The 1,153,433-nt window shown below is 40.2% G+C and overlaps 3 protein-coding genes and 3 non-coding genes across 6 annotated transcripts; 3 read left to right on the top strand and 3 right to left on the bottom strand.

Annotated features, from left to right (window-relative positions):
• The first annotated feature begins 71,360 nt into the window (after window positions 1–71,360).
• On the top strand, window positions 71,361–71,450 carry Trnay-gua. Its single transcript is given in 2 exon segments — window positions 71,361–71,397; window positions 71,415–71,450. It is a non-coding gene; the product is annotated as a tRNA-Tyr (tRNA).
• A 691-nt stretch (window positions 71,451–72,141) lies between these two features.
• Window positions 72,142–72,214, bottom strand: Trnar-acg. Its single transcript has one exon. It is a non-coding gene; the product is annotated as a tRNA-Arg (tRNA).
• A 10,730-nt stretch (window positions 72,215–82,944) lies between these two features.
• Trnap-agg lies at window positions 82,945–83,016 on the bottom strand. Its single transcript has one exon. It is a non-coding gene; the product is annotated as a tRNA-Pro (tRNA).
• A 98,872-nt stretch (window positions 83,017–181,888) lies between these two features.
• Window positions 181,889–352,918, top strand: LOC124776538 (MOXD1 homolog 1-like). The gene is made up of 11 exons (XM_047251566.1): window positions 181,889–182,176; window positions 305,580–305,729; window positions 307,456–307,632; window positions 307,876–307,962; window positions 312,382–312,571; window positions 315,810–315,902; window positions 323,131–323,294; window positions 330,478–330,720; window positions 334,560–334,750; window positions 344,582–344,945; window positions 352,029–352,918. The coding sequence occupies exons 1-11, from the start codon at window positions 182,117–182,119 to the stop codon at window positions 352,215–352,217; spliced, it is 1,908 nt and encodes a 635-aa protein (XP_047107522.1). The 5' UTR covers window positions 181,889–182,116; the 3' UTR covers window positions 352,218–352,918.
• Window positions 352,919–374,222: 21,304 nt separating this feature from the next.
• On the bottom strand, window positions 374,223–704,536 carry LOC124776891. Its single transcript, XM_047252077.1, has 9 exons — window positions 704,507–704,536; window positions 581,075–581,393; window positions 580,810–580,984; window positions 548,320–548,467; window positions 529,327–529,477; window positions 507,696–507,902; window positions 424,026–424,967; window positions 405,531–405,636; window positions 374,223–374,952 (listed from the first exon to the last, which is right to left on the bottom strand). The coding sequence occupies exons 1-9, from the start codon at window positions 704,520–704,522 to the stop codon at window positions 374,770–374,772; spliced, it is 2,247 nt and encodes a 748-aa protein (XP_047108033.1). The 5' UTR covers window positions 704,523–704,536; the 3' UTR covers window positions 374,223–374,769.
• Window positions 704,537–704,578: 42 nt separating this feature from the next.
• On the top strand, window positions 704,579–839,819 carry LOC124776892 (enoyl-CoA hydratase domain-containing protein 3, mitochondrial). The gene is made up of 7 exons (XM_047252078.1): window positions 704,579–704,758; window positions 769,376–769,509; window positions 769,585–769,720; window positions 769,797–769,987; window positions 771,524–771,684; window positions 820,280–820,394; window positions 837,065–839,819. The coding sequence occupies exons 1-7, from the start codon at window positions 704,717–704,719 to the stop codon at window positions 837,180–837,182; spliced, it is 897 nt and encodes a 298-aa protein (XP_047108034.1). The 5' UTR covers window positions 704,579–704,716; the 3' UTR covers window positions 837,183–839,819.
• Window positions 839,820–1,153,433: the final 313,614 nt, after the last annotated feature.

Consider the following 1,153,433-nt stretch of genomic DNA (forward strand, 5'->3'; position numbering starts at 1 on the left):
TTGTTAGTTGCACGATTACGTAACGACTATAAGGCTTACATACTTAGAACATATACTGCTAATGACATTTTAATGCAACATTTTGGTTTACTTGAAAAGACATTCCTTATTTGAAGTAGTTTGTGTGAGATTAAAGATGACTTAGTATTTGGTTTATGTGACAGCTACACGATTTTATCACGACGCTACTAATGAGTGACAATTTACAATGTTGCTTTTGCGGTGTTTCTGTTTTATATCTGCACAGTTTTTCTGAATTATTCTGGAAAGTAAAACATGTTTTAGTAGTAACTTTTGTGGTATAGCTACAATGAGACAGCCTTTTCTGTAGCACAACAATACGTTACATTATAGTACTTTCTTGATCACGGTAAGGTACGTAATAACTACGATATCTATACGCAAAGATTTTCACTTTCGTTTATGATGAGGTAAGTACATTGACTTCTGCAGAACTTAGCTTTTGGAGGACGATAACGACGACACTTCCACAGAGATTATCTTACAACAAGACACACAGTTTAGCGCTACAGTACACGTATTTGAGTGATTAATTTTGTATTTAGAAACATTTATTTTTAAAGATATTTGAAGTACAATGATACAAAGGTTTTCCGTGATACATTTCATTCCATTGCTGTAATCTGTAACACCTGACGGTATAATTACATTAATCCTCAGGGGGGTACACGCCTACTTTGTGTACCATGTGCTTGGCAAGCACAAGGAGCCCTAGCTAATATGGTATTTGCTTATACAACTTTACACATCGGTACCATATTTCTGTAACACACAAATTACACAGCTATCTGATTATTTGACAGAGAAACAAACATTCTTTTTACTACATCAGTGACACATGTTTACGCAATTTCACAGTTGGGTAACTTCACACTTATGAACTTGTATTTTGCTGTACTTTGTGAACTGTTCATATTTTTTCGGAACCTTTGTGATACTATGAGAGCTTTGAATGATATATTTGGTATGGGATCATGATTTTTAAAGTACGTTTGAGGTAGATGACATTATTGAAATATTTTTTAGGGTTTGAAACTATTGCAGAAAGCTACGACGTTTTTGAGATTTGGCTGAGGCTTTATGATGTTATTATTACGACGACGATGTGTATTATGCTTTTGAGGTATGTTTATGATAGATGATGCTATATGAGGAATCTGATTATGCTATGTATTTATTATGATGAAATATTGAAGACGTGTTGATGAATATGTATATGTGTAATAAGGTAAGGATTAAGGAGTAGTGGTTAGGGACTCTGACTTGTGAAAAAGGATGTTGGAAACCAAGAATCGTACTTTAAGAGTTATGAAATGTGTGTAAATGCGTGAATGTATCAGAATGCTGGCAAAAATTTTTTGGACACTGTTATATTTACAGGATTTTGTTTCTACATTTGTAACGCAAATTCTCGACCTATGAAATTTTTATATGAGACTGTCACTGTAGCGGAAACTGCTCTCGTAAATATTTCGTTAAGACAGGTAAGTGACCTTGACGTAATGCGTTTTTGGGCGCCCAGCTAAGAGGTAGTCGTCTGACAAAAGAATGCCATTAGGTGGAGAGAAAAAAAAAGGCCATTATCCTCGCTATTGACATTCCTTTAGAGAAAGCATCGCAAATACGACACGCGCATTACTTGGAAAGATACATCTGCACACCTGATTATGACAAGTATCTTTCTCAAGAATTGAGAGAATTTTTACTGCCTTATGAAATGCCATATGGCTAATGAATGATGTTTCATGCCGTCCTTTGTATATATTTGCTCATTTTGTTTAATATCTAGTTTCTAGCGGCACTGCAGCATTGGTTAAAATAAAATTTTATAGATGTACTAATATAAATATTTTCTATCTACAGATCGAGTAAATAATAATTTTTTCCAAAAAATGAGGGAGCACAAAAAGACATTTACCTTCACAGGAACTGCATTCATAATTTTCTTTTCAAGTACTTGGTAACTTTTTTGGTAGAATAACTTCTTGTGGTGCACCACTTTAATTACTTAGGCATTAAGATGTGATTATACATTTCCCTTATCTGCATTGTTGTCTTTACTGTAATATTTTTTCTGCTTGAGCTATGTCATGTTTAGGTATAAGTTATTTCATTTTCTGCTATTGTCTGCCAGGCATAGTGCTACTAAATTTCACTATACATTACTCTGTTAAGCCAGTTTTACTACTGATTTATTTTTCTTGTTTGCTGCTCATTGCCTTATATTAGTTGTAATATTGCTGCTTTGCTTCGACAATTTCCATTTTTTATCATTGCTGTTTGTGTTAATTGTTTTGTGCTGCTGCAGTGCCTCGTTCCTTAGTTTAGCATCTGAGCTCAGTAGATTTAAGTTGGCTTAAGATGGGGTAAGCTATATGAGAGAACGAGTTGTGATGAATTGTAAGAAATGCATTGAGAAGATATAAGAAAATGGTTTGGCCAAAAAAAAAAGTAGTGTACAGTGGAGAAAAACTATTTTGAAAGAGGATGTGAACAGAATACAGAGAGCAGGCTTAGATAGTGCTTTTGGGAATAATGATGAACAAAGGGAGATCTCCATGCAAAATACTGCAGTAAAACAAACCCTGTCCTTTCCTTTTGTGTCATCCCTCTATATGTTTGGGTACCCTTGTGTATTTGTGTTTTTCCTGTCTTTATGTGTTTAGCTGATGAGAGCTATGTTGTAGAATTTTTCTAATACTATGTTATTTACTTTGCAAAGATGTTTAGACATTATTTATTCTGTTTTGTTTTAATGCTCATGTGTAAAGTTGATGTTTCAATAATTATTCTGATCTTTTGTGTATGTACTTATGTCATAATTCCTGTAACACTGATGTATATGTTTATTTCTATTCTTTTGTAAAGCCCCTATTATCTACAAATGTTATCTGTATTATTATGTTCTTTAATGATGTATTTTGTACCTTTGTAACTGTATTCTCGTGTTATAAAATTGTAATTGACACCAGTTCATCAAATTAAGTAACTTGTAAGTTCCATTTCACTGCACACGTTTCTGTTGGTCATAGTATATGGACAATATGCGAGACGTAGGGACTGTTAGTGTTTGCACGTGTGTTAATAATTCAGCAAGGGACTGGATAACAGCATTGCTGGTTCTAAGGACAATTCCAAAAATTTTGTGAGTGCACAAGTGGTGGTTTATGGACTTGCTACATTCTCCGCAAGACTCTTCGATGGTGATTGTGCACCTGCACAGTCGCAACAGATGGCTGCTGGCCGTCTCTACAAGGACTACAGTGGGTCTGCATCTTTGATGGCCCACCAGTACCATTATATCTACAAGGACTACAGTGGGTCTACATCTTTGATGATCCATCAATACCATCACTTCTACAAGGACTGCAGTGGGTCTGCACCTCTGGTGGCCCACCAATACCATACTCTCTACCAAGACTATAGTGGGTCTGCTCTGTGATGACCTACCAATACTCTTCAAAATTTCGACTGACTCTGCTGTGAGTTTGCTCTGTTGTGGCCCATTGCCTGTCAGCATGTCAAGAGTCAGCACTGTCTTTCCGTTGGAAGGACACTACTTCTTCAAGACTGCATAGAAATCCACTACTTCTGTGTGCATTCTCTTTTACTGTTCAGACTTTGAAAAAAAAAAGAAAAACACTGTAATTTTACTGTGATGAATCAGGTCTTTATAGACTGTGAGAAAATTTTAGCTTTTGACCAACATTGTATCAATAAGTGTGTGCCTTTGATTTCTTTGTTATTGTAATTATGAAAAATTTTATCAAATCATTATTGGCCACTGCCCAAAACAATTTGTAAAATTTTTTGTGGGGAGCATGGGGGCTATGTAAGTAGGCTGTTTAGGTTTTTTTATTGGTAACTCCACCTCTGTATAAAAATCACTGGCTGTGCTGTGTGAAGTCGGTGTCTAGTTTGCATTGTTGTCTGCCATTGTAGTGTTGGGCAGCGGCAGCTGGATGTGAACAGCACGTAGCGTTGGGCAGATGGAGGTGAGCCGCCAGCAGTGGTGGATGTGGGGAGAGAGATGGCGGAGTTTTGTAATTTGTCATGAACTGCTATATATATTATGACTATTAAGGTAAATACATTGTTTGTTCTCTATTAATATCTTTCATTTGCTAACTATCCCTATCAGTAGTTAGTGCCTTCCGTAGTCTGAATCTTTTATTTAGCTGGCAGTAGTGGCGCTCGCTGTATTGCAGTAGTTCGAGTAATGAAGATTTTTGTGAGGTAAGTGATTTCTGAAAGGTATAGTTTAATGTTAGTCAGGGCCATTCTTTTGTAGGGATTTCTGAAAGTCAGATTGCGTTGGGCTAAAAATATTCTGTGTCAGGTTAAGCACAGTCCTGTGCAATTGTTTAAAGGGGATGTTTCACTACTATGTTTCCTTCTCTCCCTTTTCCTACACTCGAATTCCAGTCACCCATGACTATTAAATTTTCGTCTCCCTTCACAATCTGAATAATTTCTTTTATTTCATCATACATTTCTTCAATTTCTTCGTCATCTGCAGAGCCAGTTGGCATATAAACTTGTACTACTGTAGTAGGTGTGGGCTTCGCATCTATCTTGGCCACAATACTGCGTTCACTATGCTGTTTGTAGTAGCTTACCCGCATTCCTATTTTCCTATTCATTATTAAACCTGCTCCTGCATTACCCCTATTTGATTTTGTGTTTATAACCCTGTAGTCACCTGACCAGAAGTCTTGTTCCTCCTGCCACCGAACTTCACTAATTCCCACTATATCTAACTTCAACCTATCCATTTCCCTTTTTAAATTTTCTAACCTACCTGCCCGATTAAGGGATCTGACATTCCACGCTCCGATCCGTAGAACGCCAGTTTTCTTTCTCTTGATAACGACATCCTCTTGAGTAGTCCCCGCCCGGAGATCCGAATGGGGGACTATTTTACCTCCGGAATATTTTACCCAAGAGGACGCCATCATCATTTAACCATACAGTAAAGCTGCATGCCCTCGGGAAAAATTACGGCTGTAGTTTCCCCTTGCTTTCAGCCGTTCGCAGTACCAGCACAGCAAGGCCGTTTTGGTTATTGTTACAAGGCCAGATCAGTCAATCATCCAGACTGTTGCCCTTGCAACTACTGAAAAAGCTGCTGCCCCTCTTCAGGAACCACACGTTTGTCTGGCCTCTCAACAGATACCCCTCCGTTGTGGTTGCACCTACGGTACGGCTATCTGTATCGCTGAGGCACGCAAGCCTCCCCACCAACGGCAAGGTCCATGGTTCATGGGGGGGAGGAACTGGTATAGGTAAGCGTATTCAAATATAGAGGTATGTAACGAGGCAGAATATGGCGCTGCGGTCGGCACCGCCTATATAAGACATGTGCCTGGCGCAGTTGTTGGATCGGTTACTGCTGCTACAGGGGAAGATTATAAAGATTTAAGTGAGTTTGAACGTGGTTTTATAGTCGCCGCACGAACGATGGGACACAGCGTCTCCGAGGTAGCGATGAAGTGGTGATTTTCCCGTACGACCATTTCACAAATACTGTCAATATCAGGAGTCCGGTAAAACATCAAATCGCCGGATTGCTGCTGCTGGAAAAAAGATTCTGCAAGAACGGGACCATCGACCACTGAAGAGAATCGTTCAACGTGACAGAAGTACAACCCTTCCGCAAATTGTTGCAGATTTCAATGTTGAGCCATCAACAAGTGTCAGCATGCGAACCATTCATCGATATGGGCTTTCAGAGCCTAAGGCCCACTCATGTACCCTTGATGACTGCACGACACAAAGCTTTACGTCTCGCCTGGACCCTTCAGCATTGACGTTGTAGTGTTGATGAATGGAAACGTATTCCCTGGTCGGACGAGTCTCGTTTCAAATTACATTGAGCGGTTGGACGTGTACGGGTATGGAGACAACCTAATGAATCCATGGACCCTGCATGCTAGTAGGGGGCTGTTCAGGCTGTGGAGGCTCCGTAATGGTGTGGGGCGTGTGCAGTTGGAGTGACATGGGACCCCTGATAAGTCTAGCTACGACTCTGACAGGTGACATGTACGTAAGCATCCTCTGTGATCACTTGCATCCATTCATATCCATTGTGCATTCCGACGGACATGGGCAATTGCAACAGGACAATGCGACATCCCACACGTCCAGAATTGTTACAGAGAGGCTCCAGGAACACTCTTCTGAGTTTAAACACTTCCGTTAGCCACCAAACTCCCCAGACATGAATATTATTAAGCATGTCTGGGATGCCTTGCAACGTGCTGTTCAGAAGAGATCTGCACCCCCTCGTACTCTCACGGATTTATGGACAGCCTTGGTGGTTCATGGTGTCAATTCCCTTCAAATGGTTCAAATGGCTCTGAGCACTATGGGACTTAACTGCTGAGGTCATCAGTCCCCTAGAACTTAGAACTACTTAAACCTAACTAACCTAAGGACATCACACACATCCATGCCCGAGGCAGGATTCGAACCTGCGACCGCAGCGGTCGCGCGGTTCCAAACTGTAGCGCCTAGAACCGCTCGGGTCAATTCCCTCCAGCACTACTTCAGACATTAGTTGAGTTCATGCCACGTCGTGCTGCGGCGCTTCTGATTGCTTACGGGGGCCCTACACGATATTAGGCAGGTATACCAGTTTCTTTGGCTCTTCAGTGTATAACGTAAGGGGCGTTCGTTTCCTTCATTCGTGGCCCAAAGTTCGTTTTACCGTTTCCACGAAACGTGTAAATCTCTTATTGAGTACGATGGTAGTAGTTCGGTGTCTGCGTTCTGTGAGTCATAATAGTTTATGAGAAATTTCGAGTACAGAGTGATTACAATTATACTTTTGCTACTTGAGCCAATATAGATGAAAAACTTTTTACCGTGTGTGCACCCCACTTTGTATGTATGATGTTCAGACTGAGTGTGCGCTACAGGATCTGCGTCAATGTCATGACTTGCCATTAGGCGCTGGTGCTGGTACGGCGACGTGAAAAACATGCATCAATGTGCATTATAGTTGAAGACATTCAACATAATTCTGGACAAAGCGAGCAGGGCTTTACTCGTAAAGCTGTTTTATGAAAACAACGGCAATAGTGCTCTTCGCGAGTATCGACACTTTAAAGTGATACGGGAATGTCCTCTTTCGGCACTGTGACTGGACATGATTCGGAAGTTCGAATTAACTGCCGATATCGAAATTGCTCTATGGAGAGGCCGATGGCCAATTTCACCACAGATAGTTGAAGAAGTTACTGTTACCATGGCTGAGAATGCTGGACGCAATGTACAACCTTCAAACAGTACATGGGCTGTGTCACAACAGCTGAACACTCCATGGTCCACCGTTTGGGAAGTGCTGCGAAGAATTGTGAAATGGTATCTGTAACGTGGTTCCAGGCTGTCGTGGGTGCAGATAGTCTTCACATTGAACAATATTTGTTAGCTGGAACGTAAAAATGGTACGTAATTAACGACTATTACCCTCTCGGGTAGAAATTAAGATGTTTTTCTTTCAAAGGTTTATTCGTTAATTCTCTTCCGTATGTCCTTCCGGATGTTTCCACCAAGTTTCAGTGTCCTCTGATCACTCGTTCTTCGTGGGGGCCATTTCAAATAGCGAAAGGTTAGTTATAACCAATCTCCAACAGCTTTCTCTGTGATTTTTATTAATAATAATTTTTCCTCTGACTGGCTTTTCTCTGAAAATATTGTGATATACAACTGAATGTCGCACCCGGGAGCCCTGTCAACAACAAAGCAACACGAAGGGCGCTCCAGTAGTAGGGGATTGCAGAACGAGCTGGAATTCCAAAAGAACTTACAAGCTACGCAGATGCGAGCATCAGGGAAACGTGGGGTTGAAGCCATAAAACCTAGAATTTGGAGCAATGGAAGGAAATGATTTTGTCCGATTAATCTTGCTGCACACTACTTCCAACTTCTGGACGAATTTACGTCCCTAGAGTGAAGCATTACGCGCCTTCAGTGTTGATTTAGTCAGCCATAACGTGGTATTCCATAGACCCCACGGGTACTCTGCAAGGTCCTATTCCAGTCAAGGATTATGTGACAATTTCGGTTCATTAGGTCCGTCCTGTGGTACAATATTTGTTACCCAAAGATGAAGCTGTGTTCGAAGGCGAAAGGGCATCTATTCACACAGTTCGCAAAGTCGAGAACTGGCTTTGTGAGGACGAGGATGAGTTGTCGCACCTACCCTAGTCACCACAGTCTCAACATTATTGAGCCTTTGTGGTGTACTTTGGACCGAAGGTTGTGTGATAGCTATCCACTTCCATCATTGTTACTTGAACTTGCGCTGTTGTGCAGGAAGAATAGTACAAGAGTTCCTTGAAATCCGTAAAGGACCTGTATTTATTTATTCATTCAGAGAGGACTGGAATCTATTTCGAGCGACAACGGTTTTCCTACACCGCCTTACGCATGGTAATGTGTTATGTTTGTGGTGTTTCCATATTCTTGTCCACCTTCGGTAACATGCTGCACCCCGCTTCCCAAGAAATCCTTAATCCAGCCACAGGTTTTGTTTACCACCCCGTATCATCGTACTTTCATTAATAAACGTTGCTTTGCTATTGAGCTAAATACTTTGCGGAATCAATTAAAGTCGGTCGTGGTGGCTGAGCGGTTCTAGGCGCTTCAGTCTGGAACCGCGCGACTGTTACGGTCGCAGGTTCGAATCCTGCCTCACGCATGGATGCGTGTGATGTCCTTAGGTTTGTTGGGTTGAGGTAGTTCTAAGTTCTAGAGGACTGATGACCTGAGATGTTGAGTCCCATAGTGCTCAGATGCATTTGAACCATTTTTGAATCAATAAATACGTGACTGGCTCGTTTCATTGCTTTAAGGATGACATGTGGAAAAAGCGTGAGTTATGTTCCGAATGATCGATTGTTTCGGGACTCATGATGGACGTCACATAATTTTTGTTCGAGGGATCAGAGGTATCTGATGATTAAAAGAGAGCCGCAGATTATATAGTGGCTGCTTGTCTTGCTTTACCGTTCTGGAGATGAACTGATGTGTTTGCCGTGTCTCATTGACTCAGCTCCCAGTGCCCAGAAAAATAAAGTACACGAGATGGCTCGGCGTACCCGCAGCTCACACAAAGACGGAGTGACGCAGTGGGCAGCGCTGAAGGCCAGCCCCGGCTATAATGGGCGCGTGCGGCGGAATGCCCGCAGCTGGGGGAAACGTGGTCTGCAGCCGGCCAGGGGCCACGGCCAGGCCTTGACACGCAGGCCTCGGCCGCGCTGCCGCCGCCGCCGCCGCCCCCGCCGCTGCCCCGCCCTAGTGGTCCGCTGCGCCACAGCCGCAGGCGACGCTGGCGCCCAATCCGCTGTCAGACACAGCGGGACGGTCGGCATCAGCTTAAAACACTGTTTAATTAAGTGCTGACCTAATACCGTTATGTTACGCTGAATGACCTCAAAGTTTATTCGAGAGTGATGGGATTGTGACGTAAAAAAACTAAATTAAATATACACATAGAGTGCAGGCTGTCACAGTAGGTGTTTGCGATACAGCCGATATTTGCACCGGGTGACTGTAATTACAGTGCAGCTAATCACAGGGCTCAAAAAAAAAAAAATGGTTCTGAGCACTATGGGACTCAACTTCTGAGGTCATTAGTCCCCTAGAACTTAGAACTAGTTAAACCTAACTAACCTAAGGACATCACACACATCCATGCCCGAGGCAGGATTCGAACCTGCGACCGTAGCGGTCTCGCGGTTCAAGACTGCAGCGCCTAGAGCCACACGGCTACTGCGGCCGGCCACAGCGCTCCAGTGTGGGCTGTAATTATGGTTGTGCGGAACTAATTTTAATTTGGGGGTGACTAGACACTTCAAAAAGGTTCAAATAGCGCTGAGCACTATGGGACTTAACATCTGAGGTCATCAGTCCCCTAGAACTTAGAACTACTTAAACCTAACTAACCTAAGGACATCACATACATCCATGCCCAAGGCAGGATTCGAACCTGCGACCGTAGCAGTCACGCGGTTCCGGACTGAAGCGCCTAGACCCGTTTGCCCACCGCGACCGGCAGACACTTCAATAAGAACAACAAACAACAGTATTAGCGTTGCCACAACTAAACAAATAGCCTCTAGCCCCCTAATGTTACATCAATGCCCGTTCCCAACTGGCCATGGTCGATTGGCTAATGGATATGAGTGCCTTCAATAACTACTTACACAACATTACTGATTTACGTAATTTATTAATAATAGTTCACTAGTAAACAAGTCTTAAAACACATCATAGAAAGGCAAGTAAAATAACTGTTAATCACGTAATAAATTCTCAACCAATAACAGTAGCAAACAACATCACTTCCAAATAAAAACTTACAGACTCGTAGTGGTAGGAACGTACCTTACAAACTTCAAAATTTACTTTCATTTAACACACAGTTATAAAAACATATGCAAAACTCACAGTTAGCATATCTGTCAAATTCCATTCAAATCTGTGCAATGAGTAACAGAAAATTATGTTCACAAATAAGAAATATAATAACTTTATGACAACGCCCATCCGGCATTGGCCACACTTTTACACAATCGTAAATTTCGTTGAAAAGTGACAGTTACTGCTCAATCTCCACACAGTTAAGTTATCTAACATCGCAGAAGACACTGAAGGTTAATACACGTACCGTATTCAAATGGTTCTGAGCACTATGGGACTTAACAAAATGGTTCAAATGGCTCTGAGCACTATGGGACTCAACATCTATGGTCATAAGTCTCCTAGAACTTAGAACTACTTAAACCTAACTAACCTAAGGACGGCACACAACACCCAGTCATCACGAGGCAGAGAAAATGGGACTTAACATCTGAGGTCATCAGTCCCCTAGAACTTAGAACTACTTAAACCTAACCAACCTAAGGACATCACACACATCCATGCCCGAGGCAGGGTTCTAACCTGCGACCGTAGCAGTCGCGCGGTTCCACACCAAAGCACCTAGAACCGCTTGGCCACACCGGCCGGCACGTACCGTATTCCACTGCTTTCTTCTTCAATATCATGACATCCGTACTGTGGGCCAACATGCTACAGCACAGCGTGTTCAGGAGGGGTCCAAGCTGGCTTGTTTATCTGCCGTGGCAAAACACTCACAAACGACATCGGCCACAGCTCGCCGTAAATTCCGTCCATACAATTGCAGAGCTCACGGCTTATCGTTCCACAGCAGCGTTGAATTCCCAAGCGTCTCGGTTTCACCACCAGTTCATTTCGACAGAGTGCCAGAATTATTAATTCACACTTCGGACCATTCGGACCCCAACACTCTGCCGATCTATCCTTCTCGCTCGGTACGCTCCAACCCTACTCTCCTTGTCGCCAGAAGGGCACTCGGCGCCCACTCGGCGCCCCAGTTTCTCTGGGGAGGCCAATATCAACCATAACACTCGCAGCCGGAACACAATCGTGCCGAAAATCGGCAAACTTCATAGATATTCTAATGCATTAAAGCGAAAAAAAAATTAGTTCCAGTTTTTGCCGCGAGGTGCAAATCTGGCGCTGTGACTGCAAGAAATACGCACAGAAATGTTCCATATGCAATGGATGAGGAATGGTACATGGGCAGAATGGGTCAAACAAGTGAGAATGGCATAATGGTGATTTCATTATTAACTGCTGCTTAGACAATTTGTTCAAAATAAGCAGAGGATACATGGACAAGATGCTATACAGCTCCAGATTTATACCTGGAGACCACAATTGGACCTTTTCTTTCTTTTTTTTTTTTTGCAAGCTTAAATTGATTCGACATTAATGCATTAAAGTATTTACCAAGTTTCGCTGTCATACGATATTTATAGCCCACACTGGACCCCCGTGACTAGCTGCACTGTAGTTGTAACCATCCAGTGTTATACGCATTAGGCATAGTTCTCTGCCTAACGTTTCCTCTTCCAATGCTGCAGACATCATGAGAGGCTCTGACGACTCAGAAAGCTGTTAAAAATTCAGACGAGCTCAGCAAGCCGAACAGTTCACGTGTGTCCATGCAACAGGTTTCTGATGTCATCAGACTGAAAATCATAGAGACGTGCCAATGTACGCTATGGGGCTTGTTGTGGGAAAGACTTGGCACTGTTTGTTTTACTTGGCACTATGGCTCGCAACTTATATAATTTCAGTCCTCCTCCTTTCCTGTTGAAATTGTTTTGGCATAACGGATAAATTAGCTGTAGCTGATCATGCACTAGGACCGGGAAACCACCAAATTCGTTTCTCTGACACCGTGTCTTTAGACTTATCTAATAATTACTACGCTATAGTCTATAGAGAGGCCATAGAAATATAAGAGGCGAGAAAAAGTTTCTGTTTGATGACGTTGCTACAGTGTATACAGTGAAGTGACAAAAGTCATGGGATAGCGATATTCACGTATGCAGATGCCAGTAATATCGCTTACACAAGGTATAAGAGAGCGGTGCATTGAAGCAGCTATCATTTGTCCTCAGGTGATTCATGTGTAAAGTTTTCCAACGTGTTTATGTCCGCAAAACGAGAATTAACAGACTTTGAATGCGGAGTGGTAGTTGGAGCTAGACACATGGGACATTCGATCTCGGAAATAGTTAAACTAAAAAACTCCTCCCAAACAGGCCATAAAGGCCCAACGGTATCGACCGACCGCCGTGTCATCTTCAGCCCATAGGTGTCAATGGACACGGATGTGGAGGGGCATGCGGTCAGCGCACCGCTCTCCCGGCCGTATGTCAGTTTCCGAGACCGGAGCCGCTACTTCTCACTCAGGTAGCTCCTCAGTTTGCCTCACTAGGGCTGAGTGCACTATGCTTGCCAACAGCGCTCGGCAGACCAGATGATCACCCAGCCCGACAGCGCGTAAGTCCGGTGATCTCACGGGAACTGATGTTACCACTGCGGGAAGGCCGTTGGCTGAAAATAGTTAGGGAATTCAGTATTCCAAGATCCACATTGCCAAGAGTGTGCCGAGAATACCAAATTTCAAAAGTTACCTCTCACCATGGAGAACGCAGTGGCAGACGACCTTCACTTAACGACCAAGAGTAGCAGCATTTGCGCATAGTTGTCAGTGGTAACAGAAAAGCACAACTGCGTGGAATGGCTGCGCAATACAACGTGGGACATACGACGAACGTATGCGTTAGGACAGTGCGGAGAAATTTTGTGTTAATGAGATATGGCAGCAGACGACCGAAGCGAGGGCCTTGGCTAACACCATGACATCGCCTGCAACATGTCTCCGGGATCGTGAGCATATCAGTTAGACCGTAGACGACTGGAAAACCGCGGCCCGGTCAGATGAGCACCAATTTCAGTTGGTAGGAGCTGATAGTAAGGTTCGAGTGTGGCGCTGACCTAACGAGGCTATGGACCCAAGTTGTCAATAAGGTACTGTCCAAGCTGGTCCTGGCTCCATCATGGTGTGGGCTGTGTTTACATGGAAAGAACCGTTCATTAACTGTAAATGGTTATGTTTGGCTTCTTGGAGCCCATTTGCAATCATTCATGGACTTCATCTTGCCAAACAAAGTTGGAATTTTTATGGATGACAATGCGCCATGTCACCGGTCCACAAATGTTTCGTGATTGGTCTGAAGAACATTCTGCGCACTTCATAACAACGATTTGGCTACCTAGATCGCCCAACATCATGCCCATCGAACATCTGTGGGCCATAATCGTAACGTCAGTTCGTCCACAAAATCCTGCGCTGACAACACTTTCGCAATTATAGATGTCTATACAGGCAACATGGCTCAATATTTGTGCAGGGGACTTCCAACGATATGTTGATTCCATGCCACACTGAGACGCTGCACTCTGCTGTCAAATGGAGGTCCGATACGTTATCAGGAGGTGTCCTGTGAATTTTGTCACCTCAGTACACTTGACATGTAGGCAAAGGATTAGTGTGGCAATCGTGTGTTTCCGACGAGTGTCGGTAAATGCGGAAACGGGAACTATGGTGACATTGTTACCAAATGCGTCGAAACAGGACCAACGTGCTGTTATTCTCTCCTTGGCTGCCGAAGGACAGACACAGTTAGATATCCATTGGAGAATGAAGAATGTGTAGTGGCAGCATGACTGTCTAAAACGACCATTGAGTAATGGTGTACAAAGTTCCAATATGGTTGCAATTCTACACACGACATCCGTCAATCCGGGACGTAAAGCTGAAGTTACGCCATCTCAAGTGGGAGACACTTAAGCACCCGCCCTATAGTCTTGATCTCTCCCCATGAGATTATCACACCTTCAATCCCTTAAACACGGACTTTCAAGGGCGATGATTCCTGTCGGTCGAGGATGTGCAGCAGGAAGTTATGGACTTCTTCAAGCAGCAGCTGTTTTACAAAAACAGGTGTCCGCCCCGATAGCTGAGTGATCTGCGCGGCGGATTGCCGCCCTACGGGCCCGAGTTCGATTCCCGGCTGGGTCGGAGATTTTCTCCGCTCAGTGACTGAGTGTTATGTTGTCTTCATTATCATTTCATCCTCATCCGGCATGCAGGTCGCCCAATGTGGCATCGAATCTAATAAGACCTGCACCAAGGCGGCCGGACCTGCCCCGCAAGGGGCCTCCTGGCCAAACGCTCATTTCGTTTTACCAAACAGGTATCTTTAACCTGGTGCATCGGTGGTATGATTGACTCGTTGCTCTCAGCGATTTTCCCTGCTTGCGATGCCGATTCTGAGCTGTACACCCTTCGAATAGAAACTTTTTCATCGCACTTTATACAAAAGCACAAAAAGAATTTCAAAAGAAATGAGGGAGCACTGAAATTAGACAAGTTGTAGGCTTTAGTTCTAAATAAAACAGCGTTAACTCTTCCCCACAACAAGTTCTGTGGTCTTATACAGCAGTCTGCTGATGTTACAAACTGACCGTTGCGTGGATATATGTGAACAAATCGGCTTCCTGAGCCTGTTTGTGTGTGTGTGTGTGTGTGTGTGTGTGTGTGTGTGTGTGTGTGTAACAGCTTTCTAGTCGTTAAAGCCGATGATGATGTCTTCAGCGGTGGAAGACAAAGGTTAGGCAGCGAACTGTGCCTTGCACCATGGCCTTATGGCCATAATACAAATATCACCAACATGAAATTTACTGTCCAAATGGTTCAAATGGCTCTGAGCACTATGAAACCTAACTTCTGAAGTCATCAGTCCCCTAGAACTTAGAACTACTTAAACCTAACTAACCTAAGGACATCACACACACCCATGCCCGAGGCAGGTTTCGAACCTGCGACGGTAGCGGTCCCGTGGTTCCAGACTGTAGCGCCTAGAACCGCTCGGCCACCCCGGCCGGCATTTGCTGTCCAACCCAGAACCAATAAAGCTGTATTTATATACTAGCCCTGTAGCTTTACTCAAGTAATCTGATGAATTATAGACTCATATCGCTGACACTAATTTGCGGTTAGATTTTGGAACATGTGCTGTGTCCAAATAGTATGAAGTACATCGAAGAGAATGATATGTTGACACATAGTCAGCACAGATTCAGGAAATATCATTCTTGTGAAACACAACTGGCCCTTTATTCACACGAAACAACGAGTGCTATCGACAGAGGATCTGAAGTAGATTCCATATTTCTAGATTTCCAGAGGGCTTTTGGCTCCAGTTCTCACAAGCTGTCTTAGTTGTGAGATTGGATTCATGGTCTCTTGGCAAAAAGAGCCGTACCTAGAAATTACAGTTATGAACAAGCTAAATTGAAGAAACCATAAAGAAAATGTTTTGGTGAAGGCGGACCAAGACTGTGTTTTATTGGCAGAACATCGAAAAAGTTCAAAGAAGGTTATCTCCTTTCGTATTATGGCGAAACCGGGGAGAGGGTGTCACGGAGATACGTGAACCGGAATGCCGATCATTAAAACAAAGGCGTTTCTTGCCGCTACGAGAGCTTTTCACAAAATTTCAGTCACAAACGTTGCCCTCCAAACCGAAAATTTTTGTTCACTACCATCTATGTAGGGAGATTTGACCACTGTAACAAAAGAAAAGAAATGAGAGCTCGCACGGAAATATTTAGTTGTTCTTTTTTCCCCATTTACTATTCGAGAGTGGAAATGTAGAAAAGTAGCCTCTAAGCCCTCTGCAAACCACTAAAGTGTGGACTGCAGAGTAATGATGTAGATTTATATACACTCAAGCAAAAAGAAAAGCAGTGTCCAAGAATTAAATAAACATCATTCTCTGACATTAAATATAGTTACAACCAACACCTAGAAATGCACTGGCTCAGTCAGCCCATGCAACTCACACAATATTGTCTACAATGTAAACCAACCAACTCCAAACATGTGCACACCAGCTATCAGACGTGAATACAATGTCTGCTTGCTTTTGTACCAATCAGAACAAAGTAGTGACAGGTTCGTGCAAATTCCACATAATGGAGATTGCAAATCTGCCCATTTCAGAGTTTTATTTATCAGGTGAGAAATCAGAATCTGTGGAACATGATAAAGGTGTTGATTAAATGGAAGCATATGTGACTACTATTTTACATACCAACAGAAATATCGTTAGGAGGGATAAGGAGCAAGCCCTTCATTTATATCTCATTACCATGTGGCACTTCATGACCAAAATATCGATCTGAGACAATATTACAAGTTTCATATTTCATTTTAAAACATAAAAAATAAAGATCTTTTCAACTGAAACACCTGACTTTATTCAGCCATTTGTTCCAAATATTTCCACTGTGGTTGCATCTAATTTCATTGCAGGATTGCGAGACAGTGTGGCGATGATAATGCTCTGTTCTGGTATTTGACGATTTTGCAGTGCAAACAAAGACTCCAGATCTGTTATACATTTTCATGAATATCTGTTTCAGGTACTGATTCGGTTACCATATTGTTGCTACTATCATCAGCAGTAGAATTATACAGGGTTGCTAGACCACTTTGGCTGAAAATGCACAAGTAGCAAAAATAAGCAGAAATTTTCTCGAAAAAGGTCTAAAATTCATCAAAAGAATAAGAGAACATTACTTTTATTAAAAAGTCAAATTTTATAAGAAAACAAAGTGAAAGATACACACATGGAGGAATGGACGTTTTTCAAAATTTTCGACCATTTTCTCGGTTTTTAACCTTTTCATCACTTTTTCAATCAACCTTTACTATTTTTTGACATTTCTCTGTTAATTTCAAATCTTCACATTGTCATTTTCCTACAAGTGTATTTCATAGATTCCAAAATATGTCCCAAGATTTTCAAGATAAATCGTGAAAATTTAGATATAAAATCTACTTATAAAAGTTTTGAATCATCTCCTCATTTTCACCTCTTTTTTTCCTGAATATGTGGATAAGAAAATACAAAACTCAGTCAAATAAATAATGATTTTATCATTTCACTCACTCATTTGTTCCCTTAAAACTGTACCATTTAATAATCCAGGATAAAAATTAAAGAATATAAACAAAAACTTCAAAGTCTTAAACTTAAAATGGGATATGATGAAATTCATTTTGTTTATCCTGTTTCTTTATGCCTTTATAACTTAGTTGAATATTCCCATTTTCAAAATAATTACATTTTGAACCACTAATTAGTTTATAAATTTTGTTTGGCAACATAATTTTAAACTCATTATTGAGTTCCATATAATTTTTTTCTACATATTTAGTTTTCAAATAATCACATCCAGTAATATCATATAAAACATTTACTTCTAGTTCACTGAGTTTTTAAACAAATTAGAACTGGTTGCCATTTGAGCATCATGGGTAGGGACACCATTTATACAGAAAAAAGTTTTATCAGGGTGAAAAATCAATTTATTCATTATGGTACTGCAGTAGACCAGAACATATATGCTGAAAATATGTTTTGCAATTAAAATTTGTAATTATAAATGGAAAACTCAAAAATACAGCAACAAAAAAGTAGTAATGATTTATACTGTTCAGAGCTAGCAAGAACATATGTGATAATTAGAAATTATATTCTTTATTCTTTGAAGATGAAGAAGAAGAGATTCTAGAATATAGTGATTATGAAGAGGATGAAAAGTAATTGTTTAATTAGTGGTATCAGTAACAGATAATACTCCCATAGTAATATATCCATTTTGTTTCCCTAAACACATCTTTCATCTTCATGAGGACTCTATGCTTTCTTATCTACTTCAGCTGAATAAATTTTATCTTTATGGCACTGTATCAGAAATATAGTTCTGTATGATTCAATATTATTAAACGAGCAATATTTAGAATCTTGTAAACTTATCTAATTTTTTACAATATTTTTCTTAACTCTTGTAGATTTTTTTCTCTTCCTTGTTACCAAAAGTACAGGAATAGATTTTTGCTCTAATACAAAAACATCTTATTTTTTTACAATTCACTCATCTTCCACTTTAACTAATACTTTTTTATTCATTTGAGGCACATTGTAAATGGTGGATGTTGGATAATCATCATTATCAAACTTATCCAGAATGTCTTTTATATCTTCATAAAAATCTTCCATTTGTATATTCAAATGTAACTGCTGGTATCTAGATTACAAAGTTCAATTTTTCCTCCATATCTGGGTTTCATAACTCTGTAATGGAACTTATATATTAATTCCTTAGGTAAATCAAGTATATTCATTCAAATGTAAATTGGTTTATTAAGCATAATTTTTGTCTTATTCATATGAGAAGCAGCAAAATTTCCATTAAATATTGCCCACCCCTTGAAGTTTGGCTTTGCCAAAAGCATTTCACACTTTTCTTCATTTGAAACTAATTTTACAACCACTTTGTTTCTCAAGTTTTCCAAATACTGAATTATTCATCAATTTGTAGAAATGTTTTTCGAAACGAATATTTGTCTAGACATTTGTTTTTGTATTGAAATCTATATATTTTTCAACCAATCAGATTGATTAAATTCTAAAACTTGATATATTCATCTCATCGTCATTCCTAGAGCTAAATATTCTTTAAGATTTCTATAATGAAAAACCTTTTTTTCATCCAGTATAGTCAATATCTTGCTTTCTTTACTTCCTGGTACAATTTCATATTCAGAAGCAAATGGTTAATCTTTATACAAATCATGTAACTCCTCAGGATATTGTAGATCAACATCAAAGAGATATCCAACTTCAGAATTCTCTGATATCTCACTTTCTGTTAGAATCAGAACAATCTGGATCACACCATTAAAATGTTACATGTGGAAAACATTGATTCATAGTATGACAATATAAATTAATTTTACTAAGTATGCCAAATACTTCAATTAGCTTAGCTTTATCGAAATTTTTCATATATTTGTTATGTCCGTTTATATATCTTTTACAACATTGTGATATTCCTCCTCTTATTTCTTTTGCATTGTAAGAATCATATTGTAATCATGTAGTAATTCTAGTGTTTGTCCAGTTCTTTTAGCATTGCATTACAAGATAAACCATGTGCTGCAAAATAACAAGATGAATCTAAACTATAGGCTTTTATAGATGTTTCTCTAAAATTTTCAGAAATGTCAAACAACAAAAAAACATCAGTTTTAAGACATAAATCATAATACTCTCCATAGTTTTGTGTTACATTTTTTGTGTCCTATGTTTTCTAAACTAGTTTAGCATGTTTATAATCTTCATCACTTTCATTCAATGTATTATAAAACTCTTCCTATGGAGGAAGTTGCTCTTCTTAAAATTTATTCCAATTATCCATATAATCATAAGAACAAAATCTTTTTCTAATTACTAAATTTACTCAATCTACTGGAAAAATATTCTAATTTTTGTCATTTGATCCTTTCTTAAATTTGATGAAAGTTTGTCATGACTTAATACTATAAATTTCAATTTGTCAATAAATATCATTTTTAAGTTTTCTCTTTTTATACCAAGTTCATTGTTTGGTATTAAATCTATTTTTTTCATCATACTGAGTTCTTTTACAAACAAATGAGTAAAATATCCTGATAAATTATGTAAATACATTGGTACAAAATTTAGATGATTTAGTTGTAATTACCATTATTTCATGTTGGCTCTATATATATTCGAGTTAATGGATCATGACACTGTACTTTTTTGGTCATCTTTGAATAATGGCCTACAATTAAAAAACATATTTCAGAATTATTGCATCTAGACTGTTCTTCAGGTATTAGTGGCTTCATTTCTTCAATTGAATAATAAATTGTTACAATTTCTTCTACATTCTTTCCATACATTCGGTATATTTTATAGCAATTTGGTTGTCTATACAAGATCTTTATAATGTCAATTAATATATTTAACGTAATAATAAAAACCACTTAGTCCATTTTTTGATATTTCATGGTATAAAATACTTTATTCACATTTAATTCAATTACATATATCTATTCATCACTAAGTTTATATCTATCTTCTGACATTTTGTTTTCTAAATAACTGCTAATATTTTCATTTATTCATACTGGATATTTTTCAAATAATTTGAATATGTATATATATTATATATATATATATATATATATATATATATATATATATATATATATATACATATATATATAATTTATGTAGATTTAGAAAATTTGCTGTCCTCTAATGGAGTGGAGGCCAGACAAACATGTGGTTCCTAAAGAGGGGAAGCAGCCTTTTCAGTAATTGCAGGGGCAACAGTCTGGATGCTTGACTCATACGGCCTTCTAACATAAACCAAATCGGCCTTCTTGTGCTGGTACTGTGAACAGCTGAAAGCAAGGGGAATCTATGGAAATAATTTTTACCGAGGGCATGCAGCTTTACTGTATGGATAAATGATGATGGCGTCCTCTTGGGTAAAATATCCCAGAGGTAAAATAGTCCACCACTCGGATCTCCAGGTGTGGACTACTCAGGAGGACGTTGTTATCAGGAGAAAGAAAACTGGCGTTCTACAGATCGGAGCGTGGAATGTCAGATCCCTTAATCGGGCAGGTAGATTAGAAAATTTAAAAAGGGAAATGGATAGGTTGAAGTTTGATATAGTGGGAATTAGCGAAGTTCGGTGGCAGGAGGAACAACACTTTTGGCCAGGTGAATACAGGGTTATAACTACAAAATCAAATAGGGGTGAAGCAGGAATTGGTTTAATAATGAATAAAAAAATAGGAGTTCGGGTAAGCTACTACAAACAACATAGTGAATGCATTATTGTGGCCAAGATAGACATGAAGCCCATGCCTACTACAGTAGCACAAGTCTATATGCCAACTAGCTCTACAGATCACGAAGAAATTGGAGAAACGTGTGATGAGATAAAAGAAATTATTCAGATAGTGAAGGGAGACGAAAATTTGATAGTCGTGGGTAACTGGAATTCGATAGTAGGAAAGGAAGAGATGGAAACGTAATAGGTGAATATAGATTGGGGGTAAGAACTGAAAGAGGAAGCCGCCTGGTAGAATTTTGCACAAAGCACAACTTAATCATAGCTAAAACTTCGTTCAAGAATCATAAAAGAAGGTTGTATACATGAAAGAAGCCTGGAGATACTGACAGGTTTAGATTATATAATGGTAACACAGAGATTTGGGAACGAGGTTTTAAATTGTAAGACATTTCCAGGGGCAGATGTGGACTCTGACCACAATCTGTTGGTTATGAGCTGTAGATTAAAACTGAAGAAATTGCAAAAAGGTGCGAATTTAAGAAGATGGCACCTGGATAAACTGACTAAACCACATGTCGTACACAGTTTCAGGGAGTGCATAAGGGAACAATTGACAAGAATGGGAGAAATAAACACAGTAGAAGAAGAATGGGTAGCTTTGAGGGATGAAGTAGTGAAGGCAGCAGAGGATCAAGTAGGTAAAAAGACGAGGGCTAGTAGAAATCCTTGGGTGACAGAAGAAATATTGAATTTAATTGATGAAAGGAGAAAATATAAAAATGCAGTAAATGAAACTGGTAAAAAGGAATACAAACGTCGACAGGAAGTGCAAAATGGCTAAGCAGGCATGGCTAGAGGACTAATGTAAGGATGTAGAGGTTTATCTCACTAGGGGTAAGACAGATACTGCCTACAGGAAAATTAAAGGGACCTTTGGAGAAAAGAGAAACACTTGTATGAATATCAAAAGCTCAGATGGAAACCCAGTTCTAAGCAAAGAAGGGAAAGCAGAAAAGTGGAAGGAGTATATAGAGGGACTATACAAGGGCAATGTGCTTGAGAGCTATCTTATAGAAAGGGAAGAGGATATAGATGAAGATGAAATGGGAGATATGATACTGCGTGAAGAGTTTGATAGAGCACTGAAAGACCTAAGTCGAAACAAGGCTCTGGAAGTAGACAAAATTCCATTAGAACTACTGACAGCCTTGGGAGAGCCAGTCCTGACAAAACTCTACCATCTGGTGAGCAAAATGTATGAGACATACCCTCAGACTTCGAGAAGAATATAATAATTCCAATCCCAAAGACAGCAGGCGTTCACAGATGTGGTAATTACCAAACTTTCAATTTAATAAGTCATGGCTGCAAAAGGAAAGCGTTTCTGAAGAAGAGAAATTTGTTAACATCGAGTATAGATTTAAGTGTCAGGAAGTCGTATCTGAAAGTATTTGTATGGAGTGTAGCCATGTATGGAAGTGAAACATGGACGATAAATAGTTTGGACAAGAAGAGAATAGAAGCTTTTGAAATGTGGTGCTACAGAAGAATGCTGAAGATTAGATGGGTAGATCACATAACTAATGAGGAGGTATTGAATAGAATTGGGAAGAAGAGGAGTTTGTGGCACAACTTGACAGGAAGAAAGGATCGGTTGGTAGGACATGTTCTGAGGCATCAAGGGATCACGAATTTAGTATTGGAGGTCAGCGTGGAGAGTAAAAATCGTAGAGGGAGACCAAGAGATGTATACACTAAGCAGATTCGAAAGGGTGTAGGCTGCAGTACGTACTGGGAGATGAAGCAGCTTGCACAGGATAGAGTAGTGTGGAGACCTACATCAAACCAGTCTCAGGACTGAAGACCACAACAACAACAACATATAGATGACAGTTTAAAAATTTGAAAGCAAACTTTCTAAATCTGCATAAATAACAAATGGGGTTACCTAATTATGTAATCCCACTTTTAGTGATTTGTTAAATGAACAATTTGGCATGTGATTATTTAATTCTTCTTTATTATTAAAATGCAATACACACATATCACAAATAAATTTCGATTTCTTATGTTTTATTATTTGGGATCAAGCAAAGTCGAGATAAATCATTTATACAAGAGTACTGTGATTTTCTCCTTCTGTAAAATGTAATAATTTTTTTCATAATTTTTCCTTTTACATTTTGTAACTTTTAGTGGATGTACTTGACATTTCTCACTAAATGAATAACCAGTAATAAATATGCTAATTTTGGATCCAATTTTTGGAATATTACTAATCATTACAGGAAATTCAAAATTTCGTGTGTTTTCAATATGAAGACCAACATTTCTATATTTTGTAACCATAATCACATTATCATTTGTAGCATATAATGTTGGTTTTATGGCCCCCAAGAAAATTTTTTTATATTATTGTTCACATTAATACAAGTGTCCTCATTTTTTATATTTTCTGGCAATTTGGTAAAAGGTGAGCTTCTTGGAGCACAGCTACCAACTCCTAACTGCAAGCCAATAATTCCGCTTATTGTCCAGCAAGATCTAAAGACTTCAAATTCAGACATTTGTTATATGATTCCCCTTCCTTCTTTTAAATTTTTTAATCAAATCTCTTTCATTCACTGTTTTATAATTTTGTGTCTGAAACTCAAATGCCATAATTTTCTGATCTCTTTACCTCTGGTACTCACAAAGCAGCCGCAAAATTAAATTTAAATCGACAGCGACTTTTTAGATAATTTTTTACCATTTTCATAAAATTTAGCTTCAATTTAGCCAAGAAAAAAATTTGATTTATTGTCTTTAGTCCATCAACAAATGTTTTATTAACTAGATAATCTTTAACTGTATTTCTTTTTTCTTTCACAAATACATTAGGAGATAAAGGACATAATGCATTCAATTGTTTATTTTCAAGATATTGCTACATTTATCTTTGTTTACAATTTTAGACTAGGGTAATTGCTTCCAAATATTTGTCTTAATATTACAATGTTTTGTTAGGAAGCATATAAATCATCTTTTCTTGATTGATAATATCCCATTCAAGCCTTTCCTTAATAATAATAACGAAGTTGAGCGATTATTAACTGACTCCATTTTGTAGCCACTTATAAGAAAAAGGTTATTAACATAGAAACACATGAAATTAATTGCAATTAGCTTGCTATTTAACATTTTATCATGTATTTTTTATGCATTCTAGAATACATTTCTTACCTTAGTCACAATGTTGATAAGAATCCTTCGTTTTTAAAAAGAGATTAGAATTCAAAGACTGAAAAAATATTTTTTTTCTTCAAAAGAAGTCTCATCTTTAAAAGGTCTTCACTCCTAGGGCCGAGAAAATCTTTTGCAATGAAATTTATGACACTTGGATTGAAAAGCATATAAACATTAGAACACAAATACTAAATAAATTTTTTTTAACAAAAAAGACTATCGAATTTAGCCCAACAATTCAAAAATATTTGAATGAAAAAAGGCTTCATTATTTCTCATAGAAATTATTTTAATTAAATTATTTCTAGCAATATGAAATCATTTTCTTCTTTTAATTATTTAAAAAATTAATTTTCATATCTGCAAAAATCATGGACCAAAAATATCTAGTTAATCAAGACAGCATGTTTGGAAATTGTTGGAAAAGGAGAAAACAAAGTTAAATTATTGACTGAAGAAGAAATAAGTATTAAAAATATTTCTATACATGCAGAAAATACATTGGATATCATTGGCTTACTCAAAATAAAAGCTATTACATTCATTTCGGCTCTTCATTTAAGGGTATTTGGAGGCTGTTTTGTGAGGAGAAAACTAGGTTGACTAAGAATGATATTTTGTGTTTTATTAAATATGTTATTTCATAGGCCATGAAGCTTGACTTTGAAAACATTAAACAGAACAAGACAAATTAAAACACTTGTTCCTCATAATTCATTTATGAAAGTAAAGATTTATTGTCTGTTTGAAATTTCAAATAACTTGTAATGAGAAATACTGCAGAAATTAGAGCTTATTATCCTATTATTGAAGAATTTCACTTAGATTATCTTAAATACATAAAAGATTTAAAAATGGTGAAATACACGAATTAACAAACGACTTTCGAAATAAATAATACCTTCAAGAAGAACCAATAAATACAATTAACCATTAATAAACAACTAAACATTTATTCAAGCAATAAAATTAAAACAAGCTTATCAACTTTAGTACAATAGAATATAAAATAAAATTTATTAATAAACCATAAAATTAATTGCAGTCACCTAGATTTTTAACAAAAGATTTCTTGTTTTTCCATATATTCTAGAATACATACTTCACATTTATTCATAAATATGTATTTACAATATAGATCCTTAAAAACAATTTTTTGAAAATAAATATATTTTTTGTGGTGTTGTCACCCTCAGCTTGTTCTTCTTCAGTTTTCATCAATAATGAAACTTTAGCCTGTTTTTCATTTGGAATTCGTTTTAAGTGTCCTTTGTAATAATACTTAGAAACATGTATTCCACTTGCATACAAACTTCAATTACTATTTTCAGTTTTTCATGGTATTCATTTGAACATTGTTACAAATTTTCCTTTAACCATCTTGTATATATCTCTTTGACGCAAAATTATCAGTTCATTTATCGAGTTCATATGGTTTATTCCTTTTGAATTTAATGCAGTGTTAACACTGATCTAGCACTTATCTAATCACCTCAATTTATTTACAAAAAAATTAATAAAAAAATATTAATTGTTGCATTAAAAAATTCTCGGTTTCCAAGGGGCGAATATCCAAGATGCACTAAAATTCTCAACCTCATTCAATATTTATCAACAAATTAGACTTATCTAAAAAAAATTCGAATAAAGACTTTATTTTAAATGGAGTCATTCTTAGAGATCAACAACTACACTGACATGTGATGATAAAAAAGGGTTTCTGATTATTGATGAAAAAATACTCCTTGGTTTTAAGCAAGAGATGTTGAAAAAATTTTCTAATTTATAAGTACTACAACAACACCTTAGAGAAAAAGTTATAAGGAATTCAAAAGTCATGATTCATTACTCCTACATACTCAAACAAATTTTATGAATGAACCAGGCTTACATTCATAAAAAAAAGCAAACAGAAAAATTTCAGTATTGAATTTATTAGGAACATTTACCATCAGTTCATGATCATGGAGAAGATAAGTTCAGAAAAGATATAATACAATCCTATGAAGATCAAACAGAAGTTGTGAAAAATATAAATGAAATTCAAGTAAATCATTTAACTGTTGTGAATAAAACTAAGGATAAATATATATAAAAATCAGATGAATATTTTGAGAGAGCAATAGAAAGTTTAAGTCATAAAAATAATATAACAAATGTTGTAGATCAAAGAACTAAACAAAATTTAAGGTCAGCCTTTATTCTTCTATGCTTGTTGATGATAGATATGAATAAAATTATTACGTCATTAGAGCACAAGAAAAAAATTAACACACAACTGAAGGCAGCCACCCATGTTGTGAATAAATATAAAGTCTCAGCTGTAATTCCAACTCAATAAATTTATACAAAAGAATGGAAGATAATTTGAATATCGCTTCTTATCACAACTATTTCAGTAGTTTCGATAGTTAGACACAAGAACAATTATTAATGACATAGTAAATCCTCATCATATTGACTTTTTAAGAGGATGTAGTCTGAAGACTGCATCAGCTGTTGTAAATAACCTTACTTTATTTATTCAACTATAATGTGAATTACCAAATCTTAAACAATTAAAATAAACTTCATCACCTTTTTTTCTCACCAAAATATGTATCCAGATATTTTGTTTTTTGTAGTTGTTCGTCATAAAATTTCCTTTGATTTCTATCACTCTGTGTTTGGTTGGATCAGAAAAAATAATATCTTCAATTTCTAAATTACCTGTTAATCAGCTTCCAGTATATCCTTTTTACAAATTTCCTTTTAATTTTCTGAATCTGCTTTAACACCTAAGTTATATTTGGGCTTGGCATCATCAAAATTTGTTCCATATATACACTCCTGGGAATGGAAAAAAGAACACATTGACACCAGTGTGTCAGACCCACCATACTTGCTCCAGACACTGCGAGAGGGCTGTACAAGCAATGATCACACGCGCGGCACAGCGGACACACCAGGAACCGCGGTGTTGGCCGTCGAATGGCGCTAGCTGCGCAGCATTTGTGCACCGCCGCCGTCAGTGTCAGCCAGTTTGCCGTGGCATACGGAGCTCCATCGCAGTCTTTAACACTGGTAGCATGCCGCGACAGCGTGGACGTGAACCGTATGTGCAGTTGACGGACTTTGAGCGAGGGCGTATAGTGGGCATGCGGGAGGCCGGGTGGACGTACCGCCGAATTGTTCAACACGTGGGGCGTGAGGTCTCCACAGTACATCGATGTTGTCGCCAGTGGTCGGCGGAAGGTGCACGTGCCCGTCGACCTGGGACTGGACCGCAGCGACGCACGGATGCACGCCAAGACCGTACGATCCTACGCAGTGCCGTAGGGGACCGCACCGCCACTTCCCAGCAAATTAGGGACACTGTTGCTCCTGGGGTATCGGCGAGGACCATTCGCAACCGTCTCCATGAAGCTGGGCTACGGTCCCGCACACCGTTAGGCCGTCTTCCGCTCACGCCCCAACATCGTGCAGCCCGCCTCCAGTGGTGTCGCGACAGGCGTGAATGGAGGGACGAATGGAGACGTGTCGTCTTCAGCGATGAGAGTCGCTTCTGCCTTGGTGCCAATGATGGTCATATGCGTGTTTGGCGCCGTGCAGGTGAGCGCCACAATCAGGACTGCATACGACCGAGGCACACAGGGCCAACACCCGGCATCATGGTGTGGGGAGCAATCTCCTACACTGGCCGTACACCACTGGTGATTGTCGAGGGGACACTGAATAGTGCACGGTACATCCAAACCGTCATCGAACCCATCGTTCTACCATTCCTAGACCGGCAAGGGAACTTGCTGTTCCAACAGGACAATGCACGTCCGCATGTATCCCGTGCCACCCAATTTGCTCTAGAAGGTGTAAGTCAACTACCCTGGCCAGCAAGATCTCCGGATCTGTCCCCCATTGAGCATGTTTGGGACTGGATGAAGCGTCGTCTCACGCGGTCTGCACGTCCAGCACGAACGCTGGTCCAACTGAGGCGCCAGGTGGAAATGGCATGGCAAGCCGTTCCACAGGACTACATCCAGCATCTCTACGATCGTCTCCATGGGAGAATAGCAGCCTGCATTGCTGCGAAAGGTGGATATACACTGTACTTGTGCCGACATTGTGCATGCTCTGTTGCCTGTGTCTATGTGCCTGTGGTTCTGTCAGTGTGATCATGTGATGTATCTGACCCCAGGAATGTGTCAATAAAGTTTCCCCTTCCTGGGACAATGAATTCACGGTGTTCTTATTTCAATTTCCAGGAGTGTAGTTTGAACAGGTCCTCCACACTTTCTTTTGATATCACCTCTGCCTCCATTTTTACTGTCAAATTTTTGTTTTAGTACATTCAACAACCAACTTTTTAAAGTAGTTCAGCCCATTTGTAATTTCCTCGAAGAGCAAACCTCTTACACATTTTTTTTAATTTTTCTCTTACATCTTTCTACAACAGATGCCTTTAACTTTGTAAAAGTTTAGTAACGGTTAATATCATATTTTTTCATACCTTAATGAAAACCTTTGTTTTAAAAATCCCTTACCATTATCTGTTTCTACATTTCTTGGGGTTCTCATTTCAAAAATTTTTTTCAGAATCTTCTAAACTTCTACTGTCTCTTTTATTTTTGACTGAAATACCCCAAGAAAATATCTAAACATCGTTAATTACAATTAAAAATTTCCTTTAAAAATTTTCCTTCGTTTGGTTGTAACTTTGATGTTTCTAAAAAATGTGCAAACTTGTTAAATCCTTAACTTTACAATTAACTTCTATAACTAAACAAAGTGGTTCCTGTGTGTTAATCACACTCCTAATAATTCTGTTCATGAAATGGTCCTTGTGCATTCTTAGTTTTCGTAAGAAACTGATCCTGAAATGAAAATATCTACCTCAGAATGTAATTGCTGCTATCTGTGTATCAGTTGCAAATTTCTAACTACAGTTGCTGGGACCTTAGTGCAATGCTCCAGGCAACAAATAAATAACTTTTTAACCATCATTGAGTTAGACACACTTTAAATAAAACTGACTTGGATCCGTTATATGGACAATTCTCTTAGGTTAAATATTTCTTTAACAAACTGTATTTAAACTATCTTATATATTATTAATTGTATGAAATAGATGTTACACTGATAATTAATACTGACAAAAGGCAACATTGAGATCGAACCCTTACCCTCAAAAATGGAAGACAAATCATCAATAAACATGAAAAATACCTTACAGTGAATATTAATCAATTCTTTAATGAAAAAGCTAAAGTTCCCTGATAGGAATGGCTCATTCAACAATCAACTAGAAACTACACATGACCGCAGCTCCACTAAATAAAATAATTACATATATTCATCTTTATACCCTTTTTTAGTATCTATACATCTCATTTCATCCTAAGTCACTAATCAAATCTTTCAACTCTGTTTCACAAGATTCAGCCACAAATCATTTTACTACAGATACAACTTTATGTCTACGCTGTCACGAGTCCTCTGCGTGGTATCTTTTTTACTACAGCTCTAACTATAGAGCACCCACACCACTTAGCTGTCAAGCAGCGATGACAAAACAAATGCGTCTTCCAGCACTGCAACTACTTTGACCAAAGACTGTGCACTAACAATAATTAATTCAAAATTGTCGCCTATCGTTTGACAGCTGCATGTACACACAAATTCCAAAAATGCAAATAAATAATTCCCAATAGACCTTATCAGCTTCACAGTTGATAAGTATTTATGTCCTTTATTAATTTTTGAAATTCGTTTTAAGTTGGCAGAATCCATCTCTACTAAATCTGCTTGGCCAAAAACGTCTATATTAAGAGAAACAGCATATCTTCTTTTGAAAATTATTTGAATTATTACTTTATGTAATTCATTAATAATTTATTTACAAATACAATTTTTACAAATTTACTCTTTTTAGTTTCACTTACTGCTCTAAGTCCTTCAATCCTCTACCTTCCATTTTTTGTTATCGTACAAATTGATCTATTTTTGGTTCATGTCCGGTGTAAATGTAAATTCAAGTACTTGTTTATCACAAAACCTATCCATCTAATTTGTGAATCTGATTAATATATGGAGCTAAAGCTGCCTTTGTGTGATAATCCAAACATTTTCTCTATCTCCATAACCCTGCTTCTCCACTACTATATTGTATCTTTTTTCTTCTTCCAATTCTTTGTCACCTATTCTCTTGTTTATTACTGGATTAGCTACAGCTGCTGCTCTTCCAGCCATAGACCCTGCAGCAGCCATAAATGGTAATGCAGTAATTAATAATGGAAGAAACTCTCCTTCATATTTTGTTAGTCCATTACTTTCTTTTGTTTTCATGAGATATTCAGTAATTTTCTCACAACAGGTTTACTTAATGTTATGAGTCAGCTTCTGCCAGTTTTCTTGTCTGTCTTTCTTTCTTGAACATTAGTTGAAAAATTATCAATATTATTTAGTTGTTCATCAGTGAGCTTAATTTCAGTTGATTTAGTCTCAGTCTTGCCACTAGTTAGGAAACTGTAATCAATGCTGAAACTAAACATTTATACAGATGAAAATTTAATAAAGAATTATATAATCCCCAACCATTACCATCATGATGAGGAAGAAGCCTCCTTTTGCAAGTGCAAGTAATAATCTCATTATTAATTTGTAGTTGCAGCCCATTTGTCTCCCAATGAAGCATCAGAACTGTGCATTCTTTCCTTTGTTGCTAGATTAAGTTGTTTATCTACTTCTTGTTCTTTCTCTAAATATTTATGATCTCTATAGGCAATACCATGTTGTTTACATGCTTCATATAATGGCATTATTTCTTGATCTCCCCTAGCTGATCTTTCATCTAGTTTGGTTAACAGTTTACAAAATCTATAGACTGGTACATCCAGCTCTGCCATTAGTAAAATATTTAAGGTGCCATTTCCTAAGCCTTTACAATATTTTTTAAAATATTTTTCACTCATCCAAAATGTGTGAGGAAGAGTGTTGAGAAATCTAACCAAGTACGAAATTCCTTTACAATTGTTGATAATGAAATTACTAAATTTATTTGTTAACATTTGCGTTTTTCATACTTTTTATTACTTTTCATTTTCAGCCAATTATTCATTATGAGTGACTGCTGACCAGTGATTAAGGCTTAAACATCATTCATCCAAACATATTTAATGGGTTGTTCTGTACATTTTTTACTAATCCATCACCTATTTCCTCATTATTTGAAAAATCTGCTGATCTGCTGCTAATTTTGGAAAATAAACTTCAACAATGTCTTTTATCAAATTATAATATTTAATTCCTCTACTTGATTTTATTTTATTATATTATTTTCAATATATGATGCACCTGATTCAGTTGATATACTAACATAGTTTGATAAATCGATATAGTCATATTTTGAATTTATATTATCTATAATAACAATTTTTATTGTTAAAAGATTCATCAACTCATCTGTAGCTTTATGTTCTCTTATACCAATAATTAATTTATCTCCATTAAATTTTACTGTCAAATTATCAATATATTTAAACATACCAATAGGTATTAATCTAATAACTTAATAGTCACTATGTGTAATATATTTTGACAGTCTTTTGCCCATATTTATTTCTTAAATGTTTTTGTGTTTATCATTTAATTTTTGACGCTATCATTGGTATATCTCCAAATTAAGTATTACATTGAGATGAGATTTTTTGTACCTTTCTTTAAAGATTATGAAGAAGTGATGTTGGAAGGTGATACAACTGTAATTTTCACTTGAGGTTCAATAGTAAGTTTTTCTATATTTAGATGGGCTAATTATGTTGCTTTGGGGTCGAAATGAAACATAATTTACTAAAGAAAGGTGAAATTGTAGTTGAGAATATGGAAATCTGGATGTCATTTCTTAAATATAAGCCTGAATATGAACCTGTATTGGAGCAGGGTAAGACCTAAAAACCCTAAAATACCAATATCTTTCTGTGAATTGAAAACTATAGAAATAGCAGAGTTGTTTGGTAAAAAAATTGTGCTAGAGCAACAACTCAGTTGAATATTATATGCATTATTTATTTTTTTCCTTTTTACACTAATCAAGAAAATTGTCAGTTGATTGATTCTTCATTCTACGCCAACCACTGGCGACAACATCGATGTACTGTGGAGACCTCACGCCCCACGTGTTGAGCAATTCGGCGGTACGTCCACCCGGCCTCCCGCATGCCCACTATACGCCCTCGCTCAAAGTCCGTCAACTGCACATACGGTTCACGTCCACGCTGTCGCAGCATGCTACCAGTGTTAAAGACTGCGATGGAGATCTGTATGCCACGGAAAACTGGCTGACACTGACGGCGGCGGTGCACAAATGCTGCACAGCTAGCGCCATTCGATGGCCAACACCACGGTTCCTGGTGTGTCCGCTGTGCCGTGCGTGTGATCATTGCTTGTACAGCCCTCTCGCAGTGTCCGGAGCAAGTATGGTGGGTCTGACACACCGGTGTCAATGTGTTCTTTTTTCCATTTCCAGGAGTGTATCATACAACTAGTTGAACTTTAGAATATTTATTTTAAAAATGGAACAAACGAATTATTTCCATAAGAAATGGTAATTTATATCCACCAAGTAACCTTTTTAAAGCTGATGATACTTTTTGTGATTTTAAACAAGTTTCACAACTGAAAGGAGGTGTTCATGTTAATCCATATAATTTAATAACCAACTATCTTATATACATGATTTACATGACAAGCAGAAAAAATGTTATTGCCACTCAAGAAAAACGTTTGTTGCACAAAATTCCAGTTTACATACTTGCTTGCATAATTGTGAAAAACCTCATGTACCACTATCAGCGCAGATTATTAACTGAAACATTTTAGTATTAACTTCTGTATATACCTTTCCTTGTAGAATATGCTAGCTTTATGAATTTTTAAAATGTATCAATGTTTGTCTGAGCTACTTCAGTTATGAGCTGCAGAACACAGCACCTACATAACTCCTGCCTTGGTGAGCCTTGGCAGCAGACTGAGATAAACAGGAAAGACTGTCAAAATATATGTGGCTGCAGTGTGCTCTCTACATAACAAGCTACGAAATGTGGTTCACTTTGCTTCCTTATATCCATCACTTTTCTACAGTTGAACACAAGGAGGAAGTAGTTGAGCACTTCATTCACAGATGGCATTGTGGGAAGCTGCATTTGAATTAATGTAGGAATGTACTTCATTGTATATGCAAAATAATAGTTTAAATGTTATTTTGGCTGTTCACTTTCACATCTGCATGCTGTTTATGATCTGTATCTCTTAAAAAGAATGTAATAATGTGAAGAAAATTAAGTATTTACATCCAAGATAAACAGATGAAGATGCAGCAATTTTAATGAAGCATTTCTGGTTGTAATGTAGTATACATACAATAGTTGAGGCTGTTTTCTTCATCAGCCTTATACAAATATGCGGACTGAATGATTTTGGCCAATATCTCATGGATTCATATATTGCATCATAGGTGTGGGGAGAGTTAGTCATTTGGCAAAGTATTTTCTATTCTTGCTTCTACATGACTCACCACTGTTACCTGTGTGGGTCTGAAATCTGTCCTAAAGGGGGGGTAGTATGTTTCAGCTGGAATAAATGGAGCGCTTCTGTTAATTCAGAAGTTAGTCTCTGCGATGCATTGATGTGCAGAAGGTCAGAGGTTGGATGCTTGGTCTATAGGTGATCATTGAGTGGAAGGTATTCCATAGGAAACCTTTTACATTTTTGAATAATTTCTTTTGACCTTACTAAAATTTTTTTCAGTATAAATGGAAACTCTAGTTAAAAACATCAACAATTCTAATTCATTTAAAATCATTAGTGAACTAGAAATAAATGTTTTACACAAAATTAGTGGTTGTCAATATTTGAAAACATTTGTATGGGTCTTACTAACGATTTGAAAATTATTTGCCAGATAGATATTATAAATTAATTAGTGGTTACAATTTTAATTATTTTGAAAATCAGGGTATTAAACCATATTATAAAGGAATAAATAAATGGGATTAATATAATGAATTTCATGATATCGAGTTTTTAGCTTGAATTTTTTAACATTTTTTTCGTGCATTACTAAATGGTAAAACTTTTGAGGGGTGACTTGACTAGAGGTGGATTAAATTACTTGTTTCCATTATCTTATTCACACATATAGAAGAAAAAAGTGAAAATAAAGAGTTGAAACTTTTATAAGGAGACTTTAGGCTTGGAATGAGTGAAAGAAATGAATAAAATTACTTGTTTTACTGAGTTTTTCCATTTTGTTTTTCATATATATAGAAGGAAAAAGAATAATACAAATAGGTGATACTGGCAGTTCATGAAAACTAGACACCTTTGAAAGGTGAAGAGTTCTGGTGGACCTCATGTGTCTGATGCAAAATATCGAAATAGTCCACAAAGCCTTTCACCATGTCCTCACAAGACACTTAGTAAAATAAGCAGGGAATGCTTCATGCCAAAGATTATGATGTGGGAGATGTTGTATAAGTGACTATGTTTTAAATCATATAAACTGGTATTAGTACAGGCCCTCACATCAGCAGACAAAATGAAAAGTCGTCATTTTTCTGAAGAAGTGCACATAAAAATGGAGGACGCGGTTTTATACACTTTGGTTAAGCCACTTCCCATGTAACTAGCAAGTTGAACACACGCAGTGACCATATCTGGGGAAGCAAGAAACCAGATACACTGATCAAGCATCAGTGTGACTCTCCAAACATGAACGTTTTCTGTGTGTTGTCACATGAGAATGCGACAAAAAAAAACGTTCAAATGGCTCTGAGCTCTATGGGACTTAACATCTGAGGTCATCAGTCCCCCAGAACTTAGAACTACTTAAACCTAACTAATCTAAGGACATCGCACACATCCCTGCCTGAGGCAGGATTCGAACCTGCGACCATAGCGGTCGCGCAGTTCCAAACTGCAGCACCTAGAATGCGACAGCCTGTTTGTATTCAAATAACAAATGATGCTGGTAACTAATTTCAAGACATGTTGGAAACCTGATTGTTACCCCAGCTGAACACCACTTTTTCTAGTGGACAGTACTTTGTCTCATCTTCACAGGAATGTATGAGAGCTTTTAGGTTGTATTTTCACTAACACTGGATTGGATGTGCTGCAACAGCAGACAACAACCTTCTCCCTGAACAACTCGATTCACTAGATTTAACACCCTGAGACTTCTTTCTTTGCGATTTGTGGAAGACGGAGTTCATGTACTGCTATTGCCTGTGCCCCTTGAGGAAGTGTGTGTCCAGATGAAGCATGCACTACAGACCATCACAGAGGACATGTTACACCAAATATGGGAAGAATTTGATTACAGTGTAGATTATATCATGTGACCAAGGATGTACATGTTTAAGGATTGTGATTAACGCATCAAAGATTTTGACTGATGTCGCTGCTTAAACTGTAAGGTTGGCGCATATAAAGTAATAGATCGACTTTTTATAAATTTTTAAAGCTGTACCATTTATTTATGAACACAAAGTATATGTAAAAGGGCCCTAAATTTGCCATATGATAAATAAACAACCTCTAAAATAGTGAATTAGCAATCCAATGACTATTAAATGAAGAAACAATCACAATTACTTCAGTTTATTCCATCAAAGTTATTACTAAAACAATTAACAAACAATGGTAATGTCATTACAACAAAACCTTAGCACATTAGACAAAAAGGTCAGGGGAGAAGAGTCTATTAATCGTCAGAGTTGTAGACTGTTCACTGAATCAAAATGCTATTCTTCAAGGTGAAGCATGAAGTAAACAAAATACTATAAAATGACTTTAATATACTTACACACCGCCTCGCAGCTGCAGCTGAACCTCAGCATAGTAATTGTAAGTGGAGGTTGGAATGGCTGCAGAATTAGTCATCGAGGGCACCAGTGACCCTCTCCCACGGCAAGGTGCAAATCAGCCCGAAATTTCTCTGACTCTCTCGACACACCAGCTCTCATGGTGTAGCGTGCCAGTGGAGAGAATGTCTAGCCATGGAGGCCTCCGAAAGTCAAGTCTCTAGAAGAAGTGAAATAATTTCTGATTTCTGATCGAATGTGTACCAGAAGGAAACCTCACATTGCTACATTTTGCGTCTCTTATTCTATTCAGATTGTCTGGGCTACGGATTTTCTGAGCACTACCGGTAAAGCTGCTTCTTAGAGCACACTAGGTCCCTTCCTTGGGCTATTCTACCAGTTAACACACAAAAAAATTTATCTCTCTCTCTTTCCTTCTCTCTCTGTGATCAATAGGCGGGTTCTCATTGACACAGTTGAGCTTCTCTGTCTAACCTCTAGTTTATGTTAGCCAGTACCTGCGAGTCTTATTTGTGTAAACATTTGATTTTTGCAAATTCAAATGTCTCACGCTTTCAAAGGCCCAAAACTGTGGATTCCCTCGGATTTTCGAGATGTTTATATGCGGCATCTGATAGTTTTCAAAGAAAAATTCAGCTTTATACTTTTGTGTATAATGACTGTTCAGAGATGTTACTAAACCTGCCCAAAGATGTAAACAACCATGCATGAACAGCGCCTGTTAGACGGAGGGGGTCCCACAGCCGATCAGTTCCAGTCATTTCACCAGGAGGGAAGTACACGATCCATGTTGTCTGTAGTTCAACCATGCCTAGACGGTCAATACCGCGGTTCGATCGCGTCCGCATTGTTACTTTGTGACAGGAAGGACTCTCAACAAGGAAAGTGTCCAGGCATCTCGGAGTGAACCAAAGCGATGTTGTTCGGACAAGGAGGAGATACAGAGAGACAGGAACTGTCGATGACATGCCTCGCTCAGGCCGCCCAAGGGCTACTGCTGCAGTGGATGATCGCTTCCTACGGATTATGGCTCGGAGGAACCCTGACAGCAACGCCACCATGTTGAATAATGCTTTTCGTGCAGCCACAGGACGTCGTGTTACGACTCAAACTGTGAGCAATAGGCTGCATGATGCGTAACTTCAGTCCCGACGTCCATGGCGAGGTCCATCTTTGCAACCACGACACCATGCAGCGCGGTACTGATGGGCCCGACAACATGCCGAATGGACCGCTCATGATTGGCATCACGTTCTCTTCACCGATGAGTGTAGCATATGCCTTCAACCAGATAATGGTCGGAGACGTGTTTGGAGGCAATCCCGTCAGGCTGAACGTCTTAGACACATTGTCCAGCGAGTGTGGCAGGGTGGAGGTTCCCTGCTGTTCTGGGGTGGCATTATGTGGGGCCGACATACGCCGCTGGTGGTCATGGAAGGCGCCGTAAGGCTGTACAATACGTGAATGTCATCCTCCGACCGATAGTGCAATCATATCGGCAGCATATTGACGAGGCATTCGTTTTCATGGACGACAATTTTCATGAGTAATAAAAAGGGCGTAAATGATGTTTATGTTAAGGTCTATTCCAATTATCTGTACAGGTTCCAGAACTCTCGGAACCGAGGGGATCAAAACTTTTTTTGATGTGTGTATATCGTTATCTGCAGCGTTGATCAAATATTCCAATAAAATGGATCTTTGATTATGACTTTAAATATGTTATGTGACTGTTTAGAAAAAAAAAAGTCAATCAGGTAACACTTGTTGTACTGAAACTGCAGTTCTAAAGTGTGTACAGTTCGAACACACAGCACGGAGACATATACGACAGAGTATATTAGTATGTACTGTGTCTTTCTATGTGGCACTCGTGGAACAGTTTCATTTCAGTGATTGATACACACAGTTTAAGGCTTATTCACGTGAAATCACAGTCATTGTACCCCGTCAAATCTGACATCATGCACGTACCATGCTGCATCAGAGGCTCGCCCGTAATCTGTTGCGATATGGGACACAGCAAGGGATAGGATTCGACTGGTTAAAAGAATGGATATAAGCAATATATAGGTTTCTAATGCCTTGATAACTGAATGGGAACCATTTTCCAAAGCAAAATGACACTCAACAATGTGGTTCACGTTGCACACAACTCATGCAATTTTTGGACTTAAAATTAAAAGGCAACTTACAGTATGTGGCGTACTTAGGGATGAACACAAGAAAGTAACCTGTCATCCAAAATACAGGATTACATATGCGAATTTTTCAAGATTCCAATATATAAATCTTACGACAATATTTTGGTGTAAAAGATTATGTTAAACAAAAGGTGTACAATATGAATCCTACAAAAGTGTCACCTAAGACATAACTCAGTGTACAGCTTCTAACAGATTTTTATACCGAAGGCTAAAATATGAATATGTTGTAGAGTATAAAATTATTTTAAAATAAATTTGTTTCTTGTTATATTCTGTTATGTGACGTTATTATGTGAAAATGTTAATGATAAACATTTTGGAAAAAAATAAGTGTCCCTTGCACGTGCGAAAATTCTCTTACTTCATCAAGGAATATGAAATGAAATGTCGTGTGACGAGGGCCTCCCGTCGGGTAGACCGTTCGTCTTTCGATTTGACGCCACTTCGGCGACTTGCGCGTCGATGGGGATGAAATGATGATGAGTAGGACAACACAACACCCAGTCCCTGAGCGAAGAAAATCTCCGACCCAGCCAGGAATCGAACCAGGGCCCTTTGGATTGACAGTCTGTCGCGCTGACCACTCAGCTACCGGCGGCGGACATCAAGGAATGAAAGAACCGTTCACAGTTTACTCAACAGTACCACTGTCTCTGTGCAGTTCAGACTGATATGGGTGAGATACCAACTTAAGTGTTTGTTCCGTCTCCTCACACACAAAAGCCAATCCACCAGTAATGCTTTCATGTCAACAAGCATCTTCTCTTTCTTCACGGGTCCTACTTCTCGGTTATTCGCTTTAATAGTGGAAACAGGCTCTCTTGTAGTAAAGATATACAAAGATACATTGAAACATTTACGTCCAGGTTAACGTATTCTTAATATCTGAATGTGACGAGATTTATTACTAAATAAAATTAAGAAAACAAAATAACAAACAGAGAAAATATATTTACAGGATGGCAATTGAACTATATGAAAAAAAAACTTAAGTTAATTACAAGCAATGGCACGCACACGCTTTATTCAACATGTAAACGTCACTACAGAGATCCGGATTTAGGTTATAACATGTTAGATATGACTGCCATCACTGGCGATGATGCGGCGCAGACGAATAGCGAACTTCTGCGTGTCCCGCTTAAGTGTCGGAACATCGATGCTGTCTATGAACTCCTGCATGGCTGTTTTCAGCTCAGCAATGGTTTTGTGGTTACTGCTGTAAACCTTGTCTTTAATATAGCCCCGCAAAAAGGAGTCGCTTGTGTTCAGAGCAGGAGAACATTGCGGTCAATCGAGGCCCATCCCAGCGGTCTCTGGGTACCCCGAGCCAGAATGCGGTTCCAAAGTGCTCCTCCAGGACATCAAACACTCTCCTGCTTCGATGGGGTCGAGCTCCATCTTGCATGAACCACATCTTGTCGAAGTCAGGGTCACTTTGGATAACAGGGATGAAATCATCTTACAAAACTTTCACGTACCGTTCGGTAGTCACCGTGCCACCAAGAAATATCGCACCGATTATTCCGTGACTGGACATTGCCTACCACACAGTCACCCGTCGAGGGTGAAGGGACTTCTCGATCGCGAAATGCGGATTCAAGCACCCCCAAATGCACCACTTTTGATAATTGACGAACCCATCCAAATAAAACTGGGCTTCGTCGCTTAACCAAACTATATTCACATACTGAATACCATCGTTCCCCTCTACCAAATGTGCAGTTTGAACGTCCTAACGCAAACCGTTCAGAAGTTACCGATTTTATTTCATATAGTTTAACAGTTGTTACTTTGCATGCAGGTTCCTTCGAAAAATACGCTGCCTAGAGCTACACCCTGTATTATTGGTAGTAATCATAAAGTAGTATTTGTGAGTTAGCACGCAGCTGCATATACCGGAATTTTTGTCGGTAACATACTTACGTACATCAACTCCAAAGGCTGCGTGACTTTCGTGCGGCGTCAGGTGGATCCGTCAACGATATGCAAATTTTATATGTATTAACTTCGTTGGTTTAGACAGATCTCGTTCAAAATAACGTGTATTTTGTACATGTGTTTCATAGGCACCTTAATAAATAAGTAAATGTCGTGTGGCACACCGCACAACGGCCGGGTGCAAATCTTTCAATTAGTCGTCCCGTCGGCGACTTGCTTGTCCAGGACACCAGCGGCATCCTGATTTCACCCAACGGTCACCCATTCAAGTACTAGCAAGGCCCAATGCTGCTTAACTTGAATGATCGAGCTGAAACCGGTGTTATCAACATCGCAAGCCCATTAGCATCTTAATACCGTACATGCAACATCTGGAATAAGCTTGAATTACAGCTCTGAATAAGTGAATGCAACGGTATTTCGTTTATTTGCGACAAGTGTTATAGCCCATTTCGCGCGAATTGTTTTGTTGTAGAAAAAGAAGGAATAGTCAGGGTTATTTTTTAGCTTATGTTATGCCACTTGATAGTATTCCAGGGTCACTCTTTCGATAAATTTTGCTGCGGCGTTGCCAGATGCTTTCCTACTGCGCCAACGTAGAAGTGTGACAAAAAATCACCGAATTGTAAGCTATTAAACATAGCAAATAGTGATGTATCATACACTGAAATATTTTTACAGATGAAATTTGTGTTTTACTTTTTGAATGGGCATACACAGATGGCGGCAGCATCGCATACATAAGGTTTAAAAGGGGTGCATTGGCGGACTTGTCATTTTTACTCAGGTGATACACGTGGAAAGGTTGCGAGGTGCCGGGGCTAGCAGTGTATTTAACACTAAATTCTAGAATCTACATATGTAAATGATGCTTTAAACCCCCCCTTTTCTAACTCCGACTTTTGCTGTTGCACGAGGATTAAAAAATATACGCGAACTGACTGTAATCAACCCTGCAAGTGGAGTAGAAAAGAGTTTGGCACCTGCAATAATTTAATTTGATAAATAAGTTAAATAAACGAAGGTTTCATTAACATAGTGAGGAATGATAGGTTTGCTCTACCGATTAACAGAATGAAAGTTCTGTCCAAAATAACAATATGATTTATTAAGACTAAACACAAAATACTAAACCAAAACACATGAAACATTTACAATACATGAAATTGGCTCAAATTGGATACTCATACAAACACTGTAAAGGTGAAGTTGTCCCTAAACTAGATTGTGAGGTTTAAGACGAAGTGGTATGTGGAGCCAGTTCCTTGCTACTCAAATCATAAGAGAGACACACAACTAACCCAACATTAATTGCTGGTACTCAAGACAGAACAAAGTTAGAAAAAGACGAACAGGCACGCTCTGCTGAGCTCTGATTATCACCTAGGAAAATCCCTATCTGCCGGTGCTGCGGACATACATTACCAAACTGTCTTCTGAACTGCCAGAACACGATCTGGCGTACCGTAGGTGATGGCTGGTTGCTTCGACGTCCTCGACCGAAAGGCGAGAGCCGACTCCCTAGAGCACCCGTACAGGCCGAACACACAACATTCCCGCCCCCACGACAGTGACCGTGGTTAAACGTTCCAATCAGCAACTCGAAAACCGGCGGAAAATTCCACTCTATTGCCGGAGCACTACCATTCCACCAATGGAGATTCTTGGCGCCAATTTCTGCGCTGATTTTGCTACGTCACGGAGCTATGCCCAGAGCCAGCCAATCACAGTTACTATTTTGCAGAAAGCGCGGGAATTTTCCCGCCACAACTGCCTGGGTACATAAGTCATTCCCACGCCTCGCTGGTAGCCCGCCAGAAAGTGTTTTCGCTAATATTCTGCTAAGTAACGGAACCTCTAGCCCAGCCGCTACTTCAGGCCCCGGCGGGCGTGTCTCTTGACAATGTCGGCGTCTGGAAAGCACTCACTCGACTGCCTCACACACGTCGGCTTAACCCTCTCGAGATCAGTGGTGCCCGCCTGTCACCGGACCACCTGGGTGACGAGAGACGCTGCGTGGGAAGTCCGCGTGTGAAGGAATAGCAACTTTCCACCGCATGCAATTAGAGAGGAGAATCGTAAGATAGAAATATGAGAGAGGGCTCATGCCACCTCTCAAGGTTTCCAACGCGATTATGGCCGCACAACGGGAATGACGTAACAGACTTTTGCGGAGTGGTAGTTGGAGCTAGATGCATGGGATAATCCATTTCGGAAATCATTAGGAAATTCAACACTCCGAGAGCGACAGAGTCAAGACTGTACCGATAACAACAAGTTCCAAGCATTAACTCTCACTACGGACAACGCAGTGGCCGACGGCCTTCACTTAACGACCGAGAGCAACAGCATTTGCGTAGAGCCCACAGATAAGCAACACTGTGTGAAATAACGGCATAAATCAGCATTGAATATACGGTGAATGTATCCATGTAGGAAAGTGTGGCGAAATTTGGCGTTAATGAGCTATGGCAGCAGAAGATCGAAGTGAGTGTCTTTGCTAATTACACAACATCGCCTGCAGCGCTTCTCCTGGGTTCGTGACCTTGTCGATTGGATCCTAGAGGATTGATAAACCGTAGCCTGGTCAGATGAGTCCCGATTCCGGTTGGTAAGAGCTAATGGCAGGGTTCGAGTGTGGCGCAGACCCCACGAAGCATGGACCCAGGTTGTCAATAAGGCACTGTGCAAGCTGGTGGTGGCTCCACAATGGTGATGGTGTAGCCTGTGTGTACATGGAATGGACTGGGTCCCTTGCGCAAACTGAACCGATCATTGACTGAAAAATGGTTATGTTCGGCTACTTGGAGTCCATTTGCAAACATTCGTGGGCTTCATGTTCCCAAACAACGGAGGAATATTTATGGATCACAATGCGCCTTGCCAACGAGCCACAGTTGTTCGCGACTGGTTTGAAGAACCTTCTGGACACTCTGAGACAATGATTCGTCCACCCAGATAGCGGACATGAATCCCCTGGAACATTTATGGGCTGTAATTGCGGGGTCAGTTCGTGCACAAAATCGCAATCGCAATTTGCTTTAGAGGCATTGCGGCTCAGTATTTCTGAAGGGCACTTCCAACGACTTGTTGAGTCCATGCCACGTCGAGTTGCTACACTACGCTGGGCAAAAGGAGGTCCGACACGATACTAGGAGGTATTCCATGAGTAGTGTCACGACGGTGTAAGGAAAATTGTTTGAAGATCTATATGCTGCAGAAGTAATCACTCAGATTGTCGTACATTCCCACACTGACGAATGTATCTAGAATTTCTCTTATAAATATATGTCCATACTCTTACTTATCGTTACTATATTAACTCTTTATTATACGTAACTCAGTCTTAACAAACACATATAGCTCATCTTTCTAGTATAATAACTGGAATTAGACATTTTTAGTATTAAAATACGAAAAGCAACTTTTGTTTCTTTGACGGATTTCGATTTGTATCCCTACATTGCTGTTATGATAAATAAATTTATAAAAGCAGTGCAAGTATAATATTAGAGTTTCAGTCTTAACACGTAAACAAACAGTGGTACGTACATGTGATGTTTAAAGCTTTCCCGGCGTACTAATTGTTCCACAAAAACACGGGAGAACTGCCGGATATCAGTAACGTCCTGCCACGATATTTCGGTTCAAATGGTTGAAATGGCTCTGAGAACTATGGGACTTAACTTCTGAGGTCATAAGTCCACTAGAAATTAGATCTAAGTAAGTCTAACTACCTAAGGACATCACACACATCCATGCCCGAGGAAGGATTCTAACCTGCGACCGTAGCGATCGCGCGGTTCCACACTATGGCGCCTAGAACCGCTCGGCCACTCCGGCCGGCCGGTATTTCGGCGCAGAGTCTTCTGGCCATCTTCAGGTGAGTACCACTGTAGTAGTACTGTAGTAGTACTACTGCAGTGGTACTCACCTGAAGATAGCCAGAAGACTGTGCCGAAATAACGTGGCAGGACGTTACTGATATCCGGCAGTTCTCCCGTGTTTTTATGGAACAAGCAGTATATACACTTGTTAAATCCATGTGATTATTTCCCTTTGATGTTGGCCACGTGTGCAATGCACTAAGCTTACTACGTAGATATTCCGGCCCACGTAAATAATGACATTACCTATTAGTTGGTGTAGATGTGGATACCTGCACTAATACTGACTTTGCAGGTAGAGGCCTGAGTCACCGATCCATTTGCGGATCTACATCTACATCTACATTGATACTCCGCAAGCCACCCAACGGTGTGTGGCGGAGGGCACTTTACGTGCCACTGTCATTACCTCCCTTTCCTGTTCCAGTCGCGTATGGTTCGCGGGAAGAACGACTGTCTGAAAGCCTCCGTGCGCGCTCTAATCTCTCTAATTTTACATTCGTGATCTCCTCGGGAGGTATAAGTAGGAGGAAGCAATATATTCGATACCTCATCCAGAAACGCACCCTCTCGAAACCTGGCGAGCAAGCTACACCGCGATGCAGAGCGCCTCTCTTGCAGAGTCTGCCACTTGAGTTTATTAAACATCTCCGTAACGCTATCACGGTTACCAAATAACCCGTTGACGAAACGCGCCGCTCTTCTTTGGATCTTCTCTATCTCCTCCGTCAACCCGACCTGGTACGGATCCCACACTGATGAGCAATACTCAAGTATAGGTCGAACGAGTGTTTTGTAAGCCACCTCCTTTGTTGATGGACTACATTTTCTAAGCACTCTCCCAATGAATCTCAACCTGGTACCGCCTTACCAACAATTAATTTTATATGATCATTCCACTTCAAATCGTTCCGCACGCATACTCTCAGATATTTTACAGTCGTAACTGCTACCAGTGTTTGTTCCGCTATCATATAATCATACAATAAAGGATCCTTCTTTCTATGTATTCGCAATACATTACATTTGTCTATGTTAAGGGTCAGTTGCCACTCCCTGCACCAAGTGCCTATCCGCTGCAGATCTTCCTGCATTTCGCTACAATTTTCTAATGCTGCAACTTCTCTGTATACTACAGCATCATCCGCGAAAAGCCGCATGGAACTTCCGACACTATCTACTAAGTCATTTATATATATTTTGAAAAGCAATGGTCCCATAACACTCCCCTGTGGCACTCCAGAGGTTACTTTAACGTCTGTAGACGTCTCTCCATTGATAACAACATGCTGTGTTCTGTTTGCTAAAAACTCTTCAATCCAGCCACACAGCTGGTCTGATATTCCGTAGGCTCTTACTTTGTTTATCAGGCGACAATGCGGAACTGTATCGAACGCCTTCCGGAAGTCAAGAAAAATAGCATCTACCTGGGAGCCTGTATCTAATATTTTCTGGGTCTCATGAACAAATAAGGCGAGTTGGGTCTCACACGATCGCTGTTTCCGGAATCCATGTTGATTCCTACATTGTAGATTCTGGGTTTCCAGAAATGACATGATACGCGAGCAAAAAACATGTTCTAAAATTCTACAAGAGATCGACGTAAGAGATATAGGTCTATAGTTCTGCGCATCTGCTCGACGACCCTTCTTGAAGACTGGGACTATCTGTGCTCTTTTCCAATCATTTGGAACCCTCCGTTCCTCTAGAGACTTGCGGTACACGGCTGTTAGAAGGGGGGCAAGTTCTTTCGCGTACTCTGTGTAGAATCGAATTGGTATCCCGTCAGGTCCAGTGGACTTTCCTCTATTGAGTGATTCCAGTTGCTTTTCTATTCCTTGGACACTTATTTCGATGTCAGCCATTTTTTCGTTTGTGCGAGGATTTAGAGAAGGAACTGCAGTGCGGTCTTCCTCTGTGAAACAGCTTTGGAAAAAGGTGTTTAGCATTTCAGCTTTACGCGTGTCATCCTCTATTTCAATGCCATCATCATCCCGTAGTGTCTGGATATGCTGTTTCGAGCCACTTACTGATTCAACGTAAGACCAGAACTTCCTAGGATTTTCTGTCAAGTCGGTACATAGAATTTTACTTTCGAATTCAATGAACGCTTCACGCATAGCCCTCCTTAAGCTAACTTTGACATCGTTTAGCTTCTGTTTGTCTGAGAGGTTTTGGCTGCGTTTAAACTTGGAGTGGAGCTCTCTTTTCTTTCGCAGTAGTTTCCTAACTTTGTTGTTGTACCACGGTGGGTTTTTCCCGTCCATCACAGTTTTACTCGGCACGTACCTGTCTAAAACGCATATTTCCAGTAATAATTAGTCTGTGGTTAAATGTTGAAGTACAGAGTTACTATCAAGGTTTCAGTATAGCCATTGCATCACGAGCAATCGATAATAATGTTTATTATTTTATAAGTCATTGTTATTATTATCCGTTCGGGACGGAGTGTAGCTACACTGGCTTGAATGAAAAATTTCCTGGACACGCTACAAGGTGCGTCTGAGAAGTCTCGTAAATGGTCTCAGAAAATTAAGGGAAACAAGAGTTACAAACAAAATATCCTTACTGGCCTTCTGACTAATTGCCATTAGCTACAACACACTTGTTGCCGGCCGCGGTGGTCTCGCGGTTCTAGGCGCGCAGTCCGGAACCGCGCGACTGCTACGGTCGCAGGTTCGAATCCTGCCTCGGGCATGGATGTGTGTAATGTCCTTAGGTTTCGGTTTAAGTAGTTCTAAGTTCTAGGGGACTGATGACCACAGCTGTTAAGTCCCATAGTGTTCAGAGCCATACAGCACACTTGTGACATTGGTTGTGAAACTCTTAGGAACTGCAAGCAAACGTTTCCCCGTGGAGAATCGCTCGAAGCATGGTCGTCATGCGTTGTTTGATATCAGCGTCGTTACAGGACAGAAATTCATTACGGTTGAAGCTCTTCCTGTCGAAAAAGGCGACGAGCATCGTCTTACTCTTAGATTTTTCAGATGACTTTTTTTGCGAGGCAGGGAAGACGATGAACACCATGCCATAGACTGTCATTTTGTCTATGGATCGTTTCGGTAGCACCACATCTAGTCTCCTGTAATGATGCGCATATCCAACAAAACATGTTCACAGCGCTTCAAGCGATTCCACAAGAAGCGCTTGTTGACAATTACCAACCGCCTCACAACCGATATCAAAATCGTGTTGTAGCTAATGATGATCCCTTTCAAAGCCAGTAAAGGTGTTTTCTCAGTAACTCTGGCTTGTTTTATTTTCTCAGAACATTCACCGAACATTCAGACGTAACTTGTAGAAGCATTCGCAAGCTCTAAAGATGGCAGCAAAAAAGTTTTCCGATTTTTCTGTACAATTACACGCACGTAACGTATTCGCCGTATCAGTAACTGCCTCATGTCTCAGTCACTATCGTTTCCTTTACATGAACAGTGGTCACCTATGCAGTTACCGAAGGCTACCACAGACTTGAATACTCCCCTGGGGCAATCCACCTGATGGAATACTCGCTTCACGCTTGTGTTTCACAAATGACGTAAGTAATGTTTGGTACAGTTTCACTGGTGCTATCAATGTTCGCTTAAAAATATTTAAGGTACGCAATGCAATGCTTATTTCATTATAGAACGTTAACGCGATTAAATGTTGTGGTCAATTAACGTCCATTCGATAAACGAACTAAACACTTAAAACTACCCAAGATGTAACTATAACTTGTGACACAACTTCATTTGACTCCACAAAGTCCGATTCCAGCACGCTAAAATTCACATTTCTACAAATGGTCACTTTTACGACATATAGCGCATTCCAAGAACTGGCAAGCTTCAGTGGAGTGCTAAGTGTGTTGCTCGTTGTACAAGGTACTTTTTATCTAGATTTGGTTTTAGTTTTAACAAAGCTTATGTGTTCACCATAACGACGACATGGCATAACGGAACACGTCTTATAACTAACAAGTTTTTGAATATTGAAGACAACAGTTTCAACTGTTGAAACCGGTCGTCAGTAATAAATATTAATTAATGCGATCTTGGATATATATATATAAAGTTTTTCGAGTTAAATATACAAGGTTCCCAGTTTCAAACCGCTATAGGAAGAGAACCACTTCTCAGAATAAGAACAAATTTGATCAGCAAATTATTAATGCAGGGGGAATGGAACAAAAAAAGTTTAACGAAAATTTTACCAACAGATGGTGCTGTATGCGTCTTAACGCAAATGGGGTCTGTTACAAGTGATATATGAATCGCATTGCGACGGCTATGGTTTCAGTAACACATAATGTCATCGTGCTGCTCAGTGTGCATGACTGCACGAGTTCGGGTCAACAGCTGTGGCACTGTTAGCTATGTAATCCCATCCACCAAGACAAGGTCGTACCACATCGGATGGGAAAAATTGATCTTTTAATTGTCCTGAGACAAAAAAAAACGCAATACCTCCGCTCCTCCCCTTGTTCCTAGCTTCCAGTGCATGGGCCACACAGTGCTATCGGAACTTAACACTCCCATCACTACACAGGACATCATCCTCACACTCCGCACTAAACGCAACACTGCAACCTACTGCCACCTCAGACACTGTCCTCCCTCCTTCCTTGCAGTCCTTGCCGCCCTCTACAACGTAATCCTTGCCACCAGTTTCTACCCCGTCCTGTGGAAAACCTCCCGTATCCTGAAGTTCCAAATCTAACAAGCCCCCGACTGTTGCCTTTTCCTATCGCCCTATTATGTCTTACCTCGGTGAACCCATCCTTACCTGGCGCATCGATCACCTCCACCAACACCCAATGTGGCTTTCGACCTTCCTTCTCTGCCGATGACCAACTCCTACGCCTCACCTATCTCCTCTCCCTCCAGTTTAACTCCCGTCGCTCCGCCATTTTTGTATCCCTAGACCTCGAAAAGGCCTATGACTGCGTATGGCTTCCCCGTCTCCTGTTTAAACTCCTGTGCCTCGGGGCCACATTCGGAATGCACTGCGCAGCGTGTGTCTTCAATTCAGCTACGTTCGTAATTGGAGCACTGAACTCAATACTTTTGAGATAACACCACAGCCAGTCACACGGATTAAGATCAGGTGATATGGACGGCAAGGCTGTAGGGAAATGAGGGCTGGTAATTCGAGCATTTCCGAAATGCCTCTGCAGCAGTCACTTCATTAGCTGTGCAATCTGCAGAGGAGCGCCATCTCGCATAAAAATTAGGCTACTCACACATTCACGCTGTTGAAGGATTGGAATGACGTTGGTGCGCAAAATACTCTCGTAGCTTTTACCGTGGACGGCACAGGTAACAAGACCTCGAAAAAATATGGCTCTACATTAAACGATGCTGTCAAGTCACACCACATAGACATCTTTGCGGACTGAAGTGGTACCGGTTGTCATTCATGCAGATTTTCCGTTGCCCATATGCTGCAATTCTGGTTATTTACATGTCGCTGGAGAAGGGCAAGAAATTCCAGAGCGAACGTTAAACTCATTGGTAGGCTAGCAGGAAGCAAACTCCAGAACATGGGTGATTTTGTGTGGACAGAAATGCAGGATGCTTCGTAGGATTTTATAAATCGTGCTCGCAGGCATGTATAACTTTCGGGTAATTCCATGTGCACTACAAGTTTGGACACCACCGTTCGACCTCTCCTGCAGAGGTGTGGCCACGTCTTCGACACAACGCTGGATCAACTGCTTCCCCCCTCCCCTCCCCCCCTTTTCTACATCGTACTTCGAAAGGCCCTATCTTTTCCAATTTTGTAATCATTTTCTCCAGAGAGCAGAAGGGCACTATTTATACACAGTATTATAGTACTGTATACTTGTTGCATTAGGCAGTTTGGTGCCATTATGGTAACGTTTTTTATAGTCTGTACCGTCATTTTATTTTAAGACACAGAACTGAAACCAAAGCTTTCAGTAGGTCTTCCCCCTCATGCCTTTTCACACACACCTTTCGTTGTTCGGAACTTCCGCAGGGCTGCTGACGCTAGATTACCGTTCTTGTAAAATTGCTTTACTAGCAGCATGTGATCCCTCACTGGGGCAGTCGTGTTGGACGTCTTGGATACTAACTGAGAAATAGTCGTGTGCCGTGCGTCGTCTGTTGGTATGTGCATTCTGACGCTTACAACGCTATCTATCGGTCGAAGTTTATTTATGGACATCCTGTGGATCACTGCTCCCATAATGAGTGGGAACCGGTAGTCGAACGTAACAAAGAGAAACTCTTTCCATTAACTACTAACAATTTTAGCGACTACTCGTATGATGGGGTGATGGGGTGGCAGAGGGGGGGGGGGGGGGGCGACGACGACAGCTAAATAGCTAGACTGAAACTCTGTTAGTGTGTTCAGTCGTTACAGGTGCAACTCACGTTAAATCCCTCCGCAAGATCCCCAATAAATGCTATGAAGTGCAAATGCAGAATAAAGTTTTCTCTCGTGACTCGCTAAAACACTGAAGTTGTAAATTTGAAATTTTCACTTCCTCTTGGTCATTTCGGGACAGGGGTTGCCTGTTTCAAGCTAATGTATTTACACTTCTCCTCTGGAGCAAAATAAAATTACGTCTGAATAATTTCATCCTTCGCTTTCGTACTAATTATTTCACAAGCACATGATGCAAGAAAAGAGTGTCTAAATTTATGCAAAATTTACTTTTATTCTCTTTCTTGTTAGCTCCTAATACTTGCAATAATTATTATATTCATGGATAACGAACTCTGAAGGGTACTATTTACGCACAATAGTACTGTACACTTGCATTAGGCAGTTTACTACCATTCTCGTATAGTTTATATAGTCAGTATCGTCACTCTATTTTGCGCCATTTTATTTTAAGATATCGAATTAAAGATTTAGTAGATCTGGAATGCGCCGGCGTCTAGCAGTAACATTTTAACTCAGAAAGATATTACGCAGATTACCTGCGATACCACGTAGTCGATTATGGCGCCTGTTTGGTGTCAGTCAACTGCAAAACAGGTTTTTAAAAGCCGCCAAAAATTTATGTCGAAAAATGTATCAGTCAATCGCAAAGCACCTAACTGGCGAGTATTAAAAACCGCCAAAACTTTATATCGAAAAATAACTATAATTGCAATTGCTGATATCCCAAAACTAACGTTTAGCCACTTTCTACGTCTGCCAATTGCACGTTAAATAAACTGTTGGTCGCGATATATCGATACAGTTCTTACTCGCTGGTCGAAGCTCATGTGGATATACTTTCATTGTGTAGACGATTGCTTGTCGTGGATCTGAAATATCGACAGTGAATTACAAACACGCCGTCTGGTACTAGTTTGCTATGGAACTGTGGATTATTTTTCGGATTTTGTATTAGTTTCAGTACATTGTTACCTACAATGCGCGCAGTTTCAGCAATTATAAAACCTTGTGTTAAGTGTTCGTATGCGTTGCTGTCATACTTGTGTTGTATCCTCAGCGCAAATAGCAGGAAAGTACAGAGGCACCACAGAGCCACATTTCAATCTGAAACCGTAAGTGCTTTAGGCATGATAATGTAGTTTCGGAATTCAGCCTAGTCCTGAGGTACATGTGCTTAAGTTGCTTTATTTTGCAGTATTAACGATTCATTTACTCTTAACCCTCGTAGTACCAAGGGGAAAGGGGAGGGGGGATACTTTATGCTCAACTTTTGAAACTATTGTAATTAGTAAGTTTCCTCGTATTTCAAAATTTAGAGAAATGTTGTTTAATGAATTCTTCTACCTGATTCCATGTATGTTTTAAATTTTTCAGTGAAAAGTAACTCAAATTTAAGTCTCGCTAGTAGATGTAATTTTCCCAGATGTAGGATGGGGCCTTAGTTACAAATCAGTATCCCTAAAAAGTATGTTGAAAGTAAAAGTCAACAACACTGAATGAAATTTGTATTTTTTGGTGGCGGTCATAAAATCGATAGTGCACGTTATTGAAAGTGCGTGTTTATTGCTAAGAGTGTGCTAAACAGGTATCATCGGGTTCTGGACCCTGATTACTCATCATTGCCTCTTCAATAAGTTTGCTGTTAATATGTTTCAACAACGGTTAACTTTTCATATTTATTTAGTGTGGGCACAAAGCACCCCCCCCCCCCCCCAAAATTGGTAATGCGCGTTATGGAAAATGACTTTGTGATATTGCTAGGGTTAATATTTGCTGAGGCTGCATTGTTTGCAATTTAGTTTTGTGAACGACGAAGTATTTCATTGTTCAGTGGTGTGCACTAAAATAATTATTTAACAATATTCGTTTAACTTTTCCGTGCTTGCAGTGAAAGTTGAGTATTTACACGTATTAACGCAAAAGCAATGAGAATAGTGTTCAGCGGATCTTAAAACAACGAACAGTAAACGATCTTCGGAAAGGTGGCATGAGAGTAAAATGCACTGTAATTAAATAGAAACATAGTTATTTTAAATTTGAACACACAAAGAAAAAGGTTTCACAGAGTTTGAAAGAAACTGGTACAGATTGTGAAAATGATTTTCACCACGTGTCCGGTGTCGACCCAATGGTTGCTGCCAGTTTCCCCACAGATGTATTAGAAAAATGTGTGTAACAGTTTTCTAGCGAACTGCGTGAACAAAGAACGGTTCAACAAAATACATTTCTTCTTTTGGTGATTTGGAAATTTCTTGCGAGCAAGATCACTTAGTATTTTTTTTTTCACAAAGACATATTTCCACAGAATCTTGCTATGATTCTCTCTCTGACACACACACACACACACACCATATATAATAAAATATCCATTGTACGCACTGTCCCTGGCAGCGGACGTAAACAAATAAGAAGTGCAGTTGTAGCCCACATCACACGAAGACAGATCGCTCCCTGCAAACGTGTGCAACTTAATCCCCCATATAACTGTTTTGCTCATTACCGAAATATATTTTGTAGGCACGTCGCGATGTAATGAATTAGATCTTTATGGAAACTGCAATTTCGTACATAAAGGCATCAAAATACATATGCAAGAGCAGAGATATTGCTCGCCTCTGTGCTGCTATAATGTGGCGTCACCTAAAAAAATTATGCGCTACCGTATATTTTGTCTGGCCTTGTAGACGTCAATTGCCAGTAGTCAGCAGACTTCACGGCAGTCTGCTGGCTACGCGGAAGTTCATGACTGCCAACCGTTGCGATCAAACAACTGCCGTTGTCGAACGTCTACAGTTACATGTATTTTTCGTGAACCGAACTTAAACATTAATAATTACTATCACCTTATTGATCTCTCAATGTATAAAGAAATCCCAAGTTCAATTATATAGAACATTGAAGTGTTCTTCCGCCTCGTAAACTTGTGGCCGAGCGAGGTGGCGCAGTGGTTAGCACACTGGACTCTCATTCGGGAGGATGACGGTTCAAATCCGCGTCCGGCCATCTACATTTATGTTTTCCATGATTTCCCTAAATCGCATCAGGCAAATGCGGGGATGTTCCTTTGAAAGGTGGGTCCGATGACCTCGGTGTTTGGTTCATTACCGCAAATCAACCAACCAATGTCTGGTTGTTATAGCTGCAAGTGTGAGGAAGATTTTGAGCTGAAGCTTCTGTGCCATACACGTTGTGACGCAGGAAGACTGCACGACACAGTATTATGAGTGTACATTTCTTAGCCAGTGTCGCACAAAATATCGTTCTGCGTCTTAATTCAGAGTCGGGCGTTGATGATGCCGCACTTTTTATATGACAATACAAAACGGAAGAAATAAAAGCGGATGCGCGGCGAATTCGCTTCGACGTCTGAGTTTTATGATAAACGGTTCGCTCTTCTTAGAAATGTTCAATACTGCATGAGATCCATTTTAGAACCATAAAGTTCTGTTCTTGTTCAAGAATGTGGCTTACACACTAGAGAACTGTTCGTTCTCGGGTTTCGTGTCTACTTTCGTGGATACGTAAACGGAAATTTACCGTATTATCGTCCATTCTTATAAATATTCGCAGGCTGATTCTTGTTGGCGGATGTTCCATACAGGCGAAGGCAAGCTTAAACAGCTAGCTACAACGTGATATCGGTAATTTGTTAAATGTTTGTGATGCTGAAAGGTATTAGTACACTGTCAACGAACTATAGTGCTCTCTTTGCTTGTAGTTGTTTACGTTTACCACTGGTGCGATGTACATTCCTCGTTGCTCTGACTGTTACGAACAGGTCCACTGTATAGTCTGGATAGATGTGGAGAGTTTGTGAAAGAAAAATGCTTGCAGTTTTAACTTCATATCATCAAGGACGTTGTTACATGGAACGCTGTTGATGGAACTCTCCCGGTATTCGATTGAAATGAGTGAGGAAAATCATGGGAAATGTATGACAGGATTGCAAGGGGGGGGGGGGGGGGGGGGAAGAGAGAGAGAGAGAGAGAGAGAGAGAGAGAGAGAGAGAGAGAGAGAGAGAGTGTTTACGAATACTAATCCAGTTTCGCGGCCGAACGAACTCCATCACGAACGCTAAATAATGTAAAAGCACACTATACGTAGTCATCGTATACTGTTGAGGGTTATTATGGATTGTAAAGGTTGGAATTTGCAAATGACTATCAGTGAAGCGATATTACAATAAACGGTAGTGTTATATTAATATGGACCTTGTCAGAAGCATGTTGATAACAAAAAATGTAAACGTAGGTTATCAAAAACAGAAGTTTAGTGTTCTTTGCGAAGAGGCCGCACGTTTTCTAGAATGTAAAAAGATAAAAAATCTGAGGGACTATATTTTGTATACACTAACCAACGACAGTGGCACACGACCAAGAGGTAGCTTTTTCGAAACCTATTTGCAGGAACGTTTTTATCACCAACATTTATGTGTAAAGTGAAAGGTAACTGTGTATTAAAAGTTCATCCACATACTCAGCTACACTAAAGTACAGCGCGAGTTAAAAAGGACTTTACGAATTTGGAATGATGTAGAAACTTGTTAACATAACTCACAGAATCGGTAGATGTCATTTTGGTGCAAACAACTTCGAGTTTCACGTAATTGTCAAGTATCATTTTGGTTCGATGTGATTAATGTTTGAGATGCGAGAAACATCCCACCACTAATCAATGTTTGCGCTTACTCGTTGTAGCATATCGGTCGTAGGTTGTGCAACGGCAGCGTAGATTCGATTTTTCAGGTCGGCTAAATTGTTTGGTAGGCGAGGAACATACAAGCGGTATTCCGTGAAACTCCAGTAGTATCAAGTGGTGTCATCAGCTCGCGGACGACCTTGTCGCAGTGAACAGCCCGTCTTTAATAAAGTTCTTGTGCCAAGAGTGAATTGTAGGCCTGCTTGGAGGTTCTATAGAAACACACAGCGAGCTCGCTCAGCATCACTGAAAGCATAGAGGTAAAGAAAGAAGAGAGACTTTACCATGGAGGTAAGAAAATAAAGAAGTTGGCACTACAGACTTATGCTGTACGTTGTTTTGAAGCCAGAGTGGGAGGATCCTGGCGCCATTTTAAGGAGCCCAAAACATTAGCAGACTAGTGTTTAAGATTGCTTCTTGTTCATTATTTATGTCGTGTGCGCGCAACAACTGCTGTAAACACTAAAAGTTACAGTACGTACACGAATGACATAATGTGAGGAAGGCAATTTTGAACGTTTTTCTGTTCCTGAATGCGTATTTGCTCTAGTAATTCGACACATGTGATCCCGTTAATGTAACTTGTTTTTTGTTTGTATATTTCGAAAACCCAAGGAAAGAAGTAGGTGATGTGAAAACCATGCTTTCGGAATCCCATTGATTCCACCCTTGCTGTGTTTCCATCAATTTTTAATGTTTTTAATATTTTAATGTTTAATATTTTAATGTTCACATTTGCAAAAAAAAAAAAAAACCACACTTCCCGACTTGTTCTTTGCTAGTTCATAGACGTGTGCAATGGGAAAGGAAACAAGACATGCTATCGTATCTTGTATATGCCAACAAAGTGAACGATTATTGAAATGTCAAGGAAACAGAACTGCATAGAGGTGTAACTGCATGCCGAATAGAGTTGTTGTCTTATTAGATTGTCAGTGCATTAGTTGTAGTTTACACATCTCACTTTGCAATCTTACCTATGATGCCTCAGTCAGTGTGACCAGTAATAGCAATTTACAGGATTAGAAGACGATATAATTTTTAAACGTGTTCCAGCAACGAGCAGTACTACAAACATTAAGGGAATGGTCTCAAATTTTAGACCACATAAAATTGATATTTTGCTTTAACATGTTTGTAAGTCATTATTTTAGTAACGGGTGTAACATACAGGCCAACCTTTCCTACAGTAACCTATTTTCTCCCTGTTCCGGGATATTTCCCACCAGTAACTGTATTATCAGGAATAACCAGATTTATCACAATTGGAACATACGTCCACTTTGATCTGCTTCAGTTTACATTTGAATTTAACTTAGAAATTTTCAAAGTAAGCAAGACTAGACCATGCTTTGTCACATGCCTACAGTTATTTAGTTAGTTTCGTGCTCCATATATTATTTTCACGATAACTCGTAATGATGTGGAGCAAGACATTTTATATTATCTTTTTTTTAAATATGCCCCCAAGCTGATCATTTAATACCTCTTTGTTTTTTTTAATTAAAGGCAGACAGTTGTTAGTAATTCCTACCCATCTTCATTTACACATTAGAGCCGGCCGCTGTGACCGAGCGATTCTAGGCGCTTCAGTCTGGAACCACGCTGCTGCTACGGTCGCAGGTTCGACTCCTGCCTTGGGCTTGGATGTGTGTGATGTCCTTAGGTTAGTTAGGTTTAAGTAGTTCTAAGTGTAGGGGACTGATAACCTCAGATGTTAAGTCCCATAAGCTTAGAGCCATTTTTTTCACATTAGAATAAGTCTCCTTCGGAACAGGAGTAGTTGTCAAAGAGAAACGTTTTCAATTTAGCTTCAAATTTTACTTCGTTGTCTTTCAGACATTTTACATCAGTGGGTAAGTGACAAAACTTTTGGTTGCAGCATTGTGAACCTCTGTGCTTCTGACAGTCGTAATGTGGCGTAATGAATGTCTTTTTCTTCTGGTGTTGTAATTCTCGATGTTATTGTCCCTGGTGAAATGTAGTGGATTTACTACAAAATTCATGAGGGGAAAACTATACTGTGAAGCCGATAGATTGCTACTCTCACACCGAGCAGCAGGCTGGCACGATGAAAACAGCATTCCCATGTTTTCGGCCAGTCTCCTTCAGAAAGGAAGCAAAGTATACGCTCCCATTGATACCGTCATACTAAACTCACACATATGGCAGCTGTATCCAGCTGTTCTAGCCAGAATCATTTTTAAAGTGAGAGGAAATGTGAACAGTGAATAATTATCGACGGGAGGAATTCAAGGCATGACATGTGCACGAACAATTAGCGCGGTGCGATTACGTAGTCGTGTGTTGTGCGGCGGCGAGACCGTTGATACAGTGAGGCTCGGATGTCGGAGCGTTTGCGGTTTGGAAGGCGATGAAAAATACAGGAAAGAAGAAAAGTAAATTGCGCAACAATAATTCATGTATACAAAAGGAGACATAGCTTGAACCACTCCACTTATGAATGAAACGGGATTCTTTTAAACTTCAGATCACGATCGGATCGATTAGTACACCCCAACTAACCCAAGATGGAATTTTTGTTAAAACAACGACGTCTTCACACAATAAAAGCACCAGGTGCTATTTAGGATACGACCACAGAAGCCGCTACATATCCCCATCGGTCGAAACTGGGCACAGAGTGACGTCACAAGAAGTATCCTCGCTGTGAATCATGTGAGTGCAAGTGCGGTGAACATAATATTTTAGGCTACATAATATGGCGGATGTCGGCTTCAAGTTTGTGATGTAATGAAGAGTTCTTATTTTTTCACCTCCGTGATGGCGAAATGGGTATTGATGCACTACGTGAATCAAATTTGAAGTTGTTTTCCACAGAATGACACTTCGATTTGATAGGGTGATCCTAGTGTGCAGTTGCAGTATCTAATAAAAAGTTTAAGAAATAGAAAGTATCGTGTATTCTGCAGTACAATTATATATTCTGTGTAATGAGATACTAAAGCAACTACATTTGTCGAGGGAGTGGAACGATTAATAACCACACAGTGGGTCTTGGAAAGACGTCGTCACCGCTTGTTTTTGTTCAGCATGAAACTTTTCACAGAACTGTCGTAGAAATATCTAAATTTTAGAGCCAAAACGGTCTGCAAAGCGCATTTCCGCTTATTTTGCTTGGTGAACATTACGTATTGCGGAATGAAACTCCCCTTAGCATAACGATTTTGTTCTCCAAACATTAAGCTGCTAACTTTAACAGGTTTTATTTCCCTATACCCTTTTGGCCAACTCTCGAATACCGTTACTGAAGTTCATCGATCCATAGAAAAGGTACAAATTGTTGTTCCAGTAAAAAATTTGACAACCTTTACGTAGTATAGCAGCAAATCGAAAATTGTTTTAACGTCTTTAACCATTTATGAAATTATTACTGGTGTTGACGGTACATGAAACAACCAGTGCTGAGTTCCATTAATGATCTGTGCCAGCATTCGCAAGTACTTCAGATGTGGGTGGCCGGAGTTGAGTTTGAACGCCGCTGAACCCGAATCTCAGTTCGAACGATACTGGTGTCAGACATAAGAGCTTACCACCGACTAACCAGTACTGTGTGTTTAATTATTCACACACAATGCACTACTTCCTAGCACATAAATGACGCAGCCAGCGGTCTTGAGGTGTGCTGTTTCGCGACGCCACGTCTTGCGATCGTTGACCCAACTGCAGGTGGACATACTTCGCCACCTGCCTGTACGCACCACCTGCTGCTCTCAGTCCACGCAGCCTGTCTGGCAAGCAGAAGAGCATCGCCACCTGCTTCCTGCTGTTAAAAGGCGACTTTCCCACAGATGGACTGCTGATCCGAGTCATCTTTTGACAGTTATAGCTATAGATGGGGTCCCAAGTATCATGCGCTCTCTTTGTCCGTCTGAACACAAATCTCTAAAATCTGTTGACTGATTTACTTCAAATTTTTTACACGATACTCTACTGAGCCTGCGGGCGTATGTAGAACACATATTTTTGATATGGATTATGATTATCACCAAAATACACGTATCATATCTGCGGCGCTCTCTTCCCCGTTTCCCAACAGTACGAAACAAGCAGCCCTCCTCTGAATCGTTCCGATGTCTTCCTTCAGTCCGACCTGTTACGGATCCCAAACACTCAAGCAGTACTCAAGACCTTCAAAATAGCCATTGGATGTCACTTTAGTGCCAAATCCATCAGGGACGTTCAACCCTTGGAAAGCTGCCCAGGTCGACTGTTGGTGATATGTTTGTGACGTGGAAACGAGAAGGAAAAACCACTGCTAAACCAAGTCCAGGCAGATCTTATGTACTAATTGACAGGAACCGTCCGAGCATTGTGGAAGGTGATTGCATCGCATATCAACGGAAGGAATCACTCGTTATTTCCAAAGTACTACCACCAGTCCAGCTAGTACATTAGCTGTGCTTAGGGAGTTAAAAGTAATAGTATACAACGGTTGAGCAGCTCCTTGGAAGACACACACATATATGTAGCCAGTGCTAGTCGACGCTTGAAATGGTGTAAAGTGCGACGACTCTGCACAATGGATGGTTGGAAACGACTGATACGGAGTTAACAATCACGCTTTACCCTGTAGCAATTCGATGGAAGGATTTGGGTTTGATAGATGCCTGGGGATGGCATCTGCCAACAAAGGCGGAGGAGGTGATGTTTCGGCAATGGCATGTTTTTTTGTAGCTACTGTGTGATCCTCTTAGTGCGCTTAAGAAAACGCTAAATACGAAAGCGTATGAACACGGCCAGCATTGTGACTGCTTGCAGTCGTGGAACAGTTTGGAGACGATGATTGATTGTATCAGCATGACAGTGCACCCTGCCATAAAACAGCATCGGTGAGGCAATATTTCGTGGACGGTAACTTTCGTGAAACGGACTGGCCTGCCCATAGCCCCGACGAACCCCTTAGACACCTTTGGGATGAGTTAGAACAAAGACTTCGCTCCAGATTCCAGCGTCCATCATCACTAGCTTCTATGGTTACGGCTGTTGAGGAAGAATGGGCTGCCATTTCTCTAGAGGCATTCTGACATCTCATGAAAGTATCTCCAACAGAGTTCAAGCCGTCCTAAAGGCGAAAGGTGGGCAAACCCCGTATTAATGTTCACTAATAGGTGTCCGAATACTTGTGATCAGATAGTGTATATCAGCTGTAGTCTACATTTTGTACACACGAAAAAAATGTAATGACTGCATTGCGCTTATTAAGGGGCTGGCGGAACCTGTTAACAGTGGCTTTAAATCTGGCGACGTGTATTTTAATTTCTGAAGTTTTAATTCAAGACTCAGCGTTATATAAATAAAATCAGCAGTAGGTAGACACTTCACATGATGCTGAGCTCCATGTTGGTAGTACAAGAATTAGTAATTCTCGGACATTCTAGAAATCATACAGACCACAAAAAAAAAAAAAGAAAATTAGAGTTTAATGTCCCATCGACGACGAGATCATGAGGAAAGGACAGGATGGGGAGGTAAATCGGGCGTGCCCTTATCAAAGGAACCAACCCGGCATTTGCGTTAATCGATTTAAGGATATCAGGGAAAACCTCGATGTAGGCGGCCAGACGGGGATCTGGACTGTCGTTCTCCCGAATGCGGGTCGCAGTGTGCTAACTACTGCGCCACTTCGCTCGGTAAAACATCATCATCATCATCATCATCATCATCGTCAACAACAACAACATCGTCATTATCACCACCTTCAAGGGATTAGGTGTCACAGTCAAGTGTTCCAGTTACTGTCACCCATCCACCTCTTACGAGGTGTACCTAATTCTCTCTTTCCAGTCGGTCGATATTTATTTATTTGTGCAATCTGTTTTCTGTCATTCTATCTGCATGATCCCTTCATGTCATTCTGTTCTCTTCTATCCTGTCATTGACTGGAAAGATTTTTAAATCTGAAATTATTGTTTTATTCCTTATTTTAGCTACATTGTTACAGCCCCTTACATCCTCATCAAAGAAGACCAAGTAAATGTTGCAGAATTCGAACCAAGAACAGCTGCCAACATGAATAACTTAGTAGATATCCTCGGTGTAACAAAGGTGCTTAAATCGCTGAACAAAGACAAGGCCTCCAGTCTTGATTGTATACCGGTCAGCTTCCTCTCAGAGTATACTGGTACAGTAGCTTCATATTTAGCAAGAACGATATTTTCTGAATCCGTGTTAGCCGTTTGTCAATAAACCGTTTTCTTCTGGATAATTGATAATGTTCGAATACTGTATATGTTCGAGAATCGTACTGCAAATTGGCTTTTCGACAATTTAGCGGATTACTCCTATTTCCTTTCTTGGATATTGGTGTGACCTGTGTAACTTTCCAGTGTGCAGGCATGGAACTTTCAACGAGCGAACCAAGAAAGGAAATAAGAGTAATCCGCTGAATTGTCGCTAACGTCAATTTGCAGTAGGGTTCTGGAACATACAGTGTTCGAACATTACCAGTTATCCCAAATAAAAGGATTTATTGACAAACAGCACGGACCCAGAAAATAGCGTTCTTGTGAAACACAGCTAGCTCTTCATTCTCACGAAGTAGTGAGAACTATTGACAAGGGATGTCAAATTGATTCCATTTTTTTAGGTTCCCAGAAGGCTTTTGACACTCACTCACAAGCTAATTCTATTCAAATTCCGTTCCTATGGCCTATCATTTGAGTTGTGCAATTGGATTCGTGCATTCCTGTTAAAAACGTCGCAGTTCTTAGTAATTGACGGAACGTCATCGAGCAAAACATATGTACTATTTTGTGTTCCCCACGAGAGTGTTATAGGCCATCTCCTGTTTCTGATCTACATAAACGATTTAGGAAAGACAATCTGAGTAGCACTCGTAAATTGTTTGCAGATGGTGTAGTCATTTACAGTCTTATAAAGTCATCAGATGATCAAAACAAATTGCGAAACGATTTAGACAAGATATTGTATGTTGTGAAAAGTGGCAACTGACTTTACACAATGAAAAGTGTGAAGTCATTCATATGAGTACCAAAAGGAATCCGCTAAATTTCGGTTGCACGATAAATCGCCCAAATCTGAAGTATGTAAATTCAACTACCTACTTAGGGATCACAATTACGAATAACTTAAGTTGTAGCGATCACATAGATAACGTTGTCGGTAAAGCAAACCAAAGACTACGATTTATTGGCAGAACACTGAGAAAATGCAACATCTTTAGCAAAGAGACTGCCTACACTACGCTTGCACTTCGTTTTCTGGAATATTGCTGTGTGATGTAGGATGCGCATCAGATAGGATCAACGGATGACATCGAAAATGATCAAAGAAGGGCAGCTTGTTTTGTACTGTTGGGAAACGAGGAAGAGAGCGCCGCAAATATGATACGTGTATTTTGGTGATAATCATTAAAACAAAGGCGTTTGTCGTTGCGGCAGGATCTTCTCGTGCAGCTTGCCTTATTTGCAGAAATTGTTTTTGGTTCATCCATGTACTGCTCTTTGTAAATTATCTTCTGTTTCCTGTATAATTATCTGGTCATCAGCATGCGATATTACTCCATTTCATAACTAGGTCATCAATGTATAGATTAAATAAAATGGATGATAGACTACATCTTTGTCAAGCAACTTGGTTAATAAAAATTTTGTTTCACATTTTCTAACCTGAACTGATAATTATGTTCATGTTTACACATAAACTGTTTGTAGTATAACAAGTTTGGTCATGTGACCATAAGATATTTCAGAAAACTATTTATTTCTAGTAAAGTAAATATAATATGGCCGCCGAGTAAGTGACGCCAAAACTATTTCCAGAAAGTTAAGTGATTTGGACAGGAATATAATTTAGTTTAACACCGACAACAAATTAAATACATGCATTAGTGTATCGTTTAGTCTTGCCGTTAAAGGTTTCTCCTTTCTTTGCGTATTTTTTCAGAAAACATGAAAAGATAGTAACTTCGCGATGTCGCGTTTAGGCTTAAATTTTGTAAACTTGTTTGTTTCTTGTTTCACGGTAATTCGTCTAGTTTCTCGGTAACAAATAAGTAAACTACAGTAAATAGCGTATAACTAATTTGTTTTAATATAGATTTTAGAAAAACAGCCTAACTTTATATCAGAAACTTGCTTATATACATTTGTTTATAGGCCTAATTCACGTAACGTTTTTGGAGAATCAAATTTAAAGTACCTCGTTTAATTGTCCTTTTTTTCATTCCATCGAGTGAAATAGCAGATCTCAGAAAACCAGCGGAAATTTAAATCAGAAAGTTGCTTATATACATTTGTGAATAGGCTTAATTCCTGTAACGTCTTTTTTGATTTTCGGTAATTCAATTGATTTATTCTAGCTAAAGTATTATTTTTTTCCATGAGTGAGAAGTGCCTGACTTGCCGTAGAATTGTTAGTTCCGGGGTTTGGTGTGATGGATACAATAGGGCGGGACTGCAGTGGCGTGGGTGTCGGGAAAGTGGATCAGGCTCATCAGTGGTTATGTAGGATTTGCAGCAGAGATAGGAAGGTAGTGGGTCAGGAGGGGAAAATTGCTGCCCTTCAGGCTGAGCTAGATCAGGCTAGGGAAGATCTGGACAGGTTAAGGAAGGAGAAGGGCAAAGAGAGGTGGGAAGTGGCAACAGGTAACAGAAGGAACAGGCCTAGAACTAAGTCTGACAGTTTTGTGGTGAATGTCAAAAATACGTTTGACCTGTTGCTTCAGTTAGAAACTGATGAGCCTCAAGCAGAGGTAGGTGTAGACAGGACACAACAAACTTTCAATAGGAAATTGAAAAAGAATGTAGGAAAGTCATCGAAAAGGAAGAAAGTTTCGTTGTGTTAGGCAGTTCTCATGCCAGAGGTGTAGGCCAACTTCTGCAGGAGGAATTAGGACCAGAATACCAGGTCACAAATTTTTTCAAACCAAGTGCTAGTCTGGATCAGGTGACAGAGGATTTAAGTTCACTCTGTAAAGGATTTACCAGGGAAGGCACCATGGTTATTGTGGGAGGGCTAGGGAACAGTATTGACAGAGGTCGTGGGTACAGTATATAGTGTGACCTGGTAAAGATTGCGTCGGCATCGAGACACACCAATGTTGAATTTGTATCTGTCCTGAGACGCCATGACCGGCCTCATTTGAACTCTTCTGTTGGGAGAGTTAATTTGGAGTTGGAACGGCTGCTTGGGGCGGGTGCAGGGGCTCATATTGGTGTGGTTCCTGTTGATTCTCTCAGTAGGTGGGACTATACCAGGCACGGCCTACATCTCAACAGGAAAGGGAAGGATAAACTGGCTGGGGTAATAGCAGGAAATTTAAGGGGGGAGGCACTGCCATGAATGGTAAAATGCCAGTGGTTACAGGTGTTGGAGCAGCACCTTTTTTAGGATAGGTAAGACAGAAAGATGTGAAGTTCTACGAGAGGTCAGGATTGAAACAAATCTTCAGTTTAGGAAAGAAATTAAACAGCACAATTCTAGCACATTTTATCACCAATCACAGCTATCAATTATAAATTTTCACCAATCACCAGAAATTTTATCTCCACCAAGTTGTATCTCAGTCCTCGGTAATTGCATTGATGAATTAAAGTCACCCAACCCAGTTGACATAATCTGCCTCTCTGAACACCATGTGACCACTGGTATAGGAACTAGGCCTAAGCACAATGAGAAACTCAGGCAGGAGAGTACTGCAAATGTTAGAATAAGGAAAGGTTCTCATAAAAGTATAATTAAAAATAATGTAAGTATATTTCATCAAAATATTGGGAGTTTAAAGAATAAAATAGATGAGGTTCTGGTTTGTTTAGAAGATTTAGAAGCTGAGGATGAAACAGATATACTATGCCTATCTGAGCATCACATTGTTACTGATACGGATAAGGTAAATGTAAGTGGATATAAGCTCTCTGCACATGTAATTACAGAAAATATGGAGAAAGGAGTTGCCATATATGTCAAAAGTTATCATTGTGCAAAAAGTATAGAAACAAAAAAGTTTTGTGTAGAGGAACATATAGAAGCATGTGCCTGTGAGCTTAAATTAAATAAAGGCACATTTATAATTGTAACTGTTTATAGGTCCCCATCAGGAAATTTTCATCTATTTCTGAAAAATTTGGACTCCTTGTTGTGCTATCTGTCAGACAGGGGGAAGCAAATTATTATTTGTGGGGACTTCAATGTAGATTCTCTGAAAGAGGGTAATAGGAAAAATGACCTTGAAGTATTACTCGGTTCTTTCAATTTGACACCCGTTATTGATTTTCCTACTCGGGTGGTAAAGGATAGCAGCTCACTGATAGATAACTTCTTTATAGACAAAGTTAAGTTTAACCAGATAAATGCTCAGCCTGTTGAGAATGGTCTTTCTGATCATGGTGCACAGCTAGTTACAATATATGACATAGCTCCATTCAGCAGTACTAAACAGTCCTCCAAAGTAGTACATTCAGTCAACGATTTAACAATTGCAAATTTCAGGGAAAGCCTACAGCAGTTAAACTGGGAAGAGGTGTACCGTGAACCTGATGCCAATTTAAAATATAATTTATTTCAGGACACTTTTGTAAATGCATTTGAAAACTGCTTCCCCAAGAAAATAGTTAAATATACTCATAAGAACCCATGTAACAAACCATGGCTTACTAAGGGTAAAAAATATCTTTTAACCGGAAAAGGGAAATGTATCTGACAGCAAGAAAGAGTAGTGACCCAGAAACTATCAAACATTATAAAAACTACTGTGCTATATTAAGAAAAGTTATTAAAAAATCAAGAAGTATGTGTATCATGTCTGAAATCAGCAACTCTGATAATAAAATTAAAACAATTTGGAATATTATTAAAAGAGAAACACGTCAACCAAGAGCACAGGAAGACAGTATTACCATCAAATTGAATGAAAACTTTACAAACAAAAAGTCAGAAGTTGAAAATATTTTTAATAATCATTTTCTAAATGTTGTGGATATAGTAGGATCCAGGTGTTCATTAGAAGATGCTAGGCTGTTAATGGGAGAGGCCATATTTATGCAATTTGATACAATTGAAATCTCACCCACTTCTCCCTCTGAAATTAGAAAAATAATAAACTTGCTTAAAAGCAAAAACTCACATAGAATTGATGGCATTTCCAGCAAAATACTAAAAGCTTGTTCTCAACAGATAAGTAAGATTCTCGGCCACCTATGTAATAGCTCTCTGGAACAGGGCATTTTCCCTGATAGACTGAAATATGCTATTGTTATACCTTTGCATAAAAAAGGGAATGGATCTGATGTCAACAATTACCATCCAATCTCCCTTCTAACAGCTTTATCCAAAATTTTTGAGAAAGTAATGTATTCAAGAGTAGCTTCACATATCTGTAAAAATGAAGTACTAACAAAATATCAGTTTGGTTTCCAGAAAGGTTTCTCAACAGAAAATGCCATATATGCTTTCATCAATCAAATTTTGAATGATCTGAATAACCAAACACCACCCATTGGGATTTTTTGTGATCTCTCAAAGGCTTTTGATTGTGTAAATCATGAATTTCTGCTAGACAAGCTCAAGTATTGTGGCATGAGTGGGACAGTGCACAAATAGTTTAATTCGTACCTAACTGGAAGAGTGCAGAAAGTTGAAATAAGCAGTTCTCATAATATGCAAAGATCAGCACATTCCCCAAACTGGGAAACTATCAAGAATGGGGTTCCACAAGGGCGGTCTTGGGTCCTTTGTTGTTCTTAATATATATTAATGACTTGACATTCTATATTCATGAAGAGGCAAAGTTAGTTCTCTTTGCTGATGATAAAAGTATAGTAATAACACCTGACAAACAAGAATTAACTGATAAAATTGTCAATAATGTCTTTCAAAAAATTACTAAGTGGTTCCTTGTAAACGGACTCTCACTGAATTTTGATAAGACACAGTACATGCAGTTCCATACAGTAAATGGTATGACACCATTAATAACTATAGACCTTAATCAGAAGCATGTAGCTAAGGTAGAATATTCAAAATTTTTAGGTGTGTCCATTGATGAGAGATTAAATTGGAAGAAACACATTGATGATCTGCTGAAACGTTTGAGTTCAGCTACTTATGCAATAAGGGTCATTGCAAATTTTGGTGATAAACATCTTAGTAAATTAGCTTACTACGCCTATTTTCACTCATTGCTTGCATATGACATCATATTTTGGGGTAATCCATCACTGAGGAATAAAGTATTTATTGCACAAAAGTGTGTAATCAGAATAATAGCTGGAGTCCACCCAAGATCATCCTGCAGACATTAAGGATCTAGGGATATTCACAATAGCTTCTCAGTACATATACTCGCTTATGAAATTTGTTATTAACAACCAAACCCAATTCAAAAGTAATAGGAGTGTGCATAACTACAATACTAGGAGAAAGGATGATCTTCACTATTCAAGATTAAATCTAACTTTGTTACAGAGGGGCGAATTATACTGCCACTAAAGTCTTTGGTCACTTACCAAATAGTATCAAAAGTCTGACATAACAACAAGTATTTAAGAAGAAATTAAAAGAATTTCTGAATGACAGCTGCTTCTACCCCATAGAGGAATTTTTAGATATAAATTAAGAAAAAAGAAAAAACCAAACAAAAAAATTATAAAAAATAAATAAAAAATAAAAAAGTTGTTATATTAACTTAATTATGTTGTTAAATTAACTTAATTATGTCATGTATTGGAAAATTTGACTCGCTCCACATCATAACGAAATATCGTATTCATGATCCATGGAACTAGTGTTAATCAAATCTAATCTAATCTGTGGCTCTCAAGTATTTCTTAGCTCTGGCTTACTGCATTTAGTTGCTCATTGCCAATTGGCAGTAGTAATGTTTTCATTTTGTTTATCTTCGCGCTTCACGCTTCTTCAGAGGTTTTTAGTGTTTCTTCTAATGTTGTTATGTCTTCCTCTTGTTAGATGAAGATTCCTATGTCATCTGCGTAGGCTACACAGACCACTGTTTTATCTTCCACAGAGTAGCCTGCGATTCTATTGGCGATCTTCCTCGGCGGGTCTAGAGCTAAATGCGTCTTTGACAGGGAGCACCCTCGCCTCACTGATCCGTTTAATGCTGTAGAGAAAGGATACATTGAAAGTTTTGCAATACGAGGCAACAAAAAGTCTCGGTCGGCTGTTTGTTCTGTGTTCTGAGAATACTTCATACTTGAATTGTAATCCGCGCGTGGTTTAAACATAGACTAGTGCGTTGAAGAAATGACTCTTGCACTCCGTGATGTGTGTCCACATTGTACAACTATATTCAGGGGGTACAGAGATTTGCAAAGACGGAATTTCACTCTGAAGGACGCTAAGAGGACGGGAAGGACGCGATCATCAGTTCATTCGATTCTGCATGATCATTTGTAAGTAAAGAAACTTTGTTGTCTGTAGGTGCCGCATAGTTTTATAGAAGAGGACACAACATATGACTTGGTGCCGGAACATATTAATGAATTTTTCTAAGGGATAATGTCAATATGTTAATAACATCGTGACAGGTGACGAGACTTGGCTGTACTTTTCTGACGTGCCGACTAAGACTCCAAACAAAGTCTGGGTCTCTGAGCAGGACGACACGCCCATGGCTGTCAGAAAATCCCGATCAGTAAAGAAGAAAATGATAGCTGTTCTTTACAAATCGAGCGGAATTGTGGAGCATGTTGTTTTGGACACACACAAGACTTTCACAGCTAAGTGGTACACTGAGCAGTGCCTGCTCAAAGTCATTCAATCATTGAAGAACATGCGACCGAATTCAAGAATGGACGCTTGGCTCCTCCATCACGACAACTTTCCAGCTCTCCGCGCCAAAGCATGCACCGTATATTTGCGGCGAAAAGGACTGAAACTTCTTGCGCGCCGTTCTTAAGAGTCCAGATCTTGCTCCATGTGACTTTGCACTGTTCCCACATGTGAAAATACAGCTGAAAGGTGTGCAGTTTTCAAGTGATGGACCTCCTGAGGGCTAGGGACAACGAGTGTGCCTTACTCCCTAAAGAAACTTGGGAAAACTGGTTTAGGGATTGGTTTCGGAGGATGGACAGATGTATTCAATGTAGTGGAAATTATTTCGAAAAAATTAAATAAATAAATCTGTATTGCAAAATTTTCCTGTACCCTTTGTATTTGGATGTCCAGCCGTTTGTAGGTATTTAATTTTATCGTTTCGCAGCTTCAAACGTGAGTGTATTCAATACACTGGAGGTTGTTGTTGTTGTCTTCAGAGACTGGTTTGATGCAGCTCTCCATGCTACTCTATCCTGTGCAAGGGTGTTCATCTCCCAGTACCTACTGCAACCTACATCCTCCTGAATCTGCTTAGTGTATTCATCTCTTGGTCTCCCTCTACGATTTTTACCCTCCACGCTGCCCTCCAATGCTAAATTTGTGATCCCTTGATGCCTCAGAACATGTCCTACCACCTGGTCCCTTCTTTTTGTCAAGTTGTGCCACATACTCCTCTTCTCCCCAATTCTATTCAATACTTCATCATTCGTTATGTGATCTACCCATCTAATCTTCAGCATTCTTCTGTAGCACCACATTTCGAAAGCTTCTATTCTCTTCCTGTCCAAACTATTTATCGTCCATGTTTCACTTCCATACATGGCTACACTCCATGCAAATACTTTCAGAAACGACTTCCTGACACTTAAATCTATACTCGATGTTAACAAATTTCTCTTCTTCAGAAACGCTTTCCTTGCCATTGCTAGTCTACATTTTATATCTTCTCTACTTCGACCATCATCAGTTATTTTGCTCCCCAAATAGCAAAACGTCTTTACTACTTTAAGTGTCTCATTTCCTAATCTAATTCCCTCAGCATCACCTGACTTAATTCGACTACATTCCATTATCCTCGTTTTGCTTTTGTTGATGTTCATCTTATATCCTCCTCTCAAGACACTGTCCATTCCGTTCAACTGCTCTTCCAAGTCCTTTGCTGTCTCTGATAGTATTATAATGTCATCGGCGAACCTCAAAGTTTTTATTCCTTCTCCATGGATTTTAATACCTATCCCGAATTTTTCTTTTGTTTCCCTTACTGCTTGCTCAATATACAGATTGAATAACATCGGGGAGAGGCTACAACCCTGTCTCACTCCCTTCCCAACCACTGCTTCCCTTTCATGCCCCTCCAATCTTATAACTGCCATCTGGTTTCTGTACAAATTGTAAATAGCCCTTCGCTCCATGTATTTTACACCTGCCACCTTTAGAATTTGAATGAGAGTATTCCAGTCAACACTGTCAAAAGTTTTCTCTGAGTCTACAAATGTTATAAACGTAGGTTTGCCTTTCCTTAATCTTTCTTCTAAGATAACTCGTAAGGTCAGTATTGCCTCACGTGTTCCAATATTTCTACGGAATTCAAACTGATCTTCCCCGAGGTCGGCTTCTACCAGTTTTTCCATTCGTCTGTAAAGAATTCGCGTTAGTATTTTGCAGTGTGACTTATTAAACTGATAGTTCGGTAATTTTCACATCTGTCAACACCTGCTTTCTTTGGGATTGGAATTATTATATTCTTCTTGAAGTCTGAGGGTATTTCGCCTGTCTACACTGGAGGTATGAATTAAAAAACTCTTTCAGTCACAACTTTTCGTGTTTATTAAGTGTACGATGCATTTCGGCCCCTGTGGGTCCACCATCAGGTGTAATTTGCCTTAATACAAGCTTTATTTCTTCTCCTGAATGAGGTGAAATGCAAATTTCTGTCACGAAAAGGTGTGATATTAGATTATGAATTTCGTAAGCCAACGCGGAATATACGTGCGAAATAGTGGGAAAGATGAACAGTGTATACTTATGACATAATCCAAGAAAATCGTTTTTAACGTTTTAGCTCCAGCAAACATTCTTTTGTTCATCGTTTTCGTACATGTCACTTTGTTCAAGAGGCACCGATGCCGTCTACGCTTCTGTTTCAAGATGGCGGAAACCGATAACGGGTTCCTCTGGTAGCTCAGTTGGTAGAGCGGTGGACTGTAGAGGTTCTATAAGCAGAAATCCATAGGTCGCTGGTTCGAATCCGGCCCGGAGGAAATATTTTTATAGCCATAGGTCGGAAGGACTATTGACGCACAGTGAATAATTCAATGCAACTCAGTCACAAACCGACTCCTGATTCAAATTATTGCTATTAACAACCACTTCTCATGTTTAGTGTCTTATTCCTGAGTTATTAATTTGGCAAATTGTATATAGGACTCCATTTTCTACCTTAGTATGTCCTTAGTAGTTTCCCATAAATATTGTACTAAAATTCAGTAGCCCTAAAAGTAACTGAAAACAGATGTCACAGGTGATTTATAGTGGTAGTCTGACTTTCCTATTGTAGAAGCAAGTAAAAATATCGTTAAGTAGTACAGCGGGGTACTTGGCTTTGAGCAGTGTCAGGCTAGTCGCAATAAATTCGCATAGTCGCGTTTTTTTGGTGGGGGGCGGGGGCGGCGAAGGAATCGTAAGACTTTCTCATTTGAATACCTATCTTCTAAGTCATCGAGCTCAGCGAAATTACCTACACTTAACACTTGTGCAATTTACACGTTATCATCATGTCACCCTGTAAAGCAGTTTCTGTTTGAGGGGATCGGTAATGTGATTTCTTTTAGTATCAGGAAGAAATAAGGATAAAATCTCACATCACGCAAAAAAACGCTGCAAAAGAATGAAATACAAAAAATTTTTGTAAACATGTACATAAAATATTAGTTTTAGTTATGTAAAAATAAACGACCCTGCCAGGATTCGAACCTGGAATCTTCTGATCCGTAGTCAGACGCGTTATCCATTGCGCCACAGGGCCAGTTGCGTTAAGTCGGGAATCATGACAGCTATTATATCAACTGTAGTTTTCTTAATTTTACAAGTTCATAGTTATTTACCATGAAAGTCTCAATCATTAATATTCCTGTGTGGTTCTGCAGACTAAGACTAGGATTCTAAATAAGTCACAGAACGCATACCAGAAGACATTGTTATCTCATGATAACGTTACAACTACTTCTTTATTTATTTTTGGAGAGTGTCCGTCTTTAACAAAACACAATTTTTCTTCTGATTTCCGCGACATGTTTTGCTGAAGTTTCTGCATCATCAGTTGATTTTTTACTATCTTTCTATGAAACAAGGAAAATGCTCTTTACTAGTTGTACATATACAGATTTAAGTTTTTGAGACAGTATTTACATATTTGAAAAACAGATAATTTTGTATATATACATTGTTACCAAATGCTGTGGATTTCCTGGATTTTTATGTTGTTCAATGGAGTTGTTTTGTTTCACAGTTTGTCATTTGCTGTCATGTGGAACTTAATGTAGAAAAACCATTTACTTCGAAATTTTACGTCTGGGCATGTTATAATTGAGTCTACCATTAACTAATAGTATGTCTATGTGTAATAGTGTGTGTGTGTGTGTGTGTGTGTGTGTGTGTGTGTGTGTTTGTTAATAAAAAAACCACTTATGATGCTGAAACTTCAGCGAAAATTGTCTGGGAAATAAAAAGGAAAATTTTGTTTTGCTCAAGGTGGACCCTCTCCAGAGACAAATCTTTTTTGGAAGCAAACACGGACAAAAGAGCTTCAAACTCAAGATGAGTATTTCATTCTTCGTGTTTGTGCTAGTTGCGTAAGTTCTTTTTTTTCTACTTACGTTTAAATCGAACGCCTTCAAGAGAAAATTAATTTTGTTATGAGGGTGTTTCGTGTTACCCGATAACCATGAATCCTAAACGAATTTCTGTGTTCAACACTATAATACCGGTATTCGTTTGCAAACAAAACACCTTTTTCTTGCTATAATAGGGTACAACATTTCCAAACACAAACAAAACAACGGAAAATATTCCTCTGTAAACAAAACCCATTCTTTTTGCAGCAGATAGAAAGCGATTTATTTGAAAAGGTATTTTTAATAATTGTTAAGAATTAATTTTTATGTGGCAGCGTATGACTGCACCCTGTTACGTTATTACCGTTGACTAATGTCAGTTTTGAGCATATTATGTCTTGTGCTACCCTATAGCGAAAAGCTTTCGGAACGAACAGAAAAACTCTATTTACCATAGGCTGAATACAGAGACAGTTGCGAGCGATCAAGTAGAGCGGAATGTGTTTATATCCGGCACACTGCATCTGCTCGTGGAGTGAGTTATAGGGTTCCTTATTCATTATAGACTTAGTTTTGAAACATTAGGACTACTAAACTATTCAGTAATGTTCTTGGTTAGGCTGAGCAGATTTCAGAGAGAAAAAACTGGGACACTTGTGCTAATACTTAACTGAATTAGGCCTACTATAGTTACACTTACCTTTCTTGTCAGTAACTGTGATATTTTTGAAAGCGATCATAGGCTTATGATGATGAGGCAACACCTGAGAATCCCATAGCAAGAATGTGTTTGCATTTTGTTTATTGGAATAGGTTTAAGTGCAATACACACAAATGAAATTCTTTTCTTTGAAAATAAAAAAGTGATACATACTTTTTATTATAATAACCGGCATATATTTTCTGCAGCGTTCAGTCAGTTACTAATTTAAATAGGTAAAATTTGTTTATCATAAAAGCTATGCAATGTTACTACTCAGCAATCAGATATAGATTATAAATTTAATCCTAAGCTTTATCTTTGCTATATTTATCAGAAGAATGAATTGATTCTAGCTGTTCCCTGTTAGAAGTAAGATAACTATAGTTCTGTGCAAGATTTGAATTGAGTTTTCACAATTATAGCTGTCATTGCATCAAAACTAAGATTACATTTTTCATCATGCCAGTACATATCAATGAAACTGAGCACCCTTCCTACTGCAGGATGTGTGCCCGGCATACACAACACAAAACTAACAATTTTCGCTACATTTTCCACTGTAACATTTACAAAATTCACATTTTTTAAATATCGCAGTCCAGCTTTCGTCAAGAAGCACTTTCTTCATTACCCAGTCTTTGATATTCTGTTCATTATGTTCCAACTCCTCAAATAATGAATTCCCATGTAAAGCAGACAGAGGAATATCTCATTGAGACAAAAACCTAAGAGGAGTCCAGTGCAGTAGTCTGTCGCAACGGATCCAAGATAGATCCCGAATGTCTGAATAGTGACCTGAGGTCCATTTTTTATGTAATTCACACAGTCGTCAAAAAATGTATCGAATAATTTGAAGAACTCTTTTTCTGTAATAAATCCTTCTGTACTGCTGTTTTTATAAAACTCTTAAACTTTCTAAAAATGAACTTTTGTGTAAGATTGTCAGTCAGATTAAAAGTTTCAGTGAAGGAGATATTTTCACTCTCAATTTGTTTAATGGTGGCAACAAAAATTCTGATTTACTAAAAATCTTAATCAAATGGCGAAGGGCTGTTAGAGAAGAAATTAAGCTAAATTTTAGGATAGTTGTTAATGGACAAAAGGTATGACACAAGCCCTTCAAAAACATAACCAGAACCCTATTCTGCGCAGGAAGAAGAGACAGCTATGGTGTTTTGCTGTTGTTTAGCAAGGACTTGTATTCCACATCAGTAAACTTACAGAATTCTTTTAAACACGCTGTCTCTGACTGCATATGTTTCAAAATATTTGTAAATTTTGGACAAAATCACAATATTTGTACCTGCATTGTATACAAATCACTTTGTCCATTATACCATATTCTGCCCAAATTTTCCCAATAAATTTGTGTATCACCTGTTTCGTTTGGTACATCGCTAATATCCAGTATTTTGACTTTTACGCCGAAACCAGGGATGTTATGTCGAACCATTAATGGAATCATTTCCATTGCTTTGTGATTTGATGGGCTTTTTGCAATGCATTAACTATTACTGTAAAAGCATGGGTGGCAAACACATTAACAACAACTGCTTCACTTTTAGTTCTAACACAACAGTATTTAGGCCTGTCGAAAAGCTTATGGATCAAAGTAGTACTACAGACATTTGTTCGAAAGCTGTATGTGGTTGTGACAGACGGCATGATACGCAAACATAGCTTCTTTAGCAGCCAGTTTTAAATCCGGTATTCCTGGAGTGTTTCTGTTAAAAAAACGAATTCATCTTCTTGTTACTTGTAGACGCCAGTGACACTTTCTTGTGCTTTTTTTGAAGACGATCTTTGTCGCCTCTCCCGTTGTTACCTACTGATAAAAACCGATCTGCATACCGTACACTCGGTTCTATCATTTATGTAATTTTCTTTCTTTTTTCCTATCTATCTATCGCTTGTGCCTTTATCCCGCGGTTGCGCATGATCGACGTGGTTAGGTACGGAATTGGCAATGTTAAGGTATGGGCCGGATGGCCTTCGTGCCGCCACCCCATACGCCCCAGGACGAAATGAGTGTACCCCAGCTGTCTGCGTCTAGTGTAATCCATGGAATAGTGCGAACGTGTTCAGATGTCTACGAGTCGTGTAACTAAGGCGGGACGTGGGGACCAGCCCAGGATTCACCTAGGGGGATGTGGAAAACAGCCTAAAAACCACGTCCTGGCTGGCCGGCACATCGGCCCGCGTCGTTAATCCGCCGGGCGGATTCGATCCGAGGCCGGCGCGCCAATCAGAGTCCAGGAAGCAGCGCATTAGCGCTCTCGGCTAACCTGGCAGGTCATATGTATCATTTCCTTTAAGAAATGGAAATTTTTTCTGTAACGTTTCATTAAGTAAACACTTCCGCCTGGACATTTTTACCAGGTACCACACCCCGTGAGTCTAACATTATTTTTATCAGATTTTTTTTTAAGTCTAATATTCACACACATGCGCTGATTGGTAGCAATAGTAGGTAGTAACTTTGCCCGCACAGTTGATCATCCGCCGACTTTCTCTACAAGTCAGAACTGTAACCTGTTTCAATAACCAATAGATTTGAAACTTCGTCACAAAGTGAGTGAAATCTCTAACAAAGCGCCGCTCACTCATTTGTCAGCTGACTGTCAGAGCAAACGTGTGCATACCGCTAAACAAGATTCAATAAACACTGCTAACACACGCTACGTCGATCACATTCTTCACAAAATGAACTTCCATATGGCTGCAGTCCCATTAGGAGAATTGGTTTAAGTGATGCTCCTTTATATCTCATTTGGTTTTTGTTTTATTTATCTCAAGGTCCAAGTGGAATGTCGGCAAGCTAGAGGCAGAGGATGGTGCCTGGATTTTCTTTCAGCATAATGTATCTTATTCTTTCTTTAGGTATAAGACGAGTTAAACCAAATGCGATATATATTGTTGTGAAAACACATTTCTATAACGTCTTGCTTCTAGGAAATATGTTTTTCACAAATAATTATACGAGAACTATTATTGCAAGCATTTGGTTTCTCGATTGGGACTCATGCGTGCGGCCAAATTGATTGTCAAAACCGATCGACATGTAATATTGACGACGAGACAGTCTTTGAGCTTGTATTTTTAGAACAGGGTACAAAGAGTTTTAACCGCGAATGGGTTATTACGCTACATGTCTATTCGGTAATGCCACGCAAAGTGTAGTAATGAAACACTGACCAGCACTGTTGTTTCAGAGAACTCCTTGCACACTTTCGCAGCGTTTATTCATAGTGTAATGTGTGTCAAACCACGTTTCATGTGAATTAACCACCATCCACTTTGAATCTGATGCCAAATTTTTACGTAAAAAATTAATATAGTATGCCTCTTTTGAAACTGAACCGTCTCGTTTACACGAATAACTCGTTTGTTCTGGCATCGAATCCCATAGACAAAATAATTTTTCTCAGCGTTTCCTTACAAGTCCAGTTTAATGCAACAAAACTGTTAAGTTTCCGCAAAGCTTTTATTTATTTGCATGTTCCGCACCATTTGCGTCAGCACTGTCATTACTTTCTCTTCACCGTCGCCAGTAAATTTATTAACGTTAACAGCAGGTAACCACAAAAGGATTTTCCCCCACCACATTCCATACTTGCACTGCTATTTAACAAAGCGCGCCGCTTTGAACTGGAACGCGCAACTCCACCTAGACACGTGACCGAGTTTTTTTATTGGCTTTCGGGACGTGCCCATACATCCATCTCATGTGGAGAATGTCAATTATGACGACACGAACGGAAGGACAACACAACATTCAATCCCCGAGCGAAGAAAATCTCTGACCTGGCCGGGAATCGAACTGGGCACCTTTGGTTAGCAGTCCGCCGCGCTTCAAGCACAGCTACCGAAACACGTGACCAGTTTAGCTCCCGCTATCGCCTAGTTCAGGGTTCGCTTTGTCGAGTAAAAAGTGTTTCACGTAGACAGTAGTGAGAGAACCTGTGGTAGTGCTACACTATTTGACTGATCTGACGTACGGTGCAATTTCCAGGACAAAAAATGTGTGTAACACGGAATAATTCCCAGAATAAGAATGGAATTGTTTCCTTTCTAGGCGAGTGATTATGTCTGAACCAGTAAGGAAAATGTTTGCTTAAAGCAGTTTTGCCGTAAAATACGAATCAAAGCTTTTGTATCAGGAAAAAAATTAATTCGCAATTAACGGTGATGGGTGCAGATATTCACCGTTTTAAACTGTCACCGTCGTGATGGAGCAACAGTAGGCCAGCTGTGGAACACCGGCAGCAGGCTGCGCGGCGTTGTAACAAGTAGTTTCCCACACTCTGCCTCGCCACCTGCCACCCCTATGCAGTGACTTAACGGCCTGTGTTCGTTTTTGCTAAAGGAAGTGGTGACCGGTACTGGCGTTTCCCACGGTGTGGTGTTGAATAAAGGGTGGAAGTGCTGCACGAGAACTGCAAGTCACGAGTCTGAAGAGTCCTCCCCCCTCTGGTGTTTTTTCAAAGATGTTGGATTGAGTACGATTTAACATCGACCTTTTGCGCTTAGTTGCCGTCGTCGTCGATGTCGTCGTCGTTACTGTTGTGACTGTGCCAAGTGCATTCATAGCTGTAACGTACGCTTAATGTTGAATTTGCTGTAAGTTAACCAAGGGCCAGTCAAAATATCCAAACCTTTCATGAGTCATATAATAATATCTCCGTGTACTTCTTAAAATTCGTCTCTTGTGCGGATGCAAATACGTGATGGAAATGTACTTCATAAAAGAAATACATTGTGCAACAGCGAATTGAAATGTTGCTTATAACATACAAATATTTCTGTCACTATTCGTAAGTATTTCAGTTTCTTTGTGTGAGACTTCAAAATTTGTTCCCTACTGGTCCCTCAGTAACGACCTTGGATTCTTTGTTATTGTCACTACACGCTAACTGGCGACTAGTGTTTGATGCAACCGAGTACTTTACTGAAATGTACAAACCACAAGTTTTTTTTATGTTCTATGTATTGTTCTACACTGATGATGAGATACCTCAAAGAAGGGTTGTATTTACATTTGGCATATGACAATTGTTTGCTTTTCAACTTTTAGTTGTAGAGGACACAGAAGCCAGGCTGAAAACTCTAGTCATAAACTAAACGAGATTGGGAACGTACTATAGTCCACTTAAATTTAAAAAAAAAACCCTAGTTACATCATTAATAGGAAAATACCGACATGGATTAAAAATATGTATTTTTAATGAACTTGTCTAACAATTTTTTCAATGTAACTATTTAGTCTGCTGTATTAGTTAGAATTCTAAATGTTTCCAAGCTTCGTGTGGATCATTTAAACACAATCTGAAAGGGAAAAAGAACTACAGAAACTCCACTAAAAAGATACAAAGTTACAGCTACACCAGTACTTCTTTATAGATACGAAACAAGGGTAGTGACGAAAAAGGTTGAAAGCCATATAGAGGCGGCAGAGTTTAATTTACGATCAAAAGATATACTGTTACAAGATAGGTCAACAAGTAAGAGAAGAGTTCAGAATTTTTGACATTTTAGTTGACGCCATTTCCCGGTAAACAGTACTTTCGTTTTCATAATAATGGAAAACACCACATGGATCGCCCCATGTGATGGCACCCGATCCTCCCATTGGCGGGGTTGTGGCAGAAAGTTGGCGTCTCCCACCCAGCAATACTGTGGTTGCGTCCCTAGCTCAGCATAATAACGTGGGAGCTGACTACACATACTACAGAGTAGTTTACATAACTGCTCGTGCCACTGCCTGAGGCTAAGTTAAAATGATGGAAGCAGAACACAATAAAAAAATTTTACCCCTACCATGTACAGCATAAATGAAGAAGGAAAGAGATTGATGGATTTCTGCAAGAGAAATAGTTAAGTGATAGATCCATCATGGTTTCAGAAGAAGAGAGACAAAGTTACATGGTCAGCAGCAATCTGGCATAAAAATCTTTGGTGGACTATATGCTGTGTGATTGGTAAACGAATAGGAGTTTAATGGATATAAAATCACTACCATCTGAGACAGTGGATAGTGATCACTGGCTACTGGTGTTGAGCACGATAATAATGAAGGAATGGAAGACGACAGAGAACCACTAAAGGGGAATTAGAGTATGTTAGAGTGTGGAAACTGAAAGAAATGGAAGCCAAGGAAGAATACCAGGAGATGGCCTTTCTCAATATATAACAGAGAAGGGGAGATGTATGGTGGAAGTCTGAGTTGTGTGAAAGTGGGAAATGAAAGGACAGTTTGGTTCCAGCCAACAAGTGATGAGAAACAGGACAGTGCATTGTCACCTCTCCTCTTCATTGCAGTCTTGGGTGATATAACGACCAAGGTTGCAGAAAAAGAGGAGGAGGAGGATATTAGCGTTCAACGTCCCTTCGACAACGAGGTCATTAGAGACAACACAAGCTCGTACTAGGGAAGGATAGAGAAGGAAATGGCTGTGCTCTTTTGAAGGAACCATCCTGGCATTTGCCTTAAGCGATTTAGGGAAATCACAGGAACTAAAAAATGGTGGTTGGATGCGAGTTTGGACCATCGTCCTCCCAAATGCGAATCCAGTGAGCTAACCGCTATGCTACCCCCTCCCCCCCCCCCCCACCCTCGGTATGAATTGATGAGCTGCGAAAATAGGGAGGAGGAGATTCGAGAACAGCTGAATGCTTGGGAAGAAATTAAGAGACGGTATGGAATGAAATTTAATGTAAACAAATGTCAGATCGTGGTTATAATTAGAAAGAAACTGGGAAAAGTATTGGAGATGAACAACTGAAGGAGGTGGAAAGTATCAAAGTACTTGGGGAAAATTGAAGAAATGAGGAAGAGATCAGTGAACTTGGGAGACAAGCAGAATCATCCCTGCGAAGTGTTAGGGGCCTGTTTTGGAACGAAGACGTCCCACAGAAAAGCAAAGAAGTTATATATGGAAGTTACAACATCCCTGTTACTGACCTGTGCATCTGAAGCATGGATAATAAAGGCATTTGAAATGAATTTCTTCAGAGGTAGGACAGGAGTAACAAGGAGAGATAGTATGAGGAATGAAAGGGTAATGGAAATAGGAAAAGAGTTACCCTTGCAGAACTGGATATAAACATCAAGGATAACATGGTGTGGGCACTTACAAAAAGTCGAAAATAAGAGGATTCCCAAGAACGTAACATGAAATGGAGAAGCGAGGGAAACGACCATGAGGAAGACAAAGGGCTAGATGACTGTTGAAAAATGTGGCGAGGACTGGACCGATATGCCTGTTGCTGGAAACTCATGACGACGACGGCCGCTGTCGATCTGACTAGCAGACCACCATCAGATCTGCCGCTGCTAGTGGTAAACTAATGCAGCACTGTATCAGAAGACGATCAGGTAGTCAGAGTGAAACAGGTCATCATTAATTTAAAAAAAAAGGAATCCAGGCAGTATTTTTCATTCAGTTTTCACATCAGTATCAAAATAAAAGATGGTTAAAGGAAGTGGGAGAAACACGGAAATAAGGTGGGAACTAGCAGAATAATTAAATTAGTTCACAAGCCTGTGGGTCCAAGGAATACTGGAAGACCTAGAGAAATCTGGGACTGGTGTGAACCAGAATGCGTCATACCCCTAAATTTCTTTAAATAGAACAGGAAGAATGAGACTCACGGATATTTTTCTACCCAAATAAACAAAAATGATGTTACAGCCAACTTTTTGGCGTTTAATTTCGTCTTCGTCTCAACAGTAGGTAACGAAATTTTGCATCAAACAGACCATATTATCCGGTGTCAAGGATGCATATGTTGGCAGGTGCTGCGGAAGGATCAGTCGAGATGTAGATGATTTCTGGATAGCTGATATGTTGCACGCTGTGTGCTTAACTGCATAGTCATCAAAACTCATAAATAGTCTAGGGGCAGTATGTGCAGTTTTAAACTCGAACTTAGTAAAATACGCCATATATGTTGTGAAGACAAGTCAAAGAGCAAAGACAAGAATTTTGTGTAAAAAGTTCATCAAAGAAATGTGACTGGTTCACCCAACTAGAAATCTCCCGCTCCTTCTTCTTCTCTAAATTTTAAAATTTAGACTTTATCTCCTCACCTCTTAAGTTTAAAAATACAGCATGCAAAGACAAAACGAAAATAAGGTCATAAAACAATATGCAAACATTCGATCTCGTATGCTAATGATATGCAGTTGTCTTCAATAACTTCAATACCAAATATAATCGCCCGACCTGTCCCGAAATCTCAATAAATTTTGATAAGATATTAAGGCATGCAGAGGCACAGAAATTAGCGCCCAGACACAAGTTGATCAGCACTGTTAGTTACATATTATAGGGAAAACATAATACAGACTTGTTTTTGTACGGCTTTCTTTTCCAGAGTTCATTTGAAGCGGCCCTCTGGATTAGAGGAGCTTGTAGTAATCAGATATTTGGTGGTAAATTACATTTCATTGAAATTTTGTATGAGACAGTAGATATTTCAGACCATTAACGCCACGAAATTCGAAATCCTTCGCTTACCTAATTTGTGTGCGTGAGGAAAACTATAGTAATAGGAATCCTGGACGTGTTGTTATGTCACGCACATCATCTTCTGCTTCTGCGGCCAGCTTCACATATCGCAAGTCACTTTTCAACGTGTTGGGTTGCAGTTCGATTAATCAGCACTTTGTAGTCGAGTAGGTATGATGCAGCATAGGTATTTCATGTTCTCATGATCTCATGAGGAAGGGTGACTTGTTGAATTCCTAGTACATACATTCAGCGTCTTGGGAGTACATTATATGTATAAAATGCTCACTACCAATTTTTGGATTTAACGGTCTGCTGGAGCGCTCAGTATCATCGGTACATCTCAAAAGAAAGATACTCCTAAGCCACATCTATCATAGTCTGACTGCAACAGCAAACATTGATTAAGCTTATATGCACATATGGGAAGGAGGATTTCAAATCTCCCGATGGAGAATACAAGCAGAAATCGATCTACTTTCTGAGCAATTCTGTGACTGGTATTTAACTATAAAATACCTCGCTGGACGTTCGGAACACAAGTAATTTCCTTTATTGTCCACCATTTTAAATAGCTGTGCTGGACACACAGCTTAGCCTTTGATCGCTAGCAGTGATGTATCCAACCCATCAAGTAACATGATATTGAATATTTTGCGACAGTTGCAGGAGACAAATAACCAAAGCGAAATAGAGGGAAAAAAATGAAGGGCTCGTCCGGGATTTGAACCCGGGACCTCTCGCACCCTAAGCGAGAATCATACCCCTAGACCAACGAGCCAGTTGGTAAACATAATTTTGTATAGGTAGAAGAGGACGTGTCAGGCATAAAATGTACGTGTCAGGCATAAAATTAATGAATGCCTCAAATTGTAATATTAATATGTGACTTTGTGCTGTTAATGGGTTACTAATTCTACTGAACGATAGTGTTCACTGTGAATACGTTTTTTTCCAGTGTCCATCGACGAGGCTTTATCGAATTGCAGATATTGGTACATCCATCGGAAAGGTCTGTTAATCTTACAATCTTCTTTTGAGCGTTGCTTAAATTGCGAAAACTGAGCCTTTGTTTAAAACATATAGCACTGGCGCGACATAGCAGGCCCGTGATATGGCCTGCTGTTATGCGTTATTTGTTTCTGCAATCGCAGATACACGTCCCCGGCAGAAAACGCAGGAAATGATGTTCACACTGTTCTCTTCTTTGAAAGTCTGATGTTCTTCACGTAATACTTGTCTGTGTAGGTAAAGTATGTGTCAGTCGGACTACAACCAACGAATTACCACTCGTGGCGAAAAATACGGAAAAAACATTTACTGTACGATATAATTTATTAGGCGTAGTTTTTTTCTCCCATCTCTCATCAGACGACTTAAACAGCAGCAAGTTCTTACTGAAAGAAAGCTGGAACACGTACTCATTGAATTTCAGCTGATGAGTCTACCATCTTCGCAGAAAATTCACTTTATAAACACTGTTTATGTTTGTGAAACGGGTATTCTAAGCAATTGTTGGTTATAAAAATCGCCGCTTCTTTTTGTTGTTGCAGTTCTTGCTTAGGTTAGCAAAATAGAATGATTATGTTCAAGTAAATGTTAACATATTTTTACACTTTTGTGGTTTCCGTAATCTGTACAATCAGCCAGTTGCAGTGTGTACCAGAACGACCTGTAATTTATGAGCCTGATTTTACGGTAGTGTTAAAGACGCACATCCTTTTTAGAACAACTGATTCTTATTTCTGTTACCCAATGTGTAAATGTAATTTATTAAAAACATGTGCCCGTCGGTAGATGTTTCATAATAGTATGTTCTGTCGTAGTTGAGCTCTAAATGTCACGTTCGCTTCAACTAGAACATTGCAAGTTATCATCGTCATATAAACTGCAGCTAAAATTTAACTATTCATTTTAGTCTCCACTGAAAGATTTTAGTGCTAGTAGAGCAGTTATACGGTCACATATGTAATACAGGGGGCCGTGACAGGTGTTTAAAGTTGCAGAGAAATATTTTTCCGCTGCATTGCGTGTACCTCCCACAACCTTCTGTGCAAAGTAAGCAGTGATGCAGAAGTATTTTTTTCGTATTGCACTGAGTAGAGAGTGATCAGACCACAAGATATATTGCTGACACACCTGCACATCGTGACGTCACCACTCGTTACTCCCAGATGTTCAGGTAAGAGGAACTACAGTGATTCACTTCGTTGCATTCATTTAAAACATTCATTGAAGGGAGACTGCCTTTGAATATCGTGTCATTTAATTAATTTCTAATTTAATCTGTCTCTCTTCCATTGACGACGCCTTGACAAAGTGTACTAACGAGTTTCTTATACAGTGTTACCGACAAACAAAACAGATTTTATTATATAGTCGTTTCTTTGATTCCATCGCTCAGTATCACTTTTATGAAAAGCAAACTTGTATACTGTAAGCGTAAGCCTTCGATGAATGCGTCTCAATTTTTTTTCGTTGGTTCCTCCTTGAAACCTACATAAGTCATTGAAGAATGAAAGACGTTTTGTAATATTGAAAAAAGCTCGTATCATGCTTATATTTATAAAAGTAAAGTAATGTAGCACTGTCAGTCGTAACCTAAATATTAGTTTCATTTACACCATTTCTTTCCTCCGAAGACTATGCTACCCATTCCTTTTATGCAGATGCTCTGGCTATTGCTGCACAAGGAAAGTGTATTGAGTGGAAGAGAAACTGGAAAACAATGTCTGTATATTAACCAATAGAATTCCCTGAAACCAAACCTCTTGACAACACAAGTTACATCTGAAACCTTCGCGCAAATCAGGCGAACAGGCAACTGAACTTCACATGATACGGGACCAATATGGAACACACAGACAAAGGTATTCTGCTGGACAGATCACTGACATACAAATGTCACTGGGAGAAAACATGGTAAAAAGTTGCCGTTGTGAACATCATCTTGAGGAAACTAGCGAATATTAGTGGGGAGCCAGTCCACTTGTACAGGGTGAGTCAAAAAGGCCATATTAGCTTTGAAATGATATAGAAATTTATTAAGGTAACTTAAAGAATCGGTAGACGTGCCATTTTGTAGCAACCAACCTGAAGTTTCATTCAAATAGTGCATCAGTACCCCATTTCGCCATCAGGATCGCCAGTGTAGCACACATTTAAAATGGCTACTTTCAATAATAACTGGTGCTGAGTGGGCTCGCTGTGTGTTTCATGAAACGAACTCTCCAACAACTGCTGGCGTAAATTTCGCACTGAATACGCTTAAGAACCGTCAAGTAGGCCTGCAATTTATTCTTGGCACAAGGACTTTGTTGTGACGATATCTGTTGGTCCATTATGGCCAGGGGACAAGGGTTGGTTAAGTAATTGTCAGTATCAATAAAATTCACTAACAACCGTGTACTTTTTAAGATCACAAGAATACAATTACAATTGCTGTCACGATTTCGAATGAAGCAATTCTATAACGAGTGAATTCACGATATCCAATGATTTATGGCGCTATACAAGTTCGTTTATTTGTGTAGAAGCGTATGGTGCCTGAAGATATTATAAGAAATGCCGAAACCGGTAGCCTTGGGAATAAAATATCTTACAGTACATGGCTGTTGGTGAATTTTTTTGACATTGATAATTTGTTGAGATGGGTTGTCCACTGTGATATATCACCTATTCTTCTTCATGGAGAAAACTGTCACTGGTATTATGTGTCTGGATATGCTTGAAATTTTTTTAATTCCACAGATCGCTGAAGATAATTTAGATGGGATGGTTTACTGCCAGCAAGACGGTACACCACCTCATATCCTCAGAGAAGTTCGAGGTTTCGTCGATAATTGCTTCCCAGATCGGTAGATTGCCCCCGAAGGGCCAATTGTGTGGCCACCTCGCCTCCCAGACTTGACACCACTAGACTAATTTCTCCACGATTTCGTTAAGGGTCGTGTGTATGTTCCTACCCTACCAAACAGCTAAGCCGACGTGCAAAATGGAATCTACGCTGCCACTGCACAAGTTACATCCGATTGTTGCAATGAGTGTGGAGAGAAACTAGTTACGAGTGGGACGATTAGTGCATCACAAATTATGATCGACACATCAAACCAACATGACAGTTGACACTTTTACGTGAAACTTGAGGTGGTTTTTGCTTCAATATGACAAATCTACTGATTCTGTAAGTTATCTCAATAAATTTCTATATCATTTCAAAGTTGTGAAGTTCTTTCTGACTCACCCTGAATTAAAAACATGTGTCTAGATGCTTTTCACATCGGAATATGCATACCACATATGGTCCAGATTCGCACAACCCAAAAAAAGTCAATCCTAAATGATACATGCAAGCTAACATCAGGATGCATGAAACCCAGACCACTTGGGAAGCTATATAAAGCGGCTTTCAGACCCTGAACCCCAAAGAATTGCGCATGAACATGCAGAATAATTGAAATAAGCGCCTACACGGTGTTTCATGCTGACCTGGGAGACTTCAATCCCGTAAGAGATTCCTCAGTAGCGAGCTAAATGAGCCCCCTAAGTACATCACCTCACAAGAGATGCCCAGCGTTAATACATAAAACTGGAAGTTTTGGAGAACACTAAATCGCATCAGAACAGGTGTAGCGCCAGTAAAAACAAATATAATTAAATGGCACCCTAAAGAGGAAGCAGACAACAAATACGACTGTGGTGATGTCCAGCTGGACATGTACTAATTGTCACACGAGATGTACTCTTGACGACTCACGGCTTGAGAAGAAAAAAGCAGTGGATGTCCGATATTGGGCTGAAAAACTTTAAAATTAATTTGCGGGACGCGCAAAAGTAAAGTTTTCTTCAGAAAGTGTGAGTATTGTATTGAGCGCAAATATTTTCGGATAGATGGCCACTGGGAAGTAAAGATGTAAGGGTTGTTCGCTTTGTTGATGAGACTGTGAGAAAAAGTTACAGGACGCACATAATACTGCTTAGGAACTTACGGAATAACAGGTCAGGACAGTACAGTGCCTTCCTGAAGCCAGTAGCGGCGACTGTGCTGACATACACTGTAAGAAACTGTCTTCCATTCTCCAAACGTGTAATTTATCCTCTGGGTGTATCAGCCGACAGAGGAGTCCCCAAACGACCGCCGTCAAGAGGCACGACTCGTGCGATCATAATGAATCTCACTCAGCTGACGACGCACTGAGATACGACTGAATAGGCCCCTATGTACCAGCGCTCTGCCGTCAGGACCAGACACACAAGAGAATATGCGGTGGGTCTCGGAAGAATGGCGTAATATCCTGCTTACTGAGGAGTGCAGGGCTAATCTGGCACCTGACAGTCGTCGGAGGCGGCTTGTTACCAGTGCACGACTCCGGGGCCGCCATCCATCAGAACAAAGAGGCAGGTGAATTCGATATGGTTGAAAGCATGTCAGACGCCTATAATAGCAGTATATGAACCTTCAGTCGGTTATTTAGTAGTTTTTCTCGACTGTTAGGCAACAGGTTGATCATTAGATGTGTGAAATAGAGCATGCACTGCACTTAGCTAGTGATCGTCGTCGTACATAGCTGTCATCAAACTTCTCTGCTTAAGATCCAATATTGACATTGTAGGACGACACGTTGGGCCTCATCGGAAGGTGTGGGGGAGAGGAGGGGATGTAGTGACCACTCAAAGAGAAATTCAGGTTTCACCAAATCAATGTTATTGATAGAAGTTTACCATCAAAACATTGTGAATCTACATTTTATAATGTATCGTACCAAATATTTTAAGTGAAAAAGAATAGCAGCGGGTGCTGTTGACAGTACCGTTGCAACAGGGTACCCTATCTGTTATTCTCATTTCCGGGCAAATATTCTAGCCATCTTCACGCCCTTCTATCTGAAAGAATACCAAGCGGCTGCAGCATGCCGTTGTGAATCGGGGTGTTGTATTAGTCCAAACAACAGAACAATGACGGTTTTTCATAACATAACTTTATCAAACGATAATTGAGACCCTCGGCTGCCGACAGGTGTTGCTGGCATACCTCATGGGGACAGCTAAAAATGTGTGCCCCGACAGGGACTCGAACCTGGGATCTCCTGCTTACACGGAAGACGCTCTAGCCATTCGAGCAACCGAGGACACAGATGAATAGCGCGACTGCAGGGACTTATCCCTTGCAGGCCCTCTCGTAATACCCACATTCCCAACGGTCCACAACCTACATACGTAATGTTCCTAATAGATATTTGCCCATCAACACCTGTCGCCAGCTGAGGGTTCCAATTAATTGTCATTTGTTCTAGAGAAGCTGCACGATCATCAATGGTATCTGTTCTTTCGAGAAGAGTTACTATCTTCATATAAAACTTCATTCATTCAAAATTGTCACAAAAGGATAGAATGGTGGATGGTAGTTTGCATAAATAAAGGGATGTAAAAGTCACTCTGATCTGTAATATTTTGTGTGTTTTATGGAGCTGACTAACTCTTACTGGGATTAACACCTTTGCCACTTTTCCAATTAATAGTGTGGCCACTTTTCCAGATCGGACGCCATATCGGCAAAAGTGATGCACAGAAGAAACTGAAATAAATGACAATGACTTGCATATGCAGGCCAAAAGACGTTGTTTAAACTTTAATATTGTACAAATTATTGCTCTTCAGACAAGAGAGGTAACGAAAATAATATAAATGACTTCTCTTACGTCAGACGTCTCAAAACAAATAATTAATATTTAACAGTGAAATTCCCCAAACAGCCGTGCAGTTGAGATGTTATTTTATTTTCGCTGCTAGTATCGGCAATTCATTATGCCATCTTCAGGCCCCACATGCACCTCTCAAAAATAATCGCTGTTGGCATACTGGGCCACATGTTTCTGGATGTTGTGAACTCGTAGCTAAATTGCTTCCTTCTAAGATGGTTGGGTTGGGTTGTTTGGGGGAAGAGACCAAACAGCGAGGTCATCGGTCTCATCGGATTAGGGAAGGATGGGGAAGGAAGTCGGCCGTGCCCTTTCAAAGGAACCATCCCAGCATTTCCCTGGAGCGATTTAGGGAAATCACGGAAAACCTAAATCAGGATGGCCGGACGCGGGATTGAACCGTCGTCCTCCCGAATGCGAGTCAACTTCCTTCGAAGACTTGACTGCGACTGCCAGTATGCCAATATCGATTATTTTTGAGAAGTGGATATCGGGCGTGAAGATGACACAATGAATTGCCGAAACTGGTAGCGAAAATAAAATAACATCTCAATTGCACAGCTGTTTGAAGAATTTCATTGCTAAATATTTGACCAACCACTGTCCCATGTCCTCGATGGATCAACAGAAACAAAACAAACAACGGGACAAGCCTCCTCTGTCAGTCTCACCGGCATCAAAGGCGAAGTCTGTTGGAACTCGTCTAACCACGTCTTGGCAAGCAGCAGTGTAATTCAGATCAAAATGTATCGAATAGCCACTTTTCTCGTCCTGGCCACTCTACTACGCCTTCCCCTACAATCTTACTATTAATTGGCAATATACATGAATTAGTACATTATATTAATTATCAGCAGCAATTGCAATATGAGACACGATCACAAATTTTTACCAAATGCTTTGAATGTCATTCATCTTTTACTCATTGCATTGATTACAATAGCTTTGATTTGCTTTCACACTAATTGGTACAAACATTATTTTAAATACGACCGTCCGCATAACGCGCATTCACGAGTCCATGTTATTTCCAGTTTGACATGTTTACCACAGCAGCTGATCCGTGCTTGTTGCACACGCGCGTGAGTTGTCAGCATTGGAAGACAGACAACAAAATATTCCCCCTCTTACTTCTGTTAACCTTGCAGTGACCACGCAACGTACCACTCTGCCCCTGCTCGCGACAGAGTTCACCAACGTCGGTTAAAATTTAGCACATATTAAAAAATACCGGTTCTGTAACATTTTTTTTTGCTGAGCAAGAAAAATAAAAGTTTAAAAAGAAGCTGTAAACGTTAGCTGAAGTTTTATTTTTATTCTGCTGATAGTTGCTAGAAACATATTGTTATAAAATGCGGTTGAGAATCGTGGAGCACTCGATCATTTGATTCAGGCCGCAGTTTGACGACCGCTGTTTCATAGGGATAAAATTTACATAAGTGAATCGCCTGCTCCTTACACGAACCCATCTGATCGAACCTGGAATTTTTCGAAACGTAATGAGTAGCGACGCTGAATCCAACCTTTCATTTTCACCCTACCTCACAGGAGAGCTGAGCAGTCAAGGACGAGAAAACTTTTACCAACCTTGGACAGCATCCGAAGGAAAGCTTAAACATGACGCAATGCAAGGGGTGCAATAACACCCTCTAAGTGAATAACTTTTAGAGTGATGTATTCCTGCCCAATTACTTTCAGGTATATTGGTGTCGCATTTTATCATGGAGGGTTCACTGTACAACTTCCGAGAGCGTTCATTCCATGTTGAGACTGGTAAAATATTACTTTTTCCCACGAAATGATGTGGACGAGAAATTCAGAGAAACTGGAGCTCATGTGGATACGTAGGAAGTGGAGTTAGGGAGTATAGGTCGGTCTAAAACTTATTTGTTGATATATAGTGGTACTTCGAAATTAGGGCCTGACTGGGACTCGGAGCCAGATTTCCTTCTTATCTCGGGCAGACGCTGTAAGCATCACTCTCTCTGCCACATCCCCAGCCCTGACTCAAACTTTCATTGTCGTCGATGTCTTTCACTTGTGATTCATTCTTTCATTCATTTATTTATTAACAGTCCTTTAGTGTGTTGGACTAAAATGGTCTGTTACTGTTCACATTTACATTTTTCATCTCTATTACTCCATAACCACGACAAGTGACCAGATGCCTGTAAGACATTCTTCTACTTATACACACTCTGTAATCATCAGTACTTTCCGTGGCGGAGAGTTCTTCATACCAGTAGTAGCTAATTTCTTACTCCGCCTATTGAGCGAGAGAACAACGGCCGTATGAATGCTCTGCACGCGTTCCAATCTTCATTATCGTATTCTCGTGATCCGTGAGCGAGATACGTGATTGTGGCACAAGAAATGTCGCAGCATCTTTCTCTTAACACTAATTCCCCCAGGTCACCCAACAGTGCGATAACGACGTCGCCTTTCTTCCAGAGATACCCCTTTAACCCCCTTAGGCGTCTCTGTTACTGCTTCGGCTTAACCGATCTGTTGCGATCATAGCAGCGTATCTCTAGAGGCTTGTATGTGATTCTCTATAGAGATGCGTAGTACTTCCTCAAAACCCTTAAAAACGAGTGTGTCTGACATTCGACTTCCCTCCAACAGAGGAGTCTGTCCCATTTCATATCGCTGCTCAGCATTACAAGAAAACATTTAAACGATGTGATGTGTTCAGCACTGACAGCTATCTACTTTCTTCTCGTTATCATTGCTTTATATTTATCTATGTGTAGTGAGCAGTTGCTCATTATCAAGTGGAAAATTTGTGCTAGTGTTTCTGTGTTACCTTTCGATCTTCAAATGATTAGAACTTCCCTTCTAGTTCCCTGTCCACCATCTTGACGTGTTTCGAGTGTAGACTGAACATAGTCCTATTCCAGAAACCGCGTGAGGAGTCAATCTCAGTCCTTCCTAATTTTATGCCGCAGGTAGTCTTATCCCGTATATTCTTGCTATATCTTCAGTGAGAGATCGAGCTATGTGGCGCAGTGGTGAGACGCAGAGTCGCTGTGAGGACAACGGTTCAGATTCTCGCGTCCTCATCCACATTCAAGTTTTCATGATTTCCCCAAATCGCTTAAGCCAATACACTTCACTCAGGTCGTGTTTTTACCAGGGAAGTTGTGAGATAGTTCTAATTTCATCCATTCTATACTTTTTCTTAAAGGGTGCCGAGTCCGAATATGAAGTTTTCTAACAAAATTTCATGACGCGACGTTTACAAAAAGCTGGTAAAAAATCTCATTTTTGGTCTTTTTTTGCTCACGACTCTATAACCATCAACTTTTCTTAAATAACCTACCCATTCAAAATACATCAAATTTCCTACAAATTTTACTACTAGAGTTTTGGACTCTGGCGAACCGTTCAGGTTCAAGCGTTAGTTGAGAATGGCATATCTTGCCTGTCTGCACAAAAAACCATTTTCCACTCCAAAACGTTGATTTATTATTATAGGCTGTTAGTAAATTCCTCCCAGTTCTCCGTATTTCCCTCATTTTGATAGTATGTGTAAAGGTAAGGTCTTTTTTTTTTCAAAAATTACGTAATTATCAAATTATTTAATGAAGTCCAAAATCGTGCAGATTCATAAACAAAAAGTTGAAATTGCAACCAAAAATATTGAAAAATTGTTACATATTATTATTTTACATGTGAATATACGGTGTCTTTCGGGTATAAGTGCAGATATCTTATCGAAGACTGAGGACAGTGCACTGTCCGCTTCGTTTACAGACTATTAATTATAGCTATTAGGAGTGATATGTTTTTAGGTTGGTTAGAACCTCCAAGTATTTGTGGCAATAGCAAACCATTAACGCTTATTTTCCCCTGGGCAGCAGGTCAACGAAGTTTGGTCGCGAAACGATTAGCCTCTGCTGACAGGTTAGTCCACTTAGTGGTACAGTTACTACTGTGTGGAAAACATCAGGCAGTAAATTATGTGAAGTGTTTATGGGAAAACTGTTAGGTCCAAAGAAAAAAAAAACTAACGCACTGAAGTGGGTGGTCACTATCAGTGATCACAATATCTGCACTTATCCCCCTAACATGCCATATATAAAATCATTAAATGAGGAAAAAATCATATGAGCTGTTGTGACTTACAGGGTCCTGCCTGAAGTTCTTCAAGGCGGCTTGTCTTGGCACAGGTTTGGATTGTTCTTTCTATCAACAGCACGGGGCCTTTGAAAGCGAGAGCAGTGGTGATTAAGCAACAAGTTGTGTTCATATGTCAAGGAGAGATGAATGGTTGTGAAATAGATTGTGAAATTAGGCATACCTTCCGCTTCCTGTAAGCGTCCTTGTTCAATTTGTTCTGGGTCTCTTTCTTTGGTCTCTATTTCCTCTATGTGAATGATGTCCCCCGGGGCACGACGTTTGATGCAGCCCTTTGCATGTTGTGTAGATCAGGGAGCAATGGAGTCCACACTGCATTGGTAGCCTTTTTTTGCATTTACAAGAAATGGCTGGAGTATAGAACCTGGTGCAGCATTCAAAGTGATTGGCACTGGCACAATACCCCGCCTTGCTGTTTTCCACTGCTCTCGTTCAGGTCTCCTTGTTGCTTGTCGAATATGGTTTGACTGAATAACCACTGCTGCACCCAGCTTCAATGGGGCTTTGTGAAACAAAGTTGGTTTTACTTTCGTTCGATGAAGATACATTCTTCCTGTCTCTTAAATTGTTTACACTAGTCTCATGTCCTTTCCCATAGACAACCATGAGAAATATGCTCCCTTCTTCGGAAATCTCGTACTGGTGTGCGTGAGAGTCTTTGAAAGCATCATTGAGTGGTTGCAAGTCCGTGTTCTTCTGCAGGGCTTTCCAATGATTAAAGGAAGCGGAGTTGGTGTCACAACCAGTCATCACGTGCAAGAGACCTGCAGGGGGCTCGCCGCACTTTGGCGGGTTCGTGCTTGGCTACGATGGGGCCCCAGCCTTTGCATCATCTTCCCCCTTCCGTGCTGCATGTCTATCCCCTTGCTATTCTTCTTCCCTTCCCTTGGGGTGTTTTTGGGAATGTTCATCACTGCCTGTAGCTGACATAAGAACAGTCTTACCACTGTCTTTTGTTCCTTTTTCCTTTCTTCATTCACCTTCTCCTATCCTCACCTTCTCCTATCCTTTCTCTGCTTCGGCGTTTGAGGCTCCTCTTTTTTTTTTTTCTTCTTGTGCGCTCCTGTAGGCCCGCCAACGTGTCTGACACTAACAGATGAGTGGGTAACGCTTAATTCCCAGCACCAGGTCGACAGGTAGGGTTCACACGTACTCACTGGTACAGGCCAGGCCCAGGGAGCAGTGATTGCCTGAGCTGCTACTTTCCCAAATAGCCGATTAGTCCCTCTGTTATGTTCGAGAAGGGTGACCTGAGGTGTGAACAATCACCTAAGGTGGGTGCACCCCCTTGTGACGGAGGCCCCCCAGTTGGAAGAGATCGCCATCAGTGACTCTGGCAATCATAGGGGATTTCCTCGCAATGAGCCAATCATCACCTCTGCAGTCCACGTGTACCAAACGTAAGCGGATTGAAGCTTCCGATTCAAAGACCCTCCGACTGGCACGACAGTTCCTCGTGGTTGCACATACTGAAGACGGTCGGTCTTTCACAATGGTAAATCCGTTTATTATTCAGAAAGGTGCTGATGCACTTGCCAGCCCTGTGAAATCCTGCTCTCGTTTATGAAATGGGACTTCGAAATCTCAAGCACAACAACTGCTTGCCACTTCGCTTCTCATCGGCTATCCTGTTCACGTCGAGACGATCTGACCAAGGCCGAAATCCAAACATACCCCTCTGATAAGGATGCCATTGCCTTCCATTGGGTGATGAAAAAGATAGATTCCTCCTTAGTGCCCACACGCACTTTTTTTCTCAGCTTTGATAGAGTGGTGCTTCCGTCAAAGATCAAAGCAGGCTATGAAGTTATCACAGTCTGACCGTACATTCCGAACCCAATGCGCTGCTATCAGCGTCATCGTTTCAATCTTACTCGAATGTCTTGTTGACACCTGGCCAGATGTGTAAACTGTGGTAGGGATGCACATGAGGGCGACTGTCCACCTCCTCCTCCCCGCTGTATCAACTGCAATGGCGACCATGCCATCTCCTCTCGAGATTGTCCTGTGTATCTCGATGAGCGAGTTGTCCAGGAGACCTGGGTAAAGGAAAGAGTATCTTACCCTGTCGCTCACAAATTATTGGCTAGCCGCAAACCCTGTGTTCTACCATCTGGCACTTACAGTACTGTTCTTGACACATTTCGCTCCTTGAAGAACATGGCCACACAGACATGTGACCTCAAATTTAGCTCTGAGGTTATGAAATTGCCCAGTGTCATGGTAGCATCGAGGATCCAGCTATGCAACAAACTATCAAACTCTGGCCTCACGGGGCGAAGTCACCAGCTACACAACCGGCAGGCTGGAAAGGACAGAAGGAATACTCCCATGACCGAGCGAGGTGGCGCAGTGGTTAGACACTGGACTCGCATTCGGGAGGACGACGGTTCAATCCCGCGTCCGGCCATCCTGATTTAGGTTTTCCGTGATTTCCCTAAATCGCTCCAGGCAAATGCCGGGATGGTTCCTTTCAAAGGGCACGGCCGACTTCCTTCCCCGTCCTTCCCTAATCCGATGAGACCGATGACCTCGCTGTCTGGTCTCCTCCTCAAAAACCAACCAGTACTCCCGTGAAGACTTCTCACATCCTTCTAATGAATCAACATCTGAGGCTTCCTACATTATCCGGAAATGCAATAAAGAAGACCAACAAAGGCAAATGGTCTTCTCCTTCGGCAACTCAAAGATCCTCTTTGACAGTGTCGCCACATGATACCCTTGCCCGCCTGGCCTCCGTGTCGCCGGTGCACACTACCAACCGTTTTTCTGCATTCGACTCTGCAGGCTGACAGCACATTCCTTAATTTTTTCCTCATCATGACTGTTCTCCAATGGAACATTTGTGGCCTTCGAGCCAAAAAAGTGGATCTGCAGCTGCTTTTAGAATCGCAGCATCCACTTGTACTCTGCCTTCAGGAAACCAAATTGCATCCTGACAACTGCTTTGAGCTTTCACATTTCTTCCTGATCCGATTTGATCTTCCCCCTCCGAGGTCGGCGTTCCATCTCGTGGGGGAGTCATGCTGCTCATATTGGATGATGTTTCAACCCATCTCCCTGACTACTCGTCTTCAAGCTGTTGCAGTTTGCCTTTCCCTTCCTCACTTGAGCTTTTCCCTTTGTACAGTTTACAGCCCTCTGTCATTTGATGTCACCAGGGGAGACTTCCTCCAGCTATTTTGGCAGCGACCTCGTCCATTTCTGCTGTTCAGTGACTTTAAGGCACACCATCGCCTTTGGGGTTCTCCCAGAACCTGTCTGAGAGGCGCCCTCTTGGCTGACCTTCTTAATCAACTTATCCTCTTCTGCCTTAACACAGGAACACCCAAGTTCCTTTGACTCCTCGCACACCTATTCCCATTTGGACCTATCCTTCTGCACTGCCCAGTTTGCACATCATCTCGAGTGGTCTTTTCTTTCTGACACCTACTCAAGCGACCATTTCCTGTATGCTTTCCATTTGCTGATTCGTACCCCTCCTAGATCACACCCAAATGGCAGCTTATTAAGGCCGAATGGATTTCCCCGGTTGTGATGACCAGGAGGAATATTTTACAAACGTTATCCTTACCGCTGCAGAACGTTCCATTACTTACACTTCATCTTTACCTCATCGTGTCCCGGTCCCTTGGTGGACCGAGGCGTGCCGCAACATAGTCGCATGCAGAGACGCACTCTCCGCGTTTTTAATCATCATCCTACAATGGCAAACTGCATTCATTATAAACAGATGCGTGCACAGTCTTCAGACTAGCAACAAAGGTAGCTGGATTTAATTCACTAGTTCTTTTAACAGTTCCACTCCCTTTTCCATCGTGTGGGCTAATCTCCAATAGCTTTTTGGGACTAAGATCCATTCCTCAATTTCCAGCCTGACAGAAGCAGACGATGTCATCATGGACCCTATTGCTATCTCCAACACTTTGGACCGCCATTTTGCGGAAATTTCGAGCTCCTCACAATATCACCCTGCCTTACTCCATCAGAAACCAAGTGGAGGCGGCTCAGGCGATACCCTTCTCTTCTCAGAATCATGAGTGTTACAATGCTTTCTATACTATGAGGGAGCTAGATCATGCTCTCACTTCATCCCGATCCTCTGCCCCCGATCCAGACGATGTTAACATTCAGATGTTGCAGCACACTTCTCTTGGAGGGAAGTACGTTGTGCTTAATAAGTACAACCGCATCTGGGCGGAGGGTATGTTTCCCAGATGCTGTCATGGAGCTACTGTTATACCCATACCTAAGCCCGATAAGGACAAACGTCTGCCTTCTAGCTACCACCCCATCTCTCTCACCAGCTATGTTTGCAAGGTGATGGAACATATCTACATCTACATCCATACTCCGCAAACCTCCTGACGTTGTGTGGCGGAGGGTACCTTGAGAACCTCTATCGGTTCTCCCTTCTATGATTCATGCCCAGCTGGTATGGTGTCTCGAGTCTCGCAATTTACTAACCCCCTTCACAGTGCGGATTTCGAGTGCACCGTTCTGCAGTTGGCCAGCTCATCACTTTGTCTACCCATGTCATGAATGGTTTTCTGGGTAATCCCAAACTGTGGCAGTGTTTTTCGATTTAGAGAAAGCCTATGACATCTGCTGGAGGACTGGCATCCTCCGTACTCTCTACACATAGGGCTTCCTTGGCTGCCTGCCCAATTCCTTAAGGAATTTTTAGAAGACCGAGTTTTCGAGGTACATATGGGTTCTGCCTTGTCGGACACCTTTCTCCAGGAAAACGGTGTGTCTCAGGGTTCCGTCGTAAGCGCTGTCCTCTTTGCTATTGGCACTAACCCTATTAAATGCCTCACTCCCGCCGAGCATCTCTGGGTCACTTTTTGTTGACGATTTTGTCATCTACTGTAGTTCTCCAAGGACCTGTCTCATTGAGCAGCGTCTTCAGCGATGTCTCGGTCGTGTTTACTTATGGAGCATCTACAATGGCTTTCGTTTTTCCACTGACATAAACGTTTGTATGAATTTCTGGCGGCATCATTGGTTTCTTCCACCGTCTTTACATTTTGGACCTGTTGCTCTTCCGCTCGTTGGAACTATGAAATTCCTGTGGCTCATGTTTGATAGGAAACTTTCTTGGTCCTCCCACCTGTGTTACCTGGCAGCCCGCTGTACGCAGTCCCTCAATGTCCTACGTGTCGTCAGTGGCACTTTCTGGGGTGCAGATCGAACCACCCTCCTCCGTTTGTACTGGTCGCTTGTTCGTCTGAAACTAGACTATGGGTGCTTTGTTTTTTTTTTTTAAAATCTGCACGTCTGCCCATCTTACACCGTCTCAATACTATCCACCACCGTGGCATCCGTTTGGCCGCTGGTATCTTTTACGCTAGCCTGGTTGTACGCAGAAGCTGCCGAAATACCGCTGTATTACCGCCGTGACTTTCCCCTCAGCAGACATGCATGCCGTTTGTCTGCCACGCATGGCCATCCATCCTATGCTTCCTTCTTCGACGACGTCTTTGATCGCCAGTATGGGACGCTTTCCTGCTCATTGTTAGTTTGATTTCGGCTCTTGCTCCAGTAGATTAACTCCACGCTCCCTGCAACTTTCCCAGTGGGTGTGAACCCTTCACCACCTTGGCTTCGTGCAGCGGCCCGTGTTTACCGTGGCCTTCTTTTGCTTCCTAATGACACTACTCCAGACTCGCACCATCGCCTTCAATTTCACAACCTTCACACGGAAATTCGTGATAGTACGTTTTTGCACACGGATGGCTCTCGGACTGAGTGTGATGTCTGGTGTGCTTTCATGATTGACTCTGACGTTCTTCAGTATCAGCTTCCGGCACACTGCTCAGTATTTACCTCAGAGCTCTTCGCCCTGTATCAGGCGATGCAGTACATCCGACGTCACAGGCTTTTCAATTGCGTCATCTGCTCCGACTCTCTCAGCGCCCTTCAGAGCATCTGTGCGCTGTACACCGTCCATCCCTTAGCGTAACGGGTTCAAGGAAATTGTCACGTGCTCACTCTTGACGAAGCCACCGTCTTTTTTATGTGGGTCCCTGGTCATGTCAATCTGACAGGAAACGAGGCTGCTGACGCTGCTGCCAAGGCTGGAGTCCTCGTATCTCGGACCGCTATTTCTTACATTCCCTCCGATGACCTCTGTGTTGCCGTCTGTCAGGAGGTTGTGTCACTCCGGCTCCGGGCTATTAAGTCTCTCCCAGCGGTTTTGACGATTCCTCTCGGCCCTCCCGCCGCGAGGAGGTCATTTTAACCAGGTTGCGTATTGGGCACTACCTTTTTAGCCATCGCCATTTGTTAAGTGGTACTCCTCTACCACTTTGTGCCCATTGCGCCCAACTTTTAACTGTCCGCCATTTCCTGACTGAGTGCCCTTTTTTTAACAGTTTACGTTCCCGTTTGGGTTTGCCGTCTGAATTATCGGCCGTTTTAGCGAACGACGCGTGGGCTGTCGACCGCGTTTTACTTTTTAGCCGTCGTAGCAGTATGGCGACGACCATGTAATTTTTTAGCTCTGGGCCTTCGTTTCTCTATAGCGTATTTTATAGACGTTCTCCACGTGCCTGCTTTTTAGCTGTCTTATCTTCCGTCGATGGGGATTGACGTATAGTTCTTCTTAAGTCCTCTCTTTGTCTTCATGTTTCACAGATTTGAAGTGAGCATGTATGAACCTAATTCTTTTTGCGCCCTAAAACGAAACAAAAAATTACGTGCAAGAACAATATAATGATCTGATAGGGTTTTGTCAGCGGCAGGATGATGATTGTACAGAGTTTGACACTTTTCTTGGTTTCAAAAAGAAGACATTATTTATGCCAGGGCTACATAGGCAAGTCAAAATCACCGAAAGGTCGATGTCCCCCACTACTTACTATGATTCATTTGATGGGGTGAACATAAGAGCTGTTGTGATAATTAGGATATCTACGTCTTCTACAGCTTGCTGTGGGTCTTATTTTGTTTCATCAGATTTTTCCATCAGCATAGATATCAATCGGCTCTTGTTTTTGGAGCTTGCAGTGAAACTCTCCTGCGAGATAGTGGCCGCAGTCGATTCTGTAAATGATATTGCAGCAAGTTGTTTTCTTTGCGATCTACTCAATGGTTCTGTGCGCTTGGTGCAATCACAAGCTTCGTCAGGTTGCCGTAGAAAATGACAACGGTACTGGAGTAGGCATGACTGCACTTCGTTTGATAGGAGCATGACAGAGTGCACTTAATTTGGAAAAGATATCGTATACACGACGTAAGTACGATCTATGCAATGTTGCTCCATCGTATAAGGGCTTTATCAAGCAGCCATGACCTCAGACATCGGACCAATCCACAAACGCGTTCTTACGTTCACAGCCGATCAGTGTAGCCCAATGAAAATGGTAACGAGTCAGTGGCACAAAAGTGACGTTATTTCGGTGAGGAGGAAGGCATATTGTGGAGAACTGCTATACTTTTAAAGAACTGAGAAACTTGCTTAGAGTGACACAGTGTGTGCAATCTGGTTGTCAGATTTAAGCACCCGCACATTATGTTCGCATATGTGCGTTTTTTTGCAATGACTTTCCATAAGAATGCTAGCGATGGTACTGACCGTTACTATCTTCTATGCAGTTTTTCTGACTTGCTATTTACCCAGACGAGCTGAGTGCAGTAACGTCACAGCAGCGCCATGAGCTTAGGAGAGCCGCAGCGCGCATGCGTAATGCGGATTTAGAATGTCTCCGTGGGAAGAGGCGGCCGCTGGCACAGCGCCAGGGAGGTACGGGAGGACCTGCGCAGGCGCAGGCGTGTCCGTGGGAAAAATGACAGTCGCAGGCGGGCGAGACCGAGGCGCAGCGCTAACAGCCTGCACGGCACGAGCTTTGCTGCGTCCCGTTTAGCGGCAGCGCGTGGGAAGCAACACTTCCCTGCAGACCCCTCTTTCCTCAGTCACTGACCGACATGTTATCCAGACTGACATGACCAAGTGTAGGCCATGATTGAATTATGCTCTGTGCGAAATTCTACCAGTCGGCTGCTTGTTTCATGCATTTCCCTCCATTTCATTTGTATTTTTCCGTATCTCCCTTCTATCGAATTCCTGTCCACCATTATAATTGCACTTTCGGTTCCCGCAACAGCCTCAATAATTTCTTCTACCTCATCATACATTCTTTTAATCTCCCCCATCTTCTGCGGAGCTAGTTGGCATATAAACTTTAACTGCTATTATAGGTGTGGACTTCGTATCCACCTTGGCTACGAAACGCATTCACTAAAGTGTTCATGGTAGACAGAAATGGGTATTATCCGAATAAACTGGTCATTCGAAAAATTTTATTCGCAAAGAAATAATTCACGGACGAAAGAATTACTCCTCTCGCGAATACAATTAATTATTTTTCATTTTTTATGTGTACCTTAAATAAAGAATAACGTAAAATATCACCAGATTTTCTTTGCTTCTCGAGGATACTCACGCATGTGGTTGGGTATTTAGGATTTTTTGCCAGAATGTTAACTATTTCATTTTAGCCCCAAAATTTATCGGTATTAACCAAACAGTCAAACTCATAACAGCGGCTAGCACTTACCTTTAGCAAGTATTTATCGACCGTGGCAGATTGGAAAAACGATTCATTACTTTCTCTGAATCAACTGGAACCCTACGATGCACAGAGGCCAGTACAAGACCATTAAGTCTCTTTTCATTTGTACTATTCATTAGATACGTTTTTAACTTGGTGTTTGTGTGGCGTTGCTGTTGGAACTGGAAGAGTGTTTACCGCTTGGAACAGAGTTCTAACAGTGAGGAAAATTTTGAATTGCATGTCTCGAACAATGCCAAAGCGCTCTCTAATCTTGTACTTGGCTCTTCTAGAAGCATTTCTTGTGTCCAAACGGAAAATTCTCCAACTGAAGACCAAGTTTCTAGCGACATTGGTTGCTAAAAATTTGTCACTGCAGTTTACGTATCACCTCAAAATTCTGCTCTGAAGAGATTTAACTAAATTTTGACGACAGTAAAACCTGTCATGGAATTTCTTACGTAATTTCTTGCCTTAGTACTCCTCTGGGCTTCTACCAGGACTGCTGTCTCTGTATTGTTTATAGCACAGACGTCGGCACTGTGATTGTTAGTTCGTCTTCTTCTGCGAACTTGTGAGACCTCTTGAAAATTATTTTTGAATTCCTTATCATTATCCTGTACTATTTCTTCGAAGACATTGGACACACTAACGGATTCCAATGCTGCTACAAGAGAGCGACGGGACAACCTACCGGTTTTAACAACCACCTAGCCAGAAGGTTATAGTTTCGTTCAATCGCATGAAACACCCTAATTAAGCTAGTCTTTGCGGCCATGTCTGCTGTATGAATGTTTTCGGTCACTCTCCAACTTTGAATAGTTTCACTTCATGTGAAACATATGACTGACACAAGTCTCTAATGGTTACGTAATTTAAATGAAAGTTTTCACTTAGTATCCGCGTCTGATTGATTTCACTTACATGCTTTTCAGCCTTTTCCATTAACATGAGCCTTGACAAGAGCTGCCAACGTTTTTACAGACATATAAGTTGAATAAAAGGTATATTTCTGAAAATTAAGTATTTTCAAAACGTTTCTTTTTGTTTACTTAAATACGAATTTTTCGAAATTCTGGTATTAAATATGGGTTTTTGATTGTCTTTAAAAAGTTAATTGGTGGTACAATACAAAGTTATGTTTAAATGAACTTTTTCATCGAAATTTTTTTGGAGCTTACTCTCTCTCTCTCTCTCTCTCTCTCTCTCTCTCTCTCTCTCTCTCCCCACTGCTTTGCGAGGGTCATCCACTGTTCAGTTTCGGTATTTGCTAGGGTGACGCGAACAGTAAACATATAAAATACAATTTTTTTTACTGGCGGTATTTGTCACCAGTCGTTATTTTTTTAAATTTCTTTAGTTAATATAGATTTGTAACATAAACCACCCTTGCAGATACGTAATATCACATTTACGTTGGGGATTACTTTTTATCCATTAATTTGATTTGGCATGGCCAAGGCATGACTACAGCAGAGTGCGTCTGTAAAGTGGTCCCTGACAAATGTTCCGCTTGTGTTCTCTCTAGCTCTGCAAGCACACATACTTGTTATGGACACATCAGTTTGTCGTCAATGCTGTACCTGTCAACACTCCTCAAATAACTGTGAAGTACACAACCTGCTATAAGTATGATGTCAACAAGTTCCAACACTCGTATCTATCGGCCGGTGCAAATACCAGCATTAACTTGCTAAAATGCCAGATGTGCATTCAACGAAACGCCCGGCTCTTGATGTGGTTGAAAATTATTTTTCAGGCGCTGAATATTATTTTTCAGGCATCAAAACTTTTTCCGAAAAAATTTTAAATTTTTTGCATAGGGCAAATACCTTATCAACCTCAAATTAAAATTGTAGGACAGTTTGCAAGAGGTCTCGATTGAGACAGATCTAATGTCAATGCGTATTTTTTTCCGCTAGATCAGTTGCTTCGAACAAATTTGAATCTTGACAAATCCCCAAGCGAGGTGGCATAGTGGTTATCACACTTAAATCGCGTTCGGGACGACGACGGTTCAAATCCCCGGCCGGGCATCCAGATTTAGGTTTTCCATGATTTCCGAAAATCTCTCCAGGCAAATGTGGGATGGTTCCTTTGAAGAGGGGCCCAACCAATTTCCTTTCTCATCCATTTATGTGCTCCATTTCTGATGACAGCGCTGTCGGAAGGACACTAAACTAATCTCCATTCTCACTAAAGCAATCGATGGTGACCCTCATGAAAACAGGGGGTACTTCCGTCGAGCTGGCGCACGGAGTGATATTTCCATAGTTTCGTAGGTGCCAATCAACTGCCACAACAATATCAGTGAAGCTGCCGCCGTGAAACCACCTACACAGATTACACGGATACCAAAACTTCCTGATGAGATGTTCGCTGAAAAGAGTTGGTTTGAAAACTGATTTATAAGTTTATAAAACTAATTTATAAATGATAGTTAATTGGAGCAATCAGTGACTCCGGATTTTAGATGTATCATATTACGAATGGAGTTCATCACACACACAAGTAGGACAGCGCATTAATAGCGTACCAGTCCTCAAGAATTCCAGTTTGTAGTAGAGGAAGCAAACATTCATTGGCAGAAGAAACTTTTTAAAAATGTCTGAGTGGTTTCCCAGTTGGTCGATCGCCAAGGTGCGTGACTTCCGGTTGCGGTCCTCGTACGAGTCTGGCTGGTGTTCGCTTCGATGGGTGCCCCACCATGCGGGTGGCTGACACGTTTGTTTCATTCGCTACTTCTCGCGGATAGAGGCGGACGTAAAAGCGTTAGCTGTAGTATTTACATTTCAGGTGTTGAAAGGGGAAAGGACGTGTCTGAATTCGATCTTTATCACAAAGAAGACTTTCTTGTTGCTTTCGGCACTATCCGAGAACATACGAGGAAAACATTTGAAAATTATTTCCGGAACTCTGCTAATAAATTTGACAGACCTGAAGACCTATGAAACCAGTACCAAAAAGGGTCGAATATGGGATATAGTTCAAGTAGTTGTAAATTTTTGGACGGTAGTGGCACGGCGACATAATAGAAATCCTAACCGGTGGGAGGCGAACGTGGGAGGGGGATAGGGTGGAAAGCCAGTTAAAGATCACTTTATACGTTTTCCGGGAATAGTTCGAAAGCTGCGGACTCTAGCGAAACCATGCCGCAGTACAAAAATAAACTACGTTAAATTTCCTACAAAAATGGAACTGTTAGTGTATATTCTAGGATTAGTGGTTTATGTGATGTAGGATTAAAAATCGCAGATCACTAAAAAGTAACGTTTTAAGAATATAAAACTACGTCTGTTTTTAAATCAAGTTGGTTAGTGCCAAATAAAAATTTCTGTATCCCGTTTAACAAGCAAGTGCTGTAGAGCCGTATTAAGGAATAAATTGTGTTCTGAGATAGGCTTAGCGGTGGGGGAGGGGGGGGGGGGATTAGCGTAGAAACGTGAGGGTTGTCAAGTACTTCCTTCCTTTCTGCGTCTGCAAACTCAAGAGCAAGCAGGCGAGTCTCTCTCTCTCTCTCTCTCTCTCTCTCTCTCTCTCTCTTTCTCTCTCCCCCCTCCTCTCTGGGGGTAAGAATAGGCCACTGTGGAATATAATACCCTGGACCATATTTAAGCTCTTATGAGGCGTGATGGTAACAGAAACTATCCCCCAACTTGCCACAAGCGAGTAATTCCCATGACTGGGGCCGTGTCGTAAGAGGCGACTAAAATGAGTCACACACCTTTCGGCCTTTATGTGATGGTTCCCTGTAGGGATTGACCTCCATTTTTCAAAATTTTTCCGAAGAGTGAGACAATTGGGGAAGGGCGCCTTACAGTGTGCATCGTGTCCATAGTGGATTGAGATCTTTGGCCCACTTTTTCGTCGTCGCATTGCAGTCCCACCCATTCTCCATCTCTTGGGCGGGGACACCTTCCTGGGTGCGTTTCCCACCACCTAACATGCAGTGTCCTTTTCTGCGCCGACGATGACAATGGAATTCTTTGCGCCTCATATCCAGCACGGTACCCAGTCCATTGTGGTGGGGCCACCATGTACCATGTTGGTTGTAGCCCCCTGAAAACACAGGGATCGCTCTGCTGATGCCTGCGCCATCAACTCCACATGTATGCCAAGGAGTAGATGCCCATCACCCTGGGGCATCAGGCAATGGCCATCCTGCCAGGTGGCCTTTGTTGCGGCTGGGTGGCGCCTGTGGGAGGGCCCCTGGTCGGAGTGGGTGGCATCAGGGCGAATGACACGCCATGAAGCATACTACGTCATCTCTTGCTGGTGGTCCGCCGCCAGCAGTCTCTAAGTGGGCAGTCTAACTTTAATGCTAAGAAATATGAACCCAAGTCGTCCCCCTCCCTGGCCACTCCATGGGAGGAACGCCAGGCTAAGGATGGCAGTGAAGCTTATTCACCCTGGTACCTCATATGTACGAGATTTGATGGCGAATCTGTCATATCCATGAAGCCTCAGTTTTTTGTGGAGCATTTGAAGGACAAGTTTGGGGAGGTGGAGGGCTTGTCCAAAACGCCCTCTGGGTCAGTTTTGATAAAAACAGCATCCTCTGCCCATTCATGGACATTACTCGCTTGTGGCAAGTTGGGGGATGTTCCTGTTACCATCACACCTCATAGGAGCTTAAATATGGTCCAGGGCATTATATACCACAGGGACCTTCTTTTGCAGTCTGACGAGTTGCGCAGTGTTCATTTCATCGAACGCTTCCATTGGGGGGATAACCAGGTTTCCACCAGTGCCTTCACCTTGGCCTTTGAGGGTGACACATTGCCCAAGAAGGTCAAGGTGATGCTCTACTGCTGTGACATCAAGCATTATATCCCTCCCCCGATGCAGTGCTTTAAGTGCTGGAAGTTTGGCAATATGTCCATAGCATCCTATTAGTCAGTGTGCCCCACCTCCCATCTGTGTCAGCTGTGGAGAGCATCATTCACCTTGTTCACCAGACTGCAGTATTTTACAGAAAGAGAAGAAAATCATGGACTATAAGACCCTGCACTGACTGACCTACACTGAGGCTAAGAGGAAATTCGAGCCCTTAAATCATGTGGCTATGACCTCCTCATATGCCGTCACTATGAGAATAGTTGTAGCCCCATCAGCTTCACGAATTCCATTAGGCTCTCAACCAGATGGCTACACCTACCCCCTTGATGGTGGGTGGAGGGGGCATTTTCCCCCGTGTTGCTCCCACACCACCTACCTCGGGAGCACTGCCCCCTCACCAACCACTTGGGACGCCAGCCCCCACTTCCCAGCCGGAGAGGTGTAAGTCTTCTTCGGCTCCTCTCGCCAGGAAGGGGTCCCTTGGGTTACTCCTTTCCCAGGTTTCTGCTAGTGGTAAAGATGACATGCCAGTGGTTGAAGAGCCCAAAAGCGGTTGGTCATAGGACTTCACACTCATCCTCAGTCCTGGAGACTGATTCAGTAAAGTCCTCACAGCCAGGGAAACCCAAGGGTCAGCAAGAGAAATCCAGAAAGAAGACCTCCAAGACCAAGGAACTTGCAGTGGCCCCCATACCACCACTACCTACAAGCTTTGCGTCTGAGCATGGGGTGGAGATTCTGGCGTCCGCTGAGGCCCTGGATCTCGCCAGATCCTCAGACACAATGGATATAGACTGCTCAGGCAAAATGTCGGTGGCAGCAGGTGACCCTGAGGCATAAACTGCCTCATTGAATGTTCTATGCCTTCCCAGTCTCACGATGAAGTCATCCTCCAGAGGAATTGCAGCGGTTTTTTCCAACACCTTGCTGAGCTATGGCAACTAATAATCTTTACACCTGCTTTCTGCATTGTTCTCCAATAAACCTGGTTCTGGGCAATGCGGAGCCCTGCCCTCCACGGTTATAAGGGATATTACAGGAACTGTAGTGACTATAATCAAGCGTCATGTGGAGTTTGCGTTTATGTCCTAAACTCAGTCTGTAGTGAGCCTGTGCCCCTCTTGAAGCTGTGGCTGTCAGAATACACGACACAGGAAATAACTGTTCGCAGTGTATATCTTCCTCCAGATGGTGCAGTACCCCTGAAGATATTAGCTGCACTGGTTGATGATTAAACACCTCTCGTCTGACTACAAGCGCCATCTCCTCGTCATCTTCAGCTGGATCTGGTGCGATGGCGTCATGCCATCGCAATGGCGGGAGAGCACCATCGTCCTGGTGCTCAAACCCGGAAAAAACCCGCTTGATGTGAATAGCTATAGGCCTATCAGCCTCACCAACGTTGTTTGTAAACTGTTGGAACGTATGGTGTGCTGGGTCCTGGGGTCACATGGTCCACTGGCTCCATGTCAGGGTGGCTGGAAGGCAGGGTCGCTCTACCACTGATAATCTTGTGTCCCTCCAGTCTGCCTTCTGAACAGCCTTTGCCAGACGCCAGAACCTTCTTGCCATCTTTTTTGATTTACCCAAAGTCTATGACATCACCTGGCCACATCGTATCCTTGCCACATTATACGGGTGGGGTCTCCGAGGCCTGCTCCCGATTTTTAACCAGAATTTTCTGTCGCTCCGTACCCTTTTCGCGTTCAAGTTGGTGCCTCCCGTAGTTTCCCCCGTATCCAGGAGAATGGGGTCCCGCAGGGCTCTGTATTGAGTGTATCACTATTTTTAGTGGCCATTTAACAATCTAGCAGCAGCTGTAGGGCCATCTGTCTCACCCTGTCTGTATGCAGACGACTTCTGCATTTTGTACTGCTCCACCAGTACTGGTGTTGCTGAGCGGCGCCTACTGGGAGCAATTCACAAGGTCCATTCAAGGGCTTTCGCCCACGGCTTCCAGTTTTTGGCCGCTAAGTCGCGTGTCATGCACTTCTGTCGGCGTCGTACCATTCATCGGGAACCAGAACTTTACCTTCATCCTTCGTGACGATCCACTCACTGTAGTGGAGACATATCGATTTTTAGGACTGGTTTTCGACGTCTGATTCACTTGGCTTCCCCACCTATTTCAGCTTAAGCGGAAGTGCTGCAGCACCTCAATTCCCTCCGCTGCCTGAGCAACACCAACTGGGGTGCAGATAGCTCTACTCCGCTGCAGCTGTACAAAGCCCTTGTTCAATCCCTTCTTGTCTATGGGAGTCTGATTTATGGTTCGGCGGCGCCCTCAGCATTGCGTGTACTCGACCCAGTGCACCACTGTGGAGTTAGCCTAGTGACGGGAGCTTTTAGAACGAATACAGTGACCAGTGTCCTGGTGGAGGCCGGAGTCCCTCCATTGCATATCCAACGTGCACAACTGCTCACCAGTTACGTTGTACACATTTGTAGTTCTCCTGAGCATCCGAATTACCATCTCCTTTTCCCACCCGCAGCAGTTCATCTCCCGCATTGCTGGCCCAGGTCAGTGCTCATGATTGCAGTTCACATATGATCCCTTCAGTCTGAACTGGAGTCCTTCCCTTTACCACCTCCCATCCAGGTCTGTCCGCATACATCTCCATGGTGTACACTTAGCCTGCAGATTCGTCTGGAACTTTCGCATGACCGTAAGGACTCAGTTACTCCTGCCACTCTCCACTGTCACTTCCTCTCGATTCTTGACGTGTTCCGGGGCTCTGAAGTGGTTTAAACTGATGCCTCGACGACTGATGGTCATGCCATTTTGAACAGCATTCCTTGCCTGATGCCTGCAGTGTATTCACTGCAGAGCTGGTGGCACTCTCTCGTGCACTTCAGTATATCCGTTCATGCCCCAGGGTATCGTTTCTTCTGTGTACTGACTCCTTGAGCAGCCTAAAAGCTATCGACAAGTGCTACCTTCGCCATCCTTTGGTAGCGTCCATCTAGGAGTCCATCTATGCGCTGGACCGATCCTGTCGTTCAGTGGTGTTTGTGTGGACCCCCAGGACATGTCGGCATCCCAGGCAACGAACTTTCCGACAGGCTGGCCAAACATGCTATGCGGATACCGCTTCTGGAGATGTGCATCTCTGAACCTGACCTGCGATCTGACTTCGGCCGTAGGGTGTTTCGGCTGTGGGAGACATAATGGCATAACAGTACATACAGAAAGCTGCATGCCATTACAGAGACTACGAATGTGTGCAAGTCTTCCATGCGGGCCTCTCACAGGGAATCAGTTGTCCTCTGAAGGCTCCGCATTGCCCACGCATGGGCGACCCACTGTTACATCCTGCGCCGTGAAGACCCGCCTCAGTGTCGGTGCGGCGTCCAGTTGACAGGGGCCCATATTCTGGTGCACTGTCCCGCTTTGACTTTGACTGACTGACGAAATCTTGGGTTACCGGACTCGTTGCCGCCAATTTTATCTGACAATGCCTCATCGGCTGATATAGTTTTACGTTTTATTCGGGAGAGTGGGTTTTATCATTTGATCTAAGTTTTTGCGCATGTCCTTTGTCTCTCTGTGTCCTCCACCCCAGTGATTCTAGGGTGGAAGTTTCAATGTGTTGCAGAGTGGCTTCTCCGGCCGTGGTAATCTGCTTTGTTGTTTTAATCTCTTCATCCGTTTCCTTGCGTTTCTGTGGTTTTCTTGTCCCCTTTTGTCCATTTACATGTTTGTTGCCCTTCATCGTTCTTGTGATTTTTCCTTTCGTTCCGTTTTGAGTTGTCAGTCTCGTTTGTTTTACTCTCACACTTGTGACATTGTTTTATTCGGAACAAAGGACTGATGACCTCTTAGTTTGGCCCCTTTCCCACTCCTTTAATCCAACCAACTCTCTCTCTCTCTCTCTCTCTCTCTCTCTCTCTCTCTCTCTCTCTCTGTCTGCCTACTCTTAATACTACAGAAGACAGCTAGACAGATATTAGCTACCACTAAAACTAACGCAAGAAGCGCATACGGACAGAATCATAAAATAAATACTTGAACATCGAAAACTAAAGTACCGCTTTTAAAAAAAATTATCAAGGAGGCTACTGAAACATTATTTGGATGGTAGTTTCTCACAGTTGTGCAAAAAAAAAAGCATGTCTCTACGTAGCCATTAATATAGAGGTAAAAGGAAGTATATACACACACGGATGAGAAAAGTTTTCGTGTGTCTTTCACCCAGCTACCAACTTCTATCCTGCATATCGATCAGGTGGTGTGGTATATGACACACACAAAAACAACGACGTTTCGTACAATCGCATTCTAGGGAAGTTCATGTGTAAATGTTGCAGTAGATAGTTCATTTGCGCGTAACACGCGCATGCTGGGCAGCTACAACATCACGACTGCAAGGTCGCTGAGTTGTTAGCAGTGGAAAACAAAACACCGCCGTAACGAATCCTTTGGAGGAAACACAGACTACACAGAACGTTGTTTATTAGCGCAACATCCCCTAGATAGGTGATGTTGATTTGCGTAGATTTTTTCTTTTTTTCTTAGTTTTGACTTTTGTCTAAGAGAAAATGGAACTAATATTATGTTCATTTGCCGGCGTTACCACAAAAATTGGGGTGTAAAAGTAGACTGCCTCCAACTGGTACACCCCGGGCAATGCCGAAAGGTAGCTAAAAGTCTACTACTATCGTGGCGCTGCACTAAGAGTGTGAACTCCTCTCGCAGCTTAAAAGTTCAAATGGAAGCAAACAATAAAATGAATGGGTCTTCTCAAAACCCAATGACAAGAGACCTCTGCCCATCAGTCCGAGTACTGCAAATTAACATAGAAGGTATAAGTAAGACTAAATGTGATATCCTCTCAAGACTAGCAGGGGATAACAATATACATGTCATACTGGTCCAAGAAACACATGTAATCCACGAGGCAGATCTCATGAAAAGAGGTCTCATAAGTGGATACACCGTTGCTGGAGCTATTCACCATGAAAACTATGGATCTGCTACATACGTGCATAGTGACATTGATAACTGGGCTCCAATAAAAATAAGTTCTTCGGATAACATATTTTTGATAGAAACACTAGTAAGTAACCTCACAATAGTCAATGTATATAAGCCTCCTAACATCCAATGGCCAAAAAAAAGCACTCCCTGATACAAAATACCCTACCCTCTTAATGGGCGATTTCAATAGCCACCACAGTTTATGGGGCTATAGTGAAAACGATGACAATGGTCAAGCCCTGCTTGAGTGGGCAGATATTGAAGACCTGCAACTAATATATGATGCTAAAGAGAGAGACACCTTCTGGTCAGCTAGATGGCAACGCGGTTTCAACCCAGATCTGTGCTTTGTTAGTAGAGACCACAAGGGTAAAGGTTACCCATCAAGCAGGAAAGTATTAACTAACTTCCCACACATCCAGCATAGACCTGTCATTGTCCACATTGGAATACAAGTCCCTCTTATAAAATCAGCTCCAAAGCCAAGATGGAATTTTGAAAAGGCTGATTGGGAGTCATATGCAAAACGTGCCGATGCCACTGTACGGTGGATAAAGCCAATCATTAACAAATATGAAAGATTTAGTAAAGCTCTTATTGCATCAACCAAGAAAACTATACCACGCGGTTTCAGGAAAGAATATACACCTGCCTCGAATGAAACAACTGAACGCCTCTATAACAAGTTCAAAGAATCGGGAGACAGGGAAGTGGCAGAGGAACTTACCGAGTCACTTGACAGCGCCCGAAGAGAAAAGTGGAAAAAAACCGTGGAAGGTATAGACTTTAGTAAACCCAGTCGAAAAGCGTGGGCCCTACTCAGGAAACTAGGATCTGGTGCATACAATCCCTGTGGAAGAGCAAAAACCACTCCCAATGCAATTTCAGGCCGTATAGCCAATATGTCCAGGGCACCACTTGACAAAGACACCGCCAGTAACATTAAGAAACTAATTAAAACACGGTGGAGACAAGCTACTGAAAGATCACACCCTGCAGCACCTTTCACAGTGAAAGAACTGAAAACGGCTATCTCGATCATCAAAACTAGGAAGGCAGCTGGGCCAGATGAGTTATACCCAGAATTCATTTAGTGGGAAAAATGTTATCAACTGGCTCGTGAACTTCTAGAATAACGTCCTTGAAGAAGGCCGAGTGCCTAAGATATTCAAAAGATCTAAAGTATTGCTAATATTAAAACCTGGGAAAACACCAGACAAGCCTGAACATTTTAGACCAATCTCTCTCTCCTGAGCACCTGCTTCAAACTCTTGGAGAGACTCTTGTATAATCGTATTGGGACGACTTTGAATGATAGAATCCCCATCGAGCAGGCTGGTTTTCGACCACAACGTAACTGTTGCGACCAAGTACTGGCTTTAACAACACATATCGAGAACGGTTATGAACGGAAACTGAAACAGCTGTTGCATTTGTAGATTTAACCGCTGCATACGATACTGTGTGGAGGCATGGTCTTCTTAGCAAGATACTTGAGATTATCCCTTGCCAGACCTTGTACAAATTACTAAGTAATATGCTCAGCAATAGAACCCTTGAATTCATCTAGAAGGAAAGAAGAGTCGAACCATTGTTTCAAACAACGGCTTACCACAAGGTTCTGTATTGGCACCATTACTTTCCAATGTGTACATAAGCGACATACCAACAACAAATGCGCGGAAGTTCTGTTATGCAGATGACATGGCCCTGGCTGTGCAACATGAAAGTTTTGAACAGTGTGAAAACTCCCTTAACCAAGACCTCGGAGTAATGAGTAAATATTTCAGATCTTGGAGATTAACTCCTAACCCAATAAAGTTAGAAGTTACAGTGTTTCATTTAAACAACCAACAAGCAACCCGATCCCTTGACGTTACCTTTGCTGGTAGAATGTTAAAGCATAACCCAAACCCAAAATATCTTGGTATTAAATTGGATAGATCGCTTACATTCAAACCACACCTAATAGATACTGCTGCTAAGATGCGTACAAGAAATAATATTATTCAAAAGCTCGCCAATACTAGCTGGGGAGCTGATGTACATACTCTGAAGATTTCTTTTGTAGCGCTGGTATACTCTGTTGCCGAATATTGCAGCCCTGTTTGGCTTAACAGCAGCCACACGTCTAAAGTGGATACTCAACCAAACAATACCATGAGAACCATAACTGGGACCATTAAATCCACCCCACTACCTTGGCTTCGTGTTCTCTGCAGTATAGCTCCACCACATCTTAGGCGGCAAACCGCCTTAGTTAATGAACGGCGTAAAATCTCCTCCAATACCAACCTTCCAATCTTTCCCGACTAAGATCTAGAAGACCACCATGGAGAACAGCTCAAAACCTTATAGCTACGTCTTATGATGCTATGGATTCATGGAAAAATGGTCTCAGACAGGACTACCCAAGAACTGCAATGAAATACCACCTGGTGGAAATCTACCTGATACAGACCTGCCAAGAACAACTTGGGTTATACTCAATAGACTCAGAACTGGTCATGACAGAAGTGGCGAGATTCTCTTTAGATGGGGCATACGAGATTCACCACAGTGCGATTGTGGACATCCAGAGCAAACGATCCAGCACATCATTGAGGAATGCCGTAAACGTGCGTTTAAAGGATCCATTCGAGAACTTTATGCAGCCTCCCCTGCAGCCGTCGAGTGGATGGAAAACCTAGACATAGAACTTTAAAGAGACTCTATAGATTCCATATATGTGATTGCTGAATGACCTTATAGCAACAATTTCTATATGATAATTTTATCTTATCTATGACAAGATACCTTATTGTAACAACCTGTATATTCATACTTTATCCTTAATTGAATATCCATAAGACGAGATATTATTTATGTGTTATAATGTATGTTGATTTTATCTTTCTGTATGTATTTAAACATGAAACCATTTCTACTTGAAAACCACATACGCTAAATAATAACCACAAAAATTTGAAGTAAGTTCCTAATTTTCAGGTTCTTTGTCTTAAATAGCTATGACTTATTAATGGGTCGGACTGAAAGGCGCAGAGCTAGAGGGAAACAGTTTTTGTGAAGACAAAGTAACAGATATATTGTAGACATTCATAATGACAATTCTATGTTTTGAAAAATACATTTAGATGTGCACTGAACGTAATTCATAATAATCTCCAGAGCTGTAATTGCGGTTTGATGAAGTTTCAGAGCAGATTTTATAACTCAGAACGTTTCGCATCTGAGTTTTCTTCGTATTCAAATTTATCATAAGGGAAAACGTAATTTGCCGCCGTTAACACAAAATTTTATTTTCATTGCACTGTATCAAGGACCCACTTCGAACAGTCAAACAATTAAAGAGAAATCAATGAATCATTTCAATAATATTCGTAGCTATAGCGCAGTTATATGTTCAAGACGTCGACATGGGTATTCACTATAGATTGCATGAAAAATCAAATCATTTTTGGAATTATAAGAACAATGTAATGCATGAAGCTGCAACTGAATTAGACCGCGCCAATGGTTTCGTGTGTACTTCACAGCAATGAAAGAATATTGTGCAAGAGTCAAAAATTGAAATAGAAAAATTTGTATAATTGCCACAGTTAATAAAAATGGAGACCTCCGACGTAAAAATGATGCAGTTCAAACTGATATGGTCACTATTTTTACCATAATTGATAGTGAGCCACCATTAGAAAGAAATATGGTATCTTTTTTTACACAGATCAAAAAAAGTTTTGCATCACCTCCTTTCCGAGAGCTCCGGAACTTGTACAGGAAATTGGAATAGAGATCAACAGAAACATCATTTCCGCTCTATATGTTGTTCATGAAAACCACACATTGCTTGTTGTACCACCATACAACAAGACCTTCAGAGGTGGTGGCCCAGATTGCTGTACACACCGGTACCTCTAATACCCAGTAGCACGTCCTCTTGCATTGACGCATGCCTGTATTCGTCATGGCATACTATCCACAAGTTCATCAAGGCACTGTTGGTCCAGATTGTCCCACTCTTCAGCTGCGAATCGGCGTAGATCCCTCAGAGTGGTTGTGGGTCACGTAGTCCATAAACAGCCCTTTTCAATATATCCGAGGAGTGTTCGATAGGGTTCATGTCTGGAGAACATGGTGGCCACTCTAGTCGAGCGATATCGCTATCCTGAAGGAACTCATTAACAAGATGTGCACGATGGGGGCGCGAATTGTCGTCCATGAAGACGTATGCCTCGCTGCCGATATGGTTGCACTACCGGTCGGAGGATGGCATTCACGTATCGTACAGCCGTTACGACGCCTTCCATGGTCATCATTGGCGTACGTTGGCCCCACAAATTGCCACCCCCAAAACAGCAGGGAACCTCCACCTTGCTGCACTCGCTGGACAGTGTGTCTAAGGCGTTCAGCCTGACCTGGTTGCTTCCAAAGACGTCTCCGACAATTGTCAGGTTGAAGGCATATGCGACACTCATCAGTGAAGAGAACGTGATGCCAATCCTGAGCGGTCCATTCGGCATGTTGTTGGGCCCATCTGCACCGCGCTGCATGGTGTCTTGGCTGCAAAGATGATCTCGCCATGGACGTCGGGAGCGAAGTTGCGCATCATGCAACCTATTTCACACAGTTTGAGTCGTAACACGACGTCCTGTGGCTGCACGAAGAGCGTTTTCAACATGGCTGTCAGGGCTCCTCCAAGCCATAATCTGTAGGTAGCGGTCATCGACTGCAGTAGTAGCCCTTGGGCGGCCTGAGCGAGGTATCTCATCGACAGTTCCTGTCTCTCTGTTTCTCCTCCATGTCCAAACAACATCTCTTTGGTTCTCTCCGAGACGCCTGGACACTTCCCTTGTTGAGAGCCCTTCCTGGCACAAAGTAACAATGCGGCCGCGTTCGAACCGCGGTATTGACCGTCTAGTCATGGTTGTACTACACGCAACACGAGCCGTGTACCTCCTTCCTGGTGAAATGCCTGGAACTGATCGGCTGTCGGACCCCATCCGTCTAATAGGCGCTGTTCTTGCATGGTTGTTTACATCTTTGTACGGGTTTAGTGACATCTCTGAACAGTCAGAGGGACTGTGTCTGTGGTACAATATCCACAGTCAACATCTATCGTCTGGAGATCTGGGAACTGGGGTGATGCAAAACTTTTTTTGGTCTGTGTAAGAAACACTGGTACAGTCCAAAACATTCCGGTTTTAGATTCGGCACTGGACCCATTATTATTTCCAGGATACCGGGTAGCATGTAAATTTGTTCCATAATACACCAAATATGTTCACCGCAAAACGGAAATACAGTTACGGCGTTACAATAAGAATGGTATCTCCTTGAAATTAGAGATGATTGTAGTCTTTTACATCATTCACATCAATTATTTTTGCAATGGATTATTTATATCTATGTACATATTGCAGGTATAAGACAATGCCGCGTGGTCTAAGTCGCCTTGCCACGGATCGTGCGGTTCTCCCCGTCGGAGGTTCGAATTCTGCCTTGGGCATGGGTGAGTGTGTTGTTGTTAGCGTAAGTCAGTTTAAGTTAGACTAAGTAGTGTGTATGCTTAGGGACCGTCGGAAACAGTATCCCCAGTCGCATGTTTGGCCTCTGCGGATGACAGAGGAGTCCTCGCAGCTGACGAGGAAGACATTGATAAAACCGTACAGGTAATGATGTCGTTTGAAAAAGCGACAGGTGCGAAGCCAAACCAGAGAAAAACGTCGCTGGTCACCATGGGAAGCGGAGACGTAAGAGCTGCGAGGTCATGGTGCCAAGTTGCCGACCAACTCAAAGCACTTGGCGTAAATCTGCAGAAATGGCGGCAGACAACTGCCACAAGATTCTGCACACAATAAGATGGCTCTGCAGAATGCACGCCAACAGGAAGGCCGCAGCTCGTGGTCTCGCGGCCTCATTTTCGCTTCCTGAGTACGGGGTTCCGGGTTCGATTCCCGGCGGGGTGAGGGATTTTCACCTTTATCGAGATGACTGGGTGTTTGTGTTGTCCTCGTCATTATTCATGAAAGTGGCGAGATTGGACTGATAGGAGGTTGGGAATTTGTACGGGCGCTGATAACCGCGCAGTTGAGCGCCCCAAAAACCAAACATCATCAACGCCAACAGGAACCTGACGCTAACACAAAGAATAGAACAGATCAACGTGACGATCCTATGGAAAGCCTGGTACGTAGCGCAGATTATAAATGTACCAACGGACAGATTATAAATGTACCAACGGAGATAGCACGCGTCTGACAGGCGCCGTGTATTACCTAGTATAGAAAAGAGAAATAACGTGCTTCCTGACAAGGGAGAGAAACCTTGGCCTATTGGACATAAGAGCAAAATCCGCTGCTCTGTTACTCCACAGGACACTGAAAACTGAGCAGAGGAATGGGGACAGTGTAACAGTCACATTCCTCAGAAGTTACAGACCGCTGTCTGAAGACGTGCCAGTATACACCGGACCCATACCCCACAAGCCGCGTCATGAAAAACAGGTAACCACCGACAAAAGAAAGCTACGTGATCGCGACGGTACCGAACCCGAGCCACAGGACGACGCGGAAAATATGTGAAGTGCTGAGGGGGGCTACAGGAAAAACAAAAATCGAGAAAAAACAGTGGCCACAAGTCTGCAAGAATATCTCGGAGGACGCCATACCATCCTAAGCCAAAGACTCGTGGTACAAAGTTGTCCACAGAACTGTGCCCACAAACGAAAGACTTGCGCAGATCAACTTTCGCCCCTCGGATAAATGCGTAGCTTGTGCTAAAACTAACACGCTAGAATACCGATTTCTGCGCAGGCAGAGCACTGGAATCTGGGACACAAGTGGGAAGATGTTAGCACAAATAAACCGAACTGGCCACCGAGCCATTCCAATCGTGGCACTTACCGTCGCTGATGCTAACCCCTTTCCAAGGCGTAAACGGGTAGCCACAATGTAGCTAATGGCGATGACAGCACATTGGGTCATCATGAAGAAGGAGACGGACGCAATGAGCTTCCTAATTGACCTTAGGAGAAGAAAAAGAGCTCAAAGCAGCAAAACAACTACTGCAGCACCTTCCCGAGCTTCCTGGAGATACCGCTGAACGCAGCCTTCAGGGACACTACAACCCGTGATCGACCCAGGCGCCGCCCACGCAACACGAGACCCCCGGCGCCGCCCAACGTGCACCTGCCACCGCTGTCGACGCCTCCCCCCCCCCCTCCCCCACCGGACTCCAGGATGGCTCGCACCCACAAGGGTTCGGTAAGCAGTTTCCTTTGTAGAATGATTGTATTTTCCCAGTATCCTACCCATGAACCAAAGTCTGACACCTGCGTTATTTACGACTGAACAAATTCGTTTCCTCGCGTGAAAGTGAAGTGTTAAAGTTCTCCATAAGTGCACCCAGTGTGTTACTTAAAATAGTGCGCTCCTGCGTTTGACGAACGACGTTATATCCTAAGCTTTTTGTTTTTAATGTTCTTACTCTAAAAATGTTATTCATAAACAGTGTTCTCCAACAGATAAACAGATAAATGCTCATTCTCTCTCTCTCTCTCTCTCTCTCTCTCTCTCTCTCTCTCTCTCTCTCTCTCTCTCACACACACACACACACACACACACACACACACACCTTCCTCTCTGTATATACTCTGCTTTTTCTCTGTATTTTCAGTTAACGCTGTAATAAGTAATTTTTTTATGCCGTCACTATTTCCTCCGTTAATTTTATTTGTTAACATGATAAACTATGTGTCGTGTCGTCCTCTTCCGTATTACGAGTACTATGCAAGCATATTACTAGATATCATGCCCTTTGCTCCCTCATTTGCTTTATATCGTATAATTGGCTATCACCAATATGTTCTACATCTACGTTTATACTCCGCAAGTCACCCGACGGTGTGTGGCGGAGGGCACTTCATGTGCCACTGTCGTTACCTCCCTTTCCTGTTCCAGTCGCGTATGGTTCGCGGGAAGAACGACTGCCGGAAAGCCTCTGTGCGCGCTCGAAGCTCTCTAATTTTACATTCGTGATCTCCTCGGGAGGTGTAAGTAGGGGGAAGCAATGTATTAGATACCTCATCCAGAAACGCACCCCCTCGAAACCTGGACAGCAAGCTACACCGCGATGCAGAGCGCCTGTCTTGCAGAGCCTGCCACTTGAATTTGCTAAACATCTCCGTAACGCTATCACGCTTGCCAAATAACCCTGTGACGAAACGCGCCGCTCTTCTTTGGATCTTCTTCTATCTCCTCCGTCAGCCCGACCTGGTACGGATCCCACACTGATGAGCAATACTCAAGTATAGGTCGAACGAGTGTTTTGTAAGCCACCTCCTTTGTTGATGGACTACATTTTCTAAGGACTCTCCCGATGAATCTCAACCTGGTACCCGCCTTACCAACTATTCATTTTATATGATCATTCCACTTCAAATCGTTCAGCACGCATACTCCCAGATATTTTACAGAAGTAACTGCTACCAGTGTTTGTTCCGCTATCATACAGGGTGTCCCAGCTAACTTGTCCACCCAAAATATCTCTGGAACAATAACAGCTATTGGAAAACGACTTTGACCTGTATCAATGTAGGGCTGGGGCCCATGAATGTACATATTTGGACGCATTCTAAAACGAAAGCATATGTGTTTTTTAACACAAACTTATGTTTTTTTGAATGGACCGCCTATATTTTTTCTTCAGCAATCCATAGCATGACAAAGCACATACACAATGGCGTCGATTGCATCGCAATATTCCCATTACATCCCGAGATGTTGAGACGCGAAGCTGACGCTTGAAACACCCGACATGCGTTTTGAGGCTCATGCGTGAACCCCATGCTGCCCGTAATCGCGATGTGATTGACATGCGTAATCACACTTCCATACTTATCAAGAGGTCCGAAACGAATAATACGGTCTGCTGCCATCCTGCATTAACGTTGTACATTCCAGCAGGTATTTATCCCATAGGCTAGGGGTGATGCGGTTCTGTAACATATCTGTGTACCGCAACGTTAGTCACAAAGTTAACTTCGCTTATCGTTAATCCGTTACTAAAAAGGTAATGCCGTTCAACGTTAAAACTTTACTTTACTGTAGAGCTATCGCAAGTGACAGTTCATCATTCACTCGTAATAGTAAAATTCATGTTGATGGTTTTAGTGAAACGAGCAAGTGGACTGAAAGTTTTACCGTTGTTTAGGTAAAAATGTTTTGATTTGGGAAGTTCAGGTAGGACATAGAAGATGAATGTAAACATGTTTAACCAATTAGTTTTATTATCGCACAATTATCAATGTTATGTTTATCTAATGTGTTAAATGACAAATTGTTGCAAACAAATGTTTCTTAACATCACTGGGTAAAATGGCCCTTTGTAGAAACTTCCACTGTGATAACCAGCACTACATACTAAACATAGCGTTCACATCTCATGCTCAAAGTGATGCCCATTGGCTTGCATACATAGGGTCACTCTGCGGATGAAGGATGCCCTACTTCGTGCTACTGTTTCCTCTTTGATGGCTGTACAAGCATCAATAATGCGTTGCTTCATTCCTCTGGTGTTGTTGGTTCATGTTGATAAACAGCATCCTTCACTGCTCCCCAAAGAAAATAATCCAGCGGTGTCAGGTCCGGAGACCGGGCAGGCCACCTATCTGGGCCACCTCGTCCAATCCACCTACCAGGGAACTTACGGTTCAAAAGTCGTCGTGCTCGTAAGGCGTTATGTGCAGGGCATCCGTCATGCTGATACCACATGACCATTCTCCGGTTCAGAGGTACGGTGTCCAAAAGAACAGGAAGATTGTGTCGTATAAATCTGGAGTATTGTCTGCCATTTTGGATGCCATTTATAAAGAAAGATCCGATAATGGTATCTCCAATAATCCCACACCAAACATTAACTTTCCACGGACGTTGATGCTCTACCTGACGGAGCCATTTTGGATTGTCTGCTGACCAATAATGCATATTCCTCATATTGACAATTCCTTTGTTGGAGAGTGATGCCTCGTCGGTAAAGAGAACATCTGCAAAAAAAAAAAAAAAAAAAAATGGATTAGTCAGAAGTTTTTGCTGAGCCCACCGACAAAATGTTACCCTATTGCGGAAGTCATTTCCATGAAGATCCTGGTGTAAATGAACATAGTAAGGATGAAATTTATGACGTTTAAGAATATGCTGTGCACTTGATTTCGACACACCAACTTCACGTTCAATTTGACGTGTGCTGATTTGAGGATTCACAGCTATGGTAGCGAGCACAGCAACTTCAGCACGTTCATCTGTGCGTGTTCTAGGACGATGTCGAGGTCTTGGATTTAAGCTTCCCGTTTCACGTAGACGAGATGTGAGACGACCAAACATCCGGCGCGAAGGCGATGGCTTGTCAGGGAATCGTCTTCTGTTCAAATGGTTCAAATGGCTCTGAGCACTGTGGGACTCAACTGCTGTGGTCATCAGTCCCCTAGAACTTAGAACTAATTAAACCTAACTAAGGACATCACACACATCCATGCCCGAGGCAGGATTCCAACCTGCGACCGTAGCAGCAGCGCGGCTCCGGACTAGAGCGCCTAGAACCGCACGACCACCGCGGCCGGCCGTCTTCTGTGTAGGCGTTCTGCCTGAACAGCATTTCGTCCACCTACAACAGGGTACAGTACAGGTATGTAGAGTAGGGTAGAAAACAGACATATTAACTTAATAATCATAATGTTCGCTAACAGTACTATCAACAAACAAGCAATCTCATAACGTATTTCCCGTCAACGTACATTCTCCATAGATCAACAGCATTTCTACCATATCTTCATGTGTGTACATTATACTGTACAGTATAAGTTCCACAACACAACGTTTATTCACAATGTGTACTACCTCCGTGCCGTCACTAGATTACTCTGATGCACGACTACACTGGCAAGCGGTGTACTGCACGCCAAAGCAACAACAAATGGGACGCTCGGAGGGTGGTGGAGTACAGGAGTTTGCATGGGTCGCAAATCCTAAACAAGGCGAAGTGGTAACTGTGGCAGTAGTGGGAACTACGTTGGACACTTGACTAGGTAGAGCCAGGCCCTGCGAGACAGGCACAATGGATCATATAACGCATTAGATAAACCTTATTTTGGGTGTGCAGGATAAATAAGACAACCTGACGGGTGTACACCGATCGGTACTGGTTCATATTGTGTACGTAGATACGTAAAACGTGCAAGAGGGAAACCATTATGTGCTTATGAGAGTTGAGTGATTTCAGTTGCTTTTCTATTCCTTGGACACTTATTTCGATGTCCCCCATTTTTTTCGTTTGTGCGAGGATTTAGAGAAGGAACTGCATTGCGGTCTTCCTCTGTGAAACAGCTTTGGAAAAAGGTGTTTAGTATTTTAGCTTTACGCGTGTCATTCTCTGTTTCAATGCCATCATCATCCCGGAGTGTCTGGATATGCTGTTTCGATCCACTTACTGATTTAACGTTAAGACCAGAACTTCCTAGGATTTTCTGTCAAGTCGGTACATAGAATTTTACTTTCCAATTCACCGAACGCTTCACGCATTCTGGATAGAAGAATGTTTCTTCTCTCCATTCCCCTATAAAAAAGCCATCCAAATTTGGTTATGGCATATCCTGTTCTCCTTTGCTTTCGTTTAAATTAACATTTCCCAAATCGTTCTTTTTTATGCCATAACTATTTGTTCCACTAACTTTATATGCTAATATGATGAATTGTGTACCATGTTCTTCCTTATTATTATGCAGTTTACTCATCACGAGATAGTATGCCCCATTAATTCTTCTGCATATACTGCATAAACTTTTATCAGCAAGATGTTGTTTTCTCCACTTGTACACAAAAGACAGAAAACCAATACTCCGAAGACTCCCTTCATCAATATGTCCATTTTCAATGTAACTTTGTGAATGTTCTTCCGCAAGAAAGTTTCTTCTGAGATGACAACAAAAATGAACACCTGAAAAAAAATGAACTGCTAAAAGATAGAACAAGAATTAACAGCAAAAAACCATCTAATATCAAAAAAGCGGACAACCGGAAACACACATTGATTATCAATTGTAATCGATCAAACAAGAAACGAAAACAAAAATTTGAGCTGACCACTGTGCCAAAAATGAAACATCCGTAAATCAACGTACTGTTTATTTTCAAAATAAAAGTTTATGTACTATAAAGAGAAGAAGAGGAGGTCCCGTAGGAACTTACCACAACTTTCCAACTTTTACAAGACAACCTTTCATAAAACAAAATCAGTCTGTTATAACAAACTTCCTGTCAGATTAAAACTGTGTGCCGGATCGAGACTTAATTTCATCGAGGCAATCAGTTTTTATGCATGGTCAATTATATGTTGCATCACGTTGCGTTAATTCTTTCGATGGTTCGAAATTTTATATTTCTGAACATAGCGAGAAAGATCGGTTAGCAATTGATGAAAGAATATTTACGAAAAAAATTTTATACTGAAGTTTTGTATCGTTAAATTGTAAAATAATGTAGTTACTTTCCTAATTTGTGTCTTTAATTTATTAATTTTTTTAATATAGCCTGTTGTTTCAATTCAGATACTGAATGAATTCATCCTTACATCACCTCCTCCTTACCCTTACGCTTGGTGTGTAGCGTATACTCTAATTGAAATTTTCCCTAAGCTACTTGTTATATTTGTCAATACAGGCAGCGTCTGTAGATAGCTGAGACTTCTTTACTTTCCTCATTCTCGTATTCCCTCCACTTTCCCTTCTATTACAGCAACGTACAAGAACAAGTGAGGTAGTAAATACCCGATCCAGCTATTACCTTTATTTTCAATCATTCTCATTAAAGTAAGTACTTCTTCCTTCATTCCTACGTGCAGTTTTGGCTACCGGCATTGTATCTCAAACGCCTCTAGATGTTTATCATCCTCCTTCAGCCATGTCCATGTTTATGATCCCTATGTTGAAAAGTTCAAAACAAGCGATGCTAATGTGGGCGTGTCCTTTACATCTTCCTTCAGAAAAAATAGAACTTCCTAAGTATCTGAATTCGTTTACTTCTGTTATTCTTCCCTTGCAAACAGTTGTTAACACCCTGTTCCTTTTTATATACGTACATTTCATTATTTTTATCTTACTTTCATATAGAATTTACGGTCTGATAAGTCAATCACTTTCTGTAGTGAGGATTCCACATCTTTCTTAATTTCTACTGTTATCGCTGTGGCGTCTGTTAATCTGATAGTTCTGCAGAAGTTTGCGTTAATGTAAACACCATGGATACTTAGGGTCGAAATTCTTTAATCGATTATTCCCGTTACTAGTGATAAATTGTTCTTAATTCGGTTATTTGCACTATGTGATCAAAAGTACCCGGACATCTGGCTGAAAATGACAAAAGTTCGTGGCACCCTCCATCGGTATTGCTGGAATTCAATATGGTGTTGGCTCATCCTTAGCCTTGATGACAGCTTCCACTCTCGCAGGCATGCGTTCAATCAGGTGCTGGAAGATTTCTTGGGGAATGGCAGCCCATTATTCACGGCGTGCTGCACCAGAGGAGAGGTATCGATGTCGGTCGGTGAGGCCTGGCACGAAGTCGGCGTTCCAAAATATCCCAAAGGTGTTCTATAGGATTCATGTCAGGACCCTGTGCAGTGAGACCATTACAGGGATGTTATTGTCGTGTAACCACTCCGCCACACGGCGTGCATTATGAACAGGTGCTCGCTCGTATTGAAAGATGCAGTCGCCATCCCCGATTTTCTCTTGAACAGTGGGAAGCAAGGAGGTGCTTAAAACATCAATGTAGGTCTATGCTGTGATAGTGCCATGCAAAACAACAACGGGTGCAAGCCCCTCCATGAAACACACGACCACACCATAACACCACCGCCTCCGAATTTTACTGTTGGCACTGCACACGCTGGCAGATGACGTTCACCGGGTATTCGCCATACCGACACCCTGCCATCGGATGGCCACATTGTGTACCGTGATTCGTTACTCCACTCAACGTTTTTCCACTGTTCAATCGTGCAATGTTTACGCTCGTTACACCAAGCGAGGCTTCGTTTGGCGTTTAACGGCGTGATGTGTGGCTTATGAGCAGCCGCTCGACCATGAAATGTCATCTCCCGCCTAACTGTCATAGTACTTGCAGTGGATCCTGATGCAGTTTGGAATTCCTGTGTGATGCTCTTGATAGATGGCTGCCTATTAAACATTAAGACCTCCTTCAACTGTCTGCTGTCTCTGTCAGTCAACAAACGAGATCGGCTTGTACGCTTTTGTGCTGTACGTGTCCCTTAAGAGGACCACACCACAGAATCATTATTGAAAAACAATGATGATTCTCAGTCTTGGTGTGACACCTCACGTCTCTCTTTCCTTGTCAATCCGATTTAGTCCTCAGAGAAGCTTTTCTCAGCTTCTTTCTCCACATGGTGAAACACTGTCCTACGTACACTGCCAGAAAAAAAATTACTACACCCTTTTAGAGATTTCCAATTCACTCAAGGTTTATTGCTGCAACATTGCATTTGGAGTACATGAAATGTTCACATTTACAGCTCAATGGCACAGCAGTTGTGAGGTACCAGCTATCGACTCTTTCTGAAACATCCATATTAGCACATGGCATAGTCCCCATGGGTGACAATGCAAGCACTGACTATGGCATTCAGTTGATTATGCAGACGGCAAATATTGCCCTGGGATACGTTATTCCAGGCTTGCTCGACCTGTTCACGAAGTTCTGTAAGAATTGTTGGTTGCTCTGTCGTACGAGTCACTTCAGAGCCAATCATATCCCACACGTGCTCGACAGGAGACAAGTCTGGAGATTGTGCTGGTTATGGAAGCTGTTGCACGTATTGCAGAGCATGTTCAGTTTCACAGGCAGTGTGTGAGCGAACATTATCCTGAAACTTCCTGGCAGGTGAAAGCTGTGTGCCGGACCGAGACTCAAACTCGGGACTTCGAGACCTCTCCCGAGTTCGAGTCTCGGTCCGGCACACAGTTTTAATCTACCAGGAAGTTTGATATCAGCGCACACTCCGCTGCAGAGTGAAAATCTCCTTCTTTGAGCATTATCCTGTTGTAATATCACATCACCTTCCTATTGTATGAACGGCTCTGACAACATCCTGCATCTACTGAGCGCTGGTGGCGTCCTCCCCAGACACATCGAAGGTGAATGAGAGTTGTAGCTTATCATACGTTAGATCATAAGGCCAGGTGTGGGGCCAGCGTGTCTTGGATGAATGCACTCTACGAGACAGCGCTCACCGGGCCTGCGTGGTACTTGCAAACGAACATCACTTGTGTGGAGGCAGAATCTGCTTTCATCGCTAAAGACCAATGCACCATCCCACCGTCCAAGAGCCTCTGACCGCACCAGAGGAGTCTGCACATCGATGCTGTGGCGTGAGTGGGAGAAGGGCTAGAGGAGTGCATGCCTGTAATCCCTCTGCTAATAACCAGTTTGCAACTGTTAGTATTGGCACGTCTTATTTCACAAGCCCTTTTCTCTGTGCTGTGGTAGCTGCACTGTCTGCCACTGCTGGCCGTCCAGTGCGGTGACCCTGGCAGACGTCTGTGTTGCCTGGGCGTCCAGATCTCGGGTGTGAGAAGGTTCACTTGACCACTTATGTCAACATCATTGCACAACTGAAGCAGCACATCCAACCTAATGGCAATTCTCGAAAAAGGACCATCCTGCCACTGGGAAGGCCATAATTTGACTTCATTCAGACTCGCTCATTTGGTTGTAGGAAGTACGAGTGTGTCTCCATGGCATGGTTGCCTGCTTGCTTCACACCTTTGCTCCACACTGAGCCTTCTGGCTGTGAGCATTCCTGATTAAAGAGTAGACACAGATGACATTCTGTAGCTGGCACTATGTGAGCCGTGGCGGGGTCGCTGGCGTCGCCTTACGAATTCCTGGCGCCATTAGCTCGATCTGTTGTATGATGTCCCTTTGGTTTAGGCCACTAAGATCTTTGCTCAAAGTTGTCGATGGGGGACGGGGCGTGTTGTGACGTGTTGGGGAGTGGTAACGGAGCGAGGAGGGCGGTGTGAGATGTCCGCCCGGCAAGTGAGGCGAGCACTTGCGCAAGCGCCTTGGGTACGGAGTCCGGCGAGTGGTCTCTGGGCACATTTGTGGGCTGATTTGAATCCGTGGCTTCGAGTTGCCTGGCCAGTCAGCTCAGGGAAACACCGATGAGAGAGTTGAAAATAGTTTCGGTGGGCTGAATTCTGTGCCCCCTTTGGAAGTTCAGCTTCGATTCGTGAACTCCAGTTAAGTTTTGAAGTCGTTATTAAAGGCCTGCCTGTTTTGCATTTGGTAATTTTACTTAATAGAAGCTCTTGTTATTGAAGGCTGCCTTTTCCCTTTTAATTAAAAGTGAGAGGTTAGCTGAAACTCTTATTAATCAAGGCCTACCTCTTTTATTGCCCTATTATTGAGGCCTGATATCTTACTGAATCTGTGTTGTAATTAACTGAAATTAGTATTTCCAAAGGCCTACCTGTTTCAGAGGAATTTGTGTCAATAAGGTAGTAACAGGAAATGACACATGATGGTACATGGGCTCTCACCTTTCGCCTTACATCTCTTTATCCTTAATTGTAGGTTTCAACTGCTATCAGAACTGGTAGCAGAGCGTGGCTGCATTCTATTGAAAAGAGGGTTTTAGAATTGTCTATCTTCTCTCTCTTTCCTTTTTTACAATTCAACAAATTACAGTGCAAAAGCTGCAGAGCAAGGATATGGCCAAGGACACCACCCATTAACACCTAGCTGACCAGGCTACGCACGTAGACGGCACTCGAAGTCAGCCACGGATTAAAATCGGTCCACAAATATTCCTAGCCACCACCCACCAGACTCCGTGCCCAGGACGCTTGCACAAATGCTCCCCGGGCGAACCTCCCACATCATCCTCCTCCTCGCTCCTTTTCCACTCGCAACTCGCCACGACACCACACGCCCCCGTGCCCCATCAACAGCTTTGAGCAAAGATCCTAGTGGCCTCAAACCAGAGGGTCATCACACGACAAAGGGGCTAGTGGCGCCAGGAGTTCCGAAGGCGACGCCAGCAACCTCGCCACGGTTCACTACGGTATTGGTGGACGAAGCTGAAACCATTAGCAATACTTCTACTACTCCCCAGGTGGCATATGCCGTCCGTCATAAGATCAAAACCGACGTCATCTTTCCAGGTGTACTATTTTTTTTCTCTGCAGTGTATTTACTACTGCTAAAGGTTAATATTCTATTATCACAGTTAAGTGTATCCACTGCTACTGTTGCACGACAACCATTTTAATTGACTTTACTATTACCCACCACGTTACTGAAATCGGTATCAACACACAGATTTTTGCATGCCACATGTAACAAAGAATCCATGGCTACCGCTCCTTATATGCACCCTGTGTTCTCTTGGTATTACGGAGAGTGTTGTAGTGGAGTCTCCCCCTGCAGCTGTGTTCTGGCTCCCTGGTTGCAGGGGGAACTTCCCTTGCTCGAGAGAACATCGTTGCTGTCTGTGAGGAGTACCACCACATACCAGCTCACGTCTCCGCGGTCCTGGTTCGCGAGTGATAGCCCTACTGCTGCGCTTCTGCTGTAGTGTTGTTGGGTGGGACTATTCGTACGCTCAAGCTGCCGACTTTAGTCTTTGATGCGTTACGTCGTGGTCACTCGTCGGGAAATTGTGTCGGCTATATTATCCAGACCTGCCGTGTGCTCTCTTCTTCACATCAGATATCTTACGCCAAATCTGTTATCAGGCAATATAATCCAGATATAGATACAGAGGGCATCTTCGAACAGTATGTACAGGTGTAATTTTCTCTCGCAGGAGTGTTGCAAGGATTGTCTTCTCCAAATTTAATATCAGCAGTAACATAAAACATGGCCACCAAAAAGTGTGTCATTCCTCTTGCCGAATTCATGTGCCTCCATCCTTAGTTATATTTTTGTGTTGGCAAGCAATCTGCACGCCTGTTAGTTTGTAAGATCATCACCCTACCATTCCGGTCACAGGAGGAGTTTGTTTTTCGGCCAAAACATCGTCGACAGATGTATTGGATTCGAAAAACTTTTTAGATTTTCATTGATTCCATTAGGCGTTTAAAAACTTTTTTTTAAGTAGGTGTCTTCTTGATTTAGCAGATGCCACGGTTTTACTGGCAAAGGGTTCAATGCGTATCAAGAAAGCAGATCTGTCTTCAGTAATTGCTCGAATAAAAGTAAATTCAAATTACATAAACGTTGTACTTTATTTGCGCTTTTTGTCATGCTAAGACGCAGTGTCTGTAGTTACATCTATGTGCACGTATCTGTTATAGCTCCATTGCCCAGTGCTGCAAGATCTATATCTTCAGTAATTATCTGTTGTCTTGACCTTTCATAAATTTCAGCATGTTTGCATTGTTTGATAGTTTTTACCCCTTAAACAATGATGGCTCTTAGCTCGACGTTGTTTTTGCCATTGTACGATATGAACACGAGACTAGATTACATAGAATTGTATGTACCGTGCACTAATCTTCCAAATAGATGAGCACTGTGACTGAAACTAAGCAACTTACTGCATCACCAATCACAAGTCACAGACTGTTACAAACCGTACGGACGCAGACGCTGTAAATGTCATCAGAATTATGAGAAATGTATGGCATACCTAATTTCAGATTATTTGTATGAGATGCAGACTGTGAAGCGATTTTCTATCGCCGTGGAGCGCCGAGCACGTGGTGGCTACCTGCAAACAAAACTTTTCACGACAACGTCGCAGCTTCGAATCTTAAACGTCAAGTGGTAATTAATTTAAATCACTCCGTAACACGTGAGCACGATTGTTGGAGCGTGACGTGAGTTCCCCATACGCAAGTAGTTAAACGTTGGCCAAAGTAGAGATATCACAGTGGGCAAACGTCACAACAAACGAACTGGAACGTGTATTATAACTGATGACTGCGAATACAATAAAATATGGGGAAGTGAAACGATAGCTGTAAACTGCAGGTGTTTACTGCTGTTCGTGTTCTAATGCACAATTTTCGAAAGCGAAGGGTAAGATAAAAATTACGAAAAAAGTTTTCTGATCATTCTGTACAACCCCAGGTTATCGCTTTCCTCATTTTGAAAAGCGATGCTCTATATTGTAATGATTGCTGTGTACTTTGGTTGCTGCAGTTATCTATTCTTCATATTCGGCTGTAATATCTTACTACCGCGCAAACTCCACGAGACTGCCAAGTGAAGCATACCTGTATCGGATTCGCTCTGCCGACTAATGACGGTTGGTACAGTGAAATGCCATTTATATTCGGCAGTTTCCACGTCGCTTGAGGTAAATGCGGGAACAATACCTAAAAAACGAATACGCTATATACGTAAAGGTAAAGCTACCATCAAACCGAAGGTTTACTCAAATACAGTGGTGCTCTACTAGGTATTATCCTATTGGAGGTTGTGTGCCACTGCCTGCCTCCGACCTCTGAAGGGGCATACCCAGGCAGTTAAAAGAGGACGTACAATTTATCGTGGATTGCGAAACACTGCGCAACTCGATATTTTCACCATTAAGAAACGCGAACAAGATGGAAACTGATAAATTATTGTTTAAGTTTCCTTTAAAAGTTAACGCACACGTTTGCTTCGCTTGGAAGCAATTTTAAATTGGTAAACTGCCTTATTGGTACTGCTCCCGGGGAGTACAGAGAAACAAAGGACACAATCAAAACGAATCGCAAAAGTTACTTTCCAACAGTAACTGTCCTCCGAAGCTGACGAGTACAGATCTGTTGTAGCAGAGCGATATAACAACGGTGGGCAGAATAGTATGTGCCACCCACAACTTCCTCCGGTTGATGTTGTTATGGAGGATGGTAGCTTTCCTGTAAACAAAAAGCTATCAGTCACTACGTTATTCTGACTTGGCTATAAATTGAGTTGGAAGCCGTGGAATGAAGATCTTACGTTAATCGTTGACTAGCACATTATGTAATTCATTTCTATATGCTGTTGGATATCCGCAAGTTTTTTCCGAATTACGTAGGTTTGCGTTTAAGACTGCGCATAACGCCATCGTTCTCATAGTGAAGAGAGACACGGGCAAATGTTGCGCCAGACTACACGGGTCTAGATGGGTAGTGGGGATGACGGGTTTCTTTGAGTACGGCTGCTTGCTTCCTTTCCTGCCGTGGAGCCATTGTCTGTGTGCGTGACAGAGGGCCGCACTGAGTCAAAGGGGCGGGTATCTATTTGGAGCTTCGCGACGTTTCCACGAGGGGAGCCCAGCTGCCGCACGCGGCAGCAGATGGCTGCGGTGGGCACGCGCCAGCTGCGTTTCCGGCGAGAGAGCCCTCTTCCGGAACAGGTGAGGCCGCCATTACACTGCGATGTAGTTCCGGCCAGTGGCGGAAAAGGCCTGGCCGCTCATTACCCAGGCGGCTGGACCGTGTCTGCTGCCGACCCTCTGCTACCGCCTGTACGGCGGACGCTGCGTGTTGCAACTTGGATAAAGATAAATCAGATGTTCCTCTCGGATGTCTGTTGGGACAGTTCCTGTTAGTGTTGTATATTAATGATCTTGCAGAAAATATTAATAGTAACCTCAGACTTTTCGCAGATGATTAATAGAAACGCCAGATTTTTTGCAGATGATGGAGTTGTCTGTAATGAAGTTCTGATGAAAAAAAGCTGCACAGTGTCAGATTGAATTGGATCCTGATACAATTTGAGTCGTACAAAGACTGGCGTCTTGCTTTAATGGGGGGTAGGACGTCAAGCGGACCGACTTGGAGCAAGAGAGGTATCACAGGACATTTTAATTGCCAGTGTCTATAATTTTACAAATAAATTCAAAAAACTTTGTCATCAACACCAGGAAGGATTCAGGATTCACACTCATTGCAGTGGAAGTTCGAAAACATAACCAAATACATTTTTTTTACGTGCGAAATTTCATCATTTTTTCACTTACGAATGGCTGTATTTGTTGCTATAGGTACACTTTTCTTCATAAGTTAGATTCTTCGATGAATTTTGTACAGCATATATACCATACTCACAGGTGTATGAAACTAGAGAATTTATTTAATTTATGAAAAAACGAATGTACTGTTATATTTTAAACTTCATGTTTAGAAAAAAACACAAAATTCATCGAAGAATCTCTCTTACTTATGAAGGAAAGTGTACCTATAGCAACAAATACTGCCATTAGTAAGTGAAAAAAATGATGAAATTTCACATGTAAAAAAAAATCATTTCGTTATGATTTCGAACTTCCACTCCTATGAGTGTGAGTTCTGAATCCTTCCCGGTCAAGCTGACAAAGTTTTATGGATTTATTTGTAAAAGTATACACAGTGGGGAAAAAAAGTCCTGTGGTGCCTCTCCTGCTCCAAGTCGGTCCGTTTGACATCCTACCCCCCTTAAATGTTCGGAAGGGTAAAACTGTGCACTTCGCAAAACGAAAATGTGTTACCCCATGACTGCAGTGAATCACAGTAGTAAACGATACCGCGCTGCTGCTACGGTCGCAGGTTCGAATCCTGCCTCGGACATGGACGTGTGTGATGTCCTTAGGTTAGTTAGGTTTAAGTAGTTCTAAGTCTATGGGACTGAGGACCTCATGTTACGTCCCATAGTGCTTAGAGCCATTTGAGCCACCAATCAACACATACAGAGAATTATGCTAAAACCGTTAATATCTTCTATATACATAAATGATCTCGCGGGCAAGGTGGGCAGCAGTCTGTGTTTGTGTGCTGATGATGTGATGTACGAGAAGGTGTCGAAGATGAGCGACTGTACGACGTACAAGTTGAATGGCTCCGGCTCTAGATGTAGAACAATGTAAATTAATGCAGATGAGTAGGAAAAACAAACCCGTAATGTTCGTATACAGTATTAGTAGTGTGCTGCTACGTCACGTCGTTTAAATATACGGGAGTAACTTTGCAAAGCGAGGGTGTGAGAATAGTGGTGGGGAAGGCGAATGGTCGACTTCGGTTTATTGGGAGAATTTTAGAAAAGTGATGTTCATTTCTAAAAGGAGACGGCGTATAAGACACTAGTGCCACCTATTCTTGTGTACTGGTCGAATGGTTGGGGTCCGCACGTGGTCAAATTAATGGAAGATATCGAAGCAATCCAAAGGCAGGCTGCTAGATTTCCTACGCGTAGGTTCGTGAATCCAAAAGGGAATTCCTCTAGGAAAGGCGACGTTCTTTTCGAGGACCACTGTTGAGAAAATTTAGAGAACCGGCATTTGAAGCGGACTGCCAAACGATCCTACTGCCGCCAACATATTTCGCGTAGGGACCACGAAGATAAGATACGAGAAATTAGGGATCATACGGAGAGCCGCTTTTCCCCCCCTCCATTTGCGAGTGGAACATGAAAGAAAACAACTAGGAGTGGGACAGGGTACCCTCCGCCACGCACCGTACGGTGGCTTGCGGAGTGTGTATGTGGTTGTACTTGTAGAAATACCATAGTGTAATATGCTTGCGGGTATTCGGAATTAACAAACGAATTAGCTCAGTCGTAAATAAAGCAGGTGTCAGACTTTGGTTCAAAGGTAGGATACTGGGAAAATACAATCATTCTACAAAGGAAACTGCTTACTTGTGCGGGCCATCCTAGAATATTGTTAAAATGTGTCAGACACTCAACAAATGGGACTGTAATACTAGACCATATAGAATATACATAAACAACAACAGTACTAACGCTCAGAGGTTTGTTTGAACCACGGAAGAGCGTCATGGAGACACTGAAAAATTTGAACCGGTAAATGCTCGAAGATAGACCATTCCGTGACACCATAGTTAACGATTTTTCAAGAACAACCTTTATGTGGTGAATCTTGAAGTGTACTACAACACACTATCTATTAGTCGCGTAGGGATCGTGAAGACAAGGTTAGACTAACTACAGTGAGCACAGAGATGTTTAAGCAATCATTCTTCCCGTATTCCATCGTAGGTGGAAAGGGAAGACGTCTTAGTAACTGTTACAACGGGAAGTACTGTCTGCCAAGCACTTTCGGTGTTTTTTTGTTTTTCAAACAATAATATTGTCCCCTTCAAAACAGTTTCCTTCGGGGGCTGTACTTCGGCGGAGTTGCTCCCAGTCTTCGTGAAATGAAATGATCGTATGGCATTTATTGCACAGGATATCCCCTTTAGGGGTTCGGGGGTTAGGCCACCTAGTGCAAGTTTTTTTTAAGTTGACGACACTTTGGCGACTTGCCTGTCAATGATGGTGAAAGACAAACATCCAGTCCCCTGCTGGGAATCGAGCTCGGGCCCCCTTGCGAGGTAAGTGGTAATGCTACCTCTGCGCTATAGAGGCGGACCCATTCTTGGTAGTAGCGCTAAAAGGCTTTAGGTGGTAGGCCCTACAAAATTCGCTCACATTCTTTTGAATGTTCTCCACAGTCTCAGAATGGCGCCCTTTTAAGACAATTTTCAATTTTGGGAAAAGAAGAAAGTTGCAAGAACTCAGACCAGGTGAATAGTGGGGTTTCGATAGAGGAAATTCGTTTCAGAGTATCCACGTATCTGCAGTGTCCGATCTCACTCGAATCACCCTTTTCCTGAGCCTTTCAGGAGTATCTTTTTGAAATACGTGGTTGTTCATTGTTAAAAATAGTCTGATCTCTCAAACGCATGCACACGTTTTCGTCGGTTTTTGAAGCTGAAGGTCTCCCGTGATTCATCTTCAACGTGTTTTCGGTCTTCCAAATATGATATGTGCCAGCGAAAAAGTTGTGCTGTTGATAAGGAAAGTTCTCCATTGGCCTGTTTCAACTTTTCGAAGATCACACTCGTGGATTCCCAAAGTTTAACACGAAGCTTGATGGCATAACTTTGCTCTAAATTCCGCTGTTCCATTTTCGTAACACACTACAAAAACACAATTTCACTGTTGCCGCTCTCAAAAATCACTGATGTCTGTACGAAGTTAAAACTCGGATTGAGTATCTGGAAGGGATGATTACATCAGTCTCGTAAGTAGAACCACACAGCATGTGGCCGAGCGGTTCAAGGCGCTTCAGTCCCGAACGGCGCTGCTGCTACGGTCGCAGGTTCGAATCCTGCCTCGGGCAGGGATGTGTGTGATGTTCCTAGGATAGTTAGGTTTAAGTAGTTCTAAGTCTAGGGGACTGGTGACCTCAGGTGTTAAGTCCCATAGTGCTTAGAGCCATTTTGAACCAGAACCACACAGCGCTGTCAAATCGCTTGCAGTGTTGTTAGTATCTTTACTTTTCTCGCACCAGAACGAGGTGTGCATGTAAGTTACTGGCTACAAAACATAAAAACGTGGCAATATACACTGTAGCTTCCACACATGAGCATCACTATATGTCGAAATGTAAACTCAACATACAGTTATGTTCATGTGTGAACACATCGTTGTATATTGCCACGTTTTTATGTTTTGTGGTCAGTAACTTACATGTACATCTGGGTGTTATGCGATACCTATGTTCGGATAATGGACAAGCCGTCCGAAACAAGTCATTAATAAATAAGACTCTCTACGCAACTTAAGAGGATTCCTCTAGCAGTTATGGTAATCACTTGTAAGTTGCAGACTTGTTTCAACCCCAGCATACTGGAGACACAGGTATAGATGAAATCTCACCTGCTAATCATTTCAGGTAACAGTGATATCAACGAGAGTAATATCAGCAGAGTTTTTCCATTCTCACCATGAAAAGTTATACTTTCATAATTTTAACTATTATTAAGAAGTTTATTGTTCAAATGCGTGTGAAATCTTATGGGACTTAACTGCTACGGTCATCAGTCCCTAAGCTTACACACTACTTAACCGAAATATCCTAAGGACAAACACACACCCATGCCCGAGGGAGGACTCGAACCTCCGCCGGGACCAGTCCACAGTCCATGACTGCAGCGCCTAAGCGGCTAATCCCGCACGGCAAGAAGTTTATTAGCAACTGATTCGAATGAATTTCACCTCAGTCGTTCCCACAAAAAGAAATCTCTCCCGTTATGTATAACGTAACTGCTCAATATTGAACCTGTTTATGTTGTTTCGCTACTCATTTTCAGGCCTATAACATAATTTTCCAAACTTCGATTACACGTATAAATTTTATTATGCTAGAAATAAGAACCAACTATGATTAGAGAGTGTAATATTAATTATATCGGACAGTCGTATCAAAACGAGACAAACGGTAAAAAAACTAAGCCAACTGTTTATTATTTTAAAAGTAATCGCTATAACTATTAATATATTTAACTTATTGTGAGAGAAGACGGTCGTTTCCTTCACGAAAAAACGTTTGCGTTTGCCTGAGGGTCCACGATTGTACCTCTTCGTTCGAAGCAAATCGTCAGCCAGGAATGTCTGTCTTCAGGGTTCCAACAATACGGAAATCGCGTGGGGAGACAACTATAAGGAGAATGTGAAGGGCTTCACTTCGAAACTTCTGCAGCGTACTCGAAACAACCTTGGCGACATGATTGGACGCTTGGGTACAATTCTGGTTGTTGTTGTTGTTGTTGTTGTTGTTGTTGTTGTTGTGGTCTTCAGTCTTGAGACTGGTTTGATGCAGCTCTCCATGCTACTCTATCCTGTGCAAGCTTCTTCATCTCCCAGTATCTACTGCAACCTACATTCTTCTGAATCTGCTTAGTGTATTCATCTCTTGGTCTCCCTCTACGATTTTTACCCTCCATGCTGCCCTCCAATGCTAAATTTGTGATCCCTTTGTGCCTCAAAACATGTCCTACCAACCGATCCCTTCTTCTGGTCAAGTTGTGCCACAAACTTCTCTTCTCCCCAATCCTATTCAATACCTCCTCATTAGTTACGTGATCTACCCACCTTATCTTCAGCATTCTTCTGTAGCACCACATTTCGAAAGCTTCTATTCTCTTCTTGTCCAAACTAGTTATCGTCCATGTTTCACTTCCATACATGGCTACACTCCATACAAATACTTTCAGAAACGACTTCCTGACACTTAAATCTATACTCGATGTTAACAAATTTCTCTTCTTCAGAAACGATTTCCTTGCCATTGCCGGTCTACATTTTATATCCTCTCTACTTCGACCATCATCAGTTATTTTACTCCCTAAATAGCAAAACTCCCTTACTACTTTAAGTGTCTCATTTCCTAATCTAATTCCCTCAGCATCACCCGATTTAATTTGACTACATTCCATTATCCTCGTTTTGCTTTTGTTGATGTTCATCTTATATCCTCCTTTCAAGACACTGTCCATTCCGTTCAACTGCTCTTCCAAGTCCTTTGCTGTCTCCGACAGAATTACAATGTCATCAGCGAACCTTAAAGTTTTTACTTCTTCTCCATGAATTTTAATACCTACTCCGAATTTTTCTTTTGGTTCCTTTACTGCTTGCTCAATATACAGATTGAATAACATCGGGGAGAGGCTACAACCCTGTCTCACTCCTTTCCCAACCACTGCTTCCCTTTCATGCCCCTCGTCTCTTATAACTGCCATCTGGTTCCTGTACAAATTGTAAATAGCCTTTCGCTCCCTGTATTTTATACCTGTCACCTTCAGAATTTGAAAGAGAGTATTCCAGTTAACATTGTCAAAAGCTTTCTCTAAGTCTACAAATACTAGAAACGTAGGTTTGCCTTTTCTTAATCTTTCTTCTAAGATAAGTCGTAAGGTTAGTATTGCCTCCCATGTTCGAACATTTCTACGGAATCCAAACTGATCTTCCCCGAGGTCCGCTTCTACCAGTTTTTCCATTCGTCTGTAAAGAATTCGCGTTAGTATTTTGCAGCTATGACTTGTTAAACTGATAGTTCGGTAATTTTCACATCTGTCAACACCTGCTTTCTTTGGGATTGGAATTATTATATTCTTCTTGAAGTGTGAGGGTATTTCGCCTGTCTCATACATCTTGCTCACCAGATGGTGTAGTTTTGTCATGACTGCCTCTCCCAAGGCCATCAGTAGTTCTAATGGAATGTTGTCTACTCCCGGGGCCTTGTTTCGACTCAGGTCTTTCAGTGCTCTGTCAAACTCTTCACGCAGTATCATATCTCCCATTTCATCTTCATCTACATCCTCTTCCATTTCCATAATATTGTCCTCAAGTACATTGCCCTTGTATAAACCCTCTATATACTCCTTCCACCTTTCTGCCTTCCCTTCTTTGCTTAGAACTGGGTTGCCATCTGAGCTCTTGATATTCATACAAGTCGTTCTCTTCTCTCCAATGGTCTCTTTAATTTTCCTGTAGGCAGTATCTATCTTACCCCTAGTGAAATAAGCCTCTACATCCTTACATTTGTCCTCTAGCCATCCCTGCTTAGCCATTTTGCACTTCCTGTCGATCTCATGTTTGAGACGTTTGTATTCCTTTTTGCCTGCTTCATTTACTGCAATTTTATATTTTCTCCTTTCATCAATTAAATTCAATATTTCTTCTGTTACCCAAGGATTTCTATTAGCCCTCGCCTTTTTACCTACTTGATCGTCTTCTGCCTTCACTACTTCATCTCTCAGAGCTACCCATTCTTCTACTGTATTTCTTTCCCCCATTCCTGTCAATTGTTCCCTTATGCTCTCCCTGAATCTCTGTACAACCTCTGGTTCTTTCAGTTTATCCAGGTCCCATCTCCTTAAATTCCCACATTTTTGCAGTTTCTTCAGTTTTAATCTACAGGTCATAACCAATAGATTGTGGTCAGAGTCCACATCTGCCCCTGGAAATGTCTTACAATTTAAAACCTGGTTCCTAAATCTCTGTCTTACCATTATATAATCTATCTGATACCTTTTAGTATCTCCAGGATTCTTCCAGGTATACAACCTTCTTTTATGATTCTGGTTGTGTAGGCAACCGTAAACATTATCATGAAGGCTTTGACCATCTTGTCTCACAGTGGGATAAATGTATTGCCAGTTACAGCGATTACTTTTGAAGTAATAAACAGTTTACTTACTTTTTCCATCTGTCTCGTTTTCATTTGGCAGCTCCTTACATAAGCATAGCGGCCTGTCTGTAATACTGAAACCAAACGGGCAACCGCTTAGCTCTTGACGTGCGAACGGAGGAGCATTATGCGTCACGCTTATCGCATTATTTCGTTCTGGAGATCTCTGACTGTTCCATTATGAAGCCCATGAAAATATTATATCTTCAAAAGGTTTCGTGACCAAAATGTGTTCACATAAATTCAATAATAAAAAAGTTTCCCGAATTTCGAATCTTTGGCAGCATGATCAGGAAATACTCGTACTTCTCGTGAACTTCCAGTGTATTACGGTAAAATTTTGTTGCCTTAAATAAAACTTACATGAAAACATAGAGCAACTATTCCGCAAGGCACTGACGAAATTTTCATCGTTGTTCATTAAAGGGTTTGAGCAATCAAATGAAATACAGGATTACACGTGTTACGTCCAGGATGTGGTAACAATGCTTCGCGCCTCCGTGTGCTCCTACCGAAGAGTCCTTGCTGAAGTAATTTCGAATAGAGATTACTCTACATTACCCCCAGAGGGATAAAATAAAATTTTCTGAGGGGTAAAAACCAAACGATTCGAATCTGTTTTCACGAAACTAAATCATTTTCAAAAGATTATAACTATTATCACAATTTCGAAAGATTCTAATACTGATTATATAAGTTACCAGTAATTAATTTTTCCTAATTAGTAGCATTAATGTGACTGAGGTTACATGTTCCTCACATAGTTCACCCACTACACGCATACGTAACAAATGCTAAAAATCTCAAGAAAATATCTTCTCCAAGTTGTAGATAGTAATTGCAAGAGTCCAAAATTGCTTCATTACTCGCTTCGAGACAAATAAATGAATGAATTGACAGCGCAACACGGCAGTAACTACAATAGGGCTGCTATAGTGCTGTACACAGTGTTATTATTATTATTATTATTATTATTACAGTGGTTAGACACAAAGCATTAACAGCTTGAAGTCGTCCAGTTCCTGCCGATTCAGAAGTAAGGAGTGCAGCAGTCAAGTGATTTACAAGCAGTAAGTATAGTGCGCATATTATTTGATTTTAAGTGGGGTTGCAGTGTACAGGTAGAGCAAGTGTCGCAATGAGGAGTAGTAATTCAGAGGAAGAACGTTTTGTAACAAGTGTCTACTCTCACCGTGAACATTTAGCTCTCTTATCTGAGGAGGAGTTGTGGGTAGCACTTACGATGCACCACGAATTCCTTTCCGTCGTTCATTCTAACACCCACGTCCTGCGCGCGCGCGCGCACACACACACACACACACACACACACACACACACACACACACACAAACTAAATATGATTCATCTTTCATAATTTTAAAAATAAAAGTCTTTCATTTTACAGTTTAGTGAGGTGCTAAATTTACTGTTAATTTGGAGAAGGGAATGGAGCAACAGATGGCTCAGAGGGGAAGGGGGGCAGGAGTGCTATCTCATGTCTGATTGCACTCAATGGTAATGGTCTAAGAAAGGTTGGAAACCACTGCTCTACATAGAACGGTTGCATCACAAGTTTTTCCCTGTGAGAGAGACGATGCGTCGTGGGAAGAGGAGAGCACCATTGTAAGATGTCATGGTCTGCTGACCTTCATTGCTTACATATTCCGCCCTCACAGTCATATTCCGCACATCAAGACGCTTCATTCGAACCCAAACTCGATAAGATAAAGTCAGTGTTGTATGAATTCATGTAAACGATATGCAATTAACAAGTACGCGCACAGTGGTTGAAATACTTGAGGCTGGCGTACACACATACATTCCAGACACGACGGTCACAGAAGCTTTTAGTTCGGGAGAGAAACTGCACAACGGGTCGCCGGTCCCTTCAGAGGACGACCCAACCTATGTCGGCCGGTGACCGCCCGTGTAACTAACAGCTTGGCCCGACTGAAAGGGGGGAACAACCCATTGTTCGGCTTAAAAGCAAATTCCGCTACATTGTGTGGGAGCGGCCAGCCTACGCATTCTTTACACATAGCACGCAGTTTCAGAGATTTTCACAGGGAGACAGCAAACGCCAATGCTACATGCCTTGAGCTGAAGGAATAATGGAAGAGATCGAAAGATATACCCATTCACGTCTGGCGTGGAGAGGCGCCATTCCGTTGTCGCTCTTGGAGCGAGGAACAAGTCTCTCCTCAGTACTTCACTAGGAGAGCACCTCTGTTGAGAGCGAATCGAAGTGCTACTCTATATTGAGGCCTTGCGATTAAGCATGTTCACTGTGTTGGCCGACACACTTATTGTGCGGTGTGAATGGACAGAGTTATAGTTAAATGCCTGCGAGCGAATTTTGAGTGGCATCGCGGTGGACTGGTTATCTGACCAGTGTACCACGCCAATAGTTATACTAGGGGCGAATAGGAATCCTTGACTTCATCAAGGCATAGGGAGAGTTTGATTGGCGAAGGTCAATCCAGATAAAATGAGAGTTATCTTATTTGTCAGTAGCAAGCGGCGCAGACAGCAGTCATCGCAGCTTACAGTATAGTGCGCTACAGCTATTGCGAGTCCCATATTTCCTCCACAACAGTACACTTCACTGCATTTCACACGCGACAGCCTCGACCGTACTTAGCAACATTCTAAAGGATAATATTTCAAGTTGAGTAGGCGCACCTCTCAGCCATTCTGCCAAGTCTACACCATCTTAAACTTTGTATAGAAATTTCATTAGCGAATCCTATCTTTGAGAAGTAACTTCACATTCCGAAAAGAACCAGGATATAACTTGTTCAATTCATAACTAAAAGAGCCAGTGTGAGTTCTCAGAATTTTTACAAAATAAAATAATAACTTTCGTTAGTTTCATGTTTTTCTTACACTAACTAGCACTACTCCAGTACCCAAGTATCCCACTAGTTACGTAAGAAATTTTGTGAATTTTTGTGTCATTTCTTTACAGCGGACGACTCCAGAAGACATTTATTGCTGAAAGTTTTTCAGGCATTTCTCTTTAGAACGTTAGGAGCGTCTGTCTGACTTCTGTAGTGGTGTGGGAGTGGAAATTACATCTTGCAGGAGCCACAGGGTAAAGGGTACATCTCAGATTAATCCGTTGTGCAGAATAACAGATCAACTCCAGACCTCAGACCATGTGCAAATGCGTGATACGAGTGGCAAAATCCTGGCGGCAAACGCCAGCCATGTTGTTTTCAAGAAGTTCCCAAAACAGTTTTCGTAAACCGATTTCTCAATAACGCTTCCGATTCATCGTGTAAACATTCGAAAATGGACTGTGGAAATGCGGTTGCAGCAACCGTTCACTATCTGTTTGTGCTCCCATTTAAACGCTCGGCCATGTTTGGCGCTTAGGTTGTCGGTTTCTTACTTGTTTTAAAAATAACATCTACTCTGGACGGACTGAGTTTTTGTTCAGCTTAGAAATTGAACAAAATTGGACTGACCAGGAACTTGCTCACCTATATTCAACTGAAGAGAAATAGTCATCGTACTGACCAAATCGCAAACAATTACAGCGTATCTCTGTAGGCCATATGTATAAGACATTGAAAGATCGGAAAATCGATATTCGACTGGTCTACCAAAGTATATTCAGAGCTCATATGTAAACACAGCAGCCAAAAAACGGTTTCCAAAACTGAGTTTTCGTCTTCCAGGAATTGCCATGTGTAAACGTAACGATTTTTGCTGTGGGAAGTGGGGCTAATATTCGTACAGTATTTCAGGCTGCAACGCCGGCGGCAGCGACTTCTGGTGCACGTACAGTACATCGAAGCCACAACGTAGCTGTACAACTGCTAGTAATTCCCTTTTCTACACCGTTCGCAGACGTAACAGGAGAAAATGTATGCCTTAGACGAATAGTAAATGCTCTTATTTGCAATTTTTATGCGACATAAACGCTCGAGGAGCTTGAATCACTCTGCAGTCTGTCGAAAATGCTTGTTCTTTAAATGTCCTCAATAGCTTTTCCCTAAAAATCCGTGTCTTCCCTCCAAAGTCATAAGCTCAGGAAGTATTACCGCAACACTACACAGTTATGGTAATGAGGGAACAGCCACCTATATTTTTTTCAAAATATTTGGATAAATGTTTGTTTGCTATAGATCGTTCAAAGCAAAGAATTTCACGATGCTGCAGTTTACACAATTGAACGAAATACACACATCTGAACAAATAAAACTCTTCAGCAAATCAAGTTGACGTTTGACTTAAGTTATTGCATAAAACGTAGTAATATTATACAGTAAAAATTACATTTGTATCATTTCAGCTATACTTTTCGCTTTGCCATTGTATCTAAAAACTTTATTTTTTAAACACATCAAGGTCACATTTGACCGTAAACACTTTTAATTCATAAAATGCGCTGTTGGAATTCCGGCCGTTTGGCAGTTTTCAAGTGGGATACTGTGAAATGTTTTTGCTTCAATGTGCTTAAAAAATGACATGTATATATACAACTATGTACATATGAATTTTTAAAAAAATATTTTTTTTCTTGTACTGAAGCACAATGTTTCCTCGTTACTTCACTAGAAAATAGCCAAACTTCCGTAGGCGACCGTGACGTCCTTTAAAAAATTTTACATGACTGTGAACCCATACCACGAAAATTTATCAGTATGACTTTTTTTTTTAATTTCTACCTGTTTGGACAGTTACGTGCCACTGATTTACATTGTCCTTATTCCATCATACATCTGATGGGTGATGAAATTCGCAACTGCGAATACATTTCTTAACGGCTGTAGTCGCCGCAGTGCCTCTTCATGCATGCATGTCCGAAGGAACTTCGGAACACAATTCGGAATGCCACAGACACTGCAATATCGTACTTATCCGCCGACATCGGGCAAGCGAGTTTCACGTAAAGTGTTTCTCCTGCACGAGATTGTACATAATGGATGTATCAATACAAGTTACAGACACATGGTTGTCGACGTAGAGAAGTTTGGGTCTGACCGTGAGTCGTGCTCGGATAGGCAGGTGCTGAGGCGGCTGCTCGCGATAAGCGGGAAATCCGCGTTCGACTCCCTGTCTGGCGCATTCCCAACATTCCATTATAAAGCTGGTGATTGAACGTATTCTCAACTGCGAATATATTTGATGTAAGCAGACTAAATGCTGGTCATGTCTCAGCGGTATACCTTAGCTGTAGAGAGTAGAGTATCAGTACGAGAAAACCGATTAAATAAAATAACACGTACATACAGAGACAGAGACTGAATCCTTATATTATCCTGAAAATATTGCATAGCGTGTTACTGATCATATATAACGTGTATAGTGATTAAAGGTTTGAAAAAGCCTTGACCCATTCACAGGGTATAAGCAATATTCCTAAACCAAGCCCTGTTGCTAGACATGTGACGAAGCAAAGCGTAGAAAAAGCAGCTCATGTTAATCGAAACGCACTTCGCTACTAGAAGAACACGATCTTCTGGGACATTAAATAAAAATCATTTCCTTTCCCAAAACTACTTGGATACTAAGAAGCATTCTTGCAAGTTAACGACTTCAGAGTACAAAAATTAATGCCCCTCAATTGTTCACACCAGTATCGAGACAGGCAACTACGAAATGAAAGCCGAAATAAATTCCTCGTAGGAACGACAAGTAGTTGTGCCACAGAAGCATTTTGCGAAGTACACAAGAGGTGTTGATAAGAAGCTGAGATGGACGAAACCTATCAACATTTTGGTGCCCAAAGGAGTGATACGTTCTGTACCGGAGCTCCGACTGAATTGTATCGGCATTGTAATTACAATTCGCACCTAACTCCTTGCACAGAAAACTATTTCAGGGCTCGGAAGAGGTCTCAGGCCAGACCGTTTGCAGATAGATTGACAGAATTGAGCCACAGAGCTACCTTTCTCTACAACTCTCATTTATGTGTAGCGCAGTTTGAAAATATTGTTTTTAATTTAACCTAATGATTTGTTTGTAACGGAAATGGCTTCTTCGAACAAGCAGCACGGATTCTTAAAAGAAGTCAAGATCCGACTACAAAAATGCTGTAATATTTTAAGGAAGGTCATTAAAATGTTAAGATGAAAGAAATTAACAATGCAGGAAAGATAAAACTAAATGTGAAATTGTGAAATGAGAGACAGGATAGCCAGTCAGTGTATAAGATACGTACCATAACCATTAAACTAAATGACAATGTTGTGACACGATAACTCAAGACTTACGAGTCATCTAACGATCAATTTCTAAATGTAGCAGTAAAAATAAGGCTAAAAGATTCAGTTAACGACGCAAAAGTGTGTGTTACAAATGTCATGCCATTGAAATAAATATAACTACAAAAATTCTAAAAAAACAAAAGCTCATATGGCACTGATGGAATTTCAAACAGAATTCAGAAACATCGTTCTGACTTAATAAGTAATGTTCGTGTAATGCATCACTAGCACAGAGAATTTTTTCCAAACAGATTAAAATATGCTAGTGTTAAACCTATTTGTAAGAAAGGTCACAGAAAGACTTCAATAATTATCGTCCAATTTTCTTAGTGACATATTTTCCCAAAACATTAAAAAAAGTAATATACCCAAGAGTAACAAAGAGAATGCAAAAAATTGCGCTGAATAATTCAAACAATGTTGAAAGGGTGAAATGCATAGGAGAGAAATCACAAAGGGAGTCCCACAGGATTCCATTTTGGATCGACACCTGTTCCTTAAACAGGGTGAACATTAATAAAATTGGCAACTGCAGGGACGGATCCCTGATAGGAAATGGAGGACAAAACGTTCTATGAACGTGTGTCCTGAAAACCATCGATGCCACTGTGGATGGTGCTGACGAATGAAAGTTTCCTGACCACGTGCCCTGTGTTCCCTGTGTGATGCAGGCTGTGTGGTTGCGGCAGTGTACTGCAAGCAGCACAGTGGCCCGGTATTCACGTCGGGAACAAGCCGAGATGGTATATGCGATTGCAGTTTTTCTCGGCGTATTCCACTGATGAATTCTTCTCGGGTTATGAGCCGAGTGGTGGCGTCGTCTTGTCGCAACGTTTCAATGAGTCTCGTACCCATCATCTTCTGGCGAATATGATGGGTACGAAACTCATTGAAACGTTGCGACAAGACGACGCCACCACTCGGCTGATAACCCGAGAAGAATTCATCAAGCCGAGATGGTGTTTGTGTTCGGCCAAGCAGATGGAAACGGTCGAGAGGCAGCACGGCTGTAGCAAAACAAGTACCCTCACAGACACCAGCCTCATCTCACATCACGGTGTAAGCCAAAGTACGTTTATGTGTATATACATAATCGTACTTTAGCTTACATCATGTTGTTGGACCGTTTTCCTAGAGCTTGTACTAGGTGTCGTCTTAATGTCCTGTAGAACCCGGTCCCGCAGATCTGGTGTGTGCACAGTCCACCACCTCCCTGCACGTTCGTCTGTCTGAAAGGACACATAACGACAGAACGCCCAGAAAGGGATTGAAATTTGTGATGCGGTTGGTGTCTGTGAGGATATCTGTTTTGTTATAGCCGAGATGCCTCTCGACCGTTCCCATCAGCTTGGGCGAACACAAACATTATCTCGACTTGTACCCAACATGAATACCGGACCATTTTGCCGCTTACAGTACGCTGCGTCAATCACACTGCATATAACATGCAGGAAACACACGACACGTGGTCGGAGGGAGTATAAATCATCGACGCCATCTACCGTGGCAACGATGCATTTCCGGACACTTGTTGATAGTACTTTTTTTCCTCCATTTCCAGTCAGGAATCCGCCCCTGCAGTTTGTCGGTTTTATTAATGTTCACCCTTTATATGTGAATGGCCCTCCACTTAACATTCAGCTGGTACTTTTTGCAGACGATACTTAAGTTATAATGAACCCCATTTGAGAGAAAATCACGCAAGAGATTGTTAATGATGTTTTACACAGAATCATTACGTTGTTCCCTGAAAATGAACTGTCCCTAAATTTTGAGAAAACAAACTATATTCAGTAGTGTACAACAAATAGGCATACCAACAATTGATGTAGCACATGAACAGGACTCATTAAATAGGGAAGGACGCTCCAAATTTTTGGGTGTACGTGGTGATTAAAAGTTTTACCCGAAGAAAAATGTTACTGAGTGGAAATATACAAAATATGTTACGAGGTTTAGTCTTTTGTTTCCAAGATTAGCAATTATACTAAGAACAAAAGTAGCTGAACTTAATTTTTTGAGGCTCTCAGTGATACTGCAAAAAGAAAAAAAAAAGGATAATGCTGATACATGGTGAAACAACGCTCTGGTAGCCGGTATGCGGGTTTAAATCACCTCGGGGTATGACCATGCGGTGCATTTGACCCGCGGTCGTCGCACGGTGGCGCTGGCAACAGTCCACATACGCAGAGGTGTGTTGGTGCATGTCAGAGTACGGTGCAGCGAGTAAGTGTGCAGTCGTTTTAAGACTGGCTAATGGTGACACTGTGTTGAAAATGGCTGAGAGAACACATACTGATGACGTCATGAGAGGAAGAACACTAGGGCGACTGGAGGCTGGTCAAACACAGCAGATCGTAGCACGGGCCCTCCGTGTGCCACAAAGTGTGATCTCAAGATAATGGCAACGATTCCAACAGACAGGAAACGTGTCCAAGCGCAAAGTACGGGACGTCCACAGTGTACAACACCACAAGAAGACCAATATCTCAGCATCAGTGCCCGCATACGGCCACGGAGTACTGCAGGTCGCCTCGCTCGGGACCTTACCGCAGCCACTGGAACAGGTGTCTGCAGACACACAGTCTACAGACGACTGAACAGACATGGTTTATTCGCCCGGAGACCTGAAAGGTGCATTCCACTGATCCCTGCTCACATTAAAGCCCGTAAAGCCTGGTGTCAAGAACACTTACATGGTCACTGGAACAGTGGTCCCAGGTTATGTTCACAGACGAGTCCAGGTATAGTCTGAACAGTGATTCTCGCCGTTTTTTCGTGTGGCATGAACCAGGACCAGATATCAGGCCCTTAATGTCCTTTAAATGGACCTGTTACGGAGGTCGTGGTTGGTGGTGTGGGGTGGGATTATGATTGGTGCACGTACACCCCTGCATGTCTGTGACAGGGGAACCGTAACAGGTCAGGTGTATCGGGACGTCATTTTGCACCAGTATGTCCGCTTTTTCAAGGGTGCAGTGGGTCCCACTTTCCTCCTGATAGATGATAACGCTCGGCCACACCAAGCTGCCATCGCGGAGGAGTACCTTGAAACAGAAGATATCGGGCGAATGGAGTGGCCTGCCTGTTCTCCAGACCTAAACCCCATCGAGCACGTCTGGGATGCTCTCGGTCGACGTATCGCTGCACGTCTTCAAACCCCTACGATACTTCAGGAACTCCGACAGGCACTGGTGCAAGAATGGGAGGGCTATACCCCAGCAGCTGTTCGACCACTCATCCAGAGTATGGCAACCCGTTGTGCGGCCTGTGTACGTGTGCATGGTGATCATATCCCATATTGATGTCGGGGTACATGCGCAGGAAACAGTGTGCATTTGGTAGCACATGTGTTTCGGGACGGTTTCTCAACTTATCACCAATACCGTGGACTTACAGATCTGTGTCGTGTGTGTTCCCTATGTGCTTAAGCTATTAGCGCCAGTTTTGTGTAGTGCCACGATGTGAGGCACCACATTCTGCAGTTGTCCTTAATTTATGAGTGTATATTCTCTAAGGAGATTCATGACAAACAATCCATCATAACTTAAGAACAACAGTGATATCCATATCCACAACACTAGAAGAAAAATTACTTTTATTACCCATTACGAAAGCTGGCAATAGCTCAGAAACGAATTTAATATGCAGCAACAAATTTTTTATCATTTGCCAGTAACGTAAAATGCGTGACAAGTAGCGAAGCAGGTTTTAAATCTAACCTAAAACCATTTCTCCCGGAAAATTCATTCTATTCCGTGGACGAATTTCAATTTAAAAACTGGGACCATGAAAAAAAATCATGTTTTTAAATGTAGTTACATGAATAAGACTAAAAAGTAATGTGTTCATTAATGTTAGCACCAATAACGTATACGTGTTCTGTGAACTGACGCGTTCCACAGCATTTCGATAAGAGAATCATTGAAATGATCTATGAAACATGCAACTGACTAACGAACTAACTTACCAACTATTGATTACGGGAAACCCAACTTCTGCCCTTCGCGCACATGATATCTGGAGAGCCATGGATGCAGATAAGTGTGGGTTCACTGGTTCTTGACGTTCCAAAAGCTTTTCGTTCAATGCTGTACACGCTCGTCTCCAGGCAAGTCTTACTGAGAACTAAGAAAATAGGTAGAACACAGTATTTTATTGTTCATGGAGAATCATCTACAGCCGTGGAAGTGACATCGACATGTCCCGTGGAACGGTGCGGCAACGACCCATCGGAATGATTGTTGTCATTCCTTTTGTATCCATATTGAAAAAACTTATTGCTCCTGATTTTTACGTCTCTTCTTCTCTTTAGTGTTCAAACATGACGTTCGTTTGCAGCAGTACACCATTCCCCTCTTCTCTCTGCCTAAGTAGTACATCTCACATCATTTATGATCTGCTGCATGTTTGACATTCCTTCCTTCTGCTGTTGTTTCATTGATGTTGTCTTAAAATATGTCGTACGAGTTTGCCTCTTCATTTTTCGATATGCTTCCACGGAGATCTGGCTTCATGTACTCTTCTCAGCAGCTCTTCGTTAGTAACTGTGCCACTTCAGCTGGTCATTATCCTCCTGTAGCACCAAAGCTCAAGGGCCGCTAACTATCTTGTCTCTTGTTTTCCTATTGTCCAAGTTTCACGCCACTAAAGGGCTACGTTCCAAACAAATACTTTCATGGTCAGTTTCCTTCTTTTCAGACTGATATTCTTGATGCTGAGCAAGTTCTTATCAAATTAAATGCAGTTTTGGCCTGCTTGTGATGAAGTCTCTGTTGTCCTGGTGAGTACAGACCTATTTGAAATGTAAGCTTTTCTATCAAGTTCCCATCCAGCTGCGTTGAAATTTCGTTGCATGTTACTGTTTACTGTAGATTCACACCTGTTAAAGGAAGTGTTCACGTGTCATCGCATTTGTATGTAATACTGCATTTGTCTCTCAAGTAAGTAACGCATTCTTTCAAATAACCCCGTATCATCCCGTATTCGTGACACTGGGGTACAGCTCCTTGATCCAGATCTTGTGGTCTACTGAAATACCACGCAAAGAGAGTTTGTGACAGTTGGTACCAGAAGTACGGTGGACGTCCGGCTCCAGCTGCTCGCAAACCAATCACGCTTCCCGCGATAATTACGCCCCCTGTTGTGGCAGGAAGAGAGACGCGGGCTTAAGTAACTGTGCGTGAGCAGAAGTTATCATTTGCAAGTTGTCAGTCCACGTTTTGCTAAATCAGTCCAAGTTTCGCTAAGGAGTTAGTGCAGAACGTTGGTCGTGTCTTAAAGTCGTCGATTGAGATAGAAGCCGGCAGCGGTGGCCGAGCGGTTCTAGACACTTCATTCCGGAACCGCGCGACTGCTACGCTCGCAGGTTCGAATCCTGCCTCGGGCATGGTTGTGTGTGATGTCCTTAGGTTAGTTAGGTTTAAGTAGTTCTAAGTTCTAGGGGACTGATAACGTCCGATATTAAGTCCCATAGTGCTCAGAGCCATTTGAACCATTTTTGAGATAGAAACAGTGGCCGATAGAGGGACTGTGGTTAGTCTTCAGTAGAAGCAGAAAATTGAATAGAATTACCGTGTATGGCCGGACACCGCCTTCCTAGAGGTTTAACCGACTACTTGTAGTATGCAGTTGTTTGTCGCATAGTGCATCAGTGCAACAGATTAGTTTTCTTCCGACTTCAGTTCCGAGACCATTGTTTAGTTTGTGTTCTGGAACTGTAGTCAGCGTAAGACAGACAGGTTAAACCTGCATTCTACAACTGTTGTAAACAGCGTTACCAAAGTTGAGTAACATATTTTACTATTCCCTATTCTGTATTACTTTCATCGTGTGTGTGCTACCCTAGAACTCACGCATCAGTCCTTCCAGGACACCTATATTAGTGGTTTTCAACTGCAGAGAGATTTTGATCAAAGTGGTCGCCCCAGTCCACAACATATTTTCAACCGTATCAGCGGCAGCGCCAGAACGCCTCACTTTTGAGATGAACCCTGATGGAAAGATCCAGAGAACTCTGACGAAGTGGAAGCCAGAGTACAGGACCTGCTTCATCTCAGACCAAACTTATCTAATCCAACGCAAATAACGAAAAATTGTGAAAAAAAGAAATCCAGACAAAGAAGAAATTTTGGAAATTTGCGGTAAGGTCTTATGGGACCAAACTGCTGAGGTCATCGGTCCTTAAGCTTACAAACTACTTAATATAACTTAAACTAACTTACGCTAAGGACAACACACAGACTCATGCCCGAGGGAGGACTCGAACCTCCGACGGGTGGGAGCTGTGCGAAACGTAACAAGACCCCCTTAGACGATAGCCAATATCGTCTTACACCTGCACCAAAATGTGCTGGTGCCACATCATGCGTCTACCAGTCTCTAGTTCTGATACATTTGTCCTCACCAGAAAAATATTTCAAACTGGAATCTGTGGTGGTCTGTAACTACGCATTCAGAATTATCTCGCCGCGCGGGGTAGCCGTGCGGTCAAGGCGCCTTGCCACGGTTCGCGTGGCTTAAGGCGCATTGTCGCGGTTCGCGCGGCTCCCCCCACCCGCCCCCCCCCCGCCCCCCCCCCCCCCCCACGTCGGAGGTTCGAGTCCTCTTTGGGGCATGGGTGTGTGTGTTGTCGTTAATGTAGGTTAGTTTAAGTTAGATTAACTAGTGTGTGACCTTAGCAGTTTTAGTTTAAGTTAGATTAAGCAGTGTGTGAGCCTAGGGACCGATGACCTCAGCAGTTTGGTCCCATAAGGGTTCAAATGGCTCTGAGCACTATGGGACTTAACAACTGTGGTCATCAGTCCCCTAGAACTTAGAACTACTTAAACCTAACTAACCTAAGGACATCACAAACATCCATGCCCGAGGCTGGATTCGAATCTGCGACCGTAGCAGTCGCGCGGTTCCGGACTGAGCGCCTAGAACCGCTAGACCACCGCGGCCGGCGGTCCCATAAGGAAAAATAAGAATTATCTGGCAAACGACACTTTGCGGACCCATGTTTACTGGATTATTTTTGCTTCTATTAGCGCATACTTTCACCCCTGATAGTTTTCGCTATTAATTATGACCAAATTTTGTTTACACACAGAAATTCCTACGGATAAGTACCACAGTACGTCCCTAGGGGAGTGAAAACAAAATTACCCATCCAATTAATTAAATCGAGTGTCTTGCGGCAGTTTGTTTTCGGCAGCATGAGGATTGCCGCAGCTGTATTAGACCAATCCAGAACACTTCTTTATCTGTCTGGATTTTCCTGAGACAGCTGCAACATTCCCGCTGCTGCCGTGCCGAAGACGAATAACCGCCAATGCACCACTTTATCAGCGGCCTTGGCTTGGTTCTACAGCGGCGTGCTACCGTAGTGTGGTGCAGGGATTCCATTAAACAAATAAAACATTCATTACGTAACTTTATTTTTTCTAGGTGATCATCAAAACTTTATGACGACCTCTCGTACATCCCTTCCTGGGTTCCTCAGAAGCTTTACGTTGTGTAGATAGATGGAATCTTAAGCATTTACTGAACAAAAGATCAATAGGAGAATAGTTCATAACTTATCTAATACAACGCAAATAACGAAAAATTATGAATGATAACTTTACAAGCGCAGAAAAAAATAAATCCAGACAAAGAAGAAATTTTGGAAAATTGTGGTAGGGTCTTATGGGACAAACTGCTGAGGTCATCGGTCCCTAAGGTTACAAACTAGTTAATTTAACTTAAACTAACTTACGCTAAGGACAACACACACACACGCACACCCATGCCCGAGGGAGGTCTCAAACATCCGGCTACCCCACGCGGCAAAGAAGAAAGCCACATACATCGTTCACCCGAAAACCTTGCCTCTAGGACAGGAAGCTGTTCCGCCAGGAGAGAAGCGCCTCCGCTCTCAACGCCTGAGGGCATCCTTCCATCTCGGCACTGCTCGCCATTAGAGCGCCAACTAGAGCGCAGACCGTGAAGGCCCGCCGGTGTCAGTGGCTGGCCACAGCACGCGCCGCCGCGAGACCGTTCATTATGCCCCGGCTTGGTGGTGCCGGAAATACACACACCATTCATCGGCCAGCGGAAGCCGCTTGCGGCGCGCTGGGGAAGGCGCTCAGTTTATAGCTCACTCGTCCCTCCGCCCCAGAACGCGGGTAGCGGGGTGGCCTTGAGGCGATGCTGTTGAAGAAATCGTATGTCCGCTTCCTGGCGCTCGCTAGACATCAAAGAGCGAGACGGTCACGGGGCGTACGCGGCTTCCGGGGCACGCGTCCCCTGGCAGAAGCCAGGCCTCTGGAGGAAGCAAGCGTCTTGTCGCCACGTGGCCAGGCCGCCATCAGTTCTGCCAGCTTCACCTCCCTGCTCTACCTAACCACCTGTCCAGTGAAGATTTTCTGACCCTCCGACCATGGCGAAGTCTTCATTCAAACCGAACTTCAGTATTTAGATGACACAACTTGTTTATAGTCATTTAAATTAATTGGCACCTGATGTTAGCCTTAGAACATGGTCTCGTAAATGTAATAGTATGGGATTAGAAATAAGAGGTGGAGTTTACCTACATCATTTATTGTTTGCTGATGATCAAGTAGTCGTAGCACAAGATGGGGAGGATGCTAACTATATGTGCAATCAACTAGCAGTAGCATACAAAACTTGGGGTTTGGAGATTAATTACCAAAAAAACAGAATACTTGAGTAATGATTCAGATGAGCTATACATTGAAGGAAAGAAAATCAAAAAGATTAACACTTTCTGTTATTTGGGATCCATTTTAGAAATCGAGGGAAAATCAAAGTCAGAAATCAATAAAATAATTAGTAGCGGACGGAGGTTCATTGGGATGCTTAACTCAGTCTTATGGAGCAGTAATGTAATGAGCAGAACTAAAAAAATTAATATACAAATCCATATTAGAGAGTGTGGTTCTGTATGGAACGGAGACCTGGACAATTAGCATGAAGCACATTAAAATATTACAAGCTCTAGAGATGGACTTCTGGAGAAGTTCGGCAAGAATCTCCAGGAAAGAAAAGATAAGGAACACCGAAATAATAAGGAGAATGGAAATAAAAGAAAGAATATATGACGTAATGGATAGGAAGAAATTACAGTGGTATGGGCATGTGTACGACGAACGGAGAAAACCAGAATACCAAAATTGATACTGGAGTGGGAACCGGAGGGGAGAAGAAGAAGACGACCTATGACCACCTGGCTCCAAAATGTACAGCACACAATGAGGAGAATGGGCGCAAAGGAAGAGGACACACAAGATCGAAACACCTGGAGGAATATTTTGAAAATATAGTTTAAGAACGTTTATTGTTTGTATTGTAATTTCCAAGTAAATTATTATGTTGGAGATAAGCCTCTGTAATGAGGAAAAGCTCAAAATAATAATAATAATAATAATAATAATAATAATAATAATAATGTTTAAGGTCCAAAGCTTGTAACGCCGGAAATGCATATCCTCCTATTTCCATCTATTGTACTGTAAATTTTTTCCTTATTTTGTTACCTGAATATATGACATTTCTGTGCCTCTATATATTGTAATTGTTTTACTATTTGTATATATATATATTTATGCATTTATGTCGATGTATAATTGATTTGTTGTGTAAAGATTATTTGTATTTATACGCTGGGTCTGGCCTAGGGAAAACTATACTATCGAACGAATACATCGATAGGTCGTGTGGAGAACGAAAGTGTTTAGGATCTTGGGTAGTGTGAACTCTGTCGCGTGGAGCGCGGGCAGAGAGAGAGAGTCTGGCTGGGGTAGCGAGTGGAGCAGGTGTGTGGTGTGAAGCTCCCGCGAGTTGCCGCGCTTTCGGGGTTTGGCAGCATGTAATTGCGCTCGACTTGCGATGATAGTTTCTGACATGGTGTCGCGGACGGGAAGCATTAGCTGGCGCACATCAAGAGCCCGTTTCGTCTGGTGACCGTGTCGAGAAGAAGGCGCGCCAACATCCAGCTTCTGCAACAGCGACGGCCGACAATGAGTGACTGTCGCCACATCCTCGATCGACGGCTTCAAACCTTCAATCGGCCAACGAGGAAGACTGGAAGCACGTAAAGTTTTAGGACTGTATGGCAGACCTCAGCTTTTCAAACTTTTAAAATTGTTGCTTCACAAAATTACAGCAACTTAGCATGAACCCTTGTTGCTCATTGTCCCAATTGCATTGCCAGGCAGGGTCCCTTCCTTTTCCGAAATGAGCCCGAGGGTCGTTGAAATTCAAACGCCAGCATCATTCGATTTCACTGCTTTAATTTCAAAGTTCAGCTGGCTACAATATTTAGATTGCACAAGCACAAATTAAGAGTGCGAGTTTTGTTACCGTATTTTAGTTACCTGTGACTGCAGCTCAGCTTGGTACGTACTAAATTTTACTATTGTTAATTGTTCAGAATCATTTAATTCAAGTTCAAAGTTAAATCTCTTATTTCTAAATTGCGTAGATTCAAGTAGCTTTTGAAATGATTGTTGAGGTAGTCCAAGACTAACCTTATTTTACTGAATGTCGATGTGCTTCAGAGAGAAAGCTCACTATTAACTTCAGTCACTAAATTAACTTTCGATTTTCCAGTTTTATTAATTCTTTTGCTAAATTAAGTCAGAGTGTAGCGAAATTTATTACTTCTGACAAACTTTCAGTTTTCACACTACACGTGTCAACCTTCAGTTGCCACGCTTCTAGTGCTAATTATATGTGTAATTACCTTTCTTTTTCAGTTACTATAGTAATTGTCCTTAGGACTGGCGACCGTAATTTCCCCCAAATCTCAAATATCTAATTATCGCTAGTTAATTGTTAACGTAACGGCCGCACATTTACTTTCTTTATTAACTTTACCCCTTTTCAAAATTAATTTCCACCAGTTTCATTTGCATTTTTCCTTTCATTTAGATGTAACCCTTTCCTCCCTCTTTACCGACAGATTAACTTCGGTGACGATTGATTTTCCCAAATTTCCATTAGGTACACGCGGTTTAATTTTTCACTGTCATTAAGGTCGATAAGTGAGGGGGAGGTTACAAGCTGCGCCAGTGTCGCGACAAGTACTTCCTGCAGGCAACCGCAGTCCTCTTTCCGCATCGATAGAAAATCGCTCTAAAGGCAAAATCTTCTACAAAAATCACGTGAAAAGTCTGAAACCACATACCGTATAGGTATCCGTAATGCCTCTAAGCACGTAAAAGATCAGCTCTTAATTTTGTTCCTTTTTTATATATGTAGTATTAACAAATAGGAATCGAGATTAGCTTTTTGCCCGAGGTTACACACGCGTACGCCCATGTCACGTACGTCACGCACATAACGGATTTCCCATGGGGAATGGTCAGTGTTCTGGAACATGAACGAATGGTAAACGTGGGCTCTAAACGCATACCTTACGAGCTATGATCACTACTTCATTTTCGATACTGTGAAACAAATGCAGGGGGCGCTCAGTAAGTAGAGCAACACATTTTTTCTCGACCAGTGTCAGTTGAAAAAAAGCAGAATTTGTTGTGGGACATGCTGGAATATTCCCGCTTCAGCACCCCCCACCCCCCTAGTTTCTTGAAGTTCCTATAGATAGCGGAGCAATATGTAGCCTTCAAAATGCCATCTGGAACAAAGGTGCGTTACTAGGTGGGAGTTGTCTTTCAGTTTCTTTTGGCGGAAAACCAGAGCATCGCAGATATTCATAGGCGCATGCAGAACGTCTACACGGAGACCTGGCAGTGAACAAAAGCGCGGTGAGTCGTTGGGCGAGGCGTCTCTCATCATCGTAAGAAGGTCTCCCAAACCTGTTCGATCTGCGGCTACTGCAATGTTGCAACAAGCACACATTATCATTCGAGGTGACTGACAGATCACAAACACTTCACTGCACAACAGGACGTCTGTTGGTAGTGTTAACACACACTTCCACCAGTTGAGGTACTAAAAGGTGTGAGCCTGCTAGGATCCTCACCAGTAACATAGGACCATAAAGAGCAACGAAGCACCATCTGTGCGGAATTGTTTCCACTTTACGAGGCTGATCGTGACAATTTTTTGCCCAAGAACGTTACAGGAGATGAAGCATGGGTTCGTCATTTCGAACTGGAAAAAAAAAAAAAGGGAATCCATGGAGTGGCGCCACATCAGATCTCCTCCAAAGAAAAAGTTCAAAGCAGCACACTCAGCCGGTAAAGTCATGGCGACTTTCTTCTGGGACTCTAAATGGGGTTATTCTATTTGATATCCTCCCTCGTGGTGCAATAGTCGTCCCTGAAGTGTTGTGTGCTACCCTCAGGAAATTGAAGAAACGACTTCAGCGTGTTCGTCGCCGCAAAAACGCAAACTAACTTATCATCCTCAGTGACAACACAAGAATTCACTCAAGTCTGCACACCCAAGAGGAGCTCACAAAGCTTCATCGGACTGCTCTTCCTCATTCACCATAAGCTCGGATCTCGCACATTCTGACTTCCAGGTTATTGCTGCAGCAAGACTTTGGCTTCGACGTAGACCAGTAGAGTGGTACCATGTGTCTTCCACGGTATGTTCATTGGTATCCATATTCTGGGAGCTTATGGCCACTTGTTCACTACATGCGTTTTACATTTGCGAAGATGAAAAAGGGCTCAAAGCTCTTAAGATCCTATGTTTACTTTACATTTTTTCTAGTTTTGGACCATACTACCACCTCTCAAACTATTGAAAGCAAAGTGCCTCTTTCACAGCATGAGAGATTTAGTGCTCATAGCTCTTAAGGTGTGCAAACAAATAAGTCGGGCACACACAGCCAAAATAATTATAGATAAATAGATTAGCTCTTTTGCTGTCGCACAAGTCCGATACAACCAGTTTTGAACCATGCAGGTTGTAACGGAACATATGAAAGGCTTTACTTTACCGAAGTATGCGATACCCTCCAAATTCAACCAGTTTAACGAGTATTTATGATTATAGAAAAGTTGTGTATGTTAACAATGATTGCACAACATGTCTCCATAAACAGTCAACCCATTAAATTATACTGAATAACTGACCCACACAAAAGTTAATATCACTTGATCACTGATACAGCAAATGTCATCATGTAAAAACACTAAGTTTATCTTAAATAATTAATATGAAGTACGAAAAATAGTGGCCAACTTAGGTATTTTGGATCTCCTTAAATAAAAATCACCCAGTGAAACCTATTTGTTCACTAGGAGCGTTTTCACTCAGTATTCATGCAATCAATCCTATTTTAGACGAAAACCAATGTAATTCTTAATAATTCATGTTACTTACTTATTTATGCAAATTAGAGAAGTCAGGTGACAAACTTCTAAAAAACGGCCTTTTTGTAACAAAGAATTATTCTGTCAAGTCAACAAATCTGTCTGTCATTTTAATAACATATTAAATTATGTCACTCGATGCAAATTAATAACTTATCTGCACAAATTATGATAACAGATGTACATGTGACTTATAAACTATATCTCTTTTTAGTAGTTCTTTGACAATGTTATAAACACAAGCAGCAAGAAGGGTCGAAGAGGCAGTCGGAATGTCACTTTGGTAAAGTGTGTTTCTGTGTTATTGTTTGAGATGGATAAACAATGCAAAGAACATGTAAAGGAAGTACTACTTTGTGTTTGGTGGACAGTGGAATTAAGATGGCCACCAAAGTAATAAATATTTGATGTTTACGTATGTGTTGGTTTCGCTCGTTCTTTATCATGAAAAGCACATAAAAAACACGGGACCTCATGTTTTTAACCCTAGACAACCAGATTTAGAGCCAGCATCAGCATCGAGACACAGCAGCGATCCAGCAAGCAGCAGCGATTACTACAATGCATTTTAATGGCGCCAACCTAACATCAAGCGCTAACAAGCTCAGTAAATGGGAGTGAAATAGTGCGATTACAGCAATTAGCAATATCAACGACTAGGCGACCATTACAAGTTGCATACTCAGGTATATTTAAGGTCTTATGCCCCATGTTAAGTAAATGGTTTAATATGTGCTTCAAGGCGCAATGAGAAGCAGTACTGACGCAACCAAAAACGGAGGTCAAACTTAATAAAGCCAGTTGTCACAAATAATTTACGATCGGAGAACGCCAGTCATCCGTGTGGTAACGTGCAACAGTCTAGACTATTGAACCTCTGAATGTTGAGATGACAACGGAAAATACACCAGTGTCTGCCGCTCCCATTTGGACACCACCCATATGTCATCAGATGTGTTCCTAAAATGAAAGACAGTGATGCTGTTACCAGGACTACACAGGATGTTCGTCACGGAGGCTACCTAATCCTTTAACCCGGGAATCCAATTCTGACGCCCTTACTTCTACTATGCGGAATGAATGACCATTCGTCACACGAATGTATAGTATCGCTCTCTGACTTTCATTTTGGGAGCGCACCTAATAATACATAGACGGTAGACACGGATGTATTCTCTTCTGTCATATCACTATGGCTCCAATATGCCACTGTCTTTAGCACACCCTCCACCCTCCTCTCCCCCGCACCTAGAGATGAAAAGTCTTCATGACCAGTAAGTATAGTGACCGCTAAAACAATGGATTTGTTGCTAATATGACCGTTTTCGAATATTTTTATATTTCACGTCTTCTCACACCCACTCTTACCCTACGAGAGTTAGAATATTTTACCCTCACAATATTTTTATAGAAATAGTGAGTTGTGTATCTATTAACACAAAATTTGATTGAAATTGCTCCAGACCTTCGTGGGTAAAGCTTCCATGTGGCCCCCTTTTCACCCCCACCATTATAGGTGGTATGTGGTTCTTACCGCCATAGAAGCCTTCCCAGGCGTTAGCACAACAATTCTTCAAAGTTTATCGTAACTGGATAAATGGTACAGGAACGCATAGAAGACGAAGAAACAAATATTCGTTTTTATGTATTAGGTCTAATGTTAACCAGTTTGGGAACCACAATCGTCTTCCGATCATGGCTCGAAATGAGTTAAGATGAACTTTCTAATCACAGCAAATTCAATAATACTAGGAGTCCTGGAACCGACGTTCAACTTATTACTAGTGTACGCACTTGGCGTTGCTTCTGGCCTTACACATTACTGTACCGTCACTGCTCGAACATGATTATGTCAACATGGCCGCTTGGGGATGAATTTCGTCTAATAGTAATGTGTAAGAGAATGAGCGAAAAAATGGTTCAAATGGCTCTGTCCACTATGGGACTCAACATCTGAGGTCATCATTCCCCTAGAACTTAAACCTAACTAACCTAGGGAATCACACACACATCCAAGCCCGAGGCAGGATTCGAACCTGCGGTGGCCCCTCGGCCACACCGGCCGGCGAGAATGAGCGACACTGAGTCTGTGGACTAATATTGAAACACACGCCAGTGTCAGGCCTCTTAGCAGGTTTTAACTCGTTGTGATTAGTATGTTTTTGATTGCGGAATGTTCCTGCTTGTGTTCGAACTTTTCACGGGCACTCACACAGGAACGGTGCAGAATAAGTGCATCGTTTTAAAACAAGAATACGTCATTCGTACTAAAGTTTACACGCATTCCTAGTAAAAAGCAACTTTTTCAGTTGTTTTTATGTATGGCCTCCTGCACGTAGCGAGAAACTGTGGCAGCGAGTGAATTAACGACGCCCCGGACGGTTCCTTCTTAAACGCAACATTAATTATTACTGTGTAGTGAGTCCAGGAAAGCTGTTAAACTGGTAACTTTTTCCGGGCGGGAGCTTGCAAGTTGATGAGAATATTTGCTCTTATATGTTATCATGACGAGACCGATATACTAGGACTAAAGTACAGTCATCAGCGATCAGCAGGCAAGTCATGATCCAATCAAGAAGGCGAAAGACCGTGAATGTGACCAGGGTCCCAGACACCTGTTTCTGGTTGCTGAGCCTGAACGTAGCTGCTCGTGACGAGGAACAGACACTTCTTTTAATAGCAATGTGAAGTTGCTCCAGACGTTCGTGGGTAAAGCTTCCATGTGACCCCCTTTTCACCCCCAGCATTATAGGTGGTATGTGGCAAGATTTTTTTTTTTTTTGGGGGGGGGGGGGTGGTTGTTGGATGTTTAAGGGGGACTAAACAGCTGAGGTCATCAGTCCCCCATTGGGGGGGGGGGGGCGGCGGAGGTTATGTGGCAAGTAATGGATCCAGGTAGTAACCGCGAGAAACGAGCGCCAACATCACACATCAGCGAGAGGCTCATACTTCGATTATTCTGCAGGCTATAATACGAAAGCAGCACATAACAATAAACCGCCACTAATGCATGTAGACAAAAACTCTCCCCCCCCCCTCCTCCCCATGGTGGTTAGCACACAATGGGCTCACAGCCGGGAGGACAACAGTTCAATCCCACGTCTGGCCATCCTGATTTACGTTTTCCGTGGTTTCCCTACATCGCTTCAGGAAAATGCCGGGATGATTCCTTTGAAAGGGCACGGCCGACGTCCTTCCTCGCCCTTCTATAATCCAATGAGACCGATGACCTCACTATTTGGTCTCTTCCACCAAATCAACCCAACCCCCTCCCCCCATGGACACAGATCGATCTATTAATGTGCCCTCAACTGATGAACACGATTTCATTATTTTATCCAATATTCGGACACAACATTAAATGGCGATCTATTTAGGTCATTAAATCTCAGATTGACATTAACCAGCAACATTAACAGCAGCAGCATCAGTAGCACGAGACAGCACTAGAAATGCCCTAACAGGAGGCAATGCGGAAGGTTACTTGAACAGCAAGTCGTGTTCTGCAGGCTGAACTACGTCATCTGTAGGACTGATTGTGAAAATGAAGCTTATCACAGCTAACTATAACTAGGTAAACCGGAAACATCAAAAATGGACATCCAAGGCTTCGATCTAGGCGATGGCTTTCGATCCAGTTTCGTATACAGTTGTTATACCGGAGGCCAGACTTATAACATTACAATTCTATGGGATTTACAAAGTACCTCTTTGCAGACGCACAATATGTCGTCCTGCATCTTCCGTTGGTGCAAGATGCCATTGCACACTCTATGCACCGTGCGGAACCTGTTGAGCTGCGCACAGATGCTTGCTCAAGTTGAATCCTTCGTACAGGGATCTGTGTCATCTCTCTGTGTAGGGACTCCACTCCCCCCTCTTTTCCCGTTATGTTCCTGCCTTTATGTACAGGGGCAGGCTATAGTGCTAGAGGGACTTCTCGCACATTTCAGTCGGGTTTCCAACCGGTCATGCAGCCATTATCTGCTACATTCACATCCAGACTCTGCAAACCATTGTGGACTGTATGACAAAGGATACTTGCCGTTGTATCACATATTGAGGTCTCATTCCATTCGCCTATGATGAGCCGAAAGAATGACTACTTTGCTTTCTTTGGTGTGCAGTTAATCTCATCTCCGCCGTCCCTAAGGGAACAATAGTAGGTGGCTGTAAAATATTCCCAGATTCCTTAATACTGCTTGTTGAAACTTTGTAAGTAGGCTTTTGCGGCGTAGTTGGCGTCTGTCTTCAAGCGTCTGTTAGTTCACGTATTTAAGCACACCAGTGACTCTCTCCCGCGGGTCAGATAAGTTGACTGATTCCAGTTGCGATTCATGCCTATTATAGTCATAGGATACCACTTTTTTCAGAGGTGTACAATTTTTACATTTCTGAACACTTAAAGTAGTGTTGTCAGTCTTTGTACCACTTTGGAATGCAATGAAGATAAGACAACTCTTTTTGAGCTTCTGTCATACAGTATTTCGTTATTGATAACTGCATTATCCGAAATGTCGTATACAGACATTTTCGTTTGTTGTGTCCATCGTATTGTGAAGAGCTGATTAGAGTACGAGACTGTCGCAGAGCACTGGGAAATCAAAAAAGTTTTAATCATGTAGCGCCGCTTACAACTCCCATTGTGACGGTCATAAAGTTTATTGATACGGATGCTGTTGAGCAATACAGGTAATAGTACTCCGTGGTTCTGTACAGTAACCACAATGTGTAAGAGCTGTCCATCCGCTCCCCACGTCCTCGTGGCTGCGATTTTTTTGAACAAGGTCGTACTCTTGCAATGTTCGTGAGATTCAGCTGAAATGCGTATGCCTTTTTTAGGTCCAGTGTCGACTGTTCCCCACACAGAGGCTTGACAAGAGTGAAATAACAGTTCAGTATAGGCGTAAAAATTATCGTTATTAAAAAATATTAAAGCAAACACTAATACCTGCTGAAAGAATTTCCATTTTCTGTGAGGAAAGGTACATTTCGAAGTGTTAATTTGAATGCATAAAGTAGTTAGCATAATGCTGATTAATGAAATACAAGGTATAAGCTATAAGAGTCTGTAAAAGAAGTAACAAATCTACAAACCATGGAAACCGGAGACTATTTAAAACCGCCTACTTGTCGCTAGTGTCACGTAGCAGCTGTAGTCGCTGGCTGGCGCCGCGTAGGTACTGACTGCGGCAAAAAAGCGATATAATGCCAAAATAGTATACAATGTAGGGAACAAAATCAAAGCAACGTGTAATGCCATCAATCAGGAGGCAGCGAGAGAGAAACATAAGCGTAATAACATACTGATAAGGGAAGCGGTAAAGTAATAAATTACACAGACCAACGAATGCAAAAACTTATTTTTAAGTTTTTTAGGGTGGGAAATACAAATATAATACTTAAAAAACTTTATCATCCACCATTTCTTCACATTTTACAGTTAAATTTATTAAATTAAGCGATTTTTAAAGAATTTAACAGCTTTTATATAGTTCAAATAATTTAAAAAGGAGGTGTAATGAATATAGATGACGTTGGTAGCACTGCTGAAAAACATTTGCTGGCAAAAGAAGGTCGATTTTATTTTTGTGTTAACAGGTGGTGTTTTGTTTACTGTTAACATAACCTACTGTCCCGTTTCCTGTACATGTGCTCAGTACAATGTCTGATAGCTTCACATTTTACCGCTAAATTTATTAAACTAAGCGTTTTTACAAAGACTTTAATAGCTTTTATATAGTTAAAATAACTTAAAAAGGGAGTGTAATGAATATAGATGACGTTGGTAGCATTACTGACAAACATTTGCTGGCAAAAGAAGGTCGATTCTATTTTTGTGTTAATAGATGGTGTTTTGTTTACTGTCAACCTAGCCTCACTGTCCCATTTCCTGTACGTGTGCTCAGTACAATGCCTAATCGTGGTTGTAAACGCTCTGCTGACAGTTTTTGTTATATTTGTGGTGAGCTTGTGATTAAAAAACACCAAAGAAACATTACAGACTTCGTAAAAAAGGTTTCGCTATCATACTTTGGATCTAAACTTAGTGATTAAGATAAATCGTGGGCGCTGCAAAAGGTATGTTATGTGTGTGTTGAAGATCTGAGAAAATGGTCCAAAAAAGGAGAAAAAAAGCCTGTGTAGATTTGCTGTTCCTGTGATATGGAGGGAGCCAAGAAATCATTCCGATGTTTGCTACTTTTGCAGTGTTGATATTTCTGGTCATAATTCGAAAAACAAGAAGGTAATAAGCTACCTTAACCTTCCGTCCGCCATTCGACCAGTAGGACATGGCGCACATTTGCCGGTTCCTAAACCACCAGATGATTTAAATTATATTGCAACAGAAGTATTTTCTGATGTACAATCTGATTTACATGAATCACATGATGATGAATTCTACTGTAATAAAGTAAGTCGAGAGCCCAAATTGTTTACTCCGACCGAGTTAACGATTTGGTTGGGGATCTGGGCTTAACGAAAGAAAAAGCCGAATTGCTTGCCTCTAGATTAAAAGAAAAGAACTTATAGGCAGTTGGAACCAGCATATACTTGTATAGAAAGAGAGAGCAGCAATTTTTCAAGTTTTTTCGACAAGATGATGATTTAGTGTACTGCTCAGACATTCCCGGTCTGTTGAATGAGTTTGGTATTGAATACAAAAGGCAAGACCGGAGGCTGTTTATTGGTTCATCCAAAACGAGTTTAAAGGCTGTTTTATTACGCAATGGTAATCATGTATGCATCTATACGTGTTGGATATTCCGTACATATGAAAGAAACCTAAAAATAGTGCTAAATAAAATAGGCTATTCTGCTCAGGGTTGGATGATATGTGGCGATCTAAAAGTAACATGCATGCTCCTTAGTCAGCAAGCTGGCTATAACAAATTTCCATGTTTCTTGTGTGAATGGGAGAGTAGGGCTAGGGATCAGCACTGCTGCAGAAAGAACTGGCCTGTGAGGGAGTCTTTAAAACCTGGTGAGAAGAACATTCTACGCAGAAACCTTGTAGATCCAAAACACGTACTCCTACCACCTCTACATATAAAGTTAGGCCTAATGAAACAGTTTGTAAAGGCTCTGTTTAAAGATGGACCATGTTTTAAGCATCTCTGCCAAAAGTTTCCACACATTTCAGAAGCTAAACTAAAAGAAGGCTTCTTTGTCGGACCTGACATTAGGAAATTGATGTCAGCTTTGAATCCACAATGACTTTAAATGAGAAAGAAGCATGGGTATCATTCCAGCAAGTCGTTGCAAAGTTCTTAGGACATGAAAAAGACCCATAATATGTTTCTGCTATAGCTACGATGTTAAAGAAGTTTAAAACTTTAGGATGTTTCAAGAGCATGAAAGTTCACTTTTTGAACAGTTACTTTGATTACTTCCCGGACATTATGGGAGATGTTAGTGAGGAGCAAGGAGAGCGTGTTCACCAGCATATTAAAGTGATGGGAAAACGCTACCAAGGCCGCTGGGATACCATCATGATGGGGGACTACTGTTGGTCAGTTCACCGAGAAGTTCAGCAAGCGACTCATCGTAGAAAAAGCTACACAAGAAGCTTCAATGAAAAAAAGAGAAAGAAAATACAAACCAATTCCATCTGACAAGGGAAACCTTTATTAACACATATCACTGTTTTAAGTAGCTTACTGTATGTACAAACCATGTTTATGTTATAACAAAGCGTTTCATTAATTCCCAGTTTACCGTGTAGCATAGGATTTTTATACTATATAATAAAAAGCATATTGCTCATAAAGTATGGGTGATACAAAAAAACTAAGGCTAGATTTGGATTCAGCTCATAAAAATCTATAAAGATCAGTTTTTTAAAAAAAAAAATTCGTTGGTCTGTGCTATCCACGCCACCTAGTAAACGATGTAAATGGGAATTTTTTCATGTATTGCAGAGAAGTTAAAACAAAAACTCCCGTAAACAAATGTAACGCCTGAAAATAATTATGCACTAAATACAATGATATTATCAACCACAGAGCATGAACTCAGTGAAACCGTACAAAACCTAAAATATAAAGTCAGCAAGCTTTGATGGAGTTAAGTACCAATCCATGTGTTGAAACAATGCATACAAAACATACAAGTTCCCTTAACAATCATAATAAATGAGTCATTCGCATCAGAAAACTTTCCGGAGTATTTAGAGCAGGCAAGTGTTGTGCCACTGCTAAAGTAGGCAATGCAAAAGATAGAAAACTACTCGCCCGTTTTCCTGCTGTCATTATTCTCAAAAGTAATAGAATCAATTATGTAAGACGAAGTAATTAATTACTTGAATGAGTATAACATTCTAAGTGAATCACAAATGTGGTACTTCATGCTCTTCATAACGATACAAGCATATCCTTAAATATTTCCAAGGCTTTTGATATTTTTGGCTATAAGATTTTGCTAAATAAGCTGGAATCGTTAGGAGTAAGAGGCTTGGCCAGTGACTGATTCCGGTCATACCTAGCAGATGTGGTACAAAGATTAGAGATAACACAAACCTTACACGATACTGAACTTTCACTAAAACACTTACTAGAACCAAAATACATTAAAATAGTTCTTCGGGGAAGCATATTAAGACGAATATTGTTCCTGATATACGTCAACGACCTTCCCAGTAGCGCTAGTCGTGTAGGAAAATTTCTCTTAGCTGATGATAGCAGGGAAATCCTTTGCAGAGAAAGCAAATAAAACTCTGAAGGAAGTTTACAGTTGATTAATATGCAGTAAAGTACGAGCACATAAACGTTAAGAAAACAAAATCCACGACAGTTTGAAAAGGTGAAATGATACTCTAAATTAAATATGAGTGACACCTGTACAGACTGCGTAACAAACAGAATTTCTGATGATGGATGTTGATACACCGTCGAAGTGGTGTGAATACACAAAGATGCTTGCAAACAATATCATCAGCACGTTATGCTGTTAGACCTCTGTCATCAATAAATAACAGCCAGTGTCTTTGAGTTACCTACTATTCATACGTACACTCTGTTCTTAGCTATGGAATTCGTTTTTGGGCCACAGATACAAAAAATATGAAGTTTTCCAACTACAGAAGGTAGCTGAGACGTTGTACTTAGGGAAAGAAAGGATTGGGCGTGTACGGCGTCGTACTCAGTCACCGTTGATTGCTCATATTTTTTTAAAAAGATCACGTACACTTTATTTGAAAACAATCGCAATAAGGTTGACAATAAGCAACAATTATCAAATTTGACTTTCAAGACACAATGTCTATGTTGTTGTGGTCTTCAGTCCGGAGACTGGTTTGATGCAGCTCTCCATGCTACTCTATCCTGTGCAAGCTTCTTCATCTCCCAGTACCTACTGCAACCTACATCCTTCTGAATCTGTTTAGTGTATTCATCTCTTGGTCTCCCTCTACGATTTTTACCCTCCACGCTGCCCTCCAATGCTAAATTGGTGATCCCTTGATGCCTCAGAACAGGTCCTACCAACCGATCCCTTCTTCTAGTTAAGTTGTGCCACAAACTTCCTTTCTCCCCAATCCTACTCAATACCTCCTCATTAGTTATATGATCTACCTGTCTAATCTTCAGCATTCTTCTGGGGTACAAAGAAGGAGCCTCCTAGAAGATTGTGAGGCTAAAGACCGAAGACAGGCACAATCGGGCGTACCCTGGAAACGGTGAAAGATTTCACCGGCTAATCCTTCTAACACCAGATCAAGTTAAAGTTCAAAACCAAATTAACATCAAGATGCAACGGCCTTTATCACGACCACCCTTGTGACGATCTCGATAAATATTGAGGAATTCTCAAGTCATAAGAGTGTTTTATTAGCAGACATGTGCTATAAGCATAAATGCGATGTATTGTTGGTGCAGGAAACACACCGGGGAGCCACCAGCCACAGACCTAAAATAGCAGGAATGGATTTGGCCATTGAAAGACCTCACGACAAATATGGGAGTGCGATTTTCATCAGACCCGGGCTCAACGTAACATCAGCCGCAATGACAGAAATAAATAACATTGAAGTACTTACCATTCGCGCCCAGAAGTTCTCTGTGACGTCTGTTTACAAACCACCAGATGTGGACTTTGTTTTCCATAAACCAAACAATTTTACATATGACCATATTAACTTTGTCATAGGCGATTTCAACTGCCATGGTGAAGCATGGGGATATAATGAGACTGATGAGAATGGTGTATAGCTTGAATCTTGGGCTGACACTAATGACCTACAACTCATTCACGACCCAAAACAGCCAGCATCGTTCAACAGCAGAAGATGGAGAAGGGGATATAATCCTGACAACATCTTTGTGAGTAGGAAGTTGGCAGCACAGTGCATGAAGCTTGTTGAAGAACCTATCCCAAGTACACAACACAGACCCGTCATATGTGTTGTGAATGCCATGGTTAAACCAGAGGAGGTGCCTTTCCGAAGACGGTTTAATTCCAAAAAGGCAGACTGGCAGAAATTTAAAGAGCAATTGGACGAAGAGATTGAGAAAATCCCTCATCTACCAGATGAGTATGGTAGATTTATCGAGCTTGTGAAAGGGATCTCAAGGAAAAACATCCCAAAGGGTTGCCGTACCCAGTACATCCAGGGTCTGACCGGCAGCAGCAAGGTCTTATTTGACAGGTACCAAAAGCTGTTCACTCAGCACCCCTTCAGCGAAGATACGATGGAGGCTGGATAGGAACTAATGCAGGCTATTGTTGAGGATAAGAGATCACGGTGGTGCAAACTAGTCGAGAATCTTGACATGAAACAAAACAGCAGACGTGCATGGAAATTGCTGAAAAACTTAAGTGGGGACCCAGCTGACCACCAGCAGAAGAACAACGGGGTAACAGCAAATCAGATTGCTAGCCAACTTCTGAAGAATGGGAAAACCAAAGGGAAAAGGGAAAGGGAAAGAGTTATACCGCAAGAACAAAAAAGATTACGGACTCCTCAATGCTTCATTCACAGGAACCGAACTGGAAGACGCCATTCAGAGTATGAAACTGAATAAGGCCGCTGGAACTGATGACCTTAGAACAGAGCAGATAAAACAGTTTGAGCCCAAAGCTCGAAACTGGTTACTACAAATAATGAACTCCTGTATTAAAGAGCTGAATATTCCAAAACTATGGCGCCAGGCGAGAGTGGTGGCTTTACTAAAACCAGGCAGAGAGATAAAGGACCCCAAAAGTTACAGACCAGTGTCACTTCTATGCCATCTCTATAAGATACTGGAGCGGATGATTATCAACCGGGTGGCAGAAACTGTAGATGGAAAACTCATAAAGGAACAAGCCGGTTTCAGACCAGGAAGATCTTGTTGTGGGCAAATACTTAATATGACGCAACATATAGAAGATGGGTTTGAAAAAAAATTAATAACTGGAGCAGCTTTCATAGATCTTACTGCTGCATACGACACGGTAAACCACAGAAAGCTATTGCGCAAATTATATCACCTCACAGGGGACTGTAGGTTGACGATGGTTATTGGTAGTCTTCTGCAGAATCGAAGATTTTATGTCTCCCTAAATGGTAAGAACAGTAGATGGCGACTGCAGAAGAATGGCTTACCACAAGGAAGTGTACTTTCTCCCATCCTTTACAATGTGTACACTACTGACCAACCTATACCTCAAGATGCAAGACTGTTCGTATATGCTGATGACACAGCTGTGGTGGTCCAGGGGTCCAATTTTGATGCAACATCTGGAAATCTCTCTAGAGCGCTTGAAGAAATGGCTCAATACTACGACGCCAATCACCTCAAGCCAAACCGTGACAAAACCCAAGTATGTGCTTTCCATCTGCGCAATAGAGATGCTGGAGTTGAGCTCGACGTTACATGGCAAGGTAAGAAGCTAAAGCACTGCCCAACACCTAAATACCTTGGGGTTGTACTTGACAGAACGCTTTCCTTCAAGCAGCATTGCCAAAACACCAAGGCTAAAGTCTGCTCCAGGAATAACATCATCCGCAGGCTGACAAACTATGAGTGGGTAGCTCAACCATCAGTACTGAGAACATCAGCACTTGCTCTGTGTGTTTCTGCAGCAGACTATGCAGCGCCAGTATGGGAAGCATCTGCACATGCTCAACAGGTTGATGTAAGTGTAAATGAGACAATGCGAATTGTTACAGGCTGTCTCAGACCCTCACCAACGGGTAATTTGTACCTACTTGCTGGAATTGCCCCATCCAAGATCAGAAGGCAGGTGGCAGCAGACACTGAGAGAACAAAGAGAGAAACAGATTCTCGACACCCACTGAATGGGCACGTCACTCAGGCTCGGAGGCTTAAGTCTAGAAATAGCTTTATCGCAAGAACCAAGATCCTTGACAGTTCACAGGAAGATAATAGAGTCCGTAAATGGAAGAATGAATAAACCGCACTGCAGATAATACCAAAAGAGCAAATGGCACCTGGAAACAAACTTCCTTATACAGTGTGGAGAACACTAAATAGGCTGAGGGCTGGTGTATCCAGATGCAAAACTAATCTGTGCAAGTGGCGACTGCTGACTAACAATGACGACGTTCTTTGCGGATGCGGAGAGGTACAAGACGAGGCACATCTGCTCATGTGCCGACTACTGCCGGACCCCTGCAGTTTTAGTGACCTGCTACAAGCCAACGACAAAGCCGTAGCGGTGGTTAACTGTTGGAAAAATAAACTTTGATCTGGACACGGAAAAGTGAGATAAAGTAAAGCATTCTTCTGTAGCACCGCATTTCGAAAGCTTCTATTCTATTCTCTTCTTGTTCAAACTAGTTATCGTCCATGTTTCACTTCCATACATGGCTACGCTCCATACAAATACTTTCAGAAACGACTTCCTGACACTTAAATCAATACTCGATGTTAACAAATTTCCCTTCTTCAGAAACGCTTTCCTTGCCATTGCCAGTCTACATTTTATATCCTCTCTACTTCGACCATCATCAGTTATTTTACTCTCCAAATAGCAAAACTCCTTTACTACTTTGTGTCTCATTTCCTAATTTAATTCCCTCAGCATCACCCGACTTAATTTGACTACATTCCATTATCCTCGTTTTGCTTTTGTTGATGTTCATCTTATACCCTCCTTTCATGACACTGTCCATTCCGTTCAACTGCTCTTCCAAGTCCTTTGCTGTCTCCGACAGAATTACAATTTCATCAGCGATCCTTAAAGTTTTTATTTCTTCTCCATGGATTTTAATACCTGCTCCGAATTTTTCTTTTGTTTCCTTTACTGCTTGCTCAATATACAGATTGAATAACATCGGGGATAGGCTAAAACCCTGTCTCACTCCCTTCCCAACCACTGCTTCCCTTTCATGTCCCTCGACTCTTATAACTGCCATCTGGTTTCTGTACAAATTGTAAATAGCCTTTCGCTCCCTGTATTTTACCCCTGCCACCTGTAGAATTTGAAAAAGAGTGTTCCAGTGAACATTGTCAAAAGCTTTCTCTATGTCTATAAACGCTAGAAATGTAGGTTTGCCTTTCCTTAATCTAGCTTCTAAGATAAGCCGTAGGGTCAGTATTGCCTCACGTGTTCCAACATTTCTACGGAATCCAAACTGATCTTCCCCGAGTTCAGCTTCTACCAGTTTTTCCATTCGTCTGTAGAGAATATGCGTTAGTATTTTGCATCCGTGACTTATTAAAGTGATAGTTCGGTAATTTGACATCTGTCAGCACCAGCTTTCTTTGGGATCGGAATTATTATATTCTTCTTGAAGTCTGAGGGTATTTCGCCTGTCTCATACATCTTGCTCACCAGATGGTAGAGTTTTGTCATGACTGGCTCTCCCAAGGCCGTCAGTAGTTCTAATGGAATGTTGTCTACTCCCGGGGCCTTGTTTCGACTCAGGTCTTTCAGTGCTCTGTCAAACTCTTCACGCAGTATCGTATCTCCCATTTCATCTTCATCTACATCCTCTTCCATTTCCATAATATTGTCCTCAAGTACATTGCCCTTGTATAGGCCCTCTATGTACTCGCTCCACCTTTCTGCTTGATAAAAAAAATTCTTAATCAAGTTGCTTTCACGGCTGAAGGCCTTATTGACCAGAAATTCAACTTATTTGACGGCTGAAGGCCTGGTTAGCAAATTCTTAAGAACGAATTAAACTTCTCCAAGAGATACTAAAATATTATTAAAAAAGGACAATCATCAAATTTCACTATTAAGAGACAATATCTAATTAAAAATTCTTAAGACAAATTGCATTCACGCCTGAAGGCCTTATTGACTATCACAATCTGACCAAATCAAGAGAGGTGTGGGCCTCATACAGTGCTCCAAGGATCGACCTGGGAAAGTCGCTCAACTTCGTAAACGATGAGATAAGTAGCCAAAAGTTATATTCACTTAGTTGAATGGCAACTCAAGCTAGTGACAGTTTAAACGCAGGCCAACACTCTTGCAACATCTACCCAACGTCTGATAACCAACACAGCGATGGAATAACCCAGGCACGGTGCAACCGGCGAACATGACTGCGTCTTCAGCATCCGGTGTTTAGAACATCCTGAAGCAGAAGGACCCACTACGACCAAAGTAGTCCAAAAGAAACAAATATCCGAACCACAATCAAGGAGGCTGTCGAACTACACTCCTCACCGGACAGCAGCGGCAAGGCGAGGAAAGGTACACTGCCACGAAAATACGCTAATCTCCAGGGCAGGTAACTGGGGCGTTAGCGGCCACTTGACAGAGCGATACCCCTGGTTAAACTTCATCAATAACACAAGGAATTGAATGATTAATAATAAAAGGTGGACTACGGCTAATTAATTTCGCTAGCTCCGAACACTCCACTCGTTTCTCTTCTCAGCGACCCTGCGAGCAGTAACGCACGAACAAACTGCGTGATCTCAAAATAGTGGAGTTTTCACTACTGGGTTAATGTTCCCTCAACTCAAACGTCCTGGGTCCGATGGAAACCGAGGTTGTCGCCTCGCAACTACAGCCCCTCTATCCGACAGTGCCTCCATGCCGCCAGCGGTCCCGGCATGTCCTTGCACTGCTTGTCCGTCCCAACCGAACTGCCTAACACACTCCCATCTGGAAAACACTTGACGCCCTTCCAAAGATAGTACTAGGGTACTAGATATCGATAACCGCTGCGGCTGCCACTCTCGGACAGACAACGCTAGCAAACGTAGTGGCGCTAGTAAACACGAGAAGAAAACGAGACGCCACTATCCCTATTACACGATGCCAACCTACCAACACGAGCGGCAACGCGGCTCAGGAGCGGTAAGGATAATAAACAAGAATAGATATGTATCCCAGTGTAAAACTCTGTTTAAAACACTGATGACTTTACCTACACCATGTGAGTATATTTACTAGTGACTTACGCCTATTAAAATTAACATGGATAATTACTACAGAAACAGATTAATCCATGGCCATGCAACAACATCTAGAATGAACTTAATTTACGAAGATAAAATAAACGTACAGCTCGAAATGTCCTTTTTTACCAATTCATAAAATTGAACAGTAAACTGCCCATGAAAATTAGAGATATTACTAAAACGAACGTATTTTAAAAAACGCAGATTGAGTTTATGAAATTCTACCAAACTCACGGTTCCCAGACTAACCCCAAGTGTTTTACACTGTACCTATCATAGCATCAGTGGACCACCAACTTACTGTCATCGAACATTTGAATGAGATTTGTTCGTACTTAGTTTATGTAACAGGAACACACTTTTCACTATTTTGTTTAGCTCAACGGCGAAAAGATAGTGTGGGAAACAAATTGCACCTGATGGTGAATCCACAGGAACACAATAAAGCACGAATAGCTATGACTAAAAGCTTTGTTTGTTGTACGTCTCGTACGTTAAGTAGTCACGAATTGTAACATAAATTTAAAATATGGGAAGGAGAGCTCACCTGCAAAATCATCGTTCCACCGATGCTTGAGGTGTGCCGGCGAACTAAGAGTGAACAGCGTAAGGAGAGACGAAAAACTACCCTCTGTCATATTGCTGCCTTATTTTTATACCTTTGGGTCCTCAGTCGTCTTACTGGTTTGACGCGTCCCGCCATAAACTCCAGTCCTATGCCAACCTCTTCATCTCAAGAGTAACACTTCCACATAACGTCCTCATTTATTTATTGGATATATGCCTGTCGCTGGCTTCCCGTACAGGTTTCACCCTCTGTAACTCCCTCGAGCGACACGAATGTTATTCCCTGATATCTTAACAGACGTACAATCATCCTTTCCCTTCGCGTTTCCACATATTCCTCTCCTCGCCGATTTTGCGGGGAACCCCGTCAATTCCCATCAGTGCACATGATTTTCAACATCCTTCTAGAGCACCATATCTCAGAGTATCTTCTTTTCTAGTTTTCCCACAGGCCTTCATTCACTACCATACAGTGCTGTGCCCCAAGCGCACATTCTCAGAAATTTCTTTCTCAAGTGAAGGCTAGCAGACTGCTTTTACCAGGAATGCCCTCTTTGCATGTGCTAGTCTGCTTTTTATGTCCTCCTCACTTTGTCCGCCTTACGTTATTTTGCTTCGAAGATGACAAAATTCCGTCGCTTCGTCCGCTTCCTGGTTCTGAATTTCAATGTTAAGTTTATCGGAGTTGTCGTTTCTGCTACTTCTCATTAGTTTCGCCTTTCTTCGATTTGTTTTCATCCGCATTATTCTGTACCCATTTAGACCATTGCATTCAACGCATCCTGTAATAATTCTTCTTTTTTTACTGAGGATAATGTCAGCGGCGAATCTTATCATAGATGTCCTTTCACCCTGAATTTTAATCCCACTCGTCGACCTTTCTTTTATTTCATTGTTTCCTCGAGGCACGGAATGAGCAGTAGGGGTGAAAAACTTCTTCCTTGTCTTACATCATTTCTAATCGAAGCGCTTCGTTCTTGATCTTCCCTCCTTTATTCTCTCTTAGTTCCCGTACCTCTTGCATATTAACGGTTTGTCCCTCTAGATTACACCTATTTTTCTGAGAATTTAGAGCACCTTGCACCAATTTACGTTTTCGAACGCTTTTCGAGGCCGACGGTTCATACAAGCATGTCTTAATTTTTTCTTTCTTAACTGGCGCTTCTATTATCGAGCCCTACGTCAAAACCGTCTCTTTGGTGGCTTTATCTTTGCTAAACTGAAACTGATTCAACAGGTCCTCAATATTCTTACCGGATTACACTGGAGAAATGGCCAGCAAGTGGTGGACAATTTTTTTTATTTATTATTTATCATTAATTACTGAAATAAAAGTAATCTTTTAGAGCTGGCTGTATAGTTTTATTAACTGTGTCGATAAATACCTAAAATCATCCAGCACTGATTGGCCCATTTTGCAGCTGGACTCCGAAAGTCACCGTGTGGTGTGTGGTAGCCCCAGTATCGCTTTCCCCTGTCCTGTTCGCGATGAGGCGCAGGAGGAACGACCGGTGGTATGCCGCTGAGAAGTCATTAGTTAGGTTTGTGATTTCGTGGAGAGAACGGTAATAAATGTATACAGGATGGATGACATATGAAACATAATTTGTTGGTAGTGTCGAATGTATTTAGTTTAATGAACTGAAGCTACGGCGCAGAAAAGAGGACAGACAGCGTCACATTAGTCGAAAATCATCCTGGGTAAAGATACAGGAACAATGACCGTCCGCCTTTATCGACTCAGTTGCGAAGTAAGATAAAGTGTGGGATTTGGGGATCCGCCTTGATGGAGGACAGATGTAAAAAATTTATTTCCATCATTTTTTTATTATTTATTTTATGGCCTTCATTGGACCACTCTAGTCAAAAGTACAAAGTTTTAAATGAGTTGTTACACAGGGATACAATTTGGCTCAACAATAACTTAATATCATATTTAGGTATAATTATTAGAGTCTATTCTTATATGAAACGTGTTTTGCTCTTCTGTCTGCCCAATATTTCATCATTAATTACATTTAATTCCGGAAGTACGGCAAATTCAGAAGGTGCATAGCGAAAATAAATAGGTAATTTTTTTTTTGCTAATTATAAGCTCGTTTAATTCAGTACTGTGCCTTTCCTCAAATCCGAATCAACCTACATGAGTAATGCAACTTATTGAACAATAGTTTCGCCTGAATACTCCACTACCTTCGTAATGTTGATTAACGTCGATCAGCACAACAAACAGTCTTGTTACAGATGGCATCCTGTACCATAGAAGACCTTCTGGAACAGATCGGTGACGTATGAGAGAAGTTAGATATTGAACTCTTCTAGTATACGTGTAACTATCAACTACAATCATCGTAAATCGGTTTAATATAACTGTTCGCCCCCAAAATCTTTGTCAGTATTATGAACCCAATAATGTTGTTAAACCCATGCTCAACCTAGTATTTCACTTTAGTCCACATTCACAAATGCTACATTGTCTTTATGTATAGTAAGCAAGATAAGAACGGAAAGCCTGTTAGAAAGTGACAGAGTTCCACTTTAAAATGTGCGTTGTGGTGAGAATATGATCTGTAGCGCAGCACGAGGTCTGTGTTCGCCCCATATTTAATACACTTTTTCATGTAAATAATGTCTGAAAGTGCTAGGTAATTCAGAACAGCTGTGTTGTATAATCATTACACGAGTGAGATTGGTTTATTGCCTGCCACCAATGTTTATTCTTTGGGAATAGTAAAAGAAACCAAGTAGAAACCTGGAAAGGAAAGACAGTTAAAATTCGGGCAGAAAAAATAAAAACTTTGTATACCAGTGACGCTATTATGTCGCTGCAATTTTGTTGAAATAGCGGTTAAAGGGAATGGATACTGTCTTTAAAAGAGGTTATAAGATGGATATCAGCAAACGTAAAAGAAGGCTAATTTAGCATAATTGAATTAAATCAGGCTGTGCGGAGGGAATTAGATTAGGAAATCAGCTGTTAACCGTAGAAGATGAGTTGCAACAGAGAATACCAGAGATTAGATGGATAGATCGTATAATTTAGAAGGGATGCTGAATCAAATATAGAAGAAAAGAAATTTATCACACGATAATGGAGGGAAGTGTGGGGGATAAAAATTTTAGAGGGTGGTTACGTTTCCACTGTAGTAAACAGGTTAATATTGCGGTAGTTATGCAGAGATGATACTTTTGCATAGGACATACTAAGGTGGAGAGTTGCATCAACAATTCTTCGTACTGAAGAACAGGGCCGTTGCTAGGTGTTTTGCCGCCCTAGGCGAGAAATGAAAAATGAAGCTCCCTCTTTTTTTACTACCATCGCTCTCCCCGATGTACTCTCCTCCACCATCAACAACATCCAATGGCTCAAATGTGTAAATCTCCTGTTATACTTTTAAATCATTAAACTAGCGTGATCTGACGTCCTCATTTTCTGGGTACAATCCTGAGTTTAATACTTCTTTTTCATTTGCTTTAAAACTGGTTGAGGACAACAAATGTCCCCAGTTTCCTATTTTTTACCCTCAGTTTTTGATATTTCCCAAAATAACTGAAATAGGAGGATTTGTGCTGAACATTCTAGAACTCAAGTGAATATACCAGCGCAACCAAATTTGGCATCTACATCTACATGATTACTCTGCAATTCACATTTAAGTGCTTGGCAGAGGGTTCATCGAACTACAATCGTACTATCTCTCTACCATTCCACTCCCGAACAGCGCGCGGGAAAAGCGAACACCTAAACCTTTCTGTTCGAGCTCTGATTTCTCTTATTTTATTTTGATGATCATTCCTACCTATGTAGGTTGGGCTCAACAAAATATTTTCGCATTCGGAAGAGAAAGTTGGTGACTGAAATTTCGTAAATAGATCTCGCCGCGACGTAAAAAGTCTTTGCTTTAATGACTTCCATCCCAACTCGCGTATCATATCTGCCACACTCTCTCCACTATTACGTGATAATACAAAACGAGCTGCCCTTCTTTGCACCCTTTCGATGTCCTCCGTCAATCCCACCGGGTAAGGACGAACGAGTGTAGTGTGAGCTGTCTCTTTAGTGGACTTTTGCATCTTCTAAGTGTCCTGCCAATGAAACACAACCTTTGGCTCGCCTTCCCCACAATATTATCTATGTGGTCTTTCCAACTGAAGTTGTTCGTAATTTTTACACCCAGGTACTTAGTTGAATTGACAGCCTTGAGAATTGTACTATTTATCGAGTAATCGAATTCCAACGGATTTCTTTAGGAACTCATGTGGATCACCTCACACTTTTCGTTATTTAGCGTCAACTGCCACCTGCCACACCATACAGCAATCTTTTCTAAATCGCTTTGCAACTGATACTGGTCTTCGGATGACCTTACTAGACGGTAAATTACAGCATCATCTGCCAACAACCTAAGAGAACTGCTCAGATTGTCATCCAGGTCATTTATATAGATCAGGAACAGCAGAGGTCCCAGGACGCTTCCCTGGGGAACACCTGATATCACTTCAGTTTTACTCGATGATTTGCCGTCTGTTACTACAAACTGCGACCTTTCTGACAGGAAATCACGAATCTAGTCGCACAACTGAGACGATACCCCATAGGCCCGCAGCTTGATTAGAAGTCGCTTGTGAGGAACGGTGTCAATAGCTTTCCGGGTATCTAGAAATACGGAATCAACTTGAGATCCCCTGTCGATAGCGACCATTACTTCGTACGAATAAAGAGCTAGCTGCGTTGCACAAGAACGATGTTTTTTGAAACCATACTGATTACGTATCAATAGATCGTTCCCTTCGAGGCGATTCATAATGTTTGAATGCGATATATGCTCCAAAACCCCACTGCAAACCGACGTCAATGATGTAGGTCTGTAGTTCGAATGATTACTCCTACTGCTCTTCTTAAACACTGGTGCGACCTGCGCAATTTTCCAGTCTGTAGGTACAGATCTATCGATGAGCGAGCGGTTGTATATGATTGCTAAGTAGGGAGCTATTGTATCAGCGTAATCTGAAAGGAACCTAATCGGTATACAATCTGGACCTGAAGACTTGCCCGTATCAAGCGATTTGAGTTGCTTCGCAACCCCTAAGGTACATACTTCCAAGAAACTCATGCTAGCAGCTGTTCGTGTTTCAAATTCTGGGATATTCCATTCGTCTTCCCTGGTGAAGGAATTTCGGAAAACTGCGTTCAATAACTCCGCTTTAGCGGCACAGTCGTCGGTAACAGTACCATCGGCACTGCGCAGCGAAGGTATTGACTGTGTCTTGTCGCTTGTGTACTTTACATACGACCAGAATTTCTTCGGATTTTGTACCAAATTTCGAGACAATGTTTCGTTGTGGAACCTATTAAGGTTCAAAATGGTTGGAATGGCTCTGAGCACTATGGGACTTAACATCTATGGTCATCACTCCCCTAGAACTTAGAACTACTTAAACCTAACTAACCTAAGGACATCACACAACACCCAGCCATCACGAGGCAGAGAACCTATTAAGGCATCTCGCATTGAAGTCCGTGCCAAATTTCGCGCGTCTGTAAATTTTATCCAATCTTCGGGATTTCGCGTTCTTCTGAACTTTGCATGCTTTTTCCGTTGCCTCTGCAACAGCGTTCGGACCTGTTTTGTGTACCATGGGGGATCAGTTCCATCTCTTACCAGTTTATGAGGTATGAATCTCTCAATTTCTGTTGCTACTATATCTTTGAATTTGAGCCACATCTCGTCTACATTTGCATAGTCAGTTCGGAAGGAATGGAGATTGTCTCTTAGGAAGGCTTCTAGTGACACTTTATCCGCTTTTTTAAATAAAATTATTTTGCTTTTGTTTCTGGTGGATTTGGAAGAAACGGTATTGAGCCTGGCTACAACGACCTTGTGATCACTAATCCCTGTATCGGTCATGATGCTCTCTATTAGCACTGGATTGTTTGTGACTGAAAGGTCAAGTGTGTTTTCGCAACCATTTACAATTCGCGTGGGTTCGTGGACTAACTGTTCGAAATAATTTTCGGAGAAAGCATTTAGGACAATCTCGGAAGATGTTTTCTGCCTACCACCGGTTTTGAACAAGTATTTTTGCCAACATATCGAGGGAAGGTTGAAGTCCCCACCAACTATAACCATATGAGTGGGGTATTTATTTGTTACGAGGCTCAAATTTTCTGTGAACTATTAAGCAACTATATCATCGGAGTCTGGGGGTCGGTAGAAAGAGCCAATTATCAACTTAGTTCGGCTGTTAAGTATAACCTCCACCCATACCAATTCGCACGGAGTATCTACTTCGACTTCACTACAAGATAAACCACTACTGACAGACACAAACACTCCACCACCAATTCTGTTACTTATTTAATTGCAAGGAAGTAGACTAATAAAGATGTGGAATTATTTTTTGATGCGAATGGATTTTTCCTTGAATTTAGAAATTACGCAATACTGATCGGAGACATGCCGAAGCTTCAGACTAGGTCACCTGGGTAATAGTAGCGTTATTTAGTTTCTGTTTTAATTGAAATATTTTTAGAATGAGGAATAAATCTCATCTTTTTCAGCATCAACTTTCCTCAAAGTAACTAAATACTCATTAAGTAACTGTTCGGTATGCTTTTGAAAAAGATTCAGTGTTTTAATTTTTCCTGTATTTCATTTTGCTCATTATTTCGCTGTTTGATTTGAAATTAATTTTTTCCTCTGTTTGCCGCCCTAGGCGGCCGGCTACTCTTGCCTATTGGTAGAAAGCACTGCTGAAGAACGTAAACAACATCATAGCAATGCAAGGGACAAACTCTCGTTTGCAATCACGTCCTGTTGAAACTTTCATGGAACGCCCGCCGGGCTTCAAATCTTGCGCGGAGCAGGCGCAGGTGCGCGGTAGCTGGGTGTGCGCATGCGCGGAGTGGGGGTAGCAGCGGGCGGCCTGTTGCACCCGCCAGGTGGGACGCCAGAGACCGGCTCGGCAGCTGCCGCCGCCGACGCCGCCCTGGGGGCTCAGTTGGTGTGGAACATGTGCGCGCGACCGACGTCTCTGCCGCTGCTGCTGGCGTCCCTGGCGCTGCTCACCGGGCCGGCGGCGGGCGCGGCGCAGCACAGCGTCTGGCTGGCGGCCGGCCGCCTCTGGCTCAGCTGGGAGCTCCACCTGTCCGCGGACGCGCCAGCCTCCGCCGCCGTAGAGCTCGAAGTCACTTTCCCTGCGCACTTTCAGGCCGCCGGGGTGGGCTTCTCACCCAAGGGCGGCATGGCAGGAGCCGACATGGCCCTCGTCTGGTTCGACAGCCGCGGGATGCCCTACGTTGCGGTGAGTGGCTACTTACCGGTGCCTCGCCGCCTGTCGGCGATGACTCATAAATAACCATCATATGGTTATATTGGAAAAAGTGAAATAATAATTTTGGAGTGACAACGAAGTAAACCAAGAAACGGGCTTTGGAAGGCCCGGAGGCTTTGAAGTTTCGGGAAACAGACAGCTAGCCAAATTTTTATGGTAATCCTTTTAATATTAAAGCAACACGTAAGAAATAGATTTGTAGATAATATAAATGACAGGAACAGGAAGACGGCATCTTCAGGCGCTGGTTCGCAACATGTACATTTACATGGATACCCTGGAAAACGCTATGAAGTGCATGACAGAGAGTACGGTCTGTTGTACCAGCTATTAAGGTTTCTTCCCTTCCCATTCACGTATAAAGCGCAGGAGGAATGGTTGTTTAGATGCCTCTGTGTGAGCTGTAGTTAATCTAATCTTCTCACAATCCCAGTGTGATAGTCATAATTGAAAGCCGGTTCTTGAAACTTTGCAAGCAGACTTTGTCGGGATAGTCTGTCTGTCCTCAAGAGTTTGCCAGTTCAGTTTTTTCAGTGTCTCTCTGACATTCTCCCAAGGGTCAGACACACCTGTGACCATTCACGCTGCCCTTGTCCGTATACGTTCAATGTCTCCTGTTAGTCCAATTCGGTATAGGCCCCACTCACCTGAGCAGTATTCCCAAATGGATCGCACGAGTCATTTGTAAGCAATCTCCTTTGTAGACTGACTGCATTCTTCTAGTGTTCTACTCATATAACGTGGCATACCGCCTGCCTTACCAACAACTGAGCCCATGTGATCATTCGATTTTAAGTCCATACAAAATGTTTCACCCACGTATTTGTAAGATTTGGCCGATTCCAGCTGTCACTCAATGATATTATAGTCACAGGACACTACGATTTTTCGTTTTGCGAAGTGCACGGTTTTACATTTCTGAACATTTAAAGCAAATTTGTCAGTCTTTGCACCACTTAGAAACAGTGACTGATTATTTATGCAGCTTCTATTAGACAGCATTTCGCTATAGATAACTGCGTCTTCTACAAAAAGTCTGATGTTACTGTTAAGGTCATCAACATACAATAGCATGAACAGCAAAGGTCGCAACATCTCAGCTGGACTCTTTGGATATTGTAAACATACGGTTTTCTATTAAAATCGTGTTGCTGCTACAGTGTTTCATTGTGCAGTGTTTTACATAACATGTACTTGAATTCCTTCCAGAATGTTATACAAACGATTAAAGAAGAAAGAACATTGTAAAAATTCAATTCAGAACAGCCAGGACCTACTGATAAACAAACAATTTTAACTACCAGTTTCGAACAGCCGATATCTTCAGGTATCATAAAATTATTTATAACTGCCTGTATGGCAGTGGTCTCACTGTGGTGTCAAAATAAAAAATAAGAGCTGTCTTGTCTGAGTGCCATCAATAACAAATAATATTGTAAATAATTTTATAATACCTACATATGATCAGACAATGATGGCCTTACAGCCATTCCCATTGCGTCACCAAAGTGTTGTCAGGCTTGCCTAGCAGTTCGACGGGTGACCGTCCAGGTCTGCCGAGCGCTGTTGGCCAGTACGGTTGCTCTCAGCCATTGAGAACAGTTGAGGAGCAACTTGAGTGAAAAGTAGCGGCTCTGGTCGCGGAAACTGACAATGGCCGGGAGAGCAGTGTGCTGACCACATGCCCTCTCCATATCCGTTTCCAATTATACCCACCGTCTGAGGATGACACGGCAGTTGGTCGGTACCGTTGGGTCCTCTGAGGTATGTTCGAATGGAGTGAATATGTTGAGATGAACGAACCCGGTAATTAATAAGTACATATTTATTAACAGCTTCTGGGGCTCTGAATTCCGTTTTATGGCATCACCTGCACAAAGTATGTTGGATTGAACGTAACAGTAAACGTAAACAATAGTTGCGGCATCGCCATTCTGTCTCCCCTAATAGCCTGGATTTTTTTATGGAATTAAATTTGTACTGGCCCGTTTCCCAACTGTTAATTTTTGAGGAACAACATTTGATTATTTTGTATTAAAATGTTCTAAATGGCTATTGAAACATAAAACTGAGGAAATGGACTCCATGTAAGTTTTTGAGCGTCTTATTCAATAACATTTCTTGCTGCTACAAAGTATTTCATGGTCACTGAGTAACTTTCACGTATTGGTAAAGGACAAAGAGACATCGAAAATCATTTTCTGGATACCTTCCCGGAATTAGGCTCATAGTTAGATTTTGGATATTTCCATTTGTTATGGAACAAACGTGAAAAAGTCATTCATTGGTAAAAGGCATTGTGGGAGATGAAATATATCGGAAGCATAAATGAATTGTCTCGTTATTACATTCAGGGAGAAAACAGCGATGGAAGTGGGATATTTCGAAAGAGGTCTCCGTCGTACGGAGAGATTAGGGCAGATAAACAACCAGTTTTCAGCAAAGCTTCCAAATAACAATTCTCTCGAATATAGGTATACTTTTTGTGTACTTTAATGATCATAGCACGTCAGTGACAGAAACATGAAGACATTATTGTCTTTGAATATTTGCTGTTAATGACTCTCAACGTAATACTCACAAGGGAACCTCCCCATCGCACCCCTCTCAGATTTAGTTATAAGTTGGCACAGTGGATAGGCCTCGAAAAACCGAACACAGATAAATCGAGGAAACAGGAAGAAGTTGTGTGGAACTATAAAAAAAATAAGCAAAATATACAAACTGAGTAGTCCACGCGAAGATATGCAACATCATGGACATTCTGAGATAAGGAACCCCGTGGTCCCGTGGTTAGCGTGAGCAGCTGCGGAACGAGAGGTCCTTGGTTCAAGTCTCCCCTCAACCGAAAAATATTTCTTTATTTTAGCAAAGTTATAATCTATCCATTCGTTCATTGACGTCTCTGTTCACTGTAATAAGTTTAGTGTCTGTGTTTTGCGGCCGCACCGCAAAACCGTGCGATTAGTAGACGAAAGGACGTGCCTCTCCAACGGGAACGAAACCTTTTGGTCGCAAGGTCATAGGTCAACCGATTCCTCCACAGAAAACACGTCTGATATATTCTATACGACACTGGTGACGGCATGTGCGTCACATGACAGGAATATGTTGTCGACCCACCTAACTTGTACACTTGGCGAATGGGTAAAAAGATTCTTCTACGTTGCCCGATTTAGGTTTTCTTGTGCATGTGATAATTACTCCCAAAAAAGTGATGAAAACATAAGAGTTTGTCACATAAACTGCAACAAATGAATGCAACAGTTTCACAGTCGCACAGTTTTCCCTGTGCTCTGTCAAAACATATGTTTTTTACGTTTTCAAATCTTTCCGTGTGTAGACCGTCAAATCCTGCATATGTCCAAGCAAATCTGAACATGTCCTGGAATTTTGGAGAGCGAAGTTGATTATGTGTGAGTGCCAGAACTTTGATAATTGTCTGAAAATAAAAAATTAAACTTCTTGCTCGAAGGAAGACTTGAACCAAGGACCTCTAGTTCCGCAGCTGTTCCATGACGTTACATATCTTGCGCATGGACTACTCAGTTTGCATATTTTGCTTATTTTTTTATAGTTACACACAACTTCTTCCTGTTTTCTCGATTGATCTGTGTTCGGTTTTTCAAGGCATATCCACTGTGCCAATTTATAACTAAATCTGAGGGGGGTGCGATGGGGAGGTTCCCTTGTCAGATGTTATGTTGACTAAAGTGTTGGGTGATCTTCGTTATGAATAGTTTAACAAGACTGCTTTAACAATTCGAAACGAATTTTTTTATTGAAAAATAATTGTTCTTTACCTAAGCTTTTAACCCACAATGGCTTTTAATCCGCGTCTTCGCGTTAATATGTGTTTTAATGTAATAATTTAATATAATAATTAAAATTTTAATTATTAGATAATATAGCCTCATTTCAACTGAATTGCTGTTTCTGGGCAATTCAGTTATTGTGACGTTCAAAGTTCGTGAACAATTGAATAATTCGTAACAGATGCTTCCTGTAAGATACACCCCTGAACTAATGAATAGTGAAGTACGCCAACAGCAATGCAGCGAAGACTAAACTTACTTTTCATACAACTGTTTAACAAATAGTTGGCTTGTTAAAAAACTGTAAAAGTGTTCAACGCTTACGTTCGATTTTTATTTCTCCGTGATGCAGATATATTCTCCGAAAGAGGAACAATATCGATGCCTCTCACCTACGTAGTGCACATGCTGCGTAATTGTTAAAAAGAGTCAGCTGATGTTGGAATATCAGACTATACTTATTACGTGAAATGTTCGCTGGAGTAATGTACCGTAAATTTCAATGAAAAGATGAGAGAGACGGTGCTTGCAGATGAATCAGCGGAAAGGGTGGCCAAGTCACGGGAACGCTGACTAGCTGGCTACGCCGGTTGCCTCCTGCACTTGGTGTCCTGTTGCAGCTGTGAGTGTAGCAGCTAGACTGCACTTGCAGTGGCGCTGGCGGGAGAGTAGATTTTCATACATTTTTCTCGTGCGAACTGCTATTCTACACGAAAGAGGTGGTTAGAACTATGGTTGTTGTGATCTTCAGTCCACTTACAACCCCCCCCCCCCGCCCCCCCCTGCCCCCCATTCACAGACACATACACATCCCTGCCGTACAGAACTGACTGTTCCTTGATGTCTGAGTTCCATGTGATTCCGTTCAGTACTTGTTCATCAGTAGTCTGATCTATGAATTCACTGACTTTTTATGTATCGGTATAATTGTCATTTTGTTTTCATAACCTGATGTGCGAGTATAAGTAGCTTTCTCGATGTTTTACCATCTTACTACCGTAAATGTTTCGCAAAAGGCAAGGAAATTGTTGAGTGAATGTAAATAATAAAGTGTCTTGTTAACTTATTATTGTTTTTGTTGTGATATTCAGTCGGACGGCTGGTTTGATGCCACTCTTCACGCTAGTCTATCCTATCCAAGCCTCTCCTTCGAAAAACTGCTGCTACTTACATCCATCTGAACCTTTTTACTGTTTTCTACAATTTTTCACTGCAGCACTTCCATCCATCATCAAACTGGTGATCATTTGATGTCTCAGGATGTGTCTTGTCATCCAGTCCATTCTTATATTCAGGTTGTGCCACGGATGTATTTTTTTCCCCAGTTAGATTCAGTTCGTCCTCATTAGTTATTCCATGTATTCATTTAATCTTCAGCAGTTTTCCGTAGAATAGCACTTCAGAAACTTCTCGTTTTGTTTGGACTGTCTATCGTCGAAGTTCCACTTCCGTACAAGACTGCTACTTTCCTTCCGTTTTTTCGTACTCATGTGTGGTCCGATACATTCCTTCCCTTAGATTTATCCCTTAACTTCGCGTACACAGTCCATCCATTTTCCTCACGTCACCTTTCGCTATCATTTCTCCCATTCTCTTGTCAACATAGGAGTCATCCTTTCTCATGACGTGTCCAGACCACAGCACACTTCTCTCATTAACTCTACAGAGAACTATTTTCAGAAAATACTCCATAACATTTAAACTGACCTTGGATAATAAATTCATATTTTCCGAAATGCATTTATGATAGGTCATATTTACGACGAAGTACAACACCTTAAAGATGTGTACGGAAATATAAAGGAAAGAGGGACTTAACGTCCAGTCGGCGAACGTATCGTCCAGTCGACGACGAGATCGTTAAGGACGGAGTTCAAGCATTGGGGAAGGTTGGGGGAAGGAAATTGCCGTATCCTTGTCAAATCAGCCATTCCAGATTTGCCGGAGTGATTCAGGGTGGCCACAGAATCCTACAACTGTATGATGGGACGGAGAATTGAACTGGCGTCCTCCGGAATGTAAGTCCAAGTGCCTTACGACACGCAGGATCTAGGGAAAGTTCGCCTTATCCTCTGAAGCTGCCATCTGTGATCATACGCAGTCCCTTGCAGTTTGCAACGTCCTCCGAAATACTGATTATGCTCTCACTCGTTCTGATGACTACGGCGATATCTCTCGTCAAAGTTAATGCACAATCCGAACTCTGAGTCGAATAAAATACTCTTTCTACAATCTGACGTGTAAAAGATGCCTTGTGACCTAAATGTGACGAATAAATGCTTTCGTGTGTACTAAAGAACAGCAATCAACAGAAATCTGTTGTTAGGCGTGAACATATAGATTGTGTGATCAGTAGTTGCGCTAAACTTTAAGTGTAAACATACATACTTCCAGTTTGTTAAGGGATTGGATCAGGGCAAAGTCTGTCCCGAAGGTCAGTTCTCCCCACAACCCTTTTTGGATCATAAATCGTAGCAACTCGTAATCTACAGCTATGCGGCCTATTTTAAAATGTTCAAATTTTCAGCTGCTTCTTATTTTGGTAGGAAGTGACCATGTGTGTTAGAGCTCGTCATCAACCATTACTTTCCTGTGCAACAATGATTATCCAGAATTCTCTTTGCAAGTAGTGTTTCAGTCGATAGAATTGCCCTTTCCTCTCTTTTACTTGCATAACTAAAATCTGTGTCTTGAAAAACTGGGTTTTCTGAGTACTCTCACACTGACCTCAGTCATAAATACGTCTATACACTTTTCATATGAAATATTCCGTACGATCTCTTTACACGTTGCAGTAAAACTTTCACGAGTTTCTTGCGGCATAAGATTGCAGTATAGCGCCGCTACTCTATCTATCTCTCTCTATCTATTTTGAATGACATGCTGAGAAAGTACTGATAAGCACATTTAAACATTTTATCTTATTCCTCGTCCTTTTCCTCTGCTCTTCCTCCTCCTCCTCCTCCTCCTCCACTTCTTCTTCCTCTTCCTCTTTTCCACATGTCTTGTCTCGGTAGCTATTCTGTTTTCTTCTTCTTCTTCTTCTTCTCCTTCTCCTCCTCCTCCTCCTCCTCCTCGTCTTCTATAGTCAGTTTCTTATCTCCCTAACCACTCTACTCTGTTTTGTGCTGATTTCTTCAGTTAGCGATAAAGAAGTTTTGTTTCCACCGGCAGTCTTCTTTATATTTTACAGTTGCCTGTTTTAACTTTTATTATTATCAAAATTGTTCGTTAAAATATATTTAAGTTATCTCATACGGAAAAGGAAGAATTGGCCAGTTCTTTTGCGTGCACCGTCTGAAGATACGCTTGAAAAGGCTCGAAAACAGGTCTGTGAAAAAAAAAACACCTATTTTACAAGCGACGGCTAGCAGTTAGTTATAATAGTATTACATTAACGTACTGCGTTCTACAGTATCCATAATGGACAAGCTTAATGTTTTAGCAGCATGGCGTGCTCCGACCTGAGAGACGTGTAGTTCGATGCTCACTGGGGTCAATCGGCCGTAGGCTTCCCACGGTGTGCACAGCCTCAGGCGAGAGCAGCTCGAGATTCCTCAAGAAGTGTGGTTGCCAACTGCTTCGCGAGCCAGATTTGCAGTGGCAGAGGCACTGTGGTGGTGGTACGAACCACATCCATCGGCTGCACCCACACTTCTGTCGTGGTTGCACGTAGAGTGCGCGGTAAGTCCAGTCGCTCAGCCTCTCTTTGTCGTCAGTCGTTAAACGATTCGTCAGAACTTGCGAGGGACAGAACACTGTGTCGTTTAAATACCTGACACGCCACGAAACGAGTCGACACTGCCGTAAATCACCGTAAACTGGCGGATCAGCTAACTGGCTTCTCAGGCACCTGTCTTCCGTTTCGCTACGGATGTCGACTTTGTTTTGTGTCGCCGGGTACAGATGGCAGACCCATTCATCACTTACTTCTGACGTTAGACGGGCGGCTTCTCTGGACTCCATAGCTGGGCAATTCAAAGATCCAAAGCCCGCTTGACGTCGGCTTTACACACATCCATAAGCGATCTTCTTCTCAAAGAAAAAATTATGGAGCCACCACAAGACGCATACAATTTTGTTTTCTACATCTACATCTACATTTATACTCCGCAAGCCACCCAACGGTGTGTGGCGGAGGACACTTTACGTGCCACTGTCATTACCTCCCTTTCCTGTTCCAGTCGCGTATGGTTCGCGGGAAGAACGACTGTCTGAAAGCCTCCGTGCGCGCTCTAATCTCTTTAATTTTACATTCGTGATCTCCTCGGGAGGTATAAGTAGGGGGAAGCAATATATTCGATACCTCATCCAGAAACGCACCCTCTCGAAACCTGGCGAGCAAGCTACACCGCGATGCAGAGCGCCTCTCTTGCAGAGTCTGCCACTTGAGTTTATTAAACATCTCCGTAACGCTATCACGGTTACCAAATAACCCTGTGACGAAACGCGCCGCTCTCCTTTGGATCTTCTCTATCTCCTCCGTCAAACCGATCTGGTACGGATCCCACACTGATGAGCAATACTCAAGTATAGGTCGAACGAGTGTTTAGTAAGCCACCTCCTTTGTTGATGGACTACATTTTCTAAGCACTCACTCTCCCAATGAATCTCAACCTGGTACCCGCCTTACCAACAATTAATTTTATATGATCATTCAGCTTCAAATCGTTCCGCACGCATACTCCCAGATATTTTACAGAAGTAACTGCTACCAGTGTTTGTTCCGCTATCATATAATCATACAATAAAGGATCCTTCTTTCTATGTATTCGCAATACATTACATTTGTCTATGTTAAGGGTCAGTTGCCACTCCCTGCACCAAGTGCCTATCCGCTGCAGATCTTCCTGCATTTCGCTACAATTTTCTAATGCTGCAACTTCTCTGTATACTACAGCATCATCCACGAAAATCCGCATGGAACTTCCGACACTATCTACTAGGTCATTTATATATATTGTGAAAAGCAATGGTCCCATAACACTCCCCTGTGGCACGCCAGAGGTTACTTTAACGTCTGTAGACGTCTCTCCATTGATAACAACATGCTGTGTTCTGTTTGCTAAAAACTCTTCAATCCAGCCACACAGCTGGTCTGATATTCCGTAGGCTCTTACTTTGTTTATCAGGCGACAGTGCGGAACTGTATCGAACGCCGCGAACATAAATGTGTGGCTGCTTCACAGGTTTATTTCTTACAGTCGCTGTTCCCCCTGCAGGCGATGGCTACTCTCGCTACTCTGTGTAAATCCTAATAAGATTTGTTGTTGTGATTGAAATTTGCTGTTGTAGGAAGCTTGTTAGTGTTAGCTGATGATGCCCAGCTGAAAGCTCTCACGCGCTTAACTTTTAATGACTCGACGATTATTGGTGGAGAACGCAACCAGTTCCAAATACCGGGTGGTTGTAATTAAAGTGCAGATTCTTATGGAGGTCCAATGTGGACTGTAATTGTCGTATGGCAGGGAAACTATGTAGGTGCAAATCCGATACTGTGAATCCAAGAAAGACGAATAGAAATGTTACCATATGTGATGGATTGGGAACGGGACGTGTGCAGAAAAGGTCAAACAAGTGAGAAAGGCATCGCTTACACATTTGCTCAATATGAACACTGGAGACGTCGACGAGATGCTGTACTGTGGAAGATTTGCACCTGGTGGCTAGAATTGAATTTTTTTTTCCCTCAACGTAAACCGGTTCCGTATTAACGTTTAGCATATCTACCAAGTTTCACTGCCATAAGATAATTGCAGCCCATGTTGAATCTCCGTGGGTAGCTGCACTGTACTTGTAAGAAGTATGTCAACGCAGTCCTAGAATTGCACATACGAAATGTGGGAACTGCACTTACAAGAAACTTTACAGCTGTGCCCGGTGCTATTACGCCCATTTTCAGTTGGCTACACGTGTATTGTAGTTGTATCACAGTCGTAAATAGCACGACGTCTGCTCTTACAATTTATTCTACTGAACGGTGTTTTGTCTCTTTTCGATCCTACCGCATTAATGGAAATAGTACAAACAACGCGCATATATTTTACACAGTTAGCCGCGGCACTCAAATGCATCACAGAATTCTTTTTGACAGTTGCATCTTCGAACATGTATACACAAAAACATTATGTGAAAAAGCACGTGTGAAACACAAACATTACTTGTAAAGTACATGTCGGAAGCTGCAAGTGTCGTGTAGAATGGTGTGAAACGTTAATATGCCACTGTTGATTGTGTAGTATGTGTGTGCTATTTACCCTTACGTGCTCTTTTACGCTTCCTCCCAGAAATGCACGAGGACCGAAATGAGACAAAACTTCGTCCTCTATAACAAATGCAAGAGCGGAATACACTCTACTAACGATTCTGATACTGTGTCAAGTATAGCCATATGAGCATGTTGTTGTTGTTGTTGTTGTTGTCTTCAGTTCTAAGACTGGTTTGACGCAGCTCTCCATGCTACTCTATCCTGTGCAAGCTTCTTCATCTCCCAGTTCTTACTGCAACCTACATCCTTCTGAATCTGCTTAGTGTATTCATCTCTTGGTCTCCCTCTACGATTTTTACCCTCCACGCTGCCCTCCAATGCTAAATTTGTGATCCCTTGATGCCTCAGAACATGTCCTACCAACCGTTCCCTTCTTCTTGTCAAGTTGTGCCACAAACTCCTCTTGTCCCCAATTCTATTCAATACCTCCTCATTAGTTACGTTATCTACCCATCTAATCTTCAGCATTCTTCTGTAGCACCACATTTCAAAAGCCTCTATTCCATATGAGCATATGGCACTAAAATATTCTGTGCCAGTATTCGTGGCCGATTGTGTTCGCCAATCAATCCTCAACTGACTAACATGATTTTAAAACAATCGATAAAATCACTTTTGTACTTTGTATCCTTTTTTAACCAATATGTTGTACAGCTGGACCTTACACACCCGACTTTTTTTTTTTTTTTTTTTTTTTTGTAAACGTTTTTCTCTTTCACGCCCAGTAGGCACCTTTTCATTGTGAAGCGGTGTTTTGTTTTGTCTCACACGTAATTATTTGGCGTAGCTGATGTGATGACTGTCTTTAGAGTGCACCGTTGTGTGTGTTTGGGAGGCAAAGCAACTCAGTGTCAGCACCTAATCTATGACCTTCGTGTCACCGTCCGACGGACGGACAACCATCGATTGCCATCAACAGCGCCTTCTGCTTCAGCTGCACGAAACCTCCTTCCAACTCCAGTATTCCGAACATGCGACGGGTCGAGGGAAACGCACTGGCCACCTCGGCTACCCATGCAGATGTTCCTCTTCGGAATGAAAATGCCATGTGTTTTATTGTGACCTTAAACTTTTTGGACCAGCGGATAAATAAGGAACGCATTTGAACATGAAAGTACGCCACATTTTGAGGAAGCGCTTACTCATTTGTCATAAGTGGCTCCAAATTGTAAGTTAACTACTATTTTCTTCTTGCGGACCAACTATTCCCATTATTTTATAATTATGAAGACTATAAATTATTCTGTTTGTAATGATCATGGAAGAACATTCAACGGATAAAATTCAGACAATATGCGATGTAAAGTGTCGCATTAGTATTAAGCTACTTGTAAATGGGGATTGTTAATGGAGCAACGTATCACCTCATTGACATGAGATTCATTGTTAATTGAAGCGTAATGCTATTCATCTTACCTAGACACCTTGCCTTGCAATTCTGCAGAGGTCAGTATTTTACAGAGAATTTGCAAAAAATTTTCAGAATCGTTTTTGAGTCCATCACATGTTGAAGTTTTTTAGGGATAGGAAACTAATTTTGTAAGACAAATTTGACACTGTCTGAGCCCATCTTTATTCCAACAATCTTTGTTATCCATCAGGAAGACTCCAAGAACAGACTAATTTTAGGGTTTACCGATCGGCGTATTTAAAACTCATATTTAGATCTTCCACAAAAACTGTAGGCTTGGAAGATCTGATTTTTTAAATTGAAATTAGCAATCGCAGAAAAGCTCTTTATTTATCATCGTCCTGACAAATAATGAATACTTCGGATACTAAGATGATGATGTTGTTGTTTTTGTTGTTGTGCTATGAATAGACTAGCGTGGAGAGCTGCATCAAACCAGCCTTCAGACGGAATATTATATCTCCGCATAACTGTTGCAGCCTATATGCATTGCAGTGTGCGTAATGTATTCAAGCATTGGTCTCCCTTTACAATTTTTATCTCCCCCAGGCTGCCATCCATTATCAAACTCAGTACTTATCAATACATCCTATCAATCTGTCACTTCTATTAGTCAATATGCCGCATGGAGTTCTTTTCTCCCCTATTCTATTCACTACCTCGTCATTACTTATCCAATCTACCCTTCTCATCTCCGCCACTCTACTGTTACTCCACATTTCATAAGCTTCTATTCTTTTCTTGTCTTTCTCGTCCACATTTCAGAAAAGTCTTCGTATCATAAGTTCCTATTAGACATAAGCACATATTCCTTTATCAGAAAAGCTGCCCAAACAGCAAAACCGTTCTACTACGTTTAGTAACTCATTTCCTAATCTAATTTCATCATTACCACGGGACTTGATCGACTACACTCCATTGCCCTTGTTTTAAGATAATCGTAATAAATAGTGTTTTTGAATAAACGGAGATCGTGACATTCTTCTCCACTGATCATCCGGAACATTAGAATGCGAAGGCGCGATATCTGAGTTTTAACGTGGGCAGTCTGTGATGGCCCAGAGGCTCGGCACAAGCATTTCGGAAACTGCACGACTTTTCGGTGTTTGAAGAATGTTGTGACGAGTGTCTTCAACAAGGGACGAAACGAGGGTGAAGCGAAGTCCAGATGTCATGAGGTTGGCCCACCACCCCTCATTACAGATGTCAGACGGTAGGCTGGGCAGACTGGCAAAACGTGACACGAGGCGAACTGTGGCGAAATTAACATCAGACTTTAATTCTGGGCAAGAGTGCTTGTGGGTCTGAATACACAGTGTACCGAACACTCCTAACAACGGGCCTCCGCAGCCGACGACCCATGCATGTGCCATTGTTAACACTACGTCTGAAATGGGCACGTGACCATCGGCACTGGGCGTTGTCGCAGTGGCAGAGCGTTGCACGATCTGATGAATCCCGATACCTTCTTCATCATGCCAATTGGAGGGCGCGAATCTGTCGTCTTCCAGGGGAACAGCTCCTTTGACGCCTGTACTGCGGGACGAAGACAAGCTGGCGGCAGCTCTATTATGCTCTGGGGAACACTAATGTTGGCATCCATAGGTCAGGTGGAGTTGTGCAAGGCACCATGGCAGCCAAAGAGTAACGTACACTGGTTGCAGACCACGTACACCCCTTCATGACAATCGTTTTACCCGGCGGCAGTTGCAATTTTCAACAAGATAGAGCGCCAGAAGAAGGTTGTATACATGGAAGAATCCCGGAGATATTAAAAGGTATCAGATAGATTATATAATGGTAAGACAGAGATTTAGGAACCAGGTTTTAAATTGGAGGACATTTCCAGGGGCAGATGTGGACTCTGACCAAAATCTATTGGTTATGAACTGTAGATTAAAACTGAAGAAATTGCAAAAAGGTGGGAATTTAAGGAGATGGGACCTGGATAAACTGACTAAACCAGAGGTTGTACAGAGTTTCAGGGACAGCATAAAGGAACAATTGACAGGAATGGGGGAAAGAAATACAGTAGAAGACGAATGGGTAGCTCTGAGGGATGAAGTAGTGAAGGCAGCAGACGATCAAGTAGGTAAAAAGACGAGGGCTATTAGAAATCCTTGGGTAATAGAAGAAATATTGAATTTAATTGATGAACGGAGAAAATATAAAAACGCAGTAAATGAAGCAGGCAAAAAGGAATACAAACGTCTCAAAAATGAGATCGACAGGAAGTGCACAATGGCTAAGCAGGCATGGCTAGAGGACAAATGTAAGGATGTAGAGGCTTATCTCACTAGGGGTAAGATAGATACAGCCTACAGGAAAATTAAAGAGACCATTGGAGAAAAGAGAGCCACTTGTATGAATATCAAGAGCTCAGATGGAAACCCAGTTCTAAGCAAAGAGGGGAAAGCGGAAAGGTGGAAGGACTATATAGAGGGTCTATACAAGGGCAATGTACTTGAGGACAATATTATGGAAATGGAAGAGGATGTAGATGAACATGAAATGGGAGATACTATACTGCGTGAAGAGTTTGACAGAGCACTGAAAGACCTGAGTCGAAACAAGGCCCCGGGAGTAGACAACATTACATTCGAACTACTGACGGCCTTGGGAGAGACAGTCCTGACAAAACTCTACCATCTGGTGAGCAAGATGTACGAGACAGGCGAAATACCCTCAGACTTCAAGAAGAATATAATAATTCCAGTCCCAAAGAAAGCAGGAGTTGACTGGTGTGAAAATTACCGAACTATCAGTTTAATAAGTCACAGCTAAGAAATACTAACACGAATTATTTACAGACGAATGGAAAAACTGGTAGAAGACCGGGACGATCAGTTTGGATTCCGTAGAAATGTTGGAACACGTGAGGCAATACTGACCTTACGACTTATCTTAGAGGAAAGATTAAAGAAAGGCAAACCTACGTTTCTAGCATTTGTAGACTTAGAGAAATCTTTTGGCAATGTTGACTGGAATACTCGCTTTCAAATTCTAAAGGTGGCAGGGGTAAAATACATGGAGCGAAAGGCTATTTACAATTTGTACAGAAACCAGACGGCAGTTATAAGAGTCGAGGGACATGAAAGGGAAGCAGTGGTTGGGAAGGAGTGAGACAGGGTTGTAGCCTGTCCCCGATGTTATTCAATCTGTATATTGAGCAAGCTGTAAAGGAAACAAAAGAAAAATTCGGAGTAGGTATTAAAATACAGGGAGAAGAAATAAAAACTTTGAGGTTCGCCGATGACATTGTAATTCTGTCAGAGACAGCAAAGGACTTGGAAGAGCAGTTGAATGGAATGGACAGTGTCTTGAAAGGAGGATATAAGATAAACATCAACAAAAGCAAAACGAGGATAATGGAATGTAGTCAAATTAAATCGGGTGATGCTGCGGGAATTAGATTAGGAAATGAGACACTTAAAGTAGTAAAGGAGTTTTGCTATTTAGGGAGTAAAATAACTGATGATGGTCGAAGTAGAGAGGATATAAAATGTAGACTGGCAATGGCAAGGAAAGCGTTTCTGAAGAAGAGAAATTTGTTAACATCGAGTATAGTTTTAAGTGTCAGGAAGTCTTTTCTGAAAGTATTTGTATGGAGTGTAGCCATGTATGGAAGTGAAACATGGACAATAAATAGTTTGGACAAGAAGAGAATAGAAGCTTTCGAAATGGGGTGCTACAGAAGAATGTTGAAGATTAGGTGGGTAGATCACGTAACTAGTGAGGAGGTATTGAATAGGATTGGGGAGAAGAGGAGTTTGTGGCACAGCTTGACTAGAAGAAGGGATCGATTGGTAGGACATGTCCTGAGGCATCAAGGGATCACCAATTTAGTATTGGAGGGCAGCGTGGAGGGTAAAAATCGTAGAGGGAGACCAAGAGATGAATACACTAAGCAGATTCAGAAGGATGTAGGTTGCAGTAGGTACTGGGAGATGAAGAAGCTTGCACAGGATAGATTAGCATGGAGAGCTGCATCAAACCAGTCTCAGGACTGAAGACCACAACAGCAACAGAGCGCCATGTCACAAGGCCAGGCGGTGGATGGAGTGGCCCGAGGCGAGTGGCGAGTTCCAATTGATGTGCTGGCCCCGCATCTCGCCGGATCTGAACCCTATCGAACACATCTCAGATGTGATTGAAAGTGGCGTCAGAGCACATCGTTCCTGTCGCCGGAATTTACGGAAATTATGTTAATTGTGCATGCAGGCGTGGTGCTGCCCCAAAGGCACCTTGCTTCCATGCCACAACGCGTACCCGCTGTTATTCCTGCCAAATGTGGACATACCCGCAATTAGGTTGGTGGTCATAATATTCCGGCGGATCAGTTTAGGCACACTTGATTTTGGGTCGGAATATTAAATAGTATCCAGTGCATTTGCATATGGTCCGCAACTTGTCCGTTGGTAAGGATTCTTCAAAGTTTTTTTGTGTTTTTCAGTTCAGCTAAGGAATGATTAAGAATAGAAGCCAAAACATTGCATTGAAACAAGCGTTCAGTTCATAGTGCTGTGGAATGTGGGGAAAAAGCCGCAAATTGGCATTCATAAGAAGAAGAACAACACCAAAAATGCAAAAGGAGTGTAATATGTAAGAAATTGTCCAGGCAACCTGCCACTGATGATGCATTGCAGAAAATAAAGGCGAAATTCGTATGGCACTAAAACTGTGTTTTATTCAGTTGCTGTCAGACGCTCCATAAGTAAAAATTATCAGTATACCGTAATGATTAAGAAACCTATTTCGTTTCATGAACCGAACCAAAAATGGGATGTAGTGGACAATTTAACAAACTGATTAACAGAGCGATAATGTAAAATAGATATCAGTGGAAAGTTAATTTTAAGCTTTAAGACTGTGTTAGGGTCTCAGTTTTTTTAAGGATCTGGTAGTATTTTTATTAACGTTGGTCTTACTCCAACCTCTTAAAAAGGTTACCCAACTGGTCTTGTCGGAAATGAGGAAGCTGAAGGGACCTACTGCATCGTGGTGCATCCTGCACTACACAGACTTTAGCTAGACATGAAGTAGGCCTGTTACGTTAGGGATCAGCAAGTGTTTCAGCATCTGCGCTACTGCTCGAGTCTATCGGCTATTGAGCAATTTTTTCAGTCACATCCAAATTTTAAAGTACGTCTTGTTGTAACGACCGCTCTAAGTTATGAGTTAATCCTCTCCCGCGCTTTTGAGCTCCAACTTTCTGTGTTGTTTTATAGCACCGTCAGAGACGTTCGTCTTGCGCCAGTGCGTGTCAGTTGCATAGATTTTGAGTTTGTAATTTTTGTTTTCTTACCCTTCCCAAACGCTTATCACCACTACCGAGTTAGAGAGCGATGAACAGTCTGATCGTGAGGTTCATAAATTCTGTCGTGGAAGACGGTTTGCATAGATAATTACGACCGTTTCTTGCTTTACTACTTGAGTTCAACATCCTGCAGGACGGTTACCGGCTACCTGTTAATGGTCGGCGTCTGTCTGGTTTCTCCCAGGCTATGAATACGCGTCTTTGTTCGGCAGTCATTTGGTAGTCACGCATGGAAGCAAACTCTCTGAAGTGCCGCCGCGGATCTGTTGGGACCATGTGGCGACTTGCCGGCGTAAATGACGATTTCACATCATCTCAGTGATTTTTAATGTTCCGAAGTTCAGTGTGTGTCTTTAAACTACTCTAATGTTTGTTAACGATTTCGCCCACGATCAAGCAGGTGTAAGTTCATAATAATGAAAATGTCACTGAACGTTTCATAGTGTAGTAATGATGGCACTGTTTGGTGATTTTACAATATCAGCGGTTGGGATGTGAAAAGAGAGATTGTTAAACATACTGATATGTAAGATGTCCTGTTGAATGGCACTCAACAAACGAATTACCAACAGCATCGTAAACGGTAGGTTACCATTATCGTCTGATAGGCACTGAGAAGACTTTGATGGACACAGGGAGACGGCTTTTCTTTGCTGTCACATCAGATTAAGATCCTGTAAATGCATTGGACGAAATGGAATTCGAAAAAGGGTGATCAGTGTGTATCAGATTATCATTTGATCTACTGCCGAATGCGTTTTGTGGAAGTCTTAATGTGCTGAGAGACTGTTTACGGTACCTCAGCAGGCGACGTAAAAATTTCTTCATATGCATAATTTTGTCTACAGGGTGTTCAGAAATTCCCGTTGCAAACGCCGACGACTTGTAGAGGGGGGTAAGTACATAATATCGTGATTAACAACGATCCCTATGGTGATGTTACAAAACTGAATCGAAGGCGGAATGCACGTTGCACTTGTCCAATGCATTGACTTCGCGCGAGTACCAACACCCGTCATGATTTCTCTTTTGGTGTAGTCGCTATGTTGCTACAAACAAACAACAGTGCAGTGTTGTCAAAAAATTTGAACCTCCCTCTGTCCATTGGCATGCGCAACGTGTTTCTATCTTCCATAGTTTGCAGTAAACGACTGAAATTTACCCTTTCTTTTTAAATCATCCGGTATAAGACTTATATTGAAGTAGTATTAGCTTCCTTTAAATTTCAAGTAAGTGTTGTTAGCAATACATTCCATTATATTTTTCGTACACGTCGGGGCACTTCACACGTATTTTTCAGTGACATAAACTTAAAATGCCGTTTTTCGAATTGTGTCACTTTTCTTGGCGCAGTGCTGTCTTAACATACAACCATACGACGACTTTCGACATGAAGACAAGTATGGAGATTCTCTACAAAGAAAAATAGAGAAGATATATAGATGTACTGGAGCAGCTTGGAATATATTGTGCCGCGCGGGATTAGCCGAGCGGTCTCGGGCGCTGCAGTCATGGACTGTGCGGCTGGTCCAGGCGGAGGTTCGAGGCCTCCCCCGGGCATGGGTGTGTGTGTGTGTGCGCTTGTCCTTAGGATAATTTAGGTTAAGCAGTGTGTAAGCTTAGGGACTGATGACCTTAGCAGTTAAGTCCCATAAGATTTCACACTCATTTGAACATTTTTTGAATATATTGTGCGAATGGGAAAGAGTCAATCAAGATTTTGAATTTTCAGAACAGGACCGGAAAAAACTCGAGGCAGTACAGGTCTAAGAATAATTTGGGTATTACTGTTCTCAACAGCAAGTACTGCGAGTGAATGCTACCAGTTTTGTTTCCAAACAAGACAGACAACGCATACCGTCGAATTTGTAACGCTTTGTGGTTATTTTCAGTACAGTAAAGATACAAAGATAAACTGGGGTAAGAAATGAAACGAAAATGCTCATTAACGAGGCACCGGAGACCATGGGTCTCTTATACGGAAACACCATCTGCAATTTTGAAACATCCTGACAGATTAAAACTGTGTGCCGGACCGAGACTCGAACTCGGGACCTTTGCCTTTCGCGGGCAAGTGCTCTACCAGCTGAGCTACCAAAGCACGACCTACGCCCCGTCCTCACAGCTTTACTTCTTCCAGTACCTCGTCTCCTACCTTCCAAACTTTACAGAAGCTCTCCTGCGAAAATCTGAAATTTTGTCGGTGAGTTTTGGTTCACCCTGTATAGAACTGCAGTAAGATTACCTCGGACTATGTTGCACAGTCTGGTGAGCAGTAATAGCCTTTTCGTTATCAGTCAATTCAGATGGCGATTTTTATTTTAGATGTTTCGCTAGCTATGCGTATTGTACCAGTTACGTCCGGGCTGGGCGCCAGCATCGGTTGGTCACCTGGGTCGCGACGGAGGACCCTTTCGTTCGATAAGCAGTCACAACGTTAGTTTTTTGTGCGTGTGGCGTGCACCTCGGTTGACTGAGTTCCACCCTAATGAGACGCGCAGCGAGGTGAGGCGAGGCGACGTTCGTTATGGGATGCCTCGGCGGCGCTGCCGCCACACATCCATCTTGCAGGGCAACAAGTGGCGCTGACCGCCGCCTCCCTTCCACAAATAGCTTACAGCTTTTTGCCGCCTTCCCCGCGGCCTTCATCTCACGGGAAACAAATTTCATTCACTTCAGGCTTCCCTTTTTATAGTCCCACACAATGACTGATGCTTCCTTTACCGAATCGTTTATACGCTAGATGTTGGAAGATTTAACTGTAAGACAGTTGTATGCTTCGTTTAACTGGCCTTCAATAGAAAACTTCCTGCTTTGTCGTCCTGCAGTAGTTCATCCCCAGCCCTCATACTGATCACACAGTAGTCGCATAAACTATACCAGACGGTAATTAGTTAATAATCTGTGGTGCATTTAATGGACACCGACACTTTCAATAACAAATTTTCGTAAATTGTACGTTGCAGCATTGTTAAGTCTATGACCGTGACCGATGTTGATGCCTTTTTTCCGTATCCGATAACAACATTGTCGTCGGTGTGTTATAACCAATCTTCATTTCGTGATGTCTTCTTCTCATTGGAAAACTATTCCGGCCTTTAAACTCGTCTGTATCCGTATATTCATAGAGTTTTGTATTAAACTCTGCCTTCTCTTTCTCAACTGTCGTCATCTCCTTTATCTTTATGATCTCACTATCCCGTGGTATATCTTGAATATTACTACCACAAGTAAAATTATTATTGCTTCTGATTATTTTTATCGCCGTCGCTATTGCTATTATTATTATTATTATTATTATTATTATTAAAATTTTAATTCGGTTGTTGTCATACTGTCTTAAATTTTACGTAATCAGTACAGTTGATAGAAGCTTGAAAAACTTTATCTTGTAAATGTTTGACATGTATAGTTCGTTGCATGATGATGTAAAAGAATGAAAGTAATCTAGCTAAATAATCCAATAAGTAAACATATGCGTTATCTAGCTAGATATCTGCCCGCATAATTCTGGTGTTTCGCCGCCAATGCAGTTGCTAAATGGAAGACAAATTGCAGGGGTCTCTATCAGTAATCTCATACAGTCGTGAAGTAACGATCCAGGCAAGCCCGGCAATTAAAACCGACCTCCTTCGTCCGTTTGATGATAGGTAACATATTTTCATAGCTGATTTCTCCGAAAGCTCTTACGTTAAGAATGTATGCTCTTTAAACAGTAACTAAACAATTACGACACCTCTGAAATTCATTGCTATGGAGAGAGAGAGACTTTTTTTCTGGACAGTTGGCAATGTTATATTCCGCTTTCTTTAAAGAAAAGCAACATATATGAGTCGTAATTTAAAAAAAAGTTCATGACACATCTGACAGGAACAAAATAGAGGCAAGTGAGACTGAAATAGCTCAGCAATCGTTCCAGACTAATAATTTGAAGTCACTTCGCCATTAAATCGTGGTGATTTCAGTGCACGAGTAGAACATCAACTCATTCTAAAACAATATTGACTTCACAGTTTTCTCTTGTTAAAAGTATCCTTTACCCTGTCCAAGTTCAGCTTGATAGCCTCATGAACCCTGCAATTGAAATCATTTGTCTAAATGGTGAAATGTTTCACTGGAATTAAGTGCGCGAATAACGCAAAAAGTGCAGAGACCAAAGGTAATAAAGCAGCTGCTACCAATTTCGTTTTATTTCTTCATACTATGGCTGGTACTTGACATAATGCATCTCAGCCAGTCGCAATTCATAATACAATGATTTGAGGCAAATGCTAAAATAATTTTAAGGAATGAAAGATGAATTATACAATCGCACAGCTACAAATAAGAAACTGGGTGAATAGTTAGAAAACAAAAATCGTAATGGGCTCAAAAGAGTCAACGTGCACAATTTCAGTTCCGCTGATCAATAATTCCATAGTCGAATAGAGAGCATCGCGACAGCTATATACATTTAAATACGTACCTGTACTCTATAAGCCACTGTAGTGTGTACGACAGAGTACTTCGTGCCAACATTAGCGGTTGCCTGCTATATTCTATTCTCGTATCGAGCAAGGGAAGAATGACTGTATGGCTGTGTATCCCTCTAATCTGTCTTATCTGTTTTTTACAATGGTGGCAGCAGAATTATCTCACAGTCTTGCTCGAAAAAGAAAAATATTAGATTCTAGCGGAGCGAAATCATTAGAGCCGGAGCATGAGCTGGGATTGGGGACGAAGACGGCTGTGCTGTTGTTAAGTAACCATCCCAGCATTTGCTTTTACGGTTTTTCGGAAAGGCTTGATGCCTGTTGTCATGTATAATCGATGAGAACTCCAAAGAATGAAACAGTATCTCGGAAATGGTCGCACTAGAATCGTGTTCGCTATTTCCTTGGATACCCTACCAGCAAAGCTAAGTGTTCCGTGCGCCTTTCCCAGTACTGTTTTAGCACGATCTTCCAATTTCATACCGCAGCTTAGTAATACCACTAAATACTTTAACAATGTTACGTACTTAAGATTGGCACCATGGGGGAAACAAATATGGTATACTCACTCAGCCAAGATGAATGCAATTCGGAAAGGTATAAAACACCAGTACGGAACTCCAGTTAGGACATCAGACACTCTCCAGTTACTGGAACAACGGAGGCACTGGACCGTAAAGCATGAGTGAAATGGAAGGAATAAAATGGACGGTGTTTGTAGCAAGTCGAAAAGAATGTCATACATTGGAGGAAGAACCAGAGAGAGAGACAGAAAAAAAATGGCTGGATTTTAGCTTTGAAGACAAACCTGAACAGTTGTTTGTCATTCACTTTTATTTTCTTGCACGACGGGATTCGAGGGCTTTTATCTCATCTTCAGGTGGTCAGCGAAAGTTTCTTTCCCTATACGATACGATGCGGCAGTGCCCGTGTTGTTCATAAGTCGGTGCAGGGTTTCTTCGGACACGCATGCTTAAAATGTCTTCTCTGTGCAGGAATATACACAAGTTTGGGCTGGCCGTGCGGTGTGCTCGGATTGCCTAATGGTAAGCTGTCCTCATCAAGCGGGAAAACCGGGTTCGAGTCTAGGTCCGGCACAAATCTTCACTGTCGTCATTCCATTATAGAGCTCATGGTTGTTCACATTCGCAACTGCCAGTACATTCCATGTGTTTCTTTTCTTGGGTGTGATCAGTTGTGTGCGTTACACTTCATTTCGAACACGATTCTGCTAAAACGACACTGCAGAACGTTATGTATACACATCCGAATCACTGAATGTCACACATCAACACCTAATAGAAACAAAAGCAGCGTAGAGCTAGAAACATCCACTTGAAGATGAATGAGTAGGCCCTCGCAACTAGTCGTGGAAGAGAATTAAAGACACTAACACTGATAACTTAAACAGTTATCTTTACATCATAAACACTTCTTAACCAAAGCCCGTCATGGAAGCTGTCATACCTCTTCTTTCAGTGTCTCGTTTGTCAACGGGTTCTTCGCTCCAACGAAGCGGCGACAGAGAGGATATTTTACCTTCATACTCGACGTTGGTATCAGACGTTCGCTATCGCACGGCACGTAGTGATTCAGTGAGCGGTACAACAAATGACATTTCCGAGTGAATGGCTGGCTAGAAACAGACTAAAACACCGCTACATCGTCGTAAGCGTACAGAATCAGTGGTCAAATAGTTCAGATGGCTAGAACTTAGAACTACTTAAACCTAACTAACATAAGGACATCACACACATCCATGCCCGAGGCAGGATTCGAACCTGCGACCGTAGTGGTCGCGTGGTTCCAGTCTGTAGCGCCTAGAACCGCTCGGTCACACCGGCCGGCAATCAGCGGTCAGCGCGACAGAAAGTCAATCCTACGGGCCCGGGTTCGATTCCCGGCTGGGTCGGATATTTTCTCCGCTCAGGGACTGGGTGTTGTGTTGTCATCATCATCATTATCATTTCATCCCCATCGACGCGCAAGTCGCCGAAGTGGAGTCAAATCGAAAGACTTGCACCCGGCGAACGGTCTGCCCGACGGGAGGCCCTAGTCACACGACATTTACATTTTGGTGAAGCCGTGCAAAGAGCAGGAGGTAAACACTGTACCAAACGGCTCGGATCGACGGCTTCAAGAGACTTCAGACAAATGGCTGTACGTGATTGTGCCCACGTACTTAAGAGCAGAACTCCGCTGGAGAGTGCATCCATTGTATCTTCTGCTTGCGCCGTCCACAGATCAGCGAGGTACTACTATTACATGCTAACCGCAGTATTTCAGACTCTGGTATGGAGGGAAATCAGAATCACTGTCGGATACAAAAGACCCGTTCTTTCTCCTTTGTCCGTGTCCCCAAGGATATCTCCGCCTTGTAACAGCGCGCTTACGCCGGACGCCCATAGCGTGCCGAGGTGAGGAGATGCTGCGGGCCGGCCGGTACCTCGGCGCGCGCCCCCGCACGTGCCTGGACGCTCAAGCGGATGTGGATGGCTCGATGTGGATGTGGCGTGCCGTGTCGTGGGGCGACGACGCGCCGGCTGTGTGGCTCGCCCGCGCCTGCAGCCGATGGCCTTCGGATAGCGACGCACGGGGTACCTGATAAATTACTCCTACCTCCCGCTCTGCGGGACGCCCGCCGCTCTATTCACGAACCTGTTGGCTGTCGGCCATTAAGAGAAGAGAAGAGAACAGACTGCCCACTGGAGGCGGGGTCGTGCCCGCCCCAAAACAGAAGAACACGGCCGCGGAATCCTCCTACCGCTCTTGCCCCTTGTTCTTTCCAGCGAAAAGAAACGAGAAGCCAAATCAGCGTTTTTCTCCCTCCGCCTTTCTGCCCTTTCATTAGCCAACGGCCAGTGACGGAGGAGCCGAGGTAACCGTCGTTGCGAAATATACTGTGCCGAAGTAAATTCTTAGCGTGCTTGGTCAAGCTTGGATAGATACCAAATCAGGCCCACTGGACTTCAAAGAACGCTTCTTTACACCGGAAGACGAAGAGTCAGAATACCGCTTTGTTCAGCACGAACTTCTGGTCTCTCTCTTGCAAGCAGACAAACAAGCACGTACTAACAGCATCGTCTCCGGTGCTGTGAAAATAAGTGAGAATCCTGTTTAAAGTTTTATTTATTTATTTTTCAATCGCCGTTGTAGGAGAATTGCATTTTCAAACGACACAGACTTCTTCGCTTCACGTGGTCAAATGTGCACAAATCTGGGCCATTTCAAACTTTTAGAAATAGAAGTCAGTTTAGCTCACCGCGAAAACGTTCCAGAGAAACTTTTTTTCTACAATTTTCTATTCAGGCAAGTAGTTCTATAATGTGTGTGCGTGTATGGGGGGGGGGGGGGGCGGCGGCAGAGAGATGTGATAATACGAAATGGTTCAAATGGCTCTGAGCACTATGGGACCTAACATTTGAGGTCATCAGTCCCCTCGAACTTAGAACTACTTAAACCTAACTAACCTAAGGACATCACACACATCCATGCCCGAGGCAGAATTCCAACCCGCGACCGTAGTGGTCGCGCGGTTCCAGACTGAAGCGCCTAGAACCGCTCGGCTACACCTTTTGAAAGACTATTCCGTAAACAAGATTTTACTAGAAATAAACCAACTATGCACTGTGACAGCGGAAGTTAACCATTCATCCTCCCAGATTCTTAAAAACATGATTGAGACTCTCGATGATATACTAGATATCAAGAGAGGAAGTGACTGTAGAAATGTGCATTCGGATTCTGATGCTTGTACAAAACGAGCGACAATTGCACATGAAGACATCAGAGGTGACATTCTAGTGCAAGACCACTGCAAAATATAGTTGACCACAGCCGCGGGGATTTCACATCAGATATTTTGAATTCGAAATTGGATGATGCAGGAAAAAACGAAAAAAGGAAAGAAACAAAGAGAACGGAAGTAGAAGACGAGAAACGAGAGAAAATCCAAGTGTTTGTATCCACTTTCACAGAAGATCGGTCCCCAGATGTGAAATTTGCAGATGAGCTTTTCTAAAAGCGGATAACGACGGGGGATGTAGACATTTTCAAGATGTTCTGTCTCTCAGATTGTATCCATTGTCAGGTCAGGAATTACTGCTAGTTTTCGTCGATGTAATTCTGGACGAAGCTCTTACGCAATGGGTAAGGAGGGAGAAGCAGGGCTATTGCAGTCAAAACAACTGCGAGAAATCGTTAAACGACGGCGGCTGCTGATTGGGTGGTCCTCCTAGCAGCCGTGTTCGAAGTATTCGTAGTATTGCTGTATTTGTAAAGAAGTGGACTCTACTAAACTGAGAAAGACAGATGCCTTGTAGTCTGGAGATCAGACAAGTGTTTGGTTTTAAAAATAAGTTTGTTTCTAGGTGCTGACTTTATTTTTGTATCATTATTACTTACATATGAAGTAAGAATGAGACCGAGAAAAATGGAATGATGCACATGTATTGGAAGGAAAAACTATATTCTTTTACCACCCCAATATTTATTGGGTTCAGGTGCCAGCCCAATTGGCACCGTAGGAACGCTCCTCCCATAGGAACGACAGTGAATTTGTGTCTACAAAGTTTCGTGGGGAGGTCGATTTTTTGCGAGGTCTGAGGCGGACAGTATCTCTGCCGTCTACGCCGAGTCTGAAATTAGCTGCCTCGCTCTCACTTCCCGTCGCAAGAAGCGGCCATACCACATGATGATGATGATGATTGGTTTGTGGGGCGCTCAACTGCGCGGTCATCAGCTCCCGCACAGTGTCTCAGTTTTTACACAATCCAATCTAGCCACTGTTAGGAATGATGATGATGACACAAACACCGGTCCCAGGGTCCACAGCTCGTGGTCGTGCGGTAGCGTTCTCGCTTCCCGCGCCCGGGTTCGATTCCCGGCGGGGTCAGGGATTTTCTCTGCCTCGTGATGACTGGTTGCTGTGTGATGTCCTTAGGTTAGTTAGGTTTAAGTACTTCTAAGTTCTAGGGGACCATAGATGTTAAGACCCATATTGCTCAGAGCCAACCGGTCCCCGGGCAGACAAAATCCCCAACCCGGCCGGGAATCAAACCCGGGATCCCATGATCCAAAGGCAGCAACGCTAGCCACTAGACCAAGAGCAGCAGACGGCTGTTGCACAGATTTCCTCCGAATATCCTATCAAGAGCCATGTGTCGCCAGCGTTTGACATGTTTTTCGTGTGCCATTTCCTTCACCCACGCCATTAACAACATTGACTCACTGTCTCACGTACAACTTTGTGGCAACGAGTCAAAATAATCGCATCCCTACAATTTCTACAATGATACCCCAACATTTATTCACCGGTGATTGTCGTCAGGCACGCTGATGCCTGAAACCGAGTTTCGTTGTCGTCTTTACATGGTAGGCCTGAGTCGAGTTTTCTAGCCCTATCAAATCACGGTTTCCCAAGCCTCATTTGTTTACAGGAATCGCGTGTAAAACTATTATGATTCCGTCAGCACAGTGAATGCGGGTTATCAGTACCTTCGTAATTTTTTTAATAAGAAAAGTAAGATTTCATTATGGATATCAGTACGCGTAACGAGGAGGAAATTGTTCAAGAAGTTAAGTTTAAAGGTATTATCCTTGGCAAATAATGCATGCGAAAATGTTTTATTGCGCGCTCCTAAAGTACAGAATTAGCTAGTTGTGTACGAGAGCCTTTGCCACTAAAAGGAAGAGTGGTACATAATTTCTCATATTAGCCAGCCAAACAGGCAGTAGAGTTGTTACAAAACTACACAATTTTGCTAATTGAGTTGATTTATAAGCAGTTATATCTCTGCCTAATAAAGATAAGGTGTGCTTTTTTTCAGTTAAATAAAGGAAATGCATACCTACTTCGTCAGATCAGTGTGTTTCATTTTCTTTCAGTCTACCTTAATAGATTTCGTCTACTTTAAGTGGCAAGTCAGGCACTGTTACACGCAGCGAAAATCGATTTAGAAAGCGGAAATACCGCAGCCATACTCGCATTTTTCAGAATCGACATCGGGTTGTTCACATGACCAAGCAGAAGCGATACTGGGAAATCCCTTTAAGGATAATGGGATTCGGGAATCAGTGTAAAAGTAGTAATTAATTATCATAATGGAATTGTAAGCTCTTCTCCCGCACTTACAGAAAATAATAATGAATAATGAATCCGCCATCTTGCAAAAACTCAATTTTTGTTCAATCCCCAGATATGTTTCGCCACAGTTGTGGCATCTTCAGCGGACCTTCTCTTTCATTGTTTCTTTTCTACAGTAAGTGTGCCCTGTTGCTGCCAACGCAAAAATTGCAGTGAAAAGCTCGTATAAGCTGGTGCAACGTGATAACATCCAGAATTCGGCGATGTATTAATAGGGACTTATGGCTTACTTCTGTTGGTAACAACAGGGAACACCTAATGTAAAAAAAAGGAAACAACCAAAGAAAAAAACTACTGGAAATGCCAAAATTGTCGTGATTCAGGTTTAGGGATTAAACAAAACAAATTTGCTTTCTTACATTAAGGAGGACCCTCTTTAATTCATTATTACGAGTAGTAAATAATGATATTCGACAGAGTGTATGGAGACAACCATGAGCGGTGCGAAACAAGTATTCCGACACATTCCACTCGAATGTTGTGTGCATAACGAGAACCGATACCTGGGACTACGTTTGAGGGGAGACAGGCTGTGCGAGAGGAGGGTTTGGCGCGGCCGGGAAACGCTCCTGTGTCGGCCGCACGCAGGCGGGCGTCGCTGCCTGGTGGACCGGTTTGTGCCCCTGAGGCCGAGCTCCGGCCCGCTCCAGTAGCCGCCGGACTAGTTATTTCCTGCAATTCACGCTAACGGTCCCAAAACTCCTCCGCAGCTTCCGTCCGCCACAGCGGGGCTAGGCCACAGCTAAGAACAGCCAGTTACGCTTCGAAGATTTCTGCACATCGGAAAATTTCAGCCACCGTCTCATGAAGTAACCATGTAGTCATCACTTATGTAACCATAATTAAACATAATGCAGAAAGTTGTGACCAGGAATCCAATCTCAGAAGGAGATAAAATTTTAGTGACTACGGAGAAATCACGAGGGATATCCCACAGGGCTCAATATTGGGTCCGCTCCTACTCCATTCGTTATATATGTGAATGACCTTTCATCTAGCATCAATCAAGCATAATTAGTTCAAAAATGGTTCAAATGGCTCTGAGCACTATGGGACTTAACTTCTAAGATCATCAGTCCCCTAGAACCTAGAACTACTTAAACCTAACTAACCTAAGGACAGCACACACATCCATGCCCGAGGCAGGATTCGAAACTGCGACCGTAGCGATCGCGCGGTTCCAGACTGTAGCGCTTAGAACCGCTCGGCCACTCTGGCCGGCAAGCATAATTAGTGTTTTTGCGCGTGACACTAGTGTTACAACAAATCCCATAAGAGAGAAAGCAACTGAAAAAATTGTTGGTGCAATTTTTCAAACACTTATTGATTGTCTGAAAATTAACTACCCTTAATTTTGGGAAAACACACTATATTTAGTTCTGTACAACAAACTGTTCGTTCTTAGTAAACCTTCACCTCATTGAGAGGCGAAGGGTGGGTTTAAGACAGACTGAAAATCCCGTGCTCTGATCGACATTCGATCCCACGACCCCTTGGTTTCCACTCGTGCACTTTACCACACCATCAGCCCCAACACACATACAATTGATGTAGATCATGGAATCAGTAAACACGATAGAATGCTCCAAGTTTTGATAAAAGCTTGAGGAAACATTGTTACTAAGGTACTCAAACAGTTAAGTTCAACTACTTTTGCTGTGTGTGATTACTGGTCTTGAAAACAAACGAATCAACCTCATAACATTCTTTGCACTTGTCCACTCATTAATGTCGTATGGGATAACTTTGTGGGTAACTCATCACTCAGAAATGAAGTGATGATTACACAAAGGGTGCAGATATATTCGCTGATTAAATTCGTAATCAGCCGGCCGGTGTGGCCGTGCGGTTAAAGGCGCTTCAGTCTGGAACCGCGTGACCTCTACGGTCGCAGATTCGAATCCTGCCTCGGGCATGGATATGTGTGATGTCCTTAGGTTACTTAGGTTTAATTAGTTCTAAGTTCTAGGCGACTGATGACCTCAGATGTTGAGTCCCATAGTGCTCAGAGCCATTTGAACCATTTTTTTTAAATTCGTAATCAGAAATCCATTATAATTTGAGAAGAATAGTGATGTCCATAATTACAGCGCTCGAAGAAAAATGGCCTTTATTACTCGTTAGTGGTTCAGAAAGGAGTTCGGCGGGCATCAACAAAAGTTTTTGAGAATCTGGCGAATAACACAAAATATCTGATAGGTATTAAAGCAAGTTTTAAATCTAACCTAAAATCATTTTTCCGTACAACTCCTTCTATTGTGTAGATAGTATTTTTCATTAAAAAACTATTAGCCTGTAAAAAAAATAAATTTCCTCGAAATTTTCATCGCAGTAATGAACCCATTCTCTACCAGCAATACACTGAAACCATTTTATTGGTTGCCCTGATTTTGAATTGGGCTTAGCACATTCAAAACCAGTCATCTTCCTTGACGCATGACCTCACTCGTAGCATATTTTTCTTATACGTCTTTTGTTTCTACCCTTATTTTCTTCATTACTCTGAGAGCGAACTGCATTTTCAGTTACACTTTTTTCTGCATGAGCATGTAAATCACCCTGTACTGTTGTACCAGCACTCGTAATTTGCTTCCGCTTAAGGAAGCCATCTTTGGCAAAAGGTGGGATGTGTTGCGGGCTAATATGAAATTCTGGCTTCGATGTGGAAGGACCTGATTTTGCAGATGAAGCTGAAAAACAGTGCCACAAAGAGGCCTATCAATAACAGTGTTCTTCCTGTGAAGGACGTCATCTGCGCTTTCAGTCGGTTTTAGACGATTGGTCACGGCTGACGGCAAAAAGCCTATATTATCAACTATGTCTTCATTTAATGCCCAGATACCAGTTGCCATGAATCCATCCATGATGTTCTTTGACGTTACTGTATTCGGCAGTTTTACCACTGTATTTGGCAGTTTTGCGCACTATAGGAATGCCGTAAATAGTAACAGTTTTCTCAGGGCTTTCCTTCATCTATGCATTACATGCACTATTGATGAAGCTCTTTAAAGATCCAAACACAGTTCTGCCCAAAGGCTATTATTTATAGGTAGAAACATCAACATTTTTCTTGGCCATGTCAAGTGCTTCTACGTCCAGAAGAGACAGTTAATTGTTCAAAAGAAGCAAACCTGGTCCATGTTTGGTGTCCCTCATGTAGTTCATTTTATGTTTCATGAAACACTGAAAACCCCGTCCAGTCTTCTAATCAGATCTATTACTCCGCCCCCTAGCGATGCATTTGAAAGGAAGCGCTCTTTAATGTTCTTCTTGGGAAAAATTGGAAATTTTTGGTCAAATCTATGGGACCAAACTGCTGAGGTCATCGGTCCATAAGCTTACACACTACGTAATCTAACTTAAACTAACTTAGGCTAAGGACAACACACACTCGACCCATGCCTGAGGGAGGAGTCGAACCTCCAACGGCGGGAGCCGCGTGGACCGTGCAAGGCGCCTTAGACAGTGCAAGGCGCCCTAGACCCCGCGGTCTCTTCTTGGGAAAAACAAAAAAAGAATTTTAGCAGCGAATTAACTCTTGCCCAAAAAGAAAGAGCCGAAGTTACTAAGGTGCCTGTCTCAACACCTGATCAGTGTCTTTACTTGCAATAATCTTCGTCGGTTTTTGAAATGCTGTCACAGCAGTCTTACGAATATTGTAGACATCTTGACTTCGGAATTTGAATCGATCGTAAAAAAGATTATGTTGTATGTATGGACAGTGACTTACTATGCATTACGAATGCTAATAGCAAGTCACGTGATGCACTTTTTGTTGGGTTCCAACCACCTGCAATTTTTATTTGGTTTTTGATTACATAGTGATACGCCAATTTGCTTACATCTTTAGGGTTTGTACACTAATGGATATCATGTTGAAGCTGAGATAGGGCTTCATCTGACAACCTAACGACCATTTTATCCAATATGAGGCACAACTCGTTAAGGATTTGATATTGAGAATGACATGGTACCTCATAGCATCTCCATTGTGTGACATTATGAGACTCCATAAATATTGTATTTAACGTTCTTTTCGATGTTGATTATCCAATTAAACTGTAATATTATATATAACTATAAATATTATTCCAGAATGAGATTTTCACTCTGCAGCGGAGTGTGCGCTGATATGAAACTTCCTGGCAGATTAAAACTGTGTGCCCGACCGAGACTCGAACTCGGGACCTTTGCCTTTCGCGGGCAAGTGCTCTACCATCTGAGCTACCGAAGCACGACTCACACCCGGTCTCACAGCTTTACTTCTGCCAATATCTCGTCTCTTACCTTCCAAACTTTACAGAAGCTCTCCTGCGAACCTTGCAGAACTAGCACTCGTGAAAGAAAGGATGTTGCGGAGACATAGCTTAGCCACAGCCTAGGGGATGTTTCCAGAATGAGATTTTCACTCTGCAGCGGAGTGTGCGCTGATATGAAACTTCCTGGCAGATTAAAACTGTGTGCCCGACCGAGACTCGAACTCGGGACATTTGCCTTTCGCGGGCAAGTGCTCTACCATCTGGGCTACCGAAGCACGACTCACGCCCGGTCCCACAGCTTTACTTCTGCCAGCATCTCGTCTCCTACCTTCCAAACTTTACAGAAACTCTCCTGCGAACCTTTCTTTCAGGAGTGCTAGTTCTGCAAGGTTCGCAGGAGAGCTTCTGTAAAGTTTGGAAGGTAGGAGACGAGATGCTGGCAGAAGTAAAGCTGTGGGACCGGGCGTGAGTCGTGCTTCGGTAGCCCAGATGGTAGAGCACTTGCCCGCGAAAGGCAAATGTCCCGAGTTCGAGTCTCGGTCGGGGACACAGTTTTAATCTGCCAGGAAGTTTCATAAATATTATTGTCTACCACCGTAGTTGAGTGGTCATCGTAGATGGCTGCCATGCGGAGGACCCCTGCCAAGGATTCTTCCTTGACGGGAGGACTTCACATGGCCGAGCTGTAGCGGCTCCACGGTGTGGAAAGTCTGCAAAATGGCCGGGAGAGCTATGTGCTTACCTCATGCGTCCGTACGGTATCCGCATGACGCTGAAAGGCAGACGATTACACGGCGGCCGTTAGACAACCCTTGGGTCTTCATGGCGTGGAGAGGAATTCGTTTATGAATATTATTACCAGCCAACACAGTTTTCATTTTTCGGTAGAACTGCTGTGGCGTCACGACATTTATTCCATATTTATTAAAGGCCTTCCTCAGTCAATGACCTGCCATCACTTCATTTGCCCATTGTTATACTGCAACAACTATTCCCAACGAAACTGTAACAAATTGCTGCATAGGTCGCCCTTTTAGGCTGTATTCGGGAAGAGATACGCACACATTTTCGTTTGTAGAGAATTTTTAAACTTTTAATCACTCGCCTGAAGGTAAGACTTTCACATGATACGGGACTGACACTGATATAGAGAAATGCTGATGAGTTACCATGAAAACACACTCGCAGACTAAAAATGAACAAGCAGATGGAGAAACAACGTCTCCTCTCTTAATGCTGCCAGTACGCCCTCCAAAGATCTGCAGGAGAAATGTACTACCAGTTGCCACCATCCAATGGAAGGAATGTTCGTTATTACCAGCGGTTGAGTTCTCATGTAACAAGTTGCCCCATGTAAAACGTAGCCCCGATCTCCTCTACAGTGTAACAGTTAAAACAATTTTTTGTATAAAAACCTCCGCATAATAATAATAATAATAATAATAATAATTTAGATTTACGGGGTGACAAATTCCTGTACACAAACGTGACACTTGAGAGTTTTGGAAACCAGTGCGCACGTAACTTATGGTGCTGTAATAGTTTAGTCACGATCACATACAGAAAAACTACAAGGTGTGTGCAGAAAGTTGTCCAACACAGTTGAAACATCCCGAAACGGTGGTTTTTCACCTTTTTTTTTTTTACGTCAGTTTTGTGTACGCGTAAGTGCTGACTGCAGGCTGCGACCTCTTATCGTCATGAGCATCCGTCTTCCAGTCTCTCTCTCTCTCTCTCTTGTGGTCTAGTGGCTAGCGTTGCCGCCTGTAGATCACAGGGTCCCGGGTTCGATTCCCGGCCGGTCGGGGATTTTCTCCCCCGGGGGAATGTGTGTTTGTGTTGTCTTCATCATCTCATCATCATTCGGGTAGTAGCGAAACTGGAAATGGAAAGATTGGAAATTGTACGGGTGCTGATGACCACGATGTTGAGCGCCCCACACAGCAACATCCTTATCATCTCCTCTCTCTCTCTCTCTCTCTTTTCTTCACACACACACACACACACACACACACACAAACAAACAAACAAACACGATACACCTTCAGTTATGATGTCACATGAAGCACAAATTTCTGTACGAATGCAATTTTCATGTGCTTGTCTCTCGTATATGAAATGGCTGTCTTTGCTTCCTAAAATTCGCTAGCCGTATTTGGGATTGTTGCCGCGAATTAGGTACAAAAGGCTAACATATCAGGAGCTCGTCCATCGGCGACAAAAAAGGTTTCTTTGTTAAAACAATCGGTGCTACGTGTTGGCCGCTACTAGTGACGAAAACAACAGCGGTAATTTAAAAAAAGAAGTGCACAGACTGTAGCTAAACAGGATTTTCCACTCGGAGGGCCGTTTGTTTCAAATAAAGCGTTGAAAATATGTGTGTTTTTCTTCCGAGGGTTTAACGTCCTTTGAAAAGAGAAGTTTAACGTTGTCTATAGAAAAAAGAGATCGTTAGAGGCGGCGGGACTGCTTTTGTGTAAGCTCGGCGAACACATGGCCGTGACTGCAAAGGAGTGCTGGTGTCTCTATAGAGGTGTGCCGTACTCGCCCGCGCCAAGCCAGCCGTGTCCATCAGGTGAGGTGACACAGCATCTCCCGCTGCACAGCAGGGCTGGCCCGCTCTGGAAACGCTGATGACAGCTGGGCCGTTCTCTCGAGCGCACGAGCGGAAACCGACAGCTGGTCGGCCGAGCACGTTCCCGATTCGGCTGAGGCACGGCGCGTGGTTGGACATGGTTTGAGCAGTGCTCTTACTGACTAGACGTTCGCTTAAAATTGATGGATAGTTGACACTTCACACGTTGGAGCTGGCTCCCTCCAATCAGAGCGCTCAACGTCACGCCCGAACCGTTCGCCTTCGCCAAACTGCCGCAAGTGATCAGCTCACTTTCAATTCTTTGTCCGACTTTCTTTCTTAAAGTGTATGGATCCCGCATCATGGGTCTGGCTCTTTTATTTCACACGATACACACATACGTACACACAACAATGGTAATGGAATACACTCGTTTCATACACAGCACTATCCAAATACTACTGGATATTTCCGCACAAGACGCGACTCAGCGTCACATATACAGTTATCATAATCACAGAAATCGGCTTAGTTAGATAAGCTTCGCACGATATGCGTGAAGCCGACTGTCAGAAGGTTGCAATTCATCGTTGCGACTGGGTCACCACAATAAACCTGACGTGCAGAAGGTCGTGGGTTCGACGAATTATTTTTTATTTCTAAATCTAATCAAAGGACATTTTTTATTCAGTTAATTGGCTTAAATGTATTTTTTATTTCTACTACTCAATCGCGTCATTTTCATCATCGTATCAACTTTATTTGTTCTTATTTTTCTTCCTGCGATTCTTTTTTTGTTTGGAATCTGCCAGTGTCACATTTAATCAGCAACAATGTGCGAAGTAGGATTGCTCATCGATTGGTAACACGGAAGCAAGTGCAGCCAGTGTGATGATACTTTCAGGGAACCAGTGATACGAGAAATTGCAGTTTGCTGAAACTCAGTTTTGTCTCGAAATAGCTCGTAGAGGTTAACTTTAATCGCCGTGAACAAAGTGATCGTGATTTTAGTCCTGCCCCAGATTGTTGACCGCCGTTTTCTCGGATATATTGCACGCCAAGATGCTGGGGTTAGCTTAGGACGTGAGTTTAAGTGCAGGGCTACAAAACGCGTCGACAGTTTGGTGGCTGGTCACATAAAAGCAATTGTTGACAGAGCGTCTCGTATTTCTGACATACCTCGCGGCGGCCACTTCCACCATCGCTCCGCGCTACACATTAACAGCATTTGTGAAGCGAGCCGCCGTGTTTGTATGTTACCTATAACCGAGCGGTAGCCGGCAGCCGATGTGGCAGCACTGTAGCGGCAAGTGACAGACATAAGTATCAAGTAATTTTTTTAAATCAGACTACAATGGGGCATTAGCGAGGAACTCTGCATTTGCACTTCGTATAACCCACTTCAGTAAATCTTACCAAGCAAGCATGATTCTCTAGAAACGACCTCAGGCTACACCGCATATCAGTATTTAAAGAAAAATTTTCATATCAGCTTGTCTTCTGTCACTAACTAAATCAAATAAACTAGCTAAATCAAACATAGTAATACATTTGTGAAGAGCAATGCCGTCACCGTATATAGCCTGATCTTCCACCTTAAACTGGAACTATTCCTTAAGGTACTGATCTGTCTATAATGTGACACACTGTTTTGTTAGAGAATAACCTCTGAGCAGGGTGAATGGACAACTGATGATTGACGGAATGTTTCCCTAAGTCAGACAGCTTAGATTCTCTTGTAACACACTACACATATTACTTAGTTTGTTCTGGCGATGCAATCAGTTCGCTTTGTTTAGGTTTTCCGTGATTTCCCTGAATCGCTTACGGCGGGCGAGTGCTAGAATGGTTCCATTAAAAGGACGAGACGTATTTCCTTCTTCAGTCTCAAGCCTGTGCTTCTTCTCTGAAGGCTTCTAAAGTGCCCACACCTGGCGCCAACACTTAATCCGGGACACAAGACCAAGGCTTTCATCAGCGGAGCATTGTATAAACTCTAAGAACATAAGCCAGAAAATCAGTATCCAAATCAGGGTCGATATTCGAATAGCAGCGAGGCAAGATTTAGATTATATGATGCGGCATACCAAACAAGGCTGGCCTGTGGTCGTTCGCTTAGCCCCGTGCTGTTATTGGGTTGGCCCACGTGACACTATGGTCGGGCGCCGGACACTTGCCAAATATAGGGCCTCAAATCCATTGTCGATGTCCTCCACCGGCGGAAATGTTAAAACTTCGTCTACGTCTATAGCCTAATTTTTCTTCCATTTTAAAGGCTGACAGCATTATGAAACTATGCGGCACTATCGTTTTCTTGTGGTGAAATGTAAACTTTTGTTTGGTGCGGAACATCTTTCCTTGATCTTCAATAATGTTCATGTGTTGGAACTTAACAGAATGCGATTCACTGCAGTATTTGTCGACAGAACTGCAAAGAAATCAACGGTATCGTTGATTTTAAACACCGAATTTCTTCTGCAGGCTTTGTCGTATTGTAAGGTGTTTCTCTGACAGTTACGGTGAGATGTACATTTCAGAGTAAGATCGAAAGGCAATGAAGTTTTGTATTTATCACGTACACACACCGCCATCAGAAGTGAAATTCAAAAAATGGTTCAAATGGCTCAGAGCACTATGGGACTTAACATCTGAGGTCATCAGTCCCCTAGAACTTAGAACTACTTAAACCTAACCAACCTAAGGACATCACACACATCCATGCCCGAGGCAGGATTCGAACCTGCGACCTTAGTGGTCCCGCGGTTCCAGACTGAAGCGCCTAGAACCGCTCGGCCAAGTGAAATTCGCCAGAGAGAAATGATGTACCTGAGAAGAAACCACAAACCTTCATATTTCTAATATCTGACACTGTTAGAAAGGCATAGTTGTGAAAATAGGTGTGCTAACCAGTCTTCAAAGTGTCCTGTAGTCCTTATTACTGTCTTTATAAACAGAAAAATCTGCATCAATCATTGTACATGAACAACAAACGATTTCGTTTTTCGTGCATTCTGCAATGCCGGCCGGTGTGGCCAAGCGGTTAAAGGCGCTGCAGTCTGGAACCGCGTGACCGCTACGGTCGCAGGTTCGAATCCTGCCTCGGGCATGGATGTGTGTGATGTCCTTAGGTTAGTTCGGTTTAAGTAGTTCTAAGTTCTAGGGGACTGATGACCTTGGAAGTTAAGTCCCATAGTGCTCAGAGCCATTTGTACCATTTTGATCATTCTGCAATGTTCTGAGTTTCCTTTTGTTGTTTTATTAACTGTTACCCGAGGCTGCGTTCACATACCAGTAGTTTTGTTATGATGAATGATGATAAATAAAATGTTGTATTGCAACAATGTCGGCTATCTTAACGTATCTGCCCGTATAGATAAGCATAGCTAGTGATGTGCGCGCTCCCCTCCTCCCCCTCCCCCCTCCCCCCTCCCCTCCCCCTTCCATGCCACTGCCCGAATGCACGACGAGTGGCATGCCTCAGCGTTGCTGCCGAGCAGTGCCTGCGAAGGGACACGGGCAAGAGGGTGCATCCATGCATGGCGTTCCTGAAGTGACTGTACACAACACAACGTGGTCATTATGCAACAGATTTAATAATTTTTCAACATGTTCTCCCTTACAGTTCAAGCCATCTCCATACTAAATGTCACCACAGAAGGTTCAGCAGTTTAGCCGTACAAATGTAATACGCAGAGCTACTTTAGCATTTCATAATATCATTATGGGAATAGGCATTAAACATTTTGAGGATTGTATAAGCATTATATTCATTACATTGAATCACATTGCGTAGGACACATCAATAACAGTATGATACTGTTCACGTGTCAAGAACTGAAAACGACTTTTTCAAACAGTAAATATGTTTCCCATATGCTTCAAAGGAGATAAAACTTTAAATTACGATATCATATTTTCCGTGATTCGATCTTGATAAAATAAAGCCAGTATGTTGCCCCAAGGTATGCTGGAGTTACCTGTGAAAACTACATGAAAATTCGTCTAGTAATTTTGGAGATTAGCGTTTTGAAACAAACAGACAGGCAGACAGACACACACGACGGCGTTAGATACAACTTCGAATTTTTGTTGTTGTGGTGGTGGTCTTCAGTCCGAAAACTGGTTTGATGCAACTCTCCATGCTACTCTATCGTGTACAAGCCACCTCATCCCCGAATAACTACTGCAACCGACATCCTTCTGAATGTGCTTACTGTATTCATCTCTTGGTCTCCCTCTATGATTTTTACCCCCTAGACTTTCCTCCAATGCTAAATTGGTGTTATCGGTACCGCACCAGGACGCCCGCAACACGTACTGTCTAGTGACTATGTGGCACTCTTGTGGCTCAATGATCTTATTGTGGGACGAAGTCTCAGTGGACATTTTCAGTGTGAAATCTATACGGAAGCACTATATTTTACAGTTGTTGTAAGTAGCATCTGGTGCAAGAAGATATAGTGTGCAGCAGGAGTGGAAATGCCTACTTCTTCCATAAACTGCTCGTATTTTGACGCTCCGTCTACCGGTGCTCAACCTGGAAGAAACCGCGACGGAGGTCGAAGTATTAAATGCCGTCACGAAAGTATTGTCTTATGCTCTGCGGACGGCAGTCTCTCTTAAGTTTAGTGTCTTTCGTGATTTCTCGGTATTCAATATGGTCTGTCAGGTCGACCCTGCGCACAAGACTGGAAGACGTCATGGGTTTTCAGTATTTCTTCCGAGTGACGCGTTTTTATGTTGAAGCCTGATGAGGGGAAAACTGACCTAGAAGCAAAATACATGATTGAGGCAAACTATTATGTGGCATCATCACGGTCTGTGTTATGGCTCGACTGTGATTCACTGGCTTGTAACAGGAACAATAGATAACTGAAAGTACACCAATTTCGCTGTTTAAGAAAGGGACCACCGCCTCCTTTTTCTAGAGTTTATCCTGTTTAGCCTACTACAAGGTCCGCTTCCTCAGGATTTGACATATTTTATTGGCTTTCAGGACGTACTCATACAGCTGTTTGAACAGTAGAATGTCATGTCTGACGATACGAGCATAAGGACAACACAATACCGAGGCCGGCCCCGATCGGAGAAAAGCTCCGACACGACCGGGAATCAAACCCGGGTCCCTTTGGTTGGCAATTCGCCGCGTTGACTGCGCAGCTGCATCGTCCTGTGTATGATATTTCAGCTGTTTCCTTGTCGTATTCTCACAGGCTGAATATGTAACCAGCGCAGCATTTGCCTATACGACCGTGGGAAACCACTAAAAAGCACACTCAGGCAGTCCGATATACAAGCCCACAGTCGTTAATCCGCCACGAGGATTCGACCCGTCTTGGCGTATTTCCCCGACTCGCAAGCTAGCATGCCGTGGATTTCACCAAGCGAGTAAGACAAGAGTGATGTTACTCAGAGGTCACATTACCTTGTGCTCCTGGCCGGCCGGGTGGCCGAGCGGTTCTAGGCGCTACAGTCTGGAACCGCGCGACCGCTACGGTCGCAGAATCGAATCCTGCCTCGGGCGTGGATGTGTGTGATGTCCTTCGGTTAGTTAGGTTTAAGTAGTTCTAAGTTCTAGAGGACTGATGACCTCAGATGTTGAGTCCCATAGTGCTCAGAGCCATTTGAACCATTTTGAACCTTGTGCTCCTAGATACATAAGATGCTTTTAGTTATGTAATGTTTTTCCCAAGTTTGTCTATTTCACGCTGTGCTTTGCAGTCAGTGAATCGAGAGTGATTCATTAATGCTATTTTTATAGTCAGAACTCGCCATGTTCCAAAAGCAATCAGCCACATGATAACTTCAAACAAATTAAAATATTTTCGTTTGGGCACATTTTTAAATAAAAAACAACCAATAATTTGAACAGAAAAAAGACCAGAAAATCTGGAGAAATTTTCGGAAGCGAGAGGAGACTGGTGCTACGTCTCACGAAATGTGGTTCTCCCTAAATGGAATCCAAGAGAAACAACACTAATGTGGTTCTCCCTAAATGGAATTCTAAGAGAAACAACAGATATTGCAATTTTATTTGATTGTATTGCATTATCAGTTATCAGTATAATAGCACTGGCAACTCCCTAAGTGGAAGAAAAAAAACATACTCCTTTACAAGAGTCAAATGCAAAACATTAATGCCTCAGTTGTTCCTGTGAGAAGTGGTGAAAGAGTTTATGCATGAACACACCTATTGTTTTCGTAGCGTCAGTGGTGCAACTGGAAATGTTCAGGGAATTACAAAAACACCATCTCACGCCTCAGTTTCAATCTCAACTGTTTCTTAAAACATCTGCACCTCATGCATATTATATGATCTACGCCCTGTGCATGTGGTAAAAAGGACACTAGCCGTTGGTTTCTTCTTCAATGGTAATTCCACAAATGATCTATTTGAAGGTTGCTGAAACTGAGCTACCCGTTACCAACTTCAGTAACATTATTATTACCAGGGAATAACAAAAGGTAACAAAAGACTCCTGTACGTGATTTCAATCAAGGTGAAAATGGTAACAAATTGCAATTTTATTTGATTGTATTGCATTATTAGTTATCAGTATAATAGCTCTGGCTACTCCCTAAGAGAAAAACATGTTCTTTTACAAGAGTCAAATGTAAAACATTAAAATCTCAGTTGTTACTGTGATTGACCCATGCTGCTACTGTTGTGAATCACCATATGTCACATACGAACATGATCACTCCCCTCTTGGCCCATTCACAATTGAGGGTAAACTTCTTGTGAAAATAATAGCCGCACACCATAAGAGGACTTGGAGATACGAACACGTAGGTTTACTCCCTGCCATGAGTTCTGTTTTATCAATACCGACGAAACCAAAAATTGCGTCACGTTTCCTACCCTAACGTGGTAACCATAACATACCGTTTTTAGTCTAAAGTGCGCGTCATTTATGTTGGCGGCCGAGTTTAGGTTCGTTCTGCGCATCTGACGTCACAAAACACAGTCAGCCAATGAACAGAGAACGATGTTGCCACATCTCGACTGCAGTGCAGAGCATGGACGAGTGTCTTCAGTTTTAGAAACGTTCAGTCATAAATAAAGTAATAGAACAAAAGCAATGATAGCAGTTTGGAAAAAGCATTCTTTATACCAATTGCTTCATATTCTATTAATTAATTAAACCAAACAAGCAATAAGACTCCTAATTCAGGCGATAGCAAGGAAAGGTGTTTGTATCACTCTCACGAACCGCTTTCCTACGTGAGGATCTACGTTTGAACCCCCAGGACGTAATCGGCATACATTTTTCCATCACTGGAAGTGTTGTCTACATCAAGATGTCGGCGGAGGAAATTTGCAATGACATAATTCACCGTCATGCCACCGGACTGAAATTTGAACACTCTGATGGACATGTGGGAGCTGTGACGGTCGCCCATGCTGGATTCGGTCTCCGGACATTGCGGGTGTTTGAGCTCCCGTTTGAGGTGCCTCAGGATGTGGTCATTGCCGCTTTCCAACCATGTGGCACCGTCTTGGGTCACGTCGCGGAGAAGTGGCAAACATTTACGACCTACCCCTTATTAAATGGCGTCCGGCAAATAAAAATTGAGCTGACGAAACACGTCCCATCGTACCTGCTGATTGGCGGTGTGAGGGCCATCGTCATGTATGATGGACAGCCACGAACGTGCGCTGGATGTGGCCAGGAGGGACATGTACGTTCCGAATGCTTACACCGCCGTTTAATACAGACGCCGTTACGTGAAGAGACCCAGGCTTCGACGGTCACGTCCTTACCCATCACCTACACCTAGGTTGCACAGGACCCCGTCGTACCAATCTCGATTGCGCCAGCAGTATCGTCAACGCCACCCGCCGCAGCACAACGCGCCGAGGACACAAGCACGGCGTCGCCTCCAGTGCCCGCTTCAGGACCGTCCGGTTTGCAGACCGAAACCGATGTTCCTGTTGGAACCATGGACGTCGACCTCGGTGTCGTGCCGACGTCTGCCTTTGTCCAGACGGGTTCGGCGTCAGACGACGGGCGACCACATTCTGATTCAGAAGGCCACATCAGAAAACAGCGGTCGCCTCGCAAACACAGGAAACGACGACGAACGCCTTCCGATGACGCCCTTTCTCAGACGGCCCCACGAGATGTCGACCTGATGTCTGACGGTGATCTCCCACATTGCGTCCAGTCACGCGATGTGGCAGCAACAGGCGCCCCTCCTGTGACGCCTACTCTCCCAGCCAGGGACGTGTCCTCGCCGTTGTCAACGTATGACGATGGCGGTCCCCCTGCCACTCATGTTGCGGAATCCACGACACCCGTTCCGGAAGTACGTGACCGTCACATGTCCACGTCGTCAGCTTCCTGGGCCGATGACGTTGAAGAAGAAGTGGAACAGACTGCCAGCGTGTCTGCACAGGAGTCCACCTCGGCGACACTGGGGCTGGCGCCCCGCCAGTAATTATCACCACGGCGGGACCGCCGGCGGGTCTCCACTGCCGGCTACATCTACCGCACGTTCTGCAAATACTGAGGGTGGCCGTACACAGCAATATCGTATCGCCATGACGAATCTTGCCACCATTCGTGCCCCCCATAAACTGGCCATGTTCAGAGACACTATTTACTCTGCGGATGTGGATATAGCACTCTTACAAGAGGTGTTTGTGGCTGACTTCCTAGTTCCCACCGGATACAATGCCCATGTTTCCCCCGCATCCGATACCGGTAGCGGCGTCGCCATCCTGCTACGCGACGGACTCCCTGCAGAGGACGTCATCTACCTCCCCACTGCGCGAGGTATGGCCCTGACACTGTTCGGCGTGCGTATTATTAATATCTACGCTCCGTCCGGCACTGGCCGCCGTCATGACCGACAAACTTTTTTTGCCGAAAGCGTCACACCCATCTTCACCGGTCCGCAGGACGATTTGGTACTCGGTGGGGATTTTAACTCGACACAAGAGCCCGCGGACCAACTCCCGCGACATTCCCCCTGTGCATCTCTCTCAGTGGTCATCGACCGTCTCCGACTTGTTGACACATGGAAGAAGCTCCACGGAATTCAACCGGGCTATACATTCTACACCTCTCACTCGTCAAGCCGCATAGATCGCATCTACGTTACCCGCTCCCTTGCTGATGGCACACGTCATGCGAAAGTCTGGCCCTTGGCCTTATCAGACCATGATGCGTACCTCTGTGACGTCACTCTCGCCCGACAGCAAGTGTGGCATAGTCATGGTCTGTGGAAACTCAATGTCGCTCACCTGACCTCCTCAGACTGTCGCCGTATGGTCGAAGAAGCGTGGGCACGCTGCCACCATCGTCGAGAAGCCTATGACTCCACCTTATCATGGTGGCTCTCCTGTGCGCGATTTTGTCACTGCACTGCTCGCCTGTGCACACACGTCGTGTTCCGACTGCTTTGGCACTCTTATCAATCGATTCCACAAAAACTAATTGGCCCAAAAATTAGATTTTTACACATCTTCTTGACTGATACCTTCCCCCATAAATGACTTAATTTTGTTTCGATGTTCAACGCACTTATTATGCAGCATTAAATATAGTAAACCATTGCACGAAATTTTGAAGAGTTTGCAGAGGTAAAAGTCCATAGAGTATACTTTCCGTATGGTCGATTTGAATTGCCACAATGTTGAGAATGAAATGTGGACAAGATACCTAAATTTCATATAAAATTTACTGTATGGGAAGGAATTAAAGGCGTGGCAAACTAATACCCTGCACTTCTACTACACCATTCTACGTGACTGTACGACGATGCCTTTCTCGCCAGCCCGGCAGTCGATGGTCCATCGCACGAAGGCGCAGATCTCCTTGATCATGCGGCGTAACTTAGAAGGCACTGTAGTCCGTTCTCGAGCTTCTAATCGAATCCCTCAAGAACGTCCGTCGATGTACCACCTCCTTCAGGAAAGACAACGACGACGACGAGCTCTGATCCAAGTCCTCACTGATGTGGAAGGGCGCCGGCACGACACCCAACAAAGCATCGGTCGTGCTCTCCATGCTCATTTTGCCGGGCTATACGCAGCCGTACCGCATTCTGCAGCACTGGTCACAGAAGTCGCTCAGCTTACTACGAACACTCTTCCGGAGGATGCAGTGCATGACCTCCAAGACGACGTAACCACAGATGAAGTGGTAGACGCTATCAAGGCGGGTTCCGATAACAGATCTCCTGGACCTGACGGTATACCCATCGAATTTTATAAAAGTTTTCACTATTTGTTGGCTTCCACGTGGACGGCAATCGCACAAGAGCTGATGTCACCGATGACAGTGGTCCCGAGCGCCTTTCTAGAAGGAATTATTATCCCCGTACATAAACCACGCGGGTTATCGAGGGTCCAGGACTATCGACCAATTACTTTGCTAAACAGCGACATGAAAATATTCACACGGCAACTGGCATCGCGACTCAAGAAGGTCGCACGTTACGTCACATCCTGCGACCAGACTTCCCTAGGGGGCGACAACAACATCCGTACGGCCCTTTGCCGTTACAGAGACATGATAGCATTAGCGCATCATCAGCGTCTCCCTGGCGCCTTGGCTTCACTGGACTTTAGTCAGGCTTTCGACCGTGTTGACCACTTCTATTTACGGACAGTTCTTCAGCAAATGGGTTTTCCTGGCGGTATTGTCACAGTGGTTATGCGCCTGTTGAGTAGTGCAACCTCTAAAATCATGTACAATGGTCGCCTTACACCGTCCCTGGTCATCGTACGATCTGTACGACAAGGGTGCCCTCTTTCCTCAATTTTGTATGCTTTCGCCTAGGAACCCCTGCTCCAGGGCATGCGCCAACGTTTGGAAGGCATGGCTGTGCAAGGCCACCGTTTTTGTTGTACAGCCTACGCAGACGACATAGTACTATATCTGCGCAGTGAAGATGAAGTACGAGCAGCACTGACATGGGTGGCGACTTACGGAGAAGCGTCGGGGAGCTGCCTCAACGTGTCCAAATCCAAGGTCCTGCTCATTGGTGAGGGCTTGCCGGAGAGATGCGCTGCTCCCCTTAGTGTCGCCGCCACCATACGGTGTCTTGGACTTGATTTCACAGCAGACCTGCGCCGCTCAGCGGCTATCAATGGTAGACGCTTGCTACAGACAATCAGAGCAAATCTCGCAGATCACCGGCTACGAGCTCTCGACGTTATCCAACGCGCGCAATACGTGAACATGTATCATGCTTCCCGTATACCACACGTGGCTCAAGTACTACCAGTCCCAAATCTCCTGGCGCGACGACTGTTGATGGCTTTCGGCTCCTTCGTCAGCTCGGGGATGTTATTCAAGATGCAGTATGATTCCCTTGCACTGCCACAAGATCGTGGCGGGGTGGGACTCATCCACGTGCCGACTCGTGTCAAGACACTATACGTCAGCTCCCAACTAAAACTTTGGCATCGTTGCCCGCAGAGCCTTACTAGCCTCCTGCTTCACAACTTTGCACCGGCCTCCTTGTCCGCCCCAGTACTGGTATCGACCATTCCAACCCCCTTTTATTAGATCCAACGATTTTTCCTGGGGTTTAGTTATATCTACCGGTCCTTACCACTTACACGTTTGTACCTCACGAAAACAGTCTCCGAATTGTTACAACAGTGCCGCCCGTCCAACCCCATCGGACATAAGTATCCACAGTACGTGTGGCGACACTTATGGAAGGCGATCCATGCGCGTTTTCTCGAATCAGACGTTCAATCAGCATGGTACATCACCGTGAATGGCAAACAAGTTAACCGAGATCGTCTGCACCGCATCCATCCCGCCGATTCATCCCTCTGCACCCACTGTGGAGTGGATGACACGGATGTCCACCGGTTCCACTGTGGCACAGCGCTAGACGTCTGGACACCGGCGCGGCGAATTTTGGCGTTTCTTACTCGCCAGACACCGGCTCAGATCGACGTCCACATGCTTTTGTACCCCGATAAGACTTTCTACCCCTCCGCCAAAACTAACTCTGTGAATTGGATCTGTGGCCACACGATCCGCTATCTTTTTACTTCTGGCGACAAGTCTACGCTAGGATATTGGACTTATCTCAACGAACGACACTGCGTCCTGATACGCAACGCACGCTATAAACAATATTTTTCCAATTTCTTACGGAGCACTTTCGATGACCCACCTAGTAGCTGGAACGTCCAAGCCCTGAGAAGCTGAAAACTGTATATACCGAACCGAACTGAATAGATCTGCTACCCAGAACCCACGTCTACGCCATGAGAAGACACGTTTGGACGAGCTGGCATGCTGTAGGTGGATACACTTCAGGAGCTTCTGTAAGAACTGGACTTTAACTACAAGTCGCACGACGACTTAAAAAGCTTTCCCTTATTTATTCCTCATAATTTGTTCTTAAAGGAAAAAGAAATTTGGTTTTGGCTTTGAGAAACTTTTTTTTGTTCCAAAAGATTTCTTCTTCGCCAACAAGAAGGAGACTCATTTTTGTTTACGGGACGGAGAAACCAGTAGAATTGGAGTATTTGTTTTCTTTCGGAAAAAAAAACTTTTCCTTATTTATTCCTCACTATTTGTTCTTAAAGGAAAAAAATTAAAAAAAATAGTGTAGTGGGTATGCTACAAGACTGTAGCATGCAAGGTAGTGAGTTCAAAACTCACTAGAACTGGAAAATTTTAATGTCTCAAAAAAAAAAAAAAAAAAAAAAAGGTGTTGGGCTGCTATGCGAAAGGTTACGAGTTCAAACCCTGTGCGGTGCTTAACATTTTCATTACTTAAAAACAATACCGAAGTGCCTTACTTTACTAATTATATTCGTTTGAATGCAATTTTTTGAAATTTCTAGTGCTTTATCTCTTCATTAACCCATTCGCTGCTGCAGACACGTGCTCGCCGCATTCCGGAATGCAGGGAGCACGTCTTTGTAGCAGCGAAAGGGTTCATGCGGCCGTGGTGGCTCTACTTCATGAACTACGCGCTCCCCCCTAAACGTAAGCTTGCGAACTATGCTATACTATGACGCTGCTTCTATTGGCGCGTGCGTCGTGTGCAACTGGCAACGCAGCAATCTCCCGCGTCTGGGCGGGCATGCGCGAGCCGCCAAGATAAAAGAATTCAACTATAGTAACGGAATACGAAACAGTGGTACACAAATCACTAGACATGTAATGAAGAGCAAAGTCACGGAGTGTGTATTAGTCCTTAAGCGTTTCTGTATTAAATGTACCCATTTTTATGGTGGTAGACGAGTACTTCAAGAGTATCTATCACAGAAGATTCCCGTGGGAATGTTGACCATTCCACAAGAAAAGACTCCAAGACTGAATGACGAACAGAAATCCGTCTGAGCTGTGATGCGGTGACAGAAATATCCTCTCTTCAGCGCAGCCGTAGTGTCGCCAGTGAATAAGAAGAAAAAGGGTGTAGCGAAACTGGTTTGTCCACCGTGACAGGAAGGTATCAAAAATACGACGTGCTCTCAAGTCTCACGCCTGAATGGAAATATAAGCGGCAAAACTGGTCTCCGCCAGCGCCGAGAAGATTTCTGAGTAATAAGTTGCTGCTATAACCGGGGACCCCGCAGCGGGATAGGACGGAGGTCCAGCGTAAGGTCGTAATGAGAGAGCGACGCAGCGGCCGCGCGTTAGAGAGAATGACGCGCTCATTTATCACGGTGAAACCTGCTCCGCGACTAGTTAACAGTATTTCATTCAGGACGGCGGTCTGCGCGTTTATTTATCATTAGCGGAGGCGGTCGGCTGACGAGCCGCGGGGACACGTAATTAGAGAGCGCGTTAACCCGAACAGGTGCTCGGCGCTCCCGAAATAACACGGTGTGGCACGGCACGGCGTGCGGGCCTGCCCGTCTCCCCCACAGGGGCCATTCGCACGAGTCACGCCGCGCGCCCCTGTCTGCCTGCCGTTGCTTCCGCCCGGACTCGCGGCAGCTCTTCTTATCTACCTTCCGAAACGCTTGACAGCTGCATGTCTTATCAGGCGTCGGCGTTTACGTCGCGTAAGAGCACATCCCACATGTGCCAGGGATTAGACAAAAATACGGAAACACCGAAAGCGCGACAGAGGAGTATGCGTCATACCGTGGAGTAAACCCTTTAGCTTCCAGTCGACTCGGAATGGATAAATACAGGTTCTGTATTGTTTTCAGGGCAATCTTATACCATCCTCCTTGCAAAAAAATGTTCAAATATGTGTTAAATCTTATGGGACTTAACTGGCTCAAATGGTTCAAATGGCTCTGAGCACTATGGGACTTAACATCTGAGGTCATCAGTCCCCTAGAACTTAGAACTAGTTAAACCTAACTATCCTAAGGACATCACACACATCCATGCCCGAGGCAGGATTCGAACTTGCGACCGTAGCGGTCGCGCGTTTCCAGACTGAAGCGCCTAGAACCGCTCGGCCACACCGGCCGGCAAGGCAGAAGAGACAGATAACATTCCATCAGAATTTCTATCATCATTGACAAGAATAATATACAGAGAAATGGAAAAGAAAATTGAGGATGTGTTAGATGACGATCAGTTTGGCCTTAGGAGAGGTAAAGGCACCAGAGAGGCAGTTCTGACGTTGCGGTTGATAATGGAAGCAAGATTGAAGAAAAAACAAGACGTTCATAGGTTTTGTCGACTTGGAAATAGCGTTCGACAAGTGCAAGATGTTCGATATTCTGAGAAAAATAGGAGTCAGCTATAGGGAAAGGAGGTAATATATAGTATGTACAAGAACCAAGTGGGAAGAAAAAGAGTGGAATATGGAGAAGGAAGTACTCTAATTTAAAAGGCTGTATCACAAGGATGTTCCTACTACTCAGTCTATACATCGAAGAAGCATTGTCGGAAATAAAAGAAAGGTTCAAGTGTGGAATTAAAATTCAAGGTGAAAGGGTATCAATGATAGGATTCGCTGATGATGTTGCTATCCTCATTGGAAGTGAAGAAGAATAACATGTTATGTGAGTGGAATGAACAGTCAAACGAGTACAGAATGTGGATTGAGAATAAACCGAATAAAGACGAAAGTAACGAGAAGCGGCAGAAATGAGAAGTGTGAGAAACTAAGCTCCAGGCTTGGTGATCATGAAGTAGATAAAGTTAAGGAATTCTGCTACCTAGGCGGAGCAAAGAGGACATAAAAAGCAGACTAGCACTGGCAGAAGGGGCATTCCTGGACACGAAAAGTCTACTAGTTTCAAACATAGGCCTTAATTTGAGGAAAGAATTTGTGAAAACGTATGTCTGGTGCACAGTACTGTGTAGTAGTGAAACATGCTCTTTGGAAAAACCGGAACAGAAGAGAATCGAAGTATTTGAGATGTTGTGATGCAGCAGGATGTTGAAAATTAGGTGGACTGATAAAGTAAAGAATGAAAGGTTCTCTGCAGAATTGTCAAGGAAAGGAATACATGGAAAACACTGACAAGAAGAAGGGACATAAGGGAATAACTTGCGTGGTACCAGAGGGATCTGTAGAGAGTAAAATCTGTAGAGGAAGACAGATTGGAATACAGCCAGCTCATAACTGAGAACATAGATTGCAAGTGCTGCCCTGAGATGTAGTGAAGCTTGTGCAAGAGAGGAATTCGTGGGGGGCCTCATGAAACTAGTCAGCGACTCAAATATTTTTTTTTTTTTTTTTTTTTTCATGCAACTACGCGGGTCGACACGGTTACTGTTGGACCTGTTATGATACGCGATGGCTGAATTCCCTTGTCGCCACCCGTCTACAAGTCTGCGCCCCCCCCCCCCCCTCTCCCCCGAGAGGGTTTACATGTATCTCAAACTGTCTGCGTGTAGTGTTGTCCTTGTGAAATTGTGCGAACATTTTCAAAATGTTTGCAGATCGTGTAACTGAGATGAGACTTTTCACCTCGCCGCTTAAAAACAAAATACAGTCTTTCCGGCACGGCGGTTCTCGTATTCGATCCGGTTCCGGCCCATCTACCAGAATCCCGTAAGCGCCACGCTAACGCGCGCGGCTATCCAGGCCCGTACTTGTAATACCTAAGCTTCCTTTCGTGGCCTAATCCTGTAGTCTCCAGTTTAATGTGTCCTTGACGTTGACCTTCGTAGCCGACCGCTTGTACGGCTACCATGACTGTATGCCCTTACGCTTGTCTTCCAGCGTTACATGGCGTCCCACCGCGCTCCATTAAACTTTATTTTCCCCGAGAGTGTTCAGCTGGCGCCGCAAACTGTGGACCAGCGCTCCGCCGACGAGCCGAGGAGGACGGTCGGAACCTTTCATCCGACGAATTAGGCTGTTCACCCGACCTCGGATCCCATTACACGCGACCGCACAGCACCGCTTTTTATCCAATCCCGTGTTCTGCCCGCAAGGTGAGCGCTCATTATTTCCTTGCTCCATTCGTTGCAGCGCCGTTGCCGGTACCTTAAGCAGGTGGACCTACAAGTTCCCGTGCAGCTTCTGATAGTTGGTTGGGCATGACAAATTTTAGGCCGCTGGTGGCGTCTTTCGTTGCAGAGGGAGCGGCGATAACGCACACGAACTCTGGGTTCGTGTCTACCGGCTCTGATCACCCACATTAACCCATCAACTGCTTTTTGTTAATACTGAACGAACTCCACGGTCATTGTGTCTTAAGAGTCGAGTCCTTCTTTGGCTTCCTTCCTACCGGGTGTGCGGGAGCAGACGGATATACTACAGGATTACCAAAAGTAAGTTACACGTGTCGACCCACGCTAAGGGCATTGCTCAAAAAGAATGGAACATAGGGGCTCCTGCAAAGACAGTTTTGCTGCGGTAAGGATAAAAAGGCAATCACAGTGTGCGAGTGAAATAGTGCTCAGAGCCATTTGAACCATTTGAGCCAGTTAAGTCCCATAAGATTTCACTCATATTTGAACATTTTTTTGCAAGGAGGATGGTATAAGATTGCCCTGAAAACACGATACCGGAGTTATACGATACGAGTTGCAACTTGTTATATTTTCCGATAGTGACTATAATTTTCAGTCATATTTTAAGTATCAATGGGTGTTTCTGCATCAAAAAATGTATTTCTTAAAATAGTGCGGACATTGCTAATCTTCAGATCACCATTGAGGCCGTTAGAACATCGAGACTCTTTAGTTCAAGAATATAATGGAAGACTGAGCGATTTAGTTAAGGATGGAATGTAAAGTGTTGCATGTCGGTCATCAGCTGTACGAATTTATTGCTTAATTTCTAACGGTTCCGGTCCTAGCGACCATCTTCACATGAAGAAAAGAAAGCTGTCTACATTAGATGTATATACTACTTCTTCCTGTGAAGATAGTCGCTACGACCGAAACCGGTAGAAACTGAACAATAAATATGTGCAGCTGATGGAAGACATATAGTTCTCCGAATTCCTGACAGATGTATCGAGTCTTCTTATTAAACTGAAGATTGAATATTTCAAGATGTCACCCTTTACGTGTCCTCCATTGTCTCTCATGGCACAGGAACCTCCTGCCTGATCATTTGCATCCATTTCTTCACCAACAGCATCCCACATTGTACGTGTATTTCCAGGAAGATAGTACACCACCCTATCACCCCCGAATCGTGAGTTTGAAGAAGACTCCATAGAAATGAAAATTTTCCAGTGTTTGGGAGAGGCAGTTACATAGAATTCTCTGAATGATAAACAGTTTCGCCATTTGAATTGGTGTCCAAGAAAAAATAAAAGTTCAAGTTTTGTAGATGTTATAATTTAGAAATAAAGATGTATGTGCACCCAACTTCGTCGCCTGACAGTCCTAGTGAGAACACTTGGGACGCCATCGAGATAGTTTTGGGTGTCTTTTAGCCATCTGCGATCGATAACCGTGAGTCGTGGACGGCACTTGAATGGTCACGGGTCAGCGTGGCTCCCGAACTCTTTTGGAGTCTAATTTGTCAGTTACCTGGGTGCAAGTGTGGGCTCGATGTGTCTTCTAGGATTACTCATTGATGTATTTTAGGTAAAATCAATCCAAATTGGTGTACTGTGGTTTGGTAAGGATATAAGCACTCGAAAACCTGTTTTCTATTGTGCAGTGGTAAAAACAGCATGTTGATATCTCTCGATTAAGTAATAACTTTTCCAGCAGTATTTGAAGCTATGGCGGTGGGTGCTGAGGAGAGACGTTGAGTTTGCTAGGGGTGCCCGCAGCTGCTCGGCCCTCCCGCAGCGGCCGGCCACCTGGCCGTTTATCAGCATCTGAGGCGGCAGGCGTCCAGACAAGCGGAGTGCGCCCAAGGTCGTGTTGGCGGCGGCTCTGGCCACACTGGCAGTCAGCGCCCGCAACAGGTGCCTCAGCTCTTCTCATTGTGGTCGGCTCGCGCGTCGCTAACACTGTGCCCAGCCCACACGGACCGATTCCCTTGGCGTTAGAATTATTCAGATTCCGTACTATTGCTCCCAACAGGAAATGTTACAGACTATAGTACAATGGTCTGAAACACCAGGGCCGTAACGCATTGCTTAAGTTTATAAGCAGCTAAGAGTTTACGATTTATTAAGATATAACTAGTTAGAGATTACACCTCTGATTCTCAGTTGTCACAAAGATTCCTTGTTGTGGACACATTATATAGAACCATTGAAGCAGAGCGTATGAATATAAAGTGACTTGTGCGGGTGACTGATGACCATAGATGTTAAGTCCCATAGTGCTCAGAGCCATTTGAACCATTTGAACTTGTGCGGGTACATTAATAATGTGTCCGCACAACCCAGCAACATGATCGGATGACGTTGCAACTTCCTTCGTACATGTACACATCATCGGCGGGTACGTAAATAATTACGAGAAGACTCTGTGACGGGTAGAACGGCCAGTGGAAGGCAATAGTGTTGTACATGTTTAATGTTGTTACCCGGCATGGTAGGGTATATGAGGCGTGAACAGCGTCAGAGGTAGAGTGATGACTGTGAATGGCGCGGAGATGCTGCGTATTCGTGTGAGACAGCATTATCAGCACTGGCAGAATTTGAATGTGGCCGGACTAGGGAATTGCAGTCCCATACCTAGGCTGTCTTTAAAGCCACAACACGAACGGCGCCGTGGGCGGGAAGCATGGACTGCTGATGATTGGCGTCGCATCATGTTCAGAGATGGTTCAAAATGGTTCAAATGGCTCTGAGCACTATGGGACTTAACATCTATGGTTATCAGTCCCCTAGAACTTAGAACTACTTAAACCTAACTAACCTAAGGACATCACACAACACCCAGTCATCACGAGGCAGAGAAAATCCATGACCCCGCCGGGAATCGAACCCGGGAACCCGGGCGTCGGAAGCGAGAACGCTACCGCACGACCACGAGTTGTGGACTGTTCAGAGATGACTCGCAGTTCTGCACTACCGCGGATGAACATTGCCGGCGAGTATGGCAGCGACCTGGGCGGAGGTTACGTTCTAGGAATGTTCTGGATAGGCACAGCGACTTTGCTGCTGGCGTCATGGTGTGGGAAACAATCGGGTATTCCGTCGGGTTACTGCTGGTAGTGATTGAGGGAGCTGTGACGACACAGCGGTAGATCACTGACATTGTGAGTCCTCAAGTGTTACTTCCCATGCGACAGAATCGCGGTGCCAGTTTTCAACAGGACAGTGCTCGTCCACACAAGACACGTTAGTATCCATTGTCTGTGTAATGTTGAGGTACTGCCGTGGCCAGCAAGATCCACAGATTTGTCCCAGATAAAACGTGTGGAACCAGCTCTGTCGTCAACTCCGTCCCAGCGCCCGTATAAAGGATCGTTACAAAAGTTGTGGGCCAGCTTGCCTCAGGAGATGGCACAACGGCCATATGACACCCTTCTCAACTGAATCAGTGCAGGCAGTCGGTATGTCAATCGGGCAGAATCGCCGTGAGCATTGAGGCAATCATTCCACCGACGCATCAGGCTGAAGATACCCGTTTGCTAAAACACCGCGTGCTGCTGCGTGAATAAGCCTGTAACTGCATGCTGCGGATCCGCGTCGGATAAGAATCGTTGACTCTTCAAGACCTTTTTATTAAGGAAGGCGTGATAATCTCATGGGGAGGTGGGCGGGTGCTCGAGTGTCTCCCACATGCGTTGCCGTAACTTCTGCGTTACGAAATATGCGATATGGAGACGAGCGTTATCAAGAAGCAGCAGCACGGTTTGTCGCGCACCATACCACAACTGCGGTTTTCGGCAGACATGCTGCCCCGTACGCTTTGCTTATCGTCCGGTGGATGTCCACTGCTGTTTGCCTCTCGCCAGCCAAGAAAATAATAACAGTATGTTGTTCCTGTTTGGACGCGTTTGATGATAATGTCGCCGTAGTTCACGTTTCCGCATTTACCGCACGAACGTAGGAAAGGCACGAATACCACACTAATCCCTTGGCTATATGTCGGTGCTTATACAGGGTGGTCCATTGATAGTGACCGGGCCAAATATCTCACGAAATAAGCGTCAAACGAAAAAAAAACTACAAAGAACGAAACTCGTCTAGCTTGAAAGGGGAAACCAGATGGCGCTATGGTTGGCCCGCTAGATGGCGCTGCCATAGGTCAAACGGGTATCAACTGCGTTTTTTTAAAATAGGAACCCCCATTTTTATTACATATTCGTGTAGTACGTAAAGAAATATGAATGTTTTAGTTGGACCACTTTTTTTCGCTTTGTGATAGATGGCACTGTAATAGTCACAAACGTACAAGTACGTGGTATCACGTAACATTCCGCCAGTGCGGACGGTATTTGCTTCGAGATACTTTACCCGTGTTAAAATGGACCGTTTACCAATTGTGGAAAAGGTCGATACCGTGTTGATGTACGGCTATTGTGATCAAAATGCCCAACGGGCGTGCGCTATGTATGCTGCTCGGTATCCTGGACGACATCATCCAAGTGTCTGGACCGTTCGCCGGATAGTTATGTTATTTAAGGAAACAGGAAGTGTTCAGCTACATTTGAAACGTCAACCACGACCTACAACAAATGATGATGCCCAAATAGGTGTTTTAGCTGCTGTTGCGGCTAATCCGCACATCAGTAGCAGAAAAATTGCGCGAGAATCGGGAATCTCAAAAACGTCGGTGTTGAGAATGCTACATCAACATCGATTGCACCCGTACCATATTTCTATGCAACAGGAATTGCATGGCGACGACTTTGAACGTCGTGTACAGTTCTGCCACTGGGCACAAGAGAAATTACGGAACGATGACAGATTTTTTGCACGCGTTCTATTTAGCGACGAAGCGTCATTCACCAACAGCGGTAACGTAAACCGGCATAATATGCACTATTGGGCAACGGAAAATCCACAATGGCTGCGACAAGTGGAACATCAGCGACCTTGGCGGGTTAATGTATGGTGCGGCATTATGGGAGGAAGGGTAATTGGCCCCCATTTTATCGATGGCAATCTAAATGGTGCAATGTATGCTGATTTCCTACGTAATGTTCTACCGATGTTACTACAAGAGCCGGCCGCAGTGACAGAGCGGTTCTAGGCGCTACAATCTGGAACCGTGCGACCGCTGCGGTCGCAGGTTCGAATCCTGCCTCGGGCATGGATGTGTGTGATGTCTTTAGGTTAGTTAGGTTTAAGTAGTTCTAAGTTCTAGGGGACTGATGACCTCAGAAGTTGAGTCCGATAGTGCTCAGAGCCATTTGTGAACCATTTTTTGTTACTACAAGATGTTTCACTGCATGACAGAATGGCGATGTACTTCCACCATGATGGATGTCCAGCACACAGCTCGCGTGCGGTTGAAGCGGTATTGAATAGCATATTTCATGACAGGTAGATTGGTCGTCGAAGCACCATACCAGGGCCCGCACGTTGACCGGGTCTGACGTCCCCGGATTTCTTTCTGTGGGGAAAGTTGAAGGATATTTGCTTTCGTGATCCACCGACAACGTCTGACAACATGCGTCAGCGCGTTGTCAATGCATGTGCGAACATTACGGAAGGCGAAATACTCGCTGTTGAGGGGAATGTCGTTACACGTATTGCCAAATGCATTGAGGTTGACGGACATCAGTTTGAGCATTTCTTGCATTAATGTGGTATTTACAGGTAATCACGCTGTAACAGCATGTCTTCTCAGAAATGATAAGTTCACAAAAGTACATTTATTACATTGGAACAACCGAAATAAAATGTTCAAACGTACCTACGTTCTGTATTTTAATTTAAAAAACCTACCTGTTACCAACTGTTCGTCTAAAATTGTGAGCCATATGTTTGTGACTATTACAGCTCCATCTATCATAAAGCGAAAAAAGTGGTCCAACTAAAACATTCATATTTCTTTACGTACTACACGAATATGTTGCAAAAATGGGGGTTTGTATTTTTAAAAAACGCAGTTGATATCCGTTTTACCTATGGCAGCGTCATCTAGCGGACCAACCATAGCGCCATCTGGTTTCCCCCTAGACAAGTTTCGTTCTTTGTAGTTTTTTCGTTTGGCGCTTGTTTTGTGAGATATTTGGCCCGGTCACGATCAACGGACCACGCTGTATACACGCATCGTAGTCGTAAGCTCCATATACGCAGCAGCAACGCCCTCAAACGGAAACCTTTTTGATCGTCACTTACAGAAAGTAATTAAGCCAGAAAACAGCCGTCTTTTTACTCGCACGCCACACAGCAGACAGACAGCCTCCAGTGGAGATCGGGCCACGGGTGGCGCACAGCTGTGAGCATCACACGTGTTGCGGCAGAGGAGCGGTAGCAGTAGCTGTATCTGGCCCTGCGACTGGGCGGCGCCTGTGCTGTGGTGGCGCGTGCCGCGGCGCCTCCCGCATCGCTGCAGACGCACACGTGGCCGTTCCGGGCGCACGTGCGCCGAGCGTTCCTTCGCGTAGCCTCCCGTTTTTATGCGAAAGCGCCGGTTGGTTGCACTCGAAGCCTGGCTCTTCCAAATAAGTCGTGATGCGGCAGTTTACAAGCATCTCCGCACCAATATGTCGTCTGGTCGACGTGGTGCTTTGCGCAGCCCGGTCGTAGAGGCAGTCAGGTCAGTGACACGTGCCTTCCTGTCCTGCCCTCGTCTCTCTTTCGACTTTTTTTCTTTGCACCTGCCTCGTTCGAAGGAAGGTCTCGGTGTAGAAGGCGGTAGTATATTTGAAAAGCTGTTCACTTAATTGTTAAATGTAGACCTGGACTGCTTGTTCTACGCTGTCGAGTCACGTTATTGCGACTAGTGTACATATGGAGAGCAAACTCTATTTACAGCGCTCAGCAGTCAGAGGAACCAGCGATGATAATTGTGCTGTTAGCTCTCCATGCGTACCTGCAAATATGTTGCCGCTACAGTCGTCCTGTGGGGCACCTATGAGGATACATTTTGCGAACTCGACTACCATGATGGTAGCATAAATCTGTTGATTTAACATCATGGGGACTTGAACGTCGAAGGATTATTGTCATTCTAGATCTTCTCATTTCCCGTATAAAAGCAGTATCATCAACATTTGTAAGCTGGTATGATTCTAACCCGGGAACATTGTTGGTTTTGTGATAGGGTCTGAGGCTAATGGTGTTGAAGTTATCAGCATTTCTCTGAGCATTTCCAGTTGCTGATTGCTGGAGAGTCACCCTGCACTATAATCTGCACAAAGAAGGGCCGCCTCGTGACTTCCAAAGCGTGAGGAAAACCTTAGTTTGGTTCACTATGAAAAAAAGAATTGGCTGGGAGGAATCAGTTTTCATACATCAGAAGAGAATAAAATATGCAGTGGCGTTTTCCCTATCGTAACTGACGGACAGAAGTTATAAAGCGTTGGTAGCGCTCTTACAGAATGAGACAGAATATCATCATTGGACCGAGAAGAAGGGTTTCTCCAGCAAAGTTTTTTTACATTATGGCGCTGTACGATACTCAGAAAACTTTTATGTCAACTGGAGTCGGGTAGCTTTCGAGAAGGTAAACAATTTAGGTTTTGTATTCTCGTGAGCGGCGACAGAAATGTGCGGAGAACAGATTGCTGTATTGTCATTGCTGGCTGTGGGTTAGGTGACGTGAAGTTCTTGAACTCTGAACGAACTGTGTCATCCCATTTTTTCGTACCCTGCATAAACGTTCCACCAGATTTGGGTACGCGGTAATTCTTGTATGCGAATGACGCAGTCAGGCAACGATTTGTCAGCAGTTCTCCAGCAACACATTCCACTTGGTGGCGACCCTTTGATCAGCGCCAAAGCTAAACACTAATCAGATTAGGGGCTGCTGCGGCGGTCTCTGTCTTCCAAGACAGTTCTGTAGAGGAAGCAATGCCACTTATAAGCAACCGGGCAACCAGCAATAAGCTACCGTTGGCGCCTTGCAACATCAGCTGAAGACGGAGTGAAAAACAGCGAAAAGTGCCATCTCAGCGCTCGAAATTCATTAAGAATACAGTCACTTGGTTTGACGCCAAGAAGACAGGCTTTATAATACTAACCGCCACCTTATGCTCTACCAGCACTGCTTGAAGTGTGTTAGTCCTCTGATGTTCTTTAATCGGGAACGCTGCCGTTCATCCATACCCTGACAGAGAAAACGTGACTCGAAAGAGAATGCTATCTTATATTACGACGTGCGTGACCTTTCTGTCCCACAGACCTTCATTCCTCTGACAGAATGACATTTCTCGCAGCAAAAAAAAAAAAAAAAAAAAAAAAAAATTAGTCGCTAAGCTTGTCTTTGTATCTTCATGTGGACTGTTGCTTTGGGACATCGCCCCGACTGACACTTGTTTCGTCCCCAGCCATCACTCAGGCAGCACCTGTCCGCTTACCCGAGCCCTTTTGATAGAACAGACCGACTGGCGGTGCACAGCTGCAAAGTAAAGTGGAATTCCATGACTGCCGCATCATAGACACTTGTGTCGGCTGCGGTCATGATACTACATTCAGTTTCAGTTGAATATCCGAAAGCAGATTCATTCTACGGGTAAACGTTAGCCTTTTTTAAGTACTTTATCCCCTTATAAGATGTGTCGGCTGTGCGACCTGCTTTTGCTGTAGGCGCTACATATGGTTGCAGCGTAATGACTAAAAGCAAGTTACCGTACTGACGTGCCATACAATCAAGAATGGCACAGTTGCTACATGGACGTTCGCTTTATTGGAAGGGATGGATGTCGTCTACATCATGCTGAAATTTGTTTTCCGCTGGACTATTTGCTCAGAGAAACTAGCATGCGTAATTAGTAGTTACTGTTTTTTGTAGTAGTCAACAGGTTTCAGGAGACTGCTAAGAATCTTGTGCATGCATCGATGACTGACGTACATTTCACTTTTTGCAAACCTCAGAAACATTTTTGTGAACAATGTAATTCCCTTTGATCGCACACTAGCGTGTCTAGTAATTTTGTGTGCTATTCGCTTGTGCATCACACATGTCTCTTTGTAACCACCGAAAGGGAGAGCTACACAGAATTTATTGACATCATTCGAGAGAACAGGTTTAAACCAGGCTGTCAGTGACGGAGGTGTTCCCAGTTCGAATGCATTCTAACTAAACATTTTGTAAATAGAATCAGTCTTAATACTTCCCTGTAATTCGAACGGTCTCCAGAGCATATACGTTCTCAGACGAACGTGATCACCAGTCTTAAAATCCCCCACGGTAAAGTGACTGGTGGTAAAATTGTCCTCTAACGAGCTAGTCTAAACCGTCAGTACTACTGTGGGAAACGCAGCCCGTGCATACATTTACTGACAAGCTAACGGTCAGCCTGTGTGCTCATGTTTGTATGTACGGCACAGTTCACTGTGACAGCGGGGGCCCTGTATTGTATTCACATATCGGATCTCCCTTTCTGAATATATATGAGCTTTTAAAATACCGTTATCCTTATCCGCCCCCCTCTTTTAGAAGATGGTGAGCATTAAGGGATGGGAATTTTGTTTTCATTACCAATATTTAAATGTAATCACTTTGCGTTACATCGATGTCGCAGTTAGAACAATTGATTCTCACTCACTTTTACCGAATATACATATGCATCCTGATGTTGTTTGTTAACTCAATTTAAATTATCGCGCGATTTGCGCAAAGTAGGCCTATGAACTGATAAAAAATAATTTTTTCTCATATTATGTTTTGTGTCTGCAGTCGATTCCTCAGTCGTTAAAATCAGTTTCGAATTTTCTTTATGTATAATATCCGTCGTTACGAGTCAGAATAAAAAATAAGATGTTAATGAAAATACATGACTGGAGTTCATACGTATATATGAAGTGCAGTTTTTAGGCTGTTTATACATTGAGTTTTCGTTAACAGATTTTAGGATTTACTTGAATTTTAGCCAACAGATTTTTCTATTTTGGATGACGTACGATCTGTGTCCCGCCTCGATGTCTTCGACACGTCCCTCATTTGGTGACAACACTTTGCTGAGTTTGTGTAGAACATGCACGCGCATTGCCGGCTGAAGTGGCCGAGCGGTTCTAGGCGCTTCAGTCTGGAACCGCGCGACCGCTACGGTCGCAGGTTCGAATCCTGCCTCGGCCATGGATGTGTGTGATGTCCTTAGGTTAGTTAGGTTTAAGTAGTTCTAAGTTCTAGGGGACTGATGACCTCAGCTGTTAAGTCCCATAGTGCTCAGAGCCATTTGAACCATTTTGCACGCGCATTTCATTCATATGTAGATAGAGTATATCGCACCCCGGCAAGAACCTTGACACAATTAAAAAATGTAATACTTGAGAAAATTACTTTGGAATAGTATAAGTTTTCTTTAAATTACGAGTAAATATTGTTGACATCTGATCTGAAATTACGTGGTTACGAAACACTCTGCGTACTTCTGCCATTGAAATTTGAGCACAATAACATGTAGCACCATCTTTGCTGAAACGAATAGTCATTTGTAGGAAACTGTCCAAGTTCAGTTGCGAGGAATATTTCCATGATGACAGTATACCGCTAAATGTGACTGTGGTTGCTTATCCATGTTCATCCTCAAAAACGAAAGGACCGGTTATGCCCACTGACTTTCCGGGGGTGTAAGGGGCGTTGATTGAATTCGTGATCATTATTCTCGCAACAGTAACGGCAGATTTGTTTGTTGACACAACCACAGAGACGAAAAATTGCCTCGTCACTCATCCATAGCAATGCTAAGAAGCCTTCATTGTTCCTGATTTTACTCAACAGTTCAGCTGACAGTCATTCGCTTTTTGTGATCACTTTCATTTAACTATTGCACAATCTGTATTTTGTGCGGTTCAAAATCATTCCGTGAAATTCTTTGCATACTACGACTGGACATTCCCACTTCTTCCGTAATTTGCCTAACAGAATGCTTTGGGCTTCTTTTTGTTGTCTTTCGCGGGTGCTAAATTTTAGTTTGTTAAGTTGGCGGGTGACGATATCTTCGATCTCCAGGGTTGTGTTCAGTTTTCTTTTTATTTAAAGCTGGGGGGACGATTGACAAACTCCTTTAAAATCTCTCGAAACAGTAATAGCGGACGTAATGTAGCTTAACATCGTCGTAATTTTTCTTATTCACAAGCCTTGTTATTAAGGAAGCTCAGTCTAATTCGGTGAACAAACACTATTTGTTTTTAATTAGAATTAATTTCAATCACTCAGAATTGAAAATCAGTGCCTTGACACATTATATTCAGCGTAATTAAGTTTTCATGTCAGATTATACGCTGAAAGTCGGAGAGGTTGCTGCAATGTAGTCGGTGAAATTCTTCAAATAAATGACAGTCAGCCGATCGGTCTGTGCTGCAATTGTTTAACTGCTGTTGAATTGAGACTGACTTCAAAATTATAGTAGGTGCATCCAGTATTTTTAAACCAGTCAGCCTCATATTTAAATTCGTAACACTTCAATAACTGCACATTTTAAAATCTATAAATAACGGAGCTGAACCAGGGATTACCTTTGATTGGGTTTTATTCGTAGCTCTAACGAAACGAAACTTTCACAAATAACACTTTTCAACAACAAACATAAATGTAACCGAGATTCCAAAAGGAGAGAGATTTAACGGAAGATATCGCTACGGCCTAAAACATATACTACTAAAAACGCGAGACTGAACACTATAACACCTACTTGTTATTCTGAAGCCTTTAGCTTTCTTTTAAAAAAATCTAAATTAATGTATTATATTAATAAACGTATAAATTTCAAACAAAAATTGACATAACTCACCTAAATAATTCAAATTAAGTAAAAATAAATATTTCAATGACTATACTACGGAAGAGTGGCTCCAGGCTGTTGGTTACTTTTCGCACCACCTCAGTTCGTCCCTGCGAGCGACATCTTCTGGTCTTTCCTGACGATTTCAGCTTTAGTACACTTCCTATTTCTTCATAGCTTTCGACCCATAGCCTGAGTGCATGTGCCGATGGTACAGAATAATCCCATCAGATGACGGTATTCTCCCGTCTAGCAGCAGCAACAGTCACCGTTTTTGTAAAATGCTTTCGCAGCCACAGCACGTTCAGTCGGCTCCAGTGTTCCATTTCAGCAAATGGCGTATCTACGTGAAACATTATACAAACATTCGGTGTTGCCAATAATACCATTCCACTTTTAAAGACTAATTAAAAGACCCGGTTTTTCGGCCACACCCTGTACTTAGCGTTTCTGAAGTGCGATAGGGAATTGCCCCAGAATTCACCTAACAGGGTGCAGGAAATCATCTAAGAACTATGGCTTGTATTTCAAATTTTTTTTCAGTAGAAACGCGAGTATCTTTTACAGGTGGTCGGTTTCGACTGTCTCAGATGGCCATCATCAGGTCCAGTTGCTGCTAGGGAGGACCGGGCAGTGTGTGTGTGTGTGTGTGTGTGTGTGTGTGTGTGTGTGTGTGAGTGTCGGTCGAAAATGAACAACCATTTTAACTATTGTAGCAATTACCGTCGTATCCACACGATGTAAACATACTGTCGTGCTTTGTAAAATACGTCTTGTGTGGCCAGTGTAACGTGGATTTGATCCGGGTCTGTGTGGCCTGTATGTAACGTACACTAGCCCTTAACTTGTTACGCTATACGGGGAGGTCACGTTGCCGTCTACTGTGACATTATAGGGTGTTTGGAGCTTGGATCTATAGCAGGTACGCTGCCGGCGGTTTTTAGGCCAGCGCGCCAGAACGGGAGCAGCAGGTGTCGCGGGTCCAGAGCAGGTGCGCGGGCGGCGGGCGCAGCTTCCCGGAACGCCGGCGGCCACGGTCCTCTCCTGTTCTGTCCCAGTGGCTGGAGGCGACTCCCACGGCTGGCTGCGCACTCAGACAAAGACCACCACCTCAGAATGTCAACAGTGCGCGGCCAGGACCACAGAGCTAAAGGTGCAGCTCTCATCATCCCGAAGGTTGCTTTGAACAACACATCGCCTTAGCTGGTATGGTCCTATTTGAGGTGGTGTGCCGCTGCCTTTCTTCGACGCTTGGACAGCCATAGGGCACCGTACAGTTTAAAGTGAACTCCGAATCAAAGTGGCATTTTTTACTTGAAAAACTATTGCCAGACGTGAAAGTGACAGGTTACTGATCAAAATGGTACTAATGACCCGGTATCGAATCCTAGACTTACTGAAAAGTTCCTTCCTGTCTGTCGACTCGCAGCGTCTCTAGAGTCCAGCTAAAACCTCATTCGCAGCCGCGAGCCATTCTATCGCCGTATGGTACTCTAGACAAAGCAAATGACCGAATGCACCGCGAAGACTTCATCCGAAACTTTTTGCGAATTTGGATTAATTCTGTGCCTTGCTGCACATGAACCATCACTCTAAATTAGGGATACCAGCCTCGCTTTGACTTGCGACTCTGTACGGCTGATCAGCGTCCGGCAACAATCCAGCTACTTTCGAAATACTCCCAAGTCCGACCACTGGGTTGGACATGGCCTCGTCCAGCCAGCGGACGTCTCCACGCCCTGCAATACAGCGTCTTCTTGGGGGCGTCCATTTATGACGTCAGTGTTTTCTTTTAAAATTTTGACACCCCTCCGCCCTGGGTGAGATTTGGTGAAATACGACCTCCCCCTCAAGTGAGATTTACTTCGTAGTCTCGTAAAAATATATATAAACATGAGATTCTTAAAAAATTTGACAAACTCGCGTTTCATTTAGAAAGTGTATTAAACAGTGTTTCTAACATTTGATTAAAACACTGTTTGCCAGCCGCTGTGGCCGAGCGGTTCTAGGCGCTTCAGTCCGTAACCGCGCTGCTGCTGCGGTCGCAGGTTCGCATGCTGCTTCGGGTATGGATGTGTGTGATGTCCTTAGGTTAGTTAGGTTTAAGTAGTTCTATGTCTAGGGGACTGATGACTTCAGATGTTAAGTCCCGTAGTGCTTAGAGCCATTTTTAAAACACTATTTCAAACGTGCCAACGCTGAGTAGTATTCGGACGGACGGACAAACAGAGACAGACTCCACGAACATAGTGTGTTTCGACAGATCCCTAAAAAAACTGTCCTTTTATTGGAATATTATATACATTAAATGTCATCGAATCATTGCATAGTTTGTACCTTCCTTTGAACTGGATAATTTCGTAGTTTACAGTCTCTTGACTTTTATAATCACTAAGAGAATTCTTGTCGGTTAGCTTCAGCTTACTTTCCTTCCATAAACGATGAAGGTCTTGCTCGCACGCGTGTTTCGACTTGTCGGCATGCCGCTTTAGACACGCCTTGCAAAAGTTTTGATTCATGTTGAACACATTAACATCGGCTTTTTATGTGCTGCAGATTATCACGAGTGACTCTCGGATTGATACCCGGTGATTTCCACCGGCGCAGCAGAGAACTTCTCGAATGAAATCTGATGATTGTACGGTGCTTGTTTAAAATCGGGAAATCTCGGGCATGCACACGTTCGGAGAGGCTACAAGATTGATGGGCAGTTTAATACTGTCCGTTGTAACTGTGTATATCCTCCGACTTAAAAAGCTGACGCAAGATTTCCATTGTCCCTCCTTAAATGTGATTTGGCGATATTTCGCCGCAGCCCCCCGTATTGAGCTCACGTAATTAGTCCATATACGCCAACTAGACAGCAACATCCGCCTTGGAAACGGGCTAACGACTGGAGACATCATCTTACGAGGCGCGAAAACGTTCGTGGACGGGGAGATGGTAACGTCACAGCGTGGAATACCACGTTCCATTATTGTGCGAAGCGTGAAAGATAGACTGTACCAGTCACGGTTTTGCTTTGTGGAGAGGAACGTGGGAGATCAGATGCAGCATCGGTTTTACGTCACAAGCAGAAATTATGAGACGTCATCTTGTGTTAAGGCATACAGAAGTATCAGCGTCATTCTAGGTATGACTTGTTGTAATCAAACGAAAGCAAACTACATATCGGTAGTTAAAGGCTTCCGATATTGATGCTTTTATTGTTGTATTATCTATCGCATCTCTCCTGCCCACCATAGTCTCCACACCTCAATATTATTGAGCCATTGTGGTCTACAATGGAGAGAAGAATGCTTAATCGCTATCAACCTCTGTCATCGTTGCATGGACTTGCCACAGTTTTGTACAAAGAATAGTGTAAGATCCCTTTGAAAAACCATATAGGTTTTGTATTTATCCATTTCGAGGCGACTGGAAGCTGTTTTGAATACCAACGGGTTCAAATGGCTCTGAGCACTATGGGACTTAACTTCTAAGGTCATCAGTCCCCCAGAACTTAGAACTACTTAAATCTAACTAACCTAAGGACATCACACACATCCATGCCCGAGGCAGGATTCGAACCTGCGACCGTAGCGGTCACGCGGTTCCAGACTGTAGCGCCTAGAACCGCACGGCCACCCCGCCCGGCATACCAACGGGTTTTCTACACGGTATTGGTATGGTAGTAGTTGTGTTTTTGCTGTTTCCACGTCCTGTACATAGGAACTGGAATCATGAAATCCCGTTTTAGCGACAGGAGTTCATCAATATCCCCGATATGCGAAATGTATAACATTGCTGAGATGAAATGATCGTATGGCATTGTTGACCGGGATGTCCCATTCGGCGCCACATTGGGCGACTTGCGGCCGATGATGAGGATAAAAGGATGTTGAGGACAACACAGCATCCAGTCCAGGAGCGGAGATAATCTCCGACACGGCCGGGAATCGAACCCGGGCCTAGTGTATGAGAGGCAAGCACGTTATCACCCAATTAAGCAGGCGGACATAACATTACTGTATGAATGTCAGTATTATGTCTACAAGCTGTAAGTATTTCGTGTACGTCGATATACTATTGCCATGACTTAATTGTAATGGCAGCAGTTCCAGGAGCAGCGTCTCCTGCAACGCTGTAACCACGGAGTGACATCGGAGCAGGCCTGCGGTGTAACACGAGAAAGAAGGCAGGCGCGGCTGCACCAGTTCGACTCCCGGCAAGGTCACGGGTGCCAGCGCTGTGGGGCGCCCCGCCCTTCTGACGTCACAGCGTGACGCGCGTCCAGCCGAGCGGCGCGGCCTTTGTTTGCGGCGTGGGACCGCCGCAGGCGCGGGCGAGGGAATAGGCGGGCAGGCAGCTAGCTAGTGGCAGCTAGGCAGGCGCTCCCATCCGGACACGGCGGGGGCGGGGCACCGCTGCTGCCGCCGCCGCCTCCGCCACTGCCGCTCTCACGCCTCTTATACACCGACGAAAAAAAAATAGCAACACAAGAAGTAATTAACGTAGAGTAATGAAATTTCGGGAATACATTTGTCTTGGTAACATATTTAAGTGATTGATACTGCAAGATGAGCACGGGTTAATGTAAGCGCGAGATAAGACATTGCGAATGTGAAATGGTGGCACATTAACAACTGGTGTAACCGCGAGAATGTTGAATACAAGCATGCAAAGGTGCATGCATTGTGTTGTACAGGTACAGGAGTCAGTTTATGGGACAGAGATCCATGCCTGCTGCAAATGTTTCAAATGGCTCTGAGCGCTATGGGACTTAACATCTGAGGTCATCAGTCCCCTAGAACTTAGAACTACTTAAACCTAACTAACCTAAGGACATCACACACATCCATGCCCGAAGCAGGATTCGAACCTGTGACCGTAGCGGTCGCGCCTAGAACCGCTCGGCCACGCCGGCCGGCCGCCTGCTGCAGTTAGTACAGGAACGGTTAATTATGTTTGTGGATGACGCTGGGGTGCTTGTCCCATGATGTCTCATGTGTTCTTGATTTGAGACGGACTTGGTGATCGAGCTGGCCAAAGCAACAAGTCGACACTCTGTAGAGCATGTTGGGTTACAACATCGGTATGTGGGCGAGCGTTATCCGGTTGGAAAACACCCCATGGAATGCTGTTCGTGAATGACAGCACAACAAGCTGAATCACCAGATTTACAGTCAGTGTGCTTGGGACACCCACGAGAGTGCTCCTGCTGCCATACGAAATCGCAAATAGTACCGAGGCAGAAACACCTTTCATTAGAAAACACAACGGCCCTCCACTCATTACTCCATGAGTTATCGCTTGACATCACTGAAGTCGCAGATGACGGTGTTTTGGGGTCAGACGAATGCAAGGTACAGGGCGCCTGGCTCAGAGCTGTCCTGAAGTAACCGATCTGTAACAGTTCGTTGTGCCACTGCGGTGCCAAATGTAGCTCAAATTGCTGCTGCAGATGCAGTACGAAGCCCGGAGCCATATGCCGCACACGATGGTCGTTCTTCTCGGTAGTGCCACGAGGCCGTCCCGAGCCCGGTTTTCTTGCGATCGTACATTCTCGAGACTACCGCTGCCAGGAATCGTGTACAGCGCAACATTCCTTCTAAGACTTCCTGCAGTATCGCGGAAGTAACATCCAGCATCTCGTAGCCGTATTACACGACCTCGGCCAAACAGTGACCTGATGATAGTGCCGTCGTTGTCGCCTTAAAGACGTTCTGACTAACATCAACTCACCACGGCCAATCCGAAAGGTAACTAACGCTCACGATCTTTATAGCATGTATTTAAAGCACGCCCGATTTGCATTCTCATAGTAGCGCTACTCTTATGCGACTGGCGCGAAATTTGGGTAGAAATACGCCTACGAACTTTCGTGTATGTCGCATGATTCCTTCTTTTTTGTTCATCGATGTAGTTTCTGCGTCGTAGTCATAGTATTCCCTCCACACTGCACTCCGTGCGCAGCTGATAGACTGCGAGGTACAGTTTAGTTGCGACAATGAGTTCATTACAAACCGTCAGCTAGAAAGGAAAATTAAGACCAGTGGCGTACCAACTATTTCATTAGTGTGTGTCTAGGGTGGGGCAAGGGGCAAGCGGACCTGTTACTGATTTGTTTGGGAGGGGCGGGGGGACAAATGGACCTGAGTTTCAGATACGGGGTTGGAACCGGGTGACGTCGTCGACAACCGCCAGTATTTCGACAGCAGCACACCCAGACTCGATTTCGGGTCCTTTGCCTTTCGCGGGCAAGTGCTCTACCATCTGAGCTACCCAAGCACGACTCGCGACCCGTCCTCACAGCTTTACTTCCGCCAGTACCTTGTCTCCTACGTTCCAAACTTCACAGAAGCTCTCCTGCGAAAGTTACAGAACTAGCAGTATAGGACACTTAATCATCTGATTTCTGCCTTTTGACACATTATCTGACTACGATAGCTCCGAAACCATAGATGTTATACAAAACTTTTACAATCGTAATTTAAGAATGGCGTAATTATAGTCACTGGGGCTCTCAGCCTTAAGATAATTATGCTTCATCTCTTTGAGAGGATTTCATAGGTTTTTTTGTGCCAAAAATAGAATGTCGGGTGGAGTGTCGTGACTGTATCCACGCAGATACTATAACTGAAAAGTGTTGTGCTTTATTATCATGATTACAATAATAATAATAATAATAATAACTATTATTATTATTATTATTATTAGTAGTAGTAGTAGTAGTTGATGATGACGATGACGATGACGATGATGACGACGACGACGACGATGCAGTAACAGCAGTCGAAATTGGTACTAATAATAAAGGTTTTTATAGCAGCCTACAATGCTACATCATTCTCGATCAAGGTAGTCATAATTGGGCGTAATTACAAAATTAATATATCGTAATGCAAGTGAAAGCATTTTGAATGTTAGTCTCTCCTGGGTTGCAGAGAAAATACTTAATACTAACTGCTGTATTATATTTATATGTGATTCTTTTCAACTTGGAACTGCTGTAGTTTATCTTCAGTACCAACTCATTGTATGTACAAGTCGCTCGTGCAAAAGTTGATGGACGCAAAAACAGCAGAACATTTTTGTTTCGGTAACAGTTGATACGTTACAAATGGTAATAACGTATTTTGCCTGTGTTCAATAAAATACATAATAACTATGTAGCTAGGTAACGAGGTGTTTAACGCGTTTATAGTCGCGTGTGAGATGAGTACTCTCGTGGGCTACAGCCTTCCGCCCTAGCAGCTCTCCAGACGGAGTCGTGGTCGTGAGGTTGCCTGACCGAACCCACGGCCTGCAGCAGCCCGCGCCTCCGCGGGAGAGAAAGTTGCCCACTAGAGCAGAGCCGCCTAGCCGCGATGTCCGATAGAGCGACGCAGGCGTGGGACCCGGAGCAGAGGTTGCTCGCCGCGTGGCACGAGGGTGAGGCGCAGAGTGCTGCATAGGCCAGCGACACGACTCTCGGGATAAGCGCCGATGTCTTAAAACACTAAACACACAGTGTCGCATACGCGTTTCAACACACTCGAGTAATCACATTGATTTCCCTTAATCTCTGTAGAGGACGTCACTGCCAAAATGGTTGTTTTGAGCTCTCTCTCTAGATCGTACTGTGGGTGACATAGTATGTAAGAATAAAACTACAGAGGTCCGGGTTCGATCCTCGCCCTGTCTGAGAGATCTTTCTGTCCCTTATCGGTTCTTTCTCCTTCGACAATGATTTGCCAAATCACACTGTGTTTGAATCACCGATAAACTGTAACTCTCCATGTAACAGGCTGATTAGATCAGTTTTAAAGATCAGAACAAGACAGGAGCGTACCACGTCCAATATGGCTATAGCTATTAAAGCAGGGCGGTGTTCAACTTTTGGGGGTCGAGAACAGCTTTACTTATAGTAAACCTACCCCTCTCCCCCCTCAAAAAAGGATATCTTAGTTGTGTGGCTTTGTTTACCGAAAGCTGTTGGTTTTTCTAGCTCCCCAACCTGCCGTGAGTCGCGAATAATTCTAAGACGCGTGCTGCTTTTCCATGGTGATTGCCATCCTGCCTTGCGTTCAAATGTTCGATGTGTCAGATGTGAGACTGTATAACTCTGCTCGTGGCGATGATAAGTACGTATAATGTTGTGTTTGTGATCTTGATGATATCAGCTTTATATACCGGGTGTCCCTGCTAAGAGTCGTCAGGTGAATTTTCCTCCCATGTTTTCGGCATATATTTGTTATATTTGCCATTTCGTTTTTGCAGTGTTTAGTGGAGTCAGCCAAACAAATACTGCTCATGTTGCTCTGAAATTCATTTTGTTTCTTGGTAAAAACAAAATTATCTTTGAAGCGGGATTTCACGTGCTCGTTCGGCAGAGCGATCCCAATTTAATTAGTGCTATATTCGTTGTATCGGTATGTGTTAACAGCAACAGGAAGAGACGAAAAATAAGCAGTTCTACAGAAGCGACAGCAGCGCTTCTGAATCGTAGTAACAGAGAGCCGCCGGCCGTTGTGGCCGAGCGGTTCTAGCGCCAGTCCGGAACCGCGCTGCTGCTACGGTCGCAGGTTCGAATCCGGCCTCGGGCATGGATGTTTGTTATGTCCTTAGGTTAGTGAGGTTTAAGTAGTTCTAAGTCTAGGGGACTGATGACCTCAGATGTCAAGTCCCATAGTGCTCACAGCCATTTGAACCATTTTTTGAGCAGAGAGCCCTTGTCAAGGTGGAGCTGTGGCTGCTGGAGTACTGGTTGCTCTTCGCGTTTTACTGTCCTTGTTAATATTTAGATCGCACTAGAGTAATTTCGGAGCGCCCTATCGAATGGGCACGTAAAATTCTCCTTTAAAATTGATTTTGTTTGTGACAGGATGCATACTGAACTTTCCGTCTACGATTGACGTCGCATGAAGTATTTGTTTGGATTGATTCCAGCTACGCGTTGCAAAAACGAAATTGCACGTATCTCCTGAAACAACGGGAAATATGTGCCCAACTACTCTTAGGAGAGACATCCTGTATATGAGCATTTTAGACTTATTTCACTACGACAAAATCCGCTACGGTTGTAAAAATTATTTATTTCTGAAAAGTAAAGCACTACCCAGTTTCAGGACATGTTCCCATCTTCAGGTACATATTTTAATGTAAGTCCACAGGGATGCATAATTAAGATTAGAATAGGTTATTGTTAAAATAGTGCATCCCTTGTATGACATGCAATATTTTAACGTATTTTAACCTTAGTTATGCATCCCTGCGGACTCACATTTTAATAAGGATCTGAAGATGGGACATACGTCCTGAAACCGGGTAGTGCTTTCCTTTTTAGAAATAATTAATTTTTACAACTGTAGTGGATTTTATCATTCACAGTGAATAACAGTTGTTGATTTCTCGTGAAGAGAATCGTGTCGTTTTAATGTGTTTATCAGTGTTGGAACCGTTCTTATGCTGCTTTGTGTCTGTAGTTGATATTTACGGCAATCACTGCGTACAGATTCGTGTTTTTGCCACAAAGTCAGTGAACTCTAATGTCTAAACGGCGGAAGCAAATTTTTTTCGACCGGGATTGTTTTGTAGTATGAACAGGAGGGAATGTTAAAAATTATTCTTAAATCTTCATGCCCTCTACACTAGTTGGGAGGGATGACTATCAGATTAAATGCAGACAAGAGCAGTTTCCCACGGTTAACAACGTCCGTCTGCCACAATGTCTTTGTGAGATAATAATGAGCCCTCTCTGCTTCTTCTCCGTACTTTGGAGCACCAGCGTGAGACGACTTTTCTGTGTGCTCTATGAACTCTCAGGGGCGCGACACACGCTCGATTGACCGCCGACGTGTTATAAAATTTGGTGGAGCACAGCGTCGTGAACACAGGCGGCAGCTGCTTATCTGGGCCGGATGTCGTGGCCGTGCCTGCGGGTCCCTCCTGGTTCTGCCTCCGCCTCTGCCCCCGGCTTACCTGCGGACAATGGCGGCGCGCCGTTGCTTCCCGGATGCACCGCTCGCACAGCTGTTGTCGGCCGCGCGCTTCATGGGGACGGCCTTCCCTCCTTGCAGCTCCTCTCCCACACAGAAAAAGCAGCGTCAGAGGGCGCCGTGTCTTCGAATCGTCGACATATCTAGAGGCAGAACGCCAGCTCAGTGGTACGAGGAAGGGGGGGTCTTGTTGAAAGAAATGCCCAGGCATTCATCTGAAGTTATTTTGGGGGATGTGGCTGTAGCATTTCGTCATTCATAGATCGCAAATGCACGTAACGCTCCGATCATAGTGGCACCGACGATCTTTTCAAAGCAGTACGTCAGAATGTGCGAGGTCTCAGTGCAACCGATCTCTACGCCCGAATGCAAAAATTTCGGATGATGGTCCACAAAGGTCAAACAGTTTTTTTGCCGTGTCGGGCGACGATGGCTTTTATCGTTATGAGGTGACAAAAATCATGGGATACCTCGTAATATCGTGTCGGACCTCCTAGTGCAGCTACTCGTCGAGGCATGGATTCGAAAAGTCACTGGAAGTCCCCTGTAGGAATATTGAGCTATACTGCCTCTATCGCCGTCCATAATTGCCGGTGCAGGATTTTGTACACGAACTGACCTGTCGATTATGACCCTTAAATGTCCGATGGTATTCATGTCGGGCGATGTAGGTGGCCAGATCGTTCGCTCGAATTGTCCAAAGTGTTCTTCAAACCAGTCGCAAACAATTGTGGCCCGATGACATGGCGCATTGTCATCCATAAAAATTCCGACGTTTTGGAGGATGAAGTCCATGAACGGCTGCAAATGATTTCCGAGTAGCCGAACACAAACATTTTCAGTCATTCGTTAGGTTCGGTTGGACCAGAGGACCCAGTCCATTCTACGTAAACAGAGCCCACATCAGTAACAAAACCGCCACTTCACTCAACAGTCTTTTATTTGCTGGACGTAGTCCAATCTCTGTCTCAGTTTTTACCCTCTACAGCACCATGTAGAACGATGGAAGTTATACTTTGATGTCGTAAAGAATTTCGTACTATCCTGTCCCTTCTTCTTGTCAGCATTCGGGTTTCGAACTTGGGATCGAGGACTTTTTGACTACTAACCAAACCCCCTGAAATCGGAACTCATGTGACCATGCCACGCTTTTCCAATCGTCTAGGGTCCAACCGATACAGTCACGAGCCCAGAAGAGGCGTTGCAGACGATGTCGCCGGCTGCCTAGTCCGTTAAGGCCAAATTTCGCCGCAAAGTCGTAATTCGTCGTACGTTCCACATTGATTTCTGCAGCTATTTCACGCAGAGCTGTTTGTCGGTTAGCACTGAAGACTCTACGCAAACTGCGCTGCTCTCGGTCGTTAAGTGAAGGCCGTCGCCCTCTGCGTTGATAGCTATGAGAGGTAATGCCTGAAATTTGACGCTGTGGATCTCGAAATACTGAATTCCCTAACGATTTCCGCAATGGAATGTCCCATACGTCTAGCGTTCAAAGCCTGTTAATTCCCGTCATGCGGCCATAGTCACGTCGGAAACCTTTTCACGTGAACCACGTGAATACGAATGAGAGCTCCGCCAACGAACCGCCCTTTTATACAATACATATTATCCCGTGAGTTTTGTCACCTCATTGTGTAACACAGATATATCTCGGAATCTGTGGTCTGAAGGCATTGGAGGTCATTAATTTCGAACAACTTAAAAATTTAATAATAATTAATTGGACGTTGCCTTGTTATAACATACGCTCGTTCTGTTCCTGTGTAGCCATTTCGGCCCAATGCCTGTACTTAATGCAGCATGTCATCTGCAACATACGTAAAATCTGCATCGGAAGTTTTAGGCCTGGATTATAACATCAAAAAATTACATGTTCAAATGATAAACGTACCGCTTGTCAGTTTCGATGCTTAAAGTTATTGTAGTGGATCTTTTTTGGACAGTAGTAGGTGTTATTATTGCTTACTGGCGTTTCTATGCTAGTGGTGTGGTGAGTGTTATATGATGTGGCTTGCAAATCTGGTGGATGTATTTCCACTTTTCCACTGCTGTAAGTGTTCGGAGTAGAAAATTTATGTTCGTCTTTTACACTGCACAACATTGCAGGTTAATCGACATATACCTGTTTTACTGAATTTATTTGGCTCTCTGCAACGTGTTATAATCTTGCTTTAGAATGTGATCACGAATCATAGTAGTATGTTTCTCTCTTCATCTCAAATGGTTCAAATGGCTCTGAGCACTATGGGACTTAACATCTGAGGTCCTCAGTCCCCTAGAACATAGAACTACTTAAATGTGACTAACCTAAGGACATCACATACATTCATGCCCGAGGCAGGATTCGAGCCTGCGACCGTAGCGGTCGCGCGGTTCCAAACTGAAGCGCCTAGAACCGCTCGGCCACATCTGCCTGCTTCTTCATCTCATGCATTCGCAGAACTTGCCTTATTATTCCAGTAACTGAGGAAAGAATATATGATAGTTGTACAGTTCTTAACGAGACTGATAAAATCGTTCACACGCACTCGCCGTCGTTTTAGTACCACAATCCGTACCGTCGCGGCAGTTATCCCCCCAAAAACTGGCGAATGAAATCGGACGCACTGTGAACAAGCTGCAGGCCGATGTCATCGAGCGACCTATGGCAACGGCGTTTGGCGACAGTTATGCCGCTTTGAATGCAGTCAAATACAATCGAAGGAGCCGCCGAGGGACCTTAACTCTCACCGTGTGTGGAGGATGATGCCTGATAATGCAATAGTCTGGAAAAAAATTAGTTACTCAGAACACATCCACTGGCATTTGGTATTTTTGTGCGGTATCTTGAAAATTTTATCGTTCTTCTGAGTGAGATTAGGCGGTGGAAGGTTAACGCCTTAATCTTCTCTCTGAGATTCACACCGACGTAGGTTGTGCAATAGTTAAGGCGCTGGACGCATTCGGGGGGGAAAGCAGGATTCACATCACTGTCTTGGCCATCGAGAGCTATGTATTACGTGGTTTTCATACTAACCTAAGGCGACGCTTGGGTTCTTTCCTTCCAAACGTCCATGATAGCTTTTCTACACTCCTGGAAATGGAAAAAAGAACACATTGACACCGGTGTGTCAGACCCACCATACTTGCTCCGGACACTGCGAGAGGGCTGTACAAGCAATGGTCACACGCACGGCACAGCGGACACACCAGGAACCACGGTGTTGGCCGTCGAATGGTGCTAGCTACGCAGCATTTGTGCACCGCCGCCGTCAGTGTCAGCCAGTTTGCCGTAGCATACGGAGCTCCATCGCAGTCTTTAACACTGGTAGCATGCCGCGACAGCGTGGACGTGAACCGTATGTGCAGTTGACGGACTTTGAGCGAGGGCGTATAGTGGGCATGCGGGAGGCCGGGTGGACGTACCGCCGAATTGCTCAACACGTGGGGCGTGAGGTCTCCACAGTACATCGATGTTGTCGCCAGTGGTCGGCGGAAGGTGCACGTGCCCGTCGACCTGGGACCGGACCGCAGCGACGCACGGATGCACGCCAAGGCCGTAGGATCCTACGCAGTGCCTTTGGGGACCGCACCGCCACTTCCCAGCAAATTAGGGACACTGTTGCTCCTGGGGTATCGGCGAGGACCATTCGCAACCGTCTCCATGAAGCTGGGCTACGGTCCCGCACACCGTTAGGCCGTCTTCCGCTCACGCCCCAACATCGTGCAGCCCGCCTCCAGTGGTGTCGCGACAGGCGTGAATGGAGGGACGAATGGAGACGTGTCGTCTTCAGCGATGAGAGTCGCTTCTGCCTTGGTGCCAATGATGGTCGTATGCGTGTTTGGCGCCGTGCAGGTGAGCGCCACAATCAGGACTGCATACGACCGAGGCACACAGGGCCAACACCCGGCATCATGGTGTGGGGAGCGATCTCCTACATTGGCCGTACACCACTGGTGATCGTCGAGGGGACACTGAATAGTGCACGGTACACCCAAACCGTCATCGAACCCATCGTTCTACCATTCCTAGACCGGCAAGGGAACTTGCTGTTCCAACAGGACAATGCACGTCCGCATGTATCCCGTGCCACCCAACGTGCTCTAGAAGGTGTAAGTCAACTACCCTGGCCAGCAAGATCTCCGGATCTGTCCCCCATTGAGCATGTTTGGGACTGGATGAAGCGTCATCTCACGCGGTCTGCACGTCCAGCACGAACGCTGGTCCAACTGAGGCGCCAGGTGGAAATGGCATGGCAAGCCGTTCCACAGGACTACATCCAGCATCTCTACGATCGTCTCCATGGGAGAATAGCAGCCTGCATTGCTGCGAAAGGTGGATATACACTGTACTAGTGCCGACATTGTGCATGCTCTGTTGCCTGTGTCTATGTGCCTGTGGTTCTGTCAGTGTGATCATGTGATGTATCTGACCCCAGGAATGTGTCAATAAAGTTTCCCCTTCCTGGGACAATGAATTCACGGTGTTCTTATTTCAATTTCCAGGAGTGTGTATCTTACGTCTCCAATCTAATTTTCGAATTATGTTAGTCGACCTTTCTTCGATGAAAATACGAGAAGCTACAGAAAAAAGTTGTATTGTCTATCCCGATGCTCGAGTGGTATTTCAAGTATGCAGAAACAGGCCATTGGGTCAGGTGACATTCCATTTGAAATTTCAGGTATGTGGAAATGGAGCACTGGTTCAAGTGACACTCCATTTGAAATGTTAGGTATCCAGAAATGAAGCAATGGCCTCTTGGTGACACTCCATTTGACCTGGTACGCCAACATCGAGCTACTGAACGACCTCGACCGAAATTTACATTCCTTGTTCGCCTGAAAATTCCCAATGCAGCCCCGTAGACTGAGGATAACATTCATAGGACTGCAACTGTGCATGGTACGAGAAACAGTGTGGTTCAAAATGGCTCCGAGCACTATGCGACTTAACTTCTGAGGTCATCAGTCGCCTAGAACTTAGAACTAATTAAACCTAACCAACCTAAGGACATCACACACATCCATGCCCGAGGCAGGATTCGAACCTGCGACCGTAGCGATCGCTCGGCTCCAGACTGTAGCGCCTAGAACCGCACGGCCACTCCCGCCGGCAAACAGTGTGGTCCCTGCAAAAATGCACCAAATGTCAGACAAGACGTCCTCGCTATCTGATAGAATTGCGCAGGTTGTCGCAGGTGCTTTTCAAATTCTACACTTAAACGTCTACATAAGTTGCAGTTGGTATCCAGCCACCGGGACTGCTTTCTACAGGCCAACTTTTTCTTTGTAAGTGTATACCACACTTATGTGCTCAACGCGCAAACGATATGCAAACTGGTATAAACCTTATGTTGTCTTAACCCATCACATTGCTAATCACGCTGATTCCAGGACCGTTAAACATAAATGAGAGCAATTCTCATCAATTGTTATTACATCCATTTGTTTTGGCATGTACGTGTTACGAGCAGCACAGCCACACATAAGCCGTCACAGCGGTGATCTGCTTACAAATATCACAATGGAACGTTAATTCTTTCTTTTTATAAGGGGACAGGAACGTATGCCAGTTTTTCTCAAGGCGGACCGGACCGAAATTGATTGCTAGATAGAGATGTCCGGATAAAAGGATTAATGCGGGTTGGGCGGCGCTGTAATGGGCGGCGAGCGCCCAATTAAAACCAGCAGCGGGGGCAGGGGAGGGGCTGTCTGGCACGCGAGGCCCACGGGTAGTGGCCGCGGGCTGCGGCTCCAGGTCCAGCTCTCCAGCTCCAGGCCCAAGGACGACGGCTCCAGCAAAAAGGCGCCCGGCGAGCATCTCCCGCTGCAGGCTGCTCCTCGCATTCCTGTTGCACTCACCGCCACGGCTCTCCTTCACGGTAGCCCGAGTGGCCCATTGTGGGCGAGTATTGCTGTGCAATAGCTGGGTCCTCAGTTCGTTACGTACGAACAATAGTGGGCGAGGGTCTGTGGTCCAAACACTGCTTGGGCTGAATGAATTTCTACTGTCGCACAAGATGATTTCAAGTACCACGACTGCCCTGGCCTTTGTTCAGTGTCCACATGGTGTCCGCATGGTAACGTTCGGATTCGGAAATGTTAGTCGAAGTGAGTGGCCGTATGTCCTTCCTGTCGCCACCCATTTTCCCCCGCGTGACGCAAATTGTTGTATCCCAAATGTCTGTGTCTTTGGTTATCCCATGTGAAAGTAAGCGGACGTTTTCGAAATGTTTGCGAATCGTGTGTTGGGCGGGACGCGGTTACAACCCCAGTATTCATCTACCTCGATGTGAGACACCGCCTGAAATCCACACCACAGGGCGGGGTCGGTCGTGCGGCGGCACGCCTCCCCGAATCCCAGAAGCGACGTAATGACGCCTGCGGTCACCCGGGCGGGTCTACTGGATGTTTCGGAATGACAGTGAAAGACCGCCAGGTATTCTAGAGGGTGCTTGGAGACACTGAGAACAGGAATCAATGTCCAAAGGCACTGTGGATCGTTAATGAGTGTGGTGATGCAGTTCTAAAGACGCTTTACTCTTATTCGGTAGGTGCAAGAATCAGATCCTCTTCAGACATCCTGATTTGGATTTTACTTCGTTCCCTAAATCAGTTAAGGCGAATTCTGAAATGACTTCATGCAGAAAGATGGAGCCAATCGCTAACGGCCTCGTCGTCGATGCGACATTAAGTTCTGATATCCCTCCCTTCCTTTTTTTGCTAAAGATAGTTCAAAATGTGTAGATTAATCTCTATTGGCTCTTCCATTACTTCAACTCGTTTGCATTTGTGTGTGTGTGTAACGGGTGGTTTCAAAGGACATCGAAACGCCATCAGTCGAGAACGTAGTCGGCAGACTACTGAAATCTACAGCTCGTAAGATCATTGCTGTGAGGGTGATGTGCCGTGGTTCGGCAATGGAAAGTGATGTCTGTCTGCCACGCTTACGTGCTCAATGCACAAGCGATATGCAAACTGGTATAAACCTTATGCTGCTTTAACCCATCACATTGATAATCCCAGTAGTTGGAAACGCTCTGTGACTCCAGGACCGTTAAATATAAATGAGAGCAATTCTCATAAATCGTTTGTCATGTAACTTATTAGCTCTCCTACCCGTAGTATATTGTTCCGTCTACGGGCACCTGCTTGACAACAGAACCCGCCACAGTGAGTGCCCAGTGTAATTATACAGAAGAAATCGGTCATATTTATATTTAGGGGTCGCCTGACCTAATTTGTTGTAGGACTGAAGGATGATTTTTTGTTTGGCTTGTGGGGTGCTCAATTGCTCAATTCCGCAGTCATCAGCGCCCGTACAAAATCCCCTCCCTTTTTTTTTCACAGTCCAATTTTTTACTCAGCCCAATCTAGCCACTGTCACGAATGATGATAATGAAACGATAAGCACAACACAAACACCCAGTCCCCGGACAGAGAAAATCTCCAACCCGGCCGGGGATCGAACCCAGGACCCCGTGTTCCAGAGGCAGCAACGCTAGCCACTTGACCACGAGCTGCGGACGACTGCAAGAAAAAGGGAAAACAAGTCAGTTCTTTTAAAGACTCAATTTATGCTTTCTAAATTGCTGTAACAGTAGAATGGATATTCACTAAAACTGAATCTATGATCAAGTATTCATTTGATCTTAAAATGAAAAAAAAACTTTGCAGAAATCTAAAAAATCAATTTCCGCAATAGAATGCACGTCTTAAGTCCCCAAAAATGCAATAAATGATCGTTTGAGCGAATGTCACTTGGATTCAGATTATTCTGCTAACAAGCGGTGGATACCTCTAATTGAACAGAAGATTGCTTTGGAAGCGCAGCGCAGTTGGCTTTCCAACCGACCCCACAGTTGATTAACGTTTCTCTCTGCTCCCAGAAAACTCCTGCCTAGAGGTGAGGATTTAGTTTTCACCATAGTGACGACCAAGAATTCCTCTCAACACAATGAAACGCAGCGGAAGTCTGCTAAAATATCTCCACTGCCGCTTACAGTATGCCTATTAACTGCCCAGAGATTGGTACATTCTGTATTGATTCAGACATTTCCACTGCAGCGCCTATGCTGATGACGCTTCTGATCGGCTGACATCGTTCCGGAAATTTGTATTCTTGACTTTTCCCACACACGGACCACCGACACGAAATGGGAGATTCGTCACACCAGAAATGCACAGGGCACCTGTAGTGGCCCTGCTGTCTTCTAAGAACGTGCCACCCCGCGAGCGCCGGAAACCGGCCAGCGTGTGGCCACATCACTGCGAAACAGGTGCCCAGCAGGGGAGAGCTCGAGCCGTCCCCGTATTCATAGCGCTGGGACCACCCAAGTCCGTCACTGTACCCTCTCAGGCCTGCCTCAGCGAAAGGAAATTCACGAATCTTACATCAGAAGCCACTAATTATATAATTATTTCCCTCCCACGGAGTTAAAAAAACATTAAGCTGCCACTTATTATCGCATTATGAACGTGTGGTGGTACTCTCACATGAGTCATAAAAGCGTGTGAATGCTAGACATCCTCTGAGACATTTATTTTATTAGGAAATTAAAACAAAAAACAACTGCATCCCTGTTTTCTGCATGTCTTCGAGACGAGAGTGAGACGGAAATTACTGAACATCGTTCCTTCTGTACAGGGGTAATTTTGGTCCTGGTTAATTTTAAGATAACACCTTTCAAACTATTACTATGATGGAGACGGGTAGACGAGATCGTTGGCTTGAAGGGCGCTAGGAGCGCAGGGTTGCGTTCATATGGGGTAGCGATAGGAGTTAACTTGTCAGTTAGGACCAACCTAGTAATATGCGACCTAAAAGTTCTGGAGGGTTCCCTGCGAACTCGCTGTTAAGTCATAGCTTTTTGTAGGAATGGCCGTAGTAGAAAACAGTAGCTACCCTGACATCTGCTGTTTCGTTGCTGTGGCCAATTTTTTAAACAGGACCCAGCAGGATGAGTGATTTTCATGTTTGTTGGTGTCCTGCAGCAGTAAACACTTAGCGTTCCTGTCCATCACGGAGGGCCTGGTAGACAACACCGCCAGCCACCATCGGCACAATACAGCGAAATGCTACGGCCTAAAGGCCCGGCCCATCTTGCTCCACTGTTGCTCCTCATTACTAGTGTCTCTCTCTCTCTTTCTCTCTCTCTCTCGCTCGTGTCAGTTTTATAGGGTCTTCATTTGATCACATTTTTTTAATTTTAATTGATGCTTGATAACATGTGAACTTGATAATGAATACCAGTGCACTCTTCCCCTGCGCCCTCACTCCCTACCCCTGACTTCAGAGCTTAAAAATCGCTTTCTATTGCCCTGTAAATCGTGAATGCAGAATATATCGCTTAAAAAAACACACACATCAGTCTTTTGACTGATTTGGTGTGGCCCGCCACGAATTATTCTCTTACACTAACCTCTTAATCTGAGAGTAGCACTTGCAAAATGGTCCAAATGGCTCTGAGCACTATGGGACTTAACACCTGAGGGCACCAGTCCCCTAGAATTTAGAACTACTTAAACCTAACTAACTTAAAGACATCACACACATCCATGCCCGAGGCAGGAATCGAACCTGCGACTGTAGCGGTCGTGCGGTTCCAGACTGAAGCGCCTAGAACCGCTCGGCCACAACGGCCGGCGTAGCACTTGCACCCTGCCTCCTTAGTTATTCGTTGGATATTTTCCAGACTCTCTCTCATTCCAAGTAACTGACTCATACCTGAAAGTTGGATCGAATCACACGCTTCTAAGAGCACACGGTATTGCGTCACTTTCATTGGGTGCTATTTTGTTAGCTGGAGCGGTGGGCAGGTGAGGTATAACAACACAAGCCGATGCAAGGCGAATACTTCCTGTAATCTGGCTTCATTTCTTTTGTCTGGTACTCAGATAATAGTGTCATTTCTTATACCTTTCTTTACGTATTTAACAATCTGCATTAAGTAATTAGTGTTTTCTTTTATTGTATATGTAGTTACCTCTGCGTTGACAATAATGGTACGAAGAATTCAACAAATTTCTTAAGTTATGGCTTTCTGTCAGTTATCTCAGTGTCCAGTGACGGAAATGGCGAGGAGTGCTGTTCACCTGTAGTACAGGGTACTGAAAATACGGCCACCATCCGTTCACTTGCACGCTTAGGGCATGTCTCTCTCAGGTGACATTACAACTTAATCCCAAGAGGTGGCCTGGTACAGTTCTTGGAAACTCTGACTGCATTCGTTGTAGCTGTTAATCTATTTCATGTTTGAAATTGTAAGCTGGGGACCATATCTGAATATGAGAATAGTGCCCAAAAGGTCCAGTGAATGATGTCGACACTTGATCTGAACTTGCATGGACGGGAAGTCATCTGAAATTGAGGCACAGAACGTAAGTAAAATTTAAGATAATGCGTATGCCATTCAGTGATAAATTTGTGAACTGTAACGTTCTGCAGCTTATTATCGGAACTACACTCTCCTTATCGTACGTCACTAACGTACAACGTCACCAGTGTTCTCAGCAAAAGCCGAGAAGAAACAGGCATTGCTAAGTGCTTTTACTGTTCTTCGTACTTTACGACTTTTACTGGATTTCGTGAAGGGTAGCTTGATTCATTTCTAGTCCCCATCTGAGACAAGATGCGATAATGAGGTGTCACGGTGCTTGGGGGGAGAAGTTTGCAGTGAGTTGCCGCCTCCGTTCATAAACAAAGATAATGGTAGTCACATTTCGGAGAGCTTAAATGAGTCCCATAGAGGTAATGGCTGTTTCCGTTCCTTACAGTTGAGGAACGGGTGTTGCATCCTTCTCCCCCCACCCCTCGCCCCAACACCGACCTCTTAGATTTACAACAGCTGAACTGCTGTCGTTACGACCCAACCTGTTTCCTTCTCAGCTTCTCTAACCACATCTTTGTTGTCTTTATTGGGTTGTAACTGACTGTTTATTTAGTAGGAATTTAGAACTTTCTCATTTAAGATTTTGTTTAATCGACAGTTAACTAAGTTTGATGTTGCCAAGACTTGATGGTAACGGAGATGATTTTCACATAGCTTATTGTAGCAGTAAACTAATGTGAGCAAATTCTGCCGAGTCCGCTGAACACGCGGGAAACACTCGTATCAACGGGCGATGTCGGCTGCATCGTGCCTTCAGGCTGCTTTTGACTCTTGCCCCAAAGGCCGCCAATTAGTTTGGTGAGCATCTGGAGCGGAACTTGCTCTCACCTGGATGTAAACACTCCGTAGCCCGCTTCCTCGTGACTCACCTGTCCTCGGGCATTAGCTCTATTTCCTCCTGTGCAAAGTTGTTCAACCACGCTCCAGTCTCTTCAGAAATTAACCAAAAACAGAACTGTATCCGCACGTATTATAAAAGAGGATTTGTATAAGTATGTTCCACATCTCTTCCTAAACCACGCCATTGATATCAACCAAACTTCGTAAGCTTTCACCTACTACCTGGAAAGAACGACAGTGTGTGTAAGAACCACCTACCTCTCAAAGGGGTGGAAAGTGAAAAAGCAGCGTAACTCACGACGCGCAGATAGGTAGATTATACTTATCCAATATTTGAGAATGAATCCACTTCGTGATTTGCAACCAACTTTACACATAATTTGAAACTTTTACGAGACCTTTTCTCGATGACACTCCCCCCCCCCCCCCCCCCCCCCGTCCCTAAAACATGAAAGGAAAAAAAGTTTAACGCATAACTACATTTTCGCTGTTCGTACCATAAAACTACCGCATCAGTCATAATCTTGTAATTTATGACTTTTTTACTATGAACTCTATTTGCAACACATTTTGCGGACAGCATTCACATATACGACTAATTGTAATTGCAAAAATATGTTATTGTACAACACATATTTCAGAAGATATGACATCATAAACATTAAGCTGCGTTAAAACGAACTGCAGGGCGAAATTCGGTATGAGATACAGGTGAAATACGTTTACAAACATGTGTGAAATATGTTAAACATGTTGGTGTATCCACATGGACTGTCCAGCGTGTGGACAAGGAATGGTGTACTACTTGCTACCATCTCGCATGCACGAGACAGTGGTTGGAAAAAGATCCTGACCGACAGAAGAGTGTCACGCCATGTCAATGACAATAGGTTTGAAAACCGATGGGAATTACTGCTGTCAATGAAGGCAAGTTCATCGCAAACAGTTCGCATGCAATGGAAAGTTGGAGTCGGGGACCTAGCAAATGACCATTTGTCACAGCGACACGTAAAACTGCGTCTTCGTTAGGCCACAGAACTAAGAAATATTGCAGTAGCCGCTATAGGCGTGTGATGTCCGACGAGTCACTGTTTTGCCTCTCAAATGATGCGACGAGTCGATTGCACCAACGGTCCACTGAGGCGCTTAACCTGTAGTGCGTGGAGAATGTAGTTCAGCTAGAGATGATTTGGAGCTTTTTTGCGCCAAGACCTGACCTCACTTATTCATGTTATCGTCAACATGAACCGATGTTTCTTTCAACATTCATAACGATTTTTGCCCTTTCTTCTACATTTACATGACGAGTGTGATGGTGACTTGCCCATCTTCGAACATGAAAACATCCTTGTTCACAGGACTGCACACTTACATTCCTGGTTTGACCAGGAATGCACCACGACTTACCCACCAAATCATCCGACTCTAATCCCGCAGGAAATATTTGCTACCATTTGGAACAGCGGGTGAGACACAGCAATCAACAGCCCCACAATATGGTAACTCTGCAGGATCTAATCATCAATGAGTGGGCTACAGCTGGATATGGCTTACCCGCAGAAAGTTGTCGACTCTCTTCCTCGCCGAATGAAGGCCACTGTCAAGGTTAAAGGCAGTGTTACGCGGTATGTACGTGATACCATTAGGACTGACTATTTTATTGTTCGGTGTGCTCACCAGATCTGCATACATCTCCATCTACATACATACATCGCAAGCCACCATACGGTATGTGGCGGAGTTATTTTGTGTAACAATACCACTTTCCCCGTTTCGTGTTCCAGTCGCGTCTGGTTCACCGGAAGAACGGTTGCTCGCAAGCCTCCGTGTGGGCTCGAATCTCTCTAATTTTATCTTCACGGTCTTCTCACGAGGTATATGTAGGAGAAAGCAGTGTATTGGTCAACTCTTTTAGCAATGTACTCTTTTGGAACTTTAACAATAGACCGTAACGTGCTACGGAAGGTCTCACTTGCAGCGTTTGCCACTGGCGTTAGCTGAGTATCTCCGTGACGCTATCGCCTTACTAAATGAACCTGTCACGAGACGTGTTGCTCTTCTTTGTATCTCCTCTATTTCCTCTGGTACGGATCCCTTACTGACGAGCAGTATTAAAGTATTCGTTGAACCAGCGTTTTGTGAGTCACTTCCATTGTTGATGGAGTACATACCCTGAGGATTCTTCCATTGATGTGGTCGTTACAGTACAAATAGCTCCGTACGCATACTACTAGATATTTTGTGGAAGTAACTGCTTCCATTGAGTATTCTGCAATTATACAATCATACAGTAAAGGGTCTTTCTGTCCATGTATTCGCAATACGTTACATTTGTTTTGTGTTGCTTGTCAGTTGCCACTCCATGCCCAAAGCTTCGATCCACTGCAGCAGGTCTTCCTGCATTTCGCTACAATTTTCTAGCGTCGCGACTCATCTGTATACAACATCATAGGCGAAAAGCCTCATATACCTGTATATTGTCAAAATTAATGATCCTATAACACTCTCGTAGGGTACGCCTCAAGCTACTTTTACGTTGAAGACTTCTCTCCGTTCAGAACAAGATGCAGCGTTTGGTTTGCTAGAAACTCTTAAAGTCCAGTCACTTCGTTGATCTGGTATCCAAACGCGCGGATTTTGCTCGTTGGCCGGCAGTACGGAACTGTATCGAATGCCTTTCGAGGGGCAAGGAACGTGGTCCGAGGTGGGTTTCACAAGATCGTTGTTTTCGGGACCTATGATGGTTCCTACAGATGAGATGTTCCGTCTCCAGAATAGTCAAAAATGGCTCTGAGCACTATGGGACTCCACTTCTGAGGTCATAAGTCCCCTGGAACTTAGAACTACTTAAACCTAAGTAACCTAAGGACATCACACACATCCATGCCCGAGGCAGGATTCGAACCTGCGACCGTAGCGGTCGCACGGTTGCAGACTGTAGCGCTTAGAACCAGAATAGTCGAGCGTAAAACATGTTCCAGTATTCTACAACTGTCTGACGTTAGAGATGTAGGCCTATAGTTTTGTGCGTGTGTTCGACGGCCTTTCCTGAAAACAGGAACTAGCTGTGATGTTTTGCAATCATTAGGAGCTCTTCACTCCTCAAGAGAATTACGGCACCCTGCTGCTGGAAGAGGTGCAAGTTCCTTCGCACACTCTATGTAGAATCGATTTGGTACCTCGTTAGTTTCAGTGGCCGGCCTTTCCTCTTTTGAGCGATTTCAGTTGGTTTCCTATCTGTAGGCATTAGCACTGTTATTTCCGCTCCTGACTGTCGTTCTTGCCTGTTTATTCACTGTGTTTATCTTGTGTGTTGATGGCGAGCACTCTTAAGATCGTCGGCTAAAACGAGGGGTGGATATAAACGTTTAGTTGGTACATGGAAAAAATAGTTACGTAACTGATTTTTTGTTTGTTTGCAGGAGTGTTTTTGCGTTCTTGGTGCACGCCACAGTACCGGATGACGCGGTTAGAGGAGGGGAAAAAAAAGAAAGAGAGAAAGGACGCAGTCCATTGATCAAGTGGAGAATGGGTCCGCTTTTTTGTCTTGGCTCCTCTAGCGACGGGTTACGATACTGTTGTTGTTGTTGTTGTTGTGGTCTTCAGTCTTGAGACTGGTTTGATGCAGCTCTCCATGCTGCTCTATCCTCTGCAAGCTTCTTCATCTCCCAGTACCTACAGAAATCTACATCCTTCTGAATGTGCTTGGTGTATTCATCTCTTGGTCTCCCTCTACGATTTTTGCCCTCCACGCTGCCCTCCAATCCTAATTTGGCGATCCCTTGATGCCTCAGAACATGTCCTACCAACCGATCCCTTCCCCTAGTCAAGTTGTGCCACAAACTTCTCCCCAATCCTGTTCAACACCTCCTCATTAGTTATGTGATCAACCCATCTAATCTACAGCATTCTTCTGTAGCACCACATTTCGAAAGCTTCTATTCTCTTCTTGTCTAAACTATTTATCGTCCACGTTTCACTTCCATACATGGCTACACTCCATACAAATACTTTCAGAAACGACTTCCTGACACTTAAATCTATACTCGATGTTAACAAATTTCTCTTCTTCAGAAACGCTTTCCTTCCCATTGCCAGTCTACATTTTATATCCTCTCTACTTCGATCATCATCAGTTATTTTGCTCCCCAAATAGCAAAACTCATTTACTACATTAAGTGTCTCATTTCCTAATCTAATACCCTCAACATCACCCGACTTAATTCGACTACATTCCATTATCCTCGTTTTGCTTTTGTTGCTGTTCATCTTATATCCTCCCTTCAAGACACCATCCATTCCGTTCAACTGCTCTTCCAAGTCCTTTGCTGTCTCTGACAGAATTACAATGTCATCGGCGAACCTCAAAGTTTTTATTCCTTCTCCCTGGATTTTAATACCTACTCCGAATTTTTCTTTTGTTTCCTTCACTACCTGCTCAATATACAGGTTGAATAACATCGGGGAGAGGCTACAACCCTGTCTCACTCCCTTTCCAACCACTGCTTCCCTTTCATGCCCCTCAACTCTTATAACTGCCATTTGGTTTCTATAAAAATTGTAAATAGCCTTTCGCTCCCTCTATTTTACCCCTGCCACCTTCAGAATTTGAGAGAGAGTATTCCAGTCAACATTGTCAAAAGCTTTCTCTAAGTCTACAAATGCTACAAATGTAGGTTTGCCTTTCCTTAATCTAGCTTCTAAGATAAGTCGTAGGGTCAGTATTGCCTCACGTGTTCCAACATTTCTACGGAATCCAAACTGATCTTCCCCAAGGTCGGCTTCTACTAGTTTTTCCATTCGTCTGTAAAGAATTCGCGTTAGTATTTTGCAGCCGTGACTTTCTTTGGGATTGGGATTATTGGGATTATTATATTCTTCTTGAAGTCTAAGTGTATTTCGCCTGTCTCAGACATCTTGCTCACCAGATGGTAGAGTTTTGTCAGGACTGGCTCTCCCAAGGCCGTCAGTAGTTCGAATGGAATGTTGTCTACTCCCGGGGCCTTGTTTCGACTCAGGTCTTTCAGTGCTCTGTCGAACTCTTCACGCAGTATCATATCTCCCATTTCATCTTCATCTACATCCTCTTCCATTTCCATAATATTGTCCTCAAGTACATCGCCCTTGTATAGACCCTCTATATACTCCTTCCACCTTTCTGCTTTCCCTTCTTTGCTTGTGGCGTGTGAATATTAATATGCATTAGGACCGCAGACACGTACATGAAAACAAACAAAAAATCAGTTTTGTAATTTTTTTTAGGTAGGTGTCAAACCCTGCACCTACAGGGCTATTTGCCGCAGACTCGCTCCGCAGCTCATTAAGCTGATTACAGAGCGAAGTGTCGCCCGCCAAGGCTGCGGCCACGGTCGCGGCCACGGTCGCGGCCGCGGCGACGCCGCATTCCGCCACGCGGCGCCGCTTCTGGGAAGCGCCCCGCCGCTGCCAGGAGACTCGCCTCGCGCCGGACTGGCGCACGCACGCCCCCTCCTTCGTGGCCGGCCGCCAGCGCTGTCAGAATGCGCGCCTCGTTCTTCTGTTGGCCGAGGAAGTCCCACAGCCGCAGACACCCGCTTCTGTCATTTATTGCTCTTGACGTGGCTGGCAGGCGGCAGCGTTCGCGAGTGTTTAATTCATAGCCCGTTTTCACGATTCTATAAGAAAACGCCCGCAAACGCTACAAAATTCAAATGAAGAGCGAAGATTCCCCCCAGTGACATCGTAGAATAAGACGATCTTTACAACATTGATCACGTAAATTTCGAAAAGGGGGACAGGTAGAAAGGTGCGGTTTTCGGCATAATGTTCATCCGCCCCCCTCCCCACCCCTACTAGATGCCACAGTGTGTGGAATGAGTTATAAAGATCAAATCTGACACCCAGGTCCAGTGGAGCTTCTGCCCACGTTACGGAAGCACATCACATCAAGTCCAACCGCCAGACAGATGTAAAAGAGATTCGAGGAATCCGCAAGTGTCGTGAGTAGAACGAGTTCTGAGCGTCCGAGCACGGGTGATGCAGAGGTACAACAGGCATTTATTCGGAGCCTTACCAAATCAATCCATCAAGCGTCTCGACATTTGCAGCTACCACCAACAACAGTGCACAGGGTGCTTCACAAGAGACCGTGAACATTATACCACAAACGGCACTTCCCTACCTGTCCCCATTTCTCACATACACGTGACCAAAGTTGTAATAAGCAATTTGTAAACACCGTGTATGTCGCTGTCTTCTTCTCGCGTCTGTTGGAAGTAAAATTAAAATTGACGCCTGCCAATGTCAATACGCTCCACTGACGACCACTTTGTCTCTGTTATGAAATTATAATATCCCCTTCTCCCACCGATGTGGAAATAACATTTTCTACCGTCGTGGACATATAACTGGTGACGTGTGAGCACACAGTTTCGCTTCGTGACATAATGACACTCCACAGTTGCTAAAGAAAACATTTGAGTGCAAAATTTTGGAAATTTTTGGTAAGGTCTTACGGGACCAAACTGCTGAGGGCATCGGTCCCTAAGCCTACACATTATTTAATGTAACTAAAAACTAACTTAGGCTATAGGCAACACACACACACACCCATGCCCGAGGGAGGACTCGAACCTCCGCCGGGACCAGCCGCACAGTCCATGACTGCAGCGCCTGAGACCGCTCGGCTAATCCCTCGCGGCCCCATAGTGCTCAGAGCCTCACAAGCAGCTCATTTGCGGTGCTATATTTAACCATACGGTTTAGCTTCATATACTTTCACATCTGTCGGTGTGCGCTGTTAAATATGTTACACTCAAGCGCCAAAGAAACTATTATAGGCATGCATATTCAAATACAGAGATATGTAAACAGGCAGATTACAGCGCTGCGGTCGGCAACGTCTATATAAGACAACAAGTGTCCGGCGCAGTGGTTACATCGGGTACTGCTGCTACAATGGCAGCTTATCAAGATTTAAGTGAGTGTGAACGTGGTGTTATAGTCGGCGCACGAGCGATAGGACACAGCATCTCCGAGGTATCCATGAAGTGGGGCTTTCCCGTACGACCATTTCACTAGTGTACTGTGAATATCAGGAATCCCGTAAAACATCAAATCACCGACATCGCTGCGGCCGGAAAAAAATCCTGCAAGAACGGGACCAACGACGACTGACGAGAATCATTCAGCGTGACGGAAGTGCAATCCTTCCGTAAATTCCAGCAGATTTCAATGCTGGGCTTTCAACAAATGTCAGCGTGCGAACCATTCAACGGAACATAATAGATATGGACCTTCGGAGCCGAAGGCTCACACGTGTACCCTTGATGACTGCACGCCTCGCCTGGGCCCGTTAACACCGATATTGGACTACTGATGACTGGAAACATGTTGCCTGGTCGGACGAGTCTCGTTTCAAATTTTATCGAGCAGTTGGACTTGTACGGTTACGGAGACAACCTCATGAATCCATGGACCCTGCATGTCAGCAGGGAACTGTTCGTAAGCATCCGTCTGATCACCTGAATCCATTCATGTCCATTGTGCATTCAAACGGACTTGGGCAATTACAGCAGGACAGTGCGACACCCCACACGTGTAGAATTGCTACAGAGTGGCTCCAGGAACACACTTCTGAGTTTAAACACTTCCACTGGCCACCAAACTCCCCAGGCATCAACATTATTGAGCATATCTGGGATGCTTTGCAACGTGGCTTTCAGAAGAAATCTCCAGCCCCTCGTACTCTTATGGATTTATGAACAGCCCTGCAGCATTACTTCAGACGTGAGTCGACTCCATGCCACGTCGTATTGCGGCACTTCCGCGTGCTCGCGGAGGCCCCACACGATATTAGGCTGTGGTGTACCTGTTTCTTTGGCTATTCGGTGTATGTTCATATAGGAAAGGCGTTTATTTTAAACTGTTATCAAATAATAAATTTGACATGATGCTTTGGCGTAGTTTGTAAATTGCGTATTATTGACGGGATGTGACTTCCAAAATACGTAATTTAATAGATCCCTCTCACTGGGTGGCGAGAAACATAGCCGCCGGAATATTGGCTACTTCATACTACATAAGCTCTCCAGCTTCGAATGCTGCGGGGTGTATGCTGGCGAGTGGAATGGCGGAATGCAGCGAGTGAAGCGCGACCGCAGGCCGGGGAACCTGTGTGTCCAGGAAGGCAGCTGCCCGGCGTTTCCTGTGTAGCGAGGCCGCGCCAGGCCATCCGGCGCCAGCACTGCGAACCGGCCGCGGGCCTCAGCAGCGCAACAAGCACTCACTGCAGGTCTTTTCCGATGACAATTCTACAGCTATACGGACTACTAAATTATTCTTTGGCATTGTGAATGGGCAGGTGATATGCGATATCTCGATTTAAAACTTGTGGCTAAAAGTCCTACATCAAGAACTCAAATTTCCTTTACTGACTACTGGTTTCGGCTCATTTCCGAACCATTTTCAGATCGTTCTAAAATGTTGTTCAGTGTGTGACACTCATTACTCGTCGTTGTATTTTTAGAGCTAAGTCGCCCTATTTATATAAAGCATTCTAAAATCTTAGTTATGTAAACTGTCAACATTAATCACTGATGACTTTACGTAACCAACTAAGAGTTTCACTGTAGGATGTTTTATTGAAATAGGGCTACTTAGATCTAAAACGATGTGTAATGAGTGACACACTCTGAACAACAGTTTAGGTTGACCTGAAGATGGCTCGGTAATGAGCCGAAACTGGAAATGACTAAAGAAAATTTTCATTCTTGACATACAATTTTTATCTATTCTTGTTTTAAATTAAAGTCCTCTGCAGCTTTTTTCTGTGGAAGATAATCTCAGGAACTGCTCTAAGAGTTTTGATATGGTTTTCAGTAGGACTGACTTAGACGAGGAAGGCTTGGTATATAATTTTAATTGTAGTAATGAGTGTGTTATGTATGTATTGTTGCCTTTCCTTATTCGGAGTGAATCTTGTCGCAATCGTGGGCGCTACGTACTGATCAGTTAAGGAGCAGGCGGTATCTGGCAGTAAACAGCCGCTTTAACTGTAGAAAGCAGCGAAACCTGACAACACTGTTACCTACATTACTAAACGGTTATCCCGGTTCATGGGTAATGGTGCACTGTCCCATTTGTAGGTTGCCTATCTTGTTCCTGGAGCAACAGAAGTTTAATTTTTATTATTTCTCATAATTATTGACCGAATTTAAAAACTTAAAATTTTGTCATCTATTCACTATGAGGTATAATTTTATTTTAAAGACCAGTATTATAGGTAGAGATTATGTATACGTCTTGTGGCAGTGTAACTCACCACATGCAAAAACCCAGACTAAGTTCATACAATATTTGAGAATGAGAGTACTTAATGACTTGTAGCAAACTTTACACATAATTTCAAACTGTTACAAAAACTCTGTTAATTTATCTTCCCAATGGGACCTCAGTGTGAAACTGTCGTCTACATATCTCCAAAATACAACTGGTTCAAAATGGCTCTGAGCACTATGGGACTTAACATCTGTGGTCATCAGTCCCCTAGAACTTAGAACTACTTAAACCTAACTAACCTAAGGACATCACACACATCCATGCCCGAGGCAGGATTCGAACCTGCGACCGTAGCGGTCGCGCTGTTCCAGACCGAAGCGCCTACAACCGCTCGACCGCAACATCCGGCTTCACTTTGTTGAAACAATTTCTACAGGGCGTGGACCGCTACTCTAAAAGTTAACAAAACCACGCAATGAAAGCTGAAATTAATGTAGCGCGTTGTCGTACTGTAACAATTTGCCCATAAAAACACACACAAAGTATGCAACACAAAGTAGGCATCCTCTTACAAACTCCATATGTTTCTTTTAAGGAATTTGAAACATAGTCGTGTAGTTCCCAAACACAGTACCGATGGGAAAAAGTGGCTTTTGACGGTTTTCTTCACACTTTATAAAACTCTTGAGTGAAATATTACTATCTTTTCTCCCCTATTCGAGATTGTATGTTTCTGATACACAGACTTCGAAAATGAACAGCATTAAGCACGTTGTATAAACTCCGACCTTGGCTAACAATCGACATACGCACTCTCTGGACTGGCTAAGTATTCTGTCGCTGAATCACCGTGCCGGGACTGCATGAGTGTGATTAATGCCGAAAAAAAAGACCTTTTGTTCAGCGCGTTCCTCAGTGAGCAACGGGGTGCAATGTATAGATGTACCTCTGCTGCACATTGTCAACGTAATTAATATTTCTGAATAAGTTGCAGAGTAAACACTGCAACATTTTCAAGCAACATACGACCAACAAATTTAGTAACGACATGTTAATAAGCATCCATCTAATACAAGCACACAGACACACACACGGTGAACTCGAACCGCCGATAACATTTCTAAGGTCGTGTAGGTATTTTTCCAGAATTCTTTTTAGCAAGAGGACCCGCGGTCTCCAGTGGCTCGCCACAGAGTAATTGAATGTCGGTCGATTCCTTACACACCTCCCTCCCCCCCCCCCCCAATTCAGCGTTGTATCTGTATTGCACTGAAAATATCTACTCAAAAGTGTAAATGTCAACGGTATTCGCCATGTGTCTTGTTTGGGAATTCCATTCACTCACTGTACATGTTACTGACAACAGTAATGCCCACTTCATCTTCGCCATCAAATTTGTATTCACTACTGTTCGGTTCTGTTTTGGGTTTTTTTCGGTGGAAACGTTAGTTGTACGCTGGCAGTCACAGCAGTACTAGGCCAAGGTTTACTTATAAGGAAGCGGGCGGGATGCATCTCGTGTGTGGTTTCACCGAATCCAGTGGAAGAGCGGCACATCGAGGCCTTGCTGACAAGGAAATCTCCCTATCGCACCCCCCCCCCCCCACCCAGATTTAGTGGTAACATGGTCCAACGGATAGGCCATCAAAAACTGAACAATCAGCCGTGAAAACAGGAAGAAGATGTACTGAACCGTGAAAAAAGATGTAAAATCGGAATAGTGAATGGTCCAAGTTCAGTATGTGCAACTTCGAGCAACTCTGCGTAGCAACGGCTTCGTTGTTATGTGCTCACGGTTTTGGACTGCGACGCGGGAGATCCTGTTCAAATCTCCCACGAGTTCCCCCCTTTTTTCCACAATGTTATGAATTCGGTCATTGACGTGTCGTGGTGTAACGTCTGTTTGCAACAGCGAAGTGTAAGGAAGGGACTTCCAGAAGCACATACATCTTATTTGTTTCACACTAGTACCACATGTTATGACTCTTGCGTTCCGTTTAAGAACTTTTGATTCATGAATTCCTTTGTTGTAACGTATTTCACAGTCTATGCGGGATCTCGCTGTTCTCATTATTCCTCACATTTACTTCGACGGTAATATATTCTTACCAGATGACTCACATACTGCAACCAATGAATGGTATGATAATTGCCAAGATTACACAAGGAGAACAGACACGTCAATGGCCGGACGAGAAGTTCGTAATTATGTAAAAAAAAAGTAGAATGGGGCACATGGGAGATTTGAACAGGATCTCCCGCATCGCAGTCCAACATCAAGACCACTCAACCACGATGTCATAGTTCTGTTACTTTACTAGATGTTGCACATCTTGATCTTGGACCGTTCACTATTTCTATTTTGCTTTTTTTTCACAGCTCAGTACACCTTCTTGGTTTCATACTTGGCCTGTGTTCAGTTTTTGACGGGCTATCCAGTGGCCATTTTACCCCAATTTTTGAGACGGATGCGATGGAGAGTTTTCCTTGTGAGCTGATCTCGCAGCGACGTCAACTACACCACAGGACTTTAATGTCCCTCTGAGGGTTGTTGCATTTCGTATCGTACGTGTTTGGTGATTACAAATTACAGGCTTTTTCTCTGTTCTGATGTTATTTTCGCAGAAACAACGGTAGTGGAGGCAACACATCAAATACGTCGTAATCAAGTAATTACAGTTACTTTCTATACAAAAGAAATAGGGTATTGGAATGTAAGTGAGATGGTTAAGCAAATACAGAGCTTGGACAAAAATATAGAAACACCAGAAACACAAAACATTGCCATGGCTAATATGGTTCGGGGAAAATCGTTGGCATTTAAAACAAAATTGGTTCAAATGGCTCTGAGCACTATGGGACTTAACTTCTGAGGTCATCAGTCCCCTAGAACTTAGAACTACTTAAACCTAACTAACCTAAGGACATCACACACATCCATGCCCGAGGCAGGATTCGAATTTGCGACCGCAGCGTAGGCTAAATAATTTTGAGACCCGGTGACTCTGATGGCCATGGGAGATGTGACACTGCATCCTCGTGCCCACAAAACTGCTCCTGTACGAAGGGATCTATGTGAGCAGGGACGCTGTTGTTTCGGAGCACAGCATTACCACAGCGGAACAGACATTGTACCATGGGATGGCCTGGCCTGGTCAGCTAAAATTTCACTAAACGACGTTCCCTGTCTAAGTCAGCCGTGGACGATGATCTATAACCAAGAGGGCGAGAGCTGCTCTTCTCTCTTCTGAGTAGGGCTTCTGTCCGTTATGTTCAAAATGTTCAAATGTGTGTGAAATCTTATGGGACTTAACTGCTAAGGTCATTAGTCCCTATGCTGACGCATTACTTAACATAAATTATCCTAAGGACAAACACACACACCCATGCCCGAGGGAGGACTCGAACCTCCGCCGGGACCAGCCGCACAGTCCATGACTGCAGCGCCTTTAGACCGCTCGGCTAATCCCGCGTGGCAATCGCGAGAACACTCATGTGTAGTGAAAATACAACCTTATAAACAAAGTTCATGTTTCTGCAAATATTTTTTAAGTATTTTCATAAATATGTCCTGGTTCAAATGGTTCTGAGCAGTATGGGACTTAACAGCTGTGGTCATCAGTCCCCTAGACCTTAGAACTACTTAAACCGAACCAACCTAAGGACATCACACACATCCATGTCCGAGGCAGGATTGGAACATGCGAGCGTAGCAGTCGCGCGGCTCCGGACTGAGCGCCTAGAACCGCGAGACCACCGCGGCCGGCAATATGTCCTGGGTTGTACTCAAAGGAGTATGGTAATAAGACCTGTGTTGCATCCATATATTGTAAGACTGTAAAGTCTCAGTAGCTGTCTGACAAATTACAGGTGGTTTTACTCCTGAGAATGATTCTCGATGTACAAGGTCGTATTTTGGCTTTACTATGAAATCAAGCGAGAAGCAACTGCAGAACTACTTAATCCTTGAGGACGTAGCTGGCATAACACGTGTTAATGTTGTGTTGCGGAGGGGGGGGGGGGGGGGGGGAGGGGGGGGGGGGGGAATTGATTGTGATCAAATAAAATCGAATGCTAGACAGGGACTTCAGGGACTTGAACCCTGACACCTATCCCTATGTATTAAAATAAAGTAGACACTCTCACGATGTCGTACATAGAAACAAACATTCCCAACATCAAAGTAGACGACGTGATCCAGCCGAGCGCTCGTCAAGGAATGAGCGACAGCTAGACTACATGCGTTACCTCGGCGTGTCCCACATAATCGTTCGAGATATGGGTAAATAAAATTTGGGTATAACTCTAGAGCGGAGTGGCACCGTGATGTGGCTATCACGGGGGAGCGCGCCCGGGCCGCCGAATAATGCATGAGGGCGCGCGGGTACTGCCGCGGTGACGCGCCGCGGGAAGCTTGCCAGCGCCGTCACCACTCACCACTCACCACGGGCAAGCCTGGGAGGCGGCCTTGGCAGCGACGGAACAAAGCCCACCAACTGCTGCTTGGTTAGTCATTGCGCCGTTCACTTGGCGACCTGTCCGTCACAATTGTCTTTCTACGCCCTCATTACGAAGGGGTAGTCGTAAAGTTCTAATTCTTTTGCACGTACATGTCTGCAGTCTTCGTAGAGACCGAAATTCCAGCGCCACTGTACGGTAGCACGCCGTTTGAGGAGCCGTGGCGCAGTTCATTGCTGCTGTATCCATGGGGATTTTATTTCGGATTCTCTAGCGGCGTGATGATGATGTACAGTGATGCTGGAACTTCATTCTGTACAGGACTGCAGATATGTACCCACAAACAAACAAAAATTAATGGATAACTTTAGTTCTTTCGAAGTGAGAATTAAAAGTTTGTCAACGCCAGTGCCTCGGCGGATACACTGGTTCCCATCAGATCAGCGAAGTTAAGCACCGTCGGGCGTGATACGTACTTGGATGAGTGGCCATCTGGGTCTCCATGTGCTGTTCACCTACGTTGGTACAGCTTGCGTAGTGATGCCAATTGAGGAGCTACTTTACTGACAAGTAGCAGCTCTAGTTCACGAAAACTGACAACGGTCGGGAGAGCGGTTTGATGACCCCCCACCCCTCCGTATCCACATCCGATGAAGCCAGTAGGCTGAGGCTGACACGGCGGACGAATTGAAACTTTGGCTACCCTTCCAAACTTGGTATATAAGAATCTTGTTGTCCTAAATGCTTGTTCTTGCACTTAATTCTCCGAATAGAATTCTGTCTATCGAAGTCGCCACCAGAAAGCTACGAGTAAACAAGAAATGTTCCACATGTTTCTTCTGTTAAGTCAGCGAAAGGTACTGGTGTGAGTTCCATTACTGTTCAGAACCATGTCTGCACTTGTTGGGTAAGAAAATAATTATTACCATGCCAGTGTGTGGAAATCTTTAAATTTCGGGACTCTTATGCAGTTTCTTGCCCCATGAGTGACGTTCAATATTGGTCGCGATTGCTATTAATTATTATTATTATTATTTATATCACGGATTGAGAATCCTCGAAGTCGAGATCTCAAATAAATTTCTAGTTTGATTACTAGTTTCAGGTACGCACTAGCGACCTTCAGATCATAGTAACATTCTCGATTAGTGTAATTACCTTCAAGAATTTTTTATGGTCTAAAAATGGCTCGTGTGTGTCTGAAACTAGTAATCAAAATAAACATTTATTTGTAATCTTAACTTCGAGGATTTTCAATCCCTTCCCTCCAACAGTTAGTCCAGCTACGAATCGTACATTAGGTGAAAACCCGGTTCTTTAGCGAAATCGTGTGGCCACAGTTGTGCGACGGCGCTGTAGTCGGGACTATGCTGCGACTGTGATGACGGAACAAATTTTCGTCACCAACATTAGATTGAGAACGAGATGGCGAGAGGTTCAGTTCCTGGTCGCTGAACGGTGGACTATTGGCCAAAACTCTAGATAACTGAGCGTACTGACATTAAGATAATAGTCCATGCGTTGGATGGAAATGCTAGTACTATGGCAGAACGCTTTGTGTATATGTGATGTCTGTTTTTCGGACATGTCCAAAAGAACGGATACTATTTCCATTCTGCAGTCACTATGAAACAAGACACAAAGGAATTAATGCCAGTGGCATAATTTGTATCAATGAGGCAACTTGAAAACTTGTTCCAGACTGGGTTTCGAACCCAGTTCTCCTGCTTACTAATCAGATGCGCTGACCATTACGCCATCCGGACACAGTGGCCATCACAACTGCACGGACTACTCTAGTTAAACCCGAATTTTCGACTTACACCACGCTCTATTGATGTAATGTTCCCGCTCGTTAGCCTCGTTATTCGCGGCAACTCGCCTATTTCCGTAAGAGGGAATTAGGGCGTTGAAGACCAGTGATCTTCTCATTGCAGATGCACACTAAGCTCGAACTCTTACGGCAGTTGCTGAGATGTCGGGAGTAATGAGGCTAATGTTTAGGGGCACTACATCAGTAGTTTGTGGTATATGTTGAGAACTTGGTCTGACGGGAGGCGTGCTAGAGCAGTCCGTGCAGTTGTGGTGACCACTGTGTCCGGATGGCGTAATGGTCAGCGCATCTGATTAGTAAGCAGGAGACCCAGTAAAAATTTTCAGTTTCCCTAGTTCTTTAATTCTGTTGCGTCGGCGCGAGGTTTCAGTTTCTCCTTTCTCTCTCGTCAGTCGTCACTGTAATCAACAGAAGTAGCGGTTGCAGCCGCAGCAGTACCACCAACACCACCAACAACAATGAAACAACACATACCGGCACACTACATTATACTTTTTCACCACAGTTACCCACACTAAAACAGCTACGACATTTAAGCCGCTAAATGGTGTCACCTAGACAGTACTGTAACAAGACGAGGAACCAAAGTAATAGTTTACCAAGTACGCTCACGAAGATTTGATGTGTATGGTATCGCATCACGGGCCACCTCTGTCTGTTATTTCTAGGTCTCGAAAATTACACTTGTTGCCTGTTCCTATTTCTGAAGCCGGCGTGTCAGTCTACTTTCGGGGCGCCTTTGCCTGCAAATTTGCCTTTGTTCCCTCTGTGCGAGCGACTTTCACACTATTTAGATAACTTGCTTACGCGCGCGTTTATAGTGTCCATTATCTTCAAACCGGCATCACGCTCAGTTGGCTATTGCCGCCTTGCCGGGACGAGACTCCGGTCGTCGCGACCTCCGGTGAGAGGAGGCGGCGGGCATGGTCCAGCAGGCACAGGTCAGCGAGACGTGTTGCATTATGCGCTCTCGAACGGCTGCGCTCGCTGGCGCTTTTTTGTGTGCTTTCCGAATCGGGTGTGACGTCTGGCGGGCGGGCCCGCTGGAACTAGCCCGTGGCAGTCGTCATCTCAGGGCCACACGGGGCTGCCTGTCTGGAACAAAAAAATTGTCCAAATGGCTCTAAGCACTATGGGACTTAACATGTGAGGCCATCAGCTCCCAAGACTTAGAACTACATAAACCTAACTAACCTAGGGACATCACACTCATCCATGCCCGAGGCAGGATTCGAACCTGCGACCGTAGCAGCAGCGCGGTTCCTGACTGCAGCGCCTGCAACCGCTCGGCCACAACGGCCGGCTGTCTGGAACATCTGGAGCTGATGAGTGTTCTCAGTGTGCTGGAGATAGTGGGACTGATAGCGAGTTTCCGGGAAAGACGTGTCGACTCTGTCTCCAAATTTGTTACTACAGTGAATCCGTTTACTATTAAATATGCACATATATACTCTGCAAACAACCCGAACAAATTCTGTCACTTTTGAAAGTCGTTAAGTTCACTAACAAATACCAATCTGGGGTTGTAATAGCAACACTTTTACCTAAATTAACTCTGTCGAAAGTGTACTGTGTTTTATTTACAAAATGACGTTTGAAATAGCTGGCATGTGCTAGCTCCACTGTTAAAAACATCAGTATCCCAATAAACAGAATCAGTGAGAACACCCAAAAGAAAGCCGTCGACTTAGACCTCAGAAACCGATCTGCAACGCAGTTGGAGAACAACAGAAGTTTTATTGATTGGCGACTCCATGGAGTGTTCTGTGCGCCACGACCAGATAATGGATATAATTGGAAGGAGAAACAGCATTGGTCGTATTTTTTTGTTTTATTATCCGCAAAATCGATTTCGGTCACTTAGTGCTCATCCTCAGTGCTGTAATATACAATTAAAATTGGTAGGCACTGGTATCAACAAGCTTATGTGATCGCCCTAAGCTTGTTGACACCAGTGCCTACCAATTTTAATTGTATATTACAGCACTGAGGATGGTCACTAAGTGACCGAAAATCGATTTTTCGGATAATAAAACAAAAAAATACGACCAATGCTGTTTCTCCTTCCAATTATATACAACAGAAGTTGTTGCAGTGGCTGGGGCATTGTTCTCCTTGTTGCTTCCTGCCATTCAGTTCTAATTTTTTCCCCCGAGGCTTGGATAAATAAATGATCGTTTAAGGCGATTTTGTTTTCTTTCCTCTAGTGGCATGCAGCGGTATTATGAAGTCGGTGTTTCAATGAGTACCAGGACTGCAATCATCTACCAGCATACAAAAAAAAGTTACATAATTTTGTTTTTTCAAAGTCATAACTAAAACTTTGACTACCCCAAATAATACGAACTTGTTTTGCTTAATGTTCGACCCCACTTTATTTTGTAGATATTGTGAATTACTCACCTGGTGCTTTTTTTTTCTTCCCCGTTCTTTCCAGAATTTCGACTTTATAATCCACTTTACATTGCAATCTTTTTTCCCAGGCCGTTTACTTGAAAGGGCGTTAGACAGCAAGAAGGAAATCACGCGCTTTCGTGGCGAGAGTGAGACGATGCGCGGGGTCCCACTTCGCCACAAGAGAACACGGTTTAATGTGCGGCTGGGAGCTGAGACGGCAGGGCAGCCTGTGTTTGGGTGGTGAGAACGCACAGAGGCGGCAGACGTTGAACCCGAGTCGCACCGGAAACCGCGCGCGCCCCAGCCAGGCGGCCTGCTTCCGGCGCGTCTGCCCGCTTCGTTGTCCGGCTTCTGCTCTCGTTAGCGGCCCTGCGCTGTTACAGATACTCGCCGAGAGTGTCCCGCGCTCTTTGGCTTCGCTGGTGAAATGGATTTGTTGGAGTGATTGTTACTGGGGAGCACATTCTTCCTACTCTCTAAAAAAATGACACACCACGGACAATTTATCCGGATGGCGCGGAAATCGGTAGCTGGGATGTACATGAACAGACAAACAAACAAATGATTACAATTTCAGAAAAGTTGGATGATTTATTCACGAGAAGGAGCTTCACAAATTAAGCAAGTCAATAACACGTTCCTCCACATTTGGCCCTTAACGCAAGCAGCTATTCGGCTTCTTGTTGGTTTGATACGCCTTGCTGGGGGGTTCTGGAAAGCAAGGATCAAGAATAGCTGGATAAAGAACTGGGGGAATACCAAGGAGGCTTCAAACCTTCGAGAAGCTGAGCCGAACAAATAATTACTCTGAAATTAGTCGTAGCTTACTACCGCAAACGAAACAGGCTTCTCTCAACTTCATTCATGGATTTTAAGAGAGCATGTAATTCTGTCAATAGACCTTCCTGTTAACAGTTTTGAGACGTTTCGAACTACAACCAAAATTAATTAAACTGATGGAGATTATCTTAACAAATACAAATTCTAAAATTAAGTTCAGAGGGAAACTTTCTGAATCATTCCTGGTCAAAACTGGTTTAAGGCAGGGAGATGGCCTGTTACCACATCTTTTTAATTGCGCCCTTGATTACATAACGGGGGAAAGGTATAAGTACAATCCAAAGAACAATAAAATTGGAAAACAAAAAGATGATATAAAGTTGAACTGTTTAGGGTTTGCGGATGACCTCGCTCTTCTCCTCAACAACATTCAAAAAACCAAGCAACAATACGATCATTACAGGAAATTGGCCTTCAAATATCTTCTGAAAAAAAACAGAAATAATGCTAACAGAACAGCCACTGACAAACAAAATAAGAATTGGAGAACACGACATAAAAATTGTTGAAAAGTTTAAATACTTTGGAGAAGTAATAACACACAACCTGAATGAGAAACCATCACAGCAGAGTAGACTAAACAAATTGATTAAATTACATCATGTTACCAAGAACACATATAACAAAAAATGCCTCTCAATAGTCACAAGGCAGAAACACTACAAAATAGTCACACAGCCGCAAATAACGTATGCCAGCGAAACTATATTTGGAACAAGCAACACTGTAGCAATAGACAGATCATTCAAAATAGAAAGCAAGATAGTTAGAATATGTATAAATAAAAAATACAAAACGGATCTCTTTCCTAGGACATTTGATGAAGACAATAGAAAATAGAATTAGCAGGAGAATAATTGAAAAGTTATGGAATGGTAAGAGCGGCATTAGATGGAGCGTAGAGTTCATAATATTGACTAAAGCGGTCCAATATAGGCCATGAAATAAAAGAAAATAACATATCGTGTAAAGGTGTTGGGCAGGAATTACTTACATCTGTGTTAAAAGAAAAGAAAAAATACACTGCAGCATGTAACCATGTTTACAAATTAATTTGGGATGTGACTTTAAAATGAGTCGTTCCGAAACATTACGATTTATCGTGAAAAACGATCCATGGAACTTGCAACTAACTGATTAACTAACAAGCTGCTGCAGGCGATTATCAGAAGCAGAGCTCAAAGTCATGCGATTAATATAACCCTGTGTTTCTTTCATCTGTACTCTACCTAAAATCAGAATATGAAACGAAAGAAGTATAGCCAGTTTAAAGGCTATTGTAGCATCCTACAACTGTTCACAATTAAGGTATTGTACACTAGAATTTTTGGAAAGCACGAAGACAAGTAGTAGAAATTGTCGCCCTGTGCGGCCGGGTAATATCTTGCTGAAATATAAGCCCAAGATGGCTTGCCATGAAGGACAACAAAACGAGGCGTAGAACATCGACGACGTACCGCTGCGCTGTAAGGGTGCCCTGGATGACAACCAAAAGGATCATGCTGTGAAAAGAATTGGTACCCCAAACCATGACTCCTGGTTTTTGGGCCATATGGTGGGCGAAGGTCAGGTTATTATCCCACAACTGTTGTGTCGTCTCCAAGCAAGTCTTCCGCCTGGAGTAGAACTGCCTTCAGAGATGAGTCTCGCGAGTTCCGATGGCCAGCGAAGGCCCTACTGTGACCAGCAAGGTCCCCGGATCTATCCACAATTGAGAACGTTCGGAGTATTGTGGGCAGGGCCCTCGAAACAGCTAGAGGTTTTGGCAATCTAACCCGCCAATTGGACAGAATTTGGCACGACATCCCTCAGGAGGACATCCAACAAATCCTTCAATTTATGACAAGCTGAATAACTTCCTGCATAAGGGCCAGAGGTGGACCAACACGTTATTGACTTGCTTAGTTTTTTGGAACTCTTTCTCTTGGATAAATCGTTCAATTTTTCTGCGATTGTTGTCATTTGTTTGTCTGTACATGTAATTCACATCTTCCGATTTCGTCCCATTCGGATAATTGCTTCGTGGTGCGGCATTTTTTTGTGTGTGTATTACGATGACATGACTCCTTTAATATACAGGGTGATTACATGATGATATTAACAAACTTTCAAGCAAGACGGAGTACAGGAACGATCGAGTCCGAAGGTATAAGTGAAAATCTACTCGCACAGACTAAGGGCTCCAACTTGCGAACCTTAACGTACGTAATTTCCACTGAATTCTCCTCAGTGCCCTCAGATATTTTTCTCTGCTGATGGCCTGGTAACGGCGATGGTAAAGTGATCAGAGAGACCGAAAATCCTAAGTATACAATATAGTAATAATTAATTCCATTTACCTGCAGAAGTTTCAAAAACTGCTACCGGTACATTAGAATATGTGCTCAAAATGGCGCCGTCACCCAGCGTCATGCAGGCGTGGCATCGGCGCACAGAATTTTGTCGTGCCCGTTTAAGTCATGGAGACGGACAGGCCAGTCCATTCACAGAATATCCTCGTTGCATGAGCTCCTTCATCTGCACTATTCGGTGCGGCCGCGCGTTGTCATCCATAAAAATGAAATCAGGACCGAATGCACCCCTGAAAAGACGCCCATGGGGAAGGAGTACATCGTCACAATAACGGTGACCGGTGAGAGGTCAGTACGCCCATCTGACATTGATTTCTCACACCACAACAGCTGGAACAACCAAAACGATCATGTTCGAAGATGTTCCTGGGTGCATCATTTGATCCCACCTCTCGCCATATGAGGGTACGTCCAGCATTGAACTTTTCCACATTATGAATAAGCTGCTCTATATTGTTTTAGTCCTCTAGTGACGCGTTACGTTACTCTGGCATGGTGATTAATATATACCAGGAGACATACACCTGAAAATAACAAAAATTAATCATGTAACTAAAGTTTTCGAGATGACGATTAGAATTTTATCACCATCTCTTGCACAGTATCGTAACTAGCGCATAACGTTGGTGTATTATGCATAATTGCACAATGCAATACCGCCACTATTCTCGTAGGTGCAAGCCATACATCCCGCCACTATTCTCGTAGGAATATACACTACTGGCCATTAAAATTGCTACACCTCGAAGATGACGTGCTACAGACGCGAGATTTAACCGACAGGAAGAAGATGCTGTGATATGCAAATGATTAGCTTTTCAGAGCATTCACACAAGGTTGGCGCCGGTGGCGACACCTACAACGTGCTGACACGAGGAAAGTTTCCAACCGATTTCTCATACACAAACAGCAGTTGACCGGCGTTGCCTGGTGAAACGTTGTTGTGATGCCTCGTGTAAGGAGGAGAAATACGTACCATCACGTTTCCGACTTTGATAAAGGTCGGATTGTAGCCTATCCCGATTGCTGTTTATCGTATCGCGACATTGCTGCTCGCGTTGATCGTGATCCAATGACTGTTAGCAGAATCTGGAATCGGTGGGTGCAGGAGGGTAATACGGAACACCGTGCTGGATCCCAACGACCTCGTATCACTAGCAGTCGAGATGACAGGCATCTTATCCGCATGGCTGTAACGGATCGTGCAGCCACGTCTCGATCCCTGAGTTAACAGATGGGGACGTTTGCGAATCAACTACTGTCTGCACGAACAGTTAGACGACGTTTGCAGCAGCGTGGATTATCAGCTCGGAGACCATGGCTGCGTTTACCCTTGACACGGTATCACAGACAGGAGCGCCTGCGGTGATGTACTCAACGACGAACCTGGGTGCACGAATGGCGAAACGTCATTTTTTCGGATGAATCCAGGTTCTGTTTACAGCATCATGATGGTCGCATCCGTGTTTGGCGACATCGCGGTGAACGCACATTGGAAGGTGTATTCGTCATCGCCATACAGGCGTATCACCCGGCGTGATGGTATGGGGTGCCATTGGTTACACGTCTCAGTCACCTCTTGTTCGCATTGACGTCACTTTGAACAGTGGACGTTACATTTCAGATGTGTTACGACCCGTGGCTCTACGCTTCATTCGATCCCTGCGAAACCCTACATTTCAGCAGAATAATGCACGACCGCATGTGCCGGTCCTACACGGGCCTTTCTGGTTACAAAAAATGTTCGACTGCTGCCCTGGCCAGCACATTCTCCAGATCTCTCACCAACTGAAAACGTCTGGTCAATGGTGGCCGAGCAACTGGCTCGGCACAATACGCCAGTCACTACTCTTGATGAACTGTGGTATCGTGTTGAAGCTACATGGGCACCTGTACCTGTACACGCCATCCAAGCTCTGTTTGACTCAATGCCCGGGCATATCAAGGCCGTTATTGCGGCGAGAGGTGGTTGTTCTGGGTACTGTTTTCTCAGGATGTATGCACCCTAATTGCGTGAAACTGTAATCACATGTCAGTTCTAGTATAATATATTTGTTCAATGAATACCCGTTTATCATCTGCATTTCTTCTTGGTGTAGCAATTTTAATGGCCAGTAGTGTATCAGTGCACTCCCTGTTGAAACGCAGATACCCCGTGAAGATGTTCTGTCGGCTGCCCGTTCCTTTAACCTTCAAGAAACGCGCGAAGCGCGGGCGCACACCTGGCGCCAGAGGAACAAGGCAGCGGCGGGGAGGCGAGGGTCGCGTGCCGCGCAGCTGCTTGCCACGGCAGCTGCTGCTTTGTGCCGAAGATGCCGCGCGCATTGTCACCGGAACGCCTTGTAAGACGGAGCCAGTCTTAAAAGACGCTGCCAGGCCTCAAGGCACGCGCCTTGTACTCTCTGGGCCCGTACGGAAGAGGGACACAGCGTGCAAGCGTGTGTAGATCCTGCGTGGGCTACAAGTTCTCAGAAACATCGGCAGCCTCCAATGCATACTATAATGCAAAGAAAGATGTAGGTTTTTAATCAGCATCGGCTAATTTACTGCGTTAGAAAATGATATTAACACTAATAACACATTCTGAGACTTTCAGACATGAATGACACTGTGGGGTCGTTGATGGCTTGTATAAGGAAGTATTAAATTGTTTTTATTTTATTTTATTTTTATCTTCATTAATCTAGAGCGTCATATAAATACAATTTTATCAAAAAAATTTAAGCAATAGCATCCCACAATAGCAAAAAAGAAGTCTTTTGAGCTTGGTTTCGGCACTGCTATGAGTGCCTTCAAAAGAAGTACAACACTCAAACTGGCGTATAAGATAGTTAAGAAATTATAGGATTTTTTTGAAGTGTAAGTACTGACTAGGACTACAAAAAAGAAACAATACTTACACGTCACGTATAAAAATAAATATCAAGCCATAAAACTTTACTCACAAAATTTTTGAAATAGAATACATAGAAGGCAAGCCACTATGGGCTGCTCACACGTGTCGAGCTAATGTAGCATCAGACTGAGGCGGCCGCATAAGCAGTTGCGGGCAGGTGAACATTGAGTGCTATACTTCTGATCAAGGCACTCATAGCACTGCCGAAACCTAGGTCAAAAGACTACTTTTTTGTGACAGAGGGCTGCTATTGCTTTAATTCTACTTTGCAAACGGTCGCTGACCACGCAACCATGTTCAAAATTTTAACATTTTTATCATCTATGAGCTTATACACCTGTAATCAATTTAATATAGTACCTTTGCTAGAAATTACAATAAACTGAACCCATGCTTTTAAGCTTTCCTTCTCGTAAATCAGAACTATTTTCATGTATTTTGGTACATATTTTCAAATTTGGAAATGAACTGACGCAAACTAGTTACTTACATTCATGTAATCTTTTGTGGTAGACTAGGCTCCGTCAAAAATGGTTCAAATGGCTCTGAGCACTATGGGACTTAACAGCTGAGGTCATCAGTCCCCTAGAACGTAGAACTACTTAAAGCTAACTAACCTAAGGACATCACACATATCCATGCCCGAGGCAGGATTCGAACCTGCGACCGTAGCAGTCGCGCGGTTCCGGACTGCAGCGCCTAGAACCGTTCGGCCACCGCGGCCGGCTAGGCTCCGTCATCTTCACTTTTACCATCGGACTCTGCTTCAAACTTGTCCTCGACATCATCATCTTCAATTATGCTCTCATCTTCTTCAACGACATTAGTTTCTTCTAAATCATTGAACCCGCTGTAGTTTGTATTGTCAGTGTCTGCGTAATCGTCCAAAATTTTCCTAATTTGTTCTACGAAAATACTGCGGCGCCAGTACGCCATTTTGATTTCTAAAAATATTATAAAATTAGTAGTAAATGGTCTATAGAATATCAGTATTTTTAACAGCTATACGTGACATATATTTTAAAAGAAGGCAAGATACCTTGTATACGATACTGTTGCACGAACCACATTGCACGATCGCATGTACCCAAACACAAAAAAGGTACACAGAAAAATGTAGAATACGCTTGACAGATGCTGGCTCCGTTAGATACACAAACACTGATGGTAGACAGAAAAAAAACATGTAACAGCAAGTGGTGAAAGCGCAGTTAGAAAATAAAATGGCAGGGTCTCGGGCAATCTCACGTTGTGGTTCTAGTGTTAAGAAGACTATTCAGCCGCAAATTATCTGCTCTGTTGCTTAGTTTATGAAATTCGAAACAGTAAATAAGGCGATGCTGAGGAAATTGGTTTAGAAAATGAGACATTGTTGCCATTTGGCTAGCAAAACAATTGTCGATAACTGAAGTAGAGAGGATATAAAATCCAGCCTGACAAACAAAAAGAATCTTCTGGAAAAAATAAAGTTTTAACATCAAGTATATTCTTTTCTGAAGGTATCCTTGTGCGAAAGTGAAACGTGAAGCATAACAGTTCAGCCAAGAAAAGAACAGAAGATTTTGAAATTTAATGCTACACAATAACGTTGAAGAGTGGATGGCTAGATCTATTAACTAATGAGGGAGCATCAAGGCATATTGAGTTAGGTAATGGAAGGAAGTGTGAACTACAGTAAGCAGGTTCAAGTGTATGAAGGTAATGGTAGTTAGGCATATATGAAGAGACTCGCGCAAGATATGCTAGGGTGGAGAGCTGTATCAGACCGGCCTTCGAGCTGAAGACCACAACAACAAAATGACGACCTTGAAGATAGTTGCGGGTGCGATCTCATAGCTTTAGTGTTCGTAGGTATGTAATCGGGAGTCTGGGCCTTTTCCATTGTTCATAGAAATAGGAAAGGTAGTTTGTGTAGCTTATGAATCAGAAGAAAATAAAAAACTTCAAAAATTATAAATTGTTTCATGATATCCGATATTGTTATGTAACTGTAAAATTTACAACGGATGACGACAGAAACGGGTTTCACGATTGCACCTTATCGTAGGTTCGATTCTCGAGATGTGCTAATGCGCTGTGGACGGGACGTTGGCAAATCTATGATTAGTTTGAGATGGATACCTCAAATTACTCTGAAGTCGATAAAGCAATGTTACAAATGAGGTTGTAAACGTGAGGCAATATTCTTCGAGTATATCTTCTAAAATAACGGTACCCCATTCGGTTTATCTAACGATTAGGAACGATTTATACATATGATATTAGATCATTAACGAGAGTAATTCTTTTCAAAATATGACTTTCGCAAACATGTACTTCCTCAGCTCGTCAGCCCTTGCACAATGCCCAGGCCACGCACAACGTTACGACATATTACCTGTTGACAGAAGACTTCATTCTCCGAGAACTATTCGTATTCACTGCATTTTTGTTGTGTGACATGTTGTTGTCTTTAGTCTGAAGACTGGCTTGATGCAACTCTCCGCGCTAGTCTCTTTTGTGCAAGCTTCTTCATCTCTTCATAACTACTGCAACTTAACACAGATTTGATCTGCTTACTGTAACCAAACATTGGCCGCACGCTTGGGGATTGTATCCCCTCTCACCTCCTTCCATTGCCAAATAGACGCGCCATTGACGCTTCATGGTGTGTCCATGACAATGATCCCTTCTTTTAGCCAAGGCATGTCATAAAATTCTTTTTTCCTGAATTTGATTCAATATCTTTTTATTAGTTGTCTGATACGCTCATACGAGGGTTGGAACTTTAAGAATGGCAACTATTTACTTACAGCTCGTACAAAATAGATACGTGTTTCAAAGTTTTACTGACCTTCAAAGTAGTCACCAGCATTGCATATACCCCGTTGCCAGTGATGTGGAAGTCGTAGGATACTCTTAGCAGTGCCAGTTGTGTTTACAGTTCGAGCGGCACGGTCTATTGCCTGACGAATGTGTAGCAGTTCTGAAGCTAATGCCGTGAAGTGTTTCCTTCAGTTTAGAAATCGAGTTGAACTCATGAGGACTTACGTCAGGGAAGTGCGGCAGGTGGTATAGCACCTAGCAGCTCCTCAGGCAAACAAATCAGTAACAGCTTGCACTGTACGTGCTTGAGCATTGTCCTGCAAAATGATGGTCAGGTCCTGCAGGAAGTGTCATCACTTCTGTCTCTAAGCTGTCGTAGGTTGTGTGCCAAAAATGAACAGCGCTCCACACTAAGCATAATTTATTCGGTACCAGTCCGCTTCGTGAACCACGTGACGTCATCGCTGCTACGTTGTCTAGCACTTGTTAAAAGCATAGACGCTTCCATTGGTTTCAAGTGCCTCCAAAAGTCCACAGCGGTACTTACTCATGCTGTTTCAAAGTACATAAACTTTTTTTTTTTTTTTTACCTTCAAATCGTCTGTGATGCGCGAAGTACGCGATCGGCCACAGACTCTTGAAGAGATCTGGTTTAAGGTCACACCAGGATAATGATATCGTTCCTTATAAGGCGTGGTACATCACCTTTGCATCTGCTTGCTACATGAAACGATGTAGAAGATTGTGGCCCAGTCAGTGCTTTAATACTGCCGCATTACCAGATGAAGCCGATAGTAGTGTTTATGTCAGCAGCTTAGCTTGCTGTGGCCATCTGGGTAGCGACTCATTCAAAAAGATTACGCAAGAACCGTGCGCTAAGAACATCTGAAGACGTTAAATTTTCACGAACAGAGCTTGTCGTATTTTGGCAGCAATCGCTGCCGGAAACACAAATGCTGTGCAGCTTACAGACTGAAGACAAGTGAAATTCACGGCGTAGTGTATCATTGGCTGGTTGACGGGTCTCGGAAATTGTTATTACGTCCCGACACAAGTCCTTCGAATGTGGTGTCTAATCCAGCCCGCTTTCGATATTCAATAATACCTTTCCTCAAAAGCAACTTGAAGATCAAACTGCATTTTATGCGAACTCATAGTCATTGACACAACACAGCTACACGGCGGACACACAAACGGCCGGAAGACGCAGCAGCCAATGAACCGCTTGCAAACTAAAGTAAGCAATAGCGGTGCTTCAGCTGTTTCACAGTGTTGACTTCAGTAAAGAATATTTGTGGAGAGTTTTCACGTAAGAAAGCTCTTCTTTTTGTAGTGTTAATGATCAGCACCTTTTATCAGTTCAGGTTTTCTCCTCTCTCTCACATTCTTTGTTTCCGAAAGGCCGTTAGCTCCCTTTTGGTCGGAAGGCTTGCAAATTCCAGCATTGTCGAAGTCTCGTCCAGCTTGTTTCAGAGTAGGGTCTTTCAAGTAAAAACTTCGTTTTATGTACTGAAAACTCTCGCGGATCTGATTAATACGCCTGCAGGATACCTGCTCTTTTGTTTGGATGAGGCATGAACGTTACACTTTCCTCTTGGAGGTATGCTACCGTTTATTTTTGCAGGCGAATTGCCGAACAAATACTGTTGAGGAATTTACAGTATAGCGGGCTCTTTTTAATCGTTTCTCTTGGTTCCGCCATCTGCGTGAGGCAACTTCTTCATTGCACTCCTAAGCTGGACTGTAAATTCCCGACTCAAAAAGAGTTTTCATGCCACGGGTGCAGTTGCAGCGAGACAATTAACACTGGAGATTCGTTTTGTTGTAGTGACTGTTTCGGAAAACTAACTTCTTGTTGCATGTGTCGCTCTATAATACCATCGTTATACCATCTGGACACATCAGGAGGAGAATTCTGTGTGTGTGTGTGTGTGTTGTTATTAGCATAAGTTAGTTTAAGTAATGTGTAAGTCTAGGGACCGATGACATCAGCAGTTTGGTCCCTTAGGAATTCTCACATTTGAACAACCACATCAAACTCAGTGCTGTTGCATGCGGCGTTCTAGATATCATGGAAACGAATAGAGCGACCTGATTTTTACAAGACTTGTATGTGCAGAATCCGTATTGATTCCTGCACATGAGATTTCTACTAGCGAACGAATTCGTAATAAGTGAGCTTAAAACAAGTTCCGTAATTCTAAAGCGAATGGCTCAGTATTTTTCATTTTAATGTTCGTTTAGTGACCTGATAGAGAAACCGCATTACGAACTTTCATAGTGGAATAATTCCATAAGACTGTCTTCGCTGTTTAGGCTTTCTGTCATTTTCCGTTTCGGTGCCAATATGGTCACTGAGCGACTGAATAGATGATTTTGATGCGTTTACTGGTTTTACATAAAACCAAAACTTTTCAACAGTTCCGTTAGATCAGTAGACAAATATTTTCGAATTCGTTGAACGCTTCTCTCATTGCTTTCTGTAGGCATATTCTGGCGTCGTTCAGTATTTCTTTGTCAATAGCTCTTTGACTCTGCGTAAATGTGTGATGAATCTCTCGTTGTTTTCGTAACAATTTTTGTGCATTGTGAAGTAGTGGTCATGACGTTTCTCTCCGCAATTGCTTCAAATATGAAGATATCACCTTAGAATTAATATATATTCTTAAAGTTCTTATCTGCTTTATTGTTGTTCGTAAGATATGGCACTTTGGTTCCAGGATAGCCAGCTGTGGATATCAGTGCAATGAGTTTGTCATGCTTACTCGGTTGACATATCAGCGCCTCATAGTTTGGAGAAGCGTTAGCTGGCAGAACCAATCGGTCTCTATTTCGCGGAAGTTTTAATTCCGATGTACCTATACAGAACGGAGCCATTCCCACCGATGTAACGTAACAAGTAGTTTGCAAATGAGGAGGGGATAACGAAAATACCAGTGCCCAAGAGGATTTGTGACGTTCAGAATGCACACAGTTTTCAGAACATTTATTGCCGCCGCGTATTGAAAATGGTACACGAAAATAACAATACATTTTGGTGTCATCCTATCTTCCTATAGAATGCCAGACACTGTCGTTCTGGAAGCCTTCCACAGTAACAGATCACAGTATTAGAATTACAATGTGTTATATAACAGCAATATAAACTACGGAAATAGAAGCGCAACAAGACTAATTTTAACAGAACGTCGGATTTCCTTCTCCTTTTCCTCTTACTGTCGCTAGGCAATGAAAACCTCGTAACTCCATCTGACAATGAAATCCACGTAACTCCATTACCAAATGTAGACAATTATGCCACATAGCCTGTTGAAACCTTCCTTATCCAAGTTGTACGGTGTCGCCATCTAGGGGCAATAATGAAAAACTCACATCCCCAGCGATATGTAGTTTGTGCTGTAAACCTCGCATCTCCGGTAATCGCCATTGTTAGTGTGCAGGGCGAACGCATGCTGCGAGATTAAAACGATTTTTGATGTGATAGTAACCTTTTTGACTGACGGACCCGACGCTGCTTTATTGCTACAGGTGCGTGTTAGTATCTCTGGGTATTTATGTATTGTATTTTAATATACAGAATTAATAATGACCTTATTAAATACAATGTTGATTTAAGAGTTTTTCATCGTGCGTAAGGCAGACTGCACTCGGTACATATGAGGTTTTAATTTTAGAACTTAACAGAATCCTATACATTCTACAGTAACTACTTTGTTTTCAGCTATGGGTAAAAACAGTAAATTCACTCTTCACCTTGTGAAACAAGCCGACAACGGGTCATATCGTATAAAATCACCGGAAGAAGATTCTAGTTAGGTTCCTCCTTGTCCTGCACCAAAAGAAAGAGTAGGCCTACAAAATGCCACAAAATGTAGGTAAACTGTAGTTTATATTGTTGTAACTTTGAGTAGGATCCTTGTTTGAAAGTTGAGGTGATTAAATCATTTAAATATTATTGATTACATTATTGTTTACACTACAGATAATGTGGAAAAAGAAGCCAATACAGAGGCGAATTCTACTTCTGAGTGTGAAAGTCTTTTCGAACACAGCAGCGAGGATGATATCTCCAGTGGCAGTAGTGATGTGTATGATCTAGATAAAAACAAAAATGACCATAGCAGTAACAACAGCACGGAAGACGACGATGACGAAGTTGATGTGGGAGTAAAAAGTACTAAGCAGCGCCGTAAAAGGAAAAGCAATCAATCACTTCAAAGTTTGCAGAAAGAAAAACATATGAGGGGACAGGATTATTTAGGAATGCAAAAAGATGAGTTTGGCAAAAAGAGGCCAACAATGAGCAGAAGTAGGAGGGAAATAAAACCATGATGTACTTGTAAACATTCTTCCTTAAATCGGAACAAGAATTGCAAGGATATTACAGAAGAGCAGAGACAGCTAATATTTAATCATTTCTGGCAGGATATGTCTTGGGGCTGCACTCCAATAGCTTAGACAAGAAGAGAATAGAAGCTTTCGAAATGTGGTGCTACAGAAGAATGCTGAAGATTAGATGGGTTGATCACATAACTAATGAGGAGGTATTGAGTAGAATTGGGGAGAAGAGGAGCTTGTGGCAGAACTTGACTAGAAGAAGGGATCGGTTGATAGGAAATGTTCTTAGACATCGAGGGCTCACCGATTTAGTATTGGAGGGCAGCGTGGAGGGTAAAAATCGTAGAGGGAGACCAAGAGATGAATACACTAAACAGATTCAGAAGGATGTAGGTTGCAGTAGGTAATGGGAGATGAAGAAGCTTGCACAGGATAGAGTAGCATGGAGAGCTGTATCAAACCAGTCCAGGACTGAAGACCACAACAACAACAACATGTCTTGGGGTGAAAGAAAATTTTTTGTTAGAAGCCATGTCTACTACGTTCCAGTTAAAAGACGCAGAAATAATTCAGAATCTAATAAATCTCACCGTTCTAACACACTATATTACAATTTTGTAATAGAAGAACAGAGAAAAACTGTCTGCGGGACTATGTTTCTGAATACTTTGTGCTTAGGCGAATGGAGTGTCGGAACATGGGCATCTAGTGCATCAGGAAGAACGCTTGGAGAAGGGCCTCAAATGCAGGAGAGACCAATGAAAGTTTCAGGTGGACGACAATCAGCATCAGATTTTTTTGCAGAGTTGCCGAAACTGGAATCGCATTACTGCCGTCGTTCTTCCACAAAACTCTACTTGTAACCTAAGTGGCAGAGTAAATCAGAACTACATAGGAAATATATAGAATTTTGCAAGAAAAGAAGACAAATCCCATCTGCTTACAAACAGTTCTGCGAGGTATTCGATGAAAATAATCTTAACTTATTTTCGCCTAAAAAGGACCAGTGCGATCTTTGTTGTTCTCACCAGACAGGCAATGTCTCAGACAAAGAATACTCTTTGCATATGGCCCCGAAAAACTGAGGCAAAGGAAGCGAAAAATAGTGATAAATTAGGACCAGCTAGAGTGTTTACCATGGACCTTCAAGCACTTCTGCTTTCACCCAGACTAAAAGCATCTGCACTGTACTATAAAAGCAAACTAAAGGTCCACAACTTTACCATCTATGATTTAAAAAGTAACGATGGTTATTGTTGCCTTTGGCACGAGAGTGAAGGTGGACTAACAGCTTCGGAATTTTCCAGTATACTCGTGCATTTTATAGAAACGTACGTCCAAAATGATTCAGAAGCTATTTTCTATAGCGACGGATGCACGTACCAGAATCGAAACTCAGTCATGAGTAATGCACTGGTTCATCTCACCAATCAGAAAGGCGTTACAATAGTGCAAAAATTTCTGGAGAAAGGTCACACTCAAATGGAGTGTGATTCTATGCACTCCACCATAGAAAGGAAGTTAATAACAGACACATTTATACTCCTCTCTGGATATGTAGAAGTTTGCCCTACTGCAAGGCAAACTCCTAGACCTTATGTTGTCAATGCACACGTTTTTCAAGTTCTATGATAAAATGTCGTTGTATTCGTCTATTCGACCAGGATCCAAAATTGGGGATCCAACAGTGACTGATATCCGGTGTCTCTCAAGTATGATCCCTCCGGAAAAATGGAATATAAATTGAAATTCAGCGATACATAGGAACCACTTCCAAGAAGGATGTCAAACATACCCAGCTCATTTACAGTGCCCCCTCTCTACAGTTCACCACTAAAGATCAGTGCAGAAAAGTTTACGCATTTGCAAACAACTAAAGTTGGCCCTTCCTAAGGATGTGCATTCATTTTATGATACACTGCCTCACATTTGCAATGACAGAACATGTTCGTACCTAAAAAAATGCTGCCGAAAATAAACTTATTTACAGCCACCTATGACTGTGATTGTGATAGTAGCTGTAATAGTAACAATAATAAATGTTGATAAACTGCACAAACGTTTACAGTAATGCAGTAATGAAAGTTTAATTAAAGCTAACAACATTGTTTCCATGTTTTTTAAACAGTGTACTTTATTAACATCCAGATTCTAATATTTTGCTCAATGTGAAATTGTTCATTCCACTTTATATCTGTAACAATGTATCATTACAGATGTTTCATAATGCAAAAATAATGCAAAGTTTAAGTAATTATTTTTTAAAACAAATTAAACATTCATTCATTTTAATTCTTAACCGTACACTCGTTACATGCCTCTTATTTCCATCTCTACCAAAAGAATAACTGTGAAAACCTCGTAACTCCAAAAACCGGCAGACAATTTGAAGTGCATAATAAAGTCTTATGTACCAATGACCCGATCCATATCGTGTAGCAGAAACCAATAAATTTGGCTAATCAGGTTCCCATGTGATTTCTATAATTAGTTTTTTGTTTCTCCTGTCAAATCTGACCAATTTGAGTTACGAGGTTTTCGTTGCCTAGCGACGTTATTCGACTCCTTACACTCCCCCTCCCCCCTCAGACCTTCCCCACCCCCATACCCAGAAACGTTGCCTTTTGTGTTTATTCAGGCAGCCTTGTCCTCCGTTGTGCCGCGACATTCTACTTACAGCGGGCTGACCCTTTCTAGTCCCTTCCCAGTTGCCTGCTGCGTCCCCTGAAGCGCTGACAGAGGATGTGGTGCACCCCTCTGAGTAGTGTCCCTAGGGAACGAGGCATTCTGCGAATGGCTTCCTGCAGGAGCCGTTACCTGGTACACGACCTGCGCAGTAAAAGCTAGCCATGTGAACACGCCGAGCTGCTTCATATACTTGAAGTACAGAGTGACCCAAAAGTCCGCTAACATTTGAAAATGCACTAATTCGTGGAATAATATAGGTAGAGAGGTGAAAGAAAATTGACTCGTGCCTGAAACGACATGGGGTTACATTGAAACAAAAAACGAGTGCGTAAGCCGTCCAACAGATAGCGCTAGGATGGCCGAGCGGTTCTAGGCGCTACAGTCTGGAACCGCGCGACCGCTAGGTCGCAGGTTCGAATCCTGCCTCGGGCATGGATGTGTGTGATGTCCTTAGGTTAGTTGGGTTTAATTAGTTCTAAGTTCTAGGGGACTGATGACCTCAGCAGTTAAGTCCCATAGGGCTCAGAGCCATTTGCACTTTTTTCTTTCTCTTTCTCTCTCACTCTCTTTTTTGAAAATTCCAAACTAAAACACAGGGTAATTTTTCTGAGCGAGTTGTGTGTGATGCAAAACCATACTGCAGCGATTTCACCGTAGTGTGAAGCCACTGAGGGTAATCTCTTAGCTCCTTCCTTATCCAAATCCGAGAAATACGTTTCGGTTCTGGAACTATCATCTGCTGCGTTGATTTGGAGTCTTATCAACAACAGAATCTACAAAGCCACCAATGCGCCGCATTTTCTCCTCTTTTATGACGTGCCGTTCTATATACAGCCAGCAGTGACGTGTGAAAAACCAACGGACGTTAATTCCAGTACGTCTGGCAGCTTAACAGCCTTGTTTTTTCTCTCGCGACAAATCCCTTAACGTAGCCCCAGATAGTTCTGTTGAGTTCATGTTGTAATGGTACAGTGGCAACTGTAAAGATGCACCATTTATATGGTGTGCTCAATGCTGTAAAAAGCCGGCCGCTGGTGGCCGAGCGGTTCTGGCGCCACAGTCTGGAACCGCGTGACCGCTACGGTCGCAGGTTGGAATCCTGCTTCGGGCATGGATGTGTGTGATGTCCTTAGGTTAGTTAGGTTTAAGTAGTTCTAAGTTCTAGGGGACTAATGACCTCAGCAGTTGAGTCCCATAGTGCTCAGAGCCATTTGAACCATTTTTTGCTGTAAAAAGATTGTTTTTCATATTTCTACGACACTTATCTCTCTGGTTCGTGTGAGACTGCATCTGTGGTTTAACAATGGACGTAGTCCCAATAAAGATTATTTAGTTTTACATTTTTGCTCTGAAAATTAAATTGCTGTGTTTTTTTTTAAATTTAAGCACCCTTTGTTAACAATCTTTCATAAAATACCTATAATTAAGAATTTATATTTGAAATGAAAACAGGACTTCGCGTGAAGTCTGTAATTAAAAACAAGAAGACGTGCATTATTCATAAAAAAAATAATGATGAGTTTTAAAATTACGGGATCTGGATGTTTCAAATTGAACGAAAAACAAAGATTGGCCATGGAGAGACTTGGAACGAGTAATCCATGAACTGGACCAGAATATCAATCCACAACGCAACTGATTCCGCTATATATCGAGGGTGCATTTGTATGTCCGCTGTATTAAATAGAAGAGTACCTCGGAAAACTCCAAAGCCGATTCTTTCTTGTAAACTTATGAAAAACATTAAGATCAACCTATGTGTCGGCACTTTTTATCGGTGTTTCACCCACGTGTTGCACTACGTCGCACGAAGCATCCTCATCCGTTTTCATAGCGCGTAGTAACAGAACGACAATCAGAGCACTATAGTACAGAAATCTGACTATACACGATTTTAGAAATAAAAACTACGCAGCTAAAGTGTGATTAAGTAAAACGTTGACGGCTGTTAATATATTAGATTATCTTAAAGTTTCATTTATCTAGGACCTACTTCCAAGAGCGTAACAACACCATTGTATGCTTGTGGCCAATCATCCCGTTTGTGTTTGTTTACATTAAGTTCATTCTTATGAAGAGCACAGTAAATATAGACGTGCGTCGTGAAGTTGTGGAAGTTTACAGTGCCATGGTGAATAAAGTAAAATCAGAGAACTTCGCCCCGATTAAAAACGTTATGACAATGTCGTGTGCTAGTTTCGTACATCAGTTTCGTGTTTTACAGTCAAACATTCAAAAACATGTTGTAAAAGTGAGCCAAGCCAAATCACCGAGAGATGATATTTTGAGCTGGCCGCTGTGGCCGAGCGGTTCTAGGCGCTTCCGTCCGGAACCGCGCTACTACTACGGTCGCAGGTTCGAATCCTGCCTCGGGCATGGATGTGGGTGATGTCCGTAGGTTAGTTAGAACTAATTAAACCTAAGTCTAGGGGACTGATGACCTCAGATGTTAAGTCCCATAGTGCTTAGAGCCATTTTTTTTTTGTTACATTTTGATTACTCTTCAATTTTTGCAAACAGTAGGCCCATTTATTACTTTTACTATAAATGTAATGCATTTATATTTCTGCTTACAATAAAAAAAACTGGTGCAAAGTAATCGGTAAATTCATTTCGCACTTCCTTGGGTGCTGTGGCCGATTCCAACGGTACATTTGTTTCGTCCCGTCTGTCATGCGCCATTCTCCTTTATAGACACTTATATTCGTACCAATATTCAATACAAAAAACGTTCGCAAGTTTCAGAAAAACTTCCAGCAACTGGTAAGTTCAGCACGTACTAGCTACTGCAAGCGATTTGCAGAAGTTTACGTGCTAGGTGTAACACGCCTTTGCAGGACCAATGTTCAAACCGATTCCTTCGGGTCCAGTGCATCGCTTTGCTTTGGCGCAAGCTGTCTGAGTACTCTGCGGCAACCAGTACGGTAAGAGGCAAGTGGAGTTCATGAGTACGAGTCCAAAGACATTGCGGAGGCAGCAGCCACCTCGGGCGTGCAGATCGTCGCGGCTGTATTGGTAAGCAGGGTGCGGCGATCGTGAGAATGGCGCGGAGCCAAGTGGTCCTGCCGGACGGCGTCCATTGTCCCGCTGCTCACGCATGCTTCCCCGGAGAACACGGTCGTGGGACCCGAGCTGTTTGCACCCCGGCGCCCTTTTGTCAGTTACCTAGGGGTGGATGATAGCGACGATGCCTCCGCTGCCTGCAGGAAAGGCGAGCCCCAAACTATCCCGTCTATCGGTTCCCTTTCCTACCTTCTTTTCTTCGGTAATATCACTGAATGGACTGATGGGAACTTCTCTCTCTCTCTCTCTCTCTCTCTCTCTGTGTGTGTGTGTGTGTGTGTGTGTGTGTGTGTGTGTGTGTCGCCTCGCCGTGCATACTCCCACCAACAAGGAGGGAGCGATTTTAATGACGGATTCGCGTAAATAGATCCTTGCCAACAAGGATATCCATACGATAGTTTTGCACGGGGAGGGGGATTACCTGGGGGTATGGTGTATTTTTAATATTTTGGAAAACGAATGGCGATTCTCAAGTAGCCATAAGAAATTTTCAGATCCGACCACGTTAAGAACCTGACTTTTCAATCATTTCCTTGAAAGAACAACACCTGAATGCACTAATTTCTTTTTCTGAGGGGGGGGGGGGGGAGGGGGGGCGGGCTTTGCGGCACCCGTTGCTTTCTGAAGATAATACATAATGACGAAACAGGCACTTTACATTTACCAAAGCAGCAACAAAAACATGTTCATATGTTTGTTTACTTCTATAGCCCACAAGAATGTGTCCTGTCGACCAATTCCTTCTTTTAGTGAAGTTGTGCCACAAAATTTTCCCCACTTTTATTCAGTATCTCCTCATTAGTTACTCAAGCTTACCATTTAATCTTCAGCATTCTTCTATATCATTACATTTCAAAAGCTTCTATTCGTTTCTTGTATGAACTGTTTATTGTCCATGTTTCACTTCTGTACAAGGTTACACTTCAGGTAAATAACTTCAGAAAAGACTTCCTAACATTTAAACTTAGATGTTATCAGATTTTGTTTCTTTCAAAAAAGATTTTCCGGATATAATCAGTCTGCGTTTTATAACCTACTTCAGACATCATCAGTTTTGCTGCACAAATAATGCAACTAATCTACTGTTTTGGATGTCCCGTTTCCTGATATAATGCCTAGCTATGTTGACACAAATGGGTGATTCATATGTATTAAACTCCACCAAAATTTCTTTATGACACGCTTTTTGTTACATAGATATTTGACTACCTAATAAAAAAAACAGGGGTCAAATTATCCACTCTGAGCTCATTGCCTTTCTCTGCTGACACCTTAAGCTTTAGGCTGGACAGTTAACAAAATTTTAAATTCATGTTACATTGTTGCTGTTGTCAGCTAGGATGGTGGGAAGGTCTCAGCCAAGATGACAGTAGCTCTTGTGTCAGTATAAGAAACACATTTAGGTGTACTGAAAGTGTTATTCAACAAGTTACACACATTGGTGGATCATGCATCTCTAGTAGGAAACCACGTGTCAGCGCACAATGTCAATTACATAACCTAGTGAGTGTTACTTACTTCCATCAGTGTGGCTTACATGGTGTTCTCTCACTGACTGCAATTTATACTTCATACTCTCCTACCACTTGTCTTCGATAATGAGATGATAGTATACAGAGGGACTACACACAAAATCAGAATGTGTTATGTACACTCTTTGGCTGCCCTAACAGCTGCATCATTTCCCCATACACTAACATGTCCTGGTACAAAAGGTGAATTGGATCATGTTTCCCTTGAATGCAAATCCAGTAAGTCGCTTAGTGTTTAACTACAAGAAGAGAACTGCTGCATGTGACAGTGCTCTTAACACTTGTAAGAAAATATATTTGATGTTGGTGGCAAACAGATTGTGTGAAAACTTAAGTTTTACCTCTGGAGTCTTATGGCATTGTTGGCTGAGAGACCAAGAGAGATCGATTCTCTCACCAAATCGAAAAGGGGTTTCTCCCCCTATATAGAATGGCCCCTTTCCTTGCAGCGTGTCCGAGTTGTGTTCTAACTATAGGTACTGTGATGGATGTGTGTATCATGTGGTGTTGTCATGTTTGGATTTTATCATGATAATGATGATGACAGTGATGGACAAAGGGGTTTCTGCTGATCTTAACATCCTTATCCATCAGATGGACCCCTGTCAACAGTGTCACATGACTTTGCTTCATGACATGCTGTAAAGACGCCTGGAATTTAGTGCAGGATGTTGGCAAAAAATCTGGCTATCAGGAACTTTTGTCACCATCTCACCTTCCCCTTGCTGGACAACTAATGGTAGTGAAAATTTTCCACCCCTAGGATTTGAACCAGCTACCTCTTGAGTCAAGGACCTCTGTGCAGTGTGTGTTAAAAAACTCTTCTGCAGAGGTGGGTTTCTGTCTCTAGTAACAGAAGAAAGAACCATTATTCTCTATTCTCTTTGCTTTAGAGTGAAGTCAATCTAATTACATGATACTGCTCTGTGCTGATAGAGTATATCTTTATTCTTATTATAAATGTAGTCAAAAGGGGCATATTGTAACATGTATTTCTCTATATTTCTATGTGGAGACTTCAAAAAGTGTTTGGCCCAAATGCTGCCAAAATTTGTCTGTGAATCTTTGTGCAGTTTAATTTTGCCCCTAAGAATTATATTGTTCTGCTTACTTCAACTTTGGAGTATGTTTCCAGTTTTTGCACCATTTCACTCCCACACTGCAATGCACCTGCTATCCACACCACAGCAGAACAATGTCTATGGGAAAGCCAGTCCATGTAATCTCTTCATAAAATGTACCATTCTAGTTGCACAGTTATCTCATGGAGGGACAACTTGTATAACTTCACTAGAAGTCCCTTCAAAAGCCATATAACTCTAGATTAAGTGCTGTTATTTATTTGTGTACTTGTTTTCTCTTCTAGGATCTACATGGGACATCTCGTAACACTGCACCAGATCTGGACTCTTCACAGGACTACTATTTAGTGGGTGGCAGCAGAAATGACACACACTCCACAGTCCGCTATCGCCGCAGGCTTGACACTTGTGATAAGGATGATATGATCCTGGGGGTATGTATTTCTTCTTAATGGTTTTCATATGGCTTAGGCATTGGCTGTTAGGAATCTTCATACAAAGTGTTCAATACATTCTTAAGTATAATGTAGAAAATTAGATAATAGTGACAGTTTGCCTATATCAAATTATTGTACTTGTCTGGGGATAGGACTACTCATCACCTTCATATCTGAAGATATACAGGCTTGTTTTTAGATCCTCTACATTAGAGGAAACACCTAGATTCCACATTTAGCTTTAAATTATATTTGTATTTTATTTTAAATGAGCAGTTTATCTATGTGGTATTAGTATACATATTGCTGAGTGTAGTGAGGGACCCTTACTGTTTCACTGTAAATCCAGAATATGAGAATATGGATATGTGCTTGATAATGTAAAGTAGAAATGATTTCTGGTTGAACAAGAAACATTATAAAGTTACAGAGAGAGCCCAAAGATACTATGGGTTAAAAGCAAGACAACAATTTAACTGAGCTGGGAGGACTGTAGGGAAAGGGATTCAAATGCAAAATATATCCGGGAAAATCATTAAAAGCTAAAAATACTTAATTTCATATTTAAAATCTATTAAAGACTGAAGATGAACGTAGTTTTACTCCTTTACTTATTATTCTGCCAGAGAGAGGAAAAATAGATTCTGAATTTCATTTTGTAAATTTCTTGAGAGAGTGTTCTAAAGTTTATCACTTTGGATTTTATATGGATGTGAAGATGGGTAATTGTTTGCCCCTAATATAAGCTATGATCACTAGATAACAGAAACTTCCAGATTTTGACTTAGATGAGAGGAAACTGGAGATAACCTCAATTTTCCCGTATGTTCGTTAAACAGGAACTCAATGGAGAAGTCAGGTTGTACTATTTATTTACCATGCATCAGATTTTATTTTCTAATAAGAGAGGAGAGACAAGAAGTTAATTTACCACTATTTAAAAGACAGATTTATTAACTAGCTTTAAAGGCCTACAATTGGAGAGTACATGACTGTGATGTTTGAATATTGACAGTAGAGGACCTGTGTGATCCTCACAGTGTCAATATTAACTAGACTGGACACAACTAAGAGGACAGTTAAACATCTATTCACTCATTGTTCTGACAGTGTGGCTGTGTTGGCCTGAAAACTACTGTTTTTTTCCCCCATAGTCACAGACATCATGAAGCTTACGCTTCGCAAACGCAAAGGGTGTCATGGCGCAGCATTTTTTTCTTATATGTGAGCCAGTGTAAACAGAAAATTTTATTGTATTTTCATAATTTTACTGAGATTCTAGTGACATAAATTTCCAGCGTGATCTAGTTGAAATAAGTTATTTGTACAGTGTATGTGTGTTGTGAAGATGTTGTACAGGACTGATAAACAACATGCAGAGTATTAATCAGTGGCATTATTATTCGTAACCTTAAACATCAGGGTCAAAGAGGATTGCAATATACAATTTGTATTTTGTTATATTCGACAGATACTGGATATGACTGTCATGTCCTCTTTCATACAAATACTAATGCAAACTACACATCTTTACTGAGTCACAAGTTATTTTTGCTAGACAAACACTGAAGAGGCTATTTAAAGTTCTGTATGCTTTCTACAACATAACGTTGTTTGATTGATACTGCGAAGTTCCTTATATCCTTCTTACATTAAATTGTACTTACTATAATTACAGTATAAATTACTTTATTGATATTGACTAATGTATCTTTTATTGTAGAGTGACACAGTAAGAGTAATATGGTCACTGCATGAAGAGGCTCCCCAAATGGTGGAAGGAAAGTTAATCAGATTGCAGGGTCACAAAGCCAACAGAGGTACTCGTAGCTTGCATCTCATTGTACCACCAGAGCTGCCACGACCTAATGCACAACAGTGGGATGTCACTCTCAGAGATGTAAGAAATTTTTAGGGGCAACATTTTTCCATAATTTGAAGAAAATGTTTGTTGCTTTCCTTTCTGGTATTTAAATAATTTTGAAAGCATTTTTTCAATAATATTACAAAAAGTTGCATTTATTAACATAGAGTAAAAAATTAGTCTGCATGTCTTCATAATTATTTTTAAAACAGTATTGGCTCCATTAATATGTTTGTATTTAATGCCTAATGGTAGTGATAATATGAAATTGTTTTTCAGTTCATTATACCAGACAACATGGATACCATATACCAGTGCAAGATATTTAAAGCTCCACCAGTCAGAACTAAGCATCATATTATTGGAGTGAGTATGCAGCTGTTTTCAGTGTGTGTCTGCCTTTTTTTTCTTTCTCTCTCCATCGTACTAAGCAAATAACTGTCTATATTCTTCAGACCCTAGCTGCTGATTATGCCACAATATTTACAACTTTCTGGTGTATTTCTACCTACCTTCTGCCATCCATAGTTACAAGAATATTGTGAGATAATATGCGTTGTATAAGAGTTACATCTTTAAGTCAGAATAGATTAAATTCATTTACAGGGCTATATTATTAATTTTTTTTGCCATTGTCATGGACAGACCTTCACACAACAGATATTCTATGATCTTTTATGGTTATAAGTGGGAGGTATACATATGCTCCAATATTGTCAGATCAAAATACTTGTGGAGTTTTGACACATTGTAGTGGTAAAAATGTCATGAAATCGCTTTTTACCAATGGATTTCTTTCAGTTTGTAGCCAATAAGGCATAGCTAATTCCCACAGCTGGGTACTCTACTATCATTGTTTCATCTATGTGGGAAAACCAAAATCTGCAAATTATTGTTATAGGTAATGTTGATGAAAACATGTTTATGACACTACACAACATAATCACATTGATACCTCATGCAGACAATTTTTGCTTGGCCATCAGTTACATAAACCTCCAAAATAAGTTTTAATTCTTTTTTGAATGTCCATCCCAGTACTTCTGAATCTGACATTTCTTCCAAAATCATGGGGCTTCATATTCAACTTTAGTTTATTTATTAGGCAATAAAATTAATTTGCCCTATCTCAGATACTTGGATCCAGTGTAATACTGGTATGTAGAAAGACAAAATAAATGAAATGTAGTATAAGATTTGTTTCTACAACAGCCAGTCACTTACAAAGATATCTCCTTCATCTCCCAGTAACTTATTAAAAAAATGGTATATATGAAGAAAGCTGTGTATCACCACAGAAATGGACACTCCACTTTTTAGTGGAAATAGATATTTGGAATTTCAGTATCAAAAAACTTAGATATGCGTGTGTTTAAACGGCCAGAATAAACCGAGAAATATATGCAATAACCACACACAAATAAAACCATTAGTGTTAATGAGCAATAACACTTAAAACACTTAAAATTGAAAGCTGTGTTACACACGACTGAATTATTAGTAATAACGTAAATATTTCAGAATTAGCATTTTCAAAAGCCTTATTACCAGATCTCAAAAATTTTGATTTTACTGTTGTTGTTGCTGCTGCTACTGTTATCTTCAGTACAAGGACTAGTGACACTTGAACCTGCTTGCTGTAGTCAAGCCTTAGGCTACCTCTATTATTTTTACCCCCCAAAACAGACCTCCATTATCAGATCATCTGGTCTTGATACCTCAAAATGTGGCCTGTCAACCAGTCCTTTTTTTATTCAAATTGTGCAGTGAACTTCTTTTCTTACCAATCCAATTCATACTCTTTATTATGTGTGTTTCACTACCACATAACGCTATATTACAGACAAATGCGTTCCGAAAATATTTCTTAACACTTAAATTTAAATTAGGTGTTAAAATACTCTCTCTTTCAGCATTGCTTTTCTTTCTATTGCCAATCTCCCTCTGTACTTCAGCCAATGTTGGTTACACTGCCTGACAAAAAAGTTAAGCATGCAGAAGACATGGTCGGATGTCAATGTAACTTCATACACATACACCTCATTGACAGATATGTAAATGATTAGAGTTACAATTATCTGTGACAGATAGTGACCACCACAGAGCATTAGTGTTGTTCATTATTGGTGTAGTTACCAGGCATGTAAGGGTACATAAGTGGCATAAACAGCATCAGATGTTGAATGGCTACAGTAAAGGACATGAATATGCTGCATACTCATTTGAGACAGCATTATCATCAGTGGCAGAATTTGAAAGGAGTCTCCTTTTTGTGGCTTGTTGAATCATGCAATATCCAGATTTGTGGAGTATTCAGAGGTGAGAGTTGATCGATGTTAGACTGCATGGGAAAGTGATGGCAGGTGTACTCATAATCAAGGTTACGGTTGACGATATCTGACCACCACAAGGGAAGATCACCCATTATGCACCAAGTACATTGTATCCCCTTTGCTTATGAACCTGCCATCTAAGAACAGTGTTCCCTGCAGCATTCTGTGTCATCCCACCACACTGATCAGAAACTAAGAGCAGCCAGACTATATAATTACTGTTCTATGTGTAGGCTGTGTTAACACAGCAATACAAATATCTGGGTTTGGAGTGGTGCTATGACTGGGAAAATGGACTACTGATGATGTTACATTGTGTTCAACGACGAACTGCAGTTTGCACTACACCAGATGATCTTCGTCAGCGAGTATGGTGGTGATTTGATGAGGGAGCATATCCTTCCATTGTTTTAGAGATGCCCAGCAGTGTTATTCTTGGTTCCACGGTATGGGACCCATCGGCTACATGGCCCGTAGTGATTGAAGGAACTCCTGACAGTAAGTCAGGGACATGCTGCATCTTAATGTGTTACCACTTGTGCAACCATATTGTTGTGCCACTTTACGACAGTACAGTCCATGTCTGCTCATGGCACAAGCCTCTATGAACTACTTGCATGATGCTGAAGTAGTCTTGTGACCAGCAAATGCCCCACATCTGTCCTTGGTAGAACGTGTGGGGCCAGCTTGGACATGAACTCCATCTCAGTGCCAGTCTGTATTTTACAGACTATGATGCTACGGACTATAAGATTCACCTTAATTTCCAAACAGTTTTTTAATTAACATTTTTACCATTTTTATTATTCGATTACAAAGCCAGGCTAAAAAACTCTTAGTTTATAAAAGCAAAGTGACTCTTAAAATCCCTGAAAATCATCATCTAGTTTTGGCCACTTTGCCTTCAGTCCTCTATTTGTACATTTAGTCTTCATTTTTTTCAGTTCTTCTTTGCTGGCCCACCAATCACAAATGGTTTTTTCAGTTGCTGGAGGGCCAAAATGCCATTCATCTGCTCTGTTTCCATGTTCTGCTGCATATGCTGTTACGTTCAATTTACAGCTCACACCATATGAATACCTTTTATTTTTTCCTCTACGAAACTACCTGCTAACAGAAATATTGTAATGCTACCAATAACTCAAATCAGTTTCAGTTCAAGTTCACTGGTACCGTAGACTGCAGTGACACATGATAGGCTAGACAGTGGGGGATTTGTGATGACGGAGTGGGAGGCAGGCAGTGTTAGCAACTCATGTTCGTCACATCAGTGCACTGATGCTGCCAGTTGAATTCATTGTTGACAGATATGGATAGGTTTCACATGGCATTGAATATATAGCCATTTTTAACACTAGCAGGAATTTTAAATCAAGCACTGGACATTTTTATATCAGTTTTGACTACAAGACTCACCTGAATTTTGGATGCAATTTTTCGAAGAAAATAGTGTGTCTTATTGTGCATAAATTATGGTATCCACAATATCAATGGTTATGGACCAACTTGCCTCAGTAGAGGATACAATGGCGTTACGACACTGCGTTACTGTGTTACCAACCAAATCCGTGCATGCATCCAGACCAGAGGGTTTGTCACTTCATGCAGACAATGGGCTTATACTGCCAAGTTCTTTGTAAATTTCACTTAATTTTGCAATCACTGAAATAGCATCACCTAACCTCTCAACCCCTGAAATTTCATTTTGTTTCCTCTTCCCCTTCTGTGTGCTTAACTTGTTTTGTCATGCAGTTCATTTTTCTCCCCAAATAGGAAAGCTAATTTATTGTCTCATTTCTTAATCTAATTCTGTCAGAATCACCTGATTTAATCCAACTACACTCCATTAACATTGTTTTACTTTAGTTGCTATTTTTTATAACCTCTTTTTAAGACATTACCCATTTTCTTCAACTGATCTTCCTAGAAGCCTTTTGCTGTCTGATGTAACTTAACTGTTTTTGACAAACAATACATTTTTATTTCTTATTCTAGAGCTTTAATTCACTTCCCAAGTATCTTCTCGGTTTCCTTTACTGCTCACTTAATATACATATTGAATAATATGGGGGATAAAAACATTCTGCAGTACATTCATCTGTTTGAATGTGTCAGCTTTTTTTTGTATTTCTGTCCTTCAATGTCTCAAGATATCAAAGGGTATGCATAGTACGTACAGATATATATCCCTCTGATATGCTGTAGCACACAATAAGTGCTAGTATAGGAAACCAAATGCAGATGTAGTTCCCTGGTAAGTAGTTTGCAAGAAATATAAGTTATGGGAAAAGATGCGGGAGTTAATTAAGATTCAGACAGCATCTAAAGTGTGAACAAAAAACTTTAGTGTACTGACTGCATTAATATGTAAACACTTTGTTCTCAAGTAAGAAATATTGTGTACCTTGAGATTTTTCAAATGTGTCTAACTGATTTACAATTACTGTTTCAGTATGAACCTATTCTGACTCCTGGTACTGAGCATTTGGTGCATCATATGCTTTTATATGAGTGTGGAGTTAAGGCTGGAAATTTGGATGCATATGTCCACCAGAAGGGTGCTCCATGTTATGGACCTGAAATGCCTCGTCCGTGGGAACACTGCCTTACACCAATTGTAACATGGGCAATAGGATCAACAGGTACAGATGGTGTTGATTAAGCTGCAGAAAAACTGTTCATTTTTCTATATTTGTAATTATACTTAATCATGCTGAACCAACTACTACCGATTTGTAATTACATTCCACCAGTAGTAATAAAGCATATCACATTGGAATGTGGCCCGCTTTTAAACCATTCTGGAGATTCCCAACTATCAACACCTAGCAGAAAATAACATTCATTCTTCCTGGGCATGTGAAGCTGTGAACACCAATGGACAGTGATAAATGTTCTCTTCCAGATCTCGGTGGTCATACTTCAGTGCCAAAGCAGTTTCATTCAGTACTGTCTATACTTTGTATGGCTTGGCAGTGTAGAAAGTGTTTACCTCCTTAGTCCTGTTATGTGCAAGCCAACTGCATCCCCTCCACACTTCTCTGTCATCCTCTCTGTACGTGCAGAGGTGCCTTCTAACATAATGTGATTTGTGTATCATTGTGGTTTTGATAACAAATTATTGTGATGTCATCATGAGAAAGACATTACTACAAAGGATGTGACAACACTATGGAGACAGCGTTCCTTTGGGACTATCATTGTTGCATATAAATCAAATACCTTATCTACCCGATTATAAGACAAGGTTTTTTCCCAAATTCATCAACTGAAAAATACAGGGTCAATCTATATTCGCACATAAAACTGTTGTTGCTGGAGTAAACATTTTTACACTGTTTAATAGTTTAATATAGGGTCGTCTTACTTTGAAAGATGAAGCCTTGTCTATTGAGGTTTCATAAAAATTTATTTTGAAGATTTCTGAAGGGTAGAGCTTAGCAGACAATACTTCTGTTTGAATAGGCCTGAGTTTTCCTGATACGCAGAAGTGCTTGATATTGTGTCGATCTTGTTTGATCAATCATGTGACATTTGACTCACAGCACTAGTGCAGTGGATGGATATGTAAGAAACTGTGAACTAGGCATTACAACAATCTATTACTCTACTCAAAACATTGACAGTTTTGTGGAACACAGGAGGAAATACCATTAAATTCTATCAACTTACAGATTTTGTTGTGTTTGAATAGGTTTGTAGTAGAATTTCTCATATGTGTGTGGCTACTGTACATATACATTTATGCTGCTTTTTAAGTAAAGGTAACATTCAAAGGTGAAAATCTTGTTCTTCAAAAACTGTTACTCAATTCTTAACTCAAATCAGTGTTTTATTTGGTTACGAGAAACTAATGATTTAAGAAGTGTGTTGCGAATGAAAATTCAGTAGCTGTTCACGTATTAGAATAATGAAAGAAAGTGTTACCAGCTTTTAATCAGCTTTAGAACAAAAAGGTGACATTCAGTTGAAACGGAAAAGGCTATTAATCCAGAACTAAGTGTCTAAAAAATGAAACATATCACATTAAACTGACTGCAGTTAATATTGCAAGAATAGATTATACCAGAAAGACCCATTGTGGAGATAGTACTAACAGACGGCACTAGAGTGTGGGATGAGCAAAAGTTTGAAAATTGGACTGCATCATGATTGTGATCCTTTATTTACATATTAGCTGCTGCTGTTACGTATGACCTGCACCCAAGAAGATATTGCCATACATATTTCACTATTGCTCAAGCACAGCACCACGGAAAGTTGGTGGAGGAACAGTGACCTAGCTTGGCTGAGAACTGTGATGAGTGTGGGGAGGGGAGTGGTGAGTGGGCAGCAAATTTTGTCATGCAACCAACTGTGGATATGTATACTGTGTACTTTGGCTTTTTACAAACATGCACCAAGTTTAGACTGCAATCTGCCTGAACCCAAAAATGTATTCTGTGTACTAAGTTTAAACTGCAATTTGCCTGAATCCATTTGTACTTGGAATTGAAATGTCTTTAAAATAGGCCAAATATTCAACAATAGCATACATTCCTTCAGGAGATGCTAAAAGTCTAGACTGGGGACGGTGGCATACTTGTGTGTTTCATGAAGTAACGTTGTCGATGCCCACTGTAAGGGGTGACACAAATGATAGGGAGTGTGCCAGCTGCTGGCCCTACACCGCCGATGAGAGAGCAGTGGACAGTTGATATGTTTTGGTAGCAAAGGACATAACATTCTCACTTCAGAGTAGAAGCAAAATTCTCTATGTGGTAAAAAAACTAAATCATAATATTTTCAAAAGAAATAGCCAAATATTTATGACAATGAAGATATAAGTTTCACAGCTGCCCTGTTAGGATGATGACAATGATGATAGTTTAAAGTAATGGTGCCACAGAGGACAGGCTAAGCAAAAGAGGCAGTGAAGATAAAAATTAATGTAAACAATTTCTTTTTGTTTATATTATTTCTTCTTGTAGTTTCAGCCGTAGACATCAAATAAAAGAGATGAGTTTAGGATAGGTGTAATGGTAACTTCTTAGGTAGACAAGTTATTTCAATAAAAGTTTGTAATTTTAATTAGTTAGAATATATTAAAAAATACATTTTTCCCAAGGATATTATTTAAAAAAAAGTGTGTCATCTATATCCAGGATCATCATATACTCAGGTAAATATGGTACATTCATGCAATATTTTGTTGGAGAAGATACCCATTTGAAATGGTTTTCAGTTTAAAATAGTTGACTGGCACACATTTTGTACTTCGACTGATATTCAGCTTCAACCTCAAGCTATAGGCAAATTCAAGATGACAGAGCATTACACATGAAACAGACAGCAGAAAATAATAATTTTAAAAATGGCCTGCTTAAATTTGAGCCTCAAGTACTTCTAAAGAAAAATATAGCAGGGTTTATCTTTCGATGTATTTGAGTCTGTTAGTTTTATATGAGACTGTTAGTAATTACAAAATTAATTTATTTCTCCACTTATGACTTTTAGTATGAAACTGGACTGGTCAGTTTAATGTACGGAAGAGCTTAGTCATATTTAAAAAGATATAAATACTTAAATATGTGTTTAATGAGGATAGAACAGATGACCAGCTATGACATTGTTTGAGAATCTTTCTGGCATTTACCCTAAATGATGTGGGAAGAGGACATTCACAGTGTCCTGACACTTTTGTCAGAAGATGATGAGTGTGATATATGTTGAAACATCATGGTTTTTCAACGTTATCACTTGGTTGCTAACCTGAAAGCTTTTCATCAAGCATGAGGTATTTTCCAAAATCAGTGTTAGTGATGTTTCCTGATTACATGCCTTATTTTTCTGTCGTTACTTTGTTTCAAAATTACAATTAAACACCTTTATTTTTTTTAGGAGAGCTACTACCACAACATGTTGGTTTGCCACTTTCTGATTCTTCTTATTTTATGCTTGAGGTCCACTATGACAACCCGTCATTCCATACAGGTTAGTATATAAAACAAATAAAACTATAAATTTATCATTTGCTAGTGATGACTTTTACCATTTCAGTTTATTCAGTCACAAGAGTTTGGCTTAACATGTGTAGTGGATAAAATTAAATTTTATTCTTCATGGTTTAGATTATAATGAATAACAAATGATACCTAGAAAGGGTGTAACAAAAAGGTATGGCCATACTTTCGGGAAACATTCCTCACACGTAGAGGAATAAAATGTGTTATATGAACACAAGTCCAGAAATGCCTTATTTCCATGTTAGAGATGATTTTCAATTTTGCTTCGTAATCACATTAATCATGGGAAACACAGAGACAGAACGTACTAGCATTACATGAAAAAAGTTTCTTACATGTATTGTTCCAAATACTGTCTCGATTACATTATGTTAGTTTGTACATTAAGTTGTAATTCTTAGATGCACTACCAAGTTTATTGTTCCAATGGAACATGTGACTCCTTTCATTGCGTGAAGTGTAAACATGTGTTGTGGCATCAGAGTAAATTCCATTGTGGGCCTTACTTCATCCCAGGGGAATTAAATGGAAACCAATATGCACTTTCTTTTTAGCATTCCACCTCTTCTTCTAGAAGAAGTACCACTGGATAAGCTATGGTGTATGTAGTTCCTACATGATTGTTGCCCCCCTCACTCTTCCAGTGTTGTACCACAAATATCAGATGAAAAGTTTCCTGGCCATTGGATAGGAAGGACTGGTGCACTACAGTGGCTAACCATGTCCCCTAATTAGACTCCTCGTGATTTCCTTCTGTGGGGAGTACTGAAAGATGTAGTCTATCATGAAGCCCCCACTGTACCAGATGATATGTGCTGTTGTTTTGCTACAGCATGCAGTGGTATATCATCCAAAGTACTTTCATCTATCTCCTGAATGGCGATTGCTAATGTGCTTTACAGATAATGGTAAACAATTTGAGCAAATGCTTAAGTAAAGTGTGAAACTACAATTCATTAAAAAAAGTATATATTTTGTGGATGCCCTGTTGTCAGTCATTCTGTTTAAGATGTTTAGTTTATTTAAAGTGTATTCCATCTAATTACAATGTTGAGTTGTATCTATAGATGCATTTTTTCGACAGCAGGTGTTTTACCTGTAAGAAGCCTTCAGGCAAAGACACGTCAGGTATTATTATTATTATTGTTATTATTATTATTATTATTATTATTTTCAAATCTATGAAAGTGAATATTGTAGTTTCTATTTTTCTGTGAATAGGACTGTTTATCATTGTGCATGTTTCTGTTTGGGCTTTGACAAGTAAGTAGTGACGGGGAGGGTTAAATGGAAAACTGCCTGACAAAACTGTAGTTGTTTCCACAGAAACCTGGAAATGTACATACATTTGAAACAATTTTCAGAAGCCCCATCTGATATACAAGAAGCTAGCATATGTCATAGTTCCACATAAAAAAATTGTGGCTGACCCTGTCTCTGTGTCATAAAGGAGATGAGTTTTTATCTTAGTAGCAAAGTCATCTCTTGCTGCATATGATGGTGTGTTTCAGCATACTATCAATTGTGGAAGACCTCATTTCAGTGTTTGGAACCATTTAAGAAATAAAAGGGGTATCGTATCTTACATAACTCACCTTGTATATCTTAATATTTTGGTACAACAAAGAAAACAATCAATTATTGACAAAATTATTTAATTTGATGGATTAAAAAATCTACTTACCATGTGGTGGCAGAAGACGCACATAAAAGACTTTTGTAATGGGTAAGTTTTTGGAGCCAGTGGTTCCTTCTTCTGCCAGAAGGGTTGAAGGGGAAGGAAGAAGGGTGAAGGAAAAGAAAAGGTGAAGGGAGAAAAGTATTTTCGTAGAAATGCTGTTAGCCACGGATAGGAAAAGTAATAATACATTTTCATTCCTGAGTTACTTTAACGTAACCTTTGCAGCAATAACCTTTTTGGAACAGTACTCTCTTTAATCATTCAGCAGAATTTGTCTTATTGTGTCCTGCTGTTGGTATGAACTCGTTTATTCCCCTCTTCTATGTATCATTAATTGTACTTCTGCCAAACATTCTGACCATGGCAGCTCGTTAGTATACATTTTTGGTGTTCACAAATTTTTACATTAAAATTGGGATGGAAGTGTGAAATATCATATGCAGTATAACAGTTATGATTTGAACAATTTTATACAACTGCAGCTACTTAAAATAATAATAATAATAATACTAATAATAGTGTAACTTCTCTGACAAAAGAAAGAATTGGTTTTGTGGAGTTTTGTTGTTTTGTACACAGTAAAGTACAGTTTAGGGCAAAAATGACATAATGTGAAGCTTTTGCTACTCTGTCTCATCAGCCAAATATTAACATTGTATTGCTAAAGTATTATCTCTCACCAAGTCTCATTTTCTGAGGCAGGAAAATAACATAATTTCCCCTTATGAAATATTCTGTCCTTCCCTGTAGTCCACATAAAAGTTAACGTTAATACATGTTACACTGCACTGTAGGTACACCTTAAATAGAGGAAGCTATACTGCAGCATGATTAACACTTTATAAAGAAAAGCCATTCACCTATTTTTAAATTGTGCAAATGTTGCGATCATATTATGATTGAAGTATTTAGTATCATTCCAATCTCTCTCTCAACTGCAAGCATTGCCAGTGCCAAGAGCCTATTCTCCATAATTGTATTTCAAAGAAAGGTTTTTATCCTTTTCATTGTTGAGAAACAATATATAATAAAATCCACAAGTTAAATATACTATAACACATTCAGAAATCCACAAAATAGGTGTTGGTTTTTCCATCTATGATGTACACTGATGTCTGATCTAATTTTATGATATAATGAGTGAATTGGTGTACCTGAGGAATGTGCTATCATCTAGTGGCATTTATGCCAAGCAAACGGGGATATACGTCTTGCGAACTGCGCACATAGTTTATCAAATCCGTATATATTTGACCCATAAGGCAATTACATTATGCCAGTAGTGCATGCGCAAAAGTGCCTTAAAACATGCACAACTGAAGGTGTGCTTGCGGTCCTGATGCCAAGTTTCATGTAGTCTAGAGGAGTAACAGTACAGCAGAGCATGGTAGATTTAAGTGCCCTATATTTCAGATTACTGCATCTATGTTACATTTAACAACATTCAGAGAAAAATAATGAATAAATCTGCAAATGTCCGAAGTTAGGGTGTTCACATGCTCTTGTGCTCTTGCACAGCAGCTGCCACTGCATTTTAACAAGGGCACAGTGATTAGCTTCCTCCTGTGAGATGACCCGTACAGGTCATATAAAAGGTATGCGACATGATATGAAGCAAATACTAGTTGTTATGGATAGAACAGAATCATTTGCTTATTCAGTGTGCAAAGAGTGATGAAACCTTTTCTGATTTAAGTGACTTCGACAAAGAGGTATTGGTTTGGACCAGTAGATGTAAAAGAGTGCCCAGATAAAGTGCTATTTATTTAATACCAATGCTCAGAAATTCCTATTGATAGTGCGCAAATGATGGTGGGACCATTAAAGGACACACGCATCATCCAGGAATACACATGTTGGAGGCATGCCTGGTCTATAAGACTGAATAGATGGCAATGTATGGTGAGACTGACACTGGAGTACAGTTCTGTGAAAGCTCAAAGTATTTTAGAATGGGCAATTCATTGCATGTTATTGCAAAAGTAACAGTGCAACATAATGGCCTGTATATGTATTGTCACAGATTTAGACACATCATCAACTGTTGTTGTTGTTGTGGTCTTCAGTCCTGAGACTGGTTTGATGCAGCTCTCCATGCTACTCTATCCTGTGCAAGCTTCTTCATCTCCCAGTACCTACTGCAACCTACATCCTTCTGAATCTGCTTAGTGTATTGATCTCTTGGTCTCCCTCTACGATTTTTACCCTCCACGCTGCCCTCCAATGCTAAATTTGTGATCCCTTGATGCCTCAAAACATGTCCTACCAGCCGATCCCTTCTTCTAGTCAAGTTGTGCCACAAACTTCTCCTCTCCCCAATCCTATTCAATACTTCCTCATTAGTTACGTGATCTACCCATCTAATCTTCAGCATTCCTCTGAAGCACCACATTTCGAAAGCTTCTATTCTCTTCTTGTCTAAACTATTTATCGTCCATGTTTCACATCCATACATGGCTACACTCCATACAAATACTTTCAGAAACGACTTCTTGACACTTAAATCAATACTTGATGTTAACAAATTTCTCTTCTTCAGAAACACTTTCCTTGCCATTGCCAGTCTACATTTTATATCCTCTCTACTTCGACCATCATCAGTTATTTTACTCCCTAAATAGCAAAACTCCTTTACTACTTTAAGTGTCTCATTTCCTAATCTAATCCCCTCAGCATCACCCGATTTAATCTGACTACATTCCATTATCCTCGTTTTGCTTTTGTTGATGTTCATCTTATATCCTCCTTTCAAGACACTGTCCATTCCGTTCAACTGCTCTTCCAAGTCCTTTGCTGTCTCTGACAGAATTACAATGTCATCGGTGAACCTCAAAGTTTTTACTTCTTCTCCATGAATTTTAATACCTACTCCGAATTTTTCTTTTGTTTCCTTTACTGATTGCTCAATATAGAGATTGAATAACATCGGGGAGAGGCTACAACCCTGTCTCACTCCTTTCCCAACCACTGCTTCCCTTTCATGCCCCTCGACTCTTATAACTGCCATCTGGTTTCTGTACAAATTGTAAATAGCCTTTTGCCCCCTGTATTTCGCCCCTGCCACCTGCGATGCACTTGAGGACAATATTATGGAAGAGGATGTAGATGAAGATGAAATGGGAGATACGATACTGCGTGAAGAGTTTGACAGAGCACTGAAGGACCTGAGTCGAAACAAGGCCCCCGGAGTAGACAACATTCCATTGGAACTACTGACGGCCTTGGGAGAGCCAGTCATGACAAAACTATACCATCTGGTGAGCAAGATGTATGAAACAGGCGAAATACCCTCAGACTACAAGAAGAATATAATAATTCCAATCCCAAAGAAAGCAGGTGTTGACAGATGTGAAAATTACCGAACAATCAGTTTAATGAGCCACAGCTGCAAAGTACTAACACGAATTCTTTACAGACGAATGGAAAAACTAGTAGAAGCCGACCTCGGGGAAGATCAGTTTGGATTCCGTAGAAATACTGGAACACGTTAGGCAATACTGACCTTACGACTTATCTTAGAAGAAAGATTAAGGAAAGGCAAACCTATGTTTCTAGCATTTGTAGACTTAGAGAAAGCTTTTGACAATTTTGACTGGAATACTCTCTTTCAAATTCTAAAGGTGGCAGGGGTAAAATACAGGGAGCGAAAGGCTATTTACAACTTGTACAGAAACCAGATGGCAGTTATAAGAATTGAGGGACATGAAAGGGAAGCAGTGGTTGGGAAGGGAGTAAGACAGGGTTGTAGCCTCTCCCCAATGTTATTCAATCTCTATATTGAGCAAGCAGTAAAGGAAACAAAAGAAAAAATTGGAGTAGGTATTAAAATCCATAGAGAAGAAATAAAAACTTTGAGGTTTGCCGATGACATTGTAATTCTGTCAGAGACAGCAAAGGACTTGGAAGAGCAGTTGAACGGAATGGATGGTGTCTTGAAGGGAGGATATAAGATGAACAGCAACAAAAGCAAAACGAGGATAATGGAATGTAGTCGAATTAAGTCGGGTGATGCTGAGGGTATTAGATTAGGAAATGAGACACTTAAAGTACTAAAGGAGTTTTGCTATTTGGGGAGCAAAATAACTGATGATGGACGAAGTAGAGAGGATATAAAATGTAGACTGGCAATGGCAAGGAAATCGTTTCTGAAGAAGAGAAATTTGTTAACATCGAGTATAGATTTAAGTGTCAGGAAGTTATTTCTGAAAGTATTTGTATGGAGTGTAGCCATGTATGGAAGTGAAACATGGACGGTAAATAGTTTGGACAAGAAGAGAATAGAAGCTTTTGAAATGTGGTGCTACAGAAGAATGCTGAAGATTAGATGGGTAGATCACATAACTAATGAGGAAGTATTGAATAGGATTGGGGAGAAGAGAAGTTTGTGGCACAACTTGACCAGAAGAAGGGATCGGTTGGTAGGACATGTTCTGAGGCATCAAGGGATCACCAATTTAGTATTGGAGGGCAGCGTGGAGGGTAAAAATCATAGGGGGAGACCAAGAGATGAATACACTAAGCAGATTCAGAAGGATGTAGGTTGCAGTAGGTACTGGGAGAAGAAGAAGCTTGCACAGGATAGAGTAGCATGGAGAGCTGCATCAAACCAGTCTCAGGACTGAAGACCACAACAACAACAACACCTTCAGAATTTGAAAGAGAGTATTCCAGTTAACGTTGTCAAAAGCTTTCTTTAAGTCTACAAATGCTAGAAACGTAGGTTTGCCTTTTCTTAATCTTTCTTCTAAGATAAGTCGTAAGGTTAGTATTGCCTCACGTGTTCCAACATTTCTACGGAATCCAAACTGATCTTCCCAGAGGTCCGCTTCTACCAGTTTTTCCATTCGTCTGTAAAGATTTCGCATTAGTATTTTACAGCTGTGACTTATTAAACTGATAGTTTGGTAATTTTCACATCTGTCAACACCTGCTTTCATTGGGATTGGAATTATTATATTCTTCTTGAAGTCTGTGGGTATTTCGCCTGTCTCATACAGATTTAGACACATCATCAACTATATTCACAGAAACATTATGATTGAATCATGGGCAGTGGAAATGATTCACACTTTCTGTTCCCTCTTGCCATTAGTGGTCAAGCTACTCTACCTTACAAGGAGATGGTTGTTCAGTATCTTTACAGCCTAATGATCACAATATTTTTCCTAGAATGACCTGTTACTGTTACAAAAAACAGCATGAAAGTTGTGGCCTATGTTGGTATTATTACTGATTGCTTGCATTGATTATAGGCACTTCCCCATATACAAAGGGATTTGTAACTTGTGCTTAGCCATGGGCATTCATATAACATATACTTTTGGTCTCATATCAAAGATGTATCATAATTATAACTGTGCTGAAGGTGCATACATGCCATTAGGCTTGTAGTATTAATGTGGTGGTTGACCAGTGACTGAACATTTTTCTTATTTGTTTCTATGTGTAATTTGACATTTTGGAAAAAAAGAAATACACCACAAAGTTAATTGCAATCACTGGTTCTGAATTGCAGGTCGTGACAGTTCTGGAGTTCGTGTTTTCCACACTGACCAGTTACGCCATTATGATGGTGGAATTCTTGTAAGTGGTATTACAATAACACCACTTCATGTTATACCACCTGGACAGCCAGCTTATAGAACAGCTGGTTACTGCAGTGGAGCATGCACCAACAAGGTGAGTACACATGTGCACCTGTCTACATAATTTTCGTTTGAGAAGATGCTTCTTGTCTTACCGTTCACAATTTGAAAATATCATTGCACTGTTTCTGTTCATACCCATTCACAAGACATTTGATATTAAAAGAACAAATGACTTTCCTCAGTGAATAATTGTTTAAAATGTTGGTGCCACCGTAACTCATCTTTTTCAGCAGTGAACCTCCAGAAAGGTTTGAAGCATTTTGCATTGATGTTTGACATATGATATCTGGAGAATAAGATAATAACCAATGAGATTCCACAAAAAATAAATAATGAATAAACTGGTATTGCTCACCTAACTGGCGGCTCATCATTGTCATGCCTGATAATAAAGTTTAACCCTTAGCTTTTCATTTATGTCAGTTAATTATTCTCATTCAGAGCTCAGTAATAATCTTGTATAAACACAGTAAACATGATTTGGTTAACTTAACACTCATTTGTGCTGCTAAAAAACAGTAAAATTGTATGTATAGTATGAGAATGCAGTGGAACTTCGATTTTACGTTCTGCGATATTACGTTTTTCACGGTTCTACTCCATAAATTCATAGCCCCTGTGAAAGAGCCAAATAAGATCAATGCTAAAAATTCCAATTCCCTGATTTTACATTTCTTCCTAGTACGGTTTACCTCAATTCTAAGTTGTTACTCGATGTCTCGCTTGACTTTGTTGCATTTTCTTGCTATTGATATTTGATGTGACTGAACAAGTTATAAGTGGCACAAAAGACAGATGGTTCACACCACGGGTGGTGGCAGAGTTAAGGGAATATTTTAGGCCATTGTGAAGAGGGGATGTGTGAGAGAGGATCCATGACTGTTGTTGCCAACACAGCTTGCAACAATTAGCTTCACTGCGCAGTTGTGATAAAACTACTGCTAGGTTGCAGCGGTAATGGAAAAAACAAGACAGTCGACATGAAGTTTTCCAGACTGAGCCAATATGTGATGAAGGGGCCCAGCCACCACATTTTCTTGTGCCACTTGTCAGTCAGTCTCATCTTTTTGTATGTATTTCCGATGTACTATGTTCAGCAACAATATCAATTGTCAACCTTTTAAATTCAAACATCGAGCCTAAAAGATACTCGAGGAAACGTCACCTATTTCTGGCTAGTGAACTCTTATTGGCTGGCGACTTGTTAGCCAGCCAGCAAACCACTCTAACGCATGTAAAATGAGCTCGTCTACTGGGTGTGTGGAGAGGGAGAGAGGCTCTTCAGTGACGGGAGTGGAGGTAGAGGTGAAAGCATTTTGTGAAATGCTGGAAATGTACTTTTCATGCAGATGATGTGCTGTGACAGAGATGTCACACAAAAATAGAACTAGGGTTTTGCAGTAGCACATTTCAAATAAAGCCTTTCATTTTCAAATCTGACATGATATAGTTGCAACAACTACATACATTACTCTTGTATATACTTTGCACCGCACACACCATTCACTGTAAATCGTGAAGATTGGCAACATTGATAGAGGGCATGAAGCAGAACTGTAGTACCTGAGCTTTCTTTCATATTTATGTTTTACACAGTGTACAGAAATTCACTGAGCCAACTTCTAATAAGCTTGTAATGTCATCCGGGGAAGTAAACTCATTTTTTCACATCTCATTCTCTTATGAAGCCTAAAATAACACTTTAGCATTGGTGAGCATATTAAGTATGGCGTGTAAGGAATGCTTGAAACAAAAACAGCAATGTTGACAAAGTGTGTCATTAAGATGATGTCCGCAGTTGTGCTTATGGTTTAACCTGTTAGCTGCTGTGATGTTTTTGGTTTAATACAACATGTTCATCAATTTTTGCTTTTTCCTGGGTGAGCGCAAAGGATGATCTCTAAAAAATACTTGTTTTGAACATATAATTTGTGGTTGTGGCATATCGGAAAACAGCACTATTGCCTTGTACCCAGACATCAATTTGAATTTTTTGATCAGCTTTTGCTTGCTGTTACACATCTATGATTTTTTGAGACTGTTGAAGTCCATACCACAAATTATTCTATAAACATTGTATTGTACATTTAATTTCCTTCACTTAGACAAATCTTATACAAAGTATTGAAGGGTATTACGATTTTCATCATATATGCCAGTTACATGGATTTTTGCTAATATTTTGAGGGGTTTTAACTTTTCCCTCGATTCAGCATTTTCCTCAGTTTTGCATTTTTTAAGTCTGGACTGCACAAAAATGTAAAACAGGTGTTTTACTGTATTTCAGAAATTTTTTTAGAGAAATAAGTATGATCATAACTGAAATACAGCAAAGAAAAATGGACACTTTTGCATGTTGATGAAAACTTTCCCATCTGGTATAGAAATGTATAAATGCTCATTGTCAGTAAACCATGGTAGGATTATAATGCCATTACCTTTAAGAATGACTGACAAGTTTAGAAATTCCAGGTGGCTTTTCCTCTGAAACAGAGGTGAAATGTTATTTCCTCTAAGTTCCATTCATTGACCACTGAAAAGATTATACAGGAGGAGTTGAGCTTCAGAGGGCACATGTTGCCCTTATATTTTAAAAAAAGTAGAAAAGGCTTTCAGTTTTTAAACCTAACAATACCATACAATACATTTTAAAGAAAAAAATAACATCATTGCCTTTTTGTGTGAAGATTTTGTTAAATTAAATGCTGAAAATTGCAAATGTTACATAGAATGGGGGGGGAAAGACCATCTATTCTGAAATGACAGAACACACAAGCGGATGCTATGAAAACTTTGCTGCCAATTTTAGGCAATAAACTACAGCATATCAAGTTGGTGTGGATGTAAAGTATGTTCAGAGTGGGATTTCATCGTGAGCCTGTGGAATTGAAAGGCTCTGATACAAATTAGCCTTTCAACAAAGTTTGAAGGAAAGATTATGTTTGTATCTTTCACTGCTAAAACAATGCTAGAGAAACTATAAGTGCATCATTGTAAAGAAGTAGGAATCTAAATTTATAAAAGTAAAATGAAATAGACATATAGCTGAAAGTTACGACGAAAGCATAATTTAAGCATGCACCGTTATAGTGGTGTGTCAGTAAAATGGTGGATGCATATGTATTCTGTGCTGAGAGGAGCAGAGCATACTTTACAGCATCATCATTGTGCTCTCTGTGGCTGTCCCATGACACACTCTTCAGCTGTAGCCTACCCTGGTAACTGACAGCACTGTTGTAAGCACCACAATGGGCTACTGTATAACTTATGACTCTGCCTAGATACATTTGTGCTCTTAGAAAACTGTCACTGTCACTTCTAACATAATACTTCGTATGGTTGCATTATGCCAACCATAATGAACACCAAAGTGGTTAAGTATCTTCACCATACCTACTCTAAAATGAAAATCAATGATAAATGTTCAATCCTCACCCCAAAGTGTTTACTGCAGTCAGATGAGGAAGAATGCCAGTGCTGCCTGGAGTGTCATTTGGTACACTGTCCATTATCACTCCACATCATCCCACCAGCTGTTTGCTTATGTGCATACCCCTGTAATATCCTTCTCAGTGCTGATGTCTGGGTGGACTCAGTGCAATGTGAGAGGTACACATTTTGTTAGTGTGTGTGCTTGAATAAAAAATGTACTTACCTGAGAGAGAGGCCGAAAGGAAAGAAAGAAGGGTGAAAGAAAAGGACTGCCAACATTTAAGAAATGGGTAGAGTTATGGGAAAGTTGTCCAGAACCCTGATTGTAGGTGCTGCACTGGATGACATTTGAAAACTTGGGAACTTGAAGGTGGAAGATAGGGTATTATGCAAGATGAGCATTATGAAAAAAAAACATCACACACAAGTCAATAAGAGCAGAAAGATAAGTGCATTATTTATGACAGACAGGTGAGGGGGAGATGAGGAAAATTAGACATGTCAGAAAATAAAGAATCTAGAAGAATAAAAGGGAACAAAGAAAAGAAACTGTTACTAAAAAGAAATGCAGAGACCACAGAAGTTAATGTAAATTTGAGCCAGGTGGATGATGAAAACCAAGCAGTTCCACTCTGCAGAGTTCTGAAAAAGTGGTATCAGGACGGATAATGCAGGTGATATGTGGGATGGAACGGGCATTGAGGTCACAACTGTCTTGTTGTAGAACATGTTCTGCAACAGGATACTGTGTTACAAAGCATACATTCTCTGTGTATGTCCATTCATCCTAACTGATAACTTAGTGGTAATCATACCAATGAAAAGTACAAACGTATGTACAGAACAGCTGGTACACGGCATGCCATTTCACGAGTGACTCTCCTTTTGATATGTTTTGTCAGTTACAGGGCTGGTATAGGTAGTAGGAAGTTGTCACAGGCACATCTTAACAGTGGGAACGATCACAGGGGCATACAGGGGGAAGCCATAGGGTAGGAAAATAGGTGCAGAAAGACAGAAAGAGCCTAGGGTCTGACTAGTTATTAAAGAGTTTCTCTTTTTTGGATTTTGGGGGGCGGGGGGGGGGGGGGGGGCGATAAGCTATTCTAAACGTGGCGGGCAAAATGTCAGACAGAATGGACCTAATTTCAAAGCATGATTTTAGGAAGTCAAAGCCTTGTGGCAAGTAGCTAATTATTACATTAAAGACTAGGATTGTACTGAATAACAAGAGATGTAGTACTAAATTGTTTTTTAGAGGGATCATCATTGCCAGAATTGGATGTGATGGAGTGGAAAATATGCTTTTGAACTCGGCTGATGGGATATTTATGTGCAGGGAAGGTTGAGGTGAGAATGGTGGTGTATTGTTCTAAAGAGTCTGCCTTGAATGTCAAATCTGTACATGAGTGAATGTTTGATTTGAAAGAATGTCAACTGTCAAAATGTAATTTCTGTTGTTTGTGGGTTTAATGTGAACAGAAATGTTTAGCTGACATTCAGTGAGGATTAGGTCAACATCAAGGAAGGTGGCATGAGATCTGAAATAGAGCCAGGTGAAATTTAACTTGGGTAATGTATTTAGAGATTCCAAAAATTTCAAGAGGTCAACTTCACCATGGGTCTATATGGAAAAGGTGTCATTAATGCTTTCAAACCAAACCAGGGGCTGAAGGCACTTGCTAACTGGACCTCTGCCTTGATTGATCGACACCTGCTGCCTATAATTCAAAGACTCCCCTCCAATATTGAAGATACCAACCATTACCTAGATCATCTGAAATCTGCCCATCGCACTCCCACCATACATGTTTCTTGTCACCATTGATGCCAGCTCCCTGTGTACCACCATTCCACTCAGATGGTCCATCTGTTGCTGAGTATTGCCACAACCAGCACCCACTTGATCCCAAACCTGTGACATACTTCCTGCTCAACTTAATCAACTTCACTTATAAACAGCTACTCTACCTTTAAGGGGCAGACATACAAACAGATCAGGAGTAATCCCATGGGAACCTGGACGGCTCCTTCCTGTGCCATCCTTTCCATGGGCCACTAGGAGGGGTTTCCCCGGGATGCAACAGGCTTCAGCCCCTGGTTTGGTTTAGATACATTGATGACATCTTTGCCAAATGGACTGTTGGCGAGGCAGACTTGCTGAAATTTTTGGAATGTCTAAATACATTCTCCTGATTAAATTTCACATTGTACTGTTCCAAATCTTATGCCATTTTGCAAGATGTTACTTAAGCCTCACAAGGGCCAGCTACACACCCCTTTCACATTAAACCTAAAAACTGACTAAACAGATAGTATCAAAGGGAGAGCCACCAGTAAATTGGCACGTGTTGTGTACTGGCAGTTGTGTAAACACACAGTATCCTGTTACAGAGTATGCTCTACAGCATGACAATTGTACCTCAGTGCCTGTTTCATCCCACACGTCATCTGGATTCTCTGTCCTGATTACAGTTTCTCAGAACTCTGCAGGATGAAACTGGCATTTCAACATCTGCTTGGTTCTTGCCACCTACCTGTCCAAAATTTACATTAATTTCTGTGATCCCCACATTTGTTTTCAGTAACTGTTCTTTTCTTTGTTGACTTTAATTTTTCTATATATTTTTTTTATTTTCTAACCAGTCTATTTTTCTCCACTTCCCCCTCACATGTGTATCACATATAGTGCACTTAACTTTGTGTTCTTATTGACTGTTGCACTTGTTTTTCCAGTAAGCCTGTCTTGGTTATAACCCATCACCCACCTTTAAGTTCTAAGCTTTTCAAATCTCATCTGGTGCAGGGACCAACAATAAGATCTTCCTTCTTATTCCATCCAGTGCAGTCTTTTTCCTTCATCCCTCTTCCTTTCCCTTCATTTGTTCTGCCAAAAGAAGGAGCCAATAGCTCCAAAAGCTTGCACATTTCCATATCTTTTATATCTGTTTTCTCTTGCCACCAGTAGGTGAGAAGATTTTTTATCTGCCAAATTATATTTTCAAACATGGATTCTTTTTGTTTATATGGAAAGAAACTTGACAACAAGTATGCCTGCCATCGCTTTCCCATGCAGTCCAAAGTAGAGCCACTGTAAAATCCAAATGTCCCATAAATCATGGTATTGCATGATTTGACCAGCTGGTCAAGTGGAGACCCACAATGAGGCCCCTTTCAAACTCTGTCAGGTGCTGATAATCTTGTCTCACATGACAGTGCGGCATCTCTGTGTCCTTCATGGTGATCGCTCAACACCTTACACTGTTCACACCCCTCATATATTCTACCAGTGTATGCACCCTGCAGGCCATTCTACTTGTCAGAGGGCATAGCACTACTGATAATTATGATGAATGTTATATAAGGTCATATTTATGTTTGACTGCATCTTCTGGATGCGTCACTTGTTTTGTCATGCAATGTATAAAAAAATTTTTGCACCATAGATCCATGAACAGCCATAAGTGCCCTTACTTCATTCATGTCTGTTACTTTGCATCTGACAGATAGAAAAGGATTTTGAGAAGTGAAATGAAGTTTATTTAAAAGGTCACGTATCTGGAGTTCTTTCTGAAATATTTCATCACGTGGCTTTGTACATGTGATCTTACATGAACTTCAGTTTGATTGTTCTTAAAAAAGAAAAAAAAAAGACTGTTCTGTATAGCCTATAAGAATGCTTACTCTTTCCTTTTGTAGGTGAAAATAAATGAAAAAAAAACAATGTCTTCAATAGCAAAGGAGTATATAAAAGCAGCACTTTGCACTATTAAATGTTACAGCTGCTGCCGCAATCAGGTGTGAAACTAGTTTCGGTACTCCTGCACTCTCATTTGGCTGGGAAGGCCTTACGTCTCAGACATGTGCGTGACAAGAAGGAGCTAAAACCAATTGTTAGAGATGATAGTTATGACTTCAACTACCAGCAGGCTCGCAGACTTCAGGAGGAAGTTGAATTCCTTCCTGGAGATGAGCTTGTCACTGAATGTGTGTACCAGACGTCCAAAAGGAAGCAACCAACTTATGTGAGTACAGCTATAATGAAAATATCATTATCAACACAAAGTGTCATCTCATAAATACCATGTTCTACTTTTAGACACACAGGAAAGTAGTGACTGTATTGACATTATTGAATTCTGTTATGAAGTATAGTCATGTTAGATATCTACAAGAAATGAAATTATAAGCACAGTAGGAAAATCACACAACTATTACAGTTTTCATTCTATAGGCTTAACCACTTTCTGGGATCCTCAGTTCCTTTGATGTGTTATATATTACATTGTAAATATTAACAATATTATGAGGATAGACTCATCATAAAGATGACACATTGAGTTGCAGAGAGGTACACTGTAAGACTGTTGTTGCACATTGAGCTTTCAGCCAAAGCCTTCTTGAGAAAAAAAAAAGAGAATTCATCCAAGCAAGCATACCTCATGCGCACGTGACTGCTATCTCCAGCTGCTCCAGCCAGCATGTTTAGTAAATATTAGTGACACTGTAGTAAACGTTAGTGATTAGTACTCTGTATTATTTATTACTTGTGCAGTAATATATTGCCCATAGACAAGATGATGAATCTCATTGAAATTATTCACATCAATCTTCTTCTTCTTCTTCTTCTTCTTCTTTACCATATGTAGCCTTGATGTTATATCTGTTATAGTCCAGTGCTTCATAATTTCTGTCTCTTTCGACTAATATTTCTCATTACTTGTTGAGAAATTATTTATGTATGACTGGCTATCTTTGTTCTCTTAATTTTTGAGGCTTCTATTTTAGTTCTTCCCCCTTTTTTCTGGTAGTTTGATGATGGTTGCCATTGTTTTGACATGTTCTTCACTGATCACAGATAAACTTTTAATGGCATACACCCATATTAATATTTTTATATCAGTAACATGCAAATTCTTTTTTTGTACTGCATCTCCTCTTGTCTACATTATTGTAGACCAGGCACTGTTCATACAGATTATCATCTTCATCTTAACAGATATTCTTGTATCTCATAGAAATCTAGAATTTCTCATCTATGTTATCCCTTGTGTCACTACTCTGTTATAATCAGCTAAGGAGTTATTGTCTTACTGTTAAACTATTCTTCAAGTTTATATGTGTGCTGGTTTTGTCAAGGCAGTTCTGACCACACTGCTGTGGTGCATAAGGTAATGGGTTTTCTTTTCTCTCTCCGTCGGTTTATAGATAAACATTTCTTGCTTTAAAATAACTTCTGGTTTGTGATGCTGACAAAGTCATTTGTTTTGTGATTTTCAAAAGCTTAACATTACGTCAGCTTCTAGGTTTATTGGCTGGATAACTGAATCGTCTTGAAAAAATTCATAATCATCAGCAACCAAAGTGTAGTCTGTCAAAAAATTATGAGTAGGAAACTTCTAAAGAATATGACATAATTATTCATATGATAAGCAGTGACATTGACCAAGGAATTCTGCTTTCTCAGCAAGTGTGAAGCTTTATTCAGATTTGATGGGACAGTAAAATCATGAAGATTTCATAAGAGACTGCTGCGATACAGTGCTTTATAATAATGCAGACCAATGTTTTGAGTGATTCTTTAGATTATTCACTGCAGTATACATGTCATCAAGAGGTATTGAAGATTTGGCAGTCCATCACATCTTTGGTATATAATTTTTGTGAATTAAGGTCAGGTGGCTTAACATAAGAGGAGGAGGAGATTAGTGTTTTAATGACCCGTTGACAACGAGGTCATTAGAGATGGAGCACAAGCTCAGATAAGGGAAGGATTGGGAAGGAAATTGGCTGTACACATTCAAAGGAACCATCCTGGCAATTGCCTGAAATGATTTAGAAAAATCACAGAAAATCTATATCAGGATGGCTGGAGTTGGGTTTGAACTGTCATCCTGCCAAATGCAAGTCCAGTGTGCTAACCACTGTGCCACCCCACTCGGTGGCCTAGCATAAGACACCTGAGGAACTTAACATTTGGTGTTCCTCCAGTCTGAATGTATATATACTCCTATCTGTAAAAATAGCCTACTTTCTGTAGCTTGTATAAGATTTCAACCATGCAAATTGTGGTACTAACAGAAAATTTGAACAACTGATTTTGTTCCAAACATTAATTTTCATGTACTTGTGTATATGTGCTACAGTGTGTATTAATGAATGAGACCACAAATAGAATGATAACTGGAGCTGATTACATTTAGCAACATGGTTCTGGGAAGTTCTGAATAGAATATAGTTAATCAAAGAGTTGAGATGTAGCGCAGTCAACAGGTACATAAACAAGATTGAAATCACAGCTAGTGCTCAGATAATATTCTTCCTCAGAACAAACTATAGATGGAAAAAAGTATGGGTGGATTGTACTGGCTAGCTATATTGTCCTGCTGCTGCTGGCTTTGTTGGGCCGAGTGGATGAAAGAAATAAGTAGGTGGAAAAGAAGGCTGACAGCTGGGGGAGAGAGACACAGCAAGGGAATGAGACAGCAATGTGGCATTGGTGAGGCTGCCCTGTCTCAGACGGGGGAGTTGCATGTGGTACATGAGGAAGTGGTGAGGGGGGGGGAGAGAGAGAGAGAGAGAGAGAGAGAGAGAGAGAGAGAGAGAGAGAGAGAGAGAGAGAGAGAGATATGAAGTGGGGGGGGGGGGGGGGGGGAGGAGGAGGTTGACTGATGGAACAGTGTGTGAATGTAGATTGTGGAGTGGAGTGGAGTGTACACAGTATAGAGATGATTGTGGGACAGGGGTAGCAGAGATTAAGGCCAGGGGGATTGTGCTATCAAAGGATATGTTGGAAGGACAGTTCCCATCTACATAATTAAGATACGGTGGTATTGTGAGATAGGATATAGATGGCACGGGCTTTGAAAGAGCTATTGAAGTTGATCATGTTGTGCTCAGTGGCATGTTCTGCCATTAGTTAGTCACTTAATTTTGGGGAACTGTGGTGGTGGCCATTCATCAGGTGGACAGCAGGTTGATGGTATTTCCCATATAAAAGGCTGTGCAGAAATTAAAGCAGAGTTGAAATGTAACATACTCTTTCACAGGTTGCCTTGCCTCTGACATGGTAATGGAAATGGAAATGATCATATGGCATTGTTGGCCGGGAGGCCCCATGCGGGAGAGTTTGGTTGCCGTATTGCAAGTCCGTTTTAGTTGATGCCACTTTGGCGACTTGAGGGTCAACAATGATGAAGGACACAAAACACCCAGTCCCCTGCCGGAAATAGAATCCTAGCCCCTTGTGTGGTAGGTGGAAACGCTACCACTATGCAATGGTGGCAGACTGATAGGGTAATGCATCGCAGTAATGTGGCAGGAATAGTTGTGCTTATTGGGTCCGTAGGCTAGGTCTTGCTCTTTGGTCTTCACAGGTGACTAATGAAGTGAGGGGTGGAGCAGGTATGGCATCCAGATGGATCTCTCTCTCTCTCTCTCTCTCTCTCTCTCTCTCTCTCTCTCTTTCCCTGCTAGTTATCTCCAAGGAAGAACTATGCTCGCAAGACTAGCAATGAATAGAGTCTTAACTCAACTACACAATGGCTCAACTACATGGTCACTGGTTAATTTTACTCTGTATGTTGGAAGTATTTGTATTGTTGGGTTATTATGATATAAGTGATCAGTAAACAGCTGCAGTTAATTTTGAAACATGTACAGGTTGTATATGTAAAACTACAAGACTTGTAACATGTCTGGTAAAATGTTAATATATACAGGCAGTTTGTGTGTGTTTCTCACTGAATAGTGATACCTTTACTTTTCCACATTATCCACACAATAATGATTTTGTTCTAGAAATGCATTCTGCAGAATGTCAGTGCTTCAGTTTATAATGTGAATGTGATTTTCGTGATTGCAGGGTGGATTCTCAACAAAACAAGAAATGTGTCTAGCATTTGTTCTCTATTATCCAAAAACAAATTTGGCTGCCTGTTACAGTATGACACCAGTAAAATATTTTTTTGAGACCTTCAATGTGAAGGAATTCTATGATGTGGATATGGATACTGTGGAAAGGATGTTTCTTAAAATTGACCAACCTGAAAATAGGTGAGTAAAATTTTAGACAGTAGTATAATTCAGAATGATAAATATCATAGGAGAGAGACACCCTAAGAACTTAAATGATAAGTAGAAAGTGACAAATGGAGTATATAAGTGAAGTACATTAAAAACACATCATATTAGGAATTAAAGACTGTACAAACAATTTGGATGTTTCCAAAATAATATTAAACTAGTATAATCTAGTATAATCTCCTGACATGTTTGTGTAGTCTCCTTAAATAACTTTCAGAAACTGCCAGAATGGTTCTTTCAACAAATTCTATCAGAGTTCTTCCCTCACCCCTGACCATTAAGAGTTTATTCCATCTCAAATGAATGCAGGCACATGTCCATTCAAGAGAATTCTTGACAGTAGCTCTTAAGAGGGACTCTTAAGCACTTCTCCACAAGGTAGTCAATGACAGTGAGATTTACCACTGAGAGTGGCTTATGAGTTGCTCCTAAGAAGGGCAATGTGAGGGTTATTCACATATTGTCTGATAGGCAGTTTCCACAGTTGCCATTGGAAAATGCGTAGCATGACTGTGCAAGTGGAAATTTGTTGCTGCTGTAGAGATTGAAACTATTTGCAACAAAAGGAAATAGATTGATGAAAATGAATTCTGGGTTGAAGTGTGGACTGCTTAGAGAATTGAATTAGAGGATGCCCATAGATTAAATTGAGAACTGAAAAATTGAAAATGTGCAGCAATTTTCAATATGATTTGCAATTTGCTGTGAAATATGTTGCATGAGCAATCGTTGTAGAGAATACTGAAATGAGAAAATCAGAATCAGTGGATGAATGGGCCGATGTGGCTGAGCAGTTCTAGGCGCTTCAGTCTGGAACCATCCGACTGCTACGGTCGCAGGTTCGAATCCTGCCTCGGGCATGGTTGTGTGTGATGTCCTAGGTTAGTTAGGTTTAAGTAGTTCTACGTTCTAGGGGACTGATGACCTCAGATGTTAAGTTCCATAGTGCTCAGAGCCATTTGAACCATTTTTTTGATGAATGAGTGAAAGCAATGTCAAGATTCTTTGTAGTAGGTGATCCATTTTGGCATTCAAATGAATTATTTTTTCCACCTAACAGCAATTTATGCTTTATGTAAGCTACTTCTCACTTTTACTCAACTAACATATTTTCAAGTGATTCATACAGCCAACTTCAGTACCTCTTTCACCTCACTGTATGCACTGTTAGCAGGATAATGAAATAAGCAATGGACTTGAAGGAAGATACGGCAAAGGTATGAAGACAGAGCAAATGTGGCACTGACATTCTGTGACCTCAGCAAGGCATTTGACTGTGTCTCGCACAAAATATTGCATAGTAAATTAAAGTGTTATGGTACTGGAGGTGTTGTTCTGGCTACTCTTCAATCCTATCTTGAAAACTGAAAGCTAGTAGTATCAGTTCAGGGTGCAATCTCCCAAGAACAAAAACTGGAGCATGGCATACTGCAGGGGTCCATCATAGGACCTCTCGTGTTCCTTATTTACATCAACAATCTCAGTTGTAACAACCACAAATTACAATTTGCTGATGACATCACACTTTTCGTGAAAGGTAGAGTTGCTGCATAAGCTCTGCAAGCAACAAATGTGCTCTTTGAAAACATGAAAGAGTGTTTACCTTGACAATAAAATGGAAATTAATGAATAAAAAACACATCATCTGATATCCAGCCTTAACAGCATTGGATACCATGATAACATGGAGGCTGTCAAACTGCTGGGATCCATGAGTGACTGAAAACTGTTAATGAATGAGCACACAGAGAGTAGCCATGTAAATTATGGACTACTGTTATGGGGACACTTTGCAGATTGCAGTACCTATTAATGCTACAAAAGAAAGCAGTCTATACCATTGCATCAAGCAAAAGATAGGAGCACTGCAAGCTTATATTCACCCAGATAGAAATAATGACAGTATTCAGCCAGTACATGTTTTTGTGCCTCATCAGTGAAAATGAAAACCAACGGGTTTTCACCATGAGGCAAGACATACATAATCATGACACCAGCAACAAGAGGATCATTGATATACCAAACTGTCATCTGTGTGTAACACTAGATAGTTTTCCAATTGTTGCTTTAAAAATGTTGCCATGAATCACTGCCATCAGGACCATTCAAAAGGAAAACTGCACAGGACCTAAAAGAGTACTCATCATACTCGAATTCTTCAATAGTGACCAAAGTAAATGGCCAAAATAGTACTGTTTTGTCTTTTATGCACATATTGTGAATATTTCTCTTTATGTATATGAAAAATCGTAAACAATTCAAATGTATGTATCAAACTTTGGAAACTCCAGGTTAGATTATCAACAATGTAGGGAAAGATAGATTGCTACTTACCATAAATTAAGCAGCAGTCTATCTTTTCCTACATTGTTGATACGTATTTATCTTCCTGAGCTGCTGGAGTTGGCAGTCATGTTTGCGTGAGGTGTGCTTACTTGTGTGTGAATGGTATGGGTTTCTCTTTTGCTTATGAATGCTGTGGCTGAAAGCTCTGTGTAAGTATCTTCTAATTGTATTTGTCTGCAGCTTAATGTGTCTTCTTTACAGGAATTAGCAGTGTATCTTTTCCTACATTGTTGAGTGGTTCTGGGTGCTTTAGTCTGGAACCGCATGACCGCTACGGTCGCAGGTTCGAATCCTGCCTTGGGCATGGATGTGTGTGATGTCCTTAGGTTGGTTAGGTTTAAGTAGTTCTAAGGGACTGATGACCGCAGATGATGTTGTTAACCAAGCGACAATCCGTTGCATCGTGGAGTGCCATTAAATAGTCAGGCTTTGGAATTGCTACAGAGGACATGTGAGTTTTACGAGCAAGAAAAAGAATTTGTTTCTGTTGATGTGTATGCGTTGATTCCTGTCAGTAAAGTTTTAGAGCGTATCTCGAAAACTCTAGGACTCAGTGAAAGAACAATTACAAGGAAAGGGGTGCTACTTCAAGACTTACAAGACAGTGAAGTAAACAGTGTGGAAGAAAGCCCCTGTGGAAGAAACTGTGTTTTTAAGTACTCCGGGCAAGAAAAAAAAAGCAGCCTCGTCCTGTTACAGGTATTGATTCTTTCCAAACTGATGCAATTTGTCAGCACATATACGGATACTATATAAAGAAAGAATACCCCACAATAGTGAAGTTGCTAATTTCTTTAAAAGAAAGTGAACTTTTCTTAGGGGGGAAAAGTCACTTAAAATGATATTAAAAGATATGGGCTTCCTTTTTAAAAAGTTAGATGGACAGAAACTGTTCCTTGAAAAAGCTCATGTCATTGCAGCTCATACCATTTTCTTACACAAAATTGTAGGAAAGGACATACACTCAGTCATATGGTTAGACGAAACCTTGGTCAGCGCTGGAGAATCAGTCGAGAAATGCTGCACAGATGATACTGTGAAAAGCAGCGGTCATCAACCAACAGGAAGAGGATCCCGATTAATTGTAGCCCATGCGGGATCATCAAATGGCTTTGTGCCTGAAGGACTTCTAGTTTTTCGATCGAAAAAAAAAAAAACGGTGACTGTCATGAGGATATGGACCATTCATGGTTTCTACAGTGGTTTAAAAATTTGTTGCTCCAATTTAGTGTTCCGACAGGATGGACAATGCACCATACCATTCTGTGATTTTAGATAAAACTCCCACCACTAGTGACCATAAAGAAACTGTGGTGCAGTGGTAGCAGGTGAGACACATTGCTGCAGACATGAGCATGACAAAGTTGCTGTTATACTCGCTCATGAAACAAAATAAGCCTGTGATACCTAAATACATTTTAGATGAAATTGCAAGCGAAAAGGGTCACTCGGTAATTAGGCTAACACCTTATCACTGTCATTTTAATCCATTTGAATTGGTTTGGAGTGAAGTCAAGGCATACATTAGAAGTAACAACAAGTTAGTAAAATATAACAGAAGTGTAAAGACGGCTACGTGAAGGTCTTGCTACTGTAGACGTTGTGTCATGGAGGAAAACAGTAGACCATGTTGCTAAACTAATAAGAGAAGCACAGACTATAGATGTCATTATAAATGAAAATGAACAGTTAATGATTTCTTTTAATGATGATGATGATGATGATGATGATGATGACGACGACGAAGACAACAGTTTTGGCGCCGATTCCGATGACAATGAAGGAGAACTGGATGGAATTGTGCCATTGGCATCGTAAATTGCTGAGTGTAAGTGTATACAGAATTAATTCTTTTTCTCTCTGCAGTCAGGTAGGCTATGCATGTTTTGCTTTATTTCTTTCTGTGAGTGTGGATAGTGTGTTTTTGGTATGCTTAGATTGCATTATTATATGACATTTTACATGCAGATATTACTGTGATAATTTGGAACAACTTTTCATAGATATTGTCATTAACTTCGGGTGTTTTTATTGTCCTGTTTAATATAGTATCAAACGCTTAGTCTCCGTCGTCATTCGTACTTTGTTGCACTTACATATAAACATTGATTGTAGCTTACATTTGCAAAATGTACTTTGGAGTTGTGGGCATGTGTGGTGGCAGCTGTTGCAACCTCGCAATTGCTGTGTAGCCAACCACACGTGAGCTGCCAAGTGACATGTTTCACCGGCCCGGATATTGTTACAAAGGGATAGTAAGTAATATAGTTACCTAAGCAGTTTGTGCCATAAACCAATACCTGGACCCTGGTTTATGAAGTGAAGAAAAGAGCAAACTGAATTTATTATTTCCATCTGAATGAGGTGAAAAGAATAACACTGCAGTATCATACAAAGATGTGAGGTATGAGTATAAAGATTATTTAGTGACTACTGGAGGAGAAGGGACATGGGAAGATTAACATATCACAACCTGGCTGTCGAGATAACTTTACAAAATTATTTTATGTTGTACTTATATAGATAGTCCGGGAATTACAAATCATAAATGCACTAAAATATGAACAATTGGTATGGAAATTTGCAAATGCACTGCTTACACTTTTATGAATCAGTACAAAGAAGTAGAGTGTATATTACAAATTTTCAAATTAAGTCAGTTTAACACCTCAGAATGAAAGTGTAAAGGTTATTCTCCTTACTTTATTCTTACACTGTAAAATCATATTTGATTCTCCTCCTACACACACACACACACACACACACACACACACACACACACACACACACACACCAGTGCCTACTTTTTTCTTCTCCCGGTACCCCACAACATTTACCTTGCTTCGTACTGTGAACTGTGGGAAAGCACTGTGGTACGAACTGGTCATTGACTTTGAACCATATGCAGTGCATTTGTCTCTGTACTATAGTGGTAGTAATGGGTTTCTGACTTCCAACATACAAACTAGCAGCAATCTGACTCTCAGTAGACCATCATTAAATACTTGTGGTTGTCCTGTGTGGTGGTTTTGCATGTGGAAACATTGCCTCTGCAATTTAAAAGATTTACTCTTGGTCCTGTTGACCTTGCAGCATGATTTCTTGTATAATTTCCTATGTGCTATCTCACACGCTTTGCACCAAAGATGGTAACTCCTGACATATTTCTGTGTTCTTTAAATGCCTGTCTGTAGCAAACACTTCATGTACTATGACTACAAACTTGCACAATATGCAGTATATAGCCCCAACATTTAAACCTCTTGTTTAGTACATATACAAATGGGACAATCCTTTCCTTGACTTTTGCCCATTCTGATTAAAATTCAATCATTTATCATTTTAACTGAATCAACTGTGGGTTCTTGATGAAACATTGTAAATTAACTAAAAAAAACACTTTTTTGTCCTGAAACCTGTGCAGTAATAAAACTGTGGAAAAAAAACAGTGTTTGTTCAGTCAATCATTTATGTCATTTAATCTACAAACAAAATTATTGAAGGCATTGCTGTTAGAAATGAGGTACAAATCATGAGCATTGCTTTCGCAGTTTGAAACTGTGCTAGTTCTGTTGTGTGGCTGTGTTTGAGAGCTGCCATGTGTCCACTCTCTGATTTATCTCTCGGAGACTGGGTATAATCGTCACACATGTAACTGATAGGTTTGTGTACATGGGTGAGTTATGTGTTACAAGGCCTGTTGAGAGGTATTCAAGACATTTACCCTTGCATGGACACACACACACTGTCAGCAGAATATCGTAGTCCAACCTTCTTACCACGCAGCACTAGAACTTCAGATGTGACTTCAGCAGCTGAGTGACTGCAGTAGACATCAAAGACATTGAAGATTTTGAAACCTACAAGTGGTTTTACATAGAAAGGAATACTAGACAAGGGGGGCTGACTCGAATGATTTGTATGTGGTAAAAAAAAAAATAGAGAAACTGTGCCTGTTTTTGGCTTTCTCTTGCATTTCTCAAGCCATGAGAAAGAAAATCAACAGGTTGTATCATCTAATCTGTCAGTCAAACGCTATTGTCTGTCTGTGAACTGAAAGTGAGCAGGCAAATCCCCCCTCTCTCTACCCAACCATGTCACATGGAGCAAATACAGTCTGTTTTCCAGGGTTATAATGGTCCTTCCAAAGTGTGCCTTTCACATGAATAGCAACATGGAGCTCAAACACACCTGGGAGTGTTTATTTTACAATAAATCTGCTAACAGTATGCAAAACACAGAAATTAGTAACTAATACTGTTAATACAAGAAATGCACATCAGAGTCTCTGTAAATCACCACACACTGCACTGCACTGCTAGGTGGGAAACTGATTCTTAGTCATCTTGTATGGTAGGTGTGGTTTCCTTCCAGGAAAGACCACTTCCCCCACCAAAAATGCTGCTTACTCTTCAGTTTACAGACAGACTATACTTGTATGCTATCTTAATGATTATAAAGAATCTGCCTCAACTGCAAATAGAAACCAGATGTTGACCTAGAGTTCGGCCCGGATAACCACACCTTCTTCAGAACACACTAAACTACAAACTGCCTAAAGAGGCATGGTCCAACATTAATACAGAATGTCCAAAAGGGCAAAATACTTGCATAAAATGTAAAATAAACAGTATGTGAGTACCATGTCAATAGCTGTACTTAGCTCAATTATCAGATGTGTGCTTCCTCACCCCAGCCAATGTTCGGTGGGCCGCGGGCTCTCAGGTAAACTGAGGTGGCGCTGGCAGCTAGGCTGTGAGAATATCAGAAAGGGACATGCATGCGCAAATTGAGAAATCATCTTCTTCCATGTGACTGACATAAAATGTGTTATGAAAGTGATCCGATGACTGGGTCAAAGGCGCAGGAAGTTAGGCTAAAACTATATATGTGGGATAGCAAATTCCATGGATGGTCAAAATGCATGCACACAGGACAGACAAAATACCATCAGCTAGAAGCAGGCTAAAAATATGGGGGATGAATAACCCATTTTTCAATTACTTGGGGTCGGTGATAGTATTTGATGATGCTTGGAGAAGTGTGTAAAGTTACTTTATTAAATTCTAAGCACTATTGACCAGAAAAGGGTCAGATTAGTATGACAGGCTTAATGTAATTGCGTGAAAGGATGTACAATGTCGCCTTCATCGCCCTTAATATCTAATGACCGACAGAGGTCATTTTGAATAGTGCTATCAGATATGTACCAAAATAGTGTAAAAAGAACCTAAAGCTAAATTAGTTTCTTGAAATCAGGTACTTGAGGTACTGAACCATGAAGCTTAATCAGGTGAGGTATGTGAACGCATATAGCGTGGAACAGACAGACTACCTTTATGTTCTAATAGCTGTTGACGTGAAAGGTCAAATAATGTAACGGGCTTAATATACATGTGTGATAGGATGTACAACGTCACTTTCATCGCCCTTATTATCCATTGACTGACAGAGGTCAAAGTGATTAGTGCTATCAGGTGTTACCAAAATGGTATGCAAAGTTATGTGTATATGCGTGAAGAGACGCACAATGTCACTTCAACGTTTTTTAAAAAAGGTTATGGATTTATTTCCTAATTTTATGCCAGAGCTCGGACTTGGAATGAATATGACTAAAAACATCCTTGCAACACCATATTCAACTTGGATAATTATAACTAAATGGGAATGGCTATTTGGACCATATTAGCAATGTTGGAGCTTGTAAGAAGTGCGAATACTGTGAACATGTACAAGACTCATTCATTATAAGGCGTTCAATGAAAGAAAAAAGCATGTGTATTGTATTAGTGTGCCCACGTTTGTAAGGGCAGCTGTCATAACTAGAATTGAGGAAAGTAGAGCGTGACTGAACGAATTGACCATCCGTGACACCAAGCGACCGCATGAATGCATCGGCTATCTTCTATGTCGTATGGTAGAATGTGAAGCACTGAGCCAGGGGATAAAACCTTCAAATTTTTGTTTTTTGTTTTTTAACTGGACTTGGTTGTTGAGGATGCAGTCTTTATCATACCATAGATGTTTAAAAATCTCCATTTCTTCTAATGTGTACAATTACATACCCTTAACTTTAGAATGAAGCAGCTAGGTACTGACCGGGGGATTAGGCGCGTGAGCCATTTGTACAAGATGTTCAGCGAAGGTGGAACCTCGCATACTGTCACCACTTCTGGTGGGATTATGTTCCTTATATCTAATAGCTAGAGCTTGACCTGTTTGACCGATATAATATTTCGGACAGTCACTACAGGTAATTTTGTAAACCCCAGACTGAGGAAGTTTATCACCAGCGAATTGTAAAGAGTGGATTAGGTTCTTCTTCAAATTATTATTAGTGGAGAAGGCTACTCTAAATCCATATGGATTTAGAGTCCTTTAGGATTTTATGGATTTAGAGACCTTTGACCCGGTCATCGGATCACTTTCGTAACACATTTTATGCCAATCACATGGAAGAAGATGATTTCTCAATTTGTGCATGCGCGTTCCTTTCTGACATTCTCACAGCCTATCTGCTGGCGCCACCTCAGTTTACTTGAGAGCCCGCAGCCCACCAAACGTTGGCTGGGGTGAGGAAGCATGCTTCTGACGTTTGAGCTAAATACAGCTATTGACATGGTACTCACATACCGTTTATTTTACATTTTATGCAAGTCTTTTGCCCTTTTGGACGTTCTGTATTAATGTTTCCTCTTTAGACAGTTTGTAGTTTTAGTGTGTTCCGAAGAATGTGTGGTTATCTGCATCGAGACCTAGGTCAACATCCGGTTTCTATTTGCAGTCAAGGGGGATTCTTTATAATCATTAAATTATTCATGATTACTGAAGCACTGCAATGTTAAAAGTTCTCATGTATACTATCTGTCTAATCAACTACTGTATGGGTCAGATTGCTCTCCTTCACTGTTTTACTTCCACCACCATACTGAAAACAGCGGGAATTGGATAACAATTTTAAAGTTGCACTGACAGTTACAGCATACCGTAGTCCCTCTAATTTAGATGAAAGATTTTTAACTATGTTTAAAAATATGTCACTAGTTACCATAAAGACCGCCATTCAGTTGTAGATAGGCCCAATGAAAAGACTGTTACACACTGAGGTTTCAGCCAAAGACTTCTTCAGAAAAGAAAGGAAAACACACACAAATTGACTCAAACAGGCATGCCTCATGCACACATGACCACTGTCTTTGGCCACTCAGGCCAGTTTGGTCAGAGTGGCCAGAGATAGCTATCGTGTGTGTGAGGTGTGCCTGATTGAATGAGTGTGTGTTTTCCTTTCTTGTCTGAAGGAAACTTTGACTGAAAGCTCAGGGTATAATAGTTATTTTTATGCCTGTCTGCAACTCAATGTATCATCTTTATGGGGTGTAGCAGTCTATCCTTTTTGTAATTGTTGACATTCCAACCAGGACTTCACATTGTTTAAAAACATGTCTATTTTTACAGTGTGTCACAACTCCGAATGAGGGCTTCAACTACAACAACTACCACTACTACAGCACCAACATTCCCCATCTTGGAATCTGATGTTGAGCTGGATGATGAAGCTAATGCTCAAGCAATATCTGTACTGAAACGTATGCGTGGCTTTACAGAAGAAGGTGTTACAGAGGGTGCAGATGAAGGTACAGGTGGACTTTTTGGAGAGCTCGTTATCCGTGAACCTGAAGAGTTTCGCAATCGGTCACTTGTTGCACATCTTCAAGATTTGCCATGGTCTGATCCACTTTTAGCCAGTCCTGTTGAGCAGCGGCTGTATGCTGGTAAACACATGGTCTTTTGTCGCACCAGAGAAGATGATCTTGCTATTGTAAGTATTAATGAGATTATGTCCTATTTGAAGCAAATACCATACAAAAATATAGTACCAAAACTGACTGCTTGCATTAACTGTTTAGCCTTTAATTGTAATAACTAACCAAAAATTGGATAGATATGTACCCAGTGGAACCATTTTTGAGGGGAGGATCCTCCATGATGTATAGTCTTTCCAAACAGCAACTTTTACACAGTGTACAGAAAACAGCGTAGGAATATGGATAGAAAGATGATAAATAAAATGCATTTGTCTATCAAAAGAGCAAAGCACAGAGCCTTAAGCAGAGCAAAGCATAGAACCTTCAACAAGTACCATACCAGAATCTTATCAAAATACCTTTCATGAAAACCAAAACAATTATGTTCATATGTAAGGGCTGCTTTTGAAGCATTAAAAATAGTCTCATAAGTGATGGGAGCCACAGGAACCAGAATTCAGTATAGCAAAGCAGAAGCAGAAATCCCCAATTCTGCTTTCAGGTGTTCCATTACAAAGAGCCAGGAGTACTGTTCCTGTTTAATTCTCATGCCCCTGCAGAGATTAGTGCCACAGATTTTAAAGTCAGTGGCATTGAGAAAAAACTAAAATAGCTAATAATGAATTATGCATCAGGTCCTTATGGAATCCCTATCAGGTTGTATACACTATATTCGCCTTACTTAGCACCTCACCAAATCAATAATATACCATAGTTCCATCAGATAAAAAAATCTGGCCAGAGATTGAAAAAAGTACAGGTGTTAAGCATCTATAAGAAGGATATCAGAAGTGACCCCAATATCACTGACGCACATCTGTTGCAGAATCTCAGGACAAATTCTGAGTTCATATCGAATTAGTCTTGAACAAAATGACCTCTCCCATTCAAAAACATATCTTGTGAAACTCTATTCCTGCTCTTCTTGTGTGACATCCTGAAAGCCATGAGTCAAGCCAGTCAGGAAGATGTAGTATTTTTTGGCTTCCGTAAGGCATCTGACACAGCAGCACATATTAATTGACGTATGATGATGTGGGAGAATCAAAATAACTTGACTGGAGAGCACATTATCTTGAATGGAGAGTCATGAACAAAAGAGAGGCTTGAATGATCGCAGATTTCTTTGACCCATAGCAGAGAGTCGTGCTTCGGTAGCTCAGATGGTAGAGCACTTGCCAGCGAAAGGCAAAGGTCCCGAGTTCGAGTCTCGGTCGGGCACACAGTTTTAATCTGCCAGGAAGTTTCATATCAGCGCACACTCCGCTGCAGAGTGAAAATCTCATTCTGTATCACAGAGACGCTGGAAAACCTGAATGATCAGATGCTTAAGATTAGGTGTCAGCCATTCCACAAAAGCCTTGTTACAAAGTTTGAAGAGTCAGTATAATGTGAGGAATCTGGGAATAAACAACAGCCTCTTATTAAATGTCATGAAGGTAAGAATAGACTACAGACCAAATCCAATCTCTTAGGCTACCTGTCTCTCATAGCCATAACATGAAAGCAAATTACAGTAGACCTTTTCAAATATGAGAAATATTTCACAATAGATACAGAAGATGTGTAATAAATATGTAGTGTAAGAGAGGAGGAGCCTGCAAATTTTAATACTTATATATGTGTTTTCTCATGACACTGCTTGGTGAGTAGATTTTATATCTGTCCATCTACAAAATATAGAGAAAATATCAGAAGTAAAGGCAGAGCCAAGATTAAGATCAAATTCTGTAGACATCTCTACCAAATCAATGAGAACAGGCTAACAAACCAAATATTCTTGTATTTTTGGAAAAAGAAATCAATCGTAGCTTGGATAATAGAAATAAGGAAAGAAATAAATTATGTTTACAAACATTGTAACTTCTTCAAAACTGATAGTCAGTTCAAGTCTGATGATGGTGTAGGAGACAAAAGCCAGTTAACCTCATTTAATTAATCATGTAGAACATAGGCGATATAGTGCTTTTCATTTATTATTATGTTATTCTGCCAAGAAGTGAGAGAAGAATCAGTTAATATGAACTAAAAAGAAAGAACATATAAGAGCCAGAGAAAGCATAAAGATACCTTTTTTCAGCAAAAAATGCTCTATTCAGAAGGCTTTCAAGGCAGAAGAAATAATTATTAGAAACAATGTGGCAGAAGAAAAGAAACTGGGAGAAGGTGAAGGAGTAGTGGAAAAATAGCAAACAACAAATAAAGAAGTGAAATTGAAGTTGTTATGTGATCGTAGTTGATGAAAATATAAATAAGAATAAGAAAAATGTGGAGGTTGGGGGGGGGGGGGGGGGGGAGGGGAGGTCAGTTACAATCTTGGATCAGGAGAAAAAATGAAGCAAGTAAAGAGACCAAATGACTGTATGACGTCAGGATTAAATTTATCATGTACTATTAATAATCCACAGACAACAAGTAGGTCAAGGAGTAGAGCTAAAAACTGAAAGGAAGTAAAGAGGGAATTATTTTTAATTTAAAATGTTACATTTGCATCTGCTGTCGATGACTTCATTTTCATCTTTTATTTGCAATATTTATCTTTTGCTCCTATTTTCAATGTGTAATGTACTTCCAGTTTTAAAATTCTAATCATTCACCATTAAGTCGACTTATGACATGAAACTTCTTGTTGGTGCACTGGTATTTAAAGCAAAACTGTTATGGTCCACTACCATTTTCAAATTCTTTATCTGCAGTTGTGTGCCAATTGAGGGTGACAATTGGAGAGAATTTACCCGAGTATAAGACAGCCCTAAAATAAGGTGCCCCTCTCATCCACCCCCTTTTTTTAAGAGGCTCCATGAGAAAAATTTATTTTTAATGTATTATCACTAATCAGAATTACAAACTTTTATGGGTGTAAGGTGTCTGCCTAAAAAGTTAACCATGCATCTATTTTCAACTTACACCATTTATTAATTGGCTCCATTTTGATAATACAAGGAGAAATAAAATAAACAAAAAGAAATGGTTTACATTAATTTTTATTCTCACTGTCTTTATTATTCACTGTCCTCTGTACTGTCACTATATTCGTCGTCATCATCCTAATAGGACAGCTGTCTTCCAAATATATTGACATTTCTGAGGTTATGGTTATGGTGGAAGCAGAGAACATAGTTTTTTTTTCCCTGAACACATAAAACAGTTTTTTTTCTGTACTAATGTGAGAATGTTAAAATTTATTTTGCTTCCAAACATATCAGCTGCATAAAACCAGCAACCCCCACACCTCTTATCTGTCCCATCATATCTCACAATGAGTGCTGACAGTATTGCTGCGAAAATATGTAATTACAGCACTGGCCCCAATCTAGACTTTTAGTATCTCCTACAAAAATGTGTGGTATTATTGAATATTTGTCCAATTCCTATTACAAATGGATTCTTCACTGCACTCGTAGTTTCAGGCCAGATGGTGTCACTGTTACCACTCCAACTCTTCTGTACTGCTGTGCTTCAATGGTAGTGAAACATGGATGACAATATCTTCTAGGTGCTGGTCATATGTAACAATGGCAACTACCATAATACATAAATAAAATATCACAATCACAATTCAGTCCAATTCTTGAGCTTTTGCTCTTCTTTTAATGTAGTGATGTCTGTTGCTACTAACTCCACAATGGATCTTTCTGCTGTTCAAGTACAAGAAAAATTTGTAAGTTGGTGGAATTTAATGCTATTTCCTCCTTGATTTCACAGAATTGTCAATTTTTAAGCAGAGCATTAGATTGTTGTAGGGGCTAGTTCATTGCTTCTTGCGTATCCCTTGCACTAGTGCCATGAGTCAATTGTGTGATTGTTCGTGCAAGATCAGTACTGTATCAAGTGCTTCAGTGTATTGGGAAATCTATTCAAACGAAAGCATTGCTATGCCCTAATCTTTGAAATTCTTCAAAATAAATTTGTACAGAATCTCAATAACCAAAGTATCATTTGTAAATGTAAGGTAACCTCTAACAATATTAGAGAAGGGAAGTTGCTACTCACCTTATAGCGGAGACACTGAGTCACGATAGGCACAACAAAAAGATTCACACAATTATAGCTTTTGGCCATTAAAGCCTTTGTCAACAATAACCACACACACACACACACACACACACACACACACACACACACACACACACACACACACGCGCGCGCGCGCGCGCGCTAATGCAAACGCAACTTGCACACATGCCTGCAGTCAGAGGCACCTGAAACCACACTGCGAGCAGCAGCACCAGTGCATGATGGGACTGGCAACTGGATGGTGGTAAGGAGAAGGATGTGGTGGGGAGGGGGGGGGGGGATAGTATGGTGGAGGTGGCAGACACTGAAGTGTTGCATTTTAGATGGAGGGCAGGAGAGAAGGTGGCGGGGGGTAAGTAGTGGAAAGGAGAGAAATTAAAAGAGTGGGTGTGGCGGTGAAATGACGGCTGTGTAGTACTGGAATAGAAACAGGGAGGGGGCTGGATGGGTGAGGACAGTGACTAATGAAGATTGAGGCCAGGAGGGTTATGGGAACATAGGATGTATTACAGGGAAAGTTCCCGCCTGTGCAGTTCAGTAAAGCTGTTATTGGTGGGAAGGATCCATATGGCACAGGCTGTGAAGCAGTCATTGAAATGAGGGATATCATGTTTGGCAGCATGTTCAGCAACAGGGTGGTCCTCTTGTTTCTTGGACACAGTTTGTCGGTGGCCATTCGTACGGACAGACAGCTTGTTGGTTGTCATGTCTACATAGAATGCAGCACAGTGGTTGCAGCTTAGTTTGTAAATCACATGACTGGTTTCACAGATAGCCCTGCCTTTGAGGGGATAGGTGATGTTAGTGACTGGACTGGAGTAGGTGGTGGTAGGAGGATGTATGGGACAGGTCTAAGGGATTGGGAGCAGGGGTTCTGTAAGGATGGATGAGTATGTTGTGTAGGTTTGGTGGATGGTGGAATATCACTAAGAGGGGTGGGAAGAGTAGTGGGCAGGACATTTCTCATTTCAGGGCATGATGAGAGGTAATCAAAACCCTGGCAGTGAATGTAATTCAGTTGCTCCAGTCCTGGATGGTACTGAGTTATGAGGGGAATGCTCCTCTGTGGCTGGACTGTGGGCTTGGGAGGTGGTGGTAGGCTGGAAAGATAAGGCATGGCAGATTTGTTTTTGTACAATGTTGGGAGGATAATTACAGTCAGCGAAGGCTTGAGTGAGACCCTCGGTATATTCCGAGAGGGACTGCTCGTCACTGCAGCTGCGATGACCACGGGTGGCTAGGCTGTACGGAAGGGACTTCTTTGAATGGAAGGGGTGGCAGCTGTCGAAGTGGAGGTATGTCTTCAAAGGAGAATTAATTGCCATGACCAATTATATCCTCACCCAGAATTACTTCTCCTTTGAAGGCATTACCTACTAACAAATCCAGGGTACAGCTTCGAGCACCCGCATGGCACCATCCTATGCCAACCTATTCATGGGACATCTGGAGGAATCCAGGGTACAGCTTCGAGCACCCGCATGGCACCATCCTATGCCAGCCTATTCATGGGACATCTGGAGGAATCCAGCACTACACAGCCGTCATTTCACCACCACACCCAGTCTTCTAATTTCTTTTTATTTCTCTCCTTTCCCATAATTACCTCCCCTCCCTCTCCACCTTCTCTTCTGCCCTCCGTCTAAACTGCAGTACTTCACTGTCCACTAACCCCATCACACTATCCCCCCCCCCTCCTCCCCGCCCCAGCCTCCTCCTTACCCTCACCCAGTCGCCACTCCCATCATGCACTGGTGCTGCTTCTCGCAGTGTGGTTTCAGTTGCCTGAGACTGCAAACGGGTATGCAAGTTGCATTTGCGTGAGTGTTTGTGTGCATGTGCGTATGTGTGTCTATTGTTGACAAAGACCTCAATGGCCGAAAGCTATAATTGTGTGAATGTTTTTGTTGTGCCTATCGTGACTCAGCATCTCCGCTGTATGGTGAGTAGCAACTTTACTTCTCTAATAAGGTAACCTCTGTATTAATCTAATAAACAATGTAAAAAGATGATGTGACTTACCAAATGAAAGTGCTGGCAGGTCGACAGACACACAAAACACAAACATACACACAAAATTCAAGCTTTCGCAACAAACTGTTGCCTCATCAGGAAAGAGGGAAGGAGAGGGAAAGACGAAAGGATGTGGGTTTTAAGGGAGAGGGTAAGGAGTCATTCCAATCCCGGGAGTGGAAAGACTTACCTTAGGGGGAAAAAAGGACGGGTATACACTCGCGCGCGCGCGCGCGCGCACACACACACACACACACACACACACACATCCATCCACACATATACAGACACAAGCAGACATATTTAAAGACAAAGAGTCTCTTTGTCTTTAAATATGTCTGCTTGTGTCTGTATATGTGTGGATGGATATGTGTGTGTGTGCGAGTGTATACCCGTCCTTTTTTCCCCCTAAGGTAAGTCTTTCCGCTCCCGGGATTGGAATGACTCCTTACCCTCTCCCTTAAAACCCACATCCTTTCTTCTTTCCCTCTCCTTCCCTCTTTCCTGATGAGGCAACAGTTTGTTGCGAAAGCTTGAATTTTGTGTGTATGTTTGTGTTTGTTTGTGTGTCTGTCGACCTGCCAGCACTTTCATTTGGTAAGTCACATCATCTTTGTTTTTAGATATATTTTTCCTACGTGGAATGTTTCCCTCTATTATAAACAATGTAAAAACATTGACCTCACCAACAGTAGTATAAATCAGCCCGTATTTTTCAAATGGGAAAAAACCTCATCTTACAATCATTCATTACCTCATCACTTTTCTGTCTATTATTTCCTTCAACAAAAGAATTATGCTTAAAATTCCAAAATCCTGAAATGTATCATCTGTTTTTCCTCAGTTTTTGGATCTTTGCCTGCTTCTGACTGCTCGCCATCCAGCGATCAGTATACAGATCCTCCTCTCCTGTTCTTCTTGTTTTCTTAGAACATAGAAGATATTTGTTATTAAATAATAATAAATTAAAGTTTGTTTATTTTTTTATACTTAGTACCTTCATTTTGCAAGTATTGTTATGTATTAAATAACTGCTATCTGAATTATAACTTCAAATTTTTTGACAGCCAGCTGATGTGTTCTCGTTTCCTAACCTGACGGATCTTCCATCTGCATCTGCGAGGTCGCTAACACTATGTCATGGGAGTACCAGACATCCCTTGCAGTCAGAGCAACCTAGAGGAATTGCTGCACAACATATCCCATTGTCTATAATGATGCTGTTGCTTTTTATTTGTGCTCTACACACAACATGAGGTCGCCATTAAAAAAAAAATCTTAAAGCTATGCACCAAAGCTATTTGATGACAAATATTGTATAGTCACACTTTATTTCTCTTCATGCAAAATGTATTCCTATGGGATGCTGTGTTCCTGTGTTGTTTGATATGCAATTATTTGCAGAAACAGTTTTGTACTTTTGAGTTGTTTTTAAAGTGAAACATAAGTATGTTCCTTGATGTCTGTGGTTTCATGAAGAAGACTGGATGTAACCAAAAGTGAAGAACTCTGACCAAATTGCTGTTTGGGTACAGATCAAATAAAGACTCATGTAATTAAAATGGCAGTGTCACTACCACAAGCTTGGCATTCGAATTACTTTTTTACGTATTTTTACAAAATCAGTGGATTTATATATGTAAATTTGTTTGTGAAACACTGAAGACACTCAACATGCGATTATCTTTGTGTGATTCAGCATTGCTAGAGAGAAATAATCTCAGAAGAACCAGTTACACTAAAATAATGTTAAAGAATGTGATTGAGATGGAATGAAAAGCCGTCTGCCTTATGGGTGTGAAACATGAGTTCCTAAAAGTGCACCAAAGCTAAGTTGCATTAAAGGAATTAAAAAGTTGATTCTAAGCCCATGGAACATTAGCATTTGGTTGTCATTACATGTCACAGAAAGGAATCAGTCAAATTTAATTATGTTCTGAAAATATGAAAGTCAAGGGGGGGGGGGGGGGGGGGGGGAAATCTGTAAAACTGTATTATCAGTTGTTTCATAGCTTAGAATGTATAGCTTGTCTATTTTCAGTTGATTTCATTCTGATGCAAAATTGGAATATCATAGTCAGAAAGTAAGGTGAAGAGTACATATAGTTTAAATGTAGTAGACCACCAAAACCAAGGAAAAAAGTTTGAATTTCTTCTTAAGAATTTGAGGGTGAAGAGCTTCCATTTTTACTGAGGTGGGTGCAAATATTAGGATGGCTCCTTTGTAGAGGACACAGGTGATTTCATCTCCATCCTTGTTGAACATTGTGAAATCATCACTGGCAGGACACTGAACTTTCTGTCTTTTTAGAAAAGAGACTAAAAAAAAGAAAAAAACCAGGATGTGTAAAAAATTATAAATGGATTTAAAGCCATGAAGCTCCTCAAGTTTTTTGCTTGGGGTCTTGTGAAACTTATGGTTTCCTGTGTGCTTTTCTTTATCTTTTCCTCCCTTTTATGGGTCATGGTTATTTTGCATTCCTGTCGTGCAAGCCCCTACCATATAGCTCTTAGAAGTTAAGGGCAGTATTGACTTTTTTTTGATAATTTGTTATTTGTACCACCTTCTAAAGCTTTTTGTTTTATCCTTAGTTTATCTTTAACTCCTGAGAAATGAACTGTTGGTTCCCAAATTTTGAGATTCATTATACTGAGTTTTTATCTGTTACTGCAAAGAATTATGTTGGAGAGAATGTTAAGTTTGTACTGCCCTTGTCCTCATATATTTATATTATACTGACTTGGGTACATATAATCCATACCTCCTCTTTTTCTTCATAATTTAGAAAACATGAAGTTCTGTTGTCTGCATTACAACAAACAATTTCCGCCAGGACAACTGTTACAACTAGTTTGATGGATGGATGGATGGATGGATAGTTTGAAGCAATGTTAAAATGATTTTCCAGTTGGTGACAAAATCATGCCTTTCTTTTGTTCTTTTGGTTAACAGTTGCTTAGTTATATAAATATTGGATTTACCTAACACCACATTTTTTGAGGTGACAGAACTTTATGACCATCTCCTCTTACCATGCTAATTAAACCATTCTGCCAGTGCTGAGCTCATGTTTTATAATTACATTTTATTTTCAAAAAAGTTTTTATTGTAGAGTGATGTTCTTACTTTTCAGAATGTCCATATTTATTTTCTATCACACAAATGAAAATCATTTTTTCCCCGTACAATTTTGAAGTATGATTGTTTAAAATACTGCCAACTAATTATATACTACCAGAAAAATATAATTTTGTATTCATGAAATTCTTGTACTGTTATGCTAAGCAGTGTTAACTACAAAACATGTTCTCACCTGTGGTGATACTACAGAAGAAAAGAAAAGTAGTTTTCTGTTGTACAGAAGCAAAGTAGTACACTGTACTGTATATTATTAGGACTGTCTATTAATTTTTCAAATATGACTGTAATGGAACGTATTTTTGATTTCAATGCAAGGCTGTCCTCTAGCCAGTTTGTCATTGAGGAATAACTGTGATAAAACCTATTTGAAATGAATACCTCTGTAGTTATACTTTGTAAATAGCAAAAAAATATTTATATTATATACATTTCCACAGCTTTGAGAAAATAAACTTTTAAAAAAATTATTGTTTGTGTGTAAATGTTTTGTAATACTACTTTATATGTAATAAATATTTTTAACTAGTCGAGACTACTGTTTTTCAGTAACATTACAAGCATTCCAAACACGTACACGTTTTACACATTTCACTGGTGCAGGCTGCAATCCTCTCTGAGATGTAGTTGTGAAATAACGTCATTTTCAAACATAATGTGTTTTGATTACACTACTACAAGTTGTTAGGTGACACAAAATTTTTGTTTTTATATGTTGCATGCTTTCAGTTCTTAGCCAGTTTTGGAGGTAGTAATAAACTGGAATTAAGATCATAATATAATTTACACAACATACAGCCTAGGAAAAATATGTGCCTGTGTATCACAATCTTTCACTAAGTACCCAAAACTAAGCTATTAGAAACAACATTGATTCTTACTGTGCCTACATTCACTATTTTTTAGTAGCAAGAAGCACTACAGATATTTTCAGAGTTATCACTGTAAAAAGTAAATGTAGAAAACAGCAGCTTTGGAAACAATGTTCAGTATATGAAAGCTGATTCCACTGGAACTTTTAAGTACAATGCAAGATGGCATAAGAACACTTCTAAATGTGTATTCTGACATGAGTACATTGACAAGAAAATTTGTTGAATATTCATCAGGTAAACTGCATTTATTTTGCTTTGGTTGGTGTCCAGTATTCATGAAAGAATTCATGAATATATATCTTTATGTATGCTCACAATTGAATGAGTAAAGATAACCATTAATAAAGAGGTATAAATTAATAGAAAGGCAACCACTCATTCACAGTGGACTGTTTGTGTGATGCTTGGAAGCATGCAATAAAAAGCAGTATTCACACTAGCATTTGAGCTCTTTCTCTAACAGAAGTACAAACATTCACACACCCAAACACACATTTCCTTGGCTGCAGTGCATTTCACCATTGATGAACTGTAACAGTTGGTAATACCCGAGAAAGTTGGCACCAATTATAGGCTCCATGACATCGTCTACAGCAAAATTTCAGATGAACGCATGATGCAGCACCAAGCCCAGCTCAATACATTGTGTATCATAAGTAGCTATTGATGAGTTGTTAGTGGCAGAAAGGCAGAGCAAATTTGGTGGCTACCAATTATACAGGAAACTTGTTGGGAAAATGACAAATTTGAGCCTGTGTCCAAAAGGAATTTCTGTCTGGTCTTCCAGTCACTAATATAGAGATGCTATTAGAGATTGTTTGGCAGTCAGATGTGCCTATGTCCGATTGCTGCTTCTGATTGGGTAGTTGCAAGGTGAGCTGCACTTATGCATTTGATCACCAAACTTCCGGTGAAACCAGCACATTGTAGATGACTGCCCTGTGCCATTTAGAAGTGATGGAACCATTGTGGAATGGCTGCAGGATTTTCTGCAGCAATGACCTGTATCCTTGTCATAACTGCAATGAGTCAGCAATTCACAGGCTTGACTAACCAGAGGATCCACTTCGCCTGCGTCACTGCCGATGGCACACTGTTGGACGGCTCCACTACATTGGTCTCTTTGTCTTTAAATATGTCTGCTTGTGTCTGTATATGTGTGGATGGATATGTGTGTGTGTGCGAGTGTATACCCATCCTTTTTTCCCCCTAAGGTAAGTCTTTCCGCTCCCGGGATTGGAATGACTCCTTACCCTCTCCCTTAAAACCCACATCCTTTCGTCTTTCCCTCTCCTTCCCTCTTTCCTGATGAGGCAACAGTTTGTTGCGAAAGCTTGAATTTTGTGTGTATGTTTGTGTTTGTTTGTGTATCTGTCGACCTGCCAGCACTTTCATTTGGTAAGTCACATCATCTTTGTTTTTAGATATAGTCTATAAGGACATATTGATCTGTTGCACTGTCTAACACATACAGTCTACCACTATTGCTTATAGATGGGACAAACCTCATTTGGCCCATTTGCTTGAGCTGTAGGTGGCTTTTTTGTTGGTTGCTATCAGAACGGTTTTTGTGGATCATATCTTGCATTTGGGTGATTGCATAGCATGGAGTGGTTGCATGCTTGATTGCCAAAACATGAGTGAAACCAACACAGCTGCAGTCATGCACCTTCACTGCCGTGAGGTATGTTGTTGTTGGCTGTAGGTGAGTAAATTGTGGCTGGCTGAAGGTTACCACTCCCAGGGCACTCGCTCATGATGTCACTCTGGTAAATGTATGTAATCACTAAAGTCTCAATGTCTTGTTTTGGCTGCAGCTGGCATGTCACGTCACAAATTTACTGGTGGCATTCATTATTGTATAGTCATATCCAAGCATTGTCATTGCTGTGGGATTGTGGAAAGTCTGCTAGCCAGAAATAATTTGTTTTGTTTCTAATCATATGTGGGCAAAATTATCAATGACTTGTGTCTGAGGTGGTAATTTAATTAACCAGAGCACCCAGGGCATGCTATCTGGTGCGACAGTTGGGTTGACTGATTCACAGAGATGTCTCCACAGCTGAGATCTGTGTCCTGCTGCCAAATCTTTACTCATAAAATTACTTGTCACAGCTGTTACTCTAGTGTCTTGGCGAGTTGGTGGAGCAACGCTGCCTTTACAATACTGTGAGCATAGTTCCATATGTTGCTTAGTAGGCTCACAAATTTGGAAGTATTATTGATGATTCCATAACTGTATAGTATGAATTCAGTGATTAGGAATTGTGTTGCAATGCATTCTGCCTGGAAGTTCGGTAGTTTAGGTTGAGAACCCAATTGTATATGTGCTCCACATAGGTTCTGGTGTGTTGAAATGTTCAGTCCAAGGTCAACAGCTAATGAGATCCCGTGGACTGTGCAGAGTGTGGGAGGAAAACTGAAAGTCTTTTCATATGGTTCAGTTGTCCGGGACCCAGATTGAGTTATGAACGGGTTCATCTGGTTCATTCTCAGACTTGGATGGGCTGGTAAAATCACACAACATATTATTGTGCAGACTTAAATTAATTGCCTGAATACTGTCTTGTGGATGTGAGGCGAGATTTGCCTCTCATCATCAAAATCGCTGAGGAGGTCAAAATATGTTGAACCGTGTTCACGCACATGTTCACCATTGTTGTTGTTGACAACAGTAAGATGTGGTAGTATGCCACTTCCATGTTTCACACCAATCATAGTGTGATCAGGGTGGAAGAGAATATTATGCAGGTCACTCTCAAAGTCACCATTCTGTACAATTTGTTCAAAAAGATGGCAATCGTGGAATGATTCATTGTTAAAGCTACTATTATATCAAATAATACATGTCATGTTGAAATAGACGCTGCTGCTCATTGCAGGGTCACCACTGCAGAAATTCTGGTGTAGCAGTGTTGTGGAAAGAAGCTAGATGGTAGTGAGTGAGATTGACACAAAGATATTCCCCCTGTGGGAAGGCTGAACTAATATCACTGCCAAAGGGGTTTATTTATGCGATATTTTGCATCACCAATTGTGGGATCCCCACAGCCTCAATCTGTGGCTGTACAGTAATTTACTAATGCAAAATGTAGTTTACAGTATAGATGTTCTTGACACAAGTTTGATACTATAATGTGAAATCTGTATCTATAAAAGGCAACGCCCTGACTGACCGACTCATCATCGCCCAGCCCGTATCACTCAGGATAGAAACTTGAAATATGGAGAGCGTGTTGATCTTATACTGCAAGCATCATTAAGAAGGGATTTTTTGGCTCTGAGGGGTCAAACAGCGTGTGAAAGGATTTTTTGAAACTATATCGCTATTAAGGCAGTTTTGAAGCTAGACCGGTGAAAATAGATATTTTGTTTCTCGGTCAGAAAAAAGAAATCATGCGTCAGCATTTTTGGAAATTTACCCCCTAAGGGTGTGAAATAAGGGATGAAAATTTTTGAGAAAATTTATACAGTGAAAATTTAAAGCTAAAGCTATGAAAACTGGTATTACACTTTTCTGTTAGATACAAAGAAATGTGTGTCAGGGGAAGAAAGTTTATGTGGAAATATCACTACAAGAACACAAAAGGGATGATTAACAAAAACCTCCAGCTACCAGAATCGCTTATTGGTCAGAAGTACATTTGGAAAAGACCATGCTTCTATGGCCTTAATTGGTGTTAAAATTTTAGAAAGTGTTGCAATTTGTGAAGAATATAAAAATTCAATTAAAGAAAAAAGATCTGCAGATCATACAGTCTATGTGAGTGAATCATTGGACACTAAGCTAGTAATGAATAATTACAGTCAGAAACTTCTATTATTTATTTTCTCATTATTATATAACTACCTAGAATTTTATAATTTGAACTAAGAAAATAGCTCTGTTGTACAAGAAAGATCATGAATACTTGCTTATTTATGATTTGCTGCTGCCATTTGTGAGGACAGTGTAACTATAATTTGTGGCACAAGTTCCTGTTTAGAAGGCTAGTGAGGCACTCTTCACTCTTGTTCTAAATGTCAAGTTATAAAATCTGATAAAGTAGCCTAGTTTAAGAACTGTGAGCTGCAATTAAACTGGAAGTTAAATTAATTCTGGCATCACTCTATTTGTGAAAATATCAAGCCATTGTCAAAAATGAAACTTGGTTTAGGGTATGAAAAGTGATAAGTTCCAAAATCACTGTTAGGATGCCAATAATGTGAATATGAAACCTCATTGTTGTAAATCCTGTATGAAAGTGAACATATAAAATGTCAGGGGGCTTATTAGCTGTGGTAATAATTAATCTGAGTGATAACCATATAATCTTAAAGAGTTTACATTATTTCCAACCCAGTTTTCCTATCATGAAAGTATGTACATTTGACTATTTGCATTGTTTCTGCAGGGTGAGAAGGCTGAAACATGGAAGATATACGTAGAAAGGCTAAACAAGGGAACCAGAGTTGAAGAGAATATTATAGAAAGAGAAGAGGAAGTAGACAAAGATGTAAGTTGAAACAAGGCAACTGGAGGAGGCAACACTAGTGAGATCCTTCGAGAGCCAGCAGTGACAAAACTATTCCACCTGATATACAAGATGTACGAGGCATACAAAACCTCCTCAGACTTCAGGAAGAATCTAATAATCCAAATCCCAAAGAAGGCAGTAGCTGACAGGTGTGAATACTACTGAACCACCATTCTAGTAAGTCTCGCTGCAGTATACTGACATGAATTATTTACAGATGAATGGAAAAACTGTTAGAAGCCAACCTCAGAAAGATCAGTTTGGGTTCTGGGGAAACAAAGGAACACATGGGGCAATACTGAACCTATGACTTATCTTAGAAGACAGGCTGAATGATGACTGGAATACACTTCTGAAATCCTAATGGTATCAGGAATAAAATACAGGAAATGAGATCTTCAAACCTGACTGCAGTTCTAAGAATATAAGCATGTGAAAGGGAGGCAGTGACTGAGAAGGGAGTTATTCAATCTGCACAGTGAGCAAGTAGTAAAGGGAATTAAAGAGAAAAATAATAGGAATCAAACTTCTGGAAGAAGAAATAAAAGCTTTGAGGTTTGCCAGTGAGATTATAATCCTTTCAGAGATACTAAAGGACCTGGGATATTAGTTGACTGGAATGAATAGTGTCTTGAAGAGAGGTTGTAAGATGAATGTCAACAAAAGTTAAACAAAGATAATGGAATTCAATCTAATTAAATCAGGTGGTGCTGAGGGTGTAAAGTTAGGGCTTTTGGTTGTAATAGTAACTGATATGCTTAAGTAGCTTGCTTTTATTTCTAATCCAGGTTCTTTATGTTGAAATTATATACATTTGTCTGTGTTGCACTATAACCTAATGAAAGACTTTTTAGCAGGACTATGTTTATTTTTTAGAATATTTATGGTTTTGCAACCATAAATTTCTAGCCTGGAGAATATTCTGGGAAAGTTCCACGAGACAGTTTCGGCAACATAGTAATTCATTTTTTTCTGAACAAAAACTGAAACATTGTTTTTTAAGTAAGTTTGTACCATCATCCCTCTCTCTTTAGGTAAGCATTTAGTGGTACATCATCATAACAAGTTGTCATACTCATTTCTGAGTGTCATCACCCTCTGAACCAAGCATAGCTATCCTGGATGGTAACCAGTTTCTGTTAGCACCTGCTGAAGAGGTAGACTCCAGATCTTGTTGAGCTGATCTATCCAACTGCTCATTGCTCTAACCCTTGTTCTCATGCCCTTGATCTTTCCTTCCACGATTATTATTATTATTATTATTATTATTATTATGATTAAGTTTTCTCCATTTCTTCTCACAATGTGAAAAAACTGGAGAATTTTTTGGATAAAATGAGAAGAAAGACCCCTGGAGATATTAAGTTGCTTATTAATGGACTCATTAGTTCTTGTTTGGCTGTTTTACGCACAGTATCCTGCACCAGCACCAAAGCTAAGATATGCCGGTACACAGCTTGCCCTGGTCTTGAGTGTCCATGTTTCGCAACCCTAAAAGAAGATAGAAAACACAGGTGTTTCAATATGCTAGATTGTTGAATAGGTTGTTATCGCTCTGTTCTGCCAGGTCTGAGCCAGTTTCTTCCTAACCACTGGTCTGTCTCCTTATCTCAGCTTCACAACTTCCCATGCCGCATATGGTTAATCTATGGCAGATGAAATAATGTATGACTTCCAATTCCTTTACTCAGCCTATGAGTTGGGCCTGTGCTCCTCAATCAATTATTAAAGTATAAATCATAAGAGCCAGGTTCCAAAGGTAGGTGGCTTCTATTATGAGGTGTTTTGGAAATATAAATGATTTACACAACTACAATGAGAGCAGGAATTGCTTGGTGTTATGACTGTATCAATTGGATGGCTGATGACTGGAGAAAGCATTGGCATATTAATTTGCCCTTCATGATTTTTACTCCACAGAACACAGGTATGTGTGTGTGTATCATCAACCACATAAAGAGTACAGGTTCATAACCCATGACTGAAACAATACAGACTGATGGTATTTACTGTATTGTGTAGGACATGCTTTTGCCTGTATAAAAATAGATATCTTGTTTCATACATTTCAATCTTCTTGTAAAGAGGGTTTACCTGTCTATTACACATTTTCCCCAAGAAGCATATATCATAAACGATAAGGTGACATCTACAAATAGGTATTCATCTGTGTTAAAAGAAAATAGTGTAGAACAACTAGAACTGACAAGTAGAGTAAATGCACTGGATAATTCTGAAGTAGACTTATTAACAGCTTGCAATGAAAGAAGCCTAATGTTCCTTCACGTAAAAGTACAGTCCTTAAATAAACTTCTGGAACTCCAATACTGGCTGGAAAAGTTAAACTGTAGCATGCTCATGATAAATGAACACTGGTTATCATATAGAGAACAAGAGTTAAGTGTATCAAATGGCTATGAATTAGTTACAAGCTACAGTAGGACAAATATGAAATATGGTGGCACGTCTGTCTATATTAATAAAACTCTAAAACTAAGTTATGAAATTGTAGATGTAAGTGTACACTGTGTAGAATCTAACTTTGAAGTTGCAGCAGTACTGTTGTCAAAATTGGAAACTATAACAGTGTCTGTATATTGCCCTCTCAGTCACAGTGATGATTTGTTTATAAAAAGTCTTCAGAAATTTATAATCATGTTACGCCCTTAAGTATAAGAATTGCAGAGTTTAAATATTTAGTGAGATTAATATAGACATTAGTATTAGGAGTAGAATTGTAAGCAATTTACTCAATGCACTAAGGTCATTAAATTTTTACTGTATAAATGACAAGCCCACCAGACTGAATGCATGTTTGGATAACATTATCTTTAATTTTCACATGAGAGGATGTCAATTCAATGCAATCAAATTAGGTATTTCTGACCACGAAGGATTGTGGCTAAGAATTCCCCTAGATCATGAAAAAGATAGTTGCTAGGAAAGAATAACCAGACCTAATAATGAACAGAAGCTAAACAATCTAAAATCTAGATAAACATTAACAGACTGGAATGAAATACTTACTCATGATATGGATGTTAATGAGTCATCAGAAGATTTTTAGAAGTGGTAACTGAGATCTTTGAAGAAGTATGCCCTAAATATTAAAAGAAAGATTACAAGCATAACCCCCATTCTAAGCCAGGAAGTTTAAAACAGTGGTATACACCACAACTAAATAACTTAAGAATCTTGATGCCTCTGTATTATGATAGATCACAACACAATAAAGCAGATAGGGATTAAAAAAAGATCATAAAAAAGCACTGCAGAACTGCAGCCAAGACAGCACAATGCAAGGCCAATGATGGATACATAGTTAACTCTTCAAATAAATGTGAAGTGACATGGGAAGTTATCAAAACTTAAATAAATTGTCAAAAGAAAGATTGCAGCATTCCAGTTCCTCCTGATACACTAAATAAATACGTTGCCAATCCTATCAAAAGAAAGATTCCCTGCATTCCAGTTCCTCCTGATACACTAAATAAATACTTTGCCAATCCTATACCAGAAACTGACATCAAGGGAGATGTAAGCAAGGCCGAAGCACTGCTGCCACCATTACACAATAAACCAACTGAATGTTTTGAATGGAGTCATGTAACTTGCTGACATGTCATCAAAGTGATAGCTAAACTCAGTAATTCCCGAACAGACAATTACTATGGCTTTTATAATTTTATTATTAAACAAATAAGAAAAGAATAATAATACCCTTAACAAAATTAATAAACAATATTTTAACAGAAGGAGTGTACCCAGAATGTCTAAAAATATCCATAATCATGCCAGACCATAAGAAAGGTAGCACATCATCACCTGACAATTACTGACCCATTTCACTAGTCCCCAATTATTTCCAAAATAACAGAGCACTGTATGCACCAGCAGATGAACCAATATTTTGAACATAATAACCTAATCTGTCCTGCACAGTATGGCTTCAGATCTACCCTGTCTACTGTGAAAGCAGTTGACAGCATTATAACAAAAGTATATGACTGTTTCGAAAATAAGTTAGTAAGTTGTGCAACACTACTAGATGTAAAGAAAGCCTTTGATACATTGCCCCATGTTTTCCTAAAAAGAAAGCTACAGTACTATGGAATTGGGGAGAAGGCCCTCCTCCTACTGCAGTCATACCGAAGTAATAGAAAACAGTTAGCATGTGTGAATAATAAAAAATTAGATCATTTACCTGTTAAAAAAGGAGTGCTGCAGGGCTCCGTTCTTGGGCTCTTTCTGATCTGCCTTCCAATTGCCAGTAGATGTGCGTACCTCCTGGTTTCAGGCTAATACACTACACATAAATAATAGCAAAACAGAGAACATTGTATTTAATCTGAATGCCCCCAAGAAGAAAAATAAATCAGTGAAACTTCTCAGAATCCATATTGATCAAAGTTTAAGCTGGGATAAACATACAGATAAGTTATGTTCCAGACTCACACGTGTGATTTATCTGCTGTGTATGTTGAGAGGCCATTTAAGTGAAACTCTGCTGCTCTATGCATACTTTTCTTTCTTCAATTCCCTTCCGACATATGGAATTTTGCCATGGGGAAACTCATCTGGATATAGGACTGTATTTAAATGACAAAAAAAGGCCATCAGATGCATTGCGGGACTCACACTACGAGAATCATGTAGACACTACATCAAGGAAATGAATATTATGACAGTACCTAGTCTATACATTTATAGTTGCCAAGTATACACGAAAGAAAACCTGGATAATTTTGACCTTAGGATGTCAATACACCATCATACACTAGACAGAGATGTGCAATTGACAAGCCCCATGCCAGACTAGCAAAGATAGCTATAAATATCTCAGTGTCATATTTTAACAAACTACCTAAAAATGCCCACTCAGTGCCCCTGAATAAATGAAAATGTGTAAGAGCAAAGTGTGTAAATAGCAAAGCTTCCTATACAGTGAAAGAATTTGAAGAATGTGTAATAGATGATTTGGAGTTTTGAGATGAAACTATACTAAATTATAAATTGTAATATTTATTACGCTACCAGTGTGGTATGTTGATTCACTGTGCCATATTGTATAAGGCAAACAGAGAAAATATTTATGATTGTTATAATTGTATACAGATTACTTAGATACAAAGAGACTAACATGATATACTGATTCATTGCGGCATACTGTATTTGGTTTGCTAAAACCAATCAGTTTTTGTTTAAATGTACTTTTATGAAGTAGTTACTTATGTAAAAGCCTCCCTGCAACATAATTAGGCAAGGATAATTGTAAAATAACTGTAATGCTTTAACTATAAAACATATGATGACACTAATCACATGTAAACATGTTCAAAGGTGAATAAATATTCTAAATATTCTATTCTATTCATCCTTCAATTTGCACAGTTAAATGAGATTTTTTTTTTTTTTTTTTTTCATTGGGAAAGTGACATCAGCCACAAAGGTAGATTTCTACAATGCAAGAGCACTGACTAGTGGATTTTTCTGGCATACGCATATGTAAAAAATGTGCCTTGGAGAAATTAGTAAGAGTATGATACACAAATATTTGTACAGATTAATTCTTACAATAAAGTGCACATGGCCGTGGTCTCATCATGCCAATTTTCATCAAAACAAGATGAGTAATTACACTATTATGTAAAAGAGACAACAGAAAAAATGAATACAGCAGATATTTATCCTCAGTGTGCAGCCAAGGGAGACAATGATAGGAACACAATTACATTAAAGTAAACTGTTTATTCCATTAATATTTATTATTATGTTTTGTTTATATTAAGTAGAACAATCATCTATGTCCAAAGCAGTATTACAGAAAATATCCGTGTTTCATATATATCTTCATATATATATTTGAGTCTAAATGCAGTATACAGTCTTGAATAACCAGGAATGATCAATCATAAAGGTCCTTATGAGTAATAATACAGTAGAGGAATCATAAAACTTCTTTACAGTACATATAAAAAAGTAAAAATATTTTTTTCAGTGAAAATAGTGTAAGCATGCCTTTTTACATTGTCATAAATTGACATAACAAATACAAAGTAAACACCAACAATGTGCAGGGAAGAGTGGTGCAATTATTTCTCAAAACCATGAGAGCACAAAAACATTCCACCTTGAAATATGCATATTTGTAACAGAATACAGGCAAGAAACAGTTTAGAAATACTATCTTGTTAACTACTCAGACTTTAATTCCTTAAATTTAATGTCAATGTGTCTGTTTAAGACTTCATAGCAATCATCCTTTATTTTCTTATTCTGAGAAAGATAAAATTTTATCATTAAGGATTTTAATAATTTGCTGCAAACACTTTCATCAGAAAAAACAATTTTTTACAACTAACCAACACATGGTTCTTTCTTAAATTTATTTAAAGACATGGTGATGATCCTCACCTGACTGCTACCCTTAACAAAATTTTACATAGCAAATAAATAAGAAAATAATCTGCATTTTCAATTTATGAATGTTTCTTTACCTTTGCGAATTATTACGCATTTAAATGAAATATAAAACATTTTCCAGGTATGGCAACTTCTTAGTCATCTTTCTGGTATAATGCTTTTATATTAATGAACTATTTGATTTCATATGTACCAAAAAACTGAAGCAATATGATAGACAGACCCAAAATAAACAAGTATGGCCACACAAAAACTTTAATATCTTCATTACACTTAACCCTAGCATCTCTATTCTGGCTTCAAATCATTTCTGAGGAAAAGCTAGCTTTGTGCTGCAATAGAATTAAAATTAATAGCTGGTAATTCTACACAGACAATGAAACAAAATATCATTTTCTAACTCACTGCTCATAATGACCTTAAATGTGAAATATAATGTCACTTCAAGCATACAGAGGTATTTATCAAAGCATAATGTCATGACACTGGAAGGAAAAAAAAAAGTAAAATTCTCTCATGCCTAGAATCTGATTCTTCACAAGTATACAAAAATTAAGAAAAATAAAACACTAAACCATCAATGTCAAGGATTGTTGAGTATGACAGCTTGCTTTCCGAAGAAAGGGACAAAGAAGCATTACTGTATGGTGCAAGAAAATATTTACAAGAGAAACATAATTTATTGAGGAAGATATTAGAATGTACCAGATGGTAAAGACATATAACAAAGTTACTGAACTGAAAATGTAATTTGTTAGGTGTCATACAAAAACAAATATAAAAGTTAAAAAAATGATGTATTAGTAAAAGTTATTGTTTTTTGAAGAGAAAACTAAAAATTTCTGATGAATATTGAGAAAAGGAATTAAAGTCTGATATAAAACACTTCATTACACAACATATAGGAAAATGGCATAATTAAATATGAGGATGACCAGAAAAGCCATGAAAAACTAAAAATAATAATACTGACAGAAAGACTCCTCCCAGAAAGGATGGTCACAAACATCATAAACTGCCACTAGTCTATGTGTCCTGTGTTAGCTTGCTCTCTGTTCACATCCAATATTTATGATACTTCCACATTTACAAATAACTCTATTTGGGAATGGCCATTCATCATTTGCATACACAGGCCTCAATACATTCAAATGACTTGGTATTTTGGTTTCTGTCTGTGTTATATCAATCGATCCAGGTACACATACTAAAGATTTTATACTGACAGACAGGACTATATAAACCACAAAAGAGCATTACCACATTATCATTATTAGACATGCCAAAATCTCAAGAAGATATTATCATTAACCATTATAGTTATACCAAAATCTCTTCAATAAATATATCCATTTCACCTTATTATTGTACCTGTAATCGGATAGATAAAAAATTTACTCACCAAGCAATGCCAGGAGAAAACACACACATAAAAAAGGTTTTATGTATGCAAGCTTTCAGAGCCAGTGGCTTTTCCTCCTGGCAGAAGGGTTGAAAGGGAAGGAAGAGGGGTGAAGGAAAAGGGATAGAGTTCAGGAAAGTCACACAGAACTTCAGGTCAGGGGAGACTTACTGTCTAATAAGTCTAACTTTTCTGAACTCTACCCCTTTTCCCAAACCTCTACAGTCCGTTTCCTTCACCCTTTTTTCTTCCTCTTCAACCCTTCTGCCAGAAGAAAGAGCTGCTGCCTCATCCTTCCCTTTCAACCCTTCTGCCAGTAGAAAGAGCTGCTGGCTCTGAAACCTTGTGTACATAAAACCTTTTTTTATATGTGTGTTCTCCTGCTACCACTTAGTAAGTACATTTTTTATCAATCCAATTACATTAAATTGTCAAAAATTGATTATTTTCATTCATATAATCATTGTAACTGTCATTGTTAACTTGGCTACTATCTTCATATTTTTGTAAGTAATTTAAACAAAGGAAACTATGAATAAAACACAAAAGATTTGATCTGGCAGTTAGTTTTTCATACATTATAAATTAACTTAATACATGGGTGTGGGAAATATTTGTAGGAGAATTCAGAAGGAAGTAAGACAGAAAGGGGCAATGCAGAAAATGAAATAAAATCAATACACAGAGTACTAAAGACTTGTTCCCACATAAGTGCTGTTTCTCTGAAATATGTGATGCACCACTAAGAGCATTTTTACAGAGAGATTGAAATATGCAATTGTTAAAGGTAAGTAAGGTGAAAAGAAGGGGTATCAACTACCACCAACCTGTTTCACTACTTGTCATTATTTTTCAAAATTTTCAAGGAGATGATGTATTTTAGAACAGCAACAATAATATCCTCAGTAAATAACAGTTTCTATTTCAGAAGTGTTGCTCAGTTGAGAATGCCATTTGAATGTTCATTCATCAAATTTTACAAGCATTAAATAACAAGATAATACCTTTTGTCAATGTTATTCACACACACACTACTGCATAGACACCCAAACATACACTCCCATGGGCATGGCAAGACTGATTATTGATATTCGTTTATTGAAAGCAGTTGCCTGAGTTGGGAACAGGGTACAGAAGGATGCAAGGAGGGAGTAGCGAGAAACATGCAGATCTTTGGACAGATGACCCCGTGGCCACACTATGTGATGAGAAGCGCACAGAGGGTAGAGCAAAAAGAGATGTGGGAAAGAGACAGGGAAGGAAAGGGAGGGAAAAATATGGAGGTGGGAAAAAGAGAGAAAGGTGAAGATGAAGAGGGAGAAAGGAGAGGAGAGAGAAGTGAGAGGGGTTGTAAAGTGAGGGGGGAGAATGGGGGAGGGAGGGGGGGGGGGGAGAGAGAGAGAGAGAGAGAGAGAGAGAGAGAGAGAGAAAGAGAGAGGTGACAGAGTGTGTGTGTGTGTGTGTGTGTGTGAGAGAGAGAGAGAGAGAGAGAGAGAGAATATGAATATATGGAAGGGGGGAGAGAAGTGAGAGAAGGCAGTGCACAATCTGGATGGAGGAGTGGTGTGGACAGAAGAGACAAGGGAAAAGGTAAGGTGCATAGTTCACAGAAACTTGTGCTGGAAGGGAGTATCCAAATGGGCCATGTAATCAAGCAATGGTTGATGTCATTTGTGTTGTGCTGTGTAGCATGCTTGACAACTGGATAGTCAAGTTTGCAGTTTGCCACAGTCTGGTGACAGCCATTGATTAGAGTGTACAGTTGGTTACTTGTAATGCCCACATAGAATGCTGTGCAGTAATTGCAGCATAGTTGATTTATAACATGGCTGCTTTCACATGTGATGCTACCTTTAATTGGGTAGGAAATGTCTATGACTGGGCTGCGGCAGGAGGTAGTGGGGGTGGTTCTGTGGGACAAATCTTGCACATGGACCGACTACAAGGGTATGACGCATGGGGTGCAGGATTGGGAGTAGGATTGTAATAGGTCTGGAGAAGGATATTCTGTCCTTGTGTGTGAATGTGTGTACTTTTACTAGAAAAAGAGCTAGAGCTGGAAAGGCAGGTGTGAATGCTGTTTTCTGTTACGTGTTTCTGTGCTCCACACACTGATCCCCTAAAACTAACTAACTAACTAACTAACTACAGAGCACTGTATGAATTGAATTATTTTTTTCCTGCCTCTATGTTACACACCTGTCTAGTCATTCCACATTAAGTAAAAAGAAATATTGATGTAATGAGTGCACTGCTGACAAGAAGACTCGCCATTTATGAGAACATACCCTTTTCTTATGCAAGGGAAGTGAGGTAAAAATAAATGTAAGCCTAATCATTAAAAAGCCAAAGCCATCATCCATAATAAAGGTCAGAAAGTATCTTCCAGGAACAGAAACAGTTTCTTTTTTCCCTTTTTTCCCTAAAGCTGTCATCTTTATAGTATTAAATCTACAATTTTGTTTCCCCCATTTTGCAGCAGATGGCAATAGCAGCATGGTATGTCTTAAGCACCATGCAAGAAACTAAGACATTTATAAACATAACATCACCAAAATAGTGGTCAATTTGTGATTGCATCATAAAGTTATTCTCAACTGAATATGTCAACTTATGAGTACAATCCTTATCATTCATGAGAAGTTTTAATTTTCTGCTTTAACATGAAGAAATCTGTGGCTGAAGTTCATAAAATGCTGGGTAAGACCTATGGTCAAGCACCTATTAGTGAAAGAACATGCAGAGAATGCTTTCAACCCTTCAAGAATGGTGATTTTGGTGCCAAAGACCCACATGGCCATGGAAAAAGAGAATATTTTTGAAGCTACTGAAATGGACAGAAACAATCACAGGAGATCGTTATCAAAAGCAATTGATGTGTTTGAGCTGAGCACAGTAAGACAAATGGCCACAATACTGCAATAGACATGAAAAGGTGATTTTTCAACATGATACTGCTTGACCCTATGTCACAAAACCCGTCAGAACATACTTTGAAATGTTGAGATAGGAAGTCCTACTTCACCCACCACATTCTGCAGACACTGCTCCCTCTGAGTACCACCTTTTGCGATTAATGGCATACGGCCTGGCTGATGGCACTTCTAGTCGTATGAACAAGTGCAAAACTAAATCAAATCATGGATCTCCTCAAAAAATAAACACACTTCTTCTGTTGTGAGATTTGATGCTGACCAAAACATGGGGCACAGCAGTGGCCAGTGATGGCCAAAACTTTGGATCACAATTTTTTTTGTATGTTTTTAATAATGAATCCCTGAACTTTGAGAAAAAATGGTGGAAACAAAGTTGTAAATTCAATACTTAGAAAGTTATGAGAAAAATTTAAACAGAAAAATATCTGTAGTCATGAATATGAATTCATTTCCCTTATTAAGATATCAGCAGTGGCCTTTGCAATTTTTTTTAATAGTGATATGGACCTAATAAGATCAAGAGATTTATGAAATTGGAGCAACATGTATTATGTGCAAGGAGGAATATGACTTGACTCAGCAATTATTAAAACTTGACTCAGCAATTATTAAATGAAATTTCTCACATTGAAATGTAGTGCACACTGCAATGATTAAGTGCATGGGTTTTAAGTGCATCCAAAACCATTATTCTGCCTTGTTACTGTTACTCTTAAATTATTATGAATTTGACTGAAATATTTACCACAGATATGATAATATATACTGAGAGGATGTAAACATTTTGGGAGTATAGACCAATAAGCTTTAAATTCTGTTTCTAACTCTGTATATAATACTGGAATTCTTATCTACGTCCAGCTAATCTATTTTCACAAGTGCTCTTACAGTTTTGTCTGTTATGATTATTTCATTCTAGCAGTAATTTTTACAATGTTTTCAAATGAAAGTGTGGACAATTCTTGTGCATCCTTCTATGTTTGTGGACATGATGTTATAATTTCTAAGAAACAAAGCAGTTACAGTTCTGTTTTCCTTTTTCTAAGAGAAAAAAAGATGATAATGTTGATTTGAAAGTGAAAACTAGCAGTAAGACTGATGGTGAATACGAAACAGATGCTTTCACATGGCTATGACTGGCTTACACTTTTTCTTCTTGCAGTAATTATATTGAAAGCATAACATACTTGGTAACAAATTATATCAGCAGATATGAACAAGATTTTGTGTCATAAAAGTACTGTGAACTCAAGTAAATTATCTCAAATGAATTCTAACTTTGTCAAAAGAATTTGTTGACTTATTTGATAAAAGACAAGAAAGCAATGAAATTTAGTAACCAGTAACACATTCTGAGTATTACACAAAGAAGTACGGCTATTTGTCTTAGTTTTGTTGAATGGATCCTTGGTCAATGGCTATAACATAAACAAGTTAATGCTCTTCTACTGATTTAAAAATCGTTCTCCTCAACTGTTATTTGTGAGGTAGAAAGGCTACAGCATTGTTATTTTTAAGGACAGAATATTCATGCATTATTCCCAAACACTATCTACAGATTGGCTAAAGGAGATTTATTAAATATGAATTAACTAAATGCAGGAAGAAGTAATGAGCAGATAACAACAATCACCTGAAACAGAAATTACATAACAGTATCAGTATAAATTACTATACATTGTACACAAAAGGGACTGGCTGAAAATAATAACTCAATGTAAAGTACCTAGAGATGATACAGAACACAGGTTGAAGTGTTGAGGTGTAAATTCCAAGATGCAGTAATACACCTTATGTTTCCTAAAACAGTGGTATGGTGCTGCTCATCAAATGTATAAGAGTCATCCTGGAACTCTGAACAGCTCGAAAATTAATACCGATCATTGGGTTTGGAATTATGGGATTTATTCTCCAAGAGTGGATTTTCAGTGAATGTGTAAGAAGAACAGTTTTTCATTGCCATAGTAATAGGTAGAAAACTTAGACACTTTTTATTAACTAACTAAAAGAGATTCTCAAAGTGAATACTGCCATGCAGTGGACTCTATCAAGAAGCCCTTCCTGCAGCGCATTCAAAAAACACAAAAACAAGAACTGGGTGTTAGCAATATATCAGTGTGAGCAACATAAAATGTCTGTATACGACGGCTTCAAAATTATAAGCATACACTGCTGAAAACAAAAACAATCTTTGCCTTCTATGCAAACGGAAAGAAAAATGAAATATTGTACGGTGAGGGCCTCACGTCAGGCAGACTGGCCACCTGGTGCAAGGCTTTTTAGTTGACATCATTTTGGTGACTTGCATGTCAGTGAGGATGATATGATAATGAAGACAACACACCACCCAGCCCTGAGCAAACAAAATCTCCGACCCAGCTGGAAATCAAACCTAGGCCTCACACGGCATTCGGCCATTCTGACCTGCTCAACTATTGAGGTGGACAAATGGAAAAAAAGGCAGAGAGAAGGAGCTGTTTTATGCAGAGTTGGTCATATCATAGAAATTTTGTGCTGAGCATTATAAATTTTTTTCATAAGAACTTGATTTTTAAAAACTTACTGTTTCCATCTTCACAAACATGTTGCTTATAAAATATATAAATAAACATTTTCAGAAAACGATAAATGAAAGAAGGACATAGACCTCATTCAGATCTTTTACAAAAGCTTTAGAAGAGAAAAATGAGATTCAAAAACAACCAACATGACATTTTCACTTCAAACTCTCACATACCACAAAATTGGATTAAAATTACAATCTCTCTATGGTCAAATAATGAAACCTATATTCTTGAGATTTACTACGCCAGGCAATGTAATTACTTTTATAACAACAATAATGAATCACTAGAAATAGGCTACAAATCTGAAACTGCAGTAGTGTATACAGAAAAAAAAACAGCAGTGAAATGGTGAATGCATTATCATTACTGATACAGTGATGTAAAACACAAGTGTAATTTTTCACTATTTACATTTCACATCCAGAGGAGCAAAGTAAAAGACTTCATCATCATAGTAAGGAAACAGAGCTGAATGGAATGAACCTGTGATGGCAAAAAGAACTCTTAACACAAATTTTCCAGAACAAGGACCATAACAAATAAGAAATTATATAATCAATGGAACTTACTTTCTGTTTTGTTACAGTGTCATGAGAAAACTATGGTGACACTGTTATAACACTTTGTAACATACACTAGAGCAAAACACAAAATTTGCTTTTTGAGAAATGGCTGATGGATAGTCATAGTTAAATGAGATAAAATATTATTTCTGGTCAAATATATTGCAGAGGTAAAAAAGTTAAGCTAGCCCTATAAAATCAAATTTTATAAACAATTTGTCAAATTGTTTACAAAGAGACTACATTATCTTATAGTAGTCAGTTAGTTGCATTTCTACATCTGAAGGACTATAATAGTTTTAGGCAGTCAGTTACGTTGGCTCACTTTCTCTATCCATGAAGAGAGATACTGTAGTGGACTTAAGGAATATGACTTGTATTATGGAGAAGCAGGGATCCAATTCCTACACATCCAGCTTACTTTTCAATATTTTCCAAAAATCCAGTCATGAGTATGCTTGTACAGTTCCTTCCATAAGGGCACAATTACCCTTCTTTCATTCTCCAGTTGATTATACTATGAACTGACTGTCAATTAGATGTTCAGTTTGAATTTTCCTTGATTCTACTTGTTCAATGAAGAATTGATTTTCGCAAAAAAAAAAAATTCTGGCTGATAGTCTTGCCCTGTTGAAAGAACTTCAACTACAGCAACTTGAAATTATAGATACATTAATCTGGTTTATAGCATAAATCTGATGAAAACTGAAAGGGCCCACAAGACAAATTTAATACAAAACTAAAATAACAGCAAAATCTGTTTAAGCATTACATTTCACATAGAAATTATATGGACTGAATATCAAATACACTTCTAAAAATATGAGTATTATCAATACATATATACATGTATAAGTAACGGACACTAAAAGTATGTTAGCACCTTTCAAAACTCTGGTCCCTCAGTGTTCAACTGTCTTTTTATTCTGGAATGGTCCCTTGCGTATCTTCCTTTCTGTTATGCCCAATGATAACATAAATATTTCATTTGCTGGTGGATAGTAATTACTTTAATATGTAGCAAATCAATTAATGTTTCTCACATGCATATAGAAGAACTGATCAAATATATCATTTTCCATGGGACCACCTACTTAATTTCTTTTGAACTCAGAAAAAATCTATGCGTAACACCATATAAATAGACATTTTGAACAACAAAATTACAAAGGTCTCATACAACGGTTCACATCATTATTCTTACAAATAAGTAACTGCCACCATATTAGGGAGATTCTGCTATAAATATTAGAATTGTACATATTACATTCCAGTCATGTAAGTCAATTAGGACTAGCACACAATTTTGGTTAATTAGTGCTTTTTACAGCACAATCATCACAAAGGTTAAGGCACCTTACATAATACAATACTGAATGCATTGATTCATATTAAAAGTCTTCGAACACCACATTCACAGCAAAACTTTGCTACGCTCACAGGATACTGAGCTCCACACTCATGACAAAATTTGGGCAGGTGGGATATTACTGCTCCTTGTTGATGTTCTTTTTTGTGATCATGATTATGAGACAGAATAACTGTGTCTCCAGTACCTGGCCTGGGTACCTGAGAAGAAAAAAAAAGTATTAAAATAAAATGTATGAATAAGGGTTACTTCCAGTTTCAAGAAGTTTGTGATATTGATGCACATAGAATTACTGGATATGTTGTCTGCAAACTTCAGTATGTTCATTACACTACTATTTAAATGTGAACAATCAAACTTTATGGCTGAATTTATAATCTTAAAAGATTTACATATAACAGCTAATAAGTAAAATGAAATGCAAAAACTAAACAGTGGTGATATGAGAGGATTTATGCAGTTCACTATAAAACACCATTCATAATAACATGGTTGTCACTCACTACTTTTTTTCATTAACTCTGAAGATTTTTTGTTGTTGTTGTTGAAACTTGTCACTGGAAATCTAAAACTGATTTACCCAGGTCCATCAATATGTTTTCATAGTTGTCTGCTTAAATGTTGCATGTCTGCATGCTTTTATCTATGTTCAGCCTGTTCAGTTTCCTTTTACCTTCCTCACTTTATTTTTGGTTCCCTGCTTGACCATGTTTTTACAAGCAAAGCTGAACAAGGATGACAAAAGACGATAACAGAGGAATGGAATTGCAAGAAAGAAGACTATTAAGGAAATATAACAAAAGCACAACATAAGGTTGGATGATCAGCAATTTATACATGGAGAAAAATAGTAATTGATATTACAATGAACCATTTGTAACAATATAAATGAGAAAATAATTGGTGCCAGCAACACCTTATCTCCAACAATGACAACAACAACATTAATAGCCCTATTCCTCGAGAGAGAATAAATTAGTGATCATTAGGAAATATAACAAAAGCACAACATAAGGTTGGATGATCAGCAATTTATACATGGAGAAAAATAGTAATTGATATTACAATGAACCATTTGTAACAATATAAATGAGAAAATAATTGGTGCCAGCAACACCTTATCTCCAACAATGACAACAACAACATTAATAGCCCTATTCCTCGAGAGAGAATAAATTAGTGATCATTAGGAAATATAACAAAAGCACAACATAAGGTTGGATGATCAGCAATTTATACATGGAGAAAAATAGTAATTGATATTACAATGAACCATTTGTAACAATATAAATGAGAAAATAATTGGTGCCAGCAACACCTTATCTCCAACAATGACAACAACAACATTAATAGCCCTATTCCTCGAGAGAGAATAAATTAATGATCATTAGGACTTTGCCTTGTAGTTGTCCAGAGGCTGAATTTTTAATACTAGATACTCAGAATGTTACCTCCAGAACACAGTTCCAAATGAATGATTAGAGAAAATGTAAAAAGGAAGGCGCAAAATTCTGGAACTGCTAAATGCCACTGATAATTTGAAGAAAGTGATTTGTGTGTCATGGTTCCTCTTCATTCAAAACTGTTAACACTAAGAAATTCATTCAGAAAATTTATACTTTGCCAAGCATACTTTTAAGCTACTTAGTTATGTATGGGTTACAAAATACTATAGAAAACTCAAAATGAGAAATATTTCAAACAACTGGCATATATGGCTAGAAAGCGCTATTAAGAATTTTCTTCTCTATTAATGTGACCAAAATATGTTGTTAAATTTTGGTTTTCAGATGACATGACTATGAAACATTCCTGCCTTATCAACTGATAATATTCTTGCCAGAGCTGTGGCTAGATTAAGCTAAAAGGCCTTCTTTTAAAGTAGAAAACACACATAAATTCATGCAAGCACAACTCACATGCACACGCACACGACCACTGAGGCCAGACTCAGTCGGCGTGTGTGTGTGTGTGTGTGTGTGTGTGTGTGTGTTGTGAGTTATGCTTGCATGTGTTTCTACTTTACAAGAAGGCCATTAGTCTGAAAGATTGAATGGTATAGCAGTCTTTTGGTTGTGCCTGCCTGTGACTCAATATCTTCTCTATATTGTGAGTAGCAATCCATCCTTTTCATAATACTGTAGTTATTCCATCACACACACACACACACACACACACACACACACACACACACACACACAGAGAGGAGAGAGAGAGAGAGAGAGAGAGAGAGAGAGAGATAGAGAGAGAGACCACTTGAAATAAAAATTGGAGTAAACCCCTCAACCCCAGGTCACTAGCATCCAAAAAATATCCTTAAAAGCAAGACTGGAAATATCGTTCAAGAAAACTCTGATTAATGCACATGTAACACTTGTGTATATGTAAAATCTTCATAACTTTTTTAAAAAGGTTACCTAGTTCTACAGTTTAAATATCCCAGAGAACTCATCAAGCTTCCCTTGGTGAGAAAGAAACATGAATACATCAAATCAACAAAATGAAGAAAGCTTGATTTCTAACCTGGTAAACCTATAGTAAGAAACACTTGACAATAGATAGTAAGATCAACACTACAAAACTATAACTGTCCCAGAAGCCACTTACACTTACATGAAACCCAGTTCCAAATTAAAAAAAGAACTGATAGTCCATCTGCTTCAATTGTGTGATCTTATTGCAGATAAGACTGCTATCTGATGCTACACCATGTGACAAGACAAAACATTATTCAGTTTCATGTCTTCTGCAATCCATATTATTGTCTATGATAGTCATATATGCTTAAAGAATATTACAAATGCACTAGCCAGTTAATATTGTGGTAAATGAACAGTAACATATGTGGATTAGGTATCTTCCACTAGAAGTTAAATATAAGGGTGCTGACTGAAGTACTGTGGCACTATTTAAATGAGGAACTGTAATTCAGCCATGTAAGAGGTCCCTTCCCGAAACTCTTGTTTGGCCAATTCTTGAATATTGTTTGTGGATTTGAAACCAATTTGTATCAAGAGATGAAACAGACAAGATTCACAAAAGTTCTCCACACTTTATCATGGATTTGATGCATAGGTGTAAGGGTGTCTATAATTTTTCTTCCCACCGACTATCTGTTAACAGGGGTGTGAAAGGTAAAAAATGATTCCGATACACTACATACTGTTACCATGCAATTTATGAGCATACCCAGCACATGAAGTGAGGGGGGAGGGATCCTAGACTACGAAAAAAAAAAAAAAAAAAAAAAAAAAAAAAAAAAAAAAATTTTCAGCAAATTCAGCATCAGTTTGAAGAAAGGTGGATTATGTAATACGAACGCACTAGTAGCAAGTGTACACAGAACTTACTTTCATGAACTCTCAAAACTATTCCACCATTCACCACAAAACTAATATGAATTGTATCCCTCCTCTCCCTTTCATTAGATCACAAACATGACAGCATACATATATAAGACACACACAGGCCACCACAATTAAACAACAAGAATTTAAGACATCGGTAATAAAGAGTGCTGTCTTTGCAAAAACTGATGATTATAGGTCATCTCTATTGAAATTAAGAACAAAGTCAATAAGGAGACAATTAGCACTGAATTAAGTGATCGCACAATATGTCTGCACACAATACACATTTGGTCCCCATTACAAATGAATACTTCAAGTGAATGATGAGACACAAAAGACCTATGTTATTGATTATTTTAAGTCACATCAGTCTGTGGGCCCACTACTGGATGATGAAAATGGAGAAAAAATCATTTTCTATGTTGGTTCAAATAAAACAGTTATGATCCATAGCAAACAAGCCTGTACAATTGCATATCAGTGGTGGTGCTGAATACTGATGTGATCATCTTGAGTCATCATATATCTCAACAGTGCACCAAAGAAATACACACTCTTGTCCAATTATCATCACAGCTTTATGAGGCACAGCATCACATCAGCTGTTTAACTAATGACAGCTTTTTTCCAGTGACAGTAAATTTCAAAAAAGCTTATTATTAGAAAATTTGAAAAACTGTTACAGATGGCACTCACAAATCTTCCCAACTCACTCACCTGACATTTGTATCTGTGAAGTACAGAGCTGCTCCATCCTATTGATACCAATGCTGAGAACAACCAACTAAATTCAAAATCTAATTCCAGAAACTGGGGCACAAAGAGATGAAACAGTTAAAACCAGAAAACCATTGACAGCTTCAAAATCAGAAACCAAATGCCAAAGAGTGACTGATACCATGCAGGAACTTGAAATGAGCAGAAGCAAATTTAAAGCAGTTCTAAGGTACGTAAACAACAATTGTACAGGACCCAACTTGTGAAAAAATTGTAAGTCTGACTGGGAGATTAAATACAACATGGAAGATAAACAATTAATAATTTCCTATGCTTTTACATGAAATAGTTATCATTGTTGAGGTGACAAATCAGTTAAGATGTTTAACAAACTCAAAGCTCTGGCAATAGATGATATTGCAGCAGAACAAATCTAACACTTACATGAGAAAAATAGTTGTTGCTAAAATCATTCAACAACTGCATGGCAGCCTGTGATATCCCTAATGACTGGAAAAAAGTGAAAGTGGTCATTGCTATTTTAAAATGCGGACAGAACCTGAAGATCTTAAAAATTATTGCTCAGTCCTCTTGACTTTGGCACTTATGCAAAATTTTTGAGAGCCTGATATTAAACTGACTTACAAGAATGACTGAATCAATGGCATGAGAGCTAAGCATGTTGTGTGGAAGGACGGAAGGTATCCTCTTGGCCATGAATGTGATGCTGAGTTCAAATGTGACACAAGTTTGCCTGTATCGGTTCATGAACTGAACGAGACTTTTGACTGTTTGAAGTACCTGTTGTCAGACAACTAATAAACCATGCAATTCAGCAAATGAACTTGTATGCAACAAAAATGAGACCTGGCTATAGTTAACGCTTGGCTATCGAGGCACTGCAAGACAGGTTTGTCCACGCCATTAGTTAATTTCAAAACAGAAGTTGCCAGTGCCCTCTGAAAACTATACAAGCCTGTCAGATGCTATACAGGATGCTCCAGCACAATGAAGCTGAGCAGGAACTGAATGAGAAGAAATGAACTGGATCCTCTGCAGCTGTTCCTGATGCTAACTTTCAATTGGACAATGTTGGATATTTACCTATATGGGAAGATTGACAGTGATGCATATTTCCACAATGCAAGGGTAGATCCTTTGCCCAGTGCAAGAAGTGTGAAGTTCAACTGTGTGTGAATAAGGCCAGAAACTGCTTCAAAATTTCCACAGACATAGGTAAAGGAGTACTTTTTTCATTTTATTTGTGTATTCGTGCCATGGATCCAAAGTGCTAGAGAGTAGTTTGGACGTTGAATGAGTTGATACATTTTTGTACAGCTAATAATAATCTAAATACAGTATTTGAAAAAAAATCTAGATATTGCTGACATACAACTGTACCATATTTTCCACTTATAAGAATTAAAAATAATTATAATAAAAAATTTAATAATAAAAAAAATTACAAAATAATCTTGTTTATTACTACAATACACACATGACAAGATTATAACTTGTTCCTGTACAGAGCAGAGAGAAACATCAATCAGATACTTCCTTAAATTATGTTTTAAATAAAGATTTATTATGCTCATACATTTCACATTGTTTGTTTTGTTTGGCAGAGAACTGACTTTTTAAGTATTACTATACATCATCTCCCTCTGTGATAGAGATAGATGCTTTAGGTCATAATGGAAATAATTCTTTTGTCTAGTATTATGGCTATGGTATAAACTAATTCTTCGGTAGTGAAAGGAAAGGAATATATGTACTGTGATGTTGTGGTCATTATTTCAAGCTTTTGAAAGTGCTGTGGTATGACATATTTGGACAAGATATTACTCTTTTTTGTGCTATAAAGATATTCTTTGAAATTGGCATGTTGCTCCAGAAGATTACACTATGACACATGAAGAAGTGGAAATACCAAAGTATGCTATTTTCAGACAGTAATATCTACAAGACAGGATATATAATAAACAAAGGCAAATGTCTCTGATAATTTAGTGTCTGAAGAATTTGATGTTCCAAATTAAGCTTACTGTATATGTGAATGACTAAAAATTTGGAGGACTACATTTGCTTTATACATTGTTTGTTATGCACAGTCTGAACTTCCTCTGCATTCTCATGGTTTTTGAGGAACTTAATGAAACTAGTTTTACTTAAGTTTATCAAGAGTAAATAATGCACCACACCATAACTTCTTACAGCATGTTGTTGATGTCAGATTCAATGTCACTTGTAGAAACACTATGTATCACAATGCTTGTATCATCAGCAAATATTGTGGCATTGCATTTTTTTTTTCGTTTATAGATGAAGGCTGGTCATTAATATACAGATGTCTCTCCTAAGAGTTGTCAACCACATTTTTTCTGGTGTTTTGGCAGATATTTTCAATTTAGTTTTTCCAATGTATAGCTGTAGTCAGCCCAAACGAATACATCTTTCATAGGACACAAAGTGTTAATGGAAACTGCCAGTTTCTTTCCCATTACAAACAAAATGATTTTTAAAGTGGAATTTTACACACCTATTCCATACAGCGGTCCCACATTATTCCAGTGCAATATTCATTTTATCAATATGTATTATGGGAACAGTAAAGCATGAATAATAGCCTGTACTGGACTAAGACGCACTGCTGCATGCTGGTAACAGTCAGTGCAGGCCACGTTGGTGATGTTGCTGCTGAAGCACTGTTTATTCTTTATGTTTTACTTTCCTTGTTAATTCACATCAATAAAAAAATATCATGTTATACCTCTCTATTTAATGGGCACATAAAATTCCAATTTTAAAAAACATTTTGTTTATGATGGGAAACAAACCAATTCTTTCCATCAACAATGGGCGTAATTTAAAAGATGTGGTGAGCAGTATTTGTTTGGACTGACTCCATCTACACATTACAAAAATGGAACTACAAATATCTGAAGAAATATCAGAGGAAAAGATATCCCACAATTCTTAGGAGGAACACCCAGCATACAAGAAAAACCAAGAATAGATCCTTGATGAAAAATCTGTAACTCTGTGTGTGATGTAATACGAGGGGTAACACCCTCTCCCCCCCCCCCCCCCCCCCCCAAAAAAAAAAAAAAAAAAAAAAAAAAAACTGGAATTATTTTTTTAAAGCTATATATTTTCAAATTGTTTACAAAACAATGTTACCCCCTTCAAAATATTCTCCATTAAAATTAATACATTTGTAGTGTGGGTGTTTCCATTGTTTGAAACGTTTTTAGTAGTCATCTTTAGAAATTGCTGACAGCTTCTCTCTCTCTCTCTCTCTCTCTCTCTCTCTCTCTCTCTCTCTCTCTCTTTCCCCCTTGATTTCTTAAATGTTGTCAGGTCAGTGTCCTTTTATGCAATTTTCATGCATGGGAATAAGAAAATGTCACACGGGGCCAGGTCAGGTGAGTAAGGTGCGTGGGGCAGTGGAACCGTGCCATTTTCAACCAAAAGCTGTCTTAGCTGATGGCTGTGTGTGCAGGTTGGTTGTCACAGTGGAAGAACCAGTCTCCTCTCTGCCTCACATCAGATCTTTTTTGACTAACACTGTTGCACAATTTTCTTAAAACTTCCAAATATAAGGTCTGACTGATGGTCTGATCTGGGGGAACAAACTCAGAATGAACTACACTCTTGGCATCAAGAAAGCAAATGAGCATGGGTTTGAATTGATGATATTTTTTTGGATGGGGTGACAATGAAGTCTTCCATTGGTTTGACTGTTACTTGGTTTCTGGGTCAAAACCATAGCACCATGACTCATTGCTAGCAGTGACCTTTAACAAAAAATCTGGATCAGATTCAAGCTGTTGATTTAAAGCATGACATGTTTCAACTTGACATTCATTTTGATTGTCAGTCAGAACCTGAGGAATAAACTTGGCAGCAATCCATTTCATTCCCAAATCTTCCATCAAAATTTACTGAACCGAGCTCCAAGATAACCCACTAATCTCTGAAAGTTGATCAATTCCAACATTTTCATCAATTCAGGCAGTTGATGGATGTTCAGAATGAAGTTTGTCATCAATTGACATGTTGCCATTTTTAAATCCAGCAAACTACTTGTACACTTGAGTTTTTCCCACAGAGTCTTCTCGGTAAGCTGTTCTCAACATTAAAACAGTTTTGGCAGCATTTTTACTGAGTAGAAAACTAAATTTCACAGTTGTGCATTGGTCACTTAAAATTGACATTGTAAAAAAATGAAACACAAACAAAACAGTACTAGCAAAAATGATCACTGGAGACGAACAGAACAACCCAGGTCAACAACACAGGTGGCACTGAACTGGTAATGAGTTGCACTATACACACCTAGCGGCAGAAATGCATACTGCACAAGCTCAGCCCATAGCAATGTTATTCAAGTTCTTTTTTTAGGTTCCCCCTCATATGCTCCATTCAGAGTTTGCTAGATTTTGGTGAGTGCTGTCCCCACATTACCTATTGAGCCAAAGGTTACAAAATGGTGGGGCTTCTTTATGAGTATCTTGTGATCTACACAGCTGAATGCCTTGGACAGATCACAGAAGATGTCAGTCAGTAATTTATTGCTGCATAGAGACTCAAAAATATAATTTGTGAAGGAGCAAATGGTTTCCTGTACGTATAGATGACACTCTGTATAGAGACTATTTTCTTTAAATTAAACTGTCTTGTGTTAATAATGTTTAGATTCACAAGACGCTCTACAATTCTGTTGTACAATACTTTTTCCAGAACTTTTGAAAATGCAGTCTTGAGAGGGATAGAGCAATAGTTAATAATACTCATTTCATCTCCATAGCTGTAAAGTGGTCTGACCACAGGATACTTCATGCTCTCTGGAAACACTCCTTGGCAGTACCTTGTTTATTTCATTACAGCAGGTTTTTCAATTGATTACTAACAATATCAGCTACATGTGAAGAACTTTTACTCTGCAGAGAACCTACAGCTTTTTGATTTCTTTAATGGTGATAACAGTTGCACCTATCAGATTAAAGAGTATAGAGAAACATGTTTTAATATGCTTGTAGATGCAACTAAGGAACCATTGCAACCAATTTGGTTGTTAAAGATATCAGATTTTCTTGTTGTTGTTGTTGTTGTTGTTGTGGTCTTCAGTCCTGAGACTGATTTGATGCAGCTCTCCATGCTACTCTATCCTGTGCAAGCTTCTTCATCTCCAAATAACTACTGCACCCTGCATCCTTCTGAATTTTCTAAGTGTGTTCATCTCTTGCTCTCTCTCTACAATTTTTACCCTTCACGCTTCCCTCCAATACTAACTTGGTGATCCCTTGAAGCCTCAGAAAAGGTCCTACCAACCAGTCCTTTCTTTTAGTCAAGCTGTGCCACAAATTCCTCTTCTCCCCAATTCTATCCAGTACCTCCTCATTAGTTACGTGATCTACCCATCTAATCTTCAGCATTCCTCTGAAGCACCACATTTCGAAAGCTTCTATTCTCTTCTTGTCTAAACTATTTATCGTCCATGTTTCACATCCATACATGGCTACACTCCATACAAATACTTTCACAAAAGACTTCCTGACACTTAAATCTATACTCGATGTTAACAAATTTCTCTTCTTCAGGAACGCTTTTCTTGCCGTTGCCAGTCTATATTTTATATCCTCTCTATTTCGACCATCATCAGTTATTTTGCTCCCTAAATAGCAAAACTCATCTACTACTTTAAGTGTCTCATTTCCTAATCTAATTCCCTCAGCAGCACCTGATTTAATTCGACTACATTCCATTATCCTCGTTTTGCTTTTGTTGATGTTCATCTTATATCCTCCTTTTAAGACACTGTCCATTCCGTTCAACTGCTCTTCCAAGTCCTTTGCTTTCTCTGACAGAATTACAATGTCATCAGGCGAACCTTAAAGTTTTTATTTCTTCTCCATGGATTTTAATACCTACTCCGAATTTTTCTTTTGTTTCCTTAACTGCTTGCTCAGTATACAGATTGAACAACATCGGGGAGAGGCTACAACCCTGTCTCACTCCCTTCCCAACCACTGCTTCCCTCTCATGTCCCTCGACTCTTATAACTGCCATCTGGTTTCTGTACAGATTGTAAATAGCCTTTCGCTCCCTGTATTTTACTCCTGCCACCTTCAGAATTTGAAAGAGAATATTCCAGTCAACATTGTCAAAAGCTTTCTCCAAGTCTACAAATGCTAGAAACGTAGGTCTGCCTTTTCTTAATCTAGCTTCTACAATAAGACATAGGGTCAGTATTGCCTCAAGTGTTCCCATATTTCTACGGAATCCAATCTGATCTTCCCCAAGGTTGGATTCTACCAGTTTTTCCATTCGTCTGTAAAGAATTTGTGTTAGTATTTTTGCAGCCGTGACTTATTAAACTGATAGTTCAGTAATTTTCACATCTGTCAACCCTGCTTTCTTTGGGATTGGAACTATTATATTCTTCTTGAAGTCTGAGGGTATTTCACCTGTCTCATACATTTTTCTCACCAGATGGTAGAGTTTTGTCAGGACTGGCTCTCCCAAGACTGTCAGTAGTTCTAATGGAATGTTGTCTACTCCCGGGGCCTTGTTTTGACTCAGGTCTTTCAGTGCTCTGTCAAACTCTTCACGCAGTATCATATCTCCCATTTCCATAATATTGTCCTCAAGTACCTCGCCCTTGTATAGACCCTCTATATACTCCTTCCACCTTTCTGCTTTTCCTTCTTTGCTTAGAACTGGGTTTCCATCTGAGCTCTTGATATTCATACAAGTCGTTCTCTTTTCTCCCAAGGTCTCTTTAATTTTCCTGTAGGCAGTATCTATCTTACCTCTAGTGAGATAAGCCTCTACATCCTTACATTTGTCCTCTAGCCATGCCTGCTTAGCCATTTTGCACTTCCTGTCGATCTCATTTTTGAGACGTTTGTATTCCTTTTTGCCAGCTTCATTTACTGCATTTTTATATTTTCTCCTTTCGTCAATTAAATTCAATATTTCTTCTGTCACCCAAGGATTTCTATTAGCCCTCATCATTTTACCTACTTGATCCTCTGCTGGCTTCACTACTTCATCCCTCAAAGCTACCCATTCTTCTTCTACTGTATTTCTTTCCCCCATTCTAGTCAATTGTTCCCTTATGCTCTCCCTGAAACTCTGTACAACCTCAGGTTTAGTCAGTTTATCCAGGTCCCATCCCCTTAAATTTCCATCTTTTTGCAGTTTCTTCAGTTTTAATCTACAATTCATAACCAATAGATTGTGGTCAGAGTCCACATCTGCCCCTGGAAATGTCTTACAATTTCAAACCTGGTTCTTAAATCACTGTCTTACCATTATACAGGGTGATTCAAAAAGAATACCACAACTTTAAAAATGTGTATTTAATGAAAGAAACGTAATATAACCTTCTGTTATACATCATTACAAAGAGTATTTAAAAAGGTTTTTTTTCACTCAAAAACAAGTTGAGATATGTTCAATATGGCCCCCTCCAGACACTCGAGCAATATCAATCCGATACTCCAACTCGTTCCACACCCTCTGTAGCATATCAGGCGTAACAGTTTGGATAGCTGCTGTTATTTCTCATTTCAAATCATCAATGGTGGCTGGGAGAGGTGGCCGAAACACCATATCCTTAACATACCCCCATAAGAAAAAATCGCAGGGGGTAAGATCAGGGCTTCTTGGAGGCCAGTGATGAAGTGCTCTGTCACGGGCTGCCTGGCGGCCGATCCATCGCCTCAGGTAGTTGACGTTCAGGTAGTTATGGACAGATAAGTGCCAATGTGGTGGCGCTCCATCCTGCTGAAATATGAATTGTTGTGCTTCTTGTTCGAGTTGAGGGAACAGCCAATTCTCTAACATCTCCAGATACTGTAGTCCAGTTACAGTAGCACCTTCGAAGAAAAAGGGACCAAAAACTTTATTGGCTGAAATGGCACAGAAAACGTTCACCTTAAGCGAGTCACGTTCATACTGAGTTGTTTCCCGCGGATTCTCAGTGCCCCATATACAGACATTGTGACGGTTGACTTTCCCGTTAGTGTGGAAAGTTGCTTCATCACTAAACACTATCTTTGAAACGAAAGAGTCATCTGTTTCCATTTGAGCAAGGATAAAATCACAGAAATCGATTCTTTTAATCTTATCAGCTGCAGACAGTGCTTGAACCAATTTCAGATGATAAGGTTTCATAACTAACCTTTTTCATAGGACTCTCCATACAGTTGATTGTGGAATTTGCAGCTCTCTGCTAGCTCTGCAAGTCGATTTTCCTGGGCTGCGAACAAATGCTTGCTGGATGCGTGCTGCATTTTCATCACTCTTTCTTGGCCGTCCAGAACTTTTCCCTTTGCACAAACACCCATTCTCTGTAAACTGTTTATACCAACGTTTAATACACCACCTATCAGGAGGTTTAACACCATACTTCGTTCGAAATGCACACTGAACAACTGTCGTCGATTCACTTCTGCCGTACTCAATAACACAAAAAGCTTTCTGTTGAGCGGTCGCCATCTTAGCATCAACTGACGCTGACGCCTAGTCAACAGCACCTCAAGCGAACAAATGTACAACTAAATGAAATTTTATAGCTCCCTTAATTTGCCGACAGATAGTGCTTAGCTCTGCCTTTAGTCGTTGCAGAGTTTTAAATTCCTAAAGTTGTGGTATTCTTTTTGAATCACCCTGTATAATCTATCTGAAACCTGTCAGTATCTCCAGGCTTCTTCCATGTATACAACCTTCTTTTATGATTCTTGAACCAAGTGTTAGCTATGACTAAGTTGTGCTCTGTGCAAAATTCCACCAGGCAGCTTCCTCTTTCATTTCTTACCCCCAATCCATATTCACCTACTACGTTTCCTTCTCTCCCTTTTCCTACTACCAAATTCCAGTCACCCATGACTATTAAATTTTCATCTCCCTTCACTATCTGAATAATTTCTTTTATTTCATCATACATTTCTTCAATTTCTTCATCATCTGCAGAGCTAGTTGGCATATAGACTTGTACTACTGTCGTAGGCGTGGGCTTCGTGTCTATGTTGGCCACAACAATGCGTTCGCTGTGCTGTTTGTAGTAGCTTTCCTGCATTCCTATTGTTTTATTCATTATTAACCCTACTCCTGCATTACCCCTATTTGATTTTGTATTTATAACCCTGTATTCACCTGACCAAAAGTCTTGTTCCTCCTGCCACCGAACTTCACTAATTCCCACTATATCCAACTTTAACCTATCCATTTCCCTTTTTAAATTTTCTAACCTACCTGCCCGATTAAGGGATCTGACATTCCATACTCCGATCCGTAGAACGCCAGTTTTCTTTCTCCTGATAACGACGTCCTCTTGAGTAGTCCCCGCCCGGAGATCCGAATGGGGGACTATTTTACCTCCGGAATATTTTACCCAAGAGGACGCCATCATAATTTATCCATACAGTAAAGCTGCATGCCCTCGGGAAAAATTACAGCCATAGTTTCCCCTTGCTTTCAGCCGTTCACAGTACCAGCACAGCAAGGCCGTTTTGGTTAGTGTTACAAGGCCAGATCAGTCAATCATCCAGACTGTTGCCCCTGCAACTACTGAAAAGGCTGCTGCCCCTCTTCAGGAACCATACGTTTGTCTTGCCTCTCAACAGATACCCCTCCATTATGGTTGCACCTACAGTACGGCTATCTGTATCGCTGAGGCACGCAAGCCTCCCCACCAACGGCAATTATAAACATAATCCACGAAATACTGTAGCTAATAAGAAAATATATGCAGAGCTCACCATTTTGTGAGTAATATTGTAATTGGTCTGTCCACCAGCTTCACTGGTTTTCTGTGTACTTTTGTTGGTGTGTGGGGTAATGCTGTGGTGACACACTTTATTGAATATCTGTAGGCTTTTGGAGCTGTTTTGGTTCAAACTGAAATTCGTCAGTTCTCCTTCTGTTTATGTTAATACTTCTTCTAGTTGCTGATTGTGGTGTAAAAAGAAAAATGATATAATGGTGGGAGGAAGCATGCAAATTCTTCCCTTTTGGGAAGCATCAGGGAGCAAATATAGGGACCCTCCTGCATTTGCCTTGTGGCCATAGGAAAAAATTCTGGGGGAAACCTTGGCTAAGAGTGGTGTCACGCATATTCTACCAGACTAGCACGTCAACTAATGAGGTCTCTATCCTGGCTGGTTACTCACACAGTAGTTGAGCCTGCCTGTTCATATGAAGAATCTTCTTCCTCAGTCTTATCAAAACATTTCAATAAGGATAGTTTGATTTCTTGGACATTAGTTACTATGCAGTACTGGAAGATTGAAGATTAAAAGGTTCCAGATTTCTTTTTAGAACCTCACTAAGCCCACATGTTGTCCTACCACTAAGATTTTCAAAGGAAAGGAATCTTTCAACAGATTTCTTCTTCTTAATGCACTGCAGTATAATGACAAATTGACTTCTGCACATAATATCTGTTGTTTCATTTTCCTGCACAGACACAAAACTGGCAGCATTAATGTCTTTATTCAGTTCTTCAATGTAAACTGGGTACATACAGCCTAAAAGTTCATTTTGTATCGAGTGCGACATATAAACACATAAAAAAAAAGTTTTGCATCAGCCCGGTTCCAAGAACTCCTGAAGATAATTGTTGACTATGGATATTGTATCACAGACACAGTCCCTTTGACTGTTCAGAGATGTCACTAAACGCATCCAAAGATGTAAACAACCATGCATGAGCTGCGCCTATTAGACGGAGGGGGTCCGACAGCCGATCAGTTCCTCATTCCACCAGGAAGGAGGTACACAGCTCACGTTGTCTGTAGTTCAACCATGCCTAGACAGTCAATACCGCAGTTCAATCGCATCTGCATTGTTACTTTGTGCCAGGAAGGGCTCTCAAAAGGGAAGCGTCACAGGTGTCTCGGACTGAACCAAAGTGATGTTGTTCAGACGTGGAGAAGATACAGAGAGAGACAGGAACTGTCGATGATGTGCCTCGCTCAGGCCGCACAAGGGCTACTGCTGCAGTGGATGACTGCTACCTACAGATTATGGTTCAGAAGAAGCCTTACAGCAATGCCACCATGTTGAATAATGCTTTTTGTGCAGCCATAGGACGTGATGTGACTCACACTGTGCGCAATAGGCTGCATGATGTGCAACTACATTCCTGATGTCCGTGGCGAGGCCCTTCTTTGCAACCACAACACCATGCAGCATGGTACAGATGGGCCCAACAACATGGCGAATGGACTGCTCAGGATTGGTATCACGTTCTCTTCTCCGATGAGTGTCGTATATGCCTTCAACCAGACAATCGTCTGAGATGTGTTTGGAGGCAACCTGGTCAGGCTGAATGCCTTAGATACACTGTCCAATGATTGCAGCAAGATGGAGGTTCCCTGATGTTTTGGGGTGGCATTATGTGGGGCTGATGTACGCCGTATGATACATGAATGCCATCCTCAGACCGATAATGCAACCATATTGGCAGCATATTGGCGAGGCATTCGTCTTCATGGACAACAATTCGTGCACCCATTGTGCACATCTTGTGAATGACTTCCTTCAGGATAACGACATCACTTGATTAGAGTGGCCAGCATGTTCTCCAGATATGAACCCTATCAAACATGCCTGGGATAGATTGAAAAGGGCTGTTTATAGAAGACATGACCCACCTACCACTCTGAGGGATCTACGCACAATTGCTGTTGAGGAGTGGGACAATCTGGACCAACAGTGCCTTGATGAACTTGTGGATAGTATGCCATGATGAATAGAGGCATGCACCAATGCAGGAGGACGTGCCACTGGGTATTACAGGTACCGGTGTGTACAGCACTCTGGACCACCAACTCTGAAGGTCTCACTGTATCGTGGTACAACATGCTGTGTGTGGTTTTCATGAGCCATAAAAAGGGCGGAAATGATGTTTATGTTGATCTCTATTCTAATTTTCTGTACAGGTTCCGGAACTCTCATAACCAAGGTGATGCAAAACTTTTTTTGATGTGTGTATTTACATATGGAAGTACTAGAACTGCTTAAGTGCTAATCTAACATGCTTTCAAGATTTTCCATAAGAGATAACAAATCTAAGAAACTGCCATGGTTTGCTGAATCCTGTCTTTAATTGTGAGCCCTTACTGCTAATTCATGAGTTCCACAAAATATTAAGCGCTCTACTATTTTGTTTAATATGTGTCTATTCTTTATAAGTAATTCATTACGTTACTGAATTGTCATTGTATTCACCGAATCAGTCTGAGCAACAATGTTAATTGTGTCACATATTTTGTATTTACATACGTTTTCTAAATGTAGTCCACTTTTTTCATGTTTCTTAATTCATTCACTTAAATGCTTTAGATTCTTAGAGATGACTGTTATCCAGAATCCTTCTTCACCGAATAACACACAATACAAACAAAATAATTTTTGTTTCTCTTCATTCACTGTTAAGCAAGACTTTTTACAGAACACTGTGCTGCATAAAGTTCACTTCTTTCTTCTGTTAAGTTGAAACAACAAGATATCTTTTGGTTGCTGTGTGACCAGCCACTTGATATCTAGCTCCTTTTCAGTACTTAATAAATGAAAGGCTGTTTTAAGCAAACAGTCTACCCTATTTGTTTTAAAATCACTGTATGAACACTTGAGTTTCAATAACACAGCTCCAGAATATGGGACACTACTGAGAAGTGGCCTCATTCACTGTTTTCCACATTTTCTATTGATGAATGGCAGCAGGGGGGGGGGGGGGGGGAAGGACTGCAGTAAGACACATGACAGCAGCTACAGTTAGGTGCTGTGGGCCAAAGGTTTCTGGCCTCAAACATTGTGAGAACTTGTGGACGGGTGGGCAAGAGGAGGACAGTGGGAATGAAGCAAAGACAGTGGGGTTCACTGGGATGTGGGGAAAGAAGGGTATGGGTGAGATGGTCCACCTTATTTCTATGATATGCTTGTGTTCTTCTTCTCTCAAACTCTCTTCATTGATGTGCGTGTGTTGTTCTTCTCCCAAACTCTCTTCATTGATGTGCTTGTGTGCTTCTTCTCACAAACTCTCTTCAACTTCTCACTGTTGCCTCTCCATCATTCTGTCCATGTTCTCTTAGCGATAACACTTTGTTTCACTTTAAACTGATGCTAGTCAAATAGAGTTTTGAAAGCAGCTGTGTCCAGTAGAATTATGTGTAATATCTATTTCCTGAAGTTCTGTTAGTTTCAAGTATTCAATTGTTTTTAATTGTCATTTTGAATGCAAGGTAGAGAATCCTTTTGCTTGGCTTCTGAGAATGCAGCCATAAAATTTTAATCTTCTTTCCTTGAAAGTGCCTGAGATTCTCTCCAAATTTTCATATAACTCAACTGATTTCCATATCATCCAGATTCCCTCAGCACAAACCAGACCATGAATTTCCCTTAGTATTTTCCTTTCTTCTTTCTCTATGTTTTTAGTTAATGATCTGCCTCCAATGATTATCGTCTCTGATGCATATAATGCTTCAGGTTTGACTACTGTGATGGAATGTCTTAATTTTGCATAACACAATCTCAACTTTTTTATTGCATCTGTTCCATGTAGTTCAATAAGCTTTTTTGTACTTTAATGATTCTCTCTTGTTTGCTTCCTGAGTTAATCCAGAGGGTTGGATCATTTCTCCAAGGCATTTAAAATTGGATACCTGAGACATTTTGTCATACTGTGTAAGCAAAGGTTGTCCATATAGGTATTATAGAGGACCTTTCAAGTACAGTACTGGTTTTTTTTATAAGAATTTTTCAGCCCACTTTCAGTTGCTATTTCATGGAGTTTTTCAAGGGAATTAACTCCCTCTTTTCCTGTGTCTGAAAAGATCGCTAGATCATCTGCATACACCAAATATCGTAAATGAATTTTAGTTTCAAATAGTATGCCAATCATTATTCCTTTTACTTCTTTTTCTCATGTTCTAATTATTTTTTTTTTTTTTTTAGTACAACACTGAATGATAAGGGGGCAGTCCGCCTCTCTGACAGACCTGCTTTTATATTAAAAGCTACAGACATTTTACTATTGAATATAAACTTTGAGCTGCTATCAGTTAATGTTTGTTTACTCAAGAGCCTTGTATTTCTATCCACTTTAAATTCTTCTAGTATATTAAGAAGTGTACATCAAGCTACTGAATCATATGCTTTTTTGAAGTCTACAAAGGTGATCACCAGTCATTTGCCCTTGCTGACTTGTAAGACCACCTTAAGGTTGAGAATTTGTTCCACACAGGATCTATTTTTCCTAAAACCCGCTTGATATCTGCCAATCAAATGATCCATTTGTTCTTCAAACTTCTTAAGTATAATTTCTGACAGAATTTTGTAACTGGCAGCAATGAAATCCCTCTGTAGTTATTTACATCGGTTTTATCCCCTTTCCTGTGTAGGGGTTGATTATAGCACACTGCCATTCTTCAGGGATTTTCTGTTCAGCCAAATATCTGTAAGAACTTTATGATTTTTCTGTAAAGGCTTTTTACTACTTGTTTTCCACATTTCTATTATTATCCCATCTTCCACTGGAGCTTTATTATTTTTAAGTTCATGTATGGGTTTACCAATCTGTTCTATTGTTGTTGAGTTCTGATTCTGTGTTTGGCTCCAGTTTTTCAAACGTGAATTCAACTGTGGGAGATTCATGCTTTAAAAAAGGTTTAAAGTATTCTGCTAATATTTTACGCTTCTCCTACTATTTATTTCCAAAGTCACATCTGGTCATCCAAAACAGAGACTGATTTCCTGATATGTTAACATCTCCCATCTAAAAATTCGATAGAAATCTTGTGTGTTATTTTTCTTGAATTATTATTCTATTTCTGCTAAGTCTGGTTTTATCATAATGGCATTTTACAGATCAAATGATATCTGAACACTGTCTCTGAATTGCGGTAAATTTGCGCCACTTTCATGTGGTTTTACAGTAATTCCAATCTTTCCAGGATTTAATTTTTTGTTCTGCTATTATTGTCACTGCTATTATTCTACGACCTACATTTATGTTTCCTTGGGCATATAACAATACTCTGGGAACTTTGAAAGAGAATGCCTTTAAGTTTCGACCAGCTGGGAGATTCTGGGCTGAGGATGTGTGCACGGAAGACATTAAAATTTTGTTTAAGATATTCTGGATCAATTCTTGGATTTCTACTTATTCTCAGCTTGGTTCTATTGGCTTGAATTTAAATATAATTAACAACAGGCTGTGATGAGAATTTCCCTGTTTTCACTTAAACATTAAAAATTTCTATTCGATTTCTCTCCAAGCTAAGGATCTGGAGATCTCCAAGTTGTCTTCTTGTTAGGACATATTAAAAAATGACTGACACAAATTTCAGTTCAAAGACTTTGCAAAAGCTTATTAGTCCCTCTCAATTGTTATTAGTATTCTTGTGAGCAGGGTACTGTCCTACAGTTGGTCTGAATTTCTTTTTCTTGCCAATTTGTGTGTTAAAAGCTCCCATCAAAATTTTATGAGTAATATGGTGATAACGAACAGCACCCATAATTTCTTCCAGTAATTCCCAGAATTCCTCCACTTTTCGTAGCTCTTTTTGTCTACAGTTGTTTGTTGGTGCACGGGCATTGATTAATGAATAAGCTTAGTTCCCTGATTTAATTGATAGTAATAAAATCCTTCCAGAAAGTGAAGCAAAGTACAGTATTGAATTTATGATATTTCTATTGACTACAGACCCAGTTCCAGATTGCAGTGGTTTGTTAGGTCCCAAGACCCCTGATTCACCTTTGTAAATTCTGTAATTTCCTGAATGAAAGCAGCTTTAATTTTTATACCTCATTTCTTACAGTGCCAGAATTTGGATGTTGAGGTTGACAGGCATATCAGTCAGTTGCTTCAATTTTACAGCTTCTAGAAGTGTGCTGATGTTCACAGTACCAATAAAACGTTTTATTTATGTACGAAGAGATTGAGGAAACTCCAGTACTTTCTCACATGATGATTTTGGTTCTCCAGAATCTGATGACCGAGGAAAGCTAGTAAATTTAGTAGGGCTTAGGGTAGTTTCATTCATTCCATCATGCTAGTAAGTTAAAGTTAATGTGAAGATCAATATTTTGTTTTTAGAACTGTTAATTTCAGATTTTATGCACATATTTTTCAACATCCTGATTACCTTAGCTATAGTTTTAGAATAAGCCTTATAGTGCTCTAACAGGTCAGGCCTACTTGAATTTTTTTTAGTGCTATGTATGGGTCTCTCTTCCTGCATCCCATTTGTGAGCCATGGGTTTTTTAACTGATTGATTGGTCTGAACTCTGTATGACTTTTCGGGGAAAACGTTTTCCATAATATACGCCATTTTGTTGGAAAAGAAACTGTATTTTAAAATAACATCATCTGCATAGTAGTTTCCTGCAGGCATACTTTGAGAGCTTGCATATCTTCCTCCTCTATTATTTTAACTTTTCTCCACAGGGGGTTAGTTTTGTTCTGAGGAGTGCTAAAGTTGTTAAAAATTACACTTTGTCCTTCATGGTCAGAAAGACCATTTATAACAGATTAGCATTGATATATTTGGCTTTACTCTGTTCTACAAAAATATTATCAATTAGGGAGTTAAAGATGATAATAATTCTGGTAGGGAAATCAACAACAGAAACAAGATAATAAATATACATCATTTGTAATGAAATCTACATTAAAATCTACAATTACTACAAGATCCTTGTTTCTCCTAGGTTAGTGTGGTAGCACAGAATCCCACTGTTTTAAAAATAAATTAAACTGCCAGATGGTTTCCCATACCGAAGTGCAACTGACAGCTTAGAAAACCTTCTGGTTTGGTAGTAGGAATGAGAGAGGAAAAAGACTAATTGAGTTCTGCAATATATTACGCATAGTAATGGTGAATACACTGTTAAAAATCATAAGAGGAAGAGGTATACTTGGAAAAGATGTGGAGACACAGGAGGATTCCAGCTGGATTAATTCATGGTGGGAGAGGGATTCCAAAATCAGATATTGGATTATAACACATATCCAGAAGCAGATATGGACATAGATCATAATTTAGTAATGACAAAGAGGAAACAGAAGTTCAAGAATATCATCTGGAAGAATCATTGTGGATAGAAATATGATACTGCTGTGGACTGATGAGAGCTGTCTGAAGTTCTCTAAGACCATAGTTACTGAGATAATGAATACCAGAGTATGTAGGTTGATAGAAGAGGAATGGAGATCTCCAGAAAATAATAGTATCAGAGGTTGTGTAGACAAAGATAGATACATGGAAGATAACTGCAAAGAAACCTTCAGTAAGAAAAGAAATACTTTGATTGACTGACAAAATGAGCAAGTACATAAACAGTCAGCAAAAGACAGGAATACAACAATGTAGTCACAAGGTGAAATGGCTGCAAGTAAATGTGAAGAAACTGAAAAAGAAATGGTTGTTGGAAGATTAATTCAGCACTTTGAAAAGTCAAAACAGCCTTCAATGGAATGAAACACAAAAGCACCAACATTAAGAACACAAGAGGATTTCATGTTTATATGTAGAGGAGTGTGGATAAGTGGAAAGACTACCCTGAAGGCCTCAATGAGCATAAGGAACAGTCTGATGATGTAATAGAAGAAGAAATAGGAGTTGAACTAGAAGTCATAATCTATACTCTGGTTCTGGAAGCCCTGAGTTTAGTCTCAGATAGGGGTGTGCATTTTCCCTGTTTCCAGTCCCTCCAGATTGGCTCAGGTCCACTTGGCCTGCTACCAAGTGAGTAGTGGGGAACTTCCCCAGGGGTAAAAGGCCTGGGGCGATGGGCTTGCAATAGCATGGACAGATAAATGTGAGAACTATCACACAATCATTTTAACATATAATGTAGCCACATTGTTGTTGAGAATAATATACATAAAAATAAAAAAAATCAAGGCGTGCATCCCTGATCAAAAGAAGCATACTAGTAACAAACATCAGCCTTAATTTGAAAAAGAAATTTTTGAGAATTGATGTCTGGAGCACAGCATTATATGAAGTGAACCATGGACTGTGAGTTGGGTGTCACCTGCCACCAACCACAGTACTAGACACTGAGTCCAGCACCCTTCGCTACAATAGCCATTGTGCTGTCATTGCATAGCCGCTGCTCACACGCTGACCACAGCCTTGCTGGGTGCCACCTGCTTTACGTCCTCAACTTGCTCAGCTGTCACCAGGTGATGCCATTGCTCACCATGGGCCACTGTCTTGTGGGACTTGACAGTTACAAATGCTACGGGACAATCCAATTTAAGTAATTAAACAGGGACTCTGAACATTCCTACTGGTAGATATAGTGTAACCTTATTTCTTGTTGTCTAGTAGTGGCTATTTTGTTCTTGTCATCAAGTAGTAAATTTTTGTTTTCCTATTAATGATATTCCATGTTTATCGACTTAATAAACCATTGTTCATCATTACCAGTGGCACATCAGTAAGTTTTCTGCCCCTTTGGTCACAGATGTAAAATTGGTGATGAGGACAAAAGTTTTGTGATGTGCAACACTCATAGTCTGTGGGGCTCTTCTTCATGATTTCCAAGGCTTCAGATCCCCTGCAACACTGGAAACAACTATGGGTCTTGCAAAACGAGCTGCTGCAGACATTGAGCAGGATGACCACAGACTTACAAGACACTCTGGTATCGGGTCAAGTACCTGTGAAGACTCCTCTTGCTCCACTGCCCCTGCTGCCCGGACCTGGCTCTATTTCTCCTCCTATATCATCTGTGTCTTCACAACTGGCTGTCACTGCACCAAAACATCTATTGCCCAGAGCAGTGCCACCCCTTCCATGAACGGCCAGCCTGATGCTGGCCTGCACACTGCCAGTCTGTACATTGTCCACCTGCCCATTGCTGGCTGGCATGCCACCAGCCCACCTGCTCCCGGCCCCTGTGCCACTGGCCCACACATTGCCGGCCCGTTGGTGTTGTTACCTCCATGCACATAACTGCATCAATGCACACATCGACACACCATTGCATTCCTACATGGCCAAATTACCTGCACATAGACTCCTCTATTTTCTCCTCAACTATTCATGGGGTATCCTGCATCTCGGACCCAACATGTTCCTGTTTTTGCATCACCATCTCATCTGGAGCCACCTATTTCAGTGCAGCCAGCACTTCAGCTGTCTCCTACTCTCGCTGCTGAGACTCTTCAGCCTCGCTTCATCATACTATGGTCCTCTACCTGTTGATGTCGCTGTCCTGTTGGCTTCTCCCATGGCCTCCTTCATTCCTTTGCCATTTCTCATCTCTCAAGGCCCTTCTTGCTCTTTTTCTATGTCATGCTGCACCACTATTTTCCTTTTCCACATTCTCTTCCTGCATGCCAAACAGCACACCAATAATATTCTGTGCTCTCCACCATGCTGTCACCCTTCACACCCTCGCCTCCAAGCCTTGCTTCCTAGACATGGCTCTCTCTTGTCATCAAGCAGTAACTCTTCTTTTTTTTCTCTATTACTCATGTCCCCTGTTTATTGACTTAATAAAATGTTGTTCATCATTGTCAATGTCACTTCAACAAGTGTTCTCCCCTTGTGGTCTCAGATGTAAAAGCTCTCCCCCCCACCATCAAACTTACCCACTGCATCTAGCAACTGTACCCTGTCCCCACCATTACCTTGCATGCTCCCACATGTGACGCTACATTTTCCCCTACTTCTACCCTGCTCCTGCTATCCCTCCCCCTTTCCCAGGCCCCCAGCACCCACAGACTACTTCTCACATCAGGCGCAGCTGCTGTATACTGTCTAGCCTCCACAGCCAGAGACAGTGGTCATGTGTGTACAAACTGTGATTGTTCTTGTGTGAATATGTGTGTGTTTTCTACTTTAGGAGGAGACCTTTTAGCTGAAAGCTCAAATGTACAGCAGTCTTTTTGTTGTGCCTGTCTGCAACTCAGTATCTCCTCTATATGATGAGTAGTAATTTATCTTTTTCTTAATATTATCATTATCCATCCTGGATTTTTCATTGTTTGATTTTAATCTTGGCATTAGTCTATAAAAGTGAACTGTAACATTACAGAGAAAAGAAATAAAAAAACAGTGCATTTACAATTTATTGTCATTCATGGCTAACGATAAACTGTAATTTCAGATTATGATAAGCAATATTGAGGAAGTTTCCAAAAAGACCTGAAGATTAGTATTTAGGAAGAAACATTCATGCATAAAAACTGCCAGTAAGTCAATTTCTTGAGAATGGCTGTTATATTTAATTAATATTTCATGGTATTTAAATTCCTCTCCCTCTGCCCCCCTCCTCCCCACACTACTTGTTCAAATTTAAGTAATAATTGACTAATGACAAATACAAATATGCTATTCTATTCTTATTTTCTTCTAATAATAATGCTAAATATTATGAAAGGAAAAATTCATAAAAACAATAATTTAACAAATGATAACAAATGCAACTTCAAGAATTACACTGTAGAATAAAATTGATGAGTACTGGAAAGAAGAGGAGGGAGCATAAATGAGCATCATCAGAGGAGAATGCTGGAGTTATCCATTTTGGGCAAAGATGAGAATGATATGAAATAAATTGCTTCATTTTTTATGTTTATACTGCAAGAACGTATAAAGATAAAACAGATGCAAAAGTAAAAACAAAATATTTGGAAAACTGTGGTTACAATTAAACGACAAATATTATACGGGAAACATGTACTGAACACAGGCTTCATTTAGAAACATATGTATCAACACCATATGGAAAATTGCTGCTAATAAATTTAAATCAGTAGAGAACTGATTAAGTCAAATAGATCACATACCACTGGAGGCAAAACAGGAACTAAGAAATTGTATTTGATAAAAACTCATGACACACTGTTACAACAAGAAGCTCATATAATTTCAGGCAGAGTGAAACATGTAATGGTAACTGAAACAGAGGTGCTGCAAGAATCAGACAGTCATACATCAACAAATGCAGTGAATAGGAAGAACTGCAAACAAATTAAAAGAAAATGTACAGGGAATAGTTGAGACCACATAGGAATGAAGTTGATGAAGAACACAGGGAAATTAAGGCACAATAAACAATACAAAGAAATAAATTTTACAGTTGCTTGGAAGAACAATACAGTCCCTAAGTACATTCTTCGTTTAATCTTTTTTTTTTAAAAAAAAAAAAAAAAAAAAAAAAAGATTAGGCTCATTAGGAGAGACAAGTTAAAATGTGGCACAACTAGCAGTTACAGAATATTCAACAAATATTTGGAAGAATTCTAGCAACAAATCATTTCAGCATAATTTGTGGTCCAGTCACTAAAGCACCCTCCTAATTTTTAATGTCAGATAAGCAGAAGGCTGCCACCAACACCTAAAGCAGGAAGTTCATGGAAGAAAAGAAGAGAAAAACCATACTGTTGTCATAAACTTTACTATTTCTATAAATCACTACATTTATAACAAATGAAAAGAAAAGAGATTCTGGTGTACATAAATTTATTTTTTTAAATAACGTAAAATCTAGTATAGAATTCCGACAATATTATGAAAAGCTGATGACTCACCTAAAGGCAGAAGTGCTGCATAATCGACAATCTATGCACACAAAAGGCCAGAGCTTTACTTTGCTAGATTCTGGAATGGAATTCCTTTCACAAGCTGTAGGAGAAACATGCACACAAACAATCATGCACACACACATATTCACATGCACATGTCTGTCTCCCTACACTGTGCTCATTTGACTGCCAGCTCTTTCCTGGCCAACGGTGTGTGTACTGGGGTAAGGTGGGAGTACAGTGTGGGGTGGGATGAGTGATGGAGAGAGGTGGGAGGCAGGGAAGGGGTTGAGGGGAAGCATCTAGCAGCTTGTGAGAGAGTGGGGAGCCATATGTGGGTTAGCTGGGGGTGCAGGTATAGGAGGCATGTGACAAATGGATGAGCAATCGATTTCACAGATTGGGGCATGAGATGGCAGCACACAACTAGCTGACAAGTATTGTGTGAGGGGAATGGGAAAGGGGTGGCGGATGCGCACGCACACACATGCACACACGCGCGCGCACACACACATGCACACACACGCACGGATCCAGATGGCTCCCATAACCTCCCTGCATCCTTCGCTCTTGTAACCTTCCTGCACTTTTTGCTCTCATAACTTCCCTGCATCCTAAGCTCCTGTGACCTCCCTGCATCCTTTGCTTCAGTAACCTTTCTGCATCCTTCACTCCCATAGCCCCCACCACCCCACCAAATAGTGTGTGTGTGTGTGTGTGTGTGTGTTTACACCACCCCTTTCCCATTCCACCCACCAAATACGTGTCAGCTAGTTGTGTGCTGCCATCTCATGCCCCCGTCTGTGAAATCGAGTGCTCAGCCATCTGGCATGTGCCCCTAGCTAGCCCATGGACAGCTCCCCACTCTCCCATGAGCTGCTAGATGCTTTCCCCCAACACCCTTCCTGCTTCTCTCCATCCCTCACCCAAGCCCATACTGCACCCCCGCCTCATCCCAGTACACTCACCATGTGCCAGGAATGAGCTGGCAGTTGAATGAGCACAATGTATGGAGACACACACACACACACACACACACACACACACACACACACACACACACACACGTGTGTGTGTGTGTGTGTGTGTGTGTGTGTGTGTGTGTGTGTGTGTGTGTGTGTGTGGGCGCGCGCGTGCGTGCATGCTTGTATATGTTTCACCTACAGCTTGAGAAAGGAATTCCATTCTGAAAGGTAGCAAAGTGGAGCTCTGCACCTTTTACGTGTCTACCTGTCGACGACGCAGCGCTTCTGCCTAAAGGCGAGTCATTTCATTTATTCCTAAATAATTCATGTGTGGGCGCGCGCGTGCGTGCGTGCTTGTATATGTTTCACCTACAGCTTGAGAAAGGAATTCCATTCTGAAAGGTAGCAAAGTGGAGCTCTGCACCTTTTACGTGTCTACCTGTCGACGACGCAGCACTTCTGCCTAAAGGCGAGTCATTTCATTTATTCCTAAATAATTCATTATTTTCAACCAGAACCTTTTGTACATTAATATTATGAAAAGGATAGATTGCTATCACCACATAGTGGAGATGTTTGAGTTGCAGACAGGCACAAGAAAAAGACTGCCAAACAAGTAAGCTTTCAGCAAAAAGGCCTACTTCTGAATTAAACAACAAACTCACGCACACATTCACACAAATGCTACTCACACACATGACCACTGTCTCTGGCTGATGAGGTTAGACTGTGAGTAACAGCGCATGATGAGAGAAGCAATCTGGTTGGTGACATAAGAAGACTAGGGTGGGGAGGGGGCCAAAGACAGTGGTCGTGTGTGTGTGTGTGTGTGTGTGTGTGTGTGTGTGTGTGTGTTGCATTTGTACGAATGTGTATATGCGTATGTTGTCTAATTCAGAAGAAGGCCTTTTGGCTGAAAGCTTACTTGTTTAGCAGTCTTTTTGTTGTGCCTGTCTGAGATTCAACATCTCCACTATATGGTATCGATCTATCATTCTCATAATAATGTCTTTAATTTATTTTTTTAGATTTTCTTCTATAACTGAAAACTTACATGTACATAAATGAGCTACACTGTAAAAATGGCCAGCAAAATGGATAATGTAATTCAAAAAGAAGCACTTTCCCCCACAATTACAGGCATTTTTGCTTATAAAGTAAAGTATTCATTGTCATCTTATATATTTACCACTACTTAAATAATGGGATAAATGAAGATACAGTAACCACCCACCCAAAAGTGGGGGTGTTGAGCAGTAGAGAGGAACAAGTACACCTGAAATATTTGTGTGTTGTTACATGAATTCAGCTACAATGTAACTGATTGTACAAGCAACTCGTAGTTATCACTCTAATTAGATATTATTTTCTTCCTTTCATTCATGTGTGTGTGTGTGTGTGTGTGTGTGTGTGTGTGTGTGTGTGTGTGTGTGATTGGAATGACTCCTTACCCTCTCCCTTAAAAACCACATCCTTTCATCTTTCCCTCTCCTTCCCTCTTTCCTGATGAGGCAACAGTTTGTTGCGAAAGCTTGAATTTTGTGTATATGTTTGTATTTGCTTGTGTGTCTTTCGACCTGCCAGCGCTTTCGTTTGGTAAGTCACATCATCTTTGTTTTTTGATAAATTTTTCCCACGTGGAATGTTTCCCTCTATATATATATATATATATATATATATATATAATGGAAGGAAACATTCCACGTGGGAAAAATTATATATAAAAACAAAGACGAGGTGACTTACCGAACAAAAGCGCTGGCAGGTCGACCTGCTAGCGCTTTTGTTCGGTAAGTCACCTCGTCTTTGTTTTTTTATATATATATATATATATATATATATATATGTCTGGCCTTCAAAAGTGAAGAAGTTGTGGGTCAGGATGAAACTGGCTAAGGTAACGAGGAAAGAGGTTTTAGGTAGGAAGTTTGTATATATATATATATATATATATATATATATATATATATATATATATATATATATACAAACTTCCTACCTAAAACCTCTTTCCTCGTTACCTTAGCCAGTTTCATCCTGACCCACAACTTCTTCACTTTTGAAGGCCAGACATACCAACAATTAAAGGGAACAGCCATGGGTACCAGGATGGCCCCCTCGTACGCCAACCTATTCATGGGTCGCTTAGAGGAAGCCTTCTTGGTTACCCAGGCCTGCCAACCCAAAGTTTGGTACAGATCTTTTTCCATTGATTTTCCAAATCGTTGTTTACCTCTGTCGCTATCACAATGTCTCTGGCTAACTTCATACTAACTTCATACTTGATGACATCTTCATGATCTGGACTCACAGTGAAGAAGAACTCCAGAATTTCCTCTCCAACCTCAACTCCTTTGATTCCATCAGATTCACCTGGTCCTACTCCAAATCCCATGTCACTTTCCTTGACGTTGACCTCCATCTGTCCAAAGGCCAGCTTCACACGTCCGTCCACATCAAACCCACCAACAAGCAACAGTACCTCCATTATGACAGCTGCCACCCATTCCACATCAAGCGGTCCCTTCCCTACAGCCTAGGTCTTCGTGGCAAACGAATCTGCTCCAGTCCGGAATCCCTGAACCATTACACCAACAACCTGAAAACAGCTTTCACATCCCGTAACTACCCTCCCGACCTGGTACAGAAGCAAATAACCAGAGCCACTTCCTCATCCCCTCAAACCTAGAACCTCCCACAGACGAACCACAAAAGTGCCCCACTTGTGACAGGATACTTTCCGGGACTGGATCAGATTCTGAATGTGGCTCTCCAGCAGGGATACGACTTCCTCAAATCCTGCCCTGAAATGAGATCCATCCTTCATGAAATCCTCCCCAATCCACCAAGAGTGTCTTTCCGTCGTCCACCTAACCTTTGTAACCTCTTAGTTCATCCCTATGAAATCCCCAAACCACCTTCCTTACCCTCTGGCTCCTACCCTTGTAACCGCCCCCGGTGTAAAACCTGTCCAATGCACTCTCCCACCACCAGCTACTCCAGTCCTGTAACCCGAAAGGTGTACACGATCAAAGGCAGAGCCACGTGTGAAAGAACCCACGTGATTTACCAACTGACCTGCCTACACTGTGAAGCTTTCTATGTGGGAATGACCAGCAACAAACTGTCCATTCACATGAATGGACACAGGCAGACAGTGTTTGTTGGTAATGAGGATCACCCTGTGGCTAAACATGCCTTGGTCCACGGCCAGCACATCTTGGCACATTGTTACACCGTCTGGGTTATCTGGATACTTCCCACTAGCACCAACCTGTCAGAACTCCGGAGATGGGAACTTGGCCTTCAGTATATCCTCTCTTCTCATTATCTGCCAGGCCTCAACCTCCGCTAATTTCAAGTTGCCGCCGCTCATACCACACCTGTCTTTCAACAACATCTTTGCCTCTTTACTTCCGCCTCGACTGACATCTCTGCCCAAACTCTTTGCCTTTACAAATGTCTGCTTGTGTCTGTGTATGTGCGGATGGATATGTGTGTCTGTGCGAGTGTATACCTGTCCTTTTTTCCCCCTAAGGTAAGTCTTTCCGCTCCCAGGACTGGAATGATTCCTTACCCTCTCCCTTAAAACCCACATCCTTTCGTCTTTCCCTCTCCTTCCCTCTTTCCTGATGAAGCAACCGTTGGTTGCGAAAGCTTGAATTTTGTGTGTATGTTTGTGTTTGTTTGTGTGTCTATCGACCTGCCAGTGCTTTCGTTTGGTAAGTCACATCATCTTTGTTTTATGTGTGTGTGTGTGTGTGTGTGTGTGTGTGTGTGTGTGTGTGTGTGTGTGTGTGTGTGTGTGTGTGCCAAAGAACAAAGTAAGTTACCAGAAAAGAATCTCGAAAAAAAAAAAAAAAATATTACAAGATAGAAAGAATTATTCCAGATCTTTTAAGTTTCTGACATTAGTTTCAAGTTTCATTTATGATAATGGGCTCTATCCCTTAGCACGCAGAAGCAGGAATGAAGAACAGAAAATAATACTGAATTATAGCAAAAATTAAGCATTTATCACTTACTCCTTCATGCTTCATTAATAAATAAATTGGATTTTTACTTTTGGTGCCTTGGTTTTCTTCTGTAAATTTGGATTTATTAATTTTCAGACAGCTAAGTTTTCTTGGTGCTAACATTAATACCAAAATTTCAGAGGTTACTAAAATTGAAAACTAAAGCTCACCTCTTCCTTGCATAGTGTTGGTAAAGAAGATTCTGACCCACTGGAACTTATGGCATTGCAATGCTCTTGTTCTTGTGCATACTGCTTGGGTGACTGACGGTTAAGACTGAAACAATATTTTTTATAAGCTTACACCTAAATAAAGTGCATCAGTATATTAAGTCTTTACAATCAGAAGAAGAAAAGAAATTCTGTTTAAATGCTGCTCTTCACACAATTTCTGGAATGTACATATGTAAAAGAATCAGCAGCAGAATGTATGACAGATATTATAAAGTGATGAAATTCTTTTAAATAAGATATATTTGCATCATGTCATTCTAGGTGATTTCTGTATACAAATACCATAATTACATCGAAGTTCAGAATGAGAATGAGAATTTTATTGTCTCACTACATATAGACAGATTTGCATCAGAGACTTGTCAAAATTTATTACTGTTGTATTTGGTATTAAACATATTTGAAACATTTGTTACGGATGAATATGAAAAAATGATTCATAGAATACAATTTGTAGTTAACGTACCATATGCTACTACACTTGTTATATCACCATATAGAAATTTCTGCAATGCATAATAGCATTTTTCTGTTACTGAATTGTACAGTTCTTCTTCATTGTAAAATGTAAACTATCATGGTCAGAAAAGTTACAGTTAATAAAGTGTTCTGGGATATTATGCTGCGGTCAAATTGATTTTGCCTTAAAACCCAATGTTACATTCCCATCTGTGGAGGACATTTTTGAGGGGGCTGGTAGCTGCTTTAAATATCCGATTCACACTCTGGCTCCCTACAGACTATATTAAAAGTTTGCTTCCACATGATTTCTCACAGTGGTGTGATGTCACATATTTTGAACGCATGAGTACAATTGGCTGTTGTCGACTGCCATTGTCTGCGGTTGCTATCACCCCATTGTAGAAGACTGGTACACAACTTTTTTGTCACCGGAATCCAAATGTCATTCAATTTCATGCTCTCCTTCATCCATCTATGACTTATCTACAAAATTTCAATTCACTTTCAACACTTTTCATACATGATGCCACTGTGATGATCAAAACAGACAGCATGGAACAAATGTCATCAAATGTCATAGACTCTCTAAATCATTTTGATACCCGCATGGTTTCATTTAAATGGCATAAAATTAAACTTTGAAAATCCAATTATATAATTTAAAACTAATTAACCATGAACAAATAAATTGCCAAACTCTTCTTCAAGATAACAGCAAACTCCTTGGTATGCATCTGGATAAAAATCTTTTCTGGGTCGTAGATAAACTATTAGACATTACAGTAAGTATTTTAGTATTTGCAATGTCTGTATTGTCCTTTTCAATGAAGATGAGTATAATAAAGTTAGCGTACCATTCATATTTTGAATCAGTTGTAAGATATGTAATTATTTGTTAGGGAAATGCGTGTTAATTCCACAGGAAACATAACTATAAATATATATAATGCAAAACCTAGAGACTCATTTTACCCATTACTGATAAATCATAGCATATTAAGTATTCATTCTCCATTCATTTTTGAGCTAATTTGCTTCATGCACCAAAAACCAGCATCATTTGAAGAAATACATTTCTGCTATACATATAAGAGGAAGAATAACACAAATTCCATGCTCCTTCCTCTCAAGTTAAACCTGCATGCCCAAGACTGCACAATACATGTACATGAACACCTATAATAAATAAGAGGGCAGAAATATCCACAGTATGGAATTAGGAAGGCTGAAGAAGAACTCAATGAACATAATGTTCCAGGCTATTATGCCATAGCTGAATGGATTTCACCTTAAAATCCAATGTTTCGTCCCCTTCAGCAGAGAAAATTTTCAAGAGGGATCATAGCTGCTTTGAATGTCCATTTCACACCATGGCTCACTACTGACTACATCAAAATTCTGCTTCCATGCAGTGGCATGACGTCACATGCTTTGTATGCGTGAGCACAATTAGCCATTGCTGACTGCCATCGTCCGTTGTTGCTATCATCTCATGGTGGGAGACTGGCACACATCTTCTTCAGTACCGGAATCCAGATGTCATTCAGTTTCATGCTTTCCCCTTCCTACTGAAATTCCTGGGGTGTTTTACAATTTTCTATGGCCATTCTGTACAACCTTTCATGGTATCTACTTGTGGCTATCAGTACTTGAGTCCTTTCAAAATAAATGCCATGGTCTCCTGCTGCAAAGTATGTTGTGCAACAGCTGATGTGTCAGTTTCCCCTCCCCTGCAATTGCTCTTGTGTTCTTCAATTCATTTTTTATCCATTCTTTTTGTAGTACCCACATACACTTCCCCACAACTACACAGAATCCTATACATTCCTGCTTTTCCCAGTGGCCGGTGAGCATTTCTGACCGATTTTGGGTGATCTCATTATTTATGGGTGGGTTTGTAGAGTATCATGATGTTCCGCTTTTTCAAGATTTTTCCTGTGCGGTCAAGTGCCCATAATGAAAGGCGGGAAAACTTCCAGTTTCACTGACCCTTGAGCATAGCTATGATTTCTACATGGTGGTCTTAACACTCTTTCCACCTCAGCAGAAGAATAACCATTCCTGAGCAATGCATTGGTGGAATGTTTTAATTCTGTGTCAAGCAGCTCTGGTTCGCAGATTTTCCTTAGGCTATCTGCCAATGTTTTTATGATGCCTCATTTTGTTGTGGGTAGTGGTTCAAATCCTGGCATAGGTAACAGTCTGTGTGCAGGGTTTTTGGTAAACCTTGTGGTCCAAGTTGTGTTGTATTGTATTGTATTGTATGGAACTGGGGACCTAGAAATGACAGAGAGGCTTCATCCCTGCCGTAGCTCACAGTACTACAAAACCCCACAACAGGCTACAGCAGTCCACTCACCCTACTGCCACCCCACACCAAACCCAGGGTTATTGTATGGTTCGGCCCCCAGTGGAACCTGGAACTCCCCCCCCCCCCCCCCCCCATCCCCCACCCCAGGGATGTCTCGCACCAGACGAGTGTAACCCCATTGTTTGTGTGGTAGAGTAATTATGGTGTACGTGTACATGGAGAAAGTGTTTGTGCAGCAATCGCCGACATAGTGTAACTGAGGTGGAATAAGGGGAACAAGCCCACATTCGCCGAGGCAGATGGAAATCTGCATTAAAAACCATCCACAGACTGGCTGGCACACCGGACCTCCACACTAATCCATTGGGCAGATTCGTGCCGGGGACCGGCACACCTTCCCGGCTGGAAAACAGTGCGTTAGACTGCACAGCTAAGCGGGCAGGATGTGGCCCAAGTTACTATTTTCTTCCTTGAAAACTAGCACATCGAGAAAATTCAATCTTCCCCTGTCTCCTCCTCCATGGTAAACTGAGTCTTTGGATTGATTCCATTGAGATGTTTGTGAAATCCATTAAGTTCCTTCCAGACATGGTGCAATAAAACAAACATATCATCCACATACCATAACCAAGTATTTAGTTTCTTCTTTGTCATGTCCAGTGCCTGTTCCTTGAATTTTTCAATAAAGAAGTTCATTGTAACTGGGATTAAGTGGCCCTCCATAGTGACACCATCTGTTTGTTCATAGAACTTATAATTCCAAGAAATAGGTGGTCGTGAGGCAATATTTAAACAGTTTTGCAATATCAGGAGGGAAAAATCTTGGGTATGTATGTTTAACTTCAGAGGAGGGAGCATGGAATTTGTGTTATTCTTGTATTTATATGTAAGGTGGAAATGTATTTCTTCAAAAGTTGCTGGGTTTTGGTGCCTGAAGCAAATTAGCACAAAAATGAAGAGAGAAGGAATACTTAACATTCTATAATTATCAATAATGGACAATATGAGTCTCTAGGTTTTGCATTACATATATTTATAGTTATAGTATTAACATGCATTCCCTAAAAAATAATTACGTATCTTACAACTGATTCAAAATATGACTGGCATGCTAACTTTATTGAACTCATCTTCATTGAAAACGACAATACAGACATTGCAAATACTAAACTACTTACTTTAATGGCTAAAAAGTTTATCTATGAGCCAGAACAAAGTTTTATCCAGATGCATACCAAGGAGTTTGCTGTGATCTGCTTTCTGCAGCTCCTCTTTTATTATGAACAGTTTGGCAATTTATTTGCTCTTGATTGATTAGTTTTAAATTGTATATTTTTATTTTTCAAAGTTTAATTTTAAGCCATTTAGATGAAACCAGGCAAGTATCAAAATGATTTACAAGGTTTATGACATTTGATGAAATTTGTTCCATGCTGTCTGTTTTGATAATCACAGTGGCATCATCTGTGAATAGCACTGCATGAGAATTGAAATTTATAGATAAGTCATAGAAGAAGAAAAGAATTTAGCCCAAAACTGAACCTTATGGGACTACCTGGAAAACTGTTTTCCACTGTGAGAATTCCACATTAGAACAACACTGTTTTCTGTTTGAGACATATAGCCTGGTAACAACTGAAAGCATTTTCCCTAATGCCATGCCTTTCACGTTATAGAGCAGTAGTGCGTGTTTCACGCCACTGAATGTTCTATGCAGTCACTTATTGAGTGTATAGTCATGTTTGGTTTTGTGAATGATAAATTGTTTTTTTACAATGAATCTGAACTTTTGCATGAAATTTTGTGTTTGTTCAACAATAACTTTTTCGAAGAGACGGAAGAAAGTAAATTGGGTTGTAATTTCCCATGTGATCTTCTGAGTCTAGTATATAGAGGCATCACCTCTGCAGAATTTCTGAGGAGCAGCCTTTATCTAAAGATTGATTTGGAGTTACAGCTATTTTATTAGAAGCTCTTTTATTAATTTGTTATATGGCCCATCCTATCCTAAAGCATTGGTATTTGCTTATAACTAATTAAATGTTTGAACTCACAATATGATGAAATCTGCTACAATCGGAAGTGAGTGCTTGAGAACAGTAGTTTTTTGGGGCCAGTGACTTTTTTATTGATAGTTGTGATACATGCTCATAAATACCCCAGCACATAGATGAACTGCTTTTCAACACAACTAGTAGTGACTATTACATTAGTCATTTCTGTGAAAGCACAATTCAGTGCTGGCAATATTACTTGACTTCCCTTTGGGAATGATAATTTGAAGAAAGAATTCAGCATTACAATTTTTGTTCTGCTAGAAACTATTTTATTTCTTGGGCCAACAACAAGTATCTGGACACTGCGTTCTGGACAACTGGTAACCATTTCATATGCCCAAAATTTCTCTCTGCAATACAAATTTGCTGTCCTTTTGCTTTCTGGTAGGAAAATACATTTTGATTGATGTCTGCCTTCATATTGTTCTGTGCTTTACTTTCCATTTATTATGCAGCACATCCTGTTTCTTGACATAATTTTTGCCCAAACTGTTTCATACACAAACACAGTTCTTAGCTCAATTCATTAACATTTTATTTACTTCCACAACTGGATTATACTAGATGTGGTCCTCATCTTAACAGGAAAGGGAAGGGTAAACTGGCAACACTAACAGCAGGAAATATAATGGGGAGACATTGACATAAGTGGTACAATACTAGTGGTTTCAGGGGTCAGGGCAGCACCTATTTAGGCTAGAGAGGACAGAGAGTAAACAAGTTTTAAGAGACTGAAACAAATTTTCAGTTTTACAAAGAAACTGAAAAGTACATTCTAGCATACCACAACTATACAAAAGCTATTATCTGAAAATCTTTGGGGATCACCAAAGATTTTATTTCTACTTAACCCTTTAACTGCTCTGGAAATGTTAACACTCGCGCCTTTGTAATGTGTTTACGTGTGCCACCAGACGTTCTACCTCATACTCTGAACATGTCTATGCATAGACACATTCAGAGTACTAGGTAGAAGGACTGGTGATATGTGTAAACATGGTCAGAGCACACAGGGACAGGTACAAAGGCATGCGCGTTAACATGTCCAGAGCAGTTAAAGGGTTAATTGTATTTTTGTCAGTGTACAAAACTGGCTACCCTTATTGCTTCAGAATATTCAAGGACTGAACTACTGGTAGTTATCTGCATTGAGTGTTGGCCAAGTCAGTTGGCCCTTCTGTACATTGTGTGACCACTGAACAGGTGTGCAGTAGCACCTTTTTTCAACACAAATTTTCACAGTGTGTACACTATACACAGTTCCTGACATACTCATTAACCTCATTTTTCTGTCCTCTTCACTAGTATGTTTCTATCTGATAAGATGTTGTTATGCATTTCTCTCAGGGCTTCTTCCCTCAACTTTGTTGGCAAAACTATCTATGTCCCTAACTTTGACTCCCTACACAATAATCCATCATACATGTAAACTGTTGCGTCTTGCTGTACTGTTTACACACCACATTGGTTCTCTGTGCTGTTTGCCACTTAGCTAGGTCTTGACCTAGTGCTTTTATCACTGCTATTTTCCCACATTTCTGTGCTTCCTCCCTGTTTTGTGGATTACTTCACACTCAAATTCACTGAGTTTTAATGCCAATCTCGTCAGTCTACTTGATGGGTCCTTGAAACCTAACAACCACTTCAAAGCAGTATGGTCCATCACCACCTTAAAAGTCCTTCCTTACATGTGACACTGGAAGTATGTCACACCATACACTAGGCTAAGCATCTACCTTTCAATCACTGAATAGTTTTTCTCTGCTCCATTCAACTGTCATGGTAGGATGTTCTTGCCCGATGACCTCCTGACTCAAAATGCACCAAAGAGCATGGTTTGATGCATCACACAGCAATGTAAATTCGTTCTGAAAGTCTAGAAACACCAACATTGGCCTTGATGTTAACACCGCCTTCAGTCTGAAAATGCTCTTTGACACTCTTCAGACCAAAGAAACTTAATACCTTCCTGTAACAACTGTGTAAGTAGCCATGCTTGGCCCGTAAATGCTTTCGCGAATTTTCTATAACAGTTTGCAAGACATAGAAAAAAGTGTAAGTATTTCCTTGTTCCTGGAACCAGAAAATCTTGCAATGCCTGAAACAATCTAGGATCAGTCTTCACACCATCCTTACTAATTACATGGCATAAATAAGTGAGTCCTTCCCTTAGTCATTGACTATGATCCTGTAGAAATGCTGAAAACATATGATGTGACCAAAAGTATCTGGACATCCCCAAAAATATAGATTTTTCATATTAGGTGCATTGTGCTGCCACCTATTTCCAGGTACTCCATAACAGTGACCTCAGTAGTCATTAGACATTGTGAGAGAGCAGAATGCGGTGGACTTCGAATGTAGTCAGGTGATTGGGGTTCACTTGTGTCATACGTCTGTACAAGAGATTTCCACACTCCTAAACATACCTAGGTCCACTGTTTCCAATGTGATAGTCAATTGGAAACATGAAGGGACACGTAAAGCAATAAAAGCTTACACGCCAACCTTGTCTGTTGACTGACAGAGACCGCTGACAGTTGAAGAAGTACATAATGTGTAATAGACAGAACATCACACAGGAATTCCAAACTGCATCAGGATCCACTGCATGTACTATGACAGTTAGATGGGAGGTGAGAAAACTTGAATTTCATGGTCAAGTGGCTGCTCATAAGCCACACATCATGACAGTAAATGTCAAACGACATCTCGCTTGGTGTGAAGAGCATAAACATTGGACAACTGAACAGTGAAAAAAGATTTGTGGGGTGACGAATCACAGAGCACAATGTGGTGAGATGGAAGGGTGTGAGTATGACGAAAGCCCGGTGAACATCATCTACCAGGGTGTGTAATGCCACCAGTAAAATTTGGAGGTGGCAGTATATTACATCCGCTATGGCACATTCCACCTTGGCATTGATTTTCACTGCATTCACTTTTTCTGGGAATGCCTTTCAGTGTGTCTGGGGTTCCCTCTTGAGTTTAACAGTTACTTATTACCACCCATACCCTTGCAGCTGATCCATGCTACCTCTATTAATATTCTCATTACACCGCCAGTATTTCCTACCATCCCTATTACTCAGTGGCTGCTGGCTTTGCCCCTGCACATGTCTGTACGCCCACAATTAAAGCATATTACACTTGATGCAAACACATTTCTCTGACCCATACCCCTAATCAAACAATTTCCTCCTACTCCAATGCCAACCTAACTGCTGCATGAAGATCATTAGGCACACCAGTACGCACATTCCTAGACACCTCTGGTACTAAACCATTCAGGAAAGTATCAAGCACACACTGCTCATCTTCCTGTACAACATCTTGCTCACCTCCTCATTATACGCACATTAAGTTTCCTAACCCTACCTGCAAAATCCTCTATGGCTTCATTATGCCTTTTCAAAATTGTTCATGTAAAAACTGTGCACTTTTCTGCTTCCTATATTTCTATTCTAATCCTTGCCTGAATAGTTCAAGAGTCTTTGTCTTGCAAAGTGCCTCTGTGCCCCATACAAATGACTTTGTCTCTCATGTCAGATGCACTGCTATCTGTAACAGCTGATTATCTGACCACACCCTTATGTCAGCTGATGACAAGATATCCTCTACAAATTTCGACAGATCCTTAAGAAGCTACCAAAAATGGAGAACCCAGGTTCACAACCACTGGATCTATTCCTGGATTCTGTGAATTCGATAATTCTGTCTTCCTTTCCTTCTCTGCTAGATTATTACTTACAAACATATTCTCTGCCTTCAACTCCACCACCTGATTAACCAATTATTGCTTAGGTTCCTCCCCAGTGACTGCTTGTGCCTCTGATTATGTTATTGCATCACCTCTACTCATTTTTATGAACCTAGTACTAACAATTCAGCAATAACATAGATAGAAAACTCCAGAGCTATTTATGCTACCACACTCACTTCTTTTTCTTGATCATGAGCCATTTAGGCCTCTACACTGCTTTGCCATGTGGCCCAAATGATTACATGTAAAACAAACTGCCACAGAGTTGGTGCAAGGGGCAGAATGCTGAATTAAATTGGACTGTGTACTTTTCACAGGTATTAGTCATTCATCCCTATGATTACTGTTAAACTGAGAGATATCCACCAGCTCTTGTGATCTCACAAAAGTAACTCTGCAGTTGTGCTGCCATATAACTATAGCTCCCATGTTTGCCATGGAAAGAACAGAATAGTTTCATGAACGCCACAATGATGATATTGTCAGCTGCAGTTCAGACATCAAGCAGTAGGAGTTAGTACACCCTCTGCTGCCAACTGTGGTGAGTCAGCCGTCCTGACATCACTCTGTTGAAGTGTTTGCACTTGGTAGGTTGAGTGGTGGTGACAATGGGCTGGCCAAAAGAAATGCTTTTATTCAAGTTTAATTACACATTGCATCAACGGCTCAGTGAGACATCAAGTCCTGGAAGTAACTCAGGGGTCACGGTGACTGGCCCAACCTGGATTCAAACTCATAGTTGCTACTTGTGACGTCCGGTGATTTCCTGATCTGATGCAGTCCTAGCATTGTGGTGGTGCTGCTGAACTCCGACAAAGAATTACCCATGTCTCAAACTTTAGGCTTATTTATAAGGGTCTGGCATGCATTTGTTGCAGCAGAACCTGTCACCCAGTCATGTAGTCCATAAGAAGAGTCTTGCCATGGTGTGGTAACCACAATCCGCCCAATCTGACGAATACTGCTGCATGGTGCAGTTTTCCGCTGGCTGTGTCTAGCACATTTTGCAATCCTTCTGCATCTAAGTTTTTCTGACCCATAGGTAACTACACTGCAGCTTCTAGCCTTCAGATGCTATTGCAATACTCCATGGTGGCTTTCTTGTCACTTCTTATTAATTTCACTAAAACTGGGTGGCCACACTACAGTATATACACATACTTGTTTGTGGAAAGTGTGTTATTGCCTCTTAAATAAATACATGTTTCAGATGTTTTGACTTATTTATACTCATGGAGACCATTTTTGTTAAGGTCTGGGGAAGGAACATTAACTAACTGAATCAACAAGTATATCTCCACTCATTCCATGTATTCAGCCTTTTTGGTGAATGACTATGTTTTACATAAAATCTCTCAACTATCAATATTTGGTTTAAGCCAATCTTGCTACAAACTATAATGTGAATCATGCTGCATTCCAGGAGTGCTTCAGACTTGTACATTTAAGCAGTTGCAAAACAGCCAGTTGTTTCTCATAACTATGGAGAAGGGGAAAGTCAATTGTGACATCCTTACACTGCTGGTGTAAGCAAATACGAGGGTTGGAACTTAAATAGTGGCAACTATTTATTCACAACCGATACAAAAGAGTTACATGTTTGCACCTGTTACTGTCCTTCAAAGTAGTCACCAGCGTTGTGTAGAACCTGTTGCCAGCGATGTGGAAGGTGTAGTATACCGTTAGCAGAGCCTGTTCTGTTGATGGTTAAATGGAACTGTCTACTGCCTGTCGAATCTCTGGAACAGTTCTGAAGCGAATGCCACAGAGTGGTTCCTTCATCTTTGGAATCAAATCAAAGTCTCAAGGACTTAAGTCTGGGGAGTATGGTGGATGGTGCAGTACTTCCCAGGTCCACTGACCAAACAGAGCAGCCACAGCGTGTGCTGTATGCGTCCACACATTGTCTTCCAAATGATGGGTGGGTTAGGCAGAAAGTGTCGCCACTTCTTTCGCAAAGCTGGTCGCAGGTGATTCTCCAAAAACAAACAGTAATACTGTGCATTGACAGTCTGCCGTGGAGGAATGTAATTCGATAGGATAACAACATCACAGTCATATACGAGAATCGCCATAACTTTCACCAAACTGGGGCTCTGACGCACTTTTGACTTTCGTTGCAACCCATAATGATGCCATTCGTTGGATTGGCATTTCAGTTTTGGCTCATACGATATGGCCCAGTCTTATCCAGTGTTACGATACGGCATAAGAAAGCCTCTCCTTCATGCTCATAGCACTCCAAGTGCATCTGAGCAGTGTTGTAACGCGAGCATATTTGGATTCCCATCAATTCATGCAAAACTCATTGTGATGCAATTTTTAGCATGGCCAGGACGTGAAGCACAGTTGTATGTGGTAATCCAGTTTTGTGGATGAGCTCACGAATCGTATAATGTCGATCACTGTCCACTTATGCGGCAACAGCATGCACTTTTTCTTCAGAGATGCTAGGACGACCTGCCAGATGCATGTCTACCAAAGTCTGCTGACCTTTGTGGAAGGCTTTTACCCAATGTGCCACTGTTCTATATGGCAATGTTGATCCCCCGGACACCTCTTGAAGACCTCGATGACACTGTCATGCAGAACGACCTCTGGCACATTCAATCTTGATCCAACTTCATTGTTCCTGTTATTAAAACATAGTGACACCATTATGTTAGACCTCTTGCTCACAAGTGACTGTGTTTCCCTCGATTGTGCACATACTGGTGGTGTGGGACGGGCGAGTCCATTTGCTCGGAGGTAAGGTAGGTATGTCAACAATGTGTGCTATCAGCAACAATAATAGATTCCACTGCATAGTGCCTCCACAGCAGTGTTGCCACTATTTAAGTTCCGTCCTATGTACCTGGCATTTTTTGGCCAATGTACCATTGAAAGGGAAGAGGGATTTTATCTCCCTCCCATAAAAAATATTAAAAATGGTTTTACAAAGTCATTCTCTTTTCTCTCAAAACATTCAGTACATATAAATAAATGAAATACACAACATGACTTTACTGAGAAAAAAAGTAGTACATAAGATTTGGCCTACTGCTTCTGGGGGATGATCAGTCTGAGTGGTTTCATGCAACCTGCCACAACATTCCCTCTTGTGCCAACCTTTCAATCTCAGAGTAACAGTCACGTTCAATGTCCCAAAATAATTGTTGCATGCATTCCAGTCTGTCTTCCTCTACAGTTTTTGCCATCTACAGCTGTTTCTAGCACTATGAAAGCTATTTCCTGATGTTTTCGAACATTTTCTATCATCCAGCCCCTTCCTACAGTCACTGTTTGCCAAATATTCCTTTCCTCATCAATTCTGGGGAGAGCCTCCTCATTTCTTATCTTACCCATCCGTTTAATTTTCAACAGCCTTCTCTAACACTACATCTCAAATGCTTCGATTCTCGTCCGTTTTGGTTTTGTCACAGTCCAAGAATCACTTTCATACAATGCAGTACTGTAAATATATTGTTGATGAGTTTAGTCAAAAGACTGGGCCATCTCTCCATGTTATCAATCCTACACAAGCCTCTTCATCTCTGCATAACTACTATAACTAACATCCATTTGAACTTGCTTACTATAGTCAAGCCTCAGTCTCCATCCACAGTATTTACCTCCTTCACTTGCCTCCATGATCAAATTGACAATCTTTCAAGCCTCAGGACATTTCCAATCAACCAATCTCTTCTGTTACCACCTTATGTCATACACTCTTTTCTCTACAATTCAACTGAGTACCTTCTCATTAGTTAGTTGATCTACCCACCAATAGTCAGTACTCTTCTGTTGCAATACTTCTCTAAAGCCTCTATTCCCTTCTGTCTGAACTGTTTATTGCCCACATCTAATTTCCATATAAGGCTACAATCCAGACAAATACTTTCAGAAAACACTTTCTAACACTTTTAACTTGTATTCAGTGTTAATGTATTTCTCTTTTTCGAAAACATTTTTCTTCCTACTGCCAATCTGCATTTTACTCCTATTTACTTTGGCCATTGTCAGTTACACGGCCGGGTCACATTAATATTTTACTGCCTATGTTTGACGTCACTGTGCAATAATAACTCACAGGCAGTAGGTGGCAGCACTCGCAGTGGAGGATAAATAAACCATATCAGAGGACATGGAAAACAGTACAGTCATTGTTTTAATGTGGAAATCGAGTGATTTATCTGACATCTAACAGGGGATGATCATTGGCTTTCAGGCTAAGGATGGAAGTATTTTCAAAATGGCTAAGTTTGTGACCTGTTCACATGCTGCTTTGGTTAAAGTATACTGTGCATGGCAAAATGGCACTATCTAAAATCAGCCTCAAGGCAAATGTGGTGCACCACAGGCCATTGATCACAGGTCTAAATGATAGCTGCAGAGATGTAAATGGCTGAAAAGACCCCCAACTGGTGTGCAACTGACTGCCCAGATGAACCAAGGTGCCAGCAACAACGTGTCTCTTCAATGACTGTCCAGTGAACATTACTGCTAGGTTCATGCACCCATGCTGACTGCTGGTTACTGGCAATGAAGGATGGAATTTGTATGTCAGTACTGCAACCGGATGTCCACTGAGTGGTGTAATGTCGCCTTTTCAGAAGAATCAAGTTTTATGCTCTATCAGACAGATAGCTATTGGCATGTACAGCAAGAAATATTTGAAAGCAAACGTCCTGCATGCATTATTATCTGGGGAATGTTTTTGTGACATTTCGTGGATGATCTCATCATTCTGGAAGTCACAATGGATTAACACAAGTATCCGTCTATGCTTGGGGCCATGTCCACACTACATGCACTTTGCTTTTCCTCGGTAGGATGTCATCTGCCAGCAGGACAAAGCAAAGTGTCATACAGCTCACAGTGTGCATGCATGATGTGTAGACAACCAGGGTGAGTTTACTGTACTCCCTTGGCCACCAAACTATCCGATTTTAAATCCAATCAAGACTCTGCGGTGCCACATCAATCAAGCAGTTTGCACCATGGACCCTCAGCTGAGAAACCTAGTGCAGCTGGCCATAGCACTGGAATCAGCATGGTTTCAAATCCTTGTTGGTGCTTTCCAGACCCTCACTGACTCTCTTCCTGTATGACTTGCGCTGCTAAGAGTGGTTATTCAGATTTTTGACAGGTGGCCTCATTAATGTGACTGGTCAGTGTATTTTGTTCCTCAAATAGCAAATTTAATTTACTTCTTTTAGTGTGTTATTCCTAATCTAATTTCTTAAGCACTAACTGATATCATTCTGCTACAATCCATTAATTTGGTTTTGAAATTACTGTTTTTGATTCCCTCTGAAACTTTCTGTTGCCTCCATGTCTCTTCCATACATACAAGTGTTTTTCATTATTCTGAAATCAAGTGTTATCAATAGTTAAAATGTGTTCTGCACAAAATTCCATCAGGTTGCTTCTCCTTTCATTCCTTTCCTCTAGTTCTCATTCTCCTAAATTTTTCCTCCTCTTCCTTTTCCTATTATTGAATTTTAATCCCCTTCGCAGTTAAATTTTCATTTTTTAGGAATCCAAATATTTCTTTTATCTCATAAAACATTATTTCAATCTCATCATCATTTGTGAGGTTAGTAGGCACATATAATGGTACTAGTGTAGTATTTGGTGCTTAGCAAATTTACTCTCCACAGTAAGCCCTCTTTTTGACATCAGGAACCTTCTTTTGGTAAGAAATATTGTCTTTGTCTGTGCTAGTTTGCCTCTAATATTCTTCTTGTTTTCTCCATCAAATTATATTTTGCTTCCAAGGCAGGAGAATTCCTTGACTTCATCTACTATGTGTTCCCCAATTTTGATATTAAAATTTTCATTTATCTTGCTCGAACAGTCCATGGGTATACTGCCAGTTCATAGTGTCCAATGGGCATAATATTTCGGCGATCAGACATGTTGCCATCGTCAGGTGCACTGACGAACTGAGCTCCTGAGGGCAGGCAGCCGATTTAAATCCCCTCCCCCTTGGGCCGCTCTCTTCGCAGTCCGCGCCCCCGCGCCAGCAGTCACGAAGACGTGGGCGTCGGAATCTGTCGTAGCGTCGATGTACTTGCTACATCTGCCCTGGTTGCCAGTTCGTACTTCTTGCTGAGAGTCTTCTTAATTACATTCAATGCCAGATCCCAAGCCTTGCTGAGATTGTAGCCGCAATCTCGGTTGATAAGATCTTCCCTGGTGCGAATTTCGGTAGCCTCCCTTATAACGCTGTCCCAATATTTAGAGGTCTGAGACAGGATCTTGGTATGTTCATAATCCATCTCATGTTTCTCAGACAAATAGTGCTCTGCTACGACCGACTTATTTGGATATTTCAGTCGAGTGTGCCTTTGACGTTCTTGGCAACGATCTTCGATGGTCAGAAAGTGAGGTTTCAGCGAACAAGGCCTTTATCGGAAACACACACACACTCACTCTCTCTCTCTCTCTCTCTCTCTCTCTCTCTCTCTCTCTCTCTCTCTCTCTCTCTCTGCCAGAAGAGACTGTGGTCATGTACGTGTGAGTTGCATTTGCATAAGAGTGTGTGCATGTACGTTGTCTATTTCCAACCAAGTCCCTGTTTGCCGAAACCTCACTTTCTGACAGTCTTTTGTTGTGCCTATCTGTGACTCAGCATCTCTGCTATGTGGTGACTAGCAACTATCCTTTTCAAAATACTGTTACATTCTAGCCTGAATTTTCCATTGTTTGATATATATGTACCAGTATCATACATCAGTTGTTGTATTTGATTATTTATGGGAGCACAAGACAAAGGCAGCTGAATGATTAAAGGAAAAGGGTTCCAGAATATATGGTTGTCAATCTGAGAATAAAAAAAGAACAGGTGATTATTTTGAGAGGGTAGCATTTACTATACTTGAAATGGAGGGGAAAAAAGATATTGTGTAAGCTTTATAAGTAGACATGAAAAATTTATGGAAAAAGAAGTGCGCCTCCACGATTATACAGATTAAGGGAATTCTTTTGTGGCACAAAGTAACCAACGTAAAAAAATTGTTTCTTCACTATGTCTTGGACTGTTAAAGCTTTGTGACAGACTTTTGCTGAAAAGATACCACCTACTCAGAAAAAAAAAGAGCACTGTCCTATGCCTGCAAAGAGTGTGTTCGTATCAGTAAGAGCTAGAAGGAATAGTGTATTCAAAAGCAATGTCTTTGGGGTGTCTGAATTGTGATGCTGCCCTTTGTATCTGTGAGTTTCAAAAATATTACACTGAAGCAAACTATGTGAAAATAGTTTCTACAAGTTTTCTTTTAAAGACTATCCACCTTGAGAATGAGTGCTGTCTGGTTGCATTGCAGGCAAGTGGTGTGTTAAGAAAAGTATATAAGTGCAGCAGAGACAAAAGAGGCATCATTCTAGTGGTGATATCACCTGCAAATCACTCAAGTGATTGGTCTTGGAATATTGCTCAAGTGTGTGGGACCAGTGCCAAATAGGACTAACAGAGGATACTGAATGTACGCAGAGAAGGGCAGCATGAATGGTCTCAGGTTTGTCTGATCCATGGGACAGTGTCACAGAGATACTGAAGGAACTGAACTGGAAGACTCTTGAAGACAGATGTAAACAATCATGAGAAAGTCTGTTAACGAAGTTTCAAGAACCAGCTTTAAATGATGACTCTGGGAATATACTAAATCCCCTGACATACTGCTCACATAGGGATCATGAGGATAAGATCAGAATAATTTCTGCATGCATAGACAAATTCAAACTATCATTCTTCTTGTGCTCCACATATGAATGTAATGGAAAGAAACCCTAATAACTGATACAATGGGAGGTTCATTCTGCCATGCACTTCATAGTGGTTTGCAGAGTATAGATGTAGATGTACAAATTGGGAAATCCACTGAAATAAGTGAATTTGACAAATGGCAGATTATTATGGCTGTTGCCTAGAAACAAACACACAAGAAACAATGAAGCTGGTTGGCTTTTTGCATGCCACTGTTGTGAGCATCTAAGGAAAGTAGCTGAAGGACAGTGAAACCATGAGTAGATGACAATGTGTTGGCAGTCTCGACCTCGTCACTGAAAGTGGAGGTCGGAGACTTCCCCAACACGTAACACAATATACCTACCTGTGGTAGATCTGCGCTGGAGCAGATACAAGCATTTTGGAGCACACCATTCAGTGCACACTACTGAACATGGTGCTCTACAGCAGATGACCCCTAGGCGTTCACTTGTTAACCCAACAACAACATCCATTATTATTGCAGTGGGCACAGTATCATCAAGATGGGACCATGTATCAATGGAAAAATATTGCCAGGTTGGATAAATCACATTTCTTCTTTCACTAAGTTGGTGGTCATGTCCAGATACACGGTCGTCCAGATGAATGGCTACTCAAAACATGCACCATGCCACAAACACAGCCCACTGTATGCAGTTTTATACTGTGGGGACATTCACCTAAGCTTCCATGGGACCTGCATTATTAATCAAAGACACCATGACAGCGATGGACTGTGTGAACATTACTACAGATGATCTGAAACCTTTCATGCTTGATGTCTTCCCTAACGGCAATGGCATCTTCCAGTAAGTTAACTGTCTATGTCACAAGGCTAGAATCATGCTACAGTGGTTTGAGGAGCATGATAGAATGTGCAACTTAACATTTTTGAAGCTATCCTCTGCTAAATGTCTGTGTATATTATGAGTAAATATCTTGTTGATAACATGGTGGAGTTTAAGGCTGGATTATAACTTCAGTATAAAACTTTGTGATTGACAGACTGAACTGGAGGTGTGCAGACAGTTACACTTGGCAAGGCTCTGCATCTAATTACAAAATAGTAACACAGCAAGTGTGTCATACACTAGAAAGAACCATGATGTATTGTCCATCAAATTTGCATGATTTGAACCTGCTGGAACACTTCTAGGACACTATCAAGTGCCAGCTCCTGGCACACAAACTATCAAAGTGACATTTATGGGAACTGCATGATTTGTGCATAGACACCTAGTGTCACATACCTCTGAAAACCTACCAAACACCTGTCAAATCCATGCCATGCAGAATTGCTACTATATTGCATTTCATAGGTAGACCAACACCCTACTAAGCAGTTAGTCATAATGTTTTGTCTCATCAAAGTACTACAATATTCTCATGAATAAGTACACCAAATATGTCTATTCCACTTGGTACATTGTTCAAATGTATTGCATTCACTGGTAATAGTGCGCCTGTGTATATTATGAGTAAATATCTTGTTGACAACATGGTGGAGTTTAAGGCTGGATTATAACTTCAGTATGAAACTTTGTGATTAACAGACTGAACTGGAGGTGTGCAGACAGCTACACTTGGCAAGGCTCTGCATCTAATTACAAAATAGTAACACAGCAAGTGTGTCATACACTAGAAAGAACCATGATTAGCTGGTGACTGGTCCTTGCCACTCAACTCACTGAAAGGGCAGTCAAATAGTTATTTTGATTTAAACGTAAATAATTTTCTGTTGTGTGCTTCTCTTCTCACCTTAAGCATATCACATCAGAAATTCTTGATATTAATGTATTATCTTATAATAAGTATTAGCACTTTAACATTATAAAGAATTAAGTCAATTTGCTACACTGCAAGCAGATGCAAAGCACATTCTTTACTTCACTCCATATCCAAGGGCCCCATTTCCATGGGGTCCGTGGAAGATAATTCATACAAAATTATGCACTGAGAATAAACACAAACATGACTGTAAGTCTGAAAGCTCAGACAGAATGTGCAACTTAACATTTTTGAAGCTATCCTCTGCTAAATGTCTCTTTTGTATAGTGAGTAATAGAATGCTGTTCAGTAAATTACTTACCTACTGTATGCAGAGTCAACACTATGTTTTCCAGTAGCTGAATACTGCTTACTGGTTACATTCTCCTTGCAATATATATCATCTTCAAGATTCATTTTCATTATTTGCGAATTATGGTGAATAACTTCATCTGCTTTCTCCTTCTCACCAGATTCACTCTTGCAGTCTAGGTCACCATACAATTTCCTTGATACAAGGCCGTCTGAGCCAGACAATGGGACAGTGTCAGTGCTGATGTTGGGATCAGGTCTGGAAAGGAAGAAGGATGTTTGGGGAAAAGAACAAGGCAGGTTATCATTATCAGAAAATCCTTTAAATCTATCATTAGGTTCCTCTGTTAACTCTGTAGAGCTGTCATGTAATGCCACCGATTTCTGTAACTGCAAAGATGCTTCCTCCATCTTCGCACGTATTTTTGAAATTTTTCTTGTTGAACTGCTTTCCTGACTAGACATATGATCAAGGAATTGCAAACTACATAAACTAAGAGAGGACCCCCTTTCATCAGACCCAGCATATAAACTTTCAGCAATATCGTATGGAATAATACCATGGTTCAGCATGTCATCTAGTTCTTGAAGAGAACCTGACCAAACAGGTGGTGACTGTAATGTATCATATGTACAGTCAGTACCCATCGGTGGTGTCAATGAGGAATTAACATCTTCTGTACTCGAATTAAGGAGGGAACTTTCAGAAGGTCCAGAGGAGCTAGTAGGTGTAAAATTATTACTTTCCACTGTTTTATGAGCAACAGGTGCAGAATGCAGTCCTGCACGAGCATTATTTGTGGGCAAGGAAGTAGGATTTTGCTTAGGATAAGGTGGCGCTGAATGAACTTCTACTCGCGACGTTACTTTTGGAGTCACTGGTCCATCATCTGCTAGAAGTTCCATCATCTGGCGTTCAGCAGACACAAATGGATTGTAGACTTCTTCAGTGCTGCATCAAAACAAAGGAAAAAATGCAGTGTTAAACACAGAATTTCACACTTGGACACTCTTCATTCACCAAATTTTGAACATCAGTAAATAAGCTTACTGTGCTAATAAACACATTCATCTATAAATATGTGGTTGTGTACTATAGCTACTCAAAATTTTTTGTGGTATAATGGTAGTCAAACATTCTTAACTGCACATTTTATTCACATACAATACAAGGTAAAATATTAGTTTTAATGTAAATGAAATACAACTTAAATGAAGTTCAGATGAAAATTCCAACAAAACTGAAATGGAGCAAAATCTCAAATTATGTACTTATAATATTTTTGGAATTTTCTTACATACCAGTTTTATAAAATCTATGAAAATATATACCACTTGTAGTGCAGACTTCTATACAGGAAATCTATCATTAAGTTTCTCTGTTGGCTCTGCATTCATACCACTACCACTCATTCATTCACACACTGTGCTTTTGTAATTCATAGTCAAAATGTACTTTCAACAAAAGTGTATGAATCCTGCACAATGTCCTGTTACATAATACACTTTATATGACTGCTGCTTAATCAAAGAATCAGTTTATATGTGAATGTGGGGTAAGTAGAAAGTGCATCCTATATTTTAAGACTACTGTGTGCTATGAGCAAGAAAGACCTCAAATGGAGCGTTTAATATTATGGGTGGTTTGAAAGCATGGTCGGTGAAAAAGGGAATGATACTTTAACTGCCAAAAGTGCATGTAATGGCCTCGTGTGAATCACACATTCAAGTGGACTGGGAAGTGAATCTATACCACTTAATGGGTAGTGATGTGTGTCAACAGTTTCATTGGAAAATTCTTCATCATAATGCTTTAATCATTCACTTTGTCCACTGCACAAGATCTTTTCAGAGACAACAGCTTCTGCTTACAATAATATGGGACAAACTACTGTCAACATTCTAGGATGTACTTGGATGATAGTCTAACTGAAATACCTCGAACTTTACTATATGAGAGATAAAGCTTTTGCTACCTTCGGAATTTTGAAGGAAGCAATCAACTGGCAATGGAAATGACATTCCATTGATATTTTCTGCAGGTGGCCACCAGTGCGGGAGTGTCCAAGGTACTCACCAATAATATGGTGTTCCATCCAGCCTAGTGTAAAGGTTTAGTGAGTTCTGGGAACTGTCACAAGATGAAAGCCAGGAACTGTGAAATTTCCAACCACTGCAAAATTAACAAGGTCAAGAGAAATGAAACACAGGAATGACCAGGATATGGGCAAGAGATGGTGTTTTTAAAGTTTTGCAGAGAAGGAGAACTTCTACATCAATCCAAGAAGAGTGTTATAAACAATTCTGAGGCAGCTAAGTTAGTGGTTTTGTGGTAGGGAGTTAGAAAGAAGTTATTACACAAGGATGGGGAAAAACTATAGAGAGAATAAAGAGGTACTTGAACCACAGGCTGAAAGTGGCACTTTTCAAATGTGGACACAGGCAGCAAGAGAAATAGGATGGTGGAGGAATGGTGAAACAGAGCAGCTGTGGTAGCATGGAATTACTGCAACACTGTAGTGTAGGCAGGGATGTAGTAATAGAGAACTGAAAATCAAAATTTTCAGTCAAAAACTGGAGAGAGAAGTGCTACCATTTAAATAAATTTCTAGAGCTGGGGTGGCATTCACAAGTGCGCTACAAACTTGATACAGTTTAAAGTTGACTTAGAAGATAATACATGAAGTACCAATTGTGCCCGTAATGTGTATGGTAGGACATGAGAGTAGGGAGTATTGATTTATACAAGATATTCATATTTGTACTGTCATGATTGGGTTGCAAATAGCAACCATAGAAACTTGTACATTAAAGACATGGTAAAATGGCATCCATGAGATGTGACCTCCACCAGCAAAAGATTTCAAATTACAATATTGGAGTTTTGAGCTGATTTCCGTGCTTGCAGAAAAATAATAATGAATTAAGGATGGGTCCGTCTTTTTGCAAACACAAAAATTATTGTGTATCTTGAAGTTTTCCCGGCGTATTGATTGGTCCATCATATTTTGGGCTTGCAGCTGGATCACGTTGACATCTTGGCACGATATTTCGGCTAACAAACATGCAGCCATCTTCAGGTGAGTACGAGACTGAAGATTACTGGTGCGCGTCATTCTATATATACCGAAAATTGGCGCAGCGGTGCCTGCGCAGTGAAGAAGGCTAATACCGTGCCGCCTATCTAATTTGGCATGCTCTGCAGCAGAAGCTGGCCGCGCTATCTGTCGTAAAGCGCCTTCGCGCAGCTGAGGCGCGGTAGTCGAAAGTATAAAATCAATTTTCGTCAGCCGTCGCACTAGATGCAGACCCATGTCTCTGTGAAGCGATTAAAGAAATTACAGGATCCCATGCTTTATCCATCTGAAAGCCGCCGTCTCGATTAATAAGATCTTTTGCCAATCGTATCTCCACGGACTCCTTGATAATGGATTCCCAAAAAGATCTAGTTGTCGCTAAAATTTTTGTTCCACAATAATCCATGGAGTGTCCCGTCGAAATACGGTGCTCTGCTATGGCTGATTTGTTGGGCTGTAGTAGACGTGTGTGGCGCTCATGCTCCACGCATCTTTCCCGTACTGTGCGAGTAGTTTGGCCAATGTAGGATTTGCCACATTGACAAGGGATCTTATAAATACCCGCCTTCCTCAGACCCAGATTGTCCTTCACAGAGCCAAGCAAAACCGATATTTTCGTAGGTGGTCGGAAGATCACTTTAACACAATGCTTCTTTAAAATCCTTCCTATTTTAGAGGAGAGGTTACCCACGTACGGAAGAAATGCCCTGGACCTGACCACCTCTTTGTCTTCTTCTTCTTGTTTCTGTTTACATTTCTTCTTTGTTACAGCTGTGCAGATTTGGCGTGTAGAATATCCATTCTCCCTGAAGACGGATTGCAAATGTTCTAATTCTTTAGGAAGGCTGTCCTTATCAGATACCACATGTGCCCGGTGCACCAGAGTACGCAGCAAACCCATGGTTTGTGCAGGGTGGTGGCAGCTTGTCGCCTGCAAATACAGATCTGTGTGTGTGGGCTTCCGGTAGACGGAGTGCCCCAAAGATCCATCGGTTCTACGATTGACAAGGACATCCAGAAACGGCAGACATCTATCTTTTTCGACCTCCATGGTAAACTAAATATTCTTGTGAATGGAATTCAGATGTTTTAAGAATCCTGCCAGTTTTTCTTCTCCATGGGGCCAAACTACAAATGTGTCATCCACGTAACGCCAGAAGACTTTCGGTTTAAATTCAGCCGACTCGAGTGCCTTCTCCTCAAAGTCCTCCATAAAAAGGTTTGCTGCCAGAGGGGACAAAGGACTGCCCATGGCAACACCGTCAACTTGTTCAAAATATTCATTATTGAATAAGAAATAAGTTGAGGACGGGCAATGATGAAATAATGCTGTTATGTCGGCTTTGAACCTTCTGCTAATGAGTACCAGTGAATCCAATAGTGGAACCTTATTTAAGTAGTTCTAAGTTCTAGGGGACTGATGACCTCAGATGTTAAGTCCCATAGTGCTCAGAGCCATTTTTTGAACCTTAGTAAATAAAGAGACGACATCAAAACTCAGTAATAAGTCATAATTGTGCAGTTGGAGCGACTTCAGTCTACTAATAAAATCGGCGGAATTACGAATGTGATGTGGACACTTGCCCACATAAGGTCTCAGTAACAAAGACAGATGTTGTGCTAGGTCATAGGTTGGCGCACCGATATTATTAACAATAGGGCGTAATGGTAGTCCCTCTTTATGAATTTTCGGAAGACCATAAAGCCTCGGTGGAACAGAGCTATGCGGTTTCAGTCTTTTAATGACTTCAGGTGGAAGCGTAGAAGAGTTTAACAAAATTGTTGAGCGACCGCTACGGTCGCAGGTTCGAATCCTGCCTCGGGCATGGATGTGTGTGATGTCCTTAGGTTAGTTAGGTTTAATTAGTTCTAAGTTCTAGGCGACTGATGACCTCAGAAGTTAAGTCGCATAGTCCTCAGAGCCATTTGAACAAAACTGTTGATTTTATTTCTACTCTGCTCGTCGGATCCTTGGCGATCTTCTGGTATGTGGATTCACCAAGGAGGCTATAAATCTTCTCGTAGATGTTTCATGGCAAAAGTACCATCGCATTGCCCTTGTCCGCTCGGAGAACCACAGAGTGGGGATCTTCACGTAGTTTGCGAAGTGCAGCCCTTTCGCTAGAAGAAATGTTGTTCTTCAGAGGAGTCGCATTCTTAAGTGCACGGCATGTTTCACGTCTGATTTCTTCAGCTGCGTCGCTGGGAAGGGGTCTAACAGCTTCTTCAATAGCACTTATGAAATCCGTGAAAGGTGGAGTCTTAGGTGTAGGAGCGAAGTTAAGTCCTTTTCCGAGTACAGACAGCGTCGCATTGTCCAAAACTCTATCCGTGAAATTAACCACGGAGCGTCGAAAAGTGCCTTCTTGCGGCGATGCTGTCGATAGACGTGCAAACTTCGATGACTGCCTAGAAGATGACTTGTTGTGAGCCCAGTCCGCTTTGGCCCAAGTGACTCCGCCAACCCACTCCCAGGTGAAAGAAGGAAGACTGGATGCTATTTCCAAATGAAGGTGATACCGTTGTCTTGAAATCAGATCCAGTTCACGGCGAGTGAAGCAAATCCTCTCCTTTACTAGAGCCAGGCTAGCCTTCTGAATTATATTCCTGGTGGCGGCGGTCTTGATGAAATGTGTCACTTTGGCAAACTTAGGGATAAAGCCATTGTCCCGACACTTCAATAAAAAACACAGAGAGCTAAGTAATCTTGCTCATTTGTTGCGTAACTTATCCAAACTCTGGACGTGTGCTACCATCTCCTCCCCGTAAAGGTGTCTGATTGCGCAAATGTAAGTACACCACTACGCATGCGCGGCCCGCTTCTGCTGCAGAGTGCGCCAAATTAGATAGGGGGCGCGGTATTAGCCTTCTTCACTGCGCAGGCGCCGCCGCGCCAATTTTCGGTATATATAGAACGACACGCACCAGTAATCTTCAGTCTCGTACTCACCTGAAGATGGCTGCATGTTTGTTAGCCGAAATATCGTGCCAAGATGTCAACGTGATCCGGCTGCAAGCCCGAAATATGATGGACCACAGAAATTATTGTTCAGCTTCAGCATCGAAACATGTTTCACCACAGTTACAAATACTCAGTTTTTATTATTATTTTACTTTTATTTTACATTGTGCGTGTCCTGTGACTGCCAACCAAAGAGACATACATTTGTGCAGTGTAATGTATCTCCAAGGCAGAGCAACAGAGCAGGACACAGTGTTTACAAATGCGCAGGAGAAAACATTCAGTTCAACTACACAAAAACATGTTTGGTACATAAAAACAAATTTGTTACATCTAATGACCAGCAAAATACTACAATGATGACATGGTTTACTAATTTATACCTGTTCCTGATTTTGGTTGGCAGTCACAGGGCACACATAACATAAAATAAAAGGAAAACTATATAAAAAAAAAAGGCCACTGAGAATGCCATAACTGTGGTGAAACATGTTTGGGTTTTAAAAGAAAACAATAAATTGTGTACCTGCAAAAAGATGGACCCATCCTTAATTCATTATTATGACTTCAGATTAGTTTCGCATTCTGGTTTCTGGGAGGCAACTGCCAAGGGAGAGGTGATCTCAAAATTAACTGTGTAGTAATGACTGCAAACCATCTGCACTGTTTGAACATCCATGTGTCAGCTTAAACACAGTGCCATTCTGCCATAGCAGACACTACCACTTCTGCCCCCTCAGATTGCCAACCCATGCTGTGCAATTTCATCTTGCCCCATTTCCTCCACTTTCACCACTGAAAAACCACCTGTAATGGCAGGCACCAGACTGCAGTAACTACAGTCCTCCTTGGTTCAGTATTTGCTTGAGGTGTTGTGTACAAGTGATATGTGCAAACAGACATGCTCATATCATTATTTCCTCCAGTACCTTTTAAACTATTGTAACCAGAATGAGAAAATGAATAGTGCAGTGCCATATTTAAAATCTGTTAATTCTGAATATCTAACATCGCACAAAAATGTGAAATTAAGGCCTGCAAGGGATCATCACCAATACTAAACATTACACAGGATGCAAAGAGCTGACAGAACCAGTATAAAAGGGACTTCAAATAGGCATACTGTATGTTTAAAAAAAAGTGTGCATTTGTGAATGTGAATTAAGGAACTCACTTTTTCTGTTACTCACACATCCTATTTGGAATCTGAGATGATGCAACAATATTGCATGGGTTGAAGAGTGTGTGCCTGATTTACAGTGGCTTCATGAAAAGTGTCACAAGCATGTAAATAGCATGTTCAGTTGAGCCTCATTTGAAGCCATGAATTTAAAAATATCTTTAAGCCAAGCATATACAGATTCGATAGGGACTCACTTTCTAAGATCTTTAACAGCCTTAAATACTGTGATTTCCATTAACTGGCTTTAAGGAGGTATGCTGAAACTGATAGTTCAGATAAAACAGGTTTTCATAGGTCCAATAAAATACATCCCTGAAATGAAAACACTACTAAAATCTAAACCAGCTTCATTTCTTAAATGGACCTCCAAGACAACATAAAACTAATAACATCAATTTCTGATAGAAATTAGAAGATAGAGAATTTTACAGGAAATTAAAATCGGATTGTTTATACCAGTTATGCCTGATGGAACTACTGGCTAGGTAGATGAGTTAAACATGTAACAATACTGACATACTGCAACACAGAAAGCTGCCCTTTTGAAGGATTTTAGGGATTTCTTTTATCTAGTGGCCAAATGCCAATCTACTGTCACATGTATAATACATGAGCTTAATAAATTATTGAAAGACAAGAGTAAACTGATTGATTCCAGAACACAGTCGACAGTAACTATACCCAAGACAGCCTGCAATATATTTCTCACTCAAGTGAACCAACACTTTTACTTCACATAGTATGTCTCTTTACTGATGAGAGAATTCAATTTTAATAAATTTAATGCCATGTTTTAATGGGGACTTCTGCAGACAGAGGTTTCGGTAATGTATGTGAGGGAAGACTGCATAAAGCTTGGTGAAGCTGTAAATTGAATTCATTGTCTTCAAAAAAATAATCTTTCTTCCACTTTTTATGATGTACTAAAAGTTTGGAAAATATCTACAACGTTTCCTTTAACAATAAGTGGACCTAAACTCTGTGCCTCTGTTAGGTACAGTCGTAAGGTGTGGGTGGGGGGTGGGGGGAAGACAAAAGTAAAGGAGGGGAAACAGACTAAAAGACTAGCAGGAGCTTTCATGGAATAGAAGGCTGTGTAGTGCTTCAGTGGGAGCAGAGAAGGGGATAGGTAAGTGAGGGACAGGGATTAGTGATGGTTGAGGCCAGGGAGATTATAGGAAAGTGGGATATATGTATTGTAGGAAGAGTTCCCAACTTTGTGATTCAACCTTGCTACTCCTTGTTCTTCAGCTATCTATCCCCTTCCCTGCTTCCACTCCAGCACTACATAGTCTTATATTCCACCAATGCAACCACTAGTCTTTTTCTCCTCCTCTACTTCTCTCCTTTTCTATTCTCCCCCCCCCCCCCCCCCCCCAAACCTCATGATTGCACCCAGTAGCCATACTCTTTCCCCACCATGTCCTCCATGTCCCAAAAACAGAGTAAACCTTCCCCCACCCCTACACTGCTATCCCTCTTCTTCCCTGCACCAGCCCTTACCCCCACCACCCATAGATTGCTTCTCCCATCTGGCGAAGTTGCTGTACTCTGTATGGCTTTAGCAGCCCATGTCAGTTGTGCTTTTGTGACTGTGTGCATGTTTTTTACTTTAGAAGAAGGCAATTAGGCTGAAAACTGAAATGTGTAGCACTTTTTGTTGTGCCTGTCTGCAACTCTGTATCTCTTCTATATGGTGAGTAGTAATCTACTTTTTTCATAATATTGCCATTATTGTATCCTGGATTTTTACATTGTTCAACAATTGAGTGTGCTAATTATGGCAACAAAAGAAAAAAGCTAATTCCAGCATGTAACAAAACAGATGTTACCAAATATGCTGTGAGGAGGGATAACCATATGGAGTTCATCTACAAGCAGAAAATGTATATAAATATCTGTACAGCCTCCTCCCACCCTATGTACAAATTGCATGAGCTACCACTTATCTAATGAACCAGAAAATTGTTAAATGGTAATAGGAATCAATATGAACAGGAAGATAGTTACAGTTACATTTCAGCAACTTGATTATTCTTATCAGGACTTACACAAAGCCAACACCAACAGCTATATCTCAGGTTTACATGCCTCTGTCATAAACAGAGAGATAACTGAACAGGCAATTCAATATTTAAACAGAGAGGAAAACCCAATAATCATGAGGGATTGGAATGCTATACAAGGGGAAGGTTAAAAGGAAGGATTGTAAGAGAATATGGGCTCAGCAGCAAGAATAAGAGGTGAGAGACTCTTTGAATTTTGAAATTAAGTTCAGCTAGTTCACGGTTTGAACATTACAAGAGGAGGAGGTATACTCGGAAAACGCTGAGAGACACAGTTTCATTAATCCATTGTGAGACAGAGACTCCATATTATGATATTGGTTAGCAAAGATTACCCAGGAGTACACAGATTCAAATCATAATTTAGTAATGATGAAGAGAAGATTGAAGTTTGAAAATTTAGGTAGTTTAGTCAAAGAGGAGTGGATAGATCTAAGAAGGCATGTCACAAAAAAGTTTGAAAGATACCTGTAAGTACAAGAAAGGTAGCTACAAAGAAAATGTAGATAACAGAACAAATACTAAAATTGATCAAGGAAGTGTAAAAATTTTGAGGAAAAGACAGGTATATGGCAATATAAGTCACTTATAAATAAAATCAATATAAAATGTATGAAGGTAAAGTGATATGACTAAAGAACAAAGGTGAAGAAATTGGAAAAGAAAGGGTCATCAGGGCAGGTTCAGCATACAAAACAGTGCAAATAACTTTCAGAATATCTGAAAGAAGAAGCATCAACATTAAAAATGCAAAATAAATGTCACTGTTGAATGCAAAGGAGAGAGCTCTTAGTACAATGGAAACCTCTGTGAGGGCGAGGAACAATCTGCTAATCTAACGGAATAGAAAATTAGTTTCAATTTCAGAAGGCAGATGGGACAGATAACATTCAATGAGAATTTCTAAAATTATTATTCAAATTAATGTGCAGAATCTGTGGAATGGAGACATGCTATCAGATTTCGTCCACAACATCCCGAAGTGGAGAAATGAGAAAATTACTGTACAATCAGTTTGATAGCTCACACACCCAAATGGCTGACCAGAATAATACAAAATAGAATGAAAAAGAAAATCAGAAGATCTGTTACATGATGACCACTCTGGCTTTAGGAAAGGAAAGGGGATCAAAGAGGCAGTTCTAAGATCACACTTGATAATGGACAGCAGACTAAAAAAATAAAAACTTCCATGGGGCTTGATGACTGAGAGAAAGTGTTTGTCAATGTAAAGTGATGAAAGATGTTTGAGCTCCAGAGAAAAATAAGTACACACAATAGAGAAATACAGAAAATGTAGGAAATTTACAAGAACCAAGAGGGAATAATAAGAATGGAAGAAACTTGAATAAAAAATAAAATATAAAAAAAAGCTGTAAGGCAGAGATGTCATCATCTCCTCTACTTTTGCACTTGGATATCAAGGAAACAATGAAGAAAATAAAATAAAAGCTCATAAGTAGGATTAAAATATCAAATGAAAGATAGAAATGATTAGGTTCCCTGATGAAATTGCTCATAAAAGTCAAGAAAAATTGAAGGACCTATTGAATGAAATGAACAGTCTAAAGAGTGCAGAACATGGATTCTAAGTCAACCAAAGGCAGTCAAACATTTTGAGGAGTACCAGACATAAGACTACCAACATCTTTAGTAGCAAAATTGAAAGTCACTTAATAGATTAAATGAAGGAATTCTGCTGCTTTGGAAGAAAACTGTAGTATGATAAATACAATGAGAAGGTCATAAGATGTATACAAGAAAAAGCAAAGAAAAGAAGCATTCTTCACCAAAATAAGGCTACTGGTATCTTAGGCCTTAATGTGAAAAAGGAATTTACGAGAATTTACATAAGGAGCATAGCATTTATGAAACGGGTTGGTAATGCTTGCAAGCTAGGCTGCCGTGCATAACTGGCACGATGTGCAGGTAGTATCAGAATGTGTTCCAGGGGTTATATGTGTGGATGAGTAGGGCTGAGCAGAGAAAGAAGAAAAGAGGGATGGATAGTGAGAGGGAGGAGGATGAGATGGGCAGAGAAAGGGGGAAGAGGAAGACAGTGAGATGGGAAGGGTGAGATCATCTAAGAGAGGGGATAGGGAGATGGACAAAGGCAGGGGGAGGAGAAGATGGTCAGAGAGATGGGGGATGAGATGGCCTGAGGGGAGGAGTATATTGAAAGAGAGGGGAAAGAGCTGATGGACATAGAGTGGAGGAGGAGGAGGAGGAGGAGGAGGAGGAGGAGGAGGAGGAGATGGAAAGAGATATGGTGAGGAAGAGAGGGACAATGTGATGGGGAAGGAAGGAGGTGGGGAGAAGGGTGGGGAGGAAGAAGATGGACAGAGAGAGTGGGAAGGAGATGGACAAAGAGAGGGGGAAGGTGATGGACAGACAGAGGGGCATGGAGGAGATGGACAGAGGTAAGGTAAGCAGGAGATGGTCAGATGGAGTAGGGGAGGGGCATGGATAAAGAGAAGGGACGGAGGAGATGGTCAGAGGGGGAGGAGGGGATGGACATAGTGGGGGGCAGAATGGACAAGAAAGAGGGGGAGGAGAATATGGTCAGAAAGGGGATGGTGGGGAAGAGACAGATAGAAAGAGGGGCAGGATGAGACAGATAGGGAGAGGGCGAGGAGGGGATAGGCAATGGGGGAGAAGAAGATGGGCAAGAGAGGGGATGATGAGATGGACAGAAAGAGGGGGAGATAGATATGACAGAGAAACAGGGAAGAGGAGATGGTCACTGATAGGGGGAAGGAGAAGATTGTCAGAGATAGGTGGGTGGAGGGGATGGACAGAGAGAGGGGTGGAGGAGACGGACAGAGAGAGGGGAGCAGTGAAGGTTAGATGGACAGAGAGAGAGGCAAGAGGAGATGGACAGACTGATGGACAGGAGGACTTGGATAGATGCAGAGGGCTGGGGAGGAGGAGATGGACCTAGAGAGCGGGAGGTGATGGACAAAGAAAAGCACGAGGAGGAGAAGGACAGTGAGAGAGTGGAGGAAGTGATGGACAGAGGAGGGGGGGGGGGCAGAATGAGTTGTACAGATAGAGAGGGCAGGAGGAGATGGAAAGAGATAGGGGAAGGAGGAGATGGACACAGAGAGGAGGGGAAAATGTGCGTGTGTGTGTGTGTGTGTGTGTGTGTGTGTGTGTGTGTGTGTGTGTGAGATCCTAAACCACAGAATAAATTTCAACCAAATTTGGTATACATGCTATTTATTTTATGGAAATAAATACTATGGATGAAAGAACCACTTCCTATAAGGGTGGGGTGAAGGTGAAAATGAGGTGACTTAGGAGATGGACAGAAAGAAGTATGAGGAAGAGATGGACTGCCAGAGGGGGTAGGAGGAGATGGACAAAGGGAAGAGAGACAATGAGATGGACAGACAGAGGGAGGAGGGAGATACAGTCAGACTGGGAAGAGAAATGAGATGGATATAGATGGTGGGAGGAGGAGATGGATGGAGAGAAGGAAGAGGAGGAGAAGGGAAGTGAGAGGGGGAAGAGGAGATGGGTAGAGATAGGGGAAGAAAGCAGATAGACAGAGAGAGGAGGGGGGAGGAGATGGAGAGAGGGAATGGGGAGGAGGAAGATGTGTATGAGGCATGCTGAAGGTGGAGAGGATTTTGAGGGTAGGTGAAAAGAAAGAGGGTGTGAAAAGGCAGGTGGAAGAGAGACATTTTGAAAAGAAGCAGGTGGATGAGGGGATCAATAAGTCATGAGGAAACTCCAGGTATTCAGCTAGATACTTAATGAAGTGTAAGAATACTGCATTCAAGATCTCAAATTTGTTGACTTCAGGTAAACTGCTTTATGTCTGTTAGATCATAATAATTCTGAATCTTAAAGAGAAATGCAACAAACAGTGACTCAGTTAAAATAGCAGATTCAGGAAAGTTATAGTTGTTTTTAAGTATTACTAACCTGAACTTGTAAAGAAATTGTCTCATAGTTCAGTGAGGACAAGTAAAAGAATTTAAATAATATTAATTTAGCTTGGGATTTTCTCATTTTTAAATTCCATGCATTTTGATATTCCTGAAGCAATGTGATGTAAAAGTTTTCAGTTGGGTCAAATTAAGGGATAGTCTCCATATAAAGATAAAAGCTTTTTTCCCTTCACCAGGGACAAATATATCATAAAAACCAAAAGAAATACAACAGTCATATGCATTCAATCTTATTCAATACACATAGTTTTCTCATAAGTAATACTTTATAATACTTTCTAAGTACAATTAAATAATTAGTACTAGAACAAGCTGGCAGCAATTTACGTGTTATCAGTCATCACAACATTTCACAGTATAACACTAATTGATATTTTCAATACTACTTAAACAAAAATCCTGAAAATCATAATGGCAGAAAAGAACAGAATTATTTCTTATTTACTGAATAAGAAATATAATACTGGGACACATTTACCACAGACTGTGGCATAAATAACCAACATGCCTCGTCAGATCAAACACACTCTGCATAAAGGCAAGTCAGTAAGTAGTTTTCCGATCCACAGTTTGACTGCACTGACTGATCAATGACATGCCTTAACTTCACTGTTATCCTTGTGTATTGACTGTTGTGTTGATTCAGATAATAGTTCTATTCATGGCAATTTCAGAGTATTTTATGAGTAACCCATTGACCATACCAGGCACGATGGTGGTACAATGGTTAACACAATGGACTTAAATTCAGGAGAATGACAGCTCAAATCCCTATCCACCATCCAGATTTACATTTCCCATGATTTCCTTAAATCACCAGAGCTAAATGCCAGGATAGTTGCCTTGCAAAGGGCACACCTGATCTCCTTTCCCATCTTTTCAAAAACTAAGCTTGTGTTCTGTTTCTAATGGTTGTGCTGCTGAAGGGATGTTAAACTCTAATCTTCCTTCCTTCCTTCCCAATGGCCATATGCACCAAGGAAAAAATGAGAGGAGTACTCTGTACTCTAAACGGACTGTGGAGATTACTCACAGAATGCAGCTGTTTCAGTGAAGAAAAAGTTTGTGAGTCGATAAATCACTCAAAAAGTGGACATGTTTCTGTCTGCACCAAGGCCATCCACTTCAGAAACAGACAGTAACATCAAGATGCTGAGATAATGATTCAAAATGATCACTGTACTAAAATTGAGAAGAATATCAGACACAATTTAGTGTCTGTGTCCACCTGAGAATTTCTAAAATATCTAAAATATCACAAAGTTTGTACTTGCTGGATACCATAGCAACTAACAGACAAACAGAAACAGAAACTTTTTGAAATGTCAAATTACCCGTGAACAGTGTAGGAAAAAGACACATTGCTACTTACTGTAAAGAAGACACATCAAGTTGCAGACAGGCACAATTAAAAGACACTTACATAGCTTTTGGTCACAGCCTTCATCAGTAAAAGAGACACACACCATTCAAATACACAAGTAAGCACACCTCATGCATACACAACCGCCAACTGCAGCATCTCAGGCCGCAGTGTAACTATCACGTGGGATTTTTGAAAATTACATGTGAGGTATTTTGAAGAGGAAGGTGAAGACTAGACAGTTACAAAGTAATCACAGGTGACACATGGTTCCATCACTATGAATCACAGAGTAAATGGTAGAGCACAATGTTCAAACATCCATCTACACCTACAACAAAAAAGTTCAAAAGTTGCATGATTTTCTACAGGGTGCTGATGACAGTGTTTTGCGATATGTGAGCTATATCATGATTTGTTACACTTATAAATGTCAAACTATGAATAGTAATAGCTACTGTAACTTACTGTGAGATCTGAAACCAAAATCAAAACGAAGCAGGAAGGTAAGATTTCAAAACATGTGGTTTTGCTTGAGGATAGTGCTTGCACTAAAACATCTGTGAAAAACAATTCATTGCACTTAAAATATTGTTTTTGAGCAGTTAGAACACCCACTGTGCCATCCTAACCTAGTTCCACCTGATTTGTAGCTTTTAGGTGGAATGAAGGAGCATGTGATGTAATACGACTTTTCATCGGATGATGAGGTTTTGCAGGTGGCATAAAATGGGTATGCATGATGCCACAAAGGTTCTTGCAGAATTGAATTAAGAAGCTTGACAAGAGGTGGACCAAGTGCACAGTACTTGGGGGAAATTATGTATAAAATAATGTTACTTTCAATATTGTTCCCAATAAAAAGTTTCTGTTCAATTTTTTTTTCATTTTTTGACTTGCTCTCATATGAAAAGGCTAATAAAAAGCAAAGACATGGGATTGCTGTTAAAAGTTAATTCTAGGTAACTGTGATCTAACAGGCTGAACTTGTAAAAGATCATAAATGCTAATACCAAATTGTTCACTGAGCTGTTAGTGTAGTTGAAGAAAAATGCCCCACATAGGAAGAGGACAGTTAATGGACACAGAAGCTTCACCAAATGTGGCCATTGCAATCCCTTACTGTGTATCTCCACAACATTTATGCCAAATTGAACTTTATGCCCATGACACAAACTCAATGAAAGATGGAAAATATGTATACTCAAAACAAGTACCAACCAGTGTCAATGATTAACATTACCCCCCCCCCCCCCTTTCCACAAACACATACACACACACTAAAAAGCAAAGCACAGTGAGATACGACAGCCGGCTTTCTACAGAATGCAAGTGTTATGCTATTTCTGTGAGAACTCTAACAAGGAAAAAGAAATGCTGTGATGAAAGAATAATCTACACCAGTTAATCTGGAATGTGTTTAACTTTCATGCACATTCAATGAGAGTGACTATGCTCCATACAACAAAACTGTATATTTTATGAAACCATCTATTAAAAACTAAATACTAATAAAAACAAAACTGAAACAGTGCTACATTTTTAGTATGCAAATCTATCTAGATTGTTGCAGTATGGTTTAATAGTCTGGGGAAATGCAATATTTCATACCAATCATTTAAAATTAAAAAATAACAAAAAAATATCAAAGAGACACCAACAGAGAAACTACAGGAGCATTTCTTAACAAATTTAAAACATGACTCATCCAGTGTTTAGAATGCATGTGTTATCTGAAATCACATAGGATTGAATTCACAGATACTAGAAGTAAGAATAATTCTCATAGAAAATATAAAGAAATACATAGCAAGGCCCTATTCAGAAAGATAAGCTGTACAAACTCAAACTGATCTTCAACATGTTGCCTCTAGAAATGGAGAAATAAAAACATTTGGGTGATTTAATAAAATAATTGAAAAGTATTCTAATATCTTGGAGTTTATAAAGCATTTATAAATAGATAAATTATTCATTTTGGCACTGGTGTGTCACCTTGTTTAAGAATCTGTGTGGGTGGTTACTATGCCTTTCACATAAATAATATTCCTGCTTCTTCTCTGTTTTGAATTTTTCAGTTCAGCTGCATACACAAAAAGCTGTCAAAGAGAGCCTGGCATCGAGCAACAGTGGTTGTGTGAGTGATGTTAAATTGTTTAACACTCTTAATTTCACTTACACGATCATTATTTTCCTTTACAAAGCTCACTTTGAAAGCTTCTTGTGTACTGAACTGCAATGAAACAATCAAAACAGAGAAGTGGCAGCAGCATATGATTTACATGAAAAGCAACACACACACATCACACATATTCTTTAACAAAATGACAGACTCGTCAATGACAATAATTTATATACTGTATATTAGTTGTTCTTCATAGTTACTGGTTCTGAGGTCAAGCTGCACCAAAAGATACATTAAAATATACTTTTCAATAATTTATTAAAGAAGTTAAACTATCAGGAAGCATTTATAGTTTTCTCCAGACAAATTTAAACAATAAGAGTCAACATTTTTTAGAATTGTTCATAATGGATTTTCTTTGAAATGTTAGCTAGCTCCATGTACCAGAGGTTTTAAAGTGTGGTTTATATAGAGTACACTTCTTATGGGCTCTGGAAGACTCAGTTATCTGAGCCTAAGGGAATCATACCAACCTCCACATAATTTTCACAGTCCACTGCTTACAATGATGGGGAATCAACAAAGTGGCAGAACCTTCACTCCCAAATCCCCTTCTATGTATTGCTCTATCACACTTTGATCTGTCATTAATCATTGTTTACTAATAATGTTTTGATAGTGTTAAAGATATCTGTTTGTTTCTGGCATTGTCAATTCTTGCCACTGCAATAACAGCATATAAAATATGTCATTATTTCACAACAGTGCAGTAGAATAAAATAATAGAAGAGTCATAACCTCAAGCCTAGCAGATGGGCTCATTACTGTAAAGTGGGCCACTTACGGCCATATCCTGTCCCAGTGTTGCATAACGGTGCTCACCAGGCATCGCTGCCCACCTGCCAGTCAGCACCCAGATGGTTATTATAACCTGGGGCACTTTGTCACATGGCATATGTGACTTCTGCAGCAGCAGTATCACAACAAGCCCACTTTAGGGTGAATAAACACTGGCTGTCTAGGTTGGGCATGCATCCAAGTAGTCAGTCATTAAGTAGTCAACCATCATAGTGTCACCCTTGCCAGGATGTCACCACTGCTCTGCCATTATCCTGGCAGAACCACCTGCCAAGGGCTTACAGCCACCATTTGACAGGCCGAGGGTTGAACTGAGGCCAATGGGATGCTTGCCAGCCAGTCCTAGCCTGAGGTTTTGTTCCCTAGATATCTGCGCCAGTTGCATGTCACTACAGGGCAGAACTCAGTGTCGTGCAACTCAGCTGGTCATAACAGTCTGCCACATTGGCTCCGTTGATGCTCATGCCACATCCGATGCTGTCATCTGCCACAGCCATCAAATCCTCAGCAATGGCTCCACCATCTCCTCCAAAGGGAAAAGGAATGCTGTATCCTTGGCTGTCACCCATGTCATAGCCACAGACTGCATAGTGAGATTGCTTTGCCGTCTCCTCCTTAGGAAAGAGGAGTGAGGTATCCCTGGCTGGTACCTTACAATCCAGTCACCAACCACACAGCAGAGATGCAGGGATTGCCACCCCACTAAGGCACAACCAACTCAACTGCAGCTCATCATGCCTTCAGCAAACACTCCTGTATCTGGTGGTACAACATTTGCCAAATACAGCACTGCTGTTATTGACACCAGCTCAGCTCCATGATCCATGTGATATGAGCACAATTTCCCAGTATTCCTCCACTGGACAGCTTTATTAGATGCCACCCAACAGCTCACAAGTCAATCTGCAAGTTCCATTTCAGTTCACAAGTTTGACATCAACATTCTATGAATTCTATTCATCAAGGTGCAGCAAGTGCTAGTCAGAACCAAGACACTGATAGTGTAGCAGATACAGACTTTGCCTAAGGCATTGTTTCCTTACTGTGACAGGCTGTACTCAACCGTACCTTCAAGAATTGTTATCAAGTAGTCCAGTTTCTCACCAGAACAGATGATCTTTCAGTTGCATTCTTTCAGAAACTGTTCACTTGTTATTCAGAAGCTAACGTTACTGTATCTTCTCTGTGTCAGTAATAAAGTTCTATTATTCTCAGTTATATCCTAACACAACTCTCTTATTGTTACGTTCATTGCCTACAATGGGATACTAAAGCTTACCGTTGGCCAAGAATGTTAACTACCTGAGGCTGTGTCATGTTTTAACCATGCTAAGCATAGCAGCAACTGGAGTCCAATTACAGTACTTCACTTCCGAGGTCTGTGGGTCGATCCTGCCTTGCAGCACTACCTGATGTATGCCCGAGTTGTACTATGGACTTCTGGTTGTAATAAAGGGATTACACAGGTTCCAAGCAGCTTTTGACTCACCGCCACTCACCATACTCCACCATAGTATAAGCTTACCCTCTACAACTTCAATGGATAGTGCAATGGTGGTTCAACATTTGCAGTAGCAAGGGGCAATACCAGCAAATAGCAGCATGTGCATTCTTCAACCACTCATGGGGTCCTGTTGCCTGTGGATTTGTTCTCTTACACCTGTCCTATTTTTTTTATTATGGCAGGTGTAGATCCAGTTGTGGTACCTGGGAAGGGCCCAAGGGATGAACCAATGACATCAGTTGTGTGACACAGTACCTACCAGGCCACATAGCCCCACGCATGGAATTACATAATGAGGTATGTTGAGTATATTGGCAAAGAAGGCATTATGCATGGCAGTGCCATGAGAATGCTGGGTTGAGATGTGGAAGACTGTGAGTAGTAGGGAAGCTTAGGCCATTGTAGGCAGTGTGCAATCAAGGGAATACGTGTTGTAAATAGTTTTGATGTGTGAATTATGTATTTAATAGTTCTCTGAGGCTGTGTGGTTGTAGACATGTGGTTTGATGTCCACAGAATGCCTGAGTCATGTGAGGAGTTTTTCTCTTCCTTCTGTTTCTGTGCTGCACTCCTTCTCCTATTCTTTAATGAGCTCAAGAAGCACGCTATGTTGGATGGGTCTCTCAGGGATGAGAGATGATGTTCAAAGTTTAAGTATCTGTTATCCAGAAATTATGATCAGAAAAGTGACTTTGTCAGAAATTTCTTTTTGTCAATAGTTTGTGATAAGCACTTGTTTCTGAATTTGTGTGCTTATTTTTCACACCTTAGTGATAACATGTAACAGGCCATCAGGATAGTGGGTCACGTGAAAAACAGAAGGTGGTACATTATTATGGCTAAGTACAGAGCTGAGGAGAGTGATACTGGAAGAGGATTCATAATATTAGTGAGAGTACTGCAGTAAGATTATGTCCAGATTCTCACATGCCTATTCCTATGAGACACTTTGACACAGCCACTGCCATAGACTTAAAGAGAGTTATGGACTCTTTAGTGAGACAGTTTGGACAGTGTTGCAGAGAGCAATGACTGCATCATTAAGCGTAACATAAGCATGTGTAGTGTAAGAATGATAACACATCTCTGGTATTTGTTTCACGACTAGTGCTACTTTTCAGGGACAACCAGTGACTGAAACCATATGATTGGTGGAGAGATTTCAAATGTGTCTGGGTATCTGCCTAAGCCAAGTTTCACAGATGGACTCTTATAGATGATATGGGCTAAAGATTAACCCAATGTGTCTGCAAAGAACTGCATAGAATTAACAAGTTCCAGGTACAGCAACCGGGATAATTTGATGGGCCAATTTTTTCAAAAAGGGAAAAGGAGTGTAATGACATGAGCCTAAGTAGATGATATCAATACTGTAAAGTGAGCCACTTATGGTAATAAGCTGACCCACTGTTGCATCATGGTGCACATTATGTGTCACCGTCCACCTACTGTTCAGTGCCCACAATGTTACCATAACCAGGGGCTCTTGGGCATGCAGCTATTGGACTTCTGCAGCTGCAATTAACAACAAACTCATTCTGCCACAAAGAAATACTGGTTGTTCAGCCAGGTGGGGCATGCACTGAAACAGGCAGTCACTGACTGGTCAACTATTATAATGTCGGCTTCTGCCATGAGGTCACTGCCTCTTCGATGTCTTCCTTACAGGACTAACAGCCAGGGGAGTTGAAATGAGGCCCTACAGTCACAAAGTCACTGGGGTGGTTACCAGAACCAGTAGCCAGCTGCCAGTCTGGAGTTGTTCTCTGGAAGTCCGTGTGTGTTATAGCTTCTTGCACTCAGTGGGCCATGTCAGCCTGCTGCATCAGGCCTAACATCTCTCAGCCTGGGCCGGGAGCATTGACTATGCAAGGTCACACCAGCATGTCTCTGCCATCGTCAGTGGATTGAGGCTCATCTTCCAGCATCACCTGACGCTGTCTTGAGTTGCAAGGTTCTATGAGTAACAAAGGGATTATACAGCTTCCAATTGGTTCTTGACTCCCCCCCCCCCCCCCCACACCCACTAACCTCCACCAGCCATACCCTCACCCTCTGCAGAAGAAATAAATACACAATACATGTGACATCGCCTTCAGTTGCTAGGGAATTCCTTTGCTTGATCAAGTGATTTATTCACAAGTTCTTTCTTATTACTTCAGGTGCGTTCTGACAGTGTTAGTAATAAGTACATTAAATAGAAACATATTCTGAGTCAACTGAAAGGGACAATGAAATTGGTATGACTTCACAGCACTCAAAAATTTGACCAATTGGTAACAGATTTGAAGCTTTCCCTAGTGATGAAACCATAAGACGAACAACAATTCTTTTGTAGATATAACAAGAAATCACACAGTGAAAATGCATGTAATATAGGAATTTTTGTGCTGTTGTGGCAACCATTGAAAGGTCCACTCCTGGAAGTTTATGCTGCTCTCCAAGGAAACTCATGCTGCTGAGGCAATGTGTACATGATGCTTATACTACTCTCAATGGAAACATGTGTCATCAAGACAAGAGATACATCACCAGTTGTGTGTTGCCCTTTGGAGCAGTTATCCGCAGTGCTACCACTGCCTATGAAGGCAAGTTTTGTTATGAGGAATGCCACAGTTGATTTACAGTTTATTGCTTGCAAAACACGTACAGTCAAACTTTTAGTACTGTACAAACCATTTTCAACAGTACAATGCCATTTACTAATGAAGAGTGGTTGAAGTGCTCTTAATTTATGGTCAAAGTCATAAATATGCATAAAGAACAGCAAAATTGTATGCAGTCAGTCCCCAGGTGGAGGGTGTCCAACTTGTCGCACCTTCATTAAGACTTCACAAGGTTGGCATTATTCTTATATTTCTTGCTTCGCAAAAATATATATGAAGGAAGATTGCTACAAAGCAGTGGTTTTTGCTTCTGCAATGAATCAGCAGCCAATCCTCATCAAAAACAAAGAGACATTGGTATCATACAATGATGCATTCTGCATATCCTTTGTGGAAACCAACATCACTGTTCCTTATTACTCTACATCAAGAACTACATGGCAGTGATTTTATTATTTTTTTTGAAACAGCCATTGTGTTCTCCAGTACGTCAGTAATTTTGTGGAGAAAGTATTGTTTACAGGTAATGCCATGTTCCCAAGGTCAATCTGGGAAACATGCACAAGTCAATGGAAAACCCACACTGGCTACAACAGTTGTTCAGTCAATAAGAGTTGAGCTTGAACATCTGGTGTAGCGTAATCAGGTAGCACTTGGTCAGCCCTAATTTCATTGATCATATGTTGAATGAGGAAAAGTACACACATTTTTTTGACAAATAGTTCACCCTTGCTATTATAAATAAGCTCTTGATACCTTGTCAAATGATATAGTTCCAACATGATTGCTTTCCTGTCCATAATTCTGCAGTAGCAAGAAACACATTGAACAACATTGTTTCAAACCAGTGGTTGGGAAGAGGCAGTCCTATTCAGTGGCATACAGGAAGGTTCCAATGGCTGTGGAGGACATGTGAGAGCAAATTACTGCTGCATGTAAAGTGATTGCTCCAGATATGTTGACGGCAGGGAGTTCATCAGTGTTGCAGTATGTATAAAAATGTTGTGAGGCAAATGATTCTCACTTTGAACAAACTCTTTAAACAATTCACCAACAAAAATGTGATGGCACATAATAATGTCTTCATTGTTCTCTGTTCAGTCTATGGTTTCATTCACGTAATATATAATTACTCTTTTTTTTTTTTTTTTTTTTTTTTTTTTTTTTAAAAAAAAGCAAAGTGCAAATATTATCCAGACAATTCTAAGTTTTCATCGGGTTACCTTCCATTCAGGAGGCTGTTGCATGCAGTGACTGTTATATTAACTTGTAAATAAAAGATTTCAGTTATCCATCATCCTTTTTAAATTTTTTATTGGTAGATCTAGATTTCAGCTAGAAACTAGCCATTTTCAATGCACTATTATTTTTGATCTATGCATGTTATGCCTGTTAGTCGAGCTTCATCCACAGTTCATTGAATACTCAGTTTCTAGCTGAAATCTAGATCTGCCAATAAGAAATTTAATAAAAGGATGACTAATAGCTGAAATCTATTATTTACAAATTCTAAGTTTGTTACTCACAATCATACCTTTTCAATTACCAAATGTTCTTACATGTATATTATAATTTGTTGCACAATGTGGGGAATAAAAAAGTTAATTGTCTCTTCTTAATGCTGGCTAAATGACTTTCCAGTAATACAACATTTTCTTTGATATGAAACATATTTAAATCAAATCTAAAGTACAAGCACAATAATGCCTCTTAACCCACCAGTTCAAGCCACATTGGAGAGCAGCATATATTTATGGCAGCAACAAACGCACAAAAATCCCTATATTCATTGTATTTTTACTGCATAACATATTGTTACATCTACAAAAGAGTTATACTACTGCATTTGTCTCATTGCTACCTGTTGTTATGGTGGCAAAAAATAGCAAAGTTCCATTTAAAAATACTAGATTGATGTCTGTACCTCAGTTATTACTGAAGTTGTAAGAATGCATCATTGTTTGTTTCTTGAGCCCCCGATTACTGTTTGTCCAGGTCAATGGTAGTCAAACTCTTTTATTAAAGAGCCAACACTGACATTGTGGGGTGGCATCTGGGGCCGCATATGTACCAATCTAGTTATTGATTGGTAACCCTCATAAATTAGCATGGTATGAGCCCCTAATAGACTAGCTATAGTAAGGTCACAGTAAGTCGGCTGCCGGCCTCCAAGTACTGATCGTTAGAAGTTGACACCATTCAGAACATTTTGTGTCAACTATTTCCTGTTTCAGAATGCTGCCACCCTCAGAGACCCCAGAGCCATGACACTGCAATTGCCAGATGAAGTGTTGTTGTGTTGTATGAGCAATGATTAATCAATTAACAACACTAATTGTACTTATATTTAAATGCATTATGCAGTATGTGACACAATTATAAATATTTACTAAATGTTTCGAATGTCATTTTTCTTCTGTTCATTGCACTGGATTACAACAGCCTTAATTTAATTTCATATTCCATGCTACAAATATGTACCACATCTGCAGATGACCATCTCTATAAAGTGCATTCATGACTGCATGTTATTTACATCAGCAATTTACACTACAGCAGCAGACCAGTATGAGCCACAGAGTGCCATGAATTATCACTAATGAAAGATAAACAATAAAACATCCCCCCCTCTCACGTCCTCTAACCCCTTAGTGGTTATGCTACTTACCCACAGCACCTGTGGTAAGCGGCCAAATTTACTTAGCTCACAACCAAAGTCACCAACACCAGTTAAAACTAAGCACATCTTCAAATATTACTGTCTCTGTAAGTATTTTTATTTGTTACTGACTGTGAGCAGAAAACTACACTCTTAAGAAGCTCTTAACATTAGCTGACATTTTTGGATTTGGCTATTTGTTGCTAGATGCATAGTGTAATAAAATATGACCAAGAATTGGAGACCACATGAATACTTGATTTGGACTGCATGTGGGCTGTGGACTGCAGTTTGATGACTACTGGTCTAGATGAAAATAAATTATAAATGTCTCTAATGAGTCAAAAGTAATTTGAGGTGAAAAAGTTAGGTGACTCATCCTATGTGGGGCTAAGTACTTGTGGTAAATCTCATTTTATATTTTCATCATAGATCTGAAATACCCAATGAAACCTCTGGCAGAAAGCTATTGAGATGACATATCTGTTTACTACTTGTTTTGCATGTAAAATACATCACTGGGGATTGAGTCCTCAAAATGCATCTTGAAAAATAAAAATGTTCTGACACCTTACAGAGACCTTTTTTGCCATTTTCTGCAATTTTTATTTGGATTCCAATCTCTGTTGCTTTCAGGTATCTGCATTCCTTAAAATAATGTGGTGTGATTACAGTAAGCTAACAGCATGCTTTGACATCCATTTCAGTGTTCCCTTTAGTGCCAATTACAAAATTATTGCACCTGTCTCATACTTCGAATCTATAAGCGACGAAATCTTTTTGCTGACAATGCGGGGTGAAAAAAAAAAACATATACTTTGTTTCATGTCCCTGCCCTACAAACAATAAAATCAGATAAATTCTGGAATTTTTACAGCCTTAGGTTCTGCAAGTAAATGACCTCCTCTGATGCATGTTCACTCACTATTTATATTATACATGTTTTGAATGTATGTGCTTGTTAAAACTGGCCCTATGACTTAGTGCAAGCAAGTATCTTGGGTCATCTTTGTACATCGGAAGGCAAAATTAAAAAAAAGAAAAAGATTATTCGCTTTACTACATAATAGTAGGTTTCTCACAGTCTATCAAGAATTAACTTCACCAGAACATAATTACCCTTAAGACATGCTCAGTAGTGCTACTGAAACACATTAAAGTTCTTCATTGAAACTACCAATGTTCTCCATCACCTTTGCTGTTCACAGTAGTCACCATTCTGCCCACCCCTTTCTTTTCCTTTTTCTTTCTCTCCACACACACACACACACACACACACACACACACACACACACACACACATTCTGCTGCAATGTTTATCTTGATTTTCTGTCTGCTGCAATGTTTATCTTGATTGTCTACCTTTTCCACAGTTATTTATTTCCTGACCATTGTGACAGTTGTTTTCATGTTTTTCTTTTCCCAAGTGAGCCATATGGTTTTCACTGTGTACTGTGCCTAGAATATGCGTCGGACCATTTGGTACCAGTTGTTCATTTCTCACATTGAAAAGTCCTTAAAGTCACAATTGCTGCTCTGAAGGTGTCTCAGTTTTGCATGTCTTCTGGTTGTATATCCATTTCCTCTAAATCATTTTTGTTATTTATGAATCAGTGTGTTCTTATATATTGTTTTGATGTTTAAGATGTATTTCATCAATTTTGAATCAATTATTCTTCTTGTATTGCCACAAAACTTAATTCTATGTTTGCATATCGTATCCTTTTTTTCCTCTCGTACTGATTGACTAGGATGATGTAACAACTTCAGTTCAGATAAACACACTGCTTTAATGACTGTTTCCCTTGAACCCCTTTTTCATAAATAATCTGTGTTATTTAGAAAGCTGTGTCCATTTTTCTGGCTCTTGCTTTATGGGCTTCTTTATCTAGCCCATTGGCTGTAATCCATCTGCTCATACATTTTAAAGCTATTCACATGTTTCATTCTTCCATGTCTACTACTAAACTGGTTTGTAGTGTCTGTGATATTTGACATTACTTCTAGGTTTTTTTTTTTTTTTTTTTTTTTTTTTTTTTACAAAAAAACCTGCCAGCTTGTCTTGTTCATCTACTTCTTTCAGTACATTAATTTGTTGTTCTGTTGTTATTGTTGTACCATTGTCTATATTCACCCCATTCTTAATAGTGAATAGTTTCTGAAGTTTTGTTCTTTGCGCCATCCTTGTATTATTTTTTCCAATACACATCTGAACAAGAAACTGGTGTCCATCTCCATGTCAAATTCCTGCTATACTTCTAGAGGTCCTGTTCTTCCTTCCCACTACCTCTTTGACTCTTTCATTCCACAAAGGTCATCTCCTGCCATTTTCTGCCACTTGTCCTTCCACATACAGCTACTGCAACTTCTACTATAGCACTTTTCATTGTTCTCCTCTTCTCACGTTTTTTGTTCATCATTTGGTAATCTTTTCCTTATAACCTCCTCACCCATCTGGGACATCCATCCTCACTTCTAAGCTGGAGAAGTGTCCTCCTCTCACTTGTAAGGGGTCCCTTGGGTCCCTCCCTTCCCAGGTTTCCACCAGTGGCAAAGATTACCCCACGAGTGGCTGAAGTGCCCACCAACAGCTGGTTGTAGGGCTTCATGATCCTCCTCCATCCCAGAGACTGAATCAGTGAAGCCATCCTAGCCAGTGAAACCCAAGGAGCAGCGACAAAAGTCCGAGAAGAAGACCTCTAAGACCAAAGAACTTGTGGTGGCACCTACCCCACCGCTCCCTACAGGCTCTGCGTCTGAGGATGAGGTGGAGGTTCTGGCATCCGCTGAGGACCTAGATCTTGCCGGACCCTCAGACACAATGGATGTCGATCACACATGTCCTCAGTCTGTGGCAGCAAGTGACCCAGTGGCATAATCTGCCTCCTCGGTCCCTTCACACCTTTTTTGGCCATGGACAATGTCATTCTCCAGTGGAATTGCAGTGGTTTTTTCCACCACCTTGCTGAGATCCGACAACTTCTGAGCCTTCACCCTTTTTTCTGCATTGCTCTCCATGAAACTTGGTTTCCAGCGATGTGAACCACCGCCCTCTGTGACTATCGTGGTTATTATAAGAACTGGGCAGCTTATGAGAGGGTATCTGGTGGCGTCTGCATCTACATCCTTAACTCTCTTTACAGTGAGTGTATACCTCTTAAAACACCTTTTGGGGCTGTCACTATTTGAGTGTGGGCGCCTCAGGCTGTTACTGTCTGCAGTATCTGTCTTCCACTGGATGGTGATATCCCACAGCATGTGTTAGCTGTGCTGATAGACCAACTGCTGCCACCTTTTTTGTTATTGGGCGATTTTAACGCCCATAACCCTTTGTGGGGTGGCTTGGTGACAACAGACCGAGGCACTGTCGTTGAGCAAGTGTTGGCACAGCTTGACCTGGAACTCTTAAATAATGGTGCCTCCACACATTTCAGTGTGGCACATGGCACGTACTCAGCCATCGACCTTTCGGTCTGCAGCCCTAGCCTTCTACCATCTGTCCAATGGAGTGTACATGATGACTTGTGTGGTAGTGACCACTTTCCGATCTTTCTGTCATCCAGATTGGCTATGAATAAGGCTGACTGGGACTTGTTTACCTCCACTGCAGTATTGAGCCTCTTTCTAATGATGCCATTGATGTGGTGGTTCACACGATCACCACCGGCATCATTTCTGCTGCAAAATCTGCAATTCCCTGTGCTTCTGGGTCCCCTTGACAGAGGACTGTACCTTGGTGATCACCCGAGATCGCTGAGGTGATTAAAGATCGCAGGCAGGCCCTCCAACGTCATTAGTGGTACCTATCTTTGGAACACCTTATCACCTTTAAATGGCTCCGTGCCCAAGCCTGCCATCTTATTCGCCGACGCAGGCAGGAGTACTGGGAAAGGTATGTCTCCACCACTGGCCTCCGTACTTCTCCATCGCAGCTTTGGGCGAAGATTAGGTGCCTCTATGGCTATCAGCCTCCCCCCATGAACCATGGAGGCTTGCGTGCCTCAACGATACAGATGGCCATACCGTAGGTGCAACCACAACGGAGGGGTATCTGTTGAGAGGCCAGACAAACATGTGGTTCCTGAAGAGGGGCAGCAGCCTTTTCAGTAGTTGCAGGGGCAACAGTCTGGATGATTGACTGATCTGGCCTCGTAACATTAACCAAAACGGCCTTGCTGTGCTGGTACTGCGAACGGCTGAAAGCAAGGGGAAACTACAGCCGTAATTTTTCCCGAGGACATGCAGCTTTACTGTATGATTAAATGATGATGGCGTCCTCTTGGGTAAAATATTCCGGAGGTAAAATAGTCCCCCATTCGGATCTCCGGGCGGGGACTACTCAAGAGGACGTCGTTATCAGGAGAAAGAAAACTGGCGTTCTACGGATCGGAGCGTGGAATGTCAGATCCCCTAATCGGGCAGGTAGGTTAGAAAATTTAAAAAGGGAAATGGATAGGTTAAAGTTAGATATAGTGGGAATTAGTGAAGTTCGGTGGCAGGAGGAACAAGACTTTTGGTCAGGTGATTACAGGGTTATAAATACAAAATCAAATAGGGGTAATGCAGGAGTAGGTTTAATAATGAATAAAAAAATAGGAGTGCGGGTTAGCTACTACAAACAGCATAGTGAACGCATTATTGTGGCCAAGATAGACACAAAGCCCATGCCTACTACAGTAGTACAAGTTTATATGCCAACTAGCTCTGCAGATGATGAAGAAATAGATGAAATGTATGACGAGATAAAAGAAATTATTCAGGTAGTGAAGGGAGACGAAAATTTAATAGTCATGGGTGACTGGAATTCGTCAGTAGGAAAAGGGAGAGAAGGAAACATAGTAGGTGAATACGGATTGGGGGGAAGAAATGAAAGAGGAAGCCGCCTTGTAGAATTTTGCACAGAGCATAACTTAATCATAGCTAACACTTGGTGCAAGAATCATAAAAGAAGGTTGTATACCTGGAAGAATCCTGGAGATACTAGTAGGTATCAGATAGATTATATAATGGTAAGACAGAGATTTAGGAACCAGTTTCAAATTGTAAGACATTTCCAGGGGCAGATGTGGACTCTGACCACAATCTATTGGTTATGACCTGTAGATTAAAACCGAAGAAACTGGAAAAAGGTGGGAATTTAAGGAGATGGGACCTGAATAAACTGAAAGAACCAGAGATTGTACAGAGTTTCAGGGAGAGCATAAGGGAACAATTGACAGGAATGGGGGAAAGAAATACAGTTGAAGAAGAATGGGTAGCTTTAAGGGATGAAGTAGTGAAGGCAACAGAGGATCAAGTAGGTAAAAAGGCGAGGGCTAATAGAAATCCTTGGGTAACAGAAGAAATATTGAATTTCATTGATGAAAGGAGAAAATATAAAAATGCAGTAAATGAAGCAGGCAAAAAGGAATACAAACGTCTCAAAAATGAGATTGACAGGAAGTGCAAAATGGCTAAGCAGGGATGGCTAGAGGACAAATGTAAGGATGAAGAGGCTTGTCTCACTAGGGGTAAGATAGATACTGCCTACAGGAAAATTAAAGAGACCTTTGGAGAGAAGAGAACCACTTGTATGAATATCAAGAGCTCAGATGGCAACCCAGTTCTAAGCAAAGAAGGGAAGGCAGAAAGGTGGAAGGAGTATATAGAGGGTTTATACAAGGGCGATGTACTTGAGGACAATATTATGGAATGTAGATGAAGACGAAATGGGAGATAAGATACTGCGTGAAGAGTTTGACAGAGCACTGAAAGACCTGAGTCGAAACAAGGCCCCGGGTGTAGACAACATTCCATTAGAACTACTGACGGCCTTGGGAGAGCCAGTCATGACAAAACTCTACCATCTGGTGAGCAAGATGTATGAGACAGGTGAAATACCCTCAGACTTCAAGAAGAATATAATAGTTCCAATCCCAAAGAAAGCAGGTGTTGACAGATGTGAAAATTACCGAACTATCAGTTTAATAAGTCACAGCTGCAAAATACTAACGCGAATTCTTTACAGACGAGTGGAAAAACTGGTAGAAACGGACCTCGGGGAAGATCAGTTTGAATTCCGTGGAAATGTTGGAACACGTGAGGCAATACTAACCTTACGACTTATCTTAGAAGAAAGATTAAGAAAAGGCAAACCTACGTTTCTAGCATTTGTAGACTTAGAGAAAGCTTTTGACAATGTTAACTGGAATACTCTCTTTCAAATTCTGAATGTGGCAGGTATAAAATACAGGGAGCGAAAGGCTATTTACAATTTGTACAGAAATCAGATGGCAGTTATAAGAGTCGAGGGGCATGAAAGGGAAGCAGTGGTTGGGAAAGGAGTGAGACAGGGTTGTAGCCTCTCCCCGATGTTATTCAATCTGTATATTGAGCAAGCAGTAAAGGAAACAAAAGAAAAATTTGGAGTAGGTATTAAAATCCATGGAGAAGAAATAAAAACTTTGAGGTTCGCCGATGACATTGTAATTCTGTCAGAGACAGCAAAGGACTTGGAAGAGCAGTTGAACGGAATGGACAGTGTCTTGAAAGGAGGATATAAGATGAACATCAACAAAAGCAAAACGAGGATAATGAAATGTAGTCAAATTAAATCGGGTGATGCTGAGGGAATTAGATTAGGAAATGAGACACTTAAAGTAGTAAAGGAGTTTTGCTATTTGGGGAGTAAAATAACTGATGATGGTCGAAGTAGAGAGGATATAAAATGTAGACTGGCAATGGCAAGGAAATCGTTTCTGAAGAAGAGAAATTTGTTAACATCGAATATAGATTTAAGTGTCAGGAAGTCGTTTCTGAAAGTATTTGTATGGAGTGTAGCCATGTATGGAAGTGAAACATGGACGATAACTAGTTTGGACAAGAAGAGAATAGAAGCTTTCGAAATGTGGTGCTACAGAAGAATGCTGAAGATAAGGTCGGTAGATCACGTAACTAATGAGGAGGTATTGAATAGGATTGGGGAGAAGAGAAGTTTGTGGCACAGTTTGACTAGAAGAAGGGATCGGTTGGTAGGACATGTTTTGAGGCATCAAGGGCTCACAAATTTAGCATTGGAGGGCAGCATGGAGGGTAAAAATCGTAGAGGGAGACCAAGAGATGAATACACTAAGCAGATTCAGAAGGATGTAGGTTGCAGTAGGTACTGGGAGATGAAGAAGCTTGCACAGGATAGAGTAGCATGGAGAGCTGCATCAAACCAGTCTCAGGACTGAAGACCGCAACAACAACATGGCTATTAGACCCCCATCAGTGTACCTGGGCTCTCCCTGAATGGAGCAGTCTCTACTGACTCCGACGCAATTGAAAAACTCGTAGCGGAGCATTATGGTCAGAGTTCCACTTATACGAATTACCCTCTGGCCGTCCGCTCCCTGAAAGAGCGGTTGGGACGTCGGAGCCTTTCATTCCACACACACCACCCTGAATCGTACAATGCTCCATTCAGAGAGTGGGAATTCCAAAGCGCCCTAGCTGCTTGTCCTGGTATGGCTCCTGGGTCAGATTGCATCCACTATCAGATGCTCAAACACCTCTCGGTGAACAGCCAGCGATGCCTCCTAGACCTTTTCAACTATATCTGGGTTGCAGGTGAGTTCCTGTTTCAATGGCGGAAAAGCATTATCATACCAGTGCTGAAGCCTGGCAAGAACCCACTGGAGGTGGACAGCTACCACCCCATTAGCCTTACCAACGTTCTGTGCAAGTTGCTCGAACGCATGGTGAGCCGGAGGTTGAGTTGGCTACTTGAGTCTTAGGGCCTTCTGGCTCCGTCTTAGGGTGGATTCTGTAAGGGCCGCTCTGCCACTGATAATCTGGTCTGCCTAGAGTCTGCCATCCATACGGCATTTCCTGTTGTCAGTATCTGGTTGCTGTCTTTTTTGACATGCGGAAGGCATATGATACCACATGGTGATATCACATCCTCACCACACTTCATGGGTGGGGTCTTAGGAGCCCGCTCCTGATTTTTATTCAAAATTTTCTGTCGCTTTGTTCCTTCCGCATGCAGGTTGGTTCCTCCCATAGTTACTCCCGAGTCCAGGAGAATGGGGTCCCGCAAGGCTCTTTCGTGAGTGTCTGCCTCTTTTTAGTTGCTATCAATGGGCTAGCTGCAGCTGTGGGAATGTCTGTATTGGCTTCTTTGTATGCTGATGACTTTTGCTTGTACTATAGCTCCACTGGCATTGCGGTTTCTGAACGGCAGCTACAGGGCGCTATCCACAGGATGCAGTCTTGGGCCATCACGTACGCCTTCCAGTTCTCAGCTGCCAAGACCTGCATCATGCATTTTTGCCAGTGTCGCACTGTTCACTCTGAGCCACAACTTTAACTTGACAGTGAACCTCTTACTGTGGTGGAGTTGCACCATTTTTTGGGCTTGCTTTTTGATACCTGGTTGACTTGGCTCCCTCATATTCGGCAGCTTAAACAAACTTGCTGGCACCCTCTTAATGCTCTTTGTTGCTCGAGTCACATCAGCTGAGGTGCCGATTGGTCTGTCCTTCTACGACTGTATCAGGCATTGATTCAGTCCTGTCTCGATTATGGGAGCCTGGCTTATGGTTCGGCATCGCGGTTGCTTGACCCCATACTTCACTGCAAGATCCGACTCACAACTGGAGCTTTCCGCACAAGCCCTGTAAACAGCATACTTGTGGAGGCTGGTGTCCCTTCATTGCAGATCCAGTGCCTATGTTTACTGGCTGCTTATGCTGCACATGTTTGTAGCTTCCCCAGGCATCCAAATTACCGTCTCCTGTTCCCCAACTCAGTCGTCCATCTTCCAGAACAGCGGCACAGGTCAGGGTGTACAATCACACTTCGCGTCCGGGCTCTTCTCTCTGGGCTTGAGCTTTTCCCTCTCCTGTTCCCCAACTCAGTTGTCCATCTCCCAGAACAGCGGCCCAGGTCAGGGTGTACGATCACAGTTCGTGTCCGGGCTCTTCTCTCTCCACTTGAGCTTTTCCCTCTCCCACCTCTTTTCCGGGCCCATATATGTATACCCCCATGGTGTGTTCCCTGCTCATGCCTTCGGCTGGATTTGGCACAGGACTCTAAGGACTCAGTCCCTCCTGAGGCCCTCTGCCGCCACTTTCTTTCCATCCTTGCCTCATTTCACTGCTCTGATGTGGCCTATACTGATAGTTCACTGGTTGCTGGTCGAGTTGGTTCTGCTATTACTCTTGGGGACCATTTTGAACAGATGGTCCTCTTCTATTCCAAAAATTTGAATTTATAATCAGATATTCACAGATGTCTGAGCAGTTAACTACTTTTAGCTAACAATGTGCCACAACAATATTATGAAGTCTTCCTAGGGAAAAAAAATATTTTGCTACTATCTATTTTTATTTTTTTAATTTTATTTTTTGATAAAATTACATTTATAGGAAGTAATGTGCATCCATACATGCAATACTTGGCATAAACTAAATAAATCAAGTATCTTATTACAAGTGCATGCAATCTATAATTTTTAGAAAACAAACATTGGCAATTTCACAGAATTGCAAACACACACAAAAATTAAAGTTGTATATATTTGTACCAAGACTGAGCCATTTGTGTGCAGGGGAGTGAATAAGCTATGAGCAGTAGTAATTAATACATGCTGGTGACAGTGAAACAAAAGGGTAGTATTTTTATTGTACTCACAATGCACCATTTATAATCAACATGAAGTTAGGTGCTTTTTCCAGGAACTGTCCTTTTATAATAATTGGTGGACGTTTCCTTAAAAATCAGTACAGAAGAATGATAGACAAGATTCTGTCAATGTTTGATAGATAATGAATTAGTATGTACACCCACACACACACACACACACACACACACACACACACACACACACACACACAACCATATTTATCTGACTATAATATGACCCTAAATATAAGACATCCCCCTTTTTTGAAGAAAATCCATCAAAAAACTTTTTTAACATATTCTGACTAACTGAAGATTCTCTAAAGCAGAATATGAGACAGTTTTCTTAACAGAAGGAAAATGTTGGTGCTGTATTATTTCATAATACAGCACCAACATTTTCCATCTGTTAAGCAAAGTGTCTCATATTCTGCTTCAGAGAATCTTCAGCTAATCCAGCATCAGATCATTTGTCACCCATCTCTTTTCTTGGCATCTAAAGATAAGCCCTGCAGGCAGTTTTTCTTTCGATATCATTTTCCTGGAATCAATCACATAGGGCAGGGGAGTGGAGGGTAGCTTCCTCCCATCTGTTAGTGCACCCAGCTATACTACGATTCTGGCCTTTTCACTGTCAGAACTTCTTATAGGAACACTGTTAATGCCCTTCATGTCAACAGTAATGTTTGCCAGTATATAAAAATAAACAGGCATTGCCTAAATAACATAGAAAATAGTCCTATCATTTTCTTAGATTGATTACACTCTCATGTCTAAACCACAATCACGTCCAGATCAATGAAGTTCAATACTTAGTGCCTAAAGCACTTTTACTACTGACACCAATGCACAGCCAGAACAGAACTGACATCCTGGACAAAGTATGCAGCTATTTATACACACATGAAATATTTCAGAATGCTAGTATTTATAAAAATATTAAATATTCAAAACATACAAAAATTACAAACATAATATTTCAAGAACATTCCAGAAACAATAAATTTTAAATAACCAACAACTGCTCGTGATCAGGTTTGAACTGGAGACCAACAGCACGCCAGTGATGCTAACCACTGTGTTACACAGTATGCACCATAGCTCATGACATTGCTCCCTCTTCTGGAGAAAAAGTGATCTGCAGTTTCAGAAGTTCTCATCAGAGCGAACTACAACACTTTGGGTCTAGATCTTGTCAGTGGTTCTGTATATGGTGGCAATGGTGGATCTTCATTGTCTGGTGATGTTACATAACCTTCACTAAGATGAGCATTGAAGGTAGCCACTCATGTAGAAATTTTGCAATCGGTGAGTGGTCTTCAGCTTCCTTGAACCTCCCACTACCAATCTGCACCTCTGAACTGTAGTAGGGATCCATATGGGGGACATGAATGATGTATTTGCACTTCTGTCTTTTTGATTAAGAGCCACAGTCCTCAACTTTATATATGACATCTAATAATCAATTAAGGATACGATACAGCCTAAAGTAGCACTTTAATAACTTTTCCTGTAGTATTACTTTCCACATGGACCTAAAAATCCATACCAAGTCTCCTGGGCTGTACCTCTCAGGCTGGCACTTGAAATTATAGCACTCCTGGTCTTTCTCTTAGGTGTCCAAAGTCTGCATGTGAGTCAGCTGCCTTGCTTCTTTGGCTCTGATAATGAGATGTTTCACACAGTCATCCTGATTATTATCTGGTTCAAATGGGAATAGTGTATCCATTGTTGTTTTTGCTCTGTGACTGTGGAGCAGAAACAATGGTGTGATCCGAGTAGTGTCTTAGTTCACTGTGTTGTATGCAAATGTCATGACAGGCAGTATTGTATCCCAACCTCTCTGTTTGATATTAATGTACATCAAGAACATATCTGTTTGGTTTGGCTGGGTTGTTTGCGGGGAGGAGACCAAACAGCGAGGTCATCGGTCTCATCGGATTAGGGAAGGAAGTCGGCCGTGCCCTTTCAAAGGAACCATCCCGGCATTTGCCTGTAGCAATTTAGAGAAATCACAGAAAACCTAAATCAGGATGGCCGGACGTGGGATTGAACCGTCGTCCTCCCGAACGCGAGTCCAGTGTGCTAACCACTGCGCCACCTCGCTCGGCAGAACATATCTGTCAATATGTTATTAAAGAATTTTTTGAGGTCATTCGTCTGTATACGGTAGGCAGTTGTCATCCTGTGGGTGATGCCATGACATGGAATTACCTCTGACATTAGTCTCTTCTGGAAAATTTTTCCGTTATAAGATATCATCACATGGGCCTCTCCATGTTTCAAAATGATATCTTCTGCAAGCAACTTTGCAATTTCTGGAACTTCGGCTGTCATCACACCTTTGGTGACAACATAATGAGTGAAATAGTCAGTGTAGACTATTACTCATCAATTCTCCAGGAGATCAATTCCAGTTTGGTGGAATGGCGCTGCTGCATGTGGGATTGATACCAGATGCCCTAGAGGTAATTGTAACATGTGCTCCCATTGTTGGCATTTGTTACAGTAGCTCATATAAAATCTAATACATCAGTAGAGACCTTGTCAGTGATATGAGTCATCATGAACCCAGGTGACCAGATGCTGCAGCATTGTGGAAAAACTTCAGGACAGTTAGCCATAGATGAGCTGAATTGACACACAACCATTTCTGCCCCAGTGCATCACAATTCCTCTTACACCCTGCTTAATTAATTAATTGGAATTCATTAATTAATTGGAATTCTTTTTTAGTCAGTTCCTCATTCTTCAAGGCTTGTTTGGTATTCAGTGGTACTGGATCTTCCCTCTGTCCAACACCTCATGTCATTTAATGCAGCAATGACTGCAATTTCATCCATCCTTCCATATTTTGCCTTAAATGGCAATCAGTACACTTTTGTTTGCATCCACTGTGATATTGCATTCCTGAAACCTCAGTGTCCATCTCTCTAGTTGACCACAGATAAAGGTGATCCATTACAATGGTGAATGAATTGCCAAATGAAATATGGCTGGAACTCATTGATAGCCCAAATAACTATAAGGCACTCTTTCTTGGTTACAGAGTAGTTCATCTCAGACTTGGAGATTATTCAGGAAGCAAAATGTATGACCTTTTCGGCACCATCCTGAATTTACATATCAAAATAATCAGCAACCAGCTGCATAAAAGAAATTTAATTTCTTTATGGGTTTCGGGCACTTAGTGCAATTCTCCAGAAGATATGCCCATCGCATTACTTGCGAGTATCAATAATAAGATGCAAACAGCAAAATTCCATGGTCATGTGGTTCATAATGCCTATACAAAAATGGTATAAGGAAGCCAAATAACAAGTGCAGACAACATCCAGGTGTGGCATGATGTCTGCACTAGTTGTTTGGCTTCTTTATACCATTTTTGTACAGGTACAATGAACCACATGACCACATCATTTTGCTGTATGCATGTTACGGTTGACACTTGCTGGTGAAGTGATATGTATAGCCTTGTAAATAAGGACACTAAGTGCCCAAAACTGGTAAAGAAATTAAATTTCTTTTATACAACTGTTACTGATTATTTCCATATATACAACTACAGTTGGTGAGGATGGATAAAATACGAGGTGCATTCAAGTTCTAAGGCCTCCGATTTTTTTTCTAATTAACTACTCACCTGAAATCGATGAAACTGGCGTTACTTCTCGACGTAATCGCCCTGCAGACGTACACATTTTTCACAACGCTGATGCCATGATTCCATGGCACCGGCGAAGGCTTCTTTAGGAGTCTGTTTTGACCACTGGGAAATTGCTGATGCAATAGCAGCACGGCTGGTGAATGTGCGGCCACGGAGAGTGTCTTTCATTGTTGGAAAAAGCCAAAAGTCACTAGGAGCCAGGTCAGGTGAGTAGGGAGCATGAGGAATCACTTCAAAGTTGTTATCACGAAGAAACTGTTGCGTAACATTAGCTCGATGTGCGGGTCCGTTGTCTTGGTGAAACAGCACACGCGCAGCCCTTCCCGGACGTTTTTGTTGCAGTGCAGGAAGGAATTTGTTCTTCAAAACATTTTCGTAGGATGCACCTGTTACCGTAGTGCCCCTTGGAACACAATGGGTAAGGATTACACCCTCGCTGTCCCAGAACATGGACACCATCATTTTTTCAGCACTGGCAGTTACCAGAAATTTTTTTGGTGGCGGTGAATCTGTGTGCTTCCATTGAGCTGACTGGCGCTTTGTTTCTGGATTGAAAAATGGCATCCACGTCTCATCCATTGTCACAACTGACGAAAAGAAAGTCCCAATTCATGCTGTCATTGCGCGTCAACATTGCTTGGCAACATGCCACACAGGCAGCCATGTGGTCATCCGTCAGCATTCGTGGCACCCACCTGGATGACACTTTTCGCATTTTTAGGTCATCATGCAGGATTGTGTGCACAGAACCCACAGAAATGCCAACTCTGGAGGCGATCTGTTCAACAGTCATTCGGCGATCCCCCATAACAATTCTCTCCACTTTCTCGATCATGTTGTCAGACTGGCTTGTGCGAGCTCGAGGTTGTTTTGGTTTGTTGTCACACGATGTTCTGCCTTCATTAAACTGTTGCACCCACGAATGCACTTTCGACACATCCATAACTCCATCACCACACGTCTCCTTCAACTGTCGATGAATTTCAATTGGTTTCACACCACGCAAATTCAGAAAACAAATGATTGCATGCTATTCAAGTAAGGAAAACGTCGCCATTTTAAGTATTTAAAACAGTTCTCATTCTCGCCGCTGGTGGTAAAATTCCATCTGCCGTACGGTGCTGTCATCTCTGGGACATATTGACAATGAATGCGGCCTCATTTTAAAACAATGCGCATCTTTCTATCTCTTTCCAGTCCGGTGAAAAAAAAATCGGAGGCCTTAGAACTTGAATGCACCTCGTACTTCCGTAATTTGTATTATAACTGTCCCAATTCCAAAACAGAAACCATCAGTGTGAAGCCCTGCCTTTGCATTCTTTTCATATAATGCTAGGACTAGAGAAGATGTTAGTGCTTCCTTAAGGACAAGGAAAGACCTTTTTGCACCTACCAAGAAAATTTGGCATCTCCTTGCAGTATTTCTTGCAAGGGATGTGCCCCAGTACAGAAGCCCTTTATTGATTGTCAGTAGTAGAAGCACATTCTAAGAAAACTTCACACATCACAAATGTGTAGAGGAGTCATAAAATCTGTGACTGCTCTTATTTTTTTCTGGGTTGCAACAGACTCCATCACTATTCACTAGGTGCCCCAATAATTTTATTTCTTTGGCAATGAAGAGGCTCTTTTTTGGACTGAGGCAGAGACCTGCAGAGTGAACACATTTCAACATGATTGTCAGACAGCTTAGGTATTCATCAAATGCCTTAAAAAATTACATTATCATCCAGCCATCTTACGTTCAAAAGTGGATGAAGCATTACACAGTCCACATGGCATAACTTGAGGCCAACAGGAGTTATAAAGGTAATCTTTTCCCCAGTCAACCTTGTTGGCCTTAATTTGCCAGTATCCTCATTGCATGTCCATTGGTGAGAAACACTTATCTCCTTTCAAGTAATCTAGGGTGTTATCAACACACAGCAATGGAAAGACATCTTTCTTCATTATTTTGTTCAGTTGTCAGTAAACAATGCAGAAACACCTTATGCCATCCTTCTTCTTCACAAGGACAACAGGAGAGAACCAAGGGAACTCTGAAGGTTCAATGATGTCATCTTGCAGCATCTTCTCCACTTCCTCCCAAATTATCCACCATTCAGCCAGTGACACCCTATATGAGTGCTGGCTATCTGATGGATGATTCCCAGTGTTGATATGGTGTTTTACTATCAGTTGCTTGGTCTCCACTTCTGATTTGAAAGCATCAAAAAATTGACACAGAATGGCTATCGCTCACCGATGCTGTTCCTTGGTCAGGCCTGATCCTATTGTGACTTTCAGCTCAACTGCTTTTGTATCATGGAAGTGTAGTCTTCTTTAGGTGATGATGGCAAGCATGCACTATGCCAGAAAAGGAAGTCAGTTGACTTACATCTAGACAGGTTGGCCATTGATGATGACATCAGTAAGATTTCCAGATATCTTGGTGCCATGGAGGATTTGCATCTGTGGCAGCCTCACCTCCATCGATGGTCAGCTCACTTAGTTCTCCTGAAGTGCTGGTACCTCTGCATGGTGACAGGGAATGGCTACAGCTTGTTGAGGAGCAACCTAGTCCAGAGTATGATGATGGACTTCATCTCAAAGATTCACTATACTCCCCTGCAGCTGACAGGTATGAACAGAACTGCTATTATACACTATGTGATCAAAAATATCCGGAAACCTGGCTGAAAATGACTCACAAGTTCGTGGCGCCCTCCATTGGTAATGCTGGAATTCATTATTGTGTTGGCCCACCCTTAGCCTTGATAACAGCCTCCACTCTCACAGGTATATGTTCAATTAGGTGCTGGAAGGTTTGATGGGGAATGGCAACCTATTCTTCACAGAGTGCTGCACTGAGGAGAGATATCGATGTTGGTTGGTGAGGCCTGGCATGAAGTTGGCATTCCAAAACATCCCAAAGGTGTTCTAAAGGTTTCCAGTCATGACTCTGTGCAGGCCAGTCTGTTACATGGATGTTATTGTCATGTAACCACTCTGCCACACGCCATGCATTATGAACAGGTGCTTAATCATGTTGAAAGATGCAGTTGTCATTGCTCCTCAATAGTGGGAAGCTTAAAACATAAATGTAGGCCTGTGCTGTGATAGTGCCATGCAAAACATCAAGGGGTGCAAGCCCCCTCCATGAGAAACACGACCACACCATAACACGACACCTCTGAATTTTACTGTTGCCACTACACACGCTGGCAGATGACATTCACCGGGCATTCGCCATACTCACACCCTGCCATCTGATCACCACATCAGAGTGTACCATGATTTGTCACACCACACAACATTTTTCCACTGTTCAATCATCCAACATTTAGCTCCTTACACCAAGTGAGGCATCATTTGGCATTTACTGGCATGATGTGTAGCTTATAAGCAGCTGCTCGACCATGAAAACCAAGCTTTCTCACCTCCCACCTAGCTATCATAGTACTCGCAGTGGATCCTGATGCAGTATGGAATTCCTGTCTGATGGTCTGAATAGATGTCTGCCTATTACACATTACAGCCCTCTTCGACTGTCAGCGGTCTCTGTCAGTCAACAGACGAGGTCGGCCTGAATCGCTTTTTTGCTGCATGTGTCTCTTCATGTTTCCACTTCACTATCACATGGGGAACAGTGGACCTAGGTTCATTTAGGAGTGTGGAAATCTCATGTACAGACATATGACACAAGTGACGCCCAATCATCTGACCATGTTCAAAGTCCGTGAATTCTGTGGAGCACCCCATTCTGCTCTCTCACAATGTCTAATGACTACTGAGGTCACTGATATGGAGTACCTGTCAGTAGGTGGCAGTACAATGCACCTAACATGAAAAACGTATATTTTGGGGTGTCCAGATACTTTTGATCATATAGTGTAGCTGATGTCTGGTGGCATAGTAGTCGTCAATATCCTGCTTTCTTTCTCTACAGCAACATGCAATGTCTCCAGGGCATCCACAGAGGAAACACACTGGCATGGTGTTCTTTGTCCTCAAAATGTGTGTTGTTCTAGAGATCATTGTACTCGGTATAGCAGTTAAATATACTTGCACTGTCCTGGTGCCGAAGTGTCATTTCACAGCTGTTGTGTAAGTCCAAGTTGGGTGAGCCATTTCTTCTGGCCACATTTGCCTGGTGGTGGAGATTAATGCTAAACACGAATACATCTCTTCTTCAAACATTCTCTATTATCTCATTATGCATCGGGTCAACATTCAAGGCTGCTGTCTTTTGTGTACTCAGTCTGACATTTATGGTTGCCATACACTACTGTATCCCTTCTGCTACTACGTGGCGTAAGTGAGAGGCAAGCTCATGGTAATCTCCCACAACAGTCAAAGCGGCCACATTTGTCAGCCAATGATACATGATTGGTACGGCTCTTTTTGTGTTGCATTTTCTTGATTTGCTGGCACCACTTGAGGAAGTTCTCAGTCATTGTGACATCCTTCACTAGAAGAGCTTCATACATGTCTTCTGTGGCTCCTTTCATCAAATGTGACACTCTGTTGACTTCTGTCATGTTAGGATTAATTATGGGGCATAGGGCCGAAACATTCTGTGTGTATGACAGTCTTTTCCAGATCCTGTTCTTCAACTGTCCTTCCACTGAGTGGAACTGCTGCTGATTGCTGCCAAACATTTTCTTTAGCTCATGCTGGATTTTGTTGCAGCTACTGAGTTCCTCTTTGTTGCTTCACACACATCATCCCATCTGTAGTATTTGGTAACTCAGCTAAATCCTTTCAGGCATTGCAGTGGTTTAAGACCAGCATCTCTGAAAAACAATGATGGCTGCCAGATTTGCAGCTGCCTTACTGCTATTTTGCAATTTTTCTCTCATGAATATATGGATATTAGAAATTATGTGCTGTTTGTATTCTGGTTCCTGTCCATGCAGGTGACAGTTCTTACACCGTCTAATTGGACTGACAGTGATGCATATAGTTCAAAGTACCCTGTGTCTCCAACAAACAATGTCATGTCTAAATCACAATCAAGTTCAAATCCAAAGACAGGGTCATCAATGAAATTCAGCACTTAGTACAGAAAGCAAGTTTATTACTGAGCCAACATACAGCCAGAACACAACTTACTTCCTGGACTGAGAGTGCAGCTATTTACACAAACACTGAATGTTTCAAACTGCTAGTATTTATACAAACACCAAATATTCCAGAATATACAAACTTTAAAAGCATTAGATATTTCCAGACACTTACAGAAATGATAAATTCTAAATAACAGTAATTGTTGGTCATCAGGTTTGAACTGGTGACCCACAGCATTTCAGCCAGTGACGTTAAGCACTACATGGTACTGCATGCACCACAGTTTGCAGCAATATGATGCTGGTACACAAACAGTTTTTTATCAGATGTCATGGTGAGTTTCTGGGTTAGCATTTTTCTGTGCCATTCCATAAGCCTCATCCTCTTCATCATCCACAATCACCAGCCAGTACTTGCTTTAAATTCCACAACATTTGCAGTTGGAAAATTCCTGTTTACATCTAGCTCAGATAATTTCTGAAGTACAGTATAGCCCCAATAAATAGAGCTAATTGGGCTGAGGCTACCTCAAATTACAAAAAAAATTTGGGTAATATAGAAATATCACTAAATCAATGGGTAAATCATGAATAAATGTTTAATTAGCACAACAACGATTAAACAAATAAAAAGCAATATAGCACATACCTGTGTTATATGTACAGATATGGGCACACATTCCCAAATTGCAAAAATATAAGTTACATTTTAAAGAAATCATCCATAGTTCTTTGTTTTAAAATGGAACTTCATCTTTCAGTAGCAGTGTTAGTCATCTTCTAAGAAGCACGGTGTCAGTTGGGGTAGCTTCTGCTTGTTGCTCGATATAATGCAATGCCACATCTATCGCCACCAAACCCTAAGTGTGAGTGATCACTGGTACAACTTCTTTAGGCAATTCCTTGTCATCACTGTCTTCTGCCTTTATTTCAGACCATGAATCATCTGTCCTTAAACTACGTCTTTAATCGGAGGTTGTTTGTAGAAGCGTTTGAAGTGAACGACGACAATACCTACTAACCCCCCCTCCCCCGTCCCAAGCATTGTAAAATGCTTTTGTGGATAGACTGTAGTTAAACTCATCTTGTTAGGGGATAAGAACAATGTGCAAATACCATCACATTTTAATTCTTCCTCACAGGGTGTGAACCAGCATTGTCAGGTATTAAAATTGCTTTGGAGGGTGATCTCTTTTTCTTTAGGTATCTTTTGATCTCTGGAACAAAATTTTCAGAAAACCACTTCTTAAAAATATTTTTGTCCATCAAAGCAGATTTTTGGTGGACATATATAACAGGTGATGCAGAAACAATGACATTTTTTTAAACTTCTAGGATTAGCAGACTTCCCTATTATCGGCTGTTGCATTCAATGCAGCAAGAACTGTTAACCTCTCTTCATGTGTTTTGTAGCCTGGGGCAGCCTTTTTGAGGCTAGGGTTTTAGATGGAAGCAGTTTATAATTTAGCCTTGTTTCACAGCTTTACATGTGATCAAGTGTGAAATACAACACCTGCTTGATGAAACTTCTCAATTTTGTCTCTATTTCTACACCACTCTCTAGCTGTCACTTCACCGACTCCACTCTCACCAGCAAGTCTTTTTTAACATTTCTTTTTTGTCTAGTCTTTTCAAAGCCTCCAGTTTCACATTCAATGGCACAAATTTTCTCATACTCCTACCACTCATTGTAATGTATGAATTAAAACACCAAGAAACACTGTATATACATACAATAGTTTAAAATCAACATTACACAGGTGGGCTCACTTCAGTGCAGATGTTACTACTCAACCAACTACAGTACACAGAACAATGGTCAGCCAATGTTGTGCAGTGTGTACTGTATTGTTAGTTATGGGTACTGTATTTTAATGACTGCTGTTGCTAAGTGTGTGCAACAATAGGACTGACAGAAAGGGTGGTATGCACTGTACAATTGAGTGTCAGGCGGTTGCAATTAGTGAAGGGTTGGCAAAGAATGAGTAAGTGTACTCCTTGAAACCAGTCCATCTGCAATAGAAAAGCATTAGCAGTTTGGGGTCATGGTTATTCCTGTGCATTATGAACAAAGACCCAACGCGGTACAATTTTACCTGTGTTGTAGATGGAAAATTGAAAGAAAATTCAAAATGTAACACATTACAAAGTGCATAAAATGTACAAGTGGACAGTATATGGAATTGGGTTTTCACTCTAGTTTTATAAAAACTTTTAATTTTCTCAAGACCAGCTCGAGTGATATGGAACATCGACTCACCAGGGGGTGGGGATCTACTGTAATCTGTAAGTCTTCACCGCATTTCTCTCGCATGTACTGAGTAACTTCCTACTCCAATTCATGAAAACTTCCCTGCTTCAATCCCATGAAAGTCTGGCATGCAGAATTGGCATTCTTTAATATATTCTTCATCGAATTACTATTAACTTAGATTTAGCATCTTATCATCCGTCTGAGTCAACTGTAAACTGCAAACTCGTAGATCCGCATTTCTTGACAGTCACAGTTATGATCTGCACCCATTATCAAGTTCTATAACTTTTGTTTCCATAATGCTGACACTATAAATGGCCCTATATATGCACCAATTTATCAGCTGACCAACTGAACAACTTTGCTGCAGCCTCCACACAGCCTGTCCAGTGCCATGCAGCAATCACAGCACCACCCTGTTCTTATCCCTGGCTGCTTGTTGTTTATGTTGTGTTCATTCAGGTTATGTTGTGGAAATGTCACTTGGTATAACAAAGAAGCAAAAACATGGATTTGCCTTGACTGATTTACAACTGACAAGACCTGAAAAGATGAAAGTGGAGAGAAAAGAAATGGCTTTCTCAGATTAGTCACTCACACTGCATTACTAAACGAGCTGGGATCTGAAAATTTTTGAAATTATTTAAGAATGAATGAGATATGCTTTATAAGTTGCTAAAGCTCATCAAGCAGCATTTGATGAAAACAAATATTGTTACTGTGAAGAGAGTAGCTGTAAGCTGTCAGGAGACACTCTTAGCAATGTTAGGGCTTCTAGAGACAGACAGAATTTAACATGGCCTCTAATTCAGTGCAGCTCTACCTTCACAGTTATTGGATAAAATTAGTCCTGAAACTTTAATATTATTTAAAGGTACCTGAGTAAATACATCATAAATCAATAAAACAAATGATGTCCCTGTAAACTTTATGTATTTATTTATGTAAAAAGGTAATGATTGTGGCAAAAACCATGAATGGGCTACTGGTTGGACTGCAGGTAGAGTGCAGCCTTTCTTTGTCACTGTTTGAGGAGGATGAGCCTATTGCCCTCACATCTTTTTACCCCTGGAAAAGATCCCAGGTACTCATTTGATAGCAGGATGAGTGAATCTGGGATCACCCTTAAGAGACTGAAACTAGGGAAATTCTCTGCCCCCATCTGGGATTCAGCACAGGACCTCCAATGCTGGAATTTAGTCCTTTAACAGGTAGACCACCACAGCAACATTTATGTATGTAAGTAGCATGAAGGATGTCCTGCATAAGTTTAAGAAGCTCATTTCAAATTAGAAGTAGGTGGTGGTGTAGACGTAAGTAATAAATTCAGCAATAACAGAAATACAGCATTTAGTAACTGTTACAACAGTAAAAAGTCTACATTTTACTCTTCATAGCAGAAAGCATGGTGATTGGCTGGATTTTTTTTACCATTTATGAGAATGAAGTAAGTATATTTTATGAATAACAATCTGTTAATTGTCTGTATTTAGGTTTTTAGCTTTTACTTCCAATACATATTTGAAATGAAATTAAAAAAAAACTAATCTGTCTGTGTTTTGTTATTTAGATTTATTTTCCAAAAAGTACTGCAAATAAAATCTAAAACCTGAAATACAGACAGTCAACGGACTTTCAGTATCAAATATTAATCCTTTACTGCCTCTTTGTGCCACATTACACCATCATGGATTTGTCAAAAAATGAACAAGTGTTTCATTTCTTGCATCTCTATTGCTATACTCCCAGAATCATGAATCTTCTATAAATTCCTCCAGAAACTTTGTCATCAAAGTTTTGTCAGCCTCATACTCTGCCATGTTAACAAATATTTGAAGTGTTTATTCCCGTGTGCAGTGGCAGAAGACAAAATTCTGCTGGATGAATTACAGAGACATTGTAGGCTTTCTAGGGTGGCTGGCATGAGAGCACTCCACAGCACAATTTGTTGGGTGAAGTGGTGGGAGGGCTGACTAATGGGTGGTCATACCCAACCGACCATCCAACAAAGAAAATCAGTCTGTTGATCAGCAAACAAACCTACACATATATGATTTGTTGCATGGTCACCAATAAATTGGTGCATGTCTAGGGCCCTTAAGTAAACTGAATAACAGCATTATGTTGTCTTCTCTGGCTTCCTACAGCTGAATTGGCAGAAATTGTACCACACTGTGTTAGCTCTGTTGGCGACCTTGAAAATCACTAGGATTATAAAGCAGAATCAGCTTTAGCAGTGTTGTTCACACTCATGTCCCATTTGTTGTGCCACATTGCAAGTGGTCTATGCAAACATATTTTTGTTAGTATTCATTTATCTCCTCTAGAAATGTATACTATTGCTTAGTGTTAGTCCAATTTTAAAGGCAGTTCAATTCCTGCCAAAATTGGATTCTGGTGAACTGCAGTTTAAGCATGGTAGATGTTCATAAAAAGCCAAGATATGCAGTACACACAGTCCCATGGTTGGCAGCAGAAAGAAATTTGCTGCTCGCTCATTACTCCCTTTCTCACATTCATTGTAGTGCTTTGCCAAGCTGGTGCTGCTGTTTCCCCTCCCACCCTTCTGAATTGTTGAAATTTTGTCTGTGCATGACATTGATTGCCAAAAATTCATCTGTAAATGTAAGACATTATATTAAGCTATTACACAACATAAAAGCCTTTAATTCAGGAACAATAGTTTAATCTGTGAATTAAAATGATCTTGTACTTTTTGAATGATGAATCTGGAGGAAAAAACTCTTCTTATAGTCGGAGAAATATGTACAAATAATGGAAAAATCTGGTATGGAATAGCAACAACATGTCTAGGACAGATTGCTAGTCATCACCATGAAAAGGTATTGAGTAGCACAAGGGCACAATGAAAAAAGACTGCTAGATGTTATTAGCTACCAGACTAAGTCCTTCATCACATGCAGACAAAATAAAACACACATATTCACACATGCATAACTCACACACAAACATGGCCACCAATACCTCTGGGCCTTAGTGGCTCCTCTACATGGTGAATAGCAATTTATCCTTGTCCGTGAAAGGCAAAAGTTCAAATCTTGGTGCAACACATAGTTTTAATCTTTCAGGAAGTTTCATATGAATGCACACTCCACTGCAGAGTGAAAATTTCATTCTGGAAATATCCTTTTCATATTGTGTCTGTGTTTGTCTGTTTGTGTGTGTGTGTGTGTGTGTGTGTGTGTGTTTAGTTTCAAAAATCAACATGGTACAGACTTTGCAGAGGTTGCCCAAACTCTTTGCCTTTGAATATGTCTGCTTGTGTCTGTATATGTGTGGATGGATATGTGTGTGTGTGCGAGTGTATACCCGTCCTTTTTTCCCCCTAAGGTAAGTCTTTCCGTTCCCGGGATTGGAATGACTCCTTACCATCTCCCTTAAAACCCACATCCTTTCGTCTTTCCCTCTCCTTCCCTCTTTCCTGACGAAGCAACCGTTGGTTGCGAAAGCTAGAATTTTGTGTGTTTGTTTGTGTGTCTATCGACGTGCCAGCGCTTTCGTGTGGTAAGTCACATCATCTTTGTTTTTAGATATAAATTATTTACTTCCAACTTTTAAAGAATTTAAGAAAATCTAAAAGGCCTTGCAATCATTATTTTCTCTCAGGAAGCTTTAATATTCCTTGCAAATGACTTTATGAAAGTTTTATGTTACGACAGTAAAATTTCTCCAATGTATGTCTGGGATTTGAACAAATGTAACATATACAAAATGCTACATATTTTACTGAAACTATTCTCTGACCACCACCACACTGTATCCCACCTCACCTTCTCAGTCTCATAATAGTTATAAAAGTGAGTGTCATGCACACTCTTTGACATTATGTTTAACCTGCAACTATCTGGATTCATGGGAGACTGCAGAATATACATACACTTATTTTTACAGTTCCTCTGACTATTACTGATTTTGTGCAGTATTGAAGCTCCACCAATATCAGTTTCAAATCCAATTTCTTAGATTAGCTGCATTTTCCTCTTCCTCTTGCCTTCTCTTCTACTTCATTTCTATTTTTTCCTCTTGCCCATTTAATTTATGTGGCTCAATGGCTGGGTGCAGGTCCTTCACTGCATGCCACTTTAGCAACTTGTGTGTCCTTAATCTATCCCCACTATCCAACTGGGGAAAGGGGACTTACAGCTTAATGTGGAACCCAAAGAATGTGTTGTTCCTGATGATTCCTCACATCACTGAGAGGTGAAGGCTAGATTAAACAGATTAAAGGTAGAGTGAAAATTTATGTGGTTCAACTGGGATTCAATCCTTTGAGTTCTAGGCTTCCAGGCATGCACTTTACCACCAGAGCACCAGGCACAATTGATAAACATGGTAAACAGAGCTCTGTCTACCATGTTTATCAGTTGGGCCTGGTGTTCTGGAGGTAAAGTGCATGCAGATCTCTGTTCTACATTTCACTGGGCCCTCAGCATAGTACACATCACTGTAAGACTAGCTGCAATAAACTAATATATTTTACATGACAGGCCTGTTTCGGCTTATTTCCATTACAAGTGGTGTGTGAAAATAATGTTAGTAATGTTATCTATAAGTAATCCATGGTTGTTTTATGTTTACATTTGCGTTGGTACTTATATCTAGTTGGAAGTGATGACCATATTACATGTACAGTAGATCTTTTTTCTGTAATGGCTTGTTAAGTATAATACTTTTTTGTATTTACAAAACACAAAAATATGTTTATGTAAGATATTTTGATAGTTCAATTTTGACAGTTCCTTATTATGATGATATAAGTTTGCAAAGCATATGCAGCTTACCAGAGATGATGCTACTTTTTGTTGTTCTTATTTTCCTTTATATTTCGTCTACAGTTATCTGCATTAGCAGTATTACACAAAATACCGAAAGGACTTACCATGAATATTCTTGAAGAACTGGAAATTTATATTCATATGACAAAATATCCATGTGAAATTCTAAATTAACACACAGATTTTAAACATAAACACTACCTTGAAAACTTTATTGACATAACAAAATATAAAAAGAGATAATCATTTGGTACACAAAACTTACACAGGCCGTAGATAAAATTTAAAGGAAAAAAAGAACAATAAAATCTAATATCATCTCTGGTAAGCTGCATATACTTTGGAAACATATAGCATCATAGTAAAGAACTGTCAAAGTTGACCTGTCAAAAAGCATCTGAGAACAAAGTATTTTTGCATTTCATAACTACAAGAAGTATTGTACTTACCAAGACATGACAGAAAAAATTTACTATTGATGCAATGGGTCATCATTTCGAACATAAGTACCAATGCAAATGTAAACATAAAACAGTCATGAATTATGTACAGATAGTCTTACCAACATTATTTTCACAGGTCATTTGATAATGGCAATAAGTTAAAACAGGCCTGTTGCACAAAATATTTAAAATATATACATCATTTTAGCAGCTACTTTTAGAGCTTTCATTTTCATTTGGTAGGTGATTAAACTCTGATAATTATCAGAGCAACCAAGTGAATATTAAGAAAGCAGTAATAGATAAATAGTAATTACTTACTCTGAGATCAAAAAAGTCATGGGACACCTCCTAATATCATGTCTGACCCGCTTATGCAGAAATTCAGTATGACATGAATGCAAAAAGTTGTTGGAAGTCCCCTGCAGAAAAACTGAACCATGCTGCTTTTAGAGCCGTCCGTAATTGTGAAAGTGTTGCTTGTGCAGGATTTTATGCATGAACCGACCTCTCGATTTTGTCCCATTAATGTTCTATGGGAGTGGTTAAACCATTCACCTGAATTGTCCCAGAATGTTCTTCAAACGAATTGTGAACAATTGTAGCCTGGTGACATGGCGCATTGTCATCCATAAAAATTCCATTATTGATTGGGAACAAGATGTCCACGAATGTCTAGAAATGGTCTCCAAGTAGCTAAACATCTAGAGGACCCAGTCCATTCCATGTAAAAACACCCCACACCATTATGGAATCACCACCAGCTTGCACAGGGCCTTGTCAACATCTCGGGGCGATGGTTCAATGGGATCTGCACTACGCACGAACCCTACGGTCAGGTCTTACCAACTGAAATTGGGACTCATCTGACCAACCCATGGTTTTACAATTGTCCATAGTCCAATCAATACGGTCACGTGCCCAGGAGAGGCACTGTAGGCAATATCGTGCTGTTGGAAAAGGCACTCAGATTGGTTGTCTGCTGTCATAGCTCTTTAAACCCAAATTTTGCCACACTGTCCTAATTGATGCTGTTCATCATAAGCCCCACATTAATTTCTGCTCTTATTTCATACAGTATTGCTTGTCTGTTAGCACTGACAACTCTAGACAAATGGTGCTGTTCTTGGTCATTAAGGGCAGTCATTAGCCACTGCTTTATCTGTGGTGAGACACTATAGGTTGTGGAATATAAAATTCTCTCACAATTTCCAAAATGGAGTGTCCCATGCATTAGCTCCAACTACCATTCCACATTCAAAGTTTGTTAATTCCCATCATGTGGCCATAATCACATTAGAAACCTTTTCACATGAGTCACCTGATTACAAATACCAGCTCCACCAATGTATTGCCCTTTTATTCCTTGCGTATGCAATACCACCACCATTTGTACACATGCATATCACTAGCCCATGACTTATGTGGCACCTCAGTGTAGTATAAAAGACAAAGAAACTACTTTTTTCAAAGTCACAGTTCTGCTGCTAATTTTATCACATTAATTTTTGCCTGCGGTAGCACAGAGACTAGCAGTCAACTGATACTTGACTGTTAATATAGCATTAGTAGTGTGACTGAATTAATGGACTTCTGCTTGTTAATGTACACCTTGAGCCAATCCACATTCTTGTATACTCTTCTTAATGACTGATTCTATGCAAAAAAAAATGAATAAATAGATGAAAATGAATGAATAGATAAATAAAAATCAATATCAGGTTCAGTGTCTCCCCCTTTGCCTTTCACCTAATGTGGCACCATGTAACTGTGGGTACGGTGGTACCATGTATTGGTAGAGGGACTGATGTGTGTGCACAGTTTGATGTTGCATAGCGCCAGTGTGGTTTCACACCGAAGAGAAGGTGGTCACACAAGTTATCATCCACTACTGAACAAACAGGTGAGTAAGCAGGAACAATGAGGAGTGATTCGATTTTTGGCAGCAGAGGGAGTTGGGGGCCGTGAAATGTATCGAAGGATGAAGGCTGTGCATGGTGAGTATAGTCTGAGTCATTCAAGCATTGTTGAATGGCGGAAATGATTCCTTGAGGTGAGTGAGTCACTGGAAAACGATGCTTGTCCTGGACAGGCTCATCATGTCATCACACCAGAAATGGTTGCGGAAGTGAATGCTTTAGTCTTGGACAGTCGCAGAATCACTGTGGACGTGATCCATCAGTCACCGGGTATTAGCATGGGCACCACCTACACCATAATGCATCTACACTTCAACTTTTGAAAAATCTGTACACAGTGGGTTCTTCACCAACTACCCACTGAACAGTGCAATACTCGAATGGTGCTGTCTTTGAGTCATCTGCAATGTTATGATGAGGAGGAATACGGCTTTATGTCATGTATTGCCACAGGTGACGAAACGTGGTGTCACCATTTTGAACCAGAAAGCAAGCATCAGAGCAAGCAGTGGAAACATGTGACTTTACCACCTCCAAAGAATTCAAAGGCTGTGCACACCAGTTCTGGTACAGTCATGATGTCCTCCTTTTTTGATCACAAGCACGCATTGCTTGTCAAGTTCCTGGGACGGGGACCACCATCAACGCCCAGTGTTATCAAGCCACTTTACAGAACCTTAGATGAGCAATCAAGTCGAAACACCAAGGCATGTTGTCCAATGGCGTTATCCTCCTGCATGATAATGCCTGCCCACACATGGCCAATGCATTGAAGGTGACACTGCAGCAGTTTCGGTGGGAAACACTGGAACATCCACTGTACAGTCCCGACCTTTCACTGTGTGACTTTCATGTGTTTGGACCTCTAAAACAAGCTATTTGTGGAAATCGATTATCAACGGATGGTGAAGTGTGTGACTAGGTCCAGGCCTGTATCCAACAGCAGCATACTAGCTTCTTCAAGGATTGAATCAACCAGCTAGTGTCACAATGGGATAAATGTACCAACAGTTTTGGCAACTATTTTTGAATGTGTGTAATGTGTATAACTACAGTTTTGACTTAATAAAATCATTACTGTTACTTTACACTAGTGACCGGGTCTCATATGAATCTCCCATATAACATGCTGTGCATATGTTCCCATTGCTGAAACAGAATCAACCACAGTAAGCTGACAGAAAAAATGCAGCAATGAAGCACTGAAACTTTCACTTTTATTTCTTTTTTAATGACAGGAAAAGAAAGTTCATATAAATCCTGTAGCAGCAGAAGCACATAATGTTGGGGTAAACAGCATTTTTGCCCATTTGTCCATTTTCTCTTTACCCCAGCCATTCTTTCCTCACTTTAAGTATTTTTCATCCTTTGTTTCCATTTTCAGCCTGGTATCCAAAGTGCTCATAACCAGCATTGTGTCCACAGTCTAATGATTTCTTGGGTTTTTATAGGCTGGGAAGGTCTCAAACAAATTACACTCAGACTATTGATGTCAGATGAGAAGCCAATTTAGTGCCATGAAAATTGTCAGTGTGGTGTCATAAGAAAAGACTTTTAAATAGCAGTGAGCCACACAACATTTTCTGTGCTGTGGGTGTTCGATTTCACATGTTACAGCCAAGCCACTTCCTGCACCTTGTGTCATTCATGATTCTGGGATGGTGTGTTTTTCCTATTGCTAACATTTCTTCACAGAAAAAGAATGGAACTAGTAACTTTACTACAGAACTATTTGTTGTGACACAGAAATGAACTGTATGCTTATGCACCTATAAGTTGCACCAGTGCTGATCAATGTAGTGGAAGTGTGTGAGCTATTTCCTTCAGTCATGTTCTTGCGCTTTGCTGGAAGGTTAAAACAGCAAAGCTACTCCACGGCCTCAGAGAAAAAGATGCAAAAATGGTTTAAGCAACATGAGAAATGAATGAAGATAGCTGTGGACTCGCATGGTTTTTACTTTTATGGCAGCCATCACCAACTGAATATATTTCATAAGCACACGAATTTGCACAAGTCTCATTATTTTGTCGGATCTTATATGCAAGATTTTCCACTGGTGTTCAAGATAGATATGCAGTAAATTGCTTGTCTATAGTCACTGAATTGATCAACTTTTTTGAAGCTTATCATAGTGTAACAACACAACTGAATCCAGAAGATAATCTCATATTCCATGAGAAATATCTAGTTGCTTAGGAATGTAAGCACAATCACTTTTTTGATTGATCTCAAATTCTCTGTTTCACCCTTTAACATTTCCCATCAGATTGTAACTTCTGACAATGAAACTCTCTAAGACATTTCTCAAACTATTGAAGCAACATGGTTTTAATTAACAATACATTTCTTTGAGCAGTAGTTCTGTAATACCGTTAATATTTTATGACTCAACACTTTTCACTTGTTTAATTATAAAGTAGCATCAGTGATCTTGAACATAGAACAAGAAATAAACTTAGGAGACAACTTTCTAAGACCATTTTATTTAACTATCTGACATAACATTAGGCTATGAAATTTCTCTTATGTTTGAACTTTACATTTCTTAGTCTGAAATAACTGTCTCTGAAACACAAGACATCTCTGTAGCTACGCAGCACACAAATACATATAAGTCAAAATTCCAATTATATGGATTAATTTGGCTAGTTTGATTAGAAATAGTTGTGACATTGTTAATAATCTCTGTTTCCAAAATTGGTGACAATTTTAATCATGAAGTAATTATTTCATCTGTAGATTTGGAATTCCATCTGACAGAAATTCAGTCAGATGAAGGGGCCCTTTTCCCCTTCAGCAATTTTTACAGTTATTTGTTGCTAGATCTGCACACAAATGAATTCATGGAATGGAGTATATATATCAAAGTTTTCCTTTCAGAAGAAAAGTATCAATAAAAAAAAAACACAATCAATAAATGGCTGCCACCACTGAAACCATTTACACAAATATTTTCTAGTGAAGAAGACAAAATTATGAATCATTACTAATTTGCCATGTTGCGCAGACATTATTATTAATTAGAAACTTTATATATGTTAGACAAGTCGAGGCAAATATATATATAACTGCTAGTAAATAATGCTGTAAACTCACTCTGATTCTGGCTAAAAGAAAATTGTCAAGAACCAGACAGTAACATTAAGATCTTTATTTTCTACATTCCCTACAACAGACAATGTTCTACCATTATTCCCAATGCTGATTGTAAAAAACATGCATAAAGTTTTAAATTATGAAGGACTGGTGATACTGATCACATCTTTATTTAAGCCTTGGGCTTGGCTACTTGAACCCTGCGAGTGCTATACTCAGATGCTTGCTGTCCAGCTTCACCACATTCATTCAACGTATTATAGTTACTATCTATAATTCACTCCAGATAATATGCAGTTTATTTATATATGATGATATAAATATCTTGCACAGTTAAAAGATACATATCAAGAGGCTTAGGTGGTTTTGTGACTGTATAGACTGCATATTCCTTGACTTGTGCCACAGGATGGTGGGTTTCCACTTGCCGCTTAACAGGTCAGGGATCTACTACATATAGGAAGTGGCTACACAGGGAGCAGGGGCTGTGTGGAGGGGACTGTGCAGTTTTTTAGGTTAGAGGGTCTTGGGAAACTACAGAAAGGGTGTCACTTAAAAGGGTGCAGGACACAAACAGGAAGATAGACCTAGCAACAACCAGTATTGTAGTAGTAAACCGTTGTAGCTATGTTGGAAAAGAATCAGAGCTCCAAGTGCTAATAGAAAGCACTGAAGCTCAAATTGTTACAGGTATGGAAGGATGGCTAAAGCTGAAAATAAGTTCAGCACATTCAGAAAGGATGGATTAAGTACAGTTAGTGGTGGAATGTTTATTGCTCTCTGACATAGTTTGCCTTATAATGAAATTGAAATAGATAGTAACAGTGAGTTAGTGTGGGTAGAGGTTATACTTGACAACTGGAATAAATTGAATAAATTAATAACTGGTTTCTTTTACTGACACCCCTCACCCCCCCTCCAACTCATATAATTTGGTTGCTGAACAGTTCACAGGAAAATTGAGTCTCATTTCAAATAGGTACCCCACTCAAACAATTATAGTTGGTGGTACCTTCAATCTAACACTGATATGATGGTGAAAATACATGTTTAGAGTCAGTGGTAGGCATAAAAATTTTTCTGGAATCAATCTGAATAAATTCTCAAAATTATTTTGAAGAATTAGTTCATGAGCCCCTCGAAGTGTAAATGGTTGCAAAAATTTACTTGACTTCTTTGCAACAAATAATCCTGGACAAATAGGGAGTATCATGACAGATACAGGGACTGGAGACAACAAGGTTGTTTTAGCTTAACCAAGTACAGTAATATCAGAACCAACAAAAAATAAACACAAAATACATTCATTTAAAAAAGCAGATAAAAATTCATTTGACACCTTTTTAAAAGACAGTCTCAACTCATTCCAATCTATGTAAGTGAAAACCAGATTGAAAAGACATTGAAAAATCAGATGTGGTTTAAATTCAAAGAAACAGTATTGATGTAATCTGAGCTATATATACCAAATAAAATAATAAGAGATGGTAGTGTCCCCCATGGTACACAAAACAAGTCAGAACACTGTGGCAGAAACAACAAAAAAGTATGGCAAATTTCAAAGAATGCAAAACCCACATGATTGGCGAAGTCATACAGAGCTTGAAATTAAGCACGAACTTTAATGCAAGATGCTTTTAACAGTTTCCGCAGTGAAACTATCTCGAAACCTGGTACATAATCTGAAGAGATTCTTGTCATATGCAAAGTATACAAGCAGAAAGACACAATCAATACCTTCACTGTGTGATAACAGTGGTGATGTCATGTTTAACACTGCCACTAAAGCAGACTTACTAAATGCAATTTTCTGAAATTTCTTCACCAAAGAAGACAAAGCAAATATTACACAATTTGAATCTAGAAGAACAATAACTTAGAAGTAGATGTTCTTGATGTAGCAAAGCAGCTTAAATCACTTAATAAAGGTAAGGCCCCCTGTCCAGATTATATGCCAGTCAGGTTCCTTTCAGAGTATGCTGATACAATAACTCAATACTTATCAATCATAGACAACCAATTGCTCATCAAAATATCCATATCTAAAGACTGGGAAATTACACAAGTTACATCAATACCTAAAAAAGGAAATGGGAGTAATCAACTGAATTACAGACCTGTATTGCTAACATTTATTTGCAGTAGGATTTTGAACATACACTCTGTTCGAGCATATGGGTTACCTTGAAGAAAATGATTCATTGACAAACAGCCAAAATCAATTCAGAAAATATCATTCTTGTGAAACACAACTAGCTCTTTATTCTCACAAAGTAATGAGTACTATCAAGTTCTACATACACCATTTAGGAGACAGTCTCAGCAGCCCTCTTAGATTGTTTGCAGATGATGCTGTCATTTACCATCTTATAAATTCATCAGATGATCAAAACAAAACAAATATAAAACAATTTAGTCAAGATATCTGTACAGCTGAAAAGTATGAAGTCATTCACATGATCACTAAAAGGAATCCATTAAATTTTGGTTATAGGCTCTAAATTCAACTACATACTTAGGAATTACAATTACGAATAACTTAAATTAGAATGATCACATAAATAATATTGTGGGAAAAACAAACCAAAGAATGTGATATACTGGCAGAACACTTAGAAAATGCAACAGGTCTACTAAAGAGACTGATTACACTATGTTTGTTATGCGATGAGGGATCTGCACCAGATAGGATTGATGGAGGAATCAAAAAAGTTTGAAAAAGAGCAACTCATTTGTATTATAATGAAACAGGAGAGAGAGTGTCACAGTTATGATACACAAATTGGAAAGGCAATCATTAAAATAAAGGCCTTTCTCACTGCAGCACAGTCTCCTTGTGAAATTTCAATCACCTACTTTCTCTTCAGAGTGTGAAAATATTTTGCTGGTGGCCATCTACAAAGGGAGGAATGACAATCATAAGAAATTATAAGCAATCAGAACTTCCATAGAAAGATTTCAGTGTTCATTTTTCCTGTGCACTGTTTGAAAGTGGAATGATAGAGGTATAGCTTGAAGGTGGTTTAATGAACCCTCTGCCAGGCACTTAATTGTGAATTGCAGAGTAATCATGTTAATGTAGTTATAGAAGTCTTGATACACACAAGTACAGATATGCAAAGCAAATAAACACTGTATTGCAAGAAATGACTTATAAATAGTAAAATGAAACAAATAACAGAGGGCAATATTAGTAAGTGTAATGTAGATGTATTATTTCCTAGAACATAAATAGTGTTCTCTTTGAAGTGTTACTTGAAAATTATAATGTGATTAGAATTTATATTTACATCTATTGGGTCATATCTCTAGTCAACCTTATTATTATATGTCCAACAAATGATAAGGTCATTAGAGACAGAGAAGAAGTTTTAATTGCACATATATGGGAACCTGGACATCTGCACCTAAAGGAGTCTGAGAGTGTGAAAATATTTTGCTGGTGGCCATCTACAAGGGAAAGGCTATTACACACCTATAGTGGATTGATGTATGGAGCACTGTAACGCATAACAAAAAACAGCGTTCACACTAGCTTTCGAGCACTAGCTCTTTTTCCAGCAGTAGTACATATTCATACACAGAATCACACAGACACCCAAATGCACACTCCCATCTACATTATTGATACTTGATTATTGAAAGCAGTTACCTGAGCTTGTGGGGGTGGGGAGGGCATAGGGAAGGACACAAGGAAGGGGTAGGGTTTGTCTTTGGACAAATAACATCACAGCTGTACAGAGAGTACAACAAAAAGAAATGTAGAGATGGGACGGGGGGAACTGAGGGGGAAGAAGGTGAGAAATTTGAAGAGGAAAAGGGACAAAGGGAAGGGAGGGAGAAGAGAAAGGGATTGAAAAGGGAGAGGAGGACACAGAGAAAGAGGGGGGGGGGGGGAGGGAAAATGTGGAGGTGGGGAGAGAAAGAATAGTGGGAGAAGGCAGTGCATTGTCTGGATAGAGAAGAAGTGGCATGGTATGGACAGAAGAGAAAAGAGTAAAGGTAAGGTGAGGCAGTCGGAACAGGTTAGTGGAGGTTTAGGCCAGGGGGATTGCGAGAACACAGGATGACAACTACACAAATCAGAATTCTCTCTACAACACATCCCGCATTCTTGCAATCCCCCTGGCCTGAAGCTCTGTTAACTTGTTTCCATTGTCTCATATTGCTTCTTTTCTGTCCACACCACTCCTTCTACATCCAGATCATGCACTGACTTCTCTCACTACTCTTCCTCTCCCATTCCCCCCTGCAGGCTTTCTCCCTCTCCAATCTCCTTCTCCCATTTCAATCCCTGTCCCTGTGCCCTCCCTTCCCTTTCTCCCTCTTCATCTTCACCTATCTCACCTTTTTTCCCTCTCCAGCTTTTCAACTTTTCTCCCCACTTCCTCCCCTCTCCCTCTTCCTACATCTCTCTTCATAGTGCCCTCTGCACTTTTCTTGACTTGTTGTGCAGTCATGAAGTCATTTGTCCAAAGACCTGCCTCTTTCCTGCTACCCCTTCCTTGCATTCTTCCCTACCCCTTACTCACCACCATCAGCTCAGGCAACTGCTTTCAATAATCAAGTATCAATGCTCCATCTTGCTGTGGACACGGGAGTGTGTGTTTGGGTATCTCTGTGGTTATGTGTGCACTACTGGTGGAAAAACTAGTGTGAATAGTTTCCTGTTATGTGTCACTGTGCTCCATATGTTGATGCACTATAAGTGAGTGGTTGCCTTTACCTTATTTAAGTTATTACTCCATCCAGAAATTTTCGTTATTGTTTTAATGAGATTCTTTTTGCTAACCTTGATTTCTCCACAGAACATCTCTTCAAAGGAGGAAGTTTGCTTAGCTTCATGTTTCTATCTTGAGTGAAGCACTGCTGCATAACTGTAGTACTCGAACACTGAATGTTTGGCACATGACGAGGTATCTTTGAAGTAAATACATTTCTATGATACTTCAATTTGTTATGTTTTTTAGAAATTTCCATAATTGTCAGTTCTTTCACATTTTTGTTGCTGTTTGTCCTATATCCTGTTGTGATTATTTTTGGAAGCTGCAGTTCAGCAGGTTCAGATGTACTGTACAACACCTCATTTCCACAATGACTATCTATATCTGTGTTAGCTCTCACTTTAGGATCACTATGTTCATTGTTCTGAGTACTTTCATTGGGATGATCTTGATACACAGAGCCACTGTATTCTAAATCTTGATGTATACTGCTGTCAGCATGTTTCTGCTTGACTTTAGTTTTTTCACGATGAACACTCTGAGAATTTTTGCACTTCGTATGTTCCGTTTGTCTTGGATGAAGATGAGGCAATGAGGTAGGAAGATTTTTTGTATGTTTATTGCCATTGTTTTTGTCATCACGAAATACTGCTCCATCATCTACACTTTTCCAATCAGATATTTTCCCAGGACTTTCAAAATTATGTTGGCTTGCTTTAGAATTATTGTTAACATTCTTATTGGCCATTAGCTGATGCTTATCTGTTAAACAGTTTTCAATGGGGCCATTACACAATTGTTTTGAGATGGGTTCCTCTTGATTAACCCATTCTAGGCATATTCTATGCTCACTTTCTAGAGCATTTACATTGTGGGGTGGTGGGCTGAAAGATATTTTGCAATCACTCTCCTCAGCACATGGCTTTTCAGGGTAGTCTGTCACTACATTAGCATTTATAAAGTCAGTGACAAAAGATATACTCTGCATCTGAGGAGTGTTTGAATTGTTGGTAAAAACTTCACTGTTGTTTTTTGCACTATGTATATGTGCTTCATTGTGCTGTTCTGATGTCGAACATCTTTTAGCTGTTTCTAACAAGCCAGAATTTTCATGAAAACTACTGTCTTCTGCATGAAAATGTAGGTCAACATGAGACTGCACAGTGTACAATTGCTGTAATTCTGATTCCACATCATTACTTTTATGTATAACATTAGTAGTGCTATTATGTATATCATTCTCAATGGGAATTTTGTCATCTCTGGGACTCAGGACAAAATTTTTGTTTTGCTCAGCAACATCATATACTTTGCTTCTAACTATAGTATTATCACAAATTTTAGTTTGAGTTACATGAGCATTTTTCATGATTGATGAATACTTCAACTCCTGCTCAACATTGTCTCCCATGAACAAGTTAGACTGATTTTGGTTCATCAACATTTTGTTGCCAGGAGAGGTAACAATGGACAAGTTATCTTCATACACATCTCTGGATGCAGTATCTGCATAAAGTGTGTCATCATTCTGAGAAACAGACTGAAAACAAATTTCCTGATCATTACTTTCCATGTCATCATTGTTGTTATCATTTTGGTTTCTGTCATCTTGGTAAGTTGTGCCGATTTCTAACCTTTCCTCCCCTAATGGAATTAAGTTTTTATCATTCATTTTTTCACTATCTCTGTTGTTTTCTGATGTATAAAATACTTCAGAATACTTTCTGTTACTTACTGCTTCTTTTTCATCACTGAAGTGACTATTTTTAAGACAAGACAGAGACAAGCTGGCACTTGCTTCCTTAATAGTAAGCTTTCCTTTTCTTTGTTGTACTCTTAAAATCTGCTGTTTATCCATATCTACAGTAGTGTTATTTTCAGAATGTACATCACTGGACTTATACAGGTTTAGGGAACTTTCTTGATTGCAGTCTATGTCTTTGTCTTCCTTGGTACTAATTTTAAGTACAACATTCCAATCTGGAAACATTTTGTGCAAGTATTTAATGTTATTTACATTAAATAACTGAACGTTTCTTTCTTTACTAATAGTAATGTTCTGTTTCCCATGCATTACTTTGACAATTTTTTTCATGGTTTTTTTCACAGTATTAAGGGATGATGTTGGAAGTCCATACTTTTTCTTTAATAATCCTGTATTCTTTTTACCAGGTCTATTAAATATATGTTTGTTTTTTACATATATCAAACACTTTCTCATATTGGATGTGTTGCTCGTATTAAATCCACTATTATCAGCATGGATACAGTTAAATCGATTAATTTTAGAAATACCTGAAAATACATGGTCATCATTCTTCACACAGTGACTGTTGTATTTCAATTTATCTGGTGTACTGTCTATTAATTCTCTCAGAGACTTGAAATTTGAAAATGATTTACTTTTCTTGAAATGTGGTGTGGATAATTTTAATGATAAATCAGGTACAGATCTGTGTTTAATTAGTTGATACTTAGGAGATTTAATTTCATTTAGTTCGTCATAGGTTAAACTCTCATTACAGGCAGGTGCTTCTACATGACTGAAAGACAGAGAATCTGTGTAATGACAGAAAGGAATTTCTGCAATTGTGTTTACATTTTCCACTTCTTCCTTCTGCAGCACAGCAATTAATGGTGTATTCATGTCACATTCTATTACCTCACTGGATGGATTTTCGACAGATATTGTATTCAATATATCATGGTGTTGGTCATCAACAGAAACCCCACAAAGTACCTTTTTCTGAGAATTCTCATCTTCAGAAAAATCATCAGATAGAATGTCCTTATCTTTGTTTTCACATTTACTTTTATCAGCAATGGCGGACACAACAAAGCTTGTACTGTTAACTTCATGGTCAGCTGAATAAGTGTTTTGCTCCACATAATTTTCAATGTTAGTATTTAAATATTCTCCTATTTCATTACAAATGTTAAGCATCTCTTGTGAATCAAGTATGTCTGCTGATGTGACAGAAAAAGTACCCAACTCCAACTCTGTATCTGGCAGTTCTTCTGTTATAAACATTTTTTGACTTGGCTTAGCCATGCTTCCTTCATTAACTCTATGTGAGCCAATGGAACTTGCTGGGGCTGATGGTGGCGAAGAGAAATTTAAATGATTACTGCACTCATCATTTATCTGTACTTCCTTTTCATTTTCTGAAAAGAATGAATACGAATCCAAAGGCTGTGTTTCTGCTGCATTAGCTTTGGCCTGTATATGAGCCATGTCTAACAGCACAGAACTGTTTAATTTTTTCTCACAACAATCCAATGGGGTTTCATACACTAAATGCACATTGGTTTCATTGTTAAATGACTGGCATAATTCTATGGATGGGGGTGTTGAACGTAGCTCATGAATGTCAACATTTAAGCTGTCAGTGTTTACAATCCTCTGTGCTTTAGTATCACATTCAAATGAGCATGAATGTAAACCTGAACACTGTGCATCAGTTATATTAGCCTTATACCGCACATCAGTCATACATGACATAATAGAATCAGTTACCAGTACTTCACTCCTGTTACAATCAACTGGGATATCACATTTTATTTGCACATCAGACTCACAGTTGACAGAACAGAGTGATTGTAGTTTTTGATTCTTTGAAAATCGTTCATTAATGTCCAAATGTAAGTAAGCTACATTAGCCTTGGCCTCTACAGTAGTCATAGGTAATATTGCAGAATCATTTACCTTACTACCATCACCATCAACTGGAGTTCTGCATTTCATTTTTACATCGGATTTATTATTTACGGAACAGGGTGATAAATTTGGGTGCTCTGAAATGTTTTCATGAATGTCCAAATGTAAGTGATGTGTGTCCACATTAGCACTGGATTCTACAGAAGTCATGGGTAACACTGTGCAATCATTTACTTTATTCCCATTACAGTCAACTGGAGTGTCACACTGTATTTCTACAAGAGATTCACAGGTGACAGAACAAGGCAACTGTAGTTTTGGATGCTCTGAAAATTTTTCATGAATGCCAAAATATAAATTATCTGTGTCCACATTCCTTTCGACTTCAGTTGTGTTTTCTAAATATGACGAATTCAGATCACAGTGCTTCTTTTTAATTCCACCAGCCTTTGGCTGTATAGCAGTTTCATCTGATATTACATCTTCACTTAATTTTCTCTCATTATAGTCAACTACATTTACAGATTTTATATGAAAATGAGACTTACAGTTAACAGAATTGAACCTTTCTATATTTGGAGATTCTATATATTCTCCATGACTATCAAGAGCAAGGACTTGCATGGCTGATGTTATATCTCCTGTAGGTACAGAAGGTTCCTGGCATGGAATATTCCTAGGAAAGGAAATAGGTTTTTGATTTTAAAGGTTGAATGAAAAATTAAGAAAACTCAAAATAAATTTAAATATTTTTGATATTATAAATATATCAGGAAACAAGGTAAGATAAGAAAAAATCAAACAATGGAAACACCAGGTTGGAATATCAACTATGTATGGAAAAAATAAATTGCTACTTACCATAATGATGACATATTAATGTGCAGACAGGTATATTCACAACTTTTACAGAAACCAGACTGGAGTAATAAGAGTTGCAGGACATGAATGGGAAGCTGTAGATGTGGAGCAAGTGACAAAAGGTCGTAGCTCATTCCGAAAAGTAAAACAAAGGTAATGGAGTGTAATCAAATTAAAACAGGCAATGTTGAGGGCATTAGATTAGGAAATGAGACATTAGTAGACAATTTCTGCTATTGGATAGTAAAGTAACTGTAGATAGGACATAAAATACTTACTGGCAATAGCAAAAAAAGTAATACTGAAAAAGAGGAATTTATTGACAGCTAACATCAATATAACTGTCAGAAAGTCTTTTCTGGAGTGTTGCCTTGTACAGAAGTTAAGTGTGGACACTAAGCAGTTCAGACAAGAAGAGAGTACAAGCTTTTGTAATGTGGTGCTATAGAAGAATGTTGAAGATTAGGGAGATAGATGGAATAACAAATAATGAGATAGTGAACCTAACTACGGAAGAAAGAGATTTATGGCACAACTCGATTTAAAGGAAGGGTCAGCTGATAGAACACATCATGAAGCGTCAAGGAATAGTTAATTTTGTAATGGAGAAATATGTGGGGGTAAAAACTGTAGGAGATCAAGGCATGAATACAGTAAGCAGGTTCAAATGAATGTAGGTTGCAAAAGATACGAAGAGATGAAGAGGCCTGCACAGTACAGACTAGCACAACAGTTGCATCAAACCAGTCTTAGGATTAAAGACCACAACAGCAATATCTTAATTATATTTTGGTTGACTCATTACCTCCCATATCATGTGTAATTAGGTTTAATTGATATTCTAAACAACTTATGAGTGGCAGAGACCACTGATTGAATGGCAAAAGGAATTGAGTCATCAACATGTGCACACAAAAGGGAAAGAAAACTTGCTAGCATTTGGAATAAATCCTTTGATGAACTAGAGCACATACACACGCACAAAACACATGCACGTGTGCATGTGCATGCACGCACACGCGCACACACACACACACACACACACACACACACACACACACACACACACACCTACCTGTGCTCCTGTATTATGCCAGCTTGACACACAATACCAAGACTGCATTTTGGCATGTGGACTTGGCTGGAGCGGGCATCATGTTGGGTGGAACAGATAGAGAGAGACAGAGCCAGGAAGCAGGAAGAGGGGCTAGGAATGAGTAGTTAGTGGCTCAGAGGGAGACAGCAAGTTTGATGGCTAGGAAAGTGGGAGGGAGGGGTGGCATATGCAAGGGCTAGGCACATGATGCATGAGTACCGTAGCTGGTGAGGTGTGGTGCATGATGAAGGTGACTTGGAGGTGTGAATTTGAATGGGGCGGCAGGACAAAGGAAATGGGGGGGGGGGGGAGGAGGGTGGGGGGGGGGGGGGGAACTGTTGGATAGATAGCGTGGGGTGAGTGCATAAGTGGATATTGAGGAGAGGATGGTTATGGTTACAGGAATGAAGGATGTATTAAAGGATAACCTCCATCTGCCTAGTTCAGAAAAACTGGTGTTAGGGGAAGGATTCTGATGGCTTGGGTTCTGAAGTAACCTTTGAACTTGAGCATGTTGGTCTCAGGTGCATACTGTGCCACTGAGTAATCAACTTTATTCTTTGTCACAGTTTGGTGGTGTCCACTAATTCTGCTAGACAGCTGACTGGTTGTCATACTGACATAAAAAGCTGTCCAGTGATTTCAGCAGTGTTGGTATAAGATATGGCTGCTTTCAAAGGTGGCCCTGCCTTTGATATGATAGAATAAGCCTGTGACCGGAATAGAGTTATTCTTGCAACAATCCTTCGCTCCTGTAACCTTCCTGGCCTCCATCTCCATGAACCCACCGTCCCCAAAGACTCTACCAAAGAGTTTCCTCCTCCTCTACTCTGTCACCCCTGCTAATCCATATCATTTTCATCATGCACTGCAGTTTACCAGCTCCAGTACTGATGTATCATATGCCTAGCCTGTGCACCTGCTATCTTTCCCTACCGCATCCTAGCCAGCAAACTTGCTGCTTCTCTCTGAGCTGCTAACTACCCACTCCTAAACCCTCCTCCTGCCTCTGTTGCCCAATACCAACCCCATCTGACACAACCCCCATTCCAACCTAGTCCATCTGTTGAAATGCAGTCCCAGCATTGTGTGTCCAGCCAACACAATAACACAATGCATGGGCACGTTGGTTTTGTGTGTGTGTGTGTGTGTGTGTGTGTGTGTGTGTGTGTGTCAAAGTATTTATTCTGAAAACTAACATGTTTTCTTTCCTTTTCGTATGTGCCTGTCAACGATTCAATGCTTCTACTGTTTAGTGAGCGATCTCCTTTACTTCTAAATTAATTATATCATTTCCTTACTATATAAATTGGGATTTTAGTTTGTTCAGCTTCTGTTCGTTAATGGATTTGATTACCCTTCATGGTAGGTATCTGTTTTATTACATACAGCAATCCTGAGCTAGACCCCTTCATGGCCAGAAATACCTAGTTTAATTGTATTATATTGCTTTCTGCTTAACTGAAAATACAGATATTACCCTTTGTGGTAAAGCTAGAGGGCTTGTCATTTATAGAGTAAAAGTTTAGTGACCATTATATATTAAGTAAATAGCTTATACTTCTAGTTTTAAACCTAATTGAGCCTTGTCGGCTTGTACTGATTTCTCTTCTGTGTGACTTCCTCTGATTGGATCCTCCTTTGTTCACCTGGTGGCACTGCCACTATACTGTGGCTGGTAGGCCAAATTTTTGCAGTGCAGGAGTCTTGTCTGAAAAGCACTGGGAGGAAGTTGGGGATCCGAGCTGAAGTAGTTGGGATGATGGTTGGTTGATTGTGCGGGAAATGACCAAAGGCTCCATTCTGCGAGAGACTGATGGCTATTGGTTTTCCATCGAAACTGTGTTGCTGCCACCACCCATTGTGTTGCTGCCGTCAAAGTGACATCTTGGTAACAAGCATCAGTTGGCCATTCACTTGCAAAATTTTACCTTGCCTGTGATTTCATTGGGAATGACTGGTTGTCTTAGCAGATGTGTTTGAGCCTTTTGGCCATTTCTGGGTTCTATGTGCCCCTCATTACCTACAATTCATCCCCATAGCCACACTGTGAGCGGTTTCATTATTGTTTGAGTTGCTTGTGGTATTGTTGTATTGTTTTTTGGTGGATCTGTGAAGGGATCCAACTAACAGGCGTCCTGCTGGGATATACAGGGCAATTATTGCACCAAGTTGTTAAAAATATTTTAAAAATTGTGTTTTAGAATAACAGCGGCCAACCAATGGGGTGTCTGTTAGTCCTAGCTGCACAGGGAGGTGGCTGACATGTAGTGGACTCTATGGAATGTTGATGGATGCCCTATGTTGGTAAGGTGCAGTAATTTTATCTAGTGAAATGTTTTGAATGAGCGGTCAATTTTAAGGCTGTCCAAGTACTGGACATGTGGAGGCAACTTGTTACAATTAACTTGGATTAATCTTGTGTTTGAATATTACCCTCTTGTTTAAACATTTGTCAATGTGTATTCAGAGTTCTGGGAACAAATAATAGTTTTACTGTAGTTATTTTTGACTTTTTCTTGGGCTTAAGTTTTGTAATCTTATTTAAGTGTATTTAAAAAAAATTTAAGTGGAACAAATTTGCAGAAGGTTTCAGTGGTGAATTATTCTTGCATTTCACACAGTTACATCAAAGTTGATTCATCACTAATATCAGATTGTCAGTTTTGCAGGCTGGGAAAGTTAGGCATATTGTATGCTGACCTAGCTCCTGGCTCTCCGACCAGCCAACAAATTGTTCCAGTGTCCCTCACCAGCTGGCTAACTTGACGACAGTAGAGGGAGCGGGTGTGGTTCTGGGCAGAGAGTGGTACTAGGAGCTCACTGGGATTGCTATTCCATGCTAAGTTGCGGCTACGGATTGTCAGGTAGTTAAGTTCTTATGCTTACTGTGATGCTATGTCCTGGCCCGTTTAAGCCCCTAAAGGTCTGTTTTTACATTTGTTGTATTCCTGGTGGCCACCACCATGGCCTAGTCATTAGGAAGCAGGGCAAATACTCTCTTAAATTGTTCTGTAATAATTGTAAAATATATTTATCTATTTCACATTTTCTTAAATTTTTTTAAAAGGAAATATTTTTAAGCCTTCTGGGGCTCTGTATTGATCTTGACCTTGTGGTCTACTTAAAAATTTCAAGGCAATTTCAAAGCATCTGGCACATTGTGATTACTGAATTTGATCTTATTGTATACTTTTTTTAAGAGAGAATTTTTTTAAAAAAATCTGAGAGAACTAGCCATCTGTGGTTATTGATGTTGATCCTGTTTTCTATTTATTTATTTTTAAGGGGCTAGTTTAAAAGCTCTGTGATTATTGGTTGCAGTTAACTGGCTATTTGCTTCATTACATTGTGAAGGACAATTTTAAACATTTTCATGAAATGGATCTAGACATTGTCAACAACAAGTGATACTGAACCTGAGGCTTGGCCCCTCCACAAATTCCTGCGGTCACCAATCAAAAACACATTTCAATGGCAGAAGACCATGGATTTTCTATTGTATGAAAGGGGGGAAGGAGGAGACTGAATCGTATTACTGGTTAATACCTTTGTCTAATATTTGTCGAGGTTTTGTAGGGGGTGTAATATGAGAGACAGATCCCAGAAGCAGCATTGGCCTGGCCTATTTAAAAAGGGACCAGCTTGAATATGAGCTTAAGTTATGGCGGCAACTAACAACCTGATTCATATTTCTTCCAACCTGATTGGCAAGTAGGTGCAGTGCTCTATATTACTTCTAGTGCTCTCAGTGAGCTTAGTCATAAAATTAAACTTCTTAATGGGAATCAGCCGATTAGCAAGCAGGTAGCAAGAGTTCAGGTTAAACTTTGCCATTGGGGGAACCATATCTCTGATTTAACACTTCCCTCTTACTGAGGTGCAAGATGACATGGTTAGTCAATTGCTTACTCACATCAAGGATTTACAAGTAGCCACTAGTGCATTGACTTTAGAACAGTGATTGGAACCTTCCTTGGATCATTACCCCTCAACAGAATTAGACATTGGTTAGTAACAGCCCCCCCCCCCCCCCCCAATCTTCTCTTGCTCCCTCCCCCCCCATGACCCCCCCCCCCAACATTTTCGCCAATTTCAGCACCTAACTAAACTGTAGAATGAAAGACTTTTCCTGGAACATTTTATTTTTAAAATGATGAAAGATGAATGATATTCAGTTTGTGCATGTGTGTGTGTGTGTGTGTGTGTGTGTGTGTGTGTGTGCTGCAAGTGCTAGCCACAAATCCTCCTCAGATAAGAAAGCTAACTCTCCACAGTAAGGGTAGACTCTTGTTATGAAACAAACCCCATTTAAAATCAAAAGTTAAAATCTGCGCACTATACTTGCGCACTTGATTTATGCACTCCTTACTTCTGAACTGGCAAAACTGGAATACTTCAGACTGTTAATCCTTTGTGTCTGACCACAGCCACTAGTAGTAAAAGTAGTAGAAGTAGTAGTAGTAATAATAATAATAATAATAATAATAATAATAATAATGTGCACAGCACTATAATAGCCCGTATGTAGTTGTTGCTGTGTCATGCTGTCAATTAATTTATTTATCTGTGTTGAAGTGAGTATCTACAAACTTGGAGAGGACATTTTCTTGAGACATTTAGCATTTTTTATGTTTGTGTCTCACTTTTATCATCAGCAATGTACGGGACAAAGTAGAACATGTGTGTACTGGGTGGAATATGTGAAGAACCTGCAAAATCCACTGCATTAATGCTACTAACTGAGATCAAATAATTATTGTCAGCTCATATTCTCAATATCAGGGTATTACAAAATTGTCGTAACAGTAAAGATCTTCTGAAAATAATTTAGTGTTGTGACTGAAACCCCATCAGATTGTTTAGTTTTTACCCCCAAAAATTTTCATTTTATTCCTCAGGGGGAAATTACCCCCAGATTGGGAATCACTGACTTAGAAGGAGAGGCAAGTGGCACAGAGAGGGGTGCCGCCGCCAGGGACTTGTCAGGTAAGGCGGACCAGTATACTGATGCTTACCTTCGTGATAGATCAGCTGTAGAAACATTAGCTAACTTGCCTAACCCAATTATGTATTTATTTCGGGGAATTTCTGATCGACCAATGACCAACTGCTCCTGGTTGAAGAGCTACTATGCTAAGCACCCATTTTGAGATTCTTGCTGATGCCTTGCACATTCCCCACTCAGTTATATTGCATTTATTATATCTTTTGACCAGAGGTTCACTGAGCAGTGTACTTTCAGAAATACTTAAGGAATGGGGCACTCTAAGAGATCTGAGGCATCATGTGATACAATTACAGTTATCACCACCAATTCATAATAAATTACAGCATGACCATTGTTGGCAGGTATAAGGGTCTACTGAGAATTTACTCTAATACGTAGAGCGTGAGTGCATAGCAGTTGTTGCTTTGCAGATGACAGTCACAGAACATGACAATGTGTTCAACATTCCTAAGGCATGAGAGCGGAAGATCGATCATGATCTGCATTCACCCAGAAGCCCACTACATTTTCTGAACTAAACTAATTGTTGTCTTCCATTGAGTCTTTGTGGTTTGCAGATGAGCAATGCAACCAGCAAAATGGGCCAGAGTCGGAATTCCAAGTGCAAGGTAGCAAACCCCATTGGTTACCATTTAAACCTTCTGGTTGTAAAGCATGTTTCCAGTGTGGAAAATGGGATCATCTGGTGCATGACTGTTTGGTTGAGTGAGGCTCAAGACCTAACAGATGATGCCATATGCGCTGAACTGAGACCGGTCAGTGTAAACCTCCTAGCTGATGCGCTCATGTCTGCAGCATTCACGGTTGTACCTTGCCATATGTTTATGCTCAACTTAACCAAGAACCAGTTGGTTGGTTGGTTGGTTGGTTTGGTGTAGACCAGACAGCGTGGTCATCGGTCTCATCAGATTAGGGAAGGATGGGGAAGGAAGTCGGCCGTGCCCTTTCAGAGGAACCATCCCGGCATTTGCCTGGAGTGATTTAGGGAAATCACGGAAAACCTAAATCAGGATGGCCGGATGCGGGATTGAACCGTCGTCCTTCCGAATGCGAGTCCTGTGTCTAACTACTGCGCCACCTCGCTCGGTCCAGGAACCAGTCTGTGGCCTGTTAGACTCAAGCAGTTCAATTTCTTTGTTAGATTACCATTGGTATTTGGAATACAGTGGGTTATGTAGAATGCCCCCTTTGTGTACCACTCTTCAGAGATTTTGGGCACTTAATGCCCCCCCCCCATGAACCATGGACCTTGCCGTTGGTGGGGAGGCTTGCGTGCCTCAGCGATACAGATAGCCGTACCGTAGGTGCAACCACAACGGAGGGGTATCTGTTGAGAGGCCAGACAAACGTGTGGTTCCTGAAGAGGGGCAGCAGCCTTTTCAGTAGTTGCAAGGGCAACAGTCTGGATGATTGACTGATCTGGCCTTGTAACAATAACCAAAACGGCCTTGCTGTGCTGGTACTGCGAACGGCTGAAAGCAAGGGGAAACTACAGCCGTAATTTTTCCCGAGGGCATGCAGCTTTACTGTATGATTACATGATGATGGCGTCCTCTTGGGTAAAATATTCCGGAGGTAAAATAGTCCCCCATTCGGATCTCCGGGCGGGGACTACTCAAGAGGATGTCGTTATCAGGAGAAAGAAAACTGGCGTTCTACGGATTGGAGCGTGGAATGTCAGATCCCTTAATCGGGCAGGTAGGTTAGAAAATTTAAAAAGGGAAATGGATAGGTTGAAGTTAGACATAGTGGGAATTAGTGAAGTTCGGTGGCAGGAGGAACAAGACTTCTGGTCAGGTGACTACAGGGTTATAAACACAAAATCAAATAGGGGTAATGCAGGAGTAGGTTTAATAATGAATAGGAAAATAGGAATGCGGGTAAGCTACTACAAACAGCATAGTGAACGCATTATTGTGGCCAAGATAGATACGAAGCCCACGCCTACTACAGTAGTACAAGTTTATATGCCAACTAGCTCTGCAGATGACGAAGAAATTGAAGAAATGTATGATGAAATAAAAGAAATTATTCAGATTGTGAAGGGAGACGAAAATTTAATAGTCATGGGTGACTGGAATTCGAGTGTAGGAAAAGGGAGAGAAGGAAACATAGTAGGTGAATATGGATTGGGGGACAGAAATGAAAGAGGAAGCCGCCTGGTCGAATTTTGCACAGAGCACAACATAATCATAACTAACACTTGGTTTAAGAATCATGAAAGAAGGTTGTATACATGGAAGAACCCTGGCGATACTAAAAGGTATCAGATAGATTATATAATGGTAAGACAGAGATTTAGGAACCAGGTTTTAAATTGTAAGACATTTCCAGGGGCAGATGTGGACTCTGACCACAATCTATTGGTTATGACCTGTAGATTAAAACTGAAGAAACTGCAAAAAGGTGGGAATTTAAGGAGATGGGACCTGGATAAACTAAAAGAACCAGAGGTTGTACAGAGATTCAGGGAGAGCATAAGGGAGCAACTGACAGGAATGGGGGAAATAAATACAGTAGAAGAAGAATGGGTAGCTTTGAGGGATGAAGTAGTGAAGGCAGCAGAGGATCAAGTAGGTAAAAAGACGAGGGCTAGTAGAAATCCTTGGGTAACAGAAGAAATATTGAATTTAATTGATGAAAGGAGAAAATATAAAAATGCAGTAAGTGAAAAAGGCAAAAAGGAATACAAACGTCTCAAAAATGAGATCGACAGGAAGTGCAAAATGGCTAAGCAGGGATGGCTAGAGGACAAATGTAAGGATGTAGAGGCCTATCTCACTAGGGGTAAGATAGATACCGCCTACAGGAAAATTAAAGAGACCTTCGGAGATAAGAGAACGACTTGTATGAATATCAAGAGCTCAGATGGAAACCCAGTTCTAAGCAAAGAAGGGAAAGCAGAAAGGTGGAAGGAGTATATAGAGGGTCTATACAAGGGCGATGTACTTGAGGAAAATATTATGGAAATGGAAGAGGATGTAGATGAAGATGAAATGGGAGATATGATACTGCGTGAAGAGTTTGACAGAGCACTGAAAGACCTGAGTCGAAACAAGGCTCCCGGAGTAGACAATATTCCATTGGAACTACTGACGGCCGTGGGAGAGCCAGTCCTGACAAAACTCTACCATCTGGTGAGCAAGATGTATGAAACAGGCGAAATACCCTCCGACTTCAAGAAGAATATAATAATTCCAATCCCAAAGAAAGCAGGTGTTGACAGATGTGAAAATTACCGAACTATCAGCTTAATAAGTCACAGCTGCAAAATACTAACACGAATTCTTTACAGACGAATGGAAAAACTAGTAGAAGCCAACCTCGGGGAAGATCAGTTTGGATTCCGTAGAAACACTGGAACACGTGAGGCAATACTGACCTTACGACTTATCTTAGAAGAAAGATTAAGGAAAGGCAAACCTACGTTTCTAGCATTTGTAGACTTAGAGAAAGCTTTTGACAATGTTGACTGGAATACTCTCTTTCAAATTCTAAAGGTGGCAGGGGTAAAATACAGGGAGCGAAAGGCTATTTACAATTTGTACAGAAACCAGATGGCAGTTATAAGAGTCGAGGGACATGAAAGGGAAGCAGTGGTTGGGAAGGGAGTAAGACAGGGTTGTAGCCTCTCCCCGATGTTGTTCAATCTGTATATTGAGCAAGCAGTAAAGGAAACAAAAGAAAAATTCGGAGTAGGTATTAAAATTCATGGAGAAGAAATAAAAACTTTGAGGTTCGCCGATGACATTGTAATTCTGTCAGAGACAGCAAAGGACTTGGAAGAGCAGTTGAATGGAATGGACAGTGTCTTGAAAGGAGGATATAAGATGAACATCAACAAAAGCAAAACAAGGATAATGGAATGTAGTCTAATTAAGTCGGGTGATGCTGAGGGAATTAGATTAGGAAATGAGGCACTTAAAGTAGTAAAGGAGTTTTGCTATTTGGGGAGCAAAATAACTGATGATGGTCGAAGTAGAGAGGATATAAAATGTAGGCTGGCAATGGCAAGGAAAGCGTTTCTGAAGAAGAGAAATTTGTTAACATCCAGTATAGATTTAAGTGTCAGGAAGTCATTTCTGAAAGTATTCGTATGGAGTGTAGCCATGTATGGAAGTGAAACATGGACGATAAATAGTTTGGACAAGAAGAGAATAGAAGCTTTCGAAATGTGGTGCTACAGAAGAATGCTGAAGATTAGATGGGTAGATCACATAACTAATGAGGAAGTATTGAATAGGATTGGGGAGAAGAGAAGTTTGTGGCACAACTTGACCAGAAGAAGGGATCGGTTGGTAGGACATGTTCTGAGGCATCAAGGGATCACCAATTTAGTATTGGAGGGCAGCGTGGAGGGTAAAAATCGTAGGGGGAGACCAAGAGATGAATACACTAAGCAGATTCAGAAGGATGTAGGTTGCAGTAGGTACTGGGAGATGAAAAAGCTTGCACAGGATAGAGTAGCATGGAGAGCTGCATCAAACCAGTCTCAGAACTGAAGACCACAACAACAACAACAATGACCAAGTGTTATCTTTGATAGGTGAGGTGCACGGGAAACTATCCATTTGTGATTTTTCATGACCAATTAAATTGGTTGGTGCTTGATTTTACCAGTAAGACCTTTTCCTCTAAATATCGTCCTTTGTCATTGTCATAGCTGTGGCAAGGTCAAACTACTTCACTCATGCCACACTGAGTTTGTCGTTAACCATCATGAACAAGGTCAGGCCCACCAGCTGTTAAGATCTTGGGAGACTAACTGCAGTTGTCACCCACTATATATGGATAATGGACAAAATGCAGTATAAAATTCATTTATTGGATGATGTACTGAGTGGCAAGCTCCCTATCATTTGTCACCCAACAAAATGAGGATATTGCAGCAGAAGGTGAACCACATGTTGAAGGATGGGGTTATCAGGTCATCCACTTCACCTTAAGCACCACCCATTTTTCTTGTTCCTAAGGGACAAGGCAATGATTTTAGTCCGGTGGTCAATTACAGACCCGGTCATCCTTGAATCCATACCACTGCCTGACTTACACAATTATTTCATTTGGTTCTCTGGGTCCAGCTATTTTACTGTAATTGCTCTTACCCAAGCCTATTCTCAGATACCACTTACTGAGGATTCCAGGTAGGTGACAGCATTATGTACCAACTGGAACTTGTATGAGTTCAATTGGGCTTATCTACTGAAGCAGCGGTCTTGCCTCATCCATTGGACCATGTGTTTGGTGATCTCAAGTTTAGCTGTGTGTTTAACTTTCTAGATGATGTTTCCATCTATAGTTGTTCTTTTCACCAGCAAATATGTCACATTCAGGGGGTGTTACCACAGCTTCGGGCAGCTGGGTCAACAGTTACACCATCTGAAGTCACCCCAGCTAGACATCAGAGCTCCTTCCTGGTTTCAGAGGATGGGATCAGATTTGACTAAGACCGCACCTCTGCCTTGTGACAGGCAGGCAAAATACCCAATAGACTCACTGCTGCCATGCCAACAGTCATAATAGAGGGAGGCAGCCCACTCGTGTAATAGCTGGGGATCAAATTTTTGTCCACAAATTCATCTCTGGGGGTAGTAGCAATGCCAGTATTTCTAGGAAGCTTGCACCACATTTTCTAGGATCTTATCAGGTCCTCCAGGTGTAAAGGTTCTGTTAACCTTTTAGTCCATAATCCAGATAGCAGTAGGACCTCCCGAGTACACATCAGTCAAATTAAACAAGCCAAGTAGAGCCACTCCAGTCTCCCACTGCCTTGTCAGGAATAAACTGTGGGGGGTTATTGTTTCAGTGGGACAGCTTGAGCTGTGTTGGCTTGTATCAATTTCTCTTCTGGGCGACTTCCTCTGTTTGGTCTCTCCTCTGGTCGTCCAGTTGCACTGCTGCCATGCAATGGTCAGTGGGATGAATTTTTGCAGCATGTGAGTCCCTTTTGGACAGTGCTGGGAGGAAGTTGGGGCTCTGAGCTGACACAGTCAGGACAACGGTTGGGCAATTGTGCAGGGAGTGACCAAAGGCTCTGGTCCGCAAGAGGCTGAAGGCTATTGGTTTTCCATCGAAACTGTGTTTCTGCTGCTGCCTGTTGCATTGCCACTATTGTGTTCCCATTCATCAAAGTGACCTCTTGGTAGCAAGCTGGTGATTCACTTGCAACCTTTTCCCTTTCCTGTGATTTCATCGGGAACAGCCATTGGTTGGTTGTTCAGTCATCTTAGCAGACGTCATGTATTAGGTCTTTTGGCCACTTATAGGTTCTTCGTGCCCCTCATTACTTCCAATTCATCCCTGTTTCTGCACAGTGACTGGTTTTAGTTTTGTTTGAGTTGCTTGTGGTGTTGTTTTTTGGTGGATCTGTGAACAGGGGTCCTACTCATAGGAGTCTTAATAGGATAAACAGGACAATTATTGCACCAAGTTGTTAAACTTTTTTTTTTTTTTTAACTGTGTTTTAGAATTACATTGGCCATCAAATGGGGTGTCTGTTAGTTCTAGCTGCACAGGGAGATGGCTGTCATATAGTGGACACACTGGACTATTGATGAATGCCCTGTATTGGTAAGGTGCAGTATTTCTGTCTAGTGAATTTTTGAATGAGCAGTCAATCTTAATGCTGTAGGAGTACTGGATTTGAGAGGCAAGTTGTTGTAATTACTTTGGATTAATCTTGAGTTTAAATGTTACCCTCCTGTTTAAATGTTGGTCAGCTTGTATTCAGAGTTCTGGGGACAAATAATAGTTTTATAATTATTCCTTGGTCTTAAGTTTTATAAACATATTTAAGAGTGTGTTTCCGTCTTCTTCTTTTCTTTTTCTTTCTTTTTTTAAAAAAAAAAATGGAGAAAGGGGAACAAATTTTTAGAAGATTCATGTGGGGAATTATTCCTGTGTTTTATGTGATTACTGTCTAAGTTGACCTAACACTAATGGCAGATTGTCAGTTCTGTAGGCTGGGATAATTATCTGTATTGTATGTTGACCCAGCTCCTGTCTGACCAGTCAACAAACTGTTCTGGTTTGTTTCAACAACTGGACAACCTGACAACGGGAGAGGATGTGGACATGGATCTGGGTGGAAGTGAGTACTAGAAGCTCACTGGGATCACTATCCCGAGCGAAGTTGCAGTTGCAGGTTGTCAGTCACCTGAGTTCTTATGCTTACTGTGTCACTCTGTCCTGGCAATCTTCTTAATTTTCCATTCCTCATTAACTTTGCCCTTTCCTGCCTTCCCCTTCCAGAATCAAGCCTCAAAATTGTGCAAATAGGAAGGTTGGAAGCCATCAGACAGTTACTAAATTTCACCACGTTAAACTCTTTGCAAGTTTAATTTTCCACAGAGATATATTTGACCTTGTCGTGATACTTAAAATTTCAAGGCAATTTCTAAGCCTTCTGGCACCTGGTGGTTATTGATTTTGATATTCTTGAAAAAAATTTTTAAGAGACAATTTTAAAGTAAATTCTAAGCCTCTGGCACTCTGTGATTATTGATGTTGATCTTATTGGAATTTTTCTTTTAAAAAAATGGGATTAATTTCAAAACAAATTTTTAAGCCCTTCTGGTGCTCTGCGATTATTGGTTGTTGTTAACTGGCTTTTTGCTTAATTCCATTGTAAAGGAAAATTTTAAATGCTTTCATGAAATAAATGTAGACATTGACAACCACAAATGATGTTGAACCGGGTTCTAGGCCCTTCCATGATATCCTGCTGCCACCAATGCAGAACACATTTCACTAATATTGATGTCACCAGATACTACCTCTCTGCAATTTTTATTTTTGACCCACAATGCTGTCAGTTCCTCAAGTTCTCCTATGAACAAGTCTAATTTTGATTGGGATGATAATGGACAGATGCAGCTATAATTTTTACTTTTGAAAACACTGCACTGCAGCTAAAAAAAAAAAATTCTATACAAAGTTCACTTGTATATGTAAGTCCATTATTTAGAGTAAGTATTTTAGTGATATAGACAGTTATAAAGAGCAGTTTATTTCACCCAGTAAAGTTAATAGTTAGTGGAAGGATCAGTAAATATGCTGGATGAGTCCCCTTGGTATAAAGAATATTGCAGTCTTCCAAACCTTTTGTTGCCACTTTCTAATAAGCTATCATTGTTCACATATTCCAACTCTTGCTGATTAATGCACACAGGCATTTTGTAATTTTTGTCATCTGCCATGATGTGTAGACAGTTTTCCAGCAAGGAGAGCATATAACATTAGTTCAGAGGAATTGCAGCTAATCATAATTTCTTATCATTTTTGGGGTAAAGCAGTGCTTGCCAAAAACTACAGCACTTATATTAAAAGGTTCATAGCAAAAAGAATTATCTAAAGCACAAATAAAATTGAAAAAATGCTTTACAACAAAAATAAAGTAATACTTTTTTCTTCTTATTTAAACTAATCCGAAGACGAATAAAGCAAAAATTGTTGTCATCCCAACAATAACAACCAAAGTTAGATAAAAGAGAAAGAAAGAGAGAGAGAGAGAGAGAGAGAGAGAGAGAGAGAGAGAACAGATAGAGACAAAGAGAGAGAGAACAGATAGAGATGGAGAGAGTGAGAGAGAGAGAGAGAAAACAGATAGAGACAGGGAGAGAGAGAGAGAGAGAGAGAGAGAGAGAGAGAGAGAGAGAGAGAGAGAGAGAATAGACTACTTCTGTTTGTGTGGGACTTAATTCTTCATTTTCTCCAATAATTAATTTGCTTATAAACTTCATGAAAAACTGAATATAATAAAGAATTTGTTAGCTTTTCACTTCACATTATTTGATAAAACAGAGAGAAATAAAGATATGCATGCATATTTCTCTGTGAGCGCAGTGTGAATGAACTACTTTTCCTTTGCTTCTCTCAACATCCATAACACTGTGTTTTCTTGCAGTTAAGTGACAATTAGTTCTATGTAAGCTGAAAGTTGACGTTACCCACTTCTCTGTTTACTACATAAATCACATTACGCTGCATACCATTAGCAATGACACTTGTGATATCTGTAAAAAGAAAAATTCTGAATCATTTGTCCTACTTAGTAACAGATCATTGGGGTATATTATGAACAGCAATAGACACAGAATAGAAACTCGTGGCACACCAGTCTTGCAGCATTCTAGTGAGTTTCAAATCAGGTTGTATGTTTGGGCATTGAACACAACATTCTGATTCCTGTTTGGTAGATATGAAAGAAAGAATCAGTGAGCACGTCTCTAATCCAAATGCTCCAAACTAAATGAAATTATAGTTGATTCAACTGCTTTAACTGAATTAAGAAACTACCTACTACTCTCAAATTGTCATTTGGTGCTATGAGTACATTACACGCCAAACAATAAATTGTATATACTGTTGTCTCTGCCTTCCTGAATCCAAACAACAACCCTGACAATGAATTTTGTGTGTGGAGATTAGTTTCTATTCTCATACTACTATCCTCTCAAAAACCTTCAAAAACACAGTTTGTAAGATATGAAGCATATCCTCCTTCATATTAACATAGCACAGGAGAGCATACTTATTTCTACAAACAATGTAGAAAGTAACTGGCTGTGTCATGTCAACAATGCACTTATATAAGCTTGCCAACCAGCGCTGCGTGCTGGCAGCAGTTCTGTTCTGACTTTGGTCCTGCCTGCTGTTCAGGCTTTTTTTCCTGACCATTGTCTTAGCCTGACAAGTGCTTGGTTTAATCCTTGAATTTCTCTCTGTAGTGTACATTCATAAGAAAATTGCTTTGCTCTTAAATAGTTCTTTAGTCACACATGAACATGAAATTGTTGACAGAAACTCATAGTAAAAATCTGTGCTTCTGTTCTTAATCAACCAAGGAGTCCCAATATCCAAGTAATAAATACCACAAATCTTCTTGCTGTGGCAGCCTCTGAAAGTGGTCTACATATTCTGAAGCAAAAGGGAATGTTACAATGTCGCAATATGAGCTTTGACTCTGACACCAAGCAATCTTAGGAGATGGCCGACCCATAGAACCAATGAATGATAAGTGTGTCAGCATCTGCACAGCCGTGCTTCATACAGAAATTAGGACAAAGTTGATCAGGGAGGAACTAGGGAAAGTGATTAGGACACTGATTCTTTCCAATTGTCAATATGTCTGTGAATACAGTGATAGCCAGTGTAATGGTATGGTGGAGTTAAGAATCAGTGAAGATGGAATGGTTAACATGTCGCAAAAGAATTGGGAAGTACAAGCAACTGAAAACATCGTAATAAATTCTAATTTTTCTGGACAAGAGTGAGATTCTGGAATTGGAAGTGATAGTGTAATTAGTGAGTAACCAACGATGCAATCCTTGACTTCACTACTCATTGCAAACTAATAGTAGATAATGGTGGTAATGAATGCCTAATGAAAATTCTGCAGACTATTAAAGACAGGCATCACAAATTAAGAGATTTTTTTTCAGCAAGTGAAAAAAGTCAGGGGTTCACTAATGGAAGTTCTTAAGAATAATAATTAAGAACTTTGAGAAAAAATTAGTGGAAAACAAGGACAAGTTTCAAGGGCTAAAAAAGAAACTTGTAGAATACAATATCTGGTGCAAAGAAAGACCAACAAATTTGTACAAGCATAATACGAAACAAGACAGTAAAATTAGAGAAACAATAGGTGTCTGCCAGACAAATAAAGAATCATTAATTAAAATGATCAGCAGAGTTCAAAGTCACTGTTACACCAAAATCTATCATGTAAGACTTCAGTGAATGCAAATACACTGATCAGCCAAGACGTCTTGACCACCTACCTGACAGCCAGTATGTTCACCTTTGGAATGGATATCAATGGCATCATGGCAGGGAAGCAATGAGGCTTTGGGAGGTTTCTGGAGGGAATTAGCACCATACCTGCACTCACAAGTCACCTAATTCCCACAAATTCAACGAACGGGGGTGAACATCCCAGATGTTTTTGATCACGTTCAAATCTAGTGAGTTGGGGGCCAGCACATCACCTGGAAATGCAACTGTGTTCCTCAAAACACTCTATAACACTCCTGGCCTTGTGACATGGTGCATTATCTTGTTGAAAAATGTCACTGACGTCGGGAAACATAATTGTCATGAAGGGGTGTACAGAGTCTGAAACTAGTGTACAGTACTGCTTGGCCCCATAGATGCCCACGAGTGTTCTCGAGAGCATAATGGAACCACCACCAGCTTGTCTCTGACCCACAGTACAGAAGTCAAGGAGCTGTTCCCTTGGAAGACAACGAATTGTGCTCTCAAACCAGCACGATGAAAAAGGTATCGGCATTCACCAAACCATACAATGCCTTCCCACTGTACCAACATCCAGTGCCAGTGGTCACATGCCCATTTCAGTCATAGTTGCTGACACTGTGGTGATAACATTGGCACATGCATGAGTCGTTGGCTGCGGAGGTCCATCGTCAGGAGTGTTCGATGTAGTGCGTGTTCAGACAAACTTGTACTCTGCCCAGGATTAAAGTCTGATGTTAGTTCCACCACAGTTTTCTGCCTGCCCTGTTACACCTGTCTGCCCAGCCTATGACGTCTGACATCCGTAATGAGGGTGGCTTGCCCAACCTCACCATGTCTGGACATGGTTTCACCTTGATTTCACAATGTATTGAAGGCACTCACCACAGCACTCATCAAACACCTGACAAGTCGTGCAGCTTCAAAATACTCGTGCCAAGCCTCCAGGCCATCATGGTCTACCCTCAGTCAAACTCAGATTGTACACCGTGCATGCGTCTGCCTAGCAGTCATTCCTCACCAGGTGATGCTGCTATTGACTGGACAGGTTTATATTGATGTAGATTGGTGGTCATAACGTTCTGGAAGATAAGTGTATATGTACAGTTTCCAAAACTGGTAATAATTCATATGCCAGAGGTAGCCTAAATGGTTTTTCTAGGTTATATTTCCATCCAAGATCACAATTCTCTATCCTGTTCATTATTTTTTGTAAGTTCTCAGTAGTAACTGATGAAAATATAATTGCAACAGTGTTAAGAACTGCCACACTGAGTGATACCAGATGACAGTGAGTTCTCTCAAGGTTCAGGAGGTAAAAGTCTGTCAGTAGTAACTGATGATACTGATCATAAGTAGTATATGGCTGTCAACCTATCACAGCTATGCAGAAGGAAAGAACAATGAACATGACAGTCTAACACCTATATATCTCATTGGAAGTTCCAGGCCTTTTATAGGATGTTTCCTCTCACCATAAGCGGATTGCTAAGTTCTCTGAACAACTTACTAGAGCCTCAGTGGATGAATGTGTTTATTGATATCTGTTAAAGAGGTGATCAATGACACCAAAACGAGGGTGCTGTGAATCTTTGGAAGGCATAGTAATAAACAAGACTCACAGATATTAAAGATTCTATTCACCATCAATTATTTTTTGTAACAGTATAATACATTTCTCACTTCAAACTTTGAGTTTTTATCTTCTACCACACCAATATCTGTTCCATCAGTTAAGCTAGATCCAATTCCTTATACTACACATTCAGTCACCACCTCCTCTCAGCAAGCAAGAGAACTGAATCTGCACATTTCGATAAAGCTTGGACAGAAGTGTTTGTCAACAATGAGCCACTTTGGACATAGAGGCTCCGTACTTCTTTAGTAATGGTTGTAAACGATGAACCACCTATGACGGAAAGTTATAATTACTTTTCAGAACTTGTTTTCATCACTTCATAGCCCATGCCCAAATTAGGCTGCATGTGTCATAAATTACTCGCTGCTTTAAATAAATTCACATTTACAGGCAACTCATTCTTATCTCAAATGAGTTTATTTTTACACTGACTAGGAGATCAAAATTGGGAAGCATAATGACAATGGTATGCCCGTAGCTAATTTCACTTCTGGTACAGCCACAGGATCAAACGTAAGATAAAATTTGGTTTAAGAATATGCAAAAGTCTTCTGGAGATTATCCATGCACAAGATACTAGAAAGAAAAGTCTATTGGAGGAGAGAGTAAAATGAAAGTGAGTATCAAACTAACAAAAATAAAACAGAAAAGATTCAGATATACATCAATTTTTAAAAATAACAGGAGGAACAATCAGACTCTTACCTGTGGGAATGTGCATTATCATTTTCAGTCTTATTTGGCTGTGGAGCAGATTTTGAATTTTCTGCTGGCTTGTTATCTAATGTTGCTGGCCTTTTCCCTCTTGAAATTCCATGTTGGTTATTAATTATTGTTTTCTCCTCCTTCTTTGCTTTAGTTTTGTTTGTCTGTGATGAAATTTGTTTTCTTTCACTGATGGCACTTTTAACACTGTAAGGAAAGGGAAATGGATTAACATACATTTCAGTTTGTTATTTCTCTGACCTACAAAGACATAAATGTGTGTAATAGAGAAATTTTTGGAATCTATTACACTGATTGCTGCACCACATGTGCCGAAAAATCAGTTACATATTTAATGAGAAAAGCAAGAATAAATAAATGTAAATTATTTAAATAAGATGAAATCTTACTTAAAAAGTACATCTATGTAATTATTTAAAAAATCATTAGTTTACATATAATACATAATAACAATTGTATGTAATTGCCTACAAATGTATAAAATTCCAAAGACAGAATCATAAACAGTGGATGATATATTCAGTATGTCTTGTGCTTCATTAGTGAACATTCAGCGTTGGGTACACTATTACACATACTGTAAGAGGTAAAGTGGTATGTTTCAGTAAAAGCATTTTGTATTCAAGATGAAACATGCGTAAATTTTCAAGGCAACTTCTGAGCCAAAGCTACTGGGTTATGGATTGGGTCACTGCTTATTAAGTTCATACATTGCCAATTAAAATTATTTCAGAGATTTTCCATATTATTGAGGATGTATGGAATGGAATCTAATTGTTGACAAACTTCGTGTCCTCCATAGCCTGTGTAGTTCTGCGATGGAACTGCGAGAAGACAATTAAATTGATATTGATGTGGCAAGTTTGCACCATGGAGGGCTTGCGGTGCAGCAGAATTGAATGCGCTCCAGTAGTGCATGCGCAGCGCCAAGTCAATCCACCACACATGTGCCGGTGGGGCCTTAAATACCAGAGCTCAGGAAGCTTTCGCCAGTATCACTGAAGATGGCCAGAAGACTCTGTGCTGAAATATTGTGGCAGGAAGTTACGAACATCTGGCAGTTCTCCCGAAATTTTATGGAACTGTATTGAAAATACTTTTACAGACTTTGAGGGCATATTCCTCACACCAAAGTAAAGAAAAAAGGAAAAATATCTATATAAACATGTACACAAAATTTCTTTGTTAATGAAGAAATTTTTTTGTTAATAAGTGATAAATGAAAGGCCACAGAACTTACTTACCCTTCCTTATCTAACCATCATATTGGTAGTTGTCATTACATGCATCTCAAACAAGATGACAGAAATGTGCTGGAGCATCATCTATACGAGGTTTGGCTAAAAAATAACAGAATTCAGGATATAATGTTCTTTATTTTTACTTCATTGCAAGTTTTACATTATCTCCTTTAGAATACTCCCCTCCACAATGCTCTGCCTGCTTCATGCAAATTTTCCACTGTTCAAAGAAAAGTTTTTTTTTCTGTAAGCATGTTCATGATCTTCATCACTTTTTCTTTCACTGCTTCATCTGTCTCACATTTCTTCTGTCAGTGGAGATTTCACTTTAGGGAACAGGAAAAAGTCACACAGAGCAAGATCTGGTGAGTAGGGTGTACGTTCCAACACAGAAATCTTGTGCTTAGCCAAAAATGAGTTGGCAATCAATGCAGCATGGGACATGGCATTGTTCTGATACAGAATCCATGACTTGTTTTTCACAACTCTGGATACTTTCTTCTTATCCATTCACAGAACATAGATAGGACTTCAAGATAATATTCCTAATTCAATTCGACCTTCAGGCATCCACTTCAAATACACAGTCACCATGGATGTAATAGAAGACAATCATTGTTTGAATTTTGACTTTCATATTCAAACCTTCTTCAGTTTCAGTGAATTGGGGCTCTCCCAGTGCATTAATTGGTGCTTAGTGTCTGGATCATAACTGAGAAAACACATCATGCTATCACTTGTTTTCGGAGTGTCAACACAAATGTTCATTCTCTTTTTGTTCTTGAAAATGTTCATGTAAAATCTGCTGAACAGTTTCTTTGTTGTTTCTTACAATATCAGCAATGCACAAATACTAAACTCATGGTATTTTCAGATTAACTCTTCAATTTCTTTCAACATTTTCACCTGTAGTTACTGTTGAGGGTCAATCTGCATGTGGTTCATCTCCCATCTCTTATCATCACTCTTTGGACCACTTAAAACACTCAAAAACTGGAGTGTGTCAAAGACATTCGTCATTGTATACTTGTTTAAATGATTAATGGGCCTCTTTGGAGATTTCCCAAGTTCCACTAAAATTTTCACATTAATCTGTTACTCTTTCAAAACATTAAGCATTTTTTTGATGGGCTGTGGGTACATAATCTAACAAAAACAAAGGCCACAACCAGGCTGAGAGGTCATCAGGCGAAAAGGTTACAGGAATGGAGAGGTGAGATGTCATATGACTCGGCAATGTAGCATCTGACCTTGAGACCGACACTTTTTGTCTGTTAAATAACCTGTCACATTAATTTTTTAGCAAACCTCATATTAATAAACAGCTAACTTGGAACACATTCCCAGTTGCAGATTGACTATCCAACAGGGTCCAGGGAAACAAAAGTTGGCTTTTCAATATTACATATAGTTACTCACTGAATTTAAAATGCAGCCATAATCTACTCATCAAGTAAAGTATTACAGTTGGAAACAGTGTATACATCTTGAGGCAGCATAACACAAAGTGTGCAAGTTACATTGACTATTTTCATCCAATAGTTGAGAATAAGAGCACTTAGCAGCTTCCAGCAAACTTTACACATCATTCCAAACCCTTAGGCCACTTCTTCCCACTGAAACCCCCTCCCTCACCAATGATGAAAGGAGAAATGTTTATCATTTAATACATTTTTGCTGAATGAAATTTTCACTGGAGTATGCGTTCAAATGAAACTTCCAGGCAGACTAAAACTGTGGACTGGACTGAGACATGGTCTGGCACACAGTTTTAATCTGCCAGGAAGTTTTACTGTTTTGCTTTTAATGCAGTAAAACTGTAGCATCAGGCACAATGTTTGAACATATTACTTCTTTACTACTACCTCTACTCACAATACATTTTGCAGACATTATTTATGGAAACCAATGTCTATACCTGAAAAACTATATCATTTTATAACATATAGTTAGAAAGCTATTACATCTTTATTCATAGAAGTTCGATTCTTTCAAGAATCAGGGGTAGGAGTTTATTGGTCATGAATAAACCACAAGTTTCCATTTATTTGCAGCGACACAATCTGAAATGAATTTAAAGCAAAGTTTTGAATAAAGTCCTTGTTAACAGTACCTATAAGATGTACCAGAAGAACATATGGACCTAACAGAGAATCATAAAGAATTCCTAGTTATGTGTTAACCTTAAATGGCTGCTGACGTCTATCTTGAATTGTACACGGTGTGGTGTGGAAACTTTCTTATTTTTAAAAATCATAAAACACAATGAAACCAATTTAACTCTTTTTTCTTTATGTATAGTTACATGTAAAGTTTTATTTCATTAGATTTTGAAAATAAAGGGGGCCTCTTTCCGCTCAATGGATTCTGAGAGTCAAAATTGGAAGTTTCAGTCCACTTCATCCATCTTGTCTCTGTCTGTGTCTCTGTTAGCAATAGCAGCACAGATGTAGTTCTGCAGCTCACTCAGGGTCCATGGATGACTGATATACACCATGGATTTAAGAAAGCCCATGTGAAAAAGTCGCATAGGATTAAATCTGGCGAGCATGCTGGCCACTGAAGATCATCCCTCGAAGAAATGAGATTGTTGGGGAAGTGTTTGGGTATAAGAGTCATTAAAATTCATGAAGAGTGAGCTGTACTGCCATCTTGTTGGAACCACACATCCCCCATATACATTTCTTCAAATTTGGGAAGAAAAAATTCCTCAGTCTTTTAGACATAACACTCAGAAGTGATCATAACTGCCTACTCATTCTCTTTAAAAACCCACAGGCCAATAATGCCAGTTCTGGATAATGCACACCAAACTGTCACACATTCTGTATGCAGGGGTTGCTCATGAGGTTCTCAACAGTTCATACCACTCCAATACTGCATGTTTGGTTATTCACACACACAGATTAATGAAAATGTGCCTCATTGCTGGTGAACATAAGGGTGTAATAAAGCAGGTTTTCTATCAAGGCTTCATATGCATTGTTTTGTGAAACAAAATCATGTGGATTAATTGTGTGAACCACTGATAGTTTGTATGGATGAAATTTCAGGACTTCATGAAGAATTTGTCTCACTGTGTGATCAGAAATTGCAAGAGCAGATGCATGTTGTGGGCAGATCATTCAAGGAATTCGAAATTGCCAGCCTTACTTTCTTGACTTTTTCCAGTTTCATGGCTCCTGGTTTCTTTTTCTGCACTCTACCAGTATCCATAAATGTGTCTATCCACAAAACAATTAATTTTTGATCAGGTGTGATATTAAACTATTCCTTGAATGCACACTAGGTTGTGATGACCAAATTGGCCATTGGGAAAGTAACTCGTCATTGTGAACACACACTTATCTCTCATTTGCTGCATGATCGCTATTAAACTAACCTTAAAAATAGTTAGCTCCTGTCCTTTTAAATGTTCTCAACCCCACACAATGGTGGGTAATGGCCACTGTATGGTGCCTGTTTCAAGTAAGGAAGTTCCAGAGCCACATCCTGTATAATAATCATCTTAATCTGGTCACAAAAGCTGGTTGTGAAAATCTGATATGTTATCTCTTCCAAACAATGCCTCATCTCTAAGCAAGACTGAAGATTCCAAAAATAGACTGACATGCTATAACACAGCAAGCTGGTCCAAGTCCAGAAACACCCAAAATTACTATTGCCTTTTGTGTCATTATACCGGGTGATCAAAAAGTCAGCATAAATTTGAAAACTTAATAAAACACGGAATAATGTAGATAGAGAGGTAAAAATTGACACACATGCTTGGAATGACGTGGGGTTTTATTAGAACAAAAAAAAAAGTTCACAAAATGTCCAACAGATGGTGCTGGACAGGAAAACGTCAGTGACTGTGCATGACAATCGTGTATAAAAGGAGCTATAATGAGAGAGAGAATCAGATGTGCCAGCAGTCACAGCATGTTGATGTTACCTGAAAAGGTGCTTTTAGTGAAGCTGTAGTATCGGAATGGGGAATGTGCTAGTTCAGAGTTACGATCCTATTGTCACAGGAAGGGGATTTGAATGGGTAAAGATCGATTGACATATGCACCTGTGGCGAGAATGATTTCAAAGTTCAAAGCCACAGGTTGTTTAGACGATGGACCCCGTAGTGGCTGACCGAGAACAAGGCGTAATGCTGCTGAGACAGTTCAGGAAGAAATGGAGACCGTAGTGAGTGCACGGGGAAGTCAGCGCTCATGCAGTCGCAAATCGCACCGGCATTCCATACACTACTGTTTGGTTGGCACTTAGGCGTACCCTCCGATGCTATCCGTACAAAATCCATCGGCATCATGAACTGTTACCTGGAAATTTAGTGAAGCGGAGGGCATTTGCGGTATGTGCGTTTCAAAAGATGGCAGAAGATGATGATTGGTTGAGTAAAGTGTTGTGGACCGACGAAGCTCATTTCACGCTCCGAGGGTCTGTCAACGCCCACAACTGCAGAATTTGGGCTACCAAAAATCCTAGAACTGTTGTGGAAACTCCATTGCACGAGGAGAAAGTCATGGTATGGGTTGGATTTACCACTCTACCATTATTGGGCCTTTTTTCTTCGAGGAAATGCATGATTCTGGTTTTGTAACTGCTACCATGATGGGTGAGAGGTACGCCGATATGTTACAGAATTGCATCATCCCCAGCCTGGCTGATAAACACCTGCTGGAACGTATGATATTTATGCAGGATGGTGCTCCACCCCATATTGCTAGACGCGAGAAAGATCTCTTGCGCGCGTCGTTTGGTGATGATCATGTGCTCAGCTGCCACTTTCGTCATGCTTGGCCTCCAAGGTTCCCAGACCTCAGTCCGTGCGATTATTGGCTTTGAGGTTACCTGAAGTTGCAAGTGTATCGTGATCGACCGACATCTCTAGGGATGCTGAAAGACAACATCCGACGCCAATGCCTCACCATAACTCCGGACATGCTTTACAGTGCTGTTCACAACATTATTCCTCGACTACAGCTATTGTTGAGGAATGATGTTGGACATATTGAGCATTTCCTGTAAAGAACATCATCTTTGCTTTGTCTTACTTTGTTATGATAATTATTGCTATTCTGATCAGATGAAGCGCCGTCTGTCAGACGTTTTTTGAACTTTTGTATTTTTTTGGTTCTAATAAAACCTCATGTCATTCCAAACATCTGTGTCAATTTGTACCTCTCTATCTACATTATTCTGTGATTTACTCAGTTTTCAAATTTGTACTGACTTTTTGATCACCCGGTACCTGTTTAATTCCCAAGTTTAGCACTATACTTCTGTTGCCCTACATTTTATGGAGTGAATGACAGCCTTAATTAATTGATTAAGCCATTAATTAATAATTTGCAAAATTTATCATTTCAAATATGGCAACCATACTTGTAATTTACCACTGTACACACATTTGTTAACTAATGGCTTATTATATAAACCAAATTATTGTCTGAACACATAGCTCAACTAATCTAGTAAATTTTAACTAATCTAGTAAATTTCAAGCAAGCAGTTTTATAAGTAAATAAGTAGTTTCCAAAACCCCAATATATCTTTACACAATTTTATAAAAACCTCTTCCATCACATAAATCTACAATTCACCACTAGCATTAGTATGAGCAACATCTATGCATTACAAAGCCTTTCAGTAGCAGTTATATGAGCAATATCTTAGTAACATGTCTTGTGTTTTACTAAATTCTCCGAGTCAATCTGTGAGTAACTTATGTTCCAGGTTGTGTCTTTATATTTTTGTACTGACGACATGGACAGCTATTTATTTTTATAAGCGATGAGAAAGTTTCTTTGTTTAATGACAGTATAATCAAAAGCCAATTCTGATATTCAGCTATGAGACTTTATATGTGAAAGTATATTGTGAACATTCAGTCACTATGTTATTGGTTAGTAGGATACTGAAACAGTCTGTCTGTGAAAAATATTTTACATGAGAGCTGAAACTGGCCATCGTATTGCAAATGTTGACAGTAAATGTCAAACAAGCCAAATTATTACATTGGTGCATAAGTTCATAGCATTTTCATTTTGCATATTCATATTCCTATTGCTTTGCATTTATTTATCGACTGTCATTTTTTATTTGCAGTTCACTGCTGCTATTTGAGTTTACATATTGTCATTTGGCATTTGGAGTTAGTGAATGAAGCTGTGGACACTATAAAATTGAGTGCCAATTGGAGAAATCAGAACATTTCCAATATATTCTTCTGTTTGAGTTCAACAGAGGGGTGACAGCAGTGGAGGCAGCCAAAAACATATGCACCATGTATTGGGATAATGCCGTTGGACAGAGCACAGCAAGAAAATGGTTTTCTCATTTTAAGGGGGATCATTTTGACATTAGTGACTATCCACGTTCAGGATGAAATGAAATGAAATGATCGTATGGCATTGTTGACCGGGAGGCCCCTTGCGGGGAAGTTCGGCTGCCGTATTGCAAGTCCTTTTTAGTTGCCACTTCGGCGACTTGCGAGTCAATGATGATGAAATGATGATGAAAGACACACAGCACCCAGTCATCACGAGGCAGAGAAAATACCTGACCCCACCAGAAATTGAACCCGGGACCCCGTGCACGGGAAGCGAGAAGACTACTGCAAGACCACGAGCTGCGGACAACGTTCAGGATGATCTTTGGTGTTTGATTAAGATTGTTTAAACAAATTAAACCACAATGATTCATGTCAGTGTACTTGAGAGCTGGTAAATATAATGAAATCTGATAATTCCACCTTGCGTGATATTTGCAGGCAATGGGGAAGGTTAAAAAATTAAGTGTATGGGTACAGCATGTTCTAAACCAAAATCACGAAAATCAGTGGGTGGTCATATGTGCATGTCTGCCTGCTTGTCAACAACTGGCTTGTGAACTATACCAACCATTCTTATTCCATATCATTATTGGTGACGAGGAACGGTGTCTTTATGCTAACATAAGGAAAAAAAAGAGGACTGGTTGAGCCGAAACAAAGCAGCAACTCCTCATACAAAGACATGAGTGCATCCACAAAAGAGAATGTTATGTATCTGGCAGAACAGTGACAGTTTGGTGTACTACGAATTTCTTCAAATGGTTCAAATGGCTCTAAGCACTATGGGACTTAACATCTGAGGTCATCAGTCCCCTAGACTTATAACTACTTGAACCTAACTAACCTAAGGACAGCACACACATCCATGCCTGAGGCAGGATTCAAACCTGCGACCATAGCAGCCGCGCGGTTGTGGACTGAAGTGCCTACAACCACTCAGATACAGCGGCCGGTGAATTTCTTCCCTGAGGTGTAAACATCACTGCTGACATTTGTTGTTAACAACTGAGAGGTCTTGCAGATAAAATCCAAAAACAGTGACCAGGAGGACTGCATGAAATTATGCCCATGCTAATGCCTGCCCACATTTTGCTAGAATGACAAAAAACACTATACAGAGAGTGACTGGGAAGTCATTCCACATCCACCTTTTTCACCTGATTTTGCACCCTCAGATTTTCACCTTTTCTGCCCTCTATCAAACAACCTTTAAGGAACATTATTTCCAGATAAAAATGTGCTGCCAACATAGATCGACGAGTTCCTCGCCTCAAAATTACGTGATTTCTACAGTTGCTGAATCAAAAAGTTATCCCAGCATTGACTGACGGTTGTAAATAGTGAGGGAGAATAAATTATTGATGACTAAAGTCTATGTTATGTGTATCTGTTGCATTTACTAAACTTATGGAAAAATGCTATGAACTTGTGCATCAAGGTAATAATTAAAAGTTGTGTAGAGAAAATTATTGGACCATTTCCCATAAATCCAGTTTTACCATGTTTCAAAGAACTTTCTCCAGTGGGACACTGAGTGCTGACTACAAATCAGATGTAAGATAACCTACCAATGTGTTTCTTGAAGTCAAGTGGTTTTTAATCCTGTCATCAAGCCACCTCCAAAATGACTGTATGATTATGAGCTGCAATGCCAGAAGAAGAAAAATATTGTCCTGGATGTATGCCCAAGAGACACTGGAATAATAGACAGGCAGTTTGTGCAACTAACCACCAACAAATGTTACCTTGCGGTTGGTGACAGACAAACTAAAATCCTGCAAACACTGAAGACGATATGGATACATGAAATATCTTGTAAGGGTCAGAACTGGATCTTTTTTTTTTTTTTGGTTACTTACAAGTCGACATTCATCATCAAAAATATTAAAAATACTCCATACTCCCACGTCTTGCCTCCCCCCCCCCTCCCCTCTCCCCCAATGAAATATCGTATGGATTCTTTAGAATCCTGATCTACCTTGATTGATTATTTGTGGTGTTATCAATCCTGTCTCAGAAATACAACAACACAAAGCAAAGGTTGGATATTCAGGTCCTTTGATACACCTGTGCAGCTTTGCTTTCATTACCACTCACATCATCGTAGATAAAATTCGTATCTATGTGCTCGAAAAATGAAAATACCACCTAAAGTCAAAAAGAACATTTATTGGGTGATTCACTACTGTTGCATACATTGAAATATTGAAGGTAGACTGAACTCAAACATACATGAATGTGTCCACAGCGAAACATCCCATCAATAACGTAATGGGAGAAACAGCAAATACACTTGTGTGAATAATATCAGTCAATATTTAACAACACAAATTTTAATTGCTTATCATGAATTTGGAATTTATCTCAAAATGCAACTTCATTAACAGATCGAATTGAAGGATTTTCCAACATACATTTATTTGGATGATTTTTCTTGTTTTGGTGCGATGAACCCACCAGTAAAGATTTTAAAAGTACTTTTGATATGCCTTATAAACATATGAATACCACAACACAGTGAAAAGTTCTAAATTACCCTGAGGAAGCTCTTGAACAAAACAAAAAAAGTTATGGTGTGTGATAGGGAAGACTTTCAATACAGAGAAAACATCCTGAAATTTGCCATAAGCAATTTGGAGAAACTACAGAAAAATAAAATCTGGATGATGGATGACAATTATGACAATTTGAACACTGGTTTTCCCTAATGTAATTACAGTGTCATAACCAATGCACCACTGTGCCCAGTATGGGAGCTGAATACACAAGAGTCTTGACTTCCAACCAGGGACAACATTGCACAGACCATAAGTGGCCTAAAGAATATTATGGCTTTGAGAGAAGGTGGGGTTGCAGCCAAGGTGATAAAAGTGGTATGTGACAAGGTGGCAGACAATGTGACCAAGGTTATCTGCCAGATTTTGAGTACAAAAAGTCAGCACAACGGTGAAAGAATGTGTCCTCGTAGCCTTTCACAGTGGCAAGCTTCAATGAAGTCTTCTCAGCGATGGAAGAATGTGATCATAGTGCAGCATCTGGTAACCTTCCAGAGAGTGCCAGAGTGATGCATGCATGGAAGGCATATTGAGCAGCTACGTCCCACCATTCCGTCATCAAAGAAGTGGTCAAAATTAGAATAAATAGCAACAATTTTAACAGAGATCAGGTACACACATTTAGTAGGGCATGGGGTTGGGCTTGGGCTTTGGACATCGAGCGAAAGCAAAGACATGGGCTTATAGGGGCGCTGACTTATAGGAAATATTGGTGGGGACCATACTAGGGGTCTTGCCCTGGGTTATTTTCTAAATTTTAGATGAAAAATAGTGAGTTTTAAAGTTTTTTATGCATTTTAGAGTCATATGATCAACATTAGAATCCCAAAAACTGGACTCTTAATAACTCAACACTCTGGGAAACTCGACAAGCCTGACGCATTTTTTTGGCTTTGAAAAAAGAAGCAAAACATAAACATGCATGGTATTTTTGTAAAACGTTAATTTAATTTACAGTAATAATCATGTTTAGAGACTATTGAAGAGCAGTGAATATATAGCTCTGAAAAGCCTGAAATTGTGTTTAAATAAATCCTAAACTATCATTAAAAGAAGAAAACATAAAATATTGCTGTCGCACAGTAATAGCACTTCGATTAATAAGTGAAATAGTTAATTTAAGCTTACTCTGAATAAGGCTCAGGGTTCATTAAATAAAAATAATATCTCAAACTTAATGCTTTAATACAGTTAATAAAGTTAATACAGTGTGCCTAATACTTTCAGCCAAAAAGTACGTAAATTGCGGGTTTTAATTTGTTCTTACACCCTAAAAATATTTAAGTATTTAAAAATACTAATACAGTACTATAGTAATACAGCACTAAACTAGTAGTAATATTTTGAAATTGAAAATTTAACAATATGTATGTATTTAATCCTCTATTTCATAAAGATTTTTAATATTGCTCTAAATGCCAGTATTAGGGCTAGAGTGTCTTTAGAAAGGTGCAAATGTCAACCGTCTGACTGGATTACTGAATATGAAGTCGCTGATGACTGGTCAGATATCCAATTCATCCAAAACATCTCGGTGGGCATGAAGAATAGCCAAGTTGTCCCATTGTTGATTGGAGATATAACTTCAGATGTCTAAGGGCGCTAAATGACCGTTCTGCTGTTGCTGTTGTGATTGGAACAACTTGGAGAAGCTCAATGCACTTCATTACTTCACATAACATTTCTCCAACTGCAGGCTCTTGTGTAATGTACTTTCTTACATCATGCATGTTTTTTAAAACCAGTTGTTTTTCATTAGCAATATTGGCTAACATATTCAAGTATAAGCACAGTCTCTCAATGTCTAGGTCATTTTTGAAAAACTCAGTTGATTTTTCCAAATTTGTTTCACCTCTGTTTAGTAAAAGCAAGTATTCTTGTTCAACTTCAATGACCTGTGTGAGTCCAGTTGAAGCAAACCGCTAAGTAATGCATGATTACAACATTTCACAAACCTCAATGTATATAGCTTTGTAGTATTCCTTTGGGGTTTTGAAAATGTGCAGTCAGCTGGCTTCATTGTTTTCATACTTCTTTGGTACACTTCGATTCCAGGGAAAAGAAGGATCATCAACTTGTGGAGGTTTTCCTTCTAAACATAATTCCCAAAAGTGTTCAAAACTATCACACCTTCCATTCAATATACAAATCAAGCCCTCATATATTTTTTCTGGATCAGCAACACTTAGATGAGGGCATTGAAATTTTCATTGACATCCTCTACTGGGTTCATAGCATGGTAATGAAGACATAAAAAGAAATAAGTCTTGAACTGCAACATTCACTCATGGTAGTCTGCACGTTTGTAACCTGCCTCTGTTTTATCCTCTGCAGAAAATTTTTCAAAAAACTCGAGATTTTCTTCAAAGTTTTTCAATATTCTCAAGATACTAGAAGCTCACATAGTCCATCGAGTCGAGCAAAGAGGTCGTAGACCATCTTGGTCGTTGGTGCTCTCACAGCGCATGCTTCAGAAAAGCTCCATCCTTTTGTTGGGTTCCCATACGGTGTTTATTAAGACCTTGGCTAAAGCCATAATATCCATCATAGATGTAACATGATGGAGAGTGTCTACAACTGCCAAGTCTAAACTGTGAGCAGAGCAGTGCACATAACATGGTTTTGGTTGTATATCTAAAACTAACCTTTTTAGTCCTTTGAACTTATCTCTCATATTCGAGGCACCATCATAGCACTGTCCTCTTAAGTTATCCATTGACAAATCAAACGAGCAAAAACATCATTTAAAATACTAAACAGAGTTTGTGATTCAGTGTTGGGGGTCTCATATAAGCCAATAAAGTCTTTGTTGATGATTAAGGAATCATCGACAGTACGAATACAAAATGACACTTGTTCTTGAATCAAAGAATCACTTGTTTCATCAACCACAATAGAAAAATGTTCAGTCTTCTTGACTGAAGCTAATACCTTTCTCAACACAGACTTTCCTAGTAGATTAATGATATCATTTTGAATATCGTGGGACGTCCACTTATACTCCGAATGCCCTAAACAATCTTTAAACTCAGATATGCCATTCATTAGGAGTTCCAACAACTGAAAACAATTGAGTTTACATCTTTGTGCCTGCTAACTGTTAGTCCTTGTTGGCATAGAAATTGCTTGGTAGTAAAAACTGTGTCAAGAGCTAAACGGCGTTTCTTTATATCACTATCTAACTGTTCATTCAATTGGGACACTTCGGTTATAGGTAGAATTTAGTTTCAGAATATCTTCTTTATGGGTAAACGTATTTTCATGAAAACCAAATTTTTCCAAAGCCTTTTTCCAATTAGAAAACTCTATGGAAGTAAATGCATCTTCTTTTTTTGAAGAAAATTGTAATAGATTTTTAGCATCTGCCTCTTTGCAGGTTTTGCAAAAAACGTTTTCGGTAGATGCTTCATATTCTAGCCATGTATATTTGATCACCCAAGACTTCTGAAATGATCTTCCCTTACTGGATTGTCCAGGTTTTGGCTGTGAATGACTCTCGCCTGAAGACGATGAAGCAATTGAAGAAACAATAGTTGTTGGAGGTTGACTTGCAGTATCATCAACTTCCAAGCACGCCTCTTTGGTAACAAATTTATCCATTGCAAAATTAATTCACAATACACTAAGAGACTACAGTAAATGAATAAAATATAGTCATATAAAATAGTCCACAAGACACTAAAGTCGGGACTGCACTGCATGAAACTATCCATACTGAATGACTGCGACAGCAGGGTGGGCTTTATACAGCCACAGCGTTGTAATGTCTCGAAGTGTCAAGGCAACGCAAGGCGGAGGGTTCCAGGCGCTTCTGCTCTAGTCCTTTTGATGTCACCATGGCCGCAGCACTGGCCTGCTGGCACCAGACTTTACCCGAAGGTTCGCACACTGGGACAAATTCTAAGTGTGCCCGCAGCATCACTATCATGATTCACACTACTTGTTTTCAGTTACCCTGCTTACTACCATAATAATTATTTGTTTTAACTCATTACTGAATGTATTTTAAAAGGTAACTATTGACAAACAAGGAAAATAAAGAATTCCAACATAATTTTGTGATTTTACAAAGTATAATATAATTAATAATTTTCTTAAATTATTGGGGGGGCGGGCACCACCCCCTCAAACAAATTTTTGAGGGGGCTTGGGCCCCATCAGGTCCCATGGAGTCGGCGCCTGTGTGGGCTTGATGTTTGTGGGGAGGCAGGAGCAGCAGTTTTAAACATGATGCAGGTCCTACTGCAGGATGGAGCTGCTAGGCATTGTGCAACTTGTATTCCATGCATGCATCACTCTAGCCCTTTCTGGAAAGTTCCAGATACAACCATTACTTCTGTATAAGCAGGACACCATGCCAGACCCGGCAGTCAGTGAGTTTAACTCCTGATGACAACAGCAGAGACAGCTATTGAAAGCTCAAGTGTTTTATTTGAAGGGAAGAATGTGATCATAGTGCAAAAACATAAGAATAGGGATAAAAGGGATGAAAACAATCTTGAAGAGAGTATAAGAACAGACAGAATGCAACGTTGGAGACTATTAGATGAGCTCTGCAAAGGTAAAAGGCCTTGTAGAACAGACCTATACCCTAAAGAACCAATAGTAACAGGACATTAAAGAACAAAGAGATGATGTTAATCTTGGTGGACTTCACTAAGGCATATGACTCCATTGACAGGCAGCCTCTTGAAAAAATTCTGAAGAACTGAGGATTAGATGGCACTATATGGTAACTAATAACTGAAATTATGACAGACACAAAGGCAAGGGTAAGGTTCAGAGGAGCACTATCAGAAGAGTTTGAAACCAAGAGTGATGTCAAACAGGGAGACAGCATGTCACCGAAATTTTGTTCAACATAGCACTGGAACAAGTGATCACACAGTCGAGAGCATGAATACCAAAAATGTGCATGGAGACAAAAAGGATAACGGACCTAGCCACTGCAGACATAGTGACATTCAGTGAAGGAAATGCAAGGAAACAACTCAACAATTTATGAAGATAAGTAATTAATTCTGTAATAGCAGTCAATTAAGTTAATAAGAATGTTAATTAGCGCCTATTTCATATTATCTTTTGAAGGCTTCACTTGTTTCAATGTATTTCTCAAAAATAAATAAATAAATAAATAAATCTTACGGGCCAGTTTCCACGTGCTTTAGACATAATTTTCATACAAACTAAAGACATTTGCATAAGTATTAAGTGACGAACTTAAGTAATTTTCATTACACACACATTTAGTAATGCCATACCTACTAGGGGAATTAAAGGTTTTAAGTTGTATCTTTATTTTATTTTCAAAAATCCGTATTGTGCATATGCAGTTTTAAGCCTAATTTTTCAGGTACACAAGTTCTGAATTTTAACATTATTTCCAGTGCATTATGTTACTATATTAATAGTATAAAGATATATATATTAAGTGTCCCACACAATCTTAGTGACTCTTGTGATTTGTAGTTAATAGAATATTTCTGTTATTGTGTAAATAAATTTTGTAAAAAGATTGCAAACAAGCATGAGGGAGAAGTGTTTGAGCTGTTATAGGAAAATTAGTTCTGGGGTTCTATGCAGCTGTTGTGACAGATAGTTACATTGTGATGAATTTAGTGGTATGGGAATCTGGGAAGTAACTGGGTCTGTTGCATGGTGTTGCAAAGTATGTTCAAGGGATAGGAAAGTAGCTGAACAGGAAGGGAAGATTAGGGCCCTTAAGACTGAGCTTGATAGTGCTAGGAAGGAACTGATGAGGGTATGGAGGGAGAAGGGTGAAGACAGGAGCAACAGGAAGAGTATCTGAAATTTTCATCATTGGCACAAACAACAGATTTGCCTTGCTACCTCTGTTAACTATGGAACAGGCTCAGGTAGACGTAAGTGTAGTTAATACTCAGCAGACTTTCACCAGGAAACTGACTATTTCAAACCATTTAGGAAAGTTCTGTTGTTAGGAAGTGACCAGCGAAGAGGTGTGGGCCAGACCTTACAGGAAAAATTAGGTGACAGATACCAGGTCACAAGTTTTTTCAAGCACAGAGCATTTCTTAGTCAATTTATATAGGGTGTAGGATCATTGTGCAAGGGTTTTACAAAGCAGGATCATGTCATGGTTGGGGGTGGAGCAGGAAACAGTATGTACAGGGATCAGGGCTACAACACTGAGCATGACCTGGTAAAAACAGCATATGCAATGAACCATACAAATTTGGCTTGGTCACTGCTTACTTTCAGTACAATCAGCCACAAATAAACAACTCTGCTAGGAGGGTCAATATGGAATCAGATCAGCTGCTTTGGGCAGCTACTTTGTCAGGCATAGGTTTGGTTCCTGTTGATGCTATTGGTAAGTGGGACTCTACAAGGCATGGCCTGCATCTCAATAGGAAAGAGAAGGGTAAACTGGCTGAGGCGATAGCAAAATCTTTAATGGAAGGAGGGGGGGGGGGGAGGCACTGAAACTCATGAGAGTACCTCTTTTTTAGGCTAATGAAATTACACTTAATGAAAAGCTCAGACATCCATATACTAGAGATGTTAAAGTATCACAAGTTTCTCATAAAAGTACAGTTTTAACATAATGGTAGTCTATCACAAGATTCTCATAGAAGTACAGTGAAAAATAATGTCTGTATATAGCATCAGTATATCGGTGGATCAAAAAACAAATTAGCTGAGATTCTTGTTGGTTTAGAAAGTGACAGTGGAACAGATGTACTACACCTGTCTTAACATCATATAGCCACATACACAGAAAAGGTAAATGTAGGTCGTTGTAAGCTTTCAGTAAGTGTAAGTGAGACATTATGGAGAGAGGGTCGCCATATATGTTAAAACTTATCACAATGTGGAAAATTTAGAAACTAAAAAATTTTTATGTAGAGCCACCTATAGAAGTAAGTGTCTGTGAGCTTAAACCAAATAACTGTAGCTGTGCATATGTCTCTATTGGGAAATTTTCAATCATTTCTGAAAAACTTGGATTCTTTGTTGTGCTAAGTGTCAGACAGCGGGAAGCAGATTATTGTTTGTGGGGATTTCATTGTAGGTTTTGTGATAGAGTCTGATAGAAAGCATGATCTTGAAGTATCACTTTGTTCTTTCAATTTAACACAGTTCTTGATTTTCCTACTCGGGTAGTATAGGAAAGCAGCACACTGATAAATAATAGTTTTATGGACCAAGATAAACTTAATCAAATAAAAATTTTTCCTGTTAAGAATGATGCACAGCTAGTTACAGTATGTGACATAGCTCCATACAATAATGTGAAACAGTCCTTCAAAACAGTGTGTTCAATTAACTGCAAATTTTATGTAAATCTTGCAACAGTTAGACTGGGATGAGGTGTACAGGGAACCTGATCCTAATTTAAAGAAACCTTCTAACAAGCCATGGGTTACTAAAGGGTAAAAATATCTTATAAACAGAAAAAGGAAATGTATCTTATAGTTAGAAGGAGTAATAATCCAGAACCAGTCACAAATTATAAAAATTACTGCACTGTATTAAAAAAAAGTTATTAAAATCCAGATATATTTGCATTATGTCTAATATTAGTACCTCTGGTAACAAATTAAAGCATTTTGGAATATTGTTAAAAGGGAAACAGGGCAACTGAGAGCACAGAAAGACTGTACATCTATCAAACTCAATGAAAAATTTGTTAACAAAAAGTCAGAAGTAGAAAATATTTTTAATAATATTTTTTTAAGTGTTGTAGGGAAAATAGGATCCAGCTGTTCCTATATATGGAAGAGACAAACCTAAGCAATTTGATAAAATTGAAATTCAGTCCACCTCTCCTCTTGAAATTAGGAAAATAATAAGTCACTCAAAAGAAAAATCTCACATGAAATTTATGGCATTTCCAACAGAGCACTAAAAGCTTGTTCCCAACAGGTAAGTAGGATTCTCAGGCAGATATGTAGTAGCTCACACAAAGGGGCATTTTTCTGGAGAGACTGAGATATGCTATTGTTAAACCATTGCATAAAAAAGGGGATAGGTCTGATGCTAACAACTATCAACCAATCTCACTTCTGACAGCTTTATCAAAAATTCTTGAGAAGTAATGTATTCAAGAGTAGCTTCACATATTTGTAAAAATGAAGTTCTAACAAAATGTCAGTTTGGTTTTCAGAAATGCTTTTCAACAGAAAATGCTAAATATGCTTTACTGATCAAATATTAAATGCTCTGGATAAATGAAAATCACACATTGGGATTTTTGGTGTTTTCTCACTGGCCTTTGACAGTGTGAATCATGAAATTCCTCTAGATAAGTTAAGTATTGAGGTATGAGTGAGACAGTGCACAAATGGTTTAATTCATAATTAACTAGAAGAATGCAGAAGGTTGAAATTAACAGTACAAACAGTCTGTAAAAATCAGCAGAGTTCTCTAACTGGGAAGGTCACAAGAATGGTGTCACAGAGGGTTGAGTCTTAGGTCCCTATTGCTCTTAATATATATTAATGATTTGCCACTCCATATTCATGAAAATGCCAAGGTAGTTCTTTTTTATGATGATAAAAGTATAGTAATCATGCCCAACCAACAAGAATCAGTGAGGAAATTGTAAATAATATCTTTCAGAAAATTATTAAGGGCTTCTTTGCAAATGGACTCTCACTAAATTTTGATAAAACACAGTATATACATTAAATGGCATAACACCACTGATAAATATAGACTCTGAACAGAAGTCTGTTGCTAAGACAGAGCCGGTCGGTGTGGCCGTGTGGTTCTAAGCTTTTCAGTTTGGAACTGCGTGACCGCTACGGTCGCAGGTTCGAATCCTGCCTCGGGCATGGATGTGTGTGATGTCCTTAGGTTAGTTAGGTTTAAGTAGTTCTAAGTTCTAGGGGACTGATGACCTCAGAAGTTAAGTCCCATATTGCTCAGAGCCATTTGAAACATTTTGCTAAGACAGACTATTCAAAATTTCTGGGTGTTATGCATTAATGAGAAATTGAACTAGAAGAAACACATTGATGACTTGCTGAAATGTTTAGGTTCAGCTACTTATGTTGTTATGGTTATTGTAAATTTTGGTGATAAACATATCAGCAAATTAGTCTACTATGCCTATTTTCATATGGCATCATATTTTGGGTAATTTATCATTAAGAGAAACAGTAGTCATTGCACAAAAGCATGTAATCAGAATAATAGCTGGATCCCAACCAAGATCATCTTGCAGACATTTATTTAAGGAATTTGAGATATTCATAGTACCTTGGCAATACACATTGTCACTTAGGAAAACTTTTATTAATAACCCATCCAAATTCAAAAATAATAGCAAAGTGCATAGCTACAACACCACAAGAAAAGATGATCTTCACTATTCTGGGTTAAATCTGACTTTGGCACAGAAAGGGGTGAATTATACTGCCAAATGAATCTTTGGTCATCTACCAAATATCATTAAAAGAGATACAAACAATAAAATTAATATATCTACATATGCAAAGATTAGACACTACAAAGCAACAGTGAGAATTGTGGTACTATGCAGCTGAGACAAAAACACTAGGAAGACATGGTGCAAAACAACTACAGGAAAGACAGACAAAAATACTGAGACCATAAGAGAGATGGATGTGAAGACCTAGGGAAAAACTTAACGAGAGCCTGAGAATATTATCATGAGAAATTAGACTGAGAAAACCAAAATTTGTGGGACATGTGATCAAAATTAATATTGATACACTAGCCAAACGACAAGAAGAAATACAGGAAACAAGTGAGTTGTTGAACACAAGAAGGATTGGTCCAAATTGAGGATTAAAGTGGAATGTAAGGAAAACTGGAGAGTACACAGTGACCAGTACATCACAGATCAAGCAGTCAGAATAGAGAGTCACCAATGGAGCAGACAAGAGAGGAAGATATTACAGATCTGAGAAAATTGAGGATAAAGAAATTGTGGGAAAATAAGAAGAAAATGCAATCCTAAACAGAGCTACCCATATTCCTACACAGGCTACTACAAGAGAAGCAGGAAATCCCATCATTATTTTTAGAATAGAATATTATGCACTCAACTATCGATTCCATGGCTATCTATTGCTTTTAATCTAGCATAGAGAAAGGAGTCAGAGGGTAAATCGGGAGGGGGGAGGGGGAAGTGGTGGGCAGCAGAGGTGCAAGGAGGTGAAAGGTTTGGGTAATATGTGTACAAGTTTTGATTAAAGGAGGACTGTCAGGGAAAATAAATGATGGGACTAAGAGTAAGGGACAGATAATCAGATGGGGACTAACAGATTCTATGATAAAGGTGATTTTGCCACAGAATTTGCAAAAGAAATCTCTCAGAATAAATGCCATCAGTTGTTGCAAAACAAGTAACTATCAGTGTTATCTCAGCAAACAACTCTACTTTCCACTCTAATGTGAAAGGAGGCCTGTTAAAGCAAACCATTAAAAAATGTGGATGTCACTGATTCCATCCCTATGTCTACGGAACTATACACAAGAAACATCATAGTGTGCCTCCACACTTGTCTGTTCAAAACTATGTAGTCTATGTCACTCAAAGATCCATGCCACAGTGCGGTAATAAAGTAAATATGTTGAATGGTCAATGAACATCAAAGAGAGAAACTCTGTAAGACAAATAATATGTTACCTTCAGCCTCTGAGACTCCTGTGTATAAAAGTATACATCTAAGGCCCATTACTTTCTTTAACAGAGCTTAAGTTACTTTTATTTCTTGCCATGTGATGCTCAGTATGGAAAGAGAAGAGAAAGAAAAAAAAAATGCACAGGTATTATGACCAGAGCCTCACACAATTAAAAAGTTGTTGATGCAAATAAGAATAATGCCTTCAGCTACTTTCCATAGTAAAATTTGTCTGCATATTCTCCACAAAGCAACCTTACACTTTCATAAATCTCATCCAAAAACTGGAAAAACAGACATAAAATAATAATAGAGGAGCTATAGGATATTTATGATTTGAAACACCAAAATGGTACATTTCATATGTGTAAGGGTGGTTTATTTAAGTCACTTCAGACAATATCTGATATGGTTTCCTCAACAAGGACACCGCCAGCTATCTGGCTTCTTCTCATTAAACACATGTATATATAAACTTACAGGAACATGAAAACTATGCGCTATACTGAGACTCAAACTCTGACACTTTTCCCTTCATGGGTAATTTCTCAACTGACTGAACTATGCAGGCACAGCTCATGAGCTGACCTCACAGCTCTACTTTTGCCAGTACATCTCTACTACTTTAAAAACTTCACAGAAGTTCTCCTGCACACCTTGTGGGACTAGCACACCATGAAAAAATAACTTAGCCACAGCCTAGACGATTGGTTCCAGAATGAATTCATAGACACTCTTTTAGTCAGTCAAAATATAATATTCACCATTACTCTTCATAAACATTTTTTCAAATATTTAAGCATATAAATGTAAAAATATAATGGTATACATGAATATATTGATACATACCCAGTGTTGGGAGATTTCTTCACATCTGGCTCAGATCGCTGTGATATTTTCTTTGCACTTGATTTGCTTCTGGTACTGGTAATATTACTTCTATTGCACTGAGTGTTATTGGACGGTGATTTCTGTCTTGGAACTAATGTATCCTGCTGACCTTCAGAAAAGTTACAAAAAAATTATCTTAGATATGCTAAGAATTACTAAAACAGAAACCAATATCAATAAGCATGGTTGGAGCAAAGTGCATCGAAGCACATTAGGTATGGTGTGAACCCTGTGTGAACAGCTTAACATTTTGTATTACATCTGCTGATGGCCAAATTAATCTTGTACATTTGTCACAGCAATATCAGTGAAAGGAGGTATTTCTAAAATGAGTGGAGGGTACCAAAGAAAATTACTGTTTTAGCACATGCGTAAAAATGGATTAGTGTTCATCATAAATTTATTATATTTCATTAATAAAAGGTTAACACATTCTGCTAACTGATGAACACAAGTATTTGATGAGGCTATATTTCAATCAGTATTCAGAGTCAGTGTTCCAATCAGTGACAGAATGATCCTATGTGCACACACAATTTTTAGACTCCTTAGAGAATCTCTGGAAGGAAGTGAATGGCACCAATATTCTACAAGAATCTCCTCTCAACTGTAAGTAGGGAAATCAGTATCATCCATTACATAATGTAGCCCCAAGGGAGGTAGAGAGCAACAGCAATTCGACTGCTAAATGAAGAGGAGAGAGTGGTTTGGTGGAAAGAGTACAGTGAAGACCTCTGTGAAGGGGAGGACTTGTCTGATGATGTGATAGAAAAAGAAACTGGAGTCAGTTTGGAAGACGTTGAGGATATCGTATTAGACAGAATTTAAAATAGCTCCTGAAGACTTGGGATCAAATAAAGCAGAAGGGATATACAACATTCCATTGGTAGTCTTACAATCATTGGGGGAAGTGGCAATCAAACAACTACTCAAGTTGGTGTGTAGAATTTGTGGAGACTGATGGTATACCATTAGAGTATTGATGAAATATAATCCACACAATTCTGAGGATAGCAAAGGCTGATAAGTGTGAGAACTACTGCACAATCAGACTAACTGTTCACACATCTAAGATGCTGTCAAGAATAATATATAGAAGAATGGAAAATAAAACTGAGGATCTGTTTTATGATGATCAGTTTGACTTTGGCAGAGGTAAATGCACTAGTGAGGTTGTTCTGACTTTGCATTTGACAATGGAAGCATGACTGAAGAAAAATTAAGACACACTCATAGGATTTGTAACCTAGGAAAAGCACTTGACAATGTAACATGAGGCAAAATGTTAGAAATTCTGAAAAAAAATTTAAAAAATAGGAGTAAGTTATAGCCTACAAGAAAAGACAGGATATCTGTGTGTGTGTGTGTGTGTGTGTGTAGAAAGAACCAAGAAGGAACAATAAGATCAGATGACCAAAAGTGAAGTACTTAGATTAAAAAGGATGTAAGACAGGGATGCAGCCTTTCATTCCTCCTGTTCAATTTATACATCAAAGAAGCAATGACAGAAATAAAACACAGGTTCGAGGGTGGGATTAAAATTCAGTGTGAAATTATGTCAATGACAAGATTCACTGATGACATCGCTATCCTCAGTGAAACTGAGGAAGAATTACAGGATCTGTTGAATGGAATGAACTGTCTAATGAGTAAGGATTAAGAATAAACTGGAAACATATCAAAGTAATGAGAAGCAGCAGAAATGAGAGTACCAAGAAACTTAGCATCAAAACTGGTGATCATGAGGTAGATGAAGTTTAAAAATTCTGCTACCTTGGAAGCAAAATAACCCACAATGGGTCAAATAAGGAGGACTTAAAAAGCAGACTATCACAGGCAAAATGGGCATTCCTGGCCAAGAGAAGTCTACTGGTACCAAATATAGGCTTTAATCTGAGGAGGAAATTTCTGAGAACGTACATTTGGATCATAGCATTGTATAGTAGTGAATCGTGGACAGTGGGAAAACTGGAACAGAAGAGAATTGATGCATTTCAGATGTACTGCTACAGAAGAATGCTTGGAAACTAGTGGACTGATAAAATAAGGTATGAGGAGATTCTCCACAGAATTGGTGAAGAAAGGAACATAGGGAAAACACTGACAAGAACAAGAAATAGGATGTGATTTGAGACTTTCTCGGCGTATTCCATTCGTGAAATCTTCTCGGGTGATCAGCCGAGTAAAGGCGTCGTCTTCTCGCAACGTTTCGAAGGGTTTTGTACCCATCATCTTCAAGCGAAGTGTCGAGATGCTGTGTTGCGCGGTCCTATAAAGGCTCCTGGACCAGTGACTGATTCCAGGCGCCGACCAATCAGGTACCTGCGGAATCGGCCGCCGCGCCAGTGGTGGGGGGTTCGCGGCGCGGACCGGGCGTCGAGTCCCTGCCGGTTCCTAATACGTCTGTGGCCGCTACCGTCTTCGTGCCGGAGCGTTCTCTTCTAATTTTAGTTATTGCGGGATTCCAAGCTGTACTGAGTTGGAAACCAGTGTCTCGATTGATCAGGTTGCTGTTCAACCAAATTTCTACAGCCTCTTTGAAAACTGAATCCCAAAATCCTTTAGCGTCACACAGCCTCTTCGTACCCTCAAAGAGGAAGGTGTGTCCTCCGTTAAGGCTATGTTCCGCTACCGCCGATTTTTCTGTCTGACCAAGGCGTACATTTCTAATGTGTTCCGAGCGCCTCTGCGTGATGCAGCGCTGCGTTTGTCCGATGTATTTCGTACCACATTCACATTCAATACTGTATACGCCCGGAGTCTGCAGTCCTAGGTGGTCTTTGACTGAGCCAAGTATGTCCTTAATTTTACTTGGGGCATGAAAAATTGTCTTGATGTTGTGTTTCTCCAGAATGCGGGCAATCTTGGCTGTTGGCGGTCCCGCGTATGGTAGAAATGCCAGGCATCTGGCCTCATCTTCTTCTTCTGGTGTGTCTACCTTCCTGCTCTTGTGTAGGGCGCGCGAGATTTGCGTCTCATTATAACCATTGATGCGGAAGGTCTTCCTTAGGTGTTGTAACTCTGCAGGTAGGCTGTCATCATCACAGATAGACTTGGCCCTGTGCACAAGTGTGTTAAGCACTGAGTTGCGTTGTGCTGGGTGGTGGCAACTCTGTGCATGAAGGTATAAATCCGTATGTGTCTTCTTCCTATACACAGCGTGACCCAAGGTGCCATCAGGGTGCCTCTTGATTAGAATGTCAAGGAAGGGCAAGCTTCCGTTTTCTTCCACCTCCATGGTGAATTGTATGTTGCTGTGTATGCTGTTGAGATGTCGCAGGAAGTCTTGCAGGTTCTCTCTGCCATGTGGCCACACGATAAAAGTGTCATCCACATATCTGTAAAAGGCTTTCGGTTTCAATGGGGCGGTGTCCAGGGCTATGTCTTCAAAGTGCTCCATGTAAAGATTAGCGATGCCTGGAGCTAAGGGGGACCCCATGGCTACACCATCCACTTGTTCATAAAATTTGCCTCCACACTTGAAGTAGGTGTTTGTTAACACATGACGGAACAGCTTTATTGTGTCCTCACTAAAGCGTGTTTCGAGCAGCGCTAGGGAGTCTTCCAGCGGTACTCGTGTGAAGAGTGAGGTGACGTCAAAGCTGACAAGAAGATCTTCTTTATCCAGGCGAAAGCCTTGTAGTACCTTCACAAACTCCGCCGAGTTCTTGACATGGTGCTCACAGTGACCCACGATCGGTTTGAGCAGTTGTGCTAGGTGCTTGGCTAAACCATATGTCGGTGAGTTGATGGTGCTCACTATGGGTCGCAATGGAACTCCGTCTTTGTGGATCTTAGGGAGCCCATATAGCCGTGGTGGTGCCGGTGCTCTGGGGTACAGCTTCCTGATGACGTCCTTTTCCAGTCCAGAGTCATTGAGCAAGGCGATGGTCTTGCGAGTCACGGAAGCTGTCGTGTCCTTGTCCAGTTGCTTGTAGGCAGTATCTTGTAGCAGTGAGTTTATCTTCTGCCAATAATCTTCTTTCCTCAGTATCACCGTGGCATTGCCTTTGTCAGCAGCTAGAACGACAGTGTCCTCATCCTCACGTAGGGCCTTAAGAGCCTTCCATTCAGCAGAAGTTATGTTGTTCTTGGGCATTTTTGCCTTCACCAGGACCCTGCACGTCTCTCTCCTAACTTCCTCAGCTGCCTCCGTAGGGAGGCCGCGCACGGCTTGCTCGATGCTGCTGATAATGTCTCGCTTAGGTAGTGTCCTGGGTACTGGAGCAAAGTTAAGTCCTCTCGACAGCACTGATATTGTGGTTTCGTCCAGTTCTTTGCCTGCCAGATTGATGACAGTCTTGGCATTGGTTGTGTGATCGGCATGTTGCCGGGCTCCAGACAGTCTGGTGAACTTGTCACATTGTTTTTCCGTGGCTTTTCTCTTGTGGATCTCACTGCTTGCATATGTGTTTCCATCGATCCACTCCCATGTGTGTGGTGTGTCGAGATAAAGAAGTGTTGCCGAAATTTGCCAACTTGCGACACCCTGTTAGCACGACAAGATCCAGACGCATACTACAACGAGCCGGTGCGGCCCTGGTGCGCGAACACATACGGGTCACCAGGCAGGAGTTAGATAAGAACGCAAGGATGCTGCTTACGCAACACCTTCGATTGGCATCCTATCTCCCACCACACACATGGGAGTGGATCGATGGAAACACATATGCAAGCAGTGAGATCCACAAGAGAAAAGCCACGGAAAAACAATGTGGCAAGTTCACCAGACTGTCTGGAGCCCGGCAACATGCCGACCACACAACCAATGCCAAGACTGTCATCAATCTGGCAGGCAAAGAACTGGACGAGACCACAATATCAGTGCCTTCGAGAGGACTTAACTTTGCTCCAGTACCCAGGACACTACCTAAGCGAGACATTATCAGCAGCATCGAGCAAGCCGTGCGCGGCTTCCCTACGGAGGCAGCTGAGGAAGTTAGGAGAGAGACGTGCAGGGTCCTGGTGAAGGCAAAAATGCCCAAGAACAACATAACTTCTGCTGAATGGAAGGCTCTTAAGGCCCTACGTGAGGATGAGGACACTGTCGTTCTAGCTGCTGACAAAGGCAATGCCACGGTGATACTGAGGAAAGAAGATTATTGGCAGAAGATAAACTCACTGCTACAAGATACTGCCTATAAGCAACTGGACAAGGACACGACAGCTTCCGTGACTCGCAAGACCATCGCCTTGCTCAATGACTCTGGACTGGAAAAGGACGTCATCAGGAAGCTGTACCCCAGAGCACCGGCACCACCACGGCTATATGGGCTCCCTAAGATCCACAAAGACGGAGTTCCATTGCGACCCATAGTGAGCACCATCAACTCACCGACATATGGTTTAGCCAAGCACCTAGCACAACTGCTCAAACCGATCGTGGGTCACTGTGAGCACCATGTCAAGAACTCGGCGGAGTTTGTGAAGGTACTACAAGGCTTTCGCCTGGATAAAGAAGATCTTCTTGTCAGCTTTGACGTCACCTCACTCTTCACACGAGTACCGCTGGAAGACTCCCTAGCGCTGCTCGAAACACGCTTTAGTGAGGACACTTTGAAGACATAGCCCTGGACACCGCCCCATTGAAACCGAAAGCCTTTTACAGATATGTGGATGACACTTTTGTCGTGTGGCCACATGGCAGAGAGAACCTGCAAGACTTCCTGCGACATCTCAACAGCATACACAGCAACATACAATTCACCATGGAGGTGGAAGAAAACGGAAGCTTGCCCTTCCTTGACATTCTAATCAAGAGGCACCCTGATGGCACCTTGGGTCACGCTGTGTATAGGAAGAAGACACATACGGATTTATACCTTCATGCACAGAGTTGCCACCACTCAGCACAACGCAACTCAGTGCTTAACACACTTGTGCACAGGGCCAAGTCTATCTGTGATGATGACAGCCTACCTGCAGAGTTACAACACCTAAGGAAGACCTTCCGCAGCAACGGTTATAATGAGATGCAAATCTCGCGCGCCCTACTCAAGAGCAGGAAGGTAGACACACCAGAAGAAGAAGATGAGACCAGATGCCTGGCATTTCTACCATACGCGGGACCGCCAACAGCCAAGATTGCCCGCATTCTGGAGAAACACAACATCAAGACAATTTTTCATGCCCCAAGTAAAATTAAGGACATACTTGGCTCAGTCAAAGACCACCTAGGACTGCAGACTCCGGGCGTATACAGTATTGAATGTGAATGTGGTACGAAATACATCGGACAAACGCAGCGCTGCATCACGCAGAGGCGCTCGGAACACATTAGAAATGTACGCCTTGGTCAGACAGAAAAATCGGCGGTAGCGGAACATAGCCTTAACGAAGGACACACCTTCCTCTTCGAGGGTACGAAGAAGCTGTGTGACGCTAAAGGTTTTTGGGATTCAGTTTTCAAAGAGGCTGTAGAAATTTGGTTGAACAGCAACCTGATCAATCGAGACACTGGTTTCCAACTCAGTACAGCTTGGAATCCCGCAATAACTAAAATTAGAAGAGAACGCTCCGGCACGAAGACGGTAGCGGCCACAGACGTATTAGGAACCGGCAGGGACTCGACGCCCGGTCCGCGCCGCGAACCCCCCACCACTGGCGCGGCGGCCGATTCCGCAGGTACCTGATTGGTCGGCGCCTGGAATCAGTCACTGGTCCAGGAGCCTTTATAGGACCGCGCAACACAGCATCTCGACACTTCGTTTGAAGATGATGGGTACGAAACCCTTCAAAACGTTGCGAGAAGACGACGCCTTTACTCGGCTGATCACCCGAGAAGATTTAACGAAAGAAATAGGATAATAGTACATGTGTTAAGACATCAGGTAATAATCTCCATGGCACTAGAGGGAGCTACAGATGGCAAAAAGTGCAGGAGAAGACTGAGGCGGGAATACATCCAGTAAATAATTGGGGATGTAGGACTGAGATGAAGAAGCTGGTGCAGGTGATGTATTCAATCCAGTCAGAAGACTGATGACTCAAGAGAGAAAGTAGTCAGTGATATCTTCCATGGATTTTCTTCAGTTTGTGATAACATGCTGTAATACACCATATACAGCTTTTGGGTAGTTACCAACAAATTACCTGGCAATCAAAAACTGACCCCTCAACAAAACTAGAATATCTATATACACTGAAAATTGGAACGCACAAGACTGAAGCAGAGAACAACAGGCATAAGAGGTTGGGTAAAACATTGAGAGTTGTCAGACAATGCTACAGTTTTGTGGTATTCCTGGTATCACTGTGTGGTCTTTCTCATTTATTGGGGACATCAGAGCAAGTTTTTGGCATCCAGTGGAAGTGGGTTTTGTCCAGCCTGGAGATGATGAGTTGAGCTTTCTGTAATCCATCTAAGTGGTATGTGGCCAGAGTGTACAATGAATCAGTAAAACTTTGTGATCAATGTAGTTGCCTTTTCAATATGGAAAGTCTGAAAGGCTTTCAACATACTTGTACATTACTGTGTGTGGTGATGGAATTCTGATCAATTATTTTCTGGTTTTCCAGGAAAGCAATGCAGTTCACTAAGTATGCTCACACTCAGTAGGAAGAGGCTTCAAATTAGAGTATGAATAATGAGCCATCTGAAACTTGAGTTTCTCCCACATATAAAATTTTCAAATAACTTACAGGAATGCTGCCTGTTGACATCTTCAACAACCATGAAGATGAACACGCCATCCATTTCAAGGCACAAATGCAACAAGAAAGGACTGTCCAAGGAAATTTAAACTCATGGTAGATGGAGCTATGCCAACTGAGAACCATAACATGGCATATGCAGAATACACAACAGCAACCATAAACAACCAGTGCCACCACACAACCAAAGATGACTAACATTAGAAGTTATCAATAGTGAATGTTAATTACCAACGGGCATCCACAGCTCTCTGTCTATTCATTAGTGCCGCTGTCTCTCGATCATGGAGCCCCAGCTTTGATTGCTGGCTTGGTCGCAGAATTTCTTCACTTGAGACTTAGGGTTTGTACCAGTCAAATAATTTCATATCATTGTCACTGAAGCACAAGTCACCGAAGTAGTGTTACACGGAAAGAATTGCACAGGTGGCCCAACAACCCCAAACAGGATTGTCTGGCCCATAATACCATGCATTCATTTCATTTTAAGCAATGCATGAGCAATTATCATTAATTCGGTCCCTTTGCCGATTGAATGGTGAGAGAGCAGGATTCCAAGCTGAATTAAGCAAAAAGGTCACTTGCTGATTTAATCTCAATGGCTTCCTAAATAATTACTGGAAGGACATGCCAGAATCTCTGTGTTTGTATTTATAGCATATAAGAAGACTGCTTTGCATTCACACAGAGTGGTTCCTTATATTGTTATCTTACCATCCAACAAGAACAATGCTGTGGTTGTGTTGGATAAAGAGGATTATGTTCCCCAAGTTTTACCAGCTGTCAGTGGTGTTTTCATTCATCATGTGATGTTTATGTTCTGTACAGTGGTATCTGGTGAAGTCAGCCAGTCAACATGCTATGGAAAGATTTCAACTTTGCAACAGCAATTTGCTCACCTGCTGTAAGCATGTGTGATGCTTATCACAAACAATTTTTATGCAAGTCACTCATAGTTGCTAAAGTCATGATGGATGAGAACACTACCGACAACTGGTAAAACTTGATTTTAATTGACCATACTACTGGTTTCATAGTTTACAGCTGCATCTTCAGGTGCACCCTACATATTTGAGAATTGAGGTACAATTATAAACTATATTGGAAATCTGTGCTATTATATGAAGATTATTTGAAGACTTGTACTCACAGAAATTATTACATTAATCTACCATAGATGAACCCAACAGTCTTCATCAAAGTATTGCCATTCAGAGAATATTGTCAATATTTTTTTTAAAAACTAGACAAACAAAAGCTACTTGGAAAGCCGGTCCACGTAACAGCCTCTACTAATGCTGCCAGGTAGATCTTACCAATATACTGGCCATTCATTGCCTCTGTGAGAGAAAGAAACAATGGCGCTTTCTTATCATCTCAAACAACATCTGGAAGGCACAGCTTGTAAGAGTAGGTCCTGTCTTTACCAGCCACCAGGAAACACTGACTATGCACGTCAATAATATCTGTCACTTGGACACTGCAGCAATGTACATGTCACTAGGAGCACTGGTTCACTCCCTTGCAAAACAGTTAAATGTACACCAGTCAAAGTTTGCCAGAATATTATGATGCCTTAAATCCAACTGACTATTAAATGTGTTTTGTACACACTCTTTTTTTTTGTCTAAAATTTTTCACTTCCTCCAGTAGATTCAATTTCTGGCCTTTTTCTTTTCTATGGAGGATTACAAGATTTTCACCAAGACTTGTGTCCGCCCCCAGTAACTAAGTCATCAGCATGACAGAATGTCATTCCTAAGGGCCCGGGTTCGATTCCCGGCTGGGTCAGAGATTTTCTCCGCTCAGGGATTGGATGTTGTGTTGTCCTAATCATCTATTACTACCAACCTGTTTATGGAGGATTTTGAGGAAAATGCCCTGGAGTTGGTAGCACAGATATGAGTATGCTTTGTATACATGTAAATGATAATCTTGTTTGGCCGCATGTAAGTGAGAATGTAAACAGATTTTTAGACTATATGAAATCAATCTGTCCAAATAATCTCTCCACTATGGAGCAGGAAAAAGGCTGGCTGCCTTTCCTTTCTTGACTTGTTGGTCAGGAGGAAAGCTGGTGGATGTTGGCACATAACATTTATAGAAAGCCAAGTCAAACTCATTTGTTTCTTTAGGCAGAAAGTTGTCCTCATTCAGCACTGTGTGAAGGGGCACTTCCTACCTTGATTCAAAGGCCTACATCCCAGACCTTGACAGTTTGTTAGCTGAGTAAGCTCACGCTGTTACTTTTCACCAGAATGGTTACAGTGAATGATAGATCATACACTTGTTGTGCTACTGATCAACCATGAGTTGATTGAGTGGACCAAAGTCTACTGCCTTTTTTGTTTTATGCAGGCAGTATTTCCAACAGTATTGGTCATACAACGCAAAAACAGAGTGAAAAGTATGTTTCTCGAGTACCACCTAAGGTTAGGACCCTTTTAGAGTCTGTTTACCACATCCATTGAAGTTATGGCATGCTATAGATCAATTAGACCATCAGGACCATGGAGGACTGGTGTATAGAATATAAACGTCACACACACACACTTACAACAAGTGAGTAAATCTGGTGTTGTAGAACATTGCCTTGGCCATGGTCATTCTGGTGAATGTAACAATATTCCCACATGAATTTTCATCTATTGGGGTAGTATTATTAAGTAAGCAGTTGAGGTTAAATTAGAACTAACCTTCTAATTAGAGACAGAGGTTTTTCCTTAGATTATGCTTGGAATCTTGCTCCGTTCCTGGTCAAACAACAGAGAGATAGAGTTAATGCTGTTTATAGGAGGCCAAGTCACACTGTTCGTAATTAAAATTCACTATCGAAACTTCTGACATTGGTCATCTTTGGTTGTGTAGTGGCCCTAGTTGTTTACCTGTGTGTGTGTGTGTGTGTGTGTGTGTGTGTGTGTTGTCTTTTTGAATACGGAATAGCGCTCTCATGATTCATTTGTGACAAGCGATGTTCACCTGTCAAAATATTGGCAGTTATTGAAGATGTCCCCTCCACGTGAACCATGGACCTTGCCGCTGAGGGAGATTGTTGCACGCCTCAGCGATACAGATAGCTGTACTGCAGGTGCAACCACAATGGAGGGGTATGTGTTGAGAGGCCAGACAAACGGTCATTCCTGAAGAGGGACAGCAGCATTTCCAGCAGGGGCAACAGTCTGGATGATTGACTGATCTGGCCCTGTGAAATCAACCAAATAGCCTTGCTGTGCTGGTACTGCGAATGGCTGAAAGCACGGGAAAACCAGAGCCATAATTTTTCACGAGGGTGTGCAGCTCTACTGTATTGTTAAATGATGATGCCACCCTCTTGGGTAAAATATTCTCGAGGTAAAATAGTCCCCCTTTCGGATCTCTGGGCAGGGACTACTCAGGAGGATGTCGTTATCGGGAGAAACAAAACTGTGGAATGTCAATTCCCTTAATCAGGCCCCTAGTTTAGAAAATTTAAAAAGTGGAATGAATAGGTTAAAGTTAGATATAGTGGGAATTAGTGAAGTTCCATGGTAGGAGGAACAGGACTTCTGGTAAGGTGAATACAAGGTTGTAAATACAAAATCAAATACGAGTAATGCAGAAGTGGGTTTAATAATGAATAACAAAATAGGAACATGGGTAAGCTACTATGAAAAGCATAGTGAATGCATTCTTGTAGCCAAGGCAGACACAAAGCCCACACCCATCACAGTAGTACAAGCTTATATGCCAACTGACTCCGCAGATGAGGAGATTGAGGAAATGTATCATAAAAGAAATTTTTCAGTATTTCAGGGAGATGAAAATTTAATAGTCATGTGGACTCTGGACACAATTTATTGGCTTTTAACTGCAGATTAAAACTGAAGAAACCGCAAATAGGTGGGAATTTAAGGAGATGAGACCTGGATAAACTTAAAGAACCAGAGGTTGTAGAGTGTTTCAGGGGGAAGGGAATACAGTAGAAGAAGAATGCATAGCTTTGAGAGACAAAATAGTGAAGATAGCAGAGGGCCAAGTAGGTAAAAAGAAAAGGCCTAGTAGAAATTCTTGGGTAACACAAGGGATATTGCATTTAATTAAAGTAAGGAGAAAATATAAAAATTGAATAAATGAGGCAATCAAAAGGGAATACAAATGTCTAAAAAGTGAGATCGACAGGAAGTGCAAAATGGCTAAGCAGAAATGGCTAGAGGACAAATGTAAGGATGTAGACTCATATCAGCAGGCGTAAGATAGATACTGCCTACAGGAAAATTAAAGAGCCCTTTGGAGCAAAGAGAACCACCTGCATGAATATCAAGAGCTCAGATGGAAAACCAGTCCTAAGCAAAGAAGGGAAAACAGAAAGGTGGAAGGAGTATATAGGGGGTCTATACAAGGGAGATGTACTTGTGGGCAATGTTATGGAAATGGAAGAGAATGTAGATGAAGATGAGTTGGGATATATGACACTGCATGAAGCACTTGACAAAGCACTGAAAGACTTAGATCGAAACATGGCCCCAGGAATAGACAACATTCTGTTAGAGCTACTGATAGCCTTGAGACAGCCAGCCATGACAAAACACTTCCACCTGGGGAGCAAGATGTATGAGACAGGCAAAATACCTGCAGACTTCAAGAAGAATACAGTAATTCCAATTCCAAAGAAAGCAGGTGCTGCAGGTGTGAAAATTACCGAACTATCAGTTTAATAAATCATGGTTGCAAAATATTAACATGAATCCTTTACAGAAGAATGGAAAAACTGGTAGGAGCTGACCTCTGGGAAGATTGGCTTGGATTCCAGAGAACTGTAGAAACACTTAAGAAGAAGCTTTTGACAATGCTGACTGGAATACTCTCAAATTCTAAAGGTGGCAGCGGTAAAACACACGGAGCGAAAGGCTATTTACAATTTTTTCAGAAACCAGATGGCAGTTACAAGAGTCGAGGGGATGAAAGGGATGCAGTGGTTGAGAGGGGAGTGAGACAGGGTTGTAGCTCATCCCCGATGTTGTTCCATCTGTATACTGAGCAAGCAGTAAAGGAAACAAAAGAGAAATTTGGAGTAGAAATTAAAGTCCAGAGAGAAGAAATAAAAACTCTGAGTTTCACCGATGACATTGTCATTCTGTCAGAGACAGCAAAGGCTTGGAACAGCAGTTGAATGGAATGGACAGTGTCTTGAAAGGGCAATATAAGACAAAAATTAACAAAAGCAAAATGAAGATAATGGAATGTAGTCAAATTAAATCAGGTGATGCTGAGGGAATTAGATTAGGAAATGAGACACTTAAAGTAATAGATGAGTTTTGTACTGATGGTAGTCCAAGTAGAGAGGATCTAAAATATAGACTGGTAATGGCAAGAAAAGAGTTCCTGAAGAAGAGAAATTTGTTAACATTGAATACAGTACTTGTATGGAGTGTAGCCATGTACAGAAGTGAAACATGAACGATAAACAGTTTAGACAAGAAGAGAATAGAAGCTTTTGAGATGTGGTGCTACAGAGGAAATGAGAAATTTGTGGTACAACCTGACTAGAAGAAGGGATTGGTTGGTAGGACACATTCTGAGGCATAAAGGAATCACCAATTTAGTACTGGAGGGAAGTGTGGGGGGTCAAATTCATAGAGGGAGACCAAGAGAATACAGTAAGCAGTTTCAGGAGGTTATAGGCTGCAGTAGTTTTCCAGTAGCTACTCAGAGATGAAATGGCTTGCACAGGACAGAGTAACATTGAGTGCTGCATCAAACCAATATTTCACTGAAAACCACAAAAACAACATTGAAGGTGTCACTCAGTTGTATGCCTATAAGTTTTCTGAACAATCAAGTGGTTGGAGTTGTTACTTAATGAAAGTAATGGACTTGCTGAGGTGTAAATGAAATTGGTAAAGTACAATTTTTTTCTGTGTAAAATTGAAGTGTGATGTTTTCACTTGACTTTTTACCTACTGCTTTGAACTGTTATCATATTTTGTAGACATTACTTGCACAAATTGTTACAAGGTAGCTGGAGACAATGTAGTGGCTGATAGCAGTGTATGTACTGCAGAACAATGGTAGATCTAAGAATCTTTCTGAATGCAGTTTGGTTTATATTGAGCAATTACTTATTTTGGAGTAGTGACAAATTTAGCCCTCTCTTATGGGTCAACATTACCTGATGAGCCTTATTTACATGGTTTTTAATCATGAAGCAGTGCAAAAAAATTGGTTCGGATTTGCCAACAAATTTTTTATGTCTATATTTGATGACAAACTACTGTTTCAAATATTGAAATTTATTCTTGAAATTCAACTTAACTGTGATTTAATAATCTACGAGAGGTAATAGATAGGTGTGTGACACATGGAAGTTTGAGTCCATCCTGGGAGCATGCTCGGATAGCCTGAATGGTAACGAAACTGGTCGCAATAAGCAGGAAATCCAGATTTGAGTACCGGTCTCGCACAGATTTTCGTATGTTGCTCTAGGTAGTACATCTACACCTAATACAGTTGAATCACAAGAACAAACTTCAATAAATTTTTGGTAGTTAAATCTTGTAGCAATGTTGCATAATTGGGCTCACATCCTGCATGTTATTCAGGCTGTTGTCAAAAGTGAGAATTCTTGTGATGCCACAAATGGGACAAATGAATGTTTCAATATTTTTTTTAAGTGAACATTTTACAAAAGTTAAGTTATGTGGACCAAAAGGCAAAAACAGAAAAATGTGCAAAGGTATGAGTCACATACCTGCAATTTGTGTCAATAAAATGATACTGTATCTGCATGGATAAACAACTGCAAATGTTGTGACAACAGCTGTGTAAAACACAGTATGACGTGCAGAGTAGTAGGAAAGAGAATAATGGAAAATCCTGGATGGAGCAGTATGTAAAATTAAGGAAAGGCGACCACTCAACTATACTAGACTGATGTATGGAGCACAGAAAAACATGACAGAATGTAGCACTCACACTAGCTTTCGAGCACTAACTCTTTTTCCTACAAAAGTACACACATTCACACACACAACTGCACAGATACCCAAATGCACACTCCCTTGGCCATGGCAAGATGATTATATGATTACTGGTACTTGATTACTCAAAGCAGTTGCCTGAGCTGATGGATGTGTGGAGGAGGTAGGAAAGATCACTAGGATGAGGTACACGGAAAAAGGCAGGTCTTTGGACAAATGACCCCATGGCCACACAACAAGAGAAAGAGATTACAGAGGGTGTTGTGACTTGGCAAGACAGCCAAGCCACTATGAGAGGAAGCCGAAAGGCACGTGTTTAAGCTCACGCAGGCTGGCGTGAGGTCTGGAACAGTTAAAGGAATAGAGACTAGCAAAAAAGGTACGTAGCTTCTGGAATACTTAACTTTAATCCATAATTGGTGAACATCGGTCTGACGATACATGAATCACAAAAAGAGGAGGAGGAGATTAGTGTTTAACGTCCCGTCGACAACGAGGTCATTAGAGACGGAGCGCAAGCTCGGGTGAGGGAAGGATGGGGAAGGAAATCGGCCGTGCCCTTTCAAAGGAACCATCCTGGCATTTGCCTGAAGCGATTTAGGGAAATCATGGAAAACCTAAATCAGGATGGCCGGAGACGGGATTGAACCATCGTCCTCCCGAATGCGAGTCCAGTGTGCTAACCATTGCGCCACCTCGCTCGGTAATGAATCACAAGATAAATAGCACTTGATAATGGCGCCTTGCTAGGTCATAGCAAATGACGTAGCTGAAGGCTATGCTAACTATCGTCTCGGCAAATGAGAGTGTAATTTGTCAGTGAACCATCGCTAGCAAAGTCGGCTGTACAACTGGGGCGAGTGCTAGGAAGTCTCTCTAGACCTGCCGTGTGGCGGCGCTCGGTCTGCAATCACTGACAGTGGCGACACGCGGGTCCGACGTATACTAACGGACCGCGGCCGATTTAAAGGCTACCACCTAGCAAGTGTGGTGTCTGGCGGTGACACAACAGCGGGCAGAGCAAAAGAGATGTAGGAAGAGGAGGAGGGTGAAGGGATGGGGGAAGGAGAGAGGGAGAGAGAGAGGGAGAGAGAGAGAGAGAGAGAGAGAGAGAGAGAGAGAGAGAAGGGGGGGGGGGGGGGGTGGGGGGCTTTGATTATCTATCATCATGTCGAAAGTGAGGGATATCCTACCCATTATCCTTCCAGCCTCTTCTGAAATAATATTCTGTCACCCACTCAACCTACACGACATCCTGGTGCAAACCTATGCCACTCCCCCTCACAACCCCTTGCCACTTGTGTCCTATCCCTATGGAAGAAGCCATAGAACTCAAGCGAGTTTGACAGCTGTCACCCCTTCGACATCAAAAAATTGCTCCCACACAGTCCTGCCACCTGTGGATGGCATTATCTGCAGTGATGAGAATGCCTTTGCACACTGTGCTGAAGATCTCACTAACACCTTTGCAGACAAGCACTATCTCTGACTCAGCACCACTACTACAGGTGAGCTGTCTCACTTAGTCCTAAACTGCATTCTCCAATATGGAATTATTTCAAGATGATGATAATAAATGCTCTGAAATTCAGTGTCTATTGTTAATTTCATTAAAAAAATAAGCATTGTTATTTCTTATAGACAGTGTGGCTGGTTCCAGCGGAGGTTTGAGTCCTCCCTCGGGCATGGGTGTGTGTTTGTCCTTAGGATAACTTAGGTTAAGTAGTGTGAAAGTTTAGGGACTGATGACCTTAGCAGTTAAGTCCCGTAAGATTTCACACATTTTTGTTATTTCTTTATTTATCTGCTGGTGTAGATACCACATGAAAAATGTCACCATAAACCAACACATTATGCTCATGTTCACAGATGCACTTATGCAATATGTTTACATACTGTGCACCACATATACTAAGGGTTGGGATACACAAGAGTTTTTTGCTCTCAGACAGTTCGGCACTCTCAGACAGTGCTCACGGAATTGTTAATGCTAGGAGCAAAAGACTTTCTAACAACCATGCATCACAAGGCAACTCTAGATGAGAATTCTAGAAACTATTCCTCTTAAATCTAATCATTTACTATAATGATTGAGCAGCTGTTTTTTAATAGGCTAATAGGTTTTTACAGCCTAAATATTTTCAGATTCTATTATATACTGGTTTTACAGTGTACATAGATCACTTATGCCTTGTAGACAGAAGTTGGACAGTCTGAATAGGCTTAATCCACAAGTTGTGTTTACATTTTCCTTTATTTATTTGTTTTTATTAAAATTATGTGATGTGCTATTAAAGTCTGTTTTTCTGTTCTGGTTTGAAAAGTTCTCGGAATCACAACACGAGGTCAGTGCTAGTGCAACACGTTGTTCACGTGATATTCATTGGACTGTTGGCTGTAAACATGTGCCATGTCAGTGCTCTTGGAAGAGAGCTGTGGTGGTGATGTGGCTCTGTTGTTGTTCTTGCATAGTGATTTGCGAAGATGGAAAAAATCGAGTTTAGAGAAGTGATTAAGTACTTCGTAAAGAAAGGTATGAAAGCAAAGGACATTCATGTCAATTTCCAGAATATACTGAGGAACTCTGCTCCTTCATGTCATCTGAAAGGGTATATCAAATTTTAACTGAAAAATTAGAAATTAAAAAATTATCTGCAAGATTGGTGCCGCGACTATTGACGCTGGATCAAAAATGCATGCCATCGCCATGGCAATATTACACGAAATGAGGTATGAATTGCTGCCACACCTGCCTTGTTCACCTGATATGGCTCTGTCAGACTTCCATCTCTTCCCAGAACTGAAAATTTTTCTTGGTGAACAAAGATTCTCTTCAAACGAAGAACTGATAGCCAGAGTTGACAACTATTTTGCAGGCCTGGAGGAAACTCATTTTAGAGATGAGATCAAGGCACTGGAACATCATTGGACCAAGCGCATTAATCTAAAAGGAGACTACGTTGAAAAATAAAAAAAGTTTCAGTGATGTAAGCACTTTTTTCTATTCTGTTCCAAGAACTTTTCAAACCACTCTTGTATATTATACCTTAAAACTATGTGTAATATATAACAAAATAGATTGGTATTGAAATACAAACTTTACTGCTCCAGTCAGCTACATATTGGTCATTCAATATATCCTGTTTGGTGTACAAATAGATGAACTACTGAACTCCAGTTGTGCTTGGGGACCAAATGGTGTCCTGTCCTAACCTAGATAGTTTGTGACTGAATGTATAAAGTAACTTGTATTGATAAGTGGCACCATGATCTTGATGTGTATTATATTTGTGTTTATAGCTCCACTTACTTCCAAAGTGTTAATTATATGAGGGTTGGAACTTAAATAGTGGCAACTATTTATTCACAACTGATACAAAAGAGTTACATGTTTGCACTTGTTACTGTCCTTCAAAGTAGTCACCAGCATTGTGTAGAACGTGTTGCCAGCAATGTGGAAGGCATAGTATATCATTAGCATAGCCTGTTCTGTTGATGATGCGTATGGAGCAGTCTACTGCCTGTCGAATCTCTGGAACAGTTCTGATGTGAATGCCATGAAATGGTTCCTTCATCTTTCAGATCAAATCAAAGTCTTGAGGACTTAAGTCCAGGGAGTATTGTGGATGGTACAGTACTTCCCAGTCCCATCGACCGAACGGAGCAGCCACAGCTTGCGCTGTATGCACCTGTGCATTGTCGTACAAAATGATGGGTGGGTTGTGCAGAAAGTGTTGCTGCTTCCTTCGTAAAGCTGGTCGCAAGCTATGCTCCAAAAACAAACAGTAATACTGTGCACTGACAGTGGCATTCACTTCAGAATTGTTCCAGAGATTTGACAGGCAGTAGACCACTTAATTCACACCATCAACAGAACAGGCTCTGCTAACGGTATACTACGTCTTCCACATTGCTGGCAACAGGTTCTACACAATGCTGGTGACTACTTTGAGGGACAGTAACAGGTGCAAACATGTAACTCTTTTGTATCAGTTGTGAATAAATAGTTTCCACTATTTAAGTTCCAACCCTGGTATAATCAACGTATTTTGCAATAATGGGCATGTGGTGTATAAAATATTAAGCTTTAAAGTAAGCATGTAATGATGTAATAAAATTACAGTATTAAATGTGTCTTTTCCTTTACAAAGAAGTTGTATGCTTTTATTGTGTATTATGTTCAGATCCACCATATGATGACAAAACAGCTGAAGCTAGTTGGAGCACAACATAATTTTATAGTTGTTTGTTAAAGAAAGGCCTATATGTAAAACATCTTCTATGAAAGTTTTAGAGCAAACCCTACAGAAAATGTTTAATAAAGTTGGTATGTGTAACTCACCTGAATTTGATGGCATTGTGCTAGGAGCCTGACTCTTAGACTGTATTACATCTGTAGAGTTATGTACTGAAGTATCAGACACTTTACGTTGTGCCTGTGGAGAATATTTTTCTCGGATGGATATTCTGCGAATTACTGGTGCTCGGTACTGTAAAATGCCACATAATCATCACTACAATATTTCCAAGTTAACAAACCATTCCTGACTGAAACTTCCTAAGAGATTAAAACTATTTCCTGGACTGGAACTCAAAACACATAACCTCGCCATCTATGAGCAATTACCTTACTGACTGAGCTGCCAAGACACATTTTTGAATAGCAGAAATTAAAGTTCATCACATACTTTTTGCAAAGGGAAAAATAAATATGAATAAAATATTTTTTTACACAAAAACTACTGTCAAATGATTTGATTTGATTGACAGTTTGGGTGCAATCTTTCAAATGTCCAACACACAGCTTATGATTTAGAATGATGCTCTCTCTCTCACTTATATACCTTGTAAGCACAAATAAAATATATCAATTTCATCAGAGTTAATATATAATACAGCAAACGGAGTTAGTTTCTATATTATAAACTTTGACTTCTTTCAAAATCCTGAAGGTCCTTTACCAGAAAGAAAACCATGAAAAACAATGAATTAATAAATAAATGATCATATCAATATGCTTCCACAGATCATTATGTATAAACAACATGGGAGAAAGACTAAGGTGTGTAACTAGCCAATATTGGCATTTTTACAGAGAAGTAGCAAAAACAATTGTTCTTAATGACAGGGGTTTATGCTATGTATCTGTGGTACTAGTATACTCAATTTATTCTTATAGGGCTTACTCAATTGCTGATCAGGGTTTTCCATTATTTTCCCAACAAATTCTAGGTGAATGCTGGGATGGTTTCTAGGAGACCCTGACCACCACCTCCCCCATTTCCTGCACATTATAACTACTGTTATTATTATTATTATAATGTGATGATATGTTTCATAATAGTGAACAAGATTATGGTAGTCCTACAAAATAAAGTATGAAAAAGAAAATATTCGCACATTCTCTAGAAACTCAAACTGGCAGTTAGTTTATATTGCTTAAAGGTACTCGGCCATAAAAGGATGTGAGCAGTGTTGTTTGCTTCGTGGTAGTTGTTGTGCAGTTCCTATGAACTCTGTGTACTGTTGCACATAGGACTGACATTTCTGGACACTGTAGTGATGAAGAGGATTACAGCCACAAAGACAGTGGACTGTTATTGAGCACTACACAATAAAGCCTAAAATTCTCAGTTTAGGGCAACACAAACACTAACATCAAGCACATCAGGTTTCACTATACCAGAGGAAGTTCTATAGCAGGCTGTGCAAAATTCACCTTCATTACAGTGTCAGTTACACAAAGAGAATTGCAACATTTATCAATAATGCTTGCCCCTTCATTTTGGGGTATGTCCTGTCACTGATATTACAATGCAAAACTTCCAGCTCTTCTTAGAAAATTACTGTATCTGTCTGGTCCTGATATTCTTGATTTCACAAAGAAAAAAAATGTTGTATGTTGTCTTTCTACTAAAATCCACACTGTAGCAGATAGGCTTTAATTTGTCCAGTGTAAAAAGAAACCAATTTTGTCTTATGCTATTTGGGTAACATTTCATAAATGTAATTTCAAATGTGACTTAAGTCCTTGCAAACAATTTTAAGGTGAATTTTTCACACATGATGTTCTAATTAGATTTTTCTCCCAGTAAAGACTAATATATTTAGGTTTAGTAGAGTAAGTTCTACTGGTAGTGAAAGCATATGATGTACTGAAAGAAGCCTAATGGATCTTTGAGAATCGGAGCAGATCTTTAGTTAAGCTGAATTCTTGCACTAATGGGCTGGAGTTCCAGTAGTTTTTCACTCTATAATTCAAACTTCGAGCAAGCAACAAGTGTTATAGTACACAAGCACACAATGCAGTCTCACCAGTGGACACTTTTCTTTATCTATATATACTCTCTGTGAACCACTGTGAAATGTGTGGCAAATTGGACCTTTTATCATCTGCCTAATTTTTTCTGTGTTATTTCTATGGGATAGACACCTAAAGTGTTGAAGAATATTCATAATTTCTGTCCTGAGAGATGGTGCTTGATAATTTCTGTCCTGAGGGGTGGTGCTTAAAGTTCCCTAAACTGGTTCTCATGAGTAACAAGATTTTAATTACATCATATTGCCAGTTAAAGGCCTGCAGAAGTTCACATTGTCCTGCTTTGACTCTTCATTGTAACCTTCACAAAGTCTACCACTGGAAAGATCCTGTTCTCTGTTCTGGCTGGGTTGTTCAGGTTTTTTTCATCAGTATTCCTACAGTCAATGTCCTTATAAGTTGCTGGTTATCTTCACATCAAAGATGTAATAATGTTGTCAAATTTCCTTGTCTCATTAGTATGCCCTCATATTGCAAGCCCTTGCGCTGCGAAGTATGGGAGCAAAGATACGATTTTTAGTGAATGAGCTTGATTTCATTCCATTTGTGTCAGTTTTTGTTTTGAAATCTGGGTAAATACATTGATATTTGATTTTAAGGATTTGATTTCAGTACAGCTTCTCTATGGGAGCCTGGTGCAGTTTCAACTTTTCTACCCCTTTCTTCCAGTCCAAAAAACCAGTTTCCACAAAAGTTTCTTCCTTTTGTGAGAAACCTGAAAATAATTTTCTTCAAATATTGGTCCAAAAATTTTTCAAAAAATGATGTATTTTACCTCATTGTAATTGATTTGTGCATATTTTTGGTTCCAAGAGGGTTGATAACTGCAATCTTTTTCTGGAAAGATTTTTTACTAACACAGATTAGGCTCACCATCACTAACATCTGGTGCATTAACACTTTTCTTCTTAGTCACAAACCTATCCATTTTGAACTGGCCACTAAGGGCCAAAAGACTGATTAATAATTTGACTGATTCACAGTAAGACTAACAGACGACTGATGTTATCAACTTTGTGCCATATTAATCAAACTGCCATTATCCTGGTACCTAATGACACATACTCTTATGCAACAATGTACATGCAAGTTTAACAGATTCCCCATAAAAGGGGGGCAATGGAGAGGTGGGGGGAGGGGATGGTGAGGAATGCACATTTGAACAGTGGGTTGTGGGGGCACACAGTACCTTGCACCCTTAAGTTGGCATCTCTGTAGAACCACACCAACTAATACTATGTGCTGAATCCTACCATCATTCAGCTCAAAGGTGCTCTGTACACAAACACTGAATGTTCAAGCCCACCACATCAGTAACACAAGCAATATCAAATATGAAATGAAAGAGCTGAATAACATGTTCAGAATCAATTAATACAGCTGTAAAACCATAAGCAGAGCAACAAATTTCAACAGGAAGCTGGACATGGAAAATGAAATAAAAAGACAGCTCTTGGTTGTCCACTTATCTTACATCAAGTGCATCAGAGATCAATTGGGTAAGATGCTTTGCTGAGGAAGCAACAAATCAGTTTTCTGGAGTGGCACCAGGATCCAGAATTTGGTAGGTTCCACTAAGGATGTAGTAACACTCCTCGACACCACAGGTGTCTCCAAGATATGTTGAAAGCGCAGTGTGCTTTGCTGAGGAGGCATCAAATAAGTCTTCTGGAGTGACAGCAGGAGCCAGAATAGGTAGGTTCCACTAAGGATGTGCTAAAAGCCCTCAACCCCACAAGTGTCTACAAGATACACTGTCAGTGCAGTGCTGCCTACACTGTGGAAACATGAGCATTATGATTGACTGGGGCATGGGGCACCACAACAGACCAGCACTAGTGCAGCACCATCACGATAGTCGGCAGCCTATTAAGTCTCAGGAAGCATGTGTACTTGCAGTTCAGCCATGGATATACAAACACAAAATAAAAGAGGCAACTGAAATCCAGAAGCAGCCTCACAACAACAATAAGGAGAAGTGCTTATACGCTCTTGACATTCTGGCTGGTGATGATCCCAGTATGACATCAGTGTGCAGCAGCCCCAATATGCACTGCGACAACCAGCTAAACAAACACTGTGTGCAGAACTGGCATCATTTCTCTGCAACTAACAGCTCCCTACAAGCTTGTCACCAGTTACCAGCAAGAAGTAACCCTTAAACGGTCAGCTGTATAGCCTCTCCCTCTCTCCTAACACCCACCAATGATATTTTAGGGCCAACAAAACTTGATAAATTCATCAACAGTGGTCTTATGACATCATTATAAATGAAATACATTGAAGTGCACCCCCCCTCCCCCGCCCCCCCCCCCCAATAATTAGTTAATTACCAAAACATCAGTTATTTTAGGTATTTTATAGTATGAGATGTGTAGATAACTCACCAGTATATAGTTACATAATAGAAAACTCACCATGAAACTAGTTGAAAATAGATAAACATCATCAAACTTTTTATGCATGCTACTGAAAATCAAGATGGGAATTTTTGGGCAGTTTGAAAGAAAAACATCTCCTACCACAGCAGAGGCAGGGATGCCTGTAGAAACAGCAATGTGATCCACAAAGTTGCAACCACTGTGCCACTTTCTTCATGGGCATGACAGCTAACAAGCTGCCTGTCCACATGACAGACCACCGCCAAACTGTTGATAAGAAACAGCTGGACCACCCAGTTGCTGAAAATGCTGCCCAACACGACGTGCTTCACTTTAATGATTGATTCGAAGCCTGAACCATTTGGATCCTTCCTATGAGCAATAACTTTTCTGAACTGTGCAGGTCCGAAACCTGTCCTTCATTCCTGTAACATCCCCCATTCCCACCCCATTTCCCCATCCTGCATCCACCTATCCCCTTCCCTGCTCCCAGTCCAGCATTACGCACACCTTCTATCCCACCAAAACTCCTACTGGTGTTTTCCCCTTCTCGTATTCTCTCCTCCCCCTCTCTCTTTTCCCTCTTCTTTAACACCCTCCGCACAGCCTCATGACACTGAAACCAGCAGCTCTAGTCTGTTTCCACCATGCACCTGCATGCTACCACAGGAAGTAGCACAGCATCCTCCCCCAGACCTATCCTACCATCCTTCCTTCCTCTTCCTGCCCCATAATGCCTCCTTGCCTTCATCACCCACCCCAGTAGATTGCTGCTTAAGTCAGAGTAGTTGCAGTTAGGCTCCAGCACCCACAGACAATGTCCATGCGCATATAAACTGTGCTTCTATGACTGTGAGTGGGTGTGTGTGTGTTTTCTATTTTAGAAGAAGGGTTTTCTCCAGAAGTTTAATACTTTGCAGCCTTTTTTGCCATGCCTGTCTGCAATGTAAAGCCTTTTCTTTATGGTGAATTGTTGTTATTCCAACCAGGACTTTCCATTGACAGATTTTGCCTTATGTAGTTCCTTCCATCCCGCAACAAAGTGGTATTTTACTTTGTTACTATTCTCTAGGGCAGGGGCGGGCAGGAATCCTGCACGTGTGCGGTGCACTTGCACGCGTGCAGTTAACAGGTGTTCTGCACGCACACAGGGGCAAGCTAGCCACCCGCTTCTCTCCCCTCCCCACCATATCGTCTCTCCACTCCTTCCTCTGTAATGCGGTTTCTTTCCTAGCTTGCTTTACTGAATGAAGAAATAAGGTTAGTAGGAGTGCTTGAAAGAAATCATGGTTTGAAAGAGTGCCTTTTACCTATGATACATTTTATTTAATTATCACAGGTGGAGTTTACAATACGTTTAATGTCTGGAACAAAATTTCTACATACAGACAAACGCAAACAGTTACATAAATTTTCATCACTGATGTTTGCTCTTAACTGAGACTTATTAATTTTCATAACAGAAAAAAATCTCTCACAAACGTATGTTGAGCCAAACACTGAAATTGTCTTCGCGGCTTCACAATGGAGACGAGCAAACTCTTGCTGTGGAAAGTCGTGATAAAAGTCTATTACACATCTTGCCAAAAGGAACTTGTCTCTTAGACGTGAATTACACTGTAGATCTATTAATTCCATTTGCAAATTGGGATGAATATCATCTACAGAAACAGCAAATGGTCTTGAGAACCATTCAAATGCTTGGGATAAATATGATATATCCCCAAATCGCTTGAGAAATACCTCTTTTATTGCACTAAGTACGGAAACATATTCTTTGCAATTCTGTTCTTGCACAGTAGACAGAGTAGGGAAATGGACTGTGTTCCCTGACGAGAGCTGTCTTTCCCACAGATCAAGCTTGCTAGTTAAAGCTTGTACCTTTTCAGCCATTTCACAACTTAGCTGATTTTCTCCTTGTAAACTTGTGTTCAGTGCATTTATGTGTCTGGTAATGTCCACTAAAAATGCAAGGGCGGCAACCCACTCTGGATCCTCTAACTTGGGGTCGTATCTTCCTTTGTCCTTTAAGAACTGATTTATTGGTATTCTCAGCTCAAAAAATCTTTTGAGTACATTACCGCGGCTAAGCCAGCGGACTTCACTGTGGTAAGGTATGTCACCGTACTCTCCCTCAATTTCAGCTAAGTATGTATGAAACTGTCTATGTGTAAGCCCGTGGCATCTCAAATAATTAACTGCCCAAATAACCACTTGCATGACATCCCCCAGTTTTGCTGCTTTTGCATAGAGTACTTCTTGGTGCAAAATACAGTGGATGCTGTACAATGATTCTTCTGTACGCTGTAGCTTTTTTCTGAGTAATCCAACAAATCCCATTTGTTCCCCTTTCATTGCAGGTGCTCCGTCTGTTGTCACTGACACCAAACGTTTCCAGTTTAAGCCATCTGAATCAACAGCTTCTTCAATGGCTTTCAGGATGTCTGCGCCGGTGGTCGTGCTTTTTAAAGATATCATATCTAAAAAATCCTCTGTTATGTGCAGAGCAGTGTCCACGTCGCGGACGTAAATCACTAATTGCGCGGTGTCTGAAATATCTGTGGACTCATCAAGTGCGATAGAAAATGCAATAAACTCCTTCACTGCACTCCTTAATTGACGGTAAACGTCACCTGCCATGGCACTTATACGACGACTTACAGTCCGCCGAGAAAGAGTGATAGCTCGAAACTGATTTGCATTCAGCGGGCAGCATCATTGATGCACTCCTTTATAAACTCACCTTCAGCAAATGGTTTTCCAGCTCTTGCAATATTAAGTGCAATCTTATAACTTGCATGTACCGCTGGGCTATCATTGTTGTCATCCTGAAAAATTGAAAACAGTGCTCCATAAAATGTAAAATCAGTTAGATGAGAGACACAACGAAAGAAAGTTGTAGATCTCTCGTGACAACAGCAAGTTATGTCAGATTCATCTAGTATCGTCAGATCGCTCTTCTTAAGTTCAGTCAATTTCCCCATCTGCTCAGAATCCGACAATAAATTGTACTCGTCCTTGTGAAATTTATTATAATGGCGTTCAATACTAACCTTCCGCTGACCAGCAAGAATACTGCCACATATTAAACATTTCGAATTTTCACGTTTTTGTACAAAGAAAAATTGATTCTCCCATTCCTTTTTAAAAGATAGCAAATCTCCACTTCTCCGTTTCCTTGATTCACTCTGCATTTTCCGGTACTTCAGATACAACGTTCACTAAGTAGTGGTCGCTTTGAATCAACGTCCGCAGCTTAGCCTCGTACTACACTGCCGCAACCTGCCGGCTGTCGCCACTGCCCCATTGGACGACTGCACGCGAGCAGCACACGTGCAGCGCTGTGCACTCATGAGCCGCGTGCAACGTTTGCCCGCCCCTGCTCTAGGGCATTACTTTACTCAGTTTCTTCCTCTTTTTTCCAGTGTTTTATTGTCACCTTCCAAACTGCACATACTCTTATTTCCAAGCTACCCTGTATCAACAATCTCATCTGCACACAACACATGGTTATGTGACTGCAAGGACTGTAGGTGTAGCATCTCATGTCCCACATTTTTCCCACTGATGTAATTATTCCTGAACCTTGAAACTGATCCCTTTTCCTCCTTCATCCTGACATATTTTTGCATGTTTTTCTCTACCTTTCTTGTGTCACATGTACTTTGTTGGACCCCGTAATTAACAACCTCCACCCCCTTCTCTCTTCCCTTATTCCAGCATGTACATATTGACCTCACCTAATCCAGTTACACCTGCTGCCCTCTCTCTTCACAAATATCCACCCAGTTGCCTGCATCCCACTATTATCATCTTTTTACTTATTTTTCTCTTTGGCCCCATTATGTTTTCACATAGATTTTATTAGCCTATTTTTGTCTTTCGCTATACACCCCACTTTTCTCCTGTACTTCATCCACTTCATCAATTTTGTGATTTTTCCATCCATTTTAAAATTTCTTGTTCTTCCCTGTGGATCTTTGATCCTTCCATCTGTGCCAGTACACAGAAGTTTCCCAATCCCTAGCCAGAACCCAGTCTTGCATGCTGTTCCTGAACTGTTGCCTAGCTCATGGAATTCCTCCAAATGGCCTGACCAACAAATTACCTATCTCTGGCTACAATGCACCCTTTGACAATGACCTCATTCTGCTCAGGTTTCGTCAGTCCATAGCCCTCATCACCTTAGTCCCACAAAAACATATGAATCATGCCCAAACCTCCTTGCAATATCTCTTCTTCAACCATAAAATTCTCCTTCTCTTCAGTCCCAATTTCCTGTATCCCATGCCCCATTCTGAAACTCTTGTCTTCAAGGAACTAGAGCTGCATGCACATTGCCACTTCAAAAAACTCTCCAACCTGTTCACCTCCTACCCCCACTTTTGACTACCGCTATCCACGGCCTCTACAAGAGCCATCCCTAATGTCCCCTCACAGACTGAGGGGGGAGGACATCCTATCCACATTCTTCCAGTATCTGAACACCTTCTCTGCCATTCAGTTCACCTGGTCCCCTTCAACCCAAAAAACCACCTTCCTCAATTTTGATCTCCTCCTCAACGATGGCTACATCAGTACCTCTGTCCACATCAAACCTACCAACCACTGAGAATACCTCCATTCCAACAGTTGCCACCCATTCCATACTACATAGCCCTTTTTCTAGAGTCTAACTGCCTGTATCTGTTGCATCTGAAGTGATGAACAGTACCTCTCCAAATACGTCAAAGATCTCACTGAGGCCTTCGCAGATGAAAATTATCCATCCAGCCTTGTCCAGAAACAGCTCTCCTGTGCCTTGTCTCTCCAGTCACCTACCACCTCCCACATACCCACTGTCTGGCTACAAAGGAGTAATCCTCTTGTGACTCAGTACCAGCCAGAAGTGGAGCAACTGAATCACATTCTCCACCAGAGTTTCAATTACCTCTGTTCTGAAACAAGGAATATCCTCCACATCCCTCCCACAGTGATATTCCGCTGTCCACAAAACCTATGCAAATGTCCTTTTGTCCATCCTTACTCCTCTCCTGCTCCTAATCCCTTTCCTCATGACTCATATCCCTGCAACAGACCTAGATCCAAAACCTGTCTCACACATCCTCCCACTACCACCTACATGAGCCCTGTCACTGGCATCTCCTGCCCAATCAAAGACAGGGCTACCTGTAAAAGCAGTCATCTGATCCACAAACTAAGCTGCAAGAACTTTGCCACTTTCTATATGGGAATGACAAGCTGTCTGCCCGAAAGAATAGCCACTGCCAAACTGTAGTCAAGAAACAGCTGGACCACAAAGTTGCTAAACATGCTGCCCAATATAATGTGCTTCACTTTAATGACTGATTCACAGCCTGTACCATCTGTGTTCTTCCCACCAACAACAGCTTTTCTGAACCACAGCTCGGAATTCCATATCTCATTCCCATAACCCCACGGCCTCAACCTTTGCTAGTCCGTGTCCTCCACCCACATATCCCCAATATCCCCTTTCCTGCTCCCACTTCTACACTACACAATCCTTCTATCCCACCAATCCTCCTACTAGTATTTTCCCCTTCTCTACTGCTCATCTCTCCCCCTCCCTTTCCCCTCATCCTAACCACCCTCCCCCCCAGTACAGCCTCCTGACACTGCACCTAGCAGCCCTATTCTGTCCCCACCACATTTCTCCCACAGGCAGCACAGCATCTTCCCCCTCCCCACCCCATGACTCCTCCTTACATCCACCACCCACCCTGACAGATTGCTGCACACATTAGTCAGCCACCAGTGCCCAGAGACAGTGGCCACGTGTGTGTGAGTTGTGCTTGAGTGAATTCCTGTATGTTTTCTATTTCAGAAGGACTTTGTCCAAAAGCTTAATATTTTAGCCTGTCTGCAACACAATGCCTTCTGTTTGTGGAGACTGACAAGACATAAAAAACTATAAAACTATAGATCTAACAGTCTCCTCTTGACAATGAAAATGATGTTCACTAAAATTATCGTCAAATGCAGGGTAAAAATACTGAATTTTAATAAAGGAACAAGCTGGCTATAAACATGTACAAAGCATAACTGATCAATTACACAAAAAAAGAATGAACAACCACTTGTTTTGGATTCATGGATTTTGTGATAGTTTCTGACTTGCTTTCAGCTAATTTGTATTAACTGCCCTTGTATAAAATGGTATTAATTCAACTTAAATGTTGTATTGAAATTTTTTTTTCAGTGCAACATATTATTATATTACATTTCATAAGATAGTGGGAAATCTGATGTGAGAGAAGAGATTCCATATCACCATAAATACACTGAGCCAAAACATTATGACTACCTAATTAAAAGTGTGTTGGTCCCCCCCTCTGGAACACAATTCAGCAGTGATTCTGCTTGCAATAGATTTGACAAGTATTTCATAGGTTTCCAGAGGTTTGTGGCACCTATGCACAGGTCACACACTCCTAGAATTTATGGGCGGTTGATTTGTGGACGTGGAGCTGCTGCCCGACAGTGTCCCAGTCAGGTTTCATCGAAATCAAATAAGCCGAATTTGATGGTCAAGACATCAACATGAGTTCACTATCATGCTCCTCAAACCATTGCAGCATGATTGGGCCTTGTGACATGGACAGTTATCCTTCTGGAATATGCCATCACTGTTAGAAAATGCATCAAGCATGAGGAGTTACAGGTGGTCCCTAATAATGTTCGGGTAGTCCATAGCTGTCATGGTGCCTTTGATTACGACCACAGGTCCCAAGAAACCCCAAGTGAATGTCCCCTGTAACATAATACTGCTCCCACCGGCATGCACTTGTGGCACATTGCATGTTTTGAGTAGCCATTCACCTGGATGATGGCATATCTGGACAAGACCATCAACCTGGTTTAACAAAAAAGGGATTCATCCGACCAGGTGGCATGATTTCATTGATCTGCCATCCAATCTTGATGATCCCATGCCCACTACAATCATAATTGATGATGCTGTTAGGTCAACATGGAAACACATAGAGGTCCTCTGCTGTGGAACAACATGTTCAACACTTTGTGCTGAATGGTGTGCTCTAAAACACTTGTGCCCGCACACGCAGTGTACTCTGTCATCAGAGCTGCCACAGATCGCCACCTATCCTGCTTTAGAGAATGGGCAAGCCTCTACATTCGGGCAACCAAATTTAGGGAAACTGAGGACCAGCTCAACCATCCATGAATCTGCTAATGTCAAAGATAATGAATCTGGAAGACTATACTTAATATGAAGGGTCAAAAGAAGGGGACATTCCACCAATGTATGTGATACCAACAGTCTGGTTCAATAGCCACATTGTGGGGGTGGCTCATTACACAGGAGAAAACAATGGGTGAGATTGGTTTGACCAATGCGTAGATGACATAAGACAATGGACTCCTTCCGAGAGGAGCATTAGGAAGAGTGCCTTTGGGCAAAGAGAGATTTTATGTAGATCCACATATCTGCAGCTGGAACAATGAAACAGAATGGGGGGTAAGTATCTGCTTCTCTTGCCAAGTGGCCAGCCAGTTCATTCCCTGGAATGATCACATTACTTGGGACCCAGAGAAAGACAACTGAGTAGGTGTCATGGCCAAGGGCAAAGAGAAGGTCATGGATAGCAGAGACCAAAGGGTGATGAGAGTAGCACCAGTTTATAGCATGCAGACTGCTCACTGTGTCGGTACATATTAAAATATTGTAGAGGGAGGCCTGAGTGACAAAATGGAGGAACCTGTTAATGGTCAGCAGCTCTGCTGTGAACACACTACATGATCCTGGCAATAAATGGTGTTCTAAGCCAGTAGGAGATGTGAAAGCATATCCCGCCTTATCTAAGATCTTCTTAGAGCCATCAGTGCAGAAGTGATAGCCCCCTCGAACTCTGCAAGGATGGAATGTACATGACGCCGGAAGTCCATAGGGGCAACAGTGACCTTAGGACCCCGGAATAGCTCAATCCTAATCTGTGGTCTAGGCACCCTCCAAGGAAGGGAGGGGTGAGAGAAAACATACAGGACATATTTCAGTGAGTGGAGATGGAGATCTCAATAGAGGGAAGTAAGACGCATGACAACCGGCAATCCCATCTAGGAGCAGGTATCAGGATGGAGACGTCCCTCATTTGCAAAGACGACAGGGTGCACGGGATGGTTAGGGAATCGGTAAATGGTGATTGCGTAAGAAACCAGGAGTTGGCTTCATCACATTTGTAGAGGGGGAATCCCCACTTCTGCGAGGAGACTGTCACCAGGACTAGTGCGAAAGGTACCAATATCCATACATAGACGCATGACAACCGGCAATCCCATCTAGGGGCAGGTATCAGGATGGAGACGTCCCTCATTTGCAAAGACGACAGGGTGCACGGGATGGTTAGGGAATCGGTAAATGGTGATTGCGTAAGAAACCAGGAGTTGGCTTCATCACATTTGTAGAGGGGGAATCCCCACTTCTGCGAGGAGACTGTCACCAGGACTAGTGCGAAAGGTACCAATATCCATACATACCCCACACTGGTGAAAAGTGTCAAGTATTTTCAGAGTGGAAGGAGCCAATGAGCCAAAAGTCTGACTACCGTACGCTATTCTGGATGAAACCACAGCATGGTAAAGATGGAGAAAAGTAGCATGGTCTGCACCTCAAGGTGTGTGGGCCAGGACGTGGAGAGCATGCATGTAGTTTACAGGTGGTGAATATGGGCCACCCACTTCAGCTTATTATCAAAAATTGGGCCAAAGAAATGGGACTGTGCTACAACATATAGATGCTGGTCACCTAAAAAAAGTTCTTGATCAGGGTGTGCTGTGGGCCAATAGCAAAAATGCATAACCCGGGTTTTGGAGGGGAAAAACTGGAAAAGTTCTTGATTGGGGTGTACTGTGGGTCAACAGCAAAAATGCATAACCTGCATTTTGGAGGGAGATAACTGGAAGCCACGGGAGATGATCCTTGCAGAGGCCTGTCGGATGGCACTTTGGAGGTGGCACTCAGCAGATGCTCTCGAGTGACAGCTGCACCAGATGCAAAAATTGTCAACATACAACGCCGGGTTAATCAGAGGCTCAACAGAGGTTACAAGCCCACTGATAGCTATGAGGCAGAGGGTGACACTTAACACAGAATCCTGTGGGATAATGTTCTCATGAATCTGAAGGGTGCTGAATGAAGTGCCAACTCCAACCCAGAAGAGCCAGTGGGATAAAATCTCACAGATAAAAATCAGAAGGGGGCCGCAAAAGCCCCAGTCTTGGAGGGTAACTAAAATGCAATGGCACCAAACCATGCCGTATGCCTTATGTAGGTCAAAGAGGACCGTGACAAGGTGCCGGAGGTGAGTAAAAGCCTGTCAGATTGCTGTATTCTATCTGAGTAAACAGTCAATTGTAGATCATCCATACTGGAAGCCACACTAATATGAGGACAAAAGGCCCAGAGATTTGAGTACCCAACGTAATAGGAAGCTAACCATCCTCTCGAGCAGTTTATAAAATACGATGGTCAGGCTAATCAGGCGGTAGCTGTTGGGTTCTTCGCAGGCTTAACGATGAGATAACTATACTGTCTCGCCATTGTGAGGGGAAGGCACCTGTGAGCCAAATACAGTTGAAGACCCTGAGTAGATGTTGCCTCTGGGTAATGTCCAAGTGCTGAATCATCTGGATGTGAATGGAATCCATGCCTGGGGCCGTGTCATGTGAAGAGGTAAGAGCCCGCAAGAGTTCCCATTCAGTGAAGTGCCATTATTGGAGTCAGCTTGGTGGGGGTTGAAACAGAGGGGTGTCTGTTCAACTTGGCGTTTCTGCTGAAGAAAGGTAGCAGTATAGGAAGAGGATGCTGACGCTGTTGCAAAGTGCATTGCAAGGACCAATGGATCAGTACACAGAGCACCTTGGAGGATAAGACCTGGAAAGGTGATTGCCACTGGTGGCCCAGAAGGCTATGGAGCTTGGATCAAACCTGCGATGAAGAGGCTTATGCTCCAGGGATGAAACAGTGCTCCCAGAATACCTTTTTACTTTGACTAATAAGGTAGTAGCAAGCTTTAGTACGGAGGTGCTTAAAAGCAGCACCCATTGGCAGTCCTGGATAGCAAGTGCTATGTCGTTGGTCCATCACGGTACCAGGGGGACCTGTGGATAGGGGAATAGCAGTGCTAGCAGCATGAAGAATAGTGACAAAGATGCCCTCCATGACTGTATCAATGTAATATGAAAGAGAGGTATCGAAGTGCACCATACACATGTGTAAAGGCCAATTGGTCCTCTGGAATGCCCAATGTGAGTACCTGTCTGCCTGGTGGCAGCATGGGAGTGACAGAATCAGTGGAAAGTGGTCACTGTCACAAAGATCATCATGAGGTGACCAATACAGGGAAGTGGCAAGAGCAGGAGAGGAGATTGTGAGATCAATAGCAGTAAAGGTGCCATGAGCAGCACTGAAACTGGTAGGGGAACTGTCATTGAGGAGACACAAATCAAAGCCTGTAATAAGTTGGTAATTGGAAGACCCCTACCCATTGAAGTGGCACTCCCCCACAGGGGGTAGTAAGCACTGGAGTCCCCGATGAGGAGACATGGGGATGGGAGTTGCCGTATTAAGGTAGACAGCTGAACATATGGAAGTGGCCTACCTGGAGGGGATTCCAGTCCTGTCATCAGTGATAACAGCTAGTGTCTTTTGTTTATATACTATCCATACATACACTCAGTTCTTAACTATGGAATTCTTTTCTGGAAAACAAAGGCACTAAATAGGAATGCAGTTTTAAAATTACAGAAAAGGGGTATAAGAATAATAACCAAACAAAGCAACTGAGCTCATTTTCAAGATCTGTTCAAAACACTGGGTGTTTTAACTACACTGTGTGAGTACATTTACATAAAAAATAGTATTGATAATTACTGCGTGAACAACAGCGTCAGTGACCACAGAAAAAGGGCTAAATTGAACCTACATTTACCAAGAAAGAATAAGCACAAAACACACAACGGCATTTTCTACCACGGAATAAAACTGTACAATAAATTGCCCTAGGCAATTAAAAGTATTCTAAAGCAAACTTACTTTAAAAAGCAGTTAAGAAGTACTTGTTAAGCAAAATGTTCTACACATTAAAGGATTACTTAGATCATGCAGAGTACGAGTCTGGTAGAAAGTTAACACAAATAAATAATAACGGCAATAATAAAACATCTATCTTTTCACATTAACACTTTCATGCTATTTTATTTTCTAGAAAAATATATTCCCAAAGCTTTGCAATATATAATACTAACACCCTATTCTCTTTCCAAGTTCAACATAACACTCATTACAGAGGGATGTTGACTCAGTTTTTCAGGCTAGCAAAGAGGGAAACAGCAGTACATAGCATTAATATAGCACAAGCATGCGCGCCCGTGTGCGCACACACACACACACACACACACACACACACACACACACACACACATATGAAAAAAAAGCACAGCTCTCACACACATGACCACTGTCTCTGGCTGCCATGGCCAGACAGCACTTTACCTCAAAAAGCATGGACCATATTGTACTTCTAACAATGTCACTCACAAAAACAACAGCATCAATGTAGAAGTGTAGGTAAATGAAATCAGTGCTAGTGATAACCCTTGTGTGTTGTTCTACAAGCCACAAGATAAAAGCAGCCAACCTCAACCACTACTGGCAAGGGAAGACTTTGTCCTCATTATTATGAATAATGCACAGTCTGAAATTTTGAGGAGATGCAGCAGTGATTGTATTTACGTCAATTAAATTCATGGAACAAATGGTTATATTTTTGAGTTAATTACACTTCTTGTGCTTGACAACATGACACAAAGTTTTCCTTGTGCTTTTCCATTTTCAAAATGTTCAAATGTGTGTGAATTTCTAAGGGACCAAACTGCTGAGGTCATCGGCCCTAGACATACAAACTGCTTAAACTATCTTACACTAAGAACAACACACAAACCCATGCCCGAGGGAGGACTCGAACCTCAGGTAGAAAGGGCCGCGCAGTCAGTGACATGGTGACTCTAACCGCATGGCTCTTATTTCGGGCAGGTCTGATCAGGAGGTGCTATCATTATTTTTGAATGAAATAAGGATTGAAGTATGAAAAATATGCTATAATGCTTAGCTTTTGCAGGTGGAAGAACCTGTAAGAAGACTGTATTGTTTTTTCATGGCACAATGAAAAGACATGGTGAAAAAAATATAAGTATGCTACTAAAATCAATTTAAGGAATTAAACTGAAACTTATAAGCAAGCGAAGAGTTTGATGCAAGAAGCCCTTTTGAGCATATGTGTCATTTAACACTGAAGCAACTGATTTCAGATCTCATTATAGCTGTATCTTGGTTGTATCTCCAAGAACATTATTCTAAAAACACCAGGTTCTGGGTGTACTGTTACAGATACAGAACCAAGAGCAATATTAACCCTAACATGCATGGCAAAAATGAAATTCTGACATGAGCTGCTATTGGGTACTGAAATAAATCCAATGGCCACAGGCGAAAATTTGTACCGGATCCAGACTCGAATCCAGAGTTCTCACTTATTATGAGTGGACACCTTAACTTCTTCGGCTATCCAAGCATACTTCCCAGCCAACCCAAACTCCCATATGTAACACACTACATACATAGTATTCCTTGTACATTATCCTCACTGGTCCCGCCCTCACCTGATTCCTGCAATAGGCCAAACAAAGAGTGCAATCTGCAAGATTTGCCATCAAGACACATGTATTTATATTTTCATGTCTATTCTTTCAGACACACACTATGTAATCAAACGTATCTGAACACCCCCAGAAAAATACGTTTTTAATATTAGGTGCATTGTGCTGCCACCTACTTCCAGGTACTCCATATCAGTGACTTCAGTAGTCATTAGATATTGTGAGAGAGCAGAATGGGGCACTCTGCGGAACTCACAGACTTCAAACATAGTAAGGTAATTGAGTGTCTCTTGGGTTGTATGTCTGTACACAGGATTTCCACACTCCTAAACATCCCTAGGTCCACTGTTTCCAATGTGATAGTGAAGTGGAAACATGAAGGGACACATAAAGCGCAAAAGCTTACATGCCGATCTCTTCTGCTGACTGACAGAGACCACCAACAGTTGAAGAGGGTCATAATGTGCAATAGACAGACATCTATCCGGACCATCACACAGGAATTCCAAACTGCATCAGGATCTACTACAAGTACTATGACAGTTCGGAGGGAGGTGAGAAAATTTGGATTTCATGGTCGAGCAGCTGCTCATAAGCCACACATCGTGCCAATAAATGCCAATTGACACCTTGCTTGGTATAAGCAGCGTAAACATTGGATGATTGAACAGTGGAAAAATGTTGTGTGGTGTGATGAATCACGGTACACAGTGTGGCGATCCAATGGCAGGATGTGGGTATGGTGAATGCCCGGTGAATGTCATCTGCCAGCGTGGGTAGTGCCAACAGTAAAATTCGGAGGCGGTAGTGTTATGATGTGGTCATGCATTTCATGGAGGGGACTTGCACCCCTTGTTGTCTTGCATGGCACTATCACAGCACAGGCTTAAACTTGTTTTAAGCACCTTCTTGCTTCCCACTGTTGAAGAGCAATTCGGGGAGAGTGATTGCATCTATCAACATGATCAAGCACATGTTCATAATGCATATGCCTGTGGCAGAGTGGTTACATGACAATAACATCCCTGTAATGGACTGGCCTGCACAGAGTCCTGACCTGAAACCTATAAAACGCCTTTGGGATGTTTTGGGATGCCGACTTCGTGCCAGGCCTCACCGACCGACATCGATACCTCTCCTCAGTGCAGCACTCCATGAAGAATGTGCTGTCATTCCCCAAGAAACCTTCCAGCATCTGATTGAACGTATGCCTGTGACAGTGGAAGCTGGCATCAAGGCTAAGGGTGGGCCAACACCATATTGAATCCCAGCATTATCGATGGAGGGTGCCACAAACTTTTAAGTCATTTTCAGCCAGGTGTCTGGATACTTTTGATCACATAGTGTATCTAGTCTATGGCAAGACACAAGTCTGGTACAATGGAGTGTATGGTCTGTAATGTACTTCACAGTGATTTGCAGAATATAGATGTATGTAGAGAAAAAATCATTTGCAAATAATTTTGAAAGTTGTGATGTTCACTCTGTAGCTTACAAAGTAAATTAATATGTGCAAACTGCCTTTGGTTAAGGAGCTTCTGCCTTGAACCTTTAGATTTTTTCCTGTATCTGACACTTTGCCTTTTCCCCCCCTAGAGACGCTGAGAACACAAGAATTGCCTGCATGCAGCAGAGACAGAGCAGAGGCTTGGCAGAACAATAGAGCTTTTGCAGGTTAATGCATACTGCCCACAGCAGAGACATGGGAGGACCCAGTAGTGGCCCAGTGCTCGTGAAGCACATAGTGCCCTGCAATGTCCACAGTGAGTCTGTCTATGCAGTTAGACTCTGACTCTGATTGGGAACTCTGGAACACTTTGCATTTTCATAGGTTATGAGGCACATACATTGTTAAAAAAACTTAATGCAACTCTATCCTAAATACAGAATTACCGCAAATGACAAACATAAAGTTTTTAACTACAGACTTTCTTGTGCTTGTCAAAATGTAGTGTGCATTTGGTATATTGAGTTCCAGATTGTGTGTGTAAATGGTCTTTTGAGTGTAAAGTGGAGACTGTATATGTTAAGGCTATATGTGTACTGCATAATTCTTGAGGACAGAAACATTACATCAAGTGATCTCACCGAGGAGGAGGACATGGGACCACTGACTACTAACCAGCTTCTGTCACCGGCTTCAAGTAGCTGCTGAAACATGAGCAAAGCTTTTCTTTCTCATGTAAGATTTACCAATGTGGAGAACTTAATGCCACTAATATTAAATGTTTATTGTGAAAATGCATATAAAATAAATAACTGCAACCTTCTGTCATATTTCATCCTTCATTATTTCACTGAAAAAAATCTGTAGTTGCTTGAATGTCGCTGTAGATATTGAAGATTTGTATTTTAACCATATGGCAAAATACTCTCCTCTTTGTATGCTATCATTTGTCAAACTTTCGTTTCAATAACTCAAACCATTTATAGTATAGGAGGGAACATTTCATTTTGGCTTTTTTGTTGGCGCTTCTGCTCAGGATGGAGAGCTTTACATACAATCTAGTTTCTCAAAATTGGAGATAGATAGCGAGTTCCTTCCAAGTTTAAAGAATAATTCACTATGTTAGCTATATTTCATATCCAGCAACATATGAATTAACATACACCAAATACAAATTCATATCATCATGGAGTCAATCGAGCCTGCTAGCCACTGTACTGAATCAACAAGTATTGAGCAGGCTCTACAGATGGGTGCAGGCAGAGGAAAACTATGCAACTCAAGCAATGGGACAGGGGGCTGCCACAGCATATTTTTTTATTTATTTATTTTTCATTTTCTGATCTCTTCCCTGAAGGGGAAGGGCAGACTGGTTGAGGACCTGCTAAATATCCTTTTCAGCCATAGGGATTACATCATGGACCTGCTAAATATCCTTTTCAGCCATAGGGATTACATCATGGTTTAGTTTCTTTATTTGTCAGTATGTGCAAAGATGTTTTTTCGGGATCTAACTTCCTTTCACTGTCCATGTTGGGCCTTGGAATTATTATTTTTTTCCTCTTCGGGTCTGGAGGGATTTGAGCCAGCTATGGCAGTCACCTTATGGCCACAGAAAAACCTCCAAACACCCCAGCTGGAGTTGATGGTGATGTTCCCTATTTTGCCACACCTATTGTGGACACCACATTCTCAAGAATTCTGTATTCCAGCTGTTGGTATAGCCTCTCCACAGCTGTATTGATGAGCACTTTGACTTCATTATTCAGCAATATTCTTCTTGTCTTGTTGTCATGAATTGGTGCACCTTCTTCTGTCACAGCTATGATGATGCCTTCTCTGTGGTTCAGTGCTGACTGCTGCATCCCCACTTGGCTTTGCTGATTTCTCCCCATCATCTCTCACTAACAGAGGGGTGTCATGGGTGAGTTCCAAGTGTGCCACTTCCTTTTACAGTGGTGACTTGTACTGCTCTGTCTTCCAGCCTTGGCTGTATGCAGTGTGCGGTGCCTCACTCAAAAGTGTGCTTTACAAATGTCGCACCACCTCTGCTGCTAAGTGTTAGTGCACTGAAAGAAATATCCTTTGTGAGGTTGCATCTGCTTGGCACTGATATGTCTTTTCTTGGCGACAGGTGGCAGACCAGCTGTGGATTGAAACTGTGTCTTGTGGATGATTAAGTTTTGTGGTAACTTACAGCATGCAACAATGTGTATCCATTCACAAAGATATCTGCACAGACAGATTAAGACTCCTATTGTACAAGAGCTCTAAGGCAGATCATTACATATGGACTGGCCAATATATAATACACGTACCTCTATCACTAATTATAATTTTAACTTCTTGTATTACATGTTCCAAATTTGTAAGTATTTTGTTGCATATAATCTGTGAGTGCACTTGCTGAATCTGTGAGTTGAAAGTTCCCCAAATAAATCAAATTGCTGCTTTTCTCTTCCAACCATTAACTTTGGTATTCCGCATAGAGCAGAAATATCGCTGGTATGAGCATTCTGATGCACAGAACAGATTTTGTTTGTCAACATACACTGACAGTCTCGTCACATGATCTCGGAATGTTGTAGGTATGTTCGCCAAGTGCCCTGTACATTTAGAATTGCATTATGCCACTAATACAGAGAGATTCTCTTTGTAGGTGCTGTGGATTTGTCATAGACGTTTCATAAATATCATGACAATTTCTATTTGGTACCTGGAATAAACAGGTTTGAAGAAAAATGAAGAGAACCAAGAAGCTGAAACTTTCAAGAGCTTCTTTGCAAGAAATGTCACAGCTCAGATGCTCCCATTTTTTGGTATTACACGGCACTTTAACTGTATTACCATGTCTGATGTAGTAAATTTCTGCTGTTATAATATTGCATAACAACTTCATAGGAAGTAAGTGTCTTTGGAAGAATCCAAAAACCACCAAATTTGCTGCATTTTAGTGATTATATACCTGCTTCAATTTTTTGCAGTTTTTGTGGATATATTTCCCTCGTTCTTGTAGGCTAGCGAATAGTTTTGCTTACTGGTAACACTTTGATGTGTATATTTAGTGCATTTACCCCCATTACATTGCAGATTAAGCAGAATGTGAATGAGAAATCCTATCAGTGGTTAAATGCATTACGAAGCAATATGTACCCTTCATATTACAAACGTATAAGATAACCTGCTCTCTCCACTCACTGCCGCTAAACCCCTTCCCTTCTCATGAGTCACACAGTATACCCACATATTACAAATGTCTATAATACCTTGCCACTGCTATGCACCCCCTCCCCCCTCCCCGCCTAGTCAAACAGAAAGTTACATGAACCTGTACTACTGTTGCTCCCCGTAACATTTAATTTAGCTCTTCATTGTCAGACCACTGAACAGTATCAACTGAAGTGGGCAACACACATGGATGGCATCTTATGTAACAATGTTTTAGATTTGTTAATCAAATGGTAAAAACAATATAATTGAACAAAGCAGGTGGTTTTGTACTTTGGTTACAATGTTTGTTTTTTATGATATTTGTTCCCCATTATTATGATCCATATTCATTCTGTTGATTTCTTATTGACTTAATTCCACAACATAATATACAACCTAGGTGTGAGGATGCCAGTGTTGTGATAAAAATAAACAAATCAGTTATTCTGTACCAGACTTATGCAGAAAATGTATTTAAGGTAAATGCTGAAATTTCACTCCATATTTTCCAGCTTTCGTACTTCACACATCTTCATTTCACATTCCTATTAGCATATATGACACTTCCTGTGTACTTTGGCATTCAGTTTTTCTTCTGTATTTTCCAAAACATCCTATCTGACCAAGAGTGGAACATTTTGCTTCTGAATAAAATATGAAACATGTTCTCCATGTTACACAGTACTGCATGGAAAGTGTATTTCAGGTTTTGACAAACAAAGTGGCCACAAATTAGGCACCTGTAATCTATCACAAAAATAGAAAGAGGAAAGAAGCCTGACTTCTACATTTTTTCTGAGGTTCGCCATTGTCAAAAGAAATGGCCATATTTCGAGCTGTGGATTTAAACAGTCTGTTGTGGGTATTACTAATAAGAAAAAGACACATTTTGCACAGGCAATAATAGATTTAAAAATATTTCTTCAAAATGTAACCACAACAGAACAGAACATCAAAGTACTCATGTAACACACACTTTTTCTCCTTCTATGTATTTTTTCCAGGATGTGAATGTTATTAGGAAGCCTATTTCTTAGTTCCTTCTGGCTTTTATTGTGACATCTATGCGCCATTTATGAAGGATATTTTCAGTTTCATGACTGAGTTTAATTTCTGAAACCATTTTCTCAAATTCATATCCCATATATGGTTTAGGATCTACATAAGAATCAACATCACTTGTCAGGATATCTACTTTCACTGTGCGTTTTATAATTCTCCCACTCACTGATTGGGTGAGATTTGTCAAATACTGAAGTAATTTTGTAGGGTCAATGTTCTTGGTTGTCTTTTGCATTTCCTGTGCTATTGTTTTTAAATAACCCAAATATAACTTATTCACAAGATTGCAGTATTTCTGCTGTGTAGCAGTTTTCTTTGTTCAGAAAGCGAAATTTCATTTCTTCCCGCTGTGATAATATTCTTGTAACAACCAGCTCAACAGAAAGCCATACCATCTCACATGCAGCTCGAATTTCCGAAGGTTTCTCCCTTTCATTAAATGTGTTATTGTACCTGTACATTGGCTGGCAGTTAGAAGCATGCAAAAACCAGTTGTACATTTCTCAAACCAAAAATTTAATATTTGTCAGCAATGCCTTTTCTGTTGAATGAGAAATTGCTAACTGCAGTGAATGCATTATAATCATGTGTGGTAATTTTTAATCTTGTTTCAGGCTCCCATATACACAATTGCTTATTCTTGTCTTAAAAATTATTGATTGCAGCGATCAGTCGTCCTTTTTAAGTTTTATTGTGCAGATCTAGATTTCGGCTAGAAGCTAGACATTCTCAATGCACTATTATTTCTGCTCAATGCATGTAATGCCTGTTCGTCGGGGTTCATTCACAGTGAACTGTGGATCTAGATATGCACAATAAAATTTAAAAAGGACGACCGATCGGTGCAATCTATAATTTACAAGTCAATACAACAGCCACTGAGTGAGCTTTCTGAATGGAAGGTAACCTGATGCTTATTCGGCAGCATTGTCAATCGCGATCCCAAAAGTATAGTGCGTGAAAAATGCCAGCAGCCAGCAGGACACTGGATGCGCAGTCGCCTGGGGAAGCGTAGGGCGTAGGGATGGTGGGTGGGATGGGGGGGGGGGGGGGGGGGGTGGCACAGAGCGCTGTAGGGGAGCCGTTCGAAAATGAATCCCACACGCACCTTTAGTAAAATTAAGCGGGGCCCCTCCACGCCCAAACTTCCATTGTGACCATGGAAGAAGATCTGTCACCTCTTCTTTGGTTAGTTATCTAAAAAGAATTCCACTGAAAACGCAGGGATTTATTTTCGTCTGGTTTGTTAACCATTTGCAGCTTTCAGAGAAGTCACGAGCGGGGAATTTTGAGTAAAACCTACACATTTCTCTTGCTGCCATGTTAAAATTTGCTTCTTTTGCCAAAACTCAGCGGAGTTTACACAGTCGCATTTCACTAACATTCAGTGCAACTGCGAGAGAATTCTGAGGAACTGAAAAAAAGTAAGGTCCTCATCTTATGAAAAGGTACATCCTAGGTACAAATTAAACGTTTAATGATTTTACATATGTTGTTTCAAAACACATACCACTTCTCGTTTCACCAGCTATATCGATGGACCTTAAAAATTACATTCTTTCATCGAAAAAGTTTGTAGTTAGTGGAATGACACGGTAAGATAATGAAGTCTTGCATAATAACCATACGGCAAAATGCCCTCCTCTTCTCTTATGCTATCATCTGCGAAAATCTCATTTCGATATCTCAAACCGTTTATGAAATATGAGGTATGTTGTGGATATTTCACTCTGGCTTTACCACTAGCGTGGTGCAATCGCAAATGAGTGTGCTACGTCAGATCAATTTTCTCGAGATTGGTGACAGATAGAGACCTCCAACCAATCTGAAGAAAAACTCAATGTTAGTTACATTTCATGCACAGCAACATGTTATGTAATATGCACCAGATGCAAAATCATAGCGACAGATATTTTTCATTGCAAACGTTTTCGAATTTCGCGCATTATCTTATTTCCAAGTAAATATCACAATAGCTGCAACTATTAAGGAAATAATGGGCACATCATAATGAACCTGACAGATAAGGCTACACGTAAGGCAAAAATGATTTTTTTTTACCGAATAGCTTCTGTAAAATCGTTTGAGAAAGATTGCAGGGCATGCGCGTCGTTTCTGTCATCGTCGACCGGCCGGAAGCTGGCAAGGGCTTTCAGCCTCCCCTTCTGAACAAACGAAAGAAGTCGCCCAGCTCTTTGCATGAAAACTTGTCACTGCGCATGGGCCACCGTATCATACGTAACCTATATTTTCTGTGTTAATGACACTTCAACAAAGCTTTTATTGGATTTACAGTGGCTTCAGTTGTGTCTGATTCTAATTTCACCAAACCCAAGAACGTGCGTTCTATTTTTTGCATTGAGGCGCTGATATAGCATATACAAATGCCAAGTTATTTTGTAACGGATATATCTGTTAATTATCTAAAATTGAGCTGAATCGATTCTCAGCAAAATATTAAGGTAACATTTCCGAAAAGTGTGGAACTAACACGTTTATGACAATTTCTCTGCACTAGTTCTGTGTAACTGGAGTTTCTCTCGCCCATTTGCTATCAGAATTTTTTTAACATAATTCTGACAAATAACCACACGACAGAAGTGAACTGTGTTCAGCAATGAACATGTAGATTTCCGCTTCTGATAATTTATTTGTGTTTGTTTGCCGCGCAGAGCGGCCGAGCGGTTCGCCAGCACGCTAACTCAGCATGTTCGGTCAGAGGGTTAGCAACCCTCTGCAATAAAAAACTGAGTGAACAGATCAACGAAGAACCTAAACGGGTGTCATCGGACGTCCGCCCACAACAAATTCAACGAACAATACAGAACAAAATGAGATTAATAAAACGCGGTTTGAGGCGTCATGTCAGGGATTGCGCGGCCGCTCCCGCCGGAGATTCGAGTCCTCCCTCGGGCATGGGTGTGTGTGTTGCTCTTAGCATAAGTTAGTTTAAATAATGTGTAAGTCTAGCGACCGATAACCTCAGCAATTTGGACCCTTAGACATTCACACACATTTGGCCTTTGTTTTAGTCTCTCATTAAAACAGAACCCTCTGTTGTCGAGCACTTTCGAAAGGATCCGAAAATTTGCTGTTTTTCTGTGTTTTAATATGCTTTTTAACGTCTGTTAATTTTGCATTAATTTCGCACTTGCAGTAAGTAAAGTGGTAGGCTCTTGTAGTGTCATTTTGAAGAGAACGTAACCACCCTTTAAAGTAAGGGCAGGCCTCCCTAACTTGTCTATAATGTTGTCCGTATTTAGGATTAGGTCCCATAGCGAAACCCCAGCGAAATGCACAATTTTGCACACGACACACTTGGAATCAAACACTAATATGAACTTAACATTGCAAGCAAACTGTATAACAATACACTGCATTGTGCGAGACTCACTGTTGTAACTTATTTTGTTTTTTACATTAGAATGAGAGAGTTCACAGCGCAAGTTGCTCTTGCTTCACAGGTGGTGCAATACAGGAAGGAATCATGTTCATTTACTCAGCAAAGCTCTTACTAGTTATTGTTCGTATGTAAGATGAGTGCTGGCGTCAGGAATACGTTGAAATAAGATTTATTCACCTCCTACAATGGAAAACATGCTCTTGCTTTCCCATCACGCACTAACGAACCCACAATCGCAATTGAGATATTTGGTGTACAAACTTTCTCCATATGCCTGTCTACATAATTGCAAAAAGTATTACAGAAGTTCCGAACATAGAGTATAATTTGGAAGTTATGGTAGCGAAAAATCTTCAGATTTTCCATAATTCACCCAGATCACAAAAAAGACGCCAATCCAAAACACGAATTTTAGTGACTGTTGTGCTTGTCCACGCAATGCTCACATCAGAGATTTTTGAGCTGCATAGTATTCCGTAATCTTTGAATATTATGGCGGGTAGAAAATAGATGCAACAGTTCAAATAAATAATACGATTGTTTTGGACGACCTGTTCGTAGCAACTGAAATCGCCTATCACAGAAAATTGTAGTGAAGTCAGAGAACGACAGAAGATTCATACAGGCAGCGAAAAACAAAGTGCAATGCAAGCGTGAACAATAAACTGCAAAACACCAAAAGATTATAGTTGAAATTCACATTAGCCACTTATGCGTTAATAAATTACCACATGAAGGTTGTTACTATGTGTGCTAATATTCGTCTTCAACAGGCTAGATCTCCTGGCAACAGTTTTATGCGACGCAAAATTCCTGTTACGTTCAGGCATCAGGATTTTCGATTTTAAAACGAGGGTAGATACATCTGAAATATTGCTGGCAGAACCAATAGGACATCGCAAGGGTATGTGTTATATCTTTTCGTGTAGATTACGTGCTTGTTTCGTCAAATATGACGCAGTTATGTTACATTAAGTAGTTGGTTGGGAGGGCGAAGGATGTATTTCCTTGCGCTATTACTATCGTGGTAGTGACCATTATTTTCTGACACAAGTATAAATTCAGCTTTCAATGCCGATGCAGTCATTCCGCATCAATTGAACGATCATTATGGGAAATTCTAAAAAGTCAAAGCAAACTACATTTGGACAACCAAGTTCTTTGATACTGTGAAACAGCCCCCCCCCCCCCCCCCCTCCCGAGTGTTAAGAATATGTTGCCAAGAAGCCAATCTTTGCACCACAATTCCTGTTTTATATAGCAGTACTATGTTGAATAATTAGTGTTGTAGTAATTGTGCCATTACACACATGCATCGTTTTTCCTTCACTCTGTAGTTGTGGTGTCTTGTCTTTTCAGCGACTGTCTATCAAACTTCTGTCTTCAGCCTATAATATTAAAAATATGCACATGTTGCCCCAACTTGGAAGATGCTGGGAGTATTTCATGTTTAATTTTTTGTTATTACTGGTTCTACATTGACTTGAATGTAACTATTCAGTAAATGTATGACTGATCGTTACGTATCAGTAATAACATTGTATGAGAAGTAAGGTATTCCACTGGCAAAAAACCACTTAAAACACACAGTGTTATGTATTCTTACATTATACTCTGTATCTTATTTGTAATGTCTGAGCAAGAACATACAGACAACCTATTAGTTTTAGAGCTTCTTATTAAATAAGATACAGGAGCCATCCTCCATTTTTAATATAACTTGATTGTTAAGAATTATCGTTACAGTGTGTAACATTTTTATGTTATTGCCTTATTGGTACCATATGTTCTAATAGTCAAGAAACATGATACTTTGAAGCACATATTTATCACAATATGACCATGATGACAATGTGCGAGAAAGACAGCTTTATACAAAGAAGTACCAATAGTAGAGTCATTCTTGCTGTGTGCCATCCAGGAACAAAGTTGAAAGAAGCAAAATAATACCAGTTGGTAATTTCCAAGAAGCCTTGAGTATCAAAGTCACACCCTTACAGTGGGCAATATATATTGAGTGCCCAATTGTAGAGGCAGAGAGTCTGGATACTGTTTTATGCATTGACAAGGGAATGTGATATAAAAATATTAATAGTCAATTTTTTAATGAAATCATGGGAGAAGGTCAGTGGATCAATGTTATTTTATTAAATCATGGGAGAAAGTAGGTGGATCAATGTTTATTAATATATTGAACATGCGAATCTTCCACTTACCTTCTCCCATTATTTAATTACGAAACAATGATCCACTTACTCAGTGCACGTTGACAGTAAGGCATTTTACGAGGCTTCTTGGAAATTATCTACTGGTACACATGCAGTGTATGGATAATGTTTTTGTGTCTTATACAGAAATCGAGAAAATCAATGTAGCCTGCAGTTACCTTCAAATTTACTTATAAAACACAGTTTTAGCCTCTGAACTGAAACTACAGACATCCATTGCATTGTAAAGTATTTAAATATTTACCAACATCTTACACTCAGATGCAATGAAAGAACTGGAATTACAGAAGCGTCCGATCCCACCCGTCTGCTTTGACCCATGACGTCACAAATATGGCAGAAACAAAAACAAATACACACACTTTCCACAAGAAGCCTAATGACACTAACGGGACAAGCGCGGGAAATGGGGTGTTTTGGAAGGGGGGCAAACTAAATATAAACAAATTTAGACGCCTTGCGTAGCTACAACGTGTAAGTGAAGACAGCCATGCATGAATACCCACCCACCTCCCCAGGGGTCGTAACCCCTGCAACCCGTAGAAGATAAAGATGCTTCAGTAGCTGATTAGTGTTTTTTGTCTTTTTAAAAAAAAAAAAATCTCACAGGATAGAAAGAACAGATCAAAAATATAAATATAATAAACTAAAACAGAAATTCGAGGAAACAGATAATTAAAATAAGTAATAAGTGTTTTTAAATTAAAAAAAAAAAATCTCGAGATAGAACGAACAGATCAGAAAAGTAAATAAAATAAGATAAAACAGAACTGGAGACAGCCACACTCAAACCAAACTCCGCGTCGTCATGACGTCACACACGACAACACCCTTACGTCACGGGTCAAAGCCGACGCGTTGGATCGGACGCTTCTGTCGACCCAAAGAACTTGTCTGTCACCAAATTTATTACAGGAATGTAGACAACTTAAAATACTAGCTTTAGTACAAATTGCAGCTTCTTATTCAAGTGAATGTTGGAGACTGCTAAAATACAAATATTTAAGAACAATATTTCTGTCTCATGATAATGAAAATATAAATTTGTTTGTCGGGTATCTTAGCATATCCAAATTATTCTGGCCCTAATCTCTGTATCTGCACATATTTACATGCACAGTGAATGTTCTAATGGTAGACAAGTGATAGAAGGATGGAAAATTCATACCGATGTATAAGTTTCTTACAGAACTGAATAACGCAGCAATACCAAACAAGACTGGTGAAAAGGTAGACAGCTTAATGAAATATTAGCAGTACCCTTTCAGCTACACTGTGACTGGATTGCTTAGCATGTGTCACAACAAAACAAGTAGAAGGTAAAGGTCTTTTACGATACTAATATAACAGAAAAAAGAAAAAAAATTGTCCTGACAAATTACAACTACATATCTGAAAGTAGACCTAACCTAGAACCTTGTCTTTCAGAGGCACTGCTCTGCCAGTGAATAACACATCTTTAAATTTCGATCAGTGCAGAACAATGGCAGAATAAGCTATTGAGGAAAGGAATCACCAGAGCTGACCAAGGATGTCATAGATGCAATGGATTGTGAATCTTGTGGGATGGGCTACGTATGTGGATATGAAGAGGAAGGCAGGCAGAAGAGTGAACTCTGGCGTACTGCTGGAAGCGGAGGAAAGGGGGGGGGGGGGAGACAGCTGGTGTCAAGAGGTGAGAGAGGACAGTGCACACAGGAAACCCCATAGGGAAGTCCATAACAATGAATATCTCAGGTGATAGCACATACTGTATAGCATTGTTGAAGTGCAGCAAAAAAAGTCAGGATGTGTTTCACTACAGGAGAACATAGCAATGAGGCAATTAGGGTATGGGCTTTATTGCAAACGAGAACACAAAATTCCAGATACTGAAAGAATAAAGGCAAAATAACAGGACTCGTTGAAAAAAAAAGATACATATTTCATAAAAATCATTCAAGTCTTAGCACCAGCATTCTCATATTTTGATGGGAAGGTAGAAGACCTCTACAGAAACATAAATGACAATAGAAGTTTTTGCTTTTAAAAGTGGGACAAAAAGTAAAAGGTAAATGTAAAATGTTAAGCAAAGTTACTGTATATGGCTACTTGGCTGCAATTTATTAAATAAACAAAAAGTTTGGAATAAGTCTTTACTAGGAAACTAAAGATATGATGATGGAAATGCCAGATAGACATAGAATTTTCCACGAATAACAACAAATTTGTGCTCAACAGGAAACAAATGAAAACAAACAAAAAATGGATGCCACAAGGGCCATGTAGAACTAAAACTGAAACTGCAACATTTTATCAAACAAAAAATAAATTATACAGGATGTGATGATCGTTAACCACTTACAACTGCAAGTGATCTGTCTGGGAATATGTGCAGAGTACAAATAGCTCCAAAGCTAGAACAAGAGAAACTAATCAGAAATGTACATTACAGAAATTCATTTAAAAATTGGTATCTAGTTATAGTAGCTCAGCATAGTAGAAAATGAAGATATAGAGGCATAGATGAAAGGAGGAACTGCTTGACAAAAGAACTTATGTAAATTGAAAAACAGGGAGAGGAGTGGGTAAGTTGTTTTACGAGGAAACTGAAACGTCAAGAAAATTTCAGATGGAACTAGACAGTTATTAAAGAGAATGTTTGAGTTTCAAGCAAACAATAATAGAAACATGACAGCTGGACCATTTACAAGTCATGAACAAAACTGTAGTTCCGAACAATAAGTATAATGCTTTACCTTGGATTCACGGATTTTGAGAGAGTTTTTGACTTAGTTTCAACAAAATTTATGCTAAAAGTTTTTGAGGAACAAGGAATTTATTCAACCTACATTAATCTACAGAAGCATATAGACATCAATGTTACAATTTACATAAGAGTTCATCAAGTTAGAGGAAAATACAGAATTGAAATAGTAACCAGACAAGCATTCCATATCATTAAGACTAATCTCAGCAATCCTATAGGAAGTATTCAGATCCTTAAACAGAGAATATGAAGAAGGAATGCACATTAGCGGAACAGATCTAAACCATCTTTGCTGACCACATTGTTCTCTTTGCATTTAGCACAAATAAAATTTAAGAATGAATTGAAGAACATAATGCAGTAAGATTAAAAGTGGGACGGAAATCAATTATTACATGACTAAATTATGTGTAAATAATACAGTCACATGAAAATAGTGAAAATTTGCAATGAAGTCACAGAAGCAGATAACAAGTTTTTGAACTTAAGGTGGTTGAAGACAAGTGGATGAACAACAAAATAAATACACAGAAGAGTAGCACTTACCCTATGGTGCTTTTGGTAAATTAAATGGGTTTTCAAAATTAAGTTTCTGATGTGTTCATAGAATGGATGTATTAACAGACTAGACTTCTGGCACTCAGAAATAGTCTCTTAACAGGGGGGGGGATAAAATAAAATAAAAGAACTGACAGTCACTCAGTAAGTGCTGAGGCGCATGTTGGCATTTTGCTCTACCAATGAAACCATCTATGCATTCCTCACAGCCTGGCTAGCCGCTTCAGTGTGGCAGTACCTCTTTACAACTTTTCCAAGCTCTATGCACAGATTATTTTCTTGCTTGACAATAAGCATAATACTTGTCTCACGGCCATTTCACTGTATGAAGTTTGTAACCATGACTCCAAAATTTACAAGTACAGTTTGACAGATAGGAAAATGAAAACTAAATCTAATAAATGAGTTGCTCTCAGCAACAAAAGAGTTGCCATCCATGCTGAGAAGAATGCACAGTAACAAAGGCATAATTAGTTTTTGATATTGTATTTATATAATCTCATCCATACTTTTATTTTCTAGTAAACTGATTTTTTCCGTTTTTAATCTAGTGTTAGTTAATACCAAGTACCTACTGTACATGTTACTAAAACTTATTATTTATTTTCAACCAGAAATTAAACTAAAACTTCTTTACTGAAGATTTTACCGATGGAGTCAAAAGCAGACTGTATGCATGTTTTATTTAACGTGAATCTCAAAACATTTTTATAAATTATAGCAGACAATTGAAAATAGAAGAAAGCTTTTCCAGTTAGCCTTTTCTAAAAACTGTAATTCACCTTTAGCCTTGCTTCTAGTCTCTCCTTTGCCTTAATACTTGCTGGTGACTTTGGCACACGGGCCTTCTGCTCACGACACCACTCAATATGTCGATCGAAAGCTTTTGGACCAAATTGTCTGTCACAATGCGGACATCTTTCACTTTCAGGCGGCCTTGTAAGTACAGCACTGGCTCTACAAAAATGTATTTGTCGAAAGTCAGTACTGATCAACAGTACATGAATTTATTGTACTTTACAGTGGTGGATATTATAATATGCTTACCTTGGTGAAAGAGGTTTCTCAACTTGCCGCGCTGCGCGTATGGCACGCATAAATTCAAGATGCTTTTCCTTCCATTGTGACTTCTGCCGTGCTGCTGTTCTGCATTTTTCTATTTTTTTAGCTTGCTGCATGTGTAGTGCTGGCAAGAACTCTGCCAATTCAGTGCCCTGAATACGCTGCTTTGAAGAGTCAAAAATTTTTCGTTTCTTTGTGGCATTGCGTTCACAAACTTTTGAGTGTTTTTGTAGTGATTCTGGACGGAATGTTCGTCCACATACTGCACATGGCAACAAAAATACTTGTGCTGGGGGTTCTGCTTCTGTAACAGCAAACCACAGGTGACCATTCTTGAGTATACAGCTAACAATTAATAATTTCCTTTGTAAACATATCTGACAAAATTAAAACAGTCTCAACTAATGAATTTTGAGTTCAAGTACCTTTTACATACTTATTTTTTGTCTTAAATGGAAATTATGATCTAAACGTTTTGGTAAACACTGAAGTACAGTCAACATTTAGTATTTTTAGGAATATGGACTTTCAAATTTTGAAGTATAACTTATAATAACAAACTTATAGGTATCTTACTAGACTACATCATCATTTTATGACACTCAGTACTTCAATGGCTGCCTTAGTCATCTCCTCCGGATGACAACCATTGATGTCCTAATGATAAATCTTACATGGCACTCTTATCATATCAGTTTAGAGAGAGCTCAAGGAACACCAAATTGTTAAAGATGGTGGAATGTTGAAGTGCTGCAATAAGTATTTACAAAAGAATGGAAAAACTGGTAGAAGTTGACCTTGGGGAAGATCAATTTGGGTTCAGGAAAGTATAGGAACATGTATGGTATATAAAAAGATCTAAAGTGTTATACACTGTTTCTGGGACATGAGAATTGGTGATTTATAGAGACTTAGATGCTGGAGAATATAATAAAACCCATTTCCAAAGAATGCAGGTGCTGACATGTGTGAATACTACCAAATCATCAGTTTAATAAGTCATGGTCACATAATACTGCCATGAATTATTTACAGAAGAATGGAAAAACTGGTAGAAGTTGGCCTTGGGGAAGATCAACTTGGGTTCTAGAAAAATGCATGAACATGCGAGGCAATACTGACTGTATGTCTTGCATAAATAGATAGGCTGAAGAAAGGTAAGCCTATTTTTGTAGATTTAGAGAAAGATTTTGACAATGTTGACTGAACTACACTATTTGAAATTTTGAAGGCGGTAGGGATAAAATACAAAGAGCGAAAGGTTTTTTACAACTTGCACAGAAACCAGACTGCATTTGTAAGGGTCATAGGACATGAAACGAAAGTAGTAGTTAAGAAGTGAGTGTGACAGGGTTGTAGCCTAACCTCCATGTTATTCAACCTGTACATTGAGCAAATAGTGAAGAACCTGTAGGAGAAATTTGAAAAGGGAATTTAAGTTCAGGAAGAAGAAATAAAAACTATGTCATTTGCCAATGACAATGAAATTCAGTCAGAGAGAGCAAAGGACTTGGAAGAATAGCCGAATGGAATGATTAGTGTGTTAAAGAGATTATATGATGAGCACCAACAAAAGTAAAGTAAGAGTAATGGTATGTAGTCAAATGAAATCAGGTTATGCTGAGGGAATTTGATTAGGAAATGAGACATTAAAAGTAGTAGTTGGGTTTCATTCTTTGGGCAGCAAAGCACCTGATGATGCCAGAATTAGAGAGGATATAAAATGCAGACGGGCAAAAGCAAGATAGTATTTCTGGAAAAGAGGAAAATCTGATATAAATTTAACTGTTAGGAAGTCTTTTCTGAAAGTGTCTGGAGTGTAGCCTTACACAAAGTGAAATTTGGATGATAAGTATTTAGGCATAAGACAAAAATAGACCAGAAGCTTTTGAAACACGGTGCTGCATAAGAATAATGAAGATTAGATGGGTACACAGAATAACCAATGAGGTGATATTGAACTTAGTTGGGGGGAAAATGTTATAAACATTTTGACTAAAAGAAAGGACCATTTGATAGAACACACCCTGAAGCATCAAAAAATAGTCAGTTTCATAATGGAAGGAAGTGTGTGTGTGTGTTGGGGGGAGGGGGAGTAAAAATTGTAGATGTGGACCTGCAGGGAGTTGCATCATACCAACCTTCAGTCTGAAGACTACAACATCAACATACTAAGAGCTCACCTAGGAAGGAACACACCAATTTAATGTTACTGCTTCACCAAACATAAGAGATTTTTTCTTAAAGCCAAAGATGGGAATAACAGTGATCTGGAGTGTGCTGCTAAATAGGCTACATTTTATTACCACACTGCTAGACATAAACACCATTTCTGAAAAAAAAATCACGTCTAGTGAAAAATATAACTGTGTAAATAAAGTTTATGTTTCAGTAAAAAATGCCCTATGTCGGATCCAAAAATATGTGGTAAGCATAACTAAGCAGCACAAAGTTACAATACAAACACATTCATGTAGGGACATGGATTTCACCAGATGGAGAAGTAGTGAATCAGACTGAGCAAGTAGCTATGCAAAAACAATAGTCCAGAACTGCACTGAATATATTAGAACATTAGAGATGCAGATTATGACACATACCTTATGTTAATCACATCAAAAAATTAAAATAAAACTCAAAAGGAAACTAAATGGAAATAGAGAGGAAGTTACTAGTTAGAATGTAGGAAATTTGGTGGAAGAAAAGAAACTGAAAGTAACATAATGAAAACTAGACTGGCCCAAAGGGAAAAACAAGATGTGATAAGTAGATGGAAATGTCTGAAGAACAGTATTCATAGTTACAGGAAAAGGAATAACAAAATTTGCTTTAATGTAAACTGCCAAGAAAAATTGATAGAGTGAAGAAATGCAAAGAAATTTTGGATTCCAGAAAGCAACAACACTACCTGATGGAAAGACTGTTAAATCCACCAGGGAACACAATGAATCCCAGGATGAGAGAAAAGGGAATATCACAACAATATGATAAGAGAAGCAGAGGATATGGCAGATGTATCAAAACATAAAAAAATCTTTAGGTAATTCACAAAAAGGGAACAGTTTTTATGGGCTCAGCACGGGAAAATACTGACAAGAAGAGTAATCCTTTTTTGAGCTATAGTACAAATGCAAACAGAAAACACACATGCATGAATGTATGCCTACACATGCCTATGCTCCTACAGGGCGCAAGCTGGATGTATAATGCTAGTGCTACATTTCGGCAGGTACACTAGGTTGGGGTGGGGATTGTGTTGGGTGGAGTGGGTAGAAACAAAAAGAGGTGGGAAGATGGGAGAGGATTTGAGGGTGGGTGGCTAGCAGCTAAGAGCAAGGCAGCTGATAAATCTTACATGGCACTCTTATCATATCAGTTTAGAGAGAGCTCAAGGAACACCAAATTGTTAAAGATGGTGGAATGTTGAAGTGCTGCAATAAGTATTTATAAAAGAATGGAAAAACTGGTAGAAGTTGACCTTGGGGAAGATCAATTTGGGTTCAGGAAAGTATAGGAACATGTATGGTATATAAAAAGATCTAAAGTGTTATACACTGTTTCTGGGACATGAGAATTGGTGATTTATAGAGACTTAGATGCTGGAGAATATAATAAAACCCATTTCCAAAGAATGCAGGTGCTGACATGTGTGAATACTACCAAATCATCAGTTTAATAAGTCATGGTCACATAATACTGCCATGAATTATTTACAGAAGAATGGAAAAACTGGTAGAAGTTGGCCTTGGGGAAGATCAACTTGGGTTCTAGAAAAATGCATGAACATGCGAGGCAATACTGACTGTATGTCTTGCATAAATAGATAGGCTGAAGAAAGGTAAGCCTATTTTTGTAGATTTAGAGAAAGATTTTGACAATGTTGACTGAACTACACTATTTGAAATTTTGAAGGCGGTAGGGATAAAATACAAAGAGCGAAAGGTTTTTTACAACTTGCACAGAAACCAGACTGCATTTGTAAGGGTCATAGGACATGAAACGAAAGTAGTAGTTAAGAAGTGAGTGTGACAGGGTTGTAGCCTAACCTCCATGTTATTCAACCTGTACATTGAGCAAATAGTGAAGAACCTGTAGGAGAAATTTGAAAAGGGAATTTAAGTTCAGGAAGAAGAAATAAAAACTATGTCATTTGCCAATGACAATGAAATTCAGTCAGAGAGAGCAAAGGACTTGGAAGAATAGCCGAATGGAATGATTAGTGTGTTAAAGAGATTATATGATGAGCACCAACAAAAGTAAAGTAAGAGTAATGGTATGTAGTCAAATGAAATCAGGTTATGCTGAGGGAATTTGATTAGGAAATGAGACATTAAAAGTAGTAGTTGGGTTTCATTCTTTGGGCAGCAAAGCACCTGATGATGCCAGAATTAGAGAGGATATAAAATGCAGACGGGCAAAAGCAAGATAGTATTTCTGGAAAAGAGGAAAATCTGATATAAATTTAACTGTTAGGAAGTCTTTTCTGAAAGTGTCTGGAGTGTAGCTTTACACAAAGTGAAATTTGGATGATAAGTATTTAGGCATAAGACAAAAATAGACCAGAAGCTTTTGAAACACGGTGCTGCATAAGAATAATGAAGATTAGATGGGTACACAGAATAACCAATGAGGTGATATTGAACTTAGTTGGGGGGAAAATGTTATAAACATTTTGACTAAAAGAAAGGACCATTTGATAGAACACACCCTGAAGCATCAAAAAATAGTCAGTTTCATAATGGAAGGAAGTGTGTGTGTGTGTGTTGGGGGGAGGGGGGGGGGGAGTAAAAATTGTAGATGTGGACCTGCAGGGAGTTGCATCATATCACCCTTCAGTCTGAAGACTACAACATCAACATACTAAGAGCTCACCTAGGAAGGAACACACCAATTTAATGTTACTGCTTCACCAAACATAAGAGATTTTTTCTTAAAGCCAAAGATGGGAATAACAGTGATCTGGAGTGTGCTGCTAAATAGGCTACATTTTATTACCACACTGCTAGACATAAACACCATTTCTGAAAAAAAAAATCACGTCTAGTGAAAAATATAACTGTGTAAATAAAGTTTATGTTTCAGTAAAAAATGCCCTATGTCGGATCCAAAAATATGTGGTAAGCATAACTAAGCAGCACGAAGTTACAATACAAACACATTCATGTAGGGACATGGATTTCACCAGATGGAGAAGTAGTGAATCAGACTGAGCAAGTAGCTATGCAAAAACAATAGTCCAGAACTGCACTGAATATATTAGAACATTAGAGATGCAGATTATGACACATACCTTATGTTAATCACATCAAAAAATTAAAATAAAACTCAAAAGGAAACTAAATGGAAATAGAGAGGAAGTTACTAGTTAGAATGTAGGAAATTTGGTGGAAGAAAAGAAACTGAAAGTAACATAATGAAAACTAGACTGGCCCAAAGGGAAAAACAAGATGTGATAAGTAGATGGAAATGTCTGAAGAACAGTATTCATAGTTACAGGAAAAGGAATAACAAAATTTGCTTTAATGTAAACTGCCAAGAAAAATTGATAGAGTGAAGAAATGCAAAGAAATTTTGGATTCCAGAAAGCAACAACACTACCTGATGGAAAGACTGTTAAATCCACCAGGGAACACAATGAATCCCAGGATGAGAGAAAAGGGAATATCACAACAATATGATAAGAGAAGCAGAGGATATGGCAGATGTATCAAAACATAAAAAAATCTTTAGGTAATTCACAAAAAGGGAACAGTTTTTATGGGCTCAGCACGGGAAAATACTGACAAGAAGAGTAATCCTTTTTTGAGCTATAGTACAAATGCAAACAGAAAACACACATGCATGAATGTATGCCTACACATGCCTATGCTCCTACATGGCGCAAGCTGGATGTATAATGCTAGTGCTACATTTCGGCAGGTACACTAGGTTGGGGTGGGGATTGTGTTGGGTGGAGTGGGTAGAAACAAAAAGAGGTGGGAAGATGGGAGAGGATTTGAGGGTGGGTGGCTAGCAGCTAAGAGCAAGGCAGCTGGTTTGTCAGCTAGGAATGCAGGATGGAGGAGTGACAGGTGCATGGGCTCGACATTGATGTATGTGTGAGAAGGATGTGTTTGTTCCCGTGGTTGTCCTGGCCTCAATTTTGGGTAACCCACACGTCCTCACACTCTCCACCCAACAATTTCCTCTCCCTTTGTCCCATAATTCCCTCCCAGTTCACACCTTCAGTACATGCTGCTCCCCACTTGCATTTGACACCACTTCTGCCTGCATTACTAGCCAACAAACCAGCTGCCTCTCTCCAAGCCACTAGCCACCCACAGCCAACCACTCTCCCTCCCTCTTACATCTCTCTCACTACACTCACCCCACCCTACACAACCCCCACTCCAACCTAGTCAAGCTGCTGAAATGCAGCACAAGCATTATTCGTGCAGCTAGCGTGGCACCATGTAGAGGCTCAGATATGTGTGTGTGTGTGTGTGTGTGTGTGTGTGTGTGTGTGTGTGTGTGTGAGAGAGAGAGAGAGAGAGAGAAGGGGGGGGGGGGGTGGCTTTTTTGTGTGTGGTTGCTGATGATCCAATATTTCTGCTTCTTTGTGACTGGTCTCCCTTATTGCTGAAGACTTTACATTTTACCAAAACTTTCCTACAAAAATGATCTACAAGAGTGACAGAAAAATGGAAGGCATACTTTTCACAACTACTCAACTGCAATGATCCAATCTTTCTTTGAATTTGAAGAACCTGATACAGTTGATGTACACATCACCATCCCAAGGGAATGAGCTACAGCAAGCAATAAAGACACAAAGGAAGAACAAGGCTTGTGGTGAAGAGCAGATATATGCTGAGTTATTAAAATAGGAGGACTACAACTGGAATTAGAACTACAGTCTACAATCTTTAATACACTGAAGAGCCAAAGAAACTGGTACATCTACCTAATATCATGTAGGGCCCCTATGAGCAAACAGAAGTGCCACAACACGACGTGGCATGGGCTTGACCAATGTCTGAAGCAGTGCTGGAGAGAACTGACACCATGAATCCTGCAGGACTGTCCATAAATCTGTAAGAGTACGAGGGGGTGGAGATCTTTTCTGAACAGCACGTTGCAAGGAATCCAGAAATGCTCAATAATGTTCATATCTGGGGAGTTTGGTGGCCAGCAGAAGTGTTTAAACTCATAAGAATTTTCCTGGAGCCACTCTGTAGAAATTCTGGATGTGTGGGGTGTCACATTGTCCTGCTGGAATTGCCCAAGTCCGTTGGAATGCACAATGGACATGAAAGGATCCAGGTGATCAGACAGGATGCTTACGTACATGCCACATGTCAGGGTCATACCTAGATGTATAAGTGGTCCCATATCACTCCAACTGCACACGTCCCATACCATTACAGACCCTCCACCAGCTTTAAGAGTCCCCTGTCGACATGCACGGTCCATGGATTCATCAAGTTGTCTCAATACCGTACACGTCCATCCGCTCAGTGCGATTTGAAACGAGACTCATTTGACCTGACAACATATTTCCCTTCATCAACAATCCAATGTCAGTGTTGACAGGCCCAGCCGAGAAGCTTTGTGTTGTGCAGTCATCAAGGGTACACGAGTTGGCCTTTGGTTCTGAAAATCCATATCGATGTTGTTTCATTGAATGCTTCACATGATGACATTTGTTAATGGCCCAGCATTGAAATCTGCAGCAATTTCCAGAAGGGTTGCACTCCTGTCACACTGAACGATTCTCTTCAGTCATCATTGGTCCCTTTCTTGCAGGATCTTTTCCTGTCGGCAGCGATGTCGGAGATTTGATGTTTTACTGGATTCCTGATATTCACAGTACACTCATGTAATGGTTGTAAACGAAATCCCCACTTGATCGCTACCTCGGAGTGCTGTATCCCTTCGCTTGTGTGCCAACTACAACACCATGTTCAAACACACTTAAATCTTGATAACCTGCCCTTGTAGCAGCAGTAACCAATATAACAAATGCACCAGACACTTTTTGTCTTATAAAGACACTGCCGACCCAAGTGCCATATTCTGCCTGTTTACATATCTCTGTATTTGAATATGCATGCCTATACCAGTTTCTTCGGCGCTTCAGTGTAGAAACAATTTAGAAGATAGAAACCATACCTGCAGACTGGAAATCACATTTATATGTCCCATAATTAAGAAAAGTGTTCACAATGTGTATGATAGTTACAGATGAATTGCCTTACTGGATGACACTTACATTGATTGGCCTATTAAGCAGGCTGATCCTGATAACTAAGGAACTGATTGGGGACTACCAATGTGTTTCTGCAGAAATAGATGCACATTAAGTCAACATGCAGGAAAAGACAGTGTGTTACTTGCCTTAAAGATGACATGTTAAATTGCAGACAGGCACAACTAAATTGGTACTGGCACAATGATACATATGTCTTTTAATTGTGCCTGTCTGCAACATAACATGTCCTCTTTATGGTACATAGCAAATCTCTTTTCCTACATTGTTGAAATTCATACCTGGATTTTCCATTGTTCGCACATTAGATCACTCATTCACTCTAAGACAAATAACTGAGAAGGTTATGCTTATCCATTACAGATATTTTAGAACCGTGACTGTATATAGAATGTAAATAAGTTATACAAAACTGCAACCAGTCACTTTTTTGAATAATTATGTTTTATTCGATGAACTGGTTTTTGAATCTTTTCAGGTTCATCTTCAGATCGTTTCAGGAAGTTACATCATTATTGCTAGCATAATGCTGGGTGCTGGCTTGCGACAGTATAGGTGACTTTTTTTGGTTAGTGTTCATCTGTCTGCCTCCATTTTGATGTCCAGTTGTTGTATCACTACACACACTTCCACACAAACTATATTAATTACACTTTGACAGCAAGACTTTTCCAGCATCCATGAAGGAAAAGTCTCGCTGTCAGAGTGTAATTAATATAGTTTGTGTGGAAGTGTGTGTAGTGATACAACAACTGGACATCAAAATGGAGGCAGACAGATGGACACTAACTGAAAAAAGCCGCTTATACTGTTGCAAGCCAGAACACAGCATTATGCTATAAATATGTAACTTCCTGAAACCATCTGAAGATGAACCTGAAAAAGTACGAAAACTGGTTCATGGAATAAAACATAATTATTCAAAAAATGACTGGTTGCAGTTTTGTATAACTTATTTACATAACTGAGAAGGCATGAGCATTCAATTGTAAGTGTCAACATATTAATTCCAGGTTTCAAAAATGGCTATGACAGCATACACCAAAACACATTCCTTAATATAATGAGGAAATCTGACTATACTCTCAAAGATAATCAGATATATTAAAATATGTATGGAAGAAACTTTATGTCGTATAGACACTCCTGTAGGAGAAACTGAAAATTTTAACGTACACACAGGACTAAGGCAAGGGAATGCCATTCCACCTATTTTATTTAATCTCATCTTCAAGTAGATCAGTAGAGAATTTACTAAAACTAGTCCACAAGGAATCCAATTGCAGAAGGTGAACAGTAGTAGACTTACCTGTGCAAATTATATAGCATCAGTAAGTAGTTTCAAAACATAATTAATCAGAATGGCTAAAATTACTACATCACGGAGAAAACAGGATTATGTGTTAACGAACCAGCATCTCTGGTCATAAGTATGAAAATCCAAAGTGATACAACTTTTGCTGAAGATGGATTGACTTTCAAGACAGTACTTAGGAAACCATTTAATAACAACAATAAGACAGATGTAGAAATAAGTAGATATAGAAATAGATGCTCATCTAGCAATATCTTAAAGAAAAGATCACTTACTATTTACTTCAAAATTCTCTTGTATCAGGTGTGTATTATACTAATAAGACTATATGGACGTGAAGCCCTAAAATTTAGAAAGAAAGCTGAAGAGAAACTGAAAATATTTGAAAAAGAACTAGTAAAGAACATTTTTGGACCTTTATTGATGAAAATTACTTGGAGTGGAGGGGAAGGAAAAAATGAAGAATTGTGAGAGGTATACAAACAGTGTAAGAGTGTTGAAGTGCTAAAGAAGGCAAGAATGGCACAGAATTGTCTACCTAGAACAGCATTCTGTAACTTCTGGGAGCACACAGCTAGGATGAATATCAACAACAAATAGACAAACAATGCACACCACAGAAAGAAATGAAAGCAGCTCATACAGCATACATTCAGTGGATAACGTTCTCACCTTATAAAAAGAAAGAAAATAAATAGAATTGTTTCTAAATAAATAAGCTAGAATTTTGGAGGTATGAAATATATTATTTTAAAGCATCTTCAATGGTCACACAGCAATTGCGGTTTTTCTTACACATTTGGTGAAATAATAAGCAGTTCACATATATTAAATTACTATTATCACTCAAGTTTATTGTTCCTACTTAATTTCCTAATATTCTTCTACATACAAGTGTTCTATTTATATCATGCTGCATTTTACTGGCAAGGAATATATTATTGTTTTCAAGTTTTGAAAACCATGTTCACCAACAGATTTATCTAAAAAGATTTTATTACTGTCACAGAATCAGAATAAATCCCATATTACCTGAAAACTGTGACTGCAGAAGGGGGCCCAAAATATAACATATACATTTCCTTTTTTGTCAAAATAATTAGATATGTATTCTTCACATGTGTTACCTCAACCAACGTCTCAGTTGTGCTGTATATAATACATTCATTCTTAATAAGTTTGAGTCTTCTGCCAAAGTGAACTGTTCACTTTTTCCACTTCCACCCAACTTTTCTTTAGATAAATTCGTGCAGTGCACTCTTTTCCTTTAAAGAAAATGCAGTTACAGCTGTAAACAGATTTCAACTGTACGATATGATGTCTCGCTCTTTCCTGCGTACTGTTCACCTCTAAGTGATCACAGGATCAGAATTTGCATATGTGAACATCTACAGCTACATGATTACTCTTCACTTCATGATTCACAATTAAGTGCCTGGCACAGGTTTCATCGAATCACCTTCAAGATATTTCTCTACTATTCCATTCTTGAACAGCATGTGGGAAAATGAACACTTCTTATTTATCGTGTTTTATTATGATCATCATTCCTCCCTGTGTAGGTGGGTGCCAACGAAATATTTTCGCATTCAGGGGAGAAAATTGGTGACTGGATGTTCATGAGAAGATCTTGCCATAACAAAAAATGGATTTGTTTAATGATTGCCACCCATTCACTTAACATATCTTTGGCACCCTCTGCCCTGTTCCATGAAAATACATTGAACTTTTTCAATGTCCTCCATCAATACACCAGAAAAGGAAGAATAAGCATAGTGTAGGCAGTCTCTTTAGTGGGCCTGTTGCATTTTTTTAAGTGTTCTGTCAATAAATCAGTCTTTGTTTCACTTTCCCTACAACATTAACTATATGACTGTTTCGATTTGAATTATTCATAATTGTAATTGTAGACTTGAACACCCTCTTTGAAATTCTGAAGGTAGCAGGGGTAAAATACAAGGAGTAGAAGGCTCTATATAACTTGTGCAGAATCTAGATGGCAGTTATAATGGAATGTAGTGGAATTAAATCAGGTGATGCTGAGGGAATTGGATTACAAAATGAGACACTTAAAGTAGCTGATGAGTTTTAGTATTTGGGCAGCAAAATAACTAATGGTGGCCAAAGTAGAGAGGGTATAAAATGTAGACTGGCAATGGCGAGAAAAGCATTTCTAAAGAAGAGAATTTAGTTAACACTGAATATAGATTTAAGCGTCATGAAGTCTTTTCTGAAGATATTTGTATGGAGTGTGGCCATTTATGGAAGTGAAAGTCAGACAATAAACAGTGTAGACAAGAAGAGAACAGAAGCTTTTGAAATGTGGTGCTACAGAAGAATGCTGAAGGTAGGATGGGTAGACACATAACTAATGAGGTGGTACTTAATATAATTGAGGAGAAAAGAAATTTATGGCAAAAATTGACTGGGATTGTTTGATAGAACGTATTCTGAGACATCAAGGGATTGGTACTGGGTGGGGATGGGGGGGAGGCGGGGGGGGGGGGGGGGTTAAAAACATAGAGGGAGACAGGGAGACAAATACAGTACACAGATTCAGAAGATGTAGGTTGCAGTAGTTCTTCAGAGATGATGAGCCTTTCACAGGACAGAGTAACATGGAGAGCTGCATCAAACCAGACGTTAGACTAAAGGCCACAACAACAAAAACAAGTATTTAGTTGAATTCACACCCTTTACATCTAGCAGATTCCTTTTACTGCTCATGTGGATGATTTCACACCTTCCATTATTTAGAGTCAATAACCACCTTTTGCACTGTACAGATACCTTGTGTAAATCATTTTGCAATTGGTTTTGATTATCTTATGACTTTACAATATGCAAACAAACTTAGAGGGCTGCTCAGATTGTCTCAAAAATCTGTTGTGTAGATCAAGAACAACAGTGGGCATATAACATTTCCCTGGAGAACATCAGATATTTCTTCTGTTGTGCTTGATGACTTTTCATCAATTAATACAAACTGTGACCTTTCTGACAGGAGATCATGAATCGTGTCACACAACTGAGATGATACTCCGTAGGAAAGCAGTCTCTTATGAGCAATGGTGTCAAATGCCTTCTGGAAATCTAAAAATATGGAATCAATGGAAATCTAAGAACATGGAATCAATTTGACATCCCTTGTCACAGTACTCATTACTTCATGAGAATAATGAGTTAGTTGTCTTTCACAAGAACAATATTTTCTGAATCCATGTTGACCATTTCTAAGGAGTTTTGAGGACCATAATTATCTAAGGTCACCAGACAAATTATCCGTTTCTAATTTTTTGTGATATTCACACGATAAAATACCTTTGTGTTCTGTCTTTATTTGTACTGAGCATGGCTGCACAAATAATAATGTAAGTATTTCACAAGCAAACTCATGATAGGATACATTTTATCTTAATACATGAAGTTCTGCTGATTGAGGAAATAAACAAATAAGTATATTCACTTGCACTGTACCAGTTGGTCTAATTTTTGGGTATATGGCATAATGATCCTCATAAAATTTAGTCATGTGACTGAGGGTATTACAGGGAATTAAAGGGCGGATGTAGCAGTCAAGGAGACATGATGCAATCCTCAGATATTTCAGTGTGCCCTCGGCCTACGTGCTATTGCTTCACTGTTGAGGTAAAGAGTCATGTGTCGATGGGAAGAAGAGTGTCTGGAAGTGACAGATAATAAGCTGCTTCTAGTAAAGTCCACAAAACGGCCATGGTGTACCTCCTTCCAGCCATACAAATAGGATAAGGTCCTTCCCACTCGTCTTCACATTGGACATAGCCCTATGATGTATGGCTTCTTGCTCCAGTCAGAGGACCCTCCAGTGTGTGGTGCTTGTGGTGTATGGATCACTATTTTTGCTAGATTTTGTTTTACTTTCAGACCTAAGGGCAGTGACCCATTTGCCAACAGATTAGCTCTCTATTTTAATTGACAATCAAATGAATGTGATATGTGTTTTAAGATTTTGTGCATTGTCTGAATTCCCTAATATTTTAGGGAGAAGTTTTGTAATGTTATCAGAGTGGTTGGCTAACCTTTTTTTTTTTTTTTTTTTTTTAAAAAAAAAGTGATCACCCAGTCACATTTCTTTGTCTAGTTACCATTACACATTACAGCTTCAGCACATTTCACTACGTTATGTTAAAGGATGTGAGATAGTATGTTTGTTCTTGTTATACTGACTGTGAGTGAGGGCCAGGAGAGAGTGAATGTAGTTCTCTAAGTTTACTCCTCATGTATGATGAAATTTTTAGCCATTTCAACCACATTTGTTCCTACTAATTTTCATATAGGACTAATAACCTTGCTGTTCAATGCCCGCAAACTGCAAAACATGCACATGTTTCGGTTGGAGGAGCCAGTAGTAGCAGTCATATGTGCATGAGGTGTGCTTGCTTGTGTGAATATGTGTGTGCATTTTCTTTGCTGGAGAAGGCTTTGGCTGAGAGCTGTAACGTGTGCCTGTTTGCAACTCAATGTGTCATCTTTACACTGATTGTAATCTCTCCTTTTCCTAATATTGTTGTCTTTTTCTATACACTTTAAGTTTAAATTATTTGGCCAGTTAATCTTAATAGGATAAACAGTGATAATGCCAACTTCCGTAGGCCACTGTTATTAGATTATGTATTTTCATTCTGTGTCAAACACAGATAGATACGTCACTGACAATGCCAACTATGTTAGTAATGGTGATCAAAAGTATCTGACAAAATTTCCACTGAATGACAGCTTGATAGTTTTGTCACACATCAGAAGATCTGCCCCGAAGTTCCTTGCAGGAAAAAAAGAGAATCTGATTAAAACATTGATGAAATTATTTGTTTCTATAAAAATAAAAAAATATATAAATTAGAATTAATCCTTTAAGCTACTGGACATGAAGAGGGAGCACAGCTATCGTATAACTGTTTTGATCAATGTCTTTTAAGTGAAGTTAAGCTCTGTCTTTACCAATGTGGTAGCTGTTATAAATGTGCAAGACAATAGCAAATAACTAATAGTTTATTTTTGTGAGAAACATGTTTTTAAACATTCAGATGTTTGGTACTTAAAATCTCAATACTGATTTTTATTGTTATATTTCATTACAGGCCAACACTTCGCGTGGAAATAAAAATGGTAATGAATGAGATTTGGTGCAAAAGTATTGGTACCTTACTAAAGTTATTACTACAGTGTTGCTTTAATTAAATTACTTTTAGAGTCAGCTCCATGTGTCTGTCTTAACAACTCTGTTTTTAATGCTACGTCTGCATAATCAGTTGCACTCTAGTTACCACAGCTCCTTTTATCAGTATGTTCATGGAAACTATCCTTCCTCACATCTCTTTACTGGCAGTAGAAAGTGCCAGGGAAGAAGTCTTTAGTAATCATTTCTGTGTGACATAATTCAATAAAATGTTCTGTCATTTATTTTATAACAGGGTTTTAGTAGACTGGGGTGCAGGAAAACTAAGGTTAGAGATACTGTAAATGACCACCTCAATAGCCACTGGTCTAAAAGATGACTGACTAGTAGTGATAAGATTATCCCTCTCAGAACTGAAATGAAACCACAATTCGTGTGAGTAGTTGGGGTGGGATGGGGGGTGGGGGGTAGAGTAATGAAAAACTGCAGTTTCAGAGAAGTGTAAATAGGAGCAACAGTACTATAAGAACAGGTGGAAAAGCACTGTTAAGTATAGAGATGAACAGATAAATGAACAAAATACATCAAAATCCTGTATGAGGGAGAAGAACTGTTCAGCAGTGCAACCAAGAGCAGAAGAAACAGATCCAGTGCTGTGATTTTGAGCTTGCAGAAAATTCTAGTGCAAAAATGGCATTTGCTTTTATGAAGTAGCTACAATCTTACTGATAATTTGAAACAACAGTGTGACAGTAACAATAAATTGCTGAATTGGGAACAACTACAACTGGTTCACAAGATCTACACAAAGAAATTTGATGCAGTTTATAGCTTCCAGGATTTTAATAATAAGGAAGGGAGAGAGAAAAGAAAAAATAAAGGCAAAAAATATGAAAACTTGGGTGAGAAGTACTGGTTGTAGAGAGAAGGTGCCAATGAAACTAAAAAGAAACATTAGTCAATTACTATGATGTACAATACGACTTCCTAAATCATCCTCTGTCGTTAATAGTCACAACACATATATAATGTTAGGAATGAAAAGCTAGTTAAGGCCAGGTACAAGCAGCTGTGAAATCCTCATTTTGAAATAGATTACATCTTCGAAATATAAACTGGATACCATTAAACTTAGGGAAATGTTGGTGGGCTTGGTGCTGTTTGAGAGGCTCCAGGTTTCACCCTATCCAGACAACACACATCATTTTATTCCAATTCATGTCGCAATCTGGTTGCGTCCTGCTGTCCCTCTGTTGGTACATGACATGATAATGCAGCTGTACCTTTGAAAAATAATTGCAAAGAAACTGGTACATCTGCCTAATATAGTGTAGGCCTCCCACAAGCATGCAGATGTGCTGCAACACGATGTAGCATGGACTTGATCAATGTTCTGAAGAAGTCCTGAAGGGAACTGACACCATGAATCCTGCAGGGCTGTCTGTAAGAGTATGAGGGTGTGGAGATCTCTTCTGAACAATACGTTGCAAGGCATTCCAGAGATGTTTAATGATGTTCATGTCTGGGGAGTTTGGTAGCCAGCAGAAGTGTTTAAAATAAGAAGAGTGTTTCTGGAGCCACTCTGTAGCAATTTTGGATGTGTGGGGTGTCACGTTGTTCTGCTGGAATTTCCCAAGTCCGTCAGAATGCACAATGGACATGGATAGATGCAGGTGATCAGGCAGGATGCTTATGGACGTGCCACATGTCAGGGTCATATCTAGGTGTATCAGGGGTCCTATATCACTCCAACCGCACACGCCCCACACCACTGCAGAGCCTCCACCAGCTGAAGGGTCCTCTTTCAAAATGCAGGGTCCATGGATTCATGAAGTTGTCTCCATACCCGTACATGTCCATCTGCTTGATACAATTTGAAACGAGACTCATCTGACCAGGCAACATGTTGCCAGTCATCAACAGTCCAATGTTGGTGTTGACGGGCCCAGGCAAAGTGTCAAGAATGCTTCACATGCTGACATTTGTTGATGGCCCAGCATTGACATCTGCAGCAATTTCGAGAAGGGTTGCACTTCTGTCACTTTGGATGAGTTTCTTCAGTCGTCATTTGTCCAGTTCTTGCAGGATCTTTTTCTGGCCATAGCAATGTTGGAGATTTGGTGTTTTACCAGATTCCTGATATTCACGGTACACTCGTATGGTTGTTCGGGAAAATCCTCTCTTCATTGTTACTTCAGAGATGCTGTGTCACATCGCAAGTGTACCAACTTGAGCATGGTTTGGAAAGTTCTCGGAATGGAATAGAAAAAAATTACTTACATCACTAAAACTTTTTTTATTTTTGAATGTAGTTTCCTTGTAGATTAATGCACTTGGTCCAATGATGTTCCAGTGCCTTGATCTCATCTCAAAAATGAGTTTCCTCCAGGCCTGCAAAATTGCTATCAACTCCAGCTATCAATTCTTCGTCTGAAGTGAATCTTCGTCCACCGAGAAAACTTTTCAGATCCACATCAGGTCAATTAGGCAGGTGTGGCGATTATTCATAACTTAGTTCATGTAATTTTGCCATGGTGATGGCACATGTGTATGAGCACACATTGTCTTGATGGAAGATGACTTTCTTCCTTGCTAAATCTGGCCTTTTTTGGGAGATAATCATCAAGCAGAATCCCCTTTGCATCCCAGAACACTGATGCCATGACCTTTCCTGCTGAAGGAATTGTCTTTGCTTTCATTGGTGGTGGAGATTCAGCATGTTTCCACTGCTATGACTGTTGTTTTGTCTCTGGAGTGGAGTAGTGCACCCAAGGTTCATGTGTGGTCACAAACTGGTGCAAATATCTTGTTCGTGCCAAACATTGTTCCGATATGGCCATTCTCATGCATTTTTGATCCTGTGTCAAGAGTCGCGGCACCCATCTTGCAGATAATTTTTTAATTTCTAATTCTTCAGTTAAAATGTGATATACCCTTTCAGATGACATCTGGCAAGCGTGAGCAATTTCACGCACTTTCAATCGGCTATCCTCCATGACCATTTTGTGCACTTTTGCAATGATTTCTGTAGTAGTGACACATCTTCACCGCCCATTGCGTGGATCATCATCTAAGCTCTCCCGACCAAATTTAAATTCATTTGTCCACTTGGTAACAGTTGAATATGACGGAGCAGAGCCCTCTAGTGTATTCTTGAAATCAGCATGAATATCCTTTGCTTTCATATCTTTCTTTATGAAGTACTTAATCACAGCTCGAATCTGACATGGCATGTGTTTACAGCCAACAGTCCAATGAATATCATGTGAAAAGCTCGTGGTGATCCCAAACACTCCAGCAGTACTCAAGAATAGAATTCCAACGTGCACTCGGTTTGTCTGCCGGGGGGCCTCATCCAAGATGCGAAGGCGGCCTTGCCTGCGGCTATCGAGCATACGGGGTGCAGTCATCTTCAAGTAGTTGCTCACGTCGGCACCAATGATGCCTGTCGCTTGGGTTCTGAGGCGATCCTTAGTTCGTAAGGGTGGCTGGCGGATTTGGTGAAGAAAGCTGGCCTCGCACGCGGGGTGCAAGCAGAGCTCTCTATTTACAGCATCGTTCCCAGAGTGGATTGGGGTGCTTTGGTTTGGAGCCAAGTGGAGGGTCTCAACCAGAGGTTTCGTTGACTCTGTGACGGTCTTGGCTGCAGATTTCTAGACTTGCGCTACTGGGTGGGGAATTGTAGGATGCCCCTAGATAGGTCAGGGGTGCACTACACAAAGGAAGTGGCTACTCGGGTAGCAGAGTACTTATGGCGTGCACATGGGGTTTTTTTAGGCTAGGCAGTAGTGCGAGGTGTCCTGATGAACACTCACCAGTCGACGTGCAGGCAGGGAAATCAGGACACGCTCAGTGTACAGACTCTTCAGCTATCAAGATATTAGCAGTAAATTTTCAGAGTATTCAGAATAAAGTTCCTGAATTTACTGCCCTCCAGGACGCATGTGGCGCGCAAATTATTCTCGGGACTGAGACCTGGTTGGATCATGAGATAGGAAGTTCTGAAATATTTAGTGAGGGTTGGAACATGTATCGGAAAGACAGATTAGGCACCGTAGGAGGAGGTTTATACATTGCAGTTGACAAAAATATTGCGTCTACTGAGGTCGAAGTAGAGTGTGATTGTGAAGTTATCTGGACACGTTTAACAGGGCTAGGAGAAATAAAGTTAATTGTTGGGTGTTATTACCGGCCACCAGGTTCCACCATGACAGTTCTAGACTCATTCAAAGGGAGTCTACACTCTGTATCGCATAAGTACCCAGATCATGCTATATTAGTCGGAGGTGACTTCAACCTACCTAGTATAGACTGGGATGTCTACGGATTCATTACAGGTGGTACAGACAAGTGTGAATTACTTTTGAACACATTATCCAAAAACTGTCTTGAGCAGCTGAGCAGCTAAATTGACAGCCAATGCGTAATGGAAATATTTTAGATCTGGTAGCCACAAACAGACCAGACCTCATCAACGGTGTCAGTGTTGAGACAGGGATTAGTGATCATGATGTTGTCATTACAACTATGCTTACAAAAGTTAAAAAGTTGGTCAAGAAGGCTAGGAGAGTATTCTTACTAGAAAGAGCAGATAAGCAGTTGTTAGCATCCCACTTAGTAAATGAATCGACTTCATTTACTTCCGGTACAGTGGACATGAAAGAATTATGGGCAAATTTTAAACACATTGTAAATCACGCATTGGAGAAGTATGTGCGGAAAAAGTGGGTTACGGACGGAAAAGACACACCGTGGTTTAACAGCGCAATTCGGAGAATGCTCAGGAAGCAAAGACAGTCGCACTCGCGGTACAGGAAAGATCGGGAGAATGAGGACAGGCAAAAGTTAGTAGAGATTCATGCTGCTGTAAAAAGAGCAATGCGCGAAGCATACAACCACTACCACCGTCATACTTTAGCAAAAGATCTTGCTGAAAACCCAAGGAAATTCTGGTCTTACGTAAAATCGGTAAGCGGGTCGAAGGCTTCCATCCAGTCACTCACTGATCAGTCTGGCCTGGCAACTGATCAGTCTGGCCTGGCAACGGAAGACAGCAAAACGAAAGCTGAAATTTTAAATTTAGCATTGGAGAAATCTTACACGCAGGAGGATCGTACAAATATACTGCCGTTTGAGTCTCATACAGATTCCCGTATGGAGGACATAGTGATAGACATCCCTGGGGTTGTGAAGCAGCTGAACGGGTTGAAAATAAATAAATCGCCAGGTCCTGATGGGATTCCAATTCGGTTTTACAGAGTGTACTCTACTGCATTGGCTCCTTATTTAGCTTGCATTTATCGCGAATCTCTTGCCCAACATACTGGAAAAAAGCGCAGGTGACGCCTGTATATAAGAAGGGTAGAAGGACGGATCCTCAAAATTACAGACCAATATCCTTAACATCGGTTTGTTGCAGGATTCTCGAACATATTCTCAGTTCGAATATAATGAATTTTCTTGAGAAAGAGAAGTTGCTGTCCATGCATCAGCACAGCTTAAGAAAGCATCGCTCCTGTGAAATGCAACTCACCCTTTTTTCACATGATATTTTGCGAACCATGGGGGAAGGGTATCAGTCAGATGCCATATTCCTTGACTTCTGGAAAGCATTTGACTTGGTGCCCCACTGCAGACTCCTAACTAAGGTACGAGCATATGGGATTGGTTCCCAAATATGTGAGTGGCTCGAAGACTTCTTAAGTAATAGAACCCAGTACGTTGTCCTCGATGGTGAGTGTTCATCGGAGGTGAGGGTATCATCTGGAGTGCCACAGTAAAGTGTGGTAGGTCCGCTGTTGTTTTCTATCTATGTAAATGATCTTTTGGATAGGGTGGATAGCAATGTGCGGCTGTTTGCTGATGATGCTGTGGTGTACGAGAAGGTGTCGTCGTTGAGTGACTGTAGGAGGATACAAGATGACCTGGACAGGATTTGTGATTGGTGTAAAGAATGACAGCTAACTCTAAATGTAGATAAATGTAAATTAATGCAGATGAGTAGAAAAAAGAATCCCGTAATGTTTGAATACTCCATTAGTAGTGTAGTGCTTGACACAGTCACATCAATTAATATGTGGGCATAACATTGCAGTGCGATATGAAGTAGGACAAGCATGTAATGGCAGTTGTGGGGAAGGCGGATAGTCGTCTTCGGTTCATTGGTAGAATTTTAGGAATATGTGGTTCATCTGTAAAGGAGACCACTTATAAAACACTAATACGACTTACTCTTGAATACTGTTTGAGCGTTTGGGATCCCTATCAGGTTGGATTGAGGGAGGACATAGAAGCAATTCAGAGGCGGGCTGCTAGGTTTGTTACTGGTAGGTTTGATCATCATGCGAGTGTTACGGAAATACTTCAGGAACTCAGGTGGGAGTCTCTGGAGGAAAGGAGGCATTCTTTTCGTGAATCGCTACTGAGGAAATTTAGAGAATCAGCATTTGAGGCCAGTACAGTTTTACTGCCGCCAACTTACATTTCGCGGAAAGACCACAAAGATAAGATAAGAGAGATTAGGGCTCATTCAGAGGCATATAGACAGTCATTTTTCCCTCGTTCTGTTTGGGAATGGAACAGGGAGAGAAGATGCTAGTTGTGGTACAAGGTACCCTCCGCCATGCACCATATGGTGGATTGTGGAATATGTATGTAGATGTAGATGTAGAAGAATCCACTATGTGATCAAAAGTATCTGGACACCTGGCTGAAAATGACTTACAAGTTCATGGCACTCTCCATCGGTAATGCTGGAATTCAGTATGGTGTTGGCCCACCCTTAGCCTTGATGACAGCTTACACTCTTCAATCAGGTGCTGGAAGATTTCATGGGGGAATGGCAGCCAATTATTCATAGAGTGCTGCATTGAGGAGAGGTACTGACGTCAGTCGGTAAGGCCTGGCATGAAGTCAACGTTGGAAAACATCCCAAAGGTATTTTATAGGATTAGGTTAGGACTCTGTGCAGGCCAGTCCATTACAGGGGATTTTATTGTTGTGTAACCACTCCGCCACAGGCCATGCATTATGAACAGGTGCTCGATCATGTTGAAAGATGCAATCACCATCCCCGAATTGCTCTTCAACAGGGGAAGCAAGAAGGTGCTTAAAACATCAATTTAGGTTTGTGTTGTGATAGTGCCATGGGAAACAACAAGAGGTGCAAGCCCCCTCCATGAAAAACACAACCACACCATACCACCACCACCTCCGAATTTTACTGTTTGCACTGCACACGCCGGCAGATGACGTTCACCGGGCATTTGCCGTACCCTGCCATCGTATCGCCACATTGTGTACCATGATTTATGTCTCCACATTTTTTTCCTCCAATACTTATGCTCCTTACACCAAGCGAGGCGTTGTTTGGGTTAGGAGCAGCCGCTCGGCCGTGAAATCCAAGTTTTCTCACCTGCCGCCTAACTTGCAGTGGATCCTGATGCAGTTTGGAATTCCTCTGCCATGGTCTGGATAGATGTCTGCACATATTATACATTACACATTGCAACCCTCTTCAACTGTTGGCGGTCTCTGTCAGTCAACAGATGAGGTTGGCCTGTGCTGTACGTGTCCCTTCATGTTTCCACTTCACTACCACATCAGAAACAGTGGACCTAGGGATATTTTAAGAGCGTGGAAATCTCGCATACAGATGCATGACAGAAGTGACACCTGATCGCCTGACCAGGTTCGAAGACCGTGAGTTCCCCGGAGTGCCCAATTCTGTTCTCTCACGATGTCTACTGACGACTGAGGTCACTGATATGGAGTACCTGGCAGAAGGTGGCAGCACAATGCATCTAATATGAAAAACGTACGTTTTTGGGGGTTCTAGGTCACATTAGTGCCATGTATATCTCCTTTACAGATGAACCACATTACCATTTGGGATATTTAAACAATGTGGCTGCTAATGCTGTATCCAAACATTACGAGTTCGTTTTTCTTACTCATTCACATACACTTACATTTTTCTACATTTAGAGCTAGCTGCCATTCATCACTCCAACCAGAAATTTTGACCAAGTCAGCTTTTATCTTCCTACAGTCACTAAACTTCAACAACTTCCCATGAACTACAACATCGTCAGCAAACAACTGTAGGTTGCGGTCCACACTGCCCGCCAGATCATTTATGGATACAGAAAATAACAGCAGTTCTATCACACTTCCCTGGGACACTCCGGACTATACCCTTGTCTCTGATGAACACTCACCACTGACCACTACATACTGGGTTCGACCACTTAAGAAGTCTTTGAGGCAATCACATACAGGGTGTTACAAAAAGGTACAGCCAAACTTTCAGGAAACATTCCTCACACACAAAGAAAGAAAATATGTTATGTGGACATGTGTCCGGAAATGCTTACTTTCCATGTTAGAGCTCATTTTATTACTTCTCTTCAAATCACATTAATCATGGAATGGAAACACACAGCAACGGACTGTACCAGTGTGACTTCAAACACTTTGTTACAGGAAATGTTCAAAATGTCCTCCGTTAGCGAGGATATATGCATCCACCCTCCGTTGCATGGAATCCCTGATGCGCAGATGCAGCCCTGGAGAATGGCGTATTGTATCACAGCTGTCCACAATACAAGCACGAAGAGTCTCCACATTTGGTACCGGAGTTGCGTAGACAAGAACTTTCAAATTCCCCCATAAATGAAAGTCAAGAGGGTTGAGGTCAGGAGAGCGTGGAGGCCATGAAATTGGTCCGCCTCTACCAATCCATCGGTCACCGAATCTGTTGTTGAGAAGCGTACGAACACTTCGACTGAAATGTGCAGGAGCTTCATCGTGCATGAACCACATGTTGTGTCGTACTTGTAAAGGCACATGTTCTAGCAACACAGGTAGAGTATCCCGTATGAAATCATGATAATGTGCTCCGTTGAGTGTAGGTGGAAGAACATGGGGCCCCATCAAGACATCACCAACAATTCCTGCCCAAACATTCACAGAAATCTGTGTTGATGACGTGATTTCACAATTGCGTGCGGATTCTCATCAGCCCACACATGTTGATTGTGAAAATTTACAATTTGATCACGTTGGAATGAAGCCTCATCCGTAAAGAGAACATTTGCACTGAAATGAGGATTGACACATTGTTGGATGAACCATTCACAGAAGTGTGTCCGTGGAGGCCAATCAGCTGCTGATTGTGCCTGCACACACTGTACATGGTACGGAAACAAATGGTTCTCCCGTAGCACTCTCCATACAGTGACGTGGTCAACGTTACCTTGTACAGCAGCAACTTCTCTGACACTGACATTAGGGTTATTGTCAACTGCACGAAGTATTGCCTCGTCCATTGCAGGTGTCCTCGTCGTTCAAGGTCTTCCCCAGTCGCGAGTCATAGGCTGGAATGTTCCGTGCTTCCTAAGACGCCGATCAATTGCTTTGAATGTCTTCCTGTTGGGACGCCTTCGTTCTGGAAATCTGTCTCGATACAAACGTACCGCGCCACGGCTATTGCCTTGTGCTAATCCATACATCAAATGGGCATCTGCCAACTCCGCATTTGTAAACATTGCACTGACTGCAAAACCACGTACGTGATGAACACTAACCTGTTTATGCTACATACTGATGTGCTTGATGCTAGTACTGTAGAGCAATGAGTCGCATATCAACACAAGCACCGAAGTCAACATTACCTTCCTTCAATTGGGCCAACTGGCGGTGAATCGAGGAAGTACAGTACATACTGACGAAACTAAAATGAGCTCTAACATGGAAATTAAGCGTTTCCGGACACATGTCCACATAACATCTTTTCTTTATTTATGTGTGAGGAATGTTTCCTGAAAGTTTGGCCGTGCCTTTTTGTTACACCCTGTATATGGTTACCTATTCCATATGCTTGTACCTTTGTTAACAGTCTGCAATTGGGCACAGTGTCAAATGCTTTTCAGAAATCTAGAAATGCGGAATCTGCTTGTTGCCCTTTGCCCTTAGTTCAGAGTGTATCGTGAGAAAAGGTCAAACTGAGTTTAACACAAGCAATGTCTTCTAAAACCATGATGATTTGTGGACATAAGCTTCTCAGTCTCAAGAAAATTTATTACATTCGAACTCAGAATTTGTTCAAGAATTCTGCAGCAAACCAGTGTTAATTTTGCTGGTTTGTCCTTTTTCCCTTTTTATACACAGACATCATCTATGCTTTTTACTGGTCACACGGGACTTTGCACTGGGTGAGATATTTGTGATAAATACATAATGGACCACTGCCATGTACTCTTTGCAAAATTGAACAGGGATTCTATCTGGACCTGGTGGCTTATTTGTTTACAACTCTTTTGGTTGTTTCTCTTTGCCAGGGATATTTATTACTATGCTGTCCATACTGCAATCTATTCTATGGTCAAACGACAGCATATTGGTATGATTCTCCTGCATTCACAATTTTTTAAACACAAAATATAAAACTTCAGCTTTTGGTTTGCTATCTTTAACTGCCATGCCAGAATGGTCACTGAATGACTGGATGGAAACCACAGGCCCACTTAGCAATTTTACATAGGACCAGAATTTCCTCGGGTTCTCAGCTAGATCTCTTGTTAAGATATGATGGTAGTAGTGTTGTATGCCTTGTACATAGATCTTTTCACAGACACACAAATCTCTACTAACCTTTGCCTGTCATCATTTGCACATTCTCTTTTGAACTGAGAGGGCAATGGCCTTTGCTTCCTCAGCATTTTCCGAATTACATTGTTAAGCCATGGTGGGTCCTTAATCCATTTCCTAGCCACATATATGCCTAGATCATGATTTAACATCTGTTTAAACTTTGCTCATAATTGCTCTGTGTCCCTCATACTGGAACAAAGTGATGCTATTTCAGTGTCTAAGTGAGATGCTAATAACTGCTTATTTTTCTAGCAATAAAACTCTGCTAGCCTTCCTGACTGATTTATTAACTTTCATGCCAGTCACTCACTATGAAGACATCATGACCACTAATCCCCATCTCCATACTAACACCACCGATAAGATCCGGCCCGTTTGTAGCTACGAGGTCTAAGATATTTTCATTGCTTATGGGCTCCCAAACTAGCATCCAGGGCTAAGTGGATAAATGACAGACATCAAATACAAACACTGAGGGTTCAAATGTCTGTTTGATATCCTGTTGATCCCAAGACTTTTCCTGGAGCTTATTACTTCTTTCATCTCTGGTAATGATTTGTTAATGTGAAGACTGTCAGGTTACACTGTGGTTTTGGTTTCACAATGAACTGCAGAACACTCCATTTGCTGGGTAAGACAGTTCAGTGGTTAGAGGAAAGCAAGGGTATAAAATACTGAATAGAACCATGCCTAGCAAATGACTGGTGCTCAAACCAACCTTCAGGTTATGGCCAGATTTACTTTTTATCTTTTCTAAGTGTTATTTATTGCACTTTTTCTGTTATTAGTTATCGTCATCAACTGTAGACTATGATGAACATTTTAATTAAAACTAAATGAATTGTTTACTGTCATTCAGAACAACCTATTATGTCTTATAAGTACTTTACCAACCTGCCTTACAGTACTGAAAATTACATAGAGACCAATCAGCATCTGGATTTGATTTGTGATTTTACTTATGTCTGTATGTGATACACTTAACTGATTCATCTAATAAGGTAAGGTGGTTCACTGGTAAGACACTGGACTTGCATTCACAAGCATGACAGTTCAAATCCCTGAACAGCCAACCAGATCTACGTTCCAAATTATTTCCCTAATTGCTTTCCTTTGAAAAGTAGATAACCAGCATTCCTCTCTATCCATCCCTGATCTCGGGTTATGCTTTCCCTCTATGACCTTGCTGGAGTGGGACATGAAACTCTATTCTTCCTTCCTTCCTTGATTCCTTTTTACTGTCCATTCAGTTTTTTTCCATGGTTCTAAGTCAGTAATTTTGTTTTCAACACTTTACTCCCAGAGAGAAATTTCAATGTGATTGTAGAAACAGTGTTTGAGCACTTCTATGTTGGTACTACCACAAAATATGCAGCAGTTTGTGACTATTTAAATGCATAAGAGATTATTAATAACAAAGTCTGGAGTTTTTGCAGGATTTTAGCTTTTATTAAACGTACACTTTTGAAGCAAAATTTGGCTTCATTGTATATATTTTCTTGCGAATGAGCCCATTATGACTGCACAAAGTACTTATTGGTGTGCATTTGCCTTTTTTTGTGCTCATACTTCTTTCATACTTTTGCTGTGGACTCTTCTTTTATTTCTTGAGACCACGCTGTTCCAGTCTTCTTCTTTGGTTTCTCCTCTCGGTCAAGAATTTTGGATCTGAAGATATTCCTGTTTTGGATATCCTCTGGTGTAATTCCTGCTAGTTTCAGATCTGTTTTGATTTCACCAATCCATTTCACTGGGTCTGTTTTAGATTTACTCCTGTTTTCATAGAATTCAACTACTTGCTTTGTAAGTCTGTCTGGATTCATTCTTTTGATGTGTCCATAGAATCTTAATCTGTGTTTTCTAATGTCACTGTGAATATTAGAATATTGTTTGATTTCCTGTTTGCCTCTGAGCTGATACTGTTCATCTACAAGTTTTGGGCCTAAAATTTTTCTTATGATCTTCCGCTCCTTTTTCTGAATGTTTTCTATGTCTGTTTTCCTCTTTAAAATTAGTGTCTCTGATCCACACAGGTATTCTGGTTTTATGATGATATTGTAATGTTGTAGTTTTGTGTGCTTGGAGACACATTTTTAAAAAATTTGGCATTATTATTATTATTATTATTATCTAGGGATGCTACAAATTTACTTTGTTTTCACAGTGACAAATATGATATAAAAAGTGAAAAAACTTACACTCAATGTGGGATACAACATTTAGAAATAAGTGTAAGATAAATAATGGAAAACAGTAGTAGTTATAGTATAAAATAAATAATGAAAAACAGTAGTAGTTATAATAGAAGATGAGGGCAGTTTATGATAGTTAATACAAAGTAGACTAACAAAGACCTAATTAGTTAGGTAAATTTAAACTAAGGGCACTGGCAGTGATACATGTGAAAGAAATTGTGGGGGAAAACATGGTAGAACACAAGTAATGAAGAGCGGTGAAAAAAAGTAGCACGACTGATAAAAAACCAAAAGGGAAAGATAATTTTCTCTTTTTATTTTAAGATACTTCTTCAAAGTTGAACTAAAGCACTTCATCCAATTTGAGAAACAGTACAGACACTAATTGGCACAGTACTTAACAGATTTCTGTCTTTGGAGTCATAAATTTATCAGAAAGTATATTCTTGAAAAGTTTTAACTACTATGGAATTTTTGTTACATGTCTTCTCTTTAAAAAAATAATAATGTATTTTATATATTTTGAAATACCTCACTTGGAAGTTCCAAGTTTGATTTGTGTCATATTTTCTAATACTTTGACTTTCTATCCTCAGAGTTCGCCTTTTTGCTGGTACCACAGTACTGGTGCTGAAAGTATCTAGTCTCATTTTAGTTAAATCTGTCTGCTGGAAACCTTTTTCATTTGTGTTATTCTTTTACATGTGAGGAATTTATACTCTAATGTTCATTGTCTTTGTTCATACCAGTTTGTAAAATGGGTGATGAGTTTTCACTAGCTTTGTGCATCACAGATAAATTTCTCTGCACAGTGTGACTTTGCAAGCTTATTTTCTGTGAAAGTTGATGGAGTTTCCATGTCATAACAGTAGACTACATATTGATAATTAATCTAGAACATAAAATTATCATTTTAAAACTTCAAGAAAGTAATACAAATAATTGCTTTCCCAAAAGGTCGACAGATATTCTTGAGATACTCTTCTACAAGTTATGTATACTGATATGTCTCCAGTCACTTAGTGGAGGCTCCACAACACAATTCCTCGGAGACATTATTAAGAAATGATTCAAAGGATGTAACAGCCACACTGTCAACAAATGATGCCCATGCAAGTTTGTTTTCTGCTCCCTTATGACTGGTAAGATTCATGCAATATTGTCTGAATTTTAATCCTCAAGAAATGTTCTTGGGTGTCCTATTAACGGAAGATTTTATCATTATGCAAAAAGATTCTGCAAGGGTCCTCCTTTGATCACAATTGTCATTAGAAAGGCACAGTTTTACGTCCTAATGAAATGATTTTGTGGCATTTATTGGCCGGAATATCCCCTTCAGGATTCAGCTGCCATATTGCAAGTCTTTTTAGTTGACGCCACTTCGTTGAGCTGAGTGTCAATGATGATGAAAATGGTGATGAAGGACACCCAACACCCAGTTCCCTGCTGTGAACTGAACCTAGGCCCCCTTGCTTGGTAGGCAGTAATGCTACCGCTGTGCTACAGAGGCTGACAACATCCTAATATTTACTTATTATACTATTCTTCTCAGATGTGATTCTGGTAATGGGCCTGTTTGTAGGTTTGCAGCACTGCAGATTATTAGGTTTAAATCATAATATTATTTTATATTGTTCAGTTCTATACAGATTTGACTATGTGGCCATTCTCAAGTGTTTGGGTTAAAATCAACATACTTGTCTATGCCAAACAATTGTGGAATCAAAGTGTGGTTGGCCAGGCTTTACAGTTAGGCATGACACAAAGTGTTACAAAAACAGTGATTAGTCTGCACTGTCTCTTACAAGCATAAAGAACAACTGAAGTATGACAATAACACCTATTGTCGTGCTGAACACACACTGCTTCTACAACTGTGTGATGCAGACAAGTATGCTAAGTGTAACCCAAGAATATGTGTTTAATGATTTATATTTTACACTTGACAATGGCTACATAGCTGAAATTATGTAGTACTGAACAATATAAAATAAAAATATAGTTTAATCCTGACAAAAACAGCTAGTGTGGCAAATTGATAACATGCAAGAAAATTGTCATGGTTGTGGACCCCATTGCAATCATTCAAGAAATTTATCACGTCTGTGGACCCCATTGCAACTTATACACTGAAACAACTGGGGAACATTCTGATGAATGATGGCAGCTTTGTCTCTAGATATGGCTACATTTGTGATCAGGTAAAATGCTGGCATGCCACACTTATATCTACCAAGCATTTGTGGAGAGAACAGCAATCTATGAATTAATCTCTCCAATCCAACACAAGGAATGCTACTGACTGATATGGCATAATGATAAGACACTGAACTTGCACTTCAGAAGACTGGGGTTGAGTTCCCTGCCTGGTAATCCAGTTTTTAGTTTTCTATGGTTTTCCTACACATTTTAAGGAAAATGCTGGGATTAATTGTTTGAAAAGGGCAAGATTGATTTTTTCCCTATTCTTCTCCAATCTTGACTTGCATTCTGTCTCCAATGACTGTATCGTCAAGTAGATGATGAACCCAAACTTTCCAGAGTGTACTAGGAATCTGTTGGTAAGTTAGAAGATGACATGTTTAAATTATTATTACATGAGACACCAAAAGAAAGTGTCTGTTGTTTGGTCTATGGGACTGACTATTAAAAATGATACAAATTACTCCATTGCTTCTATGTGCTTGCACATTGTTGAAACATGAAAAAATCGATTACATTGGATAATGCTATCCTGAGGTGTCTTTGGAGTATGACAAGAAACAGAACATAATTATTTTAAAAAATGTTCAGATGCATGCTAATATGACCTACACTGCAATACAACTCAGATATCTGGGATACATATCTGACTGGATCAAAAAGAGATATACAAATATAAAGAAAGGGAGTCTGTGCAATTAGTAAAAGGCTGTTTGACTCCAAGAGGGAGAGTCATCTCATGAGAACTTGCATTGGAAATTCAAAGAGCAAATTTTCAGGGTCAAGTTTTTAGTATTCTTCAGACCCTTATGCTTTGCTCTTGCAAGATATGCAAAGATAAAATTCAAGACAGTTCACAGATAATTGTACCAGAATTTTGCCTTGTGCAGTGTGGTGGACCAGGGTCAGTTCAGAGAGTCTTCTGAAAGACATTGACTAAACTAGTGGACTATGCATAGATTATTACTGATATAATTACTACTACTACTACTACTAATAATAATAATAATAATAATAATAATAATAATATATCATTAAGGACCTAAGTAATAGTTCTCTTCGAGTTGAACAGAAATCTGCATTAAGTAATGATTATTAACCAAGTGTTGTTTATTTGATACTGTGTCCAAATATGACATATTGTGGACGTTATATGAAACTAGATGATAGGGTTATACAAATTACAGAAATAAAATATAAAATTCATTAAAAAAAGAGATGAAATGAGCTGGATCAAACTGGTCTTCAATTAGAATACCACGTCAACAACAATATTAAAAACACGCTTGAGAGGAAATTATTCTTGATACAGTGTACAAAATGAACATACTCTTACTCAATAAGGGCACTGTTAGCCGTGCTTTTGAGTTCTACCACCACCTACATTATCATCATGTGACTTCTCCGTGTATTAGTGGCTTCAGCTATATGTAGCCATGTCACCCCTTCACCTCCCTACCAACATTTAGTTTTTATCTCAATTTTTACATCTCTTGGCATCCAGTGAAGAACTTCCTTGGACCATCCCCCTTGTTACTTGCACCAACCATTTCCAATACATTTCAGTTACAATCACAACTATGCCTTCCACTGCAGTTTGTTCCATAACCATTTTTTTGTCATACAGTCTCTTCCAGCAATTCCAACATAAATCTCTCCATTGCTCACATCATGCTCAAGACTTTGGAATCACATTCAGGAGGATGGAGTTTGAAATCTTATGGCTGGCATCCAGATTTAGATTTTCTGTGGCAGACAACATCAACCCCATGTGCAGTTGTATCTCTCTTGCTTGAAACAATAGAGAAACTTTCTCTTCACATAGCTAAGAAATAAATATAGAGAAAGTAGAGCAGATAGCCTAGTTTAAAGTGCACCAGAAATTTCAGTTCATATAGATGACAATATTATCTTGTTACAGAAAATGCCACGAAAAATGCCAAAATCAAGAATCAAAGAAGATCTTATGACAGGCATAACTGCCTTTTTCAGCCAAGATGCAAGTGCTGGACTTAGTAAAACACATTATATGGAACTATACACTTGTATATACAATTTTTGTACTAATACTGCAGATAACCAAGATACTTTGGCAGCTGGATCAAGAGGCAGCATGGCCAGTGCTGCTTCTGAACTATATTTGTGTTTGCGTCATTTTCTAGAAAATCACATGGCTAATCTCCTATCTGGGATGAAAGATCTTTTAGCTGAAGATCTGTTGCTGCATTACACACAGTGTTGGGAAACATATCGTTTGAGGATACACGTATTAGATGGTATTTGTGGTTATCTAAACAGACACTGGATAAAACGTGAAGTTGAAGAAGGCCACAGGGATATCTTTGATATTTATCACACTGGCCTCTATGCATGGGTTTGTGGCATGTTCTGTCCACTAAGTGTTCAGGTAAGATTACGTGTAAAATATGATTTCTTCATAGTTAACTATTTCAGAATATTCTGATGGGAGACAAATTTCACCAAATGAAGCTAATGTTATGAAATAATAGAAACAGACGTTTTTCTGTTATCATCGTCATCAATCTAGCATGCAGTCCTGGATTCTCCTGCAAACTTCTCAATATATTACATTCTTTAGCTATATACATTCATGTTTCCAATATATATTCTTAAGTCATCTGCCCATCTTTCATTAGGTTATTACTTCAGTCTTTTCATATCCATTATCATCTGCTGAGCTATGTATCTTTCCCAGATACTACTTGTTTTAGTTGCAGGCATAATTATTTCTTTCATTCAAGTTTGTTGCACAATCTGTTTGTTTTCTAGCCTTCCATAGTAACTACCATCATGCATATCTCCACTGTTCACATCAAATGAGATGGTGCAATGGTTAAGATACATTCATTTGGGAGGACGGTTGTTCAAATCCCCATCCAACCATCCAGATTTAGGTTTTATGTGGTTTCCGTAAATTGCTTTCACCAGAGTTGGGATAATTTCTTTGAAAATGGCATGGCTGCTTTCCTTCCCCATCTTTTCTCAGTTTGAATAAGTGATCCATCTCCAAGTGCTCTTGTTATCAATGTGACACTAAACTACAATCTTACTTCTATTTTCTTTCCTTTCTCTCAGTTTTTGTTAATGTTTTTAATGTCGAAGTCCAAGTTTCACTACCGTAAGTCAAAACTGGTAATAAACAGTTATTGTAAACTTTCCTTTTCAGAAGCATTGGAAACTTAGCCTTAAAAAGTATTTAGTTTACCCAAAGCAGTCCACATTATTTTCACTCTCTTTCTGCTATCTGCTTAGTTGTTGTACATATTATAAGAATTGGTTTTCAGGCTTAATTTCAAACTTGTTCTACCCAGTTATTCTATTAGTTGGTGGTCTTTATTGGCACTAGAGATAAACAGCACAATTTGGAGGATTGTTCAAGTATATTCAAGTATATTTCTTCTTCTTTTTCAGACTTTAAGACTCTACAAACTTCTTGTAGATCTGCAGAAAGAATTTGGTTTGATATATCTCAATAAATTTTACATCTGTAAATAACTTGACAGGAAATATCAGGAATGCAGTTTGGCAGGTAGACTGGAGTGAGAGGTGTCAGATGGGGTGAGTAGAGGGAGAAAAGAAGTGTGAAATGGGTGGAGGAGTTGGGGATGGGTGGCTGATGATTTTGAGGGAGGCAGCAGGTGCATGGGATGGAAATGTGACACACTGCTAGTGCACCCATCCCCTGCACCTGCTGTGCCTCCCTCCCACATTCTATTCTGTACACCTGCTGTCTACCTCGAATGTACATGAAACATGTATCATCATCAGAACATGTAGTCATATTACATAAAGTGTCTGCACAGTTAAATTAAATGAGGCTAGTTTTTTGTCAACTTTATGTGCACTGGACATCCAGTTTCATGGAGTGGTTTTGCAACAGTTAATGATATAAATATGTGAACAAAAACATTGTACAGATGAAATAGTGGGAAGAGGAAATCTAGACAGTTATGAAACTTTACACATGTAAAGATGTTAAATAAGAACTCAAAGTGTCACAAATGGATCTTTTATAGAAGAAAATAGTACATCATTATTCATTGCTACTACGAGAAGAACTGTTGAAATAACAAATGTATCTTAGTCTAATATTTTCAGATTTCTGGCCTATGCTACAAGATTCATAGCTTTTTGGTGTATAATTTTCATCAGGACTTGAAAACCAGGAGAAAATTAATCAACTAGAGGAGGTACAGCCAATTCAGTAGTTGCTGATAGCTTAGATGTAACAGCATTTTTTTTTTACGTGGGTTAACTAGAAATGAATATCCCAGTAGAGGAATGGAGCACAAAGTGTAACATACTGGCATTTATGTTGCTAAGATACAATCTCAGTGTTTAATATTTACAAATGAGGCAAAAGAGTAAGGGTGTTTAATTTCATATTGCAATTTGTCTATTATGGAATCTTGACTACATCTGATGTATTCAGACCAAATCAAACAATGAAAAGCCCAGGATGGAATAACAACAATATGGAAAAGGACAGACTGCTACTCACCACACAGAGGGGATGTTGAAGATGCAGACATGCACAACGAGAATGAATACTAGAAATACCTCATTTTTCAGACAAAGTCTCCCAATGTCCTTGGTCTTGCTGCTATTGAACACTACCCTTCCCAATACCTAATTAACTCCAAATCAACAGCCTCCTTCCTGGTCAACATGACAAGCTATATCCTCACCCATAATTACCTCTCCTTTGAAGACATCACCTACAAACAAATCCATCATACAGCAATGGGCGCATCTGCAAAGCACCATTCTATGCCAACCAGAATCTAAACTCTCTCACCTGGTTCAGATTCACTGACGATATCTTTGTGATCTGGACCGATGATGAGAATACCTAGTCCACATTCCTCCAGAAACTCAACATCTCCTCCCTATTCACTTCACCTGGTCTTTCTGATCACAACTAAGCCACTTGGGAATGGCTACATCAGTACCTCTGTCCACATGAAACCTACCAACCACCAATAAAACTTCCATTTTGACAGCTACCACCCATTCTATATCAAGAAGTCCCCTTACACACAGCCTAGCCATTTGGGTTTTTGCATCTGTAGTAATGACCAGTTCCTCTCCATATACACCAAGGCTCTCACTGAGGCCTTCACAGACCAAAATTACCCTCCCAACCTTGTCCAGAAACCAATCTCCCATGCCTTGTCTCACCAGTCACTTACCATCCCCCACATATTCACAGTCCTGTTACAAAGGAGCACTCCTCTTATGACTCAGAACCAGTCTCAGCAGTCCCTGTCCTCTTCCTGTCTATCCCCTTCCCTCCTTCCACTGCAGTGCACATACCTTCCATCCCACCAGTGCATCTACACGTCCTTTCTTCTTATCGACTTCTCTCCTCTCCTCTCCTCTCCTCTCCTCTCCTCTCCTCTCCCCTCCCCTCCCCTCCCCCCTCCCCATATCTCTCCAGCACAGCCTTCCGAAGTTGCACCTAGCAGCCCTATCCTGTCCTCATCACATCCCTGCACGCTGCTGCCACATACGCTACTAGCACTTGGCTCACTCCTACCTTGTTATCCCTCCCCCTCCCCATTACATGCCTCCTCCTTATCCCCACTGCCCACTCCAGCAGATTGCTGCACACATCAGACACAGTCACAGTTGGGCCTAAGTGCTGGGAGAAGTAGTGTGTGAGTTGTTGTTGTGTGAATGTGTGGAAGTTCTACTTCTGAGGAACAAATCTGTCCAAAAGCTTAAATATTTCTAGTATTCTTCATTTGTTGTGCCTATCTGTGTGTGGTGAGTGACCATCTATCCTTTTCAAACTGTTGCTATTACACTGTGGACTTTCCATGTTTGATTCCACTCCTTTCTGTGCCACATTAAGCCTGGCTGTTGTTAAATGTAAATCATTTCTCTTTCTAGTAGGATGACGATCTGTTTCCTGTAACAATGACAGTAGCATGCAGGTTTCATGTAAACAAGTGTGCATTATTATGAACATATTATATATCATGTATTTCCTATTTCAAACCATAATGCTGAATTGTTTTCATTGGTAATATAAATGTAACCACTCCTGTTTACAAGCCAGACAAAATAAGTGAATGAGTGACAAAGGGAAAACACTGATTGCACCAAAAGCTTATTTTTGTTACTTGCTGCTAATGGTAATAACTAAGGTTTTTTAAAAATTCTTTCAGGCTCTCCTGATAAAAGTTTTGCCACTTTAAACTGACAAGGCTTGTTTGTTTGAAAGTGAGTCTGAAGCCCATGCTGTAAAAGTATTTTTAACTGTAAATTGATTACAATTAACAGAGTTATAATATATCTTATAATCTGTTTCAGTTGACAGAAGCAGCATTATCATTAATTGCTCGGGAGCGCCATGGAGAAACAGTGAAGAATATTCATCTGGTCCCACTTCTAGTACGTTGCATGGTAGAAATTGGTAGTATCAAGAGCTTTGACAGAGATGCTGATACTCAGGGCACAGAGCAGTGTCATCTGTATTTTTATCGTCGATATTTTGAACTTTATTTCATTGCAGAAACTCAACAGTTCTATAACTTGGAATGCGCTGATTTCTTGTTTCACAATCCTGTATCCAGGTAATTTCCATTTAACTTATGTATACTTTAATAAATTTCTACATAATTCATGCAGTCATTTGAGGGTACTATAAGTCTATTTGAATACAGTTGCCACAATTCCTGTATGAAATGTTCTTTGTGTTAGTACATTGGAATCTTTAGAAATAGTAGAACTAAATATGGTTCCAGTACTCTTTCTTCACTCAGTGATTTAGCCAGCCATACAGGCAGAAACCGGAGGAAATAGAGAAAATACATCAAGAAAACCAGTTTCCTTTACTATAAGGTGTTTTTGAAAAGTATAGACTGTCTATTGATGGTTTCAGTTTTGTACAAAAGTTAATTCACTTTTCCATGCAATCACCTTTCTCCTTTAAGCACTTTTTACAATGTGCACCCTTCTGCCGAGACATTATTGACCAATAATTCAGCCAGCTGACAATGGCTGTCTTGATTTCCTTTCATCTTCAAATTTTGTCCTCCAAGCCTTGTTTCACACACACTCACACAAAAATAGTCACAATATGGAAGGTCAGGGTTGTAAGGTGGGAAGTTGAAAAGATTTAACAGAAATGCTGAATCTTATGCTTGGTACAAACATCAGCGGGTGCAGATGCAGTGTACAGAGGAGAACTACACTGAAAGACAGATTCTCACATTTCCGATTTTATATTATGGGAGTTTCACAGTACACATCAGCTGTAATTGGTGACCCATATTCCATACGATCAATTAAAAGAATGCCATTTTAATTTCAGAAAATACTAGCCATCATTTTATACACAAGTAAAGAGATTACTTGAATTATTATTTTTTTGGTTTTGTCACAATTGTAGCAACACTGCATTGACGTTTTGATTCTATGCAATGTAGAAAAGGGCCTATACACACATTGCCCATAAGTAGTGTGGAATAGCAAATCATTTTCATTTTATTGACAGTGGTACAAAAACATCTATCAACTTGACATTTTCTACTTTTTGTGTTGTCAGTAAGTATTTATTAGCACCCACTTTGCACATAATTAGTGATATCACAGGTTTAATATGAGGAAATTCGTCAGCCAGAGCACTAATCGTTTGTCAGATCACAGTTGTTGGCACACTTGTTCCAAGATTTCATCAGTCTGGATACTAGGCCTTTCACTGTGATCTTCATTGTTCACATTTGTACTGCCACTTTTAAAGTCTTGACAAATGAAGTAGTAAAAGACCTCCTGTTACTCCTCAAAGGTACTGGCTGGCTTTATTAGAATTACAGGGACAGAAACTGCACAATAAACTCAGTTTCGGTGCAGGCAACAGTGAGCTAAGAACACATTTGTTTTGCTTCCCCGTGTAAATCAATCAAATCAAAAAAGTCTTAGCACCATTGTCTAGCCTTTTCTGTACTCATTACTGTAGGCCCTCAAAGAGGTGCTACTAATGGTGAATTTGAGCAGCTCTTGGACCTTTTCTACACTAAAACTAAATTACACCATACACTTTGCAGCTGTCATGAGCAACAGTTTTCAAAGCCATTGCTGTTTTCTTTCACACACAGTCCCACGTCTACTGAAAAAAAACAATGATGCCTGTGGTTACATAACAACCAACACATGGCACTGCACTCTTGCTACTTTGTTCTGAGCTGCCAACATCTAACTACAAGCAACCTTACTTTTCAAACATGCCTCATACATACTATCTGATCAAAAGTATCCAGACACCTATTAGTGGACAGTAATATGTTGTGTGTCCACACTTCACCTATATGATGGCTTGAACTCTTCTGGGGGGACATTTTCAATGAGGTGTCTGAAAGTCTGTATAGGAAGAGCAGCCCATTTTTCCTCAAGTGCTGAAAACAGAAAGGATAGTGACGGACACAGTGGTCTAGAGTGAAGTTGATCCCAAAGGTGTTCTATGAGGTTCATGTACAGAGTATGGACAGGCCAGACCATTTCATCAGGAATGTTATTTTCCACAAACCACTCAGATACAAATATACATTGTCTTCAGACTGTTCCTCTACTGTAGGCAGTAAACAATGCCGTAACATGTGTTCATATTCATCTTTATTTAGCATTTTCTTAACCACATTAGGGAATCAGACCCTTACACCAATAAACACTCCCATACTGTGACACCTCCTCCTTGGTACATCACTGTTGGCACTACACATGATGGCAGGTAATGTTTTCCAGGCATTTCCAAACCCAGACTCTTCCATCAGATTGCAACAGGGTATAGCATGATGCATCACTCCAAATCATTCATTTCCAGTCACCTACTGTCCAGGTGGCATTGCTCTTTATACTACCTAAAAGTCACTTAATATTGACTACAGAAATGTGTGGCTTATGAGGAGCTGTTTGACTGTTGTACCCCGTGCGTTTTAACTCTACGCACAGTCATTGTGTTTGCTAGACTGCTGGCAGCACTTTAGAAATCACAAGTAATTCCTTCTGTTGATTTCATGCAATTTCTTACAACCATCCTGCACAACACTCAATGGTCCTTATCTGTCAGTACATGAGCTCTGCCTAGTGTTGGTTTAGCTGTGGTTGTTCCTTCACATTTCCACTTTACAGTCACATCATCAACAGTAAACTTGGTGTTTAGGAGGACTGAAATGCCCCTGATGGATTAGTTACTCAAGTGACATTTAATGACAATCAAACATTGAAGTTACTGAGCTTTCCTGACCAATCCATTTTGCTGTTACTGCTTCTCATTGACAATGCAGTACTTCCTACCTTCTGCTACACTGGTGGATCTGCCTCCTGTTACATCTGGTGGCCAGTTCCACATTACATAGGAGTGTCTTGCAGAACTGAGAAGATTGCTATAGTGAAATCTTTTTGTTTTTCAAGATTAGTCACAAACTTCATTGTAACCCTAGAAAATGAAGCTGTATTATTTATAAAAAGCAGCACAGATTGAGCTAAAGTGCCAGTGTCCTAATTGTTCAGTTGATGCAGCTTTCATACTGTCCAAATATTTCCCACAATTCAAATTAAAAAAAAAAAAAAAATACAAACTTTTGTTTAGTGGTATCTTAAATGCTGATAAATTTGCCATTTACAGTACATCTCATTAGTTTGGAAATGTTTCCAGTTTCTTTCACTTGGAGCTTTACAAGAGTTGCATGGAGAGGGCAGAATTTATTTTCTTTTCAATGGGTAATGTTTGCTGCTTTCACGACATCATATGAACCATATTTGAGCTCCAGGCCATGTCAAATTGCAAGCATCCAGGAAAAGTCAGTCAGTGGTGACTGAATACAAGTTTCAGAAACCTGATGCTTTTTAGGTGGAGGTCGGTGGGTGCCACCAGTCCTACACAACAGTAAACTCTGTGTGCTTTAAAAGCCACCGTACATACAGGAGTTGAACTGAGTTTGCCACAACGAATGTGTATCTTGCCTGCGATGATCATAAAGGGATGCTGCTTATCGATGGGGTAGATGACTGCTAAGATAAAACCATCATTAGTGGCTAACTTTTGACACATTGGCCAGCACTCCTGATAAATTAAACTCATGTGATTATATGGTGTTCTGAATTGGTGTTTGTATATTTCTAAAGATTGTCATGGTACCGAAATAAAACTCTTTATCAGATTTTAAATATTTGGCAATTCATGTGGGCCTTTGGGCATTATAAACATACAACATCCTATTAAGAGGACTTGGGAGGGCAGCCAGGTGGATCACACACCTGTTAAATGAGAGAGTCACAACAAGCAGTGGGTGACACACATTGTGTCAAAATACTTTTACATATATCAAGACACTTTTTTTGTATAATGGATTTAGGAACATTATGATTGTGTTACTGAAGAAGGAGTTGCAGCAACCAGTCACTGTGTACATTACCAAGTTTTTTTCACTGCTTTTTACTGTTTTAGGTGTTTCCACAACCAACTACAGAAACCGCACATTTAGGATTTTACATAAAACAAAAAATAAGTCAAATATTTTTTCTTAACATTTGCATTTTCTTCCTTCTTTTCATGATATTGAAATATTAACATAATGCTTTATAAACATAGTTTGTGTGTTTTTTACACATGAGGTTACATTACAATAAAATATTATTGTGATAACAGCAGAACTGCATGATACTTTGAATTATTGCAAATGTTATTATTTTATCCATGATGGCTTGGGAATACCATTGCCATTCTTGTAAATATCAGTGCAGAAAAAACTGCAACCAGCCACACTTTTTGAATAAAAGAATTATTTCACCGTAACTAATTTCAGGCCTGATCCCATCATCTACATCTACATGCATATTTTGCAATCCACAGTATGGTGCATGATGGAGGGTCACTTGTACCATTATTAGTGATTTCCTTTCCTGTTCCACTCACAAACAGAGCGAAGAAAAAAGACGCCTCCGTAAAAGACCTATTTTCTCTTATCTTTGTGGTCCTTGCATCAAATATGCATTGGTAGCAGTAGAATAATTATACAGTCAGTTTCAGATGCCTGTTCTCTAAATTAAATCAACAGCATTTCATGCAGGGAACATTGATTTACATCCACAGATTCCCATTTGAGTTCACACAGCACCTCTGTAATACTTGCATGTTGACTGAACCTACCGGTAACGGTAACAAGTCTATCAGCACACCTCTTCCTTTGATGTTTTTCTTTAATCTGACCTGGTAAGGATCCCAAATCCTTGAGTAGTACTCAGGAATGGGTTGCACTAGTGTTCTATATGTGGTTTCCTTTATAAATGATCTACACTGGCCTAAAGTTTTCCCAATATGCTGCAATCGACCATTCGCCTTCCCTAATATCGTCCTTATGTGCTCATTCCATTTCATATCGCTTTGCAACATTACGCATAGGTATTTAATTGATGTGACTGTGTCAAGCAGTGCATTAGTAATGCTTTATTCAAACATTTCAGGATTGTTTTTCCTACTCATCTACATTAACTTATATTTTTCTACAGTTAGAGCAAGCAGCCATTCATCACATGAACAAGAAATTTTGTCTAAATCACCATGTGTCATACTGCAGTCACTGAATGATATCACCTTATCGTGCACCAAAGCATCCTCAGCAACCAGCCACATATTGCTGCTTATCCTGCCCATCAGATTATTTGTGTGTATAAAGAATATGAGCAGTCCTATCACACTTCCCTGAGGATATCATGATAGACCCTTGTCTTTGATGAACACTCACCATAGAGGACAACATAATGGGTTTTATTACTTAAAAAGTATAATCTGTTTGCTTCGTTAACATCCAGCAGTGAGATACCCATCAAAATGTTTACTAGAAAAAAATCTAGGAATATGGAATCTGCCTGTAGCCCTTCATACATGGTTGGCAGGGTATAATGTGAGAAAAGGGGAAGCTGAAATGGCAGTGAGAATTTCTTGTACAAATTTCACATTTTTGTCTTAAGGAAGGTTTTTTTCTATACATTACAGCATAAGAGTCTGCAACATGAACATGAGCATGATTAAAGACAAGATTTTATCTTTAGTCAAGCTCATGTTCAACATGCTCCACATTAATGATGACGATGATGTAGAGCCCTATGCTGTAATGCATAAAGAAAAACCATTTCTCAAGACAAAAAAGTGAAATTTGTATAAGAAATCCTCACTGCCATTTGATGATGGACTCAGGCCAAAACTAATTACGATGAAATAAATAATTCATTCACAAAATGAGGCTTGTTGCATTTTGCTCTTCAGTGTCATTATTGCAAGTGTCTTATAGCTTGTAGTGATATAATGTGCATAAGTACCTTTGAATTGCCGAAGCAACGGAAACAGGAGGGAGACATACAAGTGAAAAAGATAATGATGCTGGTAAATAGTATACTAGAATCAATTACCAATTTCATCTTGACTTTTGAATTTCTAGTGGCCTGAACATATTAAAGCAGGTTCCCTATGTCTCAAGATCTGACAGCAAATTCCAAGCACAATGAGATATTACAAGTGCCACACGTTTGGTCTCATACTTCGGGATATAGGGTGAAGCAGCTTGTGGGAACTGTAGCATTCTTATTCATTATCCTGGTGCTGCAGATATGTCCCCTGATACAGGTGTCAAATGCTCAGTTAATCACCTATCTTTCAGCAAACAATGCCCAGTCTTTTCTGCAGAAAGAAGAGTCCAAGAAATTAAGGTTACAAAATATATACCCAATGGAAGTGAATCAGCAATTCAAGACAATACAGTCTCCCACTTTTAAATTGTTGTTCTTTGCAGCTCTGAAAACTCCAATGATAAAGGTAACTGCCACAATTCATATCCAACCATTAAAGGAAGTACGTCCTGCTTGTTGGTAGTCTCCATGGGCTTGACGTCTGTTACTAAGATCAGTATAACTCAATATTTTCAGCAATCCATCTGTCCATCATTTTCAAGAGAATGCTGCTGCTGCTGAATCCCAATGAAAACTGATGTAAAGCCTGCAAATTGTCATCATATATAGGCCTCCATACCATACATGGCACACGCACTGCCCACCTCAGTTGCTGTCCCTAGACTGGACTGGTGGCACCAATAGACCACTTTATTCTTCATATTATAGCCCATCTTATAGAAACCTAACAGAGGCCATGCAGTCACATTTTTGTGGCTAGTAATAAATGTATGTCTTAATTATTTTTTCCTCATACCTATAAACATTTAGAAAAAAATAGTAATTCTGCAAAAATGCTGCTACAACTATTACTTTTTACCCCTACAAAACTTCAATTAAAACCTCTTAACCAATTTCCCAATTATTAATATTACTGTTAGTGCTACAGATTCTGGTCCGTTTATTTTCATTTATTAGGATGCATCTCAATGATGTTTTTTCTCAGCTGCTGGATCCCCCTTGCACTACCCCAATCAGCAGCCATTGTCTGTTGGATTCCTTGGGCTTAGAGCAGCACGTCAGCAGAATTTCCACTTTACATGTGATTCCACAGTACACTGTAACGTCTTAGAATCCACACTTTCATTATCACTTGCACCAGTGTAGTGTATTACTGGGTTCCAAGTCCTGCTACGAGGAAACCCCTCTCAGAAGGCATAGAACACTGTACTATCTTGCATCAAAATGCAGTGTTCTTTGGTATGGCTGCCCCAGTGTTCTTCGGTATGGCTGCCCCAGTGTTTGAAGATAGCATCTGAGTGTGATATATTGTTGTTGCCAGTGTTCCACAAGGGGTGGCAGCACTAGCCCTGCCTTGGGGACAGCCACCGCGTGGTGGGCAGTTCATGCACTGTGTACAGTATGGAGGCATATATAATGATGACTTGCAGCCTTGGCATCAGTTTTCAGCAGTACTCGGCAGCTGCATTCTCCTGAAGAAGGCAGGCAGATGGATCACTGAAATATCGAGTCGTGTTGATTTAGGATCTGGCAGCAAACCCGAGGAGACTGCCAAGAATTATTACACTGGGAAAGCCTATGAAGTCACAAGTCCTCCTTGTATCCCTAAGTGTATCTGTAAAAGGAGAGCAACCACTGAATCTGCATACATTGCCAAGGTGAAGAGTGTTGCTCCAGCAAAAGGTCAGTGCCTAGCAAAACACAAAATACACAAAAACTGTGTCCTCAGCGGCATCCAACAGATCATCTTCTGAAAAACAAACAGAAGGAAAACACAACAAAAATAATAAAAAAGACAGAATCATTCTCAATGTATCTTTCCTCCCTGAGAGGAGAACATAAAAAAAGAGAAAGGAGAAACAGAAATGCCCATCTTAAATGGCATGTAAATGGTCTCAGGACTGACATGGAAGAATTGAAGTTCCTGTTACACGAAATCCTTTCTATGTATGTCTCCAAGAGATTGTTCTTAAATCTTTTCATACATTTGCACTATTAGGCTATAGTCTTGACAGAAAACAAAACTCTACTGGAGAAAGGATGAAGGCAGAGATGCAACTCCAACCACTCAGTGCCAATAACCTTAACCACAAGGTGCCAAATCTGTTGCTTCCACCACAAATGCATCAATTCTCCTTCAGTATTTATACTACACTTTCACTTCATGAATCCCTTGACAGTGAGGCTCTCAGATGCTTGCCAGCCAACTTTCCTGAACATTTCTTACTTTCTGAGATTACAATGTACAAAATCTGCTATGGAGCTCTATTAGCACATATTCTTAGAGTAAATTGGCTGAGAGTCTCTTGCTATCAGAAGATATTTGCCTTTTGAATAATGGGTGTATGACAGCTAGCTTTTAGCCCAGCCCAGTCCTCACTGATACTCTTCAGTGGTAAGTGATGAGGGACCTTCCTTTGAGTAACCCCCTTCCAGTCTAGCTGCATCTCCATGTCAGAGGAGAGTGTGAAACACAGTTCATCTTTGATGAGGCATACTAGCTATTTCACAGACATCATTGCATATCTGTGGCATATAACAGTCTCCAGAATGGGTGGAATGCATTAGAAGAGGTGGAATCAGCAATGCAGCTCTGCAATAAGTGACAGGTGATTGGCAATATGAAGATTCAATAACAGTCATTTCAGGTGGAAATACATTGAATCTTAAATAGTAAGTGCTATTGCCCAGAAAAAGGTGTCTTGTCGAGTTCCTAATGCTCAGTAAAAGATGTTGTGGGTTGAGTTCCTAATGCCCAGTAAAAGATGTTGTGGGCTGAGTTTCTGAATGGTTTTCGCTGCTCCAGATCAAAGAGAGTCAGAAAATTTCCAACAGCCACAGGACAGTTTGCTTGACAGTCATATCAAACAGTGGAGTGCTCACGAGGATACCAGAAGAGACATCCCACATAATGGCACAGTTTCTGAAAGCTGTAGCTTTGATTTTCGCACTCCAATCAGCCTTTCTGTGTGTATGACTTACTGCTGCACTGACTACATATCACTCCACTGATCCAGGACAGGGGTCATTCATTATGGCATAACAACTGTGCCTGGCTTTTAGGAAAATCCTCATAATTTTTAGAAAAATTAGGGCATAATACACCTACTCCCATTGGAAAGAGAATATCTTGATTTTTCAGTAAAAAAGGAAAAGTGCTATCTATATCCAAATGAATTTTGCACAATAGACTTTATGAACTGTGTCTTAAAGCCTCTAAGCAAATTTTAATAATTGTTTAATATGTATTTTGGAAACAAGAAATCATACACACTACTGGCAGCAGGCATTTAATGAGCACAAGTCAACTGTAGTTAATATACACACAAGACTTCTTCATTTGCAAACACCTTATATTGGTCTTTTTCAACAATCGCCAAAAATATAGCACTATTTGCAGGCACATCATCATCCATTAGATGCATAGTTGGAGCTTCTTTGAACACCTCCCATGCTTAGATCTTTTCTCAAAACAATTTTTTTTCTTCCTTCCTTTTTCTTGTTTAAGTCTCTATTCTTGCAACTACAGCCCATAAACTGCAATTGACACTTAAAAGATCTAGAAAAGGACAAGAAAAAAACTGGTTTTGGCTTTTTTATGAGGTTTCATTAACATTGTCCTGCTTTTAACCAATCAAAGCTATGGGTGTGAGATGCCATGCTCAATTTTAATGAGTGTGAGATCCATGAGCCTTATGTTCAATGGGAAATTATTGTTGCTGCCTTATCTGAAGGTAAGAGCTCTCAGTGCATTTAATATTCCAAAATATTTGAAATGATGAGACCTCATTTCAAAGCTTAGGGGAAAGTTTTTTCTGTCCTGGTCTCATTATGCTTGTGTCTCAGATTGGTCAGTGCAAACCTCAAACCTTAAAATGCTCAACTGAGTGCACAAGGAGGGCCCCAGATCAGTTACATGTCCTGTAGGATCAGCTCCATATCTTGACTAAATGCACAGGCTGTAGAACTGCCACTAGCCATTCAGGGGCAGCTATACTCATGGTGCCAAACACCTACACTTCTCAGGACATTTGCAGTTACCTACTTACACAGATTGACTGTGACACATGCAGCATTCATAAAAACTACCCACAAGCATCAAGCCCATTTGCAAAGCAGATATAATCTGAATGAACTCTTTCTGAAAGACATGACTGGTGGACTTGGTTGGCTGCTCCATTAGTGCTCTCAACTGTGTCCTCTGGACACACCAGCCAAATGAATGTAAAAGTTTAATGTTGAATTGATGTAGTCTTGATGGCATTTAAGAGTGTGAGATGTGATCATGTACAAAAATTTTGCATATGCCCTGATTCCCTGAGTGGTTTACAGAACATTTAGCGGCTTTACCCAGAAAAGAAGACAGCCAAAAACCCATTACTTATTGCAAAGACAGGGAAATGTTATTCTACTGGGTATCAGCTTGTTTGTGAATCGGGGGAAAAATACACTGAGATACAGCAGCCTCAGAGGCTTGAGCCTGAAAAAGTGTAATGTACTCTGCCATCCCACTATACACTATGGTGTCACTGTTGAGTCAATGTGTTACATGTCATTGAGAGCATAAGTTGCTGGAAGTGACTGGTAGAAGATTCTACTGTAGGGCACAACAATGCTGATCCACACGTTTCTCCTCCAGCGAAAAGATCCTACAGCATGCTGTCATTGTGGTGTACCTCTCTTGCTACGCTTTATTTTAATTTATTGTACAGAATTTCCTTTGCTAATGAGAAAACATTCACATAATTAACTATAGACTTGTTACCATTTGATGAGCGAAGCACACGTTTTGAAGTTTTCTGTTTTTTCACTGCAACTTAAACAGAGAGATGGACAACAAAGCATTCCATTGAAATATAAGAGTACTCAGTTTCCATGCATGTTGTTACTTACAACGTTACTGTTATTGGCCTGTAAAATAGCGATGATGATTTCATGTACTGGCAGGTCATAGTACACAAGGTGGCCCTGGAAAATGCTTAGTGACTAGTACTTATGATAGTGCACTATAGCAACAGTAAAGTTTGATGCAGGTGGGGTCATGGTATAGTGCTGGACCAGAAAGTTTGGGTGAAAAAAAAAAAAAAAAAAACATAACATATGGAAACATTTTAGAAGGCATCAAATTTTCTACATGGTGACAAAGGTATGGATTTGGATCTGTTCTGTATTAGCTCAACACTACTTCTGAGGGGCCACTGCATCATGGTTTGAAGACAATAAAACAGATTTTATCGAAAGACATGCTCACTGCCCTGACCTCAACTCCATTTAACACCTTGGAATAAATGTGCTATCATGTATGTGCTAAATGAATTTGCCTACTATTATGGCAACAATTCTTCACCATGATTCAAGAAGAACGCAAACAAATTCTGCCTTCAGGATATCAGAATTCACAACAAACCTTTCCTGAAAATTAACTACTGTATTTTAGCTAAAGGATTTTGTACAGTCCATCTATACTACTAAATGACTAATCCAGTTCTTGGTTCACAGTGCATAATACCAGTTGCAGGTTGCCTAGCAAACGGCTTCCAGGGGCAACAAAAATTTGAATTATAATATATGATATAATTATTGGCCAAATTTGAAAATGTAAAATGCTCTCATAATCTACTCATTAAGATGTGTAATCTTATGTTAAAGATTTAACACAGTGAGGTAAGTATTGCAGTTAGAAATTGTGTAGATGTCTTGAGGTAAAGTTACTCACCACACGGAAATATCCAGACTATATTCATCCGGTATTTGAGAATGAGAGTACCTAGTGACTTGCTATGAACTATAAAAGTTACTTCAAACTTTTACAAATCTTTTCTCGCTGATGACCACAAAAAATTATGAAATGGGAAAAGTTTATTACTTATTACATTTTTGCTGGTCGTTCAATAAAACTACCACTTCAGCCACAATGTTTTACTCTATTACTTCTTTACTACTAACTCTGTTTGCAGCACATTGAGCAGGCAGTAACCTCATATATCATTGAATGTACCTGCAAAATTATGTCACTGTATGATATATAGTTCAGGAGATGCATCCTGCTGACATTGATGTCATTAGAACAGACTATATTTGCCCAGTGTTTGACAGAACAATTAGCAACTTCCAACAACCTTTAAACATATTTTCAAACTTTTCTAAACTTTTTATTGCTTACATCAAATAGCCAACACATTAACGCATGTGTGAAGTAATCAGAAGTCTGAAGCAGTTTTGTATACAGGAGTTCAATTCTTTAAAGAATCCGGGGTTTACTGATTATTTACAAGGCAGCAACCTTTGATGTGAACAGAAGCAGGCATCTTGGAGACTTTGCACCATATGTATAATATTTTATGACAATTTATCTTTTTCACTTTGTATATACTTGAACCACTTATCCTTCGAGCTAGGTCTTTCAGTATGATTACATTTTTTCTTTCCCTCGACTAACACCTGTTTTGCGTCTATCTTTACAGATATATGACAATAGCTTTAAATAGTTTAAGAAGTAATGGTAACAACTCACTGAATACTCGAGATGCTGAGTCATCTGCAGGCAGATAAAAAAGACTGAGAACTTTGTTAGCTTTTGGACAAATCCTTCTTCAGATCCAAAGATAGAACGAGGAAAGAGGCAACTGCGGAGAAGGTGTGGTTGGTGGATGTGTGAAGTTAGGGTCATGAGGCAGGTGAAAATGGGGCTACCAGAAATTGAGGCCAGGAGCATGTATGTGTTTGTGTATATGTGTACTATAGTTCTGAAGAAGAATTACTCTGAAAGCTAGCAAAATTCTCAATCTCGTTTATGTACCTATCTATGGGTCAGCACCTCAACTATTCAGTGTTGTCACTTTTACTCCTTAAACTATTTAAATTCCAATGACAGGTTTCTATCACCACATTGACACTAACTTCAATCATAGAAACCAGAAACAAGTTATAATACCCAAGGCATACTGGATGTAAGTTTTAATCCTGTGTGTCTGCTTACTTCAGTTTGAAAATTTGCTTTTGATTTTCTGTTTGTCATAACCAGTTTTCTTATTGACACATACACCAGACAAATAACTTTTTTTGAACTACCAGAAGTCACTAGTCCATCATGATCACATGAAGCTTTTACTTTTGTTTCTTTTCTTTATTGCTTCAAAGATTTTAGGTTTGGTCATATTCACAAATCCATGTAGTGTCTCTCATTTCACACACTACACTTAAATATATATGTTATAGATCAGGGGCCATTTTGGAATAATTATTCAGGTTAGTTTCATACTAAGGCTTCACTGTTAAGATACATTAAATTACATTTCTATTGGTATAGTTCCTTACTGTGGATTATAGTTTCTGTTACTTTTATACTTCACTCACATCCTTGATATTCTGGTACCTGAATGATAATTACAGTGATGAAAAACAGTTCCATTCGCAGAATTTGTTTGCTTGATATGACTTGTTATGACCCTGGTCAGGACTGTTATAAAGTTGGTTACTGGTTATCACTGTTAGCATTCAACCGCGATTCTTACACATATATTTTAACAACGCGTTTCAAGAGACAATGCTCTCATCATCAGGTTGTGAAGTCTATGTCATGAAATTAAACAAACTAAAAAGACAAAATACCATCACAAATAGTTGGGAAGTCCATAGAGTAAAACAGAATTAAAAGTATATTGGACTGTGGGTCCTCGTCTTACATTGAAGTTGTTGACACAAGTCAATGGCCGTCCCTTAGCTACCAGATATGCTGTCGCACTGTGACAGCTCTGGAGCTGTTGTGGACTGACGTGCCTAGGTGTTGTGGCGTGGTTACAGCCGTGTGCTTGACGGTAATGCTATGCTATTGGGCGCCTGATTTCCTTATTGCATTGGTCAGCCATCGTTAGCCTCTCACAACTCCGTCAGTGACATGCTACAAGTTTAAAGTCGCATACCTGCCCTAAAAAAGTTATAAAGTTATAACAGTTGAATGCGGCAAGTTGGTGACGATCACACATACTACAGGAATGTATATAACTGTTACAGTTCTGGCCATTGGAACATTCTGCTTTCCAGTATTGTTACTTGATAATGATCCAGACTAGGTCGACAACCATTTCTGTATGCATGTATAAATGGATGGATGTGGTTGTAACATGAGTTTATGCCACTGTAGCTATGGAATGCATAGAACAATTTCAGTCTGTCTTGGTACACATATGATTTAATACTGTGTAGGTAAGAAACCTCTTTCCTATCACTAAGGATAGGAGTGTGGCATGGGGTGAGGGATAGCAACTCTGGAATGCCTGGGGTGATTCCACCCATACTTGATATACATATAACTTACATAATAAATAAATAAATTGCCAGCAGGAGACAACTTTCTGAAATGAGGTGAGTGTGGAAAGTTGTGACATGTACAAATGGGTGTACAGAATGCCTAGAGCAATTTCAACCAAACTTGCTACAATTATGATTTATTATATTTATTGTGGAAAAAAAATCATCATGGAATATGACATCACTTAAAAGGATGGAACAATATTGACAAGTGTGTGTGTGTGTGTGTGTGTGTGTGTGTGTGTGTGTGTGTGTGAGAGAGAGAGAGAGAGAGAGAGAGAGAGAGAGAGAGAGAGAGAGAGAGAGAGAGGGGGGGGGGTGAATGGAGGGAGGAGGAGGGGGGAGTGGAGGTTATAATCCAATGGCATAATTAGTTTTTTTGTTCACCCAAGAATTTATTTTTGTTGCTGCTGGGGAAATTACAAATGTTCAAAGTAATGAAGTTTTATATTAATACTGGAGTAAATACGCTAAACATTTTATTTTATAATTTATATACTGCAGCTATATTTTTGAAGACGTGTTAAAAAAATACCTTTGATTTTATGCAATAGATACATCTGATTCTTTATTATGTCTAGTAGAAGATACAAATAACAGGGTTATGCTAGGTACTCCAGTAAAGTTACATGAATCACTTTTGTAACTGGAGCTGCATTTTTCATCATTACTATAATCACATAATAGTGAACTGTTTCAGAATGTGGAACAAATGCTCATCATAAATCCCATATATGGCAATCAATGGAAACAGCATTGAATCATTCTATTTTGGGTAAGACCTTAACCAAGCCTAAGTGAAGGAGTAGCTGTCCAGAAATGTTGTCCCTTATCTAAGAGAAATAATGTAATGTGTTTCACTTTAAGTTTGCAAAATTTCTTTACTTTTGAAGAACATGCAGATACAGTATTATCGTCAAGGACAACTTTTTCTGCAATCCCGTGCTAGATGCACAACAAAATATACACTTGTTGGGAGTCTTCACGCCATACCTATTTTGAAGTTACTACTCTCCGCAGAGTGAACCCACCTGTCTCTTTATTTTAGTAGTGAATCCTTCAACTTTACTTCTATATTTGCCAAAATGTTAAAAAATTTCTTCAGAAAGGCACACATTTATTTGGACTGATTTTTTTGTGAATTTATAGTAAACCTCACATTCCAGTGAATCATAACAACATTTTGCCTTTAAGAAATAGTATAAAATTATATTTAGCCTGTAAAAATAGAGACTGAATTGTTGAACTATATATAGAAGTAAGCTGCAAACCTGTTTTGAGTCATTAATACTTTCTCCTCTTTCTATTGGTATTGAACCATTCCAACACTATAAATATTTGTTCATACCTTACCTTTTTGCCTGAACTGTGACAAAATATGTTCATAGTCCATGGACTTAGTTATTGTTCATGTAATAGCAATCAACTTTAGGATTAACGGAGACCACTCACCAAAAAGCAGAAGTGTTAAGTTATCAATAGGCCCACACAAAAGAAAGAAAACTCGCTCGCTTTCGGAGTTATATTTTGACAAGCTAGAGTAAAATTAAAATAAAACACACACACACACACACACACAAACATGTGCACCTGTGCCATTACATGGTGCTGGCTAGACTAGCAGTGCCATTGTTATTTTTCAGTAGGTGGACTGGTTGTGGTGAGAATAGTGTCAAGTGGGGGGTGGGGTAGATGGGGGGGGGGGAGGAGGAGGGGGTGTAGGGGGAGAGGAAGAGGAAGAGGGAGGCCGGGAGAAGGATTTGGTGTGGGTGGATAGTGGCTCAGAGGGAGGCAGCCGGTTTGCTGGCTAGGAGTGCAGCAGGGATGGGTGTCCTGTATATGGAATGGCATGATTGTAGTGGCTGGCATCAGTCTCAGGTAACCCACTGTCCCTGCATCCTCCACCCAACAGTTTCTCCTTTTTCCACCTGGCACCCCGTCCCAATTCACATACCCACAACACCTTCAGCATGTGCTGCTTCCTACTGGCTACTACAGTTGTGCCAGTCCATATACCTGCCACCTATCCCTCTTGCATTCCTAGCTAGCAAACTAGCTGCCACACTCCACGCTGCTAGACACCCACCCCTAGGCTACCTCCACCCTTCCCTCTACCTGCCCCACCCCAACTGCTACTACCCCAACTCAACCAGTCCACATGCCGAAAAATAAATGAAGAGGCACAGGTGTGTGTGTGTGTGTGTTGTTTTTCTTATCTCATCAAAGGATAACTCTGAAAGCCAGCAAGTTTTCTTTCTTTCTTTTGAGTGTGCCTATCAACAACTCAACACTTTTGCTTTTCGGTGAGTGGTCTCCTTTAATCCTAAAGCATTTACATTCTACAAGAACTTCCTTACCACATTTAAAATCAATCTACATTTTTCCTGATAAGTCTTTATATCTTTGTATTATGTCTCTGTGTGTTGAATTTTAAAATAAAAGCTATTATCATCATCATCTTGGTTTTAAGGTATGTTCGCAGAGTGGAGCAGCGTATCCAAGAAGAAAAGAAGCGTGTAAATCTGTATTTACATCCTTCTACAGAGATACCATTAATTGAATGCTGTGAGAAGATAATGATCTCTAGGTATATTGAGCAGTTGCGTTTAGAATTCCAGGCACTTTTGCAAAAGACATCCAGTAATGATGTAACTGAGGAACTTCGAAGAATCTATCAGCTTGTAGTACGTGTTCCAAAACACATTACACTTTTTACAGATCTGTTAGAGGAACAGGTAATTCAGGAAGGTAATGCAGAAATTGAGAAACAGGATGCTGATGTTTCTCCAATTACCTACATTCAAGCACTTTTGAGGGTTTACAAAAGATTCAGTACTACGATAGCAGAAGCATTTTTAAATAATGGTGCATTTGCTGCATCACTTGATAAAGCTTGCAAACAATTTGTTAATGATAATGCAGTCACACGTGCTGCACCTACGCATCAGTCAAAATCACCTGAACTGCTTGCTCGTTACTGTGATGTCATTTTGCGGAAAGGGCCAAAAAGTTCAGAAGACGATGACATTGAGGATATGCTCAATGAGGTTATGATTATTTTTGCCTATGTAGAAGATAAGGATGTTTTTCAGAAATTTTATGCAAACATGTTGGCACGTAGACTTGTAGCAGGATTATTAACCAATGATGACGCTGAAGCATCAATGATATCCAAATTGAAGCAAGCATGTGGTTTTGAGTATACTTCAAAGCTGCAACGTATGTTCCAGGATATGGACTTATCAAAGAGTCTTAATGAAGGCTTTAGGGAATGGAACACCAGAGACGAAGAAAAAAGTAATGGAGTGGATTTCAGTATTCTGGTATTATCCTCTGGCTGCTGGCCATATCAGATTTCAGTCCAGGAATTTATTGTTCCACCAGAATTACAAAACCCAATACAGCGCTTCACTCAGTTTTACACTACACAACACAGTGGTCGTAAACTTATCTGGATGCATTCACTATCACGTGGTGAGCTTGTAACTAACTGTTTCAGCATGCGCTATACATTACAAACTTCGACATTTCAGATGGGTGTTTTATTACAATTTAATGACCAGTTGTCATGGACTGTAACTCAGTTAATGGAGTCAACTGGAATCTCTCAGGATGTATTGATACAGGTTATAAGAAGTTTAATCAAGGCAAAGCTGCTTGTTCTAGATGATACTGATGATAGCATTGAATTAGAAACAACCGTCAATCTGTCCTCTGTTTATCATAACCGCAAAGTCGTAGTTAATATAAATCTACCAACAAAAGGGCAGCTGACTAAGGCAGAACAAGAAAAAACACACTGCAACATTGATGAAGACCGCAGAGTACTGATTCAAGCAGCGATTGTGCGTATTGTTAAGACAAGGCGCACTATAAAACATCACCAGTTGGTAGCTGAAGTGCTGGAATTTTTTTCCTCTCAGTTCCACCCTGATGTACATACAATTAAAAAATGCATTGATATACTGATTGAGAAAGAATATCTGGAGCGGTCTGAGACAGAGAAGGATACATATAATTACTTGGCATGAAACTTCGTGAAGATACGTGCAGCTGACTATGTCTGGCTTGTACATTTTTAACTCAGAACCTTGCTTTTAACCAATAATTAATAAAAAAATACAGTGTGGTGTTTGTTGGTACATGTAACAGTGAAACCTGATGTAAGGATTGAAACCATATTTCTAAAGCCAGAAATTTGATCTGGTACATTTTCATAAATGTTTCTGTAATGAATGTAAGTTTATTATGTGTGTTGCAAGTATAAACAGTAATAATGTTGCTTGCATATTTATGCAGACAATATAATGTACATATACATTTGGCACTAAATCAAAAAACAGTTTACTCAGGGATGTATATTTGAACTAACACCACTGCTTAAGATGAAGCATAATTTAAATGTGCAAAATAATCCACATATCATCTCGTTGGTTGTGTAAACTGTATGTTTATATTCCTGAAACAATAAATTGCCTGCCTTTTTGGTAAAAATTATTGTCTGTGGATATGTGATGAAACTCATAGTAATAAACATCCTGATCATATCTTTGGAAACGAAACTTGCTGAAACACACTTCCAATTATTATGAAGATATGAAATTAATTTACTCGATATAGGACAAATAATTGAAGATTTTGGATGTAAATGTTTGTTAGTACTCTGTCATGAAGAGATTAGCACAGGAGAGAAATTCACAATTGGTTGTAGTGAAATAGACAGAGAAGGTTGATTGCTTTCACTTTTCTTTTTTAAGTTGTAAGTAGGCATACAAAACACTGACACAATTGTGAATGGCTTCATTCTTTCATGAATGGCTTCATTCTTTCTTTGCATAATTCACAGAACTTCCTTCATGTAGCACTAAATGAAGATTAATTTACGTAACATGTTTTGTACTCTTAATTAATCTTTAATGAAGCAGTAGGCATTGCTCATGAGTATTAACCGTGACACGCCACACATGTAATGACATAATGATTGTGAAGTATTTTCCAGTGGCGGTGTCCGACAGCTCATACATATTTCAAAAGTGTCATATTACCATCTTGAGCTGTTGGTAAAATAAGTGGAGATGCTGAGTCACAGATAGGCACAACAACAAGACTGTCATACAATTAAGCTTTTGGCTGAAAAGGCCATGAAGCACGCGCGCGCGCACACACACACACACACACACACACACACACACACACACACACACACACACACACACTCATGCAAATGCTACTCTCACACAAATGACCACAGTCTCTGGCTGCTGAGGCCAGACTGTGAGACCTTTAAATTGCTCACTCTTCCTGCACATCACTCTTGTGTATTTTCGCACATTATTTTCTGTACCTTCCTGTGCCACATGAACTTGAACGTCATCCTACCAATCCCTCTCCATCTCCCGCGCCTTCTCCTCTCTCATTCCATTTCGTGCATACTAACTTCACCTAATCTAGCCACATCTGCTGTCCCCTTCTTCAGACTTATCCACCCACAGATCTGCAACCCACATTACAATCTTTTTACTTATTTTTCCTTTGATTTCATTGTGTTTTCACATTGATTTCAATCGGTTTTCACTTTTCACTATCAGCTTACTCCCTAACATTTTATTTTGTTTCCCCATTCTTCATCTGTTTCATCCTTTTCATGATTTTGGTGTATTTTTTACATGTATTTAGACATTATTTATGTATTTTATCCTTCACTATGCATCATTGCTCCTTACATCTGTGTCAGTACAGGAAAGTTTCCTTATTACTAGCCAGAACCCAGTACCACATTCTTTTCCTGCATTGTTGCTTGGTTCATGGAATCCCACCCTCCACAGATGGCCTTACTGTCAAATTACCCATCTCTGGCTGCAACCCCTCCTTCCACAATACCTCCATCTGTTTAGATTCCACCAGTCCTTAACCCTCACCAATGTACTCCTGCAAAACCATGTCAATCAGGCCCAAACCACCTTGCAACACCTCCTCTCCATACGTAAAATTCTCCTGCTGTGGATCCCCAAATTCCTGGTTCTGATATCACACACTGATACTCTTGACCTCCAGGAACAAGAGCACCACACACAACATCAGCTCAAAAATCTCTCCACTCTGTCACTTCCTACTCTCACTTCAGAATACAACTATCCACCACCTTCACAACAAACTTCAAAACTCCCCCACATTCTTCCATAGCTGACAAACCCCGCAGAACTATTACATTTACCGCACCCTCAAAAACTCCCCCCCCCCCCCCCACCACCATACAAAATCCAGAACAGACCCAAAACACAGTCATGAATATTTCCTCCAAAACCCTTAGCCCCACAGAAGTATCAGTCCTTTCCAAAGGCCTCGCCATTTGCCCCACTCCCACACTCAATCATGCAGGACTTGTTAAAGACATTCTCTCCTTCTCCCACTCCCTACAGTGGAAACACTTTTTTACCATCAATCCTACCAATCAGACTCAACCAGAAACCAATGTTGAACCCAGCCTGACTCAGTTCATTCCTCCATCCAACAGTTATCCACCCCCACAGTCCCCAAATCACACTCCGTTAACTTTCCATTTTTTAATCTCAAACTTTGTCTCACCATCATTCCCCAAATCCCTCAACATTCAAGTTAACCTTACATCTGCAGAAAGAACCACAATCGACCACCTAAAAAGTGATCCTGACCTTATAATTCTATCTGCTGACAAAGGTTCCACCACTGTTGTTTTGAACTGAAAGGGTTACCTGACAGGAAGACTCTGCCAGCTGTCGAATTCATCCACCTACAAACCCTGTCACAGTGATCCCATTTCAGAAATCCAGCAGGATCTCCACTCCCTCCTCAAATCCTTAGGGCAATCCCAGAACCTTGCCCTGGAGTCCATCTCTCTCTCTCCTTACCCCTACCACTCCCCGCACCCCTACCTTCTACATGCTTCCTAAAGTTCATAAACCCAACCACCCAGGACACCCCATTGGGACCAGTTACTGTGCCCCCACTTAGAGAAACTTTGCTCTGATAGACTAACACCTTTAGCCTAATATCCACAACTTGTCCTCCTGTATAAAAGATACCAAATCCTCCAACTCTCCACAGTTCCTGTTCCTCCACAACATGGTGCCCTGCTCATCGCTATTAATGCCACCTCCCTTTACCCTAACATCCATGGCCTTGCTGCTATTGAACACTACCTTTCCCAACACCTGACGGATTCCAAACCTATAATCTCCTTCCTAACCACCACAACCAATTATACCCACACCCATAGTTACTTCTCCTTTGAAGGCATTACCCACACAAACAAATCTAGGCTATGGCAATGAGCATCCACATGGCACCATCATATGCCAACCTATTCATGAGCCCTCTAGAGAATTCACTTCATCTGGTCCTTCTCCCCCATTTGCTTCACCTGGTCCTCCTCAAGCCAACAAGCCATCTTCCTCGATGTTGATCTCCACTTCAAAGATGGCTTCATCAATACCTCTGTCCGTATCAAACCTTTGGCTCATATCCTTGTAACAGAGATAGATGCAAGACTTGTCCCATACATTCTCCCACCACCACCTACTACTACAGTCTGAGCACAAGCATCACCTATCCCGTCAAAGATAACGCTACCTGTGAAACCAGTCAGGTGACCTACACGCTAAGCTGCAACCACTGTGTTGCGTTCTGCTGGGTATAACAACCAACAAGCTGTCTGTATGCATGAATGGGTACCAACAAGCTGTGGCCCAAAACAGCTAGCCCAGTTGCTGAGCGCACTGCCCAACATAACATTTTTCGTTTCTATGACTGTTTCATAGCCTGTGTCTCCCCTGGATCCTTCCTATCAATACTAGCTTTTCAGAATTGTGCAGATGAGAACTCTCTCTGCAATATATCCTCTGTTCATGTAAAGCTCCTGACCTCAACCTTCATTAAGTCCTACCCTCTACCTACATATCTACTTCCCTGTTCCCATTCCAGCACTACACAGTGCTCTCGTCTTCGGCTGATACTCGTATCTGAGTTTTCATTACTCTCCTGAGATTTCCTTTGTCACGATTCAGGCGTGGAAGTGTCGTTGATGGCTTAGCAATCCAATCCTAGCGTGGAACAGGTGGCCACAGACATTACAGCTGACGGAAGGTGGAGGAAGTGGCTGAGCCTGGAGGAGTTTACGTATCCGTCGTTTGTCATCCTCCATTCTTTGACGTTCCAGTTCAAAGTTTTGAAGAGCATTTGAGGTAACTAAGTGCCAGCGACTTCGGTCTTCTGCTATTGTGGACCAGTTACTCGGATCGATGTTCAAGTTTTTCAGATTTTTCTTGTACTGATCCTTATAACGTTTGAGAGGGGCACCTCGTGGCCTTTTACCTGTGCTCACTTTGCTGTACAGCATTTGGCGTGGAAGTCTGTCATTTTTCATCCACTGGACATGTCCGACCCATCTGAGTTGATGCCCAATGATAAGAGCTTCCATGCTATATATTTTTGCTTTCTCAAGAACAGTTGGATATGAAGTCATCCCATTTCAGGTTCATGATATATCTTAGCTTCTGTTGGTTGAAGCGTTCCAGTTTCTTCAGATCACAGCGATATAACGTCCAGGTTTCGCAACCATATAGCAGGGTGGAAATGACTACAGCTTAGTACACCATCAGTTTGGTGTACAGTGTTAGGTCTTTATTCAGGAAGACACGCTTTGTAAGATGTCCAAATGCTACATGGGCAGCACATAATCTATTCTCCACATCTTTTCCAGATGAGCAGTTAGATGACAGTATGCTTCCCAGGTAGAGGAAATGGTCCACTTGTTCCAAGGGTGTATCATAAATGGATATGCTGAAGTCAGGAATGGAGGAGCCAGGAGTTGGCTGCGCCATCACCTTTGTCTTTGGAATATTGATGGAGAGACCAAATCGTTTGTATGCCCTGCTGGAGGAATCAACTGACAGCTGCAACTCTGCAGGTGAATGAGCTGGAGAAGCATTGTCATCAGCATACTGCAGCTCTGTCACACGAGTGGTACTGGTGAACCTTTTTGAATGGAGTCTGGACTGGTTGAATAATCCTCTGTCAAACCTGTACTTTAGTTCTATTCCTGCATTGTTTACAGTTGTCTCGTAAAGCATAGCTGCCAGATACAATGCAAATAATGTTGGTGCAAGAATGCATCCTTGTTTAAGCCCACTTGTAATTGGGAAATTCACCAGTCGTTTCATTCTGGCAGAGGACCTGTCCAGTCATATCATCGTGGAGAGCTTCAATCAGGTCAACAAAATGTTCAGGGCAGCCGAAGCGTTTTAAGACCATCCACATGGCTTCTCTGGGAACTGTATCAAAGGCCTTTTCTAGATCGTAGAAAACAAGTAGTAAAGGCTTTTGCTGTTCTCTGCACTTCTCCTGTAGTTGTCGTGCACAGAAAATCATGTCAATTGTCTCTCTTGAAGGTCGAAACCCATATTGAGACTCAGGTAGTATAGTCTCTGAAAGTGTCTGAAGGCGATTTAAAAGGATTCTTGCAAAAATTTTTCCAGTGACAGAGAGTAGAGATATTCTCCGGTAGTTACCACAGACGCTTCTGTCGCCCTTCTTGAAGATAGTGACAATTGTGGAGTTCTTCAAGTCAGCTGGTACCTTGCGGGAGGAGGAGGAGGAGGATATTAGTGTTTAACGTCCCGTCGACAACGAGGTCATTAGAGACGGAGCGCAAGGTCGGGTGAGGGAAGGATGGGGAAGGAAATCGGCCGTGCCCTTTCAAAGGAACCATCCTGGCATTTGCCTGAAGCGATTTAGGGAAATCATGGAAAACCTAAATCAGGATGGCCGGAGACGGGATTGAACCGTCGTCCTCCCGAATGCGAGTCCAGTGTACCTTGCGGGTTTCCCACATTAATAGAATGAGTGAGAAGAGTCTAGTTTTTAGAGGCAAGCCGCCACCCTCAATAAGCTCCATCGGGATGCTGTCAGGTCCAGGAGCCTTCCCAGGTTTCACACTCTTGAGTGCCTTGCAGAATTCTTGAAAAGTTGGAGGATCAGCCATCCAGGTTTTTGGAGGGTGCTGTGGGACATTTTTGAGAAAATCTCTAGCGGCAATAGAAGGGCGGTTTACCAGTGAGCTGAAGTGCTCTTTCCAACGATTTAAGATGTCCTGACTTTCAGTAAGAATGGTGGAGTTATCAGCAGCTTTCAGTGTTCCTTATGAGGAGCAGATAGGTCCATACAGTTCCTTAATACCAGCGTAGAAGCCACACAGGTTCCTTGCATCGGAAAGATTTTGGAGTTCTGTGGCTTTCTGTTGCCACCATTTGTTCTTGATTACTCGTATTTCACTTTGACATTTCTGCTTGAGTTCTTGAAAGTGTGCTTTCTTTCCTGCGCAGGACGGATCTTGAGCAAGGGATGCATCCCGCTTTGCATTGATGATGGCTTGGATTTCTCCATGTTTGTCATCAAACCAGTCATTTCTTTTCCGTGCACTAAAACCAACAACATTCTCAACAGTTTCGTTGATGACGTTCTTTAATGTGGTCCATTCTTGTTCGACATCATCTGTGGTTGCTGGAGCTTTGTTAAGTTGTTCAGACAGTATTTCTTGGAAGTGTGAGCGAACATTTTTGTTGTTCAGGTTGCTTATGTTGAATTTTCTGCGTGGTGGGTTTGAAAAGTGGGATCGCGGCTTGCGATACTTTGGTATTCTCAAACGGCTGACTAAAAGTCTATAGTCAGTCCAGCACTCATCGATGTTTAGTGCTGCTTTTGTGATGAGAATGTCTTTCTTGTCACGCTGTCGTGTAATAACGTAGTCTATAAGATGCCAATGTTTGGAGCGTGGGTGCATCCATGTGATCTTATAGCGGTTACGCAAACGGAATTGGTATTGGAGATGAAAAGCTCGTGCTCAGCACATAGATCAAGAAGTAACAACCCATTTGCATTGCAGTTTCCCACCCCTTGTTTACCCATGACATCTCTCCAAAAACGGTTGTCCCTTCCCACTCTGGCATCTATTCCACCAACAAACCCACAATCTTTACCTCTCTCTTTTTTGGCCCCCCTCCCCCTTTCCCCCTGCCCTCCGTCTAACCACCCAACTGTACCTAGCTGTCCTACTCTCTCTCCACTTCATCCCTGCATGCTCCCAAAAGCAGTACTTTACTGTCCTCCACCTCTACCCTGCTATCCCTCCCTTCCCTGCCCAACATCCTCCATACCTCCATGATCCAGACTGCTTTTCCCACCACTGGTTGACAGTCTTTCTGTTGGGCATATCTGAGATTCAGCATCTCCACTATATGGTGAGTGGTAATCTATCCTTTTCACAGTATTGTCTTTAGTCCACCCTGGATTTTCCATTGTTTTATTTGGTAAGATAATTTATTTACACAACCAGTTTTAGTCATCTGACCATTGCACGTTCCTATATAACAAATAAAATAATACGTAAGTAACACTACAGGCTTAAACTGCCACAAATCTGTTAACTGAAGTAAATGTTAACACCAACACACATTTAATGGAATGTCACATACATAAAAGTATTCGCAGCATCATGATGGCTGAAATATAATATCCTTATTGTCAGATAACACCATCAATAACACACAAAAACTGAAAGTATACCATAACACAGTGGTCTGACTCATAATGAAAACTATATACCATAAAGATGCAAGTGGTTCACATTTGTACAAAGTTATCTGTCATCATATCATAATAAAATTACTTTCGCAATCCATAAATAACACCTGTTATTACTGTCACATTTACTTATAAGGGCAGATGACACATAGCTTAGTCATCATAAGATTCTAGTCACTATTGAAATTTTTAGACTTCTATGAACATCTTTGGCTCTTATCAGTAGACAGTGATCAGCTGTTCAGTCACCTTTGTGTGATATGAATCTCTTCACAGCTTTGATGCTGATTATAATATTAACATGAATCTGTACACTCCCTAGCACAATTTATAGGCTGACAACGTAATTCATATTATGACATGACAGGTAATTCTCTACAGATATGAACCATTTATGTCCTTACAGCATGGGATTTTTGTAATGAGCCAAATTACTGGTGTACTTTTATTTCCAAGGCATTATTAATGGTTTTATGATCTGACGATAATGATTTGACTTTCACCTAACACAAATCTGTAAATACTTTTATGTGAGCATGTGACATTCCATTGTGTGTGTGCGTGTGTGTGTGTGTGTGTGTGTGTGTGTGTGTGTGTGTGTGTGTGTGTGTGTGTGGTGCTATTAACATTTACATCAGTTAACAGTCTGTGATAGTTTGAGCCTGTAATGTTACTTATGTATTGTTTTATTTGTTATATAATAACCTGACGATGGTCAGATTGTTGATACTGGTTGTATAAATAAAGTATTTTACCATCAGCTCAAGGTAGTAACATCACATTTTCCAAATAATGTTTTAGACTCCCAAGGGGTCCTCAGTGTGAAATACGAATTATACATGCAGTACCAAGGACAAGGTGCAACTGTGAAGTTTCATGAATGGTCTCAGAAAATACAGGAAACGAAAATTACAAACGAAATACCTTTCTTGCCTTGAGAGTAATCACCATTTGCTACAATACATTTCTGGCATCACTTATAAAGCTGCTGGAAAATGTCAGCAAACACTTCTTGTGGAATTGTTCAAAGCACCGCAGTCGTGTTGTTGGATATCCACAACGTCTGCAAATACTTGTAAGAATGAGAGCAGAAGAGTTGAAAATAAGTGAAGACAGCATAATCATTATTGTTCATAAACATTGACAGATGTTGAGGATATCAAACAAAATGTAGCCATGGTGCTTCAAGCAGTTCCAAAAGAAACATTTGATAACAGTTTCCAATGGCTTTACAACCAATGTGAGTTGTATGTTGTAGCTATTGGTGGTTACATTGAATGCCAGTAAAGGTATTCAGGAACATCTTATACTTTGTATTGTGATAAATAAAATGTTTTGTCGCCTACTACAAACTGACACATATGGTAAAAACAAGGTAAATGCATATCTAGTTATTGAGATTCCACCGATACAACCACTGACGAGAACTGATGGAACATCACTAACATGTTTATTTGCTAACATTAGATACTATGCATGGTTTGGTGGCTGAGTAGATAAGTGTCAGACTAAATGTAATTACTTAGGGTTTGACATGCATTTGATTCTGGGATCTACCTCCAGCAATGCTTCATGTATGATAGAAATGCTGTAAGGCACTGTATATGACTGCAGGTTCTTCCGTAAATGGCTAAGTAGGTCATTTCACAAGTCAGAAAAAGGCAAGGGCTTTATAGTTTCCCTCTTCTTTCTCATGAACTCACAAATGAACAGTTTAAGTATACATCTCTTTATTTTAATCTGTGTTAAATAGATTGTATACAGTATGTTCCCTGTCAGAATTAAAACATTTATACTATTATTCATATAAACTGTATTTATGCCCTTTTTTCTAAAAAAATGGATTTTCTCATAGTGTATACGCAAATTAGGTAGAATGGATGTGATATCTGTTAAGCAAAAATTTCCATATTTTCTGTCAGTGGTTCATGCTAACAACATAAAATTAAAATTGTATCAAATACTGATACTACGTACACTAGACTCTCGCTAATCCGGCCATTCCTGGCACACACGGGTGCTGGATTAGCGGAAGTGCTGGATTATTGAGTGTCTGGAATTTATTTTATTCATTTATTTTGTTTTCTATTTATTTTGAAAACATAGTGTACTGTCCTTTATTAAACCGAAGGACACAATTTTAAAACACAGAGGATATACTTTATTAAATCCAAAAATACATTAATTTTCAAAGAAAACTTAGTTCTTGAGTGTATATTGGACAAAATTATACAGTCGTATCACTCACTATGAAACATGTACCTAATTTTTAACTGTCGCAATGATGATACGCAATGGTGGCATGCTTTATCATGCAACCGCTTTACAAGCATGACATCAGTACTATCTGTATCTGGTTGTTGCATAATGTATTCCAGGAAGACCTCGGCATCTTCAGCACCAGTAGTGTGAGAAATTTTCATGCTCTCTCTTCCTGTGTTCTCTTCTTCACTACTTTCATCATTACTTTTTTGCACGCTTTTGATTATTTCTTCATCTGTTAAAAGTTTGGTCCGTATCACAGTTTTCCTCATCCAGCCACTTAGTAACCTCTTCCTCATCAATTTTTTCTCCTCCTGGAAGATTGTGGAACATGTCAGTGTACAGAGTAATTGATAATTCCGAATTGACTGGCACATTGCTGTACTCACTACTAGATTCAACTTGGCATCAATGGATGGCCACAATTTTCTCCAGCTCTTCAATATGATAGCGCTCTCCACTTTATCCCATGCTTCTGCTGCTTGGAAAACAACATCACATAATTGCTTTCCACGCCTTCAGTATAGTCTCGAGAGGGTCATTTTCAATTTTGTTCAGCAAGGAGACGAGAAGTGAATGTCAATAATGACGTTTAATTGATTCTAAAATTTCCTGGTCCATGGGCTGAATTAGGGCTGTCACATTGGGTAGGAGAAAGAGTGCTTGTATATCATTGGACTTTAGAGAAATATCTGAAGGATGACTGGGACCACTGTCAATTATCAGGATAGCTTTCAGTGGAAGCTTTTTCTTCTTTAGCTCTTTTCTCACTGCCGGTACGAATGTTTCATGGAACCACCAAGAGAATATTTGTCTGTCCATGAACACTTTCTTCTGAGCACAATACTGCACTGGTAGAGCATTTACGTCAGTGTGCTGAAAACAACATGGATGTTGGGATTTTCCAGTCACCATAAGCGGTAGTTTATGACTCCCATTTGCATTACAACACACGATTAATGTTACATGCTGTTTCTGTTGCTTGTAACCATGAGCTTCCTCCTCGTTCTTGGCAACCAATGGTTTTGAAGGAAGCATCATGTAAAAGAGTCCTGTTTCATCAGCATTATACAAGGCATCAGCAGTTACATCTTCTTCCTCTTTTATGTTCCATATCTTCCTTACAAACTCATCAGCACCCTTATCGTTAGCTGAGCGACTTTCCCTGGTGACTTTCAGCTGCCAAATGCCACGTCTCTAAATACAGGGCTAACATGTGCAGCCAGTACTTTAATATTCTACTAGACACTCTATCATAACCATGAGAGTCCTTAGTCTTCAGTGATTTGATTATTGTCTCAATCTCCCTCTTGTCTGTATCACAGAGGAGTATTTCAGACGTCAATCTTGGAAAGGAATTTGCTAAGAAATTTATATGATTTCCTGTAGATACTAAATTTTTATTCAATTCACCAGCAATGCTCAGAAAATGGTTGTTAAATACTGTACATATATCTGATTTATCAGTAACAGAAATATTATTACTGCAAACTGACTTTATATCGTCAACCTTGTGCTGCTGACCAGACACTTCCTTCACAACTGACCATATGGCTTTAATTTTATCCCGTGAATTAGCTATTCTATTTGCATACCACATACTTTTTGCCTTGCTAATAACATTTTTAAGCACCTTACAATACTGTTTTTAATGGGCTACTGTAGCTTGATTGTGACTACTTCTAACATTTTGATATAATTCCCATTTTGTTCTACATGATATCCTTATCCCACTAGTCAGCCAACCGGGCTGTCCATTACTGCTAGTACCCCATTTAGAATGTTCTAATGGAAAGCAACTCTCAAAGAGCATGAGAAATGTGTTATGGAAAGCATTGTATTTATCATCTATATTATCGGCACTATAAACATCTTGCCACTCTTGTTCCTTGACAAGTTCTGAAAAACTCTCTATTGCTGTTGGATTAACTTTCCTACGTAGTTTGTAATTAAATACGACATTGGTTAGAGTACAAAAACCTTTTAGTGTTAAAATTTGTGCATCATGGTCTGAAAGGCCATTCACCCTTTTACTAACAGAATGCCCATCTAGTAATGAAGAATGAATAAAAATATTGTCTATGACTGTGCTACTGTTCCCCTGCACCCTAGTTGGAAAAAACACAATTTGCATGAGATCATATGAATTTAGGAGATCTACCAACATCCTTTTTCTTGCACAATCATGTACAAAATTAATATTGAAGTCACCACATAGAACTACTTTCTGGTACTTCCTACAAAGTGAATCAAGAACCCTCTCTAGCTTAAACAAAAATGCTCTGAAGTCGGAGTTAGGGGACCTATAAACAACAGCAATTAGAAGTTTAGTTCCACTAAATTCAACTAATGCTGCACAACTTTCAAATATCTGTTCAGTGCAGTGTCGTGATACGTCTTTGGTCTCAAATGAAATACTGTTTTTTATGTACAGAGCCACTCCCCCACCCCGCAAGGAACTCCTTGAGAAACAGCCAGCTAATCTGTAGCCTTGTAAAGGAAGCATCTGAATTATCAAATTATTTAAGTGGTTCTCAGATATACCAATAATTTCAGAGTTAGCATCTATTAGCAGTTCACTAACTTTATCTCTAATACCTCTTATATTTTGATGAAATATGCTAATTCCTTCTCTACTTGGAAACATTACATCCTCTGGAGGTGAGCCCTTAGTTGAGGCACTTCCTTTAAGCAGGTATACCTATCAGCTGACTTCAGTCTAAAAAAGGTGCAGCTCTAACACCAACTACTATAGGAATTTTTCCATGAGTGATACCACTACCACCACCACCACCACCCACTACACTGTCACCTATAAGCTTAGCCAGCCTCCCCTTCCCATACCTATTGAAGTGCAGGCCATGCCAAGTGAAACCCCATCTACTGATAGACCCAACTGGCACCACTGAGATGTGATCCACGCCCTCCGCCATCAGTGCCCTCCCCAGCCCCACATTAACGCGCCTAACAGCCGCATTAAGGTGAGGCCGATCATGACGCTGAAACAGTTGCACGAAATGCACATTAGTACCACCAGTTTGAGTAGCTATCTTAACCAAGTCACCACTGACATATTCCCCGTCCCTATCGAGACTGTTCCCTGCTCCACCCACTATCACTACCTGATCCTCTTTCGTAAAATTCTTACATAACTCCCCTATGCTTTCAGTCACTCGAGCCAACCCTGCACTAGGCTTCACAATGCTGGTGACCTGGTACTCACTCCCCAACACTTCCTGAAACTGCTGGCCCATACCTCTACCGTGGGAACTACCTAGCAGCAGAACCTTCTTTCTGCTAGACTTTGCAACTAACCTAGGCCTCCTAATTGCTGAGGACTGCTGCAAGTTACCTACATCTACGGCTACACGAGGCTCCTCTCCACTCAACTCTGACAGTTGGTCATATCTATTGCATGTATGCAAAGTAAAACTGTCTGAGTACCTCCTCTTCCTAGCTGCCTTCTTGCCAACTGCCAGTTCCCATTCCCCACCACCCTTCACCCTCCTCAACCTATCTAGTTCCTCCTTTGCGCATTGTAACTGCACCTGAAGGGCACAGATCTTATGCTCCTATTCCTCTATTAACTTGTTTCTACTACAGATTCTACATTCCCAGGAGAGGATTTCCCTAAAATGACCACTGGCTTCCCCACTGCATTCCCCCCAATGAAAATACTTTGAACAAATCCCACACCGTAATCCACTACTCACAAACCTACAACAGAGCCCACACTTTTCACTCATGGTAAATTTTACAGTTACTGAAAAAAAACTATACGTCTACGTTACCAAAGTTCAGTTACACCAGTAGAACTATTTAAGAACTAACAATAATGGTCTCGAAATTCTCTGCCTACTAAGAAAGCAGCTACTTGTATTAATACTATTACAACACAGCCGATACCAATACCAGCAAAACTTCACAAAATTATTAGCTACAACCAATAAATTATAACTACCACTGCAACACTAAACGAGGTTAAAACACTATATGAAAATTTTACTGAAATATTTCACTAGAAAGAATAATAAACGTCAGTTGAAAACTAAAGCATGAAAATTACTAACAACTTCAACTCACTGGAAACTCTCTAAAACACAACGAGCAAACGTTTACAAAAGTTTATTAAGTCGTTATTTCGCCACAAACGGCACGCAACACCACTGAAATCTATTAAATTTAATAACTGTATTACAGAGCACATATAAGTTTGTCAGTACTTAGATTATAACTGCTACAGCTGCAGTGCACGCCGCAAAACGTAAACACACTACTGAGAGGCAATTCAAAATAAGGGCTAAAATATGTTGACAATACTGATTGTTTTACGTGTACATAGTAGCATTCGCTGATCTGTTGAGAATGCAATTTCCGTATTGCTGTCCTTTCACTCTTGTCTGCCTTTCCAAAACAATTTGTTGAATGAGTGAAGCACTAATAAAGTATACTAATTATGAAACTCGGTCAGTGATTAGATTTATATATGCAAGAGGATAAATTGCTGTCAAAATTTACTGTCAATTGTTTGAAATGTGGTCCTTCTGCATTGGTGAAGAAAATTGAAGCAATGACACTGTGAGTTTAAGGAAAGATATTCAGATGTTTATGAGAAGCATATGACTTTGTCAAGCTTGTGAAATCAAAACTGAGAGAAAACTGTTGCTTTATGATAAACAATCTTTTCTGGGATTTCCAGAAGCTTCTAAGACATCATAATTAGAAATGTACTGAGACAGTGTGTGCCCCAAAAATGTGCACTGAGGGTAACACGGGAACAGTCGTGTACCTAGGGTTATCATTGGTTACTGTGAGAGTAATCAAAGATATCAGAAGCAACCATGGCTACAAGATAGAAACTGCAAGTGTTGCAGTTAAACCTGCAACACAGTAAATGGGCAACTCCCACCCTTCCCTGAAGACAGAGCTGGACATGGCCCTATCCAGAGACTCTGTGTCTAATAAAGGGGCCATTTCAGGCCTCAGGAGGAACTAGACCAGAACTCGAAGGAACCCCAAATATGCATTTATGTCAGAAATGAAATTTCATTCATTCCGATGGTGGGCTCTTGTTCCAGGGATGAAAAGTGAGAGGAAGGAAGCATGATGAAAATTATAATGACCTCAGTTTACCTTCCTTACAAGGGCAGTAACCCCCCCCCCCTCCCCTTCCCATTCCCCTTCCCCTTCCCAGGATGTAAGGAGACTGGTAGACGGTTTCTCACAGCAGAATGAACAAGTGCTAGTCGGTTGTGGTACCAGTGCACACAACCTGATATGGGGTAGCAGTGACACCTACAGTAGAGGTGAACACCTTGAATTTTTACTCGAAAGCAATCTGGAGATCCTGAATAGGGAATAGGAACATAAGAAGGGAGGAAGTAATTGATGTAAGTTTTGGGTCCACTTTAATGGGCAGCTATGTGAAACAATGACATGTGGCCTTGGAGCCATCCTTATCGTGCACATATATATTAAGTTTGAGATTGAAATGGGTGTTATACAGATCATATCCTATAGGATTCCTAAGAAAAGAGACCGGGACTCATGTAGGAGACACCTCAATACAAGCCAGAACTTTGATAAGGAATCCAGCAGGCTTTGAGGAATTGTCAGATGCACTGCTATCTGCTATTACAACCTCATATTTAGAAAACTGTCCAAACACTAAGAAGTACACAAACAGGAATGTACCTTGATGTGACAATAGCTTGGAATTCAAAAGGAAGCAGGTAAGAAGATGGTCAACCTTCCAAGAAGAAAAGGACAATGAGCAAAATATTGGCAGGCCCTTGCCAAATACAACTTTGTGATTAAGCAAGCAAAACTATGATCCTGGAAGGTAATCTGAGATGAAGTGGAATGTACAGCTACTTGTGCCAGACTTCAGAAAATCCTCATCAGAATACCAACTAATGCGGGAGGTACTCTAAGAAAGGAGGATGGTGATTATACAAGGACAGTGAATGAGACATTGGATGTGCTCCTCAATACTGAAAACAAACAAACAAACACCATCCGATCAGGCCTTGTGTAGACCCAAAGTGTCCTCAATCAGTTCTAGCAGACAGAATACACTACAAGACAACCCCTGAGGTGCACTGATTTTCATGTAATCAAAAAGAAACCTGGGAATCTGTCAGACAATGCATCAATTAAAACAGAAAAAAATAGGTCAGTGGGTAGTGGGAATGCTTCAACTGTTCAAGTCACCAGGCCCAGATGGAATCCTGGCAGCAGTACAACAACAATCAGGAGAGAGTTTAATCAGACTCATACGTAACCTGCTCAGGATTAGCCTAGCAGCAGGAATCATTCCCAGAGCTTGAAAGTGATGCTGTTTTCATTCCGAAACCAGGGACAATTAATCATACCATGGCCAAGGACATAAAACCGATCAGTCTGTCCTCCTTTTTTTTCAAAAACATTAGGAAAACTGTTTCATCTGCATGTTAGGGAAAGAAGGCTAACTAAGGTTCCTCTACATATAAACCAACACGCATATCAATGTGGCAAATCACTTGAAACAGCACTTCACCAACTTGTTGGGATGGCGGAGAAACACTACACTTTCAGAAAATAGCTCTCTGCATCTTACTAGATATAGCAATATGAGCTTTGAATCCATGGCCAGAGCTGCAGAAAAGCTTGGCACAGAGATCACTGTGTAGGGGGATTAAGACACTGCTGAGCAGAAGAAAGGTCCATGCCACCAATATGAATAAAAAAATGCTGATCAACACTACCAGATGGTGTCTGCAAGGAGGGGATTTTGTTCCCACTGCTGCAGAGCCCAATGGTAAATGAACTCATCGAAGAGCTAAATACTAGAGGGCATCGGTATTTTTGACAAGGATATGCTGTTGAATTAGTCATAGTAAAACTTGGCAAATTAGCTAGAACAGTGGCACAATGTGCATTGACAATTGTGCAAAATTGCTGCAGGAAACAAGAAAACTGTTGCAGTACTACTTACGAGAAAGCATACCCAGCACAAATACTGGAACCTTAAGCTTTTCAATGAAACTCTACCTGTTGAGGGGGTAGTGAAGTATCTAGGGGTAGCTCTGGAGGCGAAACCATCATGGACCCCTCACGTAAGGAATGTGTGTCCCAAGGTGAAAGGTACTCTTACAAGCACTACAAAAGTCTGTGGAAAAAAACTGGGATCTAAACCCCAAAAGTATGTACTGGACATACACAATTGTAGTAATACCTACAATAATTTATGGAACTACAGTAGGTGGGACAAAGGAAATGCTGGCTGACTATACAATAACTTCCAGCTGCTTCAATAAACCTGGCGATGTAACAATTGGAAGTAGGAAGTGATGGAAGAATGAACCACAACAACATTCAGGAGACATATTCTGGTTTATTGGTGGGCCTAAAACAGATGAAGGAACTGGGTCTGCGGTATACATGGTGCACCCTACACTAGAGAGCACAATCTCTTTAGAGAAGCTGGCCAGTGTATTCCAGACAGAAATATCTGCTATCAGGGCATGCAGTGAGGAGATCGTAGCATCTACATTTATTCAGACAGCCAAGCAACTCTGAAATCTCTATCAGCCCCTGCAACGAGATGAAAGATTGCTGCAGAAAGCCACAAAGTTCTTATGAGACTTGGGGAAAGTAACAGAGTAAACCTACTGTGGGTCCCTGATCACTCAGGAATCAGTGGCAATGAACAAGATGATAGCCTGACCAGGCCAGCTGCGACAACTTCATTTACTGGACTGGAAACCCATCCTAACCATTACTAAAGACTGTGATCCAAATACAAAAACATGGCAAACTAATGATGTCAAAGTCACGTTTTAAAAGAAATTCTGTAATATTGAGCTTGAATAGGATGATCAAACATTGAAGAAATTGTGTCTAATAAAGAACAAGTAAAGGGCCTTCTGCTACTCTTTAAGGCCACTGGTTGGCTTTACTAGAATCACAGGGAGTGAAACCGGACAATAAACCCTGCTTCAGTGTGCGCAATAGTGGGCTAGGACTGCTGTTGTTTTTGTCTCCCTGTACAAATCAAATCAGTCCCCTACTGTTGCACTCACACAAGAGGGCCTAAGAAACAAACTAAAAACTTTTGTTAGAGAAGGGCACCCATGGTTCCTCTTATCTTAGTAGTACTTCAAAGTACAAGGAGATTTATTCTGTCAAAATATAATTTCCATTAAATTCACTCATTGCGTAAGCAACCCAATGAATTGTCATTTGTCCACTTCAGGCAGAATCACAAGAAATCAGAAAAACAGAACTTATATGAAAATTAATTAAGCTGACAGAAGTCAAGTGAATAATTATATCCACAGTTCTTCAGAGATCTACTTTACATCTACATACATACTTTGCAAACCACTGCATAGTCCATGGTGGATTGCACATTGTACCAATATTGACAATTTACTGCCATATTCCATTTGCTTAGAGACTGATGGAAAAATGGCTTTCTATGTGGACTGATATATGCCCTGATCTCATTTATCTTCTCCCCACAGTTCCTACATGTAATACATGATGGAGTCAGCAAAAATTGTTGTGTATTCTTCCTCTCCAATTCTCCCCAATAGGGATTTGTGAGAACAATATCACCTTACTCTCAAAGATAACCATTAAAATTCATTGCACACATCTGATTCACTTTCATATGAACTGTACAGATCTGTTGTGATCCTAGCAGTGATTCTCTGAATTATTTTGATGTCTACTTTCATGTCTTCTTGATTACAGCTCCAAATGCCTAGCAGAATTCTAGAATTGAGCATATTACCATCTTATATGCAGCTTCCTTTGGCAGCACACCATACTTTCCTACAATGTTCCCAACAAACCTAATTTATTTATTTAGCATATGGCTAACAGAATTATATTTTACAAGTACACAGGATTGAGTCAAAACAAGATGAGATAAAATGATAACAAATTTAAGTCATCCATTCATTTTCTCTAGTATAGATGTCATGAAGGAAGATTAGTGGTTAATGTCCAGTTGACAGCAAAGCCATTGGATATGGAGCACAAGATCGGATTTGGAAATGATGAGGATGAAAACAGGCTGTGCCTTAAAAAGAAACCATCCCATCATTTACCTTAAGCAATTTAGGGAAGTCACGCAAAACCTAAATCTGGATGCTCAGAGAGGGATTTGAACTATTGTCCTTCCAAATCCAAGTCCAGTGTGCTAATCACTGCACAATGTCACTTAGTTGGCATGTCATAAATTTCTCCGTTTTACGTAGTTCTCTAGCTGTTTCAAGAATGTGACATAGTCCAGATGTTTACCATTTATCTTGCTATAACAAACTACTGGGTTCTTTCCCTTGGATGTGGGCATTAGCATGCGTTTATTCACATTTAAATAGGGTTGTCATTCAATACACCATGTGGAAATTTCGTCCACGTCATTCTGTATTTTCTTACAATGTTCAATGATTATATCTGCTTGAAGACAGCAGAACTCTCAGTATATAAACTCAGAGGTACGTTGTCATACCTATCAATTTACTGAAGCCTAAAAATCTTATATTGTGTTTCCACAAATATATGGGTCGAAGGTAACAAAATATTAAATACAGAGTAAAAAATTATGTTACAAAGTTACATAATTTATAAAAAATTTTTAGTGCTTACAACAATAAAGTACCATTTACCTTATGCAGCTAAAAATATAAACAGACATCAGAATTCTGCACACACATTGTTCCATACATCAGAGGCTATGAGGGGGAGAAAACACCACAGTGGATACGTTCATATACAAAAATACGAGGGCATTTCGAAAAGTAAAGATACAATGGCTCGCAGTCCTTAAATAGAACATTTATTTAGAAAACATCAGTTACATCTTATTAACTGGATTATTTGTTATTTTTTGACATAATCACACCCGTTATCCAAACATTTGTTAAGTCAGTGCACAAGCTGTTGTATCCCACAGTCATAGAAGGTTGCCGCCTGTTGTCGGAACCACATTTCAACTTCATATTTGATCTCTTCATCGTCGTGGAATGACATCGGTCCTACCTTCAGAGATGGGTGTTGTGTGATGTCCTTAGGTTAGTTAGGTTTAAGTAGTTCTAAGTTCTAGGGGACTGATGACCATAGATGTTAAGTCCCATAGTGCTCAGAGCCATTTGAACCTACCTTCAGAGAAACGACGACACCATTTGGTTAAGTTTTGTCGATTCATAATGTTCCCATAAACAGAAACAATTCCATTGTGAATATCCACTGGTCGCTGACCTTTTGTATGAAGAAAATGCATGACGGAACGCACTTCGCGTTTGGTGGGATTCTGAATCAGCGCAGCCATTTTAAACACGGAAGACATGGAAGTCGGTGGGCACAAGGTCCGGGCTGTATGGTGGATGGTCCAATATGTCCCATTTGAATTGTCTGAGTAGTGCTTTGGTTACAAGCACTGTGTGAGGCCGAATGTTGTCATGAAGCAAGCGGACTCCACTTGTCAGCATTCCCCTGCGTTTGTTTTGAACTGCCTTTCGAAGACGTTTCAAAGTCTGACAATATGCAGCAGCATTAATTGTCATTCCAGGAGGCATAAATTCCAACAGAAGAATGCCTTGTCTGTCCCAAAAAACAAAAGCCATGATTTTCTTCACTGAAATTGACGTTTTGTTTTCTTGGCTTTTGGTGAATTCGAATGGTGCCATTGCATTGATTGTTGCTTGGATTCAGGTGTATGGTGATAAACCCACATCTCGTCACCTGTCACAATGTGATCAAGGAACTCATCTCCTGCTTCAGCATAGCGTGTGAGGAAGTCGACTGCAAAGCCCATCCTTTTCTTTTTGTGTTCTTCCGTTAACAGTTTTGGAACCCAGCACGCACACAATTTCCTGTACCCTAACTTGACAGCCACAACGTCATAAAGAGTTGACATTGACACGTCCGGTATGATCTGAAGCAATTCTTTCAATTTGAGATGTCTATTTGCATGAATTGCTTCCTCCGTTCTCCGAAGAAGGGCATCAGAGATCACAGATGGCCGACCTGTTCTTTGTTCGTCATGAACATCAGTCCTACCTTCAGAGAAATGATGACACCATTTGGTTACATTTTGTCGATTCATAATGTCCCCATAAACAGAAACAATTCCTTTGTGAATATCCACTGGTCGCTGACCTTTTGTATGAAGAAAACGCATGACAGAGCGCACTTCGCATTTGGCGGGATTCTGAATTGGCACAGCCATTTTAAACACGACCTACTCCAACCAGAAGCAACGTTCAACTGCCGAATGACCATGAGGAGAAAGCTAACGGTTCAAGGTAAACACCAGTGTTGCCAACTTGCTCGCCAAAACTCTTCTTTTCCTCTGGTGTACAGTGTATCTTTACTTTCCAAAATACCTTCATAGAAACAATATCTGCTAACACATTAACAGACTATACTAAATATGAAATACATGCATATTATTTCTTTTTTTGAACCATTTTATAGTGCAAAAGCTGTACAGGATATAGGGCAACTAGAATATCATGCTTAGAGCAAGATCAAAAAATAAAATAAAATAAATTATATGCTCTATTGGCCACTTTGCCATAATGTACACTGCAAAATGCGAGAGAGAGAGAGAGAGAGAGAGAGAGAGAGAGAGATGCACCATGGAAGAGTTATGCAAATTGGTCACAAATTTATACTTATACAGGTATCGATGGACAAGGAAAATGCAAATTTATAAGTTTTGGTTGACAATGAATAAATGTGTGACACTGCAGCACAATTTCATCATGCAACTGGGAAGGATAGTAAAAGGGGACATGTTGATACAAGGGCTTAAAAGCTTTGCAAATTTCATTCCATGTATACAGTTGGACAGTAACTATGCCTCGCAGACAGGTGTGTGAACACTCCACACATGCAGCATTTGAGAGAGAATGTGTAATTGGGCTCAAAGAAGCTGCTTGGAGTAATTTGTGAATTGCTCAACATCTGAACAGGAGCAATGCTACTATTCAACAATGTTGGCAGGAATGAGTGAACATGGCTGAAAACAATGTCAAAAAGGCAGCAGTTGATCTAGAGAGACGACAGAGCGTGAGGACTGAGCAGTCCTCAGAGGGGCTCAGAGCCCTGGATTCATCATTATCACAATCCAACAGGCAACTGGTGCTTCAGTGACCACTAGGACCATTTGTAGGTGGCTCACAGACAGGGGGCTGAGCTAACGGTGCCTCTTACACCTACTACCATTGACTTATGTACACCAAGAACGTCATTTCAGTGGTGTTGGGGACATTTGGCCTGGAATCCTCATTGACTGGAGTACGGCTGTCTTCAATGATGAGTCCCACTATGGGCTGAGCCCCGATGACCAGCGAAGACGTTTTTGGGGACACACCAAATAGTGGTGGGATACCAACCTGACTGTCACTTGCCGTATGGCCTGACAACCAGGAGCGATGGTCTGGGATGCCATTTCCTTTCATAGCAGAACATTTACAGCACAGTGGTATGTTGATGATACTCTACGACCCGTTTTGCTGCCCTCCAACCAACATGCCAGTTGGACAGAATTTGATTCAATACCCCTCAGGATGACATTCACGAACTCTATCAATCAATGCCAAGCTAAATAACTGCTTGTATAAGGGCCAGAGGTGGACAAAAACATTACTGACTTGCTCAATTTGTGAAGCTCTTTCTCTTGAATAAATCATCTAATTTTTCTGAAATTGTATTCATTTGTTTATCTGCACATGTACACCACAGCTACTGATTTCTGTTCCATTCAGATAATGCCCTTCTGGTGTGTCTTTTTCTTTGTCTTAGAGTGTATTTAGGAGACAGATCTTTTTAAGATTTAAATTATATGAGAGAGAGGATGATGTCACATAGTTAATAAAAGTTTGCCTTCAGGCACTCATCAACAGAATAAATGTTGCATTAGTGATTCCTTTACTTTTGTCCCAAAGGTATTACTTTCATTTCTAATTGATAGGGACAGTGAACGGCCTGCATAAGCAGAATTGTTTCAGGAAGAAGAAGAAGAAGATAAGGGTAATTTGTTCATAAGTTGCATGTATTTGTCATCTTATCTTGACATCTAACCCCCCCCTACATGTGTGTGTGTCTTGGATTGTGTCACTGTTGTGGATTTCTCTATTTTTTGCAAACATATTAAGATTTTTTGTGACAAGAGAGACAGTTTCTAGAATATAAATACAGGGGACTGGTAATACAGATGTGCTTTGTAAATAGGTTTGGTGGCTGACTGCACTGGAAGTCTCTTCATTATTTTTATTATTCTTTTTTGGACAATGAAAATTTTTCTAAAAAAATGGTTCAAATGGCTCTGAGCACTATGGGACTTAACATCTGTGGTCATCAGTCCCCTAGAACTTAGAACTACTTAAACCTAACTAATCTAAGGACATCACGCACATCCATGCCCGAGGCATGATTCAAACCTGCGACCATAGCGGTCACGCGGTTCCAGACAAGCGCCTAGAACCGCACGGCCACACCGGCTGGCAAAATTTTTCTGTAAACCCCTATAAAAAAAGGAGTGTCATATGCTATTATTGACTGTGCAAGCCCACAATACGTAGTTTTTATAGTGTTGATATCACAAGATTTCCTGAGGATTCTGAATATGTAACAGAGACTGTGTAGCTTTTGTCACAGATTCTCTCTGTGATGGTCCATCGGGAGTGAACTGTCAATCGACATTCCCAAAAACCTTGCCTCTGCTACTTGTCCAGTTTATTTCCATCAATTTGTAAGGCTTCCCTACAGGCAGGATGGTTCAGTATATGTGCTGCCTTGTTTGCATTTTGGAGAGGAGTTTTTAATTATGTCCTTAATCTTGTATTTCAATTGCAGAGCTGAGTCAGACTGAAGAGGATTTTTTTACATCCAGGGTTGTTATTTCTACCTTTTGCTTTTGGGTTGTGAGACTTGATTTAGCTAATAAATAGGTTATTGAGAATATCAGCAATTGTTTTGAGAAGTACACCTAATGTTGCTTTCCCTTGAGCCAAACATTCACCTTCCAGTGTAATGTACTGGAATCTACTAGTAAAAAAATACCATAAATCAATCATTACATATTTATGGAGGACAGCAGTTTACATCCCTGACTAGCCATCCACATGTACACATCCTGTGATTTCCCTAAATTGATTAAAGCTGGGATGGTTCCTTTGAAAGGCCTTATGTTAGCTTGTGCTTCAATTCTAATGACTCGTCTCTGGTGGGATGGTAAACCTTAATCTTCTTTCCTTTTCTTTCCTATGATTTGAAAACATATGAATGTTAAGGGTACTGATTGTAGTTCATTGCTCTTTTCATCACGAGGGACTATTCACTGCTCGAGACATTCTTGATAACCAGAAGCTAGGAAGGGGGAAAATTCCGCAGCATATTCATTGTAAAATCTAATATCATTTCCTTTATAGCCTGGTGCCTTTTTCATCTTGACTAGTTTTTAATGTTTTATGATACTTTGCTTGTTTATTTAAATGTTATGCATTGGTGAGAATGTGCAGCAGTATCCTTGCGCATTACTGCATACTTAAATGGATAATTTAATATTTTGACTTTCTATCTATTGCCTTAAGCATACTGATTCAAGGAACAGGATGGATGCATTAGGTGTGTTTCATTGACTTTACATAGGACGAGGCTTCATGAGATTTTATGGTAGATCTTTTGCCAGGACCTGATAGAGGAAATTTTTGTAGCACTTATACATACTTATAGCACTTCTTAAGCATGCAAGAGTTGCTGTTAAGATTTCTCCCTCACTTAAATTACAATTACTTTTTAGTGAGAACTTCTGTTTTGACAACATTCTCAAATGACGATATTAAACCAATGTGGGCCTTTGTTGTTTTCTATTATCTTATACTTGGACATACAGGGTGTTACAAAAAGGTACGGCCAAACTTTCAGGAAACATTCCTAACACACAAATAAAGAAAAGATGTTATGTGGACATGTGTCTGGAAATGCTTAATTTCCATGTTAGAGATCATTTTAGTTTCGTCAGTATGTACTGTACTTCCTCGATTCACCGCCAGTTGGCCCAATTGAAGGAAGGTAATGTTGACTTCGGTGCTTGTGTTGACATGCAACTCATTGCTCTACAGTACTAGCATCATGCACATCAGTACGTAGCATCAACAGGTTAGTGTTCATCACGAACGTGATTTTGCAGTCACTGCAATGTTTACAAATGAGGAGTTGGCAGATGCCCATTTGATGTATGGATTAGTGCGGGGCAACAGCCGTGGCACGGTAAGTTTGTATCGAGACAGATTTCCAGAACGAAGGTGTCCCAACAGGAAGACGTTCGAAGCAATTGATCGGTGTCTTAGGGAGCACGGAACATTCCAGCCTGTGACTCGCGACTGGGGAAGACCTAGAATGACGAGGACACCTGCAATGGACGAGGCAATTCTTTGTGCAGTTCACGATAACCCTAATGTCAACATCAGAGAAGTTGCTGCTGTACAAGGTACCGTTGACCACATCACTGTATGGAGAGTGCTACGGGAGAACCAGTTGTTTCCGTACCATGTACAGCGTGTGCAGGCACTATCAGCAGCTGATTGGCCTCCACGGATACACTTCTGCGAATGGTTCATCCAACAAAGCGTCAATCCTTATTTCAGTGCAAATGTTCTCTTTACAGATGAGGCTCCATTCCAACATGATCAAATTGTAAATTTTCATAATCAACATGTGTGGGCCGACGAGAATCCGCACGTAATTGTGCAATCACGTCATCAACACAGATTTTCTGTGAACGTTTGGGCAGGCATTGTTGGTGATGTCTTGATTGGGCCCCATGTTCTTCCACCTACGCTCAATGGAGCACGTTATCATGATTTCATACGGGATACTCTACCTGTGTTGCTAGAACATGTGCCTTTACAAGTATGACACAACATGTGGTTCATGCATGATGGAGCTCCTGCACATTTCAATGAAGTGTTTGTACGCTTCTCAACAACAGATTCGGTGACCAATGGATTGGTAGAGGCGGACCAATTCCATGGCCTCCACACTCTCCTGACCTCAACCCTCTTGACTTTCATTTATGGGGACATTTGAAAGCTCTTGTCTACGCAGCCCCTGTACCAAACGTAGAGACTCTTCGTGCTCGTAATGTGGATGGCTGTGATACAATACGCCATTCTCCAGGGTTGCATCAGCACATCAGGGATTCCATGCGATGGAGGGTGGATGCATGTATCCTTGCCAACGGAGGACATTTTGAACATTTCCTGTAACAAAGTGTTTGATGTCACGCTGGTACGTTCTGTTGCTGTGTGTTTCCATTCCATGATTAATGTGATTTGAAGAGAAGTAATAAAATGAGATCTAACATGGAAAGTAAGCATTTCCGGACACATGTCCACATAACATATTTTCTTTCTTTGTGTGTGAGCAATGTTTCCTGAAAGTTTGGCCATACCTTTTTGTAACACCCTGTATACATACCAATCCTGTGAATTGATGTGTGTGACCTTAAACCACCATTGTTATGCATTTGTTGAATTTCAACTCACTGTTCGGAGTTTGTCATGAAGAATGATGTTAACAGCTGCAGTTGTACCAAATAGAAATACTCTCCTAGATTTATTACTGAATTTTTGTGTGTGTTTGTTTTGTGACCACTATGATATCATAGTTGCTAAGCCATTTCCTTTTCGTGAAATTTTTGAGGAGATTGATTCATCTATAGCCAAGAGGCATAAAAATATTTATCTCACTTATGAACTGTCAGATTAGCTGCTCAAGCAATTGCCTGATGATGGACTCGCTATTGCTTTGCATCCTATTTTTCTTTACTCCCAGGCTCGTGTGTAGTTTTCGCTGTCGAAACTATACCAACTACATTCTGCAAATAATATCATTTAGATTGCTCAATATATTCCTGTATTTATAATGTAATTCTGGCTACTGCCAACAACAGATCTGTAATTAATATTAAAGGATCATATGAATACAAGGTGTTTGTTATACATTATGAGACTACAAAAGATGAAAAATTAGAAAGTTAAAACATTTTAAAAAGTTCACACCAAAACTTAGGACTTATAAAGCATCTATCATTGTCAGTATCAATAAAACTTTTGCCTAAGTGGGGGGACATGGTTTTGCTGTGCTCATACTGCAAACGCTTGAAAGCAATGGGAAACTACAGGTACTTACAATTCAGCTCAAAAAATTTTCATAGTTGCTGGTGCTAGCTGAGAGGTGGCACTAGTGTGGGGCATTGCCTTCATTTGTCCAATTTATTTATTATTTTTTTTCTCCAGGTCATATTTATAAAATGACAGATAGTCTTTAAAATTACAAAGATTCAAAGTTAAATTATAAAATATGAATTAAATTGGATACAGCTGCATGCTCATAAAACTTGCTTTTAAGATTTCAGCAATAAAGTTCTGTGAAGTTCACTAAAGTATGACAACTAATAATTCATTAAATCTGCTTTATAATCCTCAACAGTAGCTGAAATGATGTTATAAATAAAGAAATGTATTAAACAACCTATACAGCTTTATTCATAAGAAATCCACGATGATGCAAAACCATCCAGGAAATTTATTTTCCTTATTAGTAGGGATGTCTAAATTGAAAAAGTGTGTTCCACATTATTACATTGCTAAGTCTCAGTCAAAATATTATAATTATGCTTAAAGAGTCATTTGATGTAAACATTACCACAGTATAAATGGGCTAGAGTGAAAATTTCTCATTTATGCCCTATGAACTGTAGATCTTTCCAAGATGGGGTGACTTGGGTGCCTCAACAGTATAGCCAGCCATCCTGTAGGTGCAATCACAATGGAGTAGGGTCTGTTGAGAGGCCAAAATAGCTCATGGTTCCTGAAGAGGGGTAAGAGCCTTTTCATTAGTTGCAAGGGCAGCAGTCTGGTGTTTTAACATAAGTCAACATGGCCTTGCTGTGCTGCTAATGCAAACAGCTGAAAGCAAGGTGAAACTACAGCCCTTTTTTCTCCAAGAGCAAGCAGCTCTACTGTATGGTTTAATGATGCTGGGAACTTCTTGAGTTAAAAGTTCCAGAAATAAAATAGCCCCTCATTCGGCAGCTCTCTAGGCAGGGATTATCTACATCTACATCTACATCTACGTCCATACTCCGCAAGCCACCTGACGGTGTGTGGCGGAGGGTACCTTCAGTACCTCTATCGGTTCTCCCTTCTATTCCAGTCTCGTATTGTTCGTGGAAAGAAGGACTGTCGGTATGCCTCTGTGTGGGCTCTAATCTCTCTGGTTTTATCCTCATGGTCTCTTCGCGAGATATACGTAGGAGGGAGCAATATACTGCTTGACTCTTCGGTGAAGGTATGTTCTCGAAACTTCAATAAAAGCCCGTACCGAGCTACTGAGCGTCTCTCCTGCAGAGTCTTCCACTGGAGTTTATCTATCATCTCCGTAACGCTTTCGCGATTACTAAATGATCCTGTAACGAAGCGCGCTGCTCTCCGTTGGATCTTCTCTATCTCTTCTATCAACCCTATCTGGTACGGATCCCACACTGCTGAGCAGTATTCAAGCAGTGGGCGAACAAGCGTACTGTAACCTACTTCCTTTGTTTTCGGATTGCATTTCCTTAGGATTCTTCCAATGAATCTCAGTCTGGCATCTGCTTTACCGACGATCAACATTATATGATCATTCCATTTTAAATCACTCCTAATGCGTACTCCCAGATAATTTATGGTATTAACTGCTTCCAGTTGCTGACCTGCTATTTTGTAGCTAAATGATAAAGGATCTATCTTTCTGTATATTCGCAGCACATTACACTTGTCTACATTGAGATTCAATTGCCAGTCCCTGCACCATGCGTCAATTCGCTGCAGATCCTCCTGCATTTCAATACAATTTTCCATTGTTACAACCTCTCGGTACACCACAGCATCATCTGCAAAAAGCCTCAGTGAACTTCCGATGTCATCCACCAGATCATTTATGTATATTGTGAATAGCAACGGTCCTATGACACTCCCCTGCGGCACACCTGAAATCACTCTTACTTCGGAAGACTTCTCTCCATTGAGAATAACATGCTGCGTCCTGTTATCTAGGAACTCCTCAATCCAATCACACAATTGGTCTGATAGTCCATATGCTCTTACTTTGTTCATTAAACGACTGTGGGGAACTGTATCGAACGCCTTGCGGAAGTCAAGAAACACGGCATCTACCTGTGAACCCGTGTCTATGGCCCTCTGAGTCTCGTGGACGAATAGCGCGAGCTGGGTTTCACATGACCGTCTTTTTCGAAACCCATGCTGATTCCTACAGAGTAGATTTCTAGTCTCCAGAAAAGTCATTATACTCGAACACAATACGTGTTCCAAAATTCTGCAACTGATCGACGTTAGAGATATAGGTCTATAGTTCTGCACATCTGTTCGACGTCCCTTCTTGAAAACGGGGATGACCTGTGCCCTTTTCCAATCCTTTGGAACGCTACGCTCTTCTAGAGACCTACGGTACACCGCTGCCAGAAGGGGGGCAAGTTCCTTCGCGTACTCTGTGTAAAATTGAACTGGTATCCCATCAGGTCCAGAGGCCTTTCCTCTTTTGAGCGATTTTAATTGTTTCTCTATCCCTCTGTTGTCTATTTCGATATCTACCATTTTGTCATCTGTGCGACAATCTAGAGAAGGAACTACAGTGCAATCTTCCTCTGTGAAACAACTTTGGAAAAAGACATTTAGTATTTCGGCCTTTAGTCTGTCATCCTCTGTTTCAGTACCATTTTGGTCACAGAGTGTCTGGACATTTTGTTTTGATCCACCTACCGCTTTGACATAAGACCAAAATTTCTTAGGATTTTCTGCCAAGTCAGTACATAGAACTTTACTTTCGAAATCATTGAACGCCTCTCGCATAGCCCTCCTCACACTACATTTCGCTTCGCGTAATTTTTGTTTGTCTGCAAGGCTTTGGCTATGTTTATGTTTGCTGTGAAGTTCCCTTTGCTTCCGCAGCAGTTTTCTAACTCGGTTGTTGTACCACGGTGGCTCTTTCCCATCTCTTACGATCTTGCTTGGCACATACTCATCTAACGCATAATGTACGATGGTTTTGAACTTCGTCCACTGATCCTCAACACTATCTGTACTTGAGACAAAACTTTTGTGTTGAGCCAACAGGTACTCTGAAATCTGCTTTTTGTCACTTTTTCTAAACAGAAAAATCTTCCTACCCTTTTTAATATTCCTATTTACGGCTGAAATCATCGATGCCGTAACCGCTTTATGATCGCTGATTCCCTGTTCTGCGTTAACTTTTTCAAATAGTTCGGGTCTGTTTGTCACCAGAAGGTCTAATATGTTATCCCCACGAGTCGGTTCTCTGTTTAACTGCTCAAGGTAGTTTTCAGATAAAGCACTTAAAAAAATTTCACAGGATTCTTTGTCCCTGCCACCCATTATGAACGTTTGAGTCTCCCAGTCTATATCTGGCAAATTAAAATCTCCACCCAGAACTATAACATGGTGGGGAAACCTACTCGAAATATTTTCCAAATTATCCTTCAGGTGCTCAGCCACAACAGCTGTTGAGCCAGGGGGCCTATAGAGACATCCAATTACCATGTCTGAGCCTGCTTTAACCGTGACCTTCACCCAAATCATTTCACATTTCGGATCTCCGTCAATTTCCTTCGATACTATTGCACTTCTTATCGCTATAAACACGCCTCCCCCTTCACTGTTCAGCCTGTCTCTACGGTATACATTCCAATCTGAGTTTAGGATTTCATTACTGTTTACGTCTGGTTTCAGCCAACTTTCTGTCCCTAGTACTATATGGGCATTGTGACCGTTTATTAATGAGAGCAGTTCTGGGACCTTTCTATAGACGCTCCTGCAGTTTACTATTAGCACATTAATATTGTTATTCCCTGTTGCATTTTGCCTACTCCTACCTTGCCGCGTCACAGGAGGCGTCTGGTCGGGCCTAGGGAGGGGATTCTCTAACCTAAAAAACCCCCATGTGCACTCCACACGTACTCCGCTACCCTTGTAGCCGCTTCCGGCGTGTAGTGCACGCCTGACCTATTCAGGGGCACCCTACATTTCTCCACCCGATAGCGGAGGTCGAGAAATTTGCACCCCAGATCTCCGCAGAATCGTCTGAGTCTCTGGTTTAAGCCTTCCACTCGGCTCCAAACCAGAGGACCGCGATCGGTTCTGGGAACGATACTACAAATTGTTAGCTCTGATTCCACCCCGCGAGCGAGGCTTTCCGCCTTCACCAATTCCGCCAACCGCCTGTACGAACTGAGGATGACCTCTGAACCCAGACGGCAGGAGTCATTGGTGCCGACATGAGCAACAATTTGCAGTCGGGTGCACCCAGTGCTCTCTATCGCCGCTGGTAGGGCCTCCTCCACATCTCGGATGAGGCCCCCCGGCAAGCAGACAGAGTGAACACTGGCCTTCTTCCCCGACCTTCCCGCTATTTCCCTAAGGGGCTCCATCACCCGCCTAACGTTGGAGCTCCCAATAACTAATAAACCCCTCCCCCCCTGTGCCTGCTCGGACCTTGCTGAAGGAGCAGCCACATGTCCACTCACAGGCAGAGCGGGCGATGCCACACGGCCAGCCTCGACATTGACCCTCCGCCTCGTGCGCCGCGAACGCCGCTGAACCCGCCACTCCCCTTGGGGAGAGGGTGGCCCAACCACGCCCGGTACCGGCGAAGATGTCTCGACAGCAGGGACAGTGTGTGAAGCATGTAACACCTGGGGTGTACCCTGCGACGCACCAGACTCCCCACTGCTGCTACACTCCGAGGCAGCAGCCTGAAGACGGCTGACCGCGGCCATCAACACGCTCAGCTGTTCGCGAACAGTGGCCAGCTCCTCCTGCGTCCGTACACAGCTGTCACACATCCTATCCATCCTAAGGAATCAATTTACTGAAGAGAGTTGTTCAACCTTTAACTAGACTGCTAATTCACTAAAGGCGGCTGTTTATTCACTAAACTGGGGTTGCTAGCCACTTCTTGTATCAAACAATGAAAATTGCACTACCTGTCTCTGGACTGTATTGAAAACAAACACTAGCACTACTGGCACTATGGCTGACTAAAGGGACTCTCTGACTGTATTCAAAACAAACACGAAATCTATGGAACACTATTAATAGCACCAGACAATTAAAGCTTCCTAAAAGCAAAAACACACGGAAGAAGTGACAATTGAGAAAAATACAGTTAATACTTAAATTAAGGTAGCTCGCTGCACAGCAGACGTGAAGCAGACGGCAGTTACGACGACACTGACTCTACTGGCACTATGGCTGACTAAAGGGACTCTCTGACAGTATTCAAAAGAAACACGAAATCTATGGAACACTATTAATAGCACAAGACAATTAAAGCTTCCTAAAAGCAAATACACACGGAAGAAGAAGTGACAATTGAGAAAAATACAGTTAATACTTAAATTAAGGTAGCTCGCTGCACAGCAGACGTGAAGCAGACGGCAGTTACGACGCCATCAAGAAAAACGAATGGCACTGTATAGGTCAGAGTGTGGAACGTTGTATCCATTGATCTGGCAGGTATGTAAGAGGGAACTGGAGAGTTTGATGATAGATACAGAGGGAATTAGTGGAGTGCAGTGGCCAGAAGAACAAGACTTCTGTTCAGTTCAGTATTGGTTTATCAACACTAAATCAAATAGGGAAAAAGCAGTAGATGGTCTAATAATGAATGAGAAAATAGCAATGTGTGTAAGATACTATGAACAGTACACAGAATGCATTATACTAGCCAAGATAGACATGAAGCTAACACTCACTACAGTACTACAAGTTTATATTCCAACTAGCTCCTCAGATGATGAACGGATTGAAACAACATGTAATGAGAAAAAGAAAATTACTCAAGTAGTTACTGCAGCCAAAAATTTTATAGTAATGGGTGACTGGAATTTAGTTGTGGGAAAAGGAAGAGAAGGAAAAGTAATAGAAGAACATGAATTGGGGGAACGGAATGAAAGAAGAAGCTGCTTGGTAAATGTTGTACAGAGTATAGTTCAGTCACTGGTAACACTTGGTTTAAGAATCATGAAAGAAAGTTGTATCCATGGAAAAGACCTGGGGAGACAAGGAGATTTCAGATTGGTTATATAATGGCAGGGCACACATTTATAAATCAAATTTTGAACTGTAAGACATTAAAAGGCACAAGTGGACTCTGACTATAACTGATGGATTACAAAATGCAGATTAAAGCTGAAGAAATTGCAAGAAGGTAGGATACTAAGGAGATGAGACTTGGATTAACTTAAAGACTCAGAGGGTGTTGAGAGTTTTGGAGGAAGTATTAGGCAAACCTTGAGCAGAAACAGGAGACAGAATAACAATAGATGAAAAATGGGTGGTTTTTGGAAGTGAAGTAGGGAAGGCAGCACAGGATCACAGAGGTAAAAAGATAGTGTCTACCAGAAATCCCTGCATAACACAGGAGATACTGAATTAAACTGATGAAAGGAGTAAGTATAAAAATGCAGCAAATAAAGCTGGAGAAATGGAATACAGACATCTAAAAATGCAATTGAGAGAAAATGCCAAAGCAGGAATGGCTAGATAACAAATGCAAGGCTATAGAAGTGTGCTTAAGTACGGCAAAGATAGATGCCACCTGTATAAAAATTAAAGAGACCTTCAGAGAAAAGAGAAGCAGCTGTATGAATATCAACAGATAGTCTTTACTAAGAAAGGAGGGGAAGGATGAAAAGTGGAAGGAGTACATAAAGTGTTTACATATGGGAAGCAAACTGGCGGACAATATTATAGAAAGAGAACAGAAAAGAGGTGAAGATGAGATGGGAGATATGGTACTGAGAGAAGAATTTGACAAAGCACTCCAAGTGGAAACAGGATCCCTGGGAGAGAAGATATTCCTTCATAGTTATGTATATGCTTGAGATATTTACAGAAGAATGAGAAAAAAGATAGAAGTTGACCTTGTTTGGGTTGTGGAGAAATGTAGGAAGATTTAATGCAATACTAACCCTACGTCTTATCCTAGAAGATAGGTTGAAGAAAGACAAACCAATACTTCTAACATTTGTACATTGAAAGAAAGCTTCTGGCAATGTTGACTAGGCTACATTCTTCGAAATTTTGAAGGTAACAGGAATGAAATATAGGGACCAAAGGTTATTTACAAACCTTACTGAAATGAAGACTGCATTTACAAGGGTCAAAGACATGAAAGGGAAGCAGTAATTGAAAAGGGAGTGAGACTGATTGTAGCCTGTCCCCATGTTATTCAATCTGTGCATTGAGCAAGCTGTGAAGGAAACAAAGACAAATTTTGAAAAGGAATTAAATTTCAGGGAGAACAAATAAAAACTCTGAAGTTTACTAATGACTTAGTAACTCTGTCAGAGACAACAAAGAACTTAGAGAAACTTAGGATCTTGACAAGAGATTATAAGATGAACATTAACAACAATAAAATAAGGGTAATGAGATGTAGCTGAGTTAAAGGAGGCAATGCTGAGGGAATTGGATCATTATGCATCAATGAGTTGTCAATTTGGTAATGGGGATAATTTCTGCTATTATGGCAGAAGTAGAGAAGAGATAAACAGAGATGGCAACAACAAAAGAAACACGTCTGCAAAAAAGAAATTGGTTAACATCCGATATCAATTTAAGTGTTACAATTTTTTTTCTAAAGGTATTTTTCTGGCAACTAGCTTTGCATGGAAGTGAAACATGGTGATAAGCAGTTCAGGCAATAAGGGAATAGAAGCATTTGAAATGTGGTGTCATAAAAGGATGCTGAGGGTTAGATGTTTATATTGAATAATAAATGAGGTACTGAATCAAATTGAGGAAAAAAGAAATTTAGAGCACAAATTGACTAAAAGAAAGCTTTGTTTGATAAGCCATATCCTGAGGCACCAAGGAGTTGTCAATTCGCTAATGGAAGGAATTGAGGAGGTGGGGAGGTACAAATTGTAGAGGGATGCCAAAGCTTGTTGAATACAGTAAACATCTTCAAATGGGATGATGTTTGGTTTGTTTGGTTTGTGGGGCGCTCAACTGCGTGGTTATCAGTGCCCGTACAATTACCCAATCTTTGCTCAGTCCAATTTCGCCACTTTCCAGGATGATGATGAAATGATGAGGACAACACGAACACCCAGTCAGCTCGAGGCAGGTGAAAATCCCTGACCCCGCCGGGAATCGAACCCGGAACCCCGTGCTCGGGAAGCGAGAACGCTACCGCGAGACCACGAGCGGCGGACATCTTCAAATGGATGTAGGCTGAAGTAGTTATGCAGAAATGAAGAGACCTGTACAGAATGGACTACCATGGAGAACTTCAGCCAGCCTGTTTCTATGAAGATCACAACCATGACCACGACCACCACCACCATCACCACCACCAACAACAACAGACCAACTTAAATCACACTTCTGCAACTCCATTGCTGTAATATTGACCTTAGGCTGTTTTTAATAAATACAACTGACGTCTTAGAATGTAGTGATTGGAAAAACTTGCTGTTATCAATGTAGTTCCACCACCACTAATTATTCTTGTCCTTATGTGTTTTCCTTAAGAGATCACAAAAGAATTTCTACATTTTCCTTATTTGTCAGCAGTAAATTCCAATGTTCTATAAGGCTAATCTCATTTTTACACAATTGATATTTGTCTCATCTACATCTACACCTATCTACAGCAGGTAGATAATGTAGAAAAAAAGAAATTATTCCTAGCTTTCAAAACTGATAGTCAATTTGTTAGAGGGATACGGTGTTGTTTGTCCATCCACTGCCATGTACAGGCATAGGTTTGTGCATGATTACTTCGAAAGCTAGCAAGTTTTCCATCTTTTTTATGTGTGCCTGTCAATGACTCAGCACTTCTGCCTTTTGATGAGTGTTCTCCTTTCTCCTACGGTATTTACAATTTTTGCACCTAGTTATTTGCATGAGTTTAATGATTTCAACTGTGACTCGGTTTTTTGACATGTGCAATATATCTGAACATTTAAAGCTTCCAGTCTTCACATCACTTTGAAATCTTATCAAAATATCACCAAATATCAATGCAGCTTTTCTCAAGCAGCACTTACTTATAGATAACTGCATCACATATACAAAAGTGAAAAGCCTGGAGGTGTCTCTCATCTTAGGTCCTACTTCACAAAGTTTCGCAAGTTTCGTTGTAATTAAGTAAGTATTCTTTTTTATGTGCATTGAAACTAAAACCAAACAAAAATTTGTACAGCAGAAATAACTCTGTCACATTCTGAGACATGTTACCTTTCTCCATTATGCCAAGAGTTCTCTTGTCACAAGTGATAATTTTATTATGCCTGTGCTTAGTGCACTTACTTCAACTTCAAGAGTATAAAATGAAATGATGGGATTTGAAATTGAACTTAGTTTTCTATCTGAAGAGAAAAACACACACACACACACACACACACACACACACACACACACAGAGAGAGAGAGAGAGAGAGAGAGAGAGAGAGAGAGAGAGAGAGAGAGAGAGAGGGGGGGGGGTATGTTTTTTCTAACATAGTTAACACAGATCTCCGAACTAAATACAAGCACATCTTCTCATTCTTAAGTTTAATGGAGTTCTTACCCTCCTGGTCATGGCAATTTCTGGGAATTTGTATTTGAACAACTAATTCAAACTGACCAGGATAAATGCACGATTCTGCTGGGAAGGGTGTCATAAATCCATTATATTCTCTCCTGAGGCAAGGGCGTACATAATCTTGTAACTGGCCCTTGATATCCTAAGATCTGGTGATCTTGCTGGCCTTGGGAGTACCTCAACATCACAGACATAGTTCATAGAGATGTGTGTGGAAAAGCAGTGACTTGTTGAAGAAAGGTATTGTGATACTGTTGCATGAGAGCTAACACATTAGGGAACAAGATGTCTGTGATGTACCACTGTGCCGTCAGAGTGTTTCTTCAACCACTACCAGCCATCACCTGAAGTCTTACCTGATGACTCTCCACACTATGACAACAGGAGCAATAATCTTGTGTCTCTCAGAAACATTGGAAGAATGGGCCTTCTCCCTATGTCACTAGCATACCTGTCACTAGCATACCTGCTGATTATGGTTATCCAGGATTGTGCAGAACTATGATCCATCACTGAATAGAATTCAATGCCAGTCATCAGCAGTCCATGCTTCCCAATCACGGCATCAATCCAAACACGACCATTTGTTTTGTGGTGTTTATGGCAGCCTGTGAATGGGATGGTAATTCCCAAGCTCAGCTGCTGCTAGTATCCAACCAATGGTGTGAGAAGATACAGAATGTTGCAGGAAGTCCATTACTAGTTCTTGGAGACACACAGATGTCATGAGATCACGATGTGCTTTCTGCACAATAGGGCTATCTTCTCTTATGGTGGTCAGATGTGGAGTAGGCCTGTCCTCACAATCCCTTGTAGTCCAACATGGGGCCACTTGGCATACAAATGCACCACAAATCTGGATACTGCATGATTTGTCCAGCCAGCCAAATGGAGACCTACAATGAGGCCATTTCAAATTCTGTTAGGTGCTGATAATGATGCCTCACATGAGTATGCAGCATATCAGTGCCCTTCATAGTGATTACTCAACATATCATGCAGGCCACCTCGCTCATATAGCCTAACAGCCCTTTAACAAGGGACTGATGACCTCAGAACTTAAGTCTCATAGTGCTCAGAGCCATTTGAGCCCTTTAACAACACAAATAATGAATTGCAACTCTTAATCATTTACATAACCACCAATTGTACGTATGTGTGTGAAGTTTCATTGACATCTCACCATGTCTTCAAAGTGCTTCACTTTTTCAGGCAGTGTATCTGTCAGAGAGAGCTAATGAACAATGACCACAAGAAACTAGTGTAGGAAATGCAGTTATCTTGATGAAACTCAGTGGAACAATTGCAAGAAAATGTAATGCATCCACATAGGAAGTGTCATTAATAAATTTGATAGCAAGATTCGAAGAAGAGTGGTGTGTTTCATCATGGGATAGTTTACAAAGTACAAGAGCATTACACAGAAGTTCGCTAACTCCAGCAGCAGATGTTACAAGAGTGGCATTCTACATGTTGGGAAGGATAAAAATTCTGGGAATGTGTGTTCCACAAAGATTCATGCAACATAGTATTTCCTCAGTCATACACCTAATGAAGTGAGCACACCAGGAAAATTGTAGAAATTAAAGAGTTCATATGGAAGCTTACCAACAGTCATTCTTTCCATGCATTATTCATGAATGGAACAGGAAAGAGGCAAAATAATGGTGGTTCTGGAAGTATCCCTCACAGCAAATAGTAAGGTGGCTTGTGAAATAAAGAGAAAGATAAGGGCAGAAACAAGAAACTAATAAGAAAAGCTGACTAACTTTTGTCTTACACACAATTCAAATTTTAAATCTGTAGTCCTTTTGAAAATGAACTAACATTCAACTTATAATTCCATGTACTGTACATGCTGATTAACTCTTTTGTATTTTATTGGTAGTCACAACCATAGAGATGAGAGTGTAATGGTCCAGGAGTTGCAGCACCAGAAACAAAGCCATTCTAAATTCCAAAATATATATGAACAATATCACAGGCCCCCACAATAACTGATGCACCCAATCATCAGGCATAAGTAAGATGTTTGTTATTTCCTAATGGTCTGGGCATACCAGGACCTGGACCAGGAAAACCAGCAACTTTATGCACTAGGACAATTATTCAAAGTAAGCAAAGGTGCTTGCAAGATGCATCTAAATAATACTAGGAAATCTACTTGTAGATAGCCTTTGAATGGTCTTAGGCAGCTGTGAGGTATGAAGATATGATTTGCATTCTTCCCAGTCACTCTTGACATTAGGGAATATCCATTACCAGCCATGTATGACCAGCAGAAGACAAAGTTAGCGGTTTGGATATTAAGCTGCCTCTATTTATTTATTTGTTTATTTTGCGTTTGGCAAGACAGCGACAATATTTTATATAAGTACAACAATATTTAAACAAAATGTACAAAACAATGTGTAAATAGCACATGTGTAACAAACAAGCAATAGCACAAAAGGATAAAGTACAAACACTCAAGACAAAATAACTACACCTTAAAAGCTTGGCAAGCCTGACTAGAAACTCATTCACATATTTAAAGCTCAATATCTAGATCGCACAGCCAATCAAAAGCAGAGGGTTTCACATATATAACCCTAGAGACAGGTCCGGCATATCTTCTTAATGGGCATTCCTCAATAATATGGCAGACGTTCTGTTCTGGTGCTCCACAGTCACTGGCTGGTGAGTCACATAGACCCCACTTGCACTTATATGCATTGCATCTTGCATGGCTGCCTCTGGTGCACTGACAGACAGCTATACTAGGAAGCAATGAAAGTGACAGTTATGAAGGTAGGTCAGTTCTCCAATTCTTTGCCTTCCTTCCATTTGTAACTGCCAACGAGATACCTTTGGCATTGTCCAGCTTGGTTTACGACTCTAAGCTCACACTGTTGCCACACTGTCATTTCCGCTACAGGTGCCGTCCAGGTGGCACAGTAAGAAACAATGGCTAATAAATAAACACCTTTTGTTAACAAGGCTTAATGTGACAAGACTGTGCTTCATTCATGCTGCTGCTAGCATTGCATTGCACCTTTGATGTTACCCACTATCCAGTATGGTTAAGTGCACAATATTTCATTCAGGAGTTAAGATGACCGAGTTTAAAACCTTACTTTCAGCCTACTTCACACCTTTTCCCTGAGACTGTGTGGATTCTGTGACCACAAAATGTGAATGTTGTGTTTACTAACAGATCTAGAGATGTGGAGAGTGGCCTCATTGGAAAATATTATATTTGACAGGAAAGAAGGATATCTGTTGATTTGGTTAAGCATTGCACATGTGAATCCATATTGCCACTGCTTGTCATCGGGGCTTTCTGGTTTGTAGAATCTGAACCTTGTACGAATACAGATGCAACCACTTTATGAGGAAATTTCAAATAGTTGCATGTGGCATATGAAGTTCCTGTGAAACTTGGTGAATTGATTTGTATTGAGTTCATTGCAACAGATGGCAGACATTCTTAACTTGTTCTTCAGAGACACACTAACCTCCTGCACATCACTTCGGAATGCTGCCACTGTACAGAAACTGCATGCTTTTGTCCTCTTGGCACCTAGTGCTACTTTGTTTTAAACAGAATAAGACTGCCTTTGCACCATAAGAATGGATTTAAACTCTGTGTACCAAAGCACAGTTTGTGCCTTCTCCTGAACTGATGCCACTTTTGGTTGGATGGACAACAATGAAAATGTGCAAAACCATTGACTTATTTTAGGCAGCAACTTCAGGTAATTTTGCCCAAAGGGAATATAAAGTGAAGAAAGATTTACTACTCTTAAATGCCTCACAAATAAGAGAAAAGACATTAGTGGAAAAAGAACTGTTACTGAGTTGGACAATTTCCAGAAAGACGCTGTTCATCGTGATGTATTGGAATTTTACAATCATGGTGAGTATCCTACAAGGCAGAAGGTAGCAGATGTTTTAGATGACAAGACTGCTTTCAGTTGGGGCCACCATTTGAGTGGAAAAATTCTGAAATCTTTGGGATTTAGATTCAGAAAATGCAATGATGGGAAGACACATTCTGATGAAGAGATTCAAAATTGTAGCAGCTAGGGCTACTTTTCCTCTCCCGTGGGACAGGACTTTATTGAAGATACATTAATACCAGGGGGAGGGGAGGGAGGATTTGCGTGCTCTGGTGAAGTCAAGGGTTTTTTGTGCTGGCGGTAGCATAGCTAACGGCAGGGTCACTAAAGATAGAATGGTCTTCATGGAGGAGCCACACAAAATGTGTGCCACAAGATAGAGCAGGGGTGGCTCTGGAGATGTGGTAAAGCCAGCTTCCCTAAAGCAGTAAACCTGATACAATTCCTGGTCCTGCAGATTGGGGGTAGATCATATTGGGGGAAAAAATTGTTATGAAACTCAAAGACAGTAACAGCCAAATTTAAGATACTGATGCATGACCCATGCAAGCAAAAGAACAATGCAAACAGGAAAATATAGATACTTCTCTATTTGGAATGAGAGAATTTTGAATACATGGATTCAGATTAAATATGGAGAAATACAGCATAGGAGAAGCAGTAATTCAAGAGGTCAGATGGAAAGGGGGAGATATCCTAAGCAGTGGCAACCACACAATTCTACATAGTTAATGAGGATGAAGTGAAAGGTGAATTTTATGGACGACTAGAACAGGAATTAAACAATATACCGAGGCAAGATGTGAAAACAGTGGCGGGGACTTTATTGCAAAAGAGGGAAAACAAGAAGGCTTCAGACAGATAATAGAAAAGGAGTCCCTGCATGATATGTTGAATAAAAATAATGGACAAAGACTTACTGACTTTGCCATGGGCAGTGCAATGGTAGTGAAGGCTACATGGCTCCAGGAAAAGAAGATAAGAAAAGACACATGGTGCTTGCCATACAATACCATCAACAATGTACTGCAGGAGGTGTGCATCTGACATCTTTGAGGTTCATAGTTGTTGCAGAGCTGTCTGCGACTCACATCATTGAATGGTTGGAGTGAAATACAGACAATGCATTGTGGTCTTTAGAACCAGGGTGAGAAGAAAAGTCCCAAGATGATACAGTGTTTCCTGATTAAAAGAGAGGGGAATATGCAAAAATTATAAAGTACAACTGCAGCAGAAATTTGACACTACACAAAACTGGACATGGGATAATATTGGAGGGATGTGGAGCATGATGAAAGATGTTCTACAAGAAACTGCAATAATAGCTTTGGACACAAAAAAAAGGTGGAAAGGACAAGAAGTTTGATGAAAACTGTAAAAAGGCAATGCTGTTGTTGTTGTTGTTGTTGTCTTCAGTCCAGAGACTAGTTTGATGCAGCTCTCCATGCTACTCTATCCTGGGCAAGCTTCTTCATCTCCAAGTAACTACTGCACCCTACATCGTTCTGAATCTGCTTAGTGTATTCATTCCTTGGTCTCCTTCTACAATTTTTACCCTCCACACTTCCCTCCAACCCTAAATTGGTGATCCCTTGATGCCTCAGAAAGTGTTCTACCAACCAGTCCTTTCTTCTAGTCAAGTTGTGCCACAAATTCCTCTTCTTCCCAATTCTATTCAGTACCTCCTCATTAATTACGTGATGTACCCACCTAATTTTCAGCATTCTTCTGTTGCACCATATTTCTAAAGCTTCTATTCTCTTCTTGCCTAAACTATTTATCGTCCATAGTTCACATCCATACGTGGCTACATTCCATACAAATACTTTTAGAAAAGACTTCCTGACACTTAAATCTATACTCGATGTTAACAAATTTCTCTTCTTCAGAAATGCTTTTCTTGCCATTGCTAGTCTACATTTTATATCCTCTCTACTTCGACCATCATCAATTATTTTGCTCCCCAGATAGCAGAACTCAACTATTACTTTAAGTGTCTCATTTCCAAATCTAATTCCTTCAGCATCACCTGATTTAATTACACTACATTCCATTATCCTTGTTTTGCTTTTGTTGATGTTCATCTTATATCCTCCTTTCAAGACACTGTCCATTCTGTTCAACTGCTCTTCCAGGTCCTTTGCTGTCTCTGATAGAATTACAATGTCATCAGCAAATCTCACAGTTTTTATTTCTTTTCCATGGATTTTAATTCCTACTCCAAATTTTTCTTTTGTTTCCTTTACTGCTTGCTCAATATACAGACTGAATAACATTGGGCATAGGCTACAACCCTGTCTCACTGCCTTCCCAAATGCTGCTTCCCTTTCGTGCCCCTCAACTCTTATAACTGCCATCTGGTTTCCGTACAAATTCTAAATAGCCTTTCATTCCCTGTATTTGATCCCTGCCACCTTCAGAATTTGAAAGAGCATATTCCAGGCAACATTGTCAAAAGCTTTCTCTAAGTCTAAAAGGCAATGACAGAGAGAAATGAGGTAAGAAAGAAAACGATAAACAACAAGATGTAATAAACAAGAATTCAGGAAGAAAAGGAAAATGGCAGGCAGAATCTGTAGAAGAAAGAAATGAGAATCAAAAAAGAAATGGATTATGCAGCTCTTTTTTATTTTATTTTATGTATTTTTTTTGAGTCTTCAGTCTTCTGACTGACAATTGCCTCTCCTATGCCAAATTTTCCATCTCAGAGCTGCAACTGCAACATAATACTCAATTATTTGCTGGATGTATTCCAATTTCTGTCTTCCTCTACTGTTTTTACCCTCTAAAGCTTCCTCTAGTACCATGGAAGTTATTCCCCTATGTCTTACTCGATGTCATATCATTCTATCCCTTCTTTTTGTCAGTGTTTTCCCTATATTCAAATCCTCACTGATTCTGCAGAGAACCTCTTCATTCCTTATCTTTCAGTCCACTTAACTTTCAACATTCTTCTGTAGCACCACATCTCAAATGGTTTGATTCTCTTCTGTTCCAGTTTCCCCACAGTCCACGTCTCACTAGCATACAATGCTGTGCTATGAACATACATTCTCAGAAATTATTTCCTTAAATTAAGGCCTATGTTTGATACTAGTAGACATCACTTGGCCAGGAATGCCATTTTTGCCAGTGCTAGTCTGCTTTTTATGTCCTCTTTGCTCTGCCATCATGCATTATTTTGCTGCTTCCGTAGCAGAATTCCTTAACTTCGTTTACTTTGTGATCCACAAGTCCGATGTTGGTTTCTTGCTGTTCTCTTTTGAGTTACTGCTCATTATTTTGTCTTTTTTTAATTTACTCTCAGTCCATATTCTGTACTCTATAGACTATGTACTCATTCCATTCAACACGTCCTGTAATTACTCTTCAGTTTCACTTGAGATAGCAATGTCATCAACAAATCTTGTCATTGATATCCTTAATCCCACTCTTGAACCTTTCTTTTATTTTCCTCATTGCATCTTCGATGTATAGATTGAATAGTAGGGGTGAAACACTACACCCATGCCTTAACCCTTTTCAATGTGAGTACTTCGTTCTTAGTCATCCGGTATTATTGTTCCCTCTTAGTTTTTGTACACATTGTATATTACCCATCTGTCCCTATAGCTTACCCCTATTTTTCTCAGTATTTCAAACATCTTCCCACATTTTAATTGTTGAACGCTTTTTCCAGGTCGACAAATCCAATGAATGTGTCTCAATTTTTCTTCAGTTTTGGTGCCATTATCAACCACAACATCAGAATTGCCCCTCTGGTGTCTGTACTTTTCCTAAAAGTCAAAAGATTGCCATCTAACATATCCTCAATTTTCTTTTCTGTTATTCTGGATATTATTTTCACCAGAAATTTGCATGCATGGACTGTTAAGAAGATTGTGTGATGATTCTCACACTTGTAGGCTCTTGCTACCTTAGGAAGTGTGGGAACGATGTTTTTCTGCAAGTTTGATGGTATATTCTGAATCTAATACTGGATCCCCTATCTCTTCACTGTCAACTCCTGTTTCTTCTTCTGTCATGTCACTACACAAGTTTTCCTCCTTGTAGAGGGGCTTCACTGTACTCTTTCCACTTAGCCGCTCTCTCTTCTTCTCTGCATTTAACAGTGGAATTCCTGTTGCACTCTTAATATAACTGCCCTTGCTTTTCATTTCACCAGAGATTGTTTTCACTGTTCTATAAGCTGAGTCATTTCTTCTGACAATAATTTCTTTTTTGAGTTCATAGTTTTCATGCAGCTATTTTGCCCTACCTTCCCTGCACTTCCTATTTATTTTGTTCAATGTGACTTTTATTTCTCTATTCCTGAATTGCCCTGAACATTTTTGAACTTCCTTCTTCCATTGATCAGTTGAAGTACTTCTTCCATTATCCAAGGTTTCTTCACAATAACCTTCCTTGGTCTATAGCCTCAGGAAACGTCAAGCATGTCTCTTCACTCCTTAGTATTTCCTCATCCATGATTTTTTCTGAATAGTTTCTTAAACTTTGGCCTACTCTTCATCATTACTAAATTTTGATCTGAGTCAATACCTGCTTGTGGGTAAACCTTACAATCTGATATATGATTTCGGAACCTCTCTGATGGAGCTAGAGGGAAAATATAATGACCAAGAAGTTAGGAAATTCTGCACAAGAATTCAGGAACTGAAGAGAGGCTTCCAGCCAATACTGTTTTCAGCAGAGATAAAGTAGGAAATTTTATAGGAGGAGAAGACAATATTTCACTTAACTTGCAGTAGAAGAGATTTGTTTCATAGTATCAAAGATGAAAAATTGCTCATAGCTCTTAAGGTGTGCATTTTCGATCCTGTGTTTACTGAGACTTTTTTGCTTCTAGTATCATGTACTTTCAACTGTATGCATTTACGCCATTAATTACAATACACCATGTATACATAAATGATCTGGCAGACATGGTGAGCAGTAACCTATGGCTGTTTGCTGATGATGCTGTGATGTATGGGAAGGCGTCATCACTGAATGACTGTAGGAGGATACAAGATGACTTGGACAAAATTTCTAGGTGGTGTGGTGAATGACGGCTAACTCTAAATGTAGAAAAATGTAAGTTAATGTGAATGAGTAGGAAAAACAAACTGATAATGTTTGATCCCAGCATTATTAGTGTGCTGCTTGATACAGTCATGTTGATTAAATATATAGGAAAAATATAGAACAGCAATACATAATGGAATCAGCACGTAAGGATTGTAGTAGGAAAGGCAAATGGTAAACTTCAGTTCACTGCAACAATTTTAGGAAAGTGTGGTTCACCTGTAAAGGAGGTTCCATATGTAGGGCACTAGTGCAGCCTATTGTTGAGTAATGTTTGACTTTTTGGATCCGAACCAGGTTGGATTAAAGGGAGACACAGAAGGAATTCAGAGGCATGCTGCTAGATTCATTACTGATGGGTTCAAACAACATGCAAGTATTACAGAGATGCTTCAGGAACACAAATGGGAATCACTGGTGGGAAGATAATGTTCTTTTCAAGGAGCACTAGTGAGAAAATTCCGAAAACTGGCACTGAGGCTGACTGCATAATGACTCTGCTGCCGCCAACAGACATTTTGCATAAGGGCCACAAAGATAGAATTAGAGAGATTAGGGCTCATATGGAGGCATACGGACAATCATCTTTTCCACATTCTATTTGTGAGTGGAACAGGAGAGGAAATGACTAGTAGTGGTACAGAGTATCCTCTGCCATACACCATATGGTAGCTTGCAGAGTATGTATGTAGATGTAGGATGTCACTGCAGAGATAGTAATACAAGAAGAAGATGAAATGGAGAGTGACTAACCACAGCACAATGTTAGCAAGGAAGAAATAACTGTACCCAGACCAACAATAGGGAAAGGTGGAGATGAACATATGACATCTAGCCCACCAGCTGATTGCTGAAATATGGGAAAAGAAGTAATACAGGACCAATGGAATTTGGCTATTATTTGCCTGATTTATAAGAATAAGGACAAAGCACACTGTGAAAATCACCCCGACACCTATCTACTCAGTAGTGTTACAAAATCTTACCCAAAGTCATTGTTACGAGATTAGCTCAATACTTTGAGACTGCCAGTTTGGTTTTTGATAGGAAGACCAATGAGTGACCATATCTTCATTGTAAGACAAATAATGGAGAAATGATATGAATATAATGTGGATGTACATCAACTCTTTGTACCTTTCAAACAAGTTTATGATAGCACTAAAAGAAAATATCTGTATCATCCACTAATGGATACAAGATTTCCATATAAACTGATCAGATTGGTATGAAAGCTCCTCACCAGCATGAAATGCCAAGTGACAATAAAAGGGGCACATGAAAGGAACCCCCATAAAGATTGCAAAAAGAAAAGAACAAGAAATGAGTAGCAATTGGGTGTACCCTGGGCAACGTTAGAAGACACTACGAAGCACACTGATGGCAGATCCTTTCACAACCGGTCTCCATTCAAATGGACTGCATTCCGACTGGTCTTCCTCAAGACCATTTGTTTTTATTTCCATAAACATCGAGGGATTTTCACGAGAGAAAGAAGTTCCAGTAGCAAATTTATGCCAAAAATATACATGTGACATTCTGTTAGTCCAGGAAACACACAGGGGAAGTACTAAAAACCGTCCAAGAATTGCTGGTATGGAATTAATACTGGAAAGGCCTCACGACAAATTCGGCAGTGCCATCTTTGCCAGATCTAACGTGAATATCACATCAGTCTCACTGACCGAAGAAAACAACCTCGAGCTCCTCACAGTACGAACTCCATTCTTCTGTGTAACATCAGTCTACAAACCACCCGATGCCAATTTCAGCATTAAAGCACCAGCCAACTTCAATGATCAGGATGTGAACTTTGTAATATGCAGTTTCAATTGCAGAAGCACATCATGGGGATACCCGGATACCGGCATAAACAAAACGAGTCTAGAAACAAGGGTTGCGGCTTACGACCTACATCTGATCCATGATCCAAAGCTCTCACCTTCTTTTAACAGCAGCATGTGGAAAAGAGGGTGCAACCCAGACAACATCTTTGTTTCTTCAAAGGTAGCTTTACAATGTATGAAGACAGTAAGAGAGCCCATCCCCCAGACCCAACATATACCTGTCATATGCACTGTGAATCCTGTAATAGTGCCTGAAGAGGTACCATTCAAGAGGAGGTTTAACTTCAAGAAGGCTGACTGGCAGAAGTTCAGTGAAGAGCTTGATTCAAAAGTGATAAACATTCCACCGCAACCTGAAATGTTTGAAACCTTCATCAAATGTGTCCAACAAGTTTCGAGGAAAACTATTCCAAGAGGATGCAGAACTCAGTATGTTCCAGGCATGTTCAGTGAAAACAAACTGTTGTTAGAAAGATACCAAACTCTGTTTGAAGAGGATCCATTTTCAGAAGAAACAATCCAAACTGGTGAAATATTGCTGCAAGCCATTTCAACAACTCGCAAGGCCAAGTGGAGTAACCTGGTAGAGAACCTAGACACGAAGCTGAACAGTAGACAAGCCTGGAAACTGCTTAAAAATCTGAGTGGTGACCCTGTAAAATCACAAGACAATTTTACGAGTGTGACTTCCAATAAAGTGGCAACCCAGTTCCTGCAGAACAGCAAAATAAAAGGAAAGATGTCCAAAGAAGCTCTTCATTGTGACCCAGAAACAGAGGATTATTTTCTTAGGATTCCCTTCTCCTTGGCTGAACTCGCGAAGCTGCCATCTCCAGCTCGAAGATGCATAAGGCTGCAGGTGTCAATGACCTTAGAGTTGAACAGATAAAGAACTTCAGCTGTATAATGACGGAATGGCTACTAAGCCTAATGAACACATGTGTCGCAAAGCTACACATTGCCAAAATTTGGTGGAAGTCTCGAGTCATTGCAATACTTAAGCCTGTTACTGGAGTCGCTTTTGTTGATCTAATAGCTGCATACGACACTGTGAATCATAGGAAACTAAAGAAAGTGTATGACCTTGCTAATGGCTACCAACTAACATCCCTTATTAGCACCTTCCTTCGGAAAAGAAGATTCCAAGTTTCATTGCAGGGTAAGAGGAGTAGATTGCAAATGCAGAAGAATGGTCTCCCCCAAGACAGTGTGCTTGCTCCAGCACTGTACAATATCTACACAAATGATCAGCCAATACCAGCACGTACTAGGCTCTTCATCTATGCCGATGACACAGCAGTAGCTGTTCAGGGAACAACCTTTAAAGAAGTAGAGGGAAATCTGTCTCTGGCAATGGATGAACTCTCCAAGTACTATGATGCCAACCACCTGAAGCCCAATCCCAGTAAAACTCAAGTGAGCGCCTTCCACTTATGAAACAGGGAGGCGCAGCGAAAGCTGGACATCACATGGCAAGGAGAGCAACTGAAACATTTCCCAATACCAGTCTACCTACGTGTCACACTGGACAGGGCTCTAACATACAGGCAGCAAAGTCTAAACGTGAAACAGAAGGCCACTGCTCGCAATAGGATACTTAAGAAGCTGATTGCCAGCAGCTGGGAAACCAATCTGCACCTCCTAAGGACTTCTGCACTTTCGCTTTGTGTATCAGCTGCTGAGTATGCTGCTCCTGTGTGGAATGCTTCAGCCCATGCTAAGCAAGTGGTCAACGATACTACAAGCCGGCCGTAGTGGCCGAGCGGTTCTAGGCACCACAGTCTAGAACCGCGCGACCGCTACGGTCGCAGGTTCGAATCCTGCCTTGGGCATGGATGTGTGTGATATCCTTAGGTTAGTTACGTTTAAGTAGTTCTAAGTTCTAGGGGACTGATGACCTCAGAAGTTAAGTCCCATAGTGCTCAGACCCATTTTTTTGATACTACAAGGATCATCTCAGGATGCTTGAAGCCAACACCAGTGCAGAAATTGTACCTGATTGTTGGACTAGCCCCACCCAACATCTGGATGGCCATTGCTGCAGACAAAGACAGAACAAAGCAGGAGAATGACTGCCGACATCCTCTGTATGGTCATCAGGCAGCAAGATCCTGCCTTAAATCCCGCAAGAGTTTCCTTGCTAGGACTGCGCCACTGGAGGGAGCACCAGAGGCAATTCGTCTTGCAACATGGAAGAGCTCCCTGCCCATAGACATCTCACCGGAAGAAGAACTAGCTCCTGGTGCAAACCTACAAGACCCTGTACGGAGGTCCCTCAACTGCCTAAGAGTGGGCGTCCCCCGATGTGAGACCAAACTGAAGAAATGGGGAATCCTTCCAGCAAGTGCTGGCACCTTTTGCAACTGCTGGGGTGAAGCAGATCCAAGCCAGCTACTTGTATGCCCTCTCCTGGACTTCCCGTGCACAATAAAAGATGTTTACAAAGGAAATCACAAAGCTATCGCAGCTGCTAATTTTTGGAAATGCTGACCAGACACGGAAATGAATGAATGAATAAAAGGAAACCTCACAACTAAAGAATCTGAAGTTATCCAGGGTTCAGGACAGGGGAATGTGTGATCCACACTGCTTTTTAACACTGTATTGGAAAGAGTGATGAGAAGGGAGGAGATCAATAAACCAGATGGCACTCTACCGAACTGTATGAAACCAAACCTAGCACATGCTGATGATGTTTGTATGCTATCTAGAAGACAGAAAGAGCTGCAAGAAGGATTTGGCGTACCACAAAAGGAAGGAGAAGAATTGTGGATTTGAGTAAATGACACCAAAACAAAGTATTGTTTTGCTTCCAGGAAAAATGCTGCTGTTAAAGAGAAATCAGTATTAGAGATATGAGAAGTTTCAGTACTTGAGAACAATGGTAACCGATGACAACAGCATAAGTGAAAAAATAAAAGCAAAGATTGCTGTAGGAAATAGATCTTAATGGGCCATGATTAAGGTTGTTCAGACATGTAGCCTCAGCAGAAAATCAAAGTTGACCATGTACTGAATGGTTATAAGGCCAGTGGTAATGTATGGCTCATCAACGTGGACAATGACTGTGGCAAGAATTCCTGAGAAGATAAGAGGTGAAAATATTAAGAAAGATTTTTGGAGCAACGAGTAAGTAAGGGCAAAGGGGTATAAGGAAAAACAAGGAACTGGAAGAACTGTATTGTTATGCTGACCTAGTTTCAGAAACAAAAGCAACAAATAAAGAAAGTTGGGCCATATAGAGCAAATGTCAGAGGGCAGATATGTCAAAGAGGTCTACAGAGGAAATCCAAGTGGAAGATGGTGATGGCTGGTTGATATGGAGTTGGGAAAAAAGATGGGAGTAGGAACATGAGAGAAATGAGCAGAAGATTGTCAAGATTGGGTTGTGATAGAGAGGCCAAAAAACAGGTAAGTCAGAGCTACTTTTCTAAGAAAAATGCGTATCATCAGGAAATAAAGTCATCATCACCCTATTATTTATCTCGATGAGGATGAGATCTGGCCCAATCAAAATCATGGTAGGAAGCACAGCTAGCAGTACTTGAAACTCAATGGTTGGTAGAAAGTACCGATTGGCAAAGGAAACCTACTTATTCATAGTATGAAGGCTTTCATGACCGAATGACATATCTTCTGGTAAACCTTCCGGGATGTAAGGTCGTGGTCCATGAAACTCTTCAGCTCCTAACGTTTCGTCCAGAGCTGCGCTGGACATCTTCAGAGGGGTGTTTCTACTCCAGTGAGTCTTGCCGACTGGCGGGTCTGAGAGCGACTTATATATCATAGAAAGAATGAATAATGATGTATTTAGAAGAGCGTTGTGTGATCTTTATGGATCACAACAGAAAAAAAGAAGAAAACTGTTAATTCAAGCACACGAAAAAGAAATTGTACAGTGGCTAGAAGAGAAAAGTATTTTATTTGTGTGAGAAAACCTTTAGAGAGACACACCAAATGATGGAAGAAGCCTGGGGCGATGAGTGCTTAAGCTGTAATCGGGGTTACGATTGGTTCGCATGGTTTAAAAATGGCCAGATGGAAGTTAAGGATGATCCTCATTCAGGGCTCCCTTCAATGTGTGCCGATAACACTTATGTTAGGAATGTGCACGAAACTATCCATGCGAATCAAAGACTGTCTGTCCAAGAGATTGCAGAAGAATGTACATTTCAGTTGGATAATGTCATGAAATCCTGACACAGCATCTTGGGATGCATCGTGTTGCCACCAAGTTTGTCCCACAGAAAGATATAACCTACTTATTGTCTGTAATGCAGTATCATCTGACTATAACTTTATCAGAAGTGCAGAGTTAATATTTACAGTATGCAAATCCAGTGATTATCACATGAAGAATGAATAATGATGTATTTAGAAGAGCGTTGTGTGATCTTTATGGATCACAACAGAAAAAAAGAAGAAAACTGTTAATTCAAGTACAAGAAAAAGAAATTGTACAGTGGCTAGAAGAGAAAAGTATTTTAATTGCAGGCCACTGCAGAAAAATGGAGATGCTGCAGGAGGTTCTGCCACAAGCAGCTTTATAATCAATATGAACTTGACAGCTTAGCAGAGAAATGGGGCACAACATTGTGAGGTTGTCCTCTTACCACTGCCAATACAACACACACAAAAAAAAAAGTGTGGGCCACAGAGGAAAGGTCACATCCATAAATTGCACATTCAGAATGAAAGATGTGCAGAATTTGCTTTGGGAAGCAATTGATGATGTCGCAGTGAAAGAATGGATTAAGCACATATACCATGCTGAAAATCTTCAAGAAAACAACTTTTTGAAGGAAGGCAGCCAAGAAAAGTTTGTTTAAAGCATTATCATTGCTTCAAATGAGTCCCCAGATAGTGAATATTCAGAAGAGAACAATTAGGAGGTCTGTTCAAAAAATTCCAGAACATTCTTAATTTCGCACCAATGGTGTGTTGGAGTTTAATGTGGTTGGCATCCCTACACACATCTGTGTTTAATGTGTAACTGCTGGGACTTTCACTGTTGTATGTCTGTTAATTATTGTTCAGTGCTGTATTGAGTAAAACATTGTATCACACAGTTTGCAAATTTCGAAATGGCAGAGTTAGAGGACTAATGCATCTGCATTAAAATTTGTGTGAGAAAACCTTTAGAGAGACACACCAAATGATGGAAGAAGCCTAGGGTGATGAGTGCTTAAGCGGTAATCAGGGTTACGATTGGTTTGCATGGTTTAAAAATGGCCAGATGGAAGTTATGGATGATCCTCATTCAGGGCTCCCTTCAACGTGTGCCGATAACACTTATGTTAGGAATGTGCACGAAACTATGCATGCGAATCAAAGACTGTCTGTCCAAGAGATTGCAGAAGAATGTACATTTCAGTTGGATAATGTCATGAGATCCTGACACAGTATCTTGGGACGCACCGTGTTGCCACAAAGTTCGTCCCACAGAAAGACCTTCCCCTCATAGTCTGTGAAGAGCTTTTCGATCGTGCAAATGAGAATGAGATGTTCCTTACGAGAATCATAACTGGTGATGAGACACGGGTCTACACTTATGCTGTTCAGACCAAGGTTCAGTCTTCACAATGGCTTGGGAAAGGTTCTCCAGGACCAAAAATAGGTCAGGTCAAATGTCAAAGCCATGCTGATAGTTTTCTTCGATTTTGAAGAATTAGTTCATCATGAATTCATGCTACAGAGACAAACTGTTAATCAATGGTACTATCAGGACATGTTACGATGTGAGACAATTCATGGCTCTTGCATCACCATAATGCACCCACACATTCATCCCTGTCGGTGCATGATTATTGCACAAAAAATGAAATCACTGTGCTGCCTCATCCTCCATACTCTCCATACATGGCCCCTGTGGACTTTTTTCTTTCCAAAGTTGAAAACCCCACTGAACTGTCAAAAACGTGCAATGATAGACCAGATACAAGAAAATTCGCAGATGGCACTTCATGCAATCCAGTAAGAGGCATACAAAAGACTGTTTTCAGAAATGGAAATGACATTTGGAGTGGTGTATCAATTGTAGAGGAGAATATTTTGAAGGAGATGATGCACAATAATTAAAAGATAAGCACATTAAAATTTTGTGGGCAGAGTTCAAGAATTTTTTGAACAGATCTTGTAAACAGCAATAATTTGCAATAAATGATATCTTTGTTGTTCCTTCCCCAAAGCTGTAAACATGTCCCCTCACTCTGCTCCCTTCGCTTTCCTCTTTCTCTCTCCCCAAAAAAATTATCAGTATGAGATAGAACAGCTGCTGGGTGTATATAGCCTGTGCCATCATATTTGTAATGTTACTTGTGGGCAACAGGAGACCAGTGTCCTCTGCTTTGTACTGAGGTTGAAACTAACATGCAAAGGTAAGGAATGCTTAAATGTTCACATAATCAAAACTGAAATAGCTTTATAATTTAACAGATAAGCATTGTTAATGCATTTGGCTGCAATATACTTTCTGAAACACAGTGTGTTTATATTTAAACTTCCACTATTTGATAGGGGACCCCTGAAAAATGAGTGATTGTAGGGCAATGAAACTTCATGGAAATATTTGTGAGGAGTTGGGGAAGAAAAATAATGAACAAACCATTGAAAGAAACACACTTTAATTTCCACATAAGTGGGTAACATCTGTTAATTGTGTACCATGTTTACATTCCAGGTTACAAGCATTGCTCAATGTGAGCACTATCTGCATCCAAGACAGCCTGGAACTGCACTAGAGGCACCATTTTACATTTGTTCACAGCACTTTTTGAATGGTGGCCTATGGAATGTTCAGCTGTTGTGACACTGCTCATGCACTGCTAGAAGACTGCACAATGTGCTGAGCACCCTCAGCCATGGCAACAGTAACTTCTTCACAGTTTGCCATGCAATTGGCAGTCAGCCTCTCTCAGGAGCAATACCCAAATTGCCAGTTAATTTAACTTCCGAATCACGTTCTTCAAACCCAGTGTGGAAAGAGGACCTCTCCATATTCCTTTAATGCATCACTACTTGAGAAGAGCAGCAGCACTATTGCTGTTGTTTTGATAACACAGGTTCATGAGTAAAACCCTGCTCACCCCATCCAGACCCATTTTGACTATCTGCATCTGTAATGCACTCCGATGCTTGTGTTTCAACCCTACACTGCCATACCAGTACCGATCCTAACGGTGAGTCATGACACTAACACTATTAACAATGCCAATCCCGCAGCACACAGTCTCAGCATCATTACTATAAATTTGGGTACTCATATGGTAAATAGTTTTCCATATACGCTGGCTGAAGTGATGAAAATTTAATTATAGCCACCCTGGAGGGGCTGCTATTTCACTATAGTATTTTCCAAACATTTTCTGACATATGGTTTTCCAGCCATAGTAAACTGCTTAGAATAATGACTGTCCAGCTCCGATTATAAAATATTTATTGCAATGTGCTGTCTACTGATTTCAGGCAACATATCATTTTCAAGTGAGCACCTTGTAATGCACTGAGGGTATGTGTGGCAAACAGCTTTGTCTGTTGGCACTGTTTGCCAGCTTTTGCTTTACACATGCAGACCAAAGGCTTTCATCTTGAAGTGACTAATGTGCAACATAAGAACACGAGAAGGAGAAAGGGTGCAGAAAATGTTTAGGGGGTGCTTTCTACACTTACCCCTCCAGCCATGACTTTCTCTGCTGCCTAGTATAGAATAACAGCTCTGTATGTGGCAACTGTTATTTGGGTGCTTTCTTCACTTACCCCTCCAGCCATGACTTTCTCTGCTGCCTAGTATAGAATACCCAGAATAACAGCTCTGTATGTGGCAACTGTTATTTAGTGCATCCTGTATGTCCACTTTTTTACAATTTCTCTAACTCCCCCTCCACATTGTTTTTCCGCATCCACTAGTAATATCCAGTCTTTGGGAAATCAGTGATGTTAACCTGTCACCCTGGCACTCCAACAACTTTCTAAGCTTTCCCTTGTATTTTGGTCTTTCTAGCACAATTTAATAAAACTACCTTTTAAACAGAAATAATTTTTAGCTTCATTCGTGTCTTGTGGAATAACAGAAAGATTAATGGGTTGATTTAGCAGTCAAACAACAATGGAGAGAAAGGAGTAAAACAGTGTGTGTGAAGCAGAGTGTCAGTTCAATAGCTGGGTAACAGTCTTGTCAACGTACATTTTTATACATCCATAAAAAAAAAAGAAAAAAAAACGCAGTGCTTCATTTATGTGGTGAATGGTAAACTATCCTTGCTTAAATTTTTTTTTATAAAGATTGTCTTATTGACAATAAACGTCATTAATATTTATATTTATACACTCGTCTATGTTTCTTTTCACTGACCAAACGCCTTGATAGCTCAGTTGGTTTTGTGTAGGCTTTCATTTCTTTTGTCAATATATATGGGTCCCAAGTCACCAATAGTTGATTGAAAACTGCTTTTTGCATTACTGACAGCTTTAATACGTGATTGTTTTACAACAATACGAAAAAGATAGACCGAGACTCACCACATAGAGGAGGCATTGACTCACAGACAGACACAATGAAAAAGACTATCAAGCATTTAAGCTTTCAACACAAAAGTCCTCCTTGTGAAGTAGAAAACACACAAATACACACACATTCACACACGCACAACTCACCCACACATGACCACTGCCTCTGATGGCTAAAGCCCATTACCATCTGGCTTCAGATGCAGATGCAGTTGAGCTGTAGTGCCCAGAGACAGTGGCAATGTGTGTGGGAGTTGTGGTAGTGTGAGTGTGTGTGCATTTTCTATTTCAGAAGAACAACTCCTCTGTTGGAAAATTTAAATGTTTTGCAGTCTTTTCGTTGTGCCCAGGCTTTCCAAAATCTATATCAATAATTCTTAGAAATGATATTATAGTGCAAGTGTTGTAAAGAAGTTGTTGTTGTTGATATTGTTGTGGTCTTCACTCCTGAGACTGGTTTGATGCAGCTCTCCATGATACTCTATCCTGTGCAAGCGTTTTCATCTCCCAGTACATACGACGACCTACATCCTTCTGTATCTGTTTAGTGTATTCATCTCTTGGTCTACCTCTACGATTTTTACCCTCCATGCAGCCCTCCAATACAAAATTGGTGATCCCTTGATGCCGCCGAACATGTCCTACCAACTGATCCCTTCTTCTAGTCAAGTTGTGCCAAAAATTTCTCTTCTCTCCAATTCTATTCAATACCTCCTCATTAGTTATGTGATCTACCCACCTAATCTTCAGCATTCTCCTGTAGCACCACATTTCAAAAGCTTCTATTCTCTTCTTGTCCAAACCAGTTATCGTCCATGTTTCATTTCCATACATGACTACACTCCATACAAATACTTTCAGAAACGACTTCCTGACACTTAAATCTATACTCGATGTTAACAAATTTCTCTTCTTCAGAAACGCTTTCCTTGCCATTGCCAGTCTACATTTTATATCCTCTCTACTTCGACCATCATCAGTTATTTTGCTCCCCAAACAGCAAAACTCCTTTACTACTGTAAAAGTCTCATTTCCTAGTGTAATTCCTTCAGCATCACCTGACTTAATTTGACTACATTCGATTATCCTCATTTTGCTTTTGTTGATGTTCATCTTATATCCTCCTTTCAAGACACTATCCATTTTGTTCAACTGCTCTTCTAAGTCCTTTGCTGTCTCTGGCAGAATTACAATGCCATCGGCGAACCTCAAAGTTTTTATTTCTTCTCCATGGATTTTAAAACCTACTCTGAATTTTTCTTTTGTTTCCTTCACTGCTTGCTCAGTATACAGATTGAATAACATCGGGGAGGGCCTACAACCCTGTCTCACCCCCTTACCAAGTCTTGTCTTATAAAGAAGTTGAATGCAGTATTCATCTTAAGGCAACACAGGGACTTCAGCTGCCACGAAATACATGAAATATATTTGCAGTTACAAATATGGACAACAGTCAGCTGTATAATGGAATGATGACACTGAAACTTTGCACCTGACATGTCATCAACTGTGAAGCATGCTCAGATAGATTAATGGTAAGGTGGCCACTTGTGATAAGCAGCCAGTCTGGGTTCCAATCTTAGACTAGCACAAATTTTCATAGTTGTCATTCCATTATACAGTTGATAGTTGCCGATATTTGCAACTGCAAATACATTTCATGTATTTTGCAGCATCTGTTGTCACCCCATTTTCCCTCAGACATGCATGCATCATATTTCTGAACGGAACAGGCACTGCATTGTCATATTTATCTCTGAAACAAACAAGCGACTTTCAATTAAAATGCCTCCTCTACACAGGAATATACATAACAGATGTGTGAGTGCAGGTTGTGCACACATGGTGAACAACATATGGAGGTTTGGGTATGGCTGTGAAGCATTCTTGATAGCCCAATGGTAAGGTGACCACTCACAATAAGCAGGACATCTGGGCTTGAGTCCTGCTCCAGTGCAAATTTTCATTATCATCATTCCATTATACAGCTGATGGTTGTCCATATTTGAAACTGTGAATACATTCCATTTACCCTTACAAATAGCTGGAAATAGAAATTGGATATGAAGGTGAAAGAAAATGAAATTCTAATCTTTGCCTCTTCTCTGGAAAGGAAGGAAAATTTTACTAAATGATGTGCCAGTAGTCAACAGGGAATTGAAATCATTAAGCATTTCATGTAATAAGGAACAAGAAAGAGGTAGATAAGCTGTTGGAAGTGACAAAGGAATGTACTGAAAGACATTAGCTGACAGATGCCACAGTAATAGTAACATGCAACAGGTAACCTATATGTTAAAAGACAAGAACTAACAAGATAGAAGGAAGCAAGAGGTGGGTTTGACATCTTGCTGACAATGACAATCCAAATTCCCGTTCACCCTCCAGTGAGGAGGGATGCATGCTATGGTAGTCTGTGCAGTTGAACAAAGCCACTGTGCCAGGTTGGCATAGTGGTTAGCACATCTGCCAAGTGAGCAGGAGACCCAGGTTTGAATCCTTGCCTTAGTAAAAAATGTTCAAATGTGTGTGAAATCTTATGGGACTCAACTGCTAAGGTCATCAGTCCCTAATCTTACACACTACTTAACCTAAAGTATCCTAAGGACAAACACACACACACCCATGTCCGAGGGAGGACTCGAACCTCCGCCGGGACCAGCCGCACAGTCCATGACTGCAGCGCCTTAGACCGCTCGGCTAATCCTGCGCGGCTTTGCCTCAGTACAAATTTTCATTTGTCACTTTAGTCTTCATCCACACATCATAGATGTTTGAGACTTAAATATGTCTCTGGAACCATGTAGTCTCATTTGATTAAAACACCTATGCCTGGGTTTCATGATCCCCAGTTTCATTTGATGCTGAGGTGCCATTCCAATACAGCTGAAGAGGCTCTGCAATGCTGTTGGAGTTTAGAGGGAATACCAAGTGGGCTGAGGTGTGAATGGGAATTTGGACATATATATATAGCAAACTATCACTACACTGCTTAATGCTATTCACAATTCTGCCAAGTACTTTTAATGGAGTAAATTACTAATAAAGCTGCTACTTTTCAGGGAGGGGGGGGGGAGTTACCTGCTGCCTCCTCAGTTTCACTATATTGCTGGTGTATATCTGCTAATATTAGTAGCTAAATATTTACTTTATTACATCGCTATTTTTCAAAGAAAATATTTTTACATAATTAAATAATGCATCCTATGTACAGTACACTACCGCTTGTTGTCCAGCTTTATAGCAAACATTGCTACTTGCCATGTAGCTAGCAGAACTTTTCAATCCTTGAATCTAGATAATTTGTAAAGAGGGTGGATAAGGTGGTACAATTTTAATTTTGTTTTGAACTGGTAGGGATTCCCAATGTTTCGCTTTATGGTAGCTGAGTGTGTGTTGAATATCTTGCTACTAGAGTACATAGCTCCATTCTCAATCCTGGACAAGGGGGCAAAATCTATATGAAAATTATTTTTGTATCCTGTATTATGACTGTGTCTAACACAGTTGAGCTGAAAATGGTTTTAATATCGGGGGGAGGGAGAGGAGGTGGGAGGGGGGGGGGGGGTGGATCTTAAATGCTTGCTTTAGGTGCACTGCCAGGAGATAATTTCATATAAGACAATAGTCAGTGAAAATACACAAATAAGCCAACTGTTTCCAGTGAATCCTGCAGTTCTTTGGTCACATAATTCAATGACAGGAGGATAATTTGGAAAAGATGATCATCCAAGGCAAAGTGTAAGAGAAAAGATTGCAAGGAAAACTGCCAAGATGACGGATAGACCAGATAAAGGAGATGACATACCAAACAAGGAACCATCTAGTTAGTGATGCAGAAGACTGGGAAAAATGGAGACAGACTGTTAACAGGATTGTGTGATGGATCACCAACTTTCAGCTATGAAAGTGGAGTGTTGATGATAGGCTCAGAGCACCTTTCCATAAGACATTACTGAATGAAAATATGTCAACTTACTGATGTGTCTCTCGCCAAGATTTGAAATTATTCTGAGTGCAAATGTGGCTGAACTAAGTTCTCATAAATTGAGACATCTTAAAATTTTGAAGATTCCACCCTATTTATTATTTCCTCATGACATGTTATGATTATCATTGGTGTAGTACCCCCAGATGTGCAGACCTAAAGATTTTGTGTCTTTTTAGAACTGAGTGTGGGACCATTCACAGAAAACCAGACAATGATACTTTTAAGAAGATTGTTTAGCATTTCTTCTGTTTCTGTTTATATGCTTGAACTGATTACAATATTAGTGCCATCTGCAAAAAGAAATAATTCTACTTGTTGTGTATTAGACAGAAGATCATTTACATATATGATGAACAATAGTGGACCAAAGAGTGAGCCTTGAGGAACCCCACATATGATCTCTCCACAGTCAGAATTACGGCTCTGGATTATACTGGTTGGATTACTAAGTACATCTTTCTGCATTCTTTTGGTTAGATATGACATTATCCATCGATTGGCTGTACCATCAATTCCATAAAACTTCAATTTATCTAGGAGAATGTCGTGATTCACACAATCAAATGCCTTACATAAGTCGCAAAAAATACCAACTGATGCTATTTTATTATTTAACGCTTGCAAAATTTAGTGATTGAACATGTAAATGGCATTCTCAGTGGAGTTACTCTTCTGAAACCCAAACTGTGATTTGCTGAGTATATTATTGTTGCTAAGCATATTTCAGTCTCTCTGAAAAACCACCTTGAGTTAGTGATACTCTATATATTTCTGATAAGACTGAGCTTATTATATGCGAAAAAATCTTTAGTACTCTATTAGAAAACCCATCAAAACCAGATGAGCTTTTATTTTTGTGAGAATGTATAATTTTTTTTCATTTGAGAAGAAGAAGTTGGTGATACATTCATATGATTGAATTTTATGAGTGTTACTTTCTCAACATACTGCTGTGATTTTTCTCTTGAACTGTGATATACTTTCTACTATATTTAAGAAATTATTATTAAATATATCTGCTACCTGTTATTCATCAGCTACAGCCATTTTCACTACATTCCACATGTTATCAGAATTACTGATTTCCGACGTTAGGTGCATGTTCCTTGATTTTTTTATAACCTTGAAACTTTGTCCATGTGTTGATTCCCTTTTAACTTGTTATGCAGCTGGACCTCAAGGAATTTTACACGGTGTATTTCATTTCATGTATGACCACTAATGTCTGCTTCTAGTACCAAAAGGTTATTAAAACGTGTTTAAACTTACATAATATAAGTATTTGTGTAGTTTTAAATTGTTAGCTGTGGACCAATTGTAAGCCTATGCAGCTATCATCTGAGCTATGCTGCTAAGCTTGAGTTGTGACATTTGATTAGAATGCTTGTGTTATCAACAAACATTACTGTCTTTGAACTGAATTTTTAAGTCATTCGAAGATAATATAAGTTAGAAACACATTCCACAGATCATGACAGATCATAAAGATATGGAATGTGTCATTTTACATTCACATCACAAATTAATTAGTACATGTTTACATTCAGAACATTTCTAAGTTTTTTATTATTATTACAAAAAGACAAAAGTAATTCCTCCCCACCACATTTACACGTTACAGAAACAGAAATTCTTCTATGTAGGTTAGAGAAAAGATCAGACCCAGTACAGATCCTAGTGGTACTCCCCATATTATGCTCCCCCATTCTGAGGTCATTTTCATGCCTGAGATAGGATGCTGTATCACTTAACTTTGCTAAGTAGACTTCTGTGATACACGAAATCAAGGGCTTTGGCAAAGTTACAGACTATGCCAAAAAGGACCATTTTTTTGTATAGCTCTTCTAAGACTTCATTTATGTGGTCTTGTACTGCCTTCTTTATGGAAAATTCTTTATGAAAACCAAACTGAGAGGTATAAAGTAAATGTAATGCACCTGTATTTGACTCCCCCCCCCCCCCCCTCTCCCCCAATCCTCTCCCCCTGGAAGCTTTCTATTATGGATACTCATCATAATTAATAATCCAGGTCACTCAATGTTCTTGAAACTGGTAACTGAAGAAAAACTAACAAAGATTACGAAAAAGCTAAAGGCAAAAAAGACTGCTGGACATAATAAACTCACGCAGGTGACAGCAGAAATAATTACATCACTACTGAAATTTGTCAACTACCCATTCCAAAAGAAGAAGTTTCTGGTCAACTTAAATTGAGTGGTACTTGTGCAAAAAAAAGATGATCCTAATAATTAAAGACAAACAGCTTTAGTAACAGGTTTCTCAAAAATATTAGATATGCTAATGTTCAACAGGATAACTGACAAAAATGGGGCCTTTACTCCTCCATTTATTTGTAAATAATGTACATACATGAGAGTGAAATAAGGTACCATATGTAAACGATACAGTATGACCGTGCTGAATATGGCTAGCAATTCTGTGCCACCTGAGAAAAACACTTTCATATGTCATTAAAACATCACAAAGGCTCAAAGAAAATGACTTAATTATTAATCTGAAGAGAACAACAATAAATCTGAAGAGAACAACAATAAATAAAAAGCAGGACACATGGATGTGTATTTTTTGGTTGAGAAGAGGCAGAAATAACTTCATCTAAATTTTTAAGTATAGTGATAGAGTGTGAGCTAGACTGGAAACAGCAGATACAGCACTGTTTGCAATAAGTTAAGTTCAGTGATATTTATAATGAAAGTGATTCAGGTGTTCACTACACATCAAAGGCAGGTAGCTGACATTGTGTGGGGTGTACAAGAGGGTTTCTTGAATTATTAGGCAACTCTCCATCCCATCCACACAACATTAGTTGCAGGAAACCCAGAAGCATCAGTGTAAATCCAAAGAAATGCGCAGCACAAATTAGTGTATTAAAATCCTAGTTGTTAACTGGTGAAGCATTTGCAACAAAGTGCTAGAGTTTGAAGCACTTCTAAAGGCAGTGGAGCTCACACAATATTAAGTACAGAAAACTGGTTAAAACCAGGAGTTGACAGCAGTGGGATTTTTGGAGGAAATTTAAGTGTGTACCAAAAGGATAGACTAAGGGAAATGGAGGTGGTGTGTTTGTCATAGTAGACAAGAAACTCAAATCCACCAAGACAGAAACTGCATATGAGATTGTTTGAGGAAGTTAATTGGATCCTTCTATCAACCAACAGACTCACCTCTTGATGTAACCAAAATTTTAGAGGAAACCTCAGTTCATTTGTATGAAAGTTCCCTACCAACTGTAAGCACTGGAGGAGAATTTAACCATCCAACAACCAACTGGGATAATTACAGTTTTTTTTAGTGTTGGGTGTGATAAGATAGCCGGCGAAAATTTAATAAATGCCTTCTTTGAAAACTACTTAGAATAGATAGTTAGGAACCCCAATCATGATGGGAATATATTAGATCTAATGGCAACAAATACAGCTGACCTCTTTGAGGATGTACACATCGAAGTGGTATCAGTAACCAAAAACCCAAATTTTACAAGTAGAAAAATCTGTATCTTCAATAAACTACACAAAGATGCTTAGTACCATATCTCAAGTTTAAAAGAATAGTTGACCATGCTCTGGATAGATGGATAGACGGATAGATAGATAGATAGATAGATAGATAGATAGATAGAGAGAGAGAGAGAGAGAGAGAGAGAGAGAGAGAGAGAGAGATATGAACTCAGTAGAACAGTTCATGATGGGAGGAACCCTCCATGGTATACAGCCATTGTAGAGAAACTTTTAAAGAACCAGATGGTATTGCATAACAGGTATCAAACAAAGCCTGGACTGTCTAGAAATATGCTAAAAGAGATGTGTTTGACTGTCAAGATAGCAATGCCTGAAGCCTTCAATGACTACCATACATGAATATTGTTGAATAATCTTCCACAAAACCCAAAGAAATTCTGGTTATATGTGAATGCTGTAAGTGTCCACACACTTATGGATGAGACATAAACTAAAATTGTGGATAGCAAAACAAAAGCAGAAATTGTTAAGTCAGATTTCAAATGTCCCTTTACAAAAGAAAGCCCAGAAGTATTGCCCCAATTAAGGGACCAATGACTGTAGCAGTCTGGTCCCTTTAATCCAACAAACCAACCTATTGCCCCAATTTAATCCTTGTACCAATGAAACGATGAGTGAAACAGATTCTAGTCTCAGTGGTGTTGAGAAACAGGTTAAATCATAAAAACTGAACAAAGTTCCTGGGCCTGATGGAGTTTCTATTAGATTCTATACTCAATCTGCAGATGAGTTAGCCCCTGCATTAACAATGATCTATCATAAGATACCTTGAACAAAAATCTGTGCCCAGTACTTGGAAGAAAGTACAAGTCATAGCCATATAGAAGAAGGATGGCAGAAATGCTCCTCAGAACTACCACTCAGTATCCTTGACATCCATCTGTTGTAGAATCTTAGAACATATTCTGAGCTCAAACATAATGGGGCATCTCGAACAGAATGACTCCTCAATACCAAACAGCACAATTTCGAAAACATCAATCATTTGCAACCCAGCTTATATTTTTTTCACATGACATACTGAAAGCCATGGATCAAGGCAGTCGTCAGGTAGATGCAGTGCTACTCAATTTCTTTAAAGCATTTGACTCAGTACCATACCTACACTTATTCTCAAAAGTACTACTGAATGACTGTTGCTTGGTGAATCAAACTAAATTTGTGACTGGATTGAGGATTTCTTGGTAGGTAAGATGCAGCAAGTTATCTTGGATGGATCATCATAAACAGATGAAGAGCTAACTTCAGGTGTACTCCAGGTAAGTGTGCTGGATCCCTTGTAATTCATGTCATATCTTAATGACCTTGCAGACAGCACAGGGTGTGCATAAAGTCTGGGAACACTTTCTATTATTTATTGCACAAGGACCAAACATTGTTCAGATATCGTACATATGTCATTTTGAAGAGAAACCCTAAAAGTGGTTTTTTTTTTGTGTGTGTGTGTGTGTGTGTATACTGCCACAGCATAGTTTGGTAATTTGCCGATTGTCAGCGCTAGTTGCAAATATGGCGAGTTCAGGTGCGGAGCGAGCTTTCTGTGTGTTGGAGTTCAATAAAAACAAATGTGCTACAGCTGTTCAATGGATGTTTAGAATCAAGTATGGTAAGAAGCCACAAACAATGAAGGCCACTTACCACTGGCACAACAAATTCGTTACAACGGGTTGCTTGGGCCCGGCAATGAGAAGCAGACATCCCAGTGTGAGTGAAGCGAATGTGGAGTGCATAAGAGAGACATTCGTAAGGAGTCCAAAGAAACTGGTGTATTGTGTATCCTGTGAACTCGAAATGGTTCTAATGACAGTTTGGAAAATCTTGCGACGGAAGCTGTCTATGAAACCATTCAAATTGGAGCTAGTGCAGAAGCTCAATGACGACGACAAAGACAAGCATTTTCAGTTTTGTTCGCAATTGCAACAATTGAATGAGGATGGGGATGGCATTGTTGATCATTAATTTTTAGTGACGAAGCCATTTTTCACACTAATGGGAAAGTGAACAGGCATAATTGTTGAATCTGGGGTACAAAGCAACCACACGAATGCACTGAATTTGTGTGTGATTCCCCAGAGATAAATGTATTTTGTGCCTTGTCACGTCGAAAACTATACAGGCCACACTTCTTATCCAAGAGTACTGTCACTGGATATTCCTACTTGGACATGCTGCAACAATGGCTGATGCCTCAAATGCAATCGGACTCTCCCTTCATCTTTCAGCAGGATGGGGCTCCACCCCATTTTCGTTGTGAATTTCGTGGGTACCTGAACACAGAGCTGCTGCATCGATGGATCGGTCGTGCCACAGAAGGGGGACAGCGGTTTCATGAAATGGCCTCCCCAATCACCAGCACTCTCTCCGTGTGACTTTTTTTGTGGCAACAAATTACAAATCTGGTGTATGTACCACCTCTACCACGTAATGTAGCAGAGCTCCGGGAAAGAATACAGGAAGTGACTGCCACAGTCGACGATGGAAAATCTTGCGACGGAAGCTGTCTATGAAACCATTCAAATTGGAGCTAGTGCAGAAGCTCAATGACGACGACAAAGACAAGCATTTTCAGTTTTGTTCGCAATTGCAACAATTGAATGAGGATGGGGATGGCATTGTTGATCATTAATTTTTAGTGACGAAGCCATTTTTCACACTAATGGGAAAGTGAACAGGCATAATTGTTGAATCTGGGGTACAAAGCAACCACACGAATGCATTGAATTTGAGTGTGATTCCCCAGAGATAAATGTATTTTGTGCCTTGTCACGTCGAAAACTATACAGGTCACACTTCTTATCCAAGAGTACTGTCACTGGATATTCCTACTTGGACATGCTGCAACAATGGCTGATGCCTCAAATGCAATCGGACTCTCCCTTCATCTTTCAGCAGGATGGGGCTCCACCCCATTTTCGTTGTGAATTTCGTGGGTACCTGAACACAGAGCTGCTGCATCGATGGATTGGTCGTGCCACAGAAGGGGACAGCGGTTTCATGAAATGGCCTCCCCAATCACCAGCACTCTCTCCGTGTGACTTTTTTTGTGGCAACAAATTACAAATCTGGTGTATGTACCACCTCTACCACGTAATGTAGCAGAGCTCCGGGAAAGAATACAGGAAGTGACTGCCACAGTCGACGATGCCATGCTGAGACGGGCATGGCAAGAATTCAATTACCGTATTGGCATCTGCTGGGTCACTTATGGTTCACACATCGAACGTTTGTAAAAAAAAACTTTCAGAGTTTCTCTTCAAAATGCAATATGTATGACATCTGTACAATGCTTAATTCTTGTCCAATAAGTAATTGAAAATGTTCCCGGATTTTACATACACCCTGTATTAACAGTAGTCTCAGGCTTTTCTTAGATGATACAGTTATCTATAATGAAGTAGAATCACATAGAAATTGCACAAATATTCAGTCGTGTCTTGATAAGATTTCAAAGTGATACAACAATTGGGAACTTGCTTTAAATGTTCAGAAATTTAAAATTGTGCACATCACAAAACAAAACAAAAAAAAGTAATATTCTATGGCTATGACTACCAGTGAGTCACAATTGGAATTGGTAAACACATACAAATAACAATCCCTTTTGTAGTGACATGAAAGTGAATGATCTCACAGGCTGCCTTGGGTGAGGCAGCTAGCAGACTTCTGTTTATTGATAGAATACTAGGGGAAATGCTATAAGTTTACAAAGGAGATCACATACAAATCACTCATGTGACCCATCTGAGAAGACTGCTCATGCTTGTGGGACCCTTACCAGATAGGACTCACAGGGGATACTGAACAAATCCAGAGAAACACAGCACAAAAGGTCACAGGTTTGTCTGACCCGTGAGAGACTTCCCCAGAGATGTTGAAAGAAATGTACTGGCACTCTCTTGAAGATAAGACATAAATCATCTCGACAACACCTACTTACAAAGTTTCAGGAATTAGCTTTGACTGATGACTCTGGGAATATACTGTACAATAACGGCCTACATATCGCTACCACAAGTATCATGAGGAGAACATCAGACTAATTAATGCATGCACTGAGGTATTTAAACAATCATTCTTCCTGCACTCCATCTGGGAAAAACCCCTAATAACTGGTACAATGGCACACACCCTCTGCCATGCACTTCACAGTAGTCTGCAGAGTATGGATGTAGATGTAGATACAATTTCCTCAGCATGCATATCATGACCTCTTGTGCACTACCACGAATTTTTTACAACATTTATGCAAAATGGACTCAAAGTATGGGGGAATTATACCATCATTAGAATCAAACAAACACAACACAGAAAGAAGCCATTGGCATTATAGTAACGAAGGAGTAAAACGTATCTCATAGAAGTTGTTTAAAAGATATTAATATTTTAACATCCCCAGCTCTGTTTATATCCAGGACAACTGTGAACCCATTACGAGACTCCACAAAACTGGTGAGGCTGTTCATTGCCATAACACAAGGAACACAAAGCAATTGTTATGACTTTCACATTCACTTCAGATTTAAAATCGAACCTCAATACTCCAGGATCGAATTAATATAAGTATTGCAAAGGGAATTACAAAACCGTGAGGAATTTCTCTGCAACCCTAAAAATGTGTGATACAAAAATATTTCTATAATGTGGTGGAGTATATGAGCAGACAGTGAGCTTAAGTTCATTGATAACCCTCTAAACAATAAATTTTATGTACCATATTACGGGAGAATGAATTAGCATAAATGTTGTAAGATACCGCTTATCTATGTAGGCCTACATAATATGTCACAAAGAGTGACATTCGCGCCCTTATCCCGTATTCTGCATATATATTCCCGAAAACTACACACTTCTTTCACATAGTGATGATATAATCAATAAAATAACTGCCTACAAATTAATTCATTTTCTTATACTTCCATCCCGCAATTTCTGCAAAAAAAATAAAATAAAAAATGAACGGAAGCTAGTGTAAAGTGAGTATACTGTTTTTGATTAACAGCAAGGCGTTCGTTGTCCCTAATTTTCAAAAGTTGTTTTTTTTTTTATTTTGTGGGGGATATAAATTAAGCGTGTCAGTCGAGTCACCAATCAAGGCATTTTCAACATTATACTTTTAATAGCCATCAACTACCTACATCGTCCCCGAGTCAATGTCAACATTCCATATTTAGCCATATCTAGAATTCATCTGAATGACGTTATTGGTATGAAGCTAAAAACTCGGAACAAATAACTGCGTCGAAAATGGGCATTTTACATTTACAACTTCATAATTTTCCGCTACACTTCTTGCAACAATTATCGTTTAGGGAAAAATAAATAACGATACTAGCAGACGATTGGCAGTGTCACGCCTATTTCGTCCCTGTATCGATCAACTTTGCTAGTCAACCACGTACTGACAAGCATAAAGATGACAACTGTGGTCCACTATGAAACTGAATTTCTTAAGGTGTAGAAATTTTCTTATTCCTTTTTGTAAATGGTTAACTCTCTCGAAAAGCAGCAGGATAATAATGTTTATCTTACCTACTGCATCTGCCATTTTTCGTTGCTCCGAGCAACTGAAAGCTAGCAGGTGATTGGTCACCTTTCGTAGGTGGCAACTGCTGCTATGGCAACGGTTGTCACGCATATAAACAGTTGAGGACTTGTAAGCGTGAAACCAAGTACATAGAAGAGTTGTTGGTTGTGAAGTATATTTTAAAATATAATATTTACAAATCGTTCGTACTAATAATGTCTGTTACCACACGTATGTCCTTGGCAATGGGAAAGCATGTAAGGACACTGAGGAGTAAACTGTAACAATTAATTTGTGTATCTCCACAGACGCTATGTTCCATTTTGGAGTCATGTGTGTTTTGCCACGTCAAACTATTACATCTGTTTGTTTGTTATGCATGTAGTAATGATATAAAGTGCACCTTGTCATTATGTTTTAAACATATGTTCAGAAACGTGTAGTGTCACCAATTTAGTAAGAGCACTGCACCAACTACGTTATAGGATGAAGGCTAACGTCTGGCTTTTCTTAGTCTTCTTTTCAGGCAGAAGCTTCAACTTTGTCCAATCAAATACATAGCCGTTTTCAATACAACGCCACATGCTCGTGTATAGTTGGTATATATTACTATAAAAGCAACTTTAAATATATTCCGATACTATTTGCAATGTACTGTTGGTTCTATTTATTTGTTTCCACTTATCGGTCAGTCGTAATCTATTAAAATTCAGTTTTAAAATGACAGTTATTTTATAAAAATGAGCTTAATTAAAGTAATACGTGTAAGTAATAAAGGAAACAGTTCTCTTTTGATTTGATTTTACATGTTTTTTTTAGAGCCCCGCGTCATTGAAACGACTATTAAACAGATGATGCTGGCAACTCTTATGAACAAGAACTATCAAAAGTACTGCAAGATCATTATTTCCTCTTTGTTACAGAAAAATTTCCAACTTACTACGATCGCCTTTGCGTATGAATTACGTGTATGTTGCAGGCTGTAGCTCCAACGAAAAGGAAATAATAATAATAATCATGGATGGAGAGTCATCATAAGGTGTAGAAGTAACTTCAGGTGTGCCCCAGGGAAGTGTATTGGGACCCTTGCTGTTCAGGTTGTATATTAATGACCTCGTGAACAATATTGATAGTAACCTCAGACTTTTTGCAGATGGTGCAGTTATCTGTAATGAACTACAGTTTGAGGGACCTGCATTCAGACCTTGATAAGATTTCAAAGTGGTGCAAAGAATGACAACTTGCAGATGTCTATAATATCAATTGGCTGTAGTTGGAATCAGCCAACTCATACAAATATCTGGGTGTAACACTTTATAGGGATACGAAATTGAATGACGACAGTCTCAAATGTGGGTGAAGCTGACAGTAGACTTTGGTTTGTTGGTAGAATCCTCTGGAAGTGCAATCAGTCTACAAAGGAGGTTACTTGCAAATCACTCATGCGTCTCCTTTATAGAATATCATTCAAGTGTGTAGAACCCTTACAAAATGGGTCTAACAGGGGATATTGAACATATACAGAGGAGGACAGCGCAAATGGTTACAAGTTTGTTTGACCTGTGGGAGAGTGTTACAGTAATCCTGAAGAAACTGAACCTCAGACTCTTGAAGATAGGAGTAAACGATCCTGAGAAAATCTACTAACAAAGTTTCCAGAACCAGATTTAAATGATGACTCTAGGAATTTAACAACAACCCCCTATGTATCGCTCACATAGGGGTAGTGAGAATAACATTAGAGTAATTATGGCACACATAGAGGCATTCAGACAATTATTCTTGCCATGCTCCATGTATGAATTGAACAGAAAGAAACTATTAACTGATACAGTGTAACATACTGTCTGCCATGCACTTTGTGATGGTTTGCAGAGTATAGGTGTAATGTAGATGTGGAGTATATCATTACATATTCAAAACATTGAGTTATAGTGTGCTGTAATGAAAATAATAATAACAGAAATGAAATTATTATTATAATAATTATTAACAACTATCAACTGATTCAACTTCACTTATAAAGCTCAATAATAAGAATATGTTGAAGAATTATTACTTCCCACAGTAAAATTTTCAGTTATAACTGAAAGTAATAGACCAAGTGTCACGGAAAATTTATTATTAAACACAACTACCCTTAGGTGGAGTAAATGATTTTTCTATGATAAATGTCAGCAGCCACATTTGATGAGTTAGATTCATAATTATAAAAGAAAATATTGTGTAACAAAAATGTAATCAATACCAATGTCATAGTTATACCAGTACCAATGATATAGTTACAATGCATGTAGAAAATGTCGGGAAACTTTTGGGAAGAATGTAGCATAGCAGAATGTTAGTGAACTCTAAGATTAGAGATTAGATTAGATTAGTACTTGTTCCATAGAGCATGAATACGATATTTTGTAATGATGTGGAACGTGTCAGGGTAATAAAAGGTGTCTATACAAGTTATTACATTACACAAAATATTACATGACACTTAATATTTTTAATTTTTTTTATTTTTGTGGGGGTTGAGGAAATTACCCACTTACTATATCCAAAAATTCATCTAATGAGTAGAAGGAGTTGCCATTAAGAAATTCTTTTAATTTCCTTTTAAATGCTATATGGCTATCTGTCAGACTTTTGATGCTATTAGGTAAGTGACCAAAGACTTTTGTGGCAGCGTAATTCACCCCCTTCTGAGCCAAGATTAGATTTAACCGTGAGTAGTGAAGATCATCCTTTCTCCTAGTGTTGAAGCCATGTACACTGCTATTACTTTCTAATCATATTTGTTCTGAGCATCGTATCCTGTCTTTCCCTGAAATAAACAAGGATAAAAATAAACATAAGTAGAAATAAACAAATGATAAGGTTAAAGTATTTTGTTCCAAGAAGAGAAACTTCTACCTAATTCAGTACATGAGCTGTAATCAAGAGTTACAACATTATTTTCTCAAGTTTGGTCAAATATGTACAAGAAGTGAAACATTACAAGAATAAAGTGGAAACAATCTTGTATATTGTTAAAAAAGGTTGAATAATTAAATGAATTTTGCTGGTAGTAGCCTTCTCAGAAATGATAACACTTTAAAGTTAATGGCCAATGAATACTTCCTCACAGTGGTGACAGACATTGCACCTACCAATAAACAATCAATTACAGATGCATTAGATTTACTCTTCCAAACACTATCTTCAAAAATACACCTCTAATGAGTTAAAAAAATAATTGTCACTATAAACTGCCATGCTTGTGATTGACAATATATCTAGCAGAGTATTAAAACATTGTGCTGCCTTAATAAAACCACCTATAGTTGATTCATGGGATATTTTCTATCAGATTTATATTATTAAAAATAAGCTTTCACCTCTAGTTATCGGTCTTGTTCACTCTTTCAGGTCTCAACATTTTCGCTGTAGTAAGTGATCATCATAAAACATTATATTGGTTATTTGAAGTGTAACTTAATAACTGGCTCTCAGTTTTGCTATCATAAATGCTGTCAACAGGAAGAAACATTTATGATCAAGCAAATGTAGTCTTGGTAGAGCTAAACCCCAGAACACTATTATCTTTAGGGGAAAGTGATGTACAGCTTTTAAATGCGTTTTGAACTGTATTATTTTTCTGAATATGTCACATCTGTATTGGGACACTACCAGTTCTGGTCAGACAACAGACCAATATCAGGCATTAAGGAACAAACATGATCATAGGTAAAGATTTTTCTGTCTTGTTGTTCTTGTTGTTGTTGTTTTGGTCTTCAGACCAGAGACAGGTTTGCTGCAGCTCTCCACACTGCTGTATCCAGTGCAAGCCTCTTCATCTGCGAATAACTGCTGCAACCTACATCTTTCTGAATGTGCTTAGTGTATTCATCTCTTGGTCTCCCTCTACGATTTTTACTCCACACACTACCCTCCAGTACTAAATTGGTGATCCCTTGATGCCTCAGAAAGTGTTCTGTCAACTGTTCCTTTCTTCTAGTCAGGTTGTGTCACAAATTCCTCTTCTCCCCAATTCTATTCAGTATCACCCGATTGGTTACATGATCTAACCATATACTAATCAGCATTCTTCTGTAGCACCATATTTCAAAAGCTTTTAATCTCGGTTTGTGTACACTGTTTATCGTCCATGTTTCGCTTCCATACATTGCTATACTACATACAAATACTTTCAAAACAGACTTCCTTGACACTTAAATCTATACTCGATAACAAGTTTCTCTTCTTCAGAAATGCTTTCCTTGCTGCAGCCAGTCTACATTTTATATCCTCTCTACTTCGACCATCAGCGGTTATTTTGCTCTCCAAATAGCAAAACTCATTTCCTACTTTAAGCGTCTCATTTCCTAATCTAATTCCCTCAGCATCACCTGATTTAATTCGACTACATTCTGTTATCCTCGTTTTGCTTTTGTTGATGTTCACCTTATATCCTTCTTTCAAGACACTGTCCATTCCATTCGGCTGCTCTTCCAGGTCCTTTGCTGTCTCTGACAGAATTATAATGTCATCGGCAAAACTCAAAGTTTTTATTTCTTCTCCATGGATTTTAATTCCTACTCCGAATTTTTCTTTTGTTTCCCTTACTGCTTGCTCAGTATACAGATTGAATAACATCGGGGAGAGGCTACAACCCTGTCTTACTCCCATCCCAGCCACTGCTTCCCTTTCATATCCCTCGACTCTTATAACTGCCATCTGGTTTCTGTACAAATTGTAAATAGCCTATCGCTCCCTGTATTTTACCCCTGCCACCTTCAGAATTTGAAAGAGAGTATTCCAGTCAACATTGTCAAAAGCTTTCTCTAAGTCTACAAATGCTAGAAATGTAGGTTTGCTTTTCCTTAATCTATTTTCTAAGATAAGCCATAGGATCAGTATTGCCTCACGTGTTCCAACATTTCTACGGAATCCAAACTGATCTTCCCCAAGAGTCGGCTTCTACCAGTTTTTCCATTCGTCTGTAAAGAATTCGCATTAGTATTTTGCAGCTGTGACTTATTAATCTGATAGTTCGGTGATTTTCACATCTGTCAACACCTTCTTTCTTTGGGATTGGAATTATTATATTCTTCTAGAAGTCTGAGGGTATTTTGCTTGTCTCATACATCTTGCTCACTCACCAGATGGTAGAGTTTTGTCAGGACTGGCTCTCCCAAGGCCGTCAGTAGTTCCAATGGAATGTTGTCTACTCCCGGGGCCTTGTTTCGACTCAGGTCTTTCAGTGCTCTGTCAAACTCTTCACACAGTATCATATTTCACATTTCATCTTCATCTACATCCTCTTCCATTTCTATAATATTGTCCTCAAGAACATCGCCCTTGTATAGACCCTCTATATACTCCTTACACCTTTCTGCTTTCCCTTCTTTGCCTAGGACTGGGTTTCCATCTGAGCTCTTGATATTCATGCAAGTGGTTCTCATTTCTCCAAAGGTCTCTGTAGGCAGTGTGTATTTTACCCCTAGTGATATACACCTCTACATCCTTACATTTGTCCTCTAGCCATCCCTGCTTTGCCATTTTCCACTTCCTGTCGATCTCATTTTTGAGACGTTTGTATTCCTTTTTTCCTGCTTCATTTACTACATTTTTGTATTTTCTCCTTTCATCAATTAAATTCAATATCTCTCCTGTTACCCAAGGATTTCTATTAGCCCTCGTCTTTTTACCTACTTGATCTTCTGCTGCCTTCACTGTTTCATCTCTCAAAGCTATCCATTCTTGTCAGTCGTTCCCTAATGCTCTCCCTGAAACTCTCTGCAACCTCTGGTTCTGTCAGTTTATCCAGGTCCCAGCTTTTTGCAGTTTCTTCAGTTTTAATCTACAGTTCATTACCAATAGATTGTGGTCAGAGTCCACATCCACCCCTAGAAATGTCTTAAAATTTAATACCTGGTTCCTAAATCTCTGTCTTACCATTATATAATCTATCTCAAGCCTTTCAGTATCTCCAGGCTTCTTCCATGTATACAACCTTCTTTTATGATTCTTGAACCAAGTCTTAGCTATGATTAACTTATGCTCTGTGCAAAATTTTACCGGGTGGCTTCCTCTTTCATTCCTTACCCCCATTCCATATTCACCTACTACGTTTCCTTCTCTCCCTTTTCCTACTATCGAATTCCAGTCTCCCATGACTATTAAATTTTCATCTCCCTTCTCTATCTGAATAATTTCTTTTATCTCATCATACATTTCATCAATATCTTCGTCATCTGCGGAGCTAGTTGGCATATAAACTTGTACTACTGTGGTAGGCGTGGGCTTCGTATCTATCTTGGCCACAATAATGTGTTCACTATGCTGTTTGTAGTAGCTTACCCGCATTCCTATTTTGTTATTCATTATCAAACCTACCCCTGCATTACCCCTATTTGATTTTGTATGTATAACCCTGTATTCACCTGACCAGAAGTCTTGTTTCTCCTGCCACTGAACTTCACTAATTCCCACTATATCTAACTTTAACATAGCCATTTCTCTTTTTAAATTTTCTAACCTACTTGCCCAATTAAGGGATCGGACATTCCATGCTCCGACCCATAGAATGCCATTTTTCTTTCTCCTGATAACTATGTCCTCCTGAGTAGTCCCTGCCCAGAGATCCAACTGGGGGACTATTTTACTTCCGGAGTATTTTACCCAAGAGGACACCATCATCATTTAACCATACAGTAAAGCTGAATGCCCTCAGGAAAAATTACGGCTGTAGTTTCCTCTTGCTTGCAGCCATTCGCAGTACCAGCACAGCAAGGCTGTTTTGGTCAATGTTACAAGCCAGATCAGTAAATCGTCCATACTGCTGTCCCTGCAACTACTGAAAAGGCTGCTGCCCCCCTTCAGGAACCACACGTTTGTCTGGCCTTTCAACAGATACCACTCCATTGTGGTTGCACCTATGGTACAGCTATCTGTATCGCTGAGGCATGCATGCCTCCCCATCAACGGCAAGGTCCAAGGTTCATGGGGGGGTCGAGTACGGTGTATGCTCCAAAATCCTACTGCAAATTGAGGTTAGTGATATGGGCCTGTAACTCAATGGGTTACTCCTATTTCCTTTCTTGAATATTGGTGTGACCTGTGGTACTTTCCAATCTTTAGGAACAGACCTTTTGTCAAGTGAGCCGTTGTATATGATTGCTAAGAAAAGTGCTATAGTGTCTGCATACTCTGAAAGGAACCTGATTAGTATACCATCTGGACCGCATCTCGCATTGATGTCCACACTAAATTTCGAGGTTCTGTGAAACTTAGCCTCTCCAACACCTTGGAATAGAGATTCTATCATCAATTACCAACACATCTTAAATATGGCAGCAGCATGCATATCTGCCATCTGTTCCGTATTCTCATAAGGACTACCTGCTGCACAAGGGAGCCACGACAACAGAGTAAAATTGGCCTGTGGCCAAGGAAAGCCATGATAGCTTGCTGATTCTACGTTCAGTTTTTCATGACATAGCTGAAAGAAGAACTTGAAAGAACACAGCCATTTGTTGATCCAAACGCCAGTAAAAAAAAGCAGATACCATTTTCTGCAGTAGACGAGAGGGAAAAGAGAGTGAAATTTTAAGATCAAAACATCCTCTTCCAGAAATGAGACTTTTCCCGAGTCTACCGAGTGAAGTGGCACAGTGGTTAGCACACTGGACTCGCATTCGGGAGGACGACGGTGCAATCCTATCTCCAGCCATCCTGGTTTAGGTTTTCCGTGATTTCCCTAAATCGTTTCAGGCAAATGTCGGGATGGTTCCTTTGAAAGAGCATGGCCGATTTCCTTCCCCATCCTTCCCTAACCCGAGCTTGCACTCCGTCTCTAATGACCTCGTTGTCGATGGGACGTTAAACACTAACCTTCTCCTCCTTCCCGAGTCTATGAGTGCAACATAGCACCATGGGCAGTCACCAAGCTACAAGTTCTGCATTCCAACTGAATTAGCTGCACAATAACATGACAAACTGGAGGGATGAGTATAACCTCGGTTCAGTCCTAGGCTGCTAAAAGTTTATTCTGCTGGCCAATTTGAGGATGATTTTGAGAGGTTTTTCACGTTTATTTAGTTGTATTTTGGCCCTGGACTACACTTTTCCTAACCAACCTATAAAGAAATGTAAGTTTCGAAATAAATTTTGCTCAACTTCAGTTATGCCAGTCAACAATAAAAGAATAGATATAATTATGCAATAAATCCATTAAAGTGAGGCAAAGTTTGATAAGTGAATCAAGTGCTACAGATGGCATATAAATTGAATAAGCCTTTTTTAAAAGTATACTCACTATTTTTTCCAACTCAAATGATATTTGTAAGGCATTTTTATTGATACCCAACAGTATTTTGTCAATCAGTCTGACGTCTTTCCATTTCAGATTTTTAATTTTCAATTTCAACCTAACATTTTGGGCGTGGTAATAAATTACTTTTGTGAACATTTTCTTGCTTTACTTAATAATTCATTGGATTCCCTGGCTGTAATCTTACAAGGATGTAATTTCAGATTGTTAAATCAGAAATGGGGCATCCGTATTCATATTGGTAATGCAAAAAATGTACTTTGCGAATGCTATGGAAATATACTTACCGTATAAGTACCAAAGTAATCTACTTTAAAAATGCAAAATAGATAACTATCAGTATTTTTAGATACAATACTTCTTGTCAGATTTAGTTTATGGGGCACTACACGTTTCCAAACTTACTGAATCAGTTATACAAAAAATGAACACACATACTCCTTGGGTTTGCTGCCAGATTATATTGTGTAAATCCTACAATATTTCATTGCTGCAGCTGCTTGACATCTTTAGGTAGTGGTAATTGCTGCTGTCACTGCTGCAAGGTGCGACATGATAATCAGATAGTGGTATCAAAATTTATCAGGCCAAGAGCAGGCAATATGCATGCATGGGAAGACACTTGCAAGTGGAGGAAAGCAGCACTTCTAGTGCCCCCCTGCTAGGAGACGCAGAAAGGCCTTGCGAGTGTGCATTGTGAACAAGGACTGTGCTGCTGGATGCTCCCGTGGTTAAAAGCTGAATTAAATCTCAGCAGTGTGCTGCACAGAATCATGGAAGTTCTTGTTTTTCCTGTTTTGATTTAATGGCAGCCATTACTGGATTTCAGGCAGCATTTGATTGAAAACCTGCATCCCTGTGATAAGATTATCTGTCATACGGATATGGATGGCCTCCTCAATGAGACGGTCCCAGAAAGATGACGCTGGGGATAAAATTTCCATCTTTTTGTGAAACATGCAATGCCCCATGCCCAGGCAATGCCCCACTATCGCTGATTTTTCAGGCAGCCCCAGGGGTGTATGACAATGATGTTCAATGCAACATTCCTTCATGGTCTGGCATGTCTTCCCAATATAAGGTTTTCCACGTTGGTATGAAATCTTATACACGCCACACTTCCTAAAGCCAAAGTCATCTTTGACCGAGCACAATAAATTCTTCAATTTTCCTGGTGGCCGAAAAACATACTTGATGTCATGCCTTTTGAGGATTCTTATTATTCTTGAAGGCATGCCATAAAATAGGGAAAGAATGTCATTGCAGTGGCTGTCTCCACATATTTTTTTACATTCCTGCTTTTAATTTACTTGGCATGGAATGCATGGTGTATCTGTCTATCGGAATAGCCATTCTGCTGGAATACTGTTCTTGGGTGTTGTAGCTCACCAGGCAGACTGCTGGCCTCTAAGAACACATGTGCTCTATGCACCAAAGAGTATAAGACACTACAGCATTGTGCAGGGTGATGACAACTCATGACCTGCAAATATAGCTCCATGGGAGATGGTTTGCGATAGACACTATGTCCCAGTGTGCCAAGGCTTTTCTTCTCACCATGACATCCAAGAATGGTAAAATGCAATCATTTTCCACTTTCATTGTGAACTATATATTGGGATGGAGCAAGTTCATATGCGGGAGAAACACAGGTAATGTCTCTATTCCATAGGGCCATACCACAAATATATCGTCTACGTACTACTAGAAGCAGGAAGGTTTGAGACTTCCTGACAGTAGTGCTTTTTCCTCAGAGTCAGCCATAAAATAGTTGGCTACCATGGGAAACAGAGGACTTCCCATGGCAACACCATTCACTTGCCGTGCTGAAGATACAGAAGGATGCTCCCACCTATTTTCTGGCCAAATATCTTACCACACGGTTGGGGCCTTTCTAGTGTGACCACAATATCTGGAATTCAGAGAGATTCATAGGATGCCTGAAGACACTTAAAGCTATAACCGTCAGATCTTTTGGTTGCCTTTGATGTTGTATCTTTATTTACAAAACTCATTAGAGCTTATCAGCAGTCATTTTGAGAAAGACACTGTGGCATTGTGCAAACATGTGCTTACCTCAACATACTTCTTATTCAGTAACCAGTATTTTGAGCAAGTGTACGGTGCGCCATGGGAAACCCTCTGTCTCCCATGGTAGCCAACTATTTTATGGAAGACTTTGAGGAAAACTCACTGTAGTCAGAAAGTCTCAAATCTTCCTGCTTCTGGCGGTATGTAGACGATAAATTTGTGCTGTGGTCTCTTGGAATAGAGACATTACCTGTGTTTGTCCTGCACTTGAACCTGCTCTGTCCCAATGTACAGTTCAGAATGAAAGTGGGAAAATATGATATTTTACCATTTATGGATGTCATGGTCAGAAGAACAGCTGATAGTGCTCTGGGACATTGTATCTATCACAAACCAGCTGACACAGGCCACAAGCTGTCATCACCCTACACCGTACAGTAGTGTGTTATACTCTTTGGTGCATAGAGCACACATGGTCTTTGAGGACAACAGTCTGCCTGGTGAGCTACAAAATGTAAGAATGATTTTCCAACATAATATCTACTCCGATAGACAGACACACCACACATTCCGTTCTAAGCAAATTCAAAGCAGGGATGTAAATGGAGATGTGGAGGCAGCCATCGCAATAGTGTTCTTGCCGCATTTTGGTGGCATGCCTTCAAGAACAGAAAGAATCCTCAAAAGGCATTCAGCCTTCAGTAAAGTTGAGGAATGTATTGTGCTTGGTCAAAGATGATTATGACTTCAGGAAGCGTGGTGTGTATAAGATCCTGAACTGTGCAGAAATGTTGCATCAAACACCATCATCATACATGCCTGGGGCAACCTAAATAAATCAGTGGTAGTGGAGCATTGCCCAGACATGGGGCATCGTGTGTTTTACGAGAATACGGAAATTTTATCCCCAGTGCCATCTTTCGGGGACTGTGTTGTTAAGGAGGCCATACATACCTGTATGGTGGAAAATCTTATCAACAGGGATGCAGGTTTTCAGTTAAGTGCTGCCTGGAATCCAGCACTGGCTGCCATTAAATCAAAACAGGGAAAACAAAAACTTATGATTCTTGATAAAAAGTTTTGAACTTTGTCCTCCCTTGGAGAAATTCCTGTGGAAACCTATAGTGGTAGAGAAGCTAGAAAAGCTGAAAGGAGAATGGAAAGACTCAGTTTAGATATAGTAGGCATCAGTGAGATGAAATGGAAAGAAGATAAGAATTTCTAGTTATACATGTATATGTAATAACAATGACAGCAGAAAACAGTGTGATGGGAGTAGGGTTCATTATGAATAGGTTGGTGTATGCAGACATCATGAGTAGAAGAGGAAGATACAGAGAAAGTATTTGAGGATACTGAAGGAGAAAATCAGGATGTAAAGAGACATAGCAATCTAATAATCATGATGATTGGAACGTGATAGTAGGGGAAGTAACAAAAGACAGAGCGATGGGAAAATATGTGCTCAGTAGTAGGAATGAGAAGGCAGAAAGACTAATTGAGTTCTTTATTAAATTTCGGCTAGTTAAATACGCTGTCCAAAAATCACAAGAGGTGGAGTTATACTTGGAAAAGGCCTGGAAACACGGGAGGCCTTCAACTGTATTACATACTGGTCAGACACAGAGTACAAACTCTAATATTGGATTGTATGGCATACCTAGGAGCAGGTATCACAGTTTAGTAATGTTGAAGAATAGGCTGAAGTTGAAGAGAACTGTCCAGAAGAATCAATATGGCAGGAAGTGGGATACTGAAGTATTGAGCAATATGAGATGTGTTTGAAGCTCTTTGAGGCTATGGATACTATGATAATAAATACCCCTGCAGGCAGTACGGTTGGAGAGGAATGGACTTCTCTAAAAAGGGCAAGCACATAAATTTGACAGACAAATATAGGCACAAGGAAGGTAAATATGAAGACATCTTGGGTAGCACAATAAATACTTCAGTTGATCGACAAAAGAAGGAAATACAAAAATGTCAACGATATAAGTCACTTAGGAACGCAACAAATAGAAAGTGCAGGAAAACTAAGGAAAAATGGCTACAGAAAGAATATGAAGAAACTAGGAAAGAAATGGTCATTGTAAGGACTGAGTCAGCATACAGAAAAGTCAAAACAACTGTTGGCAACATCGAACATAAGGGCATCTACATCAGGAGTATTTTGGGAATTCCACTGTCCAACATGAAGGAGAGAACAGTTAGGTGGAGACAGTACAGTGAAGGCCTCTGTGATGTGGAGGATTTGTCTGATGATGTGATAGAAGAAGAAATAGCATTTGAAGTGCAGTGAAAGGCTAAGGGATCCAGTATTAGTGTAAGAGTTTAACAGAGGTTTGGAAGACTTCCAAACAGATGCAGGAGGGATAGATAACATTCCTTTGGAATTTCTAAGATGACTGGAAGAAATGGCAACCAAGGGACCATTCAAGTCGGTATGTAGACTACATGACGTATAGCATCGGACTTTTGGACAAATATCAACACAATCTGAAAATAGCAAGGTCATCTAAATGGTAGAACTATTGCACAATCAGCTTAAGAAGTCAAGCATCCAACCAGAATGACATACACAAAAGTAAGAAATGAGAGGATCTGTTAGATGCTAGCCAGTTTGGCTTTCAGATAGGTAAGGGCACCGGAGTGGCAGTTCTGTTTTTGACATTGATAATGGAAGCATTTGAAATGTCGTGCTGTAGAATGATATTTAAAACTGGTGGACTGGTAGGGACTGAGACGATTCTTTTCAGAATTGGTGATGAAAGGAAAATGTGGAAAACATTGGCAAGCATGAGGGGTAGGATGATAGTACATGTGCTCAGACATCAGGAAACAACTTCTGTGGTACTAGTAAGAGCTGTAGATGGTGAAAACTGTAGAAAGAGACAACAGTTGTACTACATCCCACAAATAACAGTGTATATGGTGCAACTGCTACTCTGAGATGAAGAGTTGGCACAAGAGAGGAATTTGTGGTAGACCACATCAGACTAGAGGACTGACGACAAAACAAGGAATAAAAGTAAAACCAAAATAGGGGAACATAATATATGGCGCCCTACAAGCCTCTGTATTAGATCCACTGCTGTCATCTACAAATAAGATTTTCAGTGACCTTAAAAAACTGTTCATAAATTGTAATGTTTTGATGATAACTAAAGATTGGCACAAACTAGAGTTTAAGTCTCACAATGGGTTGTTCCATGTCAATTGGATCAGATTTAGAAACGATGCATCTGGTGACAGCCATACCTCTTCAAAAATGGCAGAAAATACATTGTGCAAGTTGAACAGCTCATCTTTAACCAGTCATAAATCAAAATTTTATGTACGGATTCATCCAAGAATTGGTAATATGATACACAGTCATGCTGTCTTCTTGTGCATTTTGTACAGTAGCCTCAGTCCTTTTCTATCAAAATATATGCACCAGCAAATTTGATGAAAATGTTTTGGGTGCCAAATTTTGCATTTCTCAACTGTATGTCTTTTAATCTTTTTTTATCTTGCCATACCTAGAAATTGTGCCTGTCTGCAACTTAATGTGTCATCTTTATGGTAAGTAGCAATCTATCTTTTCCTCACACTGTTTATATCTAGAAAGAGTAGTCTTCAAGCTTCAGAGTCTATATAGTTTAATTGACTGATGCCTGCTTACTACTGAAAAACATAGCTGAAAGTTATGACTTTTCATACAAAGTGTATATTCTCAACTGTGACATTAATAAGTAAACAGAAAGTAAACTAAGTGAAAACTGATTTTATGTCCATAAAAATACAAGTGTAATTGTGTACAAATGAACTTCAAGCAATAAGCAACAATAAAACAAATGAAAATTCAATAAGTTAGAGTTTTAAACACACCATACAGTTTGCCACCCCTCCCCCCTCCTCCCATGAACCATGGACCTTGCTGTTCGTGGGGAGGCTTGCGTGCCTCAGCAACACACATGGCCGTACCTTGGTTGCAACCACAATGGAGGGGTATCTGTTTAGAGGCCAGACAAACGTGTGGATCCTGAAGAGGGGCAGCAGCCTTTTCAGTTGTTGCAGGAGCGGCAGTCTGGATGATTTACTGATCTGGTCTTGTAACACTAACCAAAATGGCCTTTCTGTGCTGGTACTGCGAACGGCTGAAAGCAAGGGGAAACTACAGCCGTAATTTTTCCCGAGGGCATGCAGCTTTACTGTATGGTTAAATTATGATGGCATCCTCTTGGGAAAAATATTCCAGAGGTAAAATAGTCCCCCATTCGAATCTCTGGGCGGGGACTACTCAAGAGGACGTCGTTTACTCAAGAGGACATCGTTATCAGGAGAAAGAAAACTGGCGTCCTGCGGATCGGAGTGTGGAATGTCAGATCCCTTAATCGGGCAGGCAGGTTAGAAAATTTAAAAAAGGGAAATGGGTAGGTTAAAGTTAGATATAGTGGGAATTAGTGAAGTTCGGTGGAACAAGACTTTTGGCCAGGTGAATACAGGGTTAATATATTTAAAAACAAAGATGATGTGACTTACCATACGAAAGTGCTGACAGGTCGATAGAAACTCAAACAGACACATACATACACACAAAATTCAAGCTTTCGCAACAAACTGTTGCCTCATCAGGAAAGAGGGAAGGAGAGGGAAAGACGAAAGGAAGTGGGTTTTAAGGGAGAGGGTAAGGAGTCATTCCAATCCCGGGAGCGGAAAGACTTACCTTAGGGGGAAAAAAGGACAGGTATACACTCGCACACACACATATGTCTGCTTGTGTCTGTATATGTGTGGATGGATATATGTGTGTGTGTGTGTGTGTGTGTGTGTGTGTGTGTGTGTGTGTGTGTGTGTGTGTGTGTGTGGCCGGCCGCGGTGGTCTAGCGGTTCTAGGCGCGCAGTCGGGAACCGCGCGACTGCTACGGTCGCAGGTTCGAATCCTGCCTCGGGCATGGATGTGTGTGATGTCCTTAGGTTAGTTAGGTTTAAGTAGTTCTAAGTTCTAGGGGACTGATGACCACAGTAGTTGAGTCCCATAGTGCTCAGAGCCATTTGAATCATTTTGTGTGTGTGTGTGTGTGTGTGTGTGTGTGTGTGTGTGTGTGTGTGTGCGAGTGTATACCCGTCCTTTTTTCTCCCTAAGGTAAGTCTTTCCGCTCCCGGGATTGGAATGACTCCTTACCCTCTCCCTTAAAACCCACTTCCTTTCGTCTTTCCCTCTCCTTCCCTCTTTCCTGATGAGGCAACAGTTTGTTGCGAAAGCTTGAATTTTGTGTGTATGTATGTGTCTGTCTGTGTTTCTATCGACCTGCCAGCGCTTTCGTATGGTAAGTCACATCATCTTTGTTTTTAAATATATTTTTCCCGCGTGGAATGTTTCCCTCTATTATATTGATATCATTAATTTGAACCCAACAATTACGTTTGTTATTGTCACTGTTGCATTTCGAAATCTTTTCTGTCGTCTTATTTTCTCTTTCTGTTTTTGCCAGTAGTTTCACTTTGTATTCACCTTCTCCTTTTTACCGTAATCTGCTATACAATTTTATCCCGCCTATATATACTCAATAATATGTAACCCACTTCCAAACCATAACCAAAAAAATTTTTTTGCCGCTTTCAACACTACCGCCGCTATAAAATCCACCATTTCTAGTTCACAAACAGTTCCTTTCACCTTTTAAACAACCATTTCGTCCAGTTCTAATAACTTTCGCTTTATTTCCATTTCTGTTTTAACCACATCACTGATAATTTTTAGCCGCTTCCCACAGGTTTTAACGTCATTATTTCTTCTTCAGACAATTGTTAGCCTCATTTTCATAATCTGCCACCACAAAACCACTCCTTTTAGTATATTACACGCAGTTTTTTCGAAATTTTCCCGAATTTCTCCGTCCTCTAACGTGTTTTGGCGGCAACACAACCACCTAACCTTTGTGCACATCGTTGTCTACCAACCCAAGTCCAACATAGCCCAGCTGTAACCAACACCTTTTCGCCTTTTTTCACACCAGATCTCCAGTTACTTTCCAGTCCACCTTTATCCCTCCCCATATATTTTTATTTTCATTTTCATTTCCTCATGTTACACTTTCCACCTTCTAATACCATGTCACCCTCACAACACCCCCACAATGACCCCATTAAGTTTTATTTACATTCCCTCCGCAAACATGCCTTCGCCCTAGCCAGATTACACTCCCATATTCTATTTTCTCAGGCTTGTCTGACATTTGGCATTACCCCCAAAGGCCTCAAACTTAAAGTTCCCATCTCTGGCTGCAACCCTTCTTTCCATCAGTCCCTATACCAGTTCCAAACTGAACAATCCATTGCCCTCACCCACCTAATCCTTCACCTACACATCAACTCAGCCAATGAACACACCTGTCAACTCCTATCCTTAATAAAAGTCCTTAATCTTTCCTCTCCCACATCCACACCGGCTGTTCAGAGCATCCTCCTACAGGCCAACCGTAAATTAGAACAGCATGCCACCCTCCACCTCAAAAAACTATCCAATCTCCTGGTTTCCCACCTCCGGAAAGGCAACTCACTCACCCTTCACAACCTTTCCAGCAAACCTCAACCTCCTCTCATTGCACACAAACCCAGTCTCTCCCATCTACTCAATCTCCCACTTCCAGCTCCACTCCCTCCAAAACCTCAAAATTCCAATCAACACAATCTGGAACCACAACACCCTAATTCAGTAGTTAACCTTTCCTCCAAACCTCTCTCCCAATCCGAAACCTCTGTGCTATCCAAAGGCCTCACCTTCAGCCCCACTCCCAGATTCAACCAAACAGCCCTCGTCAAAGATTTACTGTCCTATACTCGTACTCTCTGCTGGTCTTTAAATATGTCTGCTTGTGTCTGTATATGTGTGGATGGATATGTGTGTGTGTGTGTGCAAGTGTATACCCGTCCTTTTTTCCCCCTAAGGTAAGTCTTTCCGCTCCCGGGATTGGAATGACTCCTTACCCTCTCCCTTAAAACCCACTTCCTTTCGTCTTTCCCTCTCCTTCCCTCTTTCCTGATGAGGCAACAGTTTGTTGCGAAAGCTTGAATTTTGTGTGTATGTATGTGTCTGTTTGTGTTTCTATCGACCTGCCAGCGCTTTCATATGGTAAGTCACATCATCTTTGTTTTTAAATATATTTTTCCCGCGTGGAATGTTTCCCTCTATTATATTGAATACAGGATTATAAATACAAAATCAAATAGGGGTAATGCAGGAGTAGGTTTAATAATGAATAAAAAAAAAAAAAAAAATAGGAGTGCGGGTAAGTTACTACAAACAGCATAGTGAACGCATTATTGTGACCAAGATAGACACGAAGCCCATGCCTACTACAGTAGTACAAGTTTATATGCCAACTAGCTCTGCAGATGAAGAAGAAATTGATGAAATGTATGATGAGATAAAAGAAATTATTCAGGTAGTGAAGGGAGATGAAAATTTAATAGTCATGGGTGACTGGAATTCGAGAGTAGGAAAAGGGAGAGAAGGAAACGTAGTAGGTGGATATGGATTGGGGCTAAGAAATGAAAGAGGAAGCCGTCTTGTAGAATTTTGCACAGAGCATAACTTAATCATAGCTAACACTTGGTTCAAGAATCATAAAAGAAGGTTGTATACATGGAAGAATCCCGGAGATACTCGAAGTTATCAGATATATTATATAATGGTAAGACAGAGATTTAGGAACCAGGTTTTAAATTGTAAGACATTTCCAGGGGCAAATGTGGACTCTGACCACAGTCTATTGGTTATGAACTGTAGATTAAAACTGAAGAAACTGCAAAAAAGTCGGAATTTAAGGAGATGGGACCTGGATAAACTGACTAAACCAGAGGTTGTAGAGAGTTTCAGGGAGAGTATAAGGGAACAATTGACAGGAATGGGGGAAAGAAATATAGTAGAAGAATAATGGGTAGCTCTGAGGGATGAAGTAGTGAAGGCAGCAGAGGATCAAGTAGGTAAAAAGACGAGGGCTAGTAGAAATCCTTGGGTAACAGAAGAAATATTGAACTTAATTGATGAAAGGAGAAAATATAAAAACGCAGTAAATGAAGCAGGCACCAAGGAATACAAACGTCTCAAAAATGACATCAACAGGAAGTGCAAAATGGCTAAGCAGGGATGACTAGAGGACAAATGTAAGGATATAGAGGCACATATCACTAGGGGTAAGGTAGATAATGCCTACAGGAAAATTAAAGAGACCTTTGGGGAAAAGAGATCCACTTATATGAATATCAAGAGCTCAGATGGAAATCCGGTTGTAAGCAAAGAAGGGAAAGTAGAAAGGTGGAAGGAGTATATAGAGGGTCTATACAAGGGCGATGTACTTGATGACAGTATTATGGAAATGGAAGAGGATGTAGATGAAGATGAAATGGGGGATAACGATGCTGCGTGAAGAGTTTGACAGAGCACTGAAAGACCTGAGTCGAAACAAGGCCCCCGGAGTAGACAATATTCCATTGGAACTACTGACGGCCTTGGGAGAGCCAGTCATGACAAAACTCTACCATCTGGTGAGCAAGATGTATGAGACAGGTGAAATACCCTCAGACTTTAAGAAGAATATAATAATTCCAATCCCAAAGAAAGCAGGTGTTGACAAATGTGAAAATTACCAAAATATCAGTTTAATATGTCACGGATGCAAAATACTAATGCGAATTCTTTACAGCCAAATGAAAAAACTGGTAGATACCAATCTTGTAGAAGATCAGTTTGGATTCTGTAGAAATGTAGTAACACGTGAGGCAATACTGACCCTATGAGTTATCTTAGAAAATAGATTAAGGAAAGGCAAACCTACGTTTCTGGCATTTGTAGACTTAGAGAAAGCTTTTGACAATGTTGACTGGAATACTCTATTTCAAATTCTAAAGATGGCAGGGGTAAAATATAGGGAGCGAAAGGCTATTTACAATTTGTACAGAAACCAGTTGGCAGTTATAAGAGTTGAGGGGCATGAAAGGGAAGCAGCAGCTGGGAAGGGAGTGAGACAGGGTTGTAGCCTATTCCTGATGTTATTCAATCTGTATATTGAACAAGCAGTAAAGGAAACAAAAGAAAAATTTGGAGTAGGTATTAAAATCCATAGAGATGAGGTTCGCCGATGACATTGTAATTCTGTCAGAGACAGCAAAGGACTTTTAAGAGCAGTTGAACAGAACGGACAGTGTCTTGAAAGGAAGATATAAGATGAACATCAACAAAAGCAAAACGAGGGTAATGGAATGTAGTCGAATTAAGTCGGGTGATGCTGAGGGAATTAGATTAGGAAATGAGGCACTTAAAGTAGTAAAGGAGTTTTGCTATTTGGGGAGCAAATTAACTGATGATGGTCGAAATAGCAAAGATTTAAAATGTAGACTGGAAATGGCAAGGAAAGTGTTCCTGAAGAAGAGAAATTTTTTAACATAGAGTACAGATTTAAGTGTCTTAAAGTCGTTTCTGAAAGTATTTGTATGGAGTGTAGCCATGTATGGTAGTGAAATATGGACGATAAATAGTTTGGACAAGAAAAGAATTGAAACTTTCGAAATGTGGTGCTACAAAAGAATGCTGAAGATTAGATGGGTAGATCACATAACTAATGAGGAGGTATTGAATAGAATTGGGGAGAAGAGGAGTTTGTGGCACAACTTGACAAGAAGAAGGGACCGGTTGGTAGGACATGTTCTGAGGCATCAAGGGATCACAAATTTAGCATTGGAGGGCAGCGTGGAGGGTAAAAATTGTAGAGGGAGACCAAGAGATGAATACACTAAGCAGATTCAGAAGGATGTAGGTTGCAGTGAGTACTGGGAGATGAAAAAGCTTGCACAGGATAAAGTAGCATGGAGAGCTGCATCAAACCACTCTCAGGATTGAAGACCACAACAACAACATACAGTTTGCCAAATAATTGCCTTCATGATGTTGTTGATGGTGCTTTTATGATTTTAAATATGTGATTCTCTGGAATCCAGCAAATGTCTGTAGTAGATGGTCAGTAGAAGCAATGGACAGTGAATGCTGCAGCATCATTGAACAATCTGCTTACTCTGATCTTGTTTAAACCAATGGTCTTCAGCTGGTATTTTCTTGTGTCCCAGAAACTTTGTGCTCTTTGGTAAACCTTCTTTCCTGATCAAATAGTTGAAGAGGTATCAATATTTGATTATCCAAAGACTATCCAAACTAACATAAGCCATCCGTCATTTAGTGTTCTTCCAAATTCCATCACATGAAAATTTTCCATTGCTGATTCCAAAAAAATTCTACTCACACAGATACCACAGTCCTTTTCATGCAGACATAAGTTAATAAAATTCATGGAATTCTTGTCTTTGACAGCAGATTCAACACTAAAGTAGTGAATATGCTTGATTTCTCCTATTTTTATCCCCAAATATTTCATCAACCTCATTATGAATGGATGTTCTCAACCTCTCAATGAAAGAACTGCAATGATATCATGATGAAGGCAGCACTAACAATACAGATGTAGTTCTTTATCACCAAAGTAGTCCATGAAAAGTGGTGTATCGTGGCTTGGCTGTTCTCCCAGTGAAACCCTTGAACAACAGCTTGAATGACAAATGAATATGGCTCAGCGAAATCCACCAAAATGATCACGTCATCATCTGCAAGATTTTCTTTCATGTGCCTCATATATGAACTTTGGTGTTTTGAAATGAAATGGTAGCTTATCAGTTTATCCATTTTTAGAACCAGTTCCTCTGTGAGATGAATGGGAACTGGCAGTTGGCAAGAAGGCAGCTAGGAGTAGGAGTAGGAGGAGCTATTCAGACAGTTGTACTTTACATATATGCAATAGATTTGACCAAATGTTAGAGTTGAGTGCAGAGGAGCCTCTTGTAGCTGTAGGTGTAGGAAACATGCAGCAATCCTCAGCAGTTAGGAGACCTTAGTCAGTTGCAAAGTCTAACAGAAAGAAGAAGGGTGTGCTGCTAGGTAGTTCACATGGTAGAGGTGTGGACTATCAGTTGTAGGAAGTATTGGGAAGTGAGTACCAGGTCAACAGCATTATGAAGTCTAGTGCAGGGTTGGCTCAGGTGACTGACATCATAGAGGAGTTATGTAGGAATTTCATGAAAGAGGATCAGGTAGTTTGCAACAGGGAATAGTCTTGATAGGGAGTGGGAATAGCCTATGATGTAGGTTGTGACCTGGTAAAGATAGCAACTCAAACTGGTGGCACTAAGGTGCATTTCGTGCAACTGTTTCAGTGTCATGATAGGCTTCATCTTAATGCAGCTGTTAGGCATGTTAACTTGGGGCTGGAGAAGGCACCGATGGCAGAGGGCATGGGTCACATTGCAGTGGTGCCAGTTGAGTCCATCAGTAGGTTGGATTTCACTAGGCATGGCCTGCACCTCAAGAGTTATGGGGAGGGGAGGCTGGCAAAGATTATAGGTGACAGTGTAGTGGGTGGTGGTGGGATCACTCATGGAAAAATTCCTATAGTAATAGGTATTAGAGCCACACCTTTTTCAGATTGAAGTGAGCTGATAGGTATACCTGCATAAAGGAAGTCCCACTAACTAAAGAATCACCTCAGAGGAGGTCAGGGATCCAAGTAGAGAAGGAATTAGCATATTTCAGCAGAGTATAAGAGGTATTAGAGATGTTGGCTCTGACATTATTGGTATATCAGAGCACCACTTAAATAATTTTAAATGCAGAGGCTTTCTTTATCAGGATACAGATTAGCTAGTTGTTTTTCAAGGAGTTCCCTGCAAAGTGGGAGAGTGGCCATGTACGTAAAAAACAGTATTCCATTTGAATCCATAGACATATCACAGCACTGCACTGAACAGATATTTGAATGTTGTGCAAGGGCAGTTGAACTTAGTGAAACTAAACTTCTAATTGTTGCTCTGACTTCAGAGCATATCTGCTGAAGCTAGAGAGGGTCCTTGGTTCACTTTATGGGAAGTACCAAAAATTAGTTATATGTGGTGACTTTAATATTAGTTTTGTATATGGTAGTGCAAGAAAAAGGATGTTGGTAGATCTCCTAAACGCATATGATCTGATGGAGATAGAGTTTTTTCCAACTAGGCTGCAAGGGAACAGTATCACAGCCATAGACAATATTTTTATTCATTGTTCAGTTCTAGATGAGCATTCTGTTAGTAAAAAGGTGAACGGCTTTTCAGACCATGATGCACAAATTTTAACACTAAAAGGTTTTTGTACTCAAACAAATGTCACATATAAGTACAAACTATGTAGGAAAGCTAATTCAACAGCAGTAGAGAGTTTTTGAAACCTCATTAAGGAACGAGACTGGCAGGATGTTTATAGTGCTGATAACATAGATGACAAGTATAATGCTTTACTTAACACATTTCTCATGCTATTTGAGAGTTGGTTTCCATTAGAACATTCTAAATGGCATACTAACAGTAAAAGACAGTGTGGGTGGCTGATTTGTGAGATAAGGATATCATGTAGAACAAAGTGGGAATTATATCAAAATGTTAGAAGTAGTCACAATCAAGCTACAGTAGCCCATTACAAATAGTATTGTAAGGTGCTTAAAAATGTTATTAAGAAGGCAAAGAGTATGTGATACGCAAATAGAATAGCTAATTCATAGGATAAAATTAAAACCATATGGTCAGTTGTTAAGGAAGTGTCTGGTCAGCAGCACAAGGTTGACGATATAAAGTCAGTTCATAGTAAAAATATTTCTGTAACTGTGAAGTCAGATACATGTACAGTATTTAACAATCATTTTCTGAGCTTTGCTGGTGAATGAAATAAAAGCTTAGTTTCTACAGGGAATCACATTACTCTCTTGGAAAATGCCTTTCCAAGACTGATGTCTGAAATATTCCTCTGTGAAACTGACAAGGGGGAGACTGAGTCAATAATTAAATCATTGAAGACTAAGGATTCTCATGGATATGATGGAGTGCCAAGCAGAATATTAAAGTACTGTGCTGCGCATGTTAGCCCTGTACTTAGCCATATTTGTAATCTTTCCTTTAAGAATGGTCAGTTTCCTGAATGATTAAAGTACTCAGTAGTAAAGCCACTTTATAAAAAGCAAGAAAGGGATAATGTAGACAATTTTAGACCTATTTCTATGCCCTAAGTGTTTGATAAAGTTATTGAAAAGGCTGTGTATGTAAGGATAATTGATCATTTTATATCACATAATTTGCTATCAAATGTAAAGTTTGGATTTAGAAGTTGTTTAACAATTGAAAATGCTATATTCTCTTTTCTGTGCGAGGTACTGAATGGAATAAACAAAAGTTTTCGAATGCTGGGCATATTTTGTGGTTTAACTAAGGCATTTGATTGTGTTGATCACAAAATATTGCTCCAGAAGTTGGACCATTATGGAATACGAGGAGTAGCTCACAATTGGTTCACCTCTTACTTTATCAAGACAGCAAAAGATCAGTATTCATAGTGTTAAGAAAGATTGTGATTTTTTTTGGGGGGGGGGGGGGGGTGCTGCTGCAGGGATCTGTGTGGGGCTACTCCATTTCCTTATTTATATAAATGGTATGCCCTCTAGTATTGTAGGTAATTCTAAAATATTTCTGCTTGTTGCTGATGACACTAGCTTGGTAGTAGCAACATTGGCTCTGTTTCAAATAGTGCAATTCATGGCTTGTAGAAAATAAACTATGCCTAATCACAGTAGTACTCAGTTTTACACAATTCAACAAAACCCGAAATTTTAATTTCACAGAATGAGCTAACGATTAGTGAAACTGAACAGTTCAAATTTCTAGGTGTTCAGATAGATAGTAAACTGTCGTGGAAAGCCCTCGTTCAGGATCTTTTCAAAGACTTCATGCTGCCATTTTTACTATTCAAATGGTATCTGACGTAAGTGATCGTTTGACATGAAAATTAGTCTACTTTGCTTATTTTCATTCACTTATGTCAAACGGTATTGTATTTTGGGGTAACTCTTCCCATTCTAACAGGATATTTTGGGTTCAGAAATGAGCAGTTCGAGCAATAAGTGGTGTAAGTTCGCAAACCTCTTGTTGATCCCTGTTCACTAGTCTAGGTATTTTGACATTGACCTCTCAATACGTATATTATTTTCTGTCTTTTCTTGTTAACAATATCAGCTTATCCCCAAGAATTAGCAGCTTTTACACAGTTAATACTTGGAAGAAATCCAATCTGCATTTGAATTACACTTCCTTAACTCTTGTGCAGAAAGGTGTGCAGTATACTGCTGCATCCATTTTCAGTAAGCTACCACAAGAATTCAAAATTCGTAGCAGTAATTTACGCACCTTCAAATGAAAACTAAAGATTTTCCTCATGGGCCACTTCTTCAGTTCTGTTGAGGAGTTCTTTGAAAAATTAAGCTGATTCTTATGTTATATTGTTGATTTCATTTACTATTTTTGGGTTTGTACACATTTCATCCATCATTACTATTATGTTGTATTTCATGTACTGACACATTCCATGACCTTAGTACACAAAGTATTTATTCAACAACAGTGGACAGTGTGACTACTGTTAGATAGGTTTTTGCATGTTCCATGGCTCATATTCATAACAACTTACCATGCTGAGAAACACGTGGGTAAGTCTACAGATAAGATGCATTTTATATTTGAAAACATAGTTATGTCCTGGCCATTTACATAGCAGTTTTTAATCTTAACTTACCCACAAAAAACTGATAAATGTAACCCAACTACATAATACTATGTACTAAGAAATTTGCTTATGAAGTAGGAGGAGTTGCCAAGTGGAAATGATTTCAATTTCTTATTAAAATTTTTGTTATTTGCAAGCACTTGTAATTAACATGGAAGATGGTTACATATTTTTATGGCTGCGTAGTTTGCTCCTTTCTGCGTAAGTGTAAGGTTAGCCTGTGGATAGTAGAAGCCATTTTTGTTGCTAGTATTATATTTTGGAAAGCTACTATTATTTTCAAATTTTGCCTGACCTTTTACACAATTGACCCACAACATAAGCAAATGTAACATATTACGAATATGTGGAAAGAAAGACCCTTTACTGTGTAGTGACATGGTTGCAGAACAGTCTCTGGAAACATTTACTTCCACAAAATATCTAGAAGTATGGAGTGACCCGAAGTGGACCGACCACATAAAATTAATCACAAGCAAAGCTGATGCCAGACTGAGATATATTGGAAGAATCCTCAGGAAATGTAGACCGTCATAGAGGAAGTAGCTTATAAAACATTTGTTTGATCAATTCTTGAATATTGCCCATCAGTCTTGGATCTGTACAACGAAAGCATCATGGATTTGCTTAGCAACCTCCAGTGGCAGACACTGCAAGGGAGGCTTTTTCGTCACGATGTGGTCTACAGTTGAAGTTCCGAGAGTATTTGTTCCAAGAAGAGGCAGTCAGTATATTACTTCCATATGTGTATATCTCACTAAAAGACCATGAAGATACAATCAGAGAGATTCGATCCCACATGGAGGCTTAAAAGCAATTACCTTGAGCCAAATGTGATTAGAACAGGAAAAGGGGGAAGGGTCACTGGTACACAAAGTACCATCCACTGCACACTGAAAAGTGGTTTGTGGAGCATAGATGCAGATGCAAAGCTGGTTCTTGAAACTTAGTAAGTAGGCTTTCTTGGGATAGTTTGTGTCTATCTTCAAATGTCTGCCAGTTAAGTTTTTTCAGCATCTCTGTGAAACTCTTTCACGCATCAGACCATCTGGAGACCATTTATGCTACCTGTCTCTGTATACATTCAGTATCCCCTGTTAGTCCTTGAGCAGTATTCTAGGATGGGACTTATGAGTGATTTGTAAGCAATCTCCTTTGTAGACTGATTACATTATCCTAGTATTCTACCAATAAGCCAGTCTGTCACCTGCTTTATCTACAACTGAACCTCTACAATTATTACATTTCATATCTCTACAAAGTGTTATACCCAAGTGTCTATAGGAGTTGAATGATTCCAACTGTGATTTATTGATGCTGTAGTCAAACGAACAACAAGGATCCCAATGCCTTTCCCTGGGACCCACTTGAGGTTACTTCTATATCTTTTGATGACTCCATCCAAGATAACATAATACATCCTTCCTACCAAAAAACCCTCAGTGCACTCACAAATTTCACTTGATACTCCATATGATCTTATTTTTGATAATAAATGTCGATGTCATACTGAGTCAAGTGCTTTTTGATCCATGGCTTTCAGGAGATTGCTGCTCCTTTCCTCAAAGGTCAGTTAGGTTTGATTATGACGCTTGCACTGCCAGTAAAGAACACCATTACTGGTTTACCATTGTCACACAAACACACATACACACACAAGACATAACACCTCTTTTATTTCATGAACAGTTCCAGATATTGAAATGAGATTTTCAGCAAAGGATAGTATGCTAAGAGTATATACTTTTGTATGCGATCAAGAGTCTTAACTCGTGCATCAGTTGGTATATTGCAGCAAGTATGATTTAATTTTTTTAAATAGAATGTTATACTCTTTTTTAACGGCATCCGTAAGTGCTTGAAAAGACAACTACAGTGATGTAATGCTTGTTCATGTTGAGGCTGAAAGTCTTTCCAAAAGAATATGAAAAATGTTCTGAAGTTTCAAGGCAAGTCAGCTGGAATCAGCTGTTATGTTGTAAATATGCTCATGCCAGGCTACATCATTGTGTCAGGCTTTTTGAGTGTTTACTTACCTGCAATGCAGAACTAGCAGGAACTGTGTCATCCGTTACCAGGTCATGAGGAGTTGTTAGAGATGCTACTTTTATATGGAAAATGGTGGCATGAGGTCTGTTTCCAAGGAAAGTGGGATCAACTAGAGGAGTGTCATTTGCATCTCACATTGATGTAAATTCCACCCTTTCCGTCTGTCACTACATCAGGCACACTGAGGACGTGATTTCGAAAGCCATACAGAATTATGTTGGTTTGCTCTGCATTGCTTGGGAGCTGATACTACATTTTTTCGAGTGCATAACCTTTACCAATGAAACAACATTTATGAATCACAGTAATGTAAATGTGTATAGTATGCACTACTGGTAAGTTGAAAATTCACACCGGCTTTGTCAGGTACAACACCTATGGTGCTCCATCATAGGAAATTCCATAGTGTGACCTTACTTCATCTCAGAGATGTTAAATGGAAGTATGTGTGCACAGTTTCTTACAAACAATGTATTTGTTCTTTTAGAAACGGTACAACTGTAAAAGTGACAATGTATGTTGTTACAACATGACTGCAGCACAGTTCACTCGTCCCTTGTCACAACCCAAAAAACCAAATGAAAAGTTTCCTGACTGTTGGATAGGCAGGTATACTGCAGTACAATGGCTAGTCAGGTCTTGATTTCATTCTATGAGGAGCACTGGAGGATGCAGTATATCATGAAGACCCAAGTACACCAGGTGATGTGCACTGCTGAATCACCACAGCATGCAGTTCCATATTATCCATTGTACTTTCATCCCTTCATCTATCTCTCGAATGGTAATTACAAATGTGTTTTACAGGCAGCGGTTTAATTTGAGCACATACGTAAGTAGAGAGTAAAACTATGTCTTGTAAAGAAAAGTATTTCTTTTGTGGGTGACATGTTGTTAGTAATTCTGAATAAGTTGCTTAGTTTATTTAAAGTATCGTCTATCTAGTTATAATTTTGAATAGTATTTATAGACACTTATGTCCAAACACCAAGTGGTTTACTTTAAGAAGCATTCAAGTGTCTCCAGTCAAAGACAGTTCAGGTATTATTTCTTTTGTTTTCCAGATCTAAGAAAGTTTCCCTTTCCACTTGAAAAGGGCTTTTTATCATTATGAAATATGAATGACAGATGTTTCTGTTTTGGCTTTGACAAGTAAGAAGAAGTGAGTACAGAATGAGATTTTCACTCTGCAGTGGAGTGTGCACTGATATGAAACTTCCTGGCAGTTTTAATCTGCCAGGAAGTTTCAGAAGTGAGTACAGTTTAAATGTGAAACTGGCTGATGAAACTGTATTTGTTTCCACAAAAATAATGTCAGAGCCTCAAATGAGAGCTCTGCTTGGCAGTGTTTACACCACAACAGCTGACCATGGCCACAGTGCTTTCTAATTTTAGTACATGTCTTGGATTCTTTTGCAAATAGTTTTAACCTCAGCATTAACAAGCATTATATCAATGTACTCATCTTTTGAAGCACTTTCGGATACTGTTAACATTTGCAAGTCAAATATCTTAAACAAATCACAAAAAATTCTGAAAGAGAAAATATTGTTGTCCTGTATTTTATTAGGATCTGTATAAACCTGAACTATTTTCATGAGTTATAACATTTGAACAACTAATTGCACACATTTGCAGTTTTGGGAGATGATAGTAAGCAGTTGTGAGATGATAACATACATACACACATATGAAGTGCTCTCAGCAAATGTTGGGAGTGCCTTCCACTAACATCGATGCACAACTGTACTCATTTCACCACATTCTGCAATGTTCTTTGGAATGTATCTTCACCAATGTTGCTTATTTCTTGTGCAGTGACCTGATGGAGTTTTCAGCTGTTGTCCATGGTTTACTCTTGTACACTCGGCCATTATGATGCTCCCACAAGAAAAAATCGGAAGGGGGCATTAGGTCACATTATCGGGGGGCCACAAAATTTTTGAGATTATTGAGGCACAAAAGAAACTCTTTACAAGTTGCATGGAAGTGTTAAAAATGTGACACATTGCTCCATCTTGTTGTCAATAACAGTTTGTTAAGTTTGTCATCGTCCAGCTGCTCCACAAATGTATTGAAGATGCCCATGCAAACTGTAGTAACAACAGTTGTAGCAAAGAAAATGGGGCAAACAATTCTGGAAGCTGACACTGTGCACCACTCTCCAACCCTTTTATCATGCAGTGGTGTTCCGGGGATAATGTGGGCTGTACACCAACCCAGTACCTGCTATTTTGTGTGAAACCCTGCCTCATATATGAACCAAGTTGTGGAGAGAATGTCTGGACATTGAATAAGAGGCCCCTGAAATCATCAACAGTAATGCATTCATTTCTCATTATATGTTTCTTGCAGTACTTGCATCATTTGTTGTCTGCATGGTTGCAGTGCCAATTTCTTCACAGCTCTCTGACATAGACGTGGCTCAGTTGATGCAATGATTTCCGTGGAAAGTTCTCCAAGTATCTTTGAACATTTTCAATTAGCTCTGTTCTCAGTGATGGTCTGTGTTTAACACTGTCACTGTTTAGTACGCCATTTGTCTCTGTTTAGTACACCATTTGTCTCCAGCTTCCTTAAACTCGATAAAATTATTTCCTTTGTTGGAATGTTGTGAACATTTCATTCCACTAGTTGTCTCCAGCTTCCTTCAAATAGACTTCATTGGAACATTCTGCATGTTGCATTCTCTCCGGAATGTCCCTTGTGTTGTAACCATTGAGTCTGCGATCCAATATGTTTTCACAATAAAAATCCACTCTCTAAGTGTGTACTGCATGTTTCTGCCAGATAAAGACTGAAATAAATAAATAAATAAAAACACTGACTTGCTTGTTATTGTCACATGGCCCAAACTACACATTCACCGACTTCTGCAAACCACGACCAACAAAGCCTGTGAACAAACTAACAAAATCTGAGCAAGTGCAGCATTATACCAGACTTAGGACTTCATGTGCAGAAACTACAATCAACTTGCCAATAATGAACAGTACTTCTGATTCTCCCAGAGCTATTGACACTGTTAAAGCAACTTTCCCATTTCAGTGAGCTTTCGAAGGGAAGTTATGACCCATTGAAGTAGTTCAGGTTCATGTGGCTCACCCTGTACATGACTAGTGAAATAGTACTGTAGACAACAGATTTAGTGGGTGAGCCATTATAAAAATCCAAATTATGACTGAATCATTTTTCAGAAATGCCTAACCATTTTTTAAATTCATTACCTTTTCCAGAACATTTGAGAATGAAGTTAGCAAGAAAATGGGTCGATAGCCATTAACATCTTACTATCTTCATTTAGGCCCTCCTGGATGGCCGTGCTGTCTAACGCACGGCTTTCCAGATGGGAAGGAGCGCCTGGTCCCTGGCACGAATCCGCCCGGCAGATTTGTGTTGAGTTCCAGTCAATCGGCCATTCTGTGGATAGTTTTTAGGTGGTTTTCCATCTGCCATGGCGAATGCAGGCTGGATCCCCTTATTCTGCCTCAGTTACACTATGTCGGTGATTGCTGCACAAACAAGTACACCACGTCCACGTACACCACCATTACTCTACCATGCAAACATAGGGGTTACACCAGTCTGGTGTGAGACATTCCCTAGGGGGTCCACCGGGGGCCGAACTACACAATAACCCTGGGTTCGGTGTGGGGGTGGCGGAGGGGTGAAGTGGACTGCGCTAGTCGTCGTGGGGTTGTGGACCACTGCAGCGGGGACGGAGCCGCTCCGTCGTTTCTAGGTCCCCAGTTAACATACAATGCAATACAATCTTCATTTATGTTATTCACTTACTGTCATTGCCTGCAGAATTGTGTAGAAAGCTGTAGTGTGGGTTCTCCAGTACCACAACACGTGCAGGGTCAAGAATACTTCCGCCATAGGAAATCCTTCATTTCATTAACAGTAGCGGCCCAGTGCCAGTCAAGGCTAGCGGCAAGCGAATGTCATCCCCAGCAGTATACTGAAACAGCAGTGGCAGGCAGTGGACAACAACCTTTCTGATGGAAGTCACCTTCTCAGCGTGGTGATGTAAGGCAAAGCCAGGTGCACTAAAATACCACCTCCACTCTGTGATGCTGGGATGAAGTGTAGAGACCCCATGTCAAACCCAGGACCTTGAGAGACGGGCTTGAGTGTCAGTCAATGTCATCCCCAACAGTATACTGAAACAGCAGTGGCAGGCAGTGTGCAACAACCTTTCTGATGGAAGTCACCTTCTCAGCGTGGTGATGTAAGGCAAAGCCAGGTGGCAGTAAAATACCACCACCACTCTGTGATGCTGAGATGAAGTGTGCAGACCCCATGTCGAACCCAGGACCCTGAGAGACTGGCTTGAGTATCAGTCAATGTCATCCCAAACAGTATACTGAAACAGCAGTGGCAGGCAGTGTGCAACAACCTTTCTGATGGAAGTCACCTTCTCAGCGTGGTGATGTAAGGCAAAGCCAGCTGGCAGTAAAATACCACCACCACTCTGTGATGCTGGGATGAAGTGTGCAGACCTCATGTCAAACCTAGGACCCTGGGAGACTGGCTTGAGTGTCAGTCGATGTCATCCCCAACAGTATACTGAAACAGCAGTGGCAGGCAGTGTGCAACAACCTTTCTGACAGAAGTCACCTTCTCAGTGTGGTGATGTAAGGCAAAGCCAGGTGGCAGTAAAATACCACCACCACTCTGTGATGCTGGGATGAAGTGTGCAGACCCCATGTCGAACCCAGGACCCTGAGAGACTGGCTTGAGTGTCGGTCAATGACATCCCCAACAGTATACTGAAACAGCAGTGGCAGGCAGTGTGCAACAACCTTTCTGACGGAAGTCACCTTCTCAGCGTGGTGATGTAAGGCAAAGCCAGGTGGCAGTAAAATACCACCACCACTCTGTGATGCTGGGGTGAAGTGTGCAGACCCCATGTCAAACCCAGGACCCTGAGAGACCGGCTTGAGTGTCAGTCAGTGGCTACCAGTGAGTGGCTCTGCCACGGTAGTTCTAGTTGGAAGTGTGGAACCATCAGGGGTAGCTGACACCCTGTAGAGCAGCAGCCTCGCCTAGTTGGTGATGCATTTTGATGAGCGTGTGGTAGTTTAGGCATACATTCAAATACCAATGACATGCAAACTCAGTTTTTTGCAACTCTTCTCATAAAGAAGTATACCGTTCTGTAACATGAAAGCAGTTGCACATTAGTGCTGATCCTGACCATGGGAAGTAGATAACTTATTAAACTGGTCTCTGTGAAAGTATCTGAATTCTTACACACCCTTCCCAGCACATTCATTATTAATTAAATAAAATCAGATTCAGTGGTATTGTAACTTAATCAACCACATAAGAAGACTTGTAGACCTGGCCCACTCTGTTACAAAGGTTCTTAATGGGCTCTTATTTGCTATAAATCAAGAAATTGAGAATCCTTGTAAACTCAGGAGAAAATTTTAAAAAACCTTTTGTTACCCTTCCCCTCTTCCACCCCTACAAATGATCCATTCCAGATTTGAGGTATCCTGTGGGTTTCATAAAATGTAGCAGTATATGTTGTAAACAGGACTCCATTCATATGCCAAAGGGATAACCATTATTTTATTATAAATATAAATTTAGTCATGTACACCTTCCACTTAATCCAGTAATGGAAAGTGGATAGGAGATACACAGCAGCTATTTAATGTAACTGAAAAAGCAGCGGGTCTTTTGCTGCCTGAAGTAGTAGCTTTTCTTTTTGTTTTAGTAATGCAGTTTTCAACAGCTGCCTTGATTTGTTCCATACCATTGAAGCACATTCTTGATGGAGAATGAATGTAGTAATGGTTTGGAAAAGCAATGGAAATGAGAATGAATAGATCTGGCAGATGTGCAAAACCTCCTAACTTTAATGCTTTTGTAATACTTTTCAGTTACGCAAGCAGATCTAAGATACAATGCAACACAAACAGATCTAAAGTGTTCTTACACAAACAGAATTTTAATGCTATTTTACTGTGTGAGCGACTTAACAAAGTAAGTACACTTAAAATATTTTGATGGGAAATAAGAATAATTACCTTGTTGTGAATAGTCTGTAGCTTACCACTTCCACTGTTAACACACGGAAATGAATGTTTCAGAATGCTGTAATGTTTATGGGCAGTTATTAATTATGTCCTCACATCATAAAGATTTGATTAAATGTTCTCAGGTTATCAACCAAACGGCAGCACCATTTTGAAGCAATGTTTTAACAAATTTCCTGCTCATCATCTTCGGGTAAAGAGTTGGGTAATGTGATCATTTGTAGCTACTGACCTGCAGCCCTCTCTACAGAGGAACTATCATATGGATAAGTCATTTGCCCACAGAAGAAAGTGTTCTAGTCTCTAGTGAAGGTCTGAGTGTCAAGTTCTGGTGTTAGCTATCCATTTTGTGCACTACCCATGCCACTCTATATGGGAATGTGCATTACAGACTTACACTAATGCCATTTTATCCACGGAGATTAGTTGAAAACAGCTGTCACTAATACAGTTTTAAAAATGTGAGAACCAGACTGAGGGACTATGAGATGAATAAGTCACTTGCCTCCAGAAGAAGTGTTCTGACCTGTAGTGGAGGTCTGAGTGTCAAGTCCTAGTGTTACCCATCCATTTTGTCCCCTACCTATACCCTTTCTATTTGGGAATATGCTTTACAGATTTACACTAATGTCATGTTACCCATGGGGTTGGTTGAAAACTGCCGTCACTAACACTGTTTAAAAATGTGAAAAACAGACTGATTCCTGAACCTAATGTGACAGTATTGCGAAAACTGAATGGACAGGAAGTAACTAGCCATCACAGTACTTTCTTCTTTTACCGGAATAGCTTGCCAACTATAGGTGAGCAGGCTTTGGTTTGTATGGTGCAATACTGGTGATAAAATAGACTGCTAAGTATCCTTATTGTTAATAAATAAGGAAATGAAATTATACACCTGTATTCTGTACTGTTAAGGCCAATATTACCTTAATGGGCACAGCCATTTCTGCTTGTGCACAGGGACAATGCTGATGACTTGTGAACACTGCTATGATGGAAATAAGTGTTTCTTTTCCATAGTTGTTTTTGGAAAACCTTGACTGAAAGCCAAGATTTGTCACAGGGGAAGCAAACTGTATTATGTAGAAGGCAAATACCACATTTTTGTGTCATAAAACAGTTCTCACAAAATCTATTTTGACTTTACTGTAACATAATTGTTAAAGGTGCAGACGCTGGTGATGATCATGCTTATTGTTAGGGACTAGGCTTGCTAATGGCATGCACTTTTCCTGTGATTGGGTGCTGTGGTCAAGAAACAATGAATTGGATGAGGAAGAAGAAGAAGAAGAAGAAGAAGACAATTGTAAAAGATCATTTCTTGTTCTGTGATCATTAGTATAGGTGATTTGAGGGTATACAGTGCAAAATATAATACACAGAGCTGCTATCTCTGTCAGCAACAATGGCACTAACTTGGCTGGGTTTTGAGTCAAACTGAGCTTGAATGACAGATACAGGTACATATTTCATGCTGCTTGAACTCTATGCCAGAGCTCATCAGTTTTGGTGAATGGTAAGTGGTAGAATGTCAACCTCTCAGCAGTCCTTATCCAAATGTTTTCAATTGGTGAAAAATTTGGGGAATGTGCTGTTCGAGGCAACAGTTGAACACCCTCTGTATTGAAGTAGGTTAGGACATTATGGACAACATACAGTATTGCGTTATCTAGTCAAATGACAATGTCACTGCTACCTCAAAGATAGGGCACAGCCACTGGACTGAACATGCAAGAAATGTAATACCCATTGTCTTACATTTACAGCTATGTGAAACAGAGGTGAATATGTTGCATACCCAAATGGCACAACTATGAATGCAGTGTGCCAATGTTCATTCTCCTTTGAGCCTCCACACATGGATATGTCTATTGCGGTGCTATATGCAGAACTGGGACACAACAGAAAAAATAATGTGGAGTGACTCTTACATCCAGTGTCATTGGACACACACCCATATCTGATGGTGTGTCAGTTGAAGCGGCAGCGACGTTCACTGTGCTGATAATCCATGGTGCCCTTGATATAATCCCAATGACTATGTAGCTACTTGTTTTGCTGCAGGCAAGCCCATTTCTTGACTCAGCTTATGTGCCAAGATCTGTTTTCTTGAGCACTACTCGTGAAGGGCCATTGATATTCTGTATGGAATTGAGTGTCACCCTCCTGAACCCTTTAAGCTTTTCATTTCTGATTTAAATATTCTTATCTGACTTCTACTTATTTGTGGTGTATTTTCCTGTACAGCCCTTTTGAAGAAGAGCACGAAACTGATAAAGAAATTAAATTTCTTATATGCAGCTAGGTGCTTATTATTTCATTATGTACAACTATAGTAGATGAGGATGGATAAAATACTAACCATAATAGTAGTTTGCATATGACCAACCAACCTCCACAAATTTGATCTGACAGTCACAACTAAACCATTTCAAATCAGCTTCTCATGCCATATATGATTTTAGGCTTGTGTGCCTCAATCGGCAAAAACAGAACACTTATCGCTGTGTTGTGTGTCTGTCTGTCCGACTTTTCAAAACCCATTTTCTCAGGAATGGATTGACGTGTCAAGTTGAAATTTGAGTTACATACTAAGGTCTGTGGTCCCTTGGTGGGGTAATAAATATTAGCTTCTAAGTCAATGCTGTCAATAGATATGGCCATTTATGTCACATATTTTGCTTCTAGCAAACTCACTCATTAAAAACTTATGGATACTTCTTCTTGATGTAGAATCATGAAATCTGTCAAGAAGAAAAGTTTGACATGACAAGTAAAGGGGGGGGGGGGGGGAACAGGAAATTGTTAATTTGTAATTATATCACATTAAAAAAATATTTCCTTTCTCATTTGTTATCTGACTTCAAACTTGAAATTAAGACATTCTCGAAAGTCTCGGAATGCCTGGGATCAATATCTAGCCAGCATCAATGTTGATAACAGGTAAAAACTGTCGAGGTTCTCGATTCTTGGAATGGACAATATGCATAATTAAGATTCTACAGAACCCTCAGTCTGCTAGTCCTACTTGCAACTGACCAATTTTGGTTTATGTTAAAGCCTTGGAGGAGTGTTAATAAGGAACAGTTTTATGGTAGACACTAAAAACAGCTGGAGAAATGACTGCTGGCATGGACATGATTCAGAGAATCTCCCATTTGTTGCCAGAACAGAATTTCCTACTTGTCTTCAGCTGCTAAGTGTTGCAGTGTATCCAGTGAGGACCCCATACATGCCCCAACTTTATTTTTTTAAAGCAAAGAAACTGCCATGAAAGAAGCTTATTTGAAATTTATTTCAAGTATTCTGAACTTGTGGATTGAAACACTGCCATCTCGAAAAAACATGTTTCTGAACGAGACCCACGTGGGGCATTTGTACATAAATCGATGTAAGACAGTTTCGAGAGGTTTTGGTCTAAGAAATTTGACCTCCCAACAGCCCTGGATTTAAATCCCCTAAATTACTACACATGATTCACAGTTGGAAGTGTTTCCAACAAACCTTGAGATTCCAATGTGATGTTAATTAAGGACTCCCACTGAGACAGCATTCACTAACATGCACTCAGGTATGTTACGTTTTGCATGCAGTGCTTCAGACTGAGATTGGAGATCATGGGATACATTGAATTTTGTATTCTATTGAGGTGCGGTGGTGGTGGTTGTTGGGATGTTTAAGGTGGACTAAACAGCGAAGGTCATCAGTCTCCCAATTGAGGTGCCCTATGTACCAAGTAAAGTGATCTTATTTATTTATTAATGAAACAGAGGAAAATCTGGCATGGAATAACAACAATCATTATCATCATCATTTAAGACTAATTATGCCTTTCAGCGTTCAGTCTGGAGCATAGTCCCACTTATAAAATTCCTCCTTGATCCCCTATTTAGTGCTAACATTGGTGCCTCTTCTGATGTTAAGCCTATTACTTCAAAATAATTCTTAACCGAATCCAGGTACCTTCTCCTTGGTCTATCCCGACTCCTATCCTCTACTGCTGAACCCATGAGTCTCTTGGGTAACCTTGCTTCTCCCATGCATATAACATGACCCCACCATCTAAGCCTGTTCGCCCTGACTGCTACATCTATAGAATTCATTCCCAGTTTTTCTTTGATTTCCTTATTGTGGACACCCTCCTGCCATTGTTCCCATCTACTAGTACCTGCAATCATCCTAGCTACTTTCATATCCATAACCTCAACCTTATTGATAAGGTAACCTGAATCCACCCAGCTTTCGCTCCCATACAACAAAGTTGGTCGAAAGATTGAACGGTGCACAGATAACTTAGTCTTGGTACTGACTTCCTTCTTGTAGAAGAGAGTAGATCGTAGCTGAGCTCTCACTGCATTAGCTTTGCTACACCTCGCTTCCAGTTCTTTTACTATGTCACCATCCTGTGAGAATATGTATCCTAAGTACTTGAAACCATCCACCTGTTCTAACTTTGTTCCTTCTATTTGGCACTCAATCCGTTTATATCTCTTTCTCACTGACATTACTTTCGTTTTGGAGATGCTAATCTTCATACTGTAGTCCTTACATTTCTGATCTAGCTCTGAAATATTACTTTGCAAACTTTCAATCGAATCTGCCATCACAACTAAGTCATCCGCATATGCGAGACTGCTTATTTTGTGTTCACGTATCTTAATCTCACCCAGCCAGTCTATTGTTTTCAACATATGATCCATAAATAATATGAACAACAGTGGAGACAGGTTGCAGCCTTGTCTGACCTCTGAAACTACTCTGAACCATGAACTCAATTTACCGTCAACTCTTAACTGCTGCCTGACTATCTATGTAAAGACCTTTAATTGCTTGCAAAAGTTTGCCTCCTATTCCATAATCTCATAGAACAGACAATAACTTCCTCCTATGAACCCGGGCATATGCCTTTTCTAGCTCTATAAAGCATAGATACAATTCCCTGTTCCGCTCGTAACACTTCTACATTATTTGCCGTAAGCTAAAGATCTTGTCCTGACAACCTCTAAGAGGCCTAAACCCACACTGATTTTAAGCCAATTTGTCCTCAACTAATACCTGAGCATATTTTACCCACAACGCTGATTAAAGAGATACCTCTGTAGTTGTTACAATCTTTTCTGTTTCCATGTTTAAAGATTGGTGTGATTACTGCTTTTGCCCAGTCTGATGGAACCTGTCCCGACTCCCAGGCCATTTCAATTATCCTGTGTAGCCATTTGCGAGCTGACATTCCACTGTATATGATGAGTTCCGACTTAATTTCATCCACCCCAGCCACTTTATTGCACTGCAATCTATTGACCATCTTCTCCACTTCCTCAACTGTGATCCTATTTCCATCATCATTCCTATCCCATTGTACATCGAAATCTGAAACATTACTGATCGTATTTTCACCTACATTGAGCAACTCTTCAAAATATTCCCTCCATCTGCCCAAGGCATCAACTGGATTCACCAGCAGTTTTTCTGACCTGTCCAAAATACTTGTCATTTCCTGCTTACCTCCCTTTCAAAGACTGCTAATTACACTCCAGAATGGTTTTCCAGCAGCTTGACCCAAAGTCTCCGACCTGTTTCCAAAGTCTTCCCAAGATTTCTTCTTGGATGCTGCAATTATCTGTTTGGCTTTGTTTCTTTCTTCAACATAACTTTCTCTGTCTACCTGAGTTCTAGTATGTAGCCATTTTTGATACACCTTCTTTTTCCTTTTACAGGCTGCCTTGACTGTGTCATTCCACCAAGCTGTTTGCTTCATCCTATCTTTACACACTACTGTTCCAAGACATTCTTTAGCCACATCTAGTACTGTGTCCCTGTACCTTGTCCATTCCTTTTCCAATGACTGTAATTGACTACATTCAACTAACTGGTACCTTTCCAAGATCACTGTTCTGTACTTGTGCCTGATTTCCTTATCCTGAAGTTTCTCCACTCTTATCTTCCTACATATGGACCTGACCTGCACTTTCGGCCTCACAATACCAATTTCACTGCAGATCAAATAGTGATCAGAGTCATCAAAGAATCCCCTGAATACACGTGTGTCCCTAACAGCCTTCCTGAATTCCTGATCTGTTGTTATATAGTCAATGACAGATCTGGTTCCCCTGCCTTCCCAAGTATACCAGTGAATGTTCTTATGTTTAAAAAAGGAGTTTGTGATTACCAAGCCCATACTGGCACAGAAATCCAAGAGTTGTTTCCCGTTCCTGTTGGCCTCCATATCCTCTCCAAATTTACCCATACCTTTTCATACCCTTCTGTTCGATTTCCAATCCTGGCGTTAAAATCACCCATGAGCAGAACACTGTCCTTGTTCTTTACTCTAACAACTACATCACTGAGTGCCTCATAAAAACTATCCATCTTATCTTGATCTGCCCCTTCACAATGTGAATATACTGACACAGTCCTAATTTTCTTGCTAGACACTGTCAAATCTATCCACATCAGTCATTCATTTACATACCTCATTGCAACTATGCTGGGTTACATTTCTTTCCTGATGTAAAGCCCTACACCCCATTGTGCTATTCCTGCTTTGACTCTTGACAGGTAGACCTTGTATTCTCCCACTTCTTCTTCTTTCTCACCCCTTACCCGAATGTCACTAACAGCTAAAACGCCCAACCCCATCTTACTTGCAGCCTCTGCCAGCTCTACCTTCTTCCCAGAGTAGTCCCCATTGATATTAATAGCTCCCTATCTCGTTACCATCCATTTGCTGAGTCATATCTTAGGAGTCCCTGGTTTGTCAATTAGAGGTGGGACTCCGTCACCTCCAAAGGTCCGAGGCATTTTGCTGTGATTGTTGCCAGCATCATAGTAAAGTACCAACAATATGAAATGAAATAGATTGTTGTTCACCACATAGAGGAGGCATTAAGCAGCAGAACGGCAGATTAAAAGAAGACTGAAACTTCCTGGCAGATTAAAACTGTGTGCTGGACCGAAACTCAAACTCGGGACCTTTACCTTTTGCGGGCAAGTGCAAGGACGGGGCATGAGTCGCGCTTGGATAGCTCAATTGGTAGAGCACATGCCTGCAAAAGGCAAAGGTCCCGAGTTTGAGTCTCGGTCCGGCACACAGTTTTAATCTGCCAGGAAGTTTCATATCAGCGCTCACCTCGCTGCAGAGTGAAAATCTCATTCTGGAAACATCCCCCAGGCTGTGGCTAAGCCATATATGTGCAATATCCTTTCTGGAGGAGTGCTAGTTCTGCAAGGTTCACAGGAGAACTTCTGTGAAGTTTGAAAGGTAGGAGACAAGATACTGGCAGAAGTAAAGCTTTGAGGATGAGGCGTGAGTCATGCTTGGGATAGCTCAGTTGGTAGAGCACTTGCCCATGAAAGCCAAAGATCCCAAGTTCAAATCTTGGTCTGGCTCACAGTTTTAATCTGCCAGGAAGTTTCATATCAACGCACATCCCGCTGCAGAGTGAAAATCTCATTCTGAAGGAACACTGTCTGATATTATTAAGATCTCAGGCAAAGTGCTTTGTCAGATCTAGAAACACACACACACACACACACACACACACACACACACACACACACACACACACACACACACAACTGACACACCCATCACCGTTGTGCCCAGATGCTGAGGCCCTGCTAGCTGTAGTCTAGACATCTCTGAAAGCTTCACTGCTCTGGAGACTGTGGCCAGTAGTGTGCTGACAACCAAGTAATTCAGGAACCAATCATTGGATAGGTGAAAAGAGTACACACTGAGGTTGGCGTTAGTCAGAGACCGAGAAAGTCCTTCTGTTAAGTTGCAGTCATAGCAGAGTAATGTCCTCATTAGTGCATGACTCCCTGATTTAAGATAAGTTCATGGACTCAGTGGCATCAGGAAGAACTATTTTTCACCACCAACCCAACCAATCAGACTTAACCAAAGACCAATGTTGAACCCTGCCTGACTCAGTTCACTCCTCCATTAAACTGTGATCCACCCCCAAATCACCCCATTAACTTCCCAGTATTTCTTAACCTCAAACTGAGCCTCACCCTCATTCCCCAAATGTCTCAATGTACAAACTAACCTTACATCTGCAGAAACAATCATAGTCCACCACCTAAAACCTGAGCCCAACCTTATAATCCTACCTGGTGGCAAAGGCTCCACCACTGTTGTTTTGAACCGAACCACAAGGACTACCGGGCAGAATCACTCATCCAGCTGCCAGATTCATCCACATACAAAACTTGCCACAGCGACTCTTTCCAGAAATCCAGTAGGCTCTCTGGCCTCTCCTCAAATCCTTAGGCTCATCACAGAATCTCTCCCCAGAGTCCATCTCTCTCCCCACCTGTACTACTCCCTGCACTCCTACCTCCTACTTGCTTTCTAAACTCCATAGACCCAACCAGCCAGGATGCCCCATTGTGTCTGGTTACTGTGCTCCCATTGAGAGAATCTCTGCTCTCTTAGACCAACACCTTCAGCCTATTACCCACAACCTACTCTCCTATATAAAACACACCAACCATTTCCTCACCGACTCTCCATAGTTCCTGTTCCTTTACCACATGGCCCTGCTCATCACTACTGATGCCACTACCATTTACACTAACATACCTAATGCCCATGGCCTTACCACTATTGAACACTACCTTTCCCATTACCCTATGAATTCTAAATGTACAACCTCCTTCCTAGCCACCATGACCAACTATATCCTCACCACAATTATTTCTCCCTTGAAGCCATTACCTACAAACAGATCTAGTGTACAGCTATGGGCACCCACATGACATCATCCTATGCCAGTTTGTTCATGGGCTGTCTAGAGGAATCCATCCTAAACTCCCAAAATCCCAAACCACTCCCCTGGGTCAGATTCATTGATGACATCTTCGTGATATGGATTGAGAGTGAGGACAATCTATCCACATTCCTCCAGAACCTCAATGCCTTCTCCCCTAGTCACTTCATCTGGTTCTCCTCAGGCCAACAAGCCACTTTCCTCAATGTTGACCTCCACCTCAAAGATGAATTCTGTCCATATCAAACCTACTAACCATCAGCAAAACCTCCACTTTGACAGCTGCCACCTGTTACATACCAGGAAGTCCCTTACATAAAGCCCAGCCACTCCTGGCTGCCACATTAGCAGGGATGAGCAGTCCCTCTCGAAGCATACCAAGGGTCACACTGAGGCCTTCATAGACTGTAATTACACTGACAGTCTTACATAAAAACAGATCTCTCCAGTCACCGACCACCTCCCAAAGCCCCACCAACTGGCCACAGAGGAGCATTCCCTCATGATTTAGTACCATCCAGGACAGGAGAAACTGGATCACATGCTCTGCCAGGGTTCTGACTACTTCTTGTCTTGCCCTGAAATGAAGAATGTCCTATGGACTATTCTCCCCAGCCCTCTCAGAGTGGTATTCTGTTGCCCACTGAACCTACACAATACCCTCATCCACCCCAACCTCTTGCCTAATGGCTCATATCCCTGTAATAGACCTAGATGCAAGACCTGTCCCATACATCCTCCCACCACCAACTGCTCCAGTCTGGTCACTAGCATCACCTGTCCCATCAAAGTCAGAGCTATCTGTGAAACCAGTCATGTGATCTACAAGCTAAGCTGCAACCACTGTGCTGCATCCTATGTGGGTATGACAACCAACAAGCTCTCTGTCCGCATAAAAAGGCTACCAACAAACTGTGGCCAAGAAACAGCTGGACCACCCCGTTGCTGAGCACACTTGCCAACACGGCGTTCTTCATTTCCATGACTGCTTCAAAGCCTATATCTTCTAAATCCTTCGTACCAACGCTAGCTTTTCTGAACTGTGCAGGGGGAAACGCTCCCTGCAAAATAACCTACATTCCTGTAATGCTTCTGGCCTCAATCTTCTATAAGTTCTTATCCTTTACTCACCTATCCATTTGCCTGTTCTCATTCCAGCACTACACAGCCCTCTGTTCCACCACTGAACCCACAATCTTTACGTCTCTCCCTTACTGCTGCCCTCTCCCCCCTCCCCACCCACTGTTTAACCTTCCAACTGCACCTAGCTGTCCTACCCTCTCTCCACCTTGGCCCTATATGCTCCCACAAGTAGCACTTTACTGTCCCCAACCCCTACTCTGCTATCCCTCTCCCTCCCTGTCCCAGCCTCCTCCTTACCCCCACTACCCAGTTGCTTCTCCCATCATGTGCTGCTGACAATCTGCCTTCAGCAGCCAGAGACTGTGGTCATGTGTGTGTGAGTTGCATTTGCGTGAATGTGTATGTGTTTATGTTGTTTTGTGAGTGTGTATGTGTTTATGTCATCTATTTCCGGTGAAAGCCTTGTTGGCCGAAAGCTTACTTTCTCACTGTCTTTTTTTTGTGCCTATCTGTGACTCAGGATCTCTGCTCTATGGTGAGAAGCAACTATCCTTTCCATAATATTGTCATTATTCCATTGTGGATTTTACATTGTTTATTCTTTGTATGCCTCTTCATCTCTGGGTAACTACTGCCGCCTACATCCGTTTGATCTTGCTTACTGTACTAAGGCCTTTGTTCCCCTCCATAGACACACAACTTCTTCCATTCCAAAAACTTTAATTCCCTTTTCAAATTTCTCCGTGCTTTCATTTACTGCTTGCTGAAAGTACAGTTCAATAACATAGTGGAAAAGCTACAACTCTATCTTACTACCTTTTCAGCTAATGCTTCCTTTTCTCCCTGTATTTGATCTCTGCTACCTTAATAATTTCAGAATTTGTACCAGTCAATACTGTTAAAAGCCTTCTCTAAATTTACAAATGCTGTTATTGTAAGTTTGTCTTTCTTCAAACAGTTTTCTAAGATAAGTCATAGTCAGTAATTTCTCATGAGTTCCTACATTTCTCTGGAACTCAAATCAATTTTTCTCGTAATTGGTTTCTACTAGTTTTCACATTTAATTTGTAATTATTTCATATTGATATTTTGCAACCGTGACTTTTTAAACTGATAGCTCAGTAATATTCACACCTGTCTTCTTTGAAATAGGAGCTATTACATGCCTTTTGAAGTCAGGGTATTTCACCAGTCTCATGTCTTGCATACCAGGTCGAATAGTTTTGTCATGGCTCGCTCTCCCAAGGCTCCCAATGATTCTGAGGGAACGTCACCAAAGCCAGGCACCTGGTTTTGATGTAAGTCTTTTTGTGCTGTGCCAAATTCTTCTTGCAGCATCCTATTTCCCAACTTATCTTTATTTATTTCCTCTTCTCTTCTGCTTTGGTTCCCTTGTGTAGACCCTATGTCAACTCCTTCCATCCTTCAACCTTCCCTTCTTTGCTTGATATGGGCTTGCCATGTGAGCTTTTAATGTTCCACCAGATGCCTCTCTTGTCTCCAGGGGCATCTTTAGTTTTTATGTTGGTGGCATCTATCTTTCCCCAAGTCAAGCAGGTTTCTACAGCCTTACGTTTCTCATCTAGCCACTCCTGCTTTGCCATGGTGCACTTCTATAATTCCAATTTCTTAGACATTTTATTCCCTTTTGCCCATTTCATTTGCTCCATTTTATATATTTTTTCCCTTTTGTCAGTCAGATTCGACATATCATGTGTCATCCAATGATTTTTACTGGGTCTTGTCTTTTTTCTCAGTTTGGTCCCTACTGCATTGTATCCTACCCTATTTTTATCTCAAAATTATCCATTCATCTTCTGTTGTATTTCTTTCCTTTCTTTCAACCAATCATTGGATAGTGCTACCTTTGAAACTCTCAGCAACCTCTGGTCCATTCAGTTATCCAAGTTCCATCTCCTTAATTTCCCACCTTTCTGGAATTTTTTCAGTTTTAATCTGCAGCTTATAATCAGTCAATTACGTTCAGAGTTGATATTTATCCCTAGATGTGTTTTGCAATCTAAAATCTGGTTTTGAAATCTGTCTTACCATTATATACAGTATCTGAAACCTGGTGACTCCTGGTATCTTCCATGTAGAAAATCTTCCATGATTTTTAAACCAAGTATTAGCAATAATTAAATTGTATGCTGTACAAAATTCTGTCAGACAGCTTTCCTTCTCTTCCTCTCCCTCAGTCCCTGTTCCTCTCCATTTCCCTTTTTAAACTGACTTGTAAGAGATTGCCATCATCATTAAACCATAGAGTAAAGCTGCAAGTACTCAGGAAATATAATAGCTATAGTTTCATTTGCTCAGGAGATATAATAGCTATAGTTTCATCTTGCTTTTAACTGTTCACAGTATCAATATGGCAAGACCATCTGGCCAATGTTACAAGGCCATATCAGTCAATCATCCAGACTGACACCCCTACAACTACTGGAAAGGCTGTGGTCCCATTTCAGGAACCACAGGCTAGTCAGTTTAATTGACGTTCATGCCTGGTACACTAATCTGAGTCAGGGCATTAGGTGGTGCCCTCGCAGGATTCTGGCTGTTGTCCACAGTCAACATGGTCACTGCATCTTCATGGTCCACACCAAAGATTTGAGTCGTGGCATCCACTGGTGCCAGTTGTATCCCAGGACGGGTGCAGGGCCTCCTCCTCAGTCCATGGTCCTGACTCCTTGTTCTTTGTGTGCCCTGGCCTCACCTGGGGTTCAGCAGGCCTGGTTTTGCCCACATACTGCAGCAGTTGGGGCTCCATCAGCACTGACTGCATGTTTGCTTCTTGTGGGCAGTACTGGTGCCTCTCAGCATTGCACAGATGGTGCCATCAGTGAGGACAGAATCTGGGTCTCCATTGCCAGAGTTGCTTCTCTCCAGTCCATCATTCGTCACTGCTTATACCAGCACCCCTCATCATGGTCTCTGATGTCCAGGTGGCTTCTGCCTGCCTGTCACTGGTCCTGTCCACTGGTTGCCCCAGGGTCGATTGGCAGTGGGAGTGCCCTCATCCCACTCTCTCCTCTCCATACGCACTGGTCTGGATGCATTACGAACTTCTCGCATCTTTGGCTATTGTCCCTGGTACTGCCATGGTTGTCTATTCAGTCACAGCATTGTTGGTTGTGATGCCTGGTCTTTCCCTTGGGGTAGAGGAGGAACATATGAGGTGTGGACAATAGCAAAACATTGATTGTTTTTGATGCATAGGCAATAAGCTGTTGCGAACTATCCAAATGGCATTTGGGCCATATCACCCCCTCCCTGTAGTCAAAAGCATATGCGGTGAGGACCAGATGCTCACCAAGTTGATATGTTGCAAGACAAAGTGCAAAGTGAAGAGTATTCTTACCCTGCACAAGAGCATGCTCATAGGCTGCAGACCAAACAAATCTAACTGAAGTAACAGGTAGAATAGACAAATGAGGTAGAGCCATAACAGTGGTGACATGTTGTTTCATGGGGCACATGTACAGCTTGGGGATTCCATGACCCAAATAAACAAGGGAAGGATGCAGAAAGTGAGACAGGGTGAGATTACATTGAGGCGCTCAGCCTGTAAAGCAGTAAAGAAAGAACAGAACTGACATAGCTGACACATTGTGGTAGCACCTATCACAACAGGATCATTAATATGTTCTAAGACATTGAAAAATGGCAGGCACACTAGCAGCCCAAGACATTAGCCATTGTTACTGAAAGAGGCTGAAAGATGTATTAACCATAACCTTCTGGTTTAATGCATTGTGCAATGGAATCTGAAGGTGAGCTTCAGCCAAATCATTTTTCAAAAAGGCTTGACCCAGCCAGCTTTGTGAGCACCTCCTCCTGGCGAGGCAGGGATAAGTGTCTCTGACTGCCTGTCCATTAATAATGACATTGAAGCTGCTGCAGATCCAACGCTGGCAAGACAACTTCTTTATGATCACTAAAGACATTCACTTGAGAAAATCAGTTTAATCACTTCCCATGACATTAAGTGATCCAGCTATGTCTTAAACTGGTCACGGAAAGCTACTGGTACCGGCCCCACCTGAAGAAAGTGAGGGCAGGTTTAGGGTTTGAGGGTGATGTGTGCCGTGAAACTGTTTGAATAATCTAACCTGGGGCAAGCAGATCTGCAAACTCAGAGCACAAGTGATCCAATTCCTGATAAGGCACTTGGACTGACACCAGATGCATAACATTCGGAGTAGAAAAACCAAAAGTAGTAACAGCATCTAACCCATACAAATTTTCAGTAATCACATCGTTAACCACCATGTGTGTAACGGAATGGACTGCTGACATGTAAATTATGTCAGCCCTGAACTGGCCAAGAATAGAATTCTGCAGTTTGTTATAGCTTACCAACCGATGCTCGATGTGCACCAACAGTGGGGACCCTAGCCTGATGTACGTATTTGAGTTGAGTAGGGACACAGCAGCCCCATGTTGACTTGTATCATTAATGACTGATCCATCACCTGCACTTAAATGATAAGTTTGTTTTGGCCTGCAGACAGTGGCGAACAGAACAATGAATCAGTATGAATATTTGTGTTCATTGATTCCTGCAGTGACTCTTAGTGGGTAGAGATCAACATATTTCTGCTACATTTTTTTTACAGGAAGCCCAGTGCTTGAGGCAAGCCACTCACTCGTGCTTTAGGAAACAAAAGAGGCGTGAAGGAAGTGGTGTTCGCTGTTCTTGCTGCTGATGACATGCTTGCCTGTGTTGGTGTGGTTGGTTTGTCCTTACTGTGGCAACCTGCTCTTTCTTCTGTGTACAAGGCTGTGATATGGAAGACCTCGAATGACTGTGGAATATTCAGAACCTCTGCCGTGGTAGGGTCCTCAAACTAAAGGGCATGTTGACATGCCTCCTTATCTGGAGCCGAATGGATGAGTGCATCTGTGACCATGGAGTCCACATACAACTCCAGAGACAGCGGTGATGAACCAACATGTTCAACTGAGGCTGTGAAGCTCAGTTTCCCATGCACGATACAATTGCTGGAGCTGTTTGTGACACTGGTAGACTTCAACATATGCAGTGCCCATATGTGGACGCTTGTGGCGAGAGGAGAATGGTAAACTACACAGATCGTCAAAAGAAAGCATTGCTGGTTCTTGCAGTGGAGCTAATTGGCATAGTAAGTGATACTTATGAGGGGTACTCACAATAAGAACGGGCAATAGAGACCATGTTGACCATCCGGAATGCCAGAAAATATTGACGAAGACACTCATTGTAAGGGTCCTAACATATTGTGTATTCATGGTTTTATTATGTGGGGATGGGGGGTTAACAATTGGCTGCTGAGTGTGGGTCAGTGTAGCCAACAACCATTCCAACATGGTCGCATGTATCTGTTGTTGCAGAGGTGACTGGAGTAAAGACTCCATGAAAGAGCCAAATGGCAGAAATACCATAGAAAATACACATTGTCGCCACATGTGTCCTGACTAGGAACACAAGGAAACACATTTCTCTAAAAAATATATAAATTACTTGGGTCACAGAGTGACATCACCAAGAACGCACTGAAAGTACTTTCTTTTTTTTTTTTTTTTTTTTTTTTGTCGGTGTTGAGCCACAGTCATACAGTACTGTTTAAAAGAGTAAACCACCATCTCACTGTGTAATATTATATTTATTTTCTGTACTATCTATATTTCAGATTTTATGCTATTAATAAGTACAATGCTAAAAGTTGTTAGACCTTTGTTATATCATATTTGTTAAGTCAGTCCAAAGCAGGGAAACAAAACTAACACATGTCCTTGACAATAACATATTAAAGATATGTGTTAGTTTTGTTTACCTGCTTTGAACTGCCTTAACAGATATGACATAATAATGGACTAACAACTTTTAGCATTATACTTGATAATGGCATAAAGGCTGAAATCTAGGTAGTACAGAAGTTCCACCAAAAGTAGTTTACCTGCTCGAACACATTTAACAACTGAGGGCCCAGAGCCCTGTGCATGTTCTTATAAAGACTGTATCCATGTCAGGTGTTGCTAGTGGTGTAGTGCTATACACTCACATGGCAGACAGTGGCCGATTGTCCTTTCTGGCCGCCTCCAGTAGTTTCTGGCACTATATTTGAATGTTGAGTGCACTACGATAGCTGTAGTGGCCTGACTTTAAGTCTGCTGTGGATGTTAAGTGTAATAATCAGCAGGTTACTATAAGCATAGGATTGAAACAAACCTTCTGTCTGAGAAAGAAACTAAACAACATAATTATGGCATATTTCATCAGCACAAACAGCCATCAGTTAAAAATTTTCAGCAGTCAGCATAAATTTTATTTCCACCCAGTTTTATCTGAATCATTTTGAAAATGCCAGCTATCTTTATTGTTTCAAAATATTCAGACTAAGAAGTAAAATTAATGGATAATTTATCTGTATTGATGAATTAGTGCGATCAAGCCCAGTTGACATTATCTTCCTCTCTGAACAAGATGTGACCAGTGGTATAGATGTATTAAGTGTTGCAAGATTTAGGTTAGCATCTCACTTTTATAGAGAGTAAATGGAGAAAGGGGAGTTCATCAGTAATTATTATAAATTTAAGAACATTGACATTCATAAATGTTGCCTAGAGCAGCGTATGGGAGCAAGTGCGGCAGTAGTAGAATTTCATAATTAATCCTTCATAATAATATCAAGCACTTGCAGGTAATCTTTATCTGTTTATAAATCAAATTGAAACTCTTTTGGCTTGTTTAACAGAAAAAGAAATCAAGGTGCTGATTTTAATGTAAATTTCCTTAAAAACTGTTTCAGTAATAATTTATTACAGTCAATAACACTGTTATTCAACTTAATTCCAATGTAAACTTCGCAACTGGGTTAGCTAATTGCTCAAAAACAGTCACTGATAATATCTTTATAGAAAGGTCCAATGAACAAAATAATATTACAAAACTTATAGTCAGTGTCTTCTCAGACCAGGGCATGCAGTTTCTTTCATTTAATGGTGAACAAGATATAATATCTGCTAAATCTGAAGTCAAGGTAGTAGCCATTTAGCCCAGATTTGATAATTTTACGACTCTCTTTAAAGACGTGGACTGATCTGATGGAAAATACAACACTTTTATTGATAATGTCCTTACCTTATTTGAAAACCGTTTCCCCCAAAACTAACTCAGCTTACATCAAAGTCTACAAAGAAGCCATGAACTACTCAAGAAATAAAGATACCCTGTGAGACAAAAAAGGGAACTGCACCTGTGAGTCACTCATAACAAGACGTACTGCAAAATATTAAAGATAGTAATAGCGATGTCAAAGCAAATGCATTATAAGAGAAAGATTTTCATATCAGATAACAAAACAAACACAGTTTGGTTAATGATGAAGGAGGAGACTGATAGAACCAGAGGTTAAAAGGAGCAAAAAGCATTAAGAGGAAATTATATGTTGGTAACAGATACATGCCATGCTGCAAAACTTTTTAGCAAACATTTCATAACTGGCTGAAAAGACTGGATTGTGAGGTTCAGTAAGTACTAACATTCCATATATCAGACCAGTCATTACAAATAACTTCAGTAATATGAATATGACCACCACCACACAAATAGAACTAATCTTCATCATAAAATAAAAAAAAAAAATTAAAAATAAAAAAAAAAAACTATTGATTATGACAATCAAATAGTGTGCTTCCGAGTTTAGTAACATATTATGTTATCTGTGTAACTAGTAGAGATTTGAAACAGATGGGTATAGCCAGGTGCCAGGAAATTTTGGTCAGTTCTGTGACCAACAGAGTTGGATTTGTACCTGAAAGCATTTACCCATCCTTATCCACTTGATTTCATCCCTGACACCCAAGTCAGACTCTCTTTATTTTGTGTTGCATTCATTTCCCTCTAGTCACAAGAATGCATGTAGATCATTTAAAATAGCAATATAAACATAAATATCATTTATGAATGATGAACAAATAAATAACTATACCTAGAAGCAGATATAAGCAAATTTCAGTGTACTATGTGGCAGACTAAAAATAAATAAATTCATTTGTGTTTACACATGGTGTATACTGACAGAAAAAAAATTACAACACTGGGAAGGAGCTGTGCGACAAAAACAAAAGTTGGTAGACACCTTTCTACATCTGAACAACAATATCTGCTCAGATTCCGAATCAGTCACATGAGAGTGGCACTAGTGGTGCCACTATGAGGATGCAAATCAGGTTTGCTATAAGCACACTCTGTAATGGTTGTGAGCATTAGTTACCTTTGAGATTGGACATGGTGACTTAATGTTAGTCAAGAATGCCTTTAACGTGACAAAGACATCATCGTCAACATCTCACTGAGTGTGAACAAAGGATACAAGATGCTGGAGATTCCTTCTGCTATATTACAGACAGACTTAGCAAGAATGTAGCCACTCTGCATGATTGCTGGCAGCAGTGGTCATAAGAATGTATATTCTCAAGACGACTGGGCTCTGGACAGCCACATGGCACAACAAAGGGGGAAGACCATCACGTTCAGGGTATGGCCCTGGCGCATCATACTGCATCTGCAGCAAAAATTTGAGCACCAGTTGGCACCACTGTGGTATAACGAACTGTTACAAATCAGTTACTTCTAGGGCAGCTTCAAGCCAGATGCCCTGTATCGTGCATTTCACCATCCCCAAACCACCACCATTTGCGGTTTCAGTAGTCTGTTTTCTGATGAAAGCTGGAAGCTGGTTCTGCCTCAGTGCCAGTGATGATCATGGGTTGGCTAGAAGAGGACAGTTGAGGGCCTGCAGCCAACCTGTCCAAGTAATAGACGTGCTGTACTTACATCTGGAGTTAATGTGTGCAGTGTGATTTTGAATGTCAGCAGGAACATTTTCCCCATCATCCTACACATCCTGACTGTGAATTTGTGAGTCTTATGATTCAATCTGTTGTGCTGCCATTCATAAACAGCATTCCAGGGGGTGTTTTCCTGCAGGAGAATGCTCACCCACATACTGCCATTGTAACCAACGTCCTCTACAAAGTGTCGACATGTTGCTGTGGCCTGCCCAGTAACCAGGTCTATCTCCAGTCAAGCACATAAGTCTCATCATCAGATGACAACTCCAGCATTATCCACAACCATTATTAACTGTCCCTGTATTGATTGACCAATTGCAACAGGCATGGAACTCCATCTAACAAACTGACATCCAGCACCTATACAAATCAATACATGCATATTTGCATGATTGTGTTCAACATTCTGGTGGTTACACCAGTTATTAATGTACCAGCCTCTCACATTTGCAATGGCGTATCTCACATGTACATTAACCTGTGATTTTTCAATGTTAATCACTTAAATATGGTACCTAGACAAATGTATTTCCAAAAATTTATTACTTTCCATTAATTATTTTTTTAGTGTTCCAATTTTTTCTGCTTTTTATTAAATCAAAACAGCCATGCATTTTTTGCAATTTTTATTATTTGTAGGATTGTAATTAACAAAGAAATGTGACATCACAGCTTACGTTTAATTTTTTCCCATCTTTGCATTTTTTTAAAATTTATCACAAGTATGAAATCTATTGTTTGCATGTTTATAATAACTGTTAAGGAACAAAAGTTCAACAACATATTACGAGTGTATTTGCAAACTATTTTCGTGATAAGGTTATATGTCATACTAAATGTGTCAATTACTTGATACAGAGAGACATCGTTGTAGCTTTGGACGTCATTGACATTGTCATGTCAATTATTGTAATTAGTTTTGGTCCTCTTGGGTTATCGCTGCCTTCCCTCATCCACTTTTCAATTGCAGTTTGTGGAATTTTCCTGCAAAGATGTCTAGTAGCTGAGTGCTCGTCTTCTTTTTCTGCTGGAGAGATAGCATTCTCATAGTTTGGAAAGGAGGAGTGAGAAACATTAATTGTATGATGCATGTACTGCAAAGTCCTCATTGCTATTGTTATTCTTATTTCAAATGCCTCCATGTCACTGAGAATGTCATACAAGTGTTACATTATTCTCGTGTAGCTTTGGAGCCAATCCTCTGTTGTAGGACAATACTTCTGCTGCAGTTTGTGTCTCTCATGGTGAAATGGTTTTAGAAGTTGTACCAGATCAAGGAAGAGGTCCTTGTCTGTTCCATCTGTATTTAGAATGCAGTTGTTTTGCTGCAACATCTTTTTAATGTGTTTGAACTCAGACATGATTGTCTCCAACATGGTTACTTTTGAATTCCAATGTGTGTCAAATTTTTGGTCCAGTGACAGCTATAATTTTGATGTCAGTCATGCATGTTTCATGTATACTACTAAATGTTTGCAAATCAATATTTATTTAATCAATTCACAACTATTTTCTGCCAACCAGTAGTCTGTGTAGAATGTATGGTGTATGTCTGTTGTCAAAATATGAGGCAAGCTATGAGTGCCTTTTGTTCCCTTTTAAGACACTCACTATATTACATCCCTGATCTCTCACTGCACTAACTTTGAAAAGTCTTCTTTGACTACTCCCAGAAGGGAATAGTGAAGAAGCAACTCCTGTAAAACGTCATCTCCTGTTTTGAGCGGTTTGGAACTTTTGAGTAAAAAGTAATCTGTTAACAAGAGATCATGCCTCATTAATTTAATGACTGGTCAGTGTAATGTTGTGGAGATTTTTAAAATCATCTGTCCACATATCTATGATGGCTGAGCACCAATCTTGCCTGATTGCTGCAATAATTTTCAGAAGAAAGCATCCTTCAATTTATGCAGTGTTGGCAGGGTGTATATGCCCCAGGGCAACCAGGAAATCCAGGAAAAACCCAGGAGTTTTTGCATCTAGGAGAGATCCAGGAAAGCTCAGGAATTTTTTAGAAATCCAGGAATTTTTTAGAATTATGGGACTTTTTCATAGTTTCAGTTTTCAGTTAAATTTTTGTAATTTTCACTGGTAAGAACTGATACTTTAACAAAGAATTTTACTTTAGCCCACTACTGCAGAATAATATTGCAGCATTAAAATGTAAATGAGAGAGTAACGCCAAAATAAAACTTTAGTTGCTAAGAAAATGTGCTATTTGCAACAACAAAACACAGTGCATATACAGGCACCGGCCGACAGCGAAATGTGTCATAGACTCTGCAATACTTCATAACAGTAAACTGCTTTTGATGTGTCTTTATCATGGGATTCGTTTCGATGAGTGTGACACCACAGCTGTTTTCATTTCTAACAGGTGGGAAAATATTGTGAATGGTGGTTTCAGAAGTGTTATTTTCAAAGTAAATCTCCTTTTATGCAAGATGAATTATGTTATACATGAGAATGTATGATGAATTTTTTATATCTTGGAGCAGCAGACTCTTATTCGAAACTTAACATTAAGGACAAGCCCATTAGAAAATTTTCAGGCCCAGTAGACCAGTTGTTCATGCCATTATTTAAAATTTTACTGGCACATTTGTGTTTGATGTGTCTTAAAAAGGCAACAGATTCTGAAAAGGAGCAAGTCTGAAGGTTAGTTTTTCATGTTCATTTTAATTCTTTCAAAGATTACAAATTATGCAATAACGATGCAGAAAGTTGGAATGGATGCACATCTACTGCATATTGCACAATGGCTTTCTTAAAATGATTGTGCACATCCAGTGGCACAGATTGAAAACTGCAAAAAGAGTAAAGAGTTCAGAATTACTATTAGTAATATTCATAGACAAATAAAAGTCTCTAATGATATGGCACAGGATAATGGAAGAAAAGATGACATCTAATGATATGCAATGAGATCATGGAAAAAAATATGAAATCTAAGATAGCTTTTATAAATATTATTCATGTTGCTTTAGTTGTTTTTCAACATGCTCTTCTCCTGTTGATACACACTTGTCTTTGCAGAATTCTGAGTCCATGTTTCTAATGAAATTTCTGTTCCCTGATGATGACTTGTGTGATAATATGAGCTTGCATTTTACATACTGAACAAATTGAGGAATAATAGCATTGTCTAATTTTTCAGTACACAAAAATTTTCCTGAACTTTGCTTTTTGCTCTTGGACCTGGATTTTTAAGAGGTGTTAAATCCTCGCTCTTAATCTGCTTTATTATATCCTCCATTTGTGAACTGGATAACTCAGCTATAGCTTAGCTACAATAAAACTGTTCAAAGATTGATAACACCAGTTCACAGCAAATAATAAAGAAAGCACTGCAAATGTAAGAATTGTTGGTTGCTGAGTCTCATCCAAGATGTGTCATAAAGGTACTTTTGTGGGGTAGTGGCCGCTATGGCACTTTTGATGATTGCAGATTCAGACCTGCAAATACCTGAGATATCTGAATGGCCGAACAGTGTGCACGCCACCAAGCATGGTGGACGATGTAACCCTCATCATTTTGATCTCCACTTGTACCCACAGAGACCCGTATATACCTGGTATACCCAAGAGATCCAATGTGATGACCTTGTTGACCACAAACAGGGCACAATGCTGTTTCCCAACATAAAGCCCAGCTGTGGGGTGCTGCATAAGTAGTAGCAGACCCGATCATATCTGCCCTGTGTAGGCCACTGGTAGATAGTGATTTATCAGTGGAACATTTTCAAATGGTTGAAGTATGCTATAGTTAAGCCTTCACATAAGGAAGGAAATACAGAAATACTGTCAAGTTTCCATCCAGTTTCATTTTTACCAGTATTCTCAGAAATTTTGGAAAAAGTAATATACAATCAGCTTCTTAATCATCTGACAACAAATACACACATCAAAAAAGTTTTGCATCTCCCCAGTTCCCAGAACTCCTGAAGATAGATGTTGACTGTGGATATTGTATCACAGACACAGTCCCTTTGACTGTTCAGAGATGTCACTAAACCCACCCAAAGATGTAAACAACTATGCATGAGCAGTGCCTACTAGACGGAGGGGGCCCGACAGCCAATCAGTTCCAGTCATTCAACAAGGAAGGATGTACACAGCTCGTGTTGTCTGTAGTTCAACCATGCCTAGACGGCCAATACCGCAGTTCGATCATGTCTGCATTGTTACTTTGTGCCAGGAAGGACAATCAACAAGGGAAGTCTCCAGGCATCTTGGAGTGAACCAAAGTGATGTTGTTCAGACATGGAGGAGATACAGAGAGACAGGAACTGTCAATGAAATGCCTCGCTCAGGCCGCCCAAGGGCTACTACTGCAGTGGATGACCGCTACCTATGGATTATGGCTCAGAGGAACCCTGACAGCAATGCTACCATGTTGAATAATGCCTCTTGTGCAACCACAGGATGTCATGTTAAGTCTCAAACTGTGCGCAATAGGCTGCATGATGCACAACTTCACTCCCAATGTCCATGGCGAGGTCCACTGATGAGTGGACCGATTAGTATCACACATGCCTTCAACCAGACAATTGTTGGAGACGTGTTTGGAGGCTACCCAGTCAGACTGAACACCTTAGAAACACTGTCCAGTGAGTGCAGCAAGGTGGAGGTTCCCTGCTGTTTTGGGGTGGCATTATGTGGGGTCGACGTACGCCGCTAGTGGTCATGGAAGGCGCCGTAATGCCTGTGCGATACATGAATGCCATTCTCAGACTAATGCAAGAGGACATACTACTGGATATTAGAGACACCGATGTGTACAGCAATCTGGACCATCACCTCTGAAGGTCTTGCTGTATGGTGGTACAACATGCAATGTGTGGTTTCATGAGCAATAAAAAGGGCTGAAATGATGTTTGTGTTGATCTCTATTCCAATTTTCTGTACAGGTTCCAAAACTCGCGGAACTGAGGAGATGCAAAATGAGGCATTCCAAAACTTTTTTTGATGTATGTATGTATGTATTGTCAAAGTCACAGTCAAAATTCATAATAGGTCCCGATACTGAGAAGGCTATCCACACATTTTGCAAGAATGTACTTAATTCATTAGACAACACCCTACAGGCTACTGGTACGTTCTGCAATCTGTCAAAGTCATTTGACTGTGTACATCATAATATCTGTTTAAGTAAATAATAATATTATAATGTAGAAGGAAATGTTGCAAAATGGTTCAAATACAATATCTCTTATAGGAAACAAAGGGTGTCAATATGGAAGAGATATGTATTAAGCTATTAGGCATCATCCAACTGGGAACTAATTACATGTGGTGTCATGCAAGGTTCTATCTTAGGGCCCTTACTTTTTCTTGTTTATATCAATGACCTTTCATCAGTAACATTACCAGATGCCAAGTATAGTCTTAGAAAGGTCAGTTTATGAAATTTTCAGAGACATTAATAAATGGTTCCTAGCCAACTCTTTGTCTACAAATTCCAGAAAAAAATGAAAGAAAAGAAAACTACATGCAGTTCAGAGCTCATAAGAAGTTCCCACCAGTATATGACTAAAACACAATGACAACTTCTTGGGCTTAAAGCTTTTTAATAAAATCAACTGGTAGCAGCATACCACAATATTGCTGAACCAATTAAATGGATTCTACTTAAATTGCTAACGTGGTCAGGCTTAGGTGATATAAAAATAAAAAAAAGCTAGAATGCTTTGCTAACTTTCATTCCATAATGTCGTAAGGGATTTATTTGGGGTAACTCATTAAGCCAAGCTAAAGCTTTCTGCGTCCAAAAATGTGTAATAAGAATTATCTGTGGTGTGAACTCAAGACTGTTCTGCTGAGCGCTGTTTGGGGAACTAGTGATACTCCTTAATGAAATTTGTTGTTAGAAATATATCCCATTTTCAAACCAACAGTTCATGGAATCAGCACTAGAAATTAGAATAATCTCCACAAAGATTTAAAGTCACTTACCTTGGTCCAGAAAGGTGTCCATTATTCAGGAAGACACATGTTCAGTAACTTGACAGCAGCAATAAAAAGTTAAACTACTAATGGAATTCAGTTTAATAGAACCCTAAACAATTTATTGGTGGCCAACTTCTACTACTCAACTGATGAATTTCTTATTGGAACAGGCTGATGTGTATATGTTACTAATAACATCAAATAATGTGAATATTATGTACAGAGTGACATCTGTACAAACATGGTGCAATAATGTGGTCACTGCAAACATGTTTTGAAAAATGATTCTTCTCTTTGATGACGCATGACTACAATAGCCTGAGATTATTACAAGCAACTCATTGCATTGAAAATTTATATGTTCTGCGACAAGGTTGTTATTATCTTTTAAATGAAATTATGTTTAAAATTAAGACCCAGTTTTCGCTTGATCATCCACATATAGCCTATTCCAGTCTGATTTGCTGGTGAATTTCATAGGTTTGTGATCTCTCACTTCCATAGCAATGGAAGATGAGGATGTCAGCTGCTGAATTTCTGACTACAGAGAATAAAAACTATTTACTCCATTTTTAATGTTTTTCATGCAACCAACTGTACTTATTATGTTCCACTAATTGAAAAGAATTCCAAATCCAAAAGGGTTCACCATCAGGCATATAGTGTGGCAACAGATGTATGATACACATGAAAATGTACATCCTCACACTATCACCTACTTAGGTGCTGTCAAAGGCATCTTCTACTCCATCAAAGGCAGAGCTACTTATGAAAACAGCCATATGATCTATGAAGTAAGCAGCAAACATTGTGCTGCTTTCTAAGTGGGTATGGCAGCTAACAGTTTATCTGTCTGCATGAATGGCTACAGCCAAACTGTGGCCAAGAGGCAGCTGGACTACACAATTTCCAAGCATGGTGCCCAACGCAATGTACTTCACTTTCATAATTGCACTCATCTGGATTCTTCCTACCACCACCAGCTTTAATGAAATGCACAGGAGGGAATCGTCCCTGCAACATGTCCTTCATTCCCGTAATCCCTCTGACCTCAACCTCTGCAAGCCCTTGTTCTCCACCTGCCTATTCCGTTGCTCAGTCCCATTCCAGCACCACACATTCCTTCTATCCCACAAACACACTTACTAATTTTCTTCCCGTCTATACTTCTCTACTCCCCCCCTGCCAGCTTACCAATATTGCACCAAACCATCCTGTACTGTCCCCACTAAGTCTCTGCATGGTCACACAGGCAGTACAGAATCTTCCCTCCATCACCCCTACCCTGCTATTCCTCCCTTCCCCACACCAAGCCTCCTCCATACCCCACCATCCACCCCAGCAGGTTGCTACTCACATCAGAAGTGGCCGCAGTTGAACCCTATTGCCCGGAGATAGTGGCCATGTCTGTGTGAGCTGTACTTGAATGAATATAGTGTGTTTCCTGTTTCAGAAGAAGGACTTTGTGTGAAAGATAAAATTTTTTAGCAGTCTTTTTCATTGTGTCTTTCTGTGACTCAATGCCTCCTCTGTGTGAAAAGCAGCAATTTGTCCTTTCAATTTTGTTATTATAACTACAAGTGTGATGGAGACAGGCAGTGTGCCTCCACCACAACTTTGAATACACTGCAGCTTATGCGAGTCTGAAATTGAAAATAAGTTTCATTTTTAAATATCATGAACTGTTAAGTTGTAAGGATATGTAAAATATATGAGGACATTTCGAAAAGTAAAGATACAATGGCTCACAGTCCTTAAATAGAACAGTTATTTAGAAAACGTCAGTTACATCTTATTAACTGGATTATTTGTTATTTTTCGACATAATCACCCCTGTTATCCAAACATTTGTTAAGTCGGTGCACAAGCTTTTGTATCCCACAGACATAGAAGGTTGCCGCCTGTTGTCGGAACCTTATTTCAACTTCATCTTTGATCTCTTCATCATCGTGGAATGATTTTCCACTAAGATGTGACTTCATGTAACAGAAGACATGGAAGTCGGTGGGCGCAAGGTCCGGGCTGTGTGGCGGATGGTCCAATACGTCCCATTTGAATTGTTTGGGTAGTGCTTCGGTTACAAGCGCTGTGTGAGGCCGAGCGTTGTCATGAAGCAAGCGGACTCCACTTGTCAGCAATCCCCTGCGTTTGTTTTGAATTGCCCTTCGAAGACATTTCATAGGTTGGCAATATGCGGCAGCATTAATTGTTGTTCCAGGAGGCATAAATTCTAACAGAAGAATGCCTTGTCTGTCCCAAAAAACAGAAGCCAAGATTTTCTTCACTGAAATCAACGTTTTGCATTTCTTCGCTTTTGGTGAATTCGAATGGTGCCATTGCATTGATTGTTGCTTGGATTCAGGTGTATGGTGATAAACCCACGTCTCGTCGCCTGTCACAATGTGATCAAGGACTCATCTCCTGCTTCAGCATAGCGTGTGAGGAAGTCGACTGCAAAGCCCATCCTTTTCTTTTTGTGTTCTTCCGTTAACAGTTTTGGAACCCAGCACGCATACAATTTCCTGTACCCTAACTTGACAGTCACAACGTCATAAAGAGTTGTCATTGACACGTCCAGTATGATCTGAAGCAATTCTTTCAATGTGACACGTCTATTCGTGCGAATTGCTTCCTCCGTTCTCCAAAGAAGGGCATCAGAGATCACAGATGGCCGACCTGTTCTTTGTTCGTCATGATCAGCGGTCCTACCTTCAGAGAAATGACGACACCATTTGGTTACATTTTGTCGATTCATAATGTTCCCATAAACAGAAACAATTTCTTTGTGAATATCCTCTGGTGGCTGACCGTTTGCATGAAGAAAACATATGATGGAGTGCACTTCGCATTTGGCAGGATTCTCATTTGGCGGGATTCGCAGCCATTTTAAACACGACCTACTCCAACCAGAAGCAACGTTCAACTGCCGAATGACCGTGAGGAGAAAGCTAACGGTTCAAGGTTAACACTAGTATTGCCAACTTGCTCGCCAAACCTCTTCTGTTCCTCTGGTGTATGGTGTATCTTTACTTTCCGAAATACCCTCGTACTTCAACATGTTGTAAAATGAGATAAATAAAGCTTATTCACATGGGAACAAATTTGAGCCTTACTTTTTTTCTTCTCATAGTGGAGAAATTACACAGCAGAGCAGATTGGTCACAAATTAAAAATTGTGGGTTAATCTGTAGCTGGTAAAACTTTTTAAAAGTTCCTTCGTTGGCAGACAGTGGAGAACAGCACATTTGAAAAAGAAAGGATGTGGTGCTGGGGAGAAGAAATCATTTCAAAACTTTTTAAAATTTCTTATATAAAACACATTACATTTACTATAGCATATGACTACAGTAATGAAAATATGAAATACACTAAAGAAGAACTATAGCTTTTCAGCTGCTATAGTCAAACATTACAAATATGTCCAAAACATATAGAAATCAGCAGTAATTTAGATCTGTAACTGGCTTTAGGTGGTTGCCTTGCAAAAACTGACTCACCATGTGTGCATCAATCACAGTTTCTCCCATATTTGCATGTAAATCTGGTTTCTACATCTACATCTACATTTATACTCCGCAAGCCACCCAACGGTGTGTGGCGGAGGGCACTTTATGTGCCACTGTCATTGCCTCCCTTTGCTGCTCCAGTCGTGTATGGTTCGTGGTAAGAACAACTGCTGGAAAGCCTCCGTGCATGCTCGAATCTCTCTAATTTTACATTCGTGATCTCCTCGGGAGGTATAAGTAGGGGGAAGCAATATATTCGATACCTTATACAGAAACGCACCCTCTTGAAACCTGGACAGCAAGCTACACCGCTATGCAGAGCGCGTCTCTTGCAGAGTCTGCCATTTGAGTTTGCTAACCATCTCCGTAACGCTATCACACTTACCAAATAACCCTGTGATGAAACACGCTGCTTGTCTTTGGATCTTCTCTATCTCCTCTGTCAACCCAACCTGGTACAGATCCCACCCTGATGAGCAATACTCAAGTATAGGTTGAACAAGTGTTTTGTAAGCCACCTCCTTTGTTGATGGACTACATTTTCTAAGGACTCTCCCAATGAATCTCAACCTGGCACCCACCTTGCCAACAATTAATTTTATATGATCATTCCACTTCAAATCGTTCCGTACACATACTCCCAGATGTTTTACAGAAGTAACTGCTACCAGTGTTTGTTCCACCATCATATAATCATAGAATAAAGGATCCTTCTTTCTACGTATTCGCAATAATTACATTTGTCTATGTTAAGGGTCAGTTGCCACTCCCTGCACCAAGTGCCTAGCCGCTGCAGATCTTTCTGCATTTCGCTGCAATTTTCTAATGCTGCAACTTCTCTGTATACTACAGCATCATCCGCGAAAAGCCACATGGAACTTCTGACACTATCTACTAGGTCATTTATATATAGTGTGAAAAGCAATGGTCCCATAACATTCCCCTGTGGCACGCCAGAGGTTACTTTAATGTCTGTAGACATCTCTTCATTGAGAACAACATGCTGTGTTCCGTTTGCTAAGACCTCTTCAATCCAGCCACACAGCTGGTCTGATATTCCATAGGCTCTTACTTTGTTTATCAGGCGACAGTGCAGAACTGTATCAAACATCTTCTGGAAATCAAGGAAAACGTCATCTACCTGGGACCTGTATCTAATATTTTCTGGGTCTCATGAACAAATAAAGCGAGTTGGGTCTCACACGATCGCTGTTTCCGGTATCCATGTTGATTCCTAGAGAGTAAATTCTGGGTTTTCAGAAATGACATGATACGCGAGCAAAAAACATGTTCCAAAATTTCTTCAACAGCTCGACGTCAAAGATATAGGTCTATAGTTTTGTGCATCTGCTCGATGACCCTTCTTGAAAACTGGAACTACCTGTGCTCTTTTCCAATCATTTGGAACCTTTCATTCCTCTAGCGACTTGCAGTACATGGCTGTTAGACGGGGGGCCAGTTCTTTCGCGTACGCTGTGTAGAATCGAATTGGTACCCTGTCAGGTCTAGTGGACTTTCCTCTGTTGAGTGATTTCAGTTGCTTTTCTATTCCTTGGACACTTATTGCGATGTCAGCCATTTTTCCGTTCGTGCGAGGATTTAGAGAAGGAACTGCAGTGCGGTCTTCCTCTGTAAAACGGCTTTGGAAGAAGGTATTTTGTATTTCAGTTTTACACCTGTCATCTTCCGTTTCAATGCCATTATCATCCCAGCGTGTCTGAATATGCTGTTTCGATCCACTTACTGATTTAACGTTAAGATCAGAAGATCTTCCTAGGATTTTCTGTCCAGTCGGTACATAGGATTTTACTTTCGAATTCACTGAACGCTTCACGCATAGCTCTCCTTATGCTAACTTTGACATCATTTAGCTTCTGTTTGTCTGAGAGGCTCTGGCTGCATTTAAATTTGCAGTGAAGCTCTCTTTGCTTTTGCAGTAGTTTCCTCATTTTGTTGTTGAACCACGGTGGGTTTTTCCCGTCCCTCACAGTTGTACTCGGCATGTACCTGTCTAAAACGATTGCTTTGAACTTTATTCATAAACACTCAACATTGTCAGTGTCGGAACAGAAATTTTTGTTTTGATCTCTTAGGTAGTCTGAAATCTGCCTCCTATTACTCTTACTAAACAGATAAACCTTCCTCCCCTTTTTTTTATATTCCTATTTACTTCCATATTCAGGGATGCTGCAACAGCCTTATGATCACTGATTCCCCGTTCTGCACTTACAGAGTCAAAAAGTTCGGGTCTGTTTGTTATCAGTAGGTCCAAGATGTTATCTCCATGAGTCGGTTCTCTGTTTAATTGCTCGAGGTAATTTTTGGCTAGTGCACTCAGTATAATGTCACTCGATGCTCTGTCCCTACCACCCCTCCTAAACATCTGAGTGTCCCTGTCTATATCTGGTAAATTGAAATCTCCACCTAAGACTATGACATGCTAAGGAAATTTGTGTGAAATGTATTCCAGATTTTCTTTCAGTTGTTCTGCCACTAATGCTGCTGAGTCGGGAGGTCGGTAAAAGGAGACAATTATTAAACTAGCATGGTTGTTGAGTATAACCTCCACCCATAATAATTCACAGGAACTATCCACTTCTATTTCACTGCCAGATAAACTACTACTAACAGCGACAAACACACCACCACCGGTTGCGTGCAATCTATCCTTTCTAAACACCGTCTGTGCCTTTGTAAAATTTCGGCAGAATTTATCTCTGGCTTCAGCCAGCTTTCCGTACCTATAACAATTCTAGCTTTGGTGCTTTCTATCAGCACTTGAAGTTCTGGTACTTTACCAATACAGGTTCAACAGTTTACAATTACAATACTGATTGCTGCTTGGTCCCTGCATGTCCTGACTTTGCCCCGCACCCTTTGAGGCTGTTGCCCTTTCTGTACTTACCCGAGGTCATCTAACCTAAAAAACCGCCTAGTCCACGCCACAGAACCCATGCTACCCATGCAGCCACATGCTGAGTGTAGTGGACTCCTGACCTATCCAGCGGAACCCAAACCCCACCGCCCTATGGTGCAAGTTGAGGAATCTGCAGCCCACACGGTCGCAGAACCGTCTCAGCCACTGATTCAGACCCTCCACTCGGCTATGTACCAAAGGTCCGCAGTTAGTCCTGTCAATGATGCTGCAGATGGTGAGCTCTGCTTTGATCCCACTAGCAAGACTGGCAGTCTTTACCAAATCAGATAGCTGCTGGGAGCCAGAGAGGATTTCCTCCGATCCATAGCGACACACCCATATGCAGAGACTCAGGTGTAGTTCCTTCTCACTCTTGACAGGGAAAAGAAAAGAAATAACAACAAAAACAACAACAACAACAACTACTACTACTACTACTACTACTACTAATAATAATAATAATAATAATAATAGTAATAATAATATTCCTGTTAACTTTTCACCATCTTTTACTTGGTTTACTTTTACTAAATAATTATTTTGAGATTTATCATCCCATTCTACACAGTAGTACAGATATTGCTTGCATCAACTTTCACATTCTGCTAGCAGAAATGTTTAAAATCTTCTTTCTTTTCATTCTGTCCTTTGAATTTAAATTCTTAATAGCTATGCATTATTTTTATATTTGACAGGTGGCAAGAATCCGAGGGAAACCAAAACATAATATGTCACTTAGTACTTCATGTATTATTGCAAATGAACCATTGACAAAGACTGTACAATATGATGGTGTTCGTAAAATAATCATGTCAAGTCAAAAAACGAGGTTTGTTGTTCTCAAGCACTTGAATTGCAAGAATTGTCAAAACTGAACCCTAATTTCCATTTGTGTGATTTTTAGGAATGCACTGTCCATGAAAATGATGGAAGACTTGATTGCAGGCATCACCTGCAATCAGAATGACCCTTCTCTCAGGTGTATTTTACTGTATGGAGAAGGGCGGGTGTTCTCAGCTGGCCACAATTTGAAAGAACTGGTATGTCAAAAACAGAAATTTATGGATTAATTACTTGTTTGTGCCTTCAATTAATAGCTGACAATAACTGTTGCAGACAAGCAAAGATGGGTCTGAATTCCACCATGAGGTTTTTGCAACCTGTTCTCGTCTGATGCTAGGCATCTTACAGTGTCCTGTGCCTGTCATAGCTGTTGTTCAAGGACTGGCTGCTGCTGCTGGTTGCCAACTTGTTGCTAGCTGTGACATTGCAATTTGCTCTGATAACAGCTCCTTCTCAACTCCAGGGTAATATATATAAATTTTATACCAGTATCTAATAAAGGAAAAAAGATAAAAACAAAAAAAGGAACTGGTATATTGAGAAAAAATTCTCTTAGTTATAAATATAGTATCAACTAAGCTATATGAAAATGCTTTGATTTTCTTTAATTCTGGAATTTGGCACAGTTTAATTTTTTAAGATGTCATTTTTTCGTCTGTGCTTACCTGCATTACTTTCCCACTCTCCACAATAGACAGCTTTCCATTACAAGCTGAGTTCATAATTATACAGAATTTATTGTGTCTATTGTGAATAATCATGATGAACATCCTGCTATAGTAATTAATTACTAAAAAAAATGAGGGGCACACCAGAAAGGAGTTACTTAAATGGGATGGAAATCACTAGATGAGATTTACGTGTACACACAGACAAATGATTACAACTTCTGTAAAATCAAATGACTTATTCAAGAAAAAGAGCTACACAAATTGAGGAAGTCAGTAATGTGTCGGTCCACCTTTGGGCCTCATGCGAGCAGTTATTTGGCTTTGTATTGATTAAAAGAGTTGTTGTATGTCCTCCTCAGGTATATTGTGCCAGATTCGCTTGCATGCACGAAAAATCTGTGACATGTAATATTAGATTATTAGATGATAGTTCTTTAAGCCTTGAAGTTATTTACCTCCTTTGGAGCTATTTACCTTGTCTTTTGTCTTCCTTTTGAAGTTATTTACCTCTTCTTCTTTGAAGACAATGTTACGGCCCCCAGCTTGCTCTGCCTAAATTTCTTCCTTCTCCAAAGTATTACAGATACTGGTAACACAGATAGATAGATCAGGTGAAACAAGGAATTGGTAAATGTAACTGATGTCGTACTATAACAGTTAGTGTATTTAACATCATTAGTGATCTAAACAGAAATCCGTGTCTTCTCTCTATTATACACTGGAAAAGACAGATAGTACAAGGCTGGTGAAAGATCAACATTTACAAACATGAGAAAATTAATGTTCTTCATCTTTTCTCGCTTGCCCCACAGACTTGATTGCTGTGTGGGCATATTGCATTTTAATCTTTGCCGTAAACTAATTAGGCAAATGAACGGGTAAAAGTAGACAGAAAAAATAAAACATATAGCCTTGTAGGTGAAGCAGCATAAGTTCCAATACAATATCTCAGGAGGACATCCAATAAATATATCAACAATGCCAAGTCAAATAACTGCTTGCATAAGGGCCAGTGATGGACCAATACATTATTGACTTGTACAATTTGTGAAGCTCTGTCTCTTGAATAAATCATCCAATTTTTCAGAAATCATAATCATTTGCTTGTGTACATGTTCTTCACATCTAGTGATTTCCATCCCATTTGGATAATTCTTTTGTAATGAATCCTTTTTCTTTTTCTTTTCATTCATTTTTTTTCGTTTTTCCAGTGGTGATTAGTACTTATACTTTGTGTTCTCATCAATGATGGCAATGGGAAATGAAACATATCATCAAAAAATTTGCAAAAACTCTGTATACAAATGAATTTTCTGTTCTTGTTTGCAGAGCAAACTTTGGAATATTCTGCTCTACACCTGGAATTGCTGTTGGTCGTGCAGTGCCAAAAAAAGTAGCAGCACACATGTTGTTTACAGGTCTTCCTCTTTCAGCTGAGGAAGCTTTAAGAGCAGGCCTTGTGAGCAAAGTTGTTCCTGCAGAAGATCTAGGTATTTATCTAGCAGTGCATTTCTCTTAAAAGTCAGTTTCATCTTTTTGTCGAACATATTTTTCTTGTTGTCTCTGTCAATATACAGGGTGTTACAAAACGGTACGGCCAAACTTTCAGGAAACATTCCTCACACACAAATAAAGAAAAGATGTTATGTGGACATGTGTCCGGAAATGCTTACTTTCCATGTTAGAGCTCGTTTTGTTACTTCTCTTCAAATCACATTAATCATGGAATGGAAACACACAGCAACAGAACGTACCAGTGTGACTTCAAACACTTTGTTACACGAAATGTTCAAAATGTCCTCCGTTAGCGAGGATACATGCATCCACCCTCCGTCGCATGGAATCCCTGATGTGCTGATGCAGCCCTGGAAAATGGCATATTGTATCACAGCCGTCCACAATACGAGCGCGAAGAGTCTCTACATTTGGTACTGGGGTTGCGTAGACAAAAGCTTTCAAATGCCTCCATAAATGAAAGTCAAGAGGGTTGAGGTCAGGAGAGCGTGGAGGCCATGGAATTGGTCCGCCTCTACCAATCCATCGGTCACCGAATCTATTGTTGAGAAGCGTACGAACACTTCGACTAAAATGTGCAGGAGCTCCATCGTGAATGAACCACATGTTGTGTCGTACTTGTAAAGGCACATGTTCTAGCAGCACAGGTAGAGTATCCCATATGAAATCATGATAATGTGCTCCATTGAGCGTAGGTGGAAGAACATGGGGCCCAATCAAGACATCACCAACAATGCCTGTCCAAACGTTCACAGAAAATCTGTGTTGATGACGTGATTGCACAATAGCGTGCGGATTCTCGTCAGCCCACACATGTTGATTGTGAAAATTTACAATTTGATCACGTTGGAATGAAGCCTCATCCCTAAAGAGAACAATTGCACTGAAATGAGGATTGACACATTGTTGGATGAACCATTTGCAGAAGTGTACCTGTGGAGGCCAATCATCTGCTGATAATGCCTGCACACGCTGTACATGGTACAGAAACAACTGGTTCTCTCGTAGCACTCTCCATACAGAGACATGGTCAACGTTACCTTGTACAGCAGCAACTTCTCTGACGATGACATTAGGGTTATTGTCAACTGCACGAAGAATTGCCTCGTCGATTGCAGGTGTCCTCGTCGTCCTAGGTCTTCCCCAGTCGCGAGTCATAGGCTGGAATGTTCCGTGCTCCCTAAGATGCCGATCAATTGCTTCGAACGTCTTCCTGTTGGAACACCTTCGTTCTGGAAATCTGTCTCGATACTAATCCATACATCAAATGGGCATCTGCCAACTCCTCTTTTGTAAACATTGCAGTGATTGCAAAACCACGTTCGTGATGAACACTAACCTGTTGATGCTACTTACTGATGTGCTTGATGCTAGTACTGTAGAGCAATGAGTCGCATGTCAACACAAGCACCGAAGTCAACATTACCTTCCTTCAATTGGGCCAACTGGCGGTGAATCGAGGAAGTACAGTACATACTGACGAAACTAAAATGATCTCTAACATGGAAATTAAGCGTTTCCGGACACATGTCCACATAACATCTTTTCTTTATTTGTGTGTGAGGAGTGTTTCCTGAAAGTTTGGCCTTACCTTTTTGTAACACCCTGTATTGGCTAATAGTATTTGTCTTTGGTTTTTCACTTAATGGCAGAAACTCAAGTTTGTAGTTTTGATTAATTCACATCTTTCTGTAATTATTCTTATCATGTACTTCCCAGAAGTGTGTATGAAATAGGAAAGTGAGGTTGTCAGTGAAAGCCAATAGCTAATACTAAGTTAAGATTTATTACAATAGTACAGTAGTAACAACTGAGTATTGCTGTCTTGAGAATAGACATCACTTGTGTTTCTGCAGCGTACCATAATTCACAGAACCATAAGTCATTAAAAAGATTTAGCAAAAAATTTTTTACAGCTCATTAATATTAAATAGTCAAGACTGATTAAATGATGGAAACTAAACAGGTTCCTATTTGCCCTGGAGTGGGACCAGTTGTGTTTTGGTACGATGGGTTTCACTCCATACGTGAACTGTCACCCAGCTGATATGTATGGCAACTTTTACTTTACAAATATCTTATGGTCTCCATTCGTGATATAATTTGCTGTAGTGGACCTGCTATGCAGTGCCACTAAACCATGACATGCCCTCTTCACAATGGACTTTTTCACATTGCGCACGGGTGGGTGAAAGAGAGCTTCAATCTATTCAAGCTACTAAAATGACACAGTCACTTTTGCCATAACTCTTATGTGTTACAACTGAAATGTTTCCTCTATACATCATTTACAATTGAGAATGAAAACAACCTCTCTTAATTTGTAGCGCACAATAGACCACACCATGTGTTGATTTACTGATTGGACATTTCAGACTAACTGTTCTCATGTATGTTCATGAATTGTTCTGGTGTTTACATTATCACCTGTGCACTTTCTTGTATGATCTCCAAGACACTGCTAAGCCATGCCTCCAGTCCGTAAGCAATCCTCTCCAGCAGATGGAGATGCTTGCTCACCATTGTGCCTTGTCCATGTTCTGCACCAACATCTTTGATGTCCATCTACGTATGTGGCAAACCAGAGCACACACAGTGGGATGTCCCACACTTAACAAGCACATAATCAACATTTACAGTTTCAGTGAACATCTTTTTTGGCCAGATTGGTTAGAAGTGGAACACGCTATTCCACAGAATCAACATGTTACACCTCAAATGTCCTTACTGAGATGAAATATGTTGTGTAACTCAGCTTACTTGACCAATTACAAACATTGCATATTTCAATTAACTGGTGGTATATTTTCTTTTCTTCTTATGTAGCTGTATCTTGTTTCGTACATAGGTATATCTTATCGCACAAGACAAGATCTCATCTTCTGCTATACAGTTCATTAATAATAATAATAATAATAGAATAACATAATTTCCACTGTTTTTGTAACTTTTTGTGGATTATTCATGGCTGATTTTCCATGACAACAGCACATCTTTGGGCTGCACGTTCTGAGAGGAGGTGACTCCACCCTTCAGTAAGTGGTGCGGAAATGCTGCACCCATGAATCTCATGACATCTGCACAGAACAGCATGCCATTTCCAACATGCAGGGTTGCTCTTGCCTTAATTCTAAAATACAATGATGACTAAACTTCACAATCATCTTTCTTGTTTAGAAGGACATACGAGTGACCTATCATTTCACTTGAAATTACATGTCACACTTCAGTGATTCAAAGTATCATCACTGCTCAGGTAAGTCTATTAGCCATTGACTGTTTTGGAGAACACTTCTACAACATGATGAACTGTCAATGTACAAGTTCCTACCTCTGTAAGAGCTGCACGTACCCCTTTCTCTGTGGGCAGATACCACATAAATACCTTTTTATCTTTGTGGATGAGTCTATCTGTATTAATTCCTCTATACAAAAAATGGGTCAGGTCATTCCATCTATAGAGTCACCTGACCAAGGATTATATTGTCCCTTCCATGAGTTCACCTATCATTGTCCTCTCCAATACCTATGTAAAATTGGGTATGCCCCATCTTAAATCTTTAACAGTGTGCACAGCCTCTGGTTCTTATATTTATGCACCTCAGTGACAAAGTTTCTCTGTAGCATATCGACTTCCAGTAAATACTTGTCAGTGATTGTCCACCAGGGATCTATTCATTGCTACTAAATTATAAGACTTATCTGTAGTCTTTATTATTAAAGTGATCACATTCTGCTACATCAGAGAACAATGCAAAAGTACAATTCTGAGTGTTTACCTTCGTGAAACATTTTTTTTTTGCTTTCTTTCTATAGATAAATGCTCATTTCAAGTTCTGTTGGGGATAATTCTTAGTTTACCTTTAATTTTTGTTTAATTGTCTCAATATTTATAAGGTAAGGCTTATCTGCTTAATGAATCATCAATCCTTCAGCGTTATACCACTGAATGTAATATACTAATAACTATAGACCTTTTATTTCACTTCCTTAAATCATTTATTCATTAGAGCTCTCCCATCAAAGTTAATGCAAATCTTTTGTATTAGTTTGTGCACCAGTTGTTAAACAGTTTGTTGGCACTCCTTTATCAGAGATATCAATAGACTTAGCTATCACAGCAAAACAATTGAATCATCAAACTATTACTTTTTCGCTTGCATGTTAGCATGTCATACTCCACATAGGGTAAGGTTTCCTTTCCCTTCCTTTTCCCCCTGTTAATACATAATATTGCTATCATTTAACACACATAAATATACATAATTGTAGTGAATACACTGCATTAAAAACGCGCTGCCATTACATAATAATCATACTATTTGTATCCTGTCTTGGTGTTTTTGTTACTCCTCGGCTTTTCCAAGAAAACAGGTTTTACTATCACTGTGTGATGTGGTTTTGAGAAGGGTTCTGCTGTAGAAATTACTGATTGTGGAAAGAAGGAAGATATAGTCAGTACTCATGTTGGAAAAGAAAGAAAGGAAAACTAACAGTAGGAGTGTTAGGGCCAAGGAAAGACAGAAGACAGACTGCAAAGACAGACTGTCGTACCACCCCATACCTCAGGATCATCTCCCTGCTAGATTCTTCACCGAGATGCCAGAGGATGAAGAATGTTCAGTGTACCTTACAGAATGAACTTCTCCCTGCTTCATCAGCACTGGCCAGAAAATTGATTCTAATACCTCTCTGTATTGAGGTTGTAGAGAGTAATAACACGACTAAAAGAAATTGTTGTAAGAAGAACTAAATCTGAGCTCTGTATGTACAGGGTGTATAAAGTCCGGTAACACTTTCAGTTATTTATTGCGCAAGAACCAAACATTATGCACATATCATACATATGTCATTTTGAAGAGAAAGCCTGAAAGTTTTTTTCATGTATGACGCCACAGCATAGTTTGGTAATTTGCCAATAGTCAGTGCTAGTCGCAAACATGGCGATTTCAGGTGTGGAGCAAGCTTTATGTGTGCTGTTTCATGAAATGGCCTCCACGATCACCAGATCTTATTCCATGTGTCTTTTTCTGTGGGGACACATTAGGGATATGGTGTATGTACCACCTCTACCATGTGGTGTAGCAGAGCTCCGGGAGGGAATATGGGAAGCGACTGCCACAGTTGACGATGCCATGCTTGGACAAGTATGGCAAGAATTCAATTAACATATTGATGTCTGCCGGTTCACTCATGGTTTGCATATTGAATGTTTGTAAAAAAAAAAAAAAAGTTCCAGAGTTTCTCTTCAAAAATGCAAAGTGTATGACATCTGTACAATGTTTAGTATTTGTGCAATAAATAATTGAAAGTGTTCCCAGACTTTATGTACACCCTGTACGTGTTCACTTACAGTATTCAACCTCCGCTATAAAAGGTAATGTAATCCCAACCATTATTTTTATAGAAGGTAAAGAAAAGGTAAAAAATCCCTCATGGAAAACATACAAATTAACCTTTCAATGAATGAAGGAAATTTTTGCAGGATGTTTATTATATTTTAAAGCACATGTGAGTGACCATGCACACATAATCACACTTTAAAGGAGATCTTAAATCATTATGTTGCTTGTAGTCACTGTTGATTAATTTATTCTTACATGCTTAGATCTTAAGTAACATAATTTTACTGTTATTGTATACTTTATAGGTCCAAACAGAATCCTCATCCATTATATTTACCTCTAGGATAGGACAGCAATAAATGGATTTTGGTTAAAGACGACAGGGAAGAATGAGTACAAGAAATTTCTCCAGAGAAAATGAAATGTGGAGTACTGAAATAGTTATCTTGGACACCTGACAGGTGACAACCTACCAAACCTGCAAAGATCACAGATTCTTCTGGGAATATTAATTTCTTTAACGTGTTGGTGTTGTATGATCCCTTTTCTTGATCAGTCTCCAGGTCTAAAAGAGTATTGCTTTTGGTCGAGGTATGCCTAGCATCATGAAGTGTCCACTGTCACATGGAAAAAATCTTGGTGGTTTCCTGCTTCAGATTAGAACTAAAGTAATACTAAGTCATCAACCTGGAATACAGGTGTAATGCCTTTTTTACTGAATTTTCATATTCTACTTTCTGCTTATTTTTGTAAATTTTCCTTCACCGTATTCTGTAATTTTTCTGCTTTAATTTCTATTGAAGGTGGCCACTTAAATAACTTTAATAGTGGTCATCAGTGAAAGTTTTATTTGTAATCTCTGCCTGTGGTAAACCTGCAGACATGTGGGGCAGCACATTCAAAATAATTTGGAAGCTGGGAATCAGCTGAGCCCATGTGATATTGTTATTAGAAAAAATATGTTCTACAGAGGCATCCAATCTCTTTCATTACTTATTCACAAGGCTCATTGTCGGTGGGATTTTGAAATAATTAAATGTTTTATTCCTTGCCACACTATAAATTCTTTTAACTTATTGCCTATAAATTGTGGCCCATTATCTGTGAGCAGTTGGGAAGGCTTACCTGCTATTCTAATGTACTCTCTCAAGTTGACCTGGTTGGTAGGATAAAGTCTTATTATATACTTCAACCAACATTCTGTCAGTAAAAAGATGTAAGTGACCCCTCCTTGACCTGTAGATAATTGCCCAAAAAATCAGCAGCATTTAAATTGTGCATTTCTTTTGTATTATTGCATGTAACTTATATTGTAGATGGCTATTATCATCTTTAACCTTCTGGCATACATCACAAGATCATAGTAGCTTTACTATTTTCTGACTTAAGTTTTTAAAGTAATAAAATTTATATACTTCGTGCACTTACATATACCAAAATGTCCAAATCCTTTATGGATTAATCATATTAGATCTCCTGCAACATTCTGTGGTATGCATGATTTCCAACCAGATACAGCAGTATTTAATCTGCAGAACAAATTACCATCAACTGTCATCCATAATGCTGCCTCAGCTGGTGACAGCAATGTCTGTTCACATTGCTGAAATTTAGTGCTAAAAATTCATCTGTTTCTATTTCCTGCTTTCCTTCTTAAGGATAGGGTTCCAACCTCAGTATTGCTGTAACTTGAGGGTAGGAAATTGCTTGCGAAAATGACTCCAGGTCCCTCGGTTCATCTCATATCATTCATACGTAGAGGTAATTGTGACAACACTTTGGGAGCTCAGTTCTGAGAATCCTTTTTGTAATTAATTTCTATTTGGAATTCTTGTAAAAGAAAGGCCAACCTCATTAAACCGTTGTGTAGTAAGTTGCTCTCCATTGAGAATGCTAATGCATGATGGTCTGTATAAATCATTATTTTTTTGCCCCCAGTTCAGTGTTTGGAATTGTCGAATACTCCAGACGATAGCTGGTAACTCCTTTTCCATACATGTGTGACTTAACTTGTGCCAATTAATGCTTCTACTTGCAAAAGTGATAATGTTATGTGGTCCCCAACTTCAGGATTCCATTCCCCTTGAAACAGTTCCGAAGTGACTCACTATTCTGAAGTATCGATTCTAATTTAAATGGCTCATACATCATAGGATGGTTCAGCATAGGCGGATTCGCTAATGCTTCTTTAACATTCTTCAAAGCTTGTGATGCCCCTTTGTCCCATAGATCTTTGTTTGAATAATGTTAATAGTCCAGGATCATTCATTACTTGTCCATGCACATATCTACAATAAAATCCTGTTAGACTGAGAAAAGAACATAACTCTTTCATGTTATGGGGTTCTGGACAATCTTTCATAACCCTTAACCTTTCAGCATCAGGTTTGATCACATGTACCACTGCAAGATTTCCTAAGATCTTTAACACCTCTCTGCCAAAATAAGACTGGACAGTAATATATTTCTCATAAAACTTCTGTAAAGTTTTTGTTAATAAGGTACAATGCTCTTTCCATGTCTTGATCACTATTAAAATATAATCTACATAAATAATCAATCCTTGTAACAGTTCCTTCCCCAAAGTCTCGTCTAAAACATGAATAAATACTGAAACTAAAATATTTGAGCCCAAATGCAGTACTTTGAATTGACATGACTTTCTGTCAAACAGGAGGGCTGTATAATGTTTCAGATTTTCATGTAACTTTACTTACTAATATGTGGCTGTCAAATGCATTGAACTGAAGTGAAGTGTCTGGCTTGTTCAAACCTAACTCGCAATTCATTAGCATACATAGGCCTAGCTCTTTCAGTTTTGATATGTTTGTTGAGAGAGGATGCATGTCTAAGACCAAGTGTACTTGCCTGTAAGCTTCCTTAAGAACCAACAATGTATTGTTGTAAACTACATTCAGTGATTTGGTTTTCTGTTATCTTATTTATTTCCTCTTGTACCATAGATCTTAAACTTAAAGATACTGGTTATGTATACGAAAGAATGAATTTTCATCTTTTACTTTAAACTGGCAGATGTAATCTCTTATTACTTCCAGTTTATCTGAGAATACTGATTTACATTTCCATAGAATATTGTATTATTGTTCCTTCTGATCATCCCCTAAGAGGATAGATTCAGGAGCTTTACTATATATTTCACTTTCTTCTTCTTCTTCTTCAGAATTATCACTTTGGCCCGGGAGACCATATGCATTCTCTACATTCCTCCACCAATCATTTCTGTTCCTGGCTTTTGTGGTCCATTCTCCTATTCTCAGGCCCATCGCCTCCATATCCCTGTTGATATCACCCTTCCATCTTGTCCGTGGCCTTCCTCAATCCCTTCTGCCTTCCTCGAATCCTGAGAATGCTACTCATGATAGTCTTTCATCTGCCATCCTAAATACGTGTGCAGCCTGCATCAGTCTTCCTGTCTTCATCCTTCTGACAATATCAACTTGAAGGTATAGGTCTGCCAATTCCTGGTTTTTTTAATATCCTCCATTCCTGTGACTGGGTATCTCTCTTGGGACAAAATATTTTCCTTAATATCCTCATCGTTACAGATCTGCATATCAATTACAGATTCTTCTTTGCTTAGCAGTTGCGCATTAGCAACTAAGTGTATACTGTTCACCAATACTCTTTGTTTCTCCACTATCAGACTCATTTTAAAAGGTACTACAACACGAATTATCATCAGTTTTCCAAGACAGTAATTCTGCATCAATATCTAAAGTCACATTATATTTCAACAACCAGTCTACACCAAATAATACTTGTGAATTAATATTAGGTACTATTAGTAAAGTCTGCCTAAATTGAAAATTTCCAATACTTATAGTTACATGTGTTTCTTGTTTGATTAACTTTCCTTTGCTTCCTGTAATACCTATGATATATACACTGGTAACAGGTAGTAAGGGACATTGGTCTTTAGTTATCTTTGTTTGCAGTACATCATATGAAATCAGTGAAATTTCTCTACAACACTCTATACAAATATCCACTTTCCCTCTGTGTATTTTCCCAGCTATTATGGGTTTTGTCTGATTTCCTTCTATTTCCACCCCCACTCATCCAGCAGCCACTCTCGTGTAGGTATCTTATGTGTGAAAGCAATAAACTTCTCTATGATTGTATTGTCATGTCCTGGATCCTTGCCTCTGTCCCAGTTAATTCCATGTTTTCCTTTATGTTTACTGGATAATTCCCCTTGATTACACTGTTCTCTGACACAGATCCATTAATAGGTATTGTACTTTTTATACAATGTTAACTGTGTTTGGTACAAACACTTGCAGCTGTGTCTCATTGTTTCTTGTTTCTTTCAAATTACTTTGATTGTTATTTTGGTTAGGTACGTGACATAACACAGCTTCTCTTCTCTTTGAAAATTGGTTTGGAATCTTCTTACACTGTGTGTTGTTATTTCCCTGGGTTTCTCCTTGGACATTCTCACTGCATTCTTTATTTAAAATATCTAGCCTTTCAACAAAGATCAGCAAATCACTTACCATTGTCCACTCTCTACCAAATTTCCTTTATTACCAATACTTTGAGAAGATGTCGTTCTGCTAATGGATTATATAAATACCGAGAGCAAGTTAGATGTTGCTCAGTGCATTTTTTATAATTTCCCCAAGAACTATTGTAATATTTTGGGTCTAGTAATTCTAAAGTCAACTTTTCCTCTTGATTTTTTCCTGAATATCGTCCCATGAACTCAAATCTTCCAAATGAATAGTTCCCCATTGTGCCACATCTCTTGCCAGAAAACTAGATGCAAAATCTATTTTCTTATAATCATCCCATATCTTGGGTAAGGACCTATAAAATACTCACAAAAAATAAGTTGGGTGTACACCCTCCCTCAGTCACGTTTGAACTTAGGGAATTGTTTTCTTAAGTTTGCAGTATTTCCTAGTTGAAGTTCCTCTATTAAATCACTTGATACCATCGTCTTGCTAATAGTCATTTTCTGACTAAATTCTTGCTGGGTATTTTCTAATGCTTCCCCCAACTGCTGAAATTCCTGCTGATGTCCTACTGTGTCACCCAAAGGATTGGTGGTAGCACTAGTAGACTCAACTTTCTCTTGTACTTTTTATTCACATAGCTCCTGCAGGTGCTCTTCCAAACTAGTCAGAGTGTTTGGGACACTAATCACTTCACCAAACCCAATACTTTGTTCTAAAGCCTCTACTCAGCCTTGCATATCTGATTATGTATACTTTCAAATTCATGGGCTGACAATTCCTCTATTTGTTGCATCTTATTGTTTATGTCTTTAAACTATTCTTGAACTTCAGTCCTAATTGAGTCACATAGTTCGACTATCTCTGTTTGCAACTCCTCAGGTAACTTTAATAAAGTTGCTTTTATATTATACATTTTATCTACTTTTGTAGCTATGTGCTCCACTTCTCTTTTTAAATTTGAGAAATTCATATTTAAATTCTTTAATTCATCTCCTTGTGTTGTAAAACTATTAGACAACTCTTCTTTGGTGACTTTTATCATTATTAGATAACTCTTTTTTTTGGTGGATTTTAATGCTAGTAGATAACTCTCCCCCCCCATTAACCATGGACCTTGCCATTGGTGGGGAGCCTTGCGTGCCTCAGCGATACAGATAGCCGTACCGTAGGTGCAACCACAACGGAGGGGTATCTGTTGAGAGGCCAGACAAACGTGTGGTTCCTGAAGAGGGGCAGCAGCCTTTTCAGTAGTTGCAAGGGCAACAGTCTGGATGATTGACTGATCTGGCCTTGTAACAATAACCAAAACGGCCTTGCTGTGCTGGTACTGCGAACGGCTGAAAGCAAGGGGAAACTACAGCCGTAATTTTTCCCGAGGGCATGCAGCTTTACTGTATGATTACATGATGATGGCGTCCTCTTGGGTAAAATATTCCGGAGGTAAAATAGTCCCCCATTCGGATCTCCGGGCGGGGACTACTCAAGAGGATGTCGTTATCAGGAGAAACAAAACTGGCGTTCTACGGATCGGAGCGTGGAATGTCAGATCCCTTAATCGGACAGGTAGGTTAGAAAATTTAAAAAGGGAAATGGATAGGTTGAAGTTAGATATAGTGGGAATTAGTGAAGTTCGGTGGCAGGAGGAACAAGACTTCTGGTCAGGTGACTACAGGGTTATAAACACAAAATCAAATAGGGGTAATGCAGGAGTAGGTTTAATAATGAATAGGAAAATAGGAATGCGGGTAAGCTACTACAAACAGCATAGTGAACGCATTATTGTGGCCAAGATAGATACGAAGCCCACACCTACTACAGTAGTACAAGTTTATATGCCAACTAGCTCTGCAGATGACGAAGAAATTGAAGAAATGTATGATGAAATAAAAGAAATTATTCAGATTGTGAAGGGAGACGAAAATTTAATAGTCATGGGTGACTGGAATTCGAGTGTAGGAAAAGGGAGAGAAGGAAACATAGTAGGTGAATATGGATTGGGGGACAGAAATGAAAGAGGAAGCCGCCTGGTAGAATTTTGCACAGAGCACAACATAATCATAACTAACACTTGGTTTAAGAATCATGAAAGAAGGTTGTATACATGGAAGAACCCTGGAGATACTAAAAGGTATCAGATAGATTATATAATGGTAAGACAGAGATTTAGGAACCAGGTTTTAAATTGTAAGACATTTCCAGGGGCAGATGTGGACTCTGACCACAATCTATTGGTTATGACCTGTAGATTAAAACTGAAGAAACTGCAAAAAGGTGGGAATTTAAGGAGATGGGACCTGGATAAACTAAAAGAACCAGAGGTTGTACAGAGATTCAGGGAGAGCGTAAGGGAGCAATTGACAGGAATGGGGGAAATAAATACAGTAGAAGAAGAATGGGTAGCTTTGAGGGATGAAGTAGTGAAGGCAGCAGAGGATCAAGTAGGTAAAAAGACGAGGGCTAGTAGAAATCCTTGGGTAACAGAAGAAATATTGAATTTAATTGATGAAAGGAGAAAATATAAAAATGCAGTAAGTGAAACAGGCAAAAAGGAATACAAACGTCTCAAAAATGAGATCGACAGGAAGTGCAAAATGGCTAAGCAGGGATGGCTAGAGGACAAATGTAAGGATGTAGAGGCCTATCTCACTAGGGGTAAGATAGATACTGCCTACAGGAAAATTAAAGAGACCTTTGGAGATAAGAGATCGACTTGTATGAATATCAAGAGCTCAGATGGAATCCCAGTTCTAAGCAAAGAAGGGAAAGCAGAAAGGTGGAAGGAGTATATAGAGGGTCTATACAAGGGCGATGTACATGAGCACAATATTATGGAAATGGAAGAGGATGTAGATGAAATGGGAGATATGATACTGCGTGAAGAGTTTGACAGAGCACTGAAAGACCTGAGTCGAAACAAGGCCCCCGGAGTAGACAATATTCCATTGGAACTACTGACGGCAGTGGGAGAGCCAGTCCTGACAAAACTCTACCATCTGGTGAGCAAGATGTATGAAACAGGCGAAATACCCTCAGACTTCAAGAAGAATATAATAATTCCAATCCCAAAGAAAGCAGGTGTTGACAGATGTGAAAATTACCGAACTATCAGTTTAATAAGTCACAGCTGCAAAATACTAACACGAATTCTTTACAGACGAACGGAAAAACTAGTAGAAGCCAACCTCGGGGAAGATCAGTTTGGATTCCGTAGAAACACTTGAACACGTGAGGCAATACTGACCTTACGACTTATCTTAGAAGAAAGATTAAGGAAAGGCAAACCTACGTTTCTAGCATTTGTAGACTTAGAGAAAGCTTTTGACAATGTTGACTGGAATACTCTCTTTCAAATTCTAAAGGTGGCAGGGGTAAAATACAGGGAGCGAAAGGCTATTTACAATTTGTACAGAAACCAGATGGCAGTTATAAGAGTTGAGGGACATGAAAGGGAAGCAGTGGTTGGGAAGGGAGTAAGACAGGGTTGTAGCCTCTCCCCGATGTTGTTCAATGTGTATATTGAGCAAGCAGTAAAGGAAACAAAAGAAAAATTCGGAGTAGGTATTAAAATTCATGGAGAAGAAATAAAACCTTTGAGGTTCGCCGATGACATTGTAATTCTGTCAGAGACAGCAAAGGACTTGGAAGAGCAGTTGAATGGAATGGACAGTGTCTTGAAAGAAGGATATGAGATGAACATCAACAAAAGCAAAACAAGGATAATGGAATGTAGTAGAATTAAATCGGGTGACGTTGAGGGTATTACATTAGGAAATGAGACACTTAAAGTAGTAAAGGAGTTTTGCTATTTGGGGAGCAAAATAACTGCTGATGGTCAAAGTAGAGAGGATATAAAATGTAGGCTGGCAATGGCAAGGAAAGCGTTTCTGAAGAAGAGGAATTTGTTAACATCCAGTATTGATTTAAGTGTCAGGAAGTCATTTCTGAAAGTATCCGTATGGAGTGTAGCCATGTATGGAAGTGAAACATGGATGATAAATAGTTTGGACAAGAAGAGAATAGAAGCTTTCGAAATGTGGTGCTACAGAAGAATGCTGAAGATTAGATGGGTAGATCACATAACTAATGAGGAAGTATTGAATAGGATTGGGGAGAAGAGAAGTTTGTGGCACAACTTGACCAGAAGAAGGGATCGGTTGGTAGGACATGTTCTGAGGCATCAAGGGATCACCAATTTAGTATTGGAGGGCAGCGTGGAGGGTAAAAATCATAGAGGGAGACCAAGAGATGAATACACTAAGCAGATTCAGAAGGATGTAGGTTGCAGTAGGTACTGGGAGATGAAAAAGCTTGCACAGGATAGAGTAGCATGGAGAGCTGCATCAAACCAGTCTCAGGACTGAAGACCACAACAACAAATAGATAACTCTTGTAACTTTATTAATATTTCTGGCAAACCACCTTCCACTATAAATGACACATGTACTAGCACTTAAATAATTTTGCTACATTTTAACACCACTGTACAAATCTAGTGAAATATGTTTTTACAACTGTTCAAAGAATAAATTTCTAATTAAAATGAAATCTCAGGTCAGTGCTGTTTACAGCTCACCTAATCAGGCATACAGCCAGCTGCACTGTACTGCTAATATGTCACATGTGGGCTAAGGGACGTAGTGATGAGCTGCCATGTGGTTATTGCATAGCCAGCTGTCTGACTGTTGCACTGTGAAACAGGGCTGCACTATTATCATGCTGGTCAGCTGCTGCAGGGATGCTGTTGGAGATCGTTGCTACAGTTGTAGTCTCAAAATCAAAACTTGGAACTCTCCCATGTTAATGGAATTCTTCTCTACTCACGTGCCCAATGTTACTTAAGCACACGAAATATCTTTCACTGTTGATCTTGTTGCTGTGGTCAGATAACACCCTCCCTTCAACTTTTAGTGTCAGTTAAACTTTTTTGGTCGTATCCAAACTAAACTTATTTCCTCTTGAATATTGAAATTAATTCAGCCAACAGAACTACATGTATCTTCTCAGTTATTGACTTCAATTGACGTGGGCAATGTTTTATCTTCTTCCTTTACTTTCGTCAAATTCTTGAAAAATCTTTCTATTATTAAGAATGCTCTTATCTTTTAGCACATCTAATCCGTGCCTGCACAGGTTGTGGTTTAGTATGATGGGTTCCACCCCATACATGATCTGCCACCTGGCTGATATGTATGCCAACTTTTAGCTCACAAATATCTTGCAGTCTCCATTCTTGATGTAATTTGCTTCAGTAGACCTCCTATGCAGTCTCACTAAACCATTGTGTGTCCTCTTGACAATGGACTTCTTCACATTTCTCAGGAGTTGGTGCTGAAAGAGAGCTCCAATCTAGTCAAGCTACTAAAATGACACAGTCACTTTTATGATAACTCTTCTGTGTTATAATTGATGTGTTTCTTCTGTACAGCTTCATTTACAGTTGTGGGTGATACAGACCTCTTTTAACTTGTTGCTCACAATAGATTGCACCATGTGTTGATTTACTGATTCATTTCAAACTGACTTCTCATGTATATTCTTAAATTGTTCTGGTGTTTACGTTATTGTCCATATCCTTTCCTCTGTGACCTGTAAGAAGACACCACTAAGCCACAACTCCAATGCTTAAACGGCCCTCCCCAGCAAGTGAAGATGCTTACTCGCTGCTGTGCCTCATCAGTGTTGTGGGCTAGCGTCTTTTACGCCCCTCTACACATATGGCAAAACCAGAACACACACAGTAGGCTGTTTCACACTTAAAAAGTACCTAAACAACATTTCCAATTTCCACAAACATTTTTCATTGGCCAGAGTAGTTAGAAATGGAACACGTTATTCTTTAGAATTGACATGTTACACCAGTCCCCAACCATCCACTCTTAAACACTACACCATGCTGAATGGCATATAGGCTGCTGTGTTGCTCCCTCTCTTACATTCAGTTCATGTGCTATCTATTAAAAAATAATAATCAAACTTCATAATAACATGCTTGTGTAGTTTTATGGTCTCTTACAAGGTTTACAACTTTGCTTCCACCGTTTCCTAATAGGTGGTGACAACAGTAAGTAACACTCAAAAGAAACACATCACAGACATCAGACAGTTAGCTTCAACCTCAGTCAACATAACCTCATTCAAACATTAGTCAATTTGTGTCTGCATCATAAAGTTGTCCTTGATTGAAAATGTCAGATTAGGAACCTAATTCTCGTCATTTGCGGGAGGTGTTACTGTTTTGTTTCAGTATGAAGAAAACAGTGGCCGAGTCTCATCGAATGCTCTCAAGTATGTATGGTAAGGACGCTATTAGTGAAAGAACATGTCTTGAATGGTTTCAACGCTTCAAGAACGGTGATTTTAACGTGGTAACAAGCATAGTGGTGGAAGAGAGAATGTTTTCGAAGATGCATAATTGGAGACATTTCTGAGTGAAGACTCACGTCAAACTAAGAAGAATTGGCACGTTAGTGGGAGTGACACAGCAAGCCATTTCAAAATGTCTCAAGGCTATGGGCATGATTCAGAAAGTAGTAACTTGGGTCCCATGTGAGCTGAAACCAAGAGATGTTGAACGGTGTTTGTGAACAGTTGCTTCAGAGGCAAAAACAGAAGGGATTTCTGCATCGCATTGTGACCAGAGATGAAAAATGGGTTCATTATGATACCCATAAATGCAAAATATCATGGGGATATCCCGGCCATGTTTCCACATCGACAGCCAAACCGAATATTCACGGCTCCAAGATCATGCTCCAAGATCATGTTCTGCATTTGGTGGAACCATTCGGCGTCGTGTACTATGAGGTGTTAAAACCAAGTGAAATAATCATTGTTGTTGTTGTTGTTGTGGTCTTCAGTCCTGAGACTGGTTTGATGCAGCTCTCCATGCTACTCTATCCTGTGCAAGCTTTTTCATCTCCCAGTACCTACTGCAACCTACATCCTTCTGAATCTGCTTAGTGTATTCATCTCTTGGTCTCCCTCTACGATTTATACCCTCCACGCTGCCCTCCAATACTAAATTGGTGATCCCTTGATGCCTCAGAACATGTCCTACCAACCGATCCCTTCTTCTGGTCAAGTTGTGCCACAAACTTCTCTTCTCCCCAATCCTATTCAATACTTCCTCATTAGTTATGTGATCTACCCATCTAATCTTCAGCATTCTTCTGTAGCACCACATTTCAAAAGCTTCTATTCTCTTCTTGTCCAAACTATTTATCGTCCATGTTTCACTTCCATACATGGCTACACTCCATACGAATACTTTCAGAAATGACTTCCTGACACTTAAATCAATACTGGATGTTAACAAATTCCTCTTCTTCAGAAACGCTTTCCTTGCCATTGCCAGCCTACATTTTATATCCTCTCTACTTCGACCATCATCAGTTATTTTGCTCCCCAAATAGCAAAACTCCTTTACTACTTTAAGTGCGTCATTTCCTAATCTAATTCCCTCAGCATCACCCGACTTAATTAGACTACATTCCATTATCCTTGTTTTGCTTTTGTTGATGTTCATCTTATATCCTCCTTTCAAGACACTGTCCATTCCATTCAACTGCTCTTCCAAGTCCTTTGCTGTCTCTGACAGAATTACAATGTCATCGGCGAACCTCAAAGGTTTTATCTCTTCTCCATGAATTTTAATACCTACTCCGAATTTTTCTTTTGTTTCCTTTACTGCTTGCTCAATATACACATTGAACAACATCGGGGAGAGGCTACAACCCTGTCTTACTCCCTTCCCAACCACTGCTTCCCTTTCATGTCCCTCGACCCTTATAACTGCCATCTGGTTTCTGTACAAATTGTAAGTAGCCTTTCGCTCCCTGTATTTTACCCCTGCCACCTTTAGAATTTGAAAGAGAGTATTCCAGTCAACATTGTCAAAAGCTTTCTCTAAGTCTACAAATGCTAGAAACGTAGGTTTGCCTTTCCTTAATCTTTCTTCTAAGATAAGTCGTAAGGTCAGTATTGCTTCATGTGTTCCAGTGTTTCTATGGAATCCAAACTGATCTTCCCCGAGGTTGGCTTCTACTAGTTTTTCCATTCGTCTGTAAAGAATTCGTGTTAGTATTTTGCAGCTGTGACTTATTAAGCTGATAGTTCGGTAATTTTCACATCTGTCAACACCTGCTTTCTTTGGGATTGGAATTACTATATTCTTCTTGAAGTCTGAGGGTATTTCGCCTGTTTCATACATCTTGCTCACAAGATGGTAGAGTTTTGTCAGGACTGGCTCTCCCACGGCCGTCAGTAGTTCCAATGGAATATTGTCTTCTCTGGGGGCCTTGTTTTGACTCAGGTCTTTCAGTGCTCTGTCAAACTCTTCACGCAGTATCATATCTCCCATTTCATCTACATCCTCTTCCATTTCCATAATATTGTCCTCAAGTACATTGCCCTTGTATAGACCCTCTATATATTCCTTCCACCTTTCTGCTTTCCCTTCTTTGCTTAGAACTGGGATTCCATCTGAGCTCTTGATATTCATACAAGTCGATCTCTTATCTCCAAAGGTCTCTTTAATTTTCCTGTAGGTGGTATCTATCTTACCCCTAGTGAGATAGGCCTCTACATCCTTACATTTGTCCTCTAGCTATCCCTGCTTAGCCATTTTGCACTTCCTGTCGATCTCATTTTTGAGACGTTTGTATTCCTTTTTGCCTGTTTCACTTACTGCATTTTTATATTTTCTCCTTTCATCAATTAAATTCAATATTTCTTCTGTTACCCAAGGATTTCTACTAGCCCTCATCTTTTTACCTACTTGATCCTCTGCTGCCTTCACTACTTCATCCCTCAAAGCTACCCATTCTTCTTCTACTGTATTTATTTCCCCCATTCCTGTCAATTGCTCCCTTATGCTCTCCCTGAATCTCTGTACAACCTCTGGTTCTTTTAGTTTATCCAGGTCCCATCTCCTTAAATTCCCACCTTTTTGCAGTTTCTTCAGTTTTAATCTACAGGTCATAACCAATAGATTGTGGTCAGAGTCCACATCTGCCCCTGGAAATGTCTTACAATTTAAAACCTGGTTCCTAAATCTCTGTCTTACCATTATATAATCTATCTGATACCTTTTAGTATCTCCAGGGTTCTTCCATGTATACAACCTTCTTTCATGATTCTTAAACCAAGTGTTAGTTATGATTATGTTGTGCTCTGTGCAAAATTCTACCAGGCGGCTTCCTCTTTCATTTCTGTCCCCCAATCCATATTCACCTACTATGTTTCCTTCTCTCCCTTTTCCTACACTCGAATTCCAGTCACCCTTGACTATTAAATTTTCGTCTCCCTTCACAATCTGAATAATTTCTTTTATTTCATCATACATTTCTTCAATTTCTTCGTCATCTGCAGAGCTAGTTGGCATATAAACTTGTACTACTGTAGTAGGTGTGGGCTTCGTATCTATCTTGGCCACAATAATGCGTTCACTATGCTGTTTGTAGTAGCTTACCCGCATTCCTATTTTCCTATTCATTATTAAACCTACTCCTGCATTACCCCTATTTGATTTTGTGTTTATAACCCTGTAGTCACCTGACCAGAAGTCTTGTTCCTCCTGCCACCGAACTTCACTAATTCCCACTATATCTAACTTCAACCTATCCATTTCCCTTTTTAAATTTTCTAACCTACCTGCCCGATTAAGGGATCTGACATTCCACGCTCCGATCCGTAGAACGCCAGTTTTGTTTCTCCTGATAACGACATCCTCTTGAGTAGTCCCCGCCCGGAGATCCGAATGGGGGACTATTTTACCTCCGGAATATTTTACCCAAGAGGACGCCATCATCATGTAATCATACAGTAAAGCTGCATGCCCTCGGGAAAAATTACGGCTGTAGTTTCCCCTTGCTTTCAGCCGTTCGCAGTACCAGCACAGCAAGGCCGTTTTGGTTATTGTTACAAGGCCAGATCAGTCAATCATCCAGACTGTTGCCCTTGCAACTACTGAAAAGGCTGCTGCCCCTCTTCAGGAACCACATGTTTGTCTGGCCTCTCAACAGATACCCCTCCGTTGTGGTTGCACCTACGGTACGGCTATCTGTATCGCTGAGGCACGCAAGCCTCCCCACCAACGGCAAGGTCCATGGTTCATGGGGGGGAGGGAAATAATCATAGGTGCTCATTATCAAATACAATTAATGCCTTTGAACAGAGCATTAAAAGACAAATGGCTGCAATACAGTTAGAGGCTCGATAAAGTGATTTTCCAGCACAACAACGCTCAACCCCACATTGCAAAATATGTCAAAATGTTCTTGGAAACATTAAAATGGGAAGTCCTACCCCACCCGCCATATTCTCCAGACATTGCTCCCTCTGACTATCATCTGTTTAGATTAATGGCGTATGGCCTGGCTGACCAACACTTCCACTCAGGAAGTAGTCACAAATTGGATTGATTCGTGGATCACTTCAAAAGATGATCAATTTTTTCGATGGGGTATTGTCCGAAAGATGGGAGAAAGTAGTTGCGAGCGATGGAAAATACTTTGAATGATACATGTGTAACCAATTTGTTTCATTAAAGCCTCAAATGTTGGGGAAAAAATGGCGGAAGCAAAGTTGTACACCTTGTATTATTAGCACAGCACCACACACTAGTGATGGAAAAAACATGTTAAATTCTAAAATTGCAAATCCAATTTAGTATTTATCCCAACAGTAGGAAATAATGGTCTGGATTTTACATATGAAAAGCTTTAGACTGGAATCTTTGTTTATTCAGTTAATGCACAATACTAAATTATACAGTCTGTTTTTCAATCATCCTAGACACTTAAGCCTCTTCTGCATGCAAATGTATATCAGAAAAAGAATTACAACAATTTTTCTCATTGTTTCAAATCTTAAAAAAAAAAAAATTCTAAAACTTTGAGTGACTTTACAAAGTATATTTATGTTACAACATTTTCGAATTTCTCACGTTTCATTTGTATTTTGAAAAGTACATGACACATAATTCATAATTTCTTGACTTCAAATTTTACACATTTTGATCACTAATTTCTTCATGAGGCTTGAGTCTCAACATTTGCTTACATTTATGCAGTATTTACACTAAAGTGACAAAAGTCATGGAATAGCGATATACAGATGGCGGTTGTATTGTGTACACAAGCTATAAAAGAGCAGTGCATAGCAGGGCTGTCATTTGTACTCAAGTGATTTACATGAAAATGTTTCTGATGTGATTATGGTTGCACAACTGGAATTAACAGTCTTTGAACATGGAATTGTAGTTGGAGCTAGACACCTGAGAGATTCCATCATTATGGAATTCAATATTCTGAGATGCACAGTGTCAAGAATGTGCTGAGAATACCAAATTTGAGGCATTACCTCTCACCATAGACAATGTAGTGGCTGACAGCTTTCTTTTAACGACTGATAGCAGCTCCAGTTGTGTAGGGTTGTCAGTGCTAACAAACAAGCAACACTGCGTTAAATAACCACAGAAATCAATGTTGTGGGACATATGATGAACGTATCCATGAGAACAGTGCAGCAAAATTTGGCGTTAATGGGCTATTGGGCTCATGACCACATCAGTTGGATCCAAGATGACTGGAAAACCGTGAGCTGATCAGATGAGTCCCAGTTTCAGTTGGTAAGAGCTGATGGTAGGATTCGAGAATATCACAGGCTCCATGAAGTGATGAACACAAGTTGTCAACAAGGCACTGTGCAAGCTGGTGGTGGCTCCATAATGGTGTGGGCTGTGTTTACTTGGAACTGCCTGAGTCATCTGATCCAACTGAACAGATCATTGACTGAAAACGGTTATGTGCGGATACTTGGAGACCATTTGCAGCCAGTCATTGAGTTCATATTCCCAAACGACAATGGAATTATTATGGATGACAGTGTGCTATGTCACCGGACCCCAATTCTCCACAATTGGTTTGTAGAACATTCTGGACAGTTCAAGCAAGTGGCTTGACCACCCAGATCACCCAACATGAATCCCATCGAACAGTTATTGGACATAATCAAGAGGTCAGTTTGTGCACAAAATCATGCATTTTTACAGTGTCCATACCACATCAATTCACTGCACTAAACCAGGAAAAAGGAGGTCTGACATGACATTAGGAGGTATCCCATGACTTTTGTCACTTCAGTGTATTTAATCAGCTGTATTTGTGTACAGTGTGGTTGTTAAACAATGTTGCTTTTTAAAAATAGAACACACAGAATTACGTGACATTAAATAATAAACAATACAGTAGGAGTCATCTGTTATTCACTGTGTATTCTATCAAAAATGTTCTTTTCAGCTCATAAATTAAAGTAATAAACTCATTTGTATCCACAATAATGAAATTTTTTGCAATCATATACTAAATGAATAAACTCTCATTTGTATCCACAATCATGAGATTTTTAGCAATCAATACGTTGTAATTCAAATTTACTTCCTCATAACTCAAAAGATAACTGTTTTGTTCATACACACACACACACATATATAATGGTTCATAATATGTTAATATTCGTCAGTTCACTTTCTCCTGTTGGATCTGCATCATCCCATTATCTCCAAAGTGTCTTACATGGTAGCAAACACTCAGTAATTGATTGTCCCAAGCCATAGTCAATTAACATTTATTTTCATTCAATATAAAAATGCAAAACTACAAACAAGCTTTTTCAGCATTGATTTAGTTTGCTTAACTACAAATTAATGATTGATTAACAATAATAACTATTCATTTCCTGTCCAAGAAAGTGCTTGAAAGATTGTATGTTCCACAAAGAAATCATTATGGTGGAAGTAACCGAACTAGTGTACAATGGGGAAAACAAGTCTTACATTCAATTAGCGCTAGTTCCTATGGAGGAAGTGCGACCATGTCAGAATCCCTTCAGTAGCATATTGATGGCAACAGTATAATCTTCACGCAAGAACACCAGAATTGGAGCACCACCTCTCCAGACAGCCAAGTCAAATGAGGCAAATTTCCATGGGCAGCAGTTGGCTGCTCATAGTGGCTGCGATGTGGTATCCTCCAGATTGGGCTGTTGCTGGAAATGCATGGTGTAGATCCTGGTGGTCGCTCTGCTTAAGAATTGTTTGCAGAAGATCAGTAGACTGAATTGGCAGAGTGATACCTGCTTGATGCTAGGATAGAATGTGATTTGCGGAGGCAAAGTTGTGGCGCTGTTGTCCAGGATGCACACGCACCTGTCTCAGGGCTGACACCTCTTCTGGCAAAGCTAGTGACACATGTTTCTGTGGTGCCAGCTGGATTTCCACTTGGAAACAGTCTGGCATGTTTTGGGCACAGTCCAATACCTGCTGTCCTGCCGCCATCTGGGTCTGGTGAGAGAGTGTTCCTGCAGAGCCAGAGCATGGGCAACTTGTGGACCATGCCTGTAATGTGGGGAAAGATGTTGGAGCCATCTTTATGTAGGGCAGAATCCTGGGCCCTCCCCCACAAGGTAAGAGATGGCAATGCCATCTCGAAGATTGAGGTCCCAACGTTGATGGAGCATCCAAATGGATGAGGTGTCTCAGAGTCATTGTCTCTGTCTGTGGGTGTGGGTGCCATTGTAGGCTGAGTTGTATCCCTGGGATCATAGACCTGAGGGTGTGAAGAAGCTTCCAAACAGTGGTATGGATGCCTTGAGTTTGATTGAAAGAGCTAGAGCTTGCTTGGGCGTGACATGCCCGGAGCAGATCTGGAAAGAAAAAGAATATAGCATCATTGTCCTGGCCAGTTGCTGGCGATACTGGATACATACTCCAAAACAGATTATCTTTTTAGTGTGTAAATGTATTCCAGAGTAACTGATGCAACATCTGGAAGCCTATATTAGATTTTAGTTAATTAATCTGATGCTATTGTTTGATTTAGAAACCTTGAATTTTTGCTTGCTATCACCAAAGTGCTAACTGAAATTATGCAGTTGCCAAGATTTCAAAATAAATTCTTTTAGAAAAAAAATAATGTTTTGGTAACTGCTGCAACACAAAAAGGACATTGGTTTCATGATGAAAAACTGCAGACATATTTGCTCTGAGATATGACATTTTTTTATGATTTTAGATTCTCACACACAATCAAAATTATTAGTAACATTGAGAACATAAACTTATTTAATTTTAATGTTAATTGATTTATCACTTATTCAAAAAACAAATGGTAACTGATGCAACTTTTGCAACGTTATCTGTCCAAACATACCACAGGGGAAATGAAATCTGCACTACACCTCTATTATTGACAGTTTCTGGTGTATCAATTGAAGCAATTACATTGTTTAGGGAATACCATGTCTTATCATCAGGAGTAGTCCAGTGCCACCCATCACAACACTTGTGCAAGATGGTGACAAGAACACCTCCGGTTTCTGAAAGAATGTCGTTTATAATGCCAGGATATTTTTCACCTCCGTACTGAACAATTACAAAATTACGAACCTTATTTTCTGTGATATCAATTTTCACCCTTTCATCATTTGGTTGGACTGAAGTACTAGAATTGATGCTTAAGGGAATATTAGAAGTATACATTTCAGTTTTAATGAAGCTAACAGGTACACTGATTGCAAAAAGGACTACATAAGTTGTTTTAACAGTGATTTCACTTAAGTGCTGGACATAATGCATTTGATGTGAGTTGGAATGGGTAATGGTGGATTATTCTTCCATCATTGCTCTAAGACATGATGATCTCTCTCCAAGTCAGCTTCTAATAGATGCAGAACAGTAATGTTGGGGCAAGCCTCTTTTGCAGCAGAAATGAAATCTGCTCCATTGTCAATGACTGCTGGTCCTTGTAAAATTCTTCCCCATACAGCTCTCTTAACTGTCCCACCAATTCCATCTGTTGGACCTTTCCCATGTGATGTGGCAATAAAGCTCCAATCTATTTCTTTCAGTTGATTATGAATTTCTTCAGGTGATAAAATAAACAGCAGTGTAAATTGGCTTTTGAATTGACATCCTGCACCATCAGAGAAAATGTGAAGTTTGTGAATAGGATCAAACTGTTGGGTGTGGCTCATTATCAATTTCTTAAAAGAGAAAACCAAAAATTTATCACGATGTGGCTCATCTGTAACAGTTGCAGAGGCAGCTTGTTGATTTCTTTTTGTTAAGAGGGCTGTGAAAATAGTAACTTTACTTCTGTGCCAGTGTGCAGACATTATTTAATTCTGGTGTTTCAGACCAAGGGCTTAAACAGAGTCTTCTTAAAGAACACCTCCACCATCCACACATGACTGACAAAGTTGATGAATTTGTTGCAGCTGTAATTTTGTGATAAAACAATGATGGTAAAAGCCTGCTAACGGTGAAGCTAATGCTTCTTGAGCAGCAGACAGTAAGGTTTCAATTTTTTTCCGTTACAAATCAGCCACCAGAAGGTCACTGATAATAGAACACAGGAAGATCACTGTTGATAGATGCACTTTCTCTCTGTGATGCCAATCTAGTCAGAAATTTTTCAGTATCTCCGCACCTGGGACATACACCACAATTACAATGTAATCCCCATTCACACACTGAAAGATGAACTAGAGCATTTATGTCTTTTGGAAAATTTGAAAATATCTTTGTTACTCCTTCTAAAATCATATTCCCATTTTCATGCAAATGCAACTGCAAGCAGTGTGATCCTGGTCTGTTACAGGTAAGACATTCTTAGGTCACATATGAGCAAATTTTGTTTTTCCAATTTTCAGCTCTGGATGTTCTGTCTTGAACTGTTTATATGCTTCCATGGTAGTCATCAGAAGCATCATTTTTTGGTATCTTTCCTTTTCACCAGATAAATGTCTAACTGTTATGAAATCACTTTTCTCTGGTAGCTGTCAAGAAACAAGATCATTTTCATAAAAGTTCTTCACTGACTGAAATGATTCAGAATCCAGAGCAGTTGACTGGTGCACTATTGTTGGTAAAAGTTGTGCATTTACACCAAACCTATTTGCAGGTTTGCCAACCACAGTTTTCTTTTTATTGGGGCTGTGCTCTCTGAGCACATTGAATTGTTTTGCCTAATGACTGTGGGTCTTGAATGCTTGTGATGGTGAAGATACAGCTGCATTCAGCATTTGCTCTCCAGTTTTTCTCATTATTATTTTATTTCCCTCCTTTTCCACCTTCTTTCTAGTAGACGACCACCTTTTCTGATATGCCTTTGCTTGATCAGCATTTTGCTATCTCATCTCAGATTTTTTTTCTTCTGTCATTCGACTCCTATAGTCTCTCATTTTCTATGCTGCTGTTTCAGGTGCCATACTTATTAGACTGTGAAATAAAAAAAAAAATGTGTGTTATATTTTCTGTAACAAACAGATTTTGTGTGTAGATAGACACATTTTGCAAGCAGTAACTGATGAAAGTAGATGCAAGTTGCATCACTTACTACAAGCAAGTTGCATCAGTTACCACAATTTCGGCTAAACTTACAGACATGAGATTCCAGTTTTTGCTCTGGCTTGTGTGATATTGCATGAATTACATAATATGTTGAACCAGTACATGCGTGGTTCTTCATTTATTTGCAAAATAAACTCTTCGCCAGAAATGATAAATGATGCGATGTAATACGTAGGCGGTTTGAATAATGTATTACTACAATCATAGTTGATATTTAATTTTAAATTAGGTGTCAAGTGAAAGCTCTTACCTTTGTATTTCTTCCTTGAAATTTCTGCCACAAATGTATATATCTTACTTGCTTTAAACAAACAAATTAGCACCATGCCACAGAGCACACGTTTTTAATAAGCAGCCATCTTAAAAAACAAGTCCATGTTTCTCCCACAAGAGTACAGGAAAGCTGCTCAAGTGACATCTTTAATGAGCATCAGATACTAAGGCAAACATATGAAACATAATTAATGTGATCATAAAATAAAGACATTTCACACTCGATGTTTGTATTTACAAGGAATGCACCTGTAGATTACCAAGATAGTGCAACCGTGGAGCCAGATAGCCTACTTGTGTGGTCCCAAGGAAGAGCTGTAGCCAACTTTAGGAAGGTGAGGTGACCCTGTAGGTGGCCATGTTGCCATCCAGCTGAAACTCATGTCATACGGACCATACTGATATGGACCACAGGCCAATGGGCAGCATCTTGCACAGTCTTCTGTGTGGAAGCAGTGGAATCACATGAGATGGCCATCATTCATTGAAAAGGGGTGACTGCATCCATAGAAGAATATAAGTGTCCCTGAAGTGCCTCTGACATGAGAAGGAAAAGTTAATTACATGAACAACTATGACAGCCAATACCTAAGTCCACCCAAGTCCCTGGTAGAGGCCTAGTCTCACTGAAGCCTGATGATGGTGCTGGCAGCATCACACAGCAGTGGTTGCTGGCTGGCCTACAGCTCAAAGAATCTAAAGGTTTCCCAGAAAGCCTCTGACTGATGAACCACAACTGTAGTTGGGTCCTAGCCCAGAGAGCCCACTCATTTTGTGTAGGGAGTCATCAGCTGAAGCAACTACCAGAAGGCATGGTGATAATTCAGCCCAAGGGCCAGGGCTTAAGCACAGCTCCTGGCTGTCAGGGAAATGCAAAGGCATTAGAGTTACTGAGCATGTGGTGAGTTTACCTGCCAGTATGATATGCCAGAGCCATGGTGAGAATGCTCACTGAACTAAAATATGTCTACGTAAAACTCTTGGATATTTTGCGTTACCCAATCCAGTATCCCTACATTAATTTCAAAGCTAGCAAACTGATTGCATGGGTGAGATGAGTTCATCACCATTTAGAATGTTTTCATACACATTATATTGTGTGAATTACAGCAATATTAAATAATTGCCATTTTTGTCATTTCATTAACAAATTAGTAGTATGAAAACCTGAGGTGCTATGGATTCAAAGAAGGTGGCAAATGAAATATAAGTTTTTATCCTATGATCTGTTAGTGCCATGCTTTTGTACACTAAATAGTTTCAACATTACAAGCAACAAACAATTTCATAGTTAAATAATTTAAGCCATAGTACAAGTTCTCCACAGTAACACAAATCATGCAGTTTTCACAGTATACTATCCAGTATTTTTTCCTGTCTTAGCGATCTCATCACATTCAGTGTTGTTAATAATAGTATTATGTTTATTTAAATTAGACATTAGCATGTGCTTTTAACATGTGAGTATGGTGCACGTACTGTAAATTCTTGAGGCACTAAGTGAAAGGATGCTGAAAGACAGTTTGGCCACTTAATTTTCATGTTAATTTATAAACTTGTTTTCTTTGTGTAAAAATACATTGCAAAAATTTTCAGTATGTAATTTGTCAATAAAAGGAAACCAATAGACTTGTACTTTAGTTTATAGGTGGCATTTGACTGCAAGAAAGAGGGCTATCTTTATAAACATGTAGTTTTAATGTTTTGTTGTCCGCCACCAGTAGCTGAGTGGTCAGTGCGACAGAAAGTCAATCCTAAGGGCCCAGGTTCAATTCCCAGCTGGGTCAGAGATTTTCTCCACTCAGGGACTGGGTGTTGTGTTGTCCTAATCATCATCATTTCATCCCTATCATTGCGCAAGTCGCCAAAGTGGCATCAAATCGAAAGACTTGCACCCGGCGAATGGTCTACCTGACAGGAGGCCCTAGTCACATGACCAAGAAAAAAGTTTTGTTTGCAAAATTTAAATGGTATTCATAAAAGTAATTTCTGTTGTAATGAACAGGGCTGTGTGACTTCAGTGACACTGCATAGGTGAGATGCGTCAGAGCCTCATGGTTTTTTTCTGTTTCAGTTGCTGTCGCAGTCTTTGTAATGAATTCAATGATAGGCAGTAGTGGGGAGAGATTTTTGTTTGGCCTATTGGCTTCACCAAATGTGAAAGACTTTAAATTTTACACTGTGTGTTGAACTCTTCTTACTTTTTGTGGGTGATAGCTGTTCACAGACTGTGAGAAGGTTCAAATTTGGATGAGTATTAGGCATTGAAGCAAGCTGAAATGTTACATTTTGCAGTGTGCTGAGAAGTGCTGCAGAGAACTAAAGCTTGTCTAAATTAATTTATAATTAACTGGTATCACTAATGAGAAGCTGTAGGTGTCATCAAACTGGTTTATTATTGCATTTAGATGGCTTTTATGAAGTTAGGGCGCTTTTGGGCTTTGAAATTGAGTGTCCACATGTAATGGTTTGTTGATATGGGCGTTTGCTGTGCTCATATCTCACGTACTTCCAACTTCTTCTTCATGCATATATATTCACAGACAAATTGTTCATGGCAAAACTGTCCTTATTTTATTTCTTTTATTGCAAGGCCATCATCCAAAAGTGAACTCAGTTTTATTCAATAACATAAATGTTTTTCAATTTCAGTCATAAATACTTATCATCTGCAGTTACTTATCTATCCATTCTTTTAACTTTGTTGGCAAATATTGCCATATTTTGAACTTCTTATCAATTGCTAGTAAACTCAGAAAAAATTTAAAGACTATACAGCTAAGTTTGTGAGAGGGTAATACACTACTGGCCATTAAAATTGCTACACCAAGAAGAAATGCAGATGATAAAAGGGTATTCATTGGACAAATATATTATACTAGAACTGACAAGTGATCACATTTTCACACTATTTGGGTGCATAGAACCTGAGAAATCAGTACCCAGAACAACCACCTCTGACCGTAATAATGGCCTTGATACGCCTGGGCGTTGAGTCAAACAGAGCTTGGATGGCGTGTACAGGTACAGCTGCCCATGCAGTTTAAACACGATACAACAGTTGATCAAGAGTAGTGACTGGCGTATTGTCACGAGCCAGTTGCTCGGCCACCATTGACCAGACGTTCTCAATTGGTGAGAGATCTGGAGAATGTGCTGGCCAGGGCAGCAGTCGAACATTTTTTGTATCCAGAAAGGCCCGTACAGGACCTGCAACATGTGGTCGTGCATTATCCTGTTGAAATATAGGGTTTTGCAGGGATCGAATGAAGGGTAGAGCCACGGGTTGTGACACATCTGAAATGTAACATCCACTGTACAAAGTGCCATCAGTGTGAACAGGAGGTGACCGAGACGTGTAATCAATGGCACCCCATACCATCACGCCGGGTGATACACTAGTATGGCGATGACAAATACACACTTCCAATGTGAGTTCACCGCGATGTTGCCAAACACGGATGCGACCATCATGATGCTGTAAACAGAACCTGGATTCATCTGAAAAAATGACGTTTTGCCATTCGTGCACCCAGGTTCGTTGTTGAGTGCATCATCACAGGCGCAGTGATGCAGTGCCAAGGGTAACCGCAGCCATGGTCTCCGAGCTGACAGTCCATGCTGCTGCAAATGTCGTCGAACTGTTTGTGCAGATGGTTGTTGTCTTGCAAACAACCCCATCTGTTGATTCAATGATCGAGACGTGGCTGCACAATCCGTTACAGCCATGCTGATAAGATATCTGTCATCTCGACTGCTAGTGATACGAGGCCATTGGGATCCATCACGGTGTCCCATATTACCCTCCTGAACCCACCGATTCCATATTCTGCTAACAGTCATTGGATCTCGACCAACGCGAGCGGCAATGTCACGATATGATAAACTGCAATCGCGATAGGCTACAATCCGACCTTTATCAAAGTCGGAAATGTGATGGTATTTCTCCTCCATACACGAGGCATCACAACAACGTTTCACCAGGCAACGCTGGTCAAGTGCTGTTTGTGTATGAGAAATCGGTTGGAAACTTTCCTCATGTCAGCACGTTGTAGGTGTCACCACCGGCGCCAACCTTGTGTGAATTCTCTGAAAAGCTAATCATTTGCATATCACAGCATCTTCTTTCTGTCAGTTAAATTTCTCGTCTGTAGCACGTCATCTTTGTGGTGTAGCAATTTTAATGGCCAGTAGTGTAAATGGAACGATGTGTCACCTCCCTTTAGACATGTGTTTGTGCCAAAATTTCTTCTAGGTTGCTGCTATTTCACAACTTTTAACATAATTTGATTAGTTGAAAGAGGGAGATGAGCTCACATGGGTCTTCGTTTGCTACAGAGAACCCGCAAAGTGTGTTTTTTTTTTATGTTGTCTGACAAGACTTTATCAATCAAGGTGTTCAAAGTATGCAATTAAATGAATGAAAGAAGGAATAACAAATATTAATTTTTAGGACATTTCTTCTCTTTTATCTGTTCTATTGATTTCTCTCCATTCATGAACTAATCATCTTTGGTAAGTTTTTTTCCCCCTCTAATACATTTAATCACACATTGAGTTCCATAAACCCCATCATGAAGTGGAGCTTTTAGTGATGTAGAATGATTCAAGTTATATGTTTTCAGGAAGAAGCAAACGCTGCTGGCTACTTCTGTAAAGAATACTAACAATGAAGTAGTGTTGCAAAGTGGTTTCAGTCATATCTTGCTAATAGAAAACAAAGGGTGTCATTACATAACACTTCAGCAGTAGGCAATCAGACATCATCTGACTGAGAAGAAATTACATGTGGTGTTCCCCAAGGTTCTATACTAGGTCAACTACTTTTTCTTATGTATATTAATGACCTGTCATCTGTTACATTACCAGATGCTAAGTTTGTCTTATTTGCAGATGATACAAACATTTCAATAAATAGCAAATCAAATATAAATTTAGAAAGGGCAGCTAATCAAATTTTTACTGACATTAATAAGTGATTCATAGCCAATTCACTGTCATAAAACTTTGAAAAGACCCACTATATGCAGTTCAAAACTTCCAAGAGATTTCCTTCTAGTGTGTGTATAAAATATAATGACATGGAAATAGAAGTTAAGAATGTAAAATTCTTGGGATTACAACTTGGTAATAAATTCGGTTGGGAGCGACATACTAACTGTTATAACTTAAAGTTGAACAAATATATTTCAAGGAAGACGAAATACATGAAAGTCACAGATCAAGAAAACAGAGTAAGACGTGTGTACACTTTAACAGTCAAATCATAACTGAGTCCAAGTCTAGCGGCCGCTGGCAGGCTGGCCACTTAGGTGGCGCTGCTGCTGCATGGCTGGCAGACAGCGCCGTGTGTAGAGGACGCGCGTAACTGCGTGGCGGCACTTTGAAAAATCGGCGAGTCACAAAACTAATGAATTGCTAAAGTGAGTTTGTGTTTGCAAATGTGAATGACGTCAGACATAGGAGATATAAATATTAAAAAACTGACATATTTTGCTTATTTTCACTCCATTGTGTCATATGGTATCATGCTTTGGGGTTACTCCACAAACCGAGAAAAAATTTTTAGAGTACAGAAGCGTATAATAAGAGTATTGTGTAGCGTAAATCCAAGAACATCCTGTCGAAACCTATTCAAAGAATTGGGCATACTAACCACAGCTTCTCAGTATATTTATTCCCTAATGAAGTTTGTTGTAAATAATACATCTCTTTTTCCAACTAAATGCTTAGTACATCGTATCATTACTAGGAATAAGAACGATATACATAAAGATTTAAAATCACTTACTCTTGCCTGGAAAGGAGTCCAGTATTCAGCAACGCATATTTTCAATAAGTTACCAGCAACCATTAAGAGTTTAGTTTCAGACAAAGCACAATTTAAACACAATTTAAAAGAATTTTTGGTGGCCAACTCCTTCGATTCTATCCATGAATTTCTCAACAAGTGCAGTAGACCATTTTAATGAAAATTTATTATACTTTAATTTTTGACAGTACTTGGTTGTAACAGTGTGAATGATGGATGTATGGAAAGCAGATGTAAGTCTTAAGTCTGTAAATAGTGGAAGTTTAATTTTAAATCTTGTACATAATTTGACTGTTCTTAACTGAGGATCATTGAAATGAATAATTTACTTTAATTTTTGACAATACTTGGTTGTAATAGCCAAGTAACTAGCTACTGTGTGAATGATGGATTTAATGAAAGCAGATGTAAGTATTAAACCTGTAAATATTAGAAGTTTAATTTTAATTCATGTACATAATTTTACTGTTTATTTACTGAGAATCATTGAAATTAATGAAACTCAAGTTTTTCTAATTACATTTTTGTAATGTGTTTATCTGACATTTTCCACGCCCAGGAGGAGCCTCTCTTTTGTGAGTCTGTGGAATGAATAATCTAATTTAATCTTGCAAATTATCATCAAAGACACATCCTGTGAATCTCGAGCAATATAACTAAATGTGCTAAAGCGCAATTATTTGGGAAAAAAAGAATTTCTCTCTATTATTTTCAGGGGATCATTTGGTAGCAATACTGAAAAAATATTCCATAAAGTACTTTTAGACCTGTAAGACATAATCAGAAAAGCTATGATGCTAACAAGCAGTCACCTACAATTCCAGCCCACACATTAATTTTAAACCAGTTCTCAGATCTAACCTAAATTGTTGTGGTTAATGTCAATTCTGTGACAATCTTAGGTTAAGATTTCTTGATCTGTGCTATTGCAGAAGAAAAATGGTTCAAATGGCTCTGAGCACTATGGGACTTAACATCTGAGGTCATCAGTCTCCTAGAACTTAGAACTAGTTAAACCTAATGAACCTAAGGACAGCACACACATCCATGGCCGAGGCAGGATTCGAACCTGCAACCGTAGCAGTCGTGCGGTTCCAGACTGAAGCACCTATAACTGCTTGGCCACACTGGTATTGCAGAAGAATTGTGAGGCCCTATGAAATGTTTCAGGTGTGCAGTCCAGCATACAAATAGTTGTTCAGGTAGCACAGTATGTATGGTGTGCACGTGCAACCCTCATTGATGGTAATAATGATATTTGGTATGGGAAGTTGGTGGGAAGAAATAACAGTGAATTATTAAACTCATAACCTGGCATGTGGCAAAAGGCAATAATGGTGGTAGGATATTGATTATTGTAAAAGTCTCCATAATGTGTAATGAAACAGATACAGATTTTGAATTTGTGGTTATCTGGGTGAAGATAAGCATAACAGGTGGGCCTAAAATAGTAGTCTGATGTTACTATCATCCACCCACACCAAGTACTGGAGAGTTATGATCTGTCAGGAAAAGCATGGGAAATATTGTGGCTACGAAGGCTTTCCCAGCGTAATAATTGACAATAATCTTCTCGGGTATGCAGCCGGATCATAACGTCTTCATGACACAATATTTCCGCGGTCCATCTGGCCGCCATCTTCAGGTGAGAGTGCTGGTGCACGAACTCGCCGGAACTGACTTCCTAGCGCAAGCTGCGGCCCCTATATAGGCCAGCAGAAGACCCACAACGCGTGCACGAGAAGGTGCCGTAACTGCCCTCTAGCGCAGTAAACATACCGCGCCGCCAGTTGTGGAAATAGGCGAAATCGAGTTATCGCTGTCAAAAATTAAAAAATTTTTTATTCCGACGATCGAAACACAGACCGTTGTTTTTTGATGTCAGATAACACCGGGTCCCACGTCTTACTTAAAAGATAGCCCTTGTCTCTGTTAAGAAGATTGTCAGATAAACGAATCTCTATGGATTCTTTTAAAATACAGTCCCAATAGCGAGATGCAGGGGCAACCATTTGTGTCTTGTCATAGAGCATTCTGTGTCCTTCGGTGAGACAGTGCTCCGCCACTACAGACTTCTCAGGTTGAAGCAGCCGTGTGTGCCGCTGATGCTCAACACATCGGTCCTGAATGGTCCGGATTGTCTGCCCAATATAAGCCTTCCCACAGTGGCAAGGGATCTTGTACACGCCGGGCTTCCTCAAACCCAAGTCATCCTTTACAGAGCCAAGGAGCGCTCTAATCTTGGCTGGTGGACGAAAAATACTTTTGATGTGGTATCTTTTCAGAATTCTTCCTATCTTCGAGGAAATGCTCCCAGCAAAAGGCAGAAAGGCCACCGATTTGCAGGTATCTTCTGGTGGTTCAGGTGAAGGTCCATACTGGAAAGCACGACGGATCTGTTTATCTGTATAGCCATTCTGCTTGAACACAACCTTAAGGTGGTCCAATTCTTGTGTCAAGCTTTCTCCATCTGAAATGGCATAAGCTCTTCTCGCCAACGTCCGCAGGACCCCCGTACGTTGGAACGATGGATGACAGCTAGAAGCATGCAGGTAACGGTCCGTGTGCGTAGGCTTTCTATAAACACTGTGTCCCAGTGTCCCATCATCCTTCTAGCTGTCATCCATCGTTCCAACGTACGGGGGTCCTGCGGACGTTGGCGAGAAGAGCTTATGCCATTTCAGATGGAGAAAGCTTGACACAAGAATTGGACCGTCTTAAGGTTGTGTTCAAGCAGAATGGCTATACAGATGAACAGATCCGTCGTGCTTTCCAGTATGGACCTTCACCTGAACCACCAGAAGATACCTGCAAATCGGTGGCCTTTCTGCCTTTTGCTGGGAGCATTTCCTCGAAGATAGGAAGAATTCTGAAAAGATACCACATCAAAAGTATTTTTCGTCCGCCAGCCAAGATTAGAGCGCTCCTTGGCTCTGTAAAGGATGACTTGGGTTTGAGGAAGCCCGGCGTGTACAAGATCCCTTGCCACTGTGGGAAGGCTTATATTGGGCAGACAATCCGGACCATTCAGGACCGATGTGTTGAGCATCAGCGGCACACACGGCTGCTTCAACCTGAGAAGTCTGCAGTGGCGGAGCACTGTCTCACCGAAGGACACAGAATGCTCTATGACAAGACACAAATGGTTGCCCCTGCATCTCGCTATTGGGACTGTGTTTTAAAAAAATCCATAGAGATTCGTTTATCTGACAATCTTCTTAACAGAGACAAGGGCTATCTTTTAAGTAAGACGTGGGACCCGGTGTTATCTGACATCAAAAAACAACGGTCTGTGTTTCGATCGTCGGAATAAAAAATTTTTTAATTTTTGACAGCGATATCTTGATTTCGCCTATTTCCACCACTGGCGGCGCGGTATGTTTACTGCGCTAGAGGGCAGTTACGGCACCTTCTCGCGCACGCATTGTGGGTCTTCTGCTGGCCTATATAGGGGCCGCAGCTTGCGCTAGGAAGTCAGTTCCGGCGAGTTCGTGCACCAGCACTCTCACCTGAAGATGGCGGCCAGATGGACCACGGAAATATTGTGTCATGAAGATGTTATGATCCGACTGCATAGCCGAGAAGAATATTATCATGGGAAATATTGTGTATAAATTCCCTGACAATGCCATAGTGATTGGGGCAGATTTCAGTCAGTCATCTGTGGACTGAGAAATGCATGCACTTAGGAAGAGACACAGGGAAACAGAATCTAACACTGTTTACTTAACTGTAAAATAGGAATCAGTGACCAGAAGGCTGCTGTAATGTCACTGATCAGCAGTCTTGAACAAAACACTAGGAAAGGTAGACAAATTGTCTTTGAAACTACTATTTTTATTACTCATGTGAAGCTGGGCCATGTTTTGTAAATCTTGACCATGTCTATTTCCGTGAAACATAGGATGATGTCTGTTCAATCAGTTCTGAAGAATTTAACAGCACTCACATGTTGCACATGTCAAAATGTGGAGTCTTTAAAATGTATAACACAAATATATGATGAGTTTGTCATACAGAAATATACTCCACTGCACAAAAGCTATAATGACTACAAAATTAGGACCAACAGGAAAAGAAGAAAATCTGTAAGAGTCATCTGAAGATGGATTTATTTTAAATACAAAACTGGTAACAGATTGTTCTAAATAAACGTTTTTGAACGATACTTGTGGCTAGCTTCTGATTTAAATTGTAAACCTTATAAATTACAGAAATCAGTATCCAAAATATGTTTAACTGGAGCAGTCATTGAATAAATGTGTGGTACTTACAAATTTTTGGATGTCAGGCATTTGTACATGTACTGAAAGGGAAATAAGCAAAATTATAAGACAAATCCAATGAACTTATCTTCCTTGGATATTATGAAGATTCTGTTACTAAAAGCATATTGATTCACATTCACCAAAGACAACTGTAACAGGCTGTGATGTGCAGTTAATCAAAATTCAAACTGCAACTTTGAGATTAACATCATTAAGAGTACCAAACTTACAATTGACAAATACACCAATAATTTTTTTTGTATTTCGTAAATAAAAGCAATATCTAACATGGTTTAAAAGGCAGTGGGACAACACAACCTGCTAATGTTGATCGATATGCAGTTCACTTGGAATTGGTACATTGTGAGAATGAGTGTACAGCGAATGTCAGTGTTGATATGGATACAGAGAAACAACCAGATTCAGACCCCTTGTGGCTGGAAATTAGAAAAGCATCAGTTCAGAAATACCAAACCCCAAATATTTTATTGGCGATTTTTACTTCTTTTGCTAGATTAGCTGAGACTAATTTGCATAAAAAAGCAATTAATTGTGATGATTGTAAAAATACAAGACATATTCCAAAACTGTGGTTCAGTGACCAATATTCAGCCTGAATGAAGTTTCACACATGCAGTGCTGTCTACCAATTCCTTAAGAAACTGCTCCACTGTTGGGTTGATTCAGTAGCCATTTGCCAGTTGGTGAGAGTGGATCACAATGGCTGAGACAATCGTAAATCCCACCAACTGTGAAGTGTGCAGTGTGGTTTGATTTTTGCTGGCAAAGGGGTCTTCAGCTGGTTAAATCCATTGTGAGTTATGCCTAGTATAAGGACCTGAAGCAATGAGTGACAAACAAGTTTGAAAATGGTGTTAAGAATTTCAAAATGGCCACACAAATGCTCATGATGAACAGTGGAGTGGCAGGCCCAGTATTTGGACCAGCAACATCGTTGATGAAGTGAACCAAAAACTTTGAAGTGATCAGTGGTTGACATCTAGTGGTCTGGCTAATGAATTCCAAAAAGTTGCTTGAACCTTAATTTATCAATTGTCATTGAACAGCTTGGATATCACAAGCTGTGTGTGAGCAGGATTTCAAAGATGCTCACTGATCAGCACAGAGGCTAAGAATGCATAGTGCATGATAGTTTTTGAAGGCCTATAGATAACATGCAGACAATTTGTTTTCCCAGTTGTCATGGGCGATGAGAAAGGGATATCATAAACCAACGCAGAACTGATCAATGCGGTGGTGCCATTCAAGTTCACTCAAATCCAAAAACGTTTAAGCCATCTCTATTCTCAAATTGAAAAATGGTGGCTACCTTCTTATGGAACAAAAAGGGCATCCTTTTGATGGATTTCATGGACTGTGGGCCAACAATTACAGCTGACATATACTGCAGTACAATTACAGTTGACATATACTGCAAAATGCTAGCCAAACAGATACATGCAATCCAAAAGCAATGCCCCATGAAACTATTGTCTGGCATAATCCTCCTTCAAACGCTGCTGCCAAAACCAGAGAGAAGATTCACGATTTTCGTTGGGAATATTTTGAGCAACTAGTGCGAGTTTTGGTGTTCTTGTAAAGATAAGTCATTTTAGATTATAAAACATATAGATTAGTACTGATTATGTGGTCAATAGGTGTATTAGTGTGCCATTTAAGTGTACCATTAAAGGTTTCATTTTTCTTTACGTAATATAGCAGAAAACGCGAAAAGACCGTACAGTCGTATTTTCTGTTTACGTTCTGCTGCAGCAAATCTATAGAATTTCGTTTAGTTGTTCCTTGCTCTCTCCAGCAACTTAACTTAGCGTACCTCTTCATTATTTAACTAGCATTTCCGGAAAGTAGTGTAAAGTTTAAGTTGTTGTTTCAGAAACTTTGCACTTTTGTTTTTGTTTACACACACTTGCGTATAGGTCAAATTTTTGTAACCATATTTTCGTGTTTATCTGTAATTTAACTGACTTATTCTTAATAAACTATTACGTTTATCATGAGTGAAAAGTGCTTGACTTGCCGTAGAATTGTTAGGTCGGGGCTTTGGTGTGATGGGTGCTGTAGTTTTTCCATGTGGGTGACTGTAGTGGCATGGGAATAGGGGAAGTAAATGAGACTCATCAGTGGTTTTGTAGGATTTGTAGTAGAGATAGGAAGATACTAGAATAGGAGGGGAAAATTGCTGCCCTTCAGGCTGAGTTAGACAAGGCCAGGGGAGATCTTGACAGGTTAAGGAGGGAGAAGGGTAAAGAGAGGTGGGAAGTGGCAACAGGCAAGAGGAGGAACAGGCATAGAACTTTGTCTGACAGCTTTATGGTGAATGTGGAAAATAAATTTGACCTGTTGCTTCAGTTAGAAGCTGGTGAGCCTCAAGCAGTTGCAGGTGTAGACAGGGCACAACAAACTTTCAGCAGCAAATTGAAAAGTAAGAATGTAGGGAAATCAGTAAAGAGAAAGAAAGTGTTGTAGTTAGGTAGTTCCCAAGGAAGAGGTGTTGGCCAACTTTTGCAGGATGAACTAGGATCAGAATACCAGGTCACCAATTTTTTTAAACCTAGTGCTGGTCTGGAGCAGGTGACAGAGGATTTAGGATCACTTTGCAAAGATTTCACTAAGAAAGACACCATGGTTATAGTGGGTGGGGCAGGTAACAGTATTGACAGAGATCCTGGGTACAGTATAGAGTGTGACCTGGCGAAGATTGCATCAGCATCGAAGCATACTAGTGTTGAGTTTGTATCTGTTCTTGGGCGCCATGACCGACCTCATTTGAACTCTTCTGTCAAGAGAGTTAATTTGGAGCTGGAACGGCTGCTCATGTCGGGTGCGGGGTCACACATTGGTGTGGTTCATGTTGATTCTCTCAGTAGGTGGGATTATACTAGGCATGGCCTTCACCTCAACAGGAAGGGGAAGGTTGAATTGGCTAGGGAAATAGCAGGAAAGTTAAAGGGGGGAGGCACTGTCATGGGTGGTAAAATACCAGTGGTTATAGGATTCAGAAAAGACCCTTTTTTAGGGTAGGGAGGACAGAAAGAAAGCAAATTTTAAGAGAGGTTAGAACTGAGACAAACCTTCAGTTTGAGAAAGAAATCAAAAAACATAATTCCAGCTTATTACATCAGCATAAACAGCCTTTGGTTAAGAATTTTCAACTGTCAGCAGATATTTTAACTCCACCCAATTTTAACTCAGTCAATGTGAAATGTCAGCTATCTTTATTGCATCAAAATATTCGAGGACTGAGAAATAAAATTAATGAATTAACTATCTGCATAGATGAATTAGAGTCTTCAAACCCAGCTGACATAATCTGCCTCTCTGAACATCATGTGACCACTGGTATAGAACTTTTAAGTGTTACAGGGTTTAGGTTAGCATCTCACTTTTGTAGATCAGAAATGGAGAAAGGAGGAGTTGCCACATTCATCAGGAACTGTCATAAATTTAAGAACATAGACATTCATAAATTTTGCCTAGAACAGCATATGGAAGCATGTGCAACAGAATTAGAATTTCACAAAAAATCCTTCATAATATTAAGTGTATATCGAGCACCTGCAGGTAACTTTAATCTGTTTGTAAACCACCTTGAAGCTGTACTGGCCCATTTAACAACCAAAAACAAAGAAATAGTGGTTGCTGGTGATTTCAATGTAGATTTCCTTAAAGACTCTCCCAATAAGAACTTATTTGAGTTAGTAACACTATCATTCAACTTAATTCCCACTGTAAAGTTCCCCACTAGGATAGCCACTTGCTCACAAACAGCCATTGATAATATCTTTATAGAAAAGTCCAATGAACAAAATTATATTACAAAACCAATAGTCAATGGCCTCTCAGACCATGACATGCAGTTCCTTCTGTTAAATGTTAATACTGAATAGGATATAAAATCTGTTAAATCTGAGCTCAAGAGGGTAATCAGTAAGCCAAAAATTTATTATTTTAGGACACTCCTCAGAGACATTCACTGGACTGATGTTTACAGTGCTCATGGCATGAATGAAAAATGTAACATTTTTGCTAATAAAGTGCTTTCCCCCAAAACTTACCAAGGTTAGAGCAAAGTCTACAAAGAAGCCATGGATTACTCGAGGAATAGGGGTATCTTGTAAAACAAAAAGAAAACTCTATCTGTCAATCCGAAACATTTCCAATGTTGATGCTATAGCACATTATAAGAAATACTGCAAAATATTAAAGACTGTAATATGGATGTCAAAGCAAATATATTACAAGGAAAAGATAGTCATATCAGATAACAACATAAAGACAATATGGGATATAGTGAAGGAGGAGACCGGTAGAACCAGACATGAAGAGGAACAAATAGCATTAAGAGTAAATGATACATTGGTGACAGATGTGTATAGTGTTGCAGAACTTTTTAACAAACGTTTTATAACTGTTACTGAAAACATGGGGTTGTCAGGTTTGGTAGCTGCTGCTATGGATTACCTTAGACCAGACATTTCAAGTAACTTCCATAATATGAATTTGACCCTCACTACCCCAACAGAAATAATGTCCATCATAAAATCTTTAAAATCAAAAACATCTAGTGGGTATGATGAAATATCAACAAATTTAATTAAGGAATGTGATTCTGAGCTAAGTAACATATTAAGCTATCTGTGTAACCAGTCGTTTATCAGTGGAATATTTCCTGAGTGGCTGAAATATGCTGAAGTTAAGCCGCTGTTTAAGAAGGGAGATAAAGAAATAGCATCAAATTTCCGTCCAATTTCACTGTTGCCAGCATTCTCAAAAATTTTTGAAAAAGTAATGTACAGTCGTCTTTATAACCATCTTATCTCAAATAACATACTGTCAAAGTCACAGTTTGGATTTCTAAAAGGTTCTGATATTGAGAAGGCTATCTACACTTACAGTGAAAATGTGCTTAATTCATTAGACAAATATTGCAGGCAACTGGTATATTTTGTGATCTGTCAAAGGCATTTGACTGTGTAAATCACAATATCCTTTTAAGTAAACTAGAATTTATAGTGTAACAGGAAATGCTGCAAAATGGTTCAAATCTTATATCTCTGGCAGGAAACAAAGGGTGTTATTAGGAAAGAGACATGTACCAAGCTATCAGGCATCATCCAACTGGGAACTAATTACATGTGGGGTCCCACAAGGTTCCATTTTGGGGCCCTTACTTTTTCTTGTGTATATCAATGACCTTTCATCAGTAACGGTACAAGATGCCAAGTTTGTTTTGTTTGCCGATGATACAAACATTGCAATAAATAGCAAATCAAGTGTAGTCTTAGAAAGATCAGCCAATAAAATATTTGTGGACATTAATCACTGGTTCCTAGCCAATTCTTTGTCACTAAACTTTGAAAAAACACACTACATGCAGTTCAGAACTTGTAAGGGGTGTCCCAAGAGTATATGTCTAATATACGATGACAAGAAGATAGAAGAAGTGGACAGTGTTAAATTCTTGGGATTACAGCTTGATAATAAATTCAACTTGGAGGAGCACACCACAAAACTGCTGAAGCGTCTTAACAAATCTCTGTTTGCAATGCGAATTTTGTCAGACATAGGGGATATAAAAATGAAAAAGCTGGCATACTATGCTTACTTTCATTCCATAATGTCATATGGGATTATTTTTTGGGGTAATTCATCAAGCCAAGCTAAAGTTTTCCGGGCACAAAAACGTGCAGTAAGAGTTATATGTGGTGTGAACTCAAGAACATCCTGCAGAAGCCTGTTTAGGGAACTAGGGATACTAACTACTGCTTCCCAATATATTTATTCCTTAATGAAATTTGTCATTAAAAATATATCACTTTTTCAACCCAACAGCTCAATTCATGGAATCAATACTAGAAATAAGAATAATCTTCACAAGGATTTAAAGTCACTTAGTCTTGTACAAAAAGGTGTGCATTATTCAGGAACACACATTTTCAATAACTTGCCAGCAGCCATAAAAAGCTTAACAACCAATGAAATTCAGTTTAAGAGAAGCCTAAAGGATTTATTGGTGGCCAACTCCTTCTACTCCATTGATGAATTTCTTAGTAAAACCAACTGATTTGTATATAAGTACAACATAACTTCTGCACAATTTCAGTGCAGTAATGTGTTCATTGAAAATTTGTGTGTGTGTGTGTGTGTGTGTGTGTGTGTGTGTGTGTGTAAGTATAATCTAACTTCTGCACCATTTCAGTGCAGTAATGTGTTCATTGTAAATAAGTATTACAGTAGTTGTATTACATGTTTATTACCTTATAAATAAATAAAAAACTTTTTTATTTTAAATTCAGTGCATTAGTATTTGTAAAATGACTCTTAGTGTTCATTAAAAATGACGATCATTCCACTTGGGACCTGTGGAATGGTACATTAGCTTGCTTGTTTTAGTTGTAAATATTTGTCATGTATTGTTGTTTTTCTGACTTGTTCCACATCCTGGAGGACCTCCTCACTAGGAATCAATTGGAATGAAAGTAAATCTAATCTAATCTAATCATCCTCTGTGCCGACCCGACCTTATACCCAGCAAATATTTCTTCTCCTTGCATTCGACTCAGTGGCTGGGTGGACAAAAATTTCAAAATGATGACAAACTCAAGACTGGCAGTACCAGCTGGTTCAGTCCCCAAGTAGCAGACTTCTACACAGAGGGGTTAAAGAAGCTGGTGCAGCATTACAAAAGCATGTAGATGTGAACAGCAATTATGTGGAAAAGTAAGATAGACATGTAGTAAAATATTACTGTCAATAAATACCTTTTCTCATGAGCTAATTTTTTTAATGACCAAATGGATCTTAGTTTTGAAATATGCTTTGTAGAAAGAAGCCTTAAATGATGAATGTAAGTCATTATTTGAATATGAGTCTTGGACTTTGACCTATTTGCCACCAGGCACGAAGGTAATCAAGTCAAAATGGGTATTCAAAGACAAATAAACTGAAGATGGTGATATAAAACTTCATAATGTATATTTCCAGATACCAGGATTGGAATTCGATGAAACATTCTTGCATGTTGTTTGTCATTCCTCACTTTGTACACCGGTAACATTAGCACCTAATAAACTTGAACTTGACATTGAACACATGGATGTTTGAACTCCTTTCCTGTTCAGTGATCTCATTGAAGGTGTTTAAAAATGACAACCCAAAAGGCTACATGGGGAAGGACGGAAAGATCATAGTTTGCAATCCAAAGAAGGCAATTTATGATCTGAACAGTCTTCATCCATTTGGAGTCAGAAGCTTGATATAGTATTGTGTAATATGAACTGGACTTCACCTCTGTAGCTGAGTGCCCAGTGTGGCTGACTGCCATGTGAGGGCCTAGGTCCAATTCCTGGTACTGCCAGGGCTTTTCCTTGATCGGAGGAGTGGTGTAGGGTGTAGTCAGCCTCGTGAGGCCAACTGAGTAGCTACCCAGCCAAGTAGGAAACCTGTCAACAACAGGGAGAGCCTACTTATCAAACAGAAAGCAAAGAGTTAGCATCCCTTCAAATGGCGCATATCACTTTCTGACTGGAAAAAAAAGAAAAATTATATATATATATATATATATATATATATATATATATATATATATATATATATATATATATATATATATATATATATATATATATATAGAGGGAAACATTCCACGTGGGAAAAATATATCTAAAAAGAAAGATGATGAAACTTACCAAACAAAAGCGCTGGCAGGTCGATAGACACACAAACAAACACAAACATACACACAAAATTCTAGCTTTCGCAACCAATGGTTGCCTCGTCAGGAAAGAGGGAAGGAGAAGGAAAGACAAAAGGATATGGGTTTTAAGGGAGAGGGTAAGGAGTCATTCCAATCCCGGGAGCGGAAAGACTTACCTTAGGGGGAAAAAAGGACAGGTATACACTCGCACACACACACACATATCCATCCACACATACACAGACACAAGCAGACATTTATATCTATATCTCACATATCCATCCACACATACACAGACACAAGCAGACATTTGGTAAGTTTCATCATCTTTCTTTTTATATATATATAGTATATATATGTAAAAAAAACAAAGATGAGGTGACTTACCGAACGAAAACGCTGGCAGGTCGATAGACACACCAACAAACACAAACATACACACAAAATTCAAGCTTTCGCAACAAACTGTTGCCTCATCTTTCCTGATGAGGCAACAGTTTGTTGCGAAAGCTTGAATTTTGTGTGTATGTTTGTGTTTGTTGGTGTGTCTATCGACCTGCCAGCGTTTTCGTTCGGTAAGTCACCTCATCTTTGTTTTTTATATATAATTTTTCCCACGTGGAATGTTTCCTTCTATTATATATATATATATATATATATATATATATATATATATATATATATATATATATGTGGATGGATATGTGTGTGTGTGCGAGTGTATACCCGTCCTTTTTTCCCCCTAAGGTAAGTCTTTCCGCTCCCAGGATTGGAATGACTCCTTACCCTCTCCCTTAAAACCCACTTCCTTTTGTCTTTCCCTCTCCTTCCCTCTTTCCTGATGAGGCAACAGTTTGCTGCGAAAGCTTGAATTTTGTGTGTATGTTTGTGTCCGTTTGTGTTTCTATCGACCTGCCAGCGCTTTCATATGGTAAGTCACATCATCTTTCTGTATATATATATATATATATATATATATATATATATATATATATATATATATATATATATATATATATATAAAAATCTAAAAGCAAAGATGATGTGACTTACCAAATGAAAGTGCTGGCAGGTCGACAGACACACAAACAAACACAAACATACACACAAAATTCAAGCTTTCGCAACAAACTGTTGCCTCATCAGGAAAGAGGGAAGGAGAGGGAAAGACGAAAGGATGTGGGTTTTAAGGGAGAGGGTAAGGAGTCATTCCAATCCCGGGAGTGGAAAGACTTACCTTAGTTGGAAAAAAGGACGGGTATACACTCGCACACACACACACACATATCCATCCACACATATACAGACACAAGCAGGTCTTCAAATATGTCTGCTTGTGTCTGTATATGTGTGGGTGTGTGTGAGTGTATACCCGTCCTTTTTTCCCCCTAAGGTAAGTCTTTCCGCTTCCAGGATTGGAATGACTCCTTACCCTCTCCCTTAAAACCCACATCCTTTCGTCTTTCCCTCTCCTTCCCTCTTTCCTGATGAGGCAACAGTTTGTTGCGAAAGCTTGAATTTTGTTTGTATATTTGTGTTTGTTTGTGTGTCTGTCAACCTGCCAGCACTTTCATTTGGTAAGTCACATCATCTTTGTTTTTAGATATATTTTTCCTACGTGGAATGTTTCCCTCTATTTTTATATATATATATATATATATATATTAGGGAGTTCCACAAGGCTCCATAAAAGGTCCAGTCCTATTTCTCTTCCATGTTAATGACTTACCATTAAATATCAGCTCCCCATCAGTTCTGTTCACAGATGGTACTTCTGTCTTAGTTGAAGATCAGGATTCAGAAAAAAATCCCAAATCTGTGATCAGAACCCTCAGTACCTTAGAAACCTGGTTTCAGCTTAATTGGTTGAATCTAAGCATATCAAAGACCCACATGATGCAGTTCAAAACCAAACAGTCAAAATGTGAACAGATTAAGATTGTACACAACAACCAAGATATAGAAGAGGTTGACTCAGTCAAATTCTTAGGTTTAAATGTAGATAAAAATTCGAGCTGACAGGCACACATTGAATACCTAGTAAACAAACTGAGCAGCTTTGCGTTCGCAATGCGGATATTATCAACTGCAACTGACATTGACACACACAAAGTAGCATATACAAGCTACTTCGAATCCATTATTAGGTATGGTATTGTCTTTTGGGGTAACTTGACAAACATAGTGCGTGTACTAAAAATACAGAAAAAAAAATCATTCAACATATGCACACTACAAATCACAAAGAACCATGTCGACCATAATTTAGAAAACTTAAAATATGAACTCTGCCATCCTTATACATATATGGATTATTATATTTTTGTACACCAGACATGAATTATTTGAGGGAAGCCATTCTGTCCATTCACATGACACTAGACACAAAGAAAATTGTATGTTCCCTACCCACCACCTCTGACTGTATGCTCAGGGACCTCAATACATGGGAATGAAAATTTGTAATAAATTAAAAGGGAACAAGTTGATGCAGATAAATTTAGATTCACTTAAAAGAAAGCTATATGAGGTTCTGACACTGAAGTGTTATTACTCAGTAGATGAATTCATGCAGTACAAACTGGAAATTGGAGTGTGATACGATGTGCCACATATTCCAAGAAATATCATTATAGTGTCATTATTATTGTAGTGTTATTACTTATTAATGCAAAAGTCATTGTAACTGTATTATAAATTTTTGACATGTCTCCTGTATGCAAACCAAATGGATTGCAAATGTACATCATGAGATGAATAAAACACAATTCTCAATTGTGCTGACCACATGCCCCTCCATACCACATCTGATGACACTATTGGCAGAGGAAGACACTGGGGTCTGTCAGGGCCAAGTGGTCCGTTTAGGGCCAGAGTATAGAACTTTAAAATGAACTGGAAAAGTCAGAATATGCCATGCATTTATTACAGAAATGAAAAGCAAATTTTATTATCTTATCAAATAAAAATAATAAATGGGAAAAAGAGTTAATGAATCAATTTGAGATGAGAGATCTTCCTGAACTCGTTAAAGTCTCGGCAACTGAGTAAAATAAGACTGAAAACAAGGTGCAGTTAGTGCTGACTGAAGCAAATCAAAAACTCCACTGGGAAGCAGTGAAGCAAAATATGAGATACATTATAGGTACAGTCAGTATAGGACAAATTTTCCAAAAAAGTGGAACAGCCAAAACTGAAGGCTTACGTGATGCTGATTGTGCATGAGACATCAAGCAACTGTGATCAATACTGGGGCATATTTTTAAGTTAATGGGGGCAGCAGTTTCATAGAATCCAAAATGCAACAAATTGTAGCTCTAACCTGAAGAAGCTGAATACATGGTTCAATCAACTACAGCACAAGGAGCAGTGTACCTTCAAGGATTGCAACAAGTGTGTTCTGTGATAATACACAAGTGTGTACATCACACTCAGACAATATACATTGATGTGAGGCTCCACTATATTTGTGAGCTAACGACTGTGGGGAAACTGCATAAGGTCAATCAGTACCAACAAGCTGCAAGCTGACTTTCTGATAAAGACTTTTCCAAAGATTAAGCATCTGCAGTGTTGTCAAGCTGCAGGACTTCCATAGTTCACAGATTAACATCTTGGGAACTTGTGGTGGTGTTGGGAACAATTTAGTTTTCTGTGCTGACATCTTGTACTAGCTTATTGTTTTCACCTTCAGTTCCTCTTATAATTATAATGGAATAAATACTTTGATTACCTGTGTCCTTAGCAACATTTTGTGTGTGAATTTAATTTAGTACTAACAAGAGGAGCTATTTGGACAGGCCCTCTATAATTTTCTTTATACTTATATGATATTAAGCTCATTGCTGGGACATCAGTTCCATAAAGAAATGCAGGACAATTCTCAAAAAAAAAAAAAAATCCCTTTTGAAGGTTATAAGATTTGTGGGTACTGTCAAATACAGAACATTTCAAGTTTATATCATTGGTAGTTGCTTGCATAGCGTAGTCTTGCAATTGTGGATAGCACTTGGAAATTTTCTAATTTTTAAATAGACATGCACCATACTGCTGTAGGCAATTGATGTCTGGTCGCTGAGCTCGAAATCGTGTAAATGTGAAGAAAATCGAAGATGGCCAGTCTGTAAGATCTCATTGTAAGTAAGTTTTATATTCTCTTGAAAGGACTGTTTGGAGTCAATATCCAATAGGAACAGATATTTTGAATGTTCTTGCTGTGGAAACCTTTTTAATTTACTCTGTTGATGTTTATTATTCTTGCAGAAGAAGAAGTGAGGAAGATAGTGGATTCAATATGTAACAAAAGTCGTGCTGTCATTGAACTTGGCAAGAAGTTTTTCTATCAGCAATTGGAAACTGATATAAGAACTGCGTACAGGTATGTATTCTTGACTAAACCAAAAGGAGGTTAAGCAAGCATCTAGCACTAGCTGATTGATGTATGGTATAGAGACACACATATCAACATATTTTAGCTAGCCTTTGAGCTGCTGGGACTTTGTCTTATACTCACCTTCGCAAATCTACATACAGGTACAGACATTTTCATTATCATTGTACATATTCTATCGATTACATCAATAGATTAGAAAAAGGCATTTAATTAACAAATACCTCTGATTTTTTGTTTATGTACAAATGAAATGTTGTTGTTTAAATAAATTTTGGCTTGCAGCTGGTTGTCATTTAATTCATTGCATGATATTTTAACTGGCTACCTGCCAGTGATCTTCATGTGAGCCACTGAAGACAGACAAAGATTTGCTCTGTTCCAACGTATATAACACACTGTGAGTATTGTGCTCATACATCAAAATTTAAGTTGACAGACAGACCACCCTTCCCGGCTTCAGTGCCATAACTTGTGGAAATGTGGAATCAGCTGTCCTCTGCATTACTGCGTGCCACAGCCATTGGTGCACTCTGTTGTCCTCAATTGGAATAAATCATGAAGATGATGGAGTTCCATGCACCGTTGAATTGAATTGAATTTAATTGAATTTTATTTGATCCTGTAAGATTACATCATGTACAGTAAATGTACGTGTAATATAGGACATGTCAAAGTATTAAAATTCTTTATCAATTATTTTTCTACACCTTTAGCTTACATTTTTACATCACTGATAATGAGTAACAATATATACAAATTTAATGGCATAAGTATTCTGCAACACTGTAAAACTCTTTTTCAATCAGATAGTCTTTAAGTTTCTTTGTAAATTCATTGTGAAGTACACTATCTTGCAGGGTTTTGGGCAGACTTCTTAGTAGTCTGATACCAGAGTACTGGGGTCCTTTTTCTAGCATTGCCAGTCGGTGGGGTATGCTCTGTACTTCATTCTTCTTTCTTGTATTGTGGGTGTGTACACTAGCATTTGTAATCCAGTCCTCACTACCTTTTGTGATGTACATTATTGTTTTGTATATATATAATGATGAAAAAGTTAAGATACCTAAATTCTTGAAACAGTTTCTGCATGTTTCAGAGGTCTTTCTTCTTAAAATGGTCCTAATTGCTTTTTTTTGTAATGTGAACACTCGTTTTGTCTCTTGTTTGTTTGAGTTTCCCCACATCGTCACTCCATACTCTAAGTATGGTTCGAAAAGTCCATGATACACTGTACACAGAAGGTTCTTGTCTGAATACTGTGATAGCTGCATCATTAAGAATATGACAGAGCTCAGTTTCTTACAGACATTATTAATATGTTTTTTCCATTTCAGTTCATTATCCACAAGAATACCTAAGAATCTAGCAGATTCTACTTCTTCCAGCCTTGTTCCGTCAACCTCTAAATCCATGTCTACAGCCTTTTCCTTGTTTTTAAACACTGCATACATAGTCTTTTTTAGATTTATAACCAGTTCATTTTCCAACAGCCATTGAGCTGTGACATTTGCAGATATGTATGCTCTTCTCTCAAGCTGTTCCATATTTTGGTCACTATTTAGTATTGTCATGTCATCAGCATACAATATTTTCTTTTCTTCCTCCTCAACACCTATATCACTAACAAATACATTAAATAACAATGGCCCCATTACCGAACCCTGCGGCACTCCATATTTGATGGATTTGGTTTCTGATTGGTACGAGTTTCCTAATGATACATACTGCTTGCGGTTGCACAAGTATGATTTTATCCATTCACCTGGTTGCCCCCGAATGCCATAGTTGCTTAATTTTTGTATCAGCATTTCATGGTCAATGGTGTCAAATGCCTTTGAAAGATCCAGAAACATTGCAGAGACAACCTTTTTCTCATCTAAGGACTGTAAAATGTATTCTGTTAGACTGACAATTGCTGATTCTGTAGATTTACCCTTTCTGAAACCATGTTGTGAGGTCATGAGAATGTTATGTTTGTCCAAATAGTTAACTAATCTGGTATACATAAGCATTTCTAGGATTTTTGAGAAACCTGATATCAGTGAAACTGGTCTGTAGTTGTTGGGATCATCCTTACACCCTTTCTTGTACACTGGCACTACCTTCGTTATCTTCAGTTTTTCTGGAAAAATTGCATCTCTGAAAGAACAGTTTGCTATGTTCAGCAGTGGTGTTATTATCTCCTCACATACCAGCTTTATTACATGATTTGATATTTCATCATCACCAGCTGATTTCTTGGACTTCAGTTTCTGTATAGTTTTCCGCAATTCATCTTCCGTGACTGGTCTTAAGAACATAGTACTGCATGATCTTCTTGGTACCTTAATACCCTTCTGTTTTTGACTATTTCTTTCCAATTTTAGGTTTTCTACTACACTGATATAGTTATTATTCAGTATGTTTGCTATTTCCATACCATCTGTGACCACTGTGTTGTCTACTTTAATTGACCTAATACCTTCTTCTTTGTTTGACCCATCTTTTTCCTTTCTTTCAGCATTGATTGCCTTCCAAGCTGCCTTTGCCTTGTTTTTTGAGTTCGCTATAGTGGTGTCAATTGCTCTTGCTTTCGCTTCTCTTATTGTTTTTCTATACTTCTTTTTTAACATTTTATAGTTTTCAGCTTCGCCCATCCGTCTCACATCCTGAAGCTTCCTTCGCTGTTCTAGTATTTCACTCGTAATCCACTGTGTTTGATCTTGATGCCTTTCTTGTCTCTTTACTTTGGGAAATGCTACATTAAAATGGTACTTAATTGTTGAAATAAATGCATTATATTTTTCATTTACACTTTGGGCCTGTAGGATTTCATTCCAGGTTTCCTTACTTAACATTGTTCTAAAGATGTTGATATTTTGTTCACTGATGATCCTAATTTCTTTGGTTGTTTGTTTTGGTTCTGATACTGTGTCATTACTTCTGCAAAAGCTGATTAGTTGTCCATGATGATCAGATATTTCTGTCTGAACTACATGTGACTCATAGTAACACATATTAGTAATTATGTTGTCAATAATTGTCTCACTTTGTGAAGTCACTCTTGTTGGTGCAGTTATTGTCACTTTCATGTTATGCTGTATTAACAATTCTTCAAAATCCTGTCTTATTTTTGTGTCTTTTCCCATGTCAATGTTGAAGTCCCCACATGTAATAAGATTTCTCTTCATATTCATTCTCAATAAGCTAGCAACTTTTTTTAGAAAGATGCTAATATTGCCACATGGTGACCTGTACACACAAAACACTCTAAAATCTTCTGCCACTATACCAGTAACTTCAAAGTCTTTTTCTCTAGCTATGGGAAATGTAGCAGCTTCACTGTTTACATTCTTTGAAAGAGTACCTGTTTTAATATATATACAAACGCCACCACCCTTATATTTAGATCTGCAGAAGTAACTAGCTAGTTTGTAGTCCTTTACTGCCACATTATGTATTTTACTTTCAGTTAGTCCATGTTCACTTATGCATAATATGTCTGGTCTTACTTCACTCAGGAGTACTTCTGCTTCTAATTTTTTGTTACCAAAGTATTGAATATTTTGATGAAGTACTTTTATGTAATTTTTATTTTGTTGGTTTACATGTTGTGAGCTGTATTCTGGGGCAAATTCTTTAGTATCGTCTTTTTTTGTATGGTGCTTATATTTTTCTTTTCCAGCTGGAGTGTATGATTTTTCATCCCCTTCAGGCCATATTAGTTTCCCTTGCATCTAATGATTTTGCAGACATCTGCAAACATTCTGCTGAACGTTACAGACCCCAGTCTATTTAAATGCAAGCCATCCTTCGCTAGTGAGTTTTTACATAGGAATTTGTTTGGGTCTATAAAAATTGCCCCAAGACGATCACATTGTTCTTTAAGAGCACAGTTTATTTTGGCGATATATTTTTCACTCACCGACCTTCTGTTTATGATTCCGCTAAGTATCAGACGAGATCCTGCATACATATTTCTTGCAGTACGAATCATGTTTCTTGTTTCGCTTGCCATTTCTTCCTCACTGCTGCTCCTTAACGAATTCGTCCCAACATGTATAAACACCCCATTATAGTTATGTCTGGTTTCAGAATCTGGTTCTGTAGTATCTTGTCTTGCATTTACCATATTTTTAAAATGTTTACCGAGTTGATGCGTTCTAATGCCAGGTCGTACGTCGATCTTGCAATTGGGGACAGCGATATTCTTCAGCAGCGAATCGCCAATTATTAAAAAGTCATTTTCCTTTTGTTGCGTATCTGTCGCCTTGTTTTTCCTTTTGCTGTATGTCACCACCTTCCATTTATATTTATCTTCCGGTTTTTGGCTTACTGAGTTTACCGAGACATCAACGGGAACACTTGAAATGTTGTTTTTAAAGTACGATCGGTCATTCGTATTTTCGCGATCTTCTTGCTTTTCCATTTGATGGCTTTTACACACACAGGACTTCTTTTCTTGTATTAATGTATCGTTTTCTTTCTTGATGGTTGAAAGTTCGGTTTTTAATGCCTCAATGTCACTTCGTAGTAACTTTATAATTTCATTTTTTGTATCAACTGCACTTACAAGATCGGCCGTTTCGTCACGTAAACAACCGTGACATGTCCACGGAAAATCATCGCTGACGAACTTTAGATTTACTTTCGCGCACTTTTCGTGTAACCAGAAGTTGCATTTGATACACAGAATACCCTTCATCACACGCTTTTTACATTCTCTACACGAAGAACTGTTCATTTTTTGCCTTTTTAACGAGAGAGAAGCGTCACTACACTTTCCTATCCAACTGGTAGCCACTATCACAGTTCATCAGATTTTCCTCCAGGCATATTTCTTCAGATTCCTTAATAATTGAGTCCCAAATAGATGTTGCTGTGGTCAGACTCAGAGTTCTGTCATACTCCATTGAATGTCAGTGAAAGTACAGTGTTTGGCAATAGCAGGCTTGCTTGGTTGCAAAAGATGAGTGCACCATTGATGTTCAGTGCAGCATTCTTTCACAGTGGGTGTGCTCTGTTCTGTGTATGCCATACCAAAGTGACAAGGTATTTTGTAAATTCTGCCCATCTGCAGTAACAAGTCATTCTCTACCCATCTCAAAAGATCTGCAATCTTCAATGGTGGATGGAAAATCACTTTCACCTGTAACATAGAGAGTATTGGATTCTTGCTCTTTTAAACAACATGTTGTCCACAAAAGGAAGAATAGGTAAAGATTTTGCAACTTGTTCTCCTCTTTATCCATTTCCCGATTCTTGGTTTTAACTGAAAGTGCCCTGTTAATCTGCTTCATGGAATACCCATTTTTTTCTGAACACTGTCTTTAGATGGGCGAGCTCTTCAGGCAAACTATGTGGATCTGAGACAGTGTTAGCTCTGTGTATGAGTGTTTGAAGCACATTCATAGTTTACAGTGGGTGATGACAACTTGATGCTTGCAGATACAAATTAATATGGGGAAACTTATCGTTAACTGAATGCCCTGAAAGCCATCATTCTTTCATCTAACGAAGACATCTGTGAAAAGCAGACAACTGTCTTTCTCTAATTCCATACTGAATCAAATGTTGTTATGAATGGAGCTGAAATGTGAAGGAACACCCTCAATTTGTCTTACCCATGAGGCCACACTGTAAAAATATCATATACATACCTCCAAAATACGGTTATTTTAAGGGCAGATGATTCAGGTGCTCTCTCCTTGAAATCCTCCGTAAAAAGGTTGGCCACCAAGAGAGGCATAGGACTACCCATGTTGACACTGTCAGTCTGTTCGAAATATTCTTGATTGAACATAAATAGGTAGAGGATAGAGCATGTCGAAACAAAACAGCGATATCTGCTTGATGCTCTTTGCCAATTAGCACCAAAGAATATCCTAGAGGGACTTTTGTAAAAAAGTGATACTACGTAAAAGCTAAACTGCCAGAACTGTTAAGACAGAGAGCCCCAAGTCTGTTGATAAAGTCAACTGGGTTAAGGATGTGATGTGGGCAATTTTGTGTCAACAGTTTCAGCAAAGAAGTGAGATGTTTGGCTAAATAATATGTATGTGCTCCACTAGTGCTCACAGTTGGATGTAATAGAATACCTTCCTTATGAAATTTTGGAAGGCAGTATTAATCTCTTGATGATCTCTTGAGGTAAGAACGAGGAATTCAGTAGTGCAGAAGGTTTCTGTTGCACACATCCTGTATGGTCATAATCAGTCCTCCTATAGATAGCATCATTTAGCAGACCATACATCTTATCATCATATGCACTATGAGGTAACAAAATGGTTGCATTACCTGTCTGTATAAAGTAAGGGACTCAATTTTGCACCTACACATAGAGCATCACCTTTAATTAGTTTTGTGAATGGTGTTGAAGAAGCCGTAGGACACCTTCCTTCAGATGCTGCGCGAGAACTAAGAAGGGTAACTTGCCATGCTCTTTTGAAAGCTCCTCCTCAATGTGGTAACTTAACCTCTGCAGAAAGGGCTGCACTATGAAATCTATTAGAGGGCACTGATGTAGTAGTACTGAAGGCTGACAAAGATAGTATGACCCCATGGAGAAGACAAATTGGAGTTTCTTCACCATGTCAACTCCATTCACAACATTGAATTCATTATGGAAATAGAGAGAGATGATTGTCCCCCGTTTTTGGATATCTTGGTTAGACGAAGAAATGATGGCCGTCCAGGGTATTCAGTTTATCATAAGCTTACTGATTTGTATTTGTCATCACCTGTCAGAAACTATGAGCCTGCTTACACAGAGCTCACACTGCTTCAGATCTAGATAGTTAGCCTAAAGACCTCTCCCACCTAAAGACAGCATTAAGAAAAAATGGATATTCCACCCAGGAGATTAACAGGCACTATCAGTTAAAACAAAGAATCAGGAAGTGGATAAAAAAGAGAACAAGTGGGCAAAATATCTACCTTTTCTTCCTTTTGTGGCCAACATTTCATTTAAAATAGCAAGAATCTTCTGTAAATTTCAAGTGAAATTTATTCTCCATCCACCCTCAAAGATTGCAGATCTTTTAGGATTGGTGGAGGATGTCTTATTATTGCAGAAGACCAGAATTTACAAAATACCTTGTCAGAGTGGTATGGCTTACATATGACAGACCACACTCACTGTGAAAGAATGGTGCACTGTATCAAGCATGGACAAACAATATTGTTTGCAGATGACCCTAATGTACTGATCGCTGACAGGTCACTAGATGCACTAAGAGAGAAAGCCGAAGAAAGACTTAGTAGCTTTATGAATGGGCAAGCTGAAGAAACACTTACAAGCTTATATTAATGGGCAATGAAGTCACTCCTAATAAAAAGAAAACAAGCACTATGAACTCCTAGATAAAAAGAAAGCCAGATTACAACAACCGGAAAATAAATAATGAAGTCATACAATGTGTGGAAAGCACAAAATTTCTGAGAACGCATTTTGATTGTCAGTTATGGTGGGAAAAACATGTAAAAATACTTGGCAATAGAATTTCTTCAGCATTGTATGCCCTCTGAATTCATATGTCTGTATGTGATATTTCATGTATCAGATCAGTAAATTTTGCTTATATTCATACTGTTATTAACTATGACATAATTTTTTGGAGAGTGAATAAGAAGAGTATTCATGTTTATTTAGGCTATGAAAAGTATCAATGTGTTTAATGACCAAGAGCAGAAATACATCTCACTGCCTCATTCTTTTTAAAATGCTGGGAATATAAACCGTACCTTGTGAATATATGCATGGAAAAAAAATGAAAAAAAAATTGACCGCTATGTTGATAATTGCTTAGTATAAAGTTAAATTCAGTGGATTTTATTGTAGAATGTCATCATATTACATAACAAATTATCACAGCATATAAAAGATGTAGATACCATCTACTTTTTCAGAACAAAACTGATGATTATTTACAAAATAAAAGTTTTTATGTAGTAATGGAGTACCAAAATTAAAACGGTTTACCTGTTATGAGAAGTACTGTTTATAATGTGTATATAGAATAATAATTAGCTAAGCCACTTAAAAAAACCAAATGTAATTAGATTAACAAAATTCATTGCAAATTATTGTATAAGGAATCAATTGAAAGCCATAAAAATTTCAATGTTTTACATGACAAAATTCTTACAATATAAATTGTTTTACAGTTTAATAAAGCTACCAATCAGTCATGCAAAAACATTAATGTTGGAGTTGCCTTGTGCAACCAAGCAAGTTCACTATTTCCAAACACTGTATTTCCACTGGACGTTCAATGGTGTATGATAGAACCATGATTCTGACTGGAGCAACATCTTTTTGGGACTCCCTTATTAAAGTCTCCATTGAAATATACCAGGTGAAAGTCTGATTGACCATGATAGTGGTTACTAGTTTCACAGTGCCTGGAACCCTATCATCTCCATGATTTTTTCCTAATTGAAGATGACAGAGTGTGCCAATGGCCATGGTGGGCAGCAATGCAAAGGACAGTTCCATGCCTCCACCAGTACGGGCACCGCTGCCAGGAAGTGTGCTCCAACTGTCAATTTGAATTATGTCGCATGTGTTGAATACCTGCAGTATGCAATATATGGCAGAATGGAGCAAGTCTTCATCAGTCTTCAATGGCTCACCCGAAGATGACCATTATGTGGCCAATTGAAATATCATGCAATGAATTAAACAATGACTGGCTGTAACTTGAAATTTGTTTGAACATGTAGTTTGCTGGGGCAACTTACAAATTCACATGACACATTGTTGACACTTAATTATATTTCTTCGTGAGGTACAAAGATGACATGAAAATGTCTACAGATGAAAACAAAATGTCCATATAAATATTAACATTTTAGCGTCAATCACAGGCAGGGGGAGTTGGAATTACTGCCATTGCAGTCTAAATATCATTCTCCTGACATTGAAATTTTATGGCTCCTTGCTGGGCTGGTGCTTCATGTGTAGCTGTTGTTCATAGATTTGTAATAGTGTATATTCAAGTTTGTTCTTTGATTGGATAACATTTGAAAAGGTTTTAAAACTTAAACAAACAAATAATGGAAAAAGTATATTTTAAAATATATTGGTCACAGGGCTTGGGGAGCAGACATATGGAGGCTTTGTATTTAAAAATACTAAATGCCATTCACCATGAGGTAATTGGTCTGACCATGGGGGCATTGAGGACGAACTCCTATTCCCAGCCTCTTTGCCAAGGCTGACGAGCCATCACTTCACATTAGGCGGCAACTGCTCATTGTGCAATAGACATACAAAATCTTTCCTTTCACCTTCATACCACTCCATTTTTGGCCTGTCGTTTGCATGAATCTTTAACATCTGATGGCGACCAGTGAGGCCTTTTGTACCAGTGCAAAGGATTACCTTTTAGACATGGATGTGGTAGGTCAGAAATGGCCATGTGAAGAAAGAAAGAACTACAAGTGTCATTCTTAAGTCTGTTTTCATCTCATTTTATGTCAGCACTGCAATATCTCTGAAATACATACAAATGGTTCAAAACAGTGTGATATCCCTGGCTGCTCCGTACCATTCACTGGCAGTGTCTTCAAGTATTGACTCCCAAGTATGTTTACAGTTTTCAGTGTTTATGTATATGCAGCCCTGGAGGTGCTGGAGCAAATGAGTCATCAACAAAGCAAGAAGTTTCTTATCTGATTCAGCTGCCTTAGTGCCTTACAAGCTTTGCAACAGATGTACCCAACAGAGACAATGATCCATTTAATACAGGATAAACTGTTCCTTCTCCAACAGCAGGGGAAGCAGGTGTCATTCTGCTGTGTGCCAGAGCATGTAGGAAGTTGGTAAATGAGATAGCAGTTGAAGCAGCTAAGGAGGCCTGTGAGGAACACAGTGTGGCTCTATTTACCATACTCCTGCAGGCTGACATCTTGATGTTGAGCCCAAGAGCCATGTAACTGTCTGGGGTGGGGTAGCAAGGCATAAGGAACAATATGCTGCACTAGCCAAAGAATACCTTATAGCTTTTTCAGAGATGCTCTTCTCTGCAAGCATTTCCACGATTTTATCATACTCTCCAACTACTCACCATAACCCTTGCTTTATTAGATTGCATTTTATATTTGTACCAGAGGCCAGTGCCTAATGTGAGAGGGTACCTGCCCACTGTTTTAGCTAATGATGAGATGAGTGTCACAAATAGAGGTTTGCATCTGGCATTTATGCTCTCTCAAATTGCTTGGTGGATGTAGTTCTACAAAATTTTTGCAGACATCAGTGCTGCCACTTTGGATGGGTGAAGCAGATGCACTTGACTTCTTTCACGCTCAGTTGAGTATTCTGTGCTAGAATGGCCTGTCTACTCCAATTACCCGACCACTGCTCAGTCCTCTGCTGCAGCATCATGATGGTTGAACATGAGCCTAAGGCTAGGGTGAAAGTGAAACTGGATTCAAAAGAATATGTTGTAAGGGCAGAAGAGTGTGGCCGTAGCCATGTTTGGGAGAGATTTTCATTAGTGATGATAAAAATGGAAATCATCCTGACTAAGTTTAGTTTGGTAGGTGCTCTGCCATGCCTGCAGAACTCGACAGAGTTTAAGTTATGAAGCATTATGGGTGGAAGTTGCAGTACAATAACTAAAATGTGCAAAGAAATGTGAGCCAGAGAGCTTCATGTATTTACTTAAAAACTGGGGGAGGATTTCACACTTCTTGGCAAGAGCTTGTAAACGTCTTTTCAGAATCTCAACTTTGTACAGCTCCAATGTTTTGCCTGATCCTACAACAATAAGATGAAACCTTGAATGACAATCCAATTAAATATGGGTGAGTGTGATTCCAAGCATTGTCCAGGCCATAGGTGTGAATACCTGTGCATGTACAGTGGTTGTGTGGACCAATCCATTTCGAAAAAATTGTTACAAATCTATTACTGCAAAGTTTGTTTATCAAAGTTAGGCACTTCTAAATATGGGGTTGGTGAGAACTTATTTTTCTGAGAAGAAAAAATCTGGGGAATTTATTAAGAACCATATTACAGAAACACTATTTAATTTAGGAATAGGTCCACAGCAGTTTAATAAGATTTCATTTGTCATTAACCTAGGTGCTAATACATCCAAGGCATCCCAGTCCTTTCAGCATTATGAATGCATTGTTATTTAATGTAGGAGTAAATCCGCAGCAGCTTAATAAGATTTCATTTGTCATTAACGTAGGTACTAATACATCCAAGGCATTGCAATCCTTTCAGCATTATGCATGCGTTTCACATGTTTTGTTCACAGTCCTGAAGCACAGTTTTGATGGCAGTTGTTTGAAAAATGAGGTTGCGATGGTTTATTCAGCAATTTATGCTACCAGTGATGCTATCCGTTTCCTAAAGAAAACTGATATAGACAAGCTCAAAGCAGAAAAGAAAGCCAAGGTGGAACAAAAACTGGTTCAAATGGCTCTGAGCACTATGGGACTTAACATATGAGGTCATCAGTCCCCTAGAACTTAGAACTACTTAAACCTAACTAACCTAAGGACATCACACACATCCATGCCCAAGGCAGGATTCAAACCTGCGACCGTAGCAGTCGTGTGTTTCCAGACTGAAGTGCCTATAACCGCTTGGCCACACCGGCCGGCCAGGGTGGAACAATTTGTTTAGAATGTTACAGTCTGTAGTTAGGCAATCTGACAAAATCATGGAAATGCTTGCAGAGAAGGACATCTCTGAAAAACTTATTGTTTACAGCAGCAACAACAACAGCAACAACAAAAGAACTCATAACAATTTTGCACCTTTCAAAGTTGCAACAGAAGTGCTTGAAGGTGAGAACTGTCCCAAAATTAAGTTTGTTCGTTTAAAAGTGCATAAACTAAAAACTCATTGCAGTGCAGAGCTGACAATACAGAGGTACGTGTAAATTACTATATACCCAATTTTGTTGTTTAATAAATATTGATTGTACAGAAAATCAAATTTTACCTGTAAACATTATGAATTCCAAAAGGAGTGCAGTCTCCATATCATAGAGGAGAAAGTTGAAATTCAGACATGGCAAAATGTAGCAACATATCTGTGGCCAATCTTTCACTTATTAAAAAGTATGTCCACTGATGATAGAAATAAGATGTTAAAAACTCTGTGTCAGATTTGTGATGAATTATCTATTCCAAGTTAGTTAAATTATAATGTGACAGTAATATTTTATTCAGTTTTTCTGATATCTGTAAATAATTATTTATGACTGGTGAGAAAATGTCAGACACACTAAAAGTTTCTCTTTTCAGAATGACTAGCCTGTGGGCCATATGATATGCAACCTCCTAGTGAGGTTACTTTTATTTAACCTGAATGGATGGCAGTGATGATGATTATCTGGTTGAGTGCTGGATGCGTAATAGTAGTGCTGACTGGTGTAGCACAGTGGTTAGCACACTTGACTCTCACGAGAGTGACTGTTCAAGTCTATTTCTGGCTATCCAGATTTACATTTTCCATGAGCTCCCTAAATTGCTCCAGGCAAATGCCAGGATGGTTCCTTTGAAAGGGCATGGGCGATTTATTGACACAGCTCAAGCTTTTGCTTTGTCTGTATTAATCTTGATGTTGATGGGATGTTAAACCCTAATCTTCCATCCTTCCTTCATAACAGTAGTCCATTTCCCAAGTTATCTAATTTAGCAAGAAGAGTGATTTGTGTCCAGCCACAGATACATGTAGCAAAAGAAATTTCCATGTGGTAAGGAACCATATGATGCACAGGCGAAGCAGACATGATCTGAAATGAGTCGATGACGTCATCAGAATTCATTTTAATTGCAGTGCTAACACAGAATAATTTTTTGCAAATTTATTTCTGCTAGATTTATGATTTCTTATATGGTAAATTCATTTTTGTAAATTTGAATTAGTAAATCAGTTGATACACTACTGGCCACTAAAATTGCTACATCACGAAGATGGCATACTACAGACGCAAAATTTAACCGACAGGAAGAAGATGCTGTGATATGCAAATGATTAGCTTTTCAGAGCACTAACACAAGGCTGGCGCCAGTGGCAACACCTACAACATGCTGACATGAGGAAAGTTACGAACCGATTTCTCATACACAAACAGCAGCTGACCAGCGTTGCCTGGTGAAACGTTGTTGTGATGCCTCGTGTAAGAAGGAGAAATGCTTACCATCACGTTTCCGACTTTGATAAAGGTCGGATTGTAGCCTATCGTGATTGCGGTTTATCGTATCGTGACATTGCTGCTCGCAATGGTTGAGATCCAATGACTGTTAGCAGAATATGGAATTGGTGGGTTCAGGAGGGTAATACGGAACACCGTGCTGGATCCCAAAGGCCTCGTATCTCTGGCAGTCGAGGTGTCAGGCATCTTATCCGCATGGCTGTAATGGATCGTGCAGCCACGTCTCGATCACTGAATCAACAGATAGGGACGTTTGCAAGACAACAACCATGTGCACGAACAGTTCGATGACGTTTGCAGCAGCAGCATGGATTATCAGCTCGGAGACCATGGCTGCAGTTACCCTTGATGCTGCATCACTGACACGAGCGCCTGCGTTGGTGCACACAACGACAAACCTGGGTGCACGAATGGCAAAATATCATTTATTCGGATGAATCCAGGTTCTGTTTACAGCATAATGATGGCATCCATGTTTGGTGACATTGCGGTGAACTCACATTGGAAGTGTGTATTCGTCATCGCCATACTGGCGTATCACCCAGCATGATGGTATGGGGTGCCATTGGTTACATGTCTCAGTCACCTCTTGTTCGCATTGACAGCACTTTGAACAGTGGATGTTACATTTCAGATGTGTTATGACCTGTGGCTCTACCCTTCATTCGATCCCTGGGAATCCCTACATTTCAGCAGGATAATGCACGACCCCATGTCGCAGGTCCTGCACGGGCCTTTCTGGATATAGAAAATGTTCGACTGCTGCCTTGGCCAGCACATTCTCCAGATCTCTCACCAGTTGAAAACGTCTAGTCAATAGTGGCCGAGCAACCGGCTCGTCACAATACGCTAGTCACTACTGTTGATGAACTGTGGTATCATGTTGAAGCTGCATGGGCAGCTGTACCTGTACACGCCATCCAAGCTCTGTTTGACTCAATGCCCAGGCGTATCAAGGCTGTTATTACGGCCAGAGGTGGTTGTTCTTGGTACTGATTTCTCAGGATCTACGCACCCAAATTGCATGAAAATATAATCACATGTCAGTTCTAGTATAATATATTTGTCCAATGAATACCCGTTTATCATCTGCATTTCTTCTTGGTGTAGCAATTTTAATGGCCAGTAGTGTATTATAAAAACAGCAGTGTGATTTTTCTTTCCAAGAAACACCGTCATTACAAAATTATGTAGTTACTTAGTTTTCCTGTAAAACTTTTCACTGTTTCCAGATTTTCTTCTTTTCTTTTCTCTCTCTCTCTCTCTCTCTCTCTCTCTCTCTCTCTCTCTCTCTCTCCCTCTCCCTCTGTTCTTTTTTTTTTTTAAAAAAAAGAGCAAGCTATACTCTCTTATGGATCACAATGATGCATCAATTATATACTACATAACAGGAACATATGTCTACAACATAACTAAATTGATCTGAGTTAATTGGGTATGCAATTTTTCATGATGCCTAAGTATTCCACATGTATATATTTCCTGTGTTAGGTATCAGTGCAGTAGTATATAAAAACTTTTCATGGATGAAGAAATGCTAAATCCTCCTGGTTCCCTCAAGCCTCAACTTTTGGGGTGTAATGTGAAAGGTGTATTAATTGGTATCAATGAAATTAAAGCTTTCAAATTTCGTTTGGAACTGATGGAGAAGGCCATTTTTTCCATATAGACCATTATATTTCAACACTAAATTTGTTCCAAAATTCTGCTATAATAGATAGTGCTGTGGAATATGCAGGTATGTGGTTTGCACAGACTCACAGTCATTGGGAACAGTTTTAAGCTAAAGGGAATTTTTGCTAATTTAAGGTTATGTGTAGTTAATTCAGTTATAAAAATCTACAGAATTTGTAGAGGAATCTCAAGTGAGTTGTTTTGCTTTAACAATTTCTGCTATTTTCCAGTGTCACTATTTCTGGTTTGGTACTCACATGTACAGCTATTTGGTTAATTAACAGTGGCAGTGCTATTTGTCAGTTCTATATGAATAACGTTTGAAAACAGAACCTGCTGTTTTGCCTTTCATTTCACTATGGGATATTACAGTCCGTGTGTCATTATAACTGTCAAGATGTCACTTTTTGTGCTTCTGAAAAGGCTTTATATGTCACTATATTTCTTAAGCCTTTAGAAGGAGATCAGCAATAGGATTCTTCTGAGGGACTCACCAAAGAACTTTGGTATATTTCTATTGGTATACAACCATCCTTCAATCGAAACTGCCCATCTGAAGTTCTGTGCTTTGCTTTGCAACTGTTGTGCCTCAAGAAGCTTTTTCATATTATTTGCATGCCAAATTTGTGCCTTTACCATCTTAAAGTAGTGTACTAAGTAATAACAATATAGGAAGGATGGATTACTAGTCACCACACAGAGGAGGCATTCAGTCACAGACAGGCACAGTGAAAAAGACTGCTAACATATTAAAACTTCCAGACAAAGTCCTTCTTCTGAAATATAAAAACACCATCCACCCACCCACCCACCCACACACACACACACACACACACACACACACACACACACAATTCGCACTCATGTGGCCGCTGTTCAGGATGCTGGAGGCCATCTGTCTGTGACTCAGTGCTTCTTGTCTGTGGTGAGTAGCAACCTAGACTTTCCATATTATTGGTATTTCATATTGGACTTTCTGTTGTGCTAAGTACATGCTTTTAAAATACTTGATAATATCACTAATGAAGTAATTTATTTCCACAATCAATAGGTTTTCAAAACATGCATTGTGGTTTGTTTCCAGAATAATTGTATCCTTTCTGCCTTTGTTGCATTATATTTTTCTAAATCTTTTCATATATGGTTTCAATCTCCTTCCACTGTGATGGTGTGAGAATTAAATATATGGATATTTACCAGCAGTTAGAGATATCCAAAGAATTTCACATGCTGACTCAGAAATTACTGTGTTTGATTTGGAATCATAGTGACACAATCAGTCTTAGTTACCAGTAAAGAAGGAATTTGAATTAACTGCTTTATTGAGTTGCTAATAATATTCATATATACTATTCACTGATGGTGACTAGTGATGATTAAAAATTACAGATGTTTTACTCTCAGAAAGTCATCATCTCGATCAGCTTATTCAGCATTACTCCCTAAGAATGGCAACAGTGTGCCAGTTATGAACTTGGTTCTCTAGTGTGTGAGTGTGTGTGTGTGTGTGTGTGTGTGTAGGGGGGGAGAGGGGGGGAGGCGGCACACTAATTTTATTTTCTTAAATTTTATTTTATTTATTTATTTTTTATTTTAGCTGCACAACACTGCTTTTAAACTGACATTAGTCTTTTGTAAACTGCGTGAATCAGCAAAATGTGGTTTATTGTGGAATAATGTCTGCTACACATTTGTGCTAGAGTACTTATAAGACCCTATTATGGAGGTATCAAAAAATAAGCAAAATTTCAAATTTGTTTTAAATCAACCTCAGATTATGTAGCTGGTATTCCTTCAAAATTTGTTCAATATTAATTTCAGAATGGGTGAAGAAATAATGGTAAATAACTTAGCGATGTCTGATGGCCAAGAAGGAGTTCGCAGCTTCATAGAAAAGAGGAAGCCTTGTTGGACGCACAGCTCAGAAAAATGCCACTAATGATCAGCTATTGCTTCTCTAATTGTAATAATTGTTACATAAGTTAGTCTGCTTTTGCATGCAGTTGGGTCTAAAGGAAAGAATTATAGCTGCCTGTGGAATTCTGTTCCTGAAGTAAGATGTTGCTCATTCAGAAAATCCTAAGTAGCAGGTATAGAGCTTTAATGGTATCATTGTGTGTGAAGGATGCTATACACTTTATTTATTTTCCAGTTGTTTCCATATTGTGTAAATGAGGAGAATTTTATTATTAAGTAACAAGAAATACTGTAAATAAATGTTATTTCTCGATCCCTCAGTTACTAGTGCTCAACAATTGCTACGTGCCAATAATGGTTAAGGAATATTCTGACAAGTCAGAATTTTGCTTTAAAAATGAATCAATAGTATAAGAATGATATCTCTATGGTAATTTTCTCACATTTAATGAATACAATGTAGATAATAAGTTACATTTTACTTTTCGAAAATTTATTTACCTATCACAGAAAATGAAATGATATGGAATTAAATGTAGACTTTTTAGTGACACATTGTAGTACATAGTGTGTTGCAAAGACAAGATTAATAATTGTTCCAATATTCTGTATTTTTACAGAACTTTCTCTTTAGACTGAGCATGGAATTGATATTTATATCTATGTACACCAAAATTTTGTATTGTTCAATCTGACATGAGAATTTTTACATCTATTGAAGCATACTTGTTGAATAATAGACATAATAGTGATTGTTATCTCTTAGGTGTAGTTGTTAAGAACAGTCTTTGTTCCTTGTCACCAATTTACAGTGTCCTGGATTGTTATTGATATTTTCAATGAAAACTGTTATTAAGTAACTAGAAGTAATGTGTTTGCACATATGTAAAGGGCTTATGAAGTTTCATAATTTTTAATTTTCAAAATTAATTTAGCAAGCAAGCATTTTTATTGTAATTACAGTAAATGAAAACTAGAAAGTCATAAAATGTGAGCTTTCTCTCAATCTGTTAAATAACTTAGACAATACAAGTTAAGTCCTGCCATAAGTTAATGTAATTAACTATTTTGACATATGGCAATACAAGGCTGTGGAATAATGCTCATACTTGTTACAGTTAACATTTGAAAATTGTAAATATTTTATGAAGAAAAGAAAAGTAGTTTCAGATTGCTATATCCTGTAACAGTGCAATATAGATGTTTCTTCAGAAAATGGACTTTTTCCTAGTGCTCATTGGAATGACTTTAATATAATCATTTTTTGTGATACTGATTATTGTAATGTCAGTTTTGAGTGATAATTCATTTATAAGTGTGATCATAACAAAAATTTCATGGGTGTTGCTGTACTCTGTGAGATCTTCAGTATGTGAAGGTTTAAATTTCTCGTTCTTCTCTTACAATGGAAAATCAAGGATGGGATGTAACAATATTATGAAGAAGATAGTTGCTACTCACCATATAATGGAAATGCTGAGTCACAGATAGGCACAACAAAAAGACTGTTGGATAGTGAGCTTTAGGCCAATAAAGCCTTTGTCGAAAATATGCAACACACACACACACACACACACACACACACACACACACACACACACACACAATTCACACACACGTGACAACAGTCCCTGGCATCAGGAGCCAGACTTCAGCTTGCCAGTGACTCTGGTCATGTGTGTATGAGTTGTGTTTGTATGAGTTTGTGTGTGTATGTTGTCTGTTTTTGACGAAGGCCTTGTTGACTGAAAGCTCACTTTCTGACAGTCTTTTTTTTACCTGTCTGTGACTCAGCATCTCTGTTATATGGTGAGTAGCAACTATATTTTTCATAATATCATTCTTCTCCTACTGTGTTGTATTTTATTTTCTGCAGAAATCAGCATTGAATTACCAGTATTTTTGCTAAAGCATGCATTTCTTTCAGTTATTATTGCTGTTACATCTGAGAGCCGAAATGTGGACTTTATTTGTAACATGTAACTATTGTAGGTCCTTTATTGTATGTTGCATATTATGGCTGTTTCAGTATCTGTCATTGTCACATGTCTTAATGTCCAACACAATTCATTTATGTGGTGTTGCATCATCTTAGGTAGCCACATTTTATAAAATACATTGCAATTATTGTGGGGATTGTCTTGCATAACTTGATCTTCGAAACCTCTATCAAATGGTTGTCTCAGAGAGGTGCTATAAAGACCTATAATTTCATTGGTAAATGTCCAGGGCTCAGGAAACTGACATCCAAATTTTATTATCTGACTATGCAGTTTAGTGAACTTTTTGAGTGTTTATGCTGTGTCACATGTTATGAAATCCTGATATATTTTGCCATGTAAAACTATTTTAATTAATTTGTTTCTCACAGCACCAGTTGCTATCGTTTATCTTTCAGAATTCTGACTTGAACATTTTCAGTCATATCTACATTTCTTCAGGTGTTATGAAGTCCTGGTATATTCATAAACAAGAGACCATTGCAGTTCTTATTTTATCAGAGTAACAATATAAATTGTCCTCTTATGTATAAACTACAATAAAATTCCACCAGTTTTGTGATAAAGTTTTCAATATTCATGCCCATGATGTGTTCTCCAAATCTCTCTCTCTCTCTCTCTCTCTCTCTCTCTCTCTCTCTCTCTCTCTCTCTTTGTGTGTGTGTGTGTGTGTGTGTGTGTGTGTGTGCGCGTGCGTGCTGTTTGCTCCGCCCCCCCCCCCCCCCCCCACACCTTCCCCTCACCCTGCAAATCAGTCTTTGACTGGTTTGTTGTTGAAGCCCGCCATGAATTCCTCTCCTGTGCCAACCTCTTCATCTCAGAGTAGCACTTGTACCCTACATCCTCAGTTATTTGTTGGATGTATTCCAATCTCTGTCTTCCTATACAAATTTTACTCTCTGTAGTTCTCCTTTGTGTCATGGAAGTTATTTCCTGACGCCTTAACATGTGCCCTATTGTCCTTCGCTACTTCTTATTAGTGTTTCTTTCTTTACTGAGTCTAAGGAGAATCTCCTCATCCCTTACCTTACCAGTCCATCTAATTTTCAACCTTCTTCTGTAGCGCCACATCTCAAATGCTTTGATTCTTGTCTGTTCCTATTTTTCCGCACTCCATAACTCACTACCATATGATGATGTACTCAAAAATGTACATTTTCAGAGATTTCTTCCTCAAATTAAGGCCTATGTTTGATATGAGTAAAGGCCTTTTGGCCAGGAATGCTCTCTTTGCCTGTGCTAGTCACTTTTTATGTCTTCCTTGCTTTATCCATCATGGGTTATTTTGCTTCCAAGGTAGCAGAATTCCATAACTTAGTCTACTTCATGATCCCCAGTTCTGATATTAAATTTCTTGCTGTTCTCATTTCTTCTACTTCTCATTACTTTTGTCTTTCTTTAATTACTCCCAGTCCATATTCTGTACTCATTAGATTACTCATTCCATTCAATGCATCCTGTATTTCTTCACTTTCACTGAGGATAACGGTGTCATCAGTGAATCATATCACTGATATCCTTTCACCTTAAGGTTTAATCCCACTCTGGAACCTTTCTTTTATTTTCCTCATTGCTTCTTCAATGTATAGATTGAACCGTATGGGTGAAAGACTACACCCCTGCCTTACACAATTTTTTATCTGAGCACTTCGTTCTTGGTCTTCCAGTCTTATTATTCCCTCTTGGTTCTTGTATTATCTGTCTTTCCCTACAGCTTACTCCTATTTTCCCCAGAATTTTGAATATATTGCCCCATTTTATACTGTCAGATACTTTTTCCAGGTTGACAAATCGATTAATGTGTCTTGATTTTTCTTCAGTTTCACTTCCAGAATAAAGCATCACATCAGAACTGCTTCTCTGATGCCTTTACCTTTCCTAAAGCCAAAATGATCATCATCTAAGAGATCCTGCATTTTATTTCAGTTATTTTTGTTTTATGTAATTTTTTCATGTTTTCTGCTCATTGTGACTCATGATTGTATTGTCCTATAAATATAGATTGAGTTAGTGATTGTTTTCAATTGCTTCAACATTTGCTGTATAACCTCTTTAATGTTTTACTTTTTATCCCTTCACAAATATTGAATTGCGTCTAATAAATTCTTGATTACTGTTATTTGTTTAGGAAGATGTTACAGTGTTCAATTTTCAGTTTATTGACACAACTAGCCTTTGCCTTATGGAATATTTTTTGTTCATGTCTTTGATCTTATTTTCTTCTCACGTTGCTGTTTTTTACAGCTTCATTTTGCTGAGTAGGGTACTTACATTGTAATGTTTAATTATGCCTCGTAGTTCACCAGGCTAAATGTTATTGTGATAACTCCATAGATATAGTCCATAAGGGCTTTATTTAGAAAAAGTGTCAGTCATGTGATTTCTGATGTATTTCTGTTGTGCAAATGAAGGTTTTTGTGCCAGTGCAATAAATCCAACAAGATCTTATTGCAATATGTCATTGCGTCATTTTCTGCAACTTTAAATAAAATATGTGAAGTGCTGCACTTTCTTCTTTTGACCCAGAATGCTAGCATTGTTATTGCTGGAGTGCCTGCTAAACATTTGTTGCTATTGACTTCATCTTTGAACACTTCATACTTTCCATCCTAAACAATTTTTAAAGGAGGTGGCGAATTAAGCTGAATTATCTGAATATTGTGGCGTATTAGATTTTTAAGAAAACAGTAAAAAATTACTTTCACTAAAAATATGGAAAAAACACTAGCAAAATCTTGCAGATAATTTTTTATTTCAGCTTAATTGTCTTCTGATTTATTGCAACATGTTTGATATTATGAGGTGCCATAATGTATAAAAGCATGCTCTAATTTTACTTTTATTTGATAGAAGTGCTAGCAGAATGTCACAATTTACAACACACATTTTGTGATGGAAGACTGTAAAAATCACAAGAAATTCATAACTTTTTTACTATTGCAAGGAAAAGTTCTAGCAGAATGTACATAATTTAGGAGTAAAAGAGACAACTCACCAAATAGTACAAGCATCTCTCTCTCTCTCTCTCTCTCTCTCTCTCTCTCTCTCTCTAAAACACACACACACACACACACACACACACACACACACACACACACACACACACACACATGCACACAGCTACACAGGTACATTGTACTGGCTGAGCACACAATGCTATGACTGCAGTTCAGTAGGCAGACTGAGGAGACTGTTGTGTCAGGTGGGGTGGGTAGAGGGAGGGGGGGAGTTGCAGCCGGTGTAGGGAATAGAATGCAGCAGGATGTTGATGACAGCTGGATTGGGAGGGGTGACAGGACAGAGGGAAGAGATACTGATGGGTAGATCATATAGGTGCAGTGGGGTGGCATAATCATGATAGTATAAATTTAATGCAAAATAACTATGCACTGACATGACATTATTAATAATTCTTGATACTACAACATTATATACTCGTTACAAACAACCATACCCAGCAGATCACTGAAACAAGTCAATTTACCATTATTATGAGCTACTGGACCGAAGACAACATGATGCTTCTATCTTAAAAAGCTTAGTTACAACTGCCACAGTCTGCTGGTGACAAGTGGCAGCATAAATTAAAGAAATACACAGCACAGAATACGCACGATTTGTGCAAGTCAGTTGGAAGCTAGGCAGGTCCAAGCAGAAAAAATAAATCTGGACGATCATTTAGGTTTGGGTGTAAAGGCTAAAGTTAATCACTTGTCTTTTTTAATAATGGAATCAAGTCTTTGCAGAGTCTTTTGTTATAACAAGTACAAAGAAAGTAAAGATGGCTGTGTACGTTACTTACATAGTTAATCTTTTTCACACGACCTCACAGTGTAGATGGTGTGATGGATCTCCATCTCTCTGTGTGCGATGGAAGTTACTGCAGTGCCTCTCCTCATTCTTTCGTAGCTTTTCACATACTTTTGTGCCTACCATGCCTACTTCTTAGATTAACCTTGGAAGACAATCTTTCAACATATGCAGGAAACGTCCAAACCACTTCAATTATCGCTTTTGGATAATGTTCACCAGAGGCTTTCCATTAAAATTTTTTCGAGTGACCAAGTTTCAGATCCTGTTCCTTCTAGTTTTGTTATCTTTTATCTGGACATATCTCATTTCTGCCACTTTGATACGATTTTTTTTTTTTTTTTTTGCTTATTTAATATCCGAGATTCACACCACAGATCATTGTTGGAATGTAGGGAGATATGTATGCTGCTGACTTTGTCTCTTTCAGTGTCCCTCATTTATGGAAGGTATTCCGTTTGATACAGTTAAACAGTTTACCAGCTGCCCCAACTCTTTACCCAATTTCTTTTTCCACCTTCCCACCTGTGTTCTAGGTAGACCAAAAGTACACGGATTTGCTGTCCCAGTTTTTCTTCAAATATAATATCATGCCTTCATTCCCTGTTGTTAACAATAATGGTTTTTGCTTTTCTGACATTTGCCTCAATTTCTATGTTCTTTAACTCTTCCAGCTAGAAACTGATGTGTTAGAGGTTTTTGCACTGGAGGCTACTATCAGAGTGTTGTTTGATAAATCCAAGCTGGTCAGTTGAACAGGTTTCATCCAGTAATTTCCAATGCTTAGCTTTTTTAACTTTTCTGCTGTATGCTTTCAGTGTCCAGGCAAGGTATATTATGAGGGTTATTTGGAAAGTAAGTTTTGATTCGTTATAAAACATAAACCATCAGATTTTTCCAAAAAATTGTTATTATTTAATTCCTTACATGTATCTCTATTTTTGTACATAGCTTCCGTATTTGTTTAAACATTTGTCATAACATTCTACAATCTTTTGTACCCCTAAATCACAGATGTCTGCTGCCTGTGAGGTTAACCAGTTTTGTACTGCTTCTTCCAGCCTCATCATCTGTTGTGAGGTGCTTGCTTCCGAGAAACTCCATTAGGTAGCAGAGCAAGTGAAAATATGTCTGCACCCTGTCTGAATGGTGCAGTGGATGGACAATCTGTTCCCATCCAAAAGATCTGATCAGATTTTGTGAGTAAATAACTGAGTCTGGTCTGGTATTGACATGCAGTAACAAAATTCCAGATGTCAGAAGGCCATGTCACTTATTCTGTATTGCACATCAAAGTTTAGTAAGGGTAGCTCAGTAAGCACCTTCATTTATTGTTGTCCCTTGTGGAATAAACTCAACTAACAGGTCTCCATGTCTACCTTGAAACATGGTTGCCATAACTTTGTGTGTTGAGATTGTCTGCTCTGCCTTGACTTTGACTGAAAATGTTGTGTGATGCCATTCTACTGACTGATAGTTAGACTCTGAGATCATGTGAGAAACCCATGTCTTCTTCCCTGTGACAATGTTCTCTAAAAATTGATCACCTTTCTTATGATATCAGTCCAAAAAATTGAGAGCACAAGCCATTATTTCAATTTTGTGTTTCTCAGTGAGCAGCCTGGGAACTCAATGTGGGCACAATCCGTGAAAACTACAACTTTTGTAACAGAATTTTTTTCAGAGTTCTTCTACCCACATTCAGAAAGTCTGATGCTAAAGTGGAAATTGCAGATTTCCAGTTTTCATTAATCATTTCGTTCATGGCTTTGACCAAATCTTCTGAGACCACTGCTGGTCAACCTGACCAGAGTTCAACATCGACTTTCGTATCTTAAAAATGTCCGTCAGAGGCTGCAGGATTTGGTAATGTAAACTTGGTGGTTTCATTTAGATACTACAGTAACTTTTCACCAATTGATGATGACTGTTATAAAGTGGTCGTTCAAATAATTTTCTGTGTGCTCTACATTGTAAGATAGGGACATCATCATCTTTTGTCATTCTTCAAAATTATTATGTGTGTGATAACAGATCACTGTTCACCAAACAGAAGAAGAACTGAACAGCAGGCAGGTAGGAAAACATGATAATACTCTCTCTCTCTCTCTCACACACACACACACACACACACACACACACACACACACTCAGAGAGAGAGAGAGAGAGAGAGAGAGAGAGAGAGAGAGAGAGAGAGAGAGTGGCTGTTTTTAGGATGTTCAGTCTATTAACAAAATTAAATACAGGGTGTCCCAGAAGGACTGGTCAGTATTCAAGGATATGACTAGAAAAATCATTTAAAGGAAAAAGTGTCATAATCGTGGACTCTAAAATACATACCTTTGGAGCTGTGAGCACTTTTTCATCTTTGATACTGTGAAACAAATCTCTTCTCCTGCAAGCTCTTTGCTTTCCATATTTTGTGAGATGGTAGTATGGACAAAAACAAGAAAAGAACATCCAGTTTACATGAGCTCTAAACTGCATACCTTAAGAGCTATGAGCACTGGTTCATCTTTGTTACTGGGAAACACATCTCTTCTCCTGAGCAAGTGCTCATAACTCTTAAAGTATACATTTTAAGACCAATGTTTACTAGACAATTTTTTCTTGTTTTGGCCTATACCATCTCCTCCCAAAATATGGAGAGCAAAGAGCATGCAGTAAAAGAGATTTGCATCACTGTATTGAAGATGAAGTGCTCCTAGCTCTGTGGGGATGCGTTTTTGGGCCCATGTTTAGTAGACTTTTTTGCTTTGAATTATCATTAACACATGTCCCTGAATACTGAACTTCCTCCCAGGAAACGCTGTGTACATTATACACAGAATTTGTGTTTTGCCCAGTGAAGGGGATATAATTTGTCTGCCTTTATCGAAACTGATGAGATGATATTATGAAATAATATCAAGTAGTCTTCTGTTCATTTTTTCAAGCATCTGAGAAACTTTAAATTAACTCTTCATCAATCACTAGTATCACTAAACAAGTTAACCAACATCTTTGTATCAGCATTATTTCTGATAACTTTAGCACCTATGTACCAGGGTTCCCACTGTCTTCAAGAAATGCTAGTGAATTGTTATTCTTTCTCTTTTTGTTATAGACAATTTATTCACTTGATAATTACTTCTATGATCGTTACTACTGTAATTTAGAAACACAGTAATATCTTTTTGGAAGAAAACTGTAGGCCAAATAAACTGAACACACAGGAATAGAAACTAAATATTAAGTCTTTTGGAAACAAAGTGCAAGAAAAGTGTGCTGCAAGATATAATATTAACAGAACACTTGTGAGAAATGTTTACTTATTTTAGACATTTTTAGTATCTGTTTGATACTCACTATCATCCTCATAGCATTTTGTTTTTGCATGCTTGTTTCTCTGTTGTATACAAGGAAAAAGATGCTTCTTAATAAGAAAGTAATATTAAAGTTTTGTATTATAGAAGTGTAAACACCAAGAAGGCAGCAACAAATAAAAGTTAAGAAAGACAACTACTTTCATGCAGATTATTGATGAAAAATGCATTGACACTCTACTAGGTCAGAAAATCACTCTAACTTTAATGTCAGAGTCACTACAGTGCTCTTTGGTTAAGCCTCTCCCTCCCTCCCTCCCTCCTCCCATGTCCCCTTTCTCCCCCCCCCCCCCCCACTCCCCCCTCTTTCTCACCATGTATTTATGTGTGTGTGTGGGGAGGGGGTCAGTGAGAGTCTATAGTAGAAAATAGTAACATTTCAAAGCTAGATTGATTTCCTGATCTGTCACAAATGTTGTCAAATTGCCTAATGGCTTTAGTCTCATGTTCTTTGGCCAACATTTGTTTGATAATTTTTCTGACATTTCATGAGTAAGGGTGGCTGGCATTCTCAAAATTTCACCCTCTATTGCTAGAGGTAGAGGGTGAATCTTTGACCATGCCAGCCACTCATACTGTTGAACCATCAGAAAAACCAACAAACAAACATCGACTGAAGAACCCTAGACAGAAGCCAACAGGCAATTTGTCTACAAGTGTCCATGAAAGCCTTAAGAGTTTTGTGTTATGTATATCTTTGGGCTAACCATCAATCATGTCCATGTTAATTTTGCCTTTACATCAGTTTTGTTGATATCCTAGCTGCCTTTGATTTCACAAGGTCTTCCTTTTGTTCTGTCATGTGTACCAACACATAGATTAGTTATTATTTTTTTAAAAAATCCTTTGATTAATTGTCTTATTGTCACTCCTGACCCATTCTGCCTACTATGCCTTTTGCACCAGTCTTTTTATCTCTGGTATTTACCCTTTTTTAAATATAATTTTTGCTCATTTCTTAGTTCAGTTCAAAATTATTTTCTTTGTAATGCTAATGTTCCTGTTCAGATTTTGAAATGTACTGTGAGATCTGTACTTTCTGGTAATTTATGTGTCATACTATTCTGACATTGATATTACATTCTAAGCTTATGTTCAAAGATGTCATCTTGTGAAGTCTGATAAAAATACAAATGTCACATGTTCATGTTCAAACAAGATATTTCCTAAATACATTTGCTTCCAGATCAGCCATCACTGTTGGATATCCTAATATGTAATGTGACATTGTTTCTCATTTATCAGTACATGTTATTAAATAATGTCCTGATATAAAAATTTTATTATGGTCTCTTGCATTTTCTTGACACAATGAAAATTTAAAGAAGGCAATGCTCTTAAATATCCATTCTATATTGACAGTGTCTATACTTTCATGTTTATTTTAGTTATAAATGTATGTAAATCATTGTCAGTTCACTAAATACCTATCTCTTATGTCCTGTACATACATTACTCTTCTTCATAGGTACAAACACAAAAGTGAAGAATAGTGAAAGAAAGATTATTGAATGATTAGGGTGTTCTATGAGCATTCATTTTATAAGTTTACTCTTATTGATAAAATTTTAAAATATATGTGTATTTTGTGCATAATTTCTTTCAACATTGCTAGGCAGCTTCTTTAGATCTTGCTCTATAAGCAAGTCTATCCTGCTGACAGTCTGTTTGTTGTGAACCACTCATACACTGCATTTCCATGGAATGTTGTCCTCTTAGTGCCATTCTACAGTTACCAAAATATAAGGATGTAATGTGTAAGTAAATTAGGATTGTAAGAGGTTGAGTTCAATAGCTCTATATTGAATCTCACTGTGTTTATTCCCAATTTAAAGTATGATACTGAATAATAATGTGAAGAGGCTCTCATTGCTGCTTCCTGTGGTAAACATCTTTCACATCATCTAACAGCAGCTTTTACCATCTTTATGACTTTTTGATCTCAAAAAGTTAAATGAGTGACGTATCTGTGCAATCCAACAACACAGTAACGAGAATACGAGATCAGAGAGAACATACTTTTCTCTTCTCATTCATTTCATTGAGTCATTTAAGGATAGGTGTCTTCCTGAGTAATGCATTTGACACATTCTTTTACTGAAATAATTTAAAATAGATCATACTTTTTAGAATCTGTCATCTGGTTTCAGATGTCCTGGCCGTGGATCTTTAGAAATATGTAGTGAGTGTAAGATGGTTATATGTATCTGTCTCTGATCACACTCAACACTATTCGTCTTTTAACAAACAATGCATTTTCCTTCCAGTAGACTTAAAATGGGATGGGTTTTATGTCACCCCTATGTGAGTATAATGAAAGACAAGTATTTCTTCTCTGCTTACAGGTTTCCACTTCATTTCCTAGGCCCATCCTTCAGTTGCGCACTCAGAAATAGCTTCACAGCATTTTCATTCATTTCATCATTTACAAACTGAAGTATGTTATATCTAGGTAGTAGCATAAAGAGATCCATTGGTGTATTGCTTGTAGGATGAATATGGAAATGTCCTTTTATCTAAACAGATAATGCTTTTTGTCACACCCCCAGGCTCACTAGGTTTGTCAGTGCAGATTCTTGACCATCAATAATTTCAGCTCCATAATTTTTGTATTTTATGATTCTGCAAATTCAAAACATATTTGGAAGTTCTACTTTCTCACTACCATTACTCTATCAAGTTTTGGCATTCTTGAGTCATTATATCTAAACTCATAGTAAATACCTTCTAATATACTCAGTAACTGATTGTCAGTAAAATTATTGTTCTTTCTGCCTTTTTAATGTTAGTTGATTAGCTGCTGTTTCAAACAGTACTCATGACAGACAATTAAGCATAAGAAAATAAAATCATAGACTGGAAAATGTTCCCTGAGACCTTGTTGCTGTACAGATACATGTTCACAGCTTCAAAACAGAGTGAATAATAATCTGTGGATGCATACTCTTATAAGTTCTTTATTGGCCCATTGATCACAGAACCATGTAAAACTATCACCACATTGGGCTGATGGCTCATTTTGTTACTTATAGGCATCAGCCACAGTGAACTTTTTAACAGAATTATAATCATCACAATGTTTGTGAGTTTACTCAAACACTTACATCCTACACAGTGTGCCATGCAGAAATTGCTCAGAGTGTGATCTAAATTTTGTAAGTCTGATACCTTAAATGATGAGAAAATGATGAATGATATATAGTGCTTTGGGAAGATATTCTCATTGCACACTCAGGATGCTACTGGTAATTACACAGATGCTGTAGAATGACGCACTTGCTCTTCCACTTCCATATTTTCCAACTGTCTTTCACAGCTCACCACATAGCTCAGGCTTATTCTCCAAATGTTGTATGCATGTTTGGTTTAAAGTGTAGTTACTCTCAAAGCAAATCAGATGCTGGTAGCCTACATAATCTGTCTCTCTATATTATGTTGTGGCTAGTAATTCAGACACTGTTTTAACAACACTCCATAAATATAATGCAATTCACTGCCTCTGTGTCAATTCAGGAATGGTAATTGCTGAGTTTAGATGTGCAAAATTTATGAAAATAATAAAATGTTAAAAGTGTAAATACTATAAGTAAATGAATAAGGAAAGATGTTTATAAAATTGAATAGCTATAAGCAGAGTATGGCACATAATTTCACATGTATATCAAGTTCTGTTGTTGTAAGTCATAAATAAAGTCAAATATTTTTTACCTTTTTTGTACTTTTATTTCCCCACAAACAATGAAACCGTGGTATGTTCAACAGCAAATTGAATATGTTACAAAATTCTGAAAGCATGATTGGCCCTTGTCCCAGAACACTGGATGGAATCTCAAAATTCACCCTAGCAGTTTTACAGAAAGGTTAATTAGAGAAAAATATTTAGAAATGAAAAGTAGATAGTGCAAAAGTGCCCATTTTTGCATGAAAAATAAAAATCCATTCACAAATTGAAAAGAAAAAGCAAAGTGCTGTTTAAAGGCAGTTTGTACTCTCATGGAGTCTTTCTGCAGAAAAATTCTAGAGAAATCTGCATATGGCACATAAATCTCTTTCCTTAAGTCAACTAGATCCAGCATTATGTTTTTGTTTCATTTTGATAATGCTCCATTATAGTATAAACTTTGAGTTCTTCTTGGTGGGGCCAAGAGACTTCATAAAACCAAAGAAAGACATTATTTCAATCAGTTTGGCTATGGAGTGTTCTTTATTTTTGAATTTAATTTTATTGTTGTATATTATGTTATGGATGCTATTGCAAATAAGCTAAAGCTAGAAACTGGAAAGCTCCATGTGCCCCCTGAGTCATTCTAAATGGTGAGCACTTCAGCTATCATTGGCTGGGTATAGATTTTGTGAGCCCAGGTTTCATGATCTGGAGCTGGTGAGTGCCGCCGGACCTCTGCAACAGTAATTTTTGTGTGTGCTTTAACAACCACCATGTGGTATAACAGTGGAACATTGTGTTGTCACAAGCAGCAGGGATCCTGCCTTAGCTGTGAGATTGCAAGGATGGTACAAACCTCTATCTGAAGGTGTTCTGCATGGTGATGGGATGCAAGGTTGTCGAAGTGGAAAATGCATTAGTGGGCAGCTTCTGGGGAACCTGCCACATCCCAGCTGTATAAGTCTTACCCAAGCAAGCAGTGCTCTGTCTGGGTGGATCCATATTTCTCTAGCTGCTCATGGTACCAAGATGAAACTGTCCAACTTATCCAGATCAACTCCTAGTGGTATGGGTATGTACTGCTGGTGGGTATCACACCCAAACTAACAAGAGGGTTTGTGTAGTCAAACCTGAAAAAAGATTGCTCAAAATACTTTATAGTAACAGAAAAAGTGCTGCTAGTCAGTATGTGTCTTTAATAGTTAAAAGAAAAGAGGAAGGCTTTGAGAATGTTTCACCTTCTCACATGCAAAAGGGTTTAGAGGTTATTGCTGGCAGCTGAAAGTCTATAAAGTGGTTGATAAATGCTATGCTGTTGGTTGAAACCCCTAGTTCCCAACATGCAACAAACCTCCAGGCAGCTAAATGCCTCAGGGAATCCACCATCAAAACAGAACTAGGAAACAGTATGAACTAAAGCAAAGGTGTTGTATCATGTAGGGACATTATAGATATTCTCAAAGAAGAACTGAAAGATAAGTGGGCTCAAGTAGCAATGACCGATGCTTAAACTATGATGAAAGGAACATATTGTAAACCAGTAAAAAATGGCTTTATTCTTACATGCACTTCTAGAGCATGCCAAGGCAGGATTCACATTCCTAAATGCAAGGTCCTACAGACCAAACCCAACCAAACCAAATACCAGCACTTTGAGAACTCCATTTTAGTAAGAGAGAGAGAAAAGTCACTTATCGCAAATGATGGAGTCATTTGTTCATCTTCTACAAAGTATGTTAATTGTTCTGGAGATCACCATGTCTGATACAGACACTGCAGTGTCTACCTGTCTAAAAACAACAAAGCATATTCCCTATCATGAAGCAGAAAATATCTGTAAAGCAATTCAACTCCCCTCCCCCTCCATCCATTTTGACTACTTTGTTTCCTTCAGATCACTTCAGCTCTCAAAAAGCCTATTCAAAAAGCTGATGCCTCTACAAAAGTAGAGGTTGATAGTACAATATGTGTGTTTGTAAGTGCAGTTGTGAAGGTGTTATTACAAAACCTGTATCTTTCACAGAAAAAAATCAGAAAAGGCTATGGTCACCAACATTACATAGTTTCCAGCATATCAACAGATAGGCTTCAGTAAACTGCAGCACTGATACTGTCTAAATGTTCTTCTTAAGTCTCTTCTACCAACCAAACCAAAATGGAAGTGTCAGTCAAGAAGAAAACAGGTCATAAACCATCAGGCCAGACCGATCTCATTCTGTCTGAGATTTCTAATGATTCCACTTTAGAGACAGTGGAATATGAAGTTTGCCTGAAGTAACATTCTAAATCTCCAACCATCACAAGACTCTGAGCATTCTAGAGAGACTGGATGAATGAAAAATCTCAGTGATCTAATGGCTCCCACACTACAGTGCAGCATCAGTGGGTTCAGGACAGATGCTGAGGAACTGAAACTCTTAGTGCAAGACAGTCCCCAGTGCTTGTGTTTACAAGAAACAGTTGCAGTTGAAACATGGGTCAAATGATCACTTTATGATTTCTGTGCCAGCCACCACAAGATGCAACAGATTCTAAGGCCCTCAAAGATGTTATATAACAATTTTACTGACCATTTCTTCAACTGGGAGTCCCTAATGTATACTGGGACTCACACACTACTTGCCCTAGAAGTCAAATTTTAGAGAGCCTTGTGATGCCATAGGAGTTGTGTACAACCAATTGGAGTTACTTTGTACCACAAGTTCTCAAACAGCCAGTGAAATTAAAGAATAAGCACAAGTCTAAAAACTTGTAGGAAGGGGGAAAGACAATTGAAATACATCTAGAAATCACAGATGTATTAAAAATGTTACTTTTATTACAAAATAATGCAAGTATGTGGGAAACCAGCCGTATGAAACAAAATTAGTAAGTGGAACAAAAACTCCTTACTGAAGAAAGAGTTTCCCTGAGTGACTACCTTCAGCATGGACAATCTCATTTCGAAGCTGCTATAGGGTCATCCTCAGCCATAGACATCTCTTTCTCTTGCCTACCTCATGCAGATTCTGCTCAGTGGGAAGTTACTGAAGACCTTCATTCCAGTGATCACTTTCCATTTGGATCCATATAATGGATGAAGCAATTCCTTGAAGAGGAACTGCAAAGATGAATGGCCAGCAGAGCAAACTAAACACTGTTCTGCCAGTTATCTGTGTCTGTGCACTGGGGAAGCATCCAGGAATGGGTGGACCACAACACAAGTGTGATCCACCATGCCACTGACCTATTCATCTCAAAGTCCCCAGGTAATCTTAGAAGGCAGCCTGTACCTGAATGGTCTGATGGGTCCATCTCAACAATCGGGGTCAGGCATGTGGCTCTTTGGTGGTTCAAATGGTAACAACCGAAAGCAGACACCTTGCAGCCTTTCGAGTAGTGAGAGCCATGGCACAATGCATCAACTACTCCACTTGTTCTATGAAAATATGAGACACCTTCAGAATGATTACTGGTAAATGTAAAAATGGTTATCTACAGCAACAGTGCTGAAACAGGAGTACCTTTAAACTCTGCCCACATATATTTTGCAGACTTAGCCAGAGCATTTTACTATGGTTACTGCCACTGCCAGCTAGGATCCAGGATTCACCTGCTACTGCGCAACCAGGGGGAGAGGTGAGTTGGACTTCAGATCCAACAATTCTGAGTCCTAAAACTGCTCCTTCTCCATGTGGGAGCTGGATTCAGCACTGTCTGAGGCTAATGACACTGCATTTGGTCACGACCAAAAAGAGTACAGCATGCAATCAAACTTGCAAACAGTATCAAAGGAAATCCTTCTACAATGTTTCAGTTCAATATAGCAGACAAGACTATTTCCAAACTCGTAGAGGGAAGCAACTTTGGTATCTATCCTCAGACCAGGAAACTGCTGAAAGTGCCTTAGTAGTAACAGAAGCATTGACTTAATAAGTTATGTAGGAAAGACCTTGGAGCAGATTGTCAACTGTCACATGATTTTGATATTAGAGATCAGACAGTTCCCTAGCCACTCTCAGTGTGGATTCTGGACGCTGACCCACTCTCCACACTGTGACCCAAAGGAAGTGGCAATCCAGCAGGCTTTCCTAATTAAATAGCATTGCATAGGGATATTTTTGACATCAGTAAGGTGGTAAGATACCAATTAAAGGCACAATATTCTAGGACAACTTCACCAATGGGACTTTTGTAGCCACCTGCATAGGTGGTCCTTCTCATCAAAATGCCTTTTTAGACACCGATGTGGTGATGTGCCACCAAATAGTTTTCAGCAGGATGTGATGTTCTCTTGGGAAGTATTTTAAATGTTCCCCTTGTTGTCACTGCTGTAAACAGTATAACATCTACAGCATGGAGTCCCATGCAGTGCTCCTTGCTTGTGGATGTTTTGCAGTTTTTTTGTTGCTCCTTTAACCCTACAACAGCGTCTCATCTGTTACAACTTACAGGCTTGAGGTTGGAGGAGTGGGCTGCAGAGACAGGTTTTAAATTTTCTTCACCTAAGTCTGTGCGTGTTAATTTTAATTATTCTTGTCATATTTTTAATTTGTTTGACTTGGATATGAGGGACACTATTCTACATTTTAAATACTTGGTGTGGTGTCTGGGTCTCACTTTTGTAAAGTGCCCTAGCCACAGGTCTCAAAGAGTGAACAGGGCATGTCTGCTCCAGTCATATAAGGCTTTTGTGAGATCACAGTTAGATTATACGTGCACAGTGACTGAATTAGTGAGACCTTCTTACCTTTGGCTACCCAATAGAAAAGTGTTGAAGCTGGTGAGTATATAGTCTCTGCAGATCTAAGTATGAATGTTTCAAAAAGTGGAGATTAACACCAAATACAATGATGATCGAAATTAGCTGCTTTATTCTGAATGGTAGAATGGCCAGTGCAAAGCTACATGTCACCTTTAATGGTCAAGCACTTCACCACCACCAAGACTTCCCAAAATATCAGGGAGTAACTCTTGATAGAACGTTGTTGTACAAGAAACATACAGAAAACACTGGAGCAAAGCTGGATCACTCAATAACATTGTACAAATGCAGAGTGGTACTTCTTGGGTTGCAGATGCTACAACACTACAATATTCTTCCTTAGCACTCATGTACTATGCTGCTGAATATTGTGCTCCAGTGTGGCTCAATAGTTCACATGTGATAAAATCAATGTTCAGCTAAATGTAGCAATGAGGACTGCATCAGATCTGCTCCTTTTTACTGGTTACCATCTCTCAGCCACATTGTCTCACTGGATCTTTGAAGACAGCTTTCCCTTCTCTAGAAGCATGAAAAATTAATTAAAGTTCCTCAGGGCCCAATCAATTCTCATGTGCCTACATTTTAGAATGATAAGCTTAAAATTCAAACAGTCACCAGTCATATTTTGGAATCACTGGAAGCAGTGAATTTCAACAAGTGCAGGAACTGGCCAAAAATGTGGAATAATATTGCTCACAATGAATATCAGATTCTCATATGACCTGACACAAAACCATTCGACATGGAATTACCAAGATATGCTAGGAAAACAATGAACAGGATTCGTACAGGCAATGGTGTCTGTTAGGAAGGTTCTCCCGATTGGGAAAGGCTGTATCTTCTCAGTGTGACTGTGACAGTGAACATCAGACCGTCAAACACATAGTAACAAGCTGTAGCAGATGAGCTTAGCCTGGAAGTCTAGTAGATTTCTTTGAAGTGATGGAGCTAGCCCTTGAACGGATTGAAAATTTAAATATATGTTTGTAGATTTAGTTGTTTAATTCAATTTATTTTGTAAAATTATGCAATTCTTGAATCTTAGTTGTAGTTCAATTTGTATTGCCATACACTAAATAATAAATGATAATACCTGAAGATCACTGACACAGTCTGCCACGGAGGGATCAGGCTGACCAGGGCTGCTTACAGGACCAGCCCTGTACCTTCTCTCTGAGCTCTCTATCCAATAGAACTCCTCATTTTGCTTAAAGCATACAATATCCCTGCTGTTCCAAATTCACCAGCATACCATGTAGTTGCTTGTCTGGGATCCGTGTGAAACATAAGCTAGAGTCACATGTTGTGTGACAAGCACGAACCTAAATCTAAGACTGGACTCAACTGCCATCCTGGTTACTGCAGAGGCCCAGAGTAATTTTAAATTTTATGAAGTATAAGAGAGACTGCACTGCTACATTTGTTTTTAACACAGTATTTTACAACATTTTAAATGATTACCAGAGCACCATAACTGTATATTTGTATTCACTGAAGGATTCAAACAGAGGGGCTCCCCTAGCTGATTTGTTGTTTTCCTTAATCATGTCTTCAAGATCTGGTTAGTTTAAGAATTTACTGTGTTCAGTGCAGAATTATTTGCAATCTTAAGGGCAATGGAATAAATGTGCAGTTTTTTGACTGCTAAATTCCTCCATATTTTGACTCCTTTTGTGTGCTTCCCTCTCCACAACACTTGTAAAGATCCAGGAGGATGCCATTCTCCACCTAGAAAGGCTAGCGAAGGAGGTGTCATTGTGCTGGGTACCAGTGCACATGTTTGTCAAGGGAAATGAAATAGCAGATGTAGCAGCCAAAGAGCCATGTAGTGATATTGAGATAGTTCAGTGTTCCATCTCACTACATTAGGCTGTTCCACTTTGTGTGCATGCCCTTAGGTAGTAAGGTGGGGACGGAAACAGACATGTAGAAAAGTCTGTGCCAGGGAATCATGCAGTCAGACCAAGTGAAAATGATCATTTTGTACTGACAGATTAAGTCCCATAGTGCCCAGAGCCATTTGAACCATTTTGTACTGACAGAGAGTATGCAGGCAGTGATAGCCAAGCAGCTTGTGCTTGTGTAGAGTGTTTGTAATAGAACTGTTTGATATCTTGCCTGCACTACCTGCACCACCCCGTGAATGAGATGCTGGGTGCAAAGAAGTGCTCTTTCTCCATGGGGCAGCAGTGGAACAGCCTGCCCTACATGCTATCACCTCACTCTTGTGGTACAGAATCATATGTAGCTGGAAAGAAGAGTGGCTTGAAGTGACAGTCAATAAACTACATCTAAAGTCAACAACTTGCCCATGGTGTACCTTCTTCCAGCCACACAGATGAGATGAGGCCCTCCTCATTTGTTTTTGCACAGAACACAGCTCCATGAGACATAGCTACTTACTGCAGTGAAAGGACCCTACAATGTGTGGTGCTTGTGGTGCTGTATAGGTTACAGCTGCCTCTGTTTTAACTGGAAGTGAGGCAAGGTGGTTGATTTACTTTTTTTTGTAAGCAATCAGCCGGCCATATATTCCTGTGTAATTATTTTAGCTTTCCTCTTGTACTACTTGTGTTTTAGTTGAAAGTGTTAGAACATTTGATCAAATTTACTGTATCTAAAAAGATGTGAGATGGTGTGACTGAGTGAGTGAAATGAGCAAGATTCTAAGACAGTGAGTGCAACTTTGTGTTGTTTTGTAGTTTTGTTTACAGATGGTTTTCTGATCAAGTATGTTTCAATTTTGCTACACCTCATAGTATATTTATGGATTGTATTTCTACTAGTCCCAGACTCATTCCTGGAAGCATGTGGGAATCATATCCTTTGTCTGTCAGCAGGAAATACCGACATAATCTGAATGAAGCCTCCACACGATGCATTCACTTCAGTCACAGAAAATATTAATACAAAAAATAACTTGTCGCCTGTGATGTTCTAGAGTTTCTATGATAGGCATAACAGATTGCTTACAGCCAATATTCAGTCTCAATCACAACTTATGTAATTGACTTACACAATTAATAATACTACTAATGACAGTAGTTGATATATGACAACCTTTATGTCCATAACTTAATATCTGTGGGTGGAAATACTTACTTGACAAGCTACTTAGATACTGTCATGATTCTTGGAAAGTTATGCTCAGTGTGTCATTTATTGCATGGAAACAAATCATATACTATGGCAAAAAGTTAAAGAATGAAATACACTCCTGGAAATTGAAATAAGAACACCGTGAATTCATTGTCTCAGGAAGGGGAAACTTTATTGTCACATTCCTGGGGTCAGATACATCACATGATCACACTGACAGAACCACAGGCACATAGACACAGGCAACAGAGCATGCACAATGTCGGCACTAGTACAGTGTATATCCACCTTTCGCAGCAATGCAGGCTGCTATTCTCCCATGGAGACGATCATAGAGATGCTGGATGTAGTCCTGTGGAACAGCTTGCCATGCCATTTCCACCTGGCGCCTCAGTTGGACCAGCGTTCGTGCTGGACGTGCAGACCGCGTGAGACGACGCTTCATCCAGTCCCAAACATGCTCAATGGGGGACAGATCCGGAGATCTTGCTGGCCAGGGTAGTTGACTTACACCTTCTAGAGCATGTTGGGTGGCACGGGATACATGCGGACGTGCATTGTCCTGTTGGAACAGCAAGTTCCCTTGCCGGTCTAGGAATGGTAGAACGATGGGTTCGATGACGGTTTGGATGTACCGTGCACTATTCAGTGTCCCCTCGACGATCACCAGTGGTGTACGACCAGTGTAAGAGATCGCTCCCCGCACCATGATGCCGGGTGTTGGCCCTGTGTGACTCGGTCGTATGCAGTCCTGATTGTGGCGCTCACCTGCTCGGCGCCAAACACGCATACGACCATCATTGGCACCAAGGCAGAAGCGACTCTCATCGCTGAAGACGACACGTCTCCATTCGTCCCTCCATTCACGCCTGTCGCGACACCACTGGAGGCGGGCTGCACGATGTTGGGGCGTGAGCGGAAGACGGCCTAACGGTGTGCGGGACCGTAGCCCAGCTTCATGGAGACGGTTGCGAATGGTCCTCGCCGATACCCCAGGAGCAACAGTGTCCCTAATTTGCTGGGAAGTGGCGGTGCGGTCCCCTACGGCACTGCGTAGGATTCTACAGTCTTGGCGTGCATCCGTGCATCGCTGCGGTCCGGTCCCAGGTCGACGGGCACGTGCACCTTCCGTCGACCACTGGCGACAACATCGATGTACTGTGGAGACCTCACGCCCCACGTGTTGAGCAATTCGGTGGTATGTCCACCCGGCCTCCCGCATGCCCACTATACGCCCTCGCTCAAAGTCCGTCAACTGCACATACGGTTCACGTCCACGCTGTCGCGGCATGCTACCAGTGTTAAAGACTGCGATGGAGCTCCGTATGCCACGGCAAACTGGCTGACACTGACGGCGGCGGTGCACAAATGCTGCGCAGCTAGCGCCATTCGACGGCCAACACCGCGGTTCTTGGTGTGTCCGCTGTGCCGTGCGTGTGATCATTGCTTGTACAGCCCTCTCGCAGTGTCTGGAGCAAGTATGGTGGGTCTGACACACCGGTGTCAATGTGTTCTTTTTTCCATTTCCAGGAGTGTAGAATGGATAATAAATTTAACAAGACCGCACAAAGAGCCATCCATAACTACACAGGTGTCTTGAAAATCAGATCCCTAATATAAACTACATAGAATATCTTTCAAAGTATTATAGATCACTATGGTAAAATGTATGTGACAGCATTCTCACAGTCCTCAGTTTTTTCATTTGCTAATTTGACAACATACCTGTACTGTTTCATGAAGTGTTTGTTAACAAGTCTGTCACAGTTGCAGTAAATATGTTTGGCAACTAGTTTCAAACTAACTGATTCATTGTCAAGCCTGGCCTACTGAGGTAAACTGAAAGTGCCGGACCTTAATAACAAACATCAAAATGGCAATACATGCTTTATAAAATGTTCACAGATGACTGTGACAATCAACATGTGCATACTTAACAAGTTAGAATCAGAGTTTGATTCTGATTCGTATATTGAAGAATTATGACATATCCAGGTTTTTTCAATTGACTTTTTGTCTGGTTTGATAAGTACTAGGTTCCTTTCTTTTGCAGTTTCACTACAGGCAAATCTGTGGGAGTATGTGGTGAATTATTGCAGCTGCTGAGTGTGAGATGTTGGCATTTTTATTACAGTAACAGAGCTGTTGAATTATTGCAAGATGGGCCAGGCTCACTCAGTGAAACCTGCCAGTGCAGCAGGGCAGGCAAGGGGATTTGTCCACCGACAGGTTTCAATAGTGTTGAAAACATGACAGGAAGTGGCATGTTGGCGTAACAGGTGTGCTGCTATCCTGTATAAATAGTTGTCATTTTGCTAGCAGATTCCTTCCCAGCCCAGAATCTGAGGGCTTTGTCAGATGAAGAGACACAGTGGAGGAGCCAGCAGCAGTCACAGGTTAGGGTCTCTGCTGCTTTACCTGCTTCCTGCACTAAGTCCACCTCCCAGACTTAGAGCCATGGCACTGCAGGTCACAACATGCTTACTCTAATGGCAAGCTGGACTCCTGGCCAGGGGCAGTGTGTCATATCCAGTGCAGGGAAGCTGTCTTCTGCCACAGCAGTGTGGGTGCTTGCATTCATTCCAGAGCTGACTGAAATAGCAAGATTCCTCCCATCTTTGTGTACTGCTGACAAAAGGTGCTTTTGGCATGACTCACGCAGTGTGATCACATGGCGCACACTAACCACTGGTCTCAGCAGAGATGGGCACATGTGTTACAGCCAACTGGCTGGACACTGTCTCTCATCTTATGAGTCACACTGCCTTCTCCATATGCAGTGGTCAACTTGACTGATACCCTCCACAACAAAATACATATGTATGAGTAAAATAAAGTGTTGATTTTGTCAGTTTAGTCTTTCTGCACCATCACCAGCTTGCAATCCCACGTCATCCTTCCACCATCTGCCACCCTGAACTGTAGCTAACACTCGATTCCTGGGGAAGACTGCACAGCAGTCAGATATTCTTTGTATGCTGTAGGCCAACAAACAAGACTACATTGTGTTTCTTGTAATATACCGGTATGTGCAATTTGTCAGATCCCTTTTCCCATGATCTGTTTCATCAGCTTATAGGTAACCTCCCATGTCTGCTTGTTACACAGACACAAACATAAGTTTTTGCATCTAACAACATCCTTGATGTTGAGCAACCTTTGGTAATCTTCATTACACCATAGATCATCTTTCTATGCCATAGCAATTATAGTAATCACAATAGCACATTGGCCCTTTTTACACTTTACTGAGAGGTATTCAGCTCACATTTTGAATGTTGTTGGAATGAAGTCCGTTGTGTCAACCTATTATTTATACAAAAGTCAGAGTTGAGTGCTCAGTGAATACCAATGTTTCATGCCTCCACAGGAAATTCCTAAATTTGTGTTAACTTCTTATGATTGGATTGTCAGAGCTTCCCTTTCTGTGCATTAACTAAAGTTTGACTGGCTTATGCTATAGTCATATTTTCATGTGACACTCCATCTCTAATAAGGTGATAAAGTTTTATCCCAGTACCTCACCATTGCTGTTAGAACTCATATGGAATGGTTGAACAATGTTGACTTCTCTTGTGATCATAAAGCCATTTTTATTGTGATATAAGCATTTCACCCCTTTTCAGTAATTCTACAAACTATGGAACATTAAAAGCTTCTGTTGATGTAAGTTTATGACAGAACATGTACAATTCTAGAAAAAATTGCAGTTTTCTCTTGCTCCAAGTTGGATGACATTCTTGAATGGCTTTTACTTTCTTAGCATGTTTCTTGATCATCTGTTAACATGATATTTTCCATGGGAATAAGGCTCCCTCTCACAAGTGCTGATTTTTAAGATTTTAAAATCATGTTTTCCTTTCTCTGATCTGTTCTCCGATCTGTGAACACTTCCTTCAAAAGTTCATAGTGTTCCTCTGAAGTTGTATTTGGTATTAATAGATTTTCCATTTCACATAACTGTATGGTGCTCAGTTCTTTATCTAAGAATTGGCCTGATACTCGAAAACCAAAATGGATACATTCAGTGTGAGAGGCACTGCCTTGAACTGGTAACATATGTTCCAAAATAAAAAATATCTAGTATTTTCTATCTTCGTCCACTTTTGGCCTTAGAAACTCAGGTGGCATGTTGTACTCACTGATACTTCTTTAATGACTCTGTATTTTATAATTTTTGATTGTTTTGCTACTTCTCCTTATGTCATTTCTCATTCTTTCACTATTTCTTGCCTCATTGTAATAATTATGGGGGATAGGATTCACAAAGAATGGTTATATGGTTTTCAGCTATAAACACATATGTATTTCATTATTTGACCTGGCCAGGTGAGAAAAAGACTCTATACACATTTCTATATTACCTTCTCATTTGGCTTGTTATGATCTATTGAGATTCAGGGTTATAAGTATTCTAGAAATCCTTGGGTAACAGAAGAAATATTGAATTTAATAGATGAAAGGAGAAAATATAAAAATACAGTAAATGAAGCAGGCAAAAAGGAATACAAACGTCTCAAAAATAAGATCGACAGGAAGTGCAAAATGGCTAAGCAGGGATAGCTAGAGGACAAATGTAAGGATGTAGAGGCTTATCTCACTAGGGGTAAGATAGATACTGCCTACAGGAAAATTAAAGAGACCTCTGGAGAAAAGAGAACCACTTGTATGAATATCAAGAGCTCAGATGGAAACCCAGTTCTAAGCAAAGAAGGGAAAGCAGAAAGGTGTCTATATAAGGGCGATGTACTTGAGGACAATATTATGGAAATGGAAGAGGATGTAGATGAAGATGAAATGGGAGATACGATACTGCGTGAAGAGTTTGATAAAGCACTGAAAGACCTAAGTCGAAACTAGGCCCCGGGAGTAGACAACATTCCATTTGAACTACTGACAGCCTTGGGAGAGCCAGGCCTAGCAAAGCTCTACCATCTGGTGAGCAAGATGTATGAGACAGGCGAAATACCCTCAGACTTCAAGAAGAATATAATAATTCCAATCCCAAAGAAAGCAGGTGCTGACAGATGTGAAAATTACCGAACTATCAGTTTAATAAGTCACGGATGCAAAATACTAACGCGAACTCTTTACAGACGAATGGAAAAACTGGTAGAAGCCGACCTCGGGAAAGATCAGTTTGGATTCCATAGAAATATTGGAACACGTGAGGCAATACTGACCCTACGACTTATTTTAGAAGCTAGATTAAGGAAAGGCAAACCTCTGTTTCTAGCATTTATAGACTTAGAGAAAGCTGTTGACAATGTTAACTGGAATACTCTCTTTCAAATTCTGAAGGTGGCAGGGGTAAAATACAGGGAGCGAAAGGCTATTTACGATTTGTACAGAAACCAGATGGCAGTTATAAGAGTCGAGGGACATGAAAGGGAAGCAGTGGTTGGGAGGGGAGTGAGACAGGGTTGTAGCCTCTCCCCAATGCTATTCAATCTGTATATTGAGGAAGCAGTAAAGGAAACAAAAGTTCAGAGTAGGTATTAAAATCCATGGAGAAGAAATAAAAACTTTGGGGTTCGCCGATGACATTGTAATTCTGTCAGAGACAGCAAAGAACTTGGAAGAGCAGTTGAACGGAATGGACAGTATCTTGAAAGGAGGATATAAGATGAACATCAACAAAAGCAAAACGAGGATAATGGAATGTGGTCGAATTAAATCAGGTGATGCTGAGGGAATTAGATTAGGAAATGAGACACTTAAAGTAGTAAAGGAGTTTTGCTATTTGGGGTGCAAAATAACTGACGATGGTTGAAGTAGAGAGGATATAAAATGTAGACTGGCAATGGCAAGGAAAGTGTTTCTGAAGAAGAGAAATTTGTTAACATCAAGTATTGATTTAAGTGTCAAGAAGTCGTTTCTGAAAGTATTTGTATGGAGTGTAGCCATGTATGGAAGTGAAGCATGGACGATAAATAGTTTAGACAAGAAGAGAATAGAAGCTTTCGAAATGTGGTGCTATAGAAGAATGTTGAGGATTAGATGGGTAGATCACATAACTAATGAGGAGGTATTGAATAGAATTGGGGAGAAGAGGAGCTTGTGGCACAACTTGACTAGAAGAAGGGATCGGTTGGTAGGACATGTTCTGAGGCATCAAGGGATCACCAATTTAGTACTGGAGTGCAGCATGGAGGGTAAAAATTGTAGAGGGAGACCAAGAGATGAATACACTAAGCAGATTCAGAAAGATGTAGGCTGCAGTAGGTACTGGGAGATGAAGAAACGTACATAGGATAGAGTAGCGTGGAGAGCTGCATCAAAGCAGTCTCAGGACTGAAGACCGCAACAACAACAACAATTATCATTGTACTACTGTTGTAATCTCTATTTTTTTTCTTTAACATTAATACTGTATAACACGTTATATGTCCTTAATGTTCTGTATAAACTGTAATTCATTCAATCTGAGTACGCCTGGTTAGGTGTAAGAGAGGGCCTGAAGGCCCTAATCTTGCCAGTTAAAATAAATGCATAAATAAATAAATAAATAAATAAATAAATATTGTGTGGATGTTGTCAAGGGTACATGTAAGCCATTTCAAAGAAATGATACACAAACAATATATACGTAAAAAAGTACAAAACAAAATAATACAATGAAGTTAATAATAATACAATGAAATTAATATAGCCTACATACATCCCTGCTTATTATTTTAAAGGCATAGTCTGTTTTTCATAAGGCTTTAGTTTTGTCCTCCCTAAACGGCAAGTCCTTATATACACAACACTGCTTAAGTATATATTTACATCACACAACAGCTGTCCTTTAAGTATGTAAATGTAAAGAATGACTAGGTAATGAATGATTAGGTACAGATAGAGTATTTTCCATTTTGCCTCTATAAATATCATCAGAAAAAATTTATTGACGTACATAGTCATTTACAGAAAAAATATTGTTCTACTAGAAAATTTTTAAATTCTGTTTTAAATTTGTTATCATCTTCTAACTGCCTGATGTTGACTGGCAGTGCGCTGTACAGTTTTGCACCGATATGGCTCACATGCCTTTGTATATTCGTTCTTTTTGTTCGCTGAGTATGGAGTACTGTGCTATTACGGGTATTGTAGTTATGAAAGTCGGCATTTGTCTGAAAATCTGCAGTGTGGGTCCTGACATACAATACACATTTGTATATGTATAATGATGGTATAGTAAGTATTCTAAGCTTTTTGAATATGGGTTTGCAGTGTGTCTGTGGATGACTGTGAGGTATTATTCAGATGGCCCTCTTCTGCAACAAAAAAATTTGTTTTAGTCACCCTGTTGTGTAACCCCAAAATATTATTCCGTATGTGGCAAGAGATTGAAAATAGCCAAAATATGCCATTCTGACACCCTCTGAGGTACAAACATTTGCAGTAATTCTGAGGGCAAAACAAGCTGAATTAAATTTCTGTGCAAGTTTTATTATGTGGTCATTAAAATTTAAGTTTTCATCCACATGAATCCCCAGCAATTTTGTGGATGTCACTCTGTCTAAGGCTTTGTCACCCCACACCAGATCAAGATTTACATTTTGACATCTTTTCCCAAACTGCATATAATATATAATCAGTTTCTTCCTGTATTGCATTTTCTAGGGCAGGCAAATTCTTCAGCCAATGTTGCAACACCTCAGCCTCAAGATGCCCTCAGAGAGACAAAAAGCAGTTTGTAAAGTCCAGAGACCATGCTAACCAGGGGATGTCATCACATGAAGAAATTAAGCATCTGGGAAACACCTGTCTCAGTTCTAGGACAGAAATCTGAGATGTGTGAGCAATGACTCTGTCCTGCTGAAATGATACCTCAGCAAACAGCAGTGCATTGAGTTTTGGTGTAAAAAATGTTGATAATGTAAGTAAATCATTGAGAGCTTACTGTTACAGTGGCATCATCCTCTTCAAAAAAGTAAGGACCAATTATCTAGACTCCTCCAACTGTGCAAAATACAGTTACGCAGTCCATATGTAGCAGGTATTCATGACGTTACCAAGAATTCTGTCTGCTCAAATATCAGTAATTTTGATGATTAATACACCCTGATAAGTGAAAATGTGATTAATTACTGTGAAGGACTAAGGTATCTTCAGGCACATTTCACCACCCCCTCCCACCTCTGTTATGTACAATGCACTTAGCTTTTCACTCTGATTAACTAATGCACAATGTTTTAGGAGTAATCTCTGTCTTGCATATTACCCTGTCTTCCACCATTAAGCTCTAAGGTTTTCAAATCTCATCCAATGTAGTCCCCAACAATCAATCTTTCCCTCTCATCCCATATGGTAAGTCTCCCCTGACTGATTTTTCTGAGTGACTTTCACAAAATGTATCCCTTTTCCTAGACCTCTCCAGTCTTTTTCCTTCACCCTTCTCTCCCTTGTCATAGTTGTAAAGTCCTCTTTCAATTTATCTGGTTCGTCATTGTTGATATTATCTCGTCACTGTTGATATGACTTTGTAGGGTAGTTCTTGGGTCTTTTTTGTTGAGTGATTGTAATTTCATTTATAATTAAACTGTAAATGAGACAAATCTAAAATCCATCTTCTTCTGCAACAGACTGAACTTCATTATCAGTCAACAGATTACGGCTGATGCCCCCACTTGTAATCTTACCCTCTCACACATCACTATTAAATTTCTCTTAATTGCTTCATTATTTTGAAAAGCTTCAAGAGGGGTAAGATATAAAAGAAAAAACTTTTTACTTATTTACATTTTCACTTCTTGTTGTTGGCTCCAATTCTTGCATCTAGAGGTACATTCTTGATGCTGAAATTTTGACTCACTGGGTTCCAGATGACTAAATAACTGATGAAGTATTATCTGTTGCTATGATTTTCTTTTATTTTATCCCATTCTTCTATATAACACTGACTTTACAATCTCCATTAAAAAAAATAAAAATAAAAATAAAAAAAACAATAATTACATTCTTGTAGATAAAATTAAAAAACATGCGTGTTTTTATCAGAGGCAAGCCCACTACTACCGCTAATATTCTGCAGTACTCACAATCTTCCAAAGAGTTTATGAAGCAAAAGAGTTTACAAACTTTCTTGACAAAAGAAGAATCCTCATCAGAACACATCAATAGTTTGTAAATGAGTCCAGAAATACATTTAATAATTATCGTCAGTTGTGCAATTAATAAAAGAAATTTTAAGTATGCCAGACATTTTGTAGTTTCAAACGTTTCCAAAAGAAGAACAGTTTTAACTGCGTATACAGAGTGTAACAAATTAATTTCTTTTTATACATTTTAGTCTGAAATATAATACATCATATACAAAATCAAATGAAATTCTTTCAGTGAAACAGCCAAGAATGTTCACTTATACCAGAATTGATAGCATGCATGGTATTGGTTATTTCTATAAAAAAAGGTAAAGTTAGAGGAGGGTGTCCTATTACAAACCCTTGGGTCATTTTACACCTTCTCTGTTTCATATTTTGGGATTCCATTGTACATGTGTTGGTGATATGGCCTATTCTCCTCCTTTGGCTTAATAATGTCGCTTTTATTCATATGTGTTTTATGGTTCCTCTTCTGACATAGGCTTTTCCTACTCTTGTACTATGTATTCTCGGCTGAACATTGCATATTTTGTGGCAGATGGACCACTTTGCATTTCCAGCCTCAGCTGAATTCTTTTGGTGATGTGGGGTTCAGACCAGCTGTTAACTGAACCCTTGAGAGGTTGCGTATAAATTGCGCCACCTATAAATAAAATTGTTTTGTACCATTCCAGTGTTGTTTCACAACTGTAAGCCTATGCCTGTTCCTTCATTTTTTTTGTTTTGCTTCAGCTAATGCAGTGATTAATTATGTTGTCATGCTTGTAAGGGAACAGCAGTAATATAACATAAATGCCAAGCTGGGCGAGAAAAAAATTTACTTCTCGTGCAAGAAAATGATCCAGATTACAAGCTAACAGTACAATTCCATAATGAAGCAGTTGTCTGCCAGATAATTAGTAACTCAATTTGTGATTGTCTGTCATCTGTTTACTGTGCTGTTCAATGCTTTGAGTAGGTTTGCACTGTAATCTTACCCTCTCACACATCACTGTTAAATTCACTGTCTTAGTATCTTCACTATTTTCAAAAGTCTTTGTGAGGAGTAATATTGCAAAAGAAGGAATTTTTTGCTTATTCATTATCTCATTGTTGTTGTCGATGGCTCAAAATCTTGTCTAGGGGTACATTCTTGCAGCTGAAATTTCGATGTCTTAAGTACTTGATGACAAAATAACTGTTGAAGATTTGCCTGTTGCTATAGATATCTTTTATTTTATCCCATTGTTCTAAAATACACCAACTTTATAATTTCCACTTTCAAAAAACCAATAATTACATTGTTGGTGACAAGTTTAGCAAAATACTTGCATTTCCATCAAAGGCATGCCCCACCACTACTTACATTCTATGGTACTAACCATGTTCCAAAGAGTGTACAAAGCAAAGGAGTTTAGAAACTTTCTTTACAGCAGGAGAATCATCACCAAGATACAGCATTATTCTATAAATGAGTCCAGAAAAAAATTTAATAATTAGTGTTAGATTGTGAATTTTAAGTGTGCCAGAAATTTCCTAATTTCAAATATTTTTAAAAGAAGAGTAATTTTAACTGTTAGTATATATTGATTGTAACACATTAATTTCTTTTTATACACTTTAGCTTGAAATATAATACATCACGCTGAGATAATTTTAACCTATGCAAGATTCAAGACTGTACACGGTATCGGCTATCTCTATAAAAAAAGAAAAAGGTAATGTTAAAGGAGGATGATTCATTACAACCTGCCATGGCAACAGAGTCATATAATCAAAATTTATTTTATTATTCTTTAATTAAACAGTGCTGTAGCTCATATAATTTAAGTTTAGTTTTTTCATTGTTTCATTAAACTGAGATTAAACTCTGATATTGCTCATATACATTTAACTTGATAACATATAAACACAGACATTATTTACAAGTGTACAAAGTACGCTGCATGCCCACTTGTGTAATGGCTAAGGAAATGCTGTAAATCAATCCAATGATGCGTACATGATTTTGTATATATTTCTGTAACTTTTTGTAGAAGTTATCATCTTTGAGGAGATCCTGCTTGAATAAATTGAGTTTTTCTGATTCTAATGTATAATCTTGCACCCATCATATGCACTCATCAAAAGATTCTACTAAAGGATGTTCATACGAAGATCATATTTTCTTTCTACCTCTGTAGTATTGTTACAATAGTTGATGAGTTTGATGAGACTGTACCTCCTCGGGAACCTCCTGTTATGGAAGTATACTATTTGTAACATCCCTTGTAGCATAACATATCACTTGGTGAAATGATGTGTTGCACAACGTCTTCCGAACCACTGCATGGTCATCCCCCAAAAAAAGTTTTATTTAAGTAATGATTTTGTATAGTATGCTGCTCAGAAGCCTGTTTTCTTTATGTGCAAGTATTCTGGAGTGCATGGATGAAGCATATCTGCTGCAAGCTGGGAGGAAACTAGAACTCTCACTTCGTTTTGTGGTATCTGCTGTTTGGGGGGGGGGTTTATCCCATGTCATTTGTCCTGCCTTGGAGATATGGTGCAAGCAAGGGCATCCGTGCCCAGGGGTAAGATCACCCCCCCCCCCCAATCCCCCACCTCCCTCCTCCAAACTCTCAGGGAAAGGAAAAAAGAATATGGTGTAGTCAGGGTTGGTTTTTGTTTTTTCCCCTCAGCACAAAAATTTAAAAGTCAATATTATGCAGGTTTGAAACAGAGGCTGAACTGAAATGTTTTTATGGCTCCTCACAATTCAGCATTCATCTTCCAAAAGATTAAAAATACCTCTTAGCAATCCCCCCCCCCCCCCCCCCCCCTGCCCCTCATACACACACAAAATAACAAATGGATGCCATTGGGTGCAAGACAGAGAACAACAACTGCCATGACAATTGCAGTGGCATCATGAGAAGAGCAGCATTTCCTTGAATATTTATGTTTGTGGGAGATCTTTTTGGTCCCCAGCACAGAAGAAGATGAAGAAGGAGATAATGCCTACATCAGTGAAGACATACATGGTGCTTCTTTCTGACTTTGTGGCTTAAACACAAGAAGTCATAATTAGTAATCAGCAATGACCAAAGATTTATCCATGAGTAAAGCACATCATATGACACACTAGTCTGCAGTGTGTAGTTTGAGTGGCCAATGTCCCACCAACCTTTCTCAAAACTTTTTTGTAATGACTTTATGATACCTTTTTTAACTGCTTAAATTTTTGCTTTGGTTCCCCCAACACTCTGTCTTCCCCTCTTTTAATTGTCTCATGACCATCAGTAAAGTTTTAGAAATTTCTTTCTGAGGCATGGTCTCCTTGCCCCTTGATGTCAACTCATAAATCAACCTTGCATTCCATCTTGTGTGTCTATTCCCTTAATTCAAACACAGCTCTGTTTATTTTTTCATCGAAATTAATTCTGTCGCTGATCACTGTAATAATAATAATAATAATAATAATAATAATAATAAATACACTATTGGTTCTTCATGAATTCATTTGTGACCTGTGAGGTTCATTATTTGAATCTGTCTTCATTCAGGTTGATTGGTGTGCTGCAACATTTTGTGAAACACACAACTTATTTGTTTCTGAAATCTCTTGTGCTCTGAGATATCATACCTTCTACTCTCAAAGGAAATCTGAGTATGAGGAGGAGGAAATGTAAAGCACATTGCTTGATTTATGTCTTCTGCTCATGTAAGTCGTGTACCTGAATGTTAACCTCATAATATTCTGGGTCTACTGCTTTCTGTTTAAATGCTTCCACCTGGTCTACTGAATTCTCTTCATAACTAGAGCTCACTTTCTATGACAGTCCCAGTCAGTCCTGTAGTCAAACTGCATGACTGAAAAAATCCCTCCTTAAACACCTTGGCATCTGCCAAGTTACTCACTCTCAATGATGTGTACTTTAAAAACACTAAAGCAGTTTTGTTGGCCTAGTGCAGAGATCTTTCAGAAACAGTGGGTGTTTCCTCTTCCACTGATAATGAGACAACATGGATAGCATACTAGCTTTTAGATTTCCTAGTATAGAGGTCGAGGATGAAGGATATCTATCGTGGGTGGCAAAGTTGGGGTGTTAGTGGTCAAGAAGTCCTTCACGTCTCCACTCGAGGTTTGGTTGGAGCAGTGTGGTGTGTATGTACCAGGTGGATGTCTGATGTCCAATCGAAAAACAGCAGATTCATATATTTCTTTAATCCACATCAGAATACATCAGCCGAGGTGGTGCTAGACAGCGGTCAGCATCCCCAAGGTGCAGACTAGTCTGGGTTGATGAATCATACTTAGGTCAGCAAGTGGACTGCTGCCACAGCCAGTGTGTGTCATTGCCCCAGTTCAGCAGGTGTCAGCTGAGCAAGCCTTTGTGCTCAGTACTCCAGTGGTATGGTACTGAGTGGGCCCTGAGGCCAGGTGGTGAGCAGCAGCTGGAGAAGAAAGCCACACCAACTGGTACTCATGCACTGCTTAGTGTAGGCCAAACTGTGGACCCTAGTGTGGACAGCAGCAGTTGACAGCAGTGAAGTTTGTCCATACATGGGGGTAACAGTAGCAAAGTTTGTCTGCAAAGGTGAAGTGAGTGGATGGCTAAGTGGCCCGGCCATGAACTCCAGATCTCCAAGGTAGATGGCCTGCAGTATATAAACATTAGCCTTCAGCTGGTCCACCAGCTGGAAGGCACCAAGTAAGCAGTATTTGGACATAGGAGCATATAGCAGGCCCACAGCTAGTGGAGGCAGCATCTATACTCCATTCACCGAAACAAGAGACATACTGTAAACACGGCAAGGCGAACGACCACAGTGTTGCCATCGAGGGGTGTACAAGGCAGGGGCCTCAGAAATTAAAAAAATGAAAGTTGTGTTTTTTATAATTTGGCACCTGAATGTGATAAAGTGATCCAAGAACTACCTCCAGACACCTTTTTTTACATTACATTAAAATTTATTGTCACTGAAAAAGAGAAATATTAAAGCTTTCAAGAAAAGTTGTATTTCGCGTTACTCTATATTTATCACGCCATATCTCCTAAACTGTGTGTCGCACAGCAAAATTATTTTATAATTGCCTTCAGTACTATATGTGTATGACGTCTGCAAATTATCTGCCCATTAGAGTCAGTAATAGTGAAGTAATAAATTAAAATCTCACATCTGATGCAGAACTTTTACCAAATCATCATCCGAAAAATAGTAAGCGACAAACTTTTCCCCTTTAAATTTTTTTGTGGGGGTGTAAGCGAGAAAAGTTTCAGAAAGGTTTGAATTTAACTTTGTAGTTTGTTTGAATGCAATGGGTGCAACTGTTTGCCCTTTTGAGCGATGCATTGTGTGGTTCGCAGGCGCTGCGCTCAGTGTGGCCGTCTCAGTTGCAGGTGAGAGCTCGTTAGTGGGTGTTGTACAGCGGCGATTTCAAGATATCTTAATTTCATCTGCAAAGACGCTTGAAAGGCTAGTTGTTGATTATTAGAGTAAGTATATGTGTTTATAGTCACGCTGAGCATTCACTGTTTACCCAATAGCATCGCATGGTTTCTTATTTTATATATTCACTTATTTCATTAGCATCACATAAGGCTGTCCTCATTATGTCAACCACGGATTCAGCGAGCGAGGTCAACGTGTCAGTTCTGAGTCCACCAAAGGAGCGAGCAAAGAAGAAATCATTAAGTTCTTCTGAGAAGCACATGGTGCTTAATGTGTATAAAACAGAACTGTTACATCCAGAGCAGTCGATGAGTGACATTGTTTCGAAAACAGCGGCAGCTACAGGTGTTGGACGTTCTTCAGTGTATCGTGTGATAAATGAGTACAAGGCCACACAATCTTTGAAGTCTCCCAAGAAAGGAAAATTATGACAGAAACTTTCTGCAAGTGTTGATGACTTCAATAGAAATGCGATACGAAGTACACGAATTTTTTTTTTCGTAACGAATTGCCTACAATTGACAAAGTGCTTACAGTCGAAGAAGATGCAGATCTGGGCAATTTTCGGAGAACTACATTTTATAAGATATTGAGAGAAATGAATTTCAAATATGTCTGCTGTGGGCGCGATACCATGCTAATAGACAGGGATGACATCATTTTATGGAGGCGGCGTTATCTTCGAGCCATTAAACTGTTGAGAGATGAAGGCAGACCCATTTACTATTTGGACGAGACGTGGGTGAACGCAGGACACACCCGAAGTTACGTCTGGGTAGATGACACTATAAATTCCTCAAAACAAGCGTTTCTGTCCAGATTATCAATTACATTTAAATTTTAATTTTCATAGGGAATTAAGCTGTACTCTTGCTTCCCTTTTTGTGATTAAATTTTTTTTTTTTCGTTCATTAAAATTCAAAAAAAAAAAAAAAAAAAAAAAATTAAGTAGAGGGTGATGTAGGGAAGCAGCCTACTCACACCTTATAAAATTCTCATCAGTCTTTCCATTGTGTGCCAGCCTGGTCTGCTGTAACTAGCTCTGACGTCATAAATGTTGGGTAATACTTTAAAAATCAAGTAAATAACCTGAAACGGTTCTACCATGCCAGGAGTAATACTAAATCAATATGTGTTGAATGTCAGTTCAATAACTTTAACCATTTTTGAAATTTGGACGTTTTTCTGTAAAAATCATTGGCGCAACAGAAAAGAGCTAGAGACTTAAAAATTTATATTTAAATTCCTTTTTCATAATAATTTAGTTGCCTTAAAAATTAAGGAAGCAAGATAGATTAAGTAGGCGAATAAATAGGGCTAGGATGTTTAAATTTAAGTAGAAGGGAGATCCGCTATAATCATAAAGATGTGAGAAGTTTCAACTCAATAACTATATAACTATAGCGATAGCGTATCTCCAAAGGGCAAGTTCAGAGCTCGTCTACTGTGTGTAGTGTAATTAAAATAATTCTCTCGCCCAAAATATTTTACTTAGCCACTTCAGACTGTTATTATGATTATTTACCTGTGTGCTGATTGCACATTTAAATTGAGAGCTTCATACGCCATCAGGAAAGGAAGCAATGATTTATTCAATAACTTAAAGTGGTGCATTACTAGCCCAGCGGCTAGTCGGGAGAGCCGATTTGATCAGGCATTCCCTTAGCCATCCGCACCGCTGCTTTATATATAAGAACGCTGTGCAAGGAAGGAAGGACACACGCACAGTCGCTGAGATGTGCAGCCACTAGAAGGACCTACCTGCGCTTGCTAGCGACACGAAGGGTGTGGCAGAACGCCATCCGGCTATGGCTATGGATTTGATGGACACAGCTCCGGAAACCTTGAAGACGGCGCTGTCTGCTCCACTCCCCGATTCTGAAGATGAGAGCTCTACTGCCCCTCAGCCACGCGGACGGAGCAGGAAACAGAAGAGGAAGGCAACAGCCGCGACGTCTGCTGTTTGCAGCTCGCCAATCGAGAAGAGGGCCAAGCAAGATTTCGCCCCTGATGCCGACGGTTTTGTCCCAGCCCGGCGAACTGCAAGATGCATGCAGTCATTGACGACGCTTCCAGCTGCCGTCGCCAACTCATTCGACGCGCTCGCTGACGCACCGGACCAGCTGCCACGCGATCCTGCGCCGAAGAAAGACTCCCATCTTCCGCCGGTGGTCCTCCAGTTTCGGCCGCCTATGGGGAACTACAGAAGTTGTTGCACAGCTGGACAACGGCCGTGTACACCATGAAGCCTGCAGGGCGTGACCTGTACAGGGTCACACTCCGCACTGCTGACGATTATCGCCGGGTCACTCAGAAGGCATCTAAGTGTGGTATCCCATTTTATACCCACGCTTCCGCACCTGACAAGGTCTTGAAGATTGTAATCCGTGACCTCCCGTTCAACATGGAAGCCAATCACCTGCGTCGTGAACTTGCTGACCTGGGCTTCTACATCCGGGCAGTCATGAAGATGAAGTCGCCAAAATCACGCGATGATATGCCGCTCTTCCTGGTCATCTGCTCTGACACCGTGGAGAACCGCAAACTCTACCAATTGACGCGGGTCACCGACGTTCTGGTTCAGACCGAAGATCTTCACTCCTGGAGAGGCCCTGTGCAGTGCTTTCGCTGCCAGGGGATCAATCACGTCGCGCGCCACTGCTTTATGCCGGACAGATGTGTTAAATGCACTGGCGCCCACGCAGGATGTGCGTGCCCCCATCCGCCCACCGAGAAGCCAACATGTGCACTCTGTGGCGGTGCTCACGTGGCCAGTTATCGTGGGTGTGAGGTGTGGAAGCGTGCCATCGCTCGCCAATGTGGCCAAACACCAGCGCCATGTCCGAAGAAGCCAGCAACGAGACGGCCCGGCGTCTCTTTCGCGGCGGCAACGTCAGGGGCACCCTCCACCATCCCGGCTGCGTCAGCTGCTCCTGCTCCTGCCGCATCCGAAGCCGTGCCGACACCTGAGGCTCCTGCGCCTCCACCACAGCTGCTAGTGGCGGACCCGGGTACTGCCTCTCCCGGGACGTCGGCCGGTGCGCGCCCCACCAACTGCAGGTGCGGGGGTCACCGCCCTGTGGGTACCCGGCGCTCAGCACCATCAGTCGAGCAGCCCCAGGTGGACTCTCGCAGCAAAGCAGCCACACCTCCCCCTTCCAGCGACGGGGCCACGCTGGCTGCCTCCACCGCTGACCTGGCCAACCTCGTCGCGCAGCTCACTGCCCTGGTGACCAGTGCTACGAAGTTGATTGAAGTCCTGTCGCAGCAACTCACTGCTGCAGTGCCGATGACCTCTCCGGCCCCGCCCGCTGTCAACACTCACCAGCTGAACCATGGGCAGCGTTAGAGGGCTCACGGTCATCACGTGGAATGTCAACGGCATCTGCACTCAAGCTGGCAAACTTTGCCAATTTCTTCGAGATGAAGCTGTCGACATCTGCCTTATGAACGAAACCCACCTGAAGCCTGGGGTCGACATCAGGGCGGCAAACTACTCCAGCTATCGCACCGATCGACTGACGGCAGGTGGTGGGACAGCCGTTTGCGTCCGCAATGGCATTCATCATCACGTGATACAACTTCCACCGCTGGCAACGCTGGAGGCCACTGGTGTCATCGTTCACACCTCGGTGGGCGCCATCACGTTCGTCGCTGCCTATCGGCCGCCTTCTCGTCCCCTGGACCCTGCTGACATCGATGCCGTGCTCTCCTTGAGGGGGCAGGTGTTCGTCACCGGGGACTTCAATAGTAATGTCTCCTGGAACTCCAGTATCACCAATGCCGCTGGCCACTGCCTGCTCCGGGTAGCGGAACGTCACCATGTGCTTGTGGTGGGGCCGTATGACCCGACAATCTTCCCTGCCCGTGGCATCCCGGATATAATCGACATCGCGGTCGTCAAGGGCATCCCTCATCAGATCACCGCCATGACGAGGACGGCACTGTCTTCTGATCATGTCCCACTGGTTTTTGATATCGACCTCGACGCCATCCAACAGCCCAGGAGAGGCATCTCACTTGCTGGCATCGACTGGGACAGGTTTTAAGCAGCCGTGACGCACTCACTCGCCGCTGCGCCGCCCCCTGCGGAAGCTGGAGCGGACGAAGCACTTTTGCACTTCGCGGCAACCACGATCGACGCTGCCACTATAGCAACGCCGCCTCGACCTCGCCCTCTGCCTGACTACTCCCGACAGCTGCCGCCGGACATCCTTGCGGCCATCACTGAGAAGAACTGGATCTACCGGGAGTGGCAGAGGACAAGAAATGCCGACACCAAGCGCCTCCTCAACAGGGTGCATCGGGACATCCGGTCCGCCATTGACAACCATCACAATTGCGACTGGAATAACAAGGTCGCCACCCTCTGTCTTGACGACGGCACAGCCTGGAAGACGACGAAGCGTTTCCTATGCCGCACGCAATGTATCCCTCCGCTGCTGGTCCACGGTCAGGCTGTCTGCGAACCAGCTGCGAAGGCTGATGCCCTCGCAGACGTCTTTGAGGCTGCGTTTATGCCGATCGAAGACCTGACCGACGCTGTCCACGACGACCTGGTTGCTGACCGGCTCCCACGCTACTTGGAGGCATGCGACAACGATGACGTCATTGAAGAGACAACGGCGGAGGAGGTGTCGTCCATCCTGCGTGCCCTGAACCCCAGGAAACCTGCGGGCCCAGATGAAGTTTCCAACGCCCTACTCCAGAAGTTGCCGCCGGTGGCTGTCACTCATCTCGCCGACGTCTTTAATGTAATCCTCCAGTCCTGCAGATTTCCTCAGTCCTGGACGCATGCAGAGATCATGGCGATTCTGAAGATGGGGAAGGATCTGCGTCAGCCTGTGAACTACAGACCTATTAGTTTACTGCCGGCCGTCTCCAAGGTCTTTGAAAGGGTGTACATCAGGTGGCTGCAGCACCACGTTGACGAGGAAGACCTCCTGCCCGAAGAGCAGTTCAGCTTTTGCAGGGGCCACTCGGCCATTCACCAACTCCTTCGGCTAGTGGAAGATGCATTCATCGCCCTCAAGCAGTGTGAGTTCTTCGGCGCGGTGTTCCTGGACGTGCCGCGTGCTTTCGACAGTGTGTGGCACAGCGGCCTCTTATTCAAACTTTTTGAACTTGGGGTCCCGACGTCGCACGTCCATCTCATCCATTCCTATCTCGCCGATAGGACCTTCCATGTGCGGGCTGCGCATCGCTTGTCCTCCATCCGCCGCATCAACGCTGGTGTGCCACAGGGCTCGGTCTTGGGGCTACTCCTGTACTCGCTGTACACGTCTGATGCGCCGAAGATCGACCGTGTGTGGCTCACCCTGTACGCGGATGACACGGCACTATATACGAGGAGCCTCAATGCTGCCATCATGCGCCGCCATCTGCAGCTCGCCGTTGACACCCTGGCAGCCTGGGCAGTCAAGTGGCGTCTACAATTCAATGGTGCCAAGACCCAGTTCCTGATTGTCACCAGATGACTCGTTCCTGCAGGTCTGCAACCGCTCACCATTGGTGGAAGCCCTGTCCCGTGGCGTCCAACGGCGTATTACCTCGGCGTTACCATCAACCGCCGACTCACGTGGGTTACGCACATCTGTGAAGTGAAGACCAAAGTGCGGAACAGGCTCCACATCCTGTACCAGGTGCTGAACCCCGGCTCCCAACTACCACCGTGGCTGGGCATCACCCTGTACAATGCGCTGCTCCGCCCTGTACTCCAATACGCTGCCGTCGTCTGGGGGAATGCCGCCGACACAAATCTGAAGAAGCTGGTGACACTGCAGAATCGCATCCTTTGGCTGGCCTTACACCTGCCTTACAATTTCCCCACCGCTCATCTTCACAACAGCGCGGAAGCACCTCTGCTCCGTGACCTCTTCCAGACAACCGCCCGCACCTTTTATGAATGTGCTGGCCAGTCGCACAATGCCCAAATCCGGACGCTGGCCCACAAACTGCCATGCAGCGTCGCCACCCGCTGCCCACACCTGCTCGCTACATAGCTAGCTCTGCAGAACTGTGCTGAGGAGACACCCAAGAAGACAATCCACATATGAAGACGCATTACATCAGCACGCATGGGAGGCAAAGCAATAACTGCTGCGAACTCCATCACACATTGGAGGACAAGTTATCTCCGTGCAGATCCACGCGAGAGGAAGGAAGGCCCCATTTCTCTCCAGATGCTGAATAGCACACCATCTGTGTCGGGAGTCACGTCACGTCAGTATCATTGCTATAAACAGCCTCAGATGCCGTATTAAGTTACTCGGGATAAGCGTAACCTCGAAATCATTTTCGAGTGAAGTATTAATTCTGGGATAACTTTAATGATATATCTGTGACTTTCAGAATATAGCAAACGTTTTTACACGATCTTTTTATATTATGAATCCCAGACAATTTCCTAATTCCTCAGAGCTTTAAGTTGTAGCTATATGTGTATTTCTCAGATGAAGTGGGCACTAGGAATTCTAATTACAGGCTTCACGTTTTGCTAATCACTTTCTGGTTGCCAATATTGTAGTTAGAGAGCCAGTGTTGAGAACGGCAAAAGACAGCATAAATAATAGGAACATTTATATAACAATTAATTCCACCCACCACCCCACATATGGTTAAACGGCAGGGAAATGCAATCTTTTCTACATAACAATTCTACATTTATATAATAAACAATCATACCACCCGCCGCCCCACAATTGGTGCATTGGCCAGGAAAGAAACTGAGTTAAGGTGAAAGTGATTTTTAAATGTTCGGGTTCGTGTGTGAAATGCGACACGCAACTGAGTAATAGAACAGTGATAGTGTTACGTGTGTATGTGGACGACACAATTGGATTAACAATGCATCTGGATTGACGGAGCTGGCACTGAGTCTAGCGGCGCTGCCGGCATCGCGAGAAGCCAGTTTCGCCTCATGGCAGTCATCCGCCGGAGCAACCGGAGCCACGCCTGTAGTTGCGGGCCACGCAAACACACAACAGCCATCAGACTGCTGTCTGCAGTTCAACGCGCTGTGTCGCATCAGTAATCCTGGTACGCCGTGCCGGCAACACCATACGTCATGCAGAAGGAACTAAGTTAAGTGAAAAGCTGTTAAAAATTTTACTAACCTGCACTAAAAGACTGTCGGTGATGGAACCGCCAGAAGAAACTGAGGTTAAACTTAAATCAGAACCTATGTCTGTTGAGGAAACTGTAAGTTCAGACAACGGTTCAAGTGTAAATATGCATGAAAATAGTAATATTAAGGTGAAATATGAAGTATTGTCTCCTGGCAGTAGTGTGAAAAGGGGCAATGATTCAATAATAGAGACCCCTGTACTAAAGCAGAAATTAGAAATTGTTAATTTATTGGATGATAGTTTATCTGATGAGTTAAAAACGAAACAGTCATCAGAGGTGGTAGAGTTTAAGAAGGAGAAGTTAGATATGACTGATGAATCAGATGTTTCATTTAGTTTTGATGATTCTGGTGTTGGAGCTAGTTTTGTGTCACCTGAGTGTGATAAAAAGCCAGCTAGTGAGCAACCCAAAGATACTGGGAATATGGATTTAAATGTAATATTACAAGCAATAGCTGCCAGTAATGCTAGAATGACAGCTGAATTAAAGTCTGAAATAAGTGAACAGGTCAAAAGCAGTAATGCTGAATTAAAATCTGATATAATTGAGGTAAATAACAGGATTGTGGCCAGCCAAACCAATTTTAATAAACAGTTTGAAGCAATGGACAATAAACTAGAATCCAATAATGCTGAATTAAAGTATGAGATTGTGGCCAGCGAAACTAATTTTAATAAACGATTGGAGGAAATGGACAATACCTTCAAGGCTGGTTGCAATAAGTTGAAAGAGGATCTGGACAGTTTAAATTATAAAATTGATTACAACCATGAGGATATTAAGAAAAAGGTTGCTCAACAGTTATCTGAGATGTATAAAACAGTAAAATCCGAAGTTGCTGAGGTTCGCAAAGACTTCCAAATGGAAGATGCGAAGCTGGAGCACAAGTTAACAGAAAAGATCAAGGCGGAATCTGAACTGTGCTCAGATAAGTTTAAAGATGTTAATATGAAAGTAAACATATGTCAAGCAGAAGTAGATGCAATCAAAACGGATACTACTCATATTGTGCAAAGAGTAGATAATGTTGAAATGAGAGTAGAAAATATTAGTACTAACATTGCTAACATTGAGAATAAAGTAGCTTCAGTAACTTCTGGTAATGGTAATATACAACAAGTTGTAGCTGCAAACACCGCTTTTATCGGGTGTCGGCAGTTCTCGCGGTTCGATCCAGATAAAAATATCCACCCGCTAGATTTCTGGAACGATTTTGAAGATGTGATTCCACCAACTTGGTCTGAACGAGAGAAAATCTCATTTATTAGAAGCCATTTAGCAGGGGACGCCATGCGTTGGTCAGCTGATGTTATGTTGAAGTGTAAAACATTAGCGGAATTTAAAACAGCTTTCATTAATGAGTATTGGTCTAGTAATAAGCAAAATGAAGTGTTGAGAGAATTTTGGAGTGGGAAACGCTTCAATGTAGGCAAGGAATCTATTAAAGAGTTTGCCAGGTCATGGATCTCACGTTTGTCACATTTGGCCGAAAAGCTGAAACCTGAAATGATAATACTAGGCCTTGAAGCCAAACCGCCATGGTATTGGCAAACTAAAATTATATCTGCCCCTAGAGACAATCTGGATCATTTCATTGAATATTTGGAATGTGTAGAGCGTGTGGCTGCCAATGAGAAGCAAGCACGTAATAACAGAAATGCTAATAACACTAGTAGTATTTTTAAGAACGAGCAGAATGGCAATGTAAACATCAGAACAGTAGGTGTTCGCCATCCTAAGAGAGATATGAATTGGAGAAATAATTATCAGAACCAACAATGGCATCCAAATGATAGTAATTTTGTTCCGAACAAAATAATGCAGGTAAGCAACAGTGCGGAAAGCAATGCTGTGCCAGTTAACTATAATGGAAATAAAATAAACAGTAGTAGGCTGAGGCAGGAAAACTAGTTCCCGTCTATGAGGACACTGGCGCTCACCAGGTGGTTACTTTTCCTAAGCCAGTAATTACAATAATTGGTAAGACAGATCAGAATACTCAAACTGATTTGGTCTCAGGAACGTGATCGACCTAAAGAAGTTCATAGGCAGTGAATGAATTCTGTAGGGAGGAGGTTGTTCTGTAACCTCTACACAGTGTGGCAGCTGTACAGTCCCAGCTGTGTGAGATCTTCTTTCCATTTCAGATCTCACTCATTCTTCCTCTTTCCTATCCACCAAAATTTCGGCTCTTACTCTCAAATATTAAATCTTCCGGCATGACTATCAAGCCAGCATTAAACTAATGAATTCTGTAGGGAGGGGGTTGTTCTGTAACCTCTACACAGTGTGGCAGCTGTGCAGTCCCAGCTGTGGGAGATCTTCTTTCCTTTTCAGGTCTCACTCATTCTTCATCTTTCCTATCCACAAAAATTTTGACCCCTTCTTTCCAATACGAAAATTTTCTGAAACCAATTAATTCTGTAGGGAGGAGGTTGTAGTGTAACCTCTACACAGTGTGGCAGCTGTGCAGTCCCAGCTGTGTGAGATCTTCTTTCCATTTCAGTTCTCACTCACTCTTCATCTTTCCTATCCACCAAAGTTTTGACTTCTTCTTTGCAATAGTAAAATTTTCCGTCATGGCTATCAAGCCATGAGTTCTGTAACCATTCTATCCACCGATTAGTGAAGAAAAAACCTAATGTGACAAACCTAACAGTGACATAAACAACAGAGAAGTATGATGTAATTAAGATACAATGTATTTGAGTAACAAGTATGTATAGAACCCTGGTAATATTATAAGTACAAAGTTGTTGTTTTATTGGAAATGGTCCCACAATAATATTTTAAAAAGATATACAAATTCGTGTACAAGCAGGATCTGAAGTGGCAGTGAAACCTATTGTATGCTGTAGAGCTAACTAATTAATAGTAAAAGAGATTGCTTAGTGTTATGAAAAATATGCAGATAAGTTGTAAAAATGAACTCACCTTGTGTAGCAAGGAATGGCAGTGTAATAGAATTGAACAGTGTTTGTGGTTGAGACGTGAAGGACACGTCCCTGAAGTATTTATAAGGTTGGAGCTGGCCATTATTTTGGTGTCGGGTGTGCAGTGACACACTTACACGTATTGAGGTTATGAGTTGGAGGCGTGAATGCGACCATAGGCACCCTTATGCTAGATGAGACAGAGCAGCTCTTGGTGTCCTATAGGTTTAAGGAATTTAGCATTATGCTCATCCATAATTACTTAATGCAATCTAGTGGTAGGTCGAGAGAGACTACCTGTGGTTTCAGCGTCCGATCAAATGGAAATGCATTGCCACGTGAGCAAACTGATCAGCTGCAATACACTATAGATATGGAATAAACGTGCTATCCTATGCTTTAAATGTTAATAGAGTGAGTGTTAAATAAGTACATACACTAGCAACATAATTGAATAACATAATGGCAGATGTGAAACATTATTTATAGCTCAGCATAAATACACTTTGATAAAGTAAATACATAATTGCAGATGTGAAACTGACACAGCAGCAGAGGACCAATAAGGGGATTTAGTAGTCAACTAAACGTAGTGTGTTTTGAACACTCAGAACTGTACTATTACCACAAGTTACTCACATGTACAAAGAAGCTGAGAAGACAACTTCTAATCAAATATACTCATACTATCTCTAAGAATAAGGTAATTGAAGATGAGTCAGCTAAGTAAATAAAATACAGATGTATCAGGAATGTACCAAGCATTGGTTCAGTGTTCTGGCCCAGAAATAATAAATTGAAATTGAATAGAATTTATGATTGTATGCCTTGAGCATAAATTTTCTCTAGTATGTGACTAACGGCGTTTTAAGCCATTTGTTTACCGATTTTATGACAGTTAAGTAACCGTGAGAGTAAAATTGAAAAAGTTCTGTTAACTTTGTTCCAGCAACATATTGAAACATAAAATGTATATATCCCTATTTCATTGTGACCCACCCTTAGATAATAAGTGAACAGGGTCTGAGGCACTCTTTTTGTTTGTTCTACAGGACAAACCAGATAAGGGCAGCCTGGTAGCTGCTTGAAAGCGTGGAGTGACTTGGACACAACTCACAGTGACCCCTCCCCTCTCCCCATGTAATTTAGAGTGAACGTAAAGGACGCACACCATAGCAACTTCCCCTCCTCTACCCTTGTGAATGGAAGTGTAGAACGCCAGCCAAAGCGGCTACAACCACGTGTGTAAAAATGAAATTATCATGATTGTGAAATTTTCTTTCAGGTTTAGAAAAGACTGCTAAGATATAATCATCTGTTTATGTATCATGAATAACTGTGTTATTTTCTTTGAATTTGTGTATGTAAAAATGTATTTAATGGATTTAAGATTTTCATAATTTTACATATTTTTATGTGTTTGTTTGTCTAAGGCAATATCTATGCCAAAGTGTTTCATTGATTTTGCTTGAATTTTGAGGGATAATATTGCTTAAGAGGCAGTGAACAAGCCAGCAATTTAAATAATTGAAGTAGGTAATAAGATTTCTTTTAATATTTTTATATGTTTACATTTAAATTTTAGTTTTCATAGGGAGTTAAGCTGTACTCTTGCTTCCCTTTTTGTAATTAAATTTTTTTTCGTTCATTAACATTCAAAAAAAAAAAAAATTAAGTAGAGGGTGATTTAGGGAAGCAGCCTACTCATGCCTTATAAAATTCTCATCAGTCTTTCCATGGTGTGCCAGCCTAGTCCGCTGTAACTAGCTCTGATGTCATAAATGTTGCGCAATACTTTAAAAATCAAGTAAATAATCTGAAATGGTTCTACCATGTCAGGAGTAATACTAAATCAATATGTGTTGAATGTCAGTTCAATAACTTTAACCATTTTTGAAATTTGGATGTTTTTCTGTAAAAATCATTGGTGCAACAGAAAAGAGCTAGAGACTTAAAAATTTATATTTAAATTCCTTTTTCATAATAATTTAGTAGAAACAGTCTTCTGGATCTCACAAATTAAGATTTATGTTGAAATTCATGATTTTCTGGTTTTTGTCTTAAAAATTAAGGAAGCAAGATAGATTAAGTAGGCGAATAAATAAGGCTAGGATGTTTAAATTTAAGTAGAAGGGAGATCTGCTATAATCATAAAGATGTGAGAAGTTTCAACTCAATAACTATATAACTATAGCGATAGCGTATCTCCAAAGGGCAAGTTCAGAGCTTGTCTACTGCGTGTAGTGTAATTAAATTAATTCTCTCGCCCAAAATATTTTACTTAGCCACATTAGACTGTTATTATGATTACTTACCTGTGTGCTGATTGCACATTTAAATTGAGAGCTTCATAGGCCATCAGAAAAGGAAGCAATGATTTATTCAATAACTTAAAGTGGTGCAATACTAGCCCAGCGGCTAGTCGGGAGAGCCGATTTGATCAGGCGTTCCCTTAGCCGTCCGCACCACGGCTTTAAGAACGCTGCGTGAGGAAGGAAGGCCCCAGTTCTCTCCAGAGGCTGAATAGCACACCATCTGTGTTGGGAGTCGGGTCGCGTCAGTATCATTGCCTCAGATGCCGTATTAAGTTACTCGGGATAAGCGTAACCTTGAAATCATTTTTGAGTGAAGTGTTAATTCTGGGATAACTTTAATGATATATCTTCAGTTTGCGTATGTCGTATTTTCACGTGCCACTGCGGGACAGACATTCTACCATTATTTAGCGTGGCGTTTGATGAGCATATTCATCAAATTATGGCGAGCATTCACATAAACATTTAATTTGGACAGTTATAGTTGCATCAGCGCATTAGACTCTGAACTGCTCTGGTAGTTGGATTGTGTGGTTTCTTTTTTTTTTTTTCATCTGTGACTTTCAGAATATAGCGAACGTTTTTACATGATCGTTTTTGATTATGAATCCCAGACAATTTCCTAATTCCTCAGAGCTTTAAGCTGTAGCTATAAGTGTATTTTTCAGATGAAGTGGGCACTAGGAATTCTAATTACAGGCTTCACGTTTTGCTAATCACTTTCTGGTTGCCAATATTGTAGTTAGAGAGCCAGTGTTGAGAACGGCAAAAGACAGCATAAATAATAGGAACATTTATATAACAATTAATTCCACCCACCACCCCACATATGGTTAAACGGCAGGGAAATGCAATCTTTTCTACATAACAATTCTACATTTATATAATAAACAATCATACCACCCGCCACCCCACAGTTGGTGCATCGACAAGGAAATGCATTGTTTACTACATTACAATTCTACATTTATATAATAAACAATCATACCACCCACCGCCCCACACATTCTCAGAGAAAAGAAAAAGTTCCCAATGTGAATTCCAATAAGCATGAAATATCAGAGAGACTAAAATCTAAAAACATCGATTTCGAAGATATTATGTTGAAGAAAGAACTTTTAGATATAGTTAAAAATCCCAGAACAGTGCACAACGAATACGCAATAGATGGAATGGTGAAGAATGCAGGGAAAACTGTTCTCAGAATTCCTCCATACCACTGTAAATAAAAGCCATCGAGTTAGTGTGGGATAGAATCAAAGGCTGTGTTGCAGCGAAAAACAAAACATACAAAACGCCAGAAGTGAAAGTACTGCTAGAAGAAGCAGAGGATTGGAACAAGTGCATCCTCCATGTCATAGAAAAAGTGGAAACTCAAATGTGGAAATTAGACTGCATTATAGAGCAGAGAGAGGAGCGGTTTGTTATAAACCTCAATGAAAACAGTTGAAGTTCAACAGAGTGACCCTTGTTTTGTCCTGTATCATTATTGATACTGGTATTTTATTAAAATTAACAATTAATTGTGTTTGAATGGAGCGTTTTGTTAGCAACCTGAATGAAAATAAATCTGCTTCGACAGAATGAACTCAGTTTAACATTATTTCAACATTATTGTTAAATTTATTTTGTACATTGTTGCCCAGGTTTCTCACGGTCCGCTGTGACACCTCGGCAGCCAGCCGAATGCCGCCAGCTGCAAAGTGTGCGCCAAGGATTTTCCACACCCCTACGTATCACGTGAACACCGAATGCTTTCTCTGGAAACGAGCGTATTTGCTCATGTGACACTGTTTATGTTTCGTCCCAGCTCTTGGTGAATAGACTATAGTTGTGGCAGCTTGATGATCCATTTCTTCCTGTGTAACTGGCTGCAGACACTGAGTGATACTGCCTGTCTTCAATGGACAACATGAGGTGAAATCCAAAATTTTTGTGACTGGTGCTGTGATCTGGAAAGTAGGAGTAATAGATCTTTGCAGCACTAGGTGGTGAGAGCTGCATATCTGATGAGTCAGTGTGCAGAGTGGCATTTAGTTGGGAGGACATGTTGTGTGTCCACAGTGATTTTCGTAATACTCTGTGTTTGGTGTGTGATGATTTTACGATGGATCCGCAAACAGAACAGTGCATGTGTATCAATTTTTGTGCAAATCTCAGGAAAAGTGCTATGGAGACCCTTGCAATGATTCAGCACGTGTTTGGGGGACAGAGCATGAGCCATATGTGTGTGTTTTAGTGGCATACTCAGTTCAGGGCTGGCCGTACAGACGTCAAAGATGATGCTCACACTGGAAGGCCCATTAGCCGTACAACACCAGACATTATTGCCAAACTTCAACAGTTGGTTCATGTGGATTGATGTTGAACCAATCAAGAAATTGTGGGTATTGGTTATGGGACATGTCAATGAATGTTGACTGATGAATTGGGCATGCATTGTGTCATTGCAAAATTTGTGCCAAGGATCTTGACTGCTGATCAGAAGGAACGGTGTGTTGAAGTGTGCATGGGCCTTCATCAGACTGCATCTGATGATCCAACCTTCTTGTCACAGGTTATCACCAGTGACGAGAGCTGAATTTATGCTTATGACCCAGAGACAAAGCAACAATCGTCCCAGTGGAGACCCAAAGAAGCGAGACAGGTGAAGAGCATGATCATTGTTTTCTTTCATACCAAGGGAATTATCCACAAAGAATTCACCCCATCCAACCAAACAGTGAATTCCACATACTACTGTGAGTTTTGCGATGCCTCCGTGAAAATGTGCGGCACAGATGTCCCGAACTTTGGCATCAAGGGAACTGGCTGTTGCATCATGACAATGCGCCCTGTCCATCCTCTTTGCTTTGTGGCAAAAAAAAAACATGGTGGTTGTACCCCACCCACTGTACTTGCCAGATTTGGCACCTTATAACTTCGTGCTATTACCAAAACTGAAACTCAAGTTGAAAGGCCATCACTCTAGAGAGGATTCAAGAAACATTGCTGGTGGTTATAAACACTGTCAAAGAACAGGACTCCCAGAAAACATTTGACCAGTGGCAGAAGTGCTGGGACTGGTGTGTACATGCGGATGGGAACTACTTCTAGGGTGATGGTGACCATTAGTACAGAGGTAAGATTTTCAACAGATGGCAGTGCCAGACCCAAAAATTTTGGATAGCACCTTGTATATATGAGATTGGTCCACCATTGTTTCTGAAATGGCAGAACTGAGGTGCAAAGGCATGGCTTTTGGTCAACAGTGACATCACTGCCTCAGTCTATCCCCTGGGTGAGTGATTTCACAGCCCTAGCATGGTGTCAGTATAACCTGCATACAGTTTCCTACACAAAAACATGTAACTTCCCCTGTTACTGAGGTTTCTTGCATCACCTTTGTTATGAAGTCTTGTACCACATAGGTCACAGGATTCTCCTGTTGTGCTAGTAAAAGCCATGATGCAACATGCCTCCCCTCTTAGGAAGATTTGGTCCTCCAGATCACAGATTATCTATATCTCTGAAAAAGATCTTGACACATCTCTCAAGCTGTACACATCCATACATCACATTTGGATTTTCCTTTTACTAATCCAGCTTGAATAACAATGTTCACTGGCTGAATACTTAATTAATTCTTACTTCCTAAGGTTGATGCAAAGGGAGGTCAAGTGGTGGACAATTTTTTGCCTCAAGTGGATACAAGGTGCACGAAGTATGAGTGGTGTCCAAAACTGAAACACTTATCATCACAAGTCTGTGGAACCTATCGCTAAAATATTGCTGTATGCACTGGAACATCTGCTGTACATTACTGTTTCCTTTTTGAGTTTCATCATTTCTCACAGATACCTATTACTGTATTGAATCATCTCATGACAAATATAGAATAAATTAACGTTAATATTGCAAAATGTTTCCTCTTAATAAACCATCTATATGATGACTTCTTCAATCACTGTTTTGGTACATCCCTTAGCACTTTGTCTCTTCGATAGAAATTTACCCTATATTTTCTGGAGATTCATTCCCAAAACGATATTGCCACAATTAACACATGCTACCAACAGTATCCACTTAGGCAGTCTCACGTATTTCCTTTGTTTTAATGCTAATTGTAGGTTGAATCCTAACTGAAATGTTATGTTTCCTTGTACCTTGGGGTATTGCATCATTTGTATTGAGTCTTAAGGACTTTGTACACAGTTTAAATGGTTCATCCCTCTTGACAGGTGACCCTGAGACACTGTGTCATTGGCAATTGCTTCCCCCAGTTGGCATAATGCCCCACCACATTCCACCATTCACTGATGAAGATCAGTTTTTGTATGATGCTTCCTCTTACACATAGAAAAAATTATATTGCAAGTATCTTCAATTTTATGAAACTCTCAATTTTCAGGCACCCCTTCCTAAAGGAAGTCAGCCTTATCAGCCCGATCACTAAGAAGCATAACCATACTTACCTTTGCCAATTTGCCATCAGTAGTTGTGCTTCTGTTAAATCTGTCTGAAAAATGATTGTCTAAAGTAGGCTGTTTCAAATGATATAGTCCATAATTTACAGTTTGCAGTTTCTCAGCGATCTAATAGCACTTTGATGTTGAATCACCTTTGGTTTATGACCATGTGATGTCTTGTTTATTATGATTTATGCACAACTAAATGGTTAGCAATATACTACACTCATTTGATGTTCTGTAATGATGATGATTGTTTGATTGCAGTAACCAAACATACACAGGACATCAGTCACACGTCCACCCAAGTAGAGAGCAGACATACTACTGCCACCACTCCACCGTCATGAGCTCACGGATGTGACCTGGTGTGTTTCTGCCGAAGAAGGGTATGACAGATTGTCACTGGGTTGAGTCTGCTCCTGAGCAGGCTTCATCAGGCCTCCCACTTATGATGACAGGAGAAGAATTGGGTGTGGTGGACCATCATCTGGCAGAACTTGCTCCGTCGACAGCCCTGTCTATCCCGTCCACTACATCAACCAGGCCTCCCTCAGAGATGGAGAACTCCTCCAGTAATGACCCAGTCCTAAGCATGCATCTGCTGCAGAGTGGTAGCACTGCAGAACAGCTGGCATGCTGTTCCATCTTGATGGCGAATGGTGCAAGAGGTCAGCTGCAGTGAAAACAGGTGTTCAAAAGAAGACACTTAAAAAGAAGAGACAGCCCATTGTCTCATCTATAGGCAGCAAGAAAAGCACCATAACAAACAACAGTATGGAAAGGCTCACCTGAACCACTGTCTCATCAAGGCGAGCAGCAAGGTCTGTTTCAACTCACTGATGGAAGACGATATGCTGGAGCAGCTGCCCTGCCAGAGCAGCAGGGGACTGCTACTGCCACTCTTGCTGACCACCCTATGTAAGAAGACGTTGCCAGCTTCCACACAGCAACTGTCAGACAGTCAGAGAGGAGGCAGCCTCCCACTGTCCTGCAAGTGGATGAGGACTACTGAGGGTTCCTGCAGCTCCTCAAACATTGGACCACCACTGACTACACTGTGAGGGCTGCAGGAAAAAACCTGGTGTGACTTCGAGTTTCAAATTCAGCAGACTACTGGACTGTGATGACTGAGGCATCTGTGTGAGTGACACACTGGTACTCACACAGTTCAGTTTCAGAGAAGATTTTGGAGATCATGTTCAAGGGCTTACCCAAGGTGGTGGGCTCTGAATTCCTGAAGAAACAGCTGACTGGCATGAAATTTAGCATGCACAATGTGATGTGCTTCAATCCAATGTCACAAACAAGGAAATACCATCACTGTTGGTGATCACCACTGACACAACTAACAACAGGCAACTCTTCAACTCAAGCAGGTGTCCAACACCAAAGTCACAGTGGAAGCACTAAACAGAAGAAGGGGATGGTGCATTGTTTCTGCTGCCAATGGATTGAGCATGTGGCTTGCCAGTGCTCCTTTCTGGAGGTGTGTGTGAAATGTGCCAAGAACCACTCTAGCAGGTAGTGCCCATTCCAAAATCATGCACACTCAAGTGCACAAACTGAGATGGCCCACACATGGCTAGCTACCATGTCTGTCAAGCCATAAAAGCCACAGCAGCTTGCCAACACAGCTAGCCACTGCCCATACAGATGGCCAGCTACTCCTTCTGCCTTTGTGCCCAGGTGTACAAGTAATGGAGAGGCAGGCCCAAGCAAAGAAGATGCTGGCCAGCAACAACAGTTCCTCAGGCCAGACACCAGAGGGCATCCAAAGAAGACCAATCCATGCCAATAAACATCTCCAGGAGGGCAGGCCAGAAGATCAGTGTGCTGACCCATCAAGAGGGAAGGTGCACAGAGCAGACACAGACAACACGGTGGAAAGCAGAAGAAGTGGCAACATTCCAACCACTGCCCATACCACAGCTGCACCTAACTGTGGCCAACAGCAAACTGGCTAAACTGGCTGCAGTTGTTTCCTCGCTCCCTTCAGTACTCAGACAAGTCTCTCACTTGGCTGAGATCCCACAAAGAGTGTCTGAGGTCATACTGCCAACTGTGATCATGCTGGATGCAATGCAGATGGCATCCTAAGCTGCTCCCTGCACTGTCGGCGTCCAGAGTACATAAGCCTGGGCCTCACAAGGGTATTGGCTATGTTTATGTATGAACAATGATAACAAAGTCCTAAAACTACTGGTGGCTGTAATGAGGTATTTAGATAAAAGGCAATACATATTCTGACTTACAACTAATGTCAAAGCATATGAGTATATTTCCCCATTTTGGAGGACATAGATCTTGTACATTTCACAACTTTCCACAGACTAACTAAAATGGCTTCTGAGATACTTCTTACATAGATTTACAATAATTATAATTACATTCAACTATTGTTGTTTGCTGTATTTTTACAAATTATGATTAAAGATTTCAATTTCTGGATAGCTGAATGGCGGAATAAGATTTGTTTGACTGAGCACCTATAGATACAACAATAATTTCTATGAAACTATGTTGGCTACTTTTCCAAAATGTGTACTTTTGTTTCAGTAACAATGTTTTTACCTAAGATCTTAACTACATTGAAACCAAATGAGGGCAAAAGTTGATAACTTATTGATATACATTTTTGATTTACTTTGTCAGGATGTAAGTATGTGGTATATGTTTACATATGAACAATAATACCAAAGTTCTAAAATTACTGGTGACTTTAATTATCACTGTTTTTAGGTAAAGTAACTAGCTCATTAACTCCTGATAGCCAATGGAGTGTAATTAATACTAAAGTTAACCCTTTATCTGGCAACTTTGCTCTCAAGCAGCATCAAAATTTGCTCACTGTTTTCTACAAAATATTTCAGGTTTCAGCCATGGATGGATAATGGTGCTTGCAAGCAACATTTAAGCTCCCATATAGATCAATATTCTGTTGTGTCTGGTAAAAAGTTTCTGAATAGTGTACATCTTTAGCAGACACCTTCCTATGTTATGTGAGATCAGTTACCAGTGTAGCAGTTTGATTTGATTTTTTGGCTCTGCTTTTTATTGTGCATCAATAACTGCTTGTAATTGGAAAGAGAAAGTCTTGAAGGTGACCCATTATACAGATGTATTATTGAATTCTTACGTTGGACATTGCAAATTGCCTCAACTTTTCTGGGGAAATGAAGCCTGGCTTTGAGTACTGGGTGGACAAGAAGACAAAAACAAGAAGAAGAAGAAGAAGAAAAAGAAGCAAACAGGAGCTCCTGAGTCAGTGAATGATATACGATCTAACAGTTTTGGTCTCTGGCCAGAGTATGCAGCAAAACAGTGATGTAGAGTTTCCTCTCAAGGATGGTCAATATAAAATGCAGAAAATGTGGAATCATTCTGTGCTTTGTAGCAAAAAGCAATTGTTTTGTAGTATTTCACATGAAGTACTGCAAAATGCAACCATTATTTTAGTCAGTTAAGTGACACTGTTATAGTTTTATTGTATCACCCATTCTCCTTTTTTGGACAATGATACTTACAGGTAACATCCAGTATTTTGAAACAATGTATGTAAAGTTTTTCACATGATCATATACATCTAATCCAAGTTACTTAATATTTACTTAATATTTATGTATGTTCTGCTTAAAGGGTTAAGCTAGAAAAAGCCAGTGTTAACATTTGAGTTTTTTAGATACTGTGCATTTGTCATAAAAATAATAACACTGAAGATATTTGAAATAATAATGATAAAATTGATAACATTAATAAATCATAAAAATAATAATAACAGTAATAAATAAATAAAAATTTTGGGGGCAGATAGTATGACATGACTCAAATAAAGCATATTTAACCTATGTTGCAGTGATCTACACCTGCATCTACATCCATACTCTGCAAATGACTAAGAGTTGCATGGAGAGGATAGGTCCCAATGTACCAGTTATTAGGGTTTCTTCCTGTTCCATTCACATATGCAGCATGGGAAGAATGATTGCTTGAATGGCTCTGTGCATGTAGTAATTATTCTAATCTTATCCTCAAGATCCCTGTGTGAGTGGATGTAGGGGACTGTAGTGTATTCCTAGAATCATGATTTGAAGCTAGTTCTTGAAACTTTGTTAATAGACTCTCTAGGGATATTATACACCTATCTTCAATTGTCTTCCAGTTCAGTTCCTCCTATATGTCTGTGACTCTCTCCTATGGATCAAACAAACATGCAAACATTTGTGCTGCCCCTCTCTGTATACTTTCAGTATCCACTACTAGTCCCCCGTATTCTCCCAGTAAACCAAAGGCTACTACCTGCTTTACCCATGACTGAGCTTATGTGATCATTCCATTTCATATCTCTACAAAGTGTGACACCCAGGTACGTGTATGAGTTGACCAATTCCAATAGTGACTCGATGATTTTATAATCATAAGATACTATGTTTTTTCATTTTGTGAAGTGTATAATTTTACATTTCTGAACATTTAAAGCAAAATTACAATTTTTGCACAACTTCAAAATGTTATTGAGATCTGACTGAATATTTATGCAGCTTCTTTCAGACACTACTTCATTATAGATAACTGCATCATTAGGAAAAAGCCTGAGGTTATTCTTAATATTGTCTACAAGGTCATTAATATGCAACTTGAACAGCAGGGGCCCCAACACCCTTCCCTGGAGTGCACCTGAAGTTACTCCTACATCTGATAATGACTCTCCACCCAAGATAACATGTTGCATTCTCCCTACCATAAAGTAATAATAATAATAATAATAGCTTTATTCAATATCAAATGGTACACTGCACATATACAAAGAAACAGCAATGATTAAAGTTATTTGTACAATACACAAGACACATTCTTCTGAATACGTCATTAATTTACAACAAAATTACAATAAGACCGTTACTGATTTCTATTCACATAATTTCACAAAGAATTTGTTGTTCTTCATATAAGTATGGTATTCTTCTAATGTGTAGAAAGGGTGTTTTACTAAAAATTTCTTAAGCTGGTGTTTCAGTTTAATTGTAGGAAGAGCCATGACTGCACTAGGCAGTGCATTATCAAATTTTATACCTGTGTACTGAGGCCCCTTTTCGTAAAGTGCTGTTCTGTAGCTGCCAATGTAAAATCTTTCTTTATTTCTAGTATTGTACTGGTGGAAATCTGAATAAGTGTTTGGGTGCAGTCGTTTCACAAGAAATATGGCTTTTAGAATGTATATGTTTATAACAGTTAACACCTCTGTTTTTGGAAACAAGTTGCGACAAGATTCCCTATATTTTGCTCCACAGATTATTCTCACATTCCTTTTTTGAAGAATGAGTAGCTTATCTAGATTAGCTTTGGTTGTTGCCCCCCCCTCCCCCCTCCAAATTTCAATACCATAGTTCAAGTGAGAGGAGAAAAGAGCATGGTATGCAGTCTTTAGGACTACAGTGTCTCTACAGAACTTGCTAATAGTACTGATTGCAAATATATTTTTTGACAACGTAGTTGCTAGGAAGTCAATATGTGTGTCCCATTTCAGGTTGCTTTGGATTGTTACGCTGAGGAATTTTACACTAGACTCTTTCTTTACCAGTTCGTTGCCAATGTATAATTTAATTTCATTATTCAAACTACTTTTGTTAAACTCCATCAAACATGTTTTACTGGTGCTTACATTTAAGTGGCTTTCATTAAAAAACTGAACAATATCTTTTGTCACATTATTACACTCGACCTCTAGTTCATTACATGATTCCTTTTTACACACAATGGACGTGTCATCGGCATACAGAACAATTTTGGAATTTATAGTACAGTATTTAAAAGCATTTACATAGATAAAGAACAGAAGAGGGCCCAACACCGAGTCCTGGGGCACGCCATATTTTGTGCAAGTGATCTCTGATTTGTAGACACCACTTTCTGTTTTAAGTAGAACAAACTGTTTTCTATTGCTCATATAACACTTTATTAGGTCATAAGCAGCGCCTCTAATGCCCATGTTCCATAGCTTGTCTAATAGGATCTCAACATTAACACAATCAAAGGCTTTTTCCATGTCTACGTATACACCTGCCACAGGTTCTTTGCTTTCGATACCCCCTAACACCTCGTCAATTAGTTGAGCAGCTGCAGTGCTAGTTGATTTACCTTTTAGGAATCCATTTTGATTTTCAAACATCAGGTTGTATTTGTTAAGAAAGTTTATAAACCTGTTGTATATAACTTTCTCAACTATCTTGGAAAAGACAGGAAGGATTGAGACTGGTCTGTAGTTTTCTATTTTGTTGTTGTCACCTTTCATAAAAATGGGTGTTACCTGTGCTATTTTTAGTATGTCTGGAAAGGTGCCTGATTCTATTATATTGTTGACTGCTACAGACAGAGGTACAGAGACATTTTGGCTACAGGCTTTTAAAACATTAATGTTTAGGCCATCATGCCCAGCTGAATTAGACTGTAGTGCATGTTTTTATGTTTGTCATTTATGGCTTCCCCTATGGAAGAAAAATATTCATTAAAAGTATTTACAATTTCCAGTTGGTCTTTTATGAGGATGCCATTGTGGTTAATTGTAAAGTCCATACAGGATTTGTCATTGCAGGTTCTAAAACTGTTTATGACTGCCCAGATGCCAGCAGTTACATTGTGTGAGTTTTGAAGCTTATTTGCAACATAGTTGCTCCTGGTCTGTGTGAGTAAGTCCTTATAGCGTGTTTGATATATTCTGAAGGCTTCCTTTAGCTCAGGAATCACTCTATTATTCAGCATTGCACTGTGGAGTAGTTTTAATTTTTCCCTCGCTTCAGTGACATTACTATTTACCCAAATATTTTTGTTTATATTTTTTGTTTGTTTCTTTTTTGTGATTACAACTGGGCATGTGGTATCAAAGCAGTAATAGAAGTCAGCAGCAAAGCTATCATATGAAAAGCTATTATTTTCAAACCATTTTATTTGTGCTTGCTGTTTAGTCTATTTATGTTGTCATTATACATTATTCTTTTAGTTACAAACTGTAGCTTTGTGGTGACAATGCGGGCATCATGGAGCTCCAATTTAAGCTGTACTGCATGGTGATCTGAGATGGCTAGTTTTAAAACTGATGCACTGTGGGATAGGTGGGTCATGTTTGTTATTATGTTGTCAAGACACATTTTACTATTGCCAATTTCTCTAGTGGGTTCCCGAGTGAGTGGGGTCAGGTTAAATTCATCACACAGGCGATGTAACTTTTTGGTGCTGATCTCATTTGTTAATAAATTTATATTTATATCCCCTGTAACTATAATATTTACATGATCATTTGGCCCAGAAAATGTTCTGTCCATATATATAAGCAAGTCAGAAAGATTTACAAAAAAGGTATCTATTTGCTGCAGGTGGCCTGTGAACACCGATAACTGTTATGTTAACTCTACCCCATTTTAGGTTTATTGCAGCAAATTCTGAGACTCCTTCCAAGCAGAAGGCACTCACATCAATAACATTAAAATTACTTTCATATACAGTGAAAATTGCTACACCTCCCCCAGTCTTGTCTTTTCTACAGAGTACTCAGTACTCAGTCCAGTCATAAATTTCACTTGATATCGTCTACAATCACACTTTTAACAATGAGCATAGCTGTGATATTGTGTCAAATGTTTTCAGCAATCAAGAAATATTGCATCTATTGACTTTCTTGATCCAAAGCTTTCAGTATGTCATGTGAAAACAAGTTGGGTTACACACGATCGATGTATTTTTGGAGCCCATGCTGGTGAGGATGTCATTCTGTTCAAGATATCTCATTATGTTTGGGCTCAGAATAAAAGATTCTACAACCAATGTATGTCAAGAATAATGGGTGGTAGTTTTGTATGAGCTGTGCTTTTTCCGAGAACTGGGCATTGTTTCTTGTTTGAGGGATCTATGATAGACTACAGTCAGAAGAGGGACCAACTCAGCCACAAATTCAGTATAGAATCTGACAGGGATTCCATCAGGCCCTGGAGCTTTTTCAGTTTTAACAATTTCAGCTATTCCTCAACACCATTGACAATAATTCTTATTTCATTCATCTTTTCATTGGTACAAGATTTAAATTGGGGCAATTCTCATGTGTTTTCCTTTGTGAAGGAACATTTGAAAATGGAATTAAGCATTTAGGTCTTTGCTTTGCTATCCTCAGTTTTAGTTTCTGTCTTGTTCACTTGGTACTAGACAATAACTTTGGTGTCACTAACAGCCTTGGCATGTGACAAGAATTTCTTTCTGTTTTGTGAAATATCATTTGACAATATTCTGCTGTGCTAGTCATTGAATGCATCATGAATTGCTCTCTTGAGAGCCAAATGTGTTTCATTCAGCATCTCTCTATCTGTAGTCTGTGGAAACACTGACGTGCCATAACATCTCTGGCGCGCAAAAACTCTTTGGGCCAAGGCGGCCATTATGTCAGTCTATGTGATACTTTCGATGTGTAATGACATAGATCTGAAGTGTGACAATAAAAATGTGCTCATTGTTTTAACAAGTGGATCAACAACACCTGCACCCTCCCCCCACAACAGCCAGAGCCTCGTGCTCCGCACTGCAGGCGGGGTGGGGTGGGGGGGTGGGGGGGGGGGGCGGCGCTCTGTGGCAACACTGACATGCCATAGCATCTCTGGCAGGCAAAAACTCTTTGGGCCAAGGTGGCCATTATGTCAGTCTATGTGATACTTTCCATGTGCTCATCATTTTAACAAGTGGATCAATGGGTTGTTATTTATAACGATAAGGACCCAAAATCCCACAAGTCCTTTGTTTTGCACGTATTATGCTGTAATCTATGTTTCCTTAGGAGTTTCTTTACAGTGGCTGTGTACCATAGAGGTTCCCTCCCATTATGAACTGTTCCACTGGGTACATAGTTATCCAGTGCATGATCAACTATTCTTTTAAACTTGAGCCATAGTTCATCTACATGCTCATGCCCTGTGCTGAAAGTTTCAAGTTCTTCACTGAGATATGAAACTACTGATTTTATTGAGTTTACTGTTAGCTGTATTAGCTGCACTCTGTACTTTGGTGATCATTGTTGCCACAGCTGTGTTTTTCTCACTGATTTTACCTTTGATGTAGACATCCTCAAATTTGTCATGTCTGTTTGTTGCCATTAAATCCAATATATTTCCATTATGAGTGGTGTTCCTAAGTATCAGTTCTAGGTAGTAATGTTTCACAGGCTGTCTTATCATGCCCACCACTAACAAAACTGTAATTTTCCCTGTTAATTTTTGGATGATTATGTTCTCCACTGATGAATACAGTATGATTGGGGCACTTAAGTACAAATGAACTGAGGTTTTCTCCAAAGTTTTTTATTACAACCAGAGATGAATCTGGTGGTTAGTAGAAGGAGGATTCAATTAACTTTTATGCCCAACCCTGATGCTGAGTCTTGCCCATACAATCTCTCCTGCAGCTTCAATTTCTGTCTTGGTGGATTTCTGTTTCTTATTTAATGGGACAGATACACTATCTCCATTTCCCATTTGCCTATCCTTTTGATATGCACTTAAATTTTACCTAAAAATCTCACTGCTGTCAATTTCAGGTTTCAACCAGCATTCTGTACCTAGTACTATATGAGATTCACTGCTTTTCATAAGTGCTTCAGACTCTGGCACATTGTTGTGAATACATTGGCAGTTTATCTTTAGGATTTTAATACTCTCACCTGTGGGAGACATTTCTTTCAATCTTACACTGACAGTTCTGAGTTTCCTACAGCTATCATTATCTGGACTGGATGGAGAGTCACCTGATCTAAACAACCCTTGTGTGCACTGCTTACACTGTCAGCTACCTGAGTAGCAGTTTGTGGTGCATAGTGCACGCCTGACCACTGAGGGATATCTTACAGTTCTCAACCCTATATTGCATACTTACATACATACATAAATCCTTGTTCCATGGATCATGTATACAACATTTTGTAATGATGTGAAATGTGTCACTTTAACATAAGTTTTCTTTACACAAAATAATTAATTGATTAATTAGTTTTTTTTACAGTAACTACTTCATATCTAAGAATTCATCTAGTGAGTAAAAGGAGTTGTCATTCAGAAATTCTTTTAATTTGCTTTTAAATGATGGTTGGCTATCTGTCAGACCTTTAATACTACTTGGCAAATGACCAAAGATTTTTGTGGCAGCATAATTCACCCCTCTCTGTGCCAAAGTGAGATTTAATCCAGAATAGTGAATATCATCCTTTCTTCTAGTGTTGTAGCTATGCACTTCGCTATAATTTTTGAATTGGGATGGGTTATTAATGACAAATTTCATAAGTGAATATATGTATTGTGAAGGTACTGTGAATATCCTGAGTTCCTTAAATAAATGTCTGCAAGGTGATCTTGGGTGGGCTCCAGCTATTATTCTGATTACACACTTTTGTGCAATGAATACTTTCTCTCTTAATGACAAATTGCCCCAAAATATGATGCCGTATGAAAGCAGTGAATGAAAATAGGCATAGTAGGCTAATTTAATGATATGTTTATTGCCAAAATTTCCAATAACCCTAATAGCATAAGTAGCTGAACCTAACCGTTTCAGCAGATCATCAGTGTGTTTCTTCCAATTCATACATCAATGCATACACTCAGAAATTTTGAGTATTGTGCCTTGGCAACAGACTTCCATTCATAGTCTATATTTATGAATGGTGTTATGCCATTTTCTGCACAGAATTGTATAAACCATGTTTTCTCAAAATTTAGTGAGAGTCCATTTGCAGAGAACCACTTAATAATTTTTTGAAAGACATTATTTGCAATTTCCTCAACTGATTCTTGCTTCTTGGGTGTTATTACTATACTTGTATCATCAGCAAAAAGAACTAGCTTTGCATCTTCATGAATATAGAGTGGCAAGTCGTTAATATATATTAAGAACATTCTTGATACCTCCACAGTTAGAGGTCTCTGCTTGTTTCTGCAGACTATCTGTACTATTAATTTCAACGTTCTGCATTCTTCCAGTTAAGTATGAATTAAACCATTTGTGCACTGTCTCACTCATACCACAATACTTAAACTTATCTAGAAGAATTTCATGATTCACAGAATCAAAAGCCTTTGAGAGATCACAAAATATTCCAATGGGTGATGTTCAGTTATTCAATGCATTTAATATTTGATCAGTGGAAACATATATAGTGTGAGTCCAGGAAGTCACAGTCCAGATTATTGTAGAACCTTTGAAGTCTCTGGTTCAGTCCTTCAATTTGACTCAGAAGGCTGTGAACAGTTCTGGAGACAATGCTGCAAATTGCGAGCATCATTAAACTCCATATGTAAATCTGGTCTTCTCAACTTCTCTGCCAGTCACTGGAATGACCCAAGTATGACCTCAGAGCCCAGATGAGTGGCATCATTTGTTCCAATGTGCACCACAATCTGCAGTTGGTTCTAGCACTCAGTAGCTACTGGAATAGCTTGTTCAACATGTTTTATGAGGTCCCCAAGCATACGCACTGAGTGCACCTGGTTCAAAAACATAGTTAATTTATGACAAATGCAGATAATATATAGGCCTTTTCCTCTTTAATGGAAAACTACATGTAATACAATATGTTAGAATATCTGCTACAATGACTAAATCACAAGTGTGAATTTATTACAAGTCGTTCATAGATTATACAAAGGATAATGGTAGCTCCTGAAAATTCTCGAAAACATACATTTATTTGCATTGATATACAATAAAATTCAGTGGTGATGTGGTCTTTGCCAGAAATGTTAACCACAAATGCTGTTTTGCTAGAAAATAAGTGTGGTATCCAAAGCACTCGTACTGGTAACTTACAAAATTATAATCAAAATATCCACGGGTGTACTGCCGGTCTACAGTGTCCAACGGGCACAATATTTCAGCGATCATACATGTCACCATCATCAGGTGAACTGACGGACTGAGCTCCTGTGAATGTGCCGGTACGGAGATCTGTACACTATGATTGCTCAGGGGGAACTGGGTTCGGTCACAGCGGCGACCGATTTAAATACCCTCTGCCCATGGCGCACTCCCTCCGCTGTCCGCACCCCACGCCACGGTCGCACGGTGGCACAGATTGTGACAGCATCTGAGATGACGTCGGTGTGATGGCTCTGTCCACCGTGGTCATCACAACTATACGTTTGCTCGATTTACTCTTGATTAAGCCAATCGCTGGTTCCCAAGCCTTGCTAAGATTATAGCCACAGTCACGGTTTATGAGGTCATCATTGGTGCAAATTTTGATGGCCTCTCTAACAACGCTGTCCCAGTACCTCGATGTCTGTACCAGAATCCTCGTGTGTTCATACTCCATTGCGTGATTTTCCGACAAACAATGTTCAGCGACCGCCGACTTGCTCGGATACATCAGTCGAGTGTGCCTCTGGTGTTCACGGCATCAATCCTTGACGGTACGCATTGTATGACCAATACACGACTTGCCACATTGACACGGAATCTGGTACATGCCGGCCTTCCTCAAACTGAGGTCGTCTTTGGCGCTCCCCACCAGTGCACAAGTTTTATTTGGAGGACAAAACACAGTTCCGATGTTCTTCAAAATGCGGGTGATTTTCCCCGAGAGTGCACCTATATATGGAATAAATGCAGTGCCTACCTCCTCCCTCGTGATTTCATCCATCTCCACAGGTTGTGCTGTAGTGGTTGAGCGGAGAGCACATTGAATGTGCCACTCTGAGTACCAATTTTTTCGAAATACAGTTCTCAGATGTTCCAATTCCTGGGGTAGACTCTCTGCATCAGAGATAGTGCGCACCCTATGTACTAGAGTTTTAAGTACCCCATTCCTCTGTGAAGGGTGGTGGCAGCTGTCTACGTGCAAATACAGATCAGTGTGCGTTGTCTTCCGATACACCCCATGACCTAGGGTGCCGTCAGCCCTTCTCTTGACCAAGACATCAAGGAAGGGTAATTTACCCTCCGTTTCAGTCACCATAGTCAATTTGATGTTGGGATGTATGGAGTTTAGATGTGTAAGGAAGTCAAGGAGTTTATCCATACCATGTGGCCAGATGATGAACATGTCGTAAACGTAATGGAAAAAGCAAGTAGGTTTCCATTCGGATGATGACAGGGTTTCCTCCTCGAAGTTCTCCATGTGCAAATTCGCGACCACTGATGAGAGTTGGCTACCCATGGCGACTCCCTCCATTTGTTCATAGTATTCTCCATTAAAAAGAAAATACATGGAAGTCGAGACATGCCTAAAAAGTTCAGTGGTCTTCTCGTCAAACTTCTGACTAATCAATTCTAGTGACTCTAGCAGGTGTACCCTCATAAACAAGGAAGTGATGTCAAAACTCACCATGATATCTGACTAATTCAACCTGAAGCTATCAATACGTTTAACAAAATCCCCTGAACAGCCATAGCGTACGGATCTCCGTACCAGCATGTTCATAGGAGCTCAGTCCGTCAGCTCACCTGATGATGGCGACATGTATGATTGTTGAAATATTGTGCCCGTTGGACACTGTAGACTGGCAGTACACCCGTGGATATTTTGATTATCAAATATGCCAGGAGAAACTCAAGAATTACAAAATAATAGTTTTGTAACCGTCCAAAAATTCTCAAATATAACCTCTTTCTCATGTAATTGTACAATGAAAATAAAGAACAATTGTTCTGAATGAGGGTAGGGCTACTGTTTTCAAAAATTTTAAAAGAGCACAATGAAGTTTAAGCCTATAATTGACAATAATGGTATGAATTTATCATGACACTTGGGAATGTTCAAAATTTCAAAATAGATCACAATATACATTGATATTGATAAAATCAATGAAAGATTATGCAGAAGCAATGTGAACAGTAAAATATATGAATTTAGACCTTCAAATTGACACATGAATCTTGTACACATGATCCCACACAAAGAAAATTTCTGAAGTTGGATTCTATGTACAGGCTGCACCTAGAGTCTGGGAACATTTTCAACTATTTATTGCACCAGCTTCCCTTACCGCTCAGGTGCACAGGCGGCAGTCTTGTTAACTTCGTTCCTCAGACAGCAAGCAGTGTCATGTGTACACCTGCAATTGCATCTCTGTGACTCCCGCTCATCACGAATGCTGGTTGTAAACCATTAGACAGTCACTCCACATTGTGTAATCGAGAAGTGATCCACGATTGAGACAGCAAATGTTGTACAGGTATCATACATACGTCATTTTAAAGAAAAACCCTGAAAGTTTTTTCGTGTATACCACCACAGCATAGTTTGGTAATATGCCGATAGTCAGCGCTAGTGGCAAACGTGGCCATGCTACAGAAGGGGACAGCTGTTTCAAAAAATAGCCTCCCTGATCATCAGATCTCACTCTGTGTGAGTTTTTTCTGCGGGGACACATTAAAGATCTGGTGAATGTACCATCTGTGCCACATGATGTAGCAGAGCTCTGGGAGAGAATACAGGAAGCAACTGCCACAGTGGATGATGCCATGCTGGGACAGGTATGGCAAGAATTCAACGTCTGCTGGGTCACTCATTGTTTGCATATCGAATGCTTGTAAAAAAACCTTTCAGAGTTTCTCTTCAAAATGCAACATGTATGACATCTGTATAATGTTTAGTTCTTGTGCAATAAATAATTGAAAGTGTTCCCAGACTTTATGTACACCCTGTATAAATAAATGTGTGTATTGTACAAAATTTTCACTTAGCTGTTTCTGTGCACACCTCTACACTGGCATGCTGAAGAAGAACACTGTAGCATAGGTTTATCATGGTCAAAATTGCTGAAATATGCATCACCAACAAAGCACGTCTTCTGCCTGATGATGTGATGGACTATTGAATTTTATATTATTTCCATTTATGTAGAGTGATGAAATAAAGTAAAACATACTTAGGAGAGTGATAGTTGGTGCCAACTACTGGAGTTGTTGTTATTGTTGTTACCACTGTTGGGGTTCCCATTCCCCCTTGCATTACTGTGCATATTTGAATTGTTAGCTTGTCCCATTACATCTTCACAAATGAGATCAATGGAATCCATGCAACAAGTTTTTCTCTGATATTTGATGGTAATTTATCTTTAAGGATCTGGAGCACATCTACATGAGAAATTCATTTGCTCCAGTTCCTCATTTTGTTAGTGCACCTCTCAAAGTACCTTCATAAATTCCCTTGTTTTCTGTTGTAGGGTTCCAGGCTGAATACCTGCTACCTAGGATGGCATTTGTTGTGTTTCTGATGAAAAAATCTGAAACTGATGACACTTTAAAAAAACTATTGTCCAGTAATACAGATGAAAAGTGAGGGTCTTATCCCTGGGGTATGTGTCATTAGTGTAGGTGACATTATATGGTGATTTACTTGATAAGTTGCTGGCATCAATACTTGATTACCAGTATTATAATCTGCTTCCATGGTGTTGTGTGTTGGAAAGGTGAGTATCTCCTTTCTCACATGTGAGGAAAATATTTGTATGTGTTACCAAATTCTGTTATATTAGATTTGGGTGCATAGACCTTGCGTAGCACTAATTCAGATCGGTGTCTGCTGCTCTGCATTTTTGATGTCCTGTCTACTTTTACTATGAGTTCAGGTTCTTTACAGCTATCATTCTTTCAGTTTCATGTAGATAGGTTTGATGCTTGTGTACCACCTTTGTGGAACTGTAGAGTCACTGACAAATGTATTTACTTTGGCAAGATCATTTGGGTTTTTCATATCATCAATTAAATGTTTTTGTCCCATTTTAACAAAACCTAGTTTCTCATAGCTTCTGCAGTCTGTCTGGAAGTTCACTGGAAATTGGTTGTCATTCAGTTACCTTTGTCTGAAAGTTGGATACATTTTTTTCTAGCTTGTGATATGCTACTTGTAAGGACTCTTGTTTAGCTGCAAGATCCTATAATCAACTTGCAACTTTTTGTTGATCCTCAAGCAACTGGGAAAATTTTGCTGTCCATTTCATTATTCATTTGTGTACACACTTATTGCATGTGCTGTATTATTAAATTCGTGCCACCCGCACCATTTAAAGGTGCATTGTTTATAATCAGAAACATAAAATTTTCGTATGGTGCTGAGTGGAACATCCAATCCTGGTGCTATGTCTTTCTGGAAATCAGTGTGTAAAAATGGGATGCAATGTTGTGGCTACAGTGACACATCATTGGCAAGGCCAATAGAACTTTCCATTATTACATGTGTTTACACGTATTTTTGTGCAAAATTCAGTTCCACACTTGCATGTGAGGTACTATCATCCTAGTACAAAGTATTTCCATTTTCTGTTACTAATTCATTTTTATCACTTGTGGCATTGTCTGAGCTCACCTGAACGTTTGGGCTCAGCAAACTACTCATAGATTGATTTTCATCAGATATATAATGTGTATTCCCAACTTGCTCTGTATAGTAAATAAATTATTCTTATTCAATGATTTTGATTAAAACTTAAGCCTCAGTAGTAAAATATCTACTATCAAACATTATAGAAGACAAATGTTCAGCCATTACGTAAATATTGTGCATTTCCAAAATATTCTAATCAAAATTGATTCTTCAGAAAATTTTAAAAGGCTTTGAGGTCACATTACAATTTTCTTTTCTCAATTATTTGACTTTATGTCATGTAAAAAGCATAATAATTGTGTGAACTGCTTAGCTTACTAGGCTTGTGTGGCCAGTTGTCTTCTTGTTTTTTTCCCTTTTCATAATATTTTCTAGAAATGTTATTTCCTCTCTATTGCATGTATATGTGTATACCACATTTAATAGGTGTTCACACAAAAAAGAAACATTTTTCATTGTTAGTCTACATAAATTTATGTTATTACACTCATAGATATCACGGTCACCAATTGTAGTGAAATTTATTAAAAAGAAAGGGATAATGTTTGTTAGAGAAAGTTCCCGATTGAGAAGATTTTGAACTTTGGCAAATATATGGACTGTATTGTTACTGTTCCACTTGTGAAATTACTCTACAAATCAGCTCTCTCTCCCAGTTCCAAACAGTGAAATTTATCCATCCTAAGTACTCTAACTCTTCCACACCTATCCCACTCCACACCATGGCTCCCTCCTTCCCTCTGTCACTCTTTCCCATCCCTTCCCTTCTTGGCTCTGCCCAGACTCCTCCTAACTTTCTCTCTTCCCCTATTCACCCAAGCACCTTACCAACAGACCCCTATATTTACACACACATTTTTACGCACCCATGCGCATGCACACACACAGCTGTGCACAAACACACCCGCCCACCCACCCATCCGTACACACACACACACACACACACACACACACACACACACACACACACACACACAAGCAGCTTTTCTTCAGGGTCAGCCGCAACACTATACAAACAGAAGAACCAGAGACATGGAGATGGAAAACGAGCTCCTGACGGACTGCCAGGCGCACCAGACCGAAGATGGAACACCCGGAAGTGGGACTGGTGGGCGCGGACTGCAGAGGGAACATCCAGAGCCGCAGCAGATGAAAAACAGAGCGGCAATGCTCCAACAGGTCATGGTGAGCGGGCGCAGACTGCAGGGGGAACGCTTGGTACCCCAGACCGTAGATGAAACCCCAGGAGTGGGTTTGGTGGGCGCGGACCACAGAGGGAACACCTAGAACTGCAGCGGACGGAAAATGGAGCAGCAACACTCCAGCAGGTCTCAGGGAATGGGCGCGGACCACAGAGGAAGCGCCTGCAGCCGTTGGTGGAGGGGGAAGGCCATTGGCATAAATACTGGACCAGGTCCACTCGAGGAGCAGTCTCAGGTCGCACCTGATGAAGGTCATGAGCTACGTGACCGAAATATCGTCAAGTACGACGCTGATATCCGGCAGAACACCCGACAACCCAAGATGTCATTAGATCGCCGGGAAAGCCTGAAGAGTTACAGCTTTTATTTTATAAGATTACAGTAATTAGCAATACATTCAGCTATTTACAAGTTACAATTAAAGATTTCTATTTCTGAATAACTGGATAGTGGAATAAGATTTAGATAAATACCTTTTCCCTTCCCAAAATCCTCCTCCCCATTATCCTATGATGTACATAACAAAGGGAAGAAAGAATGTCAATTTCATTAACATTACTCATTAAAGTAACAAACACCTACAATTTGTTTGCAGGGCAGACCATTTCTGAAAGAGATTTATGTTTTTTACCTCAGCTGATGATACACTTGCAGCCCCTCAAAGGTGAAGTAGTTGTTGGTAAGTTGAGGTGCAGACCTACAAACAGATCATGGGTACAGACATGGCAACCAGGATGGCTCCTTCCTATGCCAACCTTTTGATCAGTCACTTGGAAGGGGCTTTCCTGGGATCCATAAGTCTTCAGCCCCTGGTTTGGTTAGATATATTGATGACATCTTTAGCATATGTACTCATGGTGAGGCTGACCTGCTAAAATTTCTGGGATGTCTGAATACCTTCTCCCAATTCAGGATCCCATGCCACTTTCCCTGATGTTGATCTTGTCATCACTGAAGATCAGCTGCACATTTCCATCCACATTAAACCTACCAGCAAACAACAGTACTTACATTTTGACAGTTGCCATCTTTCCATGTCAAACGTTCCCTCCCATACAGTCTTGGCATCCAAGGCAAACCATTCTGAGCCTTCACTGCACATGTATTACCCCACAAGCCTAGTTATCAAACAGATTTCGCGGGCCATCAAATCCAATCCTGGTACTGCTGATCTCTCCACAAAATAGCTTTGGAGCACACCATTGATACTCAGTATTATCTTGGTCTGGAAAGTGTTAATCACCTACTTCAACAGGGCCATGATTTCCTAAAATCATGGCGCAATGGCTAGCACATTGGACTTGCATTTGGGAGGATGATGGTTCAACCTTGTGTCCAGCCATCCTGATTTGGGTTTTCTGTGATTTCTGTAAATCACTCCAGGCAAATGCTGGGATGGTTCCTTTGAAAGGGCATAGCTGACTTCCTTCTCTGTCCTTGCCTAATATGATGAGACTGGTGACCTCACTGTCTGGTCTCTCCAAACAACCCAACCAAACCCCTAAAATCATGCCCTGAAATGAGACCCATTCTGTCTGAAATTTTGCTCACCCACCTAGAACAGCTTTCTGTCACCCTCCAATCTCCATAATATTCTTGTCAGACTCTCTGCTCCTTCTGCTTCCATCTCCCTACCCCTATGGATCCTACCCATGTGACCATCCCTGCCACAAGACTTGCCCTATGCATACTCCTACCACCACCTATAATAGCCGTGTAACTGTCAAAGCATATACTATCAAAGCGAGAGCCATCTGCGAAATGACATGTCATGTACCAGCTATCACATAAACACTGTTCAGCCTTCTACATCGGCATGACTACCACCAAATTATCAATTAGGATGAATGGACATAGGCAGATGGTATATACTGGCAGCTCACAATATCCTGTTGCAGAGCATGCTATACAACATGACATTCGTGACCTCAGTGCCTGTTTCACCACATGCACCATATTGATTCTTCTCCCAGACGGCAGTTTCTCAGAACTCCGCAGGTGGGAACTAGCACTACAACATGTCCTTGGTTCCCGCCACCCACCTAGCCTTAATTTATGTTAATTTCTTCCGTCTCAGCTTGTCTACAGTGTAACGACTCTTTGCTTCACTCTATTCCTAATTTTCATTGTCTTTTCTGTCTATTTTTCACAACCCCCTCCCACCTCTGTTATGTACAATGCACTTAACGTCTCACTCTTATTAACTTCCACCCGTAAGCTCTCAGGTTTTCAAATCTCATTGAATGCAGTCCCCAACAATCAGTCTTTCCTTCTCATCCTGTATGGTAAGTTTCCCCTGACCCGCTGTTCTGGGTGATTTTCCCAAAATCTATCCCTTTTCCTAGACCTCTCCAGTCTTTTTCCTTTGCCCTTCTACCCTCCCCTTCAACCCTTCTGCCTGAAAAGGGAGCCAATCACAACAATTAAAATATTTTATCATTCATGGTCAAAAACTGTAAATAGTTTTTTAATACATAAACTATCTTTTATAATTTATTATGAATTTGTCCAACATTATTTGTATCACCGGTGAATGTGCTACATTTTCAGCTGAGGACTAATGAGAGCATGTTAATAAATATTATGTATTATTGTAGTATGCCAACTGGTGTTATAATCTTGTACTATTTTAGAGGCGCTGGGGCTGAGAGAGGCGATCATATCCTCCTCCATAATTGACCCCTTCCAAAGAAGAAGGAAATAGGAAAAGATGAATTGTACACTTCCTTCTACCATATTTATGGAAACTTGTCTATTTTTGTTAAGTGGCATGACAACTCCATTGTTTCTGCTGCATCAAATACAACTGGTGTGGACTCAATAACTAGGGTTAAAAATATTCTGAGCAGTCAAAGAAATGAACTGAAGTCCCTTGACCTTCTGTTTTGACAGAGTATAATAAGCACTTGTATGGAACAGATTGCATGGATCAGTACAGGATAAAAATCCATCAGAGGAAATGTTACTGGGATCTTTAGAGTTACTTACTGGATGTTGCTGTACAAAATTTCGGGTGACTCTAATGCAAAGATGGAAATACAATCTCTCACATATATTTTTGAGGAGAAATTTTGCAGGTATATTTGAGGAGGTATGCCACCAAAAGGATCTGGATGAAACCCACGCTCCAGTATTGTAGCAATGAGCTTTGGTTTGATGGAATGAACCATCTGGTTGTGAAAATACAGGAACTCAAAAGAAGATGATGTGTTGGAATAAACTGTAAGCCACCAGCATGTACACATTGCAAGAAATGTAATGTGGGACTGTGTGCTCTATGTTTTCCTGTTATCATATCAAGTAATTTATAGTTTTTCTTTTTGTACTTTGTACTCATGTTTAATTCATTTCTCCCAGTACAAAAATGTGTAACCTTTTCATATAAATATATGTTTTGCTCTTGATAGTGCTTAGTGTAACATGTATGCTATAGTATATTATATTAAAAGAAGGTAAAAATTGTTATTCTCTTCATATGCTTCTTTTTTAATGTAACAGATGAAGTAAATATAATAAATGGATGGAATGAACCATCTGATTGTGAAAATACAGGAACTCAAAAGAAGATGATGTGTTGGAATAAACTGTAAGCCACCAGCATGTACACATTGCAAGAAATGTAATGTGGGACCGTGTGCTCGATGTTTTCCTGTTATCATATCAAGTAATTTATAGTTTTTCTTTTTGTACTTTGTACCCATGTTTAATTCATTTCTCCCAGTACAAAAATGTGTAACCTTTTCATATAAATATATGTTTTGCTCTTGATAGTGCTTAGTGTAACATGTATGCTATGGTATATTATATTAAAGGAAGGTAAAAATTGTTATTCTCTTCATATGCTTCTTTTTTAATGTAACAGATGAAGTAAATATAATAAATGTAAAAAGACTTTAAAAAAATTTAGGCTGGCTCTAATGTGTTAATGGTTAGTTGGTTTGGAGCTAAAAGGACTAAACTACAAGGTTATCAATCTCACTGTGTTAATGACTGGTGCCATTCTCTCTGCAGATAATATGGCAAACATAAGTACAGTATTAGCTGCTAGAATCTAACAAGCACAATTACTAAATCTGCAAGACAAGATATAAGTGTTTCCAAAGTTTGATTATAAGTCTCTGTTAAATTAATTAGTTTCAGGTAAATTAAAATACTGTCAAGTCTGTATCCCTGGCTTTTGAATGAGTGGTGTCAGTATTCCTAAAACTAACAGGCAGCTCAGTCTATGTTAGCATTACCCACAACAGCAATAATTTCAGTTATCAGATATTTTTAGTTAACAATGGCTTCCAGTAAAACTAATTGTACTGTTAAAATCTGCATACTGAAAACAATCACCTAAATAATGAACCTACATGAAGTGCAATCTGATTATTGTTTTGAAAGATTCTGACACATACTATATGTGCACTATGTAGACAACTAGATGAGGGGTAAAAAAATTACAGGAGTGGAATCACAGCAAGTAGTGTGTTTCCAGGTTGTTATGTTATATCCTCCCTGAATTACACAGACAGATATTGACACACAGCTGACTTGATAATTTAATACCAAAGAAGTAGTTACAAATTATTTTTATTACAAACATAGAAAAATGAATCAAAATAGTCATTTCAACTTTGTAATATTTAAAAACACGTATACTATGGGAACTTACACTAGCCATTGATTTCATACTACAATGAAAATAAATTTCTAAAATACAAAACCACATACTAAAGCAAAGGATTTCTAAATCATGCAATCTTTTAGTAAATGAAAGGTTTTTCTCTAAAAATAAAAACTTTAAATTTGCCACCCATTCAGTAGTTTTGTTTGTTCCTTTAAGAAGTTTTCTCATAAATCAAAGTTAACATAGTTCAGTTTATCATCTAGTTGTAGTGAGCTCCTCTTGTTTGAAACTCAATGTGGCCTCTCATGAAGTCTGCTTGTTTTCCCAATTGTCATTGTCCACTGCTTTGATAGTATACAGCAACCATTTATCAATTTCCTTCCCAATATACAGGTCCTCAGCAACAACTTCATTTCACAAGTACTTGACATACAAACAACAGCAGGAGAAAACACACACACAAATAGTTTTAACTTACACAAGCTTTCAGAGCCTGTGGCCCTCATTCCAGCAGAAGAGTTGAAAGGAAGAGAGATGAAGGAAAAGAACTGGAGACGTTTAGGAAAAGGGATATAGGTCAGAAAAGTCCCCCAGAACCCTAGGTTAGAAAGATTTACTAGATGGGATGAGAAGGAAAGACAGGATGAGGTTTGAAAACTTGAGAGCTGAAAGGTGGAAGGTAGAGTAATATGCACGACAGATGTTGCTGCTAAAACAACATCCATGATTTAATAAGAGTGAAAAGCTAAGTGCATTCTATGTAACAGAGATGGGAGGGAGGATAGTGAAAAACAAATAGATCAGGAAATCAAAGATGTAGAAAACTAAAATGGAGTGAAGTAAGGAGTAGTTACTGTGAAGAAATGCTGAGACAGAAGGAGTTAATGTAAATTAAGGCCAGGTGGGTGGTGAGAACCAACAACATGTTGTAGTGTTAGTTCCCACCTGCAGAGCTCTGAGAAACTGGTGTCTGGGGGACAAAAACCATATGGTGCATGTGGTGAAACAGGCACCAAGGTCACAACTGTCATGTTGTAGAGCATGATCTGCAACAGGATACTGATTATTGCCAGTATACACCCTCTGCCTCTGCCCATTCATCTTAACTGACAACTGGGTGGTAGTCATGCCAATGTAAAAGGCTGAACAGTGTTTACATAGCAGTTGGTATAGGGCATGCATCATTTCACAGATGGCTCTCCCTTTGATAGTATACATTTTATCAGTTCCAGGGCTGGTATAGGTGGTGGCGGGAGGGTGCATACAGCAAATATTGCAGCAGGAATGGTCATAGGGGCTGTAGCCATAAGGTAGGGATAAGGGTGCAGAATGAGCATAGGGTCTGACAAGGATATTGCCAGCTTTCACCTCAAAAATCTACTCCACCTTCTCCTAAACTACCTTAACAGTGGTGTTTCCCTTCCTGTCCCTCTGCAGCTCCCCAAACAGCCACACCATTAACCACTTCTCCTCTCCTATAAACTGAGCTTGGTCAACTTCCTTCACATCTCATAGCCTTCACAACTGCCTCCCACTTCAATAATAGCTCATAATCACAAGAACCAGTTACAACAGTACAAAGTTCTCAAACTCTTGTCTAAAGCACTCTCCCCTCCTGATTTAATCTGTATTGTCCCAGTGTCTCACTTTCAGCTCTAAACCTACATTTAATCATTGAGCTTTGGTGAAGGACCTACTTTCCCTTACAAGTAATGTCAACTAGAAATACCAGTTTAGAGTCCAATGCCAACAGCAGACATGACACTGAATCCTTCCTTGAACAGTTCCAACCATGATCCCAGCTAGATCCACCAGCACTACCTCGAAATCATCCCCCACAAGCCTTCCAAAAATCCGGCATAACCTCACAACCCTTCCTTAGGTCCCTACAACATGACCCTAACCTCTCCTCTCCAGAACTCCAGGCTCTACGTACCCTAAAAGCTGGTGACACCATCATTATCCTCATAGCAGACAAAGGACTACTATCATGGCCTGCCACATCTAGAATAGCTTTTTGTCACCTTCCAAGCCTGCACAATATCCTTGTCAGACCCTATGCTCCTACTGCACCCATCTCCCTACCTTATAGCCCCTACTCCTCTGACCATCCCTGGTGCAAGACTTTTCATGTGCACCCTTCTATCACAACCTGTATCAGCCCTGTAACTGGCAAAACATATGCTATCAAAGAGAGAACAATCTGTGAAATGACACGTCGTGTACCAGCTCTTATGTAAACGCTGTTCAGCCTTTTACATCAGCAAGACTACCACTCAGTTATCAGTTAGGATGAATGGTCTTAGGCAGAGGTTTATACTGGCAACACACAACATCCTTTTGAAGAAATGGCATTTGTGATCTTGGTGCCTGTTTCTCTGCATGCACCATCTGGTTACTTCCCCCAGACACCAGTTCCTCGGAACTGTGCAGGTGGGAATCAGGGCTATAACATGTTCTTGTTTCTTGCCGCCCACATGGCCTTACTTTCTGTTACTTCCTTCTGTCTTAGAATTTATTCACAGTAACTGTTCCTTTCTTCACATCATTTTAGTTTTCTACAATTTCATTTTCTGACATGTCTATTTTTCTCTTTCCTGTCTTCCCGCTTCTCTTACATACAATCCACTTAGCTATTCACTCTTGGATGATGTTTTAGCAGTAATCTCTGTCTTGCATATTACTCTGCCTTCCACCTTTCAGCTCTCAAGTTTTCAAATCTTTAGTGCAGTCCTCAACAATCAGTATTTCCTTCTCATTTGATCCGGTAAGTCTGCCTTGACCCGGGGTTCTGAGTGACTTTTCTGAACGGTACCCATTTTCCTAAGCTTCTCCAGTTCTTTTCCTTCTCCCATCTTCCTTCCCTTTCAACTCTTCTGCTGGAAGAAGGAGCCACTGGCTCCAAACGCTTTCATAAGAAAAACCTTTGTGTGTGTGTGTGTGTGTGTGTGTGTGTGTGTGTGTGTTTGTTTTTCTCCTGCTGCCACTTGGTAAGTACATCTTTTATCTAAATAATTTATGTCAATACAATTAATTTATATTAATATATACATACATATTTCAGTTATACCTGCAAGGAATTCAAAATTTTTGTTACACATATAATACTTGTTAGTGGATGGAAACTATACTGGAGAATCAAGCGGTATCAGTCTCAAATAAAGTTACTTAACTTTCTGGAAATGAAATCAATTTATGAAATTCTCAATCTTTTGCTGTACTGTTTCAAAATTTATATCTTTATTGTTATTTATTCCTGTCAGAATACCACATATTCAGTTCATTTTTGGAGACTGGTTGGTTATCAATATTTTTTTCTGAGTTCATTATTTCTTGATATTACTTAAAAAGAAGCTAATTTATCTGTGTTTCCTTTTTGGATGTGCTAAGCATAATATTGTTCTGAACATAAAAGTAATATGTACTTAGTTGTTTAATAAGTTATGATACCAGTCTACTTCTTATTTATGATGCCACAAAATTTCAGATATTACTTAAAAGTTTTCCTCACACTGTACAGGTGTTTAATTACTACAACAGAAACTATTTGCTTGCACATAGATATATTTTATTATTTGCTTCTGTCTGTTTTTTCATTAAATCCTTCCTTTGCAACCTTGTTGACCGTAAGAGTGCATACACAAAACAAACTGCTACAAAAGACACAGTCTCCTACAGTCTCTGCTTTACATCATATTTAATATTTCTCATATTTACAATTAGCAAACTCTTCATTACAAATACCTTAATATACTATGATGTGTTATATTCTATCATTATATTTCATATTCATATTCTTTCATTATGTAGTATCCCTGCTTTTCTTCTTTTACAAACAATGACCATTACATGCCACTCTACAGTGACAAACAACCACAAAACTTTATGGGAACGTGATTTGATTATTAGTCGAATGTAATAACTATCACCATTAAATTCCATATAGAGATATATTTCATAGTTTGTCATAAGCGTGTACACAGCTTGAGATACAGAACAGAACTAAAAACTAGCATGGAGGCTTGGCAGAGCAATAAGAGTCCAAATATGGTGTTACTCATGGTTGATACGACCTAGACCTATTGATGACGCCACACAGCCCCCCCCCCCCCCCCCCCCCCCCCCCAAACTGCAGTACAGAGTACCACCTGTGAGGCTTGAGTGGAGGTATGTGTGCATTGGCGTCATTAGTATTCATGCGAGGTGGCAGGTGCATGACTGGGATTTCCATCTCAGTTGAGGTGGAGTGCCGAGATGGAGTGATTGGTGGAAGGTCCACCTTGTAGTCAATCAACCAGTGGGGGCGGACGATGGATCAGCCAGCCCAAGAGCAGGTGTGTAGAATGGCCTGTGGCATGGTGCAGTCATGCCCACCCTGAATCCAGATCGAGCCATCCAAGGAGATGAATGCGCGAATTTCTGAGGGGTCGCACTCGCGGGGGAGGGACAAGCTATGCACTACACTGACATTTAACTGCCCGTTGGTGGGCGTGGCTGCAGTGTCTGTTAAGAGCATGAGCACATGGTCATCGAAGATGCCAATCAACATGTCATGCATGTGGTGTGTTGGCATGTTGCAGCACAGGTTGAATGTGGGAGAGCGAGTCTCTGCAGTCGGCGAAGTGGCGGCAAAACCCACACATGGGGTGGATGGCGACGTGCCTGGAAAACCTGCGAATGGTGGCGATGAATGATGGGTTGGAGAAAACAGCACTGTGAGATGAGGCAAAATATTTTCTGGCTCATGAGGAGGATCCAATTGACATGGCAGAGGGGCGTCGGAGTCCACAAAAGCAGGTTTGAGCCTGTGCAATGAAACAGTTTGAGGACGATCTTTAACCATAATGTTGAACATTGTCTTGCCCCACCAGAGGTGGGTGATTGCAGGGACTGTCTAACGGAATTGTCCCTGAGCATAACGTGGGAGGAAGTGTTGAGTGCGATTGGCACGTATGTGTCCGGTGGGGAATGGTTGATAGGCGGGTGTAGCCGTACATGTTTGAAGTGAGTGCGCATGTGACTAATGAAATCTTGGGAGAGTGGAAAATTCTTGGCTGCTTGAGGCAGGATAAGTTCCCCTGGTAGGACTGGGTTCTCCCCGAAAACGAATTCAGAAATGGTTCCCTGTAAGTCTGGTTTAAAGGTCAAATGGAGACCGGGTAACACCCATGGAAGCGCCTCAGACCAGAGGCAGTCACGGCACCTGAGGGCAGTTTTGAAGGTGCGGTGCCACCATTCAATTAACCCATTGCTTTGCGGGTGGTAGGCTGTTGTATGAATTTTTTTAATCCCACAGATGTTACATAAAATGGTGAACAGGGCAGACTCAAACTGCTGACCTTGGTCAGTGGTGATGGTGGTCGGGCGACCAGACCTGGCAATCCATCAGGAGATGAAACCCTTGGCCACAGTTTCAGCGGTGATGGTGTGTAGAGAAACAGCTTCCATGCAGCGAGACATGTGGTCCATTGTAGAGAATATACCTGTGGCCCTCTGACGGTGGTAATGAACTGATAAGGTCGATATGTACATGGCGAAATCTTCTCTGTGGAATGTCGAACTTGCCTAGTGGAGGGGAGGTGTGGTGGCCGATTTTGTTGCATTGACAGGAGATGCAGCTGTGTGCCCAGGTCTGACAGTCCCATTTAATATTTTTCTAAACAAAATGCTTGGATATGAACCGTGTGGTGGCACAGATGCCAGGGTGAGTGTGGTTATGCAAGGCGTCGAAGCCGTGCGCTGGAATGTGGGTGGGAGCAATGGCCACAGGGTACCAGTAGAAGAATCACACCACACCTCATCCAAAACACCAGGGAACTTGGCTTTGGTAAACACAAAAGTCATTTGAGGATCTGCAATGAGAGCTTGAGATTCCTCATCAGTGGCCTGGAGAGCGGCCAGGTTGAATAAGTCGATGATGCGTGAGACAGTATTGATCTGCGAGACAAAACTGCGGGGATGTTTTCTGTGCCTTTGATGTAGCGAACATCTGTTGTGAATTGAGAGACTAAATCAAAGTGGCGGAAATGCCAAGTGGGTGGGCCCTTGGGAGTGTTGCAGAAAGCGTACACTAGTGGTTTATGATCAGTAAGGATGAAGAAAGAACGGCCCTCAACATTGGAGCGAAAGTGACGGCTTCATAGACCGCCAGAAGTTCCCTATCAAAAAGGGAATATTTCTTCTGAGATGTTGACAGTTTTTTAGGGAAGAAGTGAAGGGGAGAAACAATGTCACCTTTGTGTTGCTGTAGTACTGCCCCCACCGCGATGTTGCTGGCATCCGTAGTGATGAACAACTCAGCCGACAGGTCGGGATGAGCGAGTGTCACAGTGTGAGCTAAGGAAGTTTTTAGAGCCTTGAAGGCCTGCAGCATAGGTTCAGTTCAGTGAACTGGTTTAAGGCCTGAAGTCTTTGATTAGGTGGCTGCACTGTGGACTGCAGTTCCAGCAGCAAGGTACGAGCCACGACAAGCTCGTTGTAAGTGTGTGCTATTCACTGTTTCAGCTTGTCGTTTTCCCAGTGGAGTTGTGCTGCTGCATCATATTCTGACAGTAGGTTAGTGACGCAGGTCACAATGTTGCCCACAAGGGCAGAACACTCACGTGCTAACTCACATGCTGCAAGAGAAACAGAACGTGGAACATAGTACAGGAGCACAGTATCTGAGTGTTAAGGGGATGATGTAGCACTGAGCCCTGAACCACGTTCGGAGAGAGTTTGTAATGTGACAAAAAATCCATACCAAGAATTGGTTCATCGATGTCGGCAATGTAGAAAGTCCACAGAAAACACAGAGAAGGAGATAGGTGCACTATAACTTTGACAGAGCCTGAGGTTTGTAATGTTGATGCATTGACAGCTCTTAGAATTAACCTCGTCGGCAAAAAGGCTGGAGGGGCCAACGATCTGGGTATGACAGATGTGTCAGTGCCTGTGTCGATTAGGAAGATGAGCCAAGACAAAATGTCAGGTATGTATAAATGACCGCTCAGCCGGTTGGACGAGTGGATGGAGTGCAATGTGTGAGGATGCCTGTGAGGTTCCCGGCAGGACTCGGCATCTTCTAGATCTTGCGGTTGGCGTTTGTGTGCTGGCAAGGTAATCAACACTTCTTGGCATCATCGCTGAAAATCTTGTGGTACCAACAATATGGATTAGCTGGATGTGGTGGTGGCGGTGGTGTCTGTGGCAGCAGAGGAGGCTTGTCCTCATTGATATGTTCCAGCATGTATACTGGCACATATGGTGTGTGGGCAATTCTTGAGTGCTCGGACAGAGAGGACAGCGAGTGGATACTGCCAGCCAGTGTAGACATCACGGAGGCGGAGCAAGCTCTGCCTCTGCCTGCAGATGGCTGGTAAACAGGAGCAGTTGTGCCAACCAGTGATGAGTGTGGTGCTGGTTGGTGTTACCATAGCAGTGTATACAGCTGATCTGTGATGCGAAGATGAGAGCCGATTGACTCAAAGGAGTGCAGTAGCAGGTGAATCTGTAGGATGGTAGGTAACTTGGCAGACCATACCACCCACAGGGTAATGTCTGGCATTGTATGTTCACTCACAAGTAATTGAAGGCAGTGCCAGAGTTGTGATGGAGTTCGGTCCCCCAGGGTGCTCCTTGTACAAGATCTTGATGATTAATTATTGTGGTGAGCAGCCAAATTGGTTGAATATTGTTTTCTTTGCAAACTCATACTTCCGTGGAGGCAGTGGCAAGAGGAGTGGATCACAAAGTAAGTCCGAGTGATCATGGAGGTGCATGACGAGACATCGGAATTTAGAGCTGTCGTCGGACACATGATGTAGCTCGAACAGATGCCCCCCAATTTGGTGAATCTTGGAAGGCCTGCTGCTCCATGGTAGGAGGGGCTGTACTGCAGCCCAGCACCATAGGTGTAGGTGTGTTATTGGCAAGCACATCTGAAGCAATGGAGGATTGCATTGTCCTTGACGTGTCATGAAAACACGAGGCGGCTGGCATGGTCGGTACCATGGGAATGAGCAGTTGCGCAACATGTGTGGCGGTCCCGTAAACTGGACCGGAGGTTAGAGGTACAGACTTGACATTGTCCACTTCGGAATAACACAAAAGGCTGGTTCAGCAGACACAGGCAGAACTGTGGGAGAGGCGAGCGGCTGAACGGTCGGAATCAGGGCCCCTGTGCATGGGGGGGGGGGGGGGGGTGTTAGTGTGGGGGTGGGCTGGTACTTTGTGTGCCAACAGTGTGAGTTTTCTGTGCACATTGGGAACACACCCTGTGTGGTCGGACTATAAATTGCCGGTGAAACTTGCTGAAGATCACATTGTTGCTGTAAATTGCTCCTGCAAGGTGAAGTGCCATAAGATGTGCTTGAGCCCACGTGGTCGAAAAACTGAGCAACAGGTCTGGTGGGTGGGCAGTTGGAATTTGGTGCATGAAAATGTTCATCGTTAGTTTGTGAGTGAGGCAAAACTGGAATAGGTTGATAGCAGTTGATAACATGTGAGTTTTGTACAAATGGCGGCATTGCACATGGCATGACTGTAACTGGCGTTGCGGCCCGTTGAGAGTCAAAGTGTGTGTGTGAATGTAGATCACTTTGAACATTATATGATCAATCAGTAGTTACACAGTTCTGAAAATTATGCACTTCACATTTCACATGTTGGCAAGCACATTCCGGTGACACAAAACCTGAGTCCATTTTTTGAGTTAATGATGTAGACTGTTGTAGAACAACAAAGTTTCAGGTTAACTTCATTGTAGATTGTGAATCACTATCGATTACTGGAGAGCCAGTTGTTGGCGAAGGATTGGAGTGCCCTGGTTGTGGTAGTTGGGCCTCCAAATCTTTGAACAAAATGTTGGGTGAGGTATCCATGGCGTCGTGTGCATAACCTGTTGATTTACAACACCTGGCATGGAAGTCAGAGAAGATGTAGAAACTTTCGTGTCACCAGTACGGGAACGGAATACAATTATCAGTCGAATGCAATAACTATCCCCATTACATTCCACATAGAAATATATTTCACAGTTAGTCATATACGTGTGCACAGCTTGTGATACAGAACAGAACTAAAAACTAACATGGAGGCTAGGCAGAGTAATAAGAGTCCAAAGATGGTGTTAATCATGGTCAATATGACCTATCAACACCGCAACTTTATCTTCCTTCCATATTACAGGCAAAAAATTATTTCAATTCCAGCATAATTTTTATTGCACATTTATGATCCATAAGAGCATATCATTCTATTTTAATCCATTTACTTGCTATCAACTCTTGCCTAAAGGGCCGTACAATACCAAACATTTTTCTTTATTTTTCTATAGGCAATGTTACTGACTTTACTTCAGTTTCCTTTATGGTGGCCCAAATGGCTACACTGTGTCATACTTACATGAAACTGGCATCTTTTTGTAGTATCTGCTTTTATTTTTACTACAATTTGAACAAGTGGCTTTAAATTTATTTATTACTGCTGCTATTTATGTGTTCTTGAATTTTTGTATCATATTTCATTAAGCTGAAGAGGATTGTGTAGTTATTTATGCAAATATCATTATTATTAAACGCAAATGTCAAAAAGCTGTTTTTCATCAAATTTCAGCTGAAATAGCGTTTAGATATATGTTTCTATCCTGCTGTATTCTACCCGTATTTTTAACATACAATTATTGGCACATAATAAGCTTCAGTTTTTGGCATAGCACATATTTATATACAATATATCTGAATTGAGATAGCAGAAGATTATTATGTCTTTCACTTACAAACTAAGGCTAGAATAATTTATACTGCTCTCAGGTCTCCAGCTTGGTGCAGTTGTTTTCAAACCATGATATTTCGACAGTGTTCCTTGCCATCATCTTCAGGTGACACCTGCAGACTGAGTGTCTCCGCTGAATCTCCTCCCCTTTATACTCTGATCACTCCCCACCCTTCCCCCGTGTCATGCTGCATGTGGCGCTGTGTGGAGTGGTGGTGTGGAGGGGCGGGCTGCTGGCTGCTGGATGCGAACTGTGGACCATCAGATGTCCTGTGGCCTTCGTTGGGCACGGAACTCGCTTTTGGTTGGCGCTGTGCTTTTAGTTGGCTGAGTGCTGGGTCGCAGGCTTTGCTGAGGTTGAACCCGGCATCTCTTTTGATCAGCCCATCAGCTACACATATTTCAGTCACCTCCTTCAGAACACAGTCCCAAAAAGATGAGGCCTGCCATAAAACTTCCATTTTCATGTACTCCATAGTATCTCCAGTATCCATGTAATGTTCCACAACCTCAGGTTTTGTAAGTTGCTTCAGTTCAGTTCAGTTAATTGTCCGTACAGTTTGCCCAATGTATGCCTTACCGCATTTACATGAAATACGGTAGACACCCGGTTTGTGGAGCCCCAGGTCATCTTTTACTGTACTTAGCAGGGCACGTGTTTTTGGAGGTGAGTGGAAGACACATTTGATGTTACACCGAGCCAGAATTCTGCCGATTTTGTTGGATACATTGCCGGCGTAGGGCAGGTATGCCATTGTATTCTCGTCCTCTTCGTTCTCTCTCTGCTGGGCTTGTGCATTCTGCCTGAAAGCACATCGAATCTGAGTCAAATTTTCTTGATTTTTGTACCACATCTATGCTTATTATTGAACATGTATCAAGTAAGCTTTGTGACTGGACTGAGGATTTCTTGGTAGGGAGCACATAACATGTAAGCTTGTCTGGAGAGCCAGTAACAGATGCAGAAGTAACCTCAGTTGTGTGAGGAAGTGTGTTGGGACACTTGCTTTCATGCTGTATGTTAATGACCTTGCAAACTATATTAATAGTAATCTCAAACCATTTGCAGATGGTGCAGTTGTCTATAATGAAGTACTGTCTGAAAATGCTGTACGAATATTTAGTCACATCTTGACAAGATTTCAAAGCAGTGGAAATACTGGCAACTAGCTTTCAATGTTTAGAAATGTAAAACTGTTCACTTCAACACACACACACACACACACACACACACACACACACACACACACACAGTGAGTCTATGTCGTCAACAAGTCACAGCTGGAACTAGTCAAGTTGTACAAATACCTAAATCTAACAATTTGTAGGAATGAAATTAAGAGTATATTACAACCCCCTATTTATTGCTCCTGTGGCAGTGATGCATTTTTGTGCTTGTGTGTTTGAGATTAACAATATGTATAAGTGACCTTTAGCTCTACCTCTCTTGTGTAAGTTCAACACTATTTGTTATCCTTCTCTATCAAATGTTCCAGTGTTCTTACATTTGAAAATAAATGTCAATTCTGTATGTTAAAAATATATGTATAAGTATTTATGTGGATCACCTACTGACCTGTCAATCTCACTTAAAATCTTCCTGCTAATTCTCAACAATAGGTTAAAATATGCATGGAGACAATAGATATCAACAACATGCTATTCCATGTTATCACTGACATGATTAAAAAATTCTGAAGTGACACAAGACTTTGGAGGTAGCTCTCATGGTGATTATAAATGTGAACCCCATGCAATGCAACAAAAATTCCTCTAATTCTGCAATATCTCCACACCAAAGTACAGTGAATATTTCTACTGAAGCAGAAGACAATGCTAAATTGAACTTAAAACTATGTCAGTCCAGGTAAGTTATCTTCTGTCATGATCATATTTAACAGTGATCTCCATAACAGAGCTGCGAGCCCAGTATACCAAGTGGTCATGCCCTCAAACACTTTTGAAATCCCACCACCTGCTGTGTACGGTATTGCTGCCAAACATCTTCTCTTTCATGGTGCAGTGCAGTGTAGTGCAGAACTAGCTGGCAGTATCGGCCACCTCTGGTGGTTGTCTGACAGTTTTCCCCATTCTGTTGCAGAGGTATACAGTCACAGTTGTAGAACTTGTGATATTTTTTGATCAGACCATTATAGGCAGTAGTGTCCAGCTCCATACTCTTCAGTGTTCATTTTAGCACTGGAAGTTGCAAAGGGACAACCTCCTCTTACATTACCTTTCTTCAACAGAAGTTATCGGTACCAAAAATACTTTCTACCTTTTAAACAGGTTAATATTATCTCAGCCGTTTTCCTAAAGGAATTTCACATGACTTTCTACACAATGTATTATATTTCAGGCTAAAGTGTATAAAAATAAATTAATTTATTTTCATTGTTACAACCAATCTGTACTAGCTCTATATGTACAGTTAAAATTACTTTTTTTTTTTTTAGAAATATTTGAAATTATGATATATCTGGCACACTTAAATTTCATATTATTAATTGCACAATCTGACAATATGTATTAAATTTATTTCTGGATTTATTTATAAAATAGTTTGTAGACTCTTTGGAATATTGTTAGTATCACAGAGTGAGGTAGTAGTGGGCATGCCTCTGATGTGATCGGTTGCATTTCTAATTTTGTCAGTACCAATGTAATTTTCAATTTAAAAGTGGAGATCGCAAAGATGGTGTGATATTTAAAATGTGACAAAATAAAAATCAAGATAAAAGCAGGCAAATCATTAGTAGTTATCATGTCATTTGGAACCTAAAATATCAAAAATTTCAGTCTCAAGAATCAACCCCAAGACATGAATAACTGAAGCCAATTACAAGAAAAGAAGATAAGTAAAATATTTTATTTGTAAATCTTACTCCTCTTGAAGCTTATTAAAAGACATAATTTTGAAGAGAGTGAAAATCTACCGGTTATGTGAGGGAGGGTAAGATTACAAAGTGCTTTAATTATTTTCCTCAATGTTTTACTTGTTTGAGCACTAAGTGGTGAACTGATTGAGCATCAGTTAGAGTTGCCATGTTCTACCAGCTGCAGTAAATGTTTCATATTGCAGTCTCCAATAAGCTGCCACCTTCATAGCTTTGCAGTGGGTTTAGTGTTTTTGTGTCTATCCCTAGTCCATTATGCATCACACATTTGGAAATTTGTTTTGGCTGCTTATGAGTGTTTCTATAATGTTATGTAGTTGTGGATTAGGACAGAGATGTTTATTTCATATGCAAACCATGTGCAGGAGTCAGTTACAATTTGTCAACTGGACTTTGTCAACCAGTCAATGTGTGTGTTCTGTCTTTGGAAATTGCTTTTGGTTCACTTTGCATGGTTTTCTTAATGATGTGCAGTTGCTAATGGAACACTGACATTTTTTGCATGTGCAACATCTGGAGGTTTGGGCAACCATACTTTTTTTGATAATGCTTTGTTTCGCCAGCTGTACATACATATTTTTTGGTTGCACAGTGTTAGTGTAATGAAGTACTGGTTCCTGTAGCAATGACTGCATACTGCTCTAGTCAGCTTAGTGATGTCCAGTGGAATACACTATGCAATCAAAAGTATCCAGACACCTGGCTATAAATGACTTACAAGTTCATGGTGCCCTCCATTGGTAATGCTGGAATTCAGTAAGATGTTGGCCCACCCTTAGCCTTGATGACAGCTTCCACTCTTGCAGGCATATATTCAATCAGGTGCTGGAAGGTTTCTTGGGGAATGGCAGCCTATTCTTCATGGAGTGGTGCACTGAGAAGAGGTATCGGTGTTGGTCAGTGAGACCTGGCATGAAGTCGGCATCCCAAAACATCCCAAAGGTGTTCTATAGGATGCAGGCCAGGACTCTGTGCAGGCCAGTCCATTACAGAGATGTTTTTGTTGTGTAACCACTCTGCCACAGGCCGTACATTATGAATAGGTGGTCAATCATGATGAAAGGTGCAGTCACCATCCCTGAATTGCTCTTCAATAGTGGGAAGCAAGAAGATGCTTAAAACATCAATGTAGGTCTGTGCTGTGATATTGCCAAGCAAAACAACAAGAGGTGCAAGTCCCTTCCATGGAACACACTACCACACCGCAACACCATCGCCTCCGAATTTTACTGTTGGCACTACACATGCCGGCAGATGACATTCACTGGGCATTTGCCATATCCACACCCTGCCATCAGATCACCACATTGTGAACTGTGATTTGTCACTCCACACAACATTTTTTGCTGTTCATTTGTCCAATGTTTATGCTCCTTACACGAAGCGAGGCATCATTTGGCAACCATCGCTGGCTACCCTAAGCTCTCTCAGCAAAATCATAGTGTAAAGAGTTTTAATTATTTCAGTGATGACTTAGCTAAGGGTGCTGATTATTATGAGGGGCACAGCTGTATTATTGTGGTATGATGCCAGTGGTAATAAAGAGGTTTACTACTTGGTACAATCTGGAAATTTAGATTAATCAATCGCTAGTGTTGATTAGTATAGAAATGTTACCACCCTATAGTATTATTTCACAATACTTCCCTACTGGCATAGTGTAAGTGATGCTAAGTTACAAGTGGGTGCCCTAGTTAAGTAGCTTGGCTGCTGTCATAACTGTAGCGCCTTTTCCATATTATATTTTATGAAGCCTGAGAATTTGAAGTCTTGATTAAATGGTTTTTCAGTGTCTTAGTTCAAGTTGAATATTGTTTGAAGGATGTTTTATTCGATGATCCTTTTGAATGTACTCAGCCAGTGGTGTTAGTTGGCCTCAGACCACCTCACTTATACAGATGTCTGTTTCAGCTCATCCACTTTACATTGGTCAGGTACTCTCAGCACATGAGGGGCACACATCATCTTTGCTACTGATGTTATGCTGGTTGAGATGTGTGGGTCTTCTCTCCAGAACCTGGCTCACAACAACCACATTGGGTGTTTCAGATGGGTATCAGATTGCAAAATTTGTTAATGAAGTCTGAGTCAAATTTGGTAAGGTTAATAAAAAAATTGGAAAAAAAAATGTTTCAGCCCAATCACCCTCAGTCACAAACATCCTAGTATATAACTCTCTAAACATGTGCCCTCGTACAACAACCAACATGACTGTTCCAAACCATGGTGGAGTTAATTTTTCTGCCAAGAATGGAGATGTGCTCATGTTACACTCAGGAACTTTAACGGTATCAGTGACCTCATAGATGCTGTGATCACTGTTTGAAGCAATGAACTAATCATCTATGAGATCATCCTTGCTGTGCCTGCAACTATCGGCTCCACCATTTGTGCCCACCCAACCATGAACCAAAGTAATGGAAAACATAATATATCAACTACAAGTGACTGAACAACCATGAAAAATTTACTTTGGAGATTAGTTATTTGACTGCTAACCACAGCATTAATTTTAGACATTATTTGTGCATCTGACACAAGGCCAAGCTTACAAAAAACTAACAGATGACATGATTTATTGTGGTACAAAAGCCACCAACCTCAATGCCACACAAGTGACATATCAAGAGAATGACAGTGACAAGTCCCCATCAAGGTTCTGTCTACATCTATGCAATTTAGTAGACAGCTCCACAGTGTCCCATAATTTTTTACTATGCATTAAGCAGCAACAACTAGCAGCACAAATATGAACAAATTGACAACATAAGGTAATAAATCAGCGTAGAAATTGGTGAAAGTCACCAGTAGGATCTACATAATGCTTGAGCCACTTGCAACACTTCCCATAACCATATTGGCAGATTTATTGGGTGAAACTGAACAATGCCAACTGAGCTTACCCAAGGTGACATCTTATGTCTGTGTAGCCATCACAACACAACTATAGTACCCTGTGATGCAGGGTAAGTTGGCTGTTAGCCAGAATGGTGTGACAAGATGGTGGAGGTGATTTGGGAGTCCAGGTGGCTCCAGAGACAGGCAGCCACAAATGTAACAAGTTCTTTTATTGTTGTGTCTGTGCTGCTTGATAGACTGGATCAATGGCTTGCTGCCCACAGAATTCTGCTGGGCTGACTGCCTGTACACTGTGCAATGCTGACACGGCACTCTACCACATCGGCGGCCTTATTACATAAGCCACCCACATGGTGTCTGTGCCAGTAGCATACACATTCTGTGTTGCTGTATCTGCTATGGATTCTGGTGAAGCCTGGCTGCAACATGTTGTTTGATGCCCATGATGCTGAGAAGTGCTTTTGTTGATGGTGGAGATCAGCTGGTGTGCTGGGTAGGAGGCAGCCGAGCTGCTGGAGATGACCTGTTGCAGCCAGCTGCACCATGGCACTAAATCTGGGGAGGGACTTAGTGTCTGGTGCTGCTGCTCTACTGTAGTCTTGAACTGGTAATTTCTATAGGTTGGTTTAAGTGGCATCCTTTCCAGCCCAACCTTGTCATCCCAGTTGACCTGCAACATTCAGAATAATTCAATTACAAAATGACCAGTACTTATTGTCGGCAGAGGTCTGCTTGTTGTGTATATGTGCCACTACCAGTCACATATCTTAAAACACTACTGCCAGTATCAGTGTGGAAATCAGCCTTCCCCTTATTCCTCTAGTTGGTGTAGAGCTGCTGAGTTCACTGTTGATGAGCTAACCTGCCTCACAACAAGTCACTGGCCTTTTTGAATTATTACAGTGACAACATCTAGTCATCTCTGCTGTAATACACCACTCAGGATCACCTTAATAAGCCCACATATATGGTCATTACACTACATTACTCCCCCTCTATGAACAAGACCTGATCTCTCGAGTCAAGCTTAAACCAGTTTCATATCCACTTAATGTTGATATATAATATAGAGAAATTTTATAACTAAAGCAGTTGGTGACTTGGCCACATGAGTTGGATACTGCACCCTGTCTTTCTTACTATGTTGCTTATAGTATTTTCTTATGAGTCTAATTATCACTCATTTTTTGTTCTTCTTGCAGATGAACCTTTACAGCTTGTCCCACTTCTTCCTTTCCTCATAACCCTAAAATTACATCTTTCCTTCATTCACACTAGAAGGCTGCAGTCTCACTCTCACTTATGATCTGGAGATCCATTAGCTGGAATATGGACTATTTTATGCTGACAGTTTGCTCCCATCTCAAAAGGATAAAAGCTATGAACAGCAGAGTTAGAGCAAGTGTGGCACTTGCTATCGTGGTACTCAAAATCAGTGTTTGCAATTTTGCCCTTGTGAACTGCTCTACATGTTGCATTAATTGCTCAGCTGAAATGCACCCTTCCAGAGCAGCAATGAATCAATCCAGGGAATGGATTAGGTTAGGTTCTAGAGTTTGATTTAGGAATTTTATATTCAATGCTGACAGTAATTCCAAAGGTACAGCTCGCCAATAGAACTATGGTTGTGAGAAGTTCATTTGCTCAGTTGCCATATTCATCACATCATGGCTGATAGTCTCACTGATTTATTACCCACTTTCTTTAAGTTCAATCCATCTGGCCTCCATGAGTTTCTCCTACTCATAACAACTTGTTGCTATCACCGTGTCATCATAAGTGGAGTAATCCAATGAAAACTTGCTTGCTGAAAATGCTGTTTGTGTTTCATAATATTTCTTGGACCATTTAGTCCTCACTATCTGCCTAAGGACAATTTTACTGCACAAGTGCTCTGACTGGTTTATATCACCTTGGTCGGACACACCATGACCTCCTCCCTTCAACAATACTGGAACTTGTCCTCCCTCATTCCTGCATGCCTACCACTATTTTCTGAAATTAATAATACCTCTTAGATCTGCACCTACACAAATTTTCCAAGAACTCCCCACGTCACTGGGTATGTGTGAATAGCATAGCACTGAAACTGTGCATGTCTTCCTGTCACCAGAAACTGAATTAAAGTATATAGTCAAGCTCATTCAGTTTTCACTTCTACTGATTCTGTGTGGTAGTAGAATGGTAGGGTTCATTTCCTGGGTTCCATAACTAGTGTCAACTCATGTGACAGCTACCTCCATGCTTCCTGTAATATCAAGTAATGTTCAGGTGACAAATGATTTTGGTAAATATACAGAGCAAGAAACCAACTTTTTTTGCCAACTTATTTATTACAGAAACTACAATAAAGCAAATAACTGATAATTCCTACAATCAGAGTGCCCTTCAACTCTGTACCCATACAACTGTTCCATGTCACAGTTGGCTGTTAGCAACTGGTAGATAGCATGGGAAAGCAGAAAGGCAAAAGGAGTATATGGAGGGTCTATACAAGGGTGCTGTTCTTGAGGACAATATTATAGAAATGCAAGAGAATGTAGATGAAGATGAAATGGGAGATACGATACTGCGTGAAGAATTTGACAGAGCACTGAAATATCTAAGTCGAAACAAGGCTCCGGGAGTAGACAACATTCCATTAGAAATACTGATAGCCTTGGGAGAGCCAGCCCTGACAAAACTCTACTGTCTGGTGAGCAAGATGTATGAGACAGGTGAAATACCCTCAGACTTCAAGAAGAATATAATAATTCCAATGCCAAAGAAAGCAGGTGTTTATAGGTGTGAAAATTACCAAACTGTCACTTTAAAAAGTCACGGCTGCAAAATACTGAGACAAATTCTTTACAGACAAATGGAAAAACTGGTAGAAGCCAACCTTGGAGAAGATCAGTTTAGATTCTGTAGAAATGTTGGAACACATGAAGCAATACTGAACCTTCGACTTATCTCAGAAGCTAAGTTAAGGAAAGGCAAACCTACATTTCTAGCATATATAAGCTGAGAGAAAGCTTTTGACAATGCTGCTTGGAATACTCTCTTTTCAGATTCTGAAGGTGGCAGGGGTCAAATACAGGGAGTGGAAGGCTATTTACAATTTGTACAGAAATCTTAAGGCAGTTATAAGGGTCGAGGGGCATGAAAGGGATGCAGTGGTTGGGAAGGGAGTGAGACAGAGCACTGATGTTATCCAGTATATAAATTGAGCAAGCAGTAAAGGAAACAAAAGAAAAATTCGGAGTAGGTATTAAAATCCATGGAGAAGAAATAAAAACTTTGAGGTTCGCCAATGACATTGTAATTCTGTCAGAGACTGCAAAGGACTTGGATGAGCAGTTGAACGCAATGGACAGTGTCTTCAAAGGCAGATATAAGATGAACATCAACAAAAGCAAACGAGGATAATGGAATGTAGTCAAATTAAGTCGGGTGATGCTGAGGCAATTAGATTAGGAAATGAGACACTTAAAGTAGTAAAGCAGTTTTGCTATTTGGGGAGCAAAATAACTGATGATGGTCAAAGTAGGGAGGATATAAATATAGATTGGCAATGGCAAGAAAAGCGTTTCTGAAGAAGAGAAATTTGTTAATATTGAATATAGATTTAAGTGTCAGGAAGTCTTTTCTGAAAGTATTTGTATGGAGTGTAGCCATGTATGTATGTGAAATGTGGATGATAAATAGTTAAGACAAGAAGAGAATAGAAGCTTCTGAAATGTGGTGCTACAGAACAATGTTGAAGATTAAATGGGTAGATCATGTTACTAATGAGGAGGTACTGACTAGAATTGGGGAGAAGAGGAATTTGTGGCACAACATGTCTAGCAGAAGGTATCAGTTAGTAGGACATGTTCTGAGGCATCAAGGGATCACCAGTTGGTATTGGAGGGCACTGTGGAGGGTAAAAATCATAGAGGGAGACCAATAGATGAATACACTAAGCAGATTCAGAAGGATATAGGGTGCAGTAGTTACTTGGAAATGAAGAAGCTTGCACAGGATAGAGTAGCATGGAGAGCTGCATCAACTCAGTCTCTGGACTGAAGACCACAGCAACAGATAGCATACCATGACAGAAGTGACATAGCACAATCATTGTGGAAGATGGCACACTGCTGGACCGGCCGATTTTCTCTGCAGTCAGTGAGTTGAGAACTGCCTGCTGATTGGCCAGGTGCTGTCTTATCTAGCCCTGGGCAGAAGGATGTTTCCAGGACTATTTGCACACATCTGATCACTAAGAAATAGCTTGTTGATCATCGTGCAGCCTTCCTCTGCTGCTAGTTGATGCCCTCTGATGGATGTTGGCCATACCTACATGTTTGTTGTCAACTGTGGTACTTGCTTGTAAACACTCTTGCATGAGCCAGATTTCACAGCGGAGTTGGCAACCTGTGTCACTGGTCTGTCTGCAGAGCTGCCACTGCAGTAAGCACCTATTGTGACTGCAGCAGATTTAGTGATCAGTTGTCTGTACAATGTATGATGTATGGCTTCTTACAAGCTTGACACTACCCCTCTTGCATCCCATACACTATATACTAATGCTTTTTAACAGCCTTGTCCTACAACTACCTTGTCCAAAACTTGTATCCATGCTGGCAGCACTCCCAAATTTTGATTCATCATGTCTCCAGTGCTCTAGCATAACTGTTTCATCTGCTCTCATAATACCACAGGCAGAGGACAGGGATGACTATCACCCTTCCTCCCTCCTCAGAAGGCTGTCACTAGCAGGCTCATCCACAACCAACAAAATAACAGAAAACATCTCTACACTAATACAAGTATTCACTACAATCCTGTACATATGCAAATACATAAAGAAAAGAATCCCTGGTAGACACCCCTCACCTTCTTGATCTCGACATATGGTACTTTATGTACAGGATCACACACACATCTCTTCCTATGACTCCTTATCCGAGCAGTCTTCTCCAGCTCCATCCTTACACTCCCGACTCCTGTGATCAACTCTGGACTGCCACAAAAAGGTCATCAATGCCCAAAATATACTGTTATCATTCTTGTAGTAAATGGAGCTTGACATCTCTACCAACTGATAGGATCCTTGATACCTTGTGATGAACTTCTTTGTCTTCCCTTTCAGCATGTATGGACCATATAATGTCATCTATTGTCCTACTTTATACTATGATAGACTTGTCATATGTCTCACTGACATCTCCTGCTTCTCTCTCTTTCAGCATGCATGGACCAGATAACATCATCCATTGTTCTACTTAATACTATGATGAATTTGCCGTATGTCTCACTGATACCCCCTGCTTCTCTAATGACTTCATATTCACCCTCTGTATTCATTTCCAAATTTCTCATATTCTTTTTCCAAACTTGTGTACTGGCTCTCCAATTTTATCTTTCTTTGCTTTTATCAAATTGAACAGTGATGTCATTCTTTGACCATAAAGCACCTCATTTTGAGACAACCCAGTTTTCAGATTATTAAGGCTTTCGTGGCCCCTTGTTGACAAACTGCCTGTTGGCTTCTGTCTCAAGTTCTTTGGCCAATGTTTGGTTGATGAGTTTTCTGACATTTTGCCAGTGTGAGTGACTGGCATTTTCAAAGCTGGTGATGAACTGGAGTTGAGCTCATTACAGCAGTCTATATGTACCTGGTGCTCCAACAACGTGATCATTTCTGGTATGATTCTCCTCTTGCTACCTGCAGTAGTTATTTGCTGCAGCTTGATAATCCAGGATCCATTCACCTTGAGGCTTTCTTCTTTTTTGCTGAAGCTATTCTCATGTTTGTGTATTTCTATGGCTTCTCTGAACAAATGGGTATGATAACTCTTCTCTATGGCCAGAACTTCTGTGTTGCAGAATTTTACTATGTGGTCAGCCTCACACAGTGTGTCCTCTGCCACCTCTGGTTTCTCCACTGGCCCCAGCTCACAATTTTGCTGCTGTTCTATGATTCTGGTGATGACTGACTGTCTAGTCATCCCAACCTAAACTTTCCCACAGGTGCATGGTATGCAGTATATTCCTGACATTGCAAGTGGGTCCCTTTCTCCTTTGCCAATCTGAGATACACTTTGATCTTCTTTGCCAGTTTATAAATAGTCTTTACATCATGTTTGCACAATATACAGCTGATTTTGTCTGTCACATTAGGAATGTATGGCAGTAAGGCAGTAATCGACATTTCTTAATCTGATGTGTCACTTTGCCGAGTATTTGACTCTGTAACACTTCTTATTTAACTGATGGAGTACCCATTGATCCTCAGAACACTTTCCAGGTGTTACATCTCACTTCTGAGGTGCTGCAGCTGACATATTACAAGCATATTAATCATGCCTCTTTTCTAGCTCGGGTGGCAATTTGACTGTTAGTAAAGGTATCAGTCTGTATGTGTTGGTTTTAGATATACACTGTGTCACAGGTTTGCACATCCCTTGTGACCACTGCACCTAGAAAGAGTAACTGTACTTCCACAGTGAATTTTATGTTCCCATGGAGGCTGTTCAAGTGTCTTAGGGAGTCACTGAGCTGTTCCTCACCATGACTCCACACAAAAAAGGTATTATCAATGTATCCATACCACACCTTAGGTTTACAGAGTGCCAGGTCCAGTGTCTGTGCTTTGAAATGTCCCATGAGAAAGTTGGCCCACACTGGTTTGAGAGGATTACCTATGGCATTGCCTTCCAACTGTTCTTAGAAGTTGTCATTCCACATGAAGTAGCTCGTGATGAGACAAGCATGAAAGATCTTGGTGATGTCACATGGGAAAATGGAACCAGTGTGCTCCATAGAGTCACTGAGTGGCACTTTGGTAAACAAAGAAACAATGTCAAAACTGACATGGACAAAATGACATCCTCCACAGCTTTGATGTTGTTTCTTTGTTTACCACAGTGCCACTCAGTGGTTTTCTGGAGCACATTGGTCTATTTTCCTCACCAAGCTCTTTCGTGTATGTCTCACCATGAGCTATTTCAAGTTTAATGGCAACTTCAAAGAACAGCTGGAAGGCATTGCCACGGGCAGTCCTTTCAGTCCAATGGGGGCCAACTTTCTCATGGACCATTTCAGAGCACAGGCACTGGTCCTGGCACTGTGCAATATCAAGGTGTGGTACTGATACATTGATAATACCTGTGTTATTGGGAGGAACAGCTCAGTGACTTCCTAAGACACTTGAACAGCCTCCATGCCAACATAAAATTCGCCATGGATTATCCTTTCTAGATGTGTTGGTGACAAGGGATGGTGAAAACATGAGAGACAGCGTATATCGAAAACCAGCACACAGGGACTGACACATTCACAAACCGTCAAATCACCACCCAAGCCAGAAAAGAGGCGTGATTAATATGCTCGTAACATGACAAAGATAAATATGCAAGCTGCAGCACCTCAGAAGTGAGATGTAACATCTGGAAAGTGTTCTGAGAAGTGATGGGTTCTCCACAAGTTATATAAGAAGTGTAATAGATGCAAATACTCAGTGAAGTGACCCATCAGAAAAAGAAATGTCAGGTACTGTTTTCCTGCCATACATTCCCAGAGTGACAGACAAAATCAGCTGTATGTTGGGGAAACATGATATAAGGACTATTTATAAACCATCGAAGAAGATCAAAGAGTATCTCAGATTGGCAAAGGAGAAAAGAGACCCACTTGCAATGTCAGGAATATCCAGCATACCATGAACATGTTGGAAAGTTTATGTTGGCATGACTGGATGATCAATCAACACCAGTATCACAGAGCAAAGGCAGCATTACAAGCTGGGACAGGTGGAAAAATCAGCCATGGGAGAGGACATGCTGTGTAAGGCAGACGACATAGTAAAATTCTCCAGCACAGAAGTTCTGACCGTAGAGAAATCTATCACACTCCTTGTTCAGAGAAACTATAGAAATACACAAGCATGAGAGAATATGGGAGAGGACATGCTGTGTAAGGCAGACAACATAGTAAAATTCTCCAGCACAGAAGTTCTGACCATAGAGAAAAGCTATCACACTCCTTGCCCAAAGAAACTGTAGAAATACACAAGCATGAGAGAATAGCTTCAGCAAGAAAGAAGAAATCCTCATGGTGAATGGATCCTGGATTCTCGTGCTCCATTGAATGACCACTGCAGGTAGAAAGGGAAGAACTGCACTGGAAATGACCACAGAAAAGCCCTCAGATGTTGGTGTGTCAGGTACACATAGTCTGTGGCTACAAGCACCTCCAGTCCACCACCAGCAATGGAGGGTGAAGCTTTGACAATGCCAGCCACTCATGTTGGCAAAACAACAGTAAAATCATCAAACAAACATTGGCTGAAGAACTGAGACAGTTGCCAACAGGCAGTTCGTCAACCTGGTATTCATATTTACTTTTGAATTATTTGCTGAATATTTTCCCAATTGTTCTATGTGCCAGCTCTGTTATATCATTGACTTGTGGTTGAAGAGGATTAGATCTTAACTTCTTCCCATGCAATAAGCGACACAGCTCCTTCAATAAGTCTGACATGAAATTCATACCCTGGTCCATGATAATCATATCTGGTACTTCAAAGTCAACCATCCAGTTGTTAACCATTGCTTGTGCAACTATCACTGCCTGCTGGTTTGGCAAAGCAATTATCTCATTGTAGTAAAAAAAAGTGATCTGTTATTGTTAATACGGATCCATTTCCTGATGGTGTATGACTGAATGGTCCTAACACATCAATCCCAAACATTTCAAATGCTTTTGATTCTTCCTATATAGCTTCTGTGACAGTACCAATTTACAATTCAAGTCAGCTCACTGTGCACATTGTATACAGTTCCTCATGTATTGATCCATATCCAATTTCTTTCTTCTCTAACAGTATTTCTCAGCCACCCTACAGTTTGTTGCCCTGCACCATCCATGATCAGACATCATGAGCTTCTTAAAACTTCCTCTTTAAATTTTGCTGGTACTACAACCTGTGACCCTAGCTTTGTTTCTTTGCACAACAGTCTGTCACATCTGGTAAACTGCAGTTGTGTCCTTTACTGTTAACGGTCACTGTCTGCACTCTGCACTGTCTGTCGCTCTGCAACATGACTGCTTTTTAGCCAGTATGTGTTTTTCTGCCTCATCTATGTAAAAGAAAATCAGAGGAATTTTAGCATAAGACAAGAAATACATAATCATAACACTCGCTTTAAGAGGAACATTGAAGTGCCAAGGTGTCGCCTATCAAACCCACAAGACAGCTTTCCAACAGTCATCCTAAAAATGTACAATCAACTGCTTCCAGAAGTGAAATCCCTGCCACCTGAATTATTTCATAAAAAAATTGCTCAGGACTTGAAACAACATCCACTATATTCCTTGGAAGAGCTTTTCAACAGTGGTTCTAGTGAATGGACAAAATAATAAATATTGTTATGTTTTATATATAATTTTGCCTAAATTTAATCTTCTTTTTATGTTCTCAGTTAACTGCACATTTAATTTTGTGTTTTACTTAAAGTACATATTTTGCCAAAATGAAACTTTATGTGTGTGATCTACATGGTTGTTTAGTAAACATTTTGCTTTATGGTATTTTCATTTGCTGCTATGAAGTTTTACTTTCCTGTTTAGTTATATTTCATTTTCTCTATGCTCTATGTGTTTTTCTGCACTGCATAAATATTTTCTTTTGTTTGTAATATAAATTTTGTATATGGTGTTGTATAAATGTTAGTTGATAAACATTGTATTTGTGATGCAGTCTGTCTAGCCATGGCTGGTAAACAACGAAGATATAGTAACACTATGACCCAGAACTTTCAGCACTGTTATCTTCCTGCTTAATGTTTCTGCCTTGCCATGCATCTTCTCTGGCTTGTGTATTACTTCATAATCAAATTTGCTAAGTCTCAGGGCCCATCTTGTCAGCCTTCAAGATGGATCCTTCAGTCCGAATAACTAACTCAAAGCAGCATGGTTGGTCACTATCTGAAATTTTTCACATAAAGAAAACATCTGAAATAAGTGACACCAAAATTTAGTCTTAGCATCTCCTTCTCTGTTGCTGAATATTTCTTCTCTGCCATATTCAGCTCCCTCACCATGTAGACAACAGGATGCTCCTCCACATTAATTTCCTAGCTTAAAACACATCCCAAAGCATGGTTACATGTGTCACATGAAATGATAAGCTCCTTCTGAAAGTCTGGAAATACTAAAACTGGGCTGGATATCAAAACTCCCTTTAATTCTTTAAATTCACCCAGACACAGTTCTGTCCAAATGAATTTCACCTTCATCCTTTGCAACTTGTACTATGTCGACAAAATCTTTCATGGATTTTCTATAATGACTGCAGTTCCTTAATCAAGTTAGGCACTGGGAACTCTTGTACAGTTTGTAGCACCCTCTAGTCAGCCCTTAGTCCATCTTTACTAATTACATGGCCTGAATACCTTCCTTTTTCTAATGGAAAAATGGCACTTCTCTGTGCTCAACATCAGATGAACAGCCTGCAGTCTGTGAAACTCTTCCTTCAGACATTTTCTATGCTGCTCAATGTCTACTGAAAATAAAATGATATCCTCCAAGTAAACGAGGCCCTATCATGGTTTCAAACCTCTCAACACACCATCCAATAACATCTGAAATGTGGCAGGTGCACTTTTTCAATCCAAATGGTATTCTCTGGAACTGATAGTGCCCCTCACAGAACTGAAAATGGTGTTCTTGGCCAGTCTTCATGAACAAGCTCCAATTGATGATAACCACTCCTCAGATCTGTGGTCAAAAAGTACGAACATTGTCCCAAATTACTGATGATCTCAGTAATGTTAGGAATGGGGTATGCATCTGTTATGATGAGATTAGATTAGATTCAGTTTTCATTCCATGGTCCAAAAAATTAGATGATTTTCGTGGGTGTGGAACAAGTCAGAAAGTATAACATAAAGAACATAAAACTTCTGAATGTACTACTCACTACTCTGATCTCTTGTTAGGAGATTGTGAAAACAGGTGAATACATTACCATAACTGGACCCGATAATATTTACAGTATTAATACTCTGTCAGAATGAAACATTGTTGTGCACATTTAATAAATATGTTGTTGTGGTGTTCAGTCCTGAGACTGGTTTGATGCAGCTCTCCATGCTACTCTATCCTGTGCAAGCTTCTTCATCTCCCAGTACTTACTGCAACCTACATCTTTCTGAATCTGCTTAGTGTATTCATCTCTTTGTCTCCCTCTACAATTTTTGCCCTCCACACTGCCCTCCAATGCTAAATTTGTGATGCCTGATGCCTCAGAACATGTCCTACCAACTGGTCCCTTCTTCTCGTCAAGTTGTGCCACAAACTCCTCTTCTCCCCAATTCTATTCAATACCTCCTCATTAGTTATGTGATCTTCCCATCTACTCTGCAGCATTCTTTTGTAGCACCATATTTCGAAAGCTTCTATTCTCTTCTTGTCCAAACTAGTTATCGTCCATGTTTCACTTCCATACATGGCTACACTCCATACAAATCAGTGGTTAGCACACTGGACTCACATTCGGGAGGACGATGGTTCAATCCCGTCTCCAGCCATCCTGATTTAGGTTTTCCGTGAGTTCCCTAAATTGTTTCATGTAAATGCCGGGATGGTTCCTCTGAAAGGGCACGGCTGATTTCCTCCCCAATCCTTCCCTAACCCGAGCTTGCGCTCCGTCCCTAATGACCTCGTTGTCGACGGGACGTTAAACACTAACCACCACCACCATACATACAAATACTTTCAGAAATGACTTCCTGATGCTTAAATCTATACTCGATGTTAACAAATTTCTCTTCTTCAGAAATGCTTTTCTTGCCATTGCCAGACTACATTTTATATCCTCTCTACTTCGACCATCATTAGTTATTTTGCTCCCCAAATAGCAAAACTGCTTTACTACTTTAAGTGTCTCATTTCCTAATCTAATTCCCTCAGCATCACCCGACTTAATTCGACTACATTCCATCATCCTCGTTTGCTTTTGTTGATGTTCATCTTATATCTGCCTTTCAAGACAATGTCCATTCCGTTCACCTGCTCATCCAAGTCCTTTGCTGTCTCTGACAGAATTACAACGTCATCGGCGAACCTCAAAGTTTTTATTTCTACTCCGAATTTTTCTTTTGTTTCCTTTACTGCTCGCTCAATATACAGATTGAACAAACTCGGGGAGAGGCTATAATCCTGTCTCACTACCTTCCTAACCACTGCTTCCCTTTCATGCCCCTCGACTCTTATAACTGCCATCTGGTTTCTGTACAAATTGTAAATACCCTTTCATTCCCTGTATTTTACCCCTGCCACCTTCAGAATTTGAAAGAGACTATTCCAGTCAACATTGTCAAAAGATTTCTCTAAGTCTACAAATGCTATAATCGTATGTTGGCCTTTCCTTAATCTTTCTTCTAAGATAAGTCATTCGGTCAGTATTGCCTCATGTGTTCCAACATTTTCATAGAATCCAAACTAATCTTCCCCGAGGTCGGCATCTACCAGTTTTTCCATTCGTCTGTAAAGAATTAGCGTTAGTATTTTGCAACTGTGATTTATTAAACTGATAGTTCGGTAATTTTCACATCTGTCAACACCCGATTTCTTTGGGATTGGTATTATTATATTCTTCTTGAAGTCTGTGGGTATTTCACCTTCCTCATACATCTTGCTCACCAGATGGTAGAGTTTTGTTAGGCCTGGCTCTCACAAGGCTGTCAGTAGTTCTAATGGAATGTTGTCTACTCCCGGGGACTTGTTTCAACTCAGGTCTTTCAGTGATCTGTCAAACTCTTCACGCAGTATCATATCTCCCATTTCATCTTCATCTACATCCTCTTCCATTTCCATAATATTGTCCTGAAGTACATAGCCCTTGTATAGACCCTCTATATACTCCTTACACCTTTCTGCTTTCCCTTCTTTGCTTAGAACTCGGTTCCCATCTGAGCTCTTGATATTCATGCAAGTGGTTCTCTTTTCTCCAAAGGTCTCTTTAATTTTCCTGTAGGCAGCATCTATCTTACCGCCTAGTGAGATAAGCCTCTACATCCTTACATTTGTCCTCAGCCATCCCTGCTTAGCCATTTTGCACTTCCTGTCAATCTCATTTTTGAGACGTTTGTATTCCTTTTTGCCTGCTTCATTTACTGCATTTTTATATTTTCTCCTTTCACCAATTAAATTCAATATTTCTTTGGTTACCCCAAGATTTCTACTAGCCCTTGTCTTTTTACCTACTTGATCCTCTGCTGCCTTCATTACTTCATCCCTAAAAGCTACCCATTCTTCTTCTACTGTAATTCTTCTTTCCCCCATTCCTGACAATTGTTCCCTTATGCTCTCCCCGAAACTCTGTACAACCTCTGGTTTAGTCAGTTTACCTAAGTCCCATCTCCTTAAATTCCCACCTTTTTGCAGTTTCTTCAGTTTTAATCTACAGTTCATAACCAATAGATTGTGGTCAGAGTCCACATCTGCCCCTGGAAATGTCTTACAATTTAAAACCTGGTTCCTAAATCTCTGTCTTACCATTATATAATCTATCTGATACCTGCTAGTATCTCCAGGATTCTTCCATGTATACAACCTTGATTCATGATTCTTGAACCAAGTGTCAGCTATGATTAAGTTGTGCTCTGTGCAAAATTCTACCAGGCGGCTTCCTCTTTCATTTCTTCCCCCCAATCCATATTCACCTCCTATGTTTCCTTCTCTCCCTTTTCCTACTCTTGAATTCCAGTTACCCATGACTCTTAAATTTTCGTCTCCCTTCACTACCTGAATAATTTCTTTTATCTCATCATACATTCCATCAATTTCTTCATCATCTGCAGAGCTAGTTGGCATATAAACTTGTACTACTGTAGTAGGCACGGGCTTCGTGTCTATCTTGGCCACAATAATACGTTCACTATGCTGTTTGTAGTAACTTACCCACACTCCTATTTTTTTATTCATTATTAAACCTACTCCTGCATTACCCCTATTTAATTTTGTATTTATAACCCTGTAGTCACCTGACCAAAAGTCCTGTTCCTCCTGCCACCAAACTTCACTAATTCCCACTATATCTAACTTTAACCTATCCATTTCCCTTTTTAAATTTTCTAACCTACCTGCCCAATTAAGGGATCTGACATTCCACGCTCCGATCCGTAGAAAGCCAGTTTTCTTTCTCCTGATAACGATGTCCTCTTGAGTAGACCCCGCCCGGATATCTGAATGGGGGATTATTTTACCTACAGAATATTTTACCCAAGAGGACGCCATCATCATTTAACCATACAGTAAAGCTGCATGGCCTCGGGGAAAAATTATAGCTGTAGTTTCCCCTTGCTTTCAGCAGTTCGCAGTACCAGCACAGCAAGGCTGTTTTGGTTAGTGTTACACGGCCAGATCAGTCAATCATCCAGACTGTTGCCCCTGCAACTACTGAAAAGGCTGCTGCCCCTCTTCAGGAACAACACATTTGTCTGGCCTCTCAATAGATACCCCTCCGTTGTGGTTGCACCTTTGGTATGGCCATCTGTATCGCTGAGGCATGTAAGCCTCCCCACCAACAGCAAGGTCCATGGTTCATGGAGGGGTTAATATATCATACGCAAAATACCTAATCTTCACTGAGTGACCAAGTACTGTCAAAACTGAAATTTAACAGACATTTTACTTAAGCTGGTCTAACAGTTTATGTTAAGATATTCATCTATAGAGTAGAAGAGGTTGCCTATCAAAAAGTCTTTCAAACTCTGTTTAAAGTGGGCTGTATTTGAAACAAAGTTTTCTGTGGTTGCTGGCAATTTATTGAAAATGTGAGTTCCTGAATATTGGGCCCCTTTCTGGACCAAGGTACATGAAGTGGTCTTTATGCAGATGGTTCTTACTTCTGGTATTGATACTATGTATTGAGCTATTGGTTGGAAACAGAGATATGTTACTTCCAACAAATGTCATTAAGGAATAAATATACTGAGAAGCAATGGTTAGACTAAATAGTTTCTTGAACTGGTTTCTACATGATGTTCTTGATTTTACACCACAAATAAGTCTTATTACATGCTTTTTCATGCTAAAAACTTTTGCTTGGTTTGATGAGTTACCCCAGAATATATTCCCATATGACATAATACAATGAAAGTAAGCAAAGTATGCAAGTTTTTTTATAATTATATCTCCTACAACTGACATCATTCTCACTGCAAATACAGACTTGTTTAGGCACTTCAGCAATTCTGTGGTATGACCTTCCCAACTGAATTTATTATCAATTTGTAATCCCAGAAATTTAACAATGTCAACCTCTTCAATAAGCCTGACCTCATATGCTGTGCATATCTCTTACAGGTTCAAAACTTCATATAGTGAGTCTTTTCAAAATGTAATGACAGCTTTAAACCATTTATTAATGCCAGTGAAAATTTGATTACCAGCCATTTCTAAATGATGCTATTCAAGTGACAGTAATTATAGCAGAACTTGTATTGTCTAGAACTATCTGCTAACTTCTTTGGTATGACCACAATTTCTGCACCCTACTTCTCTCTTCTGTTATCCTGCCAGCTTGGTGTTGGTTAATAAAATCATCCATAATTGGCTGAAAATACGTAATAATGTGATATGGTTTTCAGTATCCTGTGCTTCATTCCCTGTTTGTATTTGGTGTTGAGTCACAGGCATTGCTGGCAATGGAAAAATAAATCCTCAAATTTGAACAGCAATTCCCTCCCTCTCTCTCTCTGTCTCTGTCTCTTTCTCTCTCTCTCTCTCTCTCTCTCTCTCTCTCTCTCTCTCTCTCTCTCTCTCTCTCTCTCTTTCTCTGGTGTTTTCCCCCTAAAGAGCGTATATGGACTAAACTACATGGCCATTTCCTTTTGCTGCTTTCCTTCCTACCCAAACATCCCTCATTCACTCGCTGTTTCTATTTCCGGTCCTTTGTCCATGCTTCTCGTCGACTTTGTGTCTTCGTCTTCATCTTGATTGGCTTTTTGGTTGCCCATATTTCTTTCATCTTCCGGCTGTGATCTTGCTTGCATTCTTCGGTCCATTTTACACCTGTTCATTTGTCACATTGTATCTCACGTAGTTTACTTTTCTTAATGATGTTTCTGAATTTTATTCTGTCGTTTATTGTGTCTGCTGTTATGCTGAGTTGGTTCAGGTTGTTTTTTACCTTTGCCACCCAATTGTTGTTTCTAGTGGTTACCCAGTTAAAGATCTGTTTGGTCAGTCTGTGTGATGGCATTCTGTATAGGTGTCCATACAATTGTAGTCTGTGTTTTCTAATCTTTTCTGTGATTGTCTACGTATGTTTGTATAGTTCCTCTGTAGGTTTCTTGATCCATATTCCATAGTTGTTAGTTGCACCAAATATTTTCCTAAGTATTTTCTGTTCTAGGTGTCTGATACGTGTATGACCTAGGATTAGTGTGGTCACTGCTGCATATAGTGCCTCTGGGAGCACCATCATGTCGTAGTGGTGTAATTTGGCTTTTTGTGAGATAGACTTCTTGTTGTAATGATTCCACACTACTTTGTACACCTTGTCCAGTTTAGTTTTTCTTTCTTTGTTTGAGTCTCTGTTATGTCCACTCATTTGTAGTGTTTCACCAAGGTATTTGAAGTTTGCCATTTTGTAAATCGTGCCATCTTGTGTTCAGAGATGAGACTTTCTTTGTGCTCATAAACTGTGTCTTTTTGTAAGAGATCTGTAGTCCAGTTTTGGAACAATTTCATATAGTTTTTCAATAGTGTCTCTTGTTTCTTTTATACTTTTCGTGACAATCGCCAAATTTCTGCAAAATCCAGGCATTTAATCTGTAGGTTTCCTAAGGTTATCCCCTGCTGTGATGTTTCCCATTCTTTTATTACCTTATCTAACACCAGATTGAAAAGAAGAGGTGAGAGGCCATGGCCTTGTCGGACACCTGTGTGAATTTCAAAGGGCTCTGATAGTTCCCCACAGAACTTTACTTTGGAGGTCGTGTTGGTTAAAGTTTGCTCTATGATAGCCCATGTTTTGTTGTCTATTTTGTATTCTGCTAGAATTTTTAAGACAGTTTTCTGGTCGATAGAGTCGTACGCCTTTTTGAAGTCGACAAAGGTAATGATTAGGTTCTGTCTGTGTTGTAAAATAATTTTCAGGTTCCAAATTTGTTCTGCACAAGACTGCCCTTAATGGAAGCCTGCTTGGTATTCCACAATCAAGTGGTTGGTCTGGCATTCTAGTCTGTTTAGTAAAACTTTAGAGAGGATATTGTATGTGACTGGTAGTAGGGATATTCCTCTGTAGTTGTTCAGGTCAGTCTTGTCACCTTTTTTGTGTAGTGGGTGTATCAGAGCAGTTTTCCAGTCATCAGGAATTTTCATGGTCTTCCAGAAATCTTCCAAGATCCTGTGGAATGTCTGCTTGTGTCTGTATATGTGTGGATGGATATGTGTGTGTGTGCGAGTGTATACCCATCCTTTTTTCCCCCTAAGGTAAATCTTTCCGCTCCCGGGATTGGAATGACTCCTTACCCTCTCCCTTAAAACCCACATCCTTTCGTCTTTCCCTCTCCTTCCCTCTTTCCTGATGAGGCAACAGTTTGTTGCGAAAGCTTGAATTTTGTGTGTATGTTTGTGTTTGTTTGTGTGTCTATCGACCTGCCAGCGCTTTCGTTCGGTAAGTCACCTCATCTTTGTTTTTATATATCATCTTTGTTTATATATATAGAGGGAAACATTCCACGTAGGAAATATATATCTAAAAACAAAGATGATGTGACTTACCAAATGAAAGTGCTGGCAGGTCGACAGACACACAAACAAACACAAACATACACACAAAATTCAAGCTTTCGCAACAAACTGTTGCCTCATCAGGAAAGATGAGGCAACAGTTTGTTGCGAAAGCTTGAATTTTGTGTGTATGTTTGTGTTTGTTTGTGTGTCTGTCGACCTGCTAGCACTTTCATTTGGTAAGTCACCTCATCTTTGTTTTTAACAAAGATGATGTGACTTACCAAACGAAAGCGCTGGCACGTCGATAGACACACAAACATACACACAAAATTCAAGCTTTCGCAACAAACTTGAGAGAGAGAGTGAGAGAGAGAGAGAGAGACACACACACACACACACACACACACACACACACACACACACACACACACACACTCTCTCTCTCTCTCTCTCTCTCTCTCTCTCTCTCTCTCTCTCTCTCTCTCTCTCTCGCTTTAAATGCTCTATTTACCTACATGATGCAGTCTAGTGCCAAAATTAGCTGTACTTACAGGTACCACACCCTTGCCATAACCCTCTTGTATGTGTACAGTGCTTCTTTTAATAAAACAATCTAACCCCAGGATCATGCTGTAGCCCTCGAATATATGTGGTACCATCTTTACACAATGCTTAAATTGTACAGTCCTTACATGATAAACTATGATGACCAAACCCAATGGTCTCCCATCATTATTCTTGAATCCTCATAACCTAGAGTGTGCCTGGTTACATTGTCTTCAATTCAGTAAGTCTCTACTGGCAGCCAACAGATGTGCCCCTATGTCCAACAAAAATTTGTACCTCTTAAAACTATTACTGCACACTCCACCTCTGCATATGTATTCATTGCTTCTAATTTTAAAAGGAATGCCTTTAGGTGGAGTTAAGGTTCCCTCTTGCTTTTAATGGCTGCTTAACAGCTCCTCACCTACCTCTATATCCATTACCAAAATTCTGCTGCTGATTCTTTCCACTTTCTCTGTTTCCCTGTGGTTGACATCACTGCCTCTGTAAATGCCCCTATTTTTCACGCATGTAACACTTTATGTTCACAGAAAATACCTTGCATCTATCTTTTACCCCAACTGACATATCAGTTTCTTCACATTCCTTTGCTGTCCTCATAGCAGACTGCACATCCTTTGGTGCACCTGTACACACCTTTCTCAACAAGTCTGATGGTAATCCACTGAGAAAAACATTAAGTTACCTCAACTCAGCTTGTTGCAACAAATCTGAGTTTGCTGCAGCCAGCATGAATCAAGACACTACAGAATTAATGACATTATCTGCCAGTGAGCATTAATTTAAATCATTGGGGAAAATTGAAAATTTGTGGTGGCATGGGATTTGAACTCAAGTCTCCTGCTTACAAGGGAACCTCCCCATCGCACCCCCCTCAGATTCAGTTATAAGTTGGCACAGTGGATAGGGCTTGAAAAACTGAACACAGATCAATCGAGAAAACAGGAAGAAGTTGTGTGGAACCGTGAAAAAAATTAGTAAAAACATACAAACTGAATAGTCCACGCGCAAGATAGGCAACACCAAGGACCCTGTATGTTTAGGAGCGCCGTGGTCCCGTGGTTAGCATGAGTAGCTGCCGAACGAGAGGTCCTTGGTTCAATTCTTCCCTCACCTGAAAATTTTACTTTCTTTATTTTCGCAAAGTTATGATCTGTCCGTTCGTTCATTGACGTCTCTGGTCTCTGTTCACTGCAATAAGTTTAGTGTCTGTGTTTTGCGACCGCACTGCAAAACCGTGCGATTAGTAGACGAAAGGATGTGCCTCTCCAATGGGAACCGAAAACATTTGATCGCAAGGTCATAGGTCAACTGATTCCTCCACGGGAAAACACGTATGATATATTCTATATGACACTGGTGACGGCATGTGCGTCACATGACAGGAATATGTTGTCGACCCATCTAACTTGTACACTTGGCGAATGGGTAGAAAGATTCTTCTACCTTGCCCGATTTAGGTTTTCTTGTGCATGTGATAATCACTTCCAAAAAAGTGACGAAAACATAAGAGTTTGTCACATAAACTGAAAATAAAAAATTAAAATTTTCACTCGAGGGAAGACTTGAACCTAGGACCTCTCCTTCAGTAGCTACTCTTGCTAACCATGCGACCACAGCGCTCCTTGACTGCCAGTGTCCTTAATGTTGCTTATCTTGCGCATGGACTACTCAGTTTGTATATTTTACTAATTTTTTTCATAGTTCCACGCAACTTCTTCCTGTTTTCTCGATTGATCTGTGTTCAGTTTTTCAAGGCCTATCCACTGTGCCAACTTATAACTAAATCTGAGGGGGGTGCGATGGGGAGGTTCCCTCGTTAGTAGGCAGATGCAGTGACAACTGTGCCATCTGGACACATTGGTCATTATGACTGCATGGACTACTGTTGTACACCTCCCTTCAGACCCAAATTCTCACCTTATCTACACATTACCTTGACCATTATCCTCATTACTCACAGCAATTCAGTGATTTCCATAAGAGCTGAGAATGGTGTCCATTCACACTGAAATGATCATTGGTCTTATTTATGTATGTGGTCTTTGTTTTTTCAGACATGTCTGATTCCCTTAAGAGTTCAAGTGTGTGTGCATCTCCACAGATTTGATCATTGGCCTTCCTTGCCTGAATTATATATGTGGTATCCATTCTTTCAGACATGTCTGAAAGAACAGGCACCACATATACAGGGTGACAATTATTGAACTATATGAAAAAAAATCTACAGCATGTGCACACTTTATTCAACATGTCACTACAGATATTCAGATTTAGGTTAGGACATAGTTGGTATGTCTGCCATCATTGGCGATAATGTTGTGCAGATGAATAGTGAAAATCTGTGTGACCCGCTGAAGTGTTGGTACATCGGTGCTGTTGATGACCTCTTGAATGGCTGTTTTCAGCTCAGCAATTGTTTTGGGATTATTGCTGTACACCTTGTCTTTAATATTGCCCCACAAGAAGGAATCACATATTTTCAGATCCAGAGAATATGGTGACGAATTGAGGCCCATGCAAGTGGCCTTGGGTACCCCAGAGCCAGAATGCATTCCCAAAAGTGCTCCTCCAGGACATCAAACACTCTCCTGCTTTGACGGGGTCGAGCTCCATATTTCATGAACCACATCTTGTTAAAATCAGGGACACTTTTGATAATGGGGGGATTAAATCATCTTCATATCACACTGATTTTTCTGTGACTGCACACTGCACACTGCACAGTCACCTGTTGAGGATGAAGAGATGACTCAATTGTGAAATACAGATTCTCAGTCCCCCAAATGCACCAGTATTGCTTATTGACAAACCCAACCATATGAAAGTGGGCTTCATCTCTAAACTAAACCATGCATGTGCATACTAATACTCATCATTCCCTGTGGCCAACCATGCAGTTTGAACATCCGGACATAAACTGTTTAGAAGTTATGATGATTTTATTTCATATATTTCAATTATGTTCACCCAGTATAATTAAAGTGAAGATGACCAATGATCACTTCTGTGTGGATCCACATCATGCTCAGACTCTTACAGAAATTGGCGAAATGCATTGAGTAATGAGGATAATGGCTAAAGGGCAGTACATCATTAGTGTGTGGATCAGCTGAGTATTTGAGCCTGGCAGGAGCTGTGCTAGGATAATCCATGCAGTTGTGAAGATCACTGTGTCCAGATGGCACAGTAGTCAGCAAATCTGTCTAAGAAGCAGGAGACCATGTTCCAATCCTGGCCCAGCACAAATTTTCAACTTTCTCCATTGATTTAAATCAGCACTGAGTGACAGCTAATATAATTAATTCCTTTGTGTCTTGGTTCATTACATTTCCTTATCCTGTCTATTTCATAGCTCCCCATGCCTCTTCACAATAATGCTCAACTGCTCCCAAAAATACCTTGCACTATTCTGTTTCTTATACCTTTACAAAAGCCCATTCTCCAACTGTTCAAAGCCTACTACATTCTTTAGTGCTTCTGTATAATTCACGCCGCGTGGTATTAGCCGTGCGGTCTAAGGTGCTGCACTCATGGACTGTACGGCTGATCCCGGCAGAGGTTCGAGTCCTCCCTCGGGCATGGGTGTGTGTGTTTGTCCTTAGGATAATTTAGGTTAAGTAGTGTGTAAGCTTAGGGACTGATGACCTTAGCAGTTAAGTCCCATAAGATTTCACACACATTTGATTTTGTATAATTCACAAACATATTTACTTCTCCTACTAGTTGCAGTTTTGCTACCTGCAACAATTGACTATCAGTCCAAACACTCATCTGTGCTAAATTTGGCCATATACCCTCAGATGATTTTCCAGAAAAGGGAACAGTTAATCTTGTGGTAGCTGGATCCAACTCATGCTGCTGTATCTGGATCAAGGCTAACTGTTTGTCCTTAGCTGCCAACTACCTGTGTAGCTGTATATTATCTACCATTAGCTGCACTACCTTTCCTGACAGTATCTGTGCTGCTTCCAGCTCTGGCAAACCTTTCATCTCTTGCTCTGCCATAGTGGCTTCTTACTCTCTATTACACTCAATAAGGCACAAATAAATTACAGCTTCAAATGACCAATACCAATCAGTATGTACATCATATCATCAGCCACCTAGACCGTTTACACTGCCTGGCAGTCACAATGTGTATAATAGGTTAGAGATAATGACTCTGTGCATGGTGCAGTATGCCCAAGTAAGCTACATTGCCTATACCTTACAGACATCAGATACTCTAGAATTACCCTGACACTCTCATAAGGTAGTCAACTCTTCCAGCCTAAACAAGGTAAAGTGCAAGTTATGACAACAGTAATGCCTCACTTCCTTGTCTATTACAGCCACCAAAATATAACTAAATGGTTCATCACTCACAGCACCATTTTGACAACATAGGTTATGGTCCAGATGCTGTGCTGCATGAAGATGATGCTGCAAATTCTGACAACAAAGTATAGAGCATCCTGTTGCAGGGGTGGCTATGAGCCACAATGGTGTGAGCAAGTGGTGGAGATGATTTGGGAGCCTAGTTGTCTCCCGAGAAAGGCAGGTGCAAAAATAGGTTCTTTTATCAGTGCATCTGCACTAATTAGTACATTGGATCAGTGGCGGCTGGCTACTGAATTCTGCTGGGATGGCTGCCCACACATGCTGTGGTACTGACATAGTACTCTACTGTTCAGGTGGCCTCCTTCAGGGTTTGCATGCACACATATGCAGGAACATGGACTTTCTGAATGCAGTATTGATAACCCAATACAACTAATGATCGAGTGCCATGATTTACAAAAAAAAGATGCATTTACTTTGAAACAAGGAACTGAAAGCAAAATTAACTGCCATGAATAAGGAGATGTTAATGGCAAATTCTGAAACTGTGAGTTTGAAATGTGTAAATACTCCTACACAGAGGCTTTCCAAGAACTACACAATTAAACCATTGAGCAAGTTACAGATATGAGTGCAAAGCAGTGGTGTCAAGCAGAATCTGCTGCAACACATCCACACCTCATGCAGAATTACATTGTATCAAACTTACTTAACAATTGCTGACAAACCCAAACTAGCAGCCTTCAGATACACTCGTGGCTGACAACTTTGCTGCCACCACAGCACCTGAGGCTACAAGAGCTGACCTCTAGACCAAGTTTAAATATGAAGACATTCTGGGTGCTCCACACTACAGGAAAATGGGAGCAGGAGGTTGCTGTACAGCCTCTGATTCTATACTAAACATTCCTCTATCCTTACATTCGAAATTAAATGTTAGTTCCATATGTTAAAGTATACATAAAATTATTTATGTGGATCACCTATTGAACCACACAACCATCGGGATTGAAAGAGTTAAGGCTGGATTAATTACAGCACATGCAGAGCCATTTAAACAGTTGTTCTGACCATTCTCCATATACAAAATGAATGGAAGAAGCCATAATAATGGGTATAATTGGAAGTATCTTCTGTCACGCAATTTACAGTGTTTTACAGAGTATGGATGTACATGTAAAAATATATTTCTTTCTTGCTGCTTTAATTAGGGTTGAGTGACAGAGAAGGTGTTCTCATCACGACATACAAAACTGTCTCAGTGTCTGCAATTGATATATCTATTGAGCATTGCATAATTAATTTGAAATGTTACATTAGAAATGAAGATAATAACATGTTCAGTATATCATGCTGGATGTCTCACCATTCCTAAAGCTCCAGCACAACAAGGAATTGACAAAATACAGTAGTTGCTAGTGTGTTTGTGTGCACATGTATTCATCTAGTTCCATAAAATTAATAGCACAGTTCATAATTCTTTGTTGGCATTGAATAGTTTCTGTATTAAAAACCAGAACTAACTTAATAATTTATTTACTAACACATGTGAAAACATGGAAATTAATAAGGAAAGAGCAAATCTTAGAATAACAATTAAACAAAAGAAATAAAATTTGCCCTGGCAACTGTTTCCTTTTTCAATGTAATGTGAATTTACATGTCATATAAGGCAGTTTAGTATCATTTGAAATTATGTCTCTGGAAAGAGGTAACATTTAAAAGAATAATTTTTGAAATGAAATACATATGACTTGTTACTTTTGTGAAACATTCTCTTTTTGTACAAATACATGTTGCAGAGTCATGTTGTTCAGAGGGATTGGGAAAAACTAACAAAAATATTTGGTAAGTATAAAAAGCAAGATAAAATTAATGATGTGGTTGATTAATTATTTTTATTTAATTAGCCAGTTATTATTTTTGCATGTCAGTCTGTAACAATCCTCCAAAACTAACATCTGCAGTATTCTTCACTAGGCTCAAGTATACTGCATAATCCAGCTTTGCCTAATTAGGTTTGAAACATAATCTTAAATTTGTCTTTGTCCCTTTACAATGTTATGAAGTATTAGTGACTCACTCACACAACTTGGTTTGCATAATGAGAATATCTGTAATAAAATCAGAAGAACAATAATAGTCTAATGCAGCCATTACATCTACATCTACATCTACATTAAAACTGATTTTTTATGCTTCAATAACAGCTAATTATCATTAATATTTTTTTTATAAAAATGAACACTGTACCTCACTGCCATTACTGTTACACTTAAATTTAAATTTAAGAACATAGACATTCATTAATTTTGCTTAGAACAGCATATGGAAGCATTTGCAACAGAAGAAGAATTTCACAAAAAAATCCTCCATAATATTAAGTGTATATCGAGCACCTGCAGGTAACTTTAATCTGTTTGTAAACCACCTTGAAGATGTACTGGCACATTTAACAACCAAAAACAAAGAAATAGTGGTTGCTCGTGATTTCAGTGTAGATATCCTTAAAGACTCTCCCAATAAGAACTTATTTGAGTTAGTAACATTATCATTCAACTTAATTCCCACTGTAAAGTTCCCCACTAGGGTAGCCAATTGCTCACAAACAGCTATTGATAATAGATTTATAGAAAAGTCCATTGAACAAAATTATATTACAAAACCAATAGTCAATGGCCTCTAAGACCATGACATACAGTTCCTTCTGTTAAATGTTAATACTGAACAGGATATAAAATCTGTTAAATCTGAGCTCAAGACAGTAATCAATAAGCCAAAAATTGATTATTTTAGGACACTCCTCAGAGATATTCACTAGACTGATGTTTACAGTGCTCATGGCATGAATGAAAAATATAAAACTTTTGCTAATAAAGTGCTTACCTTATTCGAACATTGTTTTCCCCCAAAACTAACCAAGGTTAGAGCAAAGTCTACAAAGAATCCATGGATTACTCAAGGAATAGGGGTGTCTTGTAAAACAAAAAGAAAACTGTATCTGTCAATCCGAAACAGTTCCGATGTTGATGCTATAGCACATTACAAGAAATACTGCAAAATATTAAAGACTGTAATATGGACATCAAAGCAAATATATTACAAAGAAAAGATAATCATATCAGATAACAAAATAAAGACAATCTGGGATATAGTGAAGGAGTAGGCCGGTAGAACCAGACATGAAGGGAGACAAATAGCTTTAAGAGTAAATGATACATTGGTGACAGATGTGTATAGTGTTGCAGAACTTTTTAACAAACATTTTATAACTGTTACTGAAAATATGGGGTTGTCAGGTTCTGTAGATGTTGCTATGGAATACCTCAGACCAGACATTTCAAGTAACTTCCATAATCTGAATCTGACCCTCACTACCTCAGCAGAAATAATGTCCATCGTAAAATCTTTAAAATCAAGAACATATAGTGAGTATGAGCAAATATGAACAAAATTAATTAAAGAATGTGATTCTGAGTTAAGTAACATATTAAGCTATTGTGTAACCAGTCATTTATCAGTGGAATATTTCCTGAATGGTTGAAATATGCTGAAGTTAAGCCACTGTTTAAGAAGGAAGATAAAGAAATAGCATCAAATTTCCATCCAATTTCTCTTTTGCCAGCATTCTCAAAGTTTTTAGAAAAAGTAGTGTACAATTGGCTTTATAACTATCTTATCTCAAATAACATACTGTCAAAGCCACAGTTCAGATTTCTAAAGGGTTCTGATATTGAGAAGGCTATCTACACTTACAGTGAAAATGGGCTTAATTCATTAGACAAAAAACTGCAGTCAATTGGTATATTTTGTGATCTGTCAAAGGCATTTGACTGTGTAAATCACAATATCCTTTCAAGTAAATTAGAATACTATAGTGTAACAGGAAATGCTGCAAAATTGTTCAAATCTCATATCTCTGGCAGGAAATAAAGGGTGTTATTAGAAAAGAGACATCTATCAAGCTATCAGGCATCATCCAACTGGGAACTGATTACATGTGGGGTCCCACAAGGTTCCTTTTTTGGGCCCTTTCTTTTTCTTGTGTATATCAATGACCTTTCATCAGTAATATTACCAGATGCCAAGTTCGTTTTGTTTGCTGATGATACAAACAATGCAATAAATAGCAAATCAAGTGTAGTCTTAGAAAGATCGGCTGATAAAATATTTGTGGACATTAATCACTTGTTGTTAGCCAATTCTTTGTCACTAAACTTTGAAAAAAACACACTACATGCAGTTCAGAACTTGTAAGAGGTGTCCCACGAGTATATGTCTAACATACAATGACAAGCAGGTAGAAGAAGTGGACAGTGTTAAATTCTTGGGATTACAGCATGATAATAAATTCAACTGGGAGGAGCACGCCACAGAACTGCTGAAGAGACTTAACAAATCTCTATTTGCAATGCGAATTGTGTGAGACATAGGGGATATAAAAATGAAAAAGCTGACATACTATGTTTACTTTCATTCCATAATGTCATATGGGATTATTTTTTGGGCTAATTCATCAAGCCAAGCTAAAGTTTTCCAGGCACAAAAATGTGCAGTAAGAGTTATATGTGGTGTGAACTCAAGAACATCCTGAAGAAGCCTGTTTAGGGAACTAGGGATACTAACTACTGCTTCCCAATATATTTATTCCTTAATGAAATTTGTCATTAAAAATACATCACTTTATCAAACCAACGGCTCAATCCATGGAATCAATACTAGAAATAAGAATAATCTTCACAAGGATTTAAAGTCACTTATTCTTATACCAAAAGGTGTGCATTATTCAGGAACACACATTTTAAATAACTTGCCAGCAGCCATAAAAAGCTCAACAACCAATGAAATTCAGTTTAAGAGAAGCCTAAAAGAATTATTGGTGACCAGCTCCTTCTACTCCATTGATGAATTTCTCAGTAGAACCATTCACAATTACAGTGCAGTAATGTGTTCATTGTAAATAAGTATTATAGTAGTTGTATTACACATTTTTAATCCTTATAAATAAATAAAAAGACTTTTTTATTTTAAATTCAGTGCATTAGTATTTATAAAATGATTCTTTCATATAGTGTTCATTAAAAAAAATGACGATCATCCCACTTGGGACCTGTGGAATGGTACATTAGCTTACAGTTTTAGTTGTAAATATTTGTCATGTATTATTGTTTTTCTGACATGTTGTACATCCTGGAGGACCTCCTCACTATGGATCAATTGGAATGAAAGTAAATCTAATCTAATCTAAAAACACTATTAATCTAAAAATATATATTTTGGACATATTTAATTGACTCATACTTCCTGATGGGTAGCATTAACCTAAGTACTGCAAAAATGGAGAATTAGTATTTATGTTAACTTTTATACAGTTAACATTTATTTTGCAGAGAGCAGAGTTTTAAAGACCCAAATTTAATGGAAAATTTAAATTTAAAGTATCTTTATTCAGGCAACTAAACAGGAATTATTGTCAAAAACAGACTAAATAAAGGTTTATTCAAATATTTCATCAAATGCCCTGTAATTTAGAGAAGAAGATGTTTACAAATTCCTCACAATTTGAAACAGTGCCCAGTCACCCTTTATGTCAGTTTAATGTCTACTTATCCTTCATTTGTGGTAATAAGTATTTCTGTAATATGTTCCTCTCTGATTTTTCTCTGTTTGTAAAGTGCTTTATCGTGAAGTGGCTTTCATAAATGTGTCACCTACATGTCAGATGTTGTTTGCTTGTTAGTTAATTTTATGATCTGTGTGTGATTTAAATGATTAATCATAATGAGTCATTTTACATTCATATGGAAATGACTACATGATGCCCATTTACAAGTATAGTGCACATGTGTGCATGCGCATGCATTTGTTTGTTTGTGTGTGTGTGTGTGTGTGTGTGTGTGTGTGTGTGTGTGTGTGTGTGTGTGTGAATTAGTACTTCCTACCTGCCATCTTTTACATATTACATAAGTGGAACAGAAAAAGAATAGAAAGATTTATCAAGCTGGAAGTTTTTGTATTTGTTTTCAAATTTAACTTCGTTGCTTGTCAGACATTATACATTACTGGGTAAGTGATGTAAAATTGTTGACTGTATTGTGCACCCTTTTCTGCATTAAAGTCAGCCTTAATATTGAATAATGAATGTAACTTTTTCATCTTGTATACAATCTTTAAAAAAAAGACACAATTCATAATGTTTCATATGTTTCATAATGTATTTAATAGCAACAGTTTTTCTAGGAACTGGCTCAATGACAGTGAACCATTGTGTGAAAATGATAATGAAACAGAAAATATACAGTCATATGAAGGAACAGGTTCTGACTTGAGGGACAAGAAGAATCTTATACAATATGAACAAGTTTGCAGTTCACGTTACAAATTTGACAAACCATTGACTTATCTACACTCAAGTAAGAGTGTTGAGGTTAGTAAGTGGTGAATAAAATTGTGTTGTGAATAATGAGTACAAATACAATAAGAATTAATCAAAATATTTGTTACTCAACACTGAGTAGTTACCTACCTCTATTCCTTTATAGTTTGTATTTTTTGTTGACACGCTAAGATTACATAACATCTTAAATTCCACATTTATCTTTGTTGTTTCCTACTTTTCCAGTATTCCTTCATCTCAACATGTCCCTTTCTTCTATCCATGTTGTTCCTGATTTCTTATTTCTTCTGGTTTTAAAGCCTTCTAAATTTAGTAATTTATTTTTAAAAACATTTCATCTAAATGATCCCTCTGCAAGTCACAATTAAGGTCCTGGTAAAGAATCCATCAAACAACCTTCAATCATTTTCACTACCATTCCACTCTCAAACAGCACATGGTAAAAATGAACACTTAAATCTTTCTGTACAAGCTCTGATTTCTCTTATTTTATAATGGTAGTCGTTCATCTCTATGTATGCATATGTCTTCGAAATATCTTTAGACACTGGTGAGAATTATGGTGACTGAAATTTGATGAGAAGATAGTCCTGCAGCGAAAAATGCCTTTGTTTTTATGACTGCCAGCTCAATTCATATATCATATCTGTGATACTCTGTCCCCTATTTTGTGATAGTACAGAATGAGCTGCTGCTCTTTTAACTTTTTCAATGTCCTCCATTGATCCCTTCAGATGTGAATCCTGCAGTGCACAACAATACTCTAGAAGAGGGTGTACAAGCATATAGTGTAGGTGCTTGCTTTAGCAGAGCTGTTCCATTTTCTCAGTGTTCTGCTAATAAAGTACAGTCTCTAGTTTGCTTTACTTGCAACATTGTCTATGTGATCGTTCCAACTTAAGTTATGCATAAACATAAGCCTTAAATATTTAGTTGAGCGTACAGCCTCTAGATTTGTGTGATTTATTATGCTATCTTCTCACTGGCTACTTTGAGGTTTGCTTCTGATAGCACAAGGACCTTCAGTTCATTGCAAAGATTTGAATTAGAGTGACTGTGTTTTTATGTATAGTGATATCAATAAATAAAAACACAGTCCCCCATGAACCATGGACATTGCCGTTGGTGGGGAGGCTTGCGTGCCTCAGCGATACAGATAGCCGTACCGTTGGTACAACCACAACAGAGGGGTATCTGTTGAGAGGCCAGACAAACATGTGGTTCCTGAAGAGGGGCAGCAGCCTCTTCAGTAGTTGCAACAGCAACGGTCTGGATGATTGACTGATCTGGCCTTGTAACAATAACCAAAACGGCCTTGCTGTGCTGGTACTGCGAACGGCTGAAAGCAAGGGGAAACTACGGCCGTAATTTTTCCCGAGGGCATGCAGCTTTAGATGGCGTCCTCTTGGGTAAAATATTGCGGAGGTAAAATAATCCCCCATTCGGATCTCCGGGCGGGGACTACTCAAGAGGATGTCGTTATCAGGAGAAAGAAAACTGGCGTTCTACGGATCGGAGCGTGGAGTGTCAGATCCCTTAATCGGGCAGGTAGGTTAGAAAATTTAAAAAGGGAAATGGGTAGGTTAAAGTTAGATATAGTGGGAATTAGTGAAGTTCGGTGGCAGGAGGAACAAGACTTCTGGTCAGGTGACTACAGGGTTATAAACACAAAATCAAATAGGGGTAATGCAGGAGTAGGTTTAATAATGAATAGGAAAATAGGAATGCGGGTAAGCTACTACAAACAGCATAGTGAATGCATTATTGTGGCCAAGATTGATACGAAGCCCACACCCACTACAGTAGTACAAGTTTATATGCCAACTAGCTCTGCAGATGATGAAGAAATTGAAGAAATGTATGATGAAATAAATGAAATTATTCAGATAGTGAAGGGAGATGAAAATTTATTAGTCATGGGTGACTGGAATTCGAGTGTAGGAAAAGGGAGAGAAGGAAACATAGTAGGTGAATATGGATTGGGGCTAAGAAATCAAAGAGGAAGCCGCCTCGTAGAATTTTGCACAGAGCACAACTTAATCATAGCTAACACTTGGTTTAAGAATCATGAAAGAAGGTTGTATACATGGAAGAGCCCTGGAGGTACTAAAAGGTATCAGATAGATTATATAATGGTAAGTCAGAGATTTAGGAACCAGGTTTTAAATTGTAAGACATTTCCAGGGACAGATGTGGACTCTGACCACAATCTAGTGGTTATGACCTGTAGATTAAAACTGAAGATACTGCAAAAAGGTGGGAATTTAAGGAGATGGGACCTGGATAAACTGACTAAACCAGAGGTTGTACAGAGTTTCAGGGAGAGCATAAGGGAATAATTGACAGGAATGGGGGAAAGAAATACAGTAGAAGAAGAATGGGTAGCTTTGAGGTATGAAGTAGTGAAGGCAGCAGAGGATCAAGTAGGTAAAAAGATGAGGGCTAGTAGAAATCCTTGGGCAACAGAACAAATATTGGATTTAATTGATGAAAGGAGAAAATATAAAAATGCAGTAAATGAAGCAGACAAAAAGGAATACAAACGTCTCAAAAATGAGATCGACAGGAAGTGCAAAATGGCTAAGCAGGGATGGCTAGAGCACAATTGTAAAGATGTAGAGGCTTATCTCACTAGGGGTAAGATAGATATTGCCTACAGGAAAATTGAAGAGACCTTTGGAGATAAGAGAACCACTTGTATGAACATCAAGAGCTCAGATGGAAACCCAGTTCTAAGCAAAGAAGGGAAAGCAGAAAGGTGGAAGGAGTATATAGATGGTCTATACAAGGGCGATGTACTTGAGGAAAATATTATGGAAATGGAAGAGGATGTAGATGAAGATGAAATGGGAGATACGATACTGTGTGAAGAGTTTGACAGAGCACTGAAAGACCTGAGTCGAAACAAGGCCCCAGGAGTAGACAACATTCCATTGGAACTACTGACGGCCTTGGGAGAGCCAGTCCTGACAAAACTCTACCATCTGGTGAGCAAGATGTATGAAACAGGCGAAATACCCTCAGACTTCAAGAAGAATATAATAATTCCAATCCCAAAGAAAGCAGGTGTTGACCCGATGTGAAAATTACCAAACAATCAGTTTAATAAGCCACAGCTGCAAAATACTAACACAAATTCTTTACAGACGAATGGAAAAACTAGTAGAAGCCGACCTCGGGGAAGATCAGTTTGGATTCAGTAAAAATACTGGAACACGTAGGCAATACTGACCTTACAACTTACCTTAGAAGAAAGATTAAGGAAAGGCAAACATACGTTTCTAGCATTTGTAGACTTAGAAAAGGCTTTTGACAATGTTGACTGGAATACTCTCTTTCAAATTCTAAAGGTGGCAAGGGTAAAATACAGGGAGCAAAAGGCTATTTACAATTTGTATAGAAACCAGATGGCAGTTATAAGAGTTGAGGGACATGAAAGGGAAGCAGTTGTGGGGAAGGGAGTAAGACAGCGTTGTATCCTCTCCCCGATGTTATTCTACCTGTATATTGAGCAAGCAGTAAAGGAAACAAAAGAAAAGTTTGGAGTTGGTATTAAAATCCAGGGAGAAGAAGTAAAAACTTTGAGGTTCGCCGATGACATTGTAATTCTGTCAGGGACAGCAAAGGACTTGGAAGAGCAGTTGAATGGAATGGACAGTGTCTTGAAAGGAGGATATAGGATGAACATCAACAAAAGAAAAACGAGGATAATGGAATGTAGTCGAATTAAGTCGGATGATGCTGAGGGAATTAGATTAGGAAATGAGACACTTAAAGTAGTAAGGGAGTTTTGCTATTTGGGGAGCAAAATAACTGATGATGGTCAAAGTAGAGAGGATATAAAATGTAGACTGGCAATGGCAAGGAAAGCGTTTCTGAAGAAGAGAAATTTGTTAACATCGAGTATAGATTTAAGTGTCAGGAAGCCGTTTCTGAAAGTATTTGTATGGAGTGTAGCCATGTATGGAAGTGAAACATGGATGATAAATAGTTTGGACAGGAAGAGAATAGAAGCTTTTGAAATGTGGTGCTACAGAAGAATGCTGAAGATTAGATGGGTAGATCACATAACTAATGAGGAAGTATTGAATAGGCTTTGGGAGAAGAGAAGTCTGTGGCACAACTTGACCAGAAGAAGGGACTGGTTGGTAGGACATGTTCTGAGGCATCAAGGGATCACCAATTTAGTATTGGAGGGCAGCGTGGAGGGTAAAAATCGTAGAAGGAGACCAAGAGATGAATACAGTAAGCAGATTCAGAAGGATGTAGGTTGCAGTAGGTACTGGGAGATGAAGCAGCTTGCATGGGATAGAGTAGCATGGAGAGCTGCATCAAACCAGTCTCAGGACTGAAGACCACAACAACAACAACGATATCAAGACAATCATTAAAGTATTTATTTCTACATGTGGAATCATAGCATATTTAAGCCGTTGTACCTATTTCCACATACACCTTTCATTTTCTGACTTGTCCATTTTTTTGCCTTCCCCCTCTCCCATTTTTGTTATGTACAATGCAATTAGCTTTCCACTCTTGTTAACTCATGCATGATGTTTAAGCAGTAATCTCTGTCTTGAATATTACCCTGTCTTCCACCCTTAAGCCCTCAGTTTTTCAAATCTCATCTGGTGCAGTCCCCTACAATCAGTCTTTCCTTCTAACCCCATCTGGCAAGCCTCCCCTGACTTGGGGTTCTGGGTGACTTTTTTGAACTGTACCCATTTCCCTAAACCTCTCCAGTCCTTTTCCTTTGCCCCTGTTCCTTCCACTTCAACTCTTCTGCCAGAAGAAGGAGCCACTGTCTCTAAAAGCTTGTAAACATTAAATCATTTTGTGTGTGTGTGTGTGTGTGTGTGTGTGTGTGTGTGTTCCCCTGCTACTACTTGGTGAGTAGATTTTTTATCTATCCATGTTCTGTACATTATTAATAATTGATTATTTTCTTCCTTACAATAATACAGAGTTGCTGAGTTCCATATGGCGTCAAAGTTGATAAAGTTGTATCATTATATTTTACTATTATGATCTGAAAATCAAAATAATAACTAAGCTTTCCCAATTACAGCATAAAGAAAGTGCAAAAGAGAGTGTCTTTTCCTCTACATCAGATCAATGGTTGAAACAATGCTCACATAAAAATTGGAAACCAGTTGGTTTTGGTTTTCATCTTTGGAATGATGAACAAAAACCATTTGTCAAAGTATGGAGTTACGATGATATTTCCCTAGATGAAAATGAACTGTGGGGAGAGCTGTCTGATAAAATTATAGCTTGTTCCCAGTCATATCTTGACTACTGCCCAGAAAGTGAGAACTTTATTCTGGCAAAACTTGTGCTTCATGCAAAGGTATTAGCATTCAAATTTTTTGTATAAGTACCTATTATGCTACAGATTTTACTTGCTTTTTATTGACACAACAAGGCAAAAACAATACAACATGCTGGTCTATAGTCAGTGACAATTTCACCTCATGAACATAAGTAAATTAAACTTTTAATGTTTTATCCACCTTTCATAATTAATTATATAGATGTGTGAAGATTTGAAGATGTGACAATAACATTAAATTGAGCGCAGAGTTTTAAACTAAAGCCCAGTATTTTCAATGAAAATAATTAATTTCTCCTAATAAACTTCTTTACTTTGCTATATTAGTTTATATCATCACCACAGTCAATAATATATTTTGTGCATCTAAAGAACAAATAAATGATGGAAATTAAGGCTGAAGAGTTTATTATTAGATTGCGTATGGTATATGATGAAACATTACTTTGTATGCTACTGTAACTTAAGTAATGTTGTGATTAGACTGAAATAAAAGTACTATTTAGATGATCATCATCATCTTGAACAGTTTCTAACCCAAGGCTGAGTCTGTTTGGAAAATAAGCGTCTTCACCTTGTTGCATTTTCCCACCATATTTCTGTGTTCAGTCTGGTCAGGACCTCATCCCTTTTTTCAACACAATCCTCCACACTTTTAAGCCATGCTCCCCTTGATCTTCCTCTTGGTTGTTTCCTTTGCACCTCAATTTCATCTACCTTCTCAGAAATCCTCTTGTTTTCTATTCTCTTTGTATGCCCATACTATCTTAGCATTTAAGTTTCTGTCCCGCCCTGATAGGATTTGTCTTTCCTTATTTCCCATATCCTTTCATTTCTCATCCTATCTCTCTTTGTTTCTCCTATCCTGCTTCTGAGGAACTTCATTTTACATGCCTGTAATCTGCTACAACTCATTTCTTCATTACTCATAGGTCAGTACTGAGATGCAGTCAATTCTACACAATACTTCTTTGCTTTTTTGTGTGCATTCTTGTCCATAACCAGGCTCCTAAAACTTCACAGGAATGCTTCTACATGTCTACCATATTCACTCATCTCTTTCTCATTTCTTTTGTTTTCCTCTAACACATTTACTAAGTACTTGACACTTTCCACCTTATTCAGTTGTTCACCTCCAATCCTAATTCCTCTAGTTGGTCTGTCCTTGTTTCTAACTGCAACCAGTATCTCACAATTTAGTTAAATTTCATCCATACTTTCTCACAATTTCTTCCCAAGCATACAGTTGTTCCTGTATCTCCTCCTCCCTGTTTCCCCAGGTTGTCAAGGCATCCCCAAACACAGTTGCTTTCATCATGTCCTCTACAGTCACTATCTCATCCAAGACCACAATAAAGAGGAGAAGTGACAATGCACTGCCCTATTTCACACCACTTGTTTGTTGGACCAGTCCATCCTTTCATTTCCTATTTTTACACAACTCAGACTTCTACAGTACATCTCAGCTATTCTGCTTCTTGTCTCTTGTTCCACTCTCTTCTTTTCTAGTGCTTTCCAGACTTTTTGTCTACAGACAGTATCAAATGCCTTTTCTGTAGTGAGAAAAGCGATCACAAGGTCTTCCACAAATTCATAGTGGTTCTCCTGGAGCTGCCTCACTGCAAATATGAAGTAAAAAATTGACCTCTCAGGTCGGAAACCATGCTCCTCTTCTCTCAATTTGTTCTTGACCCTTGATTGATTTGTGCTCTCCAGGATCTTTTCATATACCTTGGCGCAGTGTGGGGTCAATGTGACTCCCCAATAGTTTCTACAGTCCTTCCTACTCCCTTTTTTGAATGTAGGGTTAAATTGTGCCCTCTTCAAACCTTCTGGAGTCTTCTTCTCATTCTACATCATCCTCATCATATGATACAGCCACCATTTTCCAACATTCACAGCTGCATTCACCATTTTGACACTTACTTCATCCATATTTGTTGCCTTTCCTCCTTTCGTCTAGTCCACTGCCATTTACATTTCTTTCTATGTCAGGTCCTTTTCCCTCACAGAGTTAATTCTACCTCCTTTAGTCCATTATCTTCATCTCCAAATACGTTCAGATTTATCCAGTGCTTTTTTTCTAAAAAAAAATTGAGGGTACTGTGACATGGGATATAATGCAGCGAAAATTATTTGTAACTGAAGCATGGGATACTACCGATCTGCTTTTAGCCATGACGTCATCAACATGTCAAACTATGAAAGAAATGGTGTCGGACTCTTCAGTTGACTTTACAGCTCAAATGAAGCAGGTGATACTGAGAAAAAACACAAGAGAAAGTAGTATCGAACACTTCAGTTTACATCACCTCAAATGAAGCATGCAATTTGAGAGTATGCATATCCGTTTAGCACTACCATTGCCCACTATTAGTGGGCGAAGGCACTACATGCTTGTCGAACTGGCTGCCAGCGATTCAGTTGTCGAGAATGGTTGCCACAACTTCAAAATGCTTGTAACAGTCAATTACATCGATTTTCCCACCAAAAACTGCACTTGTATCATTCATATTCCAATTACCAACACGAAAATATGAAATAAAAAATTTACGTCCATGAAATAAATCTTTCGCAATCTACCAAGTTCTCAACATCGTAAAAAGTTAATTTGTTGACAAAAAAGTTTAGTGGTACGCATCCCCCAGCATCCCCCAGAAAAACAGCACTGGATTCATCAAATGCTCAAAGTACTATTACCACACTATCTTCAGTGTCTCTCTGTCATTAATCTTTTTCTCATTTCTATCCATCGTTGTTGCATACTTTCTCAAACGTCTCATCTTACTTCTGAACATTCCATATAGTCCTATTTAGGTGACAATTATTAAAATGTTACTTTCTATATTAAAGAGAAAAAGTGCTTTAATGACACAATACACTTGTGAGAACTTCATCAACGATTGTGGCAGCAAAGGACTCCTTAATGAGTGCACAAGTGACTATGAGTGGGATATCGAACCATGTTTTATCAGTTATTGGATTTATCCTTTATTGGGGTAAAATCTACGTTGGTAATCTCCAAAGATCATGTACTGAAAATCTGAATTGTTCAGTGTTCTGTGAACTAGCTAGTATGCATAGACACTGGAGCCATTTTACTACTATAGTGCACCAGAATTTTTATGACAAGACAGTGACTTTCATATGGATGCATTCCACACTCCACATCAGCATGTGCAATGACTGCTCCTTGTGAAACAACTAAATGACATGTCCCATTGCACTGCTACCAATCTTGACAATGTTTCCTACACTACTGAACAATGGCTACCCATGGACAACCTACCAGGTGACTTTGTTCTTTATCGTAAACTGCATGCGTAAAATCAAGACAGCCTACATCTACACCATTCTCCAGTAGCTACCTGACAGTATGTGGAAGAGGGTGCTTCTGGTTCCATAAATAGATCCCCCTCTCCAGTTTCACTCACAAATGCCATGTGGAAGCATGATTGTGAGTAAGCCTCTGTGTTAGCTCTAATTTCTCATATTTTCTATCATGGTCATTTCAAAATATGTATGAGTGAGGAAGTAATGTGTTGCCTGACTCTTCTCAGTAAGTGCTGTCTTGAAATTTCAATAGCACAGCTCTCTGTGATGCACAATGTCTCTCCTGTAACATCTGCCATTGGAGTTTGATGAGCAACTCTGTATGCTCTCACACTGAGTAAACAATCCAGTGATGAAACAAGTCACTCTTCATTGGATCTTCTCTGTCTCTTCCACCAATCCTACTTGGTAAAGATCTCAGATTGGTAAACAATACTCAAGAACCAGTGTAACAAGTGGCTTGTAAACCACTTCCTTCCTGGATAAGTTACATTTCCTTAAGATTCTTCCTATGAATCTTAGCCTTGCATCTGCTTTTTGTATTATTTATTTTATGTGGTCATTCCATTTAAGGTTCCCCAGATAGTTACTCCTAGATATTTTATGGTAAATTCTGTTCACTCTATTTGTCATCAACAGTGTAGTAGCACATTGGTGGATCCCTTTGCCTATGTGTGCACAATATTTTACTTTTATTTACATTCAAGGTCAGCTGCCAGAGCCTGCACTATTCACCAATCCTCTGCAAATCAGTATTGTCTTCTAGCATTGTAGCTTTCTTATAGGCAACTGCCGAGCAGTTCTAGGTGCTTCATTCTGGAACCACACTGCTGCTGCAGTCACTGGTTCGAATCCTGCCTTGGACATGGATGTGTGTGATGTCATTAGGTTAGATAGGTTTAAGTAGTTCTAAGTCTAGGGGACTGATGACCTCAGATGTTAAGTCTCATAGTTCTTAGAGCCATTTGAACCATTTTTTTTTATAGGCAAACATATCATCTGCAAGCAGTTTTAAGGAGCAACCATGGTTTGTACTATTTCATTTATATACACTGTAAACAGTAATGGTCCTATCTCATGTTGTGACAGAATGCTGTAAACATGAATTACACTATCTTCTTTGACACTGTCATGCTCATAATGCCGTGGATGGATTCAATCAATGTGTTTGTCCTGCAGCACATGATCCAACCATGTGGACAATTTATGGTCACTGTCACTGGATTTACAATGATGCAACATCTGTAAATTGAGAGCTCATTCATTGCATCACTTCAGACACTGATGTGGCCACTAGTATGATCATACACCAGTGGCACACCTATATGCTTTAGTTCACACCTTAAGTTACCATCCTTCCATCCAGACCAAACAATAACATGTTCTCTGAGTTTATATTTGCCAGCCACAGCATTTCTGACAATAGTGAAAAATTCCTCCCATTATTGTGCCACCTAGGCAAACAAGCAAACATTACCAGTACCACCATCCTCCCGGCACCCAAAATATCAACAATTACAATGCCCTGCATGGAGATGGCATGTTGAGGCCATGGCTCTGCTGGTTTCACACTCAATTTGGTTATGCATGATGGAAATGAGGGCCATTATGGGAGCACCCAAAAGGGAAACATGATCCAGAGAGGTGCAATGGATCATAACAGCAGTTCAAGGTGCCTAACTCTAGACATTTTGCTGATGTGTCACAGAATTAGGTGCTTGAACTGCCATTATGAGCCAGTGTGTTTATTTGGATGGCAGTTCCCATGTGGGTGCTCACATGCTAGCCTACAGCTCCACAATGCATTGCCAATTCTGTTTGAAATTAACAGAGCCATGGCCTAGATGCTCTGTCTGCGTGCAGGGCATTGTATTTGTTGTTACTTGGGGTTCCAGAGTGATGTCTTTATGTTTGTCTGGATGGCGCATTAATAGGATAAATCTGTCACTGTTGTCACCAATGCCATGGGTGCCAAGTATGCATTCAGAGACCATGAACCACTTTGCTGTTGGGTATGGATGGAATGGCGATAACTTAAAGTTAAGTAAAGCATTTAGGCATGCCACAGGTATATGGCTGTGCTAATGACCATGTCAGTGTCTGGAGTGGCACAATGATCTCTCAATTTACACTCATTGCATGATTGTAAATGCAGTGGGGATGACTAAACATTGTCCACACATTTTGACCATACAGTGCAGTACTAACACATTGATTGAATCCATACGTGGCACGGTGGGCATGACAATGCTGAAGAACATAATGTGATATGCATTCACAGCAGTCTATCACAATGTGTGATAGGACTATTACTGTTTACAGTGTATATAAATGAAGTAGTAGAAAGCATTGGTTTCTCCTTAAGACTGGTTGCAGATAACATGGTTGTCTTTAAGAAAGCTGCAACGCCAGAAGACAGTATCAATTTGCAGAATGACCTGCAGAGGATTGATGAATGGTGCAGGCTCTGGCAGCTAACCTTGAATGTAAATAAAAGTAAAATATTGTGCATACATAGGAAAAGAGATCCACCAATGTGCTACTACACTATTGATGATAAATAGAGCAAACAGTATTTACCTTAAAATATCTAGGAGTAACTATCTGGGGAACCTTAAGTGGAATGACCACATAAAATAAACAATACAAAAGCAGATGCAAGGCTAAGATTCATAGGAAGAATCTTAAGGAAATGTAACTTATCCAGGAAGGAAGTGGTTTACAAGCCACTTGTTACACTGGTTCTTGAGTATTGTTTACCAATCTGAGATCTTTACCAAGTAGGATTGGTGGAAGAGACAGAGAAGATCCAATGAAGAGTGACTTGTTTCATCACTGGATTGTTTACTCAGTGTGAGAGCATACAGAGTTGCTCATCAAACTCCAATGGCAGATGTTACAGGAGAGACATTGTGCATCACAGAGAGCTATGCTATTGAAATTTCAAGACAGTGCTTACTGAGAAGAGTCAGAATACACATTACTTCCTCACTCATACATATTTTGAAATGACCATTATAGAAAATATGAGAAATTAGAGCTAACTCAGAGGCTTACTCACAATTGTGCCTCCACATGCCATTTGTGAGTGAAACTGGGAAGGGGGGATATGTTAGAGGTACCAGAAGTACACTCTACCACATACTGTTAGGTAGATAATGGGGAATGATGTAGATGTAGACTGTCTTGATTTTACGCATGCAGTTTACAATAAAGAACAAAGTCACCTAGTAGGTTGTTAATAGGTACCCATTGTTTGGTAGTATAGGTAATGTTGTCGAAACTGAGAGCACGGTAATGGAACATGTCATTTTGCTGTTACTGAGTAAGGTAGTGCAGTGGTTAGCACACTGGACTTGTGTTTGGGAGGATGGTGGTTCCAATACATGTTCAGCCATCCTGATGTAGGTTTTCCATGATTTCCATAAATTGCTTCAGGCAAATGCTGTGATGGCCAACCAACCATTTTGCTGTTTCACAAGCAGCAGTCTTTGAACACGTTGCTGTGAAGCAATGATTGCATACATATGAAAGTCATTGTCTCATCATAAAACATCTGGTGCACTATAGTTGCAAGATGACTCCATTGTTGATGGATACTAGATAGTTTGCAGTATGCAAAAGGGCTTGGACTCGCTGCACACAGTCGTGGCAGGTCAACATTGTAGATTATACTCCAGGAAAGGTTTAAATCCAATGATTTATAACTCACAATTGTGGATAAAATGTAGCTTAACCACTTCCCCCATCTTTTACAACAGTTACTGTTGCTGGCAGTGTTTGTGAACCAAAAAGTAAGATAGAAACTAGGATAGAACAGACACATTGGAAGCAAACATGTGTCCTATTTTCAAAGTAACAGCTGCTGTTGGTGACCTATGGACTGCTGTTACCACATTCTGATGTGAGATTTCTTGCCAAATTGTACAAAATCAATCTAAGTGATGACAGAGAAGTTTATGAGAGAGGTCAAGTTAACATTCAAGACTAGGCCAAGGGGCAAATGGGTTGCAAGATACATACTTGAAGTCAGCCCTTGATTTCACTACCTTTTCCTTCAGAAGAAGTGAGTATACATTGTCTTTGAGGCACTATGAATCAAAAATTTTGCAGACATCCAACAGTGCTGTAATTGTTGTGATGTAAATTACACAGCAAATAAGTGTAGAGAATGGGAAGTAACTTATGTCAAGTAATTTGTGTCTAGTGCAGAAAATTAGGACATAAAAAGTGTGATTGTAGGGAATCTGAAAATGTAGGGTGCATATGTGTAAGTGATGAAAAAGAAACTATGATAAGTCAGGAGCATTGGAGAGTGTTACAAAGAGACAACTAAATGACAGATCACACACATTGAATATGACCATGTACATATTCACTGTTATGGGGCCTGAGCATGATGGTGAGTATGCATGTATTGAAGAAGCATACATCTGCACCTACCATTTTGTAAACATTGATGCGACATGGTGAGGAAGAAGTACGGGTTGCCATTGACCACAATACATGCCTGGCAACACAGTTGTATGGTGATGACAAATTAGCTTAATAACCAAATTTGTGCTGCAGACACAGTCTCTACCTCCTATACTGGGGAACAAAGTGCATAACAGCTACATTAGTCAGACTACATAGACAACATTGTAAAATAGGGCCTTATGGACAACAACATATATAGGTGACTGAAGCATGAACTACACCAACATACATTTACTCAACAAGCGTTAGCTTTACCCATTGAGGAGTTAGAGTATGAAATCATCAATAGGGAATATATAAGTGGAAAGGATGTGTGCAGGTATATCTCAGGGAAATGAGGAATACAAAGTGCACAACCAAACACATCCTACATTACAACACTGAATCTCAAAGAGTAGTGAAAGATTGATGCAAAACAGTCTCTTCTGGTAGTGACAAACATTGCTTAAATCATTCAGACCAAGACTAAGGTCAGATACACAAATGAACAAGCAAACCATCTTCTCATGATGCAGAATGAGGCAGGTGACCAGAGGTAGCAGGCAGACTGCAAAAATGATGACAAACACACTATAAAAAAGTACTATGATGCAACAAAAAGTAGCTGATACATCAAGCCTGTACTCTTTATGTGAGGGGGTTACATAGACACCCACGGCAAATGCCACATACAGGACATCAATTTCCATAACAGAACAATGACTGGATCACTAACAACAAAAACAGCAGGCAACAAGATATGTGGTAGGCAACCACCTGGCAGTGATGACAGCACACAACCAGATGCACCCAGACAGATATGCAGACCATAAATGACACAAGGCACAAAATCAAACATCTACCAAACACAAACAAAAAAGAAATTGACCAATAAGTGTAAAATGCACAAACAGAACCATTGCACACTCACAAAATTCAACAAAACTTCTTTTGTGGCTATGAGGTCTCAGAGAAGAAGATGCAGAATAGCAAACTGGGACAGCTAGATGTATTTCAAACCACCCAGTATTTCATATCACACAAAATACACCTGAAACAGAACACAATATGTGAACAATTAGATCAAAGGATCTTAAAGACTGAAAAGCTACATTTTGATCTCCATGGACTACTTGAACTAGGAGTGGATGTTCATGGAGATCATAATTGGTTCAACATGGATCGAGTGTACAGAGACCTTGTGACAGCACACAGCTGCATAGTCTTCAACCCGACCAAGATGGATATGAAATACTACATTTGCACCAAACACCCCTGAAGCTGTACAAACTAAAAGGTATGCAGTATACTGTCATGAATGCTGAGCTTGAAAACATCATGGATGAGGAGACCATGGGCATGGTGTACTTGCAGGAGCCATACACAGCAAACTGACAGTTGATTGGTCTCACAAACAAAGTAACAGTGATCACAAGGAGTGCTGATCTGAAAGTTGTGATTATATTACTCAACAGGCAGTGGGTTGCATCAAAAAATGTCATAATTATGCTCTGACCATGTAGTTACAATAGAAATATGTAATGGGAATAATGCATGGGTAATTTCATCAATTTATGTGCAGTTCTCCAATGAGATCCATCTGTATGAAGAGTAAGCAGTGAGAACTGCACATGCATGATTCAAAGTTAATCATCACTGCATATGACAATGCATATTCAACTCTATGACACTCACCATCAACATACATACATGGATGCTACATTAATAGCAAGATACACTTGAACAGTTTATAAGTACTAAACAGGGAGGGCCAACCCTACACATATAGCAATAGGGTGGGAGAAAAAATCTAACATTTACATTACAGTACAAAATATAATATCTGTTAATCACATAACATCATGTGCGGCACATCATGAGGCCACACTGAGCAATCATAATGTCATAACTGCATACATCTACCACACACTAGACACAAGAAACATACAACAAACACTTTCTGTTTAATAAAGCAGACTGATGGAAATCTCAGGACTTTGTAGCAACACATGACCTTTCCCAGATTAGGCAACACTGAGTATAAGACACATAGACTGACAGAGATTTTACAAGGGGCCCAAGACATGCAATCTCAGCAGTAATAGATAAGAGTAAAAGGAAAATATTCTGGTAAAACTTAGTAGACTCAAGAGAGGTGCAGTAAGCAAATGCAGATACTAAAAGATGGCAGAAGCTTCTAGCGAGAGACAAATATAACTAGAACAGTTTAGGGAGAAGAAGAGACAAAGCACAGATGTGCTGCTGCAAACAAAGAGATGATATTGGGATGAGTATGTTCAAACATAGTTAAATGACAAATTATGGGAAGTGTCATACAAACTAGAGTGCTGCAACACTCAATGTTTGACCAGTCACAGCACACCTATTGATGGGCAGACTGAGCTGCTCATGTCTGGCCCCACTCAACTTGGCTCTGTCACATACTCACCCCATGTCTGTTGTCTGGATTCCAGACACGCGGATAACCGAGCACAACCGGTCACTGCTGAAGTCTCACCTTGCCTCGCCCTGGCTCGCTGCACTGTACTGTACAAATCCAACACCTCTCTCTCTCTCTCTCTCACACACACACACACACACACACACACACACACACACACACACACACACACACACACACAATGTATTTATCTCTGTCTCTCTCTCTTTTAATACAAAAGTAACACTTCCAAGAATGGGTATGTGACACACCTAAATTCATAAAGCACTTGGAACAATACAATTGTGGATAGAAGATGAGTCTCATTTCCAAACAGAAGTTATATTTTTCCTTTCATTAATAGAAAAGATTAAATAAGTGCTGTCCCTGTAATCTAGAAGACAACCATCTTCTAAAGAAAACATACAAAGAACATTAAACATTTATGATGTAACTTGTCATACTTATCACTTGTTTGCAACAGAAACAAAATTATAGTTTTTGTTGACTAGCAGTAAATCACTAACACGTTCCAGATTTAATTGGCTGTGGCGATTTGTTAGTAACGTGCTGGCTTTACTAAAGTATCTTTCACTAGGTGCGCTTGTTGCTGCGATACATAAAATATGTCTTGCAACTGCAGACAGGCCTGGCAGATCTGTTTCATGTCTGCTCTACCACTTTAAGATATCATCATCTCTGGGGTGCATTAAAATGTAGAGATCTACTTCATCTACTGCAGATGATCTGTTGTTCCTCCATTCCTTGAAACAATCTCTCTTTCTGGGTGGTGATGACACAGTACTTGAAGGATCTATGATAATAAACTAAAGAGACAAGTAATAAAGAACTGATGTGGAAATCATCAAAATGTTCCTGTAGACATGAGGTGTTTTACACTAATGAAATATTATAAGAATTATAACACTCCCGTTTCTCTATAATACTCTCCATGAACTATGAAAAAATGATTATGTTAATGACTGCATCAATATCATTGACACTGCAAATTTGTTGCAGTTTGTGAAATCAAAGATGAACTAACTGTATAGTTTGTTCTTTTCATCTTCTAATTCATCTCTGGCCTCTTTAAATGGTCTCAGAAAAGCGCAATTTTTCCTGCAAGCTCATTGTCATATCCTTGCAATCTGTAAGTGGAGTCCTTTTCCATGAGCAAAGCAGCAACTTCATTATACTGAGTGTGTAAGGATTCCAGCATAGTGTACAAGCTGTTCTAGCAGGTGCAGACCTCTTGTTTCAACAATGATTTCAAAGACAAGCAGAGGCCACATTTCTTAATGTACCTTACAATGCATTTTGCAGAATGTATTGTCGATGCAATGTTTGGGGTGTGATTTGAACGTCCAGGAATTTTGTTGTCAATAAAAAATTGTTCACAAGAGACCAATCTGTGGTAATGTAATGTATCATAAGCATCAAATATTTGACTGCAAAATGCAATGCAACAAACTTTTCAGTAATACTATTTTTTATTACTGCCAGTATCCCTGAAGGAGCTGTATCTTTGTGAGGTTTCTTGCAACTGTGTTTCTTTAAATGAGTTGTTCCTGACTGGAAACACAATTATGTGGAGCAGTTTATGCACAATATGTACCCAGAAGATGCACTGTTTTCATCTACAACCAACAGAAATGTACTCCATACTTGGCTTTTTAGACCTTCCCATTTCTTCAATGTGTTAACATTGGTTTCAATCTTACATCTTACTGCACTGGCTTCCTCATGCTGCATGATTACAGAGACACACCACAAATGAGAAGTCCATACTGGCTGCAGTCTCACATGGATACACAACAAATGAGAAGTCCATACTGGCTGCAGTCTCACATGGATAATGACATATGTAATGTGTTTGAAGTTACCTACTACGTATTCGGTAACAGCTTCTATGCTCGGTCACTAGAACTAGTGTGGGCAGACCAATGATCAAGAAGGTAAAACCACCATTTGTGCTAGCCATTCTTATGTGGAATAATGGAACTTTCACTCAAGGCTGGAGATGTACAGTGGAATCTCTGTTTTACAAGCCCTTCCCCAATCTGATGACAACTGCAACACAGATGATTCACACTACACCACTTTAAGAACTCTAATATAGATATAATGCAAAATGGGGACCACCACCTACCCGATCACACAGGAAGAGATGGCACAAGCTGTAGCAAAACTAAAAGTTAAAAAAAGCATTATTCCCAGATAACTTTCAATCCTAAACCCTCAAACGAACAACACCATAGATTACCTCATTTTTAACTGAGGTAATAAATGAAGCTAAAGACTAGGAATAGTACCTGTATCCTGGAAGGTAGCAAATACAGTGATCATTAAGAAACAGGGAGAGACAAAGGCCTGGTCATTTCAGAGTCATATAGCCCAATTTGCCTGATCAAAACTGAAACTGAATCTGTGAGGCCCGCTGCATTTTTTGGGAAACATGCTATGTCCTTTGTCAAGGTGCAGTGAAAGTTAAGGGGTAGAGGTCTAATAATCATTAACAGATCAATTTATTGTGAATAACATATCTCTTAGGGAACTGGAAGCAAAAGTTAGGAAGGAGCACCAGGTACACACAGTGTGATTGCCTGGAGGCCTCATTCAGCATGCTGAAGGGGCTGTTCTCGCAGCCATTGAGAGAATGGGGTGCAACAAGCTACAGATGGTAGTACATGTTGGAACAAATAATGCCTGTCATCTGGGCAGTGAGCTCATACTTGGATCATTCCAGTGACTAGCAGAGATGGTTGAGAATACCAGCCTCTCTAATGGGGTTTCAACAAAGCTCACAATCTGCAGCACTGTCCCCAGAAAAGATCATGATCCCCTAGTTCTGAGTCCAGGAGAAGGCTTGAACCAGAGACTCCGTGAGTTCTATGACAATCTAGGCTGTGACTTCCTAGACTGTGCCATATTGTTGAGAATTGTAGGACCCCCTAAGTGGATCATGTGTGCACTACACATCAGAGGCAACCCAGTAGCTGACCGTGTGTGGAATGGACACAATGATTTTTTAGGTTATGCAACATTCCACCCAATCCAGATAATGATAGCTGTAGGAGTCATAGAAATGTGAGGGTAAGATCCAAAGAAATGCTTCCTTAAAATCCTAATGGTCAACCACCAAAGCATTCACAACAAAGCACTAAAGCTCACACAATACTACATACAGAATGCTGTTTAAAACCTGAAGTTGGAAGTGGTGAGATCTTTTGGGAAAATTTAATGATATACTGGAAGGATGGACTAATGGGAAATGGAGGTAGTGCATTTGTCACAGCAGATAAGAAACTAAAATCCACCAGGTAGAAACTGAAGCTGCATGTGGTATTTTTTGGGCAAGATTCAGTATCTAGGGTGGGAATAAAATTATAATAGTGTCCTTCTATTAACCACCAGACTCACCTCCTGTTGTACCTCAAAACCTTAGAGAAAACCTTGGTTCACTTGTACATAAGTTCTCTAACTCCAATCAGTTGGAATAACTATAGTTTTGTTAGTGTTGTATGTTATAAGACATCCTGTGTAATGTCTAAATGCCCTCTCTGAGAACCACGCAGAACAGGCAATTCAGAACCCTACTCATGATGGAAATTATTAGATCCAGTGGTAACAAACAGACAGGATCTCATTGCTCAAATCCACATCAAAACTAGTACCAGTGATCATGAGGCAATTATAGCAACAATGAATACCAAAATACAAAGGGAAACTAAACCAAGAAGAAACATTATATGTTCAGCAGACTAGACAGAGGACCAGTAGTTTCATATCTCAATGAGAAACTTAAAACTCTTAGTGTACTACAGGAAAAGGTATAAAAAAACTTCTAAAGAAACAGAAACTACTGCATAATAGCTATATGTGTAAAGGCTTTTAGTGATACCAAAGTTTGCATACAGTGCTCATGGGTAAGACAGGAACTGAAATTGAGAGTCACAAAGTAAAAGCAGAAATACTTGACTCTCTTTTCAAATGTTTCTTCACAAAGAAAATCGAGGAGAATTGCCCCAGTTTATTTCTCATCCTACTGAAAAGATGAGTGAAATAGGTATTAGTGTCAGTGGTGTTGATAAACAGCTGAAATTGTCAAAACAGAACAGAGCCTGAGGGTGCAATGGAATCCTATCAGGTTCTACACCCAATTTGCAGTTGAGTTAGCCACTCTGTTAACTGTGACCTAGCATAGATCTCTCAAACAAAAAACTGTGTCCAATAACTGAAATAAAGCACAGGTCACATCTGACTACAGGAAGGGTAGCTGAACTGAACAACAGAACTACCATCCAATATCCGTATCATCCATTGGTTGCAGAATCATAGAATGTTTCTAAGCTCAAAAATAATAAGGTATCTCACAAAGAATGGACTTCTCCATGCCACCCGGCATAGATTTCTAAAACATAGATCACATGAAACCCAAGTCGCATTTTTCTCACAGGACATTCTGAAAACCATTGATCAATGCAATCAAGTAAATGCAGTATTTCACGATTTCCAAAAAGCATTTGACTCAGCACCATACCAATGCTTATTATTGGAAATATGACTGTAAGGGGTGTCATATGAAATTTTTGGATGGATTGAGGATTTCTTTGAAGGGTGAATACAACTTGTTATGTTGGATGGGGATTCATCAACAGATGTAATTGCAACTTCTGGTGTGCCCCAGGGAAGTGTGGTAGGTCCCTTTCTGTTCATGTTGTATATTAGTATTGTATATTAATAATATTGCAGACAGTATTAATAATAACCTCAGACTTTCTGCAGTGATCTACAACACAGTACAATATGAAAAAAGCTGTACAAAGATTCAGTCAGACTGTGATAAAATTTCAAAGTGGTACAAAGATTGGCAGCTCACTTTAAATGTTCTGAAATGAAAAAAATTGTCCAATGGAAATCATAGTATCCTATGAGTATATTAAATCAATGAATCACAGGTGTGATCCCAGACAAATGGCTGGGTGTAAAACTTAATAGGGACATGAAATGGAATTATCACTTAGGCTCAGTCATGGATAAAGCAGGTAGCAGAGTTAGGTTTATTGAAAGAATACTAAGTAAATGCTATCAGTCTACAAAGCAAATTGCTTACAATTTGTTTGTGTGGTTGATCCTAGAATATTGCTCAAGTGTGTGGGACCTGTACCAAATAGGACTAGCAGGGGATATTGAATGTATACAGAGAAGGATAACATGAATGGTCACATGTTCATTTTATCCACAGTAGAGTTCTACAGAGATGATGAAGAAACTGAAATGATACTCCTGGAGATTGATGTATACTACCCCAAGAAAGTTTACTAGCAAAGTTTCAAGAACTGGTTTTAAATGTTGATTTTAGGAATATACTACAATCCCCTATATGTCACTCCCATAAGGATTGTTATGTCAGGAATTGATTAATTACAGCATGCACAGAGGCATTTAAACAATCATTCTTCCTGTGCTCCAGACATGAATGGGATGAGAAAAAGCCATTTAGATTAATTACAGCATGCACAGAGATATTTAAACAATCATTCTTCCTGTGCTCCAGACATGAATGGGATGAGAAAAACCCATTTAGATTAATTACAGCATGCACAGAGGTATTTAAACAATCATTCTTCCTGTGCTCCAGACATGAATGGGATGAGAAAAAGCCATACTGGTAGAGAGGGATATGCCCTCTGCCTTGCATTTCACAGTGGCTTACAGAGTATAGATGTAGTTATAGATACCAATCAACACCTTGGCTAATGTCCAGGAGCAGCTTTTGTGTAGCTGGTTACAGGATCACAGGAGGCTCCTGACACTCAGCCCAAATCAATACAGGTTCTGCAAAAATAAGTCACCTGATGATAAAATGGACCAGGCACTCAAATTATCACACAATGTCGAAAGTAAATGCATGTATATAATGGCCATACTCATAGGCATTGCCAGGTCATTTAATAACAACTGGTGGACTGCAGTATTCATGACAGGAACTGCAGGTACCAGCAACTGTATGCAATAGGCCCACTAGACCATTGTAATAAAAGAGTAGTTAAATGGTGCTTGGGTATACTGAAAGTGATCAAGAGAATCACAAAGGTTCAATCTGAGGTTCCATCTTTTGGGAACTTTCCATTGAGTCCCTCCTAACTGAAATGGGTGGGGGATACTCATACTGATAGAATTGTCACATATATTGATGATCTGTTGGTTGTGATGGCAGCCAACTCAAGAGGAGAAATGGAAACCAAAAAGCAGTGGCACTACACATAGTATGGTAAGATGGCATTTGGAAAACAAACTCCTAAGAGCCCCACACAAGACAGTCTACATACTGCTGAAATGAGAAATTCAGACAGACTCAATCATAAAATATAATCAATGTAAATATTCATAGAAAACAATAACTGGATACTTAGGGGTATGGAGTGAAGCATGACTTGACATTTAACCAACACATAAAACAGGCAATTCATAAAGCAGGAAAACTTATACAGGAACTCACACTCATCAGCCTAGTTACTTCCAGACATCCACCACAAGCTATACAAGTGTATCACTGTGCTTTATTTGAGTCAGTAGTATATTCTGTGGTGAGCACATAGGTACACAGACTCTGCCTCACAATTATCACAGCTATTCTTAGGTGAGATCAATTAAGTGTTTTGCTGAGATTATGAGGGGCCTTCAGAACCACATCTCAGTGAGCTGTGCCATACTTGGCTGTAGATGGGCAGAATAGGCAAAGTAATGGAAATTATGGGCAAAGATTTCAGGGAAAAGTGCTAAATAAAACACTGGAATGTGAATTATGGAAGTTTGAGTGGGAAATCAGTGGTTAAATACTGTAGAGTTTGCTCCTTTTTCCTGACAGGTAGATCATGGGTGAACAGGTGGATTTCAGTTCTAACGTATCTGATCCACTAACTAGGTTGCTACAGTCTGATGTATCATTAGCATTCACAAGAATTATCTTCTGTAGTATGTACTGTCTGACCAACGTGTGTCCTACCGCACTGGCAGGGCATCTGATAGACCCCAAATTTCATAATATGGGATCAGCCTTGACACTACAAAGCAGTGCTCTTGTTTTAGCTGTCAGGCAGATAACAATCATCCCTTGACATTTCTGGATGGAGAATATGTCCTATATTTCCAGGTAGTACATCAGAAAATGAAATAAACACAGCGGCCATGTTGGCTGAGGTTCCTCTTCTGTTTCCACTAACTGTATGGTCATTGTAGACATAGCACTCTCTGAATATGCCACTGTATGTTACCATCTTCTAAATCACTGTTCTCAGATGTTCATGTTTCTGGATGAGATTCTCATTGTCAGAGAGAGAGTGAGCCCCATGTACAAATGTTTTTAGCACCCTATTCCTCTGCACTGGGCGATGGAGCTATCTGCCTGTAAGTATAGGTTGGTGTGATGTTTTCTTGTGCTACACACCGTGGCCAAATGTGCCATCTGATCTTCTTTTTATCAAGACAACCAGAAAGGGGTACACTACATCCACTTTGACTTCTGTGCTGAAATCAGTGTTCCGCTCTATAGAATTAAAGTGTGTGAGAAAGTCATTCTGCTTGTCTCTTCCATATAGCCATATGAAAAAGGTGTCATCAACATACTTGTAAAACACACATTGGATTCCATTGGACTGATACCAAGGTTGCATCTACATCTATGTGGATACTCTGTAATTCACAATTAAGTACCTGGCAGAGGGCTCATGGAACCACCACCAAGCTACTTCTCTACTGCTCCACTCTCAAACTAAGTGCAAGAAAAATTAACACCATGTGAGCTCTGATTTATCTTTATTTTATTATGATGGTCATTTCTCCCTAAGTAAGGGGGTACCAACAAAAAAGTTTCCATTAAATGTTTGACGTAGATGACAGTGGCTACTCTATCCAGCTGCTCACCATAACCACCATAAAAAAGATGGTATGATGACATCAGGACATGTCTAAAAAGGATGGTAGTCTCTAGGTCAAATCTCTGGCCAATAAGTTTCAAAGATGCTTGAAGAGGCACTCTCATGAAAAGGGAGACAACATCTAAGCTCACAAGGATGTTGGGCTTCTTAAACTTTGGGGCATAAAGGCACCCCATCTATGTGAACCTTTAGAAATCCATAAAGTCTCAGTGGAACCAATGCTCTCTGTTGTAGCATCTTAACAACTTCATTTGTCAAGCCACATTCTTTAAAATGTGCTGTGGTCTTTCTCTCCACTCCCTTTGTGAGATCAGTGTCAGTCTTCCATTATGCAATGTTTTCTAGCAGGCCTCATGTCTTCGTAATGTAATCCTGGTGATGTTTAAACAATGGTTTGTGATGAAGCAACCTGGGATATTTTTTACTTTGCCCCTTGTTTTGCCATCTGCCTCCTTAAAATTCATTTTTTTTTTTTACCATTAACATACATGAGTTTAATCTACATTTTCATAAAAGATATAGGTTGGCTCTCAGTTTTAAAGAATATAACATCAGCTCTAATTTTGTGCTTAGTTTTATGTATGGAATTGATTTTCTAATTTATATTGACTATTTGTAGTTAGTATCTTTTGTTATACAGTGAAATTGGTACCGTAATTGTTTTGTAAATTAAATTCTGTTGTTGACTTATAAACAGATATAAATTTTGTAATATTTATAAACATTTGGAGGAACAACTAACAGTATTCTTGAAGGACCTATTTTGCTCTTTTCAGAAACATGTTAGCAACACCAGCCCTTAATTAAATCCAAAGTAATTAACAGTTTTGTCAAAAGTATTGTTTGTGTAATGATATCTGTTAATTTCATCGTTCAAACAAATAATTCGGTCTAACTCTTGTAGTAGAAGAAACTGTTAAAAAGAACCAATTTTTCAATGTATACAGTTAATTGAATGAGTTAAGTTTTAATTGTAATTTCTATAAATTAAACACTAAACAATGTGTAGTTTCAGTACCTATTATTGTGAGCAATAAAAGGCATCCATGAAATAGGTGTAACACAATTAGGCCATGTGTTAAAACAATGATAGTGTCAGTTCCGTATATACCTTATTATTCTACAAGAACTTGAATTGTGTGGTTAGGTTTTTACTGTTCATAAATGTATAACAGTAAACTATTGTAGCAGTATATGGATATATGCCTGCAGACTATTAATGAGGCTTACTGAAAGTTAACCATTAATGCACTGGCCATATAACTGGGTAATATTGGGGGGTTGTGAACAGTGAAAGTAAAGAACTGTGAAACAACTGTGCACCTGTCAGCTACTGCATTTAAAGTAGTGAGTGTTGAAAGTCACCCCCATTTTTCAGACAGTATCACAATACAGTATGTCGACACCGAGGACCAACAACGAAAAAATAAAGCAGGCGAACATCACAGGTTGTGTTGCCTTTCTCAGTTGGTAAGACCATGATACCTGTATCTTGTCTTAGTTCCCATATAGCCAACATTGAAACTGAAGATATTCAAAAACTGCCAGAAAAATTAGGTTCATCCAGTTGTAATTCAGTCAGTGCACAAAATCAGTTATCCTTATTGCATTGGAATATTGAAAGACTGAGGATTAAGCTTAATGAGTTGCTTATTTGTGTTGAAGAATTAGACCTGAGAAAACCATTTGATATAATCTGTCTCTCTGAACATTGTGTGACTAATGGTACAGATTTATTTAATTGTTACAGGATTAAAGTTAGCCTCTTATTCTGTATAGAGAATATGGAAAAAGGAGATATTGTCATCCAGTTTAATTCCTGCTATGAACTTTGCAGTATAGGTACTTAAATGTTCTGAGATAGCTTTTGATAATATCTTTGTAGACAAATCTAGAGAAAAAAGTCATACCACAAATCCAATAGTACATGAGCTACTTCATCATGACATGCAGCATCTTATGTTAAATGCTGGACTCTGTCAGTGAATAAAATGTATTGAATCTGAGTACAGGTAGGTAATAAATCAGTCAAAAATTGATTTTAGGACATTATTCAAAGATGTGAAATGGATAGATTTTTACAATAGTTCTGACTGAAATGAAAAATACAAAGCATTCATTAATAAAGTTACTACCTCATTTGAGAATGGTTTTTGCCTAAAGGTAACTCAAATCAAACAGAAGTCTAAAACTGAACCATGGATTAAATAAGAAATAAAGATATCATGTGGACAAAAAGGAGACTGTATCAACTATCTAGGAATAGCTCTGATGTTAACATTGCAATGCATTACACAGAATACTGCAAAATATTGAAGCAAGTAAACCAGAAATCTAAGCAGCTTTATTATGAGAAAAAAGATAAATACATCAAGCAACAAAATAAAAACTATATAAGACATAATGAAGACAGAGACTCGTGGGGCTACAAATAAGAGGAATGGATAGCTCTAAAAATGAATGAGACATTGGTGACAAGTGCATATAGTGTTGCAAACCTCTTAAACAAGTACTTTGTTTCTGTTACTTACATCTTTGGGTTATCAGGCTCAGTAAACAATGAGATATCAGAGACCTGTCTCTACAAATAACTTTGGTAACAGTATTCATCACAAAATCCTTAAAATAAAAGTTTTCTAGTGGTTATGATAACATATCAATGAAGTTAATCAAATAGTGCTCATGCGAGTTGAGATCTATCTTAAGTTATTTGTGAAATCAATCTACTATCAGTAGAGCATTACCAGACTGGCTAAAATTTACAGAAATTAAGCCTCTTTACAAGAGGAGGGATAAAGAGATACCACGAAATTCTTGACCAATTTCACTTTTTCTGGATTTTTCAAAAATATCTGAAAAGGCTGTGTTCAAGCATCTTCTTAAGCATTTGACTGCAAATAATATATTGTCCAAGTTACCGTTTGGGTTCCTTAAGTGTTCCAACACAGAGAATGCAATTTACACATACAATGTTAATGTATTTAATACATTTGACGACAAATTAGAGGCTACTGGCATCTTCTGCAACCAATTAGAAGCCTTCAACTCTGTGAATCACAGCATTCTCTTAAGTAAATTAGAATATTATAGTGTCACTGGCAGTACTGCAAAACAGTTCATCTTACCTAATTAACAGGAAACAGAGGGTGCCATTGTGAAATACTTGTGGCATAAGCAATTGGTCTTCATTTGATTGGGATTTAATTATTCATGTGGTGTTCATCAGGGTTCCATATTGGGTCTGTTCCTTGTTCTTGTGTACATTAATGACCTCTTGTCTGTTAAAATGCTAGATGCTAAATTTGTTTTGTTTGCTGAGGCTACAAACATTGCAGTAGATGGCAAGTCAAGTACATATTTAGAAACAGCTGCTAATCAAATTTTCACTGACATTAATATATGGTTTAAAGCTAATTCACAGTCATTAAACTTTGAAAAGACCCACTAAATGCAGTTCATAACCTGTAAGAGATTTCCTTCCAGCATGTATATAACATATGGAGACGTGCAGATTGAAGAGGTTGACAGTGTTAAATTTCTGGGATTACAGATCACTAATAAATTCAGTAGGGAAGTGCATATTGTAGAAGTGCTTGTGTGCCTAAACGAGTCTGTATTTGTAGTGTAAATGATGTCAGATGTAGGAGATACAAATATAAAAAAATTGCATAATTTGCTTACTTTCAGTCTATTATGTCATATGGGATCCTATTTTGGGTAACTCATCAAACAAAGCAAAAGTTTTTAGAGTACAAAAGCACATAATAAGATATTTGTGGTGTACATTCAAGATCATCACATAGAAACCACTTCAAGATAATGGTGATTCTAACTACGACTACTCACAGGGGAACCTCCCCATTGCACCCCCCTCAGATTTAGTTATAAGTTGGCACAGTTGATAGACCTTGAAAAAATGAACACAGATCAATCCAGAAAACAGGAAGAAGTTGTGTGGAACTATGAAAAAAAAAAGCAAAATATACAAACTGAGTAGTCCATGCGTAAGATAGGCAATATCAAGGACAATATCAGCCCAGGAGCGCCATGGTCCCGTGGTTAGTGTGAGCAGCTGCGAAACATGAGGTCCTTGGTTCAAGTCTTTCCTCAAGCGAAAATTTTACATTCTTTACTTTCGCAAAGTTATGATCTGTCCGTTCGTTCATTGACATCTCTGTTCACTGTAATAAGTTTAGTGTCTGTGTTTTGCGACCGCACCGCAAAACCGTGCGATTAGTAGACGAAAGGACGTGCCTCTCCAATGGGAACCGAAAACATTTGATCGTAAGGTCATAGATCAACCGATTCTTCCAAAGGAAAACACATCTGATATATTCTATATGACAATGGTGGTGGCATGTGCGTCACATGATAGGAATATGTTGTAGACCCACCTAACTTGTACACTTGGCGAATGGGTAAAAAGATTCTTCTACCTTGCCCGATTTAGGTTTTCTTGTCGATGTGATAATCACTCCCAAAAAAAGTGATGAAAACATAAGAGTTTGTCACATAAAATGAAAATAAAAAATTAAAATTTCCAGTCGAGGGAAGTCTTGAACCGCAGACCTCTCGTTCTGCAAATGCTCACGCTAACCACGGAACCATGGCGCTACTGAGCTCACACTATCCTTGATATTACATATCTTGTGCATGGACTACTCAGTTTGTATATTTTGCTTATTTTTTTGTAGTTCCACACAACTTCTTCCTGTTTTCTTGATTGATCTGTGTTCAGTTTTTCAAAGCCTATCCACTGTGCCAACTTATAACTAAATCTGAGGGGGGTGCGATGGGGAGGTTCCCCTGTGAGTATATTTATTCATTAATGAAATTTGTTGCAAATAATTTGTCTCTGTTTCCAACCAATAGAACAGTATGTAGTATCAATACTAGGAATAAGAACAATCTACATAAAGACCTAAAATCTCTTACTTTGGTCCAAAATGGGGTCCAGTATTGAGGAACACACATTTTCAATAAATTGCTAGCAACAGTTAAAAACTTGGTTTCAGTAAAGCACAGTTCAAACAGAGTTTGAAAGACTTTTTGATAGGCAACTCCTTCTAATCTATAGATGAATATTTTAACAGGTACTTTTAGACCAGCTTAAGTAAAAATGTCTATTAGATTTCAGTTTTGACAGTGCTTGGTCACAACAGTGAAATTTTAGGTATTTTGTGTACAATAAATTTATCAAAAGTGCACAACTATGTTTCATTCTGACAGTATATTAATTCTGTAAATATTAGCAGTTACAGTTTACTGTAATGTATTCATATATTTTGACAATATCCCGACAAATCATCAGGGAACTGAGTGTTGTATTCAAATGTTCTATGTTTTTTTGTGTTATACTTTCTGAGATGTTCGACATCCAAGAGAATCATCTCATATTTGGATCCATGAAATGAAAACTGGATCTAAACTAAGCTAATCTTCCCTACTAGAGTACTATATGTACTATAAGTGGAAAGTTAAGCTTGAATAAACCAAGAAAAGCATTCAGATTGATGGCTAATGGACAACTTTTTGTTTTTGGCAACTGACTCTCTTCTGGAAACTGCAATCTGGGGACTACAAATTTGGAGTGCTAACTATGCAGTTTTGACATCTTCAGGACCTTCTAGCAAAAATTAATAATCTATGACTGTCTGTTTTTCATCAATAATGTCAGAATAAATGTATCTGAACTCACATCGGGCATCACAACAGGTACTAATTCCAATCACAAATCGAGTTACCATCACACTGGCAACTTTCCTTCATACCAATTTACTCTGACAGATCTCATCAGCAGGTAACATGTGTATTTCTCTTATTACATCATGAGAAGACATCTACTGAATGAATTCATCATTTGTGATGCTGAGGTAGAAGTGAACTTGTATACACTAGAAATGTGAGTTATTCAACAGTATATTATGTCAACTCCCAGAGCACACCACGAGCTACCATGTGCATATATCAAACAGAAGATAGCCAATCAATAGTATACATAATTCCTTCTTTCACTGAGGCCAAGAAAGGAGTTGTCATTTTAATGAGGACCTGGGAATGTGGGAATTATGGGCAATGCACTTGCTTATAAAGCAACCAATGAGGTTAGTAACATACTTCTACTGGTACATTATTTCACCCCTAATCCATGCAATGACTTAGCTATTGAAGCACAGGATTCTGCACCATGAGATGTTTACCTGTTTTGGAGAGAGATAATGTGAATTGTTCAGACCTGATATAGCTATGCTAATGCATATTTAGCTGCACCAGAAATTGTAAATCCAGAAACACATGCAAGTATGGATCTGTGCACATTAAGAAATGTTGTGGCAGTTATCGTACATCGATTGAAGATTAATTCCTTTGAGTTTTGGTGTACAACTTGATATTTACCTAATCTCTCCAACAGTGTACAACAATGCCAGAGTGGTTGCATTGGATATTTTCTCTTCTCATTGATTTTCATGAAAAGGTCCATTTAAAAAATACAAGTCCTCAATGCATTGGGATGTGGAGGTTAGGACATAGCTTGGTAGGAGTACGAAAACTTGTGACTTCCATGTATTATAACTTAACATATTAAGTTAGTAAATGTGCATAAACCTTTATTGTACCGGCTCAAAAGATCAACAGGAGCCAAGATCAGTGACAAAAAGTCAATGATGTGCATAAAAAATTGGTAGCATGGCTTTCAATTTTCTGTCAGCTTACTCAGACATAATCATACCTCCCTATGATGTCTTTAATGCATGTGGACAGTGCAGATAAGAATCATTACAAATATTTATTTATATGTGTAGGCCATTTAAAGAACCCACACAGATGGAAGAATGATTGGAAGTGACTGGGATGTGAACAGCTAAACCAGTTACCTATCCACGGTACAGCTCCATCAAGGCAATGTAGCAAGATGAAGTGCTCTTCTTTTGCCTTTGGATTCTACATCATCTTCTGATTAATAAATTCCTCCTTCAACAAAAGGACTCATCAGTGACTGTTAGCTGTAGTGTAGATACATTTGCAACCTGTATTTTGAAACAGTGCATCATGTTTATACACATGAAGGTAGTATATTGTTTGACTGGGGGCTCAACTTCTGTTTTACGACTCTCAAAGTGTTGAATGTTTATTAAAGCTTCTCTCTCTATTTCCAGTTTCTGTTAAAAGGAACAGGAAGATGGTTTTATTCCATAGAAACAATATTGCTGACAGTTATCTGTGCAAACTGCTCACATGTACAGTATTCAAATTATTTAGTTTTGTTGCTCAATATATTCAAATATTGTCCAACTTAAGAATGGGAGGTAGCAATTGTAAAGATAATCATTATGGTTATTTGGCATTGAATGTTGTCCACAACTGTGCAGTTTGAGAGTGAAAATCCCATTATCTGGCTGTCTTTGTTCAACCCTTCATCATACCTGTGTGCTCAAAAAAGCACAACATAGACATTCAATAAAATTAAATGAAGTTCTCAAGTTACTTTAAAATTGGTGACACCTGTATTCTGTTTTGCTTCTTCATACTACCACCCATTTTCCTAAGTGGTCCTGTTATTATAATGGTAACACTGATCACATCTGCTTTACATCACATCATAGCCTGCTTTATTCTCTAAATAAGTACATGACTCAAAGTGATTGACCTGATTCACAAACCAATCCACAATATTCCAGAGAGGTCTCAGTGGACATGAAGAAACAACATTTCCAGTAGTAATCTATGCAAACTGCTAAGATATATCATACTACTGCTAAATAAAAAAAAATATATACCTATTGAATAATCCCTTACCACAGTCTCCCACTTGTACATGAAACACACTATTAAATCTATGTCAGTGAATTTCTAGTTCTTCAAGTAGCTGAAACTTCCTTTCTTTGCTATGTGCATCACTTCCAAATCTTCTTCAATGCCTTTTAGTAGGTGTCTGTCTTTTATATGTAATTGGATACTATGAATTTTCTATAATTGCACAATCTAAAAGCATTTGTATGTCCTTCGTACCTTGTCAGAAATATTCTTGCTGTCTGTCCTATATCCTTTGCATGATAAGATACACACTGTATTTTAGATACTCTTGCTTGTTCTAATTTACTTCTCCTGTTTCTGATCTCATGCCTTAACTTTATTTGACCAAGGTTTTAGCTTGGCATGCCATGTGAGCACTGTATAGTTTTTTTTAACATATTCACCAGTTTCTCTGAGACCTTCCCACAACATAGTCTGTGTAATCTTGTCCTACCACATATCACTATTAAATTTACTGTCTTAGTAGCTTCACTGTTTTCAAAAGTTTCAAGAGGAGTAAGATAACAAAATAATAAATTTTTTATTTATCTTGATTATCTCATTGTCATTGTCAATGGCTCAAAGTCTTGTCTAGGGGATTAGTCTTGCTGCTGAAAATTTTGATTAAACATTATGGTTTCTTGTTGCACTAAATAACTATTGAAGATTTATCCATTGCTGTACATATCATTTTATTTTATCCCATTCTTCTAAATCACACCAACTTTATAACTTCCACATTCAAAAAACCAATAATTACATTATTGTTGACAAGCCTAGCAAAATACTTGCATTTCCATATGAGTTATGCCCACCACTACTTACATTCTGTGGTACTAACCACATTCCAAAGAATTTACAAAGCAAAAGAGTATACAAACCGAAAGATGAATCATCACTAAAATATATCATTATTTTATACAGAAATAAATTTAGTAATTCACATTATATTGTGCAATTAATAGTATGATGATTTCGTTTTTATACATTTTAGACTGAAATATGATACATTGTATACAAAATCATATGAAATCTTTTAGTGAAACAGCTGGGATAATTTTAACCTATGCAAGATTTGAGATTATACATGGTATCGGTTAACTCCATCAACAAAAAAAAAAGGAATGTTACAGGATGATTCATTACAATATCCTCCTCACAAAATTTTGAAACAGGGTGTTTACAATATTTTGTGCCAGATTATAAGGTTTGTCAAATGGGGTATAAAATGATCCCCAGGATAGCAGATGGATGTATAGAAGTATCCGATACATAACATATCACAGAGAAAATAAGAAAAACATCTACTATACAAATCATAATCTGTATATTAAATATACATCAGAATATGATATTCAGATTTTCAGATCTGTGGAACATACTGTCACAAGACAACTAGCACACCAGTAAACTACAGAAATGATTACAGAGACAATGTAAATTAGTAGAATTTATAAACTTTAAGTTCAGATCTATACAATGAAACCTTCAAAATCTTCAAAAGAGAAGAGAAAAAATTTCAGAGCCTAAGTGTATGAAGAGTGAGCCAACTCGAAAAACTCACAATGATGGGTACAAATCAGAAGAATATTCTCGATCATGCACTCCATCTTCAGGCCACAAGTGGCCTAATGGGACCATCTGACTGCTGTGTCATCCTCAGAGGAGGATGCGGATAGGAGGGGTGTGGGGTCAGCACACTGCTCTCCTGGTCGTTATGATGGTATTCTTGACCGAAGCCACAACTATTCGGTCGAGTAGCTCCTCAATTGGCATAATGAGGCTGAGTGCACCCCGAAAAATGGCAACAGCGCATGGCAGCTGGACGGTCACCCATCCAAGTGCCGGCCACGACCAACAGTGAGTGCTTAACTTCGGTGATCTCACAGGAACCAGTGTATCCACTGCAGCAAGGCCATTGCCCTAGTCTTGATCATGAGTAGGAATCAATCAGCCATATAAACCATACTATTTACAGATATGTTGACTCATGAAAGAACAAAATAATGGAAAAATATTAGGGCCTAAATTTATGATGTGGGGATGGACATATGAATCCAAACCACACTGGTTACAAACCAGCAAAAGTTTCGACACAACAAAATGAATTAAGTTCATAATCACATCAATGAGTTCAATTATGTGCAACAAGTAATTGTGAGGAGCATCTAGCTTCAATCAATGGTTGTATATGCTCCCCTTGAGTAACACCCTCCTCACCACCACCACCACCACACACACACACACACACACACACACACACACACACAGAGTCGCTGTGACCAGGGTTACCCAAAACAGAGCTAAGCATGAGTCTGTCCACAACTCAAGATCCAATCAGATAGAATACTGAAACACACAAAGATTAATTCAGGTAAACATAGTCATAAACTAGCTTTGAATGATGGCGTGATCCAGTAGCTTGACGACCAAAATCAGAGTATTTAAGTGAATGTGTGTACACCTTATTATATTGTCCATACTTGTAACTGCCTTCCACACTAACCTACATACACAAAGACCTAGAAAATTCATTTACAATTGATAAAAAAAGTACATACTGATTTAAAGTTACATAATGATTGGAGAGTCGATCCCCCAATTAAAAAACCATGCATTTATGTTGAATGACACTGTCTTTGGCATTTTTGGTTAACAACTCACAAATATCAGACACAAAACGCATTCCAGCCAACAGATGCTCGAGTACGTTACCGAGCACCCATGATCTCTTGCAAGATGCCTGGTCCAGAAGGGTACAGCCATACAGCAGTGTGGGGAGTGGATCTACCCACGTCTTTCAGGTTCCTCCTTAGAGTTATCATCACACCCTCCAACGGAGTGTCTAGCATTCATATCAAATCTTGAAACTTTGTTTTGTGTACTAGATATGTTGTTCAATACCTCCTGCACATCACACGGGATATGTTCTCCTTTGACATTTTACATAGCCAATTGTATGGGATTTATGTCAGGTGCAATTAAAAAGTGTTCATGTTTGAAACTTAATCAGAGTTAAATGCAATAATAAAAAGAATGGACTAATAAGGTAATGAACACAGATATGTTAAGATACTATACCTAATTTTTGGAGTACAAATTATGATTATTGTCTCATTTCAAAACTGTAAAAAGCTCTACTCATTTAGTCTCAAGGCATCTATGTATTTAATTCTAAAGTACAAATCCATTGCAGAACACAATTATATAGTGTATCATAGATTTTATCCCACTCAATATATAAGACAAAACTTTAAAAATCACAATGTCTTACATACTAAATTTGAGAAAACGAAACACAGTTATATAATCTTATGAATCTACAGATAGATTTAAACTCAGTCAATGGATAAAACATAACTCTAGAAACTACGTTGTCTTACATACTAAATTCATGAAAATGGAAAACACAACAAACAAACAAAATTTAGATACTTATGGATCATGTCTATATGCTTTCAGTTCAGTGATATTGCAAAACCCAAACAACTTCTTAGATTTTGGATACAAAAATCTGTATGCATTAGGATCTGGATTTTCAAGAACTTCAAATGGTCCAATATAAATATCAAAAAATTTCTTTATCTCAGATGTCAACACTTTAGATTTCTCTTTGGGTTTCACTAACACGAGATTTACTTCAAACCTAGAAAATCTACCTTTACCATCATGTCTCTGCTTTCTCCTATCCCCCTGTTTTTTCACCATCTCCCTAAAACATTCTTCCCTCTCTTGTGGTGACAGAATTTTCAAAAATAAAGTTAGGTGGTCTATGATTAAACAAGATTTCAAATGGTGAAAAACCTGTTGAAGAATGTTAGCTGTTCATAATATCCTCAAAGTCATGGACATAATCTATCCATCTGATATGATTCTTACTACAATACGTTCTAAACAGTCTTCCAATCTCTCTCACATATCTTTGTGCAGGGTAACTCAAAGGATAGTACACCTAGGTTAGAATATGCCTTATTTTTGCATGATCAAAAAAGCTTTCCAAGCTTGTGTTGTATACTGAGAACTATTATCAGATAAAATTGTTTTAGAAATACTCACCTGAAGAAAATATGTGTTTCAAACCTAGAGATGATTTGTTTACTGATAGTGTTCTTGAAAGGAAACAACTTTATGAACTTCAAAAATACATCAACCACCACAAAAACATAACAAAATCCTTAGTTAGACTTAGATAAAAGTCCATAAATATCATCTAGGTTACTATAAGGCAGTATGTTTTGCATCTGGCCTCTACTTGTTTGGTGACTTACCTTCACTCTTTGATATTTGTCACAGCTAGCAATCTATTTCTTGACTCTTCTTCCAATACCATAAAACTAGTTGTTTTCCTGAATCTTTTGTGTGCATTTTGGTTGTTCCACAATGACCAAAACTCTAATGTGTATAAGTGATTTAAGTACCAATACACTGTTCCTGCCAACATAGTTACTAATCCTCTGCACCAGTCTTATGTCTCCTGAATAAAATACCCTTGTGTAATTATAATACTGTTCTGTCTTTTCTCCTTCTTTCTTACCCAACATGCTCTTAATCAATTTCCAATTTTAATCGTGATTTTGATAACTGTGGATGTCTTTGCAAATTTTCAAGATATCTTTTTTTTCCTTTACACCTTTCAAGTACATAATTTTAAACTCTTTTTCTCCTTCTCCTAAGTTGTTGGATGATTCAGTTCCTAAAGGTAGCCTAGATGAAGCATCAGCAACTTTATTGTTTGTGCCCTTAATGTATCTGATTTCATAATTGAACTGCTGTAAAAACAAAGCCCAATGAGTAATTATCCTGTGGTACAGCTTACACAGCTGAAGATAACATAATGTTTTGTGATCAGTATAGATGATGACTTTGTGACCTAGTAAATAATTTTCAACTTGTTGAATGCCCAATGTACAGCCAAAAGATCTTTCTCAGTAACAGTGTATGTCTTTTCATGCTTCTGCAATACTCTACTAGAAAATGCAAGAGGTCTTTGTTCAGTAACACCACCAATTTCAACCCCATGAAATAAATGAGCACCCAATCCAACATCATTACTATCTGTCATAATACAAAAGGGAAGAGACAAATCTATTCTGAACAAAATTTGACTGTTATGTCATTTGATCTCATTGAAAGCATCCTGGCACTCCTGATTCCAATACCAGATGATATTCTTCTTCAAAAGTTCACATAAGCATGGAGCATTCAATGCGTGGCTGCAACAAAATTTCCTATAAAATCCAGTTAACCCAAAAAATGATTTAAGCTGTTTTTTTGTTGGGAAGAGGAGGGGGAAAACTAGCAATAGCATCAAGTTTCTCTGTATCACGTGCAATTTCTTATTCAGATATAAGATGTCATAAAAATTTAACTTCTTTCTCAACACATTTAAACTTACCTGTTTTCAAAGTCTGGTTCTAATTTTAAAAACACATCTCTTAACAAATCCAAATTTTGTTCCCAAGTCTTTTCTGTGACCAGAATGTCATCAACGTACACAATGAATTTTGACTCACTTCACTTCCCAAGGCGGAATACTGAGCTCTTTTGAATTTAGTGACAGATACATTTAGCTCAAATGGCACCACACGATATTGAAAACACTTATATTCATAAAAAAAAAAAAAAAAAAAAAAATGCTGTATATTTTCTAGAATTAATTTCAACTGTGATCTGGTGAAATCCAGAGGCCAAGTCCAAACTACTCATGTATATTACATAATCAAATTTGTGTAACAGCTTGTCCATGTTCTCAGGTCAATCATTCTCTCTGATAAGAAATTTATTAAGATGTCTAGAGTCCAAAACAATTCTCACTCCACCATTTCGCTTACTAACCACAACCAAAGGATTATTGTAAGCACCCCTACTTCTCTCTATTCTTCTATGTTTTCATTTTCTAAATTTCTTTCTCGGCATCTTTCCTTTTTGAAAATGGTATGTTTTATGGCTTGTGAAAGAAAGGTTGAGTATCTGTAAGGTGAATTATGCACTGATGGCCTTTCAATCTCCCTGGTGTTCCACTAAACATCTTTCTAAACTCCAATAACAAAGTTCCTTTTGTGTTTCATTAGGAGTCATAGCTTCCCTTACTTCAGAATCACTACACTTTCAAAATCCTGATTCCCAGTCTCATGAAAATCCATATCATCATCAAACACATGGTACTCACCTGGGTTTACAATGTTTGCAAATAGCTACAACTTTGCCCACAGTTAAAAATTAAGAGATTAGGTTTCACATAGGTATTGTTTTTAGGTTCCAAAATAAACAATTCTTTAGCATTCCATCCAAAACAAGCCTCAGCTTTCACTATCCAATCCATACCAAGAATTATGTTTTCTTCCAGACTAGGGATCACTAAGCATCCATGTTCAAAGGTTTTGCCTTCTATACTATGCATTAAAAGCCCCAGAGATTTTTCCAAATTACTTTGCTTAGCTGTAGCTCCTCTTATCTGTACACCTGCAATGGGCATTTTCACAAAATTCTTACTACGTGGAGCCAAAAAGAGAACAGCAAATCTAAGTGGGCTTGCTCCCACATTACATCATCATTCATTCAGGGAGACAAATGCTGGGGAGGTGCAGCTCAGTGGGCATGGCAGGCTGAGTATCATTGGACCACGTCCTCACTGGCAGAGTCAATATTTGGCCAGAACATAAGTTGTCTTTCCAAACTTTTCGTCCAGGACTTCCCTCAGTGGGTACTGTGCAGAAGGCACAGTACTCCCAGCAAAAAAGAAAGAAGTGTTAGAATGCAACAGTGGCCCTGTGACGTTTGCCTGCTTTATTTCATCGTTGATTGCCCTCAGTGTCGATGTACTACATTGTGATACTGGCTGAAAATTTTTGGGGGGGGGGGGGGGAGCATTTAAGCTCAACACTGACTACTTTAAGTGATGTAGCTGACTAGTGCACAGTTGCATTTCACAGCTCTTTACTTTTCCTGTTCCCAAACCCCCAATAATACACAGTTCTATGGCCAGAGCTCTATTGTTTAACTTACGATAAGCCTCATTAATGGTTTGCAGGCAAACATCCACATAATGCTACAATAGTTTACTTATGAACATCTACAAGCAGTAAAAGCCTAACCACACAGTTCACAATCTTTCAGATAAATTGAACTGACATTGCTTTAACATGTAGCCTATTGGTGTAACACTTATTTCACAGTGAAGTTGATGCATTGTTGTTGATGTTCCAACCAACACAGGTTTCTTGTCTGAAACTCGGCCATGGACTGTCCATCTTGCAACCAAAAATTGGGCCCTTATATATCCTCACAATAATAGTCACTGAAACTACACATTGTTTGATGTTTAATTTACAGAAATCACAATTAAAACTTAACTCATTAAATTAACTGAATACATCAAAAAATAGGTTCTTTTTAACAGTTTCTTGTACTACAAAGGTTAAGCTGAATTATTTGTTTAAATGATGAAATTAACATATATAGTTATGCAAAAAATACTTTTGATGAAACTGAAAATTACCTTAGATTTAATTAAGAGCTGGTGTTGCTAACATGTTTCCAAATAGAGCCAAATAGATCCTTTAAGAATACTATTAATTGTTGCTCCAAATGCTTATAATTGGTACAGAATTTAAATTTGTTTATAAGTCAATAATGGCATTTAAGTTACATAACAATTACCGATTTCACCCTATAACAAAAGATACTAACTACGAGTAGTCAATATGAATTAGAAGCCGGCCGAAGTGGCCGTGCGGTTAAAGGCGCTGCAGTCTGGAACCGCAAGACCGCTACGGTCGCAGGTTCGAATCCTGCCTCGGGCATGGATATTTGTGATGTCTGTAGGTTAGTTAGGTTTAACTAGTTCTAAGTTCTAGGGGACTAATGACCTCAGCAGTTGAGTCCCATAGTGCTCAGAGCCATTTTGAATTAGAAAATCAATTCCATACATAAAACTAAGCACAAAATTAGATCTGCTGCTATATTCTTTAAAACTGAGGGCCAACCTCTTTTATGAAAATGCAGATTAGACTCATGTATATTAATGGTAATTAGGCAGATGGAAAAACAAGAGGGGGAAGTAAAGATATCTCAGCTTGCTTCGTCACAGCCCTTGTCCAAGACCTACAACAGAACCTCTTGCTTCACATGTAGTTGAGGCCCATATAACCAGTGTTTATGAAAATTATATCCAGTAGGTGTGTCCAGCCAGCCACACTGAACAAAATGAATAAGGATGTTTAACATTGGGTTCTTGGGGATGGTGGGTATGATGTGATGTGATGTTAAGGGAAAGGAGGAAACAGCCAAATCCAGATCTGGGACAAGCTGTAAAAACACCAGTTTATGTTGGTACAAGGCAGGGTCTGGTCCCACAGGAATCAAAACAGTTTCAGTGTTTATACATAATATGTAATACTGCTGCTCGATAGTGGATAGAATAATGAAGTTAGGCAAGCATAGCACCCAACACTGGAGGTGAAGTGTGGTCCAAACTAGTAAGCAATTCTTGAGACCAAAGATGGTGAAAATATTTCAATGATCTGTGACATTATTAAATTTCTGAGCTGCATAAACAATAGAAAAGGCATCCTACTCTATCTGAGAATGAAGCAGATAAGATCTTAGAAGCATATGTGATAGTACACATTTTAATGTTTCTCTCATAATAAAATACACTGAAACTGTTTGCTTTTGTTGACATTGCATGCCAGTGAGCGGCACCATAATGTCAAAGACATTTGCATTGTAGGAGAGACATCATCACATTTTATAAAAATTAGTTTACTTAACTAGCAAATGGCACAAGTGTCTAGTGGTCTGTGTCATTTTAATTCCAATGATCAGGTCCTGCATTGTTTGTTATGACAAGCTTGAAGCACTAGTTTTTGTTTTCATCATATGTGGTTTTATTCTCTTTCATTGTAAAACAATCCACATTGTCAAATGCAGTTCAGCAACACAAGAAGAAAATAGATTCAGAATGAACATATGTACTTGACAGTAGTTTCATTGTCTCTATAAAATGCCTCACCTCCAAAGAGCTTCATGTGATGTTAATCCTTTCAACGGCAAAATGAATCAGATACAGTTGGTGCCAATCAAGGGTAATATAAATCATGCTAATTGATCTCGAAGCTTTCCGTATGTTTTATGAGTCAAAACATTGTTTGTGTAACTTCTGTTGTTAGATCTTTATTCAGTTTTAAGTAACTAAGTATTTTTCGTAAGTATCAATTCCTCTGAGGATTTTTGAAAATAGCAGTTGCTTATAAAATTTTTAAGTTATTAAAAATAATATTCATTAAGATTTTAATTTCAGGTTATAATGAAATGTTGTTTGAGTAGCAATAATACAGCAATAAAAATGTAGTTACATATGTTTTACCTAATATTATAATTTCATTGTAAAATAATGATAAATGTTTTAGTTTTATTTTACTAGCAATTTGAGTCACTTATTTGTAAACTAACATTCACAGTTTGGCATCGCAGTATATTGAAATATTGATATTTAGACAAAAAATTGTGTTGCGAAGAATTTGCTCCTGAGGGCTGGAAAACTTTGTAAACATCCACAACTATGTATTACATAATTTATAAATAAAAAATTAGTTTCAGTATGGCCAGATTTCTGCAACCGAAAAAAGTTCTATCAGGTCTTTATTACAATATGGCACTGTCAGGATATTTATGAGATAGAACTGAACTGATATTGTGTGTGTGTGTGTGTGAGTGTGTGTGTGTGTGTGTGTGTGTGTGTGTGTGTGTGTGTGTATGTGAAGGTGGAGAAGGAAATTACCAGAGGCAAAACTGCAGTGTGCATTGTTAAGAATAGTGCCCACTTTAAAGCCTGGAAAGCTTGTTGACAACCTGTTGATGTTTTGAAATATGTGCCTCGGCATTAAAGCTGGTACAATGGGTAAGTAAAACCTTCCAAGACTGAAAAACCTGCCTTTTTTTAAAAAAAGTGCATAGTTGCCATTAGGTTACTAAAATGGCAATCTACTCACACAAGCAATGGAGCAAATTTGCAAAAATGTATATACACTGAAGTGACAAAAGTCATGGAATGTCTTCCAATATCATGTCTGATCTCCTTTTGCATAGCGTAGTACAGCTGCTTGATGTGGCCTGGGCTCGACAGGTTGTTGGAAGTCCCCCAAAGAAATACTGAACCATGCTGCCTGAATAGCAAACCATAATCGAAAAGTATTGCTGGTGCAGGTTTCATGACAAACTGATGTCTCAATTATGACCCATAAATGTTTGATGGGATTCACGTTAGGTGATCTGAGTGGCCACACCATTTGCTTAGGTTGTCCAGAACGTTCTTCCAATCAATTGTGAACAACCTTGGCCCACTGATATGGTGCATTGCGTAATCTACCTCCTCCTTCCTAATTCCTGCTATTGTCCACAGTAAAAACGTCTTTTCTGAAGATTTTAGAGGAGTAAGAGTTACAATAACTTTTTTGTTTACTTATCTATTCTTGTACAGTTGGCTCTAGTTCTTCTTGTCTAGGGGTCTGATTCTTGAAGCTGAAATTCTCACATTTTATGCCCTCATGCTTGAATTGATCTAAATAATTTTGAAGTTTGCAATCTTTCTGGTAATCTCCTTTCAAGTGCATCAATCAACATCATTTATCAAATGGTTTGTCTGGTTTGTCAAGATGTTCTAATCTTTTCAGCTGGTTCTTACAAAACTCTTTCAAAGTGGCATCCCTATTCCTTTAATTAGGACCATTCAAAAATTCACCTTTGATTCTTCCCTGTTCAGCTTCTGACCAAAATTTATTTAAAGAACTTTTCTCAAAACTTTGATATGTTTCCCACTGACTAAAATTTCATGCCTGACACAAAACTATGTTTGCAGTGGTGCATAAAATCCACTGGATGTAAATAATGTGATGGAAAACTTTTGGTAGAGTGTTGGACAATGTAATACCATTTTTTGCACACAGATTTTTGTGAATGAAAATTTTCTGAACTGCCTAAATATATTGATCTAAAACAGTTACATTAGTTTGCATATTGTTTTCTATGTTTAAAATGTTTTGGTTTAAACTGGTGATATTTTATGGGTTTTTTTTCTCCTACTGCCTTCTGTTCAACTCTGATGCCATCAACATTCTTTGATTGTTTTGCTATTGCGTCTGCAAAATCATTTTCCAAAAAAATAAATTAACATCAAGTTTTTCATTTGCACTTCTTAACCCCTCTGGCAACCCATTTTTTAACTCTGAAACTTGATTACTATGTTAATCTATCTGGTCCTGTACTCTGTACGTTTTGCTATTGTTTTCAGTTCTTACTTCAGTTATATGATCATTAATTACCCTAAATTTGCTATTGGTATCAGTTTTCATTTTCTCTAGTTTTGACAAAATTAACTGCAAAAAATAAGTTTTTGCTGTTTCTTTACTGACTATGATTTCACTCGGCTCAGACATACACTGACTTGACCCTGCAGCTTGTGACACACACCTGCTTTATTTCTTCATTGATAGTCCTCAGTGTCAATGTACTGCATTACTATACTGGCTGAAAAAATGAGGGAGGGGGGTGGAAATTCAACACTGACTGCCCTAAATGATGCATGCCAAACATCAGCATACTGTTACAATAGTTTTTTGTTGAACATTTTGTTGTGACTCGTCGATCTTTCAAAGTGCCGCTCACAGCTACGCACATCCTCTACATGTGGTGCTGTCTGCCACCCATGCAGCAGCAGTGCCACCTAAGCGGCGAGCCAGCCAGCAGACTCTAGACTTGGACTCAGTTATGATTTGACTGTTAAAGTGCACATGTCTCACTCTGTTTACTTGATCTGTGACTTTCATGTATTGCGTCTTCCTTGAAATATATTTGTTCAATTTGAAGTTATAACAATTGGCACTGAGGTAGTGATTTTTCTTTTCCATTGTTGACCCACAAGTGTCCATGGCTACTTTAGAGTAACTATTGCAAGGTCTCACAGAACAGCAAACACTTCTCACAAATGTGATTCGTGATTTTGTTGCGGCATCAAATGCGGGGTTTCTCTCATCGTTGTCTCTCCCTACTTTTCCTCCTTACGATGAGATGGCAGAAGACTGGTCTGATTACAAAAAACGTCTCCAACAGCACTTCTTGGCATTTCATGTCGCGGACGAACAAACATGTAAGTCTCTGTTCCTTTCATGGATTTCACCTGAAATGTATCAGTTGTTGTCACAATTGGCTCCTTTGAAAGATCCTGCATCTTTGTTCTTTGCTGAAATGTACTCACTTCTGTCCGTCTATTTTCAAAAGCAAATGCATGTGGTAGCCTCTTGTGTTGCCTTTTATTGTTGTCAAAAACAACCAAATCAATCCTATTGGACTTGGGCTGCTGAACTTCACAGCCTCAGTAGAAAGTATCAATTTGTTACTGAAGTTCACAGAGAATACTACGCCTATTCCATGGTCCGGGATGCTATTATCCGATAGGCATCCGACAAAGAAGTTAGGCAATGTGCCATTCAGGTGGCAAATCTGACTCTAGATGAAGTCCTATCCATCACTCAGTCTTTTGAAATTTCTCGCACTGCTGGAGCGCAAATAGAGGCATGGGGCGACATCAAGGAAATACAACCTCTGTTGCAAAGCGTGTGGTATGACCCCGCCGGCCAACGGGGCCACAGTACGCTCCCAAGCACAGCCGCGGCCTAACTGTAAACAAACCTATAAGAAACTGCAGCAAAACCCACGGCAACTTCCTTCATGTCCACAGTGTTTTACGAAACATTCACAAGAAGGTTGTCCACAACGTTGGACCGTGTGTCACAAATGCAAAAAAAAGGGTCATGTGTCACCCGTTTGCAAATCCGACCACATACATGATGTTCATGAACATGGCACTGATTCTGATTCTGTGTTGTCTGTCAATTGTACTTCTTCCCCTTCGAGGAAGTTATTCCTCACTGTCCAAATACTTGGTCGAGATGGTCACATGCAGGTGGATACTGGTTCTGCTGCCACTATCATCAATTCTCAGACGTATCTTCAGTTGGGTTCTCCAATCCTGTCACCTGTCACTAGGCAATTATGAACTTACAATAAACAGAAGATTTCTCTCTTGGGACAATTTGATGCTGAGGTATCTTACAAATCTGTCATTCACACTGTTCCCATATTTGTGGTCGACCATAGTAATGCGGAGAATCTTTTTGGTTTCGATGACTTCCGCGTTTTTGGGTTCTCCATAGATGACTCTGTCAATATTGTCTCTGATGCTATTCCTTATGCTCAGTTGGATTCCTTGTCGATGACATTTTCCTCCCTTTTTTCTCCTGGATTAGGCCGTGCAAACAACTTTGAAGCACATATCACGCTCAAACCCACTGCACGGCCTAAGTTTTTTCAGGCTCGATCTGTTCCTGTGGCCCTTCATGATAAGGTCAAATGGGAGCTGGATTGTCTCACTGCTTCAGGGGTCTTGCTTCCTGCACTTCGAGTGAGTTGTCCTCTCCTGTTGTTGTTGTTGCTAAGCCAAATGGTGATATTCGTCTCTGTGGTGATTTCAAAGCCACTGTAAATTCTCAATGCCTTATCAACACTTACCCTATGCCTCGACCTGAAGAATTGTTCACTAAACTTGGTGGAGGCCAGTATTTTCTAAACTTGACCTGTCAGAAGCTTATCATCAACTTCCTCTTGACGCTGCTTCCCGGCAGTTTCTGGTCCTTAACACGCCTTTTGGCCTCTATCAGTACCACCAATTGCCATTCAGGGTTTCCAGCACCCCTGCTCTCTTTCAGCGATTCTTGGAACAATTATTGCTCACTGTCCCTGGGTGTATACTGGGACGACATGGTTGTCACTGGCTCCACCACTGATGAACATCTTCAAAATCTCCGCACACTTTACATATCTTACAGACTGCCGGTCTAAAGTGTAATCTTCAGAAATCAAAATTTTTTCAGGCATCTATCATGTACTTGGGGTTTCAACTCTCTTGGGATGGTATTCATCCGCTTCAGCAAACTGTCACTGCGATCGATGCCCTTCTTCACCCTACATCTGTTAAGGAACTGCAGGCCTTCTTGGGGAAAATAGCATACTATCACAAGTTTTTACTGTCTGCTGCTTCGGTGGCTCAGCCGTTGCATTGCCTGTTGCATAAAAACATGCCTTTTCACTGGTCCGCGTCATGCGATGCGGCTTTCCAGAAATTGAAGACTATGCTGAAACAGGCCCCATGCCTGGCTACTTATCGACCTGTCCAACATCTTGTTCTTGCCATAGACACCTCTCAATATGGGGTCAGTGCAGTCCTTGCGCACTGTTTTACTGATGGTTCTGAACAACACATTGCTTATGCCTCCAAAACACTCACAGATGCCCAACAAAAGTATTCTCAAATTGAAAAAGAAGCTTTGGCCGTTATTTATGCTCTTCATAAGTTTGGTGTTTTGCTCTATGGATCCAAATTTCATCTTGTTATGGATCACAAACCACTTGTTTCCTTGTTTCATCCATCAATGTCACTTCCCAACAAGGCTGCACACCGCCTCCAGCGTGGGGCTCTTTACTTGTCTCGTTTCAATTATGAGATTCATTTCTGGCCAATGGCTCAACATGCAAATGCTGATGCACTGTCTCGCCTTCCCATGGGTCCTGATCTGGCATTCGATAGGGATGAACTTTTGTGTTTCCACCTGGGTTTTACCGAGCAGCGGGTTGTGGACGGGTTCCCCATCACCGGGGACCGGCTGGCGGCTGCTACGGGTTCTGACCCTACCCTCTCCTGGGTTTTACGCTGTATTCAGAAGGGTTGGCCTGATCATCCATCCACTAAGACTTCTGATCTGTTGCGGAACTACTACGCTTTGCATTACCGCCTCACGGCTAGGGATGGTGTTATCCTCCTTTCCACCAAAAATGATGTTGTACCTGCATTTTTGCGTGCTTCGGTCTTGCGCCTCCTTCACCAAGGGCACTGGGGTGTCTCTCACACAAAATCTCTGGCATGCTGTCATGTGTACTGGCCTGGCATCGACTCTGAAATCGCACACATGGCCGCTGCCTGCGGCCTTTGTGCGTCACAGGCCGCCACCCCGAAGTCATCTTTGTCACCTTGGCCTTCGCCTGAGAAGCCCTGGGAGCATATTCATGCTGACTTCACAAAACCTTTTTTAGGTACTTATTGGCTTCTCGTTATTGATGCCTACTCTAACTTTCCTTTCATTGTCCATTGCACGTCGCCTACCACCGCGGCAACCACCAATGCTCTAGCTCGCATTTTCTCTTTGGAAGGCCTTCCCTCTACTCTTGTTACTGATAATGGTCCACAATTTGCCTCTTCCAATTTTGTGGATTTTTGTACCCGTCAAGGCGTCATGCATTTCATGGCCCCTCCGTTCCATCCAGAGTCAAACGGTGAGGCTGAACGACTGGTCCACACATTTAAGGCTCAGATGATGAAACTCCTGACTTCTTCTGCTGCTGATGATGTGCTTCTCCAATTTCTGGGTTCTTACCATTTCACCCCCATGGGCGACCACAGCCTGGCTGAGCTCTTAAATGGCTGACAGCACCGCACGCTACTTCATCTTCTGCCACCTTCCACCTCACGGCCGCGGGTGACTTTGCTTGGCCGGTTCACCACCGACGACCTTGTATGGGTACAGGCACATGGCAGGCGGCCAAAATGGAGCCCTGGCCACATCGTACGACACCGTGGCCAAGTCCTGTATGAAATCCAGACGCACACGTGTGTTCCAGTGTGTCATTTGGACCAGCTTCGGCCTCGTGTGCCGGCAACACATATTCCGGATGCCGCTACACCACCTTCGGCTCTACCTGACGCTCGGGATAATGGAATCTCTCATTACTTGCATATCAGTCCTCTCACCATCATATCAGTGCCAGCACAAGAACTGACGCCACCAGGAGACGTGCCCAGGCAGGAACCAGATGACCATCATCTGTCGGAGCAACTCTACTCGCCTCCTTCTCCTACGGATGTGGACACATCACCCATGTCTCCTGTTACAACAACCGGACTTGCCGCAAGGGGCAGATTGGTGCATGGGGCTCCAGCAGATTCGACCCCCACGTCTCCTGTCATCTCGACCCGGTATTATCGGGGACACTTCCATCCGTACGGGAAGCCCCCTACTCGAGACTTTACGGCCAGTCAAACAACACCTATGGACATTAGCAATCTACAGGCCACCTCCATCAAGACCTGTGCAAAAACTTCAAAGGGGGGGAAAGGTGTTGTGACTCGCCGATCTTTCAAAGTGCCGCCACGCAGTTACACGCGTCCTCTACATGCGGCGCTGTCTGCCAGCCATGCAGCAGCAGCGCCACCTAAGCGGCCAGCCAGCCAGTGGCTGCTAGACTTGGACTCAGTTATGATTTGACTGTTCAAGTGTACACACGTCTTACTCTGTTTACTTGATCTGTGACTTTCATGTATTGCGTCTTACTTGAAATATATTTGTTCAACTTGAAGTTATAACACTTTTCTTGCAGAATTATGAGCTACATGTAACGCTATTTCTCAAATAAATGTAACAGACACTGTCATTGTTTTAACACATAGCCTATTTGTGTTACAATTATTCAACTACAAACAGTACATAATTTTCCTCTGAAAGTTGGCCATGGACTGACTGCCATGGGACTAAAAATCGGGCCTTTATATATCCTCACAATAATAGGCACTGAAACTATACATTGTTTGATGTTTAATTTATAGAAATTACAATAACATTCAATTAATTGAATAAATTGAAAAATTCCTCCTTTTAAACTGTTCCTTGTATCACAAAGGTTAGGCCAAATTATTTGTTTAAATAATGGGACTGGCTTTGCTAACGTGTTTTGGAATAGAGCCAAATAAATACTTAAAGAATCCTAGTAGTTCTTATTCCAAATGTTTATAATTAATACTCAGTTTATATTTGTCTAATTTATATTTTCTAAGTCAACAATAGAATCTACATCACTAAACAATTACTGATTTCACCCTACAACAAAAGATATTAACTAGGAATAGTCAAAATAAATTAGGAAATTGATTACATACACAAAACTATCCACAAAATTAGATCTGGTGCTATATTTCTTAAGATTGAGGAGCAGCCTTTCTCTTTTATGAAAATGCAGATTACACTATGGTTGTTACTGGTAATTGGTCAAAAATAAAAAAGAAAATGAATTTAATAAGGCAGATGGCAAAAAGAGAGGAAGTAAAAAGATCCCAGCTTGCTTCATCACAAACATTCATTTCTACCTTACTTTTGCTTTCATTCCTATTCATTTTGTTAACCAGTGCATGAGTCCACAAACAAATTAACTTTACAAATAATTTGTCCTTATATTTCCTTTTTGATGTCCCTGGTTCCCTGGTTGCAGTTGTGAAGTTCTCTTCACTTTCATTTGATCCGATCCGTTATTATTGGTAGTACATCATTACTGTTGGTTTTCTTGGGCACCCTTCAGTTTTTTGCTCCACGTGATCAAAAAATTACTCCTCCATAAATTTCAAAAATTAACAAAATAAACCACTTCCGCAACAGACAAAACTTCATTACTAGTCAATTAATCACAGACAATGCCCACATTTGTAATCTCCTCCCCTCCTTCCTAGTTGCAGCTATTGTCCACAATGAGTAAAGTCTATTCTGAAGATCTGAGAAAAGTAAGACTAGAATAACAAATTTAGTTTACATATCTTTTCTTGTAGAGTTGTCTCCAGTTCTTATAGTCTAGGAGACTAATTCTTGAAGCTAAAATTTTCACATTTTAGGTCCTAATGCTTGAACTGAAATTTTGTCTTTATGTTAATTTATTTTGACACATTTTAGTATATTACACAGTCCTTTGAATTTTCACATTAACGAAGCTGAAATTACATTGTTCACCCAAAATACAAAAATGATGTCCAATCACATCTGAGACATGCTTACCACTACCTCACTCTGTGGTAATAGCCATGTTCCAAAGGGTTTACAATTTTTCTTAACTAATGAATTTCTATTAGTTTCTATTATTGTTTCGTAAATGAATCCAGAAATAAACATAATAAACAGAGCTAGATTGTGTAATTAATAATATAAAAATTATATATATATATATAAAAAAAACAAAGATGAGGTGACTTACCGAACAAAAGCGCTGGCAGGTCGATAGACACACAAACAAACACAAACACACACACAAAATTCAAGCTTTCGCAACAAACTGTTGCCTCATCAGGAAAGAGGGAAGGAGAGGGGAAGACGAAAGGAAGTGGGTTTTAAGGGAGAGGGTAAGGAGTCATTCCAATCCCGGGAGCGGAAAGACTTACCTTAGGGGGAAAAAAGGACAGGTATACACTCGCACACACGCACATATCCATCCACACATACAGATACAAGCAGACATATTTAAAGACAAAGAGTTTGGGCAGAGATGTCAGTCGAGGCAGAAGTGTAGAGGCAAAGAAGTTGTTGAAAGACAGGTGAGGTATGAGTGGCGGCAACTTGAAATTAGCGGAGATTGAGGCCTGGCGGATGACGAGAAGAGAGGATATACTGAAGGGCAAGTTCCCATCTCTGGAGTTCGGATAGGTTGGTGTTGGTGGGAAGTATCCAGATAACCCGGACAGTGTAACACTGTGCCAAGATGTGCTGGCTGTGCACCAAGGCATGTTTAGCCACAGGGTGATCCTCATTACCAACAAACACTGTCTGCCTGTGTCCATTCATGCGAATGGACAGTTTGTTGCTGGTCATTCCCACATAGAATGCATCACAGTGTAGGCAGGTCAGTTGGTAAATCACGTGGGTGCTTTCACACGTGGCTCTGCCTCTGATCGTGTACACCTTCCGGGTTACAGGACTGGAGTAGGTGGTGGTGGGAGGGTGCATGGGACAGTACCTCCATTATGATAGCTGCCACCCATTCCACATCAAACGGTCCCTTCCCTACAGCCAAGGTCTTCGTGGCAAACGAATCTGCTCCAGTCCGGAATCCCTGAATCATTACACCAACAACCTGAAAACAGCTTTCGCATCCCGCAACTACCCTCCCGACCTGGTACAGAAGCAAATAACCAGAGCCACTTCCTCGTCCCCTCAAACCCAGAATCCCCCACAGAAGAACCACAAAAGTGCCCCACTTGTGACAGGATACTTTCCGGGACTGGACCAGACTCTGAATGTGGCTCTCCAGCAGGGATACGACTTCCTCAAATCCTGCCCTGAAATGAGATCCATCCTTCATGAAATCCTCCCCACTCCGCCAAGAGTGTCTTTCCGCCGTCCACCTAACCTTCGTAACCTGTTAGTTCATCCCTATGAAATCCCCAAACCACCTTCCCTACCCTCTGGCTCCTATCCTTGTAACCGCCCCCGATGCAAAACCTGTCCCATGCACCCTCCCACCACCACCTACTCCAGTCCTGTAACCCGGAAGGTGTACACGATCAGAGGCAGAGCCACATGTGAAAGCACCCACGTGATTTACCAACTGACCTGCCTACACTGTGATGCATTCTATGTGGGAATGACCAGCAACAAACTGTCCATTCGCATGAATGGACACAGGCAGACAGTGTTTGTTGGTAATGAGGATCACCCTGTGGCTAAACATGCCTTGGTGCACAGCCAGCACATCTTGGCACAGTGTTACACCGTCCGGGTTATCTGGATACTTCCCACCAACACCAACCTATCCGAACTCCGGAGATGGGAACTTGCCCTTCAGTATATCCTCTCTTCTCGTCATCCGCCAGGCCTCAATCTCCGCTAATTTCAAGTTGCCGCCACTCATACCTCACCTGTCTTTCAACAACTTCTTTGCCTCTACACTTCTGCCTCGACTGACATCTCTGCCCAAACTCTTTGTCTTTAAATATGTCTGCTTGTGTCTGTATGTGTGGATGGATATGTGCGTGTGTGCGAGTGTATACCTGTCCTTTTTTCCCCCTAAGGTAAGTCTTTCCGCTCCCGGGATTGGAATGACTCCTTACCCTCTCCCTTAAAACCCACTTCCTTTCGTCTTCCCCTCTCCTTCCCTCTTTCCTGATGAGGCAACAGTTTGTTGCGAAAGCTTGAATTTTGTGTGTGTGTTTGTGTTTGTTTGTGTGTCTATCGACCTGCCAGCGCTTTTGTTCGGTAAGTCACCTCATCTTTGTTTTTATATATAATTTTTCCCACGTGGAATGTTTCCTTCCATTTTTTTATATATATATATATATATATATATATATATATATATATATATATATATAAAAACTATATATATATATATAGTGTAAAATTATGTGAAATTTTCAGAATAACAGCTGAGATAATATTGACCTGTCCAAAATTTGAAAAATATTGGTATCAATTACTACTGTTGAAGAAAAGTAATGCTAAAGGAGGATGTCACATTACAACTGTCATACATAAAAAACCATTGAAGGAGATATCAAGGTGGTAAGGTAATCACCATGGTTCTCTCTTCTAATCATCAATACTTTTATTACACGACAAACGTACAGGTCGAAGACTAGGTGGGAACTGAGGTCCCAGAAGTATACAAAAACAAAGATCACCTCGAAGACATAATAGACATATGATGTTTTGGCCTATCAATCCATAGATCGACGCCACATAGGCCCCCCCCCCTGCAGTACGGAGTATGTACCCGAATGTGGAGGGGGGGGGGGGGGGGGGGTTGGCGAAGGTTTAAGTGTGTTACAGTGAGTTACTCCACATCTAATGGCATGGGCCGTGTGGGAAGGGAGCATGGAGCAAATCCTGGAATGTTGATGCTGAAGTCTTGAAGCGATATCGTAGTCATAGTCATCGGCTGGTGCAGGAGCGCTGGTGTGGAAGGGTGTCGTCGACAGGGAACCTAATGATCACCTTTCCACTTGGCCTAATATAAGCATGTAGGTTGCCACACATAGCAATTCAAGAGATTTTGAAATGCTTCACTACACATTGTGACACACCACCTAACGAGTCACACGAATCATCACATGCAAGCAGCACTAATGCGGTATCACCACTAACGAAAACAGATAAACCACAAATGTCATTAGGATGAATGTGGGTAGAGAGCTCATAAGCGGCACCTGCTCTAACAGAGAGGTATGCTGAGCCGGTGGGATGGGGAAACCATAGCACGGTGAGGGCGGTGTGCTGTGAGTGGAGGCGTGAGTGTCAGACGGTGAGGTCTGAGTGGGCGTGGCAGGAACCTGCAGGCTGCACTGGTTAGAAGTGTTCTATCGCACGAAGATGGAACTGTTATATTAGAGCCCTAGGAGCTGGGGCCTCTGCTATGGGAGCCGGGAGGTGGAAAACACCGGAATGAGTCTGGGCTCGTTGACAGGGCTGGTGTAGGCATGAGTTTACTTGAATCATAAGCAGAGGAAGATGGCTGAGGGTGGCCAGAGAGCATGATCTGTTCAACGGTGGGTGAGGTAGGGGAAAACTCGACGCGAGCCGGTTTAACCCTGTTGAGGGAGACAGTAGTTACTGAGCCTTTAATTATAATGTCCATTGTGTTACTGGTTCATTTGACAACTCTCTACAGGCCTGTGTAAGGGGGCTGTAATGGACCTTTTGCAGTGTCATCATGAAGGAACATAAATTCGCAAGTGTCGAGCGCCTTGGGAACACATGTGGGGCGGAGTGTGGCTAGAAGGGGGCAGGGGTTGAAACTCGATACAGTGTAACCTCACCTGTTCTACCAAGGACAGCAGTTCGGATGGTTTGGCGACTGGAGTAGGAGCAACAAGTTCGCCTGGCAGTGTAAGGGACTGGTCGTGGATGAATTCGGCCACTGAGCCTTTAAGGTCTTCCTTGAAAGTGGTCCGCAAACTGAGTAAGATGAATGGCAGGGCTTCTGTTCAAAGGAGGCCATGGCAATGTAGGGCTGTCTTAAGTGTCCTATGCTAACGTTCCATGAGGCCATTGCTTTGGGGGTGGTATGCTGTTGAATGAATTTTCTTGATGCTGCACAGCCTACACAGTTCAGAAAACAAGGCAGACTCAAATTGACAGTCTTGGTCAGTCGTCAAGTAAACAGGGCAGCCAAAGGGTGAAATCCAAGTGTCTATGAAGGATTGTGCCACTGGTTTGGATGTAATATTGGGTAGCAGGGCAGCTTCCACCCAATGAGAGTTCAGTCTATAATAGATAGCACGTACCTGTAACCCTCGGAGGGGGTGAGGGGGCCCACCAAGTCAATGTGAACCTGCTGGAAGCGACTGGGAGGAGCAGTGAAGCTGCCTAGTGGGGGCAATGTCTGCCGCAAAACTTTATTTTGTTGGCATGGAATGCAGGCATGGACCCAGGCTTGGCAGTCGTGACGCATGTCGCGCCAGATGAAGTGCTCTTAAATAAGTCCGGTAGAGGCTCTCACACCTGGATGAGCTAGGCTGTGTAATTTGTTGAACACTTGTCTCTGTAGATGTTTGGGTATGAAGGGACACAGTGTACCAGTTGATTCGTTACACCAAACCTCGCCTATTAACACCAGGAAAGGTGGATCGCACAGGTTTGAGTGATGATCGCACAGGTTTGAGTGATGAACTGTGATCGGAAATAAGGTCCATAGTGTCCGTGTCAGCAGACTGCAGCTGAGGCAAGTTAGAGAGGTCTATCAGAGTTGTGAGAGCGCTGACATGAGACAAAAAATCTGTGACTACATTATCTGTATCGGATGTCAGGTGTAAATTGCAATATTAAGTCCAAATGATGGAAGCATCTAGGTGGAGGGTCAGTCGAGGGGTTCCTTACAGCAGCAACCAAAGATTAATGGTCGGTTAAAATATAGAAGCCCCTACCCTCAACCTCAGTGCGAATGTGTTTCACAGCTTTGTAAACTGCCAAGAGCTCCCTATCAAAGGCTGAGTATTTTTTTGAGCACCGTTGAGCTTCTTAGAAAAGAACTACAAAGGCGAGGTAGCATCTCCAATGGTTTGGCTGAGGACAGCACCTACTGTGGTATCACTGGCATCATCGGTAATGAAAAATGTATCGTCTGGATGCTGGTGGGCAATAGTCACTGTGTTTGCTAGTAGGTGCTTCAGTTTCTCAAAAGCTTGTCCCATGGCACGGGACCAGGTGACTGGGCAGATACCGGTCGTATTTTTGCCAGCATGGGCATCTGTTAGGGGAGCCTGAACCTCAGCTGCGAGAGGCAAGTGCTTCCTATAATAGTTAACTGTTCTGATGAACCTGCACAGCTCCTTAAACAAGTGAGGGCGTGGCAAATCCATAACAGGTTTGATTTTATCCTCAGGAGGAGTGAGGTCCTTACCTGACACTAGGTAGCCTAAGAATCTTACCGAAGTCTGGTGCAACTCGAGCTTCTTATTATTCAGTTCAACACTGGCAGCGGTAAGAGTGTCATTAACAATCTGCAAATGTTCCATGTTCTTTTGCAAAGTAGGACTGAAAATAAGAATGTTGTCCAAGTAAATGAAACAAAAATCCAGATGAAACAACACCTTGTTTATGAATCTCTGCCAAGTTTGTGCAGTGTTGGGAGGCCAAAGGGCATGAACCAGTACTGTAAAAGGCTGAAAGGTGTTGCAACAGCTGTATTTTCAATATCCTCTGGTGCCATTGGAATTTGATGATAAGCCCTCCTACAGTCCACTACCAAGAAATATTTGGCACCTGCAAGCGCATGGTTAAAACCCGCGATGTTAGGAACCGTTTAACATTTTAATGTTCATATAATAAGTTGCCATCTCTTTAATCTAAGAATAGATGATCAACGCAGCTAGCCACTATCTCTGTGTAATGTCTTGTCTGTATAGACGTGTATCTGTTGTCTTTAAGTTCCCTTCACCTTCACACATAAGTCTATACAGTAAAGTAGGGCCCTCCCAATTCTTGGCTGATCTGTGATAAGACAGGCGAAAAATTAGACTAATGGAGGATTCTTAGTATTATCTCTATTTTCATTCGCTCTCTCTCTTTCTGTCCTTTATCTATGTATAGTTTTTAATATAAGATTTCATTACGTGATATAGTGATAAAAAGAACCAGCCAAATAGAATCTTTGGTGGAGTCCTTCGTCTTGGTAATCAGCGGCTGGCTCGCTGTAAGAGATCTTTACATTTATTATTACTGTTAAACACTGCAGTCAGTCAGGAGAATCAATCGTTTAGACAATTTGTTCCTTTTACAAAAGATTGCAAATTCCTGATGTGTACGAAGCCTTTTTGGACGATTTAACACAGACTCAGTGATTGCAGGCTCTCTTCAACACAGCTGAAACTTCTCCACTAATTACAGGGCCAACGTGATCAACAAATGATTCAGAAAAAACTCATTCGTTCATTCACTCCAGAACAAAAAAGTCACAAACCTTATTTATGGAGGAAATCGTGTATTACATCCATCTCCACTACATGTCCAGATCTCCAGTGATTCCACGCCTTAATTATTTTCCTTTTACAATCTCTTTCTCTTCAAAACAAACCGCTAGCAGCACAAATGTTAATTGGCTCGCTTTAGCAAGAAGAAAAGCAGAATATGTATCTCTCAGGAACACGTCAATCCCTCAACAGATACTCCAGAAGCTGTCCTAGTTACCAATCCAACAACCATGGAGAATGCATATATGCATCTCTGTTATTTCAAAGAATAAATGCACTAGAAAATACTTTGGCGTTGACAAGCTGTCACCACTTATATTATAAGAAAATCAGATCAGATAACTTTTCCAAAGTGAAAGAATGTGGATGGTTTGATTGAAAATGATTAATTGGTGCATGGTAGAGGGTATTTGCTGTGGTGACATTACAATGCCCCTCGCAGCGAACGAAGTTTGTGAGCCTAATTTTGATTTGCCGAACACACTTTGCAAGCTATCTATTAGTGTGGGTAACCCGGAAGTGATGAGGGTCAGTCCTCAAACTGAAAAAAGAAAATTATGTATAAGGCAGACGAAGAAAAGAAACATTGATAACAGAAGAAAATTAAGAGACAGGTACCGCGGCTGTATTGCTTTTACGTGCATCAAAGTGTTATGTCTGCTGTGCACAACCAAGGTAGATGATCTTTCATGAAACTATTATCAGGGTCCACCCATTCGAGAACTTTCTTAAGCAGGGAAACCTTGGAAAACCTCTTAAGCCTAGACCCCCAGCCTACGGTACATAGAAGATAGGAAATCCTACAGAAGAGACAAAATTATTTAGAAATTGATCTCTAAAGGAAAGATAGGGATAGATTTATATAACGATTTGGAGAAAAGTGATTTGTGCCTCTAGCTAAAAAAAAAATTACAATCAATAAATCAAGCTTCGTGGGTTTTTTTTTTTTTTTTTTTTTTTTTTTTTACTATCTTGTTCCCAGGACAATATCTTGCGGTGCTGAAACTCCCCTGGGTCTCGCATGTTCCCGATGTCCAAATTTGTAGTCGGTCTTCTACGCGGCCCACAATGGGAAGAGTAGAAGGGACAGGGATACCAGATTTTACATGCAACATTCATTCCAAAAGAATTAGCAATGACCAAAAGGGAAACTCTTCCTGTAAAAGAACTGGTTAGGTTGCACCGTCCAAGATTCTCCTTTTTGAAAACAAAATCCCTATGGCTTCATGCATCCTTTTTCTTACAATGTACTGCAAGGAATTTAGCCATTGACTTAAGGTTTCCATTTATCCATTGACTAATGCTGTTGCCAAAAACATCATAATATTTACTCTAGTTTGAATTTTCTTTTGGACTTCGCATATCACTTAATCACCACTTGTGCTTATAAGTCCAAAAATTCTGACACATTTTCTGTCAATGATTTACTCTTTGTAATTTAAAGGATTCATGCAACTTGCAGTAGATTTTGGATTCAAATCATTGAATAATGGAAAGTGTGGTTCATTTTATACAAGGACATAATCCATCATTTCCTTGAAAAGTCATATCATTTATCTATACCCATAAAAAATTTATCCTAAATACATATATTTCTCCACTTGATTGCTCTAATGTAAAAGTTATTAGTGGCAAGGAATGTGGATTCACTTCTTTCATTTATTCTCTGATTCGTCCGGCATTCATACATGCACATATATGGAAATGGATTTTCAAACAAAATTCCAAAGTGAACAAGACCCATTAAATAACTACTAATTCTACGAATATTAACTTCTTTTGACATTTAACAATAAATCAAGAACTCTTAACCTCTAATTATGACACTTTTTTGAAGTTGAACATCAATCCGTTTCCCCTCGCGTTTGATGTGAGTCTGTTACAAAGTATATCTGTGTCATCTATATCGATTCTAACTCTCGCTCCGACATCAATTGTTTTGTGCGGGAAATTATCTTTGCGGCATTAACCGTCACTCATGATTCACTGCCTAAATGCATCACTTCACTTCACACGTTTACACATCTAAGCATGCACTTGAAATTATATATGCACATTCACTGGGAACCTCTTTTGATTATGCAGCATCATTTTTGGGATATATTTCTTTCTTCTTGAAGGTCATTCAGATCCTTTATAATTCTTGATGACATTAGCAATGCTAAAGTTCTATGTTTACCCAAACACAGGTGAAGCCTATCTCCACTATCTTCTTTACAGCACTCAATAGTTATAGTTATTCACTATTTCTACAATCTGTGTCACTGATTAATTATTTCAGTTTAAAGTTTTCTAACACTAAACACACACAGTTTATTGTTACGTTTTTACGAGCGTTCATCTCTGTCACTCACAACACCATTCATCCCTATCTTCTAATCTTCATTAAATTTTTTCAAGTCATTATGGGAAAATAACCCTTTAATTTTGTTAGATCCCTGGTTTGCTAACAGATAAGCCCCAGGGTTCGGAATTTGTAGAATGATGTATGGGCCAGTATATAATAACTCCCATTTCTTTATACTCTTCTTTATTAAGGATGATTTGGTATGTCTTTTGACTAGTACCTTCTCTCCAACATGGTACGCCTGTCCCCTCTTGATTAATTTGTCATATTGTTGTTTTCTCTGATCAGCCTTTTGCGTCATGTTTATGATGGCTTGTCTTATTTTTTCTTCCCAAGGCATCTCAGTTTCCTGAGTTTTTGAGATATGTTCAGTCCAGAAGTTTTCTTATTTTGCCTCGAACATCAATTCATGTGTATAACCAGTGGAGGAGTGGGGCATGTTTTTGTATTTCTGCTCAAATTCTTCCACATAATTTGCCCAAGCAGTCTGCTTATTATGGCACTAGGTCCTCATAAAGCGATTGAACTCTCTAAAAATTCTCTCAACCAAATTGCCTTGTGGGTGGTAAAATGATGTTAGTATGCGTTTCACACCGACTTGAGACAAAGCCTGTTTCCATCGGAGTCCCATGAATATCTTAGCACTGTCTGTTATTATTGCCTTAGGTATACCAACATGTGGAAGATAATCCCTTGTCAATCTTATTACAATTACTTTGGCTGTAGCTGCCTTTATCAGGTATAGCTTTATGTATTTCGTACACACATAAAGAAATATCAACACATATCTAACACCTCCTCTTGAAGTAGGTAATGGTCCACACAGATTGCACGAAATTAATTCTTTTGGTTCTAGGACTAATATAGAGCATAATGGGTGCTTACACCCTTTTGAATCCGGCTTTGCTTTTTGACAGATTATGCATTTCTTCAAGACCTCATGCACTCTGCGCTTTATGTTGGGAAAATAACAGTACACACTTATTTTGTCTGCACATTTTGTTGCACCAAAATGTCCCCAGGTTAAATGGGTAAACCATACGAGTTTCTCTATTTGTGCCTCAGGTATACATACACACCAACGGACTTTGTTTGGCCTTCCACAGCTGAAAAATAATACGCCATTTACCAGCTTGTAATAGTTTGCCATCTGATCCGAAGGTTGCTGTTGTAACCTTTGAATGACACTTCCCCATTGAGCATCTCTTTTCTGTAACTGTGCCATATAAGCACACAAATTGACGTAGTATGTCTTATATGGATTTTCCTGCAGCAGCAATACAGGGAATTCTGAGTTATTATTTACTTCAATCTCTTTAGTCAAACCCTGTGGTGACCTTGATAGAGCGTCAATAATAATGTTTTGCTGTCCTGAGACATGCACGATCTTAAATAGGCATTGTTGCAGAGTGAGAGTCCATCTAGCCAGTCTGGGGTGTAACAGTTTACACATTTGTAAAAACGTTAATGATTGATGATCGCAATATACGACGGTCTTTGACCCATATTGATAATAATGAAATTTTTTAAATCCCAAGATGACCGCAAGAGCCTCTAATTCTGTCACCGTGTAAGTTCATTCACAGTTGGACAAAACATGACTAGCAAATGCAATAGGACAGAATGTGAGTTGTCCATTTATCTTGCGTACTTGGAAAAGGCAAGCTCCAATAACCACATTTGAAGAATCTGTTGACAAGTAAAATTCTTCTTGCATGTCCGGAAGGGTCAAAAGCGGTGCATTTACTAATTGTTTCTTTATCTCTTCAAATGCTTCTTGACACTCTAATGTCCAGAGCCAGGGCACATCCTTCTTCAACAGAAGAACTATTTAGAGCTGTTGCATTCATAGCCTGATTTGTTACGAATCTTCTAAAAAATGGGGGAAGGCCCATAAATCCTTTTAATTGCATCCTATTCCTGGGTGTTGGAAACTTACTAATTGCAATTAGCTTCTCCTTGGTTGGTAAAATTCCCTTTTTGTCAATTATCTGCCCCAGGAACTTGATTCTGTTTACTGCAAAATGGGATTTCTGTAGGTTAGCAGTTATTCCCATGGTTTTGAACACGTCCAACACTCAGTTCAGTAAGGTAATATGCTCCTCCCAAGTTTTCGATGCAATAAGCAAATTATCAACAAACACTGTTATTCTGCTCCTGAGTTCTGGGACTAGTGCATAATCTAGAGCTGCTATAAAGATTCCAGCACTAATGTTGAGTTCAAAAGGAACTACGGTGAACTGGTAACTTCTTCCGGAATAAATGAAAGCCGCATACTTCCTTGATGACTCATCCAGCTTGACTTGCCAATAAGAGCTCCGCAAATCAATGATCATCAAATATTTGACATCCTGGAACCATCGTATAAGTTCGTCTGTTTTCTGGATGTGTTCTCGCTCGAATTACGATTTTATTTATTTCTCTGGCGTCGAGTACCACTCTGACAGTCCCATTTGCTTTTGGCATGACTAACAATGGGGAGCAGTATGGGCTTGAAGAGGGTTTGATCAAACCCCATTTCAACATGCGATCTATTTCCTTTTGAACTTGAGCCTTTAATCTCCAGGGAACAGGATAGAAAGTTCTACAATACGTTTCATGCGGCTTAACGTAAAGATGGCATACGTATCCCTTAATAACTTCTGGCCTTTCATCAAAAATGTTTTCATACGTTAATAATAATTCATTGAGCTGCTTCTTCTGATCTTTGATAATGCAGTCGGATTCATTTAACTTTTCGAACACTAATTGACCGAAATCTTCTTTGACTTGGAACTCATTAATTACGTGCTGTTTAGAATTTTGGGCCATCTTGATTACTTGCACACTGATATCACAATTATATTTTCTCGTAAGGCTTCTTTTTTTCAACAACTCCAACTCAATTTCTTGTTTATTAACATTCAACCAAATTTTTCCTGTTTTGAAATCTATTCTTCATCCGTATTGACGTAGGCTGTCGACTCCGATAATGCAATCTACCACCAAATTTTTCACAACAAGGAATGTGCTTAATATTGCTACATTTCCGAATTCCAGACCAAGTAGAGACTGCACCTTTACATTAGCTGATCGAGCCTCAATGACGCCAATTATTCTGCAATTTTGAACTGGAAAAATTGGTACTCATCTTATATTTCTGATCCTGTTGAATAGTGCCTCCGAAATAACATTTGTGGTTGCAGCTGTGTCTAAAACCGCCACTATAGGTACAGTCTCCATAATGACTTGCACTTCGGCTACTGCCACCTGTTCCTTATCCTCATCTTCTGGTTAGAAGTTCTCTGTCAGTTCATCTGCCAGTAATCGTACGTCATTATACGTTAGCATGGGTACACATATCCTGTTGCCCCTCAACCAAATGTTGACCACTCCTCCGGGGCACAAGTGGGTCCTTACGAGTTTGTTGGATTTTGATTTGTCTGCTGGTTGACGTCATCCGTCACTTCAGTAATTACCAGTTGATTCGGAGATGTCCGTCCCCACTGATGTTGGCTATTCGAATTCATTCCTCCCGGTTGATTCCAATTTCTATTATTGTTATTATTCCAGGCTTGGGGTCTGACATTTCTTTCGTTTCCCTACATGGGGTTGTGTCTTTTCCTGTTCCTGTTGTTCCTTGAATAGCCCCTCGCAAGACCATTGCTGGGATTACTATTGAGATTTTGAGGGGTTCCTCCATTATTTAACGATCTCTGTTCAATCCTTCTAAGTGTCTATTGATGGCCATTGGTATAACCCATACTTCCACCTTGCCTGCAGTTTGGCGGAGGTTCTATCACCCTATATTGAAATCTGTTATTATGGGCTTTCTGGTTGTTCTCTTTGATAATATCTATATGGTCTAACGTCATGAGGAATGACTCCAAGTCTTTGTCATTGCCATAAATCAATTTATTCCGGATGCTAGTTGGTAGTCTTGCCTTAAGTATGTTTATTATGTCTGGCAAGGGCATAGGTCTGTCCCAGTATCTCGTTTTATTTATATATTTTTCAAAATACCTTCTAAGGCTTCCTTTCGAAAAGGAGAAAGGCTCTGGGTAGAGTACCTCCTGCCTGAGGCATTCCTGTACCCCTTTGGACCAGAACTTTGCTAAAAATGCCTTCTCAAAATCGTCATATCTCTGGCAAACAGAAGTCACGTCCGAGGCCCAGATTGCCCCAAACCTTGTATATATCCTGTAACAAAACTGATCTTCTGTCACTCTGACCAATTTCCGAGTAGCACTCCTCTGAAACTTCGAATAAAAACAATTGGATGGACCCCCCTTTTGTCAGGGTTAAAAATCTGGAATTGCCGATGCTTTATCATTTTTTCTTCGGCATGGCAAAGGCTTTCGTAATCTCTGGTAGATAAGAATTCACGCGAACAACCAGCTTGTGGCAATTTAATATTTGAATTACTTGCACACGTCGGTATTGTGTGCGAATGGGCAGTAACTGGCTCTATAGTCATTGCCAACTTCTGCTGCTACCCTGTATTCATTTGTTCTGAGCTTTGTTGTGAAGCTCGCATCGACTCTTCTATCATTTATTTCCAATGCTCAAAATCAACACCTAACTGCTGTCGCATATCCTCAAGTCCTTTCGCAAACAACTTCTCTTCCTGTTTGCCAGATAAATTCTGGAATGGTGCCTTAACATTTTGCTCATCGTTTTCACACATTATCCTTTTGTTTTCTAATGTGATTTCAGATAATTTACCCATTAATACGTTAATTTGGTGGTCTATAACATCTTGACGCTCTGTCAGATGTTCAATGCTTTGCTTTAGGTTTGTCTGTGTACGTGCCAATTCAGGAAGTTGCGCAATTGCACATGCCATGGCTTCTTGCTTTTGTATTAACTGCGGAACCATTTCAACTTCTTCCCATATGGTATCTATCTTAATAGCCACATACTCCTTCATTTTGACACGTACACACTGAGTATATTCCTCACATTGTGCTTTCACCAATTCTATTTGTGTAGTTAATTTTCGCTCCGTCTCTTCAGCCTGATCTTTGAGTTCCTTGGTCTTCGCCTCTATCTGCTGCTCTAATTCAGAAAAACTGTCATGTAACTGCTGCTTAATCTCAGTCTGGACTAATTTCATCTCTTCTTGAGTTTGAGTGACTGACACTAATTGTGCTTTAATATTGGTTTTCAGATTTTCCTGCCCTTCAGAAACTGAGGCTAATTTTGCATTCAAATAATTTTGCCCTTCAGTAATGTTGGTTTTCAAAGTATTCATGCTCTCGGTTATCATCTGCATCTGTCTCATGATAATTACCAATGGATCTAATCCCTGCTGCGTACTCGCTGTTACACCCACAGCCGTGTCTACAGGGCGTTCTGTTGTGTTATCTGTAGCCATCGGTCCTACAACACTTATTACTGCTTCGTTATTATCAGTGCTAACAGCTGAAAGCTCATGCGTGCTGCTTTGCTCTGCTTGACTCACCCTAAACATTGCCCTAGTTAAAACCGTATAAATGTTCTACTGTCACTAAATGTAACTTCCTTCACACAAGAGTACTTCTGTGTCTAATTTCTTAATGTACACATACAGATAAATGCAACTGGGACAGGTCAATCAAAACACTTCCTATATCTAACATGAACGCAAATAATCAATGTTCAAATATCAAATAACACTAAATAAAAAAGTGTATATTTCAACTGTACAAGCAAGCAGTAAGAGTGTCTTTAACAATCTGCAAATGTTCCATGTTCTTTTGCAAAGTAGGACTGAAAATAAGAATGCTGTCCAAGTAAATGAACCAAAAATCCAGATGAAACAACACCTTGTTTATGAATCTCTGCCAAGTTTGTGCAGCGTTGGGAGGCCACAGGGCATGAACCAGTACTGTAAAAGGCTGAAAAGTGTTGCAACAGCTGTTTTTTCAATATCCTCTGGTGCCATTGGAATTTGATGATAAACCCTCCTACAGTCCACTACCAAGAAATATTTGGCACCTGCAAGCGCATGGTTAAAACCCGCGATGTTAGGAACCGTTTAACATTTTAATGTTCGTATAATAAGTTGCCATCTCTTTAATCTAAGAATAGATGATCAACGCAGCTAGCCACTATCTCTGTGTAATGTCCTGTCTGTATAGACATGTATCAGTTGTCTTTAAGATCCCTTCACCTTCACACATAAGTCTATACAGTAAAGTAGGGCCCTCCCAGTTCTTGGCTGATCCGTGATAAGACAGGCGAAAAATTAGACTAATGGAGGATTCTTAGTATTATCTCTATTCATTCGCTCTCTCTCTTTCTCTCCTTTATCTATGTATAGTTTTTAATATAAGATTTCATTACGTGATATAGTGATAAAAAGAATCAGCCAAATAGAATCTTTGGTGGAGTCCTTCATCTTGGAAATCAGCGGCTGGCTTGCTGTAAGAGATCTTTACATTTATTATTACTGTTAAACACTGCAGTCAGTCAGGAGAATCAATCGTTTAGACACTTTGTTCCTTTTACAAAAGATTGCAAATTCCTGATGTGCACGAAGCCTTTTTGGACGATTTAACACAGACTCAGTGATTGCAGGCTCTCTTCAACACAGCTGAAACTTCTCCACTAATTACAGGGCCAACGTGATCAACAAATGATTCAGAAAAAACTCATTCGTTCATTCACTCCAGAACAAAAAAGTCACAAACCTTATTTATGGAGGAAATTGTTTATTAAGTCCATCTCCACTACATGTCCAGATCTCCGGTGATTCCACGCCTTAATTATTTTCCTTTTACAATCTCTTTCTCTTCAAAACAAACCGCTAGCAGCACAAATGTTAATTGGCTCGCTTTAGCAAGAAGAAAAGCAGAATATGTATCTCTCAGGAACACGTCAATCCCTCAACAGATACTCCAGAAGCTGTCCTAGTTACCACTCCAACACCGTGGAGAATGCATATATGCATCTCTGTTATTTCAAAGAATAAATGCACTAGAAAATACTGTCGCCACATATATTATAAGAAAATCAGATCAGATAACTTTTCCAAAGTGAATGAATGTGGTTGGTTTGATTGAAAATGATTAATTGGTGCGTGGTAGAGGGTATTTGCTGTGGAGACATTACAACCCGGTACTTGTCTATGATAGTACGAGATTTAAACTTAGTATAGTCGCCAACCATACACCAAGTGCCGTCACTTTTTGTGATGAAGTGGATAGGCAAGGCTCAGCATCTGGCAGATGGTTCAATGATGCCAGCTGTTAAGAGATTGTCTATTTGTTCACAAGCCACTTTCATGAGTTCTGGGTTGAGACAGCATGGTCTGCAAGAAGTAGGCAGACCGTCTTACAAGCAAAGTTTGTGGGCAGTGCCGTCTGTAATCATGGAAATGCACGACGCAGTACATGAGGCGACTGTCTGTGGTATAGTGTGCACGGCGGCCACTAGGCTGGGTTGTGGCGCAGACGGTTTGCATAAGTGCCAACTGTTGGGTGGCTGGTAGTGACAAACAAGTGAGCTACGTGAAACAAGGTTGGTACACTGTTTACTAGTAACTGAAAATGCCACTGTCGAGCTTGGTGGCAGTAGCGGGTGAGAATGCACAGCTGATGACAGTAGCTCTAAAACATTAACTTGCACCTGGGAAGTTAGCTGCCCAAGCAAGGAGGGGGATGAATGTGCACTTGAATTAACACAGTTAGAGCTGGCGGGAGCGCGGACACTGTACAGTTTATGTGGCACATGGTCACAAATGCACTCGGGCGCGAGAACACTGTAGTGGCACCGACTAACCTTGCGTGTTGCCAAGGCATCGTCTGCTGCAAGCTGCTGCTGCACCGAAGATAACACGTTACTTAAGCCGTTGAGGCAATGGCGTAGCTCAAGTTGTCCCAAGCACAGGCATGTAGACTCAACACTCTCCGGGAGCCACTTATTGGTCCATGACAAGAGCTTGGAGGAGGGGTTATTACACTTCCTAGCCAGGTGGACCTGTTTAGCAGTACTATTGACACTCGACAAAGGACACGGGATGTGTTCCTGCATAGGGTGGTAGAACACTGTGTTCTTGGTGAGGTCAGGCCATCGTTTGTGGTGTCATAGAAAGTTGATGCCCAAAATGGGAACATCGATGTCAGCCACCAGGAACGACCACTTCAGGTTGCACTTAGGCAAGAGGGACATTGCATATGAAGTAGAACCTAAGCATGACAAACTAGATGAGTTTACAGCACGTAGGACAGTTTTGTGTAGTCGGATCTTTTCGGTAGCAAGACGAGATGGAAGTAGGGAAACATCTGTGCCCGTGTTGATGAGAAAGTTTGTGCCAGAGTTCAAGTCGCGGACGTAGACTCATCCATTCGAAGCATTAGTGTTGGACACTGAATGGAGCATGGGATGGCACCTGTTGTTTACGTCGCAGGAGATGGTGCCGCTGCCTACCTGTGGTTGAAGTTTGGGTATGAGCACAGTGGTTTACAATTGTGTGCTTGTTCCCCAAATTTTGCATGGAAGAAACAGTATTTATGGGTGGACGTCTGCTCCTGCGAGTGGTCAGACGGCAGCAACCCAGAATCTTCAACGGAATCAGATGTGCTGTCATTGTGCAGACATGAAGGCGCTGTTAGTGTGGCGAGCTTGAGAGACTTAGGTTTAGTGGGGCATCCACGTTGGGGCCCTGGTTGTGGTTGGAAAGTGGCGTAGCTGCCGGATTGCTGGGCATGGCGTTCACTTAGTAGAGTGGAGTAAGCTCGGTCAGCAGCATGCAAGGGTTCGCTATTTGGTCTATCTTCATAGGTGGAGATGGCCGTTTGAACAGACAGAGGCAGCTTTTCTGTCCAAATCTCGGTGACCATTGTGTCTGGAATGTCACATTCACCGACGAGAAGTCAAAGGCATCGCCACAGCTGGGATGGAGATCTGTCATCAAGGCATTCTTCATAGACAAGCTGTTGAACATTTTCTCTTCTTGTCTTGGTGACACGTTCCAGTATTGCTTGTTTAGCTGTAGCGTACTTCTCGTTCGGAGGAGGTGACTTAACCAGGACATAAATTAAGCCGACACAGTTGTGGAGGTGGTTCATGAGGCATGTGAAACGGGCATTGTCATCAAGTGCACAGACACTGAAAGTTTGCTCAACCAGTTTGAATCAGAATTCCGGGTGGGCGGGTTTGAATGCCGGAAGTTTCGGTAGATTCGACGAACTGGAGGTTGAAGAATGCGGGCAGCCGTTCATGGATGCAGGATTAGGAAAGTCAAAGTTAACTCTGCATCATGAGGGTGGTAGAGAGGAAGCAGACGTGCTGGCTGTGTTCATAGTAGCTTGAGGGGAAGCGAAATCCGTTAGCAGGAAGCCCGGCGTGGAGCGAAGCGGGACCGATTGTTGCGGAGGATGGTCAAAGTGGTCACGGCGGTTGCTCAACAGGGTATTATGCAATTGGTCCTCCACATCTGCAGCAAAATTCTCTATCACAGAGTCACTGATGAGCTTGGTGGAACCTGATGTGCTCAAATTACTGCACTGATGAACACTCGGAGTAACAGGCTGGTGAATGTCATTCACATAGCGTGCAACCGTTGTGGAGTGATACACACGTGGAGCTTGCACATTCAAAAAGGCACCCTGTTGTGGTACATTATGAAAATTATGCTCCCCACTATTTACAGTACTTTCATTAATGTTCGGTATCAGTGTGTAGTGGTTTCTTGTACTGCTGTGTGGCAAAAACTGGAGCACTTCAGGGCTAACAAAGCCAGAATCGGAGATCACTGGCATCATGTTCAAAACCACTGCACCTGACAAGGTCCCTGGGTTCTCAAGGCTATAGGACTGTGGAAATTCACGTTGGGCACTGACTACAGCTGGCATGCTTGAATTTAGTTGCTGTTGCTGGTGAAAACCGGGCTGCAGTGGCATGTTGTAGAAGGCCATTGCGTAGCAGACAAAGGTCCATGCAGAATGCAGAAGCCAGCATGGTAGTCACTTTGTACTTGGTTCGAAAGATTATTCAAACTTCTGGGTCACCACTGAAGGAGATATCAAGGTGGTAAGGTAATGACCATGGTTCTCTCTTCTAATCATCAATACTTTTATTACACAACAAACATACAGGTCGAAGACTAGGCAGGAACTGTGGTCCCGGAAGTATACAAAAATGAAGATCAACTTGAAGATATAATACACATATGACGTTTTGGCTTATTGATCCATGGATCGATGCCACACCATCATTGTTTGGGAACGTGAATTCCATGAATGGATGCAAATGTTCTCCTAGTAGCCATCACAACCATTTTCAATCAACAATCAGATCAGTTGGACCAGTAAGACCTATACCATTCTATGTAAACACAGCCCACTACATTATGAAGCCACCATCAGCTTGCACAATGCCTTATTCACAACTTGGGTCCATGACTTCATGGGGTCTGTCCCATACTTGAACCCTACCATCAGCTCTTACCACCTGAAATCAGGACTCATCTGATCAGGCCACAGTTTTCCAGTCATCTACAGTCCAATTACTATGTTCATGGGCCCAGAAAAAGTCACTGCAGGTTATGTCATGCTGTTAGCAAAGGCACTTGCATCAGTTGTCTGCTGCCATATCCCATTACCACCAAATTTTGACATGCTGCCCTAATGGATATGTTCATTATACATTCCACATTGATTTCTGCAGTTATTACATGAAGTGTTGCATGTCTATTAGCACTGATAACTATGTAAACTCTACTTCTTTCAGTCATTAATTGGAAGCTGTTGATCACACTGTTGTCCATGGTGAGATATAACACCTGAAATTTTCTATTCTTGGCATACTCTTGACGCTGTGGATCACAGAAAACTGAGTTTCCTAATGATTTTTGAAATGTAATGTCCCATATATCTAGCTCCAACTACCATTTGGCATTCAGAGTCTGTTAATCCCTATCCTGTGGCTGTGATCACATCAGAAATCTTTTCACATGAATCACCTGAGTACAAATGACAGCTCTGCCAATGCACTGCCCTTTTATACTTTTTATACATGAATCTACTGCCATCTGTATATGTGCATATTGCTATCCCATGACTTTTGTCACCTCTGTGTGTATACATACATACGTATGATGCTACTAGAACCAGTGCAAGCCAACTTAAATCTAGATTCCCAAGGAAAGTCTAGTCCCAGCCATTTCAGAGTTCCATGCATTACAAATAGAGTCCACAAGACAACACCATAGCCAAATAGAATATTCACAGTGCACACTCCATTGCTGCCATCAAAATTGCTTATGCTTATGCTCTGGGTAAGCTTATATAGCTGAATCTGACTTGAGGCCATCAGAGGGTGCACATGTGGATGAACACTATCTGATTGTAAGTAGTGATGCCACAGTGGTTGCACCCGCTACTTGGTTTCCATGGTAAATCAAGTGTGGCCTCTTTATTGACCATATCATTAGGCAGTGTTATCCCAAATAAAAACAACAGAAACACAAGCATATACTTTATTTTAAGTAATGGACTATTCAGTCTTGTGTGTCATTCATTATTTTACTCATTTATCATGTTTCACAGATCCCATCAAGAACAACCTCCAGTTTTGTGGATAAACTCAAGATATACACTACTGATAGAAATTTAACTCATAGAAACTTAATATGTGCACTGCATTAAAAGCAGACTACAACTGCAGTGCTTAATGTTACATTAGGAGGAAAGCCACTACTTTGAAAAGGCTGCCATGTTCTCTGTCATTTTAAATAGCTACTATTTATTGCATCAAACCAGTCTCTGGACTGAAGACCACAAGAACAACAACTATTGATAGACTGTTGACATTTTAATACCTAGCTGGTACCAGCTATACTTTTCAAATGAAATAGTTACAAAACACTGCTACTTGTCATGTAGCTCTATAATGTACACTACTGCATGTCATGTAGTTAATCGAAATTTTGAGTCCTTGAATCTAGATAATCAAATAATTTATAGAAGGAGCAACTAATTGGTATGTTTTGAAATTTATGTTGGTTTCTTCATATCTTGCCTTAGGTTAGACTGGAGCTTATTGCATGTCTTTCATCAAAGTACATAACTCCTCTCTGAACACCAGAAAAGGAGTCACAATTAATGTAATTTTTCTGCATTGTAATTTTGTAAATTACAGTTAGCAGAAATTCATTTGTATTATGAGCAAGGAAATCATTAAAGAGTAAAAAATACTGGGAAGTGAGTGTAAGATTTCTGAGATCCTTAAATTGACCTCTGCAAAATATTTTAATGTTATTATCCTATTTTTAAGTATAAACAAGACATTTTTAAGTATAAACAAGATCATTATTTCAAATTAAGAAAAAAATATGTTTGTATTTTGTAGGTGTTTAAATTGGAAGAGCAGGCAAATATGTATCAGCAAGGGGCCAAATTTCAGTGGATATTAGTTAGAAAAATAAATTTTTTAATACTTAGCTTCGGATGTGGGACAAATAGGTCCAGGTGGCACAGACATAAATGAACTGACAACTTTTTGTGCATGACCTTCATGATCTGGACTCAGGGTCAGGACAATCCTGTCTTCATTCCTTCACAACCACAGAACCTTTCCTCCCATCCACTTCACCTAGTCCTCCTCAATCCATCATGAAACCTTCCTAGATGTTTATGTCCTCCTTTCTGATGGCTCCATTTGCACCTCTGTCTACATTGAACCTATCAACCACCAACTGCACCACCAACTGCATTTCAATAGCTGTCATCCCTTTCACACTAGAAAAATCTCTCCCATACAGTGTTGCCACCCAGGGGTGACATGTCTGCAGTGACAAGAACGCCCTTGCTCAGTATGCTGAGGGCCTCACCAAGGTCTTCACATAAGGCACTATCCCCAAGACCTAGCCCACAGACAGATCTCCCATGCCATTTCCACTCACAGTCCCCCAAGAATCGGCCACAAAGGAGTGGCCCCTTCATCACTCAGTACCATCCCAGACTGGAACAACTGAGCTACACCCTGGCCAGGACTCTGATTACCTATGGTCATACCCCGAGGTGAGGGACATCCTATCTGAGGTACTTCTTACCCACACAACCTCCACAACAGCCTAGTCCATCCTTATGCCACTCCTAATCCCAACTCCTTGCCATAAGCGTTATATCCCTGTGTAAGATCCAGGTGCAAGACTTGCCCAATCCACCTACCCAGCACTTCCTATTCCAGTCCTGTCACAGGTTTATCCTACCTCATGAGGAGCCAGGCCACCTGGGAAAGCAGTCATTTCATTTACCAACCATTGCACAGCTTTTCATATTGGTATGATTACCAACCAGCTGTCCACCAGGATCAACAGCTTCTGCCAAATTGTGGTGAAGACCAAAGGAGACCACCCTCTGGCACAACATGCAGCTGAGCATAACATGCTTGATTCAATGGGCCCTTCACTACCCAATCCATCTGGATCCTTCCCTCCACCACCAGCTTTTTTGAACTGTGCACATGGGAGTTATCCTTACAACACATTGTCCACACCCATAATTATCTCGCCCTCAACCTACAGTAACATGATGTCCCCAGACTCTCCACCTAACAGTTTCCATCCCCTCTGTCCTATCGTCTGCTCCCCATTCTCATCTCTCAGCCTTTTTGTTTGCCACCCTCTGCCAAAGCTGTCTGAGTTGGATGTCATGTGTCTGTGAGGTGTGCATGCTTGCGTGTATGAATGATGTGTGTTTCTCTGTTTCTCTTTTGCTGATGGAGGCTGTGACTGAAAGCTTTGTGTAAGTGTCTTTTAATTGTACCTGTCTAAAACTTAAGATATGTTCTTTATGATAAGTAGCAATTACCTTTTCCTGCATTGTTGAGCTTCCTTTTATTCATTCCAGTAGCACCAGTTGTATTCAAAATTTTATACAATCTTCATTTTCAATATATTACTTTCAAATTGATGACAAAATTTATTATGACAACCAACATGCTAAGATTTACAACTTCTAACATGAGCTCATACTTCAACTGAAACTGCTTTGGTGGGTAAGCTACTGTACCATTTATAAAGACACAGCTATGCACCTTTCAAATCCATTATTTAAACATCATTGTTAATAAACTTTAAATGAAAAGTTTTAAGTTTACAAACTGCCAAGTACAATATTAGGCATTGCAAAGGATGGATAATGTTTGACATTAACCAAATTTTGAGAAGTACTTTTTTCTGTGTGAACTTTTACATAGTGTTATCTGTAAAATATTGCTTTCATAAAAATTTAAAGTACTTTTTAGTTATAAAATTATTCCAATGACAAACATTTTCACTAGATCTGATTTAGGAGCCACACATATTAATTTAAGAGTTGTTCATTTTAATGTAGCTGGGTCTTATTTTTTACTGAGTGTACTGTTAATGAGAACTGATATTATGTCATTTTTCTAAAGTTTTCAGAACATTAATTTTATATAAAATTATCTGTACTGCAAGATCAAAATAATATACTTTTAAGTCTGACAGCATTTATATACTCAAACAAAATTACAAAATGTGGACTGTAGTTGTAAGACATTGCACTACTCTTGTTCTTGGAGTGTGCAAATTATTAAATATGTGTATCATATTCTAGACAACATGCTTCTCAGTCTGCTAGCTTATACTACAATGAGTGGATACCTTCTTTATGCAATATTATTACTGCTCAGTTCTGGTGAATGTCTCCCAATCCATACTTAAATAAAACAACAGATAGCAAATGAACCTGGAATTAGATTAACAGAATATTCTAAGAGCAAAATGTACTGAACTGAGCTACTTAAATAGTTTATTTTTATGTTTATTCCATTTGAGATTTTTATTATGTTGGACCCCAAGGAGTTTTACACAGAGTCATATTTAGTATATTACAATTACTTCTACATCTTCTTCTAGCAGATCAAATTTTCTCGTTGGAAACTACATGACTCTTTGTGAGATTAAGGCAGAAACAGCTTCTTGTAAATCCGTTATTGCCATCTTCAGCTATCATCTGTTCTGTGTCTGATAAGCTTGAGCTGAAACCCTTGATTTATGTAACTGTCTTATCTCCAAACAATTTTTGAAACATTCATTAAGTCACTGAAAGATTGTTTCTGTATAATGTGATTTTACTGGGGGGGGGGGGGGGGGGGGGAGGAGGAAAGGCGAAGGGGGGGGGGGGGGAGTGTTGACAAATTTCAAATATCTGTGATTGAAATTGCTGATATTAATGTTTATGAAAGTACTCAATATGGGCTTTTTACTGTAATGTTGATGTCTTAATACACACCCAGCTCCCAACCCCTTGCTTCATGGCTCATATTCCTGCAATAGATCTAGATCGAAAACCTGACACATACATCTTCCCACCACCACCTGCTCCAGTCCTTTCACAGCCTCTCCTGTCCCATCAAAGGCAGGGCTACCTGTGAAAGCAGCCATATAATCTACAAACTAAACTGCAACCACTGTCCTGCTTACACATGTATATGACAACAAACAGCTGTCTGTCCCCATGAAGGGCCACTGCCAAACTGGAGCTAAGAGACAGCTGATCTACCCAGTTTCTGAACATGCCGCACAGCACAATGTGCTTAACTTCAACGATTGTTTCAATGATTGTGCCATCTGGAACCTTCCTACCAACACAAACTTTTCTGAATGGCTAAGGGGGGAACTCTCCCTACAGTACACCTTTAATTCTTGTAGCCCTCTGGCTTCCACCTTTGCTGGTCCCTGTCCTCCACCTGTAAATCCCCTTCCCTTCTCTCACTCCAGCACTACACACTCCTTCCATTTCTCTACTTCTCTCCATTTCTGGCCTCCCTGGTCCCCCACCAGCCACACCACTCTGCACCTAGTAGACCTATCCCCACCACTTCCCTGTACACTAATTCAAGTGGCACATCTTTCCCCATCCCAACCCTGATATCCCTTCCATTCCCTGTCCAAAGCCTCCTCCTTACCTGAAAGCTTAAATGTTTAGCAGTCTTTTTGCTGTGCCTATCTGCATCTCTCCACCTCCTCCATATGGTGGCTAGCAATCTGTCCTTTTCATAATATTGTTGTTATTCCTTCCTGGACTTTCCTCTGTTTAATATATCTGCCCAGCTACCGAATACACAGTTGTATACAGTTTACCATAAGACAGGTTTGTTCATTCTTGATTAGAATGAAATACTTAAAACTGAACAAAGTTAAATTAATTTACCAAGTTTTGTACACAGGTCCACACTTTATCAGACAAAAGTTTCTCACTAAGGTTATTAGAAGCTCTTTTCTTCTTGTATGTGGCATGATGCAGTAACCTCATGTCTCAATGCCCATCACTTACTACTTCTCTAGATGGTGGAGGGTTACCTATCCATGTGCTACTGTTTATAATACACCAAGGGTTTTCCATTGTTTTTATTACCACAACATTTAATGTATTTGATTTTCATGTATTCATTATTTCCATTCTTTTTTAAAAGTTTTATTGAAATATTATACGTTTATATATTTTTCAGGGTCTGGATAACATTTCTGTTCTACAGACACACCCATATCTTCAGTATATTGACCTTTCTTGGAATTCTTTACAAGATGTCAGTGCACTGGGTCACATTCCATTTCTAATGTATCTTGATGTCTCACATAATAAACTTAAAACATTGTTAAGCTTCAAAGCACCTCATAATCTAACATACGTAAATTATTCTCACAATAAGATTCATGTGATTGGAGATATAAGTGAGTTTTGGTCAATCACAGAATTGAATCTGTCTCACAATCTTATAACAAAAATAGATGGATTACAGCATCTAAGGTATGGTACCATGTTTATGTGCTCTGCATAATGTTTATTTTGTAAGCTGGAAACACAGGTCAAAACAAATTTCTCATTGCTTTGGCCCATGTTGAATTGTTACGTAAACCATTTAAGAAGTCAAGTCACCTCACAGGTATTACATTTAAAGTCCTACATTGGCTGATGGAGAAAATATCTCCAATGAAAATACACCAAACTGCATATGTAATCAGGTATGTGATATTATGGCAGAGGGATAAGAAAAGACCTCATATAAAGAATCAGACAACATATTTATGGTACAGTCAGCGAAACTATCATCAACAAAATCATCTTTTACTTTATTCTTATGTTATTATTTGGAAACAAAATTATTATGATGCTGCCATTCATATTTTTGTTCACTGTATGGGATGATAATTTATTTGGTCTTTGCCTCATGTAAAAATTAAAAATGAATCTCCAGCAGTCATTATGTTTACATACAATGGACTCATGTAGGAAATGTCCATTGTTTAGCATGACTAAAGTAAAGGGAAGTTATCAGAAAACATAGATTTTTCAACTCAATATAATGTCTATATTCATTCATGGACTACATTGAATGGTATTCATACAAGAAGCATTACACCCCCTGTTATCAACAATGGTTTCCAAATCAGCATCTAGAAAGAATAAGTGATTATATCATTGAATAGGTGTTTTTTTAATATTATAGTGCACTATAAATCACGACAACTGTTTTCTATTTGGGTATGCCATTGTGCTAATCAGATGTGCTAGTCATGGACTGCCATATATGGAAAATAGCAATGTGATATTTACCTGCAAGACAGCATATGACCACATACGATTTGCATTACTCTTCAGGTAGTCAAAGGGGTGTCATCAGGTGAAAATTATGTGGTTTCAGGCAATTTTCCAAAGTCTCCAAGAGTGCCATCAGTGAATTTACCTATTGTAAATGAAATAAAAGATCATTTTGGACATCTGTAATGATACGCTTTAAACTAATACCATATTGATATCAGCTATACATCTCTTAGAGTAGAGGTTTTACAGTTTCCTATTGACAGTTCATAGCATTTGATTATCTATGCCTTTAAGTATTTTTTCCGTACATAAAAAACTAACTGTACGTTATGGTAGCTGTTCACGTTTTTAGATTATGACTGAACTGAAATATCATAGAGAATAATAGGAAAGAGGAAGCAACTACAACAAGACAACACACAAGAAAATTAATATAAAAATTTGTTATTCAGTATTCAAATATTTCACAGCCTTAACTTTTAGGAAAAAATGCAGACAGTACCAGCACAAAAGTACTTCTGGATAGCTATTTTAAAGTGCTCATGAATTACACATGATGTTTCCAATTTCAGTAAATTGGGTACCTAATCGACATACATGACAGTACCAATTCTGTTTTGAAATTTTAAATAAATACATATACAAAACACCAGTCAGTTCCTCTGCCAACTTTCACCAGTTCCTATTCCTTTACCATCCAGCACCCTGCTCATCACAGTTGATGTCACTTCCTTCTTCACTAACATCCCCAGTACCCATGGTCTTTCCACTACTGAATATTACCTTTCCCAACATGTAACTCCAAACCTACTACATCCTTTGTGGTCGCAAAAACCAATTATATCCTTAACCACAATTATTTCTCCTCTGAAGGCATCACTACAAACAAATCTGTGGTACAACAATGCGTACCAATTTGGTATCATCCTATCCCAACGTATTTATGGATCTTCTGGAAGAATCCTTCCTAATCACTCAGAATTGCAAAACCCTCACCTCATTCAGATTCACTGATAACATCTTTGTGATGTTGCCCACTGTCCTTATTACACTTAACAAATTTGTTTGCAGCCACCCACTGAAGATATGCAATATCCTTGTCTGTTGATATTACATCCCTGCTCCCAACCTAATTCCCTCATGGATCATACCTTTGAATAGATGCAGGTGTGAGACCTGTCTCATACATCCTACCACTACAACCTACTCCAATCCTGTCACAGGCATTTCTAATGCTGTTGTAGGCAGGATCACCTGTGAAAGCAGCCATGTGATCTAAAAACTGTGCTGCAACCACTGTGCTGTTTTGTATGTGGCCATGACCTCTAATATGTCCACATACATGTTCACTGTCAAACTGTGACCAAGAAACTGGTGGGCCACTCAGGTGGTGAAAATGTCACCCAACACAATGCACTTCACTTTAATGATTGCCTCACAGTCCAAGCCATCTGGATTCTTCCTTTCCATATCAGCTTTTCTGAATTTGACATATGGCAACTCTCTCTACAACTTATCCTTCTTTCCTGTAGCTCCCCTTGCTTAAACCTTTGCTAGTCCTTGCCTTCCATCTACCTATCCCCTTCCCTACTTCCACATCAGCATTACATATGCCTCCTATCCTGGCAGTGCACCTACATGTCCTTTCCCCTTTTCTACTTCTCTCCTCTATGCACTTCCTTTCTGCATCTAGATTTACGTATATACTCCACAAGCCATCATATGGTGCATGGCAGAGGACTCCCTGTGCCGCTATTAAACATTTCCCTTCCTTTTCCACTCACAAACAGAGTGATGGAAAAATTACTGTATATGTACATCCATATGAGCCCTAATTTATTGTATTTTATGTTCGTGGTCCTTAGGCAAAATATATGTTGGTGGCAGTAGATTTATTCTGCAGTCAACTTCAAATGGCAGTTCTCTAAATTTTCCCAATAGTGTTCCCTGAAAAGCACATAGTCTCCCTCCATGGATTCCAATTTGAGTTCCCAAAGTATCTCCTTAATACTTGCATGTTGTTCAAACCTACCAGTAACAAATCTAGCAGTTCATCTCTGAACTGGTTCAATGTCTTTCTTTATCTCACTTGGTGTGGATCCCAAACAGTACACCAGTACTCAAAAATAGTTGCACAAGCATCCTATGCATGGTCACCTTTACAGATAGATTACATTCTCCCAAGAAACTGTAGTCAGCCATTCACCTTCCTTTATTTCCAGTACATATTGATCTGTAACATAACACCCAGATTTTTAAATGTAATGACTATGCCAGTCACGACACTACTAATGCTGTATTTGAACATTACATGTTCAGGTTGCCTATTCATCTTCATTAACTTACATTTTTATATAATTTGAGCTAGCTGCCATTCACCAAACCAATTATGAATATGAATTATTATTTTGGATGTTATAAATGCTACATAGTTCTGAATGTACAGTTAAAATTATATTTTTAGAAACATTTGAAATTATTAATTATTTGGCATACATAAAATTCCTATTATTAATTACTCAATCTGGTTCTGTTTGTTATGTTTATTTCTAGATTCATTTATGAAATACTAATCAAAACCAACAGAAATTCATTTGTCAAGTAAAATTGTAAACCCTTTCGAATATTGTTATTACTGCAGACTGAAGCAGTAGTAAGCATGCCTTGAATGTGATCAGATGTATTTCTATATTTTGGATGAACAATGTAATTTCAGCTTTGTTAAGGTGAAAATCCATGTGTAGCATACTAAAATGTGACAAAATAAATTAATGTAAAAACAAAAGTTTTGCAACAACAATGTTCAAAATCATTTAGATCAGTTCAAGCTTGAGGACCTAAACTGTGAGAATTTCAGCTTCAGGAATCAGACCCCTAGACAAGAAGACCTTGTACCAACTCTACAAGAAAAGATAAGTAAACTGAAAAGTTTATTGTACTCTTACTCCCCTCAAATCTTCAGAAAAGACTTTGCTCATTGTGGACAATAGCTGCAACTAGGAAGGAGGGGGGAGATTACAAGTGAGGGCATTGTCTGTGATTAATTGACAAGTAATGAAGTTTTGTCTATTGCAGAAGTGCTTTTTTTGTTAATTTTTGAAATTTATGGAGGAGTAATTTTTGGTCATGTGGAGCAAAAAACTGAAGAGTGCCCAAGAAAACAAATCATACCAACAGTGATGATGTACTACCAATAATGACAATTCAGATCAAATGAATGTGAAGAGGGCTTTACAACTACAACCAGGGACAGGAAAAACAAGTACAAACTATTTGTGAAGTTAATTTGTTCATGGATTCAGGCACTGGTTAACAAAATGAATAGGAATGAATGCAAAAGTGAGGTAGAAATGAAACCATTACGAAATATCGTATTCATTAGCTATGGAACAGGGATTACTGTATGTATGTATGTATTTATATATGTATGTATTCTGTAGGATCAAGTAAGGGTATGTTTGAACCAAGTGAAATCATAGTCACTAAAGAAACAATAAAAACTAGTATTTTGCAGTTAATTTTGGCAAAACTAGAGGAAAGGAAGACAGATAACAATAGCAAATTAAGGGCAGTTAATAATCAGTTACATGAAATAAGAACTGAAAACAACAGCAAAATGAACAGAGTAAAAGATCAGATGGATCAACATAGTAATTAAGTTTCCAAGTTCAAAATGGGTTGCCAGAGGGCTTAAAAAGTATGAATGAAATAGTTGATGTTTCAGAAGATAAATTTATTGATTTGGAAAACGATTTTGTAGAGGCATCAGCAAAACAATCGAAGAATGTTGATAGCATCAGAGTTGAACAGAAGGCAGTAGCAGAAAAAAACCAACAAAATATTGCCAATTTAAACAAAAAAATTCAAATTTTAGATGTAGAAAACAATATGCAAACTGATTTAAGTGTTCTATATAAAAAAATCAAGCAGTTCAGGAAATTTGCACTCACAAAAATCTGTGTGCAAACAATGGTATTGCATGGTCCAACATTTCCATCGAATGTTTTCCATCAGAAATTTATATTCAGTGGATTTTCTGTACCACTGCAGAGATAGGTTTGTGTCAGACATGAATTAAAATCAGAAAATTAAATCTGTTAGAAGATTTCTTGGAGGTGAAGCTCTATCATGGGTAAATTTAAGACAGTGGGAAACATATCAGAGTTTCAAGAAAAGTTCTTTAAATAAATTTTGGTCGGAAGCTGAACAGGGGAGAATTAAAAGTGAATTTTTGAATGGTCCTAATTGTAGGAATAGGGATGCCACTTTGAAAGAGTATGTAACAACCACCTTACAAAATTAGCACGTCTTTGCAAACCATTTGACAAAATGACCTTGATTGGTGCACTTAAAGGGACATTACCAGAAAGGTTGCAGTGGGATTTGGTACAAAACCTGATGATTGTCTTGAGCAGTTTTTATATGTTGACAGGCTGGATAGCGCAATATAAAGAACTATGTATCATAATAATTGAAATGATAGAAATCACAATAGGAATAACTACAGATAATGGTAACTTCTACCAGGATCAAAATGTTAATAGAGACACAAATTTTGAACATCAGCAGGATAGGAATAATGGGGATAACAATAGGCAATGTAATAGAAGAAACAATCGTAGAAAACAGCAGTCCACTTCAATGAAGTTCCACAGTTTTGGGTCGAGGAAACATAACAAGTACAGGACTCACAAGTTACACTTGCACTTAGACAATAATAACAGTGTTAACGATCTGGCACAGGTATCTGAAATCATTAGATTTTAATCAAAAGTTTTGGGATACTATGTTTAAATATGATGATGTAAGTGCTAATCACAAATCAGAATGTGAGAGTAGTGAGAATTTTGATGTAATATGACCTAATGATTTCTTCTTTTGGACAGAAAACAGTGTTATTGATGTACGTAAATCAGGTTATGATGACTGTATTGGATCTGAATTAGGTGGTATTTTTGATGTAGATGTGAATGAAAACTGTGTTGGTAACTGAAGTTGGTAAACCTGAGACTGGCGGCTTATAGCAAATGAATGTAGGTGAGGTAAGTGATGCTGATGTAGATGGCACTTGTATTGGTAGTGATGTTGATTAAGTAATTTTAGAGGAACATGATGATGATGAGTATTAGATATTTATGGAGTTTAAGAATAATGAAATTTCAGAGTTATTTGTATATGATGTTGAAATACAGGTGAGGTAAGTGATGTGTGTGATGATGTAAATGAGGATCATGGAATATGAGTCCAGTCAAAATAGTTTTTCATTAATGTCATGCAGAGTAATGATAAAGGTGAGGTATCTGTGAGGCTGGAAAATAAACGTGAAAACTTTTTGAAGTATTTTTGGGACCAGATTGATGATAACATAGATAAATGTGCATTCTGGAATAAGTTAGTTGTGGTTAGTCAGAATTTGTATCAGAATTGGTGGAATGAAGTGAAAGAGGGCCTAAGCAGGAAGTGTAATTTTGAGAGTAATATATTTTGTGTTCATTCTGTAACAATTTATGTTAGTTGTGCCATGGAATTTATTCATTGTATTCAGTCTTTAACTGACAACATGAGTAATTAGAGTAATGCTATGGTACTTATAAAATTGATGTAACCTTGTGAAGACAGTGTGGATGTAGCATTTGATGAAACTGAAAGTGATCTTTTGCATGAAGTGCCTAACAACAGAGAGGATTGTTTAGATTTTGGGTGTCCTTTCCTTAAAATTAAGGTTGATCAATGGGAAGGTAAGTTTGATTGACACAGGTAGCCTGACTTGTGGTATATCTGAACAATTTAGGGACGATATCAAGTATAGTAAAAATTTTGTCGAAATGTCCATTTTAGGTGTAAAGATATGAAGAGATACAGGTAAGCAAAGGAAACTGGTAAAAGCTCAGGTACCTTTAACTTTTAGTATAGAAGACAAGAACTTTGAACATGGATGCTTAGTGATCCCTAGTGCGGAAGAAAATATAATTCTTGATATGGATTGGATAGTGAAAGTTGAGGCTTGTTTTGGATGGAGTGCTAAAGAATTGTTTATTTTGGAACCTAAATATAATACTTATGTGATAACTAATGTCTGTCATTTAAACTGTGCGAAAAGTTGTAACTATTTGCAATACATTGTGGGCCAAGCTGCCTGTGTACCAGATGTTTGATGACAATATAAATTTTAATGAGACTGAGGATCAGGATTTTGAAAGTGTAGTAGATTCTAAAGTGAGGGAAGCTACAGCTCCTAATGACCAACAGAAGGAACAACTTAGGTATTTGTTATTGGAGTTTGGAAATGTGTTCAGTGAACGACCAGGGAGAGTGAAAAGATATCAGTGAATGCTTTACCTTAGAGATGATCAACCTCTCTTTCTCAAGCAATATAGTGTACTATTTTCAAAATGGAAAGATTTTGAGAAAGAAATTCCTAAAATGTAAACATCGGGAGCAATTGAGAGAAGTAGGAGTGCTTTCAATAATTCTTTGGTTGTGGTAAGTAAGAAAAATAGTGGAATGAGAATTGTTTTGGACTCTAGACATCTTAATAAGTTTCTTATCAGAGAGAAAGACCACTGTGAGAGTATGGATGAGCTGTTACAAAAATTTGATTATGTAAAATTCATAAGTAGTTTGGACATGACCTCTAAATTTCACCAGATCACACATGAAATTAATTCTAGGAAGTATACTGTATTTTTGTATGTAGGTAAGTGTTTTCAATACTGTGTGGTACCATTTGGGCTAAATGTACCTGTAATTGAATGACATTTGGTTGTGTTAAGAGATGTGTTTTCAAAATTGGAATCAGGAGGTATGACTGAAAATAATTAAGTGTAAATTTTGTGTGGAAGAAGTTAAATTTTTGGACATGTTATATCTGAGAAAGGAACTGCACCTGATAAAAAGAAACTTGATGCTGTTGCTAATTTTCCTACTCCTTGCAACAAAAAACAACTTAAATCAGTTTTTGTGTTAACTGGATTCTATAGAAAATTTTGTAGCAGCCAAGCTTTGAATGCTTCATGCCTGTGTGAACTTTTGAAGAAGAATACTGTTTGGGATTGGAATTAGGAATGTCAGAATGCTTTCAGTGAGATCAACGGACGGTTGTGTCAAAGTCAGACATTGTTCAGACTGGATTTGGCTCTTCCTTTTTGTATTATGTATTATGTTGGTTTGGGTGTTCATCTATTTCTGGAGGTTGAAGATGAAGGTTGCATTTGCTATTACAGTATTGCAGAAGCATGAAAGGACATTCACTGTAACTGAGAAAGAACTTTTGGCTGTACATTGGGCATTCAACAAGTTTAAAATTTATTTACTAGGTCACAAAGCATTATGTTATCTCCAGGTGTGTAAGCTGTACCATAACAGAATTACTCATTGGGCCTTTTGTTTACAGCAGTTCAGTTATGAAATCAGACATTAAGGGCACAGACAATGTAGTTGCTGATGCTTTGTCTAGGATACCTTTAGGAAGTGAATCGTCTAACAACTTTGTAGAAGGACAGAAAGAGTTTTAAAATTGTGTACTTGAGAGGTGTGAAAGAGGAAAAAGAGATCTTGAAAATTTGCAAAGACATCTGTAGGTACCAAAATCATGATAACCTATGACTTCTACTTTTACCACCTTCCTACTTAGTGCATCTGCATTACCGTGCTTCTTCCCAGGCTTGTACACCACCTCTTAGTCAAATTCACTAAGCCACACACCCCATCTAGCAAAGCTAGTGGATGGATCCTTCAACACCAACAACCACTTCAATGCAGCATGATATATCACTACCCGAAATCTTCTCCCATATAAATAACATTTAAAATATGTGAATCCATAGATTACACTAAGCATCTCCCTCTCAGTTGTTGAGTAATTCCTCTCTGTTGCATTCAGCTGCCTAGATGCAAAGGCTACAGGATGTTTTTTCCCCATCAATTTCCTGTCTAAAAGCACACCCTAATGCTTGATTTGATGCATAGCATGCTAGTATAAACTCCTTTTCAAAATTTGGAAACACAAGAACCAGACTTGATGTTAACACTTCTTTCAGTTTGTCAAACACTTTCTGACACTCTCCTGTCCACTCAAATTTCACACCCTTCTGTAACAGTCGCATCAATGGCTGTGCTAAATCTGCAAAACCTTTCATGAACTTTTTATAGAAATTGCAAATTCCGATGAATGACTGCACTTCCTGTACTGTTTTCGGTTCCCAAAAATCCCTTACAGCCTATACCAACCTAAGATCTGTTCGCACTCCATCCTTACTGATAATATGACCCAAATATTTTACTCCTTCACACTTCTCCAGGCTCAATGTCAAACGAGCTGCTCTTAATCTCATAAAGACTTCCCTTAACTGTTGTCTATGTTGCTCCATACTACTTGAAAACACTATAATGTTGTCCAAATAGACCAGACACTGCCGTGCTTTCAAACCCTTCAAGACACTGTCTAGTAACATCTGAAATGTTGCCGGAGCATTTTTCAAACCAAATGGCATTCTAATGTACTGGTAATGGCATCCAGGAGTAGAGAAAGCAGTTTTTGGATGATCCTCTGGAGTCACCTCTAACTGATGATAACCACTTGTCAAATCCATTATAGAAAAGTACTGGCACTGTTCTAAGTTATCCAAAGTCTCATATATGTTTGGATTGGGGGATACGTCCATTACTGTCTTATTATTGAGGTATTGGTAGTCACAACAGAACCTGTATTTCTTAGTTCCATCCATAGATTTCCTAGGCACAACGACAATTCCCACTCCCCAGCAACTATTACTATGCTCTATAATACTATCTGCAAGCTGCTGATCAATGAAATCCTCCACAATCAGTTGCAAATACCTCGGTATTCTATATGGTTTACAGTAAACAGGTGCTTCATTCCCTGTTGGCATCCTATGTTGAGCTAATGGAGTTGCTGGTAATGGCCCTTGTAGAAAAAATTCGCACAATAATTCTTCCATATGCTCTCTATCTCCTCCTTTCAAATGTTTAATTTTGTCATTCAGTGCATTTCTATTGGCAGTTTGTGGTTTACCATTTTGCCTACCTCTTGAACACCAGTCTTCATCATCTGGCAATTTGCTACTAAAACTCCTTTCCTCAAATTTGTGTCTACAGTGCTAAAATTATCCATGTTCACGGGATCTACTCACCCAGCATTCTCCTTCTGTACTCATACAATACTATGTTTCATAAAACAACCCAATGGACCCAGAACTTTGTTATCCTCCAATGGTTCAATAACACATACTGTACCCACATGTAGATTTGACTCCACCCTTACCCAAAGCGACTTCCCGGTGCCACTAGACACATGCTCATGCGAATTTAGCCTTAATGCTAATGTACAGGGTTGAATCGGTTTGTTCATTATGTTGAATGCCCCTCATGACAGCTCTGCATTGATAACAGTTTCCCCTAGCTGAAATAACATCTACCAAGTTCCACAGTTCGTTGCCCAAGGTAATTGGGGCATGATTTTGATGCAAGAAATCTACTCCTAGGATCACGTCATAGCCCTCGCTTACCCATGGTACTAATTCCATGCATGCATTAAATCAGACTTTCTCTATTGAAAAGTCAACTGTCACCAATCCCAAAGGCATGACCTCCTTATCCCCCACTCCACGCAATCTATTACGTGGTCGGTCTAGCTTCCTTCATTCCATTATATTCCTAGTAGCCACTGACACTTGTGCTCCTGTGTTCAACAAAATCTTAAACTTTTTAGTTCCTATGGATCCTACCACTGAACATTCCACCTCTGCATATGTATTTGTAGCATTGAAATTAAATGGGAGGTCCCTTAGGTGGGGCTTGGGCCTCCTCTGCCATTTAACGATTGTCGACCCCTACTGACTCCACTTCTCCATCCTCCATGCTGCTGATTTCCACCCCTTCCCTTATTCCTCGGTGACTGGGTACATTGTCTTTGCACATGTCCCACACGATCACATTTAAAACATTTCACACCCACTGTAAACATTGTTTGCCTCTCACATACCCCTGTTGCCACGTCTATTTCCTCACATTGAATTCCTGCTGAATGGCTGAATACAAATCTTTTGGAGTCCCTTCATGCACTTTCCATGATATATGCACCACTAACTCTCTCAAATATACATCAAGTGCCCTTTGCTCAGCCTCCTGCAACAGAACACTATTCGCTTCATCACTCTGACCCCCAACTCATAAGTATACTCAATAATTTCCCTTATCCTGTCCACAAATTTCTCCATTGTCTCCCCCTCTCTCTAAAGTACCAAGCGCTATTCTGCTTTTTGTACCTTTGTAAAAGCCCTTCCTGCTTAAACTGTCCTGCCTTCCTTAAGGCCTCAGAGAACCTTACATATGTTTTCGCTTCACTCGTTAATCTAATCTTGGCTATATGTAACAACTGCTCATCAGACAAACCATTCGTCACTGCAGAAGTCTCCAAGTCCTCCATAAATGAATGCACATCCTCAGATGCCTTGCCAGAAAACGGAATAATTAAACTTGTAGCAGCTAGATCAATCTCCTGCTCCCTAGGCCACAACGACTGATCAGATGTGGTTTATCACTCACTTCTAGATGTTAATTCATTTCTCAACTGCGTATTGTCTGCTGTCAATTGTGCTACTTTTTCCAAGAAAATCCATACCGCTTCTGGTTCTGACACATCTCGTGTCCCTGACTCTGCCATTGTGTTGCTTTCGTTCCCACTTAGTCCTGACACAAAACATTTATGTACAAGAATAACCCAACTCCCTACGCCTCAGTATCATCATACTCGGTAACATCATACTCAAACCAATACAAAAGTAATTAAATAAATCTTACTGTCCCAAATACACTAACACTTATCCTGAAAAAAATAATAATATGCCTATGCAAGACATCTAAAATGTGGCTCCTGGCAGGCCATACTCAAAACACAAACAAGAAAGAAAACGTCCAACACTCAAAAGAAATCTGATCAATACCCACCACATCTTGTGACCTTAATGCAGGTGGTGGGCTTGAAAATTGTACTGGACAGGTGACATCTGCTATTCTGACACCAAATGTAGTGGCAACTTCTGCCACCGAATGTATCAGGATGACCAAATGCAGCGGGAAGAGATAGAAGGCACTGTATTAAGACTCGTCTGAGCTTTCCAAAAGATTTATTGCTTCCAACCACAGTGCCCTCGTACACCCCGGTCTGCATCACAGGGCTCTGCAATGCTGAGGAAGCACCCCAGCAGCATGTGCAATGCAATGCTGTGTCAAGCCGGCCTTGGCCAGCCACGGGGTTCCAATGGCATCAGGATGTGCCAGCTGCCGACTCAGTTGTGCCCATCCTCATTGCCTCAGCACCACTCCGAGGAACAGCTGAGCAGCCCACTGAGGGATGCCTCCGGTGTGTGTTGGAAGCCAGGATGACTGCCCACGATAGCGAGCCATGGCTGGCTACGGACCCCATATTGGCCTCAGAGGGTCAACCAGTGGCCCACTGTGGACTGGAACGCTGGCGCCCCTTCTGCTGCTGCGTGTGGCTGGTGGTGTGACATGCCCCACCATCCAGGAGAGCTGCCACACTTGAATGAACCTCGTTAGAAACCTGCACCTATTTATAAGCAGCTGTGCACCTCTGTTTTGCCATATGTGCCGCTTCGCATCACGTATTCATAATATGCTAGGCTGGTCAGTGGGCCCCTTCTGCCTGTGATATGCGACATGCAAAACTGCTACGTATACTCTCTCAGCAATTTGATGCCCCTGTGACCTCTATTCTACTACGCAACTAATGGTATGCGTAACTTACTGCACTCTGGCCCGCACCTAGCTGTAACTTGTGCTCAGAATATTGCACAAAACTAACTTTCCCCATCCTAAACAGTGGTGCCACTACAATGTGGATGAATCTACTCCCACACTCCTTATGGCAGCAACCTTGCTGGTCCAGTTGGCTTGCAAGAGATCATAGGTGCTTTGTAAGGTACTCAAGCATCTGTCAAATCTGTCAATTACTTCAGCCTGTTTACTGAAATTAGTAATTTGTTGGCCAAGAAATTATCCTACATGAAAACTTCATGGAACTGTTTGTTTATAAAAGCAGTCCCTGCTATGGACAGTATTATTCCACATAAATGTATGGTTTTTTTTTCAAGTAGGGGGATTAACTTTCCAATACATTATGTAACTTTAAATAATGCTGTGGAAGGCTGATGTTCTGTAACCGATGATTTGTTATGTTTAACACAGAAATTTGAAATCTTAAGAAGTTCAACAGCGCATTCTATGAACCATGTTGTAAATAATTATCAGAATCCAATAAAATTAGGCACTGTTAGATAGTAGTCATATATTTCAATGAATTTTCTTATCTCAGCACTCAGTATGTATTTTTTTATCAATTGTAAATGAACCTTCTAGGCTTCTATGTACATAGGTTAGTTTGTATGAACATTTGGCAAATAGTGTGTTAGACATTATGATTGTGATCATAAATTGGATATAAACTGTATAACAAGATATATATGAACCTTTTAGGCTTCTATGTACATAGGTTAGTTTGTACGAACATTTGGCAGATAGAGTGGTAGACATATACAATTGCGATCATAAATCGGATATAGATTGTATAACAATATTTATACATTTCTCATTTCACACTGGTTCTGGTCCTCAAGCTACTCAATTATGTCATCATTCAAAGCTATTTATGAATCTGATTACCTGTATTTATACTGATTACTGCATTATTGTATGTTATTGGAACTTGAGTTGTATGCAAACTCATGCTTAACTCTATTTTGGATACCTCTGGCCATCATGACTGTGTGTGTGTACACATGGAGAGTGTGCAATATTAATTGAGGTTAGATGCTTCCTATAATTATTCTTTACATACGATTGAACTTATTGATATATGATTATGAACTTATTCATTTAGTTGTGTTGAAACATTTCTGCTAGTGTGTACCTGGTGTGATTTGGACTCATGGCTCGGTCCCCACATTCTAAGCATAGGCTCTAATGCTTTTTCATTATTTTCTACTTTCATGAGTCAGCATATATGGCCTTGCCACAGTGGTAACACTGGTTCCCGTCAGATCACCAAAGTTAAGTGCTGCTGGGCTGGGCTGGCACTTGGATGGGTGACCATCCGGTCTGCCGAGCGCTGTTGGCAAGTGGGGTGCACTCAGCCCTTGTGAGGCAAACTGAGGAGCTACTTGATTGAGAAGTAGCAGCTCCAGTCTTGGAAACTGCCATACACCCGGGAGATTGGTGTGCTGGCCACATGCCCCTCCATATCCGCATCCAGTGACGCCTGTGAGCTGAGGGTGACACGGCAGCCAGTCAGTATCGTTGGATCCTCATGCCCTGTTTGGAAGGAGTTTAGTTTTTTATGAATCAACATATCCTTACATCCTCTGGTTTTATGTGGCTGAGTGATTATGTATTTTACTCCTACTTGTGACCGAGTATATTCTTCTGGTCTGTACCTGTCATTGTGAGTTTTCGAGTCAGCTCACTCATTGAACACTTGGACTCTGAATTTTTCTTCCTCTTTTTTGATGGTCTTGAAGGTGTGACTTTATACATGTAAAATTGCAGTTGGTAAGTCCATAAATTACATTGTCTCTGCACTTATTTCTATAGTGTAGTGTTGTAATGTTACAGTTTTGACTTTGTATCATTTGTCTTGAAACAGAATGTTCCACAGATCTGAAAATCTGAATGCCATGTCTCATATATGGATAGATTATGACGTGTATAATAGATATTTTTCTTACGTTTTCTGTAATGTATTATGTATCGGATACTTCTACACATCCTTGTTCCATCTTTTGCCATCATTTTGTACACTGTTTGGCAAACCTTATAGTAGGTCACAAAATGTTGTAAACACATTATTTCCATATTATGTGAGAGGGATATTGTAACAGAATATGTCCTCTTGCATTTCATGTTCACAGCAGTAGTTGTCCAGATCAGTTATATTTTTCGAATTTTTGACAGGTCATTATTATCTCAGCTCTTTTTCTGAAAAATTTCATATAATTTTATATGCCATATGTTACACTAAAAGCTAAACTTTATGAATAGGAATTATTATTTTGGATGTTATAATTGATAAATACTAGTTCTGTATGAACAGGTAAAATTATTTTTTTAGAAACACCTGAAATTATGAATTATATGTCACACTTAAAATTTCTATTATTAATTACACAATCTAGTACTGTTTATTATGTTATTTCTCTACACATCATAAAATAATCTTATATTCAAATTGTTGTACTGGCCAAAACAGCAACTTTGATATTTCATTGCCTCTCATGAAGTTATGTAAACATCCCAGAGTGAAGTGTCAGCCATTGGTTACAAATTCTTGATATCAGGATGTTTGTATTTACCTGATGATAGTGATTCTGGTTTAGAGGAGAAAGCCAGTTAAAAAATTCGCTCATTTATACACCAAATGATTGGATGCGTATCACTAGACAAGCAAAGAAAACATCCCCCTGAATTTAAGTTCATTGAAATGAAATTCTTGGACTTCTTATCTTCCAGGAACTTGTAGAATTCAGTAACAAATAGAAAAAGGTTTATGGTTATGGTATCAACTGCCTGACTATAAGGTGATTAAATTATGCTATAGAATCTCCTTTCAGCCTAATTTCTAAGTGGAATTTGAAACCTGGTTTGCAATTTGATGGCACTGACTTCAGATGGAAGCCCGGCCATCCCATGAAATACTTTTTTCATATCCAGCAGGGCCGTTTTCATAACAGACATTGAACAATAACAATAGTTAAAGGACTTGGGGAATTTATCATGTCACCATTTTCTCAAGAACCAACAGTGTGGCACTGTCACAAGAGCTTCTTCAGCTTTTCAGCAGCAAACAGATGAAAGCAATACATTTTTCTTTGAATCTGAATTTTATAACTTCCTGTTTGGAAATATTAATTATAAGCTGATTCATGGAATAACATTATAATTACATATTTGAGAAATTTATTCTTGTTACCATTGCCTTACTAAAACCAGTAGACTTAAGTAAAGAGGAAAATACAATACATTTGATGCATGAAGGTAGCATCTAATAGCATTTAAATTTAGCCTTATTCAGTATGAGAATAGATAATACAAAATGTCTTCTGTTGTTCAAACATTTTAAAATGGTGTAAACCAAAACCTGTAATTAATTATTCATTAATAAATCTAGACGTTAAAGAGGACACCACAAAACTTTATTAGAGATTTGAAATACATTTGATTTTCTACACCTTATTAATTGGTACATTCAAGCATTTGGTACTGCATACCATGGTGTTTGCAATAACGTGCAGCTTTTGAACCCTAGCGTTACCAACAGGAGTGCCTTTGTAGGCCCTCTCACTCAATATTAATATGTTTTAACCATGTTCTTTGATATATGAACTTGAAATCAAAGCTAATTTTTCATTTCTGCATTAACAATTAAGTGATTATAGAATTTGTCAATTAAAATTCTTTTTTTTGATTTATTCTCCTTGGGTCTTAGAATCTCTCCCCCCCCTACAAATGTTTATGTTGCAGAAATTGGAACTGATTCACCATCTGACAATGAAGATGAGGTTTGCCTTAACCCATCAGATACTAATGATACCAGTTGTGATAAATTCATTGCAAACGTGGATGCAAATGTGTTACTGTGCTATCTCAGGAATATCAGCATTCTGTACAAAATATAGAACGGGGAAGAATGGAGCTAAGACAACAAGAGGCTATAGAACTCTTTTCTACCCCTCATGTCATGAATCCAATAATACTGCTCTCAAATGAAGAAGCTTCTCGACTAGATATTCAACAAATCAATGAAGATGTGTTATTTTGTTATATATGGCTCTTACAATTCATGGGTTCAAATCATAACAATAAGATACCTGTCCAAGATTTGTGACCTATGCTCTGTATGTTTATCTTTACAGAGATGGTTGTGGGACTCAGCTGTTGGCTACAAGATGTCAAATCAAAAACATATCAGCTGTATAATTTCCAATAACATCCTGTTATGGTTTATGCTTCAGGGTCAACAAGCGTAATATGGATCAATGTGTCAATTCCAGTTTTTTGAAATGACTAAAATATTGAGGTTTCATGATAAGAATACAAGAGAAAGAGCTGAAGACTACAACTGGCCCCAGTGTACTCTCAACCCTCTTCACATTTACTGATCCTCAGACATGGAGGCCACCAGTTACTCTTGCATTAACTGTAGTCCATGAAATACCAAAGTGACTGCTGTTGGTGCTTTCAACTTATCACTTGGAAGGGGTGATTAGTGAAGACTCAGAATAGGCTAACACAAATCTATTTTTTTTATTCTATGAAGGGAAGTGTGAACACCATAGACCAGATGGCAAGACATTAGAGCATGAAGAGAGGAACAAGAAGATGGCCTATGTCACTTTTCGAAACATTCACTGATATAGCAGCAATAAATCCATATTCCATATTCACTATTCCTTCTCAACTTTCCAAATTGGAAAAAGAATTTGCTAAGTCACAGAAGAGTTGTACTAACTAACTTAGGTCTTGAACTAATAAGGCCTCATGTAGATAAATGGGTCTGAAATTTGTATGGGCCTTAGAAGCCAGTAATAGTGGGAATGGAAAGCACCACAATATGGAAGCTTAACTGTGATAAGGAAACTTCACCATCAACAACTGTTAGGAACATGTGGATGGTGCCAACTATACTGCAAGAAGATGCATCTGAAAAGATCAAGACCAACAGGCTGCTGACAGCTTTCTCCAAAATTCTAGAAAAGCTAATACATGTAAGAACTACTGATCATCTCATGAAGAATGGAGTTCTCAGCAAGAGCCAATTTGGCTTTCAAAAGGGCCGTTCAACAGAAGACACAGTCTACGCATTTGAAAATGAAGTCCTAGAAACCCTTAATGAAAAAATGCTAGCAGTTGGTGTCTTCTGTGATTTATCCAAAGCATTTGACTGTGTTCATCACCAGATTCTCTTGCAAAAAGCAAAATTAGTAGGAATAAGTGGTGTTGCAGGCAACTGGCTACAGTCGTACCTCCAAGACAGAAAACAAAAATATTGTCTTGAATAGCTTGGGTGCAGTATGTGACACTTCCTCAGACTCTGAATGGAGTTCCATTACATGTGGAGTGCCTCAGGGCTCAATTCTTGGGCCACTATTATTCCTGATTTTTATAAATGATATACCATCATGTACAAGCCTGCCATGTAAATTTACATTATTTGCTGATGATACCACAATTTTTATGAGCAGTAGAACAGACAACAATCTTGAGGAGCTCATTAATCACGTACTCCCAGATGTGGTTAATTGGTTCAAGGTGAATGGTCTCTCATTAAATTCCAGTAAGACCAGCTTTATTCAATTCTGTACAAAAACAGAAAAAGAGAGAGAGATAAGTGTGATCTGTGGAATCAACCAGTAGTAAGAATGGAAACAACAAAATTTCTTGGAGTGCACATTGACAAGAAAATGAACTGGTCTTCACATATTATTGATCTCTGTAAGAGGCTTAGCTCTGCTACCTATGCTTTATGGATTGTCTTTACATGTGTTGAACCTAACACTGCAAAAGTGGCATACTATGGCTATTTTCATTCTCTAATTGAGTACGGAAATATTTTTTGGGGCACCCAGCCATTATCAAGGAAAGTGTTCATTGCACAGAAGTGAGCTTTAAGAATTATATGTGGATTGTGCCCAAGAGACTAGTGTAGAAATAGTTTTCGTAAACTTAAAATATACACAACTACATGCCAATATATTTTTTCTCTCATGTGTTTTGTTTGTAAAAATATAGAGATATTTCAACCAAACAGTAATTATCATGAGCATAACACACAGAGGAAGAATGACATACACAGCGAGCTCAGAAATTTGAGCTTGGCACAAAAGGGTGTCCACTACACTGGAGCAAAACTCTTCAATGCTCTTCCTCCCGAAATAAAGACAGAGATTCATAACAAGAGTAAGTTTATGAAAGCACTAAAAATATTTCTGCTACAAAATTTTTTTTACAGTCTAGATGAATTTTTAACTAAATAAATTGTAATATTTTAATATTATATAATACAAGTTGACATAATGCCACTAAGAATGTTATTTAACCTGAGCTCTGTATCTGTGTGTGCTCTGTATCTGTTTTCTGTAGTGTTTTAATGATTCTAAGAAAATACGTATTTTCTTTTTCTGTATTGCTGCCCAAAGAATTTACTGTATAAATTTTTATATAATTATGTACTCAAATTTCTGTATCTGCTATAAGATTATCAGATTGTATTTGTAAAAAACTGAACCGTTCCACGTCCTTGTGTATCCAACACAGTTGGACCTATGGAACATGAAATAAATCAAATCAAATCAAATCAAATCGACTTTTACCTGCTGTCTGTGCTGCAAACACATCTGTGGAAAACACAGTAAGGAGACAGCATTGTATGTAAAATGTGTTTGAAAATGAGACAGTAAATAGTGTTTGCTTCATGTATTTCATTGAAATTAAATAGTCATTTCTTATAAGAGAATGCAATCATGAATGTTACTGGAAAAAAAATTATACGAAGTGAAACTTTCTGTCTGGGCCACTGAAGCCCCCTGTTGATGTAACAAAAATTATTTTGGTAATGATAGGGTTAACCACTGGATGAATTGAGTGTCACATAAAGTGCTAGACAACAATCTCTATGCCACTTTCAGTTTTAAGTCAGAACCTTCGATTTTGTAACCTGATACTTAATCCACATAGTAAGCAAGACATATGTGTATCAAATTCAGTTCTGCAAGTTTCTGAATAAATAAAATAAACATCTAAATATTTACTTTCACAAATATGAATGAATCCCTTTTTCTGCATCGCTAAAAGCTCCAGCTTTCAAAAGCTATACAGATTATATACACTTTCAGCCCATATTCTCACAAAAAAGGTTGTTGTTGTTGTGGTCTTCAGTCCTGAGACTGGTTTGATGCAGCTCTCCATGCTACTCTATCCTGTGCAAGCTTTTTCATCTCCCAGTACCTACTGCAACCTACATCCTTCTGAATCTGCTTAGTGTATTCATCTCTTGGTCTCCCCCTACGATTTTTACCCTCCACGCTGCCCTCCAATACTAAATTGGTGATCCCTTGATGCCTCAGAACATGTCCTACCAACCGATCCCTTCTTCTGGTCAAGTTGTGCCACAAACTTCTCTTCTCCCCAATCCTATTCAATACTTCCTCATTAGTTATGTGATCTACCCATCTAATCTTCAGCATTCTTCTGTAGCACCACATTTCGAAAGCTTCTATTCTCTTCTTGTCCAAACTATTTATTGTCCATGTTTCACTTCCATACATGGCTACACTCCATACGAATACTTTCAGAAATGACTTCCTGACACTTAAATCAATACTGGATGTTAACAAATTTCTATTCTTCAGAAACGCTTTCCTTGCCATTGCCAGCCTACATTTTATATCCTCTCTACTTCGACCATCATCAGTTATTTTGCTCCCCAAATAGCAAAACTCCTTTACTACTTTGAGTGTCTCATTTCCTAATCTAATTCCCTCAGCATCACCCGACTTAATTAGACTACATTCCATTATGATAAAATGATTATTCAAAGAAACTATTAGATTGGAATCTTTAAACAATATACAATGAACCATTCAGGACACTATAGAAATTGTCATTATTTTTAAAATAATTGTGTTAATAATATTGTGTGTCAAGGTCAGTATGAGAATAGTTTGGAAAGGATAATGGTTACATATCTTCCTAGTGTTAAGTACATTATATATAAAAGCTTTGCAAAAACTGCTCAAAAGTGACATGCTCCTAAAATGGCATGTACACCTTGAAGTATTTTATGAGCATAACATGATGTCATAGGAGCAATGACATATATGACATAATCTACTACTAAAAATCATCCATAAAATAAGTTATAATGTGCCTAATATATATGCAGGTATGACTTGTTCCTACATCAAAATCACACATGTCACTAATGTATCCAATGTATGATATTTCCATTTTAGACACTTGAAAGTGGCCTAAGGCTGAAATGGTACAATGGTAAAGGAAACAAAGAGAATGGCAGTTGAAGGATTCAAGTAATCTATCAAAAAATTCATCATAGCTGTGGACCCTATCACATTGAAAATTATTGATAAGTAACAGTTTATATAAATTTCCCCTGATATTATGCAATTGTGTTCAATATTCTGTTATGATTCACCAATTCTAAACTAAATGGAGGAAACATGTTCATAGGAGGTATTGCCTTAGTAGTGGATGGTGTGTGAAGGTGAATTGGTCAGTGATACATTTCACAAGCTGCCATAAGGTCACAAATTGAACAGTGACCCAAATATAGAATAAATTCCCTTTACTATAGTCACAAATTTTTTGTCATCAGACTACTGGTTTATTTATAATGACCATCTTCAGGTCCATTTTATAAAAGCTTGTCCTGATATAATGGAACCATAGTGGCATCATCAAATGCTAAACACAAAATCAGTGCCAGCATTGTCACATACATATAAATAATAGTATATACAAGAGAGTTATCTTGTCAGCAGCACTAGTGGTGACAAGATGGCACTTGTATATACTATTATTTATATACACATCTAAAAAGTTTTGTGAAACACTCACACATCAAAAAATGTTTTGCATCACCTCGGTTCCCAGAACTCTTGAAGATAGCTGTTGACTGTGGATATTCTATCACAGACACAGTCCCTTTGTCTGTTCAGAGATGTTACTAAACCTGCCCAAAGATGTGTACAATCATGCATGAACAGCACCTATTAGACGGAGGGGGTCAGACAGCCTATCAGTTATAGTCATTCCACGAGCAAGGAGGTACACAGCTCATGTTGTCTGTAGTTCAACTATGCCTCAACAGTCAATCACATTTGCATTGTTACTTAATGCAAGGAAGGGCTCTCAACAAGGGAAGTGCCCAGGCATCTCAGAGTGAACCAAAGTGATGTTGTTTGGATGTGGAGGAGATACAGAGAGACAAGAGCTATCGATGACATGCCTCACTCAGGCTGCCCAAGGACTACTACTGCATTGGATGGCTGCTACCTATGAATTATGGCTCGGAGGAACCTGGACAGCAATGCCACTATGTTGAATAATGCTTTTCGTGCAGCCACACCCCGACGTCATGTTATGACTCAAACTGTGCACAATAGGCTGTATGATGTGCAATTTCACTCCCGATGTCCATGGCAAGGTCCATCTTTGCAATCATGACATCATGCAGCACTGTATAGATGGGCCTAACAACATGCTGAATGGACCGCTTAGGATTGGCATCATGTTCTCTTCTCAGATGAGTATCGCATATGCCTTCAACCAGAAATTAATTAGTGATGTGTTTGGAGGCAACCCGGTAAGGCTGAATGCCTTGGACACACTATCCAGCCAGTACAGCAAGGTGGAGGTTCCTTGCTGTTTTGATGTGGCAATTTGTGGGGTCAATGTATGCCACTGGTGGTCATGGAAGGCACTGAAATGGCGGTACGATACTTCAATGCCATCCTCCAACCGATAGTGCAACCATATTGGCAACATATTGGTGAGGCATTCATCTCCATGGACGAAAATTCATGCCTCCATCATTCACATCTTGTGAATGACTTCCTTCAGGATAACGACATTGCTCGACTAGAGTGACTAGCATGTTCTCCAGACACGGACCCTATCGAACATGCCTTGGATAGATTGCAAAGGGCCATTTATGGACAATGTGACCTACTAGCCACTCTGAAGGATCTATTCTGAATTTTCATTAAGGAGTGGGACAATCTGGACCAGCAGTGCCTTGATGAACTTGTGGATAGTATGCCACAAAGAATACAGGCATACATCAATGCAAGAGGACATGGCGCTGGGTATTAGAGGTGCTGGTGTGTTCAGCAGTCTGGACCACCACCTTTGAAGGTCTTGCTGTATGGTGGTACAACATGCAATGTGTGGTTTTTATGAGTGATAAAAAGGGCGGAAATGCTGTTTATGTTGCTCTCTATTCCAATTTTCTGTGCAGGTTCCAGAACTCTCAGAACCGAGGACATGCAAAATTTTTTTGGTGTGTGTATATTTAAATATTTAGAGCAGACTTCCAAAACGATTATTATTATTATTTATGTGAGTTTTCTTATGATTGTTTGAAAATAGTTATAAAATAAGGCACCTTATGTATTAATTGCATATCACTTTATTGTTGCATGTATAGATTAACATTAAAGTATGTCTTTCTACAGTGCATCACTGATCTTATTTTTCTAAATTTTTGGTGTGTATTAGTTTAGTTCTAAGTAGCTCTTTTCAAGAGGGTGCCGATTGTCAAAGTCTTTCATATGAAGTTTGTAACTTATTATTTATGTGATGTGTTGTGTTCTTCTAATTAAAGCAATAATTAATGGAAATCATGAAAACAAAAAAAGTTCTACAACTATTTTTCCAAAGGTTAATCTATGAACTGTAAAGCCTGTATCTCTTCTTTTAAAACAGAAATCACTGAAACAGAAACTGAAAAAAAAATAAAAATCAAAAGAACTTCAAAAAAACTACTGTTCTATCATATAACAATAATTCATCTCCACTTTGGATGTTGTCTCAAGTGAAACAGACCAATGCATGCCATCAATGTGTGTTGAATAATTTCAATTATTGATCTTGTGATACCACAAATGTTGAAAAGAAGTTAGGCTTGTATAACGTTTTCTGGTAAAATATGCTTCATAACTACGCAATTACAATTTTATTTATATGTAGACTGATTACATCTGTGGACTCTGAATAAGATAAGATAAGATACTTTATTGTAACATAACATGTTTTTATACAATCATTCAATTGAGAACATTGGTGATTCATCAGTCTTTAACCTAAGTTGTTACAGTATTTTATATACTACAGGAAATACGTCATACATACATTGCTTATTATAATAAAAATACAACATTATATTTTAAATCTTTTCGTAAATCATTGAATCATTACTATAGCCTTCACACACCTATATGAAGTGTGGATGTACTGAACGGGATACAAACTGCCATATAATTCTATATATAAACATGAATATACAGTGAACGTGTATACTTTGTATCTATATGGCTTCGAAAGTATACCATTTGTACTTGCATCTTTACTCCCTATTCCTATTTATAAATTCTTCTAAACTATAACATTGCTTTTTATTCATTTAGATATTCTTCTAGGCTATAATAACATTTGCTTTTTAGGTATGTGCAAATGGTCTCCAATGTGGATTCCCCAAATATTGGCCTTATCTTATTTCTGATCTTCAGAGCCATGTAATATGGAGTATTTTCATATACTGTGAGTCGGTGACAAGGTAGCATGTATTTCAATTTATGTCTAGTTTCATAGGCATGTGTGAATGTATTTCCTTCAAACAGATGTAAGTTTTTCTGTTCAAAGAGAAGTATTTCATATTTGAAGATGGAAGGGATTGTCATGAAGTCCAGGCCTTTGAATAGTGGTTTGCATGAATATCTACTATTGGTTCCTGCCATTGCTCAGATTATTATTATGATTATTATTATTATTATTTTTATTTTTATTTTTATTATTTTTTTTAAAAAAAAAGATTCGAAGGAGGTTTGTCTTTTCAGCACCCCAAAATATTATTCCATATCTTATAAGTGTTATGAAATACATGTGGTATACAGTTTTCTTCACTGTTAAATCCGTTACTTTGTGTAGTACCCTCATTGCATAAACTAAACTATTTAATCTCTTCAGTAAACTGTCCACATGGTCGGTCCATTGCAAGTTTTTATTTAAAGTTATTCCAAGAAATTTTACAGAATCAACTGTGGTCAGTTCTTTACCTGAATATTCTATTTGTGATATACATTCAGTAGTTTGTTTGGTCCTGAAGTGTATGATTTGGTTTTTTTTTTTCAAGATTTAATTTCATAGGATTATCTTTTATCCATTGTTCAAGTTCTTGTAGAGTTTGTTTCGTGGTCCTTACTAATTCATCAGTGTTTTTGCAGCAGACTACAGCAGTTGAGTCATCTGTGTAAAGTATTGTATCTGTATTCATTTTGCTAGGCATGTCATTTATGTAATATAAGAACAGAAGTGGTCCTAATATCGAGCCCTGGGGCACGCCTGCTTGAATTTCTTTCCAGCTAGAGCAAGTTTTCTCTCCCTTTTGATGTATCACCACCCTTTGGTACCTGTTTTTGAGGTAAGATGAAAACCATCTTATAGATTTTCCATGGAAGCCATAGGTACCTGATTTTTGGAGCAGTAGCTTATGGTTTACTGTGTCAAACGCCTTTCAGAGCTCACAGAAAATACTAGATACACATTGTTTGTTGTCAAGGCATTTACTTACTTTGGAGATTAGTTCATTTACAGCTTGTAAAGTGTTTCGTCCCATCCTAAACCCATATTGGTTATTGAGAATAATATTACCTTCTTTATTGTACTTTTCTAATTGATTACATACTATCCGTTCAACTATTTTAGAGAAAACTGGGAGTATAGACACTGGGCAGAAATTTACTAAATCATCTTGTTTTCCCTTTTTGTAGACTGGACAGACTTCAGCATATTTCAGTCTGTCTGGAAAGCAGCCCTCATCAAATGATTGGTTTATTATTTTACAGAGTTGAGGTGCAATGCTGTCACTTCCTGCCTTTATGATATTTGTTGGAATTTCATCCCAGCCCACAGGCTTAAGATTAAGAATAATAATAGAATAGAGACAATTATGTTATATTTTGTATTTGTAAAGGATTATGTACTGGATTTGTGAAATAATATCTGTGTCAGCAAGTTCTGAAACCGCCACAGAGAAGCAAAAATTAGAAAATTAGTCAAGAAAAACACAGAGATTTCATGACAGTCAGCCATTGTATAAACAGTAGTGTAAGAATAATAATGTCGTTGTCGTCTTCTTGGAGTCACACAGAGAGGAGGAACCTGTGACGCTATGTTTAATGCTTAGGTAGCTTTCATTTTGTCAAGATTGTAAGCAGGATGCCATTAGGCACTGATTATAAAGAAAGGTGTGTGAACTTGTTATTATTCAAGTTTTAAATATAGTTATTTAATGCCTGGTATTTTACCTATTTATTTAAGACATTTGCAGCTTTTTAAGCAGTGTTCATGGTGCAGAGCTGCGACACGGCGGAACGAGCCACCACTGCAGCAGATTCAAATCTGATATCAAGGGCAATCATACTGCAATAAGAAGTCATGTAAAAAGTGAATTTAAAATTGTTTCTTACAGCAGTTCAAGATTGGAGTACAAAGCAACAGATTTTATGTTGTGTTTCACAGGCAGATGCAGACTGCTAATCACAGTGTTTAAGTTAAAATACTTTCATGTTTCAAAAGGAAATCTTGCTATGCAAAATTCTGGACTGGAAAAGTTATAGTAAAATCATTTTCTGGTTAATAATGATAGTCTCATGCTCTAGTATTAGCTGTGGTACTGATTAATAATTAATGTTGACAAAAAATCCACTGCAAGGTTTGATGTTCTCTGAGCATTGCATATGGTAACTTCATTATTTTTGGTAACAGAAATAATTTCAGAACGTTTTTACGATAGTTGTAGCAGAGATGGATATGTTGTGCATTCTTTTGAGTTACAGTAACAAAACAGTGTTCATTTAACAAGAAGCCAGTTTCAGTATAATAATAATTAATCTCATTTGTTCACAACAACATATTTTAGCACATACAATTAACCAAAGTAAACCAGTCTACAGGAAAAATATTGAAGTGCGAAACTTGGTAGTTTTCATCAGTAATACACAACACTAGCTCAATTTCCTTCATCATGCAGTTACAAACACTTGCTGTGATATTCAAATTTTACACAACATTACTATATATTTGATGTATCTTTCCTCACGTGGTCCACTAGACCAAGAAGCCCCCAGATACCTAATCTCCCTTGTTCTGTGTTCTTATTGCAGATTGTTTCCTACTTCAAGTTTTTTCAAATATTTTTTGTGGTACTGACCTATGACTGTATACTGATTTATTTTTCTTAGCAGAAGTCGGTAATTGCTTCTCATTTTGATTTTTCTAAAGGATCTTCTATAGAGAAGGCTTCATAAATGAAGTTCTAGAAAAGCTAAACAAGAAAAATTAAGTTGTGCATTCCATAATCTTGGCCAAGCCTTTGACTGTGTAAACTATAAAATTCTGCTTAACAAACAAATATAGTTATCTTACTTGAATGGAGTCTTAACAACTCAATTGACTGTGGAGAGTAGTATTGATAGAATGTGTCCCAGGAACGAAATTAACATCACAGTGGGGGAATATAATGTGTGGGGTTGCACAAGAATCAGTACTGGGGTTGGTCTAGTCCATAACTTGCAATAATTCTCTTATGATGATATTAGAGAATGGTTTAATGACTGTAATGTTTTGCTGATACCACTAGCATACTAATCATGCATCAAAGACCAACCTTACCAGCACAACTCAGGTGATAACTAGATGTGCCAAACAGTTTAATCATAATCTTACCTATAAGTGTATGACCATTATTGTCTAATTCAAGCTACAGCAGATCAGTTTTGCTTGTATGACATTGGATAATGTGGGGTTTTATAATCATAATCTTACAAAACCTCACATTATCCAATGTCATACAAGCAAAACTGATCTGCTGTAGCTTGAATTAGACAATAATGGTCATACACTTATAGTTATTTTGTCAACAAGAAATAATTCCCACTTCAAAGAAAACAATTACTCAGTATGTCCTTTTTATTGAACACACGCTAAGCCATAACAACACAAGTAAACAACAATGACTCTCTGTCAAGCCAGTAATTCATCTTCTTCCTCCTATGCTGACTACTTGCACAGGAAATGATGTTACCACATGAGCCCCACCCCCATTTTTAAAGCCAGGAACTCCAGCAATATTGGAATACTGGTGCTTAATCTGTCACCCAGTCTTCATGAAAATCAGCTGTGGAGAGTGTGTCATGGTAGCAGCCAGTGGAATAATGTGGGACTCTAGCTCCTGGCAGGCTATATCGTCTCTCAGGACTATAGGCTTGATACAGGTCAGTGGAAAACTGACAAATGGTGCTGCAGAGGTTACTGCCTTGTAAAGACAGGAAGGTTTTAGTTGCTCTATGGAGTCTGTACTGTGCCTGCCATACAGCTCAATCTTGAAAGCATTCTCCTCTTTCAAAAGCACCTTCTAGGGACAAGTATATGGTGGGTTTAATGATGGATGCATGGTATATCTCTGAGCCAGACATGTGACACTGTAAGCAGAACTTATGAACGAAAATCTTTCTCTCTCCATGCCTGATAGGTGGGACTTTGTTCAAATTTTAAAATTCACACAGGTGGGACTCTGTCCAAACATTTCTTCTGGGAGCTGAATTTTCATGCAAACTCTGGTACTGTTTCTGGAGTGCTAAGCTGAAGTGCTGCTGGTACAATGAATTCATCTTGGGCTGTCAAATATTGTAGATCCTTCTTACTGATGTGTGCATATGCAACAATACCAACAGCAATGCATCTATTCACATTGATGATTAACACAGAAGTATTGCCTTAGCATTTGATGCAGACTGCCATTCCGTTACTAGTGGGATGTTGTCTAATGGTGTGAAGATGGTTGTAGTCATAGTGTTGGAGAAGCTTTTAAACAGCTGCATCTCAACTGTCATCTCCAATCGCTCATAGTGGTGTGAAAGTTGCCAAGTGTCAATAACCATGCAAGCAACACTCCCCTTGAGACTGCCTCCTTGGAGATGTTTGTCACTATCTTTTCCATAGTGCAGATGCCCCAATGAGCCATATTATGTAATGCTCAAAAAATTATGTGCCAAAATTCTGTGGGATTGATGGGTGTCGTTTGCCCTGGGGCGTGTGGCAACAGATATTCAGAGCATGATTTGGGACAGAACTACATCATAGCTGCATGACTGTGTTCACTTGTTATTTGGCCACTATATCAGCTCACACCAGAACCTGTAGGTTAGTGTAGTTTCGCAACATATTGGAAGGAATCAGTCAGTGGTTTGTAGTCAGCAAAAACTGTAAATTGTCTTCCTTTCACAAACAATCAAAAATAGATTGTTAGAAGTTCACAATTACTAGTACTCCATTTCTTCTGTTGTGGTGTAAGGTTCTGTGAGTAAAAGTTGACAGTTGCCATAGACCATCCACTCTCTGTTGCAGTGCTGCACCAATTGCATTTTGGCTCACATGCAGCATGACAGCCAATGGGGCACTGATGCAAAGGTGAACCAGCCATACTTGTTACTCCAAACATTCCCTTGACTTGCTGAATTTTTCTTCACTCACTGGGGTACAAGGCATCTTCTGACTACCAGAAATCTGCACAATACTTTGTAGATTGTTGTAGTGCTACTACATGTTTGGGAAGTGGCTGTAGACTGGCTGATGAGACAACATATCCCAAAACTTGCACCACTTGTTTGCTGAAAACGCTTTATGTGGTGTTAATGACTGTTCTATATTCCTACAGCTGCTGAAAAACCTGCCACAGGTGGCTCACATGCTCCTCAACTATCAGTGAACATATGAGGATCTCATCCATGTAACAAAATAGAAAATGCAGCCTGTGAAACACTTCATGTTTATCACAGTGCCACATGTTTGCGGTGTTTCTCAATGGAAAAGGCATCAGTCTGAGTTGAAAAACCCCATAAAGCATTAATGAAGCAGTTTTCTGCGTGTTCTCTTGTGTCACCAGAATTCACAAGAAGGCCTTTGCACAATTGAGCACACTAAATACCTGAGCATGGATGATGATGCTGTTAAAGTCATTCATGTTAGGTGCAGAGTCGTTGTTGTTGTTGTGGTCTTCAGTCCTGAGACTGGTTTGATGCAGCTCTCCATGCTACTCTATCCTGTGCAAGCTCCTTCATCTCCCAGTACCTACTGCAACCTACATCCTTCTGAATCTGCTTAGTGTATTCATCTCTTGGTCTCCCTCTACGATTTTTACCCTCCACGCTGCCCTCCAATGCTAAATTTGTGATCCCTTGATGCCTCAGAAAATGTCCTACCAACCGATCCCTTCTTCTAGTCAAGTTGTGCCACAAACTTCTCTTCTCCCCAATCCTATTCAATACCTCCTCATTAGTTATGTGAGCTACCCACCTAATTTTCAACATTCTTCTGTAGCACCACATTTCGAAAGCTTCTATTCTCTTCTTGTCAAAACTATTTATCATCCATGTTTCACTTCCATACATGGCTACACTACATACAAATACTTTCAGAAACAACTTCCTGACACTTAAATCTATACTCGATGTTAACAAATTTCTCTTCTTCAGAAACGCTTTCCTTGCCATTGCCAGTCTACATTTTATATCCTCTCTACTTTTACCATCATCAGTTATTTTGCTCCCCAAATAGCAAAAATCCTTTACTACTTTATGTGTCTCATTTCCTAATCTAATTCCCTCAGCATCACCCAAGTTAACTCGACTACATTCCATTATCCTCGTTTTGCTTCCTGGCAGATTAAAACTGTGTGCTGGACCGAGACTCGAACTCAGGAACTTTGCCTTTTGCGGGCAAGCTGTGAGGACGGGGCAGGTGTCATGCTTGGGTAGCTCAGTTAGTAGAGCACTTGCCCACGAAAGGCAAAGGTCCCGAGCTCGAGTCTTGGTCCGGTACACAGTTTTAATCTGTCAGGAAGTTTCATATCAGCGCACACTCCGCTGCAGAGTGAATATCTCATTCTCAAAGTTTTTGCTTCTTCTCCCTGGATTTTAATACCTACTCCAAATTTTTCTTTTGTTTCCTTTACTGCTTGCTCAATATACAGATTGAATAACATCAGGGAGAGGCTACAACCCAACCACTGCTTCCCTTTCATGCCCCTCGACTGTTATAACTGCCATCTGGTTTCTATACAAATTGTAAATAGCCTTTCGCTCCCTGTATTTTACCCCTGCCATCTTAAGAATTTGAAAGAGAGTATTCCAGTCAACAATGTCAAAAGCTTTCTCTGAGTCTACAAATGCTAGAAATGTATGTTTGCCTTTCCTTAATCTTTCTTCTAAGATAAGTCGTAAGGTCAGTATTGCGTCACATGTTCCAACATTTCTACGGAATCCAAACTGATCTTTCCCGAGTTCGGCTTCTACCAGTTTTTCCATTCATCTGTAAAGAATTCATGTTAGCATTTTGCAGCTGTGACTTATTAAACTGATAGTTCGGTAATTTTCACATATGTCAACACCTGCTTTCTTTGGGATTCAAATTATTATATTCTTCTTGAAGTCTGAGGGTATTTTGCCTGTCTCGTACATCTTGCTCACCAGATTGTAGAGTTTAGTCAGGACTGCCTCTCCCAAGGCTGTCAGTAGTTCTAATGGAATGTTGTCTACTCCTGGGGCCTTGTTTCAATGCAGGTCTTGCAGTGCTCTGTCAAACTCTTCACGCAGTATCGAATCTCCTATTTTGTCTTCATCTACATCCTCTTTCATTTCCGTAATATTGTCCTCAAGTACATCGCCCTTGTATAGATCCTCTGTATACTCCTTCCACCTTTCTACTTTCCCTTTTTTGCTTAGAACTGGGTTTCCATCTGAGCTCTTGATATTCATACAAGTGGCTCTCTTTTCTCCAAAGGTCTCTTTAATTTTCCTGTAGGCAGTATCTATCTTACCCCTAGTGAGATAAGCCTCTACCTCCTTACATTTGTCCTCTAGCCATGCCTGCTTAGCCATTTTGCACTTCCTGTCGATCTCATTTTGAGATGTTTGTATTCCTTTTTGCCTGCTTCATTTACTGCAATTTTATATTTTCTCCTTTCATCAATTTAATTCAATATTTCTTCTGTTACCCAAGGATTTCTACTGGCCCTCGTCTTTTAACCTACTTGATCCTCTGCTGCCTTCACTACTTCATCCCTCAGAGCTACCCATTCTTCTTCTACTGTATTTCTTTCCCCCATTCCTGTCAATTGCTCCTTTATGCTCTCCCTGCAACTCTGTACAACCTCTGGTTTATTCAGTTTATCCAGGTCCCTTCTCCCTAAATTCTCACCTTTTTGCAATTTCTTCAGTTTTAATCTACAGTTCATAACCAACAGATTGTGGTCAGAGTCCACATCTGCCCCTGGAAATGTCTTACAATTTAAAACCTGGTTCCTAAATCTCTGTCTTACCATTATATAATTTATCTGATACCTTTTAGTATCCCCATCTTCCATGCATACAACCTTCTTTCATGATTCTTGAACCAAGTGTCAGCTATGATTAAGTTATGCTCTGTGCAAAATTCTACCAGGTGGCTTCCTCTTTCATTTCTTAGCCCCAATCCATATTCACCTACTACGTTTTCTTCTCTTCCTATTACTACTGTCGAATTCCAGTCACCCACACTATTAAATTTTCGTCTCCCTTTTTTTTATCTCATCATACATTTCATAGGCATGGGTTCATGTCTATCTTGGCCACAATAATATGTTCACTATGCTGTTTGTAGTAGCTTACCCACACTCCTATTTTTTTATTCATTATTAAACCTACTCCTGCATTACCCCTATTTGATTTTGTATTTATAACCCTGTATTCACCTGACCAGAAGTCTTGTTCCTCCTGCCACCGAACTTCACTAATTCCCACTATATCTAACTTTAACCTATCCATTTCCCTTTTTAAATTTCCTAACCTACCTGCCCAATTAAGGGACCTGACATTCCACGCTCTGATCCATAGAACGCCAGTTTTCTTTCTCCTGATAACGACGTCCTCTTGAGTAGTACCCACCCGCAGAGATCCGAATGGGGGACTATTTTACCTGCGGAATATTTTACCCAAGAGGACGCCATCATCATTTAACCATACAGTAAAGCTGCATGCCCTCAGGAAAAATTATGGCTGTAGTTTCCCCTTGCTTTCAGCCGTTCGCAGTACCAGCCAAGCAAGGCCGTTTTGGTTAGTGTTACAAGGCCAGATCAGTCAATCATCCAGACTGTTGCCCTGCGACTACTGAAAAGGCTGCTGCCTCTCTTCAGGAACCACACATTTGTCTGGACTCTCAACAGATACCCCTCCATTGTGGTTGCAGCTATGGTACAGCTAACTGTATTGCTGAGGCATGCAAGCCTTCCCACAAATGGCAAGGTCCATGGATTAATGGCAAGGTCCATGGTTCGTGGGGGTGGTACAGAGTAATGAACAGTAATTACTCAGCCATTGGATGCCTAGAAGTTCCCACATAATCACCAGTAGCTGTGTTTTTCTGCAGCCTTCTCGAATGAGCTTCATTGGGTCAACATAGTGATGTGCAGTTATGGTGCACTGAGTGGTGACATTTCCCATCAGTGGCAACTAGACAGGTGAGTGCTGGAAACTCTTGCACTTTTTGGCTGAGAAGATTGCCATCATTTACTGTAGTAATGATTTCCATTGGCCAAATAATGTCTGGACCTGCTGATAGAATATGTGTGACACACCTAGATGATTTCCACACTTTCAACGAGCGAGGTGGCTAGCACACTGGACTCGCATTTGGGCAGACGACAGTTCAGTCACACATCCGGCCATCCTGGTTTGGGTTTTCTGTGATTTCCCTAAATTGCTCCAGGCAAATGCCAGGATGTTTCCTTTGAAAGGGCATGGCTGACATCCTTCCCTAATCCAATGAGACTGATGATCTCGCTGTCTGGTCTCCTCCATACTCATTTTCCAGCACAGGTGATGGTTGATGGATCGACACTGTAGCTCACTGCAATCAAATGGCAGTTCACTAAATCTGGCAGCAAATGAAAATGGGATAGGAAATCTGCAATAAGTATAGCATTGGTGATGTTTGTCTAACAGCAGGGGCTCTCTCATTTGAGATCTGCATCTCCAAGATGGCTGATATACCAGCACTATTGGCCAGTTATCCTATCAAATCTATGCCAATCATTTTTCTGGCACCATCTCTGCTGTATAGGAATATACTTGTTGTGACATAGGAATTTGTGGTTCTTTGTTGATATCTTCAGCTTCATGTGTACAGTTTGATCACCTAATTGTTCCACCCTTTGCTCCTGCATTGGTATATCTACACACATCTCACATGTTTCAATGCTAGTTGTGGCACTTGCTACATCAGTGTGCATTCTGTGACCATTGTTAGTGGTGCTCTCAATTTTAGCATGTACTGGATCTTCAGACGGGATGTTTGCTACTTCATCAACCTTCTCACCATTGCCTGCAATGACAAATCTTGATGTATTGCCATGACTGTGTGAATACATGCTGTAGCACATGTAGCAACTCTTCAGGCAGCAGATCAGGGTCAGCTAAGGCATGTAAAGCCTTACCTACGGTAGGTCTTTGTCATTAAAAACTTTCTGCAGCCAAAACTTTGCTCACAATGTGTAACATTGTATGAGCACCTTTTTTTTTACTGATGTCTCACAGTGTTGTGGAGAACATCATCTAATTCTTCTAACCCTGCTCCTTCTAAATGTACAACAATACATATGTGCTTGTCATCATTGATGTGCTCTCCATGCTGTAGAAAGATGCAATCTCTGTGTGTGAACCATGTCAATGGGTGATTAAGCCAGAGCAACTGAAGTTTGACAAGACCAAATTATGCCATTTTATGCGGCAAGTTGCAGCATAGCTGGAGACATGGTTTTTTCCATTTTAAATTCAGTCTCTGGGAGCTGTGTGTCCATCATTATCAGAAAAAAAACCCATAATTCCAAATCTTCTCTTCAAGGTATCATGTCACAGTCACCATTATGAGTTCTTTGTCCACAAGGAATAATTCTCATAGAAAAACTGCAGACACTATGATTACTCAGTATGTTGTTTTTATTGCACACACACACTAAGTCATAATAACACAAATAAACAGGAAGAATATCTATCAAAAGTCACTACTGGTAATATAGACTCTCTCTCAAGGCACTGATTCATCTCATATCTATTGCATTGGCTACTAGCCGAGTAAATGATGGCACCACACACTAAACAAAACCCTGTATATTAAATTGATAGGCATTTAGCTAGGTGGTGATGATGTTTATCACTGCAAGTTCAGCATTTTCCAATTTTCCTGGATACTTCAACTAGAAAAGAAACTAAAATTGATTCATCTAATAAAAATCTATTCATAGATTTCTTTTACCCATTTAAGAACATCACAGAGATACTAAGATGCTTGAACCATCATGTGCTTGAAGACACTTGTCAACTTACCCAGCAGAAGCCTCCTTTCAAATTTTCGAGTATCAGTATTAGGTGAGAAATCTAGGGGCATATTACAACAGTAGGACTACAAAGAATTAGGTTAATTGCTGCACATGCAGAGGCAATGTGTAATAATGTGGTATGTGTGTTTAAGAGGGAAAAAGATAGAGATTGAACATAATAAATATGGATTTAATCAGGGGAAGAGGGGGGGGGGGGGGGGGGGGTGATGCAACTTAAGACAAACATATAAATGATTAGTATGTTGCCGTATAGAGTTTGAAATCATGTACCATGAAAGATGTCAATAACTAACTAACATCCAAAGCAGTCATTCTCCTCACACTTCATACGTGAATGGAATGTGAAAAACTCTAATGTGTGATAAATTAGAAGTAGCATACCTTCCACCATGCACTTCACAGTGGAATGCTGAGAGCAGATGCAGATATGTAGAAAAGCAAGTAGAGACCTTAAGGAAGGGATCTGTTTTCTGTTTTGTTGATCACTCTTCTGGTTGATTTGGTGCAGCCACTATGACTTTGACTTCATCTCCTGTAGCAATTGGCTTATTACAGAGTAGTACTTACACCCATAATCCTCAATTATTTGTTGGATGCATTTCTATCTATCTTCCCTTATAGTTTTTTTCCTTGATGCCTCTCTCTAGTATGATGGAAGTTAATTACTGATGTTGTGACACATGTTTGATCAAGCCATCCCTTCCTCTAATCAGCATTTTCGACATATTGTTTCCCTCACTGATACTGTGGAGAGAATCACCAATTCTTATCATTACACTTAATTTTCAGCACCCTTGGGTAATAACCACTTCATTTTGTTATCTGATTTTTCCCCTGCATCCCATGATTCATTTCCAAATAAAGCCTCACTCCAGATTTACTTTCTCAGAGTTTTTTCTCAAATTAAGGCCTAGATACTGACTCCTTCTAGAGAAGAACGACCTCTTTGTCTCTTCCAGACCACTTTTTATATCCTCCATGCCATGTCCATCATGCATTTTTCTTCTAAGATATAAAGTTCCTTTGCTTTGTCTTCATAGTGGATGAAGGGAAGAACATAGGTGTTTAATGGCTCATCAACAGTGAAGTCTTTGGAAATGGAACACAGCATCAGACAGGTCGTGGAAGGAAGCAGAAATTAGTAGTACATTTCTCAAAGAACAATCCCATTATTTTCTATAACTGGTTCAGGGTAACCATGAATAATCATAATCAGATTGTTTTGATGAGGAATTGAACCACATGATTCCCAAATAAGAGTCCAGTGCCTTAACTCTAAATCCTGCTAACTATACCTTCAACAGAATTCTTGATTTATGTTAAGTGGGAAGAATTGTGGGAGAATCTGGTGATCCCCTACAAGCAAAGCAAGTAAAAGTTATTGCGGCAAACAAAGTCAATGGAAGAACAGCTCATCAACATGCTCATTTTAAGATTGAAGTCTTAGAACATTCCAGACAAATTTATCAAGGAGACTGTAATGATGTGCTGCAAAGGGCACCAAGAATTTAATTAAAATTCATAACATTGTTTCAGACACATTTTGAAGCCTGTTACTGACTGCGATAGAACTGTAGCAGAAAATCACAAATATTGAAATTTTGATTTTTGAGCTGACAGTGCAGAGATAATGATCTCCTTGTTGCATTTAAAGAAAGATAAGCCTGAAAGTTTTAGAATACTGAATCTCCTCTGAACACTTCACCAAATCATACAATGAAGACTTTCATGACTGAATATCATAGTTGCTGATGAGTGAGTTGGCAAAATTCAGCATTGCCAGGAGCACCTCCAAAGGTGTCCAAAAACATGTCAGGAACCGAAAAGTTTCTTCAATCATGGCTGCACAACATAGAAGATTCATCAGCAGTTCTACCAAATGATGAATGCAGTTTTCCGTTAATAATAGCATTTCAATTTAATTAAGCAATGTCTCTTAACAGACTGGACTCAAACACAAACAGAACAGAACTTTACAGAACTCAAAATCTGTTTCCATATTAATAACAATGAAGATACTTCATGAAACTTCCTGGCAGATTAAAACTTTAAAACTGTGTGGCAGACTGAGACTCGAACTCAGAACCTTTGCCTTTTGTGGGCCAGTGCTCTACCATCTGAGCTACCCAAGCATGACTCGTGCCCCGTCCTCGAAAGGCAAAGGTCTCGAGTTCGAGTCTTGGTCTGGCACACAGTTTTAATCTGCCAGGAAGTTTCATATCAGTGCACACTCCACTGCAAAGTTAAAATCTCATTCAAGATACTTCATAACTGTGTTTCAGTTCATAGCTCTTTACACTTATAAATAAAAGTTATCATGTTAAAAAATTCTGAGTACCATACAAAATTATATGTTGCAGAAGGATGATAAATATTTGGCACAGACAAAATCTTGGAGATAATTACTTTCCTGTTAAAATTTCTGACAAATGTTATTTTAAAATAATTAGTTCCAAATAATATTGAATTTTGTACTAATTACAGAATTATTTTAAATGCTATCATTTTCACAAAATTCTTGTAGAAGTTGTATATTTTAATTCAGTTAGGTTTGTATTACATTTTGAAATGTTTTATAAAACAGAATTAACATTAGATCACTTTTGAAACCTTGTTTCCTATTGCATTAAGTAAATAATGGGAAAATGTTAACTATAGTTGTAAATCATTTCCATACTTGCAATCTAATATTGAGCTTCACTACTGGAGTGAACTGAGTGGTAAACTAAAAGGAATCTCTGTCTGGTACATTATAAGACTATAATGAACAACAGGTGCTAGTGCACACTCTTAATTGCTGAAAGCTTACTGACTGTCAACACTACAAGAACTGCTGGCAAGACCTATTTAACAAAGAACCCATACTACAGTAGAAAAAGTTGAATGAATTTTGGAAACAATAGACTAAGGATTATTTCTTGAAATTAGAGTTCCCATAACTTTTGGGCCATGCTGATGAAAGACATTAAGTCTTGCTTTGGTGATCTCCCCTAGCTCAAGAGGAGGGATTTCTGTGTCTTCTTTGGACCAAAGGAAAGATAGATATTGCTTGAAGATACAGATCACCAGGTACGAAAAGTATAGACATTAGTTCTATGCTCCCCAGAGGGATGCAAGATAGCTCACCCAGTTCATCCTCTGTTCATCCATAGTGGTGAAGATGTTGGAAATCATGAGTATGCTGAGGAGTGCTATCTTCAGAGTTTCAGAGAATGGATGTTCTTTAGGTATATTTAAGTTCTATCATTGGTTTTATCTTTAAGTGTATGATATTCTTTTACTTACAGGACAATAAAAATTCTAAGTGCATTATTAAAGCAGTATGCATGAAAACTGATACAACTGCAGAACAATAAACAGGCTAAATGTGTTAGTAACAATGAACATGCTAAATGTGTTAATAACACAATTTGTATTCAAACTTATACAACTGCAGGCACATTCTAAAAGGAGCCTGAATGCTTCTGTTTCTTAATTCTGCATGATTTCAGTAACTAATTCTAGACTGAAAGGACACATTACAGTTTTAGTTATTCATTATTACCTGTTTGAACAAACAACTAATCTGTAAACATTAATAAAATATTTTGTTTCTTGCCAGCTATGCTAACAATAATTGTAAAATATTTCTATTGACTATCATTCCTAAATTTTGTTCTCTGAACTGTAGTATGATGCCTATTTTCTATGCTGCACAGGTATCTACAAAATCTAGATTTATCATACAACTTCATAAATCATTTTGAGAACCTCAGTCATATGCATATTGTAAATCTGAACCTCAAACATAACAACATAACAACATTTGAAACTGGTGATGATGTGGGAATCAAGACACTTCTGCATCTATACCAAATAAATCTATCAAAAAACAAATTAAGTTTCTTGGGACTTTTTGAGGTAATATTTCATTACATATTGACTTCTTATAACTACTCATTTTATTGTTAATCATATGATAAGAACATGGTTTTGTTTAGATTAGATTAGATTAGATTAGATTAGTACTTGTTCCATAGATCATGAATATGATACTTTGTAATGATGTGGAACGTATCAGGTTCATAAAAGGTGTCTATACAAGATATTACATTAAACAAAATTTTACAAGACACTCAATATTTTTTAAAAAAATTTTTTTTGTGAGGTTGGGAAATTACCCACTTACTATATCCAAAAATTCATCTAATGAGTAGAAGGAGTTGCCATTAAGAAATTCTTTTAATTTCCTTTCAAATGCTATATGGCTGGCTATCTGTCAGACTTTTGATGCTATTAGATAAGTGACCAAAGAAAAGTGTGTGATATTCACACTGTTCCTGGAATCACTAGGAAATTTAACATTGTGTTTTCCTTATAGATATGAAAACAAGGACAACATCTGAATGTACATCATTTTCACAGTTCTCTACAACTTTTAGTCTGTTAGTGTGTGATTTATCAAAAAAGAGATGCATACACAAGTAATAAATTATTTCTGGAAAATATTTGTATCATTCATTCTGGATCCAACAAGAATGATCTAGCTTTAAATTGTTCTGCTGACTTACTTGGCTTGAAGAATTATTTAAAAAATAATTGTTTAAGTCTAAACCTTAGCAAAACAGTCTAATGGACACCACCAATCTGATGTGGAGCAATAGTGTGCTGTATCTGATTATGCTACAGGAATAAAACTGGGGAATAAAGTTGCTTCCCTGGTGTATTATAGACAGAGTATGAGAAACTTAGTATGCTGAATTATGAGCAAATGAATATGATCTACTATATTGTGATGTGTTCATACCTTACATGTGCAATTGAAGTATGAGGGTGTGCTGATCCCAAGCATATGAATAGGCTACTCATCCTTCAAAAAAAGTCAGTAAGAGTTCTGTGCAATCTTTGTTATAATAAGTCTTGCAAATGAACATTTAAAGGTAATAAATGATTTTGAAACAGCTCAGGTAATTTAATACAGGCAGTACAAAAGTCTAAATAGATATGTACATATCAGTATTCATAATACTAGGAGATACTTTTATCATCATCTGAAAAGCCATAACACAGAGGGAGCAGACAATAGTATCTTTTATATGAGGAACAGTTTTATAACAAACATGCAACAAATTTAAAAAGCTCAAGAGCAAACTGCAGCCTTTCAGAGAAGTATAATACATCATTTGGACCAGTAGTATATATAAGCACCAGTGTATTTGATTGTTTACAATTGTTTCAACAAAGTTATTACTGAAAATATAAAATATGTCCACAATCAAAAACAAATTTCATATTCATCTTTTGAGAATAAATAAATAAATGTAGTGCGATACTTTGTCTCATCAGAGATGATAATGCTTGTCATCATCATCAGCAGGAGCAGCAGCGCTTTCCAGGCTACTTAATTTAGGGACCAGAGCTCAGAAGTTCATGTGAGATGTAAGGTGGGTTAATACACTACTGGCCATTAAAATTGATACACCAAGAAGAAATGCAGATGATAAATGGGTATCATTGGACAAATACATTATACTAGAACTGACATGTGGTTACATTTTCACGCAATTTGGGTGCATAGATCCTGAGAAAACAGTACCCAGAACAACCACCTCTGGCTGTAATAACGGCCATGATATGCCTGGGCATTGAGTCAAACAGGGCTTGGATGTTGTGTACAGCTACAGCTGCCCATGCAGCTTCAGCATGATACCACAGTTCATCAAGAGTAGTGACTGGCGTATTGTGATGAGCCAGTTGCTCAGCGACCATTGACCATACATTTTCAATTGGTGAGAGATCTGGAGAATGTGCTGCCCAGGGCAGCAGTTGAACATTTTCTCTATCCATAAAGGCCTGTACAGGACCTGCAACATGTGGTCATGCATTATCCTGCTGAAATGTAGGATTTTGCAGCGAGCGAATAAAGGGTAGAGCCATGGGTCATAACACATCTGAAATGTAACGTCCATTGTTCAAAGTACCGTCAATGCGAACAAGAGGTGACTGTGTCGTATAATCAATGGCACTCCATACCATCACACCAGATGATACACCAGTATGGCAATGATGAATACACACTTCCAATGTGTGTTCACCGCAATGTCGCCAAACATGGATGCGACCATCGTGATGCTGTAAACAGAACCTGGATTTATATGAAAAAATGACATTTTGTGATTCGTGCATCCAGGTTCGTCGTTGAATACACAATCGCAGGCACTCCTGTCTGTGATGCAGCGTCAAGGGTAATCGCAGCCATGGTCTCCCAAGTTGATAGTTCATGCTGCTGCAAACATCATCGAACTGTCCATGCAGATAGTTGTTGTCTTGCAAACATACCCATCTGTTGACTCAGGGATTGAGACGTGGCTGCACGATCTGTTACAGCCATGTGGATAAGATGACTGTCATCTCAACTGCTAGTGATACGAGGCCATTGGGATCCAGCACGGCATTCCATATTACCCTTCTGAACCCACCAATTCCATATTCTGCTAACAGTCATTGGATCTCGACCAACGCAAGCAGCAATGTCGCGATACGATAAACCGCAATCGCAATAGGCTACAATTTGACCTTTATCAAAGTTGGAAACATGATGGTATGCATTTCTCCTCCTTACACAAGGCATCACAACAATGTTTCACCAGGCAATGCTGGTCAACTGCAGTTTGTGTATGAGAAATCGGTTGGAAACTTTCATCATGTCAGCACGATGTAGGTGCCACCACCGGCACCAACCTTGTGCAAATGCTCTGAAAAGCAAATCAGTTGCATATCACAGCATCTTCTTCCTGTCAGTTAAATTTTGCATCTGTAGCACATCATCTTTGTGGTGTAGCAATTTTAATGGCCAGTATCACATTTCACCACAATCCTGCCAACCACTGCCACAGACATCTTGCACTATGGGAAAGTTATCATGCCTCCCCTTACCCACATCTTGCACTTTTTATTGATGCACCTGATGCAGGTCAGAACTGCAGCTCCAAGTGCTGAAATAAAGTGGTTTTCTCATGGGTGACCAATGGCAGATTTTGTTCATACATCTGTTCAGAAGCAAAATGAAAATTGCTCATAAGATTTAATAAAGTACATGAATGAAACAACTCCTTCTATAGGGGCATTTATTTACATACATTTTGTGGTCAAAACTGCAGTCTGCATTACGATGAGCAATAGGATGATGTTCTTTAGAATCTGTGTGGCTACTGACATCCTCCAAATGATTCAACCCTTCTCTAAAGACATTGCAGTGCTGCAGACCTCTCATTCCTTTGAAGTGTCGTATGACTACATTTTTTCCTCTGGTATATGTGGGTGGAACCACTAGGGACCACTGAAAACCATACTATGAAATTTCAGTGTAATCTGAAGCAAAAATGAGTGTTTATGAATTTTCATACATCCTTTTGTTATCAGGAGAAAGAAAACTGGCGGTCTATGCGTTGGAGCGTGGAATGTCAGATCACTTAATTTGGCAGGTAGGTTACAAAATTTAAAAAGGGAAATGGATAGGTTAAACTTAGATATAGTGGGAATTAGTAAAGGTCAGTTGCAGGAGGAACAAGACTTCTTGTCAGGTGAATACAGTGTTATAAATACAAAATCAAATAGGGGTAATGCAGGAGTAGGTTTAATAATGAATAAAAAAATAAGAATGCGGGTAAGCTACTACAAACAGCATAGTGAATGCATTATTGTGGCCAAGATAGATACGAAGCCCATGCCTTCCACAATAGTACAAGTTTACAGGGTTATTACAAATGATTGAACTGATTTCACAGCTCTACAATAACTTTATTATTTGAAATATTTTCACAATGCTTTGCACACACATACAAAAACTCAAAAAGTTTTTTTAGGCACTCACAAATGTTCAATATGTGCCCCTTTAGTGATTTAGCAGACATCAAGATGATAATCAAGTTCCTCCCACACTCGGCGCAGCATGTCCCCATCAATGAGTTCGAAAGCATCGTTGATGCGAGCTTGCAGTTCTGGCATGTTTTTTGGTAGAGGAGGTTTAAACACTGAATCTTTCACATAACCCCACAGACAGAAATCGCGTGGGGTTAAGTCGGGAGAGCGTGGAGGCCATGACATGAATTGCTGATCATGATCTCCACCACGACCGATCCATCGGTTTTCCAATCTCCTGTTTAAGAAATGCCGAACATCATGATGGAAGTGTGGTGGAGCAACATCCTGTTGGAAGATGAAGTCGGCACTGTCGGTCTCCAGTTGTGGCATGAGCCAATTTTCCAGCATGTCCAGATACACGTGTCCTGTAACGTTTTTTTCGCAGAAGAAAAAGGGGCCGTAAACTTTAAACCGTGAGATTGCACAAAACACATTAACTTTTGGTGAATTGTGAATTTGCTGCATGAATGCGTGAGGATTCTCTACCGCCTAGATTCGCACATTGTGTCTGTTCACTTCACCCTTAAGAAAAAATGTTGCTTCATCACTGAAAACAAGTTTCGCACTGAACACATCCTCTTCCATGAGCTGTTGCAACCGCGCCGAAAATTCAAAGCGTTTGACTTTGTCATCGGGTGTCAGGGCTTGTAGCAATTGTAAACGGTAAGGCTTCTGCTTTAGTCTTTTCCGTAAGATTTTCCAAACCGTCGGCTGTGGTACGTTTAGCTCCCTGCTTGCTTTATTCGTCAACTTCTGCGGGCTACGTGTGAAACTTGCCCGCACGCGTTCAACCGTTTCTTCGCTCACTGCAGGCCGACCCATTGCTTTCCACTTACAGAGGCATCCAGAAGCTTTAAACTGTGCATACCATCGTCAAATGGAGTTATCAGTTGGTGGATCTTTGTTGAACTTCGTCCTGAAGTGTCGTTGCACTGTTATGACTGACTGATGTGAGTGCATTTCAAGCACGACATACGCTTTCTCAGCTCCTGTCGCCATTTTGTCTCACTGCGCTCTCGAGCGCTCTGGTGGCAGAAACCTGAAGTGCGGCTTCAGCCGAACAAAACTTTATGAGTTTTTCTACGTATCTGTAGTGTGTTGTGACCATATGTCAATGAATGGAGCTACAGTGAATTTATGAAATCGCTTCAATCATTTGTAATAGCCCTGTATATGCCAGTTAGCTCTGCAGATGGTGAAGAGATTGATGAAATGTATGATGAGATAAAAAAAAATTATTCAGATAGTGAAGGGAGATGAAAATTTAATAGTCATGAATTAATAGAATTCGATAGTAGGAAAAGGAAGAGAGGGAAATGTAGTAGGTGAATATGGAATGGGGGTAAGTAATGAAAGAGGAAGCCACCTGGTAGAGTTTTGCACAGAGCATAACTTAATCATAGCTAACACTTGGTTCAAGAATTATAAAATAAGGTTGTATACATGAAAGAAGCCTGGAGATACTGGCAGGTTTCAGATAGATTATATAATGGTAAGAAAGAGATTTAGGAACCAGCTTTTAAATTGTAAGACATTTCCAGGGGCAGATGTGGACTCTGACCACAATCTATTGGTTATGAACTATAGATTAAAACTAAAGAAACTGCAAAAAGGTGGGAATTTAAGGAGATGGGACCTGGATAAACTGACTAAACCACAGGTTGTACAGAGTTTCAGGGAGAGCATAAAGGAGCAATTGACAGGAATTGGGGAAAGATACCGTATTTACTCAAATCTAAGCCGCACTTTTTTTCCGGTTTTTGTAATCCAAAAAACCACCTGCGGCTTAGAATCGAGTGCAAAGCAAGCGGAAGTTCTGAAAAATGTTGGTGTGTGCCGCCACAACTAACTTCTGCCATCGAATATATGTAGCGCTACAGAGGCATGCTTTGTAGGCACAAAGATAAATACTGGCACCAAATCCTCTGCATCAGTAAATAAATTAAAAAAAAAAAGGTGGAAGACGAGCTTTTTTTCTCCACCCCGAATTTCGACCACTGCATTTTCATACATTATCCATTGAAGTAAATACGAGGGTTATTCCAAAAGTAAGGTCCGATTGATTGCCAAATTGAAACCACAGTGAACATCAGAAATGTTTTACTTGTAACAATTAGCTACACCTTTCAGCTACTTCTCTACGTAGTCGCCGTTCTGACTTAGACTTTTGTCATAGCATTGTACCAACTTTTCAATAGCCTCATCATAGAAGGCAGCCGCCAGTGCTTTCCGCCAATTCTCCACGCTGGCCTACACCTCGTTGTCTGTGTCAAAATGTTGTCGTCAAAGACTGCGGTTCATGTGACCAGAGATGAAACTCAGGGGGAGACAATTGCGGACTGTATTGTGGGTAATCTAACATTTCCATTTGAAAACGATGCACGAGCATCTTCATTGCCCCTGCAGAATGCGGCTGAGAATTGTTGTGAAGACGAAACGGCACGACAGTTATGTAATGTTGGCTGCATAGCTTCAGGCGAAATTTCTCACCAGGCCCTCGTACTTGGCGGCAGACACTATTTTCTAGACATCTTTACGCACTCACTGCAAGCTCAGAAATGAGAAGAGCGACGTGAAGCTAACTGGGGTTATACTAGAGACACTACCCAACACATCTGTGCAAAGCTTTATCGGATTTTCATAGTCGTTTCCATTTCGCGACCGATCGGACCTTACTTTTGGAATAACCCTCGTACAAATTCCATATTGTTCATCTTCGAATGTAGCAGCATTTCAATGTACCACGAAAATTCGACTGGCAAGACTCTTTGGGAAGTTTGTCAATATGGCCAGCTTTACTCGTCAATATGGCCAACTCTACGTTCTGAATTTTTTCCTAGCGTGAGAAGAGATGGTTGCTAATAGGAACTTTTATGAATTGCGAATCACATGCAGTATTCTCTTCACCATAAGAATAATACGAATATAAACATTTTGCCATGTATTGTTTCGTGTTTGCTGCTATCTCATTTAAATCCTGTCTGCCTAATAAACTACGAAACTAGAGTGAGACAACAGCAAACGCAGAAGAATATACATATCATGTCATGTTTATATTCGTATTATTCTTATGCCTAATAGTGATACAGTCAGAAATGAAGCACAGCAATTGACTAGATTTTTAAATCTAAGATGACTCTAATTTCTGTGCCGAATGTAATGTACTAAAGAGGCACCTGCAAAGATTTTCAAACGGAGAAAAATTTTCACTAAACTCTTGCCCAGAACATGTTCTATCATACGCAGTCTATTATTTAGTTCTTGTTGATCATTATCAAAGAAAGCAGCAGTGTAAGTAACAACAAATAGCAGTCTCTTGCCATTGTTTCGCTAATGAGATGATTCCTCTCTCTCTCTCTCTTTTTTAGTTGTAAGCGGCGGTAGCGCGCACAAAAGCAAGCCATGCTGCGAGCGGCGACAGGTCGTAAACACGCACTATCAGAATGCAACAAACAATGCATGACACAGTACAGTAATGAATTTTCAGCTTAGAGTGACGTAAACACCTATAACAAAGAAAACGACGCTTATCAGATGAAAGAAAAATAAGCAATCAATTCAAACCAAACAAAGCAAGTGAAAAAGGAAGGGTACCCATATAAATACAGACGGAGCACCTGACGCATAGCAATGGCTACCTGGTAAAGCTTAACTGCTAAGCTTACGACTCGAACCAAACTACTGTACCTGTATCGTCATTCATTCGACCTAAATTGTGTCTCATATTACAATGGACCAACTTTGTTTAGATTTGGAGATGCGGCCTAAAACTTTTCTCTCCTCTTGAATTTCCAGTCTCAAATTTCAGATGCGGCTTAGATTCGGGAAAATTTTTTTCCTTGATTTCGAGTCTCATTTTTCAAGTGCGGCTTGGATTCAAGTGCAGCTTAGATTCGAGTAAATACGGTATACAGTAGAAGAAGAATGGGTAGCTTTGAGAGATGAAATAGTGAAGGCAGCAGAGGATCAAGTAGGTAAAAAGACGAGGGCTAGTAGAAATCCTTGGGTAACAGAAGAGATACTGCATTTAATTGATAAAAGGAGAAAGTACAAAAATGCAGTAAATGAAGCAGGCAGAAAGGAATACAAACGTCTCAAAAATGAGATTGACAGGAAGTGCAAAATGGCAAAGCAGGGATGGCTAGAGGACAAATGTAAGGATGTAGAGGTGTATATCACTAGAGGTAAGATAGATACTGCCTACAGGAAAATTAAAGAGACCTTTGGAGAAAAGAGAACCACTTGCATGATTATCAAGAGCTCAGATGGAAACCCAGTTCTAAGCAAAGAAGGGAAAGCAGAAAGTTGGAAGGAGTATATAGAGGGTCTATACAAGGGCAATGTTCTTGAGGACAATATCATATAAACAGAAAAGGATGTAGATGAAGTTGAAATGGGAGATATGATACTGCGTGAAGAATTTGACAGAGCACTGAAATATCTAAGTCGAAACAAGGCCCCGGGAGTAGACAACATTCCATTAGTAATACTGATGGCCTAGGGACAGCCAGCCCTGACAAAACTACTGTCTGGTGAGCAAGATGTATGAGACAGGTGAAATACCCTCAGACTTCAAGAAGAATATAATAATTCCAATGCCAAAGAAAGCAGGTATTGACAGGTGTGAAAATTACCAAACTATCAGTTTAATAAGTCATGGCTGCAAAATACTGGGACAAATTCTTTACAGACAAATGGAAAAACTGGTAGAAGCCAACCTTGGAGAAGATCATTTTGGATTCCATAGAAATGTTGGAACACGTGAGGCAATACTGACGCTACGACTTATCTTAGAAAATAGAATAAGGATAGGGAAATCCACATTTCTAGCATTTGTAGACTTAGAGAAAGCTTTTGACAATGTTGACTGGAATACTCTCTTTCAAATTCTGAAGGTGGCAGGGGTAAAATACAGGTAGCAAAAGGTTATTTACAATTTGTACAGAAACCAGATGGCAGTTACAAGAGTTAAGTGGCATGAAAGGGAAGCAGTGGTAGGGAAGGGAGTGAGAGAGGGTTGTAGCCTATTCCCTATGTTATTCAATCTGTATATTGAGCAAGCAGTGAAGGAAACAAAAGAAAAATTCAAAGTAGGAATTAAAAACCATGGAGAAGAAATTAAAACTTTGACATTCGCCAGTGACATTGTAATTCTGCCAGAGGCAGCAAAGGGCCTGGAAGAGCAGGTGAACTGAATGGACAATGTCTTGAAAGGAGGATATAAGATGAACATCAACAAAAGCAAAACGAGGATAATGGAATGTAGTCGAATTAAATCAGGTGATGGTGAGGGTATTAGATTAGGAAATTAGATACTTAAAATAGTAAAGGAGTTTTGCTATTTGGGGAGCAAAATAACTGATGATGGTCAAAGTAGATAGGATATAAAATGTAGACTGTCAATGGCAAGGAAGGCGTTTCTGAATAAGAGAAATTTTTTTTAACATCGAGTATAGATTTAGGTGTCAGGAAGTCTTTTCTGAATGTATTTGTATGGAGTGTAGCCATGTATGGAAGTGAAATGTGGATGATATATAGTTTAGAGAAGAAGAGAATAGAAGCTTTCGAAATGAGGTGCTACAGAAGAATGCTAAAGATTAGATGGGTAGATCACATAACTAATGAGGAGGTATTGAATAGAATTGGAGAGAAGAGAAATTTGTGGCACAACTTGACTAGAAGAAGGGATTGGTTGGTAGGACATGTTCTGAGGCATCAAGGGATCACAAATTTAGTATTGGAGGGCAGCACAGAGGGCAAAAATCGTAGAGGGTGACCAAGAGATGAATACGCTAAACAGATTCAGAAGGATGTAGGTTGCAGTAGGTACTGGGAGATGAAGCAGCTTGCACAGGATAGAGTAGCATGGAGAGGGAGAGCTGCATCAAACCAGTCTCTGGACTGAAGATAACAACAACAACAACAAACTCCTTTTCCACCTCTTCCTGTAGTGTGTGCAAGTAGGTGGGGTGGAGGTGTGATGGCAGCGTCGGAATAGGGGGGGGGGGGGGGGGGGCAGATGTGTGTCAATAGCAGAGATGTCAGTATAATGTTAAAGGGCACTCTAAGCTCCCTGGTTTGACAACACCTTCTGTGCCACCCATGCACTTTTTGTGAACCTTAAAAAAGCACCTATGCACAGACAGGCAATTCAGCAATTCCTAAGCACCAGCAGGACAGGCAATCCTTTTCAGATTTTGTGTGTGGTCAACAAATGCTAGTGCAAGGGAATAGCAATACTCAGCTGTATTGTTTTGATGCACAATCAAATCATTTTCAGAGGGAAGAAAGGTACACATTGTGATTTTAGTTACTTATTTCTCTACATGTTGTTCCATTTATCTGATGACGTGACAACACATAACATGACAACACACGGGTTGTGTCTGTCAGCCACTGGAGATGCAAATGCCAGCTGAATGGGTCCCCGTCTCCCAGTTAATGGTGCGCTACATGCCTTTTCAGCCAGTCTCATTCGAACTGTGAACTATGAACAAAACATTGGTAAGACCAAGTTATTCCATTCCACAATGAATGTTTATTTATGCTTTGTATGTGCATGCAGAGTCCACTCTTATTGTCTGCAGATTGTTTGAACAGAAGCTTCCAGGAGCCCAAATTTCAAGTTGTGATGCAATTCACATTAGTGAATAGATTTCATGAAACAGGAAGTGTTCATGACAAGATGCATGAACAATGATGTACAGTCCTCACAGAAGCTCACCTGGAAGATTCCCCAAAAAGTTTCTTAGACATCTTTCACAGATATTGCAAATTTGTTGCGCTTCTGTACAAAGAGCTGTTTGATTACTTGGGTTAAGTCCCTATAAAGTAACAGTACTGGAAGAACTGAAACCTGGTGATCCCATGCACAGGGTTAGGTTTTGTGAATGGATTTTGAAACAAGTGCTGTTTTCAGATGCGATTTGGTTTCATTTACATGGTTATGTTAATTACCAAAACCCTGAACATTCTGCTTCATGAGGAACCCCTTCATGATCAGAAAATAGGAGTATGGTGCGAAGTTAGTTGTGACAAAAGAATAGGCACAATTTTTTTAGTGACACAGTTAATGATGAATGATACATGAAAAACATTTTGCTGCTGCTTTTTAATGTACTGCATGAAAGAGAATGAAGCTTCATGTTTTTCAACAGGATTCAGCAAGGGCTCACATGGCCAATGTTTCATTGCATGCAATTCATGATGTTTTCCATGACAGAGTCATCAACAAAAATATCTGGCCTGGTCAGAGTCCTAATGTAACCCCATGTGCTTTCTGTTTGTGGGGAGCACTAAAACAAATTTGACCACATTACATGATGTCATGGATAATATCTGTGAGTCAGTTCAATTCAATTTCTCAAAGAGACTTGGAGCATGTGATGAATAATTTCTTGAGTAGATGTCATAAATGCTTGGAAAACAATGGTAAGCAGTTCCAGCAGCAGCTTGCATAATGTGGGGGTGTACGACATTTATTTGCATATATTTTAAATTTAGTACTGTGTTAATGATGGGCAACATGGCATCTGATTCATCAGTCAATGGAGCACTCACTACCCATCACATGCTTTGCCATGCCTGTGGTCATCAGATAAATGAAACACCCTGCATTTGAATGAATTTTCGATAACAGCTGATACTACCTCTATCATTAATGACAGCCTGGCACTGGTAATACATTTTTAGATCAAGGAATTGACTCAGGCCTGGAGAACGTTCCAGGTATTTTGCAACATATTGGCCAATTCCTCAACTGTTCCTAGCTGGGGATTTATGCACCTTAGCCTTCAACTCACGAAATCCCATACATTTTCAATTGGATTTAAGTCAGTACTGTTGGCAGGTCATCCAACCACTGGATGCTCACTTCATTGAGACAATCTTGGACAAACCAGGTAATGTGAAGCTGAGCATTGTTCTGCTTGTGTGAAGCATGTTCCAAACACTGCCTCCTCGAGAATTATGGATGGCCCCACTATGCCAACATGATGGACATTTTCCTGTTTAACCTGATGCCTTTCAAAACCTGGACAGTACTACTTCTGAATATTGTATGCAGCGAAATGACATTCAGATGATTCCTCACATCCCCACACCAACATGGGTCTTGCCATCTTGGCCCTCTATGGAGAAATATGACTCACCTCTGCAGAGCACTTGACACCAATACTCCATATCCCCAGTGAACATACTGTTTTGCAAACTGCAGCCTGCCAACATGATGTGTGTATGTCACATTGGGCACCTTCATTGATGTGCATGGACAGATTCACAGTTCCTGCAACCATAGCTAAACTGTTTGCACTAAAACCACATGATCAGTATTAGCAGCCTGGCAACAGGCTAGAGATTGTGCTGTCATTTGTCAGTTCTGGATTACCTGCTGCCCAATAGCACAATCCTCCCAATATATTGCTGTGATATGCTATCTCCAGGTAAACTGATGGCCATGAAACAAAACAAATATTCCAAATCCTCTGTGTTGAGATGAGCCAAAGCTTAAGGCACACATCATTATTCACATGCAGAGAAAACTATGGCAATAACATGAGAAAGAAACACATGCCACCTTGCAACAACTGTCTGCAGACTTATTTGATTCTCCATCAATACAAAATAGCTGAGTGACACTGCAACCCTCCACTAGTATTTGCTGGCTACACTCAAAATCTGAGGGATTATCAATAGGGCTTACCATTCTGCTGGTGCTTAGGAATCAATGAATGGCCTGCTTCTGTACAGGGACATTTTTAAGGTGGACAATAGAGATGCACAAGTGGCACTGACAGTGTTGCCAAACTGAGCAGTCTTAGAGGGACCCTTTGCCCTTTTATTAACATATGCGTCCATGTCCCCCCCCCCCCCCCCCCCCCTCCCTCACCCGCCATGCACGTAAAAAAATTTTGCATAAACACCCTCTTCTGCTTCACATCATGTTCAGATTTCATTGAATGGTTTTGAATGATCTCAAGTAGTCCCATCCCGTTGAGTATACCAGCAAAAAATTGTAGTCACGTCACATTTCAAAGGAGTGAAGTTACATTCAATAGGGTTGCAGCCCTATTATGTCCATAGAGAAGGACTAAATTGTCTATGAGGGGAGGGGGAGGGGTCAAAGATTACCAATAATCCTGTTCTGTTGCTTGTCACACTGCAAACTGTTGTTTTAAATGGCAAAAGTATGGAAGTGAATGTCCCAAGGGAAGACAAGATTTCATTATTCAATTTGTTATGTCTGCAAGGCCTTTTAATGTAAATTCTGTTACAGAACACCCTCCAAAGAGCCATTTTAGTCTCAGACACACATATAAAATATTGTCAAACATTCAAATATTGCAGTTTGATGCTAATTACTATATGAATTAAACAGCACCTAACAAAGAGGTTCTGTTTAGAAGCCAAATAGAAAGTTCATCACTACATTAAATGCAAGTATACTTAATATGAAGACTCTGTAATTGGTAGGAATATTTTTTGGTAACATCAAAGCCAGTAAATAGCTAAATTAATTAATGAGTACCAATGTTCCCTAGAATTTATTTATTTGTCTCTATTATGTTCACACTGCATGCATTATTTCATCAATGTTTGCAGTAAAATAGGTCAGCAAAGTAAAATACTTACAACAGCATTTATAATTAAAGAGGAATTATGCAGTCCTTCATTAAAAATGTAAACATATATTGACTTTCAGCCCTAGCAGTTATTCTCAACTATGTGAATACTATTAAATGAAAGCATATTTAATTTGTAGCTCCTGTTTTTGCTAGGAAAATGATGCAACTTATATTTTGCTTGTAAATTAATCAAATGTAATTTACATTGTTAATTTCCATATATTATTTTGTTTCACGCTTCTAAATTGTTTATTTCATGAACTACCTATACTTATTCATTGGGAGATAATGTACTTAAATTATGCTGTCCACATTTTATCTCTGTGTATTAATTTTCTATTGCAATTTTGTAAATTTACATGTTAAGCAATACTAGTGATTCTTGCTAAAAGTATAAATAGTCATGTTACAGCATTGTCATTATGAAGATTCTAGTCAGTTTTCAGAGAGTCCAGATGTAGTCAGTTTGTAATTAAATGAAATGAGTGTTCGGCATCATTGGCCAGGAGGCCCCTTGCGGGACAGACTGCCTTGGTGCAGGTCTTATTACATTCAGTGCCACATTGGGTGACCTGCACATCAGATGGGGATGAAATGATGATGAAGACAGCACAACACCCAGTCCCTGAGAGGAGAAAATCCCCGACCCAGCCGGGAATCGAACCCAGGCCCATAGGAAGGCAATCCATCATGGTGACCACTCAGCTATTGAGGTGGACAGTTTGTAATGCTAGTTGTTGACTGCTGTACATCACCTATGCAGTAATAAAAGAACTCATTGCAACTTCTGAACTTTCATTGATGATTCCATGATATGGCAAGACTGCTAGTTTCTTAAAGCAACATATTATGGACAACATGACATCAGCAACATAGGAGATATAAAGATCTAAAGATTGAGCATTAAATTCTGCTGATGAGCTCACATCACCCAAGAACTTTCTTGACATTGTCATTCTTATTAGTCTCTGACTCAATTTTCAGTACAAGCACATGATTTTCTGTACCTGGTGAAAGAATTTTTTAAATTATTCAGTTTTGGTGAGACTACTCAATGGAATTTCAAAGTGAATATTACTATTTAGTAGTTTGAGATAATTATATTTACTGAAATTCTCAGCAGAAATGTTATAAATTGTTGGGAGGAGCTGGGATGTGTGTAAGACTGTTTGCAATGCTGATGTTGTCTGAAAGTTTTAGGTTTGCATATTTTTGAACAATCTGGACAGTGGACAATTGTGGAAGATTACTAAAAGGACCTGTGGATAATTGAGTGGATATTAATTGGATGCTAGACTGCTCCCTGACTTCACAACACAACAAAAAAGATAAGTACTTTCATCAATAATGTTTTCAGTTTGTTTGTTTGTTAGGGCCTGTTAGACTGTGGATAAAATTTGTGCTAGGATTTTACTGTCTTTTGAAAACTTTGCATGTGACGAATTTGAAGAATTTTGCAAAATGAGCGCCAACAATGTGAGATAGGCATGAGTGTTAGCAAGGATTGTAAAAGTACAGCAACTCCAGTAATCAAATTCAGAGTTTATTACCAGGGAAGAAGAGGATCATGTGGATAATTCAAGCAGTATTTGTCTATTCCTTCAGGGATTTCAGCAGCCAAATCCATTAAGAGACCTTTTTGATCAGTTAACACCATTCCTTAGTGACAAAGTGACAGAACAAATTGAGAGTATAAATAAATATTTGACCAAATGGGAATAGGTTTAGAAGAAATGAAGGAAGACTTAACACAGAGTGTTAAAAAACTTAATAGTTCTTTTGAGAGAGTTGATAAAGTAGAAGTGCATTTAAAAAATTTACTGATAAGGAGTTGAAGCCAATGCCCTTGCTGCAGTGGTCACACCGCTTCCCGTCAGATCACCCAAGTTAAGTGCTGTCGGGCTGGGCTAGCACGTGGACGGGCGACCATCTGATCTGCCAAGTGCTGTTGGCAAGCGGGGTGCATTCAGCCCTTGTGAGGCAAACTGAGGAGCTGCTTGACTGAAAAGTAGTGGCTCTTGTCTTGTAAACTGCCATACTTCTGGGAGAGCGGTGTGCTGACCACATGCTCCCCCGTATCCACATCCAGTGACGCCTATGGGCCGAGGATGACACGGCGCCTGTCAGTACCGTTGGGCCTTCATGGCCTGTTTGGGTGGAGTTTAGTTTTATATGGTTTGGTGGACAAGAGGGTTACTGTTGTTGAGAAGAGATTAAGAGAAACAAAGTAAATGATAATTAAAGAATCAGAGAGGAATGGTCAGGATTTCAAACATATGTATAGATTTTTGAAATTAGAGCCACAGAACTTAAACAAAAAATTGGAATTAAATAAAACAGAGATAAAAAAGAGTTAGCCATTGTAACTGGTAATGTTGAGGACTGTAAAAGGAAGTAAATGCAGTTAACTCTAAAGTCAGTCAGTTAGAAAGCAATTTTTGATGCTAATAATTTCAGTAATGATTTTTTGTTTGGTAATATTTTCAATAATGTGATTTTAAAATATTTCCTGGGGGATCATAACACCTCTTCAGTGGATTTTTTGTGTCATTTGCAAGGATAGTTTCACATCCAGTAAATGTTTCCAGTTAGAGAGAAGGTAACATGAGAATGAGGGAGTTCAGTGAGAGGTAGTTAAGAATGTTAGCACACAGTGGCAGCTAGTCTGTAAGAGCACAAGAACATATGAACACCCTAACTTTTGTCACCTTGCAGATTTATTGCTTATTGCTTATTTTTCTTTGAACACTGTTAAAAATAACATAGATATTGCAAACTGAAAGATATGAAACACACCTTCAGTTGTGCACATTTTAAGGAGCATTTGCTCATGTACATCTCACATGATGTAATTACCTTATGAGCAAAATAAAAACAGACTTGATAAGCAACGTGCATGGTTCACGAAGTGCACAGCTAGCCCTTGAAGTTTACATCACTGCCACCAGATGGTAGCACACTGCAGCAGACTTCTATCCCTGTTTGCTCAACATAAATCTTGCTATATGATAGCCCACTTCTCAGACATCCTAATTCACTCACTATATACTATAGTAAATTTGTATCAGACATCAGTATATGTTAAAATTGTACTGACAGTAAACCTATTTAGTTGGTGTGTGAATGAGTATAGTGTATTAAGTTATGACTTTTACCATGCAGTAATCCATTAGAGATGCTGACACTCAAATATTGGTACCAAACATTATATGTTAATAGAGTATGAACCAAAACACCAATTTAGTTCGTTCTGTGTGCTGTCATCCTGTAGAACATATGTAAATGGTAATTAAAAGTATTACCAGCAGAGCACAGTAAAAGTTTATCTGTGAGTAATTGTGCTGTATACCACATGTGGGTGGCGAGGCAGACCATGTGATTGCAAAATGACAGGTCCCATATTCAAACACCACTGATAACAATATTTCTTAACTGTTTATGCATGAAACTTATTTTGGAGATTATTTTCCTGTCATGTAAAAGGACTTTTCGGAGTTTGTAGCAATGTTCCTTTGGCAGTCTGCTTTCACTTCATTAGTTGAAAGCTATGGATCTATTATTGATATTATTTTGTTGATTATTAATTATAATTATTACTATCACTTCCACACATGTGATGAAACTGTTTTCATGTGAATGTGATCAGGGAAGTTGTAATGGATTTAACGCTATGTTAATCGTTTACACTACTGGATGTGAAATTAATGTGTTACAAAGTGTGTTGTATGAACTGCAAAGTGCTGAAAAAACAATAAAAGTCCTAAAAGCAAAGCTTCATGAATGTGAATTGAATGGAGTATCATCACTTAACACAAACTCCGAAATCTACAGTACATCTATTCTTCCTAAAATGAGTGTAAATTTTAAAAAATATGAACTAAAAGCAACTAAAAAGATCCCTGTACAAAACAGATACAATGCTCTGGAAATATGTGATGAAATAAAATCTTGTGGTGAGAGAGTGGAAGAAGCAAGTGTCATGTGAACTGAAAGTAAACAAGCCTCCGAAAAGTTTGTTACACCTAACATACAAGCAACTGTTAACAAAAACCTAGAGCGAAAACTTAACAACTCAGCCCATAATGTGCTCAAAACATTAAAATCTGTTAATAATATAATACATAGAGACTGTGAAAAGAAAGAAGATCGTATAATAGACTGAAAAACTTCAAAAGACTTGAGCATAACAAATAATGCTTTTACTGTATTTATACTTGCCGACAGTCTCAGAAAAAGACTGGCAGAAACCCTATATAACTCAGGATGCAGTGTTACTAGCATAATAAAACCTGATGCTCCACTGAAAGAGATCGTCAATAACTGTGAAATTCTGAGTATCAAGATAAAGAAAAATGATTGTGTTCTAATCGTAGGGGGCGGAGTAGACGTCCGCTGCAATGATGTATTATCAGCAAGACAAGCGCTAAGAGAGATGCTCGAAAAGCTCAAAAATGTACATGTGATGGTAATCAGCATTCCATATGATTTTTTTAAGAAATCTCGTGTCAACAAAGAAATCAAAAAAACTAACAGACTGCTTCACAAAATAACAAAGTGGTAACCAAATTCAACATTTGTCCAGCTAGATTTCAGAAAACAACATTTCATAAACAGTGGAGATCTCCTAAATAGAGCAGGACAACTGTATGCCTGTGCTCAAATTATGAAAACAATAAATAATCTCATTGATCAACACAAACTGCCTGGTATCCTCACCATAGCAGTAACTGAGCAAATGGAAATTTGCAAATCAACACAAACTGCCTGGTATCCTCACCATAGCAGTAACTGAGCAAATGGAAATTTGCAAGGAAACGTTTAAGATGAGAGAGATACCTAACATACCGGTACCAGTATTTGAAGGAATGGTAGAATATGGGGTACCAGCAGAAATGTCATGAACATCCAGCAGAATTGAAGAGGAAACAATTTCTTCAGATGAGAAAGCCTACAAACCTAGTGTAAACTCATGTGCACCTGAAGCCTCCAAGGATAAACCTCCAAGGATAAAGCTGTCAGCACATTCAACACACTTAATGCCTAATGCTCACCTGTAACTAGGACTGCAATCACACCAACAGCCAAGAACCATTCTACCAGACCCAGAAACTCATCAGCTGCTCTGCAGACTTCTCAAAGGAAGAGCCTCAGGATAAGAAGAGCTGCTGTGCGCAGTGACTATTTTTTATGGGATCTTCGCAATTCGAAGAAGAAGAAAAGGCAAAATCATTACAGTGTCAGCAACAAGAAAGTACAAAGGCAAATAGTGCAGCAAATCCACTACATGTGCAGGGACTGGAAAGTAAATTAGCTGAAATAGAAGTTCTATTAACTGACTATCTAAAAGACATTAACATACTATGCATAAGTGAGCACTGGGTAAAAGAAATGCATGCGTCTAGCACAATTATTCCAAATTTTGAAATGATTAGCAAATTTTAGAATCAAACATAAAGGGGGTGGGACATGTATTTATGTTAGGACTGGTGTAGAATCAAAAGAAATTAAATGAAAACTAAAATGCATAGAAAAAGATTTTGAATACAGTAAATGTGAGCTAACCAAATTAAAAATTACTATTGTGTGTTTGTACCGATCGCCATTGAACAACTTTGCCATTTTTATGGAAAACCTTGAGGGACTACTGAACAAACTTAAACATAATGTAATTGTTCTTGGTAATTTTAATGTTAACTTTAAGAATGATTGTAGTAAACAACAGCAACTGTGCAATCTGTTTTTGTGTCATAATATGATGGCAACTGTAAATGAAGTTACCAGATGTGGAAATATGTCTGAAACTATAGTAGATCAAGTATTTATAAACAAGGACAAGTGTGAATATAACACTGAAGTAATTGACACTGGTTTCTCGGATCACAAGGGTATCAAATTGAGTTTTAAATGTCACATCTTACAAGGACCCTGTTATCAATAACAATTACAGAGAAAGGAAATATATAAATGATGACAGCATAAGAATTTTTAATTACATTCTGGAAAATAACAACTGGGGTAGTGAATCAAGTGGTGATGTCAACACAAAGTTTGACTTATTCCTTGAAAGCTACAAACACTGATTCGATGTTGCCTTTCCTATAAAAAGAGTCAAAGCTCAACATAAAACCAAAACATGGGTTACACAGTTGATTAAAAAGTCATCAGATACTCTCAGAAAGTTAAATAAATCAGCCAGGAAGAATGTAGCACTAAAAGCACATGTGAAATGTTATAGAAGCCTGTACAAGAAAGTAATAATTGCAGCTAAGAAGCTTGATAGTGATTCATATATTGAGAAAGGTAACAACAAAATGAAGTCAACTTGGGAGGTAATAAATAAAAATATAGGTAGACACAAAAGAAAAGATAACAGCTTTGTCATTAAAAGTGGGAGTAAGACTGTTAAGGACCCACTTCAGATTGCCAACATATTTAACAAACATTTCACAAATATAGCCATTAATTTAATTAAAACTAAATGCAATTCCAATAGCAAGGTAAAAATCCCCAAGAATGACATGACAATTTTCCTTTATCCAATAACTGAATCAGAGGTACTAAATGCTATAAATAAGTTAAAAAATAAAATGTCATGTGGGTGTGATGGGATTCCTGACAAAGTCATTAGGCAAAGTGCAAGAAACATAGCCTCACATCTCACTGAAATTATAAATGAATCTTTTAAGTCAGGGGTGTTTCCATCAAAACTTAAAATGTCAACTATAAAGCCACTTTACAAGAATGGTGATAAATATGATGTTAGTAACTTTAGGCCTTTATCAGTGTTGTCAGGTTTCTCAAAAATAATAGAAAGGATAATGTATCATAGACTGTACAAATTTCTTATTAAGAATAGAATATTGGTTAATGCGCAAAATGGTTTCCGTAAAAATAAATCAACTGAAACAGCTATCTTCAATTTTTTGCAATTTTTTCTAAATTCCATAAATAGAAAGAAATTAAATTGCAGATTGTTTTTAGACTTATCAAAGGCCTTTGATGTCATCAACCATAATTACTGCTTAGGAAGTTATATGCCTATGGGATAAGTGGAGTTGCCCACAAATGGTTTGAATTATATCTGTTGGACAGGTATCAGAAGGTGGAGATAAGCCATGCAGATAGGACATATTCATCAAGATTCGAGAGAGTTTTGTATGGAGTACCCCAGGGATCTGTATTAGGGCCATTACTGTTTTTAATATTTATCAATGACCTACCAAGTCAACTATCTGAAGCAGAGGCAGTACTGTTTGCTGACGATACAAGTTTGTTTGTTAAAGCAAATAGTGAAGTTGGCTTACAGGAAAAAGTGACATTAGCAACAGACGAAGCAGACAGACTGTTTAAGGAAAACAGACTCTTTGTGAATGCTAAAAAAAAAAAAAAAAAAAAAAAAAAAACAACGTGGATCAACTTCAGACATATTACAAATAAAATAAAAACTAACCTTACAGTAGAACTGGGTAAGTGTAAGATTGAACAAGCATCATATACTAAATTCTTGGGAGTATGGTTTGATGAACACTTAAGATGGGAAAAGCATGTAATATCACTGAATAAAAAATTAAGTCAAACATGTTATATACTTAGAATGCTTAAAAGCTTATGTAATATTAAAACAGTGTTATGTGTTTATTTCTCATTCATGCACAGTTTTGGAGGAACAACAGTGTAACAAAACATTCATTTAGACTACAAAAGAAGGCAGGCAGAATAATAAAAGATATAGGATATAGAGACTCTTGTAGGCATGCTTTCAAAGAATCATAAATCATGACACTACTATCCTTATACATGTATGAAAGCATATGTTTCTTAAAAGAACACGAGGAATTTTCTACATTAAACAGAGAATTTCACAACTACGAAAAGAGGAATAAGAATGATTTCCACAGAGAAATTCATAAAACAGCTATGCATCACAAACGTGTACTATACCAACCCAAAATCCTCTACAGTGCTCTTCCCAAAGAACTAAAAATAATACCAAAACTGCACATATTTAAAAGAGAATTAAGAAACATGTTATTGGGCAAAAGTTTTTACAGTATTGAAGAGTTTATGAATCATTGACAATAAAAGCGTAGTTAATATTTCCCTGACATAATAAATATGTGTAATTGCTCACATTTAAATACTTGCTGTTTCTATGAAAGTGTGAAACAGTGTTAATGTAAGAATGGAAATACTCTTTGATGTAAGAATCACTAGCTTTTTTTTTTGTATGTTGTTATCCTACTTGTATATTTTTATGTTAATGTTCTTATAGTGCTATTAAAATTGTAGTGTCTAAGTGACAAGCAAATTCAATTATAAATTTCGATGTAAATGTATTTTAAATTGTAATGTTTATTGACAAGTCATATGTCATTTTGATGATGTACTATAAGAACGCTAATAAATTGAATTGAATTGAATGACTAGATAAATTTTAAGTAAGTGTGTTGTATGATTTCTGTTTGCAGTTGTGTTTTATTATATCTCATTCTTCTATATCTCACTCATTTTACAATCTCCACTTCCATAAAACCCAAATTACATTGTTATTGCCAAAAGTTAAAAAAAAAAAAAGTCTGATTTCATCAGAGGCATGACCAAAACTATTACTCATTCTGTGATACTAACAATATTCCAAAGTGTTTCCAAAACAAAAGAGTTTACAAACATTCATGACAAAAGAAGAATCTTCACCAACTTACATCATTATTTTGCAAATGAGTCCATAATTTTAACTATACATAAGGAATTAGTACATATCAATTGTAACAAATTAATTTCTTTTTATACATTATAGCCCAAAATATAATACACTGCATACAAAATCACATGAAATTTTTTTAGTTAAACAGCAGAGATAATGTTCAACTCTACAAGATTGGAAAATATTCCTAGCAACGATTATTTCTGTATAGTAAGGTACTGTCAGAGGAGAGTGTCATATTACAATACCCCTCACAAAATTTGGAAACAGTGTGTTTACAATATTTTGTGACAGGCTATAAAGTTTGCTAAACAGTGTACAAAATGATACCAAAAGATGTATTACAGATGTTGAGGTATCTGATACACAATGTATTACTGAAAACATAAGAAAAATATCTATAAAAACAAAGATGTGGTGACTTACTGAACGAAAGCGCTGGCAGGTCGATAGACACACAAACAAACGCAAACATACACACAAAATTCAAGCTTTCGCAACAAACTGTTGCCTCATCAGGAAAGAGGGAAGGAGAGGGAAAGACGAAAGGATGTGGGTTTTAAGGGAGAGAGTAATATCCTTTTAAGTAAACTAGAATATTATAGTGTAACAGGAAATGCTGCAAAATGGTTCAAATCTTATATCTCTGGCAGGAAACAAAGGGTGTTATTAGGAAAGAGCTTGATACATGTCTATCAGGCATCATCCAACTGGGAACTAATTACATGTGGGGTCCCACAAGGTTCCATTTTGGGGCCCTTACTTTTTCTTGTGTATATCAATGACCTTTCATCAGTAACATTACCAGATGCCAAGTTTGTTTTGTTTGCCGATGATACAAACATTGCAATAAATAGCAAATCAAGTGTAGTCTTAGAAAGATCAGCCAATAAAATATTTGTGGACATTAATCACTGGTTCCTAGCCAATTCTTTGTCACTAAACTTTGAAAAAACACACTACATGCAGTTCAGAACTTGTAAGGGGTGTCCCAAGAGTATATGTCTAACATATGATGACAAGAAGATAGAAGAAGTGGACAGTGTTAAATTCTTGGGATTACAGCTTGATAATAAATTCAATTGGGAGGAGCACACCACAGAACTGCTGAAGCGTCTTAACAAATCTCTGTTTGCAATGCGAATTTTGTCAGACGTAGGGGATATAAAAATGAAAAAGCTGGCATACTATGCTTACTTTCATTCCATAATGTCATATGGGATTATTTTTTGGGGTAATTCATCAAGCCAAGCTAAAGTTTTCCGGGCACAAAAACGTGCAGTAAGAATTATATGTGGTGTGAACTCAAGAACATCCTGCAGAAGCCTGTTTAGGGAACTAGGGATACTAACTACAGCTTCCCAGTATATTTATTCCTTAATGAAATTTGTCATTAAAAATATATCACTTTTTCAAACCAACAGCTCAATTCATGGAATCAATACTAGAAATAAGAATAATCTTCACAAGAATTTAAAGTCACTTAGTCTTGTACAAAAAGGTGTGCATTATTCAGGAACACACATTTTCAATAACTTGCCAGCAGCCATAAAAAGCTTAACAACCAATGAAATTCAGTTTAAGAGAAGCCTAAAGGATTTATTGGTGGCCAACTCCTTCTACTCCATTGACTTGTATATAAGTACAACATAACTTCTGCACAATTTCAGTGCAGTGATGTGTTCATTGAAAATTTGTGTGTGTGTGTGTAAGTATAATCTGACTTCTGCACCATTTCAGTGCAGTAATGTGTTCATTGTAAATAAGTATTACAGTAGTTGTATTACATGTTAATTACCTTATAAATAAATAAAAAACGTTTTTTATTTTAAATTCAGTGCATTAGTATTTGTAAAATGACTCTTAGTGTTCATTAAAAATGACGATCATTCCACTTGGGACCTGTGGAATGGTACATTAGCTTATTTGCTTTAGTTGTAAATATTTGTCATGTATTGTTGTTTTTCTGACATGTTCCACATCCAGGAGGACCTCCTCACTGGGGATCAATTGGAATGAAAGTAAATCTAATCTAATCTAAAAGGAGTCATTCCAATCCCGGGAGAGGAAAGACTTACCTTAGGGGGAAAAAAGGATGGGTATACACTCGCACACACACACATATCCATCCACTCATATACATTTCATAGGGATGAACTAAGAGGTATGAAATCCCCAAACCACCTTCCCTACCCTCTGGCTCCTACCCTTGTAACCGCCCCCAGTGTAAAACCTGTCCCATGCACCCTCCCACCACCACCTACTCCAGTCCTGTAACCCGGAAGGTGTACACGATCAAAGGCAGAGCCACGTGTGAAAGCACCCACGTGATCTACCAACTGATCTGCCTACACTGTGACGCATTCTATGTGGGAATGACCAGCAACAAACTGTCCATTCGCATGAATGGACACAGGCAGACAGTGTTTGTTGGTAATGAGGATCACCCTGTGGCTAAACATGCCTTGGTGCACGGCCAGCACATCTTGGCACAGTGTTACACTGTCCGGGTTATCTGGATACTTCCCACTAACACCAACCTAGCCAAACTCCGGAGATGGGAACTTGTCTTTAAATATGTCTGCTTGTGCCTGTATATGAGTGGATGGATCTGTGTGTGTGTGCGAGTGTATACCCGTCCTTTTTTCCCTCTAAGGTAAGTCTTTCCTCTCCCGGGATTGGAATGACTCCTTACCCTCTCCCTTAAAACCCACATCCTTTCGTCTTTCCCTCTCCTTCCCTCTTTCCTGATGAGGCAACAGTTTGTTGCGAAAGCTTGAATTTTGTGTGTATGTTTGTGTGTCTATTGACCTGCCAGCGCTTTCGTTCGGTAAGTCACCACATCTTTGTTTTTATATATAATTTTTCCCACGTGGAATGTTTCCCTCTATTATATTAAGAAAAATATCTACTGCACAATCCATTATCTATACATATATCAGCATATGGCATTCAGATCTGTGAAATATAATGTCACAATAATACAAAGTAAAAACTACAACATTGCAACACTGAACTGCATAAATAATTACAGAGATAATGTAAGTTACTAGAATTACAAATTACAAGTTTACATCCATACAATCAAACCTTCAAAATCTTCAAAAGAGAAGAGAAAAAAAAAATTCAGAGCCTAAGTGTACTACGACTAAGCTGACTCGAAAAACTCACAATGACAGACCAGAAGAATATGGGGAGGAATTTCGGGTCAGTTACACCAAACAACACTCCCATTTTTCAGTAGTTCAGTAGTTCATTTATTCACCTAAACACATCAAATGCTTAGCGTCCAAAGACGATGCTTGGAGTCTAGAGACAAATGTATATCAATGCTGGTGTCGACCTCATCGGCACCACATAGCACCCCCCCCCCCCCCCCCTACTCCCCTCCCCTCCCCCACCCCCACCCCACCCCCACCGCAGCCGGGCCACGGTCAGCTCAGCTCGACAGCATATTCAGAAAGCTGCGTGGGTAGATGTCGTGAAGGAAGGTTTGGCCACTGAATCTGGAAGTCACTGAAGCGCACCGGGCATCGTACTGGGTGTACTGGTCGTGCGGCGACAGGGAGGCCAGCAGTTTGTGGGTGGAATGGAGTGATGATGATGATGATGTCTCTGGTAGGCGTGGTGAACACACAAAGCATGTCCAGGTCGACGTTTGGCAAGTGGGGAACACATTTCACCAGGTGGCAGGGAATGGTGGAGGTTGTGTCACGAGCACCGGATGAAGGGAAACACATGACGAACATTCTATCATCGCGTAGTATTATAGAGATGTTGTGGATTATGTCCAGGGGGACAGGCACAAATACCTCGAGTGAGCGAGTGAGGGCACATTCAAGATGGGGGGGGGGGGGGGGGCGCGTGAGAAACCCCGACAGGGCAAGGCAGGTGACGGGGGAGAGGTCGAAGGGACCGGCAAAGAACCCAGCGGCGAGGGTGTGATCGTAGGTAAGCTCGACATGGGGGGCATGTGATCACTTGACGGAGTGCATGAAACTGGAGAAGAGGGCAAGGTTGGAGAAAGCTCAACAACTGGAGCTGGAAGTCACTCAGCCAAGTGTGTAAGTCTGACGTGGAGGGATGGTCGGAGCATCGTGAGCCACGACAGTGAGTGGCGTGGTCATGGCCTGAAGGGGGGTAGAAGTGGGCTCGACATAGCAGGTTTAAATCTGTTGAGAGAGACTGTAACAGGTGAATCTTTTATCTGGATGTCATACGTGTTGGCTGAGTGCTTGCGAACTCCGGTATATGGAGGTTGGAGGGGAGCACTGACAGTGTCATCTTGGGGCGTGACGTATTTGCAATTGTCCAGAGATTTCGGGACGTGAACCATGTTGGGGTCACCAGTGTGGGAGTCGAGATGTTATGTATGGTAATATTGAACGCAACATTAAGTATTTGCTCATTTATAATGAATTAATTTTATTTTGATCATTCGGTACAAACACATCCGCTCGAATACAGAGTTCGGAACACACTGAAATCAACAGTTTTCAAAGAAGTTCGTTCTCAAAGATGAGGCAGTCGACTCTTGTAGTCAATAACCGCCACAAATAGAATCAATCATGAGTAGGAATATAGTACAAAATCAGTCAGCCAGATAAACCAGAGTATTTAAGGATACATTGACTCATGAAAGGACAAAATAATGAAAAAAATTATTAGGGCCTAAGCTTACGATATGAGGACTGACCCGTGAATCCAAATCACATTGGGTACAAACCAGCAAAAAATGTTTTGACACAACAAAATGAATAAAGCTCATAATCATATCAATAAGTTCAGTTATATGCAAAGAGTAATTGTAAGAAGCATCTAGCCTCAATCAATGGTTGTATGCTCTCCTTGAGTACACACACACACACACACACACACACACACAGAGAGAGAGAGAGAGAGAGAGAGAGAGAGAGAGAGAGAGAGAGAGAGAGAGAGAGAGAGAGTCATGGAGACCAGGGGTACCCAAAACAGAGTTAAGCATGAATCTGCCCAAAACTCAAGTTCCAACCAGACACAAAATTTCAATACTCAGGATAAATACAGGTAAACAGAGTCATACTTAGCTTTGAATGGGGATACAATGCAATAGCTTGAGAAGCAAAACCAGTGTATGAAAGCAGACGTGTATACATGTTGTTATATTGTTTATACCAGTAAATGTCTTCCACACTGTTTGCTAACTGCCCATACAAACTAACCTACACACATAAAAACCTACAAGATTCATTTACAACTTATTAAAAAAAAGATTTAAAATTACCTAATGTATTGGAAAGTCAGTCCTCCTAGTTGAAATAACAAACGTTTGTGTGAAATAACTGCCTTTAGCAGTCTTGGCTAACAATTTACAAATCTTTGTCATAATGCTAATGTAGTTGACAGATGCTTGAGTACATTACCCAGCACTACCCAGCACCTATGATCGACTGGTCCAGCAGGGTAAAGTGAAACAACAGTGTGGGAAGTGATTCCGCCCACATCTTTCAGTTTCCTCCATAGAGATCTCCTCGCACGCTCTAACAGATAAGTAACTTCCTGTCTAGTATTCATATCAAATCCTAAACATTGTTTTGTGCACTAAATATGCTGGTCAATACCTTCTTCACATCACACAAGATATACTCTCCCTATTCAAGTTTTCAATGTCAGTTATATGGGATTTATATCATGTGCGATTAAAAAGGGTTCACTTATGAAAAATTAATAATCACAGTTAAATGCAATGAAAAAATGAACTGACAAGGTGAAACACATGTATCTTAAGTTACTACTACTAATTTTTACAGTACAACTTATGAACATAGTCCCATTTCAAATATATATGATTTGACTTACCAAATGAAAGTGCTGGCAGGTCGACAGACACACAAACAACCACAAACATACACACAAAATTCAAGCTTTCGCAACAAACTGTTGCCTCATCAGGAAAGAGGGAAGGAGAGGGAAAGACGAAAGGAAGTGGGTTTTAAGGGAGAGGGTAAGGAGTCATTCCAATCCCGGGAGCGGAAAGACTTACCTTAGGGGGAAAAAAGGACGGGTATACACTCGCACACACACACACACACACACACACACACATATCCATCCACACATATACAGACACAAGCAGACATATTTAAAGACAAAGACTTACCTTAGTAGGAGACTCTTTGTCGTTAAATATGTCTGCTTGTGTCTGTATATGTGTGGATGGATATGTGTGTGTGTGTGCGAGTGAATACCCGTGCTTCTTTCCCCCCTAAGGTAAGTCTTTCCACTCCCGGGATTGGAATGACTCCTTACCCTCTCCCTTAAAACCCACTTCCTTTCGTCTTTCCCTCTCCTTCCCTCTTTCCTGATGAGGCAACAGTTTGTTGCAAAAGCTTGAATTTTGTGTGTATGTTTGTGGTTGTTTGTGTGTCTGTCGACCTGCCAGCACTTTCATTTGGTAAGTCAAATCATCTTTGTTTTTAGATATTTATTTCCTACGTGGAATGTCTCCCTCTATTATAATTTTATATATATATATATATATATATATAATGGAAGGAAACATTCCACGTGGGAAAAATATGTCTGCTTGTGTCTGTATGTGTGGATGGATATGTGCGTGTGTGCGAGTGTATACGTGTCCTTTTTTCCCCCTAAGGTAAGTCTTTCCGCTCCCGGGATTGGAATGACTCCTTACCCTCTCCTTTAAAACCCACTTCCTTTCGTCTTCCCCTCTCCTTCCCTCTTTCCTGATGAGGCAACAATTTGTTGCGAAAGCTTGAATTTTGTGTGTATGTTTGTGTTTGTTTGTGTGTCTATCGACCTGCCAGCGTTTTTGTTCGGTAAGTCACCTCATCTTTGTTTTTTTATATATATATATATATTCATTTCGTAAGTCAAATCATCTTTGTTTTTAGATATTTATTTCCTACGTGGTATGTTTCCCTCTATATATATATATATATATATATATATATATATATATATATATATATATATAATAGAGGGAAACATTCCACGTAGGAAAAATATATCTAAAAACAAAGATGATGTGACTTACCAAATGAAAGTGCTGGCAGGTCGACAGACACACAAACAAACACAAACATACACACAAAATTCAAGCTTTCGCAACAAACTGTTGCCTCATCAGGAAAGAGGGAAGGAGAGGGAAAGACGAAAGGATGTGGGTTTTAAGGGAGAGGGTAAGGAGTCATTCCAATCCCGGGAGCGGAAAGACTTACCTTAGGGGGAAAAAAGACAGGTATACACTCGCACACACACACACACACACACACACACACACACACATGGCAGCACACACACATGCCATCTAGCTTGTGATATGTGTGTGTGTGTGTGTGTGTGTGTGTGTGTGTGTGTGTGTGTGTGTGCGACTGTATAGCTGCCAGCACTTTCTTTTGGTAAGTCACATCGTCTTTGTTTTTATATATATATATATATATATATATATATATATATATATATATATATATATATAAAAACAAAGACGATGTGACTTACCAAAAGAAAGTGCTGGCAGGTCGATAGACACACAAACAAACACAAACATACACACAAAATTCTAGCTTTCGCAACCAACGGCTGCTTCGTCAGGAAAGAGGGAAGGAGAGGGAAAGACGAAAGGATGTGGGTTTTAAGGGAGAGGGTAAGGAGTCATTCCAATCCCGGAAGCGGAAAGACTTACCTTAGGGGGAAAAAAGGACGAGTATACACTCGCACACACACACATATCCATCCACACATATACAGACACAAGCAGACATATCAAAAGGCAAAGAGTTTGGGCAGAGATGTCAGTTGAGGCGCAAGCGCAGAAGCCTCTGTGACTCTGTTTACCTGTATTTATCCTTGTACTACAGTAATGTGTATGATGGATCTTGAGTTGTTTGTGAGCAGATTCATGCTTAATTTTGTTTTGGTACTCCTGGTCATCGCAACTCTGTGTGTGTGTGTGTGTGAGTGTGTGTGTGTGTGTGTGTGTGCGTGCGCGCGTGTGTGTGCACGCGCGCATCTGTGTGTGTACTCAAGGAGAGTATGCGAGCATGCAACTATTGATTTAGGCTAGGTGCTTCTTATAATTTATTGATCTTATTGGTATGATTATGAACTTTATTCATTTTTTTGGTGTCAAAACAGTTTTTGCTGTTTTGTGCCTGGTGTGTTTTGGATTCACAGGTCTGTCCTCTCAGGTCCGTCCCCATATTGTAAGCTTAGACCTATTTTGTCATTATTTTGTCCTTCCATGAGTCAACATATCCTTAAAAACACTGGTTTATGTGGCTGATTGATTTTGTGCTATATTCAACTCATCATCGAGTATGTTCTTCTGGTCTGTACCCATCACTGCGAATTTTTCAAGTTGGCTCAGTTGTCATACTATTAGGTTCCAATTTTTATATCCTCTCTTTTGTAGATTTGAAAATGTGATTTTATGGATGTAAACTTACAATTTGTATTTCTAGTAATTTACGGAGTCTCTGTGTTTATTTTTATAGTTTAGTGTTGCAGTGTTGTAGTTTTGCCTTTGTATCAATTGTCTTGTTACAGAATGTTCCCCAGATCTGAAACTCTGAATGCCATATCCTCATATATGTATAAATTATGACTTGTACAGCAGGTATTTTTTTATGTTTTCTGTAATATGTTATGTATCAGATACTTCTGTACATCTGTATTATATCTTTCATCATCATTTGGTACACCATTTGGAAACCTTATAGTCTGTTACAAAATACTGTAAACACATTATTTCCAAATTCTGTGAGGACAACTTCCTCTAGATTATTATATCAACTGTTTTTCTAAAAGAATTGCATATGATTTTGTACATGATGTATTATATTTAATACTAAAATGTATAAAAAGAAATTACTTTATTGTCATTGTTACAATCGTTATGTACTAACTTTGTATGTACAGTTAAAATTACTTTTCTTTTATAAGCATTTAAAATTACAAAATATCTGGCACACTTAAATTCCTGTTGTTAATTGCACAATTAGATGATATTTATTATGTTTCCTACTGGATTCATTTATAAAATAATGTTATAAATTGGTGGAATTTCATTTGTCAACAAAATCTGTAAACTCTTTGGAATATTGTTAGTACTGCAGAATGCTTTAGTAGTGGTCATGCCTCTGGTGTGATCTGATGTGTTTTTTATGTTTTTGAGAATAACAATGTAAATTTCAATTTTGAAGTGGAAATTGTAAAAACAGTGTGATACAGAAAAATGTGAAAGAATAAAAATTACGGAAGCAGAAATTACTTCTCAGGCAAATCTTTCAAAAGTTATCATGTCAATTGGAACCATGAGAGCCTATAATATCAAAAAATTTCAGCTTCAAGAATCAGCCTCTAGATGTGAAGAACTGGAGCCAACTATGAGGAAAGAAGATAAGTGAGAAATTTTATTGTAAATCTTATTCCTCTTGAAGCTTATTGAAAGAGTTAATCATGAACTCATGTGCCAGTGCACTAATTCATACATACTCCAATTTTTGAAGTAGTAAGTTGTGGTCAAAATGTTTTGTGAGGTCCATAAATATTGCTGAGACATGTTCATTCTGGTTAATACATCTTGAGGGACATTCTCTATATCTGAAGAAAATTTTTGTTTTAATTCCTCTTTGATACTCAGCATTTCCTTTTCATCTGTGTGATACAAAAGTATTGCTTTTTTTTCATTTGAGTTACTTTTTTTGCTCGTCTCTGTTTCCAGAAACTGTTTTTCCATCAATTTGTTTGCTATTTCTGTGAAACACACATTAAATACATCAGGTACTATATGTGGGTCATGAATCTTGTCTCCATATTCAATCAGATTAATGTTACAGTGTTTTTACTGTGTTTTGCCAGTTTCTTTCCTAACAATGGGCCACATTGCTTTCATTTTATTTGTAGCTTTATTTTCCATGTATTTGTCATGTATTAGCTTTTTTGACCTGCTGATAACTTTATTTTGGATCTGTTTCTATCTCTTAAATTATGTATCAATTTCTGAGATTGTTTTTGTTTGCTTGGCTATGGTATGGATAAATCTTTCTTCCTTTAGTGGGACTTTTATCCCTGCAGTTGTCCAACTAGACTTTGTGTTCTTTTCCTGCTTTTCTTTTTTCTGGGTGGGAAGTGCAGTTCAAAATAATGCTTGAAGGTGTTTAGGAATTTATCATATTTTTCACTTGTGTTGCTGCAGTTGCGTACTTCCTCCCACACCTCTGTAGTTAAGCACTTAAAAATGTATTTATGTTTTCTACACTGAAATTCCTAGTTGTGGTTACAAATGTTTTGTTGGTATGTATTGAGTGATCTATTTTCCCTTATATTATCTGTGCAACACGACTCCAAAACCTGCAGTGAAACATTTTGCATGGCATTTAGTAAGAATAACAGTAATACCAGTAAATATTTCGTCTATTGTCGTGGCTGATTTGTTTGTTACATGTGTTGCTGTTTCTATTAGAGTATTCAAGTTAAATGATGAGAGAAGATTCAGTATGTCAGTTTGTTGTTTCGATTCAACAGAAAAATCAATATTAAAGTTGTGGGAGCACACAGCCGAATAGTTACACGTGCACAGTACAGGGGCAGCAGCAAAGACTCTAGTGTGCATATAATCATTTACTCTTTTCTTTGTGTTTGTTTTGTCTTAGATGTTCTATGTTAATGTCTGATTCATTGATTCAGAGTAAAGTTGAACATTAAAAATACGAACGAGTCTATCATTAATAGAATGGAGCTACATAGTGGCTACAAAGTCAAAAGAACATGTACGGCAGGAGGCAGAGGAGAATGACAACGAAGGTACACTACAACACACGCCAAATGGCAGAAGCTGTACAGCACAATCAGTACACCAGCAGGGTATGCTGCACAGTCAGGTTTGGGAGTTATGGAACGACGTTCAACACCATGGAATGGATTCAGCAGAGCGGGACAGAACACATATGCGAGATGAGAATTTGCTGGGACAATGCCTGAAAGTATGCCCACCGCCGTTCCTGTCCGATAAACCGGAACTTTGGTTCTCCTTGTTAGAACTGGAATTCATGCATAATCAGGTAACTGACGACCGGGAAAAGTTCATGATAGTGCAAACAGTCTGGATGCCAGGGCAGCAATATTGGTTGAAGGGCTTTTTAATAAGCCGGCTTACTAAACCGCTAGATCAAAGAATGTGCCAGGTGTTGCGATGTGAACATAGAGATGACAGAACTCCCTCCGAATATGGGAGGCTTTTGCATGGAATCGTGAGGAAAAATGAATTTTTGAACACTACAGTTCATTCTGTTTGGGCAGCACAGCTTCCGTCTGCAGTAAGATGGCAGCGAATGATGGATGCAATATACAAGCACTACTCCAACTTTCCAACAGGGTTCATGCGATGGTTGAACCATCAATTTCTCTCAGTATAGCAAAGGTGAAGGCGACGATGGAAGAATACGAAGTGGTGGCAGTTAATAAGCAATGGCACGCTATTACTGGTATACAACTTCAAAAACTCAAGGAGCAGCTAGACGGGCTGCAGAGGCAGTTGGAGGCATTGAGAGCTACCAGTTCAGAGATCCTGCCAACACATAAGGACAGTGAAGATGCCGGGAAGGAGCAGTTGTGTTGGTATCATCAACGATTCGGGGAGCAAGCCTCAAAGTGCATTCTACCGTGCAGTCACGCTTGCTGCGTAAATGGAGACTGTAAGTACAGATGTTTCTTTATTAATGGTATCTCGGCGACTTTATGTTCAGGATGTGACGGCTTCATGTTATTATTTGATAGACACAGGGTCTGATGTCAGCACGTGGCCAAAGGGAAAATGTACTTCCCTCAGTGACAGCACATCGTTTTGCCTCAAGGCTGCAAATAAACAGCCCATAATGACATATGGCAGTTGTGTCAAAGAAGCGAATTTAGGACCTAGTATTATTTGTCATTTGACTTTTGTCATTGCAGATGAGGCAGAGTGCATATTAGGAGCAAATTTTCTATATGCATTCGTTATTGCGGTGGACATTCGGTTATTGCAGCTTAGAAGAGGCAAAGAGGTGGTGCATGGTCATGTAGGAATAATCACAGAGAAGGTGCATGGTTCAGTTGGGGCGACAGAAGTATGCCGACTTAGAGAACCGTCAATGCAGCCAATAACCAGGGTGGCCCATCATACAGTTCACCACATAAACACCATGCCCGGGCCTCTGGTCTCCCTCAGACTGGGAAGGTTGGCCCCAGACAGATTTGCAGACACAAAAGCTGAGTTCAAAGAGATGTTTGAAATGGGAGTAATATGAAGATCTGATAGTGCATGGACCTCGCCTTTACCTTTAGTGTGGAAGAAAGACGGAAGTTGGAGACCTTGTGGTGATTATAGATTGTTGAATGCCCGTACGATACCTGATCGGTATCTGGTTCCCAACATTTGTGACTTTACAAATAAATTGGCTGGAGCTGAATATTTCAGTGTAGTCGACTGTAAGAAAGCATACCACCAAATGGTGGCTGACAGTGACACACCGAAGACAGCAGTCACTACACCTCTCGGTCTTTTCAAGTTTTTACACATGCCATTTGGTTTAAAAAATGCTGCACAGACATGGCAACGTTTCATCGATGAGGTGCTGCAAGCGCTAGATTTCACTTTTGCCTATTTAGACGATATACTGGTGTTCTCAGCGACAGCAACCCTCCACGAAGAGCACACCAGACAGTTTTTGAGAGGCTACGTACTTATGGTGTAGTGGTAAATGACACCAAATGCAGTTTATGTAAAGATTGTGTGACTTGCCTGGATCACACAGTCTCAGCAGCTGGCATCTGTCCTTTGGAGGAGAAGGTCAAGGTTATACAGTAGATGCCTTGCCCATTAGATTTGCAACAGTTGTGGAGGTTCCTAGGTGTTTTAAATTTTTACTGCAGACATCTGACAGGAGCTGCGGTTTTACAAGCACCACTCATGGAGGCTTTGGCAGGCACAAACACCAGGAAAAATCAGAAGCTACAATGGACAGCAAGCATGCGGATCAAGGAAAGCCTAAAGCAAGCGGTTTTACTAGCTCACCCAGAGAAAGATGCATAGCTAGCTATTGTTGTTGACGCAAGTCAGGTGGCAATTGGGGAAGCATTGCGTCAGTGGACTGCCGGTCACTGGTAGCCTTTAAGATTCTTCTCCAAGAAACTCACAGACCCACAGCAAAATTGGAGTGCGCATGATAGAGAGCTGCTGTCTGCTTATGAAGCCATAAGGTATTTCCGGCCTTACGTGGAAGCCAGACCATTTTCATTGTTTTCAGATCACAAACTGCTCACTTTCACATTCTGCAAGTGTACGAATACTTTGTCACCAAACAATTCAGGCAACTGATTTACGACATATTGATGGGGCAGAAATATGGTGGCAGATTACTTCTCATGAGCTGCGGCAATAAAATATTCAGTGAACTATGCTACAACGGCGAGAGAGCAGAAGGATGATGCACAGCTGCAAGTTTTTTGGCAGAGCATGCCCACTGGGATGAAGTTAAAAAAACTGTGTCCAGAAGATGAGACAATACAGTTATTGTGCGATACCTCACAGGGACGGCCTAGACCTTTTGTGCTGGAGATTTTGCTCCGGGAAGTATTCAAAGGGTTACATGGTTTGGCTAATCCGGGACCCTGAGCGAGTGTAAAATTAATGACAGAGCATTTCATGTGGCCAGGAATTAAGAGAGACTGTTGGAAGTGGGCGCAGACGTGTCTGGATTGTCAGTGATGTAAAGTGGGATGCCATGTGAAGAAGCCAGTGGATAAAGTTGACGGGCCAACTGGTCGTTTTGAACATGTGCATCTGGATATTGTTGGACCATTGCCAATGTCCGAAGGCTATCAGTATCTATTGACAGCAACTGACAGATTTACGAGTTGGGCAGAAGCAATCCCCATTTCACACATATCAGCAGATACAGTCAGTCAGGCATTCTTGATAACATTGGTAGCACAGTTCGGATGTCCGGTACATGTCACGACGGACCAAGGATGTCAGTTCGAATCCTCCTTGTTCCTGGAGCTGGCAAACACGTATGGGTTCCGCCGTCACTGTACCACAAGTTATCACCTGGAAAGCAACGGCATAGTAGAGTGGTGGCACCGAACACTTAAGGCCGCGTTAATGTGCCATGGTGAAAATTGGTCAGCAGCATTGCCACTAGTGTTACTAGGCTTACGCACTATTTTCAAACCTGACCTCAGAGCATCTACAGCGGAATTAGTATATAGTAAAATCTTACGCCTATCCAGAGAGTTTTTTCAGAAGAGTACAGGAGAGACGGACATAGCGTACTTGTTAACGAGAGTAAGGGTTCAACTGGCTGAGCTTAGGCCACAGCCAGTGACACGGCATGGCATTAGGCCGTCACTCATACATCGAGAATTGAGCAAATGCTCGCATGTAATGATGCGAACCGATGCAGTCAGAACTCCATTGCAGCCACCATATACGGGACCTTATAAAGTACTACACCATATGGACCAGGCCTTGACTATCCTAGTTCGCGATAAGTGTGTTACTGTGTCAATAGACCGAGTGAAGCTGGCTCACTTACTGCTAGAAGATGTAAGACAAAAAGAGGAGGCAGGCCTGCAGCAAGATGAGGGGACCCTGCAGGGTGCAACGGATGGTAGGACAGTGAGTCGGATGAAGCTGTGAGAGGATATGATGATGGAGGAAATACAGCCGGAAATTCGCACAAGAGCTGGGCAAAGGGTCTGGTACAAGTTTCTGCACATTCCTGGAGCTCCACTCTTCAGGGAGGGGGCTTTGTGGGAGCACACAGACGAATAGTTGCGTGTGCATAGTGCAGGGGCAGCAGCAAAGACTCTAGTGCGCACATAATCATTTACTCTTTGCCTTGTGTTTGTTTTGTCTTAGATGTTCTATGTTAATGTCCATCTCATTGCTTCAGAATAAAGTTGAACATTAAGAATACGAACGAGTCTATCATTAATAGAATGGAACTACATGGTAGCTACAAAGTCATCACAAATAATCAGATCTTTGTTCTTTTTTGATAACTTATGAAGAAGGTATTCTCAATTTTGTAATAAAGTGTTCATGTCACTATCAGGGGTCTTGTACAAACGAATCATGGTCATATTTTCCTCTAAACAGTTCAACACTTGATGTTTCCAGATCACTTTCTCTGAGAATATCTTCGGGAAACTGAATGGGCAGAAATATGACATCACTTCTAATGTAGACGTAACTGCCACCATAACCTTTTGCTTTCCTGCAGAAATGACTACGTAGTCTGAAGTCTGGAAGGTACACTACTGGCCATTAAAATTGCTACACCAAGAAGAAATGCAGATGATAAACGGGTATTCATTGGACAAATATATTATACTATAACTGACATGTGATTACATTTTCACGCAATTTGGGTGCATAGATCCTGGGAAATCAGTACTCAGAACAACCACCTCTGGCCGTAATAACAGCCTTGATACGCCTGGGCATTGAGTCAAACAGAGCTTTGATGGCATGTACAGATACAGCTGCCCATGCAGCTTCAACACGATACCACAGTTCATCAAGAGTAGTGAAACGTATTGTGGTGAGCCAGTTGCTGGGCCACCATTGACCAGACGTTTTCAATTGGTAAGAGATCTGGAGAATCTACTGGCCAGGGCAACAGTCATTTTCTGTATCCGGGCCGTACAGGACCTGCAAAATGCGGTCATGCATTATCCTGCTGAAATGTAGGGTTTGGCAGAGATCGAATGAAGGGTAGAGCCATGGGTCGTAACACATCTGAAATGTAACGTCCACTGTTCACAGTGCCGTCAATGCCAACAAGAGGTGACCGAGATGTGTAACCAATGGCACCCCATACCATCACACCACGCCAGTATGGTGATGATGAATAGACGCTTCCAATGTGCGTTCACCACGATGTCACCAAACACGGATGCGACCATCGTGATGCTGTAAACATAATCTGGATTCATCTGGAAAAATGACGTTTTGCCATTCGCACACCCAGGTTCATTGTTGAGTACACCATCACAGGTGCTCCTGTCTGTGGTGCAGTGTCAAGGGTAACCACAGCCATGGTCTCCGAGCTGATAGTCCATGCTGCTGCAAAAGTCATCGAACTGTTCGTGCAGATGGTTGTTGTCTTGCAAACATCCCCATCAGTTGACTCAGGGATCAAGACATGGCTGCACAATCCGTTACAGCCATGTGGATAAGATCCCTGTCATTTTGGCTGCTAGTGATACGAGGCCGTTGGGATCCAGCACGGCATTCCGTATTACCCTCCTGAACCCACTGATTCCATATTCTGCTAACAGTCATTGGGTCTTGACCAACGCAAGCAGCGATGTTGCTATAAGATAAATCACAATCGTAATAGGCTACAATCCAACCTTTATGAAAGTCGGAAACGTGATAGTACACATTTCTCCTCCTTACACGAGTCATCACAACAATGTTTCACCAGGCAACGCCGGTCAACTGCTGTTTGTGTATGAGAAATCGGTTGGATACTTCCCTCATGTCAGCACATTGTAGGTGTCGCCACCGGCACCAACTTTGGGTGAATGCTCTGAAAAGCTAATCATTTTTATATCACAGCATCTTCTTCTTGTCGGTTAAATTTCGCATCTGAAGCACGTCATGTTCATGGTGTAACAATTTTAATGGCCAGTAGTGTATATGATCTGTGCTCTTGGTACCAGATATAGTTTATACATTTTTTACATTCATATTACTAATACTGCTCAATGATTGATGATTATTTACATGTATTTCTGCAGTAAATTTGAGGAACTTGTCACTTATTATGGACATTTGTATGCACTACTTTAATTAGATCTACAACATACAGGTGTTGAACAATATACCCTTAAATTTACAATGTAATATTCTTTCAGGAATTAGATAATTGGAAATACTATCTGAACTTACTGTCAATTGTAGGTATGATTGTGACCTATGTTGTCACCATACTGAGATCATTAATATTGTGAAGTATTTCATTGCACAGTTAATACACTCATTTTTTTCTATACTCAGTCTGGTTATTCAAACCCTGGTACCTGACTTAAAATGCTGGTATTCTATGTTAAAACTGAAGACCACAAAATATGTGTGAAGTTGTAATATACTACATTATTTATGAACGACTGGCCATGGAGTCCATTAGAAAAGAAAAAAATATACTGTTTGTAAGTGAATTATTGGTGTTTTGCACTTGGACTGGTTTAACATGCCACTGCACCTGAGAGTACAGATGAAATTTGTGTAATCACAAACCACAACTATCTAAATAAGCTGTAACATGAGTAGAAGCATGTCACATCAACATTTCCATGCAAAACAAGTAAAATATGTACTATCTGATAATATGTCTTTCGTAATATTGATTCACATGATGTTTTAGCATTGTATCAGCAAAAATTTGATAGGGTCTGTAGCTCCAGTAACCCAATTTGTAACTTGCCACTACTTATGTTGTTTAAATATGTCTTTATCACTCATAGATGTGACAAAAATAAGATGGAACTTTTCAGAAAAAATATTGCACGAACTGTATGACAGAAGGCACAAAGAAGATGCCACAGCATCACATAAATATGAAACATTCTTGAAGAAGATGCTACATAATGAAAAGAATGTAATACTGATTTTAACCTTTCATTTGTGATTAAAGAATACCCCTCGAAGAGTCATTTAAGCCTCAAATTCACATATAAAATATTGTCATATATTCAAATATTGTAATTTGATATTAATTACTATGTGAATTACACATCTGCTAACTAGGATGTTCTGGTTGGAAGCCAAATATAAAGCTCATGACTCCATCAAATGCAAGTACACTTTGTGGTGTCTATAGATCATATCGACAATGAACAACATGATCTTTGACTAAGATCGGTTCATTTGAGCCGCCATGTAATTCCAAGAGTCTACTTTTATGTCTCTTGCTATGTATGTGTGTACAACTACTGTGGAAATATATATTTATGTGCAGATATTTGTGGGACAGTTTGTTCAGTATACCTCTACATGCATCACATTCCGATACTGGTGACCCTGAAGTTTGCACATCTTCTGCAACTACCGTGCTGGGTGTTGTAGCATCAACAGGTTATGTGCATGCTGCCATGGCTGCCTCACCCAATGCTTTGTTAGAAGATTTGGAAGCTCAACAACGATCACTGGACCTCTTCATTCCCTTGTCAATGACCCATTCTACATTAATTCGCACCGATTCAAGATCTCCAGTCACATTAACCTCAAACTTTGTTGCTCTACAATGGTTGAGTGCTACACTGCTGACACAAACAATGGACTTGGGTTTCTTGTTGTTGGACTGTGCTTGTCAACGTGTGAAGTTTGAAGTGAACAATAATGGACTGCAGCAACAGTTATTGTGGTGCCATGTGCAGCGCTGCCATTACTGCAAAACACATCCCGCCACTATCAACCATGACCTGGTCCAGTTTTGCCTTATTTGCAAACTAATCAAGGTCATTTTAGTGTGCAGAGGTGGGTATATTCAAATCAGCGCCTGCAGCCTACGAACCAGTTTACGGGACTCCAATGCCTACCGCGCAACCGCCTGTTCCCACAGTACTGACCATGTCAGCTGCATGGTGTTTTCACTAAACATCAAGGACAATGCAACACACGGTTGCTATGGACATTTTCACCAGAAACACACCCGCACCTACCGCACTGGCCTGCTGTATAGCATCTCCCATCATGGACAAGACGGTTTTCCAAGAGACACCAAAGCCACCTTCGTCCCCACCTTCAAGTCATCTGCCAAAGCTGCCACCTTTATAAGAGGACAACCCAGTGTCATGGTTTGCCCTTGCTGAGCATCTTTTTGAGTTGCATCATGTGTCCGACAACAACTCTAAATTCCTGTGTCTCGTCATGCACCTCCATGATCATTCAGACGTAACTTGCGATCTACTCCTCTCGCCACTGCCTCCACCAAAATATGACTTTGTGAAGAAGATGATCATTGAATGACTCACCTGCTCACTGTAGAATTAATCATAAAGATCTTGTATGAGGAACACCTGGGGGACCGAAACCCATCAGAACTCTGGCGCCGCCTTCGGTTACTTGTGAGTGAGCATACTATGCCAGACGTCACTCTGTGGGCAGTGTGGTCTGCCAAGCTGTCTACTGACCTACAGATCCACCTGCTATCGCAATCTTTCAAGCCAATCAGCTCTCATCTCCCAATCGCAGACCAACTGCATACAATGCCAGCCGGCTCACCACTCACCACTAGTTGGCACAACTGCTCCTGTTTAGCAGCCATCTGCTGGCAGAGGCAGGGCTTGCTCTGCCCCCGTGGCTTCTAAATCACCTGGCAGCATCCGCTCTCTCTCTCCACCGTCCGAGCACTCCAGGATTGCTCATGCACCATACATGCTGGTATACATACCAGAACAAATCGATGAGGACAAGCCTCCTCTGCTGCCGCAGTCACCACTACCATCACATCCAGCTCATTCATACTTCTGGTACTACAAGAATTTTGATGAGGATGCTAAGAGGTGCTGGTTAGTTTGCCAGTATCCAAACGCTGACCACAGGACCTAAAAGATGCCAAGTCCTGTGGGGAACCTCATAGGCATCTTCATACATTGCACTCCATCCACAAGTTTTCCCTGCTGAGTGGCTGTTTACATGTGACTGACATTTCGTCACGGCTCACTTTCCTAGTTGACATTGGAGCTGACGTGTCTATCAAACCTACATCGATGGCTGCCTCCATTTTTTCACTGATGAGGTCACATCTGTGATCAGTCAATGCATCAACATTACAAACCTCAGGCTCTGTCAAAGTAATGATGCACCTATCTCATTCTCTGTGGATTCTGTGGACTTCTTACATTGCCGACACTGATGAAACAATTCTCGGTATGGATTCTTTGTCCCATTACAAATTCTCTCTGAACGTAGTTCAGGGCTCAGTGTTACACCATTCCACTCACACTGAGTTACTGTGCTCCCTCACTTATGTTCCCCCTCTGCTTCTCTTGCAACATATGAGTTAGTACGCAAGTGCTCCACCTCCGTGGGTGACATTGTGACCTGTGTAACTAATCTACTGTCAGAATATGACTTGGCGGCACAACTCTGCCAGGACAACAACGAATTGAAACAATGCATTGCACACACCTACAACAAGCTCATTGCAGCTCGTAACTCACTGCTAAAACTGCAGTCCACAGCTCCGCCACCTAATCGAGGTTCTCTGGCCGACACCTGTTCAGACACTCATCATGTTAGTCCAGACACATCAATTGCATGTTACAAATTACATCTGGTATATTACACACCCCCAATGCACTCACCATGTTCAGTGCCTTGTGTTTCAAACAGCACTTCTAATGACAGTCGCGGACATGATGCAACCACGCACACCATGCAAGCAGCCACCCCACAAACATTCCCCCTCTCTCCCATGCCAGCCATGTGCTTTGGCAGCCATCACTGTTTCACGTGTGATGCCAATGCCACTCTTGCCCATGCCGGTTATCAAGTGCAAGTTTGATAGCAGACACTCACCGTGCATTCCAACCTGCTCCACACTGCATGCGCAGCTGCCCTCTCCACACAAGCGAATGCCGCACTCATGTACTAGGCATGTGACTTTCGGGCTACCCTTTCTCATTGACGCTAATGGCTATGCCTCATCGTGCCCGACTCGTCCAAAAACATAGTGTCAGAACAATGATCAGTTTCATGAGCAGTTCTCAGTTTCTTCTGTAATTGAGAGAATGACGCAAAGATAGTTACCACTGCCAGCCTCCTATTAGGCACAAGGTTAGATGCCTCAACCCTATTAAGTTGTGTGTGGCCCGGCAGCTAATAAACGAACTTTTGGCGGCAGGTATCCTGCAACCTTCAAACAGCAACTGGTTTTCACCAATTCACATCACCCTCAAACACGACGGTTCTTTCTGAATGTGCAGTGATTACAGGCATCTAAATGCTTGTACCGTCATGGATAATTACCCCATGCCTAACATACATGGTTTCACTTATATGTTATTGGGCGCTATAATCTTCAGTGTTAATTGACTGTAAATGTGCCTACCACCAGGTTCCTGTAGCGCTGGAAGACATCCCTAAAACAACTATTATCACGCCGCTCAGTTTGTTCCAATACAACTTCATGCCATTTGGCTTAAAAAACACGGTACAAACATGGCAGCGATTCGTTGACTCCATCTTACGACAGTTTGAGTTTTGCTTTGCATATCTAGATGAAATACTCATTTTCAGCAAATCAGCTGAGGAACATAAAAATCATTTATCCATGGTCCTCCAGACCTTGAACTCTAATGGTGTTGAGGTCAACAAAGGCAAATTCCAATTGTGCCAGCCTTCTGTAACTTTCTTGGGTTACACCATCTCCACTGACAGAATACAGCCTCCCAAAACTCGCATGCAGGCTATCACATCAGTGCCAACCCCTGCTACTTACAAAGGACTCTGGTGTTTCCTGGGGACAATAAATTACTACCGCCATCACCTGCCCTCTTCCGCCACCGTGCAGGCCCCCCTGATAGACTTGCTGTCAGGTAAAGAGGCTTCAAGACTCAAACCTGTTTGCTGGACTGCACCTATGCTGCAGGCCTTCAACGCACTAAAGACTTCTTTAGCTCACACCGTGATGCTTGCCCACCCCGACCCCTCGGCTGAGTTGTTCATCACTGCAGACGCCAGTGACATCGCGGTGGGAGTGGTACTACATCAATGCAAGGCAGACACAGTTTCCCCTCTTCATTTCTTTTCTAAAAAAAACTATCAACAGCTCAGAAGAAATACTCCACTTTCAATAGAGAAGTCCTTGTGCTCCATGAGGCCATCAAACACTTCTGCCCTAATGTGGAGGGTCACTTGTTCTTCATCCTCACAGATCACAAATCACTTGCAGATGCTTTCTGCAACCATCCCAAGGACCCAACCGCTTAGCGTTTCCACCACTTTTATCTAGTCTCCCAATTCACAACCGATGTTTGCTACATCAAAGGCACAGACAACATCACCGCATATTTTTTTCTAGCGGATCACTACTATTTCGCACATCATAGACTTATCCAACGTGGCAGCCCCACAAGCCTCCGACGAGGAATCTCAAGCTCTCCTCGCGGACCCTCAAACAGCCCTTGTGTTTACCAAAGCTAAATTCCCTGGTGTTGTGGATGAGGTGTGGTGCAACTCTTCTACCGGTACCTTATGCCTGTTGCTCCCCCCCTCCCCCCCCCCGCACCCCTGCGCCAGCAGGCCTTTGACATGCTGCATAACCTCGCTCACCCTAGCATCTGCGCCACTACATAGCTCGTCTCCGAGCATTTCACTTGGAAAAATATAAAATGGAACTGTCAGACCTGGGCACACAGCTGCAAAAAAAAAAAAAAAAAAAAAAAAAAAACTAGAACTTAGAACTACTTAAACCTAACTAACCTAAGGACATCACACACATCCATGCCCGAGGCAGGACTCAAACCTGCGACCGTAGCGGTCAAGCGGTTCCAGACTGAAGTGCCTAGAACCACACGGCCACACCGGCCGGCGCCACAGATAAGTTCTATCCACAATTGACGGCATGTTCCACTGGGTAGAGGCAATTTCTTTACCTAACATCATGGCCAAGACCATGGCCAAGGGTTTCATCTACTCATGGATTGCTAGGTTTGGTTGTCCTACCACCATCACCACTGACCAGGGTCAGCAGTTTGAGTTTTCCTTGTTCACCATTTTCTGTAACATCTGTGGCATAAATAAAATCAATACCACAGCCTACCACCCACAAAGCAATGGTCTGGTAGAACAGTGGCACAGCACTCTGAAAACGGCCCTCAGGTGCCACGACTGCCTCTGGTCCGAAGCCCTTCCAGGGGTGCTCCTCGGCTTCCACTCAACTTTCAAGCACAACTTACAGGGAACTCTCTCAGAATTCACTTTGTCCTACCAGGGGAACTCATTCAACCTCAGGTACCTGAAGATTACCCCCCCCCCCCCCCTGCTCAGATAAGTTGCATGCTCACTCACTTCAAACATGCGGACCTTGTAATGGATCTGGGAGATGTGTTATTTTCTACCGGATTTGTTGATACCAAATCTAATGAGGGAGGTTGTAAATGTTTTCTTATATTTTTGTCAGAATATTTTTTGGGAAATGTAATTTGCCTTATTTTATGCTAATTTGCGTATATGTTTGAGAGTGAAAGCATATTGATTAATGTTAGTAGATGTGATGAATAATGTCAAAGAGACTGGTTACAAGTGAAAGCTTGTGTGTTGTGTGAAATGTCTTTGACGCTAGAGTCATCTTTGACCGTAGTTAGTTGGCAGTGAACACTCGGAGTGTGATGGTGGAACAATGTACAGGTCCTCGTTATAATAACTTGCAAGTGACCAGCAAAAATGAGTTATTCTACTACTTTTTTATATAAACATCAAGAAGGGAGCACATTCAGAAAAATGGTATTTGAAGCACTAAAAATGGGGCAAACACATTGAACCAGGACATTTCCGCAGCCGACGAAACAGCATTATGGAATCATACTTTCACTAGATGACTGAAGCCAACACAAATAAGTCAAATATCATCTTATAAACATCCATGGAAAAGTGAGTACTGTCACGAAATATGCTAAATTCAAGTGTATAAAAAATAGTGAGCATATTTCAACCTGCACCCACCTATCAGACACTCCCTGCTGGACACTTACATGTCAACCACTCTCAACACTTGCTTCCATGGGATGCTGAGAGATAATTCAGTCTGACAACCTCTGTAAACACCTTACCTTGGCCCCTTTAAAGTCCTCCGTTGGGCTGATACAACTTTCGACATCGTCGTCAAAGACTCTCCCCAAACTGTTTCATTACACTGGCTCAAACCAGCATTTGTGGATCCCGACACCCCCTGCTGGCTCAGTCAGATTCTTCTAACGACTCTCCCACTGTCTCTCTCCCACTGTGGAGTCTGACAATGTTTCTCCTCAGGCCACCACGCCGATTTTTTCACCCACCATTCGCGGGTTTCTAGGATATGTCAACCTCCACCCCACGTGTGGATTTCACTGCAATCTCACTGACTATGGAGACACTCTCTCCCATATCACCCCACTCTGCAACATACCCCCACACCATGTGGATGACATTTCAATCTTAACTCTTGTTAACCGAGCTCCCAAGCAACTCACAGACACCACGACCTCACCACCCGATGACCAGCTAAACTTCAGCGATGCGCATAGCCTCACCCTCCCTCGTGAGTGTGACCTGATGACAATCTGTACCTTCATCTCACTGGATAGCTCGGTTAGCATCTGGGCTTGCCACACCTACACCGTTCCATCCGCCGTTCTGCCCGCTTGCTGACGGGGCAGGCTGCCGCATCGTCTGCCCTCACTGGCTCAATGACTTCGAGGTAGACCTACCTCCCATTGCTCCTCCTCCCCACCCTGCCCTAGGCAAAGTGAAGGTCCTAGTCATGTGTCTACCACCTTGTATGACCACCAACAGCGTCAATGCCCACACTGTCTCCAGCCCAGACTCACCTTCTCCATCCCAGACTCACCTCTGGTACTCTGCACTGCAGGAGGGGGGGGGGGGGGGGGGGCTGTGTGGCATCAATAGGTCATATCGATGATGAACAACATGATCTTTGACAGAGATCGGTTCATTCGAGCAGCTATGTAATTCTAAGAGTCTGCTTTTGTGTCTCTTGCTGTGTACATGTGTACGACTATTGTGGAAATATATATTTATGTGCAGATATTTGTGGGACAGTTTGTTCAGTATACCTCTACATGCATCACTTTCCCATAACTTATTCTCCAGACACTGTAATTGGTAGGAATATTTTTTGTTTACATTTAAGCCAGTAATTAGCTAAATTCATTAATGGTTACCAATGTTCACTAAAATTTAAATTTGCCTCGTATTTGGTTCATATTGTTTGGATTGTTTCATTGAAATTTGCAGTATAAAAGGTCAACAATGTAATATACCATCTGTAGCATTTGTAACATAAGAGAAATTTTGCACTCCTTCATTAGAAGATGTAAACATATACAGATTTTCAGACATAGCAGTCATTTTAAGCTATATGGCTATAATTAAATGAAAGAATATTTAATTCATAGCTCCAAATTTTGTTAGGAAAATGATGCAACTTGTATTTGGCTTATAAATTAGTCAAATGTTATTCACATTGTTAATTTCCATATACTATCTTGTTTCACATTTCTAAAGTGTTTATTTCACGAACTAACTATACATACTCATCAAGAAATAATGTATGTAAATTGTGCTGTTAACAATTCATCTCTGTGTATTAATTTTCTCTTGTAATTTTGAAAATTCACACTTTAAACGTTAGTACTGATTGTTACTTAAACTATAAATAGATGTCCAACAGCACTGTCATTATGCAGATTGTAGCCAGTTTTCACAGAGTCAAGATGTAGTCAGTTTGTAATGCTAGTTGTTCATTGCTGCACACCACCTATGCAGTAATAAAAGAATCATTTCACCTCCTGAACTTTCACTGCTACAGTTTACAGCAACATATTATGGACAACAGGACATCAAGATCTAGAAGTTGAGTATTAAATTCTGCAACTGTGTTTACATCACCCAAGAACTCTATTGACATTTTCAATCATTTTAGTTTCAGTCTAAATTTTCAGTACAAGCACATCATGTTCTGTACCTGGTGGAGGAATCTTTTTTATTATTCATTTGGGGTCAGACTACTCAAAGAGAGTTCAAAGTGATCATTACCTTTTAGCAGTTTTAGGTAATTATATTTACTCACATTCCTTGCAGTAATGCTACAACTGTGAAGAATGGGATGTCCAAAATGCTGTCCTTGGTCATTAATACGAAAACCATGTGATTTCTATGCTAGGCAGTGCAGATCTAACCCATGTCACAGGGGTGCAGAGTTGGGGTGAGATGTTTTGAAGCACAGGTGTGATGATCTTCCAATTGACTGACACATCCATAGTGGTGTTGGGCAAAATTGTGGTTAAATGTGGTGACAATGTAACATCAACATCCCATCTTGTACCTCACATGAACTTCTGTGCTCTGGCCTTATTCTGCTCATCTCAGCACTTTCATGTCTGAGACACCATCAAGCCCACAGATGATAATGCAGGGCACCATGCTTTTACATCATTGCAGAGTAAGGTTGTACTCACCTTCAAGTCAAAATTTAACCCTCTGTTTTGCAATGGGAGAATATGATAGGGTTTCAAAAAAGTAAACATTTAATTTTGTTGTGCCATCTTGCTGCAGTATATTATCTGATGTTTTTACCAACCATTAATTAAGTTATCTTGATTTTTAGGGTGGATTCTATACCTCAAATAGTAAAAATGCAACTGTCATAGGATTATTTTGTCTGTCTGTCCAACTTTAAGGCATATTTTGCTCACAACCAGAAGGAGGTATCAAATTGAAATTTGTGTCACATATGAAGGTCTCTGGTTCCTTGGCACTATGAAAAATTTAAGTATCTATGGCAACGAAATCAAGAGATGTGGCCATTAATGTCACATATTTTAGTACTCACAAACTCAATTGTCAAAACCTATAGAGTTTTTCCCGTTGATCTAGTCCTAAAATTTAACAAGAAGATAGGTATTATAACACAATTAAAGGAAAAAAATCCAAAATTTGTTAATTTTTAATTATATCACAAAAAATATTTTTGTTGCCATTTGTTGTCAGTGTGTCTGTCTGACTGTCTGTCACTTAACACCCCTTTTACTCATGTAGAATTATCAAGTTGAAATTTATGTCAAAGACTTAGGTCTATGCTCCCTCGGAAGTGTAAATAATGTATGGCTCTAAGGTAATGCAGTCAAAAAATACACCCATATATGTCACATATTATGATACTCACTAACACTTCTATCAAAATGTATAAATGAACTGTCTATATACATGTGGTCTAGAAGTAAAGCATGTGCCTGGAGTGTCATGGGATCAAATCTCAGATGCACCATGGTTATTTATTTCAGTCTTTGTTTTAATCTTTCCTTCACTTCAAGTGATCTGATGAGTCACCAAAGACATCACATGGTTCAGATTCCAGATTTAACTGTAGGTGCCATTTCTCTGGTTGGATAATGAGGGTAGGTTAGGGATATACAAGTCACCAAAGTGGCATCCAGCAGAATGGCTTGCACCAGGCCATTGATCCACATGAAATTATTGTTATTATTGCTCAAACAATCCACAGGTGTACTGCTGGTCCATAGTGTCCAACGGGCACAATATTTTGGCGATCAGACATGTTGCCATAATCAGATGCATTTACGAACTTTGCTTCTGAGGGCAGATGGCCATCTTAAATCCCCTCCCCCTGTGAGGCACTCTGTGAAACGCACCTGTGGCCACGTGTTGGTGGTCATTGAGACACTGGTGTCAGTTTCTGTAGTGGGGTCAGTGTAACTGACTCATCCTCTCTGGTTGCCCATTCATTTTCTTTGCTGAGAGGTTTTAATTAGACTCAATGCTGGTTCCTATGCCTTGCTAAGGTTATAGCCGCAATATTGTTTGATGAGACTGTCCCTGGTACAAATTTTGATAGCCTTTCTAATGATGCTGTCCCATTATTTGGATGTCTGTGCTAAGACCCTGGTATGTTGGTAGTCCGTTTTGTGACTTTCGGACAAACAGTGCTCTGCGATCACTAACTTGTTGGGGTACCTATGTTGAGTGTGCCTCTGATGTTCTCAGCAATGATCTTCAGTGGTGTGCTCTGTCTGTCCAATATAAGTCTTCCCACACTGTCACAGAATCTGGTAAATGCCAGCCTTCCATCAACCGAGATCGTCTTTGGCATTTCCCAATAATGCTCGTGTTTTATTTGGTGGGTAAAAGACAGTTCCTACTCAGTGTTTCCTCAATATTCATCCTATTTTCCCTGATAGTGAGCCAGTATATGGTATATAGGCAGTGAATATCTCTTCCTCTGTGACCTCTCCTGTGTCCACATGCTGTACTATAGAGGTGGGGTGGAGAGCGCTTCTGATCTGCCATTCCAAGTACCCGTTTTCCCGGAATACAGTTTTGAGGTGTTCCAGCTCATGGGGCAGACTCTCTGCATCGGAGATGGTGCGTGCCCTGTGCACCAGCGTTTTTAGCACCCTATTCCTCTGTGAAGGGTGGTGGCACATGCAAATACAGGTTGGTGTGCGGTTTCTTCCTGTATACCCCATGGACCAGGGTGCCATCCACTCTTCTTTTGACCATGACATCCAGAATGATAATCTTCCTTCTGCTTCAGTCACCACTGTGAATTTGATGTTCAGCTGTATGGAGTTCAGGTGTGTAAGGAAGCCTAGTAGCTTGTCCCTCCCATGGGGCCAGATCATGAATGTGTCATCCACATAACATAAAAAACAAAGCTTACTCCTCAAAGTACTCCATATAGAAATTTGGGATCACAGGCGAGAGTGGGCTCCCCATTGCGACTCCTTCCATATGTTCATAGTATTCTCCATTAAAGAGAAAATACGTAGAGGTCTGAACATGCCTGAAAAGGTCGGTCATCCTCTTGTCAAGTTTTTGTGCACTAAGCTCAACTGACTCTTGAAGAAGCACCCTGGTGAATAATGCAACAATGTCAAAACTCGCCAGGATATCTGAGTTTCCCAGCTTGAAGTTGTTGAGACGTTTTACAAAATCCACAGAATTACAAATGTGATGGCATTTACCCACATAATGGCTTAGTAATTCTGCCAGGTATTTGGCCAGCAAATATGTAGGTGCCCTATTGTTGCGGACAATTGGGAGTAACAGCACCCCTTCTTTGTGGACTTTAGGAAGTCCATAAAGTCATGGTGGTACAGGTCCTTGAGATGTCAATTCCTTGGTGACACCATCTGGTAAATCAGTATCCTTGAGCAGAGCCCTAGTCGTGTTCTCCACATTCTTTCTGGCATCAGCATTGATCTTCCTGTAAGATTCATCATTTAGCAGGCTCTGCATCTTCTCAATGTAGTCCTTATGGGAAAGAACAACCGTAATATTGCCTTTGTCAGCTGGTAAGAGACCAATCTCAGGGCTCTGTCTCAGGTCTCGAATGGTTGCCCTCTCCATGCTGGTAATATTCAACTTGATCGGTTTAGTTCTCATCAGAGCATGGCAGGTTTCCAAGCATACTTCTTCAGCTGCTTCACGTGGTAGTTGCGCAGGAATCTATTCAACTGCACTAACAATTTCCACTACCTGCATAAACCTAGGTGTGAGAACACAATTAAGTCCCTTCTAAAGAACAGAAACTGCATCCCCAGTGAGCTCAATGTCCGTGAGATTGATGATCATCTTGCGTGGAGCTGCCAGCAATGGTTTGTCAGAGAAATGAGAGAATTTTGATATCTGATGTCCCATGGCTTTCTTATGTGCAGAATTGGTGGTCACCCAGGTAACACCATCAATCCAGTCCCAGGTCCCGGAACTAAAATGAGTGGCTGGTTTTAGATGCAGTTTAAGTAGTTTCTAGGAGTTGTATTCAAGGCTGTATCTGGTATAGCACACCTTCTCATGAACCAAGGCAAGGCTAGTGTGCTTCTTAATTCTCTTAGCTGCTGCAGAATCAATTGATGCGTGACCTTAGCAAAGTTTGGCACAACCTGATCAGCATGACATATTTACAGAAAAAGAAGAGCACTCAGCAAATGGCTCCTTCAGTGATGCAGCTTGTTGAATTTCTTCATGCTGTGATACATCTCCTTCCATAGAGGTGTATGATGTGATTCTTCAGTTTCTCTTGGCATATTTCTTGCTCAAACAGTCCAAGGATGTACTGCCAGTCCATAGTGTCCAATGGGCACAATATTTTGGTGATCAGACATGTCACAATCGTCAGGTGCACTGATGAACTGAGCTCCTGAGGGCAGGCAGCTGTCTTACATCCCCTCCTCCTGTGAGGTGTTCTCTCCGCAGTCCACAGTCACGGCCATTCGTCGGCGGTCATTGAGATGCTGGCGTCAGCATCTGTGGTGGGGTCGGTGCAATTGCTTCATCCACCCTGGTCACCCCTTCATTTTCTTTGCTGATCATCCTTTTAATTAGACTCAATGCTGGTTCCCATGCCTTGCTAAGGTTATAGCCCCAATCTCAGTTTATGAGACCATCCCTGATACGAATTTTGATAGCCTCTCTAATGACGCTGTCCCATTATTTGGATGTCTGTGCTAAGACCCTGGTATGTTGGTAGTCCATTTAGTGATTTTCAGACAAACAGTGCTCTGCAACTGCCTACTTGTTGGGGTACCTAAGTTGAGTGTGCCTCTGATGTTCTCGGCAACAATCTTCAATGGGGCGTACTGTCTGTCCAATATAAGTCTTATCACACTGGCATGGTATCTGGTATATGCTGGCCTTACACAAACTGAGATTGTCTTTGACACTTCCCAATAATACTCATGTTTTTTTGGGTGGGTAAAAGACAGTTCCTACTCAGTGTTTCCTCAATATTCATCCTATTTTCCCTGATATTGTGCCGGTATATGGTATATAGGCAGTGGCTATCTCTTCCTCCATGACTTCTTCCATCTCCACATGCTGTACTGTATAGGTGCAGCTCAGTTCGTCAGCACACCTGATGATGGCGACATGTCCAATCACTGAAATATTGTGCTCGTTGGACACTATGGACCGGCAGTACACCCGTGGACTGTTCGAGCCAGAAATACACTGGTAGAAACTGAAGAATCACATTGCTATTATTGTTATTATCTACATACATAATTAAGTTTGAATGGGGTCCTCAGTGCATGAGTCCTACTCACACTTCTCAAGTTTCTTCTTATTTGTTGAAATGCAATGAAATGCTTCTTCAGTTCATATGCCATCTTGATCAGCTCCCATTTTCCTTTCATTACAGTCATAATTACAGCTTCCTATATATGTTGTTCTCTGGTCCATTTATTTGCTATTCTATCTTCTTTAGAAATATCTAACTTGTGTCCCTCCTTTGCTTATTGAATATTAGTCAGTTTTCAATACAGTATCGTAAAGTCTTTTGTAGAACACAAATAATGGCTGGAGTAAAGGTTAACACTCATTGTATCAGCGTGTTTGAGATGATGAGTGTTTGACAAACTGAAAACGTTTCTCTACTTTTGGACAATGTCTTTTTTCATAGCCAACTGACTAACAAACCACAGACATAACCAAATAGATAGAAGTGCAAACACACACACACACACACACACACACACACACACACACACACACACATGTAATTACCCTGTCCTAGCTGGCTAAACAAACAGACAGCTGGAGCTGCATAAAAATCAGTCACATCTATTGGAACTGTACTATACTATACTATATGGAAGTTAATAGGAATATAAAAAAAGGGAGGAAGGTTTATCTGTTTAGCAAGAGTAATAGAAGGCAGATTTCAGACTACCTAACAGATCAAAATGAAAATTTCTGTTCCGACACTGACAATATTGAGTGTTTATGGAAAAAGTTCAAGGCAATCGTAAAATGTGTTTTAGACAGGTACGTGCCGAGTAAAACTGTGAGGGACGGGAAACATCCACCGTGGTACAACAACAAAGTTAGGAAACTACTGCGAAAGCAAAGAGAGCTTCACTCCAAGTTTAAACGCAGCCAAAACCTCTCAGACAAACAGAAGCTAAACGATGTCAAAGTTAGCATAAGGAGGGCTATGCGTGAAGCGTTCAGTGAATTCGAAAGTAAAATTCTATGTACCGACTTGACAGAAAATCCTAGGCAGTTCTGGTCTTACGTTAAATCAGTAAGTGGCTCGAAATAGCATATCCAGACACTCCGGGGTGATGATGGCATTGAAACAGAGGATGACACACGTAAAGCTGAAATACTAAACACCTTTTTCCAAAGCTGTTTCACAGAGGAAGACCACACTGCAGTTCCTTCTCTAAATCCTTGAACAAACGAATAAATGGCTGACATCGAAATAAGTGTCCAAGGAATAGAAAAGCAACTGGAATCACTCAACAGAGGAAAGTCCACTGGACCTGACGGGATACCAATTCGATTCTACACAGAGTACGCGAAAGAACTTGCCCCTCTTCTAACAGCCATGTACCGCAAGTCTCTAGAGGAACGGAGGGTTCCAAATGATTGGAAAAGAGCACAGGTAGTCCCAGTCTTCAAGAAGGGTCGTCGAGCAGATGCGCAAAACTATAGACCTATATCTGCGACGTCAATCTGTTGTAGAATTTTAGAACAAGTTTTTTGCTCGACTATCATGTCGTTTTTGGAAACCCAGAATCTACTATGTAGGAATCAACATGGATCCCGGAAACAGCGATCGTGTGAGACCCAACTCGCTTTATTTGTTCATGAGACCCAGAAAATATTAGATACAGGCTCCCAGGTAGATGCTATTTTTCTTGACTTCCGGAAGGCTTTCGATACAGTTCTGCACTGTCGCCTGATAAACAAAGTAAGAGCCTACGGAATATCAGACCAGCTGTGTGGCTGGATTGAAGAGTTTTTAGCAAACAGAACACAGCATGTTGTTATCAATGGAGAGACGTCTACAGACGTTAAAGTAACCTCTGGCGTGCCACAGGGGAGTGTTATGGGACCATTTCTTTTCACAATATATATAAATGACCTAGTAGATAGTGTCGGAAGTTCCATGCGGCTTTTCGCGGATGATGCTGTAGTATACAGAGAAGTTGCAGCATTAGAAAATTGTAGCGAAATGCAGGAAGATCTGCAGCGGATAGGCACTTGGTGCAGGGAGTGGCAACTGACCCTTAACATAGACAAATGTAATGTATTGTGAATACATAGAAAGAAGGATCCTTTATTGTATGATTATATGATAGCAGAACAAACACTGGTAGCAGTTACTTCTGTAAAATATCTGGGAGTATGCGTGCGGAACGATTTGAAGTGGAATGATCATATAAAATTAATTGTTGGTAAGGCGGGTACCAGGTTGAGATTCATTGGGAGAGTGCTTAGAAAATATAGTCCATCAACAAAGGAGGTGGCTTACAAAACACTCGTTCGACCTATACTTGAGTATTGCTCATCAGTGTGGGACCCGTACCAGATCGGTTTGACGGAGGAGATAGAGAAGATCCAAAGAAGAGCGGCGCGTTTCGTCACAGGGTTATTTGGTAACCGTGATAGCGTTACAGAGATGTTTAATAAACTCAAGTGGCAGACTCTGCAAGAGAGGCGCTCTGCATCGCGGTGTAGCTTGCTCGCCAGGTTTCGAGAGGGTGCGTTTCTGGATGAGGTATCGAATATATTGCTTCCCCCTACTTATACCTCCCGAGGAGATCATGAATGTAAAATTAGAGAGATTAGAGCGCGCACGGAGGCTTTCAGACAGTCGTTCTTCCCGCGAACCATTCGCGACTGGAACAGGAAAGGGAGGTAATGACAGTGGCATGTAAAGTGCCCTCCGCCACACACCGTTGGGTGGCTTGCGGAGTATAAATGTAGATGTAGATGTAGATGTACTGGGTGTTCATACATCTGGTAGTTTGAGTTGCTGTGTTTATGTAGTGTGGTGCCACTTCTGTGGTGTTGCTCTCACATGGCAAGGTTCTTTTTGTCATGTGGGTGCTGAGGAGGCATCTTCAGCTGGCATGGCAGTCTCTCTTCACCATGTTGTGTGATATGTCATGCAACATCTGCAGGCCAGGGACAGTTTTGTTGTAGTGAGTGCCAGAGGCAGCTTTGTTGGTGCTGTGGTATCCAGGGGCACCAGCTGTAACACACCCGATGGTTATAACATGCGAGTCATGGAAAGCAATGCTCAAGTGGTCCATAGCAGCCATGCGGAATTTTCAAGTATGCCTCCACCCTCAGGCTGCACCTTGAGAGCTGTGGACTACCAGGTACATTGCCAGGTAACAGCAAGAGTTTGCTGGCCACATCACAATGCCATGCCTAGGTCTAGTCACAAGTACTAGGGTCCAGCATGTCTTTTCTTGGAGAACAGCTATTTAACAGAACCCAGGGATCACTGTGCACAGTTCTCATTGGTGAGCACTGGCAGTTCCATGTACCAACTGCTTGCAGTTCCTCAATTAAGCTCTTGTTGACACACCATTGGTGATGATAGCATAATGCGAAGAAGTAGGCTTCTGTGTTGGAAAACAGCTTTCTTTGAGTGTTGGTCATTTGTGTTTAGTTATGGCCCCAGGGAGACAGGTGGAGCCAAATCCATTTTTGTTTGGAACCACAGAAGAGGTGAAATTAATTTGTAACAATAAACTGTGATGAACAGAGTTTGATAACTGGAAGGACAATGAAGAAGCTATTGTTCTCCTACTGGGACTCTCTTTCAATTAGGGAAAATCGTTTTAAGCAGTTTGGACCAGAAGGTCTTCCCAGTTCAGATGTTGCATAGGCTGTTGGATTTGTGCAGTTGTGGAACAAATGGATAATTGGGTCTTGCAGTGACTTTGTTGATGAATAGAGCAAGCAGCAAAGTTGAATAAGGGTGTTGTTTTACATAGCTTGTCTTTTATCTCAGTTCTTACCAGTGTAGAGTACTACTGTCCTTATTACATCATTGAACTGAGGATCTGAGTTGATGCATGGGTTGCATGGTTTATACTCACTCAGGCTCAAGCATCTTGTCTGTTCAGCTAAATTTTTGGATGTCATGCTGAGGAGATTTCTACATTCGGCAGTTGCTTATTTAACTGTTAATTAAGTTCCCAGAATGGAATTTTCACTCTGTAGTAGAGTGTGCACTGATATAAAACATCCCGGAAGATTGAAACTGTGTGCTGGGCTGAGACTTGAACACTGGAACTTTGTCCTTTGCAGACGAGTGCTCTACAAACTGAGCTACCTAAGCACAACTCACAACCTTTCCTCACAGCTTCACTTCAACTAGTATCTTGTTTCCTACCTTCTGAACTTCATAGAAGCTCTTCTATGATGTGTATTGTGAAGTGGAAGAGGGAGGGGGTGGGGGGTAGTTATGAGGGAACAGTACCAGAACAACTTAAGATATGAAAGCATATAATGAAGGTACCAAGAGTCATCCATGACAGGCTCATCAAAACAGTGAAAGCAGTAGTGGTGGATTTCTGAGAGCTCAAGAAGATCATTTTACACTCTGTCTCTCTCCCAGATTTCATTCTTGTTTTGCCTGGTTTAATGGTGTTGGGATATTTATTACCTTGGATTTGAATCAGGCATATTGTCAGATGCTGCTAAATGAGACTTCCAACCCTTCAACAACATTTAGTACTGACTGGTATCTCTTTGTGTTTAACAGTGTACCCTTTGGACTGTCCACATGGGCAACAGTATTACCTCAGTTGTTGGACAAGGTGTTTGGGGGCTGACTTCATTTACCACTATTTGTATGATGTTTATTGTAGTCCAATGGATGAATGTTTGAAACATTTAGAGATAGTTTTTGAGATACCAAGCAAGACAAGGCTGAATGTGAATCCCAAGATGATTAAATTTGCTTGTTCATCCATGCAGTTCTTACATCATGTCATTTCCTTAAAAGGACTGACTGTTGGTACTGAGAGGGTGAAATCTATAATGAGCTTTCCTACTTCTTTCTTTGTTAGACAAGTTGTACAATTCATTGGTATGGTGATTTTTTTTCATAAATTCATTCCTGGATTTGTGCAAAAAAGCAGCTCCTTTTAATATGCTGGAAAAGAAAGGATTAAAATTTGAATGGACTGAGTCTCAGGAAGCCACATTTTTAGGCTTCAAGGAGGTATTCACGGCATCTCCACTTTTGTCATTACCAGACTATCTGGAGCACCCTCCTCTTTGAATAAGAAACTGACAATCGGGCACTTAGAAGGCTCCTGTGTTGACCCCATTGAACCAGGAGGATAGTGAGTTGGGCCATATGTATTCTAGCATTTAAGTTCCAAGTCCAACACATAAAAGGGATGGATACCTCTGTTTCTGATGCCTGGAGCCATGTGTTTGACATTTCACAACTACAAGATGAAACCACGGGTCTCCAAGTTGAACGCCCATGTGAAATAAACATTATATTAATGTTTCTTGTGCTCTTCCCAGTCATAGAAAAGTATCATGAACAAGCTGACAGAGTAAAAGTGATAATGGAGAGGATAAATGAGGAAGAAAACTGACATCTATATATAGTGAGTAGAGGGTATCCTATGCTGTCTGCATCATTATGATCATAAGTCTAAAAAGGTGGTTCTGGTAGAGGCAGTCACCTGTGTTTTACAATGTTTCCACTTATCTCTAATAGGTGGACACCTTGGAGTGTACAGAACTTTAGAAAATGTGAGAGAACACTTTATGTGGCTGGTCATGGACACTGATATAGGGGACTATGGTATAGAGATTCTAATGCTTTAGATGACTTAAAGTGGTGAAGTATGTGTGCAAAATCCTACTTCTTTAACAATATGACTTACTTGAGATGGCCAGCTGACTTTCCTTGCTGGTTAGCTTGCTGCTGCAACTTCCTCTTCTCTTCTTCTTTGAAGTATATCTGTGAGGAACAGGAATTTCTCAAGACTCTTTACACTTATAAAAATAAGCAGACACGCGGAGTTTCTTATGCTTCACTTCATGATGTATATTTGAACATCAAACTTTTACAAAACTCATTCTCCACATAAACACTATCAAGTAAGTCTCTTCACATGTCCAAAGGTTAAAAACAGAGTTCATTTACACATAAGAAAGGTTGGCTTAAAACCCAAGTCCATTTTCATTCTGAATCTGAACACACATCTTACCCTCTCCATGTCCAAAATGAACAACCATTAACAATATTTCAACTGTTCTTTTTTTTTTCACTACAATAGCCAAAGTTATAAAATAGCACAGAATATATAAACACTCCTTGTTCTTTTGCTACGGCTACCATAGTGTGACTGGCAAACACTTGTTGGTGTTGTTTGACTGTCATGTCTATGGTCTTCTTATTACACACTTTGGACCTGCACACACAGACAGGTGACTCATGGTAAATAGGCTCTCTCACACTTAAATTTAAAATTTTGTGTGCTCAAGACGGTAGAAGTAGAAGGCTGAGTGATTCTAGAATTTATGTGGAAATTCTCAAAGCACTACATATCCCTCCCCCCCTCAAATCGAACACATGATATTTTATACATAGTCATCTTGTACATGAATATCATACATAATAACAATTCACATTTTAACATTATACCTTTATTTCATAGGTTTCCATATATCTTTTTTACACCAACAAACCTTCTCTGTTTTTGTTTTTTTAGCACACTCTTTAGCTGAACAATTCCTCAATAACTAGACTTGAGTACTCATTAGTGATCCAGTAAGCCTGACTAGTATTTAGGAAATGTGAGACTTTATTTTATTTTATTTTATTTATTTATTTCAATCATAAACTTCAGGTGTTTGTGGCACTTGAGAAATCTATTTTCTGTTTTCTTCTTTAATACTCCCTTTCCTATGTATGTATTATTATAATATTTTATGTAGTTTGGAGGAACTCTGGGTACCCAAAAGTGTTCCTTTTGACACTTGTAAACTTACATAGCATGTAAGCTCATTGGGTATAGAATTCAAACTTCCCAGAATGATCCCTATAAAATGTGTAACCCCTGTCATGATACTGCCCCTCCTGCTAGGATCAGTACCGTACTTGTGGGTAGACTGTATGAGTGCACTTCCTCTTTCCATTCTGGTAGGTATGCCCCTTTATAAAACATCCCTATTTTTCAGGCCGCAGGTCATCCTGTCTCCATGTAGATATGCCTGCCCTCTTTATTTAGCAAATGCTGGGTATGCCCCCCTTATTCTTTCTGAGTAGGCCTCATGGTTCATTACCCCCAGTATACATTCCTATGTATAATATAATTAAATATTTTCTGGTAAAACGAGAAAATCTATTCTACACTTTGCATTTGCTTCTTAATACTCCATCTAATCCCTGGAGTCCTCCTCCACTTTTCAACTTCTGTACTCTCAACAGATTCCATGTCTATATGCTGTTCAGTAGAACATGTTTACTTATGCTATATGAGTCCCACTATCATACACTTCTTTAGCTAATGTTATCTTTCATTATTCATGCCTCCACCTTATGTACACTTGATATACAATCATCATAGTCCATAGTTCTTATATGTATATATACATATGTGTGATAGTTTTTATATAAATAAGCAATGCAGAACTGTCATAATTATTAAAAAATAATGATGTGTGCACATTTCCTGATGTACACATATCTTTCCCCTTACAAAACTTAATGGTTCTCACATCTTCATAATCTGTCACCTCATTGTTTGTGTATCCATCTCTTTTTGTGTGTATGTGGACGTGTGTTTGTTTAGTCTGATTCTTCAGCCTTCTTATTGAAAAATAAGATGTAGGTTACTAGAAACTATGGAAAGTAGGAAGGACTTCTGCGATAAAAGTATGTGAATATAGAAAGAGGGAAGAAATATATAGGTCCTCAAATGAGAAGTAAGAAAGGAAATAAATAGAAATGGTTGCTAAGATTGAAGAAGAGAAAGAAGATAGCCTCAAAGAAGGGAAACTCTTCCCACCCCCCATTCCCCAGGATCCCTGCCTCGACGGTACTTGAGTGAGAAGCCAGAGGAGGTTTGGAGTTAAATCATCTCCTGCAGAGCGGACATTCCCACCTTCACCCTTGAGGTCCCTGAAGGAAGCCTCAAAGAAGGGAAACTCTTCCCACCCCCCATTCCCCAGGATCCCTGCCTCGACAGTACTTGAGTGAGAAGCCAGAGAAGGTTTGGAGTTAAATCATCTCCTACAGAGCGGACATTCCCACCTTCACCCTTGAGGACCCTGAAGGAAATCTCAGCAACCCTATGGAAATGGCAAGTGATGATTAATCAGTCACACTTGTTTGCAAGGGTTGTTTGAAAGGTGTGGTGTGTGTTCTTCATCTCCCAGTACCTACTGCAGCCTACATCTTTCTGAATCTCTTGGTCTCCCTCTATGATTTTTACCCTCCACGCTGCCCTCCAGTACTAAATTGGTGATCCCTTGATGCCTCAGAACATGTCCTACCAACTGACCCCTTCTTCTAGTCAAGTTGTGCCACAAACTCCTCTTCTCCCCAATTCTATTCAATACCTCCTGATTAGTTATGTGATCTACCCATCTAATTTTCAGCATTTTTCTGCTGCACCACATTTTGAAAGCTTCTATTCTCTTCTTGTCTAAACTATTTATCATTCATGTTTCACTTCCATACAAATACTTTCAGAAACGACTTTTTTCACTTAAATCAATAATCGATGTTAACAAATTTCTCTTCTTCAGAAATGCTTTCCTTGCCATTGCCAATTATATCCTCTCTACTTCGACCATCATCAGTTATTTTGCTCCCCAAATAGCAAAACTCCATTACTACTTTAAGTGTCTCATTTCCTAATCCAGTTCCCTCAGCATCACCTGGCTTAATTTGACTAGATTCCATTATCCTCGTTTTGCTTTTGTTGATGTTCATCTTATACCCTCCTTTCAAGACACTGTCAATTCTGTTCAACTGCTCTTCCAAGGACTTTGCTGTCTCTGACAGAATTACAATGTCATCAGCGAACCTCAAAGTTTTTATTTCTTCTCCATGGATTTCAATACCTACTCTGAACTTTTCTTTTGTTTCCTTTACTGCTTGCTCAATACACAGATTGAATAAAATTGGGGAGAGGCTACAAACTTGCTCACTCCCTTCTCAACCACTGCTTCCCATTCATGCCCCTCATCTCATAACTGCCATTTGGCTTCTGTACAAATTGTAAATAGCCTTCCGATCCCTGTATTTTACCCCTTCCACCTTCAGAATTTGAAAGAGAGTAATCCATTCAAAATTGTCAAAAGCTTTCTCTAAGTCTACAAATGCTAGAAACATAGGTTTGCCTTTCCTTAATATATTTTCTAAGATAAATTGTAGGGTCAGTATTGCCTCACGTGCTCCAACATTTCTACGGAATGCAAACGGGTCATTCCCGAGGTCGGCTTCTACCAGTTTTTCCATTCGTCTGTAAAGAATTCGTGTTAGTATTTTGCAGCTGTGGCTTATTAAACTGATAGTTTGGTAATTTTCACATCTATCAACCGCTGCTTTCTTTGGGATTGGAATTATTATATTCTTCTTGAAGTCATCTTGCTCACCAGATGGTAGAGTTTTGTCAGGACTGGCTCTCCCAAGGCTATCAGTAGTTCTAGTGGAATGTTGTCTACTCCCAGGGCTTTGTTTCATCTTACGTCTTTCAGTGCTCTGTCAAACTCTTCACGCAGTATCATATCTCCCATTTCATCTGCATCCTCTTCTATTTCCATAATATTGTCCTCAAGAACATCGCCCTTGTATAGACCCTCTATATACTCCTTCCACCTTTCTGCTTTCCCTTCTTTGCTGAGAACTGAGTTTCCATCTGAGCTCTTGATATTCATGCAAGTGGTTCTCTTTTCTCCAAACGTCTTTTTAATTTTCCTGTAGGCAGTATCTATCTTACCCCTAGTGAGCTAAGCCTCTACATCCTTACATTTGTCCTCTAGCCATGCCTGCTTAGCCATTTTGCACTTCCTGTTGATCTCATTTTTGAGACATTTGTATTCCTTTTTCCGTGCTTCATTTACTGCATTTTTGTATTTTCTCCTTTCATCAATTAAATTCAATATCTCTTCTGTTACCCAAGGATTTCTATTAGCCCTCGTCTTTTTACCTACTTGATCCTCTGCAGCCTTCACTATTTCATCCCTCAGAGCTACCCATTCTTCTTCTACTGTATTTCTTTCCCCCATTCCTGTCGACTGTCCCCTTATGCTCTCCCTGAAACTCTGTACAACCTCTGGTTCTTTCAGTTTATCCAGGTCCCATCTCCTTAAATTCCCATCTTTATGCAGTTTCTTCGGTTTTAATCTACAGTTCATAACCAATAGATTGTGGTCAGAGTCCACATCTGTCTTACAGTTTAAAACCTGGTTCCTAAATCTCTGTCTTACCATTATATAATCTATCTGATACCTTTTGGTATCTCCAGGGTTCTTCCATGTATACAACCTTCTTTCATGATTCTTGAACCAAGTGTTAGCTATGATTAAGTTATGCTCTGTGCAAAATTCTACCAGGCGGCTTCCTCTTTCATTTCTTAGCCCTAATGCATATTCTCCTACTATGTTTCCTTCTCTTCCTTTTCCTACTGTTGAATTCCAGTCATCCATGACTATTAAATTTTCGTCTCCCTTCACTACCTGAATAATTTCTTTTATCTCATCATACATTTCATCAATTTTTTCATCATCTGCAGAGCTAGTTGGCATATAAACTTGTACTACTGTAGTAGGCATGGGCTTCGTGTCTATCTTGCCCACAAGAATGCTTTCACTATGCTGTTTGTAGTAGCTTACCTGCACCCCTATTTTTTTATTCATTATTAAACCTACTACTGCAATACCCCTATTCATCTAGAATTACATGGAAACCTCATGTAGAGCAAAAAAAGGGAAAGCTGGCTCGACTATATTACTCTAAGTCTGAGAATAGTATTCCCACAACTGAGGAAGATAAGAACTGACCCGGCACCTAATATATCCTGTCCCAAGGCTGTGCCAAATGACTGAGATCAGAGACAACATGTGTACAAATTTCTGCCTCATGCTGCAGCCGAGCAAAGTCAGGACATCTAACTGACTGGAACAAGAAAATCTCTTACCAGGAGAAACTTTGGATGACATAACCACAAATTCTTGCTGGTATGGTTTTTTCCAATACCTTTAAGTGTGGGATCATAGAATAGTTTAAGAGTTTGAGGGAATATGGTGCAGGGAAACTATTACAGAAGAAATACCAAAAACAACTCAGGACCCAACAGTCACCACTCTGCCCATTAACTAAGAATGTTAATGTCCCTGGTGGACGGATGACTCCACCTGGATGCCATGGATCTGATATTAACTTCAATTGAGCAAGTGCAGACCAGTACTTCTCTTTACATTTCTTTGGACATTTTTCCCATTGCAAAACTATCACCAATTCACTAGGTATCATCACATTAGGTGAAGTTATTCTATATTCTACACCATCCTGGATAAATTTTAATCCTTTCCACAAGTCATCTATAAACTTGCTGGTATCATTAAGTTTGGAAGAAGCAATAGTCGAAATGCTTCCGGAGGTTACTCTCTCAGTAACTTTTTGATCTATAATTTGTTCAAATGGTTCATCCAAACTACATACATTTATAATACTTAAGTTGGATATATTCTCTTTAAAATTCCATGCTACATTATCTACACATGAACTGAAAACTTGTGTACTGACACCTGTAATTTGCAAATGAATAATCGACATTACCTTATCTTGCTTATTGACTCATTCTTTTAAAGTATGCAGTCCCTGCATTACAGCATCAAACTTATCATTACATACATTTTCAAATGTTCCCAACTTTTCATTAATTTCAGATTCGATCATAATACCTTTTTCCTCAATATCAAATTCTAATTTCTTTGTCAATCTCTGGATTTAATCATTCTGTTTCTGACTTAAGTCAGTGAAAAATTGATTTAAGTGGAGGTTTAAAGAGTTAGTTACTTCATTCTTTAATTCTAATTTCAAATCCTCTACTTTATTATTTAAATTATCAAATTCAGTCTTTAAAGCCCCCACACCTTCGCATAAACTACCAAATTCTTTTCTTTGCGATTCTACTTTTACATTTAGCAAATTTCATTGAGAATTTACTGAGCCTAATTCTTTATTTAGAGTTTCATTCTGAGCATTAGAAGCTTCATTTAGTTTCTTTCTTAAAGCTGCTGAATCTGCTCTCTGGGCTTTAATTAAATTTACTAATTCAGACCAGTCTGGTGTCTTTTTTCTGACTTTGATGGCCTTAGCTGGTTCTTGAGTTTTTTCCATTTGTCCTAAGTTATCCATATTCTTATTAGCTTTAGACCTAGTAACCATTTTTAAAAAATTCAACTCTGAGTGTAATAACTCACTTAACAGTTCTTACTTGTCTAATAAAGTTCTGTTTTATGCTCACCCAGCATAGAGTTTAGGCTGCATCGGTGAGCGGACGTGTTACCAGCAACAGTGAAAAGCAGCTGGTGCCAGTGGCATTGCTTGTTGGTTTCTACATAGGTGTTGGTGAGCGTATGTGGAAGCAGGTCAGCACCGGTAGACAGGAACTGGTGCCAACAGCATCGTATACTGGCTTCTGTGTCTGCTTACCCATGATGTGTAAGAGCAGTATACTCCCTACACCAGATCTTCTCAGTCAAATTGTTCTCAGCGTATCTCTTCTTAGTCTAATATGTCAAGATCTTCTCTCCATTCTTTCAACATTACTGCTTTCTTATGTCTTCCCTTTTTTGCATTTACTCATTTTCATCATTTGAATTTTTAGGTAGAATCCAATTCCATGAACTGGTTCTTTTGTCTTGTTATTCTTGGTTGCTATGGCAACACCAAATATCTTCATATCTTGTTTTCTTCTCAAAATTTCCATTTTCTTCTGTCCTTTTGCACAGGTCACCATGTTCTAACACTTTGGATGACTTAAAGTGGTGAAGTATGTGTGCAAAATCCCACTTCCTTAATGATACAACTTATTTGAGATGGTCAGCCAACTTTCCTTGCTGGTTCGCTTGTTGCTGCAACCTCCTTTTCTCTTCTTCTCCAAAGCATATCTGGTAGGAACAGGAATTTCTCAAGACTCTTTCTACTTATAAAAATAGGTAGATGTTTGCAGTTTCTTTTGCTTAACTTCATGGCACATATTTGAACATCAAACTTTTAACAAACTCATACTCTACATAAACAAACACTGCCAAGTGAATCTCTTCATGTGTTCAAAGGTTAAAAACAGAGTTCATTTACACATAAGAAAAGGTTGGCTTAAAACCCAAGTCCATTCTCATTCTGAATCTGAACACACGTCTTATCCTCTCCATATCCAAAATGAACAACCATCAACAATATTTCAACTGTTCTTTTTCTCCCCACTACAATAGGTAAAGTTATAAAACAGCACAGAATACATAAACACTCCTTGTTCTTTCCCTACAGAATCCATGGCGTGACCGGCAAACACTTGTTGGTTCTGTTCGACCACCATGTCTACGGTTTTCTTATTACAAGCTTCAGACATTTCACACACAGACAGGCGACTCGCAGTAGATAGGTGCTCTCACACATATATTTAAAATATCATGTTTGAGATGGTCAAAGGCTGAGTGATTCTTGAATTTATGTGGAAATTCTTGAAGCACTACAAGATGTAGAAAATGTGACACATTGTGGAGCAGCGGGTGGAATAATGGAATAAGTGTTTTGTATTTATGCTGTTTGCCGTTGTCAACACTGGGTCTCTAACTACAATATTGGCAACCAGAAAGAGATTAGCAAAAGGTAAACCTGTAATTAGAATTCCTAGTGCCCACTTCATTTGAGAAATACATTTATATCTACAGCTTATAGCTCTGAGGAATTAGGAGATTGTCTGGGATTCATAACCAAAAACCATTCTCTCTAAAATGTTCACTATATTCTGAAAGTCACAGACCAAAAAGAATCCACACAATCCAACTACCAGAGCAGTTCAGAGTCTAATGCACTGATGCAACTATAACTGTTCAAATTAAATGTTTAAGTGAATGCTCACCATAATTTGATGATAACGTTCATCAAACGCCACGCTAAATAATGGTAGAATGTCTGTCCTGCAGCAGCATGTGAAAATATGACATACGCAAACTGAAGATAGATCATTAACGTCATCCCAAGATTAACACTTCACTCGAAAACGATTTCATGGTTACGCGTATCCCGAGTAACTTAAAACTGCATCCAAGGCTGTTTATATCAACGATACCGACGCGACGCGACTCCCGGCACAGGTGGTGCACTAATCAGTGTCTGGAGACAACTGTGGCCTTTTTCATCTCGTGCAGCGTTCTTACATATAAAGCCATGGTGTGGACAGCTAAGGGAACGCCTGATCAAATCTGCTCTCCCGACTAGCCGCTGAGCTAGTAATGCACCACTTTAAGTTATCAAATAAATCATTGCTTCCTTTGCTTATGGCCAATGAAGCTTTCAATTTAATTGTGCAATCAGCACACAAGTAAGTAATCATAATAAAAGTCTGACGTGGCTAAGTCAAATATTTTGCGCGAGATAATTAATTTAATTACACTACACACAGTAGATGAGCTCTGAACTTGCTATTTGGAGATATGCTATAGCTATATTTTTATAGTTATTCTGCTGAAACTTCTCACGTTCTTATGATTATAGCAGATCTCCCTTCTATGTAAATTTAAACATCCTAGCTTTATTTATTCGCCTACTTAATCTATCTTGCTTCCTTAATTTCTAAGACGAAAATCAGAAAATCATGAAATTCAACTAAAATTTTAATTTGTGAGATCCAGAATACTGTTTCTACTAAATTATTATGCAAAAGGAATCTAAATACAAATTTTTAAGTTTCTAGCTCTTTTCTGTTGCACCAACGATTTTTACAGAAAAACATACAAATTTTGAAAATGGTTAAAGTTATTGAACTGATATCCAATACATGTTGATTTTGTATGACTCCTGACATGCTAGAAATGTTTCAGGTTATTTACTTCATTTTAAAGTATTGCGCAATATTTATGACGTCAGAGCTAGTTACAGTGGACTGGCTGGCACACAATGGAAAGGCTGATGTGAATTTTATAAGGCGTGAGTATGCTGCTTCCCTACAACATGGAAGTTCAGTTCTGTCTGGCAATCATGCATGCATAAGCAGAGTGGTTATATTGACTACTCACAATATGCTGAAATGTGGTTGGAGTCCCAATCCGGCACAAATGATCATATGTCACTAAACATAGTACATTGGTATCTAACACAGGTGATACCAATATATTTGCATTTTGAAACTATATTTTTAATTAATTTTTTTAAGAATTGTCAAATTTTTATCCTAAGTAAACCAGTACAGAACACCCTTAGTAGACACTTGGCTTCTGAAACAGTGAATGGCTCCATGCATAAAGTTTATGTGGATTTTGTTGGAAATTTACTGCATTCCAAAAGTGGATAGCTATGCCTTCATCATTGTTGATGCATTTTCTGGTTACGTGGTTGGTTCCAATGAAAACAGGAGGAGGAGGAGGACGAGGAGGAGGAGGAGCTTACATGAGCTCAATAGCGATGTGCCATCCAATCTTTGGCATTTTTGTTGCCAGTAGAATACTACAATGGACATTCAATAAGTAATGCAGCACATTTTTTTCTGAAAGTAAGTTGGTTTTATTCAGGATTCCAATACTCCATATTATTCCCCATTCTTTTGACTGTTGTTGTTGTGGTCTTCAGTCCTGAGAATGGTTTGATACAACTCTCCATGCTACTCTATCCTGTGCAAGCTTCTTCATCTCCCAGTACATACTGCAACCTACATCCTTCTGAATCTGCTTAGTGTATTTATCTCTTGGTCTCCCTCTACGATTTTTACCCTCCACACTGCCCTCCAATGCTAAATTTGTGATCCCTTGATGCCTCAGAACATGTCCTACTAATCGGTCCCTTCTTCTTGTCAAGTTGTGCCACAAACTCCTCTTCTCCCCAATGTTATTCAATACCTCCTCATTAGTTATGTGATCTACCCTTCTAATCTTCAGCATTCTTTTGTAGCACCACATTATGAAAGCTTCTAATCTCTTCTTGTCCATTTATTTATCATCCATGTTTCACTTCCATACATGGCTACACTCCATACAAATACTTTCAGAAACGACTTCCTTACACTTAAATCAATACTCGATGTTAACAAATTTCTCTTCTTCAGAAACGCTTTCTTTGCCATTGCCAGTCGACATTTTATACCCTCTCTACTTCGATCATCATCAGTTATTTTGCTCCCCCCATAGGAAAACTCCTTTACTACTTTAAGTGTCTCATTTCCTAATCTAATCCCCTCAGCATCACCTGACTTAATTCAACTATATTCCATTATCCTTGTTTTGCTTTTGTTGATGTTCATCTTATACCCTCCTTTCAAGACACTGTCAGTTCTGCTCAACTGCTCTTCCAAGGACTTCACTGTCTCTGACAGAATTACAATGTCATCAGCAAACCTGAAAGTTCTTATTTCTTCTCCATGGATTTTAATACCTACTCTGAACTTTTCTTTTGTTTCCTTTACTGCTTGCTCAATTTACAGATTGAATAAAATTGGGGAGAGGCTACAAACTTGTCTCACTCCCTTCCCAACTGCTGCTTCCCTTTAATGCCCCTCGACTCATAACTGCCATTTGGCTTCTGTACAAATTGTAAGTAGCCTTTCGCTCCCTGTATTTTACCCCTGTCATCTTGAGAATTTGAAAGAGAGGATTCCAGTCAACATTGTAAAAGCTTTCTCTAAGTTTACAAATGCTAGAATCGTAGGTTCACCTTTCCTTAATCTATTTTCTAAGATAAGTCGTAGGGTCAGTATTGCCTCACGTGTTCCAACATTTCTACGGAATCCAAACTGATCTTCCCCGATGTCAGCTTCTACCAGTTTTTCCATTCGTCTGTAAAGAATTAGCGTTAGTATTCTGCAGCTGTGCCTTATTAAAGTGATAGTTTGGTAATTTTCACATCTGTCAACACCTGCTTTCTTTGTGATTGGAATTATCTTTTGACTACAGAACCCTATTTATCAACATAATCTCCATTCAATGTGACTGCCTTACACCACATAACTGCGAGGGCATATATGCCTGTATGGTACCACTCTATTGGTTGGTGTTGGAGCCAATGTTTTGCTGTATCTATTAAAAACTTCCCATGGAGTGCATCCTTCATTGGACCAAACAGATGGAAATCAGAAGGTGCGAGATCTGGGCCAAAGGTTGGATGAGGAAGAACATTCCAATTATGTTAGGTGAGCTCATCTCTGGTGTATAGACTCATGTGAGGTCTTGTGTTGTCATGGAGAAGGAGAAGTTTGATTGTGATCCATCACTCACCTCAAATGAGAATGTCCACACATTGCAGTATTGCAGGATTCACAGCTGTGTGCAGCTGGTCAACATGTGGGAGACTGAACATGTTTGTGTGACCTTTTTGTGATGATGACAGACATCTCACACAATGACTCACTGTGTTGTTGTTCACTGTCAGGTTTCCATAGACATTTTGCAAGTGCCTATGAAGGTCTGAAATGCCCTGGTTTTCTGCCGAAAAAAACTCAGTGTAGCTCTCTGCTTGGAACACACCTCTGTTACAGACACCATTTATAAAGCAACTTATAATACCACCAAATTTTGGAACTTCATACAAATTTAGGGACTGAAGCAGGAATATTCCATGATGTCACACTACAAATTCTGCATTTTTTTCAACAAACTGGCCTGTAAGAAAGATGTATTGAATTACTTATTGAACACCTCTTGTAGTTTCTCTTAATGCCTCTGCACTTACTTCTATAGAATTCAAATATTTTAGTTTTGTTATGCAGGTTAAACATCAATGCCCTACCCCATACCATCCAAACTCCTCCTTTGTTGAGAGTGTGAATTACAATTTGCGACTGGCCCTTATTGTTTACCACCACAATAATAGAAGTGGGATGATACACTGAGTTGACTAGACCATGAATTTAATACCACTAACTATGAGAATCATCAGAATGCCTCTGTCATTTGATGTTTTTCTACTCACCCAACTCTCCATTGAGTAATTTGTGGAGAACTGGTCATGTGGTGCCAGAGAGGATTTCTCCTACAGCATTAGAGAACAATGATGCAAAGCCTGGAACAATATACAAGAGCTGCAACATAGGCAAGAACTTAAATATAGTAAGGGGAGGTGACCTTGTAATTACCTGGTTGGCAATAAGGTGTTCATGAACAAGACTGTGTGATAAGCCAGGCTAGTGAGAGAGTCATAAAGAAACTTCAGCCCACTTTAGGGAGCATTTGCCACCAAATGTTTGTTTATTCCAGCCATGATCCAGCTCAAGAGCAGTGAGCTTCTTCAGGCCCATGTCTCCCAGGAAGTGTCCTTTGACAAGTTCTGCTGACACACTAATAATTGGCTACAGTTAGTGGCTTGGGGTAGTCCAAAATTTTCAGGAAGGAGATTTTGCTGAGTGTTCATCTGTAGGTCAGTTTGTATTACTACATTTACAGTGTGCACCACTGTTTCACTCAGCTGGCAAGGCAGTCTTTTTTCATCACGTGATGTGATAGAGTGTGCACCTTCTACAGGACAATGAAAATTTTGTGGTAGAGTGTGCCAGATGTGGCTTTGTTGGATCAGTAGGTATTCCCAGCTCAGATGTCACATAGGCTATAGAACTCTTGCAGTTGCGAAACCTAGTGCATAATTAGATCTTGCAATGATTGTGTTGTTGTATAGGGTGAGCAGCAAAATTGAATCATGGGTGTTGCTTTAGACTGCTTGTTTTTATCTTGTTTGTTACCAGTGTAGGTAACCACTGCCCTCATTACATTACTGAATTGAGGATTGGCATCAATGTTTGGGATGTGTGGCACATACTCAAGTTCAGGCATTGTGTCTAGGTGGCAGTGTTGCTGTCATGCTGAGGAGGTTTCTGCATTGGGCAGCTGCTTATTTCACTGTTAATTAAACAATGGAAAGTTCAGATTAGAATATTAACAATATTATTAAAAAGAAACAATGCTACTCACTGTAAAGATGACATGTTGAGTTGCAGACAGCCATGATGAAAGCACTGTAATTTCTCACCCAAAGACTAGTTAAGAAAAGAAAAATGCACACTCATTCACACAAGAAGGCACATCTCACACACAGCTGCCTCTGGCCACTCTGGCTAGACTGCAACAGAAATGCACCAAGCAGGAGCCAAAATCTGCAATAGCACAGGGAAGTGGAAGTGATAGGAGGGTACATTTGGGGAGAAGAGGAAATGGTGCTGCCTTGTAGATCATGCAGGGACTAGAGATGATATGACAGTTGGGTGGAGAGTGTGGGGACAGTATATTATCATAGGTTGAGGCCAAGATGGTTTCAGGAGCAGAGAATGTGCTTTAAGGATAACTTTCCTTTTCCCAGTTCAGAAAAACTGGCTGTGGAGTGGAGGATCCAAATGGTCCAGGTTGGGAAGCAGCTGGTGAAATCAAGCATGTTAGTACAGCTGCATGTTGTGTCACAGGGTGCTGCATGTTGTGTCACAAGGTGGTCCACTTTGCTCTTGGCCACGCTTTGGTGATGACCATTCATCCTCATGGACAGCTGGTTAGTAGTCACATCAATATAAAAATCTGAACAGTGATTGCAGCAGAGCTGGTATATAACATGGTTGCTTTCTCAGGTGGCCTGGCCTCTGATGGAGTAGCATAAGCCCATGACAGATCTGGTGTAGGAAGTGCTGGATGGGTGGGTCAGGCAGGTCTTGAATGTGGGTGTTCCAGAGGGATGTGGTCCCTGATGATATGACATGTTGTGGAGGTTGGGTTGGCAATAAAACCACACTTTAGAATGGGTGGGAGAGATATTTGCAAGGATACCCCTGATATCAGGGCATTATGATTGTTGTGTCTGACTTCTTGGACACTGATTTGGCTAGTAATAATTCATTTCATTAGAACATTCTGAATAAGTAATACTATATTAATCACAACAGATTTTATCTTTTCCTGCTGTAGCTATGAAACAGCACACATGGACTTGCAGTTCAGAACACACTAAATGAGCCACAATTACTAAGCGGTGAATTGGTACAACTTTAGAATGGTCATAATGTGCCTATACTACAGTCACTAGAAAACACAACTTCATAGACTCTTGTTGACTTAGTTCTGATAGTGTTGGTGCATAGGCACAACTCACAGGAGACAGAAGTCTCATACTCCCCGATGGCTGACACGAGCTGTGTCATGGCCAGTAGGCAGCACAATGACATTACTCTGACAGGAATTTCTTGGAACTGGGCACGTTCTGATCTCAAACAGAACAGCCCTCCTAGCTTCTGGTGACACTATTTGAGGGCAGGTGTGTGGGTGTGGCACCTTGGAATTATGAGAGGCTTGGCTTCTTCCTAGTGTCCCACTGGTGCTTTTTGCTGTGCACTACCTCTGCAGTGGTTGATACTAGGTGCGCCACTCTGGATAATCGATGACACTATGTTCCTCTCCTACAAACATCTGCCTTGGCATCAGCTGTGGAGATGGGACATGACAATGAGGGCACAAATGGAACTACTGCATGCTGACACATTTTGGAGGTAGATGGTGAAATTTCAGTCAGTGCCAAGCCCCGACCCACACTCCAATATCCATCCTGTATGTGGCTGGAAACCCCATCTGGGAAACCAACCATAGGATACACATTGGTGGTTGTAGGTGCAGAGGCAGATGATGTGACAGATGGGTCACAGGAAGCAACGTCTAGGTCCTCTGGGGCGTTCAGGTAGTAACCAGACATGACCCTGTTGCAGGGTGTGTCCCAAGCTGCCAGCACAACTGAAACTCTAGTGGCAGCACCAGGTCAAAACCCCATGGGCATCTCCCACAGCAGAGGTGACATCTGCAACTGATGGTGGCTGTTGCATGCCCTGGCTGCATGCTGAATCTGTGAATAAAAAGGAGGTGGCAGAATCTCCCAAGTGGATTGTCCAAAGCTGCTTTTGATGCCACTTGTGCAACCCCATCGGACCATGGATTTTGATGGTGGATGATGTAGGTGGAATGGGACGACTCTTCAGACACAACACCCTGTCTCCATCTGTGACCCTTGCTAAACTCACTAAAGATTACTTATTGCTAAGGCCAAAGCAGTGACTCGGAAGAATTGATATAAAGCCTCTGCAATTGATGTAGCAAATGAAGCAGAGTTCTATGATGTTGACATGTAGGAGCTCAGTTGGCCACCTTCCTGATATGCCCTTGCTGATAGGAAGAAGCTGTGCCAGAAGCTCTGATATATGGTCTACTGTTCTGATGAAATTTGAATAAAGAAAGTTTAGCTCAACCATGTCAATCACTACAGTAGCACCAAGAGAGTTCTGTAAACTACTTGTATTTCAAATTGAATTCTACACCAATGGTAAAAAAAAACTAAACAATTTCATTATGAGAGCCAAAGATGATTATCACAGCTACAGTACTTGTCTGCAGCTGGCTGAGAAAGATCATACTAAAGATGGGCTCTTATTAAACAACAGAGTATCAGGTAGTTTAAAAAATATAGAATCACTACCAATCTTCAAAACAAAACTTAGAGTGTGCTTGTAAACATAATGTTTTTAGTGTTACAGATTTTTTAAAAAGCACTCCAAAAGAATTAGAGATAAGTTGTAGAAGTAAGGCAATGTCCTAAGAAAGTTTCTACAGATAGTATATCAGAGAGAAGTACACATGGATTTTATCACATGTTTGATCAAAACTCAGGTATTGCAGCAGGAAATGAAATTAGGTGCCTATATGTAGTAAATTAAGTTTTTAATAAAATGTTCAGTGTTGTAGTCTTCTATAGGGAAAGTTTTCTTTTGCAAAGATTACAAGGAAGGATACATTTACTACTAGCTTCAACCATGTAAATGGTCACCTTCACATCATATAACAGAAAGCAGTGTCTACATTGGTTACTGAAGCAAGATACTTTGTCACAGCTATGTTCATAATCCCAAACTCTGCCTATTACTGTCAGTTGGATAGCTTCTTTTGATACTGTCAACAGACAAGGTGGCTCCCTATGTTATCTCACAGTACCTCTATGATCTATCTGTTATATTGCACAGTGAAATAGTACATAGCAATCTAATAAGAACAAATTGTAACATCCATTTTTGAGCCTGAAATTGTAAACATGACTGTGACAAAGGATTTTACTTCTGCAGTCGAAGCAAACACTTCTTCCCACCAGTTATCTAAAGATGACTTCTCAACTAGTCAAAACTAGTAACCACAATATCCTTACTCATTCTTAAAGAAGACTACACACTATATTTAAAGTTTGCCTCTTACAACAGTGATAATTTCAGGTAACTGTAATAAAGTGTTTGTTTGCTTATCTTTCCATTAGTTGTTACGTGTATGTATTGCATCTATCTATTGTAGAATAATATAAGTACTCAGATTGTAATTATCTTCTAACTGTAAATCACAAATGTACATTGATGTATCCAATATCACTCTAATGATCATAAATAAAATATGTAAAGCTGCAGCTTGCATATATGAGTATGTTTTTCTGCTCACTGTGAAGGAGTATGTTGCCAGATAGCTTAGTAAAATTTTCAGTATTGCTTATATATCTGTTAAACCTTTAATGTCTCAATTATATGGTGAGTTATTAACTTGAGTCCTTATACTAGCAATACACAGTTTTGGAATGGAGTGAATGCCACAAGTTGGGACTTGAAATACACACTGATTGTAAACTTTCTGTTTCAGGCACATGAGAAACCTAGTTTCGAAAACTCTGAAAACATTTCAGGCCATTTTTAACCTGTTTATTTCTTTTAGAATTACCACTTGTATTTAAAGTATTTTGGTAATTTGTAGAAGCTATAGCCAAAAAGATACCTTACATTTCCACTTTGCTTTGAATGTCTGGGGCTTCTAGTCAGATGACCGCCAGCAACTTGTTAAAAGACTTTTGCATCAGAATATAAAACTTCATTCTGAACCACATTCAGAGACTCACAGTCCACATGGATAACACTTTCACTTCTAGTATTTTTGTTGTGAACATCAAAGATAATCCTAAATTTATCCTTAGTATTATAGGAGACTACTATCAGGGAGTAAATGTATTAGCACGCGAGAGTAAGATTCCCAAGGTCTCTAAAGACATTTCCATAAGATGTTTGATCATAAACTTTAGGTAATATTCTTACAGCATGCTTCTGAAGAATAAATACTATTTTCATGTTTGGTGCACTGCCCAAGAAGGCTGTCCCATAGGAGAATATTGTGTGAATTGTAGTTACTTGTTTTTTATTTATCTTTTCTTTATTTTACACATCTTGATCTGGAGGACCAAATGGAGAGCATATTGCCCTGGTTGTGGCACAAGCCAGTACATGAAAGTGACACACACTACTGTTTGTAAAAAGTGAAACACTCAGAAGCAGTGGTCTACAATGCCATGATAAGAGGATGTATAAAAGTGATTTAAATGGCACAGATGTGGCATACATGTAACCCCAACAGCTTCCTTTTCTGTGTGACCAGACAGGTCAGTGTCACCTAATGCTCAGCCAGACTGAAACAATCACATGAAGCAAGTGCCACTATGCCACACCAACATCACAGAGTGGAATATTAGCATGTGAGTGTGCTTGAACGGGGCAGAATAATTTGTCTCTGGAAGGCAGGTTTGTTGATTTGTGACATTGCTGTTTGTATGGGGCATGCTGCGTCAAAGTAGAAGCAATGTGGTACCAGTGGAGAGAAGAGGGCAATACACAGCCCTAACAGGGCACTTGATGACGTAATGTGACTACAGTGTGAGATGAGTGCCATCTTGTCTCTTTGGCTGCAATGGACAGAATAGCTTCATTCACAGTATTTGCACAATTTACTCCTACATCTACATCTATACTCTTAAAACCAGTGTGAGATGCATAGCCGAGGGTATGCATCAATGTACCAGTTACTAGGGTTTCATTAACATATGGAGTGTGGGAGGAATGATTGTTTGAATGTCTCTCTGCACGCAGTAATTATTCTAATTTTATCTTATGCAGTAATTACTCTAATCTTATCTTCAAGCTCCCTATATAAGCCATATGAAGAGGTTGCAGTATATCCCTAGAGAAATCATTTAAAGCCAGTTCTTGAAAGTTTTTTTATTGACTTTCTCAGGATACTTTACATCCATCTTCAAGAGTCTCCCATTTCAGTTCCTTCAGTATTTCTGTGACACTCTCCCATGGATTAAACAAACCTGTGACCATTCGTGCTGCCCTTCTCTGTATAAGTTCAATATCCCCCATTAGTCCTATAGAGTAAAGTCCCACACATATCAGAAATATTATAGAATTGGTCACTTGAGTGATCTGTAGGCAGTCTCCTCTGTAGACTGATTGCACTTCCCCAGTATTCTGCCAATAAACCAAAATCTACCACCTGCTTTACTTACAACTGAACAAAGTGTCACACCAATGTATTTGTATGAGTTGGCTGATCCCAATAGTGACTCATAGAAGAAGGTGTAATTAGATGAATGACGAACACTACTCATTAATGAAGGTTCACTCAGCACTTGCACACACAAAAGAGCAGAGCAAACTGCCTCCGGCCAGAACACATACTGTATCAATACAGTTACAGAACATTGCAGTAGAATGATTCTTGACATTTGTGGATACTTCTAGAATGTACTCAAACCACATATAAAAATTAAAATTTTACAGTTCAGGTAAGTTTTAAACTCACGACCCTCCATGCAACAGTCTAGTATCATAAGCACTACACTACAGTGATTGTGCTACTCAGCTTCTTCTGTGACAATATCATAATCATAGGATACTACTTTTTTTCATTTTGTGAAGTGCAAAATTTTACACTTCTGAACATTTAGAGCAAGTTTCTGATCTCTGCACCACATTGAAATCTTATTAAGATCTGCCATAATATTTATGCAGCTTTCTTCAAATAATACTTCATTACAGATAACTGCATCATTTGCAAAAAGCCTAATTTTTCTATTAATATTATCTTGAAGGTCATTACACACAACATGAAAACCAAGGGTCCCTGCACACTTCCCTGGGGCACACCCAAAGTTACTTCTACATGTGACAATCACTCTCCATCCAAGATAACATTCTGTGTCCTCCCCACCAAAAAGTCCTCAGTCCAGTCACAAATTTTACTTGATACACTGTATGATCATACTTTTGGCAATATCTGTAATTGTGGTACTGAGTCAAGCACTTTTCAGAAATCAAGAAACACTGAATCTTCCTGGTTGCCTGGATTTCATATGAATGATCTTTCCGGAATCCATGCCAGCTGGCATGGAGGAGGTCATTCTCTTCAAGATACCTCATTATGTTTGAGCTCACAATATGTTGTAAGATTCTACAACAAATTGATGTCAAAGCTGTTGGATGGAAATTTTGTGAATCACTTCTACTATCCGTCTTGTAGATGAGTGTGACCTCTGCCTTTTTTTTAAGAATTTGGCATGGCATTTTGTTTAAGGGATTTACACTAGATTATAGTTAGAAGAGAGACTAACTCAGCCACAAATTCAATGTAGAATCTGACAAGTATTCCATTGGTGCCTGGAACTTTGTTCAGTTTTAAAGGTTTCAGCAGTTTCTCAACACCACTGATGCTAATACTTATTCACCTTTTCAGTGGTACAAGGATTAAATTGGGACTATTGTCTTGTGTTTTCCTTTGTAAAGAAACATTTCAAAATGGAGTTAAGAATTTCAGCTTTTGCTTTGTTACCCTCAATTTCAGTTCCTGTCTCATTTGCTAGGGACTGAACACTAACTTTGGTGCAATTAACAGCCTTTACATATGAACAGAATTTCTTTGGGTTGTGTGACATCATTCTGCTGTGGCAGTCATTGAAGGCTTCACATATAGCTCTCTTCACAGCCAAACACGTTTCATTCAGTGTCTCTCTGTCTATAGCCCTACACTTTATTTTACACCTATTATGCAGTAATCATAACTCACTACTGCATACTGAAGACTGGTCTGATGTCTATGAAAAGCAAAATCTGAATTCGAAATTCAATATTTTTCTAGAAAAAATGGTAAAGCACTTTGATATAGCCTTCCCTCAAAAAATGGTAAATATAAGAGAGAAGACAAGAGGAAAGGGTTGAATTACTAAGGGAATCAGAACTTCTTGCCAGAAAAAAAGGGAGCTTCACAGAATCTGCAAAGAAAATAATACCACTGAGGAAATGCATACTCACTACGAAACATACACTAATATCTTACAAAAGATCATTAAACAGGCAAAAAGAATGTACAATGATTACTACATAAATATTTCTACAAATAAAGTGAAAGCTATGTGGGACATCATTAAAAAAGAAACTGGCAAAAATAAGAGACCTGAGGTGAACATTGTCTTGATACACAACAATAAAAAGATTTTACAGCCTAGAGAAACAGCAAACATATTCAACAAATACTTCACTGGGATAGCTAAAAATTTAATAAAAACTAATTTTAGTTCAACTCAGCATCAAGTGGTAAACAAGTGCAACAGTAATAAATTTTCAGTGTTTGTGGACTGAGTAAGCAGGGAGGAGACATTGAAGGCTATCAGAGAACTCAAGACAACATACTCAGCAGGAATTGATGGTATACCAAACAGAATCCTAAAACTCTGTATCCAAAATATAATTGACCCCCTTACTCACTTATGCAGCTGGTCCCTAGAGTCAGGCATCTTTCCAGATCAACTAAAAACATCAAAAGTGATCCCTATTTTCAAAGCTGGTGACAAAGATGAAGTAATAAACTATCGTTCCAACAGTTTATAAACAAAAATAGTGTGCTATCTAATACTCAACATGGCTTTAGAAGCAAGAAATCAATGGAGACAGCAATCTATGAATGCATATCTACTGTATTAAAAACAATAGATGAAAAACAACAAACAACAGGTATATTTTTGGACCTAACCAAAGCCTTTGATATGGTAAACCACAAAACCCTATTGAAGAAGCTAGAGCACTATGGAATTAGGGGGTTGGCAAATGATTTGATTCGTTCATTTCTCAGCAACCGTAAAAAAAAGTATCCATCAGACATATAGATGATGGAGCACGAATACGCACTGAATATGTATCATCAGAAAGCCCAATCACTTATGGGGTACCGCAAGGGTCAGTAATGGGACCCCTACTTTTCTTGTTATATATCAATGATTTGGATATACATATTGATTCCCACAAAGTAATACTGTTTGCTGACAACACAACAATACTGGTAAAAGCAGCAAAAAATGAAGATATACAAGAAGAAGTAAACACAGTTACAAAACATCTAAGTAATTGGACAGCAGAAAATCAGTTGATAATAAACTACAACAAAACAGTAGCCTTAAATTTCCATAACTACCAAAACGCCACATTGATATATCCAGAAATAAAAGTCAATCAACACCCTATTGCAAATGATGAAGCTACAAAATTTCTCGGCATCTGGATACAAAGAGACTTAAAATGGGACATACACATAGAACAAATTAATGCCAAGCTGAGCACGGGCTGTTATCTTCTTAGGGTTCTCAAACAATGCATAAATTAACAGGCATTATTGTGTGCCTATTATGCGTACTTCAATGCCCATCTCAAGTATGGACTCATATTCTGGGGAAATTCCCCAGCAGCTCAAGGGAGTTTCAGAATACAAAAAAGAGCCATTAGGATTATGACAGGGAGTGGTGCTCGACAGTCCTGCAAACCAATATTTAAAGCACTGAATATACTACCTCTACCGTGTATGTTTATTGTTGACACAGTAATGTACGTAAAAAAGTATATGATTGGAAATGATAATAATACTTAAAAAAAAAAGATATACATGATTATAATACTCGAATAAAATATAACTTGCATGTACCCCCAGCCAGTACCAGTTTGTATCAGAAAGGTACATGCTATCTGGGTATTAAACTCTATAATAGACTATAAAATAGTATAAAATGCTTACACAATATTAGTGCTTTTGAAAGATCTGTCAGAGAATATCTACAGTACCACTGTTTCTACTCAGTAAAGGAATACTTGGCCCAGAATAACTGTTAAGAACTAAAGCTAGTGTGATTTGTAACATGTATCATTGTAAGAACTACAACTATTGAAATTGGTAGCATTTTGAAAAATGATTATTTAAATATGTATCATTTTGAACTTAGTAATAAGTCCAATATTATCCTGTACACTGTGCTACATATGATCAAAGGACTCAATAAATAAATCAAATATATAAATCTTTGTTTCTTTAGAAATTTCTTTACAATCACTCTGTACCATGGAGATTATCTTCCATTATGAGTTGTTCTACTGCATACATATCCAGCCAGAGCATGGTCAACTATTCTTTTAAACTTGAGCCAGAGTTCCTCTACATGCTCCTGCCCTGTGCTGGAAGTTTCAGGTTCCTCACTACTGATTCTTTATCTAGTTTACTAAACATATATATTTTTCTGCTTGTTTTGGTTTTACTTTGTACTTTGTTAATCATTGTTGCCACAACCATGTCATGGTCACTGACATCAGATACAATATGGAAATCCTCAAAGACATCAGGTCTATTTGTTGCCATTTGATCCAATATATTTCCATCATAGTGGGGTTCCTATCTGTTCAGGTAATTTTCAGAGAAGGCCTTTAGTATAGTTTCACAGGATGTCTTATCACACCCACCACTAACAAAACTGTAATTTTTCCAGTTGATTGTTGTATGATTAAAGTCTCCACTAATGATTACACTATGACTGGGGAACTTTCATACAAGTTAACTGAGGTTTTCTCTAAAATTTTCATTTATATTAGGAGATGTGTTTGGTGGGTAATAGCAGCATCCAATTATCATTTTATGTGCACCCTTGATACTACATCTTGCCCAGTCCGTCTCACATGGAGCTTCAGTTTCCATCATGGTGAATTTGAGTTTCTTGTCTACTGTGAAAATTCACCACCTCCATTTCCTATATGACTATCTTTTTGATATACACTTAAATTTTCCCCAAAAATCTCAGTGTTATCAGTTTCTGGTTTCAACCACCTTCCTTTACCTAGTATTATGTGAGCTTTGCTGCTTTTTATGAGCGCTTCAAACTCTGGCACTTTGTTGCAAATGCTTCAGGAGTTTACCTCTCACCAGTGCGAGGGATTTCTTTTGATCTTACACTGATACTTATGGGTTTCCTACAGTTATCATTATCTGGATTGGATGGGGAATTGCCTAATATAAAATACCCTTGTGTGCACCCCACACACAGTCAGCTACCTGAGTAGCAGCCTTTGATGTGTATGTACACCTGACCCACTTAGGGGTACCCTACAGTTCTCAACCATAGGTGCAAGTACAAGAATTCACCGTCAAGCTTGTCACAGAACCTTCAAAGCGTCTGGTTCAATGCTTCCACTCAACTCAGAACGAAAGTACCATGATCATTTCTGGGGACAATGCTGCAAATTGCAAGCTTTGTTGAAACTCGATGTGCAAGGCTGATCTTCTCAACCTTCTCTGTCAGTTGCCAGAATGACGCAAGAATGAACTCGGAGCCCAGATGACAGGCACTACAATCTGCAGTTGGTTGCACCCTGTTCACTCAATGGCTGCCCGACTAGCCTCTTTGACACATTGAATGAGATCCTCCAGGCATACACATTGAGTACACCTTGTGTCCTTTCCTGTTCCTTGCTTCCATTTCCCTAAGGGGTACCTGTGATGACACAGGACAAAACATGTTTCCCCAAAGCAGGTGAAGTGAGTCCCACTGGCTCAGTTTCCCCTTAAACTTGTTGGATAGGGGGGTCAGTGTATCATCCTTAGTCTCCCTGGTCCCCGTCCACCCCATACAGGGTGCCTAGCTCTACCACTGGCATACCACTCAGTCAAGTGAACAGGTAATGACAGATCCTGTACTTTCTGCAGAGGAGATAGGAGCCACAGGAGAGTATAGTACTTGAGGTATCTCTGGTGAGGTATCATAGGTACACAACTCTCAGAAGCTCTTGCAACACACCAATTTGCAGCAGCTGCCAACCATTGGACAGTAATCATGGTGATTTCCAGCTGCTTACAAATGTCAACCAATTCATCCCGTGTTTGAGAACAGCATTCACTATGGGACTGCATTTTGGTTGGTGCAATGTATGACAAGGCAGTTGACAAATAATTTTAAATTAAGTCAACTGATTGTATTTTATTCTGTTGAGCTAAAAAGTTGCTAAATCCCTATAAGAATTGAAGCCAATAAACAAAATGAGATTTCTATTGAGGCAACACAAAAACTTGTGGTAAAAATTATTAGTTTCCTAAAATGTTTTGATGTTAATTACAGGTGTTAACAAACTCAAAAACAGAATTAATTTATGATAAATGCAGATAACATATAGAGCTACTCCTCTTTAATGGAAAACTAGATGTAACACAATATCTTAGTTGGAAAATCTGCTACAGTAACTAAATCACAATCATCAATTTGCTACAAATTTCTCATAGATTATGCAAAGGTCAATGGTAGCTTCTGAAAAATTTCAAAAATGCCCATTTATTTGTGATATATTCTTTGGCTGTACTGTGAACCATAAATACTGATTTGCTATTAAATAAATTATTTAGCCAAGACACTCATACTGGTTGGAGCACTGCAGTGGATCTGAATATGTCAGTAGACTGCAATGGGCATGTGAATACTGACACTAACTTTTTGAGTGGCAAAATGGCTCCTTATGTGTTCGATGCCGCCACGGTGAATGCACTTCGACAGACTGTATTTTTGAGTGTCATAGTAGACAAATAGCAAGTGTGACAGTTTTGGGCACCATTGCCTTGAACACATGATCTTGCTTCCTATGTCTTGAGGGCATTCTGAACAGCTACCATTATATCAGGAA

This window comes from Schistocerca piceifrons, chromosome 2, assembly GCF_021461385.2.
Source record: "Schistocerca piceifrons isolate TAMUIC-IGC-003096 chromosome 2, iqSchPice1.1, whole genome shotgun sequence".
In the NCBI taxonomy this organism is placed as follows: domain Eukaryota; kingdom Metazoa; phylum Arthropoda; class Insecta; order Orthoptera; family Acrididae; genus Schistocerca; species Schistocerca piceifrons.

Bases quoted from the DNA above. Each gene is read 5' to 3' on its own strand.
- LOC124776891 (XM_047252077.1), bottom strand. The intron at 405,637-424,025 runs GTAAGTAATTTA...ATATTGTTTCAG, and splicing joins GTTGACTCTGCATACAGTAG to TCTTAACCGTCAGTCACCCA. The intron at 374,953-405,530 runs GTGAGCTTTAGT...TTTTCTTCTCAG, and splicing joins CAACACTATGCAAGGAAGAG to GTACCCAGGCCAGGTACTGG.
- LOC124776538 (XM_047251566.1), top strand. From the start codon at position 182,117: ATGGCAGGAGCCGACATGGCCCTCGTCTGGTTCGACAGCCGCGGGATG. The intron at 307,963-312,381 runs GTGAGTATGCAG...TTACTGTTTCAG, and splicing joins CTAAGCATCATATTATTGGA to TATGAACCTATTCTGACTCC. The intron at 330,721-334,559 runs GTGAGTACAGCT...TCGTGATTGCAG, and splicing joins AAAGGAAGCAACCAACTTAT to GGTGGATTCTCAACAAAACA.
- LOC124776892 (XM_047252078.1), top strand. From the start codon at position 704,717: ATGTCTGTTACCACACGTATGTCCTTGGCAATGGGAAAGCAT. The intron at 769,510-769,584 runs GTTTGTTGTTCT...TGTGATTTTTAG, and splicing joins ATGTCAAGTCAAAAAACGAG to GAATGCACTGTCCATGAAAA. The intron at 771,685-820,279 runs GTATTTATCTAG...TTATTCTTGCAG, and splicing joins TGTTCCTGCAGAAGATCTAG to AAGAAGAAGTGAGGAAGATA.